The sequence below is a fragment of the Podarcis cretensis genome (genome assembly GCF_951804945.1).
Source record: "Podarcis cretensis genome assembly, chromosome: 2".
In the NCBI taxonomy this organism is placed as follows: Eukaryota; Metazoa; Chordata; class Lepidosauria; order Squamata; family Lacertidae; genus Podarcis; species Podarcis cretensis.
The window spans coordinates 29,386,598-30,465,287 of NC_137171.1; the positions used below are offsets into that span (position 1 = coordinate 29,386,598).

General features: G+C 43.9%; 17 protein-coding genes, 3 long non-coding RNA genes and 1 pseudogene across 32 annotated transcripts; 9 read left to right on the forward strand and 12 right to left on the reverse strand.

Moving 5' to 3' along the window:
• Positions 1-8,511: 8,511 nt before the first annotated feature.
• Positions 8,512-334,481, reverse strand: RPTOR (regulatory associated protein of MTOR complex 1). 2 transcript variants are annotated; one of them, XM_079965356.1, is made up of 35 exons: positions 332,875-334,481; positions 302,739-302,841; positions 296,314-296,396; positions 212,455-212,613; positions 208,314-208,460; positions 195,251-195,426; positions 179,794-179,853; positions 150,756-150,856; positions 150,015-150,159; positions 122,437-122,512; positions 110,925-111,026; positions 103,689-103,772; positions 102,624-102,734; positions 94,680-94,754; positions 93,270-93,335; positions 92,898-93,089; positions 91,747-91,887; positions 87,642-87,759; positions 86,213-86,353; positions 84,296-84,454; positions 75,794-75,912; positions 68,213-68,316; positions 66,880-67,063; positions 63,624-63,734; positions 49,066-49,171; positions 45,497-45,611; positions 45,031-45,155; positions 42,030-42,134; positions 35,646-35,693; positions 27,008-27,114; positions 21,082-21,209; positions 19,519-19,605; positions 12,933-13,049; positions 12,246-12,375; positions 8,512-10,846 (listed from the first exon to the last, which is right to left on the reverse strand). In XM_079965356.1, exons 1-35 carry the CDS (start codon positions 333,034-333,036, stop codon positions 10,778-10,780), a joined length of 4,056 nt encoding a protein of 1,351 aa, XP_079821482.1. In that variant the 5' UTR covers positions 333,037-334,481; the 3' UTR covers positions 8,512-10,777. The 2 variants fall into 2 exon arrangements, with proteins under 2 accessions (XP_079821482.1, XP_079821483.1); XM_079965357.1 differs by lacking the exon at positions 35,646-35,693.
• LOC307209346 (cytochrome c pseudogene) lies at positions 154,840-155,493 on the forward strand (annotated as a pseudogene). The gene has a single exon. The product of its transcript is annotated as a cytochrome c pseudogene (transcript).
• LOC307209943 (uncharacterized protein) lies at positions 225,434-726,686 on the forward strand. Its single transcript, XM_079965390.1, has 2 exons — positions 225,434-228,970; positions 726,626-726,686. The coding sequence occupies exon 1, from the start codon at positions 225,992-225,994 to the stop codon at positions 228,692-228,694; it is 2,703 nt and encodes a 900-aa protein (XP_079821516.1). The 5' UTR covers positions 225,434-225,991; the 3' UTR covers positions 228,695-228,970; positions 726,626-726,686.
• Positions 343,205-349,600, reverse strand: LOC307210833. The gene is made up of 4 exons (XR_013836165.1): positions 349,450-349,600; positions 346,745-346,816; positions 345,321-346,592; positions 343,205-343,300 (listed from the first exon to the last, which is right to left on the reverse strand). It is a non-coding gene; the product is annotated as an uncharacterized lncRNA (long non-coding RNA).
• Positions 377,818-388,144, forward strand: NPTX1 (neuronal pentraxin 1). Its single transcript, XM_079965599.1, has 5 exons — positions 377,818-378,369; positions 378,766-378,973; positions 379,980-380,224; positions 381,367-381,546; positions 383,851-388,144. The coding sequence occupies exons 1-5, from the start codon at positions 377,857-377,859 to the stop codon at positions 384,070-384,072; spliced, it is 1,368 nt and encodes a 455-aa protein (XP_079821725.1). The 5' UTR covers positions 377,818-377,856; the 3' UTR covers positions 384,073-388,144.
• LOC307210144 lies at positions 389,258-415,898 on the reverse strand. Its single transcript, XR_013835870.1, has 3 exons — positions 415,702-415,898; positions 390,643-391,054; positions 389,258-389,516 (listed from the first exon to the last, which is right to left on the reverse strand). It is a non-coding gene; the product is annotated as an uncharacterized lncRNA (long non-coding RNA).
• ENDOV (endonuclease V) lies at positions 437,096-456,985 on the reverse strand. 2 transcript variants are annotated; one of them, XM_079965668.1, is made up of 9 exons: positions 456,858-456,985; positions 455,167-455,338; positions 454,477-454,611; positions 453,195-453,234; positions 452,184-452,296; positions 451,020-451,088; positions 450,388-450,516; positions 441,965-442,035; positions 437,096-438,175 (listed from the first exon to the last, which is right to left on the reverse strand). In XM_079965668.1, the coding sequence occupies exons 1-9, from the start codon at positions 456,917-456,919 to the stop codon at positions 438,145-438,147; spliced, it is 822 nt and encodes a 273-aa protein (XP_079821794.1). In that variant the 5' UTR covers positions 456,920-456,985; the 3' UTR covers positions 437,096-438,144. The 2 variants fall into 2 exon arrangements, with proteins under 2 accessions (XP_079821794.1, XP_079821793.1); XM_079965667.1 differs by having other exon boundaries at positions 441,965-442,111.
• On the reverse strand, positions 458,446-549,683 carry LOC307210116 (E3 ubiquitin-protein ligase RNF213-like). The gene is made up of 68 exons (XM_079965738.1): positions 549,665-549,683; positions 547,746-547,892; positions 545,212-545,402; positions 544,869-544,997; positions 542,841-543,548; positions 538,740-538,915; positions 536,764-536,922; positions 535,347-535,540; positions 531,663-531,955; positions 529,756-530,012; positions 527,603-527,812; positions 523,884-524,079; positions 521,722-521,777; positions 521,043-521,196; positions 518,963-519,091; positions 517,337-517,435; positions 515,938-516,060; positions 515,110-515,293; positions 514,492-514,665; positions 513,219-513,377; positions 512,336-512,913; positions 510,357-510,519; positions 508,337-508,554; positions 507,319-507,459; positions 506,701-506,862; positions 504,814-505,948; positions 504,068-504,261; positions 503,767-503,919; positions 496,104-499,700; positions 494,759-494,895; positions 494,104-494,199; positions 493,674-493,792; positions 492,682-492,810; positions 492,477-492,556; positions 490,370-490,517; positions 489,457-489,592; positions 487,643-487,834; positions 486,503-486,642; positions 485,284-485,438; positions 484,361-484,579; positions 483,245-483,426; positions 482,508-482,628; positions 481,709-481,809; positions 480,698-480,880; positions 480,359-480,516; positions 480,168-480,270; positions 479,821-479,935; positions 478,203-478,419; positions 477,836-478,032; positions 477,139-477,261; positions 476,344-476,454; positions 475,815-476,057; positions 475,504-475,585; positions 474,428-474,462; positions 474,014-474,108; positions 473,022-473,181; positions 471,825-472,005; positions 469,232-469,323; positions 468,008-468,256; positions 466,343-466,472; positions 465,486-465,569; positions 463,699-463,879; positions 463,366-463,567; positions 463,160-463,237; positions 462,251-462,448; positions 461,014-461,103; positions 460,735-460,913; positions 458,446-460,603 (listed from the first exon to the last, which is right to left on the reverse strand). Exons 1-68 carry the CDS (start codon positions 549,666-549,668, stop codon positions 460,450-460,452), a joined length of 15,678 nt encoding a protein of 5,225 aa, XP_079821864.1. The 5' UTR covers positions 549,669-549,683; the 3' UTR covers positions 458,446-460,449.
• On the reverse strand, positions 554,600-665,622 carry LOC307209914 (E3 ubiquitin-protein ligase RNF213-like). The gene is made up of 67 exons (XM_079965299.1): positions 665,473-665,622; positions 661,212-661,300; positions 658,865-659,049; positions 650,625-650,774; positions 646,784-646,947; positions 644,934-645,092; positions 639,721-639,917; positions 638,472-638,731; positions 636,430-636,701; positions 635,536-635,745; positions 634,685-634,880; positions 633,511-633,566; positions 632,408-632,561; positions 632,104-632,259; positions 623,967-624,065; positions 622,297-622,419; positions 621,053-621,230; positions 619,602-619,775; positions 618,207-618,365; positions 615,253-615,842; positions 613,279-613,444; positions 612,916-613,133; positions 611,598-611,738; positions 608,846-609,007; positions 607,407-608,541; positions 606,051-606,244; positions 605,484-605,636; positions 600,118-603,714; positions 599,171-599,307; positions 598,084-598,179; positions 596,684-596,802; positions 596,064-596,180; positions 595,684-595,766; positions 594,535-594,682; positions 593,237-593,372; positions 592,179-592,370; positions 591,653-591,792; positions 590,900-591,045; positions 589,740-589,958; positions 584,130-584,311; positions 581,644-581,764; positions 580,554-580,654; positions 578,699-578,881; positions 578,046-578,203; positions 577,850-577,958; positions 577,455-577,569; positions 575,260-575,476; positions 574,211-574,401; positions 573,560-573,682; positions 572,330-572,440; positions 571,876-572,118; positions 568,467-568,548; positions 567,767-567,801; positions 567,462-567,556; positions 566,909-567,068; positions 566,421-566,601; positions 563,903-563,991; positions 561,618-561,869; positions 560,141-560,273; positions 559,638-559,718; positions 558,933-559,113; positions 558,602-558,803; positions 558,396-558,473; positions 557,929-558,126; positions 557,070-557,159; positions 556,776-556,954; positions 554,600-556,128 (listed from the first exon to the last, which is right to left on the reverse strand). Exons 3-67 carry the CDS (start codon positions 659,012-659,014, stop codon positions 555,975-555,977), a joined length of 14,790 nt encoding a protein of 4,929 aa, XP_079821425.1. The 5' UTR covers positions 659,015-659,049; positions 661,212-661,300; positions 665,473-665,622; the 3' UTR covers positions 554,600-555,974.
• On the reverse strand, positions 668,418-685,543 carry SLC26A11 (solute carrier family 26 member 11). The gene is made up of 17 exons (XM_079965470.1): positions 685,446-685,543; positions 683,768-684,128; positions 683,063-683,255; positions 681,922-682,007; positions 680,209-680,288; positions 679,227-679,369; positions 677,957-678,132; positions 676,718-676,790; positions 675,097-675,147; positions 674,804-674,864; positions 673,773-673,828; positions 673,493-673,633; positions 671,594-671,721; positions 671,066-671,171; positions 670,181-670,314; positions 669,450-669,522; positions 668,418-668,949 (listed from the first exon to the last, which is right to left on the reverse strand). The coding sequence occupies exons 2-17, from the start codon at positions 683,957-683,959 to the stop codon at positions 668,858-668,860; spliced, it is 1,785 nt and encodes a 594-aa protein (XP_079821596.1). The 5' UTR covers positions 683,960-684,128; positions 685,446-685,543; the 3' UTR covers positions 668,418-668,857.
• SGSH (N-sulfoglucosamine sulfohydrolase) lies at positions 685,605-693,691 on the forward strand. The gene is made up of 8 exons (XM_079965514.1): positions 685,605-685,741; positions 687,350-687,510; positions 687,627-687,732; positions 689,404-689,557; positions 689,946-690,102; positions 690,572-690,653; positions 691,459-691,662; positions 692,500-693,691. The coding sequence occupies exons 1-8, from the start codon at positions 685,630-685,632 to the stop codon at positions 693,057-693,059; spliced, it is 1,536 nt and encodes a 511-aa protein (XP_079821640.1). The 5' UTR covers positions 685,605-685,629; the 3' UTR covers positions 693,060-693,691.
• On the reverse strand, positions 693,859-712,933 carry CARD14 (caspase recruitment domain family member 14). 4 transcript variants are annotated; one of them, XM_079965379.1, is made up of 21 exons: positions 712,789-712,933; positions 708,892-709,126; positions 707,930-708,067; positions 707,243-707,568; positions 705,678-705,848; positions 705,081-705,200; positions 704,315-704,440; positions 703,156-703,299; positions 702,472-702,600; positions 702,118-702,245; positions 701,320-701,414; positions 700,618-700,663; positions 700,097-700,286; positions 698,768-698,894; positions 698,065-698,302; positions 697,854-697,917; positions 697,325-697,436; positions 696,947-697,120; positions 696,171-696,274; positions 695,895-696,010; positions 693,859-694,949 (listed from the first exon to the last, which is right to left on the reverse strand). In XM_079965379.1, the coding sequence occupies exons 1-21, from the start codon at positions 712,828-712,830 to the stop codon at positions 694,742-694,744; spliced, it is 3,033 nt and encodes a 1,010-aa protein (XP_079821505.1). In that variant the 5' UTR covers positions 712,831-712,933; the 3' UTR covers positions 693,859-694,741. The 4 variants fall into 4 exon arrangements, with proteins under 4 accessions (XP_079821505.1, XP_079821506.1, XP_079821504.1 ...); XM_079965380.1 differs by having other exon boundaries at positions 701,320-701,411; positions 702,472-702,603; XM_079965378.1 differs by having other exon boundaries at positions 702,472-702,603.
• GAA (alpha glucosidase) lies at positions 716,155-739,085 on the reverse strand. The gene is made up of 20 exons (XM_079965389.1): positions 738,973-739,085; positions 738,077-738,671; positions 736,978-737,123; positions 734,198-734,363; positions 731,564-731,660; positions 730,077-730,196; positions 727,838-727,956; positions 727,555-727,686; positions 725,947-726,057; positions 725,358-725,471; positions 725,142-725,226; positions 724,285-724,402; positions 723,339-723,472; positions 722,617-722,768; positions 720,621-720,769; positions 720,224-720,365; positions 719,085-719,183; positions 718,665-718,829; positions 718,392-718,544; positions 716,155-717,217 (listed from the first exon to the last, which is right to left on the reverse strand). Exons 2-20 carry the CDS (start codon positions 738,602-738,604, stop codon positions 717,158-717,160), a joined length of 2,790 nt encoding a protein of 929 aa, XP_079821515.1. The 5' UTR covers positions 738,605-738,671; positions 738,973-739,085; the 3' UTR covers positions 716,155-717,157.
• Positions 739,086-741,963: 2,878 nt separating this feature from the next.
• On the reverse strand, positions 741,964-767,724 carry CCDC40 (coiled-coil domain 40 molecular ruler complex subunit). The gene is made up of 21 exons (XM_079967125.1): positions 767,529-767,724; positions 765,628-765,694; positions 764,918-764,974; positions 763,668-764,168; positions 762,361-762,481; positions 761,464-761,642; positions 760,588-760,671; positions 760,276-760,495; positions 758,104-758,261; positions 757,036-757,158; positions 755,526-755,647; positions 754,235-754,478; positions 753,937-754,119; positions 751,406-751,651; positions 748,373-748,586; positions 746,980-747,149; positions 746,587-746,678; positions 745,843-745,963; positions 744,849-745,037; positions 742,754-742,912; positions 741,964-742,286 (listed from the first exon to the last, which is right to left on the reverse strand). The coding sequence occupies exons 1-21, from the start codon at positions 767,546-767,548 to the stop codon at positions 742,041-742,043; spliced, it is 3,516 nt and encodes a 1,171-aa protein (XP_079823251.1). The 5' UTR covers positions 767,549-767,724; the 3' UTR covers positions 741,964-742,040.
• Positions 767,725-768,109: 385 nt separating this feature from the next.
• On the forward strand, positions 768,110-769,336 carry RMI2 (RecQ mediated genome instability 2). The gene has a single exon (XM_079965798.1). The coding sequence runs from the start codon at positions 768,120-768,122 to the stop codon at positions 768,546-768,548; it is 429 nt and encodes a 142-aa protein (XP_079821924.1). The 5' UTR covers positions 768,110-768,119; the 3' UTR covers positions 768,549-769,336.
• Positions 769,337-770,910: 1,574 nt separating this feature from the next.
• Positions 770,911-840,722, forward strand: TBC1D16 (TBC1 domain family member 16). Of its 6 annotated transcripts, XM_079965418.1 has the most exons (14): positions 770,930-771,077; positions 776,556-776,647; positions 796,792-797,047; positions 799,601-800,228; positions 801,148-801,255; positions 825,069-825,266; positions 830,343-830,490; positions 832,967-833,134; positions 833,792-833,940; positions 834,746-834,880; positions 835,631-835,817; positions 837,290-837,469; positions 839,241-839,387; positions 839,642-840,722. In XM_079965418.1, exons 3-14 carry the CDS (start codon positions 796,855-796,857, stop codon positions 839,885-839,887), a joined length of 2,487 nt encoding a protein of 828 aa, XP_079821544.1. In that variant the 5' UTR covers positions 770,930-771,077; positions 776,556-776,647; positions 796,792-796,854; the 3' UTR covers positions 839,888-840,722. The 6 variants fall into 6 exon arrangements, 5 of the variants coding, with proteins under 5 accessions (XP_079821541.1, XP_079821544.1, XP_079821540.1 ...); XM_079965415.1 differs by lacking the exon at positions 801,148-801,255 and having other exon boundaries at positions 770,911-771,011; XR_013835797.1 differs by lacking the exon at positions 801,148-801,255 and having other exon boundaries at positions 837,290-837,410; positions 839,642-839,780.
• Positions 840,723-901,453: 60,731 nt separating this feature from the next.
• Positions 901,454-912,699, forward strand: CBX4 (chromobox 4). Of its 2 annotated transcripts, XM_079965498.1 has the most exons (6): positions 901,468-901,602; positions 904,864-905,141; positions 905,284-905,327; positions 906,372-906,437; positions 909,119-909,185; positions 910,256-912,699. In XM_079965498.1, the coding sequence occupies exons 2-6, from the start codon at positions 905,073-905,075 to the stop codon at positions 911,633-911,635; spliced, it is 1,626 nt and encodes a 541-aa protein (XP_079821624.1). In that variant the 5' UTR covers positions 901,468-901,602; positions 904,864-905,072; the 3' UTR covers positions 911,636-912,699. The 2 variants fall into 2 exon arrangements, with proteins under 2 accessions (XP_079821625.1, XP_079821624.1); XM_079965499.1 differs by lacking the exon at positions 904,864-905,141 and having other exon boundaries at positions 901,454-901,602.
• Positions 912,700-962,655: 49,956 nt separating this feature from the next.
• Positions 962,656-963,523, forward strand: LOC307210200. The gene is made up of 2 exons (XR_013835914.1): positions 962,656-963,146; positions 963,328-963,523. It is a non-coding gene; the product is annotated as an uncharacterized lncRNA (long non-coding RNA).
• Positions 963,524-976,534: 13,011 nt separating this feature from the next.
• On the forward strand, positions 976,535-981,684 carry CBX8 (chromobox 8). Its single transcript, XM_079965786.1, has 5 exons — positions 976,535-976,880; positions 977,476-977,519; positions 977,716-977,781; positions 977,915-977,981; positions 978,225-981,684. Exons 1-5 carry the CDS (start codon positions 976,812-976,814, stop codon positions 979,071-979,073), a joined length of 1,095 nt encoding a protein of 364 aa, XP_079821912.1. The 5' UTR covers positions 976,535-976,811; the 3' UTR covers positions 979,074-981,684.
• A 13,175-nt stretch (positions 981,685-994,859) lies between these two features.
• CBX2 (chromobox 2) lies at positions 994,860-1,006,299 on the reverse strand. The gene is made up of 5 exons (XM_079965596.1): positions 1,006,020-1,006,299; positions 1,005,836-1,005,879; positions 1,004,522-1,004,587; positions 999,021-999,090; positions 994,860-998,215 (listed from the first exon to the last, which is right to left on the reverse strand). Exons 1-5 carry the CDS (start codon positions 1,006,089-1,006,091, stop codon positions 996,836-996,838), a joined length of 1,632 nt encoding a protein of 543 aa, XP_079821722.1. The 5' UTR covers positions 1,006,092-1,006,299; the 3' UTR covers positions 994,860-996,835.
• Positions 1,006,300-1,046,366: 40,067 nt separating this feature from the next.
• Positions 1,046,367-1,058,208, reverse strand: ENPP7 (ectonucleotide pyrophosphatase/phosphodiesterase 7). Its single transcript, XM_079967668.1, has 6 exons — positions 1,058,191-1,058,208; positions 1,056,135-1,056,375; positions 1,055,017-1,055,162; positions 1,052,879-1,053,499; positions 1,050,336-1,050,561; positions 1,046,367-1,047,072 (listed from the first exon to the last, which is right to left on the reverse strand). The coding sequence occupies exons 2-6, from the start codon at positions 1,056,373-1,056,375 to the stop codon at positions 1,046,474-1,046,476; spliced, it is 1,833 nt and encodes a 610-aa protein (XP_079823794.1). The 5' UTR covers positions 1,058,191-1,058,208; the 3' UTR covers positions 1,046,367-1,046,473.
• Between the last annotated feature and the right edge of the window lie 20,482 nt (positions 1,058,209-1,078,690).

Genomic DNA, 1,078,690 nt, shown 5'->3' on the forward strand with positions numbered 1-1,078,690 from the left:
CTGCAGTAGATGGGGGCAGGGAGAAATCAGCAAAAAGCTGATGCCCGTTCCTTACATAAGTTGAAGTGCTTTCTGCTAACACAAAGCCACCATTGGCTACAATTCTATATATTTCCTCATAAAATTCAGGTTTGTACACTGAGATTGCAAAACAATACTTGGATATTTGTCACATATCGCGTAACTTGTTGGAGATGATTGTGTGGAAAGTGGCTTTGATAGAGGCACAGCAAGGAAGGGGGAAATGCAGGAGGAGAAGCAAAACAACATTTTGGAAGCAGTAAGAGATATGAGCTATAAGAAAAGCACTAATAACCAAAGAGGAAAATAGTAAAGGACACTGTGCAATGCAGAACACATTGGTTTTGATTTATTGTAATATTGCATTTTTAGATAATTGCAGCCACCCTACGGGCAGGTAATAAATCTAAATAGCAGTAGTAGTGGCAATTGGTAATGACAGGGCAACCCTCCATTTCAGCACCAATCTTGCAAGGTAGGCTAACAGCCCTGAGGAACCCAGCCTAGTCCTTTCTCTCTGCTGCTGCCAACCACTCACGTGTCCCTAGGGCAAGGGGATGGGCAAGATTCCTACCTCACTTTGGTGGTTTTCTTGAGAGCAGGGGAGCAGCCAGCTGAATTCCAGCTTCACCTTGTCTGCAGTACCACATATTTTAACAATCTGTGCACTGGAGAGCCAGTGTGGTGTAGTGGTTAAGAGCAGTGGACTCGTAATCTGGTGAACCGGGTTCGCGTCTCCGCTCCTCCACATGCAGCTGCTGGGTGACCTTGGGCTAGTCACACTTCTTTGAAGTCTCTCAGCCTCACTCACCTCACAGAGTGTTTGTTGTGGGGGAGGAAGGGAAAGGAGAATGTTAGCCGCTTTGAGACTCCTTAGGGTAGTGATAAAGTGGGATATCAAATCCAAACTCTTCTTCTAAAAAACCCCCACAACCCCCCCCCCCAAAAAAAAACAATCTGTGCACTGCTCTGGTTTCGCCAGAAGCGATTTAGTCATGCTGGCCACATAACCCAGAAAAACTGTCGGCTCCCTTGGCCAGTAAAGCGAGATCAGCGCCGCAACCCTAGAGTCGTTTGCGACTGGACCTAACTGTCAGGGGTCCTTTACTTTTACTTTTTAGTGTAGCAGCCCAAGCAGCCTAAACACGTGGGAGTTTAATTGGTGTGTGCAGAAACCAATACAGCCCAGAAATCCAATTAAACAGTTCATTCCAAAAGGAGTCAATGCAAAAAAAAAAAAAAAAAAAAAAAGGAAGGAGGAGAAATAGCAAGCATGCAGGTCAAAATGGAAATAAAACACTGTAATCAGGATATTGGTCTAACTAATCCTACACTTAATTCAGACTAACACAGCATAATTTACACTTATTGGTCAAGCTTCAGGCATCAATTGAAGGTTGCAAGATTCAAGAGGAAGAATTCAGCACTATGGTGGGAAACCTTTGGCCCCGTTTCCTACATCTTCCAATAATTTTAAACATTGATTTTATTGTGCACTTTCTGTGTTTTATAATAACTATTGTTGCAAACTGCTCTGAGAGTTCCTTGGGGCTACATAAACTGGGATGTAAATTTTAATTAAATTAGACATTCAGTGTATATCTTAACACCACAGACTTAAACTGCTTTCAAAGCCATTTCCTCTCATCAGGGAATCCTGGCATATGTATTTGCTGTGACAGGAGTAAGGGATCTCTGACAGGATTTTCAACACCCCTTTTTGAACCAAAATTCTGAGGAAGCCATGACAGGATTAAAATGGATTTAAAAAATTATAGTGCGGTTAGGCTCTCAGAATGACCGTAAAGCTATTCTTAACCTTTAATTTAATTTGTGAATGCAAATAAATAACAATGTGATTAGAGGGGGGAATATAGTAAGGAAATGATACAGAGAAGAGCATCTGTTTAATCAATCATAAGTAATTTATTCAAAGTGTATGTTTATAAAGACAAGGCTGAATATCTGTATCGTATCCTGTACACACTCAGTTGACGATAATCTCCATTGAACTCAGTGGGATGTGTTGCTGAGCAGATGTGAATAGGATCATGCAGTTAGATATTCAGGTAGGGTAATCTGGTGCATCTCTCAGTTCAAGCGTTATTTTGAAAACAATTCTCTAAATAATATATCTGCTTTGTTGGTACCTAATGCTGAACCTTAGCGTGAATGCACAAGTATGCAGGTATCCAGAAGGAAAATTGCAGACTCTTTGCTTCTCCTTCAGTTCTGCTGCCACCGTGCTACCTTGGAGCTAAATTATGGTTTGACTGAGCATTACAGATGAAGCTTGGCCCATGGTTTGTTCCCCCCCAAACTATGAGCAGCAACTTGCTCCCAGAATAAGGATGTTACTTTTAGTTTAGCTTGGCCATTGTATTTGTTTAGTTTCTACTGCAAGGTGCTTGCACTTCTACTGCAAGTACCTAAACTGCAATAGCCTGAGGATAGGTCAGCTGGATACAGCGTGGTGTCAATAACGCCAAGGTTGCAGATTCAATCCCCATATGGGACAGCTGCCTATTCCTGCACTGCAGGGGATTGGACCAGGTGATTCTCAGGGTCCTTTCCAACTCTATAATTCTGAGCTAATGACAGCTGCAAATATCTATCTTGCCTGTTCTCTCTAAGCCCGAAGTTCAGCTTAGTGTTAAACTGGGCCAAGGTCTATTTAAAGGTAAAGGTACCCCTGACCATTAGGTCCAGTCGGAGAAAACTCTGGGGTTGCGGCGCTCATCTCGCTTTATTGGCTGAGGGAGCCGGCGTACAGCTTCCGGGTCATGTGGCCAGCATGACTAAACCGCTTCTGGAGAACCAGAGCAGCGCACGGAAACACCGTTTTCCTTCCCGCCAGAGCAGTACCTATTTATCTACTTGAACTTTGATGTGCTTTCGAACTGCTAGGTTGGCAGGAGCAGGGATCGAGCAACAGGAGCTCACCCCGTCACGGGGATTCAAACCACTGACCTTCTGATCGGCAAGCCCTAGGCTCAGTGGTTTAACCCACAGTGCCACCCGCGTCCCCTTAAGGTCTATTTAGGTCTTGTTTAAATATGCTAAATGTATCAATCAAGCATCTTAACAGATTTGTCAGATAAAATACTGATCATAGATGCCCAACTCTCTTTATCTGTACACAGGCCTACATAATACCAAACAAAATGTCCCTGCTTTATCATGAAACTGGCATAAATTCAGAAAGATTATTGCACTTCTCTATGTTTGTGCACAAATAAGTAGTTGTCTGGTATTAAGTCAGTTCCACCTAGCTCAGTGTTGCCTGACTGACAGTGGACCTTCAGGGTTTCAGGTAGAGTTCCCTCCAAGCCCTACCTGGAGATGGGAGGGATTGATTCTGGGACCATCTTCATTCAAAGCAGGCGCTCCACCACTGAGCTATGGCTCTTTCAATGATCATGCCATTTAAGATGCTCAGGAGAGTGATAAGCTATGCAGAGCAGCTTGTGCACATAGAATATATTATACGGAAGTGGCCAGATTTTCCTCTTGCACAAGCTGTTTATACAGTGAAAATAGCTGCCATGCTTCTCTTGATCATATACTTCTTGGTTCCCTATGGCTCAGTAGTATGCTACAACTTCAGGTGACGCGTCCTAGTGGGACTGTATTAAATTTAGTGGCAACTTCCTCCGAGTGCAATAATGTCACAGCTGCTAACGCTCTCATTCTTTGGAATCCTTTCAAACATTACCGCAAACTTATTTTACATAAGGGGTACCTTTCCAGCAGGAAAATCAAACAAACTAACTGGAACTAGGGAAGTGCATGTTTACATTTCCACACAGCCGTTGTGCTGTTTGTGTTAGGGTAGGCATGCCCTTGTCAGGAAAGGGCTGCTCAGGGACCTTAGGACCTGGAGTTTGTGACTCCATTTTCATATGAGGAGTTTAAGGAAGAGGATGGGAACACAGGGAAGAAAATAAGGACAGCTTTGTTTGTGCCTATAAACAGAGAGGCTAAATCAGTGTTTCTCATTTGCAGAGAAGGAAAAATAAATGATTGGGGGCTATGGAATTTATAAAATTGTGCATTGTATGAAAAAGCGGATAGAGGTATTTCTTTCTCCTGAATTCATAAAACCAGAAGATAGGATGACAAATAGCTACTGGCCATCACCGGCAGGGGACAAGTGCAACAAAATGTTGCAGTGTATCCTCATCCTGTTGCAGGCATGTTTTGAATCTTGAAGCAATGTTTGGTGTGTGGTCTCAAGATGGGAGGCCAAAAAGTGGCCTGTTTTCCATCCTTTCAAAGGCTTTTCTCATTGGGCCAAAGGGGGGGGGCAGTGATGACAATGAAACTCTCACTTCAGAGGCTATATGCCTCAAATTTAATAATTACTGGGGGAAAGGCAAGAGGAGTGAAGGGTTGATGTGTTACTGTTCTTCCTCTAGGATTTGTTGAAGCATCTGACTTGCAACTATGGGAAAGAGTGCTGGGCTAGTTGGACCTTTGGTCTCATACAATAGCACTCTTCTTTTTGAGCATATGTCATTCATGTGGGACATGGTGTGCCAAAGATAATCTGAAAAGCAGTCTGTTGGCAGACTGTTATCCAGCTGTCATTGTATGCTTGTAACTTTTGACTAAAACCCGCTGGAAACACAGAACCAGCCTCTGCTGCTCATTAGCCCTACTAATGCAAGCCAGATGGACATGAATCTAGCTGCATTACCAAAACACTTGAAAACATTAAGAGGCTTTCTGAAAATAAATGACAGAAGTATTATTCCCCATTTTATAACTGGAAACAGAGACAAGAGTGACTTGACTGAGGACCACTTTGTACAATAAACCATGGCCCACCACATGCTATGTGTAGTTGACTTTAGCAGCTACTAATGTATTGACAAATGAATCCATGCTAACATTAAAAAGCAGCAATATGTGTCTTGCCCATCATAAGCATGTATGTTGATCTGATAGATGGCAGAAACCTGAAGTAAATTTCCAGGATGCAGAGTTGCTGTGGGTTACTTCAGGACCCTGGATAGCTCCTAGCCAACAGACCACAACACAAAGTTCATCCAAGGTGTGAGATGCTACCTGCAAATGAGTTACTTATTAAAAGATCTTTTCTCAAAGGAGTTCAAGGGTTCATTCATGGTCCCTCTTCTTACAGATTAGGTCAAGGGACTATGGTTGGCTCAAGGTGAACCTTGGTGTCTCATATTTCAGTAGCACCCTGTGCTATGCCAAACCCCGGTGTGTTCCTCCCTCCCCCTGCCTTGAATTGGAGTAATAATGAAGTCTGCTCTGGCGTGCCAGAAGCTCTGTGCCCAGTGCAGCTGCACTGCTCACACTCCCCTAGCTCCCAGTGAGCTTCATGGCTGAGTGGGGATTTGAATCCTGGTATCCCAGGTCCTAAAACCACCACAATATAGGGATACACTGCTCGATCCAAAACATTAGTAGATTTATTATCACAATAAGCAAACACCAAGGAACTGAACATTACATGCATGCCATGTTGATCAGTCCTCCACCTCCCACAAGACTCTGTGGACGCTACAAACCTGAGTTGCATTCAACGGAGTACTAAGGATAGTGTTCTGCCAATGGCATGATCTCTCTTTTCTGAGGTGAAACCAGAGTATGATGATCTCTCTTTTCCTCCCTCCACATGCTGTTCCAGGGTTTCCCCCAACTCTCTGGAGAAGATATGGGGAAGTTGTGATGAAAAGGGGGCTGAGTTATGAAGGACCAATAAGAGATGGGGCATTATTTAAACTAGACAGTATGTGGTCACTGTGAATACTGCCCAGCTGAATTTGTAGAGAAATAATTGCTACAAATCTAGGATAACAGCCATAAGCTACTGGACAGCACAAGGCTATGACTTTCCTGAACAAAATGCTGGACTCAACAGATTGCTGGTAGGCTTGTTTAAAATAATCAGTAATTCAGTAAAGGTTCCCATGGCAACAACTTCCACTAAGACATAGCTAAGCACCATGTCAATTAATCTTAAACAGCTTCAGACAAGCAAGGAAGACACATTATTCTTTTGTCCTTTACTGTGACTGTATTTCAAGGATGCCAACAATGTGTGCTCAAGACTTTCCATTCTCCTACAACCACACTTAATACTATTTGCATGAAATGTGCACAAATGTTTTGCCAGACATATGACAACTCTAGAAACGATTTAGGCAGCCCATTCATGTTGTATGGACTGTGAAAAGCCCATTTTGAGAACAAGAGTGTATAAAAGAAGGCAGCCTGATAGTTATTGTGGTGGGCGATCCCTGTATAACTATTCTGCAGTTTTGCTGAAACCATAGAACTTTAGCTTTCATATTTAGGAATACTTAAATCCTTGCTTTATAGTCCTGCAGGCTGTTGAAAATGACTTGCAAAATATTCCCAGAATAATATCATACACAAACCTAGTACAGGAGCATAAATTATATAGTGTCCATTCAGAACCAGGGTTATTCAAGCATTTCCTGTCATTGTCCTTCCCTGATGTCATATCAGGTAGCAGCTCCCATCAAAACAATCTGAAGCAAGGAAGTGGGGCTGAGCATCTGGTTCTCACTCAGCCCATGATGGAAGCTGTCTTCCCTTGCTGGCGGGTTGCCACCCCATACCCTTGGGACTGTCTACTCTTGTTGGGTGAGGCATACAAGAGTGTGTTACAAAAAGAAAAAATTATCTGTGCAGCGACACACTCCCCAATCAGAGCTAAGTCTGTTATGTCACCTCCTGCTCTTTACCAATAGTATTCCAATTTCTAATATTTAGAGTGCTTAGAGTGTTGGATTAGGAGTGGGAGAGAGAGAACAATGCACACCATCTTCAGTTTGAGGGCAGTAGAATATAAATGTAAGGAACAAAGCATACATTTTGTTTTCCTTGTTGTATGCATCCTTCAGAAAAACAAAAAGCCAGGTCTTGGGGTTCCTCACGAACATTTAAGTTACAGATGCTTTTCTGTGATAGGGTAGGTCAAGCTCTATATAAGTGAGCTAAAATTAAATGCGTACGATGCTTTTAAAGGTTTCAAAGCACTTTGCATATGTCATCAGTAATAACTTAGAACAATAATGCTGTGAGGTTGGCCATTCTCATGATCCCTTTGCAGATAGCGGACTGATGTTATGAGGCAGTGGTTTGCTTCAGTCTACCTAGCAAGTTTATGTTTGACATGAGCTTTGAACTGAGGATTTCCTGGCTTATTGTAGTTGATGCACTTAGCTGCTACAGTAAACCAGCTCTCACATTTTTCATAGAATGAAAACATGCCTTTCACATTACGAAAGGATAAAATTTCTCCTTTCATGGCTGTGGCTCTCTGCTCAACCTACAGCACGGGTCCCCAAGGACTTTTTGAGCACAGCACTTCACTCAGAAAATATGCTGAAGGTTTGAAGCTAGTCTTTTGAATCATGTCATGTCTCAGGGCCATCTTCGATTAAATGGCTGCTGTCCAGCTCGACAAGCAAAAAGCTATTTCAGAGGAGATGTCTTCAGGTACTGCTACTATTTTAGTGTGATATGGCTCAGCATTCTGTGTTTTCCTGCTACACAGCATTCTTTGTCATGGTTCCCTCCTGCCTGGTGCAGATAGCTAATAAGATGCACATGGTTTCACTATTTTACAATAGTCTCCTTGTTTCTTTAGTTGTTTCTAAGGTTGGGGCAGAGGGAGAAAATCGGAACAGACTGCGCCACAGGTCAACATACATATCATTATATCAAATTTGATTAAAAGATCAGCTCTTTTGCCATTTTCCCTGGCATGGGTATGACATTAGAAAGCATTCAGTAAGACTCCACTCATCTAGATAAGTAGCAACTCATCTGTTTGACTGTTTATGCAGCAGTCTTCCCCCTTCTCTCTCTCTCTCTCTCTCTCTCTCTCTCTCTCTCTCTCTCTCTCTCTCCCCTGGTACAGCATTCTTAAATTGCCTCAATAAAAAATGGCTTGAAATAATTTTGTACCCCTAAGAAGAACAATTATAATCCTATAAAGGGGTGGGGGGGGGGAGTTCTTGCCACATAGTTAAGTCACTTATCATACAAGGAATTGTGGGAGAATTACTGTTTTCCTTTTCTGGACTTAAAGCTGCAATTCCAAGCACACTCACCTGTGAGATGTTGTTGTTTTGGAGGCAGTAGCTAGGTACTTTCTCCAGACTGCAAGGCACTTACTTACCTCCTCTATCCACCCTTTTGAAAGAAGAGGATAAGAGGATTGCCAAGAGCAGGTGCAGCTATCCAGAGATGAAGACAAGCCAGGAGTGCATTGTCTGTGCGTTATCAGAACAGCAATTATTATCTTCTTTTCTTCTTTGTCAGGAGGAGCAGCTAGGCACTCCCTCAGGGAATTGCTTTGTTGTTCTGCAACACCCCCCACCCCTTCACTCACCCACCTGTCCACCACATTTTTCTTGACATCTGTTCTCCAAAGTTTCGCCTCCACCCCCGTCTGATAACAGTCAGATCCCATTGACCAGAGGCTGTTACGGCATTTACATTTTATTAACCATTTATTTCATTAATTGTTTTACTCTCACAGTACAATCTTGTGGTGGTTTATTATTAAATGTATATATACTTTTTTTTCCTTTAAATTTTGCTTTTGGAAAATAAATAAAGAGATAAGTGAACCATATAGGTAGATTACTTTCTGGAGCCTTGGTTAAACTTCATGATTGGATCTCCACATCAGACCTGTGAAAAAACACAGCTCCCTCCCCCCCCCACCCCAATTTGGATGGAAGCTGACAGATTAAAACAGAAAAAGACCACCACAACCATAGTCCTGGCTGTGCAAACTGAGGGGGGAAGCACAAGGGATCTTGTTCTTGAAACAAAATATATAGGATATACATTACAAAAAATAATCGTCATCATCATATTCTCATTTGCTTTTAATTGCGTAGGTTAAGTCAGTTATACATGGATTTCAGACTCTGGCTTGATGCTTGTTAGCAAAATCCATCAACTATCTGCCCTTCCCTGAGTTCATTGCCACTTACAGAGGGACAGGCACGGCAATGGGGCCAAGGCTGTGGCATCTCAGCACAACTGACACTGGGGATCAGCAAACTAATGTGTCAAGTCACCTCTTGGGTTTATTCCCATCATTTAATTTTGGCAGCTTTCAGTATAGGTTTCTAGCTATATGAGCAATCCTCCCTTGGCCTCTGCCTAGTATCTTACATGGTGGCTCTCAGCCTAGAAGGTGGGGAAGAAGGGGGAAAAAACATATAGCAGGCTTCATAGTGAGAGCCAGGAGATGGATTTTGCAAGCAAGGAAAAGCTGACATCCTCAATGCAAGATGAATTGGATGCTATCTCTATTCTTAATGCTATCACAAGCGACAAAATTATTGGCAAGACGACGACAGAATTCCATGCCTCTCCACAGCTTTGTAGACAACTGATTTTGGAGCCAGTGCCAATAGCTGCACAATGCTGGCACAACATAATGCAAAGGGACCTTCTTGTCTTTGTGTCCCTACTCAGGCAGCCATTTAATTGGGAATCTCTTCCCCTGGACACTGAAGAGACCGAAGTCTTTACTGTATGGGAGATGGGTGGCATGTGAGATGGAACCAGCATTCTCTAGAGAGCGGGAACATCAGTAGTTCTCTTGCAGGCAGCACACCATGCATGCAATCACAGGGTGCCAGGTATACATATAGCTTCCCCTGTGTTCGGTCTAGGGGGCAAGTGCCTGAAGTGGTGGGGGGGGGATGAATGGGAGGAGGGACCCTCTGCACAGGCCTGTTCTGTATGTGTGTTGCAATATCTGCATCCATTACCAAGCTGAATAATAGCACTTCTTGCAAAAGGAGAACAGGAGGTGGGGGTAGGATTTAAGGCAGTGGTACAATGATAAGTGAACTCCTTGCTCTCTATGAGGAGGTAGCAGGCCATTTCTTGTGCTTATGGGGTTCTGCTGTGAGCAAAAGGAGTTAGAGGATGGCTGGAACAACTTATAGATTGAATGGACATCAGAGGGGAAGGTCTCCTGTCCTGTCACGCAGCTTCTCAAATGTGTCACTCCGATTTCCCCAACAGACACCCAGGAAGTGGGGGCAAGTTTCCTGCTTTCCCTTCCGTAGTGGCAGCCAACTCTGTAGTATTTTCAGCAGCACCAAGAGACTCTCTCTTCCTTAGGGCTTTCCTTTCGTCTTTTACCAGTGGAACAGTAAATGCAAGAGAAGGTGGCCGGTGGCATATAGAGTAGTAAGATACACACAGAACTATCCAAGACCGGCAGCCTGCTAGCATGCGACTGCCAGGGCCAGCACTTGGCACAAAATAGGTAGCAGCCACAGACGTTCTAGGTAGAGTATGTAGAACACTAGGTGAGTCCTGAATTAATTCCTGATTCAAAGGAAAACCCACCCCTGTTCTAGGAAGGAATCATCCTCTTAGTTTGTAGGAGCCATAACGCCAAGCAACCAGAGAAGCAGTCATGGGCAGTGGTGGTGAAACCCGGTGAGAATATATATACTCGTTTTCTGCTGCTCCTGAAGGTACTGGCTCGGAAGAAAAGCAAGAGGCTGCTTCTCTCCCCTCCCCTCTGACTCAAAATCATCAGTAGCTAAATCAGGAGGGAAAAAAGTGTTCAAGTTACGGGGGGGTTGCACAGCAGCAGCAGCAGCCAACACTAAACATTCAAGTCGATAGTTTCACTATGTACACCATGAGTGAGACACGGTCCCACCTGCCAGAAGATGTCCTGCTCTTGACAGAGCAGCCACACACACTGTTATCTGATTCGCTTCTCCACCGAGTATACAGAGATGTAGTAGTCATTGCTTCCAACTGCCAGGTGAGGCTGTGGAAAGGAGAGGGGGAAATAGAATCAGTGCATACATAGCAGGGTTCTGCTGGTTTTGAAGCTAGTCAGAATTTATACTCGCCTTTTGAAGCTAGTCAGAATTTATACTCGCCACCAGCCTTGCTCGTCACTCAAGAGGGAAAGGGTTGGAGTCATCATCACCATTATCAATTAATTAATTAATTTAATTTCTATACCACCCTATACCCGAAGGTCTCAGGGCGGTTCACATAAAATATTGTGATGTCACACCAGGTTGTCTGACTGCCACTGAAGCCTAAGTACAGAGGCAAGCCCCTTCACCCTCTTTCTCAGCTTCAAGCTGGATATAATGGGCCAAAGGTCTTACTTCTTGCTCTGAGCCCAGAGAGGTTCAGGAAGCAGCAAAACATTGACTGTTAAGGCACTAATCTGTTTTATTCTGCTTCTGTTAGGCAACATTTATGTTGCTTTTATTGATTTTAATTATTGTATTTTGTATTACGAAGTTGGATGGTTTATTGAGTTGTGGCCATAAAAGCTCTTACCTACCTCTGTTTCATCCTCTACAGTGACAGTCAACTTCCAGTAATTTCTGTTATGCTGGAAATCCTTTCTCCACTAATTTCCCCTGTTTGTTTCCAGTGGATTGAAAATCCACCAATACAGTTGAGTTCCAACATACATGAGGGTACAGTTCCAAGGGTTGTGCAAAGACACGAAAATTGTAAATAGGAAAAAAATGCATTTTCCTTGTCTGGCAAGGTGTTGAGAGTCCCATGGGAAGGTCTCCCCTGTGTGTGTGTCTCTGCTGCCCCTCTCCTTCAGGTGCGAATGGCCATTGCAAGGAAGGAGGAGTGGGGCAGACAGAGAGAGATGCAGGCAGAAGAAAAAGGCTCTAATGGATCTGGAATGGAGCTGCAGCCAAGTGTGTAAAGTTGAATTTGTGAAAGTAAAATGCACATATGATGTGACTTGACTGTATACCTAGTTGCAACCTCGTATCTACTTTGCACTATTCATCAGGCATCTCTTCCTTTGATCACCTGGAGCAGAAACCTTTGTTTGGCCATGGTCAGAAACAGGATCATGGACTAGATGGATCCATGGCTTGACCAAGTGAACTTGTAACTTGACAGCTACTAGAAAATAGTTGATTCTGGGAACTTTGTCTAAGCAAATAAAAGAACTCTACTAGAACTTGCATGCAATCTGAAATAAATAAATAAATGCTCCCCACCCCACCCCCCAATGAGCTAGTTCAATGAATTTTCTCACTGAATTTGAGTTTTCTGAATTTGGAAATATTGTGTGTGTGTCCCTCTCAACAGCTTCACTAAGTCATCTTCATAATAGCTATTCAGAACAAATTAAGGGTAACAATTGAGATGTTCTACAGTTTAGAAACGAGACTGACCCAGTGTGGATGGAAGGCTAGGCAGCTGATGGCACCCACTCGCTGGCCCATGAATCCATCGTAGTACTTGATATTGTTGATCAGCTCACCATTCCCATTGTAGATTGCAGTGAATTGATTCATAGAGCCACTGCAGAGGGAAACAGAGATTACAGGACATTGGTGACATTAAACAACTGGTGGTTAAGTCCTAGAGATGAAGCTTTTCTACTCTTGTGCCATTTGCGGAGCAAGAAGCAAGTGATCTTACAACAGCAAATGGGATTTTCTTTAAGGCATGAAATCTTCAGCACAATCTCAGCTATTAGCAGGTTCACAATGGAAAATTCACATGCTCAGTAGGAGATTTAGGGAGGCAGGTTGGGAGACACAACAGCAGGCAGGGAGAACATAACTATGATATGGTTTTGAGTGAAAACCCCAGGCACCAAACTGCTGACACTGGACAGCAAGTCCCTAGCAAATAGTGCACTTTCTGCTCTTAAGGAAGGGAAACCCACATAATACGATGAGCTGCAACACCCACCATAATTGAAATCCATGTGCTGCAGGTTCAATGAAGCATACAAGAATTGAAATACCTCAGCTGCAAACACGTGAAATAAGCCACACTGTTTATGCCAAGGAAAATAAATGCAAGTGTTTAACAATGGAGCAGGTGATATGCAGGCTGCATTTAGAACTTACCATGCAAACAGGTTGGCTTGTGGGTGGATGTCCAGAGCTGTCAGTCCTTTTACTATCTGCAGGACCTTCACTGATTCTGGCATCCTTGGGTCAAAGAAACGGACATCTCCATTAACACTGCAAAGAGATAAAACATGGGGCTATTATCTGTTTGCTCTAACAAGGAGAGCAGATCTACTTATCCCAGAACCTGGCTAAAATTAGGAGAGTATTAGTATCAATGCTCAATTTGCCAGCAATGTCCCTTTGTGAAAACCAGCATACTTGCCACCCACTGCAGTCTGTTTCAGGCAGCCCTAGATGCTGCAGAAGCAAACATAAGGTTACTCACGCACAAGGAATCAGTGTACACGAATCAATTCATTATTCCTCCTGTTCAACTCATTGGCATTAAATACCACTAGAAAACCACTGACTGGCTTTGCTGTTTGACTGATTTCTGGACTTTAAGACCCTTTGTATTCCCCTGGAACAAGGTAAATGATAACAGGGTTACTTTAACCATATGCAAACATCCTGTGACTTTGGGCTAATGGTCCTGTGACAGATTTTTGGCAGGTTGAAGACCTTTAACACTGGACAAGATGCTTTATAGTGGCACCAGTGAATGGTCACAATAATTGGTGAAGTGAAATTTCTAACTTTCAGCTTGATTACTGTCTTGTCATAAATATAATGGATTCATAGTTAATGAAACTGGCCTTCCAGTTCATAGCTAATGAAACTGGCCTTCCAGTTCATAGCTCATGAAACTGGCCTTCCGTCCTAATCCTTTAAATGCTGTAAGGTGTGTCCAAGTGATGATTCTATGAGGAAAACAAGGTTGAAACATGGGGTCCACTCACTGAGCAGATTGTTTATTGAGCAGAGGATTTGGGCAAAATGTAAGGGAGATGGATAAAACCAGGTCTGCTAAGAAACTGAAGGAATTACAGTCCTTGTCTGTAGTTTTCAGAGCAGAGAGATTAATGAAAAACTAGTAGAATAAGGAAGGCAAATGAGAAAATGTTGCTGAGAAAACTGTAGCCAAAGCCTGATCAGCTGAAGTTATCTTAATTCAGTCAAATGACTGTATTTTATTGAGAATTTACTATTTTATGTACAATGCTTAAGGGTTTCTTTTTCTTTTTATAATGCAGTTTATAAAATTTCTTCAATAAATAATTTTGATTACAGAGAATGGCTATTTAAGTGTAAAAATCTAGTCGGAGGGCCTTAAACTTTGGTTATAACTAATTCTCTACTCCCTGCATCACCACAATTGCTGGTCTGAGGATGTAACAGAGCCTGCTAAGCAGCAGCATTCAGGTAACTGGGATCTGGATCTTGTTAGGTAACCCTATAGTCTATCTCATGCTGCTCTTCCCTACATGACTTCCTTAGTCTCCAGCTGCAGCATTTCATAATGAGGACTCAACATGGGGCTTCCCTACTGTAGTTCAGATCCTTCCGCTCTCTCTTGTGATACTTCAAATATCTGACCTGCATGCCCCGTCTCTCTTAGAACTTTCCCTTCATTTAGGGTTCATTATATCTCTCTTGTTTCTGGAACCTTGTAATTTAATTAAAGACCTAATAGCCTTCATAGTGTAACCAATGGCTGGTTACAGCCTGTGGAGCTGACAGTATAAAAAAAGGCAAAGGAAAACATAGTACAAAAAAAGAATAGTGAGCAGGGCTTTAAGTTGCACCAACTTCTGGTTTGTGCAAGGAGAAGACTCTACAGCTGTACTGCCAAACAAAACGGCAACGAAGACACAGCAATAAAAAGACTGAAGATGAAAGCACCAATATTTGATTCCTTGTATGCATCCAGCTAATGGAGCTGGTGAAAGCTAATGGAGACTGGTGAAGATCCACTTGAAGGCTGAGTGTTTACAGCCCATCTGCAACACGCACAGCTGAAAAGTACAGACCATGTTCTAAGATCTGATTCCAAAAAAAGCTGTGGGTGCAGAAGAGAAACTAATACCTCACAGACAGTCAGATCTGGAAAGCCAAAGGTCAATACCAAATGCTACAAAATGAAGAACTACAGAGAAAAGCACTCCAGCTGTCACTCCCTAGTGTTAAGCTGTCAGAGATGTGGCAGGATCCTCAGGAAGCATCTGCAGCACCACTTAGAGAGGGCAGAACCAGGGTTAAAATATCCAAGAGAGGCAAAGCTTCAAATTATTACTCAACATAAGGAAACATTCTAAAAAAACACAGACAAAAAAAAACACATAAGGAAACATTTTGATTAAAAATAAGTCTTCAGGTTTACTGTAAATTAATGTATGTGACATCTAATCATGAAATGATTTATTCCATGTTCTTAATTCCTGCTGCCCTTTATTTATCTTATAGAAATTGCTTTTATTGTATTTTCTTTTATATCCATTAGTGTGCATTAAAAGTAAGTGAATCAATATAAAAGTAATGAATGGAATAATAAACAATGTGAAAGGTTCATTTCAGGGTATAAAATATGCAATTAATAAGATGTTAAACTTGCTGAGGGGACAGAGACAGAGCACTTAGTGATATTAACTGTATTTATTTTTTGGGTAGCAGATTGCTGCTGCTCTTTCTTGATTGGTCCAGCTGCTCCTAATATTACTCTCATTCATATGTTGACCCAGCTAAATATTATTCTCATTCACATGCAATGCTAAGCTGACCCATGGCTGAGCATGAACAAGCAAACCTATGGGCTTCCAGAGATGAGATGATGGTCAGTTGACTCTTCCCTGGTCTAGGTCTCCCAGACAATCACGAGCTGTTTAAACCATAGGAGACACCTTGGTTATAGCTTGTGGTTTGTCTGGGAGAGCTAAGCCATGAGCCTGGGGTATGAATGACACACTAAACCATACTATGGATTAGCTCAGCATAGTGCAGCATCAAAATGACCAAGGAGGAGCAATGTGGTTATAGCCTCCTCTCTGGGAGCCCATGTGTTTCCTTGTTCATGCTCAGCCATGGTTTGCCTTAGCATTACACACAAACTAGGCCATTGTCTCCTACTTGATCGGTTCAGCAACCCTAATATTATCTGCCCTAACAGTATTGCTTCTGCAGCAGCTGTCCAAGGCTTCAGGCAGAGGCTTTAACAAACTTGCTACCTGGGATCCTTTGGACTGAATAGGCTAACCTGAGACACCATCTGCATGTGCTATGCCATTAGGCCTTATGGTGTGCTGCATATGCCTTTTGCATTGGGACAAAGGAAGTAAGAACAACTAAATCAGGACAGATTTAAGCCAGACCATGGAGAAAATCTAATAGCAGATCCTGAGTGTGCCAGCATAATCAGTACGCACATCAGTAATGTAGAATCCCAACAGTTGAGTTTAACGAAGCTGCCTGTGTGCTGAAGTAATCGAGGAAACGCAACAAACTTCTCAAAAGGATTAAACAGGATGAGACAGCACCATGATTCATCCTTCAGCTTCTTCAATGAGTTCTGACCACAGCAGTGCCTGATGCTGAGGTGCTGGATGGAATACCTGTGCCTACTGCTACATTTTATTTTAGTGATGAGAAACTTGCTCGACCTCAGAGGGCTACTGTTACTAGAAACATCCTGGAACTGTTCTGCATCTTTTTTTCCAGTCCTTCAGGAACAGAGGTACATGCAAGAAGGAGGAAAGGGTGTCCTTAAGTAACAAAAAGATGAACCCAAGCCAACATCTGTAAGATGCCCATGCTATGCAAATCAAGACCCCAAAGTTAGAACTGACCTTCAGAGAGCTGCTTTTGTTGTGAGAAGTACAGAGTTTAGACTTTTATCCGCAATCATTCATCTCTCCGTTTCCTGGTACATAAATCATTTGTCAAGCTTCTGCTGGCATTCTTAAGAACACCATTCATGATCCTATTCCCTACAGATGTTCTTTGGGTTCTTAGTGTTAGTGTTTCAGTATAAATGTTTATCACCCACTGTAAAGTACAAGCCTTATAGTGAGTATGCCACTCACTCTTGAACAGAATCATGGAGTGTGCCTGATGTATGACTAGAAAGGATCACATTTTACATATGCACCCACTGCAAGAGGGTGATTCAAATAGGCTAGTGCTGTGAAGGCCAGTTACTCCAACCTAGCCAATACTCTGTCTGCTGAACAGCTGTCTTACAATAGACTACTGCCTTCCATGTTAGTTTATTAGTTAATTTATAATTAATCAATGCTCAAAGCATTGTACTACATAGGTTCCTAGCTGCTCTCATATCTAGTCACAAATTGACCCAGGTCTTGGCTTTAGTAAGGTCGTTGAATCATGGCTCTTTAGGCTGTGCAAGCTGAATTAATCTAAAACTGAAGTGCATAATCTTTTGCTGAAACATCAAACTACATACTGCATGCTGTTGAGAGTCAATATGGCTTGCTAGGCTGATCTAATTGATGTGGAACATGCCCAGTTCCAGGTAAAATTCCAATCCCTTTTTGAATCTTGTGAGAAGCACCTTTGTTTGAAAGATAAGATAATTATCTAATGTCAGGTGGGGCCTACCAAAATAATTTCAGAGTCAAATAGATTCTCATCTGGCAAGAGAAACTACTTCAACCAGCTTCCAGGAAAAACAGAAGTTATAACATTTGCTGCCCCTTCTTTGGGGGTGGAAAAGCATTACCTCTTACAGCATTATATTTTCTTTCAATTCTGTATACAAGGAAGAAGTTCTCTGGAAACAAACTATGACTTAGTGGTAGTAAATTATAGTCTGCTGTCCTTTGAATGGGGTAATAAATAAACACAGTGCTCCTCCACCATATTTATGAAGCATGAGGAATGGATTTATGCACAGAAAATTGCTAGATGGGGAAATAATTCTGCATAGCAATAAGCCCAGAACATGCAATACAATCTATCCCTTGGTGTTTTTTAAGCATTTTGTCTCAGTAGCAAGTCTTGCTCTAGCCAGTTACTTCCTACCTTTTACTTTACAGCTATCAGATAAGTATTTCTGTTTAAGATTAGGATCCCTGTCTCCAGTGTTGTTACCTGTCATGCCAGGCCCTGATCCCACCTTGGTCCCCATCTAGATCAATGACCTAAGTGAGTAGACAAAGCCCCACAATGCCAGGGCCCTGAGGTCTGTGAAAGGGCCTCCAAGGGATGTATTAGGGGCCTCCAAGGGATGTATTAGAAGATTCCTTGGAGTGGATTCCTGATCCAGCTTGGCTAACTCAAGTGAGGGAGGTTGAATCATCACCTAGTTCTTTGGAAACACCAGCAGCAGAAGGTCCAAGCCCTGGCAGCTGGTCAACATTGGAGTCCATGCCTGAGAGTCAATGTGACAACAGAACTCTTGCATAAAGGGCTCTTTCTGAGTAACAACCTTCCTCAACAATAAAGGCTCTTAGAGCAGACTCAAGCACCTGAACTGGTATTGGGCCTGGCCTGAGACACTAGGCTATACAGTGGTACCTCGAGTTACAAACACCTCCGGTTACAAACACTTCAGGTTACAAACTCCGCTAACCTGGAAGAATTACCTCGAGTTGAGAACTTTGGAATGGAAATCGTGTGCTGGCAGCGCAGCGGCAGCAAGAGGCCCCATTAGTGAAAGCACACCTCTAATTAAGAACAGATTCAGGATAAGAATGGACCTGCAGAACGAATTAAGTTCGTAACTAGAGGTGCCACTGCATATCAAGCTTCACTTGGTCTGCTAGTTACTGGAAACAACACAAGCCAGCCAGCTCCCTCCTCCCAGACCCAACTCCTTTGCCTGCCTTGCTTTCTTAAGAATCTCTTCAGTTTTTGACCCCTAGACTCCTGCTTATTAATGCTGACCCTTGATTACATTTGGATCCAGATTGGATTTCTCTGACCTTGGTTTGACCTGAGCCTTGCTTTCTGGACTCTCTTTCCAAACGTTTGGTGATATTGTGTGTGGGACTAAGGCTGCAGTGGGTTCCACTGGGGACCTGCCTCCACTTAGCTCATAAACTCCAGCCAGAGCATGGCATGATTTTATTTAGGATCCTTAACTTTAAAGTGAAGGCTGAGCATTCAGAAGATAATGCCACAAATTTATGGGTGACCCTTCCCAAAAGCCAATAGAAGCTGACTTAGAACACAGTGCCCTCACTCACAGGATTAAGCCATGTAAGAAAGGGAGCAGAGTAAATTTTGCACTCCCGTTTGTGTACATATAATGACTCACAATGCACTGCATCAAGCGTTAAATTTGTGGGGCTTTGCTTTCTTTGAGGTACCACTCCTACAATATTATGCAGTTCCCACACTCAGCTCTTCCAGTCAGGTGGGCCGCAACCTGAAATGGTTGATCATCATCAGAAGAATGTATCTAATTTGAGGAGGATTAGATTGTTTTTCCTGACTGAAGTTTGCTGTGACCAAGTTTGAAAACCCTTGCTCTAAGGAACAAGGTTACCCGTTCATCCGCTCTCCCATCTTGGGAGCAGGAATTAATTGCAGAGTAGAAATGCCAAAGTGAAGAGCTCAAATCTCATCACTGTTTAAATACCAGAGACAGATTTTTAAACAAGAGAGGGCAAAATACTGTTTTGACAGGAAAATGTCGCATAAATATTCAGAGGCCCTTGTTCCTTTTCATTTCGTTTTCTTTTACCTGACACTCATGATGTTGCCTTCAGGATGTTTCTGCAAATACGCTTTCACCACCCAGGCTGTGTGCTCTCGATAGGTCATCACTCGGCTACAAGAGAGAGACGAAACTTTGTAAGACAAAGCTGGAAAAAGGCCATAAACCAACTCATGAACCATAAATGTGAAAGGGAAATCATCTCCTTGCTGTGGCTAGGTTCCCAGTTAGGTAAGTTGCAAGACTTTGAACCAGAGATTTTGAGTACGGGCATTATATTTTGCAACTGCATGTTCCAACATGTGCCCTGTGTCAGATAAAGCATAAGAGGAAATGAGAGGGGAGGAGAAAAGGTAGGAGGGAATGACCCCATGTTTTTGCTCTAGGACATAATAAGTAAATGTCTTAGTAAAAACTTAGCTCTGATGTCTTTTACAACGTATGTATTTCAGGAAGAAGAAAAATCAATGCAATATTCTTCTCCCCTTCTTTAAAAAACAAAACAAAACTGTAAAAATTTATTTCTCTTGCAGCTCAAGTTGATAAAAATTGCATCACCTCATAGCATTTGTTTCCAGGTCATAGCTTTTTTGAAATGAGTAGGTGAGAAATATAGAGTCCGACAGGTAATCCCTGAGCAAATGGTGATAGAAGGTTATGGTAGGGTTTGAATAACGTTGGTGCTAGAGGACACATGGAGCCTTGAATTGAGGTAAGTTATCATGAGTGCTTAACCACAGAGCCATCAAATGATAGACGCGCTTCACACAATTGCAGGGGGTTGGACTAGATGACTATCGTGGTTCTTTCCAACTCTACAATTCTATGATTCTATTTAGACAATAATGTACAGATTTTAGAAATTAAGACCCTCGGGATTGTGCCCCTTGTTTAATGTAATCTACAAAATATGGGAAGACATCTTCTTAAGGTGCTGCAAACCAGAAAGACAGGATGCGATGGGGGAAAGAGCCTCTTACCAGAGAAGATTCATATAGCACAATTTCCACTATGCCATCACAAAGTTTTTTTAAAAGAGAAGTTCTGCAGTGGTGCAAGGGAAATTGCCCAAACATTAGAAATGGACTCACCACCCCCCACTCTGCACTCCCTGGAAAAAATGGGTGCATTCTTTGGGTTGCATTCAACCACGTTGAACTTCATGCACAGAACAACTCCAGTGAGTGCAATGGAACTTCCCCTTCCTCTCCTACCATGCCATGTGATCCCCAGATTTGCTCTAGGGATTCCCCTATCTCTCTAGAGCATACCTGGGAGTAGAGTAGGGCTGAATGGGACCTGGAGAGGGAAAGGAAGTTCCACTGCACTTGCACGCACACAATAATTTAGCTGGATTCAACCTAATATCCTTTTCACATTACGTTTTCACACATGCTATAATAATAATAATAATAATAATAATAATAATAATAATAATAATAATAATTAAAAAAAAAAAAAAGGATGGGGGTTCCAAGAACAGCCAGATCTCTAGTGTGTTTGGAGGCATTGAAACAACGGCAAGAATAGTAGTAGTGAATGCAAAGTGAATGCAACTTGCTAGTTGTAAAAATTAGATAAGTCTCTTACCATTCGCTCAGAGCCATCCGCCGGTCATAAACACGAACTGAACCATCACCAAGCCCTGCTACAATGAGCGAACGATGCGAGTCACAGGACAGGCTGGTGACACAGCTGTCAGCCCCTGTGGGAATATCCTAGGAGAGAAAAACACAGTCCTAAGCTAAGACAGCTGGGAGATTTTAAGTGCACTGGCCATATATATAGCCCAGTGTTACCCCTGTAGTGGGGTCCACACATGAGCACTGATGCTGAATAATGGTAACAAGGTGGTTGTGACAGCTTTACCATGCAGGCTCAGATTTTGGCTTAAGACTGGGGGTGAACAAATTGCCTCTGGAAACAAACTAACTTCTGGTAGTGAAAAGGGCTGAAGTTTTTAATGAAGACATCAAGGACACCTATTCTGAGCTGCAGCATCAGGCTAATTGGTTCTTTTCTTCAAGCAAAGAGGAAGGCATAAATATTATCAGAACAGCATCATCTCCATGGTGAGATTCAGGAACTTGTGTGGGTCTATGCCTTATTATGTATTAAAATTTCTATATTGAATAATACTAATTTTAATAAAAAATGTCTTAGGTCTGTTTCACATGGTTTAAATCAGGGTTCAGCAAACTTTTTCAGCAGGAGGCCGGTCCACTGTCCCTCAGACCTTGTGGGGGGGCCGGACTATATTTTGAAAAAAAATAAATGAACGAAATTCTTATGCCCCACAAATAACCCAGAGATGCATTTTAAATAAAAGGACACATTCTACTCATGTAAAAACACGTCGATTCCTGGACCATCTGCAGGCTGGATTTAGAAGGCAATTGGGCCAGATCTGGCCCTTGGGTCTTTGTTTGCCTACCCATGGTTTGTTTTGGAAAATGTAATCTGGGCTACTTTACACCTATATGCATACTGGTATATATGAAAATTGGGTCATGAATTTCCTTTTGACTGTGGTATATATTTCACACAAGTGTTCATCAACTTCCTGATGTGTCTACTCACTAAAGCAAACCTTTGCATTGGAACAAGTAGCATGTGATCTTAGCCCTTCAGTTTGAAGGGAAGCCCTGATTAACCACATTAAAAAGTCCTAATTAACTAAGATAAATGTCCAGGAGGAGATTCTTTTCCGCAAAAACATATTTGTCCCTGACCAGCCATAAATACTACATTGAAGGGCAGGATGGATAGATGAGTGCTGTTTAAACAAACACACACCATTTCCCTGGAGAGAAATAAATCTGCTCCAGCTGAAAATACACCTGGCAGCTAACTAGTTCATGTAAGAGAGGTATGAGAGGTATGGCAGCCATTGCTTTCTAAATAAGTACCTATTAAAGGAAGAACTCTGCAGGGCAACAGCTGTTTATTGGGCATTAGATCAGGCCACAAATGCCACAAAAGCAGATTAAATATATATTTAAGAGCAGAAAGCACTAAGAAGGGAACTAACAGCAGGAAGGCCTGGTGAGAAGGAGACACTTCTTATGCACCCAGTCAAATAGCAAAGGTGAATTACTAAAAGTGGCAGAACTACAAAGAGAACTGCAAATGCAACTAGCCTTTCTACTTCACATTTTTTTGTGCAGTTTTTTAAGGGTGATTATAAAAGTACATAGCCTGCCATGAACTCTAAAGCCCTGCATTTCCTCTGGGGAGAAAGACGTTACCAAAAAGTGTTTCCTTTTAAATGATGGAAGCTGTTCCACTTTGACACGCTGCTGCTCCCCAAGCCTTGCAGCAAAAAGGTTTAGAGCCCTTTATAATCTCTTTGGAGTCAGGAATTCTCCCTCATATTTTTATGGAAAGTAAACTGTGCAAGATGAAACATTGCATGCCCATGGTCAAAGTTGAAATAGAAACCTGGAGTCCTGACAGGCTGCAACAAGATTCTATGCTGCATGTGTTCATGCTCTGCAGAAAAATGGTAAGAACAGAAACCAAGGGCAGTGTACTTTATGAAAGAACAACTCTGGAAAATAATAAACACAAAGAGCAATGCTGGTATATTGTTGGAAAGACACCCGACAACGTTATTCTAAGGCTATAGCCCTTTCCTCTTTATGTGCTACGCATAACAGAACTGCGTGGAATAATAAGAGTGCAGCTGTGAAAAAGAAAAACAGTTTCAATTAAGCAACCAAAAAATTGAGCAACATTTTCAAACTAGCATAATAATCAGAACTGGCTCTGCAAAATTATGTTAGCTAATTTCACACCTCCTTCCTATTTTTGCTCCTGTGAGCCTATCCGCCTTCTCTTGATGTTATTTTTTGCATTTGCTTCATAAAAAAAATTAGATTAACAGTTTACTGGAGATAAAAATCTGGCAATCCTAGACTGAAATGGAACTGTAGTTGCATAGAGGCTCTGCAAGTTAAGATACTTTTGTGTCTCCAAATCAACTCTCTTGTAGACTTGCAGAGGGTTGAGAAAGGGCCACAATGGTGTCTATTAAATTCTTTCAAATCAGACTATAATCCAGATTAGAGTTCCATCCACAGCATGCCACAGGCAAAGAGCAGAATCTGTGGATAAAAGGTGCTTAAGGAACAAATAGTTCCAGTTGACTGACATTACTGAGTGAAGTTTCAGGTTGCAAAGGAAAGCAATTTTGCCTTGAGCGGCGGCGGGAGTATTTCTGCAATCTGTTTGCCAACAAGATCTTTTCTGCACCTAATGTTGCATGTAGAATTCCAGCTCCATCCAACAGCTGAGTTTAGTAATATGTAAACAGCATCTTGGCAGCTATTCAGGTAACTTGTCAATTTGGAACATGATGACACTTGGGGGAAGTGAGTGAATTTTCTACCATGAAGCTCATATGCAAATTAGTGTTCCATCCAATTAGTGGAGTGGAGCCTTGAACTAGAAGTCTGGCAAGTGGACCCAGGCACCTTTCTCATTGTGGTAACCTGCCAAATGAGAAAGTGTTCAGATTTGACCTGTTATTTGCACTAACAGCCAGTATCGGTAAGGATTGGATGTCTCAATAGGCCAAGAGGATTCCCTCTGGTCCCAAGAAGCTTCCAAGTCTACCCTGGCTCCGCAGCATGAGAAAACCAATGCACAGATGCACTGCTTTCACGGTGCTCATCCCTGCTTACCCATGTGCCAATTTGATTTCCTGTTTGAACCCTTAGCTTGGCTTAGTTGGTGCCTGCTTGCTGCAGACCACCATTCTTGGCAGATATCTAATAACCCAGATGAGCTATGGCAGCAGTAGCTAACCCCCAAGCACTCTCCCAAGTCCTTGGCAGCAAAAAGAAGGGGGAGGGTCAAATTAAACACAGTGTTGGGGCAAACAGATAGGTTTAAGCTTCTCCCCATCCCCCAGTCCAGTTCCCTGATGGAGATGCAAACTGTGTCCACCCTGGTGATCAGGTCAATCATTTAATGGACGGGGAGGGGGCATGGCCTTGCTGTGAAGACAGCATCACACATGTGAGTGTGGTCTAGCTGCACCTGCTGCTGCCTTGCAGTTTTGGGAGGGTTGGGTCAAGAGTGAATGCAGACCTTGGGCCAAAAAAAGTCATCCACTCCTGGGATGCAGACTAGTTCAGTTGAGATTTTATTGTACCAACTGTGCTAGATCATCACAGCTGTTGAATCAATAGAAGTGTCATTCCAAATTCTCTCTTTCTGCAAGGAAACCATTAAACTATTAACAAACTATTCTAAAATTGCCCCTCACATCTGTTTCAAGTATATAAGCCCATGCACCCACCCTTAATCTATGATGATTCTCACCATCTCCTACCAACCTAGTACCCAACATATACTCAGTGGCTCAAATAATGGGCAGTGGAATTTCTGAATATGACTACTATGTTTCTGCTGCTCTGGGTTTTGCAGTATGATTAAGTCTTGATCCCCCGAATCACTGCAAAAACCAATTTGCACTGTTTAAGAAATAAAATGCCTTTAAGATGCTCTCCGTACAATCATTAATCATTCTAATTTAAAATATTTTCACCCTGCTGATTTCTGATGTTCTCTAATTTGCACAGATAAAATAATATTTGAAAATAATTAAGATTAGCATAGGCTTAGTTGTGCTGCATTGCTGGGTCAAAGTGCCATAATTAATGTTCATCCAGAGGTAATTAATTTCCAAAAGATTTGTAGACTAGACTTTATTTCCCACAGCAGCTTAGACAGAGATGTTGCCTCTCATTATGTGGCTGAAGAGGTGGCTTGATTTAATGGCAACTGATGTGAATGTACATGTTTTTTTTGCTAAGGTGAGTGGCACGATAGCTCAAGCAACAAGGCGGCTAAAACTGCTCTGTTCCTTTGTCAGTCTCCATGCCTATAGAATAGGAGGAACAAGGCCGGCTCTGTCATGATGTGAAGTGTAGTAGGTGACTTTAGGTGGCAGATAGAGAGGAATGGCGTTTGGGGGGCTGCCAAAGGCAGATAGATGTTATAAGGGACTTTTAGGCTTGCCAGCTAGTCAGTTTCTAGCACACATAGACAGGGTTGGCCCAGACACTGCTCTGTGCATTCAGTATAGTGAATTTAAATTTGCTGTCACTCAGCCTCTGCCATTGTAAGCTGGATCTTCTTAGTCCTGGCAGTGAATGACAGCCAGGAAGAAGCTTGGCTGGCTTGTTGTTCCACTGTGGGATGTGTCAGCTGCCTGCACTCCTAAAGTTTCCTTGGATCATGGTTAGAGATGCATGTGAAGAAAAGGATGGGAGCTCACCACTGCCAAGGGAGAGGAGGAATAACAGCTCAAAGAAAAGCTACAGCCAGCAACAGCCAATCAGAACCAGCTTCCTCTGTCATTGTGTGCATGTGTGTGAATGCATACATGAGAGAAAGTGCTTGTCTGTATGCTTCTTGTCTGTGTCTGCATGAGAGATGGTATTAGTGCATCTTTGCTTCTTTTATCTGTCATGTGCACAGTGTTGGTTTTTTGCTAGAAAAAACACATGGAATGTGCACATATATGTAAGAGAGAATGCAATTTTGCATTGTGCCTGTGTAAATGACTAATGGGTCTTTGTAACATTTCCTACATTGTTAAATTCCTTGATCACATAATGCATGATCTGTAGTTTGAGGGCTGGTTGACTTTCTTGAGATATGTATTCTGCATGTATTTCCTTCAGTACTCTAAAAGGGATTCGCTTTAGATTGTCCTTGGAACTAGTTTCAGTGTTCCTCATATGTGAATGTCAGATGGCCTTAAAGGTAAAGGGACCCCTGACCGTTAGGTCCTGTCATGAACGACTCTGGGGTTGTGGCGCTCATCTCACTTTACTGGCCAAGGGAGCCGGTGTACAGCTTCCAGGTCATGTGGCCAGCATGACTAAGCCACTTCTGGCAAACCAGAGCAGCGTACAGAAATGCCGTTTACCTTCCTGCCAGAGCGGTACCTATTTATTTACTTGCACTTTGATGTGCTTTCAAACTGCTAGGTTGGCAGGAGCAGGGACCGAGCCATGGGAGCTCACCCCATTGTGGGCATTCTAACCGCCGACTTTCTGATCCGCAAGCCCTAGGCTCTGTGGTTTAGACCACAGCGCCACCCGCATCCTTTCAGATGGCCTTAGGAAAACAGATTTGTCCCCATGGTCCAGATGTTCACAGGAAATGATGTTTCAAGGCTTAGGCTGAAAGTGCTTGAGGTGCACCAAGCATTTCATCTTTGCAAGGTATCTGGTACTTCAGCATGCTTTGTAAACAAAATGTATCACAGGTACACAGGCATGATTCACCCCATTTGTAAATAACCCTGGTCCCACATTCCACCCCACATAAACTTTTTGACATCCATGGAGAAGCATTTCCACAGACACCTTCCGTATGGAGTTCAGGAATTATCTTATTAACAAGTAGCCTTTTGAGTGGCGAAATTAGCAGCACAAGACATTTCTCTGTTTCGGATTGCTTAAATACCAGATCCATAAGCAATATATATTGTGCTTACCTGAACTTTCATTTCTCGGTCTGTATCCCAGATTCTTATAATCCGTACATCTCCAGAAGTCATGAGAAGACCAGTTTCCTGTTCCCAGTCCACCACCATCCCTGCTCCTGAGGAAAGAAAAAGGTGTGCCATACAAATTTATATCTTGGTACATGTGGACAGATGAAATAAGTCAGAACATTGTGGGAATGAAATCTTCCGGTCAAGCAGAGCAATCCAACACAATGAGTGCACTGTGCATCAATGTTAGAATGTGGTAGGTACTGTGGACTTTGGGAAGTGGCAGGTTTTGAGAAAAAAATATAGCAGGGTGCAGGGTGGTGGTGGCGGCAGCCTTCAACAGTGGTTTCTAGCTGGTTTCATTTGAAATGTTTTATTCACAGGAGTCACAAACTGCTTGTATGATACACAAAAGTGAGGGGAAAGTGTTTTAGTAATTATCTGTCCCCCTGTTTTTGTACCCAGGGAAGAAAAAGACCATTCCTCTCCAATATAGCCATAAGGTTTTTGTTTTGCTTTGCTTTTTTAACATAGAGATAAGCAGTAAATTGCATTAGGCATGGAAATACTCAAATGAATTTGTTGCAGTGATACGACCTTCTCTTGTTTCTAATCAACAAAATCCAATGCAACATGTGTTTTTTCTCTGGTTTCTGCACCTGGGCTCCTTTATAAGGAGGTTGGGCTGCGATGACAAATGACTCTGAAACAATTTAGGATTCATAGCAGTCTCTTCCTTAACCCAACAAGGCAGCATTTGATTCTTCCTGCCAACCTCACTATGACTTCCACCAGGGCCTTTTATAGGATAACAAAACAGAACCCAAATAATGACTAATGCACCAATCTTCTGAAAGGGAAGTACTATGAAAAGTACCCAGCCCCACAAAAAGACCAGATATCTAGTCAAAAGATAAAAGCAAACTCTTGCATTTTTTAATCTTTTAACAGCAAAAACATGTAGCACTCCCTTAGATACTAACTGCCACCATAAGGGCAGTAGCACCATAAAGCAGGGGGACATTTATTTCTTAATTTAATGCATTTCTATAATGCTTTGTACTGAGTAAGTTTTTGAAGTGGGGTACAGCAAAATAATAAAATCATATAATAAAAACTATTAGCTTTATCCAACCAAGGTCTATATAAACAGCAAATGGTATTGAAAGTTTTTGAAGTGGGGTACAGCAAAATAATAAAATCATATAATAAAAACTATTAGCTTTATCCAACCAAGGTCTATATAAACAGCAAATGGTATTGAAAGTCAATGAGAGATCATGCAGAAGTTGCAGGGTCATACATCCCATGCCCCTCTCCTGATAAAGATCCATCAGGGCAACCAAGGAAGATTCAGTCCCCATAACAGGCCTGAGTCCAGACTGGAACGTGTCTAGAGATAATCAGTATCCTCCAAGAGTGCCTGCAGCTGGGACATCAAGACATAACAGCAGCACAAACATTCTACCTAGTGCTATAAACACAAGCACGTATTAAGGGTCTTGTATCTACTTGCACCCGGAGGTGCTTTCGAACTGCTAGGTTGGCAGGCGCTGGGACCGTGCGCTCCCGCTGCTCGGTCCCAGCACCTGCCAACCTAGCAGTTCGAAAGCACCTCCGGGTGCAAGTAGATAAATAGGGACCGCTTACCAGCGGGAAGGTAAACGGCGTTTCCGTGTGCGACTCTGGCTCGCCAGAGCAGCGATGTCACGCTGGCCACGTGACCCGGAAGTGTCTCCGGACAGCGCTGGCCCCTGGCCTCTTAAGTGAGATGGGCGCACAACCCCAGAGTCTGTCAAGACTGGCCCGTACGGGCAGGGGTACCTTTACCTTTACCTTTAAGACAAAAAAAAAGGGAAGCTACTTCTCTTGCCCGCCTTGGATCGTCACCTGCTAGAGGTGCTGTTGCTGCACAGCACGTTGCAGATCCTGATTTTATCAGGGGGTTGGATTGCATGACCCCCCAGTCCCTTTCCAACTCTATGAGTATGATCAAGGTATATGCTCTGAAAGCATCTTCCTAATTATCATTGTCTTCATTCCCTTCATCCAGTGGCCATGCCCAGGCCCACTTTAATGTTTCTTGTGGCCTGCTGGAATTGCCGGCTGCGAAAACACCTGTGCAAGTATGGAACTTGGGGGCTGCCCTTGGGCCCTTCGTTTGCTCTTACTGCAAGCAATAGGGGCGCAGGGTGGGAGGGAGAGAATGGCAGCAAAACGGACAGTGCATATTTTTATCTGGACATACAAACTTATTGTTTCTTCAGCTTCCTTGGCAACTTGGAGGGGTGCTACAGATTCAGAGCAAGCAAAAAAGGCGGCAGTTTAGATTATAAGCACCTCTAAAGCATTTTGCGTTTGTCATCCTGTTTATGGTCCGTATGACAAGATAAACCCAGCAGGCTTGAGATGGATGATGCCTTTTCATCTTAAGCAGGCAGCACTCTAGGAAGAGATGCTTAAGCTGCCAGTTTCTCAGTCATTCATACTTACATTTTAGCACAAGAATCTTAACACTGTTTCAGCAGCAACATAATCTGCAGACAACACATACACAATATGTGGGTTTTTCTCCTTGCTTGTATGGCATGGCACCTTTGTTTACTTAGTGTCTGGAGGAAGTTGTCAGGTAGATGAGTCTGACTTTAGACTAGACGGACTGGTGGGTAATCACAATGTCCTGGGGGAAACTAAGCTGCCTATGATTGATGCTTTTATAGTTTTTTGGATCAACTACTGTAATGTCTCTTTGTGGGGCTCCATGGAGGTATGGAGCTATTCTGCTCTCACATCTTCCCAGAAGCAAAGTAAAACAAAGTGTTCAACATTTAACTGCCTTGTAAACAGAATGCTAAATAAAGGAGGTAGGATTTAAATTCCTGGCTCTGCCATGGTCTGACTGACCTTGAGTAAGACATCTGTTCTTGCCCAAGTCTCACTTCTTACAACTGTGAAATGGGGTTAATAAAGTACCTTAATTCTCTCTCCTTTGTGGGAAGGGAAGCACAAAAATAATGTTCATCATACATCACTTAAAAGGAGTTCGCTCTCTTGAAGGTTTAACTGCGTGGAATGAACAAGACTCTACTCTATAGTGGACGATATACAGATTTCTTCCTGAAGACTAATGAAAAATGTAAGCCTCTGCAAACACAGGTGAGAAAGACTCCCTTCTTTATGCTGCTCTATAAAACTGGAAGCAGTCACTGTCTGAGCAATGGGGGCTCTGCTGAATCTTTAGCAGTTAATGACAAATATTGCTTCTCAATATGCTTATTTGCCTTTTGTCTCCTTCCCCAGTCACTTGTGTTTTATGAGAACTGCCTTCCTCTGTAAGTAGTGTGGTCTGGATTCTCAGCTGCTTCACTAAATCTTGACAACTTCCTTGGCAACTATGCTCAAGAGGAAGTGACCTGGCCTGTTCCCACATAGTTCCAGGCAAACGATGCCGTCAGTTATAACAACCATTTTACAATATAAGGAAGCAGGGGAACCCTTTTTGGCCCTTGACAGAATATAGAATACGCTCTTCCTCCATGTAGTGACATGGAGGTTTATGTAGCTCTTGCCACCAGAGGGTGCCCATGTGCTGAGAACTAGGATGGCACAGCATCCCTCCACTCTCAAAGGATTGCAGCAGACAAGCAGAATCTGAGATGTTTAAGATGTGTTTTTAAACCCATTCATGAGACATGAAAAGCAAAAAAAGATCTATGGAGACAGCCGCCCTTTGCATTAAATCTAACTCATTCATAAGTGCATAAATATATAGAAAGCTATGAAATGCTAATAGAAAATGCTACATAATGATGAGCAAAGTAGCTTGTGTGCATTACCCACTTCAGGGCAAACTAATGTTTATTAAAGCAGGCCTGAGGTTTCTGATGGTTTTCAAAGAGGGAACTATCATAACATTATTGACTCATGTTTACATCTCAAGTTCCTTGCGTCTTGCGGATCAGAGGCTCGTTGACGACTCTTGATTTCATTTTAATTAAAAAAAGAAAACCAACCTTTCCATGGGATTGGGGGATGTGGGGCACAGAGTCAAGAAGACAGATCTTTTGGAGCCTTTCCAAGCAATGTTCTTGCAAACAATAAAATCTGTGTGCAATTAGTTGTTTCTTGTTTGTTCCAGGAGTCCAAATGCCTGTTTGCAAAACAGTGCTCTCTGTTGCAAGGATACTGCATTTTTTCAGCACTCAAATAACAGTATTTGTTCATGTGAAAATGCATCCATAGTTGTGAGCACAGTGCGAAGTGTGGCAGCATAAGCGTCACAGCCACCGACTGAAGAGGACTAGTAACGCCAATAGAAATTATTGCTCTTTCATTTCCTTATATGCTAAACGTTCCTCTGCTGTACAACTCAAATGCACAAACGCCATCCCTTCCTCTTCTAAGCAATGTCCTCCCATGTTGTGAACTGTCTTTACATAGTTATTTATTTCTCTCCTGATTTTACACACACAGCAGCACAACACAACACAAACCAACCTTTGAAACTGGTTGTTTAAGATCTTTGTCAGAAGCCTCTCTCTGGATACCCCTATCTTTGAAGGTGAGGAGGATGCCTACTGGCAATAGGGCTCTCTCAGCAGCGATGCTTCAGTTGTTTTTCTCCCCTTATCCATTTATGTGGTGCTAGATTTGATGGTCTTTACTCAGCATCTTTTTGCTTTCCAGTGTGTTTTGTGTTACAGCTGGTTTAACATCTATCTGCTGATGATGTTTGATTGCATTTGTTAGCATTTTAATATTTGTTGTGGTTTCCGATCATGATGTTGTGAAGCTCCCCCAGATCCAATGATCCCCTCCATGACATTCCCACAGGGCTCATGATGCAAGGTACTGCTCAGGTACTAGAGAGCCTGCTGCTATGTGCTCATGAGGAAATCTGTAATGGAGCCTACTGCCACAATTTGTTCCCAAAGAGGCAAGGTTCATGACAGCAGACATATTCTCACAGACACCACGTAAAAGAACTTCCACCTTATTTCCATAAGGCATTACAGTGGTACCTCGGGTTACAGACGCTTCAGGTTACAGACTCCGCTAACCCAGAAATAGTACCTTGGGTTAAGAACTTTGCTTCAGGATGAGAACAGAAATCGTGCAGTGGCGGTGTAGCGGCAGCAGGAGGCCCCATTAGCTAAAGTGGTGCTTCAGGTTAAGAACAGTTTCAGGTTAAGAACAGACCTCCAGAACAAATTAAGTTCTTAACTTGAGGTACCACTGTACATAAAGTCGAGTGCATAAGACACATGGCAGAAAGCTAATTTTAAAAATAATTCCTCTTGGCTTCTTCATGCAAGGACTAGCAGTTCTGCGTGATATGGAAGGGTATTTTTAAAATATGTCAGACACTGGAACTTTCCTTGTAGGATTCCCCCAAAGTCAGAGATGCATCTCAGTGGAATAGTTCCCTGCATATGTTTCAGCAAAGAACCCTGGCATCAGAAACAGCTGCATTCCAAATACATTCTATTTAAATCATGTTTTTTCCCTCCATCCCCTCTCCCAAAATCACTGCTGTATCACAGTCCTTGTCTAACTGGCGTTTTGATTAGTTCAGAAATGTGTGCACAGGCCACAACACAACAGTATCCAAGAAAAGGAAAGCTGATCTTCTATACACCGCCCCCCCTCCTGGCTGATAAATGAGCCATGTCCCTGTTTTAATTTCCAGGCAGCAGTGGGGAGGCTGCATTACCTCATTATTCATTAATTCCTGAAAATGCCCCTTCAAGTGACACTCCTGTGCCAAGCATCACCCAAATGACAAAAGAAGACTCTCTAGAACACCGGGAGCCTTAATTTACCAAGTGAAAAGTGCCTCAAAATAGAGCTGCTGCTCCCCTAATTACTTTATTTTCATAAAAGACCTGACCTCTCTCAAGGCATCATGCTCTGTCTCTGACTACAGAGGCACAACATAAGTTAATCCCACAGACCAATCAATGCTGGGATTCACCTACTGCCTTTTTAAAAAGAAAAACACATCACCTCCTCATGAGACTCCTTCTGTCTCATCCATATCATGGTGGATAATGAATGCACTTGGATGCTGGTTCTGATACAGCACAAATGTGGCATGACATGCAGTTCTGCTAGACGTTTTCCGCCCCACAAAGCAGAGTTACTAAGGTCTCTCCTAGATGGAGCTTTAGCACTGCCTTTTAAGTTCAAAATGTCTTTCTTACAAAAACAAAACTCCTTATTGTGTTCCTTACTTAGTAGTATTCCTGTTCACTGCCCTGCTTCTCTCCTTGCCCCCCCCAAACTTCGTCCCTCCAACTTTCTCACCCCTTACTCTTAAAAAAAAAAAAAGGTACAAGACCTGATAACTTTTATGAGCTCCTGGGCTGGGGGAAACTCCTAATCCCACCCCAGGCCTTGCCTTGGAGCTTCTTGGATTTGAACATTTATTTAATTATAAATTGGATTTTTAAGCACTGCTTACTTTAAGTGTCAGGTTGAAGGGAATAAGACCCTCAGACTTGACCAGGGAAATCTGTTACTAATGTCTTTTGTGGCTTTTGTTTTGCTAATCAGCAGCCTCATGGGACTGCTTTGAAGAGTGTGGAAGTGGTGCTCAGGGAGATTTGTAATTCTTTCCTTCCATACCCTACCCCTAAAGCAAACTCTCCCCCCCCCTTACATAAAGTCTGCTATGACTGGGGTGGAGAAGACAGACGTGGACAGCAGCTCTCCCCCTAAGCTAATAGTGATAGGAGAAGAATTACATTGGAGAAAAAGCCATGGGATAGTGTTTAATAAATCTCTTTCTCCTGGAGTACTACTTCCCCACTCTTCAAAGCAGCCCCATGGGACTGCTAATTAGCAAATAAACTACAAAAGATCCTAATCACAGTTCTTCCAGGTCCAGTCTGGTTTGGACCTTAGAATACATTAATTTCCCAGAAGCAATTGATGCAGTGGTATTTCCCTGGTAAATTTCTAAGGTTGTGGGAAGCAGGGGTGGGAGGTCTGGAGCACACTTTCTGTTAGTTGTGAGACTGAGGCAAGATGGAGGATAGCCTAAGAGGATCCAACAACTGTCCAGGACACATTTACCACATTTGCTAAACTCCTTCAAATATCAGTACAACAACAAAAAGCAAACCCATTTACAGACAGCCCTGCATTGCCTTTAGCCATCATCCAGTGAGTGAGGAGAAATGAGGCTGAACCACATGGTTATGCTATTGTGATAGATACTATTGGTTGGCAATCTCACATCCCCAAATGGACCTTTTCTCACATAGAATAATGAATCAGAGACAAGTTTAGTCACATTTATCAGATGGGATGGCAGTGTCTTTGCACTTTATAATCTGGAGCAAATATTTTTGTGCTTTTTGCAGTCATTTTGCCACTCTGAAACTCTCCAACTCCTCACAGAAAGAAATGTGTTCTCAAAGACCTCAACAGGTGTGCCAGGCTGGCTCTGAAGCGGAGCTATCTATTCGTGTGCTCCTGACAGATTGTTGCTTCCAAAGCATCATCAGTATTGATTCTCTATGGTGGTTGCAATAAGCTGGTCTACTGCTCAGCCTATCAAAAGGAAACCCCTTCAGCCTCCACCCTTCCTAATTTTAGCTTTGTCAGCTTGCCAGCAAGTTTCTACAAAAGATGGGATGCTCATAGTAATCCATTGTATTTGCATGTTCTTCTCCACTGCTTCCCAATAACCAGAGAAAGTTTAAAGGCCCCAACCTAAGAGAAGCCTGAATCACAGAACACACAGCCACCTTTGTTCTGATAATCACTGCAGACACATTCCAGCCCTTATCAACTAGTGAATATTAATAATTCATAGAGCGCCTAAGAAGATTACATCAGCTTTCTGACACATACCACACATACCATGTCCTGTTGTGCCAGCCATCTGTCACTATCTCAAAAGCTGAAGCAACAGAGAAGGATTTCAAGTCCCATCCCTCCACAGGTTTTTTCCCCCCAGTCTCAGTCTAAAGAGCTAAATACATGTTTTACTGTAGGTTGGAAATGTTCAAAACCTTTTCCAGACAATTAATTGCCAAAGGCGGAAACCAACTTTCCAGATTGAAACAAGGTCACACCTGCCATTTACTTCCACTCAGCATCCCATAATTACAAATCAAAGTAACGTAGCAGTCAACAAAGACAGAGGCATTTCATGAAGAGATGCTCAAACATTCCAGACCATCTCTTGAACTGTTTAAGAGTAATGGTGGTGGCCGAGAAGCTGCTGTACCCTGAGCATGGCTGGCCTGCTGTGATCCTTGTATAAAGTGATCACACAACAATATTGCCTCTGCATATCTTGAAAACACTTTCCAATTTCCACATTTTGTGATCAGGCTCCCGAAGCGAAGGAAAATGCACGAATCTCCTCCCTTTGCCTTTCTTCCATGTGGACACTTGAGGCCCATGTTGACAGAATATCAGATGTAGAAGCCCACAGTGCATAGTACAGACAAGCAATACAAAGCAAGGAATGGGAAGGCCAGGAGAAGCTAAGCTGCCTTCCAAGAATTAACAGGACCCAGGAGATGTTAGAAGGAATGCCATTTTAAAAACAACAACAACACATATGATTAGAAGGACCACCCCTCCCGCGCTGATTGTAGGTAAGAGGAAAGAGAGCACTCACCTCCCTGTTTACTTCTGTCAAGATAGATTGAAACCCTTCGGGCCAGACCTGTGAGAAGACAGGGATTAAGGGGTTGATGCTAAGGGTAAGTTGGTCAGCCAAAGCAAAACAAATCTTAAAAAAAAAGGATTAGGAAAAGCAACCCAAAAGGAACAGAAAAGAACACAGTTAGAGAGAAGCAGTAGCGGCAGAGAGGCCTCCATTCAGGGAAGGAAGGAAGGAAGGAAGGAAGGAAGACGAGTAGGTTGATCACAGCAGCCATCCTAGGAAGCCATTAGCCATGAGGAGGAAAGCAAGACCGGTCTTCTTTTGCTCATGTGCTCAAATCCCACTCAGAAGGGCCCTGCTATACTCTACCTAGAATGAAAGGCACCTTGCTGTCAGTGGAGGAGTGAGAAATGAAAGCTGCGCTCCAAATGACCCCTCACCAAAGAGAAACCCACAAAGAAACCCAACACCCTGTGAGGGGAGAGGTGAATCCAAACAGCCAAGCGATGTGCTGCTCAGGCCTCACTGAGCCACCAGCTCAGCTGTGAAGCAATACAGTAGGCAGCAACAAAGCACACTTCAATTATTTGCTAACGAGCACTCATTCAGAGAGGAAGGACAATTTACAGAGGACTCTGCTCAAACAACTGCTTAAGTGGGGGAAATTAGCAGTACAAGGGGATTCATTTGAAGTCATTAGGAAGAAGGCTGGATAATGAGAGGAGCTGCAGGGTGGCGGCAGCAGCTCAGTTGTTAAGGACAGGGCAGCTTAGGCACATGCTGAGCCTAGCTGCCCTTGGTTTGCCCAAGGAACTCTAGAAAAAGAACCTGCTTGACCTTTTCCAGGGCAGGACTTGCATAGGCCACTCTCAAACACCATGGGCTCACCTTTAAAACAAGCCCCAAAACTGGGAGGAAGTAAAGCAGTGGTGATGGATGCCCGCAAAGAGGTCAGAGATGCACCAGTTGGAGGTGACAGCCCATTCTCTCCATTGTAAGGCATCACTTGTTCTGTACGGTAGTCTGAGAGCACCAGTCAGAGTCCTTTATTTATTTACATTTATATGCCACCTTTTTTCTCCTTGGCTAGATGGACTGCCTATCTGACCTCAGGGAAAGATGTTCCTTATGCTGTTGCTTTTCTTTTCTCTTCAGTGTGGTGTAGTGGTTAAGAGAGGTAGTCTTGTAATCTGGTGCACCAGGTTCGCTTCCCCACTCCTCCACATGCAGCTGCTGGTTGACCTTGGGCTAGTCACACTTCTTTGAGGTCTCTCAGCCTTACTCACCTCACAGAGTGTTTGTTGTGGGGGAGGAAGGGAAAGGAGAATGTTAGTCGCTTTGAGACTCCTTCGGGTAGCGATAAAGCGGGATATCAAATCCAAAACTCTCTTCTTCACTCTTCCTAATTCTAACTGGTAATACACAGGATGTGGTTATGCTGATGTGAACTACCATGTCCTTCCCCTACCAGTCTACAGTCTGACCTAGGAGCCTGCATTATGCTTTCTGTTAAACCACTCATCTTAAACATCCTCTTTGTAAAAAAGAAAGGAAAAAGTCACTCTGCCTATTCCATGTGAAACCTCGCATGCAATCTACATAAACCAGGACCTTTTGAAATAGTGTCTGAATCACAAAACGGACACCTGTGGGAGTAGCATCCTCTCAGGAACCACCTTGATACTGTAACCTACTGAAGCACTAACTTGCACAAGGCTTGCCCTGCTTTTATATCTTTCCTATTTCTCCATGTCACCCTTCTCACTGGTTCAACTGCAAACAAAACCATCTAAAAGAGAACCATTCCACGCACACACAAAGAAAACCCTGTAGAATAAAGGGGCTTGCTTAGTACCGGTCCATCTCTTGTTATGAGGAACAGACCAAGTCAGAATGACAGATCTGCTTGGCCAAAACAGCCAAGTGCTGAATTTATTCAGATGTTCATTTCAGCAACTCCCCCCCCCCCACCTCCTTCGGAGTGGTACAATATGAACTGTGCCTGCACTATTTCAGGTGGTGCCTGGGTGCTTTCATTAAAATGGTCATTATATCAACACCAATTCAGCACTGACCTGGAGCTGACTCATAATAATGTGCATAGATTCTGTGGTTCCCTCCACCCCCTGCCTGATTCTCTAGTGCTCACACAGCTGTTCTAATCTTCACATGATCCAAAATATTACGACTTTGCATAATGTGAAATTTGTTCCTGTCTTTCTTAGACCTAATCCTTTAACTTTTAGATGGGCAATGAATGTATTTGGTAGATTTAAGCCAGGAAAGGGCATAACCAATGCTAAGAAAAAAAACCCTTTTTGCTGTTGCAGTATGTAGTCAGTACGGAGCTGAAGCCTTTGGGTTTCCTATATATAGGCACATTAATGTTTTGCTGGAGAATTACACACACTTTTATAAGATTCCTTTCCTTCCATCCCTCTTAATCCACTCCAGCTTGTTCTTCACAAATGAGAAAGCTTGCACAAAGAGGTCAGGTCCACCCACTCCTTTAAGTGTGTCCTCTGCTCCTGCTGTTCATTCAATCCCCTTGTGAGGTCAGTGACCCATTTTTCATCAAGATGATTACATCACCAACTGAGGATTAGAAGATGGAGGAGAAAGATGGAGGAAAAACAACCAACAGCAGAGGATGCTAAAATTCAGGTATCGTTCCACTAGCATGTAAAAAGAGGAAGGAAGAGGAAGCACCATACAGAAAATCGAGGCCACAAGCACAATGGTCTCAGAGAGGCAGGAGTCAGATTACAGCCCTGTGCCAAACTGCACCAGCAGTCTCCACAGCAAAGGCCAGCACTTCTAACAACAATCTCATTTCTTCAGAGGACTCATTTAATTCACCCTGCACCTTTGCACAGAGTGAATTTAACTAACCCTCTCATTCCCACAGCAATATGCATAGGTAGTAACAAAATCAAGGACCGAAAGAGAAATGTAATAGTTCTGTAAAGGAAGCACAATCACTCTCCCTTAGTGCTGTTTCTTATTCACCGAAACAGTGAGGAAATTACCGGGAGAAAATCCAAGCCATAGTGGAAATCAGAAACAACAGTCACAAGGGACCTGGGCAACTCTTCTCTACAGAAATCATTTGCTCATGCTATAGAAAAGTGTGAAAGGGGGATGATCAGGAACAGCTGTTCTTTACTATCAAAAAACAAACCATTGCCCATTACCCATGCTAGGCTGTATCTGTAAATCAATGCTTCATGGGAATGTTTTTTATGTCAACATGTTGGTTTGCTCTGCTCTCATTACTCTTACACGTTTTATTTTTTTATGATGCCTGAACGTTGTTTAAAAGGAGTTGTTACGTGGGCAGGTTTTTCTTGTCTTCTCATCTTCTGAACTGCAGCCACAGACAACAGCAGTGGCAGACACTTCAAAGGAAGAGCCAAGGATACAATTGGATTTGACTGCACACACCAGCCTCTGCTGGAGTCCAAGGGTTAAGGCAATATTTGCTTGTACACATTTTATTGAACTGAATCAATGAAATGCCACTTCTCTTCAGCCTCAAACTTTTTTTTTGTAGTGACTAAAAACAATAAAAATGAATTATTTTAAGATAAGAGATGATAGCTAAACAGAGTATATTTTTAGCCAAAAACAGTCACTCTCATTCAGAATTTATAACAAAGGGCTTATAGGGTGTTAACATCAGAAGTGAGGATATCAGAGTACAGCAACACATATCAAGTTGTGTCCATGTGATAGCAGGTTCTCGCCTTATCTTAAACCTTTTAAAGCATGATTAGGGAACCTGTGATCCTGCAAACGTTGCCACACTACAACTCCCATCATCCCTGAACCATTGGTCATGCTGGCAGGGGCTGATGGGAGTTGAAGTTCAACATTAACTGGAAGGCCACAAGTTCTTCACCTACTTCAAAGGAATTACATGGGTTAGAAAACTACATTTCCAGTTTAACATATTGATTGATGAGAGAAGCAATGTATTGGCTATCAGACTACAAGTGTCTCAGACGAATATTTTCAAAATTTAGTTATGGACTTTGCTTGTCTATTTTTGTGAAGCAAAATGTAACACAGGATTTATCCCACTTTCTTTGGACTTCAAAGCCAGCTCTCAAAAATTATTGCCAGCATTGGACGCAGTATCATTAATATCAGCCTCCAGCGAACTGGTGCCCTCTACATGTTTTGCACTACAGTTCCAATCACCCCTAAGCCTTGGCCACACTGATTGGGGATGATGGGGTTGGCTGCTTTATATGTATTCCATTTAAATTAGCCTTTTTGCTTAGTGCATTTGTACTTGAAGTATTTGCTAATGTGTGTGTGTGACACAAACCTTACAAGTATGCTAAAGTTAAGATAATTTCTTTCTAGATTTTCTGATTGCAAATTCTGGATAAATTCATTGGTTTTGGTGGGGATAAGCAATAAAAATAACAGAAAAATGGGAGAAGAGCATGTAGTGGCGCATAAGGAAGTCTAACAAAGTTCTAATTTCTCCTACGATGATTAATTCAGTGCTTGTTTTGAAATACACACACACACACACACACACACACACACACACACACACCCCTCTGCCTACTGGGTAATCCAACACTGGCTATGCTGATTCTCAAATACAGTGATACCTCGGGTTACATACACTTCAGGTTACGGACTCCGCTAACCCAGAAATGGTACCTCGGGTTCAGAACTTTGCTTCAGGATGAGAACAGAAATTGTGCTCCGGCGGCACGGCAGCAGCAGAAGGCCCCATTAGCTAAAGTGGTGCTTCAGGTTAAGAACAGTTTCAGGTTAAGAACGGACCTCTGGAACGAATTAAGTACTTAACCCGAGGTACCACTGTATGTGCTTTCAAGATGCTTTAGGGTGAGATGTGTGTTTAATGAACATCACGTAAGCTTTAAAGCTTGGTAAAGGGACTGTGAAGACAAGACCTGAAGGGATCAACAAGATTTGACTTTGGTACTCTACTCTCCACCCAAAGCAGCAGAGGGAGTTCAAGAACTGCAAGATAAGCATCTCTTAGCTGCTTTTATTGACAATATTCCTGTAAATGGCAGGATTTCACTCACAGCAATGTTTATAGCAGACATCTAACTGCCCATACTTTATGATCGGTTCTGTGCACATGTAATGGTGCGTTACAGAAGCTCGGGTTTGCAGCAGCTGCACCTCAAATTTCAGGCTACCTGGCCGAAAAGGAAGAGGAACAGAATCACCATAATATTCTTTTCATGGAAAGAACCAGAGGAAGGTCTGTCAAAGTTTTAAGATCTGAGTGAGGCATCGTCTGTGAATTCCAATGAATAGCTAGAAGGCACATTATACAGGAAAAGCCGGGCAATGTGAGGGAGGAAGAGGACATTAAAGGAAAACATGTAGGCAGCGCTACTGAAATGTAAAACCCTTAATGTTCAAAGGGCAGAGATTTTATTTTGACGTATCAAACCACTATCACTTACTGGCTATGCCAGCACAAATATTTTAAATGGAATGCAAAGTGCTGGTTTAGCAACAGGAAGTTTTCAAATAAGCGGTTGTCAGGCTTCAGTGCTGAGATGCACAGGTTCAGAAATGAGAACTGTCAGAGCATTAATGACTCCTCGTGTCTTGGAAGCAGACCAAGTATCCTTCATTATCACATCCGGCATAGTGGGGTTTTTTTTGGTCACCTAACCCTGCACCTCAGTCTCTCAGCCGGGCTTGTTAAGTGATGGGTTTCTTGTTGACACCTAACCCTGCCTGGATTCTCAACATGTTCGGGACACTCAAACTACTTGCACTACCATCCTGTAAATGTGACATTTCACTTGACCTTCCATCCTCCCTCCACAATGAACAGCAGGAAATACTGCAAGCGGTGTGCCCAAGTCAAGGCAGGCTGAGCAAGGTAGTATGGGAAGCATGCAGAGCTGGGGCAAAAGGGAACAAGCAAACCAAAAAAAGGATAGTGGCAAGAGGTGAGTTTTTGGGGTAAAACCCCAAAGTGAGAGGAGAAAACCAGCTGCAATAATGAGTCCAAGGAAGGGCAGTGCTTAGAAAAGCCTCACACAACAATTCTCTATCTAGAAGCAAAAAAGTTAGATCTGACCTCCAGTGATGAAACTCCAGCGCAGTCCAGGAAGGGAACTCACCTGTACTCCTCTGTTCAGCACTATGAAAAAGTTTGCATCTATTCCCCATCTGGCATCTCTGCTTAATCTTACATTTATTATTTGTTTTTAAAGTATCGCGGGGCAGAAATTTCTCATCGGCTCCATCAAGACCAAAACATTGTTAACAAGGTATTACTGTAGACAGTGAAGACCACTCCATGTTACCTAACCCTGTTCCAAATGATGGCAAACTACTTTTGCCCCTTCAAATCCAGATAGAATGCTAGGTCATACCTACCGCGTGTTGTTGGTAGCATGTCTGACAAGCCCTGCCAGGCTGTTACCATCTCTGGATTCTTCTCCAAGTCAGCAAAGTTTTTCCACACCCTTATAGCACCATCATCTTGAAGGAATGACAGAAAGAAAACTATAAGGCAATTCAGCTCAGAAGGGTAAGCTGGGCTTACCCAGTACCGTAAATTAATCACCATTACTGATTTGGCTCCAGCAGAAAATTCATGCTGCTTCAGACAGATTCCACTACACCATGGTTCTCCAAACATGAAGCAGGCATCCTTATGGAGAGATCAATTGTTACTATGGAAAGCTTGATCTGACACTTTCTAATCATATTGTTGAGTCCGTTTGCCTCTTAAGTAAGGGAGTAATATGCCAAGCTCCACTATCCTCTGCCACATTCAGAGTGACAGGCAGCAACCTAGCTTGACAGCAATATAGATTATGTATTTCCAGACGGCCTTACTGGTAATTAAGTCAGCCATTTTGGAAGGAATTTTGCTTCCTGCGGTCCTAGTATTATCCCAATTTTGATTGTGAATTGGAGGATCACTGGGTGCAAATAGCATCTTACTGTGTACTCTATGCTGTCCATGAATGTAACAGTTCTGCAGCATCCGCACAAAATTGCTATCAAAATGCCACCCCACATTTCCCCCCATTTAATCTGGATTTACCTGTTCTGTGGAAATTCTGATAGGTTAAAAAAAGGAGGGGGAAAACAATCAATCTGGATTAAATGGGGAGAAATAATATGGGGTTGCATTTTGATGAGGATGAGACTGTATGTGCCCTGCAGGAGTAACACAGAGTTTCCAATAAACTGCCATGTGGAAACACCCACTGAGGGTTATAGTACAAGAAGAGATGGGGACTGGATCTCCCATTGGTGTAACAGTAGCCACTAAAGGAAGGGGAAAGGATCTGATCTAGGTTGCGTTGCAGCATTAAGGTCAAATTCTGATAGGTTAAAGTTTTATCCATGCAACACTTTCCTAAGAAATATTCTCCCAAACCATTATTTGACCTATAGGCAAAACATATAGGTACCATACAGAAAGCTCTTTTTGATTTTAAATTAGAGGCACACATTATGAAAAAAACTGGAGAACATGTAATATAAAGATTCTGTTGGCTTTCTATTTTATTCTTTTCCTTGAAGTGTTCTTTTAGTGTGTTTTCCGCCTGAAAATGAGCAAGGATCTTATGAATGATTCTAGCCTGGCATGGCAATCTTTAAGACCAGTCTGCTTGCAGCACCTTATTTCTCCAAACCTTCATCTTATTTGTTGCTCCCTCTTGTCATTCAGCAAACATTTCCCCCCACTGTTTATGGGAGCAATGCTTTAGCTGTCTCATAGTCCATTGGCCCAATTTTCCTTATTAAGTCAAACACTACAGCAATAAAAAAAATCCAGCTGTTTAAGGAAACAGGGAAAACAGCACTTTATGCTGCTGCTGCTGCTGCTGCTACAACAGTATATAGCAGCACATGTTTTATTAGTTTATATACTTGAGACTAGACAGGAACACTGAAGATGCTCTAATCTAAAAATAGTACAGTGCTGACTCCCCACCATCCCCATATCTATCTGTAGAGGGACTACTGAAATGGAGGTATTATAGCAAAACATTTCAGCTTCCACTTTCTTCACCAGCTCTCATATAAATCAAGGGTGCTATAGTCAAGGTGGTAAGACGACTACAACACCCTTTGACTGACACGAGAGTCAAAGGGAGCCACAGAAGGCAGAAGCCAAAACATTTTGCCTTAATATATCTGTTTCAGTAGTCACTGTAATAAATAAATGGGATTAACTGTATCCTTCCAAGCAAATTTGTTTGAAGTGCTGTTTGATGCTTTTTTGTGTGTTTTTTAAAGTCTCTGTCTCTCTAAATTGGTGATAGCAGCAGTATTCAAACAAGGTTAATGAAAATAGACTCAGTAGTTTAGCTTCTTCCTGCTTGTTATGGACAAAGCTTTATTCATTAACTGTATCATAAACTTAGATAGGTCTGGAATAAATACAGATTATTATCTTTAAAGATTTTGTGATTACCTTGGCTATAGACTCAAAGCAAGAAGGCTAAAACTGAAAACAATTATAGTATGTACAATAATTTCCAAATGAATTTCACATACCAAACCCTCAAATGGGGGGGGGGGGGGAGAAGAGAGAATCAGGCCACACTTTGCTGAGGTGGATGTTTCCCTGAATGGATGCACAGTTTTTCATTTGCCTATGTGGTACACGTATGATTCCCACTGCAGTTCATGGGAGACTGGAGTCTTGCTTGTGCACTCAACATTAGTGTTGTTCACTAGGACAACAATGATATGCTTAGGAAAAATATGATGGGCAATAGGCTGCACAAAATAATGCTGCTTTTGGAAGGGATTGTCACAAAGCACAATATTCCTGAAGACACACCCTGCAAGAATAATGGTCTCTGGAGAAGCTTACTTTATCTGTTAACCCGGCCTGAAGTTCTATGGAGCAGAGGATTACTCTGGAGTTGTGACGGCCAAAGAAAGTGCACAGGGGTTAAAACTGATGGTTAGGATTCCTGACGTCAGGATAAGAAAAACTGGTATGAGGGAACAGGCTAGTGCTAGACTGTCCTGATTCCCAAAGCATTTTCTGAACTTGGGATGAAATGAAGGTGAGGGCAACAGACATGGTGAGAGACAGCTCACAGGAAGATTCTCAAACAGAGAAGCTCCAGTGTGCTTGAAGAGTTTTGTGAGTGACTCAATAAGTTTGTAGGCAGGATGCACTGAAGACAGTGCAAAATAAAAGGCTACGGAAGTTTTCACTCTTGGTTCAAAAAAATACAACCTTTATTAAAAGGTGGGTCCCTTTACTAAAACAGATGAATAAAATAAGGAAGCATGTATAACAATACACCTCTGTGTGACTGAAATGCAAGATGAGGTCCATAGACAGGGCAGAAAACACTTTCTTAGCCCTCCTTTTTAAAAAATATGAGGCCATACCCACCTGTAGCAGTCAGGAGCAGAGAACAGTCTTGTCCATTCAGATATTCCATGGCAGTGATCCTTGTGTAGCGTGGGTTCCCATTGTGAAAATAGTCCAGCTTTTCTCCCTTTTCCCAATCCCAAAAACTGGGAAAGGCAGGGGGGAAACAAATAGGTAAGTTGGATTCAGGTTCCAAGTGGATTTAAGTTCCCAGGATAAAAATAAAATAAAATGTTATTCTATACACTGGCTCCAAATCAAATGTATTCCTCCAGCCCGCCCACCCCACTTTGAGTATTTAACAACGTTTGATTAATGTCTCTTCATTACACCTCCGGCTTCTGCAGAGAAAGTAATAAGGCTGAAATTCTATTAGGAGGGTCTGTAACAAATCCAGGCACAACAAGACGACTGCATGTATGAGGCTTTTGCTTAGCAGCAAGAACAGGGCACCAGCTCAAGGGTGTTTAAAATGCCAGTGCCTTACCAGATGCTGTCCTTGTCAGCCACTGCTATACATGGGGTGAATGGGTGAAACTTGACCACTGACGGCATGCCAGGGTTCCTGTTCAGGAAGATTTGATCATCTAGTCGTGAAATACCTAGGGGGGAAAGGAAGAGAAAAACAACATGAATAGTGGTATCAGGACCTCTCACAATGCCAGCCACCCTGAGCCCTAAGACTGGCAGGGGAGGTCCTATCAGTGGGACTGCCAATATATGCTGCCTAAGTGGCATTAACTCATGAGAAGGCCTTCCCCTGCTAGTGGTTTTCTCTTTGTGGAATGCCCTCCCTCGGGAGGAGCATCTCCCTCCCTCATTAGTAACTTTTCAGCAGGGACTTAAAAACACTCCTGTTTACCCAAGTACCTGATTGCTGAAAGACTGTTCATGGAAACTTTGAAATTATTAAGCTGTGAGGATATGTGATTGTTTTATGTTTTAAAATATTTTAAATTGCTTATAAATATGCTTTATTTTTATTGTATTGTTCTAGCACTTTGGTGTGTTTTTTGTTTGCTCTGGGTTCCTTTGGGAGGAAGAGCGGGGTAGAAATGTAATAAATATTCATAATCATAAAAAATAAATTCTGATACGCAAGACTACATTGAATGTACATAATTTAGTATTCTACAAAGGAGGTTCTTGAAATATGCTATGCCTGGTCTCCTCAAATTAAAGGAGGGAACCCACCCTGTTTCTGTCCAGGCTATCTTTATTTGTCCTCGGTCCACACAGAAAATGAAAACATCACTCAGCAAGTGCCCAACTGTTGTACTTGATTCCCTCCTGCATTACATGTCTGTCTATTTTCTGTGTGAGAGCACAGGGGAAGACTGCCAAGTTGTCTTCACTGTTTGATAGCCTCTCCTGACATTGCCTTGCATTCCTGACAAATTGGAGATCTCGCAAATCTTTTCAGATTTTGATAGCGGCGCTCTAAGGAGGTTAAGACGAGAACAGATTGGATTAAGCAGGCAAAATGTTTGTGCCTTGTTAAATACTTATTGCACTATGCCAATAATGCTCAACTACGATAACAGCCGAAGTTTCATACTTAAATAGGGCTCAAAGCCCCCAAATATTAATGGCAAATTCACACAAGAACATCATTTTCTGGAGTTCCGGTGTAAAGCAAATCTGAATATATTCTTGTGACAAAATGTTTTTTGCAGGTAAGTGGAGGCAGATTTCCAAAATGGACAGCACCAAAAAAATCCTCCAGTGTTTCCACCACTGCTAAGAGTATGCAAAATAAAATTCTGAAACTGGCATCCTTAACTGTTTGCAGAGTTGTATGCATTGTTCCTTTAAAATAAAAATGTAAGGCTCTCTTCTCTGCTGACTCAAGCCTACTAGGTCTCAAAGGACTGAGCTATATGTGAGAAACAGACCATCTCTCTCGACAGATTAATATTTCACACTAATCTTTCCCCAGCTGACATCTGTAGACGGAAAGTCCCCCCAAATTTTCTCATCCCTGGTGAGAGCAATCTTGAGTCACGCTGAAAATGGCAGTATAGGTGAACAGCACAAATTTGCTCTTATTCACTGGCCAACCAAGCTGCAGAAAGAGTAGAAATGTCAATTCTAACCACAGCTATGCAAAATTAAGGGGCCACTTCAGCAAGATACAGGGAATTCAAATATCCTCTGTCATTAAACAATAAAGCCCACAGTCTGACTGCTGCCTTGTAAATGAATAAAGAGTTATAAATAAGCAAGATGCGCTTTCAGTACAGCACTGAATATATATGCTGATGAAACGTGAGTCCAATGTATATGAAGGGAAAGAAGCTGTAAGTGTAAAAGAGGCCACACATAAAAAAGCATTGCAGAAACATGACAGGATATGAATAAACAATCATTTATGGGGCCCCATAAAACCAAAGGATACTGAAACCCTTTACGTGCCTTGTGAATGTGAAGGGGATACAGCAGGCTCTTGCAGATCACAAGCTAATTTGCTGAAAACCCCAGCAGTATTAGACACCTATCAAACTCTGACTCTGCTCTTTGGAGAAGGTGAAAATGCTGGCATTTCGCCTGCAACACCATCTCTTGTAAACAAGCTGCCGCATCCATCTAAACTTTACTGGATGGAAGAAAAGCCTGGCTCTGTTCAGCAGCATATGTTCAATGTCTTTGAGCAATTCGTTTTATCTCGAATATTTTGCTTTTGGTGGGGCATGCCATTTTTGATCAGCAAGACTGTCCAGAAGCTCTGCTACTAGCATTCAGTGTTAGCAAGCTTCCTCGGTAGGCACATGTTTCACATACACCCCCCCCCCGGAATCGCCCCGTAAAGGTAAAGGGACCCCTGACCATTAGGTCCAGTCGAGGCCGACTCTGGGGTTGCAGCGCTCATCTCGCTTTATTGGCTGAGGGAGCCGGCGTACAGCTTCCGGGTCATGTGGCCAGCATGACTAAGCCGCTTCTGGTGAACCAGAGCCGTTTACCTTCCTGCCGGAGTGGTACCTATTTATCTACTTGCACTTTGATGTGCTTTTGAACTGCTAGGTTGGCAGGAGCAGGGACCGAGCAACGGGAGCTCACCCCGTTGCGGGGATTCAATCCGCCTATAGACAGCGGCAATAGAATTACATGGGCAGATTTAGCTAGTTACTTACGTTTAAGCACAGATCTTAATATGGGATAATGATTACTGAGCACACACACACAATCAAAATATGCACATGCTTTGAATGTCAGTGGGGAATAGCTCAGCTACAACATGCACATTTCCTGGGTTAGGGAGAATTAGCTAATTAATTCTAACCACTACTATACTAATGTACCCATGCAACATACGTGTGAAAAGGAGCATGTACACAGGACGCAAGAGGAGATGGTGTTGGAGGGCAAGTGTCCTGCTGCTGAGAGAGACACATTAGTCTTTTCCCTCTGTGTCTGTCTGTCTGTCTGTCTGTCTGTCTGTCACTCTCTCTCGGTTCACATTAAAAACCAGACCTTGGTGATGCAAAGTGGCATGAATGTAGAGAAAAGCTGACTTAGGCAAGGATTAAAATACCTGTTTAAAACACAGGCACACAAGGATATGAAGAAGGGGCTACAATTTGTAGGGAAAGAACTTGCCACTCCAGGAAAACAATATAACTGGGGCACACTGAAACTCCTGGGTTAGTCAGGAAACAGTCAGGAGCAGAGAACAGCCTTGTTCATTCAGATATTCCATGGCAGTGATCCTTGTGTATCTCCTAAATTCCTGGGTTAGGAAACAATGGGACAACCACAAATCATATTGGCAATATGTGTCTCCCAGACTCTTGTAACTACCAGCCTGCTGATTCCACATGCATGTGCTTTACCCAAGGAGAAAAAGGCTGTCTAACTCTCAAAAGCAAACAACCCCATTACAACAAAACAAGTTGAAGTTGTGAGCAGAAGCTCACGCTAAAGAGGTCAATGCTGGCCAAACAAATGGTTTATGAACAGTGTTCTTGTTCATGGCCTCATGTAAAGAGTGGATAAGCATTCTCCTTGGTGCCAGGAGATGTATAAAATGGGGTGGGTAAGGGAGAAAAAGTTGACCACCTTTTTGGATGATTTTCTGTGCTTGCTTTCGGACTCTGGCATTGCGCAGAAACCGCCACTCCCTTTCTTTGCGGACCTGGCTTTCCAAATCATGTTCTTCTGGAATCTGCCAATTAAATAATAATAATAAAAATGAATACAACAGGAGAATGGCAAAGAAAGGCTTCTTGTGATTCCAAATGCCTCTAATTTCAACCAGAACAGGGACCCTTCAGCCCATGCAATCTGACCAAAACCAGCAAGGGGCAGATGAGGTTTTTCTGTTCTTATACACTTCATTACCTTCTGAACTGCACATCATCCACCACTGGGCCCCAGGGCTGTCAAGTGATCAAAGCCTCAGTTGTTTCTTTTAACCAATTAAAATAAATATGATAAAATGTCTACACAGGCAATATTTTCAAGAAATCTAATGCAGATAATTTTTCATTGACAAATGACAGGGAATGCAACTGGAATGCACTGCTTGAATGCAGATGTATACATAGATCAATTGCAAAAATGATATTGGCACTGAAATCCTCTCACTTGGGACATTTATTTTAAAATGCACATTTTAAGCCTATGGCTGATAAACCGTATCCGTTATTTGACAAATATTCCAAAACCTATTCTTTACTCACTCTTTTGAAAAGGTCTATTTGTTTTTGTCTTGTCTCATTCAGGCTACAAGTTCTCACAGAAAGCAAATGAATATCCCATTTTCTTAAACAGCAACGTAAATTTATGAAGCTCATATAAATGGCTTGTCACAGCAGATATATTTGAATCTTGTGGCTGCTGTTACGAACCCGAAAGCTCATCCCTAGCACAGGACCATTTTTACACTTGTCTCCAAGTCTTTCTTCTGTTTAGATGGAAGGAGTGCAACTTCTGCATAATTCCTTATGAATAAAAGGCTCCATAAAGTATGTGGCAGGGAAGTGTAAACACAGAAGGTATAATTCAAAATTGGAGACAACATGTGGAGATCCTGTACTTCTTCCTGTCGAGGGCCTGAGCAGCTAGGGGATCGTAAAGATTCTGCCCTGTTATTTAAGGAAGCAAGCACACTCAATTGCAAGAAGTTGATGCTGCTCATATTTTGGGAATGGCTGCTGAAAACAATTAGGCAGAAGTGTAACGGCATGAAAACATACATATTAAATGTCAAACGTGAGTTGGCTTTCTGTGCAGAGAAAGGTGTACTTTGGATTTTCAGAGCCAGGCCAGCAGTTTTCAAACCAAGCACTCACTCAGCTCAGGTGTTTTGCTTTCATGACGACATCCTTTGAAATTATTATTCATGCCATGATGAAGGTTCTGCTGATATAAAACAGTGCTGCTAATCAGTTGGCACTGTAGCCTGAGAGACCAGGCATTGGTTACCACTGAGAAAACAGGCGTGGTAGCCGTTAAATTTGTTCTAGACCAATAGAAAGAACATTTCTTTTAGATTGGTTATCAGAACCTCCCAGTTCACAACAGAAAGACATATCAATAAAGACTGAAAGGGCACACTTAGTCCCTATCAGTCCAGAAAAAAGTATGCCAAATCATATTGCCATGCAAAAAAAATCCACAGCAGCCCATCCTCTGGAAACAAATCACAACAAGATTACAAAGATTACAAAGCTAGACAGCATTTATTTTATTATTTAAAAAATAATAATTCTCCCTCACTCTCCCCAGTAGTGTTTGGATTGTTTGGCAACAATCCAAGGTTTGTTAAATGGAACATGAGAAATGAACAGCAATGTACAGTAATAAGCAAGCCCACGATAAAATATATTTAAGTATATTCAAGTGGAGAGATATACTTTGATAAAAATGTCATTTCAAAGGAATAAATTGGAAGAAAATCTTAAAGGACTTTGTATCAAGAAAAGAAGACAAGGGGCATGTACAGAATCTAAACATTACCAGTTGGCATCTAGCATGGCTTTTGTAAGTATGGATTAGGAAATGCTTCTTCCCTGTGTAACAGCTCCCATAGAGTTAGTCTGTCCATATCAGAAGCTGGCTGCACCAAAGTGCCTTCAGCACATTTGTTGCATTGGCCTATGATGCCAAATATGTTCATAGTGCTGGCCTTTGTTTCACCTTATCTGCTCTACCATGCCAAATTATGGAAAGGAAGAGCTACATGGTTTTCTCTATATGGTTATTATATGAGGAAGTATCACATACATAAACAGACAATAGGTTGCATCCAATCTTCATTTTATGCCGGAAACCAGATGAGGACCAGGGCATTAGCTTCCTGATCACAAGCTTCCATACTGTGCAATGTACTAGAGCAAGCTGATATACTTTGTCACTTTGCAATGAAACATCTCCTCTCTTAACTCCCCCTCCCTGTGTATCCCCCACTTCTATTCTGGTGGTTCCTCAACTTTCTAGGGCAGATTTGGGAGAGGCACAGGAGGGTATGTAGAGAGAGGAGAAGTTCTGCTGCACTAGCAGAACAGGACAGCTTCATTGGGTACAACTCAGTATTTTTGGCCTCATACTCTGGTGAGCTGTAGTGGAATGCACTGATAAACAGGACTGACGCACAACATTTTGGCACCTGAGGCTAACCACAAAATGGTGCCCCTATCCCCACCAGGGGAGAAGGGTGAGTGAAGATCTGCATCAGGAACAAGGATGGAAGGAAGATCTACATGAATATCTGCTGCCCCTATGGCTCCTGCCACCTGAGATGGTCACTTCACCCTGCTTCATGGGTAGGCTGGTCCTGATAATGAATGATGTTGCTAAAACCAAGGCAGTACTTGGTTCTAGCAACTCGGGAGGGGAATGGAATAAACCATCTACACACACAAATGGGAGCAACCTGAAATCAGTACATGTGTAAATGTCTGAATTAGTGGCCAATTATCAGCAAGGGATTAAGAGTGTGATCCGAAATAAGTGATTTAGCAATAACATTAATTCCTTTCCCAGAAATAAGGACTCGCTAGAGTATTTGCATTTTTTCAGCTTAGGTGACTGGGTTACAAAGGTGGGGCAGGATGGAGTCTTATAAAATTATGCATAGTGTAGAGGAAGTGGAATGAATGATACTCCCTCTCTCATAACACTTCAAATTAGAGGTCATCCGATGAAATTGACAGGCACAAGATTAAAGATAAACAAAAGAAAGCACCTTCACACCATGCAACTCATAATGGCTTAGATGGCTTTATATCCCTGTTATCTTTGTCCATGGAGTTTTCTTGGCAGGGATACTGGAGTGGCTTGCTGGTTCCTGCTCCAGGTGGATCACGTTTGGTCAAAACTCTCCACTATGACCTGTCCATCTTGGGTGGCCCTGCATGGCATAGCTCATAGCTTCTCTGAGTTATTCAAGCCCCTTCGCCATGGCTTAGGATACATACTAGTATACATACTTCCATACATAGTATACATACTTCCATACATACTAGTAGTGATGTATGGAAGTGTGAGCTGGACCATAAAGAAGGCTGATTGCCGAAGAATTGATGCTTTTGAATTATGGTGCTGGAGGAGACTCTTGAGAGTCCCATGGACTGCAAGAAGATCAAACCTATCCATTCTGAAGGAAATCAGCCCTGAGTGCTCACTGGAAGGACAGATCCTGAAGCTGAGGCTCCAGTACTTTGGCCACCTCATGAGAAGAGAAGACTCCCTGGAAAAGACCCTGATGTTGGGAAAGATTGAGGACACAAGGAGAAGGGGACGACAGAGGATGAGATGATTGGACAGTGTTCTCAAAGCTACCAGCATGAGTTTGACCAAACTGCGGGAGGCAGTGGGAGACAGGAGTGCCTGGCGTGCTCTGGTCCATGGGGTCACAAAGAGTCGGACATGACTAAATGACTAAACAACAACAACAGATGGCTTTAAAAAGACAGGACAAATTTATTGAGTGTTAGGACTATTAACAGCCATTAGTAATGAAATCTACTGTGATCTCTACCTTCCGAGGCAGTAAAGGAATTGTAAACCAGTTTTTGCTGTTGGGGGGCAATCAGTGGAGGATGGCTGTTGCGCTCATGCCATACTTGTGGGCTTCCAAGATGGAGGATGATAGACTAGATGAACCACTGGCTCAATCCAGCAGGCCTATTCTCACACTATGTTTGTTCTCTCCTTGCAGTCATTTTTTTTTTACTTTAGAAAAGTCTTTCTATAGTAAACAAAAGACAAGCTTCTGTTCTGTTCTAATCACTTCTATGTGGGTCTCCCAGAGGTGTGTGGGTGTCTGGAATAGTGTTACATGATTAGGATCATGACACACTACAGATTTCTAACACCTCTTGGCTTCCACTCAGACAGAAACCAATTACAATTCAGAAGTATCCCACTGAGCAGTGCCATGTGAAAGCCAATGAAGTTGTTCTCCGCTTTATCCATATCAAGATGGAAACAGTCAGCAAGGGGTTGTTGAAATAAGGACAGAGGATGGATTTTCTCCTTGCAGCAATAAATAATGTTATAGGGAGATCTCTGCTGGTTTCACAGTGATGAAACAGTTTCCTAAGGGGCTAAATCCTCCATCAGTTGAACAGAGCCAGAGCCACTGTGGAGCTGAGGTGGCAACCTGTGGCTATTGAGGCTAGGGTGTGAGTGTATATTTTTGTTCATATGTTGCCTGCATTAAACATAAAAGATCCTAAAAGTTGCAGTCAGACACTGGGGCAACACCAGTACTGCACTTCCCCGACTTTAAACGTTTTCAGAACTCTTGAGGTGGGAGTGGGGCTGGACCTATGATTACCTGAGCATTGCTGTTAAGTATCAGTTAAAGTACTACCAGCTAAAGCACTACACTCTTTTCTGAAACGAACCTTGTTCTGCTTTTCCATAAATCGAACACTGACTGATGCCAATGATTTGTAATGCCACCAGTCAGTGCATAGAAGCATAATGCCTATTTCTCAGGGAAAGAATGTTCCCTTCCACACCAAACCTTACAGAAATTAGGTGTACTTGCAGCCCCTTTTGCATGTATTCCTCACAAGAGCATCTACTCGGTCACCCTGCCTGCTGCATGTGTTTCCTAGCAGAGTCTTGGCGTCAGGATCTAGGCTCTCTCTCCTATCTACATTTAGTTCACATTTCATGGTGTGTGTGTTTAAATGCAGGCAGCTGAAATTCTCAGAAGGCAGCAGGAACAAAACAGGATTCTTTACTCCTGAATGTGCCACATACAGCATTTTCAGGAGACTATTCCACATAACTCTAGAGAACTATATAGATTGTAAGAATGTCAAGCTCAGCTAGATGAACTATGGAATAACCAGGAAAACAGCACAGCTGCAACTGATGGCATATACCAATTTTGCTCCTTGGATATGTGCAGTGCTAGCTTTTGTTTCATAGACACTAATTATTGTTCAGTGTAGCGTTAGTATTTTTTTTTTTTTTTTACTATCTTTGGTGAAGAACACCCTGTAGGATACAGCATGTGCGGTGTCCATGAAACCCTGTTAACAGGCTCCCAAATCGACTTTTTATGCAACATGAGCAAAATGCAAAAGATAGTGGTAGGTAGAGAAAGAAGCAAGCATAAAGGTATACTGCACATCCCTTGGATGGGATCTTTAATACTGGATTCTAGAGGTTTTTAAGCAGAAGTTGAATGGCCAAATGTCATGTATGACCTAGTTGAGATTCCTAGACTAGATGAGCCTCAGGGTCCCTTCCAACTCTCCAGTTCTATGACTCTATATGGAATCACAGGTTTTTCCACTGGAAGCACAGGTCTCAAACTCCTCCTAGGAGAAAAGCAGTTTGTGGGAGGAAGAGTAATGGGGCGGGGAGCAATGGATGGTGAAAGAGTGATGCACTATTGTTCCCCATAACATTTCATTTTTGAATGCCAGTCTGTAACTGTAGTCAGGTGGATTCACAGAGTTCACCAGTATTGTGTAAAAACTGCCAATACACCTTCCAAAATTGGATAAGCATTTTCTAATGTTTTCTTAGGGACGCAGGTGGCGCTGTGGGTTAAAGCCTCAGCACCTAGGGCTTGCCGATCGAAAGGTCGGCGGTTCGAATCCCTGCGGCGGGGTGCGCTCCCGCTGCTCGGTCCCAGCGCCTGCCAACCTAGCAGTTCGAAAGCACCTCTGGGTGCAAGTAAGATAAATAGGGACCGCTTACCAGCGGGAAGGTAAACGGCGTTTCCGTGTGCGGCTCTGGCTCGCCAGAGCAGCGATGTCACGCTGGCCACGTGACCCGGAAGTGTCTCCGGACAGCGCTGGCCCCTGGCCTCTTAAGTGAGATGGGCGCACAACCCCAGAGTCTGTCAAGACTGGCCCGTACGGGCAGGGGTACCTTTACCTTTACCTTTAATGTTTTCTGAATTAGAGCCAAACCTTTGCGATGGTATGCTTATATTGCTCGTGAGGTCTTGTCATGAACAAGACCTGCCTTTGTGTGTGAGAGAAAGCAAGCAAGTGGGGATGAGCAATTGTGTGGTAGGAAAGAAGAAGAGAGATGGACAGGAGAGTGGAGAAGTAGTGAGTGGACTCATGAGAGATTGTGGGGATGGTGGTGGAAGGGCAAAGAAAGGAGATGGTTGAGGGTGAAGATTGTGCAGGGGAGGGAAAGATGGGCAGAGACAGTCTGAGGAGCAGATTCGCCTTTGATTTGGGCTATTTGTGTACATGGGTATTTAAAATCAACCACAATGTTGGCTGAAGGTTTCTAAGGTGGCAATCCTAAGTACACTTACCTGGGAGTAATCCCCACAGAACAGATGGGGCACACTTTTGAGTACATATGCATAGAAGCAGACTGCAGACCAAATTCTATTTCCAATAAAGCAAGTCAAATGATGGGACAGCCTATGAGTATGATCTGTGAGATATCAATCCACCTGTTTTATTTCAAACATCTCAGCAAAATTCAGTTCCGGGGGATATGCTATAACCCTTCAATATTAGTGGTAATAGGGAATATAAGGTAAAAATGAACATGTTATATAGGATTGCAGTAATTTTAAAATATGGATAAAATTCTCACTACCCAAAACCCTTTTGTGTGTGTGTATATATATATATATTCCTGTAAACCCTGATGAAAGAAATGGGACATCTATTTCCAGTGGAGCTTGTGGAAGGAAAATTCTTGCTGGAATGTGCCTCATATCTATGGTAGTAAATAGTTATTGCTGGACAAATCTCTCTCTAAAACTGTGTTGTAGTTCTTCACTCAGCAACAAGTAATTATTCAAAGCACTCCAAATATTCTTAAACTTCTACTTAAAAAAACAACAAACTGAAGTACTCACACTAAAAACACACACCCTGTGTGCACAGAATGATGCATTTTGATTGGCCATCTGGAGTGATTTATTAGATTAATAAGGCACCACTCTGGCGAACAGCTATTCTCAGAAAGCAGATAAATGTGTTTAATAATCATTGGGAGTTAATATATTACCCACTCTGAATGGTAAAATAAAGATAGCATTATCCTAATTCTTTTATTTTTAAAACATCTACGTGCTGTTCTCTAGTCTTGGAAACAAGCACATAAAAGTCAGTTTGGCCAAAGTAGTTGGACCAACAGCTTGAAGCTAATTAGTAATTAAAGTAGTAGCATTTCCAAATGTTTCAATGCCTGTGTAGCTATGGGTATCAAGAGAAAATTAATTGTATTTGTGCTGTAGTTGATGAAGTACCAAATGTTTTATTACCTGGCAAATTCTCTTGGTGGTTCAATTTTAAAAAAAACAAAAAACTGGGGATCTGCAAATCCACCTGTAAAACATGTTGTGATTAAGGAAAAAAATTGCTTGAATATAGTGCCCGTTAGTGTTTTGCTTTGATGACCAGTAGGGTTCTTAGGTATGCAGAAAAAATATTGACAGAGATCTCAGTAACAGGTTTTATATTCTTTTTTTTAAAAAAGGATGTGTGTGTCAGCCACTGTTTCTTTATTCCAAAACCCAAGTGTAACCTGATACCTGCAGCACCTAGCAGAAACTAATTCAGTCTGTAATTTCGATCTTGGAATAGAAATGAAATGCTGATCACATGATTAAAACATGCAGTCTAATTTTTGTACTTTTAAATCTTGTTTCCCTTGCCCCCACCTCCCATTTGGATACCACCTAGCCAGATGAAGAGCTAGAACTGAAACTTAGGCTCACTAGTTTGTGATATTTTGGCTGGTGCTTATAAATGCTGGTTTTGGAGAAATACATGGATTATTCACATGTCCATTCTGGGCCTCCTGGAGGCACTAAGTGCACACAGGTCTGTTGGGTGTCCGTGTCTTTGTTACTTCACAAAATATTTCTTGCCCAGAAAGAGCTATGTGTGCTCACTACCAACAAGGTAGGTCACTGTAATGAAAAGAAAAGAATAAACTGGAATAGAGGACTGAAAATGGGATCAGCCAACAGAGGCCCTCAGGTACATATCCCCACCCCCGCCCCCCTTTGCTGAACTCTTCTGTACATATCATACCACACAGCTCTGGGATTTGTTATGTTGAAGCATGAAAACAGAGGACTTCACACTTACACAACCCCCACCTACCCACCATACAACTGTATATGAAGTTTCAGGGCAAGCTCGGGGAAAAAAAGTTCTCTCAACCCCGAGCCTATAAAGTACAGCACTATTCAAAATGCACGGCAATATTTTGTTTAGTTGTTCGCTGCCACTTGTTATCTTATTATGCCCTCCTCTGTTTGTTCATTTTTTAGTAAGCATTTTCTGCAGCAGTAGCAGTGGCTGTTCAGTGCCTTACACTGCTGCACATTAACATTTTTGAACCCAAGACCGCAGTCACTGATTGCGGACATGAACCAACAGCCTTTGCCGATTTGTGGCTCCACAGAAATTTAGGGGGAAGCTTATCTTGAACCTGGAGGTTCTATATTGTCATCCATTGATAAGACTCATCCTCCATGAATCTGCCTGTTCAAGTGGTTCTCAAAGCACTGGGAAGGGGGGCACGTTCAGCGGACCAGTTAATACCACTCCCTGACAACTCAAAGTACATACATAATTCTTATTTTAATATCTGTAGTCTTGCCTATCTAATGCGATGAATGTGCCTGCTTCTTGCAAGCAAAGTTATATGAATTCATTGCAAGACATATTTCAGCCTTTTTACATTACCCAGCATGCAAGAAACCCATTGTACTGCCTATAGGGAGACAATTATTTCTGCTCCCTCTTCAGCTGACAGACTGTGCATAAAATACTGTAGCAGAGTAATTTTGGAAGATATACATGTGTACACACACACATACACACACAGGTGCAACACAGGAAGTTGTCATGCCAGTATGAATTGGCATGAATTTCTGGCAACTCATCGCTATGAACACAACCTCTAACTAAGAACCTTACATCCAGAAACTTGTGCTGCTTTGGATGGATGCTTACAATTCAAATTTCAATTGCCTAGTCTAATTCATGAAAACCTTCAGCGTGTCTCCTTAGTTTTGTTCTATAAATGCATCTGTGATGCCTGAGGATATGTTATTATGGGGGCGAGAAGGGTGCTTTTTATGTTCTTGTGATTTTAAAATGAGGCCAAAGAATACCAGCCCTTGAGTTTCCTGAGTTCTAATTCAGATTGCATAGACCTGATGAAGGGCTTTGACCTTATCAGCTGAAAAGTACTCTTCACACTGCTCAACAAGATAGGATCCCCATCTAAGCGCCACAAAATGGCCATGTCCTTCCACGAGAACATGTGTGGCACAATCCAGTATGATGCTTCATCCTCAGACACCTTCCCTTTAAAGAGCAGTTTGAAGGAGGGCTGTGTTCTTGCCCGAACTCTCTTTGGCATGTTCTTCCCTCTGTTGCTCTTCTATGCCTTCAGCTTGACAGAAGATGGAGGGGGGGGGTCTGTTCAATGTGGCATGTCTCCACACCAAGACAAAAATGTGGCGGGTTCTTATCTGAGAGATGTTGTTTGCAGATGACGAAGACTTGAGGAAGCTCTGCAGAGACTCATCAAATGTTTTTCCAAGCTTGCATGGAGTTTGGCCTGACCATCGGCCTGACATCTTGGGTCAGGGTCTTGCTAGCACACCATGCACCAGCATTTCTGACCCCAGGCTTGAGGCGGTAGACAATTTTGTTTAACTGGGCTCCACCATACCCAACAACCTTTTCCACTGATGCTTTCCACATGTGCTGTATCAGGAAGAGCCAGGGGTACCACATGGCAGAGCAGTCTCAAAGATGTGTTGTTCCAAGGTTACCTTCCCAGCATGTTCACACTTCTGTCTCAGTGATGTCTAAACTAGATTGGTAATGTCCACAGATGAAAGATGGCAGGACCCCCAATTCTATGGGGAATTGGCTTCAGGCACCAGGCCCATTGGTAGACCAACTCTGTGTTGTTCTCTACAGCCACGGCAAGCACTGTAACTCTCTAACAGTTTGACTCCAATGGCACACTCTTCCATTCTCTCTCAAGACATATGGATGCCAATGAATTCAGATTGTAGATAAACAGCCTGGTGACAAATGGAAACCCCAAAGATGCATGAAATGAAGCAAGGTCAACTCTTGGTCCAAGAAGATTATGTGACTTGCTGACCTCCCTCCTGGATTAGAAAGCTTTTACTTAAGGCAAAATGTTCCAGTGTTGCTTCAACATTAATACAGCTAGAAACAGCAAAGAGAGTGAGACACCAACAGTTCTGCCCTTGCTGGTGAAAAGCAGAGGCTTTAATTACACAGCAAGCAAAAACTGGCATTTTTAAAAAAAGTTTGTTGTTGATGTCCCTCTGGGACAACAGACAGGCAGAATACTTAATCACTGCAACTCTCCCAGGAAGCTCAAGTGCTATCTGGATCAGAGAAAAATTGTTTGTTAACCCTCATGGCACACAAATAAAATATGAACATAACGTTGCTCAACATAGCATGTGAGCTGAAAGATTGTGCTGTATTTGGCCTACATTCTTGTGCTCAAATCTTGAACCCACCCCAGCCCAGCTCTCTTCCCACTTCACCTTGCTTGTGTGTAGGTTAGATATAATGTGCAAAATGCACAATGAAGGTTTGGCATTTTCGGCAACAGTCAGAGGCATAGCATTAGCTTGCTCACGGTATTAGATGTAAATTCCAGAATCATGAATTCAGCACTGCCTCTTTACTGTGGAGATGAATAGAAGCATGATGAGAGGGGAGGGAGCAAGTTTTTCTTTGAACACAAACCTCTGTAGTAATTAGCAAGGAAAGATACAGAAAACACAGCTGTTTGCAGCAAGTATGCAGACAGCTGCTTAGAAGCTGTCCTTCCCTGTACCATTGTGATGATTTTGGTGTCATTATTATACATAATTTATATAGCATTGTTTGGCATACAACCCACCTCTCATTCATATTCTGTGAGGCAGGCTGCTATTATTCCTGTTTTTACTAATGGAAATACGGGCTGAAAGGTTGTCATCCAAGGTCCATGGCTGAATGGGACTAGAGCCCTCATTCTCGAGGTCCAGAAAGCAGACTGAATGACTTGCACTGTGCAATAGTTGGGCTCTTTCTCATGAGGCTTTCTTCATTTTTTAGTTTGGTTTCCTTCTTGGTGGGCCATCAAAAATGGCTGGGGAACACTGCCTCCAAATGCCTTGTTTACAAGCCAGTTCATCACAGGGGCTTGCCTACCCTCCCTCCTGCAAGCCATCTATCACTTTTACACCTTCTCTGATGTTGCTGCAACATTTCCTCCCTTACAATCTCTCTCTGTCCTGGTGTCCTCTTACTCCTTGCTGTCCTCCTTGGAATTTTCTGCCGATTATAAAAGGGAAACGGTCCCTTCCAGCTCATCTCTTTTCCAACCCCCCCAACCCCATCAATCCACCTGGAAGCTGGCAAGCACAAGGAGCCAAACTGCCTTGTTGTCTTTCCCATACACATGGTATAGGATTGGCTGCAGCTTTCTATTGAATGCATATAGGTAAAGGGTAAAGGGACCCCTGACCATTAGGTCCAGTCGTGGCTGACTCTGGGATTGCGGTGCTCATCTCGCTTTATTGGCTGAGGGAGCCGGCGTACAGCTTCCGGGTCATGTGGCCAGCATGACGAAGCCGCTTCTGGCGAACCAGAGCAGCGCACGGAAACGCTGTTTACCTTCCCACCAGAGCAGTACCTATTTATCTACTTGCACTTTGACGTGCTTTCAAACTGCTAGGTTGGCAGGAGCAGGGACCGAGCAACAGGAGCTCAGCCCGTCACGGAGATTCGAACCGCCAACCTTCTGATCAGCAAGTCTTCGGCTCTGTTTAACTCACAGTGCCACCCGCGTCCCATTGAATGCATACTTGATGGTAAATTTGTTTTTTTTAAATGAATATTTATTAGCATTTTTTAAAAAACAAGACAAAAACAAAAATAACAAAAAATACAAAAATCCAAAACTTACAAACAATTAAAAACATAAAGTTTCAATTACTTATTTTCATTTAACTTGTTTCTCCGACCACCTCACACCTCCCCATCTTGTATTCCAATTTAAATTGTTAGCTCAGCAAGTCCTTATTGATGGTAAATTTGGCTTCCATTTTCTGTGAATTCTGTGGCCTCCTGCCTGGTGTGCTTCCTGCACAGTGGGGCAGCTGTGGTAGTGTGGAAGGCACTAGATTCCTCTGGTGGGTTAGGCTCAGGGGACAGCATATGTGAAGCTTCTGCCTTAGGCTGTGTGGGCTCAGGACCACCAGCCTCAGATTATATGTGCTCCAAACCACCAGCTTTTTGCCCTGTGAGCTCTGAATCACCAGCTTCAAAAACAATGGCTTTTGGTGAATATGTGAGCCCTAGGAGAGGAGATTGCAGCCACTTTGCTCCTCACTGGTCATTCTGCTGCTGCAGCTAAGCCATAGCTTGGCATGTCTACTGAACTTGAGTATATGGTTTATATCTCTCCAGACTAACCATGAACCAAGATTTGCCCTATGGTTTATAGCTCATGGGTTGTCTAGGAGAACTAAACCACGAGTCCAGGTCTGGAAAACACACTATGTCATGCTTAGTTCTGTGCAGCACAGCAGGAAAACAACCAGGGAGGAGCTACGGGGCCACAATCTCTTTGGGAGTCTGTGCATTTGCACTAAGCCACAATTTGGCTTATCATTAGGTACAGAGGATGTGCAATTCATTTTACTTTCTACTATGACTGCTTGATTGTAGGCAACAAAGCTGCCCTGATAACATAACCTGCTCCATGCCTGAACTAGAGAGTGGCTGCCACACTAAGTACCCAGAATCTTGTATGGTATAATGGGATCCCATGGCTGTGGAAAGAGATCTGCCATCCTTTATGGTGTGCTGTGTATGTGGAAAGGGAGCCTGCAATCCTGTTGATCCACATATAGGTTCTTGCTACCACCCAATATGGCCCATTATACCTTTTTGCAACAAGTGGCACTACAAACAGGGCTAAGACGGAGGCCCTAAACTGTGTCATGATCAAGAGAGCCCATAGCATTACCTCCAAATGTGTACTATTCTAACAGAAAAGACAATGAAATAATACACTTTTATATTTGAATTTATACTGGTACATAAGTGAGGATGCAATTAAAAACTAACAAACTATCTTGCAGTATTCCTGTTTCTATATAATGTACCCTCTTAGCACATATGATTTGTTTTTAGAGCAGCACAAGAGCCGTTAAACATGCAGTCTATCACTTACTAAGTGGAAGAGTCCACACAGCATCTATTGTGTGTGTTCTGCACATAACACAAAATGTAAAACACTTTCTTTCATGATTTTTTTGAGAGCACAGCCATGGATGTCACCCAATGATAGCTGATTTATAATCACAGTATGATAAGTATGGTACTAAATATATTATTGTCACATCAGAACAAAAATGTATGTTCTCCTGTGTGTTTTAACAGATCATAAAAACTTTAGAAATCTTGGGGGGGGGATTTGTATGTGTGTTTTGTATTTAGAGGCCCCTCATAATCTGAGCCCTAAATTGTAGTTTACTTAGCTTGTGCATTAATCCAGCACTGGCTATAAACATATGGAACCTCTGACTTTCATGCCCCATGACTTTCTTCAGTTTGCAGCACAATCATAGGGTTCCAATGGCAGGACTCTGAATGTGGCAGAAGCAGGGGCATGCTTATGAAAACAATGAGTACAATACAAACCACCACTCCCCTTCCACACACATGTATTATTTTCCTACTGCTGATAAAACCATACGGGATGGATTCAGCATGAGCTGGGAAGTGTTAGCTAAAGCACAAAACTGACAAGCAGTTACAAAGCATTCTGTGAATGAAGCCTGCAATATTTATCCATCTGCATGCCAGGCTATTACTGAAGAGAAGGAATCAATAGCTGCTGGGTGTTTTTTTTGTGTGTGTGTGTTTAAAATAAATAAATAAATGCTCAACTCCTGGAACAGAAGGTAAATGAACAAAGAGAGAGAGAGAGAGGACCATGAATGAGAACTTGGCAGTGTGAATATGCATGTGTGTGTGTGTGCGCGCGCATGTGTGTGCATGTGTGTACATGTGCAAACAGTAATTTGATTTTTAGGGTGAGGTGCATTCAAATGATTCTGCAATTCAAAAAAGGGCTTATAGAAGAAAGGCAGACTGTACCTTCATCACCGGTTGAGCAAAATACTTGGCACTCCAGTCGCAAAACCCCGTCTGCATTGTTGCTGACATGAAGTTTTTATGCCCCACGGTATCTTCGGTATCATCAGCTGTCTGTCCAGAGAAAAGTGAGGAAACAAAGGTACACGTGCTTCAGTTACAGTACCTGCACATCTGGTTTCTCTGAGTGTATATCACATCAACCACAGTAGGATGTCACCATCCAATAATAGTCTATTGGAACAACCCCGCCCCCCGCCGCCAAATCAGAAGATAGCCTAGTACAGTGGTACCTCTAGTTACGAATGCATCTGTTTACTAACGCTTCAGGTTATTAGCTCCGCTAACCCGGAAGTAGTTGCTCCCGGTTGCGAACTTTGCCCCAGGATGCGAGCGGGAGGTGCCATTAGCGAAAGCGCGCCTCAGGATAAGAACGGTTTCAGCTTAAGAACAGACCTCCAGAACGAATTACATTCGTAACCAGAGGTACCACTGTATATTATTTCTGAAGCAAATCGTGGGGGAATGTGGCCATATTTTGCTCTCAAATATTACATGCCACAGAAGTTGCTATGCCCTGTAATAAAGTATCTTGTAAGTATCTTGACCATTTCGGTAACACTAACTAGGGGAAGCACTTCTTAGGGCTGACAACCTTTGTAACTTTCTATGTGGTAGATACCAACATTCTCCTGTGATCCTTTTCAAGGGCAACGTACACTGTTAAGCTCAACCAAATAAAGTCAAGCTCTTTTCACAAACACAAGTACAGAATGCTGTTAAAGAGTCACACAGCCAGGACTGAACAAAGTAGCTGAGGGAGCCCTCCAATCATATTTGCAGTCATATATGCATACTACTGAAAATGGTGGTGAGGCCACTTGGATGAAAAATATATATGAAAATGCTCATTACATTTATATATGCCACTGTCTTCCAAGGTTTTCCCTGCTCCATTTCATTCTCAGAGCAACCCTGTGAGGTTGCTTAGATTGTAAAAATTGGCAAAAAACATCTTACTGTGTGACCTTGGGCAAGATTTATTTATTTTTGCCAATTTCTAAAATTGATTTTCCAGGTCTTAACCCAATTATACAAATTATTTCCAAATGGATACAATTTTGTTTAAGTGACTTCCCATGTGTCATTCTTGATGCGTCCTTGTCTTCTGATGTTACTGCTTTTACAGCACCCAGTGAGATTTATGGCTGAGTGGGGAACTGAAACTGAATCTCCCCAGTCCTAGTCCAACATTCTAACCACTAATACACCATCCTAACTTTTACCAGCTTGGTTCCTCAAGCTTTACAGTATTTTCTATGAAAGTTGCTACCTATGCCAGGTGGCCAGGTGCTATTTCCAATTCTACCACTGCCTATAAGAAAAGACAACATTGACACATGTTTCCAATTATGCAAATGGGAGGTGAAAGGGGGCCATAGAAGAATTCCAAAGATTGCTATAATATTATAATAAGTAATAAATAAATTTAAGGACTATGTGCTGTCCCAAAATGCTGTACGTATTTGTTTGAAAGAACCATATGAATTTAGGCCTTTGTAGGGAAATACACACACACACACACACACACACACACACACACACACACAGACTGGCCTAGTGAAAAGTATATTAATGCTGTCTAAGAGGCAGAGACCTGTATTCTCTAGGGTGCCGATTTTAATATTGAACAGGGCACCTGTGTCTTCAGTAGAAGTATAAAAGGGAGAATTTCAGAAGGTGAAATGACACCAAAATGACAAGAGAAACTGGCATGTCCACATTCAAATATCCTTTCTATGAAAATACTACAGAAAAAAGAAGCCCGCTTCTAAATTGCATCTGGTAACCTGAATGGCTCCTGAGATTTACGGCTACAAGTGTTTCCCCTTATAGTCAACACTGCAGAGACAGAGCCCAACTGAAAGTTCCCTGACATATGTACCTATCTCAAAAAGGTTTTAAAACACTAAACCACAGTGTTTATTCTGCAAGCTATAAGTTCACACAAAAGCGTAGTGCATGAAGAAGCCTTTCTCAAGATGCATTAACAGAATTAGGTTACAAAAGGAAACCGTATTTTCAGGGAGAAAAATTGCATGCCATCAAGAATGGCAAAAATATGCAGTGAGGAAGAGAGGCTGGAAAAGATTGTAGGCATAGTATCACATTTCTAGCTGCCAGAGATTTTTCCAGTATCACATTATTATACTAGGTTATGACTATCGTATCTGAAGGACTGCCTTCACTTGTATTTTCCGCTCAGATTCATCAGCACCAGAACTTGTAAAGGTAAAGGGACCCCTGACCATTAGGTCCAGTCGAGGATGACTCTGGGGTTGCGGTGCTCATCTCGGTTTACTGGCGGAGGAAGCCAGCGTACAGCATGTGGCCAGCATGACTAAGCCACTTCTGGCGAACCAGAGCAGCACATGGAAACGCCGTTTACCTTCCTGCCGGAGTGGTACCTATTTATCTACTTGCACTGCATGCTTTTAAACTCTTAGGTTGGCAGGAGCTGGGATCGAGCAATGGGAGCTTACCCTGCCGCGGGAATTCGAACTGCCGACCTTCTGATCGGCAAGCCCTAGGCTCTGTGGTTTAACCCACAACGCCCCCCGCATCCAGAACTTGTACTCTACATTTTTTTTCTTGCTGCATTTGTCACTGTATAGTGTAAAGGACTGAAGGACTCAAGCTATGAAGCTCACCAGGTGACCTTGGGCTAGTCACTATCTCTCTGCCTACCCTACCTTCACAAGTCATTTCAAGGATAAAATTGGGGGGGGGGCAATTTTAAAAATCTGTTATATGCAATAAATCTGTTGCATTTATTGTCTTTTGTTTTGTTGTTAAGTCACATGGTGGTTGTTGTTGTTTTATTTTGATTTTTTTTAAAGCTGTAAAGCTAACAACAATAAATAAATATCTTATTTGTATTGCCAGGATTACAGGAAAATTAAAACAAAATAAAAAAATTCCTTCCAGTAGCACCTTAAAGACCAACTAAGTTAGTTCTAGGTATGAGCTTTCGTGTGCATGCACACGAAAGCTCATACCTAGAACTAACTTAGTTGGTCTTTAAGGTGCTACTGGAAGGAATTTTTTTATTTTGTTTTGACTATGGCAGACCAACACGGCTACCTATCTATAACAGGAAAATTAAAGATGACATAGCAAAAACTGGAGAAGAAGCAAAACAAATGAGAGTTATTTCAGGGACTGGAGTACAATGAGACAAGGAAGACTATGATCTTACCTGATCTGGGCCCTTGTCAAACATTTTCCTTGTCCTAGGAAACTGGTGGGAGTGTGGAGTGTATTGCACCCCCATGTTGCCCACATTTGCAGGTCTTACAGATGACAGGTCCCGGTTGACCGGCTGCTTTGTCACATCATTAGTCAAGCTGGAGCTACTGGTGCTGGTGGTTGGTGGAGATCCTCTAGAAATGGGAAATCAAATATGGGTGGAAATATTGCTGTACTGGATATCGTTTTACCAGCAGAGTATGAAATCAGACTGCTGCAGAAGATGGCCTTTTGCAACTACAAATTTAAGTTTTCTCTGTCACTTTCCACTTTATTTATTCTTGTGGGTGAAGCCATTCTGTTTTTCAACACTAGGTGCTTTTCCACCCCACCCCCCAAGTGGTACCAGTTGGCCTTTGGCCAGTTGAGATTATAAAGGGAAAACTGACATTTGAAATTAATGTTGGAAATCCCTGCGGAAGCCTTGATGCAGCAGTTGTAAAATCATGTCCCCCTATCTGCAACCCTTCTCTGAGGGAAGGGTTACTAAGCACAAATGAAGAACGTATGTTCTGAGAAACTTTTTCCACTTCTAATTAGTACCTAAAAGCCATGCATTATATTTGGTGCATTATCCCCTACCCCGCAATCTCACAATCTGGAACTGAGTCAGACCATTCATGTGACTGGCAACTGGCAACAATTCTCCAGGGTTTCAGACTGTGGTCTCCCAGCCTTATTTGGAGATAACCAGGGCCTGAACCTAGGAGCTTGCGCAGTCAAAGCAGATGCTCTACTACAGAGTTATGGTCATTCAAAAACCAAGAAAAAGTGTGTATCCTATAATGTCTGAAGGGTAGCATTTTAAATAACTGAATATAAGTTTTAGGAAACAGACAATGCAACAACTTCCCAATACATTCTCCTAGCCTCAGGGAGGGAAAAACCATTTGTGTCACATTTCAGACATTATAGGATGAGATCAACACTTTTTCCAACACAGAGATTAATCTCCTCCTTTGATGGCTTCAACAGAGTTACGTAGGACACTGTATATGTCACTTCTGACTAACTTTTGGCAAAGGGATTTGATAGCATCTCTAATGTGGGATGAGTCAGGGTCAGTTTAGAGGGATACTTTTGCAGTGTTGCAGCCTTCATTGCAAGGATTGTCAGATCAGTTTTACAGAGAGAGAAATTTGTCCTAAATTGTCCCTTTATGTGAAATATACCATAGCTTACCTCTCCAGACAGCTGAGTGTCTGCATGGCACACAGATACACACTGCTCCTTAAGCACAAAATCAGCTATGAATAACAAGGGATTTAAGATGTAATACTTACCCCACTTGGTGTATGTGCATGCCCTTGTTGGTAGGACTGGCTGGGGCAGACTGTGTGAGGGAAGAAGTATCAAGGATGCGCTGGGGGCGGGCATTTACCGTCGCCTAGGAAAGAAAGAATGGAAAAACTGAGAAAGAACAAATGCCAATCATAGGAATAAAATTATTTTTACCACCAGGAATAACCTTACTGAACCTCAATAGCAATGGTGGGAAGTGGAAGCAGTCTTCAGCATTGCTATAGTATTGCTATACAACTTAGATATATGCACTTACGACATAAGGCAGGCATGGCCAAACTTGGCTCTCCAGTTGTTTTGGGGACTACAACTCCCAACATCCCTAACTAACAGGACCAGTGGTCAGGGATGATGGGAATTGTAGTCCCAAAACAGCTAGAGGGCCTGACATAAGGGTTCATTTGATGACTATTAATAAAAGGTTCCTAATTCATATGCAAGATATAATATGTTAACATTTGCATTGCTACTTTGGGGGCAGGATTTGGCAATGGAAAACAGGCAAATGAGGTTACCTTTATAAAATAAAAAACTCATTAAAATGACCAATCTGACCAAAATGCCCAACTTGAACTTGATGCCTCAGCAAAAGTCCCTTCCAATATACTGTGGCGACAGATTACCAGAAACTAGAACATTCAAATCTGCAAACAAATGGACAAATGGTGCTTTATAAAAGTAGCTTAACCCACCTGAAATCATAGATGGAATAAAATTCCCTCTGCGTTCAGGGGAGAAAAACTACTTTCTGACCTCATAACTGGAGGCACTTCCCCCCAAATTCACTTGAGATACTGGGCTGACGTGAGGTAATAGATGCTGAGGCAATAACTTCAGACACAACAGCAGCAATAACTTTAAAACCAACAACAACCATAACAACAAAGAAGCAGGAAAATATGTGCAGCAGCTCTTGCAATTCCCAAAAGGTATTCAGATAAGTTTCTTTCACTGCCTTTAGAAATCTTAGATAAGGGAGAGATGGGAACAACAGGCAAAGAAGTGTGAAAAACCAGGCTTCTTATTCAGCAGACACTTCACTTATAGGGGTGTGTCAAATCCAAAAGAGACTGAAACTATGACCATTAAGATCTCTGCAGTTTACACAAAAGGTGTAAAGAGCCACTGACAAGGCATTTGGGAACTCGGGGAAATAAATAGCATGAACAGCAGGCCATTTTCCAATTGTACCTGCATTTGCACTTTACACCCAAAATTGCTGGGTGCAAACTGGATGATTGCAGCAGCCGTGCTTGAGGGCACATATTGCCTCTCTCCTTCAGATTTCACCTTGTTGAGCTGGCCTTTTGAGGCAGTTTTCTTCTCTCCTCCCCAGCTCATTAGGAAAAGGTTCAAGGCCATCACTAGCACTATACCCTTGATTGGGGAAATTGCAGTTGATGTAATAACAGCCACATCTATAAGAGTGAGAAGCTGCTGCTGGAACAGCCAGCATGACAGGTTACATCTTGGGATCAAATTGGCTCTCCATCATGTCTTAGATGGCTATGGAATTTGTGTAGCAGTAAATTATATTTTTGAAACCCTTATTGTCTAACACTTATTCCCCTGCTGATTCTCTTCTGTTGAGGACATGCAGTTATTAAAACCCAGAACCTTTATATGGTCTTCTAGGACTGGACAAAAGATTCTTCTCCATCTGACCCTCATCAGTGGTGTAGGCTAGTTTCTTCACAGAGAACCTGCAAATCACACCAGAACTGGAAACATACTTTATGTTTCCCAATATTCCAAAGAAATACTCAAAGGCTTTTAGTTATAGGTTAAATCCAGGATACATCCATATATTGTTGGACTCCATGGTCAAAGGTCAGGGGTGGCTGAAGCTATAAAGCTGTAGTCTAGCAACACCTGGAGGGCCACAGATTAGCTTGCAATATGGAAGGCACTTATGTTAACATAGGAGGAAACAGCTTTCCTTCCTTCTCTGCAAATAAAACTGACTTCAGGAAGCTAGAAGACCTTTTAGGGAGGCTTTTCAGAGGACAGCTTTCTGCAGCAGGAACTTTGGATCAGAACTGAAATATTTAGCATTAATAACAATATTGTTATGACTCGAACAACAGTATTTGTCTGTGTTTGGTGGTACACAATACTGAAAGAAGAGAAGATGTTTAGGCCCCTAAACTGTTTGCCCTAACACCACAGCCAAGATATACAGCAGCTTCTGAAGCAATACATCCCTTCCAGTAGCTCAAGGCCTTGTTAATACTCTTGTTATATATTCTGATGTCAAAGGTTTGCAATCTTGCTAATCTGGAGGGAAACTCTTTTGACATGCTGGTTTGGAATTATTCATAGGAAAGAAGGGGAGACAAATGTATGATTGTATATATAATTAAAGTAGTTTGTAGGTAGTCCCTTACAGCTAAATTTAGAAACTTAAAATAAGGAAAAGGGACGTGGGTGGTGCTGTGGGTTAAACCACACCAGAACTGGAAACATACTTTATGTTTCCCAATATTCCAAAGAAATACTCAAAGGCTTTTAGTTATAGGTTAAATCCAGGATACATCCATATATTGTTGGACTCCATGGTCAAAGGTCAGGGGTGGCTGAAGCTATAAAGCTGTAGTCTAGCAACACCTGGAGGGCCACAGATTAGCTTGCAATATGGAAGGCACTTATGTTAACATAGGAGGAAACAGCTTTCCTTCCTTCTCTGCAAATAAAACTGACTTCAGGAAGCTAGAAGACCTTTTAGGGAGGCTTTTCAGAGGACAGCTTTCTGCAGCAGGAACTTTGGATCAGAACTGAAATATTTAGCATTAATAACAATATTGTTATGACTCGAACAACAGTATTTGTCTGTGTTTGGTGGTACACAATACTGAAAGAAGAGAAGATGTTTAGGCCCCTAAACTGTTTGCCCTAACACCACAGCCAAGATATACAGCAGCTTCTGAAGCAATACATCCCTTCCAGTAGCTCAAGGCCTTGTTAATACTCTTGTTATATATTCTGATGTCAAAGGTTTGCAATCTTGCTAATCTGGAGGGAAACTCTTTTGACATGCTGGTTTGGAATTATTCATAGGAAAGAAGGGGAGACAAATGTATGATTGTATATATAATTAAAGTAGTTTGTAGGTAGTCCCTTACAGCTAAATTTAGAAACTTAAAATAAGGAAAAGGGACGTGGGTGGTGCTGTGGGTTAAACCACAGAGCCTAGGACTTGCCGATCAAAAGGTCAGTGGTTCGAATCCCCGCGACGGGGTGAGCTCCTGTTGCTCGGTCCCTGCTCCTGCCAACCAAGCAGTTCGAAAGCACGTCAAAGTGCAAGTAGATAAATAGGTACCGCTCCGACGGGAAGGTAAACGGCGTTTCCGTGCGCTGCTCTGGTTCGCCAGAAGCGGCTTAGGCATGCTGGCCACATGACCCGGAAGCTGTACGCCGGCTCCCTCGGCCAATAAAGCGAGATGAGCGCCGCAACCCCAGAGTCAGCCACGACTGGACCTAATGGTCAGAGGTCCCTTCACCTTTACCTTTAAAACAAGGAAGGTTGACAGCCTGGGTAGACAGGGCCAAGGAACACAAACTCTTTAGTGTGCCAACATGTACACTGCCATTGTGTATATTTCAATTCTACCCAGAATGAAAGTTAATTCATTGAACAGAGCCAAACCTTACTGTTTTGGTGCATGTGTAGAGTCATGCAGCTAATCCTAACTTTCAATGCAAGTCCACATTTTATTAGCTTCTTAAAAAAGACAGGCAGGGCAAACTTAAATGAACATTTTGATGTGTTGATGAAAAGTTTCCATTTTTATCATGGTAATTGGCCTTGCAATGCTTCACATGATTTAGGAGTGAGTTTTGGATTGATGGGTGTTTAGTGTGTATCATACTTCATGTGATGGGCAGCATTCTATGTTGTTTGGGGTCTGCTATGCCAGTTAAATTTTATAATGGACCAATGGCTGTATAAATAAAGCTGATCTGATGCTTCAAGATCAAGTGTATCATACTTCACATCTTTTCAGGAACACAGCAAGTAGGAATCTCTGCTAGAAACGCTCTGGAGTATTCATACCATCATTCCAGGTGCTAAAATATAACATAATATTTTTACAACCACATCAAAATAGTTGTCCCACTGGAAGCCCTCTGTGATGAATGAAATTTGCTCAACAGCAAAAGCACAATTCAACCTATGCTGAGTTGTCAAATCATCCTAAATTTTAAAAAGCAGAGATGAGAGATAAAGGTTGTATGGTCGGTCACTATAATGAAATGCCATAAAACTAGAACCTAGGCAATGATGTAATGGTCTGAGATGCATGAGATCTATCATGACTTCAAAAGGGTAGATTCAAGCACAAGCTGCAACCGTTTATGAAGTTTACTTATAATAAACGTATGAATCGACACTTTATAATGAACCTTTGCTGACCTATCACAAGTGCAGATATCCTGTCTGCTCAGCAATACCAGTAATCATCATGAGGTAAACACAATCAGTGCTCAATGTTATGTCAGCACTGTTTCATGGGACACGCAAGAGGTCACTGCAACAGTTCCTTTTACTATATGATAACTGTCAGTTATGTATCAAACACTTAGGTTTCCACTGCATTTCCCATTCCACCAAAGAATGCTCAACACCACCCTGCCTAAAAGCGTAGCCATTTTCTGTTGTCTTCTTTATGGAGCCAAGAAAATACATAGTACATTCTGGGATGTGATCCAGAAATTCTTGTGTGAGCAGAAAACATCTATTACCACCAGCTTAAAAGACTATCTGAACAAGTACGCCAAATGTGAAATGCCACAATTTATTTATTCTACATGATGTTGTAAAAGCTCAAAGAGTAGGAGACACAAAGGATGAATGGCAGGTGAATAATTGGCAGCAGCTAAAATCCTTGGCCACAAAGAACACTTTCTGCTCCCTTTACTATTTCCCAATCCCTGGTTTCTGCAGTCACACATATTAACCTTATCATATTTGCAAATTCTAAGGCCATCTGGACTTGAGCTATCCCAAGTTTCTTTGACTGTTGTGGGACATGGCCTCTCCCCTTCCAAGTCTGAGGACCTGCACAATTGCCATGGGTTTTCCTTAGCGATATAACCACAAAGCATTTGGGTTGTGTGTGTGTGTAATTTATTTGAAAGCTAAGGAAATGGTTCCCTCCAAAATATGGTGATGTATATTGTATAAAGTATAAAGTATAAACAGAAATGCAGGTTGTGGTGTCCAGAAATATAATGAAATTTTTATTTACTTGGTGATGCTATTCAAAGGGAATACTGCCCATCCATAATTATGATGAAGTCACAATATGACTCCTCTTCCTCCTCTTCCGCCTTCAAAAACAAATAGCACATGCGTGCCTACCAACCATATAAAATGTGGTACTGCCTGGACACCTCAGCTTCTATCATATCAAGTTTGGCACTTTCAAGATGGAGAGAAAAGGCAACTTTGACAGAGATGGTAGATAATACCACTATTCATTGATTGCTGTCTGAGCTCCCTTTGAATGAGCATATATAACCACTTATTGGAAGACCTTGCTTCTAAGCCATGCCAATGCCACTAGTTCCAAAATGATTTCAAGTATTATTATACCAAACCCATTAACTGATTTGGCAGCAGCAACTGTATAACCAAAGTGAATGATGGGAAAAGCGAATCATATGGCTGAGTAGTGCTTCCTGTTATATATCATCTCTATATATTTCCTGGAAGTTGGGAATGGCATGGTCCATCATAGATCCTGTCCACCTTGCAATTCTGTTATGCCACACATGAAAGTACATCAGCTTTAATTCCAATATGTGCAAATAGCCAGAGGCATCATTGAATAATTCTATTATTATACTGGTTGAAAGGAAGAGCTGCAGAAAAATCACCATGGGAAAAATTCACCACCTTAAAATGATGATGACTCAATCTGCAGGCCATGCTTGCTAAATACCTTGTTGCAAGAAAGGATTACCCAGAACTGTCATACTCATACTCTATTGTATCTAAGTAGCAGAAACCTGGTCTACAGGTAAGTGCACTGTATATGTGCATGCATACTGTTGATCCATATTGTTGATCGCTTTATCTTATGAATGTAAGTGTAACAATGATACGAGCAAGAACAGAGATTTAAAATATAAATCTCCCCCTTCATTCATTTTCAGTATCAGGTACGAGATTTTTCATTCCTTATGCTTAAATTCGTCTGGTACAGTGTCGTAAAACTACCCAAAGAGATTTAGCCAATCAGCTGAGATTAATCAGTGGGTCATGGGTGCCAGTAAAGAAACATTTTAAAAGAAAAAATAGCACTGTAAGGAGAACAACAGGTTTAAACAGGACACCTCTCAGCGCACTAAAATAGTGACATCTCTCATAGCACGTTCTTGAGCTACATTGTTGGAATGAATAATCAGCAAGAGATCTCACCTCATGTTGGACTGGCTCATGTTTGTTTGTTTGTTGGAGCAACCAGAAGGGCTTGAGCCAAGAACATAAGAAAGACAATATCCAAATAGCCCCTAGCTGCAATCTAGAGAGTGATGGGGGTAGTATTTTCAAGAGCAAATATTATCTAAATGTTTAGGTAGTGCTTTGTTTGTGGTAGAAGATTTGTTATCACAAGTGATTTCCAAAACAGCCCAGTTATCAACACTGTTTGAGCTAATAATTCCAAAAACAGCAGTGATGGCAGCCTCTGGAGTGAAACACACATCACCCTTGCAAAATGATGGTGGTGCTTTCAATCCATACAGGAGAAGTGAGGAGTGGGATGGGGTGTCTGCATGCTGACTCACATGGACTAGATCACCTGCACTGGGCAGCAGTTGTGGCTTCAATCTGCAATCCAGTCTTACTCTCACTTGCATAATCTAAATGAGTTTGCAAAGAAAATAACCAAAACCGCAAGTCAAATTTACTAGCTAGACATTAAAGGAAAGCCCTATCTACAGGGTTATTCATGTTACATAATTCAGTTCCTTCTAATAACTGCTACCTTCCTGCTAGCAATTGCCTATTACGCTCTTCTGGAGCTGTTTGAGCATCTACTCTCCTTTTTCTTTCTCCCCTCAGAGGGCAGAGTTGCAGAAGGAAAGAAGGACAAAGTTAAGAGTTAAGTTTCAGCCCCTCCACAAAAGCAGAGCTGAACTAGGATGAATAGCTGTATATTGTGTTTTTGGGAAGGGGACTGCTACAGGAAATCAGAATAAGTTTATTAATGGGATTAAGGCACATTCAGTCTAATAACATAATGCATAATTTTAAAATTTCCCCTTCCCCTCTGTATGACCTGTACCTGATTTAGAATGCAAGTTTGTTTGTTTTTTGGCAGGGTGTGGAGAATTAACTATTTCTTTTCATTTTAAGTGCTATTCCTCAGGCTATAACTCTTCGATTAAAGTAGACTATAAATAAAAAGTAACAACCAAAATAAGCAAATTTATGTGAGAATCTATTCTACAAGCTCTCACTGACTGGTAACATTATTACAGAAAGTCTTCCAAAAGGAGAAGTGCAAGAGCCACTTATTTATAGTTTGCGAAATCTTGAGAACTCAATAGTTTACCTTGTAAGCAATGCTGTTGAGCACTTTCATAGCCAAGTCTGAAACATCTGGGTATGGGTCAGCAGCCAAGTGTAAGAGGACTCTCCAAATCTGTGTGTAAACACTGTTGAAAGAAACTCCTAGACGCAAAAGGGGAAAAAAGGAATGTATTTCTGAATTAAATCCTATGGCCAATTTATCATATTATATACTGATCTTATAACTCTGACAATGTCCCAGACTCAGTATTATTATTTACGGTTATTATTTATATAACAGCATCAGGATATATGCTGGTTTGCATATATTCACAGGCAAAAGATAAATCCCTGCCAGAAGGAGATTACAATCTCTTTAATTAATGAGTATGCTTTCAATTTACTACTAGACATAGAGACTCAGAGGTCAAATTATAAATGCTAATAGAGTCTAGTTGTATGACTGGTAATGATTCCTGGACATGTTATTTTACTTGAATATGAGCACATTAGCAGTCTCAAATAATCTACAACCCAGATTTAGACTGTATTTCATAACTGTGACAGGATCTTTGATAGCTGAGCTCTCTTATTCATTTAAGATAGATGCTGTAATATGATGACAGTGATTTTTTTAAAAAAACCCACACACCAACAGTCATAACTAATTGCTAATGAAATGGTACTGTTATTTCCCCAGGAGAATATGAAAAACAATACACACTGGAAAGAAAATCCCTCTCATCAGTATTGTGATTGCACCTAACATAATTTTTACACAACGTTTGGGGCAAAAGAATGACTTCTGATAGTTTAGTTGTGAACTTTTGCCCAATGACTTAGTCAGATGTGTATGGACTACACCCTCATTTATGTCTCTGCCTTGGTTAAATGGGTCAGTTTCCTTTTTGACAGGTAAAAAAGCTTTCAGCCTAACTTCTTGACTTTTCACTTGCTCATGCAGATCAAATGATTGTTTGATTGCCTGACACACAATGGATTTAGCAGTACATGTTCTAGCAAAACTTAATATTAGCTCCTCTTCACCATGTCGCAAAGGCAACCCTTTTCAAACTTCATGGTCCCATTCCTTTTCTGTATTTACCCAGGTGAGATGTGTGAGATGTTGGGGAGGAAGCCACTTCAATTACTTCAGATTGTAGGTAGGTTACAAATAAATGTACAAAGAGCGATATCCAAACTAAGTCATAATCAGATAAGATCCACTGAAATTATCCATTTGTTTCAATGGGTCTGCTCTGAATAATACAGATAATCATCAAAATGTAACAAACTACAGCCTGGCCATTGCTGCAACCATGCACAGAAGCATCTAGGCATCTCTTCCCATGCTTCCTAGTCCACCTGGATACAGCCAGGATTAATGAATGTGGTGTCCTCCAGATGTTTTGGACTGCAACTCCTATCTGTCCCAGGTAGCATGGTCAATATACAGGGATGATGGGAGTTGTAGTCTATATTATCTGGGAGGGGATGGTTACCCCGGCCTAACTTTTCCTTTGCAATGTGATACCAAAATCTTTACATTCCCCTGTTTAAAACTTGCTCACTTGCTTAGTACTTGCTCCACCAACTGTGTGAAGAGACTTTTTGTTTAAAGGTGCCCAGCTTGCTTTAGCAGTCATGGACTCTGACTGAGTGCGGGAGACAGAGGTTCCACTGAGCTGAATCAGAGGAGGACAACATGATCTTCTTGGGCTGTAGAGGTACTGGTGCAATGGGCTTCTCTTGCACAAATGCTTCTTAGTATGTAATCTGGGGTTGGTCCTGAGAGCAATTCACTCTCGCATCTTGAATCCCCAGCCTCATCCAGCTGAATAAGGGGAGTCTGACCCCAGGGTCATGACAAAGCTCAGCTTTGGCTAGTATCTTCTCACCCTACTTAGTCTAGAACTTTCTGCACACAATTTGTATCTTTTGTTGTGCCAGACTTTGAGATCATAGAACAAACCTGACTTTTGGCACGTGTGTTCTGGAAGGCACAGGAAAAAATGATGAAAGTCAAGAAGATGCCAGCTGTCAATGCATCAGGCAGCTTGTACCACCAGGAGAGCTCTCTACAGCCCTCTTCTCCCTGATCAGCATTCTGCCTCCTGTGCTCTTAGTTCTGTGCAGAAAGTTACATAAGGACTTCTGGGAAATCTCAACTGTTTGAGATTCCTTTTAAAGTTCATGAAAGACCAGGGGTGAGGTGGAGACGGAATCTGTGTTTCAGTATTCCAGCACTCTGTACTAACACACACCAGCGCTCTCTTATGACAGAAAAAGAAAGAGCGAGCTCACACAAAAGACTTGGTTTTAATATATCTGATCTTTTTTTCAAAACGGAATTCACCACTGCAATTCCTCATTCACTCACTCGCTGAGGAGAACAGAGGGAATTTCTATGAAGAATTTTTTGACTCATTAGAAAGTGTACCCCCCTACCTCCCTATACATTATTTTATTTTATCCCCCCCCCTTTAGTGAAAGGATTGCTCATAGCACTGATTCACATGAATGACACATCCAAAATTGCTTCGTGTCAAGCTTGAACCAACTGAGTCAGTGTGCTGATGAAAGGAAATACTAGCAGCAGGGGGGGTGGGGAAGCTTTTCTACTTCTGCATAATGGAGTACAATAATAAATAAAAAAGGGATGCAGAAACAAAGCATAAGGAAGGAGTGTTATACGCTGCAAGTTCATCTAAAATGACAGCTCTGTAATTAGCTGGGCCAATTCAACACTGGTTAAATGGACCTTGCAGTACAGAGTTGCAAAATGATTCCTTTTAGCAATGAACATGGGAAGTAAATTGCTTTCTTCATTGATAGTTTTTGGTTTTTATTCCGATATGCATGGCTCTTCATTCAATTTAACAGCCATGATTAGGGCAGTACAAATGGTTTACATCTTTCTGCCTCACCACCCTAAGTACTGAAAAGGGCATGGCACACAAAAGTTGAGATAGCCGTGCTGTCATTTAATTTCCCACCAGTGCCTGGCTTAGTCAGAGATCAGAAGCTGGAGGAATCCAACACTGCAGTCCCTAGTTGCACAACAATGGATGGGGCCAAAATTCAGAATTTCCTCCATTCTAATTACAAACTAACCCAAGTTTGTCTTAGCCCATAATTAGCTTGCCTAAGTGTCAGTCATCTTCATATTCCCTGCTGCTTTCCTACCACCCCAAATTTACTGAGCTGGGGAGAGGGGAGAGAAAGGGTAGGTAAATTGTAGCTAAAGAAAACTAGGGACACTGAAGAACCCACCTTTAAGTTATTATTGTGACCCTGCAACCCAGTGGAGATTAAATCAAGTTTATTTTCTTGTCTTGATGGTTTGAGCAGGGAGGAATTAAGAGCTACAGATCCCAGCATTCCCGGCAACACAACTGTGTCATCAGGAACAAAGTGAGAACCTTTTCAGATGCCAGTTTACCTCCTCTACACATACCCCTGGTAAAACTGGGAAAGGCTACAGGGAAAACTAGAGATGGTGGGAAGCTGGCAAAGATAAAAACCAGAGCTTATTGATAGTTATGGTGCATGGGATTCAGTGAGAGTGAATAGCCATATGACATATGTAAAATAAATTTTATAAAAATCTACCAGTTATTATTTCTTTTACTATTTTGTTGTGTTAACTAATTTGCTCTTTTATATCATGCATATTTTGCCAACATGGCAGGCAATTAAAGTAGGACTGCAACATTTAGTGAATTAAATTTAGTGAATTAAATCTGTGAATTTTTAATCTGTGATATTTTAGTGTATTTTTGGTTTTTATGGAAGCCGCCCAGAGTGGCTGGGGAAACCCAGCCAGATGGGCGGGGTACAAATAATAAATTATTATTTATTATTATAAATGATTAACCAATTTTTTATTATTTATGAAAATGGTGTCCTGACCAATCAACCAGCACATTTATTTATTTAACTTATTTTATTTTTAAGTGCAAATGTAAAACCTGCTGATAGCAAGTGCCATCTTCAATGAGGTACTCCCATTTATGCCACCTAAAGTGTATACAATTAATTTACTAAGATTTGTTTAATTGGGTGATACACCCGACATTTCATCTGCTTTAAAATGAGAGCACAAATGACTTGTTAAATCTGCATATGAGAAAAGCAATCTAAATATGCATGCTTGTGGCAACACACATCATTTTTGAAAAGTTCCCCACTTTTTCTTAAGCCTAACCAGTGTGCTATAGTTGCTAAAGTGCCACACTAGGACCAGGGAGACCAGAATTAAAATCTCTGCACAGCCATAAAGCTCCCTGGGCCAGTCACTCTCTCTTAGTGTTATAAACCTTTAATGGAATGTTGTGTGAGGTTAAATAGCAGAAGAAGGAAACTGGACAGTGGATACTGACTTGAGCTCGTTGGAAGAACAGCAAGTTATAAATGTAATAATAATAAAATGTAATAAATGTTATCTTTCCTCTCCTTTGCATCTCATGTTTTACCTTTTCTTATCCTAGCCCTACAAAGACCATAACTTCACTCTCTGAACAGTTACATTATTCTGTAAATAGCATTATGTATAGGTGGATTCCTAAGTACACTGCTTATAACTCCCGTTTCCCCATCAAATCAGGCAAACCCCAGGCTTGATGGATCCTGGAGGTTTCAGAAAACTCATTTCCAAGGCAAACCACATTTTGCTTGGATAATTGCATTAGCATAAAAGCACAAATACAGTATGTTCAAGATGAGAAAGGGCTAAAAATGGGATTCAGATATCATTTGGATACGTAGCAAAAGGTAGACCTAAGCACAAAATTTGGTGGAGTTGCAGTGTTCTAGAGAAGCAAAATGCCTCAGCCTGACCCACTTATGGGAGTGCTATGGCCTCACATAGACTGGAAGTGGGGTGGGGGAGAGGATTGTTAAAATGCATGCATTTGCAGAGGAGAAGCGAATTTATGCCTATTGTGCTAGAACAGGGTGAGCAGAAGACAGATCAGGATCTAATGGTAGATCACTGTGTGATTTGAAGTAGATCAACACAGATTTCTGACCCCCAGCTGTTTTACAAAGATGACAACAAATTGACTCCTTGCCCTTAAACTATGTTGAAAGAATGAAGAAAGCTGGAAAGGGGTGTGTGTCTGTGTGGGTGGGTGTGGGTGTAACCAAAATTGATTTTGGTGTAGATTTATTGTGAGCTCAGTTCAGTTCTGGAGCTCTAAATAAGTTCCTGGGCTCAGAATTATATAATTCTAAGGATATTTATTTTACAGCAGACTGTTGCAAAATTCTAATTCGTTGCAGCATTCAGCTGTGATGTCAGGGTCAGGAGGGTTGGATTCACCCCACCCCACCAACTGCTATGAAATAACAATAAATTTCACATTTAGCAGCATAACAAAAGGTGCATATTAAGAAATGATAATAAACAGATTGCAACTGAGAGAAAAGGCCCCATGCACGAAAGCATCAAAAGGCTTTGAACATATGAAACTGGCTTATTTGGAGTCAGAAGACTACCGCTCTGTCTAACCCAGTATTGTCTACTTTGCATGGCAGTGGTTCACTGAGGTCTCAGTAGAGGGCTTTCTCAGTCTTGTTGCCTGAGACCCTTTGAACCGGAGATTCCAGGGAAGAAACCTGAGAACAGATGCATGCAAACCATGTGCTTTACTATGGAGCTGTGGAGCCATTCCTCACATGCTTTTATCTCCATCCTGCCCCTCTCTATGCATAAATTATTACTTGTTCAATATTGCCTTTCCCCGCTCTTCATATGCTGAAGGGACTCTACGGCTGACCTGAGAATTAGTCTAGGCTAGTCAGCTACTTGCCATGAGCTAAAAAAAGCTAACTGAATCCATGAAGGTGCCCTATACAGAGCCAAACACTGGCCCATCTCAAGAAAGGATCCAAAACTCCATCACCGCACCAACCACCCATAACCTTCACTTCCATTAAGGCTCTCAACAGAGATAACATACCTGGAAGCCCACTTGACAACAATGGAGTGCCATGCTCCAAGTTACTTGCCCTCTGCTAAGAGGCTGGAGCCTGGGCTTATTTGGGTGGGCTAAGACTCTTGTTAGAAAACATCCCTCTTCCCTGGGAGTTTGCCCAGGGAGCTATCAGGTACTGTGAACAACCTGATCCAGCCACAGATACCCAGGAGTCTATGCTTGCTTCTTGCTTCTCAATACTGCCTCACATCCCAAACCAGTCTCCTCTAGACCTTGTTTAGCACCCGGAATGAGCTCACAGTCTACCCTGAACAGTACACTGCCAACTACACAAATGGTGTCACAAAGAAAGTGCAACTTTTCATTGCCTAGAAATCCATAATAATTTTACAATGTTAGTGTCAATTATGTGTAAGTGGTCTGAGTCCATCTAGCTCATGAAATTCTTATTGTGGCCTTTGGTCCTGAACAGGTTATCCCCCTCCTGCCCAGTGTAATTGAGAAGAAATTTAAACAGGAGAGAATGGGTTGGAGTTGACAAGATACCGAAAGTTTACATAATCTGCCATTCAGGTCAACTCAAGCGCAAACCTATGGACCAAGTTCAGGTTTCCTTTTTTTACCATTTCCTTTAGAATGCAGCAGAGGCAAGGCTGGAAGATGCATTTGAAAAAGGAAGGAGGAGAAAAAAAGAAATCATGGAGGAAGAAGAAAAACCCTGGCCTTAAAGAGGTAAGTGCTGAAAGTAATGGGATTCCGTGCAAGTTATGAATTTTAAACACTTCCATAAGCTATGTCGTTTACAGCTGGATATGAGCTGTTCCTGTCTGAATATGAATGAGGAAGGCACTAGAGAGCTGCTTTTGTGCTTCAAGATGCTCTCACTCATCTCATTCCTTGGCTATGTTTTTCAGCTGTGCTCTAAAACTCTTTTAAGACACATGTAAATAACAAAATAGGCACCTCTTTACATTAGCAGAAGACTATGGAGAAATACCCACAGGAACTGAGACAGTGGGCCATTTTACAGGGCTGAGCTAAAGTGGGGGGGGGCACTTTTTGGAGAAACTCTTATCCCCTTCAAAAACTATGCCTTTTCAGCGGGCAGGGCTCCAAATAAGCACAAAGGCAGTGGAAATATTTCCTGTCCTCGCTTACTTGGCTTTGCAATGCTATCATGTAGCCAAATTTCAATGGCCGTGTGACCATTTGTCATCATCTCAATGTGATCGATGATTAGTTAGAATCATAGTCTAGGAGCAATATTGTGCTTCATACTCTGGAACGGTCTGTGTGAGTTTAATATCCGACCAATTCACTCTTCCTCAAAAATCTACATTACTTTAGTCTGGGGACTGGGATGACTAACATAGCAAGCCTGAGTAATTTAGCTACAACAAACAAACAATCCTACAGGAACTGTACTAATCCTGCCATGCTACTCTTATAAGAAAACAAACATGGAAAATTGCCTTATACCTGGGTCAGACTATTTGCCCATCTAGCCCACGGTTTCCCAAGGCCTCAAGTTTTACAACTCAGCCTTATAACAGGAGGTGCCAGGTACTGAAACTAGGGCAGGGCCAAGCCAGTAGCTCTTTTTCTTTCCTGATCTGTGTGGTTTGACCTATTTCCCCCTTTTCACCTCCACATAAACACAGGAGCTAAGTGTGGAGGAAATGTCTGTGGCACATGAGTTAACCACGTCCATTATGATGCAAAAGGAACAGTTGTTCTAACTGGGTGCTTTCCTGTCCTGCCCAGACAAAGACTGGAAATGAGGTGAGGTGGGTGTAAGAGGGAAGGTTGTAATGGTAGTGGAGGAGAAATAAGAAAGCAAGGTACAAGAATTCTGTCTCCATCCCACTCCACGCTCATCTTTGCCCAACTCCATGGATCACTTAGTTAACTGATGCACAGATGCAGACAAACATGAATACAACTGGCTTCATATAGAGTTCTCTATGAGCCCTAGAAAACAGGGAAACAGAAACTGAAATAACAGTCAGCCCCACTCTCTAGTACAGAGCTTTCCAAACTTTTCATGTTGGTGACACACTTCCTAGACATGCATCATTTTGAGACATGGTAATTCAGTTTTACTAGCAAACCGAAGGTTAAACTAACCCCTTTTAAGAGATACGGACACACATTGTGCGACACACCTACACACTGTAGCCAAAACACTAATGTGTCGTGACACACAATTTGGAAAGCTCTGCTCTAGTATATTGTAGCCAACATAGGTGTTACTATCAACAAGGCAGTGCATCAAAACTAAATATAAACACCCAGTTTTCTAGGTAAGAATGCTGGAAGCAGCTGCAAATTCCAATCAACATTTGGTTCTTTTGCTGGGATTGTTAACAATGGAAAATGCATCATCCCCTTTCGAAAAACTGGCACACTCTCACACACAAATGCAGCTGTGTCATTGTTCTGCATCTACACACAAAAACTTCAAACAAATTTCCCATCTCCTTTTGTCAGGTTGCTGTCCACTCACATTAAGAGCCTATGTGCCATTACAAAGAACTACTCCTCAAAGCTTTCCTACCATACTCTGCAGAATAGAGATGAGGCGGCTTGGAAATGTGCAGGCTCACCTATCAGTGAATTCAGTGAAGAGTAGGAGCTGACTCTTCTCATCTTGTCAATGGTCTCAAAAGACAGGATATACTCTTCATTCTCAGGGCTGCCCAGGGTGCTACTGGCACTGCTGCTGGTGCTCAAGTTCCCAGGGGAAAAGGCAACAGAGCTCCCAGCTGTTGAAGACAAAGAATAAGTACAGAAACATTGAGAGAAGCAAGTGTGCAAGGACAGTATTCCTTGGAGTATCAGTGTACAGCAGGATTTCCCAAACTTTTGAGTACATTGACCCCTCGATGTGCCAATAAAGTTGTCATTGACTCCAACCCAAATTCTTAGGAACGTAAATGAAATAAAGTCAAGAAATATCAATATATGATTAACATTTCTTAATTATCCATCACCATGACCAAAAAATTGATGTATTGTAATATTATCTTAGTGGGATGCAGGTGGCGCTGTGGGTTAAAAGCCTCAGGGCCTAGGACTTGCCGATCGAAAGGTCGGCAGTTCAAATCCCTGCGGCGGGGTGCGCTCCCGCTGCTCGGTCCCAGCGCCTGCCAACCTAGCAGTTCGAAAGCACCTCCGGGTGCAAGTAGATAAATAGGGACCGCTTACCAGCGGAAAGGTAAACGGCGTTTCCGTGTGCGGCTCTGGCTCGCCAGAGCAGCGATGTCACGCTGGCCACGTGACCCGGAAGTGTCTCCGGACAGCGCTGGCCCCTGGCCTCTTGAGTGAGATGGGCGCACAACCCCAGAGTCTGACAAGACTGGCCCGTATGGGCAGGGGTACCTTTACCTTTACCTTTAATATTATCTTATTAAATATAGAGATTCATCATTGGCAAGGGAGGTGTGCTCTGTAAATGCCTATGCCTATATTTCTGATGCTCATAGTTCTCAATTAAATTTTTGGCATTATGCCTGTAAACTTCTTTTTCACTCCTAGGCCCTTTTCTTGACCCCCAGGTCTTCATTCATTTCCTGCATGATTGCATCAACCACAGGGTGTCGGTATTGGCGGCTGTGGAAAATCTTGCTCTAGAGCAGTGGTTCCCACTTGGTGGCCTACGGACCCCAGGGGCCCACAGAGCCCACCCAGGAGGTCCATGGCACATACCCATCAACTGTCCGGGACATCCCATTTTGGGGGGCCGTGCTCTCATGCAAGAACACAGCACTCAAAAAATGTGCTTTTTGGAGCTGTGCTCTTGTATTGGTCACATGACTCACACCTGAGCACGTCCCTGTTTTGCACTGGGACATGTTAGAGGGTATGGTGGCACCAATAACATATCCAAAACTACCACAGAGATGTCAACGTTTTCAAAGGTCCATGGCTTGGCTTTTGAAAAACAGGGTGTCTTCAGTACATCGCTAATTAGGAACCACTACTCTAGAACATTCAAGTTGTGGGAAGACAGGCTAGTTTAATATCTCTTTAAAAAAAAACCTGTGTACACTGGAAATTGCAAGCAGAAGGGAACTTACTGTGCTGTTCTTCCATCTTGCACTTGCAAAAAGCTAATCCTGAGGATCAGAGGACCCTCTAGAATGTGATGGGTGCATTTCTAGGGGAGGGGGAAATCACCCCAAATCACATGGAAGCATTATGTGAACTGCCCTTTCCCCTTTCAGCACCTCCCATGCCTCTTCCAACCTTGGAGGATTCCCTGACCCTCTTAATTGGCCTTTAACATGGGGCGGCAGTGGGAGGAAAGTGAGAGGAGACAGGAAAGTGCTCTTCTGTGAATTCTCTTCCATTCATGTTTTCCGGATCTAATCCTGCATCACATCACTTAGGTATGCTGTCCAAACTTTTATAGGCACTGAGTCGGTTCATTATTGCTGTGGTTGAAAGCAATCATATGAGTAAGCTTTGCATACATGCATTCAAAGAGTAAATGGTAAGAGAATCCTGAAAAGCAAACTTACATTCTTCATTCAAACTGAGATTCTGCAGAGACTTATTCAAATTCCTTACTGTCGTGACTGCTCTTATATTCCCGTAGGAGCTGACAGAACGGAGTTTTGGTGTGCAGGGACTGTCTCGCACTGGAGTCAGGCTTCCACCTTCTATGGAGACAATATTGTTATTCATTTCCTACCCCATCCTCCTAACACCCAGGAAAAGGATCACAACTTTCTGTTTTTAGCATGACTGTGGCCTAATATTATACAAAGGTGGGTTAGGCCTTGGTAGTCCATAAATGGAGACGCAAACTAACTGCTGCAAGTACCCTACTTTGGCATTAGGAGAATACATCCTCCTGCAAACAAGACCTAAATCTGAGTTACTGTTTCTATCTGTTCATTTTAGACTTTGCTGACCAAGTGCTGTGCAGCCTCCATTAACTCTAACAGGACTAACATGACAACCCCATTTAAAGGAATGTGGTGGGGTGTGATGGTGAGGTGTGAGGCTAGATAACTTGTCTGTAACAAAAGGTCAACCAAAGCTTTAGGGTCCCCCCGCCACCAGCCAAATGCTTAGCCGCAGTATACTATGAGAGCCTGGCATTTCAACTGTTTTCCTCCTTAAGAGAGATCCAAGAAGCATTTGTGCTGTATAAAAGCTTTAGAAATTCTGTGCCAGATATAGCTGGGTCTTGATGCTGGAGATAAGATGCTTCTTGTGCATTTTATTTACATAACAGCTTTAATTTATCCTGAGTAAACACGTTATTATTTTATTCAACAGCAACAAGAAAGACAAGGGAATGGGAGAGTAGGTTTTCATATTTTTTAATATAATCCACTCTTTCAGACAAAGGCGCTATTGAATTACTCATTGCAGGGAGACAACTGTATTTTCATCTAAATTATCTGATAGGAGAGGTTCCCAAGTCCCCAGAGATTATCCAGGATATTTAATATTTAAGATGACATTTCACGAGATAAAAGGCCAGCAACAATTTATCCAGATTTCTGTATTTCCCAAATTAAGAAGAATGTACAAAGAGAAGGAAAAGAAGAGGAGAAGCGATAGAAAACACTGACCCAGTCCACATGTCACAGTAAGAACAAACCCTAGCTTCATATCAAGGTTTGCTTAGAATAAAACAAACCATGACTCCCCGTTTGGATGTAATGCTAAGGCAGGGACTGTGGTTTGTTGCTCCTGCTTGTGCTTTGGGAGAAGTGAAGTGGGAACTATTGGTCCTTCCACAATAAATCTTTAATCTACCATGATATGTGAATGGAGCCAATATGAAGCCCTCATTTGACCTTCACACACAAAATCAGTTTTTTTGGGGGGAAGGGTTGCCAAAAATATGTGATTTAGCCAATAAACTGCCCTCCCTCATAGAATTACCTTCCACAGTTTTATTATAATTTTTTAATAAAGAAAATGATGTATTACCTGGAGCAGCTGGTGATGGCAGTGCATAGTTCTTTTCTTCTTCCATAAACTGCAAGGCAACAGTGCAGAAATTGCTTTCATACTGGACCACAAGGTGACTCAGTGCAACCACCAACTCCTAGGGAGAGGGCAATGGAGGAAAAACAGATTTCTGAACACTGTGTGCATGTGAAATAACTGACAGCAAAGAACTTGAATCACTGCAAAAAAAACAGGGAAGATCTCATTCACCTGATAATATAACGGAAAAGCAGACACCCATCTGCAAGTCAAAGTTCCAGGACTACTCAAAGAACAATGTTTCGGGTATTGAAAGCAAATAAATTGATGCAGTAATCTCCACTCCAAATTCTAAGGTTAAGCCAATATATTTCTGAATTTAACCTAGCTAGTCCAGGAGCAAGAGTGCTATTGAAACATTCTGTTCACAGCTCAGTGTATCTTGTAAAGCAGGGAGGAGGACCTGTTACTACGACTCATGCCATCCCTGACCATTGGTCATACTGGTGGGACTGATGGGAATTGGAATCCAACAACATCTGGGCTGTGACAGGCTCCCCCATCCCTCCTGCTTTATTTATTGGGTTGAACATTTTGACTTTAAAGTACCAACAGCAAATATTATCAATCCTCAAAATAGCATATAGCAGTACAGTACTTTACAAAGTTCCCTTTTGTGAAAATGCAGTAGAAAGATTCTATATTATTATATTATTATTATTATTATTATTATTATTATTATTATTATTAATTGAATTTATATACCTATACCTGGAGGTCTATTTTGTGAGCAACTTTAAATAAAGCAAGCAACAGAAAACAGACTTCTGTTGTGAAAACAGACTTCTGACAAAATGAATACCCATTTGTCACCTCAAGTGGGGACGAGGGCACTTTTTATACTTGGCTTTGTGAAGCATTGATTTTTCCTTCAGTTTAGTGTGACGATCTTAAGAAAGCTGGAACATTTGACTCCAAAGTGAATTCTTTGCAACGAAAGATCTTTCATTATTGGCTACTCTCTAACTTTTTGATGCAGCCGAGAATTGTCAAATTGATCTACTGCTACTGGAAGAACTGAAGGGGAAGGGAGAACATTGTGCCATTCTTCTCTGGTCCATTCAAGCTTCTCTGTAGGACATAATGAATCATAAAAAGGGCAAGGTTCTTGTGTGACCTCTTGGGTCATGGTCCAGACCTTAAAGCCTTGCCAACCTTTTCTATGATGATTCCAAGAGTTACAGAAATAGCATGATGCCCTGTTAGAAATGCATAACTGTTCACAGTGGTTCACAGTCAGCTCAAAAAAGAAATCAAATCTGACATTGGGCAAGCAGAACCTTGGTGGTTTAGGGGCAACACAACCTGCTACTTATTTTCTGTGAAAAAGGCAAAGATTTCTTGGTGGGAAATATTGAATTCTGCAAGACTAGCACAGAGTTTTGTTTATTCTATCAAAGTCTCTTGTTATTGTTGTTTAGTCGTTTGTACAGAAGGATCAGAAACTTACCAAGGCATTTTCTTAATAGCCCTACACAGTACTACCAATGTCCTATTTACCCAAACAGAGGCTAGAAAAGATGAAATGCATTTTGCCTATGATAAATTTGACAAGACTAGGCAAGAAGCTCTGGTCACAATGCTTCTCAGTGCTATTAAGTGACTGATGTGCTACTGCTCTAAAGTGGGAGGTTAGAAAAAACAATCTTCAAGGGACTATTGTTTCATCTCAACCCTCTCCCCACCAACCCATTATGGAAAGCTCTTTGCTGAATAGAACTGTCCTGTTTCCCTCCTGCACTTGCAAAACTCATCCTTCTTCCTCTCGGAGGGCTGCCACATACTTCTTGTTTCCAGTAACAAATTAATATTTCATATTTAATTTGGTAGATTGTAATGTAAGACTCTGCTATCAAAAGGGTGATAAATAGGAAAGGACTACAGAGACAAAACGTGGCTTCTGTTTCGGGAGGAAGTAGCAAGAGCATCAAGAAATTCTGCAAAGTGTTGAGGTCTTGGAGAGAGAGGCCAGGACAGCTAATCTCATTTCCCTGTCCTCTTTTTTTTTATGCAGCAGCTCCAAAATGAAAGTAGTGACATACAAGCCTGACAGCTCTCTGCTGACAGATATCACTTTCCTTTGGCATTCAGCAGCACACTTTTCAATGATGGATATGGTGCCAGGTCTAAAATAATCCTTTTCTAATGCCTGGTCTTTCATTATTTTGTTATGCAATGCCCTTTTTCTGTTGCAAAGGGATTTCTCATACTGTACAGCAAATGAAATGCCATATTGATAAAGGCCTCATGCCTGGCCCCACTGGGCAAAATGAAGCAGCCTGACGTTCAGGTCAGACAAGAAAAAGCATTTTGTGTTTCAGAGTGATGGCCCCCGGGAGCTGGGATGGTAAAGGGATCCATGGCGTGTATGCCCTCAATTCAAGGTCAACTCCCCCCACTGACCCTATACCACCTCTTGCAGCAAGTGTTCTTTATCACACTCTGGGTGATGAAGTTAATTTTATTTCCCCCAGGACAGGGAGAAAAGCAGAACAATGTTATTCTTCAGGCTGAAAACAGAAAGGCGAGTGAAAACTGAAATTTACGTAAGCCTCTCAGGAAACGGAGAGACAAAACGATTGACACGACAGGGCTTGTGATTCAAAGAAATCGTCAGCAAACAGAGAGCCAGTAAGACCTGCAGGAGTGCAAAAACTTTCCCTGTTTCTCGCATTGAGGAAATGGCACTTGCTTACATATGATGAAGCAGTCTCAGCAGCCAAAGATTCACATTGGCTAACTACCCCCCCCCCAAAAAAAAACCATTCTGATGAAGACAAGATGTTAAAACAAGGAGAAACCAATGAGAAGTGGCCACGTGGGAGGTAAAATGGGAAGCCTGCTGTGTTATCAAATTACTGTAAGGATTCTACTGGCACAAAGATCTAAGAAGACTTGCCTGCAGAAGCAGCAGTGTGCAAAGGCTGTACACCACAAACAAAAGCCAATTCCAAAAAACAAAGCAAATTTTAGGACAGATAGCCATTGCCACTACCACATGTACACAAAGTATGCATATTCAGCCTCATGAATCTCTCAAAGAATGGCCTAGAGAGTGCCAGTTTGCGGACATGCCGTGTTTTCTTTATTGCGTAATGCTGCCAAAACAGAATTTCAGAGCTAAGGTCATATAATGGTGCTCTTTTTCTGCAGAGTCCATACCGGACGGACACCCATCATGTTATGGAATAAGAGGGCTAGATTTAGACATCTGGGAATCTTAAATTACACTGCGATTATAATACACTGTACAAAAACAACTCAAATGCCCGGTTTTAGAATTGTATTTCAATAGAACAGACATTAAGTAGTTTCCCTTGACCTGAAGAATCCCTACGGAATTTCTAATGAGAAAGGGGGAAACTTAGCAATATTTTATTATTGTTTGCAATTAACACAGCACTTTGGAGCTAAAATAATTTATCTTGAAGGCATGCCACTATTATTTCCACGTTATCAAACTGAGGCTTACAGTGAGTCCACAGCTGATCTTATATTTTAACCTGGGTTTTCTCTTCAATACATGAAATAGTTATTGGGCTATTTCTGAAGACTATGCATCTTTTGCCATTTCATGTTTGGCAATAGTCATGGGTGCAAGGATTCACCTTGTAATGTTTTAAAGCTGTTGTCATTCAGAGCCTCACATGTTCATGACCTGCTCAAGGGAGGAAAAAGGAAACCTAAGCACAAATTGCTAAGGGACAGTCTGAACAGATCATATAAACATAGGATGAAGCTGCTGAATAAGGAATCTGATCATTGGTCCATTTCGTCCAGTATCGTTTACTCTGATTGTCAGAGGTTCTCTGAGATCTCAGGCAGACCCACAGCTCTGCTAATTGGAATAGGCTGGAGGTTAAAACTGGAACATTCTGCATGCAAAGGATGTGCATTATCACTGAGCTATGGGTTTTTCCTGTTTTCAGTAAATCAAAGTTTTGAACAGCTGCAATGAACTATAAAAGTCCGTGCAGACAGGACTAACAAGCTGAGCAGTAACACAGGGGCTCTAGCACCTACCCCTCCCAACCCCATGTTATACCTTTCGGACCATGGGACTTCCATCGTTGATGAGCTGAGCCAGCATCATGGCAACGTTGTGATCAATAGTGGTAGAATGATCTGTCCGCTCAGCCGAATTGCCCACAAAGGTGCCAAGGGCAAAGACTGCAGCACAGCGAACCTGAAAAAGAAACATAAATAATCTCTGTCCAACTTAAACTCTTAGCATACACTTTGTCACTTGCATGTTTTAGTGCAAAGATGTCATAAAATAACATATCCATCCTATTGGAAAGGACTCCCAACATTAAGGACACATCTAGTAAGTAAATGCAGACATATGAGAACTATGTTTTTTTCACATGGCCAGTAGACCCTCAACACATCAGCTGAAAGCTGCAATAGTTAACAGATTACAGGGCTGCAATAGTTAATAATCAGTTAGTATAAACTTTAATCAAATAAATTAACTGGGCAGGTATTCATGGGCTTTTCCTTCTCTTCCACCTTACAGTCCCCACAATCTGCAAAATCAGCTCCAGAAAACTGAGAAATCCTCTGTAGTGGATTTTGGGCATGTACAGGGAGACAAAGACCAGGGGTTCTATTGCACCAAAAGATTTCCATTGCATAAGAAGGCAGATATCACTGGATGTTGCCTAATACAAGTATTCATAAAAACTACAAGTGGTGAGTGCTCTTTTAAAAGAGGCATTCTGTCTTTTCTCTTACATAGAAGGGAACGTATATTAAAATATGACATCTGCTACAATGAAGAAAGCTTCCTTCAGAATTACTATTTTTACCCATATATAGAATTAATTACTAGATAAATCACTCAAAACTCATGAAATTAATTGACTAAGATTTCTTTTAATCATGTTCATGCCTTATTAGTTAAGATCTTCATAAATTAAACAGCCTTTGAGGCTGTTTCATTAGCCAGCCACTTTAATAGTTATTTGAATTGTTTTAAAAGGTGTTTTATATTTAATTGCTGTACACTTGCCCACATATGTTATATGGTAGTATAGAAATACTTTCATCAATAGTTGTTTTTTTTTAAAAAATGAAAGAATACTTTCAAAGTTTAGTGTTGTGTACCGTGATCAGATCAAGTACTATAGGGAAGCTGTTTTGGGTAGCTAAGGCAAGCACATGAACCACTCTCTCCACGGGATGCTGTATTACCTCTGGGATTGGATCAGAGAGAAGGCTGTAGAGCTTTTCATGGGCACTGTCCCTCACACCGCACCACCTTGCAGAGTCAAAATTCTGCCAAATTCGCCCCAAGCAAATAGCCACCCACTGGCGCAGAAGAGGATGTGGATCATTGAGCTGCTCCAGGCAAATGGCAATCAAGTTCCCTTGAAGACAGGCCTCCTATAACAAAGGGCAGAGCATGATATTTTAACGCATTATTTGCCGATAAAGCAATTCTAAGGATAACAACTCTTTTAGAGCAGCATAGATGCATGGGGTAAGGTCCCTAACATTTTTATTCAAGATTATTAATGAGGTCAGATGTAGAGCCATCCACACCATTCCTCAACTTTTACTCACCTGCCCGGTATTGTAGTTGTTGACAATCACTGCCAGGATAAAAGCTGTCATTGTCCTATGTTCAGCCTGAAAACACACACAAAAGATTGAGGATTAGATAAAATAATAAGTGAATATTAAACAAATCCTTCCTGCTGGAACTTGTCTCTTTTGACACTGAGGGTTCTCGAAGGTCTTCCTAACTTAACAATCCAAATTAAATGAAATAATGAAAATGGCCATGAAAATGACTTAATCTCATTTGCTTGTATGACTGTCCTTTCAAATAGAAGCGTGTAAATTCATTTAACTGTGGGTTCAAGCTTTTTAAGGGTACGAAGGTGGAAAGTGCTTTTAACTTTAAATCACAAAACACAACATCTGCTACAACAAATAGACAGACACGTTTCAGACAAAATAAAAAGGTTGCACAGGATTTGCATCCTTCTCTAAAAGAATTCTGAAAATTTTCTGTCATCTCTACCTCTCCGTGTGTCAAATATCCAATACATTTAAAGAACTATATAAACATTTCCCAAAGACAGTACATTTCACATGCAGTGTGGGAAGACTGGAAATTATTTTGTATGACATTTTATTTTCCCTTAAGTACAAGATTACAAAAATAATAATAGAGAAGAGAACAGTGCCCGACTGATTCATGCTAGCAACAGTAATGAAGTTTTTTAAAAAATACAAAAAAACCTACCAGTGCCCTTACTGCAACATTCTTTTTCTTTAACAGGCTTAAAATACATTTATTGACAATAAATAACCCCTTTAGTTCATTTATTGTGGTCTCTTTCACAAGAAGAAATTAATACTGAGCAAAAGAAAAAGTGTGCAATTTAAGATTCTTCTTTGATTTATGTGCCCCACCTTGTAATAACGTAAATGTAGCCCTGTTGGACCACATCAAAGGTCTATCTAGCCCAGGTTCTCATTTCCCAACAGTGGCCAACCTGACCTCCCCCCCCCCCCGGGAAGACAAAAAGCAGTGAATGAAGATAATGCCCACCCCACCAATAACTGGTATTCAGTGGTGTACTTCCTCTGAACATGGAGGTTTCATTTAGTCATTATGGTTAATAGCCACTGATGGACCATGAATTTATCTAAACCCCTTTGAAAGTCATCTAAGCCTTTGGAAATGAAGTCCACAAACGCAGTGTGTGAAGAAATAACTTCCTTTTGTCTTTCCTGAATATACTGCTAAACCATTTCATTCCTTTAAGGAAGAGGGAGAAAGTGTGCTCTAAACATTTTCTCCATGCTACTCATCAACAGGACAGTTGCATGTTACAACTTTGTATAACTTCTAACCATCTACAAAATCAACAGCATGGCTACCTCATAAGTGCAGCACATAAATCAGCATAAGTTCTAATCAGAGAGGTGGGATGGTAGTGAAGGCTGATTATTTGACCTTACCGGCATGTAGGGATCTGCCAAAACAGAAAGGAAATATTTGTGACCATTGTCCTTCACAAGGTCGGCTTGGCATGACTGAAAAACAAGACAGATGGGGTGGGGGGAGAGAGAGCAATAAGATGAAGATAATTTATTTTTAGTCTTTGAATGATTTCCATTTAGTTCATCAATTGCACGTGTACAGAGAGTCCTTGAAAGCAATAATCAGGAAGCCAGTTATACAGATAACAACTCAGCTTTGGCTCATTCCGCCTAAGCAATGTACTGGGAGTACAGCCATCAGCAAGCCAGGTGTAGAAAGAAGCGACATCTCCCAGACTACATAACTATACTTATTCTGTAACTGACAAAATTTGGGGTCTTCCTGTTTCTTTTATGCTTCCTTTGACTTTTATGCTAAACACAGCCATGGGGAGAAAGAGAGTGACTTTAAACTTTCCTTTTCAGCAGCTACCTTGGGAACCAGGTGGCTCATTTGGCATTGGCATTCTTCTCTGTTCTCTGTATCTGATGAGGCAATTTGAGATGGATATGTCACAAAACTCTGCTTAAGAAACTTGGTCTGTTCTGAAAACTCAGGAAAAGCTGTCTGGAAGATGCACGTGCATCAGTGATACGCAGATGTTGCTCCCCTCTGCATACGCCTCTCACCATAACACAGATCTTGCAGATGTTCTGGTCTAAGCCCCAAGGACAGGCACAGGGATTCAGTTTATTGCATGAAAGCAATTGTGCCATGAATGGTAGAATTTGGCTTCCAGCAGTTTTCTAGCCATTACTGTTGCAGCAATATGACAACAGTGTTGATTAAAACTCTAGCCAACACAATGCCCTCCAGATATTGTTGGACTACAGCTCCCATCATCCCTGACCACTGGCCCTGCTGGCTGCAGCTGCTGGGACTTGCAGCTTAGAAGCATCTTGAGGGCATCATGTTGGCTTCCCTGCTCTAAGAGTAGAGTGCATTTGCTCTGTCCTTACGTACTGGCCTTTAACATTTATTTAGAGTGTTCCATTCTTCCTTGGCTTCAACTAATGGGCTTTCTGCAAGGAGGAAGAAGTACCTAACTCAGCTTGGGTGAGCCAATGACAATTACAGCCAACAGTGAACACAGCTTGTGCCCAATGAACCATGATTTAACTTATTGGACAAAAACTTGCCAATATTTTGACAACTATAAAGTACTTTATTTAGTATGCTCACAACAAGGCTGTAGAATTTAGTTGTTTATGTCATATCAAACCCGCAATGGCATGAACAGTGAGCATTCTTCCTAAACTGCAGGATTCCAGATTTCTGTTCACAGATCCTTTGTGAAATATCAAGTGAGATGACCAATCCAAACGTAACCTTTCTACAGCAGGTTGCTCAATGCTAATTATTCCAAATGTTCTACTGTGTAGAAAAATGTGGAGGAAATAAGAAAAGGGCACAAGTCACTAATAAAAAGTCTTCAAACTCATGTTTGGTCCCCTAAAGGCCACTTGGTTGAGAAGCATGGTGTTGTAGTTATGAGATGAAACTGTTAAGCTGGCACCTATTGTCAGATGATATCATCTCAAAAGCAGGCTGAGCCAACGTCAACAAAATGCTAATTTACAGAGTGAAGTTGAAGCAATGGCTGCAAAAACACAAATGTCAAATCATGGCAGGGTTGTGTCTTGGATAAACTCCAGGAGGAGAAAGGCATACAGGAAAGAAATGACAAAATATGGAGAGGAACTTCAGGATCAAGGACACAGAAGCAGCATACAGTCTTCTAGAGACTGAAGTAAACATGACAGCATGTGTTTTGGCCTAATACACAGGGATGAACCTAAAATCCTTTTATACTGTGACCAAGAAACATAAGTTAGGATGGCCCAATGTTGCTAGGAGAAGGTTTGATTCTTAATGACTGGTGTTGGCATGGTGGGAAACAGGTTAATTTCCCCCACACAGATGGCGTCCCTGATTCAACCCCTTTTTCATTTCCAGTATAAATGAATGTTTCTCAGCATTTTGCTGTGTCTGATAATAAGGAAATGACATAGCCCAACTCTCCTGATAAGAGAATAATTGAGAATAATTCCCTTTGAAAGTGAGATTTCCCCATGTTTCATATTGGATGCCAATTAGATGAGAATCAAGCAGGCTGGCTTTTGGTGCTAATAAGGCTCATTAGCAACTGCTTCTTGAAACATTGTGCACTTGCATGCCAGTTTAAGCATTGGGGATGACATATTAAGGCCAGAAAAAGAGGATGAATGAACACACGCACACGTACATACATACATTTATATGAAAGACTAAAGTGACAATAGGTAGAGAGAAGAGAAAGGAAGGAAGCTGACTTTGCTTTGAACTCTCTCCAGTGAGTTCTGCAGTATGCTAAACACCAGGTAGGTAAATAGTAACCATTCTTTATTCCTGATTGAAAATGCAAGAAGGGTGGGGGTCAAACAAAGCGGGTGGGAGAGACAAAGATTCAAGAGAATAACTACATTGTTCAGGTAACTAAAGCTGCTTGTTGCAGACAGCTGCAAAGTAGGAGAAAATGACTGAAGCCAAGCTGTATGTATAAGCAGGCTTAACTCTTGCTGAGGATGGGGGTGGGGCTTGCTGCTTCCAATGAATGGTTATTTTGGGCTCTCTTTAATACTGATGCCAAGTAGGTAAGTGGCCACTTATTTGTCCAGAAACTGGCTACTACTTCCACCAGATTCCACCAGTATTCTGCCTGCCTGAGGAAAACAGACCCTGCAGTGGAAAACTCTGGTGATAACATTGAACATTAATTTGTACTCTCAATATGATATCTGTTGGGGGGGGGGAATACTGAACGTACATCAGCATCAATGGCATCTCCCTCCTTTAAGGAATCATGACATACCAGTAAAAACAGAATGGTGGCAAGCTTGCTATGAAGGTGGTATGAACTGCCAACATCTGTGAGCAATTAAAGTCCTCTCTGCACACAGAAGAGGGCAGGTAACAAAGGGCTTTCATTATCAGCTGCATATTTCCTCCCTCAGCAGGGAAGAAAAAATATGAACCTTGTGATGCTGAAACACAAATCTGAGGGTGGCGCATACCTACTTAAGCTCAAGTATAAGATGCTAGATTCATATTTGAAGGGCACAATCTAAAATAAAGGGGTGTTGAGAACATTTTGTTTGGTCACAAGATCTCACTCTTCCCTAAAATTCTACTAGTCGGATTTTTCAGTAGTACATTATTACACAGGTTAAAGAGTCACCATCTTCCCTTTTGAAAACCTCAGCATACTTATTTAAATGGGCATTGACATTAATGCAGTAAAATACTGAGCAGTTGCTCTTTTACTAATGTGGTTATTTCTATCTCTACAATAAGCATCCCACTGGCACCATTATTACATGGAGTTTAAATTAACACTAGTTAACTTATGTACTGTCAGGAGCTGGATGGTGATGGTCAATTATACTATCATTAATGAGGTGATCACAGTTCTAAGTTACAACTCCTTAATTCCAGTGCCTGCAGGCTAGCAAAGGATATTGTTTATATTTGTCTATCTATGGCCTTAAGAAAGAATTCTTAAAACAAAAACAGGAGAGCTGGAAGATCCAGTGGTCTGATTTCAGCTGCCCAAACATTCTGATTATGTAGGAAAGTTATGAATGAATACTATTGGGAATTTAAAAATGTATTATCCACCAAATGTAAACCTGATGTTAATACATGTTCATTACTTGATCTAACATACCTTTACAATGACTTAATGATTGGCACATCACATGATCACTCCCATAGGATGGTCAAGGGAAATTTCATTCAAGATTCCCCTCCAGCTCATTAATATTCCCAGTAAAAATTGGCCTAGCAAAAGTCCCCACAATACAAATTATTATTATTTTATTAATATTTATTAAGTTTGTACACAGCCCTTCATCCGAAGATCCCAGGGAGGCTCCCAACAGAAAAATACAAAATGAGAATACAAAATACACAATAAAACAAAATCCAAACAAAACCAATAACCCACCTCCCACGAACACATTTAAAAAGCCATAGAATGTTAATCAGCCAAATGCTTGGTTGAAGAGAAACTTTTACACCTGGAGCCTAAAAATATGTCACAAAGGCCCCACGCAAGCCTCCCTCTACAAACTGTAGATCCTTCTTCAATGGCCTAGAGATTACGTGCACTCCTAAAACCACTGCTTCAACAGTCATTCATTGGGTTTGCACTGGCTGAATAATACATGGAGATGGAGCCCAACAGCATAGGCTTCTTTCCTTCTGGACATTTTACTTTAATCCCCAACATCCTAGGGCAGGCAAAGGCAAACTCGGCACTCCAGATGTTTCGGGACCACAACTCCCATCATCCATGACCACTGGTCCTGTTAGCTAGGGATGATGGGAGTTGTAGTCACAAAACATCTGGAGGGCTGAGTTTGCCTGTGCCTGTCCTAGGGGAAGGGCCGTAGCTCTGTGATGGAACAGCTGAGGTCCCAGGTTCAATCCCCAGCATCTTTAGATAGGGCTGAGAAAGACTTCTGCCAATCAGAAGAGCCACTGCCAATCAGTGTAGACAATACTAAAGAAGATGGATCACTGGTCTGACTCAATATACAGCAGCTTCCTATGTTCCCATATGGTTGAAGAGTCATATTACAACACTGTGTCAATACACTACCCCCAAATGCCCCCCATGTCAACAATAGCTGTGCCCATATTTGGCAGGCCTTCTGCTTCTGTTGCCTACTATGTGTGTGTCTAGATGGACATTATCCAGTATGTCTGGTTGCAAAACACAACACAACACAACTAAACATGAATACTATGAATACTGCAGCACCAAACCAAGTATTCAAACACTAAAGTGGATATAGAAACAAAAGATGTCCACACAAAGTGCCCATAGACAGTTTTTAAAAAGATACAACTCCTGCTGGCTTTGCCACTTTGCTCATTCTGCACAGTCAAAACGTAAAACAATTTTTTTAAAAAAGGAAAGGCACTAACTAGACACAGTCCAAAACCAAGCTTTCCAATACAACACACACTCGTGCATACTTGTGGCATCCTCTCACTCCTCTTTTTCTGATCTTTTAGTTCTTTGTTCATCCTGCAGGCAAAACCATGAAGTGCATAATATTTTACTGTTCAGAAGAATGTAAGAGAGAAGCTAGTTGGAAGAATGAGTAAGTAGACTACACTGAGTCTTCAATACTGTTATACATAGAGTGTGCAACCAAGCCATAATCCAGGGACCAGTGCTCCAGACCATAAAGCTGCCCCATAGCATATGCGCTGAAGAGAACATGAAAAACAACAGCTCTAATTGAATCAGAACCAGGGAAACATTTGAACTCAAAGTCTGTTTTAAACATGATTTTTATTAAATCCTGTTCTCATATAGGACTCCAATCTCGATTACTTAGCTTTAGAAATTCTGCAGGACCAGAATGAAAGAATCATAGAATGGTATAGTTGAAAGAGACCTTGAGGCTGATCTAATCCAGGCCCCTGCAATGCAGAAAAATGCAGCTGTCCCGTATGGGGATTGAACCTGCAACCTTGGTTATCAGCACCATGCTATAACCAAGTGAGCTATCCAGGTATTCCCAAAAACATTAGCTGGGCCCTGAGGTACAACCATGTGAAATTAAGTATATGCTGTACAATCTGAAAAGGATTATGTTAACCTAGTAGTTCTGTCTAGCAACCCACTACTACTAAAACCTCACTGATATTTTAAAAATATTTCAACTGTTCCAAGTGCTTTCACATGTAATCTAGTTGTGATCCGTACAACAAGCCCATAAGGAAAGTCAGCATTGCTGTCTTCCATATTGCAGAAGGTGGGACTGAGGCTGAGAGATAGTGATTTGCCTAAGGTCACCGAGCAAGTTCATGGCCGAGGCACAGTTCATAGCTTAGCCACTACACTGCACAGAAATACACTTTTAGCTTTCCTCCACTTTCTACCTTCTTTTTCTTCTGTCGCACAGATGTGATTCACTGCAGCTGAACAATTAATCACTACATCTATCTTTCAGTCAACACACCAAAACAACAGCTTCTCATGATTGCCTACAGCAGCTAGGATAATGCTTTCACTTACATTCAAAGGACATTCCCCTGCAGACATTGTTACCTGACATAAATCTTGCAAAATGACTAGCTCTGGAATGCCATGGCCATGCAAGAAACATACCCATAAGAGCCTAAACCTTAAGGGATAATTGCTACTGGGCTGTTAGGCAACAGACCGTGTCCTATGCCCCTCCCAGCCCCCTCCTCTACTTTTAACACACTGCATTTCATTCTTTGTCACACTATGACGGACAGTCATGGAAATCTAATATGTAATGGATTTTGGATATACACTGCAAACACAAATGCTTCTATGCCTTCATTTTTATGTTAAATTCCCCATTAAGGGATCGGAGAAAGAAACGGTTGGGCATTGTCACCTTTAGGGATCACAGGTTGACAGGGAATCCTTTTGTGATGGACATTCCCCCTACGTTTGCTATTATACTTATGGTTAATGGGAGGGGGGATGGTGTGTGAACATGAGATGATGTTTCACAAATGATAAAGGAGGAAAAAGTACAAATGTTTCCCAGCCTAAGATATTATATCCAGTGGAGTGAACAAAACATGGAAAGGGCTTCCTGTCTCAAAATCCCAGAATTGCTGCAGAATGCTGGATCATAGAAAGCATAATGCATAAATGAGGTCTAAACTCTAAAGGATTTACATCTCTGGCACTCTAAAGCATGTACTTCAGTCTAAGCTGGAAGGCTACATCCGGCCTTATCTTTTAAAGACGGGAATGTGTTCTGTACTCCCTGACAATAATTTCATTGGCATATTGGCCTCCATGGTGCCGTGTGCCAGATTCGGTGAATATATTCTTATTCTGAATTATACATGGAGGCTTGTATCTCCAGCCAAACAAAAACATGTATCAAAAAAGAGATTTTTCTTCCCCAGAACAGCTTGAAGATTACTTTTCATTTTCTTTGCAGTCCAAAATCCTCTTAAAACATTATCCAAAATATATTTAATAACACTAAACATAACTCTGGATCAGCAGGAAAGGATGCCAGCGCGTGATCATGGCTCTTTCCTCCTGCTTGTGCTTAAAGCATTAATCAGCAAAGGCAATCAAAATACTTAAGTCAACACAAATACTGTAAATGTCAGGCTTGTAAAAAAAAATCTAGTTTTGATGTTGTAATACTTATATTGGTTAATCATTTCTGTCTGCAATTACCTTTATGCACAATGCCAGCTGATATACCTTTAGGTGAATTAAAAATGAGACTAGGAAGTGAGACAGACATAGACATACAGAGTCAACACACAAAATGACCATTGAGCTTTTAATAGCAGGATCTACCAGTAAGTTCCAGTAAATCCCAACTGGCTTCAACGTAGATGGTCAGACAGACAGACCGGGAGAGCTACATGACGACAGCCCTGTATTGGGAGGTTTTTAATGTTTCATCTTTTATTATGTTTTTGTATATGCTGTAAGCTGCCCAGAGTGGCTGGGGAAACCCAACCAGATGGGTGGGGTATTATCAACACCCCCCACCCAATAACCCACCTCCCACATTTAATAAGCCATAGAATGTTAATCAGCTTACAGTGGTTAATCAGTGGTTGAAGAGACACTTTTTCTCCTGGAGTCTAAAGGTGCCAAGTAAGCCTTCCTGGGAAGAGTATTCCACAAATTGCAGGAGCTGACTAGGTCCCTCTTCAATGGCTTGCAGATTGCATACACTCCTAAGTCCAACTTGCTCATGGTTCCACATTAATTCCCTTTGGGCAAGTCTCTCATATTAATGACATTCCTAAGCATGAACAAGTTATCTCACGTGTTGGCTCTGTAATGAATCAAGACAGCCCTTTTAACATATTCTGCATCATCACTAAATTAACATTTCATGGTTACTCACACTGTCCACTGCAAGGATTTTGGCCCAGATGAAGACCAGAAGAGGTCTTAGCTCTCGAGCAGAACTCTGGAGAAGCTTTAGCACATAAGGGAAAATGCCAACAGACAGAGCCTAGAGGAAGAGAATTTGAGAACCAAAAATAAACTTAGGAAGTGTGGAGTAGGTGAACCCAGCACGAATTTTAATAGCATGGCAAACGCCTGACAATGAATCACAATGATCATGCTAAAGACATAATCTCAGCATATTTGTTTCAGGTCAGTTTTATTCAAGGATATCAGCTGCTTTTTCTCATCTGGATTGCCAAAACTGAGACTTAATTTAAAACCACATTTTGCTCAGTGCACAACTTGCTTACAATGCATTGCTCTCCACATCTCTCATTTGACTCTTCTTGCTTCTACTAGGAGGCATCTTGCAAAAAAAAAAAAAAATCTAATCAATCCAAACAACGTTATTTCTAATGGATACAGTGCTCCATTTCTTTGCTTTCTCTCATTTTAATTTAAGTTTTTACTTTTACTTGTACATAGTTATTCCACCAATGGCTTGTGCACAAGCCATACATAGTTCAAATCCTCAAATGTTTTTGACCTCTTTTTTTTTCTCATTTAAGGTCCAGGTAGGCCATGTTTGAAGTATGGATAAAATTTACAACAGCTGGGGAAGAATCTAGTTTATTTTCATTTTATTCAGGCAGCTTGTTCAATAAATCCAACATGTCCATAAAAAACTGTATAAACATTCACATTGCCTCTCTTATTATCACTATCCGTAGCCTCAGATGAAATTGGAGAGGCCAAACAAGGATGGGATTGCCATCTTCAGCTAATGTGTACTACAAATAAAGGAATTCTCATCAGTTCTATAGCCACCCGAAGCTCTGGAAGCCTAATTTATGTTGACCTCAGGGTCATACAACTCCTGAAAACTAGTGTCCAGTTCTTCAAATTTGTGAGACATTATTTTTTTATAACCTGCAAGGATGAATTCTTCACTCATACATGATCATTATATAGCCAGCATCTTTCATTTTCCAAAAAGATGACCATAATAGGTACCTACCAGGCTAACAGCCCAGGGACCTAGGTCCAAAAATCGTCCCAGTAAATCAAGAGCTCGCAACCGATGCACTTGACTTAACAGCACCTGCAGAAAAAGGGAAAGAGGGAGGAAAAAACAGATTGTACTGTAAAGCACCTGAAATTTTGAAATTCTGGAGTGTATGCTAGATCAGGGAAAGGTTATATTCAAGCACCAACATCTCAGTTTCAGAAAAATATAATTACTGTACACAACGTGGACTACAACTGTGCCATGATCAGAAACAAAATAATCCACTTGCAGAGCAGATAACTAAGAAAAAATACCAAAGTATACCACAGAATACATGTAAAGTCACACATGATTTGCATTATATGATCAAGGAATTAAGCTTTCCAGAAAACTCTTACCCATTGCAGATATGGAAACATAACATAAAGTCTAAGAGAACATCAAAGGCACTGCCTTCTTTCTGTATCTGAATACCATATGTCGAGAACCCAAAAAGAAGGCTATGCTGTGTTATCATGCATTGCTAAAAGTCTTCCACAGGCTTTTGTCCAGTTAGTGTTGTAAGCAAGTACAGGACTAGAAGAAGAGAAGTGTCTTGCTTAAGGTCACAAACGAAATATTTGAGGGTCTGAGCTCCCAAGCCCCAAACAATTCTTTTGAAACCACCTCTCACATCTGCTGTTGCAACACAACCCATCTCAGAAGGTAAACTAGAAATAGCATTTAAAAATAAAATAAAATACATGCTACAACAACAAGGCCAGGCAGCTAAGGTGCTCTCTCTCCCCTTTAGTCTCTCATTCAAAGTGTAAGAGGCTGGCTCCCAGAGGTGGGAAAGCAATGGCACTGTGGTTTGCAAATGGGCAGCTACCTAATCAGCAGGTGCCTACCCCATTTGTTGGTCAACTTCCTCCCTACAGCCCTACAGCCATGATTAGGCAGAGCAGGTGTCTGATGGACATTCCAGAGGAACTCATAAGGGCAGGCAGGGAGTGCACTCAACAGACTATATTTGTGCTCTTGTGCTACTGCAGTGTGCTGGAGCCTCAAAACCTTAGGATCATGGCCATGTAAGCTACAGAACAGTTAATCTACATTGTGGGGGTTTTTTAACTGTGTGCATCGGGCAGGACAAGTGTTGCCAGTTACTGCCTGTTCTCCAGTTCTTTGCTCCTGCTAGGGCAGCACTTTGCTATTTTTGCAGGGGATGACTTTCTAGATGAAGCTAAGGAAAAGGTTGAAACTGTGGTGATGTGTGTGTGAGAGAGAGAGAGAGAAGCTGGGGAGGGGAGACCAGAGAGATTAAACTGAAAATTGCATCTCCAGTCCAATATATAATGAACAGCAAGAAGCTATTCAAAAGGAATTGGAAGCAGTAATCAGTCTTTGTTTTCCTTGGCAAATAGATGCTAAGAGGTCAGAGTGGAGAGAAAAGGAGCAGGAGGAGGCTGCACATTAGTAATTTAATACAGACTCATTAAAACCACATCCAGCTATGTTAATGAGCTGGTAGATCTACAGACCTCTAAAGTATGAAGGCTCCCAAATAAAAGATTATATATTAACATGGCATTAAAGAATAAAGTAATCATTTACCAATATATTTCAATAGTATGCTGCATGGCTTTGGCTAAAAATGACTGGATTTATAGTCAACAATCCTTACTGGTTGTCTGTGTTTTAGGACATTAGGCTGCAATGGAATTGCAACAAGTCTTTTAAGCGGAGATATAAAATTGCTCTAATTGTTTTTACATATGAAATTGGTTTATATGTTTTTTACTGCTGATGTTTAAATCACTTTGAGATGTTTACTAGGAACTTAGCACCCATATAACAGATGCTAAACCGTAACACAAAATTCTAAGAAATGGGTATACCACAATAATAGTCAAATGACTTTTTGGGGGGAGTTTACCTATTTGAAGTGCTTGTCAGATGCACAGAAATATTATCAACATTTACCCTTCATTGTCTTAGTGGATCATCAATACCTTTGAATGATAAAATCTGTAGGTGTAGACTGTAATCTTCTGAATGCTACAGTTATTGTGGGTACCCTTTCCCGACCTTACTCACATAGCCCCTACATAGAGACAGTTACTATAGCATAAAAGAGCTATCTGTTAAGGGTGTTTCCCAATCATAGGAATGCAAATAGAAGACAGTTAACTATTTATTGTCAAAGATAACACAGTCGTTTCTGCAGCTCTGGATAGCTATGCACACCAATCTAGCAACTAGGCAGCTATTCTCAGGTCTGTGCTGTATGGAGCAGTTGCAGCAACAGGGGACTCCTCCCCCTTCCCCAGTTCATGTACCTTCCTCCCATGGGAGGACATTTAGAGACTGCAACTTCCTCTACTCATCCCTTTTCAATCCCCTTCTGGTTCTGGGGTACAGTGGTGCAGGAGAGGGTGGGGTCTCCTGCCTCAACAGGTCAAGGAGCATCTAGGACAGGGAGGGTGTTCATCAAGTGGTGCTGCATAGTTCCATTCCTCCCTCCCATATCCTAGTCCTCATCCTCAAGTGCTGATCTGAACCAGAGACATGAGAGGGAATCATGACAGGGGCCAAATACTCATTTCAGTCACCCAGTTTAACCCCAGTTGGGTTATTTTCAATTTGCTTAACATTTCACTGTCCGAAATACATTGATGTTATCTGCAAACTGGCTACCACGCTACACACCTCACTTGCAATTAAGTGACCTGTACTGTTTACTTTCCTCCACTGTAAAAATAGTCTATCTGTTGTAGCTCTTTGCCTCCTATTTTTTAACGAGTCTATAAGAGAAGCTGGTCTCTTATCCCATAACCTTTAGAAGCTTTTGGTGAGACTTTGTCAAGCTTTTGGAAAAATCCAAGAACACAAATATATTCTGGATTGCCCCTCTCTATATGTGTTGAAAAACAAGATTTCCCTTTGCAAACCAGTACTTAGCTCTCAGCCGGACTTATCCTATAGGTTAAATAATTCTGCCTTTTATAAAACTTTTCCCCAATTTACCTGAGACAGAGGTTAGTTGGATATACCCAAGACATTTAAAAAAGGAGTGTTATATTCAGCATCTTCCTTTCCAATGGTAAGAACACTGGCTTTTAAGCAATTTTACATTTGATTTCTTAAAGAACTCTCATGTGAACAGCATCTGGCTCCAGACTTCTAGATAGTGTTCTGAACTGACTAGAAGGAGTGGATAAGGCATTAGGAAAGACTTGCAAAGGGGAGATTATCGTAGTCCAGCAGGAGATAAACAGAACATGAACAACAGCTTCAGCAATAGATACAAAAAGGAAATTATAATCCTGGAGATAATGAAAAGGAGGAATGAAGTTAGACAAACACAACTTGGCCATGCAAAGGGCACTGAAAATTTCTGTATTAACACTTTTTGTTCAGCAGAACGTGTAAAAACCAGTTTGGAGAGGATCAAGAATATAGCAGGCAGGAGAATAATAAGCAAAGACAGCAAATATAACTAGGTAGTTTGGAGATGAGGGAGATAATTCAGCAGGAGGAAAGCTCTACACTCAAGATATTTTACATGTATTGGAAAAGTTGTTCAGTAATTTTGATAAGATCTTATTTGACAATTTCTAACACAGAGAAAATCCAAGGTGCACCTTTGAAAGGGATTCCAAAAGAGCATACATACTGAGTGTGTGTGGCACAGTAGTGAGATCTAAATTTTTTTTTATTTTAAACTTGCAAGGCGTCATATAAGAAAGCCACCTTAGTCTCTTGTGTTTTTAGCCTTCTAGGAGCACATGAGTAAAAAATGGGTCAAGCAGCAAGAGTAACAAGGCTGAAAGTACCGTAAATAGTTGAACTGGGTGGTTACATTGGGCGTGGGGCAATGATTTTCACCATCAAGATACATTCAGCCCTTGTCAAGACATGGTTGGCTACCATAAAGCAGACAATACAATTAATAATAAAAGCAATACTCCCTCACAAGCTGCATATACCGGTACTCATTGCTAGAAATGGGCACAGAAACTTGTCTTTGAAAAATTATGTTTTAATATTCCGATTCTTAATATTGCAGATATATGGAAAACAAAACTATTCTTTGTTTGATACTAAACAACAGTGAACTTTTCAATTGAGACCTAGCAAACTCTGATCCCTGTCTGATAAGAAAAGCAAAACACTGCTTGCAAAACCAGAGAGGCAAATATACAGAAAAGGCAGGGGATCCGAGATTTCTTTTTAAAAGAAATAAATTCCATGTATATGCAAATATCAGACTTCCTACCCAAAGCAGGAATGAATACATTCAAGGTGGTTTTAAATTAAAATTGCAGGATAGCACAGGTCAGAACAGCAGCCGATGCCATTATTAAAAGGCAGCAGTAGATAAAACAAAAGCTTCCTCTGCATCTGCAATTAGGCATTGCATCCACAAGGCAACTCCTAATCCTACTGAGCTGCACTGGATACAGTTCGGAAAGCAAATGCCTCATCAAGATTTAACCATCAACGGTTGAAGCATATACAGTACCAAAGTGGGCAACTTCCTTACACTATGAAATTGCTGTCTCTCCCTCCCGCCCTTCTCTACATGGGTAATCCCTTTCCGTCAAGTCTTTCCCAACAGATCAGAAATTCTATAGGAACTGCATTGTTAAAAAGTCAATAAAAGGCCATTTACAAAAGAATCGTCCTCCTGTGAATATTACAAACATTTCAAGGAAAATATAATGCAAAAGAGTAAGAAGCGAGAGAAATGTGGGAGTGAAGTCTCTCTCTTCTAGATCAGTTACTTAAGTTCAGATGCACTATGCAAGTGGGCACATTCATGGGGCTAAAACATCTACATGCTTTGCCAAATTTAATTAAATTGCATCATGATTCAAATCTAATGAAACAATGTAAACTTGGTGGCCCTAATGAATCCTCCCCTCTGTGCTGACTTTTCCACTGGCTTAGTCACTTCTCCCTAAGAAGCAATAGGAAGCAAGTGGGTATCTTAATATTGTTGCAAAATTAATTATCGTAGCATCCCTCTGATGTCAAGTCTCTCAACAGATTTGATGCTGGATAAGAAATCTCCCTGTCTCCATGGCTTTGTCAGAGATAAACTGCCCATCTATCACCCCTTTCCAAGAATGATCTCCCAGGCTTCAGAGGCTCTACAAAATGAAGAGTCAGATTCACAAAGATTGATGATACTGCCAGCCATGATGCAAGATTCTGGATCTAAGTGGGAATGAGAGTCCTTTCCTATTATAAGAAAGGAAAATGGACGCCCTTGGATAGTCCCATTCCTCTAAGCAGGAAGAGTCTATGACTGGCTAACTTCAAGTAAATGAAAACAAAATATGACCAAGTGTCCTCAAATAACTGCAGGAAATAACGATTCACTCTTTGGTTGCAGTCAGCATTGCCTGTGCAGATTATTAGAAAACTGAACAGTTCTCAAGCATCAATGTATAGTTCTCAAAGGTATGGGATAGTACAATGGTGATATATATTTGTTGTTTTTTATTCTGTGCCCCCCAGGAAACTTGTGCATTGCGGTTAGGACTCAAGGCAGAACTGAGTAACTACTAGATTCTATATTCCACCAAAATGCTGGAACATCTATTTTTTGCTTTATTGTCTCAATAGGCCTGGATGATCTTACATTCTGTTTTTTACCTTGAGAAACTAAGTCACTTATATCTGCAAAATTCCAGCTCAAGACTGTTATTAAATTACAGGCTTCAGGAGCAACACCACCCCCTTCCCTCACACTGTCTTCTAATGATAATGGAAGGGTGCTATTTTTTCAGCACAGGAAAGTGAGCAAATGTGAATTAATCTCTGGCTATGCCATTTTGCAGATATTAAATGCAAAGGGTAACACTTGCTGGGGCATTTTTAATGTCAGAATTCAACGACTTCTAAATTTTGGTTAAGCAGTTATTTCTTTTACATGATAATTACCTATAACATTTACTTATTTTGTACAACTCTCCTTCCTGACTATAAGCAGCAATGAAATGAAAGAGAGAGAAAAAGAGGAAGACAAACCAACACCAGCACCACAATATAGGGCAAGCTGAGCAGAAAACAGCTATTTTTTCACACACTTGCCAATTGACATTTGGTCCCCGACTCTGGACTGGACAGTCATTTATGCATTTGATATGGAATCTAGAGATTTGTCAGTCAGTCCCCTCACTCTTCTTCTAAAATTGTATAGCTTACAAGAGTCATCCATTTGATGCAAGACAATGCACATTTCTCACAACAGACAGACTATTATTATTATTATTATTATTATTATTATTATTATTATCATCATCATTCCTGTTACCCTGACAGGACTCAAGGCAATTTAAAGATAAAAATAAGAACCATTAAAAACATTTAAACCTTGAGATATACATATATATATATATATAGAGAGAGAGAGAGAGAGAGAGAGAGTTAGTTTTAATTCTATCTGCTAAAACCATGCAAATAATTACAATAAAAACAGCATGGCACCAGCCCTTTCATTAAAAGCAGTCAGTTCCCAAAAGCCTGTTGGAAAGATAAGTCCCTATTGTCACTAGCAGTGCTTCTTTTCTTTAAAAAATGTTTAGGGGTACTCTCATTTTGACTCAAGAAAATCACCATTTTATAGTTCAAAGCAGGGGAAATAAATACAGTAAATGGACAAAAGTACAAAGAACATGCATTACCCGCACACATTCCACACTGCTTCACACACTGATGATTCACTGTTCTAGAGAATAAACTAACAAAATTTTAGTTTCTTCTCCTGTTAGATTCATAAAATGTTTAGGGGTATGCGTTCCCCTGCGTCCCCCCCAGAAAAAAAGCACTGGTCACTAGTAGCCAGTAAATTGTGGGTGGGAAAGAGAGGGTGACATGACTAGCTGTTTTGTGCAAGTGCCTTGCTGATGTGAAGGTGAAGGAGTTAAATTCCGTAGCACTGACTAATGGCCTGCAACCTCAATTTATGCTCACCTGGGGAGCACTTAGGGGGTGGGGTAGTGGGACTATGCTTGTGTGCAATGTGTCTTTTTCAGCAAAGGCCCAGCAAACAATCAGCTCCAATTAGTCTCCAACGCAGTCCACATAATTTATTTACCCAAACACCATCTGGCAGAGAGCAAAGCAGTCAGGGAAAGGCATGCACGCAAATACACACATACTGAGCAAATTTGCAGCTGGCTGGTTGTCCACATGCTGCTGCTGCTGCAGCAGCCTCAGTAAAGCTAGCAGTCTTATTGCTTGCCAACTCACCTGCAGCACAATGGGAAGCTGTTCTGGTGGATTGCGGTTTTCTACTCCCATCGTTAGCCATACCTGAAACGCTGTTAGCTGCTCAGCAAAGAACGGGCTGTGCTGTTGGGGAAACAATGGGCAGTGGGTCATTATAAACTATCATGAAAACTGTATGCCAACAAAACTATGCAGGAACTCCAGGTTTGCTTGTTTATGAAGTACAAAGCAGTGGGGGAAACATTTTTTTAAAAAACCTCAGCATAACATTAGCAAAAGTTTGTTCCACGCTGATTTTACAGCCTGCTGTGAACCAACTACTCGAAATCATTCGTCTACTAAAAAAAAATGGGAAGAAAATGGGAGAAAGCTCATACATATAAGTTTTGAATGGTTAATCCGCTGTGCACATTTCCCACTTCTAACTTTGACAGGGCACAAATTCATTTCTTTTTCATGGCTATGCTTTCATATATTCTGTGCAATGGAGCCGCATTTACTGAGTCCAAGGTGAAAATGATTCAGCAACAATGAAAAATGTTTTTCTGTCTCGGCAAAGACATTCACAATTCATACATGCAGTTTTAAATTCTGTAAGATGGTGTAAAAAAAATAAAACCACGCACAAGCAAAACTCATCTCTCTATTTTTTTAAAAAAGAAAAAGATATTCACAAAATGCCTATATTCCATTTCAGTGATATAAATGTCTAAGAAATCTACTGGTTATCTTCCAGTTTTGCTACCCTTAACAATATATGGATATAAGTACAAAACTAGGTTGTAAGATATGTCTTACTAGAACTATATAGAACTTAAAGAGATCTTAAGACCTTTCTGGGGCCTCATTCACCTACCTCCTACCTCTTTTTGCACATGCAAACCTTGATTTAATTTATTTATGTGGAGGCCTATGGTTAATACTAACATTCAATTGAAAATTTATTTATTCTTATTTGATAAAATGTGTACTGTTTATACTATTACAATCTGGATGGAGCACACAAAGCTATGCAGGCCACTCTTGGGTCCAATTTGGATATCCCCCAAAACAGGGGTGAGGAATCTTTTTGGCCTGATGGGCCAGACCAAATACTTATCTCCCCACACTCATGTGGGCCAACTTTGACAGCTGGGTGGGACAATCCATATGTCAACTGACATCATAATGACATCAGGAGATTGGCACTTGCCAATGTCCCTTGTGCAACCTTCCCAAACACACTTTGAAAGTACGGTAATTTTTATTTGCGTTTTTACATACGAGTTAAAAAAAAATAAGTAAAGAATAAAATGGGGGAAATGAAAACAAAGCCACGACAAACCAGGGACACAACACAAAACACCTGAAGACTTCCTTTCCTCTCCTTCTCTTGTATCTTTTCTTTTCCCACTCTTCCGCATACTCTAAGTTACCAAGTTCTATTCTTCTTATTTATTATCTCCTACTTTCTCTTGTACTGCCGAATTTATTCAAGTCCTACTAATCTGTTCACTTGTTTATACTGATTTTAAAAATACTTTACAAACATTTTCCAATTCTTTTTGTATTCTCGATCGTCTTGTTCTCTTATCTTACTAGTCAGACCTGCTAACTCCGAATATTCCAATAACTCAAAGTGCCATTCCTCCTTGGTTAGCGCTACAAGCAAAATTCTGACTGCCTTATTTTTTTTTATATTTTTTTGTGGTGGTGGGGGACTTTTAGTGTTACTTTTCTCAGAAGAAAAGCTTCTGGTTTCTTGGGAAATGTTCTCTTAAACTTTTTTTTTAGTTCTTGATAAATCATTTCTCAGAATTCTTTGATTACTTTACATGACCACCACATCCTTCTACCTCTTTGCACACTTCTAGCATTTGCCTGTCTTAGCTTTAAACATTTTCACTAGTCTAGTTGGAGTTAACTACCACCTGTGGATCATTTTCATGTGGTTTTCCTTCAATAAATAATACGCAGTATATTTCAGGTCCGTTTTCCATAGCTCCCCCCAGTAATGCAAACTCAGTGCAAACACACCTTGAAAGTATTGCGCAAAGGCTTTGCAAACCCTGTGCTCAGTTCATCCCAAGCACCAAGCACAGGGGTGGCAAAACACTCTATGCAAACTCCCTTTCAGTCAAGTTACACCTTTACCTGCCCTTCACCTGGTATCATGTATTATGTTGGATGTAGAGCAAGTGGGCATGGTCTGCCCAAAATGGCCTGGTGGGCCACAAGGGGAGGTCTGGATTAGGTTCCCCACCCCTGCCAAACAGCAATCCCTGCCCCCTTACTGCATGATGTTCTCTACTATGCAGGTAGGAAGTGCTGAGAAGAATGTCACATTACAGTTTCCATCCACCGCACCTTGATTTTTAGAGCCAGAAACAGCACTACTCCTCAAAAGGAATGGGTCTCTTCATAGAATTTGTGTGTGTGTGTGTCTCCAAGGATGCTTTGTAAAGTAAGAGGTGCCTCACTATGCCAAATGCCATGGAAGCATAATTTTTTAAATTGGGAAAACCAGCATGGAGCCCCGATAATGCTGATGAATGCCTAATTAATCTGCTTTTTCATTTGCAGAATCAGAGAGATTTATCAGCTTGAATCACTGACAGCAATGAATTGTTGTACAACTATATTTCTCTACGAGGTCTTGGGGAGAACTGAGATTAATATGCACAAGACTTGAATAAGTAACAAGATCTCAAAGTTAATCACATTTCTGCAAAGCAGGACATCACAAAACGTAGGGTATGTCCTCCCTGAATAAAATATCTACAAACTAAGTTAAAAAGCAGTTGTGCTTTTTAAATGCAGAACTGCTTACGGGGAGGACAACCAAGCAGCAAAAGGATACAAGCTGTTTATTAGAGAATTAGGGCAGGCCTATTTGCTTAGGCCACCGCAGCTTGAGTGTAAAATTTGCTCCACGTGACACCATCACATGTAGAGTGCCTAGTCATCTAGATTGTTCCTGACACAAGAAAATAAAAGTTTATATACAACCAGAAGACTTCCTTGGCAGTTATTCAAAAACTCTTCACACCAAGGGGCAAGTTTTGTTTTATTTACTGTATTGGCCTGAATATAAGCCTCACTTTTTCCCCAAATTCTGACCACAAAAAGTTAAAGTGGGGCTTAAATTTGTGACCTTACAAAAACTGGCTTTTACGGGTATTGCTGCTGAAACATACATATGGTAAAACGGAACGGGTGTGAGCTCTTGCGGAATTTTAAGGGAGCAGCTTATATTCAGGTATTGTTTTTTTTTCTCCCCCCCCCCCGAATTTTAAAGGTGCAGCTTATATTTGGGTGCGGCTTATATTCGGGCCAATACAGTACTTGTATCCCACTTTTCCTCCAAGGAGCTTGTGAGAGTTCTCCCCCTCCCCATTTTATCTTCACAACAATCCCAGGAAGTTAGGCTAAGAGGCTGTGACCGGCCCAAGGTCACCCACTGAGCTTCATGACCGAGTGAGGATTTGACACCCCCCGGTCTCCCGAGCCCAAATTCAATACTCTAAACACTACATCACCATGGTTCTGATGGAGAACCACACTACACGTTTTCCAAACGTATTTCACGTAGTGATCATAACACATAGGCCAGCTGAGAACTCTTGATTTTGGAAGTGCTTAACTCCTCAAGGAGTAGCACACTAAGCTTGGGCTGGGAAAAGCAGATGATCACCCTACATTCTCAAAACAACAGTTCAGTGGAAACTTAAAAACTAATACATTTGTTATGGCATAAGCTTCTGTGGAAAACACAGACTCTCACTCCTGTTCTCACACGTGGGTGGAGAGAGAGAGAGAGAGAGAGAGAGAGAGAGAGAGAGAGAAGCTACATTTTCTCTCAGTAATGAGCTAGCAATAGGAGTCAGCAATTTTTTTCAGCAGGGGGCCGATCCACTGTCCCTCAGACCTTGTGGGGGGCCGGACTATCTATCTATCTATCTATCTATCTATCTATCTATCTATCTATCTATTGGGGGGAAATGAACAAATTCCTATGCCCCACAAATAACCCAGAGATGCATTTTAAATAACAGGGCACATTCTATTCATGTAAAAACATGCTGATTCCCAGACCGTCCGCAAGCCAGAATGAGAAGGCGATTAGGCCGGATTCAGCCCCTGGGCCTTAGCTTGCCTACCCACAGGCTAGCAGTTTTCAGTTGCAATTTCCAGCTGATCCTAAGCCAGCTGTCATTGCCCTAGCCTTTGTGAACTTACACCCATACTTATAGTTTCTCAAAATACATATTTAAGAGCTACTGAAAAAGTTGCTGAAAAAGTTGATACTGTTAAATAGTATGAAGTAATTGTCTTGGCTTTCCCACTTTCTCCTCAGCTTTCTTCTCAGAAGCAGCCTCCACAGAATCCCTGAACTGTTTTTTAAGGGCCGAGTCAGCTAACCTGGTATGCTAGTGAAAGCCAGCACAGCTGTTCCCACTAGTCCAATAGGGCTTTCCCTCCCCTCACATCTCTCCCAAATCCTCTCAGGAGGGTTGGGAGAATTCCCCGGACAGGATGGGGGGGAGAGACTGTTTTGTCTTGCAAGCAGAAATGCTTGTGCTGATGAAAATTCTTCACCTGAAAGACGCTACTGGGTACAGCAGTGCAAGATTCCAGGGGTTCCAGGCACTTATTCAGGGTTTGTGTTTCCTTCAGAATGAGGGACAGTGGTGTCTTTCTGATATGTATTTAATGTATTTTAAATCTTTGTTGGAAGCTGCCCAGAGTGGCTGGGGAAACACAGCCAGATGGGTGGGGTACAAATAATAAATTATTATTATTAATTATTGTATATGGTTTATTTACCCATATATACAACTTAAGCCTATGACAGAGGGGTTCACAGCATTAAGACCCCAAAGGGTCTTGCTTCTCCCATAGCTGCAGCCTTGGATTCCCAAAGAAATCAAGCATAGCTCTGTCTCCCAGCTGCCCAGCCTGCCAGCTTCTAGAAGCAAAGAAAGAAACACTTCATTGATTACCAGTTGCTGGAATTTGTATCGTGAGTTTGCATAATTACCCGTGTCATCACATCAATGAAATATATTAGAGATGTAGTGGTATGTTTAAATTTGCTGGAGCCCAGTCTTCAGGGTTATGTACCATGTCCTTCCTTACAAGGCAGCCTCCCAGTTCCGGAGAGCAGCTTCCACCCCATTAGTTGTCTGTTTATGATACTTTTTGGGAAGCAGGGACTTCTATTTTATTTTTTCCTTTCTGCTGGTCTACAGTCCCATAAGTAGTTTGCTTTGAGGACTAGAATGTGAACAGCAAAGGAGTAACTGTCTACATTTACCATCACACTTCATAAGAAACTGTAGGGCCCAATTTTATGATCCAGTGTGGGACAATTCATCAGAATTTGAAGGAGCTGTTTCCTGTCTCTTTGCTTCTATATGTTGAGCATTTCAAAGCATCCCATGCTCCCCGCTTCCCCCCTTAATGTACCCCACTCTTTCCCTATAATTTGAATTAGCTCCGCCTATTATTTTTCCCTAGGTATTTTCATGGAGGTTGAAACTGTTCTTTGACCTTGGAAGACTTGCTATGACAATGTTTAAGAAATCCTGTGTGAGAACATTTGACATCTGAGATACTGACTCTGACGTCTGCCAGCCCAGTTACAAAACTGAATGACTAACCTTAATAATACTTAAATTCTCTCCCCCCTCGTGGCTAACGCTTGAGCCTCCATTAAACCACAATTTCTTATAGGATTACCGCTGGCTGGCAGAAGCTAACTTAGTCTGCTGCACAATAATTCCTGATAGATTGGAGAGCAAAATGTTGATTACGAAATGGGGGTTAGGATCTAGAATGCTCAGTCATGTTCAATTCACTGTGTGTAAAAGCAATGTAATAGAAAACTAAACCCCTCAATTTTACAATACACAGAGTTTCAGGATGCAGCTGTAACGCAAAAGCTGACTAACAGCTAGAGGCCAGCAAAGGCAAGGATTTAATGGAAAGATGAACTTCTTTCCTAGTCTATGTAGACAAACAGGAAACAAATAGGAGTTGGCCAAAATGGATTAAAAATGCAATCCAGTGTTGAGCTGTTTGTTTACTTTTAAATGTCCACCAGTCCTTCAAAAGAGAAGTAAAGAGAAAAATATAAATGCTTATGCAAAGTGTGTGTGTGTGTGTGTGTGTGTGTGTGTGTGTGTGGTTCAAATCTGGTGGTTTGTTTCTTAACCACAGAGATTATTTAGCAATTGTGTAACATTATTCTGTAGTGGCTAAAGAACTGGACACAAAGGGTCCCTGATGAAAGCAATGTTCAAGAACAGACAATAAAAACTAGAAAAGTAAGAGGCAGTGCTTATTCCAGATTAGCTAAAAAAGTAATTTTTGAAATATAAGCAATGCAGATGCCACACTACAAAAGCTTCGGAAGGACATACTTCTCGTTCAGACATTACACAGCTGCTCTAACAAATCACAGTTTGTTGCATTGTGACTGAACAAGCTTAAACACTCCTTTCCCCAATCTTATCTCCTCCTCCTACTCCTCTTGCATGCCCGACTTAAGTGGAAACTTGATTTGTTAAATTACAGTTTCCAATGATGCTCACACCAACCTGGCATTCAACAACAGCAGCCACAGACCTGAGGCTGATATGACAATCACGATTCCCAAGTTGGAGGAGGGGCTGGCACATGGCACAGTCACCAACTGCCTGTGCTGTGTGCCTCTTAATATTAAAACTATTATTTAACAAACCAGAATGTTTCCTCTGATGTCAGGCATGCAACAGGAGGAAGGAAGCGAGCCCTCACACTTACTGTCTGTTTATATGCATTTGGATACACTAATTTATTATAAAATGTTCATTTTCTGAGCAATTTCATTTATTTAAATTATCCAATATTCTCTCCAATCGTTTGACTTCGACCCCAAAGGCACACTCCTCCATTGTCTCCTGAGACAGATGGATGCCAACAACTCAAGCAAACTAAAGGTGAATGCCCTTACTTTAAAGGCCTAGTAATATTCTGAGTCATACTTGTTTGTCACACAATTAGGCAAGCCAAGTCACATTAAAACACTTGCTACTGACAAATCCAGAAGCAGCTTTTTCAAAGCTATGTTAAATAAATGATGCCCAACAAACACATTCGAACAAACAGACAAAGATCCACAGCTGTTTTTAGAGATTGTGAGGGAGAGAACACGTTTTATTCCTGTAACCAGAGTGCTACTCCCTTTCAGCCACAAAAGGCAGGAATATTATGTGCCAAGTACAGGTTGTATTGAGGAATCTTTAAGAAATGTCAAAACACTCTCCAGTAGGTTACACATTAGTTTTTCCCTCTAGTCATTAGCTTCAAGACTTTAATCATTTGTATAGGAATAATTCATTTTTATGGCCATAGATGGTTGCTGTCATTGCGAGAGAACTTGACTGCAATTTTTTCCCACTCCAATAAATTTATATTGGGCTCTCATCCAGTCAGTGTAATATATCTAGATACATTTGTCCAAAAAGCTCAGTATTGCAATAGCCACCAAGATGGAGCTTATCACACATACATCACTGCCTTGCCTGTAGGTGGCTGCCCACCTCAGAGTTCTAGAAAGTGAAACAGACTGAGAAATCATTTTCACCCCTTCAGCATTCATAGAGTCCTTTGTTCTATAGTAATCTATTTCTATGGGCCTTCTTCACACCTACCTTTATACTATCAGACACATTCACAGCTCTGACAGTTTTCCTGGCCTGCTGCTAAGACTGAGTCACCCACTCTCCTAAACTCCGGAATGATTTCCCTTATTATACTACCTTCGTTATTATTCCCGACCCAATAGACAAAAGCCTCGGGTCTTACATATTACAGCATTCTGCAGGTGATGCCAACCATTATTGACATTTCTCTCTCAAATACATTTCTTGCTGTGTCAACAGTAATATAGATATAGCGTGGTCAAATGACTCAATAAATTACGCATTCCTACCCACCAAAGATAGCCACAGACAAACATTGGCAAACTGCCATCTCATCAGATGGGGAGGGGGAGTTCTTCTCATGATGCTTGCCTGGTGACAAATGCACCTTCCTCTTGACATGAATATGCCCACTGCTCAATTATCTAAAGATCAACCACAACAGTCCATCTGACAAGAAGAAAGAAGTGATGAGAGTGTATTTGCAGGTGCTTACGTTGTAGAGCTCTGAAATAAAGCTTTACCACTTCAGACTGCATGTGAAAAAAATACTTGTTTAGAGCCTCATACTAAAATCTCCCTTTGTGTGGAAAGGTGTACATAACAACATCACATAGACAGAAATGTTGACTGGGAAATAATTCCAAATAAGCAAGTCTCCACATAAATTCTGAGGTGGTAGTGCCATGTGAAAGGAATGAATACAGTGGTACCTCGGGTTACAGATACTTCAGGTTACAGATGCTTCAGGTTACAGACTCTGCTAACCCAGAAATAGTACCTCGGGTTAAGAAATTTGCTTCAGAATGAGAACAAAAATCGCGCGGTGGTGGCACGGCGGCAGCGGGAGGCCCCATTAGCTAAAGTGGTACTTCAGGTTAAGAACAGTTTCAGGTTAAGAACGGACCTCCAGAATGAATTAAGTTCTTAACCCGAGGTACCACTGTATGTGAGATAAATTTTTGTGAATTGAATATCTAGCTATAACAATTGTGTGAGTTTGGGGCCAATTCAGTTTCGCTAAAGTATTCAATTAAAGAATTTGCATAATACGTTATTTCAGCATTTGGAAACTGGCAAGATCTAAATAGCAACCACAGTTTAGGGTGACACCAAGCATGGTGGACTAATAGCCTACTTCTCTATAATGAGTCCCCTTATGGCACTCTTCAGTCAAGTTCTAATAGCGGAACTGGGCTCAGAGAAAAGAGCTGAGGAGGAGTGACTGTAGCAGGTTTCCTCAAACTCGGCCCTCCAGATGATCGCATGATCCCTAGCTAGTGGGACCAGTGGTCAGGGATGATGGGAACTGTAGTCTCAAAAACATCTGGGGGGCTGGGTTTGAGGAAGCCTGGACTATAGGCTCTCTTCACTATGTGGCCCTTTTGCTTTTAAAACAGACCCCCTCCCTCTTTATACATAATTGGGGCACAATGGCATTTTAAGACACCAGTCTGTCTGAAATGGGATAGCTTACTTTGGTCACTGACATTTATTTTTTTTAGAGGGTATGACAAACTAAACATTACATGCAAGCTTTGCTAATGCAGGTTTATAAACCTCAATATCCACTTTGTTATGAAAAGGCAGCTTTGGGAGAAACCTGTTAGAGTGGAGAAGCAGCAAGGTAGGTGCTTTAACCATTTCTCTGCTCAGAATTGCTCCCCTGGCCTTGAAATCGTGTTTCTCCCCCTAGGGCAGAACTTTCCAAATTATGTGCTGCAATACTTTAGTGTGTCAGCTGCAGTGTGAATGTTCCCCACACTCCTCCTGGGGCTGGAAAGGTTTAGTTTAACCTCCAGTTTACTAGTAAAACGGAGTTGCTGTGTCACAAAATGATGCAAAGCTGAATTACTGTGTCACGAAATGATGCATGTCCAAAAAGTGTGTCACCAACTTGAAAAGTTTGGAAACCTCTAGAAATCTATGTGGCAGAAGTAGCTTAGGGGGAAAAGTAAAGGTGCAAAATGCTAGCTGACAAAGCATTAAACATTTCTCCCACAGTAGCTTCTCCATTGCAAATCACACTTCCCAGAGCTGGTTTCCATTTAAAAAGTTGTGTGTGTGTGTGTGTGTGTTTGCATGTGTATAACACAAATTTTTTGCATGAATGAATGTGGAGATAAATGGTGAGGACAGAAAAAAGGAGTATAGTATCTGAGTATAGTATTCTAGGTAACAACTAGTTATATGGTCAAACACAACTTGAGAAAACAAAACATAGGTTTTCCATTTAAAGCATCTTTAATGGAGTTGAGCCCAGAATCTATCAGAGTATTTGACCAAGTAGGCTAATGAGCCTATAAAAGAGCTATAATTTAAATGGTTCTGTCCATAAGATGGTAAAGAAATAGCCTAAGGCACCTGATGCTTGAAGGGATAAATAACAGTTTTTCCCTTCAAAATCACTAAGCCAAAATAGAGAGGAACTATTTCTCAGCATGAAATCATTCTAAAGAACAAAGCTAGGTGCTCCAGCTTTCCCAAAATATAATTCTTCAATGCAGCATTTGTAATCATGCAAGTTTCAGGAGTGCTAGTTTAAATAAAAGGTTCTATTGTAAAATCTTGGCAGTGTAGACTTGTTACAATAGTATGGCCCTCTGTGAGCACATAGCATCTTTATACATCATTATTTCAGGAAGCCAATTCTGTTCAATAACAAGAATCCACAATTCTTTCTCTCCTTTTCTCTCTCAGAGTTAGCAGTAAAGAAAAACAAGTTCTCCAACCAATTCTATAATGCTCTACGTTTTATGGTACACTCACCACAAACATATGGTAGAGATATCCAAAAACATACATACCATTCAATCTTCTCTGTACCCAAGTTAATCTACCTGTTTTAAGTGCTGGTTAGCTCTAAGAAGCCAAATGTGACAACCTGCTAGCAAGTCTAGTTCTTGGTTTGTTTCTTTTTCCTTTTAGGGAAACAGCATCATCACAACATAAATTTCTGCAAACCACTGTGGCTTCAGGTGCATTTCTAGCCCTGAGAAACTACCATAAGCAAGAGAAAGTGTTTATTCTGCTCTGGGACTGGGAAAACAAAAAAATGCGGCAGGTGGAAGAAAGGGTAGAATTCAACGTCACACTGATCATTATGTCAGCACAAGTATTTCTGCTTGTCAGATGGAACAATCTCTCTTCTCCTGCCCCTGCATGCTGTACTGGAGGTTCTCCTGATCTTGAGCAGATTTGTGGGACATTGTGGGGGTCCGCAGGGGGCAGGGAGATTTTTTTGGGAGGGAGTCCTGTTGCACTAGTGGAAGTCCTTGCACAGGCTTCTACTAGTGCACTATGTTAGCTGAATCCAACCCAAAACAGTGGTGGCACAGGGATTGCATTTAGCCTCTTATGATGAAAGTCACATTAAACAAAGTTACAGTAACTAGTCATTATGGACCGTAACCCTCTATTTCCCATGTCTTTCGGTAACTAAACCTAAGTACATGAAACTGAAATAATTCCACACACTTCTTCTCATTAACCCTGCCTTTCCTACCCTCCTCTGTTGTCTTCTGTATGTAGAATTTCAGATTGTAATGTCCTGTTCTTTTATACCATAAAAAGTAGGAACTATTCCTCCCTTGCAAGCATAGCCAGTTTTCTAATTCTTAAGAAACAATACACAAAGATGATTTAAATTAGACTAGACTCTGTATTAGCTATGCAATCAGAATTGACTCCTCAAATGTTGAGCAGCTCCAATCCTCCATTAATCAATAACTTTGACTAGAACTATTTGCATTTGCTGGGAAACATCTTTGGGTGTAAGAAGTCAAGAATGAATATGAGGTTTGAAGCACTAGCTGATTCCTATGGAAGGGCCCATGTATGTTTCAAGAGAAAAATCAGTAACTCACCCTGAATGCAGTTCCTTCCTCTATAATGGTGGGCAACTGAGAAAGGCAGATATCCACAGCGAGGTCCCAAGCTTGCCTAAGGAAAGATAACATGACAACATTAGAAGTCTGACGTAAGTGATTGTATGAAAATGTGTGTGGAACCAGAGTAGCAAATTGTATTTGAAGGCGGTGGCCTTCAACAAACCTTAGTTTGGTATTTACTTACTTGCTTCCAATGTATTTATACCCTGCAGTTCTACCCTAAAGGGCTTTCTAGATCAGCAAACAATTTAAAACCAAATAATTTGAAAACTGCATTAGAACATTAACATTATTGAAAATCCCATGTCAATAAGGTATCACCCATGTATCACCCATCTCAAACAGGTAATGGAAATATAACAAGACTGGAGTCAGATGATTCTCTCTGGGGAAGAAAATCTAAAGATTGGGTGTCTCTATTGAAAACGCCCTTTACCACCTGCGTAACCTCAGAAAGTAGTGGAGGGGGGGGGAGAGAGAGCCTGCAAATATGATCTTAGGAGCTGAGTAGGTTTGTGTGGCAGTAAATGGTCTTTTCAGGAAGTTCCAACAAAACTAATGGAGGTTGATTCTCTTCCCATATGTACCGACCCTGCGATTATCATTTCCACAAGAGCTCCCGCGAGTAGCAACACAGAAGCGTGATTTTTCTACCGTGGCTCCTTGCTTGTGGAATGCTCTCCCCAGAAAGCCTCGTCCGGCACATTCAATAATATCATTAAGTGCCAGGCAAAAACATTTGTCTTTTCCCAGGCCTTGGCTAATTAAAGAATCTATGTCATTTTAAACTGTGTGTGGGTGTACAGTGGTACCTCGGGTTACATACACTTTAGGTTACATACGCTTCAGGTTACAGACTCCGCTAACCCAGAAACAGTACTTTGGGTTAAGAACTTTGCTTCAGGAGAACAGAAATCGTGCAGCGGTGGCACGGCGGCAGCAGGATGCCCCATTAGCTAAAGTGGTACCTCGGGTTAAGAACAGTTTCAGGTTAAGAACGGACCTCCAGAACGAATTAAGTTCTTAACCTGAGGTACCACTGTATGTCATATATTTTGTGTTTCTATATTGTAAACCACCCTGTGATCCTCACATAAAGGGCAGTATGGACTTCTACACTAATCGAAAGCCCCTTACAGCTCCAGAAATAAATTTTGTATTGGGAGATATACCCTGTGGCTGGTTAGAGATACACCAGATTATACATGTTCTGAATCACCCAAATATAAGGACTCAAGCATTATGCAGCTTAAACAGTTTTGAGCAACTGCTGATCTCAACCCACCCATCGGGAAAGGGAATCAATCATCTCCCAACTATATAAAATCCTCACACAATTGGCTCCCCTTCCCCTCCCTTCATTAAGACTAAATGGGGAAAAGATTGTGGAGAAGGATTAAAGGAACAACTCAGGGAACACATTTGGAACAAACTATGATTTGAATCCATCTCAATCAGAACTTGAGAAAAAGCTATAAATGCTGGTACATGTGCCCAGCCATATTATATAGAATTAATCATAACACATCCAACCTTTGCTGGTAGGGATGCAATTTACCTGGCTTCACTAGTATATATGTGGTGGTTTTGCTCCCAAATTATTCCCTTTAGGGAAAAAGTTTTCAAACCATCAAACAATATAGCCAGACCCAAAATTAGCCCTACTTTCTTATTTTACTCCTCACATTTTAAAAAAATAACCAATAAAGACCTCATCCTCCATTTATTAATTGCAATTAGACTAGCGATTGGGGGGAAAACCCCTGGAAAACTTTAAATGCAAATCTTTTCAAAGCCTGGATTTCACAAGTATGGGACATTGTGCTTAAGGACAAATTAACCACTTCACAAAAGAATTACACTGGTCAACAAGAAATTTGTTGTCTGCATTTTTTCAGCTGATTTAGGATGAATCTGATGCGCTGAATCCAAAAATCACATTGGTTTTGCTCAATCAGGTCAAGTTTTTGAGCTATGGCCACATGTCTTTTTTTAGATTTTTGTTCACATGTACGCTTGTGTGGAGCCTTTTAGAAGAAGTTGGTGGGGGTAAAATGCCTTGTCAAATAATTGTTTTGATTGGAAATGATTATTTTAATGACAAGAAGTATTCAGGTCCGATAGTTCTGGGTGATTATGTCGAAAAGTGATCAGTTTGAAGTCATAAAACCTCGAAATCTTCCATAAATTGGTCCAGCAAAGCATAAAGTTGGGGGATCAAAACTAAGTTAATGGGGCAGCCGCCCCACGAAGTATCCTGATCTTCAATCAGCACGTTGTCCTGTAGCTCATTGTGATGAAATTTTAGTGCCTATCTTCGGAGAACTTCCTGACATTAGTGACGAAGATGCCTCCAGTGTTGAAGGGCATGAAGAAGAAGAAGTGGTTCTTGAAGATGATGCTCTACATCCATTCTCCCAAAAGGAGTTGAATGATCTAGTTCGCGACTTCAGCTTGTCAAAGGACTCTGCCGAACTGTTGGCATCCAGATTGAAGGGAAAAAACCTCCTCTCTGACAGTGCTCGCATCAGCTTCTTGCGCAACAGGCATCAAGAGTACCTCCGTTTTTTCTTGGAAGAGAAGGACTTGGTGTACTGTGCAGATATTGCGCAGTGTCTGCTCAAGCTTGGAGTGCCACAGTACGAACCCAAAGATTAGAGACTGTTCATTGACAGCAGCAAGCGATCACTGAAATGTGTTCTGCTACACAACGGCAACCAGTTTGCCTCTATACCCCTGGCTCACTTGAGTACACTGAAGGAGAACTATGAAGCGGTGAAGTATGTGCTGGAGAAAATTGGTTATGATCAGCATAAGTAGTTTATTTGTGTTGACCTGAAGATGGTGAACTTTTTGTTGGGACAACAGTCTGGCTTCACCAAGTACCCATGTTTTCTGTGCATGTGGGATAGTAGGGACCGTGCTCAGCATTACATGAAGAAGGACTGGCCTGTGCGGGAGGAATTGGTGCCTTGCAAAGAAAGGAACGTCATCAACGACCCTCTGGTGGACAGAGACAGAATACTCTTCCCACCGCTGCACATCAAGCTCGGCTTAATCAAGCAGTTCACCAAGGCCTATGAAAAGGATGGTGACTGCTTCATTTACTTGTGCCAGGCTTTTCCAGGATTGACCATGGAGAAGTTGAAAGCTGGCATCTTTGACGGTCCTCAGATCCATCAGCTCATCAGAGATCCAGAGTTCGGAAACTCAGTGAACGAAGTGGAACTGGAAGCGTGGAAGGCATTTCTTCTGGTAGTGAAGAACTTTCTTGGCAACAATAAGGCCAGAAACTACGCATAACTTGTCAACAACATGTTGTTTCCTGCTTAGCAGGGGGTTGGACTCGATGGCCCTTGTGGTCTCTTCCAACTCTATGATTCTATGCTGACTACTTTCAGAAACCTAGGCTGCAACATGAGCGTCAAGATGCACTACCTATTTTCACATATGGACCGGTTTCCTGAGAACCTGGGTTCAATGAGTGACGAGCAGGGGGAGAGACCAGGTATCAGGGTCGCTGGGACGCAGTCATGATGGCTGACTACTGTTGGACTCTGAAGAGAGACCTCCGTGCTGCTGAACATTCCAGGAGTTCCAAGAAACAGAAGTTCAAGCCCTGAAGTTTGAAAAATGGTGAAGCAACATGCAATTTACGTGTACTTACCTTTATCAATGCCCACCATTCAGTTTACAGAAAACCTGACCTGATGGAGAGAAACGGATGCCATTTCCTGATTCAGCAGTGCAAAAATATCCTAAATCAGTTGTAGAAATCTAGACAACATTCAAAAAGTAAAAAATTGTTGCCCAGTGTTATCGATCGGAGAGGCAAAAGGCTCACAACTTCTTCATGACATGGTATCCTTTTATCGACTTTGTTAAGACAATCAAACATGGTTTTCACCCTCCATTGACTCATGGAACCTTATGGAGAGACACTTTCATCTTATTGCCTTTCTTGGAATGTTTAAAATTACAACCATCAGCTGTTATTTTTCTTTATTTTCTGTACAACTACTAAGCTCTGTTTTCCTTGTATGGCTGTGTTTCATTACTTGATACTGTGAATCAATTCAAAAACAAAAATAAGAATCAGTAGACCTAAGGTTGGACCTTTTGAAAGCTCTACTCAGATGCATGGGGGATATTCAATTAATTTCTTTATGCTAGTGCAAGAGGATTCTCCTCTCTCCTTCCCTCGTCTTCACTGTCCCCAGAGGATTGGAGAAACCTCTGGAAACCAGAGTGGCTGTTGCAACCCAGTCAGATGGGCAAGGTACAAATAATAAAGTTGTTGTTGTTATTATTATTATTATTATTATATTTAAGGGGCATGTGGGGGGTGAGAGAACAGTAACTGAGAGAGCGGTTGCTGAACAGCTTGGCAGGTTTCTGGAGGAAACATCTGCTTTAGATCCATTTCAGTCCGGTTTCTGTCCTGGTTTTGGGACTGAGACGGCTCTGGTCGCCCTAACAGATGATCTCCGTAGACAACTGGATTGAGGCGGGTCGGGAATGCTGATTCTTCTAGATTTGTCAGCAGCCTTTGATATGGTCGGTCATGATCTTTTGGACCACCGCCTCGCCGACGTGGGGATACAGGGCATAGCCCGTAAATGGCTGTGCTCTTTTATCTCTGGTTGGGGACAGAGGGTAGCGCTAGGGAGGGAGATGTCGCCACGCCACTCCTTGGTGTGTGGAGTGCCATAGGGCGCAATCCTCTCCCCGATGCTTTTTAACATCTTTATGTGCCCCCTTGCCCAGAATGTCCGGAGCTTTGGGCTGGGTTGTCACCAATATGCTGATGACACTCAGCTCTATCTGCTGATGGATGGCCACACCGACTCAGCACCAGACACACTGACCAGCTGCTTGGAGGCTGTGGCTGGATGGTTTTGTGGGAGCCGATTGAAACTAAATCCTTTGAAGATAGAGGTCCTCTGGCTGAGTAGGGATGGCATGGGGATGAGGGACCAACTCCCTTCTCTTGCGGAGGCCCAATTAGTGCCAGTGCCTTCCGTTAAGAGTTTGGGTGTAATCCTTCTCAAATATTGCTTTTAATTGGAAATATTCTAACCAATTCACCCCCCTCTCTTTTAATTCTTCAAACTTCTTCACTGTCGGGCAATCATTTATCTCTTCTACAAGTTCCCTATATCTGTTAGCCAACTGTCTTTCATATTATTTCTATGCATGGCTGATGATTCTATAGGTGACAGCCACCAGGGAGTTTTGGCTGTTACTTTTGTTTTGTTTCTTTCCCAAACCTCGAATAGGGCCTTTCTCGCCAAATGATTAGTGAAGCCTCTATGTGCTTTTATTTTATCATGACCCAGGTAACCATGCCACCCAAAAACTTTGTCCCAGCCCTCCAGGTCTAGGATTTCCGTATCTGTCAATAACATCCAATCTTTCAGCCATGTCATGCATGCAGCCTCAAAATACAGCTTGAGGTCTGGGACTGCAAACCCACCCCTTTCTCTGGGCTCCATCAATACTTTAAACCTTACTCTTGGCTTCTAAATAAATTTAGAAAGATTGGGTCAGGGCCTTTTCAGTGATGGTTCCGACCTGGTGGAATGCTCTGTCCCATGAGACTAGGGACCTACAGGATTTAACCTCCTTTTGCCGGGCCTGTAAGACAGAGCTATTCCACCTGGCCTTTAATTTGAATTCAGCCTGATCTTTTATTTCCCTTCTCTTCCCTCCCACTTCCCTTTTATGAAGATTACCCGCTCTGGGACCCCACAGCTAATTCTCCCCTGGCCTCTTTGCTGGCCCAAGTAGGACTAATTCAGCCAGCTAGCCCTGGGGATTATCTAATGCTTATTGGATGGAGTTTCCCCAAATTGATTTTTGAACTTTGAATTTTATTGTTATTCATGTTTTTATACTGTATTTTATACTGCTTCTATGTTGTATTACCATTAAGTGTTTTACATTTGTTGTTAGCCACCCTGAGCCCAGTTTTCTGAACCAGGAAGGGTGGGGTATAAATAAAAAAATATTATTTATTATTATATCCTTGTGCTGGTGAAATGTTCAGGGTAGTTGAATGCAACCCTTCATATTTCTTATGTAAGGCTTCTTAAAAGACACCCATTCAAATATGGTCCAAAGCTGCAATACTAACTTCACTTACCTGGGGGTAAGCTCAAATGAATTAAATAGGACTTACTTGAGTAGGAATGGCTAGGATTAACAGAGTGAGCCTTAAATAGATCTGCAATGTAGCTCACAAGTTTCTTACAAAAATAAAATGAAAAGGCTGAAAGTCTTTCTGGAGAGAAGTGAACAGAATTCCTTCAGCACTTTGAAAGAAGGACCATAGTTAAGCAGCCTGCTCTGCATACAGAAGGTCCCACGTTCAATTTCCGACATCTCCAGGTAGGGCTGGGAATGCACCCTGTCTGAAATCCTGGTGAATGACTGCCTGTCAGTGTAGACAATATTGAGCTTGATGGGCGTATGGACTGACTCAGTAAAAGGCACCTTCCTATGTTGACGCACATGCAATGACTGCATAGGGTGAAGGGAAAGGGAAAGTAGTGCAAAATCATGGCACAGCATTAACAGGTCTGAACATGTTCTGTGTCACTGGAGACAGTCTGACTCGGAGTGTCTTGACATTGTCTCTGAGACACGGAGCATGCAGGAAGCTAGTAATACCTACCCTCTGTCAAGCAGCGCTTCACCTCTCTCTTCAATCAGTGCATTCTGTATTCAGCTACCCCTGTGCTGAAACTGCTGTATTTTAATTCAGATGCCTTTCAAACACCTTCTCAAGTGTTGGCCACAAAGAGATAAAAATTGGTAATCTCCAACAAGCAGGCAAACTACAATAGTTTAGGAAGCATTGCACGAATAGTCTGATGCACAGTTAATCTCTTGAGGGGGGAAACGTTTATCTCACACTTGTTAAAAGCCTACTAGCTTGACCAATTTGCACAATATTTTAAATTGCACATTGGTTTAATTGCCTATTTTAATTTGTGTTATATCAAGCAACTGAACTGGGTGGAGAATGAGGAAAGCAATATAAACATGGTTTTTAAAATTATTATTGCTTCCCATGAGGCATCCTGAAACAATTTACAGTTACATATTTTAAAGCAGTTTGAACAACTGCTTATATAATTTTGTAAAAGGAAAACAATAATATAAAAACGGCTTAAAACATATACATAAAATCAATTCAATTCCAAGACAGATACCAACTGGGGCAACATTTTAAAGGTCTTGTTGAAAGAGGAACATCTTTAGCAGATGCCAAAAAGAAAACAGAAACGGTGCCTGTCTGATATGCAATGGAAGAGAGTTCCAAATGGTTGGTGTCGCCACACTAAAGGCCACATTGCGACACTGTGCAGAACTGAATTTTGGGTAGAATGATATCTGCAGGATGCCCTCTCTTGCAGAGTGTAGTGATCAGTTGGGTATAAAAGGGATGAGATATTTTAGGTATCCTAGTCCCAAGCTGTGTAGGACTTTGTACACCAACGCCATCACCTTGAACCTAGCCTGGTAGCTAATTCTCAGTCAGTGTAATTCTTTCAGCAGCAGCATAATAGGATGGTGATAGTCTGCTGCAGTGAGCAGTTGAGCTGCAACATTTTGCACCAGCTGCAGCTTCTGAGTTAGCCTCAAGGGCAGCCCCTCATAAGAGTGCATGGGGATAATCCAATCTGGAAGTTACCAGCACCTGGACAAAAGTGGTCAGGCTATCCTGATCCAGAAGCATCTGCAGCTATCTTGCCAACCCAAAAAGGCACTCCTAGCCCCTGAGGTCACCTGGGCCTCTAGCAACAGGCTGTGAACTTGCTCCTTTGGGGGGAGTACAACCCCATCCAAAGCAGGCAATTGACCAGTTATCTGGACTCAGAATCCACCCACCCACAGCACCTCTGCCTTCCCAGTTTACTGGGCATCATCCTGTCCACCACAGAGTCCAGGCAGTGGTCCAAGGCTTGCACAGCCTCTCCTGATTTAGATAAACTAGGTTGGGTATCATCAGCATATGATGACACCTCACTCCAAATCTCCTAATGTCCACTCCTGAAGTCTTCATATGTAGATACTAAACAACATTGAGGACAAGATGGTACTTGATAGCACAACTGCCAGGGAGCTAAGAGGTTAATCACACAATATTGTTATCTGAAACTGACCCTGGAGATAGGAACAGAACTACTCTAAAGCGGTGCCCCTAATACCCATCTCAGGAGGCTATCATGGTAAATGGTATCAAAAACCCACTGAGAGATCAAGTCAACTAATCAGGTTGCTCTTCCCTTTGATAAAGGTCATCCACATGTGATAAAGGCCTATTTACTCCCATAACCAGGTGTGAACCCTGATAGGAATGGACTAAGATAATCTGTTTCATCCAAAAATATTGTAACTGTCATGGCACAACTGTCTCAAGCACCTTTCCAAGAAAGGTAGTATTTGCGCTATTACTAAGCCCTATTTTCTAAATATCTTTTATTTGAATCACTTTCTTTTCCAAATACTCTCTGCTGCAATAAGAGAAAATAAAGAACTCTGCTTTTTCTGATTTTCTAAATATTTCGGATGCTTCCTCTCTACACAGCCACAGTAACATTAAGAAACACTGTTCAGTAGCACTGATCGAAGAAAACAAAATAGCAAAATATGTTTGCTCTGTATTAGGTTTCTGAACAGGTTTAAGTCTACATGCTTCCGTAAAAGGTACAATGAAAGCTGATATACTAGGATATATTAATTTTGAACGTAACCTCAGTTCTGCTTCACACGTTACACATCAATTCACCAAACACCACGGAACTAGTGCTGATATGCCCAGGAGCCCCACCAAAATTCTGGAGAGGGTGCACCTCCACAGGCACATAACTCCACATGTGGTGGGAATGTCCCAAAATCCAACTCTTCTGGACATCAGTCATACAAGACATATGCAAAATAACTGAGTATTAGAAGTCACCCCAGAACTGGCCCTACTGAACATCTTCCAAGATAATAACGCTCACTCACATTACAAAGAGCTAATAACCCACCTACTCTCAGCAGCCAGAAACATCATAGTCAGACACTGGAGAGACCTGTTAGGAGTAAAGATGGACCAATGGTATCAAATAGTACGGGAAACAGCCTTACTAGAAAAACTAACCAATAAACTGAAACTGACACGGGGACAAACAGAAGAAGACGCTTTCACGCCAGTATGGTTACCCTTTATCATGTACATAGCCCAACAAGACAACAACAAGAATCCGCCGACAGCATATGAATCAATATAGCTAATCTGACCCCAAAACCCCCCTCCCCCCCCCACATAAACAAATCTCACTACAGCCAACCAAAGACAATCAACCACACCCTAGGCCAAGCACTCTCACCACCAAGGAAATAAAACAAGCAAATAGAAAGAGAACCCGCACAAGTGACACTGACACAAAACCCCACCCATACACTAAGTAGAAGAATTGAAGCATTGCCACCCAACCCCATGCACCCCCCCTCTTTCCCCTTCATTTCTTCCCAACCTAATACAGTGGTACCTTGGCTTACAAACACTTCGGGTTACAGACTCCGCTAACCCAGAAGTAGTACCTTGGGTTAAGCACTTTGCCCCAGGATGAGAACAGCAGGAGGCCCCATTAGCTAAAGTGGTACCTCAGGTTAAGAACGGTTTCAGCTTAAGAACGGACCTCTGGAACGAATTAAGTTCGTAACCAGAGGTACCACTGTACTGCATGCCACACTAATGTCTCAAACTGATCTGTAGAAAACACAACTTGAAAAAAGAGACAACACACGTATTTTTGTAAACTAAGAAATCTTTAATAAAAATATTAAAGATTCACAAGAGTTCCTGCTGGGCTAGCACAACACTGAGCCTAGGAAAATGCCAAGCTAACAGAGGAATGGGAGACCACATGGTCTAGCTGATGTGCAACAATGTCAGTTGTTGTGACAACTGATCCACGTACTTGCCAGGGTTCTACTCCTATAAATAAAGGTGTCGTCACGAACCAAAGTTCCTCATGTAGATTTAAAGAACAGGTTGGTACTTTTATGGGTGTCCCTTCTTATAAAAACTCACCAATTTTTAAATGCTTGCATAGTGCACATGCCCCTCTGAACCTCAGGCAAACTTTTAATTAAACCAACAGACATAAAGTGCACAACTCAAATAGAAAGTTTACAACTCTATGATTCTATGAAAATGCTAACTACAAATGCATTGAAACAGTTCTGCCAGTACACCAGACAAGTATTTATATTCACTGAAGCTTAACCACCTTTTGTCTCTAACAATCATGAACTTAGCTCTCGTTGTTATCTTAACATACCTGAATATAATGTAACAGGATTGTGAGCTACACATCACCCTTTTGCTTTAAAGGAGCAGGGAGGGAGCATTACCTACATGCAATGGATTGGAGCCATGGAAATAAAAAGATGTTATTTACAAGAGGCTTTACATACTGATATAGTACATAATCAACATACAGGATTTCAGCTGCTTGTTTGAATACCTCCATTAAATCTTAATCAACTGTGTTCCACCCAAGAGACTAGCTACTGCAAAGCAGCCAAGTAACAGGATTCAGGCTGCAGATAGAAAACAAAAACTACACACAAAATAAAGGAACAGCTTGCAAAACACACAATTTCTTCTCTACTGATTCACAGCATACACTTTGTCTCGTTTGCTCCCTCACCTCCTCATCCCCATGGCTTCTTCAGTAATGACCTTCACAATAGGCTGCCTATATAATTATGAGGTAATCAGGGGATAATCAAAACAGCTTCAAAGCAAAAGCAATAAATGGCTCCCGCGTGCTCAATAAACGCCCAGGATGCAGGCAAAATGGTTATAGAGAACAGTTGTGGGAGATATTTATTCCAGATTGTGACAAGAGATAAAGTCAATTATTACAATTAAATCTATATCCTATTTCTGAACTCTGCCTGCAATGCTGACTTGATGTGAAAACATTTAACAGAGGCTTGGCTCATGCTTTTATGGATGGTTCCCACTCTGCAGATATATAGAAAAATAATTTGTGGTGACAACTGGCTCCCCAAAGGTTCCACCAAGAGACTCATAGAATTGAAACTGAAGCAGCTGTTACTACCTCTGAGCTGACTGATGACCCTGAAAAAGATCTGGCTCCTTCCCTAGAGCAACAGAGTAAATCAAAAACACCCAGCAGTGCTGTTACTTTCTGGGTGCTAGTTTTATTGGCCATGAGCTAGGACTATAGAGGAGGCCCAGCTACTAAAGGCAAAATGAATCTGCTCTCCAATGCTCAATGTTGGCTTGGCTTTGTTCAGCTCCTGCCTGCAAAATTTAATCATAGCATATCCTTAAGCTAAAGAACCAGGGAATCCCTCTCATACAATCTTGGAAGGGAACGGACACTTTATTCAAGCCACTCTGATAGCTCTTGTTATAGCCTTTGGTTCTCTGGTTGGAAAATAGGACAGCAGTAGGAACCTGGATGATAAAACAAAAACTCAGTTCCAGAGATCGGGCTTCCACTGGTCTTCTGGCTTGGACACACTGAGTCCCAAATGGGGGTTGTGAATAAAACTTGCCTGCAAATCTTGGGAGGCTTTACTACTACATTAATATTTTTAAACTTCTGTCGAAGGACTAATAATATTACCCAACTTTCAGGCCAGAAAACAAGGAGGGACAAAAACTTGCAAAAGAGAATAATATCTCAATAGTTTGTGAGAGCCAATAACACCAAGGGCTTTGGGATGAATGCTATTTATCTACACTTTATTGCTTAGAGGTGAAGGAGGGTCATGGGAAGAGACACATTTACAGTCTTGATTTGTGCTACTTGCAAATTGCAGGAGACACCAGTGTAGGTCATTAGCCGATAAAGGCAGATGTTGCTAAGATGCTTAACTCCTCAAAGGCATTTCAGGTAAAAACCACAAAGTCTTCTAAAAAGAAAAGAGAAAAGAAGCAGCCATTCCTACAAGGTCAAATCTTGGAACGCTTTAAAAGAAACGTTTATCAGAGAGAAACTCAATGGTATTTGAAAAGAGATTTCAGCAGATTAAGCCCAAATCTCTTTTCCTACTTCTACAAACACATCATTAAAAATCAATGTGGTCATATCAGTCAATATTATTCATCCTTTCCGAAAAGCATAATCACCATTATCAGAATGTAATATGACTGCCTTTAGCAATATAACGAGTCGGTGATTAAACTGAATTGCTCCACAGGTGCTGTTCAATCCATTTTCTTACAGTGCTACCTACCCTCAAGAACATTTTCTCCTGCTTTGTTGGGGAGGGGGAAAGCACTGCAAGCAGGGCACGGCTTGCTAATATTTCATCTGTGTTAGTGTTTAGAGAACAAATGTTAAATACTTATACAAATACAAAAGTAAAATGGGCCACAGCCCAAGAAAAAGCACTGTAAACACTCATAAAAAGAGAGCAGGGGAACAGAGCTATTCAAATTCCACCCAAAGGTAAAAGTGAAAGGTAAATTAAATGATGGCAAAACAGGAGCCAGGAAGGAAAGCCACCGTTCTATTAACGGAGGAGGAGAAGCTAAAGGCAGGGGTTCCACTTCAGAAGGATTTCGTAAGAGCAAGACCGTGACAATACATAATATTTTATTAGATTAGTCTATTACATAACATTTGCATGGATACAAAATCTTGTATACATTAGCAGAAGAGCTCCCTCCCTCCCTCCCTCCTCTCTCTCTCTCTCTCTCTCTCTCTCTCTCTCTCTCTCACACACACACACACACACACACACACACACACACACAGAGAGAGAGAGAGAGAATCACTGTGGAGGGATATGCAATTCTTCAGAGCATTGTACAGTGTGGCACAGGCAGTTCAGACAGAGGAGGGAAGAGACTGCAAGTCATCTGTGCACTAATGGAGCTTCCCCTCATGCCAGATGATGTTTGGATCTGTAGAATTATTTTGCAGGCTAACTTCTACTGCCTGAGAAATAAGGAATGCTAGACAAATTTTTTAATTGTAAGTTTCCTAAATAAATACCTGCAGTTGTGAATCATAGTCAACCTTATTTTAAAATACCTTGCCAACAAATAGAAAGCATAAAAGCGTTGGAGAGTCCATCAACAAGTTTTGGGTATCCATCACGGATTTCATGCTTCAGTCTTTGCTGCTGCCTCATAGTCTTGTTCTGAAGGACAAATGTGATGCAGCGCAGAGTCACTGGCACCCAGTCTTTGGAGAAGGGACATTCTGAATCATTTTGGTCTTCCATGGTAGAGAAACGGTTGCTGCCCAGAAAAGCAACAACTGAGAAATATTGGGAAGTAGCACATCCACACAAAAAAGTTGGCACCAAAGACGTTCTTCTAACACAGGTTTAATTTCAGGCGCGCGCGCACACACACACACACACACACACACACACACACACACAGTGTCATTGTTTCAGCATTTGTAAACATTAAAAAATACCCTGCTGGTGCAAATGAAGTCCATAATTAGCATATGCAAGGGCACTGTGGGTGATGAAGTATAAGTTACACCAGTCCTGAACAGTAGCTCGGTATTATCGTATTCTCATGAATCTAATGTGCCATAAAATCTACCACACGCCTCAATTTTCACGGCGTTGTTTGGCCAAAAAAGGTGTAAATACGGTACTTTGTATTGCATATTGGAGGTTGTGATGAGGAGAAAGAGCAGTGTATGAGAACCATGCAATGTAGTATCCAGACTCATGCCATTTTAAAAAAATTATTTTTTAAAGAGGGAAATTCAATTTTGGAGGCTGTTAAGTTACCTGTAGCAGGAACATGGTGGGGGGAGAGAAAGGGTGTGATTCCCATGGCGGGGAACAGGAGGACTTTTTCCTTTGACACAAGCATTCGAGTGGGTATAATGCATGTCAAAGGCTTAAATATGTTTTGCTCAAAAGAGAAAAGGGCGACTATTTGACCTGCACTGATAACACTGCTGTAGTTATTATGAGGTATAAATAAATAACCACAACATATGCTCTTAGAATATACTATCTGCTTTTCAATAATTCAGAACTGAATTTATTCAAGAATGGGCATTTGAACTTTGGTAAGATATACATCTTAAATGTAAGATCAACGGATGAAAAATGTACAGTAATTTAGCTAGTTTACAACCAACCTATGAAACTATAGTTCTTTGAAAGCACTAGGGTTACACTGGGGAAGAACAGGGCTCCTTTGCCTTTAACAGCTGTGTGGCAAGCAGAAATTTAAGAGACTCAGCCTTTCTAGTATAGAAATACAATTATGGGAACAACTTCAACAGTTCCATATCCCTGCCTTCTACATATCAAAGCAAAGGTCATAATCCTTCCTAATATGGTGAGATGACTTGCACTGTTATTTAAATTATCAGATAAGGGCCCATCATCACATCTATCTTGATTCAGGTAGGTAGCCGTGTTGGTCTGATGCAGTCGAAATAAATAAATAAATAAATAAATAAATAAATAAATAAAATAATAATAATAATAATAATAATAATAATTATTATAATTATAATTATAATTATAATTATAATTATAATTATAATTATAATTCCAGTGCTACTGGACAATTTTTTATCTTGACAGCAGACATACCAGATTAATCTGCCCCCCATCACTCCTTGAATGGAAGTACACACCTGTTTTCAGCCAAGCTGAAGACATATGAGAGCAACAGGGAACCCTCCCAAAGAGGTTGGGAGAAGAACACAGCCCTGTATCATACTGTTTATAGGGAAGGCTTCTGAGGATGAGCCTTGGGCGGTGCCACACATGTTCTCGTGGAAGGACACAAACATCTTGTGAAGCTTAGGGGGACATCCTGTTTTCTGGAGCAGTGTGAAGAGTCCTTTTTGGCTGGCGAAGTCAAAGGCCTTCATCAGGTCTATGAAGGCAGCGCTCAACAGGCGCCTCTGCTCTCAGCATTTCTCCTGCAGCTGGTGCAGTGAGAAAATCATGTCCACTGTTGACCTCTGAGCTTTAAAGCCGCACTGTGCTTTGGGACAGACCCTGTCAGTGAGTGACTGTCATCTGTTGAGAACTACACAGGCAAAGTACTACACAGTACTCAGCAAGGAGATTCTATGGTAGTTGTTACAGTCATGGTGGTTGCCTTGGTTCTTGTAGAAGGTCACAATGCTGGAGTTTGCTGAGTGAGAGACTACGTTTCCCCTCACGTACAGTTCTTGATAGTGCTCTGCCCTTTGCTGAATCTGTTTGCTGTGGTCTGTGATGATCTCTCCCGACAAGGTTCCAGCAGTGCACTTTTCCTGTGTCAGAAGCTGGCTTCAGGCACCAGGCTTGTTGGCAGACCAACTCTATGTTACAACTCTACATTTGCAAATGTGTCATGGACTTCCGGGTTGGCGCCAGCGCCGAATGGCAGACTCCCTCCGAGCTCCGGAGGGAGCCTGCTGGGCAGGAGTTGGGTCCCGCCACGCCGGCGACGCGGGGACCCTCAAAAACCATGGGCGGTGATGCCCATGGACTTGGTGACTCGGCGGGCACCGTTTGTGCCCCCCCGACCCGCGAAGGAGCCTTTTTAAAGGCTCCGGAGCGGGGGACGGGGGGTGGTGTGGTGCTATGAGTCCACTGCTTCGCCTGCCGAGCGAAGCTGCATGCCATTTGACGGAGAGCGCCGACTTCTTCTTTTGAAAAATTGGATTAAAAATAACAACCCGTGAGTAAATTTATCGGACCTAAAAGGAAAAATTTGTTTTATGAATTCGGAGCGAGCGGGGGAGGTGCAAAAAGGAAGTCCGCCTCCCCCCTGTTGTAGTTGATTTAACGCAAGGATTTGACAACTAAGATCGAGAGAAGAATCTGTTTATTTGAAAAAAGTTATTAATTTCACGAAGGGAAATTACAAGTAATTGTGCTGGAGGAGAAGAGTGGTTTGTGAGAACTAAAGTGTAACCCCCCGGGAACCGGGAGCGATCCGTTATGAGAGACTGGTGAAGAGATATAGAAATTTTGACAGCTGTCAAAGTAGCTGTCAAAGTGGGAGAATAAAAGAGAACTTTGTTATGATGACTTTGCTGGTTAGATTCATTACAATTTGGATATAAATTACTGAAAACAAGGGTAACAAGTTAACTTGACTTTTGGGCGTGATCTGGAAGGAAACTAAGTTACTATGATCCCTCTAGAGGGAGTTTTGGGACATTGCAAGAATGGCGGCAAGTGGAAAAATACTCATGGAATTGAATAGGACTTTTTATCTCCTGGGAAAGCTGCAAAAACGAAGCATTATTTTGTCTACAGAGGCCTCTACACTAAAGGAGACAATGGATTTATCTATTGAAGAATGGAAGGGACTTGACGTAAGTTTGTGTTCCTGAACAAATAAAGCCTCTGTAGAGGAACTAGAAGTTTTTGAATTAGAAGGTTTTTGCAGCGGAACAGGAAAAGAAACCTGAGGAATAAGAACCGGACTAAGCTCGAAGTTGGAACATTTGGGACATCCAGACTTTAAAAGGATCAAGATACAGAATTTGAGTTTTACTCTTAAATATAGAGGTCTGGATGGAAGAAGAATGATCTTTTCTGAGAGTTTCTCTAAGATTGGGCCTTTTGAAACTAAAGACTACCAAAAAGATGGCAAAGTGGAATCGAGAGAGATTTAGATATGGACGTGGGATCTCCAGGCTAGCAGTAGATAGATGGATGGATTTTGGGGATCGAAACCGGGAAAGGGGGGAGGGAGATTAGGAACCCAAAGGCTGTAAAATTATATCTTTTTATTTTCTTTTGTTTTACTTTGTGTGACAAAAAAGGGGAATTCGTGGAAGGGAACTGGGGTCGATCTTAGGGAAGTACTAAAAATATAAAGAGAAATGGTTATACAAGATTAATTAAATTGAACAATGGGCTAATTGTAATTATAATAAGGTTTTAAAAATTGTGGTAAGAACTTGCGTAATTAATCTAATGGAAATGGAATACAAGAGGGGGAGGGATGGGGAAGTCCTGGAAAGATGTTAATGAAAGTAAGGCTTTAAATGCAAATGTTTTTCTTTTTCTTTTTTTTCTTTTTTCTTTTTTATTCTGGATTTTTTGGAAATTTAAATAAATATCATTTAAAAAAAAATACATTTGCAAATGTGTCATGAAGGCTGGTAACATCAACCCCGCTGTGTGGAAATCCCTTGTAAACAACTACAGTGCCTGGGGAAAGTCAGCTTGTGCATACATAGTAGTGACCAGAGGAGGAATGACTGCTGGGAGGAGTGCAAAGAGACAAAACTCAATGGTACATCTGCATCAGCACAACCGGACGTGTTCATCTGCCCCAGCTGCAACAATACATGTCGCTCCTGTATTGGTCTCTACAGCCACAGCAAGTGTTATAAACTTCCAACAGTTCAACTTCATTCCCAAAGGCAAATTCCTCCATTGTCTCGCAAGACAGATGGATGTCAACAACAACAATAACTTCTAAAATTTCCATCTATACATGTAAATTAGTATATGTAAATTTGTATACCCTTTCGTGGATGGGGCAGAGGGCCCAATTCACACGTGAAGCACTAAAACCACAAAATGCTGTTAGGACCTCAGCCTCATGCAATGATAGACTTTTTTTTATTCCAGCACTAAACAATATATAAATCAAAACCTCATTATCCAAAGAACGAAGACACTAAGGGAAACACCAAAAGGAAAGCACAAAAATCTAGGGCTGCACCAAAGAGGTAAGGGAGTATTTTGTGGAGGAGAGGGGATTTTTCAGGGGAGAGGCTGTGATTAGGGTGAAAATGTTCACCTATTTAGATTGAGGGTAGGAAACACTCTCTTCACTGTGTCATCACATAGAAAATTTGACTGGCTACATCACATCACAAGGAAGCCAGTTCAGAGTGAAGTCCCTGATTGTGAATTTGACTTCATTGTGTTGTACCATATCTGACTAGCCACATGACAACTTGATGTCACTGTACTGATTATATGGTATCTGACTAACTGATGATCACTTCGGGGGAAAACTCATTAAAGATGGTACAGAAACTGCAGATTGCTGAAGGAATAAGCTCCAAAAAGGACACCCAAAAACCTATGGAATATTTTTTGGTGGGGCTTAAACTTCCTTTCTGAAACCTACCCCTTTGGCCTGGTTTTTCTGTTGCCAAAAAATTAGTAGAGCCCTAGGGAATCTGTTTGCACTTATTAAGCAGCCAAATAAGGCACTGTGAATGAAAATGTGAAATACAGGGTATTACTCTGAAGGAACACTGGTATTTTAGAAGGCAGACAGAATGATTCCCCCATGACTTCACATCAAAAATGAAAGTATGGAAAGGCCTCTGTGATTCTTGTCATTAACTCCCCACTCATCCCCTGGAGAAAATGGCAGCAATGTTTTACTTTAAAATATAAAGTGTTTATTTTTCCTACTGAAATTCCATCTTCCTTCACTCTATACAGCAAAAGTATAATATACTTCTGAATAATTTATCCCAATCTCCTCCAACTTGCCTCTAGTTTAAGTCTCTTGAGGTACAGCAATGCTTGACTTTATAAGTAAGAAAAGGAAGGCAGAGAACTTCTAGATTTCCTTAAAGACCACTTTATTATGCTGGCTGTAAATTGTTCCGGATTGTAAACCTACGCTACTATGTTCTCAAAAATGAAGCATGGTTAAAAAGGCTCACTTTGGTCCTCCCTCTTTCACATCGAATTTTGGCAGATACCGTGTGGCTTTGCTTTAGTTTTCTGAAAATGCTTTTAGTCCGACTCAATGTTTCGGCAAAAAATTACTTATTTCTTACCCCGATGTTTTCTGCTAAGTTTCCTTCTGAATACTGGAATAGGTTCATGCTACAGGAATGTGAATGCAAGGCACCTATATTCTGAGAGCATTGTCACTAGTCTGTCTTATTGCATGATAGATTTTGTAAAGAATTCGAGCATTTCAGGCTGTACTGAGTACACTGGACAAGTTCTTACCATGTTTGTTGTTTCTGCAGCAATCAATCTGTGCTCTGTCCTATTTGGTTCCCCGCCCCCTGCCCTGAACTGGTCAATTACATACTGGTATGATAAGTGCAAGTCATGTTGTGGGCATGTGCACACACTTACAACCCTGAAAATCTCTGTTCAGGTTTATGATGGTGGAATTAAAAACTATGTGAAACAGGTTCAGGCAGTGAGTTTGGAATTATCTCTGGGAAACCACCTGCTATTTTTAGGTGTTTTTGCTGTTTAGTCGTGTCCGACTCTTCGTGACCCCATGGACCAGAACCCGCCAGGCACTCCTGTCTTCCACTGCCTCCCGCAGTTTGGTCAAACTCATGCTGGTAGCTTCGAGAACACTGTCCAACCATCTCGTCCTCTGTTGTCCCCTTCTCCTTGTGCCCTCCATCTTTCCCAACATCAGGGTCTTTTCCAGGGAGTCTTCTCTTCTCATGAGGTGGCCAAAGTATTGTAGCCTCAGCTTCAGGATCTGTCCTTCCAGTGAGCACTCAAGGCTGATTTCCTTAAGAATGGACAGGTTTGATCTTCTTGCAGTCCATGGGACTCTCAAGAATCTCCTCCAGTACCAGAATTCAAAAGCATCAATTCTGTGGCAATCAGCCTTCTTTATGGTCCAGCTGTCACTTCCATACATCACTACTGAGAAAACCATACCTTTAACTATATGGACCTTTGTAGGCAAGGTGATGTTCTCTGCTTTTTAAGATGATGTCTAGGTTTGTCATCACTTAATTAATTGATGTATATGCTGCCTTTGTGTTGACTTACCGGAAATCACAAGAACATGAGACACCACCCTATACTGAGTCAGACCACTGTTCCATCCAGTTCAGGGTTGCCTACAGGGTTGCCGGCAGCTACTCTCTAGGGTTTCAGGGCCAGGGACATGCACAGCCATACTTGGGAGATACTGAGGATTGAACCTGAGGCCCTCTGCATCCAAAGCAGATGTTCTGCAACTGAGCTATGGCCCCTTCCAAACCATCTAGCTCCTACATCAAGAAAAGAAAAAAAGAATGCTCTGCTACCTATAGTTTGTTAGCTAAAGAAATAAACATGAAATCAGATGCTTCCATGGCTCATGCATTTCTTCTTGCTGTTGCAGTAGGCCTTGCCCCTTGGTGGCGCAGGTTGGGATGAGAGAGTCCTTTTGGGGGAAGTGGTGGCAGCAGCTTTTAAATCATGCAGCTCTGTTCACTTTGATTGTGCTCAGAGGCCCACAGTCTACTGGGCAGGCGAGGATCACAGGCAGATAATAAGGGAGCAGTCTCCCATAGAACATCATTTTAATCTTAACAACAACTAAACTATACACACAGGTAGTTTCCCTTTGGCTTTTCCTGTGTCTGCCCACCACGGGAGGTTAAGGTCAGCTAAGATCATGCTGCTGAGGCCATCTTGATCTGACACAGCTTCTTGAGGAGCAGCTTTTCCCCCTAATTCGAGCAGCTGCTGTACAGGGGCAGAGCTTATTTGGAGCTGAATCGGAATTTGTGTTTTCATTGGGAGGAGCTCTCACAGCTGTAGGAGCTATTCCAACGCCACTTTTCTTACCACCCTTTCTGAGAAAAGGTGGGAGGGAGATGGGAGCTTTCCCAAGGTGCAGGGAGCAGCCAGCATGTCTCTACAGGGAGGTTTTTACTAGCATTTCTATCTCTCAGGCACCTGCTTTTCTTTTTATTATGTATCCTCTACCAGCCATTAGCAGCATATCTGCTAAAAAACTGGAATGCTCCAATGAAAAGTTTTTGATAATAACTAAACAACTTTTTTACTCTACAGTCATGCCTCCCTAAGCAGTAGCTTAGGAAGCCTGCTCCAGCATTGTATTGAAAATAGCCACCATTAATACGGTAATGATCACCATCTGCACTTCTGCATTTCATTTCCCTGAAACCTCACTGCTTACACACCCACATCTATCCACCCATCCATCAGTCCATCCATCCACACACTTCTGTAATTCAGGAGAACACTTCATGCATATGAAGTAAACTGTAGTCTACGAAAGCTAATGCCTAATAACCTTATTATTTAAAAGTGCCAAAAGACTGTCACTTTTGCCAAAACAGATTAACGTAGCCACCCCTCTGGAAATTGCTCCAGAGCCCAAGAGACCAGCAGCTCACACAGAGACAGTAAGGAAAGTGATCCTCCAGCTGACACATCCAATGTAAACACAGTGCTGCTGCCCTGCATGACAGCAGTGTGCAAGCAGCCCACAAACTTGACCTACTGCTTGGACCTGCCACTATGTTGCTACATGCCCTGCAGAAAAACCCTTGAGCAGGAAGGGTGGCTAACCAGACAGAATGGTTAAGGGGCAGTAGAGGGCAGTCGTGATAATTTTAGGAATTTCCAGCCACGTTAGCCTAGAAAGACAACAATAGGCTTAAAGAGTAACAAATTTTACGATGACTTTTGTTCATAAAGCGTAACCCTCAGTTGAAGATATAAATATACTAAGTGGAGGTGGGGGTGTTGTAAGCAATTAGAAATGCAATGCAAAAACACAGGTATTGACAATTACATACAGAGTGCATACAAGGTAAGCACAGTGACTCTTTACAACAGTAGTGATGCAATCATCAATTTGGCAATCCTGAGTTTGTACTAGGGAAGAAAACCATTTTCTCAATTCAGACCCAAACAAACAGCTTTAGGGAACAGGATGTTTTAAGATTATAAATGGTGAAGGAATCACAAAAACTAAGATTCCCGGCAGGATAAAAAGGTAAAGGTAAAGGTACCCCTGCCCGTACGGGCCAGTCTTGACAGACTCTGGGGTTGTGCGCCCATCTCACTTAAGAGGCCAGGGGCCAGCGCTGTCCGGAGACACTTCTGGGTCACGTGGCCAGCGTGACATCGCTGCTCTGGCCAGAGCCAGAGCCAGAGCCGCACACGGAAACGCCGTTTACCTTCCCGCTGGTAAGCGGTCCCTATTTATCTACTTGCACCCGGAGGTGCTTTCGAACTGCTAGGTTGGCAGGCGCTGGGACCGAGCAGCGGGAGCGCACCCCGTGGCAGGGATTCGAACCGCCGACCTTTCGATCGACAAGCCCTAGGCGCTGAGGCTTTAACCCACAGCGCCTCCTGCGTCCCCTTGTATCCCCGGCAGGATACATGCTATTAAATAGGGACTGAGAAGTAAGGTGAAGTAAAGCCATCAAAGGTAATCTCAAGTGATTTGTACTGAAAGTGGAGAGAGAAATCCCTTCTGCATTGTGAGTGAGCAGAAAGGAGATAATCCCCTTTAGGCACATATTGATATACAAAAACAATAGGGTGAAATGGCTTCCATCAAACTTCTATAAGGGGGCTGCTATTATTATTCATGAGATAAAGAGATGCTCAAGTCAAGTGGAAAAACATTCACAGCATATGTACATCCCTCTAGCACCCTCACAGCTGAACAGCAGACTGTCACAATAGGCTGTCAACTGTGCTATGTTTTCCTTTTCACAAAAGCTACTAAACAGCATCTAACACAGCTCTGGAACTCAGGCAGGTGGCACTGGAGGAGCAAACAGGAGCTAGAAAGAAGTTGGTGGTCCTGGTGAGGATCATAGAATAATAGAATCGTAAAGTTGGAAGGGACCCCAAGGCTCATCTAGTCCAAGTTCTTGCAGTGCAGGAATCTCAGTCCCCCATCCAATTTAAAATCAAGACACCAGAGCAGTAAAAATGACATTATACAAGCCCCATGTGTATTAATTCTGCAGTATGTTTCAGGCAGCTTCCCAAGAAACAATGCCTTTTGCAATTTCCCATGTTGTGGGAACACAACAGAGCTGAGTTGTTAAACTACATTCAAAGTTCAAAGAGCCCTACTGCCAGCACAGCCATGTCATTTTATATAGCAAGCACAACTCTCTGCAGGAAGAATCCTACTCTAGCAAAAAAAATGCTGCAATCTGGATAGTGGGCAAATGTGATATACCTGGAAAAGAGCCTGAGTGAAAACATGTGAAAAATATGCACCTACCAATGCAAAACAAACATGTGCCACCTGTATCGTGAAAAGCCCATTTTGTAATACTACCCTGAAATAAGTCAGATGATGGGTAGGTATGCCCATCATTTAAAATTTTAATGAATGAATCACTCCCTGAATGAAGAGCAAAAAAGACGAAAGCCAAACAAGTATCTGTGATGGAGCATTAGCCACCCATTTCAATGGGAAGGGATGCTGGTCCCTCAAGACTGAAAACAAACAAAAGATAAACTACATTTTTTTCCAAGGCTTAATTGCAATGTCATATGTCCTCAGCATTAGCAAAAGGATGATGTTGCATTTGGTTTCACCGCATTTGAAATGCAAAGCTTACATGACCCACACTAATATACACTTCCAGCAATGTAGAGATGTGCATGCTTATAACAGACAATGCAGTTAAAATAGAGGCAGAATTAGTGGTTTGGCATGCACTACCAAGAGATGTGGCAATTTGTGTATACAAGAAAGAGCTGTATGATCTTATAAAACACTGCACCAGAAAGATGTCGAACAGGTGAAAAGAATATAATCTAGAACAGAGATAGGGTGACATATGGACTCTGCAGGCAGCACTGGGCTGCTAAAAATGATGCCTCATCTGCAACTGAATTGCCAGATAATAGCAGCGTGGGCTAGGGAAAATATATTGACAGGACTGATATGATTCTGAGGTCATGTGTTACTGATCCTGCTCTAGAGCAAAGACAGAAAACAACAGTTCACTCAAGAAGGCATGCTGGGATAACCAGCCTCCAATCTACAGATATATTTTATTTTATAAAAGATTGTATATATAAACACACATGAAAGAGCAAGGGGGCAATAGGAAGAATAGAATATCTTTACATCAGATCCCCAAGGAAAGCAGATTAATGTGTTGTAAACATAACTGTCAGACCAAATTACCCATTTATACTGTAGCAGAGAATAACCATTTCTCATGAGAGAACTAGCCACATACCTGCAGTGCTCCTAAGCATTCAAAATGCAGTGGGCTCAACAAGCATGATTTGGGCTGCTGTTGGTTGTTTTTTGTTTTTGCTGGGTTTGTTACTCAGCAAAAGAAAAATAAGGTTTAATATTTTCCCAATGTGGGGATAAGGAAGGAGGTAGAAGTGAGAGAACTTAATTTCTCCCTCTCCCTGCTGGAAAAGGCAGCCCAAACAGTTAAGGCAACATCGAGTGCAGCCATCCCCAACACAATCCCAGATGCTGTGGAGTCCAACTTCACGGCTAATCGTCTGGGATGATGGAATTTGTAGTCCAGAAACATCTGGAGTGTGCCAGGTTGGGGAAGGCAGGTAACACTGCAAAGTTAGCATTTATTCACTGTAGGTAATCAACCGTGTTCCAATTATTGTACATTGAATAATATATTATTTTGGGTATACTATAATCTTAAGCAGGGTCGAAACTAGGCTTTCTATCACGCAGAGCAAAGACCCAGTTTGCCACCCCCACCCCCACGTGCGTTTGCGTACACCCCCCCTCAACACATTTGTTCATAAAGGGTATAAAAAGCAGTTTGAAAGAGGATGGAGAAGAGATAGTCTCTCCAAATAGTAAAACTGTCTGTGTATTTATCTGGCTTTCATTCAAGATTAAGTAGATCTCCTCAGAGAGTAATAGATCATTTGAGGAATTATAAGAAGCATTATGACTATAGTAATAATAATAATAATAATAGAAACTGTGATAATTATCAGGCACATACCAACGAGTAAGTCCTATTGAACTCAGCAGGACTTACTTCTGAGTAGTAAAGGCTTGAGTTAAAGGCTCTAAAGAATGAAATAAAAGAATAAATACTGTGCAAGTTTTCTTTAAAAATTGCTGGCTGCTGAACCATTGCAATTAAAGAATTTAAAGTGGATTGGCTATATTTTCCTTCAAATTACAGGAAGGGATAATTAATAATGATGATAATAATAATAATAATAATAATAATAATAATAATAATAATATTTTTTTAGTTATACCCTGCCCATCCAGCTGGGTTTCCCCAGCCACTCTGGGTGGCTCCCAACAGATCAAAAACAGAATAAAACATCAGACATTAAAAACTTCCCTAAACAGGGCTCGAATGGCAGCATCACATTTCTTTTATTGCAGGTATTTTGTTTTCAGTATAAAGAGGACTTCCTTCCAAGGTGAGGGGGGCAGCTTACTTTAATACATTAATTAGACTTAAGCATGCTGGTTATATAAGGCTGAGTATCCAAAGCATTCACATGTGCTTCCTGCCCGGTGGCATACAGAAACAGATCCCATGTCAATATGCATACATATGACTGCTACTTGACAGCAGGGATGAGGAATCTGTGGCCATCCAAAGTTGCTGGGTGCCAACTCCTACCAGCCACAGTAAGCACAGCCAATGGACAGAAACGATGGGAGCTGTTGTTCAACAGGTTCCCAACCCTGCTCCTCAGGCAAAGGGCCAACTAACTCATAGTAACTATCACCTTCTCCGGAATCTAAAGCTTTTATGCCTTCATTCTCATTATCAAAATAACTCTGCTTTCTGTTAATGTTTACTTTCATTTCTCTCTGTCTGCTGCCTTCTGAAAATGATTAATTAAGGACACTCACCATAGCCTTTCCTGGACCAATTCCTCATTATATCCCCCCCCCCATTAAATCAAGCCTCACATGATATGCCTCCTGCTTTTCATCACAGGGCTTATATTGCACTAATTTTGTCATTCTTCTCCACAACTGCGTCAGAGAGATTCTATCAAAATCCTCTTTGGAAATCAAAGTAAACAGCATGTCCTTGAATAGTGTTATTTATTGCCCAGAAACCTTTTCGCATATGACAGAGCTGTGAAGTTTATTTTACTGCAACCATGTTGCCTGGACTTTCCTAGGTTGTATGGTTTGTCCAAGCATTGCATTTCTATGGCTGTAATTACAGAGGCTTGGGAATCAGAAAGATAATTGCTCTATCTAATCACCCCCACACTTTCATTTACTGAGTGTTTGCTAATAGAAATTAATTTAAGAGACTCTTGATAATAACTGTGCCATTTACATTCTGATCCATCATATTAAAAAGGAGGAGGATGACAGGAAACAAATGCTGTGGACAACTCTGCACTGCTTTATGCCCACATGAGACTGTTTTAGAAGCATCACAAAGCCAGATGCTCTGGGCCATTTTTGAACTATTTTAAAGCAGTATCATGGGAGGTTTCCAGCTACCCCACTCTTTGCCCTTGGAAGCCTTGCAAGTGGCAGCAGGAGAAGGACTCACAGCAACACCATGGGATTGGTGTTTCTAGGACTAAGCTGAAACTGCGAAGCTCCCTTGTTATTTTTGCTACTGGGTGCTGCATGTTAAGCAATCTTGTTATAGTTATAGTACTGGAAGGTGGTTTTCTTTGATATGTTATTTTATTTGCTATTGCTCTTTTGTGTTATGTTATTGCTTTGCTATGTCATTATGAAATAGTTTTTGCAGTGTTTGTTTGAAATGCATCCCCGTTTCTTTGTTGTAAGCTGCTTTCAGGCATAACTTCTTTTTTTTGTAGAAAAGCAGCATACAAATAAAATGAATGAATGAAAGAATGGATTTATCCATTATTTGTGTACATTTGCTCCCAATATTTTATTTCTGAAATGAAGGATGCCAGGGTTCAAGAGTTCCTAGAGTTCATGTCCTCTGCTCACCTCTTATTCCAGAAAACTACACAGAGGGGAAAACCCTTTGCACATGTCTAAAAGCATATTCCATTACCAGGACTCAGACATGGCTACTGGCTATGCTTAAGGAAGGCCAATGGGATTTGGGAGCCCAGCAGCTGACAGGATTCTCACCACTGGCTTAAGCTTTGGTGATTCTTTTATCAAAATAAGGGGTGATATTCAATGACCATGTCCCATCAGGCAAGGATTTCTACTTGTGCAATGGGACCTTCTTTCCTTCTCTATGCACCCCACAAACACCTGAATCTGCTCCAGAGGGTTTGCAGAAAACCTTAGAACAAATTTAGGTGAGCGGGGGAGGGAAAATGACAACATTTCATTGTGTAAGTGGAAATCCTTGCACTGACAAATTGTTAACGGATTGTTACATTGGATACAACCCATCATCTATCAACTGGACATGAGCAATTGCTCTAGTTAAGGAATGCCTAACTTTTAGACCTAGCAAAATGTGATGCGACAATAATTCTGTTTAATTGGAAAGTGAGGGAGTAAAGTGACAGTTATGTCTCTGAGGCCTTTCTTAGAACTACATCCAGAACCAAAACACAAGGACAACAGTAGCTGAAACAATAGAAAAACAGGATCTCAGTCCCAATAAAATGGAGCATCTGTACCAGGAAAATAAGGCACATATCTAATAATATGATCTAACATATCTAGGAAAGAAGACATTTGGAGATGGGTAGTAGGTTCCCACATCTTCTTTCATACTTGATCCATGTATTAATCACAAAAAGCATTAAAAGGATTCAGGCAACAACATTTTGTGACAACAGCACCTAAAATTTCTGCTAAGCATCTGTGTAAAACCTTTACAGCATGAGGGAAATTTCGGGTACCAACTTACCACATGGCATGCATGTAAGTCGGAGGTAGACGAGGGCTGCTGACAGGTGTGCAATTGTAAGACCTCATTATCCTTTCTGCCAATAAAAAGTTTCGAAAGAGGCTTGCCACCAGTAGATCCTGCCTGAAGAGCTTTTGGAAAAGATCTGCAAGAAAGACAGAAAGATGGATGGCACCTATAAAGAGCTGGAAAGTAATAAAAAGCATGGGGAGGGGGAGGAAATGGGACACCTGAATAAATCCATGTCCTCTGGCAAGAATCATTATCGCAATAGTTAGGCCTGCTGTTGTATATTTAGGTTTAAAACACACTAATAGATACTGGATGAGCCTTCAACTGGGACTTTACACTTAGGAGTCAACATTTATTTTTTGTTTGCATAGTTTTAATAGTGGAGATAATATCCACTGAACGTCATTCTGGTACCTGCCATGCAATATCCTAAAGCCTCCAGAATGAGAACAGCTGTAAAGGGCAGAACTATAGCATACCACAAGCAAAAAAAAAAAAGGGGGGGGGGGCAAAGCACACAAATGCAAAGACACTTGACATGGCAAGGAAATGAAGTTTGGTAAGATCCTACTTTATCCGTTCAAAATGTTCTCCCTTTTTTTGTATCTCAGTTCTCATTGCTTCCTATTTCCCCTCATTAGTGTTTCATTTCATACTCCTGCTCTCTTCTATTATGATCAAGCTATATATATTGCCAGTAATTCTGTAGCGTATATGCCATAGCTTTACCTCTGGGTAGGACATTCCATGCAATTGTATCTGTGATGGCTGTAAAGATCCAATTCAATTCTCCCAGAGGCGTTCTTCTGTCATTGAGCCTCCCAGGAATTCTGCAAGGAATAACAAAATATTATTGTTAAAACAGAAACATGCTAATCTATTCCAATGCCCACAAAAGTGCTGCAAAAAGAAGCTATCCTTTATCCTTATGTTCTAAATGTAAAATGTACATTTTTTGGACTTAGGCTACAATCCTAACTATGTTTGCTCGGAAGTAAGTTATATTGTAAGTAAGCAGGCACATGCAGAGCTTGTCTTAAACCTGGGTGGGGGGAGTCTTGACCATGAGACACTCTGCTGTGGCACCACTGCCTAATCTGATCAGACGCTACACGCTAATACGCAGTAACAGAGGTCCATATTTTACTATCAAAGCCTTGCAGTGCATAAGGACAGTCAGGTCTCTGGCATGGATCCCTAGCTAGCTTAGCCCTTTGAGGCCTTGGGGCAAGTGCACCCGTCTGCCCCCTGCCTCTCCATGGGCTTGTAAGTAAGACAGTTCAATGGGGCTTACTCTCAGGTAAGTGGGGTTAGGAATGCAGCCTTAGCTGACCCCTAAATATTTTCTTTCACATGGTCGTTCATCTCACTGTTTCCATCTCCCATGGCTTCTTGCCATCTCACAGTTCAAATAGTGAACTAAAAAGGCTTGAATTTTGAACTATGTTAAAGAACATAAAATTACTGGAAGCAAAATCTCCTGGATACTTCAGAATAAATGCTAATAAGCAAGTGGGGAATACTTTTATGATCTGTTTTCCAACCCCAATGCCTAATTATTCAGTAAGGATGAATTATACACTAAATCATTGAATGGAATGACAAATAAACCAGTGAAAGTTTTTGAAAATGAGCAGCTTAGAAAATGTGGGGAAATTTAACAAATCACAATGCAAAACTAAACATCTAAATGAAATGGCACAGTTGACTATAACCATCCCTCCAATAAACCAACTATAAAGTTACTGGATGAAGAAGCATAGTATCTTCCTGTGAAATAAAATTTCATAATAAAGGTCCTAAGGAAAAGTTGCACAAATTATTCTTATGAAAATAAAGCAAAGCAGAACAAATAGCTTCTTGTGAAGATCAAATCTTTGGTCTAACTTCATGTTATCTAGTGTTCTATGTCCTTACTCAAATATTCCATTGAAGGTCAGTGATGATTTCCCCTGATATTAAAAACAATCCAGTAGGCAAATCTAATGTATGCAGTTGGGACTGCTAATGTTTGCTAAGGTGGCCAACTGTAAATATTTGTAGCAGTAGTACAACTAGTAAGAATTATTTTAATGAATTTTAGTTTTATTTAAGGTATAGGAATGAATTTTGCTTTACTGCTGTATTCATTTATGATGTAAGCCATCCTAGAATTGCAGATCAGATCGAAGGAAGGAAGGAAGGAAGTTTTCTGTGCAATATGGCAGCCAGTTGTGAACATCATTTGATGCATAACCAAAATTACATTGAAGGAAGCTCCACTGAAATCAATGGGAAGTTGTTCTAATGAATTAGCTCCAGGGAATTAAAAAATTGCCCCCAGTTATTTAATATTTCATTTACTGTATTGCATTTTAATCCCATCCTTCCTTCAAGAAGCTCAGAGCGGCATACATAAATTCTTACCCACTCCAAGTTTATCCTCACAATATATTCTGTAAAATAGGTTAGGTTGACAGAGATGGCTTACAGTCACATACTGAGCTTCATGGTTGAATGTGGATTAGAATAGTAAGTGACACAGTTTGCTATCCAAGGTACTCTCACCTGTATTTTAGAGGTCATATCAAAATTTTAGATAGATACAAATTGCTATGCCTTGCAATTACAGATGCAGAACTGCATGTTAAAAAATAGTGTCAGGTGGGATCAGATAGGAATATTGTAGCACATTCCTAAACCACCCATCTCTGTTATTCAGATTATATAACAGCATTTTTCTGGGTAGGTAACTGACCAATCAACTAACATTTAATTTCTCATATTGCACCTGTAATTTCTCAAAAGGTGGCATAGGTACAGCTAAGGGATTTCAATATCGTAGATATCAGCACTCTTAGAAAGCATTAATATAGCTGGAACATTAAGTCCTTCACTAATGTGTAAAGTTTTAAAATACATATAACCTTCAGGGACATCTTATGAAGGAGACTGTATTCATTAAAAAATATTAGATTCATTAAGACAAGCAGTTCTCTCCCCTCCCCAAGTTTCAGATGCAAAGCAAATTCTACAGAAGATTCCCATTTTCCTTTCAAAGATTAATATAAAATGCTCCTTTTTCTCGAAGAAACCCTCAAACACTTCAGGGCTTCTGGAACACTAACACTGTAGATCTGGTGTCCAAACACAAGCCAAAACAAATGATTAGCAAACATGATGAGCACTTAAATTAGGCTTAGCTTTCAAGAGCAGTATGTTTTAGTATGATGGTGAAGATACACCCATATGAGACTTAGTTTCAGCTGGTATTGGCTGGTTCTTGGATAAGGTTGTATCCACAAAATAATCTTGTTAACACAAGGACTTCTGCTTGCACAGTGGAACTTCCCGTTGTTCTCTTTTGCCTGCGTACTGATGTCTGTTCTGGGGGTTCTCCCCACCCTCTGGAGCATATTTGGGTGGGTGTGGGGAGAGAAAAGTGTACGGACATTCCATTGCGCAAGTGGAAGTTCTTGCGCTAATGGGATGGTTTCATTGGATATAACCAATAGTGTTCTATTCAATTATATCCCTTCACACACTGAATGCTCTTCAATTCAGTGGCAGTTTCCATGGACAGAAGGTGGGCAGAGCAGTGATTTTTGTTTATTCCCCTTTCCCTCTACAGACTGCTGTGCTCCCAGGGCCACATCTGTTCCAGGAATTTGGGGAACTCTAGGGAAGAACATGGAAGTGACATACGGCGCAGCAGGAGAGAGGAGGATTTTGTGGGGTTTGTTGTGAAAATCACCATCCTTCCTTGAGGCTTCTGCTGAAACCAAGAGTCTTCCATGAGTAGAGAAACAATTGAATACAATCCATATGAATTATTGTTACATTGGTACCTCAGTTCTCGAACGAAATCCATTCCGGAAGCCCGTTCGGCTTCCAAAACGTTTGAAAACCGAGGTATGGCTTCCTGTTGGTTGCAAGAGCTTCTTGCACTCAGCGGAAGCTGTGTTGCACATTCAGGTTCCGAAAAACATTAGAAAATGGAAGCATTTACTTCCGGGTTTTCGGCATTCACAAACTGAAACATATGACCACGGAGGCTTGGGGGAACTGAGGTTCCAATGTACTACTATATTTCTGCTGTTCTAAGGCTGAATTGGACTGAATAGTTGTGCCAGTGGAAACCAGCAAAATGGGGCTTTCTACCCCCCCTCCTCTCCACCCCACACCCTCTCAGATCAGCTCTGGGAAGTTGGAAGAAACCCCAGAACAAGCTGGGGGAAGAGAGGGGAGATTGTTGTGTCTGGCAAGCAGAAGTGCTTGCAAAGATGGAACAATTGTAACCGTGCGATGTTGAATTCCTCCCTTAGTTGTGTTTTACCACGTTGTATTTAATTTTACTGTAGGAGCAAGTGCACGTGCTTGATCTGAAAGGTGGAGTGTTTAAAGTTTTAAATGACCAGCTCTATACTACTTGACTAAAAATATGGTTGTGAAAGTGGCGGGGGGAGTCAATTGACCGATACTTTTCTTTGTGGAATTATTTTCAGCTTTAGGAACTGCCCTACCATTAGGTTGAGTGAGACTATTGTCTTAAGCAGCTGATTTTGGATGTTAGGAAAGGGGAACAAATTGATGGACTATTTCATTTATCTTCATTGCACTTTTACTGCAAGGGAGAGGAGGAAACCATCTTGGAATTTTCTGCCTCAGGTGCCAAAAGATACTGGCCAGCTTTTAAGTGTTATGTACTTTGGGGTCCTTGAGGAGGTTGGTGCCATTTGCTGCTCTTCCTTGGAAAGCAACTGTCTTGGGCCACCCTGCTTGCCTGTGGCACATGACTCTTCTGAAAGAGTCAGAGAAGCAAGGTGTAGGGCTCAGTCTGCGGAACTCTTGACATGAGAACGTGCAACAGCCACGGCTTTGCATCCCTTCCTCTACTTTGCGTGCCGTGACCATGGGAAACGTTGAGAAGGGCAAGAAGATCTTTGTTCTGAAGTGTTCGCAGTTCCACACAGTTGAGAAGGGAGGCAAGCACAAGACTGGCCCTAACCTGCATGGTCTTTTTGGCCGAAATACTGGTCAGGCCGAAGGTTTCTCTTACACAGAAGCCAACAGAAGCAAAGGTATAACCTGGGGAGAAGATACACTGAAGGTTTACTTGGAAAACCTCAAGAAGTATATTCCAGGAACCAAGATGATATTTGCTGGCATTAAGAAGAAGGGGGAGAGGGCAGATTTAATAGCATACCTTAAGGAGGCCACTTCTAACTAATGGCTTCTGCTGCCTTATTTATTTCACCATACAAATGGAAATGACTCACTGATGAGATTGGTTTTTAAACTTTCTATTTTTACATGCTTTATATTGTAACAACTTCAAAAAGCCTTCTCGTCAGCCAGAGAACTTTTGATCATGGGTGGTTCTTAACATATGTACTTATTCTTATATTATAATTTATAGAATTGTGCAATCAGGCTTGAATAAGTACAGTCAGGGTGACGGTAGCGTTTCCTGATCATGTAATTAAAACAACCCCTGTAAAAAAAAAAAAGAGAGAGAGAGAGAGAGAGAGAGAGAGAGAGAGAGAGAAGCAAGGTGTAATGCAGTCTAGAGACTCCTCTCCTCTTCCCAGTAAACTTCCAGAGTGACTCCCCTTACCTCTGCAAAATTACCATGGGTCTCCATTTCATGTTCTTAAAGAAAGAGAGAACAAAGTGACACTAATCAATTCCTAACTTGGCAGCTTCCCAAGTAACAATCTCTAGCCCACACTGTTCACATCCCTTGAGGCTTGGCGGAAACGGCACTAGCACAGACTCACAAGCTTGAGCAGTTGGGGTAAGAAATCAATTCAAATCCCTGCAAACAGTGAAATGTTTACCCAGTGACCCTTTCGTCAGTGAAGCAGAACTGACAGTAGCTCAAAGTAAGTTTAGTAGTTGATAAAGCATCCAATGATTCTGCAATTAGTTTGCTGGAGATTAGAAAGGCTATATCATGAGATAGTGTTCATTAAATGCTTAATAGACTGTGCATTCTCTGCAAATCACTACTGTATATCAAAAAGTGCACATGCAACAGAATGAACAACCTCCTTTACTGGTAGAACAGGTTCCATCCACTCAAGGGGACAAAATAAAAACCTGTGCTTTAAAAACCTCTACACATTTTTTGGACTGTCCAAGCTCTAAGCCCATGCTGGGGGGAGCAGCCACTGAATGAAACTTCCAACCTTCCTTCACTTTTTCTTTTTCTTTTTTTGAGGTTGTAGCAGAAGAGAGCAGCTATCCTTTAACCTTGACCAAATAATCCTTCCAACAAGCCTGCAGTTTCAGGAGGGACACACATGGAATGAGCCGTGAGAGGGGAAAGGGACACCAGCCTAGCCTAGCTGAATCAATTCTGATGATCAGTGGTCTGAGATGTCGCATCCAGATCACCCTCACATCCTAAACACATTATTATTATTTTTATGCATGAAGGGAGCTGCTCAAGCCATTTTCAGCAACCCATAAATTGAAACGAGACAGCCTAGAGTTTGCATGGATTAGCTGCAGACTACTTTTGCTGTGCAACTCCACTAGAACTGAAACTGTTGCTTGCAAAAGTCTTGTTCCACAACAACAAGCTTCTGACTATCAAATGGAATGACATCAGGGCTATTGTTGCAATAATATACACCAGATTTTGCTGTGGGGTTGTTCTTTAAATGGATGCACCCAGATGGTTCAAGTGCAGGGAGTCCACCTCTGTTACAGAGAACGGTTGATGTGTACGTTTACACTGACTTAATGATCCTGTCCACTATCTCCTGCGTTCCCCCAAATACTTCATGTCACTAACCTGCTTCTCATGGAATTGGGGGGTGGGAAAGCAAAAAGCAAACTCATTCAGAACCTGCTCCATGCTTTTATATCAAATGCTTGTGACCTGGCTCAGAGCTAACACGGCATGGCATCTTTCTGGATACTGTTTTCTCTGTTGAGAAAATCTCAGAGATTAGCAGGGCTAAAAGCATGTGAAACATGCATTCAGTTTGGTTAATGTGTGAATGCAGAGATAACAATGTAAATTTACCTCATTACAATAATATGCACTACAATGGCTCTTTTTGGAATGCAATAAAAAGGCAGATGGGAGGCTATCCTGGCGCTTTGCAGCTTAAAGTGGCACAGTCAAGCACTTCGCTGTCAGAAATAAATCTCTTTATAGGTTGGTCTTGTACTATTATAGCACTGTAATCAGTGGAACCATCCTCCGAATGGACCAATTAAACATCGCACAAAGATGTTCTTAGAGTTTAATTTCAGCAAAATCTCATTTGTTTGCAAAACTCTCTTAAAAGCCAAAGAACAATGTTCCTTTCTCCAACAATTATAACACCCTCCCTTTCAGTTTGGCAAGCAATATGGTTCCTCCACTTCAGGGCCAAGAAAATTTTTTGGGGGAGAGAACACAAGATTATGAAAGCAAACATTTAAAATGAGTAAAAGGTAAAGGTAAAGGACCCCTGACAGTTAAGTCCAGTCGCGAACGACTCTGAGGTTGCGGCGCTCATCTTGCTTTACTGGCTGAGGAAGCCGACATTTGTCCGCAGAGAGTTTTTCCGGGTCATAGGGCCAGCATGACTAAGCCTGGCAAAACCAGAGCAGCGCACGAAAACGGCGTTTACCTTCCTGCCGGAGCGGTACCTATTTATCTACTTGGACTGAGAGCCAGTGTGGTGTAGAGGTTAAGAGTGGTAGACTCGTAATCTGGGGAACCGGGTTCGCATCTCCACTCCTCCACATGCAGCTGCTGGGTGACCTTGGGCTAGTCACACTTCTTTGAAGTCTCTCAGCCCCACTCACCTCACGGAGTGTTTGTTGTGGGGGAGGAAGGGAAAGGAGAATGTTAGCTGCTTTGAGACTCCTTCGGGTAGTGATAAAGCGGGATATCAAATCCAAACTCTTCTTCTTCTACTACTACTTTTGACGTGCTTTTGAACTGCTAGGTTGGGCAGGAGCTGGGACCAAGCAATGGGAGCTCACCCCATTGCAGGGATTTGAACCTCTGACCTTCCGAACGGCAAGCCCTAGGCTCAGTGGTTTAGACCACAGCGCCACCCGCGGAAAAACCCACTTTAAAATAATTATAAAATGCAACACCCAAGAAAAGTCAACCATCCACTGAAATTTCAGTAAAATCAGTTAAAGTGATTTCAATGACTATACAGTATCACATAATACACTTTAAACAACCTCAAAGGGAATGCAGCATTGTCTTACTTAATCTCATTCAGAAGTCATTCACATCCACAGTCAGTAAATCAAAAAGGCTAGCTACATATAGATTGTGGTTCATATGAAGGGGCTGGGATCTTGGCTCTTGGGCTCCATGATCACTGCAGATGGTGACAGAAGTCACAAAAATAAAAGACACCTGCTTCTTGGGAGAAAAGCGACGGCAAACCTAGACAGCATCTTAAAAAGCAGAGACATCATCTTGCCGACAAAGGTCTGTATAGTTAAAGCTCCATTTTCACTATCTTGATTTCCCTAGTTTTTTGTTTTTATGACAACAAATTATAATCTCTATGGGTAGGGTCCTTTTGTTTCACTTCCCCCATCTTTAGATACATTTGTTTGTTTCCTCCTCTGCCCTTTCTTCCATCTCTTTTTAATTTTGTTTAACTTAATATACATTCAACAGCTAAACCTTAAAAAAATAAGATTTTCCACAATCTTTCACACATACACAGTCAAACACATTTCTACCTACATATCGCCATACACCAGTATATTATAAAAGGGTTGTGAAAAAGCCGCTTCACATGTTCCATATGGCTTAGAGTCTTAATGATCTTATTTTTCCAGATCTCCTAGCTCCCAGACAGTCTATATCTTCAATTTGTCCTTTACTTTCTCAATAGTCTGTATATTTTTCCCATCTCATTTTCTTCCATATCTTAAAACTTCCCTGTTGCCCTTTTAAAGTGAAATGTTCATTTGCCAATAAAGATGCTAAATGCAGAGATGGGTGGGGGAATCATTGTTTATATTGATCCCAGATTCCTAAGTAAACATTTACTACACAGGATTCTTCTATGTAAACTGTTTTCCTAACCTTCTTATCCATTTGTCTTCTGCAATTTTCTTCTATGTTATACCACTGCCTTATACATGCTAGACCAGCAGCATCTACGTAATAGCTCCCTTTCTCCTACATCTTAGGGTGTCCAGCTTGTATTGCCTAGACACTAATATGTGAAAAAAAATCACAATGAAAATGTAAACATAACCACTGTACTATCTTAATTAATCTGTAGCAAAGGCTTCATTCTACGAAAGCAATACAATGTAGATGTTTTTGAGCAACAGCATGAGATTCTTCAACATTTTTTAAAGGAACTGGGCATGCTTAAACTGGGCGTGTTAAAAAAGATAACAAAGACATTAGCATGTTCTCTGCTTTTGATTTTGTGTTTCCCAGTTCTATGCTTTTGGATATACGAGCCATTCCTGAACATATAAAGGTGTGTGATATGTATAGATACAGATATACAGATACAGATATATAATCAAGTTTTTGTGTTGTTGTTTTGCAAAATAATATGGCTGCTTCTAAAACACAGCATGATACAGTTACATGTCTAAGGCTGACAGCAAATTACAACTGGAATCTATGCCATATTCTGACATACTTCAGCCTTCAGAAGAGAAACGTAAAAGTAATCTAATTTGATTTCTCACCATGAGAATGTCTATGAGAAGTTCTTATTTCTGCTCCTGCTAAAAAAATGAATTAGCCTTAAGTCACAGTTCTGTACGAGCTTGTATTTTTTGAAAAATGTGATTTACAGTAATTACCTCTGCAAAGCAACATCAGACTGCCCCCCTTATGCTTTTGAAGTTCAGCCATTCAGAAAAGCCAAAGAGAACATCCTAGTCAAGTATATGACGAGTGGGAAAGGAAAGGGAATTGATTTTGTTTCCCTAGATATTACCTTGTCATTCACAGGAAAGTTTCTGACACAGAAGACCAAGTAAAATGCATTGGCCATGGAACGAGGAGAAAGAGGCCAGATTGACTCAAGCCATAAGGTACACTTTAATTATGCTGCTTCACTTCCGTTTTTTAGCAAGTATTCCTGGCAGTCCTCTCTACAGAGCTCAAGTTCGTTGGAGACCATTCAGAGGTTGCAACTATGGAAATGTCAGGGTCACTGAACAGCTTGTGCCAGGTGTCACAGACAAAAGATCCTCTTTGAAAACCTAGCAACTTTGGATGACTCACACTAATAATTGTAGAAGCATCTGACATCTACCAAAAATACCTTTATTTCCTTTATCTGGACACCACAATTGCCCCAGCTTCATTTGCTGTTGTATGTATAAAACTATAACAGTTGGACAATGCTAGAGGTACTTAACCCAAACCAGCAAATTATTCTGATTAATATTATCAGATGCATCCATACCCAGCAATGTGCATGATTTAATAACCTTCTGCTAGAACTTTTATCCATTTCTCTTAGGACAATTGCACAGTCCCTAATGCCATTCACAATACAGTTTATGCTCAGAAACTTGGACTAGAAATCTGGTGTCATGGGACTGAGGGCTTCTGGGACTGAGGCTAGTAAGCTAACAGGGACCATGTGCACTAAGGCCACAAAGTCCTTGGGGGGCACAGAAGGAAATACAGACGGTAAACAAATAAGTACAGGTGGGTAACATCAGCCACTGCAACTGGCAGACAGTGTGAAACCTGTGGAGTGACTAGGCCTGGTATAAATTCCTTCAGAGCATTGTCTTCTGCCTGAGGCACCTCAGGCTTCAGCCCCAGCAACTAACTTTAGGGCCTAAGGGGCAGAGAACATTAGGATGGCATTCTGGTATGACTGCCCACAGTACCACCTCTGATACCTACCTACACTGAGAGGGGGGGAGGGAGGGAGAAGGGAAGGGTGGTAAGGTCAGTGGTAGAGCATATACAAAAAGCCCTATGGGCAGGGCTAGGAAAAAACAAGCCCCTAATGATTTTGGTGGTGGCAGCAGAAAGAAAAAACGGTGTTGAGAATTGCCCCCTTCTTAATTATTGATTCAATCATCTGCTGGGTGAGGAGGGGATGATAATCCCCTTTAGTTGATCGGCATGGATTAGCTTGCGGGGGCGGGCGGGGGTACATGTTTGTCCAGTGTGGGCAAGAGTGTGCATACCCACCAATTGCACGTGGCCTCCAAAGGGGTGGCCAATGATGCATGTGACCCTCTGGTGAAAAAGCAGTCACCATCCCTGGTGTAGACAATATGGAGCTAGATGGCTCAGTGCTATAAGGCCGTGTCCTTAAGATTCTGCAGGCACTTTGCCAGATACACACAGGCCATAGTGGACTAGCAAGATCAGCACTAAGCCCACACTACTACTAACTCCCCAACACATAGCTTTTAGCTCACTTCCTGTTTAGTACTACAACAACTATAGTCTAGAGGCAGCCTTAATTCTCTGCAAATTGTGCTGAAGAATAAGATATTTGCAGCTTCTGTCTCCAGACTTAAATCAGCACCAATTTATCTACTAACACACAGGAGGATTCCAAGAAATATTGAACTATAGAGTTCAAAAAGCAGGTACTTCAGAATTCTGTAGTAATACTGTGCTACATAACAGCTAAATGAAAACCTAAACCAAACCTAAAATTGGGGAGGGGGGGACTAGATTTGTGACAATCTTGGACCTGGCCAGCAGGAATTATATTCAGAACCGCTGAGGAAAGAGCCGCTTTGCCTATGGGCACTTGTACCAGTTATATTCATGACAATGATTGCTCAGTTCACACATTCCATTTGTACATGGGAATGAAGAATGGCCATTTGTTAAACAGTATATCGTATGATCCAACTCTTAGTAGATAAATGTGGATCTATTAAAGCTACTGAGTGCATATATATCATAGAGCAGATCAGAAATTAATCAACTATACTTTGAAAGCTAACAAACATGCCACATTCCGTGGCTCAGTCTATGCTTTAGGTCTCTGCAACTGTGTTCTCAGTTGGCTTTCTTGATTTTACAGCAACAAAAGGAGTTGCTCTTCCCTCCCCTTCTTTGCTGGGTATCCTCAACCCCCACTACTCTCGCCCTCTATTTCTGTGGGTGGTCTCTCAATAAACTGATAGGCTTTCAGTACCACTTATAATACGTAAACACCACACTATATCTTTCTATTATTTTCTCTCTGTCCAACAGGTATTTCTGTGTGAATGTCCCCCTGATGTCTCAAATTCAGTATGACTGGACTGCTTATATTCCCTTCCAACTGTTCCGCACCTTAATAACTGCTACACTTTGACATCACCACCATCTTTCTGATTTCTCCTTTGTTTTTACTCACCATATTCACTTTGTGCCATAGCCCATTCAGCTAACACACAGGTGCATGCTCAACTCCCACTTTGGCATCTGCAAGCATGGTAGCTTTTCTTTATCACACCAGAGTTGTCTAACCTCCATCCGTAACACTGCTTACAATATTTACTTCTCTAGTCGTTCAGATCATATGATACCCCTACTCATATCGCTTCACCAGCTTCCCTTTTTTCTGCATTCAGCACAAGCTTGGTCTTTATCTTAAAAACTCTGCATTTTTCAGTGCTTCCATGACACAACCCCATATGTGATCTTCACTCCTAAAATTCCACCAGCTACAGACACCATAATTTTTTTTCTACACTCAAATGATTTCGTTCATTCTCTCTGTCTTCTTCTTGTGCTGTGAACTCCCTCCAGTAAAACATATGTGGTTCCATCTTGCTATTTTCATTAGAATCGCTCCTCAAAGTCATGCTTTTTTACAGAGCCTTTAATATGACCCCTTAATTGCTTTCCTTTCCAGAAACAAAGCCTAACTTCCTGTAGCTTCATGTGCTGACATTCGTTGTTCATTTTTCCTTTCTCGTCTATCCTACATCTTTTCTTATCTTTCCACAGTCAACATACAGCTCTCTTGGAGACAGTGGCCTTCTTTTGTTTATTCTGTACCTCTGTAAAGCCCTATATAAACTAACAGTGCTGAATTAATATAACAAGAACCACCCCCACCCCCAAAGTAAACGTCAAATTAATGTCATTTTCCCCTCTAAAGTGGGTGCTACAAAAATAAACAACCCTTAATAGATTTTGGCTGCATTTCAAAACCTGCCCCCAACCTATCTATGCTCCACAGTGGCCCAAGTATTTATTGAATAGGAGCCCCAAACTTGAAAGCTTGTTTTCAACCATGTCATTTATTTATATGAGGAAATGGAACAGTGTTGCCATGAAAACCATCTTTTTGAATGCGATCCTTATTTTGCGTATACAATAGGCTCTTCTTAGAGCCTGGCTCCCTCTGTAACAATGGCAATAAAACTAAGTGCACCATTTCAATAAAAACAATGATTTACTGCCAGACATAAACCTTAGAGAACATCATCCACAAAGCTGCCTCCCCACTGAACCCGAAGCATTAACAAGGCATGTTTTACACTGGACATTCGCCATCACTGTCCCCCAGCAGTCAAAATGTAAACCACTAAAATAGGTTTAGGCAAACTTCTACTGTGTTTTATTTAAAAGAAATTTACCAGCTTATTTAAATTGCCCTTTATTAGTCATGAGACTTGAGGGAGGTGCCCTCCCAAGGATAATAGTATTTCAGTTCACTTGGTTTTGAATTTATCTTAAGTATGAATGACTAATTAAGGTAATAAGCTCCCTGGGGCTGCAATGTTGTTGTCTATATACAGCGCTTAACCCTTTGGCATAATTAAAATATAATCCCATAGCTAGATACCCTGAGGAATGTTACATTTATCTGCAAAATGGGGAGGGGAGTCTGCATAAGGCACATAATTATCTAGTAGGAAACATATTACTAATAAAGAAGCATCTAGATTACAGGGGTCTATGGAAGTGCACACTCAATGGGTGACAAGAAAGGTGACAAAGACGCACCAATAGGAGTGACATATATCCAGAGTCTATTCTCATGATCTATCCAAGACCTTCCTCCAGTCCAGGTTACCCCCAGACCCTTTTGGAATCTGTAAGGAAGCAATTGCTCCCCGCTCCAAAGAAGGTGCCATTTGTGATGGCAGGGGCCCATGACAGCTGCATGAAGCCTATTTTCAACAGAATCTTGCAGGAACTTGACATAAATGTCCTGGTAGGAACTTGTAAGAACTTAACAGCAGTGTCATTTAGAAGACAAGAAAAACCCTCCGCTTTAGGAAATCTTTCAGCTTTGTGTTTCTCATTTTTTTTTTGTGGGCTTTAATCAGTGGCGTGTGGTGAAACTTTTCGTAGGGGAACAGTTAGGGGAAATTGCAAGGGCAACTGGGGAGGGGAACATTGTACATGTGAGCATCATTCCTCCCTCCCTAAGCAGGGCAGAAGCTTCCCGGGCTTTGGGAAGGAGGTACCAGGGGAACATTTAGGGGACTAGCCTAGTTCCCCTAGTCCAGTGACTGCACACCACTGGCTTTAATCTGTTTTAACTATTATGTGGGTTTGTGTTAATTGCATTTACTTTTGTGATTTGCCTTGAGTTGGGTCTTGCCTAAATGAAATTAACAACAACAACAACTATCACCCCCCACCTCCACCCACTGGCATTGATCAAGTGGTTCTTCTGTGCAATCATCTTTGGGGAAAATATATTGCCCTAGGCACTAGTAGTTAGCACTGCTGATTCTGCAGTGGTATGTGGCAGCTGAGCACAATGCATGGACTTTTCAGCTAGCACTACAGAGAGGACTATTGTCCTTGCAAAGCTCATACAAAATGTTCTCTGCAGTGGCTAGTGCAGGTGTACTTAGAAATATAGTGGAACACGAGTAAAACATTCCTAATTTTGATTTGCATATTCTGTTTACTGATGGATGGATGGACGCCTACCCAATAATTTTACTGTTTATAGCTAACCAACCCAAAGCAAAAGCTAACCCAAGAAAAGTTCTGGTATTTTAAATTCAGTTTTGTGCCTGGCCTTCCCCTCCAGAAGATGCTTCTAATAATGACAAATTGCAAGGAAAATCTGCTGTGCCAAAAAAAGGCTATGAAGGAACCCAGCAAACTCTGCTTGAGCAACTCACCCACTGTCAGGGCTGCCCGAGGTCCCAGCTCACAAAGGACCAACGCCAGTCCGTTGTTATATACAAGAGTCTTTATTGAAACGCAGTTTTGATTTCAAAGCCGTGGCGTGCAGCCCTACGTCTTAAACCCTAGACCGCTGAAGCTCCGTCTGAATCTCCACCCCCCAGACACCAGTTTAAGACTCTAGCCTTGCTCCACCTCTTCCTTTGCTCTTTCCTCCTCTGGGTCCGCCTGTCCGCTGGGGTCTTGTCCTTTCTAGACTCTTCTGACGCTGAGTCCCCTGAGTCTTCCCCCTCCCTCCGGCGGGCTTTAGGACCTGGTTCCCAATCCGGGTTACCTGCTGTGCCCCGCGCCTGTACATTTGAACTTGGCGCGTGCGCCCAGCCGGCAACCTTCCTCCTAACACTGCTCCTGTCACTGCTTCCCTCTTCAGAGAGGCTAGCTGGACCTGACTTCCCCTCCGTTCCCTCACCCTGCGATGAAGGCATGGCCAGCCCTGATTCATCTTCTCTCCCTGCTGGAGGAGAAGCTGGTCCTGATACATGAGATTCTTCCCCCCCCCCACTACGCTCTGGTGTAGGAGCCGGTCCTGATCTCTTGCTGCTGCTTTGGGAGTCCCCGCTGGCCCCTTGCTTCTGGTGTGTCCCCCCTGGGACCCCCCTTGCCCTGGCCGTCGGCGCCCCCCTCTGGGAATCTTCTGATTCGCTGGAGAAGCTTATGGAATCTCTCGGGCCACTCTCATACTCCCCTACGCTGCCCTCAGATTCTTCCCCTTCGCTCTCCATTTCCTCTCTCCCCTGTGCCTCTGCTCCTGAGCCCCTGACATCCACATATACATTTTAATCCAATTCAGCAGAGGTGAAGTGCTGAGGTCTCAGACAACGACATCCCTCAACCTACCTTCCAGATCTGCTATGATAAAAAGCAATGCTGCTTAATTAAGCACCTCTGATGGTATGCAGGAGAAATTGGTTATTTCGTAGCACTGCAGTATGATTTTCACATTTTCTCCCAATTACCCACATTGTTCCTCCTGTGCAATCTCTGGGGATTTTGTTTTCCCCATTTCATCTCTAAATTAGCTCCTGTTGAATCATTACTCATCTTATCAGTGACTGGCAGACATTAATGAATTACTGATTTCCAGCTTGCCCCCCTCCATGATAGCTATAATAGAAACAAAGGGTAATTTTAGCATCAGACTTCTTATTTGGAATAATTTTAGGAAAGTGAATTTTGTGCTGGTAAAAAGTTACTGATTGACAGCATTAGATAAGTCCCCAATGAATGACTATAGCACAACTAACAGCAAAGCTAGTGCTCCTTAAGTTACTCCTGCATATATAACCTTGGGACCTACAGCAATTACTTCTAGAAACTGGAAGTGGAAGGCACATATTATTTTCCCCTTTGACATTGCTGGTCTTAACACACAGCTAGCAGTGGGCCATATGACCAAAATATGGAGGCAGATTTTCACACTACTCATGTTTATAATATTGGGTGGAATTCAACATTACACTATGTTGAACTTTACGTCAGTGCAAGCATACCAGCTTGACAGATGGAATAATCCCCCCTAATGCTGTTCTGGGGGTTATTCCTACTCCTCCAGAGCTAATTTCAGGGGGTACAGAGGGTTACAGGCAGGGAGAGGAGAGAGGGCCATGCCTCATTGTTCCAGTGGAAGCAGGGCTTCTGCAGATGAGGTTTGTTAGTTGCAGCCTGCCCATTGTAATTATAATATCATGCTACCCATGTTTTGAATTGCTGCGAGCACAAATTCATTTTGCAAAGAAAAGGACACAACTAGTGGACAGCAATAACATGTTTGAAGCTTTACTGGTAATACTCAAAATGTCCAACATCTCAAAAACAAGGATATTTTGGTCACTCCACCAAAGGACTTAAAATAAATCCACATGGCAGCTCCAGCAGCAACGGAGGCAGCATTAACAACATGCTCATTCTGCTCATTCTGGGTTAGCTTGGATAATGAGAAATTTCATCTCTTCAAAGAAGGTGCAAGGTAATTTGTTCAAAAAGTCTGCAGCTTAATTGGAAAACAAACTCCTTCTCAAGATTTTAAGACAGCTAAATTATAAATTACAATAGACATGTGTTGCCTTAACTGCCAATCTAAATCTTGTCTTCAGACTACTGAAGAAGAAAAACACGTGTCCTTTATAATTAATACATATAAGAGATTAAGGTGAAAGAGGTTCTTTACATATTAAATTTTGAGGAAGCTGACTTCAAACAACTTTTAATGACTATATCTCCTTTTTACATTACAGTGGTACCTTGGTTCTTGAACTTAATCTGTTCTGGGAGTCCGTTCGACTCCCGGAACGGTTCAAAACCAAGGGGCGGCTTCCGATTGGCTGCAGGAGTTTTCTACAGTCAAGTGGGAGCCGTGTCAGATGTTTGGCTTCCAGAAAACAGTCGCAAACCAGAACACTTACTTCCAGTTTTGTAGCGTTTGGGAGCCGATTTTTTCGGGAGCCAAGCCATTGGAGAACCAAGGTACCACCTCAGGTTAAGTACTTAATTCGTTCCAGAGGTCCGTTCTTAACCTGAAACTGTTCTTAACCTGAAGCACCACTTTAGCTAATGTGGCCTCCTGCTGCTGCCGTGCCGCAGGAGCACGATTTCTGTTCTCACCCTGAACAAAGTTCTTAACCTGAAGCACTATTTCTGGATTAGCAGAGTCTGTAACCTGAAGCGTATGTAACCTGAAGCATATGTAAGCTGAGGTACCACTGTATACTTTGTCCTGATCTGGCTGCTTCTAATTGCCAAGCTACTGCCCTGATTACTACGAACTATGGATATGTAGATAAGGTAAGCTTGGCTGTCTGGTACTAATGCTGTAAAACAAAAGGAACAAACTTTTCCTACAACTGGAACCAAAGGAAAGAAATGTGCCCCAAGAACTAAAAATTTAGCCGTGATTCCATGCAACAGAGAGAGCATTACAAGTCTAGGCTCATTCAAGGTATCATGCTGACAGCTGATATTCCTGTGGCTCATGTTTCTGTTAAAGCCAGACTGGTTGTTTCTCCAAATTTGCAGTGCTGGCATTAATTCCTATTTCACTTATCTCTTTACAGGATTTCAGAGGATATGTGAAGGCAATACAAATTTCCACAATTACTTAATTTTTGATTTTTTTAGTTCACTCAATCCCAGTCCCTCTGACTAAGTCAGTTATCTACTTATCTAGAAACAGTGTATAATTTGCCGCCGCCCCCCCATGTTTGAAGAGACACAGTTGGAAACAACTGCTTCAAAGTTCAATGAAATGTCCAAAGGATATGCTGAATGACGAGTCAGATTTCTAATCTATCCTACAGCAAAGAGAAAATGCCCCATGGGCTGTAGTGGCCACAGTAAAAAGATCAAAAAGCCAAACCGCTCTTTGATTTTGGGAAGGTCGACTCCCCACACATCAACTTCAGCAAAACCCATTTTGAAAGCCTAAAATAAGAGTAAAATAATTATCAAAGTCACTGCAAAGCAGAGACCATCAACTCTGAACCACATGGTAGAGAATGATTATATAAAGCCTGAAGTGATTCCAAGATATATCAGAACAAAATGAGAAACTTTGGGAAGGGCAGAAGCGTTGCACATGGTTTTATTCCATTTACATCTTCTGTCTTCTGTCCTGCCATTATTGCTGTCCTGAAGACTAACATGCTCAACACTTAAGTGTGCCTGTCTTAAACATAACAGCTGGCTCTTCCAAGCTTCCCTTCTAACCCTGAAGCCCCCCCCCCCGCTCCGTATTAGCTTTCTACTACAATGCTGCTTCCCCGTGACGGGGTGAGGACTTGCCGATCAGAAGGTCGGCGGTTCGAATCCCCACGATGGGGTGAGCTCCCGTTGCTCGGTCCCTGCTCCTGCCAACCTAGCTGTTTGAAAGCATGTCAAAATGCAAGTAGATAAATAGGTACCGCTCCGGCGGAAAGGTAAACGGCGTTTCCATGCGCTGCTCTGGTTCACCAGAAGCGGCTTAGTCATGCTTGCCACATGACCTGGAAGCTGTATGCCAATAAAGCGAGATGAGCACCGCAACCCCAGAGTCGGCCACGACTGGACCTAATGGTCAGGGGTCCCCTTTACCCTTTACCTTACAATGCTGCTAATATAATCCTTTTCCAAACTGATCTTTATACTTCCCCCCACCCTTGTACAGTGGTACCTTGGGTTAAGTACTTAATTCGTTCCGGAGGTCCGTACTTAATTCGTTCCGGAGGTCCGTACTTAACCTGAAACTGTTCTTAACCTGAAGCACCACTTTAGCTAATGGGGCCTCCTGCTGCTGCTGTGCCGCCGGAGCACGATTTCTGTTCTCATCCTGAAGCAAAGTTCTTAACCCGAAGTACTATTTCTGGGTTAGCAGAGTCTGTAACTGAAGCGTATGTAACCTGAGGTACCACTGTATCAAGCTACAACTATTAGTTGTAATTTGCAAAGGCCCCACAGAATCTGGTGATGGTTTTTGTTATTCCATTCTTGTGCTAATAGTAGTGTCTAAACTGAGAGGCAGTTCCTCCTCTGAATTTCTTTCTTCATTTACACTTTTTTTTTGGAATCCAAGCATATACAAACAAATCCTAATTACCTGCAAGACAGTGACTCCAACACCATCTGATAACCATTGATGAGCCTAATGTGATTTGGTATTCAAATTGTACCTGAGGAAAACAAACCGCTATTCAATTTCTGGTTGGTTCCTTCACCATTCTACTAACACTGACTGTGTATATATTAAGAATTATCAGTTTTTAAAATATTATTATTTAAAAGCATCATCACCATCAAGCACATTAAATTTATTGTGTGTAATCCACGAACATATCACAGACACAATATTTAAAAAATAAATATTGAAACAAATTACAGCCACAGGAATAGGCTGGGCCATAGCTGCCAACCTTCCCTTTTTTGTGGCAAATTCCCTTATTCCAGCGCCGTTTCCCGCTGCTTCCCACTGCTATCCTGGATTGTTAGATATCCCGTAGACTGTCCCCAGGTAAGGCTGCTGATCCCTTATTTTCGAGGCTGCTGATCCCTTATTTTCAAATCTGAAAGTTGACAGCTATGGGCTGGGCCCATGTGTGCATTCCCCTATCTGTGCAAGTAGGCAGATGCTATTTGTATATGATGTGTTGTTTTTAAATTTAATTCTTCCACGATCAAACGCTTTTTGTGATATTTAAATTAGATGCATTTAGGGGAAAATATATACCATGGACAGCTACAACTTATAGTGCATGCTGCATTTGAAACCTGCTGAGCCATATAAGAACAAAATCAAAATGATTTACTGCTAGCATAGTGACTCTTTTAACATTAGGTTTTAACACTGCAACCTTTCATAGTGTCCGTTTAACTCCATTAATCTTTAGAGAAGGCTCAAGGAATGTTTTGGTGCCACTGATTACTTCAGTGGCCCAAATTTTGCACGAGGGTTAAAACAAAAGTAGCAGGTAAAAATCACTCCTTTCCCAAAGGTGAGCTTTCCTATGCAGGCTAACATACTTTGACACTGCTTATTTCATTGTTTAACAAGGTTCTATTGCTGCATCCATGAGAATGATTGGGAAGAAACAGAAGTTGCAAGTGTCCCAGGTGGGCTAAAATTGATGTTGGGAGAGAGAAATCAGTCTTGTCTGTTTTAATAAAAAAGAGTTTTAGAAGGACTTCTTGGTTCAATCTCTGGGTTTTTTGGGGGGGAGGGAAGGGGGGGGGAATGACTGCCATAAGGACATACAGCAAGTCCCCCAATTACACAATAAATCCAGTTTGGCAAATGCCCTGACAGCTTAATCAATACTCGGTGGTTTAATGATGAAACTCCTCTCTTTGCTCTCAATGTACCATTGGGCAGCCTTGAGAATATTTTCAACCATAATGGCTATTTATAACACAAAAATGCAAAAGAAAGCTGCCCAATTTACACAGCATTCACTGCACAAATACATTTTCTGTTGATTTCATTGGTTCTGACACATACCCACACCAACACCCACACCCCTGAGAAAACCGTAGAAAACCTTCAATTCCTCTGTCTAGAGAAGACCACCATAAAAACACATAGTAGGATAAGCACTTCAATTATGGACAGGATGAGATAAGATAAATAAGATGTTCTGAAGCAGCTCTTTCATCCTTTTAACTACTGCTGCTCACTTTATTGATAACATACTATTATGAGTTTGTGGGTAACTGGACTCCCCTTCTAATTTCTGACTCCCCTAAATTCCTGGGTGCCAGATCCTCCCCTAAATTCCTGGGTGTTTACGCTTGAACTAATGAGATGGGTTGCCAAACGCTGGATTTAACAGTGTCAAACCAGTTTTTCCATGCTCAGGATATCGCCTAGGAGAAGAGTCATCATGGAGAACCAAAGGAAAGTAATGGGCGATTAACAATGCAAAGACTCTGTGCCAGCCAGAAAATGGAGGGAGTTGTTCCCTGAGCTTGGAGATAGTGAGCAGAGCCAAAAGAGGGACAGTTGTTAAGGATTCCAGTGGTGATGATGTGACCGAGGGAAAAAGCTCTTCCTTCCTTCCTTCCTTCCTTCCTTCCTTCCTTCCTTCCTTCCTTTCTTTTTCTTTCTTTCTTTCTTTCTTTCTTTCTTTCTTTCTTTCTTTCTTTGATCCAAGGCTGCAGCAATGGGAGAAACAGCACCCTCTTTGACTGTAATACTTTGAACCCCTCCATCATAGGCTCAGGTCATATGTATGTGTAAATAAACCATATATCAAAAAGATACCACAGTCTCCACTGTGCCTCGTTTCCAAAAGGAAACACGAACCCTGAGTAAGCACTTGAAAAACCTGGAATCTCGCATGGTTCAGAGACTTTTTGGGGGTGGGGTGGGGTGGGGTAACAATACATAAGGAGGTGAAACTGTTACAGCGGCACCAATACTTTAAAGCTAACTATTCTAGAGTCAGAGCTAAATACTTAATAATCAATCTTTCTTCTGCCCAGATGCAAGAACATTCCTTCCCCTCAGGAATATTGTAATCAAATGGTAACTCTTTCAGTCTCCATCATCACCAACCCAGGTGCTGCCCAAACAAGTGACCAACTCCAGCATGATTGAGGAGTAGGTGCACTTAGATGCACTGAAGCCAACAGTAGTCTCAGTACCATTCCCGGGTCCTGACTCTCACAATGCCCTTGACATGCCGCCTCTTCTTCAGATAATGCATAGAACTTCAGGTGAGAGACACAGTTTGGCATCCCTGCACAAACATGAAATGTATTTTCCTACTGTTAGTCAGGCCTGTGCTCACCATATTTAGTACTGCAATCTCACCACATAACACAAGAAAAAACAGACATCCCAAGTCTCTAGCCAAGGAGACTTCAGGGGAAATTCTTGCTAATTCAATATGGATATTGGTGGCTGTGAGACTTCAACATTAACCAAACAACATTTCATGCAACCATGAGCTAAATTCTGTCCCCCAAAATGGAATTCAGGTGAATTAAATTATGTGATTTTAATATTAATGAGTTTTAGTTAAGAACAAGTTGTAAGCCACCCTGAGCAGGAGGAGATACAAATATATAAATATTTTAAATAAATGAATTAATTTACACATTTTTTTCCTGTGTGTAGTTTCCTCTGTTGTTTTCACTGTTTTGCAAGACCTGCTTCTGCTATTTAAGGAGCTAGAGTGGGGTGATGCATGAAACTGTTCCTCACCCCCTGTGAATCTTACTCAGCAAGCCCTCTGGCTTCTGAGATTGCAAGTTTCAATCACATCTTTACTAGATGCTTAACTTGTTCTCTCTCTTTCTTTAGAGAGAGCTGAGATTCTTTGCTGTATTCTAGGTTTGTTAAAAAAACAAACACTTCCATAGAATACCAATATACACAATGCCTGGCTGTAGTCTAAATCCAAGACCTGCTTGCTGTTCCTATCCAAACAAACAAGAAGATTTTTACAGTGACCTTGGTTTATGAAGTCAGATCAATTGTACATCCAGTATGGATGCTGACAAGCTTTTTGTAAACCACTTTGACTTTTTGTAAAATACATAAGCAGCTGCTCCCCAGGGTTTTCTGTAGCCCTACTTGTAGATGTCAGGAGTTGAACCTGGGACTTCTGTATGCAAAGGCGATGCTCTACCACTGAGCTACAGACAATAGGTGCAACTTACTTTTGAGCATAGGATTCACGTCCTGCCCAATATGGGGAAGCAGAAGCTGCTGTCTCACTGAGATATAATGATTACTGAAACCAACAAACGGTTATTGGAAAAACCTTCCCTGAGCTGGCTGAACTCCTCAATCACAAGACAAGAAAGAGGGAGGTACGAATCAGTTGCCTAAAAAACCAGATTATTTCAGGATTGCAGGCATTTCTCCCTCAAGCCATGCTCAGCTTTATGAGTTATTTAACAGCACATACTTTTAATTCTACAGTCTGAAATACAGATTGTAAAGAAAAATTTGCTGGAACCTTCAGAATAAAACACCAATGCAGAGCATGCAGTATGCGACCTAGATTACTGTGATGAAAAATACATGAAGCATGCTGCAAACAGCAGGAAAAATGAATTCTGATGTGCTCAGTGGTGGCATAAGAGAAACAAAGCCTGAAAAATCTACACAGCTTTTAAGTTGAGGGCCAAAGTTCATATGTAAAGCAGTCCCCAAGACAAATGAAAGAGCTGCAGTCACTCTCCTCTTTTCTTATTTACTTTACCAAACAGATTTCCAAGTCTGACTTAGCAGCAATCTTCTTTTTCAAATGTGGTGAGCCAAAGAGATTTCTCTTTGTCTTTTCCCACATAATCTGTCATTACCAAGAAGCCTTATTTACCCTGCCAGGTTCAGTCAGTCTGGGCAGGATTTGTACTAAGCAACAAGCAGTCTCTGTTATATAGATTAGCCTGTGCTGTGCAGGTCATGCAGTATCAAATCCAGGTCTAGGTATCCAACAGCAGACCAATCCAGTTCTTTTCTTGCAGAGCACAGCTGGGAGCAGACAAAACATTCCATGTAAGATTGTTTTGATTCATAAGTCCTGAGCTTGCTTTGAATATTGATCTGCCCAGTCAAAAACTTCACAGCTAATTTCTCAGATGGTGTTCATATGGAAGCGGGAAAGGGAGAAGATAAATGGAAGGGTTGTTCTGTTCTGAGAGCCAGTGTGGTGTAGTGGGTAAGAGCGGTAGACTCGTAATCTGGGGAACCGGGTTCGTGTCTCCGCTCCTCCACATGCAGCTGCAGGGTGACCTTGGGCTAGTCACACTTCTCTGAAGTCTCTCTGCCCCACTCACCTCACAGAGTGTTTGTTGTGGGGGAGGAAGGGAAAGGAGAATGTTAGCCACTTTGAGACTCTTTCGGGTAGTGATAAAGCAGGATATCAAATCCAAACTCCTCCTCCTCCTCCTCCTCCTCCTCCTCCTCCTCCTCCTCTTCTTCTTCTTGCTCATCTGCCAAGCCACTCAACACATTCTCAGCACACTGCTTTGTGAGTGAAGGAGGGCAATAGGGGGAATGACTATTTTCCACTTTCCGACTGACCTTCCTACCCTTTTCTGGTGTTTCATGCAAATATTACACAATGGGTACAGATTGCACATTGGCTGTCAAAGTGATAGGTGGAAAAACAGTGTTTCATCTAAGTCACTGTGAATTTGAAAGCTCTTTCATACTGAAGAAAGAACAGTTATGGCTGGGCTTCCAAAGCTGCATTTGAGAAGATGATCATGTTATTACAAGCATCCAGTCTGCAAGGGTGAACAAACGTTTTCTTGGCTTTGTGGATGCGCAGGGGATAGAGATGCACTCACATACACATGCAGCTTGCATATAAACCTTTAACTGTGCAACTAAGTATGAACACATCACAGACATACAGCCCTTGTATACTTGTAAATGCGGTTTTTTAAATTTCCTAGTCCATTAAAATGCATTTTACCCTACTTTCTAGATGCCCTCCAGTAAAAAGGAATGCTCCAAAGGCAGGGCTAGGGAAGAGGTCTGGCACAGGGCTCAAACTGGGTACAGTGGCCCAGGCATGGGCCCTATTCTTAATGTACCCCTTCAATCTCAGAAGGCAGTACGGTTCCACTTGAAAATCTGCACAAGTCTGACACAGCTTCATTTTTGTCAAGCACTATTCACTGAAGATTTACTGATACTGAAGTAGATAAAGCCATTAAGGCGACAGCTTTCCATTTTGGAACTTGTTCTGGAACGAAATGGACAAATTGTTCGACAGAGATCTACTTGAGCAAATCAGCAAGGCAGAACTTGACATTTTAGATAGGGCAATCCAATCTTCACTGGCATTCTTAGAGGTGTGCACAGCATTAGTTGTGGTCTATAGGGTCGACTGCCAATGAATTCCTGGTAGGGTGCCAGTTTCTTCCTTCCTTCCAACCTCAGAATGGTGATGCTAGGGCAAATTAGTGCCCAGTGGCATTTACAGAGAGGAAGATCTTCACACACACACAAACACACACACCCATCCTGGGGTAGGAGGATATACCTTCTACTCCATGAGCGCTGGTGGTGGCAGCAGCAAACAATTCAGATACAAAGAACAATTGCTGGGTTCCAAGGCTACAGGAAAATTATGGTTGCCTTTATGCTCCGAGTCCTAAGCTGTTTCTTGGTTGCAGCAAACATCCTGGAATCCAGAACACCAATGTGCTAGGTCTGGCAATCGTTCCCCCTTCCTTTTTTCCTTTTGTCTCAGAAAGGTACCATGGAAACAATCTGCTTATTTTATTTTATTGTTTTATGTATACATCAGCCTTCAGCTTACAAAGAGTTAAAATTGTAACTGAGGAAACAAAATCATTCACACACCACAGCAAGAGCAGTTTTAAAAGCAAGCAGAATGAAAAACAAATGGAGCATCAAGATAGCAATGTACAGAGGATTAAAACGCCGGTGTGAGGAGGTGCCACTACCAAGAAGGCCCACTGCTCTGTAACCACCCAATTCAGCTCTGATGGTGTGGGTGCCAAAAGAAGGATATCCACTCAACTTTGTAGTATAGGGGCAGCCACAACTGGAGGCAAGTAGTACTTCGCAGTCACAAGCCATGAAGTTAAAGGCAGTGACTTACCAAGGTTTGTATTCCATTACAAACTTCAGCATCACGCTGAATGGCTCGAAGATGCAGTTTCAGTTGTGAATGACTGTGATCCCCCGATCAGCTAAATTGTTGCTGGCTCAGTTGAGGTTGAAGTCAAACACAAAGTAGATTGTTGCAAGGCTGAAGTTGGTCCACATTTGTTATTTATTTTAGTATTACATTTATATTCTGCCTTTCCTCCAAGGTGCTCAAAGTGGCATACGTGATTCTCCTCCTTCCCATATTATAGTTACAAGAACCCTGTGAGGTAGGCCCAGCAAACTTCATAACTGAGTAAGGATGTGAACCCTGTTCTCCCACATCTTAGTCCTGCACTCTAACAACTCCTCCATACTGGCTCTATCTCAAATAGCAATGGTAAACCAATTAAGACAGCCTGCCAGTGGCTGCAGCTCTGGAGAATCCTCTTAACTAGAAAACCAAGAACAATGATCTAAAGTGGAAATCTTCAACAAAACCTTCTAATGTCACACTTAAAAACAGCAACCCAGAAGATTGTGTAATGCAAGGAACTAAATTATGCAACAAGAACATGCTTGTTCAATTATATTACTTTGTTGTAAATCTTTTAAACTGAATGAGAATGGTGACAGGACAGTGTCAGATGCGGCAGAAGAAAGGACGGGAAAACCAGAAGCACAATTTTTGTGGCAGAAAATTGCCAGGAAAGTTTGGACTACCCTTTAGAAATATCTGCTATTTCTAGCCAGTTATCTGCTACGAAGCTACTGAGTCTTGGAAGATTTGGGCCAGCTGCTGAGACTTGGTGCTTATTGTGTTGCAGTCACAGCTATTTCCTGCAAAAACTCTTTGAAAACTGTGGTATTTTGCATTAGCTGCCAAATTCTGCTGTGAATATATTCTTTTTGCAGTAATAAAGAGAACTGAAAGAGGGCTAGAGCAACTGTTGTATCTTAGGAATCCTTGGCAAAGCATTTCAATTATGCCCATGCACCTGCACCCCTATTCATTACAACTATAATGCATTTAGGTGTCTTTGCTACAAAATTTTAGCCTTGATAGGTGGAATGGGTGGGTGCGGGGAGACTAATTGCTTTTGAAGAGGCACATCAGAAACCTAAATGAGTCCACAATATGTTCTTCCCATTTATCTTGCTTGACAAGGAATGCTTCTAAGGGAAAGACATATTGAAAATCAAATTATCTCTTATTAATTGCTCCTACTCAATTGTACTTCGATACAAAATAGAAGTATAAGGAGAAAAGGTGCAAATCATCACTGAACCAAGATTCAAAAGAGCCCATCTCTTTCTGCACCAAAGAAACCTACAGGAACATTGCAAAAATGCACATGCGGAAGGTTTTAGTTTAACCTTTCCATATCCAGGTCAGGGTTGCATAAACCAAACCATCTTTGGGGAAAGAAAACCATATCTGTTTTTTGTCAGCTTGCCTTGAAATGGGAAAGTATCTGTTTTTATGATACCATACAGCTTGGATGGTAGGTTTACAGAGCCCAAAAGAGTGCAGCTAACCGATGCAAAAGAATAAGCTGTTGTTTGTCTTTTCACAAGTTTTTGGCAGATAGTCAAGATGCAGGAGGAATTTTAGACATTATAAGAGAGAATGATTGCAGTGGCTGAAAAGAGTCGTTGCTTAAGCAAGCATAGCACAAACTTCCTTTTGTGCATTGCTGCAGCTATGCAACCCACATCATGATCTATGCCAGTGTACTTCATTAGGCCTCCGGCAATGCCATGCTACTCCAGCACTGGATAAAGGGCAGAGCTCTATCAATGCATATTCATCTGCAGGCATGCTGCAGTGCCAGTAATATCAGCTTTTCTTAACCCAAGCTTTCAGAAAGTACTAACACTGCACTATCTCACTACTTAACACTTTCCAGGCACCTTTGCATACTTTAAAGGCTGGCCATTTTCCAGAGGCTAAAAGAAATGTGGTAGGGAAACAACACAACGTCACCCCACCAAAATCAATTTATTTCAGAGCATCGCCTAAGAACATATGGTACAAATTTCCCATAGATTGGCAAGCAGAAACTTTGGCAAAATTCTTGTACAAATTCCTTAATGTCAACATGGACGCCTTTAAGTTCTGTGTTAAAAAAGTCAATGCACACAACAACAATAAATATTCAATTTTCTTAAACCTCTTCTATGAGCGTTGTTTAAGCCTCCAACAAATAGTAGCTTCACTTTTTTTTAAAAAAAAGGTCAATGTTGTATTGAGCTATACTTTACAGTAGTAACATAAAACAACAAATACTTTAAAGTTGCAAACAAGCTAGTGTATGCAATTTTGAATCTCTGTGCATTTGATAAGTCCGAGGTAGTCTAACTGAACAATGCTAACCCTGGCTGAGGAGCCATGGGCTCTAAGGGGGAAAAGCCAATGTATACCAAGCCCCGGATCTTATGCTGGTCAGGGTGGAAGGTTGTGGGTAGTTTTGCTGTGCCAAATCCAAGCTGATGCCACAGAGGGAGCTTCTTGTGGGATTCATTTGCCTTTGGATGCAGCAGATACAAAGCTGGAAGGATGGCTAGCCACTCACCACATTCACCAAAGAGAGGCACCATCCTTAAAAATACTCAGGACACAATAAAGTGATGTTGCCAAATAAACAATCCTTCTGCTACCATAGAACTAGGAAACTCTCCTACCAAAAGGCTTAATGGGTTGTATCCAATCGGTGCCCCTCTGCTGACAAAAAACTCTTGGATCTAGGCAGAGCCTTAGCACAACAGGGACAGAGGCAAATTTCAGAGGTTCTCCCTCCCCTCCCACAGCCTCCTCCAGGCAACCGCCAATCTGCTCCAGAAGTCCGTGAGACCCTTTGCAGCGGCATGAGAGGTGGTGTTGGGGCTGTTGGGAGCTGCAAATCACTGAAGATTGCCTTGGTCCCTGTTCCGCTGACAAAAGGCCGTCCAAAGAGCTGTCCAACGTGGAACCGTCGTGCATGTCCCAAACAAGTGTGCTATTCGCGAGGGCAAACACAGATAAAAGAAGACCCTCAGTCACATTTTCTTTTTGCAATAATAAAGAGAACTGAAAAGAGGGTTAGAGCAACTGTGGTGTCTTAGGGTTTCTTGGCAAAGCATTTCAATTCTACCCATGCATAATTATGCCCAGCCTCCAAAAAGAATACTGGTAATGACTGCAGAGGTGGGTAGGGATCACACCTGCAGCTGTGCTGTGATTCCTACCCCTTCTTGAAGGCCAAAACACACAGATCACCACCACCGCATGTTGACTACAAAATGTAGCCTTACAACAGAGAAACACAATTGTGGTGTGTATCAGGCTTATCTCTTCCTCTTTATTTTACTTAGTCTCAGGATACCTAGCTCTGCTTTGGCTCATGTCCCTGCCCCTTTCAGAAAATAAATAAGCAGGTGTCGGACCTTTGGGGATTGCCCTTTGGCTACAAAAACAGCCTTTGTATTTGTGAGGTTGCTTTGACGAAACAGCCATATGGGATGGATGGACACACTCCAAGATACCTGAGAATCTCCAGTTAAATAAATTGGAAAAAGTAAAGTTGGGCAAATAAGAGTTTTTTAAAGGTCTCTGAAATCGTGCTTACTTCTCTATTAAATCCAGCGTGACTCCCGGTACCAGTCTCACACTCTTCTGCATGCAAAACCTGCAGATGAAAAAAGAGAGAGTATATAAGTAAATCACACTAATTAAACCTATAATGACAGGCTACCCAAAGGGTTCCATGGCAGTAATTGAGTTCCTCATTATTAGAATGCTTTCGTAAAATAAAAACAAAACAAAAAAAGTTTGCTACAGCATAACAGCAAGGAGCATTTGCTGCACTTGTGATTCTGCAGTGGTTTCCATCATTAGTGTCAAGCCTATGCGCTTCAACTACCACAGTGACAAGTTTGGAAGAGGGAGGGACAGCAAGAGGAGGAGAAAGTTTCGGTCATTTGCCACAACTTCTAGGGAGCATGGACAAAGCACTGAATAAAACTGAACTAATAGAGTAATGTGGTTTGGTAGCTGGAGTTCCCCAGAGAACAGATGCTGAAAGAAGAAGCACTGGGGAATGAGTTAATAAAGCAATGCCTGGCTAAAACACCTCCATTCATAGAAGAGTTTGCTGGGAAGGGACCAATAGAGCATTTATTGCAATTATTCCCTCCAATTTCAACAGTTTAACCTATTCAGTCCAGACAACAGTGCACCACCCTGGGAGTGAACAGATGCTTCCGTATGACTCAAGCAAAAAACACGAAAGATATGGCCTCCAGCCAAAGATTTGGCAAGTTGTTTCAAATCATTATGAATTTGTTTCTCTCTCCTGCGCCTTTCTCTGATGCCCTCACTACTCTAGAGCACTTCTTCCAGCCAGTACAAGAAAATGTCCGGGTTCAAGCCCAAATGGAAACAGCAACTGTTCCAAGAGGACCTCATACAATGGTGAGAAAGATGAATTCTGAACCTTCTCAGGGTCACATTCATCTAGTCTCACTTCATATTCTCCAGGATTAAAGCCGGAAAACAAATTTCAGGGTTTAGCAGAAGCACAAAGCAAGCTCAGGTTCCAGCTCTCCATTGCTCTACCCCCCCCCCCATTCTCCCAGCTTCCTTTCGCCTGCTGCCAACCCAACCTTCATCTTCTACCTTTCCAAGACCCATGTTTTCTTTTATTTCCTTTTGTTTGCCATACCCCTCCATCTCCATAGAATCAAAACTATGATAGAGACCCTTCTATCTGCTTTTGTGTGTGTTTGATGTTATGGCAGCTTAGCCAAATACTGCCAGCGGCTTCACCACCTTTGCCAAATACCTAATTGCATTACAATATACATATTGATTTCTCACTTCACTGTAAATGCAGCAATCAGAGCATTACTTCTGCTCTTTAGTGTTTATTTTACACTAGTCATGCACTAACTGCTTTACAAAACATAAAGCCAATGCCATTCCTGTGCAGAAGACAAAAAAATTGTTAAGTGGCAGCCTCTCTGTGTCATCAGAGGTATGAGTTTCTGTACATTATAAAAGTGTGTATCTACTTTGCATTAATGCAGAATATATTGTCCCTGCCTTGACTATATATCACCTGCTCTGACCATATATTCCATACCCTTCCAATTTTCCTTCTCATCTGGCTGACCTTGAAATGCTATAAAGCATTTTTGTGAGTGCAGTGATGACCAGTATACATGATAGGACCTTTTAATTTTCTTATCCACGTGCATCTTTCACATATCATTTTGTTTCTTAGAAACTCAGATATATAAGCTGATCTTCAAATGGCACCTTAAACCTAAGTTGCAGTCACCACAATGGAATTTCTAGGCACCACTTCCTACCCAGTGGCTGTTATTATTATTATTATCAGTAGTAGTAGTAGTAGTAGTAGTAGTAGTAGTATTTTAAACAACAAATCTCAAATCTCAAAATAAATAAAAAATCCAAAGTAAAACAAATTCAAGCTTCAAGGAAAAATATTTCAGATTCTTCTCTAAGTGACATTTTGCTTTCCCCAGTCACCAGCCTGGCATCCAGAGATCTCTGCGTGGTCATAGTTGGACCCGTGCCAGACACAAAATGTGCCTTGCACCTGGCTAATTTTGAACACTGCTTATGTCTTTAGCTATATTTATACACATTTCTTGGAAAAAAATAAAATTTATGTTTTGTTTTTGACAGCCAAAACTGGGAGAGGAAAAAGAGATAGGATGCAGACAAATGAGTAGTGAGGCTAGGAAGAACCAAGGCTGGCTGCTACAAGAAGTCACATCCATTTAGGGAAGAGAACATAGCTTAGTGGAATAGCATCTGCTATGCATGCAGAAGGTCTCATATTCAATATCCAGGTAGGGCTGGGGGGGAAATCCTAGTGTGATGCTGCCAGTGAGTGTAAACAGTACTGAGCCAAATGGACTAATGGTCTGACTCAGTATAAGACAGCTTCCTGTGTCCACGCCTATAGTTTTCCTTGATTGGTTTCTGATTCCACAGTACCAGCATCCATCTATTCCTTGCTTTCCTCTAACACCATCCATTAAATTTCTGCCTTCAACCTACCACTCTCTACAGTGAAGATTACCAAGCAAAAGAATGCAGGTAACCTTTGGCCAGGATCACAAATGATGCATGTTCAATGTCCTGAAATTTAGCTGCAACGTTGACAAGGTAAAAGGTAAAGGTAAAGGTACCCCTGCCCGTACGGGCCAGTCTTGACAGACTCTGGAGTTGTGCGCCCATCTCACTCAAGAGGCCGGGGGCCAGCGCTGTCCGGAGACACTTCCGGGTCACGTGGCCAGCGTGACATCGCTGCTCTGGCGAGCCAGAGCCGCACACGGAAACGCCGTTTACCTTCCCGCTGGTAAGCGGTCCCTATTTATCTACTTGCACCCGGAGGTGCTTTCGAACTGCTAGGTTGGCAGGCGCTGGGACCGAGCAGCCTCGTTGACAAGGATGTACTAATTGATATGCAGCTATAGGCACTGACAAATGTTAAAGACCAGCTACTTGATGGTCAATGACTCAATGGGAACATAGTATTTCCATGGAAATCTTCAGTCACCTATGACCTCAACTCACTCAGCTTATCTTTTGAAATCTGATGGAATGGCTTTAAAAAGGGTACAACAGTTTCTGGCCGCTGTAGTTCCATTCTCTTTTATTAGGGCCCTTGCAGCCCCTTCCAAGCTATACCTCCTAGGCCTCAGGATTGAACGGCAGCCACCTGCCTCAATCCAGACAGCCCTTGTCATGAGCTACCAAAACTTATACCTCAATTCAGTAGGCTTTTGATTAGGATTTGGTGGTTCAGCTGTGGCAGGCCTCCCATGTACCTAATGGGGTGGGGAAAGTGACAATGTGTCAAGTGCATCATTTGGTCTTTTCTTTCTTTCTTTCTTTCTTTCTTTCTTTCTTTCTTTCAAAATATGGTGCACTTCTGGGGTCAATGATATTTTCACACAAGCTCTGCACATTAAAAAGCTGTCATTTTGTTCTGCCCCTCTAGGGCACTGAACAAAAGCGTATGAGCAGGATGTAAATAAAGCTGACTTCAGAAATTTCAAGGGGGCTTTCAGCTTCTTGAAGGAAACATAATAATGAATCAGGTCACTCTGCTTTTGATTAGTAAGGAAAACACCCTTTCTGGGGCATAGTCAGTTCACCATGGTATTCAGCGTAATGGCACAAACTCAGCAAGCACTCGCAGCTTTCATGTTCAGAGGGCTGCAACTGCCACAGGTCTGCTATCATACTTCAGAATAGATTAGTGAAGGAAATGCTCTTAGTGCTCTCCTTTAATGAGCCCCTGCTGTCTCCAGGCTAAATCTCCACATGGCAAACGAGTTTATACCTGCCACTCTGTTAGGGACACCCTGCATTTTCTCTCAAGAACAACAAAGACAAAACACTTTTCTTGTGTTCCTTCTTCATCCATAGCTACTTCTGAAATAACCAGCTATGAAATAAAACAATGATGTGCTAGCATGACAGGAGGAGATAAAAAAAAAGTCTAAGTGTTGTATAAATATCGCGGTAAACATGGGTGACTTGGAAGGCACACAGAGATAGCACTCAGTAAGGCCTCAGGATAAAAACCTATATTGGCAATGTTTTTGTTTCAAACTTCTTAAACAGTACACCAAATGAAACGTAGAACTTGCCTTTCAGACCACTTATCTAGAGTACTTTAAAATGCAGACACTCAGCAAAAATTAAATTCCAAATGCTTCTTTTTACTAGTCATCAGTAAGTGCCTATAGGGAAATAGGGCTGGTTAAAAGAAGAAGAAAACAGTAAAAGTCAAAGTACTGAAGAAGAGAGAGAGGGAGAGAGGGAGAGAGGGAGAGAGGGAGAGAGGGAGAGAGGGAGAGAGAGAGAGAGAGAGAGACAGACAGACAGACAGACAGACAGACAGACAGACAGCAGGGTCAGGAGTAAAATATATAGATAGGGTTGAAATCAGAACCTCTTGGTTCAAATCTCTACTGAACTATGAAGCTCACTATTTGTTTTTGGGGAAGATGAAGTACACTTCTGCTCACAATGCAAAACCAGGATATGAATGGTTGGCATACACCAGATGACAGCTACTTTGTTCCTCCCACCACAGAATTCAGCATTTAAGCATAGTTTCCTGTTATATGTGTGCCTGGAAACTATGGTTAACAGCTTCAAAATAAGTCAGGATAGTAAGTCAACTTCAAACCATGGTTTGACATCCTGCTTTATTTTTAAGTCATTGGTCATAGGGTCTTAGGGGAGGGGTAGTACCTCTGGTGGGGGACACATGGTACTCCTGTGGTAGCTTGTCCACCTTTGGTCTCCATTCTGCACTCAGTGGTCACCTGTGGCTCCAAGAAGCCACCAGCACACAACAGCAGCCATACCCTAAGAAGTGGCTTTGACTGGCTGGCTAAACCAGGTGAGGGTAGCTGATGGCTCTCAAGCCCTTAGTGAGTTAGGGACTTCCTTGCATGCAAAGACAAGTTCCGGTGGATTGAGCGGATGAAAACAATAGGGGGTCCAATGGTCGAGAAGGCACGTGTTGTAGAGGGAAATGTGGAGCAGATGGAACTCATCAGCCTGGGGAGGCAGTCACCTAGGAGAAGGAAAATTCTGACCCTAAACCAGGCTTCCTCAACCTCGGCCCTCCAGATGTTTTTGGCCTACAACTCCCATGATCCCTAGTTAGCAGGACCAGTGGTTAGGGATGATGGGAATTGTAGTCTCAAAACATCTGGAGGGCCGAGGTTGAGGAAGCCTGCCCTAAACCTCTGCTTGCCTTGCGGCTATACCCATTCACGAGAAAGGTTTCGGGAGTAAACCCTGAGGAAAAATCTATATCCACTGCCTTGTGGGACATCTTTGGGAGAAGAAAGGGCTAAGAAGTAAACCCTACACAAATCTGGAGTGGTGTACCTAAGATGGAGCCTTGCACGCCTCCTTTCAGCAACTCCTGCAACCAAACTGCTGCCAAACATATTTCTCTGCTTTCATTTCAACCAAGGCCGAGGTGGGGGTGTCTTGCTGTCTGGTCAGCCCAGGACTTCCATACACAATGCCCAGGCGTGTGTCCCGGAGAGGTCACTTTGGAGCTGTTAATGCAGTGAAAACAATGTAGGAGACAGCAGTTACGAGTTACCAGTATCTGCAGCCACAGCGGGCACTGTGATTCTCCAATGGCTCGATTTCACCCCCAGAGGTGCACTCCATTGTCTCTCAACAACAATCACAGCTCTGGGTTAACATGCAATGGGAAACTATGGTGCTGAATAATAATAATAATAATAATAATAATAATAATAATAATAATAATAAATTATTTATACCCCGCCCATCTGGCTGGGCTTCCCCAGCCACTCTGGGCGGCTTCCAAAAAATATTAAAATACTGTAATGCATCAAACATGAAAAGCTTCCCTAAACAGGGCTGCCTTCAGATGTCTTCTAAAAGTCTGGTAGTTGTTCTCTTTGACATCTGGTGGGAGGGCGTTCCACAGGGAGGGCGCCACTACCAAGAAGGCCCTCTATTTAACCATTCATGCAAAGGGAAGAGCAAAGGGGCTTCAAACGAGCTCTGTGTACCTGTACATAGTTTCATGCATACCCTTGCTTACTAAACCAGGATTTTAGGCTTAGTATTATGTATGAATGTGGTTTCTGTCTATCAGCCAATTTTATTTCACAGTTTTGCTGTGATGATAAATACAACAAAAGCTATGAGAGGCAAATCACTTTGTATCAAAGCAAGGAAACTTACCTATGGTTTTTGTTCCCACCCACCTGCTACCATAACCACTGCTCTTTTCCACCCCATAGTTCAGGTGGCCTACCGTGGTTTATAGCCAGTCATGGTTTACAGCTAGTCATTCCAGTTAGTAACATGAATAATGGAACATATTTGATTTGAACTAATGTTTTGTTTTTTTTACCTTTACAAGTACTCTGACCACAGTACAGTTTTGCAGAATTCTGCAGTTTTTATATGTCTAGAGGCTGATCCAGTTAAGTAATCCGCCTTTACATCTGATCCCAACAAGTTCTTTTTGATGACCAGAAACCTATACTTAATTTCTGCATGAATTTTTTTTTGAAAAACAATTTTTTGCACCATATATTTGCAAAAGGCAGACAAAACAAGCTACCAATTTTCACTGCACCACCAAAGAAGAAAAGACAAAATATAACGGCAGCGTAAGCTCCCTTTCCCTTTTAACCAGAAGTGACAACTTACGCAGATTTGATGCCCTTTAAAAATACAGGGCTATGGAATCATGCTGAGAGAAGCAGTGCTTAGGAGTTAAACAGCCCGCTCAAGTACATTTTATACTGCTGTACCATGCAAAATGTCTTCACATGTATCATTTCCAAAACCAGTCATTAAAGAGGTCTGAAGCTGATGTTATTGCAGAGCTTTGAATCTCAACTTGCCTAGTGGCACAAAGCCAAGCCCCGATTCTCCTTCCATAATGCCAGTAAAAGGAGAAATCAGCTAATCCTGGGTTCTTGCAGAGCTGCAAAGAATTTTAAACAGGACTAGAAAACTCAGCACAAACCTATCATTGTTGGTAGGCCTTTCATAATCAAAAAGCATCAGCAGGACAGAAGGGGAAGAAGTATCTTTTCTCTTGCACATATATACATGGATCTTATTTGTCTGAATCCCAATAAACTTTCCCTCTTAACAAAACAGCAACTGAAAACTAAGATAACACAGAGCTTATAATAATCTTCATGTTCTCCTGACTGTCAAATTCAGCCCAAATGGGAAAAGTTCTACACATACAGCATTGCACACAAATAAAAAATCCTGTAGATATGCTTAAACGTGGCTGGATTATGTCCTATATTACCAGTCCAAAATCCTGAAAACATTGAATTGAGCTGAAACTCAGCTCAAATTCAACTTGTGAGCCTGGCTAGCAGAAGCCAGTGCAAGGACTTCCTCTAACTTACTCTCGTGTAAGTGTGCACAGGACTGCAACTTTAATCTATCAGAGTTGATCTGGAGTGGGGGCAGGAATGTTGAATGATAAAATGGCAAGACTTCACAAACTAAAACAAACTTTTCATTATGGAACTACAACTATATGTTACTTCAGTGTGGAAGAATCAGAGGAGTTCCTTCAAATTTCACCCAACAGAGGGGCAAGAAAGAACAATAAACAGTATAAGGTCCTGAGGATGATGAACTGTCCCCAGATTTCCTGTTCATATTGATTTCAGGCAAGCTGACATGAGGAAGGCGCAAGGGCCATGGAGAGGTGAATTAAAGTGGCAGAGAAGGTGACACGGGGCAGAAAAAAGAGAACAAAAGGAAAAGGAAGTGAAGATGGAGACAAAATGCAATACTAGTAGGTGAAAGGAAGTACAAGAGGGTGAGGGAGGGAAGGGAAAGACAGAAATATTTGGGAACATAATAGAAAAGGAAAGGAAAATGTGATGGTTTGAGCTGTGCCTCCGTAACCCTTTCACTCAACTCATGCTAATACCTGCAAGGCTAAGAATGCGACTGTTACCAAGTCAGATAAGCTGGGGGTGGATTTATGCACTGGGACTCATTTTAAGGCTTAGTTCAGTTGGGGAGCTTCAGTTCCGTTGCTCCAACAGTCTGAGAGCTTCCATAAAATGTGTGCTGCGGGCACTGTTCTCCGGAGGTGTAAAAAGCAGAGAAACACCTTTGTTGTTCAGTTTGCTTTACTGTTTCACGAAAGGTTCTACCTCCTCATCAAGCATGCATATTTTGTCACAAAAATCAATACTAAAGAAAATTTGGCTCAATTCTACTAAAAAACAAAACAAAAACAAAACCCCAAACCCATGTCCTTTCACTTCCATCCTGCCCCTCCCCCCCCGGCCAATATTAATCATTGCCCTTGGATATTCACAAACTACTCTTTTCAAGGCAATTGCTTTAGATAAAATCTGCCTTTGAAAATTTGCCATCTCCTGTTTAGGAAGGGGAATATCAAGTTTTCACTCATTTTCCCTTGGTAGTTACTTCTTCAAAAGTTGATAAACATATTTTGAAATATTCTCTAAAAAAGTAACAAAACTTTGCTTATCTCTTATAATATGCATGCCATTGCTCTTTCTTCATAGAAGTTTGATAAAAGTTTATAGGAGTAAGTTCAATTTCTTATAATGTTAAAGAAGTTCCTATTCTCATGCTATGAAGCAGGAACTAATAAACCCAGGGGGCGAACAAATCATACAGAGACATTTACTGGCACTTAGCAATTAAGTATGAGGCGGGAGTTATTTTGGACTTTTCCAAATTAGATGCTAGCAATTTTACACAATCCTGAAAAGGGAAGACATCCTACAGGTGTCTCTCAGGCTGTCATTTTAAAGTTCTCATAAAACAATCAGGGGGTGGACTTGTGAGTAAGTATAATGGGGGGGAAACATAATTCTGCTTTTTGCTGCAGTGCTGACTATACAAGGTGAAGCTCCAACAGTTTGCTGAAGTTGGGTCCCAAGGGTTGTAGCCTGCACTGCAGCTTATTAAAGGAAACAGCATTCCTTTCAGCAGGGTTTTTTCTAGTTTTGCAGCGTTTTTACAGGGTGAAACTGAACAGCACTTTATTCAGAATGCACAAAATCATAGCAACTGGAAACATTGCAAAATTTATCATTGGTTATTCACATGACTTCTTTTATATTACTTTTTAAAGATATCGGTTCGCAATCTTGTTACACTCTCATCATTAAGTTGTGCTGAAAAACATGGACTTTCTCTTGAAGGCACACTAGTATATAGCAATTTCCACTAGTTTAAAAACAGTAGCCCACCTCCTAAATTTGGTAGACAACTAAAAACATACCCAGTTGCCTTCCTTGGGCAATTCAAATCTTGTGGTTGCTACCAAAGGAGCTAAGCCTGTAAATAGCCATTCACCTTTGATAAATAAGAATTAATTCTAGGTGACTGGAAAGACACCTAAAAAGGGGAGGGATGGGGGGGAGAGGGAGAGGGAGTGTCACTTGTGACCTAAAAGGAAACAGAGATATTAGTCTGAACAAGTAACAAATAAGATTTTATAGAGAGCTATATAGATATATATGGAAAACCTCTTAGGAGCAAGGGGTTGATGCGTCCACCCCATCTTCACCTAGAAATAATGTTAGGCCCACATGGTACAGGTCAGGTGTCTGGGTTGTGTAAAAGAGGAACCATGGTTACTAACATAGCGGCATCATCTTTCTACCACAACTGGAGATACTTGTTCCCCTCCCACTTGCAAATTTTCAGCCCTTTTTCCACCTGCGTCTACTCACTGCTTCTTCTGTGAAAAGGGTGGGTGATGGACTCTGCTGATCCGTCAACTGGAGAAACAGTTGACTCCAATTTACGCAGAATAAGCTGAGCTATTTCCTGGTGCATTAGGGAACCATCTTCCAATCCAAGGAATACTATGGGAAGGGGGTGATTCACTCATTGCCAAACACAGCTTCTGTAGCCCCCTTCAGCTTCACAAGAAATAACAAACAGCAGAAAAGTCTTTTCTCAGAAAGAGAACACTGTGTGAACCCACATCTCTCAAGATCCAAGCGCAGCCCTCCAATCAATGAATCACACTTGTTTGTGGATCGTATTATGTAGTTCGCTGGAATTTCAAGCTCTTTGAGCACAGCATGTTACGCTTATATGGAAAATGGAGACACACACAGCTTGGTGGAAGCAGTATTTTGATTGATTCTTTCCACTTAACAAGAGGGGAATTTCAAAACTTAACATTCACTGCTTGGTATGCAGGATATTCCTCTATTACCCATTACAACTGCAGTATCTTAGTGACCTACTTTTAGTAGAGATGGAGTTTATGCTGTGAGAATTTAACACCAAATGCTTTGAAATGTCTACTGAAAGGTCTGTAGCCCACGTTATTAATGTGCATGCCATCCAGGCATGTGATAAGCAATGATCTTTATATACTAATCTCAGAGTGATGCAAAATGTAAATGGACCTCCAGCCTTACAGCAAGCCGTACCTGCAGAGAATGACTCTGTTGCAAAGCGCTGAATATTAAGAGCCTGTAGCATAACATGGAAGAGAATGCTTTTCTCTACCAGAATCAGTTCATTTGGGTGTTACTCGGTCCCTGCATGTCTTTCAACACCAGAAAACAATAGCCCAATTTCAAAATAAAAGCTAGGCTTCTGTACAAAGATGAACACATTAATCTGGGAGACGCACTATGACCCCTCTACCCATCCTAAAAATGTCCAGTTTGTACATTTATTTTTACTGTTCTCTGAACACCTGATTTCTTTGCAGTTCAATGATACCAAGGACAGAAAAGCACTTTTCCAGAGACACTTTCTATGCCTCTGGTTGTGAGCTACGAAGCCTAGATTGGAGCGTGGGCAGCTTGCCTCAATAGCTGTTAAACTCCCTTACACAAATAATAATCTTTTATAGCATTTTCAAGTTTGGAAGAGCAAGAACTGGCAAGGGAACTGCACTCCCTACCTTCTGGTTCCTTTGAGATGTATGAGGTTTATTAATTATTTATTAATAAATAACATAAAATAAAAATAAGCATTCAGTCTGCTATCATCACTACGAGGGAATTTCACTTTTCTGCCAACAGCTTCATCCTCCTCTCTCCAATCAATCCAGGCCTTAATTACTAAATAGAACAGATCCACCATCACCACCCCAAACTTATAAATTCCAAGAAAAGTTACATTTCATTATGTCATATACCAAGTACATTCAGTACAAATAACGACTGATTACTTCAAACAAAGGAGGACTGTTTGTTTGACATTGATCCATTCCTTGATGCTTCTTGTAGTGAATGCTGAGACAGGCTGGCACTAAATGTTTAGGGTTGTGGGGAGCAAGACCCAGATGATGATGATGACGACGATGATGATGATGATTTATATCCCACCCATCTGGCTGCGTTTCCCCAGCCACTCTGTGCGGCTTCCAACAAAATATTAAAAATACAATAAACAAGGCTGCCTTCAGATGTCTTCTAAAAGTCAGATAGTTGTTTATTTCCTTGACATCTGATGGGATAGCGTTCCACAGGGCAGGCACCACTACTGAGAAGGCCCTCTGCTGGTCCCCTGTAACTTCCCTTCTCGCAGTGAGGGAACCGCCAGAAGGCCCTTGGAGGTGGACCTCAGTGTCTGGGCTGAACAATGTGGGTGGAGACACTCCTTCAGATATATAGGACCAAAGCCCTTTAAGGCAGGGGTAGACAACCTAAGGTCCATGGGCCGGATGCGGCCCAATGCCTTCTCAATCCGGCCCACAGACGGTCCAGGAACCAGTGTATTTTTACATGAGTAGAATGTGTCCTTTTATTTAAAATGCATTTCTGGGTTATTTGTGGGGGCTGCCTGGTGTTTTTACATGGGTAGAATGTGTGCTTTTATTTAAAATGCATCTCTGGGTTATTTGTGGGGCATAGGAATTTGTTTATCTGCCCCCCCCCCCAAATACAGTCCAGCCCACCACATGGTCTGAGGGACGGTGGATTGGCCCACAGCTGAAAAAGGTTGCTGACCCCTGGTTTAGGGCCTTAAAGGTCAGCACCAACACTTTGAATTGTGCTCAGAAACATATTGGGAGGGAGGAAGTCAGCAGACTTCCCTTAAACAAAGGCAAAATGCTCTTGGTGTGTCCTCTTATAAGACAAGGACAAAGTCACTCTCTCCCAGCCTAAGCTGCTCAAAGGTCAAAATAGGGAAGCGAAGAGCAAGTACCAGGACTTGAATTTTTTGAAGGAAGGGCAAGAGACAAATGTAGCGGATAAAGAAAAGCAGTATCTGTTGCATCAAAGAAACAAAGGGAGATTCATTTATTCACTTAAACATTGTGGGTTGTAGCCAATGCTCTGTGGGCAGAAGTCCACTTGCACAATGGGGCTTTCCTTTCCACTCCTCCGTACCCCTCCCAAATCTGCTCCAGAGGGTCTGCTAATCCTCCAGAACTGATTTTGATGGCATGCAGGGAGCTACAGGGGAAAGGAGAAGAGGAAAAACTTCAATTCTGCAAGCAGAAATATATTGCACTAACAGAAAAGTATGGTTGGATAAAAATTAATTAATTTATTACATACCCCCCTTTACCTTCCTCAATAACATGTAACAACCACTCATTTTGCACACATATTGAATACAAAGCAAAATGCTCCAATATCCATTATAAATCAGGAAAAATAAGCAAAGACTTTAAGGGTGTTTTGAATATTGCAGAATCCAGCTACAATCTAACTCCCCAATGTATTCCTTGAGCTGCAGAAATGTGTTCAAACAAGCTGCAGACTTAGAAACAATGAATATGGTAACTAGGCTTAAAAATTGTCATGGTTTATTTGCTGTGCTGTATTGACTCAGGCTCTCGTGTATAACACAGTATTATTTGCTCACTCTTCATTCACTGAATGATGTCAAAGCAAATTGAAGTTATATAAATATCATTAAGGTTGTACCACAAAACAAGACACAGAAAAGGAACAAAATATTCCATAAGACTACCTCATGTCGTACTAGAATGTTGCTGAAGGCACTGAGATGCTAGAGGTGTTATCTTTCAGATGATACAAACCCAAACCCCTTATCAACCCCGCCATAGAATCAAAGAAACAATCACAAAATCACATGAATTTATAATAAATGCAAATCCATTTCTCAGACTCAAGGCTACCACAGAAGTATTCCTCCTTAAAAACATTATGGCGCTATTTCATTTATGCCACATCTTTGGATATAGATTGATATTTATGTTTCTAAACTGAAGCCACTAAATACCTCTACAATCACCTCCTACTGGTTTACTGTTCTGTTATTAAAATGTTATAAAAACCCGCTGAATCAAAACAAAAGTCCCATCTAGTCTAGCATTCTGTTCTAACAATGGCCAACTAGATACCAATGGGTAGTCCAAAAGCAGGACATAAGTAAAATAGCATTATCCCACTCAAAAACCCCACACCTGGTACTCAGAGGCACCACACCATCATATGGGAAGTAATATCAAGTAATTGAGGCTAGTAGCTTCTGATATAAAATGTTAATATAATGAACAATGACTAACACATATCTATTATATGAATTGTGTTATCATTTTTAATGGCTTCATAAAAATTATCAGGGTCTATTGTAGGAAAGCATAAAAGAAAACCCTGGCCTATATATTATATACCATGCAACCACCCTATTCAGATATTATACAGTGATGCCCCGCAAGACGAATGCCTCGCTAGACGAAAAACGCGCAAGACGAAAGGGTTTTTCGTTTCTTGAGTTGCTTCGCAAGACGAATTTCCCTATGGGCTTGCTTCGCAAGACGAAAACGTCTTGCGGGTTTGCTTCCTTTTTCTTAAAGCCGTTAATACCCGGGGAATCCGCGCTCCGCAAGACGAAAAAATCGCAAGACGAAGCAACTCGCGGAACGAATTAATTTCGTCTTGCGAGGCACCACTGTAAATGGATTTCTACATTTTGAATGCCGAGACCTCAAAAACAATTTTTGGAGAAGTCAGGACAGAAATGTAAGATGACAGGACGATCGACACCGATGGTGAAAACCGCACATACATCACATTGGCTAGTTTATACACTAATTCATGTGAACGAGCTACACTCTGACATTTCTTCTTGGGACTTGTCAACTAAGCACTGGTTTCTTTTAATAAATATTATTATTATTATTATTATTATTATTATTATTAGGTTTCCCCAGCTACTCTGTGCAGCTTACAGCATATTTAAAAACATAATAAAAACATCAGCATTAAAAAGCGTTTAGGACCTCAACATCCTTAACATTCTAATCCTCAAACTACTCCCCCCCCCAAAAAAATCAAAATGTATTTAAGACCACTTCACAGTAATTATTTTGAGTTCAGTGAACATAAAGACATAGCAGCATAAGGCTTTTAACTTCTGTTTATAGCAGACTGGCAACTTACCATGTGGGACTTTCACAGCTAAGGAAAATAGACATTGCAGATTTCACCAAAGGGCTGTTCCACACAGCACACCTGATTGCTCTATGCTCACCAGCACTACATCACCATTTCCTGAGAAAATATGCTAAGTGTGGATGGCATACCTTCTCCTTAAATATAGCCATCTGGGAATCCTGACTGGACCAGAGCTCCCCACAACTATTTAAAAATACATGCATGCTGTTGTCCACACTTTTAAAAGTTTGCTACCAAAGGTAATTGGGTTTGTCATGTAAAGTGCAAAGCTGTTTAGAGTGGAAGGCCAGGATATGCATACAAAACTGACACTGCAACTCAACTGCAATAATTTCACAAATACTGCAAAAGCAGAAGAGCTGACAAAAGAATCTTAATTCTGCAGTGAGACATGAAAAACAGAAAGAGGAAAAGAAAGCACTGGACACTCTATTTACTAAAGCTTTAAACTTGTTTGTGCATCAGAGCTATTAGGTATCTGGTGTTCCACTTGTTTTGGTAGTGTAAACTTCTTAGAATATGCTTTCATCTCTCTCCGCCTCGGCAGAAGGCCATATCACTTCAAATTATCTTCTCTTTTGTTTATGCCTGCAAATTTTTGTACTCCATGCTATTGCTTAACTAGTTTATTTGAAGCATTTTTGTAACATATGGGTTTTACACCCCAATCCTCAAAGCGTAGTACCACTGAAAACCTCCTGTGGAATAAACGAAATATGCACAAGTGGAAGAACTTGAGGATCAGCGCTATAGCATGTCTGGAAAATGGTCTACTGATATAACATTGTGTTGTACCATATGGTATTTCTGATTTGTGAAAAGGCAGACTATTTTAATTTCCAGCACAGTAAGTCCCTTAATCTGAACAAACCCAAATATCCAGCTAGAATCCAAAACGTAATAAACAGAAGGATAATCAAAGCCAAGAAGGTGAAAGTATGCTTAATAAGATACTCTCCCAGATGAACACCTCAATCCTTGTAATTTAGTACTGCAGAGATATTTTAAAGCAGTTGAAGTATTTGGGTCAACAAGTCTATCAGTCCAACAGGCAAGGCTCATAGAACATGCAATATTCCTCCAAATAGCAGACAAGTCACTCACCATCTCAGTGCAATCTTGATTGGTGTAGTAAGACAGGATGTGAACAGGTCAGCTGGCAGGTCAGGGATCATCGGTAACAACTCACTGGCTTCACATGCTGCCAGTTGAATGCAATTTTTCATTGAAGGAGGCAAGGGCATCTGAGCCAGTGGATGGTTAGGGTTAATTGCAGCCACCTTCATAGGAAATTAAAACAAACAGCAGTTAAGTCTTCCTACTGATTAACTACCAGTATCTAGAAAATCTTCTGGAAACAAAACTAGTTAGGAGATGCCAAAGCTCAGAGAACCATTCAACTCATCAACAATTAAATTACTAATGATACTGGTGCAGATTGTAAAGCAGAAATGAATAGTTCTAGCCTATCCAAGGGGTAACTGCTTATCCAAAGGATGCCTTTCGACACTCTTTAGTCATGGCACGGGTCATTTTTCTCAAAGGCACTACCTTAGTGGTTGCAGGAAGGTGGCTGCATGAGCTGCACAGCCTGAACTTCTGCCTATATCGGCCACACGGATAACTGAAAACCAAGATAGGGTTTTGGAATGAAGCCTAGTATACAGGCTGTTCAGGTGCCTTAAGTGGTATGTTATTTAATATAATATTTTTGCATTCCACCTACACATCTTCAGTGCCCAAGCTGGCTAATAGACAATAAACTATGAAGTTACAACAATACACAATAAAGCAGCATATTATAAATCACAAAATAAAATATAAATTCAGCGTTAATTTTACTTTGCTTTTAACAGAAGGGTTTGGGTTTGTTTGTTTGTTTTTGCATATTTTGTTGTGGCGAAGGCCTAAAAAAAAGAATTAAGAAAGCATTAGGGGGGAAATGAGGAAAGCATTTAAAGATCAGTCAGTTGGATTGAATCCTTTGAACCCTCCATCCTCCTTGGATGGAGACCAATCCATGTCGTCTCTACTTGTTTTTCCTTCATCACCCTGATTTTTTTAAAAAAAACTCCAAGATCAATTTGTTTAATTTGAGACTATGATAATTTGATCCAATTTCCATTATAAAGACGTTGCTTGAGTACAGGTTTCTATAGGATGCTCAACAAAAGACTGGACTACCAAATTGGCCATTCAATGAACTACTGTAGATATCACCACCTCATTCATGAATAGTGTTATTATAACCTGAAGTAGCTCAACAGTATAAATATTAATTGGCTGAAAATTATTATGAAAGAAAAACTATCTGTCATCATTTGAAAAGGCTTAGAAAGAAACCATACTGAAAACCAGTTTAACAGCCTTTCATGAAACTGTCTATATCTGATGCACCGTGTCTCTCCGAGAGAGTGAAAAAAGAAGTTTCTGGTATCTCATGGGATTTCGGGTGTTGAAATTCTGGCTGCAGGGAAGCAATTGTTCCAAATTACAAATGTGAGCTGAAATAGTGCTTCCAAACCTCCACAATGGAGATCAGAAATATTAATTAGCTAGGAAAGGTCTGTATAAACTAGCCCTTACTCATATTCATATGCAAATTAGAAATAAAAAGGAGAATTGCAAGAAGATAAAACATTATGCTTGAGGGAACAGGGCAGAAGGGAAAGAATCCTTTTGGGAAAATGAATACACAGAGAGAAAAAGAAATGAAAGGTCTTCTTTAACTGCTAAAATTGCATGTAGGCAGTTTGTATGGATCCTTTCTCAAAGCTCAATTTTAAAATGGGCCTTTGATGGTAACCAGCTTGGAAAAAAGAAAACGTTTTTTCGGAACACTCCACAGCAGTTGGTCACAGGAGAAATTTCAAAGCAAGTCCCTAACACTTCAGTAATCAGAAGAAGAGCCAACATAGTGAAACTACTCCAAAGCAGGAAATTGCTTCCCAAGGTCTGAATGACATCACTGGTATGAATTGAGAACGGTTCATTCCCTGTTTGCCATGAAAGCTGAGCCACAGTGAGAGACAGAAATAACAGAAACGTCAAACAGCTTGCACATACTGATGTTCGAAACAGACTCTTATCCTAGTAACAGTGCTGTCATCATCCAACCAACCAGATTTCACTACAATACAACAGTTACTGAGAACAAACAAAGCTAGGCAACGTGGCTATGCCTGCTTCCCAAAGGCCAAGTGCTGCTAACATTTTTGAGCCCAAGGGCACACTGGGAATTTTGAGAGTCAGCTGTGGGCATCACCACCTCTGGTTGCTTCTCCTCACCCTTGATCAATGTCCCCGCCCCACAGACAGAGAGAAAACACATTAACATGACTGCATACATGTTTTTGGTCTCATCATGTTTAAACAGTAAAGGTAGAGTAAGTACCAAAGTACATATTTTTCAGTATAAAACTATTTTGAAGAGCAAACTTCTAATTACCCCTATACATTTAAAGAAGTAAGCATCTTAAACCACTGTCTTTTCAGCAGTAGATATTACAAACCACTGCAGTTACAGAAAAGTAAATATTAAACCTGCTAATTTAAAGGAGATAACTTTCAATAATGGCTCACTTAAAGAATTAAGCATTTTTCTGCAATGTGCTTTTATATTACTGTTAGGGAAGTAACCCCAACCACACTTTGCTCGATCTTTACTTAAATAGTTCATAACCTGACTTTCAAACAGTAACAAGTAGTGCTGTTCCATACTAAGCTTGTAATACAAAGCAAACTCAGTGAAAAGTGAGTTGTTCCTATGGTGAATATTCCACATTTACAACTTTGCAAGGTTCCGAGGGAGATTAATGGTGGTAAGAGGATGCTGCTGAAACTGAAGAATGGGATTTGGGTGAGGTGGTAGCTAACTTGCATGTAGTGCTATGTCATGTAACCCACACTGCACTCCACAACGGAAGCATACCTTTATACAGTCTTAAGGCTGCTCTCTGTACCATGTACCTCTTGAAGACAGCATCAGATTCTCTCACAGCTGATGCCATGGTTTCAGCCATGTATTCACATGCGTACTACGTCAAAACTTGACAGTTCTGAAATCTCTGTTGAGGTTTTTGGTCATCAAGCCCATAAAAAGTTTATGCAATTCTATTTCCAGTGCCCTTAGTGGTCTTGACTAAATTCTTGGCAAGCTGCTGCTGATCCACCTTCCTCCTGTTCCTAAGCCTAGCTGACCTAGTTCAGTGGGCCTCCTTCGCATGACTAGCGCTGCCTCTACTTCAGCATGTTTCTCAAGGACAGTGCACTTCTCAGGTTCTTCTTGTTCATCTGTGATACCTAAAGATCCTGTAAGAAAGAGGATAATTAAATAATTAGAACCGAGGGTGCTTCAGAGATGATGGTAAGTTCTTCTCTGGCAGTCAGCATCCCAAAGATAACTTTAGATTGGGAATGGAGTAAGCTTACCTTGAGAGAGATCCCTAGAGAGAGTATGCTCCAAAGCAGGAATGGCTCTCTGTTCAAATCCAAAGGTGGAGGCAGGGGTTTGTCTGTCAAGGCCTGCTGGGTGTCAAGTTTTGCTGAGTCAACCATCTGTTCTCCAATGTTGGTCTTATCTGACAGCATCCTAAGTGCCAACACATTGTAGGTAAGGTACTTCCAGTGGGTTGCCGTCTTGAACTCTCTTCCCGATACCAAGTCCAGCAAAATATGCTGATGTTCCTCCTGAGTCTGCTATGGCTCTCACTTTTCCTCTTCATACTTTTAAGATAGAAGAATGCTGAAGTCTTCATTCTGGAGCAACACTGTAGACCCTATTGGTGGTAGAGCCCTTTGATACACCATGGTGTTGTTTGATGGTTGCTCTTCTGATGGTATTATCTTCATCTCTTCAGAGATAGAGCTTGGACTAACCTTGTGCTGCAGACATGTTGTCACCCTATACGTGGTTAACCCAAGCAGCTTTGTCCACTTTGCATGGAAAAGCCAGGATCCAGGGGCACCTGCTTTTGACCGTACAAGCACAAGGCTTGGAGCTGTAAACGCCGAGGGACAGGAGTGCTAGGCAGTGTTGGTCTATGCAGAATTGGTAGCTCTCCTTGGCCAGAGAATCCAAGGGTGGGAAAATGGGTCTACCTTGTCTGGCCAGAGGACAATGGTGCAGTGATGGGGCTTGATTGAAGGTTTCCTTTGCAGTTGTTCTAGAATTAGCCCTCTGACACTTGATTGGGAACAATGTTGTCACTCCATGAGGTGTAGCACAGTCACATCTTTCTTGTCTAGAAGACTGCTAATCACTGAAAAGCATCATCCTGGACCCCACTCCTGAGTGTTTGCTGTGGGTAATGATTTCCTTCTTTCTCAAGGCATTCGTTTTCTTCCTGCACTAGACAGCATTCTGATTGTATCCTTGCTAGCACATCTCATTGGAGAGCCAGATGAACACAGTATCCTTCCTATACCAATGAACCAGTTCCTCTAGGACATGTGGAAATGGCCACTGCCACTTTCTCTTCTATCCAAGATTTTGCTCTTAGCCTCTGGGAGGCCATCTGTTGAGAATCCAAGGGTGTAAGGGACTGGGTTTCTTCACCCATCGTGGAGATTGTCTGCAACTCATGGTATTTAAAAACAATAGCTGAGATTCACTGATGTGTCCTTGGGGTTCCCTTGAGTGTGTGTGTGTAAAACAACAAAAACAAAAAACCCCTACCAGTGGCATAGAAACACTGTTTGAGAAAACCAGAAACAAATGAAAGCTCACACCAACATCAGGTGAGGGGTTGTCAAATAACAGTCATCCCTGCACCAAGAGAATTGTTCTCTGAGTTCTTGAACAAAAGATGCTAATTATCCTTAAGTTGCAAAGTGTAATCAACAGGGTATGAAGGGTGGGGGGAGGTGTCAGGCTTTGGTGCTGATTGAAATTATTCTTACCCTGCTAGGATTTCATGGTGCTACTTTCAGAAGTACAAATGTTTTAAACCTTAGTAGTTTTAAATGTTTTAATGACTGCATTATTAATTACCCCCACCCCAAAAGCTATTGCTTCATTTCCCTCTAAGCAGCTTTTAATAAAAGTACTTTTGGCTAACTATCATTATGCACAGTTCCATTGTGCACTGCTGCTTTCTTATTCATCCTTTTATAGATGCTAGCTGGACAGAGGTCCCTTTTCAACACAATATGAAACTGTCTGCCTTGCGGGAAAGAGCTTGTCATGGAGAAGTGGAGCAGGGAAAAGCAACTGTTGTTAGGCGGAGTTCGGAGTAAAGTCTTCTTCAGGCAAAGCACTACAGAGAGCAGCTTCATCTTGGGAGTGGTTAAGTTTTCCATTCCTTTCTTCCTTGCAAATCTGCAGCTCGGTGAGCAACTTGAGTGCAATGGCTGAACACGCCACACAGTTTACATATAATGATAAGCCACAAATAAAAGAAGCCAGAAATTGTAGGCCAACAATAAACCATGACTTACTATCATTGTTTGTTTGTGCTTAACAAACCATAGTTAAACAGCTAGGCGTGAGTTAGAAAATCAAAACAAACCATGGTATAATAACCCTGGCTGAGTACTACATACGAGCCAGGCCATTATTGTTCTGATCAATCTGAAGGTGAAGAATTTGAAATAGAAGACACATAATAGGGCTGGTTTGTAACAAGTGTATGCACTTATTACACATTAACCAAGATCCTATTATTCAAGTGAAAGTAATTATAAAAATTGGGACACACATCCATTTATCTGTGAGCAAATTAGTATCCCCCATCATAATGTAAAGAGCCAATACTGTGCAATTCTAGCACTATTTGACCCTTGAATCAAGGGAGTCCTGATTCTTGAGGGGTTTTTTCTCACTCACCCAAACAACAAGCAATAAATATCATGCAGAGCAAAAGTTTTGCTCAGTAGATGAGTTAACACACAAAATGAAGTTGAAAGCACATGCCATAAATACTGTAGTGACAACTGCTGGATTATGCTACTAACAACATCAATACACGAAGGAACTTCTAGAAAGCACATAGCAATCCTAGCTGAAAAGTAGCCTATATGAAACCTGCTCACATGCCTGGCAGGGGCAAAATACAGCTCTGTAAGAGAGCACCACTTTTATAAAGGCAACTCTCATGTTACAAAATCAACACATTACCTACCCCCACTAAAGGGAGTGGCACTTCTAGGTTAATTTTGTTATAGTAAAAGTCATTGCTATTTGTAAATATGAAGCTACCACCTGATGAGTTTTTAGCAGTTCAGAATCTGGAATCAGCCAAGTAGCTGTGACATTTGAACTGAGAGGGAAAGGCTTTCTGATGAAACAAAATCAGCTGAGTAGCTCTGGGCTAAGATGAGGGAATAGTATTGCCAGCTTTCCAGGACAAGTGTTGACTTTGTCTGGGCAGCCTTCCATTGGATAGAACAATCTTCATTCTGAATATATAAACACCAGAAATAATCTGGAGGGAGTTATACGCTTAAAGCACAGAAGCTAGCAGGACTTACGTACATTTAGATTTATTTAGACTGTGCATAGGATTGGAATTAAAAGCTATTTAAATACTCTTGGCTACTGCGCCTCAATTTTGCTGCTTCTCTAGTCTTTTTACTTTGCAGACTGCAGCAATTCCCCTTGCTAATCAGCTGACTGCCTGGCAGCTAATCAGTAGATCAGTGACACAACACACATCTGATAATCTCATTCATTACAAGTGACAAGTAGCAGAGATGTGAATGGGTCAGTGATCTAGCATACACAGCTTCACTCTATGGTTAGGGTCAGGAGTTGTTATTATTATTACTATTTTTGCAAAGGACTCTTGCACAGAGAACATTAATGCTGGCTGTTTCTTAGGATTTGGGGTGTTTAAAGTTTAAATATTGTGTCTATATTACTACTGTACGCAGTTCTCTGCTTGGGGAGGAGATTCTCATAGAAAGCAGGTTAAACTTCTATTAAATGTGTTCAGTTTCATGCTGAGTTTGACTGGATCGGGTTGTTTCAGGCAGGGTCCCCATTTCACACATGATGTTTCCCACATAGGCAAGCACTGGTATTGCAAAACCAACATACATTAGTGTACAATATGCTCCATGAAGGTGATACATGTGTATTCTGATGAGGAAAGTGCACTACATTTGGAAAATGCAGCTTTCCAAGTGCATATTTAGCAAAACAGATACATGTGCGATCTTCACACAGGTGTATGCCAGGCACGAGGAACATTTTTCTATGGAGGGCCACTGACTAATGAGAAAAGGTAATGGGTGACTCTGAGCTGAAGAAGGGTGGCATAGGCTTGGCTCTATGCCTGCCAGGCAGTTGGAGCTACAACTACTCAACAAGCACAGGGGCTCCTCAATATGAGAAAAATCTATTTGCCTAGGGACAAACCAGACTCAAACAATGCCGGTATAAAAAACAAAAACAAAAAAACAAAGTAGACACCTGAGACTCCACACCTATTAATTAACATGGTTTTCATTGGTGTACGAAACTGAGCATGTTTTTTCCTACACCAGTATATTGTATTGGCCCAAATAAGACCCATCCACAAATACGCTACACCTTTAAAATTCAAGGCTTATTTGTGGGTGCAGTCCGCCTCCCGGCTGAACGGGGGGGGGGGGGGAGCAGGAACCCACATCTTGACACTACCACCTCCTGGTACTCCCGGCACTCCCTCCCCAAGCACCAGAGAGGCTTGGAAGCTGTGGGCGGGCTGTGCACCATTGCCCTGCGTTCCTCTTTGGGGAGGGGGAGCCATGCTGCTTGGCCAGCAGCCTCCCCTGCTTCTCCTCGACGGCTCAGGAGAGGTTTGGGAGCAGGGGGCGGGCTATGCACCATGGCCCGTGCTCCTGGACTGCTTCCTGGGGGTGGGGGGGAACCATGTTGCTTTGCCAGCAGCATAAGGTCGCGAATATAAGCCGCCCTTTATCTTTTCACTGTCAGAATTTGGAAAAAAATGTAGCTTACATTCGGGCCAATACAGTACATATTTAGGAGAAAAATCAAGTGCATTCAGATCCTCTCACTTGTTGCTGTTTAGATACTGGCTTTACTGTGCTGTTTTTGTGTGTTCTGAACAAGGGAAGAATTGCTTATTCCTTGGAGTGATAGTGTCAAAAGTATTGGACGTGGAGGCTTGAGGCTACAATTCCCATCATTCTGAATGCTGGCACGGCTTGGTGATTTCTCAGAACCGACAGTGTCCTGATCTTCTACGTCAATGTACTAACAAAGGTAAAGGAGAACAATTTCTTCTTTCCAGAAGATGATAGATTAGGAAAATTCCACACACCACTGACATATACCGTAACAGTGCTCTGGACTGTAACTTCAAAGATTCATCTGTGCTGAAGACGGAAAACAAATCAAAACTGCAAATTTGATCTCATTAGTTCTGATCAGAAGCAGTTAGTCATGTACCGTACTTCTGGCTAAAGGAACAAGCACTCCCACAGTAGCATTTAATTCCCACACAGAGAAGGAATAAACACAAGAAATTCTACTGCTCTAACATAAAATACCCTAGAGACTGAAAAAAAGGACATGAAAATAAGGCTGTGGGGATGTGGGGAGACTAAGAACCTAAGGCTCATATGTCACTATTAATTTATATACAGCCCGAGCAAAGTCCTATGATATGCACAAATTCTCCACCCCACCCTCTTTCCAGCTTCTCTTGACATGTAATAAGGCATTTCAGATATACGCAATTATGTGGGATGACACAGGAAGATTAAGCAGCCTTTTGTTCCAACAGTGCACTTGAGCAGCTCATTTAGCTATCCAGAATTATGGTGTGTTTACAGACACACTCTGAACTCAATGAAGCTAGTTAATTAGATAATTGAGAGCTATAACAGGGTGGCTTTAGTCCTCAATAAGTGCAGCCAAATGACTGGAACACGTGCACTATTTATTGTCTGAACTGCCCCAGCACCTGCCTTGGATTCAGAGTCTTTCCCGGAGTCATGCATTTATACATGCGTCTGGTCAAGCCTTGAGAGACAACACTGATATTCCCTGAAACTGCCAGTGTTCACTGCTAAGAGTCAGCATGAACAGACCATATATCTAAAGTTCAATCTGGTTTTCAAATGGCCAAGATAAGTCTGAGGAAGAGGTCAAGACAAACGTTTAACAACAGAGACTGCTGCTTTTATTATTAATTGGACCACACAGCTTCAACAGTCATTTTTAGTTACCAGGGCAGTAAAAAAAATCAGATAAAATAAAAGTACAATATTGAAAATATTAAAATAACATACAAAAAACCCACAGCAGCAGCAATTCAATTACGTTCCCAAAATGAGCAATCCTTCAAGCCTAAAAGCAGGCATAGGCAAACTCAGCCCTCCATATGTTTTTTGGGACTACAACTCCCATCATCCCTGACCACAGGTCCTCTTAGCTAGGGATGATGGGAGTTGTAGTCCCCAAAACATCTGGAGGGCCGAGTTTGCCTATGCCTGCCTAAAAGACATCGATGCAAGTGCCAGGTGGGCTTCCCTAGAGCAGGCATTCCAAAGATAGTCTCTCTCTTAATTGCAACCCAACCAAGGGTGGCAAGGCACATTGGCCAAACCTCAAGAGGGCTTGGACAAAAGGATTATTGGAAATATTTGGAATCTGAATTCCAAAGTTTCATGAGTGACCTATGTCAAACATCATGGTATATAAATTAACCATGGGAATACGAAGTAATTAAGCAGTCTCTGACCTTGCTTCTGATGGTAGAATATATTGCTTATAAGCAAGGATACCATAAAGTTCCCCCCTAATAGGATTTTGGGTATGATTTCCAGCTGGAATGGAATGGTCCCATTTCTTGTGGGTTTGAGATCTGACCCGGGAACAGCATGGCCAATGTTCAGGGATGATAGTAAATGCAGTCCAACAGTGCCTGGATGCCACCATGGTGACTGTCCCTGTTCAACAGGGTAAATAAATCCACACAAAATCTTAATGAAGGGCTGGGGACCCCTTTCTGTGGACGGACACAGTTTCTCAGGATACTCCTTCAGGGGTCACAGGGGTCACTTTTCTCTCTCATATGGACTGACACACTCGCTCTCTTTCTCTTTCTCATATCGCTCATTTACTCATCCTCCCCTCCCAAGAGGCTACTTATTAGGGGAGGAATAGATTGCTGGTGTCAGAAAATTTCAGAACCATTTCCCACTCAAGAACTGGCACTGGCTGCCTGTTTCAATGGCTCATTTCATCACCAGAGACAGAAGAAATATATCTGAGGTATTGGTCTCTTGCAACACGGCCCTACTGTCCTATTAATTTGAAAAGAAAAAGAAAAAAGACGCCTGTACTGTTTGCACACCACTGAGTGGCACATTGCATCTTTTGTTTAGGGTCAGAACATTGCTAGAATCTTAACACAGAACTTTGGATTGTCCACTGGGATTCTGTCAAGTCAACAAGGCATTTTATAAAAGTGAAGTCTTCCCTTCTGGGTGATTAGAAGTGGAGTAACAAGGAAGATGTTCTCATCTTTGGTTTAACAAAACAGTACAAAAATAGCTGAATTGGCATTTAACATTTTCAGAACACTGAACTGGCATTTCTGCCCTTCATCTTCTTGTCCCTCAGGAGCACTATTCATGCTGAGGAAGAATTCCTCCTAATTGCAGCCTTCCCATTGAGATTTAAAGACAAGAGCAAACATTCCCAACCTGCACCCACAGAGGAAGCAGCTTCTTTTCATAATGCTGACAGGAACATGCTTGTGGTATGAATTCAAACCCATAATGCAAAAATTGTTTCCTATGAATCATAGCAGATGATGTAGTTCTCAACAGAGAGAAAGGTCTACATACGTGTAGTCGATAGCTAATATGTGAGTGAAATTCATATTCCATTTACATGGGGGAGGGGCGAGCCTTAAACTATCACAAGTTTGGAAAACACTGGCCTATACTTATGAAGACATCTAAAATGAATAGAAGAATCCTGAACTGAAGAGGCCTCCCGGGCAGTTTAGCTCGTTGATTAATGACTGTTAGAAGCAACAGGACAATCTATATCATAAGCTTCACATTGCTACTATTTCATATTTTTTAAACACTATTTATACAACTATTTCTGAACTGCCAGTTCAACACACCATCTGGCAATCCCTTAATCCCTACTACTATCACAGGCCAAAATTTTAAAAAGTATGTCAAATTACTCCATGAGTCGATAATCCAGTAGGTCAATCCCTTTTTAAAGGAACACAGAAAATAAATTTCAAACAGCACTGAATAAATGCAGCTTATAGCCTCCAGTCTCCACAATGCATGGGCTGCCTTCATCTAAATTAGAAGTATTAATATTTACCAAAATAAATATTTACAAGTGATAACCATGGACATGTTTTGTCTTTTTAATATCCGTTATTTATACAAGCAACCATCTGAACAATAGCCAATAATATTAAGCCTAATGGGAGGTGGGAGGGAGGCGGAGACAGACAGGCATTTCTTCTTTTTAATTAAAAATAAAGTACCAAGATCAAAATCTAAGTTAATTATGAAACCTATAGTGCACTTTTACATTGTTGCACATTAGGCATTTTTTTAAAAAGTGCAATCCTTGATCCACTTTTAAAAATTGCAGTGTGCATTTTTAACAGGATATGTAACATTTCCTATAAACAGTATACTCTGAAATTGAAAAGCACATTTCTTAGCTAGTTAATCCACAGCAATACTTGGCATGCGAAGGCTGAAGGTTATTGCAATCTAAACAGGCACCAAGAGGGAAATGTTGGATTAGCAGCCAGAGAGCAAAGGTTTTCCATAAACAAAGCAACTTACAAAAACCAGTGGATTAATATTAAAATGTTTTTCATCAGGCAATGTATAGATATTGTTTATCCCTCACCGTAGAAAGGATTTGTTCCCAGCTTTACAGTAGGTCAGCATCAAAGGCCGCACACATTTCCCTAGTTACAGTGGCTGATCAACCAAAGCCCCTTTTGGCCAAGTCCTGCCCTCACCTGCCTCATAGATGGACAGGTGGGCATGGCTTTCTCAAAACAACCTGGCAGGCCAAATTTGGCCCACAGAGTGAAGGTTGCCCACCCCTGATTTACAGTAATGCTCTACAAGAGACCAAAGAGGTTATTAAAGTACCTGAGTCACTGCACATCTCTAAGATTTTTGTGTATTTTAAATTATAAAAGGATTTGAGAAGGAAAACTCCAACAGATAAGAAGATTATAGATAAATTGTGATGGACTGGAGCACTAGAATCATTAAGTGCTGTTACACTATGCCTACAAATTCAATGGGGAGACAACAGCCATTATTAGGTAGAAATTAAAAGGCAAGGAAGTCAATTAATAAACATTTAGCAAGGACTGGCTTTGGAAAAAAATGTAGTTTTGTTTCAGTAAAATATTAGAATCATGGACAACCTTGATAGAATCCCGTTTAGATCTGTTTGGCTCAGCTTCTAGCATTCAAAGTGAGAGTTTAAAAGATGGAAAGGAGTTAGCAACATAAAAATAAGAAATTGGTTTCTAATAAGGCATCTCTGGCAGTTACAAAGTACAGAGAAAATATTCAGCCAAATTCAGTGTCAAAGGCATAAGTGAAAGCTTCTTAAATTTAATGGCTTCATCTTCTGCTATTCACATTTGCCACAATAAATTTAATACTAAAACCACAAAATGTCGCCTTTTATTAACACCAGGGCACTTCTTCACACTGCAAAATTAATGGCAACAACAGCAAGTTCCTTCTTTGTAACTCTTTCAAGCATTTAGTTTAGCGGTTGCACATTTGGTTGCAAGAGTAAGGATACTGTAATAGATCTCTATGCAGATCTAAGTACGCAATGTGTAAGAGATATATAGACCTACTTCAACCTTGCATTCATCTTCTCTGTAAAAACCATTAGGGCATAAGCAGATTCTATTAATGTTATCATTTAATTAACAGTTCTATTAATGGCCATGGTTATACTGTTGGAAAGCAAACAGAATCAGAACTAAATTAAAGCTGCAAGACTCTTCCCAAATTAGTTTCTTTTTTCAGCTCAGTCTCCTACACGTTTGTTGCTAGACGTATCTTTCCACCAAGCACAGTATGATCTGCTCTCACTAGCCGTGATCCCATGGTCCTTCCCCCACTTGATCCTATTAAAGTCTAAAAGAATAATGCCCTCTTTCACAATTTCAAATTCCCACAATCTCACCTCCAGCTCCTGCTCCCTCTGCAGGGCAAACTGTTTGAAAGATTTGACAATAAGGCCAGCGTTTGAGCAATCATACACGAAGATAGAGGGACTGCCCATCCATGTCTGTAGATCATATATGGATAAAGGGATGTACTGCGTATAGTTCTGCAAAATAAACAAACAAAAAAACCACATATATTATACTGCACAGTGAACAGCAGCCTTTGCCTACAATACTCAGAAGGATTAAACAAGCTACTTCTGTTTTCAGGGTTAAGAAACAATTCCAAATATAATGGAAATAAATGATGCTATGGAATCATCATTTACCATCCCATAAAGTAATACAAGAGTTCATCCAGTGTGAAAATGTTCTCAAATTTACTCTGAATTCTGCTCACTTGTCACTTACTATGTATTATCATAATGCATGTATCAGAGATTGTGGTCATAAAAAGAGCCAGGAACAACTTGAGAAATAAGCTGAACATGTTGTAATGTTAGGTGAAATTCTACCAAACACAGTGTGTGAAAATAATATATGTTAACTATTACTAGCTGTTTATACTGGGTATGTCCCTATGCATATTTGTACAAAGCAAAATAAATTCACATCCTTGTACGGAAAATGCATTGTTTCCTGAATCATGAACGAGAGACATCTTATCTCAGAAGACTCACTGAATTGTCATCAATTTTGCAAACTTATGGTTGCCTTGAAAACTAAGCACAAAGATAGAGCTGAGACCTCTGGCAAGTAAATGAATCACCACTTCTTTTAACCAAATTACTGTATAACCTATAAAGTTGCTGAACCTATCAGAAAACATGGAACAGCTTCCAGTTACTTACATGGTAATAAAACAGATTTCTGCCTTATAGTTTAACTTAATTTGCAAATTATGTGTACCTGTGGTACTGTAGAATTGTTTGGCTACTTTCTGAGTGATTAACAAAGATTACAAAAAAAGCAACCAAGGAAAAAGAGCAACCATTAATATTTCTGGTTGTCGCCCCCCCCCCCCCCCGGCAGTACAGTGCATCATTTTTCTTTAATATACAAATCACTGGCATGTACCTGAAATACTGTAAAGTCAAAATAACAACTTTGAGGGTTTCTTGACTTTACGGTCAAAAATTGTGATTTTAATGGAATCATAAAATATAAAAGAAAGCAGCGGAGGGGGCTGTGAGAATGTCAATTTTCTTTTTCTGTGTAATCCATTAGCATCTCATTAGCTGCTTTCCTTTGTCTGCCAAGTTGCAAAGCAAATTTAGAGCACTGCAAGTCTTCAAAAGAGTGGGAAATCATTTTATCATACTGCAGTGGAACATTGGTCTTGTTGCAGCAAGAGGTGAATGGAAGGAGAAGAATGTACCAATAAATGTTCTCCGAATCCTTTTGAGGTGCTCTCTCCTCCTACATGTGCTGAAAGTACTGTGAAGTCCTTGAAGACAAACAGTACCTTTGATCCCTAAATGCCCCATCTCAAAGCAATATAATCTGGGGGCAGAAGAGGAGAAGAAACACATTGCAATTGTCTCTCTTTCTCATGCTTAAATATACAGAGGATGAAAAGCAAGTTCTCATTCCAACTAAGTGAACATAGATGCACTGCAGATTATTTATTTATTAAGTTCCTCTTTATCTGTCAGACTAGATTAAACATCCAAAAACTAGGCTTGCTTTATAAGGCAGTCCTAAAAAATTAAGCTAGCCACCACATTATGCAAAACATGACAAGAGGAATAAAAAAAATCAAGTTAAGGGGGGATGCATGGCAGAAAAGAGTGAAGTGTGTGTGTGTGTGTGTGTGTACGCATACAGAGAGAGACACCAACACACACATTTTTTTTAAAAAAAAGATCAACTCAATTTAATGATTAACTTTTTTAAAGTGACTTATTCAAACTATGCCACACAGTCCTTTTTCACTTGGATCCCTGTGGAAAATAGAGTCTGCTTAGTTAAACAAAACAACTGAGATCTGGCTTTTTGGCTGAAACAAATCAGACAGGAATAATACTTCCTGAAGGGTTTATCCTTTTTAATCTATGTATCAGAATATATTATCTTTAATCTCTTATAAATATAGCACAACTAGAAAATGATGGGTGCTTAGACTTGCACAGACTCACTGAAAACTCACAGGTCTTCCACTGAAGGGCAAAGAGATAATTTGCAGAGCCTCTGATCAGAAGCAACAATTCTACAGCTAAAAAAAAAAAGGTTACAACTATATCTCGACCACCAAGGGCATCTCAGGGACACTCCGTAGTAGGTTGATCCAATTGCTAGTGAATGTGCAGTCACTGGATTTTAATGCACTACCTAAGAGGACCACTGGGAGAAGTTATATTTTTTAGAATTCGTCTTAAAACAAAACAGTGGCATTTACTCTGCATTAGAATCTTTGAAACTTCAAGCTGTACAGAACAACATAGCTGTTTAGAAGCAGAGGGCAAGAGCATTTCCTCCCTCCCTTGTCTTGCTTTTTTTTTGTTGTTGTTAGAAAGAAAGCACACTTCCCCTTCTGATAGGCAAATATATCATGTTTCACATTCCACCTATGCAAATCCAGTCCTCCTTCGTAACCTGGGCTACAAATCTTTAAGACATCTCCTAATAATAGACAGTGGAGTCTTCATCAGATTACCCCAGCTGATAAGGCAAGATAGCTGGCAAAGGCACAATAAATAAATACTTAATAACGCTGTTGGCACAACATCCAAATTTCATTCATCAGTAATTTATTTCCCTCATTCTTGTAGCACATTCAGCATCACATTATTTCTATCTTATTTACCGTTCAGAACTCATTAAGATCTCTTTTTATTGTTTTTAAACACCAGATCCAGATTAAATATTTGGTGTTGTGTTGGGATGAATGTTAATTGAGTTCTGAGCTCTATTAGGAAGGAAGTTGCCTTATACCAGGTAATATGCTCCAGTATAGTCTTCCTTCAGCAGACAGTGGCAATTCACTACCACCTATTTTACTGGACCTTTTTAACTGGAATTGACTCGAATTGAACACGGGGACATTTTGCATGAAAAACACATGTTCTGTTTGCTGCCAAATTACTAGCCAGCAACATTAGTAAACTACAACGTAAGTCTTTGAGGCTACTCCATAGAAAGAATGAAAGAACCTAAGTCCTCTCCTCCACACAGGGCTGAAATGGTAACTTTTTGCAAAATGCACTGCAAACTGAACAACTACATTTTTGTACTTGGAACAATAAAACAAAAAAATTGAAACTGAACTGACCATATAAACATCCAAGAGCAACTCTCCCTCAGCTATATGGAACCAGCTATAAAACACAGTTAGGAGCAACCCCAAGGCGGTAAATAAACTGCTGAATAAAAGTCTCTGTTTCACTATCAGTCACCTGTTGGAGGTAGTAAATGTGTTACTTAAAAGGCAAAACACATTTGGGTAAGTGCAACTTGTAATCAATCATCATAACCTATCACCCACTTCTCATCTCCATGCAAGTGAGAAGACATCTTGATGTCTAGTACAAGCTCTTGTGGCAGATTTGCTGTCTGGAGTAAGGCTAATAAGGATTCTGAATGCAAAGTGGGTTACGGCTTCCAACACCACAAAGGCAAGCTGAAAATCCTGGCAATGCATTTCATGTTTCTTACATTTATAGCATACACTGCAAGATCACAATGACCAAAGCCAAGTGCATTAAAAGGTATGCCACTGAAGACTTGTTCAGTGTTGGGGCGGGGGTATTTTTCCTTAGAAGGTAAGGTACCATGCCCATTGCTGGCACTGTGTAACAGTGTTTTACTAGCTTATGGAATTTGAAGAGCAATTTCTGGAATCCTCTTCGGGAGGAAATTTGGACATGCACATTAATTATGTATTTTAGCTAGCATCATTATTATCTCTGTAATCTAGCTCTCTTTATGTGCACACACTAATGCAGAGAGAGCTCCTCCAGAAGGACTGCAGGTACCCTTTCAAAAAAAGGAGTTACAAGAAGTTCATAACAACTTAATGTGGGGGTACATAAAGGTGTGAACAAACTGAAGCTCTAAAATCAAACATTAGCAATAACGTTTTTATTGGTTTCTTGATAAGTGTTGAGCAAATTTGACATGAAAGGGACCATAATTTAACTCCATCTGCAAATCGTGTACCTTGTTGAAGACCCATATTTCTCCATTTACTGTTGGTCTGGGGACACCATGCCCATTGTAGTGGAAGAGAACTCTCTCTTCCTTGGCATTTCGACGCAATGAGGTGCATAGCTTTTTAACTTCATCCACTGTAGGATCAAGACTCTGCTTGTATCGGGCCTGGTTGGAGAGAGGAAGGAGAGAGAAGGAGAGAGAGAGAATATATTACATTGTTTTATTTTTGCATATGGATGAGAATTAACAATAATTTGACATCTTTCCTATATACAAGAATGAAGCTCACTTTCATTTAAATAGAGCACATAAATCAATAAGCAGCATATATCTTATAATGTTTAAACTACATTTGTGTGCCCCCTTTGACAATTTCCCATGAACTCTTGCCTCTTATTCATTATTAAACAACTAAATAAACTTGGACAACTTTAAAATATCCACCTGCTATAAAAGCATCTCTCTCTTCATAATGCATAAACCCTCCTACAAATTATATTAGTACCAAAGGAACTATCTGCAGTCCTGAAATGATTACAGGGTATAGCTAGAGATGCTGCAACAATTTAGACCTAGACAATAGGTCATTAAACATTCAAGAAGATAGAAATCCCAGATGAAAGCCTTGTTCAAATGAAAGTTTATTGTAAGTTAAGCCCCTAATTCATTTTTCAAACTCACTAGCAGACAATAGCCAGGGCACAAAGAACTACTTAGGCTCAAGCAAAAGGTATATACCATTTTCAGACTCACCCCTCCTTTGAGTTCTGCTGGATCTAACAGCAGCCTATGAGATGTCTCTTGGAAATCCCACAAAGCAGGGCAAGAAGACAAAAGATCTCCTTGATTTTTGTCCTAGCAACTGGTATTTAGTGCTATACTGCCTCTGAACACAGAGGTTCCACTTAGCTTGTGCCCTATACTCATGTATGCTACTAGAAAGAAAACTATGTGCCAATTTCATGTAAGAAACCAGAAAATCTACCATTGACACAGTATGTACGGGAGGTTCATGTCCCTCCACAGATAGCTCCAACTTTATTCCGCCACTTCTCCAATAACTTGTTGCTTCTTATACATCTACAGTGCTATTAATATGAAACCTCACTGAAATGCTTGAAAACAGCTAATAATTATAACAATAAAATAATAATAGAACTTGCTTATTAAGGATTTGTTCATAACCTGAAGACAAACAAAATTTAAAAGACAGGTATGCACATGGCATCACTTGTGATGATATTCTCTTGCACAAGTGCCACTGAAAGCTAGTGGAAACTACAACAAAAGTGTAGTGCCAATTCTAACACAACATTTTTCTTCCCAAGAGGAATATCACAAGCACAAGTGCCTGTTCACCGACATTTTCTGCACTCGCATACTCTTAATGTAATGTTTCTTCGTGTTTGGCCCCCAACCGCTTACTGCAGAAAAGCAGAAAAACACTGGTACATAGCAAAGTTCTTGTATCAGTCCATTCATTTCGGCAGAGCTTGAATCAAAACAGAGCGCAAACGTCCTTTAAATAACTTCATTAGGAAGGCTTATAATGGGGCGAGGGGAGAACAACCAAGCAACAGCTACAAGTTTAAAGGGCAAAGAGCTACTTCTAAGCAAATATATACTGTATAACCCCATTTCCTGTTTTGTACAGTGTCCTTTCACATTTATTTTTTGCAAACTTCTAAAAGGTACTGCAGCATTTTCCCGTAAGAAACAGTAACCTTTCACTACCTGTTTTTCTTTCACATTTTTGTGGGTTTTTTACAGGAATAAAGCAGCAAGTTAACACAATAGTGGTTCTTGGCATTTCAGGGTGTTCTGTTAAAACTGTGCCTTGCAGTGTAATATTTCATTCCACTCATCTGTGTTTATGAGCAAGAGACAAGCAGCTGCAGGGAAGATGCTGCTAAAGTCTGTCACTCAAGAATGCTGCTCACAGTAGACTGCATTAATGCAAGCATCATCTTCTATCTCACTATCATATCTTACAGTGCCGTTATGAAGGTGCTGATTTGCAAAATGCATGCCTTAAATCACATTCTGCCTGTTGGCGCATTTACAAGACACTATAACCAAGCCCTCGAGTGGTAGGCAGTTTTTCAATTCTCACTTTGAAGAGGGGATAGGGGCAATTTCCTTGCTGGAATCTCCGTCGCATCCCCCTAGCATAGCTATTAAACTGAGTTCATAATTAATAGTGGTGAATGGAAAGAAGAACTCTACATTAGAACACCACTTTCACATTTACAGAGCTGAGCTGTAGTAGGAGGAAACAAGAAAAGAAACAAAGAGCCACTAAATAAGCAGTTATATACCTATCTGCCAAGCAAGGAGTTTTAGCCTTCGCTTCCTGTTTAGGGAAGTTTTTAATATTTGATGCTGTATTGTTTTTAACACTTGATTGGAAGCCGCCCAGAGTGGCTGGGGAGACTCAGCCAGATGGGCGGGGCATAAATAATAAATTATTATTATTGTTATTGTTATTGTTATTATTATTATTATTATTATTATTATTATTAAATAGCATTCTGATGTACAGACAAGTCAAATCTCCATTCATGTTGCCCATGATGAGAGATGAAACCAGCAATTTGTTTTGTTTTGACAACACTGTCATAATATTTCCTTTAGAGAGAAACAGAGAAAAAGCAGGATAGTGATTAGGGAGAACTTTAAGGAAAAGCTTGCAAACATTGCCAGTTTTTCTTTGTTTGGTTGTGTTGCATACTATGAGGTTGTATTCAGCTCAGGGGCAGAGCATCCAGTTTCATCATTTGAGGTGGAATGAAACATGCCCCCACAGCCCAACAAGCCTGTCGTACATGTGTTGTGTGGCAGTGCCAATGAAGCACTGGCAGCAGTGCCAGCTTCTGGGAAAATCTTGCCCAAATCTCACGAAATCTTACTGGAAACTAGTGCCACTTCTCTGGAGGCAGCAGAGCGCCCACGGGAATGCTACCTGGTGGGTTTTCGCTGCTTGAGGTAGTCACCTAATCTTGCCTCATGGACAGGCCATACCTGATTCAACTAACCTTTTACTCCAGAGTAGTAGTCATGGCCACTAATAGCAGTGGGTCTACCAAGAGTAAGCAGAATACAGCCCTATATTTGTATCCCACTTTTTAGACAATTACTTTCTCCTAAAGGGGCTCACAGCAATGAAAACGGGTTCACAAAGACACACAAGGGAAGCAAAGTGTGAGGTAAGACTTCTCCATGGTGGCAAGGAACAGTATTACTGGCTGGACATTTAGAGTTTGACTTGGCATCATCCTGGGCTGGGACTAGGTCTGAGAAAGAGTCCAGTATCAAAAAACCAAATGTGCGTGAAATCGGTGTGCCTTGACATGTCCTGCCACGTGGTGGAGATAGCTAGGTCAAACTGGGTTCAAGTACAGTATTGGCCCGAATATAAGCAGCACTCCTCCCCCCAAATTCCGACCGTGAAAAGTTAAAGTGCGGTTTATATTCGCAACCTTACAGTTCAGCTAGGAGCGTGGGCCAAACAGTGTCACAAATGCGGCAAAGGGGTACTTGCCCTGCACGTTGTCCCCAATTTTCTCCCCCAAGGCTGGGAAGGGAGGGGGGGGAAGGCTGCTGGCAACGCAGCTCTCTCTCTCTCTCTCTCTCTCTCTCTCTCTCTCTCTCTCTCCCCCCCCCCCGCCCAAGTATGCAGCCAGGAGCAGCGAGGAAGGGCGTGGCTTATATCCGGGTATTTTTTCTCTCCCCCCCTCCAATTTTAAAGGTGTGGCTTATATTTGGGTGCGGCTTATATTCGGGCCAATACAGTATGTTCTAAATATGTATATATTTATTGGGTAGAATTATCACTGTAGGACCACTAATGCTACTGGAATCAAAGAGATGAGGCATTGCCTCCATCCAGAAGAAAACTAAATTCCAGCATCGGACGTTGTCTTATATTGAGGCAAACCATTGGTGCAAAGAGCCCAGTAGCTCTTCAAAGTTTCAGTCAGAAGTTTTCCCCAGGTCTACCAGCAGATGCCAGGGACTGAAGTTGGGACCTTCTCCATACAAAACAGATGTTCTACCATAAGCTATGCCCCTTCCTAAAACAGGCTTCTCAGATTTCATCAAAAATATTCTCTCTTTAAGCCACAGATTCAACTCTATATTTAGTCTCTAAAAAGATTTGATCACATGCTTCACTTATCAGTTTCATTAACTAGCACAGGTACATCATTTAAATATTGTCTGGATGTTACCACTGCCCCCTTCTAGAAGGCAAACCAAACCTTATGTTTTGACTATTTACATGCCCCCTGTGATTACAACAACAAAGAAAAAAAGCAATGTGAAGAGCACAGCTTGGTTCTTTTGATTCATGGTTATTTCCCCCCAGATGTTATTCTGTCAAAATGAGTTCTCTAAGACAGCGTTCCCAGCTGTTATGCCATTTTAATGACAGTATAAACATTGTGCAAACAGTAAATCGGGATGCAAGATTCCTTATAAGCAAAAAATAAAATAAATTTTTTTGTGTGTGTGTTTAAAAAAAATATCTATCTGTCCTGTTTTCATCTCATGAAACTGCAGGTCAAAATTGCATTTCCTTCCAAATGAATGCTCTCCTGCGCCATAAGCCATTTTGGTTGCTTTGTGTCTTAACACCCAATCAGACCTATTTCCTGCAACTACTGCCTATGATCTTATTCTTCTCCCACTCACTGTACTTCCCTCCCTCCTTCAAATCAGCTATGAAGAACAGGCAATACATCTTGAAGAAATGGCAGTGGGGATTATATTTGTGTCAGTGCATACAAGAAAGAGTATGCAATACAAAATGCTTACAGGATTTCTACAAACTGAGGGTATAATTCAACCCCCCTCCGAGCTGTGCTGGACTGAATGGAGGTGTCCCTCTGCTCAGCCCACTGACAACAGAAAGACCCAAAATTAAGCATTCAAGGGCAAGGAGGATCTGAGCTGCTCTGGGATCCACTGGATCCCATGATGGCATTGGGCCTGATAGCTGTGCCAGCTACAGGTAGATACAGTAGTCTGTCCCTTCTTTCCCAGCTGGCATACATGGCAGAGATGTAGCCCTGATGTTGTTAAACCCTAAGGACTATCACAGAAACAAGAGATCAAAGAAAAACTCCAAGAAACAAAAGCACAGATTGGTAGGTCTCGGTGCATTTGGGGATTGAAATGTCCATCAATGAAATTTTATTTCTAGTTCCCTTGGTAAAAATTATTTAGAATTTTTTCATGGTGCAGTGTTAAAAAAGGTAAAGGTAAAGGTACCCCTGCCCGTACGGGCCAGTCTTGACAGACTCTGGGGTTGTGCGCCCATCTCACTTAAGAGGCCAGGGGCTAGCGCTGTCCGGAGACACTTCCGGGTCACGTGGCCAGCGTGACATCGCTGCTCTGGCGAGCCAGAGCCGCACACGGAAACGCCGTTTACCTTCCTGCTGGTAAGCGGTCCCTATTTATCTACTTGCACCCGGAGGTGCTTTCGAACTGCTAGGTTGGCAGGCGCTGGGACCGAGCAGCGGGAGCGCACCCCGCCGCAGGGATTCGAACCGCCAACCTTTCGATCAGCAAGTCCTAGGCGCTGAGGCTTTAACCCACAGCGCCACCTGCAGTGTTAGGAAGTGCCAAATTGTGCACAGCCTTTTTGCTTCTCAACTGTAAAGAGTCTTTCCACTCTTCAAGACTACACAATTTCAGAAAGTCCACGTCTTGCTAAGACTTGAAACCCAGAGCATAAGATTGTTTCTAAAAGTCATATTGATTGATTGATTGATTGATTGATTGTATTCCAGAGTAATTATGAGATAAAAAGGAAGCACTTTTCCCAGCAACAGAAGGAAGAATTGCTCAATACAGTTTGGGAGCAATTACAGTGGAAACAGAGTACATACCTTCCCTAAACAGAAAAGCAGTAGTTTCTACAGGAGTTGCCAACTAAATTGCTTCTGGAAAAAGGTACATCAGAACAGATCCTTCAATTGACAGAAAACTGACACATGCTTAGAAACAGATTCTAGCAAAGAAGCTATCTTCCACTGTCAACCACAACACCATTATCGGCGCTAGACAGAATATCCTGCTGGCAGTATATAATCAAAAAGCAGCAAATTGCTTGCATGGAACCTGAAATGGGCAGATTACTCTACAATGCTAGTGGACTGTACAATTTCAACTCTGGATCCCTGTAAACCACTGTTCACAAGTTGGGAGTCAGCTTCAGGAATGCATGCTGTTTCCTTTGAAATTTGTGAATGGACTCTTCCTCATCCTGTCAATCTTAACCATAGTTTAGTATAAAATTGTCACCATTGCTAAGTATGTTAAATGCTAAACAGTGTTCCCTTCTCAATCAGAATTTGAAACCAAGGTTTGAAATGAGCTTGCATCTGGGTAAGATGGGAACCATGGTTCATATTAATGTACTTGTAATGCTAGCCCACATTTAAGCTTAACAACAGCAGGAAGTGGAAAATTCACATGAGAGGGAAGGGAATGAATGCACATTCTCAAGATTCACTTCTAATTCATAAAAGAATAGTGTGCAGAGAACCAACATTGCTGTTGCCTTAACTATATGTAGAAAACAAAATCTAATGCTGTCTACTGAAGGAATGGGAAACCTGAGGCCTTCCAGTTGTTGCTGAACTACAACTCCCATCATCCCTGACCACTGGGCCATGCTGCCTGTGGCTGGTCAGAAAATGAGAAGGGCATAGGTTTGTCAAGACTACAGTTAAAAACATGTTGTGGGTCACAAGTGGTCCACTGCTGCTCTGAAAATATAGTTGTTTCCCCTCTGTAAGCATTATACCTGGAAAAATAAGCTACCATCAAAACTTTCAAAAGGAACTTAGAGAGACCTTAAATTGAAAGGCCTAGCACAGGGTAGCAATTTCTCACCAATGTCATAGTAGTAGATTCATATGACAGCAACCGAGAGGAGAGAAACACATCATTTCACATGAGTAATTCCTTTTCTCCTCTGTCTCCACACCCAATCTCTCACATAAACTGCATATTCCAACTCTTAAAGGAAGAAATCTGATGCATTTCATAGTGAAACCATTCTAATTTTCAGACCACATAGCTTTGGGGGCCCAAAGCAGCACATCTTGTTCCTCCAATCTGCCCTGCATTTTTGCTGTGCCACTCTTTCAAGCTAGTAGCCGACAGGTTTACAACTTTACCCTCCTCACATGAAGATTTACCAAGGGCACCAATGCACAAGATCATATTGGTTTTGTTAAGATTAAGTAGGCTGAACCATACCGCTCCTAGGTACTGGGAGAGTGCTTAAAGTTGATTAGCTTTAAAATGTTATTTTAAATCACAAACAACTGACACCTAAATGAATTTCCTCTATTGGTGCTAAATATAGCTTTTTGACAGTAGAAAGACCTCACTATGTAGTCAAGATTATGGGTTGTATCCAAGTCATACTCTGAGTAGTTCTGTTGAAATTAATACACAAGCTAATAATGGCTAACAATTCTGTTTATTTCAGTGGCTCTACTGACTATGAGTTAGTCAGATACAACCACATGTCTAATTTTATTACCTTTCTTTTTGTCTACAAACTGATTTCCTTACTTCCCATTAAAAGTGTTTAGTGCCAGTGTTCGTTCCTTTCATAAAGCCTTTTTTATTCCATTATATCCTCTGCTTGTTGTCTGTGTCAGTTATTTTCCACTGTTAGATGTTTCTGTTCCACGTTTTCAAGGCAAAGTATCTGCTTTAGCTGAGGATGAGTGCAAAACTAATGGCATCTCTGCAGATGTATAGATTGGCTTTTAATCCTTCAACAACATTTCACTGTAATAAAAGAGCAATTAAAACTTTAGTGGATAAGGCTGCACTAGCTTCTTTTTGCCACCTACTAGCTGCAGACTAGGGGGTGGGGGGTGGGAAACAAGTACCTACAGCAAAGTCTACTTGACCTAGCAAATTCTTCTTGATTTTTTCTATAATATTTCCCTCCGTATTTCTGCCTGGTCCTTGGCAAGAAAGCTTTCCTTCTGATTATGGTTATCAGAAAGGACACTCTCAATTACAGCTCCTTTGCTGATGGTATTCAGCTGTATCTGTCATTCCAAAGCTGACACCAAGCTCAGAGTTGTCAAAATGCCTTGTTGATGGGCACCGTAGGACAAGCATGAAATTGCTGGTGGTGATGTCAGTCAGCTGCTTCGGTGGTGAGAATCTGATTTTTATTATCGCTTTAGTGTGAGACTCAAGACGTTATGTCTACAAAAAAAGCCTTGGGGAACTCCAAATTGGGAACAGTCTCAATTCCATTTACAAAATTAAGACAGAACACTTCTTATTTCTTTCAATACTGCATCCATCTCAAATCTGAGTAAAGATAATGGCAATACCAATTAATTCATTTCTTCCTATTGATTAGTTGTAGACAGCACTTCAAACAATCTGGAATAAATGCAAGTGTGACTATTTACACAACACAACAAAACAAAACAGCACTACAAAGGATTAAGTAAATTTATATTTGTGCACTTGAATGCCAAATCTAAAACAATCATAACACAACAGGGACTTAAAAGTAGAAGTCCAGTTTTTTTGCATTTAACTGGCTATGATTTAGAATAGAAGAAAAAAACACACCCCAAAAGCTGCAGAGTTTTAATCAAGACTATGAAGCCATTTTTGCAAATCCTTATTATAATATGCATAACCAATTCTTTTGTTTCTCTTGTGTTCCAGTACAGCTGTCAGGGATTTCTGTGGCAATTTTATTTTGATTAAAAATGCGATCAAAATATGAGAAAGATAACTACATAATATCCTGTTATTTTTCCAGAATAATTTGACTTTTTGTGTTACATTGCCACTCTAATTGCCCTATGCAGGTTTTGATATGCCAAAAGCTTTTTATTATAACAACATAAACATATGAAGGGGGAAATCGCTTGACACTGAGATTTTCCAAGGCTGTGGAGAGATGACAAGAGGTGCCTCTGTCACAAGCGGAGGCATGAAAAGCAGCTCACGATTTTTTCAGCCTTTTGAAAAACAAAAAACTGCCATTCAAGTCAGTGAAATGAATACATAGGAAAGAATTATGCATACAGGTGGAGGCAGGACTTACTCTTCCAGCTGCCCCTGTCTCCCTGGACAAGAGACAAGCTGCTGTTTAAATGCAAGAGTGGTTGGATCTGCAGTTAACTTCTTTGAATTACAGACTAAGAAAATACTTCATCGGTCTAATTTCAAGCTACCTTCCAGGTATTCTCCAAAGGTAAAAAAAAAGTAGCAAATATTTGGTGCGGAGCAGGCATGCCATTTGCCCCTTCTTAAACAGAGTAACAGGGACCCTAAAGCAAATGCCAAGCTGTCCAAGCTTTGCACACAGCTAATAAAGCATATTGTGTGCACGAGAGAGACAGAAAATGTTGGGCTCTACCCTGTTGGACTTTGTGTGCAATTCTTCTGTCTTAAGGGCTGTGAGAACCAGCAGGAGCCTGATTGAGCCAGAGCTCTCAGCTTTGTTTCCCAGCCAGGAACATGCAGCAGAGCTCTGGAATTTGCCTGTGCCTTCTCCATCTCCGTCACCCTGATAGAGGGGGAGAATGTGGAGCAGTGACAGGGCAGAAAAGCAAGGGGGTGTAGATGAGCAGAGATGGGGATGGGTGTCCACCACTGTTATATTACACTGAAATTACTGGAGAGTGAAGGCTTTAACCTACCCCAGCAATCCCAAGGCAGCCCAAAGCACGGTCCTTGCACTGCAAAGCAGCTGAATTTCCTTCCCTCTATAAGCTGGCTCTAGGCCACTGGTATGTGGCCCTCAACAGCCTACATGTGGCTCTTGGGGGACCAAAGTTTACAAGAAATATGGTGGGTTAAAAAATAAAGTCCTGTTGCAGATTAAATATTAATAAAAGGTGTATGGTAACCAATGCTTTCCTTTCGAAAAACTAGAATTCATTTCAACCTGTGCATGCATGGAAATAGACATGGCCCTGGAGACAAAAACTGGGTGGAATTGCAACAAAATATAAAAAATTAGTCTGACAAAATTCTAATCTATATTAAGAAAAGTGGTTGTTCATAACAGATTACCGGCAACTCTGCTTTAATAGACTAACACTGTTCTCTTCTGAACAATGCATAAAATCTGTTTTTTATCAACTGCATCACTATTTCCCCTCGAGAAGGACCGAGGTTCTACCTTCTGTCAAGCACACACACAAAAAAGAAAATAATAAAAAGTATGCAACATTTATTTTAATTCAGGATTTCAAACATTTAAACAGTATCACTAAATCAAGAATTTGTGTAAACTGTGCAGACACTCAGTGTCAATTATTGATGTAATTGAGAAGTTCTAGCTCACTGAATGGATAGAAATATTTTGCATTAGACCTGCAATCAATTGCCAAGCAGCAATGTTTTATCTTATTCCCAGTTCGCCGCACATCCATGTCAATCGTCCTTTGTTTCCAAGTGCTATGACAGGGAGCCTATCCTGATGACAAGCCATAAAGACAACATCCCATCTGTCCTCAGCATCTAAAATATGAATCCTCCATCCTGCTTTATAATTTAGAAGTGCCTGCTTACAGCATAAATATTACCATACTTTTTGCTCTATAGGACGCACCCGACAATAGGACGCACCTAGTTTTAGAGGGGGAGAACAAGAAAAAAAAATTCTCTCCCTCTCTGCGCAGCACCCCTTCAGCGAAGCTGCAGGAGAAACAGAGCCCCTTCCATTTCTCCTCCCGCTTTGCTGAAGGGGCGCTGCGCAGAGAGGGAAAGCTGCACAGCACCTCTCCAGTGAAGCGAAGCCAGGAGAGTGAGAAGGGTTGGTGCACACCGACCCCTCTCGCTCTCCATGGTTCAGCAAAAGCAACACAAAGCCTCCCAAGCACGGTGGGAGCGCTCCCGCTGCGCTTCAGAGGCTTCGCGTTGCTTTCACTGAAGCCATGGAGCCTGCATTCGCTCCATAAGACGCACACACATTTCCCCTTAATTTTTGGAGGGGGGAAAGTGCATCTTATAGAGCGAAAAATACGGTAGTCACTGTTCAGTTAGGCAGGAGATAGGATCTGAACAAGACTACATCATAAACAGGAAAAAAGCATGTGAACATACAGGATGGAATCCAAATGGTGTCTGTGCTGACAGAAAAGGGGGGGGGGGAATTTTGCTGATTTCACGACCCCCTGCAGCTTCCTGAAACTCATCTTGGGAAACTTAGGAGTTCCTCCAGAACACGGTGGAAGGTTGGCAAAGAGTGGGCTGCAGGCGGAAAGAGGAATATCAGCAAAAGATTCATCTCTTCATCTTTTAGCAGAGCTGGACCAAAAGCACTTCCATGGGAACAAGGGCACTAACTGGATTCTACCTGTAGGGTTGGACCCAAACTACATTAATTGCATTTAGTTAAGTCAAGGTTAAGCCAATGGCAACAAAGTGCAATTACAAATTTGGATCCAGTCCTGACTTTGCAAATCAGAATCCTAGAAGCTATATTGTGTACTAGACTTAATTCTCAGAAAGAAACATAATAAAATTATGACATAACTGTAAAACTGGAGGGCTAGAAGGGAACCATGAACACGGTAAGATCCAAACCCCAGACAGACAGGATCGTATAACAAAAACTAAGACTCCCAAATTTGGCACTAGTGAGGACCTCTTCAGTGCAAAAAAACACAAACACAATTATGATGGGAATGTGTCTCTTTCAAAAGCAGCTTTCCCTTTTAAAAGGCGTGGAAGTGGGAGCCCAACTTTAGCATCTCATAATATCTGTATATGTTGCAGGGAATAGATAGCTCTTGTCTGTTGTTATAAAGAGAGGGAGCCTTGTGTATTTATTTTGCCTACATGTATTTTGCAGCCAGGTACCTTATTTGAAAGCAAAGGATCTTGCAAGAAGTGGCTTAAGACAAGTTGACAGTTACTTCCCACATTACTTTTAGTTGACATGTGTGCATGGCACTCCATGAAATAGAACCCCTGGAGAACCAAAACAGGTTTCCTTAGCAGCTATCAGGACCATCTATTGTATTAACAAAGAAAGAGAGGCAAAGCAATGTGCATTGTCCTGACAGCAAGAAGTATGAAGGGGTAAGCACTTACCCAATGAAGGATTACAATCTACATTACTAAATGCTAACCGTTTTGACCCAGTTTTCATAAAAGAGCACTTTCTCCAGATTTTCCTGCTATGATTCCTAAGACTAACCCCTTAACCCTGAAACTCATTGTCTTGTAGAATCATCTTTTCAAAGCACTGTTTTCTCTTTTTGAAATTGATTTCATATAATGCAATAAATGAAGATCCATTTTAACATTTGTTGCATTCTGTTTCACTCATTTTAACTAACTATTGTTTAATGTTTTCAATGAACTGGTGCTCATCCAAAGTCTTTAGAGTGAAGCAATTTAGAAATCTTCAGTATATAAATTATGAACTCCTTTCTAGTACTGATTTTGCTGCCAGAATGTTGTTCTACGATCACTGCCTTTAATTAACCCAAATAATTCAGATTATTTGGGCTAATTAAAGTCCCCGATGATAGAAAAATTTGGTTTTTATAAGAGGGTTGGCCTCTCACCTTCAGAAAAACTATGGCATGGGAGTTCCATGATCCTACACCTGCCAAGCCTCAGAGGTACATCTCCTATGTGGAAGTCAGTTATTTAAATAAAATTTTGAACAATGTTCAGGAATAACAAACTCTAAATATTGGAAAGTTTAATTTTCCATTTCAATTCTGCTTTCTCCTCTATTTAAAACTTTCAAAAGAAAAAGTAACAAAAAGAAACAGGAAGCTAAACTTGTACTTGCAATTTCATTCTTCTCATGACAAAACAAAAGAAAAAGAAAGTAATCTACACAGGAGATCACTGTTGGGGTTCAGAACTTACTGGGTTAATGTTTGTTCTGAGTGTGCCTCCCATTCTGACGTGGGAAAGGAGGGAGGAGCTTGTTGTTCTCTCTGTGTCTCTGAGAGAGACGGACGGAAGCCATGAATGCTAGCAGTCCGGGAGAATTTGGGAAATGCTGAGCTGTAAATATTTGCTACAATAAAGAACTGATGAAATTTGGACACACACAGGTGCTTCGTGTGTTTGTCTGGATCTGAAGCAGACTGCGACAGTTTTGATCCGCTGTGTTTTTACTCTGCTAGACGAAACCGGAGAAGCAAGAGGTCTGCGCAGCTTGGCTGGGAGCGTGCCGGACCACTGGGGCTAATTGAGGCCATAAAGCAATTAGATGGCCAGTGCAATTAAGATCTTATCAGATCGTTTCACAGGTTATGGGAGGACCTAATTACCGCTAATAAAACTGTTGCTAAGAGTCTGCCGGTGAGCTTTGAAGTCTTGAAGTCAGCTTGGCAATAGCTGGAAGACGCTACTGAGGCGGCAGAGGTCTGCGTTCTGTGTTTTGCCTGCTTCTAAGAGGCAAGAGTTGCTGAGGCAGAGAGCTGGAAAAGCAGCTGAGGAATCGGGTGCCGGAGGGCTGACTGGTGATACGTAAGTACAGCTGGGCCCCGGGGAAGAGGAGAGAATGGCAGACAGCCAGGTCTTTGAGGACGTTCCGCTTGAAAAGCTCACTTTAAGAAGTTGGGCAACCTGGTCCAGAAGAGTAAGGGGTTGGTTTCTGGTTACTGGGCTTTGGAATGTAAGCCAGAGAGAACCACTTCCCTTGAATCCAGGTCCTGAAGGGACAGACATTACAGGCTTTGAGGCTGAGTTGCCTGAAGAAAGCCAGCAGAGAATGCAAAGAGAGCTTGCTATGCTAAAGGCATGCGTACATGCATCACTTTTGCCCAGTTTGGAGGGCGTAAAGTCAGCAAGGGCTGCCTGGGAGGTGCTGAGAAGTTTGTGTGAAACTTCAGCAGGATGCCAGAGCCCTGGAGGAGTCATGCAGAGCCTGGAGATGGCTGTAGCCCCAGTCCCTGAGGTGCAAGTCGGGGGGGCTGAGAATTCCAAAGGCAAGTTTCAAAAGTTTTCCACTGTGAGTGCTGAAGTGAAACGCAGTTTCAGCGAGGGCAGGGCTGGCACAGAGTGCTCTTCCGGAAGAAGGGGGGCCAGGCCAGCTGAAAGGAGCCCTGGGCAGTATTTTTCCACTGGGGATCGTCGTCATGCAAAGGCTGGAAAGCGGCGGAGAGCTAGGCGCTTCAAGGTCGGCCACCTGGACAAAGTGAAGATAAGGCCTAAAGAGTCGCGTGGGAACGCAGAGGCCAGGCCGGTCTCCAAGGCAACGGAGGAGGCTACTTCTACGGAAGCTGCCAAGGTCCTGAGCAAGGGGGAGTTGGTTGCCAAGACAACCAGACAGAACAGCTGCAAAAGCCCAAAGACAGGGGGCAGCGGGACGTTTGTGGCCAGTATGGCTTTGTTTGAGGACAGCTCTGAGGGACACACTGTTTTTCGTTTTGTAATCGACTCAGCAGCTAACTGCCACCTGATCCCAGAGACCCCTGCAGTCGAGATGTGGAATTGCAAGGCAATTCCGGCTGGAAAAACTGTTCAGTTTGCAAGTGGGGAAAAGAAAAATGTGAATAAAATTGCAAATGTGTTGTTTTCTGTTTTGCAGGAGCAGATGGAAGTTTGCATTGTGCCGGGAGTGCAACACTGTATTTTATCTGTGCCTTATTTGTTGAAAAAGGGGTTTAAGGTTTGCTTTGAACACGATGTTTGTACAATCTCCAAAGGAGGGAAGCAACTGGTCAGAGTTGCAAAGGGGCAGAATGATCTCTTCATTCTTAAAACGTCTCTGGAGGGTGAGGGGAAGGTTGAGAAAGCACAAGCCCTGCGTGCTACAGTTCCCACTCATGTTTCATGTTCGTGTGCATGGCATAGGAAGACAGCGCATGCTTGTCTTGAAGAACTACAGGTGCTACCTGAGGTTTCCAAAGGCTGTAAAATTGCGGAATGTGCAAGAGTCCTAGATTGTCAGGCTTGCAGACAGGCAAAGGTAAGAGGGTGCAGTTACCCCAGGGTGGAGAGGGTAACCACAAAACCTTTTGATCTTGTGCACATAGATCTGTTGGGTCCCATGAAGGAACCAAGTTTGGGAGGGGCCAGGTTTCTGCTGACACTGCAGGATGATTTTTCGCAGAACACCTGGACACATGGTCTCAAATCCAAGGAAGATGCAGCACAGCTGATTAGGTGTTGGATTGAGGAGGTGGAACTAATGTTCTCCACCAGAGTCAGGGAAATTGCTAGTGACAGAGGTTCACAGTTTACTGGGTCTGCTTTGCAGAAGTTCTTTCACAAGAAAGGGATAAGTCACACAGTGACTTCTCCTCAACAGAGGGGGGTGGCAGAGCTCAGAAGTGAGGCTCTGGTTAAAGCTGCACAGGTGATGCTGTCAGATTCTGGGTTATCTCCAAAGTTTTGGATGGAGGCAGTTAAATATGTGAGCTTCACCTGGAACAGGTCCTACAATTCAGTGGTAGGAGACACACCGTTTTTCATGCTTCACGGGAGGAAACCGCAGGTACACTTCCTCCGTGAGTTTGGATCAACGGCCTCGCTGCCGGTGCCTGAAGCTTTGCGAGGGCCAGGTGAACCCATGTTCCAGAAAATGATCTTCTGTGGGTATGAGCCAACGGCTCGTGCATGGAGATTTGCGTATCCGTCAGGTGATCAGAGTAAGCTGCTGATCAGTAAACACGCTGAGTTCTGTAAGCAGGAGGAAAGGTCAAAGACCCCTGCCAGACGCGATATTCTTTCAGAATGTCTTTCCGATTCAGAGCAGGAAGGTTCTGATGAGGAGGAAGGAGAGCCAGGGGCTGAGTCTGCTGATGACGATCAGCTCACTGACCAAAGTCAGGAGCAGGATGGGGCATCTCCGCAAGTTGTAAAAAGGGAGCCCAAGAGTGAGCCTAGTTCTCCTGTGAGGGTAACTCCAAAGGTTCGAAGACGCGTTAAGTCAGAGGGGGAATCCCAGGATGCAAAGGACACACCTGCTGACCACAGTGAGTCAGAGGCAGTGCCTGAGTTTGTGCCCAGGAGGTCCAGTCGCACAACGAAGGGAATTCCACCTGAGAGGTATCAGGCCACAGGTGCGTGGGTAAGTTTCGCACAGTGCGAATCTGAGAGTTGTGAGGATGTTCCACAGATGCCTGACAGGGACGCCAGGAGAGGGCGCAAGGCATTGGGGAAGGGATTGATCTCACAGAGGTCTGCAAAGGTACATCCACAGGTCTTGTCAGAATGCTCTGCAAGAGGGGGTGTTGGGGTTCAGAACTTACTGGGTTAATGTTTGTTCTGAGTGTGCCTCCCATTCTGACGTGGGAAAGGAGGGAGGAGCTTGTTGTTCTCTCTGTGTCTCTGAGAGAGACGGACGGAAGCCATGAATGCTAGCAGTCCGGGAGAATTTGGGAAATGCTGAGCTGTAAATATTTGCTACAATAAAGAACTGATGAAATTTGGACACACACAGGTGCTTCGTGTGTTTGTCTGGATCTGAAGCAGACTGCGACAGTTTTGATCCGCTGTGTTTTTACTCTGCTAGACGAAACCGGAGAAGCAAGAGGTCTGCGCAGCTTGGCTGGGAGCGTGCCGGACCACTGGGGCTAATTGAGGCCATAAAGCAATTAGATGGCCAGTGCAATTAAGATCTTATCAGATCGTTTCACAATCACACCTGCCTCTCTGTAACTTTTATATCTCCAGTCTATGAATATAGATACCTTTCCTCCCCTAGAGAAGTGGGGCCACCATGGCATTACACACTGTGGGTTTTGGCACTGCATATTTTATCTACAGCATGTCATTTCCTGTCACACTTCATCAACTCACTCACTCAAGAGAGACGCTTTTTGTGTTTGTGCAGGCTTCCATTTCATCATGCTGATTGTGCTGGAGAAGCCACACACAGCATTTCTAAACCAATTAACAGGTCAGAGAAAACAGCTGCTGAAAGTCTTGAATGGGCAATAAAGCAGCCTGCTGGTAGATAGGTTTAGCTAAAATCCGCAGCAAATGTAGCAGTGCCACTCCATGTCCCATAACAACACAGCATTAGCATCCCCGTCTTTTCTTTGCATTTCATTCTTTCAAAAGATAAAGGAAACAATTCACATCTGCAATAATTAGTTGATGAAACATTCAGTTCACCAAGGAATACTTTGCAAAGAGGAGGAAGCAATTTCAACCTCTGAACTACAGACATATGCCCCTGATTTCACTGGCCATACAGTGTAAAACCCCAAAATCGATGGGCTTATTAGATTTTAAATTCTTACTCTGGGGTAGCCCTTGGAGGAATCTGCCTTATACCAAGTCAAGCCACTGGTTCATCCATCTCAGGATTGCCATCCTTCACTGACTAGCAGGCGCTGTCCAGTGTTTCCGACATAAATATTTCCCAGTCATACCTGGACACACTTGGGATTGAAATATGGGACCTTCTGCATTTAAAGTGTGGGCTCTGCCACTGAGCTACAACCCCAGCCAGGTAAAGCTTCTAAGTGGGTGCAGCTGAAATGCCTGTAAAACTATTGCATGGTTGGGGATGTTCATGTGAAACAGCTGCAAGCCTGGTAAGTGTGAGACTAGTGCGGAAGTACATCTTGTGAACCACTCCAAACATATTATGGCTTTTTTTCCCTGAGGCACTCAGGTAGACCCTTTAATGTCTGAACTGATCTTGAGGTAGTGCATTTAATTAAGATCTGCTGCCAGGTCTTAATACTCTAAAAAAAATGATGCCCGTTTCTCAGCCTTAGGGTGGGGAAAAACAAATGCAAGTTTAAGTAGACTATTAGATACAAAACCATCACTTTGTTCTGACAAGGGATGCAAGGAAACCACAGGAGAGCCAAATTGAGACATCTGTTATAAACGGACAACGTATGTGGCCATTACTGAAGATGACAAACTTATTCCAACTCTTGCTTGTCTAGTAGATCTGAACCTTACAAATGCTGCAAGGAATTCATCTTAGTTAACTATAATTCTTTCCTCTATCACGTGACACTGATCAGCAGAATTTTTCCAAGCAGGGCAAAAAAAGGAGCTAGCAGCTGAATCTTCCTAGGCAAGGTGGACTGCAATGTGCATGTTTTCAATATTGCAGCCAATACATCCCCTTTATGTTTCCCCTAAAAGCTTCCCCAGAGGGTCAAGGGCAACTACTGAACCTCGTGTGTCTTAAAAGCCTGCAGTGGGGGTGGGGAGATAATAAAAAATCAGATGGAGGACTCTTGAACAGCTTGGGCAAAGTTCCTTATTTTTGGCAAATTTCTCCTCCAGTTACAGCCCTAAATGTTCCGTAAGCCTGTTTTGCACTGCACAGGGGTGGGGCACAGGAGGCTAGAGTGGCAAGGAGAGAAAAGATCACTTGTGTGAGTTTGTACTCCATAACACAATATTGGATGCAATCTTGATGTACATTTTTTTTTGCTACAGAACAGCTTAAAACTGGAGAGCAAAGGAAGGCCCTGAGGACAAAACATCAGAGAGCTGTTCAGACACATTTGGCAACTAGTTCCCAGCTCTCTGTCGCTGTGTGGATGCCTGTCCGGTGCAATAAAGAGAGAAGGAGTTAAAATATGGCACAACCACAATTATCTAAGTGAGTAAGTTAAGCCAACTGTAATTGTTGCTAATTGCCTTGCACCTGCTTTAGCCTTGTTGTCACTTCTTGGGCTGGGATCTTATCAAGAGAGCCCATTGCATCTGGATCTTCAAAGAGGAGACGTCTAGTGAGCACAATATATCAGAGCTGGTGGTATTTGACATTTAACCCCCAGCTCTCTGCAGGAAGAAGAGGAGTTCATGTGCAACACAACCATGTTATTTAAGTGAGTGGAGCTGGCTGTGATTTTTATTCTTCTTTTATTAAAAAGCCTTGCACCTGACTCATCCTTGGTGAGACTATCAGAACTGGAACATTATCAAGAGACCCCACCATGTGCAGAGGCTATACTGAATTACTGCAGCTGATGGATGTCTGTTTATTACTGCACTATAACATCCATATTACTCCCCTTGAGGTTTAGAAAGTGCTGGGTGGTTTTCTTCCTTCCAATACTGTGTCTACAGGGATACAACAAGGAGGGCCACAGGAGCTCTTCTATAACAATGATTCTGGGCAGAGGGAGGCATTGAGACAGAAGGTAAGTATTATTCCATAACAAGACAGCTCTCATTCATTTAACTGCAGGTGAAGGAACCCACCTAGCATGAACCACCGAAGCCTGGGTGAAGGAGATGCATAGGGGGGCATGTCTGTCACAATTGCATCTGCCCCAGAATTCAGTGCAGTACCATTCCAGGTTTGAGGGGCAGGATTAATCATTGCCCATAAGGGAATAAATTTGAAAGTACTTGACACGGAATCAGAGAGACAGAATAGGGATGTCACTGGTATACCACACACACTGCTGGCCAGCAATCTCTCTATCATAGCTTGTAAGGGTGATCTAAGTGGTGTTGGAGAATACCCAGCAGATTATTCTGAGTGGCTTCTATACCACACAGAGGCCCCTTCGGGTGGGCTGGCTTAGACATTTCTGGCCACCATGACAACTACAGGGCAGGCTCAATACACTCCTGCTCCCAGTGCATAATGTGGATCATGCTTTAAATCTAGTCTTTGCTACAAGGTGAATGACCGGTGGTCTGTAATTGAGAGCTGGACATTGAAACAGGCCAGACAAGGGCTGGAGTACAAGTGGTATAATGCTTGCAACAAGAATAGCTGAATAGTGGTGGAGCAATAAAATTGCTAGCACATTTGCAAAGCTAAGCAAGACCGCATGATCAGGTCTACTACATGGTGGCAAGTGTGGCAAAGAGAGCTTACTTTTTCACCTCCATTGCAACCTCAAATATCCTTCCAGCAGAATTGCTCCAAGCAGGAAAGACCTATTGAGATATGTGATTTATTGATTTATTTATTCAAGCAGTTATATACTGACCTCTCCCAGAATTTCAGGGCAGTGCACAGCAATATTACATATTTTTAAAAGCAACATTAAAAGCAGTACAGAGCCGTCATTAAAATGACTGGTCACTCAAGAAAATTGTAAAGCAATTAGATCAGCCTGTGAGCATAAAACCAATTCTTCAAGAGATGCCTGAATGCCAAAAGGAAGAGTGCTTGCCAAATCTCTGCCAGAAAAGCTTTCCACAACATGGAACTGGCAACATTAAATGCCTGACTTCTACTTGAGGTCGGTTGGGCCCCTGTAATACAGTCCATGGAGTGTGGTTTGGAACTTTCAGGTTCCTGCTGTAATAAATGTGTGAGACACTTCAAGAGTAAAATTGCTCATTCATGTTGAATATGATGTCTTGGCTGACTCTGAAGTGTGGTATCCTGCACACTGTCTGGTCAGATTTTATGAGGCTCTTGTGGCCTGAGGATGTGGACAAGGTGTTCAGCCAACCATGTGTTCCCTCAAGCATTGCCCATCTTGGTTGATTTGAGTCCAACGTGGATTTGAACACATATTTGCATGAGGAAATGGTGTCTATTGCTTTAAAGAGGCAGTTGTGTGACCACTCCTAAAGGTCCACTCCTTGGATCCCAAAGTCTGTAACAGCTACCACCTAGTTGCAAATATCCCCCTCCTAGGATGCTTTGGAAGATGCGGGTTATTTGGACTGAGAGAATAAGAGAGAAAGGGGAAGTAAAATCCCATTATTTCTCCTTGTTCCCTTGATAGCTTTTGAAACAACCAACCACAGCATCTAGGTGAAGGCATAATGAACCAGTGCTTCCACTCTTACCTGCAGGACCAGTTCCAGAAGGAAGCATTGGAGAATTACTGCTCATCATAATGGCACTTGAACTGTGGGGTCCTGCAGGGTTCCAGTCTGCTCCCCATGCTTTTTAACATCTACATGAAGTTAGTGGAAAAGGTCATCAGGAGATTTGGAGGAAGCAACCATCAATTTGGGGAGCAGTAATTGGGCCCAGAAGTAACAGTTGTTTCCTAACTTTTAAGTAAATGACCGGCCAAGCCATTGGAGGTTCATTGAACAACAACTGAAAACAAGCTCCCCTTAGACCTGGAGCAATGTGCAAAACAAAGTTTAGACAATAACAACCTCAGGGTGATTCATCCTAAAATCGCTCCATTTTTTTAAACAGGCATTTCAATCAGCTTCTAGATTAGTTTTGAAGTACTAGAAAGGAATTTACCATAAGTGGTTTCCTTCTGTCATTGTAAAGCTGCAGAGATCACAAATGTCATATAGACTGAGCTCAGTCCTCCCAAAACAAGGAAAGACACTGCAGAGGGTTCTACAAGCTACATTGTGTTGCATAGCAAGGGACATTACATGTAAGACCAAAAGCTTAAAAACAAAAGAAAGTCCCCTGCAGAACTTCTATCAAGACTCACACTGCTATGGAAACAAATAGATGCAACATTTTCTCCATTGAAACAATGACACGGTGGAGAAGCATCAATATCGCATGCAAAAAGAAGCTCATCAGGGTTATGGATGAAAATCAGAACATAAAACAAAACATTCAATATTTATATAGCATTCTTTAGGCGTTCAAAGTGTTTCAAGTACATTATCTCAGTAATCTTTATAAGCACCAAATAAAGCAGTACAGTAATTATCCCCATGCCACAGATTTGAAGTATGTGGTTGAGAACAAGGGATAGTAGATTGGTTAAGATCACCAAGTAAGTTCATGACCAAGCTGAGATGTGAACCATGCATTTCCAGCTCATAGCTCACACTGCTGCCTAGTGTTATAAAAGCATTTAAATGTTTTTTCTTACAATGCGTTTATTAGCAGCAAAGTTGAAGCTGTCATTAGAAAACTTCCAAACAGTAAGACTAGCACTGGCAAGGAAGAGGAGAATATATGTCAGACCCAGCTCTTATGCAATCAAGATTGGATGGTGGCAAAAAAAGGAGGAGGAGATGAACAGGAAAATTGTGAGGTAAGTCCTTCTCCAACATTCCTCAAGATGTGAGTTCAAGACCCAGTGCAGACTCAAGTCCTGACAATAAATGCTGAAATGGGAAATACTCCATTCCACACACTTAAGTAACTGAAATAGCCATAGGTCATTCCAACTTACACAAACACACATACCGTATTTTTCTGTGTATAAGACTAGGGTTTGTTGTTGTTTTTTACCAAAAAATTAGGTTTAAAATTGGGGCTCATCTTATACACAGGTAGTGCTCAGGGATGTTTTCTTAATTTGGAGTCCCCCAAAATAGGGGGCGTCTTGTAGATGGAAAAATACAGTATATATTGGATAACTTTCAAAACAAAAAGTCATGACGTAGAGTGAAAATTTCTCCAGTACTATAATTTCCCATGGATTTTTTTCCCACTTTTAGAAATGCATTATTTCATAAGAATCATTAGTAGCATAATGAATGAAAAAATATAAATCAAATTGGGCATTTGGAATATAAAAAACACACATCAAATCTAAAATTCAAATAAGGAGGACCAGTGGTCAGGGATCATGGGGATTGTAGTCCAAAAACAGCTGGAGACCCAAGTTTGGGAAACTCTGGTTTAAAGGATGGTATTCAGCAGAGACCCATTAGAATTAATGGACATGATAAGTTAGGTCCATTAATTTCAATGGGTCTGCTCTAAGTGAAACTTAGTTCAATACCATCCAGTGAAAGAATTTTATTAAAAGTATCAACACTATTAAAATATACTTGTTCTTCAAGCAACAACGTGATTAGATATGCACTGTACCTCTCTCTCCTTTAAAATGCAATTATAAAGATTTCTAGATGTATTTCTAATGAAACAATGTCCTGTTCTCTTCAGGCCACAAAGGGGACATGAATACCTGCAGGCAAGAACACTCACAAAGGGCACAGTGGTTTAATTATAATTACCTCTAGGAACCTTCTAATCACTTGTTATAAATTATTGTGCCAGCTGAAATAATGCAGACCTTCTTTCCATTAAAAGCTGCAGTGCATCATGCACTACGCTTTGTGCTGCAAATTGTTCTAAGATGCAGTGAGAACAGAGTACACTTCAGCAATGACACTGCCAACAGGCTCTGCATCAGGGCAATCTGAGCTACGGATTGAAACTTTGGGTACAGAAACCTTCAACTTGGATAAGAGGTCTAGGAAATGTTTCACTGCTGTAAACATGCAAACTCCTAGGAGCCATGCACAGCCAGCCAGAAGATCAGAACCACTCTCAAAATCCAACGGCAGAATAGAGTGAGCAATCACAAAGAAAGACTTTAAGCTGAGGTGATTCACACTCCCCTTACACTGATTTCATTTGGATCATAATCAGACCCTATTGTCTGTGTCACATGAGAAGAAGCAAACAAGTAATTAACTGCATCATGTGTCAAGTAAACTTAATTTTAAACCAAGTTATGAACAGGAGACGAAGGAACATATTTACCTAGAAAACAGAACACAACTGCAGGATCTCATCTGAGGATAATATTGTACTGAATAGAGTGCTCAGACAAAATACAGGGTGATATAGGACCATGGAAGAGTGGGAAGAGCAGCTCAATATACCCACTGGTTACTTGTGATTACATCTGTCCCTGCCTGGCAAAGGGATGCAGGAAGTTGTCTTCTCATGTAAGAAAGGCAATGTCAAGATCTAGATTTTTTAGACCACAGATGTACTGAGGGAGTTGCAGTCGAAGTACCTGAAGGCAACTATTGGGAAGGTCACAGCAGGGGCAAAGTGCATTTCTGAGCATGTGAAAAGTGTTTTCCCTTCAGGTAATCACAGGAAACCTTCAATCAGAGCAATGGGGAGCAGGGACTACTTGTCTGGGGAGGATGCTCAAATCCCTCCTTCCTCTCCTCTGTGGCACTGCTTATGGGCTGTTGCCCAATCCTAAACATCTAGAAACAGAAGAAACAAAGTAAGTTTGAAGGTCTATTTGAAAACATTCAGAGAAGGTGATGAAACAGCAGAAAGAATCCGAGTTATTCTGTATTATTTGTAGACCCAGAGGAAGGCTGTTGGACAGCAAACAGATATTCATGGGTTGATTCAAAACCCCAAAGAATGGGGGGAAGCATCTGATCAAGCATTTATTCTTGTCCATTAAGGGCCTGCTCAGTCAATTTGTTTGAAGGAAAACTGGGATATCCCTTTATATAAATCTTTGCCATAATTCTTCCCAGAAAGTATGAAAATAAAAACGCACACATGCATATTCTGTGTGGGCTGAAACACATTTAGCAGCCGAGAGTGTGTCAAAGCCAAATGGCCAATTTATCATTGTTGGCACCACAATAAGGCAACATCACCTTTTGAGGAGGGGGAGGAAGGGAGAATCATTACGCCATATTTAATCACCGTTGCTATTGAAAAGCCGGCAATTGATGGAAAGGTTGCTACAGCACACAACTTGGTGCTCTCCAGATGCTAACTCCCATCAGTCCTGGCCAGCATGGTCAACAGTCACAGATGATAAATAGCCTAAAAGCTCAACAACTTTGGTCAATCCAATGGGTGGATCACTGCCAGTTTTTTTATAGTGGGAGTAGACTGCAGTCTCTTGGGAGTTGGACATGCCTGGCCTAAAACACCTGGAGGGCACTAGAGTGGGAAAGGCTACACTAAATCCAGCTTTCCATTAATTTATTATAATATTATCTCTCTAAACATGTAATTATGTTTCATGTATTACTGCTGTTATACATTCTGCAGTTTTCAACAGGGTAGGCTACATCTATAAATGAATAAGTTTTCCAAAATAATTTTTAAAATAGGACCATGACTTCAAGCCACTTGTATATTTTGAAGGCTGTATTCTGAGATACCTTTCCTGTAACAGGGCAGGGAGACATTTGAAATTATCATATTTTTTTGGATAGCATTTGCCTTAGAGAAGTTGGTATAGTCATTGGAAAACTGGTAGCCAATGTATAAGCAATGCATCTTCAGCCTTGCTGGTACAAAATTTATTTAATTATTGATTTCCCACCTTTTTCTCAGTGGAGCTCAAGGTGGTGTACGTGGGTCTACCACTCTTCATTTAATCCCCACAACACCCCTGTGAGGTAGGTTAGGCAAAGAGACAGTGACTGGCCCAAGGTCGCCCAGTGAGCTTCATGGCCCTGGTGGATTTGAACCCTGGTCTCCCAGGTCCTAGTCCAACACTATAACCACGACACCACATTGACTCTGCAATACATGCTGATGAAGTTGTCTTAGTCATAATCCCTGCAATGTATGTGTCAAGACCACAGTCCAAATCTAAGCTTAGCTGTCATTATGATACATTATCCACCTACATTTACTTTGTTTTTTATTACCCATCATCAAAAAAGCTTCAAAAAATGTTTTTTAAAATCAAGTCAATCTCATTATTATGAGGCAGTTTGTATATTAAACTCAGCTAATCATTTGAACTAAGAATTATATAACTTGTTTACATTTTGTCCTACAAATGATATTAAAGCAGAGTGCAATTTAGAAACTGAATTAATGTAGGAACACTGCTGATTTTCAATCTTCAGTGGAACAGAAGGGCTTCACAACACAGTTATATGTACAGAGGAGTGTGTGTGTAACACATCATACACAAAGGCCAGTGTCATTGACTAAATGAATACTAGGACCAGTTCTGAATGCAAGTCCCACCTCTGACATGCACTAACTGGTCAGGTTTATATGTTATTTCTGCAATGGCTGCTGCCAAAACAAACCACTTGTATGACTGTCACAATGGGAGCAAATAGACGTGCCAATCATGAGTGGATGCCTGGATCATGAAGCTACTTCAATAAGGGCTAATAGCAAAGCACTCACTCTAAGTCTCATTTGCCCATCCACAAAGAGGGAATAATAGTGCCCTATCTCACAATGAAAAATATTCAGCAATTCAAACAATTAGTACTTGTGGGAACTACCTGCTACTTAATATATGTAACAAGATGTAAAAACATCTATGAGGAGGATTCATGACTGTTTTGCTCAGCGTTTGGGACACATGCTATTTAAAACAAAAACTAAGTATTTTTTGAATAGCAAGAATAAATGTGGTCCCTTGCTTTGAGGAGGAATTGATCAAGGCATCTTTTACAATGTTTATACTGACACATGGCCAAAGCAAAACGCCTAAGAAATCGCATAATGCTGATGTTCTACAAACCATGATTTTCAAATTGAAATACTGCTTCAAGGATGTTATCCCCTCTCCCTTGACATTAACTACGATGTTTTGTGTTTCATATCCTGACACTAATAATGGTAAAAAAACTAATCAGTTTCCCCACAAATCACATGTCAAATCATAGTTTCAAATGACCATTAACAAGGGAAGCATTGACTCTGGCTGGGCATGGTGCATTTGTAATTTTAAACCATGGTAAAACAATGCCAAGGGAATGGGGGAGGAAAATGTCTAGGGAGCGGAGAGGGTGAGGAAAGAGAAAGAGTCTCCAAGGCCATCTCCCAATTTGTAAAGCAAGTGTCAATGTTATATCCAGTTTTGCCACCTGAGGCGAAACAGGAATTGCCCTGGGGATAATCAATGATGTACACTGGAACTTCTCCCTGTGGTGTGGGCAGAGCCTCTTGCATTTCTTTTTTTTTTAAATAATATTTATTAAGGGTTTTTTGATTACAACACACAAAGAAAAACATACAAAGATATCACATATCATAACATATTTTCTTGTCTTCTTTGGACTTCCTCACATCTCCCGCTCCTGCGTTCCAAATTAATAGAAATTAAACCAGCAATTTATCACCTTATCCCCACCTTACAATCTAATTTTCCAATGTTATATCTTAAAATTTTAGATACGTTTATTTCGCTCTTTAAAACATTACACTTAGCCTAATAGTTATCTAAAAATTTGATTTTTTCATGAATTTAACTTATCTTCATAGTACACTTCGTCTGTTTCTATGGTGCCAAGTTGTTTATGATCAAACATCCTGCTTAACATTCATACAATTTACAATATTTTTGCAAATAAATCTTAAATTTTTTCCAGTCTTCTTCCACCATCTCCTCTCCCAGGTCTCGGATTCTGCCCGTCATCTCGGCCAGTTCCATATAGTCTATCAGTTGCATCTGCCATTCTTCCAGTGTGGGTAGATCTTGAGTTTTCCAATGCTTAGCAACGAGTATCCTTGCTGCTGAGAGAGCCTCTTGCATTTCTGCCACCTGAGTGCTCCACTGATATGTTCCTTATATTCTGTCATAATAAAAAGCTTTTGCAAGAAGAAAGACCTCTACAGAAGAAAATGTTTTAATAACGACAACATTTATTAAAGCTTTAGATATCACTCTTCATCTTTACTCAACAGCAAATGTCACAACATTGAATTTTAAAGGATTTGGAAGTTAAGCTAACTATATGGACTGTCATTCATTTTTAAAAATAAGAACCACAAAGCAGATACAACAACTAATGGAAGTGTGCCAACATTTCAGTAGAAACAAACTCTCTACCACTAAAACATTGGTGATGAACTTTTTTTAAAAAAACAACAACAGGGGTCATAATTTGAACTGTGGAAGGGCCAGCAAGATTGGCCCCTCCATTGACATTTGAATGCGAGCTGTGAGACAGGCAAAGGTCTCTTGCACACTGGGGGAGATGGTGCAAACAATATTAGGCTGCTATTCTACACCCACTTACCTGCACAAGTAATGAGCTCAATGACACCTAAATTTGAGTTGACATTATAAGAGAATGCTGTTAGAGGGCTTAAGCCAGTGGTGTCCAAACTTTTTTCAAAGAGGGCCAGATTTGATGAAGTGAAGGGCCGTGAGGGCCGACCAAAGGGCTGACCAAAGTTGTTGACCTTTTTTTAGGATTGAGGGAATAAACTGCCACAGGGTCTGGATTAAACTGACCAGCAGGCCAGATTAGGCCCCTGAAATGGACTTTGGAGATGCCTGGCTTAAGCAAAGTAATCCCTCCTTGCCACTTATTCACACCTGGGAGCCAGACCTGACGTGTATAGAAAAGGGAGAACTCTAACAGAGAATCTTTTGCTATTCAGAACTGAGGAACAGGGAGAAAAGAAGCTTTTTCCTGTGTTTTGTCTGGGAAAAGAGCTTCCATTATATTAATCTTTAGGACCAGGAATATGCTGAGGGGCTACATTTTGCCCTTTGGGCACTAGTTGCCTGTTCCTACTATATATATTTTAAGGTGATTTCTACTAAAATAAAATAATTCTGGTAAAGGAGGGAGAATCAGGTCTTCTGAATTTTCGTAATACAAATTAAACTTCCAACATTCCATTTGTAGGAAGTAGCCAGAAAATTAAAATAAAGTATTTCACGTAAAAGTTTTGAACAGTCTTGTGAAACATATACTCTCACATTCCTGCGTGATCACATCATGCTGGCTTTCTAAAGTAGCCTCTGCCCTGAACCACTTTCTCCTTCCCCATTTCTCTTGCGGCATACAGGGGCAGCTCAGTTCTTATGCATGACATTGGTTCAATCCTGCCGTTGTCTGAGTAGCATATTGCTGCTAGGATGGTTGTGCTAAGTCAAGTGAACTATGCAGGTAAGAAGAGGATGAAGACAGTTCCACTTCTTTGATGGTAGAACTTTCAGGCAAGTTCCTTGAATGGGTGTGTGTGTCTAAGTACAAATCTTTTCCAATGAAAACTTATCATATCACTATAGCTCCTGTTATCTGTAATTTATGTAGGTCAACCAGGTCAATAGGTAGGCACTGAGCACTATTGTGTACTAGGTGCCAATCTCTCTCTCTCTCATGTTATGTACCGTATTTTTCGCTCTATAACACGCACCCGACCATAACACGCACATAGTTTTTAGAGGAGGAAAACAAGAAAAAAAATATTCTAAACGAAACAGTGGGTGTATGATTTTTGTGGTTCATGCTGTGGCCACAGACATGTGATCTGACGGTGAGTTTGGGGTAGCCCAATGCAAAAATCCTGAGGATCCATGTGGATCCATGCTTTGTAACCACGTTTTTGCACCACTGTGGCCCCAAGCAACAGTTGGTGCGTGATTTTTTTGGTGCAAGCTGTAGCCATGGACATGGTATGTGATCTGATGGTGAATTTGGGGTGACCCAGTGCAAAAGTCCTGAGGATCCATGTGGATCCGTGCTTTGTAACCAGGCTCTCTGTCTCTCTCTTCTCCCCACTCAGTGGCTCTTCTCCCGCTTTGCTGTTTCAAAGCGAGCAAAGCGAGCCACGGAGGAGGGAAGGAAGGGGAACCATGGATCCTCTGCTCACGACTGCAGCAGATCCCCCTGCCATCCATAGGCATTTGCTCCATAACACGCACAGACATTTCCCCTTACTTTCTAGGAGGAAAAAAGTGAGTGTTATGGAGCAAAAAATACGGTAATCAACACCACCTCCATTGCCTCAACTGTGTTTATTGTTAACCTAAATGGATTATATTTTATTGGCAGATTATCCAAGTTATCCATAAACCTTTGCACCCTGCCCTATTTCAAAGGGGACTTGCTTAGAAACAGGTAAAGCACATATATGAGATAGAACTTTTAAAGGTCAATTGAAATAATGGCCTGTGCATGAGCCACAACTAAGAAGTCCCATAATTGTGAACAGTCACCCTATCCCTCTTCTCCTGAGAGTCAACACAATATATAGATGATAATACTTAAAAGATACCAATAAAATATTATTGGTCAGAGTAGATCATATGAAAGGAAATGGTCTCTAAGGTATGTTTGACTCAAGATGGCTAGAGCAAAATGAACATCTTGCACCGAGCCCAGAAAGCAGGCTGCAACACCAATATAAAAGATGTAAAGTTTATGCCAGTTAAGGTGAGTTCAATGTCATTTTAGGGATTCCTCTTATACTCCCACTGTGCTGAAATACTTAGGACAAGACTTAATGAGATTGACCAAGAAAAAGAGAGATGCATCAGTGCTTTTATATCAGAAGCTCATTCTCAAGGGCAGCTGCATAAAGATTCTTATATTTATTTTCTGTCTTTTAGATGCTCCACATATCTTGACAAATAACAGCACTGCTGGGTTCTCTAGCGCGCGCGCACACACGCGCGCACACACACACACACAATCAATTAGTAATTCAATGATTCTCAAAGCAGCTGTGGCTCAGATTTATATCTTTATACAGAAACCACATTCTTTATTAAAAATCATGTAAAAGGGGCCATGGTAGAAACCCAGAGTGCACCAGCTGGCCCTATTTTTTTCCACTTGGAGCTGAGAGGTAAAGAAAGTGGTGCTCTCTACACATTGTTGGACAGCAACTCCCATCAACCCTAAAACTTTATCAATGCTAGTTGGAGGTGAAGATCTACTACAGTTTTTCCTTTAGCAAAAGGTTCTTGCAGCTTAACTCACAGTCGTGCAAAGGAAATCTCTCAGAAAAGTAAAATTTGTTTAAGAATGAAAGTTTAAAGGCATCCTTTTATGATGATATAGCATGGAGCAGAATGAATGGAAGAAATCCCTGATGATACTTTTTTTCTTTAAAATCAAAAGACCATTTGATCAGAAAATCAAAATGAATGTCAAAACATTTGAGGACAAACTGTGCTTTACATACAAAGCACTGCTTACTTCTGATGTTGCAAAAAGGCTGATAAATGTGTTCTCTTCTGAGATGACAAATGCCAATTTATGCAACTGTTTCATGCAATTAAATTCCTGATTGATGCTCCCTTTCATTTATTTTCTTTAGGTGAAACATTATAGTGGTAGATCAGGGGGCTGCAGATGACAAGGAATCAGTGAAGTACATCAAGATCAGCAGCTCTACATAAGGGTTTCAATGTCCACATCACAGCCTGAAATGAAAAGGGAACGAAATATGCCAATGGCGGTTTGCGGATTTTCCTTGGCACATTTTATTGTGAGCTGCTCTGAACTTATTATACATTTTACTTCCCGAGGAAAACGGGAATTGCTCTTTATAGTGAAGTCATTTTGTTTCTGATAATTCAGACAATGGTAATGATGTGTGGTCCCTTTCAAGCTCATTATACTAAATTATATGATTTTCCCCTTTTCCTTCCCTTTCTAAAAGCTTACAGAAAATCTGGACTCAATGCAGTATCTGGATTTCTTGGTCAATCCACAATATTCATTCACATGTGATTAGTGCCGGAAAAGCTTTGCGTCCTACCATAATTCCCACAGCCACAGGAGCATCATACGTGCCCTCGGCTTTCATTTGAATCAAGGGAGGCTTAAAGACATTAAGGTTTTGAGGGGGAAGCCTTGAAAACATAAGTATTTACCAAAAGGATCAGATAAACAGAAGCAGAAGCACTTCCTACTGGATGCAGAAGAAAAATGTCTCCCAATTGGGCTTGCTTTGATAATTTCAGAATATGTACTTTGAGTACATTGGCAGAGATGTGTTACACAGATATAGTTAAGAGCAAGCAAAATATAACTTGAGCTACTAGACATTGACTGGGCTGCTGGGATGCCATCTAAAGTTCACAAACAAACACCAGGCTAACAGTGTTGGGATCTGAATGAAACACTGACCTTACAGAACCTTTTTGTGATGCTCTCAAATCATTCCTGTGCTCTCTTCTATATGGTCCTCTGAGATGGAGGCAACAAACTCCACAAATTATTCAGGTTGGTGAAAACTCAAGTGCACTACAAAGAGCTCCAAAAGGATCTCTTTGAACTGATGCATGCCAGAGCAAAAAAAGAAAAAGAAAAAGTAACTTCAAATGTACACTAATGGGATATGAACTAAATCTGAGCTGAAACACATACACACACACTTTTTTTTCTGAGGGGCAGTGGAACAAAATGGAAAGCATAAACAGCCTATTCTCTTAGTGTGACAGAAATAAACTCTTAAAATTATTGAGGGCTTATAAGGAAAGCGTGTGGTGGTAGCGCCTGTTTTCTTCTTCTCTTCCTTCTAGTTTTAAAATTAATTGCTCCATTGTTCCTTGTAATGGTCAGTGGCCATTCCTTCCCTCCCTCCTTCCCACAATTTCACACAGATATTTATGGAATGTATAGCACTTGAATGTTGCTATGGCATAGCATAATGTGGAAGAACATGGTGGTCCACATGGCCACTGTTTATGGAAGCAGTATAATGAAGTTTAAAAACAGAAAAGGGTGGAACAGCCAGCACCCCTTGCCTCCCAGTGAGATATTCTGAAATTCTTAAGCATTTCTCTCACCCACACAAAATGCTTTAAAGTGCTTTCCCATTTTCACAGCATGCAAAGGTGGAGAGGAATTCTCAACTCAGTGTTAGTTTGAGCTCACAATGACTAAACAGGAAATGATGAATAGCTCACAACAGGAGATATGACTCAAAGGTACATCCAGGTTCCCATCCAATATTCAGGTGAATATAACCTAGGTAGCATATTTTGGTGCTAAGGATGCCTTCCTTGCATCTTCTGAGGGATTCATATCAAAGAGAGGGAGAGAGACTCGTGTTACACATATACTTGGGTACGGTTGCTGGCATCCATCTTGAGAGACAGTGGAGTGCGTTTCCGGGGGTGAAGTCAAACCACTGGACAATCACAGCGCCTGCTCTGACTGCTGAGATGCATAACTTGTAACTGCTGCCTCCCATGTTGTTTTGCCATGTTAGCAGCACCAAATTGACCTCTCTGTGGTGCAAGCCTGGGCAGTGTGCATGGAGTCCCTTTGGTATAGCCTTATGAATACAGTGGTACCTCGGGTTAAGAACCTAATTCATTTCGGAGGTCCATTCTTAACCTGCAACTGTTCTTAACCTGAAGCACCACTTTAGCTAATGGGGCCTCCTACTGCCACTGGGCGGCCAGGGAACAATTTCTGTTCTCATCCTGAAGCAAAGTTCTTAACCCGAGGTACTATTTCTGGGTTAGCGGAGTCTGTAACCTGAAGCGTCTGTAACCCGAGGTACCACTGTATACATTTTGGCTATATTGCTTAAATTATTTGAGTCACGCCACCTTCTCAATGCCCCTCTCATGCACATCCTACCTGTCACTGTTTTCACTTTCTGTTCAATTACCCTCTTTGGATCCAATCTGCAACACTGAACCCAAAAAGGTAGGCAAGGCAAGTTTTCCTTGCTGTTCCCACACTTGGGATACTGGCCTCAGGAAGTGCTCCACAATGGCAACCCCTGGCACCAGACCTGTAATTGAGGCTTCTAGGAAAACCTTTGTTGGCTCCTACAAGCCCTGGGTTTTCTTGCAATACTATTTTCTTTAGACATACAACATTTACTCACTGGGTGCGTCAACCCTTCTTTAATGTACCATGTCATTCTGAGACAAGATTAAAGACACCACTGGTGGCATCTCTGAATGCCTTATTCTGTTCAATTTATATAGGCAACGCAGAAGTTCCTTTCAGTGGTCAGGGTTCTTTTCCAAAAAGCTTATACAAGAATCCATCCTTGCATGCTGTCTTTGTGAATATTCATCGAACAGAGTACAGTTCACTGGAAGATGAGGCAAAAAGCCATGGCCATTTGTTGAAGAGACCTTGTTCCCACAGCTGTGCCATACCTTGAAAGTGACTTACTGTGCTACAGCTCTTTGTGGGGAGGCGGTGTTAAAAGCTAGCCAAGAATTGTATTGGGTGAATTACACCACTGGGGGGGGGGAGAGTTTTCCTGTCAGACACAGCTAAGACAAAAGAGAGGTAATAGAAGGTCTTCTTCTCAGTTTTCAAAAGAGGAAGGAGGAAGAAGGAAGAAGGAACTAACCCACCACTGGAACCTACACTGGATACAAGAAAAAACTAGCCAAGAGGAGGGGCGCCTCATGCCTCTGTCTAAAGCTTTAGCCAGAAACAAGAGAATGGCCCCAAAGAACAACTAAAATAAAAGAAAACAATGCAAAAGTAATGAAAACCTTTATTCTCATGAATTGTCTGTAGCATTTTGTGTTTTGTCAGTTTCCCATCCTGCAACCCAAAGATTTTCATTAAATTTGGATTCTTGTGCCAAGAAGATATTTCCAAATCATTGTTGGGCAATAATGCAAAAAAGCAGATGGAACTTTCACTTCCATAAAGCTCCAGGAAATGTTTGGAGAAAGTCACTATGGTAACTGAGGTGACTCCCAATCGAGCAAAAGTCTAGGCTCCCTGTGACAGATTACAAGCTTCACGTGAACAAGGCTCAGTCTCCGACATCTGCGGTTCAAAAGAACTGCAGGGACAACAAAAAAATAATAATGCCCAAGACTCTGGAAAGCTGCTGCCAGGTAAAAGAGTATGTAATTACTAGCTAAACACACCAATGAGCTGCTGAAATATAAGGCAGCTTTACTGCAAGATTCCATAAAAGCATTTATACAAAACTAAAACTTGCAAGTCACATAGATTTGTTCATTTATAAATTTAAAATACATGTGTAGGTTTAGAACTGGAAATTCTGCCAGTAATGTTATTCTAACATGAATCTAAATCATTTTACAACAAGGAAACCTGCATATTGGGCGGGGGGCAGGATAACTGCTATTTTAGATCACTATAGAAGCATTAAAATTTTCACCACGTTGCAAATATTCCTGTTCAACACTACAAAACTGTTAAGCATTTTTAAGTTCCAGTTATTGTAATGGAAAGAGATTTAAGCTTAACACTCCCACTGAAGTTAATGCAGGTGCTTAGCTTGGCTGGATTGCGACCTTTGCTGTAGGGTTGTTGTTCTTAGCAGCATTTCAATAAATAATGTACTGAGATTACTAAATTTTTAAACGGTTTCTGAAGGCTGCAACTCTAAGCACTGGAGAGTAAGCCCCAGTGAAAGCAATGGAACTTACACTAAAATTCTAAGCATTTTCATGCTGAAGTTAAGTCCTTAACTTCTACCTCATTTTGCTTTGTAAAGGAAATTACTAAACCACCACCACAGTTATCAGGGAGCATTAGCAAGGTTATCACATGTCTGTTTACAAGGACTAAAAAGTCTTGTAGAGTATGTCTCCCACAAGTTCTCTCTATTCTATGAGATTTCTATTATGCCCACTATATCAATGCCTTCCTCTAAGACTAAGCACTCCAGTTCATCCATCTTGGCCCAGAAGCTACTAGCATTAGCATATAAACACTTGTATACAGTCTCTCTTTTCAGGTGTCTTTGGCACTTAGATTGTGGCCTCTCTGAATTGCTGCACTGCGCCCCTGTACTCACAATCAGTGTTCGAACTCCCATTGTTCCAGGCACATTTTGCGACAGGGACTATCATTAGCACAAGCAGTTTCTGAGCTCTGGGCACAGTACTACGCCTAAGATTTCAAATTAAAACCGCAGAGTGGAAGGAAAGGAGACCTTTTTCTGCCTCCCCACTTCCAGCTACTCTCTGAAGGCTGGAAAAGAGATCCTGTTAAGAATATTAGAGGGGTGGGCAGGGAAAGGACCAGACCATTTCAAAAATGAACATAATATTTTAGCTGCAGTTCATTCATTTTCAGCTTTGTATTCTGGTTATAAAAAGTGCACCTAATAATAATAATAATAATAATAATAATAATAATAATAATTTTATTTATATCCCGCCCTCCCAAGCCGAAGCCGGGCTCAGAGCAGCTAACATCAAATATATAATACATTAACATAAAATCAGACAATCAATTAAAATACATCCTCAAATCAGATCAGGATCAGAATAAAATCCAATTGGATGGCAACCTGCAGATTAGGGTTGGGGACCTTAAATGCTCACCAGGCCCAACTGTTTGTGCTGAACTTATATGGACCTAGTCATTCTGTTGTTGTGACCATAACCTAGGAACAGGGAGCATTTCAGAGAAAGCTACCTTGGAGGTCCTGGCCTTCAACGTCCTTCCCAGCAACCTAAATTTTTCTTCCAGGACCTCACAGCTACACATTTCCCCATGTCAATGGTGCCAACATGCACCATGACCCCTGACTCCTCCCAACACTATCTACCAGGCTATGTAGGTGACAGTCAACATCCACAAGCAAGCAATTCACCCTGCATTCTTGAATACATGCTTTGTGCTTTACCATGCAGGATCAGATTACTAACACAACCGTATCCCTGTTTAGGGAAGTTTTCAATGTTTGATGTTTTATTGTGTTTTTACTCTTCTGCTGGGAGCTGCCCAGAATGGCTGGGGAAACCCAGCCAGATGGGCGGGGTATGATGATGATGATGATGATGATGATGATAATTGTTATTCATACACAGTTTTACCCTACCCCTTTATATTTTATCTTCAATTAGTTATAGAAAAAACTTTTAATTTATGCATCAAAAATTAAATTCCCCGCTATCACTTCAGCATCATTAAACATGGCCAATCATCCCCTTCATTACTAATAATTCATCATAATGCGTAACCTTTAGTGAAAACAAGTCATCAGGTTGTCCCATAATAAAACAAATGTGTAGAACTTGAGTCAGCACCCTTTCCCTAAAGAGCAGAAAAACTTTATTTGCTGTGGCCACAGTGAGACACATCAACATTCAAGTAATATTTCATTCACATTTTCATGAGTTTATATTATTAGTGCTTTCTAACAGCTCTTGGAAAGTGTCATTATTCTCACTATATAATTTCATAGGGCTGAAATAAATAGTTAATGGGGCACAAAAATAGAAATAAATCTTTATAGAAAATGCTCTACATTAGCCAATTTAATACTGTGCCTGGTATGTTGCCATTTGACTAGAGAGCCTATTATGAATTCTGATGCAGAAACAGCAATTATAGCTCAGCATTAGAAGTGCTATAATTGGCAGTTTAGAAATAACATACACAGATAAATATTATACTATTAGTAATTATGTGCAATACCAAAGCATTCCAGAAAGAGACTAAACATGGAACTAAGTTCTAAATTTAGTAATGGGGGAAGGGAGAGTTGGATATGCAAGTCCAGAAGTATTAACACAATTCAAGCAAGTGGAACTTCAAAAAAGCTTTAAACAATCTATAAGTAGCAAGTTCTTATTAATTTAAGGGAGACAATTATCCTTTAATACTACTGATACAGGTAATAATCATCAATTGTTCCATGCCTTCTTGCATGTTTAACTGAGATGTGTAGCTAAGCCAGATTGTAGAGTTAAACTGTAGGTGCCTGAGGGATGAGGCAGGCAAATTTACTACTTGTTATATCTTCCAATCATCTCACATTACAGTTTAAATTAATCTACATTTGTACGGAATAAACCAAGTTTCTTTTTCTGTATGGCTGTGAATTCTCTTTAGATCACCCTTTCAGAGATTCCAAAGCCAGAGGGAAATCTTGCTTAAATGAGTTCAAGCTAATTATCCAAGAGAGTGAAAATTAGAAGGAGCAATGGAAATACAGTAAATGCTTTGGATTTTCCCCCTTCACTAGGCACACAAAACATCATGGTTATAGAACAGAAGCAGGCAAGGAGGCACTTTTGTTGTAAGGATATATTCTCTAACCCAGAAACATTGATTATACCACAATACGTAGGAGAAATAGTAAAGGTGTTTGCACAGCAGAATCAAATATAGTTCCATGACCTTCCCCTCACTGCTTAGTCATGACATGTATATACTTAATCAACACTGGCTCAAGAGAAAGTAAAAGAACAAAAGGTAACTAGTCAACTGAATCTCTCTTTTAAAGGGTTGATTCTTTACTACGACATTATATAACCGTTCCTAGAAACACGTGCTTTTTCTAGCTTACAATAATAATAATAATAATAATAATAATAATAATAATAATAATTTATTTATACCCTGCCCATCTGGCTGGGTTTCCCCAGCCACTCTGGGCGGCTTCCAACTGAATACAGTGGTGCCCCGCAAGACGAACGCCTCGCAAGACGGAAAACCCGCTAGACGAAAGGGTTTTCCGTTTTGGAGGCGCTTCGCAAAACGAATTTCCCTATGGGCTTGCTTCGCAAGACAAAATGTCTTGCGACTTCCTGTGGGTTTTTTCCCCTCCCCCCCCTTTCCTAAGCTGCTAAGCCGCTTAACAGCTGATCCGCTAAAAGCCGCTAAACCGCTAATAGCGCTAATCCGCTAAGCTGTCAATGGGCTTGCTTCGCAAGACGAAAAAACCACTATACGAAGAGCCTCACGGAACCGATTAATTTTGTCTTGCGAGGCACCACTGTATTAAAAACAGTACAGCATCAGACATTAAAAACTTCCCTAAAGAGGGCTGCCTTCAGTTGTCTTTTAAAAGTAAAATAGTTGTTTATTGCTTTGACATCTGCTGGGAGGGCGTTCCACAGGGCAGGTGCCACTACCGAGAAGGCCCTTTGCCTGGTTCCCTGTAACCTTACTTCTCGCAATGAGGGAACCGCCAGAAGGCCCTCGGTGCTGGATCTGTGTCCGGGCTGAATGATGGGGGTGGAGACGCTCCTTCAGGTATACAGGACCAAGGCCATTTAGGGCTTTAAAGGTCAGCACCAACACTTTGAATTGTGCTCGGAAACATACTGGGAGCCAATGCAGATCTCTCAGAACCGGTGTTATGTGGTCCCAGCGGCCACTCCCAGTCACCAGTCTAGCTGCCGCATTCTGGATTAATTGCAGTTTCCGGGTTACCTTCAAAGGTAGCCCCACGTAGAGCGCGTTGCAGTAGTCCAAGCGGGAGATAACTAGAGCATGCACCACTCTGGCAGGACAGTCCGCGGGCAGGTAGGGTCTTAGCCTGCGTACCAGGTGGAGCTGGTAGACAGCTGCCCTGGACACAGAATTAACCTGTGCCTCCATGGACAGCTGTGAGTCCAAAATGACTCCCAGGCTGTGCACCTGGTCCCTCAGGGGCACAGTTACCCCATTCAGGACCAGGGAATCCCCCACACCCGCCCGCCCCCTGTCCCCCAAAAACAGTACTTCTGTCTTGTCAGGATTCAATCTCAATCTGTTAGCCGCCATCCATCCTCCAACAGCCTCCAGACACTCACACAGGACCTTCACCGCCTTCACTGATTCTGATTTAAAGGAGAGGTAGAGCTGGGTGTCATCTGCATACTGATGAACACCCAGCCCAAACCCCCTGATGATCTCTCCCAGCGGCTTCATATAGATATTAAAAAGCATGGGGGAGAGGACGGAACCCTGAGGCACCCCACAAGTGAGAGCCCAGGGGTCTGAACACTCATCCCCCACCACCACTTTCTGGACACGGCCCAGGAGAAAGGAGCGGAACCACCGTATAACAGTGCCCCCAGCTCCCAGCCCCTCTAGACGGTCCAGAAGGATGTTATGGTCGATGGTGTCAAAGGCCGCTGAGAGATTCAGCAGAACTAGGAAACAGCTCTCACCTTTGTCCCTAGCCCGCCGGAGATCATCAACCAGCGCGACCAAGGCAGTTTCATGGTGAGGCCTGAATCCCGATTGGAAGGGAACAAGTTCACTGGGATAGCTTTTCTTACAAACATTTCTGTTCGACAGTGAGCACAATTCTTTCAAAAGCAACATAAAATAATGGTGATATTCTGTCACAGTGAGCATGCAAGTCACCACACTGTGCACTAGCTGCAGCTTCCAGGTCATCTCAAGGACAATCCCAAATAAGAGTGCAGAATTCAATGTGGAGCTTACCAGTAGATGGACAATAAATAGCTGGCCAGGTTAAGCTAATCCAGAGAACCTCCATAGTTGTATTAACCAGTCAAAACTGGTAAAGGGCACTTCTAGACACTGATATCACCTGTGACAAAGATGCATCCAGGTGCACTCAGTCTACAAACCTGTTCTTTCAGGAGAACAAGACCCCAACGAAAGCAAGCAGCTGATCAATTATCTGGACTTGGGAATCGCTCACCCACAGTGCCTCCATCTTGCCAGGACTCATGAGTCAGTCTGCTTCCATTTCTCAAACATCACAGACGTCAAACTACTTTTGAAGGTCAGGAAGCTGTAGTTTTCAAATGCAATTTGTTACATGGCATGGTGTCTGGTGTTCCCAGAAATAGAAAAAGAATGTTCTATATAATCCAAGGTATAAATTAAATGTAGTACTATGCATTTCCCCCCTGTGTGGTCTTGATAATCTTTAGGATTTGTAACCTTTACTTTGGAAAAAATGTTACTGATTTAATCTGTAATATTAATACAAAGATTAGTATGATAACCATCTGTTATAATGGAATAAATTTTAAGTTTTTGTTTAAAATAACTGTTAAATGCTTGCTTTTATAGCTGTCCCTTCAAATATTGTGCATCACAACAAATTTATTTGAACATCTTCAAAGGACTCCTTCCTTGCCTCACATTGTTGCCTCGTCTGATGTTTTGTTTTCTCCCATTGTCTATTTTTCCTTCTTTGTTTCAAATAGACATTTCAATTGACCCATGGGCATACAAATGTTACACTATGAGGTTTTAAATACTCCTAGTCCATAGCAAGCCATAGCAAATTCTACGATTTCAGCCAAACCTCTACCAAAAGTTTACCCCATAACCTTCACATAAGTAATTTGGGAAGTTTTTTGGATGACTTTGTCTATGAATGTGAGGATAATTTAGTAACCAAATTCAGATACCTACTAAGACAATTCTGGCTACTCAAACTTTCATTAAAAAATCCAAGTCATTAATGCACTATTTTAAAGTATAGGGAACACTCATCAATCGGACCAATCTTGCTTAATAGCATCTTGTGATTGACTATAAGAGCCAGTTCTCATTAACTCACTACTTTTAAGTTATTGTTCCAAAGAACACTAAAGGAACTTGCTTCCACTTCACTATACAATCAAACTGAATATTTGTACCAATTGTATTTGGCTATTGACTCGGAAACACCTTAAGACCCATACAACTGCCCTTTCCCACCAACAGAAAAATGAATAAAGTGCTGGCCACTCTACAGTGATTTGGATATTACAGTTATGACATGCTTCATTAAATCAGGCTTGTAGATGAGCCCACAAAAGTTATAGCTGGGGGATGGCAGACGACAGACTGAAGCTGCATTTCTCTGTTGGGCATGAAACCCGTCTGGTTTCTGTGCTGGGTGCAGTGGAAGGGGCAAAATGTTCCACCCCTCCTCCAAAATCTCATTCATTCACATGTGTGGCAGTCCATGAACTTGCTTACATGTGATGCTAAAGACACGTGTAGGACTGAAGAGACAGCCTATTACTGTTGCAAAATTCGATGGGAAACAATAAGTAATCTATATGGAGGGCAGCACACATAGCTTTTTGGCTATATCATCTTTTAGTATTTAATGTAATACCCTAACCTTATTAAAAAAAAAAAAAAACACTTCTGATAGCAGCCACTGTGTTAAGAATTCATCTGCTCTATCTTGAAAGACGCTGCAATTCCTGTATCTCAAGAATTCAGGGTCTAAATTTGATAGCACGGCTGAAAACCATTTATTTAGTTCACAAACCATATTTGCAACATAGAAAAGGTTAAGGAAAGTTCATTAAGACCTGTGTTGATGCCCATACAAAGGACCTCTGAATCCATGTCTGAAGCGATTGCTTGACATGATAAATTTCTCCCTCTATGAGCAAAGGATATTCCTGCAGGAACCTGCAACAATAGGGGAAAGCTTGTAGGTCCCCCCAAAATGTTTCATTTGTGCTACCTATAAGTCCATTTTTTTCTTGCTGAATGAAAGATTACCACACCAGATTTTTTGAAGCCATATATGGCCTGAAATTTGAATATATGTGAATACAGAGTAATTTCTAGGCAAGACCATGCTAATGTTTTATCAAGGCCAAAAGATCAATTGGGCTAAAGAGGTAGTAAGTCAATAGGCAGTGTGTACCAAGTAACTCAGCACCAAGAGACTTAAAATTTAATCAGTTTACTTCCAAGTCTCAGTCATCAGATATCTGTGAACATCAGCAATGTGATGTGTTAATATAGGCATCACCTACAAATTCTTATTAGGAGAGCAAATAATTCAAACTGAGCTCTTATTTACTGCCATTTGCAGGTGGGAAATGGACATAAAGCATATGTGACTGCAGAAAAATAAATTGCTTTATCTTACTCAAATTCAAAAGTACAAATTGATGTTACCTGGATGGAACATGCAACAAGGCACTTCCAATAATCCTCATCCCAAATATGATAAATTTCTCTTTTCATAGCAACTATTTTTCTGTCTTTTTTGTGATATGGAAGAACAAAGGAGTAAAGCAATACATTATGTTATATAATTCCATTCATGTTTGTAAAATCCTTATCACATGCAGAATTGTCAGGGGCTATTGCCAGGTTTACTGTGGTATGGCTTCAGCTAACAGATTCTGCAGCTTTCTCCTTAGCTACCCTCAAATCCTGCCTTTCTGCTTCTGGTAAGCAAAGCAATTTTTCAAGGCCTGACACAATAAATATATTTCTTTCTTTCTTTTTAATCAAGCAAGCAAGCAAGCAAGCAAGCAGGGGAAGGGGGACAAACTACAGAATCTACTTCTCCTGTCTCATTGTTCTCTAGTTCCTAAGACATTTGAGACCCTTGGAGGGATATATAACATGAAACACCGTAACAGGATTTTAAGTACACACCAGGACACAACTTTAAAACCTTCTTAGTCAGTACACTGCATAATTGCCACACAGCTGTGACATTTTACCCTTCCTCTTTTATTTTTCTATTTTAAGAGCTCTTTAAAGTTTCTGGCTACATGTGGCTCCTCATTTCCTGAATGTAAACTCATCAGTACTGTAGATTCAGTTCAGGCTGTGAGACTGCATGCAGCTTGATGCAGACACATAGCTCACCGGGGAGTCATTTTTTCCTCCTTAGACTGCAGGATGGACCAGCCCCCACCAAGGAACACTTCTAATTAGAATTTGCTTCAAAAATGCACCTTATCATCAATGCTAGAAATTCCACAATAGCTGTGTTAGCGATCTGTAAAATGCAAAAATGATAAAAATATTTATATACCACTATAGCATATAAAATATCAAAGCATTTTACATTATCTCTTTATACTAAAAACGCATACAAATAAAAACTCAGATTTGTATGGGAGGGTCTTGAGGTTAGCTATAGTGGGAAAATGTACAAATAAATGGAAAGTAATTAGGAGACAAGCAAAGAATGATTACTTTGTAGGAGAGTGATATGATATTTCTTTGCCACACTTATCTGCTGAGGAGTAACAGGGCTTTCAAAGGATCTGTTGGTAGCAGGGGGAGGAAGGGGGTCTAGTTTTGTTTCAATTATTTTATTTGTTTATTAGCTATAGTGGTTTATCTGTATATGTTTGTTTGCTGAGTGAGGGAAGTATAAATGATGCATTGCAGTTGTATCAACGTACTTTATTGAACAGATAACTTCCTCTGCTTATGTATTTACTTATTCTTGAAAACCCAATACAAATTATTTCAATAAAAATAAAAATAAAAACCAGAGACCCTCAACTAATTATTATGGAAATATGCTTGCATAAGTTTGCCAGAATGGAAATGTTTTTAGCAGGTGTTTAAAGGTGTCTGCTGATCCTCAATTGGCAGAGCATTCCACAGAACTGGGCCAATTACACTAAAGGCTCTACTTCGCATTGATGTCAAATAAGCCTTGCCAGCTCAGGGGACAACCAATGAAAATCCTGCAGATGAGCTCAGTGGTGAGGCTGGGATAGATGGGTTTAGGCCATGGATAGGCAAACTAAGTCCTGGGGGCCGGATCCGGCCCAATCGCCTTCTAAATCCGGCCCATGGACAGTCTGGGAATCAGTGTGTTTTTACATGAATAGAACGTGTCCTTTTATTTAAAATGCATCTCTGGGTTATTTGTGAGGCATAGGAATTCGTTCATTCTTTCCCCCAAAATATAGTCCAGCTCCCCACAAGGTCAGAGGGACAGTGGACCAGCCCCCTGCTGGAAAAGTTTGCTGACTACTGGTTTAGGCAGTCCTGGGGTGCCCTGGACCTAAGTTTCTTAGGGCTTTGCAAATTAGTACAAGGAATCTGAACCTGGCTCAGCAAGAAGTGGACAGCCAGTGCTCATACATGGCAATACTGCAGAAGAAAGAATGACAAAGGCTGGATGAATTTTAAAGACAAAAGCACATTACTGATGTCGGAATAAAACAACAAATTTAAAGAAACAAATCTGGTGGTGGTGACAGGAGAGGGGGGAAAATTATATTCTTCAAATATACCCCCCAAAAAAACACAAAAGAGGGTAACAGAGGAAACTGTGGGTCTCACGAGCTATTAAAGCAAAGGAAGCTGAATAATTCAAACTTTGCTTCCATTTTCTCAATTAGATTAGTAGAAATCAGCATAAACATTAGGTAAGACTTCAGAGGTCAGTACACAAAAGTGGTGACTAATGTTACTGGAGGTTTGAAAGGAATCCAAGATAGCAGAGCCTGATAAACTATACTTTCAATGTGCTAAAAGAATTCAGTGGATGAAAACATAGCAACAGCTATTAATGCAATCAATTTTTAAAGCCTTTAGTGACTAAGTATTTGACCTGACATGGCTCTCTCCCTCCTATCCCTCGGATACTCTGTGCAACACCAGTTCAGACGAGATTTGGGGGGGGGGGAGGCTACATTCAGTATTGGGCCCAATGTAACAGAATTCCCTTCTAGGTGAGGTCAGACAGGCCCCCAATTTCTGCAGCCTACTGAAGATTGTTTTCCTTCCAGCAAGCATTCTAACTGAAGTTTGATCATATAGTTTTAACAGATTTTTACTTTTTCTATATTGTATTTTCTGCATACCACATACAGATTACTGCAGTTAAGTGGTATATAAATTGTTGAAATCAATCAATCAATCAATCAATCAATCAATCAATCACAAGGTATGAGTAACATAGCAGAATTTTAGGTCAGCTTTCATAACTCTCAAAATGTACATTATCCTAGAAGGTTATAGAGGACTTTTGGGGGGAAGCTGAATGGACCTTGGTCATAAATGGCTCAGTTGCAACAACTTGGCAAGTTCTAGGGTAAGGGTTGGGTTAAGTGAGCTTATCAGTTCTCTAAAAAAGGTATATTCAACCTATTCAGACCGAGGACCCAAACATGAATTTGGGGGTCCATTGCTTAATCTTTTGCCATATATTTGCATGTTGGTACTGCTCCTCTTGTAATACACCCATAACCCACTAACGGATCTCAGCCCATCTGTTGAAGACCAGTGCTCTAAACCACAGTAGAAAGGAAAAGCATGCACATTTTCTGGGGAGAAAATCCCTTGTGCTGAGTGGGGCTTAATTTCTGAATAAACACATACAAGAATCAGCTGCACACCTAGCTGGGATTTTTCATAGCATCAAAGAAACAAACAGCTTCTAGTGCTTCTAGTGCCCATTCCTATTTGAGTAGTATTCAGCTTCATTTACCCTAGTTGGCTATTACACACACAAGTCACAGTCAGAGTAGCTCCACACCAAATACATATTTCACCCAGTTTGCTTTGAGACCTTCTTTTGCCACAAAGCAAAAGTGTTTTAAAACACTAGAGGCTGGAGTGTAATTACAGGAAAATGTGGATCAGATTTAAACTACTTAACCCTTTCACTACATTCTTCTGATATTAAGCCTTTCCATGTGTCTTCACAAGTGCAGAGTGCAGAACCACACAGATATGCCCTCTCAGCTGAAAATCTTGATTGGATATCAATCCATCACTGTCCCTGACCACTAAAAACAACACATTAGCAGCTTTATAATGAGGCAATTTATTACAATGAAATCTTAGGTCCTTAACTCAGCAGCCTCCCACTTACACATTTAAATCAACCTTTGGTCAACAAAAACAGAATCTCAAGACCAGTAGAAATGAGTACGGTATTTCATGTACATAGTGGAAACTGCGATTTACATTACCAAATTTTATGACAGAAGACAGTACTGTACAATAAATAACGGTTACTCTAGCCTGATTATGCCTTCTCTGAAGACAATCCACTCTTTAGGGCTTTATAGGTTAAAAAACAACAATAAACTACTTGATTGCTATTGCAAGAAAGCATGGCAGAACCTATTGCGCTTACCCTGGATAAAAAAAAAACAACTAAAAGAACTTTAAGAATGACTACTTGAAGTACATTAAAGACAAAACATAGTTGTTATGGTTTAAGCATTTGTGGACTAGAGTTCACTTCAGCCAATGTATCTGGTGAAATGAACTGTACTCCCTGAAACCTTATACAGTGGTGCCCCGCAAGACGAACGCCTCGCAAGACGGAAAACCCGCTAGATGAAAGGGTTTTCCGTTTTGGAGGCGCTTCGCAAAACGAATTTCCCTATGGGCTTGCTTCGCAAGACGAAAATGTCTTGCGAGTTCCTGTGGGGTTTTTCCCCCTTTGCCCCCCCTTTTCCTAAGCCCTAAGCAGCTTATCAGCTGATCCGCTGATAAGCCACCTATCAGCTGATCCGCTAAACTGCTAATAGCGCTAATCCGCTAAGCTGTCAATGGGCTTGCTTCGCAATACGAAAAAACCGCTATACGAAGAGCCTCACGGAACGGATTAATTTCGTCTTGCGAGGCACCACTGTACAGTATCATAATAAATTTGCTAGTCCTCAAAGTGCTTCAAGACTCTTTGCTTCTGCTGCAGTAAACTAATATGTCTCTGGAAGTTGTTCTTAGAATAAACATGTCCCACGTACCCACATGCCAGCTAAGCTGTCAGAGGCCTGAAGACACCCATAGACTAGCCCAGAAAGCAAATGTAATTGTGTGTAGCCTAAATGGTTGAAGAAAACATCTCATCTGGCATCCTGTTCTCACAGTGGCCAACTAGATGCCTGTGGGAAACCAGCAAGAAGAACACAAGAACAAAAGCATTCTCCCCTCCTGTGGTTTCCAGCAGCTGGACAACAAATATTAAACTGTTACCTGTACTATATATGCAATTTTGACCTCAGCTTTTATTAAGAAATAACTCTGGATAATTTCAAAACCTCAGCACTGTAATGATTCAGCTGTTTTATCCAAAGGGAAAGCACCTGCAAGATATAGATGGGTCAGTTCTGAGTATCCAATAACTACTTTAGTGGTTTACGTTAAAGTGCCTTTTAAATGCTATTATGCTTACCTCCCAAATTCTAACAAGAATACTCAATTCTTTAAACCAGAAAAGCTAACCCCAAACAAAACTCCTTTTGAGCCTGGAGAACAATGACTTGTGGTTATTGGTCGCTCTGTCCTTTTAGACTTTGGCACCAACTTCCTCTTTGCCCCAGATTCTTCCATCTCAAGGTCACTTTGCCTGCAGTGCTTGCATTTGTCAGCAGGACAGCAAAACCAAGAGGATTTTCCCATTAAAATGATTTTGCAAGTTTCTTGGTTTGGTTCTAAGATGTCATATCATTGCTGTAGAATGCATGAAAAACAGCACACAACAGCCCAATGGCTATATTTCACTCTTGTCCAGCTCTTTCCAATAAACCCTCCAGAAATGCTTTCCTTTTTTCATTATGGAAGCATGCCTATATTGCAAGATTTCTAGTTCTACATTTTAAGCAGTGCTGCTCAGTGCACATTCAACATTTTAGTTTGTGTGTGTGTCCCTCGCCCCCATCTAGCATGTACTTTCTTTTTCACAAATGAGAAAACACAAATGTAAACACAGCAATGCTCTCTAAATGTTCTCTCTTATAACAAGTCCAATGTTACTGGAAGCACCTCACTATATTACCGTGCAGGGGGGAGAAACTTATAAATAGTACCAGAGAAATAGTACTAAAAATATCAGTATATTAAGATCTTGCCATTGAATTGGGTGTGTGTGTTCCATTTAGCTATCCTGGCTCATCACCATCAAAAAAGTGCATATATATATATATATATATATATATATATATATATGAGAGATTTTCCGATATGTTCCAATAACCACCTCATTATAAGAATACCAATTTTATCCAATTAATATTATTATTATTATTAATGCCAATTATTCAAATGTCAAATTATAAATTTAATTAAACTGGCCCCTTCACATGCTATAGTTGATTAGTTCATTCTTCTACATTTTTTCTGCATTCCAAAATTTGAATAATTTCCATTCCATTCCATTCAGACATAAGAATCCCTTATATAACAGCTACCATCTTGTGATTTCAATTCGTGTTGGTCAGTAATTTATAACGTTTCAAGTGAGGAACTTTAGCTGTAATCCTTACTCTTTCCTGCATGTGACAATTATTTCCATGTTTCCCCATCCATATATAGTGTTGTATCCTTTATTTCTGCAACTGTTGGTGGTTCTCATCATGTCTCGGGAGAAGCTGCTATCCCACAGTTTCAAAAAGTCACTGCATCGCTTCATCCCATGATTTGGCTTCCAGTAAACAAGCCGCAGGTGGCGCTGTGGGTTAAAGCCTCAGCGCCTAGGACTTGCCGATCGAAAGGTCGGCGGTTCGAATCCCTGCGGCGGGGTGCGCTCCCGCTGCTCGGTCCCAGCGCCTGCCAACCTAGCAGTTCGAAAGCACCTCCGGGTGCAAGTAGATAAATAGGGACCGCTTACCAGCGGGAAGGTAAACGGCGTTTCCGTGTGCGGCTCTGGCTCGCCAGAGCAGCGATGTCACGCTGGCCACGTGACCCGGAAGTGTCTCCGGACAGCGCTGGCCCCTGGCCTCTTAAGTGAGATGGGCACACAACCCCAGAGTCTGTCAAGACTGGCCCGTACGGGCAGGGGTACCTTTACCTTTACCTTTAAACAAGCCGCCTTCGCCATTTTTTCTGCCTGTTCTCCATGAGTTTGTTTAATCCACTTTTAAAGCCATACACTATAGGCCAGCAGCAATCATAGATTTTTGTGGTAAATCTCTACACTAGCTTCCTGTCTGCTCCCAGATCCAGTACACTGGTACCTCGAGTTACAAATGCCTCAGGTTACAAACGCTTCAGGTTACAAACTCCACTAACCTCGAAGAGTTACCTCGAGTTGAGAACTTTGCCCCAGGATGAGAACAGAAATCGTGGGCCAGCAAGAGACCCCATTAATGAAAGCACGCCTCAGGTTAAGAACAGTTTCAGGTTAAGGAAAGACCTCCAGAACGAGTTAAATTTGTAACTAGAGGTACCACTGTACTTAATCTTCAAAACCCTCCATACCTTTCCCCTCTCCTTTATCTCTCCACTCTTATACCTCAAGATATGCCTATCCAAGGCCTTACACTCCTCCAGCTCCACCACTTTCCATCAAGGGACTGTTCTTTCCATGTTACTGTCCCATGTGCTTGGAACCAACTCCCACAACAATGCTACGCCATTGTTTGGAATTAGAAGTGAAACCTTCCAATCTCTTCCCATCCACTCCAGAAGGGAGTGGAGAGCACAGAGCTCCTTCCCGCTTCAAAGAATTAGCTGCATACAACCAGATAGATACCCAAAGGCCCCAGTGGAGCTCTTTTCTGTACTATAACCTTGCTGGCACATTTGCACATCATGCTAGTCATTAGCCAGAATGGAATGTTGAACTTCCATTTTCCATCCAACCCAGTCCTTGCTTTCCAATCAAGAGCATAGGACAGAATCTGATTAGAGCTTCAGGGTTAAATGAAATTCTAACTGGAGCTAGAAGGCAGAGTGGGGTCACAAAATTTGGGGTAATGGTTGATACATGCACACATCCTGCACTGCCGTGCTAAGGCAGGAGGAGGAGAGCTCCACTGGGACTCATAGCAAGTGCTCCATGCTGCTACATCCTCATGCGGCAGGAATCAAACTCTAAATTGTTCATTTGGTATTAAACACTTAATAGTGGACAGACATAGAAATGGTGCACTGATTTAAATGGGATAGAGAAGTGGTGCATTTACTAAGGCTAGTTCTTGTGTTTTCAAAAGCTAGTACGAGTCTTTTGAATACGTGTGTGATTGAATACTGAAAGTTCAAATATTGGGAGCTTTAAATTTCACTAGGAAACTTGTGATCCAATATGGGAAATTGCTGAGCTTGGCCCAAGCCTTGCACTGAAAGTTTTTAATCTAACATGTACTAAATTCAAAACGTCAACCTTGGGAGAGAGTTATTAGAATGGAGGTATATGCCGAAAACCTTTGAAAAGAAAGCCATTTCATTTCCAAACCATGAATATTAGGCTGATGGAAACATTTCCCCCAGCAAATTTCCCCCTTTCTTTTACAACAGTAATTAGCATTTGCTATAGCTTTAAAAGCAAAAACCCTGCAGAAATAAAGGAAAAGCAATGGCTTGGAGACTATCCAATAATTAGGTCATGTGTTCAATTAGCTTTCATGCTTAACTAGTTACTCTTTAGGAAATGCTCAGCCTTTGATGTACAGTAGGCAGTACACCACTTAATTAGGAAGGAGAGGGGAAATGCAAGAGAGCAAAACTTCAGAAACCATATCAAAGTCCACACCGATATCTAATAAGGAGTACAACAGCATCAAGAGAAGACAACATGTGGAAAGGGGAGGGAAGTGACTTTTCAATATACAGTAGATGCTTCAAGCAAAAAAGAAAATCTCAATTACTTCTGATATTAAGAAAACATTGGTGAGATGGGAACAAAGAAGATATCTTGATGGATAAATGCATAAGCATTTCCACTGAGCCATGGTGCAGGCAACAATGCAAGTTTATACATATTATAAGACACACTGGAGTTTCATAGAAACAGGGAGTTACAATGCTACTTAGCATTTAGATAGCACATTTCACCTGTTTAAAGTGCTTCACACGCATAATCTCTGCAACAACCTTGTCAAGATAGAAATTTCTTACCTACCTTTCACAGCTAGGGTGACTGAGACTTGCCTAAACCCACCAAGTGAACTCAGGGCAGAGCAAGATTTAAACCAGGGACCTCCCTGCTAACAGCTCTTGCGATTCAGTACTTTGCTACACCAGCTCTCAGTTGGTGAAAGCAAAGGATGCTGGCAGAGTCAGACCATTCACTGATCTAGCCCAATATTGTCTACACAGACTGGTAGGTGGCTGTTCAGGCTCTTGAACACAAGTTTTTCCCAGCTTTACCTGGAGATGCCAAGGATTGAACGGGGGAACATCTGGAATGTTTGCGATAGATTCTAGTTCGAGACAGAAGATCACTTCAAATGACATTGGCTGAGAAACACATTATTTTAAAATTTGCAAGTATAACCGTATGAAATTGAACACATTTGCCAAGCTGGAAACTTTTCCAAAAGGTTTTTATGCATAAGAAGTTAACTGTATCAAGTTCCACAAAACTTGTCAGCAGAAAATGAAAGCCTGAATACTGTTAGCCTTGATCTGTTTACACATCTAAAAACACAGTGTAACACATACTCCCAAATACCTTCACTCCTATACTAAGAATTAAGTTGCTTTACTTTCTTCCATTTCAACTCTATGACCAGGTTCAAATATTAAGGTTTGGCAATGCTTGTAATAACAGTATGAAGGCCCCAACTGTACCCTCTGTATCCTATTCCACCAATACCTCATTTGCCCAATTTCTCCATCTTACAAGCATATAGAAGGTTAGAAACATGTGAAGCAGGTATCTACATAACAGGGCATTCATAGGTCTCAATAAGTGAAAGCTCCCAGCATGGAGGATAGAGAAGACTTCTACCATGCTTAGCACCTCCCATCACTCAAAGCATGAACTGGAGCCACATTACAGAGAATAACCAACACAGTTTTGAACTGGCCCTATCCAGCCATGGTTGTCAACAAAGGTCCATATAGTTAAAGCCATGGTTTTGTTATTCTAAAGCAGCAATGCAGCAGCAAGCAAAGGCTATAGCAGCCAAGTCTGCTGCTTGTGGCTGGAAAGCCAAACAGGAAGTGTGTGACTGTTGCCATGGGAACAAAGGGGCAGTCCATTCTGTACTGAGCACCGGACGTTAGCTCAGTGTGTGTGGCATATGACCTGTACAGGATGTACATGGGTGGAGTCTGAAGTTTCTCTCTGTTTGTTGAAGAGAGCGGACATGTTTTCTCTATATGACTGCTGAAGACAGGAATAAAACATGTAGATACATTTCTGTCTGTGTCTGATTCCCCTCCCTGGGGATATGCTGGAGAGCAGGGAGGAAGAGAAGCAGTTGGTGTGTTTTTCTCACAGCCTGAGAAAAATCGCCGGAACGGACCTCGAGTGTTTTTACTGCCGGGAGTCGCCGGAGGGAGGTCAAAAGAATTCAGCCGGTGCCTGGAGAGATAGGCACATACCTCTGACCGGCCCTGAATTCTGACATTGGTAGCAGTTGACGGTTGCTACGATCCATGGGAGTCTGCATCAAGGAGACTGTATTCATCCCTCTCCAAGAAGCCTGAGATGGAGGCTGATTCTCTGCAGCCAGAGGCTGACCAGAAGAAGCTGAAAGCCAAGCTACGGAGCCCAGGTATGAGATTTTCGGGCTTAGAAGTGTGAATGTAGATGGATTAATTCTCTGCTTCATGGGAGCAACGTTTGGGAAAAACAGCTCTGAGAGAGAAGAGTCTGCATTCCAAACATTCCTGTGGTTTTTCCTGTCCAAGGAAAGGAATGTGGTTGCTTAGCAACGCAGATAAGGGCTGGAAGTCAGGCTATGCCCAGAGTGGCAAAAACAGCTTGTGTTTTGACTAGGTCCTTACAAAGGAACTTTCCAAGCGGCCAGTGTTATAGCTGCCAGGTGCACAGAGTGTAAACAAGCCAGCTATTGGTTTTTAGAGGCTTGTGTTTGAGAGTCAATGCAAGGACTCAAAATGGATGTCAAGAAGGGAAGCCTGCCTTCTCCACCCCTCTTGACCAGTGACAATTATGCATCTTGGTCTATTAAGATGAAGGCCTTGCTGCAGAATCAGAGACTGTTTGGGGTGATTGAGAACCCCATCCCTGCAGCACCAACGCGTCCTTGGGAGTCACAGGATATGAAGGCCAGAACTGCTATAATTCTGTGCGTGTCAGACTCTCAGCTTGTTCATATACAAGATTTAGAGCACGCGAAAGATGTTTGGGACACGCTGAGAAGGACACATCAGAGAGATGCAGGTTCTTCAGCGTTGCTGTATTTTGAAAAGCTGACTAACCTGAGGCTTGCGCCTGATGGAGATGTTCAAGCGCACCTGTCGGAAATGAAATTTCTGCGTCAGCAGATGGTGGAACGCAATTTCCGTCTGCAGGAGGAAGTGTTTTGCTTCATGGTGATCAACAGCCTGAATCGGACTTACAAAACGGTTGCCAGTCAGCTGGGGTCTCTCCCAGCGCAAGATCTAACGGCGGACAGGGTCTTTGCCGTGGTTCTGAACGAACATGACAGACTTGCCGCCCTGGAAGTCAAGGACAGGGGGAGGGACGAACGGAGTTCAGACACCCCCACTGCTGTAGCTACTGAAGGAGACGCTGTAGCTTTGAACGTTGTCCAATGTTTCAATTGTGGGCAGACTGGGCATCTTCAGCGGTACTGCAGGAAGCCACGTCAGAACAAAGGAGCCAAGGGAAGTTCCACGAAGTCTGAGGCATCAGGCAGAAGTCATGCCAAGTCACAGGCGAAGCCTGCAAAGGCTTTGATGTCCCTAAAAGCCACACCACAAGTGGGGAATTCCTTCATTTTAGACACGGGAGCGACGGTTCACATGACCCATCGCAGGGATTTGTTTTCGTCGTTTAAGAAGCAAAGCTTCGTTGTACAACAAGCCAACGGTCGAGAGCTGGAAGCCACCGGAATTGGGACTGTGTATCTTAAAAGTCTGAACTTGACTATAAACGATGTTTATTTGGTTCCAGAGTTGAAGTACAATCTGCTCAGCGTTTCGCAGATTGCCAAGAAGGGACTAAAACTGTCCTATGATGATCAACACTGCGAGATCTACAAAGATGGAGAGTTGTATCTTTCTGCCAAAGAGAAAGATGGACTGTATTTGTTGACTTTTGATCAAAGTGATTACATGGAATGTAATTCTTGTGATTCTAACATGATTTCTTTTGCAGGTGTAGCCAAGAAGAACGCCAAGCAGGTCACCTCGAGGGTCGACAAGGCATTTCAGCGGGTGTATGCTGATGTGATTGGTCCTTTAGCACCATCTAGAGGCAATGCAAAGTATTACCTAATATATGTTGATTCTTTCACAGGTTTTGTCTGGATTTATCTTTTGGAGAGACCGAAAGAAGCCTTAGAAAGTTTTAAAGAGTTTTGTGACAAGGTTAAAAATATGCATGATGCTGACATAGATTGTCTTTGCACAGATGAGAAGCCAATTTTTCTTTTACAGGATTTCCAGAGGTTCCTGAAGAAGAAAGGGATAAGACACAAAATTGCTAGTTCCGAAGAAGCTTGGAACAGATGTGTCTGTGTTAGGGTGAACAAAGAATTGCAAAAGGGAATGGAAGCGCAATTGCTTAGTTCACATCTGCCACATGAGTACTGGGCTGAGTCACTAATGTCTTTTTGTTATACCTGGTTGAGAAAGTTTTCAAAAGAGTTAGGATGTTCTCCTTTTGAGAAACTGTTCCACAGAAAACCTTCTGTTGCCCATTTCAAGGTTTTTGGGTCTCATGTGAGGACAGAAGCTCCGGGTGGAGTAAAGAATGCCAGAGGCATTTTTGTGGGTTATGAAAAGGGTCTCTACAGAGTAATTTTGTCTGAATCTGGTCAGGTGATTCTCACAAAATTTCTAGAGAGTGCTCCTGAACAGGAGCGAGTGATTGTTCACACATTTCCCACAGGTGATGATGATGATTCTGATGATGATGATGATGATGAGTTTGATCTTATTGAGTTCAGTAGTACTGATGATGACAGCGATAGCTCAGACAGCTCAGTTGTCACAGTCATTGAGAGGAAATCTCACATAATGACTAGACCCTCAGAAGAGGAGGATGAACCACTGATTAAGCTTAGTACTGGTTCTCCAGAGAGTTCAGAGGCTGAACCAGAAAGCAAGGGAGAGCAGCACCTCTTACGTAGGTCTGAGAGAGCAACGAAGGGTGTACCACCCAAGAGGTATTCAGAAGAGTTTGCCAACCAAGCTATTGCATGTGTTGCTGTTGTAAACGACCAAGGTCAAATTGAAGCTGTGTCTGAGTCAGAGACAAAGGCACAACAGAGAGTTGCTAACCAAGGTAATGCAGATGCACTCATTCCTTGGAAGTCACACAACCAGAGAGGTACATTGGTAAAACCAGTGGCGGGTAGTTCCAAGGGTGGAACTGAAACAACAGGGAAGTGTTATAAGTATAACAACTGTTTGTTTTCTTCTCTGGATGACGCTTTGCTCGCAGCACGCATTGATACTTTAGGGGGAGTATGTTATTCTAAAGCAGCAATGCAGCAGCAAGCAAAGGCTATAGCAGCCAAGTCTGCTGCTTGTGGCTGGAAAGCCAAACAGGAAGTGTGTGACTGTTGCCATGGGAACAAAGGGGCAGTCCATTCTGTACTGAGCACCGGACGTTAGCTCAGTGTGTGTGGCATATGACCTGTACAGGATGTACATGGGTGGAGTCTGAAGTTTCTCTCTGTTTGTTGAAGAGAGCGGACATGTTTTCTCTATATGACTGCTGAAGACAGGAATAAAACATGTAGATACATTTCTGTCTGTGTCTGATTCCCCTCCCTGGGGATATGCTGGAGAGCAGGGAGGAAGAGAAGCAGTTGGTGTGTTTTTCTCACAGCCTGAGAAAAATCGCCGGAACGGACCTCGAGTGTTTTTACTGCCGGGAGTCGCCGGAGGGAGGTCAAAAGAATTCAGCCGGTGCCTGGAGAGATAGGCACATACCTCTGACCGAGCCTGAATTCTGACAGGTTTTCCCTGTAGTGATGTATGGAAGTGAGAGCTGGACCATAAAGAAGGCTGACCGCTGAAGAATTGACGCTTTTGAATTATGGTGCTGGAGGAGACTCTTGAGAGTCCCTTGGACTGCAAGAAGATCAAACCTATCCATTCTTAAGGAAATCAGCCCTGAGTGCTCACTGGAAGGACAGATCCTGAAGCTGAGGCTCCAATACTTTGGCCACCTCATGAGAAGAGAAGACTCCCTGGAAAAGACCCTGATGTTGGGAAAGATGGAGGGGCACAAGGAGAAGGGGACGACAGAGGACGAGATGGTTGGACAGTGTTCTCGAAGCTACAAACATGAGTCTGACCAAACTGCAGGAGGCAGTGGAAGACAGGAGTGCCTGGCGTGGTCTGGTCCATGGGTCACGAAGAGTTGGACACGACTAAACAACAACAAATCCGGCCATGGAAGGAATACTTCTGATAGTTAACTCTTTAATGACAAGAAAAGCACTTACAGCCACTTCCACAGTGCTCCAAATACACATGCATACACTCTTCTAGCTTATAGGCCGCTGTCCATATGTCTAGGCCCTGCAGAGCAGTTGCATCAACAGGGAAACTCCACCTCCCTGCTAGCTTATATACCCCCCCCCCGATGGGTTGTGCCCCATAACCTGAGACTTCCTGGTTCCAGGAGACAGTGGGGCAGGAGAAGGTGGGGAGTCTACTGGCCTGTCTGTCAGCTGAACAGCCTCTTCTTCTTCCATCACATCTGGCCCACCTACCTCCGTCTCAAGACTGCCCTGACTCTCCCTTGTCCCCTAGCTCCTGCCTTGCAGGCAGCATCTAACCCCATAAATCACTGGTACCCTCTCCTGGGTCACTCTCCTGTTCCCTAGCCTCTGTCACACACACTTCAGAGTCCTGCCAGCTAGATTTCTTTTACTGTATAGCATTTACCCATTCTTTTTAGTCAAGTGATTATTATAATATGGATTTTGTAATATGGATTTGTACAGGCATGCTTCTCTGGGTCTGCTTCAAACATGACTAAACTCTTACATGGAAAGCACTTGGAAACAAACAGCGATATAAGCATCACAAACAACATTTACATGCATATTATGAGTTGAGAAGAAACAATAAGATATGGTTTTTCAGGATAGTCATCTGCAGCAAATCATGCACATTTGCAATCACACAATGATTTACTGAGGCATGGAATCAGCTGTGTTTCCTAATCTCTTTACCCAAGGAAATTTGTTTTTTAGCATGTACAGTGGTACCTCGGGTTAAGAACTTAATTCATACCGGAGGTCCGTTCTTAACCCGAGTTACCACTTTATCTAATGGGGCCTCCCGCTGCCACCGCGCCGCCAGCGAGCGATTTCTGTTCTCATCCTGGAGCAAAGTCCTTAACCTGAGGTACTAGTTCCCAGGTTGGCGGAGTCTGTAACCCGAAGTGTTTGTAACCCGAGGTACCACTGTATTTCCAAATGTTTAAAAAGCCATCTTCAGGAAGGTGGAGCAAGCTTGTTTTCTCCTGCTCCAGAGGGAAGGACCAGAACAAATGGATTCAAGTTACAAGAAAGGAGATTCTGACTAAACATCAGGAATAACTTTCTGACAGCATGAGATGTTTGACAGCAGAACAGACTCCCTTGGAAGGTCTTGGACTCTCCTTTATTGCAGGTTTTTAAGCAGAAGTTGTAAGGCCATCTGTCATGTATGTCTTAGTTGAGATTCCTGCATTGTCAGGGTCCCTTCCAATTCTATGATTCTATGATCATGTTACGACCTTAGCTGCACATTGTTTCCTACACAGAAGGACATTCCATTGAGAAAACTAGTACTGTTTGAAGCAGCTCTTAAGCAGCTCTTGGTCATCTCTCTCTTCCTTTCTTTACTCCTAGCCATTCAATCTCTGTAATAAAACACTGTATGTTACTAATGCATTTGAGATTTGGGGGGGGGGGGGGAGATGGCTAACAGACCAAATAATTGCTCCTGCCACTCTTTCCGGATGAATCAGCTCTGTTCCTATATTCCTTGTCTATCTTTTGTTAACAAACAGCAAAAGCAAAAGGGCATTACTTAGCTACTCAAATCTATATAAGATCAAGCTGAACAGAACATACCCACATAGAAATGTTCTGTTCATTTAGCCCTTTCTGGAACTGTTCCAGAATGCAAGCTTATTAAGACTGCGATCCATACTCATGTACCTGGGAGTAAGCACATGTAGGCATGTGCAGTCTTGCTTCAATAATTTGTGCAGGCTTCAAACAACTTTATTCTGAAGTAGCAAATTTCAATCCTCTATCCCTCTAGAGAGCCAGTGTGGTGTAGTGGTTAACAGCGGTAGTCTCATAATCTGGGGAACCGGGTTCGCGTCTCCGCTCCTCCACATGCAGCTGCTGGGTGACCTTGGGCTAGTCACACTTCTTTGAAGTCTCTCAGCCCCACTCACCTCACAGAGTGTTTGTTGTGGGGGAGGAAGGGAAAGGAGAATGTTAGCTGCTTTGGGACTCCTTAAAGGTAGTGAAAGAAGGGATATCAAATCCAAACTCTTCTTCTTCTTCTAGTTCTTAACACTGCCTCCTTCCAGTCGTGCTTACTAAAACCAGGTTGTCATGAATGAATGTGCTCCAAGAGGGACTGAACTAATCTGGTTCTGCTGAAATGTTACTTTCAATTTCTCAGTAGTAAGTTAAGACTGTAAATCCTTTAACACGGCCACACAAAAGTAGCAAAAACTACATCATCTGAATAGTATGTTAAATGCAAGAATATTTAGAGTTGGTGGAAGAAGATTGGAAGAAATTTAAAGATTACCTGCAGAAGTACTATAAAATTAATGAATGTTAAAATGATGTTGGATTGAAAATAAGTGGTATTAGCAACAAAGTTAAAAAGAGTATCCAATAAGTGAATTGATAATGGGTGAAAACATAGAATTTTGACACGTTAAGATATAGACTTAAGATAAATAAAAGAGGGTAAGGATTTGCTGATCTGATTATGTAAATGGGAATACAAAAAGGGAAGGTGTGAGGAGGTCAGGAAAATAAGGTTAAAGTTAAAGTTTTAAAGTTAGCAAAAGAATAATGGATTTTTTATTTCTTTTTTCCTTCTCTATTTTTATTTTTAATTACTTTTTGTGTTTTGTGTATTTTTCTGCTTTGTGTTTTTTCTTCTTTATTGTATTTTGCTAAAAATTTTAATAAATATCTATTTTAAAAAAAATTAAATGCAAGAATATTTAAAGATCTTGTAAGGGCTTGAAAGATTTAAGATGAGGGCATCGAGGTCCTTTTATAGAATGAGTTTAAAACTAACTGGGGACATTGCTGCTGCTATAGTTGCTGTAAGAACATAAACAACCTTCAGAGCTCCTAGCTTGGTGCTACCAGAGAGGAAGATGGAATGCCATAGATTTTAATGTGCTTAGATCCCAAAGACAGGAATCTAACTTACCTCTCCCACTTTCTACAGCAAATGTTTATGCAGTGCAGATGCTAGTGCTGAGCATGGTACAAACAGAGTAATTTTAAATTAAAAGGACATGTTACAATTGTTTTTAGCCACTCTCTCTTTGATATGCCATAAGAGATAAGGAATACCAAAACATCAGTTCTACAAGACTCCAGCATAATGTTGTGTGTTTTTTTAAAATAACACAGAATCCTCTCCCCTCCACAGGGCATAATATTGCTATACAAATAATAATGTCTGATATGCTTGGCCTTTTCTCATGTGCAGAGAAGGTTTCATTCAGAGCACAGTTGAGACTTTCAGTACTACTGTTTCTATTCTCTTTCACCTTCTGCAGATAGGAAGCTGGAATCCAGACACATATAAAAAATGTGAAAATGCTTTTTGTAAAAACGTTTTGAAAAATCTATTGAATTTGCCATAGCTCATCGTTGCCATCTAGTGTCACATTTGTATAATGCACTTTACAACACACTTAAAATGTTTTATTTGCAGCTGTATAGCTGAGTCCAAAGTCTAGAGTCTCCCAGATTCAAACCTCTCTCTTTGCTAGAATCATCTTTGGAGCATCATTTGCAATAGTCACCTGCTGCTTTTGTTCATTTCCACTCATTCAGCATGGGAAGTTCCATCATTTTCCCACATGAGTAACACAGTAATGAACTGTGAAGCAGGGCACTGCAATGTCTTGCTTGCTGAGCACTTCAAACCTTTCAGCAACTCATTAGGTCAGAACACCTTTCCTTATCTAAAGTCATTCAAGCTTCATACACTGCATTTTACTACACCTTTCTATGTAAGGGAATTATACAGAAGTCAGACCGGTGGGGTTCGTGCATATAGCTAAATATTTTTAAGCATGAAAATTATAAACATCTGAAGCAAGCAGCACTTAAAACAGTGTTTTACTTCATCCTAAGAAATCTGTAGTCAAATACCTAGAGAACCTTTGCCAAATGACATATACAGTATAGTACAATCCAAACGACACACATAAAATAGCTACTATGTTGATGGAAATGCTCAGGTTGACCACAGGGATCATTCAATGGATACAAAGAGCATCTTGGGCTCATAGAAGAGAATACCAATGTCTATCCATATTGGGAGCTCCGTGGTATGTACTGCTGGAACTCAGTCAACATTACCTGGCCTCAGATTTCCATTAATAAAGTCAATAGAATATTTGTCACAAGATTAAAGGGGGGGGGGGTTTGAGATAAAACCGCTTGAGCACACCACACATTTAAAGGTACACTGGAGATTTGTAAATTATTCCTACAGTGCCTCTTTAAGATTGTGGTAGCACTTGCAATCATTGTTTTTCTTTAAAGTTTGCCAAAATTTCTTGCCATAATATTAACAAATCAATTAATTAACCAGCTAAAATGTATTCTCTCATCTCAACACAGGCTATATTTTGGGGATATTTAATTACTATAACGGTTTCTCTTGATTAAATAACACAGACAAATAATTTATTCTTTGGAAAGCCATCTCGAACACATTGCCTGACTTCAGGGATGTACACACATTGTTTATGAAACTGCTATCAGCACTGAACTTCATCAATTAAAATCCAATTAAAAATCCACATTTAAAACCTATGATGAATGAACTAACTGATTAGTTGACCAATTAATCTACAAATGATTTCAGACTCGAACGCTACTGAAGGTAGCTTCCCAAAACAAAGAAAACACTCTAATGTTAAAAAAAACCCACAAACATGATATATAACTTTTTTTTCGCTGCACAGATAGTAATAGTGGAAAGTGCCAGTAGGGTTTGCAATTTCCCCAGTGCTGGATCTACAAATTTTTCCACATAGGGCAGTCTGCACTGCTTTCCTCTACTCCCATGGTACTACCATACCAAGGCACATGACCACATTAAAAACAAAAACCTAAAAGCAAAACATGTTGTCACAGGATATTGGAAAAAAGAACAAGCTTTACCTTACAGCTTAGGGGTACACAACATGGCAGGCTATCTGCTATTCAATGCTAGTCATAGACAGAGTAGACCCATTGAAGCTAATGGGCATGACTAACTTAGGCTCATTAAATGCAATGGGTCTACTCTGAGTCTTCTTCTTCTTTTTTGGCGATCATTCTTCCATAAACACAGTTTTAAACGTGAGTCCGTAAGTGACTGTGGAGGCCAATTCTGGATCCACAGTGGGGACATAGGTTTCTGTGTGGGAGTTGATCATGGTGAGGGTTTGCAAAAATGTGCCTTCCTCTTAGCGCGTTTCTCCCTTTCGTCCTGAGTTTGAGCATCTTCAGAACCCATGAAACCTTTGGTAAAGGCTGTTCTCCAATTGGAGTGCTCGCAGGCCAGTGTTTCCCAGTTGTCAGAGTTTATACTACATTTTTTTAGATTTGCCCTGAGAGAGTCTTTGAACCTCTTTTGTTGACCACCAGCATTATGCTTATCATTTTTAAGTTCAGAATACAGTAGTTGCTTTGGAAAATGATACTCAGGCATCCACACAACATGAGTAGAACTTAGTTGAATACAAACCATAGTGATTGGCTACCATTTTTTGCACTTACATTTTTCTAAATGCATTAGAACGTTAGCCTAATATGAATAGGCTTCTGGATGCATTCTTCAAGTGTGCTAATTATTGTAGCAATGAGCCAGCCATAATGGTCTGATTTGGATGATCGTTCAATGTTTCATAAACCATGGTTTTGTAAAGCTGGGAATAAACATCAGGGTCAAGCACTCCGCCCTAGCCTCTGGACTGCCTGAGCAAACCACAATGGATTGTCCGAATGTGTTCTTCTATCTAAGCAAAGCACAAGCGGTTTGCACAACAAGAGGCAGCCAGGTTCTACAGTCTATTGCTCTCACCAAGTAATTTCTTATTGGTCCAAGCCCCGCTGGGCATAAATGACATGATGGATATATGCTGCCTCCACAATCAGAGGTAGCATACCTCTCAGTATTAATTGCTGGATAACAACAACAGCAGAAAGCTACTGCTTTCATGTCCTATTGGTTGTAATGTCTATAAGAATTCTACCCCATCCTACCAGCTGATAGTGAGCAACAATGGGAGACAGCTGTTGCCTCCTAGCCCTCCTTGCAAGCTCAGGAAAGCTTGTCTTCCTCTTCCTGGGAGGACAAGGAAGTTGGGCTTTCTATGACCACCTCTTCTAATAAACCAAGCATAACAGAGGGCAAAATTGCTCTTTTTAGGATGAGCTACTGAGCATGTGCTGCAGCACACCTTTCTCTCCTCTTCTCTCTCTCTTGCCACGTCATCCACATAGCTCAGTGCAGGAAGCTGTTTGATGCCACTCCTAACCTGCCACACACACACTGATCTGGTACTAAATTTAGTGTCCCATATCAAATGAAACCTCTTAGGTGCCACCTTTTCAGGGCCTCATGTTCAGTTTGAGGGTCAAGCAAACGTTTGGGAAAGAAGGCCTGGGCCCCTGGCAGAGTATGTGGAAACTGATTCAGTGATGAATGGCAGGGTAGTGCATGGGAGTGGAGAGGTAAAGACAGAGAAGTGGTAAATGTGTGTGCAGAATGGGAATGGTACAACCTAGGCCATCAATCCTGATGGGTTTTTATCCATTTAGTTATGAAAAATTACAGTTGGTAAAATGGGCCTAATAATTGATGATAGGAATGCATATAAAGATTAAAGATAGCCTAAAATAATTAAAATGCCAAGTTTATAAAGAACTGTCACTTGAAGAAAATTATTATGTTAATATATTAGTCAGTGTTCTGTTTGCACTACTCTTCAGTAGCCTGATTCAATTTTTTCTTTGGCAATTTCAACAACAGGTAGAAACCAAGCACACCGTTTACTTTTTTTGAAGCACTATGAAGAACTGAAATTATTTGGTGCAAGTACTTAAAAGACACATTACAAGTAGTTTCAAAAAACTGCAACTGCGTGCTCAAACCTCAGATGTTCTATTCATGATGATCAGAATTATACAACCATCAAGCACTAAAATGTAAAAAAAAAAATTGCTCAAGTAATTAATGGAGTATTTCCTATTCAAGTCATTAATAAACAAGGACCAATTAAATGCCAACATACTTTCCTTTGATGATCCCCTCATGCAGCTGAATAAAATGTGCAATTGTAACTATAATAGCTATACTCCTGACATTTTGCAGCCATTCTGTTGAATTGGGAATTTTGCTGATTTCCTATTATTTAGCAATGAACGTTCTAGCTACCATTAATAAATTTAATATTATTGCTGTACTTGAGTAACATTAAATTATTTGAATAAGAGTACCATCTTAGGATCTACCATACTGACCAACATTTCACATATAACAGGATTCTGCTATGCATGAGTGTGTGAGACTACAGATGGGATATTAAAGAGTCCAATGGCAGGACCCAATACTAAGGATGCATGCACATGCCTCTAATTGCTCCTTTTCCTGATAGGAACTGGACTAGGACTATAAATCCCAACAATGCAAGTGAAGACATGATTTTCTACATGCAATTCCCACATAGGAATGAGGAGAAACTGAAGATGTAAGGACATATAGCCTCAAATCAACTTGTGACTCCCCGTCATGGGAAAATATGCTCTTCTCGAACTGTGAGTGCCTTTGCCTTCCTCTTGGACCCAAAATACACTCCTAGGGAGTGTTGGGAAGAGGAGGCAACAGTAGCTTGAAAGATATTGGTGAGAAAAACCCTGATCAACACCACACACACCCTTGATCCAATGCTTGAGACCATCTCTAACAATCTCTACATGTGATCCTGTAAATTTAATATCTGATGAAACCTTGTATATGATCAATGATACACCCATATCATCAAAGTTGCATTTATGATAACACTTCTTAATTTGACACTCTTTCTTCATGTCAAATCATCTATGTATTGTCTGCAATTAGACAGGATTACACTCATCCTGAATATCTGCAGTTGCTGAAATCTGGCACTGCTGGTAGATGGTTAGGAGGTGATCAAGGTACATGACTATCAACTTTAGTCATAGAGTAGACCCACTGAAATAATGGACTTAAATAACTTGAGTCCATTAATTTCAATGGATTTAACTGTAAGTATGACTTGGTTGAGTACCACCTTTTAATTCAAATCTACTTTAAATTCAACTGAGGCATGCTATCAACTATCTTAATTCCTTTTTAAATAATGACCTGGCTGAAAATGAAGACTGAATTTCATATAGGGCATGTTCAAGCCTACACGTTTCTTGCAACTGAGCCATGAGCATCACGTTATCTTAAAGGCATTTTTTCTTTAAAAAAAAAAAAGAACCATGGGGGAAATATCTGCATTCTGAGATAAAACATTATGACACAGTAAGTCATCTATTTATAATGGTGGGTTTCTTACTGAATTTGTAGTTACTGAACTGTTTCTCAATGAGATATAAAGTCAATGGTCATGGTGTTTAGTTAGCAGAGTGATAATTGTTTTTATTTTAAGAACTGAATAGATTGCAGAAAAAAATGCTATTTTAAAGGTAAAGATCAATAGTGCAATACCATCCATATGGGCACTCTAGATGTTGGTGATATATAAGATAGCATCCTATGTGAAAATGTGCTAGTCTCTGGGCTCTTTCTTTCAGAAAGTTCAGGAAACAATCCTATGAATGTTTAATAAAAATTAAGCCTAATTTTCTTCAGTGGGCCTTACTTCCAAATAGTAAAGGGACCCCTGACCATCAGGTCCAGTTGCGGACGACTCTGGGGTTGCGATGCTCATCTCGCTTTATTGGCCGAGGGAGCCGGCATGCAGCTTCTGGGTCATGTGGCCAGCATGACTAAGCCGCTTCTGGAGAACCAGAGCAGCGCACGGAAACGCCGTTACCTTCCCACCGGAGCGGTACCTATTTATCTACTTGCACTTTGAAGTGCTTTCAAACTGTTAGGTTGGCAGGAGCAGGGACCGAGCAATGGGAGCTCACCCCGTCGCAGGGATTCAAACCGCCAACCTTCTGATCGGCAAGTCCTAGGCTCTGTGGTTTAACCCACAGTGCCACCTGCGTCTCTTTTTACTTCCAAATAAGTGTGGATAAAATTGAGCTTTAGGCATCGGGTGATCGTGCTTTGTATCCCTGTATGTACATAGTCAGCAAAACATAAACCTGCTTTTCCCTAAGCAGATGTAGTTCTGTAGTGCCTGTGGGCTGCATGGGCAAAGATTTTGGATTATGTTCATAGACTGCACAAATGCTCCATTTAGCTGCAAACTAATTTTTGTCATTCTACTCAGTTTTATTTATAAATGCATTCCCATACTGCCATACCATTAAATATCAGGGTGGTGTACAACATTATGGCATAAAACACCATTAAAACAATACAGACAATCATTAAAGTGACTGGCTAATGAAAAAGTAAAAAATTAAACAGCTGTAAAGGCCTGTCGTTAGTATGCATGGCTCATATTAAAAGATCTGCAGAGGTGCTGAGCCAGTAATTTCATGTTATTGTTCTGCAGTTAGGGAACATTTTGCCAAAGAAAGCCACCTGGCACTGTCTTGCTATTGGTGCTGGAAACACATTTATGTTTTTAGCCAGGTACTTGGCACTATTTCAATGTACCAATAAAGAACTTAAGAACAACCAGCTTCTGGGAAGCCCCAGGGCATTAAGGCAGTCGCTCTTTTTACACTGTTGTTCCCCTCTCCCCAAAAACTGATGTCCAGTGCATCCTACCTCCAAATACATAAGTCACTGACTGCCAAGTTCAATACTAGGTTAATCTGCCTATTTCTAGTCCACTTCAATTTTGCATGTGATCATTTCTAATTTCATTCCAACCAATTTCTGCATTGTGCAATTTAAAAAACAATATTCACAAAAATGCATGTTCAAATACAAATGTGCAGTGTTACACAGTGATCCAAGGACCTTATTTTAATAAATTTTCCCATATTGTTTTACAGGTAGTAACTGCTCTAACTGGCAAAATTTTTTTTAAAAAGGCTTGCTGACACAACAGGAATCACCAAAGATTCCATGAACTATTTAACTGGCTGGGGCAACCCTGCCAGACGGACATAATGAAACTGTTATTGTTCAAATTGGTATTATTATTATTCAAATTGGGGCCACAAATGCCACTATGAGTGACAAGATGTGATAGCATGCTATCCTTTCTAAGGCCATTTTACACACACACACCCCAAGATATATGACCCTATTAGGGAGCCCAGTTCCACTACTGCAAGTCTTCTCTGGATCAAAATACTTTCAAACACTATTGGATGCAACCCTTTTTAAAAATTCTAATCAAAATTATTTATTCTGAAACACTTAGTCATCCTCCTCCAAAATCCAGGATATGAAGTCTACCACTTAAAAGTAGCCAGCACCATACCATAGAACAAACAAAGGCACAGATGCGATTGGCTTTTCGGCTGTGGACAGTCAGTTCCCTTTCTACATACTTTGCAGTGGCGGGATGAAACCTATATCTGAAAATAGGTCAAGCCACACATTCAGATGATTTAACAATTTTAAAGATTTACGAGCGTGTGTGTCTGAAGTGACAGCAGGGAAACTACCAGGGGTGGGGGCGTATTGTTCAGGGGTTGCTGCTAGGGTTAAGATTTAGTTTTAGAGATGCATTATTTTTGTTACTATCTGGATTATGGTTTTGCATTTTTATTGTTGTACCACATTATGAATTGTTTAACTTTGTTGTTTATTTATTAATATAAATTGTAGAGATGGGACCCTGAGCATCGTCAAGTCCAATCCCCTGCAATGCAAGAATCCTTCTCACACCACAACCATTCTTGGGTAGATGATGTGAACCACAAACCTTCTGGTTAACAGCCAGACACACTGAAGTAGGTGTTTTCATTAGCCTACCATGACTAATTAAATGTTGTTGTGTCTTGCACCCCTCTTGAATTATGCAACCATTGTGATGTTGTGAGTCACCTTAAGCATGGTTTACCAGAGAAAGGTAGTATACGAGTAAGATGGTGGTGGTCCAAAATGCAAGCTATAATGTCCCAACTGTGGAAGGAAGTGTGGATCCAGAATTGGCCTCCACAGTCACTTATGGACTCATTGTTAAAACCGTGTTTGCGGAAGACAATCTTCCTCGGCTATGAGTGATTGCCAAAGAAGAAGAAGAATACTTAGTAGAATAGTTGTGTGTTCAGCTTTGAATTGTCTCCAACAAGGAAACATCAATCTCAAAGCCCACTTCCGTAGTGCCAAGTATTTTTTAAAAGCCTAACCCTCCTTTATTATTGATAAGATCTTGCACAGATTTTTAGGAGCCCCTGCTTTTTTGCCATTCTAAATGCCCATAACCACCTATAGCAGCTATTTCAATGCTTTAAAGGCTAGCAAATAAAAGACAAGTAACTAACCAATATTATTATGAGCCACACAAAATTTTACTGCTGCTGCTTAATTGTAAAAATTGTTCAGGCCACCTTAACAAAAAGGAAATCTGATTGCTCAACAGCATTATAACAATTAGCAATAAAATAATGAAATGGCCCATAATATTTTCCGGTTCTAAAGAAACAAATGAAGAACTCTAGAAACTGCTGAACCAAAAACAAGGAGTGAATTTCAAAAAAACAAAAGTTCTGTTCACTTAATTTAGTCACCCACCCACTCACACATACACACACTGTCAGCCCTGACAAACAAGAAGCTGGCGCATATATTCCAAGCCTAGTTATAAAATCACAAACTAAGGATATTTTTAAATCTTTGCTCTTGGAGCTGCTAGATAATCTTTGTAATAAATAGGTCTCAAACTTTTTCCATTGCCAGAGGGAAATTCAACTTCTGAATACAGTTTCAGTTTATTAAAAGAAGGACAAAATCCCTATAGTGTCTCCAAAAGAAAAGCTGCCCAGCCATTCATCATTTACATTAATACGTAGGTCTTCAGCACAATCCTGTGGTCTGCTGCGCACCATTCGTTCACATGCTAGATTAACAACACCTTGTCCCCAATGCAGACCTGAGAATTACCTTCCTGGTCAGTGCTTGGGTTAACTACCACCATTGGAATCAAATTCAAAAGTTCTTTGGGAAAATTCTGGAGCGGTACAGCTTTTCAACTGTTGCCACAGGGCACCAAGGATGTAAAGAATGGTCACAGTAATCTTTATCATCTTGCTCCACACGCTTCAAGACATCAGAACAACCTTTTGTATGAAGCACTTCCCAGGATCTCGCTACAGATTCTGGGATGGAGAACTGAATCGGTCTAGTAATGGCAGATACCAGAATGTGGAAAATTAACCTGACCTATATTCAGAAAGCCCCTTCATGGATCACTGCCTTGCCGTGGCGAAGGGGCTTGAAGAACTCAGAGAAGCTATGAACTATGCCGAGCAGGGCACCCAAGATGAACAGGTCATAGTGGAGAGTTTTGACCAAACGTGATCCACCTGGAGGAGGAACCGGCAAGCCACTCCAGTATCCCTGCCAAGAAAACTCCATGGACAAAGACAACAGGCATATAAAAGTTATGACGCTGGAAGATGAGCCCCTCAGGTCGGAAGGCATCCAACATGCTACTGGGGAAGAGCGGAGGGCAAGTACAAGTAGATCCAGAGCTGATGAAGCGGCTGGGCCAAAGCCGAAAGGACGCTCAGTTGCGGATATGCCTGGAAGCGAAAGGAAAGTCCAATGCTGTAAAGAAAAATATTGCATAGGAACCTGGAATGTAAGAACCATGAACATGGGTAAGTTGGAGGTGGTCAAAAATGAGATGGCAAGAATAAATATTGACATCCTGGGCATCAGTGAACTAAAATGGACGGGAATGGGTGAATTCAGTTCGGATGACCATCATATCTACTACTGTGGGCAAGAAACCCGTAAAAGAAATGGAGTGGCCCTCATAGTCAACAAAAGAGTGGCAAAAGCTGTACTGGGATGCAATCTCAAAAATGATAGAATGATCTCGATACGAATCCAAGGCAGACCTTTTAACATCACAGTAATCCAAGTTTATGCACCAACTACTGGTGCTGAAGAAACTGAAATTGACCAATTCTATGAAGACTTACAACACCTTATAGAAGTGACACCAAAGAAGGATGTTCTTCTCATTATAGGGGATTGGAATGCTAAAGTAGGGAGTCAAGAGATAAAAGGAACAACTGGCAAGTTTGGCCTTGGAGATCAAAACGAAGCAGGGCAAAGGCTAATAGAGTTCTGTCAAGTGAACAAGCTGGTCATCACAAACACGCTTTTCCAACAACACAAGAGACGACTCTACACATGGACATCACCAGATGGGCAGCATCGAAATCAGATTGATTATATTCTCTGCAGCCAAAGATGGAGAAGCTCTATACAGTCAGCAAAAACAAGACCTGGAGCTGACTGTGGCTCAGATCATCAGCTTCTTATAGCAAAATTCAAGCTTAAACTGAAGAAAGTAGGAAAAACCACTGGGCCGGTAAGATACAATCTAAGTCAAATCCCTTATGAATACACAGTGGAAGTGAGGAACAGGTTTAAGGATTTAGATTTGGTGGACAGAGTGCCTGAAGAACTATGGATGGAGGCTCGTAACATTATACAGGAGGCAGCAACGAAAACCATCCCAATGAAAAGGAAATGCAAGAAAGCAAAGTGGCTGTCCAATGAGGCCTTACAAATAGCGGGGGAGAGAAGGCAAGCAAAATGCAAGGGAGATCGTGAAACATACAGGAAATTGAATGCAGATTTCCAAAGAATAGCAAGGAGAGACAAGAAGACCTTCTTAAACAAGCAATGCAAAGAAATAGAGGAAAGCAATAGAATGGGAAGAACCAGAGATCTGTTCAAGAAAATTGGAGATATGAAAGGAACATTTCGTACAAAGATTTCCATAATAAAGGACAAAAGTGGAAAGGACCTAACAGAAGCAGAAGACATCAAGAAGAGGTGGCAAGAATACACAGAGGAATTATACCAGAAAGAAACGGATGTCTCATATACCCCAGGTAGTGTGGTTGCTGACCTTGAGCCAGACATCCTGGAGAGTGAAGTCAAATGGGCCTTAGAAAGCACTGCAAATAACAAGGCCAGTGGAAGTGATGGTATTCCAGCTGAACTATTTAAAATTTTAAAAGATGATGCTTTTAAGGTGCTATACTCAATATGCCAGCAAGTTTGGAAAACTCAGCAGTGGCCAGAAGATTGGAGAAGATCAGTCTACATCCCAATCCCAAAGAAGGGCAGTGCCAAAGAATGCTCCAACTATCGCACAATTGCACTAATTTCTCACGCTAGCAAGGTTATGCTTAAAATTCTACAAGGAAGGCTCAAGCAGTATGTGGACCGAGAACTCCCAGAAGTGCAAGCTGGATTTAGAAGAGGCAGAGGAACCAGAGACCAAATTGCAAACATGCGCTGGATTATGGAGAAAGCTAGAGAGTTCCAGAAAGACATTTACTTCTGCTTCATTGACTATGCAAAAGCCTTTGACTGTGTCGACCATGGCAAACTATGGCAAGTTCTTAAAGAAATGGGAGTGCCTGATCACCTCATCTGTCTCCTGAGAAATCTCTATGTGGGACTAGAAGCTACAGTTAGAACTGGATATGGAACAACTGACTGGTTCAAAATTGGGAAAGGAGTACGACAAGGCTGCATTTTGTCTCCCTGCTTATTTAACTTATATGCAGAATTCATCATGCGAAAGGCTGGGCTGGATGAATCCCTAGCCGGAATTAAGATTGCCGGAAGAAATATCAACAACCTCAGATATGCAGATGACACAACCTTGATGGCAGAAAGTGAGGAGGAATTAAAGAACCTTTTATTGAGGGTGAAAGAGGAGAGTGCAAAATATGGTCTGAAGCTCAACATCAAAAAAACGAAGATCATGGCTACTGGTCCCATCACCTCCTGGCAAATAGAAGGGGAAGAAATGGAGGCAGTGAGAGATTTTACTTTCTTGGGCTCCATGATCACTGCAGATGGTGACAGCAGCCACAAAATTAAAAGACGCCTGCTTCTTGGGAGAAGGGCAATGACAGGCCTAGACAGCATCTTGAGAAGTAGAGACATCACCTTGCCAACAAAGGTCCGTATAGTTAAAGCTATGGTTTTCCCAGTAGTGATGTATGGAAGTGAGAGCTGGACCATAAAGAAGGCTGACCACCGAAGAATTGATGCTTTTGAATTATGGTGCTGGAGGAGACTCTTGAGAGTCTCATGGACTGCAAGAAGATCAAACCTCTCCATTCTGAAGGAAATCAGCCCTGAGTGCTCACTGGAAGGACAGATTGTGAAGCTGAGGCTCCAGTACTTTGGCCACCTCATGAGAAGAGAAGACTCCCTGGAGAAGACCCTGATGTTGGGAAAGATGGAGGGCACAAGAAGAAGGGGGCGACAAAGGACGAGATGGTTGGATAGTGTTTTCGAGGTTACCAGCATGAGTCTGACCAAGCTGCGGGGGGCAGTGGAGGACAGGAGTGCCTGGCGTTCTCTGGTCCATGGGGTCACGAAGAGTCGGACACGACTAAACGACTAAACAACAACAACAATATTCAGAAAGACATACTGCCATCACTGTAGTCTTTGTAATGGCTATGCCCTAAGAAGTATCCTAAAAATACTCTTATAAAATAAAAACAATCAAACTAGGGAGAATTGGGAATGTTCTATGATCAGAGTTAGATCAGTGAGAACATCCGCAGTGTCATTCAGAGGCAAGTCAGGTAGGAACAAGGAAGGGAGATTGCTAAAGAGAGATATTTTAGATATTTTAGATATTTAAACCTATTAGTCAGGGCTGGCCCAAGACATTTTGGAACCTGCCACCTGAGACAGTCACCTCACCTTGCCTCATGGGTGGGCCAGTCCTGCTATTAGTGAATTTATACAGAATCATTCAGTTAAAATATTCTGGATAATGAGGAGTTAAAATGAAATTGGAGGTGGGTGAAATCATCAACCAAAAGCGGGGGGGGGGGTACTAATTTCATACAAATTTAATGAGCATATGCTGCAAAGTACTTCACACCAGATTCTGAATTATGTAAACTGTGTGCCATCCAGCCTACAATTTTGCCTTTGGCTACACGACCTCATTTGCAGTTTGTCACAAATACATAAACAACACGAACTAGGCGAAAGCTCAGAGTCCAGGGGAAAAGAAAGCCAGGAAGTAACCATTACAACTCGAGTCAGGGATGATATTTGGCTCCCTGTCAATTACCCTGGGAAAGATCTAAAGCAGGGAAGCTTTTGTTGACGGTTCCATGCTAAAACTGCCAAACTATGGAAGGAGGAGCTAACGTTTTTTGGAACAAGGCGCTCTAACTCAATTCCAACTGGCTGCAGAGAAAATGCTGGTGTTCTCTAAAGCCAGAATACTGGAAATGAAACACTGGCATGTAAAAGCACAACTGTACCAAGCAGCTCCTGTGCTTCATTTCCCATGTGATTCCATTGCTCCAGGAGTACCTTTCATGAAAAAGAGACTCAGCTGACCCGTGGATGCCTTCTAAAGCATCCTCTCTTATTGCACTAGACTGTTTACAGATGGAGGGGCAGACGGGAGCAAGAATTGTTTTCACACTTTTGTAAACGATTACACTGTTGCAATACGGGAAATAAATCAGCAAGTTCTCAATTCCTCAGATAAATCAGTGTCTCAATTCCTCAGACACATAATGGTTTTCAGAAAACGTAACCAAACTGCTGTGTACAGACAATTTACAACAGCACTGACAAAAATATGTTGATGCAAAAAAGAGCTTAATCTATTAAAATTAAGATATGTTATTTTATTCATTATTTCTGACATTTGGTTATTCTAGCATTTAGAGGGACAAGAGCAAGAGTCTATTTCCCCACATTATTGAGGCAACGGTGAATACACAAAATTTGTATCAATTTACCCAAAAAGCAAACTGGGTAAACCAAAATTTTATCTAAGAGTAGGCCCTACTTCAATGGAACTTCCAAGTATACAGGATTTAAAAGACTACTACCAGAAGGCTGCAAACATAGAAGCATTTATATATAATGCACATGAATCTTTGCCTTGCTGTAGTGGACTGCTATGTTCATCATCTGGTCAATGAATACAATCCACAGTCCAGTGAAACAAGCAGCAAATATATACAACAGATGCTAATGGATTATGACTGCATCCAAAAAATATTTATTATAGGAACAAGGCAGACTTGGAATGGACTTCACCGAAACTGGCAAAAGCCAAAAATAAAGCTCCATCAACAGACTCTGTTGACTAGTGGTTTATTTCTATGAAAGAAATAATAGGACTAGAGTCCACATGGAAGCCCTGGCCTCTAAAATGCAGAAGATGTTGAAACAGTTTATCTCAAATAACACAGAAATGCTGAAATGTAAATTGGTGTGTGTACAATATTCTGCATTTCAAGGACGTGCTACACCTCAATCTATCCATCCACTTTTAAGGGAGACTGGAAAGACATAAAACACAATGCAATCAGATACCTAACTCGAAGGCTGAGATCAGAGCAAAAAAAACTACGTATATGGAGAACAAAATTATTCAAAGTGTGAACCCCTGAGCAACCTCTGCACTCATTTCAAAGAAGAGGGAGAGAGACAAAATGTAAAATATATTGTAATGCTACAATTACAATCTAGTAGAATATATTGTACTACAATATATTGTAATCTTGGATAAAGGCGTCAAAATGGATGTCAGGGAAGACAGGAAACTGCCTTATATTAAGACTACTGGTTTCATCTTTGTCCGTATTGTCTACACAGAATGACATTGGTACTCGGGGGTTACAGTCAGGCTTCTTTCCCAGTTCTACCTGAAGATGGCTAGGATTGAACCAGGGGTATGTGCTCTTAGACTCCACTGAATGCTCAAGACAATTCTATATTTTATGTTAGTGCTCAAGTACAACCCCCAAATATACAATTCTATATTTTATGTTCATGCTCAAGTACAACCATACATACCTGCTTTTAGCTGGCCTAAAAACAAGCGATGCCTCTTAAACATGGGGCTTCATTAGTTACTACCATACATTTACAAGGTTGAGCCCCATTCAAATAGGAGCTGGAGCTGCATCCTAGCTTAAATTAATATTATATTGTACAGCATAGCTAGAAAAATACTGTATTGTCATCTCATTGATCCACCTGCTTTGAATCTGTCAGTCCTGACTGATGATTTCATATAACCAAAAGATGATTCCTCTTCAACCTTGTTTGCTAATAATTTTGTTGACTCTTATGAGAAAATTGTTAAATGGACATTGAAAGTTTTCATAAATTAAAACCAATCTACTTCCTATTATTATTATTTTATCTTTGGCAATCTTCTCTTTCGATAGTAATTTACTCCCATTAAGTTTAAACTAGACTAGCTTCCTCCTCTTGCAAATTGTTCCTCAAATCAATCTTCTGTAGACAGAGCTGCATAATCCTCCATATTAAACATACCTGAACACAAAAACAGTGCAATACCAAAAGTAGTTTCATAAAACACTTCAGCACTTTGCTTGACCTCTAGATGTCATACTGCTAATGAAAAAAGTAAGCTGTGCTCTCTACCACAATTAATACCCTGAAGCCACATGGGTCCTCTCTACCTTATTTAAAATTATGTCCCTATGACCTTTCAGTGTTCTTTAGATCAAACAAAAATTTCAGGTAAATACAGTGAGCCATGTGAAATACCAAAACAAAGAGACCTCTCAAAATATAGTAAGGTCAAGCACAGTCCAGTAATACGTGGGCTTCTTTGATGGTAGTGTAAAGTCACATAGCTTTAGGCCTTTACTTACAATTGCATTTCCATTGCTCAGACATAAAAGTAGCTAGTTCTGAGGAACAGACTTCAGCCTATTTGTACATTTCCCAATTCTAAAGGCTTTTGCACAGGAATGAGGATACAGTGGTACCTCGGTTTTCGTACAGCTTAGTTCCCGAACAACTTGGAACTCGAACGCTGCAAACCCAGAAGTCAGTGTCCGGTTTGCAAACTTTGCTTCGGAAGCTGAACGTGCTCCTGAGCTTCCGTTTTCACTGTTGCACTGCTAATTTGTGTTCCCCCATTGTAATCAAAGCCTTCTTCCTTCCATTTTCACTGTTGCACTGCTAATTTGCGCCCCACCCCCATTGTAATCAAAGCCTTCCATTTCCGATTGCAGTGTTCTGAGGTGATATTTGGAGTTATGTTTGGTCTTTTGTTTTTGCTATTTTTTGCATTTTTGCTTGTGTGGCTTTTCCGTTTTTGTGACTGTGAGTTGTTCTTTGTTTTATGATTGATTGATTGATTGATTGATTGTGTGACTGTGGAAATGGGCAAAAGCCCCCCATCCAAACAATGACTATCATCAGTGCAGGTAAGAAAAAAAAGTAATTTTAATTTTTATCATCTACAATACTGTCTTATTTATTTTATAGTATAGTACATTGATTACTGCTTTCATTTTATGGATCAATAGTCTCGTTAGATAGTAAAATTCATGTTAATTTGCTGTTTTAGGGGTTGTTTTTAAAAGTCTGGAATGGATTAATCCGTTTTGCATTACTTTCTATGGAAAAGTACGCCTTGGTTTTGGAACGCTTTGGTTTTGGAACGGACTTTCGGAACGGATTAAGTTTCAGAACCAAGGTACCACTGTATACAACTTCTCAACCAAGATTATCAGATATTAGTGCCCCTTCGTGGCAACTAGTATTCCTTAATAGTCTCTCATATTTGTGTGTTGTGTCGCACTGAAATATTTCTCATGCTTGATTGCAGAACTCTAATTTGTTTGAACTTTGTAAGCCTCTATACCTGCTTCCCAATAAACAATAATAATATGAGCCTTGCATGAAATGGCTTACTTAACTGCATGATTCTGCAGATGAAACAGATTGAAGCGTTTTTCACCCTTGCAGCACAAGAATTTATATAGCTGTGCAACGTGAAAAAATATTAAATTTTTAGAAAACGTGTAAGTAGTTACAAACTAAAGAGGCATACCATTCAAGCATGGAGCAGAGTTGGTTTTGGAAACTGTCAACATTGTTTCTCAGATTCCCTCCAAAATTACTTCCTAAAATCTTTGCACTTACCCAAGAAGATATTTCAACTAATGTGTTTACTGAACAAATCCTATAAGCAAGATTGCATTAAACGCTGAAGCCTCATTACTCCACATCTTATTGGATAATTATTCCAACGAAGCTCATACACTCAGTAGCAATTTTCCAATAATCAATACTTGTCATGCATTCATGATAAACTATTTCTAAGCTCTGTCCCTAGGCTGGTTATTTCAGTGCCCTGGCATGTGGTTCTCTTCAGCCTTATTGACCATTTAAGCAAGTGTCTGGGGGCGGTGGGGGTGGGGGGAATCACAACCAAAGTAGGTCTATTAGTATTTACAGCAAAGGTCTAGGAGATTCAATCATTCTCCTATTGTTTTATTGCAGATAGCCCAGCAACCTCTCTTTATTACTGCAGGAAAAACTCAAAAGCTGGCTGAATGCAATCAAGTAGTACGTGTTCAGCTTTGCAATGTTTCAAAGGGCAATGATTTACCGCTACAAACCAAGTATCTTGCACACAAAACATCTGAGCTCGGTAATTGCCTCATGTTTTGTACAAACTATACAAGGCAGCATGAGGTCTGCCCACACGCAGAGTACCTGCTGCTACCCGAAGCCAACTCCCCTCCCCAACCCACCCTCTTCCCCCAATTCCATGGGCTCTGTCATCAAACAGCAGAAAGACTCGTTTGTTTTCGTTGTGCCCTGAGGTTTTACTATACCTTAGGTTCCACATGCTGTGTTAAAGCCTCATGTCAGCCAGCCAATAGGCTGTGTTCCACGGGATTCATTATTCTTGTTACTGCTGAAAAGAGAAGGGCTCTGGAATGGCACGTAGCATGGATACGAGAAACTGCATGACTCATCAGTATGTGCAGTAATGTGGTATCATTGCAATTTTACTCGTAAAAACCATTGTGGCCTTTCATGCTCTCGTAGATGTTACCACTAAGGAAATCAACAATCTTACAACAAAGATATTTACAGAAATCACGTTTCCTAGCTATATATTTGTCCAAATATGCCAGCAGAAATTGCCAGGTCTGCTGTATCTGGACAGAAATAATTTGAGTGGAAGTGAGAAGGTATCAACCCTTTCCTTTTATCTTCAGTACTTCCATTCTCCCAACAAGTGTGTTTCAAAACTGAAGAAACCAACATTTTATTATGGTTTATCTTCTTATGCAAAAAAGTATGTCACTGATACATGGTTATGCAATCAAGCTTGTATTTAAACCGAATCTCCCCTTGAATTCACATTGTTGTTTTTAAAAAGTCACTGGTTTGCTTGTTTTTAACCTAGCGGCTTATTCAGTTCTGGTTTCCTTTTTTATCACTATAACACAATCTCACACATGTCTACTCAAAAGTATGCCCCACCGAGTTCAGTGGGGTGCACTTCCAGGGAAGTATGTATGAGACTGCAGCCCCCAGCAACTTTCCAAACTCATCAAAACAGAAACTAATAATATAGTGGCGCATCTTGTTCTTTTATTTCCTACTTTATTTCTTGGGAGGGGGGGAGGCTATCAGAAAACGATAACAACTGTGAAGAGTAGTTAGTTCTTGTGTTTAAAATACAGATAAATAAAAAAGAACCCTCAAAAAATTCAAGAATCCAAAACTGAGCCATAACTGAACAATTTCAAAACAATTGCAGTAAACAAGTTATCATGCTGAAAGAAGGAAATGCCAGTATGAAGAATTAACTAGGACTTAACTAAAACAGGGTACCTTTTGCAAAACATTTCAGTAGCAGCAAAAGGCATCCAACCTGTGATTGGGGGTGGTGGGTTGCTACAAAGGGGGACAAAAGGGAATGCGATGCTGATTCAAGAAGCATTGCTCTTGCTCTCAATTGACCTTGTGTCACTACCATGTAGGCAAACCTGAATGTATGGCGCCTCCTATATCCTCACCACATGATCCCACAAACTATTATTTGCAGGAGTTGACTGACCTGGTTTAAAATAAAATGCTGCTAAAATAGCAACTATTGGGGGAGTATTTTTGTCCTCCCTAAAGGAACTACAGTGGTACCTCGGGTTACAGACGCTTCAGGTTACTACACTTCAGATTACAGACTCCAATAACCCAGAAATAGTACTTCGGGTTAAGAACTTTGCTTCAGGATAAGAACAGAAATCGTGCGGCAGTGGCATGGCAGCAGCGGAAAGCCCCATTAGCTAAAGTGGTACTTCAGGTTAAGAACAGTTTCAGGTTAAGAACAGACCTCCAGAATGAATTAAGTTCTTAACCCGAGGTACCACTGTACTTTTGGGTATCAAAATAGGTGAACCGTTCGATACAGTTGAAGATTTCACTTATAAGGCAGCCCATTTTTAATCTCTTCAAAAGAAAACATATTAGTTCAGCTTGTTGATTTTGCATCAACACATTTTGTCAATAAACACACTAAATTTCCTGTAGCTTCTTTAGATTTTGGGTTTTATTCTAACGAAATGCATACTTGGTCAGCAGAATATCAGAAAAATGCTGCTATGCCTTTATGCTGACTTTTTAATATAACATTTATTAACTTCACACCCTGGAAAGATTAATCTCCTTTGTTCCATTTTCTTTCTGTTGGCAGGACAACTGATAAATATATTGGAAAAATCATCTGGTGTCACTACTGTATTTACATCCACAAATGGAAGGCAGACACAGAGGAGACGGCAAAGATTTTAGGAAGCATGCTATAGGTAGTCATAGAGTCTTGCTGTGGTACAACTTGGACTTGTGCTGTTTATTTTCTTGGTGCTTATTTTTAAGGTTATTTTTCATGCTTTTATTTACATTTCAGCTTGTATTTTGATGAGCTTGTTTTTATTGTTAGCTGTCTTGAGCAGCATTCTGTTGGAAAGGCAGGACATAATTATTCTTAATAAACAATCAGGTTGTTGGCCCCAGATGCCAATCCTGTAATTATTTAAATTTAAAACTGCTAGAAACTGATATAGGTGCCAATGGAAGCATAAGTCACTGCTCCCTAAACACAGGATTTAATTCTAAATCAGCAGCAGAAAAGAAACAAGCAAATGTACATAATCATGCCAATATAATGCAAATTTAATTTGCAGATTCCTTAGTTATCCCAATAACATTCTCTCCTAAGTTCTGATACAGAGTTGTTCTTTGCTCAGGATCTCCTTAATAAAAAGGTAAAGGTACCCCTGCCCGTACGGGCCAGTCTTGACAGACTCTGGGGTTGTGCGCCCATCTCACTTAAGAGGCCAGGGGCCAGCGCTGTCCGGAGACACTTCCGGGTCACGTGGCCAGCGTGACATCGCTGCTCTGGCCAGAGCCAGAGCCGCACACGGAAACGCCGTTTACCTTCCCGCTGGTAAGCGGTCCCTATTTATCTACTTGCACCCGGAGGTGCTTTCGAACTGCTAGGTTGGCAGGCGCTGGGACCGAGCAGCGGGAGCGCACCCCGCCGCAGGGATTCGAACCGCCGACCTTTCGATCTGCAAGTCCTAGGCGCTGAGGCTTTAACCCACAGCGCCACCTGCGTCCCTATGAAGATTTAATTACAGTAACAAGACAGCAGCCACTGAGAGGGCTCAGAACACGACACATGCAAATTTACCCTTGGAAGTTACCCAAAATTTGTGCTCCCCAGCAACTGTGACCCTTCCTCAAGCAGGAGTGGTGTAGTCTTACTAGCAACAACACACTGAGTTACTTCTTCCTCTTCGGCGATCACTCGTAGCTGAGTAAGACTGTTTTCCATAAACACGGTTTTAACAATGAGTCCATAAGTGACTGTGGAGACCAATTCTGGATTCACATGTCCTTCCACAGTGGGGACATTGCTTTCCAGGTAGGAGTTTCTTCTTAGCACGTTTCTGTCTTGTGTCCTGAGTTCGAGTGTCTTCAAAGCCCATATAACACCTTTGGCAAAGCTGTTCTCCAATTGTACTGCTAGCAGGCAAGTGTTTCCCAATTGTGGGTGTTTATACTACATTTTTAAAGATTTGCCTTGAGACAGTCTTTAAACCTCTTTTGTTGACCACCAACATTACGCTTTCCATTTTTAAGTTCGGAATAGCGTAGTTGCTTTGGAAGATGATAATCAGGCATCCGCACAACATGACCAGTCCAACGAAGCTGATGTTGAAGAATCATTGCTTCAACGCTGGTGATCTTTGCTTCTTCCAGTACACTGGTATTAGTTCGCCTGTCTTCCCAAGTGATGTGTAAAAAATTTTGGAGACACCGTTGATGGAATCTTTCGAGGAGTTGTAGATGGTATTTACAGTGGTACCTCAGGTTACGGACGCTTCAGGTTACAGATGCCTCATGTTACAGACTCCGCTAACCCAGAAATGGTACCTCGGTTTAAGAACTTTGCTTCAGGATGAGAACAGAAATCGCGTGGCGGAGGTGGGAGGCTCCATTAGCTAAAGTGGTACCTCAGGTTAAGAACAGTTTCAAGTTAAGAATGGACCTCCGGAATGAATTAAGTTCTTAACCCAAGGTACCACTGTATAAGATGCCTCATGTTTCATAAGCATACAGTAAGGTTGGTAGTACAATAGCTCTGTAAACAAGCATTTTGGTTTCCCTGCGAATGTCCCAGTCCTCAAACACTCATAGTCTGGGAAAACTATGTAAACAAGTTCCTACTTTCCTTCCCAGATCTAGGCTAGAAAGGGCATGGTAAGGACAGGGTGTTCATCCCTGTTGTGTTGAGATTCTCTGAAGTCAATGCATGGTCAAAGAGAGCCCTCATTCCTCACCAGGCTGTGGTCAAAGTACTGTCAACCCTGCTACACAAGATCCTTTTCAACTAGAGAAGCCAAGTTATATGCAAAGCTAATGCCCGTAGCTCTCTCTCCCGACTTTAGCACGCTTCTGAAGCAATTCACATCCCACGCTTTAATATTCATACCATCACAAGGATATTAAATCCATATTTAAATCTGTTCTGATAACTAATCAGCTTCAACAAAGATTTTATTCTGAACTGCTTAGAAAGAGATGCTGCCTCTCTCTACTCTGAGCTCATGTTACCAAAGAAAATGTTTGCTGTGGCAATTTATTATCCTTATTGATTTTATAAATTATACGGGAACAAATAAATTAATGATGAAACAGCCACCTGTCTCTGTGTAACCAATTTCACTTGAAAGTAGAATGACTAGGAATAAATTTACCTAAAGGTATTGCTATAGCTAGGACAAGCTAGTTCTCATCCGAGCTCCCCGCTTGGGAAAGGAAAAGAATACTAAGATTTTCAAAATTCTGGAGCATACCCTACAGCTGTCCAGTGATCAAGATTTCAGACAGAGAAGATTGCTATCTGTATTTGCACATGTGACAATAATACTGTAAGTTCAACAGAATAGAAACACAAGAGTTCTCTTGACAATCAACAATGCATGTGAAATCCAAAACACAGTTACTGAACAGAATACTGAAGGTGAAAAATGGAGGAATAAAAAAGAGCCTTGGAGTTTGAAAGGTTTGTGAGATTACAGATAAGATTTCCCCCCTTTTTATTATTGTATATTTTTCTTGTAGTTATTTTTTTGAATATTTTCTTGTTACATTTGTTTCATAAAGATTTTTAAAAGAAAAGAAAAATAGTCTACCAAATCTTATGCAACTCACAGAAAAACACACAAAGCATGTGGAAACCTCTAGAATATGCACACAAAATTAGGTTCAAGAGTAAAATGGCTTTAAACCTAAGCCAAGAGTTCAGAAGCAACATCAAACCATAAAGGTAAAGGTAAAGGTACCCCTGCCCGTACGGGCCAGTCTTGACAGACTCTGGGGTTGTGCGCCCATCTCACTTAAGAGGCCAGGGGCCAGCGCTGTCCGGAGACACTTCCGGGTCACGTGGCCAGCGTGACATCGCTGCTCTGGCCAGAGCCAGAGCCAGAGCCAGAGCCGCACACGGAAACGCCGTTTACCTTCCCGCTGGTAAGCGGTCCCTATTTATCTACTTGCACCTGGAGGTGCTTTCGAACTGCTAGGTTGGCAGGCGCTGGGACCGAGCAGCGGGAGCGCACCCCGCCGCAGGGATTCGAACCGCCGACCTTTCGATCGGCAAGCCCTAGGCGCTGAGGCTTTAACCCACAGCGCCACCTGCGTCCCAACATCAAACCATAGTTTGGCATTGTATTCACAAGCCTGGATTGAACCTACCTCTCACACAATCCTTTAGCCTTCCTCACACATGGAGATGCCCTATTCATTTTCCTGATTTGAGCAAACTATATTTAGCAGTTTAATCCCATTTGGTCATGGGTTACAAACCATACTTTCATGGCTCCTCAAACTAAGAAGTCATGAACTGGCACACACAAAGGAGAGAAAAGAAAAGAGCCAAAGACATACTCCAGTTTTATGCCCAACAGGGGCAGCCCCAGATGGAACTCAGGTTACAAGGGTGATCAAAGGATTGATGGTCCTTGGGACCATTGTGTCCATCAGTTCTCATAGCTACTGTAGCCTTGTACCTGAACCACCACTATGTGTGATAAAGCACAGCACACATTCCATATACAGAAACTATTGTGTCGTCTTAATTGTGCAAAGGAGTTTTTGCTCCAAGCTTGCAGGTACTTTCACCAGGACGTTCACTCACACACAACAGACACGCACACCAGCATGGTGAGAGTAGTTTGAACCCATGCATGTACATTTAAAATCAATGAGCTCAGTCTGCAGGATTCAGAAGTAACCTAAAGATTTTGAATTTAAGTCACCAATGTATCAAGAATCTTCAAAATGTACCAAAGCCAGAAAAATGATATAGACAGAGCATGTGAAGTCTGCTCACATCTTCCATCCCCAATATGTGGTCACAATACAGTGGTACCTCGGGTTACATACACTTCAGGTTACAGACTCTGCTAACCCAGAAATAGTACCTCGGGTTAAGAACTTTGCTTCAAGATGGGAACAGAAATTGTGCTCCAGCGGTGCGGCAGCAGCAGGAGGCCCCATTAGCTAAAGTGGTGCTTCAGGTTAAGAACAGTTTCAGGTTAAGGACGGAACGAATTAAGTTCGTAACCAGACCTCCGGAACGAATTAAGTTTACATAACACGTACCACTGTACTTAAAGAGTGACTGTGCCCCCTGAATATTTATGAACAGAATTACTTGAAATTATTATTTCGTACAGAAATGGAATGTGCCAGCTTCAGACATAGAATGTTTATGGAGCACAACAACCAAAAAATGGAACTGGGTGACAATCTTTCCATATGAGAAGATGTTTGTAAGTAGCAGGTGCCCACACGGGTACAACAATTTTAAGCTCACTGAGCATGGTTTTGCTACCATAATTAAAACTTCCAAAGCCGTGGGGGCTTTACACAAATTGCCACTTCCATGGAAAGAAGCTAGTGTAATCCCTGTTTCTGGCAATTACCATACCATAAATCTAAAGTCTAACAGTCATAAACACCATAGTTGAGCCGGTCAAGATTGCAGAAATTCACCAAAAAACTGATGGTGCAGAAAAGACCCCAACCTACACAGAAACTAACTACTGAATTCCAACTACTCAGAAAGTTGTATCAATGGGAGCCATGTTGAATACAAATGGCAGTATAAAAATCTTGACTGAAAATTATTCCTGTTTCAAAGTAAATTCACCCAACCAAAGCCTAATAGCTTTTGAGAACTTGCAAGGTTCTATCCACATGAATGGACAGACAAGTTATGAATATTGGCAAGTCATTAAGTTATGTAAGGGATGTTCCATACTCCAAGCTGAAACCAGGGTTTTTTCATGTAGTACAAGTAGTACACACAGTTGATTGGAAAAAAGGAGGCATAGAACTCCTCTCTAACACAAAAATCATACTTACCCTTGGTTGCCAGTTTTCATACTGTTTCTGCAGATTTGCACCAATAGTTTCCAAAGCTTTCTGTGGCCCCATTGACAGAGGATCTAAAACACATAAAAGAGACATGAGACTTTTGATCAGTTCCTCAAGAATATTCACATAATTTCTACTTCAGCCAAATGTGTATAGAGGTAAGGGTATTTGAATACAGATTATAGCCCACAACGTTACTTTGCACCAACCTTGTGCAATCTCCAAGGATGTAACGTAGCAAACTAGGCAACTTGCATAAATTCTGGATAAAAGGCCCTGGAGTATGAGATAGCTGCTTCCTTTAGGACACTGATATAAAGGGAGCTTGGTGCAGAGACACTAACATGCTTAGCATTTCCACCAGTCTTGCCCTGTCCCAGCCAACTGAGGACTGCTACCTTAAAACAGAGGTAATCAACCCTGCAAGGTGCCATGGCACCCATGAAAGCTTACTTAAGCAAAAACAAGTATATAGCCCCCCTAGAAAGGAAGTTACGGGGTAAAATGTGCAGGGACCTTATTAGACAGCAACAACGTGTGTGTGTGTGTGTGTGTGTGTGTGTGTGAGAGAGAGAGAGAGAGAGAGAGAGAGAGAGAGAGAGAGAGAGATCCACAATCCAGACCAGCAGGTCATAGCTGTCTTTCCATGGTAAGCATAAAGTTATCAAGGTGGCTATCTCCTTAATTTCCATCGAGCTCAGCTCAAATAAAGGATTTTTCACAGATAAAAAGCTAGTGCCCATCATCACACAGCAGTGCTCTCCGCTTAAAACTTTTAAAAAGCTGTATTTGAGGTTCTCTAACAATCAGGGTTTAGTGCAGTGAGATATAGGAAATTATATTTCAGCACTACAGCTTCAGAACATCAGGATTTTGATAGGCATGAGGATCACCGACAGAAGTGATTAGCATTTTTATTCTAGTAGCTGATTTATTTATTTTCAAAATAAGGAAAGAACAGATAGGTAAATGGCAAATGCTTTTCCAAGACCAAATCAAAATATTCCAAAAGACACACAAAGAAAAAGTAATCCCTTCTGCTGCTCTGCTCATCTTTTATCAAAACAGAGGTTTCTGGAGAAGTACGTGGTCAGTTGTAATCAAGGCTAGTGCAGTTCAAACACAGAATTGAGTATCAGAGTAGAATTCAGTATTCTGAACATTTATGGATCCCACTTTTCAATAAAGGAACACTCACAAAAAGAAGTTCTCAACACAGTTATGGAGAAAAACTGCTGAAGATGGGGAGGAAGTAATGATTTCCAGTAATAGCAATTCCTCAGAATTCTGCAATCAACTTGTTGCCCTCCAGATGCTGTTAACTCCCAACTTGCATCAGCCTCAGCCAGCACCACCAATTGCCAATGAGACAACAGATACAGTCATTTCCAGATGTTGCTAATGTAAGCCAAAGGGAATTCAGCTGCTTACTGTCAGGCCTGGTCGTTGTCCTCTTCAGATCACCACACAAACGCTTCTTGTTCTTTTATAAAACTTTTTATTGTGTATTAACAAAACAATCTTACAAACGGTTCTTAAATATTATTCCTCAGAGTCACTTATTTCAGATACCTTCTGAGCTCTGCTTCTCCATGACCAGCCACTCTCAAAATGTCGAACGCGCCCTTCCGTTCGCTTTCCCGTGCTTTTTTCTACCCTCCTGACTAGAGCTGGCCTGTATCTCCCCTCCTCCGAATCTGAGCTAGAACTTAACCCTTGCCTTTCCTGTGAACAGCCAGTCCCTCCCTGTTGTTCCTCCTGTTCTATTAGATTCACTGCTCTCCTTCCCCCCTTGGGGAATGCTTTCTCCCTCTGAGAAACTGGAAATTTCTAACTCTTCCCTGACACTTACATTCACTCATGTGTTGAGCGCTAGCTGTACCTATAGTAAAGGAACAGGCTTCCCCATTTGGGGGAGAAGAATATTGCCCCACAACACTAAAAACCAACATGAAAAGTTCTCACCCATTTTTAAGCAGAAGATGGGTATGCTAGCATTTTTGTCTCCTGACACTCAGAATACACAATTCAGACAAAAGCTTACATCTCCCCACTTAACTGCCTGTATCTTCCTCAGAAGGCCCTTCTCATTCTTTAAGAACCGAGCTAAAAGCATCCTTCCAATACAGTACCATGCTTTTGGCAAAGCTAGGGCTGAAAAACTGGGTCATTTCCAAATTACTCCCTGAAGCACCAAGATTAATTTGTAAAAAATGCATGCAAAGAGAGACTAATGAGTTACAGTGCAAGTCCACCCAGGGAAGAATCATGTCCTTGTGGAATGCCAAAGGAACATTTGCATGCTTAATGGAACCCACCTGACACTATGGACAAAAAGAATAACTCTAGTACCGACTGGTGAAGCAATAGCTCTAAGGTGAAAAGAACTAAGAATGGGTTAGACATTTCCCCTATTCAATTTTTTTTTACAAAAAATACTATAAAGAATTCTTGCTTTCTGAAGTCTCCTATTAGTCAATACTTTTAAAGCTGGCTTTGGACTTGCATGGTTTCTAAATTCATTGAGTGAACTCTGACCAGTCACTGTCTCTCAGTCTAAACTTACCTCACAGGACAGTTGTGACTCTCATCAAGAGGCAAATACTTTCAGGCAGTTGGCATTTTGTCTAGATAAGCAAGTTGCACTATGGAACACTGTTTCTCGGGTCACACATTCAGAATCAAAATGTTGGAATAGCCTGCTCTATGCCCTTGTAGTAGACCTCCAAGGTGACCCAGAAGTGATTATCAAACACATCTTCCAGTTGCTTAACTCTGATGTTTTCTCATGCATCCTTTCAGACCCACTAAAATGCCCAGGAAGGATCCGGCAAAAGCACCAATAGCAAAGAAAAGTAGTGGTAAGAGCTCACTTCAGACAAATGACTGAAAAGATTGGAGAAATAGAAAACAGTGGCACTGGCAAAATCAAAAGGAAAATGAAGGGGATAATAAAAAAAAAATAGACAGCTGTTGTGTCGTTCTTGCCATGGCTACTCAAAAGAGCAGCTGCTTAAGAAGGGCCAGAACCTCCAAGGCTCCAATGGAAAGGCTAGTTCTTGTTAGCCTCAGAACACGTGTTCTGGTTATAAGGGATTCCTTTACCATCAATTTTATTGTACTGAAATAATAAATGCATTGTATCTGCTCTTACCCAGACATGAAATGCTATCTTCATCAAGTATTTAGTCATACATCATTAAAGGTAAAGGTAAAGGACGCCTGGATGGTTAAGTCCAGTCAAAGGTGACTATGGGGTTGCGGTGCTCATTTCGCTTTCAGGCTGAGGGAGGTGGCGTTTGTGTACAGACAGCTTCCCAGGTCATGTGGGCAGCATGACTAAACAGCTTCTGGTGCAACAGAACATTGTGACGGAAGCCAGAGTGCACAGAAACCCTGTTTACCTTCCCGCCACAGTGGTACCTATTTATCCACTCACACTGGCGTGCTTTCAGACTGGTAGGTTGGTAGGAGCTGGGACACAGCAACAACAGCTCACTCCGTCATGGCGATTTGAACCACCAACCTTCTGATCGGCAAAGTCCAAGAGGCTCAGTGGTTTAGACCACAGCGCCACCCGCATCTCTTTTACCTATACATCATTATCACTGGCTGGCATGGTTTCCAGACACAGTGGAGAAGTAACTGTCCTGGGATTGCTGTTTTCCCTTTTGCTAAAATTAACTCTTAATGATGCATTGTGGCATTTGGGTCACATTTAGGAGAAAAGAACAGTATTATTTTACAGTTAGTCCATTTCTAGGGACTGTAACAAACCATGTCACATTTCCTGCCTTGTTTTGATGCACTGCCTCCATTAGGCAGTGTATAAACAGAGAGATTTCAGTTGAATTACATTGCTTCTATTCAGTATTCAACTCATTTACACTACTGCTATAAACAGATTTTCCCGCCTTTGAATGCTACAGGGCATTCATCTTTCTTAATGACATTTTCTACACACTTATTGTGACATTTAATGCCAGGTCATAAAGCAAAAGCAAAATAAGAGACAGGTGTCATTTTTCTAAGAGAAGATAGGAAATATTACAGGAACACTATTATCTGGAGTGAAAGCAGTACACCTAACAACCGTATCTTCTCAAAAATGAATGTACTAGTGCTTCAAAGCTCATTCAAGGCAAATTACAGAAGATATGCACTCCTATTCTTCACTCAACCTTCAAAACATAACCGCATTTTGTTCACTCCAGTTTTAATCCCAGGGAGACAGATTTAAGGCACAGCAAAAGGAGAAGAGTGCAAAAACATTACTTAGTGGCTATTAAAATATCACTGTGTTTTTTAAAAAGTATAAATTGTGTGGGGCTCACGTATATAAATATCACACACAGTGGTACCAGGTGACAAAACAGGGAATGCTCAATTCCTACATTGTTTCACTGCAGGGATGCAAAGCCCCTTCCTTCCTTCCTTCCTTCTACCTCCCAGTTACTCAATATGCAGAAGAGTCTAGAACACAGAGTGCAGGGGGAAAGGCTGTATCACTTCTCACTATTCATCTTTCAGTGGCTTGCTGTGCTGCATGTGTGGGGAAGGAGATGCAAAGTGTTACTTCTTTCAACACTCCCATTTTCTTAGCAGAGCTACAGCAGGAAATCCTAAATATTTCTGTAGCTCTCTGCTGCTCTGGCCAGTAAGCAGAAGATTGGAGCAAAACATGTTCAGGCTCTCCTGGACACTGGAAAAATCATGCCTGGGTTTTCCTGGTCCTCTGCTACTTACAAATCAGACTGAGCAAGCAAGTGGAGAGTACCCCAGTACAAAATGCAGACAAGAAATGATTATAAAAATGTGATGTCTTCTCAGCTAGTTGGGGATGCCAGCATGCTGAGTCAAATGGAAAAGCATGACTCCTCACAATTATTTCCTATATTCAGTGCACTTATTTCTAAGAAATAAAATAAAATACACAGTTGTTGTAGCATCCCAAATACTAGCATTATACCACGGCTGTTATAATACAAGGAGAAATCATCCATACTTATCTTCACATAACTGAACATGCATGCAAACATAAGTCTTGGTTAACAGCTCTGCAGTAAATGAAGTCACTTTGTAAAACCTTCTGTCTTCTTAGCAATTAAACCTGATGTTGCAGCTCTTTTATAGGGTAAGAAAATACCCAGACAATACCAATATGAATGCCTCTGGCTTTTTGTTCATTTCAGACAAGACCTTTCCATTTACTGCAATATTCCAAAATTTTGGAGCAATCCAACATTTCCTAGATTTTGTTTGTCTATTAGAATACATGCTCTTAAGAAAGCCAGTGATCCACACAGAACAAGTTAATTAGGCATACAAATCACGTGCACTGGGAAATACCTGATGTGTGGGGGGACAGACTGCATTCATACTGAATATGTGACATTATAAATGACATTAAATTGTCATTTAGACAACAGCAGTGCACAGAAAGTTTTATCTGTCCCTCTCTCCACCAAATTCAATTTATCAAAATTACTGTCAGAACCCATACTTTTTTGACATTTGAACTAAACTGAAGTTCTGGCAAGGAGCTGCTGCTTTAATGAAACATTTACATACACAAAGCACCCCTGTTCAAGTACGATTAGGGTCTATTTGTCAACAAACAAGAATTAATGCCCAGTCTCAATTAAGATACCAGGAAAATGAGGTGGACTAACACAAAAAGAAAGGAAAGAATTATGGTTGTGCAATTTCTTCAACAGACATTTCAGTTTGAGAATTATTGCCCCCAAGGTCCAGTCACTCGGCCATGCCAATATGTCTTCTCAGCAGTCAAAAATCACAATGTAAAATTGTAAGAAAATAATTTGGCTTGGGGTTTTTGGTGACCTATATCTAACCTGCATTATGAAACCTCTTTCTAGTAAACAATGAAATGCAAAATGCATACTACTACACCCAAATCCTTGCAGGTATCAAAACTTCGCTACATTAACTCTGGTTATATCCAGGGACATACACAACAGAGGGACTATAATGTACAACTAATCACACACTATTCATAACAGGATATTCAAAGTGGCCCCCAAAAGGTGTTGCGGCCCACGTGCCTCTGAAATCCTCTAGAATAGATGCAACTATGAGCAGCATGTTTTTGGCTTCACACAAATAGCAGTGGCCATGCAGAGAAGTGTTCTTGGTATCTGCTCCACAATCCTCCCCTGCAAAGCTAGCCTGAGGCTGAATCTCTTTCAGACAGATAAGCCCTTTTACACTAGGGCTGAATTTCAGTGGCTTAAAATTAAGCTGCCAGGAGGAGGTAGTGTGGCATTTAGTAAATCAACATGCTTTAATCTGCATTTCAACACAGGATTTGTGTTTAATGTGTTGTTACCTGCCTCCAGTCTCAAGACAGGGCTGGTTAAAAGATTAAACAAATAATATTCAAATGGACTCACCTATCCAGCACTCAAGACGGGCACATGGAGTTGTCTTCACCACATCAGGAGGGTCTACTCCGACATTTAGACACAACACTAAGGCAACACTAACCGTCTTCATCTGAAAAAAGGAAGAGAGATGATCAGTACATTGTTTAAGACAATCCTTTAGCCTTTTCAGACCAAACATACATTTGGAGACCAGTTTCTTACTGTTTTACCATATATTTGCATGGTGGTAGTGCTGCTGCTGTGATCCACATCAGATCAGGCCACGATCCACTAGTAGGTCCTGACCCAACAGTTGAAGTGCAGTGCTGTAGCATACATGGCCTAAAAACTCATGTATATATCTACAAATACTAAAGATAAAGATAAAGATATAGGCATCTTTACTGCAATTTTTTTTCATCATGTAGGATAGCCCTCTGAAAGAATATTAGCAGGTAATGTAATTGCTTAAGCTTCTAAAATGAAAGATTCTGGCCATTAATCTCTGTTCTAAGCAACAACTGGTGGAGGGTATTTCTACTGCAATTCTGTCTCTGAATTTAAGCAAGTTTAACGGCCTGCACATGGAAAGAAGCCACCTGCTTGTCAAACAATAAGTATACATTTCGTTTGCAGTCACTGTAGGAAACTGAGTCCAACATTCAGCATGAAAATGTGTTCCCGTTCTCCAGTGGGAAATTCCATCTGTGCAATGATTGCTGTGATTAATATGCAGACAAAAGCTTCTCAGTTCTGCTATAGCATCTATAACAACCAAATTAATTTATTAGACAAGTTAGCAAAAAGTATGGATAACCTTCTGCACCATAGCCCCAAGACCCCAAATGCACTCTTAAAGTGCTTGTGCTCGTATCTGTACAAAGTATTTAAAAACAGGCACTTGCCTGGTAACCTTTGGCAAGAAAAAACAATTTCCAGCTGTATAGGTAAGAAATCTTTTGTAAGTAGAAGAAAGCTGCTTCTTTCAGGCCACTGATGTGCACAAATAACGAACATGGGTGGGTACACCAGCACAAATGTTTGCTTGGTTTGCTGATTTGTTTTGTGAACTTATTGGAAAAGCTGGTCCTACCATTCTGAAATGTTCAAATTAGGGAAAATTTGTATTTGTATTTAATTGCAACCATTTTGCTGAAACCTATTTCTACATGGTTTTAGAGAAAAGTCAAATGTTGTTCGTGGCAAATCGCTGACTGACCCTATTTCTAATTATCCTAAGGAACTATTAAATACAAGGTTGCACCCTAAACATTCATGTATTGATCTCCAAATCTGTTTCTTGATTAGGGAAATCTGCCTCAGGTTATCTTTTGTTCAGAAAACACATCCTGGGGCTGCATATGTGTCTTAAATTCCTAAAGCTGCTGTTTCTAAAGCCCTTAGTGCAGTTCCACTGAAGACTGATTGCCAGTGGATCTCTGCCAAACTTCATGGATTAGGCAGAGTCCAACAGAAATGCTTTATTAAAAAGTAATGGAAACACATTATTCAAGATTCGCAAATCAATAATGCAACATAGCATGCCTTGCCTTAAGTGACCACTCAGGAAGCCAGATAAACAAAAAGAGCCTTAAATGTGTTTCGGATCTCTTAAAATAAAGCTCATATATTGCAGGTAGATCACAAGACACAGTTTCACCATACATGTTATCACTGAAGAAAGGAATTTGATTCTAAGCATACTACATGGTTTGTGGTAAAGAATATCTGCGCAATATTCTTACTGCAAGACTGGGTAATTGCATGCTCTCCAAGATATTATACTTTAGGAACTCCCGCACTGTACAAGGGCCAAACTATACCACTTCAATTTGTAGCTATCTAATAATAGCTGTAGGACTCTATTACACTGGTGTATGATAAGAGTTAATGATGCCCTTAGGCTCATGTTGTCTCAGTCCACTATTACAACAGCCTCTTCTCCCCACTCTTTCCTGTTCATTACACATCTTGGCTATTCCAGTCTCACAGGAGCATGCATATATATATATATATATATATATATATATATATATATAAATAAATTTGGGACATTGACAAGAAAACTATGGCCAAAGAATTGCACAGGGACTTTGGCCTAATCCAATATATGCAGACAAAAAGCAGAAGAAGATGTTACATGATGAATCTTTTGTAAGAAGCATGAAGAAAGACAAATAATACAAGTTCAGTGCTGATACAGCCTGAAATTCCACAAACCAGACATTTCACCTTCTTTTAAACACAGCCTCTGAGCAAGAAACCTCAAGCTACTGAAGATAAAGTACCTGACTCAGTAACAGTCTCAGAGTTGAATTACAGAACTCCAAAGCAATAAAGTGTAACAAAAAAAGCTGAAAAGGAATAAAGCATTTCATAATTTCATAATAAAAACCCAACAAGAAAGGTGTGATTAAATGATGCCGCCAGGGACCAAAGGCAAGTACCGTAAGAGTTTCTGCAGGGAAGGTCTACTGCGGTCAGTCTAGATATGATGTAAGACATGCAATAAAACAGTAACATTACAGCCCGAGGAACAAGACCATTATAAAATACAGAATACAAAAAGTGGATATTTTACTAATTTTAGAACACCAAGGAAATTCAATTGTCAATCCTATCTCCTTAGATTTTTCCAGTGTGATAAAACTTTGCTGAATAAACTACCACCATAAGAATACAAGATGAAGCCAAAGGTCCATCTATTCCAGACATAGGAAAACTTGGCCCTCCAGATGTTTTGGGACTACAACTCCCATCATCCCTAGCTAACAGGGCCAGTGGTCAGGGATGATGGGAATTGTAGTCTCAAAAAAATATCTGGAGGGCCGAGTTTGCCTATGCCTGATCTAGTCCAACGCTCTGCTTTCACAGTGGCCACATAGGAAGCTCAAAAAGAGGACCCAAGAGCAAACAGGATGGGTGTGAACCTCAGCAACTGGTAATCAGAGGCATGCTATCTCTGACACCAGAGGTAGAATGTTGCCATTGTGGCTAATAGACATGGGCAACCTTATCTTCCATGAATTGGTCTAGTCCTCTTTCAAAGCGATCTGCACCTCTTGTGAGAACAAATTACATTTTAACCACAAGCTGTGTACAGAAATACTTTATTTTGTCTGTCCTGAATTTTCTAACATTCAGCTTCACTGGACATCCCCAAGTACTGCTGTTAGAAGAGAAGAAACAAAACTTTATATTACTGACTTTCCACATGCCATGCATAATCTTATACACCTTTATCATGTCACCTCTTGCATTTTCACTAAAGGGAAAAGCTCCAAATGTTGTACAGGCAGCGAACATTTCACACGGGGGTTCCATCCCCGGCCCCCGCAAGCAGCAATGGAGCGTGCATAAGCACATTAAACCCCATTACTGCCCCCTATCTGCCCTGTTCCGGGTCCAAAAAGACCTGTGCATGGGCGATCACATGTCAATTCAATGTGCCTAAAATGGTCACGGCCTGTAACCTTCCCTTGAAAGGGACTTGCTCCACACCCCTTGATTCTTCTTATTGTGCTTTTCAGAACCTTTTCCAGTTCTACAATTTACAATTTGAGGTGAAGTGACCAGAACTGTACACAATGTTCCAAATGCAGTCTTACCATAGATTTGTATAACTCCATTTGTTCAAACATGTGACCCAAAAGCAGAATCAGATATGAGCATTTGCATCCATTCATAAAACATACATGGAGGTACAACAGGTTGCATGGATACTATGGTAGTTCCTTTCTCTTTGGAAAAAGAATGCATAAAATTATAAAGTTTATTCTGTTTGCACTGTGATAAGATATTAAATATAGAGAACATTTATTGGATGCTATCCTTTCTTCTATATATTTGTACTACGGGCATTAAGTGTTTTAATTATGAAGATGAAAAGCTATTAAAATGGGCTTTATTATATAATAAAGCAAGATTTGTAGTGTCTAGTCAAGAACTGCCAGTTGGCTTCACATCTCTGTCTTGCCTAGGGCTGCTAATTCAATGGCAACAGAAGAAAGTTTGGATCAAATACATGCATTCTGATACATCCAGGGCAAGGAGCGGGAGGAAAAAAATCAAAGATCAATCATTAATAACACTCTAAAGTTGCACAAAACTTATTTCTGGGATGGCATCATTCCTTGATTGTTGTTTACCACAATTCCTTATTTTAAAGTCGCATATATAAGGGACCTCCTCTCACAAATATTTACATAAATAGTACTCAGCATTCCCATGCCTTTCTAGAGGAAAGCCACCTGGATCTCCACATCCCTGGGGTGCTCATTAAGATTCAGAGCAGGGGAAAAACTTTCAGCAAAGCTGAAGCCATACAAATGTATAATTTATAGAGAAAGCTAGAAACTGGAGCACACAGCAGAGAGACTGTATGAAGAAAGAATTGGAGGGTGGGACCAAACAGGGAGAATCCCATGTATTTTTAGAGTAAAAACCCTGCAGTCTCTACTATCTCCTCCCTCTCCCTACATCCAAAAAGCTTGCTGCAAAACACATCAGCACAGGGGCTACATCCCAAGGCAAATTGTTGATCAAAATGCACTGCTATCATGGACGTTATGCATGTTTCACATTTCCTCATTTTATGTTATCAAGGGGTTAAAGTAATGCTTTCTAGGATGCAGGAGGAAGCTTCATGATTTCTGAAGCAGTTCCTTCTATCAGCACTTTACAGGAATTCCCAGAGGACTGAACAGCCCTTAGGAAAGGGGAGAAAGCAGTTTCACAGTTAACAGGTATTTCAGTTTAGAAGCTTTATTGTGCAACAGAGAAAAAGAAAAATTGGACAAAGTCTGATTCTATCTTAACACACATAAATGTGAACTATGTTATGTACAGGCATTTAGCCCTATGGGAATGCACGTGGTAGTGTAAAGCAGAACGAAATGCTATAGTCTTGAATTAAATTCTGCCCCAACTAGCTCAACTCTTATGCTGCTTGCACACAGAAGATGACAGGAAGCCAGACCATGGTACAGAGAAAAGCAGGGAACAGAGCCCAAGTGCTCACCCATTTCTGAACAAAGATGAGTAAAGGTCTAGAGACCAAGCCTTATGGGGAACAGTAGAGGGAGTGGGTATGTTTAGCCTGGAAAAGAGGAGACTCGGAGGAGATATAATAGCCATCTTCAGATATCTGAAGTGCTGTCACATGGAAGATGGAGCAAGCTGGTTTTCTCCTGCAATGAAGGCTAAGACCAATGGATTCAAGTTAAAAGAAAGGAGATTCTGACTAAACATCAGGAAGAACTTTCTGACAGTAAGAGCTGTTCAACAGTGGAACAGACTCCCTTGGGACATTGTGGACTCTCAGACACTGGAGATTTTTAAGGAGAGGTTGGCCACTGACCAGATGACCCTTGGGGTCCCTTCCAACTCTACAATTTTATGATTTTATGAACACAATTCAAAGCAATGGTTGGTTTGTTTTTATGTTCTTCACTGGTTAAGTGAAGTGGTATACATTTAGATTCTTGTACTGAATTACTCCCTACTGGTTTTATGTTGGTTTCAAATTGTGCTTAGCAGCTATGTCATTTTTAGATTTTTTTTCCTGTTTAAATAATTGTATTTGATGCTTAAATTCTGATACTGAAGCAGTAGGACCCTACTGAATTCCCACAGTAAAATGAAGTTGTCTGGGGAAGAAGCAATGACTGTATTCTCTCTAATTTTGTGTTGTACCACCAGCCCATGAGCCACTTTGTGACTAGTATCCACGACACTTTCTCAAAATTCAAGTGGTGCCCACTGGTCCATTCTCAACTAAGTGATCTGTACCAGGGAACTACCAGAAAAACACTATGAATAGGAAGGAATATGAATAGGCTTTTTTAAAGGGCTACCAGAGGCCATTCTCATATAGTCTCAGACCATACAAAAATGTTACCAGTTCTTCACACTCCTCTTAAAAGTGTGTTTTTCAACCTGGGCATGCACATTGATAAGCTTTTGAGCTACATGCATATTATTGCCCATGTATTAAAAGTAACATGGATAACCACCCTATTAATCCTTTTCATACTAATTTACTGCTGGGTCTGAAGGCATTTCTAGTTCTAAACATGATCTAGACACTCAGTTTACAATAATAACTTTTGGTGAGAAAACGTGAGTGTCATGGGAGATTTTTCCAATGATTGTCTTCCAATATGCAACTCATTCAGCAAGAAATAATAAATCTGTGTATTTTATCTTCGATGTAGTTACAAAACCACATTCCTTAGGCAAATAACTATTTTTAAAAAAACAACAACAAATGCAGAGAAAAACATACCTAAGGCAAAAAACATAAGAAACTATGAAAGAAGAGAATGGCAATTTTTCATCAATTTAACTATTGCGCAAATACTGAAACCTTTGGGAACAATCCACAGAATCAAGCTATCAAGATGTTGAAGCAGTAGCTTAGTCAATAGTGAGGAAAACAATACAAATGAAAGGCGTACAGTATTCCACTATTATCCAGCCATACAGCAAGCCATCCAATGAAGGAAGAAGCAGCAGCAAAAAGGTGCTGCAGATAAAATATATTAGCTGCATAGTCTGCCACTTGCCCAAAGGTGAATAGCATTTTCTTCTAAGAAAGAAGATTGCCTGGATTATAATTCAAGCCTAAGAAAAAAAACAAAGATTGAGAGGCTCCTGGCAGAGATGTCCTCCAGCGGTACAAACACCGCAAAAACCAATGTATCACAGCAAGGCTGTTGACCTTGATAAATTCCAAAGCCAGTCTGTTCATATCCTAACCTGTGACAGCAAGGCAATTCCCTTTACCTGCAGAGCAGCAGCACCAAATAGGGAATTATTCGCACGTATTATAGCCCAATGTGTATTGAACCCTGAGAGAATGATATCCTTTCACCTCAATTTATAATTGTTTATCAGATGTAACAATCAAAAAAATTGAAAATATAACCCCCACACATAACCTCCCCCTTTTCTCAGGAAGGGACATGGGTGGTACTGTGGTCCAAACCAACCGGCTTGCCGATCGGAAGGTCAGTTGTTCAAATCTGCCCAACATGGTGAGCTTCTGTTGCTTTGTCCCAGCTCCTGCCAACCTAGCAGTTTGAAAGCATACCAGTGTGAGTAGATAAATAGGTACTGCTGCAAGGAGAAGGTAAATGGCGTTTCCGTGCACTCTGGCACTCATCAGTGTGTTCTGTGCGCCAATAGTGAATTAGTGATGCTGGCCACATGACCTGGAAAGCTGTATGCGGACGAATGCCATCTCCCTTGGCCTGAAAGTGGAGATGAGCACCACACCCCAAAATCGAATTCAACTGGACTTAACCGTTCAGGGGTTCTTTACCTTTACCTTTCCTCAGAATTCCAAGGTGACACAAACTTCAGGGTCTGTACAGGATCTGAGCCTCTAAGTGTATGACCCAGAAAATTCAAGCCCCTTAATATTTACCAACCACCATTCCTTGTTACAGATTACATATCAATTTGAAACCACACTGCAAGGATTAAAAAGGAAAAAAGTATAAGGTATGAAGATATTTATTTACATCAAACTGTGTTTGGACATATATTCTCATACTGCTGTATTTTACTCCAGCAGTAAAGCTTATTACTTATTTTTTAATTTTTTGTATCCTGTTCTTCCTCATACATGGTTCAGGACTGCCAACATCTCATATACTTGACATCTGTACTGCCAACTGATTTAATGAGAACTACATTACTGATAGAGTACCCTACTGCTGTTTTACAGCATGGATGTGAACAAACCCATAACGTCTACTGATAAATTTAAGACAAACAACTGAAGTCTTTAGCGGACTTATATGGACGTTTGATCACTTTTTACTCATTTAAGATGTACCCTAAAGCGTCCTGGCTCCCATCACAATGCAGTGAAAGAGGTTCTCCCATACACATAATAAATAAAGCTTTATTCAAGGCTTACTAGTATGGTATGGTTTTCCCAGTAGTGATGTATGTAAGTGAGAGCTGGACCATAAAGCTGGACCATAAAGAAGGCTGATCGCCAAAGAATTGATGCTTTTGAATTATGGTGCTGGAGGAGACTCTTGAGAGTCCCATGGACTGCAAGAAAATCAAATCTATCCCTTCTTAAGGAAATCAGCCCTGAGTGCTCATTGGAAGGATAGATCCTGAAGCTGAGGCTCCAATACTTTGGCCACCTCATGAGAAGAGAAGACTCCCTGGAAAAGGCCCTGATGCTGGGAAAGATGGAGGGCACAAGGAGAAGGGGACGACAGAGGACGAGATGGTTGGACAGTGTTCTCGAAGCTACCAGCATGAGTTTGACCAAACTGCGGGAGGCAGTGGAAGACAGGAGTGCCTGGCGTGCTCTGGTCCATGGGGTCATGAAGAGTCGGACATGACTAAACAACTAAACAACAACAACAAAGTACAGGTGCAGATCACCAGCAGCATGGCTAAGTGTTCAAGAAGAACATCAGGGTCTGAAACTGAACCAAACCTATGATGATGTCTTGACCAATGGGCATGCTCCCCTCACCAGCTTTTAAAGGCAAGAGATGATGCGCTCACTTGCAAGACTCCTTCTCCTTATGAGATTCGTATGAGATTGGAGGCATGCACTTTTCCGTGGGGTGTGTGTCTCCCACTGCAAGGGAAACCCTTTGCTCCAGAAGAGGGAACTAGCAGGAGTGGGAGGGGGGAGTGTGTCCTCTCCAGCCCGTCCCTGTTGGCAGCATCCTTTCCACTCTCCTCCTCTGAGCCAGTCAGACTGACATATCCCACCCTGAGCCAGTCAGACATGCCCTTTCATTGCTATGAATTGCCCTCTCTTATATTGGCACCAAAAATGTGTGAAAACAAGTTTCCTATTACTTATGTCCAGAAATATGGGGGTGATCCTTCTTTTTGCAATTTAATAGTATACTCAATTCAACACAGCACCACCTTAGCATGGAAACAATTGCAAATTAGACACAAATGACAAATGTCATCTAAACAATTCCATGTTCATGCAAAAGCCTGAATGAGCTGCAGATCTCCCTTTGTGATTTCACACTCTGTCAAGGTGATCCCGTGCTGCACAGCATTTTAAAAAATATTGCTTTAATTCTAGACTGTCAAATTGAAAATAATGGCAAAATACACATTATGATTTATTTGCAATGAGCTCTAGTTTGTGACAAAGTTGTTTTAATAATGTCAATGTAATTGATTCATTTATGCACTCACACAGCAGGATGCATCAAAAGGAGTGACTCAGCTGACAGTGAAAGATCTTTCCAAATCAAGGATATATTACTACAGGATTATTAAAGATGAATTTCATTTCCCTTTTAAACTATTGTCACATTAACAAACAAATGCTATGCCCTGACAGAAAAAAGGAACACTTTTTGAAACTTTCATAACCGTGTTGCATACATTTATATAGTTCTCCAAAACAGTAAATGAAGGTAATATTTGCTAGAATACAGATTAAGTTTCCAACTACGCTTACTGGAAATTTGCAGAAAGAGCTTTACAAGTGCTTTATTTGTAATCAAAACCATCATTTAACAAACAGCCACAATTCTACTCTCAAAGGAAAGAAATGCAAGAAGGAGAACAAAACAGCTATAAATTACAGGTATGGTGCAAGAATCATGGGATTAAATTGTAGACACAAAAAGCACACTGTAATGGCACAATAACACCATAATAAACTAACCACTGTTCAGTTCCAAAGGCCAGAATGGAAATGCATAATAGCAGGTTCTATAGCTGCATCAAGTATGCAAATTTTAATTTGCCATCGATTGGAAACTCAATAGTAAAAGGCATCACTGTGCCACAGTCACACTTAGTTTAAAAATCTACTAAACCTGATTGTAAAAGATTGTGGAATGTATCCAATGCTGAGCCAGCAGGCTCCATTGGTGCAAAGAAATTGCCATTTATTGTACTGTATTCTGCTTCCACCTGTACACCCTCAACCCCCAAATCTGCTTTGGAGAGTCCATCAAACCTCCAGAGCTGATAGCTGATTTTTAGGGTGCATAAGGGGGCTGGAGGGGACAGGAGAGGAAACGAAAGTCCCACTGCTCGAAAGTTCCTTGCACCAGTGAACCAGCCGTGTTTGATGCAACCCTATGGCTTGTTAGTAAAATGCAGATCAGAGAGAGAGAGAGAGAGAGAGAGAGAACACTTGAACACTGAAACTAACTCTTGGATCCTTTGAATGCACTCTGTACCAAGCATGGGTCTCTAGATGTTGCTGGAGTACAACTCACATCATCCCTGATCATTGACCATGCTAGCTGGGGCTGATGGGAGTTGTAGTCTAAAAGTGGCTCACAATTAGCTAAAGGAACACCAATGAATCAAACCTGAATCAAAATTTATAAATTTATTGATTTTAAAAAACGTTTTAACATTCTTTTTCTGTTCTTTACCTTTTGGTTGGGTTGAACCATGTATGGTATTGAAAGGCTTTGTTTTGAACATTTTGCAACGTCAATTTACCTGCATAATTTCTCTTTTATAAATCAATAAACAATATTATTTATTAAAAAAATAATAGTTTGTTAACTCTTTTTTTAATAATAATAAAAATGATGGAAAGGCAATTCACTGGAGAGCATATCTGAAATTCTATGCCAAACTCTGGAGGCAGCTGAGAGATTGGTTCTAAAAACCTTCCTGAGACTTCTTGGTTCAAGAATTTAAAGTGTTTGTCACCACAGCTATTATGTTTTCTCTTTTGCTACAGTGTTTCCCAAGAGTCAATGCCCGCCCAAGCCAGCAAGAAGGCAAGCAACATTATAGCTTAATCACTTTTTAATTAACACTCAAGTACATTACAACTTGGCGTTTTATTCTTACTAAAGAAAGTGTGATGGTCTATGACTAATACAGGCTTGCTTTTACTAATGAGCTGCAGTGATTTAGTACAGCAGGAACATAATGCAATTACAGCAGCAAAATCCAACAACCATGTCTCACATCCAGTGCTGACTTGTATTCACTAGCAAAAAATACCAAAAGACATTTTAATAGATAAAAATTAAATCTTCTAAAAAGTTTTGGTTCTAAAATATCTATCTTCTGTGAAAATCAGAATCTTACTTTAAATTAGTGGACAAATTACTATGTGTACTCATTTTTTAAAAGGTACTGCTAGGTAACAAAGGAAGTTTTATTTTAGCTCTTTTAGTACTGATTCAGTTAAATAGATCAATTTTTTAAAAAATAATGCTTCCCCATTCCTACCAAACTAGGAAGTACACTACTAAGATCATAGACATTCTGCAATAATTTAATAAAGGCCTGGCACTGATCATTACAAAGGCCAGGATCCAAAGACGCTTTGTGTACCCAAAAGCCTATAGAGTTTCTACGAGAAACGGGCCTTTTCTGTGGTGGCTCCCCATTTGTGAAATGCTCTCTCCAGAGAGGTTTGCCTGGCATCTTCATTATAGAGTGGCTGGGGAAACCCATCCAGGTGGGCAGAGTATAAATAATAAGTTGTTGTTGTTGCATCTTTAGGCACCAAACAAAAACATTCCTCTTTAACCAAGCCTTTGGCTGGCTGACATCCAATGCCCACTTAAAATATGTGTTGGAGGGGTGGTTGCTATTTGGTTGTTTTTGTTTTTATTTTGATAATGTATTTTGTGCATTTATATTGTGATTTCATCTTGTGAAGTGCCCTGAGACCTGCAGGTATAGGGTGGTAAAAAAAATTAATAAATAATAATAATGTTTCCATAACAGTCACTCCTTCCTCTGGTACCACACAAACTGGAGTTTTTTTAAGGTCGAGTTTAAAAGGTAGTTTATGATATTGCACAATGGTTAGTTATTTACATTTAAAAAACCCTCTAAATTCCTCTGGGCTAGGAACCTTGAAATAGCTAACCTCTTCACCTTTGTAAGCACCTAGGCCCTAAGCTCTTATTTGGGTCCATGCCAGATTCCTATAAGTGGTTTCTTAGTTATCTGCAGATGCTATCTCCATTGGGCCATAGAATCATCCCAGAAGTACCGTATTTTTCATCCTATAGGATGCACTTTTCCCCCTCCAAAAATGAAGGGGAAATGCATGTGCATCCTATGGGGCGAATGCAGGCTTTCGCTGAAGCCTGGAGAGCGAGAGGGGTCAGTGCACACAGCGCGCCCCGGGCTTCGGTTCCCCGACCTGGTTTGGAGCCGCCATCCCGCTGTCCCCCGACCTGAAGGCTGGCGGCGGGGAGAAGCACGCTTCTTCCCGCCAGCCCCACAAGCTCAGGGGACAGCGGGGAGGCGTGATCTGGTCTGAAGGCTGGCGGCGGGGAGAAGCGCGCTTCTCCCCACCCCCAGCTCCACAAGCTCGGGGAACAGCGGGGAGGCGGAGCGTCACCATCCCGCTGTTCCCCGACCTGGTTTGGGCTTCAGGCAGATATCCGCAAGCGTGGGAGCCTGGCGGGAAGTCGTGCCGGTCTCCCAAGGTTTGCGGAGAGCTGTCTGTTTGGGGGCTGGGGAAGCTCGGGCGTCCCCCGACCCAGCCCCGCGCCTGGGGGGGGGGAATAACTTTTTTTCTTTATTTCCCCCCCCCCAAAAAAAACCCTAGGTGCGTCCTATGGGCCGGTGCATCCTATGGGGCGAAAAATACGGTAACTTCTTAGTAACACGAATATAAGCTATATAGAATACTAATCATATTACTAATAATGGCCCAAAAGTTAGAAAAAGCTAATTTATCCAACATTACCGAATTAGATTTGATAATAATGTTAAGAATCAAAGACTAGTACCTAGGTGTGAATTCAATGGTTTTGTGAGAGAGAGAGAGAGAGAGAGAGAGAGAGAGCAGGATGCTGCTGTTATTAAACTAGTCTCCCATTTCACCTGCTGATGCAAACTTTCAAGCCATAGAGAATCTGCGTGTGTATCAAAGGAACCCCCTTAAATTAAAAGCTGGCATGCTTCCATCAATAGAAGATGGTTCAATATTTTTTATCTCATACTCTCAGACCTAAAAGGAAACACTTGTAAAACAAATTCAAGTGTTGAGATAATGTTAATATTCTCTTCCAGTTAATGTAAAACTGCCTTTGCATGCTTTTCTATCAAAATCCTATACCTGCATGTAATTTGCATGAAGTTACATATAGTTTTTGAAGTTGCTGTAAAGAAAGGCTCGTTAACTAAAATATATTATCTACTGCTAACCATGGACAAATTTAGAGGAAATAGATTTCTAAACTACTTGTGAAGGAGCAGTTTACATGTCAATTTCAGAAGAAATGTGTCATTTTATTTTTATCAAAGGCTCAGCTTAAACATAACAGAAAACTATTATAAAATTCTTTTTATCAAATGGTTATATATGCATGATCTTATAAGATCTATAAACAAGGAACAGATCAATGTTGGACCAAGTGCAAAAACAAATGCAAATGATAGACTTGTCCTAAAATTACGCTACTGTGGAAGAGGACTAATTATACAATTTAATGCAGTATCCTTAAGCTGCCTCATAATGTTGTTGTTAGGATACTTCAAGGACAAACCATGAATTGGCTTGGAATTTATAAGCCACCACAAAGATAATAATAGCTACTAATTAGAGAAATAACGAGGTACCACCACTGAAATTATGTTCAGCTAAACTGTAAAGCATAGTAAGGATGGCATAGAATACTGATTGTATCAAACTGAGAAGAGGGGAAATCTGTACCAATAAATCTGTATCAATAGCATAACACTGCACATGCAGGCATATACTGTACCATAATCAGTATCAGCTGGAGCTTAAGCACATAAATGTAGAAAGGGGCAGTGCTATTTCATAGTAAGAAGCTAAATCTGCCTTAACAGAAAATATAGGAAGCTTGAAGTTAGGCTACAGTAAAAATAGGAAGAAAGGAATAAAATGGTACATGTATATTGTGTTGAAGAAGATGTTATTGTCTGAAACAAGTAAAACAAGAGAAATGTCAGAGAACAGGGGAGTGAGGATTAGGGTTCAATTGAGAGGACACTCATGTGCATGTTCAGGTCAAATAAAGGTGGAGGACTATATCAACTGTTTCAAATGCCCTTCTCTTCCATTTTCACTTTTATCTCTATCACCAACAGGTGAGGACCTTCAGGGAAGACAATATAAATGAAAATCAATATTCTTAAGACACTAACATCTGCTCACTTGAACTGAGATACCCAAAGCCTCCGTAAAAAAAAAAGGCATACTTTATTTCAGATCACAGGTCACAATGGAAATCACATAACTCCAATTCTACAGCACATAAATAAACATCTTACATATGCAGTGTTCTTTCTTCTTGAAGTTTTAATATGGCAATGCTCATTTATGTTGCTATGCCAATTTAAAATGGAAATCAGATTAATACTGAAGGTTTTGTATGAAACAAGGAATGTAATGTGAGAACTTCAGGAGAGAGTACTTGCTGAAGAACATGGTGCCATGTTAGCCATGAGCTTTCAAGAACATCAAGCTGCCCTTGAGAATAATTTGCAATTCCACTACAAGAATAGCATACTTTAACTATCCCAGCTCCTGCATCCTGGTCCTTAACACATTTACCATTGAGTATTGCTAAGTTCGAACCTAGCAGTTTGAAAGCATGTCAAAGTGCAAGTAGATAAATAGGTACCACTCCGGCGGGAAGGTAAACGGCGTTTCCGTGCGCTGCTCTGGTTCGCCAGAAGCAGCTCAGTCATGCTGTACGCCGGCTCTCTCGGCCAATAAAGCGAGATGAGCGCTGCAACCCCAGAGTCGGTCACGACTGGACCAAATGGTCAGGGGTCCCTTTACCTTTACTATTGCTAAGTTCAAAGAAACACATTAATTATGTGATGGATGCAACATCAAGGGATGGCCTGCATGTATGAAGAGAGTCAATGCAGATGAAGCACTGTGGACAGAGCTTTCATGTCACTAGCTATTACTTCAGACACAGTATGGAAAAAGTCAACGTATGTTCCTCTACAAGTCATCAAACTGTATGTCACAGTAAGGAAATAATAAAAGGTGTATGTATATGCACAAGCCTGCTCACACGGTCTCACTATATCATGGAACTTACTTCCAAGTTAATAAACGTGTTCAGGATCAAGACCTTAGAGCTACTTCATGATGCAGAAAACATACCCCTATATAGTTGACTATGTCTTTGAAAGGCATTTGTATACATACTTGAAAACACACTATAAACTTTCCCTTCTCAATCAACATAATCTACTGTCAGGGATATGTTTATTGCATGTTTTCCAAATATAAAACTGTGCCTAAATATTACAGAAAAAAACTGTTACTATGCAATAGATGCAGAGGAACTTAACTTTTCTTCAGGATGTGAAGAGGTCACTGTTTATAAAAAGCTTAAGCAGCTCTAACATATCCTGAATCATGTTAATATCCAGAATACCACTCATTAAAATCCTGCAAATTTCAGCGCAAAGCTTTCTGATAAATGGTCATTCACTGTAGTCTAGAGCAGCAGACACAATTATAAACCAAGAAAGTTCTCTAGGAACTAAAAGAAGGAAGTGTTTTGGTCTACTGCACAGGCATAACTATTTTAGGTAGTCATTCATACTCTGTATGTTATGCAATAAAATTATAACCTCCCTAGATTTTTAGATAGAGAAATGCCCCAATGAACCATAATGAACTCCAGATAAGCTCTAGACATGAAAGAGGTGCTGTTTTTAAATAATTCTCAAATGAAGGAAATGGTATTCCAGGTGTTCCATTTTGGCCCTTAAGAATCAGCTTTCTATTCAGTAAGTAAGTAAGTAAGTAAGTAAGTAAGTAAGTAAATAAATAAATAAATAAAGCATACATACATACATACATACATACATACATACATACATACCCACTCCACCCATCTGGCTGGCCTCCCCAGCCACTCTTAAATCTACCACTAGTAGATTAACTAGTGCAGAAGGCAGTGGATAGTTTGCTAACACATGCTGCCCACAGCATAAATCCAGTATTTTAAAAAATCATAACTGGTTTCTAATTTGTTTCTGGATACCATTCAGAGTGCTGGTTTTAAAGTTTAATTCCCTAAGCAGCCTGGAGTGAGGATGCTCAAAGAATTGACTTCTTCCACATGAACTTCCCTACCCATTAAGACAGCACTTGAACAAGGGCCTCTGAAGACTATCAGCTTTTGAGTTCAGGTAGGTGGAAAAAGAAGCTACTTTTATGTAGGTACACCGAAAATTATGTAACCCATTCACCTGACTCCATCTCTTAACTTCCATTTATTGATTTAAAGTATTCGAATCTTGCCCTTCATTAAAAAAAAGAAAGCCACATGGGCATATATACTATAATAAATCAACATAAATACATTAAGATTATAAATACAAAAGCCACAGCAGGGGAAAAAATCACTTAAAGCTTGATATTAAGAATCAGCAAATGCTTGGGAAAACAAGCATGTATTTAATAAATGCTGGATCACAACCAAGCTTAGTGCTTGTCTTACCCAAGGCAAGCTTTTAGGCTCTCATGCTTTGTATTTATGGTGATTTAATGGATGCAATAGTTTTCATCTGTTAGTGTGCTGCTGTTCTCTATGTGACTGTGGCTTATTATTATCTAAATGCTTATTCTTATTATATCCAAAGTTGTCCTTGTGCAAGCTCATTCATGAGTGAAGCCTCATGAGTGGAGTCCCCTCCCCCTGCATGGACCTGCATAGTCTATGGTCTGTGGGGTTGTGGGAAATCTGCTTGCACAATGTTGGATTTGTCTGGTTGTTGCTTTTTTTATTATGTTTTATTACTGTGAGCTGCCTTGAAGCCACTCATGGTAAAAGGTGGGATGTAAATCCCACAAATAAATAAAACCTCAACATTCTAGAACATGGATTCTCTTCTAATCACACTAAATTGTCCAGCTTGAGTCAAACAGTGGCAAATTGTAAACAGGAAATGTGCAAGGATGACCCACTCTGACGACATCTTCTGTGAGTATATTTTACAGTCATCATCCAAAGATGAATAAAAAAATGTAACACTTGGAGATCAACATAAACTGAATCAGATCCAGCTAGCTGGTGTTTCATACCACATCCTCCTCACCCTGAGATCAAGTATGAACATTACTCTCCCACAGTCAGTTTCAAAATGCAGACCGTCTATAATGCCTGCTACAGTTACCTGCACTTCCAACTTTAGGATACAACAGAAGGTATGCAGTTTATGCAGCTACAGTTACTGTAAATATGTTAGAAACTAGTGAGTGAACACAGAATGTATTTCTTCAGGCATCAGATTCAAATTCTGAAGCAAGCAGGAAGATCTGCATCACCATCAGCAGCACATAGCTCAAAAGAGGCACCTTGGAACCAGTTTGGAGAGCCCAAGGGAGAGAAAGCAGTAAAAAGAAGAGTCAGTGTGCTAGTCTTGGATCTGGGAGATCTGCTCACCACTAAACTCACGAGGCCAACTAAGAAAGGTCAATTCATTTCTTAAGCCTTTTCTACATACCCGTATTTTTCGCTCTATAAGACGCACCAGACCACAAGACGCACCTAGTTTGTGGAGGAGGAAAACAAGAAAAAAAATATTCTGAATCTCAGAAGCCAGAACAGCAAAAGGGATCGCTGCGCAGTGAAAGCAGCAATCCCTCTTGCTGTTCTGGCTTCTGGGATAGCTGCGCAGCCTGCATTTGCTCCATAAGACGCACACACATTTCCCCTTACTTTTTAGGAGGGAAAAAGTGAGTCTTATAGAGCAAAAAATACGGTAATTGCTTCCCTGTACAAAGCTAGACAAAACACTTCCCGATCAGGAATCCCTCACCTTTGTCAAGCAAACCTATATCCTTTGTCAACATTTCTTCCAGTCTTGTATTCTGCTCAGATTTCCAAATGATAAGAAACACAGTGAGCTACCTCTACTAGTTCCTTTTGTTTAACTGTTTTGCTTAACAGGCTAGATGTCTGTTGACTTCCAAGGCATCCTCCAAACATTATTGACTCAATTTAGCATCCCACTTTTTAGTCTTGTGAAGATGACAAATCAAGAGTAGAGAAATCCTCACTCCTTTTATCAGTTTCCATGCTAAACTATACCAGACTTATTATACTGAAAGAAAGGCAGCCCAGATCCTATATTCTGCCCATAAATTCTCTTAAAATCCTTCAACACATTATTTTTAAAAAGGGCAACAGTTTCTGTTACTAAATTAAACAAAAATACAAATAATTCAGTAAATAATCTCATTTATAACCACCACTACTAGTCTTTTTCACTACTTCAACCCTTGAACTACAAAAGGCAGGTTACTTGTTTTAAAAAGGTCTGAGGTCTTAAAAAGGAATCACAGTGGGGAGGGGGGCAGAGCCGACTCTACCTATCCCTTTCCACAGATTTGGCCAGACATGCAAGGGACACTATCACCAATAATCCTATTACCAGGTGACAAACCCAGTTCAGGGAGAATTACTCCATCCACCCCTAGAATAGGATTATATTGCACTCTTTTACATAATTGAAAAGCATAACCCAAAGCAAAAAGACTGCAAGCATGGTAGGTAGGGTGTTAATAAAGATTAATCATTATGACGAGTCATTCAGGTCATGAAAGACCAATAAAACCCATCATACTGGAAACCAAGAGCCATTTCAAAGGTTAACATGTGTGCATTGTGGAATACAAGTATTGGGCAATCTGCTAGGAAGGATTAGAAGTGCTTATTGTACTGGTTTTTATCTATTAAGCAATCTTGCTAAACAAGAATGGTATGAGTTCAGACAGTCTAAGAGAACACTCTGTTGGAGAACATTAGCATATTGCAAGTAATAATATACTGGGAAAACTGCTACTTAAAACCTCACAGAGGCGGGGGGGGGACCCTGCCTGTTACATGACAGATTTCCCCATTGAGACAGATGACAAGCACAAATAATTCTTCTTAGAGAAAGCATGCTGCCAAATAATATTTTCTTCCGCCCCCATTTATTTGCTACTTTTCCTTTGTGGCGTAACACTGCCTTATCTTTCAATATTTCACTTCAAGTGCCTGATCTGTGACCAGCATTGTGCATGCCAGTATTTATTGTCTATTCCTCAGTTCCATGTTGTGATGGTTCTAGGGGTTGCTCGTGCGTAAGACAAACACCTGGCTGTATTGCCTGAGTGAACCTTTTCTGTCTGGACAGCCCGTGGCTGTCTCAATCGCTGGCAGAATCCGTCAGTGGGTGTTTCTTAAACTTCTTCCAGCAAAGAAGCTCTTTGACACCTAGTCTCCTCCTACTCTCTCTGCGCGAAAGCCTTCTGCGCAAGGAGGGCGTAGGCAGCGGAGGACCTCTACTCTCCCCGCTGGTCCCCGGCAAGGAGTCATGGGACCGCCTCACCACTTCCCCCATCTGCCCCCCTTCTCCACTGGTGCTACACTGATTCTCTTCCCCAGAAGATGGGCTGCTTCTCCCCATCCCGGGACGCTCTCTGGAATCCCTCTGGATTTTGCTCTCTCCCTCCGGCACTGATGGCAGTTCCCTGACACATGTGTTTTAAAGCAGAATTTTTTGCTGAAAATTGACACCAAACTGGCATGGATAAGCAATAGTCTAGCTGGCTGTTCTTGAAGACTAATAGGGTTATTTCCCTTCTGTGTTCCCCACCCCCAACACACACACAGAGAGAGAGAGGGGGGGGGTGAGTATGGGACTCCACACTACAGCTATTTAACTCCTTCAAAATAAATCGTTCTGCTTCACTATATATTACTCACTTCGTACATCCTTTCATCTGATTCCTTTTTCCAAGGTGCTGAAATATAATAATTTCAAGGAAACAAGCTGAGGCAACAAGAAAGCTGCTACTTACAGATTCTGAAATAGTTTTCCAGATATAATAGCCCTAACAAATAAGAAAATGCATTTATACTTTATGACTCAAATGTTGGCAACATTCTGGAGCAAAATTCCTTCTTAAAAGCATATTCAGATGGATAGGTTCTATAGTTAGTTGTTAACACAACACTTCCTGAATGCAATTTCTTTTATAGCAAGCATTATTCGTAGGCAGAATAAAAAGAACTATCTGGCTGGGACCAGGTATGGATTTTTTACATTTTTAAAACAAAACCAATGATCAACCTCCAGCAGAGGCAGCAGCTGTCTGTGCAACATCTGGACAGGAGCTGCAGAAACAATGGCTTGACTAAGAGAAGGGTGACTAATCTTCTTCAGCCCATGGCTCAACTTGAAGGTTTGGCACCTCTCCAAGAGCTGCATGCCAGCAATGGCAATAGCCAAAGTGTCATGAACACACATACACACCACACACCTATAGCTATACAGTGGTACCTCGGGTTACATACGCTTCAGGTTACATACGCTTCTGGTTACAGACTCCGCTAACCCAGAAATAGTGCTTCAGGTTAAGAACTTTGCTTAAGGATGAGAACAGAAATCGTGCTCTGGCGGTGCGGCGGCAGCAGGAGGCCCCATTAGCTAAAGTGGTGCTTCAGGTTAAGAACAGTTTCAGGTTAAGAACGGACCTCCAGAATGAATTAAGTACTTAACCTGAGGTACCACTGTATGTGGTATTAGATACACAAACACAAGGAAAGGGGAAGTAGGTGTGCAACACAGAGCAGTGGCAGGACACAGACAGTTGAAACTCAGAAGCTGCCTTTGGAAGTGGAAGGAGGAAGACTATACCTCTCCAACACATTATCTCCCTTTGCCCTCATCAGATTGGGGTGAAATGCAAACTTGCTTTTATATATTAACAAATACGTGATCAAATACGTGATCTAGTCACCTAATCAGTCAGTTAATATTTTACTCAGTTCATTACCTAACTATTTACAGTGATAGCCAGTTGTAATTCATTTTGCAACAGAATACTCAATTTAGCAGCGCTTACTTTGTTCCAACTCTGTTATCAGTACATCATTTACAAATAATAGCTGTCCTTTATCAAAAGAACAGTCTTAACCCTTGCTGGTTAAACCACCACACAGGCTTAGTTGTGTTCTGATACCTCATTGCCTTATGTGTGCTTTAAAAACTTTCTTTCTAGGGCTTCCATAAAGCATAGCTTTTCATTTCTTTACAGCCTAATTATCTGAAGTCTTTTTTTCTAACACCCCAGTGTTCATATGATACCTTTTATTAGTTTGTCAACTCAAACAAGCCATCATAAGAAGTCTGACAGTTTAGTTCTGTTACACTACAGTGGTGCCTCACAAGATGAAATTAATTCGTTCCGCAAGTTTTTTCTTCTTGTGAGTTTTTCGTCTTGCGAAGCACGGTTTCCCATAGGAATGCATTGAAAATCAATCAATGCGTTCCTATGGAGACTGTCTGGGGACAGAGGGGAAGCGCCGCGCGCCTTCCCCTCTGTCCCCGGACCTGTTTAAAGCAAGGGGCGGCGGGGAGAAGATTGCTTCTCCCCGTTGCCTGCCCCGCAATCTCTGGGGACAGAGGGGAAGGCGCGCTCCCCGGACTTGTTTTAAAGCAAGGGAAGGGGCGCACGCCCCTTCCCCTCTGTCCCCTCTTTTGAAGCAAGGGGCGGAGGGGAGAATATCGCTTGTCCCCGTTGCCGCCCCTTGGTTCAAAAGGGGTCCGGGGACAGAGGGGAAGGCGCGTGCACCTTCCCCTCTGTCCCCGGAGATTGCGGGGCTGGCAACGGGGAGAAGTGATCTTCTCCCCACCGCCCCTTGCTTCAAAAGAGGTCCGGGGACAGTGGGGAAGACGTGCTGCGCTTCCCCGCTATCCTCGGAGCTTGCGGGGCAAGCTTCGTTTTGCGAAGCAAGCCCATAGGGAGATGCGTCTTGCGAAGCGGCTAAGAAAACGAAAAACTCCTTCGTCTAGCGAGTTTTTCGTCTTCCGAGGCGTTCGTCTTGCGGGGCACCACTGTAATTCCTAGTTAACATGATTTCACGGCACCATGCACAAAGCCAGTCAATGGATATCAAAGATGCTTACAAAGTTTATCGCAAAGCATAAGACAGGGCTACTTTTTTGAACTAAAAAAAGGACAGCGAAAATAGGATGGGTTCTGCTGAAGCTGCAAAGTCCAATCTCTTTTTCCATCCAGCCCTCCCAAATAATTAACATCTCAGAGGTCCCTGGAATAGAATACAGAATTTTTAAAGGAATCTTCATTCCATGAGCCTCTTGGGTCTTTTCACTACAAAGAGTTGCTAGGGAACTCCTGCCATTTTAACTTGGGCAAAGCTTTATACCCAACTTAAGGAATTTCATTCTAGTGAAAGTGTCGATACAAGACAAATCAACAAATCCTACAGCAAACCAGCAAGTCCTGACATTCCCCAGGCTTCTCTATCCACAATGGCAATTCCATCAGGCAAACATATACGTTGTGCTATTTGGCCCTGACTCAAGTCAAAGAGGTTTATATGCTGGTCCAAATAAATAACAACATTCTATTCTTAACAAAGCATTAACGAGTATTTTCAATTAACAAAGATGTTCACATAAACTCTATCTGCATTTTACTCAGTTGTTTCCGAAAGAGCTTGAAAAAAATCTGTAAGAGGCTTAGATAACATTTAAGAAAAAGGAGATCAAATATTTCAGCATTGATGAATTAAATAAGAGCATAAAAAATGAACAAAACCATGAAAAATATTAATAATTCACATGACTCTGCAGGTAGTCCACAGCCACATGTATCCTGAAAGGTCAGTTCTCACTGTGGCTATGGTGAGAATGTGCACTAGATTCCTCAATCAGCTGCTTGAGACTGCTTGGTTTGCTTTTTCAACCTCCACATTCCACAATAGGGCTGGGCGATATTAGGTTTTCAGCATTGTGGTGTATCACCAGCAAAAACATCGCGGTTTGGCGATAAACCGTGATGTTGAAAGAGCTGCCTTCACCCCAGCCTGCAAGGCCCCGGGTGAAACTGCTTCAGCAGGAGTTGAGGTGCTTTCACCCCAGCACCTTGCAAATCGGGGCCAATGCAGCTGGTCCCAGCCTGCTGCTCAGCTGGGGGGTACAAAGGCTCCTGCTCCCCATCTGAGCTAGCCCTCCACTGCCCAAGACGGAGGGAGCACAGCTTCGGATCTTGACAGGCTCGGTTTGCAAGGCTCCCTTCGCCTTCGCCAGCAAGGTGCAAGGGGAAGTCAAACAGCCTCCTTTTCTTGGGAGAAAAAGGCCGTCTGCTCACCAACCCCCCCTTGCCAGTGAAGACGGAAGGATTTGTGTGAATGGAGCCTGTTAGGCTCGGTTCGCAGGGTTCCTTCAGCGTCGCTGACAGAGCCTGACAGGGCTCCTTCAGCTTCACTGGCAAGAAATGGGGAGCAAGCAATCAGCCTCCTTTTCATAGGAGAAACAGGCTGCTTGATCCCCCCCGCCCCCGCCAGCAAGACGAAGGAAGCACTGCGAAGGAACCTGACAGGCTCCATTGTCAGGGCTCCCTTCATCTTTGCTGGCATGGCCCTTTCAGGCAGGGAGCACGAAGGCTCTGAGCAAAATCTCCGTCCATCCAGAAGGACAGGGTCTTATCTGCGCACCTAAGCCTGGGAGTGCAAAGCCTTCTGCTGCTCAGCTGAGGGAGCCCCAATTCTTCTCCCACTTGCATACTAGCAGGAGAAGGATTAGGGCTACCTCTACGGCTCTGAGTTCCTCTGCCTCCAGCAGCCAACTGCAGCTTGTTTCACCATCACTGCGCTGGTAGCAATGGGACTCAGAAGCAGCAGCTGCTTCACTAGTGATATACCACTGAGCAAAACCACCATCACGGTCTGCCCCCCCATACCCGTCCTGGGTGATATATCAATACATCGCCCAAGCCTATTCCACAGAATGTTTAGCTTTCAGGAAATTGCATCATGGACATCCAAGTGCAACTGCCTTCCAAAACTCCTGACTTCATTCAAATGACTAAAACAAAACAAAACAAACAGCTAAGCAATGCTCAAGCACAGACGGTAATGCAAATATTGCTCCTGATAAATGGCAAAGCTGATAGATTCACCATTTACTAAGCAAGCACTTATCTGAACAAGCAATCAATATTGAAACTATATTTGTATATATGCTTTCCATTTTCTGGCTCCTGCCCAGCAAGTTGCCCATTCTTGAAAATATAAAAGACAGACTGAACCACGATGCTCAGGAAAGTTCACCATAGTTGTGTAGAGTAAAGCAACACATCAGCAATGAAGTTTGTCTCGTCCTCCAGAATAGCTAAAGATCATTAGGTCTTTTAAAAAATATATCATTCTATAGTAGGAAGAGTTTAAAAAGCAACAACACGCACATTCTACAACAGCATTATAAAACTACAGTGGTACCTCTGGTTACGTACTTAATTCGTTCTGGAGGTCCGTTCTTAACCTGAAACTGTTCTTAACCTGAGACACGACTTCAGCTAATGGGGCCTCCCGCTGCTGCTGCTGCGTGATTTCTGTTCTCATCCTGAAGCAAAGTTCTTAACCCGAGGTACTATTTCTGGGTTAGCAAAGTCTGTAACCTGAAGCATCTGTAACCCGAGGTACCACTGTATAGTCTCTTCAACCATTTTGCAGTGTATAAAAAAACTGCTTATTCATAAGTAACATCTGCATTTATAAATCTTACTTCAAAACATAAGCCAGGATTGGTTTTAAAAAAAAATATTTTGCCTACCTTTACCTTAAAAGGCAGCTTATATGACCCGAGCTATCGCTAAAATATCTCACAAGAAGAAACACAATGTATTGACAATGTCCTGACTGACAATTTATAAACATGTTTTAACATGAGTTCCAGCTACTGTTATCAGCTACCTCAATGGAATAACAGGGAAGGTACTTCTGGGATAGCTCCACTGGTGGTAGAAGAAGAAGAAGAAGAGTTTGGATTTGATATCCTGCTTTATCACTACCTGAAGGAGTCTCAAAGCAGCTAACATTCTCCTTTCCCTTCCTCCCCCACAACAAACACTCTGTGAGGTGAGTAGAGCTGAGAGAATTCAGAGAAGTGTGACTGGCCCAAGGTCACCCATGTGGAGGAGCAGAGATGCGATCCCGGTTCCCCAGATTACGAGTCTACCGCTCTTAACCACTATACCGCAATGGCAAGAGACTCTTAATCTTGGGGCTGTGGCCTATATGTACCATTCTATGACCAAGGGAGAAGAAAAGCTGGCACTACAATGCATTATCCAATCACTGACTGGAGAAGGGTAGAGTACAGCACTATATATATATATATATATATATATATATATATATATATGGGGGGGGGAGGAAGGGAGGGAATAGGCAGCAATGATCCTTAAGAAACACCTGCCTTCCTCCATACAAAATTGTTTTACCGCTCTCCCCCTTGCCAACAGTATTTGAACAAGTCCAAAAACCCCAACCAAAGGTACAACAGGAAGACTTGTACTGGCCAGCAAGGAAGGTCAGGCTATAAATCAGCAGGACTATTATAACCTTCAGCAATAATCTTTTGAAATGTGAAGGTTTCTATTCATAGTTCTGATACTGAAATGGCAGGTAAATCTATCCATTATTGTTGGCTCTAAGGAAGATGTTGTGTCATTCAGACACCAGTCAGCTCTATTAGTCCATTAAAACAGCCCTTTCTATTCTTTTGCTTTCCCACAGAAACCCACGGTCTGCCTGTTCCCATGAAGGGAATATTTTAATTCCTACTTAGGAGGTAAGTAAGGCAACCGGCGGGGGAGGGGGGATTGTTAAAATGAAACCACTACAACCAGATTTTTTTTGCTTCCAATCTGTTTTAAAAAATCAATATAAGTAAAATGTGGCTCAACTTAAAAGCTCTGACTTTGGTAGCAACTTGTCAGTAAAAATCCACACATTCAAGACCCTTTTATTTTAATGAAGTCTTTGCTAACAGAACTATGAGATTTAATTCCACATTCAAAGTGAAATTCCTACTCTGTGTGATAAAAAAAGATTCTTTGAATAAATAATAGATCAAAGGAGTGTCATTCTGATCGCATACAGATACTTTGGATCTAGGCTACGAAGAGCAAACCCTCTGCTAAGTTACAGAATTCTGGGCAAAGAGTAGTGAATACTTAACTATGTTGTTTAGATTCATCAATGACTTTTTCTTAAAATGGAACGCTGCCACCAAACAGCAGCACAATGAAAACTTATTCCATAAGGTTTCAGGTTATTTGTCAGTGAGGCAAAATAACACAGCTAAAGTGACTATCACCATTTTAAGAAAGTATTACAATTTATTGTCATGAGGTTAGTGTTACAGCATTATCACTGGATTGCTAACAGGTTTGCTCAGAATCTATTATATATTATATACGCAGAATTACATATGGAAGGATTAATCTAATGAGGGGTGGGAAAGAAAAATCTGTGGCCATAGAGCCACCCAATCAAGAGAGCTGCCAAGAAGGGGAAGCAGTACAACAAAGGCTAGCATTCGTCTCCCCCATCAAGGCTGTGTGCCAAAGGAATAGGAGAGCTTTGGATCCACTTGATCCAAAACCTCTTATATAACCCCAGAATCTGTATTCTGCCCTCTCTGCAGAACACCAACAGTGGTGTCATTAAACATTTTAAAATTATTATTGGCAGTAGTAAATTAAAAATGGTGTCTTCCAAATTGGTGCTATATAAACTCTGGATTATATTCCAAATTAAAAATAGGATATAGTTTATTTTTAAAACCAAATGTATCAACTATCGCAGGGTTCGGCAACCTAAGGCCCATGGGCCACAAGCAGCCCATGGGGGTCATTTAACAGGTCCATGGACCCCCACGCCCGCTCAGTAGGCTCCCATACACCGTGCTAAACCGGTGCAGAGCAGAACGGGGATCACCTTCTGCAACGCTGGCCGGCTTCCCATTGGCTGCAGGAAGCTCCTGTGGTCAATGGGAAGCTGCGCACGCCTCCTCCGCACCAGAAGGAGTGCCGGAAATAGCGTTTGCGCGTGCATACGTGCATGCACACTCCAGCCCACCACAGCGTCTGCGGGACCATGAACCAGCCCAAGCCACAAAAACTTTGCCAACCCCTGAACTAGCTCAATACTCAGATAATTTGATCTTGCAAAAGAGCATAATATAAAATTACCCCATAACTATTCCAATATTATAACCAGGGTCTCATATTAATTATTTCACTAAAAGATAAATGTAGCAAGTATAACCTAAAGGCTAGAGAGAATTCCTAAATCAAAGCTTATATAGGTTTCAATGTGTCCCATTATATAATAGCTCTAGGTTGTGACCCCTTCTCAACGAAAAACTACAATGCTACAATTACATGGGTGGCAGAGATATAAAAATAGGAGAAACAAAGTTTTCAAGAATCAACTCAAAGTTCTACTCCAGCTCTAAGCATTTGTATCCATGAATCTACCCATGACTGACTAAAGTAATATTTTTAAAAAAAAATAAATACTGTACTGAACTAATAGTTAATGCCTGCCATGTGACACTCTTAAGGATAAGACAATGAAAATGAAATATAAAAGGGCAATGGAAATAAAACAAAACAGCTAAATACAGGGAATCTTCCTAATCATAGGCTCTTTATGCCAATTAAAAGTCAGAAATGAATTAGCTGTAATCCACAGAGAAGCAAGCTAGTAGTCAAGCTAGGCAAAAAGAAGCAACAGTGAACTGCATCTGTGGACTCAATTCACACTGATGTCACCTAAATTCTAACAAAAACAACCCACCACATATCCCAAAATAAAGATAGCATGTTCCAAGCTGCAAAGTTCCAATGTCAACAACATTTCTTTGGGTTGGCAGATTGATGTTACAAAGAAATTTTGTTTGCTTTTATCTTCTTATACTGTATTACAAAAATATTTCCCACACTATAGATTCAGTGTGTAAGCTTAAACAAAACTTGAAATGTACCCTCAATTTTACCCAAAGAATGAAAGGATCTTACAATAATCTGCTTACTAAAATTGTGCTTTATAAATGAAACAAGTGCTCAGGTAGTATAAAAATGACAATGATTTCTTATTGCAGTAGAACCCATAGCTTAATCTATACTTTTCAGATAAATAGTGAAAACGTAACTTTATCATTAACTAGTCATCTGACAAGCACTGAAGACAAGAAGTGCCCCCAGGCAACTAGGTGGCAACTTACAACATTGCAGTTGCAGCACACGAAGAAACCACATTCAGCACACAATCTTTAATGCTGAATGAACTCCTCAGGTTTTTATTTATTTATTATTAAAGATTTTCTTGGTTTACAAAACTACATACACTGACTCTTTTTTCAGGTTGTACAGTCTTTCTTACAAATCAGTTACATTTGTTGTGAGACGTTAGTGCTGAGTACGGTATAAGGTTGGGGAGAGGAGGGGTGGGGTGATGAGGCTTATATTATTTTGTATGGGGTTTCATGTCAGCGTCAACTAGCCAGTTTCTCTTTCTATTCATTTTATTACAAGTGGACCCACTGTTTCGTCTCATCTTCTAGAATAAACGGGATTATGTGGCGTACTTGGTTGGCAATGTAATATGATTCTATTTTGGGGATTCCCCCCATTCTCCTTCTGAAGGGAGGTGCAGGTATTGGGGGCTTATTCTTGGCTTTTTGTGTGAGAAAATAAACAAGGGTAGTTTTATCTGCCACTTCTGGAGTTGGTTTGGGGGAATCCAGATTGGGAGGATTTGGAATAAACAGGCTAGTTTTGGGAGGGTGATCATTTGGATCATAGCTATTTTGTCTGAAAGGGTGAAGTTGGTGTTGTTTTATTTCCTCAAGTCTCTGTTGATTTGTCACCACAGGGACTTGTAATTGTGGAGGTAGAGTTTGTTGAGGTTTCTGGTTATTTGAACCCTTAGGTACCTGAATTTGGTGCAGCAGTGTTTTATCTTTGTGATGCTGGTGAATTCCTTTTGAGTGTGTGTGGTGGGGTGGGGTGTTGAAGCACATAGCCTCAGATTTTGCAAAGTTTACTTGTAGGCCTGACACCATTGCGAATGTGTTGAGTTCTTTAATTAGGGTGGTTGCTGTGTTATGCGGTCTGGTGTTGTGACCATCAGGGCATCTGCAGAGAGCCCTAGTTTGTAGGTTTTACCTTTTATTTCCACACTCTTGATATCTGGAGCTGCTTGGAGTCAGATTGCTAGGAGCTCCAGGGCCAAGATGAATAGGGACAGTGGGTATCCATTTTTGTGCCTCTTTGGATTGCTATGGTATAGGAGTCCACATAGTTAATTCTACATTTTGCTAAGGCTTGGGAGCAAATTTGTTTGAGGGTTTGTAGGAAGTTGGGGCAAATTTCATGTTAGTTAATACTGCTAACAGATATTTCCATTCTAAGCAATCAAAAGCTTTAAGGATGTCTAGGGACATGATCATCATTTTGCCGTGTTCCAGCAGATTCAGTGGTTTCCTAACAGGGTCTGTTATGTTGCGACCAGGGACAAAGCCTGCCTGGTCCGGGGTGATTAGTTTGTGCAGAAAGATTTTTAGGCGGTTAGCTAGGATTGATGTGAATATCTTGTAGTCTTGGTTTATCAATGAAATTGGGTGGTATGATTCTGTTTTGAGGCTATCTTTGAGAGGTTTAGGGATAGAGACTATTTTGGAAGAGGTCCAGGTTTTGGGGATAGGGGTCCCTTTTATGATGTCGTTAAATAGGTGGGTCATGTATGGCCTTTTTATTTTTATTTTCTCATAGAAAAAAATCTGCCTTCTCACTATCTCTATCATTACATCTTATTTCTACCTTTTATTTTTTAGATTCCAACACCTCAACATTTTTAATTATTTAAATAAACAGTTATGTGTAACCTGATTATTACCCAACTGTGGAGTTTTTTTCTAATGGACCAAGGGTGGAATTCAGCATCACACTATAATGAATATCCTGTCTGTGCAAGTATATCAGCTTCTCAGATGGAACAATCCCCACGCCCACCCAGTGCAATATTCTGGGGGTTCTCCTGACCTCCCTGAGCCAATTTCAGGGGGCTTCCACTGACAGTTTTTGTTAGGTGAACTCCCCCCAAGACAGCTAGCTTTGTTTCTTTCATGCATAAGACTGGAAACAAATGACAAACAATTTAAAGCATTATTTAACCAAATGCATAATTTAGCAACATGACTGTAGCAATTTATAAGTATTCAAAGCTAAACAAAATTATAAAGGTCCAGGGGTGTACCCAAGGACAACGTGCAGACTTCAAGCAAGCAAAGAATAAAATTAGAATCTCCCTTTCAAATAAAATTTGCTACTATATATCTTTACCCGGTCTTTCATCCGCCAACTCTGAGCCAGTGACTTCGAGCCCTCAATTTTCTCACAGTGCCTCTTCTTCATGAAGGCCAAGGGCAGATTCCAGTCAGTCATGTCCGACTCATCTTCTTCCCCAAGCCCTAGGAGGGGGGACTGCAGCATGTCAGACTCCATCAGAAGAAAAGGAACTAATGTAACCAGGGATCAGAAACCTCCACTCCAACACAATGTCCAGAAAAAAGTAGTTGGAAGGACAAAGGAATCTGGCAATTCTTGTTCCCAGAAGATGTTTTCTGGAAAGGAGCTGTATGCAGGAAAGGAGCCGTTTTCAAAGTGGATTTGCAAGTGCTACTGTTCCAGAGAGTGTTGCAATATTCCCTGCTCAGCAACTGGGGGTTTCCTATCTGGGATGAGAAAATTTAAGGAGTGCTGCAATCCTTAAACAAGGGACAAGTAACAGTATCTGATAGCAAATGGATTATCACCCTCTAGCTTCATGGGTTAGAGATATGTATGTTAAATCCTTTGTTGTTGTTGTTGCCTTCTTCAGGAATAAGATATAGTTCACTGTCACTGTTATTTCAGAATTAGGGAGATATGTGGTTCCTGGTCACAGCAGAAATTATGACATAACCCAGCAGAAATGATATCAATGAATATTCATTCAGAATAAAGTTTTAGAAGATGGGCATAGAACTATTTTCAGTAGAAGAATGTGACGTATCATTGGGAATCTAGCCAAGTGGTCTAAACATTGCAAATCAATGGGCAAGATGTAAATACTACTATAGTTGCAGGATGTTTGGTAGTCTTGTTTAGGTTAAAGCTGACGCTTTATACCACACAAAAAGACTGCAGGCAATGTAAGAGACGTTGAGTGACAAAAGTTCTTATCCAGGGTGGAGAATCAGATTAGGAACCTCTTGTATCTCTAGCAACAGTGGGAATTCTTTGTGGGAACTGCTGTTCATCTAAGTCCTCCTTAAGGCAACATTTGCAGGGGGAGAGTTTCAGCGGGTCTACTTTGGATTCAAATATGGAGATTCTTAGCACAGGATTCTTGCCACAAGGGAACCGTCAGAGCGGGATAGGCTTACAACGTGGTACCCTGTTCAGGGCAGAACTCTTAAGAATGTGGGGTCGGGATGTCTGTCCTATTACAGACAAAATAATAGGAAGCAAAGATGGAGCTTGCAGCTTTAGCCGAAGTCGCCTCTGCTCCAGGCGCGGCTATCCCTATCCTCGGAGAGGATGCAGGGGAAAGGGGGCTCACTCACGACAAAGTCCAGCCCTTGGCGGTGCAGTCGGGCTCAGGAGCAGGGACTGGGCCTGTTTCCAAGAGCTTATGGTCTCCGGTGGCCGAGAAGGAACGTCCTACCCCCGTGGAGGTACTTGCCCTGTGCCCGGCTGCCGCGACGGGCGCCCACTTGGTCCCATCGTGTCCCCCGTCTCGGGACAGCTGATGGCTCCTCTTCGCGTGAAGAAAAGTCCCCAAGACAGCGGGGTTCGGGAAGCTTAAAAGGAAAAAGTCCCGGGTTGCCGGACAGCCCAACTCCCCTCAGCAGCAGCGCACCAAGGAGGCAGCCATTTTGCCGAGGCCCAGAATGCATTGCGGCGACGGGCCGTCGGCCGGCTCATACCGCGTCAGGCGCCTTTTAAATACGAAGGAGTTGGAGGCAGAGGTGGTGGGAGGGGCCGAGAGCGCCGGGGTTGCCGCGGCAACAGACGTGATGGCGTTCAGCCGCGCGAGCCGCCGCCGCCGCCCGCAACAGGCAGAGCTACGGGGGTGGCACAGAGGAAATAGCCTTGGCCCAGCTTCAGAAATAGGGCAGCTATTACTGGGTGATAGATTAGATAAGGCGATGAGATCACCGTGATCTTCATAATTTAATATGGGGGGGGGGGGAGATTGTCAAAATGAACCAAAATTCGTTTACAGATAGGTAGCCGTGTTGGTCTGCCATAGTCAAAACAAAATAAAAAAATTCCTTTCAGTAGCACCTTAAAGACCAACTAAGTTAGTTCTTGGTATGAGCTTTCGTGTGCATGCACACTTCAGATACACCAAAATTCGTTTAATTATCCTTAATTGGGGGGAAAAAACATGCCAACTTCCCAACTTAACTGAAAACACGCCAACATATTTTTATTTATTTTTTACTGTAGTGCTGGTTAGAACAATGCATGTCTTTCTCTGTACATTTTTGGATTGTTCCATGGCAATAGTAAAAGTTCCTTTGCAGGTGTATCTTTCCGAGGCATGTATATTACAAAAGATGTGGTGAGCTCCAATTTACTTTTATCGTAAAGTCACAAGCATGGGCGTAGCCAGGGCGGGGGGGGGGGAGGAGCAGGGGGCTAGCTGCCCCCACCAAATCAAATAAATAAATAAAAATACTTAACTGACCAATTGCACTGCAGATAACTCAGTTCTGTCCTCCCCCCAACATAAAGCCTGCCCTCCCCCCCCCAATAAATCCTGGCTATGCCTATGGTGACAGTCACACCTGTTTGACATTCTGTTGAAGCATCAAATTGCTTTAAAGGATATTTTTATTTTTATTTTGTCTATAACTTGTGTATGTGTAAGACTTACCCTGCCAGGACTCCTAGTTCAAGGAATAGAGAGCATAGGAATGTTTGGGGCTATTTAACAGTGGAATCTGAAACTACATTGTACCAAAATGCCTGGCTTCAAGCTTCAATGTTTAAAATTACTTGTTCAAGATCAAGGTGTGTGATTTTTTAAAAAAGAAGCCTAAATAAAATAATATTATTTGGAATTGTTTGAGCCACTTAAAATAAGTACAGTGCTGGAAAAAATTAAAAAGCTCACTGTACCTCCAAAAATCAAGAAATTTGATGTAACTCCCAATTTTTGGCATTTTGCAGAATGAAAAATGATGTTCCAATTTTTCTCATTAGAAAGCAAGGCATTGCAGAAGCTCACTGGGTGATCTTGTGCCAATCACTGCCTCTAAGCCTAACCTACCTCAAAGGGTTGTTGTGAAGGTAAAATGAGGAAGAGGAGAATCATATGCACCACCTTGAAGGAAAAGGTGGGATATAAATGTAATCAATAAATAAATGATATTTTTTTAAAAAAATTAAAAATTAAAATACTCACTTATCATTGAAGATAACCTAAAATATAACTCAAGCATATGGCAAGAAAGAAACAAAAAGGCCAGTTAAAAATAACCAAATAACACCTCTAGAAACAGCAACCTACAGAACTATGTAAATATCTTTCAAACCCTTTCACAACTCTCAAGTTTATCCTAATATATTCTCAAATTCAATAAACAACCAGTAATATCTCTGAATAACTTAAACAAATTCTCACTTTCTCACCACAGGAATCATCCTTTAGCCTATCCAATAACTGACTAGATGTTGTCATGAATTTCATACTTGGCACTGCTAGGACTGGAATAGAATTTTCCTTGTTCTCCTGAGACATCATTTTTATTAGCTTGTGCAACTGACAGCAAGGAGCAATGAAAACTTTTGCCAAACCCAGGGAGCTCAGAGCAGCACTATCTACTCTCTTGCACTTCTTCAGCTACTAAATACTTAACTGATAAAGGATATGGTTTACCTGCTTTTCTGCAACACATTGTAAATGATATACTAGAACTGGAGAAGGTTCAGAAAAAGGCGATAAAATTGACCAGAGGTACAAGATAAAATTGACCAGAGGGACGCAGGTGGCGCTGTGGGTTAAACCACAGAGCCTAGGACTTGCCGATCAGAAGGTCAGTGATTTGAATCCCCATGACGGGGTGAGCTCCCGTTGCTCAGTCCCTGCTCCTGCCAACCTAACAGTTCGAAAGCACGTCAAAGTGCAAGTAGATAAATAGGTATCACTCCAACAGGAAGGTAAACGACGTTTCCATGCACTGCTCTGGTTCACCAGAAGTGGCTCAGTCTCGCTGGCCACATGACCCGGAAGCTGTACGCCGGCTTCCTCGGCCAATAAAGCGAGATGAGCGCCGCAACCCCAGAGTCAGCCACGACTGGACCTAATGGTCAGGGGTCCCTTTACCTTTACCTTTACCTTACAAGAAAAATAAAGAAATGTCAGCTGAAAATGTAAGACAGCACAAATGGTGGGTCAAAAGGAAAAAGCAACTAAATTAACTTTCATACTAGGGTTGCCATATTTCAAAAAGTGAAAAGTTTGGAGCTATTTTTATAGAAATTTGCCAAAATCTACACTTCCGACATGGGTTGCCATATGTTCAGATTTTTATTAATTTTTTCCCCCGGACATTAAAGTGATTTCCACCCGGGCACTGTTTCCGATGGACAAATCCCGTCTACGTCCTGGAAATTCTGGATCTATGGCAGCCCTATTTCATACACATTTAGGGATGGACGTTCCTCACAACATTTCAAATCTGGTACGATGAATATTTCTAAGGGGCACATATGTCTCTAGCCAATTCAGTGGTTCTATCATGTCTTCTTGTTGTGGAAAAGTAGGAGCATTTAGCTAGCTATTTTATTTTTATATCGCATGGTAACTGCAGCAATGTTATCAAACTGTCACTTTCTTACATAAAAGGATTGACATGTGTATCTAGGACATGATCCCATCTCGTTATCAATATATCCAGGAGCAGGAGCTGCTGGAGCTTGCTGTGAATCTCACCCACATCACTAAAATCTCCTTGTCCCTCTGCTGAAATCTGACTAGAGCTGCTTAGACACAAACTAGGCACTTTCAGATGTGTGTACAGCTGCTCTATGTTATGTGAAGCACAGGTGAATCTGGTTTGGAGCATCTGCATAAGCAGTGAAGTTTTATTCTGTTTTTAATGTTCTGTTGAAATCATCATCATCATCATCATCATCAAACCAAGGTTTATCTAGCCCAGCATCCCCCCCCCAAGCAATAGGAAGCTACATGCCTCTGGCATGAAGACAAAGTCCCTGACCTATTGTTTATCCATAACAGTGGCATAGCATGGGTTGCCAGTGCTGGGGCTGTGTGAAGCGGGTGGGAGGGAGGGAAATGGACAGAGTATGCATGCACATCTAATGGCTTCCATGTCACCCAGGAGATTGCAGCTACTGAGATTAGAAAAGAAGAGTCGTTCTGTTGTCTGGAGAGGTCATTTCCTGGTCCACATAGAGAAGCCATTTTCAATGGACCCCAGTGACACAAGCACACAGCTGTATTGAGGCATCACTGGGTGTTGAAATTTTGCACCCAGGGAAACCAACCCTGTGTCCCCCCACACGTATGCACACACTACGCCACAGATGCAAAGCATCTGATACTTACAAGTTTAAAGCTTTGGTACATGGAAGGTTAAATATCAGGACCAATAACTATTGATAGATGCAGCCTCCATCCAGTTTTCTAGGTGTTTTTTTTTTTTTTAAAAAAGAAGCTACCTAAGCTAGCAGCAATCAACACATGCTGTTGATTATTTAAGCTGTGTGAAGTGCTTTCTTTTGTTTGTCTTGGACCTATTTCCAGTCCATTTTACTAGATGACCCTGACTTCTCTCTTTTACAAGAGACACAATTCTCTCTAGTTGCTCTCTCCCATGTGCCCCTCAAGCCGCCTTTTTATGAACTAAAAAGCCTCAAGCTCTTGTGTTCATACAAAACAGTCATAAGTGTTCTGTCCCAATTCAGCACATCACCACAAACCACCTTGAAGTAGATTGAGCCATGGGCACTGAAAAGCAGCTTGTGTTTGTGAAACAGTATTCATACAGTTACCCTTCTAGGAATACACTTGAATCCCCAGCTGTCAATGTGGCACAGAAAAGGGTCCACTATCTGCCTACATATTGTATAAATCAATGGGTACCAAGCATTAATTTTTGACTGGCAGAAACTTGCAATGGATGGCAGGAGAATATCATTTATGTTTTCCCTTGCTTATTTATTTAAAGCATTTATATCTCACATTCAAATCTACATACATGGCAAAAGTGGCTCATGTAAAAACAACACCAGATACAATATAAAATTAATATAACTTCATAAAATAATATACTAAATTGAGTTCTAGAATTCACCTGGAGAAAGCAGAGGAAGTTGGCCCAATAAATAATCTTTTGCGTACACCTTAAATGTAAACTTTAAAATGTTTCTTATGCATCAGTCAAATTTAGTGAAGACCCGTTTCTTCAGCCTGTGACTCTCATCTGAATCCTAAGCACATTTACTAGAGAGTAATTCATTTTGCTCTCAGCAGACCAGAGGGCAGAGAAATCCAAACCCCAGCCTGGCATCAGCGGGGCATGATGAAGCAGCATAGCCACTACCACATCTGCAGCTGCATCACTCACACCAACAAGGGATCAGCCTAGAATTGGTATAATGACCGGGCATGGATGGCAGCCAGTGTTAGCAGTGGCACCAGCCAAGGATCCTGTGGATTTGGTTCTGTCTCAGCCTGGAACACGCTGCTTGGGGGTCGTCTGAACTACCACCCATGGGAATGCCGGCAGCGGTGCTGCCACCTAGCTACATCTTTTGGTGTGTCGAACAGGAAGCTCCATGCCAAAAGAGTGACGCTTGTTCCCTCTGCACTAAAGTAGTGATGCTGCAGAGGCAGGCAGAGCTGTTTTGGGCTTGGCAGAGAAAAACCTCCACCCCATCCAGAACAACAGCAACAGCACAATGGATCAGGGCTCTGAACTGCTGCCTAACCCATTCGCTCAATGCTTGAAAATTATGAATACTTAGGATGTGAGTCAACTAAGAATAGATCAATGGGCTGAGGAGCCTTCAAATAGCTTTGAACTGGTTCCACTCCTCTGTGTCTGCAATCTCCCTCTCCAAAGCTTCACCTTCACAAAATGCAAGTCCTTTACCTTATTTGTTTTGGCTAGAGATGATACTCAAAGAACTGCTGTTTAAATTTATTTATTTATTTATTCATTTACTTATATCACTCAATCCTTCGTGACACCATCTTTGTATAAAATATAACTCCTTGACTCAGGATTAGCAGCAGCTCTCTCTCTCTCTTTCTCTCTCTCTCTCTCTCTCTCTCTGTGTGAGAGAGACAGAGACAGAGACAGAGAGAAGATTATACTGAAATCTCCAACCCTCATGTTGTATTATTGGGTTACTCAGTCTGAATATTTTGTAATGTCTTCAGGCCTTGCTAGTTTTTGAAGTTTCCTTGATTTTTGAAGCTTCTGGACTGATGAAGATACACACAGCCATAAAGGTGTTTTTCTCTCTAACAGGTTTTTATACTCCTTCCAAACTCTCTCTCTATATTTTTCCTAATAACATACCATAGACATGCATGCCAGCCATGTTTCATACCATAACCTTCCAAATATAATAATTGAATGTTGGCCAAATGTTCTGTAAAAAAAGGGGGGGCATATAGACCTTTTGCTAAGATTTCCCATATCATCCTTTTGAGATAATGCATTGCCTCTAGAATGCCTATGTTCTGAATCCACAGTGAAAGAGTAAAATCCTTGATAATAATGAGTTGACTTGGTGAATTGGTGCCTGATGTTCCCATAGCAAATTTTCCTTCTGAGTTGCTTGGCCACATAAACCAGGCTGTGTCCTATGCAGCAATGGAGCTACTGCCAATTCACATGTTCCATAACAATATCTCATCTTCATAAAACTCTACAGCCTCCTAAATATGCATGCAGCATATGGTGTAAACACGTGCTTGTTACATCCTTCCCTCTGCAAAACTAATGCTTGTACTTTTGTTTTTATGCTACCACTGTAGAAACATAAATCTTACTTAGAGTCAATTACCTGAACATATATGGGATTTACAAAAGGAACAGAACTAAAGCTAGCCGTGCTCATTCTGCCTTCAGGAAGGAATGTGCTAGCTTGGATTCCTTCAGCAATCCAAAACAGCAGCAGCAAAAAAAGAAAAGAAAGCAAAGGACAAATTGAGAAGGGAAAAAACTGGGAAACTAAATGTTAAAACCAGGATGCAGTGGTGTTGTTGTTGTTTTAAAAAGGAAAATGAGAAAAATAACCTGCCTTGAAAATGAAGCCAGCGAGGACTTAAGAGCATGGGTTAGTGCCAGACAAGATTGTCAACAACCTTCCTTTGCACGTCTCTGCTAATGCATCTCAATTCTGACCTGCAGCACTCCTTTCTCGCTGAGATATATGCTCCCCTTGCAGCTTGGCAATATTCCACAGTCTTGACCTGCAGCTGTATTCCAGCTGAGAGGCACACTGTTCTACCAATGCAACTTAATCCTCATTTGCACTCTTCACTCCTATTCTGGCCTTGGACTGCACATCTCCCCAGCTGTTCCTTGCCACAGGCAGCAGGCAGTTCTATCCATATATATGCTTCTGCTGTCTTGCTAGTCCTTGGTGTCTATGAAAGTTGGCGAAAATCAGCTGCAGTCCTTAAAAGGATGGGAAGAACTGAACAAATGTAAGCAGGGTCTCCAGTCCAGCCTTGCCAGATGACCCAACTCCCTAACCCCCTAAGTATCCACTGGGCCACAGCTGAACTAATATTTTTTTTAAAAAACCCAAAACAAAACCTTGCCAGCTATATAACCTCATGGGGCTGTGCATCCATTCTTATTTCCTTAATGAAAAAAATACTTTTACATTGGCTATAAATGGTTTTAGTCTATTTTGAAACTCAAAACCGCATTATGCTTTAAGGAGAAGTGAAGTGTGTGTGTGTGTGTGTGTGTGTGTGTGTGTGTGTGTGCACGAGCATACACTTGAACAAATGTGCTTTACTGGTAAAGTAGCCAAATTAGAATTCCAAATATAAGTGACATTTTGGAGTTCTTCTATTTGACATAAGATACATCAATCATATTCTGTGGGGTAGAGATTTCTGGAATAAGGAATAAAACCCAGGCTTGATTTGAATCCTGGTTTTGTTTGAATCAGTTTACACTGCAAGACCCAAGCCAATTCTCAGTTAACAGTCACCACACTCCTTTCTCTATCTTGGTATGCTGTATCCTCAATTACATACAAGCTGTACAAAACAAGAAGATACAGAAGAACTGTAAAATTGTACTGCTGGAGCGTAAAACCTCTGGTATTATTATTCATTAAGCAGGATCTGGGATCTATGCAAATAAAACCATAAACAGGTCTTGCTGACAGGTTTACACTCTAAAGAACAATTTGGCATCACAGAGTGATGATTTAGAGCAGTGCATCAAGGATAGCACATGTTGCAGTTGAGCTAAGCTGGTTGGTCAAAAAAGAGGGCTTTGCAAGAGCTCAACTGTCTTGTAAGTTAATTCACATAACCAGCTAATACTCCAGGCCTAGCAACGGGAAAATTTGAAGATGCATGTGCTGAAATTAATGTTCATAGGCAAACTAATATCCCCTCCTGCCGCCTTTAAAGGGAGAAGTGGCAAGCCCAGAATGACTGCCCCACAGTTACACCTCACAGATCATACATTTGTTACAGGATAACACCTCAGGCTTTCAGGCCCAGGTATATCCCATGGTGTGGTGTTTGGCCTCCTAAAAAAAGAATAAGAACATGGAATAAGATAAAACATCAGTTTGAAAATTAGCCAGAAAACATTGCTGAAGAGAAAGAAACAAACAGCAGAAGAATGGAAAAGAGCAAGGCAATCTCTTCACACCACACACTTATATATAATTCACTCAGTTATCCATCCAGACTCGCAGTCCAGGCAATGAAAGAAGATTGGCTGTTATGGGACTTGCTTGGCACAGGCAGTGTTTTTATTCATTCCTGTAATGGGTGCATACCTTCCAACATTTGACAGATGAATATAGGTACATTTGTTTCACATTAGCCAAGAAAGTAGCTCATGGTGCACAAGGGAGCAAGAGAAATGCATAGGCTAGTTCCTTGCCTTTCCAAATTGCCAAATAGTTTGTTCCTACAAAGAATTTTTGAAGTGTCACCTTCAAAATGTAAACTTCCCCACAGCCTAGAGAGCAGATGTTGAGACAATGAGATATTACAAACCTGCTTATTTCTAATTGCCAACCACACAAAATACCACCCTCAAATGTCAAATTGTTTAGAATTTCAAGCACAATCTACCAAATATTGATCCCACAAAAAACCTATTTGTTTCAATGGATGTTTGTCGGGAGTAGCAGCAGTCAGTGGGTTAAAGCCTTCAAGGTTTTCCATGGGGGAAAGAATACTAGAAAAGATTAGAAGAAATCTGGTACTAGGTTAAGACAGCCAGTTGGACAAGAAGCTCAAGTATTAGGTGCAAAACGCAGCGAATGTGAACAGATAAACTCACCAGAGTGTATCCAGTCCACTCAGAGGAGATCAGTAGTCTAAATCCTGCAGTACCACTTCAGTAAAATAATGTTGCTGCAGCACTCTTCAAGCTGACATGGGGGAGTGAAGGCAATGGGATGTTCCTCCACTATTGCCGCTGTCTGTCTTGGCTAGTGAGAGAAGCCAGCTCTGGCCCCTGATAACTGCCACCTTGACAGTACAAACTGAGAGCATTTGCAGATGACCTTGTTCTTACATTACAAAAGCCAGAGTCCAGTACAAAAAGGGTTTTAGAAATAATTCAAGAATTTGGTCAAGTAGCAGGATTTAAATTGAATAAGTTTAAAACTAAGGTATTGGAGAAAAACTTAACACCTATTGAAAGGGAGAGGTTTCAGAATGAGACAGGTTTAACTGTGGTTAAGAAAGTTAAATATTTGGGGATTAATATGACAGCTAAAAATGTAAATTTGTTTAAGGACAACTATGAGAAATGTTGGATAGAAGTGAAAAAAGATTTGGAAATTTGGACAAATTTGAGGCTTTCCTTGTTGGGGCGAATTGCAGCTATAAAGATGAATGTATTGCCTAGAATGTTATTTCTATTCCAAACATTGCAAATAACTGATAAAATGGAATGTTTCAAGAAGTGGCAGAAAGATATTTCTAAATTTGTTTGGCAGGGCAAAAAGCCCAGAATAAAATTTAAGATTCTAACAGACGCAAAGGAAAGGGGGGGATTTGCCCTGCCAGACTTTAAATTAAATTATGAAGCAACAGCTTTCTGCTGGTTGAAAGAATGGCTACTTCTGGAGAATACAGATATCTTGGATTTAGAAGGTTTTAATAACGCTTTTGGGTGGCATGCATATTTGTGGTATGACAAGGTGAAAGTCCATAAAGCTTTTAAAAACCATGTTGTTAGGAAAGCATTATATAATGTTTGGGTCAAGTACAAAGATTTGCTGGAAAATAAAACTCCAAGGTGGCTGTCTCCAATGGAGGCAAAGGCAGTAAAAAAACTTAATATGGAATCCAAATGGCCGAAATATGGGGAGATTCTGGAACAAGAAGGGGATAAATGGAAATTGCAGAGTTATGAGAAACTGAAAAATAAAGTGCGAGACTGGCTCCATTACTATCAGATAATGGAGGTTTATAAGTTAGATAGGAAAATCGGTTTTCAGGTGGAAAAATCAAAACTGGAGACAGAACTGTTAGAACCCAATGCTAAAATATTATCAAGAATGTATAACTTGCTGTTGAAATGGAATACCCAGGATGAAGCGGTTAAATCAGCTATGGTCAAGTGGGCTCAAGATATAGGTCATAACATTATGTTTGCTGACTGGGAACAGTTGTGGACCACCGGCATGAAATTTACGGCATGTAATGCCTTAAGAGAGAATATTATGGAAATGATTTATAGGTGGTACATGACCCCAGTCAAGCTTGCAAAAATTTACCACTTGTCTGATAATAAATGTTGGAAATGTAAAGAAACTGAAGGTACATTCTTTCACCTTTGGTGGACGTGCCCAAGGATTAAGGCTTTCTGGGAGATGATCTATAATGAGATGAAAAAGGTATTTAAGTTTACCTTCTTGAAGAAACCAGAGGCCTTTCTCCTGGGCATGGTCGGCCAATTGGTGCCAAAGAAGGACAGAACATTCTTTATGTACGCCACAACAGCAGCAAGAATACTCATCGCAAAGTATTGGAAGACAGAAGATCTACCCACCGTTGAAGAATGGCAGATGAAAGTAATAGACTATATGGGACTGGCAGAAATGACTGGCAGAATCCGAGACCAGGGAAAAGAGACGGCGGAAGAAGAATGGAAGAAATTTAAGGACTACCTTAATAAAAATTGTAAAATTACTGAATGAAAGAACGATGTGGATTTGGAAATTAAGGGGTTTTCAGCTGTAATGATCAGGTATTAAGAAAAGGAAGATTAAAAAAGTTAATTGAGATAAGGGGAAGGATTTGCTGAATTGAACTAATTAGAGATTGGAATACAGGAAGGGGAGGTACGAGGAGGTCGGGAAAGTAAGGCTTATGAACATAAGGGACTGAAATTATACTTGTTATTGTATGTGGTTTGTATGTTTTGTATGTATTTTTTCTTTTTACTTTTCCTTTGTTCTTATTATTTTAGATAATTTTTTGAAAACTTTAATAAATATTATATATATATATATATATATATATAAAAGATAACTGCCACCTTGTGCAAAACATCAGGTATATAGGCTGCCATCTCTCAGCAGCAAGGACCGGCAATAGAATCACTCAGTCCTTGCGCTCATCTACTTCCAGTCAGCAAGACTGATCTCCTCTCAGTGGTGCAGCTAGGTCATTTCAGAGGCCTCCTTAGACAGCCATGTGTATTACTTCAGTTATGAAGCATACAATGGGCATTTCTCCTCCCACGCCTCACAGTCGTTCCACAGAGCAACAGACAAAGCATGTGCAGTTTTGCACTTGAAACATATTTAAATCACGGCACCATTGTTAACAATAGGGGTAAAATGGGGCTCTTCTCTGTTGATAAACACATTTACTTGGGAATAGGCACCAGTTTGTTGCAGTTAACATTGCTATATTTTTGAAGTCGACATAATAAACAAGCTTCTGTAAACATGTACATGGCAAACAGGTTTCCCCCTATTAATTAAAAACAACAAGCAGAATGCTGCAACAACTAACATCAGCCCCCAGGGCCCTGGCACACACATGTTAGTCCAGGTGCAGACACCAGACTTATGTGGCATTGCCCTCATTATCTCTGGCACTCTGGGTGCTAATTTGAGGGCCTTAGCAGCAACACGGTCTCCATTATTTAATGTCCCAGGCAAACTAGATACAGTGGTACCTTGGGTTAAGAACTTAATTCGTTCTGGAGGTCCGTTCTTAACCTGAAACTGTTCTTAACCTGAGATACCACTTTAGCTAATGGGGCCTCCTGCTGCCGCCACGCCGCCATTGTGCGATTTCTGTTCTAATCCTGAAGCAAAGTTCTTAACCCGAGGTACTATTTCTGGGTTAGCGGAGTCTGTAACCTGAAGTGTCTGTAACCTGAAGTGTCTGTAACCCGAGGTACCACTGTATCCTCCCAGTGGTAGGCAAATTGATGCCCTCCAGATGTTTCAGAGTACAACCATCAACACCAGACGGCATGGCCAACAATAAGGAAAGATTGGAAATGTAGTCCACAATATCTGGAGATCATACGATGCTGGCTAATTAATTAGCATCTAATGTTGCATCAAAGCAAGTGTTCTATACTATGGATTCCTTCAGGCATTCATCTTCTCTAAAGCAGTTACGAGACAGAGATGTTCACCTGCCCCACCCTGTGCTTGTCCAAACCCACCAAGAAAAAGTTGCTGCAGTCTCTGCATAGTTAAGTGACAGATGGAGCGTGGGAAATTCCCATAGCTCAGCATTCACACAGAAGACATTATTCAACTTATTCATTTTCCAGGATCTTGATGGACTAGGATACACAATGCGGGGAAAGTACTGTTTCAGTTATGGAGAGAAAGGCAGAAGGGCCTTATGGAAATCCACAAGACCCAACCCAAATTTCTCCTAAGCCCAAGTTATTCAAAGCATCCTCCTCCCTCCTAAAAACAATAACTTACTCACTATAAGTAAGGGGGCACACCCTCTCTGACTCCTTGTAATTCCAAATACTGTGAAGAGGTATAGGTGATGTATCTGTATTTAGGATTTACTTACTTTGCTAAACTGTTATTAGGCATTACAAATATAAAGGTAAAGGTAAAGGTACCCCTGCCCGTACGGGCCAGTCTTGACAGACTCTGGGGTTGTGCGCCCATCTCACTTAAGAGGCCAGGGGCCAGCGCTGTCCGGAGACACTTCCGGGTCACGTGGCCAGCGTGACATCGCTGCTCTGGCGAGCCAGAGCCGCACACGGAAACGCCGTTTACCTTCCCGCTGGTAAGCGGTCCCTATTTATCTACTTGCACCCGGAGGTGCTTTCGAACTGCTAGGTTGGCAGGCGCTGGGACCGAGCAGCGGGAGCGCACCCCGCCGCAGGGATTCGAACCGCCGACCTTTCGATCGGCAAGTCCTAGGCGCTGAGGCTTTAACCCACAGCGCCACCTGCGTCCCGTATTACAAATATAGGCCATCATAAAACATCCATATATATAAAATTTTAAAATATATACAAATAAACAGCCATGTAAAATATGCAATAACGAGGATTTTCATTGGAGTTTCTTCCCGCTAAGTACAGTGGTACCTCGGGTTAAGTACTTAATTCAATCCAGAGGTCCGTTCTTAATCTGAAACTGTTCTTAACCTGAAGCACAGTTAATGGGGCCTCTTGCTGCCACTGCGCCGCCGGAGCACGATTTCTGTTCTCATCCTGAAGCAAAGTTCTTAACCCGAGGTACTATTTCTGGGTTAGCAGAGTCTGTAACCTGAAGCGTATGTAACCCGAGGTACCACTGTAGTGCCATTCACTTCTCGGCCTTTTGGCTAAGATCAAGTGTAGTGTAGTTCAAGAGGACAGGAACAGCAGCAGTGAGAGGAGAACATTTTTGAAAAAGGCAAAGGAGGCTCCCATTTTGGTTCCTTTAACTATAAAGGGCAAATTCCACCTGTTTCTGCAGTGTTGCAAATGAGGGCATACCTAAGATAGTGGAACCACATTGCCTTAGCAAAATTTAGGTTATAATAGCTCCTGCCAGAGCAAAAGACAGCTTCTCAGCATGCCAGCGGCTCAGTGGCAGAACTGATGCCATTGTTATGTGGAAAACTGATCCCTGACGAGGATGGCAAGGTCACAGCTGTGGATGCACTTTACTTTTTAATGTGTCACGAAAAGGGCATAACATTTACTTCTGCAAATCTCCATCTGGGGCTCAGTGATTAACCAAACCCAGCAATCACAAAGGTCCTTCTATAAAAGAAGGAAATAAAATATTTAACAAGAGATTTACTGGGGGTTTGGGGGGGGGGGGGTTCCAGCCTCAGCCTCAGCCTTGTTACAGAGGCCAACAATTCACCTTTTTAAAAGTACATAAGCCAAGGGGGTCAGAACAGAGACCGTTTCTTATTTAACAATTTTAAGCTGAAATTAAAACAATGCACTTTGCTCAGGCAGAGGATTGGCCAAACATGCAACCCAGTCATTCTAGCATGTGCCGATATCAGAGCTGGACAAAAACATCAAAATGAGTATTAGGCTGGCTGCCCATGGGCAGATGTGGAGCTAGCTGTGGAGCTACAATTAATCCAGAATGCGGCAGCTAGACTGGTGACTGGGAGCAGCCGCCGAGACCATATAACACCGGTCTTGAAAGACCTACACTCGCTCCCAGTACGTTTCTGAGCACAATTCAAAGTGTTGGTGCTGACCTTTAAAGCCCTAAACGGCCTCGGTCCAGTATACCGGAAGGAGCGTCTCCACCTCCATCGTTCTGCCTGGACACTGAGGTTCAGCGCTGAGGGCCTTCTGGCGGTTCCCTCGCTGCGAGAAGCCAAGTTACAGGGAACCAGGCAGAGGGCCTTCTCGGTAGTGACGCCCACCCTGTGGAACGCCCTCCCACCAGATGGCAAAGAGAAAAATAACTACCAAACTTTTAGAAGACATCTAAAGGCAGCCCTGTTTAGGCAAGCTTTTAATGTTTAATAGGTTATTGTATTTTAGTGTTTTGTTGGAAGCCGCCCAGAGTGGCTGGGGGGACCCAGCCAGATGGGAGGGGTATAAATAATAAATAATAATAATAATAATAATAATAATAATAATAATAATAAGCTGCTCCAGCATCTGGAGCGGCACACATGATGTGCACGTGGGGGCGGGGCAAGCATCCTAGGGGGCGGGGTGAATGTCGCAAGGGGGCAGCGTGGCGATGTCACACCCCCCTCAGGGATGACACCCGGGGCGGACCGCACCCACTGCACCCCCTTTCTCTGCCAGTGCCCATGGGTACTTTTGTTGGCCGGGCACAACCAGCAACGTGGACTTCTGTCAGACTATCCTTTACAAGCCGTGACTGCATCTGACCATGGTGGGTTTCAACCTTTCATCCGGAAATCGTTGCTTTAGATTATTCAGTACTATTCAGTACTGATTTATGAATCATTAGTGAATCAATAAAGGAACTAGGTGGTGCAGAATATAGGTCTTTCAAGTATGCCAGTAATTTTAGAATGCTCTGACTCCCATCAAAGATAACAGAAAGCATATATCTGAGGCCGTGGGAAGCAGGATAGAACCCTCACTAATCAGTAGCAATAATAAGAAGTATCAAGCCAGTGTAAAACAGGAAGTGAATACATTTTGTAAGAGTGTGCAAAATGAAGAAGTTCTCCACCTATTCGTCTCTCTAGCCACTCATCGCCAACTATTTTCTATCACTTACAAAAAACCCTAATGAGTCCAGTCTTCATTTCCAAGGAAACTGGAGATAATAGGAAATGCATGTCTCTTCACACTGAAGTATCAGTTATGTTAAGTTTCTTGAAAAGAAGCCTTGGAACTGAAAGAGCTTTGGCTTTTGCAATTGTTTGGGGCATCACAATTGAACACCATGGAAACTGGGACGGATGTCACAAAGCCTGGTTTGAACAATATCAGGAAGTGGAACACAGAAGTGCACCCGAGAAGCACACAGACGATGATTAACTGATTGGGAGTAGGGGGTGTTGTTGTTGTTTAGTCGTTTAGTCGTGTCCGACTCTTCGTGACCCCATGGACCAGAGCACGCCAGGCACTCCTGTCTTCCACTGCCTCCTGCAGTTTGGTCAAACTTATGCTGGTAGCTTCGAGAACACTATCCAACCATCTCGTCCTCTGTCGTCCCCTTCTCCTTCTTTCCATCTTTCCCAACATCAGGGTCTTTTCCAGGGAGGGAGTAGGGGGTAGTGACTGTCTATTTCTCAACCTTCGTATGGGGAAAACTCGCTATTGTAGAAAGGTAAAAAGGTAAAGGACCCCTGGACAGTTAAGTCCCGTCAAAGGCGACTATAGGATTATGGCGCTCATCTCGCTTTCAGGCCGAGGGAGCCAGCATTTGTCCACAGACAGCTTTCTGGGTCACGTGGCCAGCATGACTAAACCACTTCTGGCGCAAGGAATACTGTGACAGGAGCCAGAGTGCATGGAAATGCCGTTTACCTTAAACTGCTTGAACTGCTAGGTTGGCAGGAGCTGGGACAGAGCAACGGGAGCTCATCCCGTCATGGGGATTCGAACCGCCGACCTTCCAATTGGCAAGCCCAAGAGGCTCGGTGGTTTAGACCACAGCACCACCCACATCCCTACCCATAGAGAAGCATTAAGACCTTTGAAAAAAAAGGGTAATCAGTTAGCTTCCAGGTCTGTTATTCAGACTGATAATAGTTAGTTTAATTATAAAACCTGATGTGAACAAATATTTTAAAGAAAACAAATTAACAAGCATTTGCAGATGTGAGAGCAGCTTTTGTCTATTTTATTGTGACCTCAATATTACAGCCATTTATTCATTCATTCATTCATTCATTCACCATCCCATGCTTGCTTGTGCAGGCATGCACACATATGCAAATCTAATTGTCTGTCCTTTGTTTGAGCCACTTTCAATAATCAGCAAGGCAGGATATGACACTCAAAACACAAAATCACTTGCAGCGATATGCATTCTAGAAGAGCAGCCACATTAATACATTGTTTTAGAAGGACAAAAGTGGCACACACGCCATACATTTAGCAAACGACTTCCCTCTCACCCCCCAAAAGTAATGGGAACTGTAGTTTGGTAAGGATACTAGGAATTATATCGTAAACTGCAGTTCCCAGGGATTCTTTGCAGGGAGCCATGTGCTTTAAATGAATGATATGTACACAGCCAAGGAACCCAGAGGCCCTGAAACCAGTGTGTCTTACAAATGGACAGATTGGTGTCTCAAGATCAACAGAGCCATGAACCAAAAGCACCCTGGCAAGAGCTTTCTTTGGAGCAATGATTTTTTTATGTGTGCTTGGCATGATTGCCCTGTCCAAAACTCCAGTGCTGTTTACAGCAAAAAGTTCCAGACTAAGCTACACAGTTAGCATGACGAACTTGATGTACAGGAATAGTAGCACACTGATCAACTGCAAATATTTTTTGTTGTTGCCATGCCTTTAAATTCAAGTTCAAGGTCGTAAGTTTACTGTTCTAGCCAAACTTGTATTAGGCAAATGTATTAATAAAATAATGCAGAACATACATCTATAAAAATCCATAATATAAAAAATACTTTGCCAAGTTCCTGAGCATTAAAACAGTTTCCCTTGCGCATCTCTGACGGCTCCAATTCTAGTATTATTTTGCCTTTTTAAAATCCAATTTGCCAATATCCATGATGTAAGAGAGAGAGGTTACCAGAGACACCAACAAACTCAATTCCAGCATGATTTCAGATCCAACCTCTGAATCAACGCAACAATTTCTAGCTATTCTGTCTTACTAACCTATTTTTCCTCTTCTTTCTATCTTTCTTTCTTTCTTTCTTTCTTTCTTTCTTTCTTTCTTTCTTTCTTTCTTTCTTTCTTTCCAGCCTGTGCACAAACGGCTACTCTGTGTGTTTCGAAGTTACTGTATTACTGTCACTTAAAAGAAACCAAACCATTTCTGCCAGGATATGCCTGCTTTCTTCTGTGAACAAGGGTTTCAGAAAGTAATCTCTAGGATCTCTATATAAGGGACAGGCTAACAGATAATGAGTAATGCCTTCCACCTGAGGGTTGACCACAAATACAAAGTCTATCTGTGTATGGGACCTTGTTGTAGAGGCGCTCCAAGACTGCAGTGGGCATCACTTGGAAACAGAGATCAATAAAGTCATTTCTTAAGGAAACTGGTAAGAGTTTGGTCAGGTAACTAGCTCTAAAATGCTCTCTTCTCAAGAGAGGATACCAAGGGGGAAGTTTGGTGTTTCTAATTAGTTGTAGATTCTGGATTCTGTCAAAAAGAGCCAATTCCTTCGTTGGCACTTTAACAAGGTCAAAGAAGAGCTCAGCAGTTCTGGAAAATAATAATAGTCCAAAACACCTTGACAAACTGCTTTCTATAGTTGGTTATCACCCAATTCCATATAGCACAGTGCAGGAAAACACTCAGTAGGCACAGTAGCAATTTTTAAAACATACTTTAACTCAGTGCAGTCTGCTCTTGCCTTAATTGTTGGCTTCCCCAGATTCTGTATGAAGAAGAGCTGCTGCTACTTCTGATGGTACAGAGCAAAGCTTGCGGGGGGGGACCAACCGCAGAGTTCCCAAAACTTTAACAGAGTTCAAATCGGAGCCCCAGATTTCAACACCATAGACTATTGGAGTAAGTCATTTGCTACCAAAAATATTTAGGGCAGGTTCAATTTGCTGGAAGATATCAACAAGATTTGGAGTTTTGCTCATAGAAGGTTGACGCAAGCTCATCTGATGATTACGATACAGTGTCTCTTGAATATCACTGCTCTGTCTGTGAAATCATTTCAGTGTTTTCACGCCCTGTATTTCTCTACACATTCTTGCAGATTTGGGTGTTGGTATGCATTCTGTTACAGGACACAGGGTCACTGGTGTTGGAAAGTGTTTGTTTACCTTTTAAATAAGTATGCCAATCAGTGGCCTAACATCTACTTTAGGTAATAATAATAATAATAATTTTTTATTTATACCCTGCCCTCCCCAGCCAAGACTGGGCTCAGGGCAGCTAACAAGCAATAAAAAAACAAGTTGATTAAAATACAATTTAAAAGATTAAGATACAACATTAAAACATTAGGACGTAGTCTCTTCATAGGAGGAGAAAGGAAAAAGAAAGAGGGGGAGGGAATCAAACTGATTCTAAGCCAAAGGCCAGGCAGAACAACTCTGTCTTACAGGCCCTGCGGAAAGAAATCAGATCTTGCAGGACCCTTGTCTCATGAGACAGAGCATTCCACCAGGCCGGAGCCAGTGTTGAGAAGGCCCTGGCTCTGGTTGAGGCTAATCTAACTTCCTTAGGGCCCGGGACCTCTAGGGTGTTGCTATATGTGGACCTTAAGGTCCTCCGTGGGGCATACCAGGAGAGGCAGTCCTGTAGGTACGAGGGTCCTAGGCTGTGAAGGGCTTTAAAGGTCAAAACCAGCACCTTAAACCTGACCCTGTCCTCCACCGGGAGCCAGTGCAGCTGGAAAAGCACTGGGTGAATATGCTCCCATGGCAGAGATCCTGTGAGGAGCCTCGCTGCAGCATTAAGCTACCTCGCATTAAGCTGTACGCTACCTCGGTATGTAACCTCTAATGCCTCTTCAATTATAGTTTAGCCGGGTCCCAATATGACCTGCTCCAGCACTCTAACAAAGTCTTTTTTTCAATATCTTGTGCTCTTTGGGTCTCTGCAAGTTATTGATATCATCTGCTTTCCTGCTCTCATTTTAGAGAATGGACCCAAGGAAAAGAAAAGAACTCATAAACATTCAGGATAGGTTTCATTATGAATTTGCATCAGTTAAGTACAAAGGTTACCCAAATTATCCACCAAATGAGAAGCTGCCCTTTAGTCAAACTGACTCACCATTGTATTTCAATAGTTTAAAATATTTGAGCAGCAAGGATTTCTACTCACCCCCCCAACCCCCGGTCCAATAATAGATATTAAGAAAGAAAACAAAGAGAGTCTTTTTAAACCAGTCCCATGTTGTTTGCAAAGGCAGAACTAGGGGTAGTTTTAAGCTCTTTGGGCAGAAGACCAAGGTTTCAGTCAGGGGAGTTTTATATCCTAAAGACAGTAAGTAAAATATTTATTAAGAAGAATATCTATTTTTAACTAAGGATGATTTCAGTTCTATTATTTATGCGTCTGCAGCACACAGACACCAGCACTTCCCTCCTTGTAGGAAATGTGAATCAGAGCACTGAGGGGCGAGAAACAGGGCAAGATTGTGAGGGGCGTGTGGGTGGGTGTTCAGGAGTGTTGAGCTTTGGCACTGGTTACACATCACAGATGGCGGGTACCCTCTGGGGGAGCCAAATGACCAGCTTTCACTGCTTACAGGACCTAGTGACACGCCCTTCTGCTTCAGTGGCAGAGAAAGCATGATGTTACTTATGTTCTGCCTTCAACATGCGCATAGCTTGCGGAACACACAGCTTATGTCTGTGGCATTTTAGCAAAAAGAGACAGCAGCTCCAAAGCTGCTAGTCTGCCAAATTATACAGCACCAAATCGGAAGAGCAAACATATTTGCCCCGTTCCTAACAAATGAAAAATTAATAACATGCTATGTGCGTGTTAAAGAGGACTAGGCAGAACATAAGTAACATCATGTATTTTTCTGTCTATAAGACGCCCCCATATATAAGACACCCCTATTTGGGGGGGACTCCCATTTAAGAAAATGGGGGGAGATCTATCTGTGTACAGTGGTACCTCGGGTTACATACGCTTCAGGTTACAGACACTTCAGGTTACAGACTCTGCTAACCCAGAAATAGTACCTCGGGTTAAGAACTTTGTTTCAGGATAAGAACAGAAATCGTGCGGCAGCGGCGCAGCAGCAGCAGGAGGCCCCATTAGCTAAAGTGGTGCTTCAGGTTAAGAACAGTTTCGGGTTAAGAATGGACCTCCAGAATGAATTAAGTTCTTAAGCCGAGGTACCACTGTATAAGATGCCCCTCAAATTTTGGACATTATTTTTTAGGGAAAAAACCTAGTCTTATACACAGAAAAATACTGTATATATACATATATATTTCACGGCAAAGGAAATATTCAGAATTAGACGGCAATAGGTTTCAGGACACACCAAAAGGAAGGATTTCTTTTCACGGCGCATCATTAACATGCAGAATCCACTGCCACAAGATGCTAGTTTATAGCTTTTAAAAGGGGTTAGACACATTATTTCAGACATAGGTTGGTAATTCTACTAACACATTCCATCAGTGAAAGGATGGCTACTGCCATGGGACTTCCTCCCCTCCCCTTGTGTGCACCCCACACCCTCCCTGAATCTGTTCCAGAGGATTGGGAGAACCAGCGGTGGACCTTGGGCTCTCAAATTTCAGCTACACTCAGTGTGGCACTAAAATTTGGTGCCCGCGCCTCTCACACTCTGTTCTAGAGCATTGTTTTGGCACCCCCTGCAGCACTGTGCCCAGTGCAACTGCTCTGGTCACAGTACCCTAAAACTTCCTCTGGGGGAACCCCCTAGAAGAGATTTAGGAGGTGCATGTGAAGAGGGGAAGGGGAGGTCTGATGATGTTAGCTGTAATCCTTGCACTAACTTAGGGGCTGGATGCAACCCATGGTGTTTGGGACAATCCAGAGGAGAGAGAGAGCTATTGCTTTCACACTTTGATTGACTGGCCACAAACTGGACTGAGAATGCTCCAAATCCAGCAATGCACTCATAGGTGCCAACGTCCTGGGGCCCTGGGTGCCCGATCACCCACAAAATTCCTCATGAAGGGGTTGGGCACCCACAAATTTCAGTGCCAGGGCCATGCATGCTGCATGGCACTCATGGCCCTGGGCATCTATGGTCACGGGGCCAAGTTGGCACTCCTGAGTGCACTTCTTGTTTTCTATGTTCTACATGGTGGCCATGAACTTGTTTGGAGCCAGGGGAAAATGATTACCTTGGAAACCTGCCACATAGGACCAAAGAGCTGATACCTTCTAAGAGCTCCATGAAATTTTGCCTATCCCAGTTTTCTCCTTTATGTCACTGCAGTGGTCTGGCCAATCCTCTCCCTCCCTCCCTTACTGTGGAATACAAGGTGTTTATCTGTGCCACAGAAGTTTAGGCAGGCAGATCATTGCTGCACCAGCAGGGATGGGAAGTCGGACTTGCCAGAATTCCTCCCACCACTGAGCAGTTAAACACAGATGAGCCTTCCCTGGATAGAGAGCTCACATCAATAATCAATTGGTTTCCTCCAGATTAATATCCTGTATTGGTTGCATTACACATTCCTTTATTTGTACATTTTTGCACATTTTGTATAATATAATGGAAAACCTGGCACAGTTTGCTTTAAGTTATTGCCATGAGCACTCATAAAAAAAAATTACTACTGATAAGCAAAGAACGCAACATTCACTTCCAAATAAAGACAGCTTTGCAAATGGGGCTCCTGTTAACTCCTGGATGGTGCTCACTACCAGAGAAAGGGGGGGGGAGAGATATAAAATGGGACAGAAGCACTGTTTTTAACTAAACATTTCTGTAGTGAAAAATGAATCTCTTGTCTGCTTTTTTAATGGCACTTTAAACATGAACATCCTGGCTTTCTGCTCATCTGGAGCTGCTTTCTCTCTTGAAGTGTAAAGGGAACATTTTTGGGGTGTAGGGACAGAGGAGCTATTCATTTTCTGGAGCAAACTGACCTACTGCAATCCTGCACCCTGTAAATGTGCATCTGTTCCATCTATTTCAATAGGACCTGGGTGAGTATTGAAAATGCAGGATTTCTATCGCTGTGTAGAAATAAATTCCAAATTATTTAGGTACTTCAGGCTGCGATTCCATACTCCCTTACCTGGGAATAAGCCCAATGGAATTCAGTGGGACTGCACTGTTTAGGCTGGGGTGTAAACTGGAGGAAAATCTCTCTAAAATGGTCTAGTTAGCATAATTAATCCTGCCTCATTGCAGCAAATTGGAGAAAGAGGCTTCCTGGATCCCTGTCCAGCCTCGTGATTGTACACTCTCTCTTGATAGCTGTCTGAATAAGATGTTACATAAATAAAACGTTAGCTCATTTGTTATATCACTAGAATTCTGTGCTTGTTCACAACACTTGTTAAAAAATTTCCCCCTCAGCTCCACCCCATGCATATTTATAAATAGATGTACTGTGAGTGGTATCATACAAATCTCTGAACAGACTTTCTCCTTCTCCAGCATAGGAATGTTTCCCTACATTTGGTAAGTTCTATAGAGCAATATCTGCTCTGGCTTGGCAGCAAAATAGCCCCTAATCCGAGGAAACTCAGACTCAAACGAACCCCAGTTAGCTATGTCTAGGTCTGCCAGAAGCATTCAAGCAAAATGTCTAGTTTGCTGACATGTCTGTTGTGTCAAACACAACATCTCAAGAAGGGAGGGCTGGAGGGCTGGCATTCTGCCCATCCAGCACAAGAGTCACTTAGGAGGAAGGCACATCCTGTAGTGAAGAAAGAAATGCTGAACTTCATGGCCTCCTGCCTAAAATTAGGTCTCCCTGAGTGCCCTTGTGCTTAGGTTCTACTGCAAGCTTCTCACAGGCATTCTGGATGAGACGGGCCACCAACCTGATCCAGCAGAGCTCTTCCAGCAGAGAGCCAGTGTGGTGTAGTGGTTAAGAGCGGTAGACTCATAATCTGGTGAACCGGGTTCGCTTCCCTGCTCCTCCACATACAGCTGCTGGGTGACCTTGGGCTAGTCACACTTCTCTGAAGTCTCTCAGCCCCACTCACCTCACAGAGTGTTTGGTGTGGGGGAGGAAGGGAAAGGAGAATGTTAGCTGCTTTGAGACTCGTTTGGGTAGTGATAAAGCGGGATATCAAATCCAAACTCCTCCTCCTCCTCCTCCTCCTCCTCCTCCTCCTCTTCTCTTCTTCTTAGTTGAATACGAAAGATTACACAAACACTCCATTGTCCTCCAGACTGTGGTCCTGCCATCCACATCGGGCTGATGCAGGCACTGCTTCTCCACCCCACAGCAGGGTGGGAAGATACATGTAGAGGCTGAGAGAAAGAGGGTGGTTTGCTTAAGGTGACCTAGGGTGAAATCCTCTGCACAGGAATCACAGAACTGTAGAGCTGGAAGGGACCCTGCGGATCATCTAGGGTCCAACTCCCTGCAATGCAGGAATACGCAGTTGTCCCATATGGGGATTGAACCTGCAACCTTGACATTATCAGCACCACACTCTAACCAGCTGAGCTATCCAGCTGACACCATTGACCCCTTTAAGGAGGATAAAGCTAACTAACCCTGATGGGTTGTTCTACCTTCACTGTTGGAGGCCGTATGCTTCTGAATACCAGTTGCTGGAAGCTGCCAGAGGGCAGAGGGCTGTTGCACCCAGGTCCTACTTACATGATTCCCATAGACATCTGGTTGGTCACTGTGAGAACTAGATGGTGTTAACAGCCTGGCTACCAGTTCTAACCTGGGAGAAACTCCACCTCATTATTGCCTATGTGATCTGAAAAATCAGTTTAGTTCACTTTGCAAGGAGGTAGTGCCAGATTAAACCACGTGGAAGCCCCTAGGCAGTCGAAATATCAGGGCCTCCCTTGCAAATTATCCCTTGCAAATTATTTTTTATTTTATTTATTTAACTAGATCGAGATCAAATCAATATTATTTTGATCCGTTGTCACGGTGCACCTAAAAGGCATGGGGCCCATAGGCCAGTGCCTACTCTGCCTCTCTATAAATCCAGCACTGGCTTCTTGAGACCTAAACCAGACATGGCGCGCATACAAACACCATTTGAATAGGCAATGCCAATCATCTTTGTGGGGGGCCTGGCTCCCTCAAATATTTTATTGGGGGGACTTCAGCCCCTAGGAGTTGGCTCCTCTAGTCGTCCATCATATGCACAGGATATGATGACCTTTTGCAAACCAGTCGATGTGATCCAAAAATAATGGCAATACTGTGGCTCTGGGAGACAAGCAGATTGTTCAGACCTAGATCTAATCAAAGTAGCTGAAGAGTGAATACCACCACCTGTCTCCACAAAAGAAAATCCTATCACTTTAACCACATGGCTCATACCAGGTATAGGAACTGGTGGTGACAACACCTTCCTGATCCATTCAATGCTGGTATCTCATGCTCATTAACTTCCCTTCTAAAGCTGCTTCAGGTCTGCCAACAAAATCCACTTCAGCTACACACTTGCAAAAGCTTGGGGGGGGGGCACATTGTAGCTACAGCAGCACCCCAAGTTAACCAACTCACAAATGTCTGCAAAGACCTAAGAGTGCTGGCGTAGTGTACAGTTCAGTGGGTAAAGCCTTGGACAATGCACTTGAATAGAGGAAACCTGTCTCACAGGGCTGTTGTGTTGATAACATGGGGTGAGCCCCATATATGGAGTCTTGTTTTGATTAGGGGAAGGGTGTGTGATATTAGAGATGCCCTGCGTTACAGGGATCCCCATAGTTACTGCACAGATGCAACATATCCAGGGCTGATCTCCTGATTCTTTGGATCCACCAGGAATACTTTATTCCCTGCTCTCACATGGGAGCATTCTGCACTGTGAGACATATCTCAGGAATACAGGGTCTGGGGGAGAGTTCCTCTGCAGCAGCATTGCTGGCTGCAGCTGTGCTGATGCCAGGGTCATGTCCCAAGGAAGGTGCAAGGGAATGGATTATTTCTTCTAGTGCTTAGTTTTATGTGCAGCTGTCTATGCATAGCACAGAAGGGGAAAGGGACAGTTTTATCTCTTGCAGCTGGAGACAAAGATATAAAATGGGAGAAGCAGCGTGGTGACTTCGGCTGCAATCCAAAGCTCCAGTCTGCCATGCTGGGGAGGGTTCGGGTGGCAGAGGAGAGCTCTCCCTCCACCCAACCAAAAACAGCTTCCACAGCTTCCTTTGCTCATGAAGTGATGCTTTTCCGGTACAGAGCTCCCCATTCTCCACACCAAATATGTGGATGGGGGGGAAGTAGTGCTGGTGGGATTTCTACCAGTGGCAGCCCTTAGAAAAAAAACAACCCAAATGGGGCACTTCAGGGACTGAACTGGCTGAGGATACACCAGATCCCAAGTCAACCCCACTACTACCACTTGACAGCATTGGGTCCAATCTGTGTCCAATTGTTGCACCAGCTCCAGGCTGCCAGAGCACAGAGGATGGTTTTGCCTGGCCTCTCACCTTGCACCCTGGCCAGAATGAGCAAAAGGACTGTGGCCCATCATGCCTTGCTGCAGTCTGACTGAGTTAGGATAAATGGAAACAGCAGGTGAACTCATTTAGTTGAAGGAGTCGCTGAACAGGAGGCACATTAGACAGACATTTAATTTGTTGAAAATAAGTGTTCCACTAACTGGATTGAAAATGACTGATCTGTTCCCCCCCCCCCCCAAATGTAAAAACCAGTTGGGTGGCTATGAATAGCCAGACCTCACAGATTAGAGAGGAGCAAACTGTAGACAGACCGTCTGGAAGAGCTTTGAGCATTGCAATTGTTGGAGGGGTTTTCAGGATCTATATTGCTGTGATTGCTATGATTGACTACTGAAGTGCTGTTCAAGACAGTTTGTTTCCTTCTACAAAGCAGCAACATCAGCTTTTTAAAAAACAAACCAAGGCCTTTGATAGCTTAACTTGTCTCGAGGCTAAAGATGAACCAGAATGCAATTAAAAGACCTAGGTTGCAGCCATGAAATTGAGAAGTGATAAAAGCCAGTAGAGCACAGTGGCTATAGCAGCTGTGGCCAACCCTTTGGGCAAGTGGCTGCTACAACTTCAAAGCCTGAGGCACTGCCTCTCTGCTACAAAGTGTACAAGAAGCTTGCTGTGTCTTGGGAATGCATAATATTTTAACACAGAGCCTGTTTAGGAGTCACCAGCACGGCCCCTCATTAAGCAGTGCAAGCAGTAAAGTAGGCAAAACAATGCCACCCCCAAACCAATGGGTTGTTCTGCACCAATCCAGGTTGCTACAAACTCCTGTGACACTTATATTATAGGATTGGTTGCTCGTGGGTTGTGGCGACAGGTGTAGATTTGGGAGACTAAAGTCATAGCCAGCCTCAGGAAAGACACTACATTGCAGGGGTGTTGTAAGGGCAATGTAGTAGCTCTACTTACTATAACTCTGGGGACAGAAGCTGCTCCCACTGTGGAATGTTGTCCTAATTAAAGTTACAGGGCAGCAGCTCCCCTTATGGAAGATGATAAGGGAAGAAGAAGGGTGCAGAGACAACCAAACTGGAATGCAAACCTAGGACTATTAAAAATATTGTCTTTTCTATGCAGGAAGATAAGGTGGTGTGTACTAGTTTAGAGGGCCCCATTTCATGAGGGAGTGGCTCTATTCCTTTTGTGGCTACTTCATTTTCTCCCTGAGCTGAGCGAGGCTGGTGGGTCATGAGTCCTGCAAAACAAATAATCATCACCTGTATTTCCTTTACAGTGAAAAACAGGAACTGGAACTGAAGTCAGATTAAATCTTGATCTTTCTCCTGCTTCAGTGAAGACAGGACTTTGTTTGCCTTTCCTTTTCAGTTGCTTGCCACCATTGTTTGCTTGTCTGTGCTGGTTACAGGAAATGTTTTCTACCTGTTCCTTTCTATGTAATTTAAAGCAGAGGGGCAAGTCTCTGCCACCCACCTCTCCGAATATAGCAGCTGATTGGCACAAACAGGTACAATGACATGTGGTGATTGACAAGTGGGTGGCCCTACCCATCAAAGTTGAGTGGGGGCAGGGGCTGGATAAATTTCTCCACCAATGAAATATGAAATTTGCTTTTAAAGGTGCACACATACCCTAACAAATAAAATGAGGTAATGGCTATGCTGTTTGGAAGAATGGCAAGATACCCATTTCCTTCAGAGTTGGTAAATTCTGAAGTTTGGGTGCCCTTCATGACAATCCCCACTGCCATGCTAGTACAGAGGCAGCTGGTTTATTCACTTAACATCCAGCCTGTTTAAGAGTTCCGGTGGTTTTAAAGTCTTGTTCTCTACTTTGTGCCATTTTGGTAGGTCTTAATAAAGGGACTTTTATATTTTTCCAGAATAAAAGTAGAAGTTTAGGTAACCCAAAGCCATGCATGCTAATGCAGCCTGCCTCTTCCTCTGCTTAGCTTATTTGGTGGGTTTCTCCCCAAGAAAAGCTTTATTTGATATGCAAAGGACTTGCAAATAGCACCCCTGGAGGTGAAAATAATTGCCGCTGCTGTGAAATAAGTGGTTGCACCTCATTCCTGCTCCACTACTCAATTGCTTTTATTGCCACCAATACTTTTTACTACTAACCCAAAGTGGCTGGGGCAACCCAGTCAGATGGGCAGGGTATAAATAATAAAATCACCATTATTATTATTACTACTAGTAGTATTAGTTATTAATAAATAGCAAATGCAGGAACTTCTATTTCTACGGTATTAAGCATAAATACCTTTGAATCCTTTTTGTACTACTGTTACTACCATGGATACTACTAATAGTAGTAGTAGTTAGTAATAAATAGCAACTGCTATTTCTAAGACATTGAGTATAGATACCCCTGAATTCTAAACACATTTACTAAAAACATATAAGTGCAGCTAGAATATTTTCTCTCTTAAAATGTCTGTAAAAAGCTAGGTGTTGCTGATTTGTTTGGGGAACTAAAATAAGAAATAGCAAAGCTTTTGTCTTCTGCTGAATTTTTCATTGCAAATGTTTATTCCTTACTGCAACAGCTGGGTTTGGAGAAAAGCTGGGTATGTGAAGAGGATAAAGAGCTCTGCAGAGCCCAGGAATGAACTCTGTGTCTGTGTTCTGTGTGTAAAACAAAAAGCTGCCAGATTTAAATGTATTTCTTTATTTTAAAAAACATCCTTGCTTAACAACAACAACAATAACAACAACAACAACATAAATATTTGCAGGCTGTTTCTGTTCTTGCTTACTTGGAAGTAAATCCCTCCAAGTCAGAATGCAACTCACTTCAAATTCCGCCTCAGTGGGAAAAGACATGTAAATACTAAGGGCGCAATCCCATGCCAAACTTTTCAGACTTTGTATAAGCCCGCTGAATTAGCAGACTGTGGAGATCCACTGGATTTGGGAACCCAGTCATGTGGGGGCTACACCTTCATCGCATGATGCCAGGATATATCCTAGCTTATGGAAGCTCATCACTATTGTGCTCCAACTGTATCTATCCTGAGCTACAATGCAAGAAGAGAAGGGGGGAGGGCTATACTATATTGATCATGTTGCTGTCTGATACAACTGAACCTGCAATTGCCTTCTCCTTGCTTCCCTATTACATGCAGCACCACAGTGGACATTATTCTGATACACTGTGTGAAATATCCTGCCCTGACTATATGCAGGAGCTTATGACGCACAGCACACATCTGAGGGTGGCTTAGTTGGGCAGATAGCAGATCAGGTAAGGCTGCAGCTACAGGACCTTGGATAGCTCCAAGCAAACAACTTGCTCAGAGTGCTGTTCAGGCATGATGCCTCATGTGACTAGGGCTGCGCTCAGAGTACTAAATCATGCGGTGAACTTAAAGCTACCCCTCTCCAGACTTTTCCACCCACTCAACAGCTCAAGGGACCCATAGACGGCAGTCTTTGGCTCACGGCTGGTATTGGGGCTGGTTTCAGCACGGTTGTAGCTTGCACAGCACCATAGTCTCTAATTCAGCTACTTCCATACATGTGCCACCCTTGTTCCTGCTCAGGGTTGGGATCATGACATGGAGAGGATTCATGTTACTGTCATGCCTTCCTGGTGGTCTCTGTCGCAGGTATTGAAAAATCTTAATGTGATACACCAGAATCACCTGGAGAGCAAAGCTAAACATTACAGGCAACATGGAGAATGGGTAGTGTATATTATCTAGGTCAGTGTTTCCCAACCTTGGGCCTGCAGCTGTTTTTGGACAACAATTCCCACTGGCCTTGCTAGCTAGGAATGATGGGAGTTGTAATCCAAAAACAGCTGGAGATCCAAGGTTGGGGAACACTGATCTAGGTAACATGTTAAAGGTAAAGGTAAAGGTAAAGGTAAAGGTAAAGGTAAAGGGACCCCTGACCATTAGGTCCAGTTGTGACCGACTCTGGGGTTGCGCTTCTCATCTCGCTTTATTGGCCGAAGGAGCTGGAGTACAGCTTCCGGGTCATGTGGCCAGCATGACTAAGCCGCTTCTGGTGAACCAGAGCAGTGCACAGAAATGCAGTTTACCTTCCGGCCAGAGTGGTACCTATTTATCTACTTGCACTTTGATGTGCTTTTGAACTGCTAGGTTGGCAGGAGCAGGGACCGAGCAATGGGAGCTCACCCCGACGCGGGGATTTGAACCGCCAACCTTCTGATCGGCAAGTCCTAGGCTCTGTGGTTTAACCTACAGCGCCACCCGCATCCATGTTAGGCAACCCTAAATCCCAAGGCATGTAAGTGACTGGCCCTCTTTAGGGCTCTCAGCTTCTAACACAGGCTTCCTCAACCTCAGCCTTCCATATGTTTTTGAGACTACGATCCCCATCATCCCTGACCACTGGTCCTGCTAGCTAGGGATCATGGGTGTTGTAGGCCATCTAGATGGCCAAGGCTGAGGAAGACTGTTCGAACACAACAGTATACCAAGGATCTACGAAAGCCATTCTGACTTGGAAGCCCTTATTCATCACTTCACATATGTAGAGTGACAGGCTGTGGATTCTCAACAGTGATGGAAAGGATTTCTGCATGTGCTCAGGGGTTCTGCCTTCACACATTCCAAGATGGAGCTCTGGCAGCAAAAGATTAATCTAGAGCAAAGCAAAAGTGAGATTTAGCTCAGATGAAACTCCAGCTGGCCCTAGTCGTGAGGGACAGGAGGACACAGGTGTTATAATATGACTTGACTGGCAGCTCTGCTGCCCTATGATAGATGGTTTGTACTTGTGGCAGCAGCAGCAGCAGCAGCAGCAGTGTATATGATTTATACACATTTAAGCATTAAAAGAGTCAATGGGTGTTATGCAGATCATGAAACTCATCACTTTCCAAATGACTTCTGATTCACGGGGGGAGAGGGTAGAAGTCAGGGTTTGACAAATGAGTGGAAAGGGTTAGGAGAAGTCTAGGTGCCAGTGGTGATGGACAGAGTAGTGAAAGAAAGGCAGGCACAAGAGGATTTGTAGCCTTTACTCTTCCTTATTCTGTTCCACACTCCCACCCTTCCCCTCCTCAAAGTATCTGAACTTTTTGTGCCTCTAGTTTTTTGGCAGTTCCTTCCATTCAGCGTCACCCCACTCCATCCTACACCCACTGTGGTTTCTTTGCTAGATTTTTAAAGGGAATGCTGCAGTTTTAAACCACAAATTAAATTTTTAATGAAACTTCATAACTCTGGTACCCAAATGCAATGCAATATTGATAGGAGCTGTGCATCCAGTGAGCAAGAGATTGCCCCAGAAAGCTTCTTAGGATCTTATGCAATATGTAACAAAATTAATTATTTGTAATGAAAGGATCCATGTCCCTGTAGCATTGCTGGGACCTGGCTGGTATAAAGAACCCCCTGCTTTATTACTTGGCTGCCAATGCCAGGCACCAGGAAATATATTGACTTAGGAAAAGGGGACAGTGAGGGGAGGAAAAGGCATCCTAGATGGAGATCTGCAAAAGGGGACTGCAGCAAAATGCAGCAGACCTCAGAGTGAAATCTTTGCCTGCTGCCTCCTAGAGTGAAGGAGCTTTCTGACTTAAAGGCACAGAGAGACATTTGAAACAGCTGCATGTTTGCAAAGTGCACCGCCACTGAAACAGATCAGACAGACCCCCAGTGCAATTGTGCTGAAGGCTTCAGGAGTCAAACAAGTATCAGTTTCGCTTATTTAGTGGAACAAAAAGGCTTCAGTCCAAACTTATTGTGTCAAATGGGTTGTGAATCAGGCTGGCTGTACAGATTTGAGAGCTGAAGAGATGTTCATCTTTACATATGAAAATTGGATTGCAGTCCCACACCCACAGTGCTACATCTACAAGGGAATATTTGTACTAATAGGGAGCCCGTCCTAGTACAGAGTTACTGGCATAGTGGCATTTGATGCTAAAACATGGTCAATAAAACAAGTTGTTAAGGAAAGTAAGAACAAGAAACAGTAAAACAGACTGCCATTGCTTACAGCCTTACAAGGTACAATAAAAAGGCAAAAGATAAAATGTGCCAAGCCATCCAAAAGATTTTACAAAAGGAAAAAAACCACACACTATACAAATCAACCCTTATCTCCCAGTCAGTGCAAAGTTGCTTTGACCGGCAGCATTATTGGGAAATGCCTTTGGGAATCAACCCAGGCACAGCGAGAACCTCCATTAGCACAATCTGTGTTGGAGCTCTTTGAAGAGAAGCAAATTCCTGCAGTGCAGGTAAGGACTGCTTCAAGCTTGACAAAAATCTCCATATGCAAACCTCTCCCATGAAGGAAGTAGCGTGCATACCATCAGGCTGCTGCTGCGTGTGACTATTTTGTGTGCATGCATTTCACGGGATATAATGCTCACACATTAGGAAGCTGCACCCAGCTGTAATTTTGCAGCACACAGGCCAAGCATGCCATGCAGCAAATGCAAAATGTGCATGTATGCCTGAATGCTGTTTCCTAAACTGATGCATTTATCACATTGGAAGCAAACCTTTAAATTACAGGCGAATAAGTTTGGAGAGAGACACCCTCAAGGCCTTCATTGCCATCTGTGCCCTGACTGCCATAACTGTACAGGAAACACATGTGTTTGCCAGCCCTTGTACACTTGCTAGCTACATCATCTGCTGCCTAAGCTGATCAACCATGGGAAAGTACCCATCTCCACTCCAGGAAGTATCTTGGCTGTTCCTGGTGCAATTGCTTCCATCTGCAGCACTAATTTGTTGCAATTGTACTTGATTTCTCAGAAAGAAAAAGAGCAGAAGATTCCACTGATGGGCAGACAAGCAAGCATTGCCCTCACTTCCTTGAACCAGACTAATTACTCTAGGATAAATCTAAAGTGCATGAACATCAAGGATAATGAAAACGCAGATCAGATTCAGTAGCAAGTTACAGATAAATGCTGTGTTTTAAAATAAGGCAGGGGAAATGATTTATATGCTTGGGGTTTGGGGAAAGGGAACTGTATGTGCTTATTCAGCATGCAGCTGGAATCAGATTTAGAATGGACTGTGCACGTCATTTCTAACCTCCAGAACCAAACAGAATGAGTTAAAAAGAAGCAACTATGTTGTGGGCCAATTGGTTAACTGCAGAGGATGGGGGGGTGACCTTTGATATTTTGCCATTTCCCAGGCAGCCCTTCAAACCTCCTATCTCTTCTAACTGCAGCTGATGCAAACTTCTGAAGATCGCATGAATATACAGCGGTTGCTGGAGAAGTTTGGGGTTGGATGAGGCAACTTTGAGGTGTTCTCATACCCACCACCCACCTCCACATCTCTAGTGCCTTTAAACAGCTAGATGACAATAGAAATTGAAGAAGCTACCCTTTCCCCATTACTGTATCTCCATGCCGAGGGAAAGCCACCTGTGGATTTCTGCTTGCCTATGCTGCTACAAAAGGGACGCAGGTGGTGCTGTGGGTTAAACCACAGAGCCTAGGACTTGCCGATCAGAAGGTCAGCGGTTCGAATCCCTGCGACGGGGTGAGCTCCTGTTGCTCAGTCCCTGCTCCTGCCAACCTAGCTGTTTGAAAGCACGTCAAAGTGCAAGTAGATAAATAGGTACTGCTCTGGCGGGAAGGTAAACGGTGTTTCTGTGCGCTGCTCTGGTTCGCCAGAAGAGGTTTAGTCATGCTGGCCACATGACCTGGAAGCTGTATGCTGGCTCCCTCGGCCAATAAATGAGATGAGCGCTGCAACCCCAGAGTCGGCCACGACTGTACCTAATGGTCAGGGGTCCTTTTAAGTTTACCTTTATGCTGTTACAAGCACAGAAGCCTCATTGGAAGAAGGTGACACTAGTAAAGGCATGCCGTGGTTTTGCAGAGGTAGCTGTGCTCAGGGATAGAATAATAATAAAATTAATATAATAATAATAAAACCTAGTCCTATTATTTCCTGAGCATTCAAGCATTTTACACACATTGTCAGCAGTCATTACAACAGCTTTGTAAGATAAGCCTTATCTTCATATTGAACAGTGATGGGTTGGGGGAGAGACTGAGAAATAGTGGCTTGCCTAAGGCCACCACTGAGTCCACAGATGGTCTAAATGTTGTTGTCGTTTATATTTCTGCTGTAATCTTCCTTGAGTATGATTTCATCATAGTAAAGAGGGATATACAGTAAACGTCCCACTTCAAATACTGGAGATTTCACATGAATGTAAGAGCCTTCCTGTATCAAACAAAAGGCCTATGAAATTCAGCATCCCATATCCCAACCATGGACCATCAGAGAAGCCTACAGCCAGGACATGAGTGCAACAGCCTTCTCCTGCTGTACTCCAACTGCTTCCGATTCTGGAGATAATGCTATACAGCTATAATAACTAGCAGTTGCAGTGCATGGGTCAGGGGTACCGCCTCTTGTCAGCAACAAACTGTCCTGCTAATGCACAAACTCTTATAAGTTCTGCCCTCGTTCCCAACCTCTTGCCCCAAGAAAGTTCTCTCTCTGCAATCCACACACATTTCTCTCAGCTGACCTTCATAATGATGGGATGCTGATGTGTCCAACCTTGATCAATTGTGCCTGGCTCACTTTTCCTGCAAAGAAAAGTCAGCCAGGAACACGAACCTTTTGTTTCAAATGTGGGGAGAATTGCTAAAAGCCCTGTTTTCTTTCCCACTAGATAAGTCCTCAAAAACATACCTTTGTGCATAAAACGATCACTCTGAGAAAAGTGGTGATGCAGCTCACTCAGCTCTTCCTTTCAGGGGGAAATTCGTTCCATTCATAATAGAACAGAGTTCACGTTTTTGATACGGATCTTTTTATCTATCATATTGGGCCCCTTTCTATAATTTACAGTGGAGTCCTACAATATCATGTTCTTCTTGTAGACAAGCACTTGGTACTCATTTGCCATCAGCATCTTATGCTGATGGCAAAATGGCCCCAATCCAGCTCCAGCTGTAGGTAACAGATAAAAACAAATAGTGTCTCATCCAGATGGGGGTGAGTCAAGCCTCCACATCAGCAGCTGCCTCCATTCACTTCAATGAATCCCAGATCAGCAACCTCCCTTATGCGCAGGGAACACCACTGTCAGATTGGGATAAACAAGCTCATGTTATGAAGAAGTTTCACTAACTCTCCTCCCCACCCCAAACCCCCTCGACAACATGCAGTTCTGTGACAAGAAAGCCAAAGTTCCACACCCATAGTTAATATGCAAATTAAGTAAATTTGAACACATGCATTTCTTTAATATAATATTTTTCTCCCTGAAATGCTTCATTTTATAAGAACTTAAATATTCTCGTAGAAAAAACTGATATTGCAGAAACAGGAACCACCAAGAATGGTAAGGAAGGAATGGATCAACAGATGGAACAGAATCCTGGAAGTGGGGGGGATGGGACAGACGGACTGTAAAGTGTGCTGTCACCCTACCTAATAGTCTCTAAAAGCCCTTCACCAACATGACCCAAGCCACTCATTAGATACCATGAAGACTAGATACATTCTATACAAAAATGTGATGAAGGGATCTGAGAATCTCAAGGTATTGAATTCTGATTCCATATGTGGTGGGTTTGCACAGAGAACCCACAGATAAACAGTTCTGTCAAGTCCCAATCAAAAACAGCTCCAATAAAAGAAACAAATCTCATCTCTGTGTCTATTCATCCTTCTGTGTATATTTCACAGAGCAGGTGACAGTGGGGAGGATTTAGGAAGCATATAATAATATTTGTACCTGTGTTAAGTGCTCTATAAAGATATTCTTGTATTAAAATTGACCAACATCAGCCAGGGGAATCCTATCAAATGGTAAACCGTGTCTTTTGATCTCTCCTAGCTTATTTCATGCAAATTGCAAATCACGGCTCGGTTGAAAGGCAAGACGCCCATTTCTTTTCCAGGAACCAAAGTTTTTAGGCTTCAAAGCCCTTCTATAAAAGCTCTAGAGAGGTTCCCATTTTAGTTTCTTATAGCAAAAAATAAGCCTCGTGACACATTGCATCTGCCACTTTATTAGATACATTAAGTCATCATCTCAGTGGATCGGGGGGGGGGGAGTAGAGGGGGAATTGTGACCCCCTTTCTCAGTGATGCCACAAGATTAAGCAATGAAAGAGATTGCTAGATGTTTACCATCATACTATTTTAACCCTACCCCCCCAAAAAAAACCTTTTATCAGGTGTGTATGATTATCCCTTTGAAGAAAATTGATTAATTGCCCCTGAGGAAGAGTATCTAAGATGAAACATAGTGGGTCCTGTCAAAAGGATTCATGTGCAACTTTGTGGTATTCTTGCGGCTTACAGTACCATGCAAAAGCACAAAGGAATCCAATCAAATTAATGACTGACGTCCTAGCATGCTAGTTATGGGCAATTTTGGTCACATAAACTATTTGTTGTTTTTCACACTCCCATCATTAAATCTGTTTACCAAAATAATTACATTTCTTCACATGGGAAATTAGGTTTCATAACCAGCTGACCATGGGAACAGGATCAAGTTGATCTCAGAAACTCAATTCATTTGCAAGGCACTGTGTTGAAAAGTGGGATAGACAAATCCGGAATAAAATATATAAACTAGCCAGAATAGCTGCTCTAGTTGTTAGGCACACTTTTTCAAACATCAAGATGGGGAAACACATTGTGTCGTCCTGCTGTGAAGTGTGCTGTCAAAGTTTCCTGTGGCTATTTTGGGGTGCGGGGTATGCGTATGTGTGAATTATAGGTTTCCGTATGAGAACACTAATGCTTTATATGAATTTTTAAAGGTATTATGTGTTCATGTTATTATTTTTAATGGAATTCCAATGTAAATTTAAGTTTCCTAAAAGATCAAGAGACTGCTAACCCTAAAACATCACCACCATCCATGACACCTGTATGACCTACCCTTCCACCAGTGTTTTTGCACAATCAAGGACTGAGAAGGACTGGCCCTATTAGGCAGAATGAGGTCATGTCCTCTGGCGGCAGATACCCCTGCCCCTGTCCCATTCCATACATTCCACTCCTTTAGAGATCAGAGCTATGTAAGCACTGGAAGATGCTATCCCATTACCAGTGTTGAAGGAAAATTTGACTGCAAGTCCAGTACATGGAATGGGAGGTGCTTTCTTGTACATTGCCTCAGGCTGCAAAGTATCTTGGGCCAGGTCTGCTCAGAAGCTGTGTCTAACATCCACTGCAGCTGTTTGCCGTAGTAAGTGATGTAGTGAGGCAGAGGCAAGGAGCTGCCTTCCTGACACTGGTGTCACTACAGCTTACCTGCTGGGGTCAGGGCAGCAGTGAGCGCTAATACACCAGGGGCTGCACCACATTGCCTCTGCTAGTGTGCCCACACAGCTTCAAATTTGAATCTACCTTGCCCCAGCCTTCTCCAGTTAAGTTGTGTAGCCATGCTGGGGTCAGAAGGGTGTGTCTTCAGCTCCCCACCACACCAGTCATTTGCCATCTTGCTAATAGCCTTCTGTGGAGATGTGTCTCAGGATGATGATGAAGATGATGAAGATTAATTTATTGCACACCCTTTACCTAAGGTCTCAGAATCACATAAGGAGAATCATATCACTGCCTTGGACACTGGGCTGCAGGAACATCTTGATTTTCAGCAGTTCTTCCATTTTCCAAAAACAGCCAAAGTAAAAACTGAATAATGTACGCCTGGATCATATATAACTTGCAGTTACTGGTGAGCAAGCTCAGATCTGAGGCCTGCACATGTGCATTAATTAGCACATGTATGATCTTGCCAACAAGACAATTGTCTGACCTTACCATCAATATTTTTTTGTCCATCAATTTTTTTTTTGTGCCAGCAAGGAACCTTGTGCTGCACAGCTCATCCTCCTCTAAGTAGGGGGAGATATTTAGCCTGTTGTTTGCATGGTCCTTAGCAGAGAAGTGGGCCAGGAACCTTTGATTCTGTCAAGGATTCAGTTCTCTCAGTGTTTGAATAGCTCACCCTCTGAATATGTACGGTAACCGAACAAGATGTTGATGCAACTTAAAGGCTTGTTCTCCCAAGATAATAGATGATGTATACAGGCCTTCTGTTTCTATAAACTTGTGTGGATCCTTAATAGCATGTTACTCTGTGGGCCTTTGTATGCATCTGCCCAAAGGAGCAGAGCACCCATCAGAGCCTCATTCATTCATCTCTGTGATTCTTGCAAAGTGTTGTGGCCTCTCCCAGGTTATTACAGCCAATGAATCACAGGCAGAGCTCCAGTAGAGCACTAGGGTCTGTTGGCGCATTGCCCAGAACATGTGCATTTGATGGGAGGCTATGCTCAGTGTTCTGCTTCCCGGCTTTGCATTTCCCTTGATGAAATATTTGGCTGCTATTGGCATCTTACCCCCTGGCAGGGAGGCAAGTTTCTGCTCCCTTGCCGGGGGGGCGGGGCTGCTCAGTGCAGATGCTCCTAGTTAGTGCCCGAGGCTGGCAGCATTCTGCCTCCTCTCCCTCTTTTCCCTTGAAGGATGTGTGAGAAGCCCTCTCCCCTCTCTACTTGCCTTGCCTCTGGCTTAGAAGCAGTGTGGTTTTCCAGAAGCTGATTCTCCCTGTTACAACCAGAAGCTGCTCTCCTTTGCTAATCCTTTAAGCAAGTGAAATTCTTACTCAGGAAATGTGGAGGGCGGAAATAAAGGATGTGTGTTATATTGCTTCATCTGGATTTGAAGCTCTAAAGGCGGGGGCTCTTGTGGGGAGGGAGCAAGATATCTGCCTTCAAAGAGGGGAGAGTGGGGTAGCTATTGCCAGCAACAGAAAACTGTGGTGTTGCAAATACAGAAAAAGCTGCCAGTGTTCTATTATTGATCTGAGCATTCGGCATGGCAGTTCTGAAGTCACTAGGTTGGAGGGCAGCAGAGAGGATTTAAGCGGAAAATAGGGAAGCCTTGAAAAAGGAAACTGTCTACCTGTGGTTAATGCCATGCATGACTCTGACAGAGATACCTTATACCTGAGGCATGAGCAGGGATGCCTGGAGAAAGGAGATCACCTTTTCATGACTGAAGGCCTGGTCAGGGCCAGCACAATACAGTTTTCCTGCCTAAGGTGAAGGTCAAGCTGCCCCTGCAGTTCAACAGACAGAAGCAGATTGGCCTGGCAGCTGGTGCACCTGAGGGCAGCAGCCTCAGTCAAAGCTACACTTAGCTCTGCCTTCCAAGCCCTCCCTACTGCTCCCAGGTGGCCACTTTACTCTGCCTAAATGGAAGGTGAGCAAGGTGATGACACACCTGGCTTTGGTCCAGATAAGAAAGTGGGACTAAACTAGGGGTTCTTGATGGGAATGTCTTTTTCCCCATGGAAGCCCCCATCCAACCCCGCTTTACTACTCCAGCTCCTCCCGAGAAAGCCCTGCCCGCTGGAGCTAGAGGGGAATCTGTCAGAAAGCCGCTTTGAGCAGGCAGGAGCCCCGCTACTCGCCAGGGAGCGGCGAGCTGGCGGGCCTCAGCTTTTGCACCGCAGAGCCGGCAGAACCCGCCCAGCGTGGGCTTCCGCAGCTGGCCTCGGCGGGATTACTCCAGAGTAACAGCAGCCGCACCCACCAAGGCCGTCTTATCCGTGGCGTGTGGGCGGCAAAGGAGCTTTCCTCGCCCCGCCTGACCCCGTGCGCTCTGCAAAGGGGCTAAGGGCCTCCCCGGCGCAAACAGAAGCCCCGCCACCACCGCGCCAGGTGACTCGGCCTCCGATGCCCAGACCGGGGAAGAGGAAAGAAGAGGACACGGGTTGGCAGCACACGCAGCCACACCACGCCGTTTCTTGCCTCCCCCGCTTGGAAAGACAAAAGCCAGTCTGGGGTTACGTTAAGCCGCAGCCGAAACTGGGAGTCGCACTGGTTTAATAATCCCCAAGCAAAGAAGCGCCTGTTATTGAGGGGCGGGGTGTGCGTCCTGCGTGGGCGGGTCAGAATTGGGGCAGGGAAGAAGGCGGTGCCACCGGCTTCGACGTCATCTCCTGGGGCCTGACTTGCCCAACCTCCGCAGGCCAAATGAATGGGTGGAACTTTTCTCTCTGAGCGAGGCCGGCTAAGCAGAGGGAGAGAGGAAGGGCATGGCGATTTGGGTTTCGAAAACCCCCAAAGGCCAACCAAAATGTCACAAATTAGTGAGCAGAGGTGGTCGTTTTTGTTTTTTAAGTCTACCATAACTTCTTCTTCTTCTTTTAAAAAAAATCAGGATAGAATATTAAAGCAATCCCCCAAGCAAAGAACCGCCTGTTTGTGTGCCCAGAAATGGAAAGAAGTCCCAGCGAAAGAAGAATGGATACAAAAACTTATGGATTATGCAGAAATGGCGAAACCTACTGGAAAAATAAAAAACCATGATAGCAATCTTTTTATAAAAGAATGGAAATGGTTTAGTGCATATTTACAAATATAAACAGATAATAACATTGGCAGGATTATTGTAATAACCTGCAGTGTTATAAAAAAAAAAAGGTAAAGGACCCCTGACAGTTATGTCCAGTCGTGAATGACTCTGGGGTTGCAGCGCTCATCTCGCTTTACTGGCCGAGGGAGCCGGCGTTTGTCTGCAGACAGTTTCTCTGGGTCATGTGGCCAGCATGACTAAGCCGCTTGAATAAATGAGCAAATCAAATTAATTTGGAAATGTAGAAAGTATTAAAAATAAATTTAAGGAACTGCAGAAAGAGGAAGGAAGTCAAGTTTCAAAATGTTAAAATGATTGTAAAATTATTGAAATGTATAAAACTGAAAAATCATATATAAATTAATGAGAATAAGAGTATTAAAGCAAAGCTGCCTGGAGGGGAACCCGGCTTGTTACTGAATGTGTGCTTTGGTCAGAAGTTCATTTTTGCTGCATACTCTTCGAAAAGAAACGAGGTGTGGCTTGCAGTGGTTGCCGTGAAGAGGGCCTGCCGCTTCCTCCCTGAACACTACAACAAAGGAATGGAAACCAGAAAACCCTTACTGGTCAACACTTTTTGAGACTACAGAGTTGAGGCCAATGATAGTCTTGCTCGAAGTAGACCCACTGAAATAAAAGCGCCTGATGAACTTCATTACTGTAATTTCAGCGGGTCTGCTCTTGAGTAAAACTTGGTTACAATCCATTTGTGTACATTATCCAGTCAGGGCCGGATTTAGGTTTGATGAGGCCCTAAGCTACTGAAGGCAATGGGGCCCTTTATATGTCCAGCTGTCCTTTGTCAACAACAAATTGTTGCTGCTTTTTGTGTTGAATATGTGCTGTATGGTAATTTATGGACCTAAATGGTATCTAAAGCCATTTGCACATAACAAATAGGAGCCTACACAACACAAAACATGTTGTTGTATGTAGGTTTTATTTTATTTGTTTTTTATCTTATATTTTGGAAATGTAAATCCAATTGTTTTTCCCTTTAAAATTTTTTTGGGGCCCCCAAGAGAGTGGGGCCCTAAACTATAGCTTGTTTAGCTTATACATAAATCCGGCACTGTATCCAGTGCCCCTCCCCATCTTTCCCTAAAGTCTCCTCCTTTCCCTTTCCATTTGTGATTATTCCTCAGGAACACCAAGAGCTCTTCTGAACTCTGGTGTTTATTTATTTTTTAAATCAACCAGAACCAATGTTCTAAAAACCTGCTTGCTGCAGTTTCTCCTAGTCTAATACCCACATGCAGGCCTTTCACGCTTGCTGTGCGAACCTTGCCCTCCTCTCCACCACCACTGAATTCGATAAGAGCAGCTCTGGAGGGGTAACTTTTGTTCGGGACACAACAGCAACGCGCGTAGACCCCTCCTCAGGCCTCCAGCCAGCGCTGGCGCGGCCACGAGCTCCGGAGGGGAGGAAGAGAAGGGGACATGAGGCTGAGATCGCCTCGCTCGCTTCATTCTCAGCTCCCAAAGCCCCAGAGGCGCCGCGGTGCGGGAAGGTATCCGGTGCCCTGGCAAAGGAGCAGACGATCCAGTCATTCAAGCACTCAGTCGGTGCCACTAGAAACGGGAGGAAATGAGCCGCTTCCGCTGTCTGCTCCGGAGGCGCATCCCTCGGGCGGATGCTTCTTGCGGGAAAGCATGGACTGCTTTACTGGAAGCGAATCTCCTGGCTGGGAAGAGGAGCGGCAGCAGAAGGGCCCTGAGCAAAGTATCCGCGTGTGTTTCTTTTCTTTTTCTTTCCCCGCAGGCCGCATCATCACGCTCCTGCTTGGCTGGATGGCTGCTGCGACCCAGAGCCCGTGAAATGGTCCTCCTCGGATCGGAAAAGGGGGGCAAAGAAGGAGAAATGAGAGCGAGCTTCCCGCGAGAGGCCGAGGGGAAGGCGGGCGCTGCTTCCTTGAGCAAGCGCGGCTTTGGGAACAAATCCTGCAGCAGCTGCCCGGTTTTGCTTCCCAAAACAGGGAACATAACTGAAGCAAAAGCAGCAACCACACGAATTAGCCAAGGACAGCGGAGTTGGATTGAGAGCAGAGCTTCCTTTGTGTCAGGGCGCACAATCGTGGGTCTCTGAGCATGAGCAAAATTCTCTCGCCACTGAGTGATCACAGAGAGGGTTTATGCTCCAGAGAAGCGAGCAGCACGAGGAGGAAAGGATTTTAGGCCAGGGGCGTTGCTTGACGCACTGGGAGATTGAGGAGCTGGGAGATTGAGGGGTAGCAAGGGTGTAGAAAAGAGCTCTCACTCCCTCTTTCCAGGTATGGATGGACTCATTCAGACGCGTCACGACAGCTTCCTCTTTTCAGACGCCTGCCATAGTGACACACATGAAGAGCTGTGACACACCACAGGCTTCTGGAAGGCATGCAAGAGTTTTGCGTGTGCGTCATTGGTGCACAGATTCCCAGGGCTGGATTGTGCCTGAAAACCGTCAAGTGGCTAGACGACTCCTATCCTAAAGTAGCATCTTCCAGCGTTAAAACATAAGCACACAACCTCCAATCATCAAGGGAAGGGAGGGGGGACTCCAGACCTTGCCGGATTACACAACACCCATACTTTTTGACCACTGGCTATGCTGACTGGGAGTACCTGAGTTGGCCTTCAGCACCACCTGGGGGCCCACATGTTAATCCCCGCCGCCGCCAAATACAACCTTATCCTGATTATAACATAGCCGTCCCTTTCTTACACCCACTATGACTCCTTCGAAAACACAAGTACACCAGCTAGTGACTATTGCACACAAGGGTGCCAACATGAATAAAATATTGGGGGGAGGGGAGGTACACCTTGCCCCGCATAATTAATCACATGATGCGGTGCACACACCATTTGAATGGCAATGCCCATCAACTTGGGGAGGGGGCAGTCCCCTCAATTATTTTATGGGGGGCTGGTTTCCAAAGACCGCTCAGCCCCTAGGAGTTGGCTCCTACGATTGCACACATACTACATAGGGGTTATACACACGCACGTGGACACACATTCACACACACACACACACTACCACCGCCCGGCGTTCTCTAAGCCTGCAGCCTTAAGTTTTGCTCCAGCGCGGCGCGAGCTACCGCAGACATGACCTTGCGCACCCCTTCCTGCACTTCAGCACCCTGAAGGCACACACCGCGCTTCTTCTCAGCCTCGCTGCCAGCCGGGCCGAGAAGCGCTGCCTCTCTCTGCGCCGCACACGTGCAAGCGAGCCTTACGCAGCGGCCACAGCGAAGGCTCTTCTTTTCCTGTGCTCCCTGGGCGCCCCCGCCCACCGCGGGCTCTCCCAGTCCACCGTTCCATTCGCGACGCGAAGCGGAGGCGGCAGAGGCAATTTCCAGGCCCCCTCGGTCAATTCCACTGGGACCCCTCGCCTTCCACTTTCGGCTGCCCGGAACAGGGGAACAGGGCGCTCGCAAGGCAATTAAACAGGGATTCCACCCCATTGTGACGTCAGCGGGCTCGTAGCCCCTCCCGCGCGCTATAAAAGCAGCCCGCGTACCGCAGTCGGCTCAGCAGTTCGGCGGACAGTTCCATGGTGCTGAAAGTAACTCCAGCGTTCCGGGGCGCCGCGTCTGTTGGGAACTTTGCCCCGGCCATGTTCGCAGGGGTGCGGTGCAGCCTCGTGTTGGCCTCGTTCTTCTTTTTGAGAGGATGCGCCCAGAATTTCGGGCAGACCCGGTTTATCTGCACCTCGGTGCCGTTGGATACGGACATGTGCACTTCTTCTATGCAGAGCGGCGGCAGCACGGAAGACCTGAAGACCACCGTGCTACAGCTGCGGGAAACGGTGCTTCAGCAAAAGGAGACCATCATGAACCAAAAGGAAACCATCAGGGAACTAACCACGAAGCTGGGCAGGTGTGAGAGCCAGAGCTCGCTCGACACGGTCCCCAGTGAACCCAAAACGGGAGGGGGCTCCAACAGGAAGCAGACCGGCTCTTCGAAAAACACCATGGGGGATCTGTCCCGGACTCCGGCTGCCGAGACCTTGACCCAACTTGGGCAAACTTTGCAGTCGCTTAAAACAAGACTAGAAACCTTGGAGGTACAACTTTCTCCTTTCTGTTTTTCCTTAGAACTAGAAAAGGAGACACGTCAGACGTGGCTTTGGGATGGCCGGCCCCTACCGTCTTCGGTGTTGATTTAATGCTTCACCCTTTGCCCTGTTCCCGAGGTAAAATGTCTGCAGCAAAATGTGAAGTATTCTCTGCCACTTCCCTCCCCCCCACCCCCACCCCGCTCCACTCTCATACAGTAGGGTTCTGTGGCAATTTGGGTGCTTCCCTTTGATAAATCGGTGCTCCTTTGCTTGGAGAGCCGCCCGTGAGTTTAGCTGCCAGGGTAGCAAACATCAGGATGAGTCTGTGGTAAATAATGCTGTGGTGTTAATTTGGTTTGCAACAATCCACTTACTCTCTTTGCTTCTCCCCACCCCGTGCAGCAATTCAGTCGGATGAATTCTTCCAGCCAGACCAATTCCCTGAAGGAGATACTCCAGAATAACATCGATGACTTAGAGAAGCAAGTCCTGTCCCGAATTAACAGCCTGGAAGAAGGCAAGTACAACCCCAAGAACGAGACTGAAGAAAGAGGAAAAATAGAAAGCACTTTAACTTCCCTTCACCAAAGGATCAGTGACCTAGAGAAAGGTAAAAAGAAGCTGAGAAAAGCTTAGATTTAAATGATCAGCATTTCGTTCCATTACATATTTGGAGGCAGCCTGAGAAAAACAGCTCACCTTCGCCCCCCCACCTTACAAAGCAGTTCTCTCCCCCCCCCCGTTTAAAAGAGATGAAGAAATTATTACTTTTCATTTAAATTATGAGCAAATGCAACTCTGATCCTCCCTGGAATTCATGGACAAAAGTGAGTGTGTCTCTGTGATTGTGTGTTTATGTGTAATGGGAAAGGACAGTAAATAATGATATCTTGTTCTTCCAAAGTGATACTGGTAAAGTAGGAAAGAACTACCTAATCTATGTTAGCAAAGTATCTTTGACTCGGCACACCTATGTAGAAAAAATGCACCTTCAACTTGCTAATATAATTCATTCGTCTATATGCATTGGGGTCTACCCTCTAAGTGACCTAGGACAAGCTGTTTAACATTTTCTCCCTCCTCTTAGCAATTTGTGCATCTTAAACTTCAACAGAACCAGTTGTTGTGTCCAGACAAATACTCTGCTCCTTTCCTTTTTCTGTGTTCATTAGCACTTTTTAGCTTTATAGTCAAAAATAAAGGGGGAGTGGGAGAGGAAAGGAGAGAAAAGACCCTATTCCCCAAGCGCTGTCCATGTGACTAGGATTAGAGTGCCGAAATGTGCTGGAGGGATTTAAACAGTGCCATCTTAAGGCTCATTATATAATGAAGAGAGAGAGAGAGACAGACAGACAGACAGACAGACAATTCTATGCAAAATTCCACTGAAGGAGACTCAAGACCTTCCTGTACATTTTAGAATTACATCTATGCTATTATTCAAATAGGAGACCCTATTTCATGTGCAATCCTATTGCACAGCACAAGCCTATGCATGTCTACTCAGAAGTAAGCCCCACTGAGTTCAATGGAACTTACTCCCAGGTAAGTACATATGATTGCAGCCTCAGTACCCTTCAAGATCTCTGACAAACACCCTCTCTATCTTCCCTCAGGCCAGAAAGACAATCGGCCAACAGATAAGTTTCAGCTGACTTTCCCCTTGAGAACCAACTATATGTATGCCAAGGTGAAGAAAAGCCTGCCAGAGATGTACGCCTTTACTATTTGCATGTGGATAAAATCGAATGCCTCCCCAGGTGTGGGCACACCCTTCTCTTATGCAGTACCTGGACAAGCCAATGAGCTAGTGCTTATTGAGTGGGGAAATAATCCCATGGAGATCCTTATCAATGATAAGGTAAGTGACCAGTGTTCTAATCCTTTAATTGCCATGGCATGATTTTAAGGGTAAGGAGGGGAGAAATGTATTAATTAATAAAACAAGTGGCAACAAAACCAGCATTTAACATAATGGCTAAATAATGAAAACTCTGCACCCTTTTTGCAAACACCTTGTGGCATCTTTTGCACATGGTGAGTATGTATTTGCAAACCACTGGTGCTGGTCGATACTGCAGCCAGCAATATTGGAATTCAGCAGCTTTGCTTTCAAAGTGAAAACAAAGGAAGTGAGTTAAAGCCCCCCCAGGCTCCAACCCCCTTTTCTGGAGCAACTTAAATAAAGACACCCAGGGATATCTGGGGGGGGGGGGAGAATTGGAGGAGCTTATATTTAGCTTGCCCTCCAGAGAAATAGGTGATTTTTTAGAAGCCCCAGTTCCCCAATCCCTTCTCCAAAATTTAAGGTCATTATATAGCACTGTGTATGTTACCAGGCAGACATTCAATATTTTTATTCTTGTGGCCCAAAATGAAATACAAATGCCATTAAAGAACAACCTTTATATATGCACAGTATTATTATTATTATTATTATTATTATTATTATTATTATTATTATTATTTAAAAACCCTAGCTTGTGTGGCAGCACCTCCACATTTTGACACGTGTGATCGTTCCTTTTGTGTTACATTTTTCAATGGGCATGCCATCCCAAGATATATTCCAGCACAAAGAGTTATCCTTCTTGAGGTTTTCGGGGGAAAAGAAAATGAAGAACCCAACAAAAATGCCCTAGTGTTTTCCAAAATACAAAATAATAGCGATGTCATTTTAGAATCCTACTAATTCAAGTTAGGGTCAGAAAACCTGATCCTGTGTCCTTGAAGTTAAAATAAGCATTGTCATTATCTCCACTTACTGGACTTTTAAGAATCTAGAATGTTTGCCACCCCATCAAATCTTCATCTCTCTATCAATGGGATAGAGAATCAGAAGGTTCTGTAGTTCATGTGAAAATCGAATGTTTCTCTAGTATTACATAACAGGGCAGGTTCGGGAAGACCACCAGCTTGGTGAAGTCTCTAGTACTGTACAGTTCATACTTTTGCTGTTATAGGGTATGCCTGACTGCAGCAATTTCCCTCTTCTCTCACCAGGTAGCAAAGCTTCCTTTTGTCATTAACGATGGGAAATGGCACCATATCTGCATCACATGGACAACCCGGGATGGTGTCTGGGAGGCTTATCAAGATGGCACACAACGAGGCAATGGGGAAAACCTGGCCCCTTATCATCCTATCAAGCCACAAGGGGTCCTTGTTTTGGGACAGGAACAGGTAAGGTAGCATGGTGGCAGCGGAGGAGGAAGGGGTGGCCACTGGAATTTATCCATGTTCTGTACAAGATTTGCAGCAATTTGATTAGAAAGACTGGTAGAGAAGGTGCTTAGGCATTATAGTTAAAACCTGCAGATTGTGCTGCTCTGGATTAAGTTTAGTAGACCTAGATATTCCCCGGAACACAAGAAACTGCCAGAGTCGGGCCATTGGGTCCACCTGGCTCATGATTTTCAGCACTGGCTGGAAACTGCTCTGCAGGGTTTTGAGCAGGGATCTCTCCCAGCCATAGCAGGAAATGATGGGGACTGCAGCTTCACATGCTACATAGTAGAATCCACCTTGTATTCCAGATGCCTGTTCAGCAGGTCTCATCATGCATATGCCAGGGTCTCCAGTGCCAATGTAGCATGATTGTGTCAACCTGCCACACTGGCATTCCGTACCTTCTGAACCTACAGCATAAGGCTTACTGCAGCGATAGTTTCATAGGTTGCCTGTCAGAGCCAGCATTTAGTACATTTGTTAGATGAATGCAAAGTGGTTCTGCCATGGGCAGTACAGGAAACTTGCCTCTTAAAAACAACAACTGTGGCAAAATTTGATGAAGTGTCTTAGGCATCAGATAAGAACAGAAGGGAATTAAAGAGAGGGAGGAATAAGGGGGGGGGGGAGACCAAATGGTATGGGGGTGGTGGTGAGAGATTTCTAAAATGAGTAGGAGACACAGAAAATCACCAATCTGTTCCCTTTAGTCATGCACATTAAAGAACAATTGAACCATGGGTAGCCAACATGGTGTCCCCACACATATTGCTGGATTTCAGTGCCCATAATCCCTGACCATTGGTCATGCTGGCTGGAGCTGATGGGAATTGGAGTTTAGCAACATTTGGCATTAGCAACATTTAGCAACACCACATTAGCTACCCCGTGAACTACACACGTTTGCATACACAACCACTCATAATGTTAAAGGAATGGAGATTGACGTTCCCATGGAACAAGTGGGATCTTCAGGGCACATAATAATTTTGACAGTGGTAGAGACAACGATGCTGCCTAACATCTACACCTGCACATGGATACACACACACAAACACACACACACATGAGCTATAATTCAAATTTTACAGGGTGATATGCAAGTCCTGGAAAGGGTCCTGTCCTCGTTGCTTCTATGTCTAAAGCTAACCAACTATTTCACACTGAATTACAAACTACAGGGCATCTAAATTTCCTTCCTGCGTTTCTCATAAAAACAAGCAGTTATTTTCCCCATCACATATTGCACAAGTGACATAGATCAACTCTGCCTGCCAGTTACACAACATGCTCACTCAGATACATTGTCATAGTCAGAAAGCGAAAGTCATGGTATCCAATTATTCTGGTGCAGGCTTTCAGTTTTTAAAAAAATATTTTCACATCCACAAAAGTCTCAAGATGGAGGATCATAGCAAATCACCACGGCCCATTTCTTTAAGGCCACTTGTCTTCTTCCTCTCTCAAAACAACATGTGAGGCCTTCGTTTACATGTGCATACAAATTTAAATTAAAAAATAAATAAATCTGTACTGCCATTCAAAATTCTCAGAGTGCCTTATGCCACAGAATGAAAGGAAAATAGAAACACTGCAAAATTTAACACTACTAATTAGAGACAGAGTTATCCAGTGCTGTAAAGGTAAAATTAGAAGGTCTTTTCCTAGCACCTAGAAGATAACAGAAGATAACAGAACAGGCTGCAGGCAAGTCTCCTCCGGGAACAACTTCCATCTCCACCCCCTCTTCCAGGCATACTGGCACTGCTGGAACAAGGGGCCTAAGTTTCTATTTTTGGAAGTTCCATCCATGGAAAATGCACTTAAAAGGCTACACATCGCATCCTCCTTATTGAACTTCTCTGTTGCAGTTTATTCCTGCTGACCTTTGCATGCTGCCATGAAAGCTTTCTGGCTCATTTCAAGTGTTTACTCTGTCAAGACTGTAGGATTCCCAGTGTTGACTTACCTCTTGGGTCTTTTTTTTTTTTAATAAAAAAATTTTCAATGTGCATGCCATCCCAATATATATTCCAGCACAAAGAGTTATCCTTCTTGAGGTTTTCAGGCAAAAAGAAAATGAAGAACCCAACAAAAATGCGCTAGGGTTTTCCAAAATGTAAAATAATAGAGATGCCATTTTGGAATCCTACTAATTCAAGTTAGGGTCAGAAAACTAACTTTTAGATAAGGATACATATTGCATATTTGCAGGGTGAGATGTTTTCAAATCTTTTATCTTCAATTTCTCTCTTCAAGGACACACTTGGAGGTGGATTTGATGCCACCCAGGCATTTGTGGGAGAACTAGCCCACTTCAACATCTGGGATCGGAAGCTCACCCCAGGAGAGATCTACAACCTGGCCACGTGCAGCACCAAAGCCCTGTCTGGTAGTGTCATAGCCTGGTCCGAGACCAACATTGATATTTATGGTGGAGCCACCAAATGGACATTTGAAGCCTGCCGTCAGATCAACTAAAAAATGCTGCTCTTCCCCACCCTTCCCATTCCAAATCCATTTAACCCTTGGTTAACAGACATTCTCCTCACCCAGGAATGAATTATGGACAAATCTATTTCCTTTCTCTCTTCTGTCTTTCTTTTAAAAATTATCTTCTTTGTTTGTTCTAAAGAATCAATCACATTTTTTTTTTAATCTAGGAAACTTGGAGTTTTTCAGTCAACTCTAAGGCAACCTGGGACTTTGCAACCTTACAATTTTGAAGAGAGGGTTCATTGTCCCCCACCCCACTCCTCTCTCTCACTCCCTCTTTTGTCCCTTTCTCCTTTGGATCAAGACTTTATTATCTTTTTTCCATTTTGCTTTATGAAGTCTCATCATGAATGGTCTGATTTTTCTGGCTTGCCAACTTTGTTTCAATGCCTGAGTGCCTTTGGGCTGGTGCGACTCTTTCAGCACATTTGTCTTCATTTGCATATACTTTTTAAAGGATATCTCTATATTCCTACTCTACTCTATGTCTTTTAAGCAGCCAGTCACCTGTGGGCAGATATTTATTTTTTATTACGAATTATTCTCTGAGTGATAGGAGGATAAATGCTTTTTGAGAGACGCATGATGGTGGCTTGACTAGGAGATTCGAGGGGTGGTGGTGGGGGGTAGGACTGTTCTCTGAAATTCTTCAGGTCCCTCATTGCTCCCCCACCAATTGTGTAAACCTCTGGCTATGGCTGGAGCAAACAGAGCCATCTTTGCCCCCCAAGGGTACATGTGAGACTCAGGAGCATTGCCAGCTCAAGGATCCTAGACGACTTGTCCAGATCCTTGGTCTTTTGTAGGAGCAGCTGGCTCCTACCTATTTTAATGGAGCTGCAGAGCAGCTCCCTTCCCTTGTCTGCCTTCATTTTGCTGTACAGCCTAAAGGATCTGCCTCTGTTAGCCATCATAAAGCCTATGCGTAGTCCAGAAAACCTTCCTTCCACAGGCATTGATTACTGCTTCTCCCAAAACTCTGTGACCCAAAGATGGCAGAAAATCACCCGGTCCATCCCCTTACCTCTCCCTTCCTGGTTCCACAGCAGGCTCCTACTTGCCTTCCCCTCCAAAGGTAATGCACCCTGGGCCTTTCCCCAGAATACCTGGCTTGAAGATGGGACTATTTTCTTATGACTTTATGAGGCATTCCCAAACCCTTACCAATGCTCCTTTACTCTCACTAAGAGCCATAAACCTGAAGGGCTGGGGTAGGGGGGAGTTTTAGTGGTAGTCGGATGCAAAGCATGTAGTTGCAGTCCGATTTCCATGGCCATACTGCTGAGCTGAGATTTTTGCCTTTTAAATACAAATTGGGTTCACTGCAGGTGGCAGGATGTATAGCGCAAGGAGCCTTGCCTGCCCTGTGCTTATTGGACCCAATGAGATTTGAGGTATACTTCACTTTCATAAAGGTTCATAGCTCTTCCTTTGTGAAAGGAATAAGGAACTGCTTGAGAGAGGTTTTAAGCAAATGTGTCAAGAAACTGAATAAAGGGCAAATCCTGGTTTTGCTCCAAAGCCCCAGGGAATTAAGAAGAGGCTGTGACCTCTCCATGCATCTGTTTTGCCCAATAACCAGAAACAGAGCCTGCACTATGTTTTTTTTTTTTAAAAAAAGAACAGCACAAGGGATACCTAACAGACTGTATGTCGAGCCTTCAGATAAACCTCTGCAAAAAGGCAAAATGTGCATTTCTTATCGTGCTATAGACGGAGCTGTTTGCATCTTGAAGGGCACCAACTATTTTAGGAGGCTGGGAAGGTGTAGCGGTTGGCCTTTCTTGTGAGGATTGTGTTTTGGTTAGATAAGAGTGCCTATTTTACCACCTTTAGTGACAATGGGTTGCATAGTGCTCTTTATAGATTCTGTCCTAGTTTATGGTACCCTTAGATTTCCTGCAGGCTTATAGGGAAGGCAAGGGGTGTACTGTCGTTTCTTGCATGTTTTCAGTAGGTGCCTCAATCGTGTTTTACCTGGTCTAATGCTTGCCTGCTTGCATGGGCTAATGCAGAGCTGTGGGGGGTTTGCTGAGTGATAGTTCATGCTTTAAAAACAATTCAAAAACTAAAGTCATCCAAGCACGATAGTATAGGTCAGGTATGGCTGGAAAAAGGTGGCTAATGATACAGCATTCTTCCCCATGATAAACAGCACTACACGTTTTTGTATTAAAAAAGAGAAGAAGAGCCACCAGTTAAAATATTGGTAACTTTAAAAGAAATCAATCCATGGGAACTGCTCCACTCAGCTTTGTCTTTTCCTATAAGTCCTGGAGAAGCCAGAGCTCTTAATCCAATAGTTGTGCTGTCCTAAAAAAGCAGCTATAGGAGCTGTTCTTTAAGCATTTCTGCGGTGCAACGTACACTGTGCTGCTGAATCAGTCCTGTTGATGTTTACCAACCTGGATGTACTTGGAGCTGTCCCTTCAGCACCACCATGGGTGGGTATTTTCCATGCCAGACTCCCTGGGAGCTGTCCGTTCAGCACCAAGGCTGCTCTAGCGAGCACAGAATAGCTGATCCAGCCAAACTCAAGCCTACTGCTTAATACGATTGATGTCCCCTCTTGCACTGAATAATACATGCCTCTCTCAGGTAATGCCCTTTTATAAAAACATACATACAAGTAAAGAGCACTGCACAGGCAGTGCATGTGTTTGCCTAAAGACTGTCTGACAGTTCCCAAAGGCCTCCTTCTAAAGGAGGTGTTTTCACTGGCCATTTACACTGGTGTAGTTCCACTGAAGAATATAAGGTCACACCAGTTTAGGTAATCAGCAAAGCAAGTGGTCCTAAACATGGGTAACTTAGAAGTCCTGTTCACTTCCCTAGGACTTAACTTACAATCAGTGTATAGAAATCACAGCCCAAATGTGATATTAGTTGAATCAGCATTTTCTCTCCCTTGAAGGGTTAGCTACTATTTGAAATGTCAAGCCTTTCTGCTTTTGTAAAACAAAATACACACAAATTATTTCTCTTGTTGTAAAAGGAGTTTACTACCAAGAAAGGTATTTTTATTAGAAAAGAATATATGTATAAAAACAGGTATTCCCTGAAAAAAATACTTTTGAGCTACAGATGAAGGATAAAAGGATGACAAAGCTTATTTTGAGATAAATAATATTTTATATGGTTTCTTTTTTTAAGAAAAAGAATTTATGGTTTGTACTAATAGTCTGCAACCATCACCCCTTCAAACGACCTCGCCCTCTCTCATCCCGGTCAAGGAGTTTTTCTTGGCTGTGAGTGAAAAGGGAGGCGTGAAGGATAGAATTTGTGAGGCTCACTGAGCCATTTTGACCTACCCTAAAGCTGTGGCAAATGAATATGCAGCATGGATGGGCATGTAATAAGCAGTTCAAGGTCGATGTTGCACTATTGAAAGATTGCTGCTCTTCAGATATTGAAGTGGGTCATGTGACCACCCTATGAAATCTCAATGCTAAAGCACTAGGAAAGGGGGGTGGAAATCTATCTAAACATAATCAACACAAACACAGCCTAGTTATCTTACTTTTAAATCTTGGCTCAGGGCAGCATATTTTAAGCAGTGCTCTTTAAAAGCAAAACCAACCAATCCCAACAAAATTCTACCTTGTAAAATCGATCTGCTAATGACCCTTATTGGAAACCTTCTTGTAACTAATAATGAATGTTAAGTGTAAACTGATGAAGGGGGGAAAAACATGTCAAGGTAAATAAATCCAGTCCAAATTGCGCAGGATTTGCCAAAATAAAAAAAATAAAAAGGGTGATAGTGATAAAATTGTATATACTGTACAGCGTGAAAGAGGATAAATGTTTCTTGAGTTGTCATTCTGTTAACCAAAGCTGTATATTTTTCCTATTTCTTGCTATCAGTCTTTACTGGGTTTTGAATGAGTTGATGTTATATCTTACATCCACAGTCCACATCAGCAATTCTTAAAATGCACTGTTTCTACTGGTTCTTCATGCTGTTTTTTTTTTTCCTTTCCTTTTTTCATTTTATTGCTTAAACTACATGAATTGTCGAATTTATTTTTACACAATAAAGAGTGATGAAAGACAACACGGCTGCAGTCATTTTCCCCACCAAACTTTCCTCTCCCAGAAAGGACCCCAGTACAGCCAGGAACTCCCAAAGTCAGCTCCAATTGGGAAGAAGCATGTCTTGTGCTGCTGAGTCGGCAGCAGCAGAGATCTCACACCTGCAGCACAGATTGTGGCCTGCTGCCATGGTTCTGCAAAACCAGTCCTGAAAACAACTGCATATGCTCTCTGGCCAAGTGAACCAGCTGACCATTGCCTGTGGTAATCTCCCTTTTCCTGCCAGTTCTTCTGTCTAAACAATTAGGGTTGCCAGCTTTTGCTGCTTTGGGGTGCCCAGTTTTGCTTTCATCTCTATCCAGCTGATCTCCTGCACATACCTCTTACTTGTTTTTTTCCTGGCCCAACCCTATATTGGGATAAGAAGACTGAGCAACATATCTTCTCATCCCCTGTCTCAATGACTTGAACCCTTTACAGGGCTGTAAACAAATTGGTTGATCCCTTGGCGCTTGTCTCGTGCAGCCTGCCCCTGTTCTTGACCTCTTTCACTGGCACTGGTATTTCAAGAGACCAGAGGGGTAAACTAGCATTTCAGTGATGATATTGCGTTATCTCCCTCTCAGCAGCAAAGACTAGGAGATGCAAGTGAGGGAACACCAAAGAAGTGGGTGGGATCTCCAAGAGTGATTTAGGACAGCTATGGTCATGCTACACAGACAAGCCCTAGTCCTATTATGTCCCTGAGAGCCCCAGAGACTCCACATCAACTTCCACTTTGGCAGAGCCAGTTAATGACATCTCTGAAAAGTCACCTCCCATCTCTCTCTTTCATCCCTGCCTTCTGGTTGTCAGGGAAACAGCATCTTGAAACCTGGCTCTCCTTCATTATGTGCATGTGACCCTAACGTAAAGCCTCTACTCTCTAAGAGAGCTTCATGTCAGAGTTTGCCCTATTTCTTTTTTAAATGGTTCTATGCACATTGCTCACTAAGGAGGAGGGATTTTGGTGGAGTGAGAGGAAGGGAGAAGGCCTCTTATTCTTAGGAAGCAAAGCAGTGCATATTTCTTTCCTGAGGAATAATTCCAAACAAATCTGCAAATGCTTGGAGCACATGCAGCCAGAATTTCAGCAACAGGTGCAAATTTAATTTATTTACAATATTTGTATGCTGTCCAACAACAAATGTTCTCTGAGCGGTTGACAGTCAGCTTAAAACCAGCAAAAGGAAAACGCCAAGCACAACATAAAAGCAAATTAAATAAAGCTACCAGCACTAAAACATTAATACAATGCAGTATAACAAAACACACACAAAGATTAAAACACCCGGGCAAATAAAAAGGTCTTCACCTGGAACCAAAAATTAAAACCTGGATGCCAGCAAGCCTACCTTGGTGGTGGGGGATGAGTGTTCAGACCCCTGGGCTCTCACTTGTGGGGTGCCTCAGGGTTCTGTCCTCTCCCCCATGCTTTTCAACATTTACATGCAGCCACTGGGAGAGATCATCAGAAGGTTTGGGCTGGGTGTTCATCAGTATGCAGATGATACCCAGCTCTACCTCTCTTTTAAATCAGAACCAGTGAAGGCGGTGAAGGTCCTGTGTGAGTGTCTGGAAGCGGTTGGAGGATGGATGGCGGCTAACAGATTGAGGTTGAATCCTGACAAGACAGAAGTACTGTTTTTGGGGGACAGGAGGCGGGCAGGTGTGGAGGATTCCCTGGTCCTGAATGGGGTAACTGTGCCCCTGAAGGACCAGGTGCGCAGCCTGGGAGTCATTTTGGACTCACAGCTGTCCATGGAGGCACAGGTCAAATCTGTACCCAGGGCAGCTGTTTACCAGCTCCATCTGGTACGTAGGCTGAGACCCTATCTGCCTGCAGACTGTCTCGCCAGAGTGGTACATGCTCTGGTTATCTCCCGCTTGGACTACTGCAATGCGCTCTACGTGGGGCTACCTTTGAAGGTGACCCGGAAACTACAACTAATCCAGAATGCGGCAGCTAGATTGGTGACTGGGAGCGGCCGCCGAGACCATATAACACCGGTCTTGAAAGACCTACATTGGCTCCCAGTACGTTTCTGAGCACAATTCAAAGTGTTGGTGCTGACCTTTAAAGCCCTAAATGGCCTCGGTCCAGTATATCTGAAGGAGCGTCTCCTCCCCCATCGTTCTGCCCGGACACTGAGGTCCAGCTCCGAGGGCCTTCTGGCGGTTCCCTCACTGCGAGAGGCCAAGTTACAGGGAACCAGGCAGAGGGCCTTCTCGGTAGTGGCGCCCACCCTGTGGAATGCCCTCTCATCAGATGTCAAAGCGATAAACAACTACCTGACATTCAGAAGACATCTGAAGGCAGCCCTGTTCAGGGAAGTTTTTAATATGTGACATTTTAGTGTATTTTTTATCTTTGTTGGAAGCCGCCCAGAGTGGCTGGGGAAACCCAGCCAGATGGGCGGGGTACAAATAATAAATTATTATTATTATTATTATTATTATTATTATTATTATTATTATTACCTGTGGAGGGCAGTGCCTATGAGGATGAAATGGCAGGGATAGCCAATGTGGTACCCTCCAGATATTGTTGAATTACAACTCCCACCAACTCCAGGAAGCATGACCAATAGTCAGGTATGATGGGAGTTGTCCAACATCTGTAGGGTACATCTCTGGCTGAATGAAATAGCCAGTGTTGTCAGCTTCCCCCCTTCGGTGAGAGGAAGGACAATAGGGAATGTACTCAGTCCTACTCAGTTCCAATTATTACATCCGCTAATAGAGGTTGTGTAAGTCATTAACCCAATAATAATGGGTTAACAGAGGGAAACTGAGGATTCAGCAAAGGGATGGAAGACCTCCCCAGAAAACAACTTTGAGAAAGTGGATTCCTGGGAATACTGCCCAGTATGTAGTTGTCTTGAGCAGATCTCTCTGTAATGGGATAAAGTTTGCTTTATTAGCAAAAGGGAGCAACTTTTCTTCCTTGGCACCACCTTTGCATGTTCCTGCCGCTCAAGAACCAGAAGGATTGAAGACCATAGAGGATGGAACAGAGGAGTTTGCAGTGTTCACCATATACAGGATATAGTGGTTTGGGTATATTTTTCGTTTCACCCTGGGGCTTGCAATGCCAACTGTGAGTGGCACACTCAGTGGATGCTGGGTGTGTTTGTCAACTCCATTAATCACACAGTTGTTTCACACGAGAAGCTGGGCAGCAAGGTGAACAGTGCCGGCCTGCAACAGGGAACTGGCATGTAATTAAGAGTAAGTGATCAGCCAGGCCACCTGATATTTTGAGCACAACCTTCTCTTGACATGCTTTTCTGAATGCATACATATATTGAAGATGTGGCAAGATTTTAGTTTTACAGGGGAGCTTGTGCCTCTGGGTAAAAACACAAGTGTGATTCCATTGAGATGGTCAATGATATGATATGTTTTTTCAGTATCAGTGATGCCTTACATTTCTTGAGGGTGCAAAAGAATGAAAGGGTTGGTGTGTCACTTTAATGATCCAATTGCCTTTTTTTGGACCATACCTTACAACTGAGATAGAAGACTCAAGCATGTTGTCATAGTGATTCATGGGATACTAGGACCTATGAGACCAAAAGCAGATGGCAATCGTGAGAAGGAGAAATGAATGTGAGCAACCCCTCTGCTTTTTCTAGGTATTTAGAGACATGCTTAAAGGTAACGCAGACACAAAGCAATTTACAGACGAATATAATATCCACATCTCAATGGCTCCCTCTAAGCTGTGCTCTAAATTGAGCAAAATTCAAAGTGTTGGTGCTGACTTTTAAAACCCTAAACAGCCTTGGCCCCTTATACCTGAGGTGCCTCTCTACCATCATTGTTCAGCCTGGACACTGAGGTCCAGCTCCGAGGGTCCCTCAATGTGAGAAATTACAGGGAACCAGGCAGAAGACCTCAGTAGTGGCACCCTCCTTGTGGAACGCCCTCCCATCAGATGTCAAGGAGATAGATGACTATACAACTTTTAGAAGACATCTGTAGGCAGCCCTGTATAGGGAAGTTTTTAATGTTTGGTGTTTTATTATGTTTTTATGTGTGTTGGAAGCTGCCTGGGGTGGCTGGAGCGACTTAGCCGGATGGGCGGGGTATAAATAATAAAATTATCATTAATAATAATAGTCAACTCAAGTGGTAAGTGCTGATAGGACTGGAGCCACTGAGGGACAACAGAGAGGTATCAGCATGCTTAGGGAAACCCCAAGGTTTGCAGAAGTACATTTACAGAACAAAACTCACAAGGGGGCAACTTCCCGCCCCCAGCCCGGTCCAAAAGGGGACTGGACATGCTTAGTAGGCAAGTAGGAATGTACCAGAAAACTTGGAGGAGGGCATGGTTGACTGGAACTATGAGCAGGCACCCTCCTGCTAGGATGTGACGGTGTACTACAACATTTTGCTGCAGGTTCCCGTGGTAATTCTTCAGAAAAACACAGCTCAGTACTAAACATGTTTACTGAGAAGTAATCCCTGGCGTTTCAGTGGGGCTTACTCCAAGGTAAGTGTGCACAGAGTTGCAGCTGAACCATTGTGGCTGCTTCTCTCACACAAACATTTATGGCCAAACAGGGCCTCAATAAGATTTATTTTAAATAATAATTTTTAAAGTACTGTTTCTAAGGACAGCCTTTTCATGACCAGAAGGAGTGGTTACTTTTGCAACTAAAATGCTATTTTTATGTGGCAAAATGCAGAGCTTACTTTGTGTTTCTGACAGAGCTCCCATCCGCCTTCTCTTCTGCCACCGCCACCCCCACCACGCCTGTTTGCTCTTTCCATACAACAGTGTCTGGCTTCCAACCAGATGAGTCTCCACAGAAACTGGGGGAGAGAGGGAGTGAGTTGTTTTTGTTGCAGCCCAGTGTTCCATCTGCTGTGAAAGAATGCCAGTCATAGGCACCACAACAGAAGTCACCCCGTGATGCTTTAAAAGTGCACTCTTAGCCTAGCACAGACAAGTGTTACTATGATGAAAAGCATGCCGTCTTCATCCCATGGACTAATACAGAGATGGGAAATCCCCCCAGCCTCCCCCGTAGAGGTCCGCATTCCTGTGGGGGCAATATGTTGGGGGGGGGGTCACATTCTAGTAGCGGCTAGCGTCAGAGCCAATGATGAGTTGAACCAGAGACAAAAGTGTTCTGGATTAATTAATCCAGGCTAGACCACCATGCTTCAGTTTTCACCAAGGCTAACTCAGATTATAATTTCCAATACTACGCAGGGTTGCTCAGAAGCAAGCATTAATGGGTTTGGTGGGTCATTTTCGAATACGTATACAAATGATTTTTGTTTTGTTTTTTAGTACAATAGACCAACACAACTACTATTCTGGAAAGCAAGTGAAAGCAGTTCCTGACATTAATGTGCAATGCATAAATGCATATGCATGCGTGCACATATAGCAGAAACCTAACCATTTGTTCTCAAACAGCTGGGAGGAGGATTCTTTCTCTCAAGTCATGGAACCAGTAAATGAATTTTCAGAAACTGATTAATTTTTACTACCCAAAAAATACTGTCCCTCCCAATTGTTTGGAAACTATGTAGAAAGAAACACTTTAAAAAAGCTGGGAGAGGTAAGGAGGAAATGAACAGGACAGAGAGAACTATTGTGGGATGGAAGGGGACAGCTTTAGGAGGAATTAGTAGTTGCATAAAATGAGGCTGGGGCTGCGTGTTAAACTATGGGCTGGATTCAACTAACCCAGTGGGCCAGCAGACATCGGCACAAAGGCTCCTGCTAGCACAGTGCAGCTTCCCTCCAACTCCTCCTAGTTCCTCACCCCCCAATCCACACTGAAAGGTTGGAAGAGCCCCCCAGAATAGTGCACAGGGAGAGGAGAGGGGAGAGCATTCCATCTGGCAAGCAGAAATGCTTGCACTGATGGAACAACCGTGATAGCTTTATGTTGGATCCCACCCAGTGAAATTTGTTACTGCAAGATGTGGTGATGTTCCAAAGAGGCTGACAGTGCAGAGGTAGAGACCTATCATGAAGAGGCACTTGTTGTTGTTGTTGTTGTTGAGTCGTTTAGTCGTGTCCGACTCTTCGTGACCCCATGGACCAGAGCATACCAGGCACTCCTGTCTTCCACTGCCTCCTGCAGTTTGGTCAAACTCATGTTGGTAGCTTCGAGGACACTGTCCAACCATCTCGTCCTCTGTCGTCCCCTTCTCCTTGTGCCCCTCCATCTTTCCCAACATCAGGGTCTTTTCCAGGGAGTCTTCTCTTCTCACGAGGTGGCCAAAGTATTGGAGCCTCAGCTTCAAGATCTGTCCTTCCAGATAAAACTGCATGCCAACCATTTTATTTCTCACTGGCAAGAAATTAAAAGCTATGGCCTAAATGTTTGTGTGCGTTGGATGATTTTAGTTTTTTTAAAACTATATACCTCACATTTGAATGAATAGGCCACTCGTGTACACATTAAATACATTACTTTGAAATATTGAGGTCCTTCTAAAATACACCCCAAGCCTTCCCTTCCTTATCTACTAGCTATTTCACTTCAGTCCTTCACTTCAGTCCCCTACGGGACCGCCTCTCCTGGTATGCCCCACAAACCTACGGTCTGCAAATAATAACATCCTCAAGGTCCCAGGCCTCAGAGAGGTTAGGCTGGCCTCAACTAGAGCCAGGGCCTTCTCGGCCGCGGCTCCAATCTGGTGGAACGCTCTGTCACAAGAGACTAGGGCCCTGCGGGACCTGATATCTTTCTGCAGGGCCTGCAAGACAGAGTTGTTCCACCAGGCCTTTGGTCAGGGTGCAGCCTGACTCCCTCCTCTGGCAACCTGCACAGAATCTTGCTTAATCGGTTGCCATTAATTTGATTTTAATTAATTTTTATAATTAATATTTTGAATGTGTGATTATTTGATTGCTTGATTATTTGATTATTGTTAGCCGCCCTGAGCCCGGCTTCGGCTGGGGAGGGCGGGATATAAATAAAAAAATTATTATTATTATTATTATTATTATTATTATTATTATTATTTTCATATTTCCTCCATGAAGTTCCTTTCCTTCCACTTCCTCCAGATATATGTACAGCACTCATTACAGTGTTATCAGACCCCAGACTCTCTTTCCCTATAGTCAGGTTGAATGACACTATTTCCCAATTATTTCAGTGCATAACCATACTACACTTTGACTCCCATGCCACTCGTTCAAATGAGGAGAGCTTGGAATATCCAGAATTCACAATTACATTCTCATCACTGGTGTAAAAATATAGATTTCTTGCTGCCTTGGAGAAGAACAGACACTATGCCACTAAGATGAAATGATTCCATTGGCATAGTGAAGCTTGGAACAGTGAGTGCTTTCTCACATCATGAAAATGGGATTCATTCAAAACTGGGACCTTTAAGCATTGCAAAATGTGTAAGAGTTAATCAGTCCACAGGCTGGGTAAGTTCTTTGTATATTCTTCTAAATGACTGTATGTATGCCACAACAAAAGGTAAAAACTCTTGTTTCCTAGTAATCACCAGCTGTATAGGAAGGTTTCATGACAATCTAAATGGAACACTTGCTGATCATCCTGTCTCCTGCCCACATCACATCTGATGATTGGTGTTTTATGAGTCAGATGGAGTGTGCTATCTTCACAACCCCAGAAGCGATATCTGGAAGGTGTCACCAAGTATTTAGATTGTATTTTTAGCACCTCAAAATGCAACTGAATACTGACATGTTCAAAAGGCTCATGCAATCCTGTGTCTCCTCAAAATTATTTATTCCATTTTGACATGCCAACAAGTCTTAGGAAACAAGCCTGAAAGTCAAAATGCTTAGGAGCCACAGATCTAGCAGACTGATTCATAAAACATAGTTACTGGAATGTGCTATTCCATTTAATTTTTTGCTCAAGACTCCTGCCAGTAACTCTTACTTTTGATCTAAGGACCTTTTCCTTCACATTCTATCTCTCTGTCTCCAGCATTCATTTACACTTATTTCCCCAGTGCATGATTGTAGCTTTCTGAGCATCCACAAGCATGCTCAACTATGTGATACTTTCTGCTAGGAAGGAGCTATAGAATCAGAGGTGGAAGGGATTTAATCAAGTCCATTCCCCTGTCAGACATATGAACGTGCTTAAAACTACCTTTGTCTATGTACCTTCAGCTTCAGAGTTGAACATATGGCTGGAAATGGTATGATCCAGTCCAATTATACTGCTACTATCTAAACTAATCTAGCCATAAACTTGTCTAGCCTGCTCTTCTAGTGATGATTGTACCACATTCCTAAGCAACCCATTCCAATGTACCTCCACTCTTAACAGGGAGTCCATTTCCCCTCACATCCAGGCTAAATGTGATCAGTAACACTTTGAGCCCATTCTTTCTTCCCTTGTCTATTTTAGACAAGGAGAACAGCGGATAGTCTATACAAAACCCGGCTTTTCCATTCAAAGGAAACTCTTGCTTATTCCTCTCCATGGGTATTCTCAAAGGCCTTTCACCAGCGCTGGATATCTGGAGGAAACTCTCCCTGCAGTGGGCAAACTTGATCAGGTTTGGGACTTGACTTGCTACTGAATTTTGCCTCAAGCAAAGTTTCAAGGTAGCTTTGAAGGTTCCTCTTCAGGAGAAACCCAAGAGGGATTTCAAGGAAAACTAAACAAAGAATCTCAATAGGACTAGCATTGTTTCTCAGAGGGTTCTAGTTACAGGTAGGTAGTGTGTTGGTCTGCTGTAGTCGAAACAAAACAAAACAAAACAAAACAAAACAAAACAAAACAAAACAAAACAAAACTAAACTAAACTAAACTAAACTAAACTAAACTAAACTAAACTAAACTAAACTAAACTAAACTAAACTAAACTAAACTAAACAAAATAAATCCTTCCAGTAGCACCTTAAAGGTAAAGTAAAGGTACCCCTGCCCGTACGGGCCAGTCTTGACAGACTCTGGGGTTGTGCGCCCATCTCACTTAAGAGGCCAGGGGCCAGCGCTGTCCGGAGACACTTCCGGGTCACGTAGCCAGCGTGACATCGCTGCTCTGGCGAGCCAGAGCCGCACATGGAAACGCCGTTTACCTTCCCGCTGGTAAGCGGTCCCTATTTATCTACTTGCACCCGGAGGTGCTTTCGAACTGCTAGGTTGGCAGGCGCTGGGACCGAGCAGCGGGAGCGCACCCCGCCGCAGGGATTCGAACCGCCGACCTTTCGATCGGCAAGCCCTAGGCGCTGAGGCTTTAACCCACAGCGCCACCTGCGTCCCATAAAAGCAACTGTTGCATTGGCCGGGAAACGAACCCAGGCCTCCTGCGTGGCAGGCGAGAATTCTACCACTGAACCACCAATGCAGGCACTAGAGACCAACTAAGTTAGTTATTGGTATGAGCTTTCTTTTTATTTATTTTATTCTCAGAGGGTGGTGAGCGTGGCATCCTCACATCCATAAACACTTTCCCCTGAATTTGCTCATTCCATCCTTTGTTTTCCTTTGCTTCTCTCATCCCTGGCCCTCCTCTATCTATATGCTCACCCTTTAGACTGCAAGCTCTTTGGGTCACTGAACTCAGTGCTTATACTGTGCAGTGTCCTGTGCATTATACTAAAACAGCACACTTCCAGGTGAATTGATAATATGACAAAATAAGCAAACACAGCCTGTGTAGGCAGGAGGTGGGGTTGCCATTAGGATCCCATCAGGTATTATTGGCTATTGGGGCTGGTTCAACTGGGTTCCTAAGCACAACCTCCCCATGGAAGTAGCCAATGCAATTATTTGGTGATGCAGACTGTTGCTGTCAGCAGTCACCAGCCTATTGTCACTAGTCCTAAACAGGCACTTTGTCCTTCCATCTGCATCCATTTCCCCAGTTGTCAGAGGAGCCAAGATTTCTACACCACGAGGATGAGAAATGTTTGGGATATGGGGTAGATTTTCCACTCTGGAAGGAAGCGGGCAAGCAAGGAGGAGGAATTAGTATGGAAGTGAGAGGCAAAGAAGATGAGAAGGTTTGGGGAATGCTTTGAAGAGGGGGTTCTTTTCATGTTTTGGCTTTTTTTCCCTTTTTTCCCTTCCCTCCCATTCCCTTCGTCTACAAGAGCAGCACGACTTGCCTAGCAGCTCAAATAATACTCCCCCCCACCTCTTACATCAATATTGTTATGTTTTATACAATAGCACCAGCTGGTAGCCATCATATACAGTTAAAGGCATTGATAGGAATCACTTGCAGTATGCAAACACCTTGCCATTGATCGGTGAAGCTCGGACGCTCAAAATCAGTGTGAGTAAAGGCCAGTGCACTTGCAGGAGTGTCACCAGGGCAGAGGGTCCAGGAGCTCTTTCAGAAGAATGAGCAGGACAGCTCCCAAATGCAGCAGGGCTGAGTTACTACATTTTGAAATGAGGTAATACAAGTAACATCTGAAAAGCCTCTCCTCCCAGACCCATAAGACCATTAAGTCCAAAGTTTAACATTTCCTAAGTGCACTGCTGGTTATATGACCAGAAGGCAGAGTGCAGACCAGCAGAGGGCCTCTGTTGAATAAGCTATATGGCAGATGATTACCTGATGCTCTCCCCTCCTTCCACAGCAACAAGCAACAAGGAAACCAGAAAGACATCATTGTCAGAGCTATAGGTCTATTAAGAAAGTGGCAGAGAGGGAGGGAGGGAATTTTACTCTCCAGAGCTAAAGCCCATTAAATCTGGGGATGGCAGAGCAGATGGAAGGCTTCGGTTGAGTGAGGACAAGACCCAAGACTTGGGGGGAAGGGTCAAAGGAACAGACAGACTCTTAAGAGCCAGGGATTTAGTCTGACCTGACTCCCTTTACTTGGCAGCCCATATGGAAAAAAATAACATTTCCTGAGTACGGGTTGGATTTTACTGTTAGGAAAATTAACCAGAATTGAAAGGGAAACTGATTTTTCTATCCCTTGAAATATTATAATTTTGTAATAAAACAGTTTCTTATGAATATGGAATTTTTTTAAGAAAGCAAAACTTGTGGTGAAACATCAGAATCAGCCCACTTTTCTTTCTTTCTTTCTTTCTTTCTTTCTTTCTTTCTTTCTTTCTTTCTTTCTTTCTTTCTTTCTTTCTTTCTTCTTTCTTTTTGTTTGGTCTCATTGTATGCCAGAGTCTTATCAGCAAATGACAATTTACCAACCAATCATAAATTACATGACATTTGTTATGGAGCTTGAGGGATTTCAATAGGATTTTTCCCTCCAGGCAATCTGAAGAATTCTGACATAGCAAACCTACTATAATGACACGTCAAGATTTTTTAAAAAAATGGTAAGGTTCCAATGGGAAAGTTTTCCTGAAGTTTGTCTAATCAGGGGAGAAGTTAACTTTAAATGTTATATTTATAATAGTTTTTTCCTTCAGCGTATATATATGTTCTGTCTTAAATAAAATGAAGCTGTCTTTACAAAGGTCAAGGTAACTTACTAATCAATCATAGGCAAACCTACATTCTCAAGGATTTAAGAGAAGCCTCTAAGTATCATGAATACTCAGCCTTTCTAATTCCAGTTCCCCAGCCCCAACCAAGCTATTTAAAATTCTGTTCAAAGTGTTGTTTATTGAATAGACATAATTAAGGCACATTGATATCTATGACTTATCTGAAGTACAAATGAATAAAGTTTATTGTGCAAGTCCATAGATCATTCCAGGACATAAAAAGTACCAAAACTTTCATAAAAGTATAGTAGTTACATAAAATATATACATATCCTTAAAATAAACAGAGCTTTGTTTAAAAAGAAACAGAGGTGTGTGTGTGTGTGTGTGTGTGCACGCGCGTGTGCATTCACACACACATATATATGGAGATGACATGAGAAGATGTGGGATAACTGGCCTCATACAACCAACATGATTAAGTCTAATAACTGCATGAAAGGGTTAATACCATAGAGTAAGCTATCCTGCTAGGGTTAGCTATATCCACTTCCCCTCACTTTGGGATGAACTAGAGAAGCTCATTGCGTGAAGAGGTTTGAGCTGGTTGCTCCAGCTTAACCACATGGCTCTCATTAGCCACTCTATACCAATAATTTAGGAACCTTCACTGCTTTGTAACTAAGCTATGTTTTACTATCTGTGCAACCTTGTCTGAAGCACATGAATCTGACCTTTGGAGAGTTTGTAAGTAAACCATTTTGTAACTTACCAAACATGTGGTCTGTTTCGTATGCTGGGGGAAGAGGAAAACTATGGAAAGAAAACTTTTAAGGGGACATTTTGGAACTCACTTGGAGGGGCACATATTTTAAAGGTCTAATAGCCTATATCTCCATGATTTACTTTGCTGCATATTTTGTGACTTTAAAACTCTGCTGGGGTTCTCGCACCAAAGAGTACTTGCCTCAAACGTGGATCCTGACATCCAGGAATTCGAATTCATATCCATCCATCCATCCATCCAACAGGAGATCCATTTAGTATTCTTGTGTCTTCATATCTCCTTGACAATTAACAGAAACAGAATCCAAAAACTCTTCTCTGCATTTACCTGCCTTTACTGCGAACGAAGCAACCTTCCAAGTCACATGCTGGTTTGGTGCTTGCAGCAGAAAGCTCAATTTCTCTTTCACTTCCTAGTACGTCCTTCTTTTTAAAAGGGGCTCTAAAGAATATTGTTCTATATCAGCACACATGTGACATTTGAGGACCAAATCCTCCAGTACTGGTTCCCTCACATAGATGCCTTCTATCTTTTAGTCCCACTGGCTGGTTACTCACCAAAATACTAGGTAGAAGAACATTGGGACTTCATTCTAGAAAACATGTTCTGAGGCACCACATTCCCTCTTGGCTTCAACTTTAGAAAAGTCACTCTGCCTGTCCATCTATGTCTGCAGGAAATCAAATTCCAATAATGTGGTTTAGCGAACAACTTTGATCTAAAACAGACTAGAAACTAGTCCTTCCGGGTTGAGCTACAGTGGTGATACAAAACAGCCACAAACACCCCATGTACTCTTTCTAGTAACACTGAGTAATTTCTAGTGACACTGAGAATACCGGAATGCACTTTTACTTCCGTGACTTTGGCATGGGGGGCAGATTTCTCAGAGAGTCTAGCAACATGGTGACAAGGAATTAGGAAAAAAACAAAACTGGGAACACCCCAGTGCTGAAGAAAAGCAGGAGCTGTGGGCTTTTTGGCAAAGATTTATATGAAAGGTTGAGCTTCATATATTGATCCAAAATAACCGGAGAACTCTTTAGCCAGAGAAGCATTATACTGTACATACTATGCAATTGGGAGATAATTTGAACTATGCAGTGTTTTTTTAAAAGGAGACCAGTCCTGACATGCCCAGTACAAGTCGTACACCCTGAGTAAGCACACAACTGTAATTTAATTACAGGAAGAGACTCCAACTGGGGTGTATAGGATATATCATCAAATGGATATAGGAGTGCCACATCCAGGGCCAAAATTGGTTTATATTCCTTTACATCCAGCTGCAGCAGAGGCAGCAAGATGAGGGATGCAAGCACAGCGGAGAGACCAGCAAATTTTGGACTGTCTCTTCTTGAACTGTTTCCATCCCAGCCAGTCATTAGAACTTACAACTAAGAACTTGTATCTGAATTTGCTTATCTGCTCCTCCATCCCAATCAACAGTCCTTTTGTGCTGTGTCTTTTTAAACTGTAAGCCCGAGGGCAGGGACAGGCTTGTGATTTGTAAGCTGCTCTGGAAGCTGTTTTTTGTTTTTGTTTAGCTGAAGAATGGGATTCAATAAATAAATAAATATCCCCCCTTTAATAGCTGCTTCGATGGACACCATTTAGCAGAAGCTGCCCTTCCACTACATTACAGCATTAATGGGAGATGGAGAGACTGCCAAGTTTCTCCATCACTGAGCTATTAAAGGCAGAGGGAGACCCTTTGAGGCCAGGAGGTGGCAAATCTAACTGCATCGGTTTTGACTTGATGAGTTTGCACAATAGACCCTATTTCTGTGCTACTGGCTGCTACAGCCAGTCAGTACCTGGCTGTTGCTGGGAAAAGAAACAGGAGCAGCATCTGTGGACTGCTTCACACATCGCAGATTTCCAGCAAAGGATGTATTTCTCTGCAGGGAAATAGCATAAAACCTGCAAGCAGCTCATAAAGTGCAGCAGCGCTATTGCAGAAGGCAAATGTACACTTCTAGGAAGCAGCCATGGCGGCTGATGGCCCCCAGACCTCTTGGGGTTGCTAGGAGGTCAAAAGGGCATGGCCTCATCGTCCTGTTTTTCTCCCCATCCTCGTCCCTCGCAAAGATAACTGTGAGCATTTAAGCATTGCAGTTCAGTTAGCAGCTAACCAAACTGAAAAGTCTCTTATCTTGGTTCAAAAAGAGTCTCTTCTGTCACAGAACAGCTCTCCTTTTCGGAGGGGGGACCCGTGTTGCAGGCAGCGATCTGGGACCTCTCAGTGACCTGGCTGTGGATGGAGGAATGCTGCCCATGTCATTAGGACTCCCAGCCACCGCGTCACACCCACCCACCCGGCTGACCAATCGGGTGGCCACATGGCGTTTAAACGGCAGCACAGCTGGGGAGGGCAGCCTCCGTTCGTCTCCTCCATCGGTGACCCTGGGAGTGCTCAATTGATGAACATCATAGGGCTCCCCTTTCTGGTGGTCGACCCTTAAGAAACTTCCTGCAGATGGGCAGGAGTCAGGATATAGTCTTGCTTCACCCAATTGCCTAAGCCAAACCACTCACATCTGTAACCAATAAAGTTGTGGCCTAATTTACCCCATTAACCCAACATATTTGTGTCCATGTGTTTATTTCTGAGGTAACTGCGGGGCCTGGGGCCTCGCCACGCAATTGCATCTCTGCTAAGAGAAAAGTATAAGTAAAAAAAAAAAAAAACCACATTTATAGTACAAAGAAGAGACTGTTTGAGCCCAATGTTGTGGGTGTTGCCTTCAAGGAAACAAGACTGAGCATGCTCAAACTGCACTTCCAGGCAGTCCTATTCATTCTATACTGAGACTGCTGAATAGGCAGATGGAGTCGGAGTTTTCCGAGCAGGGGCTTGAAAAGAGGCAATCCTTCTAACAGTCAAATGTCAGCCACATGGTTTTGTTGCCCAGAGACAGATGGGAGCAACCTCTTTGACATAGCCATACTTTTGGATTAGAACTGCTAGAGTGATGCAGAGACCTGATTGGCCAGAGAACAGGAGAGTAATTAGCGGTGAGTCATAATAATAATAATAATAATAATAATAATAATAATAATAATAATTTATTTATTATTTATATCCCACCCATCTGGCTGGGTTTCCCCAGCCACTCTAGGCGGCTTCCAACAGAATATTAAAATACAATAATCCATTAAACATTAAAGGCTTCCCTAAACAGGGCTGCCTTCAGATGTATTCTAAAAGTCTGGGAGTTGTTTTTCTCTTTGACATCTGGTGGGAGGTCATTATACAAGCAACGTGCTACAAGGCTTGAAGTCCTTAAGATACAGGCATGATACACATAAGCAGTATTAAGGTGGCACCTTGAAATTCAGGTTACAGGTGAAGAAGATGGCGGTACTTGCTACTGCGTTTTGCTGCACATGACAACTCCTAAATTGTTCCCTCTGGGAACTCACCATTTCCCCTCCAGTACGTGCCCTTTACCCTAAACTTTGGAGGTTTCAGTGGACAGAAAGCCCCAGCTTGTTAAGATCCATACAATTTAAGCAGGGTTAGGTAACCATCACATTTCAGCCGCAAGCACTGTTGAGTATGTACCTCTTGCCAGTTTCTCTTGCTCAAAAGCTAATGAGAAGCTACAAGGCCTGCAAAACTGCTGGCCTTTCCTGCCATAACTCATTGCCTGTGACATGACTGACCTCATCGCAGGGGCCTGACACTTGGCAAGGGACTAATTACTGAGCTAGGGACTGTGAGGGAGCTCGGTGGAGGAAGCGCCGGAAGATGGGTAGAGGAGTAGGGCAACGCTAGGAGGAGAATACATTAAGTTCAAGAGAGGAAGTTTCCTCCAACTAAACTTCTTCCCTCCTCCAGGATTGGCAATCACAGGTCCCCTATACTCCAACTGCAGAAATACCACAAGAGTCATAAGGCATCTAAAACACCATCTAGTCCTCAGCCATTCTTCTTCTCTGACAAGCATCACTAATGCATTTTCTTATTGCCTCTGCATTTGTCATGACATTAAAGTGAAGCCAACATTTCAGAAAAACCTCTTCCCATCCTAAGGCTCTTGGTGACTAGGCTATTCTCCTGATACTGATATGCTGAAAGCTTTTTAACTCTCTGCAGCTTGAAAATTTGTTATTATCTACACAGGCTGGGTCATGCATGCATTTTCATTACTTGATGACAGCAGTTCTTCATGAACAAGCCATCACAAATCATATACCCCAGAGAAAACATCACCGTAATGCAGAGCTTTCCAAACTTTTCATGTTGGTGACACACGTTTTAGACATGCATCGTTTTGTGACACAGTAATTTTGTTTTACCAGCAAACCAAAGGTAAACTAACTCCTTTCCAGCCCCGGGAAGAGCGCGGGGAGCGTTCATGTGACACATATACACACTGCAGCCAACACACTAACATGTTACAACACAGTTTGGAAAGCTCTGCCATCTTGCAGTGAAGGAACCGCCAGAAGGCCCTCAGTGCTGGACCTCAGTGTCCGGGTAGAACGATGGGGTTAGAGACGCTCCTTCAGGTATACTAGGCCAAGGCCTACTAGGGCTTTAAAGGTCAGCACCAACACTTGTGCTCGGAAATGTACTGGGAGCCAATGTAGGTCTTTCAGGATGGGTGTTATCGTATTTTTCGCTCTATAGGACGCACCGGACCATAGGACGCACCAGACCATAGGAGGGGGAGAACAGGGGGGGGGGATTTCTCCCCCTCTCTGCTCAGTGCCCCTTCAGCGAAGCGGCAGGAGCCCCTTCCATTTCTCCTCCTGCTTCGCTGAAGGGGCGCTGTGCAGAGAGGGAAAACTGTGCAGCACCTTGCCTGGAGAGCAAGATGGATCGGTGTGCACTGACCCCTCTCGCTCTCCAGGTGGCTATCCGCAAGCCTTCGGAGTGCAGCGGGGGGCTTCAGGCTTCAGGCGGCTATCTGCAAGCCTTCGGAGTGCAGCAAGAACTCCTGCTGCACTCCGAAGGCTTGTGGATAGCTGCCTGAAGCCCCCAGAGCGCAGCAGGAGTTCATGCTGTGCTCCAGGGGCTTCAGGCGGCTTCAGCGAAAGCAACACGAAGCCTCCGGAGCATGGGGGGAGCTCTCCCTCTGCGCTTTGGAGGCTTTGTGTTGCTATCGCTGAAGCCAAGGAGCCTGCATTCGCTCCATAAGACGCACACACATTTCCCCTTAATTTTTGAAGGGAAAAAAAGTGTGTCTTATAGAGCGAAAAATATGGTATAGGGTCTCGGCGGCCACTCCCAGTTACCAGTCTAGATGCTGCATTCTAGATTAATTGTAATTTCAGAGTCACCCCATGTAGAGGTAATTTCAGAGGTCACCCCATGTAGAGCGCATTGCAGTAGTCCAAGCGGGAGATAACCAGAGCATGCACCACTCTGGCGAGACAGTCTGCGGGCAGGTAGGGTCTCAGCCAGCGTACCAGATGGAACTGGTAGACAGCTGCCCTGGACGTAGAATTGACCTGCCGCCTCCATGGACAGCTGTGAATCCAAAACGACTTAACATTGATTCACCCATGCTAACTGCAATTCCCACTGCGAGCCTTTCCAGCAAGCATAGAAAAAGAGCTGCTTTCCTTTTCAAATGAGTGGAGGGTGGAATGCTTGATATATTCTCAGATACCAATCAGGAATGTGGGTCTAGATGGAAACATGCTTAGTGATCAAATACCATTCTGTTGCCACTGAACAGCCGCCAGTAAATGGATGATATCAATAAAAACATGAGGTTGGAAAGTATCCTTCACCACCTTTTTAATACCTCCAGTTTTGGCAGAACGAGGCATCAAGTGTCTTATGTCCCAGTCCTCATACACAGGAGAAGTTTTCACACACATGTTCCTCACACAATGACTGCAGCGTTGAGGAATGACTCACATGTGTGAATGAGCCCTCTCACCAATCAAACGGCACAGACGAACTTACATATCACCTCAGACGCAATGCTTTTTGGTGGAGGCAGTGACACATTCAGCTGCATCAATCGATGAGGAATCAAATGATAAACATGCAGGTGTGAATACTCACAAGTCTTCCCTGCTTCTCCCTCAGCTTTGTTCATCCTCATTAAAACAAAAAGAGCTGCAGAGAAGAGGGAAGCAAGGGAATTACAGGTAGTTTTAGGGAAGTTCATTTTAAAAAAGAGATTTGTTCCACTTCACCTCCCCAAAAGGAATTAGTTCCATTTCAAATTTGCCCCCCATCAAAAATAAACTAATTGCATTCCAGTTCAATTCACAATTCATTCATGTGGTCCACGGCATTTTTCTCAGCCTTCAGAATTTTACAAGCTGCTTGCTAAAGTGTGTAGAATATACTGAAAGCTTAGAAACATCAGAACACACACACACACACACAAAATGTAATTTGAACAACTGTTTTAAATATTTCCCATGACAATTATGATATTTAAATTTAAATAACAGAATCACTTTTCAGAGAGGTAAAAATGGTAAATGCAATGCCCACTATCAAACGCAAAGTGTGACAAAACCTATATATCCATATATATTAGAATTTAAAAATAAATTTTAAAATGCCAAAAGTCCCACTGCAAAATAAACTTAACTCATGTTCAATTCACTTGGAAATAACAAGAACTATTTTCAAGTGTAATTCAGAGTCTATTGAATAAACCCAGTAAATTACTTTAGTTCGAACGTTGGTCACAGTAGGTCTAGTATATTTATTTATCAAGTCGATATGATTTCAGCATGGTATTATTGCTTAGAACATCAGACAAATGGCTTTATAAACCAATTTGCTTTACTTAAATAAATATTTTCCACAGCTATCTGAGCTAGTGGCCTCTAACTCCCTGCTCCAGCCAGAAGTCAATGTTGGCTTTTAACTAGTTTCTAGTATGTCCCAGAAAGCACAACATAGGCTGTAAACAGTGTCTATTTCATATTGGTAAAGATGTGCTGCTGTTTCTGGCCAAATAGACTTCAAAGAAGCTCATTCTAGACTATGTTCTTGTCCCAAAATGGCCGCCAGCTGGGAAATGCTTTCCCTTCCTATACACCTGAATTTTTATCTGGCTGCCATCACCACATTTGTTTTTTTTGACACAAATTTACTGTCTTGTTCAAAGCTGCTCCAGTAGCGGCAAGATAAAAGGGAGCCAAGTTTCCAAAGGTATTGAGGGAGGAGAGCAAAACAAAAACACTCTGGCTCAAAGTGGCAGGTAGCTGACCCAGCAGACAGGCTTCTTATTAATATTCATGGGGTGAGCAAAGTAGACTAGTGGTAGCAGGAGAATAGAGGCCACAGGGGAGCTTCTGGAGCTTCCGCTCAGATCTGTAGGTTCCAGAGCGAGGGGCATTGGGGATTTGCTGGAAGGTAAATCCATTCCAGCATCTTCCATTTAGCAACTCAAACAATGCATTTTAATGAGTCTCTAAACAGCCTGCTACATCCAGTTAAATAATATCCTTGACTGAGAGAGTCTCAGCCACGGATAAAGAGAGGGAGAGCCAAACAAGGAGGACATAAGTAGGCCAGTCAGAATTAAACCCATAAACCCATTCCTGTCTCAATATGTTCATTTATTGGAATGTTTCTTACTTGAGACCAGTTTTTGGCCCATGAGCCTCAAGGTGCGCTCACCCTGGGTGTTCAACCAAGGTTGAAGCCTGAAACTAAGGATCAGGGTCAAAGCCAGTCCTGGAACATATGGCAGACCCTCCAAGTGTCTCTATTTTCCAGGGACTGTCCCGGATTTACAGAAGCCATCCCGGTTTCTGATTTAATGCCAGAACATCCTGCTTTTCCTTAGGACACCCCTGTTTTCATTGGAGAAATATTGGAGGGGATGGAGTTTTGCGACCCCCAAGCCAAGCAGATCAGTAACTATACAACCTTTAGTAGACATCTGAAGGCAGCCCTGTCTAGATAAGTTTTTAATGTTTCATTATGTTTTTATATATGGTTGAAGCCACCCAGAGTGGCTGGGACAACCCAGTCAGATGAGTGGGGTATAGATAGTAAAATAATAATAATAATAATAATAATAATAATAATAATAATAATAATAATAATAATTGAATAGGACATCCCTATTTTCATTGGAGAAATGTTGCATATGGTATCATGTACACCTGACTCATGTGTAGAGTGAATTTCTCTTGTTGTACCCCCATAATGTCCCTATCTACCGCCCTCCACAACTGGGATTAGAAGGAAGGCTCATTAGGTCAGACTTGCTAGCTGGTTCTTTACAAAATAAATAAATAAACTGAACGTGACTTACAATATATTTGGCTGCCCATCACCTGCTGTTTTTGACGTACATTTCTTGTCTTGTTCAAATTTGCCGCAGCATTTTTTTGGAGGGGGGAAGGGGGGTTAATATGTTGGATGAATGAATCTCCCCCCTCACTATAGTACTCAAGTATTCCTTAAATATTTGTGACGATAGCCTACTGCTGCCTCATAACTGTCCAGAAATGAGACATGGTTCAACCTGCAATTCCTATTACTTAGGAAAGTAAGATTAACTGTCATGTTGTTCACAGCCGGTCTTCCAACGAGCACATTTCATGGAGTGAATTCTGGAACTTTTCAATCTCTGTCGCCTAGTCTTCCCTTTCATTTCTTAAAAAAGTATCTGTTCTGCCACTGACTGACTGCCAGGTATCCTGCTAAGCCTTCATGTGGCTGAACTAGATTTAAATCTGCTCATTAGGGGAGCCAGGTCAGAAACCAATAAGTACAGGTTGTACATTATTAGGAGGAGAGGTTAAGGAAGACGGCTGGGTCAGAAACCATGCAAAGGATGGCCTTTTGGAAATAAGGCAACCTTACCTCAAACCATAGCCTTTTAAGTCTGCCTCCCCTCTCTTCCAGAGCAGAAGCAGAAAAACATACTTGCTCCTTTGATTGAACCTCGGTGACCTGATTCTACTTTAGTGGCAAGTTAACTGATCCTGTTCAGCAACATTCACAATCACAAATGGCTAGCCATATTTTGTAAAAGCTCTGCCTGGTGCATTACCTTTGCATCAGATATGGCACAAAGTGCAAGGCTGATCTTACTTTTCTCGCCAGAGGTATTCATTCATGTAGAATTAAAACCATAGCATCATCAAGCCACAAAGACAACCGAATTCAGACCACCTTTTGTTTACATTGCCAGAGCAGTTCACTGCCTTTCCCCCCTCTTATCTTGTTTCAAGTAAGATGGGTGGGATCTGCTTTGCAGGCCACCCAATGAAAGGAATGGGAGCAACAGGTCCAGAGCAGCAGTAAGTTGAGCTATACAAGGTTCTTTCCTTTGCTGGTTGATTGCATCACTTTCTTTTCCAGCAGCAAGTATCAGTGGTGCAGTTATGGACTTAGCTACGTTAGTAAAAAACAACGTTTCAAATTCATTATAAACATGCAACACCAGAAGGTGCCAGAGAGCAAAAAGAATTTCAAAGCGATTTTTACATAGCATTTTTCCCCCTTTTGCTATAATGATTTAATTTTTGACTTATTTATAGTGAGTTTTTCCCCTGTGTGTAGATCCACCCTAGGTTATTTCAGACTCTGAACTTCTTGGCCTGTGGATGGAAGTGAATATTACTTCAATCACTTCTAAATGTGGTAAGGTAGCCCTGCTGCATTTGGGCATCTGCTGTGAAGCAAGGCCCTGGAATTCTGCCCCAAATGTCTCCTACGATGGCACCACTGGCAAGCATGGAAGCCAGTACCAGCCATAATATGCCATGGCCAGATAGATTCATGGGGTCAAATATACACAGAAGCTGCCTTACTGCATCATGGGAATTTAGGGAGCTTCTCTATATAGAGTCATGCCATTGGCCTGTCTCAGAATAGTCTATGCGCTAAAGCAGCTTCCAAGGGGTATACATTTAATACACAAATAAATGCTGGAAGATGCACAGTGCTGCCCTTCACACATCACTCAGAAACAACTCCCATGATGCTCAGCAAAGCTGATTCCCTAGAAAATGTGTTTAGGGTTGCAGCCTTAATTCTTAGTACAGTGGTACCTCATGTTACAAACGCCTCAGGTTACAAACTCCGCTAACCTGGAAGAGTTACCTCGAGTTGAGAACTTTGCCCCAGGATGAGAACGGAAATCGTGTGCCGGCAGCGCAGCAGCAGCAAGAGGCCCCATTAGTGAAAGCACACCTCTAGTTAAGAACAGTTTCAGGTTAAGAATGGACCTCCATGAAGTGAAGGACATGAGTCAGGTGTTGGTCATCAGGTAAGCTGTGCATAAGCAAGCTGCCAGCTAGCTCTGCCAAGGCTCTTTTTATTAGCACAATATGCAAAACCAGTCAGGTACATTTTGGACTGTGACCTTTACACATCTTCCAATCCTGAGTTCGAGGGGTGGTACAAAGTTATTTTGGCACCTGTTTCCACTGAGTCACTTTCCCCTTGCACAATGTTTAATCGAAAGAGACAAAGGTCACAGACAGGGCACGGCAGACTACTAAGAGAGCAAAAGGTTAGATAGAGGGCACGATGTTCAGACAGCTGTAGCTTGTCTGCAGGTGGAAGTGTGCTCCATGCCCGGCGGTCATTCCTTCACCTCCAGAATGAATTAAGTTCATAACTAGAGGTACCACTGTACAAGCACCATCTCCACAGTTAGGAGACCCACCTGTAAAGTGAAGCAACACTCTGCTTCCGGAAGTGGCAGAGAGATATCTCTAAGTTTGTCTGGCAGGGCAAAAAGCCAAGAAATAAGTTTAAGATATTAACCGATGCGAAAGAGAGAGGGGGCTTTGCCCTGCCGGACTTAAAGTTGTACTATGAGGCCGCAGCTTTCTGCTGGCTAAAAGATTGGCTACTTCTCGAGGACACTGACGTATTGGATCTGGAAGGTTTTAATAATGCTTTTGGTTGGCATGCATACTTATGGTATGATAAGGTTAAAATCAATAAGGCCTTCAAAAACCATATTGTCAGGAAAGCAGTGTTTAATGTCTGGACAAAATATAAAGACTTATTGGAAAATAAAACTCCGAGGTGGCTATCGCCTCTGGAAGCTAAGGCCCGAAAAAGACTCAATATGGAGGCCAAATGGCCGAAATATTGGGAAATTCTAGAAAAAGACGGAGACAATTGGAAATTGCAGAGTTTGGAGAAAATGAAGGATAAAGTGCGAGACTGGTTACACTACGCTCAGATTAAGGAAGTTTTTAAAAATGATAAAAAGTTAGGGTTCCAGGTGGAGAAATCGAAATTGGAAACAGAATTGTTAGAACCTAAGACTAAGGTACTTTCAAGAATGTATAACTTGCTGTTAAAATGGAACACACAAGATGAAATGGTTAAATCGGCTATGATAAAGTGGGCACAGGACATTGGGCACAATATTATGTTTGAGGACTGGGTAAGGTTGTGGACCACTGGGCTGAACTTCACTGCATGTAATGCTTTGAAGGAAAATATAATGAAAATGAGATATAGATGGTACATGACCCCAGTTAAACTTGCCAAAATATACCATTTGTCTGAAAACAAATGCTGGAAATGTAAAGGAAATGAAGGAACATTTTTTCACCTCTGGTGGACATGCCCTAGAGTGAAAGCCTTCTGGGAAATGATATATAATGAGTTGAAAAAGGTATTTAAGTATACTTTTCCCAAGAAACCGGAAGCCTTTCTCTTGGGTATGGTCGGCCAGATGGTGACAAAAAAGGATAGAACTTTTTTCCTGTATGCAACAACAGCAGCAAGGATACTCATTGCCAAGCATTGGAAAACTCAAGATTTACCCACACTGGAAGAATGGCAGATGCAACTGATAGACTATATGGAACTGGCTGAGATGACCGGCAGAATCCGAGACCTGGGAGAGGAGAGGGTTGAAGAAGACTGGAAGAAATTTAGGACTTATTTACAAAAATATTGTAATTTGGTTGAATGTTAAGAAGGATGCTAGATCATAAAGAATTGACCACCACTAAACTAGATGGAATTAGGACGATAAGTAGATTGAGGAAAATATAAACCATTTGGAGAACTATTAGACTATATTTAAAAGAATGGGACCTAAGAATATAAACAAGATGACAATTTGCTGGTTAAAATTTAAGACGATGTAAGTGGGAGCAGGAGATGTGAGGGAGTCCAAAGAGGTTTTGAAAATATGTTATGATATATGCTATATTGTTGATTATTTTTGCATTTGTATTTAAAAAATCTTAATAAACATTTATAAAAAAATAAATAAATAAAGTGAAGCAACACTCAGCCTTCTTGTAGGGCGCTTCCACATGGCATATCATTGTGGAATCTGTGCTGCTCATGTGTGCAAGTTATAAGCAGCAGCAGCAGCAGCAGCAGCAGCATCAAAATACCACCACCACTCAATGTATAGCGCCCCCCCCCCGACAGCAATGATGTAGTACCATAACAAACTGAAGCAGAATATAAATCCACCACTAAGGCTGTCATTAATGCCACCACTACTGCATTGCCCGTGGGCCAGCCTCTTTGGCACCGGTTTGGAGTCATACAGACAAAGTTGGGTTTTGGGTTGTCCCTGTGGCCCCCAGTTTGAGCGTCACTTGCTCAGCTTGGGGGGCTGCAAAGAAAGCAGGGTTTGTGGCACAAAACTGTGCAAAATCAGCACACCACTTGGGCACTGGTTTGGTGCCAGTCGGACAAAGTTGGGTTTCTGGTCCTTTACTTGTGACTCCAGTTTGAGTTTCAGCACACCACTTTGGCACCGGTTTGGCATCAATGGGAGGAGATTGGGTTTTAGGGTCCTGGGTGGCGCTGTGGGTTAAACCACAAAGCCTAGAGCTTGCCGATCAGAAGGTCAGTGGTTTGAATCCCTGCGATGGGGTGAGCTCCCATTGTTCAGTCCCAGCTTCTGCCAACCTAGCAGTTCGAAAGCACGAAGTGCAAGTAGATAAAGAGGTACCACTCCAGTGGGAAGATAAACGGCACTTCCGTGCACTGCTCTGGTTTGCCAGAAGCGGCTTAGTCATGCTGGCCACATGACCCGGAAGCTGTACACCGGCTCCCTTGGCCAATAAAGCAAGATGAGCGCCGCAACCCCAGAGTAGTCCGCGACTGGACCTAATGGTCAGGGGTCCCTTTACCTTTATGGACATTTGATTGTCAGTTACTCAGTTTGAGGGGCTGTGCACTAAGCAGTGTTTGCGGCACAAAACCATCACACCACTTTGGCACTGGTTTGGAGTCATTCTGACAAAGTGGGGTTTTTTTGCATTAACTTATGACTCCAATTTGCTTTGTAATAATAATAATAATAATAATAATAATAATAATAATAATAATTTTATTTATACCCCGCCCTCCCCAGCCAAGGCCAGGCTCAGAGCGGCTTACAAGCAATAATAAAAACAAGATGAATGATTACAACTTAAAAACAAAAATAAAATACAACATTAAAATAATGGAACATTAAAATATTGCCTCATCGCAGGAGGAGAAGTAAAAGAAAAAAGAAAGAGAGGGAGGGAGGGAATCAAATTGGCTCCAAGCCAAAGGCCAGGCGGAACAACTCTGTCTTACAGGCCCTGCGGAAAGAAATCAGATCCTGCAGGGCCCTGGTCTCATGAGGCAGAGCGTTCCACCAGGCCGGAGCCAGAGTTGAAATGCCCTGGCTCTGGTTGAAGCCAATCTAACTTCCTTAGGGCCTGGGACCACTAGGGTGTTGTTATTTATGGACCTTGAGGCTCTCCGTGGGGCATACCAGGAGAGGCGATCCCGTAGGTACGAGGGTCCTAGGCCGTGAAGGGCTTTAAAGGTCAAAAGCAGCACCTTAAATCTGACCCTGTACTCCACCGGGAGCCAGTGCAGCTTGAAAAGCACTGGGTGAATATGCTCCCATGGCAGAGACCCTGTGAGGAGCCTCGCTGCAGCATTCTGTACCCGCTGGAGTTTCTGGGACAGCTTCAAGGGCAGCCCCGCGTAGAGCGAATTACAGTAGTCAAGCCTGGAGATGACCGTCGCATGGATCACTGTGGCCAGGTCGGGGCGGGAAAGGTAAGGGACCAACTGCTTGATGCGGCGAACGTGGAAAAATGTCGCCTTGGCTGTTGCTGTAACTTGCGCCTCCCTGGAAAGGGAGGCGTCAAGAATTACACCCAAACTCTTAACGGAAAGCAATGGCACTAATTGGGCCCCCGCAAGAGAAGGGAGTTGGTCCCTCAACCCTATGCCATCCCGACCTAGCCATAGGACCTCTGTCTTTGAAGGATTTAGTTTCAATTGGCTCCCACGAAGCCATCCAGCCACAGCTTCCAAGCATCTGGTCAGTGTGTTCGGGGCCGAGTCTGTGTGGCCATCCATCAGCAGATAGAGCTGAGTGTCATCAGCATATTGGTGACAGCCCAGCCCAAAGCTCCGGGCAAGGGGGCGCATAAAGATGTTAAAAAGCATTGGGGAGAGAATTGCGCCCTGCGGTACTCCACACACCAAGGAGTGGCGCGACGATATTTCCCTCCCTAGTGCCACCCTCTGTCCCCGACCAGAGATAAAAGAGCACAACCAGTTACAGGCTATGCCCTGTATCCCCACGTCTGCGAGGCGGTGGTCCAGAAGATCATGAATCAGTTTGTCAGTTACTCGGTTGTGGGTGGGATGGCACAAAACCTGGGGTTTGCAGCACAAAACGACTCAAAACTAGCACAAAACTTTGGCATTATTATTGGGGGGGGGGGGCAACCCGGAATTTCAAGGTCACATACTGATGAAGCTTAGAATTCTGAAAACTTTGCTTTGTCCTTGGTTCTATTCACCATCCAAGCTTTTTGTTTTATGCAACAACCATTCACTGAGTTCTTAAAGCCTGCTTGACATAATTATGCTAATTCCCATTGTTGTTCTACTTGATCTGGCTGATGGCTCTTCACAATGCACAAGCGATTTCTGTAAATGCCAGCAAGGTCCCACAGAGAGCTTGGGGGAAAGTGAGCAGGAAAGACGGAGACTGCATTCTGGGGAGTTGGAAATGGAATCCACAAGCTCGATTTGATACAGAGCGCTGAGGAACACTTCACCCTTCCAAAGACTGTACTTTTACCCTATTCCCCTTCCACTGCCAGCCAAACAACTTGTTTTCATAGCACCTTTTCCCTCCATCTCCAAGATGCCCTTTGCCTTGCCTCCAAAATATGAAGCTGATTTGTGGTTTTCTTGGAATATCATATTCACCATTTTTTCCTCAGCCTTACCTTTTATTTGTTCACTTGTGGGAATGAAGAAATGGCTTCTCTTCAATCCCTGCACTGTGCTTTGAAGCAGGAAGGCAACTGGGACACATCTCTTTCCTTTCCCAAAGGAAAGCTACTGGATTGAGTATCAAGGACCAATTGCAAACACTATAGGGGGTAGGAATATGATGGCAAGAGAGATTTCCCTACCTTTATACCCATGGGGGCAGGTGGTACTTCTTCAGACAGTTTTGTTCGCTGACAGTCTCATCTGGCAAACGCTGTGCTGTGCCAAAGGGAAGACACATTTCTGAAGACCCTTTTCCACAATAGATTGAGATTGGGAACTTAATTAGAAATAAATGCAGCTACCTCCTCAAAGATAAAGCTGTCAACCCTAGTGATGCATGACAAGCAATCCAGCAAGAGGTTATATATATATATATATATATATATATATATATATATACACACACACACACACCATCAGTCCACTTATGAACCTTGAGCTATCTGTGCCTCAGATAGTCTCATAACAACTACTGCCAAGGTTTCTCATCAGGGCTTTATATAGATCCAAAAGGAATTAGATGTGCCCCCTTCTAGTAAGGGGAGGGGAAAGCTGGCTACCTGAATTCAGCAGCCAGCCCTTTCCACACCAAATATGGGCTATTACAGAAGTCATCCAAACAAGCTCATAGAGACTTTCATGGCCTTCGAACAAACAGGTCATACTCAGAGCTTCCTGGGTCAGACCTTGTAGCACCTGGTCCACCATGTTTTCTTCCCAGTCTCTAGATTACCTCCACCCTGGGGAGCCACAGAGATGTGGCTATGAGCTGCTACCTTTTACCCCTCAGTAGACCTGCATGATTGCCCTCAATGGAGGGCTGTCCGTTAGGGAAAATAGGACTCTGCCCCACCAAGCTTAGCCTGCTCTCAGCCAGCCCCCAGCTGTCTGTCCTCTTACTTGCAACCAGTTCAAGGGGTTGGAGGGATTGCCTTCCTTCTCCTTGGACTCAACATTCCCTGTGTAGAACTCGGGAGCAGGGAGGAGCAGGAGGGCAAAACTAGAATGAATTGGCTCTGCCTATCTTTGACTCTAGGGATGCAGGTGGCGCTGTGGGTTAAACCACAGAGCCTAGGACTTGCTGATCAGAAGGTCAGCGGTTCGAATCCCCACGACGGGGTGAGCTCCCGTTGCTCAGTCCCTGCTCCTGCCAACCTAGCAGTTTGAAAGCACGTCAAAGTGCAAGTAGATAAATAGGTACCGTTCCGGCGGGAAGGTAAACGGCGTTTCCGTGCGCTGCTCTGGTTTGCCAGAAGTGGCTTAGTCATGCTGGCCACATGACCCGGAAGCTGTGCGCTGGCTCCCTTGGCCAATAAAGCGAGATGAGCGCCGCAACCCCAGAGTCGGCCACGACTGGACCTAATGGTCCTTTACCTTATCCTTGACTCTGGCTCCACATTGTTGGTCTCCATTTTGTGTAGAGCAAAATAAACACCAGGAGGCTTAGTTTGGTCAGAACTGAGTATCTACTTCCAGAGTCAATGCTAAATACATTACTTCTGGTAAATGAGCCACCGTAACTTCTAGAGGTCAAATTTGTGTCCCGGGCTTTTTAGACTCATCTACCCATGGTCTGAAACCAAAGGGGCGTATTGGTAGCCTAATGTGAAATATATCAGCATTATTTTCAGCTCACCTGCCCCTCTGTGCGTGTGAGGCTGAGCTCGGTTCCTAGTGATTTAACACAGAGCTGCAGCAGCCTGAATTAAGGAGCTGAAGTTGATGCAACCGCATCAGAGAATAAGCTTTGAGCTATACCCCATGACTCACCTGCATGGCCAGGAAATGACCCCTCACACAAAAATGCTCTCCTTGCAAAAGCTTTGCCCAGGCCCCAGGCCCAAGATGCTCTGTATCCACTTTCACAATGTTATTATTTAGTTTTCCTTCCATGGCCTTGACAATATCATAAAGGCAAACGTTCCACCTTCCATCAAGTCTGCTCCTTCCTTCCTTCCTGCCTGCCTTCCTGCCTCCCGCTCTCCCCCCCCCTCTCTCTCTTGGCCAGTTCTCAGGCCTGTATTCCCAGGGCATCCTATCTCTTGCCTGCTCTTAGCTCCCTGTCAGCCCATCTATGCTGAGGCAACAGGAAACCGATGACAAGAGCCACAGTGAACTCTGAAATTAGTTCAGTGATTGCCTGCAGCTGACATTTGCATTTGTCAGGCTGGTTCCATGCAGGGCTGCAATGGCTCACAGCTGCAGGGCAGTCTCTAAAGCGAGGAGCCCAGCACTGGACCACTCCTACAAGCAGGAGTAAAAGAGTAAAAGGTAAAGGACCCCTGGATGGTTAGGTCCAGTCAAAGGCAGTTGCGGTGCTCATCTTGCTTCAGGCTGAGGGAGCTGGTGTTTGTCCACAGACGGCTTTCCAGGTCATGTGGGCAGTGTGACTAAACCACTTCTGGCACAACAGGACACCATGGTGGAAACCAGAGCACATGGAAACACTGTTTACCTTCCCTGCCACAGAGGTACCTATTTATTTACTTGCACTGGTATGCTTGCAAACTGCTAGGTTGGCAGAAGCTGGGACAGAGCAATGGGAGCTCACCCTGTCATGTGGATTCGACCCACCGACATTCCGACTAGCAAGCCCAAGAGGCTCAGTGGTTTAGACCACAGTGCCACCCGTGTCCTGCAAGCAGGAGTGACTGCAGGTAAACATGTGGAAACCTGACCAATCCCACCTGCAGCCCTGGAGTGCAGGCTGCTACAAAAGAAAAAAATCACACATATACACACACATTACATGTATAGAGGGCAAGTGGACTGGAAAGTAGGCTCAACTGAAGGGCATAGTGCAGCTGTGCCACCTGCAAACTCACCGCCACTCCTTATCCATCCACCCCAGCATCTGCTCTGCTGCCTGAGGTGGCAGCCTCCTCACTCTGTCTAATGGTAGGGATGGCCTTGTACACTGTCTGCTGCCTGCCCACCTCTCTTTTATCTTCCTTGTCTCTCACCTCAGGCAATCCACATTATTTATTTATATTCATGCCACAAATATTCCTCATAATTCATGTCTGTGGCAGGATGCTGGAAAGCTGTTAAAGGCTTGGGAACATCTGTTTGGGAAAGAGCTAGTAGCTATCCATCTGAGAGCATTTGTCTGCCTGCGTGTGCCTGCACATTTCTGTTCTTAAATGTCATTGTGCATGCATATGCAAGTGTAGTTTGTATGTGTTTCTTCTCTGGCAGTGACTCCTGACCGACATTGCACAGGCAAGGTGGTTTCATCACAGCAAGTTCTCCATCATGTGTCCTGGAGCGAGCACTAATATTTGATGGTTCTGGAATGTGGGATGTGGACCACAGAGAAAGCAACCCACTACTGCCTCCCATTGAAGAAGACTGGGATTCTAAAATAAGCAGAGGAGCAAGGAAGGTTAGGCAATGCTAGCCTCTAGGGATACACACCAGCTTCCTTGAGGAAGTTTTAAGAGCTACACTATTTAAGTTTTGGGGTCCGAATTCCCCACACTGGGCAATTATGTTTGCCATTCAAATAAAGGCATAAACCTCAGTTTGAAGAGGAGGGGGAATGAACTAGATTTTTGTTCTCCCTGGGTCACAGGGTTGCCCTAATTTCCCCTAACAGACACGTTTTTTGCAAAGCGATTCTTGCAGTAGAAAATATAATCTTGCAACAGAGCTACCAGAATCATCAAAAGTGGGACTCTGGTTGGCAGAGAGGACTCCTCTTTTCCTTCGCAGAAATGCATACATGGAAATATGAGATACCGAGAGAAACCAACATTCTCCCATCCTGACACAGCAGGGCTGGTACCAACCCCACAGCTGTTTTCAATGAACCTTGTAGTTCCAAGCAGCTTGCTGAGGGCTGTTGGTCGCATGTCAAATGTTTTCAAGGGGTACCTCCTTGGCATTGGACATTACAAAAGTGTCAGCCTAAATCTTGCATCTGTGAGTAGGTTCATCTGAACTGAGGTGCTGAAGGCTCTCCACTTGTACTAGGATATAGGAGAATTTTTGTTGATCTGTTGAAGGCAATATTCCTCTATTTTGAATACTTTGGTGTGTGTGAATGTGCACATTCAGATTATACACAAGCACACTTTAACTTAGATGTGTAGCACACTGCTGGGAGTCCCTTCGTAGCTGGTGCCTTGCTGATGCATTCCACACAGGAGATTTCTGGCCAGGGGGTCTCTATCAGCCTGCAGTGACAATGTCAGGCTAATTGGATCTCAAGACTTCTGCAAACAACTACATACCAGGTGACATTTACCTAACACGTGACCCGGAAGTGTCTCCGGACAGTGCTGGCCCCTGGCCTCTTAAGTGAGATGGGCGCACAACCCCAGAGTCTGTCAAGACTGGCCCGTACGGGCAGGGGTACCTTTACCTTTACCTTTAATTGATATATGAGCAATTTGTCACAGTAGCCTTTGAAGTTGCCAAGTGGATCCCCTGCAAGTGCAGCCACTTCCTACTCAACCGAAACAAGGTTTGTGTGTTAACCAGAGAGCTTTAATCATATTGGCTCGCTACCGCTGTTTGGAGGGAATTACAAAGCTAGGCATTTTCTCAAAGACTTTCCAATCCCCACTGCTCCCTTAAGAATTGCTTTGATATTTCATTAGCTGCTGGAAACACGTTCTGCAAAAGGAGCTGAAATTTTAGCTGTTAAGGGGATCACGTGGACTGCAAAACCTGAGCTTTCCTTCCTCCGAGTTATTTCTAGATCTAGTGCCTCTCAGTGAAACTGCTGTTGGGCTGGTGTTCCTACTCCACCTCAGGCATTTTTTGGCTTTCTGAATTCTGTAGATGTTTGGAAGATTTATTTGGAAGGCAAGGAAGTGAGAAATTGGGGGGTGGGGTGTATAGAGAGAAGGAGGGAGGGAGGGAGGGAGGGAGAGAATGAGGAGGAGGAGGGAGATGGGGAGGGAGAACTGTATAGCCTTGAAAGCCTTGCCCCTTGATTGCATACCAGACTTTCTGTGTGTTTTTAAAAAATATATTCATTATGCTACCTACTCCTTGTACACAGCCTGGGGAAAGAATGAAGGTGCTGTATTTCTTGTGGAGAGATGAGATTTGCACCACTGTACTCCACACGAGACCTGCCACAGCTTCCCAAGTGCAAATGTCAGGACTGAATGGATGGGCAAGGTTTGCAACCAAGGAATTCATCTACGTCCATCTCTTCTGCTGGCCAGCTTCAAGGTGCCAGACGACCATGCACGTCACAATACCTTATCTACCCCTGTGCAGCTTCTTGCCTTGCCAGCCATGTTGGCTCTGAACAAAGATAAAGGACAATGCAGTGATGTAGGCCACCCACAGTAGCAGCTTGAGAGAGAGACACAGCCTGCCTACATTTCCCTTGTATCACAGAAACCCAGCTGCAGCAGTTGAGGCTAAGATAAGGTGCAGATGCCATTAGGAAACCAATAAATCTGGGACCATGAATCCACCTGAGGATTAGAACAACCCAAGTTTCCAAACACTGTTAGGTGGAGACACTTTTATTGCCTTAGGTCACTAACAGTGACCGGAAGCTAGGCTTGTTATAAAACCAGATGCTTTCTCAGCCTCGTTCTTTCTCTGCAGGGATTTATTAAAAGAAACTCTTGCTTTTATTGTGGGTCAGATAAGGGTTTATTTAAAGGTACTGCCTACCAAAGGGGTCAGGTATTTGAGCAGCTTCAGTTTCCCACTGGACAATGTTCATACATTCATTGTATAATGTATTTAGACTCTTAGTGTCTTTACTGGGGACTAAAAGACGCCTGCTTCTTGGGAGAAAAGCAATGACAAACCTAGACAGCATCTTTAAAAAGCAGAGACATCACTTTGTCGACAAAGGTCCATATAGTTAAAGCTATGGTTTTCCCAGTAGTGATGTATGGAAGTGAGGGCTGGACCATAAAAAAGGCTGATCGCTGAAGAATTGATGCTTTTGAATTATGGTGCTGGAGGAGACTCTTGAGAGTCCCATGGATGATCAAACCTATCCATTCTTAGGGAAATCAGCCCTGAGTGCTCACTGGAAGGACAGATCCTGAAGCTGAGGCTCCAATACTTTGGCCACTTCATGAGAAGAGAAGACTCCCTGGAAAAGACCCTGATGTTGGGAAAGATTGAGGGCACAAGGAGAAGGGGATGACAGAAGACGAGATGGTTGGACAGTGTTCTCGAAGCTACCAGCATGAGTTTGACCAAACTATGGGAGGCAGTGGAAGACAGGAGTGCCTGGAGTGCTCTGGTCCATGGGGTCACGAAGAGTCAGACACAACTAAATGACTAAACAACAACAACAACAACAACAACAACAACAACAACAACAACGCCTCACTGAGTAGCAGAGAAAGCTATTTCCAAAATGCCAGTGCTTAGCGATAAACAAAAAAAAAAAAAAAACCTAGTTTAATTCAGTGACAAAATTACAACTGCACATAATGAATCAGGAAGGTCTTTCTTCTGGTGGTTCTTGCTCAACCTGTACTGGTTCATTTTTTTCTTTCAGAAGAACAGGAATGGGAAACCTAAGGCTCTTGAGATGTTGGAGTACAACTGTCACCACCACTTACTATTCACCATGCTGATTGGAGATGTTGTGCGGCAACATTTGAAGGCCACAGTTTCCACATCCCTGCAGGAGAAGACTTTGATAGCCAATGTTCTCATTATGGCTGCCATGTGGGGAACACTTTTAAGTCATCCCACATTGTGTGTGGTTTTGTGCAGTGGCTAAGTTACCTTAGTATATGATGAACTGGGGTTCATGAAAAAGCATCCATTCATGAAAAGGCCATATATTATCACCTTCAAGAAAAGTCTAACATCTCCACAGGGAAGCTGGAAGGCATAACGTGTCCCCTTGGAGCACCCAACATTTCACATGAAAGTTACTTCTTGAAAACTGTGGAAGGCAAGAGGTTGTGGTGCCCTTCAAATCAGGGGTGACTAAACTATGACCTTGCAGATGTTACTGGATTCCAAATTCCATCAACTTCAGTCAGCATGGCCAATGGTCAAGGATGATAGGAGCTGTACTCCAACAACATCTGGAGAGTCACAGGGTAGACACCCCTGCTTTACATGTGACCCAACCTCTTTGGCAGAGGCCAATCATGCAGGCCCCAATTATAGACCTGGCGCCTCGCTGGGGAGTTCAGTACATGCTGGCCAGTACAGTAGCCAAGACCCACACAGTTAGCTCACTTAGTTGGAACTTTTCACCAACACCCAAGCTATATTCATGCAAAAGTTGAGCCTATCTGGTCTGGGGGACATTTAAAATGACCATGTCATTTATATAACCATGAAAAGCATTTAATCATTTTTATATTCGAATCATCTTTTTTCAAGAAAGGAAAAATTGGAAAAATTTGTTCCTTAGCCCCTCCAGTAATGTTAAATCCAGAAAAGCTGGGTTATTTCAGGCTTTAGGAGACAGGTATGCCTGAGCACCAGTTGGAATGCAGATCCTGTGTAAAAGGTCCAGCCTATGTTCTGAGAGTGAATTCTGTCTGGCCCTTAAGAATGTGGAAGCTTCCTAATGTAAGTTTTCTGTGTGACTGCCTGCCTGCCCCTCAAAATAAAGAAAGTGGGACATCTTGGCTTCTTCATGCCATGGACAATCGAAGTCAGGAGAGGCAGGGGGAACAGCTCTTCTCATTCTTCATCAACCTGGTGCCACACTCCAGATGATTTGGACTACAACTTCCATCAGACTCAGACAACAGAGCTATGCTGGCTGAGGCTGTTGGGAGTTTTGATCCAAAGGATCTGGAGGGCACCAGGTTGGCAAAGGCTGCTTTAAGCACACTTATTTCCCTCAGCCACAAAATATTTGCTGAACAAAATGAGGTGTACCAGAAAGCCTCCCTGTCTTAAGAGTTTCACGAACGAAACCTAGGAAAAACCACACACTACATTGCCCTACCTATTAGGTAACTCTCTTCTTTTCTGCCCAATTATTTCCCATATATCCCCTGCTCCTACCAGCCTGCACAGTCTTTAATGTATTTCAGCTTTTATCCCTGCAAGGTGAGCCAAGGCTGCTATTTCCAGCTCTCCTGGAAAATGTGGAATTATTGCCTACAGCCAGGAAAGCAGCTGTTGCCTGTTTATCAAGATAGCAGCAAATGAGCCACATATTGATTTGCAGACAGGGTTGTTTTCTTGAAAACATTTGCCCCATTAGAAACATGTAGGAACTTCTTCGCTGACCCCTAAGCAATCACACAACTCTTTCCTAGAGTGTTTGCCCAGTGCTAGCAGAGCAGCTGTAGTAAATGTATCGACAACAGGCAAGTGATTTGGTATTGCATCCTATTAGGGTTATTGGGCTGTAACTCAAAGATCCTCATTTTCCCTATACACTTGTTGGGCAGCTTCCATCTGTTCTAGTTCGCCTCTCCCTTTGTCTGCACTATCCTATCTGTGTCAGACTGTCTATCAAGTCAGGGCAGTTGTTACATATAGAAAAGCATTTTGGTTTCCTACAATGATGGAATGGCTTCCCTTGGGAAAATGCCAGCGTCTGATAATAGTTTGGCAGTGCTGCTAAGATCTTCTACATCAGGGATGCGGTCCTTCAGATGTTGCTAGACTACAGCTCCCATCATCCCTGACTATTGGCCATGCTTGCTGGAGCTAATGGACGTTGCAAGTCCAACATCATCCATATGGTCACAGATTCACCATCTCTGTTCAATTTGAACTGGTGGTGGTGGTTGGCATTAAATTGAGGAAAATATGACTGTTGAATCATTTTGCTTCATTTGTTATTTAATTAGATTTTAATAATTTTTTTATTAAACAAGGACAAGGCAGGCTACAATATTTAAAGGAAGAGCTGGCCTTGCCCTCAACACTGGCACCTTCCCACCCTATCTCAGATTACCAGCTACAGGCTGTTTTGTGCTGCACAGAATTCCTATGAAGTCAATCTTGCCAGTTTTTCTATTCTCCCCTGGGCCGGGCCAGTGCAGACTCTTCCATCACACTAATGGCACCTCTCATAATTAACTCATTCACTATTAATTTGGATGTCAAAAGACATGCGTCACATTTGCCTTTAATTAATATGCCCTTAAAATAAAACTATGGGGCTTCGCCGGCAAACTTGAAAGGGAGACACTGCCCTACAGAGAACTTGGCTGGCATCAAGCCGCAAGAATAATGTGAGCACATGTTTTCTTTCCAGGGGCTCTGATGATATATAAAAAGGGAGAAAAGGTTAGAACAATGAAGGAATGACACTGGTCCCCAGGTGCTCATTGTAGTCCCTGCCACCCCATTACATTTTTTACAGGCAGGCATCAAACATAGTCAAGACCATCAACGGTGCAACACACACAGGACAGTGGGGAGCAGCTTTATGAAGGCTGTCCCATGAATCGGTCTGGTAAGCTCTTACCCACTTGCTAGAGCTGTGTTGAAAACAGACATGCAATGTGATAGCTAGGGTACATCAAAGAGAGATAGAGAGAGAAAACATGAGTATGCCGTAACTCCAACAGCTGAATTTATGGTTGCTGTCCAAGGAAAGACACATCCCACCAGGTAACTGCATTTTCCAAAAATTGGATGGTTGCCAGAAACATACAGTTTTGCAGCCAGATGAGCTGCTCCTTCAGGGATAAGTTGGGAAAGCGAATGAGAATCTGCCCCAGTCTTAGAGTGACCAGAAGCAAAAGAGGCCAGGGTTCCTGCACTTTATGAACTTGCACAAAAGGAATAATTCCGGAAGGTGCCAATTTACTCAGCCCAGCAGATGTAGTCCAAAACCATGGGAGGGCACCACACTGATAACCCCCATCATCCCTGACCATTAGCCATCCTGGGTGGGGCTGGTGGGGGTTGTAATCCTCAACATCTGACGGGCACCACAATGACTATTCCTGCTTGACTAAGAACTCAGCTTCCAGTTGACCAGGAGATCCTAGGTGGCAGGACATTTAACATTTGAAAAAAAACCACTGTAACCTGGGGTTACAGACACTTCAGGTTACAGACTCCGCTAACCCAGAAATAGTACCTCGGGTTAAGAACTTTGCTTCAGGATGAGAACAGAAATTGTGCGGTAGCGGCGCAGTGGCAGCGGGAGGCCCTATTAGCTAAAGTGGTACCTCAGGTTAAGAACAGTTTCAGGTTAAGAACAGACCTCCAGAACAAATTAAGTTCTTAACCTGAGGTACCACTGTACAAGCTTCTTTGAGCCTATGGGTTGGAACAGTATAAAAAATAAATGTTCTTCATTGAATAGTCAATCCGACCGAGGATTAATGCAGATCAATTGCATTGGCAAAAGTCATCCCTCTAGTCTCCATCACTCAAAAACCCACGATAGTTCACAAGACTGGGCTACTGAATGAGGAATCTGAATGGATTTTCCCAGTACGTGGCAAGTTCTAAACTGGATATTGTGGATTCTCTCCAGGCCTTCTACAAGCATACCTTACGCATATACCAGCACAGAGGCCCAGACAGAGTGCTCCCAAACTGGAAGTGTGGTTATAACTCAAGAAAAAGCCAAGTCATTCTGTTTCCATATGTAGTCCAACAGCAGTGTGGGGTTAACTATCCTCTTCCAGTAGTTGGTACTTGTAACATGCTAAGAAATTTGGAGGTTTGTGCCATAGCATAAAGAGTAGACAGGGGCAACCAAGACCCGTTAATGGGAGATAAGGTGATAATTTTCGATGGAGAACACTTCCACCAGTGGAGGATCTTGGGGTCTCAAATTTCAGCGGTGTCCTGTGCAATGCCAAAATTTGGCACACACACCAGCTGTACCTTCCATTCTACATCACAGTTGCAGCTCCCCCTGTGGTGCCCCTGAAGCTCTCTGCACACAGTGCGACTGAACTGATCATATTTCCCTAAATCCACCTCTGCTTCCATCCACACTAATTGATATCAGTTGCATGAGCAAACTCAGAAGAAGCAGCCATAAGGCAGCAACTGGCTCACAAAGATCAGAGAAAGCCAGAATCTGACTTTCCCCAGGCACTGCTGCCACCAACCAACTGCGCAGGAATCCAATTAAAGCCCTGGCATCTGAGCCTTATTTGCATTTGGACTGAAACATAAGCGAAAGGAAAGTGCAGGCTATTTGGCCAGTGGTGGTGCCTACTTGTCCATAAAAATATGGGCAGCAAAGGAGGCTTCCAAGCCAGTTCTTTGCTCTTGCCTGCAGGTCATCGTGGTCCACTGTCCTCCATCTCCAGTGATGTGGCATTTAAATAGTATGGGGTAAGCTTTAGCAGTGCTATCTGAACAACGGGCCTGACATTCTAAAATTAAGGACATCATTATGTTCTGTGGAGTTACGACGCTATGGAACATGGGCACCGTTGAAAGCAAGGAGGCAAAGACGTTAATTCCATCTCCCATGGATTTCCCCAAAGTACCATAAGAAATTTAGAGCTGTCGCTTGCTAGATTAGAACCGACAGAGCTAGTGGTTTAGAAAGAGCAGGCAATCTTGTTGCCTACCCATGCAAAGCAGGACGGGCTTCTCCCTCCAAAAGCAGATTTCTTATTTGATTGCCCAAACCTCACACCTCTGCTGTCCCCAAATACCATTGCTTTACTCACTTAGAACGGCTGCGACAAGGAACAGCATGTTTACAACTTACTGAGCCATGGAACCAAAGCCCTGTTGCTTGGGCATCACGAGTCACCCCTGAAAGCTGAGCTGCAACCCTCCGTCATTTAATTCTCTATTGCTACATAATCATCTGATAGTGATTCATTATTAACAAAAGCAAAACAAAATGTTCAGAGTTGAAGGTCAACATATTTCATAAAGCTGCATAACAACAAGCTTCATTCAAAGCTTGCCTTTACTCTGAAAATGTCGCAGTCATAGTTCGTGGAGATGTTTATCAGAAACTGGAGCACCTAGGTAGATGCTGTTGAGAATTTGCTTGTTGGAGCAACGTCCCTGTGAGAAAAGGGCCTCAAATGTTTGCTTTTTTGTAGTTTAGACAGGTGGGGAAAGGGCTTTAAGGTATGTACCTTTGTGAATGGTGAAGAGCATAACCTCCAACATGTTGAAGGAAAATCAGGACACACATCTTTCACCTGAGAGCACAGCCCTAAAAAACACACACCTTTGGAGGCCATGCTTTCATGGGAGCCAAAACAGGCCATCTAATCACATACTCTCCAACATTTCTCTGATGAAAATAGGGACGTCCCATTCCATAAATGTTAATTTTACTATTTATACCCATCTTTACTGGGTTGCCCCAGCCACTCTGGGTGGCTTCCAGTATATATTAAAACATACAGCTGGCTGTGAATTACAAGAAAACTAAAGTCATTGTGTTTTCAAGAAACTATAGGGCCCATAGATGGTATATGGACAATGTTGATAGAACAAGTTAAAGCCTTTAAATACCTCGGCCTTATTTTTCAGTCAACAGGGTCATGGGGAGCACATCAGAAATATCCAAAGGAAAAAGCGTCTCAAAGCACCAAAATTCTAACACACTTTTTCCATACAAAAGGTGGCAATCACACACCATCAACCCTTGAAGTGTTTAAAGCTAAACCCCTAGCACAGTTATTATATGGGGCTCAGATTTGGACAGGCACTCACCTTGGATCTACAGAAGCTGTTCAATCTTCTGTAGGCAATTTTTTCCTGTTCCATCCTGTGTTCCAAAATGCTTCATTGCTCGTGGAGGCTAATCTCCCCTCTGTTGAATTATAGATTTGGTGTAGGACATTTAATTATTGGCTTCACCTAAATTTAAACCCCACTGGTCTACTACCCTTAGTATTGCAAGATTGCCATGAGCACTCTTGGACTAAAATTGTCAACCAAAAGCTTTACTTTTCTGATTTATCACCACAAACAGTTATTAACACTGGGCTTCAGTATAGCAAATAATTAAATTAGACAGCGCTCCATATCCTCCCTGAATATTTTTGCCTGGCTGGAATGTGTCCTTGAATTCTGATAATGCCTCTTGCTTGCCTCGACAGAGGATTGAGGGGTGATTGTGTGTATGTGCAAAGCTAGTCTACTCTAAAAGGGTAAATTCTGCATTCTTTGCTCTGCCTACTTTTGCCCTTGATCCCACCCACAACTAGCACGTGGCGCTCAGAAGATTGTCCAGGAGGAAATTTTGCTTTTGTGCCTAAAAAAAATATCCCAATCCTGTTCTATTTCCCTCTCTACAGCAAAACACAGAACCCTCTAATAACTAATAACATTTATTGGCAGCTGGTTCATGAGAGAAAATCTTTGCTCTCTCATGCACACACACATATATAAAACCATAAGATTATGAGCTGAGCAGAAAAACAGTAGTCTGGCCTACTTGTGTGTCTTTTAACAGTTGCTTGATTTGTAGAAATCAGGAGGGGAAGCTTTACATGCCACCGTGATAATATCACCACCTGCTAATGTCTGTACAGCAGGTGTTCAAGGCATCGCTAAAGCTGCTGGCTGAAAATCTGGAAACACTTGATTTGATCTGGTGGCCATTAGCTGCAGGCTGGTCTACACATGCAGAAGAACGAGGCTGTAGAATGGACTGTGCCCCTTCAGACTGCTGCCATTTTTGAATATATTCCTATGTTTGTGGAGGAAAAGGCCATCAGTGGCTGGCTAACAGCTATGCCCTGCCTCTGCAGTTGGAGCCAGTATGTCACAGTCCGAGCTGAGAATGTTGGGACCGGGGACAAGATGGCAGGGTGGGAGCAGGAACGAGAGTCCAGAAGCCAGAAGTCAGGACGCCAAGAGTCTGAGGGTAAGAGAGCCAGGAGTCAAGAAACCAAGGGTCTGAAGGTCAGGAAGCATGGAGTCAAGAAGTCGAGGGTCCAAAGATCAAGAAGTCAAGGGTCTGGGGATCGAGAAGCAAGGAGTCACGAAGTCAAGGGTTCGAGGATTAAGAAGCAAGGAGTCACAAAATCAAGGGTCTGAGGATCAAGAATCAAAAAGCAAGGAGTCAAGGAGCCAAAGGCAGGAAACGTGTTCCTGTGGCAAAGAGCCGAAGGGAAATGCTGACCTTATATCCCTTCCCAGCTCTTGCCACCAGGTGCTGTGAGTTACCAATCGGCCTCACCTGTGCAGCCATGCCTTGCCTCCTCAGAACAAACTTAGGAAGGCCCCAGTCCTGCTGGTCACAGGGCCTGGCTCCTGTACGCACTCCTGACACAGTGATGCTTTGGGATACCAGTTCTTGGAAGCTTAAGGAAGAGGAGAGTGCTCTTGTGGCGTTTCCAAAGGGATCTGGTTGGCTACTGAGAGAACAGAAAGCAGGACTAGATAAGCCATTGGCCTGGTCCAGGAGGCTTTTCTTATGTTGTCGTCTGAGCCATCCCTCCCATGACGTGGGGTTGAGAACCTGCCTCAGGCGGTGGAAGTGCAAGGGGCGCCGCCGGCTCCACTGCCCCACCACTTCCACCGCAGTGAGGGAGGTGTTTCGGCGTGTGGCAATTCCACTCATCTTCCCTGTCCCTGGCTCCCGCCGAACCGTCATGTTCAGTGAGAGAGCTAGGGTGTTCCTGCACACCTCGTTGCTGCTCAGCTCCCTACCTGCCTCAGGAAGAAGCTGAACAGCAAGGCTTTCAGGAGTACCGAATTTGGTGAGAGCTGGGATGCAGTGGTGGTGGTGGTGGCAGTAGCAGGGGAGGTAGCAGCAATTCCTGTTTCGCCTCAGGTGGCAAAACGGGGTGGGCTGCCCCTGGTGCTGGTGGTTTTAAACCTCCTGTAGATAAAGAACTACCAAACATTCCTTGCTTTTTGCAGGGAGCTTTATACGTTGTGACAGATTGCATATGAGACTGCAAGCTACTGCTTGGAAACCCTCTTCTTCGCAATTTTTATATGTGCAGAAGCCTTGTCCTCTTCCCTGTTATGGCCGTGATACTCCTGTTTTGTGTTTCACCCAAAGCACCCACTGCTGAACTCAAAGCACTGGCTCAGATGCAGCAAATGAAAGGGAGGTTATTGATTGGCTGTTTTAATTTTTGATTATTTGCTGTTTTTACCCTGAATTTTATTCTGTGAACCACCCTGAGATCTTATTATGAAGGGCGGTATATAAATCTAATGAATAAAATAAATGTACAGAGCTCCAGGAAAAGAGCATGGCTGTGTTGTGGTCTTCTGGGATGCGGGGAGGCAGAACAGCAATTCCCTTTGCCTAACAGGATAATCTTTCCCCCTCTAGTAGAGCCCTTGTGCCTTTAAATAGCTGCATGATAGGCAGAAAGTTAGCAGATGGAGCTTGTCTTGGATGTAGCAAGCTGAGCCCAGAGCATTACTGCATCCAACTCAGTATTGTCTTCCACGGGTAGCCACCATGGACTCATGGATGTTTTTGGACTCGGCCCCAGCCAACATGACCGATGGTCAACACTGATGGGAACTGCAGTCCAGCAACATATGGAGGGTGCCATATTGGCTACCCCATAGTGGCTGGCAGTAGCTCTCTGCAGTTTCAAGCTGGGGTGTCTCCCTACTTGGATATGCCAGGATTGAATCTGGATACTTCTGCATGCAAAACAGATGCTGCAGAGGACCCATGGTTCTGCTGCCATTGAGATATAGTGATGGGAATAACCACCATCTATTGAGTTTTTGCCCATCACTAAGCTCAGTTTCCTGTCATTTCTGTTGCCTTCCTTGGGTCAAATTTTAAACTGCAAGATCCTCAGGGCAGGGACTTGCCCTTTTATCATCATATGCACCGACAGTGCCGTATTGCTGTTGCAAAAGAAATATTAATGCTAATAAAAGCCAAAGGGGCACTGCTAACCAAAAACCAAGACTGCAAATGATAGTGCCTGAAATTAGTTCACGACTTGGTTCTGCAAATTTTGGGCTGGGTTATCCATGCTTGAGAGGTCCTCTTTGCACAGCCAACCTTGTAATCAAGAGCATGATGCTACCCAGATGCTTGGGAGCCTCTCTCCTCCCACCCAGTGGAAGCTTAAATGTCATTCTTCACTTTAATTACCAGTTTTCCAGCTGAAGGAGGATGCACGCTCCACGCAGCTGTGGTTCAGGAAGGCCACATGGGCACCTCATGAATATGCTGGTGAAGAGGGCAGCACAAGGAGGCAGCCTGCTCCAAAATATGTAGCATGGATGGGAGGCAGAGTGGGGACAGGCCAGGTGGGTTTGACTCATGCCAGGAACAGGCTGTTGAGTCAAAGCGGGGAGGGGTTCCAAAGAGAGTGCCACTTGCCTCTTCTAGTGCCACCATTCAGGCAGATGGAGCTCTGGGCTCTCTCTCTCTCTCTCTCTCTCTCTCTCTCTCTCTCTCTCTCTGTGTGTGTGTGTGTGTGTGGAGAAGCCTGATTTATCTTCAGACCTGGCCAGAAACACATCTATTTAAGAGTTATTGCTCTCATTAAGAATACACTTTTTTAAAAAAGAGGAAGGAGAATGGCATCTAACAAAGCAAGATATTTTGTGCTTATAGAAAAACTAGTTAGTTTTTCCTTTAGAGCTCTGGGGCGGTTAGGGAGATAGGATGGTTTTCTGAGTTGGGATGGGACGTGCCAGAAATGGATGGTGTTTAGTTAGTCATGCTGGCCATATGACCCGGAAGCTGTATGCTGGCTCCCTCAGCCAGTAAAGTGAGATGAGCACCGTAACCCCAGAGTAGTCCACAACTGGACCTGACGGTCAGGGGTCCCTTTTCCTTTAGTTAGCCCCAAAATGGAACAGCGAAGCCCCAACGGAAGAAGAATGGCAAATTAAACTGATGGAATATGCGCAGCTCGCGGACCTAACGTATAGAATAAGAGAACAAGAAGAATATACGTATAAAGAAGATTGGAAAATGTTTACTGAATATATGGGGGAAATTGTGTACATTTGAAAACGTGGCCAGCATTAAGATAAATTGAACAGTGTAAATAAGTTTTGATGGATGTAATAATGGAATACTGAATGGCTTAGTTTATATAAAATATGCAAGGATTATATTACGCAAAATGAACCATGGAAAGAGATGAAGGGAAGTCATTGATATTGTAAGGTTGTTTGAATGAATATTCTAAAATGTAAAACAGAAAATTTAATAAAAATTATAGAAAGAAAGAAAGAAACGGACCCTGCCCTGCCCTGCAGGTGGTTCAGGCAGGGACCTGGCAAATGATCCCTCTTTACCATGCAATCCTAACAGTGTCTGCTCAAAAGCAAGGCCTACTGAACTCCCTGGGACTTACTCCAAAGTAAGTGGGTGTGGGTTGCAGCCTTAAGCACTTTTGTGTATTTAATGTAGGGGAAGAGAGCCTGCCAAATAGGTATGCAGAGGTGCACAAAAATCTCTCAGACACTGTTGGAGAGATAGGTTTACTGCTAACAATCACCGGGCATAATATAATAAAACTTGGCCAGGGATTGTATCCAGTGGATAGGAGTTTAAAGGGTCTCAGGGGTGGAGGAAAGTTCCAAACATGTGTCTTTCCACTAAGGCTGGCGATCCACGAATATTGAACGAGGTTTTCCTGTTTTTTGTTTCTAAACCAACTAGACAAAGACCAGGCTAATCCGCCATTGTGTCTGCAGGGTCAGGAATAGAAACCAAACAATGGGATTTATGTACTGAGAAGGTAGGTGTGCGTTTAACTCAGCTGAGTTAAACGTAGCTGCTTCATTGAAACGTATTTATTTGTGAGATTTATAGTCCACATTGCATTAAATATAATCGGGGGGGGGGGGAGAGATGATAAACTAAAAACACAATTAAAATCAACACAACCTTAAAACAGCAAATAGGAACAAGTCAACAGGTTTGGTGGGGGGCAGACAAGACCAGCTCCACCAATAAACAGTTTAACCAAAAGTCTGGGTGAAATTGGCACTGAAAATCCATCAGGGTGGCACCAGTTGAACTTGAGAGGGAAGGGTAATCCGTAACTGGGGCACTAGCACTAGGAACACCCTCACATGTGTTGCCACAAAGTGGATGTTTGGCAAATGTGGCAGTCAAGAGGACATCCACACAAGATGAAATCATGTGGGCAGATGCCTATGGGAACAAGGGCTCCGTCAAGAATCCTGGTCCAGGATGGGGAACCTGTGGTCCTCTCGATGTTGCTCGATGATGTCCCATAATTCTGCAGCCATTGGTTATGCTGGCTGGAGCTGATAGGAGTAACATTGGGTGGGTCACTGATTTTCCCATCCCTGTTCTAGGTCCCTGATCTGGCTTTATATGCCACAACAAACATCTTGAATGTGGTTTGCCTTTCATTCTACATCATTGTTGTGGCACTCAGTGTGGGCGAACCGGTCCCACTCCCCTAAATCTGCCTATGAAGGGCGATAGGAGGGTGCTCAGGGGTGGGTGGGCTGATGTGATGGAAGCTCCTGCCTGACTTCCTGGCAGGTGTGTTGTTGTTGCTGCTTATGAGGATGGAGAGTGGGAGGACATGGCAAGGTCAGCATGGGGTACAGACACGTGCCAGCTGAGCCAACCCAACGTTCCTGCTGGTGGGCTTCGCATCACGCCACCCTCCCCTGCCGCCTTGATCCTTCCTCCATAGAATCATAGAGTTGGAAGAGACCACAAGGGCCATCGAATCCAACCCCCTGCCAAGCAGGAAACACCATCAGAGCACTCCTGACATATGGTTGTCAAGCCTCTGCTTAAAGACCTCCAAAGAAGGAGACTCCACCACACTCCTTGGCAGCAAATTCCACTGTCGAACAGCTCTTACTGTCAGGAAGTTCTTCCTAATGTTTAGGTGGAATCTTCTTTCTTGTAGTTTGGATCCATTGCTCCGTGTCCGCTTCTCTGGAGCAGCAGAAAACAACCTTTCTCCCTCCTCTATGTGACATCCTTTTATATATTTGAACATGGCTATCATATCACCCCTTAACCTCCTCTTCTCCAGGCTAAACATGCCCAGCTCCCTTAGCCGTTCCTCATAAGGCATCGTCTCCAGATTCAACACACACTAATGAAATAACTAATGTGACAGAGGGAAGGTTTTGACTAAAAGTGGGCGGCAGAAGGGAGAATTCTGGAGACAGAAACCAGCTCTGGGGGAAAAAATGAACATTCTGTTGCTCTTCGTGGCAGGCAGGAGAGAACGGAGTAGGAAGGCACTTTCCCATTCTCCTGCTGCCGGTGCGGAGAGCAGGCAGAAAAAGAAAAAGGCATCTAGCTGACACTGTGCTGTGGGGTGGGTTCCCTCCTGTCTTGCCCAATATTCCAGAAGGTTCCCTTCCTGCGTCCTCAGAAGCCACAAAGGACTATGGGAGACAGTGGTCTCTCTCTGTGTGTGTCTTTTCCTATTGCTTTCCAGGTTGCATCAGCTGGGTCCATGATCCCCTTGCCATTCACTCACTGTTGCTCTTCAACACCTTGCTAATTTTGGGCTCTGTTCTCTAAGAAAACAGAGTAAGCAGGGTATCCCATTCTTTCCTCACACCCCTCTCTCTGTTTTCTTTCCTTCTGACAGCTTGCAGGCTTTCTTCCAAACGGCCCTGCTATATACCTGGGCAAGAGATCTTCCCGTTCCAAAGCAACCAACAGAACCCGAGTAGGTGAACAGGTGGAGCAGTGGAATGATGGATGGACCCATCTGGCGGGTGGCCTGGGGGCTCAGGCACTGCCACCTCAACAGCTGTGCACAGATGGCACCATCTCACTCAGCCAGAGTGAATTTGCTTTTGCAGGCAGAGCTCGCCAATGACACTTTCTGCAGATCCTTCCCTGTTACAAGATGCTTGGGTGGCAGAAGCTGCTTAACACCCCCTCTTCTCCAGCCCCTTGACTTCCACCCCAGCTATGAGTCACAGCTGAGCTCCCCATCCAGCTCACATCTGGGAGCTGAGACTGTGGCTGCTGCAAAAGGGAAATGCCAGCTGCAAGGACTCCCCCCCCCCCCTCGTCTGGCTCCTTGACAGCACTGGGCCATTGTGCCACTCACTAAGCAAAGAGCTAGCTCCCAGGGAAGGCTGGCGATGGCAAGGATATTTGCAAAGCTGTGTTGGGTACCCAGGCGGTCTCAGATGCTGTAAGGACCTGGATTGCCACTGGAGAAAGGGACTCAGGCCCAGATTCTGATGCCATCAGCATAAGCAGAGATGGCGGAGGAAAGCCAAGGTGTTGGAAGAGGAGGATGCTGCAGATTGGATTTAAGAGGAGAGAGGGCGATGGAGGAGGAGTTCGAATGGCACATCACGATAAATGGGAAAGAGGGAGAGAACCAAAGCTCAGGATAACAGATGGACTGTGGGATGGGATTGAGGAAAAGGGAGCCGAGAGTTGGGCTGTGCAGCTGGGGGTGAAGTGGGGGCTGCAGGTCAAAGCGAAGAGACGTGGGGCTTAATTCAACATGGACGGGAGGAGCTCAGGCCTTGCGTAACAGGTGGACTGTGGGATGGGATTGAAGGGCATTAGCAAACCTGAAGGGGGGGTGGGGGCAAGGAGGGAGAGAGCCGACAAATGCACTCATAGGTCAAGGCCAAGTGCCATTGTCAGAGTTGATCTGGAGTAGATCACAGGACCGAAATAAGCAGAGGATGAGACGAATGCTCATGCTGGCGTTTCTCCTGAGGCCTGTTGTTCCAGTTGCCACAAGAATAAATAGGTATACAATATACGTATTATTTCTACAGTAGTTGTTTCCCCTGTTAATACTGAGCAGGGCTGAATGGTTGAGTCTCTACATACACCCTGAGCAACTGTGGACTAATTCCATAAGGCACAACAATTAATGAAATAATGAAACCTATTATTTGGTCTGACTACTAACAGTTCGCTACTATGAACATTTACTTAGATTTAACTAATGCTTTAATATCACGCAAAATAAAGTTAGCTACATAAACATTTTTTATATTAAAAAAACTCATAGGTCTGATGCATTTTTTGGAGTTTCCTGGTCAGGCTCCCGCTAATACGATGCCAGACCAGAGCATGTGACCAAGGCAACATGAATCTTCTTTTTCCAGTTCTGGCTGCCATAAGACCCTGCTGGCCATTGCAAGCCCAACTCTCAAAGGCAAAACACTGTCATCCTTGTGGGCTAAGTAAAGGCTGCTTAACTGAGGCACCCAGCAAGATTCTGCAGCCTGAGCGTAGCCCGGGCCTCCTACAAAACAAGGAGGCAGATTGTTGGCTTCCTCAAGCTACACCCACCCACGGGATACACAGAGTCCTCTCACTATCCATCTGCTGGGACCATCAGGAGTTGGGGATTCAGCATCTGCTCCCAAGGGAGGTGTGAAAGTGGCAGAAACGATCATGCCGGCAGAGCGGAGAGCAGAATGAGCCAGGAGGCTGAGTGACTTGATGTCGCTAGAAAAGCTCAAGCAAAAGGGCGGGAGGTGGGGGGAGAGGAGAGAACACTGCCCAAATGAGTTGAGCCATATTGCTTGGCTAAACTCACAGCCTTTAATGGAATCCCTTCCCTTCCCTTGGAATTCCCATTCCTTGCTGTATTATTTCCCCATTAGCAGCCCTACACAGTCTGGTTTCTTGCTGTAGAATAGAGCACAGGTTCTCGGACGCCTCCTTGTTGGCAAACCGCGTGTGTGTGTGTGTGTGTGTGTGTGAAATACAATCGTTCAGAGATTACCAACAAAGGTTTATTTTCGGCACTTTGAAGATCTCAAATATGACTAAGATCTTACAAACAAAAGCAATGCTTTCTTCCTGACCTGCGTGTGGCTGTGTCAGAAAAGCAGACATACACAGGTGATGCTTTTGCATGCCCACTTCTCAGTTTCCACTCCTTTCGCAGTAGGACTTGGGGCTTCTTCTTCACGCATTGCAAGCTTAAGACAATGCTCTCTAAATGTGTGCATAGAAAAATGTAATATATGGACCTGCCCAAATTTTTATTGAGAGCAACCGGGGTAGAATGCAGTTTCCCAATCAAGGGCTGAACTAGAGGCGATGCAAGTTGTGTGAAAGCAATTTGCCCACAGGGAAGAGGGAGCAGCCTCAAGACCATGAGGAGGAAAGGGACTTGAACTCTGTTGTGGTTCCGAGAAGACCTACTTCTCCAATACAACTATTTGCATTTCTATTAGTGCCAGTGGGAACCTGAGGCTAATCACAACTAGGTTTGCTGTTTGTTCTGATTTAGCACTGAAGAGTGCGTTTTTCAGGGGAAAGCTGTGGGACAATGGTCAAGTGCAAAACTGCTTTCTAGGCACAGGAGAAGTGGAAGTGTAAACAAGCCCTTCCTCCGAAATGCAAATAGCAGCTTTGGGGAAGAGGTGGGACTCTGGTAGGCAAGGAAAGAGTTACACTTCACTCCCAGGGTACCCACAAATGCTGTTCCCATTGCCCCGACACACAGATTTGAAATTTTACCTGTTCCCAGCAGTAGTGCTGTGTACATTTTCTTCTTTTTGCAACTAACATTGCATCTAGTCCAGGCTCTGGTAACCAACAGAGTTTTTCCTGCTACCAAAGGTGAGAAGCAGCCCCGAGATTGCCCCAGCTGTACGACTGGGGGATCAGGGCCACGATGTTGGTGGCACTGAAGCTCCATTGTTCCTTCTGCTGAACGTCTGCACAGGGAAGTCAACAGAAGTAACAGAGCAGCTGGGAGGTCGTTGTGTCACTTGTCCCGGACAAAGAGGTTTCAAAGAACATCCTCAATGCTGCATTAATGTTCAGAATCTGTGTCTTCACTCATCCTAGAGAGGAGAGGAGGTATTAAAAAGAGGGGGAAAGAACGAACATTTCCACGGCTGCCAAACAAATTAGAGTTTTGTTTTTTGGAAAAAAATTCTCATCAACAGCCTTGCTGTTAGCTACTTAATTAGCCAATTTGTGTAACATTTTCAGTATCTCAACAAAAGCCACTATTTGGAGATTACTTATTGACGGGAACAGTTCCTACAGTCACAGGTTTCTGTATTTGTAGGCGGCTGCTGTGATACCTGGAGGAACAGAAGCGGCAGTCCTCAGCTCATTTACTTTCTAGTAAAGCCCCTCAAAATGCAATAGGAATTCTCAGTCAAAGTGCACTGCCTTGCTAAAGAAAAGTGCCCTAAACACCAACCTCCACTTGGGTATTGGGGGGGGGGGCGGACTCAGGCCTTGCAACTTGGCACAGCTCATACTAGACAAGGAGTGACTAAGCTACACCCTGCAGGTCGTGGGCTGCCCTGTCCCCTCACAAAACTCGCCACCACAAGGTTGTATTTTTTTTTAAAAAGCATTATTTATTTTCTGTGTGCGTGCATGAGTCCCCCACTATGAGTCCATGACTGCAAATGTTTTTTCTGGGTCCCTTCTCAATGCGCCCATCTTTTAAAATGGTGGCAGGCATTTGCGGCCCTCTAGGCCTCTCTAGCTATCCCTCAGAACTCTATTTCTCCCTTGTCCTGCTTCGTACTCCAGCTAAAATAAATACTAGAACTCTTGTTAGTATCTCTTCCTTGTCTGGTTGGGGGATAGAGAAGGGGTGTGTGTGTGTAGAAACAAGCCTAATGCACCAGGGTAAAATTTACATTTCCTCATTTTTCTCTCAAGTCCAACCTATCACAGGGATACGGATGGCCCTTGGAAAGTTGCCCAGAAGCGAATGTGGCCCTCAGACTGAAAAATGTTCCTCAACCCTGTTTAAACACATACACATTGCTCTTGAAGGTCCCCTGCTTTGATGCTAAGAGGTTTTTTTTTGCAGGCCCCACAACCTGCCACATTTGACCCAGCCAATATATATTTTTTAATTTTGAAAAAAGCACACACAATGAAGGACGTTTTTCCTTACTGGCCTCCTGCTGTGACACCATGATCTAAAAAGCTTTTTGTGATTCCCCAGGACACTGCGCCCTCCCTACCCCCACTTGTCCTTCAATAAAAAATTAATATGTTTTTTCCTGAACTGAATAATCAATAATGAATGATAAGGCATGATTTAAGACATTGTGGAATAGTTGACGGTAAAGGTTCTCGGAAGGCAGCCTTGAGAACTGCAGGCCTCGCTTGTGGCCTTTTGCATTTAAGCCATTCCCACTTCTGAGATGTAGCCCCCACAAGATCAGCCATAGGGCAGTGTGCCTTGGGTGGTGGGTGTCCCCAACATATCGGAATTGTGCAGAACAGAAGCCCTGGAACTGTATACCCACACCCTCCCGGGCACTAGAGAAATCAGGGCCTAAGCAGAGATGGCATGTGATATTTTTCTTGGTTGGAACAGGATTTCCATCGCGAACGTGTGCTGCTGCCCAGCTTTGACTCTGCAGTGTGAGCCTCGTTGGAAACCTATTACCGGGGCAAACAGCAGCAAGAAAGAGGTGAAATTCAAGGCATCAAAATAGCTTGTACCTTTTGGAAGGTGTGGGCAGAATAAGCACCTACATCTGAGTGTCTTTCCCTTTTTAGGCTAGAATGTGTAAAAGGAGCATAGAACCAAAAGCACCGAGGAATCCATGATCTGGGGGTGGAGAGAATCCACCGCTCATAATAATAAATAATAATAATTTTGTATTTGTACCCTGCCCTTCCCAGTTCAAAAACCGGGCTCAGGGCGGCTAACAACAACTTTAAAACACTTAATTGATGCAACAAAAAACAGCATGAAATACAGTATAAAACATGAATAACAATAAATTCAGAATTCATGTACCTTTCCTGAATCTAGAATAGATCAAGCACAGCGCCATTTGGGGGGTTACACTGAGCAACGCAAACCTGTTAAAAACTTGCAGCCCTGGTAAACACTCCCAGCACATGCACACACACACACACACACATGCAAACACAACTATCATAAAAAGTAGGTGCAGCATGGGACAGGAGGGCACAAGAGCCTTGGCCTGGGGCAGCGCATGCTGGGGGCGTATCCTGCACTCAGCACCCCTTGAGCTGAACAGAGACAACAACAGCTGGGATGGTGGCAGATGGTTCTCAAACCCCAGTGCCCTGAATGAAAGCAGAATCCTGCATGCATCAGGCTCCAAAGGGTAGGAGGGCAATTTGCCAGCTCTCTGCAGAGGGACTTGGCCTGCCTCATCTTCACCTCTTCCATTATCCCGCCTTCAGATAAATGCTAATAGCCTTTCAGGGGGGGCTGACACTTGCACTCACTTAAAACACCTATCACTCCCTCCCTGCCAGGATTACGATCCCTGCTCCTCCAAGAGCTTCAGCCTGAAGGCAACTGTCAGATTACGGAGGGGAAGCATCTCCAAAACAGCTTCCCTGGCTGCCTTTAACCTCCAAGGCAGGGCTTGCATATTATGAATGGAGGTGGTCCCAGGGTCAGTGGACATTCTAGGCTGCAAATGAGTCTAGGGGCAGAAAATGAAGCCACTACAGATAACAGGCAGGTCATAAGTGCAGCGAAAGGACAATAATAAGGACAGCATTAAAAAAAACGATTCTGGTTTATTATTTGGACATAGCACCACATTTGGATTGCAGATCTGGAATGAAGCAGAAATGAACTGGAACGAAAGCAGGTTTTGGGGCAGAGTGGCAAACAGGGCCAGACAAAAACATTTTGCCGCCTGATCCACGGCACCTAATTTCCCCCTCCCCACCATGGTAGGTCAAATGCTTTTTAAAAGTTCTGCTGCACCATTCAGAGATTAATCCCTTTCCTCATCAACTATCCTCCTAAACTCCACCCTCCCCCTCCGAACAGAGCAGATCTGCCCTGGCTGCAAGCCGGAGTGACGTGGGTTGGTTTGTAGGAGCAAAACATCACCTGGGTGACTGCGGATTTAACACAGCATAGAAGATGCAGCAGTCTCAATGCCCAGAGCAGCCAGAGTCCTGCAACTCTGAACTGGAATGGGCAACCTCCAGGCTTGCAGGATCAACTTTGGTTTCGTTACAGGAACCAACTGAAACTGGGTTCAACTTAGTGGCAACAGAAAACCAGGGAACAGGGTAGTGCAGAGCTCACGCTCAGCCCAAGAATTGGTTTTCACTGTGCCAGAAACTGAGCTACACAATCCTGACACACAAAAATCCACTTTCTCCCCAAGCTTTCTTCATCTTTTCAGTAGCCTAACTCATAAGGGCAGGTTGTGCGAAGCATTTTTGCTGTTGCGATTGTAGAAGAAGTGAGAATTGGGAAAGAAACTGTTGGTAAATCTACTGCAGAGCACCCAGACATCTACCTTCTGCCTACCCCATCCGTTTCAGGACTTGCATTTTTCTGCAATACCACCACCGGCTTCTGTTGCATTTGCTCAAAGGACAGCAAATCCTGTGACCTTCTGAAGGCAAATGCGAACCAAACGCATTTCTGCCATGCCCAGCCACGTGATTCCCCAGAGAACACACGGCGCAACACGGTGCTTTGCTGGAAATAGCCTGCTCCCGGAGGCTGTGTGGGCCCTGCGGTCATTTCACCTTGCCAAGTTACCCTAGCTGTCCCTTTAATGCCATTACCGAAGAGCATTAAAAAAGCAGATTGCCCGAAGGGGATGCGCGGCCACGCATCCCACCCAATCGCCCACACCTACCTCTCTGGCTGAGGTGATGCAGAGACGGCTTCCAAATGTTTCCGGATGTACTCTCTGGATCTTATGTCGGCCTGGAATCAGGGCAGAAAACAGGGGGGGAGGACAGTTTGTTTTGGCTGGCTGATGTCTGCAGTTGTATCTGAGGAGCTTGTGATGGGACGAGAGGGAATAAATAACACCTAATGATCAAGGAAGAAGAAACGCCCAAAGCCCAGTCCTGCCCATGCTTAGGCCATTCATCTGAGGAACATTTTCTGGACTGACCTCCCACCCAACAACTCACCACAAGGCCTCTCTATTAATTCCAGGCTGTGCTCCAATCTAGCTCAAGTAATTAGGCAGCAAAACACATCCCTGGCACCCGTCTACGGCCATGGGTGCCATTTTATTATTATTATTTTTACAGAACGGGCATTGAAATCAAGGAACAAATCCAGAGGCCTTGTAGAAGGGTCAGGCTACCCTGCGCCCACTTAGCCTTGGGTGTTTCCACTCTGGAAGCCATCTTTCTCATTGTCACTTCCGACCTGACCCCTTCTAAAAGTTAAAATGATGGGGATTTGACCTTCTGCATGCACAGAATGCAGAAGACCCTGATGTTGGGGAAAATGGAGGGCACAAGGAGAAGGGGACAACAGAGGACGAGATGGTTGGATAGTGGTCTCGAAGCTACCAGCATGAGTTTGACCAAACTGCGGGAGGCAGTGGAAGACAGGAGTGCCTGGCGTGCTCTGGTCCATGGGGTCACGAAGAGTTGGACACGGCTAAACGACTAAACAACAACAACAACAACAACAACAACAACAACAACAATGCACAGAATGTACTTTGCAGGCATGAGCTACTGTGAGCCTTCCCTAATCCATGTCTTGATTCAATGGGAAGTGCCTTCTGAATAACTTGGAGAAAATGGTCTTCTATACCTATGAGTTGTTCAGCAGGTTATAGATTTCCCAAAGGCTATTCAAGCAGTTACTTCTAGGCTATGAATATATTGTATGTGAGCATGTGCATGTATGTATGTGAGAGTTTTTGACTGATTCGCCGGCTCAAACAGCAGGTGTGCCAGTTCAGTGTTCAGAACGAAGTGATGTGAGCAGGCGCATGCTGCCAAAATGGCTGAGCTGAGTGAAATAGCAGAGAGCCAGTGGGACAAAATTCTCATCACTGGTTGTCTCATGCTTCCTTGGGAAACATATTTCACTAGGCTTCCCAGGGGAATCACTTCCTAATTCTAGAACAAGCCAATACTTGGTGGAGGATTTGTGGTTTGGCTGGGTTTATTGATATATATATATATATATATATATATATATATATGAAAAAAATTATAGATTGCTTACTCAGAAAAATATTTAAGTGGTGTATATAAAATAATTGTCAATAATTACAGCAATGCTTTTAAAAACAAATATACCTGACAGCGAGACCAGGGCTGCAATGGGATCCCCAGCTTTCCTCAATGGAAAGATTTAGGAACCCATGAGGTCCAATAAACCTCCAAGGACGAACCATCTGAATGGGCTCATCACCCTTGCAGGGGAAATTGCTGCCACTAACTAAGAGCTCACCAGATGGTAGACAATAAAAACGTCCCACAACCCACCCTTCCCAATTTCTGTTTGACCACTTCTCACACCACTTGGGGCAAAGACTTGGTGTGTTTGACCAGCAGTTATTTGAGATAGTCCCTGTGCCAGGGCTGAGAATGGGGTGGAGGGTTTATCATTTCCTGTGGTTGGTCAGCCAGGATTCAGAACAGATCTCACCAGGCCACCTTAGGCCTGCACACAAGTCTCCAGCCCCTCTGAATTTCCATTGGCCTTTGCCAGGGCTTAGAGGCGCCTATTGTAACTTGCATGGTACAGCTCAGACTCTCCCTGCCATGCCTACAGTTATCTGAGGAAGGTCTCATTTCGTGCCATGAGCCAGCAGAAGGCCTGGGGCACAATATACCCCAATATGCATGCCCTAGATCTCCCAAGCCTGCACGTTGTAAAGTGAATCCATGGGGGCAGCAAGGGAAGGGCTCCATTTGCAATGCTTAGGCCTGATGTACGACAAGGCTGCATTTTGTCTCCCTGCTTATTTAACTTATATGCAGAATTCATCATGCGAAAGGCTGGGCTGGATGAATCCCTAGCCGGAATTAAGATTGCCGGAAGAAATATCAACAACCTCAGATATGCAGATGACACAACCTTGATGGCAGAAAGTGAGGAGGAATTAAAGAACCTTTTATTGAGGGTGAAAGAGGAGAGTGCAAAATATGGTCTGAAGCTCAACATCAAAAAAACGAAGATCATGGCTACTGGTCCCATCACCTCCTGGCAAATAGAAGGGGAAGAAATGGAGGCAGTGAGAGATTTTACTTTCTTGGGCTCCATGATCACTGCAGATGGTGACAGCAGCCACGAAATTAAAAGACGCCTGCTTCTTGGGAGAAGGGCAATGACAGGCCTAGACAGCATCTTGAGAAGTAGAGACATAACCTTGCCAACAAAGGTCCGTATAGTTAAAGCTATGGTTTTCCCAGTAGTGATGTATGGAAGTGAGAGCTGGACCATAAAGAAGGCTGATCGCCGAAGAATTGATGCTTTTGAATTATGGTGCTGGAGGAGACTCTTGAGAGTCCCATGGACTGCAAGAAGATCAAACCTCTCCATTCTGAAGGAAATCAGCCCTGAGTGCTCACTGGAAGGACAGATTGTGAAGCTGAGGCTCCAATACTTTGGCCACCTCATGAGAAGAGAAGACTCCCTGGAGAAGACCCTGATGTTGGGAAAGATGGAGGGCACAAGGAGAAGGGGGCGACAGAGGATGAGATGGTTGGATAGTGTTTTCGAGGTTACCAGCATGAGTCTGACCAAGCTGCGGGGGGCAGTGGAGGACAGGAGTGCCTGGCGTTCTCTGGTCCATGGGGTCACGAAGAGTCGGACACGACTAAACGACTAAACAACAACAAACAACAACACAAGCCAATACCCAGTTTCACCATCTTCCAGGCTTCCCAAATATCACAGAATAATCTGCCTCCCCAACCCCTATCACTTGGGATCGAGTTTCTGCAGCACTCCGCAGGACAAAGTTGGTTTGCCCATATTTGGACAGGTTAACTTTCTTTTTGTTGTTATTAACCACTGGTTTTCGTTAACTATTTCAAACCAATACATGGCATTCAGCCGTCGTCCTTCTTCTCCCCCACACATAGTGCAGCTGCTCCTATTAAAGCATCCCCAGTAGAGTCTTCCTCCCATCACCTTGGCAGTTGGGGGTCCCCAGCAGCCAGCCAGGCTCCTTGCCCTCTGCAGAGACAGCTCCTCCTGTCCCCTAGCTAGGAATCTTTCCCTCTCCTCCGTGTAGCTACACAGTTGTCCAGCACACCCTCAAGCCTCTTCTCCTCTTTTGCCCAAGGCAAAGCTGCCCCCCCACTTTCACTGGGGAATGCTAAAAATGAAGATTTCCTCTTCTCCCCCTATAACTGGCTAATATTCTTTAATACCACTGCAGCTCAACTAATGCCTTTGAAGAGAGAGAAGCTTACATTTTTACGCAGAGGCAGTGTTAGTCTTTGTATGCAATGGGAACTGTGGTCAAAAATGACATGGCTGATTGTATCAGGCCCTCAGCCCAATTGCTTCTTAGGTCTCACAGTTCCATTAGAGCTTGTCAGGTCCATACTGAGACAGGATGCCTGTACATTTAATAAGAGTTAGATTAAGAGGCACAAGTAGGGGGATTTCTCAAGGTGCTGCTTTTCAATGCCTGCCGGCTACCAGCATCCCTCACCATTGGGAAGGTTCATTAGGACAAACTTTGAGACTCCTTCTCCTACACTTTCCCACCAAAATTATTCCCCATCAATCAGCTCCATACCAGAATTCCCTTCGGGACAAGGGAATCTAGATGGCTCAAACAAGTAAGTTGTGTTGTATGCTACAGTAGAAGCTAAAAGCTGCCCTGTTCTTCCAAAATAAAGCCATGCATTTGGAGTGAAAATGAAAAATGGCTCTGGGTGGAACTGTTTCGCTGGAGGAATTTCTCTCATCTTACACCCATCTGACAAATAACTCTTGCTTCTTTGATTAAAAAGTTGGCTTTGCAATGAAATTCACGACCAGGGACTTCCAGTCCCTAGTGGCCCAAATGGGTTCATAACCAGGGGATTTAAATGCATTCCAGTATATTTCAATAGAACATGGGGCATTTCATTTCTAGTTTATCAAGTGTTACAATAACTGGTAGCAGCATCAAGAGCTACCTTCATTTCACTTTTGGTAGCCTGGGTTTGGGAGACACTCCCAAAGCAACTTTATCTGATGCATCATTAAGTGTCCTTTTATATTGCAAAAAAAGTCTTGCCAGTCTTCACTCCTAGCACTGTGCTAAGAGTCAGCTTAACCCGGCTTATTAAACCAAGAGGCTAATCAATAAGATGGATCATGTTGCCTTAATAATCCCCCCAGATCACACCTATTTTTGGAATAGACTAGCTGCAGCAGCAGCATTAGGGGCTGGAGGTTATGCCGGGAGTATTTTGGGAAGAGATTTGGGCATATCAGCCCAGGGCATGGTTGGAGACTGTGGAGCATAGAAGTTCTGTTGCCACTGGACTAGAGTCTGTTTCATTCCAGTGCTGGGAAGCATGGAAAGAAGGGCCTAAAATTACACAGCAAGCTTTCCTCCTGCCCTTTTTTGGACAGGGGACTTTCTCCTGTGTAGTAGTGAGAGCAGGGGTAGGGGTGAAGCAGCCCACCATGACTAGAGGGTTGTGAGATGTGGGGCACACTGCAGCAATCAAACAGAAGAACTGGAGCAGTTTTTCTTTTCAAATATACATTGGAATGAGCTCCATTCTCAAGTGCACACAAAACCTTGGATCACTGAACACTTGGTGACTTGGAAACGCAAACCGATAACACAGAAAGGCCTTATGTTTGTGCTGATGTGGTGCAGCACAAGCATTTTTCTCTCTCCCTCTCGTTCCCTCCCTCTGATGCTTGAACTATTATGGCTTCTTAGGCAATGCTGTAGCCAATAAATGATGAGCATGTGCATGTTCGTGCGAAGCAACCACAGATCAAGAGGGAGCCCCAACTACGCACACTCCACCAACTAAGAAACGTTCCCTGTGGTTTTGGTAGCTGGGCCCTGCTACAGAGAAGGGAAAAGCCGCTTCTCCTGAACTTTTTCCTACCTTGCAGTCAGCAAAGGCACAGGCTATTGGCATGTCTGATTGCCCACGCACCACTCTACAATCTCCCGCTGATCAAGTGCAGCCTCCAGGTTAAGAAAGGTGGTCTAGCACTGCCACCTTCTGGCTGTATTCTCAACTGGTAGCTTCTGCAGACCCTCTTGCAGTGTCCTGAGCCAGAGGCAGCACCGCAGTCTGGTGATGTGAGCAATGCCGCTAGAGCTATTCAGCCAGCCAGCGCACAGCCTCTCAAAGGGGCTGCAGCTGGCAACGCATTTTCATGTCAAGAAAAGGGAGGCCTTAGGAAGGAGGTGGACAATTTAGCCTACTCCTTTTATCCTCGTGTTCGCCATTTAAGTCTGCTGATGTGCAGGTTTGCCAGTTATTCGTGGGCAATCTCCACCTGCATCGTAGTATATCATGCAGTGATATCAAATCCTGCACTCCAGGAACACCCAGGCGTGAAATTCGGATGGGAGACTTCATCCACCTATAGTTGGGCACCCTATAATTTTCTCAGTAAAAGCAAATTGACAGAGGGGTGACAGGAGAAAATGTTATTGGCTAGGACAGTGGTGTCCAAACTTTTTTCAAAGAGGGCCAGATTTGATGAAGTGAAGGTCCGTGAGGGCCGACCAAAGCGCCAACCAAAGTTGTTGAGTTTTTTTAGCATTGAAGGATTGAAGTTGTTGAGCTTTTTTATGATTTTTACCTCATAGTTGCTGAGTTTTTTTAGGATTAAAGTTGCTGAGTTTTTTTAGGATTTTTACCTCATAGTTGTTGAGTTTTTTTAGAATTGAAGTTGTTGAGGTTTTCTTGGGATTTTACCCCAGGAAGTAAACTGCCACAGGGGCCAGATTGAACCAACCCGCGAGCCGGATTAGGCCCCTGAAACGGACTTTGGACATGCCTGGGCTAGGATATTTGCAAAAATCTTAACTATCCAGTGCATTCCTAAAAAGGGAACATCTCTTGGGAATGGTGTTTCATGATTTGCTAAGCAGTTATGGATGGAGCCAGCCCCAAGGCAATTCCTAGTAAACAAATCCCATAATAAAAAGCAGCCTGCTAAAAGAGCATGCACATATATGCTTGGAAAGTGGAAGGAACAGCCAGTGTGATGGATCTGCCCAGAGTGCTGGATCTGGCCCATGTCATATGTAATGCATGCATGGGCATGGCTTAGCTAAAATGGCCTCACAAAACAAAATGGAGAGCATTGGTAGGTCCAATTCGGCTTGTGGGGTGGCGATTCCCCACCTTGGAGGTTGTGAAGGAATTGAACCTTGCTTTTATGAAATGCTGTATACTATCTCGTACATCCATTTGGGGATTAGAAGGTGAACTTGTGCAGCCTGACAGGAGAAAATGAAGATATAAAGTGGGGGCAGGTAAACAAAGTTTTGGGTTTTTATTAAGCATTTAGAATACAGTGGTACCTCGGGTTAAGAACTTAATTCGTTCCGGAGGTCCGTTCTTAACCTGAAACTGTTCTTAACCTGAGGTACCACTTTAGCTATTGGGGCCTCCCGCTGCCGCCACGCTACCACCGCGCGATTTCTGTTCTCATCCTGAGATAAAGTTCTTAACCCGAGGTACTACTTCCGAGTTAGCGGAGTCTGTAACCTGAAGTGTCTGTAACCCAAAGCGTTTGTAACCCAAGGTACCACTGTAGTTTGGAGGTGGGCAGGCCAAGATGGGTCTCAGTGTGATAAGAAAAGGCTTTGTGAGAATAAGTGAGAACCAGCTCTAGTGCATGTAATGTGAGAAGAGGAAAAGAGGATCACATTTTAATCTATTTGGATATTTTGCTCCATTGGGGAATATACTGCTTTTCTGTAACTTTTCCTTGTAATACCTTTTCTTTAAAACACCATATTTTTTCCCATCCAATCTTAGTCATTTCCTTTTGCTTTTTCATAAACCTGGGGGGGGGGTTGTCTAAGCTGATTGCAAACAGCCTCCTACCTGGGAGCCATAAACTTTGCACTACCTTGAGAAGTTTCAGGGAGACCCCGGGGGAGAGTTTAAGCCTGATTTAAGGCAGCCTTGTAAGTTTAAGGCAGTCTTGTAAAAAAAGATAGAAAGAAAAAGTTCCCCTACTTTACCTGGTGTTTACCAGCAAGTTATTTAAAAGGGAAGAATCGGCTGAGCAGAGGATTAAACTCTGTGTTAGCCAGGAAGACCCTCCCCTTAGTTGGCACAGGGCCCAGAGGCTGGCTAGCTGGCAGGTGGCCGGCGGCCATGACAGGTGTAATTTGCTGGTGGTCACATGCCGGGAGTGGGCAGGGTAGTAGTCAGCAGTGGATGAGGCCAGAGCTAAAAGTGGTCCATAACAACAACAATTTTATAATTTATCCCCCCCACCCACCCATCTGGCTGGGTTGCCATGCCACTCCTTGTGTCTGCCACCCCATCCCTCTCTGTCTCTCTGCTAATCCTGCTAAAGAAGAGACAGATTGCTCTTGCCCAAGTTCTGAGTGCTTTGGCAATTTAGGCCAAAACCAGCAGGTTACCTCCCCCTGTTATGGAGGACAGATCTTCAATGGCTATCACCAGCCAAGATACCTGTAATGGTTCTAGGGGGTTGCTCGTGCGTAAGTCGTCGCCACACCTGGCTGAGTTACCTGGGTGAACCCTTTCTGTCCGGACAGCCACCCATCCGTGGCTGTCTCAATCGCTGGCAGAATCCGTCAGTGGGCGTTTCTTAAACTTCTTCCAGCAAAGAAGTTCTTTGACGCCAAGTCTCCTCCTACTCTCCCTGCGCGGAAGTCTTCTGCGCAGAGAGGGTGTGGGCAGCAGAGTACCCGTGCTCTCCCCACCTGTCTCCGGTGAAGAGTCCTGGAGCCTTCTCTCCGATTCCCCCATCTGCCCCCCTTCACCCCTGGTGTTACGCTGATTTCCTTCCCCAGCAGATGGGCTGCTTCTCTCCCTGCTGGGACCCTCTCCGTCATCGCCCTGGAGCCTTCCCTTCGCCTCTGGCTCCGATGGCAGTTCCCTGACAATACCTAAATTGAAGGCTTCACATATAGAGGACATATGCAACCTCAGAATACAAGACGCTGAGGACAAACAACAGGACGATGGTCATCGCCGTGTTTGCAACCTTCTAGCAGCCATCAGGTCAACCACCACTGGAAGCACTAGCCTACAACTGACATGGCAAATCAGCTGGTCCCTTGGCCTGAGGCTGCCAGCACCACCCTTCCACCTGAAATCCTGTTCTCACCTGCCGGATGGGCTCAGGAATCCGATACCTGCAGCAGGAGTGCACTAACTGCACAGCGGACAGAAGGCTCATCTTGTGGCCCACAGAGATGTACACGGGTTTGGTGCTCTTGGCGTAGCTGCGCAAAGCCTAGGGCAGATTTAAAAACAAATGAACAAAAGATGGCATAAGTGACAATGAGTTGGGAGCAAAAGCCAGAGCAACTGGAGCCAGTTCAGAGCTCATTGTTGCCAGATGGAGGAGGAGAATAATAATAATAATAATAATAATAATAATAATAATAATAATAGTAATAGTAATAATAATAGTTGTATGATCTATGCCCTACTCATCTGGCTGGGTTTTATTTGCTTCCAGCAAAATACTTTTTGAACATAAAAAACTTCCTGATGCAGGGCTGCCTTCAGATGTCTTCTAAAAGTTGCGTAGTTCTTTATCTCCTTGACATCTGATGGGAGGGCGTTCCACAGGGAGGGTGCCACTACCATGAAGGCCCTCTGCCTGGTTCAAGTACAGGCAAAGGATCCACCAGGGCCTACTCCCCATCTACCTCATGACGCCCTTGGCAGGGGCTCAGTGCTTCCAACTCTGCTCACTATCAATAGTGCTCCTCTCTGCACCCCAGTACTTACCATACCCAAGATTTTCCCTGAAGTACTCAGTAGGGGGAATGTGTCTCCTCCTGCCTGAAGGTCTTGGATCTAGAATACAATAGGTTTGCTGCAGCTGAAACGAGTTATAAACTTGATCAACGTGAGGTGACTTCCTAGAATTCCTCCTGCTTTAAGAGGTTGGGATCCAACAACCTAATACCCCTCCACCCCCACCCCTACACATACATACAAACAAGCCACACTGCAAGCAACTGAACGCAAGCAACCAAGCTTAGGACCCCATATCTCTTGCCTTATCAATAAAAATAAATATATACATAAACGAAGGACCTACCCACGTGATGGTGAGACACAAATCCCTACACTAACAATAGGCAACAGAACGAAAGAACAATACCCCCATTTCTCTCCCCACCTCTTCCTTCCCCCCACCCCCAACTGCAAGATGTCTATGACAAAATTGTCTCTCACTAAATGTAAATGGACTGTGAAAAAGACTATGAATGGAAAGAGGTTGGGATCACACTTGTCAGGCATTTCCTTTGCTAGTATCTGTTCAGTCCTGCAGCTCTGTACAGCAAGTCCCTGAAGGAAGTATCTGGGGCAGGAGTAGCTTGGGTGGAATTCTCTCTTGCAGGGATCACGCCACGCAAAGAGGAGTGACTTCCCTTTTGGGGCCACTTCACTGTGCGTAAAACGCATTACACTTACCCATAAGACCATTCTCAGGTGCATGCAGCAAATGCATGTCTATGCACAAACATGTCAGGAATCCAAGATTGGCTGTGGTTCCCTGACACAGTGCATGTAGGTCAATGCATCCATTCTAATGGAATACACACACACACACACACACACACACACACACACACAGACGTACATAGTTGGAACTGTAACTGCAGTGCAGAGAAACCAGCAAAATCTTCTACAATTCCTACAAGAGGCTCACTTGATGTACGATTCATAGAAAGCTTCCTTACACTGAGCCAGAGAATTTGTCCCTCTAGTTTGTTTATAACACTGGCCGGCAGCAGCTCTCCAGGGTTTCAAACAGGGATATATATCCTAGCCCTTCCTGGAAATGTTGGGGGTTCACCCTGAGCCCTCTGCTCCACCACTGATCTACGAACCTTCCTGATGGCTGTTCGGAACGTGAGCTCAGAATTGCTATCCTGGACTTACCTGTTCCTTGTGCAGCTCGTCATTGGCCAAACCATCAACCTGCAGGAGGTTTTTGGCTACACCAACGCAGGGGAGGCCTGTGAGCACACCGAGATGGCAGGCAATGCCGAAGCCTGCCGAAGGAAAAGTGGGAAGAAGACGCTGAAGCAAAGAAGGCAGGGAGAGAGCTTTCCGACTTGCTGTGGGTCTCTTTATGACGTTGCGAGATCCAAACTGCCAAAGGAAAGCTAAAGCATGCCAGAAGAGGCAAGCCTACAAATTTTTGCAAGGAGCTGGACCCAGGGTCAGGGGTCAGCATCAACAGGGTACCCGTGGAGGCCCCCACCCAGTTGTGGGGCTGGTGCTCCTCTCCCATCTTGCTGCTGCTCCTTCACCTGCTCTCAAGCATGCAAGCAGTGATAAGAGCAGCCTTTGGGTCCAGACTCCAGAGGGAGAGGGTGAGTGAGGGGACAGTGGCAAGGAATGTCATGTGACAAAGACACATGAGAGCAGAAGCAGCAAAGCAGGCTGGGAAGTGCTGGGACTGCACAATCATTTGGACCTACTAAAATTATTCAGGTCTAACTGCTAACTGTTGAGTCACTCTGACATGTGACTCATTCTCCTTATAAGTAGCAGCCATTTTCTCTCTGTGTTCTCAGTAAGATTTCAGTCAGAGTCAGTCTGCCTCAGTTGTGAGCAGAGTCAGTATGTAATTTCAGTCAAACTGTTTATGAAGAAGTTTATTTTAACTCAGTAAAGCTCTTATTCTTTCACTTAAAAACTCTGCATTATTAACTTACGCTGCGTGTCAAGGAAGTGGTCTGCCCGCTTTGAGTGGGGTGTTTGTGTGAGAGAGGGTGTAAACTGAGGGCGTCTTTCCCAAGGGCACTGTAAAAGATGGAAGCCAGCACTGGAGAGAAGCTCCCCATGCTGGCATCTCTAGAACTCCCAGGCGCAATGGCAGACCAACCAAATATGGAAGGGAAATCCGATTGTTGCTAGACTAAAAAGCCAATTCAAGAGTCTTACCTCTGTGGTGGAGAATGCCATTTCCATCTACGAGCAGGACCTAGAAAAGCCACAAAGAGGGACGTAAGTGACAGGTGAAGTAGAGTGGGAGACGTTTGCAATAAGTGAAGGTGTGTGTGTGTGAGAGAGAATGCACCCACATATTCACACCATCTTCCCCCAATGCTGAAAGAGATGAGATGCAATTACAAAGCCATACCCCAGGAATTCCTCATTGAGGACGTAGAGCTGCAGGGGTAGGAAGTGAGTAATGCACACAATTCCCTCACTTCAAGTTCAGAAGGAACATGTGACAGACAGAGTGCCTGTTCCTCAGGCCTCACCATCCTTTTGGTTCCAAATATTCCTCTCCAGTCTTATCTCTTTTGTGAGAGAATTCCTGTAGCAGTTGTGGATGACTCCACATACGCTGTTTTAGAGATCACTTGGATCCCTTTGGCATGTGCTCAGAGGTGCAGCAGCTCCTTGCTTCCCTGCACATGCTTCAATGGGAAGTGTAGCAGGAGAAATGTGCTGAGCAGGTAAACAGACAGGTGTGGGTGGCAGTGGCACCTGGCTGGCTACTGCTGCATTGCTCAGATCTAGCAAAGCTCGCTTAAGTCCCACTGATTTCACTGCGTTGACTGCAAAAGCATGATTAAGTCTGGATCCAAGTTATTATTCTTACTTGTTGCTAAAAGCGACTGTGTTTTGTTTTTTTTAAAAAAAAAGGATTACAACTCAGCCTTAAAAGGATCTTAACCAAATATTAAAACAGGAGCACGTAAAATCAAATCAGAGCAAGACTAAATCAGGAGCAACAAATCCTGATTTAGCAATCTGCATTCATTTATAGATGCTGTATAAATAAGCATAGGTGGCATCCCTCTTTTTTTGCACAGATGCCTTGTGGGGCTGGTAGCCTGGTGAGCTCTCCTGTGAAGCAGATGTTGGCACAAAACTGTTATGCAGAAAAGATGTCCTTAGTGGCAATTTCCCACAAAGAAAAGAGAAAAGCAGCCGCTGATACCAATAGGGAACCTTCCACATTCAGAACCAGTATGCTACCTGCTTAGAAGACATTTCAGCATGTAAGCAATATATAAATTAATTGGCATGATGATGATGATGATGATGATGATGATGATAGAATATCAGCTTCTGGGGAGCCACAGTAGGAGAGGGCTTTCTAGCCCTACTTGTGAGCTTGTTGGAGGGATCTTGTTGGCCACTGCAGGAAAGAAAATATTCTGGACTAGATGGACTCTTGGTCTGATTGAGCAGAGGGCAGGAAATATCACACCTGGGGCCTGAGACCAGGCTCTTTTCGCTCTAGCCGCTGCAGGGCCTCCACAAGAAAAGGGACTTCTCTGAAGGCCAGGAAACCTGCCACGTATGGGGCATTCACAGCTACCATGCAACAGTCTTCATACAGGACCTAAAAAGATTGAGGGAGAATGCAGAGTGAAATATTTCCTTGTGGAGTAACTCACTCAGCAGAATGAGCAAGAGTGGCTAACCACATTCTCAAGCAAGTGAAGTAATATGCACAGATTACCATCTTAGCATCCTCATAAGTCTATAGCAGGCATAGGCAAACTCGGCCCTCCAGATGTTTTCGGACTACAACTCTCATCATCCCTAGCTAACAGGATCAGTGGTCAGGGATGATGGGAATAGTAGTCCCAAAACATCTGCAGGACCGAGTTTGCCTATGCCTGGTCTATAGTGATCAAGCGATCATAATTTGGCAGAAACTCCCCAAACTCACATGTCTTGTTGAATTACTCCTGAACTGCTGCCATAATACTATCCTCAGCCTTCAAATGCCTGAAGACAAACAGAACTACTAATTTAAAGTTACTCAGGCAGCAACTAAGAATACTGTAACATTTGACATTTAATTATCCTTTTCTATGCTAGATCTACCAGAACTTGAAGATCCCTTCCTTCTGTTGTCAACCTTAAAACCTGGGAGATCTCTGATGGTTACCTCAAGGTCTGGGTAGCTGAGCACCACCAGTGAAGCACAGGCACTTGTGTCATCTCCTTTGATGTAAGACAGGTCCACTCCTCCAACTCTCTCCAGGCCAGCAAAGGAGGGGTTGCTTTGCCACTCTTGGGTGTCCTGGTCAATTACATCTGCCTTCAGCTGTGCTTGATCACTATGAAACATAATAGAACTAGGTAGCATCTGTTTGTTTCCAGCACCAGAACAGGCCAGGAACAGACAATTTTCAGTGTGTTGGGGGAGTATGATAGAAGCATCATTGCTCACTGTTATCCCTTGACTGCCTCTGGTTCAAATGTTCTGCAGGTTTGTGTAGCCTTTTGAAATCCTGCACAATCTGTTTAACCCTGAGATAGCGGTGGGACAATAAATGTATACACCAATGATGCCTCCACCATACAAATTAGCTCTTTTTAAAAAACTCAAACATCTTCTCTGTCTCCAGACTAATAAGAATATACAGTACAGGAGACCTTTGTTGGCTCAGAATGCTTATGAAACCAACTCATTTTGCTTCAACACATGTGTCTTTCCACAAATACAAAAACATCTCTCTCCAACCCCCGCAGACAAATTAAGGACTAAAGTATACCTTTATCTTTTAATTGTGTGGGCGGGAGATGGTGGGAGACAGTGGTCTGCTTTTGTTGTTTTCCATCTCAGGGAATGCATATTCACATTTGGAACAACACATAAGCAGACAAACCATTCTGCTTTCAAATATATATATCCGTACCTTTCATTGTAAATTTACTATCTGGAGTCAATCCTTCAAAGTTTCTCCACCCGCTGTCTCACCAGTGACCCTGCAAAGCCAAATTCAGGGCTGGGAAATCTTTGGCGCTCCAATGCTGTTGTACTCCAATTCCCATCAACCCCCAGCCAGTACAGCCAATTGCTAGGCTTGATGGGAGTTGTAATCCAGCCCAAAGGTATCAGATTTAGGAAAGCTGGCAAGATTAGGTAACCTGAACTTTTTGCCCTACGGAGTGTTGTGAAACACAGCGGTCCAAACCCAACCAACTTCTTTTGGTAAGGTTTATCAGGCACCTTGTAACTTTTATTCAGCCCAACAGCAGGAGGCACTAATCCTGCAATCCTAAATTCATTTGGCTGGGGAATCAGACCAATTTAAGTCAGTGGGTCCTGCTGCTAATGAGACACGTGTAGGACTGCACTGCAGGAGTGGGCTGTTTATTGACCAGCAAAGATAGCGCTAAGGCTCAAATCCTAAGCAGGCTCCCTCGGAATCGATGGCGCTGGCTTCCCAGTAAACCAACCAGCTTCTGGTCGCGCTGTTAAGGTTTTTACTCCTCGGGGCGAGAAGGTGTTTTGTTGCTGCTAGGCGAGAAACGTTGACTAGTTCCTGGCTCCCAAACGCAACGGTCCCTTGAGGCACTGCAGCGTTAGGAAAGGCATTTTATAACCATGCAAAAGGGAGCTAAAAACGACGTGCGCGTGAGCAGTCCGGGTGGCGCGCTCGTCGCCGGGAGACAATTAGGTAAGCCTGTGAAATAGCAAGGACTGCAGCAGTTAAGCCCAGGAGGTGGCGCGCGAGCGAGCCGCAGCCTCAGCCGCCCGGAAAGCACAATGCAAACCCCGCAGCCCCCAGCGATAGCGCGCTCCCGCTTGCCGCCTTGGAAGACAGACTTGACGTCTCCGCTGCAGTTTACCGTTCCCAGGCGCGCAACGTCTCCTCCGCCACCCGCGCCTCGGATTCAGCCCTGTCCGCCATTCCAGCCGGACCTCCCGCCTTACTACTTCCTGGGCTGCTCCTGCACTGATCACGCCCCCACCGAGCGGACCCAAGGGCGCTCGCTCTCCCTGCACTGCAGTTCAGTGATGGAAAGGAGCGCACGCGTCCCGGGATAGGGAAAGGCGCGCCTTAGGGTTGGAAAGGGCAACTTCTGCTGATTGGGTTGCCACCTTTGTTGTGGAAAAATACATACAGGGCATGGCAAGGAGATTGGGTGGGGGTTCTCCCCCCCCCTGAAGTGACTTCAAAGCAGTGCCGCATTTATGTAGAAGCTAAACAAGGTGTAGCTTGTGGCCCCACAAAAATTTAAAGGGGAAAAAAACCCTTAATTTACATTTCCAAAACACAAAAAACAAATAAAATAAAACCCACATCCAGCAACAGCGTTTTGTGTTGTGTAGCTCCTATGATGTAAGTAATGGGCCCCGCCTGCTCCCTAAAGTATCACTGGTTTGCTCATTTCTTTATATAGGGTGCCTACATTCTGCATGGGCTGGTTGCATGGCAATACAGTGGTACCTCTGGTTAGACTCTGCTAACCCAGAAATAGTACCTTGGGTTAAGAACTTTGCTTCAGGATGAGAACGGAAATCGCGTGGCAGTGGGAGGCCCCATTAGCTAGAGTGGTACCTCAGGTTAGGAAGTTTCAGGTTAAGAACGGACCTCCGGAACAAATTAAGTTCTTAACCAGAGGTACCACTGTATGTGCAAATGACTTTAGATACCTATTAGGTCCATCAATTACCATATAGCATAAATTCAACACAAAAAAACAGCAACAATTTGTTGACAAAGGGCAGCTGGACATATAAAGGGCCCCATTACCTTTCAGTAGCTTAGGGCCTCATCAAACCTAAATCTGGCCCTGCTTCAAAGCAACCCATTACAATCTATTGCAGCCTAACAGGATTGCCCCTCTGGAATTCCTGTCTGCCACACACACACAAATTCGTAACACCGTCTATGCCCAGAGCTTCTGTTGTAAAAATATTGAACTTCTCCTTTCCCTTGCAGAAGGTGCATGCAAGGAGCCCATATAGAGATCGTTGATGTTCCCTATCAGTCGGAGAATGAACAGAGACCAACCAAAGATAGGATAAAGCAAAGCGGCTAGTAAGCCTGATCTTTATTGTCAGGAAAATGAGCTGTTAAAAGAAGGTCCTCGCTCGCAAAAGTGTAGGGTGGAGAACTCCAAAATGAATGAACCTTTAGGTCATTGAATTTAGAATTTTCATGCTGAGCAGATAATCAGCCAATAATGTATTGAAGAGATGTCCCTCTTCTGTGTAGAAAAGCATCTCAGGCCTCCCATATTGATTAATAATTGGGAAACGCTTATGCTGATTTGCTTTTGAATTGCAAGTTTATAGAAAACCTCACCCCTGCCAACCCAAGAAATAATGGTGTAAGTAGAGATCTGCTGTAAGTAACAAGGAACACAATCAACTTTCCAGACTGAATTCATCATGATAGCAAAATTTCAGGACAGTTAAACACAATACAAGTCTTGTGTAGCCATTTTTTATTAAAAGGAGGGGGGGAAATACAAAATAATTTTTAAACATTTGTTGGTTATGGTCCCCCAACTCAGTATACTCGTAAACAAAGCCACAGTTTACTGTTTCACCAGTACAGTGCTAATTTTATTACAGCCAAATGCATCATCCACAAGGAGAATAATGGATTTTGTTCCTTCACTGTGTCCTGTCCCTTGTATTCTTGTTTGGAAATAGAGCAAGTCTAAGCAACTCAGCCCCAGACTCAGAACTTTCTAGTAATAAGGTAACTACTTAAATAACAATCAGTTGGGTCAGCAGTGACTCATAAACTGTATTTAGTACCCAGTGTAGATTATCAATAGATTATGCATGCTGAACAGGTCAAGTTTAGGGAAGTTATGCAGATGGCCAGAAATGCAAGTACTCAGAATATGTGAAATGAGCTTTTGATAGCCCTTTAAGAAGAAGTTCAGTGAACTGAAGTACGTGTAAGCACATGTGGTATGATTACCTATTAAGAACCCTGTTATTTATAAAGCACATAAAATTTAAAGCACCAACATAACTTGGCTAGTATCATTTATAGCAGTGGCAGATACTACTTTACTTTCACCCTGAGAAATTCCTCCCAAAAATATTTTGGGTTGTCGTTGTCATCCGCCTGTCGAGACAAGAATATTTTGGGAAAGATGCTTAAAAATCCACATGAATACAGTTCAAAAGAAATTTGAAAAAGTTCCTTCAATTAATGGTGCACCAGTTCACACAGGAGTAAGTGGTATTTTCTTCCTCCTTCAAGAAATCTTAATCACTTCCACAGAATCTCCTCCTTTTGTTGTTTTAATGAGGCACAGCATCTCAAGCTGCTAAATGTGCTGTATATAGCTGACAGTTTAAACATAACATTATTTAAATGAAATAAAATAGCTATCTTATTTTTGAAAGCATCCTAGTTGGTCCAATAAATTCAACACTGCTTCCTTCATAAAGCTGATCAGAGAAATGTGCTTGAGCTATTTTTCGGCCAGAACAGAAATTAAGACGGCATAGTTAATCAGGATCACAGTTGCAAATTTAACATCAGCAGCAAATCAGTTGTTATATTCAAAGCACTAACATCAAATAGAATATCTAAGTCGTGGAGGTCAAAGAAAGGAAAACCAAGTTTATGCATACAAGGGTCCAGCGGCAAAACAAGCAGATTTTGACACATCTGAAGGTTGCCTAAGTGAGTGAATATACCTATTCACAATGGCCAACAACAGGCAGGTTAGGCAACCTTGACTGGCTGCTTCTCGTGTAGGCAGTGACGTCAAGCTAGTTCTGAGTCTGTGCCTGCTGAATGGCTTTAAGAAAGCCACCTAGAAAACTTCCTTGACCAAGCTTTGACAATTTTTGTTTGGGTGTCCTGATCCAAAGACTAACAGACACACTATGGCAAAATAAAAGTTACAAACAAACGATGCCTCTAGTAGTAGAGAAGGCAGCTTTGGTAGCACTTAGGAAGACTAAGAAAAAACCTGAGGGGAAGAGGAGTGGTTCCTTGTATCTTGCCGACCTGAGTGACTTAAGGGGAAAGAGACATCCCACAGAAAGGTGACACACAGCCCCTGCTCTATAGCCCCATACTGACCATTTATACCTTGGTTTTTTTAAGGACCTGTGTTGCTATCCACTAAACTTGCCACTGAGAAGGTCTTTTTGCCTTCCTCTGAATGTGGCTTGCATCTTTCGGCTTGTGCTCTACTGGGGGATAAATAGCATTTTTATTTTGGCTTCTATGGCTTAAATTAAGATTTACACATTATAGTTTATTCTTAATATCGCGCAGCGACACTTTCCATTAGGAACTCCTTCAGCAATGAAAGTGGTTTTTTTATCCAAAAGGTGCTTTTCGTTTTTGCTATGTGCAAGAAAAGCAGCACCTAAATCCAGTGCTTTGCTCTCCAGGAATTCTTTTTTCAGAAAGTGGCTTGGCCAAGAAGAGAGGAAGCAGCACAGTGTCTGCATTTAACCAAGCCTTCGGTCTCGTTTAAGAGCGGCAGCCACTTTCCAGGCAGCGATACACTGGGAGAGCAGGATCTCTTCTGGGAATGTATCCTCTAGTTCTTCTGGTATGTTGCTCTCTTTCGTTTCAAGGTATGAAATAAGTGTGTCCTTAAGGCTGGGAAAGAGAGAGTGAAAAAGAGGGAGTGAGCACAAGTATAATCAGCTATTCTGCAGTGTATGGCACAAAAAGAGTTACATTCAGGTGATGAAGAAAATATGCAAAGATTGGGCTTGACAGGCTCTTACCTCCACTTGGGATTGAAGTCTTCCTGAGCTTTGGGATGTTTCAGCTTCAGGATGATCATTTCGTGCAACTCTTGGAGTAAGGACTCCAGCCCAGCCTGCATAAGGAAGGCATTGAGGAGTTTTGTGTTCTCTGCAGTGAGCTCCTCTTTATAGGATTCGCTGACCTCTGCGAAGGGATCCTGGGAAGAAACACACAACAGCATCGTTAGGGGAAGAAGGGAGAACAAGAGCACAGAACATCAAGTTATCTCATCCTCCCCACCCCTTTCAGATTCCTACCTTTTTCAGATGCAGCAGCTGTTCAGATTTATGGCTTGAAAGGAGCTGCCACAGTGCAATAATGTGCTTTAGGTGACATCGGCTCAGCACCTGTAAGAAACACACAAAGGTTTGACCGTTTTAAAGTTTACTATAATTCAGAACTAGGTTTACAACAGCTATGAAGATGAGGTGGACATAGCTAAACATTCCTTTAGAAGAAATGCAAATATATTTTAAAAGTTGTTTTTCATTAATAATGTTTAGTAGAAGGTGGTTGTTTTACTGATGATTTGTAATTATTTTACTGATGATTTGCTAATTATTTTGCATGATTTATGTTGTAATTGTGATGTTCTACTATGTTATTATTTATCTATGTAAGCCGCTTTATCACTCGTGTGAGTGAAAAGCAGCAAAGAAATAAAATAAATGAAATGAAATGAATATATACATTCTGTTACACGTATATTCTCTAGAGACAATAAATTTGCAACCGGCAACATCTTTTTAAAATAGCTTTAAGTTTCTGTTTTCATTGAAACTCATCCTAAAGTGCCCAAGAGTTTATTGTTATTCAACTCTTGTGTATACACATACATAGCTGACTTTTTATCTGTATCAAGTTAAACAGAAACCAGAATCCTCTTCTGTGACATTTCAACACCTCTTGAAGCAGCAGAATGTCTTGGACCAGTAGTGTGCTAGGATTTACTTTTTGCCCTGTGCTTTCCAGGCACACGCCTGAGCTTTAAAGCTCTGTGTCTGAGTGCTCTTTTTCTTACCCCGGAGCTTTCCCCCACGAAAACCTGCTCTTTAAAGCTGAAGCGCAACAAATGGCAATTTTGCTGCGATTCAGAACAGTTGGAGCTTTAATGCAAGGACCATGCCTGGAAAGCGTGGCGTGTGGATAAATCATTAGGCTGTGTGGTAGTTTTAGATTCTTGCAAAGAACGGTTTGACTGAAAACTTGCACTAGCAAAAAGATGTTCTTTTTAAAAGTCAGAAACAGCCAAAATAAAGGGACTTAAATCGTAAGCTGGAAGACAACAGTTGCATTGTGCTTTCTCCAATGGACAGTATAATTGTGGGGATGGTCCCCTATTCCAGCTCAAAAGGTCAAGAGGAAGGCCAAAGGTGAATGGAACTTGGACCTCTGGAAAAAAATGGGTGGAGAGAGCACCTCCTTTAGCTTGGGGCATGTAAGACAGTCATCGCGTTCAGCCTAGTCTACTTTCCTCTTTTCCCCTGCACTCACCTTCATCACGTGGTCACTTATCTGATGGCCCATTTGCAGGATATTTTCAACATACTTAGACAAAGTCATATCTGGGTCTCCTCCAGCCACAGCTAGGAATCCGAAGGTTATTTCGGTGACAGACAGAGCTTCACAGATGTCACTGTAGGATAGCAGCTCCCCACTGATCATGCCAATTGTGGAATTTGGCAGAGAGCTCTGTAATTCAAGGGAATGAAAGCCAGTCAACGCCCATCATTCAGCACAGATTGTTGCAAACACTGCAGTCAGTCTCTATATACTGTAGTCCACTCCTTTTCTCTGCAATGATTCTTCCAAGTTATAGAAGCTGTTTGCCAGGCCCTGACTTGGACAGCAAACTGGGCACACACCTACAAGGAAGTGTCCCAATGAATTCCAAAGGGCTACCAATGTACTTGCTGCCTTGTGGGACATCTTGGGAGGCTAAGGAGTAAACCCTACACAAATCTGCAGTGGAGTCCTTAAGATGGTTGGATGGCTTCTTATACCCCCTCCTTCCGACAATACCTGCAGCCAATCTGGTGCCCAATGAAGCACATCAGCGAGGCCAAGAGTGGGGTCTTGTTCTCTGGGCAATACACAGAGTTGTTTGACCTCCATACACACTACCTGGAGAGGGTCACTTCAGTGCTACTAACACAGCAAAAACAATGCAGCTACGAGTTACTGGTCTCTGCAGCCACAGCAGGCGCTGTGATTCTCCAGTGGTTTAACTTCACCCCTGCAATGCACTCCATTATCTCTCGAGACAGAAGGATGCCAACAAAAACCAAGCAAGCACAGAATCAGGCACTGTGCAGCAAGAAGCTAATCCTAATTATAACAAAACTTTACTGAAATGCAACCAGCCACATTTTGTATTCTTTCTCTCCCATCTCTGAAGCTCACCTGGCTCAGCTTGGTTCTGATATCATTGAAGAGATGCTCATAATTTTGGTCATGCCTGTATACCAGAGTGGGTATGCCCTGGTGAGAAAGAGAGAGAAAATATGCCAGTGAGCAACCCTTTGCAATAATGCTCTCTAACCTGACAAATGGATCTCACAAGGCACCAGGAAAGCTATGTGGCAGCATTAAGCTTCTATGATACATACTGTCAGTGTGATTAAAGGCTTTCCCTGTAGGAATCTGCTAGTGATTTGCTGCTCAATTTTTTCCAGTTCCAGTTCCTGGAGGGCTTCTCCTCCCTTCTCCACGCTGTATTGGCAGTTGGATAGGATCAGTGGGATCAAGTCCCTCCCCAGATCGTAAGTGATCACATGTAGATCCGTCACTTCGGCAGGGCTGACTGAGTATCTGTTGAGATGGGGAGGGAGAACACAAGAGAATGAGAAATCTTGCTCTACTGCTGACTTGGCACCAGATAAGGCTATCTGTCACCCTGCAGGAAGTAGTGGGGATTCTAGCAGATACACACGCAGGCATACCTTTCGGCATCTGTTGTATATTTTTCTACGGTGTAGACAAAGTCATTGTGTAGGCCAATGAGATAACTGGCCAAGGCAGTGGAACAGAGGCCTAGACCATGTCGGCGAGGCAGAAGGATCTCAAAGTCACTATTCAGAGTGAGGTCAGAAGCACAATAATCTTTGGGGAGTTTAATTTCACCTGCATTTGGACCAGAAAACATTAGTGAGTGACCAGGTTTCTAATTATCTCTTGTTCATTACCAAGAAGATAGAAGAAGAGGAGTTTGGACTTGATATCCTGCCTTTCACTCCCCTTAAGGAGTCTCAAAGCAGTCAACAATCTCCTTTCCCTTCATCCCCCACAAAAAACACTCTGAGGTGAGTGAGGCTGAGAGACTTCAGAGAAGTGTGACTAGCCCAAGGTCACCCAACAGCTGCATGTGGAGGAGCGGAGACGCGAACCCGGTTCACCAGATTATGAGTCCACCACTCTTAACCACTACACCACACTGGCTCATTTTAAGTACGCCTCAGCACCTCGATTCCCACATTCTTGTTCTGTCTTAGAAAGTGGTGAACTAAGCAAACCTGTTGGAAAGCAGGGCAAAGATCACCTTCAGCATGTTCACAAGGAATGACTCCAAACAGTTAAGCAAGGAGAAATGCACACTCCATAAAATGAAAATGCCATTCAAGGGGTGTCCACTAATATGGCCATTACAGAGCCCTGACTGAAGATGTTTCGTGCCTGAAGTGCTGGGAAACTAACTGGTAAAGACATCAGAGTCAGCCATCAGCATTGATTAGCATTAATGAAGGATCAGAATCTCCACCCAGAATTACATGAGTATTTCTCAAGCTCTCTCTCTCCACACACACTTTTTGAACTTGCCAGCTATGGTGGGGAAATTTGCAACTTAAATGCAGTTTCCTCTCCCTTTGATTGAAGAAAACTTCTCCATTAGATGATCAAGCCTATTAGAGATTCCACTAAGCCTTCCGTATACAATCCTGAGGTGCCCAAGCCGATCCTTTTGGTTCAGATCAGTCTAAGTCACTCCACTCCTAGTTAGCTTGACCTCCACCTCCTTCCCCCAGTGTTCCCTCCCTTAGTTCCATATCCATTGTTTTTATATATTGCATATTTAGGTCTCCAAGAGAGGCACATAATACATAAACCACCTATCACCATTAAGACTAGCTCCATGCCATAAGGAGTTCAAGGAGATCTAGAAGGGATCAACCTGCCCTCAATTGCCTATTACTTCCATCTTCCTGGGTTGATGACAAAGTAGCTGTTAATATAAATCCAGGGTGTCTGACTTCCAAGCACTCATAATGGATAGACCCAATGATTGCTACCACCCCTGCGTCCAAAGGCCAGAGAAACACGATCCATCCCTCTTTCCCTCCTATTGTTCTGGAATAGGTAATGCCTTCAGCTTGGTACCTCTCTTTTTAGTTCTCACATAACACTGGGTCCCTCCTATCTATTGCCACTTAAATATAATCTCAAAGTTGCCAATCCAACCCATTCTTGTAATAAACTGCACAGTCCTTTGCTCTAAACTCAAATGTTCTATGTTATGTTCTACTAGTTCACCCTGTCCTATGTTAAGGGTGGGTGGGGGAGTACTGTAAAAGGAAAGACTGCTAAATGGAACAACCTTTTTAGACTCTTTTCAGGATACAAGACTAGAGAGTGTTTCTTCCAGCATTAAAGACCCAAGTTAGCATTAGATGGCACCAGGTGACCTCGCAATCTTACTATTTTTCTAGAGTAATGGTGTAAACTCGCCACTCACCACTGGTTTCCAAGGAAAATCTCAGTTTGTTCCAAACGGTCAGAAATATCTTCACTCTGTTTGTCATAAGGCACCTCTTGCCTTCTGGAGAATGCAAGAAACAAACATCATGTGACATATGCAAGACTGCAAAGTTCTGCATGTCTTTCTAAGGGAGTTATTGCCCAAGTAAGTTTTGGTTCAGGAAGCAGCCTAGCTGAAGCAGACCAAAGGTCTGCCTAAACCAGTACCCATAGCTGCCAGCCACATGTTTCTGTGAAGCCCCAGGCATGGCACAAAGTCAACACCCTTTCCTGATGTTTATATCTAGTTTTTGGTTTCAGGCAACCCCGTGTCACTAAGATGCCTAATTTTCAGGTAGACCTATCCTCTATGAATGCCATCGTTCAAAGCCATCTAAGCTGGTGTCCACCACTGTATGTTGTTGCACTGAATTCCCAAATTAATTGTGATGAAATACTGCTACAAATATAAGCAAGTTCTATCTCCTGGTCAAATGCTAGCTTCCCACTGCTAAAATGGATCATGATCCAGGTTGTGTTAAACTCTTCTGGATCCCAATGATTTCAATGGCAGAAATTTAAGCATGGCCCTAATGTTTCCACTGAAATCAGAGGGACTTCAAAATGCTTAATTTTAGTTGGATCATGTCCATTATGTCTACAAAAACAATGGCTGTGTTTTCCTGAAGGATGCATTGCCACAATGAGGTGACCATTTTAACCAGGAAGTCACTCGACTTTCTCCTCTTTTTTGCTCTGTGCAAGGTCACAAAACAGGGATGACTTATATAAATGTGAAGCTTGGTGTTAACCACAAGCCTTAATGCTCTGCTAACTTAATATGGAAGAGTCTACCTGCGGAAATGTTGAGAAAATCTTCAATCTTTCGGTATTCCAGCTCTGACACGTTCTGGAACCTTTTCACCAAGTATTTCTGCAGGGCCAGAATTTCTGGCAAAAACTTTACCAGTCTCAATTCAGCTTCCTAAAATGAAGCAGAGTAGTGCTAATGAGATAAGAGGAGTTGAAAGACTACAGAAGCATGAGTGGCTTTCCCCTTAGGAGGCAATTGCTTCACCTGGCCCAGACAGTGGTATCACTGCCACTTACCAGGAGAGCCAGGAGTGAAATTGCAGTGAGTTTGGGCCCGTGTAGGTGCACTAGTGAGAGCACCACATTGCCTCTGCTGGTGCTGCTGCTGCACAGCCCCCCACCCCGTTGCTGTCACCTCACAGTGATGCTGCTTCCAGGAAGCAACTGTAGCTCTGCCTCACCGGGTGAGCCACTCCCATGTAGAAGAATCAGCACTGGTGATTGTAAATAAGCAGAAATTAACATACACACAGAACTCTTCATATCTAGCAAGTCCGTAGAACATGGTTTCCCACAGGTATAACTTCATTGTAAAGCAAATTGAGTAAGGGGCTACCAGAATTAGAAATAAGCAGGACCCCTGCACAATCTCTCTCCTGGTTTCAGATTTACACAATTTTATGCATCCCCTCTGGCTTTTTGCCTACTTCACTTTGCCCCTTATTTTTCTTCAGCTGCAAAAAATATATTCTCAATTCTAGTAATATTTCCACCAGGAAAGAGTATAAATGAAGCATTTACTTTTAAGTCATTCTGGGCAGAGATCTGCTTGGTGCAAGTAGACCTTGCTCTGTGCAAAGCTCCTCTCATTACATAAGACTTCACACAATATTTTTAACACAAAATAAACTGAACATCATTCTAACACATCCCCTTTTGCTACAAATGAGTACTAAAAGTGGTCACGAAACTTTTCTTCAGCTTATTGGTGAAGCCTAAGTCTAAGCGCTTCTACTGCTTTGCCAGAGGCAAGTAGATGCTAAAACTGGTTGTACATCGGGGTGGGGTGTAATGTTGTGTCCATTTCCCCCCACCTTGCAATGAAAGCTGGGAACCCCCAAGTGTTCATCTATCCAAAGGAAGAAAAGATACTGTGACCCAGTTTATCCCCCCACCCCACAGATGGTAAGGCAAGTGGTATCCAGGTGCAGAAAAGGGTTAAACAGCTAGGTGTTGGATCAAGAAAAAAACTTCTAACAGTAGAATTTGCCCCTTGTCCTTACGTTCCTCTCAATCTCAGCTCCAGAAACATGCACAATAGTTCCCTTAATCCAGTTCTGACAGCACTCAATACCTTTGGATGGTAAAGTAGATTTGGGTCTCTGATAGTCATTACCTCACAGATACCAGCACAAAGTTACCTTATGCTATGACTGTGATTTTAATATTTCAAAGCACCTGCCTGGTTTGATGCTTACTGATGTACTTCAGCTTTTGACAAGTAGCTGACGGGAGACTTCTGCTCATAAGAACAAAGTCATAACATTCATAAAACGAAGGAAAAGAGAAAGGAAGATGAAGGGCATATATTGGGGTTTCCCCTTTATTAATTATGAAGAGCAGCGTACACTTGGGTCCCTTGCACCGCAGTTCCTGACTCATGTATTCCTGTAATAGGGCCACTGGCAAAAATCTGGGCATGCTCACCTTTTGCAGAAACTTCCATAAGATGGGCAGTGTGTCCTTGCCACCTTTCTGCTGGACAACGTGCCCCAGGTACTCAATGGAGATCCTCTTCTTGCAGCTCCACATCCTGGAACAGTGTACAGGGCTGTTGGTCAGTGTGATCAGGAAGGCTGTAGGGTCCCCATATACAACTTTCACTACTGGGTTCGAAGAGATTCTCTCATCTTCACTGATTCGTCGATTCAACTCCAGAAGTGTTTTATCCAGAACCTGCATGGGGGAAATGAGGGAGTGAGGGTTATAACCATTAAGATGCAGCTTCTCTTAACACACACACACACACACACACTTTAAGGCAGGGCTGGGAAGTGGGGTTTAATGCTGATCTAGGAATTGGTGTGATTCTAACTGCATCTTGAATAATTGAATCTGGTAGTTCATCTGAGGGTTCTGAACACCTTAGCTCTCAAAAGGTGAAATGCTCACTTCCTTAGAGCTATTATGAAAATTGCAGGTGTGGGGTATCAAGTAAAGTTACTTCTGAAAGAGAAGTCTTTCATTTTTCTAATTAGTAAATGTTCTTTCAAATGTACTCCTATCAATACAAATAAAAAGCTAGCTTCTAGAGTCCTGAAGTAGCATCACAGCAAGAAACTGAACCCAGAGTGAAGCTTTGCAGAGGACAACTTCCTCAGTCCCTAGGAACTCACAAACAATTTTATGCAGTAATCTGGACAAGAACTGGTCCTCATGTCGGACACTAAGAATGGATGGGGCTAAACCTGCCCTTGCCAATGTCTTCCCTGAGTGCACACCATTACTTTATTCACTAGCCTTGGAAGGAATTACTGGGCACGTTAGATTTCAAAAATAGGATTGTCATGCTTACTTTCTCTTCTGCACCACAAGAAGAATGGGGAGGTCAATATAGCATCTGCTAGAAACCCCACTACTTCCTGCTGCTGACAGGTGGCCTTATCTGTTGCTAAATCAGCAGTAGAGAAAGATTTCTCATTCTTGTGCTTTCCCTCCCCTGCTCAACAGATACTCTGTCAGCCCTGCAGAACTGACAGACCTACCTGCATACACATCCCTGCACAAACAGGTACAAATACATGCACAATGTTCCACTGTAATCAGGATAATAATGTACGTTGTATCGGCTGCTAATGAAATAAGTATAATCCATAGGGCTAGTCTGTGTACTGTCAGAAAATACAAGTTTTTGAGTGTGTTTTATGTTACCTCCAGTTCAGGAAGAATGATGCGTGCAACAATTCCCTCCCAGTTGTTTCTTTGCTCTTTTTTGGAGAGTTGACCATCAAAACGCACTGGCCCTGCAAAAGGACATTTATTGTATGCAACACCTTCTTATTATCTCTGCTTCCTTGCATGCAGTTCAATTTGGCATAGGTCAGCTATGGAAAGTGGCAGTAGCAGTAACAATTAATAGTTCTCTGTCCCTGCTTTTGTTAAAGGGCTGGAGATTATTGACAGCAATTCCCAGTTTCTTCTGTCTGTATTAGCCTCTAAAAGGAGGAAACCTGGTTCCTTCCCCTGACTACCAAGACAGGTCATATAAGCTACACATCCTCCCATTGTCTAGCCTGGTTTGCACAAAATACCAAGGCTGTGGTTTGTTTAACAAACCATGATGTAACAAAGAGTTGCCCTACAGATGAACAAACAAACCATAGCTTATTTTGCTAAAGTTTGTTCTGTTGTTGTTCCTGCTTTATGCCCTAGTAGTTGGTGAGTTCCTGGAATGGGATGGCCAAACAAACCATGACTGAGGGAGGGTGTCAGGCTCTAACATAATGCTAAGCCTTGTTTAACAAACCAAGACTTGTAAGTCAACAACAAACCATGGCTTCAGATCATAGTTTGTTGCTAGTAAACAAACCATGGTTTAGCTGCTGAACAGGATTCACACATGACACTAAGCTGGGGGCCAGACTTGGCTCATAAGGCAATTTCCTCCAAACCACACCCACCTGCCCTACATCTGGCATCATATGTGCTTTCGGGTGTGGGACACATAGAGACCCAGCTGCCAGTGCAGAATATGGAAACTTATAGCGTGCTCCCAATTGCACATTGGCAAAGGAAGGCACATTGCCTATCCGCTGATGAGTGGTAGAACCAAAGCCTGCTGGATCAGCAGTGCATGAGTGTTTCTCACAGGAGAATTCACACGAAGAACTGATGTCTTCAAAAAGCAAGCTTTGGCTATACAACCCATCAGCTGATGGACCAGACAGCCAAAGTCTCAGAAGCTTTAAAGTACTGTGCAGGTTTAAGAGAAAATATTATGAAAATGATCTACCGATGGTACATGACCCCAGTCAAGCTTGCAAAAATTTATCATTTGCCTAATAATAAGTGTTGGAAATGTAATGAGACTGAAGGCACTTTCTACCACCTTTGGTGGACCTGCCCAAAGGTTAAAGCTTTCTGGGAAATGATCTATAATGAAATTAAGAAGGTCCTTAAGTGGACTTTTCCTAAGAAACCAGAGGCTTTCCTCTTGGGCATGGTGGGCCAAGTGGTGTCAAGGAAGGATAGGACTTTCTTTATGTATGCCACTACAGCAGCAAGAATTCTACTGGCAAAGTATTGGAAGACGCAAGAACTACCTACTCTGGAAGAATGGCAAACAAAGGTGATTGACTTTATGGGACTCGCCGAGATGACGGGCAGAATCCGGGACCAGGGGAAAGAGACAGTGGAAGAGGACTGGAAGAACTTCAAAATATATCTTAAAAATAATTGCAAAATTGAGGAATGTTAGGATGTCAGGGGGTAAGAAGTAAAGAATTGCAGCAGTAAACAAAAAAACTTAAGAAATTTTTATGAAAGGGAACTAAGATAATGGACTCAAGGGTTGCTAAAGAATTATTAAACAAGGATGCAGGGATGGGGAGGTATGGGGAAGTCAAAGAAAGAAGGGTAAGAACCGATGAGTATGATGTGATACTGTTTTACATTGTTCTTTATTATATGTGTGGAAATTAATAAAAATTATTATAAAAAAAAAAAAATAAATAAAGTACTGTGCAGGAGTCTTGGCAAGTTTGCCAACCACCCTGCACAGAGCTTTGAAGTCTCAACTTTGGGACTTCAAAGTGCCAAATCACCTGATTTCATCATGGCATTTGTGACATCGGATTATTGACCGGTGTCCACCTGCCAAATTTGGCTGGTGAGGTTAGGTCTGATAAGTATCTGGACTGTGGAGCGGAGGAAATTCCCTAACCATGGCTTAGTATTATGTGAGAACCATGGCATTAAGGGTGTAACAGCTCTAAAACATCAGAATATGTCAGTTTGGTGTAGCCTCTATATATGTTCCATGGTGATGCACAGGCCTATTCTGTGTACAGACATTAAGTGACTCACACAAAATTACAAAAGGAGCCAAGCCCATTCAATGCGGGCAGCATTCTTGAATATAAATGAACACTGCACTACAGTGTATATTCTAAAAACAAGATACTCTGTGTGCATTCTTCACTTTATCAGTACTATGATTCAGTAATGCAAAGCCCAATAAAAGAACTTGCCCAGAACCACCAGTAATGCAAACAGGACTATTTTGAAAAGTGGAGACTTAAATAATGAAAGCAATGAGACTATGAAATCAGGTTAAGAGCAGACATGCCACTCACAAGAAAAAAGTTACTTATTTTTAGAAATAGGTACAATACAGCTCTTCTTGAGAACTCTGCCACGGCTGCCTCAATCAACTTTGAAATATAACGTCACAGTCAATGCTGTGAATTTAGGCCTGCTTTACTAGAAATGTAAGCAACCACATTTTGCAAGCTGCTCTCCTTACATTGGCCTGTCTGTTGGTGAGGCTCCTTGAGAAGGCTACAAAGAATGAGATGGACAACGTTGGTGGTTTCATCAACACTCTTCCCAAGAGTATTCTTCAGTTGCTCCAAGTCCTTAAGAATATGCTGCATGAGAAAGCTCACTGGATCCTCAACTGGTGGTTTTATGATCTGTAGCAGGGACTTCAAGAACAGAATGCAAGGTTCAGAGCAATCAATATGCAGTTCTATTGCAAGGCATGCAGAGTAACAGTCAGTCATTTATTTATTTCATAAAATTTATATGCTGCTTGATTAGTGAAAAATCTCGAAGTGTTTAAAAAAAGAATAAAACAGAAAGATTATTAGTAAAAACAATCAAAACATTTCTAAAAATTAAAAACCAGCAATACGTTTCGGGGTTTTTTAAACTCACCATTCTAAATTACCTGAGAAGGCTTGTCTAAACAAAAAAGTTTTTAGGAGGTGCTGGAAAGAGTATAGTGTGATGTCAATGCCACCTGATGCCAAATTGTTGGACAACTGTGATAAATGATTTCATCCCTGAGGAAGCCAGAGGTCTATTGTAATGAACTGTCTACCACAAGTGTCCACTATAGTATGAGAAACCGAGTACAGTGGTACCTCGGTTTAAGAACAGCCCTGTTTACAAACTATTTGATTTACGAACTCCGCAAAACTGGAAGTAGTGTCCTGGTTTGCAAACTTTACCTCGGTCTAAGAACGGAAGCCGAACAGTGGAAGGGTACCAGCGGCAGGAGGCCTTATTAGGGAAAGCGCCCCTCGGTTTAAGAACGGTTTCGGTTTAAGAATGGACTTCTGGAATGAATTAAGTTTGTACACTGATGTACTACTGTACCTTTTCAGCTTCTAGGAAACATTTATCCATATATGAAGCTTGTTAACAGTCTTACTTTCCCTCCATGTATTACTGAAATGTAACAAATGCATTTCTGCATGAATCGTTAACAACCACATTTTTTTAAAAAAAAAATACTTCTAAAAAAAACTAGTGGGGCACTTTGCCCCAAGTGGAAACACATCCCAGGCCTGCTGGCATCCGATCATCTCCTTCACATGATACTGAGAGTAAACCTTTTTTAAAAAATTGAGCTCCGTTTCATATATGCTTTCTTAGTTTCCACGCAGCAATGCTTTTCAGACAGAATTGTGTGGTTCCTAGTTTTATTTGAAAATACCTGGCGATCTTTTGTGGCTCCCAAAAGCAGCGACAAATGAGTGAGCAAGCGAATCAGAATCAGGACAGCTGGAGACATCTGCCTCTCAGATGCAACCTCAGCCTCTCTTTTTTCAGGTTTTCCAAGCACATGGCCGGTTTGTGACCTGTCTTGAATACTCCTGTATAGAATAATATATACAGTGTGTGCACACTTGCTACAAAACAGTACTTTTCCGCGCTTAAAAATTCTGATTCCCAGACATCCAGACAGTAATTATCATCACACTAAAACAAGAGATACAAACATATTACATACGTAGTATATAAAATATTAAAATACCATTATTTGCTGTTATATATGTTTCCACTTAAAATACCCCCTTGACTTGTATACACTGCTTTAATTATTTCTTTTTAATGCCGTTGTTGTATTTTTAGTGAACTGTTTATCCTGTAAATTGCCTTGACATGCCTTATATAAATAAAAATGGGGCTGATGGCTCAAAGAAATTAGGAAAGCCATAGTACGATCCTGGCTTCTTTCTTGCTTGTTAATGCCTATTCTATACATGCCTACTCAGAAGTAAGTCCAACTGAGAATTACTCTCAGATAATTGTGAGCAGCGGAAGCCACAGTTCTCCACTTTGGACATAAAATAGGGACTGCTAGCTCAATACAAGCCCGGGTCTTTGGGTCAAAAGTGGAACATGATAGGAAGAGGGTAAAGGATAGGGGAGGGGACAGCCACAACTTCCTAAATAGAAGTTTTTGAAGCCTTGGTTGTTCTTCTGAACATGGCCATTGAAATAGGTGAACTGGAAATCACTGCAGTATTCTAGGAAGGTAAATTAGTTTTTTCTACCTCTAAAGTTGTTATAACTTGATGGGGCAGAGCCCTGTTCTAGAATAAATTCACCTTAAATAGCTGCAAATATCCCACCTCCCAATCTTTAGGGAACACTCTAAAAAAATGCCACTCCACATTCCAAAAAGCTAACATAAAAACATACCGTGCTTCTTGAAAGCCTGCCACTGCTTTGTGGTTGTCGCCTCCTATTACCTCACCACAATCAACACACAAACCACGCTGCATGGGACGGCCACACTGAAAGGAGAGAGGGGTGGAATATTAGAAGCAGAAAACTGAAGTAATTCTGCTTGGTAAAGCTTAGGCTAAGGTTCAACTATTTTTCAAAATGTTAAGCAATTGCAAAACTAAACTACACTAAACTAAACAAACACACAAACAAACAAACAAACAATAGCCACACACACAGCAAAGTTCTGCTTTAGTTTGCTTTACAAGGAATTCCTTGAAAACATGACAGAATGTTGAAGGAGAATGAAGTGCTACACAAACTGTAGCACAGACTGCTTTTAAAGAAATAAACCAGAATACACACACAATCTGTGAAAGCTCTTACCTCTCCAATAGTGCAGGGATGGCCATTTGGACATGCTGATTTGGAAAAAAAAGAAAGGATTTATTTACTTATTCATTCATTTGTCCTTTACCTGCAGGTCACAGGGCAGTTTACAATATAAAATCAGAAAATACATATCAAAATAAAAACAAAAACAACCCAATAACCCCCCTTTTTTAAAGAGCATGGGATGTCAATCAACCAAAGGCCTGTCTAAAGTGGAAAGTTTTTGGCAGGCGCCTAAAGGTGTATAATGATGGTGCCAGGCGAACCTCCTTGGGGAGAGAAAGAAGTGTGCATGCACACGAAAGCTCATACCAATAACAAACTTAGTTGGTCTCTAAGGTGCTACTGGAAGGAATTTTTTTATTCTCTTCAAGCTAAGTTACTGGGCAGTAAAGTGGCAAATGCAATAAAATGTAAACTAGTGCAAAGTGATGCATGATGGGCCAAATATGAACAAATTCCTGCTGATTCTGACAACAGAATCTGATCTCAAAACACTTCTGGATGCTTTCAGAAACAAATAGGATATTTCTATCAATCTGCTACTTGTTCCCATGGTACACATAAAAATAATTTGGATTTTAGGTCTGCTTATTTCACTTACATTACATTACAAGTACATTTAAAGTTATTTTTGATAACTACTTTACATTTCTGAGAAGTTAACACTACTATCAAGATTCTTTTTAAAAAGTCCACACTGGGTGGTATTCAACAAGCTCATTCTGTCAGCACAATGACTATGGGCTGTTCTGGGGTTCCCTCAACCCCCTGAAGCTGTTCTGAAGAGGTCACGGGGTGCATGGGGAGGAAAGATGGGGGGGAAATCTGCTGCGGAAGTGGAAATCCTTGCACTAAAAGAATGAGTGAATTGGGTACCACCCACTGACACTTAACCATATGTCTTTGTGCCTAAATGGATAGATACGACACAGTAATTTGACAGGAGAGTAATATATGGAAGCAATCCCCATCATACCCTGGATTATTTCCCCTGTTTTCGGGGGACAAGACACCACTGGGAAAAAATAGCTCTCTAGACTGCTCCCAAGCTTGAGCATGGTACTTACTATACCATCGAAGTCCTGCTGCTGCTTCCCATCTCACAGCCTGAGCCAGTAAGTCTTCTGGCATTGTTGGCAGAAAAGCACCCTGGAAGGGGAGAAGGAGAATATCAAAGTGGAACTAGAATAATATGCAGTGTCCTCCTGCTCATGTATTAAGATCTTCAGTTGAAGTCTTTTGCCATGTGTGTTATGCTTGCATGCAGGAGAGGACTGTTTCTGTGTGATGGCAGACAGACAGGAAATGCAAGTAAAACAGTAATAAGTGCAGGAACTGATGGGAATTGCAAAGGGAAACGGAACATTCACTTCTTTACCTGCATGGTATGAGGTGAGAATGCCAGATTCCTTAGAGGTTCAAGGATTCGATTCTGGCCAGACAGCAAGACAGCAGCAGTGTGAATTGCCGTTTCAATCACTACCCTCTTGTGGCTGGAATCTTGGGGGCTCAATGCCAGTGAGGGGGGTTGGTTATCCATCAGAGATTCTGCAAATCTCTCCAGCTCTGGAGAAGGAAGAACGTTGGAGCTCTGGATGAACTCCTTGATAACATCACGTTGCTGAAATAAGAAGGAAATTATTTTTCAAAAAGTAAGGTGAGATTTGTCAACTAGACTCACTTCAATCTTCATATGAACTATGGCCAACTAAGATGATCAACTGTTTGGAAGATGATTAATAATGCATATAGGTCAATGCCTTTCGATGGATTTTTAAATGAAAGTTGGGGGAAACGACCACCTTTGCTCAGTTCTATAATTGATATCCTAAATCTTCCTCTCTCCTAAGGAAGCAGCACTTGTGCACCAGGCAACATGCAAACTGGCACAAGACAAAGGCATTTACCTCCTGCTTCGGATGAAGACTCTGTTCCTTGCATCCATACAGAGATGTGAACTCTCTGAAGACAGCCAAGAGAAAATGAACAGCCTGCACAGACTTGGAGACATTGCATGCCTGAAAAAGAAGGCACAAGTTACAAGGCTGGGATTGGGGGTGGGGCAGGGTGGAGAAGAGGGCAAGAAACGAGAGATTATCAATAGTTAAGCTTCCATCTTTGGCTATTAGTAGTCATGGATATTGCTACAGAAAACACGCCCACACGAAATGGTACCAGGTCACAAAGATTTCATCTAGCGCATCAGTCCAAATATATCTCTAGATGTGTCCAAAAAGGACACTAAAGGCACAACTTTTGTAAATGTTTCCCTGACACTGTTCCAATCTAGTAACCAGTAAGATTCCATCACCTATGGCAAGGGTATTTCAACTGGGATTTCTTTATTTGCCAAATTTCTCCTGTAGGTAGCAGACCCACCCAGATCTGGATGAGAACATATGAAGGACACTACAAAATGGCACAGTAAAGGAAGTCCATCACTTATTAGCAGAGTCAATGTTTCTAATGCAACATGTAGCGCTCTGAAATTCAGCCCCGATACTCCAGCCAATGCAAGAATGGCTTGTCATTTGATAAGCACAAGAAGTAAACAGTAGAACACAGGTGAATATTTGGGCTTTGGACAACTTAAAGACATCAGTAGTAAGCAAGAAAACCTTGTTAATAGAGCTGAGATATACAAAGGAAGGAGGGAAGAAAAAATCATCAGGAATATATGAAATCAAAAGAAATGGCTTTACCTTCAGGGCTGCTGAAATACCATCTGCCTGGCATTCTATTATTGCTTTTCCCAAAGCATCACGAACCACTCTGTAGTTTTTGCCGCATACCAGGAACCGATCCATCTGATTGTGCTGATGACTCTGAGGCCACAAAATACCAAGTCCCATTTTTAAAAAGTGTGAATATGAAAGCACATTCTAAACAATGTGCTGTAACTGCAGAATCTGCCCAACAAATCTGCAGTTGAATTTCAAACTTCAGAAGGGTAACAGATGCCTGCCCAATCATTCTAAGTTATCACGAAGCTCTCTAGCCAAAACAATATATTTTGTTTATTAATATTACATATATTTGTTACTTTTTTTTACAAAAAAATACAAGTGACTTACAAGATAAAAAAACTGATTAAAACAATTAAAACCAGAAAATTTAAAACCATGTATAGCACAATATACCTAAAATGCTCACTGAATAAAATTAGTCCTACCTATCTCATGAAAAGATGAGCACCATCATAGAAACCAGCTTAGTTACCAAAGGCCTGAGTGAATAAATCTTAGCTTGGAGGGTGAAATCTCAATGTAAGCAAAACAAATTCCTTTTATTTTTGCAAATTCCTTCTTAAGAGCCATTCCATTTGGCCCTTGTGTACCAAGCCATAGCTCAGAAATAAACATCTCAAATTTATTAACAATAGAGACAGATATGTATTACCTGTTGCTGTTGAATTATTTCCAATGGAAATACCCAGAGATACCGTTGTTCACTGGAAAGCCTCTGTGTGAACTCCATTCCATACTGATTAGTAAGCTTTCGGACAAGGTAAACTCTATACCAGTCATTTTTAGTCTGACAGCAGAAGCGCTTCACTTTCTGCAGGTAGAGTTGCTTCTCTGTTTCTTCACTACCATCTACACAGAGAGAGAAAGAAAACAAGGCCTTATTCCCTATGCCGTGCTATAGAAAGGTCACAATTTTAAAAGTGTACGACAGATAAAAATCATCTAGCACCAGGAACTCTTTCACATGCCATTTCTTTGATACATTTGCATTCCTGTTTGGTTACCATAATCCCACTTGCCTGAAACGCCATGAAGCTCAAAGAGCAGCTCTGCAGCCCTGTCCATGCACAGCTGGATGTGGGCCACACCCTGCAAATACTCGATGGTGGCTTCTTGACGGGTGTCACCGCTGTTCCTGCTCCACTGTAAGTAGTTTTCCAGGAAACGCCCATCCTCTCTTAGCCGGTTTGCCTTGCTTTCCTCAGAGGAGGCTCCTGATTTCTCACACATAGAATCCTTAAAAATGAAACCATGTTTCCTGGTTACAACTAAGTTTCCATACCATACAGTTTAAGCTGTTTAAACTTCTTGCATTTGTAGTTTGCACCTTTGCGGACATGCAAGCACACACACACCATTTTGTACATGGAATGCCACCGAGCCGACAGTTATGCCAGCTTGTAAAGCTTTTTCTGCTTCCTGGTGGTGCTTTAGAAATAAATAATCCAATCTGGAAACATTTTGGTCACCAGTTACAATGCAATCCTAACCTAACCATGTCTACTCAAAAGTACTACTGAATTCAATGGGGTTTACTCCTAGGTAAGGGGTTAGGACTGCGGTCTTAGTCCAGGCAAATGCTCCGAGGGCATGTTCAATACTCAGGTAAAAGCAAACAAGTAGGGGCTGTGGCAATTTTAGGAAGCCGAACAACTATGAGGCTTGCTTATTATGAAGAAGCAAGTCACACAGTTTCAAATGTTTCAAGAATGACTCATGATCGTCATTATGGCTTATCACTCACTGCTTTTCAAAATAATATCAGGGGGTGAAATTGCTACCATCTCCAATAATCAAAACACACAGTGCTAGTTTGTTGTTGTTGTTGTTGTTTAGTCATGTCCGACTCTTCGTGACCCCATGGACCAGAGCACGCCAGGCACTCCTGTCTTCCACTGCCTCCCGCATTTTGGTCAAACTCATGCCGGTACCTTCGAGAACACTGTCCAACCATCTCATCATCTATCTTCCCCTTCTCCTTGTGCCCTCAATCTTTCCCAAGTGCTAGTTAAGTTTGGATTTGGGTTTGATATCCCGCTTTATCACTACCCGACGGAGTCTCAAAGCGGCTAACATTCTCCTTTCCCATCCTCCCCCACAACAAACACTCTGTGAGGTGAGTGGGGCTGAGAGACTTCAAGGAAGTGTGACTGGCCCAAGGTCACCCAGCAGCTGCATGTGGAGGAGTGGAGACACGAACCTGGTTCACCAGATTATGAGTCTACTGCTCTTAACCACTACACCACACTGGCTCATTTCAATTTTGAAATTTTTGAATTTGATGCTAATGCAAAAGTTGTGCCAGGCTTTGTCGAGTAAGGAAAGGTATTTCCCTCCTACCTGATCCATCAGCTGACAGCTTGGTAAATATATATACACATATATATATGTGTAAGCTTAGATGATGAGGAAATCCTGTTTGCGCCACAGAAGTCAACTTCAAATGACTAAATCTAATTGCAAGTACCTTCTGATCTAGTCTATTTCCTTCCAGTACACATGTGCAGCAGGCAATGATTGTTCTATACTATCTCTTCCATGTCTCTGAAAAGTTAAGATTCTGGAATGACCTAAGATTCTACCTCTGGGCCAGGTCACCCCTGCAAAGTAAACAAGGAAACTGGAAAGTATACTTACTTCAAGGCAGTTGACAAATAGCACATACACTTTTGTTTTATCATCTTTGTCTAGGATGCCGCTTGATTCTACTTCTGATAAATAATTTTGTACATGGACTTTCACATCGTTGAAGCTATAGAAACAGAGAAAACTCTCCTTATTCAAAATGAAAGATTTCCACTGTCAGAAGTATGCATTTCAGTTGTACAACAGAGCCGAGGTAAGAGCCAGCAAGAGTTTCTGAAAAGCAATAGCTGAAGCCAGGAAAGAACCACAAGGACTTCAATTTAACGAAAACATGCATCAGTGGGATAAACGCTGAAGAAGAAGCAGGGTAGTTGAAAGTCCCAATTGAAAGTCCTTACCTGTATTTTAGAAGCAACTTTAGCACGACAGAACGAATTACAGGAGTTTTATCTACCACATCGTTAAAAGGGGACAGAGATTTTGTATGCACCCTGGGGTTTCCTAAAGAAGTAATAAAACACTGCATAAAGACATGGGAAAGTCTATTTATTCAAGACAAGACAGCTGATAAAAGATCTTGTGCACGTACCTCTCAAAGGCTTTGTATGGAAAAACAGGAAATTCAGTAGCATCTGGATCACAGCTTTTTCTGGGGGTTCATTGTCTTTGAAGCACATAGTAGAAACCAGGTCTATGAAAAAACTGTTGCAAAACTTACGGAACTGGGTGTTTTTTTCTATGCAAATACTGTGAAGAAAATGCACAAGCCATTACATATCTGGTCAACTCCGCATCTTGCACCACAAAACACACGTGTAAATGCTAAGATGTGCATAGCTAGTGGGTTATATTAAGTCCTCAGAAATTAAGGCCAGTGTCTCTAAATCATTACCAGTATTATAGATTGTTAATCAGAAGAAGGCATTACCTGAGCTCCTTGGATACTTCAATAGAATATTTTTCTGGTAGTTCAACCAGGCAAAGCGGACAGGACATCTGTCCTGCCACCAGCCACTGTTTGATACAACTGTGGCAATATACGTGATCACAAGGTAGGTTCACTGGGTCCTTGGGATCTCCCATACATATTGGACACGGTCTTAAGCCATACCTGTGAATTCAAGAGCCACAGTTAATGTGATCATATATTTAATTGTAGAGCCCATTGCTGAAGTCAGGGATGCTCAAACTTTATACCCTTCCCCTTTCAGGGTCCATTTGAGAGAACTGAAAATTACTGAGCCCTGCCTGCCCCCACAATCACAAAATGCTAGCGTAGGGGCTGCAAGTCATAAAAAGGTGAAATTTGGTGTAATCACGTGTCAATTGCTGACAAAATTTTCTGCCAACACAGTGAAACCTTGGTTTTCGAACAGCTTAGTTGCCGAACTTTTCGGCCTCAAATGTCGAAAACCCAGAAGTGAGTGTTCCGGTTTTTGAATGATTTTCGGAAGCCGAATGTCCGTCACGGCTTCCAATTGAGTGCAAGAAGTTCCTACAGCCAGTTGAAAGTCGCACCTTGGTTGTCAAACAGTTCCAGGAGTCAAACGGACTCCCAGAACAGATTAAGTTTGACAACCAAGGTACCACTGTATCTAACTCCTCTTTGGAAATCACTAGACTCTTCATCACCGTAATTTTTTTCTTGCAGGGAGTTCCATAGTTTAGTTTTAATCAATAAGTATAGACATTGGTTCTGGAGGTGTTATGAGTCAGTCATCCCATTTTAGGCAAAATCTGCTCACCCAGAGATGCCAAACAAATAAGGCCTTTAATTTAATTTTCCCCCTCTCAAACTCCCACAGCTCTCAAAAGATTTCAGTTCACCTCATGTCATTTTTTTTATCTTTCTCCTTTCACATTTAACTTATATCCCACTGCTTCCCCACAAACTGCCTTTCCCCCAGCCCTCCTCACACACTCATCCCAAAAGCTTTACTTGCAAAATGCTGAACTGATTTCATCCTTGCAGTCGCACAGCACTTTCATCACTGCAGTGAATGTGTTAAGAGTCTTGATGTCAGAATTCCACTGGAAACACTGAAAAGAATAAAAACAATGTGAATGGGAAGAGACCCTCAAATGTAGGCAAACAATGCAGTAACCACAGGAGTCTGCACATTTATCGCTATGGTAACTGCAATAGCAGGACATGCATTTGTTCTAAGTGGGTTTAACAAGCTAGCCAAATAAGCTACTCCAACTGACTTTATTGCATTATTTTTACTACAGCAATGATACATGTCTTTGCAGAAGGGCCAAGTTCAATAAGACTTAAGATGTGGACACACTATACCTTTAAAGAGGTTTTGAAACACACTTCCCCTAAAAGAATTCTGGACACTGCAGTCTACCACTCACAGGGTTACAGTTCCCATAAACCTTTAACAAACCACAGTACCTAGAATTCTTTGATGGAAAGAATGCATTTCTACTGTGCTTTACAAGTATTATGTGTACACAACCCCTCCCCAGCTATAGAATGTCCTCCCGTGAGGCCTGCCTAGCATCGACATTTAACAGATTAAAACCTATCTCTTTTTTAGGCATTTGAGGCACTATGCTTATTGCGGTTTCTGTCTTACAAATTGGAAGTGCCATTCTACCTATGAACAGAAAAGAAAGTTCTGAGTGCTGAAATAAAACTGGTACATATTTAACTTGCTTATGGCCAGCCAAATAAGCAAAGGGTGTTTCTTAAAGTGATGTTTCCCTCCAAATGCAAAAAGGGTCCTTGCCTTTCCAAGCCTTATGGTGTATTGCTTTATCAGATCCACCATCTCTGGGATCGCCTTTTCTGCTCCAAGCAGCACGTGTTCCACAAAGAGAGAGACTGAGAAAACCCGATTCCATCGGCTCCTGTTTCAAAGAGAAATGTGAGTTATGGCATATATATGGGGGGGGGGGGGCGGGGGACAAGAAAGTAGGAAGAAAGTACCAGATGACTGGGTTGAGGGATGACTCCTGCTGTATAAGAAGGGATCATGATTGCCTTTTGCAGAGCATGTCATAAAATTCAGTGGCACTGAAGACTTGATTTGGAAAAGACTAGCAACCCACTAGTAAAATGTAACTAAGGAGAGGGCCAGTACTCAAGTGAGTGCAGCAGCACAGATGCACAGCCTCTCCATTTACTATTCTTTTACTTAACAGTTACATCTGTTCCACTGAGCTTCAATTCGGAGGCTCACAGAGCCACTTGACTACTGTAATTTTTTTCATTCCATATTCCTTTGTAGATTTCATAATAGCATTTTACTTTTACTATTTATTGCATTTATATCCCACCTTTTTCTCCAAGCAGCTCAAGGTGGCCGTGATCTCCGCAACAATCCTGTGAATGGGTGACTACCACAACAGTTCAAAAATGAAATGGGTGAAACAACAATGTAACCAAGTGACAATGTCATATTCAATTAATCTCAAGGAAAACATTACTATACTTTTAAATTCATATTTTGCCTCTCAGACCTACCTGACTTCCTGGAGCAGCTGGTCACATTGGCTCTCATTGCTTTGAAAGTAGTTTGCTGTACACACAAGTTCAATTGGCATTTGAAGCTTCTTCACCTGCTGGAGCCATGTTTGAGATTTGCAGTTCAGCAGTTTTTCTTCCAACATCTCAGTACAAGCAATTGCGGCAAGCACATCCAAAACCTAAGCAATCAGGCATGAACAGGGCTTTAATACAGACATGGATAGTAAAGAAAAATACATTCGCTTCAGACACTAGTAAGGCTGTATGCCCCCTTAACTAAGCAAGTTACAGAAAATAAATATCCCTCTCCCTTGAGTAAGCTGGCATCAGAACTTGAGAAGAACTATGACGATACCAGTTTCATAAACACGTAATGACACTTCTGTAGTGTGCATAGTTGGTTTCATTTCTGTTTATCCCATCTATTTCTTTTAAAACAAATGTCCTGCTTTACCCTCTATTCTAAATAGGGCACATTCCATCACCCAACCTTTAACACCTGTATTTTCTTCCTTCCATAGAATTTTACACTTACTATTCAATTTCACCTTATTGCTCTCAGTCCAGCAATTTTCACCGTAATTCTGCCTTGGGAGTATTTGCATAATCCCCCATGCATAATCTCTAATCTTATCTTCCACAGACATCTCAGGAGAGTTGTGGAATATGCTCACTGTACACATGTCCACAACAGATTGATTGCACTGCTGTTTGGCACTGCAATTATGTAGAAATCATTTGGTTCACAAGCTCATAGAAGATCTTTGTGTTCTCACAGTAGGGCAGATACACTGTTAGGACAGAGGTGCTCAATGGGATGCCCTCCAGATGTTGTTGGGACTGCAACTCCCATCATCCCTGCGAGAGGCAATGCTGGTTGAGGCTAATTTGAGTCGGAGCCCAACAAAAGCTGGAGGGCAGCTTTGTTGATTAGCTTTGTTATAAGGAGTATAGCAGAAACGGACGTGTTAAAGCCTTGTGTGATGTTTAGTATCTCTCCTTAAAGGCAGTATAGTTTCTCCTAATACTTTAGAAAAGCAACGGAAGAATACCATGTACATCAGAGGCTGTGTTTTTTTCTAAAATGTTACAGCTAGCAAATATCACTCCTACCATTTGGCGATGCAAGAGGCTGCCTCCTTTCTCAATATGTTCAGTGAGAGCATTGAGCACCTCAGGGTTCACAGCAAGAATCCTGGAAAGGTTTTGCAGACGACTACTAAACTGATGGTAGCCAAGATGGATCCAGGAGATGGGCAGCACCTCCTCCTCCACACTGGGCGAGGATGCCTTCATTTCCTCTATGCATGATAAGAGAGCTGTCTGCAGCAACTGGAAATTGAACAACAAGTCTTTATACATAAGTGAATTCTTATAGTAATCACATATCCGTTTGAAATAATCTAATTTCTTCAAAGTTGCTTTTGTGTTTTTTTCTTAATAACCAAATGGTTATTAGATAAATGTGCTAACAATCTCAGTGTTACAAGGGTTATAATCTCTTATTTAGGTTAGGTTTTTGTTTTAAAAATAGCTTGGTACTTACAGGGAAACCTTGTTGGTAGGTAATTCTGGTGGTTAATGCTTCCAGTATCTTGACAAAGCAGACTTATATTTATGAAAGACAACTACAGTGGTACCTCGCAAGACGAAATTAATTCGTTCTGCGAGTTTTTTCGTCTTGCGAAAAGCTTCAAAAATCACCAAAAACCTCAAAAAAGGCTACCACACCGCGTGCTATGAGTTGCTCCTCAAAGTCGTCGCAACTGCACCCCCTGAATGCATGGTTTCAAGAAAAAGGAAACAAACTTGTAAGACGTTTTCATCTTGCGAAGCAAGCCCATAGGGAAATCCGTCTTGCAAAGCAACTTAAAAAACGAAAAACTCGTTTTCGTCTTACGAGGCATTCGTCTTGCGAGGTACCACTGTACCAGCAATACCATTTCTTGAAGATGCTACAGCACACAAATTGTGAACGTAGTAACTGACACATGCTTTCTTCCAAGCAGCTCAACATCCCTTACTGGTATACTCACATTTAGCTCCTTCGGAGAGGCCACATGCATTATCAGACGGATATAGTCTCTGATAAAACAGTGGAAAATAATGTTTCTTTCTTCAGCAGAGAGACCAGCAATATGCTGCCCCAGTGGTGTCTTCTGAAAGAGTCCTACAAACTTCTCCGCATGGCCTGCAGGTCAGGAGTACAATGGGAGGAAACTAGATTAGATGGGAATTTTAAATGCCATAGTATCTCTTTATGCCAATAGACATGAATCTTCTTGATTTGCCAGTCATTTTAAAGGTTGTTTTGTATTGCTTTTTGATGGCATTTTGTTTTTATATTGTTTAAAATGTCCTGATATTTTATGATAGGGCAGTATATAAATGCTTCCATAAATAAATATCTCCCAGAAATACCATGCAGCAGTGGCAATGGCCCTATTTCAAAAGTTAAAAGTATGATGACCCTTTACTTTGTAAGCCTCATAACCCAAAACATTGAAAGCTGTTTGTCATTTATGAAGAAGTCTCTCACCAGGCCCCCCCTTTTTTGGTAACTACTGAGAAATGGAAAATTTGACATTGCACCAGAAATGTGGCCCAAATCACTCCTTTAGTCCCAAAGCAATGCTCTTAGCAGCTAGCAAGTCTAGGATTGTCATGTCCTGGACATAAATCCAGGACATTCTTGGATATGCAGTAAATTTTCAGCAGGAACATTTGTCTGTATACTTTAGGATATGCCTATAAAAGCAATTATAAACAGAAAATGCTCAGGGACTAAAAACTTGCATAAGCAGAACCAAAAGCCACTGAAAGATCAAATAAGAATATAGGGTTGCACTCCCCTGTCCTCCTTCTGATAAAGGTCATCAATTAGGATGACCAAGACCAAATCAAGTCACATAATCAGGCCTGAATGCAGATTGAAATGGGTCAAGATCATGTTTCATCCAAGAGCACTTGCAATTGTTGTGCCACCGCCCTCTCAATCACCTTCTCTACAAAGGGAGAATTTGTGAACAGGATTCCAATGGGGAAAACAGAGCCCGGGGGGAATTTCAGAAAAACAGAAAAATGTTCGTTTGGGGGTTTCTTTTGGCAAACAAAACCATAGAGGACAGCAGCTGAACACCAGAACAAACATCAAAAAGGGATGGTGCCTCATTATTGCCTTCAGATCCATTTGACATATTTATCTAAATGTTCCTATGAGTGACACCAGTTTCAATGTCATCCCTGCATTCTCACCTTCATCACCAATGACATATGGGGCTTGAACCCAAAGGTCTTCCAAAAAATCCTTTATCCTCCAGCTGAAGGGTATTTCATTGCCAGCATCTGTAAATACCTGAAAGTAATTCTCCACCAGAATTGTCTTGGATTGGGAGCTGGGCAAGAAACATGCAAAATCAATCAGAAAGTTGGTAAAATTCCGTTACCAAGCCGGGAAACTTACTTTTACTTTTCTTTAATCTATTAATCATTACTATTAAAAAAACACGAAAAATAGATCATAAGGCCAGCCTTTAATCAAGGTGCATGTAAAATGCAATCTGTTTATATAGAAAAAGAAACAATGAATGCAGAATGAATGGATTACAGGATATAATTAGTATGAGGGCTGCCTCAATAACTTATTCCATAAGGATGGATGGATGAATGAATGAATGAATGTAGTGGATGCATTTCAGAGACACTATAATTAACACATGGAATAAAAGGATACCATACTACAGGTCTGGGGAACTCTCTATTGGTCCCACAGGATAGCAATTCACAACCCCTACACACACACACACACACACACACACACACACACACATCCTGACTAGCCTGGTATTATACTAAGGACCTGTATGGGAGCAGCTGGGTAAGATCAGGTCCACCCAGCTCACTCACCCAAGTCTCATGGGAGAGAAGATCATTTACTGCCTAGATTTCAAGATAGACTATTACTTTTTTCATGGCCAGGGTTTTGGATTTAGACCCCAGGGTAGAATAGCGGAAAAACCCCAACAAGTTTAGGAGCAAAGAGGATTAAATTTTTCAAAGGGTGGAGGAAAAAAGGAGGACTTCTGCTAGGACAGACAAGAAGACAAAATGGGAGAAGCTCCTGGAAGTGGAGGAGACAGTATTCCAATTTGCAGCAAGGTTCTCCTGTCTAGGCTAGAAGTATGTGATATAACCTAGGTATTAAAGAGTTCTGCTGTAAGCCAAACCTACTGAGAAATGGGAAGCCAAACTGTCATGGCCTTCTAATGGCATACATAGTTGCCAAACAGCTTTCAAAATATTCCTTCACATGTGAGTCCAAATCACATTCACCATTCACATTTAACAACAAATCAATTCACCAGCAATCATTGCTACCTTGGTTGTGCCACTTACCTTTTCTCACTCATAATGTAAGGGATGTTCAGAAGATTGAGATCATTGAAGATGAACATCCACAGAGCTTTCACACAACTTTCTGTTTCTGGTCTAACCAGCAGGTCCAAGTTGCCGTCTCTGTCTAGGATAGACACCATATAGGCCAGAAATGGTATAACTGCACTCTGCACCCGCTTCCACAAGGTGTGCCTGCAAGTTTCAAGAGAGATAAAGGAGGGGGGGGGGGAAAGAATACCCAATATTAAGAAATTAAGCTCAGACACAACCATACACGCTTTCAGGAGCATTCTGAAAAGACTGAAAATCTCAAGGGAGAATGTTATAAAGAAAAAGCAAGCCTTTTTTTGACTTGCATATATACATCTTTCTTCTTTTGAAAGCACCTTTCCAACTGTGAACCATGGTTTTGAAGCAAAGTTTATACTATTTACATAAGGAATGTTACCACCTGAAGAAGAGGCAGAAACTTTGAAAGACAGCCAAACATTATTGGCCCACAGAGCTATTACTGCAGAATACAACATCACCCAGCTTTATTAAGAGTTTTGGTTCCCATCTTGCACCAGCTACACATGTAAATGCTCTGAACTCCAAACAGCCAGGATATTTAACTAGCTGTAATACTGCAGTTGACTGCAGAAAACAAAAACAAAACATGGGAGACTTTCAGACCCTCCACCTGCTGGGAATAAAGCAACAATGCTTTGCAGCAAGTTACCTGAACCATTGTGGTAATGGTGAGGGAAATAGACAAAATGACAATTTATTCTTCCCCTGCTCATTCTTTTTTAGTAACCACTTGTTGGTGAAACAGATTACTTCATTTGAGACTTTTATTTCCTTCTTGTTTTTTCTCCGAATTACATTTGCTCAAAACAGATTCAGGACTCGCCCACATTTCCACTTGTTCTGTGCTTTCTTAGGCATGGGACCCTAAGACTGTCTTTAAGAATTCGTGGAAAACCTGATTGCTGTTTGTTCCAATTCAGTGCTAAACCACAGGTTTTCCTGGAGGAAAGAGGTAAGGAATAGGGAGATGTGGATAAGCCCTGTGTGAGTTAGCATGTGCTAGTGACACTACTTTTGGCCACATGCAAAGCCTGTACATGGGGATGTGGGTGGCGCTGTGGGCTAAACCACAGAGCCTAGAGCTTGCCAATCAGAAGGTCGGCGGTTCGAATCCCTGCAATGGGGTGAGCTCCTGTTGCTTGGTCTCTGCTCCTGCCAACCTAGCAGTTCGAAAGCACGTCAAAGTGCAAGTAGATAAATAGGTACCACTCCGGCGGGAAGGTAAACGGCGTTTCCGTGTGCTGCTCTGATTCGCCAGAAGCGGTTTAGTCATGCTGGCCACATGACCCGGAAGCTGTATGCCAGCTCCCTCGGCCAATAAAGCGAGATGAGCGTGCAACCCCAGAGTCGTTTGTGACTGGACCTAATGGTCAGGGGTCCCTTTACCTTTAAAGCCTGTACTCGGAATGACTTTGTCATGACTAATAAACCTTGTTTTAGTTCTCCTTTCAACCAGCTGTTTTACTAGATTATTTCACTCTGCATACCACTGCAATATATTTACCAAACTCTTAACACCACCCTGATTCTGCAGCTCTTAAACCCATCTGAAAAGTTGTTCCCAAAGCTCAAGGGGACCCTCTGGAGAAGTATCAAATGTAGCTTGTGGGGCCACAGCTGGAAGAATAAATTTATAATTCCTCTGAGTGCATGGAACCATCTTAAAGAGAAGTGTACGCTTTAGATACTGGTCTATGTTTTTAGATTGCTGAAATACGACTAGTTTAAGCTACTGTGCATACCTGAAAGTTCCTGCTTCTTGGAGGGCATTGAGGTTCGATGCCTCTCGAAGTACCCACTCTTTCATGATGTAAGAGTTCTCCTCTTGCTTTCTCAAAAGGGTTAAGAGGCGATTCTTTGTTATCTTCAGGAAGGAAGCTGAAAAATAGCAGAAAGTGTGCTAACCGGTATTCTTTAAGGCTAGATTTCAAGTGTTGAAGACAAAACAAAAGGTATCTATTTCTATTGGACCGATAGCTAATTTAGTCCGATTTTATCATCAACACCAGTTAAGGTTTCACAATCTTCTGCAGTGCTTGACTGTCAACTATGAAATTACAAATATACAGGGTGAGTCCTTTAAAAGAGGCCCTGTGGATACAGAGTACACATATTCCACCGGGCCTCTTTTAACGGACTCACCCTGTATTATCTATATAAAATTGTTGCAAGACGTCATCTGGGGATGAGTGGAGAGTTTCGAGTATGGTGAATCTACAGAATGCTCAGCATGAAGTAGGAGAGGTTGCAAATGTGCTGCACTGGTGTTTAGAAACTAGACTAGGTGACAGTAAACTACAGCTGTTATCTTGGCAAGATGGAAGCAAACTGATATGATTTTGCCTTATTGCCATATCTTGTGGTGGCAAGCAAATTCCACAAGTTAACTATACATGGACTGAAGTACTAATTATTTTTATTTTTATCTCCAAACATTCAGCTTCATTGGATGGCCCCAGGTCCTAGTATTACGACATAGCGAGAAACTTCTATCTTTTTCTCTCTCTACACTGCACATAATTCTGTGCTTGATAGCACATGAGAACCCTGTTACCTCATGCTCTGTGGAAAAAGATTGTGTGAACATATTCTGGGAGGGGCTTGCACCAGAAAGCCTTCCACTTTACAAAACTAAATGCTCCTAGTCATTCATACCTTTCAAATCACTTTCCTCAGAAAGAAGGCTAAGGAGAATTTCAATTCTCCTGGTGCTGCGGCTGGAACTCTCATTTGGGTCTCTTAGCATCCCCACAGCACTTTGCACGCAGCTCCTCAGAAGAACAGTGGTGTCCAAGATTTTGGGCTTTCCAGGAGTAGAGAAAGAGAACCTATTAATATTGTGAAGCAACACAGACTAAGCTGGTGCACATTTCTTCTCTGAAAAGGGGAACTGATGTAAGCAAGAGCTTTCTGCCTGTGATGACTTCTCTTGCTTGCTGGCCAGTACAGGAGACAAAGATACAAGATCTCCCCTGCAGCCAGCAATCAGCATATTTATCTGCCTGGAGAAGAGCAGTCATAAAAGCAAGGAAAAGGGATAGCACAGCAAGGTCCTATTGACAAAAACCAATAAGTACTTGTTTTGTTATGGTGGAGTAGTGAGAAGAACCCACTTCCTGCATTGGAGATCTACTCCACTTGCGATAATTGGTGTCCTTGATCTCTTTGGAGTGTTTAAGACAAGACCCAGCATGGGATCTATGTTTTATCAGTCCAATAATAGGCTTAGTGCTGGGAGCAGAGGGGAGAGCAAGAATTGAGTACAGAAGCATGGAGACACTAAAAAGGAGCTCCTGCAATGTTCTGGTAAACAGATATAGATAGGTAGCCGTGTTGGTCTGCTATAGTCAAAACAAAATAAAAAAATTCCTTCCAGTAGCAACTTAAAGACCAACTAAGTTAGTTCTAGGTATGAGCTTTCGTGTGCATGCACACTTCTTCAGATACCAAAGTATCTGAAGAAGTGTGCATGCACACGAAAGCTCATACCTAGAACTAACTTAGTTGGTCTTTAAGGTGCTACTGGAAGGAATTTTTTTATCTGGTAAACAGATGATAGTGAGGCTAACAAAATGACGGCCACCAGGAAAATGCTGGGCTTACTCTCAGTGCTAACAAGGGACATCTGCAGACTTTGTGATTATTTATTCATTAAATTTCTATACTGCCCTTCATCCGAGGATCACAGGGCTGTTTACAACACATAACATAGTAGCAAACAAAAACAATAACCTGCCCCCACCCAAACACAGACAATTTAAAAGGCCATAAATTAGCTAATAAGCCAAAGGCCTAGGAGAAGAGGAATGTTTTTGCCCAGTACCTAAATATACTGTATGTAACAAAGGTGCCAGGCAAGCCTCCCTGGGGAGAGAATTCCACAAACGGGGAGCCACTGCAGAAAAGGCCTGCTCTCATGTTGCTACCCTCCAGACCTCTCATGGAGGAGACACACAAAGAAGGACCCCAGAGGATGATCACAAGGTTTGTTAGTTCTTAGGGAGAGAAGAGGCCCTTGAGGCGATACCATTCACCACTGTCTTTGAGAGGCTCAGTAGAAGCCCAGAGGTGGAAGCTGGCTGAAATGGGCCCTAACTAATTGTTTAGTGTCTAGAGTTTGGAGGTAGCCAACCTGTTCCTCTGTGATGAGGAAGACTTTCCCTTAGGGATCAATTGGAATGGTAGGCCAGAGCGATCCCTGTGCTCAGAGGAACACATGTTCTGGAGAGACTGGCTTTTGGAGGCTTCATGGCAGCAGCAGCAGCAGCAGCCAGAATTCCCACCCCTTAAGTTTTCACCACTCTAACATGGGTAGTCATTTTTACTACAGATCTGCCTGTTTGTTCAGGAAAGCCACAGAAACAATGTACAGGCGAGAGAGCAGAAATGGACAATAAGGGGAGCAAGAAAAAAGGCAAAGAAGGCTGGGGGGTGGGGGCAGAAAACATGCAAAGATAGCAGAGCAGACGGGAGAAGGGCTGAAGCCCAGGAAAACAGGGAAAGGAACCCAACCTCTGGTATGAGGAAGCATAATCCATGCTTATTAGATGTTTCCTCACTACACCTGAGAAAATTTGGGGATATGCAGACTCCCATACCATTTGGGGGGGGGGATGGAGGGGAAGCCATAACAGAGAACAAGTACAATAATACCTCTGGGATTTTGATTTGTCCTCAGCATGAATAAGGGGGGAGGGGAAGCACCCTCTCTTTTCAAATGTAGCCAAATAAAATAATTAAAGGGAGATACATTGAAACTTACAGCCAATCTTTCTGTTTTGGGTGCTGCTGATACTACATCCATCTCCTCATCTTGTTCTTCTTCCTTTGCCATAATCATGGCTGAAAATAATACAGAAGATTGCATAGGGTTGGAATTTGCTCACTGATAAAATTAAGGAAACCGGGAATGACTACAGGTTGTCAGAAGTTAATGCTACATTACTTATTGAAATTCTTACACTCACGTTTTTGTGCAGACTTTCCCGTGTCTTCATAAAACAGCTGGCTGAGGGTTATGTTCCTCAGGGAAGTTACATCAGAAACCATATCCTTGGATCTCCTTAGATCATCAATGTGCACAGACTGCCACATTCCTAGCAATAGACAGAAATACTTTCTGTGACTACTGCCGTGAAGTTATCATGGCTCAGCGCCTGAGGGCCCCAGTCCTGCCACTGACAGGCCTATAAGAACTGCTGCTGCAGCTACCACCTAGGAGGACTCCCCTGCTCAGAGCCTGAGGGCTCCAGTCCTGCCACTCACCACCTGGCCTAGGGCTCTATAAAGGGCTGCTGCTGCTGGGCAGAGAGGGCTCCATTTTGTTTTGTTTTTGTTTAAATTGCTGTTATTTTTTACCTATGTCATTTTAAACTGTGATATTAATGCTTTATTCTTAGTTTTAGATTTTGATTTATGTGGAAATTGTTTCCCATTTGGTTGTGTATTTTTTATGTGGTTTATTTTTTGTTTATGACTTTTTAAATTATGTAAATCTTGTTATGCTGTAAGCCACCTTGAGCATTGTTTTTTTAACTGTAGAAAGGTGGCATACAAATAAAAACTGATGATGATCTCAAGAAAAGAAAAATCCAGTGCAGGACAGATAGGGATGTGCCTAACTACCTAAAGGCTCAATAATACTGATTTCTTATTTATTAGACTTATATACCATCCTTCATCAAAAGGTATTCACAGTATGGGCATCCTTTAACCCCGTCTGCTCTCTTTGTATTGTTTTCAAAAGAAAGCAAAAGACAGCAAATATTGCATTTATTAGAGAAGTGTCCTGGCCACAAGATTCAATTTGGACCTCAATTTGATACTTCACAAAATAGCCCTATTTTCTTCTCTATTTGCGCTGATATCAGGTATTTATTCCGAGTTGCAACAGCATTCCAAACTCACTGAAAACCTCATATTTATTCTACATCCCATTGCACCAGTCGTGCAGTCCTACCTCCATGAAATCCCACATAGGAACTTCCTCCTTCAATGCGAGATAGCTTAGTGATGAAGAGCACAAACACTGAGGCTTCACACAGATCTATTTTGTTAATTTCATTAACAGCTGAGTATCTGTAAGGGAAAGGAAACACTTGTCGGCAATTTCAAGCGGCAGTACAGAGGACACTACTGCCTAATCACATCTCATTATAGCAACACTTACAAGGCTTACTTCTCCACCCCATCCTAACACCAAGTTTTAAATGTCCACTATATTCATATAGCTTCACACAAAAGCTTGTCTTCCCTCACACTTTCCCCAAGTGTTTTATTAGACCTTGAAAAGGGTAGACCTTGAAAAAGATTGTGGTAACTGTTAGCCATGAGTTCAATGCTGCTCTAATAAAGAAGCTGGAAAATACAACACATGCTATGCAACATACTTGGCTGAGGCAACAATCTGGGCACTGAGAGATCCGTTTTCAAAGTCAGTCTGAATAATCAGTATTTTAGTTCCAGGCGCAACAGAAAGAGAATTCCTGGGAGAAAACAACAGATGTCACAAGAATGGTTAAAAGGGTATTGTATTTCAGGCACAGAGTGGATCACCACACACAACAGTACAGAACCCAGACTTCCAATATCTGAAAGACCACCTCCTTCTCTATATACCATCTCAGGTCTGAGGTTGGCAGAGGGGGTCCTCTTGGTAGGTTTGGGGTGGTGGTGGTAGCCTGGGAAAGGCTGCCCCTAAGCTATGAACTCCCTCCCCACAGATGTGTGTCTGGTACCTTCATTCTACAGCTTCCAGACAATGCTGAAGACCCAACTCTTGTATATTTTTAGGTCCCACTTTTTATGACTATATGTTGTTTTTAATGTTGTCACACACCACGGCACCTTAGGGTGAAGGGTGGGTGATAGATAAATAAATATCAACTTCCATCCACCCCAGCAATCTGAATCTATAACATAACCTTAAATGCTACCACAAGCCCATGCTTATTCTCTACCCATCTGTTTCACTCAAAAATTCTGTTACTGCCATCTTCAATGTGGTCTACAAACCAAGTGGACCGAGAAACGCAAGCCACTCACCGAATTTCTTTCAAAAAGGAATGTTCTGTGTCAAACTGTTGCAAGAAAAGAACTTTTGGAATGCCTACATTGTCCCATAGTTCTGTCTTCAAAGTCTCTGTGTCTGCCGCAGTCAGGAGTCTAGAGAAAGTTGTAACCTGAAACGGTAAAGAAAAATATGAGATTTCTCTGTCAGAGATTTACAAAGCCTTTTAAGATTTTTGCACAACTGCACACAGCAAACCCTTTTGAAACAAAATGAAGCAATATTGCATGGTAGTCTAATGTCCAATAAAATTAAGCTTAGCCCCACCAGCACCACATACACTAAGGAGGACCTTGAGTTGCTCTTAGGAACTGAGTGATGCTGACAGCAATCAAGAACCCAACATTTCTGTTAGAACAAATCCCAAAAACTTGGTTGTCAACTACTACAACCTATTTGACAACAAAAATTCTATTAGATCATGATGGGAATGAAAATAAAATTAAAAGGGAGGCAGAGAGGAAAAAAGAAATGCAACTCCTGTTTGAAGGAGAAGGTATAATCTGCTGAGTAGTATTTAGATGCCTTACTTTTTACCCTGACAAGCAGTCTAGACGTTGCTAATTTCTTGGACAGTCCTTCCACTGCCAAAGGAAGCACTAGGAAATCATTCCACCAACAAACATGGGCAAAATAAATCTTATTTGGATTCTCTAGATCTCTGGCCACATATGAGACACCAAGAATGCTGGCATCTGAGTTGCCAAAAAAGCAAAATTAATTGTATCACCTGCCACCTGTATCTGCTGCTTGAATTTTTAATTTCAAAATGTTTCTGGCACATGGAACACCCATGGCGAAGCGGATAGCAAGATATTCACTGTTTCATATTGAATAAGATCAGATAAAACAATACAACTTGGTTTGCTGTTATGAGAGGCATCTACAGTATACTTTAGATTTGCATTCTCTCCTCCCTTCTCATTCACACACAAGCCCAAGGCTTGCTGTAGCACATTCTCTTTACAAACCGTATATCGCCATTACACCTGAACTGGACCAGTAGCTACATTTTACCTTGCTGTAAATACTGCTTGATGGACAATTTAATGAAGGTACACCTGGCAATGGCTGCTTCACTTTTACCCATGAGGAATATATTGAACCTTTGTACAACCAGTAAAATATAGCTCAGACCAGACTTTTGACTTAACATTTTCTGACAATATAGAATAATGATCTCCAAGGTGAAGAGAAATATATTTTCTGATCCATATGCTCCCATGTGTAGTCTAGAATTATTAAAGTTCTGATGCCATCTCAGGAGAGCAAAATTCCTAATGTATTAAAAAAAGAACAAAGAAGTATTTCAGAACTCACCTCAATAAAGGTTGTGTGACCCCTAGACTCTGTCTCAAGACAAGCATGAAGGAACTCTGCAAGCGAAGTGTGATGTTGCTGCTGAAAGTATACCTTGGCCAAGTCATCTGCCAGAAAGGAACCCAGTCGTGAATCACCAAGGCGGACTACAGAATCGGGCGTTGCACAGTTTAACAGGACCAACTTGGCTTCTTCTTGTACTTTTCGCATCAGTTCCTGAGGGGAAGCATCCATTTTCAGCTTCTCAGTCACCTGCAAGACAACTGAGGCACAGGTGTCAGGATGGTAGCCAACAAAGACATCAGAAGGTGTATATTTCTGCTGGCCCATAAAGTATTTTTCAGTTTCAGCTGCTGTGAAGCTGCCCACCCATTTCTTCAATTCTTCCACAGTGTCTCTTTGCCTCTTGTCCAACACGGTATTGATGTCTAGGTAGTGCTTTTCAAGCCTGTTGATCAACGGGATGGGGAAATGTTTGTAGACCACCTCTTTCTCCTCAATGACAATCAAACGGAACTTAGGGTGCACTCTGCATTTCACTCGATGGGTCCCCAAGCCCAAGTCAACATACTTTTGACCAGCAAGTTGAACGTAATACTGGTTGAGGGCATCGTAGAGGCTTTCATACAGATTCTGCAGGTTGAGAAGAATGACCATCTGCCCTGTCTCCATACAGATCTTCACTCGGTTGATGTTTCTGCAGATCTGGGTGTATTCCTGGTCTTTGGGAAAACTGGAACCAAAAATAATTTCTGGCTGCTGTGTACCTTTGAAAAAAGCCTGCTGCAGGATCTGGAGGGCTGCATAATTTTCCGTCAACACCAGCAGGTAACGGCATTCACCATCCTCATAGTCACTGTAAATGTTCTGCTGAACTAGATCAATTGTACCAATGTCCTCACGGATGACATCTCCTTTTTCTGAGAACCTAGACATAAAAATGTTCAAGGCCTCAACACCTTCTTTGCCACTGAAATTACGGAGAACTATCTCTGCTAGTTCATGGGGAGCTGGCTCTCTTTTCAGTTTTTTGGTTAAAGCAAACACCATTTTTATGAGACTGTAATAATCACGCAACCCAAAGAACTCCTTGCCTTGGGTCTTGCAAATTTCCTCATAAGCACTTGCAAAGATGGGAAAGAAACGGTCAACTTTGTGCAGGACGGCGCGTTCTGAAGAGCAGATACCCTTTGCACTTTCTATGAGTTCCTTCTTGTTTGGTTCTCCACGGGATACAAAGATGCCTCGATTCATCTTAGCTGGATCCAGCGCCCAGTTAGAGATCCCAATGAAGCCAACTTTTTTATGAGGGAGTGGATCATCATCAACACAGCCATCTTCCAAGAGCGGGTGAAGGGTCTTCAGAGGCATTTTGGGGGAGTCTTCAGCCAAGCCAATTTCATCTAACACCACCACAGAGACATACTCCTTTAGGTTCTTTCCTTCTTGGAAGCGAGCACAATGCTTGAAAGTGTTGATGATTCCCTCAGGCGTAGAGTGTGGGCTGCACTGAAAGGACACCAAATGGATTTGCTTCAGTTCTTTATAAAGCTCAGTATATGCTGCTTGGCCTTGCATGGCATCAGCCACAATCGTTTTGGCAAGAGATTTGGAACTGCCAGGCTTGCCAATGAGAAACAAGGGGATTTTAAGTTCAATGCAGATAACCATCATAAAAACATTTTCCTTCAGTGCTAAGTTCTTGGCGATTGTTTCCCTCAGAGGTAGGTCACTCAAGAAGAGATCCTGAACTAAGCCAATTTCTTCAAGGATTCCCTTTTCATCATCATATGGCTCTGGAAGGATGGTGCTGATGACTCTGCGGTACTCCTTTTTCCTTTCCAGGGAAGCATGGTAGCAAACACCCACTGAAAGTACCAAGGACCAAAGGACTGGGTCTCGCTGGACAAAACCTTTAGCTGCCTTCCTCTCTGCAACTTGCTTCTCCAGATGTTTCATTAGTAGTTCACTGTGGCTGTGGAACCACTTGAAGACTTCCACACAGCGTTCCACATCCCTGAGGCTGATAAAGCAGCATTCATCATTCCTTTGCCTCATATACGTCTGAGACTCAAAAAGCACATCTGTTATTAACTGGAGCTCAACGTCAGACATTGGTATTGACCTAGTAAGTCTTTGCACAATCTGCTGTATATAGAGTTTTTCAGTAACGTTGTTCAACTGTCCAAAATCCCACACTAGAGGGATCATGCTAGGAGGGAGCGCATGGACACGGTATACCAGTTGCCTAAGAGGAATGGAGCCAAGCTTTTCCTTGGTCTCCTCTGCTTTGACACGGTAGCCTAAGCCAGCCGATTCCAAGCGCTGAATCATTTCCCCTGTATGCTTGCGATAAGGATTGCATGCAGCTATGATTTGCAAACCTGAGTTGTGGACCAAAGGCTGTCCTTCAACTGTGCGATCACACAAGACTTCCTTGATGCTGCTGACAGCTTCAGTGGTGTTGGCTTCATCAAAAAACAGGATGGTGTCAAACTCGTATTGTTGTTTATTGTCAATAGCAATGTCTTCTGCTTCCCTGACTTTGGCATAGATTGCATCTGCTGTGGTGCCTCCATGGACTTTGACAAGCTTCATGTTATCGGCATCAGCGCCGCTCCTACGTAGTTCACACAGGAATTTTATTAGCCTGGTTTTTCCACAGCCAGTTTCTCCCATGAGGACAACAGGAATACCACACCTGAATCGCATTTCAATGGCAAGGATCTTTAGCATATTGTCTGTTGTGAGCTCATACGTATCATCAGGATCAATTGGCCACTGTATTCCTAAAACCATGCAAAGTTTCTCAATTTTGTCATGTCTGGGCAGTGCATCAAAATTAATGTTGAATGGAACTCTCTGAAGGCACAACCCCTGGTATAGCTGAGCTGTCATTACATTTCTCTTGATGACACTCCCATTCAAGGGATTGATGGCATCAATACCACCATTAGCGCTGGGTTGGAGATGAAAGCCAATGAATGTCATAGATACAGAATCCGCATTGAAAAATATATATGGGTGGGGTTCTGACTCCCACTTCTTCCGAATACGAAATGGAGCAAGATCTTCTTCTGTGACTCCTTCCATGTCAAAAGACTGATTCCCGGGGCTTTCATCAGAAATGTTTAGAGATGGTGTAGCAAAATCCTTTGCCATTAAAATCATAAATGTGACCACGAAATTTTTGAAGCCATGTAAAGTGTCTTTGACAAAAGCAGCATTACAGAACACCGATGTTTCACAATTTCTCAGTTGAAGGTTCAAAAACCAAGCAAAGTTTCTCAGTTCTGACCAGGAAGGATCTATCACTCCACAATGGATCAGGAGCATCTGCAGGCACTCTGCTGGTGTCCCTTCAACAGAGCCTTCTTTATACTGGAATGTGTCAAGACAATCTCCTCTGCTAGATCTTCTCAAGTACTGGTAGGGTCTCTGAAAGGCTTCGCTACGGAACACTTCCTGATCTATACCTGGGTCTGAGCAATCATAGGACAGATTCTTCTGCATGTCCATTTCTAGGACTTCCTTGGGAGATCTGCAGGTTACTTTGGGGAACACATCCATGAAGTTGTACTTCAGTCCTGGAAAATACTTTTTTTAAGAGAGAGAGAGAGAGAGAGAGAGAGAGAGAGAGAGAGAGACAGAAGGGAAAGGTTATCCCAATATCACACATCTTGGTCACTCATACTATCTGTCTATCTATCTATTGGTTTTGATAATTTTTCCACAGCTTTTAAACTTTTAAACTGATGAGTTAATACTGCTTCTCATTCAATCTTTTTTCCTGGATAATTAAAAAAATATCAGTTATCTTAGCACACATACAATTTTAATATCAACATTCCACAAATACATGATTATGTTAGAAATCATTAAACTCATTAAAAATGGGAGCTTTGCAATAGGGTTTTTCAGTGGTGTACTAGCAAAGAACCATGTAAGTACCATGAACCTTGGTAAGTTGGATGTGGTCAAAAATGAGATGGCAAGAATAAATATTGACATCCTAGGCATCAGTAAACTAAAATGGATGGGAACGGGTGAATTCAGCTTGGATGACCATCATATCTACTACTGTGGGCAAGAATCTCGTAAAAGAAATGGAGTGGCCTTCATAGTCAACAAAAGAGTGGCGAAAGCTGTACTGGGATGCAATATCAAAAATGATAGAATGATCTCGATACAAATACAAGGCAGACCTTTTAACATCACAGTAATCCAGGTTTATGCACCAACTACTGGTGCTGAAGAAACTGAAATTGACCAATTCTATGAAGACTTACAACACCTTATAGAAATGACACCAAATAAGGATGTTCTTCTCATTATAGGGGATTGGAATGCTAAAGTAGGGAGTCAAGAGATAAAAGGAACAACTGGCAAGTTTGGCCTTGGTGTTCAAAACGACGCAGGGCAAAGGCTAATAGAGTTTCGTCAAGAGAACAAGCTGGTCATCACAAACACTCTTTTCCAACAACACAAGAGACGACTCTACACATGGACATCACCTGATGGGCAGCATCGAAATCAGATTGATTATATTCTCTGCAGCCAAAGATGGAGAAGCTCTATACAGTCAGCAAAAACAAGACCTGGAGCTGACTGTGGCTCAGATCATCAGCTTCTTATAGCAAAATTCAAGCTTAAACTGAAGAAAGTAGGAAAAACCACTGGGCCGGGTAAGATACAATCTAAATCAAGTCCCTTATGAATACACAGTGGAAGTGAGGAACAGGTTTAAGGATTTAGAGTTGATGGACAGAGTGCCTGTCCATTATACAGGAGGCAGCAACAAAAACCATCCCAATGAAAAGGAAATGCAAGAAAGCAAAGTGGCTGTCGAACGAGGCCTTACAAATAGCGGGGGAGAGAAGGCAAGCAAAATGCAAGGGAGATAGTGAAAGATACAGGAAATTGAATGCAGATTTCCAAAAAATAGCAAGGAGAGACAAGAAGGCCTTCTTAAATGAGCAATGCAAAGAAATAGAGGAAAACAATACAATGGGAAAAACCAGAGATCTGTTCAAGAAAATTGGAGATATGAAAGGAACATTTCGTACAGAGATTACATAATAAAGGACAAAAGTAGTAAGGACCTAACAGAAGCAGAAGACATCAAGAAGAGGTGGCAAGAATACACAGAGGAATTATACCAGAAAAATATGGCTGTCTCGTACACCCCAGGTAGTGTGGTTGCTGACCTTGAGCCAGACATCCTGGAGAGTGAAGTCAAATGGGCCTTAGAAAGCATTGCTAATAACAAGGCCAGTGGAAGTGATGATATTCCAGCTGAACTATTTAAAATTTTAAAAGATGATGCTGTTAAGGTGCTACACTCAATATGCCAGCAAATTTGGAGAACTCAGAAGTGGCCAGAGGATTAGAGAAGGTCAGTCTACATCCCAATCCCAAAGAAGGGCAATGCCAAAGAATGCTCCAACTACCGCACAATTGCACTCATTTCACACGCTAGCAAGGTTATGCTTAAAATTCTACAAGGCAGGCTTAAGCAGTATGTGGACTGAGAACTCCCAGAAGTGCAAGCTGGATTTCGAAGGGGCAGAGGAACCAGAGACCAAATTACAAACATGCGCTGGATTATGGAGAAAGCTAGAGAGTTCCAGAAAGACATCAACAGTGGTGCCTCGCAAGACGAAAAGAATCCGTTCCGCGATTCTCTTCGTCTAGTGGTTTTTTCGTCTTGCGAAGCAAGCCCATTGACAGCTTAGCGGATTAGCGCTATTAGCAGTCTAGCGGCTTTTAGCGATCAGCTGAGAGGCGGCTTATCAGTGGATCAGCTGTTAAGCGGCTTAGCGCTTAGGAAAAGGGCGAAAAAAGCGAAAAAAACCCGTGGGAACTCGCAAGATTTTTTTCGTCTTGCGAAGCAACCCCATAGAGAAATTCGTTTAGCGAAGCGCCTCCAAAACGGAAAACCCTTTCATCTAGCGGATTTTCCGTCTTCGAGGCGTTCATCTTTCGGGGCACCACTGTACTTCTGCTTCATTGACTATGCAAAAGCCTTTGACTGTGTCGACCACAGCAAACTATGGAAAGTTCTTAAAGAAATGGGAGTGCCTGATCACCTCATCTGTCTCCTGAGAAATCTCTATGTGGGACAAGAAGCTACAATTAGAACTGGATATGGAACAACTGATTGGTTCAAAATTGGGAAAGGAGTACGACAAGGCTGTATATTGTCTCCATGCTTATTTAACTAATATGCGGAATTCATCATGCAAAAGGCTGGGCTGGATGAATCCCAAGCCGGAATAAAGATTGCCGGAAGAAATATCAACAACCTCAGATATGTAGATGACACAACCTTGATGGCAGAAAGTGAGGAGGAATTAAAGAACCTGTTAATGAGGGTGAAAGAGGAGAGCGCAAAATATGGTCTGAAGCTCAACATCAAAAAAACTTAGATCATGGCCCCTGGTCCCATCACATCCTGGCAAATAGAAGGGGAAGAATCATAGAATCATAGAGTTGGAAGAGACCACAAGGGCCATCGAGTCCAACCCCCTGCCAAGCAGGAAACACCATCAGAGCACTCCTGACATATGCCTCTGCTTAAAGACCTCCAAAGAAGGAGACTCCACCACACTCCTTGGCAGCAAATTCCACTGTCGAACAGCTCTCACTGTCAGGAAGTTCCTCCTAATGTTTAGGTGGAATCTTTTTTCTTGTAGTTTGGAACCATTGCTCCGTGTCCGCTTCTCTGGAGCAGCAGAAAACAACCTTTCTCCCTCCTCTATGTGACATCCTTTAATATATTTGAACATGGCTATCATATCACCCCTTAACCTCCTCTTCTCCAGGCTAAACAGGCCCAGCTCCCTTAGCCGTTCCTCATAAGGCATCGTTTCCAGGCCTTTGACCATTTTGGTTGCCCTCCTCTGGACCCGTTCCAGTTTGTCAGTGTCCTGAAATGGAGGCAGTGAGAGATTTTACTTTCTTGGGTTCCATGATCACTGCAGATGGTGACAGCAGTCACAAAATTAAAAGACGCCTGCTTCTTGGGAGAAAAGCAATGACAAACCTAGACAGCATCTTAAAAAGCAGAGACATCACCTTGCCAACAAAGGTCCGTATAGTTAAAGCTATGGTTTTCCCAGTAGTGATGCATGGAAGTGACAGCTGGACCATAAAGAAGGCTGATAGCCGAAGAATTGATGCTTTTGAATTATGGTGATGGAGGAGACTCGAAAGTCCCATGGACTGCAAGAAGATCAAACCTATCCATTTTGAAGGAAATCAGCCCTGAGTGATCACTGGAAGGACAGATCCAGAAGCTGAGGCTCCTATACTTTGACCACCTCATGAGAAGAGAAGATTCCCTGGAAAAGACCCTGATGTTGGGAAAGATTGAGGGCACAAGGAGAAGGGGACGATAGAGGATGAGATGGTTGGACAGTGTTCTCGAAGCTGCCAGCATGAGTTTGACCAAACTGCGGAAGGCAGTGGAAGAAAGGGCCAGTGGCGCAATGGATAATGCGTCTGACTACGGATCAGAAGATTGTAGGTGCGGAAGGCAGTGGAAGACAGGAGTACCTGGCGTGCTCTGGTCCATGGGGTCACGAAGAGTCGGACACAACTAAACGACTAAACAACAACTAGCAATTTATGAGATAGTAGTTCAATACCCATAGGTACTTACAGATCTAGTTTGTTTTCTTGGTGATGAAGATGTTTGAAGAATTTCTACAACATACAAATGACACTGTTTCCGTAGCCAGAGTTTCCCATGTATATCTGCCAGGTACTGTAAAACTAAGAGCTTGAACAGAAATTCTGGAATTCCAGAATGAACCTAGGAAAATACAGAAATGTAGTAATTTTAAAAAGACAAATGAAATTTTCCTCCTCACTGAGTTGCCAACCAACCAATAGCAACCAACTTTATTAAGTGAGGGGTAGGGTAAGGAGGCAAAGTTCTGCCAAAACCATGCTATACTCACTGAAGAAGTGATATCAAAATGAAATATCATAGGCTGTTCCTGGTACTTAGGGTGCAGGTATGGGAGAAGAGACTTCAGCACTTTCCCTTCATCCACGTGGGGGTCTATCAACCTAATAGTTTTTAATGGCACTTCAGAGCGATGTAGTTTTGCTTCCATTTTCTGTTGCAGCCTCTTTACATAGAGAGATTTTCCTATTGTTAATAATAAAAACATATATGAGTTATTAATGGGCACAGCAGGCACACAATGGATTGGTTTGAAACTGAGAGCACTCAATAGTATGGGCTTCTGCTGAGCAACAAGTAGGAAGAATCTGGGTGAGGGAGAGAAACTGATCCAACAAATACTTGGATACAGTCTTCAGCTAGAGCTGTACTAACTGTTTATCCCAAAATGTACCAGTCACAGCTGCCGCCACCTGCACTGTAAGCTCTGGTTTTCATCTTGGAATTATCTCTGTAAAGAGAGGTACTATTCCTTCCAACATTTATGTCTAAGCCTGGGACAAAAATACTAAACAGCAGGCTGAAATACTGTTCAAGTAAAACTACTCTTTTAGACAGACACTGAGCCTGCTGTGTAATGTGCCCCTTGCCCCTCATTATTCCTGTGCTGATCTTTCCAGTCACAAGCTGAAAGAGCATCACAGAAGGAAAAACAACAGACCATGTTTTATACCCTCAAGTTTTAGTCTACGCATTCTGAAACATAGATGGAAAACTAGATGTACTTAGTTCACTCACCTACTCCAGCTCTCTCAGAAGCTACAATCCCAACACACATTTGGTCCTTGAAGACAGAAGCCGATGAACTTTGTGTTGCTTTGTAATGATTCCCAAGGTAGCCCTGAATGTCCTTCAGGGGCTGCTGAGGGATCATGTGAACTTTGAACTGGCTGAAGACAGAAGGGACATAGCAGTGCTCTCTCTCACAGTTGCAGAGAATCACTAGCTTATAATCATCCTGATGCTTTAAGTGAAGACTCTGGAAAAGTTCCTCAGACCTGTAGCCAACATCATAGCTCAACTCATCTGCAAACAGCAAGGTGTAAATCTTTTCCCCCTTATAGCCTGAAGTGAGGCACCGCCTCAAAAACAGTGCCACTTGTTCATAGCTGGTTTGTGGTGTGCAGAGCAGGACTTCATCGTAAGAGGGTAGCATCTCCCCAGGACTGTTCATGTAGATGGCCAGTGCCGAAGCCAACACCTCAGAGCGAGGACAGAGAATGAGGTTAGGCCTGCCAGCATGAAGACCTGGTGGCAATTTTCGCATAACACTCCTCTTCTCCAGATCTGCCAGGGTGGCCAAGTAAATGCCAAGGGTTTCAATGTCCAGGCAGCCTGGAAGGAATGAGCCCATATTTCCCATGTATGACTCCCAGATGTACTCCAGTTGTACAGCCAACTCTTTCTCTCTTGCCACCGGCCCAAATAAATCGGCAAAATTCCTCTTTGCTTTTTTAGATGATACTTGGCGGGAGACCTCCTGGATATCTTGCTTGCTGCAGTTGTGCTTTATAAATGATAGCATCGTTAAGGCAGCCTCACTGGGGCACTTTGAGCCAAGCTCCTTGCACAAGTATACAAACTGTTCTGCCATATAGTAATTCAAATAATAGTACTGGGATCGCTTCTCTGACATAAACTGGTTCCACTTTTCCAGGAAACTCTCCATCTTTCGGCAAATGAGTGGCAGAACATCTGTGACATCTCCATTTCCAATAAGGACAGAACTAGAATTTAAATTGAAATCCATGCAAAGGCAGAATTCATGGTTGGGTGAGCAATATACACTAGCGACCCAAGAGCGGAACAGCATGTTTCCAGCAGAATGAAGGTCAATGAAAGACAGTGCAAGCCTCTGGACACTAGAAAATACCTGGGTGCAGAAGAAACACAGCAGAAGACAGACCAATAAATCTAAATAGCACACCACCAATGAATGTGAAATATGCATTACCCATTGCCACCCTTACTACTAGAATGCCTAAACTAGCCTTGGCCAACTCCATTTGCTTAGAGACGGAGCTACACCAGCTGAAACTATGGCCAAATTGAACTTTTAAACTGGTTAACCTAAATACATGAAGGTGGTATCAAAAACTGGTTCTCCTAACATTTATTGATTTAAAAACTGACACACCACTTTTCATTTATAGAGCTCAAAGGGGTTCACAATATGTATTAAAATAATGGGGGGGGGGGACATTTACTCCCTGAATTTTTCTTCAACCTTTCTCCCTTCAACATTCTGTACAGGCAAGCAGCCAACAAGCTCTGGTCCAAGGGCATTCAGGGTGTAAAATTTTAATTGTTTTAAAATTTATCAGGAACACTGAAATTTAGAAAGGGCAAGTGAGCCAAATTATGGAGCCATTCAATTCCAAAGGAACATCCTAATCAGCAACAAATCATCACAATTCAATGCGATGCAAATTTCTGTGAAGTTTCAAATTATATTTTACATCTCACGGAAAAAACACTTTCTGAAATCTCTACAATCTCTCAATGGACACAGAAATGCAGCATGACTGAAGGAAGAACCCCATTACTCTTGTCCCCCACCACATATCCCTCAAAGGACAATATGAGTTTCAAAATACAAACAGGAAATTGTGCCTGGAAACTGACCTCAGAAAACTTCTCTACTTCTGCACCTTGTTCTACCTTGCCTGACATCAGCATCAGCTTATTCATCAATTCTCGGAGTTCTTCTAGGGAGTACTGCCGTTCCTCTTCTTGGCCACCGTGACTTTCTGAGATAGTCAGGCACAGGACAGTATCCAGAGAAACCTAGAAATAAATTTAATCATTGCTTTACTTCCTTATGATGTCATACAAGGTCCCCCCCTACTATATGTAGAGATAGCAGTTGTCAGCGGTAAATAGGTTTATGCTAAATACTGAGAGGGTTGCACCAAATTATGAGGGCAATGTCTTTGGAAGGATGGCAGTAAAAAGTTGTGGCAAATGCCACCAACAGAAAATAGCTCTGTGATAGCGAATTCTCAAGTTCACACTCATGAACACTATGGGAGGAAATCCCTGATCGACTTAATGGTGTTGCAACAGAGAGGCACCAGGAAATGATAAAGGAAGCAATTTATTGAAAGAGACACTTAGAAAGAGTTATATCATTCACTTTACAGCAAGCTGTTTGTTGGGTGTGGTGTACAGAAAAAATAGCTACTGAGAGACAAGGAGAAAGGTTACAAAAACTGGGACAATATACTACAAGCATGGTCTCACCTTCCGGCCTTCTGCTGGCGCCCTAATTCGGTAGATTCCCTTGCTATTGATTTTAGTTGCCAGTGATATAGATGACAGTTCCACAGAACCATGACTCTCTTTTATTGTTTTTAGCCATTCCAAGTATCTTGCAGAATCACGCTGTAGGGTTTAGGAAGAAGATATACTCTAAATTAGTCCCATACTTTATCCCAAAACAAATCATATGCTGATAATAGCATAGCCATAGATGACAAGGGAGCATGGTGTGTTGCTAAATGACAATCCTCACTCAAGGACATGATTATTTGAATCTGGAAGATTTCTGTTCCGCTATTCCATGCTGTGAAGCCCAGAGATATTTCATGAAATTAAAAGTAGCTACTGAACCCATCAGCTGGTATGATGCACAAAACTGCAGTGTATGCGGTAGAATAGAGCACAGGCATAAATTATATTCACATACAAAGCACACACTACTCTGCAGAATGTAGGTTTAAGTAGCTACAAGGTGGATATCCCTACAAAATCTCAATCTCCACACCAATAATTTTCTACCCTTCAATATATCTACAGTAAACTCACACCTGGATGCAGGTTGCACTGTGGTCTAAACCACAGAGCCTAGGGCTTGCCGATCAGAAGGTCAGCGGTTCGAATCCCCACGACGGGGTGAGTTCCCATTGCTCGGTCCCTGCTCCTGCCAACCTAGCAGTTCGAAAGCACGTCAAAGTGCAAGTAGATAAATAGGTACCACTCCAGTGGGAAGGTAAACGGCATTTCCATGCACTGCTCATTTCACCAGAAGCAGCTTAGTCATGCTGGCACATGACACGGAAGCTGTCTGCGGACAAACGCTGGCCCCCTCAGCCAGTAAAGTGAGATGAGCGCCACAACCCCAGAGTCGCCTGCGACTGGACTTAATGATCAGGGGTCCCTTTACCTTTGAACTCACACTGGATGCAGTATCTTTATAAAATACACAGCTTAATAAGAGCAGATATACACAGATGAACAAAGGTCCAACTGCAGGAATTACCAGTTTCTTTGGAAGGTTGTTGTCACTCTCCAGGGCTTTCCAAAGTTTCCTCAAGCACTTCATGAGCTCCCCAAATCCCGATTCCCGTTTCAAGTCATACAACAGGGAGGAGTAGCCAAGGACAGCATCATGGAAACAAGCCACACGATCCACATCCATGTCATTCTCTCCCGCAGAGATAGAAGCTAAGTCCACAAATACCTTCAGCTCATTCTTATCTAAGGCAAAAAAACAAATTGAAAGACACCCCAAAGTTTACTGTCTATAAGTACCGCCCCTGGAAGTACTCCATGTCTTTCTACCAGGACCTACATCTTTATTCAGTGCTTGACACAAAGCCTGCATTACTTATGTTTGCTTCCTTTGCTTTTTATGTGAAGTTGTGAAGTGGAGTAAACCACAAGGAGGCAAAAGAACTATTGTGATAATCTGAAAGGTGTTTCTCAGAGGTTCTGAAAAACATGACATTGTGGGCTATGCTGCCCTCTCAAATTAAAAACAGGAAATGCATCTTGCTCTTTGTCCATTGGCCATGCCCCCCAAACATTAGTCTGCTTCATGGAGACCTACTGGGAAAACCTTGATGCACTCTCTAAACCTATATAAGGAAGCTAGATCGTAGGGTGGGCCCATGCCAAGTGTTCAACACTTCTGAGATGCACCCTTCAGAGGAGAACAATTGTTCCTTCCAAAGGTGACATGGTTGGATTGAATAAAGGTAAGATCTCAATTGGGTGGGCTCTCTATTCTATGACTTCCCCTTAACGAACCTGCTGGAGGATTTGCCTCCCAAAAGCCACCTCATGAAAAGCCACCTCATGAAAAGCATATTTACCAATCTTATGATGCCTCATAAACATTGTTGAAGTTGCCCATGCGGCTTCCCCACACACTCCATAAAGAGGTACATTTGCTGAGGAAGCTGCCATAGTCACAGCCACCCTGAATGCACTGAAATGTGATTTTTCAAACAGGAATTTTGAGGGGTTCATAAGCTAGCATAATACATCAACCTTGCTAAAGTGGAACTGGGCACCTTCCTTAGTGTGTTAGGATGAAAAATAATAAAATAAGGAGTTCATTAACAGAACAAAACCTGTAACACAGAAATGCATTTTCAGTGCTCTCCATACGTCCAAGGAAAGCTATGCTTTTTCCAACGGATGTGAGGGAGAAGGACAAAAAAAGTTGTTACCTATGCAAAAAATAATTCACTTTGGGAATATATGATGGATCCATTCTTAAAACCACTCTGTCCAAGTAAAAACTATGAAAATAATTTGCTATGGAAAGTGTTGTTAGTTCAATAATTTTTCTTGCTGAAATGATTGCTTCTCTCAACCATGTGCATGTCTCATTTAAAGATAAGGCTGCCTGTACAAATAAAAAGATGATGGAGACATGAAGTGGAAAGAGATCCTCCTTCCTATGCGCGGCCAACATTTAAGTTTGTGTGCACATGCATATGTGTCTTGAGTGTAGAGCTATGTGTTCCCCACTAAGGAAATAAGAAATTTAAGGGAGAAAAACAGGAAGCATGAGACAAGGGAATGAGAAAGGAGTCGGTGGCTGAGAAATGGACAATACAACATCCCATTTTGGGGTCCCTCCTGCACTGAGACATCTTGCAGGTGCCAGCTTGTACAGAAAACAAAATGAGGAAATAATCATATAATACACCTATACAGTGGTACCTCGGGTTACATATGCTTCAGGTTACATACGCTTCAGGTTACAGACTCCGCTAACCCAGAAACAGTACCTCGGGTTAAGAACTTTGCTTCATGATGAGAACAGAAATTGTGCTCCGGCGGCGCGGCAGCGGCAGGAGGCCCCATTAGCTAAAGTGGTGCTTCAGGTTAAGAACAGTTTCAGGTTAAGAACGGACCTCCAGAACGAATTAAGTACATAACCAGAGGTACCACTGTACATAATATAACAGTGTACAAGTGTACATCATATGTCCAAGTAACTTTGTAGACTTTTAGAAACAAGAATGGCAGGTGCACATCTGTTCTACCTTCCAGGGATTCTTTGACCCAGCTGACAAAATCCCTCCTGAGTGCCAGCTCCTCGAGGCACCTACGACGTGGTTCAGTTATGTCTTGCAGCCATTTTTTTACACGCATCAATTCAGTACTCATGGAGGAGAGCTTCTCTTCCTGAAACTGGAATTTCTGTACCTGAAAAGGGAATAATAGGATTGGACTGCACATTAAGGATGTGCAAAACCTTTCCCTTGATTTCCATCTCCCATTTTTCAGCCCCATGGTGCTGGGTTTCAAGAGGAAGCATCATGGATTGTTTCAGACATGATTCCTTCTAGGAACACCGGAATGGCTCCCCACACCTCGCCCCTCTCAGGAACCTGCAGCTGCACTCAGTGTTCCAATGGCAAGGGATCAGGGTCACCCTACTGCTGCTGCCCCACTGACCGCAACTAAGGCTTTTGTTTGCTTGTGAAGGCTTTTGGGGGGGGCAGAAAGGAAAATGAATAAAATCATAAAATCAGACAGAAGCCATGTTTAGCTGTCCAAACCAGTGGAACCACAATATCTACATCGGAAATTGAATCAGATATTACCATGGCATCCATGCAGCAGGGGAACATTTATTTATATATATTTTTCCCTTTCGGAAAACAATGAGTTAGGCTGCTTTATAGAGAGAAATTTGTTGAATGCTGCAAATATTACAGATTCTATACAAAGTGAAAGGAAAATCTCCCAGGAACTGGAATCCCCTTGTCTTTACAAGGGGGGAAAAAACTATGGTAACGTGCCATCCCATGATGAAACATTTTGGAGATGCTGCTCAGAGTATAGACTAGATGGCAAGTGGCCTTATGACATAGCAGCCTCCTGTAACTCTAATGCAGAGTTTGTGAAAGCCATGTAGGTAAGATGAAAGCCTGTAGCACCTGGGCACATCTTTTATTCCGTTAGATTTATAGCCAACCCTTTCCTCCCAAGCTGCCCACAATGGCTATGATTTCAATATCACCACACCCTTACTACTTCTGACTCTTTGTGGGGATGCAAGTGAGCTAAACTTGACTAGATATGGCAAATGAACAGCACATGCAGTTAAATTTGCAAACTGTTAGCATGAGGTAAGTAGCTAGTTTTATCTGCCCTTTGATATCCTGATTGCACTGGTTGCTACACATCTTGACCCACTACTCAGTAGATACCACATGGATGAATACTCATCAGGACACACCTGACTCCCAAAACTATATTAAGTAGCATAGATAGACTATTTAGTAGCATAGAGATTATTTTTCTGCCCGTCAAAATGTCCTTAAAAGTTTATTTTTTTGTTTTGCTTTCTCCAGTTACACAATATCCACATGGCAAATTGAGCCATAAGTTATACGTGTCTTACAGTGGTGTGCATATCCTCTAAATTGCATATTGCGTGTAGATGGTTCTGTAGTACGGAATATAAACACAGTATAGGGAGGTTCAACTAAGTTGGCGTGCTAGGGGAAGTGAGAAAAAGTTCCACCAATGCAAAAGGACTTTCCCCTCTCCTCTTCCTATGTGCCCCTGCATTTTATAAAGTACACAGTAGGAGGAGAGAGGATTGTTCTGTCTTGCAAGCAGCTACACTGAATCCAACCCATACAATTGCCTCTTTAATGTGATTATAAAATTCTATAAACCAAATGCCTGACAGTATTAAGTAGCTAGGAACTGGGGGGGGGGGGGGACCTAATGGCTGGACATCCTTGGGGAAAGCAATTCACAAATGGGGTGTAATTACAAAAAACAAAAAACCCTCTCGTCTTCAGTGCAGAAAAACCATGCTAAAGAAATTAAAGAGATCCAAAAAGCCAAAGTACTAAACAACTCTATATGTAATCCACATTTTGTGTTCCTGCGATAACGTATAGACCCAAATGAAAAGTGCACACTATCAACTTTTGAACAGAATGAAGCTACCTAAGTTTACTGGATAAGCTCTCAAACTGTGGTTTCAAAGAAATATACTTACAAAGTTAAGTAACTGTTGCAGGACTCTGAAGTCACCAGAGAGATTCAAACCTTCCCTGACCTTGTCGATAACCTTAGCAGAGTCCATGGCCAAATGCAATTCATGATATTGCTGGATTTGTTGAATCCGCTCATCTATCCATTCTCCACCATCTTGACGCTGTAGATTGCACATAACCTGAAAATCCTTTTTCAGATCCTCGTAACGGTTAGTAAAATCTCTGAAGAGTATGTCTACTTCAGAAAACATGAGCTCTCCAGATTTCAGACTGTTATACAGCCTCACGAATTCATGGTAACAAGGATCAAAAAGAGAGGGAGGCACTTCATCAAGATCCAGAGCAGCAATATCTTCATCAACAACAAGTTTTTTGGCTGCCCACTCCCAGCAGTACTGGAAGACGTCACTCTCTTTAAAGTTATTCACAATTTCCGCTATCTTCTTCAGGGCTGGACTCAGGTGGTAATATGTCTCAATTTTATCAGCACTCTGGGAAATGTCTCTCACATTCACAACATCGTCCAATGCTTTTGAGGCCAGGTTTTCACTGTGCTTCTGCTCTATTTCAGCAATATCCACTGAAAGTAAAAAGAAAATCAGAACTTGGACACACACACACAAAAAAACTTCAGTGGTCTTATCTTTGCTATACAATGGTTCACACTGCAGCATCAAACACCAGACTGTGACGTTTGTTTAAAAAATGAACAATTTGCAATTTCTACCCAATTGTTCTACTTGGATCAATCTGCTTTTCTGATGTTGGAGAGTTCTGGGACATTCTCATTCCCCGGTTTATTTCCACTCCCAATCTTTAACAATCTTTGCAAAGGAAAACTAACAGAGCCAGAGTTTTAAAATTACCCTCCCCCTTTAAAAATACCTTTTATATACTCTTGCACTTTCCTGCACATGTTCAAGAAGGATTCCAAACAGTTTTTCTCCCTCTTGACACACAGTAGTTCTTGCAGCCTCAAGTCAAGTATTCCTTCTAGTTTTGATCTGTGCTCTTTTTCATCAAACAGTGAAATATGCTTGGGCCCTGAAATGAAAATTGCCAATTACAATCACTTGCACAAAATCCCTATTTTCTTTCCTTTTACAAAACTTGGACTCACTATCTCCCAAATAAGCTCAAGGGCATTCCAGAACTCTGCTTCTCAACAGCTGGTGCGCAAATATCACTAAATGTGATTTAGCATTACATGCACAAGCCACTCTGAGCCCAAATGAGGCTTAAGTGCTTCCCTTGTCTCCTATCCCACGACTGGATAAAACAAAGATCAACCAAAGGGCACACTCATTCTTAAGAAGGAATATCTTTAATACAGCAGGAGTAACACAACACAGTGGTAAGCAGATTGCTCTGTCAGTGTAAGCATTTCTGCTTGTCTGATGGAGCAATATGCCCTCTCCTTTCTTTGCATGCTGTTCCAAGGGTTCTCCCAACCCACTGAGCCAATTATTTGGGGGGGGGAGGGGAGTGGACCATGGAGACACAGGAGAAGGAACATGTGAAAAAAGGTCCACAGTGCTAGGGGAAGTCCTTGAGAAGGCCTCCACTGGTAGCGCTCATTAGCTGAATCCCACCCCATCCTTATAAAAGGCTACAAATAGCAATCACTATCTTAAAAGAAATATTCTCCCATCTTTCACACAAAATAGGCATGCTAACTGTATGTGAACCTAGTTTGCATGTCATGCTAAGCCATGACTTACTGGGACTCTGCAAATGTGTGGGCTATTGGAGAATGGAACGAACACTGGCTACAGTCTGTAATGAGGAGGAGCTTAACCATAATCCTGGGCTCAGGCAATACACTAAACCAAACCTTAGTTTAGCACAGCATGGAATGGAAGTAAAATAGAACAGGCTGCAAACTCCTAATTCACAAATTCACATGGTCCTGGTGAGCCATAGTTTGGCTAACTACGAAATGTGAATTTGGCAAATGACAGCTACAATACATGTGTCAACTAAACACAAAGCCACTATATTTGCTTCAGAAATGCAATTTTAAAATGATATGCAAATTCAAATTGACATTAAATGGATATGCTTTAATTGAGTAACATTTATTAGCATTTCTTAACTGGACTTCGGTTCTATATTTTACCCATCTCTCCCATTTATATATACAGATAAACACACTTACTTAATTCCCAAATGGACAGAAACTGCTTCTTGTGCTTTAAAACCAGCTCTAAATGTTTAACTAGGATATGGCCTGTCATGAGTTCATCAGAAACCTTTGTATATACAGAGTCAGCGCTGGCCATTAGCTCTTGGGCTTCTTCAGTAAGTTGGTCCAGAATGTTTCCAACCACACCTGTTAGATCAGTCAGGTATTTTAAAAACAAGCAAACAACCTTTGTCCTTAGGTGCTAAAATAACTTCATCCCCCATGACAGCTGGAAGCAAGGTGACCCCTTTAGGTTTCCTTACTTCTCTCTGTTCTACACACAGTTTGAAAGTTTGCTGCCCTCCTTACAACAACCGTGACCCATTATTCGTCAGAAGAAATAAAACATAAAAGAATTGCAATAGCCTGCAACATCATACTCTTCCAATACACACAATATTTGTGTTTCAGCATAAATCCTCTACCAGTTACTAAACCTTAACTGACTTTTCCTTTCTACAGTGTCCAATACTAATTCTCCTCCTATCCAACTCTGTTTTGATATTAAATAACCCTCTGTGCTCCTTTCAATAATAAGATATTTCCCACCTGCTCCCAGAACTTTACCCATTAAATGATAGCTGCACTTACCATTGAAGATGAAAAGATGCTTGATGTCTGACCAAACAAGCAGATGATTCAGCACGCCTTCCAAATCTCTTATAGGCTTCCCTGCTACATCAGTTGGCCATGATTTTATGATGGCAGCAGATACAAGTTTACCCAGCTTGCTCAAATTGTAATGAGATATCAGTTCAAGGAGATTAGTCTGTTCCTACATAAGACGCAAAATATGTAGAGGGTTCAGGGCCCTGGATGTTTTGCCGCTAGAGGCAATGCAAATGTTCTGGATACCTGGAGAAGGCAAACACCTTCTCCAGGTATTCAGAGCCTGTCACTAAGGCAAGTGCCTCACCTTGCCTCACGGGCAGGCCAGACCTGGCAGCATTAGATAGCGATGAGTCTGTCATTTTATTTTCACAAATTTGCTACATCATTTTAAAAAGTTTACTATTCATAATGCAGCCCAATCCAACAGATTCCAAAAGGAACTTGCTTTCACAGATCTGCTCATTGTGAGATTTGCCAGATAATTTGCTGTCCTTTCCCAAAGGGTAAATTATATGGCAATAGAAATCGATTTAAATTTGATGAGACAAAAATACAGTTGAGGAATGACTTTGTAATCCTAGGATTGTCACTGAGCAGGGATTACCCACAAAAAAATGGCTCCCAGTTACATGATTTGTCAGCCTGCCTTGATTGGCAATCCAGGAAGTCAAGCTGGATTTACCTGTGGCATTGAATCACAAACCCATTATTGCTTACTCCCACAGTCAGACACATGTAGCATAATTTCAACAAAGTAACAGTACTTGGAAAATAAGTGTAGGATTCAGAAGATTTTAGATATAGTACCTGGTATGCTAATTTTATAGAGTCTATGGCACAGTTTTCAAAAGCTTTGCTAATCATAGGGTCAAATTGTTCCATTTCCTCATGGCAACAGCAGAAGGCTTTAATCTGTTTAACAGCAGATTCCTATCAAGGAAGAGCAAAAAGAAAAACAAAACATTCTACCTGGTTCCAGTTAATTAAGATTATCAGATAAGGAAAACATGGAGGTAAAGTAATTTAGGACAATAAAACAAAGCAAATATATTTTTCTAGTAATAGTAACTAATGATAATTTTATTATTTAAACCCTGCGCATCTGGCTGGGTTGCCCCAGCCACTCTGGGCAGTTTCCAACACATAAAAACATAATAAAACATCAGACTTTAAAAACTTCCTGATGATCCTCCAGTCTGTACTGTACTGTGGATTAGCATAACTGGAGGATTTTTGTTACTGATAAGTGGCACTGTCCATTGCAAAAAGGTGAGACTTTTTAAGTAATGACAAAACAGATTTTTGTGTCACCTTGGTGGATGGGAGGAATAGTTGCACTTTAAGAGGTAGCTGCTCCAGGAGTGGAACGTAAGTTCAGCTGAGACAGGGACTAAAGAGATCAAGGGACATACAATTCTGTTTCCACAGCAGCTGCTCTTGCTTGGGCTCTGAGTCATTATCTGATAAGGAACTGCATTGCCGCTACCCAACATTGCATTTGGCATCAGTGGTTCATAGGGGAAGGGAGTAAAGGGCCTGGAGTGTCTCTGTGAGCAGGGAGATCTCTCTCTGATGACCCAAGGTGGGGTCTCCTGATATGCAGAACTGGGGTACTGGGAGGAATGGGAGAGGCCTCTTCTTCACTAAGGCTGCTTTCATTAATGAGATCTGGGCCAGAGCTGTGGCCTGGTTGGCTTGATAAGACTGCTTTTCCCTATCCATTTGCCTTTGTAAGGCCAGGTGTTGACCCAGAAAAAAAAGATGGGGATCAGCAAAAGATGAGGATCGGCAAGGGATTGTAACTGGAACTTAAGTTACTCTCTGCTTGTCCCTGCTGGTCAAGCTTCCCAACTCTGTTAAGGAAAAGATCTTTCCTCAATATGAAAGTGACATGGAGTGACAGCAGACATCTCCTGAAACAAGACTGCCTAGGAGGAGGAACTGACATGCAATTTAATTGAGACACTTCCTGTCTAGGCTGGTATGCCATAATTTTACACAGGCTACCTGGCTCTAGAGTCCATCAGGAAAAGGTGGTGTGTAATATTGTGGGGCTGGCCATGCCCACTTTCAGCTCTGGCCACACATATTTGGCACTGCTCACTGCTGAAAAGTAGCCATGGGGAAAAGGTTTCCCACCCGATTTAGATTGAATGTAGGTAGTTTCCATTTCATATGATACAATATAATCCATTCATCTCAGTACCTTTTTGATTCTGCCTTCCATATCTGTGATTAAAGTTTTCTTCCACTCTTCTGTGAAAGTTGTATTAGCAAAGTCTATTTTCAAAAAATGATCCCAAGCCTAAGAAAGAAAATTATTATTCAGTTAAATTAACCCAAATTAAGAGCAGAAGGGGGTTGTATTTATAGGCCCTTGGTTCTCCCTGGCCAAGGCCCTCTTTTCTTCTTGGCAGAAGAACAGCATGCGACAACAATCCCCTACCCTTTCCCAGTAGGTGAGAAATACAAAAAACGGAATGATGAAGACGACAGGGATAATGCCTGCATCTTTAGAAGACAGGTTGCATGCTTCACAGGAGCTTTAAAAAAGTGGCAAAAAATAAGTGACCAGATCCCCATCAGCGACATCAGCATCTGACAAGAGAGGGGTCATTTTGTGAGGCCTCTGCAGGATCCACTAGGGCTGCCAACTTACCCCATGGGCTCCTGGCAGTGGCAGACTTGTAGATGCCAGCCTCACCTTCCTTCACCTGCCAACTTACCTGGTAGAGGCCCATTTCAAGACTACATGCAAAAGGAGGACTACACCTTTCCTTGATGCTTACTGACTTGCAACTGGGATTACCTGGCAGAAATGGAACTGTAATGGGCTGTTGTCAAATAAACTGGCAAGCAACTGTCCCACCTTTGCCTCACAGTGTTTGGCGAGCCTCTGGGGGAAACCTACTCAGGCTTTCTTAAAAAGCTGGGACGAGGCATGTACATCAGTCCTTGGCTAACATGCCTACTCCTCTATGCTTTCTTCTACTGAGCATATACTCCTAATCTGTGACCTCTAAGAGAGAATACGTTAAGATCCCACCTCTCTTTTTCTCTCTCTCTCACACACAAACTTTCTGTAGTGGTTAAGAGCGGTGGACTCGTAATCTGGTGAACCGGGTTCGCGTCTCCGCTCCTCCACATGCAGCTGCTGGGTGACCTTGGGCTAGTCACACTTCTTTGAAGTCTCTCAGCCCCACTCACCTCACAGTGTTTGTTGGAAGGGAAAGGAGAATGTTAGCTGCTTTGAGACTCCTTCGGGTAGTGATAAAGTGGGATATCAAATCCAAACTCTTTTTCTTCTTCTTCCTCCCACCATTTTTATAATTAGGCTAGGGGCTATGACTGGTCATTTTTGCACACCAATAAAGCACTCAGTCACTATGAAGTACAGAATCTCTCTCTTAGAACACAATGCAACTGCTGGGTTCAAGTGCTGGACTAAGGAGAAGCTTGGCAGTCCCCTGCTCTATGTAGAGGAGCCACCAAACTAACTTGGATATATTCCCAGTTTGGAAATGAGTGGCACTCCACTATCTCTCTCTCTCTCTGCATGGCTTCGATGATTTGCATCTGAGCAACAGTACTCTAGGGTGGGCTCTCTGGAACCAACTTTGGATGGGTAAACCTTGTATCTATGGTGTGACAGAAACCACAGATCTTAAGCTATCAAACAATAAACTCTCTGACATTTCTTAACATGTCAGAAGGAGCACATAGGTATGAGAAGGAAGTAAGGGCAGCTGCTAAAAAAAACTCATTGAGTTAAAAGGAAAAAAACACTGCGTACTGACAAAGATTTGGATAGCTGTAGTTGCAAAATACAAACCTCAAGTTCTGCTGAAAATGTGAATGTAACTGAAGAGGAATATGAACAACTTTCTAGCAAAGGTTTTGTCAAAACTTGACGAAACCAGGTCCTGGTATCTTCACAGAGCCTTTGGAATATTTCTGAAACCTATTATGCAAAAGGGAAAGTTACAAACTGCTGAATACAAAAGCAACCTACCACTATTGAGATTTTTACATTTTGGTTTTTATCACACAGTTCTATCGATTCCATTCCTCTCTCTCTCTCTCCCCCCACCCCAGTATTTACTGCTCCCTCCTTCAAGTATAATCCAGTAGGCACATTCTGGTATAATAAAGAGGTTAAGACAATATAGAACATTCTATATATTAAAAAAAAATGCAATACACAACCTAAATAGTGAGAGATAGTACTGATACTGGAGAAAGATGTCAACTTTTCATTCTACTTTATGCATCTCCCATATTATTGGGCACTGGGTGGTATTTCACATATACAAATATCCATTCCAGATTTTGGTTAGAATCAAGTACCTTTTTTAAAAAAGGTAAAGGACCCCTGACAGTTAAGTCCAGTCACGAACAACTCTGGGGTTGCGGCACTCATCTCGCTTTACTGGCCGAGGGAGCCGATGTTTGTCTGCAGACAGTTATTCTGGGTCATGTGGCCAGCATGACTAAGTCGCTTCTGGTGAAACCAGAGCAGTGCACAGAAACAACGTTTACCTTCCCGCCGGAGCAGTACCTATTTATCTACTTGCACTCTGACGTGCTTTCGAACTGCTAGGTTGGCAGGAGCAGGGACCGAGCAACAGGAGCTCACCCCATCGCGGGGATTCGAACCGCTGACCTTCCAATCAGCAAGCCCTAGGCTCAGTGGTTTAGACCACAGTGCCACCCATGTCCCACAAAACACCTTTACCTGCCAGTAATTAAAATTTTTTTTTTAAAGGATCTATTCTAAACTAGATTTTAGAACTATTAATACAAATACATTTAGAAGTTGTAAGATATCAGAGTAAAGAGAATCTTCTTTAGCCAATGCAATTTAAGCAGATGTTTAAACCAGTTAACATTACATACTCAAGTTTGGGCTTTTGTGCTCCTCCACTGTATCCATTTCCAGTTAACTGCAGCTTGTTGTTATTACTAAATCATGAACTATAGTTAGCGTCAATTAGTATTTATTGAAACAAGTCAGGATCATTAATTATTGCTTAAAGTTTGCTTTTTCAATAAACCGTAGTAAACACTAACCACAGTTTGTCCATTTGCAGTTCATTAAAAACAGTTCCTTACAAAAGAAAAAGAGGTGGCCATCCCAAGTGAGGTCCACTTAGCATCTTCACTGACACCATCTGGTCCAGCATTCTGTTTCCAATACCAGCCAACCATGCACCTCTATAACTCACAAGGCATGAAGCTAAGGCCATCTCATTTCAATCCCCAGCATCTGGCAGTCAGAGGTATCATGTCTCTCTGAATAGAGAGGTTCCATTTGGGATCTTTGTAACAGAGACCAATAGATCTACAGTCTTTTTCTTTTTTTTAAGTCACCTAAGCTCATGCCCATCATATCTTGTAAGGAATTTCATGTCAATATCAGTTAAGAAGGAACTCTGGTTAATGCTGGCAAAAAAAAAAAAAAAAAACACCCATAGAAGGGGAAGAGATTGCAGTGTTGTGACTCCTAATCTTCTACTCTGTGACCTGCTTTTAAAATGGTGATTGTTTGTTTCTAGTTTCTGCTGGTTTTGCTCCTTGTTTTGTTTTTAGTTTGCATTTTCTCTTTGTTTTAGGTAGCTTATTTTGTACTGTGTCAATTTTGCTTAAGCCATCTTTGTGTAATTCTGTAGAAATGTGGCGTATACATTTATAAATAATACATTGTGTGAAGGCTTTACATTTTTTCCTGAACCTACTGGGCAACAGTAAAGTAAGGCAATCAGACATAGGGGGACCAAACTTAGCCTATTTCCCCCTTCCTTTTGAGCTTCCTTACAGAATCTCTTCCAGATGGCCTGGTGACTTGGTTCAGGAGAACACAGAAAAATATGCAGATACACAAAAAATGTGCAAAATCATATAGATATTCTCACCTCTGAAGGTGCAAGTCCAAGAATCCTTGAAAAAATCGCAGCAGATGAAGCTGGTATATTGTATCGCATTACCATTTTAACTTTGCTGCATATCATCTGATGAAGTCTTACACAGACTGTCATATACGAGTTCCAAGAGTCCTGCTGCAGCATGCTAAATTGTGAAATACTTTAATTACTGTGGGTGCAGAAAGCATTGCTTCTCTAATGCAGACTTTACCTCTGAGATTCTATGGAATGTGAATAATTATTGAAACTGTGCAGCCCTGCGTGCAGATTATATGCATATTTGGCGGGGTGAAAAGATACTAGATTACTGGCAGAAGGAGAAACACATTTCATAATTTGATAACAAGAGCAAGGATAAAACTAGCAAAGAAACTGACAAATTGAGATCATTCACAATTAAAGAACTAGTAAAGCAGAGCTGAGGAAAACGTGTACTGTACTTAAGTGAATTAACACATCTAATTAGATTCTAAAGGCAGAGAGCACTCTATGAAAACTGAGGTAATAATTGTAAGGACATAACTATTAAAACGATTCTTTAGAGACAGTTAAATGTTTTGTAATCCTTCTATAACTGTATTGCAACCTATATTCTCAGACTCGGTTTTGTGCTTTGAGGACTTTTTCCAGATAAGCATGTTTAAGGAAGGTATGTACAACTTTTACTTACCCATTCTGTGTATTACAGAGGATATTTATCACCATCTCCAGAAGCTTTTCTATTTCCTATGAAAGCAATAAAAATTAAGCCAGAGAACCAGAATCATTTCTTACTAGAACGCTGTACAAAACACCTTCAAATCATGCAACAATGAAATTGATCTATCTGGTTACCTTCTTTGCTTACTAATCTCTACTGCTTCAAAGCTCTTATTTAGGTTAGGGCTTTGGCTCAACGGTGGCCACTGCTCATTGGGTCTGGTGGGGCAGAAAGCAGGGCAGCTAATGAGAGGTGGAACTAATGGTAAACAGTTCTATAATAGGCACAGAGATCCAAGAGGTATTTATGCAATGGCAGCCATGAATTGTGGAGTTGTCTCCAGCTGGCCAACTCCGGAGCAGTCTCACTCCAAACACACCAAGCTGTTACCATCCAAAAGCATACTCAGCATCCTCAAGAATTTCCCCTTCAACCACTTGGGAACTAGTTCCACAAATACTTTTAGTCACATATTAACAGTGGATTGATATACACATTACTAAAGACCAAGTCCCATGGATTTAGATAAGACTTTCTCTCTGGTTAAGTACATATACAGTCAAACCTTGGTTCTTGAACGCCTCTGTTATCATACGTTTCGGCTCCCCAACGCCGAAAACCTGGAAGTAAATGCTCCGGTTTTTTAACGTTTTTCAGACACAGCTTCCGTTTTGAGTTTCCCTATTTAACTGAAGTTTCCACTTTCAGTTTTCGGAAGTCAAATGGTCTTCCGGAACTGATTATGTTCGAAAACCAAGATTCCACTGTAGAAGGAATACGGAACCTCAGGTCCTTGGAACTCTCCCCAAGCCACGCCCCTCATCTCACCTTGCTCTATCCCCTCCTCACGTGCTTTTCCCTGGCTGTAATGCTTCCTTGAACTATGATAATTTAGCCTCGTTTGCCTAGTTGGGAGGATGAATGGATGGGTACAGAAAACTGGCATTTGAATGGCTAGAATGTACCTTACTGTTCAGAAGTTACTTATACAGTATCTGTTGTTTTACCAACTTTTTCCTCTGGTGCCGCCCACCACTGGCCTGTGGTCTCTGGAAGGTTGTCTATGTGGGAATTAGGCTCTCAGGCTGAAAAGGTTCCTCACTCCAGAAGTACAGGATTTCAGCCTCAGTAACTTATTGATGCATTAAAATCAGTATAACTTATTAGATTTATTTATTTGCCAAATGAATTTGGCAATGTGGTTTGGAGTTATTAAAAAAGACCATTTGTGTTTTTATATTGTGATTTTATGTTGTAACCTCCCTGAGACCTGGGGGTATAGGGCAGCATACAAATTTAATAAACAATAATAATAATTTGGTTTTGAACTTTTTGTAGGTGTATCTTAACAATAACCATGGTTAGGGTTTGTCAGGTTTGGAATCTATATGGTTTGAGTTATTAAGTGTTAGGTGTTCTTTCTTTAAAAAAAAAAAAATCAGTGTTAAATTTTAAGATTGCTGCACCAAACAGCCCTAGGTATGATTAATGAAAGAGAAGAAAAGGCTGGAGTAGGGCATTCCCATGACACAGTCCTGACAGAGTAACCATGATTAGATTAGATTATAGATCAGTCAATACTAATCCTATACAGTTCTGATTAGGGAATCCATGGAATATCTATACAGTCATACCTTGGAATCCATTCCAGAAGTCCATTTGACTTTCAAAAGATTTGGAAACCAAAGCAAGGCTTCTTATTGGCTGAAGGAAGCTACAGCCAATCGGAAGCTGTAGAAGCCCCGTCGGACGTTCGGCTTCCAAAAATATTTCACAAACATTCACTTCTGGGTTTGCGGCGTTCGGGAGCAAAAACGTTCGAGCACTAAGCTGTTCAAAAACCAAGGTACGACTATATATTTTATGGAACACTATGTATGGACTATAACAAAGGTTCATTCCCCATAAAATATGCTGTCTCACTTAAGGCTGTTTTAATCAAGAGACCTCAATGTCCCTTTCATGCATAATAATTCTATGGCTTCTCATTCAAACTATCAGGATAAAGACCAATGTTCTTTATTTTAAAAATAACGAGATCTGATTGATTGAAGGGTTTCTGTGGGGAGCTGAGGTATTATAACTTATGCTGGTGTGATCTTCTATAAATGAACCAGAATTAAACAACAAACCTCAAAGTTATGGTAAGTGATTTGCGAATTCTTCAGTCGATGAAAGGTTCCTAGAAGACAATCTAACGGATAAGCAGAAAACTCGGAGATAAATTCAACCAAGTCCCCCAGAGGCAGCAGGGTGAACCATGACCTGAACAGTGCTCTATCTCCGTTCATCAAATGTTTCTTATTTTTCATTAGTGTAAGCAAGTGTCTACCAAAAAGAAAAAAAGAAAGAGAAAAAAGAAAATATATTCAATATATAGTTTTTTCAATATAGGTTTTTGCATGGTCAAGAAGATCAAAATGAAAAAGAAGGTGGCTGAAACCAGGATAAAAACCTTCAATCCCTTAGGAAAGTTGCTTGAACAGCTTCTGTCCTCCAGCTTCTTGACTAGTTATGGTTCCTTGCTGAGAATCTGACTTCCCTATGTGACCTTGGCCTGTGATTGGGCTTGGTTTCTCTTCTGTGATCTGACTTTGTTCTCTGCACTATTCTGCAAGTGGGTGCTGGCTGCTGGCATCCTTATCCTTTGAAGCAGGACATAGCTTGACCACAATTGCCTATGTTTTTGGAACCCAAGATTGGACAACTACAATGTTCTAACCTTTATTGCATTAGCATACAGCCATAGCAGGATAAAAAAATAAAATGCTAGAGACAAACAACCAAACAAAATTCAAAGCGATATTACTGTGAATGTATATAAAGCATATAATGGCCCCAAAATAGGCTCGGGACATTAGGTTAAAAAGGTAATAAAAGAATTAAGACAGGTCCAGGTCTAGGGCACACTACCCCGTCAGAGTAGCCCTGAGTTTCAAGGCCTGCACTATAAAGATTGCCACCCCACGTGTAACTTGGGGATATGCGTCCACAAGAAGCGATTTCAAACAGTCTTCCTTAGATGTGATGGTGGACGGGATCAAGAGGAGGAGCTTAGTTCTTATTAGCTCATAAATAGGGCAGTAGAAAAAGAAATGTATGAAGTCCTCTACTTCATTCATTGTGCATGAACATAGACGCTGAGTAACAGGGGTCTTAGAGTAAATCCCCTGCAGGAAGGCCGTGGGTATAGAATGGAAACGGGCCATGGTAAACAATCTTCTCAAATTGGGCTCCGTCAGGTCTATCAAGTAGTTGGCAAGTGATCTTACCACTTTCACTTTAGGGAGCCACATGGAGAGGCGAGCTGTGGTGGACTGTGCCCAGTCCATGGCCTCATCTCTAGTAAGAATCCAGGCCCGGATTTTATGTTGATCCCAAGCTGACAGCGTGTCCAGATCTGGGAGGGAGTAGCGTGCAGTAATAGTCTCCATGGCCTTGGACCATTTATTGCTATGAGAACTAGTTAAAAAGGCTTGCCTGGCTAAAAGGGAACCTGGGGCTTTGATTAATTTACAATAAAAACTAATAATTCTAATGTGGGCTCTCGCAACAATGGAGGGGAGGCCCAGTTCTGTTCTTAACTGTGCAGCAACCGAGCCCTTGGGGAGACCCAGTACCTTTCGTGCAAAGGAGTTTTGTAGAATCTCGAGCCGTTGTAGTGTTTTTAAATTCCACCCCCAGATTTCAACCCCATACAGTAGCATCGGGAGGACTTTGCTGATAAATGCTTTTCTGATTGGTGGAACCAACTGGCCGCCTTTTGCATAGAAGAATTTCTCCAAAGCTTTGATGGTTCTACGGGCAGCCAGGATGGACATATTTAGGTGAGCTGACCAGCTAAGCCCATACTGAAAAGTGATACCCAAATACTTGAATGCTGAACAATATTCAATAGAGTGGCCCTCAAAATTCCAGAATGGCTTCCGAGTTTTCGTGCCAAAAGTAAGAATTTTGGTTTTGGCGAAATTGATTTTGAGGGAGTTGGTATCACAATATGTCATGAGCCCTCTGAGCATGTTGTTTAAGCCCTGCTTGGTTAAAGACAGTATCACCATGTCGTCGGCATAGAGTAATATGGGGATCTTGAGCTGTTGTAAAGAGGGGGCAGATTGGTTTAGGGCCTTCATGGTTGTAACGATGTCATTGATGTAGAAATTAAATAGAAAAGGGGCCAAGAGGCAGCCCTGTTTGACCCCTTTATTCAGAGGGAAAGAATCAGAAAGGGCTCCCAGAGGGCCAAATTTTACTCTGGCCGATATATCATTGTGAATTTCCATAAGAAGGTGGAGGAGCCTTTTATCTATGTTGGTGTAACTAAGCTTCTGCCATAGCCTATCTCTAGGGATGGAGTCAAAAGCGGAGGTCAGGTCCACAAAAGCCGCGTGTAGTTTGCAGTTGAACCTGTTTAGGTATTTATCAATCAGGGTAAATAGAACAAGACATTGGCCAGATGTACTATGACCTTTACGGAAGCCAGCCTGTTCCGGGTGGAATAGCTTTGTTTCTTCTGCCCACTCGATTAATTTCTCTAGCAAGAATCTAGAATAAACCTTGTATGAAATATCCAGCAGGCTGATAGGTCGATAGTTACGCGGATCTTGTGGGTCCCCTTTTTTATGTATTGGGATGACTATGCTCTGTTTCCAGTTAGATGGGATCTTAAGAGTAGCATTAATAGTGGTAAAGGTAAAGGTAAAGGTACCCCTGCCCGTACGGGCCAGTCTTGACAGACTCTGGGGTTGTGCGCCCATCTCACTTAAGAGGCCAGGGGCCAGCGCTGTCCGGAGACACTTCCGGGTCACGTGGCCAGCGTGACATCGCTGCTCTGGCCAGAGCCAGAGCCAGAGCCGCACACGGAAACGCCGTTTCCCTTCCCGCTGGTAAGCGGTCCCTATTTATCTACTTGCACCCGGAGGTGCTTTCGAACTGCTAGGTTGGCAGGCGCTGGGACCGAGCAGCGGGAGCGCACCCCGCCGCAGGGATTCGAACCGCCGACCTTTCGATCGGCAGGCCCTAGGCGCTGAGGCTTTAACCCACAGCGCCACCTGCGTCCCCTAATAGTGGTAAAGAGAGATGCTAAAATAGGGGCCCACCACGTCTGGTTCGATAAAAATACCTCCGGTGGTATCATATCCTCCCCCGGGGATTTATCCCCTGAAAGCATGCTGATTGACAACTACAATGTGCTCCAAGTGGGTTACCCTTAGAATTGGCCCAGAAGCTACAATTGGTGGAGAACACAGCAGGTAGATAAACTTGTGAAGTCAAAATGTTGCCAGCTTATAATATACCTTACTTATGGGATCTGCACTGGCATCCAATCTGCTATCAGGCCAAGCTCAATATTTTGGTACTAATGTTTAAGATACAGCTCAGGACCTGGTTAAGAGGCCACCTTTTCTTAACATACCCAGTAGGTCACCACCCCGATGTATTTTTTGAGAGGGTGGATGAATAAGGAGAGATATCTCAATGGCACAATGTAGAAGAGGAACAGAATAGGAATAGCAACCAGTCTCTCATGTACCACGGATTTTTGAAGGGCCTTTTGTATGTGCCACACATAATTGCGGCAGGGACTGGTGGGCATACTGGCACCTGTGGGTGCCACGTTGACCACAAGTCTACCAACACAAGAAAATCCTGATCTTAGATGGTTTCCTTTATTGTAAGAAACATTCCCATTCTACTTCTTGCCATAAGAAAAGCTTTGGAAATCCTCTAAGGAAGGTAGTGAAGGAGGCTACAGGAGGTTTGTTCAAATCATGCCACTTTTCAGTGCAGTAAGTGAATGTGACTACTGATAATTTCAGAATGAAATAAAGTAACAAATACTTTAAAAACTTACTTTTTATGTTCCTGTTTATTCCTGCATTCAACAAATACAAGACCTTCCAGCCCTGCACACTTCTCTTCAGAGTCAAGCAGAGTATTCACAGGAACATGCTCAAGATCAACAGAAGCAGTAAATAGATGAAAAGCTGGGATTGTCCACAGCCACTCATTAATTTTTTCTTCGATACAATGATTGCAAAACCTCTTCAAATATTGTTCCACACTGAAAGAGAAATAAGAAACTAACGCCTACCAGTAAAGGATTTTTTCTAAATAAACAAAACCTGCATTAAAAGTACTTGTGCCTGAAACCAAAGGCTTTGTGGTTCTCTGCATAGGGTGCTCTCTACAATACTTCTGCATTTCTGATATAGAAATACATAGACCATTGCAACAAAAAGGTAATAACATAGTCGCCCCAAATTAATTTCTGGTTTTGTTGTATTTCTGCTGCATTCTGAATGAGGCACAGGAGCTGTGAAGGCCAGAACAATGGGCTTGGATTGAAAGTGTCTCTTTTGCAACTGCAACAAATCCAATGCAATGGAGGTCCCCAGTAGAAAAAGGCTGGGATACTTTTTTGCCAATCTCCAAGGCAGATTTTTCAGGAAGGAAACATGCAAGGAAGGAAACAGCAAAATCATCTCTTCCACTTCTGCCAGTGGCAGAACCAAGCCAGCTATCTTTAAAATTGCACACAAAAAACGAGTCAAATTATATTTTTCTGTTGTGTCTCATAAAGTTACTACTTTTTCTCTAGGAGTACGGCATGCTGAATATTTCAACTTTCAAATTACAAAACGAGGAGTACTAAAAAGTTCAGAATTCAAAAGCTATTTCAATATAGTATAGTATGAGTAAAACTGCACAGAAATCATTAGAATTGATTGTTAAGTATTATGTATTATAGTAAAGGACCCCTGGCCATTAGGTCCAGGCATGGCCGACTCTGGGGTAGTGGCGCTCACCTCGCTTTACTGGCCGAGGGAGCCGGCGTACAGCTTCCAGGTCATGTGGCCAGCATGACTAAGCCACTTCTGGCGAACCAGAGCAGCGCACGGAAACGCCGTTTACTTTCCCGTCAGAGGGATACCTATTTATCTACTTGCACTTTTATGTGCTTTCGAACTGCTAGATTGGCAGGAGATTATATATTATATATTTATGTGACGTTTTCAGAAAGCAAAACTAAAATTCTTTGGTTTTCCAAAAGCAGTTTATGTCTTTCTTCATCTAATATACTTACCAAGCTAAATGGTGTCCCATCACAAAAATAGCTCAGTTGAATTCCTCACACCAAAAAACATATTTTAAAGCATGGGTAGGCAATCTAAGCCCAATCGCCTTCTAAATCTGGCCCGCAGACAGTCCGGGAATCCGTGTGTTTTTACATGAGTAGAATGTGTCCTTTTATTTAAAATGCATCTCTGGGTTATTTGTGGGGCATAGGAATTCGTTCATATTTCCCCCCAAAAAATATAGTCTGGCCCCCCACAAGGTCTAAGGGACAGTGGACCAGCCCCCTGCTGAAAAAGTTTGCTGACCCCTGTTAAAGACTGCTCACTGAAGAAGTTTGCAAGAGTTAAATTTCACCCCCTAAAATGACATACCCTGCTCTAGGAGGCAAAAAATTCAACAAGTGCATCTTTATGGAGATATAGCTCCTACTAGCACAACGGAAATTTCTCCCCTCTTAGAAGAAGAAGAAGAGGAGGAGGAGGAGTTTGGATTTGATATCCCACTTTATCACTACCCGAAGGAGTCTCAAAGCAGCTAACATTCTCCATTCCCTTCCTCCCCCACAACAAACACTCTGTGAGGTGAGTGAGGCTGAGAGACTTCAGAGAAGAGTGACTAGCCCAAGGTCACCCAGCAGCTGCAGGTGGAGGAGCGGAGACGTGAACCCGGTTCCCCAGATTACGAATCTACCGCTCTTAACCACTACACCACACTGGCTCTCCCAAGGATTTTTTTATTTGTCAATCAAAAATGCTTGTGCTGACAGAAAAATCATAATTAAATGACACTTAATTCCTCCTGAATTATAGAATTATGAGCCTGTGGAATTTTTGCATATCAGTGAACTGCTAAAACAATGTCACAAACTTGAAACACTAGTCATTTAATTAACACTAAACCCGAATTTTCAAATCCAAAATTACATACCGTAGCTCATGTGGAAACAGTTCTTTGAAAGATTTAGCTTCATCTGCTGGTGGTTTCTCCAAACAAAGAAGGCTACATAACTGCACCAGATCTTCTTTTGATGTTGGAAGTCTATAACATTGTCCTAGTACAAGAGTGATCACTGCCAGGCCCAGCTTATTTTTCTTCGCCTTGTCCCAAGATGGACAGCTTGCATTGTTCTGATTAAGGAGGGGATGGGCTGTTTCTCTTAAATAATTGAGAATTAACTGCTTGATCTAGAGAAAAGGGTGAAAGTAATAAAACCAACTCCACCTATTTTCTTTAGAAGACAATTACTTAATCTGAAATGCTTATTCAGGTTATCATTAAACGGTTAGATTGGCACAGAATTCTGGCCACAAATCAGGGCTAATGCCATACATAAAACAGAAACCATTAGTTGCTTCCAGTGTCTTTAAAGGACATATCTGCCCAGGCTTTCCATGACCCATAAGTCTGGAACCAGTTTTATGCACCTGAACTAGATGAATTCGTTTTATTTTTTTATATGTATTTTGGAAGTTTTTACACTACTGTTTCATTGTTGTACAATATTAAAGATCATTAAAACATATACCACCCAAGAGATATTTTAAAATATTATGCAGTTTATAAAAGGCTAGCAAATAAATAAATAAGCAAGCAAGCAAGCAAGCAAACCTGTGCACAAGTTGGTTCATGCAGCTCAAGAAGTTCCCACTTTGTCCCTCTCTAGAGTTGGGTAAACAAACCATGGAGTATTGGTATTACATGTGAACCAGCATTCATGATTTGCTTCACACAACTGAACCGATTTGCCACAAAGCTAAACAATGGAGTGGCTGACTTGTTTCCCCACTCTAGAAAAGGAGGAGCAAAGTGAGGAATACTTATACTCCCTACACTACCACGCATGATTTGACTAACTATGGCTTATGGCCAGCATCAATGAAAATACTATGTCCAATAGCACATTCCAAAGTAATTATTCTCCTCTATACAGAAAACAGTGACATTTACAGATGTGATGTGTCCATTCTTTATGCTTAGTACCAAGGAACCTCCTCAGTGCCCAGCATAAATAATATGCCAGCTGAAAAAGAACAGAGCCAGCAGTGTACCTAGAGGTGTAGCGTGGGGGTATGTGGAGGGGCCATAGCCCCAGGCCCATGCTTTTTAGGGAGTATGAGCCAGGTGCCCCCATGCAGGGATCCCCGTCCTGCCCTGCCTGCTGGTGGGGGTCTCTGAGCCCTCTCACTCAGCCTGGCCCTGCTGCCGCCTCCCCAGCTCCCTTGCTGAATGGCCCAGCGTTGGGGGCGGGGGGTTGCCTACCAAGGGCTGCATCAGGTAGGCAGGCAGGGGCGCAGCGTGGTCCAGCTTGGCACTAGGTGAGCTGGTGTGCAGGCTTCATGAATCCTGTGCATCCCATGCACCCAGGAGCACTGGCACCACGGGCTGACCTAGTGGGGTGGGTTCTGTTGATGGCACACACATGCGTGCTTGCATGCCCTAGGTGCCACAATGCCACTGAGTACCTTCTCTGCCAGTGCATTCCAAGTGAAGGCAGCAGCAATTAGTCCAGGGCTGGGTCAGCAGCTGCCTAAGAGTATTGTCCCTCTAAGCTCTGAAAAGGCTGCACAAAATGTTATAGATCCATCAGATTTATTACAGGCAACTTTGTATTAATGTGTTCAGTGTGTGCAACTGTGTATACACACATTGCGCCGAACACAGAAGTGACCCAAAAAGTCACAAAAAGGGGCAGAACAGGGTGAGGCAGCGGCTGAACAGGGTGCTTGCATATATTTGAAATACTATTGAAAAAGCCTGCAATTTCATTTAAACATGTGGTACCTCAGAATGTAGAAAATCTTGTTCTAGATAATTGCAACTTTGATTTACAATACCTCATTTTCTCCAAACTGTAAATCAGCCCATTCCTTTGGCTTGTCCTCATATACCATTGGTTTACAATTCACACAAAAAAACTGATGGAACTGATGGATGAAGCTGCTGACATTGAGAGGAGTCCAAGTGTTCAATATACTGAAGAGACTTTCTAGCATCACCTTTGCTGCTATTTGTTTTCCTTTCACAACCTCTTTCTCTGGATTTTTAAGCCCAGGAATGTTGTTCTTAATAGTATTCCAGAAAGTGTCAGATGGTTTAACACATACTATATCGTCATACTGATGCCAATCTGTTTAAAAAATATTTTAGCTTTCATTAACACAAGATCAGGTTTCAATAAATACATGCGCCTATAGGCCCATAGCAAAAAAGCGCCATCCCTCTGGCAAATACCCTCTTCCCTCCCCTTGCACATATGGAAATCTCTTTCACTAATTGCTGGTGTCTCCTGCAAAACCCTAACATGGAAGAGAAAAACCACACAGCTCCTTTCTGCCATGGGCAAACTCTTGAAGAAAAATAGATGTTATTTCCCTCCTGGGAGGGACCTGTGTGCACTGTTATACAGTGGTTCCACTCCTTCCTCCTGGGCCGTGTTCAGAAAGTAGTGTTAAGGGATGAGTGTTCAGACCCCTGGGCTCTCATTTGTGGGGTGCCTCAGGGTTCCGTCCTCTCCCACAAGCTTTTTAACATTTACATGAAGCTGCTGGGAGAGATTATCAGGGGGTTTGGGTTGGGTGTTCATCAGTATGTGGATACCACCCAGCTCTACCTCTCTTTTAAATCAGAAACAGTGAAGGCGGTGAATGTCCTGTGTGAGTGTCCGGAGGTGGTTGGAGGATGGATGGCAGCTAACAAATTGAGGTTGAATCCTGACACGACAGAAGTACTGTTTTGGGGGACGGCAGCAGGCAGGTGTGGGGGACTCCTTGGTCCTGAATGGGGCAACTGTGCCCCTGAAGGAGCAGGTGCACAGCCTGGGAGTCATTTTGGACTCACAGCTGCTCATGGAAGTGCAGGTCAATTCTGTGTCCAGGACAGCTATCTACCAGCTCCATCTGGTACGCAGGTTGAGACCCTACCTGCCCACAGACTGTTTCACTAGAGTGGTGCATGCTCTAGTTATCTCCCGCTTGGACTACTGCAATATGTTCTACATGAGGCTACCTTTGGAGGAGACCCGGAAACTACAATAAATCCAGAATGCGGCAGCTAGACTGGTGACTGGGAGTGGCCACCGAGACAATATAAAACCGGTCCTGAAAGACCTACATTGGGCTCTCAGTACGTTTCTGAGCACAATCCAAAGTGTTGGTGCTGACCTTTAAAGCCCTAAACTGCCTCAGCCCAGTATACCTGAAGAACTGTCTCCAGCCCCATCGTTCAGCCCACACACTGAGGTCCAGCTCCGAGGGCCTTCTGGTGGTTCCCTCACTGCGAGGTTACAGGGAACCAGGCAAAGGGCCTTCTTATTAGTGGCACCTGCCCTGTGGAACGCCTTCCCATCAGATGTCAAGGAAATAAACAACTATCATACTTTTTGAAGACATCTGAAGGCAGTCCTGTTTAGGGAAGTTTTTAATGTTTGATGTTTTATCATGTTTTTAATATTCTGTTAGAAGCCACCCAGAGTGGCTGGGGAAACCCAGCCAGATGGGCGAGGTATGAATAAATAATACTAATAATAATTACTCCTGTGTGTTAGGACAAAGAAAGGAGCAGCAGGAGGACTGGGTACCTTCCTTTCCCTTTATGTATCAATGTACATTTGCCATCCTCCATCCTCTCCTGTGATATTTGGACATCAAGACATATTGAGTCCCCATTGTGTGCTTCACTTCCACTCTCCCTCCTGCTGGCACTAGTCTGCTAGCCACAGTTAGCACTTTGCAAATTGTTCTGCCTGCAAAGCAGAGCCTTTGGAGGGAAAGCCTCAAGTGTTCCACTTTCAGCTAACTGGCAGAATCACAGAAGGTAAACAAGTGCTGCATCGATTGTTTGCAGGATGGGTAGGCAAGTAGGTTGCATTAACGCCAAGTGTTTCTCTCTTTTCCACCCTGCCATTGCCATCTACATTCATACCACAATGCACACATCAAGAGAAAAAACATGAAGGCAGTGAATAAAGCACCTTCTGGTGGAAGGAATGGATATTAGATTCTTTGTCTACTCCTGGCTCACATACCTTGCAGTAATGGCTGGTGGGGCTGTATCGTTGACCTGGTACCCCAATGCCACACAACACTACCGATTATTGAGAGGGGAAGGGCAGGGGGGAATCTGCACAGTGGTGGAGTGGTGGAATGGCTCTGTATTGTGCCTGCACTGAGCTCCCTTGCTCCCCCCCTTCAATAACCAGCAGCGATGGAGGAGGTTGGGAAGTTAGGTCAGCAATGCAGCCCCACCTCTGGATACTTGCAAATACTGCAGCCCTTTATGATGATGGAAATGTATTTCCACTTAATCCAATCATAATTTGAACATCTATGTGTTTACAGAAGAGAAATTAGACTTTGTGTGACAAAATATGCATGGTTTTCATTTAGCTAGCTCTTCCAAGTCTCTGTGCAATAGCTATTCCTGGTCTTCCCCCATGTCTCCCACTTAGCATGGAAGAAGACTGCATCTACCGCTACTGGGGGAGTTTAAGAAAAATTGTGCATCCTATGCACAGTTCCTTGGAATTAAACGCAATTAAGCTCTGTATTGCTTACTTCTGAGTAAACATACATAGGATCATGATGTAAAGACACTAAATAAAGTAAAAGGGGTTTCTTGATAACTGAAGTAATGGAGAAACAATTACCCAAATTATGAAGCTGTAGACTTTTGCAATGTATGTACCAAGCATATATAAAGTCCCCTTTCATTACTGCGTAATCCTAATAGCTAGCCCAATTATAATTGCTTTCTTCTCCCTAAATATTCCGTAAGTAGGAATGCTTGTTTGCTATTTTATAATGGTCTAAAGACCATTTGAAGTTCAATACATGAAATTTGATGTCCAGGACATTGCCCTCAGATGATTTCAGCAACTGCTAAGTAGCATGAACAAATACGTATTTCCATTAACTTCCACGGAGGTGCTTTCTGAATTCCACTGCTTCCATGTTCATTTAATTAATAGCCATATTCATTGGAAAGTTCTGCCCCGAGCAAATGGGGAGCTTTATATCTCAGTTTGGCAGGAAACATTACCCCCACAGAGAGAAATAATGTCCACTGCCAAGTCAGGAGGCTAGATCATACTACAGCAGCCCAACTTAGTAGCATCTGAATACTTTGGGTTACAACCCCTATCATCCCTGACCATGCTTGGTGGGACTGATGGGAACTGTAAGTCCAATAAGCATCTGGAGGGCTACAGGCTGGGCAATGCAGTAGTACAGCAGTCAGAACCAGTAGCTTCTATTAGGCTTCTTAATGATGGTTTGCAACCCAATGCTGGCCTGAGAAATGAAGCAGTGTTCAAACAGCCCTCCAATATTGGCCCTTCTCTCATCTATGCATTCCTTCTAGCTACTTGGACTCTGTTCTATGTCCAGCACTTGCTCCAGAACTTCAGAAACTTCCATGGAGAAATGGTTTTATATACCGTTTCTGTTTTCTTGGGAACTACACACACCCTGTTTATAAGGTATTATCAAAACCACAATCATACGGCAGAGATAGTTCCTTACCTGGGCCATATAGTAATGCTGGCTTTATAAACAAAAAACGATTTACGATTCCTTTATGACAAGGTTTGTAAATGAATTCCCACTCTCTGTCCTTCCCACGTGCAACACAGTATTTATAGCGAATTTGTTTCTCTATATTATCCTTATGAATAGTGACACAGCCTTCCATTAGGTGACCATGCTCACCAAGATCCCTAGTATTTAAAAAAAACAAAACACAAATGTACATCTTAGCAGTAAAGCAGGACAATAGGCAAAACTTTTTCAACTAACTTTTATGGAAGGAGAGGTCTCCAAATATTTACCATTTAATATATAGTTATATGCCTTAAAACATAATGACCTGGAATAAAGTGTTGTTAGATCAGATATGCATACATACTAAATTAAGAAGACACATGCACACAGACACACACACACACACACACACACACACACCTCACCACTTTCCCCCCATGTTGAACGATACTATTCTAAACACTGGCCCCTATTTATACATGGTATTCTACTCTCAAGAGGTTAATAGTGGAACAATCTACAAAAGAATAATGTAGCCTAATAGCTATTATTGCAATGTGAGGAACAAGCAAGCAGCCTTAGTAGCCAGAAGGCAAGAATTTGGTAGCCTACATAGCATGTTGATGTGCATATAAAGTAAGAGATTCCTAGATGAGTTGTATGAGAGTTCACACAGAGACATATAATTCTCCCTTAAAGTTGGTCCAGTATTGGCCACATCACTCCATATTACAGGGTTTGCCTCCACCCCAGAGGTACATCCAGTTACAATACTTCATTATCATCATGCAAACTTTACACACACACACACACACACACACACACAGAAAAATAGTGCTCAAAATGGCTTACTACAAGAAGAACAGCAAAACATTTTTAAAAATCAAGAGTTACAACTACTACTTCAAAGTAACAAGGATAACAACATCATTTGTATGCTGCTGCATTTATTTTTTAAAAAAATTCAATACTGTAAATGTAACATCATACCTCCTGGCAATAATAAAAATAGCAAAGGAGTTTTACAGTTTCACCTTGCTAATGAGAGAATAAAAATGATGCTTGTTCTTTCTGTAATATCTTTCTCCTTTGGTCATCATGTTTAATTGGAGACATGTTTAAAAGTAGACATCTGTTCCCAATCAGTGTGGCCCAATCACACAGTGGTTAATGAAAACTGCCTTATCTGAACTAGGGGGGAAATTAGTAACCATAGAGTTGGAAAAAGATAAAGCAAGAATGCTAGGACAGAGGTACTGAAAAAATCAAAGGGGAGACTAAATACCTTGCCAGATCTTATTATTTGTTACCATCATCTAGCACTTCTACATATAGCAATATTCTTTCTGGCCCATGAATCCATTCCAAAGCTTGCATGAATGCACAAAATTGTACTCACTTTGTGAAAGTCATCTCACAGACATTTTCCTCCCAGTTAACATAGCCAGATATGCCTTGTGCCCTGACAAAAACTTTGTGCTTCCCAGCATCCAACTTGAAGTCCTTGGAAAGTATAGCATGAAAATATACTGTAACGCCTTCATCAGAACTCACATGGCTGCAACAGTGAAGACAACAATGGTCAGTATAACATATTTTAGTGAATTTATGGAGTAGGGCGCCACAGTGTATCAGAACAGAAAATGGTTCCATGGCGTTGAAGAGTCTACACCACAACTCTACAGTATATGTTAGAGGAGAGGAGAGGGAGAAAACTACCAAGAAGAGACACCAAGTATCACTGTATGAATAAAATTAGAGAAGTCTTTCAGAAGCTTCAAGGAACAGATGGATCATACTGTTTGGTATAATGAATATTAGCTGAAATTTATAGGAAAAAAATTGAGTTTTGATATCTCACCAAGTTCACAAATCAGTTCAAACTATTCATATTATTCTATACAAGATAGTTCCTATGGTCAGAAAATGCAAACAGATGCTCAAAGAATCCAAAATATGCAATTGCTGGGAATTAAAAGCAATAGGCATTACTCAGAGCAGACCCATCTAAATTAATGGACCTAATTTAGCCATTCTCCTTAAGTTTTACTCTGAGTAGACCCGTTGAAATTAACAGTTGACCACCACCCAATATGTACAAGGTTCACTAATACTATTCACCCCAATTGTCAGGGTGATGAGGGTGTCAGGGTTTGGCAAATGAAATAAACTACGGTATGTGTTTCCTTCACACCCGTGCCCTCCATGCCCCCCAAGCCAAAAAGTTCAGCTGGATATTTGTTTTGGCTCTAAGTGTTAAGTGCAGAGCCATTAAGAAGCCTCCACCCTCCCAACTTCAGTTCCAAGCTGAACGGATATTGTTACTGCCAAGGATAGGAACAGTTGCATCTTAGTCTCCAAAGTTTTGGCAGTACCTATGCCAATACTATATTACATCAATTATGTGTTGGAAAAGACATAGCAAGTCCATATGTGTAGCAGTACATAAGCAGACAGGCTTCTGCCCAAATAAGATGCAAAGACATTACACCAGCAAGGGTGGAGCTACGCCTGGGCTGGGCTCAATAGAAGCTGTGGCTATCACCAATTTAAGGGAGCAATCCAAACCCAAGATCCACTAGGATGAGTAATGTTTGGAACAGGCAATCTCCTACACCAACTGAAGGCTTTCATGCTGGCTTAGCCAGAGATATTCTAGGCAAGTCCTCCATCCTGGCTCAGCCAGCTGAACTGAGGCTTTTAGTCCGGGGGGGGGGGGCGTGTTCCAGGGCATGTTGGGGGTGTGGAGAGGCAGATTTAACCTTATTCCAAATTCTGTTCAGCTCAGTCATATGACCTAGCAACCCAGTGAGAGTTACACTGGCAAAAGGGGTTGGATAAGTCAAACTCAACTTTAAAGACTTCTTTCCCTCCATTAGGCTTCTGAGTGGAGTTTGGAATAAGGATAAGTCACACTGGCATAATTTATCCCAAGGTAAATTAAACTGGCTCCCTGTAATATGGATTGCTCTACCCTTAAGTCGCTTATGTCAAAAGGGAAAACAAGCAGGTATGTTAAAAGGTGTAATGTTTATTATCTTCCGTCTTCTTCCTAAAAAATAAAATGAACTGATCAATACAGAAATAATGAGTGGGTAAAAATGATTGCTCCAACAGTTAGCTTATCCATTGCGGTCTTTTGAAAAATGCTTTACAGAAATAATAGTATTTTAGAAATGGTACTAATGAGATGTTGGTGGCACTGGGAAGATCTATGAACACTACATAGAGAAGTGAGTTAGATGAGTATTTGCGGTAATTTCAGATTTAGTAAAGTTTCGTGTTTCTAACCTTTCGGATCAGAACTATGCAACAACTGCTACTGGCCAATTCCAATCTAATACCACTTTTGAAATAAACAGAAATGTGCTATACCTTTGCTTGACTTCCTGGTTTGCCTGCTGCTTCTTCGTCTTTTGATCTTTCTGTTGCTTCTTCTCATTAGTAGCAGCAGAAGTCTTTCCCTTCTCAGACCCTTCTGCTGGAGTTGCTGCTTCTTCTGGTTTTTTGCAGACATTTTCCGCTTTAGTCTGTTCTTCCAACTTGGCTTTCTGTAACAGGCATATGTGATTCAAGTGCTTGAAAAAATGTACTAGTCCCTTGTGGCTTGGAAGGGGGGGGGGCGGGACTTAATCTTGTGCCCGGCTACCAAGGAGAAAATTATGCTTGAGACACGTCATCAGAAGGGGTCATTTTAGAAGTTTCCGCAAGATGGCGAGCGGACTGCGAATCTGACGGCTCCTGCCAAATTTGGCCCTATTGGAGCCTAAGGGGAAGAGCGCAAGGGCGACGCACCTCCCCAAAAAGACCCAAGAGGAGCACTGAGGTGTCTCGGGGTCCTGCGGCTCACTAACGGCTGCTCGGTACTGCCGGCCCCTGCCTTTGTGCCGAAAGGCGCGGAGAGTGGGAGTGGGGGGGAGCCAAGTGTGCCGGCGAGCTAGGCACCAATGTGGCTTCGTAGAGAGCAAAGCCTCCAATCCAGCCACGGGCTGGTTACCTTTCCAGAAGACTGAAGGCGATTGCAAAGGTGAGGAGTGCTTAATTTGATTGATTTGGCAAAAAAACAGGAATGTTAAAAGGAAGTCTGCTCCCATTCCTGGTGATATGAGAACAAAAGTGAAGTATTGATGAAGTTCACTTTGGAAGATAAGTTAGCTAATGAATAATAAGGATTAAAAGATTTCACCAAGCTCTCAAGATTTTCTCTTTAAAAAAATACATTGATCTTGACTTGAATTTGAATCCATCCTATGTTGCAATTGAACTTGACTTTAAATGGAGGCTAAAGCGGAGAAGGACTGCACTGTTATTGTATGGAAGAATATCACAAATTTCCTCTCAGGAAGAAAGATTGGACTGACCCTCTGAATTTATGCTACTTGTAGGAAAGAAGTTTTTGAGCTTTCAGAGTGCTGAAGACATCTAACCTAACGGAATTATAATTGTGGACTTATTTTATTAAAAGGTAACAGCTGGTTAAAAATCAAGATTATGAAAAAAGGACTATAATATTCATTGCTAATATTGGCCTAAATCGGATTTTCAAATAATTCAGTTTTATTTATACAGTATTGGCAATTAAAAATTACTCTGTTGTTAATGGATGTAAAGAAGGGGATATACAATTGTTAAATCTGCTAAAATTTGTTTTTGTGAGCAAAGTAGAAGGGGAGGAGGGAGGAGGCTGGAAGTACAGGGTTATTTTATTGAGTCTAGTGAAATGGCCTTGACAAAGTACTGATAAAGCCAAAATAACACTTTCCCTGGTGGGAAATGACTTTTTGTTTTGGAATTTAATCTTAGAAAGGAAGCTGGAAAACAGCAAGAGAACTACCCCCCCCATCTCAAATTATAAATGGAAGAAGAAAAAAATCTTAATGCTGAAACAAACCAGCAAAGCCATAAGACAAGAGAAATATGAATTATTTGACTTACTTTTAGAATTTAAAAGAGAATTGTTTGATCAGACAAAAGAAATAAAGCAAAATGCTGATAAGGCAGCCTCTCAAGTTTGGGAAAATACTAATTTACTTTCAGAGGCTGTAAGACAATTTAAAGAAGTGAATGCATACACCACTAACGTGGAAAAGACTGAGGTACGAGGTTTGAGGAAAATGCAAGGGAAAGTAAGGGTGGTCTATGACAAAAATGACACCTTGTGTAAATTGATTTGGGAAGCTTTGACGGTGATGGAGATGAAGCAGGAAGGGTGGGTAAAAGGTATGAGAGGCTACCATATGTGGTGGCAATGTAAAATTATTAAGAAGGCTTGGGAAGTGATATATAAAGATTTGAAAAGAATGTTGAAAATGACTTTTGTTTTTTAAAAAAACAGAAGCTATGATTCTGAAAGACACAGGACCTAACGGATTTACCATGCAAAAGACTTTGTTCCTGCATCTGAGAATGGACGCCAGGCCAAGACCAGCCCATCCCTATAGAAAGAAGAAGCCACCACCAAAGAAGATGAAGGAGACTGGCAAAACAAACTAATGAACTATGCAGGACATACTAGACATTTTGAAACTCTAGAAAGAAAAAGGACGTTGTTTTCTTTCTTTTTTTAAAAAAGAGGGGGATGTTCAAGGCATATTTAGCAAGCTTTGTGTATAGGCTTTTACATTAGTTGAACTTTTAAAGGTCACTTGTAACAACGTGAATAAGGTTTTAAAATTGGATGTAAGATTTTGTGGATGTGTGCGAAGAAGTATAAAATAATGGAACCAGGAGGGGGAGTGGAGGGAAGTCAATTAAGATGTATGTTTTGATTGTGATGTTTGTTTTTTGGGTTTTTTGTTATTATAAAATTAATAAATTGTGTGTGTGTATATACACACACACACACACACACACACACAAAAATATGGGGGGTGGGTGGGGAGCTTAATCTTGAGCTGCCTCCCAATGAGAAAATTATGCTTGAGACAGGTCATCAGAAGGGGTTATTTTAGAAGCCATGGACTAGGCGGGTGGGGTATCTCCCCCACAATATTTTGTTTTCATGCAAATGAATCTCTTCTTTCAGCAGCCTCTGGTGAATCCTGGTGGTAAAACCTGGCTCTTCACTGGGTCAGGTTGGATGGGCTGCCTTTAAGTATTTTCTTCCACTGTGGCCCAGTGCGCTATGCAACTAGATCAGACAAGCTAGCATGTGATCCCTTAAGCCCCTCCCCAATGCACTTATGCAACATAAAATCAGGGGAATTGGGAGGACACAAAAGGACAGCTTCCTTTTCAATCCCTCAGTGAATCTTACAGCCCTGGGCAACAAAGGAAAGATTCTGTAAGGGAACCATCCAGTCCAGAGCAGGGAGCTTGTCCAGATCTGCATTGGCTCCCAGTACGTTTCCGAGCACAATTCAAAGTGTTGGTGCTGACCTTTAAAGCCCTAAATGGCCTCGGTCCTGTATACCTGAAGGAGCGTCTCCACCCCCATCGTTCAGCCTGGACACTGAGATCCAGGGCCGAGGGCCTTCTGGCGGTTCCCTCATTGCGAGAAGTAAGGTTACAAGGAAGCAGGCAGAGGGCCTTCTCGGTAGTGGCGCCTGCCCTGTGGAACGCCCTCCCAGCAGATGTCAAGGCAATAAACAACTATTTTACTTTTAAAAGACAACTGAAGGCAGCCCTCTTTAGGGAAGTTTTTAATGTCTAATGCTGTATTGTTTTTAATATTCAGTTGGAAGCCGCCCAGAGTGGCTGGGGAAACCCAGCCAGATGGGCGGGGTATAAATAATAAATTATTATTATTATTTTTATTAGGCTAAATGCCTTTTAAAAACAAAAGACCAATCCTGGCACCTAAAGAAACTTCAGCAATCAAGGGACTAACCCATCTTTTAACACCAGGGACATTGGGGAAGGATGACAAGGATGATTTGTTCACTGTACTCCTCTCACTGCTGCTTCTTGCCCCATGCCTGATAAATTCAACGGGGGCAGGATTATTTTGCTTGGGGCCCCCTGAAACCTGGAGCTGATTCTGTCTGTTAGTCCTATTTGAATTTCTTGACAACTTTTGATACCAAGCACAGCACCTTTTGGGAGTACCATTCTAGGATGAAGTTAACAGGTAACAGTTCTGCAGTGGTTCTAGTCCATCCTGGATTGTAGATTCCAGAAGATGGTGCTAGGACTGGCTGTGCTGGTGGATTTGCTCCATGCCAACCTCTATGCTGCCTCGCCCTTCTTTCCCCAGTAAGCAGCAGTGGCACAGCTGTCAGGAGATCAGGTAAGTGGCGTCAGCCCACCACAAAGTCCACTACCGCCTGCAGGACTCGATACTGCCTTCTACTCTGTTCAACAACTGCATGAAACGACATGGGGAGGTCATCTAGAGATGTAATTTCTACTTTCATTAATAAGCAAATGGATGACATGCAGCTCGAACTCTCCTATTCACGAAAACACCCAAGAAGGCAATGGAAGCAGACATATGCCCACACAACGAGACAGCCAATAGGACTGCAGGCAACATACCTTTGAAACCGAAGCACTTGTCTGTTGCTTGGTCTCTTCAACTTTTTTCTTACGACCCGGGCTCACTTCCGATTCAGATGAAGTTGTCTTAATTTCCTGATTTTGATCTTCTGTACTTGATTTTGCAACTTTATTTTCAGAAGATTCACCAGTACAGCAAGGGTCCAAAGAGGCACTCTCTGCATCTCCATCAGAATTAGGTTGTGTTGCAACCAAAGTCTGGGTATCTGATATATTTCCCTGAGACAGATCAGTTGCAGTAGAACTTGTCTTACTTTGTTCTTTACTAGAACCTGTCTGTTCACCAATTACATCATTCTTTTCAGAGCTTTCCTCCTCCATCTTCTCTTCTGCAACTGCAGCACCAACATGCTGGTCTGCTGCACCATTATTACTATCCTGACTCTTGGTATCAATATCACCAACATATTTTTCTGCAACAACTGCTAGACTCTGATTTATGTCTAAGGGGCTACTTTTAATCTGACCTCCACTGTCACCAGCTGACTCCTTGTCTGATTTGGTCAATTTATCTTCTGGGCTTTGAATTTCCTTTGGTTGGTTTTTTGCATCTGTCACTTCAGGGCTAAAGTGATCAAGACTTGGTGGTGCTGAACTAAAACAACTTGTCAAGGATGTCATTGAGGAGTCCTGAACTTCAGGATCTGAGGGGTGCCTTTTCTTTTTCTTTTTCTTCTTTTTCTTCTTCTGCATGATGGGAAAAATAAAACCAAATAAAATAACACTCACCTCTTAAAATGGAGAAACCCTGCTTTTAAAGGTTCAGAGGTAAAGCAAGAATAGATCATTCACCCTACATCCTCAATATTAACCTTCCCAGCATATGCTTCCACTCTTAGCTATGGAAAAGACCTAGGCACATCCGTTATTATTACAGTGGTACTTTGTAAGTCAAACATAATCCATTCTGGAAGTCCGTTCAACTTCCGAAATGTTCAGAAACCAAGGCACGGTTTCTGATTGGTTTCCGAATGCAGAGGCACGCCAGAAACAATAGCGGAAGCTGTGTCAGACATTCGGGCTTCCAAAAAAGCGTTCGAAAACCAGAACACTCACTTCTGGTTTTCGATCATTCGGGAGCCGGAACGTTCAACTCCTAAGGCATTCGGGAGCAGAGGTACGACTGTACTACTAATTACTTGTCCTTCAATCCATGGCAAGGAGCACCTCCTATCAACTGATTGGTATGCAATTATGCACTTTCCTGGACAGAAATAACTTTCTGCTATGACTCATGCATTGGTGAACTCAAGACTGGTGTGATGGGATGATGAGCTGCTTGTGCGTAAAAGCTTAGTCCCTCAGGGTTTGCTCAGCTTAGCAAAACTCTGTCTTTAGCGGAGCCCTTAAGTATGGCTCCCTCAGTCGCTGGCAGAATCCGACAGTGGGCGTTTGCGGAACCTCTTCCAACATAAAAGCTCCTTAACGGAAACGCGTCTTCTGGACTCTCGGTGTGACAGTTTCCGGCGAGGTGTGGGTGTCCCTATAGGAGGTCCTGAAACCTCCTCACTGTTTTCGCTGGAAGTGTCCCAGAGCCCTTTTTCCGACTCCCTTTCTCTCAGAGCTCCTTCTCTCCCCCTGCTGGTTCCTTCCTCTGCTGTTAAGTCTCTCCTAACCTCCTTGAGCCCTTCCACCACCTGCTCTGATGGCAGTTCCCTGACAACTGGATTACTGTAATATGATCTTTGTGGAGCGTCCCTTGAAACTGGACCTGAATCTGAAGATGGAACATAATGCACCCATGGCTGCCATTTTCCATGGGTGAGAAAACCTAGCTTTCATAGGAAGCTGCCTTAGATTGAATCAGGCCATTGGTCCATCCAGCTCAGTGCAGTGGCAGTAGCTCTCCAGGATTTTGGGCAGGGTTTTCTATTTGCAAGAACTAGTCAAGGATTCTGACAAAAATGCATTTTTCTAATCAGCAATTCACAGCAGACACTTGACGGGCAACTGATACTTCAGACCAATTCACTTACTTAATTACTCACTGCACATAGGAAAAACTACCTGCTGCGGGCTTGAGCATGGGCTGCTGCCCTCATATAGGTCTGGTTTCTCCTTTTTCCTTTTTCTGGAAGGAGGGTTATCATCCTCATTCAACTCATTCCAGTCAACATCGTTCTCAACTTTTACTGCCTGTTGAAAAATAGCCTTGCTTTCAGAGAGCTTAGCATTTGTAAGCAAAATGTAACTGCTTGCCTATCAATGCAGCAACTTTAAACCAAGTGGCCATTTCAAGAAGCATCAGCAAAGCACACTTAACAGCTCCACCATAGCAGACAGCAGGAAGCGAAAGTTTGTATTTCTGAAATCTCTGCACTATGCCCAACCTGTTCTCAAATGTACTCACTTTTTTCTGTGTGAGAGAGGCTTGACTCCCAGGGCTCTCAGATAAAGATTTTTCTGGCTCCCCTTGTGCTTCCCCAGTTAGTGGCTGTTTATCAACGGAAGATCCCAAGGAAGGGGAGCTTTCCACTCTCAGTTCGCCCCCAGGCTCCATCTCCAGCACTGAAGTCAGTTTTGCATCTCTGTTTTCTGCAACTGAAACAGAAGAATTGCAGAAAGTTATCTATGGAGAAGTCTGACATTAGTTCAGAGGCAGGGCTGGGGGTCTCAGTGGTGAACAGGAACCAACATTTTTAGACACAGAAGTCAGTAAATTTTCTGTCAGGCCCACAAAGACCATTATTTAATTATTAAATCCCCAGGCATGAACCCCAGGTTACACCTTTCTTTCAATGAAGAAATTGAAGAGCATATGCTTGCCTTTCTGATGCAACAACACATCTCAGATACTGTCTCTATAATTCACATTTCATTTTATTAGCGCATCCCATTCATCATACTGCAGAAAGTAATTATTTTAATTAATGTACAACAACAAAGTAAGTTACACTTTCTCTGTGGCTATTGCACCATTGCCATTTTGGTCTGCAGTGTTTTTTTAAATCTGTTGCTGTATATATCTTAATGTTTCAGTTTCTTTTCACACAGAGTGTTAACAACACATATGCAAGCTGTTTGACTAATGTCCACCAACCCATTTGGCTGTGCCTATTTGATTTTTTTATGTAAGCCGTGTTTGGCATTTTGTCTAAGACAGACAGAATGTTTTAATAAATAAATGGGTCACATAACAAGCCTTCTAACAGCTGTTTTCCCCCAGTGGTGTTATTCTAGCATGTTTGGGCCATAATTATGCTTGTCAAACTTTCCCCCCACTGCAGATGGCATGGTGAGAAGGAAGAGCAGCCTCTTCTTACCACCATTATATTCTTAAGATAGTATCTCTCAGGTAAGGGACAGAGATGTGTTTTTGGATCTATGTTTGCATAGATCGCAGAGTGCTGTAGCGTTCCTCACTTTATAGCATAAGGGAAAGTAGATGTGTAATAAGAATCATGAGGTAAGGGAAGTGTTAGGAGTGTGCAGAAAATGGGCAAGTGAAGGACAAAAAGCTGGAGGGGGGAAAGCTGGACATTCATTTATTTTTTCCAAAGTGCAGCTGCAAGGGGATTGTGGTTTTCTTATCTAGTTGCTGGGTGACTTATCACGTACTGTTGCATATGAAATATTCTCCCACATCCACATTCCTGAGGAAGAGAAGAGGGCAGTTGGGAGAACAGAGAACTGTGGGAAATTGCAAGAGTTAGGCGTTTGGACAATTGCTTTCTGTAAAATTTGAGTAAGTTGGAACTGCTAGTGTTTAGAAGCTTGGAGAACTTGTCTTGTCATAGGTGTGAAATGTATAGTATCTTGAACTATGAATGGAGGCAATATAATCCGTAAAATATTGCTAAGCGTGTGTCTTGCTGTTGGAGAAATTTAATCACTTCTTTGGACTTCCAGGAACACATACCCCAACACATTTACCCAGTTAAGGTTTGGGGGCATGAGTTTAGTGGTTTTTTAAAACAGTGCATTTAACTCTACAACTAATACTCCAAAAGAGAATGAAAACATGGTATGGGAGAAAAGAGTGGAGAGAGAGACAGAAATAACATATGCACAAACTGGAACTTATATACATCTCATGCTATTATTGATTAAATTACAGTGGTACCTCCGTTTACGAACTTAATCTGTTCCGGAAGTCCATTCTTAAACCGAGGCAAGCTTTCCCTAATGAGGCCTCCTGCCGCCGGTGCCCTTCCATCGTTCAGATTCCGTTCTTAGACCGAGGTAAAGTTCGCAAACCGGGACACTATTTCCGGTTTTGCAGAGCTCATAAACTGAATTGTTCTTAAACAGGACTGTTCTTAAACTGAGGGACCACTGTACTACCAGTTGAATTTTACACTTACTCTCCAATACAGAGTTAAAGGTAAAGGTAAAGGTAAAGGGACCCCTGACCATTAGGTCCAGTCGTTGCCGACTCTGGGGTTGTGGTGCTCATCTCGCTTTATTGGCCGAGGGAGCCGGCGTACAGGTCATGCGGCCAGCATGACTAAGCCGCTTCTGGCGAACCAGAGCAGCGCATGGAAACGGCGTTTACCTTCCCACCTATTTATCTACTTGCACTTTGGCATGCTTTCAAACTGCTAGGTTGGGAGGAGCAGGGATCAAACAATGGGAGCTCACCCCGTGGCGGGGATTTGAACGACCAACCTTCTGATCGGCAAGCCCTAGGCTCTGTGGTTTAACTCACAGCGCCACCCGCATCAGGAACACAAAAAGGCAAGGAGAGGTAAGGACATTGACTAGCCAGCAACAACTCTGCAATGTCCGGAACATTCATAGGCAAGGGGGGCAATAAACCAGACAGACACCAATGATTCTAGAACTTTCAATGTATTTTACGTATTTTCATTGTGTCCCTAATTCATCTTGGAAAGTAGTTGTACACCATTTTGTGATTCTTGGTTAAGGCTGTAAATCACTTACTTTGTGTGCTGGTAGAAGAAGCCTCAGCTAACTTCTTCCCACAGTCACTGCAGAATTTGTGAGATGCAGGCTGAGCACTGCCACATTCAGGGCATTTAAAGCCCTTTTCATGCAATTGCTGATCCAGGGTGAAGTTTTTCCCCCAGCCTGTTGGAAAGCAAGAAGACGAAAGACAAATGGGGTGAGGTGACATTAGTCATACAACTTGCTTGCATATTGTTTCACTCAGTGAAACGAAACTAACTGGAGTAACATTTTATATATTCATAGAGAATTAATAAATGTAGTTCTGCTTAATGATTCATCAGATCCGGATAAGTTCACTAGTTCTGTATTTTAACAGTATGTTATAAACACAGGAACCCACTTCGAACACACACACACAAATGCATACAGATAGGTTTCAATTACAATAATTCTAAAATTAGCATCAGGCATCAAAATGTAATCAAAGTTATAACTTGTATCTTTGTAGTGAATTTTAACAGTTTTAAGCTGCTTTGGCTTAAATGAACTTGGCTGAAAAGTTCAGTGAAAATATAACAGTAACAATCCTACTTCTAATATAAAGTATTTTGCCTCCTGAACCCTAACAAATTCTTATAAAACTAACCAAGAATAGACATAAACTTAAGTCATAATGCGTCAAACCTGTCGCAAGATGTTCTAATAAGTAATAATAAAAATAATTTATTACTTATATCCCGCTCATCTGGCCGGGCCTCCTTAGCCACTCTGGGCGGTTCCCAACAGAATATTAAAAACACAATAAAACTTAAAACATAAAAAACTTCCCTAAACAGGGCTGCCTTCAGATGTCTTCTAAAAGTCAGAAAGTTGTTTATTTCCTTGGCACCTGATAGGAGGGTGTTCCACAGGACGGGTGCCACTACTGAGAAGGCCCTCTGCCTGGTTCCCTGTAACCTCACTTCTTGCAGTGACGGAACTTCCAGAAGGCCCTCGGAGCTGGATCTCAGTGTCCGGCAGGGTGGATAAAAATAAAAGATTTTTATTTTTAAAAAATCTGATTTTTATAAATTTTAATCGGATTTTTAAAATAAAATGCTTTTGGAGGAAAAATCTTTCTAAAGATAGTTTTCTATTTAAGTTACATTATAGTCCAAAGGCTATTCATTGGGAAATAAAGATTTATTTTAAGTTTTTCATGTGTGCTAAAGCTCAGTCTAAGTTTTTTTGGGGGAAAACAACGTTTAACCACAACAGTTAACAAACATGGATACATATGCTATAATGTTATTGATTTTGTTAAATAAATTGTTTAAACTGTTATTAAGAAAATGATTATTTTTCTCCTTCCAATGAAGTACATCAGAAAAGTTGTCCAAATATAAACAGTTAACTTATTAAACCTCACAATAATTTCATAAGTATCTGTCTATGTATTTCTAATAGTATAACCAAATCAGTAATTTTTGATATAACTGTAAAAACTACTCTGAAAATTTATTTATTATAAAAATGAAACCTTCTTCTGGTTGTAAATATTAAGATTATACCCGCAAGAACGAGTCTTTCTGTAAAAATTAATAAAAATAAAATAAATAAATCAAGTCTTACTGACTAGTGATTTAAATCAAGTCTTACTGACTAGTGATTTAAATCATTATTTAAATCAATTTGATTTAAATCAAATCCACCCTGGTGTCTGGTCTGAATGATGGGGTGGAGATGCTCCTTCAGGTAGTTTGGTGTCTAAGCATGTCAGTATTTTGAGCTAAACGTTTATTTTGGCAGTGGCCGTGCAGTATGGTATATGTATATTGCTTTAAGTGTGGGCATAGTGGTGATGGGCATTTACCACATCTCTCGCTCAGTTTCTGCCTTCAGTTTACCTACACTTTAATACTACAAAGCGTGCAACTAATCAAAGCTAGTATGGTAGTAAGTGGGCTTCTCACCCATGCTGTCTCTTCCTCAAAACCGGTTAGCAGGAACAGTGATTTAAAGTCTCTCTTGCAGGTACTATTCTTCTTGTAGGCCCATCCCTGTTCTTTTTAGTGTGCCCATTTAGTATCACCCCCAACCTATCTCTGGTCATAATTACAGTATTTACATTTAGAAACTGGGTAAGAAAAAGGTTTCTTTGAACATATACAAAGACACTTTCCCCTTCACCTATAAGTAACTAACCAAAAGAGAAACTGCAGCCTATCTTAAATCACACAAGAAATGCCATTCACCCTTTAAAGACTAAGAACCATTTCTCCTGTCCACCTCATAAACATTGTGAGGATAACACAATGCAGTTATGAAGATTTCAAAGCTTATACTGCATTACTGCTAAACTTTATGTCGGTACTGTACTCCATTATCCACAATTTATCACTGACCAGGAGAGTGCTTTTGTATTGAACTACCAACCCACAATGGTCTCATTGAATCAGCAAGGCCCAATTCAAGTGTAATCTCCCATCGGTTTTCTCTTACACTGCCTGATATTTTGCTAAATACAATGCAACTTATTTGCACAGCTACTTATGTGCTTTAAGGTTATAGCAGTTTGGCTTACAAGTCCTTAACAGCAAAGGAACATATGTGTGTATATGTATGTATTTATTCTGAGGAGGCCAAACACAAATTGCTGCCTCACGATTCCACCTACACTGGCGATGGGAAAAGACAAAGTTGGCTCCATTCCTCAGACTCCTCCACTTGAGACAAGGTGCTGAGGATAGGAAGATATTGTCACCTCACAACACCTCTGGTGTTTATTTATTTATACGGCTTCCCAAAAGGACCACACCTCAAAATCTCCTGGCAGAAGCCGTCCTTCCGCAGCAAAGAGACAAAGCGGCACTTACACCCACTTAACTTCTGCCTATGACATGCAACTGTTAAAGGATTGGGAAACGTGTCAGGAAAACCCACTGAAGGGTAGCAAGGCAGAAGGCCCATCCCCACACTGGGCACTTGGAGACGGCTGCCATTTTAAAACTAGAATATTGGGGTCAAAATAGCATCTTGGCAACATACATGTTCAGATAGCTTGGACACTACTAACTGAAATAGGAAAGAGAAGAGTGCAGAAGGTCTGTAAATTTTGCCTCAGCTCTTCCCCATATCTAATACTGTAGTGAGTGAGTGAGTGAGTGAGAAAGAGAGAGAGAGAGAGAGAGAGATACACAAAAGCTTTCACTTCAGCGAGTGTGTGTGTGTGTGTGTGAGAGAGAGAGAGAGAGAGTGTGTGTGTGTGTGTGTGTGTGTGAGAGAGAGAGAGAGAGAGAGAGAGAGAGAGAGAGAGTGTGTGTGTGTGTGTGTGAGAGAGAGAGAGAGAGAGAGAGAGAGAGAGAGAGAGAGTGTGTGTGTGTGTGTGTGTGAGAGAGAGAGAGAGAGAGAGAGAGAGAGAGTGTGTGTGAGAGAGAGAGAGAGAGAGAGAGAGATACAAAAGCTTTCACTTCAGCACACACAACCCCTGGACTCCAGGCCCGGGGCCAGATAGTGCAATGGCCCAATCAGCAGCCACTATGCAAATATAACGGGTGATCAGTCTCTGTCTCTCCACCTCACCTACAACTGGTAGATGCAGCTGGTGCTGCACTACAAACCCCGGAATTTATTGAGATTACCTTCTTTATATGTTTGCAACACATTATTCGCTGGTTTCCAGCAAATTACTATTTTTACCACACAAATTGGAACAAATTTCACTCTTTCAAAAAAAAATCAAACCTAGGGCTTTCGCTTAGCTACCACAGCCAGCTGAGGAAGGCCCCCCCCACCTATTTGCCCCACTTCCTTTCTTACCTTTACGGCCCATACTTAGGCCATTATCAAAAAGTTCACCCGGCTATTCCAGCCATTGAATCCTTGCCAGATCCAGGAGATTGTCTCCGGCATGAGCATGCAATGCCATAAACATTACTTCTTTAAAAATAAAAAAAGGAAAGTTCCAAAGGCCCAGCGTCTGCTCACGGAAGTGAAACAGAAAGTCGACGAGGGGCGCATGACCCCGCAGCCCAAAAGCAACGAAGCGGACTTTGGAGGGTCTGCCACTTGCTTAAATTCACAATATCATCGGGGGGGGGGGGGGACCTTTTCGTCTTCCCACCGCAGCAAAACCAACAGCACACCTCAATAGCGAGGGCAATAGCTGAGACCCAGGAAAGCTACCCGCCCCTCCTCGCCCAACTTTGCAAACTGTCCTATATATGAGCGATGTAACAAACCGTGCCCCACTCCCCCTTTGCAGTTCCACTCCGTTTAATATCCACGCAGGTGCAGCGGCCACCCACGGCCGGGGGGGAAAGCAAACGGGCAAAAGAACACAAAAACGTGTCCCAGCCCTCCCCCCACCCCCACCCCCGAGCTTGCAAAAAGTTTAGCAGAAGCGACAGCAAAAGCCATCCCCCCTTCCCCGCTTGGAGGCGAGGTTTCTATCCTAGGTGCCTGCAAAAGGTTTTAACGGGTCACGCCGCGAAGCCGGCCAGGTTGCTTCCCTAGGCGACACCTGCCACCTTCGTGTTACTCACCTCGGCTTAACTCCGCAATGGCTACCCCGCAGCTCAGCAGAAAGGAGGCTTCCCCGCTCCTGCGAAGCCCGCTCCTCTCTGACGCACCAGCAGCTGAGCAAGGCAAGGCAAGGCAAGGCGGCAAAGTTTCGCTTTCCCCCTCGCCGCTCGGCTTCTTCTTATTGGAGGATGCGCATAGTTTCGTTTCCGAGCGCCACCCCACCCATCACCGCTCAGCCTCGCCGCTCCGTCCCTCCGTCCCTCCCTCCCGGCTGTAGCCGGAAACGGGGAATTCCCGATGGCCGCGAGACATCCAAGGGCAGGGCTTGGCTTCGTTCCAAACGGGCAGAACGGGGGAAGGGACAACGGGTCACCTCCAAATATCCCCATCCATCGGCAAACACCTTTTGACGCAGCCCAGAGCTACGGAAGAACGTAAGGAGGGGGTCTGCCGGATTCAGGCCGAAGGCCCATGTGGTCCAGCACCTTGTTTTCACAGCTGCCCGTGAGAAGCCTCCTCTCGTAACGCGATTCCCAAGATCCTGTACGCAGAGGCATCATAATATAGTGCTTCCAGTCAAAACATCGTTATCTTTTTTTTTTTCTGCAGCCATCCTTAACCTGTTTCTTGGTGCCGGACAAAAATATGGTCAGGCCTTTGTTTCTTAGTTAGGAGAGTAACTAGTTATGCAACCTGAACCTTTGACTTTCTTAGGAGGGTTCAGGCTAGATGTTAGACCTGAGTTGCACCACCAGCCACCAGAATTGAAAGGGACCACGAGGCTCATCTAGTCCAACCCCCCAGCAATGCAGGAATCTTTCACCCAATGTGGGGTTCGAACCCATAACCCCCCTGTGAACCTGTTGAGGAAAATCGTTATTCGGCATAAGCTGGGCAGTCATGTTTTTTAAGGTGCAGCTGTAAGTGCTTTTGGTCTGTTTGCAACCGGGAATCTTCAGGTTGCAACCTGGCTACCCTAATTTATTTATTGTATGCAAGAGATAGCATGAGCATTATTATTTTTTTACTGTGCTGCTGTTAATAACAGGCAAAAGACAAGAGCTGCCAGGTTTAAATTACAACTCTTGTGATCAAGAATGAATAATAAATCTGATTTAAAAAGAAGTACAAATTGTCTGGGGAAATTGTGGTTTTAGGAAAAATCTAGAGCTGTGTGTGTCTGGGAGGCATGATTTTCAAAGACAGGCCTACCAGAATAGAAAGCAAAATTAATGTTTTGTTCTGCAAGTGTTCAAATACATTAGGAGTGTAGGTTGAGTCTTCTTGGAAATGTTTACACTTCTAGAGTTATACTTAAAATGAGTACTCTTTAAACGCACATTTATGCACACACACAGGGTGGCTGGAGGTCTGGCTTCTTTTCGTCCTTCTAGTGCATTATTGTGCTTGAGAAGGGCATTTTAAGAAGAATGGAGCTTAATAACTGTCTCCTATGGATTTATGTAACATTCAAGTTGTCTTAATAAACTGCTGTTGTGAAATGGCAGATTGTAGATCACCTGCCCTCACACAGGCTTCTCTGGAACAATTAAACTTTCTAAAGAGCTCTAGGAGCCTGTTCTAGAATGATAACCAAATGAACCAAATCTGTGTTTCTGACCATGCATAGGGAAAGGATGTTTATAGAGAAAGGTGCAAAAATTCACAGGCCATCCACATAATGGCAATAAGCATTATGTATAACCCCCTCCAAAAAAGAAAAAACATGTTCATGGAACCACGGTCCATGTGTTGGCCTTTTAATGTTGAACAGAGAACAAGCAGTCACTTAATGTGGGACATTGTACACCTACCCCTTTGTTGAATGCCTTGCAGTAAACCTTTGCTTGTGATCATTTAAAAAGAGAAGTCTGCTGAATGGTTCTGTCAGTTCCAGGAAGAATGACATGTGTACATCATGGGTAAGCAAACTAAGGCCTGGGGGGGGCGGATCCCGCCCAATCACCTTCTAAATCCGGCCCGCGGACGGTCCGGGAATCAGCGTGTTTATACATGAGTAGAACATGTCCTTTTATTTAAAATGCATCTCTGGGTTATTTGTGGGGCATAGGAATTTGTTCATTTTTCTTTCTTTCAAAATATAGTCTGCTCTGCACAAGGTCTAAGGGACAGTGGACCGCCCCCCTGCTGAAAAAGTTTGCTGACCCCTGTTATACATACTTCTGTATCAAGAAACAATTTTCTGCAGGACTGGGTAAGGGTGCCTCCACCTATTGAATTGAGCTCATTTATGGTTGAAACAATTCAACCCCCATCCCCAAATAGTTTGGTTTAAAGATTATTTTCTCAACCAGAATTTAAATAATCCAGCATTTCCCTACTATAGCACATAAATACAAGTCATTGTTAATGCAATGGACGCCTTTTGTAGCAAACATTTGGTTTATTAAATGGAGTGAGCAGCAATAGAGCTCTTACACATTGGTGAAAACTGACCATGGGCTCATCCATAGTAGGATTCCAAGTCTACTGCTCTGTTAGCACAATGAATTGGAACACCACTGCTAATGACATCACTTTAGCCAATGCATTGTGTAAGCACAACTCTGAAGCAGACCATGCTTACTCATTAACAATGTGTAGAAGAAGTGTGAGGTTTGTTGTCTTCACATCAGATTCACAGCTCAATCACTCAGTTCAAATGTCATATTAAACACAATCCTAATTTAGGGCAGTGAAAATCAGATACACTTTTTTTTGCGTGCATGTTCAAAAATACCAATTAATATCTATGTTTTTATCCAACAGAAATAAAAGTTCTTTCATAAGGGCAAAAGAGGGGGGGATAGGCTAAAGGCAACTTAGTTCACACCTGAGTGTGTGCTTTTTAACTGAATTGCTTTTAAGGCAGCTACCTGAACTATTTCCTTGACTAAGCACTGACATAACTTAGGGCCATGTTCACACTCATTTAACTGTGTACTTATAGTTTCCAGAGCTGGGCTTCTAATGTGTTCACATGTTACCCAAAATATGCATCCTGTACTTCTTTATAAAATGCTTATAAAAAACTACTGTTTGATGAATCGTCTCTGAAATCAGCTTCACACCCATCGGTGTACTTCAGCCGTTGCTAATTCATTTCTTGCCAAAGTGTGAACACCATTGCACAGAGTAAAATACCTGAGAGAAGGAGGATTAGTTCATTGCCTCTGACCCAGCGGCCTGTGACACTACACATCTAGTTCTGGCTATTGAATCCAATTGCTTTTTCTACCCCGTTATTTGAATGTGATTGAATGTATACAGTGGTACCTCAGGTTACATACGCTTCAGGTTACATACGCTTCAGGTTACAGACTCCGCTAACCCAGAAATAGTGCTTCAGGTTAAGAACTTTGCTTCAGGATGAGAATTGAAATCATGTTCCGGTGGCGAAGTGGCAGCAGGAGGCCCCATTAGCTAAAGTGGTGCTTCAGGTTAAGAGCAGTTTCAGGTTAAGTACGGACCTCCAGAACGAATTAAGTACTTAACCTGAGGTACCACTGTAGTTAGTTGTAGGGAGGGTAGGTGTTTCCTTCCGCTTCTGAAGCAGTAATTATTCCTAATAATGTGCAATTACACTTTCAGTTAGGATCTCCTTTAGTTCTGTTTTTTGGGGTTTTGTTGTGTGTTTTTTTGCTTAGTACAAGGAAAGCAAGACAAAAAAATCCAGTACTTTGCTCTTCAGTAATTTTTTTTAAAAAAGTTGGTCGGGCAAGAAGAGAAGATGCACTGTCTGCCATTGATGCTGCTGCATTAACCCAGTCTTCGTTCTCGTTTAAGAGTGGCAGCCACTTTCCAGGCAGCGATACACTGGGAGAGCGGGATCTCTTTTGGGAATGTATCCTCCAGTTCTTCTAATATGTTGCTCCCTTTCCTTTCGAGGTATGAAATAAGTGTGCCCCTAAGGCTGGGAAATAGAGAAAGAAAGTGAGCACAAAGTATAATCAGCTATTCTGCAGTACATGGCACTGTTCACAAGCACAAAAAGAGCTACATTTAGGTCAGGGGTCTGCAACCTTTAAGACAAAAAGAGCCACTTGGACCAGTTTCCAAAGAAAAAAAAACTGGGAGCCACAAAACCATTGTAACATTTAAAACAAATATAACACTGCATATATTGTTTCCAGTAGAGAATGCAAATGATTCTGTCCATGTATCATTAAACACTCTGTTTTCTTCAGAAATTTTTCTTTTCTTGCCTTTATCCATGGCTGGCCTACCGGGGGTCCAAAACAGGGACGTCATCTTCCTCCTCGCAGTCGTAGACCTGCATGTGCACCGCTGCCCTCTGATCTGACAGCGGGCGGGAAGGTGACATCGGGACAGTGCGTAACTAACGCACGCACCGCCCCCATGCGACGTCACAGCCAGTACAGCGCCCGCCACAGTGGGGAGTGTCGGGGTGCACAATGCGCCTCCTCCCCTCGCTAGTATCCGCCCCGGAGCTGCAGCAAAGGTGTAAAAGAGCCACATGCAGCTCTGGAGCCACGGTTGCCGACCCCTGATTTAGGTGATGAAGAAAATATGCAAAGATTGGGCTTGACAGGCTCTTACCTCCACTTGGGATTGAACTCTTCCTGATCTTTGGGATGTTTGAGCTTCAGGATGATCATTTCGTGCAACTCTTGGAGGAAGGACCCCAGCCCAGCCTGCATAAGGAAGGCATTGAGGAGTTCTGTGTTCTCTGCAGTGAGCTCCTCTTTATAGGCTGCAGCAACCTCTGCGAAGGGATCCTGGAAGGTAGATGGTAAGGAAGAGAGACACAACAGCACTGTTAGGAGCAGAGGGGGAAACAGAGAAATGAATCATCAAGTTATCACACACTTTCCCCCACTTTGTCCTTCCTACCCTTTTCAGATGCAGCAGCTGTTCGGATTTATAGCTCGAAAGGAGCTGCCACAGTGCAATGGTGTGCTCGAGGTGACACTGGCTCAGTGCCTGAAAGAAACACACAAACATCTGTTTTTTGAAAGAGAGTTACAAGTCAGAACTAGTTTTACAAAAGCTATGAAAGACAAATTTAGAACTGGGATGGGGAAGCTTAAAAGAACCCATACATAAGAACTTAAGCAAAAACAAATTTTGTGGCACCTGATTTACAAATTCAGTACATTAGTCTTTAGGCTGTCATAGGGCACTTGATTTTATGCATTTTTCCACTGTAGCAGACTAATACAACTAACCCGCCATAACTATAGGCAGGGAAACTGGCAAGAACCAGGTAACTGAAGCAATCTTGATGAGAAAAAAAATCAACTAAGTAACAAGAATGATTCAATAAAATAAGTCCCATCACTTGCAGTGCACTCTCCTGCATGACTTGTGCAAGAGTAGGGACTGAATGCAGAACTCATACTGAAAGTTGACCATTGCTCATCATCATCCCCAGCACACATCCTTCTAAGAATGGCAAGAAGGGCTGGGCATATTCCCAACTCTTGCCATACTGTAAGCCTCTTTTAATTAAATGTGTATCAACACTGGCTGCACTAAGCTGTTCTAGGGGACTGCAAAGGGCTACCTGAGAACATGTGCCTGCGGTCACTCCTCCCTGAGGAGCAAAGATAAATTATGAAGAATATGGGCTAGGGAGAATGGTAGCTGCCTTCCTTGAACTGGGGGCAAGTGATATATTTATTATTTTAGTCTAGTCTGGTTTACACTTACCCCATAGAGACAAGTTAAGGCCCTGATCCCCTGCACTCACCTTCAGCACGTGGTCATTTGTCTGACTGCCCATTTGCAGGATATCTTCAACATATTCAGTCAAAGTCATCTTTGAGTCTCCTCCAGCCTTAGCCAGGAATCCTAAGGTTATTTCGGTGACAGACAGCGCTTCACAGATGTCACTGTAGGATAGCAACTTCCCACTGATCATGCCAGTTGTGGAATTTGGAAGAGAAATCTGTAATTCAAGGGAACAAACATCAACCAGAATACATTCATCACTGCTTCCTTTTGCTTTAAAGAAAAGATGAGCATGCAATGCAGGCAACCCTAAAGGATATGAAACAATTATAAAACATAGCCAAAAGCAGCATAGGCTGTCATAACTTCATGTTCAGTTTCCAGAGAGCAAATATAGTATAGTGTTGGACTAGGATCAGGAAGACACAGGTTCAAATCCAGAGTCTCCCTTATCTCTTTACCATGAAGCTCATCTCAGAAGCGTACCTGGCTCAGCTTACTGTTGATATCATTGAAGAGATGCTCATAGTTTTGCTCATGTCTGTACACCAGGGTTGGTATGCCCTGTTAGGGAAGAAAGCAGAAAATATGCCAGTGAGCAGAGCTTTGCAATAACGTTCTCTGGGATGAGAGATGGATCTTACAGGCACCAAGAAAGCTAAGTGGCAGCATCACGATCATTTTATACATACTTTCAATGTGATTAAGGGCTTCCCCTGTAGGAATCTACTAGCAAGTTGCTGCTCAATTTTTTCCAGATCAAATTCCTGGAGGGCCTCCTCTCCTTTCTTCATGCTATATTGGCAGTTGGACAGGATCAATGGGATCAAGTCCCTCTCCACATTGTAAGCGATCACATGTAGATCTGTCACTTCAGCAGGGCTGACAGAGTATCTGTTTAGAAGGGGAGGGGGAGCACAAGAATGAGAAATCTTGCTCTGCTGCTGATTTAGCAACATATAAGGCTATCTGTCACATTGCAAGAAGAAGTGTGGATTCTAGCAGATGCATACACAGGCATACCTTATGGCATCTGTTGTATATCCTTCTACGGCATAGACAAAGTCATTGTGTAGGCCAATGAGATAACTAGCCAAGGCAGTGGAACAAAGGCCTAGGCCACGTCGGCGAGGCAAAAGGATCTCAAACTCACTCTCCAGGGTTAAGTCAGTATCACAATAACCTTTGGGAAGTTTAATTTCACCTGCAATGGAGGAAGGAAACATCAGTGAGCAACAAGCTCAGACCACTGGTGAGTGCTCCCCTTTTCTTTTTGATCATTTCTGGCTTTTAAAAAAAATCATCATCATTTGTTGACTCCAATACTTTCTGAAAGCCAGAAGCAAGTCTTGGGCATTCTGGATGAACAAATGGATCATGTTACATCCTACCAATTAATCTCTCTATGTTAAAGGGAAACGAGTATTGCAAAGCGAGAGAATACTAGAAGGAATAGTTTATTTAGACCTCAACAGATAAGGCTAGAGAGTTTCTTTCAAAGTTAAAAAATAAAAGGGAAAGTTTGGCCTGCCATGAATAAATAAGACCAGATCTTCATCTGGTTGATAGCGGTGGATAAAAGTTCAGTGTGCTCTGTTTCTATTTACATTTTTGAAGTTTTATAAGCAAAACTCTGTATAAAAATTATGCACATTTTCCTAACATATTTTCCAGTCTAACAGAATGCATTTAGTACATTAAATTTAACAATGTAAACTGGCAATTTACCGTGGGTTTCCAAGGATAATCTCAGCTTGTTCCATACATCCAGAAATATATTCACTCTGTTTTTCATAAGATTCTTGAATTCTGCAGAAAGCATACTGCAAGTCAAACTGCAAGTCAAGATTGTGAAGTTCTGTAGCTCTTTCTAAGAGTGCCTCAAGTGCAGTTAAATCTGTTACAAAGAATTAGAATCTAAAAGCAGCCTTGAGGGGGGGTCATCTAGTTCAGCATCCTTAATTGTACTTCTATTGTGTCCATTATGCCTATATCATGTACTTTGATTGTACACAATATGTCCAAAATCATAAAAGTGATGGTTTCCCCAGGAATCCATTTGACTTTCTCCTTTAGGCATGCAATGGTTATAGAGTGATAGATATGCTGTACACAAATTAACAAACTCTCCTGTCATTGGGGCTGTTTTGTAAGTTTAAAACTTGGTGTGAATCACTTGCCTTAATGCTATTTATGCTTTGCTAACTTGATCTATGGCATGACAGTCTCACCTGGTGAAGCCTTGTTGAGGAAATCTCTAATTGTTTGGTATTCCAGCTCAGAAATGTTCTGGAACCTCTTCACCAAGTCTTTCTGCAGGGCCAGAATTTCTGGCAAAAACTTCACCAGCTTCAATTCAGCTTCCTAGAAATGAAGCAGAGTAAGGCAAGTCAGACTGAAAAGGTTGAAGATACCTGCATTAAACCTCCTCCTCTACACTTATTGAGTTACTTTTTCTACTTTCTGCCAGTTTTTTAATAAGATTACATTTCCACTTGATAAGTATGAAGTTTGCTGAATTTGAAAAGGCATTTCCAAGATATGTTATGGAACAGGCCATACATTTTCTTGATGTAATAAGTATTGAAGAACATATATAGAACATTTTACACAAACTTTAGTTAGTAGTAGTGTTAAGTGAAATAGAAGCTTTTATACTGAGCAAAAAGAATGCTCAAAGGTTGTCAAATTAATCAATTTCCCCATTGTGATTTATATTTTAATGCTGAAATCGGGATTGATCAAAATCACATTAATTTTTGAAAGGAGTCATTTTTATCTTAAAAAAGTAAAGGTACCCCTGCCCGTACGGGCCAGTCTTGACAGACTCTAGGGTTGTGAGCTCATCTCACTCTAGAGGCCGGGAGCCGACGCCGTCCGCAGACACTTCCGGGTCACATGGCCAGTGTGACATCGCTGCTCTGGCGAGCCTGCACCAGCGCAGCACACAGAACGCCGTTTACCTTCCCGCTATAAAGCGGTACCTATTTATCTACTTGCACTTTTAAGGGTGCTTTCGAACTGCTAGGTGGGCAGGAGCTGGGACCGAAAGACGGGAGCTCACCCCGCCACGGGGATTCGAACCACCAACCATACGATCGGCAAGTCCTAGGCACTGTGGTTTTACCCACAGCGCCACCCGCGTCCCTTTCATATTTTTTTTTATCTTAGGGCTGTGTATTAAAATTTGACAACCTTTCTCCCCCTCATATAATTTTTTTCCACTCATTAGTTGTAAATAAACTATAAGAAGTTTTGATTGGGTAATAGTGCAGTACCATACAAGTCCTTTCCTAACTCCCCAGAATCCTATTTTTATGTATCATTTAGCTACTTAAACCTTTGGAGAATGTGCTCATTAAGGAACCTCCAGACTAAAAATGATGATTAATCTTCAAGTGAACAGGTAAAAATAGTATTTGAGTGAGAATAATAGTACAGATTAATTATCTATGATTTTAAAAAGGTCAAACCACTTGCATTGTTTGAAGTTTATCAGCTTTTGACAAGTAGTTGACAGGAGAGCATCTGTTCTTAAGAACAAAGTGAAAGGAAGATGCAAGGCTGTGTATTGTATTACTGCCTTTATTTATGAAGATTAGCTCACATTCATTATGAAGAGCGGCCTGCACTTTTAGTGCCTGCGCTTTGGTTTCTGACTCATATACCCCATGAAAGGGCCACTGGTAAAGAACTGGACATGCTCACCTTTTGCAAAAACTTCCACAAGATGGGCACCATTTCCTTGCCATCTTTCTGCTGGACAACATGCTCCAGGTGCTCAACTGAAATCTTTTTCCTGCAGCTCCACATCCTGGAACAGTGTACAGTGCTGTTGCTGGGTAGTTCAGACAGGAAGGTTGCAGGGTCACCATATATAATTTTTGCTATTAAGTTGGAAGCCACTGTCTTATCTTCACTGATCTGTTGATTCACATCCAGAAGTGTTTTATCCAGAAACTGCATGGGTGTAAAAGAAAGCGAGTCATTATAAGAAGCGGCCTCTTTCTTAAAAAGAAAACAAAAGCCTCCCAACATGTCAGGCATTCTGATAAATAGGGCATTGTGTTTTACAAATATTCTTAAGTAAAAAAAAATATGGTAGTTCACTGATTTTTTTTGTTCAATAAGCAAGTAGTAAAATGAAACATTATTAATGTACCCCCTGCCAGGGATACCATGAAAAAGAACAGAGTAACACAAGTAAAATTTGGTGTTATAATAATAATAATAATAATAATAATAATAATAATAATAATACAGTGGCACCTCGGTTTACATACGCTTCAGGTTACATACGCTTCAGGTTACAGATTCCGCTAACCCAGAAATAGTACCTCGGGTTAAGAACTTTGCTTCAGGATGAGAACAGAAATCGTGCTCCGGTGGCACAGCAGCAGCGGGAGTCCCCATTAGCTAAAGTGGTGCTTCAGGTTAAGAGCAGTTTCAGGTTAAGAACGGACCTCCAGAACGAATTAAGTACTTAACCTGAGGTACCACTGTAATAGTCTTTTTTATGTGATAGTGGAATTTCTGAAGGACAAAGAGCTTCCAGCTTATGGGTGTCCACTAACTATGAATATATTCCAAAATCAACAGTTAAACAATACCTTTCTTGGGACCCATCAAAATGTCACAGTTTTCCAGAACTCTTCATCATTTTTGTGAAGAACACAAAAGCTTGCCACACTTTTGTGACATTTTGGTTGGTCCCAACAAAGGTATCGCTCAATTGTTAAACATGCCTGATTTCTCCAAGGAGATAACACTGGAGATTTTGTGTTTCACTTTATTTAGAAATATAAAAACAGAACCTAATTGAACCAATCGGGCAGGCCCCTTCTTAAGATGAAGTGGTATCACTACTGATTCTACTGGAGCAATGAAAAGTTCTGACCTTCTTTTCCTTATTTTTGGAAGGATTTGAGAAACCCTTTCTATGTCAGTCTCCAACAATACAGCTCTTTAAAAGTCACCAAAAATATGTTTGCCAGTAAACAGAATACTGGCTAGGTTGGAGCAGATTTAGCATCGATGCCTCAGTTCCATAACCTGCAGTTATGTTTGGCAACTGTGTTAGCATTCACTAATCTAACTTCCATTTGAAAGGCATTTAAGAAGGCAAGGAATAATACAGAGAGGTTTTATTGGAAGTGTAGCTGAAGTCCCTATCCATGTGTTCATGTTAAAGTAATTTATTGCGCTAAGTGAAGAGAGCTCCAGTGATGGAAGAGCCAATGGATGAGTGCCATGAAAGAGGTATCAAAATCACCTTGAAAGTAGATTATGTTCTCCAACACATAGCTTGGTCTCAGAGGGCAGAAGAGCCCTGAAAATCAAAACCACAACTGGGGCATCTATCTTGGGAGATGTATATATGACAATATTTGGAGAAATATTTCTCCCTAAAAGTACACATATGTGGAACAGATTTTAAGAAGGAGAGACAATTATTGTTAGTGGCTGTTCATTATTAGATCTTTGGGTGGGGGGATGGTCTTTACAGCTCCTTGATCCCTGTTTTGAAATTTAAGGGGAATATGGCAGGAGAGGTTTTACATGCCAAGGACAATATTGCCATGGATTTTTACATGTGCAACTAATATAGTAGGGGCATACTGTTTCATTTACATTTGTCCTGCATACTTTCATTAAATCAGATTTTTAAAAAATGAGTTTCTCATGTTGCTAACATGCATGGTAATCTCTTCCAAAATATTATGCCTATTTGCACTTCATTGGCTGAATGTTATTGTCTCCCTTGAGATGTAGATCCAATCATATCACACTCAGCACTCACAATATTTCTTCTCTACATATTCAGATATGCTTCTGCATTAACAGGTAAAATGCATGTTCAGTGTTTCACTGTAGTCATAGGCATACATCATTGTACTGTATACTTGTTACATGGCTTAGCAATGGAATACATATGATCCATTGATCAATAATTAAATCAGTGTACTGTTAGTGATGCACTTAATTTTATTTACCTTTAGTTCTGGAAGAACAACATTTCGAGCAACAACTCTTTCCCAATCATTTCTGTACTGCTTCGTAGAGAGTAGACTGTCAGATCTCCCTGTAAAAGAACATTTATTGTGTGTCATTCCCCTCTCTCTCCTAGCATGAAGTTACAGTACAATCATACCTTCATGCAAAACTTGTGAGATTTCAACCTTGTGCAGGTGAAAGCCAGCCAGCTGAATTTGTGCAAATTAAGTGCACACAAGGTGGAGAACTTAAAAGCTCCCTTTGTGCATGGTTTTCCTGGACCTGAAAGAGCCTTTAAGCTCTCTGCCTTGCTGACCAGGCTCTGGGATGCTCTTGTGCAAGCTTTTAAGATGCTCTCATGAGATCTGACAGGAAGTTGGATGGCCTCTGAGATCTCATGAGGGGAGGGAAGTAGAGCCTTCAATGTGGAGTTCCTCAGGGTTCAATTTTGTTCTTTTTGGTGTTTAACATCTACATGAAACCACTGAGTGGGGTTATTCAGAGGTTTGGGGTATATTGTCAGCAAGATGCTGATGCCACACAGCTCTACTCCTTTACATGTGCAAGTGTGGCAGTGGATGAGCTGGACCATTGAGTTGCCTTGGTAACAGACTGAATGAGAGCCAACAAACTGAAGCTCAATCCAGATTGAGACTGAGGCACTGTTAGTGGGCTGTTCCCTAGACCAGATGGATGGGAAGTTGCCTGCTCTTGTTGGGGTTACACTCCCTCTGAAGGTGTGGGTATGTAGCTTGGGGGTACTTCTGGATTCTTTGCTGTCGCTTGAGGCTCAGGTGGCCTCAGTGGTATGGAGTGCCTCCCTTCAACTTTGGCTGGTGGCCCAGCTGTGCCCCTATCTGGACAGGGACAGCTTAACTTCTGTACTCTATGCTCTGGCAACCTCAAGGTTGATTACTGCAACGTATTATACGTAGGGCTGCCTCTGAAGATGGTTTGGAAACTTCAGCTGCTGCAGAATTCGGCAGCCAGGTTGCTCACCAGGGCAAGACAGTTTGAGCATATTACACTGATCCTGGTCCAACTGCACTGGCTGTTAGTTAGTTTCTGGGCTCAATTCAAAGTGCTGGTTTTGACCTATAAAGCCTTAAAGGACTGCAATACCTCAGTGACTGCCTCTTGCCATACAAACTGAGCTGGACCCTGCTATCATTATCTGAGGTCCTTCTTCATGTGCCTCCTCCACAAGAGGTCTGGAAGATGGCAATATAATGATGATGATGATCCCAGAGCCCAGAGAGCAAGACAGAGAGCTTAAAAGGGGTAAGGAGCACTCAGCATGCCTGCTCCAGAAGCTAAGGATGGTCGCATGGGGGTGGTTCAAGTACACACTTTTTGCATATACACGCCATCCCCAGAACGTAACCCCTGCACAAGATGTGATCATACTGGGGCAACTATGTAAAGTGGGCAGTCATTTAAGATTATTTGCAGCACTTCCTACAATATAGTCTTAAAAACAAGGTGCTTTTAAAAGCAATGTATCTATACAACCATTCATTACTACTACATCCTATAATTCTTTGCTTTATCATAATCAATATTGCAATTTAACCCTACATAGCTCTGAAAGGAACTTTTGCGTGGCAAGTTTCCTCCCCCATGTGAAATGAAGACTCGGACACATTGTTTAAGATTAATGGGCATAAAAGGCCACAACTTTATTGATTACGGAATTGAAGGTATAGGCCTTAGGCATTGGCTTCTATCGACTACCCGGCATGGTGACCGGGAGGGGTTAAACACAAACCGCGGGAGTCCTGTTGAAGTACGCCAACTAGGATCCCACGGGTGTCACCGCTCGGGGGCGTGCCGGAGGCCCTACCTCTCCAGGCTTCGGACAAGGCCACGCCCCCCCTGGGAGTCCTCTACCGGACTACCCCTTCTCCTTGGGGGAAGGTGATGGCGCTTCCTTCCCCCTCCATTTGCATAACAATTGCCCCAAGCCAATGCCTAACCGCCGATACCGCAAAAGTTGTGACGATTGCTACGAGGTAGGCGAAAAAACCAAAAGGCAAGAAGTGTGCAAACTTGGAAAAATTCCTACCAGGCCCCTTGCGGCGACCAACCGGAGTCCATAGCAAGGTCAATTCTAGCTAAACCTAAGGGTGGGTGGGATGGGAAAACCGCTCAGCTGCTGGGCGAGGGGGAAAAGAGGGCGGTCCCTAGGCGTGCCTGGCCTTAAGTAGCCTAGGCCGCGCCTCCCCCGCCCGCCAATTGGCAGACTGGGTTGCAGGCACGCCCAGGGATTCCCCAACTCTCGCGGGGGCAAGGGAAGCCCCCGCGAATGTGGGAGGGTCCTGCCCGCAACACCCTCTCCTCCGCAGGCTCGGAAAGGGCTTTGCAGCAAAATACAGAATAAATAACGCAAACTGGGCCATTTTAGAAAGCTGTGTGCTGCTGCCACTACTACCTTTGAAATACAATGCCAAAGTCTATGCTGCGGGTTTTATCACTGATTTATGTAAGCAGCCACATGATGCAAGCTGCTCTCCTTACATTGGCTTGTCTGTTGGTGAGGCTCCTTGAGAAGGCTACAAAGAATGAGATGGACAACATTGGTGGTTTCATCAGCACTCTTCCCAAGAGTATTCTTCAGTTGCTCTAAGTCCTTATGAATATGCTGCATGAGAAAGCTCACTGGATCCTGAACTGGTGGCTTTATGATCTGTAGTAGGGACTTCAACAACAGAATGCAATATTCAGAGCAATCAATGTGTAAGCAAGTGTGTAAGCAAGGCATGCAGACTACCAGTCAAACAAAACCTGAGTTTTTGTACAAATCCATTAAGTGATCTTTGCATATCTTTATAGTAAAGACTCTTGGCTGCAATTGTGGGAACTAACATCTGCTATGATCTCCCCTTACATAATCCGAGGAGACTTGATTTTTCTAGTAACTCAGTTCTGAATAAGTCTTCATCAGCTCCCTCCCATCAATGCATATCCTGTAGAATTGTATGGCAATAGTTTTCTTTTAAAAATACCTGAGGATTTTCTGTGGCTCCCAGAAGTAATGCCAAATGAGTGAGCAAGCGAATCAAAATGAAGACAGCTGGTGACATCTCCCTCTCAGAGGCTATATTGCCTCCCCTTTTTTCAGGGTCTCCAAGAATATGGCCAGTTTGTGTCCTATCGTGCTCAGGCCTGAATGGAATAATGCATAGATAAGATAAAACTTTATTCACATTAGCCAATGGCCATAGCAACAGTAAAACATTACAGTATACACAGAAAAGGAAATTTGAAATAAGAGCACAATTTAAAGTCCTGAATCAGCCGTCAGTTAGTGGCCCTTATTCTGATTGCATAATGCATAGTGAAAGTGCATGCTTCCTACAAAAAAAGAGATTTAAGATCTATGATTTGCAGACAGTGTGAGCCAGTAATTGCTATCTCATGGGATGATCGATCTAAGGTTACAAAAGGCAAGGATTCAACTTATAGGGACATACTGGCATGGTTTGCAAATAACACTAATTGAAAACTTATTTATCAATAATTTAATTAGAATTCCAAGAGCTGGAAATAAAAACCTACAAAGTTTTCTCAAATCCTGGCAATGCCTTGTGGTTGTCACCTCCGATTGGCTCATTACAATCAACACATCGATCAGTTTCCATAGGAAGACCACACTGGAAGAAAGACAAGAGCAAACATTACAACCAAAGTAGCTCAACCTATTTGGCTCTGCTTACCATGAAGTCCAACTGACCCATGGTCAAGATATGTCTCCCCTTCTCCAAGTGTGTAAGCAAAGAGAAAACAAATACAGACAAAATATAGCACAAATGGTAGTTAAGGTGATAAACTTGATCAAGGACATGATTAGTGAAAGCTCTTACCTCTCCAACAACGCAGGGGTGGCCATTTCGACATGCTAATTTGAGGAGGGAGGGGAAAGTAGAGTCAGCATAATGGTACAGTGAATGGAACACAGAGCCACTCTAAGCTACACTCTGGCAGTCTTCCCTTACCCTCCATGTGTTGTTGGATAACTTAAAACCATACCCCAATTTACAGATAGTTCCCACTCCCTCCTTCTCTTGCTCCATTTTATTATTTACACTCTGCCTGAGGACAGTTGCTAAAAAAAATGAATCCTAGCAGACATACCCCCTCTCACTTTTTTCTCATATTTTGTATATCCATGCAGATAGCAGCTAAAGCTGAAACCTAGGATGGGCATGGCAAGTAAAGAGCCTATTGGCTTGGTATATAAAACCCAATGTCTTTATAATTGCTCATAACAAAATTGTACATTATGTGGTCTGAGGCAAATAATCAAAATATATTACTTGAAATGCATTTGCTAGTTGGTTGGTTGGTTGTTCCATTCCTCTGAACTTGACTCCCCAATCCCTTCCATAGTATGGAATGATATGTTATTTATATGATAGATGGGCTAGTACAGTATAATTTGACTAAAGAATATGATATCTGGAAGCAGCAAGTTTTCATGTTCCTTAATTTTCACTTTCTGGAAAACACCTCTGGAAAAATAGCTCTCTCTAGCTCACTCCCAAGGCTGAACATGATACTTACTATACCAGGTTAATCTTTCTGTTTTCAGACACTCCCTAGCTTGAGCAACTATGTCTTCAGGCATTGTTGGAAGAAAAGCTTTCTGCAGAGAGAGGTGAATCAAAGCGATATTACTACAACATACAATGGAATATTTTCTTATGACTATGGCCAAATTGATTCAGAGGTCTTGTTAACAGCTCACTCATTTGTTCAAGTAACCAAGGAGGACACAAAATAAAAAAATTCCTTCCAGTAGCACCTTAAAGACCAACTAAGTTAGTTCTTGGTATGAGCTTTCGTGTGCATGCACACTTCTTCAGATACACTGAAACAGAAGTCACCAGACCCTTCTATATAGTGAGAAGGTGGGGAGGGGTATTACACAGAAGGGTGGTGGGATTGGGTGATTGGCAGATAGCTGTGATGAGCCTGTTGACGACTCTTAACGACTGCAATAGGTTTTACAGGAAAAAGCAAGGGGTGAGAAGGTGAAAAATGGCTTTGTCATGTATAATGAGATAAGAATCCAATGTCTTTGTTCAGACCAGGTCTCTCCATGGTTTTAAGTTTGGTAATAAGTTGCAATTCAGCAGCTTCTCTTTCCAGTCTATTTCTGAAATTCCTTTGTAATAGAACAGCTACTTTGAGATCTTGTATAGAATGTCCTGGGAGATTGAAGTGTTCTCCTACTGGTTTCTCTGTCTTGTGGTTCCTGATGTCAGATTTATGTCCGTTTATTCTTTGGCGTAAGGTTTGGCCTGTTTGTCCAATATAGAGAGCTGAAGGACACTGTTGGCATTTGATGGCAGTCGTTAAGAGTCGTCAACAGGCTCATCACAGCGAAAGCTCATACCAAGAACTAACTTAGTTGGTCTTTAAGGTGCTACTGGAAGGAATTTTTTTATTTTGTTTTGACTATGGCAGACCAACACGGCTACCTATCTGTAACAAGGAGGACACATTTGAGATACTAAAACAGGAGTAGCCAATGTTGTGTCCTACAGATGTTGCTGAAATGCACCTCTCATCATCTCTAGCCAATGTTGGCTGCCACTAAAACATGCTGGCCACCAATAGAAACATAAGTACTTAAGATCAGGCCAGTGATCTATCTAGTCCAGCATCCTGTTCTTACAGCGACCAAAAAGATGTCTGTGGGAAGTCTGCAAACTGCACATGAGAACAGCTGCACTCTGCCGACCTGAGATTCCCAGCAGCAACTGTTAAAAGGAATACTGTATCTGACAGTGGAGGTAAACCACAGAAATGGCTAGTAGCTGTTGATGGATTTGTCCTCTATGAATTTATCTAATGCTCTTTTAAACAGGACAAGGGAGACAACGAACTGTATTCTTGAAGTGGCTTTTATGTACCGTATTTTTCCTTCTATAACACGCAGATTTTTTCTCCTAAAAAGGAAGGGGAAATGTCTGTGCGTGTTATTGAGCGAATGTGTGGTCCCTGGAGCCAAATGGTGTGAGGGGAGGCAAAAAAAAGCAGGCAAAAATCAAATTGCGCGTCTCCTAGAAGGGAAACCTGAAAAGAGGAAGTGGCTGCTTTCCGGCATTCTGCCTCAGGGTCTTACTGCCCACCCACCTCTGTTTCCTTGCTGTGTTTGCTCAAACGGAACAAAGAGCAGGGAAAGCCCCTCCCCTCCAGGCAAGCAGAGGGGAAAGCAGAGTGAAAACATGCAGGAGGGAGAGAGAGAGAGAGAGCGCGAGCTGGCTGGCTTGGGTGGGTAGGTGAGGGAAAACTTTTGCCTTCCTTTCCTCCCTCCCTGTTATACCCCTCTCCTGCATTCTTAGCCAGCTGCTTCTCTGCACACCCCTCTCCTGCTCCTTGTCCCTTCTGTGTTTTTCCTTCCCTCCCCACTTAAAATGTGGTTAAAAAGCATGGATCCACATGGATCCTCAGGATCTTTGCATTGGGTCAGCCCAAATTCACCATCAGATCACATAGCATGTCCATGGCTACAGCCTGCCCCCCAAAAATCACGCACCCACTGTTGCCTGGGGCTGCAATGGTGCAAAAACGTGGTTAAAAAGCATGGATCTACATGGATCCTCAGGATCTTTACATTGGGTCAGCCCAAATTCACCATCAGATCACATAGCATGTCCATGGCTACAGCCTGCCCCCCAAAAACCACGCACCCACTGTTGCCTGGGGCTGCAATGGTGCAAAAACGTGGTTACAAAGCATGGATCCACAGGGATTCTCAGGATTTTTGCATTGGGTCACCCCAAATTCACCATCAGATCACATGTCTGTGGCCACAGCATGAAGCACAAAAATGATACATCCACTGTTTCATTTAGAATGTTTTTTCCCTTGTTTTCCTCCTCTAAAAACGATGTGCGTATTATGGTCAGGTGCGTGTTATAGAGCGTAAAATACGGTAATTTGCAAACTTAAATATAATGTGGAAATTAACAGTTAGGGAAACATTGTGAAAGTAGAATAAACTGCCACATGAATGCAATCTTAATGTTTTTATCAATGTGCTCCTTTAATTCTTTTAGCATCCTTTACTGTCGGCTTGTTTGCACTTTCTTTTGCCAATGTTTGTGTTCCTTTTTGTTCTCATTTGAACAAGCCTTCCTTTTTTAAAAAAAGGCAGCTTCTTGCCTCTTAATTGCTTATTTGCTCGTTATTCATGCTGATAACATTGGCAGTTTGACTCTGCGTGATGGGGTGAGCTCCTGTCCCAGCTCCTGCCAACCTAGCAGTTCGAAAGCATACCAATGTGAAAAGATAAATAGGTACTGTTGTGGCAGGAAGGTAAATGGTGTTTTCATGCATCCGGCACTCGTCATGCTGTTCCATGTGCCAGAAACAGTTTAGTCATGCTGGCCAAATGACCTGGAAAAGCTGTCTGCAGACAAATGCTAACCCCCTCGGCCTGAAAAGTGGAGATGAGCACTGCACCTCATAGTCGAATTTGACTGGACCTAACTGTCCAGGGGTCATTTACCTTTTTACCTTACCTTATAGTACCTTTTCTGATATGCAGTATATACTCCAGTTGAGCTTCTAACTCCCAATAATTTTGGAGTGAGTTAAAATCACTTTGCCTTTCAGCCTCTTTTTTTTAGCCAATCTCCTCATTTTGGTGAAATTTCCTCTTTTGAAATCAAATGTGACCGCGTTGGCTCATCTTAGCTATTGGCCATTTATATGCATGCTTAGTTTAATAGGCCTATGCTCAATCTCCCACAACACCTACATTTTGCATCAGGTCCAGGACGCCGCTCAAGATTCATGGCCAACTGTTCTAAGGCACATTAATTTAGGGTATCTAGAAATGTTACCTCATTGCATACCATCGGTTCCTCCAAAATAACACAATGGGAAATGCAAGTAAAGAAGTAATGAGTGCAGGAATTGATGGGAATTGCAAAGGAAAATGGAAGATTCACTTCTTTACCTGCATGGTATAAGGTGAGAATGCCAAATTCCTTAGAGGTTCAAGGATTCGATTCTGGCCAGACAGCAAGACAGCAGCAGTGTGAATTGCCATTTCAATCACTACCCTCTTGTGGCTGGAATCTTGGGGGCTCAGTGCCAGTGAGGGGGGTTGGTTATCCATCAGAGATTCTGCAAATCTCTCCAGCTCTGGAGAAGGAAGAACGTTGGAGCTCTGGATGAACTCCTTGATAAGATCACGTTTCTGAAATAAGAAGGAAATTACAGTATTTTACAAAAAGTAAGGTGAGATTTGACAACTAGACTCACTTCAATGGATTTTCAAATGAAAGTTGGGGAAAACAACAGCCTTTGCTCAGTTCTATAATTGATATCCTAAATCTTCCTCTCTCCTAAGGAAGCAGCACTTGTGCACAAGGCAATATGCAAACTGGCACTAAGGCAAAGACATTTACCTTCTGCTTCGGATGAAGACTTGGCTCCTTGCATCCATACAGAGATGTGAACTCTCTGAAGACAGCCAAGAGAAAATGAACAGCCTGGGAAGACTTGGAGCCATTACTTTCCTGAAATCAGAAAGTGGAGAGGAGAAGAGGGCAAGAAAGAGAGATTACCAAGAGCAAAACTTACATCTTTAGCTAGCAGCAGTCATGGATATTACTGTTGGGCATTGCAGAAAACAAAAAAGTACCAGATCACAAATATTTTTAAAAGTGCATTGGTCCAAATATATCTATAGAATATATATGTGTGGCCAAAATGGAAACAAAAGGCACGCCTTTTGTAAAAGGTTTCCTAAAACTTCCAATTTGGTAGTCAATAAGGTCCTATCAGCTATAGTGAACATATTTCAGTTTGCCAAATTTCTCCATGTAGGTAGCCCCACCCCAATATGGAACACAATATATAAAAGCACACTATGAAATGGCATTGTGAAGAAAATCAGCCACTAATAATGATTTTATAGTAGTGTCAATGTTTCTAATATGACATGCAGTACACTGAAGCTCAGATCCTATTTGCAAGCTGTCAGGGAACTGCCATCAGGAGGGCAGGTGGTGGAAGGGCTCACGGAGGTTAGGAGAGACTCGGCAGCAGAGGAGGGAACCAGCAGGGGGAGAGAAGGAGCTCCAAGGGAAAGTGAGTTGGAGGGATGGCTCAGAGAGACTTCCAGCGAAAACAGTGGGGAAGTTTCAGGACCTCCTATAGGGACACCCACCCCTCGCCGTAAACTGTCGCGCCGAGAATCCCGAAGACGCGTTTCCATTAAGGAGCTTCTATGTTGGAAGCGCTTCCGCAAACGCCCACTGTCGGATTCTGCCAGTGATTGAGGGAGTCATGTTTAAGGGGCTCCGCTATAGACAGAGCTTTGATAACCAAGCCAAACTCTGAGGGACTAAGCTTTACGCACAAGCAGCTCATCATCCCATCACACTAGCCTTAACATTCCAGTCAATGCAATAAAGGTTTGCAATCTGATAAGCCCTGGGAGAGAGTATCAGAATACAGCTTGGGACAATTTAAAGGTAAGTACGAAAACCACTTTAATACAGCCCAGATCTAGAAGGAAGGAAGGAATGGAAAATCACCAGAAGCACATGAAATCCTAAATGCTACAAAATCAGAGACAGTCCTCTTTAGGTCAATATGGAAGAGCTGTTTTGGCCAGAATTAAATAGCTGTACCTTCAAGGCTGCTGCAATGCCAGCCGCCTGGCATTTTATCACTGCTTTTCCCAAAGCATCACGCACCACTTTATAGTTCTTGCCATGTACCAGGAAGTGATCAATCAGACTGGAGTGAGATTTCTGAGGCACAGAGCACAAAAAGTTAGTTGTTTAAAGCCTAAACAATGTATAGCATGTGATACAACTGAATATCAGACATGAAAACACTGTTGCTTAAAAAAAACAAAAGAGGGCATGAGGTTGGGGGAAGAAAGCCGAGAAGAGGGAAAGGGACTCTGCTGTTCTGTTATAGCAATGTGTAAAAACCATAACAAACCATAGATAAGAAATATGTAAACATCAAAGCAAATTGTATGAATATCATAACACTATGATAGGATCCATGGGTCATTCAGTATGAACTCTTTGGTACAAAGCAGGATACACTATACTTAAAAGCATCTCTGAAAGATGCCCTTGTCATACCTTGATTCCATTTAATCACTACCCTCTCTGGGCAAGTCATCACATTCTCAGCCTAAGCAAAACACATTCGTTTTAAAAAATAAATCCCCCTTAACATACACACCATTTGACCATTTCTACTTTATCCAAACTACTGCCCAAGAATTAATAAGATGGTAAGTGCTCAAGATAGAGCTGTACTACCTGTTGAATTATTTCTGCTGGAAATATCCAGTTAAACTCGGATTCATTAGAAAGTCTCTGTGTGAACTCCATCCCATGTTGTTTAGTAAGTGTGCGGATAAGGTAAACTCGGTACCAGTCATTTTGAATCTGATTGCAGAACTGCTTCACTTTTTGCAGGTAGTGTTGCTTCTCTGTTTCTTGACTACTAGCTGGAGAGAGAAAAGAAAAACAAAAATGCTTCCGAATTATGCTAAGCTATTAATACCCAACACGTTTCTGTGTGCTCTGGCTTCCATCACAGTGCTCCGTTGCGCCAGAAAGCCACTTCTGACATCAGGAGGGGGTGGTTTGCAGGCTCACGCCCACCTTCATCCACGTGGGGCTGGTTGCAGCCCCGTGCGATCTAGGGAATCCTCGGGCCGCGCCATTCCCTGGGCCAGCCAATCGGCTGGCTGCAGGGGCGGGGCTTGGGGTAATTTAAGGTCAGTGCGGCCCGAGAACGCCCCTTTCCTTCTTCTATTCAGCTGCAGTTGAAGATAGTCTGATAGGACCAATGCCTAAAGCCAATACCACTCTTACCTGTAATCAATAAAGTTGTGGCCATTTTTCGCCCATTAACCTTAAATTCTGGTGTCCTGTGTCTTTATTTCTATCTGACTGGGGGGGGGGGAATCGCCACCCAAGCGGTTTAGTCATGCTGGCTACATGATCCAGAAAGCTGTCTGCAGACAAACGGTGACTCCCTTTGCCTGAAAGCGGAGAAGAGCGCCGCACCCCATAGTCATCTTTGACTGGACTCAACCGTCCAGGGGTCCTTTACCTTGACCCAACACTTTCAGAAGCACTGAGAACAACAAAAATCATACAAAGCTTTGCATTCAAAAGAGAGCACAAATCTACTGGTAGGGAAAAGACAACTACAGAAGCACAGAACCAGCACTTCATTTTTCTGTTAAACATGGACACAAAGGATAAACCCATCCTGTAATTCATCTAGCGGCAGGAACTCTTTCATACACCAGTTATTTGGTACTTATTTTATTCCGGTTTAACAGAATCCCACTTGCCTGAAGTTTCATGAAGTTCAAAGAGCAGCTGTGCAGCCCTATCCATACACAGGCGGGTGTGGGCCACTCCCTGCAAGTACTCAATGGTGACTTTTTGAGAGGTTTCATGGCTGCTCCTGCTTTGCTTTATGTAGTTTGTTAGGAAGCGTCCATCTTCTCTCAGGCAGTTTGCCTTGCTTTTCTCTGAGGAGGCTCCCAATTTCTCACACATAGAATCCTGAAAAATGAAACATAATGTTTTCCAGTAATTGCTCACCATTGCTCACCATACCAATCTTTGTTAAATCTATTGAATGAAGCATTTCTTATTACTGCGTGCATTGACACTGCTAGAAAATAAAGTGCTCAGGGCTTTTCCACATTTCCCCTTGTCCCATGCCTAGAAAGTACAGGTCCAAACAGTTTTCTGTTTGTCCCATGCTTTGTAGGCACAAATCCGAGAGGTTCTGCCTTTGCCTTGCCATGGAAAACCAGCTCTTTGGTGCTAAATCTGAACAAACAGCAATCTGTAGAAAACCCAGTTGCTGTTGGTTCTGATTCAACGCTAAACTGTGGGTTTTCCCAGGGGGAAGTGGATAAGCCATTAGTGTTAAGTTGTGGGTGAACGCATCAGACGACACAGTAATTCTTCAAACAGCTCTTGTTTATTCACAGACCCAGAACAGAACTGAACTGAAGGGTTCAGCCAGCCTGCTTATATAGAGCTCCACTACAACACAACAGTAACAACTTTCTGTAACTATCCAATCATTGAATGTCTCTTTCAATTCCTTATTTGCATATGGAGACCTGAGTGAAAACTATCTACAGTATCCCCCCTGCTGGCCCAGGGTGAGAACTTCAGTACATAGCACTTAATATTGTAGGAAGAATCTTATGTGACCCTAGTCATCCACTTCAGAAAGCAAAACTTGCAGAGGCATCTGAAACCTTGGCTGGGAGGACATAATTATTTGATTTTGTCATGCCCATACTCTAAGGAATGGCTTCCCTTTCAGATGCTTTGCTTTTACCCTTCTTTATGTGGGATGTAAACACAGGAGCAGTCAATGACAACATTCCTAGAGTGTACATGTTAGAACATGGGGAGGGATGTCTGTCCAGCAAGCAGGTAAACTTCCTGGGGATGGACTTCCTCCGCATGTGACCAGAGGTGGGTGTGGCCTCACCTGTGCAGGTAAGGATAAAAGCACGGGGCAGGCAGCCATTCTCTCTCTTGCCTCTTGCCTCTCTCTCTGCCATTTTCCTTCGATGAGGAAACATCTAAGGATGCTCTCTTGGCTCCCAGCCAAGAGAGGAGATAAAGACTATCTTGCTACAAGATAGATTCTAAGTGTATGTAACCTTTTTAAGCCTGCCTACCTTCTGGGATCATATTGTGAACAGAACGTGAGTAAACTCTTTTATACTTTTATAAAGACTGTGTCATGTCTTGTATTTTAAGAGGGAACAAAGGGGAAATTACCAGAGTAATTATTATAGAGGTTCTAGCGAACCTGTGCAAGCGTTACCGTTGCGAACTTAAAGGGGAATGTCTATAAACTCTGCTAATATTTTGGGAACTTGTTGGTACAAGTTGGATAAGGATATAATTATCCAACCCCAGAACATTCCCACACTTTAAGCACCCCAGAACATTCCCACACTTTAAGCAGTATGGTTAATTAGGCAGGGAAGGTTTTCCTAATTGTTCTTTATTCAAGTTTCACTTAAGTGGGGGGAAAGGGCCACATGAGCTTTAAGTACTAAGAAGCATACCACATATTTCCAAATATTCCTCAAGCAGAACTCACTTGGTCACAATAAGGCACAGCAGCCTGTTCACTTGTTTTTCTTACTGTAGCTGCTTCTCATTTTTCCACAGAAGACAGTGGATCGTTGCAATTTATTTGACCAGATAGGCAAAAACATCTAGTCTAATCAGTTGCTCTCCTGTACATGTATACAGGCAGAGCTGACCTTATAGATGCCACATCTCTGTTTCTGAAAACCCACACAACCTGAGACTTTGGCAAAGCAAAAAGAAACTGAAAGTATACAGGGAGCACAACACAGGTCTTACAGAAACCTTCCTCAATCTGGAAACTTTCAGACAATGCCCTTTGTCCCTGACAATTGGGTCATGCTGGCTGAGGCTGATGGGAGTTCAAAACATCTGGAGGTACCTTGAAAAGTTATGGGGAAAATATACTTACCTCAAGGCAGCTGGCAAACAGCGTGTACAGTACTGTCTTGTCTTCTTTGTCTAGGTTGCATATTGATTCTGCTTCCGATAAATATTTTTGAACATGGACTTTCACATCATTGAAACTAGAAAAAGAGAAACCTCCCCTTATTAATGAACAAGGCACATGCTTCTCTATTCTAAAAATGAAAGGAGACCTCCACTATCAGAAGTATACATTCAGATGAAGTTGTACAACAGGGCTAAGGGGGAAAGCCTTCAGAGTTTCAGAAAAGCAATAGCTGAACTCATATGAGGACCACTAAGACATCAAGGAAATCAGAGCAGGTATCAGTGGGGAGAACACTGAAGGAGAAGCAGGGTATATAGCTCCCAACTTGCACGTCCCAGATAAAAGTCCCTTACCTGTATTTTAGAAGCAACTTTAGCACCACAGAACGGATTACAGGGGTTTTATCCACCACATCGTTAAAGGGGGATAGAGTTTTTGTGTACACACTGTAGTTATTTGAACCTAAAGAAATAATGAAACATGGTACAGAGACATGAAGAAGTCAATAAGTTCAGGGTAGGGCAAATTGCTGGGAGCACATGAACATACCTTTCAAAGGTGACTGGTGAACAAACAGGAGGTTCAGCAGCTCTTGGATCACAGCTTTTGCTGGGGGCTCATTGTCTTTGAAACACATAGTAGAAACCAGCTCTATGAAAAAACTGTTGCAACACTTGCGGAACCGGGTCATTTTTTTAATGGCAACACTGTGGTGGTGGAAGAGAATTGGGGAAAATTACTTATCTAGTCGACTGCAGAACTTGCATCACATAGTTTGTGGGCAATGGTAAAAAATGCAAGGCCAACAGAGTGTTATAAGCTGGACCTACAAATAAGGTCAAGTTTAGGGGTCAATCCAACTAGCCATGCCTTCTTGCAGGATACACCATTTCATTACACATTGCTATGTTTTGAAGGGTTGCTCCTTAAGGCATTTTTCTAAAGGTTTTATGTACTTCTACAAACCTTGGGGTTCCCCTGAACCTGTAAATTTCACCTTGTTGTGTGTGAATTATGCCATTTTAGCTACCCAAAGATCGTTCCCACTCCAACAAACATTGATAATAGAGGGAATGATTAAATCCTCAGAAATTAAGGGCCAGAAGCTGAAATTATCACCAGAACTACCAACTGCTGTGGGATATAAATGCAATCAATCCAATCAATCAATCAATCAATCAATCCAATCAATAAGGCATTACCGGATCTCCTCAGATACTTTGGGAGAATAGTCATCTGGTAGTTCAACTTTGCAAAATGGACAGCACATCTCTCCTGGTGCCAGCCGTTGTTTTATGCAATGATGACAATAAACATGATCACAAGGAAGGTGGACTGGCTCCCTAGGATCTTCCAAACAAATTGGACATGGCCTCAAACCATAACTGTGAATATAACACAAACATGTATGTGGGTTTAATGTATATTTAATTATAGCTCACTGCCCAGGTCAGCGACAAGGAAACAGGCTTAGGAGCTACATGAAATTCTTTGACTGTTCCATTGCTGTTCTTGAGTCATCATAAGTGCCTATATATTTTGCAGTTACTGGCATCCTACCCAAGATGCCTGCACACCAACTGCTCCTTTGACTATGAGTTGGCAGGTCTCAAGGCACACAAGAGGGATGGGTGCTGCTGCTGACATGTCTGAGGCAGTTACAGCAGGGTGGGAAGTAAGTAAGTGAGGAATGGGAGGTGTGCAGGAATACTACTAGGCAGAACCGGCTTACTGGGCAAAATAGCAAGATGTGTGTATGGGGTGTGTGTGATGTTAGTAGCCAAGGGGAAGAATGAGCCAAAAGGGTGGGTTGGTCCATGCAGTCTATACGGCATGTTCCAAAACATACAAACAATCATGGGGTTGTACTCTTAAATATATGGGACGCAGGTGGCGCTGTGGGTTAAAGCCTCAGCGCCTAGGGCTTGCCGATCGAAAGGTCGGCGGTTCGAATCCCTGCGGCGGGGTGCGCTCCCGCTGCTCGGTCCCAGCGCCTGCCAACCTAGCAGTTCGAAAGCACCTCCGGGTGCAAGTAGATAAATAGGGACCGCTTACCAGCGGGAAGGTAAACAGCGTTTCCGTGTGCGGCTCTGGCTCGCCAGAGCAGCGATGTCACGCTGGCCACGTGACCCGGAAGTGTCTCCGGACAGCGCTGGCCCCTGGCCTCTTAAGTGAGATGGGCGCACAACCCCAGAGTCTGTCAAGACTGGCCCGTACGGGCAGGGGTACCTTTACCTTTACCTTTTTACTCTTAAATATAAAATGTATGGTGTTCCATCTGTCTAAAGCTCCTCCCAGTGGCAGAGCTTCAAGCTCCGGAAGGGGGGTGGGGTGGAGAGAAGGCGGGGGCATGGCTGGCACGCGTCCCAGGGGAGTGGCGTGCATCCCGGGAGCGTGATGTGCTGCCTGTGGAGGCGTGGCGCCCAGCGCAGGGGGGGAGGAGCAGCCGCAGTGGCACGCCACCGGGATCGTGCCACTGGGGGCGGTGCACTCCCCCCGCACCCCTGTTCCTCCGCTAGTGGCTCCTCCTGCAGTCCCTGCCCTCTTGGCATCCATGCATGGGCACTGAAGCTGGGGGTGAGAGCAAAAGGCAAATGCCTCACGACATACCCAACACCTGTCTGTTGCTGTGGCTGAGCGATTAAGAAACTACTCCTGCTCTTTTACCACTTTTTTTTTTGCTAGGCATGCAAAAGGTGCGTGGGGCTATATTACCCCTTCTCCCCTGTACTCTGCCCTGTTTGGTGAGCCACTCCCTCACAGCAGATCTGTAAGCCCTGCACAGGGAGCTATGTGAGTACTGTGTTAAGAGGACTCTCATTTCTTCCGTTTGTGCACTATGTTCCAAGAGTGAGCATGAAGGGACTTGAACCACTGCTTGCAGGTATGCCTGAGAATTTGCACTAGTGAGGTCATTTGGGCTTGGTAGTGGCATTTCTCTCCCCTTCCTAATCATAATGAGTACAGGATTACATAGCCTGCCCCCAATTCCAGGATCCAAGGGGAACCGAAAAGGCACTCTCATAAAATGGAATGGGCTCATCCCAAAGGCATTACCTGCAAAACACTGAACTGGCATCCTCCTTGCACTGACATAGGATATCCATGACTGCATAGAATGTGTTATGGGTTTTAATGTCTAAACCCCCTTGAAAACACTAAAAAGAACAAAAGCAATAGTATCACATTCCAAAAGTGAAGTTTAAAAGTATAGGAACATACAGATAAAACTATCCTGTTCCACTCGGTTCTAAACACTTACCGTATTTTTCGTCCCATAGGACGCTCCGTCCCATAGGACGCACCTAGTTTTTTGGGGGGGAAATAAAGGAATTTTCCCCCTTTATTTCCCCCCAAAAGCAGGTCGGGGAAACCGAACCAGGTCGAGGAACAGCGGGATGGCGGCGCTGCGCCTCCCTGCTGTCCCCCGAGCTTGTGGGGCTGGCCGATGTCTGCCTGGCGCGAGGGGCGCTCTGCTTCAGGGCATCCCGCCCACCGGGCGGCAGGCTGCTATCCGCAGCGTGGGGAGCCCTGCGTGGAACTCCTGCAGGGCTTCTCACGCTGTGGATGTCTGTCCGGCATGCGGGGCGCTCTGCTTCAGGGTGCCCCGCGTGCCGGGCGGCAGCTATCCGCAGCGTGGGGAGCCCTGCGGGGACCTCACGCAGGGCTGCCTAGGCTGCGGATGTGTTCCTGAAGCACCGGGCGCTCTGCTTTCAGGGCGCCCGATGCTCCAGGAAGCAGGCTGCAGGGCTGCCGAAGCTGCGGATGTCTTCCTGAAGCCTGGAGAGCGAGAGGGGTTGGTGCGCACCGACTCCTCTCGCTCTCCAAGCTTCAGCAAAAGGCTGCATTTGCCCCATAGGACGCACCCAGATTTCCCCTTCATTTTTGGAGGGGGAAAAGTACGTCCTATAGGGCGAAAAATACGGTATCACCACAGTAACTACAATAACACTGCTCTGTTATGGTCTTTGTGTTGAATGCTTTTAATACTGGTTTAGATACAACAATTCTCATGTTTTATGTTATTTGCCTTCTTGAATTTTTGATGATGTTGATGCTCTGTGTTAAAAAAATAAAATAAAAGGATGTTGGTTACTTCCTTAGTACAATAAAGAGATGTTTTGCACCATGTGAGAATAGAGCTTACTTTTCCAAGGCGCGAGGTGAACTTTTTTACCAGGTTCTTCACCTCTGGAATCTGCATTTCTACTCCAAGGAGCACATGTTCCACGAAGAGGGACAGTGAGAAAATCCTATTCCATTGGCTCCTGTGTTGAGGAGGAAGTCCAGAATTAGACAACCTGCCAGCTCTTCAAAAGAATGTTTTGCGCAAAAATAGCAACTTGAGAAAACATGTGACCATTTTTGAGGAAGATGTAGCCTGGATAGAAATTGCAGGTGGATGAGGTGGAATTACAGTTCACCTACAATTCAATAGCAAATAAATTCTGCTACTGAAACAGGTGGAATCTACAGGTTGAGAGTGAGATTTATTGAGTAGAGAGGCAGGCCAATGTAATAATCATTCAGTATATCAGGAAAGGCTTTCTGGCAAAGGAGGCATAAAAACCAAATGAGGGACAGGAAATCAAAACATAAACTTGAATATTAATCAAGGTTGCTGGCAATCTCACATAGTTCTACCCATCAGAACTCCTTAAATAAGATCTTGTATCTAGAGTTTATAAGGAAAGAAAGCAAAAGGCTTTGGCCAGTCATCTTTCAAATTGTTGGTTTAATACTGGGAATTAATGGTCTATACAGTGGCACCTTGGTTTTCGAACAGCTTAGTTCTTGAACTACTTGGAACCTGAATAATTCAAACCCGGAAATGAATTTTCCAGTTTCCGAACTTTTTTTTTGAAGCCGAACATGCTCCGTTCTGAGCATAACTTCCATTTTGAGTGCCACACTTCCGTTTTCCGGCAAGTGAGCAGGCAGTCGCTGCCACAACAACCACCCACTCCTCTAGCAGTCCCGGCACTGAGTGAGGGAAGGCTGGGATGGGTGGCAAGCGAGCAGGTAAGGGATGTCGCTGCCGCCGCAGCCACCACCACCCAGCCTGCTCTTGCTTGTAGCAAGTAGAAGCGGGAGCAGGGCTGCTCCGATAGGCAGTGCGAAGCCTCCCTTCGCAGCTGAGAGATCCCACCCCTGCTCCTGCTTGCACATAAGTAGGAGTGGGATCGGGCAGCTCAGCTGGGGAGCGCCTGGCTGCCTTCAGGTAGTGCAAGGGCTCTCAGATGCAGCTTCCGGTCTGCCTCCACTTTCTCTGACCCCAGCAACTATTCACCCCCGCTGCCTTCAGGTGGTGCAGGGGCTCTGAGGCTGAGGTGGGGGCTCCTTTAAACTTCTCCCTTGAGGGGAGTACAGACATGAACCCCTCAATGGAAAGTGTGATGGAGCTTGCACCTCCCCAGCTGAGCAGCCCCGATCCAGCTCCTGCTCCTGTGCAAGCAGCAACTGGTTGGGGGCCCCTGCACTACTTGAAGGCAGCCAGGCTGAATAGTTGCTGGGGTCAGGGAAGGTGGAGGCAGCACGGAAGCTGCATCTGAGAGCCCCTGCACCACCTGAAGGCAGTCAGGTGCTCCCCAGCAAACCAACCAGAAATGAATCAAAATCACAAGAAAACATAAAACACTGACCCTGACCCTAATTCTAATCCCAACCCTAACCCTAACCCAGAAATGCTCTTGTTAGATAGTAAAATTCACATTAAATTGCTGTTTTAGGGGTTGTTTTTAAAAGTCTGGAACGGATTAATCCGTTTTGCATTACTTTCCATGAGAAAGCGCACCTTGGTTTTGGAATGCTTTGGTTTTGGAACAGACTTCTGGAACAGATTAAGTTTGAGAACCAAGGTACCACTGTACTTAGCTTAAGAGAAAACAAAGATCTCTTTCCAGTCACCTGTAACATATATATCATCTCATATTTAGCTAAAAAAACCAGAGTAGAAAGATGATACAGAATGCTGAATAAAATATTTCTCTGCATGTCCTGTCCTCTAACATTCCCAAACATCTTCCTGCCTCAGAAATCCACGTCGACTTAATTTAAGGTCCTCTAGTAAAATCCAAATAAACTCCTTTTTTTGCGGGGAGTTTATTTATTATTATTTATTAACTTTTTATGCCACCCTTCATCTGAAGATCTCAGGGTGGTTCACAGCATAAAAATACAGGATAAAAACATGAAATACATAGTAAAAACAAGAACATTCACATGTTGCTCATTCCAAGCAAGAAGATTGTGTTTGCAAGTACAGTCATACCTCAGGTTAAATACGCTTCGGGTTGAGTGCTTTCGGGTTGCGATCCGCAGCGACCCAGAAGTAACAGAACGCATTACTTCCAGGTTTCGCCACTCGCCCATGCACAGACGGTCAAAATGACATCACACACATGCGCCAAATCATAACCCGCGCAGGCACGGGTTACATTTGCTTCAGGATGCAAACGGGGATCCAGAACGGATCCCGTTCATATCCAGAGGTACCACTGTATACAGAACTACAGGGGATGGGGTGGCTGAGTCTGTTTGCCTCAACGCAGATGGCAGCCTGTCTTTGGTGATGGCACCTGAGTCCAACTCTCCAGTGCTTCCTCTACCTCCAGTTTGGTCCATGTGACCTACCTGAGTTCCTGGAGCAGCTGGTCACATCGGGTCCCATTGCTTTGAATGTAGTTTGCTGTACACACAAGTTCAATTGGCATTTGAAGCTTCTTCACCTGCTGCAGCCACGTTTGAGATCTGCAGTTCAACAGTTTTTCTTCCAACATCTCAGTGCAAGCAATTGCAGCAAGCACATCCAGAACCTAAGCAATCAGGCATGAACAGGGCTTTAATACAGACATGGACAATAAATAATAGTAACATTTATTTCATTTTAAAAAATCGGGTGTGAAAAATAAAGTTATGACTCTTCTTCTTTCATTAAGCAGAATAAATAATTCAACTGCCAATCTGGAAAATGTGAGAACCTGCTCTCAAGCCGAACTATGACTATCCACATTCCTAACTCAATAAGCAGATCATGACTCTTCTGTATTAGCCACAATGTTCATAGCTGACTTCCCTTCTGATTATGTCAATAGAAAAGGTGAAAAACATTTCCACTTAGTTTTCTGTTACGGGGTGTGTTTTTTGGGTTTTTGGCAAAACGGAACAGACACATTCCTTTAGTCTTTCTTTTTAAGATGTGCATTTTATTCTTCACTTGGTAAATTTACATTAAACTTTTTACACCTTGTTTAGTAAGTAATTTTCATTGGAATCCTACTTCATTTGTAAGCTTTCCCTATCATAGATCAATCTAATGTTGGTTTCTGCTCTCTTCACTGTGCAGCGAAGTGCTTGTCACGAGACAGGTGTTTACATTCCACAGTTTGTGCTGTTGGGTTTTCCCACGGGAAAGGAGACTGGATGTGACGTACACTGGTTTCCTGTTTTTCACTGTTCTCACAGTGTTTCTCTCCGTGCTTCAGAGGAGAGAGGATGCTTTCTCTGCTCCGGCAGAGGCAAGATGTTTTTCTGTAATCTACCAGCTTTGAAGTGTAAATAAAGTAATATAGAGTATGTGGCACGTACTCCTCATCATTCCGCTGTACCTTGGGACACTGCAAATTCAACATTCCTGGTTATCGGCCCAGAACAACGCAGTCAAAGTGACGGATGGACTTCGGAGTGCCGGCAAAGAATGCAAAGGAAAGCAGAGGGACGGATCGGACGATATCTCTGCGCGTCAGGATGATTGATGAGAGGTATGTTGCTCATGCTCCGGGCAGCCTGCCAGCTCCTATTTAATGGCTTTATGGCTGGACTTTGAACTTTTAGGGCCGTTTGCCGGGCACAGGCAAAGGCTCAAAGGAACAAGCTCTTATGCTGGGGGAAACCGAAAGTAACTTTTAAACGTGCTTTTGGAATAAAGCAGCTGCAGAAAACAGTGACGCAGCTTGATTTAAGGCAGCAGAGAGAAAGCACTTTTGAACTTGCCTTTGGAATGAGGCTTGAAGCAGCAGAGACGCAGCTTGTATAAAGCAGCTTGCTTTAATGCAGTAGAGATGATGCAGAAGGCTAATGCCAGAGTCATGATGGCTAGCTGCAGAAGGCTGGCTGATGCAAGTGGGGAATCTGATGCCAATCAGCCACATGCTCAGCTCAGAGTAGCCTGTGATACTGCCGTGATTCAGAATAAAGCAGGCCGCCAGGGTGATAGCTGCATGGGCAAGGGGGAGTCTTCACAGACGTCATCCCAGAGTGCAGTGGAACCACCAGATGGCGCCAAAGCTTTGAAGGCAGTGAAATGCTACTCGTGTGGACGTCTAGGCCATATGAAGAGGGAATGCAGATATCCCAGGGCCAAGACAGAGCAGCGCAGCGGAAGCTCATCGCGTGGAAAAGGCCAAAGCAAAGGCAAAGGTCCGGTGTCCAGGACAACGCAGCACAAGGCAATGGTCTCACACTTCACTCCAAAGGTTGCAAAGGTCCAGAAGACGTCTAGATCTTTCTTCGTTGTTGATTCGGCTGCAACGCACCACATGTGCAATGATAAGCGACTGTTTGTGTCTTTTACACCGCAGGAAGGTGCAATTCACCAGGTGGATGACCACACAATCCCCAGTAAAGGCTACGGAACTGTTGTTCTTCACAGTTTGGACTTATCGATACAGGATGTGCTTTACGTACCAGATGCCAAATATAATCTGCTCAGCGTTGGACAGCTGAATGAGCGGAAAATTGACGTTTTCTTTAAGAACAAAAGGTGCATCATCACAAAGAAAAATGATTATGTATTGCATGCTGAATATGTTGATCGTTTGTATGTTTTATATTATGATGATGTTGTGCAGGATGACACTTGTTGCATTGCAGGTTCTAACAAAAGTTTGCATGCAGGATGTATTCATGATTTTCACCGAAAATTTGGTCATTTGCATTTTGAGGCAGTATCTAAAATGCCTGCCTTGGTTGAAGGTATGACTATTAAACCCTGCAGGTACCACATGAAGTGCAAGGCATGCGCAGCAAACAAGGTGAAAATGGCTGCGAAAGGTAAGGTGTCTAGTAGGCAAGCTACAGAACCGTACCAAATTGTTCATGCTGATTTGGTTGGACCACTATCGCCCTCTTTGGGTGGAAATAAGTACTTCATGGTTCTCATTGATGCATTTTCCAGGTATATTTATGTGTACAATCTCAAGCAGAAATCAGAGGCTTTTCCAAGGTTCAAGGAATTCTGTGCTTGGTTGGAAAATGTGCATGGTAAGAAGATAAAAATTCTTTTCACTGATCGCGGGGGGGAATTCACTTCTCAGCAGTTTGAAACTTTTCTGTCTGAGAAAGGAATTCAACACGATTTGTCTAGTCCTCGCTCGCCATGGCAGAATGGACTTTGCGAGAGGGCAAATCAAACATTGCTTCAAGGGTTAAAAACCTTGCTACATGATGCCAATCTTCCAGAGAGTTATTGGGCCGAATCTCTCTCGTGTTTTGTTTACAGTTATAATCGCAGGTTATCTTCAGCGATTGGTTGTACCCCCTATGAGAAGATGTTTGGTAAAAAGCCATACATCAAACACATGAAAATTTTTGGTTCTGACATGTGGGTTCACTCACCACAAAGCTCCAAGTTAGACAAGCGTGGATTGCATGGTATCTTTCTAGGTTATCAGAAAGGTTCTTACAGAATAATGATGACTGACTCTAAGACAATTAAGCTCACAAGAAGTGTTGAGTACAATGCCAAGTGGGGGGAGAATGTGGGAATTTTCCAATGTTATCCTGAAGACAGTGATGAGACTGAGGATAGTCAAAAGCAGCCACAGCAACCCACACCCACTGATGAAGGTTCTGATTCTGAGTCTGAAACTGAATCGGGTGATTCAGAGGATTTCAAGAGTGCGAAAGCCTCTATGCGACCCTCTGAAAGCTCTGATCAAGAATTGGAGGAACCATTGTTCACAATAGGTCACTTTTCTCCCAAGAAGGAAGAGGAGACTGTTGAAGACCTAAGGCTAGTTCGCAGGTCACAAAGAGCCACAAAAGGCAAACCTCCAAAGAGATTTGCTGATGAGTTTGCCAAGATAGCAGTAACAGCTGTTAAAAGCTCCAAGAAGGTATTTGAACCTTCAAGTTTCCAAGAAATCCAGGATTTGGATTCAAAGGAAGCTGAGCCATGGTTAAATGCCATGAAGGCTGAGCTTGATTCCTTGGAAAGGAACAAAACATGGGAACTTGTTCCAGTAGTTCCAGGAATGAAACTGCTTGGAAGCAAATGGGTCTTCAAAGCGAAAACTGATCAAAATGGCAAGATAGTCAGACACAAAGCCAGATTGGTAGCCAGAGGTTTTGCACAGGTACCAGGTGAAGACTATCATGAGACCTACTCACCCACAGTGAGGTATGAGAGCATTAGGCTTATGCTCAAGCTAGCTGCAGAGGAGAATCTACACATTAGTCACCACGATGTAAATACAGCTTTTCTGTACGGATCTCTAGATGAATCACTTTATATGCTTCCACCTGATGGCGTACAGGTAAAACAGGGATTTGTTTGTGCTCTGAAGAAGTCCCTTTATGGTCTCAAACAAAGTGCACGGTGTTGGCACACAAAACTCACTGAGGTATTGTTTTCTCTAGGTTTTCAGCAAGGGAAAGCTGATCCATGTGTATTTGTCAAAGAGGAGGGGCAAAAGAAGCTGTATTGCTTGTTTTATGTTGATGATCTTTTATTCTTTTGGGATGATGTCACAATGTACAATAACGCCCTAGCTCAACTGAAAGAACACTTTGACATGAAAGATCTTGGTGAGGTAAACAACTACCTATCTCTTGAAATAGAGAGAGATCAAGATGGTAACATTCTAGTACACCAGTCACAGAAAATTGCTGATGTGTTAAGCAAACTAAACCTGATGGATGCTAACCCTGTAGACACACCGATGATAACAGGTGATCAGGTAGATGACACTGAAGAAGCATTTTCTGACACTACACTGTACAGAAGTGTGCTAGGCAAGCTAAACTTCATTGCCAGATGTTCAAGACCAGACATTGCTGTTAGCTGTAATTTGCTAAGCAGACAAGTCAACAATCCTACTGTTAAGGATTGGAAAGCTCTGAAACGTATAGCGCGCTATTTGAAAGGCACTATGCATTACAGACTGAGATTTAACAATCAGAAGTCTGGTGGTCTTGAGATATTTGCAGATGCAAGTTTTGGAAGTGACACTACAGACAGGAAAAGCACGTCTGGAGTTTGCTATATGTACAATCAGGGTCTATTTGATTGGTCATGCAAGAAGCAAACAACAGTTAGCTTAAGTACTTGTGAAGCTGAACTGAATGCACTGTCTTATTCACTTAAGGATTGTGAATGGTTGTTACAATTGTGCAAAGACATGAAAATTCCTGTCAAATGTCCAATCCAGGTTTACCAGGACAACAAAGCATGTTTGGCTTTGCTGAATTCTGAAGGTTGCAATCAAAGCACGAAGCACTTGCAACTGAAGTTGCAACATGCTAGGGAACGTATTCAGAAGGGACTCGTAACGGTGTCCTATATGCCAGGTAATGAAATTCCTGCTGATGTATTGTCCAAGATTGTATCAAGGGATCAACACTGTACCTATGTGCAGAAGTTGGGTTTGTACTGATATTGTACGAACACGCTGCCCAGTGATGTTCACAGAAAGGGGGAGGATGTTGGTTTCTGCTCTCTTCACTGTGCAGCGAAGTGCTTGTCACGAGACAGGTGTTTACATTCCACAGTTTGTGCTGTTGGGTTTTCCCACGGGAAAGGAGACTGGATGTGACGTACACTGGTTTCCTGTTTTTCACTGTTCTCACAGTGTTTCTCTCCGTGCTTCAGAGGAGAGAGGATGCTTTCTCTGCTCCGGCAGAGGCAAGATGTTTTTCTGTAATCTACCAGCTTTGAAGTGTAAATAAAGTAATATAGAGTATGTGGCACGTACTCCTCATCATTCCGCTGTACCTTGGGACACTGCAAATTCAACATCTAATTCCTGCACTTGTAAGGAGACTGTGGTTTGTGCTGATTGTACGTATTTACAAAAGAGACTAATTATCAGAGCATCAAAGAACAAATAAGACACATAAATGTTAAAGCCTTGTGTGATTTTTAGCAATCGCCCTTAAAAGATATTATCATTTTCCCTAACATTTTAAAAACACACTTTTTCTAGTAGGACTAAAATATTACCATCCACCCAATATGATTCCTACCATTTGGCGATGCGAGAAGCTGTCTCCTTTCTCAATATGTTCTGTGAGAGAATTGGACACATCAGGGTACACAGCAAGAATCCTGGAAAGGTTTTGCAGACGACTCCTAAACTCACGGTAACAAAGATGGATAAAGGGGAGGGGCAGCACCCTCTCTTCTGCATTGGAAGAAGCAGCCTTCATTTCCTCCATACATGATAAGAGAGCTGCCTGCAGCAACTAGAAATTGAAAAACAATGTCACTGGAAGCAAATCTTGTGCGGTAATATCTACAGATTCTTATGTAGATGAGACTTTTATCTTTAGAATTATAACACATTCAGGAAAACTGTTTCAATCATGCATGTATTACTGGGGTAAAATGTATCTCACTCCACAGGTACCTACAGGACTTTTTCTCACTTTTGTTTACAGCAGTTGGGCGTGTACACTTTGGAGCTAGTTTACCTGAAAACACATTTCATAGTTTAATTTTTGGTGAGCTCGTCTGAACACAGAAGACAGACATTAAACCTCTTTAGATGCAAATGCCTTGCTTAGGCTGCTGTCATTCCAATAACCACCTGACTGGGGAAACAACTTGTCAGAAACTTCTACCATAGGGAATTTTCCAGTAGATTGAAGGTAGAGTCAAAATAAAGTAGGAGGGGATATTTTGTGCATTGATCTACTTGCTATGCTACTGTAAAATGAAAGTGAAGGGGAAGAAACCCCTCTAGTGTTGTAATGATTTCAACCCAAAGAAACATCCCCAAGGGTTGGAAGTCGAAATCAAATTTTTAAGTCATCCTAAGGGATAAATACAGGACAGGAGGTTATATGCGCAGGCGTATTTAAGTAGCTACACCTCAAGATCCCCCAGCTGATGCAGTGAGAGAATACTGAATATGGAACAGCTAGGACAGGGAAGTGGGGACAAAATCCTACTTGTTGAGATCTAACAGCATGAGCTTTCAAGCAGTCTGGAATTTTCTTCATTCAGATAAAACAAGTGTGTGCAATCACCATCTCATTCCATGTCTGTGTGATATTCATCTACTTTAGCCATATGCTGCTGAAGTATGTGTTTCAGTCAAACACTACAGCACACAACTCCTGGGCATTACAACTGGCACACACAATGTTCTAAGCATCTTGATGTCTCATGTTGCGGTACTTACCTTTAGCTCCTTATGAGAAGAAACGCCCATTGTCAGGAGGATGAAGTCTCTGACGTAACAGTGAAAAAGGTGCTCCCTCTCTTCCTCAGGGAGATCAGCAATATATTGCCCCAGTGGTTTCTTCTGAAAGATGCTTACAAATCTGTCTGTAGGACAACAGTAGAATTGGAATATTTAAGTTATATGAAAATTTTAATTACTATAGCATCTCACCGGTGCTATTTTATTAAAGCATATTGCTGTATAATTTTCTTATCAATTTCCCATAACACTGGAAACTGCTCTGTTGTTTACAGTGGCTGGTCAAGATTCCCTGCTAAATCTCCTAGACTTTTTAAACTATCTATTTTAATATAAAACCTGGCATGCCAAGTTCGGGCAAAGATTTGAGCGGGGGCAGAACTGTGTTTCATTTTAGCAATGTTTTTAGTAGTCATCAGTATCCCAAATTATTTTTAGCAATACCCCTCAAGCCATAACAAGCTGCTTCTGGCTGTTTCCATATGGGAGGGGACAAATAACCCCTCAATGAATGAAAGTGTTGAGGGGGTCCACAGAGCTGTAGAGGCTAGCCTCACATACTGCCATTCTCTCACACCATCCCCATACTCCCCTAACAAATGTTTGTCAGAGAGAGTTTTCCCAGGTTATAGATGGATGTGTAGAAAGCTCATCTACACATGAGGAGAGACACAAGCCAATCCAGGATCCCTCCTACTGGTAATTCTCTGTGTGTTCCCTCTGGATTCTCACCTTCATTACCAGGGATGTATTGAGCTTGAACCCAAAGATCTTCCAAATAATCTTTTATCTTCCAGCTGAAGGGCATTTCGTTGCCAGCACCTGTTGATTTCTTAAAGTAGCTCTGCACCAGAATAGTCTCAGTTTGGGAACTGGGCAAGACACATGTAAATTAAGTTAGCAAGCTAGAGATATCCCATTACTAAGCAGGAAGCTCAATGTTTTGTTTCAGCACTTAGAAAGAAGCAGGTAAAGAGTTATGTTTACCAATCCTTGAGTTTTGATCTCTCAAAAAAGCATTTGACAAGCACAACATTACTCCTTTAAGGAGATCTGGCTCGTAAGTCATGCCCACTGAGAAATGTGCTGCCAAAACATCATGGCATACAACTGGAACATTTTTTTTTTTTTTTTGCTAACTGAATAAACGGCTTTCAAGATAAGTCCCTCACATGGAATCAAAATCACCTTCACCATTCAGATTTTTGCAAGCCATCAATTCATTGGCAACCATTCATGCCTTCTTTATGCCACTTACTTGTTCTGGCCCATAATGTAAGGGATGTCCAGCAGCTTGAGATCATTGAAGATGAATAGCCACAGAGCTTTCACACACTTTTCTGTTGTTGGTCTGACCAATAGGTCCAGGTTGCAGTCACTGTCTAGGACAGACAACATATAGGCCATAAATGGAGTCACCACACTCTGGACCCGCTTCCACAGGGTGTCTCTGCAAGTGTCAAGAGAGGTAAAGGAAACAAAAAGGCAATACCCAATGTTAAGAAAGGCATACACTCCTTCAGGAACATTCTGATTGAACATTTCAAGGGAGAATGTTATGGAGAAAAGTGCTTGTGGAATGCTCTCCTTAGGGACGTTCATCTGGCATTTTCATTATATGTTTTCAGGTGCCCAGCAAAAATGTTTCTCTTCAATCAGGCCTTTGGCTGATTAACATTCTACAGCCTTTCAAGTATGTTTAGCTGGGGGGAGGTATTTTTGTTGTTGTTTACGTTTATTTGTGCTTTTATCTTGTATTTTTATCTTGTGAACTGCTTTGGGATCTGTTGATGAAGGGCGGTATATAAAATAAATTTTATATATATATATATATATAAATTTATATATATATAGAGAGAGAGAGAATATTATATATATATATATTCAACCTAATTCTGCATTTCAACTATTCCTAGAACCTGTTAAATTGTGTCTTTGAAGCAAAGTAAATACATATTTTACTTCCAGGATTAATGGTACCAGCAAAAATGGAATCAAATCCTTTGAAAGACAGCCAAATATTAACATAGCTTCCAGTGAACGCTTTTGATTTCAGTATTGTACCCAGTTACACTCACTGCAATGTACTGAACAGCTCAGATCTAAAGAAAAACACAGCTTTTTAGGCTCCTGCAAACACACCCAGAGATCAGGGGACCCCTCTGAAGCAGCACTTGATATAGTTGCAAGTAAAATCAGCACCCCCTCCATGTACACTTAAAATATCCTAAACATGTATGTACAAAGAGCTTCCTCGATAATGACTTATCTTTTTTAGAGCTGGAAAAAGTGTAGTGATTTAACTTCTGTGTATACCTGAAAGTTCCTACTTCTTGGAGGGCATTGAGGTTTGATGCCTCTCGGCGTACCCACTCTTTCATGGTGTAAACATTTTCTTCTTGCTTCCCCAAAAGGCTTAACAGGCGAGTCTTTGTTATCTTCAGGAAGGAGGCTGAGGGGAAAGACAGCATAAAATTTGCCAACTGGCACTACTTATGGTTAAATTTCAAGTTCTGAAGCAAAATCTCTGCACAGTGCAAATTAATTTTAGCTTCCCCCTTCTTCTGTTATGAATGTTCCCTATGAAATTATAATTTATAGAGCTGCAGGAACCGCTGTATAGTTAAGCAACTACATTTATCAATATTCTATTATAAAATATGGAAAATATATTTAGGACATAAATGTATTTATTTATTGCATTTATATCCCATCATTCTGTGAAGGCACACAAGGTAATTTACAGTTTTAAAATACTTTTTAAAAAACCCACAAATGAACAAATATTACAAAATATACAGACAATTCCCAATTTACATGGGGGTTATGTTCCAGGCCTCTGTGCATGTAACTGAAATCACATATATTGGGAGCACCCTGGAGAGTAGGCCTGGGCGATATATCGATATATCACCAAGGACCGGTTTGAAGGCCCATAGCGCAATTTCGCCTTCACCCAGCGGTATATTGCGAGGGAAATCACCGCTGCTCTAAGTCCCTCTGTCACCAGTGCCTGGCGTGCTGAGCGGAAAACAATTTGCAGCAGGAGATTATTATACAGCTGGAAATTATTATACCCCCAGAAGCCAAAGGTGGGGAGGGAGACTTCTTTAAACTACTCCGCAATGAGGGTCAGGCGGTTGCATGAAGCCGACCTCCCACCTTGCGTGAACCTGAGAGGCATCAGAGCTTACTCAGTTGGGGGGCAGGAGGCTTCCCTCTCCCCCCTCAGCTGAGTAGTTCAACGAAGCCCTACTGGACAGTTATTCTGGCTCACAAGGAGACCCTCCCCCGAGCCCGAAGAAGATATCCTCTTTGGGCTCTGGGGTCTCCTCACAAGCCTGAGGTGCAGAGGGGCTTTGCTGAGGCCTCCTGTCTAACAGTTGGTGTGTGGGCTAGAGTAGCAGCTAAAGTCGCTTCTCCACACATCAGCTCTGCAAGTCGCTGTGTCCCTCCAGTGGGACAGGGAGATCCAAAATTACAAATTGTGATCCGGATCTGTGGAACAGATCAATCTGGCCCAAACTGGGGCCCAACCCAAATCGGATTGAGGAGGGGGCCTGCACATTCCTATAAAATACCTTCCACTTCCAAGTGCTTCTAGTCCTTCATACCTTTTACGTCATCTTCTTGAGACAGAAGACTAAGGAGGATTTCAATTCTCTTAGTACTGCGGCTGGCATCCTCATTTTGATCCCTTAGCATGCCCACAGCTCTTTGCACACAGCTCCGTAGAAGAATGGTGGTGTCCAAGACTTGGGTCTTTCCAGGAATAGCAGGGAAGAAAAAATACGATTAGTATCCTGCAAAAGCACAAACCAAAGTCCAAGCCACAAGCTACCCTCTTAAAGAAAGAATACATATGGTAATTGTTGGAGGTCCTCCTTGCAGGACTTTTGTCAAGAAATCTGCTCAGGAAAGAGCAGTCACATCCAGATAACACACAAAAAAAGAGCCACTCATGTTGTTATGCTAACCAAAATAAATATATATGGCTAAAGGTTGGTGACCAGTAACGTCCATTGGCCCTTTAGCAAAAGCAGGTGGCAAAGCAAGGACAGAGTGAATGCTGTAGGGGAGGTGATATATTCAGTTCAATTCTTCTGGAGGTGATTAAAGGTAGGTAGTGGCTTGATTATAAATGTTCTTTGTGAATAATAATAATAATAATAATAATAATAATAATAATTTATTTATACCCCGCCCTCCCCAGCCAAGACCATGCTCAGGGCGGTTAACAACCAATAATAAAAACAAGTTGATTAAAATATAATTTAAAAGATTAAGATACAACATTAAAACAATTAGGGAGCAATTCCATCATAGGAGGAGAAAGGAAAAGGAAAAAGGGGAGGGAATCAAACTGATTCTGAGCCAAAGGCCAGTTAGAACAACTCTGTCTTACAGGCCCTGCGGAAAGAGATCAGATCCCACAGGGCCCTGGTCTCAAGAGAGGAGGACTAGGCTTGCCAGCTGCCCTTTGATCCTCAGGCTAGCACAAGTGCAATATATTGTTAAAGAGCAAAAAAAAACAAAACACAAACAACAAAAACCAGAATGGAATTAGTATTCCCATATAATTTAGAATGAGATAGGGAAAAAATAAACAAGACTAAAAGAATCATGTTCTTGGAAGTGCTTTATTGTCTGTTCCTGTAAGAAACTTTATTTTGTATCAGAGATTCATGGAGCAGGCACAAATAGGCTCCATCTAACCCCAAAGAAACAAGGGATAGAATTAAACACATTGGATCTAAACTTACGGTCAGTTTTTGGGTTTCAGATGTTGCTAACCTCTCCACCCCCATCTCATCTTCCTTTTCTTCCATTCCCTCCATTATCACAGCTGCAACAACAAAGAAGGTGTCATACAGGGATGCAAGTTGCCTGCTGATAAACTTAGGGCAAGAATAGTCAATATAATATAACACTGTCCAGTTATTGCTGGACAACAACTCCACCATCCCTGATCATTGGTAGGGTTGGTGGGGGCTGGTGTAGTCCTTCGTTCAACAGTGAAAGCTCAAATTATTCTGTCAAAATTTGATGCTACATACATATATAAAACAGAAGACATACAGACATGCCTAGATGTTTTCTCACTTGTGTACTGTCTCTCAACATGCATTTATTCACATCTTACTTTCAGGAGGCTCTGCAGAAAAGAGCTGGCTGATGGTGACATTTCTCAGGGCAGTTACATCAGAGATAATATCCTTGGATTTCCTCAGGTCATCAATATGCACAGACTGCCACAACCCTAGCAACAGAAAACAAGAGCATTTCTTGGTTGTCGGACCTCTTTACATTGTCAAGCTGCGGTAACTGAAACTAATCCCACAAATCTCAATCTGATGTTTCTCTGTGCACCTCTACAGGACCTGCCCTATCTGTGGTACCTTTTATTCACAACGTGCTTTGTAAATCCATTACAGCACTCCTAAGAGTGGTTAGCTGTTCATCATCTGCTAGGTGGTTTAACAAGGCAATGGTGGCAAAGAAGTAAGGTTTGTTTGCAGTTGCCACCGCCACATGGCAAGTGTGATTATGCACTCTCAGCAGCGCTCAGTCGCTTTTGGACTGGGACTTACACCACCTGACTAGCAGTCATCCAGCCTGAGCCCTGAGCTGCTTGGGAAATTAAGGCTAGATAGCCATCATAACTCAGCAGAAGTCCACTGTTAGCATATTATATGATGGCGATTAATAATAAAAAATGCACTCCAGTAATTATTCTAAATCTCTGAACACAGATAGTTCTACCTCCTTGAAATCCTACATAGGAACTTCCTCCTTCAGCTCGTGACAGTTTAGTGATGAAGAACACAAACACGGAGGTTTCACCCTGATCTGTTTTGTTGATTTCGTTAACAACTGAGTATCTGCAAGGGGAAGGAAATGGCTTCCATCAGTTTCACACAGCAGGGTTAAATACCCATCATAAAGTACCCACCAATCAATCAACATCTCCCATCATGATTTCAGTATTCATAAAGCTTACATTTCCACTCCATCCAACATAAAGTATTAGGATGCCTACTAACTATTACATACACCATAAGAACACAAGAAGAGGCTACTGGATCAGGACAATGGCCCACCTAGTACAGCATCCTGTTCTTGCTGTGGCCCACCAAATGCCTATAGGTAGCCTGCAAGAAGGAACTGAGCAAACAGCACTCTCTCCTCCTGTGGTTTCTAGAAACAGGTATTCATAAGGCATATTGCCTTCCACAGGGGAGGTACTACGTATCCATCAGGATTACCAGCCACTGGCAGCCTCAGCCTCCATGAATGTGTCCCTCTTTCAAAGCCATCCAAACTAGTGTCCACCAGTGCCACTTGTGGGAGCCAATTCTTTTGTCTGTCCTAAATCTTCCCAACAACTGACTTCACTGGATACCCATGAGTTGTAGTATTATGAAAGAGGGAGAAAAGCTGTTCACTATCAATTTTCTCCATGCCACACATAACTGTATGTACATTTACTCACCGTTTCTAAAATGTCTGAAATGCTACAACTTTTCCTCATGGGAAAAGTTCAGCCATCTGCTGAGCTTTTTTTCAACTTTACAATACAGTCAAACCTCAATTATCCAATGTCTCAGCTGCCGAACATTTCGGAAGCCGAACACCGACAACCCAAAAGTGACTGCTTCTGTTTTTGAACATGCCTCAGAATGGCTTCCAAGGAGTGTTTCTCGTTTTTTTCCCCCAATTAGATTTGCCAGCTGCCCTTTGATCCTCAGTTTTCAAACATTTCAGAAGTCGAACAGACTTCCGGAACGGATTACGTTAAAAAACCGAGGTTCCACTGTATTGCTTTTGGATCGACAAGGCCAGAACTGTGCACAGTATTCCAAATATAGTTGCACCTTAGATTTGTATAATGACATTATAATATTGGCAGTTTTACTTTCAGTTCCTTTCCTAATGATCCCTAGCATGGAATTGGCCTTTTTCACAGCTGCCACATGGTTAGTCACCTCTGCCCAATCTTCACTCCCCTATATTTCTTAAGAACTTATGGCAGACCTTGAAAGAAAAAACCCAACCCTTTATTTACACTATATGTCATCTATGACTATTAGCCCTGTGCTCAATATTTCTCTAATTAAAACACTGAAAAATGCATCATGCATGCCACTTAACATGCAACATACCTGGCTGAAGCAACGAGCTGGGCACTGAGAGATCCATTTTCAAAGTGTGTCTGAATAATCAGGATTTTACTTCCAGATGTAGCATCTAGAAAATTGCTGGAAGAAAAACCCAAAGATTGCACCAAACTGGTTGGATGTATGTGTTGTTTAAAAGCTTTTTATTTAGCAAGAAAGCAGAAAAAATAATTGAAGTAAAATCCAGTGTCATTAAATACACATAAAAGAAGTCATCTTGTAATCATAGTCTAATGTAATGAAGACAGGTTAACAATAAAACTGAATAAACATCTGCGTCACAAAATCATTCATATTGTCTGTTCCTAATGGACTGGGCATACTTGCCTCAGTTGCTAGTGTTTATGGAAGAGAATATTCTTAGTGTGGCCCTTTGTGTAAGCCAATGGAAAGGCTACTGGCTGCAGATATCCCCTGGCACTGCAGCCAATTTAAGGTTGTAGCCTACCAAGTTCTACTCTGAAGTTAATGAACCCACTGAAGTTAATGAATATAAATTAGTCTATTAACTTGAATGTGTCTATTTTGAGTAGGATTAGGATTGGATGCAACCCATCATATATAATTCAGCTAAGTTTTTCTCAGGGTATACCAACTGTATGGGGGACGTGGGTGGCGCTGTGGGTTAAACCACAGAGCCTAGGACTTGCTGATCAGAAGGCCAGAGGTTCGAATCCCCACAACAGGGTGAGCTCCCGTTGCTCGGTCCCTGCTCCTGCCAACCTAGCAGTTCGAAAGCACCTCAAAGTGCAAGTAGATAAATAGGTACCACTCTGGCGGGAAGGTAAACAGCGTTTCCGTGCGCTGCTCTGGTTTGCCAGAAGCAGCTTAGTCATGCTGGCCACATGACCAGGAAGCTGTACGCCGGCTCCCTCGGCCAATAAAGCGAGATGAGTGCCACAACCCCAGAGTTGGTCACGACTGGACCCAATGGTCAGGGGTGCCCTTTACCTTTACCTATACCAACTGAAATTAATAAACAGGACTAAATTAAGTCCATTAGATTCAGGTATACTCTGAATAAAAGTCAGCTGAACACCATGCTATGTCTATAAGGACATTGGACACTCACCGAATCTCTTTCAAAAATGAGTATTCTGTGTCAAACTGTTGCAAGAACAGAACTTTGAGGCTGCCCAACTTGCCTTGTACTTCAGCCTTCAAAGTCTCTGTATCTGCTGCTGTCAGGAGCCTGGAGAAAGTAGAAATCTAACAAGAAAGAAGAAATTGAGTTTCAGGGGTTGGGGAAGAATATGGTTCAGAACACATTTAAAGGCGGACTTACCTGATTTGCACTTTCCAAGGCAGTATGTGAACTGAAACACTTGTGTGAAAGTCACATTTGTCTGAATTTTGCAATGCAGTTCTCAAGCAAAGAAATGTGTACACAAATACATATTTCTGGGTTAAGTGTGCATTTAAGTGCATATATTAGTGAAAATAATACACAGAAATCAATTATATTATGGAAATTGCTTGCAAAACTGTGTATATTTTTGTCAAAACTCCATGCAAAAATGTATTCATTAGGAGAAATTTACATTAAAATGCTGGTGAATTTTCATAAATTAATTCAAGAATGGAAAAACGAGCAACTAAGCAACTAAAGAGGACGGAATGTGGTTTGCTGTGCAAATATTTAGTTCCTGATCTAGGTACTTTATTATTATTATTATTATTATTATTATTATTATTAATAATAATAATAATAATACAGCACTATCTGTGTGTACTTTGCAAAGTACAAAAAGGTAAGTGCCTGTCATGAGAGCCATGCAATTAATGAAAGGAAATAAAAAGGATAGATGGGGAAAACGTATTCCATTCAATCTTAGCAGGTTTTGCATTTGGTATAAAGGAAAATATGGCATTGATGAAGAGATTTGATGTGGGAAATATTTCCATATGCCAAAATGCTCATGCATTTCTCAAAATGCAGCCTCATGGCATCCTCAAGGAGTACAGATTCTTAATGTGATTTTTTTAAAAAACAAAAAGAAATATTATAGAACAACTCACCTCAGTAAAGATTGTGTGACCCCTAGACTCTGTCTCAAGGCAAGCACAAAGGAACTCTGCAAGCGAAGTGTGATGTTGCTGCTGAAAGTATACCTTGGCCAAGTCATCTGCCAGAAAGGAACCCAGCCGTGAATCACCAAGGCGGACTACAGAATCGGGCGTTGCACAGTTTAACAGGACCAACTTGGCTTCTTCTTGTACTTTTCGCATCAGTTCCTGAGGGGAAGCATCCATTTTCAGCTTCTCCGTCACCTGCAAGACAACTGAGGCACAGGTGTCAGGATGGTAGCCAACAAAGACATCAGAAGGGGTATATTTCTGCTGGCCCATAAAGTATTTTTCAGTTTCAGCTGCTGTGAAGCTGTCCACCCATTTCTTCAATTCTTCCACAGTGTCTCTTTGCCTCTTGTCCAACACAGTATTGATGTCTAGGTAGTGCTTTTCAAGCCTGTTGATCAACGGAATGGGGAAATGTTTGTAGACCACCTCTTTCTCCTCAATGACAATCAAACGGAACTTAGGGTGCACTCTGCATTTCACTCGATGGGTCCCCAAGCCCAAGTCAACATACTTTTGACCAGCAAGTTGAACGTAATACTGGTTGAGAGCATCGTAGAGGCTTTCATACAGATTCTGCAGGTTGAGAAGAATGACCATCTGCCCTGTCTCCATACAGATCTTCACTCGGTTGATGTTTCGGCAGATCTGGGTGTATTCCTGGTCTTTGGGAAAACTGGAACCAAAAATAATTTCTGGCTGCTGTGTACCTTTGAAAAAAGCCTGCTGCAGGATCTGGAGGGCTGCATAATTTTCCGTCAACACCAGCAGGTAACGGCATTCACCATCCTCATAGTCACTGTAAATGTTCTGCTGAACTAGATCAATTGTACCAATGTCCTCACGGATGACATCTCCTTTTTCTGAGAACCTAGACATAAAAATGTTCAAGGCCTCAACACCTTCTTTGCCACTGAAATTACGGAGAACTATCTCTGCTAGTTCACGGGGAGCTGGCTCTCTTTTCAGTTTTTTGGTTAAAGCAAACACCATTTTTATGAGACTGTAATAATCCCGCAACCCAAAGAACTCCTTGCCTTGGGTCTTGCAAATTTCCTCATAAGCACTTGCAAAGATGGGAAAGAAACGGTCAACTTTGTGCAGGACGGCGCGTTCTGAAGAGCAGATACCCTTTGCGCTTTCTATGAGTTCCTTCTTGTTTGGTTCTCCACGGGATACAAAGATGCCTCGATTCATCTTAGCTGGATCCAGCGCCCAGTTAGAGATCCCAATGAAGCCAACTTTTTTATGAGGGAGTGGATCATCATCAACACAGCCATCTTCCAAGAGCGGGTGAAGGGTCTTCAGAGGCATTTTGGGGGAGTCTTCAGCCAAGCCAATTTCATCTAACACCACCACAGAGACATACTCCTTTAGGTTCTTTCCTTCTTGGAAGCGAGCACAATGCTTGAAAGTGTTGATGATTCCCTCAGGCGTAGAGTGTGGGCTGCACTGAAAGGACACCAAATGGATTTGCTTCAGTTCTTTATAAAGATCAGTATATGCTGCTTGGCCTTGCATGGCATCAGCCACAATCGTTTTGGCAAGAGATTTGGAACTGCCAGGCTTGCCGATGAGAAACAAGGGGATTTTAAGTTCAATGCAGATAACCATCATAAAAACATTTTCCTTCAGTGCTAAGTTCTTGGCGATTGTTTCCCTCAGAGGTAGGTCACTCAAGAAGAGATCCTGAACTAAGCCAATTTCTTCAAGGATTCCCTTTTCATCATCATATGGCTTTGGAAGGATGGTGCTGATGACTCTGCGGTACTCCTTTTTCCTTTCCAGGGAAGCATGGTAGCAAACACCCACTGAAAGTACCAAGGACCAAAGGACTGGGTCTCGCTGGACAAAACCTTTAGCTGCCTTCCTCTCTGCAACTTGCTTCTCCAGATGTTTCATTAGTAGTTCACTGTGGCTGTGGAACCACTTGAAGACTTCCACGCAGCGTTCCACATCTCTGAGGCTGATAAAGCTGCATTCATCATTCCTTTGCCTCATATACGTCTGAGACTCAAAAAGCACATCTGTTATTAACTGGAGCTCAACATCAGACATTGGTATTGACCTAGTAAGTCTTTGCACAATCTGCTGTATATAGAGTTTTTCAGTAACGTTGTTCAACTGTCCAAAATCCCACACTAGAGGGATCATGCTAGGAGGGAGCGCATGGACACGGTATACCAGTTGCCTAAGAGGAATGGAGCCAAGCTTTTCCTTGGTCTCCTCTGCTTTGACACGGTAGCCTAAGCCAGCCGATTCCAAGCGCTGAATCATTTCCCCTGTATGCTTGCGATAAGGATTGCATGCAGCTATGATTTGCAAACCTGAGTTGTGGACCAAAGGCTGTCCTTCAACTGTGCGATCACACAAGACTTCCTTGATGCTGCTGACAGCTTCAGTGGTGTTGGCTTCATCAAAAAACAGGATGGTGTCAAACTGGTATTGTTGTTTATTGTCAATAGCAATGTTTTCTGCTTCCCTGACTTTGGCATAGATTGCATCTGCTGTGGTGCCTCCATGGACCTTGACAAGCTTCATGTTATCGGTATCCGCACCGCTCCTACGTAGTTCACACAGGAATTTTATTAGCCTGGTTTTTCCACAGCCAGTTTCTCCCATGAGGACAACAGGGATACCACACCTGAATCGCATTTCAATGGCAAGGATCTTTAGCATATTGTCTGTTGTGAGCTCATATGTTTCATCAGGATCCATTTGTCTTTGGAGCCCTAAAACTGTGCAAAGTGTCTCAATTTTTTTATATCTAGGGAGTTCATCAAAATTAATGTTTAATGGGACTCTCTGATGAAGCAATCCCTCATACAGCTCAGATGTCATCACACCTTCCCGGATGACACTTCCATTTAAGGGATTGATGGCATCAATGCTACCATTGGCTCTCTTCCGAAGATGAAAGCCAATAAATGTCATACATATAGAGTCTTCGTTAAAGAATATATATGGGTGGGGCTCCGACTCCCACTTCTTCCTTAGAAGGAATGGAACAAGATCTCTTTCTTTGACTCCTTCCATGTCAAAAAACTTATTCCCAGGGCTTTCATCAGAAATATTTAGAGATGGTGTAGCAAAATCCTTTGCCATTAAAATCATAAATGTGACCACAAAATTTTTGAAGCCGTGTAAAGCATCGTGGACAAAAGCAGCATTACAGAACACCGATGTTTCACAATTTCTCAGTTGAAGGTTCAAAAACCAAGCAAAGTTTCTCAGTTCTGACCAGGAAGGATCTATCACTCCACAATGGATCAGGAGCATCTGCAGGCACTCTGCTGGTGTCCCTTCAACAGAGCCTTCTTTATACTGGAATGTGTCAAGACAATCTCCTCTGCTAGATCTTCTCAAGTACTGGTAGGGTCTCTGAAAGGCTTCGCTACGGAACACTTCCTGATCTATACCTGGGTCTGAGCAATCATAGGACAGATTCTTCTGCATGTCCATTTCTAGGACTTCCTTGGGAGATCTGCAGGTTACTTTGGGGAACACATCCATGAAGTTGTACTTCAGTCCTGGAAAAGTCTAAAAGAAGAGGGAAAAGCAGTGAATAGGAAGGTATCATAAAGTGAAAGACTCTTGAATGTTATGACTGGACATTTATTTTTTCCTTATAAACTATGTTACTCCTCAAAAATTTCTATCCTCAAAACTCTTTACTTCCTGCTAGCTATATGTTCTAACATTTATATGGGAAGGACTAATTAAAATTGCATGTATATTGGCTAAATTGGCCCCACAAGTCTGACAGGTAGAAATGGAGATCAAGTTCCAGCCCTTCATCCAATTCTGGAGCTCTCTGCAAAAAGGAGAAGCTGGATTAAAGCTGTGAAGGTGAACAAACCAACATAATTAAATTCAATTTCATTTTAATTTTAAGTCATATTTAGTTAAATGGTTCAGGATCATGGTTGATAATGGAGTATGGCAGGGTGGGTTCTTAAATCCCAATGAATAACAAGTTTTAGGGCTAAATGTAGAGTGAGCTGTGCATTTGTCCCCAGAGCCTACTATAAAGCATAGTGCTGGGAGAAGATTGAGCATGGTGGAACCTTAGGTTTTACATTGCCATCAACTTGTATATATAGATTTTTAACTTTTCCAGAGGTGAATTCTCATATAATAACCAACTAATATAATCTAAATGAAATAGATAAATGAACCAATTTGTGCCTAAATTGCTTAACCACAGGAAGCTGCCTTATATGGAGTAAGGCAGCTAATTCATCTTGCACAGTACAGTGGTGCCTCGCAAGACGAAATTAATCCGTTCCGTGAGGCTCTTCGTATAGCGGTTTCTTCGTCTTGCGAAGCATGCCCATTGACAGCTTAGCGGATTAGCGCTATTAGCGGTTTAGCGGCTTTTAGCGATCAGCTGTTAAGCGGCTTATCAGCGGATCAGCTGATAAGCGGCTTAGCGGCTTAGGAAAAGGGGGGGGAAGGGGAAAAAACCCGCAGGAACTTGCAAGACATTTTTATCTTGCAAAGCAAGCCCATAGGGAAATTCGTTTTGCGAAGCGCCTCCAAAACGGAAAACCCTTTCGTCTAGCGGGTTTTCCGTCTTGCGAGGCGTTCGTCTTGCGTGGCACCACTGTACTGTCAACACTGGCTGGCAGTGGTTCTCCAGGATTTCAGGCAGAAGTCTTACCAGCCTACCTGGAGATGCTAGGGAGTGAACCTGAGACTTTTTGCATGCACAGAATTAGAGAGCCAGAGAGCACATATTAATTGGTTGGGCTGAGAGCTAAGGGTTCATCTGTTATTTTTTTAAAGCTATTTAAGTCCTCCTATGCTAATAATGCAGAATGAAAAATACAATATTAATTAAAGATTACTTTTCCTGCTAACAATGAGTGGTAGGTTTTGCTTATTAAATTGTAAATTAGACTTCTTTCAATATTTCCAAAGAGCCTTTATATTGAAAATTTGGGAACAAATAGTTTTATTTAAATATAATTGCTGATCAATATACAAATACTAATCAATCCACTGTCTAGAAATAATGTCAAATGCAAGCAATATACTAGTAAAAAGCTGCTAAGACCATTATTTCTAGGCATCTGACAACCTTTTTGATCACAGAAAACTACAAAGAAAAATTAAACTTCAAAATTTCCCTAAGTAATAAACACTACAATAATCTTGACATGCTGCTCAATTGTGATGTATATGAAACAGTATAGTGGTTGTACTGTATTATCTATCTTGAAAAATACTATCTCAAAATACAATTCAGTGTAACTATATGATTACAGGTGGGTAAATATAGTTGTTACATATCTACATGTACTTACTGATCTTGTGCTTTTCTTTATTTGTGGTGATGGTTCAAGTATTTCTACAACATACAAATGACACTGTTTCCGCAGCCAGAGTTTCCCATCTATATTTATCAAGTGCTGTAAAACTAACAGCTTGAACAGAAATTCTGGAATTCCAGTCTGGACCTAGGAGAATACACAAACTCACAAATTACACAAATTACTCACAAAGTACACAAATTAGCGAGTAGAGATCATTTAATCAATATTTATTTATCCCGATTAGCCTACTGATATGATCCCAATTACATTAAGAGATTTCTTCCTGTCCACTCCCAGATCCTGCACAAGCTTCCCTTTCTTAGCCTATGGTCCTACAGATGATGCTGAACTCCAGTTCCCATCAGCTTCAAGCAACATGGCCAATATTCAAGGATGATGAAAGCTGTAGTCACTCCTGTTCAAAATCCTGCATGGCCTCCCTTTCTCTTATCTCTCCACTTAATACGCTCCTTCCTGAGACCTTTTTTTAAAAAGCTAGTTATGAAAATGTTCCACAACATTTGATAACAACTTCTGCCAAAATAGCAATATACTCACTGAAGAGGTGATATCAAAATGAAATATCATGGGCTCTTTCTCGTACTGATTTTCTAGGAATGGGAGGAGAGTTCTCAGCACTTTGCCTTCATCCACATCTGGATCGATCAGCCTAATTGTTTTTAAGATTACTCCATGGCCTTGCAACTTTGCTTCCATTTTCTCTTGCAGCCTCTTTACATACAAAGATTTTCCTGTTATTAGTAACAACAACACATTTTATCAGTTCTTTTAACAGAGAGATAAGAACCCAGTGAAATGACTGGAAACTGAGGACATCCAGTGTTTTCCATCCATAACAAGCAAAAGGAAATCTAATTTAGATAAAAACATAAGAAAAGCACAATTGGGTTAAATCAATGGTGTACCTAGTCCAAAGTGGCAGTCAAGATACTTACAGAAAAACCACAATAAGGCCTAAAGACAGCAACCCTAGCCCAGTGTCTGCCCTGGTAATTCAACAACTGGTATTCAGAAACAGCAAACCTCACGTGAAAAGCACATCCCTTTTCTTGTCTTGAATCCACTGCTAACCAATTTCATTGCATACCCCCAAACTCTAGCATGAAAGAAGCAGAAAAATATATCTAACATCAACCCACTTTCTCTGTACCATGCATGGTTTTCCAAACCTCTATCCTGTCCCCCCACCCTTAGTTATTGAGTCTCCCAAAGCATGGAGAAACAAATGCTTTGTGTTGTCTGTTGAACCTCAGCAATGGGAACTTCTGATAATGACCTATACAGATATCATTACAAATCAGTTTGAAGCCAGGGGAAAGTAGATATGGGAGTCTAGATGTACTTAAAGGAACAATGCATACACATTGTGCATGAATACAACACATACTGTTAATCCCTTTCTTAATCTCCTTTAAAAAAAACTGCTGCTGCATACTGAATTGACATTTTCATTCAGAAATCTAAGCAAGACCCTAAGATGTCTTTATTTTCTGGGTATCCACCACCCATTCAAACTACATTAGAATGCACTGTGGCAGTAGACTTTTTGCCCCAGTGGAAATTACTCATTTGCTATTTTGTTGTCCATTCATTCAATTTGGGGGGGGGGACTCTTCAAAGCCTCATTCAAAGCCAACATTAATAGTTTGGTGTCACCCACAAACTAGACCCTCTCATTGTTTTTTACTCTGGAGTATATATACTCTATGGAATGAAATGAAAGCTTTTGAAATGAAAGACCAACATGTTATATCACAGAGTGGGTATCATCTAACAGGCTAGAAATTAGACCTACAGATCACAGACACAATGTTTTTATACTCTCAACCCTCAAGTTTTAGTCTACGCATTTTGAAACATAGATAGAAAAGTATATGTACTTAGTTCACTCACCTGCTCCAGCTCTTTCAGAAGCTACAATCCCAACACACATTTGGTCCTTGAAGACAGAAGCTGATGAACTTTGTGTTGCTTTGTAATGATTCCCAAGGTAGCCCTGAATGTCCTTCAGGGGCTGCTGAGGGATCATGTGAACTTTGAACTGGCTGAAGACAGAAGGGACATAGCAGTGCTCTCTCTCAGAGTTGCAGAGAATCACTAGCCTATAATCATCATGGTGATTAAAGTGAAGACTCTGGAAAAGTTCCTCAGACCTGTAGCCAACATCATAGCTCAACTCATCTGCAAACAGCAAGGTGTAAATCTTCTTCCCCTTATAGCCTGGAGTGAGGCACCGCCTCAAAAACAGCGCCACTTGTTCATAGCTGGTTTGTGGTGTGCAGAGCAGGACTTCATCGTAAGAGGGTAGCATCTCCCCAGGACTGTTCATGTAGATGGCCAGTGCCGAAGCCAACACCTCAGAGCGAGGACAGAGAATGAGGTTAGGCCTGCCAGCATGAAGACCCTGTGGCAATTTTCGCATAACACTCCTCTTCTCCAGATCTGCCAGGGTAGCCAAGTAAATGCCAAGGGTTTCAATGTCCAGGCAGCCTGGAAGGAATGAGCCCATACTTCTCATGTAGGACTCCCACATATATTCCAGTTGTACAGTCAACTCTCTCCCTCTTGCCACCGGCCCAAGCAGATCAGCAAAATTCCTCTTTGGCTTTTTAGATACTACTTGGTTGGAGACCTCCTGGACATCTTGCTTGCTGCAGTTGTGCTTTATAAATGACAGCATCGTTAAGGCAGCCTCACTGGGGCACTCTGAGTCAAGCTCCTTGCACAAGTATACAAGCTGTTCTGCCATATAGTAATTCAAGTAAAAGTACTGGGATCGCTTCTCCAACATAAACTGGTTCCACTTTTCCAGGAAACTCTCCATCTTTTGGCAAACAGTTGGCAGAACTTCTGTGACATCTCCATTTCCAATAAGGGCACAACCAGAATTTAAATTGAAGTCCATGCTAAGGCAGAATTCATGGTTGGGTGAGCAATATACACCAGCGACCCAAGAGCGGAACAGCATGTTTCCAGCAGAATAAAGGTCGATGAAAGACAGTGCAAGCCTCTGGACACTAGAAAATACCTGGGTGCAGATTAAGCAAACACAATGGGGAATATGATGCAAGTGTTTTGAGTAAGAAGATGCTACCAAGATTGTCAGTGAAAAGGATATCATGATAATAAAACTATACCGCTATCAATCAGAAAACAAAGCACTATGATAGCTTCAAATTACATTTTGGGAACTCTTGAGCACAATATTTCCTATTAATTTCTCAATATGCAGTCTAGAAATGTGGTGTGGCTAGAAGCAAAATACTATCATTCTGTCCTTCCCACCACACCCCTATCAAGATACACATAGGAAATTGTGATGGAAAACTGACCTCAGAAAACTTCTCCACTTCTGTACTTTGTTCTATCTTTCCTGACATCAGCATCAGCTTATTCATCAGTTCTTGGAGCTCTTCCAGGGAGTATTGCCGTATCTCTTCTTGGCCACCATGGCTTTCTGAGACGGTCAGGCACAGGACGGTATCCAGAGAAACCTTCCAACAAATGATAATGACTCCAAATAAATTTGATCTTTGATTTACTTCCTCATACAAGGAATCCCAATCCCAAAGAAGGGAAGTGCCAAAGAATGCTCCAACTACCGCACAATTGCATTCATTTCACACGCTAGCAAGGTGATGCTTAAAATTCTACAAGGCAGGCTTAAACAGTATGTGGACCGAGAACTCCCAGAAGTGCAAGCTGGATTTTGAAGGGGCAGAGGAACCAGAGACCAAATTGCAAACATGCGCTGGATTATGGAGAAAGCTAGAGAGTTCCAGAAAGACATCTACTTCTGCTTCATTGACTATGCAAAAGCCTTTGACTGTGTCGACCACAGCAAACCATGGCAAGTTCTTAAAGAAATGAGAGTGCCTGATCACCTCATCTGTCTCCTGAGAAATCTCTATGTGGGACAAGAAGCTACAGTTAGAACTGGATATGGAACAACTAATTGGTTCAAAATTGGGAAAGGAGTACGACAAGGCTGTATATTGTCTCCCTGCTTGTTTAACTTATATGCAGAATTCATCATGCGAAAGGCTGGGCTGGATGAATCCCAAGCCGGAATTAAGATTGCCGGAATAAATATCAACAACCTCAGATATGCAGATGACACAACCTTGATGGCAGAAAGTGAGGAGGAATTAAAGAACCTTTTAATGAGGGTGAAATAGAAGAGCGGAAAATATGGTCTGAAGCTCAACATCAAAAAAACGAAGATCATGGCCACTGGTCCCATCACCTCCTGGCAAATAGAAGGGGAAGAAATGGAGGCAGTGAGAGATTTTACTTTCTTGGGCTCCATGATCACTGCAGATGGTGACAGCAGTCACAAAATTAAAAGACGCCTGCTCCTTGGGAGAAAGGCGATGGCAAACCTAGACAGCATCTTAAAAAGCAGAGACATCACCTTGCCAACAAAGGTCCGTATAGTTAAAGCCATGGTTTTCTCAGTAGTGATGTATGGAAGTGAGAGCTGGACCATAAAGAAGGCTGATCGCCAAAGAATTGATGCTTTTGAATTATGGTGCTGGAGGAGACTTTTGAGAGTCTCATGGACTGCAAGAAGATCAAACCTATCCATTCTGAAGGAAATCAGCCCTGAGTGCTCACTGGAAGGACAGATCCTGAAGCTGAGGCTCCAATACTTTGGCAACCTCATGAGAAGACTCCCTGGAAAAGTCCCTGATGTTGGGAAAGATTGAGGGCACAAGAAGAAGGGGATGACAGAGGTTGAGATGGTTGGACAGTGTTCTCAAAGCTACAAACATGAGTCTGACCAAACTGCGGGAGGCAGTGGAAGACAAGAGTGCCTGGCGTGCTCTGGTCCATGGGGTCACGAAGAGTCGGACAAGACTAAACGACTAAACAACAACAAGGAAAGCCCCTCTGGCTATACTTAACTAGGGCAACTGAATGGTATCAGTAAACAGAAGCATCAGCTACACCAAGAAACTATTACAGTGGGAAGCTCCAAGTTCCTTGGAAACAATGATAAAGCAACTGGCAGCATTAGAAAGCAGTCATTATTTGCTGTTACATGCGAGTTACTGGAAGGAGGCTGCAGTGGTTAGCTGATTACTGGCATCCCCCTAATTACATGGCAGATCCGTTCTTGGCCACTGTGCACATAAGTGAAATCACATAAAGTGGGGAGCATCCTCTAAACACCCTTTAAATGCCCTCTCTGTCGGTCTCTCTTCAATCCACACCAAAATTACTCTATCCAAAAATATCCACAACTAGAATTGAAAATCTGGGACCGGCAGGAGTTTACACACCCCATGGTCCCCCAATTGGCTAGAGGGCATGAGATAACTCCCGGAACAGCATGCTGGAAGAAGGGGGAGGGGAGAAGAGAGGGGAGGATGTTTCATCTGGCAAGCTGAATTGCTTGAGCTGACAGAATGGTTCCCATTGCACTATACTGAACACCCAACAGATATCAAAGAGTTAAACAGCTACAGTGGGACCTCGGGTTAAGAACTCAATTCATTCTGGAGGTCTGTTCTTAACCTGAAACTGTTCTTAACCTGAGGTACTACTTTAGCTAATGGGGTCGCGTGATTTCTGTTCTCACCCTGAAGCAAAGTTCTTAACCCGAGGTACTATTTCTGCATTAGTGGAGTCTGTAACCTGAAGCGTCTGTAACCCAAGGTACCACTGTATATAATTTTTTGTAGAACCTGAGGGCAGTCCTGTTTCAAGAAGCTTTTAATGTTTGGTGTCCCTCCACCTTTATTTGTATTTTTGTTGGAAGCCACCCAAGGTGGCAGGGGCAACCCAATCAGGTGGGTTGGGTAAAATAAATAAATAAAGTTATTGAATGTACATAAAACCAGCACTGCTACTTGAGCTGTCCTGTTCCCCCTTTCCTCTCAAACACAAAGGAACATGTCGGTATTAATATTGTTTGGAATACCAGCACTCACTTTTTTATATGAATACTATCCTTTGCTAGCTCTTTCAATTTACAGCTGGTTGTTTGTTTGATATTAAGAAGATAGCTAGAAAAATATGAGCAGAAGGGCTACAAAAACTGAAATAGCATGCAGCATACCCTTTCAGGTAATGTCTCACCTTCTGGCCTTCCTCTGGTGCCCTAATTTGGTAGATTCCGTTGCTATTGATTGTTGTTGCCAGTGATAAAGATGACTGCTCCACAGAGCCATGAGTCTCTTTTATGTCCTTCAACCACTTCAGGTATCTTGCAGAATCACACTGTGTATGTAAGGAGAATAAATACACTAGGATTTGTCTCACTACCCCCACACTGTTATTCCAGTTCAACACACAGAGTGAAACTAGGTAATATGACAAAACTGGAGAAAAATATTTATTATTAATTATATTTCTAGTTGCTTTTTTCCCACAGAAATGGCTCAGTGCTACTTACAAAACATATAATGCATTGCAGTAATCTAAGTGAATGTTAGCATAAAATAACCCTGTCTGAATGGGGCATTGTTGGGCCCACATCCAAAGCTGGTGGGAGATACAATGCACCACCAAAGGCACTTCAGCCTCATGATAATAAGGGATCCAGAAGTACTGTAAAGTTACACAGCTGTTCCTTCAAAGGGAGTGTAACATCATACAGAGGCGGACAAACCCCATACTTCCATTCTAGGCAATCACTAACTAACAGTACCTTATCAGGATTAAGTGCCAGTTTATTGGCTCTCATCCAGTCCATTACCAAGGCAATACTTCAGTCTAGCACATCTGCTGCTACTCTTGCAAAGGTAAATGAGATAACAGAGCTGCATATCATCAGCATATTGCTGGCAACACACTTCAAAACTCTAGGTGAACCCTCTCAGCAGTTTCATGTAGAAAAGTTAAACAGCACAGGGATAAAATCAAATACTGCACACTGAAGGCTTTATGGGGATGGAGCCACCACAAAGCAGTGCAGCTAACCCCCAACTCAAGACAGCTGCTCCAGAAGACCATGGTTGATGGTACTGAAATAGGAAGTCCCATTCTCTGAGTATAATACAGCTTGCCTTGTACAAAATATTTCATTAAATCAAGCAGGTCCAAAGTCTCAACAACTTCAATCCTTAAAAAAGGTCAACAACTTTGGTTGACCCTTCACTTCATCAAATCTGGCCCTCTTTGAAAAAAGTTTGGACACCACTGCATTAAATACATGTAACATGCTGTTGCTTCTATAAATTGTGTATGAGTTGCACTGGGCAGCCTTTAGACATAAGTAGTTAAAAGGCAGATATGCCCAGTAGCTGCAACTTTAATCTCTCTTCACTTGAGCCAATAATTTTATAGTAGTACATCAGCAGAAAATCACATCAGGCATGAAGCAAAGTTAACCTCTCTATCAGATACGCAGCTACCTAAGAGCAGGTACAAGCTAAGGTAGTGCTAAAGAAATTACCAGTTTTTCAGGGAGTTTAGGATCACTTTCCAGGGCTTTCCACAGTTTTTCCAAACACACCAGAAATTCCTCAAACCCTGACTCCTGTTTCAATTCATACAGCAGAGGAGAGTAGCCAAGCACAGCATCATGGAAACAAGCCACACGATCCACATCCATGTCATTTTCTCCCGCAGAGATCGAGGCCAGGTCCACAAATACCTTTAGCTCATTTATATCTAGGGGAAACAAACAACACACTTTCAGATACACAGTTAAAAGAGATGATAGATAAATAGATAGATAGATGATAGATAAGACTCCCAGGTTTTTTTAGGACCTTCAGCAAAAAACAAAACAAAAACAGATATGTATCTGTTTTACCTTTTAGAACCTTTTTGACCCAGCTGACAAACTCTCTCCTCCATGCAAGTTCTTCAAGGCACCTACGACGTGGTTCAGTGATGTTTTGCAGCACTTTCATAGCATGTATCAATGAAGCGCTTATGGAGGACAGCTTTTTTCTCTCTAAGGACTGGAGTTCATCTTCCTGAAAAGCAAATTATATGAATGAACAATGACATACCGTAATTATACATGTCATTCTGCAATTTTTTTATGCCATGTAGCCACCATGCCCACAATCTGCAGATAACTGGTAGGATGTGTATGCATCTGTGCATGCAGTGGAGATCCTAACCTTTTCCTACTGTGCCATTTTTCTGTGGAAAATAGCCCTCCCAACTGTTTTCACCCTCATAGGAAAAATATATTGGTACTTTTTTGTGGGGAAAATGGCATGTGGGGAAAGGATTGTGTGCTTCTTTACACATCAAATTGCAGCCTCAGCAGCTGCATTTCTAAACAAACAAACAAACAAACAAACAAACAAACAAACAAACAAACAACAAACAAACCTGAACTACCCATAAGTAAGTCCTGCTCCCAATAAAAACTGCACGCTAACATTTATTGATATTCCTTCTTCTACTGGATACTCTCTCTCTCTCTCTCTCTCTCTCTCTCTCTCTCTGTGTGTGTGTGTGTGTGTGTGTGTGTGTTTGTATGCTTTAAATGTGCTTTGATTTTGCTTTGAATGTATGGTGTGAACCCGCCCTGGCTGTAGGATAGTTTGTTTCACTAACCATATGAATTTACAAATGGCCATCATAAACAAGCATTTGCATTTGTCCACTTATGTCTTGCTTTCACAGGCTATAACATTTGTCATGCCTCTGACACATTAGCATTATTGTATGCATTAGCATACATCTGACACACAGATCTGAGGGAGTGGGAGGTTTGCATTATGATCCCCGCCTACACAGGCATTCTCCTATGTTTACATGTTCACACAGTAAGATTGGCTAGTGACTTATGGGCATATTTACTTTCATGCAAGTGAGAACTGTTGGTGAATCACACAGAGCTATAAGCTTGGAAAACAATTTCAAGAGTCTAGGTCTATTGTACAGCTGACAGCTTCTATGATGAATAATAAATTCCAAAAGAATTACATCTGTATTATGTTCAGATTTGTAGGGTAGCAATCATATCTATGGTAGTCTAAAGAATAATGATCAACGAACTCAAAACATCTGCAGTGCTTAGCAAACCTATACCTTACCATACAAACTGAGCCTGTGATAATAATGCCTTCCATCACAAAACAGCAGTGCCCCTACCTCTGACAAAACACAGGAAAACACACTATGAACTTCACACCCATTCCACCTTCTTCAAGAGTACATTCAGTTTATGCACTCAACCCATTGGGTGGGAAAGACCATTGAAGGTTTGGCCCAGCTCTACTAAGAAGTGCACCACTGCAATTTTAGAAGCTCTTTAGAGACACAGGTGAATTCTGAATGCAGTGTAGAATAGCCAAATGCAAGAGAGAACTGATTTTCATGAAATAAAGGGATAGTCCAAGGGTGGCACTGCCTCAAAGACATCTTCCCGGGTGTCTCATGCCAGTGGTTTGCAAGGCCACCAAAGGAATAAAATGGGTAGAACAAAGGATGGGATTGGTCCCCCCCCCTACTATAGCTTTAAATACACACAAACCTCCCTCCAGACAAGCGAGACATAAACACAGTTCAAGACCCATTCCAGCCAAAGCACTTGAGAAGGGTGCAGAGTAGGGTCTGAGAAAGAGGTGTGCCATGTCTTGAGGCTCCCCGCTCCATTTTTCATAGTTGTGTAAAAGAAGGAATTTCAACAGGGATAACTTTTCATGCTGAAATTCCCTTTTCTGCACAACAATTTAAGGTGCAAAAGCCGTATTCTTTCTTGAACCTGAAAACTCAGCCTTCATGGCAGCCTTTTGGGTGGTGGGGTTTAAAGAGATATACTTACAAATTTCAGTAATAATTGCAGGTCTTTGAAGTCACCAGAGAGGTTTAAACCTTCCCTGACCGTGTCAATAACTTTAACACAGCCCAAAGCCAAATGTAATTTATGATACTGCTGGATCTGCTCAACTCGTTGCTCTACCCATTTCCCACTGTCTTGAGGCTGAAGATGGCATATAATCAGAAAATCCTTTTTCAGTCCATCATAATGGTTCATAAAATTCTTGAAGAGAAGGTCCACTTCAGCAAATGTGAGCTCTTCAGATTTCAGGCATTCATAGAGTCTGGAGAATTCATTGTAACAAGATTCAAATAAAGATTCAGGATTCAAAATGGCAATGCTCTCCTCTTTGCTCAAATCCTCAGTATTGCTTGCCAGCTTTTTGGCTGCCCATTCCCAGCAGTACTGGAAGATACTGCTTTCTTTAAAGTTATTCATAGTTTCATTCATCTTCTTTTGGGCTGGACTCAGATGGTAATGTGTCTCTATTTTATCATCACTCTGCGAAACTGAATGCCTCACATTCACAACATCATGCAATGCTTTTGAGGCCAGGTTTTCACTGTGCTTCTGTTCCATTTCAGCAATATCCACTGAAAAGTAAAGAGAAACTCTGAAGAAACACTCCAAGTTTAACATCTTTCCTTTGCTGGGCAATGAACTATATTAGCTTTTATGTTAACAGTGTAGAACTCATATGCAACTTGCAATACAAGGCAACACTTTATCATGTGAGTTTCACTGCAACTACCTGTTACACAGCTCAATTTGGGAGCAAATCTGTGTGCATAGTGAAAGTCATCACCTTAGAAACTGTAGAATGGAATGGAAGCAAACTTAAGTCAAGAAAACTCTGGCTCATGGCAAAACAGACCTGTACACCTACTTTTTTTTTTTTGGAAGATTTCTATTGATTTTTACAGTTTAATACAATCATCATATACATAAAAAAATAGAAAAATCTCAATCTCCCCCCACCCCTTGACTTCCCTCAACTTCCCCTTCTGGTTCTTTAAATATTTGTTACTTCTGCTTAATTTGTTTTTCCTTATTTTGTAGTCTTTTAGATAAATGCTCTTATGTTCTTAACATACCTATACCATGTTAACTTTCATGTCTTACACTTAATTAATTTCTAAATTTTTATTTCTTAACTTTTACTCTTGTTTTCTTAATTGTAAGTGTTTACTCAAACCCTGCTAGTGAGTCCATTTCTTTACAAAATTTTTGTAAGTACAACATAAACGTTTATGCTGTATGTCTACTTTAAAGGCAGAGAAGTGCTTGGCAAAGCTTAAGTTGAATTAAGATAATGTTGAAGAAGATACATGACTCGTTGCTCTGAGGAACTTTTCATGAGACAAGAATACAGTATGTCACTCCCCAGAAACAATTAAATTAATTTAAAATAAAACACCTGTTGTCCTGTCACAATACAGAACCAAATTTTAATAATAAAGGGTGGGACAAGATAAAAGAGTGAATCAGATGACAGGAAAGTTTGGAGGTGTACAAGGATCAGAAAGAGATTGCATTCAAATGCTATAGTTCAATCAGTGAGTAGAATTCACTTCTTTTTAATTTAATTTATTTTTGCTTAGCTCCCAAGTTTTTCTAATAAAGCTTTATTTGTTCTGGGGCTTTTGGAGTCCAATTTGACTTTTTGTCTTATCTTTGAGTGGAGATGAGATTTCTTACTTTCAGAATGTTCCATGTATTGAAGTTGCTATTTGCTCTGACTCAGGCTTTTGGGTTCTGGATATTTAAAGCTCGTGAACAGTTTTGAACAGATCTGGTTTTTACAGGTTTTCCTTTTCCCTTAAATGATTTTTATTTTTGTTTAACTTCTCTTTATTCCCTTGTGAAGCTCACACTTCATTATACCAATTTTCCTATATTTATTCCCTAAACATTTTCCCTGTATTTTTTACCTGAACCAATTTGGACCATTCTGGATACTATACATGGTTCTTGGATTAATCTTTCTCAGCTTTCACCCTGCGTCTACAGAAGCCAGATTGGATACCTACTTGATCCAATTAGCATTGGATAGCTTCATAGCTATAGCATACCCAGTAAACTATAGCATACACCAGTAAACTTTTAATTAGTTTGAAGTTTGAAGTTTCAGAAGGATGTAATTCAGAACTTAGTAACAGAAATGCTTTATGGATAGCTGTATGATTAACTACCTTTATTTTAGAATTTACTATGGTTTTCCATTTATAAATTGCTCTCTTGTATTTCATTCATACATTATTATTATTCTTATATTTCGGATATTCCTGGGTTTGTCATTTCTATGCTTTGAATTAAATATATATTTCCAATTTATTTTATTTTTGGTCTGGCTCTGATCCCTTTCTGATTACTACCACTAGCTCACTGAAACATGCTCAACTGAGTGTAATTTAAAAATCTGTTTTCACTACCCTATACCTTTTCAGGCAATGAGAAGGACAACACAATTAGCTAGGGAAATGACTGTACTCTCCAACCCTCTCCTCCTCCCTGGAGAAATTTGAAAGTGATACAGTAAAGCAATAGAAAACACAAAACCTCTGGTTATTCCATTATTTGCTCACACAAAGTTCTTTAATTGCATTTTATGCTTTTTTCTTTATTATTTGGTGGGAGTAGAGTCCCAAAACCCATAACGGAGGATTGGAGAAGCCTTCCCTGGTTGCATGTATTATGTCCTTTATATATGTTTGAGATGTTATCTTATATATGTGTATGTTTGTGGCACACACACTTTCAAAGTATTTCAAGATTTTAAGATGTACTGGCTAAGTATGTAAAAGAAATGAATGGCATCGGCATTTAATGTAACAATTTTGCTCACTTATTGGAAACTTCTGCTGCCTTTTTATTCCTTAGTCTTGCCTTATTTTCATTCCCAACATTAGGAGCAAATATGAGCAAAAGAAAATCATGCTTATCTTAGAAACCATTACCTTTTACAATGTCTTCCACCTTCCGAAACATGCTCAAAAAGAATCCCAACTGTTTTTGCTCCTCTTTGACAGATGTTAGTTCTTGCAGCCTCAACTGAAGTACTACTTCTAGTTTCAGGATTTGCTTTGGTTTCTCCATGGATGAGAGAGATTCATTCACTGAAATCAGAATTATTGTTTACAATAAGCACTGCAAAATCCTGCCCTCCTAATTGTGCAGAAGCAAATCCCTGCTTGACCCAAAAAAGGAATTCCCACCCCTCGCCTTGAGTGCTGAAACTTCTCATGAGAGGATGTCCAGTGGAGAGTTTGAAGGCATCTGATGCTGTTAATAATGACTAGCTTCCTGGTAGGGCAGCATAAGCCAGAGCAATGGGTGTGGTGCCTGAGGATGAACAGAATCTTCCATCTCTCCTCAGTCAGGGCACTCCATTTCTGTGCTGCTGTGCTGGAGGGAACCACAACCACAACTGTATAGTGAGCATAGAAACACTGGATGTTGGCAGAAGTGTGGAGCTTGTCAGCACAACCCATCACGAGGCTAGATACCAAGGAAGAGGGTATTTCTGCTCTATGACATACATAATGGGAAACACTAGTTGAGGAAAAATGAAGTGATCTGCCTCTCCTTGTCAAGCACATCCCACACCCAAAGCTTCTGTGTAAAACTTCTGTGGTTGGGGCAGGAAGGCTAAAAAGGTTTGGCTGTTGGAAGGTGCCAGTGTGCCTGGTTGACAACAGGTCAGATCAGTGCCTTAGAAGGCTTCCCTTCTCTTGGTTAGCATAAATTGGAGGATGCTTCTCCTTTATGCCAAACAACAGGAGAAAAGCTACATTACTAAGCAAGGGATGCTAGCAATAATAACTGTGGGGTGGTAATGTTTTCATTGTTACTATGTTATGTATTGTAAACTGCCCTGTGACCCTCAGGTAAAGGGCAGTATGAAAATTTAATAACTTATTTATTTAATGATAATAATAATAAAATAATAGTAGGGGCAGCATGACTGCTCTTCTCTTTTTCTGCTCTTCAGAATGGAAAAGAGGCACTTTCATGCTCAACAGCAGAAGTAAACCTTTCTAGTGTGCAGGTCCAGCTATCTGTAAGCCAGGTGGATCTGAACCTCCTGCCTCGGAAGAGAAAGGTGAAAGTAAATGTGAGCCCTATTGAAGCTAAGGGGTGTTCTGCCTACCTTAATTAGCTAACACTTTTAACTAATTGAGTACCCCTGGCTAAATGCTCATGACATCCTTTCTCATTTTCTGCCTTTGTCTCTCAGTTGGATTCACTATTTCTGATACTCTGATGCAAGCATAAAAAAAATATGCAATATATTTTAAAAGCCTATTGATTGATTTATATTTTACACATGAAGGGATAAAAAACTCACTTACTTAATTCCCAAATGGATACAAATTGCTCCTTGCACTTTATAATTAATTCCAAATGTCTAATTAAGATCTGGCCTGTCATGAGATTGTCATAAATTTCTTTATGTACGGACTCAGTGATCTTCATTAATTCCTTGGCATCAGCAGTAAGTTGGCTCAGGAAGTCCCCACTTCCTCCTGTGAGATTGGTCAGATATTAAAAACAAGCAAATAAACAGTTTTCATTATTGTGCTATAAACCAGTACATACGGTACTTAGTAACTACATCGAATGTCCCTTTTAAGTTTTGAAACATTTTACTTAGATATAATAATGATACCTAGTTAAAAAAAACAAACCACACAAAAAAGAATTGTAACAATCTGGAAGAAATCAATACCTTCCTCTACTTACAAAAACTGTCAGTGAAAACAAACCAAATCATAAAAAAAACACACAAACCCCTCCACAAGTGGCCTGGAGGCTGGCAACATGAGAACAGACCTTTTCTATGATGGCTCCCCATTTTTCAAATGCTCTCCTCAGGGAGGCTCATCTGGCACCTTCGTTACATATCTTTAGGTGCTGGGCAGATGCTTTCCTCTATAACCAGGCCCTTGGCCTTTAACTATATGTGGCCTTTTCAGTGTGGGTGGGATGTTTTAATGTATTTCTCTTTCTTCTTGGTTTTAATGTATCTATGTGGGGTTTACTGTCTATTTGTTTGGTTGTTAAGTCACTTTGGATTGCACTGAGGAAGATAAAGAGAGTAACAAATATAATAAATAAAATAAAACATATAACCTATACAGAGCAATAAACCATTTTTTTTAAGTGATACTCCTTTTCCACAATGTCAAGCTCAATTCCATTTTATTCACAGGAGTTTTTAATCTCACTTGCCATGGTATCCCTGGGGACTGCTTAGCCATTCCTCAGTGAGCCTGAGGATTTCCTCTCAAACATGGTCCTCACTCCATATATATTTAATACTCTGTTTGCCAGATGCAAACAGAGCCAAACAAAACCTACCTCCCCATCCCTTCTTCAGCTCCAAGCTGAAGAGGGACAGTGGAGACACACAGGCTGGTGGGCGAAGACATAAGCAGACATACTTCTGCCTCCCCTCACGGGTTCTCCCCATGTCCAGAATGCAGGAGGGAGGCAGGTGCGTGTGTGCAGCTCAGAATGCCACAGAGACAGAGCAAACAGACATGGCTCTGGCTCCTGTCACCAGCTCTAAGCTGGAAATGGGAAGTGGAGGCACATTGGCTTTCCTCTGCTCCCAAAAGTGACCAGATTGCCTGATTTGCCTATCTTTGGCTCTAAGCTAGAGGAAGGGAAAGGTGCAGGGCAACTGTAAGGTTATTTGACTCTGTTTTGATAATGTACTTTCCTCCATTGGGTACTACTAAAATATTTTTTCTTGCTGTCCATAAAACATCGTTCCCAATTAAGTACTACATGTGAATACCTTTGAAGGTGAAAAGATGCTTGGTGTCCGGCCAAACAAGGAGATGATGCAAAACACCTTCAAGGTCACTCAGAGGTTTTCCTTCTTTATCAGTTGGCCATGATTTTGTGATGACAGCAGATGCAAGCTTACCCGGCTTGCTCAAGTTGTAAGAGGCCATCAGGCCAAGGAGATCACTCTTTTAAGACATAAAAATATGTAAAGAATTGAATGGCAATGAGTTCATGATAATGCAAGCTCTCAAATTTGCCACATCATCTAAGCTCATAGAGGGTAAGTGTTAATTTCATTATGCAGCTCCATTCTGTCCAACCTCAGTGATTTCAGTGGAACTAATGCCCAAATATGTCACGTTAAATCAATAGTTTCATGCTGCATGCTTAAAAAACAACAACACCTTTTTAATCCTTCCCTCTTTTGCTGCAGGTCTGACAAAAGTTGCCCCCACCAAAGACCTGTTATTATTAGTTGTTTAGCAATGAAAACTCGCCAGTGGTTTCTTTGACAAATGCAAATGAAACTTTTGGAAAAGCAATTTTAATCTCACCCCACATTGCTTCCCTGTCACAATCCACAGGTTGGTGGGTGACTGTATCCAGCAGGGAGCTTACCCCATACGTATAGTTGTCCCCTTGCAATGATTTCCCAGAGTTCTGCATTGTGTGGGAAGACTACACAAATAGAAACAACTCCCTGCTCCTACTGGACACCCTCCAACTTGTGGGGAACAGGGGCTTTTCAAAGCTAGCGTGCTCATTCCCATTTCCCTCTCACGAGCTGATTGAACACAGCAGACAAATGCTTGAGTAGGGCTACTCTTTGTCAGGAGAGCTGTGTTCTGTAACCTCTATTTCAAGTGGCTGCTGCACCATAGAAATGAGAGTACGGGTAGATCTAAGCCACGGTTAGCCTTAAAGGTAAAGGTAAAGGGATCTCTGATCATTAGGTCCAGTCATGGATGACTCTGGGGTTGTGGTGCTCATCTCGCTTTACTGGCCGAGGGAGCCGGCATACAGCTTCCGGGTCATGTGGCCAGCATGAGTAAGCTGCTTCTGGCAAACCAGAGCAGCACACAGAAATGCCGTTTACCTTCCCACCGGAGCGGTACCTATTTATCTACTTGCATTTTGATGTGCTTTCGAACTGCTAGGTTGGCCTTAGGGAGAAATATATGTATCTTGGTTTGTATTTTAGACTGTGAAAGTACTAATCATGGTTTGGTGCAGTGACCAAACTGAACCTACCTTGTATTCTAAGTTAACAGCTTCTATGGCACAACTTTCAAAAGATTTGCCAATCAGAGGCTCATATTTTTCAAAATCTGAAAGGAAGTAGCAGTAGGATTTAATCTGCTGAAGTGGAGGTACCTGTCAGGGAAGAATATAAAAAATAGTATCACTGATTCCAGATATTTGCATTGATCAGAAAGAGAAAATAAGCAATGGGAAGAAAGGTGCTGCAATAAAAGAAAATCAATGTTATTCTTCTAGCATTTAAAATTATTTCTATGTACAAAACCAAGCATACTTTTGCCCCTTTATGTTATGAACCATATATTGAATATATTGGATTCTATCCAGCACTGCATAAAATTAATGCAAGAGGGCTTCCCTTTCCTCTCTTCTCCCCACGCACCTCCCAAAATCTGCTCCAGAGGGTCCCCCAGCCTTCTGGAGCAGATTTTGAGGATTCATGGGGGACTGCAGGAGAGTTCCATTGTGCAAGCAGAAGTCTGCTCCAATAAAAGAACAGCAGTTTTGGATACAGTCCATTGTCTCTTGTGTTTAAAGACAAACTAGGAAGTAAATCTGGGAGGCATATATAACCAAACTTATCTAACTATCTATCCATTAATTAATTAAATTTCTCACCCGTGCTTTATCATATGGCCCCAAGACAAGTTACCATAATGCAATATAAAGTGATGAATTCAGTGTAGTGCTACGGCAATTGTTTTTCAACTTGACAGATGGAACAATTCCCTTTCCCCTCCCCTTGAGCACTGTTCTGGGGGAGATAATTTCAGGCGGGGCAGGAAGAAAAGGAGAGAAAAATCCCATTATGCTAGTGGAAGCCGTTGTACTGGCTTCTGTTAACAGGATTTGTTAGCTGAATCCCACCCACAGTTATAAAAGCAGATGAAACAATTAACTATCATAAAGATGAGTAGTAAAGCTAAAGGTACCCCTGCCCGTATGGGCCAGTCTTGACAGACTCTAGGGTTGTGCGCTCATCTCACTCTAGAGGCCGGGAGCCGGCACCGTCCGCAGACACTTCCGGGTCACATGGCCAGTGTGACATCGCTGCTCTGGCGAGCCAGCACCAGCGCAGCACATGGAACGCCGTTTACCTTTCCACTATAACGTGGTACCTATTTATCTACTTGCACTTTTTTAAGGGTGCTTTTGAACTGCTAGGTGGGCAGGAGCTGGGACCGAAAGACGGGAGCTTACCCCGCCGCGGGGATTCGAACCACCGACCATACGATCGGCAAGTCCTAGGCACTGTGGTTTTACCCACAGCGCCACCCGCATCCCTAAAGATGAGTAAAGCTATACTAATCAGAACTGCAGACACGAATATAAGATAGTGGCATACCTGCTCTGTCTAAAAGGAAAGACAAATATTCATTTTCTGTTTGAAAATGTATGCATATGACCTGCAGAGAGCTTTGAAGCTCTGACACGAATAAGCAATAAGCAAAGAAAATTAAACCAAGTATTACTTTGATATAGTGGTGGCAAAATGGAAAAGGAAAAGTGTCACAAAAATGCTATATAAGAGAGTTTCCAAATATGATAATGGAAGGTAACAGGGGCAGCATAACAAATACATTAAAATTAAATGTTCAGTTATAATCAATAGTCTCACATGAAAAGCTGAGCCTAAATACTATCTTCGTGTATCTTGGTACCTGCTTGATTCTGCTTTGCATGTCTTTAATTAAAGTTCCCTTCCAGTCCTCTGTGAGGTTTGCATCACGAAAATTAATTTTCAAAAATCGATTCCATGCCTAAAAAAGAAAATGCATTTAATATAAAAGCAAATATCTAAGGATACAAGAGGATTTGGAAAGTTTATTCAACTTATATGCCAAAAGTTTCCCACCTTCAGCATCACAATCTACTAAGAGACAGGATATAGTCTAAAGCATAGGTGGCAAAACTTTTTTTGACCCAAGGGCCACATTGCCTTGAGACAAACCATAGGCTGTGTACAAAATGTAGGTGGGACCAATAGCAAATAATGGGGGCAGCCATTCTCTCACACACATACATACATACAGCACACACACATATACAGACAGGCACACATTGTTCCCCACTCTTCAGTGAACACATACAGACCAGAAAAGGAGAAGGATGGTGGCAGCATTTTCCTTTCCATCAGTGCTGGGAGAGGCAGAGAAGTTTAAATCTTTTTTAACAGAGGCCTAGTGCAGCTCCACAAGGCACAAAAGCAGTAATGGGACTAGAAGGAATAGGTTTTTTTCCTCTTCCTCCTGCCCAGAATTCTCCAGAACTGCATGAGCAAGTTCTGGTCACTGTTGAAGATCCCAGAACAGCTTCATTAGAGCTGCGCAAAGTGAAGACTGGAACGAACAGGAGCACTCCAGAAACCCAAGCAATACTGGAGTGCTCTAGGGACAGTGGGCTTTGATGGTTAGGTTTCTTTTGTTTGGTTCTGCTGATACCACCATCATGGAACAGGAGATGTGGCTGTTTAAAAAGCTTTAGGGACCAGTTCCAGCCAATGGGGCAGAGTTTATAATTTCTCCCCTAAACATGCAGGTAACAGAGCAGCATAGGTTTCCAATTCTAGCCTTATGCAGGCTTATTCCCATTGCCTTCAACATCTGCAGGGCATACGGAGGTCAACTTGTGAAGGGAAGAGCCTCCAGCACCCATGGAAATTCTCCATAAATTGGGGGTGAGATAGGCAAAATCATGTGGTATCCCCTTGGTATGGTCTACCACTGTAGCTTTCCCTCCCAAGGTCCCCTTATGATCATGTGGACATGAAAAGAATAAATCCCCTGTCTTTCCCCAGCCTCTACAAATCTTTGACTGCAACATGTGATGGGTAATCTTCAACCCAAAAGGAATACATGCAAGCCATGAATATCATGCCATTTCATCTCCCCCAGCCAACTGGTAATGATGTTGAGTATCAGTACTCCAAAGACTAAAAATTCAAAACTGGACATTCCAAATATGAAGTTCTCTTTGAGACATAAAAGCCAGCTAGAGGAAAGGAAACATTTGTTGTACTGCGTTATATTTATTATATTCATTTTTTTTAGAACAGCTTTGGTGTATTATAAATAAAGAAGAACAAAGAGAATAGTAATGACAATAGTATGTAAAAACGTAATGTCACTTTAGCAACTCCAAAGGAGGGAGGGATTTCCAAAAAAAAGAAAGAAAGACAACGTGCATCAAAGGAGAGGCAAGCGAGACACTGCCCTTACATCTTGGCTGAGGCATTTGTCACCAAAAGGTTAGTCAATAGGAGAAGAAAAAGAACTACATGCTCCAAGCTCTCTAAGTTTCCATGGGCTGAATTGCAAATACATAGATTCTCCTATGCAAGACTTCAGAGCCACCAAGGAGATGGAAGAGACCCAGAGAGAAACACTCCCTTGAGAGTAACACCCTGGAAAACAAACTGCTTTGCAGCACTGGCCTGTTTCTTGCTATGTGCAGGTAAGGCACAGCAGGCACCACCAGGGCAGACAAGAGTATTTGGGCAACCATGACTCTACAGCAGAACAGGCTTATAGCGTCCTGTAATGGTATAGTGTGGTTACTCGTGCGTAAACTGCCTCCACTTCGATTAGATGGTTTGCTCAAACATGTTCAGGGTTAGAGCTCGCCCTCCGTGACCTGTTAGTCACTTGCAGAATCTGCCAGTGGGCGTTTCTTGAATCTCTTCCAGCATAAAAGCTGCTTGACCCCAAGTCTCCGCCTATGTTCCCTGCGCGGAACGCGTCTGCGCAAGTAAGGGGATGGCAAGGGCGTGCCAGCGCTCTCTCCGCTGGTTTCGGTTGAAGGGTCTTGGAGCCCTGACACCGATTCCTCCATCTCCTCTCTATTGGTGTCACGCTGAATTCCTTCCCCCCGACTGGTTCCCTCTCCGGCATCGCTCTGGAGCCCTGCCTCCGCTTTTCGCTCTGATGTCAGTTCCCTGACATCCACCTCCCCCCCAGGACCCCCTCCACCCCCAGCCTGACCCGGTGACGTGACCTTGTCCCCACCTTCAGCCGACGATGCAGGGAACCCTCGAAAGGAGCTGTCGTCATCATCCGAGGACTCAAACCCCGCTTCCCACCCGCCCCGGTTTCTGATGGGAGGGGCTTCCCAATCTGATTCCTCCTCTCCTGACAACTCCCCTCCTTCCTCTGGCGACGCTGGAAAACCCACAAAATCCTCCTCCTCATCATTGGTGGTGGCAAATTGTTCCTCCCAGAATCTCTCCAGAGGTTTGGGCTTCCTCGGATACCTGTTGTGGAACTCTTCCACTAGATACCCACCATCTATTTCCCCTTCTGGAACCCACGTGTTTTCTGACTCGGGCTCCCCCTCCCACGCTACTAGGTATTCCACCTGCCGCCCCCGCCACCGCGAATCCAGGATCTCCATTATCTGCTGGTGGTGTTCCTTCTCTTCCAGTGGTGGGTGTCTGAGCCCTTCTCCTCCTACCTCCCGGACTCTCCGCTCCCCTCGGTACGGCGAGAGCAGTGACCTATGAAATACCGGGTGGATTTTCATGTTGTCTGGCAACTTGAGCCTGAATGCCACCGGGTTGACTTGGTGTATCACCTCGAAAGGCCCCAGCCGCTTCGGCCGGAGTTTCTTACACCCACCCTTGAAGGGCAATCCTTGAGTGGATAACCACACCCGGTCCCCCACCCTAATGGTCTCCCCTTCCTGGCGACGTTTATCCGCTTGCCTCTTGTACTCTTCCTTGGCCCTTTCCAGATTCATCTTAAGCTGCTGGTGCAGTGCTTCCATTTCTTCCACAAACTGCTCTGCGGCGGGCACGCTCCACTCTTCCTCCCCCCTCCCGGGAAAGGCCCTGGGGTGACACCCATAATTAGCCAAGAATGGGCTCATCCCCGTGGTCACATGCTCCGCATTGTTATACGCAAACTCGGCCAGTGCTAGCTTATCTACCCAGTCGTTCTGCCTCTCGTTGACGTAACAGCGGAGATATTGCTGCAATATGCTGTTCGCCCTCTCTGCCTGCCCGTTAGTTTCCGGGTGCCTCGCCGTCGAGAATCCCACCTCCACCTGCAATAAGCTCATAAGCTTCCTCCAGAACCTCGAGGTAAATTGTTTCCCTCGATCAGAGATAACCCTTGAAGGAGCTCCATGCAACCTGAAGATGTGAGTAACAAACAGTTGTGCGGTTTCCTCGGCTGTCACCGCATGAGAGCATGCTATAAAATGGCACATCTTAGTTAGCAGATCTACTACTACCATGACTGCTGTCTTACCTCTGGATTTGGGCAAATCTGTCATGAAATCTATTGATACCACCCCCCAGGGTCTCCCCGGCGTGGGCAAGGGTTCTAGTAACCCTGCCAGGGCTGCCCGCTCCCCCTTGGCTCTTTGGCAGCGGTCACACCCTCGTACATACTCTCGTACGTCTTCCCTCACCTTCGGCCACCAAAACTCCCTAGTGACCAGTAACATGGTCTTGTGTTGCCCAAAGTGTCCCGCTGTAGGGTTGTCGTGAAGTTGTCGGAGCACCCTTTCCCGTAAGGCCCCCCCGGGCACATACATTGCTCCCTTGTAATACAGTAACCCTTCCCTTACCTCGAAGTCCCCCCGGTCTCTCCCATTTTCCCTTAGTTCCCTGATTCTGGTTTGGGCAAATTCATCCTGGCGAATCAACTCGGTTAGTTCTCGTTTCCCAACCAACGCCCCCCCACAAACCCATCGTTCCTCAGGGAACACATGTCGAGCGTCCGGTGGTCTTCCTCCTTCCGTGTACTCCGGTTTCCGTGAAAGCGCGTCTGCTCTCACGTTCTCTTGCCCTGGCACGTACTTGATCTCAAAGAAGAACTTGGAGAACTCCTGTGCCCACCGAATCTGTCGCTGGTTGAGCACTCGCGCTGTCCTCCAATATTCCAAGTTCTTGTGGTCAGTGCAAACCTGGATCTTGTGCTGAGCCCCTATCAGGAGATGTCTCCACTGGCGAAACGCGGCATAAATAGCTAACAGTTCACGATCATACACCGTGTAGTTCTGTTCCGATTCGTTCAGCTTCCTTGAGAAGAAGGCGCACGGCCTCCATGTGTCTTGGGCCGGTCCCGGCTGGAGCAACACCGCTCCTATCGCTCTGTCCGACGCGTCGGTCTCTAGCCTCATCAGTTTCTGCAGATCCACGTGCAGGAGCTGTTCCTCCGAGGCGAACGCCTGCTTTAGCCCCTCAAAGGCACGTTGGGCCCCTTCCGTCCAGACGAACTTCTTTTTGCTACTGAGACAATCCGTGATGGGTGCGGTTAAGTGGGCGAAGTTCTTGATGAACTTCCGGTAGAAGTTGCTGAACCCAAGGAACCTCTGGACATCCTTCCGGGTTTTAGGAGCCTTCCATTCCAGCACTGCCTGCACCTTGCCGGGGTCCATGGCTAGGCCTCTGTCTGACAACCTGTATCCCAGAAATTCCACTTCCTTGGCGTGAAACTGGCACTTTTCCAGCTTGACCCACAGTTGGTGCTCTCGTAGCCTTTTCAGCACTTCCCTGACGTCCTGGACATGCTGTTTTTCATTGTCCGAATAGATCAGGACGTCGTCCAGAAATGCTACGCAGTTCTTGTACAGCAGGGGAGCACATGGTGCATGAAGCTTTGAAAACAGGCAGAGCCTGACTGTAATCCAAATGGCATAACTAAATATTCAAAGGCCCCCAGGGGGGTGAACATGGTGGTTTTCCATTCGTCCCCCTCTCTCATTCGAATCAGATTGTAGCCCCCCCTAAGGTCCAGCTTGGTAAAAATCTTACCCTTCCTTACCCTGGTCAGAATATCATCAATTCTGGGCATTGGGAAGGTCACGGGTTCTGATACCAGGTTTAATTTTCGATAGTCCACGATGAGCCTCGGCTGATCCGTGTTTTTCTTATCCACAAAAAACACAGGGCTGCCCCCCACTGCCTTAGATTCTCTTATAAACCCCCCTTTTCAAGTTCTTGTCTATAAAGTCTCGCAACTCCTGTCGGACATGGCATACAGCTTACCCACCGGCAGCTGTGCCCCAGGGAGAAGGTTGATTTGGCAGTCGAAGGGCCTATGTGGCGGCAGCCTGTCCGCTTCCCTCTCGCTGAAGACCTCTTGTAAGTCTGTGTACTGTGGCGGCACCTTCCCTTTCTGCTCCAGCGTGGTTGCTGCTGCTCTGGCCAACCTCACCCTGGGCTTCTCCCCTCCTAGACAGTGTTCCAAACAGTGGGCTGACCCGAAGGTGACCGTGCGTTGGTGCCACGCCACCACTGGATCATGTAGCACTAGCCAGCTCATCCCCAGTATTATTGGGGGTCCCGCCAGTGTGGCCACATGAAAGGCTATGGTTTCTGTGTGCCTGGACACACTCATTCTCATTGGCGGGGTTTGATGTGTCACCTCTCCCCCTAGCAACTCTCTGCCATCTATCGTGGTGACTTGGAGTGGGAAATCCAGTGGCAGCAAGTGGATCTGGTGCTCCAGCGCAAACTCCTTACTAAAAAAATTACAGGAGCTCCCTGAGTCCAACATTGCCTTCACCTTGACTGGGTGTCCATTTGGGAGTTCTAGCGTCACCTCTATCGCTATAGAAACCTTGGGTGGGTCCGGTTGGGGCACTTCAATTAGTTGCTCGCTTGGCTGCTGCGCCCCCCTGTGGGCAGTCAAGTGCTGGCGTTTTCCTGCACCTTGTCTTCTGCCCCCTCCGCCTCATTTCCAGCGGCCCCCACCATCCCTTGCCAAGCCTTTCTTTGTGGGCAGACCCTGGCAAAGTGTCCTGGCCGTTGGCAGAGGAAACATTTCTTGGAGTTTCTCCCAGCCTTTGCCTCCCTTTTGACTATTTGGTGGGCGCTCGGCACCTCGCGTGCGCGCGCCCCATCAATTTCCATTGGCACCACGTCATTGGAAGGCTGCCTTGGCATCTCAGGAATGCGGTAGTCAGGGCAATGCTCCCCTCTCCCTTCCCGCCTTTCCAAAGCGCGCGCTTCCTGGCGAGAGCCTATCGCCAGCGCAGATTTTGTCAGCTGATCCATAGTCTCCGGGCGGGGCGCGCGGGAGAGCTCATCTTTAACGGCTGGGGACAACCCCTCCTTAAACAGCATTCGTATGGGCGGGCTGTCCATATCCCATTCAAGCCTGTGTATTAGCATCGCAAAGCGGGACCAATAGTCTCTAACGGAAAGGTCCCCCTGCTTACATCTCATCAGCTCCCGTTGGGTCACACTCTCCCCCAATTGGCTGGAATACATAGCGTCCATCGCCTGAAAAAACTTCCGGACGTCCTTCATGGCGGGGTTATGCGCGGCCATTAGGGGTCTAACCCATTCCCTCGCGCTGCCCTCAAGATGCCCCACAATATAAGCCACTTGCGCCGCCTCGTCAGCAAAATCATCATGCTGCAGCTGCAGTGCGTACTCTATTTCTGTCCGGAATCCATTATATTCTTGGGGTTTTCCCCCAAACTTGTGTACCAGTCCGGGCACCTTCTTTGCCACTGGGGTGGGTCTCACCTGTGCGTCCTGGGTGCGCCTCTCATCCAGCCACGCCATCAGCAGTGCTACATGCCGTTCCAGCTCCTGGTTCCTCTTCACCAGGTCCTGCGCCCCCGCAGCTGCCTCCGCTGCCCCGGCGCCTCCTGTCTGGCTCATGTTTCCACTGCTTACTCACGAGTAACAGCAAGAGACTGGCAGATTGCTGTAATGGTATAGTGTGGTTACTCGTGCGTAAACTGCCTCCACTTCGATTAGATGGTTTGCTCAAACATGTTCAGGGTTAGAGCTCGCCCTCCGTGACCTGTTAGTCACTTGCAGAATCTGCCAGTGGGCGTTTCTTGAATCTCTTCCAGCATAAAAGCTGCTTGACCCCAAGTCTCCGCCTATGTTCCCTGCGCGGAACGCGTCTGCGCAAGTAAGGGGATGGCAAGGGCGTGCCAGCGCTCTCTCCGCTGGTTTCGGTTGAAGGGTCTTGGAGCCCTGACACCGATTCCTCCATCTCCTCTCTATTGGTGTCACGCTGAATTCCTTCCCCCCGACTGGTTCCCTCTCAGGCATCGCCCTGGAGCCCTGCCTCCGCTTTTCGCTCTGATGTCAGTTCCCTGACACGTCCCCTCCAACAGCCTTCGTGTATCATTTACACTTGAAATCAGCCTTGTAGTCACACCAATTGATGGCTACAGTCAAGCCTCATTGCAGTGCAGCCATTTTTTATGGAAGGGTGGAATACAGCTAGGGATGGAAGGCAAAACCCTGTCAAGACACACACACCAAATATGCCTCCTATGCTGGACTTATGCTTGAAAATGGGATCTTTTGAAGTCATGCATATCCTTGTTGACAACCCTCTGGGGCCAATGTGTCAGTGATGGGCTGAGCCAAGGTTGGCATGGGCAGGGTCTCTCTCTCTCTCTCTCACTCACACACACACAAACACACACTGACATACACATGCAATCAGGCACCACACACATTCAGATTCTCTCCCCGCCTCCCCTGTGATTAGGCTTGAAAAGGTATTTTAACTCCAGCTCCCCAGCTACATTGTCCACAAAGATTGACCACCCCACACACAGCAATTATGCTGGAAAACAGCCTTCTAGCAACATGAATAGAAGGCTATTCCTCCTCTAGAGTGATAAGCTTTGGAGAGATTAGTCTTGCATCTTCTACAAAGCTACCCCAAAATAAAGCACATTCTTAATCCAAACAATATTCTCTGTGAGGTTGGCTAACACATCAGAAGCAGCAACTGATATCGCTCCACAAAGGCCAAAAAGACTACTGGGGGAGGGGAACATCTACAAGAAAATAGTGTGGAGTTCCAGATTACAAACCTCAAGCTCCATTGGAAAAGTAAGCTCTACAATTAGATGTGAACCAGGTTTCAGCATATGTGCTGGTAGAACAACACGAAACCAGACCCTGGTAGTATTACGAAGTCCTTGGTATACTGTCTTTGGAGTATTCTGCATAGCCTTGTCTCTTGAAGCCTATTGTGAAGAAAATAAAGAATTACAAACTGTTGAACCAAAGAACAACTTTCTGCTAAGCTAGCCACGTGAAGAGAGGCAATACCCAACCCATTCGGTTCATCAGCAACCATCTCAAATAACAAACAGCATACAGAGAGATGCTCACCTCCGAAGGTGCAAATTCAAAAATCCTTGAAAAAATGCGGACAGAAATAGCTGGTATCTTGTAATATTGTAGCATCAGGAATTTTCTGCACATTTTCTCATGAAGTCTTTGGCAGACAGTCACATATGAGTTCCAAGTGTCCTGCTGTAACAGTCTAAATTGTGGGAAATGCTTGTTATTTTTGCTAGATGGATTGGATTATGTCTAAAAATATAAGCACAACAAACAAAACCTGACAATCACTGTAGTGTGTCTAATACAGCTTTCATTTGTGCAATCCTAGAGAGTGCAAGGTAGGGACGCAGGTGGCGCTGTGGGTTAAAGCCTCAGCGCCTAGGGCTTGCCGATCGAAAGGTCGGCGGTTCGAATCCCTGCGGCGGGGTGCGCTCCCGCTGCTCGGTCCCAGCGCCTGCCAACCTAGCAGTTCGAAAGCACCTCCGGGTGCAAGTAGATAAATAGGGACCGCTTACCAGCGGGAAGGTAAACGGCGTTTCCGTGTGCGGCTCCGGCTCGCCAGAGCAGCGATGTCACGCTGGCCACGTGACCCGGAAGTGTCTCCGGACAGCGCTGGCCCCTGGCCTCTTAAGTGAGATGGGCGCACAACCCCAGAGTCTGTCAAGACTGGCCCGTATGGGCAGGGGTACCTTTACCTTTACCTTTAGAGAGTGCAAGGCTTTCCTTTGTACCCTATTCAGCTCACTTTTGGTGAGAGATAGCCTCGGAATGCAGCCAATCGGCGTTCAGATCTTTTTCACCCCACTTTAGAATCTGTGCTGTGTCACTTTCTTATGGTTTTAGAAGAAAGCAAAATATCACTGGGTTTGTGCATAAAATTTTGCTAAATATCTGCTTTTGGGTGGGTGGGTGGGTGGGTGGGTGGGTTGGGAGTGAGTGAGTGAGACAGAGAGATCTTGCAAAATATCTTCCTGTGTATGAGAAAAAAAGATCTTGCACACATGGGCAGATATTTTGCAATATCCCTCTCTCTCACACACATGGCAGATGCTTTTCAAAACAATATGTTGAAAACAGAATAATGCATTTCAGTAGAGTTTCCTCTGGTTGAACACTATAATGAAGGTATACACGTATCTTTTACTTACTCATTTTGTTTGTTATTGAGGGCATCCAACACCTTCATCAGGAGTTTTTCTACCTCCTAAGAAATAGTGGCAAAAATTAATGTCGGAGAACTAGAACACTGCATTATCATCTAGTCTAAAGGCCAAACTATACATTACATTACATCAGGGATCACCAACCTCTGTGTGTGTGTGTGAGAGAGGGGGGGATTATATGGGGGCTGGAAATACTGAGCTTTTCTGAATGTGTGTGTGGGGGGGTGTGCTCTAGTATGTTCTGTGTGTGATTAAGAGCAATGCACTTGGGCAGAGAGAGAGATGCATGTGTGGCAGTGTGTATGTGAAGTGTGTGAACTGAAGTGCATGAGTGTGTGCATGTGCTGTGTATCTTGTACGTAGCAGGAGGAAATTCCAAAGATTAGGTGCTTCCATGCTAAAGGTCTGATTCCTACATTCTACTGAATGGTATCTGCAGGAGGTCCTTTCCTGCAGACAGTAATGATCAGATGGGCAAGACAATCGTTTAGGTTTCCTGGTTCCTACACAGGGCTTTGTTCACCACTATCAGCAGCTTTAACTTAGCCTAGTGGCTATTTGGAAGCCCGTGCAATTCTTTCAGCAGTGGCTATATTCTGCACTAGCTATAGCTTCCAGGATAATCACAGAAGCAACACAGAACACAAAATAGTAGTTCACTCTGGAAGTTACCAGTGCAAGGGCAACATTGCTATTACATTTCAGAAATGGCCATTTCTGTATTATTAGCCAATGCTGAGGTCACCTGGGTTTTTAGTGACAGTAATTAGTCTAGGAGCACCACCACACTATGACCCTGTCCAATACCAGGGAGAGCAGGGAAGGCTTTTTCAGGAGTCATATCACCACCTCCTTTTTCAAGATGTAATAATTGTATGACTTCAATAAGGACTACCGGGATTCTGTTGGGTAGAACTTTTTATTTTAAATTGTCTCATTTACTGACTTAACAGTCATATCATAAGCTGTGTTACATTTTAGGTCAGGGATGGGGGACCTGTGGCTCTCCAGATGTTGCTAAACTACCGCTCCCATCATCCCTGATCATGCTGGTAGGGGCTGATGGGAGTTGGAGTCCAACAGTATCTAGAGGTCCACAGACTTCCCACCCATTTTAGATGGATATTACTTTCTTTTTTTAAAAAAAATCAAAGCATACATCACAAGTAGAATGAGTGGCTTTCAAATCCTCCAGTCTATGAAAAATTCCTAGAAGATAGTCCAATGGTTCAGCAGGAAAGTCAGAGATAAATTCAGCCAAGGCTCTTCGAGGAAGCAAGGAAAACCATGATCTGAACAGTGCTCTGTTTTCTTTCACTAAATATTTCTTTTCTTTCATTTGTTGTAGTAAGAATCTGCAAAACCAAATAATAATAACTTAAATATACATAATGTCTTCATATAATATACAAAAAAGAATGCCATGTTCTCAGGAAACTGAACATTGTCAGGAACAGTGGAATAATATTTGTAAATGGAAAATTCAATCCTAAGTAGGGTTCAGGATGAGCAGATCAGCAAACCTACCACAACATCCCAAGCTTTGCTGGCTTGTGTGGGCTAAGATGGAAAGGAGAAATGCAATGTGTTTCTAACTTCTGCATTATGCCTGTGCCATGTTGGTTCAGCTGAGTAGTTCAAGGATTAGGGCCTTCAGGGCATCTGTATTATTTTGAATCCAGTGAATCCAAAGTTACTGTTGCCCCCACCACATCTTCAGGGCTTTCTGCCAGCACAGCTTTCCAGCAGAGAGCTAACAGTGCACCATCTTGACCTCCTCCAGCCATAAGCCTCAGAGATTTAGGACTGCATTCAAAGGCTACAATCCTAATCAAGCTTTTCTACAGTGGGATTGATTTCTGAGTTAACAAGCATAGTAATGCACTGTCAAATCTCTTCTAGTGTAGCATATTGATAATGTATGTATCTATTTATCAAACAGGAACAGGACAGCTTAATCCACAGATCATAATATTTTTAAATGAAAGGCAATAACATATTCCAACTTACTTCTCAGAACCCTTTTTTTCTTCATCAATCCTATATTTAACAAAGGGAAGACCTTTCAACCTCGCCCATGCATCTTCAGATTCAAGTTGAGCATTCTCTTGGATGTATTCAAAATCAGTAAAGAGATGAAGAACTGGGATTGTCCACAGCCACTGGTGAACTTGCCGTACAATACAAATATTGCAGAACAATCTCAAATACACCCCCAACCTGAAAGAGAAAAAGAAAAGCCAATCAGATGGTTGAAGAGGAACATTGGGACCTTTCTCTGACAAAGTCTCACATGCAGAAATTCAGGAGATGTACCTCTTATTAGGGAATTCAAGAAATGTAAATCTTATTGATGGGGCAGCTGTGGCCTTCCAGATGGTGGTGGACTCCCAGCCAGCATGGCCATTGATTAGGAACTATGGGAGGTCCAACAACATCTGGAAGGCCACAGGTTCCCAATCCCTGTGTTATGTATGGGGATGGTTGAATCCATTTAATTTTTGTCCAACGCACAGTTGCTAAAGTCACGCCTCTGTTTGGACAAAGGTAGCAACGGAATCATAATGCAACATTTTTTATTCAATACCAATCCCTCTACTTTTGAGCCCCAAATTATTATTTTATTTACAAAATTATTCATATCCCAAAGCAATTCACAGTATCATAAAAACAATCTAAAAATAAGCAAAACAGCTGACAAAGGAAGAAACAGTTATTGAAAAGGTCAATTACAGCTAGTTAATAATTGATAATAGAAATTTAATACGAAAACTAACAAAACTATATTCTGTAAGATGGCTCTTAAGCAAAAAAACAAAAAAAGCAAACGTAAGAAAAGACTGTTCAAAATAGGTGGGTTTTAAAAACTTGGTTAAAAATCTAGAATGTGGAAGTCATGCACACCTTTCATGGGATGGTCTCTGAAAGGCTGGGGGACACCACGAAATCTTTGAAAACACTTCTTTGACTTTATTCATTGCCTTTGCCAGTGGTTGCTCCTTCAGGCAAAGAAGGCTGCAAAATCTGATACACTCTTGTTTTGACTCTGGAATAACATAAAAATCTCCAGATAATAGAAAGATGGTCAATGTCAGGACTAGTTTATCATAATCTGATGTATTCCAATCTGCACTCTTTCGGTAATCTTCCAAGTAACCTTTAATCACCTTTTGAACCTAAATAAAAGAAGATAAAAGATAATAATAATTCAGCTCCAAAAATAACCTATTTTTCTCTAGAAGCTATTCTGTTCTGTGTCACATCTGGAACCAGTGATAATGGCTGAGTCTCTCCACCTTCTCCCTTCCTAGAGCAAGTCAGGAGGGGGAAAGAAGAAGAAGAAGAAGAAGAAGAAGAAGAAGAAGAAGAAGAAGAAGAAGAAGAGGAGTTTGGATTTGATATCCCGCCTTTCACTCCCCTTCAGGAGTCTCAAAGCGGCTAACATTCTCCTTTCCCTTCCTCCCCCACAACAAACACTCTGTGAGGTGAGTGGGGCTGAGAGACTTCAAAGAAGTGTGACTGGCCCAAGGTCACCCAGCAGCTGCATGTGGAGGAGCGGAGACGCGAACCCGGATCCCCAGATTACGAGATTACCGCTCTTAACCACTACACCACACTGGCTCTCCAGCACTTGGAAAGTACCTTGGCCAGCACTGCCAGTGCTAAAGCAACCAAAAAAGGAGAAATGTAAGCAGTGTGTTTTGTTTTGTTTTGTTTTGTTTTGTTTTGTTTTAATCATTTTTATTAGGTGTTGTTTTTTTTTTTTACAATGTCTATAATCATTACATTACATTCAAATTTCAATTTCCCCCTTCCCTGCTGACTTCCCGCAACTTCCATCTCTGGTTTATTACATCTCATATTACATTCTGCTGTTTATATATACGTCTATATTGTCATACTATTAGGTTTCCTATTTTTTATAAATAAAATTGCAAATGTTTCTTTAAATCCTGCCAATGACTCTATTTTTTTGTTGTTGTTTCTGCAAATATAATGTAATGCAGTGTGTTTATATAAAGAGCGTAAACAGAGTGTGTACAGAGAGTAGCTGCTGCCACTGAAGTAACAGCAAAACCTGAACAATAACCAAAAGTAATGGGGGTGGGGAGGTATTGCCATCATCACCATGTAGAGGAGGAGAGGAACTTAAAGTCCTTTGGCAAGTGTGGCTCACTGATTGGTGCTGACAGCAAGCCCCTTTGATATTGATTGTTCCTAGGCAAAAATACATTTTTCCTCTGCAGACTGATTTTGCAGATCACTTTGCTGGTCCAGAGAGGAAGAAAATCTGTTTGCAAGTCAAGTGTGAATCCAACCTGTGCCTGTAAACATAAAAGGCAGGTCTCACGGTCAATGTTAGTCAGCTGTCAGCTGAAGATGTGATTGACAAATCTATCTGTCAAAAAGATGCATGAAGAGTTGGGGAGGCAAGGATCCAACCCATCAGCCAGTTAGTTAAGATAAGAGATGGAGCTTTTTCAGGAGCAGCACCCACCAGATTATAGGATGCCTTGCTTCATGAGGTTTGCTTGGCCCACTTGCTTGTTGCGTCCTGCTAGCTGGTGAAATAGTTTTAGTATTTCAGTGAGCATTTGCTTTGTTGAGTAGAAGTTTTTATGTTGCTATTATGTTTGGTTTTGTATTGTTGCTTTTATTATGGATTATTTGTAATGACTGTAAGCCAACCTGAGTAATGCAAAAGCATGAGAATATGCATTTACACAGTCCCAGAATATCTATTTTATCCCATGTCAGTTGGTAGGAAAAGCAATTATAGCTGAAAATCTCAATCAATCACAACTGACCTAGTTTAGACCTTTTCATTCAATAAAATTAGCAAGCAACTTAACACAGTCACAGAGGACATCAAAAGATGCTGGTGATATAGTAATATGAACACTGACCCCTTAAGACAAATTCCTGATAACTTGCTTTTACAATACCTGCTTTTCATCAAACTGTAAATCTGTCCATTCCTTTGGCTCTCCCTCGTGTACCATTAGCTTCTTATTCACCAGGTAAAACTGATTAAATTGCTGGAAGAAGTTCTCGACATTGCAAGAAGTCAAGGTATTCAATATAGAGAGCAGACTATCCAGCATTATTTGTAAAGCCTTTTTCTTCCTTTTCACAATATTGTCATTTTTATTCCATCTGCTTAAAGAGGATTCTTTACATATTATATCATCAAACTGATGCCAATCTGTTAATAAAACAAAAACAAAAGAGTTTCTCCCCATTTTTTGAACAACAAGGAATTTTCATGATACAAGATAATTCTTTCCACCCCCCTATCTATTCTATATGGGTAATATAATTTCATTATTCAATATTCTACAAGCCATTATCTCCACCCGTCAAAAAAAGATATTGATGACCTCAATTTTAGAAACTCGGTTGCTTAATATAATATACTTTCAGGTCTCAAAGACATAAGCATGCATTCACGTGAACAAAAAATTATTTCCCCTGAAGGTTTTTCTGTGCTCCACCTCTCCCATGTATATAGATTATGCCTTTAGGAAATGGGAATTCCTGTTTTCCATCATGTCAGCAAGCCTATATATGCAGAAACATGATGCTGGGATCAGGTACGCTGCTAAATCAGAATGCTAGTCAGTGCTAGAGTGGGAGTCAATGCGGCATAGTGATTAGAGGTGCTAAGGGAACACCTAGTTCTTTAAATGAATTCAAATCTCTAAGGTCTGATGCACCTAGCATTGCTTTCCTTTTGGATGAAGACAGAAGCAAGCAGGGGGCAGACACCAAGTGCTCACCCATTTCTGAACAAAGGTGATTAAGAGCCTGGAAACCAAATCTTATTACGAACAGCTGAGCAAGCTTGTTTTCTCCTGCTCTGGAGAGGAGGACTCAAACCAATGGCTTCAAGTTACAAGAAAGGAGGTTCCAACTAAACATCAGAAAGAATTCTCTGACAGCAGGAGCTTCAGTGCAAGATTTAAAGGAGAGGTAGGATGGCCAACTGTTACTGTTAGTTGATATTCCTCCATGAAGTTTGGACCAGTCACCTTGGGCCAGTCACAGCCTCTCGCTCTAACCTTCCTCACAGGGTTGTTGTGAAGATAAAATATAGAAGGGAGAACCATCTCTGCTACCTTAAGCTCCTTGGGGAAAATATAGGTTATAAACCTAGTGCAAGCATACACACAGATACTGGAAACAGTTCCTTACCTGTACCACTTAAATACTTGAACTGTATAAATAAACAGCGATTCACATGGATTCCCTCTGGAGACTCTTTGGGAATAACTTCATACTCTCCTTCATCGCCACATACCACATAATATTTATAGGGAATTTGTTTATCCAAGTTGTCCATTGAAATGGTGACACAACCTTCGATTAGATGTTTATGTTTACCAACATCCCTGTTTTTAAAACAATCCATGTTTGCGATTATCTTAAAAGCAAAGTATATCCATGGTCGAGCAATAAATCTTAAGCTAAAAAAAAAAAGCTCTCTCAACAAAAACAAACAGAAAAGTAATGGTCTAAAGATAAAGTATTAGTTGTTGCATCGAAGCATAATCTTCTGGAGTAAATAGGGCTTCCAGATCATATGTTTTACTGCCTTTAGGAATTAAAAGGAAAGCACACACAACTCATTGGTTTGTCATAGTTTTAACACTGGGTGGGTAGGGGGAGCACAGAAAGAAGGTAGGATCTATTCTTGGGATCTGTGAGAAATGGAATGCATCCTAGGTATAAAGGAAGTATCTTTATTAGGGCCACCCAGAAGGCATAAAATTCTGACACATGCCTAGCTAAAACATTGGCTACTAGAGACACCACTTTCCAAAAGAGTAGTCTAAGAGAGATGGATCTGATGGTTCAACTGACAGCTGCCATAAGCCCTAGAGTAATGTGTAGAACTTCTATGTGAAACTACTATGTATATTGACAAATAGCTCATGGGAGATGCTTGTCTTGGGAACCTTTCTATTATACAGAATAATTTCCATGTTTTGCTTCTTCCTCATTCACTCCTCTCTTCAGTTCATTTATGAACAAGTTAGAAGTAAAATATAGCTACTTAAGGGACCCCCTTATCATTGTGAGAGCTGTCCATTAAATTCAGGCATAGATTTCTGCCCTACATCTTAGGCAGTGAAGACAAGACAGCTGATTGCTAAAATAACGTGCATCTATATGTCAGTTACATTAAAGAAATTTCTCAAAACATTCACTCTAAGATTACACCCAACTGTTCTACTTCTACTGTTGAGCAATATTTTCCCAATCTTCAGACCCAAATATCTCAAATTCATTCATTTTCCTTTTCACACAAAAATTCCAAAAGGGGTTCAGCAATGCTTTCTCTCTAATCAAACGTACGTATCAACTTGTCTCCAATAGCTTCAACAACCATTTCTCCATATTAAACAATAATAAATATTTTCTGTCTTTGTCCATTTAAGTGTCTCTCCTGTGACATGAGTAGCACTATGTTCTCAACCACTGAGCCTCTTGGGCTTGCCGTTCAGAAGGTTGGCAGTTCCAATCCGTGCAACAGGGTGAGTTCCTACTGCTCTGTCCTAGCTTCTGCCAACCTAGCAGTTCAAAAACCTACCAGTGCAAGTAGATAAATAGGTACCACTGCAGCAGGAAGGTAAACTGTGTTTCCATGTGCTCTGGCTTCCATTGTGCCAGAAGCGATTTAGTCATGCTGGCCACATGACTCGGAAAGCTGTCTGTGGGCAAATGCCTCGACCTGAAAAGTGAGATGAGCGTCGCACCCCATAGTCGCCTTTGACTGGACTTAACTGTCCAGGGGTCCTTTACATTTTACCCTTTTTTTACTTCTTCTGTGATCATACGTAAGATACTATTCCATAGTTCTTTTCTTGTTATGTATTCATTAATTCACATACATTCCCATTTCTGGTTAGTTGTACTTGTCAGTTTTCCATCCTTATTTTAAAAAATTACCCCTTCCACTTATACCTCTTTTTCCAAGGAAGCACCAGAGGTTTGATAACTTTTTCCTCTGAGTTCACTCCAAGTTGTACACAGAGCCCTTTCTCTCTCAATTCTATTGATGCTATATCAGGATTCTCTGTGGCTTCATTCAATGCCTCCAACATCACAATTCCATCATTACACACAGGATTACACACAGATGAACATGGTGGGTGGTTAGTAGAAGAACTCTCAGTGACAGGCAGGGATGGGAAGACTTCTCAGGGTGAAAGATTGGGAGAAAAAAGGAAAGCTCTCATGTGCAAGCTGGGAGAGTGCTCCACTTTCTGGGTGAGACAAGCTACCTTTGAGAGAGAACTCTGTATTTTCTATTCTCTTTCTTTCACTGTTTTTGTTTTAATTTTGATTAGTTTCTTCTATCTTATTATATTATGAAAAAAGCTTTAATACAATATTATTTTTTAATAAGATTTATTTTTTATATAAATAATAAATAAATAAATAAATAAATAAATAAATAAATAAATAAGATTTATTTTTTAACCGCAGCTGCTGAAAGAAAAGAAAGGGGTGAGCATGGGCTGCCCCAACCTTAAATGCCCCCTACTAGTCTCGCCCACACCGCCAGCCGATTGGCTGGCGCGGTGAATGATGAATGCTAATGAATCCCGGGATTCCCCAAGTCCCGCAAGGGTGTGAATGGGGCGTGAGCCCGCAAACCCCCCCCCCCCGTATGTCGGGAGTGGCTTAATACAATCTTATTTTTTAAGGGAAGAAATATACCTCACCTTCCAAAAAACTAAAAAGGAAGTATTAATAATAAATTATTATTATTAATAATAATAATAATAATAATAATAATAATAATAATAATAAAATTTTATTTATACCCCGCCCTCCCCGGCCAGGGTCAGGCTCAGGGTGACTAACACCAAATATAAATTACAATAAAACATAATAGGAAAAAAACCGTTAATTAAAATACGGCTTAAAATACAGCTTAAAATGCAGCCTTATTTTAGTAATAGCCCATAAATCAAGACCATAAAGGGAGGAAACACCAGATATTCACACTATCCATGCTGGTACTACATGGGCCAGCGAAAAAGCAAAGGGAAAATTTATACACCAAATCCCATATGAGGGGTCAGAGTGAGTCCAAGCCGAAGGCCAGGCGGAATAGCTCCATCTTGCAAGCCTGCAGAAAGATGTCAAATCCCTCAGGGCCCTGGTCTCTTGTGACAGAGCGTTCCACCAAGTCGGGGCCAGTGCTGAAAAGGCCCTGGCCCTAGTTGAGACCAATCTAACATCCTTGAGGCTCGGGACCTTCAAAGTGTGGTTATTTATGGACCTTAAGGTCCTCCACGGAGCATACCAGGAGAGGTGGTCCTGTAGGTACAAGGGTCCTAGGCTGCATAGGGCTTTAAAGGTCACAACCAGCACCTTAAACCTGACCCTGTCCTCCACTGGGAGCCGTGCAGCTGGTAAAGCACTGAATGAATGTGATCCCGCGGTGAAGACCCCGTAAGGAGCCTCGCTGTGGCATTCCGAACCCGCTGGAGTTTCTGGGTCAGATTCAAGGGCAGCCCCATGTAGAGTTACAATAATCAAGCCTGGAGGAGACCGTCACATGGATCACTGTGGCCAGATCAAGGCAAGGAAGGTAAGGGACCAACTGCTTAATATGGTGGAAATGAAAAAATGGCACCTTTGCTGTGGCTGCAACCTGCGCCTCCCTAGAAAGGGAGGCGTCGAAGGTTATACCCAAACTCTTGACAGAAGGCGCTGGCACTAATTGAGTCCCTGCAAGAGATGGGAGTTGGCCCCCCCAAACCCATGTCGTCCAAACCCAGCCAGAGGACCTCCGTCTTCAAAGGATTTAACTTCAACCAGCTCCCATGCAGCCATCCAGCCACAGCTTCCAAACATCTGCTCAGTGTGTCCGGGGCCAAGTCAGGGCGGCTGTCCATCAACAGATAAAGCTGGGTGTCATCAGCATATTGATGACAACCCAGCCCAAAACTCCAGGCAATCTGGGCAAGGGGGCACATAAAGATATTGAAAAGCATCGAGGAAAAGATTGCGCCCTGCGGTACTCCACACCCCAAGGAGTGCTGCGACGACAACTTCTTCCCTAGCACTACCCTCTGTCACTGACCTGAGATAAAGGAGCACAGCCGTTGTCAGACTGTGCCCTGAATCCCCACGTCAGCAAGGAGGTGGTCCAAAAGTTCATGATCGACCATGTCGAAGGCTGCTGACAAATCTAAAAGAATCAGCAGTCCCAACCTGCCTCAATCCAGCTGTCTGCGGAGACCATCCATTAGGGTGGCCAGAGCCATCTCGGTCCCATAACCAGGGTGAAAGCTGGACTGAAATGGATCCAAAGCCAATGTTTCATCCAGAAACCTACCAAGCTGTTCAGCAACCGCCTCACAGCTATGAGTTAAATTCATATTTATTTATTTAAAAAAAAAAACACACACACAAAAAACACAACAAACAAACACTAATTAACAACATAACAGTAGTTGACTTTAAATTCATATTTAAATTTGGTTGTCCCTCTAGGGACATTAGAGACATGATTATTCTAAGTTGTGCTGGGCAAGAGCTAGCAGATGCAATGGAAACTGAGAAGTAAGACTTCTTCGCAGCTTTCACTACCATCTCGCAGGCTTTTATAAGTGTCCTATAAGATGTTCTTGAGGCTCCATCAAGAGCATGCTGCCATACTTGCTCTAGCTATCTGAAGTCCCACTTCATTTTCCTAAGCTCCTCAGTAAACCAAGGGGCCCAGTTTCGGTGGGGTCGCAGAGGGCACTTAGGTGCGATCTCATTGATGACTGCCAAGAGTTCTTATTCCAGTTCTTGACAAGCTCATCTAGTGAGCCGCTGGGGGCAGCAGGGTCCCACAAGGCCTGACGAAATCCATCAGGCTCCATCAGCCTCCATGGGTAAGCCCAAATAAGCTCGCCACCCAAGCGAGGGGGGGGGGGCGAGAAGTCAATCCTGGCTTTCAGAGCATAGTGATCAGACCATGGCACTTCCACAAGCAAGGACATGCTCACATCTATAACCACGCCAAAGATCAAATCCAGCATGTGGCCTGTTTGATGTGTGGGGCCCAAAACAAACTGGGAGAGCCCTAACGTCACCATGGAAGACACCAGGTCCAGACCCCGTGAGGAGGGGGCTTAGAATGGACATTGAAGTCCCCCAAAACCAATAGGTTAGGGAACTCCAAGGCCCAGCCTGCCACCACCTCCAGCAGGCCTGACAGGGTGGCTGCCGGTGCGCTAGGTGGTCGGACTGCCAAGCTCTCCTTAGTGCCCCATATGTATCTGCATGCACTCTTAGTAACCATATTAAGAGTTTCAAAAATATATATATATATTTCCCTAATTTTTAGAAACATGGTATGTGGATGCTGTCTTTTCTGGCCACTACAGAACTATACTTACTTTGTGCAAACCAGCTCACAGATATTGTCTTCCCAATCATTATATCCAGAAATGCCTTCTGCCCTAATGAAGACTCTAGGCTCCTCAGACTCTGCTTTGAAGTCCTTAGACAGTATGGCATGGAAAAATACTGTAACACCATCTTCATAACTCACTTGGCTGCAACAGTAAGAAAAAGGTCAGCTTAGCTTGTTTTGACAGATGCAAATACATTCTGATACTTAGGGGTAGAATTCAGCCTGTTGCCCCATCAGCATAAACATTTCTGCTTGCCCAATGAAATTATCTCCCCTCTCCTCCCCTGTGCTCTTTTCTACAGATTTTCAGGGGACATGGAAAGAAGCTCTGTTGCACTAGCGGTATTTGTTGCACTGGCTTCTGCTAGTGAAATCAGATAGTTGAATCTAGCCCTTAAGATGCAGTCCTATGCTCACTCACTCAGAAGCAAACCTCGCTGAACTCAGTAGGACTAAGTTCAGAGCAGGACATGTACAGGATTGAACTGTTAACCACTGCAGAATTTGGAAGGAAATGTTCGTGTTCGTGTGTGTGTGTGTGTGTGTGTGTGTGTATGTATGTATGTAGGTGGCACTTGAATGCTTTAAGAACACCACAAAATGACACATTTTACATGACCATTCTCGATAGTTTTACATTAAGTCAAATGTGGATTCCCTTCCCTTTCAGACCAGAATGAAAATGAAACCACTACTCATCAGTTCTTATTACACTTACCGTATTTTTCGCTCTATTGGACGCAGTTTTTCTCCTCCAAAAATTGAGGGGAAATGTGTGTGCGTCCTATGGAGCGAATGCAGGCTTCTGCCATAGGCGCGCGCAACCCCTCCGGCAGGGAGAAGCTGCACGGGGCTATGGCTTCTTTAGCCCTGCGCAGCGTCTCCCGGCAAGGAGAGGCTGCACAGGGCTAAAGGGGAAGCCAAAACAGCGAGTGGGATCCATCCCGCTCGCTGCCTTGCCTTCTTCCATAGCTGCGCGCAACCCCTCCGCAAGGAGAGGCTGCCCGGGGCTATGGATTCTTTAGCCCCACGCAGCCTCTCTCGGGAGGGAGAGGCTGCCCGGGGCTAAAGGGGAAGCCAAAACAGCGAGCGGGATCTATCCCGCTCGCTGCCTCGCCTCCTTCCATAGCTGTGCGCAACCCCTCCGCAAGGAGAGGCTGCACGGGGCTAAAGGGGAAGCCAAAGCAGCGAGCGGGATCCATCCCGCTCGCTGCCTCGCCTCCTTCCATAGCTGTGCGCAACCCCTCCGCAAGGAGAGGCTGCATGGGGCTAAAGGGGAAGCCAAAGCAGCGAGCGGGATCCATCCCGCTCGCTGCCTTGCCTTCTTCCATAGCTGCGCGCAACCCCTCCACAAGGAGAGGCTGCACGGGGCTATGGATTCTTTAGCCCCACGCAGCCTCTCCCGGGCGGAAGAGGCTGCAGGGGGCTAAAGGGGAAGGCAAAGCAGCGAGCAGGATCCATCCCGCTCGCTGTCTCGCCTTCTTCCATAGCTGCGTGCAACCCCTCCGCAAGGAGAGGCTGCACGGGGCTATGGCTTCTTTAGCCCTGCGCAGCGTCTCCCGGCAAGGAGAGGCTGCACGGGGCTAAAGGGGAAGCCAAAGCAGCGAGCAGGATCCATCCCGCTCGCTGCCTTGCCTTCTTCCATAGCTGCGCGCAACCCCTCCGGCAGGGAGAGGTTGTGTGCAGCCTGTACGCTGCTCTTTGGGGCTGGGGGGGGGAATATTATTTTCCTTAATTTCCCCCCCTAAAAACTGGGTGCGCCCTATGGTCCGGTGTGCCCTATGGTGCGAAAAATACGGTAATACCACTTCAATAAATTTACATGAGTAATACCTTTGCTTAACTTCCCAGTTTCTCTGTTTCTTTGTTTGCTTATGCGTTCTTTTTTTCACATTCTGATTTGCAATAGCAGACAGCTTTCCCTTCTCAGGTCCTTCTAAAGGAGTTTCTGTATTTTCTTCCTTTTTTAAGATTCCGATTTTGGTCATTCCTGCTTTCTGTAACACAGCAATGCATCCTCCCATGAGTCAATGTTTAAGAAGTTTCCCTGCCCAGCTGATGTGAGGAAATTCTTGCTTGCTACAGGATAAGGCTGGAATAAGATACCACATGATCCCAGAACACACTGCTTTCATACAAATAAATTTCCTCTTTTAGGATATCATGCACAGCACACTGTAAAAGGTAAAGGTAAAGGTACCCCTGCCCGTACGGGCCAGTCTTGACAGACTCTGGGGTTGTGCGCCCATCTCACTTAAGAGGCCAGGGGCCAGCGCTGTCCGGAGACACTTCCAGGTCACATGGCCAGCATGACATCGCTGCTCTGGCGAGCCAGAGCCGCACACGGAAACGCCGTTTACCTTCCCGCTGGTAAGCGGTCCCTATTTATCTACTTGCACCCGGAGGTGCTTTCGAACTGCTAGGTTGGCAGGTGCTGGGACCGAGCAGCGGGAGCGCACCCCGCCGCAGGGATTCGAACCGCCGACCTTTCGATCAGCAAGTCCTAGGCGCTGAGGCTTTAACCCACAGCGCCACCTGCGTCCCTACAGCACACTGTACATAAACGTAAATTAATAATTTAGGCCCCCTTGTAGTTTGTCACTTGTCTGTGTAGAAACTGATTGCAGGCGAGAAGCTGTTGTCCTTTGTGGAATCCTACCTTACACTGCTTCCCCTGATCTCCATTGTGGCCTCTCTCCTTATATAATTTTAATATCTATATATAGGTCTTTCAACATTGTTCTGTTAATATGTTCTTCCAAGACCACCTCTGTGCACCTTTTCTCTAAGGGAAGTAATCAGTAGTCCCTTCCTTCCACTGCAATGCCTTTCCTGTGTGCATTTTTTAAAAATTGTAAGTTATTTGCCTTTCTTTGGTCTCATCCTGAAATGAACTGTGGTTGAGGAGGACCAAGCCTAAAACTTTGTGTGCATTCCCTGCCTTCAAACAACAGGTAGTGCCATAAACCATGTGATGGACCTTCATCCCAGATAAGTGACCTTCAGCTAAGGATGTTTCTATCCCATAGGGTGAAGGAATGAAGTTGGAAATTATTTACAGAAATAATAAACTATGCCTTTAAACCTTACTAAGCTGGAATCTACACACATATAAAAAACCACTGTGAAAATGCTTTTTAGAAAAACATTTTGAAAAATATATTTAATTTGCCAATGCTCACCACCGCCATCTAGTGTCACATTTGCATGCTGTACTTTACAATACACTTAAAATGTTTTATTTGTTGTTGTTTAGTCATATCCAACTCTTCGTGAAATTGCACGTTTGCAATTTGGTCTCTGGATCCTCTGTCCCCTCGAAATCTAGCTTGCACTTCTGGGAGTTCTCGGTCCACATACTGCTTAAGCCTGCCTTGTAGAATTTTAATCATAACCTTGCTAGCGTGTGAAATGAGCACAATTGTATGTTGGTAGTTGGAGCATTCTTTGGCACTGCCCTTCTTTAGGAATGGGATGTAGACTGATCTTCTCCAATCCTCTGGCCACTGCAGAGTTTTCTAAACTTGCTGGCATATTTTAATGTAGCAAGCTTATTAAGTGTAGGAAGTGTATTAAGTTTAGCAAGTCCTATTTGCTGCCATTGTTGTTGTTGCAGAATCAAATGTGTACATCTGGTTAGCTTTTGGGAACAACATCGTCAATATTGCCTCAATTTATAAAAGGTTTATTGGCAAGCATTTCACATACAGAAATCTAAAAAAATAATAATTAACGTGTTATGGTAAAATTGTTTAAAAGGTACCCCTGCCCGTACGGGCCAGTCGTGTCCGACTCTAGGGTTGTGCGCTCATCTCACTCTAGAGGCCGGGAGCCAGCGCTGTCCGCAGACATTTCCAGGTCACGTGGCCAGCGTGACGAAGCTGCTCCGGCGAACCGGCACCAGAGCAGCACACGGAACGCCGTTTACCTTCCCGCTATAAAGCGGTACCTATTTATCTACTTGCACTTGAGGGTGCTTTCGAACTGCTAGGTGGGCAGGAGCTGGGACCGAACGACGGGAGCTCACCCCATCACGGGGATTCGAACCGCCGACCATGCCATCGGCAAGTCCTAGGCGCTGAGGTTTTACCCACAGCACCACCCGCGTCCCTGGTAAAATTGTTAATTATGCATAAAAGTGTGATTGCTACAGGCTCATCCCTTTGTTTCTTACTCTTCAGATATAAACCTTTTCCAGAAATCTTGTTCAGCATTAATCATTACATGTGACAAGAATTCATACTTTTAGGTAGCGTGGCCCACAGAGCAACAGCCTATGTCAGTCTCTCCCTTCAGGCTTGCTTGTAACTAGTAACAACTTGTTTGTCTGTAATAAACATGCACCATTAAATATTTTAAAATAGCATAGAACTGTACAACAGCAAAACTGCAGCAAGTAAGAAAAAAAAAGATGAATTATAGAACAAAGAAAAAGAAATCAGCTACTGTACTGGTTTATACTGTACAGCTTGGATCCAGATGTCCAGTCAGTGGAACTAATTAATTTGATGCTCCTACTGAAAGAAGTGATGGAGGTGTTGTTTTTTTGTCAATTCCTCTTTTCCCCTGCAAGCCCCTGTGCCACCTGCACCAGGAGAGCCTCCGGAACAGCATGGAATGTGCCATGTAATGTGTAAGGGGGAAGGAAGAGGTGGCAAAGGTCACCACCCCCAATTCTTCCAGCAAGAACCTCTCATAGATTGCAGACCATTTCACAAATAGGAAAAGTCCTTCTGTTCACAGAAGGGCAACTCAAAATCCAATCTAATCACTCCTGTGGTCCACTGAAAACAGGTTTTGCAACAGAGGCCACAGTGTGTCTCATACTGGGAACAGCTGCACCGCTGACCTGTTCTGAAAAAGCAGATGACTCCAGTTTGATCATACAAACAAGCCAAGTTACAAATGGCAGAGGAGGCCATCAGGGAAAAGGAAAAGTGGTTTGTAAAACTCATTCACTGGATAACCCATTTTATATTTTATCAAATCCTAATTTAATTGTCTATACTGAGAATTCAAACCACCCATATTTTCAAAACTATCCTCCCTCCACAGCAACTTGTCAGAGAAGAAAAACCAGTATACACCATCACTCCAAAGCAGAGATTCCACAGAAAGGGTTCCACAGCACTATCACATGCCTACAAAGAAGTACCATTTAGTTCAATAGGGCCTACTCCCAAGTAAGTGTACATAGGACTGAAACAATAGTCATGTTAATATACAATATTCTGGAAGGAAAAACTTAGGATAAGAATGTTGAGGTCTGTGAGAAACTGCAGCTTTGAAGTGGACAATTAGTGAGTTGGCAAGAAGCCAAGTGAAACAAGCATACGTGAGAAAGTCTGCTTGGAGACGGGGAAGTCTAGCAACAGGTGGTGATTGGCTAAAACTTTACCTTTATAAGCAGCATGACACAGCAGTTTGGTCCTGAAGTTCAGAGGTTGGTGTGTAGAGTAAGAATCGAGTCTGTGTATGTAGTAACTTTACAAAGCTGTGCTATACTCTGTATATACTCTATATATTTGGTAAAAGCAAATACAAATCAAGTTACTGTTCAGCAAGTTATGTTCCTGAGTCATCATCCTGGACTACACGGACTAAGCAGTTGGTAGCAGAGAGTTTTGGTTGAGATCCAGCAACAAAGAAGGCACACAGAGGACTTAATACTCACCACTTTGTCAGACCAACTTTGATCCTTTCCTGGGCCCTTCTTTGTCACATTTCTTTCAGCTGCAGAACCAAAGGCAGCAGTGTTACCTTCTGAGCTTCTTCCAGCATTACTACCCTCTTCATAGTTTATTCCAGAGGTAGCGCTTTGGTCCTAGAAATTAAATACAAGATTTTTACACAAAGCTTTGGCAATTTGTTTCATCATACACTGAGGGCAGAAATTCAAATTTATCATGACAAAAACAGGGAACTGGGTAACTATGGTTTGAAAGCAATCCCTTTAAACCAAGATTGCAAACCACAGTTGGATCCTGCTTGACAATTGCATCTGGGATGGGTTGCTTGAACCAGTATGCTGGTTCTGATCAAATATAACAATGAAATGTGGCTTCTGCAATTCTGAAAGCAGGGCTGGCCTGCCCATTACCCTCACAGAAGCCTCAGGCAACAGACTGGGGTCAGCTGGAAAGGGCAGCAGATCCAGGCCCCAAGGATAGTGCAGCTTGCCACCTCCTCCACTCTCTCATTATGGAAGGAAAGAGAAATATCACAAGACTTTCATTCTCATTGTCTCTCTAAGGAAATGAGGAAGATTGGGATAAAAATCAAAGCATAGTACCACAGTGAAGTGGAGCTACTGTTCAATAGCCATTGTACAGCTGAACTGTAGCTGCTGTTCAACAGTTTTAATCCATAATTTGTTTATTTATGTATGTACATTTCTGAGCACTATTCAAAGTGTGGGTGCTGACCTGTAAAGCCCTAAAGGCCTCAGCCATGTATATTTGAAGGAATGTTTCCACCCCCATTTTTCAGCTCGGACAGTGAAATCCATAGTGATATCCATACATAGTTGTAATCCACATTACAAAAAGTAATGTGTACCCAAGCTGTGTCCCATTATTAATTAATTAATTAATTAATTAATTAATTAATGCCCTGCACATCTGATTGGGTTGCCCTAGCCACACTGAATGGCTTCCAACACATACAGTATAAAAACATAATAAAACATCAAACATTAAAAACTTCCTAATACAGCGCTGCCTTCAGATGTCTTCTAAAAGTTGTGTAGTTCTTTATCTCCTTGACATCTGATGGGAGGGCGTTTCACAGGGAGGGTGCCACTACCGGGAAGGCCCTATGCCTGGTTCCCTGTCTTCTCGCAGTGAAGGTACCTCCAGAAAGCCCTTGGAGGTGTATTTCAGTGTCCAGGCTGCACGATGGGGGTAGAGACGCTCCTTCAGGGATACTGAAGGAAGGTGAGGACAGGTGACCTCACCTAGGCCCGAAGTCACCTACCACCAAAGCAGGCTCAAAGCTTCTCAGAGCTTTTCAAAATCATTTTTCTCAGCACCTAAAAGGCATTAGCTAAGCATCAGAAACATTCTGCTTGCTGTAACTAAAAAGATTGCAACAAAGGTAGGGAACACAGTCCATTCTTTCTCAGGCCTTTCTGATGCTAAAGAACCACATTGCAACTTACTTTCTGTCCGGGAACCATGCCAGAACAAGAGATTGAAACATATCTGAACACTCTGAAACCCCTTTCTTGGGAAGAGTCCAATTGTCCCAAGACAGCTTTCTGTTCATGCTCAGAGGACTCCTGAGGGAGGAGGAAGGAGGAGGGAACTGGAAAGGGGTATATATGTTTGTGCACATGACTGTGAATTTTGTGCATGCTTTTTGTGACTTATCACACTTGCTCCTTCTACCAGTTCATGGATAGTAGAAATAAAAGCCTTTTTCTCCGAAACTATTCCTTGAGTGTCTGTTGACTCCCACTTCCCTTTCCCAGGCACAATATTTTTCCCACCCGAGGGCAAAGCCTCATAAGGCTACAATACTGGGCCAAGGCCATTTAGGGCTTTAAAGGTCAGCACCTTTGAATTGTGCTTGGAAATGTACTGGGAGCCAATGTAGATCCTTTAGGCCCCCCTGCGGAATGCCCACCCATCTGATGTCAAGGAGATAAAGAACTACACAACTTTTAAAAGATATCTGATTCTGAAAGGAAGTATTGGAAAGTTTTTAATGTTTGATGTTTTATTATATTTTTATACTGTATGTGTTGGGAGTCACCCAGATGGGTGGGGTATAAATAATAAAATGATGGTGATGATGACACACCATTTCCCTGTATTGTTCACACAGCACATTTGTTACTGTGGCTGATACTTCTTGCACTTGATTATATGTAACACTGAGGCCCAGATAAGACAGTAATTATTATTATTTAATGTTTGATGTTTTATCTCTTTTTATTATTAATAATATTCTGTTGGGAGCCGCCCAAAGTAGCTGGGGAAACCCAGCCTGATGCATGGGGTATAAATAATAAATTATTATTAAATTACAATTATTTATGACTTCTTTTTTGTGACAGTGTGAATCATGAGAGCTATATACAGTGGGAGGGGTGTTTCTCTCTCTGAAACATGAAGTACACTCTGAGTATTTTCTTTTTGTTCATGTTTGATGCTGTTAAATCGAATAACAGGGGGGGGGATGAAGGTTTTAGGATCGTATTTGCAGGGGTTGGACTAGATGACCTTTGGTGGTACCTTCCAACTCTACAGTTCTATGGTTCTGTGATTTGGTGGGGGTTTAATCCTGGTGTTTATTTTGCTCTAGGAGGCTTCGTTTGGTAAGAATGCAAGAGTTAATGCAAAAGACATGACGTTTTGTTAAATGAGCCACCGTGGCTGCTAGAGGGCCATGAAAATTTGTGTCCCAGGCTTTTAAGACTCATCTACTTATGTACTATCTGAAACCAAAGTGGTGCATTGGTTGCCAGATGTGAAATATTTTGGCATTCTTTTCAGCTCTCGCACCCCACTACCAGCTCCAAGTTTCCCTCACTCTAAGAAGTGAAAGTACAGTGGTGCCTCGCAAGACGAAAAGAATCCGTTCCACGAGTCCCTTCGTCTAGCGGTTTTTTTGTCTTGCGAAGCAAGCCCATTGACGGCTTAGCGGATTAGCGCTATTAGCAGTTTAGCGGCTTTTAGCGGCTTATCGGCTTAGCGGATAAGCGGCTTAGAAAAAGGGGGGGGGGGAGGAAAAAAACCCGCAGGAACTCGCAATACATTTTCATCTTGCGAAGCAAGCCCATAGGAAATTTGTTTTGTGAAGCACCTCCAAAACGGAAAACTCTTTCGTCTAGCGAGTTTTCCGTCTTGCGAGGCATTCGTCTTGCGGGGCACCACTGTACAGGGAGCCAGGCACCTTCTTGGTATTGACACCCACCCTGTGGAATGCCGTCCCATCAGATAGCAAGGAACTTTTTGACTTTCAGCAGACATCTGAAAGCAGCCCTGTATAAGGAAGTTTTTTTTTTTTAATGATTTATGCTTTATTGTGTTTTTTTATAATTTGTTGGGAGCTGCCCAGAATGGCTGGGGCAACCCAGTCAGATGGGAGACATATAAATAATATGATTATGATTAATTATTATTATTATCATTTACAGTGTTTGTACCCAGCTCTTTAAAAAGGATCCCAGAGTGGCTTACATAAAATCAAAACAAGACACTTCCTACCCACAGGCTTACATTCAATTTTGAATTTAATTCATTTTTATAATGTTTTATAATGTCACACTGTTTTAATGTTGTTAGCCGCCCTGAGCCCGGCTTCGGCTGGGGAGGGCGGGATATAAATAAAAATTTATTATTATTATTATTATTATTATTATTATTATTATTATTATTATTATTCTAATAAACAAACAAACAAAAATACAACACACAAGGGGGAAAGGAAAGTAAAACTGAAAAACTCAGGCCCTAATGTCTAGACAGCTGTTCTATCTCTCCCACTGAGGCAGCCTGAGGAAATGTCTGCCCCCAGATGACAGTTGAGAGAGAGGAGTCCTGGTGGAGCTAGCCTGTCGCTGCAGAGCCAATGAAACCACTGAGGAAGACAGGCAGTGATTTAAACACGCACATACCAGAATATTTATTACCACCAACCTTTTTCAAAAATCAGGCGTATTATTGATCACAACCGAACACTGACTTAAGCTGCAATCCTATAGCCACTCACCTAGGAGCAAGTAAGCCTCACTGAACTCAGTTGGATTTGTTTCTGAATAGACCTGCATAGGATTGCACTGTTACTGCAGAAATTGGAAGGCGATGTCAGAGTTTACATGGTTTATATTTTAGTGGCACCTTGAAAGCCTTCTGAAATCCACGCAGCCAGTCAAGTTAATATGACTTTTCTAGACAGTATTATAGTCAGTCGAATTTGGCTTCCCTTCAGTTTCAGAACTGCCTCACACCTTAAGACATGGATTGGGGGGGTTAATTAATTAATTAATGGGACTTCTGCGATGGCGTGATGGCACTTTCCCCCCTCGCGTCGTTGGGCCTGCCCTCACTTAAATGTAGTGTACCCACCTCACAGAACACCTCTTCCTCGAATTCCCACAAACTACCTCAGATTATCTTGTGGGGGGCATGTGTGAGGGAAAATTTAATAATATGGAGTCTCAGGCAGGATTAGATTAAACAAACAATAAAGATATTATTTAACAAAGGAAGTTTATGACATGAGTGGGTAAAACATAGGATACTTCAGATTATAATGTTATTTCACTTCACTGCTTTCTCAGATGTTGCACAGCTGTTGCTGCTTAATACTTTGATTCTTAAACATGGTGGTACTTCCTGTCAGTTACACACCCCTTAGACAACTCTACTCCTGAGGTACTCCAAGTAACAGACCCAAGGGATCACTGGTCTGGGAGTCTTCTCTTTCTAGAAGAATCTCTCCCCTCCTGACTGGAATGAGACCTAAGTAGACCTTCTCTTTACAACTTCTACTTCTCCTGGCTTAGCCTCAGCCTCCCAGTTATTTCCTGGCCTAATTACTCTTACAGGACACCACACATTGCCCTTCACACTAAGCTGAGACTCCTTTCTCTAGCTTGTGATATATTCCTCAGAGTGGATGTTTCTACCCAGAACCAACTCTCTCTCCTCTCTCTCCCAACCGCAATCCTAACCTACTCAAACTGTCTCTCCAAATCCTCTCCTTTTCAACTCCCCCTCCTGGAACCCCAGCCAATCATAGGCTGCCATTTGTTAACCATTTGCTGGCAGGGAAAAAGAAAAAGAAAACACTTGGTGAACCAACCTGCCCAGCAAAATCACAACTCCCAGCGCCCCAAAATCCAACAACATTTGGAGGACCACAGGTTCTCCACTCCTGATTAGGTAAAGGGACCCCTGACTGTTAGGTCCAGTCATGACCGACTCTGGGGTTGCGGCGCTCATCTCGCTTTATTGGCCGATTAATTTGGTTCACTAAGACAATAGCCAAAGGAATGTTAGAAGGCAAAATAATGAATATACAGTGGTACCTGTTACATATGCTTCAGGTTACATACACTTCAGGTTACAGACTCCGCTAACCCAGAAATAGTGTTTCAGGTTAAGAACTTTGCTTCAGGATGAGAACAGAAATCATGCTCCAGCAGTGTGGCGGCAGCAGGAGGCCCCATTAGCTAAAGTGGTGCTTCAGGTTAAGAACAGTTTCAGGTTAAGAACGGACCTCTAGAACAAATTAAGTACTTAACCCGAGGTACCACTATAATCAAACATGGGCTACAGTCCATTTTAGGACCAACTCTGTAGCAGTGATGCCACTATTGCATCTCTTCAGTGCTGTCTAGAGGAGTTTGTTCTGAGTGGTGAAGGTCTGTCCTATGACTTTGGGTGTGTTATATATGGATGCAAGGATGTGATTGCACTAATTTACCTGAAGCTCTCTCTCAGTGTGTTCAAAAACAGTTACCAGGGCATCAACTGGAACTGCTTTGCAGGGATGAAGCAAGTGGGCATAAGGTTTATATGGACCTAGTTGTTCCTCAAAAGCAGGGCACAAAAAGTGATGTTCAAAGACTCTTGCTGCACCCCATAGTCACTGGCCTTTGACAGTGGTTTTCAACCAGTGTGCTGTGGCATCCTGGTGTGCCTTGAGTGATAGTAGGGGTGCCACAGGCAACACTAGCCTCTGTTCATCTTTCTTACCCTCCCTCCTCTGACACCCTGCTCTGCTTCCCAAAGGCTTGCACAGCTGCTTGTTGCAGCAGCCCTGGCTACAAGCTTCCCAGACAAATGGTGCCTCTGGGGCTGGCCAGGGGGTGCTGGTTGCCAGGAACTGAGGTGGCTCAGAGACCAGGGGTGGCTGCAGCGGCTGCCTGGAGGACTCCCTAGGGGAAGGGAGAGGAGAGGAGGGCTTAGAGAACACTCCACAAGGGAGGGTGTTTGAAAAAGGGCAAGAGGCTGCCAGCCTGGCAGGCAAGGGGGGACACAACAAGGCTCCTGAACCCTACAGCGGTGTCACAGAAAGAATGTAGTTGATCAAGGGAGCCATGGACTCAAAAAGGTTGAAAACCTCTGGCCTATGAGGTGCCATCTTGTCCCTCATGCTTTTGAACTTCTACATGAAACTACAGCATATGATTATCCAGAGTTTTGGCTGAAATATCATCACAATGTTCGTGTGCTAATTTTCATCAGATTGTATGGAGGAAGTGAAAACCTTGAATCGAGGTCTGGGGGATGAAAAAACAAGGAAAATAATCAAGTAGAAGCTGGATACTTCTTTCCTTTGATGGAATGCCTACTTTATTCTAGTTTAAAAACCTAACATTTCTTTGCATGATTGATTGCATTTCTAACTAAAAGAGTTTCCGAGGCTTAAGTTCTTTTGTTGAAATCTTACTGTGTTTTACAAATCGAACCTATGCACCTAGAAGTAAGCATCACTGAATTCAATGGAGCTTACTCACAGGTAAACTATGCATGAGATTGCTGTTATGCCACTTAACTGATCAGGGATATGAACCCAGGCCTCCCAGATCAAATTCCAACATGCTGACTACTAAACCACCCTTTAACAGCTCAGTAATCTGTGATTACTGACACAGGTGGCGCTGTGGGTTAAACCACAGAGCCTAGGACCTGCCAATCAGAAGGTTACATGAAGCATATGTAACCTGAGGTACCACTGTATATTCATTATTTTGCCTTCTAACATTCCTTTGGCTATTGTCTTAGTGAACCAAATTAATCCAAAGTAATCAGGAGTGGGGGACGTGGGTGGTGCTGTGGGTTAAACCATAGAGCCTAGGACTTGCTGATCAGAAGGTCGGCAGTTCGAAACCCTGCAACGGGGTGAGCTCCCATTGCTTGGTCCCTGCTCCTGCCAACCTAGCAGTTCGAAAGCACGTCAAAGTGCAAGTAGATAAATATGTACTGCTCTGGCTGGAAGGTAAACGGCGTTTCCGTGTGCTGCTCTGGTTCACCAGAAGCGGCTTAGTCATGCTGGCCACATGACCCGGAAGCTGTACGCCGGCTCCCTCGGCCACTAAAGCGAGATGAGCGTCACAACCCCAGAGTCGGTCACGACTGGACCTAATGGTCAGGGGTCCCTTTGCCTTCACCTTTAATCTGTGATTGTCCACTATTCCAGTATGCGTAGGATCAACACATGTGTCTGCATTTGAGACTCGGCTTGAGGCTATGGTCATGTGGGCTGCCATGGTGAGCTCTCCCTCTTCAAAGTGTACCACGACAGCACTGGTTTCTCCTGTCTCCCCTTTCTGGAAGGAAGGTTATTGCCTTCACCCAACTCATTCCAGTCAACATTGTTCACAGCTTTTACTGTTGAAAAATAAGCCTGCTTTCAGAGAATTTGGCATCCTGAAGCAAAAGGTAATTGCTTGCTTACTAAGGCAGAAGCTATAAACCAGTCCATTATTGCATCCACTGTGTATGTTAACAGTGTTACAACCCAGCAAAATATATTTAGCAGCGCCAAGATATCAGTCATCAGTAAGAGGCGTGTCTATCATTGTCGATTTTTAGAGATAGAAGCAGTGCTTTTTTCTTTTAAAAATGTTTAGTGGTACTCTCAAGAAAATAACCATTTTATAGTTCAAATTGGGAAAAGTAAATACAGTATATGGACAAAAGTTCAAAAATTCACAAAATGTTTAGGGGTATGCATACCCCTGCTTCCCCCCAGAAGGGACTTTAGAAGTCATTCAGTCCAACACCTTGTTCAGTACAGGACTCTCACAACTACAGCATCTCTGGCAACACAACCTCTGTTTACATTCCTTCAGCAGAAAGGAGCGATTCTCTTGCATCAGGGAATAAGAAACATTGCAAAAAACAAAACAACCCCCCCCCTCTACACAGTATACAACCTGTATTGAAATATACTCACTTTCTTCTTGAGGTGTAAGGCCTCAGTCTTAAGGAGCTCTACCAGAGAGCCTTCTGGCTCCCCCTGTTCTTCCTCAGTGGGTGGCAGCTCATCAACAGAGGATTCCATGGGAGTGGGGCTTTCTGCCCTTTGTTCAACCCCAAGGTCCATCTCCAGCACGGAAGTCAATTTTGCATCTCAATTTTCTGCAAATAAAACAAGCATTCCCTGTAATATTATCTCACTTGTGGGGTGCCTCAAGGTTCCATCCTCTCCCCCATGCTTTTTAATATCTATATGAAGCCGCTGGGAGAGATCATCAGGGGGTTTGGGCTGGGTGTTCATCAGTATGAGGATGACACCCAGCTCTACCTCTCCTTTAAATCAGAACCAGTGAAGGCGGTGAAGGTCCTGTGTGAGTGCCTGGAGGTGGTTGGAGGATGGATGGTGGCTAACAGATTGAGATTGAATCCTGACAAGAAAGAATTACTGTTTTTGCGGGACAGGGAGTGGGCAGGTGTGGGGGATTCCCTGGTCCTGAATGGGGTAACTGTGCCCCTGAAGGACCAGGTGCGCAGCCTGGGAGTCATTTTGAACTCACAGCTGTCCATGGAGGTGCAGGTTAATTCTGTGTCCAGGGCAGCTGTCTACCAGCTCCACATGGTACACAGGCTAAGACCCTACCTGCTCGCAGACTATCTCGCCAGAGTGGTGCATGCTCTAGTTATCTCCCGCTTGGACTACTGCAACGCGCTCTACGTGGGGCTACCTTTGAAGGTGACCAGGAAACTGCAATTAATCCAGAATGTGGCAGCTAGACTGGTGACTGGGAGTGGCCGGCGAGACCACATAACACCCGTCCTGAGAGATCTGCATTGGCTCCCAGTACGTTTCCGAGCACAATTCAAAGTGTTGGTGCTGACCTTTAAAGCCCTAAACAGCCTTGGTCCTGTATACCTGAAGGAGCGTCTCCACCCCCATCGTTCAGCCCTGACACTGAGATCCAGCGCCGAGGGCCTTCTGGCGGTTCCCTCATTGCAAGAAGTAAGGTTACAGGCAACAGACAGAGGGCCTTCTCGGTAGTGGCGTCCACCCTGTGGAACACCCTCCCTTCAGATGTGAAGGAAATAAGCAGCTATCCTATCTTTAAAAGACATCTGAAGGCAGCCCTGTTCAAGGAAGTTTTTAATATTTAACGCAGTACTGTTTTTAACACTTGATTGGGAGCCTCCCAGAGTGGCTGGGGAAACTCAGCCAGATGGGTGGGGTATAAATAATAAATAAATAAATAAATAAATAAATAAATAAATAAATAAAATAATTGAAATCCATAGTTGATTTAGAGGAAGGGTTATGGTGGGTAATGATGAGGAAAAGCTGCCAGTTAATGGAGGAATCCTTTGGACGTCAATCAGCCAAAGGCCAGTTGAAGAAGAACGTTTTCACCTGGTGCCTAAATGTGTATAATGAAGGCATTAGCTGAACCTCACTGGGAAGAGAGTTCCACAAACGAGGAGCCACTGCAGAAAAGGCCAGTTCTCGTGTTGCCACCCTCTGGACCTCACCTCTGTGGAGGAGGCACACAAATAAGGACCTCAGATGATGATCACAGGGTCCGGGTAGGTTCATATGGGGAGGGGCGATCCTTGAGGCATTGCAGTCCTGAGCTGTTTAAGGCTTTATAGGTCAAACCCAGCACTTTGAATTGGACCTGAAAACTAATTGGCAGCCAGTGCAGTCGGGACAGGATTGGAGTAATATGCTCAAAACGTTGTGCCCCAATGGTTGCCAAATTCTGCACTAGCTTAAGTTTTCAAACCATCTTCAGAGGCAGCCCTACATATAACATGTTGCAGTAATCTAACCTAAATGTTACCAGAGCATAAATAGTATAGTGGACGCTCGGGTTGCAAACGTGATCTGTGCGGGAGGCACGTTCGCATCTGTGCGGGAGGCACGCCACATCTGCGCACATGCGGGTTGCAATTCGGCGCTTCTGCACATGTACAAAGTGCAATTTAGTATTTCTGCGCATGCGTGAGCACCGAAACCCGTAAGTAACCCGTTCCGGTACTTCTGGGTTTGGCGCGGTGCGCAACCCAAAACCCACAAGGTTCTGTAACCCGAGGTATGACTGTAGTTAGGCTAACCCTGTCCGGATAGGAGTGCAGCTGAGCCACCAGCCAAAGCTGATGGGAGGCACTCCGTGCCACTGAGGCCACCTGAGTCTCAAGTGACAACAATGGATCCAGAAGTATCTCCAAGATGTATACCTACTCCTTCAGAGGGAATGTAACCCCATCAAGAGTGGGCAACCACCCATCCAAACAGTATAGGGAACCACCCACTAACAGTGCCTCGGTCTTACCTGGATTGAACTTCAGTTTCTTGGCTCTCATTCAGACAATTACCAAGGCAATTCAATGGTCCAGCACATCCATTGCCTCTCCACCTCACCTGCAGATGTAAAGGGGAAATAGAGCTGTGTCATCAGCATATTGCTGAGAACGTACTCCAAAACTCTGGATAACCCACTCAGAGGTTTCATGTAGATTTTAAACAGGATGGGGGATAAAATCAAGCCCTGAGGAACCGAACCTCCATGGGGCTGAAGAATACTCCTCATATGCTTTTAAATTGTTTTTGTTTTGTTTTGTTTTGTTTATTGTGTTTAGTTTAATGTGTTAAGGTTGTGTTTTGTATTGTTTATATATTGCATTGTATTGTTTTTTCTCTTTTTTGTTTTCTTTCTCTTCTTTCTTTTTTGTAAGCTTTAAAAGTAATAAATATTTTTTTTAAAAAAAAAAATGAAGAATACTCCTCAAGCTCCATGGGGCTGAAGAATACTCCCCAATCAATGGTATCAAAAGCTACTGAGAGGTCAAGGAGAATTAACAAGGACACATTTCCCCTGCCTCTCTCTCCACAGGCCATTGTACGGGGCAATGAATGCAGTTTCTGTGCCAAAACCCAGCCTAAACCACAATTGAAATAGATCTAGAAAATCAGTTTCCTCAAAAGCAGCTGGATCTGGTCCACAATTTATCTTCACACTCCCCTATAAGATACTGTACTTTTCCATCTATAAGATGCCCCATGTATAAGAGCCCCCCTATTTTTGGGGACTCAGTTTAAAGAAAATGAGGGGAGATGGCCCAAAGCTGTTGAGCTTCTCCCCCCACGCAGCTGCGGGCAGGAAACACTCCCTAGATCATTTTCCACTCCCTACAGCACTGGGGGAAGTTGCATTCCCGCCAAACGGCTGGCGGGTGGGTGCACTGCTTCTCCCCCCCCCCCAATGCCCATGTATTGGACGACCCCAGTTTTTTGACACAATTTTTAGTCAAAAAACCTCTTCTAATACACAGAAAAATACGGTACATTTTGGGCGTCTTACACAGTTGTTTTAAGCACTACATATGCCTGCCCTAAAAGGGGAATAAAAATGCAAGGGAAGATGCAAGCATGCAGTGAGAGAAATGGAACTTGGAATATATGCATGTGAGATGGACAAAGCCAAAAAGAAATTACAGTGGTACCTCAGGTTACATATGCTTCAGGTTACATACTCTTCAGGTTACAGACTCCGCTAACCCTGAAATAGTGCTTCAGGTTAAGAACTTTGCTTCAGGATGAGAACAGAAATCGTGTTCCGGCAGCGCAGCGGCAGCAGGAGGCCCCATTAGCTAAAGTGGTGCTTCAGGTTAAGTACGGACCTCCGGAACGAATTAAGTACTTAACCTGAGGTACCACTGTATTTATCTTAACCTCCTTCACACAGTACAACCATGAGCACCTCCTTTCCCTCCCCCAAAGTACCATTTTTAAAAAAGGTGTTTAGGCTGCAATAATATATGCATTACCTAGAAATCAGCCCTACCAATTCACTTCTGAGTAAACATGCCTAGGATTGCACCAGAAGTCTCTTTTAGTTCTGTTGCTCCTTTGCATGCAAATAGTCCCCCTGGTTGATTAAAAATGATAATACAGGTAAGATCCTGTGGTTCAGGTTTGAAAAGCAACAATGCAGAGTTAGAAGTACTGTACTGTATTCACAAATAAACAAAAGACTGGAACTGAGGGAAGTTGGGGGTGGGTTATGTGGGAGGGTGGGGGGAGGGAGGAAAATGGGTGGGATTAAGGATGACATGTTTTTGGATAATATGTTTTGTTTAAATCTTTAATAAAAATTATAAAAAAGAAGTACTTGTACTGTAGTAAATAAAGCTTTCCAGCTGACAAAAAAAGAAAAGAAAAAGAAAGGAAAGGAAAATGTGCCTCCTTGTGGCTAGGCAAGAATATTGTCTTTGACCATCTGCTCCCTTGGGCTTGCTTGACCACAAGATGGTGCACAAGAGCCTGGATCAGTGAGGCACACTAAAAGACTTATGGGCTCAAGTGACTGGAACAGATCCTATAGTCAGGATAGCACAGGATTCATTTGATTATTGTATGTAGGCTCTAAGACTGCAAAGGCTATAGTTTAAACTATCACCTGAGTTGCACAGATCAAGAATGGTGACTGCCAAAAAAACCTCAGAGACACCTTAGTCCATGCTTAAAAATCCTATGAGACAAGTCTAGTGCTGGGGTTTGATCCAGGTGTTCTCTCCAACAGGACTATGATGGAGGAGCATTTTCTATCTGATCCCTAATTACAGCAGTTAGTGCAGGCATCCCCAGCCTCGGCCCCTCCAGCTGTTTTGGGACTACAATTCCCATCATCCCTGACCACTGGTCCTGTTAGCTAAGGATGATGGGAGTTGTAGTCCAAAAACATATGGAGGGCCAAGGTTGTGGGTGCCTGAGTTAGGGTAATTTCTAACAAACCTACCTAAGTTTGGGGTAAAACTAGGCTTTATTTCACCTGGGTCAATAACCCAGTTCGGCACACACCCGCATGCACATTTGCGTACACACACACACAGGCTGGCAACCTCAGTGGTGCCCCTCTGGAGGCTTCATGCAGGGCAAAAAACCCAGCTAGCTCCCCTTGACTCCCCCCCACCCACCCCATAGCTACGGCACTGCTTATGCACAGCTCTTGAAAACATGAGAATACCTATCTTAATCAGGGACAGATCAATTCAATCATACCAAAGATCTCTCTTTAAAGCCTGATCTCAGGTGCAAAGTCCTCACAATTCTGCCATGAGTAGAGAGGCAGCCACTCCACCCAGCAAGGCAGCATGTCAGCAGATGGCACATTCCCAGCACAATGTCAGGTAATGCTTCACCTGATGAATTAGGGCCTGCCATGCAGTTGTTGAGGCACTCAGCAACATCACCTGGCTTCCAAGACCAAGGGCTACTGTGGCATAAGCCTAGCAGGGATGAACTGTGGCTTACTTCTCCAACCAGCAGCCCTAGCGGCACAGGGAGCCATCTGGGCGGCCATAGCTCAGGGGCAGAGTATCTGCTTTGCAGGCAGAAGATCCCAGGTTCAATCCCAAGCGGAGGGCTAAGAATGTCTCTGCCGGACATCTTGGGAATGCTGCTGCCACTCAATTTGGGCAATATACTGAGACAGAATGACCTGACTTGGTGTCAAGAGGCTTCCTTTATTCTGATTTGCAAAGCTCCCGGTCCCAGAAAAGCAACCGCACAAGAAGTATTTCAAAAGAAGAAGCTATTTATGTATGCCACAACAGCGGCTAGGATTTTACTAGCCCCAAAATGGAAAGCATATAAGATAACAACGAAAAAAGAATGGCAAGTTAAACTTACGAAATATGCAGAAATGGCGAAACTCACAGGAAGACTTAGAGATAAAGACAATAGAGACTTTAAGAAAGACTGGGAATCATTTATGCTTTATTTGCAGAAACATTGTAAAGAAATGGACTCACTGGCAGGGTTTGAGTAAACACTTACAATTAAGAAAACAAGAGCAAAGGTTAAGAAATAACAATATGGAAATTAATTAAATGTAAGATGTAATTGAAAGAAAACTTGGTATAAATACGGTAAGAATATAAGCGCACTTAGACAAAAGATAGAAGGTAAGATGAAATTTGCGCAGAAGTAGCAAACAGTTAAAGAACCAGAAGGGGAATTTGAGGGAAGTTGGGGGGGGGTCTGTTTTACTGTATTTTTTTTTTCGTTTACATGATAAATGTGTTGAACATCAAAGTGTAAAATTCAATAAAATTTATTACAAAAAAAAGAACTATTTCAACCCCTAGACCCAAGACCTACATACTGTACTTACTGAGCTCATCCATAAAGTACTGTATCTTTCCCGTTTAAGACGGAAACTAGCCTAGCTAAACTCATCGTCCACAGTACTGTAACATACAAAGGAGCCATTTGAATTCTGGAGACTCGGGAAAACGAAAACCCCAACTACCTGTCCCGTAAGTAAGCGGCATTGCAAAGCCCGCCACCTCCCCTCTGCTTGGAGGAGCCCTTGCTGGTGTCGTCCTCTCCGTCCCCACAAAAAGGGCCAGAAAACAAAGCTAAGCTCCATAGCAAGAGCCCGCAAAAAGTTTGGCGCGATGAAGGACAAGAGCCACCCTCGACCCCACCCAAAAGACCAGCGTCGTAACCGAGGAGCAGCAATCGTCGTTAGACGCTGCGAAACCAGTTCCCTCCTGCGACGAATCTCCCGCCCTTGGCGCGCTACCCACCTCTGGAAAAAGTGGGTCCCCTTCACAGCTCGGCGGGACGACGGCTCCCCCCAAGCCCGCTCTGCTTCGACTGAAACGCCTCAGGCAGAAGTAGAAAATAAGGCGCGCCTTGCTCGTGTGCAGGACTTGGTTTCGCTTTCGTTGCCTCGAGGCAGCCCCTCTTTCCTGTCAGGCCATCAAGACATAGCCGGCGGGAAGAAACTCGGAATTTCCCTGTCCTTCGACGAACTTCTTCTTTGCATCGCTTCGTTTGCAAAGCAAGAGGTGGGGAAGGCTCCGGAGTTCCTGGGAGCCCGACCATACGAGTGCGTTTCTGTCTGGTTGCATTTCCAAAAGACAATTTAAAACTAAAGGTGATGGGGAGCAGCTGCTCACTCAGTGGTCTTTACAGGAACCAAATGGCCAAACGTAAATAAATCCTTAGCATTCATATGGCGGTCTTCCTAAGCATAGCTGTCAATCCCCCCCCCCCTTTTAAAGGGAAATTCCCTTATTCTGAATAGGATTTCTCACAAGAAAAGGGAAAAGTTGACAGCTATGTTCCTAAGGTGTTCACATTTCTGTGGCATTTGTGACCTTGCATGGTAGGCCATTTCTGTTTCCCCAGTGGAGCAAGTCTGTGAGAGAGACTTGGACAGAGAAACCCCTGCAGTCAAACTCCACTGTGTCCTCACCACTCTCACGTTTCCAGCTGTTCCACTACAGTACCTGGATAGAGAATGTGTTTGTTTTAATTATCTTGGGAACTGCTAATGCTGAAATAAATGCTAGGTCTGCCTAGTTAAAACACAGAAATTTTTGAACACAGAGGAAATATCAGTAGGTGACAAGAGCATGCAGGAGAAATTCTAAATTAGGGGATGAAGCCTCAGATCACCTCAGAATGAAAAGGTGTGCAAGGACACAAAGTTTATGTAAAGGCTTAATCCTATTAATCTGTATAGGTAAGACTTGGGAAGAATGCCTCATGTATCAAAACAGGCACAGGTGGTAATTCTGACAACTATCACAAGCAGGTTAATAGATAAAAAATTTATTAAGAAGGCAACCAATACAGGCTGTAGCCAAACAGCAGTGTATTGTTTCAGGCCGTGCTGTTTTGGGACTACAATTCCCATCATCCCTGACCACTGGTCCTTTTAGCTAGGGATAGATTTTACTTTCTTGGGCTCTATGATCACTGCAGATGGTGACAGCAGCCATGAAATTAAAAGACGCCTGCTTCTTGGGAGAAAAGCAATGACAAACCTAGACAGCATCTTAAAAAGCAGAGACATCACCTTGCCAACAAAGGTCCATATAGTTAAAGCTATAGTTTTCCCAGTAGTGATGTATGGAAGTGAAAGCTGGACCATAAAGAAGGCTGATCACCGAAGAATTGATGCTTTTGAATTATGGTGCTGGAGGAGACTCTTGAGAGTCCCATGGACCACAAGAAGAACAGATCGTGAAGTTGAGGTTCCAATACTTTGGCAACCTCATGAGAAGAGAAGACTCCCTGGAAAAGACCCTGATGCTGAGAAAGATGGAGGGCACAAGAAGGGGACGACAGAGGATGAGATGGTTGGACAGTGTTGGACTCCCACTCTTAGGCAATATGAAAAAAATTAATACAATGAAACAATAATGAATTGTTTTTGTGTTTCACTTTATGCCTCACTTAGTCACTTCCTCATTGTGCAGGGTTGTAAATATTATCAGAAACTCCCTGCTTAAGTTTCGTTTTATTGAAAGTCACAAGGATTCCTAATTGCTGCAAACTGAAAATGGAAACTATTTTTCAAAACAACTGCCGTGCAACGGTCTCAGGCACAGCAGGAGGTACATGAAGATCCTCTTCCGACTGCTCTTTAAAGGTAAAGGTAAAGGTACCCCTGCCCGTACGGGCCAGTCTTGACAGACTCTGGGGTTGTGCGCCCATCTCACTTAAGAGGCCAGGGGCCAGCGCTGTCCGGAGACACTTCCGGGTCACGTGGCCAGCGTGACATCGCTGCTCTGGCCAGAGCCAGAGCCGCACACGGAAACGCCGTTTACCTTCCCGCTGGTAAGCGGTCCCTATTTATCTACTTGCACCCGGAGGTGCTTTCGAACTGCTAGGTTGGCAGGCGCTGGGACCGAGCAGCGGGAGTGCACCCCGCCGCAGGGATTCGAACCGCCGACCTTTCGATCGGCAAGTCCTAGGCGCTGAGGCTTTAACCCACAGCGCCACCTGCGTCCCTTGACTGCTCTTTGGAAGGGTTTAATTAGAATGGTTTTTTCCAAGGACTCCTAGCCACTGTTCTTTGCATTGCTGCTGCCATCAGAAAAAGCCAAAATGAAGACCACAGAACACTGAGCTAGCCCAAGTGAAATCTGTGTGTCCCTCTTATGTTGCAGTTCTCAGCCCATAAAGATCAGAGTGATGCTCAGACCAACATTACCACCAAGAAGACAAGTTCACATGGGTTTAATCCACAACAATACTGAGCAATGGAGATGCTGAAGGCAAACTGTGTACTCAATTAAGTTGTAGCTATTTTTGCCAACAGAATTCTGGTTAGGACCAACTGGTCAGATTTCAAGCCCTGACCCAAGAGATCAAACTTCTGAAAACCCATGAGCTAAACTGCCTTCTCTCAGCTTGGAGTCTCTCCTGCAACACATTGGTGAGCTCCAGTGGAACATTCAGAAGTCACAGTGGTGGGAAGAAGCAATCACTCTTAAGACTTGCACTCTTCTTTCCCCAGTGAAAGATTAGAGCTACACTCTGGTTCCTCATTCCACTTGCAATGCTGCCAATGGAAGCACCAATCATAGTGTGTTATGTCAGCTTAGTGGCCAATAAAACCCAAGGTTATAGCTATGTGGGAGGGGATAATCCTTAAATCTTTATGGATCACACACAACTGAAATACTCCTAGTTTACAATGTACACCACAGAGATGGGTCTCATTCACCCTGGCATATTTCCATTTTTTAAAAAGTGCTTTATTTTCTTAATTCCCTTTCCTTATTAGTGTTCCCTTACGTATGCCACTCAAATCCTATGTACATTAGAAATTATCAAAGGTAACCACCCTTCAATCTAGAAGCCCCAAAACCCCATGGTTATTTCAATTCTGCTGCCCCAGAGTTCTGAAACAATGGATGCTTTTTTCTTTTTTCAGATTCAGGGTTTTATACACCTAAAGGAGGTAAAGAGGTTACTATTCTTCACACTGAACAGTCCCGGAGTGTGAGCAACTTCTGAATTCAAGTTGTGTGATGTCTGAAAATGCATGAATAAGGGTACAGAACATCTGCCCCCTAGTGTTCATGCTCCAAAATGTTCATGGCCCGAAAGCTTCACTATCAAGCCTGGGTCACTTCTATTGTTTGGTCACAGGCATCTATTACTTCTGTATCCTCACTGGATGATCCCAGATGTTGGCAGTATGCTGTCACTGCCATCCAACAAGGCTTCACCGGCATGGCTCAGTTCCTCTTCAAGGCTCTTCCCTGCAGAAGAGACAAAAGCAGGGGAAGATGCATTTTGTTAAGACCGTGATTCATTTTACGTTTTCACAAGTCAAATCCCACCTGTGATTTTAAAAAAGAGAAATGGGAGATGAGGTTCCATGAAGACCAACAAGACATTCCTTCAAAAGGCTTAATGCTTGAGGGAAAGTGCAGAAGCAAGGGAATGATGTTGGCCAGAGGTTACAGTCTTCCCTCATGGGATGAAAGCCATGATAAAGGAAAAGTGTGACTAGCCATATTCATCAGAGATTAAAGAGATGCAGGGATCCCCATTCCACCTCCCACCAGAAGGAACTCTGCCCCAAATGCCCATTGTCTTGGTGCTGCAGAAGGAAGCAGGTGGCCATTCCGACCTTTGCCGCTGGCCACAGGACTAAGAGGCACCAGGTAGTTCCAGGACTCCAGCCACCATTACAAGGACCCTGGCACAAGATGGCCATCATGGCCCCAGCTGGATAGAAATGCCTGACACTGCTCACCTGCATCCTTCAGGTTGGGGAAATGATGGAATCCTTCCAGACCAGCAGCCAGGAAGACTTGGAGAACCTGCGTCTGTGGAAAGGAATGATAGGGAAGAATTGGTCAGTCATATTCCAACTTGTCCCAAAGCATTCAGGGGAGCCCCTGAAGATCTCAAAGACCAGAAGAACCCTGGATGGATGGAGATGGTCCACTGCTCAAAGGTAGAGTTACATCCAAGCTTTTATATGTCCTGACCCTTGCATCTCTGGTTAAAAGGATCCTCTGGCTGATATTTATGGAACACATTGATCCAGGCACAATAGACAGTACTGGCAACCCCCCCCCCCCTTTTTCAAAAAAAATGTGTGGGCTGTATTTAGAGGAAGATGTTGGGTATTGTATGTTTTTAGAAACTTACTGTAGAATCAGGTAACTGGTTAATTTAACCTAGTGCTGTCTACTCTGAATGGCAGCAACTCTCCAAGGTCTCAAGCTAAGCTCCCAATATCCTTTAAAGAGACAGAGACAGACAGAGACAGACAGACAGACAGACAGACAGACAGACAGACAGACAGATGCCAGGGATTGAACCTGGTACTTGCTACATGCAAAGCAACAAACTCTACCGCTAAACAGTGCCCATCCCCTAAATGATGAGTACTGGGTCTTAAGCCTGCTCAGCTTGTTTCACAAAATCCAGCCACAGTGTGTGATTGCTCCTCTGAGGTTGCAGTTCTCACCCACCTACCTGCAAGCCAATAAACACCAGAGAGAGTCTCCTGTGCTGCAATTCCTGGAGCAGCTCAGACAGGCCCAGTACTGCTGTGTAATCAATGCTGCTGACGTGGGTGCAGTCCAGAATGATGTTGCACAGTCGAGACTCTGAAGGTAATTGAGAAACAGCGTGCTCAAGAAAAGGCGAACGGAGACAGGGCAGCTACTCATGCCAAGAGAGTTCTGGCCGATGGTGAGTTTCAAGCCATGACCCCACTAACTACAAGCTTCTTTGACCCTTGGGCTGCACTAGTCCTCCCCACAGCTGGTGTGTTAGGAGAAAACAGGATATCCTGAAACTTGGATCATTCCTCTTTATCTGGCAGCAGGTGGGAACTAAGGCTTGGCCAGGAATATAGTACTATTAACAACTTCCCGCTTCCACCTTCACTACTGTCAAAATGCAGCATGGCAGGTTAGTGGCCCCATGAACTCCCAGAACAGCTGGAATCCTAAAGTGCTGGTAGCCCCATGTTGCCTGCTTTATCAGTTTGGGTCGAAGAGAGGCAAGTCAGAATTCTCCCACATTTGGAACATGCTGTATCTCCCTATGCCAAATTACGAGAGGATGGAGTTTGTTTCCTTACTGGAATTCATGGGTGGGGTGAGGGGCTCAAGCATAGACCTCACTTCTTTTTCCCCCAGAGGCACCCGTAGGGCCAGGAATATTAGTTCCTCTTGAACGGATCATCATCTCCTCAGAACAACACTTGTGTCCCTAAGGCACAATTCTATGCAAATATTATTGCCCCAAGCGGTTTGGTCCTTTTGTTCAGATGGCAAGAGGCCTTCACTTCTGGAGCCAGTTCAATTCCTCACAGCCAGCACCACACCAGGAGCTTTCCATTCTTCATTTTACCTGACTGAGTCCGTTTGCGCACTGTATCCCTCAGGAACTCAATGGCTGGGAAATACAGGCCACCGGCAGGCTGTATAAACAGTGTCTCCTGCTCATGCTCCAGGACCTGCCAGAAAGTGCCGTGAGGAAAACAGGATGAGGCTTTGTTACTGTTCAGCAATTTCCCCCCTTCCTTTCTTGAAAGCCAAAGGAAACATGCCCCAGAGGCTCTCAAAGCAAAGGGATGTGCAACACCTATTGCCTATATTAGATATTTCAGCCATATGGGAAAAAATGATTGGGGGATGAGGAGTGGGATATAAATGTATATTAAAAAAATGCTGCCTTCTTCACTGTGCATTGCACAAGGCAACCACTCTTCAGTTTCAAACTCCAAGCAAATTGTAGCAATTGGATACAAAAAAATATTTATTTATTTTCTATTACAGTATCACAAATATTAGAGCTGTACTGCAGTAAACCTGTTCTGTGTTTTATGGGTTTCCCTCCTTAGCTCTTACATTCTGACTCAGTGGGATCATAACAAACCTTTATCCGTGGCCTGGCAATGGGGTATAGCAGGAGAATACCTGAGACCATCACGCCTGCTATGATTCCATACTGCACCTCCCAGAAGCAGAAGCAGAACGTTACACACAGCGGCACCAGGTCCAGCCCTGAGAGAGAAGGGGGAGGGGAATGACTATGTAGGACTCAGACTTTTCCAGTCCTGCAGCAAGATGGCTGCCGCAGAGCACAGTGAAGGAGAGAAACAAATAGCAAAATAAAATTAATAATAATAATAATAATAATAATAATAATAATAATTTATTTATACCCTGCCCATCCAGCTGGGTTTCCCCAGCCTCTCTGTGCAGCTCCCAATAGAATATTAAAAACTTCCCTAAACAGGGCTGCCTTCAGGTGTCTTCTAAAAGTCAGATAGTTGTTTATTTCCTTGACATCTGATGGGAGGGCGTTCCACAGGGCAGGTGCCACTACCGAGAAGGCCCTCTGCCTGGTTCCCTGTAACCTCACTTTTTGCAGTGAGGGAACTGCCAGAAGACCCTTGGAGCTAGACCTCAGTGTCCGGGCTGAACACTGGGGGTGGAGATGCTCCTTCAGGTATACTGGGCCAAGGCCATTAAATAGTTGCTTCTTACCAACGAAGATGTCACCAAGAGATTTTACCTCATTAGTGAAGGGACTGAGGCAACTAGGAGGTCATATAATGCAATGTTCTATTTAGACTTGTACCCTCTTCACCCCGCAATATCTCTAGACTCAGAGATATACCATTAACCAAATCAGAGCCCATGCTGTAGCATAAACCAATAAGCTCAAGGTGAGCTGGGTGTGTTTGTAAGGGAGACCTTTCCCCTGTCACATTATTGCTGTATATAATTAACTAAACCAGAACCCATCCCATATCATAAAAATGGGCTAGACAGCTTTATTTCCTACCGGGAACCACATTCCCCTCAGGGCTAGTCTGTGAAGGGCTGCATACTGGCAGTGGGTAAATAGTCTTCTGGGTGAACTAATTCAAAATAAAGTACACCCCAATTCCATTTTCACTATGGTATACCTCAGACTGCAAGGGTTTGATGGGGTTAGTTTCAGCTAGTATACAGAGAATTTCATTTTCTTTTTTAACCTGTGCTTCATCAAATAAGTGGTCTCTTTAAATTCTTTTTGTCACATTTCTGGACAAAGAGAAAAACATCAACAGGCAGTTTTGTGGTGATGAAAAGCTGGACATTGGCTCTGAAAGGAAAGTATAGCTATTTATTTCTGTTTTTGGAAACACACTAAACTTTGGTAGATATTCCATTTGTCCAGCAGATGCCAGCATCCTTTAAGTTGGTAACTTTCCATAACCAAGATGATTATATTCTTTTTTAAAATATGAAAGGGACATCACAGAGAGATTTTTCAAATTCAGGGGGTGCTACCATGGGAGATCATGGAGTGAGGAATATATGATTTCCCAGAAGTATCTATGAAACAGGATTCTCAGAGCCAGAAAAGTTACAAGAATGGGGAAAACATTCTGTTTTATATATTTACAATAACCTAGTGACTGCCTAGTTGCTCTGCTTCAGCGTTACTACTTGAAAAAGACCTACCCAAAAACTTTGAACACCACATTCAAAAATGCTCTAAGCATTTGAAAAGTTATGAATATCAACTCAAAACTCCTTAGATCTGCAGAGCTCTAAATCTGCTGCTAATCTTGAAAAAAGAAAAATAAGGTGTGACTATTGGTGCAAATTATTAAAAATTAGTAATTAAAAATTGAATTTATGAATGATACTTTTGTTAAAGTCGTATGAATTGCACAACACATTTTAAAGAATTCTAACCAGGTTCACTATTGTTAGGGAAACATTACAGGATCCCAGACTTTTCAGCTCTGGGAAGAAGAGGACACATTCATGCTCATACTTTTAACCTGCCATAACGTGTAGAAGATCCTGGCATCAAACATAGGAGCCACAGCACAGATGATGACAGCTGCCAGTGCAGCCTTGGGAATGTAGAAGAAGACAGAGGTAAGGAAGGCTAGAGACAGTAGCACCAGGACCCCTATGGAGCAAACAAGGAAAAGTGAGTAAACAAGGGTGGCATTAAAATAGCACAGTGAGCCCCTCGGAGTTCTGTATCCCCACTCAGATACGAGTCCTTAATAACTCAGCAGGCACAAAGACACCCTTCTAGCTCCTACCTGTGATTAGACCTCCGGCAGGAGTACAAACACCTGTCTGTGCATTCACTGCTGTCCTGAAACATAAACAAGCTTTGTGGTTACGAGAACAGAAAACAGCCCCCTCACCTTCCTAGACCCATTTAAGGGACTGTAGTCAGTCTAGAGACAACAAGAGCTAATGATTACTGTATTGGCCTGAATATAAGCCACACTTCCCCCCCACAAAAAAAATTCTGACCGTGGGAAGTTAAAGTGCGGCTTAAATTTGCGACCTTACAAAAATTGCTGCAGTCAAACCACAGCAGCCCGTGAGGTAGAGGGTGGTGGGGAAGAATCTAAGAAGTGGGGCCACAAGTAAGCGGAGCAAGGCAGGCATTGTACGTGAGGGAAGAGAGATAAAAATCCCCTCACGAGCGGCCCAAGTTTGCTCTTCCCCTCCCTCCGTCCATCTCTCCAGCGGTGCCTGGATGCCTTGAGTGTGTGAGAAAGTGCCTCAGACAGACACACACGCTTATATTCAGGTATTGTCTTTTTTTCTTTCCCCCCCTTGAATTTTAAAGGTGTGGCTTATTTGCTGGTATGGCTTATATTCGGGACAATACAGTATTTCACACACTGCCCCACACAAGCAAATACTTATTTATCAGCATGGATTATCAGCCCAGCTCTTTTGCAACAAGGGCATCTTTCTAGAGACCACCAAAAGGGATGACCTGCTAGTAAACCTCGGATTCAGTCTCAAGCATTACCTGCAGCCTGCACTTATCATTATTTATGTGAAGATGTTATATACCCCACTTAAACTAACCCTAGTGGTCTCTTGAAATGGACTGCAATATACGTCAATAAAAAAAACAAAATAAAACCCATACAGTAAAAACACAAAGGGAGCCCAAATTGCATATCTGTTATGCAAGTGGGAAAAATGAGTCCATAGCAAATGATTTTGCACATGCCCTTGCACTACTATTTCTGCGCATGTAACTTGCACTACTATTTAAGCTGAGCCACTGGGCAGCTAAGTATCATCCACAATAGGAGCCACTCACCGGCCAAAGCTGCCTGTGACAGGAAAGGATGAGATGAAGGATCCTAGGAAGTTGGTGAAACCTGGAGGCCACAGAGGGAGAGAGGTTAAGGAACATAGGCAGAAAAGATGTGGAGTCCTGCTTCTTTGGCTTAGGGACGAACCAGGAACGCTTCACACAATTAATGGAAATAAAGCCATTTTCCTGTATGGGAATTTCAGTTCATCCTTCCCAGTCTCATCCCCAACTCCAAAGTGGAAGGGCTCAGTCCCACCCAGCCAACAGCATCCAATCCATTCGTGCAAAAATCTTACCCATGGCCAACAGCTCTTGGTTGGGGTCAATTTGGTAGTTATTTTGAGAGGCTAGAATGAAAAGAGAAATCGAGAACACACGTTAACACCGAGAAACCTAGAAATTCTGGTGTTCTTAATGGGTAAAAGCTCCACGTCGCTGCAAATGTGTAACAAGAAATACAGGGCTAGAAAGGGGCCTGGATCCACCTAGCAGAAGCCAAATTGTGGTTTTCTGCTCCCTGCAGTCTCTTTTCTACTGAGAGTTCTACTACCTGAACAAAGTTATTCTTTTTGCCTTTCTAGGTAAAGGAATCTTGGGGAATACTTTTAGGTTAAGGAATTTCCCTAATTTTAATCCATGGATAGGAAACCTGTGGTCCTCCAAACACTGTTGGATTTGAACTCCCGTAAACTCTGGGCAGCATGTCCAATGGTCAGGGATAATGGGATTTGTAGTGCAGTAACACCAAGACGCAGGTGGCGCTGTGGGTTAAAGCCTCAGCGCCTAGGACTTGCCGATCGAAAGGTCGGCGGTTCGAATCCCTGCGGCGGGGTGCGCTCCCGCTGCTCGGTCCCAGCGCCTGCCAACCTAGCAGTTCGAAAGCACCTCCGGGTGCAAGTAGATAAATAGGGACCGCTTACCAGCGGGAAGGTAAACGGCGTTTCCGTGTGTGGCTCTGGCTCGCCAGAGCAGCGATGTCACGCTGGCCACGTGACCCAGAAGTGTTTCCGGACAGCGCTGGCCTCTGGCCTCTTAAGTGAGATGGGTGCACAACCCCAGAGTCTGTCAAGACTGGCCCGTACGGGCAGGGGTACCTTTACCTTTACCTTTTTAACACCAAGACAGTCACAAGGTCTCCATCCCTGCTTTAATCCACGGTTCGGAAAGAGACAGAGAGAGTGAAGAATACCTAGGTGGGGATGGGATGCCATCTCACGGTGCCCACTGGATGCGAACCATGCAATCAGTTCTACTGGGGCAGTCAACCACAGCACTCCTCTCTGTGGGATTACAGTATATACTCAAGTATAAGCCGACCCGAATATAAGCCGAGGCACCTAATTTTACCACAAAAAACTGGGAAAACCTATTGACTCGAGTATAAGTCAGTTCACCACACCACAAACCTCCTGGTGGGCCGGAGTGCATTTGCGCGCATGTGGGGGGGGGGGGCTTCTTTCTCCTCCCAGCCCTTCCCGACCCCCTGCCTACCTAAGGTGCTGCCAAGAGGCAGAGGCTGGTGGCGACAGTGGTGGAGGAAAGCAAAGGCAGGGGAGGAGTAAGGAGCAGGCCGAAAGAACAATCACTCAAGTATAAGCTGAGGGAGGCTTTTTCAGCATAAAAAATGTGCTGGAAAAAGTCGGCTTATACTCGAGTATATACGGTATGTCAAATGGAAACAGGTAATTTCCACATCACTGGGTGTTAAGGGGTCATTATTGGCTAGGTAACAAGTAGGATATAAAATATGCCTGAAAGATAAATGTTGCAGCTAAATTTATCATCACTCCCTCCTCCCTACAAGCATACTGTCCTTAGAAGCGACAGGTTTTCCCAAATCCAAATCCCATTAGCTGCCATGTGAATTTCCCCCTTGACTCAATGCCTAGAGAAGCTGAAAGATTTGAGGCCCCATACCAAAAGCTTTGGCAATAGCAACCGTCTCCAGAAGTCCCATCAGAGGCACCACAGCCAGCCCAGCTCCCATTTTCTGTAACGGGGGAGAAAAGAGAGAGGATGGATTAATTCTACTACAAAGGTCACTTGTGCCCAACAAATGAAGGTTGCAGCAAACATAAGATGGCATCTCAGTAGTCTTACCATGGCATCTAATCAACAAACACTGGAAAACACAGGAGTCTACCCGTAGTTCAGGCTATTCACTCAAAAACTACCAGTTTTAGACAGCTGCGTGCTTACCGTCAATTATGGTTTCCAAGGAAGGCACCGCCTCAGCACAAGAGAATGGGAAATAGTTTAATTCACATAAACTTTAGCTAATAATTTTCTATTATTGTATATGAAATTTATAGGACACCTTTAAAACTCCTTCGATGTTGCCTAAACAACTCTGCTAGGCAGCTTATGCAAAGCAACGCAATAATCTTGTGGTTTATTTGCTTATTTATAAAGCTATTTATATAACACCATGTCATAAAAATATATCAAAGTGTTATACAACAATAACAATACTATACAATAAAAGCATAACAATTTAAACACAAAGATCAGCTGATTCAGTCTGAATCATGTAAAATACCATAGTATGGTAGGTCCAGGAAAGAATAAATTAGTTGCTTCCTTTCCATCATTTCCAGCAACCAGAATTAGAAGATTGAGCACCTTCAAAGATCGCAAGAACTGAGCAGAGGAGTACAGTGCTAGCTTCCACCAGCACAGAGATGCACAAATGCAAAGGACTGCAGGCTTCATGTGCTGCTAAATTTAGTACAGGGACAGAAAGGATTACTTTCTCTGTGCACATGAAAATACCAAAAGAAAGAAAAGAAGAGCTGTAGAGCAATTCTATGTAGATTCCAAGCAACAACTCAAAAGGATTTTTTCTGGCTTTATAGGAGAGAGAGGATTGATTTGAATTTGAAGTAGATATTCAGATTAAATTCTTATATTTTGTTGTTGCTAGGAAGGGTTTTAAAAACCTATATCTATCTAAATACCTCTTCTTACCACATTCAGAGGATTGTGTTAAAATCTTGCTGTCAATTATTTCTTTTTAGCTGTATTCATAACTAAATTGGCTGTAGTTTTAATTGTAATTATTGTTGTGAACTGCCTTGGGGTTTTTTGGGGGGTGTTAACTACAAAACAGGGTGTTATATCAGCATATAAACCTATGGCATCAACTGAAATACCCACCTGCACCATCCCTCCAAAGGAGACGGTTCCATTGGGTGTGACCTCGGAGAACGGTGGCAGCTGGAAGGATGGGAGTCCCTGGGGCGTAACCCCTGTGAGGGTGAAGGGCTGGGAGCCTGTTACCTGGAAGGAGTAGGCCACGAGACCAGCAAACAGGACCACAAGAGCATTACGGACTGCAAGGAAGAGAGTGAGACTCTTATAGCAAAGCTGTCATCCACTACCCAACGGTGAGCATAAATGGTAGACATAGAGGATAGTTAAGGCCATTAGCAACAAGGGCAAATCTCTTATTAGGCCATGAATACACTCCTGCCTAACCATCTGGTGTAGAGACACAATACACGGAGAGTGGGGGTTCCCCATGCTTAGATTACCACCAAGTTTTAATATCTGCGAGGTGGAGAGAGACCCCAAAGCATATAGGCAGCTTCTGGTGAGAGCTCCTATGTTTTTAAAAACTATGGAGAGAATTTGCAATATAAATTCAAAGGTAAATAAATTTTGTTTCCACAGTCTGAAAATGCAATTAGGAAAAACCTCAACTTTCTCATGAGGTTTAGAAGACTTCCTTGTATCCTCTATCTATCTTCTCCCCACCAATTCTCCAAACATTCTTTCTTAGTAATGCTCTTTCTCTCTGCATTGCCTACCTTTCCTGCAGCCTCTTTGATCCTGGGCTTTCACTCACTTTATCCCCAGGACCACTTCTCAGCAGGGGCAGAGGAAGGGGGGTGCGGTGGGTGCAGGCCACCCCAGGTGTTACCACTGAGAGGGGTGACAAAATGCTGGGCAGCACGCCTGAGCCACGTGTCTCTCCTGGGAGGCTTGGGCGCATGCAGGCTCCACACTGCCCAAATGGTCCGTCCGCTGCTTCCCCACCCCAACTGTAGGGTGGCTAAGCAGGAGGAGGAAGGCAGACTCCAGAGGCCCCGCGGTGTGCCCCGCCCCTATGGGCAGCTCGTGCCGCCCCAAGTGCCTGAATAGCGTCCTCCACCACTGCTTCTCAGTATTCAGCCATCCTTCATGTGAGATTTTTAAATCCAGCCAAACTGACAATACTCCCTTCCCTCACAGGACTGCAACCAATTTTTTATTTCCTAAGCAACTAAACCACTCTTAGCCATCGCACCACTTTACACAATTGGGTAAAGTCAAGACACTTTACCAATGAAAAAATAAGACAGATAATTCAACATACGTTACAGCACACCAAGCTGTGAAAGCAGAGTGCTAAAGAAACCTAGTTAATAGGGCGGGATAGACAAACCTGTAGCTGTTGTCCAGACAACAAGATGGCTGATCCTGACAGACAATGGTTCCATCCGGTTGGCCTGAGGGATGCTCTCTTTCATTTGTTGTAGCCCCATAAGTGCTGTCAAGCAGAACAGCCCAAGAACAGCATCCGCAACCCTGCATATAAGTTATAACAATCGTAGCTGAATTGAAAGGGGCCGCACTAAAACAAGGGGAGAAACCAAAAAGGTGGCCTCCATCACATCTGCTTCCCGAAAATGGTCCCTTCCTACTGAGCCAATGGATCTGTGCATGAGGGACATAACAGCCAGCTTAGCACTCACCACATAAATGTATGAGCCTCTCCTTAGCCCAAGTTAAAACTTCCCTGACAGATTCTTAATTGGCTGTGGGAAAGATGCAAGATTTGAGGACCTGAAAAGTTACATCCAGATCCACTTTCATTCATTCCTTCAAGAGGTACATGCACATTTAGCATTGTTGCTCATAGACTATAGGCATAATATGGCAGATTCAGCTTTGTGCAAGAACTGCAAGCCCAACTCTGCGCACCTTGGAGACATTCAATGCAATACATGCAACAAGTGCACCCAATTAAAACATACAGCTCAGGAAGGCAATATGCCAAGGATCCTCTCAGTTGCTATAATTTTAAGACTACTCACCTCAGCCTTCATTACAAAAAATAAAAGAAAGCCTTTAGCTCTCAGGGATGAGGCAAAAGACTTTGCTCACCCCTGGCCCCCTCAGCTCTCTAGTAAGAGCACCAAACTTTTCAGCTCCATCACAGAATCCCATACTGCCCACCACCCCCAATGATGTGAAGTTGCATGACTACAAATCTCATGGAAATTCAAGAAAATAAACTGCTTGTGCAGTCCAAGGGCATCTATTATTCCCAGAGCGATCCTACGTACCAATTCTCTATTTATCATTCTTGCTACTTTTGCAGACTAAAGATCTTGTAGAGAGAAATAAACAAGGGACAGACTTACCTTGTCTCTCCAATTCTGCAGAACGTGTAGTACACCTGAAGGATAAACTGGCGTGGGATGTTCTGCAGGCCCAGGAGCGTCTATGTAAACACATTTTAAAGCCACAAGTCAGAATGATGAAACAAATTAGTGTGTCTGCGCGCGTTCTCTCTCTCTCTCTCTCTCTCTCTCACACACACACACACACACACTACAATGTAGCTGCATAAAGTGCATACTTGTGTCTCTGTAAGTGTTGTTGTTGTTGTTTCTATACTGCCCTTCATTCGAGGATGACAGGGTGGCTCACAATATAAAAACACAAAAATACATACCACAGTAACAAACAATAACCCCACCACATTCTATTTGGACCCATTGGCCTATTGTGTTTCCTTTTAGGAAAGACATTAAATGCCTCACAATAATTTCTGAGGTGCTCCATGTTACCTGCAACAAAGGGACTTAGCTGTCCTGGAAACTTTATCCTAAAAATAAAGAACTCTGTTCTTTTCTGCCAACACTGAATAAAATGTGATGGTATCTCTGTGGGTAAGCTTGTAAGACAAGGTATGTGAACGATAAAATCATATTTCTGTGCTCAGAAGTTTTACACAAACTTCCAAGTTAAGTTTCTGCCATCCACAAAAATAAAAATCAAGAGATGTCCAGACAACCTCTGCTAAATTATTTGCCCATACTACAACAAAAGATGGTCTTTCACCTGAGGAGGCTTGCTAGCTCTTGTCTACCATAACTGCTTTAAAAGCCTTCTGTGGAACAAGGAGCAGAGGCTTCTCTTTCAAAGGTACTTCTTGAAACCGGCTGTTGTTGCAAACACAAGGAGTTCAGCCAGTGATTGCTATCTGCTGCTGCTGCTTCCTGCCCCTCACCCCTGTGAATAGCTGACTGTGGCCAACCACAAAGGAAGTATCAATGCCACATCAGACTGAACAGCGTTTTAAAGGTACTAGCTGGAACATGGTAGGCGGTTCAAGCATTCACACATCCAAAAAAAAAAAAAAAAAAAAAAGCCCCAAATCTATGGCAGCAAAAGGTGGAGTTAATCTGTCCAGATAACTGTCCATTTCAGTACTCTGGGCAGTCCATGGCCCCTTTGCTTCTTAAATCAACACCATGATTAGCTGAGATCATAAAAAACTGGTTAGGCCCTAGTTACTTGTCTCTGTTTCAGGTATTTCTTGCCTGGCAGTGGCATGAATCTCTTAACACTTGCTGCAGGGCTGTGAAGGCAAATCAGTGGGGTTGTCAGTGGCCAAAACAGGGGATCCCAGCTAGCTAAACGGATCTGCCAGCTGCCATTTAGTGTTTACAGAATCCTTAGGTTCCATAAAATTAAAACAGAAGGTGGGAAAGAGGAAACCCTGTAACCCAGAGGAGGTAGAAAGGGACTTAATCCCATGGATTGTTGCATAAAAGGTAGGAAAAGAGAAGGCAGAGTGTATAGCATGTGAAATATTTACAATTCCAGGTTCTCACAATTGCCAGAGTCTTCACATAAAGGCAGAGCATTTTTGAGCCAGCCTGCTTCACCCTTCATAAGCCCTACAAAGCTCTCCTTAAGCCCTTTAGAGAAATCTAATTACTTGAACAGGCAAGCCTGGCCTCCATCCTATTCTTACAGAATGGGCAGGTGAGTTTTACAAGCAAGAAATGTCACTGCTGTACCTGGATTGCTAGATAAAGGCCAAGTCAGGGAAGAAAACCCCTTACCTTCACTTGATTGAAGCCAATGGTGACTGCAGCAGCTGAAGTAAACCCTTTAATGACAGGATAGGAGATAAAGTCCAGGAGGAAACCTGCCAGGAATGAAGAATCCCTATTAAGCCTTACAAAGACCGGGCGCAACGGACTTACTTCACTGCACATTATACTCCATTCAGTCCATTCAGAACTACCAAGCTCCTCAGTCAAAAGCTATCCATTCATCAAGGATGCCAACACACACATAACGAGACAGAGGCAGTTGCAGTATCCCACTCCCCAGTATCCTTCATTTGGCTTTGGTTTGGCCAACAAGGGTCTATGGTCTATGCTCTTTGCGCCACCTATGCTCCACACCAGAATTGAGCCTACTGGATTCCTTTCTGCATTGCTCTGGCAGCCACTGGAAACTTTTGTCTGTCATTTGGTTGTCTCTTGCCTTCCTAGAGCCACAGGTCCTTCATTTCCTGCCGATCCCAAGCACTAATAGCAGGGGCAGCTGGACAAAGCTGGGAAGAGGCAGGCTGTTCTCATCTAGTGCTGCCTCAATGCACAAGGCAGAAACCCAAGTTTAACTAGTGCCCTTGCAGCTACAGAACTAAGCAAGGAAAAGAGAGATGAGCTGAATGTACGATACTTTTTAATTTTCTAAGTATTTTCTTCTACGGCGTTTTATTTTAAGTACTGCTAGTCCCCAAGTTTGAAAAAAATGAAGGTTAAAAACAAAACTGTACGAAATGGACACATTACTCTCTTGCAATAAACACATACATATGCACACACTGAAAAACAAAAACCTTGGATAGTAACAGATCTATAGAAAACAAGGTGGGATTACAAATCACTATAATTCAATGAGCTGTGAGACTTAAGACTGCAATCATATACCCTCTTATTTGGGAGTAAAGCCACACCAAACTCAATGGGACTTACTTTTGAGTAGATATCTAAAGTCATAGTATTGTAATTAACAGAGGGCTGCGGTCACAGCATTATGTTCAGCTCCAACTATCAGAATATTGTGGTAGACAGCCAGTGATAATCTGCCTTGTCATCTCTCTAGTTCTGCCTCCCTGTTTGGCTATTATTAGCAGTAAACAGGCATGAGGGACTACTGATTTGACCAAAGATAGCACCAGGCATGTCTTACCAAGATGTAGCAACCCCATAGCTAACTGGATGCAGCCCGAGAGGAAGGTGAGCAGGATGGCATAGGAAGGGTCATGGAATGCGTAGGACGAAACCAGTAACGACATGATAGCTGTTGGGCCCAGTGTCACATCTTTCGATGTCCCCAGGAGGCAGTAGACAAAGCAGCCCATGAAGGAGGAATAGAGGCCATACTATAAGGGAGGAAGGCAGGCAATTAGAGACTGATCACAGTGATGTAGGAAGAAGAGCAGAATCAGGGAGAAAAAGGCTGTGAATGGCTAAGAAAAGTGTAATCCTTGTCATACATAAAGGTCTTACATATGTGCTGTGTACATTTTAACTTGTAGTGTGTGTCAACACTTGTATCAAACAAAAAAATTAGAGGGAAAGAAACAAAAAGGTGTCTGTTTGATAACTCGGCAAAACACCTTTAAAGGAGGGTGTCTGAGAATTTATCTGGGACCAGCAGGAAGAAGCAGAATCAAACAGCAGTAAAAAGTATTTCAGAAAACTGGTAATTCCCGCTCATTGACCTTTGATTTACTCCAGGCAACCACAGTCTGCTAGAGACTCTCGGAGCTCATTAACTCTAAAGCTGCTCTCCTCTGGAATTGGATCTTTAGTTTTCAAGCAAAAACGGAAAATGAAATATTCAATAGATGCTACACTAAGGCAACAAAAGCTTCTGGGTGAATGGCCTCACCTGCACTGGGAGGCCAGCCAACGCAGCGTAGGCAAGAGCTTGTGGCACAACAGTCAATCCCACCGTCAGTCCAGCAACGAGATCAAGCTGCAGCCATTGCAGAGAATATTTGGGAAGCCACTTTAGCACCGGCAGCCTCTTCTGGATTATTCCGTAGCATCGTTCCCAACACTCGTGGCTTCTCTCTGCCATGGCTGGAATCACAGTAGTTCAGGCCAATTCACTTGGGACCCATCACACCAGTCATGATCAAAACCTCTTGCAGGCATATCAAAATCAAGAGAGCAGACAAAGGAGAAGGTCACTGCTGAGGCACATCAGAAAGACTCCCAAACAGGCAATAGGAGGCTTATAATAATACCTGGGGAAGACAGGGAGAAAAAGGACACCCACCGTTTTAGTCATTCAATCAGTTCTTCATTTCAAATATTAATGGGGCATTGAAACCTAAAGACAAGTATTGCTATGGAATCTTCTCATTCATGTTTGTGAAAACAAACCCAAGAAATGATGGGCATGTTTTAAGATGAAAACTACAAACAAGAATACAAAATGAAACCAATTAACATACCCTAAGATAACTGAAGTGCCAAATATTAGTACAATACAGGAAAATATGATAATGGGAAAGCAAAGAATGACCACTGGGCTTGGCAAACTATGGGCAGTCTTCCTTGGGAAGCAGGTAAATATTTGCTTCTGAAGAACAGACAACTCTCCCCTCCATTCTTAAGGAAATCTCCATTTTGCCTCAAGAAGCTAAGAGGGCAAAGCCAGCTCTAAACAGCTTATTGACCCAAGCAACTGCACCACCCACCTACACTAAGGGTGCACACCATAATATATTGGAAGCCGAGTGCACAGCAATGAGACTGCATGCTTCAGTTTGTGTGGTCTGCCATGACCTAGCAAAAGAGGAGGGACTGTGTGGTTGTTACTTCATGTAAACAGTGTCATCAGGGGACAGCTCGGTTCTAGTCAACGGGTTTATTTGAGGGGAACTTTTTAGTATGTCCGCTCAAGCTGTTTTTATGACTCGGGAGGTGATCCTAGGCGCGCTGGCTTGCAAGTAAACCCTTTTGAATGCAGAGGGGCTTATTTCTGAGTGAACGCACATACACTAGGGCTGTAGATGTTGCATGCCGCTTTAGGTATTATTTCAACCGGAAACTCATCCAGGAGTAAATGCCCTTTCCTCCTGGATTAAAGCAGCTGCTCTAACACACATATATAGTTGGTAACATCAAATAAAAGCATATAGTTCAAGCGTAGCCTCGCAAGCCCCGCCTTTCTGACCAAGAAGCCTCATTTCCCTAACAACAAGGAAAACACACTCTGTGCATATCCAGAGTTTACACTCTCACGTTCTAGAGCCAGCACCGAAAACGGGGCCCGGGGCTAAGCTACTCCTCAGCTTAAGCCACAGCAATGCTCCAAAGCAGTTAGTAGGTACGAGACCAGAAATTACTTAGGACTCTTCAGGGCGGAGGGGGCACCATCACCAGACTCGGCAGGGAGAGAGAGGGCTTGTCTGGTTTTTAAAACGAAAGCAGGAAAAAAAAGGAGAGGAGTCTATTTGCTCCTGCTGCGTAAACAAAGGAGCTCCAGGGTCACAGCTTCCTCCTGGTAGTCGAAGGGCCCCTTCTGCATTTTTCCCCAACTCCCAAGCTGGACTCACCCACAGCAGCGCCGGCAGAAGGCACCGAGGAGCACGGAAAACCCAGATCCGGTCAGAGGCGTCTCATGTGATCCGGAGGTGGAGCCAGGCGGCGGCTGGCCCTTTTCCCAGCGGCGTTTAGTCTGGGAAGGGGAGAGGCGCGCGCTCTGTCCGGCAAGGAAGGGGTCTGGGCGGGTGTCTTGCCATGCCGCTGCCTGCGCAGAGATGGGGGGCGCCGCCGCTGCTGTTTCTGCTTCTGGGTCTCTGCTGCGCTCGGAGGGATCCGGGCAGACCTCGCAACGTGCTGCTGATCGTCGGTGAGCGAGCAGATTCGGGGGCCCAGCCGGGGTGCTGCTCTCTGGAGATGAAACCCACGCCTCCCCCTGTTCCCCACTCAGTTCGCCCTCGCGGGGAATAGCCCTGAAAGCTCTGAGGAGGGAAGTGGGAAACTTCGGGGAGGGGCCGGACTTGCGCCCCCCCCCCGCCCCGCAAACCCAGTATGGACTACTAGGCGTTAAGATATGGCCCACAACCACCATTCCCTTCTCATGCCCCTCTTGGTTGGGGCACTTGGTGCACCAGTCAGACCGTGTCGTTGCCAACTTCTTTTCAGCTAGGGCTACTGTGCTGTTAACAGAATTCAACAGGCGCAGCTGTTCCCAGACTGGAGATGATAGGCCTGTGTTCTGCTGGGGGGCCGGGGAGGCCTTGTGGTGGACACTGAAGAGCTAGACGGGTATTAAGAGATATTGGGGTTTAGCCCATAGCTGTCATCTTTCAGATTTGAAAATAAGGGAACAGCAGCCTCGAAAATAAGGGTTCAGCAGCCTCACCTGTCCCCAGGACAGTCTACGGGATATCTAACAATCCGGGATAGCAGCAGGAAACAGCACTGGAATAAGGGAATTTCCCACAAAAAAGGGAAGGTTTTAGCCATAGCTATGGTTTAGGCATAGGTAGCGTGAGTCAGCATGTGATAATAATAATAATAATAATAATAATAATAATAATAATTTATTATTTATACCCCGCTCATCTGTCTGGGTTTCCCCAGCCACTCTGGGCAGCTTCCAGCAGAATATTAAAATACAATAGTCTATTAAACATTAAAAGCTTCCCTATAGAGGCTTGGACCTATGCCTGCCTGCTCTAAAGCATACCCTCTCACATTTCTCCAATGAAAATAGGGATGTCATAAGAAAAAGGATCAACTTCTGTAAATCCTGGACTTTCTCTGGAAAATAGGGATACTTTGAGGGTCTGTCTACAGGATTTGGTAATACAGGCCCAGCATTAACCAGGATTTTGTGAGATTTGTGGTATTCGCTTCCCCTTTTTCTCCTGCTGCAGTTCCTCCTTTGTTCCACAAACTGATTCATATGGACCTGTTGGGTGGCTCAGATTCCAGGGTTGACGTTTCCATTGTGACTGCATGACTCATTTGCTCGAGCATTTGGGGGTAATGTTGCTTATGGGTACTTCCACACAACAATTTATTCAGGACTCAATTTTTTGGTTTTTGCAGAGGCCACACGACATCATCCTCATCAAAATGCTGTTCTATAATATCTTCTCATTTAATCTGGATTTACCATTTTAGCAAAAAAATTAAAAATCCATTAAGTAAAGAAAAAAAGAAACGGTAAATCCAGATTAAGGGCAGGGATGGGATTTTGATGAGCATAGTGTCATGTTATTGCATGCATTCACAATAAAGGGTGCTGTGTAGAAGCACGCTGTAAATTGCTTGAGTTTGGGGTACAGCACAAATTCAGTTTTGTTAGGAAGTTGGGCACTGCTTGAGCTGCAGAACCTGGCCCCAAACCCCCAGCTACCTGGTTCATAGCTACCATTGTTCATAGGCAACAGTGGTGTTGCAATGGGACACTGATCTCACAGCTTGACCTCTGACCCTTCCATGGCAGCTGACGACGGTGGCTTTGAGAGCGGCGTGTACAACAACACGGCCATCAACACCCCAAACCTGGATGCCTTGGCCCAGCGCAGCTTGATCTTCCGGAATGCCTTCACCTCTGTCAGCAGCTGCTCCCCAAGCCGGGCCAGTATCCTCACAGGCCTGCCTCAGGTAACACTTGCCGGATGGCAATAAGGGAACTGCTTGCTCAGTCCTTTTCTATCACCTTGGAACTCCCTTTCCTGCCTGCCCTGCTCATATTGTGAATGGTTCTCTCTTATCTACAGCACCAGAATGGGATGTATGGGCTGCACCAGGATGTGCATCACTTCAACTCCTTTGATAGTGTTCGGAGCCTCCCCTTGCTGCTTAGGCAGGCAGGGATTCGGACAGGTAAGCTGGTGGGAGCAGGAGAATTCCTCCCTGCAAATTCACCTGCAGCTCAAGATACCACTCGTCTTCTTCTATAAGGAATCTGGGAAGGGAGCCTCCATACCACACAAATAATTTTAGTTCTTTTTGCCTTGCAATCAGCTAAGAAAATGAAACTTACAAAAAGCAATAAAACCATTTTTTTTAAATGCAGGCAGTGCTTCTCTAATCCCTAGTTTATAATGTGCATTGATGAGTTTTAGCCCCAGTTATGTGGTTGTACATAGATGGAGAAAGGATTCTATTTTATTTTTAAAAAAAGTTTTTCTTGTTTTGCAAAACTACATGCCTTGCCTCTTTTCAGGTTGTACATTCTTTCTTACACGTCAGTTACATTTGTTGTGAGACATTAGTGTTGAGTACAGTATAAGGTTGGGGAAGGAGAGAAGGGGAGGCTTGTATTCTTTTGTATAGTGTGCGTGTGGGGTTTTGCGTCAGCATCAACTGGATAGGTCCTCTTTCTGTTCGTATATTGCATTTCCTTGGTAGTGAGAGGTATTGTGGGGCAAGGCGTACTTGGTTGTCTGTGGCCGGCTGCAGTGGAGTTTATTTTATTTACCACAAAGCTTTCACCAATATTTTTCTGCCAAGAACTGCCCTCCCATCATGGGAAGGGGAGGAGCTTCCATCATCTGTGTTTTGGAGCATGCTCAGCCCACAACAGAAAAGCAGGTTGCATATACATGCATACATGTCTTCCCTGAGTACCCCTTCACTCAGAACCTGGCTCACCTTGGCACAGATGAGAAGATGTGAGCCTTCTCATGTCATGCTTGGTACTGGGATACATACAACCCCCAAGTACAAAATCCCAACAGGGCAAGCATTGTATGTGGAAGGTGCTGCATGCTATATAAATAGTTCCTCTCTAAAATCCATGGAAAGTGTTCTTCTTTGTCACCACCTTCATGTATTCTAAAGGAGAAACCAGCAATTGTTGCACAGTAACACAATTCTTCCACATATACAAATATGGCTATTTACATGCATGTACTTATGCTAAGTACAAAATGTATTCCATGTCAAATATACCATATATGAAAGAGACTGGTTTTAAAAAAAAGGTTAATCTGAACCAAGTTTCTCCAGAGCTTAGTCCCCAATCTTGTTTTCCATACCAGAGGCTAAGCCCTGGCACATGGGAATGCATTCTATACATGCTTAGTCTCCCACCACCCAGTAACCACATTCAGGCCATACACCTGCATTCCTCTCCAGCTGAAATGAGGCCTACATTTATGCAACCGTATTTGTTTGCATCTCTCCCATTTGGGATTGAGATAGCCTGAGCCTTGGCAGGAAGTGCTGTTTTAGGAAACCACAGTTCTTGGGAGGCAGCCAGTAGCTCTTAGACAACAGAGACCTTGTGTTGGATTCATCCAGGGCAGGCTTCCTCAACCTCAGCCCTCCAGATGTTTTGAGACTACAATTCCCATCATCCCTGATGACTGGTCCTGCTAACTAGTGATCATGGGAGTTGTAGGCCAAAAACATCTGGGGGGCTAAGGTTGAGGAAGCCTGATCCAGGGTAACAACTAGCTCCCAAGTGCATCAGAGCGCTGGCGGATTTTTATGTGATCTATTAGCTTTTCCTTGCTATTGCATCTGACTGCTGGCGTTTGTCTGCTTCAGGGATCATTGGGAAGAAACACGTTGGGCCAGAGGCTGTGTATCCCTTTGACTTTGCCTACACTGAGGAGAACGGCTCTGTCCTGCAGGTGGGGCGGAACATCACCCGAATCAAGCTGCTCGTTCGGAAATTCCTCCGCAGCCAGGAGGAGGAGAGGTAAGATCCCATCATCTGGTGCTGGTATTGCATTGCAGGCTCACTACCTGTGTAGACCAGGGCACTCTGGTGCACACAAATGGAATTTAAGGATGCACAGCCATCAGTTAAAGTCTACATGTTTGTTGCAGGGAAATTTACGTAAACCTGAGAGGCAACAAAGAGAGCTTGGGAAAAAATGGTGGTGTTTATTTCATAGAGGATAAAAAATCAGCACAGAGGTTCAGCAGCAAAACTGAAGGGAACAGAGGCTGAGGGCTGCAGTTAGCAGAAAGAGGAACCTCAGCAAAGCTGGAGGATGCCCAGAGTACTTTTGCTAAAAGTGGTGGAGGTGATGTTGTCTCAGCCGTTTGAGTGCATTCACACCTCCTGCTTTTTCAACTGGCAGGCCTTTTTTCTTGTATGTTGCTTTCCACGATCCACACCGCTGCGGCCACTCCCAGCCCCAGTACGGAGCCTTCTGCGAGAAATTTGGCAATGGAGAGCCTGGAATGGGCTGGATCCCAGACTGGAAACCCCAGCACTACAGCCCAGATCAAGTGCAGGTGAGACATGGAATGTGAGATACAAGAGGAAGGGTGGGATATAGATTTAATAGGTCATTAACTAAAAACACGTGGGCCGGATTCAGCTACCCCATTCCACTAGCAGAAGTCGTCACATGGGCTCCTCTCTCTATGTGCACCTCCCCATAACAACACACAGGGGAGGGGAGGGAGATTGTTCAGCCTGGCAAGCAGAAATACGTGTGCTGATGGATCAATCCCCATAGGCACTGCATTGAATTCCGCCCTTTTCCTCTCTGCCATGGAACCCAGGGGGCATGTGCAGCATCCCCTAGCCTTTTCCATTGCTGGACAAGGAGTTGTGCAGCAGATCATTTGCGCCCAATGGAGGGAGGTTAGCCATGGCCATTGCAATTTCTAGGTAGCTTTGTGGGCCTTTATTCCCTTGGTTTCCCTTCCAGATGTAACTTCTAGTAACAATTGCTTCCCCCCCCCTTTCTGCCCTCAGGTCCCTTATTTTGTACAGGACACACCAGCTGCTCGTGCGGATCTGGCAGCTCAATACACAACCACTGGGCGCATGGATCAAGGTAGGGTGGTTATTGAATCAGAGCAATCCTGCCTGCAGGAGTGGAGGGCAAGGCTGGAGATGCAGCGCTCTTAAAGCAAGAGTGAGAGCTTAGGTGTGTTTCAGGGAGAGTCTGGTGCATTTTTGCACCTTTGATATACCGTGAGGCATCTCTTGTGCTTAAGGACCTAAGGGAGTCCTTCTGGAGGAAGGGGTGGCAATCAAGTTCTCTTCAGCACAGGGGTGCATGTGGCCTCCAGGTACACACGTGTGCTCAAGTTGCCCTTTAAAATCCTGGAAATCCAAGTGAGGAGTGGAAAGAAAGCACCAAGCGACTCCATACATTATATCTATGAATTTCATTATCTTCAGTATTTGTGGTTAGCAATATCCAGACTTGGCTGCCCCAACTGAGTGAAAATATTTCATGCTGAGCAGCTGGATGAGCTGCTTTTGGCTGCTGGAAAGCCTGGGGAAGCAAGTTCCATTCCAGTACAGTGGTACCTCGGGTTACAGACGCTTCAGGTTACAGACTCCGCTAACCCAGAAATAGTACCTCGGGTTAAGAGCTTTGCTTCAGGATGAGAACAGAAATCGCGCGGCGGCAGCAGGAGGCCCCACTAGCTAAAGTGGTACCTCAGGTTAAGAACAGTTTCAGGTTAAGAACGGACCTCCAGAACGAATTAAGTTCTTAACCCGAGGTACCACTGTAATGACGATGAAGCTGCCATCTGATCAGAGTGGTTGATGGTGCAGACAGGAGTTGTTGGTGAAGGCTACAGGCCTTTGGCGCAGCACCCTCAGGTCTCTTTCTGTGGCATATGTAGGCATTGGTCTTGTCCTAGAGGAGCTGAACAACGCCGGCTTCCACAACACTACCCTTGTGATCTACACTTCCGACAACGGTATCCCCTTCCCAAGCGGCAGAACTAACCTGTACTGGTCAGGTACGGCTGAACCCCTCCTTGTCTCCTCGCCTGAGCATCCCTCGCGCTGGGGACAGGTCAGCAGTGCCTATGCCAGCTTGCTAGGTGAGAGCCACTGAGTTATCGACTTCTGTATTGACATCGGGGAAGTGTGAGGCAGGGGAGGGTTTTGAATGTGGGGAAGAGACTTTGGGGGTGACTTTGGCTTCCATTTGCACTCATCTGTTCTGTGTGTTTATTTTTAATTTTCATTTATTTCTGATGCTTATCCAAAGCTATACAAAAGTTCATACCCAATACAAAGTATATTTTTATAATACACCATAACAAAAGAAACACTTTAAAAATCTAATCTAAAAAGGAACAAAAACAAAAAAGAAGAAAGAAAAGAAAATAAGATTTTAAAAGACTTCCAGTTCTATGTCCTTCAGTTACATATAGTATTCACCTATTAAACTCCCAACTATTCTATTTTCTGTAAGCCAATATTTTTTCCAATCTTCATTTTTTAAAAAAATAATTTTTATTTCATTTTCCCATTTTTAACATTTAAATATTCCAATATTTTTTTTCCAATCTTCAAATCCAGATATTACAAGTTCATTATCTTTCGAGCAAGAAGTCCATAAAAAGTTTCCAATCTTTGATAAATGTGTTTTATTTACTATGCATACTACTGGATTGCAAATAAAATCTCTAAAGTAGTTTAACAATAACAAAAAGCCGTTTACACCGGGTTGAATTGCACATTTTAAATTGTTGATTTTTATTGTGTTGTTTATAGTCATTTTAGATTGTACAACTTTTGGGGAGGAATTTCTTCTTTTAATTGTGCGATTGAGCCACCTACGTTGGCAGGGCCATTTAAATAAATGTTGCTATTATTATTGTTATTGTTATTATTATTAATGGATGCTTGATGTTTCCCCTTCCCCTCTGTAGACATGACCCCCACCATTCTGGACTGGTTCTCTGTGCCGTACCCCAGTTACAGCCTCTTTGGGAAGCGGATAGTGCAACTGACTGGGAAGTCCCTGCTGCCAGCGCTATCTCTGGAGCCGGCGTGGGCCACAGTGTTTGCAAGCCAGAGCCTCCACGAAGTGACCATGCACTATCCCATGCGGGCCGTGCAGCGGGGGCCCCTGCGCTTCATCCACAACCTGCAGAACCGCACGCCTTTCCCCATCGACCAGGACTTCTACGTGTCGCCCACATTCCAGGACCTGCTGAACAGGACCCAGGCAGGGCAGTCCACGCACTGGAACAAGACGCTGCATGGCTACTACTACCGGGAACGCTGGGAGCTGTACGACCACAACCTCGACCCCACGGAGAGCTGTAACTTGGCTTCTGACCCCCGCTATGGCCAGGTCCTGGAGGAGCTCAGGGGGCTGTTGCTGAAATGGCAGTGGGAAACGGACGACCCCTGGGTGTGTGTGCCTGACGGCGTCCTGGAGGATAAGCCCAGCCCCCAGTGCCGACCGCTGCATAACGAACCGTGATTTCCCCCCTCTTCCCTTTTGTGGTGGCTGCTAGTTCCTCATTCATATGAGCAGCGCTAAGGAAAGCTCTGACTTGCAAAGGCTTGCAGTTTGCAGAGCTAAGCACTGTTGCATTTGCAGCTGTGGGAAGAGCTGGAGTCAACAAGACGAGGGTGGTTTCTTACGTGCCTGCCTTCTTAATTGCTGTAGACATATCAACCGTCTTAGCCAGCCCCCCACTGCCAAAATGTTTGCTGCCAAAGGGAATGATGTCGCAAGTGCCTAATGGAACAGCCAGCAAATGCTGCTCTACAGAATTGGGCTGGTCCCATCCAGGCTGTGATTTGCACATTCAGAAACAGTGCCTTTTGCAGGAACGTGTACAGGAATGCATTAGGCCTAGATCCGGTTGAAAGAATTAGGAGAATACACCTTACAGTCTTCTCAAGAGGATTGCAAATGGTGGAGTCACTTAAAAGCACCCAACTCCAAAATCTGCCAGTAGGTGGAAAGCTAACATGCAGTTCCTCTCCATGAATTTCAGACTGCTACAGGCCTATGAGACAATTCTAAACAGTAAGTTTGAAAGAGCTTTTTATGTGGCTCCTACTGAATATTCAACCAACAAATAAAGCAGTAGATTACTTCATTGAGCTGATATCCCTTCCCTTGTTACTACAGCAATGACAATCACTAGAATGTCTTATAGTTTCTCCCACACTTGCTGTTTGTCTCTTCAAGTTGAGAATCTGGAAAATCCCACAGAGATTTGGGTTGGGGTCACCATAGCAGTGGTAGGCAATAAACATAAATAAGAGTGTCCAACAAGGATTTTAGTTTAATGCAAGCCGCAGAGCTACCTAGCACTGTGCTGTTTTACAAAATGAAATAAAATCAGGATATTTGCTTCACCTGTTGAAGTAATTAAAAACAGAAAGTGGAAGGTAAACCAGGTAAGAGACAGCTTGAATGAATATGCAATTGTTTACAAGTATTGTATCTACAGTCTCTGGATTAAACACCTGCAGTGTATTAATGTTGCAAGATGCTTGAGAAGCAGGTGCTGACAGAAGGTCAGAGAGATCTGGGATACCCAGTACATTAAAAGAGAGGCCACAAGGGTCCCGTATATTCTGGGGGAGGGAAATGTAGGGCATGAGCATAGCAAATCATACAACATCCCGCTGTTCTTCATTTGTACATGTGTTAACAGTGTATAGTGAGTGCATATTTATTGAGCTGTGAAGGGTCGAATCCTTTGCCTACTTGCCCCATTGAAATCCAGGGGTCTCTCTCACTTTCAAATTGGCCCCAAAGCACCTTCTTTTCAACATTTTAAGCAAAATGTAGGGAATAATGGGAACAAGCCCATTGGGGACAAGCCACAGAATGAAACATGTCTGAATTTTTTTTAACTCAGCTGAACAATGTCTTGATTTTCAATGGAACAGAAGCGTTGTCTTTCCTAGTCAACATAAGACTTTGCATAGCGGGGTGTGCGGTCAGGGTTGGGAGGCAAAAGGTCAATTAAGCTTGGAAGTGTGTGTGTTTTGTGTGTGTGTGCGTATAGAAGAGTGTTCAGAAAGTTTGAACAAACATGCCCCGAGTCCCACTTGAGCTTAGTTCAGAATATATTGCACCACTGTCAAGTCCTTCCAAGGCCCTGAGACAAAGGACCGCCACACGGTCCATTTCCAAAAGGTTCAGTGAGGCATTTGTTCCACCCAGACCACTTTCTTCTGCTCCTCAGCAATAGCCATGCGGACACAGCTGAGAAGAGTGTCGTGGTCACTCCAGGCATCAGGGGCGATGGTGCCATAGAGGCACGGCACCGTCTCCAGCTGGGCCTCCTCTTTCCGGGCAGTCTCCAAAAGTTGCTCCTCGGTTGCTCCGAGACGCTGGAGGGCTTTCCTGAAACGCAGATCATTTGTTGGGCTGGAGGTCAGCAACTTAAGACCTGGCGGCCTAACTCTCATGGGATGTTATCCTCCAAACCATGTCTGCTCAGAAGTAATCCCCACTAGCTTCAAGAGGGCTTGCTCTCAGGTAAGTGGGGTGAGGCTTGCAGTCTTGGTCCCATTTTGTGTAATATAGACTAGGAAAGGAGGCTGCAAGGGGCACTGGAGGAGAAGGAGCACATTTTCCCCAGGCTAAGTGCAAAGGGGATGAAGAATGGTGGCAACAGTAGGAAGGATGGCAAAGACGGAAGCCCAGGACAAGTGAGAGGCATGAGTAAATGGCAGAAGAAATTATCTCCCCTGCCTGTTTCAGTGATTGGCATAGTTGTCATCCAGTACTTCTGCAGGGGGTGCAATTATGTAATTATTGTTTACTTAAATTATTTCTAGGCTGTCCTATAGCACAACATCCCCTCTGGGCAGCTTGCTTCTTTTTAAAAACTCAATTCAAAAGCACCACTTTTCACAGACAAGCCACAACGTGTGACTTCCTGCCGCACCCATAAATGCCGCTCCAAATACATTATAGTCATACCTCATGTTGCGTCCGCTTCGGGTTGCGTGTTTTCGTCTTGCGTCCCGTGGCAACCCAGAAATACCGGAATGGGTTACTTCATGGTTCCGCCACTCAGGCATGAGCAGCAGCGCCAAATCGCGCCTGCACAGATATAGCGCTTCAAGTTTCAGGTGTTTTGTGTTATGGACGGGCCTCCAGAATGGATCCCATCCATAACAGGAGGTACCACTGTAAAGGCTGCATCATTAACTTTATGCAATTCAAATCCAGGCTTGAAAGGAAGAAGGTTGTTGTGGCTTTAGGATTACGCTAAGGAAGCCTTGGCCCTTCAGGTTTTGCAAAGCAGACAATGACCTTTCAGTGCAGAGCAGCGGCTCTTACCTGAATTTCTTTCCATTCTTTTCACTGATGGTGACCAAGATGATGATGGGGTAGATTTCCATAGCCAGGAGTTCCTGCACACTTTCCAGGCCCAGGTCCAACCAGCCATGCACATTCTAGAGGGGAGCAGGTTCAGGGTACAATTAAGTTCCAAGTCTGTGCATGCGTGTTTCTTAAGAGCTGGGGGGTGGGGGTTGACAAATCCTAGTCTCTCCTAAGAGATACTTGCATCTGTACCCCTGGGCCACATTCCCAGACCCCCTGCACCCCTGTTACCTTTTGCATCAGCCACTCCAGAGCCTGATGGGGAACACAACAGTTGCTACTCATTTCACTTTTTTCAGGGAGCACATCTCTACTCTGTGTTTCGCCTTGGGGCTCTGCAGAGGGGAGAAACAGGTCAAGAAGACAACACGGCTTGGTGTCATTCTGAAGAAGCTTCCGAACTGGACCTTGCCTCTCAGGAATTATTGGTGACACTGCTGAGTGCAGGAGGTGGGGCAGAGTAGAAAATGAGCAAATGTACCACAAGGCACATTTGCCAAGATGTCAAGGTGTGTGTCTTGGGGTGAGGCAGTACTTGTGACAAGAACTGGAGATGGATGTCAGAAGACAACCTCTACTACCCTCAATTCTGTTGCTTCAATGGAAGACACTTGTGGTGTAGTGGTTAAAAGCCCTGGACCCGTGATCTGGTGAACCAGGTTCGCATCTCCACTCCTCCACATGCAGCTGCTGGGTGACCTTGGGCTAGTCACACTTCTCTGAAGTCTCTCAGCCCCACTCACCTCACTGAGTGTTTGTTGTGGGGGAGGAAGGGAAAGGAGAATGTTAGCTGTTTTGAGACTCCTTAGGGTAGTGATAAAGTTGGATATCAAATCCAAACTCTTCTTCATTTACTTGCCCCCTCTGTTGAGTGAAGCCAAGCAAAAGTCCCTCGGGTCTCTGCTCCCTTGGCCCATGGCTTATCCAACCATTCCCCTGCACAGTTCCAGCAAAGGGAGCCAGCTAGTTTATGTAATGATGGAGTCGGCCCCATCCCAAGGACGTACCTGCTGGACATTTCTCAAAGGCCTTGGACAGGCACAACTTGTCAGCCAGGATCCTTCCCAACAGCGTTGGCACCAGGAGGACTGGGCGTGGGCAGCCAGGCCTGCAGGGCCTGACCAAAGTGTACGGCATCAAGCTGACACAGCTCCTGGTGTGGAGGCTGACTCGGCGGCTCACTAGAGGAAGAGGAAGAAGAGCCAAGGCTGGAGGAGGCCACTCATTCAAGGCCACACCCAGAGATCCCCATTGAAGAGAAATGAGCCATTGATGCTGTTCTGCAGAAGACCAACCTCAAGACAATTGTCTTCTGGAATGACACATTGCTAAAGGACAAAGGGTAATTATCTTTTTTTTAGAAACAGAAACTAGCCGGAACTCACTATGTGGCTTGCTGGAGTCTGACAGGCTGCAGTCCATCGATGACCAAAGCGGATTGATCTTCTTGTTGTCTGTGCTCACGATGCGCACCAGTTTGGGCTGCAACCCAGAATTCTGCAAGGCAGGAAGGAATGTCAAGCCTTCATTCCAAATGACTGTCACCCAGTATGTCTTCCACATATCAGTGCTGTTAGGGTTATATGCTTCCTTCTCTCTGCCAACTTTCCCAGCTTACAAGGGAAATGGCACTGGCCCACGCTCATTGGTGGAGCTTCATGTTTCGTCACCGGTGACTGCCGTTTACAATCTGAACAAATGCTTGCAGATTTAACTTCAGTGACGTCATCACTCCAAAGCAAGGGATGGAGGAAGAGGACACCGAGGTTTACAGAGATGCACCAGTAAGAATGGCTGCATGGAACTGTCCACAAGCTACTGCACAAGACAATTTCAGTGAGCTGTGCCTGTAACCATATGGAAAATATATTAAGATTCTTTCCTCAAATTATTTCATAGGCTGCTCCCAATTACCTTGTGAGTGACGGTGCTCTTCTGGGCCATTTCCTGGATCAGGGTGATGAGTTGCTGCTGTGCCCTAGGGTGGAAAGAAGGGGACAGAGGAATTCATTAGGTAGAAAAGAGTAGATGTGTTCCCCTCTCCTTGGCCATCATGCCATGTGGAGAGGACTATCTCAGATGCACTAAGGAGGCCTTTCAGGCCTTCTCAAATGATGAATCTCACCGGCAGTAGTTGGGGATAGTGCCAGCATCCATGTCTTTCATGGTGTAGGGGTTCACCTGGCAGGCACTCCACTGTGTTTGGCCCTGGCACACTGTGTCAGTGATGTGCAGGATGTCATGGCACCCTACTAGAAGTTCCCCAGGTGCCTGCCTCTCAAGGCATAGGTTGGACCGAACGTAGAAGGAGTCCCCAGATGTCACCAGCTTGGAGTTCAGGTCACTCAGCAGCTTCTTGTAGCCTAATGGGTTAGAGAGTATTGGAAATGCTGTGCAGGAATAGCAGGAGCGCAGGATAAGAGTTGAGAAGCCCAAGGGGCATGGGGACAATGATGATGGCTTCCTGACTCTACCCATGGCTAGGGAGATGCCCAGGGTTGTCCCAAAACATTTTGATGCCCAAGGTGGAAAATCTAAAAGAGCAGCTCCTCATTCACACTATTTAACATGGGGTGCAGTCCACCAGAAAGTTGTCTATCAACACATTCCTCCTTGAAATGCTCTTGCACAGCTTACAATCGTTTCAACTGGGTTTGTGCAGGAGAACTTCCCAATGGATTCTACCCATGAAGCCGGTCTGCCTATCTCCTAGTATGCCACCCTTAGTGGTATCCACTGTTCACCTTACTTGATGGTGTGACCTCAAGCAATATCCATATCACTGATTGCTCATAGCGACTTCCCCTTTCCCATCAGGCAACCCTTACCCTCCATGTTGAGCCGCACGGACAGGCAGCAGAAGCCATTGACCCTTTCCAGGACCCAAAGAGCCTCCTCAAGTGTTGCATCCTCCAGGACAGCCTTGAAACCTGGTTCCATGACTCCATAATCCACCTACAAATTTGAAGAAGAATAGCTCAAAAATAAAATCAAGGGGGATGCTTTGAAGGAGGGTTTCAAGAGACAGACAAACATATGATGGCAATCAGTTGCAGCCCGGTGAAGCCACAACACAGGAGAATCCTTCGCCATGCTCATGTTACAATGACACCTTTGGTAAAAAGTGCCTAAGTAGTCTGGCAAGGGAAAATGAGTGCTGAATCTCCAGTGAAGGCAGAAGAAGCTGAGCAATATGACTTGCATTAGAGTGGTTCACTGTTCTGGAGCAATTTCCTGCCAAATTTTGAGCTTGTTATTACTCTTAGCTTGAAGCAGTGTGTTCCCAAGTACTTGAGGGAGTTGAAGCCCTCTGAAAGTAGCCCAGCAGGAGACACCTACATATGTCCTACTCTGAGCAGTTTTGCCATCTCTGCACCCAATGACTGTCTCCTTCAGGTGCTTAGGCTTAGATGCTGAGCCTTCCAGAAGCCATGCCTCTTGCTCAACCATCTCATGATTTCTTCATCATGATTCAGATATAGAGTATCCCACCCAGCAAGCACTTTTGCTACAAGGCAATACCAGCTTCCCGGCACTCGCACTGTTCAACATGAATTGCTGGGGAATAAAGATTCTATTGTTTAATTTCATTTCTATACCGCTTTCTGTTTTTAACAACAACAAACACATCAGAACAGTTTGCAACCTACGTTAAAACATCAAATAGAACATTCCAAAATAAAACATTACGGAAAAAGAGCAAATACAAAACATACATCCAAAGAAACATAATTAGCAAGAAACTAAAATACCTTAAAAGATTTCAAAATAAGACATTACAAAGGAAGGTCATATATAGAAACACATTTAAAACAGCATAATTAGGAAGAGAATAAAATATTGTGTTTTGGAACATTTTCTATTCTATCCACAGCAATTACAACTATCTGCACATTAATGTGAGCGCAGTGGTCATTACTGTAGTATGGAAAGAGCACTTGGAGTAGCTTTGGTGTTTTCCATTTTGTTTCCTTCCTCCAGCACCAAATGATTGTCAGGTGGCAATTCCCTGGGCTCTACATGGGGACAGGGATGCAGCTAGGAGGAGGAGTAAAGCGTCCAAAGGAAACAGGTTATCTCCATGGGAAAGAGAAAGATAGGCTCCTTAGGCATAACCAACGGAGTCTTAGAGGAGTGAGGAGATGTGCACGTCTTACCAGCACAATCTGATGGCCCGGCGACAAAGACATCTCATCAGCAGCAGAGCCAGGTGTGACTTGGTGAATGAAGATGCCCGTTTGGTTCCCCCCAATGATGCTGATCTGTTCCATCAAAGTGTTGGCTTGGAAGGCAATGGTTGTGATGCGGCTTGGGAAACGCTGTGCAAGCCGCCGGCGCATAGGCACACTGGGGAAGAGGAGAATGGAGCCATGAGGACAGAGTGGGCATGGGGGCTTCTGTCTCCTCCGGGATGTGCATATCTCCCCTTTCCTTCCCCTTGGCTCATCCCATCACAGGTTCAACTAAGCTTCATAGCATTACATGCAAAATGGGCCACTGTCAGAAATATCAGGTCTTGGGTAACAAACTCTTTTTTTCCTTGATGTCAGCACAGCCCTTTTGTCTTTTGCCCAGGACATGGGTGTCTCAATTGTTGAGAAAATCCTCATTGACTTAGGCCTTGAGTTTGTGGATGCTTACGACCCAAACTTTCTGCGGTTGGGAACTTGACATTTACCTCTCTGAGATGCAGGGGTCCAGGTGAAGCCACAAAGAGTTGCCATCTGGAATGAAAAAGAAATGTTTGAATAGGTGAGAGCTAAGTGACTACTTTGTTCGTCTCTAACCAGGCACCCATGTTAAGTTAGAAAAGCTGCACACCAACCAATCAGAATGGGGCAGTAAGTTCTGCAACAAGAGGCAGGATCTATTATTGCGGCACAAAATGCTTGGCTGGTAACCTTCAGAGTTTACTCATTGTGTCTCCTTTACTTTGCTGGATATGGGGTGCCTGCTAGATGAGGGGTGTGGCCTGGGAAAGTCTCATGGGCTCAATAAGAGATCCCTAAAGGGCCACATTTGGCCCTGCAGGTCTGAAGTTCTCTACTCCAAAAAACAGGTAATCAGAATTCACCAAGGAATCAAATTCTGGAATTGTATGTCCCTGCTTTTTCTCTTTAGTACAGATCTGACTTTGGAGTCACAGTATTGTACTTAAAATTAACACTTTGATAACAAGTCTCCTACTATTATTGATATGATTGGTTTGCCCTGTCCCAACTGAAGGGCCCACTTAGATTGTGGACCCTTTGGAGAAAGGTAGTGAAGCTGCTACAATATGCCCAGAGCTAATGAGGTAATTATAAATACAACAACTCAATTGGAAGAGTCGTCTCCTCCCCTTAGCCAGGGACACACCAACCTAGGTTTGATCCCTTACCCTCTTTTTCCACCATCTCATACTCAAAAGGGGGGTCTTCTACTTTCTCTTCAGAGGCTGAAGGGAAATCATCCTCCAGAAACTCCAGGGAACTGCTGCAAGAGGAGACATAAATAAGATGAAAATAACAGAGTGTGAACTGGAAAGTTAGATCAATCCAGGGGGTCATGGCGGTTGTGAGGTTATATTCAGGATGGTGGGTGTGGGTGTATGATAAACAGGATGAACAATTTTAAAATATTCCCTCCTTATATATTGTTTAGTTGAGCCTAGAACAGATTCACACATGTCCAGTGGAGCCTGTTAGCACATCATTTTAACTTGTTCCCCCTCCCCCCGCCCAACACTACATAATAAAATTGTCCTGCTGCAGTTTGTACGGCTGTCAAGAAGTGGCCATGGTAACTGCTGCACAGAATCTGGTGGTATATGAAGACTTAAGGGTGCAAGTTTCTACCCTTCATGGCTGTGAAGAAAACATATGGAAAGTATAAGATCAAGGCTTATAAACATTTCCAGTGGTGGTGGGAGATGATCGTCACATCTCCATATCCTACCTAATTGCTCTTAACCCCCTTTCAAAATTCTGCTAAAATCTGGATGACTGGAAAAAAAGCATCTGCGATAAATTAGAAAACCAAAATATTTCTGTAAATTGGTATTTATTTGTCCGCTTTGCAAAATGCACCTGTCTATCAAAATTGTGATTCTCTCTCTCTCTTTTTTTAATAAGCACACATGCCCACATAGGCCTAGCTGGGAACCAGCAGTATACAGCAGAGCATGGTCTGTACTCACCTTCTAGAAAAAGAACTTTCTTGCATGGCTCTCCTCTGTAGGGAATGCTTACATGGTGGGATTGGGCAGCATGAGCGGATGCTCCCAAGCAGCTCTTGATTTGACCTGTTGCTTAAATCTGACCAAGACTGCGAAAGAAAAGAAGTAGGTCAGGCCACTCAGACACAAAGGAACTCCAATTTCCCCATTCAGGTCTTTCCCCCAGGTGTTCTGTGCCCTAAAGAGCGGGGGCCTGCAAGACAAGTGAGACCCCACACCCTGAGGATAGTATCCTGTGGCGCCTCCCCCTAACCCCCCCCGCCCGCCTTGCAGTTGGAAAAAGTATGTGGGTTTGGGGAGGGGTGAGCTGTACACCTCAGACATGCTCAAGAAGCTGTCCTGGCTGTCACCCCGGGGGCAGACGGCGTTCATGCGCACAAGACGCTGCTTCCTCTTTGGACAAGGTTCCTTGGTCAGAGAGCTGGCAGGCCCATCCCACTGCACCTGCTTAGAGGAAACAGAGAGAGAGAAATGGCTCACAAAACACGCAGCAAAGAACTGCCTGCAGGGCAGAAAATACTGGCGGGAACAACGCCATATAGATGATAAGGAGCTGCCATTTTTCTCCTACCCCAGTCATTTCCATGCTGTGTGCTGGGGAATATGAGTATGTCGCCTGCTAACCAGTAATTTTAATGTGTATTCCCCCCATATAATAAAATTGTCGTTCTGTTGTCATGCTGCAGTTTGCATGGCTGTCAGTAGGTGGCTACGGTAACTCCAGTGTGACAGTAGGCAAGCAAGCAGTGGAGGTGGCAAGTGGCCCTAGTGAGCTATTTAAAAGCAGGATGGGAGGCGCTCCAGAGAGCAGTTTGATAAGCCACTTTCTGAAATGCCTCCCATCCTCCTTTCAAAGGGGTTGGAGGTGATGGTGAGCTGGGAGGGGTGGGGGAGTGGGTGCTGGGAGGGGAGGTTTGGACGAGCTGGGAGGCGATAGGCAAGGAAGTGGGAGAGGTGTAATGGGAGGGGGCCCTCCGTTACCCTTATCCCAAAACTCACCGCGAGCACTGAGCCACTTAGGCCTGTCTGCTTCCTGAGTTCACAGATCTCATCCGTGAGCTCAAAGACTTTGCGGCGGAGCGAATCTTTCTCCAGGAGGCTCTGAGAAATTTCCACCTGAGCAGCATCCCTTGCACTGTAGGCCTGGGGAGGGGGACAGAAACACGTCATTGGCAGGGGCTTTAGGAGACAGACGGAAATAAGCTATCGGCAGCAACAGTTATAGGGACAAGTGCAGGAGATCAAAACTATTCTCACAATAGCTTAAAAGGTTCCAGTGAGCCATTTGCTCTGGGGCCTTGAGAATCATTCCTAAATAGGGGCAGAACATACCACAAGGAGTACTCTGCAAAAAAACCAAGGTGCTACCTGAGTTGTCTTGGGACTGCAAAATATAAAAGTAAGGCTGGACCTACCTATTTGGAAGGTTTCTGCTAATGCAGGGTGCATTGCATGCAGGATCTCTGCCTTAAGGTCCTGCATGCAATGTGGGGAAGTCCGGGGGAAGAGATTCCGCAAACAGAATTAGTAATGCAGCCAGTTCTCTGCTTAGACAACAAGCCTTGTTACAACTGCTGCTATCTTTTTAACTACTGGGCTGGATTCTAGGTAAAGGGACCCCTGACCATTAGGTCCAGTCGTGGCCGACTCTGGGGTTGCGGAGCTCATCTCGCTTTATTGGCCGAGGGAGCCGGCGTACAGCTTCCGGGTCACGTGGCCAGCATGACTAAGCCGCTTCTGGCGAACCAGAGCAGCGCACGGAAACACCGTTTACCTTCCCGCCAGAGCGGTACCTATTTATCTACTTGCACTTTGATGTGCTTTCAAACTGCTAGGTTGGCAGGAACAGGGACTGAGCAACGGGAGCTCACCCTGTGGCAGGGATTCGAACCGCCAACCTTCTGATCGGGAAGTCCTAGGCTCTGTGGTTTAACCCACAACGCCACCTTTCCATTAAAACCTTGCAGCTAGTAACAGGTAATGTCCATTATATGGCTTGGAACATTTGATTGGACATTTCCTTAACTGTTGCAACATTCTAGAATGGTAAAGATCCCTTCTAATCGGACAAGCCACCACTTCCCTTACTTTGGTAACCTCCCTGCCGCCTGGCCTGAAAACAACTCCTCTCTTTAATGCGGTCAGACCTCTAGGTTACCTGATCTCTCTCTTTCTGCAGATCAGCCACTTGTGCCTGGAGGGCACTGATTTTGTCCTTGTAGATCTCACAGTCCACCTTCATCCTCTGGCACTGGATCAGAGTGTGCTCCTTTTCTTCCCAGCACTGAATGGTGACAAAAAATGTTAGCAAGATATTAACACCCAGTAAATGCATGATACTCTCTGCCACCGCCTTAATGCACGGAACGGAATTGTAGAGTTGGAAAGGACCACGAGAGTCATCTAGTCCAAACCTCTGCAATGGCCAGAATCTTTGTGACCAGCGTAGGGCTCAAACCCACAACCCTGAAATTAAGAGTCTCATGCTGTACCAACTGAGCTATCCTAGGTCCTCTTGACACCTACATTATGCTGGTAACGTAACCCAGCTTGACAGCGTTCAGGTGCAACATCGAAATATATTTGGAGCAGCTTTTGTTTTGAGACACTGTCCTAAAGGTATTGGCTCCCGCAGTTTTAATCAGATGCTGTTTGACATTTTAAATGTTCTATGGTTTATATATTTTTGGTATTGCTTTGTGTCCTTAGATGCCCTGAGCTCCCCTAGGGGAGGAAGCATGGGATACAAATGTAAACAAACAACGTGGGCTGGATTCTGTAACCTCATGCTACAGACTGAAGTACGGGCATGAAGAGAGCTATCCTAGTTGAATTGTCCTCCTGACATGAGTTGGAAAGAGGCTTGATTCCTCTCCCTCCCACCTTGCCTAAAGGCAAGCATGGGTTGTGCGGCCCCCTCTCACCTGCTTCCGCTGATTCTCAGCAAGCGCTGCCTGCTCCCTCAGCGAGTGGATGCGATTCAGCAGCTCCTGCTTTCCGTCCAGAGCATCATCGAGGTTCTGCTCCAGGATATCCTTCTGCACCTGGGCAAATGAGAGAGGCTCATCAGAGGCGCATTTCCGCTCCCCTTACCCTTCCACCACACCCTTGCCCAGGTTGGGGAGGATGGGTGTGGAAACCCATATGTGGCGGTTGGATCTGTGACAGTCTGCCTCCTCAAAAGCTATGCCACCTGCAGCCAGTAAAGGAACATTATGTTGTTGGAGGGGATTTGTGCAAGACAAACAATTTTGCTGAAATGTGAGGAAGCACCTGTGCAGTTGCCTTTATAAGTTTGTAAGAAGCTTGTATTTAGGGCAAACGCATTAAGGACATTGCAAGCCTACATTGGTTCTTACACTAGATGACCAATATGCTGCTTAAGTATCATAGAAATGGTTGTTTTGTGAAACTAAGAACTACAGTTCGCTGGATTCTCCGAGGGAAGGAAAAGGACTGTGAAAAGAATCCACAGCACAGGCAAAACCAGTATGAAAGTATTCCTGGAAATAGTCTTTTACCACACTGAAGGTCCCCAGCTCCACCATTGACTTGAGACGCTCGTTCTCCTCTCTCAGTGTCTGAAGTTCATCGGCCTGTGGTTGTGTGTCCCCAGCTGGCCTTGGGGACCTCTCCCATTCACAATAGGATGACACCCGGGCTCGCTGCAATTCCTGCTTCATCAGGTACAGCTACCATTGATGGGAACACAGAGAAGAAGAAGAAGAAGAAGCAGTAGTGAGCAAGCAAGACAAGTGGTGGCAGCATGAAACACCTGGCCAGGTTTGGATGCTCACTCTGAAACACGGGACCTGAGGGTCTGGTTTTAAGCATGCAGCTAGACTGCCAGTCCCTCTAACAGTGGACTCAGCTGGGGAGGGACAACAGAACTGGAGCCAAAACAGGCCCACTGAGAAACCAGATGGTGGCACCAGCACGTTCAAGGAAACTCCAAATTTAAAACAAAACCAAATAAAACTAATGGGGCACACATACCCATCCCCAACAGCCAAGGAAAGACTGAGCATGCTTAGTGCCCACAGAATGTTGAGGAGCAGCTGGAAAAGAAATATGGAAAACTGGGAGTGGGGAATGGCCTGCTTGAGCACTTTACAGCTTATACAAGGTGTGGTGGGGGATCAGATGCTGCTGATCTACAGCTCCCATTAGCTCAAGCAATCATGGTCAATGGCCAGATGTTATGGAAGTTGTAGTTCAGCAACATATGGAGGGCCAGTGGTTCCTCACACCTGGCTTATGGTATTCTAGAAAAGAGCATGACTGACTGGCTGGTAGAAACTCTGAACAGGACCACCCCTTCTAAGGGGTGGTGTTACACCATCACTACCACAGAATTCTCAGTAAGCACTTACTGAGGGATGTCATCTTCTACGCTCCAGACCTATGTAGGTTCTGCAAGAAGCCAAGCTAAATACATACTTAGGTCAATCATAGCACAGGAGGAAAGAGAAAAATCTGGACAACTATAAAGAAATTGGTGATGGGCTACTGGTTCTCCTAGCACACAATCCAATCTACTATACCACTCTCTTCAGCTGATAGGTCCAATAAACCAGGCATTTCAGGAGTCATCTTGTAAGAAACCCTACTCTCTTCCAACAAGCAGATACCAAACAATCTTGGTCTGGAATCAGATTGCATCATTTCCATGGAATTTTATGTTATGTCACTTCCAGTCAATCAAAATGGGTCATCATCTACTGGTAATTGTATTGGAGGAGGTGTCCATTGGAGGAAGAGCTATGCCTTTCCTCTGAAGCTGCAGCATAAATCGTTGCCTCCAGTGGAGGCAAGGTGCCAAGCTAGGCATTCCTCCAGGCAAACTAACAATTCCTGCATTCTGAAACACCTAGCAGTAAAAGTGGGCATGCACAAAAATAGCTACAGATTACTGACAGGAAGCACTCTGGAGCTGTGGCAAAACATTCATTGAAACACTGCATTTAGAGGACTATACTCTGGGAATTTCTTCGAAACACATAATGCGCATCCATTATTCCTGATAGCAGCCTTTCACTCCTAAAATGATGTCACAACATCAGCTGAGCATGACACCCTACCACACCTCTTCCTGCAGGCTCTGACAGCGGGTGATGGCCAGGTCCTTCTCCTGCAGGGCACTGCTATAACGTAAAGACAGGCCATAAAGTTCATCTTTAAGCTTGAGGGCTTCATGGAAGTGGGCACTGAGCTCCCTCTTCATGCGGTTACATTCGGCCTCAATGCCACTCAGGCTTTCAGCTTGTGCTTCCAGCCGGGCGGTCTTCTCCTTCAGCTTGCGGCAGTGATGGAGCAAAGACACCTTCTGCCGCTTCTCCTGGCTCAGTTCTTCCTGCAGGCTGCTCACTGCCTTGGCCAAGCATTCTGTCAGTTGGGAACTCTCAATCAAGTCTAGGGCAAGGGAAATAACAGTTAGGCCTTTGACTGGTCCAGGCCTACCATGAGGCAGACAGAGCAAGGCATCCACCTCAGGCAGACAGATTCTGGCAGCAGTCTGGTGTTTATTGTATTTCTGCTACCTGGTGTTTGTGTGTGAGGAAGTTGGCAAGGGGAAAAGGTGTGTGTGTGTGTGTGTGTGTGTGTGTGTGTGTGTGTGTGTGTAAAAGAGACACCATTTTGATTATCTGCCTTAGGTGCCAAAATATCTTGGGTCAGCCTCACTTCAGGGGCTGAAGATTGTTTTTAACACAACTGTCTCCTCCCAAGAAAGTGAGTCATGAATAGGTGGGGTACAGGGTTTGAGAAAACTCACCACTGAAATGATTGTGGTCTATGGAAGGTTCCAAGCCAGTGATGAGCACATAAATATCTGGGTTGTGGAGTTTCAGGCTTTCCAGAAAGGCAAGGGCTCCATTTTTCCCACGGAATTTCAAGAGATCCAGCATGTGACCTGCAAGGGAATAAGAAAGAGCAACAGAATAAAGCGATTGAGTTCCTCTCCCATGGGGCTCCCTAAGACCCACCCTGCCTGCTGGGTCAGAGGAACATGGCAGGTGATGTGATGTGCCGTTTCTCTGCAAGTAATTTTGTTAGCCAGCTAAATGGCCTTCTATAGCACTTGCAGTACAGAGAAGCCAACAGAGCAGTCTTTAAGGACATAAGTCTTGCAATATAGGCTGCGATCAGTTGTCTTGAAGGGCCCAGCTTTGGCTTCCTTCCTTCAGCCTTGGTCTGTGCAGGAATGATTTTACCCTACCTATGGTCTTTGTGGGACAATTTGCCTATCTGTCTTTGGCAGACTGCTCCAGTCTGGTGCCCTCATGCTGACTGGGGTTGATAAACATTGTTGTCCAAAACATATTGAGGGCACCAGGTTGCCCCTTTGTGAAACACCCATCCTCCTTTGACTGACACAGAGGAACTCCTTCCCATTTAATATCGCATTTATTCCCCCAGCCACAAATGATGTCCTAGTAGTCCAAATATTTGCATCAACAGCTAGCCTTCCCTCCAGGGGTAACACTACCATGTTGAGATTCTTTGGACACAGGCTATGTCTGCTCCTAAAGTTGGTAGCCTTCCTCTTCTGCTTAGGGTGAGGGTGATTGATGATAAACTTGGTGGTGTAGACAAAGTTCAACAGGGCTGTCCCGCCTCCCCTTCTGCATTTCTTCTAGAGGAAGAGGAGCAAGAAAGAAACATATCCCCTTTCCCCGTTATAGGTAGATGTGCCTTATGGTGTCCCATCAACATTGCCACACTAAGGCTGCTCACCCACTCTCATGGCGCTGTTTGTGAACTGAGGGCTGTGGAGCACCTCTTCCTCATCAAGTTGACCGAGCACCTTGGCCTGGCGCAGGTAGGGTGTAAGCCGGCTCGGGGTGACACCACGAACAATCCTGTAGCGATGACCCTCTACCATCTCCCACAAAAGGTCCTCGTCCATGTCACGGAGCTGTTGATCAACCAGGATGGGGTCATCTGCTCCTGCCTCCGCCATAATAGGAACCTGGAAGGACGAGAGGGGCTAGTAGTTTTTCGAAGGACACAAATCAAAAACTTGTTTTTCGAAGCTCTAAATACACAGTAGGTAAGCGCTCCATAAGGTACACAGCTCTTGTTCCAAACTGGGTGTGTGGCACAGCAGAGGCCGAATCTCAGTCTAGAAAACAGCATTGCACAATACTGCAGGACCAAAAGGATATTTGGAGATTGAGTTCATAATCCTCTCTGCTTTTATCCAAACTAACACGACATGCATTATACACCTGTCTTCTTTATACACCTTTAGACACCAGGCAAAAACGTTCCTTTTTAACCAGGCCTTTGGTTGATTTGATTGACATCCCATGGCCTTTTAAAATGTGTGGTGTGTTTTTTTTGGAGGGGGTGTTATTGGGTTGTTGTTTTTATTTTGATTATATATTTTCTGCTTTTATATTCTGATTTTGTTCTATGAACCACCCTGAGACCTCTGGCTATAGGGCAGTTTATAAATCCAAGTCATACATACATACATACATACATACATACATACATACATACTACAGATGCAACAGGTTACAGCAAATTATGCAACTGCCTGAAATGTGTCTATTATACTCTCTAACCTAAGTGTAGCAACAATTTAGTCCTGGGCGCATAATTTCTCCCCTTCTCTCTCTCCCTCTTTTTCTTAAAATGCTTCTAGACCTTATGGAACATAGCTGTCAACCTTCTCTTTTTTTGCGGGAAATTCCCTTATTCCAGTGCCATTTCCCGCTGCTTCCCGCTGCTATCCCAGATTGTTAGATATCCTGTAGACTGTCCCCAGGACAGATGAGGCTGCTGATCCCTTATTTTCGAGGCTGCTGATTCCTTATTTTCAAATCTGAAAGTTGACAGCTATGTTATAGAAGAAAAAAAAAAGAGGCTTGAAATAGTGTGAGCAATGCCTACTGACATCTCAGGTGCCGGAAGAGCAGCTGGATTAAAATATGCAATGGTAAAGGAGGGAAAGTTCTTCAGTGTCACATAATGGCTTGCTCCTCCCCATGGCAAACACAATGTACTATTCAAACATCATATGTGCATTTTTTATTTTATTTTTTGTATTTTGCATCATTTACACAGGGCACAGAATTTGAGCTATTTTGTGTGTGCAGCACAGAGAGTCCTGATTACAGTGTGTCACAAGCGAAGTATGAACCTGCACGCCAACGATGCATATGAGGTTCAAATAATAGTTTATTAAAATCAGCCACATTGGTTCATTGAGTCCAGAAGGAAAATCTATTTATGGTGTAAAACCTGCTGCCAGACTTTTTTCTTCTTCCCAGCCTGCTCACAAAGGATTGCTGGTCAATAATTCAGAATAGAAGGTTCCTATTTCATGAAAAGGAACTAATGGTTAGGAAATCTTTTCCTAGTAGGCTAGGAATCTCTGCAAGTGTTTGAATGAGACACCACCTTGAGTCTGGAAAAGGTGACACTCCTCCATCTGATGGCCAGAAGGCAGAAAAACAACAGTTGACATTTTCTCAAAGCATGTGTATGCTCTGGTTGGAGTGAACTGAAACTGCAGGATTGCCCAAGCTGCTACCCATATATAGGGGGATTTCCTGTCATGTTTGAAATGCATGCTTTGCCTCCACTTACACTCTGCTTGCACATTTGTCAACAAACATTATAAATGCATCCCAAATATCCTGAGCTGCCTTATCCAAAGGAAACTAAACCCGGAAGTATTGCCATTGGAACTTTTCCACACTTGAAGAAGTGGGTGAATGAACACACACACACACACACACACACACACACACACACACACACACACACACAGGCACCTTAATAAATTGTTATCTAACCTACACATTTATTTAACATTTACAGTATGGATGTCTGCTGAATTCTGGAGTAAAGCCTGATGGCTGATAATCTGCTCCTTGTCAGCTTACATCTAGAATTATTCCCACATGCACCTCCCCTGTCCGTTCTGTGTCCTTCCAAGTTTCTAGCACATATCTAGTGCTAACTAAATAACCACAACAATGATACAGTCCTCTTATGGGCCACAATGGACTGTTAACACCACCAACCCATTTACCTAGAGGCAGCAGTGATTAAACACGGCAATAAAATTCCAATAAGGTAGGCAGGGATGAGAACATTATCCTAACCATCAAAACTAGAAGCTTCTCCTCCTCCTCACTGCAACCAATTAGATTTGGCTTCCTATCTGAAAGTAAGTAGCACAGGGCCATATTCCAGCTAGTGCAGTTCAAGAAGCTGACAGGCTGCCCAAACAAGGAAAGTACAGTTGGATGAACAATCATGTCAATAGCCATTTCCCTTTTAGGCACAGAGTTTTTTAGGTGGTTGGGGAGAAACCATAATACTGGGCAAAAATGGTTTCGGATAATTTGAAGTGCCTGATAGGGGGCAAAACCTTTCCAGATTGGGGTTGATATTTTATTTTTGCCTTCCTTTCCTAAATCAAATAATAAAGCAAGCCGCTATCGCCGCCACCAAGCAACAAACCCAAGCACTCGAGCTTGGCCCTACCATTAGGCAGGGAACAGCAGAGTGAAGCAGGGAACAGCAGCAAGGTGCTGGAGGATAGAGTTCTCTGTGTTTGTGTGTTCTCCTCCTCTTCCCGCTCAGGTGTTTTGGAGGATGCTGTCCCATCACTGTCTGTTGATATAAGATTCAGTTACCAGTCCAATTGGCTTCTGTACGTGGAATGGGGAGCACCAGCAACTTTTGCCACAAGGAGATCTTTGGCTGGCTCTGCCAACACCACCCTCCAGGACCCTAGGTCTCCTGCTACATTAATTTATTTTGAGATTTCTGCATAATCTTTTACCTAACAGTCCTGGGCAGATTAAAAACATCAGAAATACATAATATGCATCATTATTAATTCACTCATGTATGCAATGTTGCTGATTATTGCCTGACATCTTTAAAAAGCCAGAAGTGTACCCAGCCACTTAAACGCAGAGAGAACTCGAAACCCAACGTTCCATTGCGGAGAAGGAATGAGGCAATGAAAATAACTCTTTTCCAAACTCTTCAGTGGTTGGAATCAGGGAATTTAGGAGCAGAAATTGTGCACACTGTCTAAGTTTCTTTGGAGGGAGGATAAAATGCAATGAACAAACAAACGAACTTCTCCAATAAGTAAACAAGGAGTGGGGACTCTGTGGGGTAGGAACATCTAGGTCCTGTTCTCCACTGCTATTTTTCTAGAAAAAGAGGTGCCAGAACTCGCCATGAACATCTCCCTCTTTCTCTTAGAATGGCAATGGCACCCACCTGATAAGTTCTGGAACTTACCTGAGAGGTGCCAGAACTGAGTTCTGGCGAGTTCCCACTGAAGAAAATCCCTGCTGTTCTCAGGTGTTTAGTTTCTGGGTCTCCATATGGCTCTCTGTATAAAGCAATTTATCAGTCTTGAAGGCCCTAAAGGCCTGCATTTACGGGTGTTGAAGTAAATGGAGGAGGAGGAGGAGGAGGAGGACACTCAAGTCCAAATTAAGGCCTTCAGCTCACTGAGCAACCTACTAAACTTCTATTCTCCTAAGCCCTTTTGCCCTGGATGTGATTGAGATAGCAGCCCTTCCTTTCCTTCAGGCCAAGCCATCCCGACAGAAACACTGAACACTAAAGCTGAGACCCTACTAGTCCTACCTGTTCCTGCTGATCCACAGAGGAGAATGTTGTCCTCGACATATTGGTGTTGCATGTCTTGGAGAAAGACTGTGATGTCTGGAGAACAGTGAACAGGTTTTTCAGGAGGACCAGCTCTGCTTGCCAGGGAGATTTAATGTATTCATCAGCAGTTCTTCCTCCTGGGCAGAGTGCCAGGCTAAGAGAGATCTATTATTCCACCAGAGGTGTATGGCTTTGTTGCATAGCAAGGCATCATTACCTCAGCAAGCTAATCAGACTTCCAGTTATAGGAGCTGAGAGTTCACAGAAGTAACAACATAGGCTCAGGTTGTAAACACCAGGGTGCCAAAGTTGAAGTCCTCCCTCAAGTAGTTTCACCAGTGTGGGTTTTGGACAAGCACTGCCCTTTCTCACCTTGGTTTCTCACCCATGAACAAAACTGTAAGGCACATAAATATCTCCTACAATATTTCGAATATCATGTGAATATACACAGTGACAAAATGCCAAAGCATATTGCTTACTTGGAAATAACTTTGGCTGGCATCAAACCAAATACATTCACTCACATGTGCAACCAAGATGATCAAGGGTCTGGAAACCAAGCCATATGAGGAGGGGTTGAAGGAGCAGGGTAAGTGAGAAAGTGAGAGGAGATATGATAGCCATCTTCAAATATCTCTCAAGAGCTGTCACGTGGGACAAGCTGTCACATGGAACAAGAGGGAACAAGCTTGTTTTCTCCTGCTCTGAAGGGTAGGACTTATCATTATTTTATTTTTATTGTTGGAAACAAAAAGTACATGGGCTGTTCTGGAGCATTTGCAGATTGCATTTCAACTGGCTCTAAAGAGAGAGGAGGAAAAGGAGACTAGAGATGAAATTCATGCTTCAGGGAGAGGTTGATGCTCTGCTTATAGGAGGAGCCAGGCTCAGCCTCCAGTTAAAAGATCTTGGATAGAAAGGTTGGGAAAATTTGGTTCTCTTCCTCCCCATTTAATCTTCACAACAACCCTGAGAGACTGACTGGCCCAAGAACACCCAGTGAGCTTTCATGGCTGAGCAGAGCTTTTGAACCTTGGTCTTCCAGGTCCTAGTCCAATACTCCAACCACAGTAGTACACTGGTTCTTTTTAAGAAGCCACAAAATGCTGGTTTTGCTGCAGTACAGACACTGGAAAAGGTTGAGACCTTGGAGACCTGCTTTGGGCTTAATGGAACAAATAGCTTTTTGATTCAGTAAAAGGCAATTACATGAGCTCATGAGCCTTGGCTTTGAAGAGGTAAAACAAAAGAGGCAGAATACTCCCCCCGTGCTTTATTATAACCCTCTTGTGACAGGTACAGATCATGCATGGGGAAATTTTTATTTTGGTTGGTGGCAATTGTCCCAGACAACACGGAAGGGAAGAATCCCTGCCAACATACCTGCAAACCGAGTCAGTCAGAAGCTCCACCTAGCTTGGAGAGGAAGGGAGGGTCAAGCCACTGAAAAATCCACGATTGCAGAAGAAAGGAAAACGAACGAGTGGGCGTCTCCAAAGCCAGCACTTAGCTAGGGAGACAGTGACAACCAGAAGAGCTACCTTTCCAGTTCTCAAAAATCTGGACTTGGAAGACAGTCCAGGGAAATTATAGACAATAGTTTGTTTTTAAAGAGGGATTGTATCTGGTACATTGGGGGTGTGGGCAACCTGCAGCCTTCTGCCTAATTTCATGGGGGTGGCAAGAACTAAAAAACACAGAGGAGACAGAGGTAGCAGAAAGGGAACGTGGTGCTCACTCCCACCAACAAAAAGGTTACCCACACTCACAGAATTTCCATCCTGGAAATCTTAACTTCGATTCAAGATGTATAGTGATTACGGAAAGGAACCTCTGCCAGTGCTTCTCATATTCTAGGGTTGAATTCTGATATTAAAAGCAGATTCGGCTTCATCAGGTAATGGTTAGAATATTCCACAGGGGTCTGTGCTATAAACTCACAGTAAAAAGTTTACTTCAAGTCATTTGAGGAAGGTTTTAGTAGATCATCTCTCCCTTTCCGCACAACGGTCCTCAGGCAATTGTTGTCTGCAGCCTTGCATTAAATATGGTCTTGGGTATCAGAGACCCACAAGTATTTCAAGTACTCCAGGACAGTATTGCAGTAGTACGAAGCAGGGCCTGCAGTAAAATGTTGCAATGCATTCTCCCTCCGGTGCAGGATTCTAAACAGCCACTCCCTTCAAGCAGGTCAGTCCACTCCTTCTCTCTTTTCAGCTTTATATTTAGTGGCTCTTGAGCATGTTCAGCCTTAAACCTGGGCAGGTTTGGTGGATTTTGATGCTTTAGGGCTGCCCCCCACCCACTTTTTGGTAGTTGTTTTTTTTTTGTTTTGTTTTTTGCTAATATTTAACACAGTGGTATCTCCCCTTCTGTATCTCCGTAGACCCTTTGGGCTACATCTTTGATAACACTTGCCAGCTGTGTTTAACATTTAGAAGGAGCAATAGCAATGAACAGTCTTCCGTACTTACATATTTAGAATGCCATAGATTTGTGGGTTTTGCAAGGAATGACCTGACTCTGCGGATCACATGCATTACCCTTCCTTAACAGACCTATTTATATATATTTTGAGGAAGATAGTTCTTTGGAAGTTCTTCTGAATTTAATTATGCAGTATTTGTTTGGAGATACTCAGAAAATCTCTCAAACTTCTATGTGTGCGTACACACACACACAGACACACACACACGGAACAGGGTCTCAATGTACTTTTAACCAACTAACGTAGTTCTGTGTGCCTTAGTCCTTTTGTTCAGTCTTCAATCTTCTCTTATTTTTTTAAAGAAATGAGTAATTGTTAGGGATTTATCTATAGGGCGTGCATTGGGTACGGAGTGGCTGGAGCAACCCAGCAACATAGTGTTGTTACAATTTTTATTCTATCTTGAATCAACATTTAATATAATCACTGCATCTTGCATTACATGCAATGTTGTTTACTATTTGCTCTTGTGTCTGTGCCTTATGCTGGGCGACAGCAGCACCATATCCTCAAACTGCAGCAGTTTTTGGCAACCACCACCACCACCACCAGGATATCATCATTATTGTTAACCATTTGGGTGCTGGTAAAGCAATCTTGATGGCAACAAGAGAACAATCTGAATGCACCTGATAAAGAGCCAGTTGGATGCCTGGCCTGTTCGGAGCTTTGAGAGGAAAGGTAAATGCGACAAACAAGGAAGCAGCAAATAGGAAGGAGAGATGGGAAAGATCTATGAGTAGTAGGGAGTGTTGCTTTGTGATCACCCACCTTTTATCAAAGGCGAACCTTTTTAAAATTTTCTGCCACCAGTGAAATAGATCCAACACAAATGAGGGTAAAGCACAAGATTTAAGAAAAATATTTATTGAGAAGACAGACTTCTAAGAGGCAGGGGGGGGAAATTCATTTCAGGCTTCAAATGCAAACAGACTCTCTGTATTCCCTGAGTTCCTGTTGCAGCTGCCTTTCCCCCAAAAGGAGGGGGATTTTTTTGTTCATAAGAGCTGCTTTTTCAGCAAGCAAGCAGCTTTTACAGCTTTCCTGTGGATGCACTACTACAAAATAGAGCTGCATTTTAGTGCAATAAAATTAGGTCTTGTGCATAGAGAAACCCTTGATCTGCCCAAAACAGGAGGGCAGGGGGACATGATTTGGAATGACTAACTCAATTGCCATGCTGTTTTCCCCTGAAAGATTCTGCTCCCCAGGCCAGGAAAGTTTCCCCTCCACTGCCCTTAGTCCTGGATCACTACAGCCAATGGGAAGCTACCAATTGATTCAAGGGGAGCTGAGCTTGGTAGCCAATGAAGTGGGTGTTTGCAATGGCTTCTGTCTGCTTCTGTACCTGCTTGAGCAAATTTGCTCCATCTGGTCGTACCATTAAGGTGAGCTTCATCACAACAAAGCAGCACCTGTCTTCCCATGAACATTCTTTTTTCTCAGGGGGGGGGTGAGATATGAAAATTGCAGCCATGTGTCTTGAACTTCATCAGCATCCAAAAAGCAAAACCAAAGCCATCAAATATCTGTCTAAAATTAAGAATACAGAAAGCCCCTGAAGACTCATGACTACTCCCCTTCCAACAGATACTGAGCAACCTGTGACCCTCTAGATCTCTTGGACTACAGCTTCCATCATCCTTGACACCAGAAGGTTCACAGGCTCCCCTTCCCTTCCCTGCAGTGCCAGAGGAAAACAGGAAACAGTTCTTGCTGCTGAAAAGACACTTTCTGACAAATTACCAAAACATTCCAGTGTTGCTTACAGACAGAATAAGGTGCATTGTTATCGTTGGTTTTTCATTCTTCTGTTGTGGTGCAGAGAAACTGGCGAGAGCTTTTCTTCTTTGCTCAGGACCAGGTGATGAGAAATGGCTCTCCCATCAGCAGGTGGAGTGGGATGGTAAGGATCTGAGGAAGTGACAAGGTAGAGTTAGTGACTTCATCCTGGAATCACAATGAAGGACAAAGCAGTCCAAGCTCAGGTGCTGGCTGATTCATGCTAATCTCCACTGAGACCTTGTGGGGCCATGGGCAATCTCACAAAGCAGATGGGAAGTTCTGCTGTCCCTTTGTGCTTGGGCTTCCGTGGCACACATGGTTCAAATGTTGCTGCTGCCCCATCTGGACACACCAGTTCATGCGACAGGCACCTCTAGACTGATGGCCTGTTGGCAGCCCTACAGGCTCCTGCAGGCAAGTACCCTGGATGGAATTCAGTGCAGCAGTAAGTGGGGTATGCATGCATGGAATGAGGTCCACTTGCACAGCAATACTCTCCCCCACCTGTTCTGGAGGGTTGGGAGAAAACCAGAGCAGATTTAGGGAGGGTGGAGAATGGAGAGGAAGGAAATATCACTGCGTGAGTGGACCTCATCAGTTGAATCCCACCCAGAAAAGCTGCTATGCTTCTAAACCAAATCAACAATTGTCTTCTGAGTTAGAAAGTCATGTATGGTCTACACTGCAGCCATCCTAATTATTTCTGAGAATATTCTGTTTCCAAGGTGTAGCTGGATATATAAAGTAAAAACAAAACAAAAGCAAAAGAGCATTTACCCCCAAGTATATTGAGAATGATGTTGTGTTCCCTTGATTTGCATTTTAATAGCATTTACAACATTCAGAATGTTTGAGGAAGTTTCTAGATGGGTTTTGGGGAGCGGAAGAGAGGAACTGAAATACTGGGGCAAGTATTGGGAATCATGGGAGAAACACAGGGAACTCAGGGTAGCCATGTTGTCCAATGCCCAGTTTATACTGTTGTTGCTTTATGGTATTTGTTTTGATTTATACATTTTGTATTTTGCTTTGTACCGGCCCAGCAACTTCAGATTCAAGGGCAGAAACAGAAATCTAATAGGTAACTAATTCCCTGAACACTGCAAGCCCTGCTCAAATCAATTTGGCACTTTCAAATCTTTACTAACATGCTTTTTAAAAGCGGACTACAGTATATTCCATTGCTGAAATAGCTCATGCTGTCTCCCACAAAATGTCCTACACCTTGCGGCTGCGTATAACCTTTCTGCAATCAATGCAAGCAGAAAGAGGCATCAGCCTCCACTCACAGAGAAGTCCTTACCTTGGTGTCGGTGCGGTAGGAGAAGTCTGGGATGGGGACCCCATTTGCCAGGACACGCTGAGGAGGGCTGGGGACACCGAGAACTCCCACCTCTTTCAACAGCAGCCCATCTATTTGGCTATTGAGCTGCACAATCTCATTGACCAGCATGCCCTGTAGCCATTGGGGAGAGAGGGAGGAGAATGGCATGATACCCCCACAAAACAGGTGCAGCCAAATGAAATCCCAGGCATTAGGAACAAAAGGAGCAACCTGTTTCTCCCAGAAACTCACATCTCTTGCCAGAAAGACAATCTGTGTGTAATCGCCCTTCTCAAAGGTCTGCAGTCCATCGCCATCATCCCAGAATAGGTCACCTCTTGCTACCCCTTCCAGGGTCAAAGCCACCACTAGGGACATCCCCTTTTTGCGGGACTCTGTGGTGGTGAAGGCAGGTTCCTGGGGAGAGAGGCAGTGGAGGAAGATGATAACCAGAACATTAAGGCCCTGAAATATAGCTCACCCTCCCAAGCAATATTATAAAAATATCCCTGCACCCCACTAATCATGCACACAAGAACACCCCGCCAAGAGAATCCTATGGCAGTACTTGGCTTAGTAGTTCTGTGTTGTTGTTGTTTTTGACAAAGGCACTGGGTGGATTCAAAGACATAGGATGTCCAGGCAAGGTTGAAAGTGGTGGAATTAACTCACCTGCAAGGGTAAGATGTGACCTGCTCGTACATGGACATTGATAGTGTCAAGTGGAGCCGATAGGAGAACCCATTGTCCCTTGCTGTGTATGGCAGATCCCTGAAAAGCCAGATACAGGACCCATCATTAAGCAGGCATTTGAAATCCTGTGCATGGTGTGTAAAGGCACAAAATGCACAAAGGCTGAGATATCACGGATCACACACAGCTTGGCTGGTGTTTGACTGGTATCATGGCTCCCCAACCTTTGAATGCTCCTTCCATTTTGCTGGTGTGCAGAAAAAGTTACACACACACACACACACACACACACACACACACACTGCCCTAAGAGCTGATGAGCTACCAAGCCTCTCTTTACTGCAGCTTAGCCAGCATTTGGATTGAGAATAAATACGGCAGCCCACTTCTGCATTGTCTAAAGGTAAATTTTCATCCACTCAGGATGATGATTCAGGCTACTGTCGCTTTAAGACAAGATTAGTCACTTGACAGTTTCAAGTCAAGCAAAATCTGAAATGTGACAAGTATTTGATCATTACAACCCACAGCGCCCAAAACAAGTATTTCTGGAGCCCATGAATGTGGCCAAGCCTGAAGGGCAAGTCATCTACCAGACACGCTGCAGAAAGATATCAGAAACCACAGCTTCTATAGAGTGGGCACAATAATGTTATGAAGGTGCAAGGTCAGTGATGGCCACCTAGGTGAACTCAATTCTGTGAATGTCTAATCAAGACTTATGCTTCAGATACAGCTTGGACATCATGGGGAAGGCTCAGGACCTGGAGCAGGGAACTATCAACCTTCTCTGCCCACTGTGCTCCCGATTCCAGTGAAACGTCACAGGCACTTGTGATCTTTCACATTAATTATAATAATAGTTTTATTATTTATACCCTGCCCATCTGGCTGGGTTGCCCCAGCCACTCTGGGCAGCTTCCAACACATATAAAAAAAATAATAAAACATCAGAATTAAAAAAACTCCCAAAAGAGGCCTGACTTCAGATGTCTTCTAAAAGTTGTATAGTTCTTTCATCTCCTTGGCATTTGATGGGAGGGCATTCCACAGGGATAACAACAACAACAACAATAGTAATAATGGCGGCACTAGCCAGAGGAAGCAGCAACACTCACCGCCAAAAGGTTGTACCATGTGCCCGAAGGGAAGTAGCCGCTGACATGACTCTTCCCTGCCTCCAACACAGGAGTGATGAGAACCTCTGCTCCCCACATGAGCTGTCGGTCGATGTCCCATGTATTGGGGTCTTCTGGGAACCTGCAGAGAAGAGATTCACCCCCATACCACTCTGTATTATAGGGAATCAACAAACTTGATTTGATCAAGAAGCAAATTCCTCTGCCTCCAGCTCATAAACATTCTCTTTCATTCTCTCTCTCTCTCTCTCTCTCTCTCTCTCTCTCTGGCTCCTCCCCACCCCCACCCACCCCCGTGGGTCAAATGGCTGCAAGGCCACAGATTCCCCACTGCACCTGACCCTTTCACTGCCAGCACAGCAGTCCGCTGACTCACTCCAGATAAAGGGGTCGGGCAACCGTCTCCCCTGCGGAGTGGGCTTTGTGAAAGAGGGTGTAGAGGTAAGGCAGCAAGGAGTAGCGAAGCAAGAAGGCTTTTCTCATGGCTTCTTGGGCCTCTTGGCTGAAGACATATGGTTCCTGGGGCTGCAAGATAGAGGCAGAAAACATATTAGAAGCATCATGCCCCAAAGACTCCTGCAGAAAGAAGCATTTCCCAGGTTGCCAAGATCAGATTCAGAAAACATCTTTTCCCCCACATGTACCCTCCCCGATACCCAAACATCCTTTTCACCAGGAAGTTCAACATCTGCTGTGGGACACGTTGACACTCTTAACACAGTGTTTCCCAGACTTGGTTCTCCAGCTGTTTTCGGGCTACAACTCCCATCATCTCTAGCTAGCAAAACCAGTGGCCAGGGATGATGGGAACTGAAGTCCGAAAACAGACCCAAGTTTGGGAAACACTGCCTAACAGGAGTAGAGTTGATGAGAGCTGAAATAAAAAGAATAACCCTGAAGCCAAGGGTAGCTAACGCGGTGCCCTCTAAATGTTGTTGGGCTCCAACACCCATCAGCCCCTGCTAGCATGGCCAACAGACACAGAGAGGTGGGATTTGGAGTCCAGCAACATCTGGAGAGCACCACATTGCCGGCTCTTGTTTTAAGGCATGATCCCATAGGGCCCGTTGTGCCAGTAACAGAGCACATAAGACTGGGCACTTGTACCAACCGCAATCTGTGACACTACATCGACAGTTAACAGTCAGTTCTAACTGTTATGATGCTGCTGCTGCTGCAAGCAGACCCAAAGATCCTTTACTACAAGGACCCCCATGGCCACTTTTGGTGCAACAGCGGCACGCAGAGCCAGAGCTCTGTAGCAAGCAGAGAGGGCAGAGGTCACTGCATGGGATGGAGTTACTTGCCACTGAGATGTGCAGCATCTTGAGGGCCACTGTGAAATCTACCGAACCAGAAAGTGAAAACAAATCCATGCAATTATTGCATGGATGGAGAAAACGGGCAGTGGGGGGATACTATTAAACCACGGTTAAGGCTGCAACCCTACATGCACTTACATGGAAGAAAAAACAGCATGGAGCACATTAGAACTTACTCCTGAGTAAGCATTGCCTTGAAAATTGACTCACTTCATGAGGTCCAGTTAATGATTTACGAGACTATAAAAAGAACAACTAAAAGAGTTGTGCATGCTGCACAATTCATACCATGCAAGCCGTGAATCTAACCATATAGAGACCTCCAGTTCCTTGCAGTTGCATAGCAGCACCAAGACTACTGGGGTGATTCACCAGCTCAGTATTATACAGCCTTGTTTTTCAAGTTAAGTTGCCCTAACATTTCCTGGGGCTCCACACCTAATAGCGTTCTTTGCCACATTGCCACATTGCTTTTAAAACATTATCCGGCCAATTCCTTTATTACTTCTATGCCTGTGGCTATGACCACATCACTGCACACTCTTAAATGAACTTAGAGCACAGGACACTTCTAAATGAAGTGCATTTAGGTTTTGACTCTTACTTCCTGTTCAGTATTGGAGGGGGCGGGAAATGGAGCCTTTGTCTGCTTTCTTCCAACAGCATGAAGCTGAATGTTATTTTACTGTTGCTTCACAAAAATGATTATCAGAACTTTTGGGGGGCAAGCTTCACAGGATGGGTTGTAGTGAGCAGAAGCCAATTCCAAAGATTAAACTAACTGGAAGTATTTGGGGGAGAAGGGGTGAGTTGTTCAACAAGCTACCTTTATGTTTGGTTCATGACACCAGAGACCAATCCAGATACAATGGTCCACCAGTCCCTTATCCTGGACCACTGAGCGATGCTCCTATCTCCCAGAGACACACACCTTCCATTTGAACTCTCTAAAACGTTTAATCCCAGCCATGCTCCCCACCACAACCCCACACACAGCGTAAATACGTTACAAAGAGGGAGAGAGAGCAAGGCTGATCCACTGTCGCTTACCTTGTTTCTACGGTTGTTGTGGTTTCGCATGAAGGGGTAGAAGGCGCCCAGTTGGGTCCAGCGCACACAAAGCTCTTCTGACGTGTCACCCACAAAGCCACAGATGTCCGCGCCAACCAATGGCACACCATAGAAGTTAAAGAGCAGCACCGCTGAAGGCAAGACAAGGAAAATACATGGAATGACCTCTTCAGTGGCAGGCTCTGGGTGCAGGCACGATTCTGCAGTGGTCTGTGGGGTTTTTTGTGTTTGTATGTGTGTGATATTACACAGAATTCATCCCTGCTAGGGAATTCGGGACGCGGGTGGTGCTGTGGGTTAAACCACAGAGCCTAGGTCGGCGGTTCGAATCCCAGTGATGGGGTGAGCTCCCATTGCTCGGTCCCAGCTCCTGCCAACCTAGCAGTTCAAAAGTACGTCAAAGTGCAAGTAGATAAATAGGTACAGCTCCGGCGGGAAGGTAAAGAGCGTTTCCGTGCGCCAGAAGCGGCTTAGTCATACTGGCCTCATGACACCAATAAAGCAAGATGAGTGCCGCAACCCCAGAGTCGGCCACGACTGGACCTAATAGTCAGGGGTCCCTTTACCTTTACCTTTACGGAATTCGCATCTCTAAGTCCAGGAACTTTCCTCTCTCATGGAGATCTGAAAGAACTCCAAAGCAGCATCTTTAAAAGCAGAACATGGCAAGTTCCCGGGACTGACTCCCCAAACATATTTACCTGGTATGGTATAGTATAAATGGTCCCAGGTGCTTATGACATCCCCAGTCCAGTGACCAGCATAGTGACCATGACCGGCAAAGGTGGAACGAGAGATGATGAACGGGCGCTTCCCTCGCACTTTCACCAAAGCGCTGAGAACAGAAGGGAGGGGAAGTTGTGGGCAATGTCAGAAACTGACCCCTGTCCATCCAGAGCTTTGATCATTCAATAATAATAATAAATTAATTTTTGTATCCCGCCCATCTGACTGGGTTGCCCCAGGCACTCTGGGCAGCTTCCAATACATTTAAAAACATAGTATCAAACATTGAAAACTTCCATATACAGGGCTGCCTTCAGATTTCTTCTAAAAGTTGTGTAGTTCTTTATCTCCTTGACATCTGACGGGAGGGCGTTCCACAGGGCGGTGCCACTACCGAGAAGGCCCTCTACCTGGTTCCCTGTAACCTCACTTCTTGCAGTGAGAGAACCACCAGAAGGCCCTCAGCGTTGGACCTCAGTGTCTGGGTTGAACAATGGGTGTGGAGACGCTCCTTCAGGTATATTGGGTCAAGGCTGTTTAGGGCTTTAAAGGTCAGCACCAACACTTTGAACTGTGCTCGGAAATGTACCAGGAGCCAATGCAGGTCTTTCGGGACCTGTGTTACGTGGTCCCGGTGGCCGCTCTCAGTCACCAGTCTAGCAGCTGCATTCTGAATTGTAGTTTCAGAGTCACCTTCAAAGGTAGCCCCACGCAGAGCACATTGCAGTAGTCCAAGCACTGGTGGAAGTGCTGATTTACTGCATCCCATGAGAAGATTCTCAGGCAGAAGTTCAAACTCAAGGCGCTTGGCTCCAGCTTATCACCAGCAACAGGCCCTTGAATACCTAGATGAGACTCTGCATCCAAGAGGCATACCACCTTTTGGGCAAGGTCCCCGAGGACTCGGCATGTCCTACTCACTCGTGTGACGCGATGGCTTCGGTCAACCCATACAGATTGTGCAGGTTGTAATGGGAGGACAGGTATTGCCTGCTGGAGGCACAGAGCGTTCGAGTCTTCAAGGATCCTCCTAGCACACCTATGTGGGGAACAGGGGCAGGCAAGGCAGAACGTGTGAGCAAAAAGGCCATCACCCAGGAGCTAGAAGACAAGTAAAGCATTCTTGAGCACTCTTGGTCTCAGGGATCTTAGGATCACTAGTGCCCAACTAGGAGCTCCTGCAGGCCGAAGGGAAAAGGCAACACTTCTCAATACTTACACAAGTCTCTTGACCTTCACAGGGAGCTGCTGCTATAGGAATAGTGTAACCACAGAGAGGTCAATTGGGAGCGACTGCTAGGACTCCTGCTTCAGGATCTGAACCAGGCCAAACAAGGATTAACTTGTTGCTCCTCAGTGCTCCTCATGCACACCAGCCCTGCACTAACTGGCATTCTGTGACTTGTGATTCCTTGACTGCTTTCATATAGTGCAGTGTGTGTAAATCATGGGTAGAGAACCTTAGGTCCTCCAGATGTTGCTGGACCAACTCCTACTATCCTTAACCATTAGTCTTGTTTTGCCCGGGGCCATAAGAAGCTCCCCATCCCTGGTGTATGTCATGATTTTGTTAAATAGCTAATCCAGTGCTGCACAGTGCAGTGATCCAAGCAGAATTAACTGAAGGCCATGCTGTCATGAATATTCCCAAGTAGTCATATTTGGAGATTCCTCTCCCCAACAGGTTTATTGATTTATCTTCTATTCCCAGATTCTCCAGTCCCACCCATCATTTACTAGCAAAGCCCCATCTTTGTAACCTTCTCTCTCTCTCTCACCTGGCACATAAGGGGGCTTCTCAAACTTGTTGCTGGGACAGTCTTCCAAGGAACCTTCCACAAAATTTGATGGCTCATTCATGTCCTAGAATGGGGGGTGGAAAGGAGAAGAATCTTGTTTCTCCATCAGTGTAGAAGCAAAGGGATTTTGAGGACTTTGCACCTCCTCCGTTCAATGAACATGACAACACCAAAGTACTGGCCTAAGAAACTCACAATCCACATGCCATCAAAGGGCACCTGGTCATGGAAATCCTTGACCATGTCATGCCACCACTGCTGAGTCTCTGGGTTGGTGAAGTCAGGGAAGGCGGTGGGGCCAGGCCAGACCTGGAAGGTAAAAGGTCACAGGCATCAAAAGCCATCGGGAAACCCTTGTGTGTCACAATGCTATGCTTACTTGCATCCTTAGAGCACTACTTGTGGCCCAGTTCTCCTGGAACACCTTAAAATATGGAACTAGAGGAAGGCCAATGAAGTAAGAAGGCACGGCAAAACCTGTGTAAGAGCAGAATCCTCTGTGGTTTCTAGGGGAATGGTGACTGCAAGTGTACAATCGCGGCCATATAGCGTGCTGAGAATGCAATATTACAGGACTTCGCTTTGCAATGCTACCAAAATGGAAGTCGGAGCCCTATGAACAAAGGAAGACATGGTCCATCCTATTGCCTCTCCTTGACCCATCCAGCTCAAGTATAATTAGAATATGAATCATGAGCTTTGATTTCACTCAAAAACATGTGCCATTCAGAGCAGGCATTCTTTCATGGTCTGCCAAAGCTCAGGGCTCGGGCCCAGGACTCACCTCTCCAATCAGAGGCTGCCCTGTTGTATTTAAGATGAAGACCCCCCGCTTCAGGCCTTCGTCATAAGGCTTGTAACTCCCAGCGGGGCTGGAACTGCTGATACCTGAATCCTAAAAAGAGAACACAGTGAGACACAGGCTAGGACATGAAAATGCAAGAAAGCATGGAATTCCACGACTTTTGAAAAGTTAGCAGTATCTCTTGAAATGAAGTCTATCATTTCATTACTACTTCCATTTTCTAGGTCAGACCAGCAAGTCTGGAATCTCACACCTCATGTCTCAAAAGAGTTAGGTCATATGTACCAGGGGATTTCTCAACATATAAATCTACAGATTTAAGAAAGAGAAGTCCTAGCAACTTGCTGCTTGCTTGTTGCATCTTGTTGGGATTCAGAACTTACTGGGTTAATGTTTGTTCTGAGTGTGCCTCCCATTCTGACGTTTGAAAGGAGGGAGGAGCTCTACTTGTTGTTCTCTCTGTGTCTCTGAGAGAGGACGCCATGAATGCTAGCAGTCCAGGAGAATTTGGGAAATGCTGAGCTGTAAATATTTGCTGCAATAAAGAACTGTTGAATTTGGACAAACACAGTGCTTGGTGTGTTTGGATCTGAAGCAGACTGCAACAGGTTTTTGATCCGCTGTGTTTTTACTCTGCAAGGCGAAACCGGAGAGGAAGAAGGTCTGAGAGCAGCTTGGCTGGGAAGCGTGCCGGACCGCATTATGCTGGGGCTAATTGGGCCATAAAGCAATTAAGCCAGCCAGTGCCAATAAAGATCTTATCACAGTTTCGTCACACATCTCAGAAAGCAGCCCAGACCAACAGCAGTAGCCTTAAACCAGGAGTGGAAAATAAATAACAATAACAATAATAATATTTATACCCTGCACATCTGGCTGGGTTTCCCCAGCCACTCTGAGCGGTTCCCAACAGAATATTAAAAGCACAATACAATATCAAACATTTAAAACTTCCCTCATCCCTGACCACTAAATGGTGTTGGGAGTTCAAAAATATATGGAAAAATGCAGGTTTCCAACCTCCAGCTTAAACATTGTACCTAGGCTTAGAATCATTCAAGTTGTTTCTTACTGTAGGCCAGGAAAGTAGCCTCTAAGATTGTTTGGACTGGTGGCCAATTGTCAGGGACAATTTGTGAGTCCCACATCACTTGGGTTGTGACAGGTTAGCTACTTCTACTCTAGAGCAGTTATCTTCAAACCTTTTGGATCCAGGACCCACTTTTAACCAGAACATGCCCTGGGGGACCCATTTCTTAATGTTTTACCATATATTTGTATGGTGCTTGTGCTGGTGTCACGAACCACCTCAGATCAGTCTGCAACCTGGCCATAGTAATAATAATAATAAGAAGAAATTGTTTGTATCCCACTCTCACCGGCCGAGGCCAGGCTCAGAGCGGCTAACATCATAAAAACAACACAATAAGCATAAAAACAGACATCAATTAATTAAAATACATCTTAAAATTAATTCAGACAAGCTTCTGAATAGGTCCCGACAGACCAGCGGACGATCTATGATGTGGAGAACCGGCCTTTGTGAAGTTCCCCATCGGTGGAAGAGCTCAGGCTTCATTAACTTACCACAATCATGACGTACCTCCGGCCATCGCGGTGGAAGTCGTTCACCATATCTGGCATATCCCAGAAGCCATCCTTGTTGAAAGTGAAATCTCTCCTAGCATCTGCATAATCCAGGTCGTTCCACTGCACATCCTGTGAAGTCCACAGATGGCGGCATTACTGAGCATACAGGCGGTTTCTCTGACGCTCCGGCCCTGTTGTTCCCCACTGCTCAGCTACCATGGCTCTAGAGGCACATGAGGGAGAAGCTGTGTCCTGGAGAGGACTCTGGGAAGCCACGTACCAGGGGGAATCGTGCCGCTGTCATGTTCTTCACCACTTCCCGGGTGACATCCGTAGATGAGTATCCCCAGCGACACAGGTGGAATCCCAGGGCCCAGTAGGGGGGCATGAATGGATACCCTGAAGGAAAAAGGAATAGGTGAGGGCGGAGAGAAAGGGAAAGATACTCAGAGGCCTCCAACAACCAATAGCATCTCACAAATGCACCATGCAAGTAAAATTTCAATGAAACAGCCTCCAAGATTTGAAGAAATAAACTTCCTCATTCAAATGTTCTTTGGGAGATGGGTAAAAAAATCTAGCGTAAATACGTCTCCTTTAAAAATCTAAGACCGCCTCTTTTCTGTTGCAGCTAAGGCCAGGATTAGGAGCAAGGGGTCAGTCCCCATTCCAATTACTCATTGAAAGATTTTGATGGTTATGTTTATTGCATTGTAATAAATACAAATACAGTGGAAACTCGGGTTACAAACACCCCGGGTTACAGACTCCGCTAACCCGGAAGTAGTACCTCAGGTTAAGAAGTTTACCTCAGGATGAGAACAGAAATCATGTGCCGCAGCGGCAGTGGGAGGCCCCATTAGCTAAAGTGGGGCCTCAGGTTAAGAACGGTTTCAGGTTAAGAACGGACCTCCGGAACGAATTAAGTTCATAACCAGAGGTACCACTGTAGAGCGGCCAGAAGAATTCCTTCAGGGGGCATAGAGGATTAAGGCAGCAGAGCTGGGAATCTCAAGCATAATAGTCCAGTGCCTTATGTATTGTACATAGTGCCTTATGTATTTTTCAGTGCATGAAGTACATCCATGTGGGAAAAGGGAAGCCCGTGTACAGATGATTATTATTTTTATTTAATAAATTTATATACTGCCCTATACCTGCAAGTCTCAGGGCAGTTCACATGGGACGGTGGCAATGCTGGTATCATCACCATCACTGCTCCTTCATTTGTATGGTGCCTTGCCACACACAAAAACTGTGCTCAAAGAGGCTTGGAAGAAGGGCAACAGCAAAACAGTACAAAATCAACCATCAGAATTACAATTTCACAATAACAGCAATAATGAAATACCAATGTAATAACAACCATAATGGCATACAGCAAAATAACATCTCGGTACTATAACTATAGCAACGTTGCACCTCCTAGCAGTAACAAAAAACAACAGGGGGGTTTAAACAAGCTCTACCTCTCTTTTAGAGGGACGCAGGTGGCACTGTGGGTTAAACCACAGAGCCTAGGACTTGCCGATCAGAAGGTCGGCGGTTTGAATCCCCGCGACAGGGTGAGCTCCCGGTTCCTGCTCCTGCTAACCTAGCAGTTCGAAAGCACGAAGTGCAAGTAGATAAAGAAGTACCACTCCGGTGGGAAGGTAAACGGCATTTCTGTGCGCTGCTCTGGTTCACCAGAAGCGGCTTAGTCATGCTGGCCACATGACCCAGAAGCTGTACGCCGGCTCCCTTGGCCAAGAAAGCGAGATGAGCACCACAACCCCAGAGTCAGCCATGACTGAACCTAATGGTCGGGGTCCCTTTACCTTTTTTTACCTCTCTTTTAAATCAGAACCAGTGAAAGCAGTGAAGGTCCTGTGTGAGTGTCTGGAGGTGGTTGGAGGATGGATGGCGGCTAACAGATTGAGGTTGAATCCTGACAAGACAGAAGTACTGTTTTGGAGGGTAACTGTTCCCCTGAAGGACCAGGTGTGCAGCCTGGGAGTAATTTTGGACTCACAGCTGTCCATGGAGGCACAGGTCAGTTCTGTGTCCAGGGCAGCTGTTTACCAGTGCCGCCTGGTACGCAGGGTGAGACCCTACCTGCCTGCAGAATGTCTTGCCAGAGTGGTGCATGCTCTAGTTATCTCTTGCTTGGACTACTGCAACGCACTCTACATGGGGCTACCTTTGAAGGTGACCCGGAAACTGCAACTAATCCAGAATGCGGCAGCTAGACTGGTGACTGGGGTTGCCCCTTTTAATAACTTTCTAGCACCAACAGTGCACTACCTGAAGTTCAAAATAAAGAGGAGTGCCTATACAGAGAAAGGACAGGCTTGAATTATTGCAGCCCTGGCACTGGATGCTGGTCAGTGCCATTAAGGACAAAGCTGGAAGTTGCTCATAGCACTTCACAGGACCCACAACAGACCAGAGTGGTATTTTTGATGGGAGCAGTTTTGGAAGAGAAGGCACTTTGTCAAGTTATTAGCTAGCTTCTCATAAGAAAGAAAGCAAGTGCCTACCAATGACATCCACGTACTGCCGCACAACACTCTTTGGGTCTGGACCCAGGAAGACGTAGAAATCCAGGATACCACCAGTTGTTCTCCATGTTAGGGCTGGACTGGGCTGGAGGATCACATCTGAAAGGCAGAAAGAGGCATGGAAATGGTGGCCGAAGACCAAAGGCACATCCTGAAAACAGATTCCAAAATCTCGTTCCAGTAAGGTTGATCCAGTGAACTAGTGGCAATAAGCAGGGAGGGACCAGAGTCAGACCAAAAATAAAAAAAAATTGGCTTTATTTAAACTGAAGCACATAAATGATGAAAATTTACAAATTCAGCAACCACTGAAAAATCAGAATAAAAATAAATAAATTTATAAATGGTAAATGATATTAGACTGGGGAATAAAATTAATTAAATAAAGCATGTATGTAAACCCTAAATTGCACCCTCCTAAAACTTTTACCAGTCTAATTTAGTTAATTTAGGTTACTAAATTCATAGCCTTATAGCAGTTTAATCTAAAGTGTAGTGGGGGGTGATGACCTTCACCATGCATGCAGATTTGCCCCCCAAATGGGGCTCAGGAACACTTCCCAATTTGGAGCCCAGATACACTGTCACGATTTTACCATCACGGTTTACAGGCAACCATCACCTTGCATCAGCAGCTAAATCCCTCACCTCTCCAGCCTGATGTGCATTTTTGCCTGTAAATATGCTGACAGCATCAGCTTGCTGTTACCCACTCACTACACCGCCTGATCTGATCAGGACAGATGCACAATATTACATATAGATTCATCTTACATATAGATTTGTCTTAAAGGGAAAGGTTTACAACGTATTAGTCAGGCTGCGATCCTAAACACATCCTGAACAGTGGAGCTTCCCTGAGAGTAAGTTCCATGGAATACAATAGAATTTGCCTCTGAAAGAATGTGGGTGGTGCGGTGGGTTAAACCACAGAGCCTAGGGCTTGCCAATCAGAAGGTTGGCGGTTCAAATCCCCGCGATGGGGTGAGCTCCTGTTGCTCGGTCCCTGCTCCTGCCAACCTAGCAGTTCGAAAGCACAAAGTGCAAGTAGATAAAGAGGTACCACTCCGGGGGGAAGGTAAACGGCATTTCTGTGCACTGCTCTAGTTCTCCAGAAGTGGCTTAGTCATGCTGGCCACATGACCCGGAAGCTGTATGCCGGCTCCCTTGGCCAATAAAGTGAGATGAGCGCCGCAACCCCAGAGTCGTCCGCGACTGGACCTAATGGTCAGGGGTCCCTTTACCTTTACCTTTTACACATGCTGAGGATTGCACTGATGGGTAAGAAACTAAACTGCCACAGCTCCAAAAAAAAAGAAAGAAAGTCCCAAAGCATTATAGAATGCTTGAAAAAATGACTATTAAATATATAGTATCCTGCATTTTAAATAAACAAGATGTAGGGCCCTTTGTAGAGGTAGATAGATATAAAGGAACAGAGAACACACTCTAAAGAGATACCTTACCCATAGCATTGCTGTTTAGCAAAAAGACTCCATGGGCCAAGCCGCCGTCTTCCATTGCCAGGTAGAAGGGGTGTGAGCCATACAGATTGACAGAGGGCTGAAAATGCAGAAACAGTGCATAGTCCACATTACACTACACAGCTAAGCCAGGTGTCAGGGACTGGACTGAAGGGGACAAGATGGAGGAGGAATGGTGGAGATCACTCCCCCCCCCCGCCCCCCGTTCTCCTGAAGCTTCCAGAGAAGGGGAAGGCAGTACAGTAGTACCTCAGGTTAAGAACTTAATTCGTTCTGGAGGTCCATTCTTAACCTGAAAGTGTTCTTTTTTAAAAAAAAAAATAATTTTTATTAACTGGCCAATCACATCAAATTAAATCACATCATATAAATTCCGAATTACAAAGCCAAATTTTTAAATTTTGTTGGGGGAACCCATACTTCAAGATCCAAAGGGGAATTCAAATCATCTTCTTATTACTGCGTTAATGTCCCAATCAGTCCCAATCAGTCCAAACAAAGTTCATAATTCTATCCAGTCTTATCTTGGTGTTGCCACATCATATCTTGTTCGTATAATTTCTCTTTTTCCTTTACGATCTCTTCTGTTAGTCTCCTTAAGCCGATAGCAAGTGTAATAATCCTGTGTGGATTTCCCGTTCCTCCACTAAGTCCAGATGGTTTCCATATATCTCCTTCGTAGATAACATCACTTTATCCATCGTAAATTTTGGCATTTGTCGCTCTTAAGTCCCACCGAGGAGTTGATTCATGATATGTAAACAACTCTATTTCTCTCTTTCTCCTCCCAGACCCAAGAGCTCCCACAATGCCTCACAAAATGGCGAACGGCATTTTTTCCTGACTGCGTCACTCCAAAACTCTTAGCTTTCCAGCTTCATCTTGAAACATTGCTTTGGATCGAAAGTTTATCTCCACACAGCCTTAAATCCACAGCTTAAGTCCTTAATTTCTGACTCATTAGGGGAGGGGGATTCTTGTTAAATCACATAAAAAGGTAGAGGCAGGTTTTTCCCCCCCTCCCCCCTCAGTCATTACCGTATCTTGACGTTCTTCTCGTATTTTATTGTTGTCTTGTTATCAGAGATCTCTTCTGTCAGCAGTATTTACTCCCCTTTTTCCTTGATGTATGTGCAATTAATCATGTCCAAATTATTTCTTTTAAAGATCATTGCAACCAGCGGCGCGAATCGGGGACGGCGTCGAGGAGTGCCGAAAATCCCACAGGAGGGCTTTGTGCCTAGTGCCCCCACCCCCACAAATTCGGGGGTGGTATAGGGCACAGCAGGCAAGGGCCGTCCCCCCCATAATCCTGGGGGGGTTAAGGAGGCTAATTACCCCCATCATAGCCTCCAAATTACCTCGTGTGGGTCAGAGAGATGTTATTGTCAGCCATCTTCCGATGCGCCACCTAGTGGCCCCCCTTAACCTGAAAGTGTTCTTAACCTGAAGCACCACTTTAGCTAATGGGGCCTCCTGCTGCCGACGCGCCACTGGTGCACGATTTCTGTTCTCATCCTGAAGCAAAGTTCTTAACCCGAGGTACAATTTCTGGGTTAGCGGAGTCTGTAACCTGAAGCGTCTGTAACCTGAGGTACCACTGTATTGAATAACAGCAGTGGTTTGAGGATGGTGACAGCTCAGAGACATGTGAACAGACGAGTTGGGAGGTGTTGGGAGAAGAGAAGAGAAGAGAAGAGAAGAGAAGAGAAGAGAAGAGAAGAGGGAGACTGAGACAGAGCAGACAGCTGACACGTTATCATTGGAGAGTATTTCTGACCCCCCTTCTCCCAGAACCTGGCGATCGTTTATATACAAGAGCAAAAGACTCAGAGACAATTAGCCTCTGTCAGCCACCATAAGAGGAAGTGCTGTTACTAGCAAGGGAAGGGGAAGGAGCTCAGCTGGAGCAACGCCATTAACGGGAGACAGACTGCATTCCTTGTCTCCCGCTGTGATGATTGAATACACTCACTAGTAAGAACTATTCTTTGTTTTCTCTGTTTCTCGCTGCCACTGGGGGAGGGAAAGAATTCCCCGAAGCTTGACACCAGGTTTAGTTAGTAGAACAGTGCAATGATGGATCTACGCTGTGGACAATAGCAGAATACTTCAGAACCTCACTGCCAGACTAGGTCAAATGATCTGCACAAAGCACATCAGAAGTCAATGAGAGGATAAGGCATTCCTCAGGCAAATGGTCCTAGCAATGCATATGATGGTGTGCATGCCCACAACTCCATACACACTACTAACTTATAACCTGCTGGAGAATTCTGGGTACTGAAGTCAGGTGAGGCATTGAAAATTCTCTGCTGGAAATCCCAAGCTCCTTTCCTAGAACTACTTCTCCGGGAAGAAGGAAAGGACAGGTTTAACTGGATTCAAAAGCAGAAGGGACAAAGGTGAACTGCAACAAAAAGTTGTAGCGTAGAGTGCTCCTGTTGGGGGTTCCAGCCAAGCCATTTCCCATGCTTCTCCCCTCTGTCCTCTGGATACACAGCGCAGTGTGGCCTCTGAGCATGCCCAATATGTATTGGGCTGTTGCTGCTTTTTGAGAGGCAGACTTCTAAAGTTTTTTCACCCCAGCCCTTCCTGAAACTCCCCATGACTTACTGTGGGTGTTATGTCCCGATTCCATAAGGTAACCCTGGTCCAATTGACATTCAGGATGAGCGAGGTCTGGTGCTCACCCAGCCCAGAGATGAAGCGCGATGGCAGGGAAGTGGAGATCTGCAGGAACTGGTCTGCGTAGAAGAGGGGAGCCACGGTGGTATTGATTCTATTTGGGGGAGAAAGTGGACAATCCCACTAAGCAGACTGCAATGAATTTGCCTTTTCTAGATCTCTGTTCCACTAACCACTCCCAAAGCCTACACCCACACACACAACTTCCAGTGGATTTGTTGACCACATGGCCAGGGCACATGAGCACTGTGTAGCTCAGTTGGCTATAGGAGGCTATTGGTTGTTTGAATTCACTGTGAGGACAAGGAGAAAGTAGCCCCTGAACCAGACATTAGGAAAACAAGGATCTGCCTTATACAAGTCCACCTAACTCAGTGTTTTCTGCCTGACTGGCAGAGGCTCTCCTCCATTTCAGGCAGAGATGTCTCCAAGCCCTACCTGGAGATTTCACCAGAGACCTCCTGTCTGGAACACAGATGCTTTACCACCGAGTCCAGCCAAAAAGTGTTAGAATTCCTGCTCCGTGATTGCAGTCATGGGATTGCTGTCTTTCACATGATGGTGTATGTTTTGACTCCACAGAGTGGGAAGTGACGGAGACAGGATGTTTGTGTTACTGTGTTCCATGAAATGGGACTATTGTCCTTTGTTCTTTTTCTCTTTGCTGTCTGATGCTAGAGAGAGAGGGAGCCATGTTGCAGTGCTCCATGTGTGTTTATATGTAAATAAAGTAGATTAGCCAAAATGCTGAGTTGCTGAGGTCTATTACGCAAGGTGCGAAGACTCTGCGATCCCTAAGTGTGCCTAAGTGTCTATTGGCATCGGTCGCTGTGATGTTCAGGCTGAAGAAAGCTTTTGAAGCTCCCGAACGATCGACCAGGAGGGAGAGAACATGCCAGTCGGGCATGTGTCTCTGCCAGGGTCCTACTCGAGTGTAGGTCAAGCTCCTGGCAATTCCACTTTAGCATTTCTCTGGTTCCCGCTGCCCTAGCACACCTGTGAATAATGTCACTACATACCCTGAATGCAGAAAAGGACCTTTCAAGTTCTGTCTCACCAGAAAAGCAGGAGGTCAAAAAGAGGAAGTGCTTTAGCCCAGAGTTATAAATACTACAAAGAGCTCTAACCACTGGAGGCTGCTTCTCATAACAGTATTTGCTTAAGGTGCACACTTAAAAGAGGCTACATTTTCAGATCTCAAGTTATGTGCAAATGACTCCAATTCATGTCTGGAAAAACACACATTAGTCAGACACACACACCAGAGAGTTGGTAATGTCTGAAGTGCTACCTTAGGTAGATTCTTGGGTATAAACCCTGGATTGCTCGTATGTAGTATGGCAAATGGCCCTGGGGGCAGCCTGTCAGTGGAAGCCTTCTGCTTGTGCATCAGGGTGAGCCCCCTCCGCTTGTGTGACCCCTGAAATTGGGGGTCGAGTATGATCTTAATACTGTTATGTATCTAGTGCATTAACTGATTTACCCCATGAAAGAATATGTACATTATCCTATATATTAAACATAATACTTATATGTTTAATTAGGCATTCATAATTTACCCCATGAATATCCTTGAATATACTAGTGCCTATAATTTTACACAATACGTAACTGTTTATTGTGCATAATATTCTATACCATACGACTATTAAATATGTATTATTAACCTATATATATATGATTTAAGAATGTTATATCATCTCGTGCATTATTATTTTTTAAATATTTTTTATCAATAATTTATGTACAACATAGTCCACAACAACCCATACATACAAACAACAACATCATTGAAAATTTAATTATCAAAATTAAACTCCCATCCCCTTACATAAAGAAAACAAACATAAAAATAAAAGACTTCCTTTATCCTGTAAATGGCCTCCTTATTTACTTCTTGTATACTGTTTCTTTTATATGTGACTATTACAATTTTTCCTAGTTATGACTTAAAAAACCGCAAAGTCTCCTGTAGAAATTAATCAAAACAAGTCCAGGTATATATTTTGGGGCACTGTTTGGTTAAAGTATGCTCTGCATTTTCCCCATTCTTTTTGAAATTCTTGTCTGGGTTGTAAACACTCATGGCTATCCACTAATCACTACCCTCCATAATCTTACATTCAGCCATTACCTGAAATATTTCTCGTCAACATGGAAGTGCATTTTATACCTGGTTATTTATTAATCTGGCATATCATGTGAGAATCATCAACCCCTGTATATAAGGCCCCCCTCCCTAGTAATCACGCCCATAACTTGAGGTTGCATCACTTTTCCCAAGGCCTCTGGTTGTTAGGTCAGGACCATTCTACTCTCCATCACCACTTTCTCACCTTTTCGCGTTAGTTCCGCTCGTGCCCTTGCTCATAGCATAACTGGTTTTCCTATCGGCTGGTATTTTTTATTTCTCTTTCCCTTCAGATCACACTATGTGGTGGGGAGAGGAGGGATCGTTCTGTCTGGCAAGCTGGAATGCTTGTACAGATGGAACGACTGAAAGAGCATGATGATTAATTTTATCCCTGGAATATATTAGCTACAACATGGGTTTCAGACTGGGCAACTGCCTTCACCCCCCCCACACACACATGCTTTCATTCCTCTGTTATTTTCATACAGCTTTTCAGGCTCTGTTTGACCGATGCTCTTGGCAGCAAGCAGACAGAAGGAGAACATTTGGGTAAAGAAAATCAGGAGTAACTTACAGAACCTGCCCACTGGATTTTCGGACAACAACAAGGCCAAAGGGATCATCAGAGAACTGTACAGAGTACAGTGTTGAGGATGCCTGGTTGCTTGTTTTTGGGGTCTCTAAAGGGACTTCATAGCGCTTGTTAACTGGATCCTTAAGCTGTGTTGGAGAAGACAATAGAAACAGGATTACAGGGTTGACTTAAGCCATAGTGAGCCTATGAAGAGGTTCCTGCATCACAAATAGAGATGCTGCAAATCAGAGAAATCTAGCCAGGCTGTCAGGAACTTAGCATCTATAGTGAAATTACTTGAGAGAAGTAGGGGGTGGGAAAAGATCATTCATGAATTTGGGGGTGGGCATGTCCTGGTCAGAGTATGAATCAAGGGAACCAAGTGTTTTTCATGAAACAACTCATCCCTTCACCCCCAATTCAATTAGCAAAATATTTGACTTTATATACAGTACAGTGGTACCTCGGGTTACATACGCTTCAGGTTACAGACTTCGCTAACCCAGAAATAGTGCTTCAGGTTAAGAACTTTGCTTCAGGATGAGAACAGAAATTGTGCTCTGGCGGCGCGGCAGCAGCAGCAGGAGGCCCCATTAGCTAAAGTGGTGCTTCAGGTTAAGAACAGTTTCAGGTTAAGTACGGACCTCCGGAACGAATTAAGTACTTAACCTGAGGTACCACTGTATGTACTAAACTACAAAGTAACCTTTTAGCTAGCTAACCCAGGCATCTCACTACTAATACAATGCTTAAAGATCAACACTAAAGGCAGCTATAAACTGTGCATCGAACTAGAGTACAGGTACCACTGTACCGATTTATTACATCCCTTAGCCACTGATTTGATCCAAGTAGCAAAACACCCCAATTTTCACCTGATATTGATCATTGTATATTCTCCTGGAGCACTATAGGCCCACTTGGTTTTTGATGTTGTTTTGAAGTATTACACTGAGATTTTTGTGCTGTTTGGGTGTGTGTGTTTTTAATTACATCTTATTGCATGTATAATATGCAATTTGCAAGTCGCTCTGCGAAGATCTTATTTTCTTGATGAGCAGTATACAAATGAAATGAAATAGGCACAGTCCCTACTCACCGTGAAGTGAAGCCTACCCTCCGTCTCAAAGATCACATCCAGCTGCAAGGTCATTACGTCGTCTGGCATGAAAGTGGGCACACCGCGGGTCAAGCGGGCAGTGTAGCCACTTTCAGTGGTGGTCAGGTTTACTAACTTGTAACTGGGGTAGCTAGGAGGGAAGAAGCACCACGGCTGCGAAATAGCAGGGCCCTGGGGCAAAACAGGGACATAACAACAGCCCCGGGCCTGGCATTCTTCTTGAGAGAGCAGCTTCTCTGGAGCACAGTCAAAGCGGCTGTCTGGAGGAACGTTGCACTGTGGCTGCGCGATGAACCCTCTGGGGAATTCTGGTCGTTCTATGGGTTTCCGTTTCACGTCCCTGCATTTATTATGATCTCTGCAGGCGCTCGCTGCTTCTGGAGCAGCTCCAGGGCTCAAGTTATCATGGACCCCAGAAACACCAAGTATAACAGTTGCAGCTGTGATGCCAGAAGCCCACAGAATCATGCAGAGACCCTTCCACTTAGGCTTCTCCGTCAGTGGCATAGCGGACTTTCAGGAGACAGGCAGGTGTGCCCTCCTCAGCCGGCATAGGATTGGTTAAGGCATCCACCTGCGGGAGAACATGCAAGACAAGGAACTTAAGACTTTCTGCAGGCTGCATTGCCCAAGAGTCCTATTGTGTAGTCAAAAGTTCCCAGTCTGCTTCTTGGCATTCATTAGTTTTATCTGACTTAAGGACCCAGCAAGTCAGTTCTATACAATAGCCAGAGTGCATTCCTACCTACCCCCCCCCCCCAGTTCTGCCTAATGCTACCTCAGTTCTGCTTCAGCTTACTCTACCAAGCTTGCAGAACGGGGTGGGGGACACCCAAATATATCTTGACCATTTCCCCCTGCAAAACTTCACTCACCGCCGGCTCAGAAACGCCGTCAGCCAGCCACATACAGTACTCGAGTCCAACAAGAATATTCCGGGTGGGTGGGGGAAATCACAGCAGTCACGTGAACAGTTGATCAGGTGACTTCCCTCTAGTTTGTCTTTCGGATTTTCTTAAAGCAAGCTCCGTAGACTAAAATGGGGAACGAGTCTGTTGTTGTTACTTGAGGCATCATATAGCGTCATGTGGAAAGATTCCCCTGGATTCAAAATACTTTTCTCAGGGAAAATATGGATTCGGATTTGTACCCGAATTCATCAAACTGTGTAGAACTTCAACCTCGAACACGCACACACAGCCACCACGCTGGGGAACAAAAATAAGCAAGAAAAATTTGATAGGAAATGATCGAGGCCGCTCCTGAACTTTGGTATCTTCTAGACCTAGAGAGATTCATTTAGTCGGAAGGTGCGTGTCCTGAAGAGGGAACATGTTATGCCCTTTTGGAGTAGTTATAATAATGCGGACGCTTGGATACTCATTCCTATTAGCAAGCGATGAGCTTCTTCCTCATTGACGAGCTGTGACAAATTACCTTTTGTGCGGGGGGGGGGAGGGAGCACCAATCCTGTAATTAAACCCTGTACAAGCATTGAGAATGTTCGCAAGTTTTTAGTCTGCCTCCTCGCGTGCGTGCACTTGCTACTTGTTGCTGCCGGTTTGGGAAGTGGTGTTCAAAAGGGACGATTGGTCTTACCCAGGCTTCCTCAACCTTGGCCCTCCAGATGTTTTTGGCCTACAGCTCCCATGATCCCTAGCTAGCAGGACCAGTGGTCAAGGATGCTGGGAATTGTAGTCTCAAAACACCTGGAGGGTTGAGGTTGAGGAAACCTGGACTTACCTGAAGCGTAGATTTGGTGGATAAGGAAGGGTACATCACTTTGCCACCTTTATGCAGCTCTCCTGAAGCCCTGGGAGATGCGCTGGGAGAGAGGCTTTGCAGGTGCTGCCAATCAACAGTGCCTGCAAAGCGCCTTTGGGTCAAGCCCTGCCCTTGCCTGTCCCACATCTGGCATTCTACTGTATATGTCATATAACAACTGGTGCAGAGCTGGTAGGCACGCTTGGTGGAATGGGCCTGATGATAGTCAAATTTGGGCAGCAGGCTGGAGGTTCACACTGGACAGTATACAGGTGTGCTTGCAGAACTAGCATATCTTTTTCTACAACGAAAAGCTGTTTCAGCCACACATTTTGTACCCCAAATGGATGACAAGGTAGAAAATACACAGTGTGTGTGTTTGTGAAGGGTGTTCACATACAGTATAAAACTCTGAACCCACACTTTAGCAAAAAAGAAAAGAAAATACCCCTAGCTGAGTGCCTATAGCAGGGGCCAGCAAACTTTTTCAGCAGGGGGCCGGTCCACTGTCCCTCAGACCTTGTGGGGGGCTGGACTATATTTTGAAGGGGGGGGGGAATGAACGAATTCCTATGCCCCACAAATATCCCAACACATTCTTTTGTTGTTTAGTCATTTAGTCATGTCCGACTCTTTGTGACCCCATGAACCAGAGCCTGCCAGGCACTCCTGTCTTCCACTGCCTCCCCCAGTTTGGTCAGACTCATGTTTGTAGCTTCGAGAACACTGTCCAACCATCTCGTCCTCTGTCGTCCCCTTCTCCTTGTGCCCTCCATCTTTCCCAACATCAGGGTCTTTTCCAGGGAGTCTTCTCTTCTCATGAGGTGGCCAAAGTATTGGAGCCTCAGCTTCAGGATCTGTCCTTCCAGTGAGCACTCAGGGCTGATTTCCTTAAGAATGGAGAGGTTTGATCTTCTTGCAGTCCATGGGACTCTCAAGAGTCTCCTCCAGCACCATAATTCAAAAGCATCAGTTCTTCGGCGATCAGCCTTCTTTATGGTCACACATTCTACTCATGTAAAAACATGCTGATTCCCTGATGGTCCGCAGGCTGGATTTAGAAGGCGATTGGGCTGGATCTGGTAGAAGACACCCTGCACCACTTGGGCCTCAGTCCACTAGTATCCCCTAAACTATGCACCTGTTCCTTCAGAGGAAGGGTAACCTCTCTCAGAGGAGGCTACCTCCTAATCTATCTGGTCTGGGAAACTACCGGTACCGACTAACAGTGCCTCAGTATCATTTGGATTAAGCTTGTTTATTGGCTCTCTTGCTGAGGCAAGACATTGTTCTAGCACATTCCCTACCACACCTGCAATCAGATAATTTTTGGAAGTGGGTTTTGATAAGCCCCTCTACAATTGGGTATAAGTGGGAAAATGCTTTCAGTTCTGGTGTTCTGTTTTAAGTTGGAACACTGTAGAGAAGATAATCTGGAGATGAGTAAATAGGGCCCTGGATAGCATGATCCGTTCCTTTAAATTGTTTTTATAAAAGAAGCAGCACAGTCTGTTTAGCTTCCCCAAACCTAAATACCCTCTTAGGATACAATATAGGGGGAAAATAAACTCAACCAAGGGAAGCAAAACAAATATAAATACCTGTGTATTAAAAATGAGGAAGAAAACTTTTTATAGTGTGACTTGCTATCTTTGCAGCCTGATGGTAGTCCATTTTAAGTATCCTGATCAGCAGAAAAATTATGGGACCCAAATTCTGCAACTCTCCTTTAGTATATTAAGGGTTTAGAACATAGATCAGGAACCTGTGGGCCTTCAGCTGCTGCTGGATTCCAACTCACCTCATCCCTATTGCCCATGCTGGCTGGGGCTCGTAGGAGTTGGAATCCATCAGCACTAAGAGGGCACCACACTAGCTGCCTATGCCATAGATTAATGACAGATTTTCTGTCCTCAGTAACCTAAGTCTACGGACAGTAAACTGATCCTTAACAGCCTTCTGTTCCAGAACGGAAAGAAAAGTAAGAGCAAAAATTAAAGAATTCAAGACTGACATGCTTCTATTTATTTATTGACACATTGACCATCTTTGCTCTTTCATGTTTAACTATCCACTAAATGATGAGCAACAATTGTTCCAAATCATTCTCAAAAACATTTTTATTTGTGAAATATCCAGTATGTAAAAGTTTCAGTCTTCGTTTCCCCGCCCCCTGCTACTATACTGTTGGGGTACCCAGCCTATGGTTTAGGCTTTGGATGAGCAACTTCAATGCCAGCTTGTGCTGAGGATGCTCCTGCCCAATTTGATGGAGGATGACGTGAACGCTGTGAAGTCGCTCCTCCAGCTTCTGCCTTTCGATGCGGACCATTAACTCAGCGCGGCAAACTGGGTGGTAGCGTCCTTCCTTCACTGACCGCAGGTGCTTCAGGCGCCCCTGGTTGGCCACAATATCTGCAAGGTTCTTAGAAAAGCAACATCAAATACGTTATAAGAAACAAAAGTCTATAGGCAAGGCAACAGTGAATGGGTGCTTGAGGTTGGGAAGAACTGCTTCCCAAAGATCTGTTCCTTCTGACGATCAGAGACCTAGTCTTTAATAGACAAGGTCCCCAAGTGCGGGGGACAGTGAAACAACATGGTGGGCACTGCAAGGGAGTTCCAAAAGTGAATGCTTGCATTATTATACCTGCACAGGGCTAATGTATTTTGGTGGACAGAATGTTGGGTTTAAATGCAATAAGCCCTGCTTCAAATCCCTGGCCAGTCATGTAGCTCAAAGATGGACTTGGAGTGTGTGTTAGCCTAAGCTAACCCATAGGTTGTTGTAAGAGTAAAGGAAAATGCACTTTGTACACTATAAGTCAGGGGTCAGCAAACTTTCCAGAAGAAGCTGAAAAATGTGCTACAGAGAAGCCCTGTTCTGCTCACCTGCCGTTTCTTCTCCTGCAGATGATCCACCTCTGTCTCAAGCTTATTAAATTCCATGTTCAAGAGGGAGATGTTGTTCTGCTTCTCCTGAAGTGAAGTAGCGAGGCTCACCTGGGAATTCTCAAGTTCAAAGATGGTTTTGTTGCACTCCTCAGCATTCTAAAGGGAGAGAAGCAGAGGGGGAAACACTCTATGCCTTTCAGTGCCAACCCACATGCCAGATAGTCTTGTAAGAGACTAATCTTGGGGTAGCATCATGCATTACATTTTTATTAAACGGTGGCTATTCTAACGTAGGAAAATGCATGTACACTGTCACAAGAAGCTTTGATACATGGGTGCAAACAGGATAGCTGATGAGAATCCATACGTCTTGCAGCAGAGTAAAATCTCATGCCATGCTTAGTAGGTAATGGTGCACATAAACATGGAATGGAGGAAATGTCTCATATTTCAAGCTCTTCCCTTAGCATACAAAAGCAATGAAGACGCAGGTGTTCCTAACTGCCATCTGGCCAGCAGGAATCTGGGGGACCTTCTATTGACAGTCTCTTAATGGGATCTGTCCAATTGTGTTGCTGTTCTAGTTCATTGCATTTTAAACCATATTTTGAAAAGGTTCTTTGAACTGCAGAATAAAAGGCTCTAATATTTTCTTTCTAGATAGGTCCTTTTTGGGCTTGGAGCTGACAACTTCAGGAAGGCATTTAGCAGTCTCTGGTTGCTTTCATACTAGTTGTTTTGCCATCCTCTGTTCACTCAGTTTTTATTGAGAATAAAGATGATGCATCCTGGAACTGATTAAGAGCTGATTAAGGGTTTAGAAGCTACTCATCGGTAATGCTGCTGCCATACTGAACAGGAAGCAATAAGAAGGCAGAAGCACAAGGGGGAGTTTCTAATTAAAGCTGCAGGAGGGGTTTGTTTGTTTGTTTTTGCTGAACAGGACTTACATCTGAGTATACACTAAGGAAAGATATTTGTCATGGGCACTGGTGGATAATACACTGTGTGGTGTTTCAGTTCAACTTCCAGCTGATTACAGGAAAGCAACCCTTGCTAGGAGATCCTAGTGTGGAATAAATGTATATTTCAAACTGCCTGCTGTGGACCAGGAAGGTTGTTAAATTAGATTTTGTTCCGAGATTCTGCACTTGTAGGGCAGGCAAACTTGAGGGTCTTGCTATTTTCTATTCTGCTCTCTTTATATCAACTTACCAGTAGTAAGAATTGACGTTTCCTGTTCTGTCTAGCATTTCATTTCAGAAGGTTAATTATTTGTGAAAGGCAGGAACAAGGCAAAGTTTATACAACATTTGAAGTGCTGATATAAGACAGTATTTAGTTTGCTGCCAGAGCAACTAATAATACAGAATAATTTAGGGATTAGGTTGTTTCAATAAAGCAATCTGTGAGCTTCAGTATATGTACAGTATATGTTAGAGTCTACAGCTGAGACTATTATTAAGCTATATAATACCACCTTCCTACTGTTTTTAATGAAGAGCTGCAGCTTTTAACGTGGGCAGAGATGGGAGAATGTGATCAGGTAAGACTAGCTAGTGCTGCTATCCTTTGCAAGTGGGCTGAAGATGCTACATCTCAAGTCTTTTGGATTTGGGAAGATCCTGGCTGCTTCTTTGTAGAGTTGCTGTTCCTACCTAAGCCTAATTCCTCACGAACAGGAGCCCAACATTATCTCATATTATGTTCAGGGGCCCACTAGAGCAATGGCAGGCCATGGTAGCAGCCATGCAGAGGGATGTTTTGAGATGTTTGTCTAATGTCCAAGGGACATTAGAAGGCTGGGACCTCTTTAATAAGACACTAACTTCTATGCTAGTAAGTCTGGAAGTAGAACACTAAATAACTAGGAAAAGGACCCAGGATAAGGTGGAAACTGCACCAGCTCTTTTTGCTATTTTGGAGACACACTGTACAAAAATGAGCTGGTCAGATAAGAGTCCGATTTTTTAATATACTTTTGAGCAGTTTCCTAGTAGCCTATAAAGCAAAAAAAAAAAAAAAAAAGTGATTAGAATATCCCTTCTACATGGCCTTACTGAGCTATTGCCATCTGTCTTTATTTCCTGACCTTCTGGGTCTCTTTGATCTTTTTCTTTAGCTCCAGCTTCTTGTAATGGAAATCGCCCTTGGTGAACACTTTGCTACTCATTTTCTTCTGCGCCTCTCCACGAATCACAATGGACTCTCGGCGGGCAACCGCTGCCTCCATATCTCGCATGAGCTTCTCCTGTTGCTTCATCAGCTGCTGGTACCTTACCTACAATGCAGGAGAGAGAGAGGCAAACCTACTGGATACACCTCAAAGTCACACATGAGGCAGATGCCACTCTTCTATGCCTTGCATTTTAGCTATCAGACAGGGCACAGGGAACACATGAGCATCAACAGTCCTAAGGTTTGTACAATGTAGGCTGCGTACACACCATACACTTAAAGCACAGAATTTTCCCCAAAGTCCGAGGAACTGGAGCACAGTGTTGATTTGTGCATTCGGCAAAAGGCTTTAGAATGGTTACAGTTTTCAAAGAATCTCAGCTATTGGCTGCAGAATGCCATGAGATAGGAGCTAGGGAACAACACTCCAATATGAAATGCAGTGGATCGCAGTGCCTCTGTTATCCAAGTGCTATCTGTTTCCTGCCAGTCCTTAGAAGAAGGCAGGGTTAGCAGCTAGAATGAAATTCATTAAACACCGGAAAGAAAACCCCATTGATCTGCTTATCAATTATCCCAACTGCAGGATCTGTGTTTCTCCTGCCAGAAACTGGTTATCCTCGTTACAAGTTTTGGATCTGTCTGGCACAAAAGTCACCAGGCCCCCACATATATATTATATGTGCAACTTTCCTTCCTACATTGTCTTCCATCATAATCGATACATCAGCAGAACAGGAAAGGATCACCAGAAGTCTACTGTGTAAGCAGGAGGTAATGTTGTTTAGGCTGAAATACTCTCTGCCTTAGTGCCTTAGACTAGGCTTCCACCAGTTTGCTGAGGTTTCTGATGCTTTTGCCAGGCTAGGTGATGAGCAGATTTGTCTACCCAACCCTTTCTATGTCACCTGCATCCTGTGGATCTCTGACTTCATGGCTTGGATCTCACCCTGCCCGGTCTCTGAATCCACTGCTGCACGCATCTCTTTGGCCAGCTGTATTTTCTTCTCCCATTGCATCATCTGACATCTAAAAGGAGAAAAGGTGAGGGGGATGGAAAGGTTTTATACAGAGCACTAAAGCAGTTACTTTGGCTCTGATCTGTATCTGTTTCCAAGGTAATATATATTAGTTACAAAAAGGTCACAGAGTTATACTACTGATCTCACTAGCCAAGAGGAGCCTGGAGCCTCAAACAAACTGCACACCGTACAAAACTCACTATCACAACAGGCATGCTTTTGGGGTAAGTTGGGTGCAGAGAGATGCTGGTAGGAGAGATTGCATTTTCCAGGCAACTAAATTACTATTGTCTGTGTAACGTGAACTCACAACATAAGTGCTACAGGTGGATATGTGGATCTCACAAAAATACTGAGAAGAGTAGAATTGTTGCTTTAAAAAAGAAATCATCTAGAAGACCCTGGACAGCACAGTAGCAATTGTGGTGAACAAACCAATTATTCCAGGCATGAAAGCTGCTGTCTGTTCAGCTCTGAGGCTGTGAGAAAAGGAAATTCGATTTATGGTACTTGTGGCTATCTGTGACTGGTCCTTCCAAAAGAGAGGAAATGCAACCATAAGGAAGCATGTATATTTTACCAGCTGTACTGCATAAGCGTTCAAGTTCCATATTACACAAAAGGACTCACTCTGCCTCGAGTAGGCTGTTGAGGAGCCTCTCTTTCTCTTCTTGAAGTCGGTCCAGCTTCTCTTGCATCTCAATTGATTCTCTCTCTGCTACCTAGAGCCAGAGAGACATTGTTTATGCCTTTTATCCACTTGGGAATAAACTGGGCCAATAAAAAGGATAGCTTTATTTTTTTGTGTGCCAGGTAAATAAGTCCCTGACTAAATGTGCATTTGAGCCCCCTTTCCCCCAATTTAATTCTTAGGTACACTGTACAATTTATATTGCTCCACCACTCCCACAAAAGGCATTCAGGCTACTTCTCAAGAGTTGCCCCTTTCTATAGGTTAAGCAAAACAGAGCAAGAGCATCTCAGACAATGTATGAGGAAATGCATCAAGAAGACAGGCAATACCTTGAGAGCGCGCACAAACTCATTCTCCATGATAGTATTGCCTTGTTGCAACCCTTCAGAATTCTCGCTGTTCTTATTGATCAATAGATGCAGTTTCACCAAGTCATTAGTCATGTTCTTCATGTGACGCTCAGTATCCTTCATCTCATTTTTCTCCTGTTGGATTTCATCTGCAGGGGAACAGTGGAGAGATAACAATGTTCTAAAATATGGGGTGTGTAATTATAGTCCACTGGTGAAAATGCCATGGAGAACATGTGTGTGCATAAACTTTATGAAATATGCCATAAATATTGCTGCCCAAATATAGAAACCTGTTGATGTTGCTAAATCTGTGATGCACTGTGATACCAGTGATTTTATCGGCACCTTTATATCCCTTTATATGGCTTGTTTACTATGGCCAGCAGGAACATGAGAGTCTATAACTTTAAAAGTCCCTTTCTTGGTAGCTGGAAGGTTGGTAATAGAGTTTTAAGGGCAAAATGTCCTTTAAAAGTCCCCTGTGAATTTCTGCCATCTGAGAATCCCAAATTCTCTCAGAAAGGAAGTTCAAACCTGATGGGCTCAAAAACACAATTCTGCATTCAGAAGAATCTTCTGACTTCATGGGATTGATTACAGATTGCTGTGAAGTTCCTTTTTTTTTTGAGATTTGGCAGCAGCAGTTATGTGAGAGTTTGACAACAAATCACTCAAAGCAATCTAAGTAAAAAAAGTACCTTTCTTTCGCTCTATAAGACACACCTAGTTTTAGAGGGGGAGAACAAGAAAAAAAAAATTCTCTCTCTCTCTGCGCAGAGCATTTTCAGCAAAATGGGAGGAGAAATGGAAGGAGCTCTGCTTCTCCTCCCACTTCACTGAAGGGGTGCTGCGCAGCTCTCCCTCTCTGTGCAGTGCTTCTCCAGCAAAGCGAAGTCAGAACAGCAAGAGGGATCACTACGCAGTGAAAGCAGCGATCCCTCTTGCTGTTCTGGCTTCTGGGATAGCTGCACAGCCTGCATTCGCTCCATAAGACGCACACACATTTCCCCTTACTTTTTAGGAGGGGAAAAGTCTGTCTTATAGAGCGAAAAATATGGTAATTCGAGCAACACATGACCTTCCTGGAAAAGTATGCAATTACCAAATGCTATGAGGCCCTAGGGTAGCTAGCCAGTCACCTAAATGACTATCTCACATTTGCAGGTGCTTGAAGAGGTCTTCACTGATGCCACTGAAAGAGAGTGACGTGTCTCTCTACCTTTCCCCCCCATTAGTTCTGCCTTTGGCAATCACTGACTAGCAATCACAAGCAGGATTATCCCACTTTAAACAGACTTCAAAACCATACAGTCAAAGCTGTGGGGAAAGATCTTATTAACAACTCCTTAAGAGGAGGACCTGTACTTACTCTCTATGCGAACTTTCTTTTGCTCCTTAATTGTGATTTCTTTCTTTAACATATCCAAGGATGCCAGCTGCTGTTCCCGCACCTCTGTAAGCTTCACTAATTCCCTCTGGCTGTTCAGCCAGTGCTTCTGTAGCTTCACCACCTCCATATCATTGTCCTCAATCTGTTTGGAGAGCTTCTTGATTTCAATTTCCAGCGGCCCCAACTCTTGTCCCTGGAATCAGGATCACATGAATGTTTTGGGGGGGGGGTTGCGGCACATTGCTTTTGCAGGGCTAACATGCCACTTCAGCTGCTTATACATATCACAGCAATGTTGGAAACATATGACTTGGCGGCTAATGCTTCTAAGCGCACAGAATCTTTTTCTGAGACTGTATCAGCTCAAATAATGAGTTGCGAACGGCATCTGGGAGTGCTGAATCTGTGCTGAAAATGTCAAATTCTGGGAGCCAAATGAATTATTCTCATTCGCCCCAAGTCAAATTTATTTTATTTACTCCAGTTGCAACGTTCAATTGTTTTAGTATGCCAAACATCAATTACTTGGGAGCAAAATAGATATGAGGAGCACAGTACTGAAATAAAAATAGGAATATAGGTAAGATAAAAGGTAAAGGACCCCTGGACGGTTAAGTCCAGTCAAAGGCAAATATGGGGTGTGGTGCTCATCTTGCTTTTCAGGCCGAGCAAGCCGGCGTTTGTCCGCAGAAAGCTTTTTGGGTCCTGTGGCCAGCATGACTAAACTGCTTCTGGCGCAACAGGGCACGGTGATGGAAGCCAGAGCACACGGAAACGCCGTTTACCTTTCCTCTGCAGTGGTACCTATGTATCTACTTGCACTGGTATGCTTTTGAACTGCTAGGTTGGCCGAAGTTGGGACGGAGCAATGGGGAGCTCACCCTGTTGCAGGGATTTGAACCGCCAACTTTCTGATCAGCAAGCTCAAGAGGCTCAGTGGTTTAGACCAGAGCGCCACCCACATCCCTGGATACATACACTGTTTGATGCTGTCTCTGCTTTCAAACTTTTCAGCAGAGAGTGAGCAACATCCAGAGTCCCACATGTGCAAATGTTTCTCATGTTTTACTCTGAACTGAAATGCTTAATGCAGACATAGGTGCTATAGGGGCACAAGGAACAGCAAAACAGAACAATTAAATACTAAGGAAGATCTTGGTTGGGGTAAGGGAGGAACTAAACTGAGGAGTGACCAGCAGGTGGGAGATAGATAACTGTAAGAGCTGGCTAAGAGGTTCCTTGCCTCTCTCAGGCAGACAGAGAGGTAGCTTCACACAACAATTGGTGGGTGCCTCCGTCATCCCATCCAGAGGAATAAATTAATGCTGTCTGATCAATGAAAACAAACATTCTCAGCAATTTGAGAAGAACTAGGAAAAACAGGGGGGGAAAGACAGGGAACATTTTTATGCAGTGCTCCATAATTCCACTTACATAGTTTTCTGATCAGCCTGCTAAATGTCTTGTGGTTAATGTCACATGAAAAAGGGGCCTCAACAATGCAAGGAACTTGTGCAGGATTATCTACATGTCATCACTACCTTATTATTAATGTTAGTGTTTATTAAAAGGGCAATTCACTAACCCACATTGCTCAATTCTAGGCCATGAAAAATAACAATGCATGCATAACAACAAGGATGGTGGGACCTTAGATGACCAGGTGGTTTATCCACTTAAGCAATTTCTCATTCTAAATTTTTCATTACCCACGTTCTGTGCCTTGAGACCCTATATACAAAACACAAAGTAATAGCACAATGACACGTATGATTAAAGTGGTAGACTAGGACAGGAAAGACCTGGATTCAAATTCCCACTCAGCCACAAAACACACTGGGTGACCATAGACCATTCATTACATCTCAGCCTAGCCTACTTCACAGGGCTGTTGTGAGGATAAAATTATTGGGGTCGGGGCAAACTCCATGTGTACTGTCTTGAGGTCCTTGGAAGAAAGTTTGGATATTATAAATTATTATTGTAATATTAATAATAACATTATGGGAGTATATTGTATTTAAAAATGGGGTATCAGAGTTTTTAGGGGGCTAACCAGGTTGGGATAGCTGGGATAGCAGGCTTGTTGGGTTTGGAATGTTTTATGTAGATTTTTCAATTTCGTTGTTCTGTATGGGACAATGACAATAAAGATTATCGTATTGTATCGTATTTTGAAATGGCAAAGATCAGAATCCAGAGATTTTGCATAACTAGCTCTGATCTTTGAGCAGATCTTTGGATTTGCATATCTAGAGCAGCAGTCCACCATGCCATAGATTGGGGGAAAGATTGTGAAACTTCTCAACTGCAGTCCATGTTGCGGTACAGAGACGTACAGAAAATGCATAAAAGGCACCATATCCCCTCAAGCATCACAAGTCCTTGGGTGCTTATAAAGAGGCTCTTTGTACTGAGCTAAAGAATCCCATGGCACCGTGGAGAAAAACTGGTTTTCCTGTGGCATGAGAACAGCAAGCTAGTTCACCAGCTGCATGCAGTGGATCTAGAATTTCTGGATGTGCAGAGCTAATACCTTTCTCACTTCAGAGCAATGTATGGTTTAGATTCAGCCTCTCATTATCACTGTGAGAGAGGGCACTGGAAACTTTTGCACGTTCTGATTAGCAGACAAGACTGATAAAAAAAAAATCACATACCATATGTTTTATGCTGTTACACTATTAACGAAGAAGTAGCTCCTCTAGATTTTTCTTATTAGATATGTTGGCTTAGTTTAAGGGTATAACAGGTCCCCTAATGCGCTGGAGTTTTATTCTCATACCATTTCCCCATTGGAAGTCCTCACTAATCCCCAAACCGCTTTTACAATCCCTGCTACTTTAAAGAGTGGCCTGTGGTGCAGTACAAAGAGTGGCTGAAGACATAACAACCTAATAAATCTTGGAGTGAATGGCAGTCAATACTTTTGAATCCTAATGCCAGAAATGAGATGTCATATTCCAGTGAGGAGGCTCAGATTTCAAATTGTGAAAGTCATAAGGCACATACCCCCAGCTGAGATAAGATCATTTCCAATTTCTTGTTGTACAGGTTGATGAGCCCCTGCTTGCGCCCAATCAGGAGGATTCGCTTCGCAATTTCAGTCTCACTATGGTTGATTTGTTCGTTCAAATAGTCCATTTCCTTGTCCACTTCAGAGAGTTTCTTTTCAAGCATATTCAGCTTGCATTGGGTGTTTGTTAGATCCAGCGCAGTTTGGGCCATGTCATTTTCTGCATTAGCAATCACCATATCCTATAGGTAAGCAAGGGCAGAAAAGGAAGGGGAAATTGATTCAATATTATCAGCAAGCCTCTGATACTGACATAGAAAGTCTAGTTCTAGAGTAAGTTGGCTAAAGGATGATAGATTTCAGTGCTGGTCTGCTGCTTAGCATGAATCAGCCTGTGAGTCTCATTACCATCAGTTGCCAAATGAGCTCAGGTGCTTGCACAAACAGCATCCTTCACTGGGCAGACTCCCAACAGGGCACAGGTGGATTTCCACTTGCACAATGGGATTTGACCTTCCTCTCCTTCCTGCTGCAAAACTCCACATCCCTCCAAAATCAATTCCACAAGGTCCCCCAGTATTCTGGAGCAAATGTTGAGGATGCAAGGGACTTCAGCAGAGAGGAGAGGGAGACAAAGTCCGACTGTACAAGTAGAATCCCATTCTGCTCATGCACAGTACTGGGTATAACCCTGTCTACTACTCTCACTGATGTCTTCTCAATTGTTTGGGAGTGTGTGCTAGACCTTTTTTCTTAATGCACTGCAGTAGCCAATATTTTACTTACTTATAAAACATATGCTGTTATTTTTTTCTACAGAAGCACAGCAGTGACTTTCAAATATGAAGGTGGCTACACTAATAAAAAAATCTCCAGCAACAGATAACAAGCAAAATTATTAATCAAGTGTACATAAAACAGAAGGAAAGACAGTTGGCCAAAACAGTTACAATTCCTAGCGATACCTAATCAGTATTAAAAGTTCAGGCAAATGTGAATTAAGTACAATTGAGATGCTTTGATGGCAGAAGTTAGAGGATAACATTTTATATCTTAGGAAAAGGCTTTAAACTTCTATTGCCATTTAATAGAAACTCAAGGGAAGCTTTTGAATTTTCCAAAGCCTAGTAATTTATTTCACAAATGAACCACTATTGCCAAGAGTAAATGACAAAAGATGGATCAATCCATGCAGGTATTTTTTCATTGAAATGTGTATTACTTACTACTATTTACTACCGCACCAGCTTTTCAGTATTCCACCAGGCCCTAACTGCAGCTGGACCCAACCTGAGGTCTTCTCTACCCAGGGCCGTCAAAGACGGACATTGTAGAGCTAGCAGCCACTAGCAGTTGGAAGGTAGGTTGTGGGAACTATGGACTACCATCTAAAATGCTCTCCTCATAAACAACTCCAGCAACTAACATGCACACAGTTTCTTGAAGCTTCATCAGGTCCTAACAGAAGCTGCAGCATTTGCAAAGTTTCTTTCATTGCATAGAAACTACAGAGGTGTGTATCTCTCTGCCATGATCAGAATACTGGGTGTGGCTTTTTTAAAATGGAAGATTTAGCAATTAGCTTTAGTTTAAAATGCACAGATGGAATAAGCTAGAAAAACAGGCTATGGCAACACAACTCAAAATGCAAGAACCAAAAAGATTGGATTCAAACATCATGCCTTCTCCTCTCCCCACCACACATCCATTTACTTGTATTATAGCTTCTGGTGGGGTTTAACTGTAAGAAATGTGAGAGCTAAACTAGGGAATGTTTATGCTAAAGAAACAGTATCATACTGAGCTAAGGTTCCTGACACATTCCCAATACAGGCTGTTCATGAATCTCCAAGTCCAGCTTTGCACCATTTGCCAATGACCCAGACCAGTTCTTAAGAGGAATAAATTCTTACACAGTTTATATCTGCCTCCGTAACTAGGTTGTGCAAGAACTGTCACACAAGAAGGCAGCAATGTTATTCCTGTTGTGTTCTCTTTGCATGAATCATCCTTTATCTGCAGCCTCATTAGTTAGATTGCCTTGAACGTCAGCTAAACATGCCATCAGTTGGAGGTGAATTGCAGATGGGATAGTTTTCACTGCATAATAATCACTTATTACGCCTATAAGTGCGCTTTATGAGTAATATTTTAAAAAGCGTAATCACAGAAAATCTGCACATCTCCGTCCTTCATTAAGAAAGGAAAGAGGTATGCTTGAAGTTTGGCACCATTTCCTTGTAACACTGGGTCCTTGTGGTCTGATGGTTCAAATGCACAGCCGGCCTCCAGAACTGAACCAGAGAAGGATTTTTTAAAAATAAGTCTAACACTGCTGGTTCATTCTTTCTGGATCTACATAAAATAAAACAAATGTGGAAATACTATGCTTAAGAACACATTTTTTTATCTTTATTTGGCAAGGGGAGATTTATTGTAAAATATTCTTCAGTTTGAAAACATTGCGAATATAAAAAAGGGGGAGGAAACCCTGTGCTCTCCATGCAACCTTCAGTGCTGTACATACCAAAGCCATCAATCTGTTCTGCAGCCTGATGCCCAGCTGCAAAAAGTATTTCGCTGCTTTGTTGGACATCAGCTGATCTTGCAGCTTGCCAACAATCTCGTTCTCCAGTTCTTGCTTGTTTTGTGAACCTTTCTCTAGCTCTCGGCGAATGAGAACCAATTCATTTGTGCGAGCAGCTCGATCCTGGAAAGGAAAGATATGGCCATGTTAAATACACACACACGATTGTGAACAGAGCATAGGTTTTTGTGACTTACTGGTGTAAATCAGGTAGCAATGCCTGGCCCCATGATCTCACCACATTGGCCCGATTGAGGGCTTGCTCTGTTTCTTGAAGGGTACGAGTGTAGGTCCCAAATTCCACTTTTATGGCATCCTGTTTGGCCACGCTCTGGGCTATCAGCTTCCTGCTTGTGTTGGCATCATTCTCTGACCGGTTCAAGATAGCAGCCAACAGCTCATTCCTTTCCTCTTCCTTGATGATGGACTTCTTGTAAACTTCAATCTCAATCTCTAGAGACTTCAGCTTGTGCCTGGAATCTCTGCAGGAGCAGAAAAAGAAATATCCAAGGGTAAATAGTGACATCAGTGCCTGCTGCCAAATGAACTGTGAGAGAAATAAGAGAAGATTGCAATGGCTCATTCAATCTCAGTGGTCACCTGTCTTCCTTACTTTTAAGTATTGACCTTTCCAACAAGAGCATGGGGGTATGGGTTTGAGCCCCACGTTGGGCAAAAAGATTCCTGCAATGATGATCCTCCTGATCCCTTCCAACCATCCTATGATTCTAACATCTGGAGGGTACCCTGCTGGCTGCCCCTCATTCAGATGGTTTTCCTAACCTATCAGCAGCAAACTGCAGTGCATTATTGCTAGGAAATGTGATTCCTCCTCCCGTCCACCCCAAAAAGTCATTATTATCACTAATAATAACCACCATGTGGAAATCAGCTGCAAAAATGTCACAAATCCTCAAAAACTACAAACTCAGAAGCCATTTAGATACAAAAGTTGCAAATTGCAGTAAACGTATGAAGCATGGCATTGGCTCCCACTTAATGTATCCGCGAGAAACCAATGTCTCACACTGTACTTCTCTTAGCATGTTAGAGAAGCTGGATAATTTTTCAGCTTTGGCAAGGTCCAAAGCCTAGCCTAGATGCCCAGCCTAGATGCATGAAGTTTCAAGACAGAGCTGGATCCAAACATAAAATGTTAAGGTAGGAACAGGAGGATAAAAAAATTTCTCTTTCCCCCCCTTAGGCAGAGATTAAGAGGAAAGCAGACAGCTGCCAACAACTCTCTTGTCAGCAGATCTCCAAGAAGATCAGACAGAGAGGCAAAACATGGGTATCTGTTTACAGACCAGGGAAATACTTTCACAGTTTTTAGTGACTGGCACACATTTGAGCAAAGAGATAAAGCAAGAATGAACATTTCCTTTTGGAATAGTTGCCATTCTAGGTAAGTTCTGAGTGCCATTGGGGATTATGGTGATCTCCATGTGACCCAAAAGCAACAATAGCCAAGTGTTGTTGTTTTAGAAATAATATCCACCCAAAGAATCTTGCTTCTTCACTGTGGTTACCTTAGAGCTTCCTGCATAGCAGCGTAGGCCTCATCACGGCGCTTCATTGCAGTCAAACTGACAGTCCATTGATGCAGAAGCTGCTTTTTCTCCAGGTGAATAGCTTGTATTTCTATACTTGCCTGCAAAGACACTGTGGTGAAATACTACATTGCGCAGACAAATGGGAATCAAATCCTATTTCTGCTAATCACCACCTCCTCCTTTTCTATGCAGCCCAATACCAATGTTATAAATTCTAACCCTTAACTCTCATCTCCTTGGTTCTTTTTTTTCTTCACGTCAGAAGAAGCTGAACTGAAAACTGAGCGCACAAAAAACGAGTTGGAAATCGGAAACTTGTATGAAAAGTTTGGAGGACTTAAAAAGGTCTATGGAACCCTAGACCCTAGTGCTGACTAGTGCTATCTGGAGGAGACTGAGAGGCAAATGACACATTACACACAACATCTGGTAGGGGAAAGGCTAAGTGCCTCCAATCTCCTGCCCTGTAATTCTTCCACTCAAAATTATATCCTTCCAAAACTGTTCTTTTAATCATCCAGTTTATACACCTTGAGTTATCTTCATAATATAGACAGAAGAAGATAACATACACAATTTTAATAAGCCATAATAAAGTGGTCAATGCCATCTCAAAACACTATACATAAAAGAGGTCCATTTTGTGCAATAAAGAAAACCCACAAGGAACACCAAATGATTTATTCATAACTCAAGGAATTTGATCTTTCTTGAATGATTGTTGCTGAGGAGATGAGTTCTTAACTTGCCCTAAACTGTGGATCGATTCTTTTAAAAATGGCTAAAAGGTCTTCCTTACATGGATTGTAACCTGTAGTTTGCCCCAGAGAATTATGAGTTAATGAACAGCATCTGTCTATGTATCAAACACTTCCACACGGATACATACATGTTTTAAACATTGTAATGGAAAGGTAGGGTATAAATGCATTAAATCAGTCAAAATATCGGTATATAATTGGTATATAATTTACGTAATTTACATCAGGGTGTGTGCAAAGAAGCAAAGGCACCCTCTTGGGTGAGGGGGGTGCTTCAGGTTGGTGGTGGCAATCCTGCAGGTGTGCATTTACCTGCAGGATGCCACTGCTGCCAACCTGAAGCTGCCTTGACTTTGCTGCTGCCTTGCCCCACTTCTGTCCCTGTCAGACAGAGGGCCCTTCAGTAGCACTTGATCAATGTGGGAATCACTGGCTCTGCCAGAGGAGCTTAAACAGTGCAGTCCTATGTGTGTCTCCTCAAGAGTAATCTCCCATGAGTTCAATGGGACTTGCAACAGGACTGTAGCCTTGAGCAGTTTCATACTTCAGCAAAGAGTTACATAAAACAAAAAAGGTAAATAAAACAATAGGTTTAATCTAATAAAACATTTTGTTTGAAAGGCGGGCTGGTTAAGTTCACCAATGCAACGTGTGCATGTCCCTTTTGGAGACTGGTTGGAAACTTCCCCCTTCATGAAAATATCTTAGCCACAGAAAGACATTACCTCTCCCACTTCTTGTCGCGTGATTCTGGTGTCTTCAGCCTGGGCCATATGTTGGGCTTCATACAGAGCAATCTGCTCCTGCAGCTCATCGACCCTCGTCACGAGGCGGTCCACGTGAAGGTCCTGTGAAATCAGACAATTCCAGGTTAGCGGCTGCAGCTTTGTCTCTGCTCTCTCTGTGCACTCTCGGAAAAAGAAATGGGCCCAATTTGCTAATTTCCTATTTGCGTGTCGAGACCCTGCAGCCACCCCCTTGTTGGGAATAACTCACGCAAGGACACAGATATTAGGTTTATGTTATTGGGCAAATTTTGGCCACAACTTTATTGAAATTACAGAATGTGAGCGGTATTGGCTTAGGCATTGATTGGACCTGACTATATCTGACTCCTGCCCATTGTGCAGGAAGTCCCAGTAAGGGTAAGCCACAGGTACGGGGAGCCCTGTCAATGCGAACCTACTCAAGCTCCCCCTGGTGTTCCCGTCGGGGTCGTGTCAAGGCCTTAGCCCCCCAGCCGGGCTTCAGACTAGATCAACACCCCCGGATTCCTTTAACGGAATACCCTTAAGCATGAAGGGGCAGGTGATAGCCACACCACAGTGAGGAAGTGAGCCAAAGAGGAAGTCCTCCGGCTCGCTCCTCCTTTTAAACAGCCCTGGCCATGCCCCCCCCCCCCCGGCCAGCGGGTTGGCTGGCCAGGCTCTGCCGTGGCCGGGATCCCCCAGGCAACGGGGGACAGAGTCCCCCATCCCCGGTGGGGAGTGGGTGGCCATGTGGTCCACCGCAACTCCTCCCCACTGGGAAGTGGAGCGGATTTGCTGGGAACTTTCTGGGAGCATTCAAAAATGATACCGTCCAGTTGGAGTCTGCAACCCACTCTACCACCCTAGGATTCTTTATCACCCTGTTTATGTGGAGATGCAAGTGGAAGGAATTCTGTTCCAGGAAAGGGGTCATTGTGGCAGATGGGAGGAGACAAAGGGGCCAATAGGAGATTAGCTTTGGCAGGATACATAAAGCAAATTACATTCATGGATAGGCGTTAGCGAGGATCAACCGCTAGGTACCTGTTTTTTCTTTTCCACCTCTGCTCGCATCCTCTCCATTTCAGCCTTCTTCACTGTTCTCTTCATCACAGCAATATCATCGCGAACGTCTTGATCCATGTTCTGCATGTAGAACAGGCGCAGGGAGAGACTTTCCATTTCTGTCTGCATGGCTGAAACTAAGAAAACCGGAAGGAATACACATATATATTTCCATAGCCTGTGCCAAATCTGTGGTTAAGAGCATAGTAAGGGGAAAGCAACAAACCATGTAAACTAGATGGCTTTCTCTAAAGTGAAAGGATGTCAGGCCTGCAACTCACAGGCTGCCTAACTGGGATCTACTTGATCATATCTCTAGAGCAGGAGTTGCCAATATAGCACCCATGGGCAAACCTTCTCTGACACCTACCGGGGTCCCTTTCACTTCTGAAATTAGGCCTGAAATAAGAACAGGTTGTGGTGTGTGTGCTTGGTTGCAGAGTGTGGGTGGATGCACATGACAGTTTCTCTGATTTCCAGATGTGCCTATGGCCCCCTGATGGTTAGTGATTCCTGATCTAGAGGCATGTGTATATGATACTAAAAATATCCAGATTTCCTACCAAGGAAACGTTTTCTTCCACCCCAAAACTGGAATACTGTGGCCTCAGTAAATCATGCAAATTAATCACATGCATTAATCTTGTTTTGCATCTTTTAGTCTCCTCCTCTAGCCAGAAGAAAAGAACCAGGAGCATTACATAAAGCCAACCCTTAGCCCCAGCTTTGTATTCAGCAACTCATCTGATAGCTGTAGGTGACAACAAATTCCACATAAGTCAGTGGAAAAAGAGGCAATCTGGAGCAATCCATTCCTCCTATTTAAAAAGGCCTATTTAAAAGGTTGCTTTTAGTGCTGCTTATCACTCTTTGGCTTCTGTTGTATGTATGTGTTTTTAAAAAATAAATCATAGTTATAAAGTTAGAAATGAAAACTGAAAATGGAAGTTGGGATTCTCAGAATGATGAATTTTATGTCCAGTATCAGCTTCTGACTTTGCAGTACAGAATACACATACTGTCAGGGGTTCAGGAGCAGAGGCACAGGGGAGAGAGGAAGCGGAGAGCGAAGGGGAACAATCCGAGGGCAGCGTAGGGGAGTATGACAGTGGGCCGAGAGATTCCATGAGCTTCTCCAGCGATTCGGAAAACTCCCAGAAGGGGGCACCGATGGCCAGGGCAAGGGGGGTCCCGGGAAGGGCGCACCAGAAGCAAGGGGCCAGCGGCGACTCCCAAAGCAGCAGCTGGAGATCGGGACCAGCTTCCCCACCAGGGCGTAGCGGGGGGAAGAGTCCCACGTGTCAGGGCCGGCTTCCCCTCCAGTGGGGAGAGAAGATGAGGCAGGGCTGACCACGCCCCTATCGCTGAGTGAGGGAACGGAGGGGAAGTCAGACCCAGCCAACCCCCCCGAAGGGGGAAGCAGTGACAGGAGCAGTGTAACGGTCAGGAGGAAGGTTGCCGGCTGGGCGCGCGCGCCAAGTTCAAATGTACAGGAGCGCGGGACAGCAGGGAGGTCGGATTGGGAGCCAGGTCCTAAAGCACGCCGGAAGCAGGGGGAAGAATCCAGGGAATCAGCATCAGAAGAGTCCAGAAAGGGCGACACCCCAGAGGGCAGAAGGACCCAGAGGAGAAAGGAGCAGAGGAGGAGGTGGAGCAAGGCTGGGGTCTTGAACTGGTGTCGAGGGGGAGGAGATTCAGATGGAGCTTCAGCGGTCTAGGGTTGAGATGTAGAGCTGCACGCCGCGGCTTTGAAATGGAAACTGAACCTTAATAAAGGCTTTTGTATATAGTAAGAACTGGCGTTGGTCCTTTGTGAGCTTGGACCTTGGGCAGCTCTGACACATACTCTCTGTAATATCACTTTTTACATTGGCCTCTTGTTTACACCAATGACTAGAGCAACTGTAAACACAATGGAAGAAAATTCAACCTGTGATTCTACTGACCACCAACTATGTCTACATGCAGTTGATCCAACAATCATACTATATATAATTCAGGAGTCTGATAGAAAGAGGCAAAACTAGTTAGGTTGTTGAAATATTCATAGCCCCTGAATACTGGAGCTAAAGCTTACAAAGTAAGCATGTGATAGGTTTAATCTCACAATACGAAAAGGGGGAGGGACAACCTAGCAGCAAAGAAGGTCACCTTTTTTACGTTCACTCTCAGTGCCCTGGCATGTCTTCTTATACATGCCCCTGAGGTCTTGCAACTCTTCCTCTAACTGCCGGCGTGCCATGGCAATCTGGGAATGGTGATTGTGGTTCTTCTCCAGTACCATCTGCAGTTGGGCCAACTGCTGCTGGACCCCATACAAGATCACGCCGAGTTCTTCCCTCTCGGTCTTTGCAGTCTTTACGCCTGCTGTCTGCAATCAGGAGAGGGACAAAGTGACCATGCACACTCCAGTGTGGATGGACAAAAAAGAAGAGACAGAAATTCGAAGCAAAGATACTGTACCAGTTCCCGAAACTCTTCAGTCAGCTTTCCTATCTGTTTATTGAGGTAGTTCTTGAGAGCAGTTTGGAATCTTTTCATCAAGGGCTATAGAAAGAAGCAAGAGCAAGTTAATATATCATCCAAGGGGTCGACATTTGTCTTCAACGACTGCTACAATTTCTGCTCTGGCTATCTTGGGTACATTTCAGTACAAAATGTGGGGACAACCTGATTTCATGATGAAATTTTAAAGAGAAGAAGATCACATATAGCTTTACTAAAGGTCCATGCTGGGCATCCACCCTCCTTTCCAACTTTCCACTTTAGGACACACCTACAGACCAGCATTCAAGAAATGCCCCAGGCATTTATCTCATGTAAAACAACAGAATTAATGGAGGAGAATGATGCCCAAACAAAAAGCTTTAGGGTAATTTTGTTTGCTGACCGAATGGTTTGGTGAGCAAGGAAGGCGAGGGGGAAATGGAAGGCAAAAGGGGAGGAAGCAGAGGCACAGCTGAGACTGGGTCAAGGAAGGAAGGGAAACTGGGGTCAAGGTGGGGATTTGTAATTATAGAACGCAAATGAGAAAGGAAGTCATTGAGAGTAAGGGATCTTGTGTGAAAATTGGGAGGCTGGTGGATTGAATATATTCATGAAAAAACTTGGAGCAACAAGGGAGAGAAAGCAAGTGTGGGGGGATATTAGAACTGGGGGTGGGGGGCATTGTTATAACTTGCAACCCTGATTTATCTTTGTGTGAGAAGATCTGCTCAAAAGAGTCAGCCGCTTTGTATTTAAATATCACAAATTTCATCAATATCTTTTAATATCTGACTTTCTGCTTTCATCCAGCTGCCGACACGACAGCTCTCTTAAACTTTGGTCTTTCCTTACATGCTCTGGGTCCAACACAACAAGCTCAGCTTCTTCCTCTGCCTCTTCGCTACCGAGGTCACCCTCAGCAAAATCCAACGCTTCCTGCTCTTCCATGGGCCCAAGCATACTGGGTTGCAGGGACAAAGGCTGAAAAACAGCCTCACTAGAGTCAGGGAAGATGACTGTCTTAGAGGCACCTATATTTGGAGAAGAGATGAGTAGCATCAGCAACAGAAAATGCAAGGTAGTGAAGACTTTTTGATCACATGGAAGGTTTACTGTGACCTTCTTGGGGCACAGTGCTTCATGGAAAAGCAGGGTATAAATTGAACTGAACTGCAATGAAAAACCACTAAACTAAACCAACACCTCTCACCTGATACTGCTGGGCAGCACATTATTAAGGATATTCCCCCAGTTCCATTCATTTACTGACATTTTTGTGCTATTTTATCTGGCTTTTAGTTCTCTTTCTGTTCTGCTATCCTATTTTGATTCTATTTAACTTCCTATAGATTGATTGTTGTTTCTATAACTTTATGTAAGTTGTTTTGAGTGGTGTGGCCTGAGAAGTGGTATACAAGTACCATAAATAAATGGTGTTGTTATTGCCATTATCCAATCTCGGTTCTACAAAATTCTCTTCCATCCAATATATTTAATGTCATCTCCATTAATTGATTTTAAAAATCCTTGTTTTTATTATCCAGATCCTTTGGATACCCGCAGCATGTTCAAATGACTATGGCAGTGCTATAATGAGAACAATCAGGCGGAAAACCACAGTGGAAATACAGAAGTTGACTTAGTATTGGCATCAAACGTTTCAAACGAAAGGTTTCTCCGTCACCAATTGGATTCAAAACATGCTTCAGCGGCAAGCAAAGTCCTCATCAATAGGATGGCGACTGATACCTGAAAACACACGGCGTCCCAATGGCGTATCCAATCTCAGGCTGCTGGTCCCTGAAGATAGAGGAGACAGCACTTGCCCACTGGGCAACCTGGAAGGCAGGCTGAATGTGTCAAACCCTTCCTGAAATAAAGGCTACTATTAGAAGGGAGCTGCCGAAAAGGGTGTTGATGCTTAGAAAGACTTGAATTGATAATACAGTCATACCTCGGGTTACAGACACTTTGGGTTGTGTGATTTTGGGTTGCGAACTGCGCTGAACCCAGAAGTGCCAGAACAGGTTACTTCCGGGTTTCAGTGCTTGCGCATGCGCAGAATCACTGAATCGTGACCCACACGTGCGCAGACACGTGGGTCGCGGGTTGCGAACTCTGCAGGTTGCGAACGTGCCCCCCGCATGGATCATGTTTGCAACTCAAGCATCCACTGTAGCAAAATACGAATGAAGCTACCACACAAAGACCCAAGGAAGCAGTTTAAATACTATAACTGGGCTGGATAGCAGACAGATACAGACGCTTGTTGACATCCTATGAGAATCTGCATTTAAAAAATAAATAAATCTACCTCCTGTGATTGCAAAGTAAAGGCTGGAAACATCTTGCTAGTGCAACCTTGGGAGAGTACAGCTCATATTCCGTCTCTCTCTCTCCATCCCCCATCACACACAGACACACATAGAGCACTCAGCCTTTCTCCCCTAAGTCAGGATGAGGGGCTCTAAAAACCCATCTCCCCCTAGTGTTGAGATGGGTAGTGAGGAAACACCTCTTCTTCTCTAAGCAGCAGGCAGACAACTTTTTCCCCAATCTTGGTGCTGTCGTGCTATACTAAGCAGGCAGAGGGATTTTATTTCCCCATCTCAAAGCTGAGTGCTACAGCACTGAGATTGTAAGATAAAGCTGGAGGAGGCTGACAGGTCACTTCCTGTGAATTGCTGAGCAGGATTTGGCTGTGGTAAATCAACCCTGCCTTGGAAAAATAATTGTAAAAATTAATCATGGATTTAATCAGTTTCCCCCTCAAAATTATCCACTTCCACCCGCTCCTCCTTCTCACATTTTATTCATTTAGACTCAACCACATTTTCAACAGGACTACTTCTTGACAGAGACCTGACATTGTATATACAACAGAATGGCCTAAATCAGATATAACACAAGACTATGGGAATAAGCCAGCTTGAGCCTAGGGCTTTAGAACTCTCCTGTCTTCCTCTAGTGTGGTTTAGCAGTATTATATCCAGATGAGGCCAACATGTCCTAGGGAATAAGAAGCTCCTTTATGCCACATTCAGTGTCACACTCACCTGCAGAAAAGAGGGGGTGCCTCTCTCAGGAAGACCTGGCATTGGTGTGCCGGGCTCACCCATCACTCTTGAGAGTATCTCTTCCAAGATTTCCATAGGAGCACCTTTTGCCCCTTCCTCTGTAGCCACTGCAGGACTACCTTCTGCCCCTTCTTCTGTAGCCACTGCAGGAGCACCTTCTGCCCCTTCTTCTGTGATCGCCGCAAGAACACCTCCTGCCCCTTCTTCTGTGGCTGCTGCAGGAGCACCTTCTGCCCCTTCCTCTGTAGCCACTGCAGGAGCACCTTCTGCCCCTTCCTCTGTAGCCACTGCAGGAGCACCTTCTGCCCCTTCCTCTGTAGCCACTGCAGGAGCACCTTCTGCCCCTTCCTCTGTAGCCACTGCAAGAGCACCTTCTGCCCCTTCTTCTGTGGCCACTGCAGGAGCACCTTCTGCCCCTTCCTCCATGACTGTTCCAGAAGCACCTTCTGCCCCTTCCTCCATGGGATTATTTTCTCCTGGCTGCAAAAATTAGAATCAATCAACACTACCTGAACACTAGAAAATAATATGAAGATAGTTCACGTTTCATCCTCTAGAAAGCACGGAAACATGTCTTGATTCAGCCAAATGTTAAAGGACGTGCTTAACCGTTCTTTAGATTTGAGTGTGATAATTTGAGAATCCAAAGTCTAAAGACAGTTAGAAAACAAGTTAGATCTGTATTTCTCTTCACTGTTTTGTAGCACAGCCTTTGGCAATGACTGTGTAATGTTTATTTTCAGCAAAAGTTTAGATTTAGATTCTTTTTAAAAAAGTGAAAACTGGAACTATGTTATAATATCTACTGGACTGGAGACAAGAGTGCAGTAGCAACCTGTGGGGGGAGGTGGAGCAGCCCTCCAAACACTGGTGCCACCTACCTGGATGGGGCTAGGATAGGTTTGGGTGGTAGCAAAGTCAAGGCTACATGGGGATGTCAGCAGGGCCAACCCAGTGCTCCCACCATTGTACCTGTGCAGCCCCAAATTCACAGCCACCCTGCCCCATCCAGGTAAGCTGCAAGGATGCTGGTGGCAGTAGGGGAGCTCTGCTGCTCAACCTCATCATGTAAGCTGCTACTGCAAGAGCAACAGCAAAGCACTGATAGTGCCAGAAAAGAATCAAAATAACTTGACTACTGAATACCACAAAAAGGAAGCAGCTTTGCTCTTCTCAAACCATTTAAATTAACTGGATTGTTTTCCTACTGAAGAATCATGAATACCTACCTCTGTGGTCACCCCACCATCTTGATTTTGGCCACTTGTATCTTGCAGCTGCTCAATCTATTCAACACAAAGAAAAGGGTAAGTGTGTGAAACATACACATAGAGGAAAATAGCATTCTATTTATTTGTTTTTATTTCCAATATTTATAGACCACTTTTCATCATAGATGGGCACAAAGCAATTTACAGAACAATCAATGAAACAACTCTTCAGTCACTTAATATGGTGTTTAAAACGAACAAAAACCACAGGTAAAAAAAAACCATAAATTCACAAATAAGCATAAAACGACATACTTAAAATGCCTGCTGGAATAGAAAGGTCTATGACAAGCATCCAAAGTTCAACAGGGAGGGTACCTGTTGCTCTCAGCTGGGAAACAGTTCCACATAGTCTGACACATAATACTGAATGCATGGCTCCTGGTGAACATGAGCCGTGGATGTGAGTCATGGGGCACCACAAACAGAGAATCCACCCTCAGTTAATGGGTTGGGATATAAAGATCCTTAAGGTACCCTGGACTCAAGTTCTTAAGGGCCTTGTAAATTAATACAAATATACATATTGCAATAATCAAACCAGTGCTAGTGAGTTCCTCAGTTGAAACGTGTGCAGTTCAAGTGAAATTGTGCCTTTAAAACTGTGGTTCAATTTCTTTATACAACTTTAATCCTCCAGCATATCAAAATCCTTGCATTTATATTACCTCTTCATTTTTTGCAAGCAGCTCTTTTTTCTCATCTTCTGCAATTTCTCCATGCTCCGATTCAGCACTTTTTTTTAAATTTAGAGAAAATAAATTATTTTAATAACATTACAATCATATGTTGAAAAAGCAGTTTAGATTTTGGTGAATTTTATATTCAGGCCGGTTTGCAAGGCAGGACACCAATACAGAATGACAACAGTAGTAATTTGCCTTTGTATCAAACCCAATTTGATATCTTAGTGCTACAGATATACACTGTACTAGGTCTAACTGTACAATCCTTGCTTGCCTACTCAGAAGTTGAATTCAGTAGGACTTCAGTCCAAACAAGTTTTTTATAGGGTTGTTTGTTTGTTGTTTATACTCCACCTTTTTTCCTGACAAGACTCAAAGCAGCTTACAGATAAAAATAAGAAAAGGGGCGGACATTAAAAAAACAATTAGACACACACACAATGTGAATGACAATCTAAAGAGAAGAAAGAGTTCTGTGTGGAAGGTAATACAGCTTCCACAAGATTCTTTGCTTCTTATTACTGCAAGTTCTAATGATGACTTTAGCAGTAAGTTTCAGATGCAAATGTGCAGCTTGGTTGACTAGAACAGACAACAAGTTGAAAGGTGAGAGCTATGTTTTTTTTAATAATGCATGTGTGCTGAAACAGTCTAAATAGGAAGTGGATGAATGGAGATTCTGGGTTCACAGGAGCAGGTGGTGCTAAAATAGGGAAGGGAAATTGGGAGCGCTGGATTACAATAAATTGATGGAAATAAATAAGGATAACAACAGCCCAACATCTGAGAAGGGAAAGATACAAAATGCAGTTGTTTGAGAGGCTGGAAGTTGTGTGGAACTGAGCTTTTAGTGATTACATAAACAGTGGTGAAAATGGTCTTGAAACCCTAGGAAGAGAGCTGAGATACAAAGTGTGAGGAAATATGAAGTAAGGGGACTACAAAGCTGATGACAACAACTCGAAAGTATCTGGGCTTGTGCATAGGGAGAGGCTCTTGGTCCTCCTTGAGCAAAGACCAGATGGGAGGACGAGTTACACAAAGTAATGTTTGAAATGGATATCAGGCATGGGGAAATGAGGGCCATGCAGTTCATCCCAATGCATGTCAACTCAGAAATAAATTCACTGGCACTAAGTAAGCACACATAGGATTGCAGCTGGTGGGAGGGGGGCAGAGTAGAGGTTTGGGAGATCCTTGTTGTTGTTGTTTAGTCGTTTAGTCATGTCTGACTCCTTGTGACCCCATGGAACAGGCACTCCTGTCTTCCACTGGGAGATCCTAGAAGCTGGTAATATGGGGGGACTGAGGAGAAAAGTAAAGGGCATCAGCGTCAGGGATGTCCCAACAAAGCGCCTTTTGGTCAATTGAGTGGAATGGGGTATTTGTTGACTGTTTGCAATGGGAGGTGGAATACTGAGAAATGGAGGGTGGAGCTGGTGGGTAGGGCAAACAAGGAGTGAAGTGGTGCGGGGGGAGCAATGGTCTGTCTTATGGGGCTCCTTTTCTTCACCCACTAACAACAGAAATTCCCATTCACATATATGCCCATTCTCCCTTGAATTCAAGCTTTCTTGATATACGGTCACAGCCCTAGATTTTAGTAGCTGAATGGGGGCGGGTTGGGGGTGCTGTTAATGAGGGCACAGCAATGTAGATCTACAACCAGAAATTCATTTTATTTTATTTTATTTTATTTAAAAGGAAAAGTGGGGGTGTTGCCCCCCCCCCCAAGAAGAGAGATACTAAAAGGGCTTAACTAATGCAATACACTGAAGGGCAGCAGCCTTTTCTGGGGCACCCTTTCCCCTCATCACAATGCACCCCTGTGCCTGCCCCCTCTCTAACCCAAGTGCCTTGAACCCGCTCCCTTAAGCGCTCACCGGCTGCCGCTCGGCTCCATCCTCCTCCGTTGCTAGGCGACGCTAAACACATCCAGCGCTCTCTCTTCCTTTCCCTTTCTCTCTCTCCTGCCCCGCCCCGCCTTCTTTTCGGATGATACCACTTGCGGGGAGCGGGAGGGGGAAATGGAAATATGGTCCGAACCATTTCTGTGCTTCAGGCCGTCGTGCATGGACTAGGCTTTAAAAGAGACATGCATATCGAGCGACAGGAGACAAAGACAAATGAAAAAGGGTAGAGTGACACGCTGCATGAACTGAAGATAATTTATCTCTTGAAATACATCATTGGCTGAGCTTCTCTATGGTCGCAGAAACTGTGTCAATTAGGTGTAATCTAGATATTTTTCGCAGTAAACGTTAGTGGGGGAGGAATACCAGCACAGTTTAATTTTAATCTATGGAGAACTTTGTGAGTCCACTCTTCTTTTTCCTCTCTCTATGGCCAACGAACCTGTGCGTCTGTTTCTGGTTTTTTTAAAACACCTTCAACTCTCGCGATATTACTGGAGGGCTCCGCCGGCCCGTCATCCTTTTCGCGGCGTGAAAATTGGCGGGAAAGAAGGCAGGGCCATGTCGGAAGATTCTCGCCTCGCCCAGTCGCTGCCGCTGCCGCCTGTGAAGGTCCTGGCCGCGCACCTGAGGCGGTGCCGCCGGGTCCCTGGCGGCCCGTGGCTGCTGGACCGGGAGGAGTACCGGCGCCCCGCTCTCGCCGTGTCGCTGGTGTGGCTTCAGGGCACGGTGCTGGCCGTGGAGGAAGGTGGCTCGACGGTGCGGCTGCAGGACGACAGCGGCCCTTTCGTGGCTCAGGGCGTGGAGAAGATCCCCAAGGGGCGGCCTTGCCTCAGCGCCGGGAAGTATGTGATGGTGATGGGCCTGGTGGTGTCTTGCAGCCCAGAGCCCACCATCCGAGCTGTGAAGATGACGGACCTTTCAGGCAACCCCCTGCACAGGGACATGTGGCAGCTGGAAGTGGAGGATTTGCATAGGCACGTTTTGTGATGGGAACAGTTTGTCAAAACTGCTTCTCAAAAGAACCCTGGAGGATGAAGAAGCACCTTTGGAATTTTTTTATTTTGCTAAATAAGATTCCTCTTGAACTTCCTTTAGGAGAACTTGGATTAACCAGCGGAATTTGACCTTGATTCATTTGCTGCAGGTGTGACAGAGCAATGGCGATGGAAATGCTTGCATCCCAACCCCCTTTTTGGAGGAGGGCTGTCGCTGATTCCCAATTAGTCAACTTGGGTCAAGTAATGTTAGCTTATCCGGTGGAGAATGCAGTTGTCACTGCTACGATAAAACATCCACAGTCAAGAATCTGGTTGCAGAACTTTGGGCTCTTCTTTCAGCCTGCACTTTCTCTGTATTACAACGCATCTAATGTTGAGTTGCCGATTTCACTACCAGTTGCAGTCCAGACATCTGACTTCAACTGTAACTCCTTGAACTGCTACATGAAGTCCATGCTGCTTTAAAATACTGTTTCCTCTGCCCCAGGACATATTTGGACTAATGGAGTTTCTGGACAGCTATACACATCTGGCTTCAGGGAGACACTTGCAAGATGGACGAAAGTTACAATAAAAACCTGACCCTATTATCAGCTTGATCATCTATGCTGACCATTTTCTGACAGGGGTCAGTGGGGTTCTTAATGGCTCGTGTTTCATGGAATTCAGCATCACAGCTTATGCATAATTGATGTGCCTTGTTTTGGAACTTGCCTTGTTTACTAATGTGTGACTATTGTGAGGTGTGGAGGTAGCTATTAAATAATCCACAATCTATTCCTGATTTTGAGGTAGTACTTTTTCCAAATAAAAAGAATGCAGGGTAGTTGCTGATGCATGCTGCTCTGGGGCATATTGTGTTTCAGCATAGAAGCACATACTAAGCACACATAGTATTTCTACATTGTCCAAATATTAAAGAATCATCTCTTGCCAACTACAGTGGTAGCTTGGGTTACATACACTTCAGGTTACATATGCTTCAGGTTACATACGCTTCAGGTTACATATGCTTCAGGTTACATACGCTTCAGGTTACAGACTCCGCTAACCCAGAAATGGTGCTTCAGGTTAAGAACTTTGCTTCAGGATGAGAACAGAAATTGTGCACCAGCGGTGCAGCAACAGCAGGAGGCCCCATTAGCTAAAGTGGTGCTTCAGGTTAAGAACAGTTTCAGGTTAAGAACGGACCTCCGGAACGAATTAAGTACTTAACCCGAGGTACCACTGTACTGGATTTAGTTATGCATAGTCCCTCTGGCTTGCTGCGACTCAACAGCATATCATGGAATCGAGTTTCCTTTCACTTCTGATGCTCAAACAAAAATGTTTATATTAACAGGTTTGGAATTGCTGAGTACTATTAACATACAAAGTGGTGGTCAGAGGATACTAACTCAATTTTCTGCAGATTCAATTTCCCAGGTATAAGTTGCACGTGCATATTTCTAGATATATACTTGGGTTAAAAAAAGAAGAATTCTGGAATAACTCAGTCACAGCATGAGCACTGAATAGTATGGAACAGAAATACAAGTTTTCCAATAAAGATATACTCAAAATAGAGGACATGAAATCTAGTTGCATAGTATTCAAAAGCGTAATCTCTAGGAGATGCAGCTATGCTGTAGTCCAAAGAGATGTGTATAGATTAACTTTTTAGTGCAACCTTTAACTAACAGTTCACCATGTATTATCACTATTATTCTGAGCAGACTGCAGAAAGAGAAGCATGAAACCCTGGCCAAGGCAATCACACTGAATGTATTTAAGTTCATGCAGTAGGTTTCTTTTAAAATGCTCAACTGCTGTGTAATTTAAGGTGGAACTTTATAGTGTGTGTGTGTGTTTCTCAAATACAAATTTGAATATGGAAGAAATATAATACAAAAAATCCAATTTGTCATTTTCTATAAAACCTCTTACAATTTTGGGTTGCTGAAGGCGCTTATTTTTTCATGCATCCTTGTTTTTGCAGCCCAGTGCTGTTAATCATTCTTAGGTTTTTCAAAGGACAGCGTAGTGTCTACAGAGTATGTTACTCATTTTTAAAAATAAATAAATAAATGGCCCAGGACGAGAAAGTCCACTTCAGTCTGCTCTTTACGCTGAAGCTTCTGGCTCTTGCAGCAAAGATGCAGAGGCGGGGAACGGGAGCGGGGAAAGGGTTGCGTATATTGTGCAGCAAAGCTTTTCCAGGATGCGAACGCAGCACGTCCCTGGAAACCGGACATAGGACAAAAGTCCCCCGTCTCCACGCGATGCCCTTCTGCCGGCCTAAGTATTTGCTCTTTCTATCCTCTCAGCCCGGAGCGGATCCGGGAAGGAAGGCTCTGTGGGCAGGGATAGGCAGATAGGGTGGGAGTGCCTAAGGGTAGCCGCGCCCACCTTCCCGCAGACCCTCCTCTCGCGCGGCGAGGATTTAGGAGGCGGCAGCGGCGGTGGCCTCTGCGTGAGAATTTGCCCTGCTGGGCTTTGGGGGGCGTGGGCGAGGCTGCTCTCGCGGTCTTTGCTCGAGGTGTGTATTCCCTGGGAAATAATAGCTTGTGGGAGGTGGGGAGCCGGTTCGATTTTGGGGTGGGGTCTTCATTCAGGCCCTGCGGTGGGTGAGCGGGGTGAATGGGATGTATTGCGGTGCTGGAGGAGGCGAGGTCGCGATGGCTTGATTCTGGGAAGGAGCTTCATCTCTCGGGGGTTGGCCCTTAGGGGGTGGTCTCCATCCTCTTGTAGGTTACCTGCTCAGGGCGCATGTGTTTTGACACTGGTGTCTATGGGGAAATTATGGTGGGAAGCATGCACTGTAAGTGGCTGTATAGACACTAGGGGTTGACCCTGAGGTTATATGTGCAGAGAAGCCAGTTGTTATACTAGCGAGGCAGGGAACTGAAGAGAGCCTGGTATTGTGAGCAGGGATTGGCCATTGGGTATTTGAAAGCTGCACACCATAGTGCTCTAGACAAGGGAAATGTAGTCTGAAGAGGAAGGAGATGAGTGTATGTCACTGTAGAAGGCTTATGATGAATACATGGGGAACATGCTTTCCTTTGGGGTAACTCTCCTAGGTACATCTATTTATATGTACTTTGTCTTTTTTGCAGTGCAATAAGCATATCCTTCTGTTATGTGACTGGCAGAGGAATGAATGTTTTTTTCTTGTTTTTTAAAGTACCTCTTCAGTCACACTAGATTACCCTGGGCTGGTATGCCAAGTTCCTCAGTTGCATTTGTATGTGGCATTCTTCTTTCACTGATTAACACTTAGAAATAATTCCTCTTGGCAGGGAAAGGGTGGGGAATGACACACAATACATGGTATTCTGGTGCAGAAAAGCTGTGAGTTAGACACGATCTCTCTCCCCCCCCCCCCCCCCCGCCCCAATCCCCACCTTCCTGGAACACAGTGGTGAAATTGGAACCTTTACTCGCTAGTTATTTGGCAGGATGTAGCAGCAATCAGTTTCTAAGAAGACATATGTAGGATGCCTGATGAAGATCCTGCTAGGTGATCCTCATGTTTCGTGTTATGCTTATTTTAAAAGCTTGCCTTGGCAGTTGTGTCAATATGTAAATGTCATGATTGGGGTGGGGTGGGGCAGGGAGAGCCCTTATGTGGAATAAAAAAGGTAAAGGGACCCCTGACCATTAGGTCCAGTCGTGGCCGACTCTGGGGTTGCGGCACTCATCTCGCTTTATTGGCCAAGGGAGCCGGCGTACAGCTTCCGGGTCATGTGGCCAGCATGACTAAGCCGCTTCTGGCGAACCAGAGCAGCGCACGGAAACACCGTTTACCTTCCTGCCAGAGCGGTACCTATTTATCTACTTGCACTTTGATGTGCTTTCAAACTGCTAGGTTGGCAGGAGCAGGGACCGAGCAACGGGAGCTCACCCTGTGGCAGGGATTCGAACCGCCAACCTTCTGATCGGCAAGTCCTAGGCTTTGTGGTTTAACCCACAACGCCACCCGCGTCGAATTGGGCATGCTTAACTGCATAGGATCAGGCTATTGATGAGCAGACCATTCTGCTCACTTTTTAATTTACAGAGCTTCTGCCAGCAGTGGAAGAGGTTGTGTCTTTCCTTTTCTCCCCACAACCTGAATACAATGAATAATTCATATTAGCCCGGGAGGCCATAAAGTATGGATCTCATAGCATATGGGGTCAATACCAATGTACAGTTGAGTCCCCAGGCTCAGAGCATAAAAGGCCACAAGCATAATAAGAGACATAGTCTCTCCTTTCTACCTAGTACAATTCGATTTTTGTGTAGTCATGTCCCATGTGTAGTTACAGTGGTACCTCAGGTTAAGTATTTAATTCATTCTGGAGGTCCGTACTTAACCTGAAACTGTTCTTAACCTGAAGCACCACTTTAGCTAATGGGGCCTCCTGCTGCTGCTGCGCCGCCAGAGCCCGATTTCTGTTCTTATCCTGAAGCAAAGTTCTTAACCTGAAGCACTATTTCTGGGTTAGCGGAGTGTGTAACCTGAAGCGTATGTAACCTGAAGTGTATGTAACCTGAGGTACCGCTGTATTTCTTCCTTCTCCAAACTTCTATGTTTAAATAACACAGGTGTTTCAATGCATTCAGGATATTACCAATGAAGTTTATTTTATTTAATATTTATTAATTGAATTTATATTCCCTATACCTGGGGGTCTCAGGGTGGTTCACAAAATAAAACGTTACAGCAACGTATGTCTAACAAGCTAATAGTCTTTTGGTCATGCATGCATTCTCTTGGAAGGCAGTTCCCTTTGGAAAGGGGAACAAATCTACGGGGAGCCATTCTCTCCTATTCATGCAGTACATAACATTCTACAGTAAGTATAGACTTGGCACAAGGAATTGGAATGGTTCTTCCGTTGTCCATATACTTGAAATAATAACTTCTAAGTAAGCTATTATTTAAAATAAGTCTTAAAGTACAGTTGATGGTGGAGAAGGTGTTAAAAGACAGAGTTGCTCTTCCTGTTACTAAGACGTGCACAAAAAAATCCCACTAGGGAAGTAGTTTGAAGGGGTGATGTGTCAGGAAGGAAGGTTTTAAAAACAAGCATGACTAGCCTGCGCCAAAAGTACAATGTAAAATTGGGTAGATATAAAACCATGCTTGCTAGTAAGTTAAAGGGAAAAGGCTGGCAGCAAAGTCCTTTGAGTTTAGGTGATGGTTTAAAAAAGGTTTTTCAGCAAGGAGCAATGCAAAGTTGCAAGAGGATTTCAGTTGAGGTGGAACCACAGCTGCAACATAGTTGTTGATGATGACAGGGCTGTAGCATGTGGTGGGTAGATTTGGAACATCAGAGAACCTGCTTACGCTGAGCAGAGGAGTTAGGCCCCTAGGAATGCACCTGTAAATACCAGGGCTGGGCTGAGGCTTTAGCACAGATTAGTCTTTGACGTACACGTTATAGGAGTTCGTCTCTCGCTTTGCACAAAGGGCAGTAATCAGGAGATCAAATGAGATGGTGGTTTGGTGAGTAGGAGATGAGCAAAGGCTTTTGACTCGGAAGACCAAGAAGTGGTACTGTATACTTAAGCAATCCCCAATTAACTTTTAAGTAGAGGAAGGGTGTTGGTGGTTTTAAGAGTTGGGAATGAAGTTAAGGAAAAGGCCAAGACCAGCTGAGGTACAGGACAGGAGTTGGACAGAGATTGCTGCACACACACAAGCACACGATTCCAGGACATCTTGTCCAGTGAATGTTCTAGGTGGGAGGAAGCTTCCTCATACTTTCTGCCAAGATTACAGTGGTTTTTGGAGGTTTGAGCCACCAGGCAGAAGCAAGCAAACAAGCAGTTAGGAAACATCACAGAGATCTCGCTGGAGTCAAGAATCCAGCAGTGGTTGAACTGGTGAACTGGAAGCAATAGATAGTCAGACTCAACAGGAGGCAAAGAGGAGAGATAGTCTGGATGAGGTGGGGTGCTGTGTTCCATTAAAGTTAGCAAACCAGGCATTCAAAGTTGTTTTCAAGCTGAGGATGTCAGAAAGACTGTCACCAGTATTGTGGTTGTAATATTGGTGGCTGTTTAATAGTTGCATGACACCTAATTGTGGAATAGCACCTTATAGAAAAATGGAACACTGGTATATATCCCTGGGTAGTTTTGAAAATAAAAGTATGTGAGTTTTGTTGCTGTGGACATTTTAAGGCAGTGTTTTTAAAGTTTGTACTTTCATAAAACCTTTTCCAAATCTATGTGCCTTTGGGTATCTGCCCAGAACCCCTGTGTATAAGATGTTTCACCCCAGAACACATTCATTTGGTGGTAACTGGTCAGACTTCTTGGGCCTTGCCATCATCCTGAGTGAAGGAGAACTCACCCCAACCTTCTTTACAGCTGCACATTTCAGGGCAAGATTGGTAACGATGCATAAGCCAACTTTGTAAAGAATCTTAATGTTCTAGAAAGCCCTGATAAGCGTCCAGGAAGCTCCAGGATTTCATAGAACGCAGCTTGACAACCACGGTGCTGAAGTGATGTGGAAGGTTTGTCAAGTGGTAGGTAAGCTGATGGCGCTGCTTGGACCAGATAATGAGAGCTGAGCTGGGGAGAAGTGAGCTGTGCTGATCTTCTTGTGTAAGAGCTCAGGCCTGACCTAACAAGGAAGTTTACTTAGCAGAGCAAAAGTTGATAACGTTCCTTCCTTAAAACATGATTTAATCAGCTTCCAGTGAGCTCATTCTTTTAAAGGACTTATTCATTTCTTTGAGTCATTTATTTGTACACGATTCTGGGCTGTGAGGTGCACGTTCACTGCAGTGCCAGAGCACTGTAGCTGGTCTAGAATATGTTATGTTTTGTAAATGGGTGATTGAGAAGCTATTGTGCTCAGCTCCTCAGGGTGTGCTCCTAAGAAGCAGAAATCCCTTGGGGGAATATTCTTCTCAAGAGGCTTGTCTGGTATGCCTCAAAAGGACTCTTGGATATCTGCTTGCTTGCTTGCTTACTTACTTACTTACCTACCGACCGTATTTTTCGCTCTATAACACACACCCGACCATAACACGCACATAGTTTTTAGAGGAGAAAATCCATAGGCATGCCACCCGTAGGCATTCCCTCCATAACACGCACAGACATTTCCCCTTACTTTTTAGGAGGAAAAAAGTGAGTGTTATGGTGCAAAAAATACGGTATTTATTTATTTATTTATTTATTTATTTGGTAACTTGATCTTCTGCCCGTGTGGCAGTTTATTTATTGGGGTCAAATCCTTAATAAAGCTCAACAAGTTCAATCCTCAGCAACTTTGATCAGCCCTCATGCATGTTCACTTCATCAAATCTGCCCCTCTTTAGTAATAATAGTAGTAGTAGTAATAATAATAATAATAATAATAATAATTAATTTATTTATTATTTATACCCCACTCATCTGCCTGGATTTCCCCAGCCACTCAGGGCGGCTTCCAACTGAATATTAAAAACAATACAGCATCAGACATTAAAAACTTCCCTAAACAGGGCTGCCTTCAGTTGTCTTTTAAAGGTAAAATAGTTGATTATTGCCTTGACATCTGCTGGGAGGGCGTTCCACAGGGCAGGCGCCACTACTGAGAAGGCCCTCTGCCTGGTTCCCTGTAACCTCCCTTCTCGCAGTGAGAGAACTGCCAGAAGGCCCTAGGCATTGGACCTCAGTGTCCGGGCTGAACGATGGGGGTGGAGACAGTCCTTCAGGTATACAGGACTGAGGCTGTTTAGGGCTTTAAAGGTCAGCACCAACACTTTGAATTGTGCTCAGAAACGTTTGGGCACCCCTTCTCTAAGAGGTCTGTAGATTATCTTGAGAGAGATTGTCCATGTTTAAACTTCCTCTGGAGTGAATAACCACCAGTTATTGTGCACCATATATATATATATATATATATATATATATATATACATATGCAAGGTTTCTTTCATCCTTTACTTCACAAAGTACATTATAATCTGTGTTCAGTCTTGCAACCACCCTTGTGAAGTAGGTAACTTCTGATCCCATTTTACAGGTGACACTGTACAATGAGTTGTAGCTGCTGTGATCAATGCCAGCGGAAGCACAGTCCTTTGCACGGCTTTGGCACTCTCTTGGGCAAGAGAGGTGAGTAGCGCTTACTCATGCTGCTGTTTCCAGAAAACCTCCCCTAAGTTGTGCGGTGCACAGTATTAAAGGGGTGGTGGAGGATCTGGACCACTGTACTAAAGCCACTGTACTAAAGCCAGTGTGGAGACTGAGCTACAATTCAGTCTCTGGTTCTAATTTCATCCCAGTCACAAACTCGCTAGGAGACCCATCTCCCCATCTGCAGCATGGGAATAGCAGGGCTGCCCTACCTTGCAGGGTCGTTGCAAGGGTTACCGCAAGATAATGAATGTCAAGTGCATTGCTGAGCACCCATAAAGTGCTGCGTAAATACTAATTGAAATTCTGCAGCTGTTTCTTCCCTTGCAACAATACAGTTACACTTTGCAAACAGCAATAGTCAATATTTGGATTTGCCCCGTCAGAAACTTGATTAGCTGAGGGCAGGGAATGAAGGCGTGCAGGGGCTAGGATCTTCCAGATACCGTCCCAGATGGGAGTGCCCATTGTTTTAACAGTTCCTGGGAAGTAAGACTCGCCGCGCGCCCCCCCCCCCCAAGAAATATAGTCTCCTTGGCACTGATGCTTTCCATTGTCGTGTTTTCTCTCCTTCCCTCCCTTTTTTTTTGTTTGCCTTGCAAATATAGCAAAGTACTTTGTGAATTCAGAAACAGTGACTACTTGATAGAGATGAAATTGCCATGGTTGCCCCTTGTTTTAGTAATGTCTTTGGCTGCAATCCTAAACCCACTTACATGGGAATAAGCCCCATTGAATTCAGTAGCACTTATTTCTGAGTAGATATGGTTAGAATTGAATAGTTAGTTAGATTACTGTATTTCCTTATATGTAAAGCTGATTTTGGGGGGGAGGAAAAAGTCTTGGGAAACTTGAATGATCCAGCCGTAATATTGCTAGTCCTTAAGCATCTACACTAGCTTCTGGTGTATATGGGATGTAATTCAAAGTGCTGTTTTTGACCTTTAAAGTTCAAAGCACATTGGTGTCAGGATATCTAGAAGACCATTTTCTTCTGTATGAACCTACCTGTTAGCTGAGGTCTTCATATTGGGCCCTTCCCATCTTTGAAGGTCAGGCAGCTATCTATTGAGGAACAGGGCTTTTTTGTGGTGGTGCTATATCTATGGAATATCTTCCCAAATGAGCTCTTCTTTGGTGCCTTACTTATTGGCAACAGGTTAAAAACTGTTTTATCCTCTCATTGTTATGGGCAGTCATACTTTGCCCTTTTTGCTATGATTTTACTGGTTGCTTTCCACTGCTGCTTCTTTTGTTTAGTCTTTTGTGCATTTGCTGTTTATAAGCTACCTGGATTTCATCGGGTTTTAAATTGTATCCCTTGGATGCCTGGAAAGCCATTTGCTGAAAATGCAGGATATAAATATTTGTGTGGTTTTTTTTTAAGGAAACAAATAACTAAAGAAGGAAGTGTATTGCATACTTGAGTTTTAGGTTCTTCATTTTCTTGCACGTGATGTTAGAGGAAGCACCGACTATGCTTTCGTTGCAGTTACAGTAAGAACTCAAAAGTTCTTGTATGTAACCTGTTAAGTCCCCCTCCCCTCACAACCAGCAATGAAGCCAGGCATCCCAGTTCCTGCTGCATCCATATTTGATACGGGACCATTCTTCCTCACACTTGGCTTGTAGCAAAACTCTTTATCAAATACAGCTCCCTCTTCTGAATATGCCTTTCGATTCCATGGCAGCTCTTGGGACCTCTGCACTGCTGCAGTAATTTCTATTGTGTAATTTTAATGGTATGGCCACACTCCTTCGTCTTGATTAGAGAAATGCTTGATTAGAGAAATGCAAAATAAATTGGTTTGCAATATTAATTCTTTGAATCTTCTGCTTATACCCATCTGCCCCCGTGCTTTTCACAGTCCTTTTTATCTTTTCTCTTACTGTTCTTTGTTTCTGTGCTAAATTTGTAATGGGGAAATTTTAAGAAGAGCTGTGCATATCTATATTTCCCATTTCCCATCCCCCCCCCCTTCTGACTTTCCCATAGTTGGCTGGGGAGTTGCATAAATCTTCAGTGCTTTGCTGCAGGAAGCATGCTGCCTTGCATGGCTTTCAAACATTACTGGGTTCTTGTAACTGTGCCAAGTCTTCAATAAGAAATCCATCCTCCCAGCCAGACCATTCCCAAAAGCCATTCCTCTTTCTGATAAAGAAGAAACGTGCAGCCGGAGCAAGTGAGCAGCCCTGCCAACAGGATCTTCGGCTGTTTGTTCAAAAGGGATGGGCCTTAGAAGAAAGCAGCCAACTGTTTCTGCTGGCCCAGGCACTTCTTTGCTGATGAGAAGGCCTGGGGGTTATCCAGTTGCTGCCTGCCTCCAGGGGCATTGCCCATGAACGTAGCCAGTAGCTGACTGGAAGTACGCTGTGGGCTGCAGCACAGGTGTTCAGCAGTAGCAGTAGCAGCAGCTGAGTGTGGGAGGAAATTAATAGGGCATGAGCAATTATTATTTTTTAAGGCAGCTGGGATTTTATTTCACCGCACATGATTGCATCACAGGTGGGGGAGAGCACTGAAGGGCCAGCTTCACAAATTGCTTGCTGTTTCCAAACATGAGGAACTGGACTCTCCAAACCTGAAATTTCTGCAGTACGTGATTTAAAACAGGAATTGTTTTAGAGCGTGATGCCACAGCACTAATCTCCTGTCTGCACCAAGGCCTTGCATCATGTTTACTTGGGAATATGCCCCAAGAAGTGTCTGTCTTCAGAACCTGCAGTGTAGGCATGCTCTGCGCATTACTTGGAGCAGTGCGGTCGCTTCCATGTTACTCTGGGGTTCCTCCTACACAGTTCAGGTGAACTGTGTGCACTTACATTGTTGACATGCTGTGCACCTCCCAAAAGAGAATACAGTGGTACCTCAGGTTAAGAACTTAATTCGTTCCGGAGGTCCGTTCTTAACCTGAAACTGTTCTTAACCTGAAGTACCACTTTAGCTAATGGGGCCTCCCGCTGCCGCCCGCCACCGGAGCACGATTTCTGTTCCCATCTTGAAGCAAAGTTCTTAACCCGAGGTAATATTTCTGGGTTAGTGGAGTCTGTAACCTGAAGCATATGTAACCTGAAGCGTATGTAACCCGAGGTACCACAGTACCATACTTTTCCATGTATAAGATGCCTCCATGTATGTGATGACCCCTATTTATTTGAACCCAAAATTAAGAAAACAAAACCCTAAACCAGAAGTGAAAATCTGGATGAGCGGTGGCAGCAAGTTGTTGATCTTTTTTGGGGCGATCACCCTCAAAGTTTCCAGCATGAGGTGCGCATGCAGTTGCAGTGCACCGTGGTGCAGAATCAAAGGCAGCAGTTGGGGCACCACATACTCTCCCTCAGTGGCAGCTGCTGCTGCAGGGAAGCAAGGGGAAGGAGGTTCCCAAGCAGGATACCAAGGAAAAGGCAGGGGAAGGCAGCACCCACTCTGTGCTGGGCCATGCCGTCGAGCAAACTGAGCTGAGGACGGTGGTGAGTGGGCTGGGGGCAGGGTGGGAGTCTGAGAGGGGAAGAGGAAAAAAAGGAAAGAGCAAGGAAAGGCAGCTATGCTGCATTCCTATTTTTAGATTTTGATTCATGTGGAAATTGTTTTCCATTGAGTTGTGTATTTTTTAGATGTGGTTTAATTATTGTTTATGACTTTTTAAATTATGTAAATCTTGTCATGTTGTAAGCCGCCTTGAGCATTGTTTTTAACTATGGAAAGGCAGCATACAAATAAAACGATGATGATGAGGCAGGTTGCAGTGGCAGCTGCTCTCGCTCCGGTGGTCGAGCCAGCGAGCGCTTCAGGAGACTGCAGGAGGAACCACCTCAGCCCGCCCAAGCCAAAATCCCGGACATATGCCTAAATATTTAAAAAATCCCTTCAAATGCCCATGTTCCGTGCACAAGACAACCCCCAATTTTTTACTGTTTTTTTTAGTCTTATACATGGAAAAATACGGTACGTTGCTTCTGTGTTTTGTAAACATGATGCACGCCTGAGCCATGTGGAAAGAAGGCTATGCATTGCTGGGATGCAGTGGCATTAACCATAGAAGCGGAGCAACCATGCTGTGCCTGCTAATACATGCATAGGAGCACAGGAATCTGCCTTACACAGAGTCGGACCATTGGTTTACTTAGCTCCATGTTGCCTGTACCAGTTTTCCCCAGCCTCCAGGTGTTGGTGGACTGCAACTCTCATCACCCATGGCCATTAAGCTATGCTTTTTGGGACTTATGGGAGATGGAGTCCATCATGTCTGAAAAGCATCAGGCTGGGAAGGCTGGTCTACTGTAGCAGGCAGCAGCTCACCAGGGTTACAGACAGGGGTCTTTCACCTTCCCAAACTAGAGAGACCAGACTGAACCTGGGACCTTCTGCAGGAAAAGCAGGTCCACTACTGCTTATCTGTGGCCCTAATGGCTTGGAGTTGGTGCAACCACTTTTCTCCTCCCGGCCTGATAAGCCCTGCGTTCTCTGAAATGTAGTATTCGTGTCATATGCTATCTTGGGTTTCCCAAGCACTGTCATTCAGAGGTTCTTATGCCTGTTGAACAACACCCTTTGTGTGTAGCAAGAGAGATTAAGTTCAGTGTAGGGAGAGACTTCCGGTTAGCACCATCGCTCAATGGCGGATTTCCTTTTTTTTTTATAAATATTTTTATTAATTTCCAATTTTTAACAGAAACAAAAAACAACAGAGAAAACAAACAAACAAAAAACTCATATTTTCATAACCTTATTTTCATAACCCTCTTTTCCCGGACTTCCCCATACCTTTCCCTTTTTGCATCCTTAGTTTAGTACCATTATTCAGCAACCTATCTTACCCAATTAAATAAAAATTTATCCTCTTTCTCTATTCCACCCTAAATTTTAAACCCAATTATCGCTGCAATTCTACGTCTTCTTTTCCCTCAGCATTTTAACACTCCTCAGTTTTATAATAATTCTTAAGATACATCTTAAATTTCTTCCAATCTTCTTCCACAGTCTCTTTCTCTTGGTCGCGGATTCTGCCGGTCATTTCTGCCAGTCCCATAAAGTCAATCACTTTCGCCTGCCATTCCTCCAGCGTGGGTAGCTCTTGTGTCTTCCAATACTTTGCTAGAAGAATCCTTGCTGCCGTAGTAGCGTACAAAAAGAAATTCTTATCCTTCTTCGGCACCAACTGGCCGACCATACACAAGAGAAATGCCTCTGGTTTCTTGTTAAAGGTGCACTTAAGCACTTTCTTAATTTCATTATAAATCATTTCCCAGAAGGCCTTAATCTTTGGGCAGGTCCACCAAAGGTGGAAAAAGGTACCCTCAGTCTCTTTACATTTCCAGCATTTGTTATTGGGCAAATGGTAAATCTTCGCAAGCTTGACTGGGGTCATGTACCACCTATAAATCATTTTCATAATGTTTTCTCGTAAGGCATTGCATGCCGTAAATTTAATACCTGTGGTCCATAACTGCTCCCAGTCAGCAAACATAATGTCATGACCTATGTCCTGTGCCCATTTAACCATAGCAGACTTCACTGTCTCATCTATTGTATTCCACTTCAACAGCAAGTTGTACATTCTTGATAAATTCTTAGTATTGGGTTCTAACAATTCTGTTTCCAATTTCGATTTCTCCACCTGGAAACCAATTTTCCTGTCTTGTTTGAAAGCCTCCATTATTTGAAAATAATGGAGCCAATCTCGTACCTTGGACTTTATTTTCTCATAACTTTGTAATTTAAATTCACCACCTTCTTGTTCTAAAATCTCAGAGTATTTCGGCCAATTGGTTGTCATATTAAGTTTCTTTACTTCCTTAGCCTCCATAGGTGAAAGCCACCTGGGAGTTTTGTTTTCCAGTAAATCTTTATACCGTATCCATACATTATATAGTGCTTTCCTGACAATATGATTTTTGAAACCCTTATACACTTTAACCTTGTCATACCAGATATATGCATGCCAACCAAAATTATTGTCAAATCCTTCCAAATCTAGAATGTCTGCATTTTCAAGAAGTAGCCAATCTTTTAACCAGCAAAAAGCTGCCGATTCATAGTAAAGTCTTAAGTCCGGCAGGGCAAACCCCCCTCTTTCTTTAGAGTCGGTAAGTATCTTAAACTTAATTCTGGGCTTTTTGCCCTGCCAGACAAATTTAGATATGTCTTTCTGCCACTTCTTGAAACAGTCCAGTTTATCAACAATTTGTAATGTCTGAAACAAAAATAACATTCTAGGCAATACATTCATTTTGATCACAGCAATTCGACCTAACAAGGAAAGCTTCAGGTTTGACCATATTTCTAAATCTTTCTTTATCTCAGTCCAGCACTTGTCATAGTTGTCCTTAAATAAGTTCACATTCTTAGATGTCATGTTAATCCCCAGGTATTTTACACTCTTTGCCACCACTAACCCAGTTTCCTCTTGGAATCTTTCCCTTTCAACATTTGTTAAGTTCTTTTCCAATACCTTGGTTTTTTGTTTATTCAACTTAAATCCTGCGACCTGGCCAAATACTTGAATTAATTCCAAAGCTCTTTTGGTACTAGTGTCTGGCTCTTGCAAGGTCAGTACTAAATCATCTGCAAAAGCCTTTAATTTGTAATGTCTGGCTCCGACCTGAATCCCTTTTACCAGCTGATCTCCCCTAATCATATTTAACAGGACCTCCAGGACCGATATAAAAAGTAATGGGGATATTGGGCACCCCTGACGTGTCCCTTTTTCTATAGGTAGTTCATCCATAACCACATTATTTACAATTAACTTCGCCTTTTGCTCAGAATAAATTGCACTTATACCATTTTCAAACCTTTGGCCTACCCCCATCCCATGGAGATTCTTTTTCATAAATTTCCAAGATATATTGTCAAAGGCTTTCTCCGCGTCCACAAAAATTAAAACTGCCTTCGTATTAATGTTCACTGTCAGCATTTCTATAATGTCAATTATATTCCTTACATTAGTAGATATATGCCTACCCGGGAGAAAGCCTGCCTGGTCTTTATGAATCTCCTCCACCAGCACCTTCTTTAGTCTTTTTGCCAAAATGTCTGCAAAAATTTTGTAATCCACATTAAGTAGTGATATAGGGCGGTAGTTCTTGATCTGTTTTTTATCAACCTCAGTCTTTGGTATAAGTGTGATGAAGGCTTCTTTCCACGTCTCAGGTGCCCTTTTCCCCTCTAATATCTCGTTGCAAACCTCCTTAAGTGGCTGAATTATCCAGTCTTTCAAAGCTTTGTAATATCTGGAGGTTAGTCCATCTGGCCCTGGAGATTTCCCCAATTGCATGTTTTGAATGGCACCCTCGATTTCTTGTTCAGTTATTTTCTCATTTAAAAACGCTGTACTTTGTTGCGAAATTTTTTGTAATCCATATTTCTTAAGAAATTCTTCAATATCTCTTTCGTTTTCCGGCCCTTGTGCATACAGTCTTCTGAAATAGCTCTGAAAACAGTTGCTGATCTCATTTGGTTTCGAAATATTCTTTCCATCTACCTCCAAACTTGTAACTGTGTTCAATTTCAATCTCTTCTTCAATTGCCATGACAGGAGTTTCCCACATTTATCTGCCGATTCAAATGTCTTTTGTCTCATTCGTTTAATTTTCCATTCAATCTCCTGATTCATCAATTCCATATATTGCTTCTGATACAGTTTGATTTGTCTCAAGATCTCATGTGACTTTGGGTTGGATCTCAGTTTCTTTTCACTGTCTTTTATCCTTTCCAAAATTTTATCTTTCTTCTCCTGTTGTTTCCTCCTTTTCAAGGAGTTCTGCTGTATCAAGAAACCCCTCATCACGGCCTTGCTTGCGTCCCAGATCACTCGTTTCTCCACTTCTGTCCTTAGATTTATCTCAAAATAGTCCTTCAAAGTCTTTTGGGCCTTTTGGTACACCTCTGGATCTTTAAATAGGGTGTCATTCATTCTCCATCTGAAAGAGCCAGCTGTTGTTGTTCTCATTTCCATCTTTACTGCGTTGTGGTCGGAGCATGTCTTTGGGCAGATTTCCACTTTCTTTATCTTAGGAGCCATCCCACTAGTAATCCATATTTGATCTATTCTTGTCCAGGTCATCTGTGATTCTGAAAAGAATGTTCCCTCCCTCTCGAGAGGATTTCTTATTCTCCAAATGTCGATCAAGTCCAAGTTGTCAGTCATTTCAAAAAAAGTCTTAGGTAGTCTCCCGTCCTTGGAGATCACCTGTCTTTGCGCTTTGTCCATGTTTGTAGAGACAACCCCGTTCATATCGCCTAATAAAATCACCTTGTAATCCAGATAATTTGTTAATGTCTCATGTAATTTCTTATAAAATTCTGCCTTCCCTTCATTTGGTGCATAGATTCCAAATATCAAAATTTTTTCTCCTTGGGTCTGTATCTCAATTGCCAAGATTCTGCCCTGTTCATCTTTAAAAATCTGTCTTGGAGCCAATTTCTCTTTTGCGTATATCACCACTCCTCTTTTCTTGACTTTATCTGATGAAATGAATTCTTGTCCCAATCTTTTATTTATAAGAAGTCTTCTGTGTGCTCTTGTCACGTGGGTTTCTTGTAAGCAAATCAGATCCAATTGTTCTTTCTTCAAAATATGAAAAACCTCACGCCTTTTCCTGGGAAGGTTCAGTCCATTACAATTCCAAGTTAAGATTTTCAGAGACATTGTTAATTAGTTACCTCCAACTGCACCCTGCAGCTGTTCTTCGTCCGTTGGTGATTTGAGTCCAAATGTCAAGTTCCCCAGGTCTGTGTCTGCAGTTGAATTGAGGACCCCTTTCACCAGGTCTTCTCCGTATTTATGTAGGAACTGTTCTTTATCTTGTATAGTTTTTATCTTGACTTTCTTTCCTTGGAAGTTGAAAGACAAACCGTGTGGAAATTCCCACCTGAAGGGTACGTTGTTCTTTTTCAGCAGGTCCACCAGAGTCTTGAACTGAGTTCTCACCTCCAAAATGTATTTTGGAATATCCCTGTAGATTTGCACAGAGACGTTTTGAATCTGAAGTGTTTTCTGGTAATGCAAATTAAGTATCTTGTCTCTCTCCTCTTTCGACCTCAATGTAATCAGGCAATCCCTTGGAATCTTCCTGCCTTGCCTTCTACCCAATCTGAAGGCGGTTGTAATCTCAAATTCTGTTCCCTCTAGATTTTCCTGCCAAAAGTCTGAAATTTCTTTTGTGAGAAAGTCCACTAGGTTGTCCCCCTCACTCTCAGGAACCAACCTAAGTCTTAAGTTCTTCTCCTTACGCTGCATGTCCCATAAGGAAAGGGTCGCCTCATGCTGGTCAAGCCTCCTACAAACAGGAACTAAATTTTCCTGTGTAGATTCCGCAGTAGATTTAGCCTCTTCTGCAATTTTCCTTATTGTGGCGTTCTCCTCTACCAACTGTTGTATAATCTGTGTATTAGACGTTACGCTCTTCGTGTTTAATTCCAATTTTGCCGTTAGATCTGCCAATTGCTTAGTATTTTCTGTACTCTGTTTATTCAGTCTTTCTAAAGATTCATTTATCTTCAATAATGCCTGCGTCACTGACTCCATGAATGCACTTATTCCCTTTTCCTGTCCACCTGGGCCTGTTGGCAATAGTCCTGATAAAGAGCCCCTTTTCTTTTGTGCTGCCTTAGCCTTGGATCTTGTTGCTATCTCATCTACAGGGCCGCTCATGTCCCAAGGTCGTTCTCACAGGAACAGGTTTGAATGGAAAAAGCCAGTGACTAACAATCGTGTTGCAACTGTTACTTCCAGCCCTCTAGAGGGAGCTGAGACCTTCAAAACAGCAAAGAAACAATGAATCCAAAAGTCCTCAGAGGGAAAAGTTACTAAAAACTTCTCTCAGCCTTTTAGTTGCAACCATATAATTTTTACAAAGTCTCAATAAATTGTAGCAAGTAAAGTCTCCTCTTTGCAATGTCTTTGACAGCTCCCTGTCAAAATGTATCACTCAGGCAGTCCGTTCCCAAGGATGGAGTCTGCGGTAGATTGTCCTTTAAAAAGTTTCCCTGCAGGTTTCCTTTCTTTTTCACCCCCCCCCCCGTTCCTGCTCCCTAGGGGGGAGGACTTAAATCAATGCTGGGGTTGATCCTTTTTTTTTTAAAATTCCCTTAAAAGATATCAATTGCAGCTTACCAAGTCCGTTGCTTTAGCAATCATGCAATCTGGGGAAGGCAGACTTCCTTTGTTTACCGTCCCCACTTTCGGCCGAATTTTAAAAGAAATTAAATTTAAAGTCCCGAAAGGGTTGCCAATCCTACTCACGGGAATCTCTTTCAGTCCAAATAACAGGAAGAAGTCAGCGCTCTCCGCTAATGGCGATGCGGCTTCACTCCGCGAGCTGGGTAGCGACTCTCAGCTCAGCGCTCCCCCGATGCTCCTCCGGAGCCTTTAAAAAGGCTCTTTCGCAGTAAAAGGGGGCGCAAACGATGCCCACCGAGTCTCCTTGTTCACAGGCTTCCGCGCCTGTGATTTTAGGGGTCCCCGCTTCGCCGCAGCGGTCAGACCCGAACTCGCGGAGCAGCTCTCTCTCCGGAGCACGGAGAGCGAGCCGCCATTAGCGCCGGCGCCAACCGGAAGTCCCAATGGCGGATTTCCCTTGGAGCTCCTGAGGGGAATCGGCTCCGCGGGTTCAGGTCCCGCAGCTACGGCGAAGCGGGGACCCTTAAAAGTCACAGGCACGGAGCCTGTGAACCGGAGACTCGGTGGGCACCGTTTGTGCCCCCCCGAAGCTGCGAAGAAGCCTTTTTAAAGGCTTCGGAACGGCAGCGGGTGTGTGGCGTGGGGCTGAGAGTCGCTCGTACCCAGCCTGCGGAGTGAAGCCGCGTCGCCATTGACGGAGAGCGCTGACTTCGTCCTATTTTGATTTGGAATAAAAGAAACTAACATCCGTGAGTAGGACAAAAATTTAAGGACTAATTGGGAGCTAAAGTCATTGAATTTGGATACCGAAACGGAAAAGGGCTAAAAAGGAAGTCTACCTTTCCGCTCTCAGTAAGATCAAAGCAAAGAATTTCTGAGCTTTAACTTTGAAGTTCTCTTTGAAAACTAAATCATTGATCAAAAGACTGGGACCCTTCTCCCCCCGCGGGCAGGAGTGGGGGGAAGAGACTGTATTTTAAATTGCTTCAAATTGCCTGCCTTTATAGAAGGAAAAAATTTATTCCGCTGTGCTCTGACCCTGGAGTGGACTGCCGGAGAGGGAAGCTGGCTGTTGACTGTTACTGAGCTAAAGTTACAAAGTTGTCTTAAATTGTATTTTAAAAAGATACACTCTTGCTAGAACTGTTGGGACTTTGTTTCAATCTGCCAAGGACTAATATTGTGGCCTTTTGAGAACTTTTGTGAAACTTTGAAGGCTTTGGGAACTGTTTTGAATGCTTTGGGAATATTTTACATGAAAGAGTGTCCCCATTTTAAAACTGTAAAGAGAAGAATAGTTACTTTCGCCCTATGGAGGAATTTGGCTCAACTACAGCCATAGAGTGGAACTTAGTTTGCAGCTGAGAAAAGGGAGATATGACTGTGGGAATGACCTTGACTGTAAGATACGGTTATGGCAAGTGATCAAGACAAAGGAGAGTCACAGGAAATAATTTTGAGGTCTGGTAAACAATACGGAACTGACTCTCTCATGAAAAGGAGGCCCTCTGCATCTGGAGCCTCTGGGGCAGCTGCTATTCCACAAGAAAAGACAAAAGTCATGTCTGAGGAGGCACTCTCGAAACTGCTGGGAAAAATAAATGAATCTTTAGACCAGCTAAAAAAGCAAGGTGCAGAATTAAAAAAGCAAGGTGCTGAAACAAGTAAACAAGTTGCTGAATCCAGTAAACAAGTTGCCGAAACAAATAAAACAGTAGCAGAGATCTCAGGAAAAATCGACATTAATACTAAAAGTATAATTGAACTTGGAAATAAAGTGAATTCTAACACAGAATATATCGGAAAGCTACTTGAGGAATCATCCACCATTAGGAAGATAGCCGAGGAAGCTAAAGAGATTGCAATTGCAATGGACGAAAGGTTCCCACCGGTCATCAAGAAGTTGGGGGACCATGATTTGGCGCTCTCGATGATTGAGATGCAGAGGAAGGAGAGGAATCTAAGGATCAGAGCAATACCTGAGAGTGAAGGAGACAACCTGGTGGACTATCTAACAAAAGAGTTTTCGGAGTTTTGGCAAAAGGATTTGGAGAAGGAAGAATTTAAGATAGAGAGTGCATTCAGACTTGGTACACGGCAAAGAAGGAATAAACCAAGAGACTGTTTGGTAACGTTAAGATCAAAAGAAGAGAGGGATAAAATCTTGGATTTGCACTACCAGAGAACTCTACAAATTGAGGATTCCTTCGTGGAAATTTTCAAGGATATTCCAAAGCAAATTTTGGATGCTAGAAGTCAGTTCCAGAACTTGGTGGTGTTACTAAAAAGGAATAGCATACCATTCAGGTGGGAATTTCCTCAAGGCTTATCTTTTAAGTATAAGGGAAAGAAAAGGAAAATAAAGACGGCGGAAGACAAAGACAAGTTCTTACATCAACACGAAGAAGATCTCTGCAAAGGGGCGGAATCGGAACAAGACTATCCTGGAGGAGGAACCCTGGACAAAGACAATTTACCACACAGATTGAAACCACCGACAGAGGAAGAAGAACTACTAGGAGCAGTAGGAGGAGAAGATAAATAGACTGATCATGGCTCTGCAACTTCTAAGTTGGAATTGTAACGGTCTAAACATTCCCCGGAAGAGAAAAAATGTCTTTCACATATTAAAAAAAGAACAATTGGACTTGATTTGTTTACAAGAAACTCATGTGACGAGGTTACACAGGAAATTACTTATTAATAAAAGACTGGGACAAGAATTTATTTCATCAGACAAAGTCAAAAAAAGAGGAGTGGTAATATATGCAAAGGAAAAATTGCAACCGAAACTAAAATTTAAAGATGAACAAGGAAGATATCTGGCAATTGAAATTCAAGTTCAAGGAGAGAAATTTTTGATTGTGGGAATTTATGCACCAAATGAGGGGAAAGTTGAATTTTTTAAGAAGCTGCATGAGATACTGATGGACTATATGGACATAAACTTAGTATTGATGGGAGATATGAATGGAGTAGTATCGACCAATATGGACAAAGCTCAAAGACAGGTAGTTACAAAAGATGGAAGACTGCCAAAAATCTTTTTTGAAATGACTGACAATATGGATTTAGTGGACATCTGGAGAACACTACACCCACTTGAAAGAGAGGGAACCTTCTATTCTGAAGCTAAAATGACATGGACTAGAATTGACCAAATATGGGTCACTAGAGGAATGGCACCTAAGATAAAAAAAGTTGAAATCTGCCCAAAGACTTACTCCGACCACAATGCGGTAAAGATGGTGATGAAGTTAACAACAACTGGTACCTTCAGATGGAGGATGAATGACACCCTATTCAGAGATGAAGAAGTTTGTAAAAAGGCTCAGAAAACTCTAAAAGATTATTTTGAAATTAACATGAGGACCAATGTAGAAAAAAGAATTATTTGGGACGCAAGCAAAGCAGTGATGAGAGGATTTTTGATACAACAGAATGCAATTAAAAAGAAAAGCCAGAATGAAAAGAAAGAGAAAATCTTGGAAAAGATAAAAGAGGGAGAAAGGAAATTGAGATCAAAGCCAAAATCACAGGATATCCTGAAAGAAATTAAATTATATCAGACACAATATATGGAGCTGATGAATCAAGAAATAGAGTGGAAAATCAAGCAAATGAGACAGAAGACCTTTGAATCGGCTGATAAATGTGGTAAACTGCTGGCTTGGCAAATAAAAAAGAGACAAAAATTGAATACAGTTACAAATTTAGAAGTGGATGGAAAGAACATTTATAAACCAACAGAAATTAGGGATTGCTTCCAGAAATATTTTTAACAATTGTATAAACAAGGTCCTCAGAGAGATATGGATATAGAACAGTTTTTGGAGAAAAATGGACTGAAAAAGATTTCTCAGGAAAGTAAAAGGATTTTGAATCAGAAAATAACAGAGCAAGAAATAGAAGGTGCCATTCAAAATATGGCATTGGGCAAATCTCCAGGACCGGATGGATTGACTTCTAAATACTATAAGATTTTGAAAGAGTGGTTAATACAACCTTTGAAAGAAGTATGTAATGAAATTTTGGAGGGAAAGAAGGCACCAGATACGTGGAAAGAGGCTTTCATCACACTTATACCGAAGACTGAGACAGAAAAGACTCAACTTAAAAACTACCGCCCAATCTCCTTATTAAATGTGGATTATAAAATTTTTGCTGACATTTTAGCGAAAAGGTTGAAAGTAGTTTTGATGGAGGAGATACATAGGGACCAAGCAGGCTTTCTCCCGAGAAGACATTTATCAGATAATGTAAGGAACATAGTTGATATTTTGGAAAAATTGGAAGTGAACATTAATACTAAAGCTGTTCTGATATTTGTGGACGCTGAGAAAGCTTTTGATAATATTTCGTGGAGTTTTATGATAAAGAATCTTCGGGGGATGGGGGTAGGTCAAGGGTTTGAAAATTGTATAAGTGCGATATATTCTGAACAAAAAGCAAAACTAATTGTAAACAATGTGGTTACAGAAGAACTTCCTATAGAAAAAGGGACACGTCAGGGGTGCCCAATCTCTCCATTACTTTTTATATTGGTCCTAGAGGTTTTGCTGAACATGATTAGAAAGGACCAGTTGGTTAAAGGAATACAGGTCGGAGCTAAACAATATAAGTTGAGAGCATTTGCAGATGACTTAGTACTTACGTTTCAAGAGCCTGAATCTAGTACCAAAAGAGTATTAGAATTAATTCAAGAGTTTGGTCAAGTAGCAGGATTTAAACTAAACAAGTTTAAAACGAAGGTTTTGGAGAAAAATCTAACAGTATTGGAGAAAGAAAAGTTTCAGAATGAGACAGGGTTAACTGTGGTTAAGAAAGTGAAATATTTGGGGATAAATATGACATCTAAAAATTTGAATTTATTTAAAGATAATTACGAGAAAACCTGGATGGAAGTAAAAAAAGACTTAGAAATTTGGTCAAATATGAAGTTTTCCTTGTTGGGTCGAATTTCAGTTATAAAAATGAATGTATTGCCTAGATTGTTGTTTTTGTTCCAAACATTGCAAATAGTGGATAAGATGGACTGTTTCAAGAAATGGCAGAAAGATATTTCTAAATTTGTCTGGCAGGGCAAGAAGCCTAGAATAAAATTTAAGATATTAACTGATGCGAAAGAAAGGGGCGGATTTGCCCTGCCAGACCTTAAACTGTACTATGAATCAGCAGCTTTTGCTGGTTGAAAGAATGGCTACTTCTGGAGAATACTGACATTTTGGATTTAGAAAGTTTTGATAATTTTTTTGGATGGCATGCATATCTGTGGTACGACAAGGTAAAAGTTCACAAGGGTTTTTAAAATCATATTGTCAGGAAAGCATTATATAATGTCTGGATTAGATATAAAGATTTGCTGGAAAGTAAAACTCCAAGGTGGTTGTCGCCAATGGAGGCAAAAGCTGTTAAAAAACTAAATATGGAGGTCAATTGGCCGAGATATTGGGAAATTTTGGAGCAAGAGGGAGACAGATTGAAATTGCAAAGTTTTGACAAGTTAAAAGGGAAAGTGAGAGACTGGCTTCATTACTATCAGATAATGGAAGTCTTTAAATTAGACAGGAAAGTTGGCTTCCTGGTGGAAAAATCAAAAATAGAAACTGAATTGTTAGAGCCCAGTACTAAGAATTTGTCAAGAATGTATAATTTGCTGTTGAAATGGAACACACAAGATGAAATGGTTAAATCTGCAATGATTAAATGGGCGCAGGATATTGGTCATGACATTATGTTTGCTGACTGGGAAAAGTTATGGACCACCGGGATGAAATTTATGGCATGTAATGCCTTGAGAGAAAATATTATGAAAATGATTTATAGGTGGTACATGACCCCAGTCAAACTTGCAAAAATCTATCATTTGCCCGAGAATAAATGTTGGAAGTGTAAAGAAACAGAAGGAACATTTTTTCACCTTTGGTGGACGTGCCCAAGGATTAAGGCTTTCTGGGAACTGATCTATAATGAACTGAAAAAGGTACTTAAGTACACTTTCCCTAAGAAACCAGAGGCCTTTCTCCTGGGCATGGTCGGCCAATTGGTGTTAAAGAAGGATAGAACCTTTTTTATGTATGCTACAACAGCAGCAAGAATACTCATCGCAAAGTACTGGAAGACACAAGACCTACCCACCGTGGAAGAGTGGCAGACGAAAGTGATTGACTATATGGGATTGGCAGAGATGACGAGCAGAATCCGAGACCAGGGAAGAGCAATGGCGGAAGAAGATTGGACAAAATTTAAAGATTATTTAAAGAAATACTCAAAAATTAGTGAATGCTAGATTGATGTTGAATGAGAAAAATAGGGGTTAACAGCAATAATGGTTAAGTTAAAGAAAATGAGTGTTATTATAATTAAGTTGAAAGTAAGGGAGGGATTTGTTAATTAATTAATTCGATACGAGAATGCAGAAAGGGGAGGTATGAGGAAGTCGGGAGAGTAAGGAATATGAAATTAAGAGTGTGAAATTATACATATTGTATGTTTTTCTATTGTTATGTTTTGTGTGTTATGATAAAAAGCTGTGGAAAATTTAATAAAAATTATTATAAAAAAAAATTAAGTTCAGTGTAGGATCAGGTGGCATATTTGTTTGCTTTTAGATCCTCATCGTGGGCAAAAAAACCCAAAACCCTTTTCATGTTCAGCAGCTATTTTGCTTTTGCTCAGCAAAAGCTGGTGATAACGCGAGGCTGCTTTTCATTCCATAAGGGGGTCAATCTACTGCTGCTTCAGGCCCCTGGAGAAAATAGCTGGGAAAACATGTGAGTTTGTGCCTGAGCAGGCCAGATTCCCCCCCCCCACCTCTTTCTTCCAGAGGAAATGCTGCCTTTGCGTCCCCCCCCCCCCCCGTGGATGCATCTGCTGCTCCCTGACTCTGCCAGTAAGAGGCTACTACATCATGACACTGTCACACAAGCTCAACAATACACAAGGCTTGCTGCACATTACAGGGGAACAACATGGCTGCAAGCAGTTTTGCTTCTCTCCTCAGAAGTGTGAGCATCTTCGTTTTGTCTGCGTTTTTCAGTGAGACGAGAGATATACATGGATCAAGAGCTTTTGAGCCTGGTTTGACCTGGAAGTGTGTGTTTGGCAGTGGTGGAGAGTAGCATGTGAAATTTCAAAGATGTCTTGGTGAAATAACCGGGTCACCTTATCAGAATGTTTAAGGAATATACTCCTCCATAAGGATGATGGGATGCACTTTCTGAAAACCAGCATCTTAAGAGCTGCCCTCTGGCAAATTACTCTCAAATCTGTGTAGTTCCTTAACATGCTTCCTCACTTGAACCCTGGTAAGGAAGTGCTGCAGCCATTGTAGTGCCAGGTGCATGGTACAGATGGAATAGGCTTTAATTCATAGAATCATAGAATCATAGAGTTGGAAGAGACCACAAGGGCCACCGAGTCCAACCCCCTGCCAAGCAGGAAACACCATCAGAGCACTCCTGACATATGGTTGTCAAGCCTCTGCTTAAAGACCTCCAAAGAAGGAGACTCCACCACACTCCTTGGCAGCAAATTCCACTGTCGAACAGCTCTTACTGTCAGGAAGTTCTTCCTAATGTTTAGGTGGAATCTTCTTTCTTGTAGTTTGGATCCATTGCTCCGTGTCTGCTTCTCTGGAGCAGCAGAAAACAACCTTTCTCCCTCCTCTATGTGACATCCTTTTATATCTTTGAACATGGCTATCATATCACCCCTTAACCTCCTCTTCTCCAGGCTAAACATGCCCAGCTCCCTTAGCCGTTCCTCATAAGGCATCGTTTCCAGGCCTTTGACCATTTTGGTTGCCCTCCTCTGGACACGTTCCAGTTTGTCAGTGTCCTTCTTGAACTGTGGTGCCCAGAACTGGACACAGTACTCCAGGTGAGGTCTGACCAGAGCAGAATACAGTGGCACTATTACTTTCCTTGATCTAGATGCTATACTATAATTCACGAGTGGCTAACCTGTTTTGGCCTGAGGACCGCATTGGAGGTGCATGCCGGTGGTGGGCATGGCCACTGTATGTTCATTTTCATGTTTGCACACATACATATCGCAATATGCATTCATGCATATACAGTACACACACAGACGACACATGTAGCATGCATACATATCAGCAGGCAGATGAACACATTCTCTCTGTGTGTGGAGATCATACGACTAGGGAAGGAGGAGGCTGTCCTCCCTGCCCAGCACTGCAAAAATGTCCTGCCTCTGCTTTAATACTAGAGGAGAAGTATGTCCGGCCTCCCCTCCCATGGTACATACATGCTGCTGCAGTGGAGGAAAGGAAAACCCATGTTCTCTAGGTAATGGGGTTGGCAGAAGGTGCAAAGGGAGATGTTCTAGAAGGAAGGGGGGAAAGCCATAATTTTAAGAACAGGTAGAAAGTGAACTACTTGTGTGTATAAATAGCTTCTTGGCTTTTATATAGTGTGATTTTTAGGTCTGTTGCTATTAGTGCATCTGCCGTTTTTTGTTTCCTCCTTCCTTCTCTCCTTTGTGCATCTCTGACTGTCTCTCTCCTGTATCTGCATGTGTTAGCTTATGCATGCATTTCCCCCGTCTGCTTTCCTGTTAATTATTTAGGGGGACAGGCACACAGTAAGGTTTGATCTAGGCTTGCTTCCTGATATTTCTCTTTCATTTTCTACCTGTCTTTTCATGCACAGACTAAAAGCACTTGAATCTGGCATTGCAGGGGATGCCTCTCCTGGTATATCCAGGTGTTGCTACAGGGACTATAGAAACCAGACCGGGGTTAAGCTGACCCTGAGAACAAAGAGTACTGACTAAAAAGGAACAACTGTGCTTGGAGGGGAGGCTTTGAGTCGGATCAGTTTTCCCTTGGCTTGTTTTTTTCTGGTGGACCTTTGGAGCCAGTTCATATCTGAAGCTGGTGATGGCAGGAATGTGTTGCTGGACAAGCTCCATTTTCAAGAGGAGTCAGAGGCTATGTATACAGAGGCTTGTCACTATGCTACAAAGGAAACAATAGCCACAGCAGTTCCCAAATTGCACTCCTGGGCAAGGTGTTCCCAACATCACTCTGCAGAGATCCAAAGGAAATAAGTGATGATGGCAGAAATGCTTATTGAAAATACCTGGTGCTTTCTCAGCTAAAATTCATCCTCCTTTTCAGACAGCTTCTGTTCCAAAATGTGATTGCATAGCTCTTGAAGAAAGTCCCTCTGTTGTTACATATTAAGGTGGTATGGAGAGGGAAAGAGGATGGGGTTTTTTGGGAGGTGTTCCCTCATTTTTTCTGGGCCACCTCATCTCTCTGTTGAACTGCAGACAAGAACTCTACAATGGTACCTCGGGTTACATATGCTTCAGGTTACAGACTCCGCTAACCCAGAAATAGTGCTTCAGGTTAAGAACTTTGCTTCAGGATAAGAACATTAATTGGGCTCCGGCGGCGCAGCAGCAGCAGGAGGCCCCATTAGCTAAAGTGGTGCTTCAGGTTAAGAATAGTTTCACGTTAAGAACGGACCTCCGGAACGAATTAAGTACTTAACCCGAGGTACCACTGTAGTGTTAAAAGTGACACTGGAAATCTGTGACCAAAAGCTGTGAATTTAGAATCCAGTATCATTTATTTTTAATACTTCGGAATGAGAAAAAAGAAACTCCAAATTACAGGTTCCATTTCTGGTGTTGCAAGAAAACCAACCGTAAGCCTTGTGGTCCCACAAATATTTAACCAATCTGCTGTGGCAGCATACACTTTTGTGGTCCACAGCTCATTTTTCTAGAAGTAGTTGCCCAAACTGTGTTGGAGTGGGGTTTGTCTGTTTTTTAACAAAGACTTTCTTATTCTCTCAAGTATTGTATTATTTCCCCCCACTAATCTCATGCGACTGAGGCAGTGTCATACTGCACTCAAGGTTTCACCTCCTTTTGCATGAAGGCAAGCAGTATGTGTCTTTCTGTCCATTCTGCCTGTTGTTGTTCTCTTTCTGACACCTTCTCTCCTTTCCCCCTGGGCAGACTTGACTGTCTGAATTAGGTGCTTAAGTGGAGTCAACAGAGAATGGAAACACTCCCTTGGCAATGTCTCTGGGAAGACTCCTCCGCCGTGCCTCTTCGAAAGCATCTGACCTCCTGACCTTAAATGCCAGCAGCAGCAGCAGCAGCGGTGGCGGCGGCTCGTCTTCCATCTTGGATGGGGGGATTATCTACTCCAAGAACAATGTTTGTGTCCATCCACCTGAGATGCTGCAAGGCATCGTGGAGCATCACCCAGGTGAGGGCAGGCTGGAGACACGGGTTTGTTGCGTTGGTTTATCTCATTTTGTTTACGAGTCTCTCCCCATGAACAATCTTGATGCAATTTAACAATAAAAGCTTCATTAAGAAATTCTTAGAAGTACAGTGGTGCCCCGCAAGACGAACGCCTCGGAAGATGGAAAACTCGCTAGACGAAGGATTTTTCATTTTCTTAGCCGCTTCGCAAGACGCATCTCCCTATGGGCTTGCTTCGCAAAACAACCTCTTTTGAAGCAAGGGGCGGCGGGGAGAAGATCGCTTCTCCCCGTTGCCAGCCCCGCAATCTCCGGGGACCCCTTTTGAACCAAGGGGCGGCAACGGGGAGAAGCGATCTTCTCCCCTCCGCCCCTTGCTTCAAAAGAGGGGACAGAGGGGAAGGCGCGCGGCGAGAGGGGACAGAGGGGGAAGACATTGCGGGGCAGGCAACGGGGAGAAGCAATCTTCTCCCCGCCGCCCCTTGCTTTAAACAGGTCCGGGGACAGAGGGGAAGGCGTGCGGCGCTTCCCCTCTGTCCCTGGACAGTCTCCATAGGAACGCATTGATTTTCAGTGCATTCCTATGGGAAACCGTGCTTCGCAAGACGAAAAACTCGCAAGAAGAAAAAACTTGCGGAACGAATTAATTTCGTCTTGCGAGGCACCACTGTAACAGATTAGGCTGAGGGATGGAAAAAGGTTAATAAATAATGAATATTATGGATTACAATAGGAAGCAAAGATTAGAAATTCGTAATTGGAAAAAAAGAGATATTGGTGTTATAAAATATGAAATTGGGAACTGCTAAATATGTGATATGATGAAATTCGGATTGGAGGGTGTCGAGGAAGTCTTTTAGCAATGTAAATATACCAGGAAATAAGAAGAAATAATTCTTCTTTTATTATTTTGTTTTTATTGTTATTATGTTTTTATGTTGTGTTAAGTGTAATGTTTTTCTTTTGTGTTTATGTTTTTGTGTTATAAGAGAAAACCAGTATTTTTTTTAAAAAACAAAGAAACATACAATAAAAGCTTCAATAATGAAACAGCTATTAAATGTAGTTTCGGGTTCAAAATTGGGATAGAAATGTACACTTGAAAGGTTTGTTGGAAGAGGAAAGTCTTCAACGGGTGCCAAAAATAGGGATAGCATGTGTCTGACAGGTAATGGAATTCCAGAAGGTGGGTGCCGTAACACTAAAGGCTCCGACATCGTATGGAATGAATCTCATGATGAGATGGTGCCTGCAGAGCATGGTGATCAGTTGCGTATACATGGGGTGAGATGATATTTTCCGTATCGTGGTCCCAGGCAGTATAAGGCTTTGCACAGCAGTATCAGCATCTTGAACTTTTATGCTGGACTTAATGTTAAGGAAAGTTCTATGGGATACACTTTGTGCACAAAAGAGTCTCTCAGTAAGCATTAATTGTTCCATAAAACCTCTCCCTTGACTTCTTACCTCTTATTCTCAATCCCGTTTCAAAGATGCTATGGAGGGTCCACTTGGTATTCCTTGTTCTTCCCTTCTCATCTTCCTAATGTTTTATTATTTCTTACGTAAAACATCAGAGTGTCTGTGGTGGTGAATTAATAGGTTTTTTTAAAAAAAGACCCTCCTCTTAGGGCTAAACTGCACAGGATGCAAGATTGGAATTCCCAATATTTGTTAAAAGCTTAAAAAACAAGGGGAGCTCCCCCGTTTCCACCAGAGTCTTTTTCCCAGTTAAAATTGCATCTCTTCTCATTCCTCCCAAAAGCTGCTGGTAACTATGCTGGGGCAAGAAGAAAACAGCGTAATAAAGGAGCCAATCCTTTTCTACTCCCTACCCCACACTAAAAGGATTTTTTTTGGGGGGGGGTAGTATGATTAAACAACGTTTGCCCCACCGCTGCTTTAGTAACATCCTGAAATTCAACTAGATTCCAGCCTGACATGAGCTCTGGAGGAGTAAGTGATGATCTTAGGAAGTTGCCTTAATACCAAGTCAGAGTCAGTGGTCTAGCCAGCTCAATATTGTCTACTCTGCATGGCAGCAACTCTCCAGGGTTTCAGGCAGGAGCTTTTCCCATCAGGGATAGAACCTTGGACCTTTTGTAATCAAGGCAGATAATCCATAACCGAATGGTGGCCTTTCCCATTTTGATTTTCTAGGACTGGCATCCTTATTCTTTGGGTTGCAGTTGGCCAGAAGAGTGCTCTGGTGTTCCCTCTAGCAGATGTAAAAATGACTTGGATGTGCTGATTGAGTTGGCTATGTTTTTGCCTCTAATACCATGTTGGATCCCAAACCAAGCTGTTGTAGGATACTAGCTGGAAAGTAAAAAGCAGTGTCAACCAAACATTGCTCCAGTGGATGAAGCAATTGGGTTTGGTTAGGGGAGGAGGAAGAAGTTGGGCTTAGGAGAGAGCTGCTCAAGAGGCAAGTGAGTGATGGGAGGAGTCCCAGTGGTAGCAGGAAACTGGAGTGCTCAGCACCCTTTCAGGATACCTGCCATTCATGAAGGTGGGGCTTGGTTGTAACTCTGGGGCACTGTGTTCTCTCATAGGCTATTTGTGCCTGTACATGGAGAAAGATGAGCTGCTTGGAACCACACTTATCTTGGCCTGGGTCCCAAATTCCCGAATTCAGAGGCAGGACGAGGAGGCCCTCCGCTACATTACACCAGAGAGCTCCCCGGTCCGCAAGGCCCCCCGCAAGCGTAACCGCCATACTCAGGGTTTTGGCGCCACTATGCAGGCTTCCCCCTCCGAGCAGAAGCGAGCTGTGACCCCAAAGGATGAAGAAGACGTTCTGACCGTGTCGCAGCTGGTTAGGGATGTGGCTCAGGTCAGCTGCCCTTCGGAAGAAGGGGAGAAGCTGTCCCAGGGTTGCTTGGCAACGGACAGCATCCACAGCTCGGCTAAGCCTGCCCACAGTGACTCAGGTATCTTATCGACAATCAGTTCTCTGGAGGAGCACAACCGGTTGGAGGAGTCAGTGGAAGAAGGGCTGGAGACCCACCTGGAGACTGGAGAGGACGACGAGGGCTCTTTGGAGTTGTCTGCCGATGATGTCAGCAGAGACAGCACATTTGACTCGGACTCTGATGCCTTCTCTTCTCCATTCTGCCTCTCACCCATCAGTGAAGCCCTGGTGGAGAATGTTGGCTCCATGTTCCTGGTTAATGAAAACAGGTGAGTTTGTGTTCCTTTGCTCCTTTTACGGAGTAATCAAGGAGCAAGATTATCCAGTTGTAGAACAACTATTTGCCCGGTTTTTGCCCATGCTGAGGGGTGTTCACTCTACTGCTCTCAGCAGTGTGATTTTATGTATGTCTACTCAAAAGTCCTACTGAGTTCAGTGTGACTTGCTGCTGCATAAGTGTGTATAGGATTACAGTCTATTCTTTTGCGCCTCAGAGGTGAGGGCCCTGGATTCCACTAGCTGTCCAACTGTGGTGACATGCGTTGACAGTAGTCGCTACATATGAGATCCCATTTGGTCATTGAGATGGTAGACCCTGCTTGTTTTGAGATACCCGCTGCAATGGAGGTGTAGTTGCGAGCCGTGGTATAAGTTGCTTTGATGACCAGGATGTTACTTAAATATGGATCTGAATGTATGTACCTGTCTTTTTTATTAGTATTCATGTCATGTAAGGAATAGCTTTTAGCTGGCTGACAACATCGCCTTACAGCAAGTTGTTTCTTTCAGTTTGGGGGCACCTCTGTTTGATGTTATCTACAGGCAGCGACCATTTTAGCCGTGTCCAATTGACATGCAGTTGCCAACGCATTGGTCCATTTGGACCTGGAAGAAGACAGAGTGGGGACTGAATGGCTGGCAGGGCAGAATGGGGGCAGGGCACATTTATATGGGCTTTGCTGATGCACACAGGGGCTGGGAACAGAACCCTGGCACGAAATGGTCGTCACCTGTATATCCAAGACAACTTTTACCTGTCTGAAAGATGGATGAAAGAGGAGTTCAGTTGTGTGCTTCAGTACCCTGGATATAGTCTTGGAGCTTAGGCTGGCTGTGCTACTATCCATGTAATTTAGGTTGCCAAGATTATAAATTGCCAGGCTGATTTTTCTCTCTGCTTTCCTCTAGTGCTGTTGTGCAGGAGTGGCTTGCCATGTCTTCCTGTTCCTGCGCTTCAAAATCTAGATCTTATACAACTTACCATTCTGTGACAAACTGCAAGGCTGATTTTCTAGGGTGAAGATTTACACTTTATCAATAAAATGTGACTGAAGCCACAGCTCTCCAATTTAGTGCAGTGCACACTGTTTTGCCCGCTCATTGTGTGGGGAGGGTGCCCTCGTGTGGCCTTTCAGTTATATTGCAAATTGGCACATGAGAAAATATTTAAAATTGCAGAAGGCTGGTTTTCAAAGCTGTTAACTTTGCATGGTTCCAAGATCCCGTGTGCTTTTTGATGCTTACTTGTCAACAGGCAGCATTCCTGTTCTGTGGGTTGTGGTTTATAGAATAAAGGCAGTCAAGGATTTCTCTTTGTTTCCAGAAGATGTTGCTGTTCAATACATGCCTACTGGATAGCCGAGTTGGTTAAAGTGTGGTGCTGATAATGCCAAGATTGCAGGTTTGATCCCAATATGGGACAACTGCACATTGCTGGTTTGGACTAGATAATCCTCAGGGTCCCTTCCAACTCCACAGTTCTATGATTCTATACTGCAATCTGTGGATGTTATTCTTAGTAAACACGTTTGGAGGATTACACAGAGTACCTGAGGTCTTTGAAGCTGTGGGATGGTGGGAGTGGGTAGGTGGTTGGGAGAGTTGTTTATTGACATAAAACGATTTGAACTCACTTTTCTGAAACGCTCCTTCCTTAAAATAAAAAATACAGTTAAAATAAATTGTACATTAGCTTCTTTTTTTAAGCCCCAACAAGCTTGCCAGAGAAATCAGCCAAACTTGAGTTGAACTAGGTTTTGCATTTATTAGACACCATATGCAAGGCTCTCCCAGGTTTTTCATCAGGCTTCAAGGGTCTCAGCTGAAACACAATACAGTTTTCAGGCTGCACAGATGTCTGCATCTACATACTGGCAAGAAAGAACTGAAGTAAAAAGATAACATCTTTAACACTTTTTCAGTTGTCCCATTCCTTTCTAACATTGCACAATGACACATCTCTCAGGGCTGAAATGTCAAAATCACTTCTGGTTTACTTCACCTTTTATTCACTTTACTTTTTATTGTTATAAATGTGGTTAAAGGTTTTTAAAAATTAAATATAAGTGACTTGATCGTTCTCTTTCAAGCTCGTATACAAATCCCTGCTTCAGTAAATGTTCTTGAGCCCATGGCAAGTCCAGTAAAATTGGACAGGATGATGATGATGATGATGATTTCAGGTCTTTATTAAAACACAGGCTTAGATACCTTTCCAGGCCTGAAGTTTGAAGTCCAACAGTGAGTTAAATATTGCTGGACTGAACTGAGAGGCTGCTCAGAGGTAATCTCCAGAAGGAATGGTGCGTGGATGAAAACAGCTGGACGTTCATGTAATTTCAAACCTAGATCCTCTTGCACTGAATTAACTTCAACATTTGGTTGTTTGATAGTCCAAGCTATTGCTTCCAAGTGGATCTGTCAATATGCACACAGGGTGTGGTTGGTGCTTTGTAAGTGGAGTTTTGTTCACGCCATGAGTCTCCCTCTTCCAGTCCTTTGCTGTTACTGCTATTAAGTGAGGAAGATACTTAATCCAGGCCTCCGCATATTTGTGTTGGTGTGGATTGCCCAGTTTACATATTGCTTCTTTCATGCAGCTGAACATACGAGCCAGGATGTTGTCCTTAAGCCCTGTCCGTCTTGATTCTAGGGCCTTATTAGGAGATTCCAAGAGGAAGGAAAGGGTCTTTGCCTCTGCAAGGATGTAAGGCTCCAGCTGAGAGGCCCCTGGGCTGCTCCTATCTTTCTCCTTTGTGACCTTCATGGCAGGATGCAGTTTATGTTTTCCAGTTGTATCCTGTCCTTGTTCATTTTATATTGTTCTGGGTTTGCAGGGGGCAAGGATCCTCTGAAATTCTGGGTGCCAGATTCTCCCAATTACTCTCTGAAATTACTGAATGTGGCGTTGGCTCAATGGATTTAGCAGGGCCTTCACAATAAGTCAAGCCAGCTTTCTCGGGAGATTGGCTGAGAGAGGTGCCGTGAAAGAACTAAACAGATGATGGCACTGACATTACCCTGACGAAAGGCGAGCCCATTGGGACATTCAGTGTCACACAAGAAGGGGGGGTGGAGTCCCTCCCCCAGCTACTTGTTAGTTAGCAAAAGACAATAGCAGAGTTGGGAAGAGGAGGTTGCCAGGGTTACAGGGGGCATGATGTCACCACAGGAAAAAATTGTCCTTTTTGCACGAGGCTTGGGTTGCATTTTAGGAAAGGCTTTGGGCAGAAAGAAGGGTGGAGCCAGTGGTCATGCAGGCTGACACATGGAGAAGCTGTGTGGAGATACAGATGACATTTGGGCTACCTTTGTACCAGGGCTGCACTGACGTGACGAGCAAGCCCCTCGTGAGATGTCATGCTCGGAACCCTATCTCCGTCCAGACTCAGATGTAAATATGTGTAAATAAACTGTATTTCACAAAGATACTGAAGTCTCCACTATTTCTCTTTTCCCCAAAGGAAACACGGACACTAGTAAAGTGCCAAGACCCCTGGAATCTCAAACTCTGCAGTGGAGATTGGGGTGGCCAGAAGCTATATATCTCTCTACTTATATCTATACCATCTATATCTATATCTAGCTATCTAGCTATCTATGCCACCTTCCAGGACAAAACCCTCCCAAGGAAGTAGGCATCAAAACCATGATGCACAATATCTCAGATGATGAATCAAACTGCAATCTAAAGGAAAACATTACAACATTAAAGCAGCAGTTGCTTGTTCCATCATATGTAGGTTGATCCTTGTTTTGTCAGCAAGTTATTTTTGGAGTGGCCGCATTATACCCCTTTATGCATCATATATGACATTTCTGGCATTCATACACAGTGAGAGGGGATAGCTCATCAACTCCCTTCTCACCACTGGCTTGCTGCTCAGTTTGGTAGCTAACCATTGGCATATGTGCATGTTTAAAGGTTTATCCTGTATGCTCATTGTATGCACAGAGGTGGAGCCTGTCATACAGCAATCTTGGATTCTTGGGGTGGTTTTTGTGTGTGTGTGTGTGCAGTGCTATGAGCACACCCTTTGGTTTTCTGGTTCTCCTCCAGACGCTGGCTGGCCCTCTGGTTTGTTATTTGAACAAGGACTCCCCTTAATAGCATGTGGAGTACAGAAATGCACAACACCAAATAGCACACATTGCAGCTGCAGAGCTGGTAAACCTGGGTTCAAAATAAACTTCCACCTGTCTTTTAACAAGCAGGGCTGCAATGTGTAATGAAGTTAAAATGCTGGCCACTCAAAAATGTGACCCATGTTAATTGAACATCTGATTGTCTTTATTAAAAAAGATAAAAGTACAGTTTGTAAAATTGGAGGTGGCTTTTTAGAAGCATTTTTCTTCTAAAAGGGAAATAGATGCCTGCCAGAGCATGCACTGCATTTCTTTAAAAGAAAGAAAGCGTGCTTTGTGTTTCATGCTTAGTGTGTTGTTCATCTGCAGAGTTAGTGGACTGGCTAATCAATTTATTGACAGTAATATTATTGATTGGTCAGGCAACAGCCCTAGTAGTAAGTAATATAGCCCCCCCCCCCCCGTTCTTTCTAGTGGCAGTGTTGCAGGAATTGGGAGTCCTGTCGTGACAGTCTTCAGTAAAGACCAAGCCTACTGGCTGCTGTTTTGCTCTCGTATTCCTGGCTGGTGTCCTTGTTTTTTGTCCAAGGGAGCCCTCAGATTTCTCTGTTAACAGCAGGAATTAAGAAACAGCTTTGGGACGGGAGGGATGCATGTGCCTAGGAAAAACGTGGAATCCTCAAGAGGCAGCTTCTGCGGGGTTTGGCTTGATGCAACGCTTGCATATTTCTTGCCCTTTCTGTATCGACTCCTTTCTAGGGAGCTGGTGATTAAATTGCTTTCTTGTCCAGTTGTGTTATTGGGCAGGGAGTGTGCAAGTGTCTGTGGGACTGCAAGCAGTAACTGAGTCTGGGATGTTTCATCATGCTGTTGTGGCAATTCACCTAGGAGGCTGGTGCCGGCTGAGATCTCTGTAGAATTAAGCAGGAGATGAAATTACTGGCAGAGCAGTTGTGAGCCATAGGTATGTAATAGATGGAGAAGCAAGCGTAGGGAGCAGAGAATACCAGGCTTTCGAAATTGGCTTATGCTGTATGATGGTGACATGGGATTTACTTCATGCAGTCTGTGTTCCTTTGTGTTCTTTTTATAGAATCGGATTATCTCCAGCGTTGTCACCTATTCAGTCAGCGCATTGATTGAAATAAAAGCAATCCACAGTTCCAGAAAGGTAGCTGTGTAGGACTAATATATCGAAAACAGAGAGCCCAGGGGTACATTTGGCATGCCAAACTTGCAAACCAATCCTAAATGCCCAATCTGTCCATAGGCTGCATTTTAAGTCATTTTAGCTCCATCCTTGCTATGTGACCCAAGGTGAGTGAGGTTAAAATAACCAATTGATTAAGGTCCCAACGATTGTGTGTGCGCGCGTGTGTTTTTACACCAGACAGACTCATTGACTCCTTTGTATGTCTTTGTCAATAGCTTGCCTTGCACCTACTGTAGAATTAAGGACTGAGTTGGATAATAGAATACAGTAACAGGCTGTCAAATGTACCAAATGGGCCTATTTCAGTGAGATTATAGGGCTATGTCAGAAACAGAGAGAGGCACATCTGCATCATCAAAGGCACCTGTAAGACAAAATAAAAATCCAGGAAGGAAGTGAAGCTAAGGGATTGTACCATCTCCCCACCCCCAGGAAGGTGGTAAAATTTAAGATCAACCACCAGTTCTATAAAAGAACATTCCTTACACGTATCAAATAGGACAATTGGAGCAAACTGTGCAGCAAAAATGATCTTCTTTCACCATTTCCATTTTGTTAACAATAGTGGAAGGACAATCCATCTTAAGGAGCACAACCTTGCCATAAAGCACAAAGACAGAATTTCTATGTACACCTTCCTTTTTATTATGGTTTTATGCATTTACTGATGCTTCTGTTGTGCTTAACTGATACTCTATGCCTTTGCCTGTGTCAAAACTGGCTTATAACCCTAAGTAAAGATTTGATCTGATTTCTTTGTCTGTCTGTTGCCAGCAGAGGCCTGTGAAAGGAGAGTAGCTTTGTAGATGGGAGGCGATGGTGCCTTAAGCAACCCCTGTGAGGAACTGGGATCAAAACAGGAAATGTCAAAGGTATGAGCTGCCTAGCATTGTGTCAATGTTTAAACAGCGGAGAGGGATTATTTTAGATAGGCTCTGTTTCATATGGGCTCTTCCTATTACCTAAGACAAGGGAGCAGTGGTGGCTTTTGATGGATTGTTGGCAAAAGATGCAGGGTGATTGGGAATGGAAATTAATAGATTTCTATTCTTTTCAAGGTGAGACATATCCAAAGTAGACCAGTATAAGAAACAAAGTCAGTTTTGAAGGTCCACGAATTTGTCTCCCGTCTCGTGCTTTCGCTGTAAATATGGTCAAGGTCTTCTGGAAGGGAATAAGGCAATGGAAGGAGCTTTGAATGCATTGTGACATCTCTTTCTTTGTCCTCCTCCCTTACTACCTCAACAAACCAATATGGCCCAATAGCGCTTTCTCTGCTCTACCCCATAGCCCAGTAGAATTTTTTAGCTCTCCACAGATCAGAGCTCTGTAAGCATCCCTGTGAATGAATGAGAGAGAGGAAAAGATTGTCCAAATAGAAGGGACACCACACAGGGACATCACACGCTGCCTTGAGATTATATACCCTTAACAAGGTATATAATGTGTGAGCACCTCAGTTTGTCATGAAGTAGGTGGAAGTAGTTGTATCTGTTATCTCTAGAAGCTGTTCTATTTGTACGAGAGAGATGATGCAGTTCTTTCTCCAGAAGTAACCTAAGGGGTTTGGTAACATTTTCCTATCAGAAATGTAAAGGTTTACTATGGCCCGGTTTGCAAGCAGTGCTAAGGCAAACCATGGCTAAGTGTAAACAAGCAAGCACCTGAGTACGCAGAGTGAAAATTGTGGCTTTTTTGCTCCTCCACAAGCAGTAAGCCAAGAGCAAACCTTTGTTACATCTCATGGTTTGTCTGGAGCAAAACAAATCATCAGCTCTGGTTTGACATAACACTAAGTCAGATCATGGCTGGTTCCCTGATCTAGAAACCATGGCTTTTGCAACAGGAGTGTTCTGTTGTGACTTGTAGTACAGGGATTCCACACACACACACACACACACACACACACACTTACACACATTCAACTTGTGTGCAATCAGCTTTACGCACTTAGCAAAAATAAAAATAAAATAAAAAGGGGTTGGGAACGGGGGCGGACATCTGGGAAATTCTTCAGTCCCACCCGCCACTGAACCCAATGGTGTTTTGACTATACACGATTTCACGTTTACGCCCGGTACCCAAGAACGTAACCCCTGCATAATTGGGGAGACGCCTGTATCTACAGACTTCATTCCCCAATGTAGCTGTATTGTTAGGTAAAGGTAAAGGGACCCCTGACCATTAGGTCCAGTCGTGGCTGACTCTGGGGTTGCGGCGCTCATCTCGCTTTACTGGTCAAGGGAGCCGGTGTACAGCTTCCGGGTCATGTGGCCAGCATGACTAAGCCGCTTCTGGCGAACCAGAGCAGCGCATGCAAACACCATTTACCTTCCTGCCGGAGTGATACCTATTTATCTACTTGCACTTTGTGCTTTCGAAGGTTGGCAGGAGCAGGGGCCGAGCAATGGGAGCTCACCCCGTCGCAGGGATTTGAACCGTCAACCTTCTGATCGGCAAGTCCTAGGCTCTGTGGTTTAACCCACAGTGCCACCCGCAACCCTAGCTGTATCGTTAGACTGCACCTAAAAGCTAACTGTTCCAAGGACAAAGGCATCAATAGGTGCATTCTTTCATTGCTAACATGATACTGGGAAAGGGGTGTATTTCAGTAGAAGAGCATTTGCCTTGCAAGCAGAAGATCCCAGGTTCAATCCCCAGCATCTCCAAATAGGGCTGGGAGAGTACCTTGTCTGAAAACGTGGACAACTGCTGCCAGTCAGTGTAGACGGTGTTAAGCTAGATGGACCAGTGGTGTTGACCTGGTACAAGGCAGTTTCCTGTGTTCCTAACAATGGTTTTGTACTGCAAGGCATTCCGCCCTTGCAGTGATGGTGGAGTCTGCTTTGCCAGTGTACTCGTGGGAGAAATTTAAGTAAAACGGGGAATAATTTTCAATGAAAGGTTAGAGCTAATGTGATCAAGTCAAGTTTGTCTGCAATTACTGCACTCTAAGTAAGTTCCCAATCCGTGTAAATACAAAACTCTGTAACTATAAAGCTTAGTACAACAAAGAATACATAATATGTCTCAATGCAAACCATTTCAGGAATCAATACAATACTAAATTCTTAACAATTTATTATACTAGAACAAAAAAGCACAGCTATGGCGATGGGTTTAAAATAGCAAGTCACAGTTCATTTTGTGGTTGGCTTATTGGGCTGGTGGATAAGTACAAGACTAATAGCACAGTCTAATGCATGTCTACTTGAAAGAGAGTCCCATTGAGTTCAAGGGAGCTTATTCCTGGAAACTGGGTACAGACATAACACCCCCCCCACCTGTATATGTGTGGTGCTGGGAAATCAATCAATCGATTTAAATAAATTCAAATCTGGAAATGGCAGGACGGAGCTGAAAAGTCCTCATGGCTTGTGAGGAGACCCTCCCCAGAGCCCGATATTTCAAAGACTTTTAAAACAAGAATTTCTAGGCTCCAAAATGGCTCGCGGGGATTATCACTGCTGCTGCACTACCCCTCTCGACAGCCGTTGGACGGGAAGCTACATTGCAGTGGGCTTGGACACACTTTTCCCTGCTCTTTCTGGCAATCTGGAGGCAAAGGAACAATATGGGTTGCTTTCTCTTACGTAGGGTTCCGAAGAGCTCTGGCCTGTTTTTGTTGTAAAAGAAGAAAGAACCACCCTAGTTCCCTGCCGTGACGAGGTTCTCCACTTACACACATTTTGCTTATGCGCACGGGGGCCCAGAACGTAACCCCCGCGTAAGTGGGGAGTCACCAGTATAGGATTGCACCCACCACTGCAGTCCTATATACCGTAGCAACTTTCCCCAACCTCACCCCCTGCCATACGTTTTAGACCACCAATTCCATCATTGCTGGCTGGGGTTGATGAGAGGTGTAGTGCCAAACACCTGGAGCAAACATGGTTGGGCAAGGCTAGGAGTAAGTCTCATTGTACTTCATGGGACTTACAGCACAATCCACTGTGTATCTACTCAAACAAGTTCTTTCTTCGTCTTTGCTTTTTCCCACTCACCACATCACAGCACCAGCATACTAATAATAATAATAATAATAATAATAATAATAATATGGGCGGCTTCCATAGAATCTGGGCGGCTTCCATAGAAACCAAAAATACACTAAAATATCACAGATTAAAAACTTCCCTGAACAGGGCTGCCTTAAGATGTCTTCTGAATGTCAGGTAGTTATTTATCGCTTTGACATCTGATGGGAGGGCGTTCCACAGGGCAGGCGCCACTACCGAGAAGGCCCTCTGCCTGGTTCCCTGTAGAGTGTTTCGTCCTCTTTCCCTTATCTTCCACTTCCTTTTACTTTATCTTGTATTTCCCGCTTGACATATAACACTAAGCTAAGTGTGAACACATGAGTATATGAGTAAAGCAAAAATCGCATCCACTTCACTCCACACCCAGTCATCCTGCTACCATGCTACCTGGAGTTAAGCCCTGGTTTGGTTTAGTGTTGCTTCCAAACTTAGGCTTCTGGTTTGCCTGGCTCTAGAGCAGGCATGTCCAAAGTCTGTTTTGGGGGCCCAATCTGGCCCGCCACTTGGTTTAATCCAGCTCCTGTGGCAATTTATTTCCTGTGGTAAAATCCTAAAAAACCCTCAACAACTTCAATCCTAAAAAAAGGTCAACTGCTTTAGAGTAAAATCATAAAAAAGGTCAAAAACCTTGGTCGGCCCTTTGGTCGGCCCTCACGGCCCTTCACTTCATCAAATCTGGCCCTCTTTGAAAAAAGTTTGGACACCACTGCTCTAGAGTCTAGGCCAGGCATCCCCAAACTCGACCCTTCAGGTGTTTTTGGGACTACAATTCCCATCATCCCTGGCCACTGGTCCTGTTAGCTAGGGATGATGGGAGTTGTAGTCCCAAAACAGCTGGAGGGCCAGGTTTGGGGATGCCTGGTCTAGGCAAACCATGAGCAGTAAACCAAGGACGAACCTTGGTTACAGATTGTGATTTGTCTGGAGTACCCGCGTTCAAATGAACAAGGTTTCATGGAACTGCTGTACAATCTGGTTTGGGCTAACTCATCCCATGACCAGTATTGTGTTGCATTTTCCCACTGCCATCAAGCCTCTTGATTTTGGGAAGATTAATAGGTTGGGTCCTTCTTTTTTTTCCCCTTGCCCCTCTCCCATTCTGTATTCAACACATTTCCTGTGCTCTCGAAAGAACTAGCAATCAAAGGTCATCTCTTCATGCGTCCAGTAGATGGCACACTTTTCTCAGCACAGCTTTGGATAACCAAAGGAACACCAGAGACATCTAAATTTAAAGCTGGGTGGAGGCTGTCCCAACCTTCTGCTTTTCTTCAGAAGAAAATTCTATCATTGATCCTTCTCGGGAGATAACATGCCCTTTTCTTGCTATATCATCTGGGCTAGCAACTAATCAAACTCTGCCATTTATTGCCTGCCTTACATTTTGGCAGGCATAGCTGCTGATGGACCTACTTGCCTTCTGAGTGCAGAATCATCACTGTTCCTCCACTTGCAAGCAGCCCATCTTGATCCTTGTGCCCTTCAGTTTCTTCCAGGAAGGTTGCATGGGCAGGCTGCTTTCTGGTGATTAAACAATTTGCCGCTGCTGTGCTGTGATTGGCTAACATCTTCTTCTCTAGGGACATGGCCTCTGACCTCATGTCCTTGGAGAGACAATGATTGAGAGAGCTGAAGTGTGTGTGTGCCTTCAAATAGAGGACAATGCAGAATCCATCGGTTTCCTTTTCTCCCATGGAAGCCTGGATGAAAGATGACCTAAAACATGAAGGTTTTAGGAGAGTGATATATGTGCATTTTAATGGAGAGTTCTGGCAGGAAGGTCTTAATTTTGCATGCCATTGATGTCTGTAATGCACAATGTAGTTGCTGCCTCATATTCCTGTGTTGCTTTTTCCATTCATGCATCGAAAAGAACCAAGTTTCTAGTCCTTATGCTTGCTGACAGAAGTTACCTTTGAAAGCATTTGTGCAGCATTTGCTAATCGCATGAAATCTTGTTGGGTTTTGAAGCGCATTCCACATTAAGTAGAAGATCAGGAGGTAAAACTGCTACTGGGCTGTGCACTATTTCAGACTGTAGGAAAACGGGTAATAAATGTTAGGTTGCTCTCCGGTGTTGAAATGATATCTGCACCTAGAAAACTAAACTTCTGAGGCAAAGGAGATTGGGAATGCAATTCATTCAGTTACTTAACATCCCTAGAAAGAATCTGATTCCATCATTATTTTGGAAACTGGTAGTTTCTGTAATCTCTTTGTCTCCTGTGGCTGTTCCTTACCAGTAATGCAATATTCTAGTATCCCACCCTAGTTCCACCCTACAAATTTTGCAAAAAGGCATCATCACAAAACCTCTAGACATGTGCCTGGAGGTCACCGTGACTTAAATTAATTGAGAAGAGTGTTTGATGGTTATATTGCCAGAAATCTTAGGAATTAGGTAAGTGGTCAGATTGGGGTAATGCAGGCAACTGGTTTAACAAGTGGTTGCATGTACATGCTCTTCTAACTGGTTCCCCTAGTTTTTTTATTGACCAAACTGGAAAGCTCACTGAAAGCCAACCCCATGATTTAAATATCTGAAAAGAGGAAAAGTTGAGGGGAAAGCAAGAAAAAAGGCTTGTTCATTCCATGTAACCTATCATGTACTAAATCCAGGATTCAGCCATTCCTGTTTCCAGCTCTAAGGTGCCAGTGAAAAAAACAACATTATTTTATTATCTTAGCATAAACTATGCTAAAACCAGCTCTGTTCACTGCTAGCTGTACATGAGCTTGCTCCCATGCATTGAATGTGATGTCTCTTGAGGCACCCCCTCTTCTTCCCCATACCAGGAAGCTTTACCTGTGCATCTTTTTCACCTGCCACCACTCATGTTCCTCTTAAATTCAAGAGAGTATTTTTTTTTCTTTAGAGAGCATCTTAAGTATACAGTATGCACCAGTGCTGTAAAGAGGAGGTGCAAAGTAACATTTTGATTTTAGATAGATATTGTTGTTGTTGTTTAGTTGTTTAGTCGTATCTGACTCTTCGTGACCCCATGGACCAGAGCACGCCAGGAACTCCTGTCTTCCACTGCCTCCCGCAGTTTGGTCAAACTCATGCTGGTAGCTTCGAGAACACTGTCCAACCATCTCGTCCTCTGTTGTCCCCTTCTCCTTGTACCCTCAATCTTTCCCAACATCAGGGTCTTTTCCAGGGAGTCTTCTCTTCTCATGAGGTGGCCAAAGTATTGGAGCCTCAGCTTCACGATCTGTCCTTCCAGTGAGCACTCAGGGCTGATTTCCTTAAGAATGGAGAGGTTTGTTCTTCTTGCAGTCCATGGGACTCTCAAGAGTCTCCTCCATCACCATAATTCAAAAGCATCAATTCTTCGGCGATAAGCCTTCTTTATGGTCCAGCTTTCACTTCCATACATCACTACTGGGAAAACCATAGCTTTTACCATACGGACCTTTGATGGCAAGGTGATGTCTCTGCTTTTTAAGATGCTGTCTAGGTTTGTCTAGATAGATATACATAGAACCAAAAACAAGCTTTAAGCTGGAAAAAAGTGTATGAGTGGGATCCCCAGTGTAGATAAAGGTAAAGGATCCCTGGACATTTATGTCCAGTTGAATTTGACTATGGGGTGTGGTACCTACCAGCATTTGTCCGTAAGCAGCTTTTCTGGGTCATGTGGCCAGCATGACTAAACCATTTCTGGTGCAACGGGACACTGTGACGGAAGCCAGAGTGCATGGAAACAACGTTTACGTTCTTGCTGCAGCAGTCCCTATATATCTACTCACACTGGTATGCTTTCAAACTGCTAGGTTGGCAGGAATTGGGACAAAGCAACGGGAGCTCACCCCCTCATGCAGATTCGAACTGCTGACCTTACGATCTGCAAGCCCATGAGGCTCAGTGATTTAGACCACAGCGCCACCACGTCCCTTACCTCAGTGTGGCACCCATGGACGCCCGAGTGCCCCTTGCTGCTCCTGACTTTTTTGACATTACATTTTTCACAGGTATTTCCCCCCCCCCCCTTTGCTTTTGACAGTGGCTGGTTGGGTGGGTTAGAGACAAAGAAAGAGAGGCTTATTTAAATCACTGTCTGATGTCTGATGAATCACTGGGACATGTTGTGCTGCTACCCATGACATATTTCCCCTGGTCCAAAAAGGTTGGAGGAGTCTGGTGTATGGGCTATAGAAGGGAAGAGACTCTGGTGCAAACCCAGCTCCATTGGAAAGGAGCAGTTCTTTTACAGCTACTACAGCAGCAGCCCCCAACCCTATTCCAGGATTGCTTTTTGCCCTTTTAGCAGTGGGGAAATGAGCAAAGCTTCCTGTCCTTCCTCCCACCCTGAAATTGACAACGGGTTTATCCAAGAACTCTACAGAAGAAGAGAGCAGGATAGGAGCAAAAGGGGATAGCGAAGCTTGATGGCAGAAAGGCAAGCAGGTAACAGAGAGAGGTAGGGTTTACACACAGTCAGTCACCAGCCCTATCACGGATTGCAACCTCCAGACCACATGAGGCAGAAGCATTATATGAGTTCGTGCCTGAAAGGACTCTTCTGCAATTGCAATGAAAGCTCAAAAATAAATAAAATATACAGTTTTTAAGGGATGCGGGTGGTGCTGTGGGTTAAACCACATAGCCTAGGACTTGCCGATCAGAAGGTTGGCGGTTCAAATCCCTGCGACAGGGTGAGCTCCCGTTGCTTGGTCCCTGCTCCTGCCCACCTAGCAGTTCGAAAGCATGTCAAAAGTACAAGTAGATAAATAGGTACCGCTCCGGCAGGAAGGTAAATGGCATTTCCGTGCGCTGCTCTGGTTCGCCAGAAGTGGCTTAGTCATGCTGGCCACATGACCCGGAAGCTGTACGCCGGCTCCCTCAGCCAGTAAAGCGAGATGAGTGCCGCAACCCCAGAGTCATCCGCGACTGGACCTAATGGTCAGGGGTCCCTTTACCTTTACCTTTACAGTTTTTAAAGACTGGAGTCATGCTCATATAAGGACAGGGATGCAACAGTTCAGGAGAGGTGTCATTTGGGCTATTGTAAATCAATGGTTCCCATGCCAGATAAAAAGACTAGTGTGGTTTCTCGACCACCATTCAGTCTGGCCCCTTTGACGTTGCTGCTCCCCACCCCACCCTTTTAGTCTTGTAACTACCATCCATTGTGCATCTTTTTTCTCCCATGCTCATAGGAGCCCAACCTGCCCCTTGCCCCTAAGAGCAGGAATAGCTACCATGATGCCCTCTAGGGGTTGCAGACTCTCGACATTCCTGACCACTGGCCGTGCTGCTGGGAGTTGAGAGAGGACCATGCCCTGCCTTCCAGCCTTTTCAGTTGATCATGCCATTTCTTGCCGCTATATCCTGATGACTAAACCAGGTTTTAAGACGGATGACGGATGATGACCACCATTCTTGTTTCTTCAATATTGGCATTCATCTAACCTTGCAGACAAATTTACTATGCAGCAACAATACTTACTGGTCTGCTTGCCTTTCTTTCTTTTTTGCATACTCCTGCGAGCCGTTTTTGGCTCTTCCAACTTTAACAAGAAATTCCCTGCCTGGCTGCCTGGAGGCGATTCCTACTTGTTATAGGCAGAGTGGCTGTTTTTGCAAGCCAGCATTAATCCCAGCATCGATAAGCCATATGTTCTCCTGCACTGCTTCACGACGAGCGCTTCATTGGCGGCTGCCTTAACAATGCACTTATTGCTAATATTTAACAAAGAGCATCCTTTCTTGTCCTACCTGCTCACTGCCTCGCTCTGTCTGTATTCTGTACTCTTTTGTTCAGAACAGAATTCTCTCTCTCTCCCTCCTTCTCTCTCCTTGCAGCTCATGCAGCGAAAATTGCCTGGCTTGGTTCCCTAATCCCAGCCCTTGAAATAACAATATTAAACACTCTTGGTAACCCTTCTGGTCAGCTCTCCCCATTCCTGCCCCCTCCCTGTATGTGGAATGTTATGCCATACTCCAGTGGGTTTTGAACAGCGGTGCCAATCTCTTTGGGTGGTGCTGGCTGGGCAAGTGTTGGAGTTCTCAGCAGAATATAAATTGGTGGTGGTGGGTGCTTTAATCTGCTAGGCAAAAAAAGGACCCTTTGAGATTCTCTGCTCATTGCTAATATGCTAAGAATCCGAGAACAAGAATCTTTAGGTGTTTTCAGTGACTTAGGTTTTTTTTTTTTAAAAAAAAGGCTTGATTGTAATTAGCATAATGAGTTCTGACTTTTATTTTTGCATGGATGGATAGGGAGGAGGGAGGCAGGGAAAGCGTTGCAAAATGACCCATTGATTCTTTTTTAAAAAAATGAAATAAAATAGAATAAACAAGGCTAAGAAAGCTCTCCTTTTCCAGGCTGGACCAGCTGGAAGGTAAACATTTCTCTTCATGCTGTGCTAAGAAATCACATTTTCCATCTCTAGGATTTGGGGGGGGGGGGCGAGAGAAGTGTTACATTTCAATTGATTTATTAACAAGCTGAAGCCCAGGCTCAAAGGACCCCCCTCTTCTGTACAGAATGTAAAGACGTATCTTTTGGCTTTTGCAATACTTGCCTTGTTTTAAAAGGAAGGTCAGGTTCATGCCCACGCCTGCCTCTCAATGGTTAGCTGTGTTAAGCTGCAGAGGGGTGTGTGACTGTGTTTATTCATAAGTGTCAAACGACTAGACCTGTCACCGCTAAGCAACTGTAACAACAAAAATGTTGAGGAAAATCCTTTCCTTGGATTTACCGAAGCATGCCTCACCTGTTTAGCAAGTATAAGTGTGTGTGTGTGTGTGTGTGTGTGTGTGTGTATAAAATCAGAGAGTGAGCGCACTTATATATGAATGTACAACTTGCATTTGACTGGGTAAAGCAGATTAAAGCACATGGATTATTTCGTAGCAAACTGCTAACAGCTTCTTCTTCTACCTTTTGCCATTCCCATTTTAAATTAAGCTGTTTATCCTCTTTGCATCACTTATAGTAGCTAACAAACCTTTTTAGTGGAGTAATCGTTGGCCATGCTTCTGTACCAGAAGCCTGAAAATATCAAGCTCTTTGTTGCTTAAATATATTGGAATATGTTGTATAGATTAAAATATGCAAAGTAGGCGAAATTGCAACAGTTTCACTGGATGTCTCTTTTGGCCCAGTCACTGAATGGAATGTATATTGGGCTAGAGGGGCGACAAAACAAAAAACAACAACAAAACAACAACAAAAAAGAGGAGTGGGGAAATGTGCAAAATGGACACTTCCTGCCTGCTAATGTGCCACATGATCACCTCTGGCCTCTCTCTATTATTAGCAGACTGTATTTTAAGAATCATGGCTAATGAGGACATGAATTTTCGCTCTAAATTAAAAATTAGGAGGCCTATCAGAACTGGTGTAATATAAAAAGACTTTGTGTATTAACGGATTCCATGCTGTGCATAGCTGAACACTGGCCAGACAGATTCAGAGGAGTATCTAACCTCCACTTCGGGCACAGCCCTCCCTGTGAAATTGCCCTGAAAATGGTCTCTTTTCTCTCTTCCCTTCCTCTCCCTTTTAATATGTTGGAAATGAAATGGGGTTTTACAAAGGATCTCTCACTCACACACACAACTGTGTCCTTGTGTTGAGTCAGACCAGTAAGGGAGCTCCCCTTTAATGCCATGAGAGGGTTTCTAGAACCAGCTATGATCCTGACCTTTTCTATTTTATTGTTATTAAGCATTCCTCTAAAGGAGTATGGTGTACTAAACGTGGGTCCGCTACACAACTGGGTATTTTCATCTTGGATCAAAATGCCAAACAAAATAACTTGTCTGCTCCACAAAAACTGAATCCTGTTTTGTGTGTGCACGCTCACATGTGCACACATGCGCAATTTTGGATTCTCTGAGAGAAGAGTAAAGGTCTGATACGAAAGTTTCCCATATAGCATTAGCATGGATACTGAAAATGACTGACATTGCTGCAAGCATCACTCAAAAGGGCTTTTGTTTTCTATTTCCCCACTATTTGATGAGGAGCAGATGCCAGCACAGACAAAATATAAACAGTCTGGGCTTTGAATATCTCCGTAATCCATTTTTAAGAGAGGAATATCTGTTAACCGATAAACTCAGCAGAATTATTAGCTTATATATATATATATATATATATATATATAGATTGTTGAATCCGCTACCTAACGTTGCATGGAAATTTCATGTAAGCATTGCACACACCCCTTCCATCTTTTCCATTGTGCGTAGCTAGGCAAATTTGTCCGTAGCAGGAATGTTCCTAATGCAGTCCCTGGTGACCTTTGTGGCGGTGATTGGCAGGCTGCTGTCAAGGTAGAACTTTTGCCTCAGTGGTGGGAAGGAGCAGAACAAATGCCAGAGGACAGCTCCAGCTCCCTTGGGGAACTGGGCTAAAAAGGTGAAAGAATCGCAATTACAGGAGGTTTTCTAGCACAGAAAGTTAATTAGCTACTTAAATAGCATTTAGTGGCACTTGCTAGGGGGAAATGGACACATAACAAAGGTCTGTGTGCATGTGTGTGAAGGGAGAAGGAGGGAGGGAGGGAGGGAGGGAGGGAGGGAGGGAGGGAGGGAGGGAGGCACCCATGCTAACATTCTAGCATTGGGGGCTACAACATTTCCAGAAGTCAGTCTTTCTCAAGAATAATGGGACGTACTTGGTTAGTGGAAGGAAAGGGAATTTAGACTTTGTTACAGTCCTGGACTGGACGCGGGTGGCGCTGTGGTCTAAACCACTGAACCTCTTGGGCTTGCCGATCAGAAGGTCGGTGGTTCGAATCCCCACGACGGGGTGAGCTCCCGTTGCTCGGTCCCTGCTCCTGCCAACCTAGCAGTTCGAAAGCACGTCAAAGTGTAAGTAAATAAATAGGTACTGCTCTGTTGGAAAGGTAAACGGCATTCCTGTGCACTGCTCTGGTTTGCCAGAAGCGGCTTAGTCATGCTGGCCACATGAACCGGAAGCTGTACACCGGCTCCCTCGACCACTAAAACGAGATGAGCACCACAATCCCAGAGTCGTCCACAACTGGACCTAACGGTCAGGGGTCCCTTTACCTTTTACAGGCCTGGACAAACAAAAATTGAAGATGCAATCGCATTCATTTTTGTGCACTTAAGGTAAAACAAGGGATGTGCACAGTTTCTCCTCAATCCCTACTCACCACCTAGATTTTATATTAGGAGTTCTTTGAAGCAGGAGCCTGTGTTTTTGCTTAATCTGGAAAGTGGTGTATGCATGCTGGTGGTACTATCTTTGAATTTGAAATTCTGTCGCAGAGCTGTTGTCCTATTGCTGAATCTAGAGGGGTTTCTGCTGTTGTAGAAATATCTAACCCACTTTCAAAACAAAAATAAAACTGCAAAATGCAGCAGTCGGGTCCAGAATTTAAATTGTGGTTGTTGGGTTTTTTTTTTTAAAAAAATAGTTTTCTTAAATTTTCACTTCAAGAAATTTCAATTTAAATTGTTGAACAGGTAGAGAAATCTAGGTCTGCATTTGGAGGTGGAGCTCTTAATATCATGTCTTGTTGCCTCATATGGCTGGTCAGCAGATCAGCATAGACAAAGGAGGAAGCCAAGATGTAGATGCTTTGATGAGCTTATTATTTGGTGTGACTGCTAACAGAAAGGCCCACAAGGCAAGGAGGCACAGAAGGAGCCCCTTGGAATTGGCTTAGTGTTTCAAAGCGGGCATGATACAGCACCACACACAATTACCCCAACTCCAGTGGAAGATTTGCCACTGGCTTCATTTCAAGCTTCACTAGATACTAGATTATGATTTTTAATTGCTCTGTTTAGACCCTGAGACTGAAAGCGAATCCTTTCATTCAGCTTTTGCTCTAGATCAGGGGTGGCCAACTCCCAAGAGACTGGCAGTGATCTACCCCTTTTTGGGGGGTTCAGGTCAAAGTTGTTGAGCTTTTTTAGGGAGGAGGAAACCCCTGGTTATTGAAAATTCGAGCCTAAGCTCAAGGGAGAAAGGGAAACAGCCACTCAACAACAGCTCGCTGTGGGTAAACAAACAGCCTCACTAAGCAAACTCCATCTTCCGTTCTCCATCTTCCATGCAGCAATGGAGGCCGGAACGAGGGAGCAGGGCTGGAATCTATTTTACCAACACTAAGGAAAGGGATCACCAAAGAATTGATGCTTTTGAATTATGGTGCTGGAGGAGACTCTCGAGAGTCCCATGGACTGCAAGAAGATAAAACCTATCCATTCTGAAGGAAATCAGCCCTGAGTGCTCCCTGGAAGGACAGATCCTGAAGCTGAGGCTCCAGTACTTTGGCCATCTCATGAGAAGAGAAGACTCCCTGGAAAAGACCCTGATGTTGGGAAAGATGGAGGGCACAAGGAGAAGGGGACAAGGTTGTGATGGTTGGACAGTGTTCTCGAAGCTACCAGCATGAGTTTGACCAAACTGCGGGAGGCAGTGGAGGACAGAAGTGCCTGGCGTGCTCTGGTCCATGGGGTCATGAAGAGTCGGACACGACTAAACAACAACAACAACAACAACAAAGGAAAGGGATCCAGCAATCAACCGTGATCTACCAAAACCTCATAGGGATCTACCAGTAGATCGTGATTGACCGGTTGGACATCCCTGCTCTAGATTGCTAAACTACATGGTTGTCCCTTATGCACGTAACGGGAAAATCAACAATGGCCCATCTTTATCCATGGGTCTCTGTGTTAGGCACAGTACCACATAAACACAAAAAACTAGGTTGCAATGCCTGTTCTCATTGTACCCAGGCAGATACCTGTGGGAAATCCTCAAGCAGAACCCAAGCACAAGAGCACTTTCCTCTCCTGTGGCTTCCAGCTACTGGTATTTGTTCTAGCAGAACAAACAGAAATTATATATGAGTTATGTACACTTCTTTTAATGAGTTACCAACTACAGGAGCATCATGACCTAGATTACGACTGTTAAATTACACAACTCATTTTCATTGCCAATGTGGGAGTTGAATGCCCAATATGATCTCTGGTTTTAGATGTAAATATAGGTCCCTGTGGTCAGTCCTCAGTCTAATTGGATATACTTGTAATTATGTCCTGCATCTTATTTTATAAGTGGGTGTTGTCAAATGAGTACGTTAATTATCATGTGATGATGTAAGCACTATGGTATAAGGATTGCCTAAACTAAAAGGAGACTGTATTCACACCATCCTTTGAAGGAAATCCTGAGAGTCAACAGATACTTCCAAAGGGTCCTTGGCCAGCAACGAAGAAAACATCTGAATGACTTACCAGCTACTTTGAATATGGAATCTTTGCAAACTGAGAAAGTTAGCTTAATTGATGTAGCAGCACAGACTAGTTTGGAGTGAGTAAGCTGCCCCTATCCTTCACAGCTTCCATGGTCACTTTTTAATTTTTAAATTTTTAATAATGTTCTTTGTTTTGGAAGGTAGTTGAAGCCTAGCCTTGAAATACTTTTGGGGGAAATTCAGTATGTATCCTTCACCCCAACTCTTCTATTGGGCTCCCCAAGGAAGTAAGCTCTTCTCTTACCTTCACCTGTCTTCTTCAGTCTTTCTGACGAAAGGCAGATCACCAGTTCTTCCATGGTTACCTAACAAAACAGGATTCTGGGCCTATTTTTTACTTGTTTGGACCAAGTTAACTGTTCTTTTCAGTATGTGATGTGCTCAGTCTCGCAGCTGCTTTGGGAGTCAAGATGGTGGTTTCCCCAGGGCATTCAGAATGAAATAAGATTTGAGTTTTAAGTTTCCAGAAAGCTTGAGGACTTGTGGGTAGTGGATTTTAAAAAGATGGACCTGTGCAGGAACAGCTGTTACGCTATTTCCACTCCCCACCTAGCTAGTCGCTGAGCTGCTATTCTGTGCCAGAATGTTCAGCAGATGTGTTGATTTTGCTTCTGTCTGTTGCATAGTTTTGATAATAGGTGCAGTTTCTGTGAGACGGAAGTCATTTTGGAATAAGGAAAACCTCTTTTTTATGGGGCAGAAATGGTGGAGCTGAGGTGGGGGGTAACGGGGTGAGAGAGCTTGGGAGGCAGGAGACCCAAGAAACGGAGAGCCCAAACAGCTGTGAATTACTTATCTATGATCACTGAAGATGTGCAAATAAAAGAACTTAAAAGCAAATTTGGAGATGGTTAGAATATTTCTGTTTAAAGAATTAGCATGTACAGTGGTACCTCTGGTTGCGAGCAGGGATCCGTTCTGGAGCCCCGTTCGCAACCTGAAAGGAGCGCAACCTGCATCTGCGCACACGCTGGTTGGGGTTCGCTGCTTCTGCGCATGCGCATGATGTCATTTTGCGTGTCTGCGCATGCACGAGCGGCGAAACCCGGAAGTAACCCTTTCTGGTACTTTCGGGTCGTCGCAGGATGCAACCTGCAAACATGCAACCTGAAGCATACGTAACATGAGGTATGACTGTATTTAAATTTGAAATGTGTTGGGTAGTAGATCATTGGGCTCTACTGTGTGTGTGTGTGTGTGTGTGTGAGAGAGAGAGAGAGAGAGAGAGAGAGAGTGTACACAGACAGAGAAACTGACTTCAAGCTGTATTGCTGAACTTGGTCTCTCCTGCACATCAAGGGAGGGGGCTCTGTTAACAATGGAGCCCTCAGCTTGGCTGTCTAGGGAATGTGTATTGGAATGCAATGACCCAAACCACTGGTGAATGCTAAAAATAAGGCTCTTCCAGTGGTCTAGTTCAGTCTGTGGCCCTGGTTTGGGGGGCACTGTTTTCAGGATAGGAAAGCATGCTGGTGGGGATGTTCTGCACAGGCATGCTGAGTGTGTGATTTCTTCAGCGTTCAGTGCCTACATTGTTCAATAAGCGGATTAGAAAACACTGCATAAAGTGGCTTTTCAGGGGGCTGCTTTTATACCTGCTCCTTGCCTTGTTTTGCAAACCATGATTTCACAGTAGAGCCCATTCAGGCTGTTCAAATGGATTGGCCTTTTCAAGATCTCAGAGGTCACAGTTTCAGATTCACTTATTTCCCAGAGCACTGCTGTTTTTCTTGGGGCAGGAGGGAGGATGATTTCATAGGGGAGGGAAGGAGTTACTTTCTGAAATCTGGACCCTATTTGGGGGCAATATATCTCCTGAGTTCAGTTGCTTAACATGCCGAAAAGCTTTGTCTGGCTTGTTGTCCCTGGTATTTTGTGGTTAAACAGCTGTGCAGCCACTTTGTCTAAAAATGAGATGTGTGATGCTACCAGCAGAGAGCTTCTATGTGGTATCATATTTTACATTCCAAGAGTAAGGGTGCTGAAATCCTGTTCCTTGACTATTTGTTTGAGGGAAGTATGCCACGATATAAGCAGGGAGTTATTTTTACATTTGAAAGGGTTCCTCTAAAGGGTTAGTGTGTCTTCAAATTTGCATATATTTCGATTTGAGATGCGATGGGAAGTAGGTGGTTTTTGTCTGCAGAATGTATACATGCAGACTATGGAATTTCATTCTTGTTATTTCTGGAGAAATGTGGCCAATGTCACTACCAAACATTTCTCTGTGATTAAAGGACCTAAAGCCCTTTCCCTTCCAAGGTTCTTTTTCTACCACAGAACAGCCAGTAGAATCATAGAATCATAGAGTTGGAAGGGACCCTGAGTGTCATCTAGTCCAACCCTCTTCAATGCAGGAATATGCAGCTGTCCCATACGGGGATCAAACCTGTAACCTTGGCATTATCAGCACCACGCTCTGACCAACTGAGCTATCCATACTACTGTTTGTATGCTAGCCATTTGAGGTATATTTGTAGAAATAGAAGAGGCCTGCTTGGGAAGAGATTTTAGAGCAATGGTCTCCAACCTCTTTGGGTCTGGGGGGCACTTTTGGAATTTGAGAAGGTTCCTACTGCCAAAGGTGTGGCTTAGCACTAAAAAGCTGCTGACTGCAAAAGAGCAGAAAAAGAAAAGAGATGGGAACATAAAATGTTTCAAATATGGAAAAAATCTGTTCAGGTGGTGATTGTGTTTTGTTTTTGGTACACAAAAAATGTTTGGAAAACTTTCTTCTTTTCTGGACACAGTTAAGTCTTGGATGTTATGTTCCCCCTGTTGCTGGTTTGCTGCTGTAGAATAGAGCTGGAAAATAAAAGACAACTGAATGCATAAATATTTTTGAATTACTACAGCCAGTTATAAATGCGCACGCACACACGCACACACACACCATTCTTAATCCTGGCTGGCAAGTGTTTTTTTTAAAAAAAGATCTTTAGGGAATGGAAAAGAATAGAATACAAACACAAGGAAAATACATGAAAAATGCATAAAATGAGCTTGACTCGTACTTGAACAATACTGGCTCATACTGGTATGATGTTTAAGGCTGACTATCATCTGCAAGCTTCTCAAAATTAGGGCTGTATGAGGAGATAACAAGGATTAGGCTTCTGCCTTTTCACCGTGCTGACTCTCCCCAAACAACTTTGGAACAATCCATGCTGTGGACCAGGCAGAGGTAAAGGTGATAACAGTGATGCCTTTAAAATGGGTCCCCCCCAAAAACAACAACAACAACAACAAAATTGGAACAATCAGGAAAAAGGTTGTGATAATAATGACGACAACAAAATGTCTTTGGTAACAGGTCTGGACCTCGGCTTAAGACTTCAGGGTTCCATTGATAGGGTGAATATTGCAGTACTGAGCTAAATAGACCAGTGGCCTGCTTCTGCATAAGGCAGCTTGCTACATTCACATGTTCATGTGACAGGCTGACACTGATGTAGAAAGTGCTTAATGGTCTTTTTCTTTGCCCTGCGAGGGAGGCTGCTGCATCTGTTTTACAAACTGGAAGCTGTGGTCGAGAGAGGGTCAGTGCCCGGCCACCCAGTGGGCCTGGCAGAAATGGAACTCAGAGTCAAGTGGTTTCCCCAAGTCCTTTCACAGCACAGGAGCCGCTTCCACTTTGGCCAGCATGCTTGAAACATTGCTTGCTTCTCTCTTTTTTAAAATATTGTCCTCTCAACATTGTTGCACTTTGAGGAAACCTACCTGCTCTGCTCACCAGCCCTATCTGTGAATCAAGCACAGACATTGGTTTGAAGCTGGTGTTGGCCAACCAGTGTTGCCTGTTGGGAATTCATAAACCTGCTGAAGTGAGAATGAGACATTAGGGTTACTGACTTCAAAAAACATGCACACAAATTTGGACTTTTCTCTAATGCCACTTTGCAACTTGGGGAATGCTGTGCCTTCTGATTAAGTGAAGCTTAATGAAAACAGTTGGCGTTTTTTTTTTATATAATTCCAGCTTTCTTTTTCTTTTGCTCAGAGCGTTTTATTCTTGCAGCAATGGATAAAGGTTAGACTGAGTTGATGGCTTGCCCAATACCACAGAGTGAGCTTCATAGCCAAGTGGGGTTGAGTCTGTTTCCCACATCAAAATCAAGCCCTCTAGCTTCTATACCGCACTGGCTCTTGCAGTTAGTAATTTTCAGGTAATTTTTCCTGCCTTCTTTCTTCCTTTCTTCCTCTTTTGGTGCCACTCTCTCATGGTGGTGTAGTGAACCGTGCGAAAGCCACATGACTCGCTCAGCCAGCTCCAACTCAAGCCTTGATCCCAACTCCCAGTTCCAAGAGAATAACGTTCAAGTACAGACCTCCCGGTGGGATGAGCAGCAGAAGGTGTTTGCCTTGGAACAGATCTGTGGTGTCTTCAGAGTCGACCTGGGACAGATGCGGTCTCTTCGCCTGTTTTTCAGGTAGGATAATTCCTTTGGAGATGGTCTGACATGCCTTCCCTTGCCCTGTTACCTAGGAGAGTGACACGGCAGCAGGACCAGGGTGAATTTCCATCTTTCATTGTTCTCTGAGTGGAAGCCGACCTAGGAAGTTCTAATGGTATCAGGTGTTCTTTGTGAATGGTGGAGTGCTCCTCTGCGTCCGTCTTTCAGACAACAGATTACCTGTACATCCTCTATGCATTCTGAACCAGTGAGCCAAGACTTACTGTCTCTCTTTCTTCCCACTCCCACCACCTTTTTTGTGAGGGGATTTTACTGGGCTGGCAAAAATATATAATGTGGTGATTTAGTAGTAGGCCAGATTCTATATATCCATACAAGCGGCTCTTCCTACCCAGCTTGGAATCCATAACTTGCATAAAACTTGGCTTCCTGAGGCTGGGGCTACACATTACCTCAGCAAACATGGATGTCTGCCAAGGTAATATGTAATTCTAGCCTGGGAATTTGCTTCTGTTCCAATTTTCCCCCTCCACCTCCACAGTGGTACCTCGGTTTAAGAACAGCCCTGTTTATGAACTATTTGGTTTACGAACTCTGCAAAACTGGAAGTAGTGTCCCGGTTTGCGAACTTTACCTCGGTCTAAGAACGGAAGCCGAATGATAGAAGGGCACCGGTGGCAGGAGGCCTCATTAGGGAAAGCGCACCTCGGTTTAAGAATGGTTTCGGTTTAAGAGTGGACTTCCAGAACGGATTAAGTTCGTAAACTGAGGTACCACTGTACCATGGTTTCAAAGGAAAGGTTTAAAATGTGAGGCAGTGAAGGTATTATAAAACTGTTGCCACATACCATTTTCTTGTGACACAAACTGAATGAACATAGTCTTACAGTCTGGCTGAAGGTTACACACCACTCTTTCTCTTCATGCTCAGGTAGCTGTGGAGCCCTGGGAGAACATAGCTCCTAGGGAAGATGCCTGAGCTTATGGAAACCTAACTTTTCCATCCTGATCTGTTCAGACTCCCCAGGCTACCTAAGAGAGCCTGAAACATTTTGGAGCATGAACCCAGAAGGAAACTCCTTTTGTTAATGGGCTAGCTGCAGTTTCTTAAACCCCAAGGCAAAACGCATTGAGTAACTTGAGGAAATAATGGTTTTACACTGAAAGGAGGAAGGTAGCCTTAGCCAGTGTTTGAAACTCCCATTGTTCTAGGCACATTTTGTGACAGGGAATTTCATTAGCGCGAGCTGTTTCTGAGCTCTGGGCGCAGTACTGCGCCTAAGATTTCAGACAAAAACTGCAGAGTGGAAGAAAAGGAGGACCCTTTTCTGCCTCCCCACTTCCAGCTACTCTCTGAAGACTGGAGAAGAGACCCTCTTAAGAATATTAGGGGCGTGGCAGGGGAAGGACTAGACCAGGCATGGCCAAACTTGGCCTCCCAGCTGTTTTGGGACTACAACTCCCATCATCCCTAGCTAACAGGATCAGTGGTCAGGAATGATGGGAATTGTAGTCCCAAAACATCTGGAGGGCCAAGTTTGGCCATGCCTGGACTAGACCATGTGAAAAATGAACATAATGTTTTAGCTGCAGTTCATTCATTTTCAGCTTTGCATTCTGGTTATAAAAAAGTGTGCCTAGACATTCCGTTGTTGCGCCCATAACTAGGATTAAGGTGTGCCATTTAGCTCCTAGCTTTCATATCTCAGTTTCTAACATTGGCCTTAGCATAGGAAATAAATGAAAGGTGAAAACAAACACTAAAAAAAAAAGGAAACTGCCTTACACCTAATCAGATCATTGCCTCACCCCACTTGATGTTGTCTGCATTGATTGGAAGCAACCCTCCAGGGTTTCGGGGATTCTTTCCTAGACATGGATACGCCAGGGGTTGAACGTGAGACCTTTTTAATGCAAATTGCATGCTCTACCTCTGGACCTTTAATGGGTATAGTATAGTATAGTATAGTGTAGTATAGTATAGTGTAGTGTAGTGTAGTGTAGTGTAGTGTAGTGTAGTATAGATGAAAATTGACACTGAATTATGGGACATAAATATGGGCATGCACCTACTTTATACACCAGTTGGAAATCTTGGAATGTGCTCAGTTTATGGCATCTGAAATGTACGTCCGTACAGTCCTGTTCATTCAATGTAAATTCATGAAAAAGAGCTTCCTTCCCTGTGACAAAGAGCAGTGCGATGGAGCCTGGCCTTTAAGCCCTTGTCTAAGCCTCTGCATGCCTTTTTACGGCATATTTGTTCATAGTGCTTCAGCAACCAAGGCGTCTGGAAGTAACTCAAACCACTTCCCAAAGCAGCAGTGTCGCCATAGTGTTTTGAACCCACTTACAGAATCCCACTGAAAATGTATTTAAAGTTTAAAGTGTGTGGTTTTGCACGGAATTGTTACAGTAAGGTGTTTATGACATTGGCACCCCAGATGAGCGGTATGTATGGGATTATCCCATTTTCTTTTCACAGATAAGTGTGTAAGGTAGCATTAGATAGTGACTAAACCAAGCTCACTCAGAGACCTCATGGGCATGTTAACACTAAGCCAAACCATGTGTCCCACTGCGTTTGAGGCACTCCCTTGACCTTACACCAGGCATAGGGAACCTGTGGCCCTCCAGATATTGTTGGACTCACAACTGCCCAGCCCCAGCCGGCATAGCACAAGGTTGAGGGCAATGAAAATGTCAGTCAAACAACATCTGGACAGCCACAGGTTCCTCACTCCTGCTTACATCATATTTTGTATATTCTGTAGCTCACTCACTAAATTGCCGCTTTGCACATCCTCTTTGGTTCTGATTTTTAGGGCCTGTAACTGTTGAGAGCGTAAGTTTTTCTAGGGTCTTTGCTGTGTAAACAGGAAGTATGCATTTTTTCTATTCCATAAAATTTAGCTCCTTTTCAGGCTACCAAGTGGGATGGGGGGTGGGGAACAAGAGGAAGTCTCTTCATTTAGAACGGGGAGAGCTGAAGGGCTATGGCTAATTATCCTATTAATCACAGGTAAATTAACAGGATTTGCATATAATTTTCATAAACATGACAGCTGTTACACTTATACAGCATTTATTTATTTATATAAGTTTTTCCTTTTTAAAAAATAAAATAAAATCCTGCCTTTATAGCGGGTACACATCATTCCAAGGGAGATTTTCAACAAATGTGTCACAATTTAACAATGAAACCCCCAATAACAATGCAACATACAGTCAGATACAATATGAGGGTTATTTTTTTGCTGTTGCTGCCCACAAATACAAAGTTGAAATAAATAAAAAAAATTCCAGTAGCACCTTAGAGACCAACTACATTTGTTCTGGGTATGCAAACTTCTTCAGTATCTTTTTTATTTATTTCGACTGCGTCAGACCAACATGGCTGCCTACCTGAATCCACAAATACACAGATAGCTAAATACAGTGGTCCCTTGGTTCTCGAACTTAATCCCTTCCGGGAGTCTGTTCAACTCCTGAAACAGTTCGAAAACCAAGGTGCAGCTTCCGATTGGCTGCAGGAGCTTCTTGCACTCAAGCGGAAGCCTCATCGGACGTTTGGCTTCTGAAAAACGTTCGCAAACCGGAACACTTACTTCCAGGTTTGCAGCATTCGGGAGCCGATTTGTTTGACAACTAAGCCGTTCGAGAACCAAGGTACCACTGTATCTGAAATGTATATTGATTTATGGAACAACGTTGACATGAAGAGATGAAAGGTTGGAAGCCCTTGACAAGCTAACTTTGTTTGTTTCCTCCATTTCAGTCCTTGAGCTGCCTCTGTTATTTAGCTCCTGTTTTTGGTTTTTACAGTTCCAAGTGGTGTATGAATAACAATGAGGACTAGAGGACATGGAGTTACAAAGGAAAGCTGGGGTTCTTGGTTGTGGGGGAGGGTTATATTATTTATTATAACACATTCAGTGTTTTATGTATGTGTGAGAAAGACAGAGAGAAAGAGGGCTTTGTGCCTGTCCAGTGAGTGTGCGTTGTTTATGTGGGGAATGTGTGAGTGTGTGGTCTCTGCCTGTGCTGGATATTTTTGTGTGTATGTATATACATTGGCCATACCCACTGGTGGCATGTGGCTGAACATCCCTTGGGCTGGAAAAGGTTAGCCACTGCTGATTAACGCCATGAGTCCTGGAGTTCATTTGAGAAGCAAACTGGTCTAGGCAGCTGACTCCTTTGCCCAGGCCCTTACGATCTACTGGCTGTGGGGGGGGGGCACTGTTCCACCTGATACTGCTTTTGTTTGTACAGTGCCTAGCATACCAGGACTCTGGTTGATTACCATAAACAACCTGGTAAGTACTGCCAGATGTAAGCAAAAAAAACAACAACCAAAACCCCACCCCAATCTTTTTTTGGGTACCAAGAAAAGTGCAGTGTTCTCTGCACTGTGAGACCTCACAAGCGCCAATTGGGCCATGAAAGCTCATAATCAGAGCAGTGTGTGCTCTGCAGGGGGCGAAATGAAAATGAAAAGCAACCTCTACACCCGGGGTGGGGGGGAGGAGAGGGGGGAAGCAAAGTATGTGCTCAGAATATATTATGCAAACTAAGGTCAGATGATTTGCATAATTCGTTTTGATTGCAGTTTGGAGTTTTCAGAGAACTTGCCATTTCAGTCCTTGCAGATACATTCTATCAGGAAGGGGGGAACGAGAGAGAGAGAGAGAGAGAGAGAGAGAGAGCGCAATGGAGGAAGAAGGAATTGGGGTGCTTGAAGCTTGGGAAATGATGTAGAAAAAGATGGCTGTCAATGCAAGGCACAGACTTCTGATTCCTGGAAACGCTCCCTAAATTGGTTTGGTTTTTGAGTCTTAAGAAAGCATATGCTTCAATGAGAGGTGCCTAAACCGCATTAGATTGTGTAGCGCGGTTCACATTTCTTTGGAAGGGTGCTGTATATATTCTCAGCCCAGTCATGCAACATGCACGCAGGACTCACAAATGTTGTTTGCACTATCTGTATTTGAACAACGTCCCACCTCCTAGATGTTCTGACCCCTAAACTGTGCTCTTAACTACATATTCCCTCTTTTCTTTCCTGGTCCCTCCACCATTTTCCTTCAGTGATGAGGCATGCACCAGTGGGCAGCTGGTTGTTGCCAGCAGGGAAAGTCAGTACAAGATTTTCCACTTTCACCACGGCGGCCTGGATAAACTTTCCGAAGTGTTTCAGCAATGGAAATACTGCACAGAGACCCATCTCAAAGACCAGGTAAGCTGTAAAGTCCAGAGTAGACCTGGGGAGCCTCCACACACCCTCTCCACCCCTAGTAGATGTGGTCGGTGGATTTCTAGCTAGAAATGAAGAAATGTGAGCAGCATCTCTTCTTGTTTCTGACATGTCTGGAAAAGTGGTGGCAAGTGCCCTGGAAGGCTCAGAGGCCAACAGTAGATAGAGCCAGAGCTAACCTACCAGGCCAGGTTCAAAGCTCTTGTATTGATATGCAAAGCCTTGGGCAACCTGGGTCTAGAATACCTTATATCACTCTGGAGGAGGGAGGTTAGTTGTGCCCCTGTGCTACAGAGGCCCAATTGGCCGCATCCAGAAGTCAAACATTCAGTGCTGCCAGTCTATGCTGTGGATCACTCTTCTGGCAGAGACTCAGCAGACAGCCTTCCTTTTTATATCAGGCATCTCCTGAAGATATTTTTTTTGTGTGTGTGCTGACAGGTTAAAAAAAGAAGAAGATCGAGAAGATTATTTTGTACTGCCTTTACAGGCTTTTGTACATTGCTGATGTTTTCTGGGAGGGCAGTTTATAAATACTATTATAAGTGAATGAATGAGTAACAGAGCCAACCAATTCTAGTTTTATCCCCTTCCTCCTCCCCCTCGACTGGTTGAAAGTAAGAAGGCAAGGCAGGTAAGGGCTGGATGGCTGCCTGGCTGAGAGCCAATGTGGTGTAGTGGTTAAGAGCGGTGGACTCGTAATCTGGTGAATTGGGTTCGCTTCTCTGCTCCTCCACATGCAGCTGCTGGGTGACCTGGGCCAGTCACACTTCTCTGAAGTCTCTCAGCCTCACTCACCTCACAGATACAGATAGGTAGCCGTGTTGGTCTGCCATAGTCAAAACAAAAAAAATTCCTTCCAGTAGCACCTTAAAGACCAACTAAGTTAGTTCTTGGTATGAGCTTTCGTGTGCATGCACACTTCTTCAGATACCACGTATCTGAAGAAGTGTGCATGCACACGAAAGCTCATACCAAGAACTAACTTAGTTGGTCTTTAAGGTGCTACTGGAAGGAATTTTTTTTGTTTTCACCTCACAGAGTGTTTGTTGTGGGGAAGGAAGGGAAAAGGAGATTGTTAGCCGCTTTGAGACTTCCTAGGGTAGTGATAAAGCGGGATATCAAATCCAAACTCTTCTTCTTCTTCTTCTTCTTCTTCTTCTTCTTCTTCTGAGGTTGGTGGGGCTGTGCCCCATTCTTGCTGGCAGGCCAGCTTCCCTGCTTGTCTGAAGAGCTGCCAGGGGTTTGTAGATACTGGTGATGCACTTCCCTTGGTTTGTTCTTTCTCTTGCTGGAGAAGGGGACCATCCAAAGTATTTGTTTAATCCAATATTGGGGATTAATGAGGAGCAGGCTTACGTAGGTTATGTAAGATCCTGGCAAGGTAACACTGGGTTAAGAAATTTTAGCCAAACAGGAGTTTCAAATAACGGAGGATTTGCTTTATTGGGCAGAGTGTTCGCCTTTATAAACCTCTTCTGCAACTAGAAGATTTGGGCCTCGTTTCATTTCCTTTGCTTCTTGTGGCCTGCGGCAGCCTTATGAAATAGGCCAGCTGTTTATATAAACGGCGAAACCACAGATCTAATTCTCTCAGGGTTCTCTTCTCTGTGTTATGTGTCCGGTATGAGCACAGGGTGAGTCCACAGATCAGGTGGAATCTGAACTCCAGTCCAGGATGCAGCAAGTGTCCTGACTTGCCCATCCTGTCTCTGCAATTAGGCTTGTGCTGAGTGTTCAGTCTATGACTTCTAGCCGTCTGTATTCAAATGATGTTTTGACAAGGCCTATTGGCATATCTTGCTTCATTCTGCACAAAGGCCTTGCAAAGGCCGTAATTATATGTTTAAAGATACTAGAGATGCTTGTTAGAAACAGTGATTTCTACATTCCCTTCCTTCTCCCCAGCCCCCCTCCCCACTTCTTCCCCTGCTGCTTTCCCCTCATTATAGTACCACGGGGGCTTCCATCTGTGTTGAGTAACCTTTTGATTTTTAAATTAAATGTCAGCTGCAGTTTTCACCCAGGAATGGCAAGCGTCCTCGGAGAGCCTGGCACCGCTGCCTTCTCTCCTTCGTAACAGCAGCCCTTTTGTATGTGGCCAATCAGATGTAATTTATTGCGTGCATTCCTGGGCAGGCTCACGATATTGCTGCAAGCCGTGTTAGCTCTGATCTTGGGCAGGGGAGGGTGGGAAAGGCAGCTAGCCGAACCAAGCAGTGCGTCATGTCGCTCTGATCCTTAATTACTCCCAATTACGCTTGCTGGCTTGGGCCGGAAGTCTCCCCAAACTTCCAAGGCTTTGCCGCCCTCCCAGGACAGTCTCTCTCCAGACAAAAATCATCTTCTTTTTCTGCTGTGGCGACCTGGATATAAGATGTCCAAGCCATGGGAATGGGAGGTCAGGCTCCTGCAGCTATTGCTCTAGCCCTCTGTCCTGGTTTTGTCTCCCAATTAGCAGCTCACTGACGTGAAGACCTGCATGCAGTTCTCCATCCGAAGGCCCAAGCTGCCCTCCTCGGAGACCCACCCAGAGGAGAACGCTTACAAGCGCCTGGATGTCTCTGCGTGGCTCCATCATCTAAATGAGGCTGGGCAGGTGGAAGAAGAGTACAAGCTGAGGAAGGTGAGGGAGAAGACACAGTGGCATGTTTTGCTCTGCTGGTTCCAAGAGAAGAAAGGCCTCCCAAGTGGAGCGTGGAGCAGTTGTGCTTATTTGGCCTCCAGGAACCTTTGCACGTCTTCCCAGCCTTTGGCAACGGGGAGGCAGCACCTGTCAGCTCCCTGCAGGCTAACGTAGCAACTCTCTGGATTTCTGGTTTGTTGCTGCGTTGATTGCCCAGCAGTTTGGGACATGAAGACCAGTGAGCATTTCTAGGGGTGCTTGCACAGTATGTGAAGGCCTATAAAAGCAATTGAGACTGTCTGGCTTTAAAATAATTACGGGCTTTGGGGTGGGGGAGGAGGCGGTATGTGAGTCTGGGTCCAAGTGTGAAGTTTCCAAGATTGGGGATTAAGCAGTGACGTGAGAATGATGTGTTAATTGTATAGCCTCTCCAGGGGGGTTATTGACATTGAAATGAGTTTGATTTGTGTCTCCCCTGGGAAAAGGGGGGGCTCTGCTTTCCCTCTAAACATGTGCAGATTGTGGGGCTCCTGAATCTCAAGGCGTCACTTGTCAGAGGAGGAGAGCAAAAGAGGTCCAGTTTCAGAAACTGTGGCATTTTCCTCTGTTGCAACCTCTTTATCATTTCCCCTCTGCCCTCCCTCCCTTCCTCCCCAGGCTATTTTCTTTGGTGGGATCGATGTCTCCATCCGTGGTGAGGTCTGGCCTTTCTTGTTGCGCTACTACAGCTATGAATCCACTTCAGAGGAGAGGGAGGCGCTCCGAGTGCAGAAGAGAGAGGAATACTTTGAGATCCAGCAGAAAAGGTAATGAGGGGTGGCAGTGGCTCCAACTCCAGACTTTCAAGGTTTACATGTTTTCTTTCTTTCTTTCTTTCTTTCTTTCTTTCTTTCTTTCTTTCTTTCTTTCTTTCAATTACTTTTATAAATGCTGAACTACTTTGTTCTGTAAACCTCAATCCTAAACCCCAGATCTGCTGCGTGGAGGGTTAGGATGGGGAGGGTGAGGGAGTCAGCACATCACATTTTCCTGCAAGTGTAAGGACTTTAGTCCTTCTGCCTCTCAGGGGAATGGAGGGGACTTTGAATCCAGCAGGTCCATACCCAGTTTTGTGTGTGTGTGTGTGTGTGTGAGAGAGAGAGAGAGAGTGTGAGTGAGAGTGTGAGTGAGAGTGCGAGTGCGAGTGCGAGTGAGAGTGCGAGTGCGAGTGCGAGTGAGAGTGTGATGCCTCTTTCTCCCCACCCTCCCTCCCTCAGCCATTCTTCTTTTAAATACTCCCTCCCCTGGCAATTGAAACAATGAAGGGGGAATTAACTATCCCCAGAAAATGAACCTTCACAGTAGGTCCAATGTCACATTTTGGGTGGGACGTATACAGAAGAGAGGCAACTGCTCTGTCCTCCCCAACTGCCCCAGATCTCCTTTATTTTGACCCTTACCTGAAAGTACTCCCAGGTCCATTGGCATAGCTGTCAACATTTCCCTTTTTTAAAGGGAAATTCCCTTATTCTGAATAGGATTCCTCGCAAGAAAAGGGAAAAGTTGACAGCTATGTCCATTGGCAGCAGTGGGTGGTTTGGGAGTGCACTCATGTTGTAATGTGGCGCCTAGGCTCTCCCTGACACCGGAGGAGCAGAAGGCATTCTGGCGGAATGTGCAGTTCACGGTCGACAAAGATGTGGTGAGGACGGACCGCAGTAACCAGTTTTTCCGAGGAGAGAACAACCCCAACGTGGAAACAATGAGGTGATTGTTGTAACCCATTAGTGCCCCCCAAAATACACTGAGAACCTTGCACCCACTTGGAAAGCCCAGATCCATCCGTGTTTTGGACACCCAACCTCATACGCTTCCAGCTAAACCCTTTCAAAGGTGGGCCGGGCAAAGCAGGTGGAGCCTGCAACAATATTGTAGTATGGAGTGCTCCTTTTCATGTTGCCAGCCAGCCATGCCCATTGCCACTCCGCTCCACTCCATTCCATCCCCCAGCCACCCTAACAGCGAGTCAGCATTCTGTGCTTACTGAGCATGCTCACAGACCCTCCAAGTGTCCCTATTTCCCAGGGACAGGCCCAGATTTACAGAAGCCATCCCAGTTTCTGATTTGCTCCCAGAATGTCCCGCCTTTCCTTAGGACGTCCCTGTTTTTATCTTGGAAATGTTGGAGGGTATGGTAGGATGTCCCTACTTTCATTGGATAAATATTAGAGAGGGTATGGAGTTAGCCAACCCCCAAGCCATCTGAAGGCAGCCCTGTATAGGGATTTTAAAAAAATGTTTAATGTTTTATCATATTTTTTATACATGTTGGAAGCCGCCCAGAGTGGCCGGGGCAACCCAGTCAGATGGGCGGGGTATAAGTAGTAAAATTATTATTATGGAATAAGAGGTCCCTAATTCCATTGGAGAAATGTTGGAGGGTACATGCTCAGGCCTCTCTGGGTTGCTCCACCATCCCAGCCTCACCGTCTGGTCATTTGACCATCCTCTTCCTAGGCGGATCTTGCTGAACTATGCAGTGTACAACTCTGCCATTGGCTACTCCCAGGGGATGTCTGACCTTGTTGCCCCACTTCTCGCGGAGGTCCTGGATGAATCGGATACATTCTGGTGCTTTGTGGGTTTGATGCAGAACACAATCTTCATCAGTTCCCCACGTGATGAGGATATGGAGAAACAACTGGTGAGAATTTGACCTTGGAGCACTCTTCTCCCCCCGCCCACCTTATTTATCTCTTTTCTTCCTCCTCCGCACTCCATTTGCCCTTTAAATCCTAAATGAATCGGAAATGTGAAATCTGCATCCATGATGGATGAACTTACCTGAGGAAGTTGTAGTAGCTGCAAGGAGGAGGAGGTGCTGTATCCAACATGTAGGATATACTGGTGACACATTCCTCCAAATGGCTGCTCCCTACAGCTTCGTGTAAATGTGAAATGACACTGGGAAGAGGATATTACCCTTCAGAACCCCATAGCACAAGTGGCAGTGGGGTGAGGAACAGTTGCCATGGAGGCCCTGAACTCAAGGCAACCTCAGCATGGATGTTGGTCACCTAAAACCACCGTTCTGGGTTCCTCCAACATCATACCCAAGATAAGCTTGGTCAAGGAGGCTGTTGGGGCATCAGGGTGGGAACTACACCAGCAGCATTTGCAAGCTGTCTCCCAATACCAGGTGCAACCTTCCAGTCCCACTCGAAGGGATAGCGAGAAGTTAACTCCTTGTGGACTGCAGCAATGCGTCCCTTATCCCCATCCCACCAGTCTGAGGTGATGTCACACTGAGTACTTGGACAGGTAGACCTGAGTCAGATCTAACCATCCCAGCGACCTCCACTCAGGCCTTGGTGATAGGCACCAGGTCAGCCCCACTCATCCACGATCAAATCGTGGACGAACATGGTTTTTCTACAGACCGACCTGATAGTCAGCAGCAAAACCACCAGACTATTGAAGCTGTAAGTAGTGCGCCCACTAGCACCAGGGATAAAAAGGTAAAGGGACCCCTGACCATTAGGTCCAGTTGTGGCCGACTCCGGGGTTGCGGCGCTCATCTCGCTTTATTGGCCGAGGGAGCCGGCATACAGCCTCCGGGTCATGTGGCCAGCATGACTAAGCTGCTTCTGGCCAACCAGAGCAGCACACAGAAACACCGTTTACCTTCCCGCCAGAGCGGTACCTATTTATCTACTTACACTTTGATGTGCTTTCGAACTGCAAGGTTGGCAGGAGCAGGGACCGAGCAATGGGAGCTCACCCCGTTGCGGGGATTCGAACCGCCGACCTTCTGATCGGCAAGTCCTAGGCTCTGTGGTTTAACCCATCCGCGTCCCTGAAGCACCAGGGATACAGTGCTCCTAATAGGACTGCTTGCAATAGTGAATGAATTAGTTTTATTCTGTGAACCACCCTGAGACCCCCAGGTATAGGGCGGTATATAAATTCAAATAACAATAACAATAGTAGTAGTAATAATAATAATAATAATAATAATAATAATAATAATAATAGAATCAGCTCTTAAGAGGTGTGCCCGCTCCTGCTGAGCTTGAGGGGTTTTGGGGCAGGAATGCCCAGTGGTCTAGGGGGGGAGTAGCGGGGTTTTCTTCCCCTTCTCTGGAGCTGAACTGAGCTCCCCTTCCACTTTGCCAGATGTACCTGCGAGAGCTGCTGCGGCTGATGCATGTGCGCTTCTACCACCACCTGGTCTCCCTTGGGGAGGATGGCCTTCAGATGCTCTTCTGCCACCGCTGGATCCTCCTCTGCTTTAAGCGTGAGTTTCCCGATGCTGAGGCTCTGCGTATATGGGAAGCCTGCTGGGCTCACTACCAGGTAAGGTTTAAAAGGGGGCTGGAGGAGCGGGGCAGTTAGAAGGGTCCTTTTGTCGGTGGGGCTCCTGCACTGCTCCTTGGAGGATGCTGAATGGGGGGATGTTGCCGGTTGCAGCTGCTGTCCTTCCAGGCCTCTCTCCCCTCCCCCAGCCATGACTGTGACGAGCTGTGTGTGTGTGTGTGTGTGTGTGTGTGTGTGTGTGTGTCCCTCCCCCTCCACACTGCTTGCCTTCTCTCCCACTGTTTGCCTCTGACATTACACAAATCGATGCAAATTTCACCCTGACTGTTCATTACTGAGCTCCTGGGCTGTTCTTGCTGCTGTCGCAACCCATCAGCCAAAGCGGCCCTCAGCCTGCCTTGTGCAGTGGGGTTGCTGCAACCCTGGCTTTCTCTCCCAGCTGCAGATGTTGCTGTGTGAAGGGCAGGCGTGCGCACATACACACAGAGGCAAGCTAATTTTCAACTTCCTTGTGAGGTTAGCCCCAGGACTGAGCAGCGTATGGTTTCTGTCTGACCTGGTCTCGTCTGCAGGAAAGGAGGTTGCCACCAAACTGTGTTCGCCGTATGCTGCTTGCTCGCATTACTCTCTGCCAAATAGTTGCTCTCTGGTGGTGGTCTGGGAAGGGGGAGGGGAGATTGCTTTGAATCCTCGTGGCAGCGATTTCACTGCCCTTTGCCAGGTGGTTTAGACTCCTGTGCTCCTAAAACTCATTGTATTAAGCAAGTAGTACAGGGGCAGCCAACGTGGTGCCCTCCAGAAGTCGCTGGACTCCCAGCCGTCAATAATCTCTAGCCAGCATATGGCCAGTAGTCGGGGATGATGGTCCGGCAAGATCTGGAGAGCACAACTTTGCCTATCCCTGCAGCAGATCTTAATTCTGTGTGCAGAATTATTCAGAATGGAGCGTTTTGTAAGTTAAGTGTTAACGCAGCATATCCAGTACCTAATTTGTTGGTTGCTCACTTGAAAACATTTTACTAGAAATAATATTCCCTCTCATGCCTTTACTTCTTCAAAGTGAAAACAGATATAACTGGGTCAAAAAACTTACAGACTTGCTAGATTTCATATACTTCAACACTGTAGGCTTTTGTCTTGTAAGCATACACCACTTCTCTCAGAATGCATCCAGATTTCATGCAGGTAACTGGGCAGACTGCCAGGATATGCAGTCTGCCTTACTAGTTTTGACTTCCTCTTTCTCTGTGGCCCTGATTCAAGAGATTTCTGCATTGCTTTTGAAAGTGTATAGCTCTCTAGATTTATTGTAATGCGTTGCCATCCTGTGCTTCTTTTAATAAGATTAGGGTGGCATACAAGATTTCTCCACCTCCTACTTTATCCTCACAACAACCTTGTAAGGTAGAGCATGTGACTGACTGCCCCTAGGCCACCTAGTGGGGATTTCAACTTGACTCTCTTCAATCACACAACAAAGCTCTAACCTCTACACAACAGTACCACAGCATTGTGCGAAGTACAGTGCTGCCTTTGTCTTTAAACTTCTGCCTCACAGTGGTTGGGAGTGAATAGCTTTTCCTTCTCACCTTGCCACATCATTTATAATTCCCATTACCTTTCGCATGCTCCTACATTGAAGGGGTTGGACTAGATCCCTCAGGATCTCTTCCATTTCTACAATTCTGCGATTCTCCCATTCACTGGCTTTTTTTTAAGCCAAAAAGCTACCAATGTGATCTTGTTGCCACAATCAGTGCATCTTTCTAACCCTCCTTCCCTTGATCATTTTCTTCTCTTGCTGCTGCAGACAGACTATTTCCACCTCTTCATCTGTGTGGCTATTGTGGTGATCTATGGAGATGATGTCATCGAACAGCAGTTGGCCACTGACCAGATGCTTCTGCACTTTGGGAACCTGGCCATGCACATGAATGGGGAGCTCATACTCAGGAAGGTAAATTTAAAATTGCAGGTGTTAAACAAACAGACAGGCAGACAAAAAACCCTTTGCAATTCTATCTGCTCCAAAACAGCATATGGAAGGCTGTGCAGTGTTCTCCTTTTATGAGTGGTGTCAAATCTCTGTTACGATTTGGGTGTGAGATGGGCAATTTAGATGAACTCCACAGTTTCTCGTATCTGCTATTTGTGCCATGTGCTGTTTTGTGGGCTTGTGTATTCACATCTACTCTGCCATCCTACTTCCAGGCTAGAAGTTTGCTTTATCAGTTCCGCCTGCTGCCTCGGATCCCTTGCGGTCTGCATGACCTGTGCAAACTCTGCGGGACAGGAATGTGGGACAGTGGCTACATCCCCGCTGTGGAGTGTACGGGGAACCACCCAGACTCTGATAGCTGCCCTTATGGAGGCATGGTGGATGAACCTTCTCCCAAGCCAGGGAATGAAAGCAGGAGGGGACTGAAAACACGGGAGGTCTTCGCTTTCCGGAAATGACATCTTCCTGGGGCTTGGGTGCCCAAAGACTGGAAGAGAAATGGAAGCGAAACAACTTGGCGCAGTTGAGACGCACTCTCAGCAGACATCAACAGGAGACAAGAGGAGGCAGATGTTTCTCCTCAATGTCCCAAAGGAGATGGATGAGTGGATGGGAGAAGGAAGGTGATGGCACCAAGTGGAAGAGTCTCCCTTGTGGTCAAAGCAAGATCTTGATGTGTGTCCTATATACCTGGAAGGGCGTTGCTCTGACTGTCCCGACTTTCGTTGTTGTTGTTGTTGCTTTACGGTTCGGAACATTTTGAAGGGAGTGCACAAGGCTGAGCCTGGTGAATCAAGAGTTCCAAGGGGCAAAAGGATTCCCCCTCCTAACACACACACACACACACACACACACACACACACACTGCTGCCATAGGGGAATGTAGATGGCTTAAGACAATGAGTCCACAACCAGCAACGCAGTAGATGGAGGGGCAATGCTACTCCAGCCCCTCCATCCCAAACACACCCATGCACCTGTGCACGCCCGTGTTGCTTTAACCAAAACACCATGGCTCTCTGGCTTCTGCATAAAGCCACGGTGATCACTTGGAATATAGTCTGCCAAAAAAGGAAAACAATAAAATTGCAAGCTTTTGGGCTTCCCCAGGGAAATAATCACAGTCTGTGTGTATGTATCCAAAGCTTGATCACCATATTTTACAAAGCGCTTTATTTTTATTCTTTTCATATATACATGACTTGTTTGCTGTAGGTCAAAAATCAAATTTTTGCAGTTACGGAAGTTGCAATCCTGAAGTTCACTGTGAGTATAATAAATTATGCAAAATCACACACCGTGAAAACACTTGATTATTTTTGGCCCAAATGGTCTGATCTGGAGATACAGGTAGAGCCCCTGTAACGTTTTGTCACTGACACTTCTTTGTGTCCTTGTATATGGCTACTCTCATTAAGACAGATTTGGAGAAGGGAATAGACTCTACCTGCTGCTGTCTCAAAGCTGAGTCTCCAGGCCCCACTTCCAGAGATGCAGCCTATTCTCTGCGCCTCTGCCACCCTCCTGTCTCTCACATCCATGCCCGTCCTGTTTTCCAGCATTCACTGTGTTTGATATTCCTGGAAAAACTACCCAAAATCCGTGCTGCAAGAGCCAGGACCACTTGGAACAGTGAGCTGAATGTGTGTCCTGCAGTTGTAAGGTTAGAATGGATCTCTCAGTACTCTGAATCCTGTCCCCCTTGCAGCTTTGATCCAGCTCTGAGCTGCATTGATAAAGTGGCACGACATACCATAGGTCCTCCTTCTTTCCCTGCAGCAATTGTGAGCGTGGCAGGTTGTAGCCTTCTGGTTGCAGAGCAAGGGCGACTGCGTGGTTTCTGGTGTGCTTTGCTTAATTTTAAACTGACTTACATTTTAGAATGCCACTGGAGAGACTCTACATTTTAGGATCTGTTACAAGTACTAGTTTCTTTGACCAAAACAAAAAAATTCCTTCCAGTAGCACCTTAAAGACCAACTAAGTTAGTTCTTGGTATGAGCTTTCGTGTGCATGCACACTTCTTCAGATACACTGAAACAGAAGTTTCCAGACCCTTCTATATAGTGAGAAGGTGGGGAGGGGTATTACTCAGAAGGGTGGTGGGAATGGGTGATTGGCAGATAGCTGTGATGAGCCTGTTGACGACTCTTAACGACTGCAATAGGTCTTACAGGAAAAAGCAAGGGGTGAGAAGGTGAAAAATGGCTTTGTCATGTATAATGAGATAAGAATCCAAGGTCTTTGTTCAGACCAGGACTCTCCATGGTTTTAAGTTTGGTGATAAGTTGCAATTCAGCAGCTTCTCTTTCCAGTCTATTTCTGAAATTCCTTTGTAGTAAAACAGCTACTTTGAGATCTTGTATAGAATGTCCTGGGAGATTGAAGTGTTCTCCTACTGGTTTCTCTGTCTTGTGATTCCTGATGTCTGATTTATGTCCGTTTATTCTTTGGCGTAAGGTCTGGCCTGTTTGTCCAATATAGAGAGCTGAAGGACACTGTTGGCATTTGATTGCATACACAATGTTAGACGATGAGCAATTAAATAGTCCCGAGATGGTATGTGTGATGTTGTTGGGGCCAGTAATGGTGTTGTCCGGGTGTATGTGGCAGCAAAGTTGGCATCTGGGTTTATTGCAGGCTCTGGTGCCAGTGTCCGTGTTAGGTCTGGTTGTAGTATTATTGTGGGTTAGGAGTTGTTTAAGATTGGGTGGCTGTCTGTAGGCAATGAAAGGTCTTCCTCCCAGAGCTTGAGAAAGAGAACTGTCATTGTCCAGGAGAGGTTGTAGATCTCTGATGATGCGTTGTACTGTTTTAACTTGGGAGCTGTATGTGATGACAGACTGCTGCAGATGAAGTTAGACAACAGATCAACAGAGCCAGACTGATACCCAGAGAGAACTTGCTGCAAGACAGACCCAAAAAAGAAAATAACAGAACACCTCTAGTCATCACATACAGCTCCCAAGTTAAAACAGACCAACACGGCTACCTATCTGTAACTAGTTTCTTTGAGTTAGCATCCAAAGTCTCTCTCTCCCCCCCCCTCTCTTACATCTGCTCCAACATGGCAGACAGTTTCAGAAAGGATAAATAACAACTTAGATTAGTGGACTGAGATTAGTGGTTGCAGTCTGTTAACATCCTTGCACAGGCTTCTCTTCACACCATTTGACCCACCTAGCCAAATGCAGCCCATAATAGCACTATACAGAGGACCTGCCAAGTGCTGGCCCCTGCCTGCCTGCACACCACTGCCAAACTAATAGAGACGTATGCTTTTCCTTAAAGACCTCCAGTGATGGAAGGTCCCTCACCTGTAAGCAACCTGTTTCAGGGTTCTACCACTCACTCTGGCGTCAATCCTAAATCCTGGCTGCAGCTTCCACCCATTGTTTTTGCCCATGGCAGACAATCCACGACCTCCTCCAGGTACCTCTTTATGCACCTGAAACCTATTAGTGTTACTTTTCTCAAATAGTCTCTCTCCCAAGCAAACTCCCGGCTTCTTAGCCAGGTTGCTAATTGTTTTTGGTTGCTCTTTGGATTACACTTGCAGTTGTATGTAGAAAACCAGACCGGGTGGGTAATTAGCACTTCAGACTTACCTGCCACGAGGGAAAAGCCTTAGCAGGAAAGAGCCAATTTAATTTTAGTTCAGCTCGGCTTTGCTAGAGGTGAGATGGCTGCGAGAGATAAATTTCTGCAGAAGCGTTGTGTTCATTCACATTGTATAGGGGGTGTATATATCCATTTAGGCTTGGCTTCCTCCAGAGGTCATAGGAATACAGCACCACCTGCTGTTTATAATCTCAATTGCCGTGTGCTGTTCTAAGTCTGAACTCAATGCTCCCATCTGGCCACTGGTGCCGGGGACCGTGTGAGCCGAGACTGTGGATTCAGGACATTTTTCAAGTAGGTGGTTGTTGCCAGTGCTACAGATTTAAACAGAGTGAATGCTTTGCTGCTCAGCATGTCAAAGGGGGGGGGGATCTCATGTTTGGTCCACAGACACAGAACTGTTGATCTAGACCTTGTTATAGAGGATGCTGCGAAAACAACAACACCACCACCACCAAAACCCTTGAAATAAAATTAAATATTTCATCAAGAATTGTTCTCAACAAAAGCTGTTGGACAAATACAAAGAGATTTGGGGTGGTGCTGAGTGGGGGTTACAGTTCTTCACCTTCTAGCCCATGGGTAGGCAAACTAAGGCCCGGGGGCTGGATCCGGCTCAATCGCCTTCTCAATCCGGCCCGTGGACGTTCCGGGAATCAGCGTGTGTTTACATGAGTAGGATGTGTCCTTTTATTTAAAATGCATCTCTGGGTTATTTGTGGAGCATAGGAATTCGTTCTCCCCCCCCCCCCAAAAAAAATATATATATATAGTCCGGCCTCCCACAAGGTCTGAGGGACAGTGGCCTCCTACTGAAAAAGTTTGCTGACCCCTGTTATAGCATTTCTAAATGTTGTTTGGGTATAGGAGTCGTGTGACTTTTGTGTTTCAGACATTGTGTAGTGGAATATTCCAGAGGCACAGAGGAAGCTTTTGTTTTCTAGCATGACCTCTATTCACATAGGCGCATCTCTCAGCCCTTTGTGGCATGTGTGCATTTGTGTGTGTGTCATGCAACTCAACTGATAATGCCCAGTCCAGTTTTTTTTTCTTTTGGGAGGACTGGACTGAGAGGCAGAAAATGCCAAAGAGTGAACCTAAATAAAGGGGGGTGGCATCAAAATAAGCTGCAGTGTACTCACACACACGCCCCTTCCCAAAATATGTTGGTAAATGTTTTTTTGGGGGTGTTTCTTGCTTAAAACAACAGAAGATTTCTTATTGAAGCCATGGAGTTTGTCTGTACAGTTGTACTGTGAAAGTCAAATGGAAGCTCCTGCAGCCAATCAGAAGCTGTGGAAGCCCCTTCAGATTTCGGGTTCCAAAAGAATGTTCGCAAATCGGAACAATCACTTCCGGGTTTGCGGCGTTCGGGAGCCAAAACGTCCGAGTTCCAGGGCGTTCGGGATCCAAGGTACGACTGTATGCCCTAATGAAGTCATAACTTATGTCTCAAAGCAAACCGTCTCCACCATGAGAGCTCTAAGAATGTGCATACAAACAGGTGAGTTTTTCAGGCTCCCATGAGGAAAAGTGAAATAATGTTGTGACTTTTCTTTTCTTTTTAATGTTTTTATTCTATTCTAAATCTCAATAATGTGGCAACAATAAACACATGGTAATATACAAATAATTATAGGTGACAGTCTTTCACTAATACATATAAGCAAAACACATAGAAAGTAAAAAAAAATGTGTTTGCATTACTATTTATACATTATCTTAGGCTGTACCAGCTTCTGGAAAGTTGAGGTCTTCCCTTCTTACAGCTTGGTCTCCACCCATGCCATGTGTGAAGAAACAGGACACCCTTTCCTCTGTTGGATCACTGAGAATCATAGCACTCGTTTTCTCTTTCTTGCTCTCTTGCGCGCGAACACACACACACACACACACACACACACACACACCTCTTTACCTCTACCTCTTAGAGGTCCACTTTGTTCAGTACTGGTGGAAATGTCTTCTGCCATTCTGGTCGTGTCAGTGTAACACAAGTCTTTCCTACTTTACTTCTAATACACACTTCAGCCTAAATGGCTCATAAGCTTGACATGTGAGTTTCCATGATCAGTTTCTTTGACCAAAGAAACATATGCACACACACACACACACACACACACACACACACACAAAGTTATTGGACTACATCTTTCATCATCTGACGATGGCCTGTGCATTCCAAGATCAGGATATATTCACCACAATAGTCCACGCATTAGTAACTTCAAGACTGGATCAGTTCTACGCTGTACATGTAGGGCTCTGTTTGCAGAAATTACAGTTAGTGATGAATGTTGCAGTATGGTTGCTGACAGGAGTGAGGCTCTCGCAGTGTATTACACCCCTGCTCAGAGATCTGCATTGACTGACAATTTGTTACCAGGCCAAATTCAAGGTGTTAGTATATAAAGCCCTCAGCTGCTTAGGACCAGTTTACTTGAAGGATCACATTACTCCCCCTGGGCCCATTTGATTGCTTTGATCTCCGAAACCGGCCGTTTTACGAGTTCCATATAATGTATGTTCTGTGTGGCAACACCTACTTTTTGGAAGTCCCTGCCCATTGGTATTAGGCAAGCACCTTCACTGAATTGTTTTCAGCACCTGCTAAAGCCTTTTGGCAATGTTAACATGTTATTTTATTATGTATGGTTGTTTTTAGAATTACTGGTTTTATTAACATTCTGATTTTTTAAAGTCAGCTTCCTTTTAATGTTTGCTTTAATTGGTATCGGGTAAGTGGTATATACATTTTTTAAATATACATTTTGTTTAAATAAAAATTCAAAAGCTGGACAATCTGGCCAGGGCTGATGGGAGTTTGAATCCAGCTACCATCAGGAAGGCTGCAGGATTCCCATCCCTGAGCTAAACAGATGAGAGCTATGCCATCTCTGGAGAGCTCTTGAAGCCTTCCAGGACAGGCATAGGCAAACTTGGCCCTCCTGATGTTTTTAGACTACAATTCCCATCATCCCTGACCACTGGTCCTGTTAGCTAGGGATGATGGGAATTGTACAAAAAAACTAACAAAAAAAGAGACATTTTTGAGCTATTTCTGCTCCGACACTGTTTCCAGGAAATTCTGGGCGTATGTTAACCCTAAATAATCCTCCTGCTCTGGCCTTCTGAATGAATCCCACTCAGGCATAGGCTTCACCATGTTGCTTATACTAATTTGCCTGTTACACGCGCTGTTTCATAAGGAGAAAAGATGCCATATTCCAAAGAGAAGTCGCCTAAATTCTTCTTGAACTTTGAGATGATTCATGCTTCAGTCTCTGGCGGTAAGGGGTGCCACAATTATAGGCCGCAGCGCTCCTGGAATCATTAACAGTGAGCTTTGTTACAGCAGCTGAGAACATGATCTCGCTGTATTGGAAAGGTGAAGCACAGCAGAGCGGTACGTTCTGTGCAGATGGCCATCTCCCAGTGCTATAAATGAACATGCTGTGCTAGCCTAGGTCCTCTGCTCTAGTGAATGACTACTTTAATTGTTGAGCCCTCGTGAGTGAGGAAACTGTAAGTCCGAGTACCGCAAGAGGGGCTGTTAAATGAGCACAACTTGGAAGGCCACGGCAACACCTCCTTCCACTGTAGTCCTCAACCTAATTCTGTTTGACTCTTTCACAGTGGCAGCACAAGAGCGCCTAAGGTTTCCTTGCTGGACCTGACTAAAAGCTTTGTCAAGTCCAGCACTCGCCTCCCATCAATGGTCTATCCAGGTGTCCTAGAAAGTTCTCAGGCAGAGTGTTATGCAACAGCCTAATAACTTGTTTTTTCCACACCACACCCAGGAATCACAAACAGGCCATCTCAGATTATGAAGTTTCTATCTGGTTCTTTCTATACCTCTTGCAGATTTCCACCCAGCATGACTTACACAGCCAGCTGGCTCTTTAAAAAGAATGCATATCATCTTTTTTTAAAAAAATAATATTTATTGGTGTTTCAAAAAGTTACAAGAATAAAAAAGAAAGAAAAAGGAAAACAGAAAATACAAAATACAGAAAAAAATAAAAAACAATTAAGAACAAATCCATCTTTCCATATCTTAGCTATCATTTGCTTGTTTCCTTGACCTCCTCACACCTCCCTTTTTTGTATTCTAGTTCATTAGTTGTTTCAGCAAATCCTTTCCTTCTTTGTTTTTATCTTACTAATTTATCTTAATATATTGTAACTTTACATTCTGACCTGTTAACAATCCATTTTTACTTAATCCTTTATAAACATTACTGCTAAAACCACATAGCTTCATTCCAGCATCCTTCTAACATTCCTTAATTTTACAATGTTTCTGTAGATAGACTTTAAATTTCTTCCAATCTTCTTCTACTGACTCTTCTCCCTGGTCTCGGATTCTGCCAGTCATTTCCGCCAGTTCCATGTAATCCATCACATTCATCTGCCATACTTCCCGGGTGGGTAGATCTTGTGTCTTCCAATACTTTGCAATAAGTATCCTTGCTGCTATTGTAGCATACATAAAAAAATTTCTATCCTTCTTTAGCACCAATTGGCCGAAGAATGCATATCATCTTGAGCATTGATGAGGTTCAGGGGCGCAATGTCCAAGCCATTTGCTTTGCATGCAGAAGGTCCTCACATCTTAGAGAGGCGCTGCCAACCACAGTAGGCAGTGTTGAACTGGATGGGCCAATGGTGTGGTTCGGTATAAAGCATCGTCTTTGTTTGTTTGTTAGTGAAACAACCAGTGAAGGACTAACTCCAGAAAGAGATCTGTCTCCTGCAGTGGTAGATAATATGGAGACCTCTCGGATTGAGTGCCTTCTTACTGAAAGTGTGCTGAACTGGTTTTAATTGCTTTAATAGGGAAGGAAGGGGTTAGTTTCACCACCAAACAGCTTGCCGCTGGAGACAGAACACAGCACTTGCCTGCAACATGGAATGAAGCATGACCCAGCCCCATCCTATCCTTTGTGTGACACCGTAGCAAGCCTTGGTTCACCAGTAATATGATGTCCCCATCCTCACATATTTATTGGGGTGGGGGATAGCTGAAGGGTGATCTCTATAGCACTGTTCCCTGTGGATAGATGTGTGTGCCAGTAGTTAGCACGCACAGGCACTGGAATTTTTATATTATTTAAACTTTTGAAATTTGCAGACTCGTACAGGTATTGGTATTGGGGAGGGATGTGGGTGGCGCTGTGGGTTAAACCACAGAGCCTAGGACTTGCCGATCAGAAGGTCAGCGGTTCGAATCCCTGCGACAGGGTGAGCTCCCATTGCTCTGTCCCTGCTCCTGCCAACTTAACAGTTCGAAAGCACGTCAAAGTGCAAGTAGATAAATAGGTACCGCTCCAGCGGGAAGGTAAATGGCATTTCTGTGCACTGCTCTGGTTCACCAGAAGCGGCTTAGTCATGCTGGCCACATGACCCGGAAGCTGTACGCCGGCTCCCTCAGCCAATAAAGCGAGATGGTGCCACAACCCCAGAGTCTGTCACGACTGGACCTAATGGTGAGGGGTCCCTTTACCTTTACAGGTATTAGGGAAGGGGTTTGTGTCACTGTTGCTAATGTACGTATAGTCACAGGCAATACCCCATATATTGACGACAACGCTCACAAAATTGTATTCTATCCAGCAACCACTATAGCAATGGTTTGGAGTGTTTTGCGGGGGGAGAGTAACATCCCACCCACTCCCAGCTATAAAACATTGTCCTTTGGCGGTTGTGAAAAAGCCTTGTTCGAACAACAGAAGCACAAAATTGCAGGGAGAGGAAGGGGCTGGTCACAAGAAGTCACAAATGTACATTCATTGCACAAAGACACCAACTGTATGGGAAAACCTTCTGCCTGCTCTGCTGTGTGATAAGATCAGGGGTTTTGGGGAGCGGGGGGAGCAACATCAGCTTCTGAAACAGATTCCAGTACTCGACACTAGGGGATCCCCAGCTCACACTAAGCACTTAAGCTTTTTCTTCTATTGTTTTAGCTGTGAAAATGACCTCATACGCTTTAGTCTAAAGCAGAAATCTGCAACCTTGTCAAGGGCAGGATCTACGTACCTTTGATCTCAACCTGCAACATAAGGCTCAATTTAACTTAATTATTTTGTCTTCCTCTTTTATCTCTCTAGGATGAATGGGTGCAAAGAATAGCAGCAGGCCTGCAGTTTAAATTAGTTTATTTTAAAAAATATTTCTAAACTTCACTTTTTAATAATATTTTTTTAAAAATCTAAGTGGTATACAATAGTTTTGTGGAAGAGGAATTTTTCAGCAAGTGCAGCTTGCTAAGCAGGAGTAAGAAAAGCTTCCCCTGCTGAACTTTCCTTTACTTCACAGCTATTAGAAGTGCTTTTTTCCTTTGCATGGAAAACAAGCCTGGGACTGAACCTTTGCTCAGACCAACAACTTTTCTACCATCATTGTATTTGGCTTTCTCCTCTCTGAAGTCGTCATTCCGCCCTTAAGACTTGGGAGTTGTAACAACATTTTCTTTCTCATTACAACAACAGGCCACAGTTGCTCCCATGTTACGGATGTCCAACCTAGTCTGCTCTCCCTGGAAACTTTGTGTGATGAATCTGTGGCCTAACTGAGAGAGGAACTTGAACTCAGCTCCCTAAGCTCAGCCCTCTAACACTATGAGGAAATGACAGAGATGTTCTGAGGAGTCTGAGCTGACAGCAAAATCCAGGCCTCCCAATGTTCCAAGTCCCAGGGGGTGGGGCCTCTAGCCCTTGCTCAGACGGCTGGCACCCACACTTCTTCTTTTGAGACACTGTTGTCACACTGAGTAACAACATTCATATCTGTTCTTGCAGAGTACAGTGGTACCTTGGTTCTCAAAATTAATCCGTTCTGGAAGTCCATGCCAAAACCAAAGCATTCCAAAACCAAGGCTCGCTTTCCCATAGAAAGTAATGCAAAATGGATTAATCCGTTCCAGACTTTGAAAAACAACCCCTAAAACAGTAATTTAACATGAATTTTACTATCTAACAAGACCACTGATCCATAAAATGAAAGCAATAAACAATGTGCTGCAGTCATACAATCAATCAATCAATCAAACAATCAGTAGCTGAGCTGGTTTTCACACAGTCACACACTAAAAAAGAGCCACAAAAACGCAAAATAAATAGCAAAACACTCAGCATAACACTCAAAATGGAAGTGTGGCACTCAAATCGGAAGCGTAACACTCAAAACGGAGCATGTCCAGCTTCCAAAAAAAGTTTGCAAACCGGAACACTTACTTCTGGGTTTGCAGTGTTTGGGTTCCAAGTTGTTTGAGTACCAAGGTGTTTGAGAACCAAGGTACCACTGTACAGGAGTTTCAGAGTACAGAAGAATAAGGAGCACCGGAGAGTGCTTGGCCTGTGTTTCTCCTCTTGTGCAGCTCATGGACTGCAGTTTTTGGGGCGCATACACTCTCACACACACCTTTTATTGCTGGCTGGCAAATCTGTAATGAATTATGCTCCGGCAGCTGCAGCCCCTAATAAGGAGCAGAGGGATGTTTGTTCGGGTTATAACCGTCAGGAGGCTCGTCTTTTTCCAAAGACACCAATGAGCCGGTCAGTCCTAGGGCAGTCAGCCGCCGTTTCTGTTGATTCATTGAAATGCTGCGCTTGAATATAGCGCTGCAGGACTTAGCAGCCTCAGAGCTGTATTACTGTTGCTGAAATGTCAGAAGAGCACCCCATCTCCTCCCAAAATTGTGCCCCCACTGTCCAGTGAGGAGGAGAGGTACAGAGTCCTGCTGCTCTGAGCTTTCTTTTTTAAAATATTATTATTGCTGCAAAAAGCAACAAAAATAATATGAATTAAATGAAAACTTAATTGAGAGAGCAGTAAGGACCTATGATCCCTGAGAGAGATACCATCCTTTCCCATTGGCCTGAGAAACATGGGTTCAGTTGTTTGTACTTGAGCAAACAGCTCCTAGTAGAATCTACAAACCACTGTAGCGAGTGTTTTTGTACTTAACCCCAGTGAGCCCAATGACCATTCGCTCTTGCTGTACGGGTACCTTTCAGCTCAGGCCCCAAATTCAGCTCCACCAGCCTCTCCAGTTAAATGATCTTGAGGTGGCATGGCTGGGAAAGGCCTCTTGCCAAGGGCTTTGAAAGCCACTGCCAGCCAACATGGGTGATGCTAAGGAAGATGGACCAACGCTCTGACACAGTGAAAGGAGGCTTCATCTGTTCAATGAATAGGAAGAGCACAGCTTTCACTACAGCATGTTTAACTGCATATCTACAAGCAACTGCCCACATTATCATAGAGGTCATAGAATCATAGCCAGACACGCCAACCCATTGTGCCACAGGATGGCCTGGTGTGTAGGCACTTTGAAAGCTCTATTGTACATTATGTGCTAAATAATAGGAGAAGCTAAATTAGCAGTGTGCCACACATTGCCATCGCTGTCATTGCCATTACATTATGTTTGTGTAATCACTAATTACACATTAGCGAATGAACCAAACCATGGTTTTGTGACCTTGCCATTCAAAATGGAAGGGAGGCAACCTTGGCTTGCTAAAGCTTAAGGACTGCCTTTGGTGGTATTGATTTTCACTAGCATGAATCTTCCTGTGTATTCCTCGGTATGCACTCATGTGAGCAACTAGCGTGTTTATTCGAAAGCATCCGGTTCATGGCTGCAGGCATTCCCACAGTCTTGGAACTAGAAAACCAGGTTTACACGTTTCTGACATACGTTGTTAACAGTAGTTCTTTCAAGCGCACTCATGAGGAAAATAGGAAGGTTGGTGCAATTTACCAAGGAAAACATACTGCCTGAACTAGCCTTGTTACCTTACAGTGTCTAAATAATTCCATACAGAGAAAGCTGTCTTGAACCGAGTAAGATCATCTGTCGCCATCTAGCTCAGGGTTGCCTGTACAATGACTGGCAGCAGCTCTCTAGGACCCCTTCTATCAAAAGCACATACTGTGCTGCTAAGAGGTTGCCCCTCACCTTCTTCATCCTCCTGGGTGAGGCTGTTCTCCAGACAGCGAAGAGGAAGGAGGCTGGAAGTACATTTTGCAGCTCAAGTCAAGATATACTTGCAACTGAGTCAAGATATACAGTGAAGTTTGGACCAGATAACTCTGGGAATTTTGCAGGTGTGGGGCCCATGGGTTTGCTATGGGCATGAGATATAAAGACACACACAACTTTTGATGACAACAATTGCAAGTTGTTTTGTTTTGTTTTGTTTTTTTACATGACAGCTCAATTAAATATTTGCTTGGATTTCCACAGCCCCCACCTATTGCCAGATCCACACTGCAGGCTACTTTTGGGTTATCTTTGGTGTATTCTAAAGCTCCCACAAATTTTTATTTTATGAGTTTTGATGTTTAAAATTCTCAAGATGCCCTAGGAATATTATTTGAACAACCCTCTGAACTGGCCTTGGTGCATATTAATTTCATTGGTGTACAGTATATTAGTTTCATTGCAATCTTCACAACAGCTTTCTGATGACAAAGTAAAAGGGCCATAATTAATTGTCCAGTAAGAAAATTACCAATGGTCTAACACCAGTGATAAAATGCTACTACAGTCAATGACAGCATGTGATCATGGAAATGCTTTCCAATACATTGTATTAATCATAACTACCATGACTAATACTTGATTATAATTGTGGTCACTCCAAACAGGATACATATTATTGGCATTCCACTCCTTGGTCACCATAAATATAGTGAAAAAAATAGCTATGTAATAGAGGCTTTTGAAGGGGTAGCTCAGATGTGACTGATAAATATTCTGCAGCTAGTAAGTCAAAGGCAGTGGTTTCTTCATTAGGAGAACTAATTTTGTTTTCACTGTTTCGCTACCTAGGCAGATGAATGATTGTGGCAGGTTTCCTATTAGTGATTTCTTTCCGAAGGGGTTTGCTATTCTAGGAGGTACCTGTACAACACTGTGGTTCCACCTCCTCCATCCCCGCTAGCTAATAATGTTTTCTGACCTTCCACACATCAGCAGCAATTCTTGTACAATTGTAAGGGTTAGAAAGGGTCCCAAGGGTCATCTAGGGTATGGTTACCAGATCTTTTTCAATGAATCCGGGGACACTTTTTTTTTTTTTTAAAGCTGAGTAGCAACAGGGAGTCAATAGTGGAGATGATGAGGCAAAAGACCCTGGGCCCAAGCATACATGCATATTGTATAAAGGTGCAAAGTCCTTCTTTCACACCCCGTGAAACATAAATGCACAGAGTTTTTAAAAAACTCTGCAACGGCCGCCCTCCCACGACTCCCGAGCCTCCCCTGATCAGTCAAAACAAAGGGGGAAGGGGGCAGGAGATGGCACAAGACACATCCTATGCACGCAAGACACATCATATGGGGACTTCTGGTGAGGAAAAATGGCAGGCGCCACGGCAGCAAGCAACTCCTGAAGCCAGCCAGAGCCAACTGCGCTACCAGCCTGGCTCCGGGCTGCTGAGGCTGCCACTGCCACATTTCCCAGGGACAGATTTGCAAATCTGGGGACATTCCAGGGACGGAATTTGTCTGGGGACAGATTTGCCAATCTGGGGACTGTCCCCAGGAAACAGGGACGTCTGGTAACCCTAATCTAGGCCAACCCCCTGCAAGGCTCTGAACTAGATCATACATGACAGATGGCCATCCAAACTCTGCTTGAAAACCTCCAAGGAAGGAGAGTTCACCACCTCCAGAGGGAGTCTGTCCCACTGCCAAACAGCTCTTACTGTCAGATATCACTTCCTGGTATTTAGTCGGAATCTCCTTTCTTGTAACTTGCCTTACTGGCTTTGAATGGGGAAATATTTTACAAGTGTTGTCATGAAACAAGTTTTACAGCTTCAACCCATGGGCTGGTTTGTTTTTTGTTTTGATGTGGAATGCTTTAATGTTCCAGGAATTCACCTTGGTTGACTTTAGTTTTGGAAGAGTGGTTTGTCCAACTGGTGTGCAGAAGTCAAGATAACGAACCATGAACATACACTGGAATCCTATGCATGATAATAATAATAATAATAATAATAATAATAATAATAATAATAATAATAATAATAATTTATTATTTATATCCTGTCCATCTGGCTGGGTTTCCCCAGCCACTCTGGGCGGCTTCCAACAAAAGATTAAAAATACATTAAAACATCAGTCATTAAAAACTTCCTTAAGCAGGGCTGCCTTCAGATGTCTTCTAAACGTCAGATAGTTGTTTATTACTTTGACATCTGATGGGATGGCGTTCCACAGGGCAGGCGCCACTACTGAGGAGTCCCTCTGTCTGGTTCCCTATAACCTCAATTCTCGCAATGAGGGCACTGCCAGAAGGCCCTCTGCACTGGATCTGTGTCCAGGCTGAACAATGGGGGTGGAGACGCTCCTTCAGGTATACTGGGCAGAGGCCATTTAGGGCTGTAAAGGTCAGCACCAACATTTTGAATTGTGCTTGGAAACGTACTGGGAGCCAATGCAGATCTCTCAGGACCGGTATTATATGGTCTTAGCAGCCACTCCCAGTCACCAGTCTAGCTGCCGCATTCTGGATTAATTCCAGTTTCCGGGTCACCTTCAAAGGTAGCCCCACGTAGAGCGCATTGCAGTAGTCCAAGTGGGAGATAACGAGAGCATGCACCACTCTGGCGCAACAGTCTGTGGGCAGGTAGGGTCTGTGTACCAGGTGGAGCTGGTAGACAGCCGCCCTGGACACAGAATTAACCTGTGCCTTCATGGACAGCTGTGAGTCCAAAATGACTTACTGAGAAGTCCTACTACGGCCAGTGGGGCATACTCCCTTGTAACAAGCTTGCAGCCCTAATCAGCTTGCAGATGTCTTGTTCACAGAGCAATGGAGCAAATGGCTCAAAATATACAAGGGAGGGAGGGAGGTAGCAAGGGAGTCTGTTCCTCCTAGCCTGGTTTTACAACTGTGTTGTGCCCATGGGCATCAAAGCATAGAACATAACTTGCAGGAATTCCTGCAATGCGAGGGGTTGGACTAGATAACCCTTCCAACTGTTCAATTCTGTGATTCTTTGATTATATGAATGCTCCTTTGAATCTAAAAATGTACTATGAAAGCCATCTCTTCACTGTCTTTTAATCCTGTGCAATCTTCATCACAAACAGCCTTTCCTAACCCCTTACCCAGAAGTAGGTCCTATTGATTTAAAGGGATTTAAGTTTAGGGTTGTGGCCTTTAGGTCAGGGGTAGGGAGCTTGCAGTCTGTCTGGCTTCCTGCAGGTGTGTGTGTGTGTGTGTGTGTGTGAAGGGGGAAGAGACGTGAAGTTGGGTGTGAGGGGTGCTGAAACTGATGGTAGAAATGGGGGGAGCCCTCTGCAAGGAACCAGTTCAGAACTCTAGCAAGAACAATCTGTCTCTCACCAGCACACTGGTCCAAAAGGAAGAGTGAGAGAAAATGGAGTGTCAGAGAGAGAGATGGATGGTGATAGCAAAAACCACAGCTAGTTGCCATATGCCAGGGCTTGGGGGCAGCCTCTGAAGTCAGAGCAGAAGCTTGCCATACAGTACCATCTGAACCCCAGGACCTTTCGTTTACAAACCACGCCCTGGTTCCCTGTTTGTGGAATGCTCTACCCAGGGACGCGGGTGGAACCGTGGGTTAAACCACAAAGCCTAGGACTTGCCGATTAGAAGGTCAGAGGTTTGAATCTCTGTGACAGGGTGAGCTCCCCTTGCTCGGTCCCAGCTCCTGCCAACCTAGCAGTTCGAAAGCACGTCAAAGTGCAAGTAGATAAATAGGTACCGCTCCGGCAGGAAGGTAAACGGCGTTTCCGTGCACTGCTCTGGTTCACCAGAAGCGGCTTAGTCATGCTGGCCACATGACCCGGAAGCTGTACGCCGGCTCCCTCGGCCAATAAAGCGAGATGAGCGCCGCAACCCCAGAGTCGGTCACGACTGGACCTAATGGTCAGGGGTCCTTTTACCTTTACTTCCCAGGGAAGATTGCCTGGCATGTGTTTAGGCACCAGGTAAAAATGTTTGTTGATAACCAGGCTTTGGGCTGATTAAACATTCTGCGTCCCTTAAAATGTGTTGGGGGGGGGGGAAGGTTGGTTGGTTTGTTAAATGTATTTTTTGTGTGTTCTCATTTTCTATTTTCATGCTGCGAACTGCCCTGCAATCTTCAGAGGAATGACAGTTTACAAATTTAATAAATAACAATTGTTATCATTTTTATTATTTAGCTGTGATTCCTGCACTGCAGGGAGTTGGGCTGGATGGCTTTTGGGAGATCCCTTCCTACACTTCTATGACTCTGTGAGAAGAATGGGGGAAAGATCAAGCAAAGACAATTTCTCTTTTTTCCCTGACAAACTGCTATGTTTTGTTCCTATCAGGCTGCCTCTCTGGGACGCATCTGTGCTAAATGAATTTTATTAAAATAACTATCTTCTCGCGGAAGCAATTATGTCTTCGCTTTAACTTGCAAGCAGCAAACGCAAACCATCAAACTACATGCATCTCCTCCATTTGCCGGATTGGATGGTTGCTATGTTGGTTTGCTTGACAACTATGCTGTGCTAAGCAGGCCACACTCGCTCCTTCCAAAATCAGTGACAGCTTCTTCTTTCTTTAAGTAGGACGCTCTAGTCATATAGCGGCTACCTCAGGCTGTGGGGTGGCTAAAAAATAGCCAAGGTGTCTGCTTTAAAACAATGTTGGTCGTACAGGGATCGCCAACCTTTCTCAGAGAGGGCGCACATTTGGAAATCTAAGAAACCATTGAGGACACAATAGCAATTTCACGAAAGAAAAACTGATAATGCTCAGAACCTCCTCTCCAAAGAAAAACAGGCAAATTTCTACAAACCCTGAAATAAACAGAACATGGATAAAAAAGCAGGCCACCCCACCCCCAAACCAGGCAATTCCAGCCAAACAAATCCTCAGGTCAAAAAGTATTTTAAAAACAATTGGAGGGGACAGTGGGGCCTTGTGACCGACTCCATGAGGGCCGTCTCAAGGCACTGTGATACCAATGGATGCCACCACAAGGGCCTCAGGGCTAAGGGGCTGTGGGACCAGGCCCTTTAAAAGCACATTCTTTTGCTGCCAATGACCTGATATATCAGGCCCCTGAGGAAGTGGCCTTTCCTACGAAGAGCCAACTTAAGTTTTCAAATCTGATGTCTGAGGTTAAAACCAAGGAAGCTGCATTTCTTCCCTCCAACGTCTTCTCAACCCCCAGCCCTTACTACTAATCTCACAGCATCAGGTGTTCTTCAGATAAATGTTAATAACCACAGCAAAGAAGTCCGCATCTAATAAAAAGGGTGTACAGGTCAAGATGGAAACATTTACTGTACATGAAATTCTTTCTCTCCCACTCACAACTCACAACCTGAAGGGCAGGCAGATGGTTGAAAGGTTTGATCAGATCGATTAAGCCTATAAGCTGCAAATTTCACAATGTTGTTAGACTTTGATTTAGTTATTAACATTTATAAGCTGCCTTTCCATTTAAAAAAAAACAACCATTCCTATTTTGAGTTGACAGCTGGGGCTTAGAAATGAAGGTAGAGCTGGGATGGGTAATCTGTCATTCTCCGTATCTTATAGAGTCATAGAGTTGGAAGGGATCCTGAGGATCATCTAGTCCAACCCCCTCTGATGCAAGAATATGCATACGGGGATCAGCTGAGCTATCAGTTCCCATCAGTCCCATCCCAGCACGGGGCCAGGGGCCAGGGAGAATGAGAGGAGTAGTCCGGCAGCTTTTGGGGGGCCCAGGGCTCTCCACCCCTGAGCTACCCTTGTAAGAGGGTAGACTGGAAAGGGAGCTACACTTGTTTTTATTGGCTCTCCCACAAGCCAACGCTGAACTGGGGAGAGGGAGCATTTCTGCCTGAAATGGCCCCATTAAGTTTGTCTGCTGCTCTGTAATAATCATTCTTGCATCACTTCAAAGGTAGCCATTACTAAGCTTGTGGGCACCTTCCTGTTTGACGGTGACTCCCTCCTACGAGGTACTTAATTTATCTAGTGCTATTAATAAGTCACTTAAGGTTTTTACACACGAGCCAACACCCTGGAATCCAGGTGTTGCCGGCTTCTACTTTTATGGGTGGAGACCTGGCTAGGGTGCTGTCACATGGGCACTTTTGAGCTCTCGATGAGGACATAACCTCCAACAATTCTCTGATGGAAACAGTGACATCCTATTCTATTACTACTACTACTACTACTACTACTACTAGTGCTGCTGCTGCTACTACTGTCACTACTACTATTATACCCCACCCATCTGACTGAGTTGCCCCAGCCACTCTGGGCGGCTTCCAACATACGGTATATAAAAACATAATAAAAACATTAAACATTGAAATATACATTTTTAAAAAAACCAGAAGCATTTTTACTTGGTATTATAGGTCAGGATATTAATAGGCAAGATGTTAAATTGTTTTTATATGCAACAACTGCGGCAAGAGTATTGTTAGCCCAGAAATGGAAACAAGAAGAGATTCTGACGAAAGAAGAATAGCAGACGAAATTAATGGACTATGCAGAATTGGGCAAAATGACAGGAAGGATTCAAAACCTGCGGGACCAGAGATTTACAGAAGATTGGAAGAAGTATATGAATTATTTGAAGAGCAACTGTAATCAACAATTATGCTTGTCTGGAAGCAGGATACAGAGGGACTTCCAGTGAGAGAGTGTGAAGAAAACAGCCCACTGCTCAAATGTAAAATTTACATCCGTTGCTCCAACCATTTTGCTTTTTTATAATTTTATTTTATTTTTATTTTGACAAATAATAATTAATAATAATAATTAATAAAAAATATGAAATATTACTTTGTCAAAATATTTTTTATTAAAAATATTATTTATTACCATTTTTGCTTTTGACACCCACCCCCCGGCATGGGATCCATGGCCTGAAAAGGGGTTCCCCACTCCAAGTGTAGCCAGTGCCAAGATAGATGGACCCAATGGTCAGACTCCTTCCTATGTTCATAGCTGTCAACTTTTCCCTTTTCTTGCGAGGAATCCTATTCGGAATAAGGGAATTTCCCTTTAAAAAAGGGAAATGTTGACAGCTATGCCTATGTTCCATGCTGTAAAGGTGAGGGGGCGGGTTTATTTGTTGAATTTCTGCATGCTGTGCATTTAAATAAAAGCACAAGAACTCCAAAAGGCAATAAAGAATTTTGTTTAATGGCCTTCATGACAGTTACATAATCTTCTGGTATAGTCCCCTAAACCCTGCAGTCCAGATCTACAGGTGCCTTTGCCTGGTCCTGTCCCTGCATCATAGTATTTAGGGTGGACTCAGCAGCTGACATAGTGGGTTTCCCATGCTCATGCAATAGCAGAGCTAACTCATAGTTAAAAATACCTTGACTTTCTCGAAGGCCCTTTCAGCCTCCTGCTTTCAGCAAGGAGTGTGGGAACTTCGCCACTGTCTTGATAAGCCCTAAAGGGAAACACTGCCTTATCCTTAATTGCCTGTCAGTAAAATAGGGATAAAAGGACTGCCTGTCTGGGTAACAAAAAGGGGTGTTCAACAATACCATAATAGGATGAGGTTAGGTACCGCAGACACTTGGCTAAGCAAGTCAGTGTAAGCCAGAGGACATACATGATGAATAAACAGGAAGGTGGTGGGGAGGGTTCACTTTCCTTTGCTGTCCGCATACGTACATTATTGGCGGAAATGGGCCAATGGTAACAAGAGCTGAAGCGCAAGATTTTGGGGCAAGAGAGGAGTGGGCAGCTGGGGTCTGAAGGCACGAACAAGGCCAGTTTTATCATATAGGCAGGCTGCATATATGGTGGCATAATTATAGGGGTTCCCACCACGCTGGAAGAAGCACATGGATCTAGATTTCTGTAGTCTCTAGGTTGCTCAGTTGCCTGTGCAAATCAAACAGCGACGGAACCCTGCTATATCATCCCAGAGGATTGGGTGGGAACTCTCTGAGCATGAGGATGTCCCCCTATTTCAGGCAGGCGCGCGCGCACACACACACACACACACACACACACACACACACAAATAAATGTTGAGATGGAGCCAGTTGTGCTATGCCGGCGGGGCACAATGAACTTGCTTCCAGTGATTAGGACAGCGAAGCAGTGGGGGGCAGGTAAAATTATGGCTGGAGATGAGATAAGTGTAGGTTGCTTCAGCAGCCAATCCCCTCTAATTTTGGAGCTATTGTGAACTATGACTGCATAAGAAGCAAGAGCTCAGAGCTGGTGGCGGAAACGTTTCGATGCACCGAGAGCAAGTTTGCATCCCATGACAATGGGTGTGTGTGTGTGTGTGTGTGTGTGTGTGTGTGTGAGAGAGAGAGAGAGAGAGAGAGAGAGAATAATTAGTAATAACAAAGAATACTGTGGGTTCGAGTAGTTAATATTAGTCCTATATAGCACAAATATTCATTACTATTATGCTATATATTTTATATTTTGTTTAATGTGCTTCCAAGTTTCCAGTTTCTGTTCTTTCCTCCCCTCCCTCTTCCATATGATGCAATCTGTGTGCATCATGTAACCCCTTGGCACCAAGGACTTTTTTTTTTTACAAGGGGAGGGGGCACCAGTTGGTTTATTTAAACTCATGTATAGCAAAACATAGGCTCCCACACCCCCTGCTGATCATGGTGTTCCTCCTTTATAATCCAGCCAAATGTGTTCATTCCACAGGGAAACACATTGCATCAGTTAGTGACTTCATGGCTGATAATGGCTACCTCCAGTGTTTTGTCTCAAAGAACAAAGCCGGGGTGAAGCCACTTTATGAAGTCATTAATGGCCCTTCGTTTTTTTTCTACGCACGTTTCAGTAAACAAATTTTGTTAGGTAGATCACAGAGAATGTGAAGGCCTTCTGGCTGTTTTCTTATCCCTTTTTAACTCCCTCTTTAACCCTCTTTAAGTTGCCAGAATATTTACGTTACCCAATTGGGAGGTGTTTCCTCATTTCTTCCCCAAACTCGGTGCAGGTACTTGTTCTGAGTTCCTGCAGTCTTTTTCACAATCTTTCTCTGCTTCCACCTCAGATTCCCCAGAATTGGATGTCAGGAGATAATTAACAAAGGTCTTCAGAGCTCACTTCACTCGATCCAAACCATCCCTGGGAGAGTATTCCTAATGTGGTCTAAGCACATACATTTTACAACCTATAGGATACTGGACAGTGTTGATTGATATATCAACTGTTGTAAAAAAAATTAATCTCCTTCCTGATAGCCTTTGAGAAATGAAAACTCCCTCTAGGCAAATAGGCGAGGATGATTTTGGAAACGGGGAGAGAGTTTTTGCTAGCCCATACACATGAATATGGGCTGGTTAAAATTGTGTGGGTTTGTAGCTGATTTCCATGGACCTCTTTGCAACTTGGCCGCTGCCATTCTTTCAGATGGAAGCTCAAGTCTTTAAAGTGATGTGTTTTGTGCCTCTTTATTTTCTCAGACAAACGGTCTGTACCCTCTGATGGATGGAAACAGCTTTCCAGAGTACAGGTTGCACTCACAATCTTCGCAGGTGGAGTCAGGTGACCGCAGCTGCAAACATATACCTTTTCTTAAGAATCATCTTTGGCACAGATGCTTTGCTTTTTTGAGACCCTTGCTCAAATAGTTTTCACCTGTTCTCTGGGGAAATCCTTCCTATATCCCCATTGCCCTTCCAGTTTAACATTTTATCTCAAATCTTACTTCAGTGTGAGTCTTTGGTTCCCAGGGTGCATCAGTACTGACCAGCTTTACATTTACATTTCTAAGAGATGACTGCAACTTCCCTGGAGATTCTGACTGGGGATGGAAGGATCTGTCAATTTGGTTCTCCCAGTTTCTAATTTTTCCAATCTTAAATTCATTTCTGCAGCAGTCTGGGAATTTTCTTTTGTAACCTCTCCATGAAATTCTGCAACATTTTAGTGCAAATTTATCCAAATAAACACATTTTTGTAAGCAATTCCTCCCAATACAATACATTTTGGAATGCTATCTTCCCTATTATATTCATTTATATGAGCACTTTTAATTAACATATCTGTTTTTGTAAACATTGGTTTGTTGGACAACTGCGTCACAAAATCCGGATAAGTGCATATTTCGAAGGACGTCTGTGTTTCAGTTTTCATATTGCTTCAGAAAGTGCAAATTTGATACATTCCGCTTTAAACATGAACAGAATTGGCTTTCTCCCCCATCCCTAATGCAGACTGCATTGTAAGTCCTGGCTGCTGCCAAAGTGAGAAATCAGAAGAGCAGCACAGTCAAATCAGCTGCTTTGTGTACTGGGTCCAGAGTGGTACTGCTGACATGGAACTCTCTATGTCACACTGTTCCTTTTTTTACAAACAAAGAGGCGCACCAGCTCCCACTTCCTGCCATATTGAAGTGGTAGCACGACTGATGCAGCATTTTAGCATCTCTCCTCTTGTCCCACCCTCAGCAGCAAGGGAGAGTGAGCATTCCACCCTGATGACAGTCCCTTAAATATGTGAAGACTTGTCATCACACCCCTGCCCTTAATTGTCTTTCCCCCAGAGCTGAGCCTAACCAGTTCTTCTATCTTTTCTTGTTTGTCAGACCGTCATGGTTTCTGACCCTCTGATCGCCATGTGAAGTAGAAGCCGTTTTCCCCCATTTATTTTTTCCTGGAGAAAGGCTTCAAGGGGGCCTCCTGAAGTGCCATAGGCAGTGGCCCAGTGGCTCTACAGTTCCTTGGGAATGTTGATTTAATTCCCTTTACAGTTGCTGTTGCAATATCTTTCAGGTCTTGCTAGCGACGAGAGGAGCGCAGGAGCCATGTTTTGACGTTAATAGAGAAACATCTCTGTTCTTGTGGAGAGGTAACTAATGGCTCCCACTGGGATTTCATGATCATTGAATACTAATCACAGTGAGCAAGGGCAGCCTTGGAGAGCCAGGGCTGTCAGCAGGTGACACAAACACTCACAATACATCCCAGACTTCCAGTCGGAATGCTGAGAGTATTAACACTTCTGCAGCAGTACACAGAGCTACTTCAGCTGATGCAAGATCAATGATTCATTGCACAGATCTCCTAGTTATCTAAGTTCCCTTCAGTAAGGTCTCTGTTTTCTGTGAATTTGTGGTTTTGCCACACAAGTACAAAAATTGATATGGGGTGCAGAATTCAGCATCCAAAACCTGTTAAATGCCTGGTATGGAGTTGTTGGGGTTTTTTTTTTAATCTCCTTTCTTTTTTTGGTTAAGTTTCCAATCCTTATGCTTTAAATGTGCGTGAGAAATTGCTGGTGAAATCTTGGAGCTGAGGAGAAATGTTTCATTACCCTGCATATTTCTTGGCACTACCTCTTTAAGAAGCAGAATTAATCATGCAAAATAAGCAATTTCATGCAAATTTGCACAATGTGTTCTCCTTTCAGAGTTTAGCTTTCCTTGGTGTTACTTTTGCACAGAATACACACACACACACACACACACATACACACACACACACACAGAGAGAGAGAGAGAGAGAGAGAGAGAGAGAGAGAGAGAGAGAGAGAGAATAAACACAACCCTACCTTCAAGTTCTTAGGGACATGGTGGCCCTGATAGGCCATCTCTCCAAATACTGAGATAGAAAGCTTTGACTAGCAAATTTGAACCTAGCAAATATAGGATCTTTGGTATAACACAGCTGCAACTGGTCATCAAAAACTATGGTTTATCATGATGGGAACAAGCCTAGGCAACTTTTAGGCTCACACACTCCCCTTTCCACTCCTCCTCTGGTGTACACACACACACACACACACACAGAGAGAGAGAGAGAGAGAAAGAGAGAGAGAGAGAGAGAGAGAGAGAGAGAGAGACTAAACCTGAGCTTTCCAAACTTTTCATGTTGGTGACACACTTTTTAGACATGCATCATTTCGTGACACAGTAATTCAGCTTTGCTAGCAAACCAGAAGTTAAACAGACCCCTTTCCAGCCCCGGGAGGAGCATGGGGGGTGTTCACACAACACACCTACCTGCTGTAGCCAACACACTAACATGTTGTGACACACAGTTTGGAAAGCTCTGGACTAGACATTTGCAGATTTGTGCTTTTTTAGAGCTCCTATGACAAAGCTACGAAGGTTTCGCTTCTGCTTTCAATTAACCATAGTTTAGTGTTGCATCTGAATGGTAAGCTGTGGTTAATCTTAACAATGGCCAGCTGCATAAAGCATGGTTTGAATTAGACTTGTTTCAGCCAAACCACAGTGAAGAAAAACCACATTTTGTCGGGATCACACAATGTGGCATGCTGAAGTTGATCAAAAACGGAAGTTAAATCTTCTGAAATCCTCCTTGGGGTTGTGCCGGAGGGTGGGGAGCAGGAGAGTCCAGGGGAGACTAGGCTCAATAAACCATGGTTTATTGTAACACCTGGATCCAGCCTTAGTGTGATATCATTAGGAGAATAACATTTCTGTGCCTGTGTATTGCAAATTCTTACAATTCCTTCCAACAAACGGTTAACATGCTTCATATGCTTCCACATCCCGCTTCACCTATCATGCATCCAATAATCTTCACATCTTCTTATCCCTGAACACACACAGGCACAGACAATGCAGATTTTGTTTGTTTGTTTGACTGTTTATTAGAGCTGCAGTAATTTGCTTGGGACTAAATTCCAGGCATTCTAGCATGGAGAGCCAAAACTGCACATAAAACAATAAGGGTGGGGTGCCTGCTGGCATTACCCTATATGCTACTGTAACTTATTGAGCACAGGACCTATATTCTCATGGGTCTTCCAGATGTGTCTTTTATGTTGAATGACAAAACCTGAAAATCAGTCAAAGTTCTGCAAAATAAAAATTGCTACTGTCCTTAAATAACAAAGTGTGAGCTCTTCACACTGAAGTTTTTGTAGTTTTTCAGTGGATGGGTACTTTTTGGGGGTAGCATCAACTATGAATATATTTAAGACATAATGCATTTTCAAGTCAATATTTTTTTTTGGGGGGGGGGTACATTCCTGGATTACTCTAGCACAGCTGGTAGGACTCCCTAGCTTTTGCTTCTTTATGTACAATAGCATGCACACTATTTTAATCTCTCTCTCTCTCTTTTAGTTTGTTGTTTAAGAACAGAATTCATGTCCTATAAGGAGGGCCAGTAGAAAATCTATGAACATTGATGCCTACCACAGATTGCAAAAAAGAAAAAAGAGGGGGGATAGTTGTGCACTCGCCAAGCCAAAATGCAGTGAGCGGGCTGCCTTCAGCTGGTGGGTCACAAATTATACAGGTCTGCTCTAAAGGCTTGTGTGCCACACTCTGCTTATCAGCTGTGATTTCGTCTGTGCCTTCTGTGTCCTCAGGGTGCAGGGAGACCAGAGAGACCCTTACCTTTTGTGGTGTGTCCCCCCCCAACCCTTAGGTTTCTTTTTCTTTCTTTTTTAAGGCTTCTGACGGAGACTCACAGTTTGGCTACAATGGGGAGGAGTCGAGGCCTGAAGGTTTCATTCAGGTTTCCCTACCTCCCCCCCCCCCCATGACTCAGGCATTACTGGCCCCCATAGCTGGCAAACCTCCAATTGCCAATGTCTGCCTTGCAGCCTCTCCCCACTCAGATATTTTGGACTATGGCCACTTCAAAATAGTTTGGGGAAGGTTTGTACCAAATCCAGCCTGCCTCCATTCTACTACAGTGGTACCTCGGTTTACAAACGCTTCAGGTTACATATGCTTCAGGTTACAGACTCCGCTAACCTGGAAGTAGTACCTCAGGTTAAGAACTTTACCTCAGGATGAGAACAGAAATCGTACGGCAGCGAGAGGCCCCATTAGCTAAAGTGGTGCTTCAGGTTAAGAACAGTTTCAGGTTAAGAACGGACCTCTGGAACGAATTAAGTTCTTAACCAGAGGTACCACTGTATAAAGGCATGGGGAGTTCAAGAAGTCCATACTAATGTCTCATCTAAAATAACTAATAAATAATGATTTGCACACACATAAGAGTGAGCGCTTATAGACTATTCTTGGGGGTGGGTGCAGGGCAGGAATGACATATGGAATCCCAAATATCAAATTTGGAAACAATGGACTGTTGGTGCCTGTGTATTACACAGCCAGGTTACACAGCCTAATTTTTTCTTTTTCTTTTTCTCCTTTAATCCTTAACCAATAAGGAGAAGTTGAGCTTCTTCTGCGTTCTGCAGGGCCGAGAGGATGAGGCAATCCAATCCTCACTTTACCTCATGATGGAGCCTAGAAAAATGCCTCTCCTTGTTTCCAGCTCCTCCTCCTCCGCCGCCTGTGTTGTGCTGAGCTGCGCTGGCTGTGCTTTGAGGGGCGGCCGAGAGCCCTGAGAGACATTTGGTTGCTATGGGAGTCCTGAGGCAGCAGTTTGCTGGATGTGGCAGGGAGGAATCTGTGTGTTCCAGGGAGCCTCTCCAGCCTGCTTTTTCAACTAATTGTCAAACCGGGAAGAAGGGAGAAGCTGGCGGGAAGCCAGGCAGGCAGGCAGGGGGTGGAGGTGTCTGCCCTGGGACTCTCAGCAGGTGCTGTGCACAATGACGCAACCGTCCGCCCAGAGGTACAGGTGTTAGTTACATGAGTAGGTACGCACCGAGCTGGGGGAAGGGAAGCTGCCCTAGATTTCTTTTTAATCTATGTGGGAAAGTGTATCTGAAGAAGGAATATTGTACAGCTGGAGAAAGTGCAAAAACGGACAAGCAAAATTATTGTTGTTGTTATTACCTGCCCTTCACCAGAGGGTCCCAGGAATGTAAAATACAGCATTAAAAACAGTTTAAAACAGAATGATCAAGGGCCTGGAGCCTCACCCCTGTGAAGAAAAGTTGGGGCCTCCTTAGTTTAGAAGGGAAAGGGCAGGCAAGTGAATGTGGGCAGGACATGGAGATGCAATGAGACTGAGGGTACTTTCTATCATATGTGGTGGACCTGTAAAAGGGTAAAAGAGTATTGGGAAATAATTCATAATGAATGGGGGGGGGGGAGTTTAAAAGTAATTGTACAAAAAAAAACCACCCAGAGTCCTTTTCGTTGGGGATAATTCAGATGGAAATTCCCAGGTGTCAAATAAGGTTATTTATGTATGCCACGACTGCGGCCCGTGTTTCATTAGCCCAAAAATGGAAAATGAGCAAAGTCCCAACTAAAGAAGAATGTCAACTTAAACTGATGGAATATACACACCTTGCGGACCCAACATATAGAATAAGAGAACAAGAAGAACATACATCTAAAGAAGATTGGAAAATGTTTATTGAATATATGGGGGGGGAGGAAATAGTGTATATTTGAAAACATGGTCAGCATTAAGATATATTCAACAGTGTAAATAAGTTTTGATGGATGTAATAATGGAATACTGAGTGGTTTCGTTTATATAAAATATGCAGGGATTTATGTTATGCAAAATGAACCATGGAAAGAGAAGAAGGGAAGGCATTGATATTTTAAGATTGTTTAAATGAATATTCTAAAATGTAAAAACAGAAAATTTAATTAAAATTATGGGGGAAAAGAGAAAGTGGACCTGACAGAGGGGTTTAAGATATGAATAATGTAGAGAAAGTGAATAGACCAGGCTTCCTCAACCTCGGCCCTCCAGATGTTTTTGGCCTACAACTCCCATGATCCCTAGCTAGCAGGACCAGTGGTCAGGGATGATGGGAATTGTAGTCTCAAAACATCTGGGAGGCTGAGGTTGAGGAAGCCTGGAATAGACAGAATATGTTCCTCCTTCCCCTGTTTCCCATACTCTGATCACACTAGAACCCGGGGGCATTCAATGAAGCTGAACAGAGAGAGATGTGGGCCAGACCAAAGGTGGTGCATAGTTAATGTGTGGGATCCACTGCCACAAGATGGCCTCCAACTTAGCTCTGTTGCCCCCTCAGCTCCCGACAACTCCTCTTCCTGCTCCTTCTCCCTCTGAACATTCATCGTCATCCCACCACCAATCCCCAGGCTCAGAGACTTCTTCCCTTGGGGGTTCCCTCCTGCCATTCCTCTGCGTCCAACCAGTCCATGGCAAAAATGCATCACCAGAAAAGAGGCCACATCTGCATAGAGTTTGTATATGGTAATTCATACGTAAAAATACCAATTTGAAACTGTTGACAATAATAAAAAAACACAATACAGCTGTGTACACACTATACCTTTAACACCCATTTTCCCAATCAAAGAATTCTGGCCATTGTAGTTTGTTAAGGGTCACTGGGTATTGTGACACAATGAGGGGTAAACTTTCTTTGAGGGAAAGACGGTGTTTCTAGTGTGTTTTAAAGGTATAGTGCACAGAGGACAGGTGAGTTATTTATATTTTAACCAGACTTGGACCAGTCAGCCCTTTAAACGGAGGACAATCCTCTGTGTAAAGTAGGATATATGATCACCTTAGGTTCAGAGGAAAAATGTCAGAAGTCACTGACCATTCTTTAAAGAGCAACCTGTGTGAAGGCACCTCCTTATTTCTGCTGCTAAGAAACGACAGGGGGTGTCTTATTATGGCTTTGCTGCCCCATAGCCTGGGCTCCTGGAGCCAGAGTTCCCAGGATTTGGTTCGATTTTCTTTTTCTTTCCCCCTCTCTTTTATTTTTTTTCTGTTTAAAAGATCCCCAGCAGCATCTGGAAACCTTGGCAACCACCTAAAGGCGTGCCTGGACTCTGGGCCTCGTGCCAAAATTAATAAATCTGCCTCATTTCTAGATGCTTTGTGCTATTGAGGCCTGCTTCGCTCCTCCGCCAGGCCTGGCATGACTGACAACTATGGGGCTGTAATCCCGGGAGACACAGCTGTGTTTCACAGGGTTCCAAGCTCTGAGCGTGTATCTGAAAACTAGGCCTGTTGGGCGAGCCTTATTTTAACAACCTGCGTGTGTTCCCCATTCAGCGAAATGCCTCGAGGCTCTGTAGACAAGGCAAAACTCTGACGTGGCCCTATCTTAGATCATCAGGTGTTTTGAAAACGCGCACCCTGCCAACTACAGAAGCCTTCTGTGAGCCTATAAACTGGGAACGACATCCTGAGAATCTCAGTGCCACGAGTCCAGTTCTGGCTCAGAACTGCCCTGGCACAACCAACAGCGCAAGCAAGGCATGGTTTCGTAATCCTACACTTGATATATGCCCCAATATCGGCCCTACTGTTAGGCAGAATGAGGAGACAGCAGGTGCTGGAGGTCATAGAGTAGTAATGATGTTCTGAAGGGCAGGCTGTGTGTGCCCGTGACCTGCCCTGCGTCCCCTCAGCTAGCCTACTGCCCTCGAGTGTTACAAAAGATGTTGCCCTGACGCCAGCGTTGAATGAAATATTCAGCTGCCAATCCACTCAACATCTGTGTCGCAGTATTGGTGTCCCAGATCCCTCAGAGCTTACAGCAGCTGCTCCTTGCATCCTTCAGGAGCAGGCGGCGGTTCTTTCTCATCAGTGCAAAGAAGCCTCACTTATCAGGCAGGGTGGGGAATAGGTAAGCCAGCCAACCGCTCCCCCAACCTGCCTATTATTTTATCGTCCCTGAAGTGGCAGCCTCTGCATTCCCATTTGCCTTCTCAGTGACTCTGTATTGCATTGTGGAACCTGATGAGAAAGCCAGAATATTGCTAACCCTGGAGTTTACTGGATTTCATTGTTTATTGTTGTTTGATTTTGCAGCTGCAAAATTTTGGTTTTTGATTTGGTTTTTTTTACATGCAGAAATTCGTCCAAATTGTTTCGTTCACATTGGCTTTCCATAGCAGTATATGGAGCTCAGTGTTTACCGGAGAAGAGCAGTGACATTTATAGCTTATCTGTTGCCCCAAAGAATTTTTTTTTTTTTACTCCATTCTAATTGACACTTGCTGCAATGTTTTAGTCTTTTAAATCTCTGTTTTAAAGTGGTTTGTTTGATCTTATGGTTTGTTTTCTTTTGCTCTTTCATAAGTTATTATTATTTTTAGTTGTTTTTGTGTGTGTTACATATTGAACAGAGAATAATTTTTATTGAGCTGCAAATGGATGAATGAATCAACTATTGCTAGAATGAATCAACCATAGTTAGCCATATTTACATTCCATTGAGAGCCGCTGTGGTATAGTAGATAGATACAATGCTGGACTTCAACACTGGGAAGAATCGACCTCACATAACTCTTGTGAGAATAAAATGTGGGAGGGAGATACCATCAATGACATAACTCTGTGCATGCAATCAGTGATGGACTTGATGTGCACTAAAAAAAAAACCACAACATACAAGTAGCATTAATCAAGTGTGATTGGGTTTCAGCCTGTTTTGTATGAGGATTGTATTCACCTTGAAAAACAAGGCTTGCAGCTTAAGAGTGCTCCACTTTGACTGAGGCTTGATCCTGGGTTTCCAGGTGGAAGCTGGGTTTTTGCCAGCAGTGCTTTTGCTCAGCTCTGGCAGATGTGCCAATGACATCTGCTTCTAGAGCAGGCGCCAGCAAACTTTTTCAACAGGGAGCCAGTCCACTGTCCCTCAGACCTGGGGGGGGGGGCTGGACTATATTTTGGGGGAAAACAAAATGAACAAATTCCTATGCCGACAAATAACCCAGGGATGCATTTTAAATAAAAACACACATTCTACTCATGTAAAAACACCAGGCAAATAACCCACAGATGAATTTTAAATAAAAGGACATATTCTACTCATGTGAAAACACGCTGATTCCCAGACCGTCCGTGGACCGGATTTAGAAGGTGATTGAGCCGGATCCAGCCCCAGGCCTTAGTTTGCTTACCCATGCCCAAAGCGATCCTCCTAACATGGCACTTTCATTCAAAGCTAGGTAACCCTCCTTTGACACATCTGCTCCTCAAGCTGTTTCTGGCTGATCCCCAGTTTAATAATATTGATTTGCCTTTGCTCTCCCTGGGATTTCCTTTTCTTAGGCACCCGCATCCTTCAAAGGGATCCTTTTCCCTAGCGGCACTTATGGCAACAGCACAGGTTTACATCTAAGATTTTTGCCCCACATCTCTCTCTCCCTCCCTCCTTGCGAGAGACACAAATTTCATCCCTGTTTCGTTCCGAATCAATTTAATTTTATTGCCCAAATCACTCAAGAGCAATTTTTCAAGTACAAAAAGGTCAGCACATCCAGGTCTAATCAATTTTCTTCCCCAACGGCAGGAGGCTGAGGCGACATATACTTCTCAACACACTTTTATTATCTTCATGATGCCTGTCATTAGTAGCAGGTATGATGTGCCCCAGAGTGTCCTTATGACAGAGAATAGGGAGGGGGAGATGGACCAGCAGGGCTGGTCTGAAGACATTTACAACTGTTCAGGACAAGTCTGATTACAATAACTGCGCTCCAGCTGAGGAACTGGCCAATTAACTGGCAGGAATGATCAAGACTGTGGCTGACTCCCAGGGTGGTTTGATGTATAAAAAGTGGAGCAAGAGGGTAAGGGGCAAAAAAGAGGGCGGAGTGGGGATTTATACAAGTCCTAGACCTGTATAATCTAGTCACATGGCTGCTAAAGAGGCATAAGAGTGCTTTAAATGTGTGGTGTGGACGGACCCCATGCCTCAGATGTGGATGGGGCACATAATAAGGTCTCTTTAACCGGCAAACAGGCAGGATGGATTGCACTGCAGAAGGATGTTTATTAAGTACAGTGGTACCTCGGGTTAAGAACTTAATTCGTTCTGGAGGTCCATTCTTAACCTGTAACTGTTCTTAACCTGAAGCACCACTTTAGCTAATGGGGCCTCCCGCTGCCACCACACGATTTCTGTTCTCATCCTGAAGCAAAGTTCTTAACCTGAGGTACTATTTCTGGGTTAGCGGAGTCTGTAACCTGAAGTGTCGGTAACCTGAAGTGTCGGTAACCCGAGGTACCACTGTATCCTGGTCCCAGGAAGCTTAGAGCTTTAAGGAATAGGAACTAGAATTTTGAATTGCTCTTAGAAGCAGACTAGCAACCATTGCAACTGATGTAGAAGTGGGGGTGCATGCTTAAAAAGAACTAGACCAGGCCAATAATCTAGATGTTGCATTCTATTCTACCTATGGTTTTCAGACAGGCCCACACACTGGTCTATGTAAGGTGCATTACAGTAGTCCAATTTCAATGAAACCAAGTCAACTTATTCTCTAGAATAGGCACATCGAACAGGTAGATCGTAATCTACTGGTAGATCACTAGATCACTGGACATCTGTGGTAGATCACTGGCTCCCCCCAAAGAAGCTAAACAACTTTGGCTACCCTAAAAAAAGCCCTGCTTTCCTCCTTCCTAAAAAAAGCTCAAAAAATTTGACCTTAATCCAATCCCAAAAAAGGAGGTAGATCACTGCCAATTTGTGAGTAGATTGCAGTCTCTTGGGACTGCTCTAGAACATGGGTAGGCAAACTAAGGCCCGGGGGTCAGATCCGGCCCAATCACCTTCTAAATCCGGTCCACAGAATTCGTTCATTCCCCCCCCAAAAAAAAATAGTCCGGCCCCCCACAAGGTCTGAGGGACAGTGGACTGGCCCTCTGCTGAAAAAGTTTGCTGACCCCTGATTTGGGATATTCGTCTGTACAGAGAGGACAAAAGCAGAAGGGAGGCCCTCCTACTGTAGGTGGTTACTTTCTTGTACTGAACCCTGTTAGAACTAGCCTCAGGGCACCGGATTTTGTAGAGGTCCTGCGACTTCTGAGAGAAGCTTTTGGGATTTGGAGGAGTCTCATACCTGAAATTACACTGGGTTTCGAAGGCTTTCAGTGTTTCTGAATGCTCAGCTTTAGAGGCACAGCTCAAGGGATGAGGTGCTACATATCTTCTGAGGCCTGGGATTGAGTGATGTGGGGGGTTTGCCACTGATGAAGGCTTTTTTTCAGCCAGAACTTGCTGGAACTCAGTTCCGGCACCCAGTGGCGTAGCGTGGGGGGTGCAGGGGGGGCCGGCCGCACTGGGCGCAACATCTGGGGGTTAGGGTTAGGGGGTGCAAATCCACGGGTTAGAGGGCGCAAATCCATGGGTTAGGGGGCGCAAATTACTTGCCTTGCCCCGGGTGCTGACAATCCACGCTACGCCACTGCCGGCACCTCTCAGATCAGTGCCAGTACCATTCTATGAGAATGAGGGAAGTGTTCATGGTGGGTTCTAAAGCCTCTTTTTCTAGAAAAATAGCACTGTCCATGAGACTTTATGCCAGGCCTCAGGGAGACACTGTTTCTAAGTACCTCTGAAACCCAGCATGAGGAGCCTGACAAGCTCCAGCTAGCAATGACCACCCTTGCCAGGGCGTGGACTGTGGTGCATATCTGACTGTGCCAACTACGGAAGCTGGGCCTGTGGAACCAGCATTGCAGTCAGGCCTGAGCCAGAGCACCATTGATGGAAGCTAATATTCGCTGATTGAAATTAATGCAGCAGCTTCCCCACGTACGCAAGGACAAACAATAGGGACATCAGCAGAAGCTCGTGCTTCTCAATGCAGTTACAGAGTGTCTGGCTCAGGAGCCGCTTGGAGAATAGCAACAAGCCTGTTTCTTTGCTGAATCACTTTGCACAGCAATTGCGCCTGCCCTTTAAAGCAGCCCCTTTGTGAAGTCAGAGAGCCTATGGAAATGTAATGGGAGAATCAACAAACGATTGTTGGAGGGCTTAATTTAGCAGGCTCGCCATTCAGGCACGGAAGTAAACAGTACACCATGGTGCGTAAGCAGAGGCCAAGGAACAGGATGAATCAGCCACATTAGGCCTCCGCAAAATGTGGAGAGGCTGAGCTGGCAAAGAAGGCAGGTATGCCAACCTGTAATTTCCTTACTTATGAACAACTGGGTTGGAAAATGGCAGCTATTTATTAGATGCCAGGAAGGAATACTTAGTCAAGAACTGACTTAGATAAACCAGAACTCGTATTTGGGCTAGACTAGACCCATAGTCCCATTTCTGTTTAAAGTCAATTACATTTTGCTTAAGGGTTAATTGTTTAGGCAATCAACAGATTTCCAAATCAGCTGGAGTACATTTTGTGCAATCAGTTTCAACAGTACAGAATGACCTTTCATATGACAGACTTTTACATTCAATAAACCCCGTGCAGCTTAGGCATGTTTCCTCAGAAGTTAAGTCCAACTGAGTTAATGAGAGTTACAGGTAGGAGGTGTACTGTATAAGATCCTATCTGCGCTATACTTTTAAAGCAATGTCAAACCACTTTATACAGCCATAGCTTCCCCAAATAATCTTGGGAGCTGTGGTTTGTTAAGGGTACTGAGGGTTGTTAAGAAACCCCATTCCCAATGGGGTTTAACAGTCAATCCCTCTTCCCAGGGAACTCTGGGAATTGTAGCTCTGTGAGGAGAATAACAGTGTGTTAACCACTCTCTGCATTTTTAACAAATGTCAGTTCCCAGGATTCTTTGGGGGAAGCCATGACTGTTTGAAGTGGTATGATGCTGCTTTACATGTATAATGCAGATGGAGCCTTAGGCTGCAATCTTATAAGGCCATAAAGCTCATGGGTGACCTTTGGCCAGGGACTATCTCTAGGAGTTGTTGTGAGAATAAAATGGCAGGTGGGGTGGAGATGCATGAGCTACTTAAAGGAGAGGTGGGCTATAAATGTATGTTATGTATACATACATACACACACACATACATACATACAATGTATGAGTGACTTCTGCCACAATGAAGATGAAAACAGATGTTGGTGCTCCTTTAAACTCTCTGGGATGCCCTGCACATGTAACACAGAGATCTTCATCCTAGTGATTTTCATACTTTTAAATTTGTACAGCACACTTGTATCCCTTACCTATTCTGTGGAGCTTGGACCGTACAAATGATGTGATCCTATTTTATTCTTACAACAACCCCAGGAGAAGCAGTAGGCTGAGGTCCAATGCTAGGCCCAAGGTCAGCTCCTGAGCAGGAATCTGAACTCAGCCCAATCCCAGGATGCTAGGCTACTCTGGCTGTTTCTGAGCCACCACTGGAGATGAATCAGTGGGGCTTTACCTGTTGGTGCCATCCTTTCCCATATGAAATTTCTAACACTGCCTTGTTCCCAGGACACAGTGGTATAAACATGGCTGCTCTTCTCCAAAACATCTTTAAGCCAATGGTTCAAACTGCAATGTAAGCCATTCCCATTGTTTGGGGATCGCGTCGCATATTTTGTCTTATGCCTTTATCAGTGGCGTAGCGTGGGTTGTCAGCACCCGGGGCAAGGCAAGTAATTTGCGCCCCCTAACCTGTGGATTTGTGCCCCCTAACCCGTGGATTTGCGCCCCCTAACCCTAACCCCCAGATGTTGCACCCGGTGCGGCTGGCCCCCCCTGCACCCCCCACGCTAGGCCACTGGCCTTTATGGATAAAATGACATGTCACTTGTACAGGGCTTTTTTTCCCAGCTGGAACTCAGTTCTGGCACCTCTCAGGTGGGTGCCATTGTGGCAGCTCTTTTTCTAGAAAAATAGCACTTCGCTTGAAGGATGGGTGAGGGCACTGATGTTTTAGCATGAAACCGAAATCATGAAGAGAAGACTCAAAAAAACCCTACCGATCACTGATTGATGGAAGAACCTCTCTGGCGGCACCACTGCTTAGGTGGTACAGGCAACACAGCACGTGTTGGTGTCACAATTGTAGGTCTCACACCACCATACAGGTTCCGAGGTGCTGAAAGATCATTTCTAGTTCTTCGCCACTACCCTCCCAGCCCACACAACCCCCACTCCTGTACAGATGTACTTTTTAGTTGAAACACTTTCCAAAACACAACGAGAAACAGATGTGTCTCTAAAGCAGATGCATGGGTGGTCATTTCCAATTTGGGTTCACTTCAAAAAAAAATCAGCTTCTTTCACTGGAAACAAGAGTTGCAGGATACTATGAAATCAATCAAAATGATTTCAGATTTTTTTATCTGGTCGTGGAGCTCAGTGGGTCAAACTCTACTACTGCCAGCCTTCCCCCCTCAGACCCTTCTAGCCTCAAAGGGTATCAGCGCTGCCTCAGCTTAGCCTTGCTCACACAGATGTAGTTACTGTCTCATGACGCTAGATGTCCTCTAGCTGTCTTTTGTGTTAGATACACTGGACTTTCCCACATATTTATAAAAGCCCCGGTTTCTCCCTTAGTTTAAAGTAGAATACAGTGGTACCTCTGGTTAAGAACTTAATTCATTCCGGAGGTCCTTTCTTAACCTGAAACTGTTCTTAACCTGAGGTACCACTTTAGCTAATGGGGCCTTCCGCTATCGTTGCACCACTGCCGCGCGATTTCTGTTCTCATCCTGAGGTAAAGTTCTTAACCCGAGGTACTACTTCTGGGTTAGTGGAGTCTGTAACCTGAAGCGTTTGTAACCCAAAGCATTTGTAACCTGAGGTACCACTGTAAATGCCACAGCTTGATGTCAGTAGCATGATATAGTGAGACAGCACTTGGAATAATGTGTACCTCAAATGCAATGCTGTAGAGTTGCGAAAGGACAACCAAAATGATTAAGGGGTCGAAGTAACTCTTCTGTGTAGAAGAGGTACAACACTTGGGGCTTTTTAGTTCAGAAAAGAGACAAGGCGGGACATGACAGAGGTGTATGAGCTTGTACATGGAGCAGACAAAGTGCTCTTCCTCTCTCATAGCTTTAGAGCCCTGGACCATCCAAGGAAAATGAATGTTGAAAGATTCAGGACAAACTAATGCCCTATCTTCACACAGGGGCATAATGAAACTATGGCATTTGTTTCCACAAGAGGCAGTGATGGCGGCATATTTTGATATCTTCAAGAGAAAGATTAGACAAATTTGTGAAGGCAAAAGCTACTGATGACTCTTAGCTACAATTGCTGTGTTGTATTTCTGAAGTCAGAGGCTGTATGCCTCTGAATACCACTTGCTAGAAATCACAAGTGAGGAGAGCACTGTCGCACTTAGGTCCTGCTGGTGGGCCTTCCATGAGCAGGCAGTTGGCCGTTGTAAGAACAAGATGCTCAACCAGGTGGGTCTTTGGCTGGATCCAGCAAGTTTCTTCTTATGTTCTTATGGCAGCCCCACCCCATACAAGGAATGGGGGACGCCTTGCTCTAGGGACAGCTGGTATTTGTCTTCCCTGTTTTGTTTCCATTGCAGCTGGAGCAGGGGAGCACACAGCATTTTTTTATAATAAGAAAACACCTATATTTAGAAAAGAAATGAAGACGCAAATGACCCAGAAGGATCGCAAAATGATATGGCACTGCGTCAAGTAGCTTTGCAGGTGCTCTTTGCAGGTACTCTGGAGGTTAGGACTTGAACCCATGGCTTCAAGTTGCAAGAAGGAAGATTCCAACTAAATATTCAGAAAAAAAATTTCTGACAGAGCTGTTCAGCAGTGGAACAGACTCCCACAAGAGGGTGGACTCTCCTTCCTTGGAGGTTTTTAAGCAGAGGCTGGATGGCCATCTGTCATGGATGCTTTAGCTGAGATTTCTGCATTGCAGGGGGCTGGACTAGATGTCCTTTGGGGTCCCTTCCAACTCTATGATTCTGTGATTCAGCTTAGCCATGTAAAATTGCTCCAGGGCTCTCAGCACAGAAATCGGGCATGGCCTCCAAATTTACAGTGGAGCTTTGGTTCTGACTTTAGTAATGGGTTGCTAAGTATTGGTTTGGCTCTTCGACACATCATCTGTCTTTTCAGCACTCCTTTGTTTGTGTGTTAATTATTATGAATATTTACGTCCTATCTTTCAGTGAATGCCCAAGGGAGGCTAGCAAAAATAATATATTTCAAAATGAAACAAATGAATTACATAATGGAATAAGTCCCACAAAACTCTACTGTCGGAGTTCACATAGTGAATGCGGTGGGACTTGCGTTCTGTGCTAAGGAACAGCAGTGGCGGGCCTTGGGGGTCTCAAATTTCTGTGGGGGTCTCAAATTCCTCAAAATTCGGTGCATCCCCCCCTGCCTCTTGCATTCAATTCAAAATTATAGTTGTGCCATCTTCGAGGCTCTGCTGCACTCCCCTAAAACTGCCTCTGGGAATAGAGTGTTTGCCTATTGCTTGATGGTGTTATTTTGCTCTCCTGTTTCACTCATTCTCTCTGCAATATTCACATCCCAGTTCTAACCAAAGCGACATAAGAGCTGCTGCCACCCACATCTAAAGCATGGGCTGCGTCTCTTACATGTGTGTGCAAAGGTGTGTGCCTGTAGCAACTTGCATATGAGTTTGCAGCGTTCTTGGGCACCACAGACCTACTCTATAAAAAATATATATAATTGCTTGCAAATCAGCACTTGCTTGGTGAGTGGTTTTCTGTAGCCTTGCAAATTATTACCCTTCTAACAAATGTATAGAAACAGGGCTTGCTTGCTCCTGCCGGAGTCAGTGGGTCAGTTGAATATTTGGATGCATGCCAGTGCCTCGCAGACCCATGGGATCTGCACCACGGTGCAAGTTGATTGAACACTAGTGGTGCATAAATACCCAACCAAGCTGGGGGATCCGAATATGTAGACAATCATGAGGGTGATTATTAGGCGAGCCAAGTCAGCTGCCGGATCCAGAGCAATGGTGGTGCTGTTTGGGTCAGAGGTGCAGCGGCACTCTTACTTTTGTTTAATGCGAAATCCAAGTAGCGGCAGTGAGTAGTGCAGATGCAGCCAAAGCACACAGAGGAGATTAATGTTTCATGACATGGTGGTCATAGGTCAAATGTGAGACTTTGCTACAAATTTAAGGGCAAGCACCTTGCCAGTGGTACAAAGCAGCCCAAGCACAGCCTGAAACCGGCAGTATCTATTTTGGGAACGCCCAGGCTAGAGATCGCGCATGAAAGGGGCTTTAAATCCCATCCCCTGCCCCCAGTTTTCATGAAGTGTGTCACAAACGGCTCATTTTTTTATTTGCAAGAGAGAGAGAGACCCCAAATCATAAATACCTTATTGGAATTCTGAAAACTGACCCTTAGTAACTGTGCAGTCAACATGAAGTGCAACTGACTATAACTGTGAAATTCTAAGTTGCAGGCGTTGGTTATTGTGTACACTGATCATGTCTTCAATAATGTGTTGAGTTATTGTTGTATTTTTCGATGGTTTTAATACTGAGCACCATTAAAGATGCTTAGTGGACTGGAAGGCAGAACGTGAATGCAAAAACAAGCAATGTAAAGACATTAATATTTTGTTGTCTTGCAAGAGCTAACCAGACATCGAAGGTATATATTTGTCAAGTGTAAAAACCCTGTTGAATTGAATGGACTGTGAATCTACTGAGATCAAGCAGTGCTGCCATACACTGGTTTTATTTTGTTTTTTGTATTATTGATAGAATTAAGTGAAACTCAGTGAGATGAAAGCTGCAGAAACACAGATCACCCATTAAAAGCCCTGGAGAATAAAAATGACTTAAGCAAATGTCCGAAAAATAACAATGTCATAGTGTACCGCAGTTCTGTGTCCCCTTCCCCAATCACCATCTAACCTGTGAAGGAGGGCTTTCAAAGCAGATCTTAAAGATTAGGACTCTTCATGTGGGAGAAGGTGGTGCTTTGGTCCCAAGCCATTTAGGGCCGTAAAGTTACAAAAGCATTACCGTGAATTGCGCCCATATTAAAAAACAAACAAGTCAGATCTTCAGACATGCACCTTCCAGATAATAATATAGCTGCCATGTTCTGTGCCAACTGCATTTTCTGAACCAGCTTTCTAGAGCAGTCCCAGGTGTAATGCATTGCAGTAGTTGTGAGACTATCTCTGTTTCTTGTGATGAGACAAAACATTCAGAAGAGGATGGGGCCATAAGCAAATAAACTTGCTTGAAATTCCAGTTCCTTGTGGGGACAGTGAGAGGACAGGATGAGTAAGTCACAGCAGGCTGTGGAAATAGGTCTGTAAGGAAGAAAGGTCTGTCCACCTTCACAGAAAATGCCAAGCGAATACACACATAAGACACACAGTCACATCCCATGCAGGAATTTAAGCTATGATACAGTAGCCAGGAATAGGTTTTTGTGTCTCCTTTCATATTCAGAAAGTTTTAATGAGTCTACTGATACTATTCTGAAAAGCAAAAGAAAAGGTCAGACATGAACCTCCCAAATTGCAGCTCTTCTAAACCCTGTTGATTTCAACATGAGCATTATGACATGGGTCATCCTTTCCCACTGAAATCCAAGGGGCTTTAAAAGTGCTTGACCGGATTGTACCTTTGAATATTTCTTAAGTGGAAAGGAGAGGATCTGTCTCATCAGTGCCTTCAGGAGGAGTACACGAAAAGCTTCTGTTTTTGCCAGACCTTTGCTTTTTAAGTTACTGTTCTGAGATGCCACCTTCTGTCCTGATCAAAATGTTTTACTGTTTTAAATGTGGATTTTCTTTAAGACAATGATCCCCCCCCCCCCCCCCGATTACTGCAAGTCACATTGAGGACACTGTAGAATAGTGGGGTGTAAAGTTTCAGCTGTCATTCTATCAGGGCCGGCCCGCCCATGAGACAAAGTGAGGCAAATGCCTCAGGTGGCAAGATCCACAGGGGCAGCAGATCCCAGTGTAGATATTTACTCCCCTCTTCTTCCTGATGCAGGCTCTTCACTTTCTTCCCTAGCGGCATGGGGGTGCCATTTTGCGGTTTGCCTCAGGTGCTAAAATATCTTGGGCCAGCCCTGAATCCTATACACACTTAGTTGGGAGTAGGCTTGCATTGAATGACTTTGGCAATTTTGAGTAAAGTCAATGCTGTGGATTCTTATGAAACCACAGTATTCTGTGTATGTTGTTTATAGTTAATGGTTTTTATGATTTATTATTATGACCTATGGATAACACAGTAAGTTCCAGGATGAATAGCACTGGGACAGGGTTCAGATCAGTAACAGAGCTCATGCAGAAGCATCAAGTTCCGATCCCTAGCAAAATCCTTCCCCAACTGGGTGCCCTCCAGATGTTTTTGCTACATCTCCCATCAGTCCCAGCCAGCATGGTTACATGCTCTGGGGCCGATGGGAGTTCTAGCCCCCAACACCTAAAGAGCACCAACTTGGGGGAGGCTGTCCTGGCACCTCCTGTGATCAGTGCTGTAGCATGGGGGAGTCACAGGGGCGAATGCACCGGGGGCAAAATTGTTAGGAGTGCAAAATTTCAACACCCAGTGCTGCCTCAAGACAGCTGTGCTCTCTGCCACTGGGCTCCACTGAAAACGGCTTCTCCACGCGAACCAGGAAGTGACCTCTCCAGACAGCAGAACAACTCTTCTTTTCTTATCTCTGTGTCTGCGATCTCCTGGGTGGCGCAGACACTGTTAGGCAGTTGAATGTGCATGTGTACTCTGTCTGTTTCCCTCCCTTCCACACGGCCCCGGGCACTGGCAGCCCACACTATGTCACTGCCTGCAACAAAGGAACTTGGTAGCAGGACTGGAGAAATACCTCTCCTTGAGGCCCAGGAAAGCTGCTGGTGTTCAGAGCAGATGGGACAGCCAAGCCAAGAGGACCACTACTCAGATTCAGCATAATGCAGATGGCTTAAAAACACAGCACCATTACACCACGCCTCCCCCCCCCAGTATAAAACAAGAGAAATCTAATTGAAAGAACAATATAAAATCTGCTATACATGGCCAGCAAAGGAGTTTGGTTTTTTTTACTGAAGATTAAAAGCCTTGGATTTTTATTTTTATTGTTGTGGTTTAGTTGTTAACCTGACAACAGAAACTGCTTTATGGTATCCCAGTCCTCCACGCCTCTGGAAGTACTGTGTGTGCTTCTCCATCCCCCACCCCACCCCACAAAAAGGGCCTTGCTCAGAGACATGAAACCAGATGAAACCAGAAGTACAAGGTACAGAATTAGAAGAAGGGGAGACCCCCCAGGAAATGGCATCTCTCTGAGACCAATCGGCTTGTGACAGCTGGAGTTCCCAGAACCTGCTCAGGGGAGGCCAAAGGACCCCCCAACCAGCTAACCTGGGCTTTGTCCCTTGTCCTGTAACAAACTGGGAAATGAAAGGAGCAGCAGCCTTCTGTGGGTTTCCACAGAATAGTCCCCACAGCTGGGCAAAATGACATCTTGATCTTTCAGCATGATTCATCCAAATTCTGAGTAATAGCATAGGGTGGCTTATTAACTGGGCCTGATTTTTCCTCACTGCTGCAGCAGGCCTCAAAGACCTGAACAGGAAATCTGAAATGTCTTTATTAAGGGTGGGGACATTCCCAAGGATGGAAGAACCTCCTCCCTTTCAGGCCCTTCCTTAGCTGCAAGACTATTCCTGCTTCATCTTTGCAGTACTGATGAGAAGATTTATTCAGCGAGACAGCGGCAGCTTATCCCCTCCTTTTGTTTCTGACATCACTGCAGTCTCCATAGGAACCAGATGTGATGTAACTTCTGGATACTCCGGGGGAAATCAGATGGGCTTCTTAGGCCAGAGGATCCTGTTTCCATTAACTAATGGGAGCCAAGAAGAGAAACTCCAGAGGACTGTCTGGTGTGGATATGGGGACATCTGGAGTTCCCCTCTGTATCTGTATAGTGTGCATCGCCATAGAATCCTGACATGCTCAGATAGATTCCTCCTGCATAAATTGTATCCAAGCAAAATCCTCTGTCCATATGGAATAGAGAGGCATTTATGCAATAAATGCTCTTTAGCTGATGGCCTAAGCAGGACGGAAGAATAATTACATATGCTTGCCCCATTTAATCGAGAAATGCACAGCCTTGTCGTCCATACTAAACAAGTGTTAACATGTCTCGCTAGGTGCTCTTTAACCTGATGTTTTGCAGATCTTACTCCAGATGTTCCGGCTAGCAATGTAGCCTGCTAGGGGTATGGATCTACCTTCCCACACCCCCAACACTCTTCTGTTTCTTTTCAGCCACTGCAAGCAAATAGATCAAAGTGGGTCGAGCTATTTAATTGGTTGAGGTGCTGCAAGTGCTCAGTAGTGATTAACCCAGTCATTGCCACATTTCCCCCTTTGCAAATCACTCACTTCACACAACCAGGGACAGCTGCGCTAGGCTGCATGAGAAAGGGGATGTGGGCAATGGGGAGAACTGGTTTGAGAAATGTGGCAGATAGCTGCATTGCCTTCGTGAGTTGTTATGTGTGCTCCCCCTATTTCCTTGCGTGCTGTTGTATCATCACCACTCGGTCACAAAGGCCTTGCCAGCTCTGGGCAGCGCGCAAGGAGTTAAAGCACCACAATCACAGCCCTGCCTTACTTACTAGTGGAACTGAGGCCTTACCCTCCATACAAATCATCTGGTAATAGGTTTAGTGTCGTGGCACTGGAGGCCAGGCTAAGCAGCTTTATAGCAGGGAGAGCGCACCATCCGAGCAGCGACAGCATGCCTAGCACACGGAGGAGGGCTCCCCCGGCTTGTCAACTAAATCTTCCCAAACCATAAAGGCCCCTGTGTAATCTGCTGAGAGGATAAAAGCTGCAGGGTGGTCGCCGGGCTGGTGACATCGTTTCACAAACAGCCGTGTGTTCACGCTGGCATTATTTTGAGGCTGCCAGTGTGGTGCTGTCGGTTGCAGAATCTGAAGGAGGAGTAGGCTGGGTGGGCTGCGAGGCTGCTGGAAGGAGAAGCCCGGGGTGGGGCGGGTTGAGGCTGGGTGGGATGGCTGCTGCACAGGCATCTCTGCTCAGGTGCAGAGAGGAAACTCACAGACTGGCCCAGCCGCTAGCCTCCTCCCTACCACTGCCCCACCTACAGACCACAAAGCCAATGAAAAGAAGGCAACTGCCCCAGAAAACAGCTGCATCTCATCTCAGGAAACACTCTGGACTGGTTGAAGGTGGCTGGCAAGAGTGACTGGGTGCTTCTACTTTGTCTGCAGCAGTGGACATGTACACTTGCCTGGTATCCTCTGCAAGAAAAGTGGGGCAGAGCTATCCAGGCTTGCCACTCTTGCCCCAACACCCAGACCAGATTCTATTCTACTGTGGCACAGAGCTGCTCTGAAGGTTTGCCTAGGAGGGTGTCCTCACGAGGTTATTCAGTGACCCTTGCTTGCCCATCAACTCTTCCGCATCTCTTTGCAGGTCACGGGTGCAGCATCTGCTTCCCTAGTGCAGGAGCATCTGCCAGATCAGCCACTGCAACATAGTGGGCTAAGAGCTAGCCAAGTGTATACTTGTCTGCTACAAGGATGAAGACCCTCAGCCCTAAGCCATTAAACCCAAAGTCCCCAGATCTCAGCTCCATCAGGAACAGCGGCCTCAGCCAAGCTGCTATTTCTTTGCCTCAACCATTTCATCTGTAACATGGGTACTACTGACCTAGCTTACAGGGTTATCATGCAGAAATAATGAGGCAATGGGTATGAAGCAATCGGGAAATGCACTTCATAAATACTAAGCATGTCAAGGCTTCAGGGAAGCAATTCCCTGCAGCAAGAACAGGGAAAACAAGGTACAGTGGTACCTCGCAAGACGAATGCCTCGTAAGACGAAAAACTCACAAGACGAAAGAGTTTTTCGTCTTTTGAGTTGCTTCGCAAGACGAATTTCCCTATGGGCTTGCTTCGCAAGACGAAAACGTCTTGCAAGTTTGTTCCCTTTGTCTTGCTAGTTTCATAGAATCATAGAATCATAGAGTTGGAAGAGACCACAAGGGTCATCGAGTCCAACCCCCTGCCAAGCAGGAAACACCATCAGAGCACTCCTGACATATGGTTGTCAAGCCTCTGCTTAAAGACCTCCAAAGAAGGAGACTCCACCACACTCCTTGGCAGCAAATTCCACTGTCGAACAGCTCTTACTGTCAGGAAGTTCTTCCTAATGTTTAGGTGGAATCTTCTTTCTTGTAGTTTGGATCCATTGCTCCGTGTCCGCTTCTCTGGAGCAGCAGAAAACAACCTTTCTCCCTCCTCTATGTGACATCCTTTTATATATTTGAACATGGCTATCATATCACCCCTTAACCTCCTCTTCTCCAGGCTAACATGCCAAGCTCCCTTAGCCGTTCCTCATAAGGCATCGTTTCCAGGCCTTTGACCATTTTGGTTACCCTCCTCTGGACACGTTCCAGTTTGTCAGTGTCCTTCTTGAACTGTGGTGCCCAGAACTGGACACAGTACTCCAGGTGAGGTCTGACCAGAGCAGAATACAGTGGCACTATTACTTCCCTTGATCTAGATAGTTTGTTTCCTTTTTCTTAAAACCGTGCATTCAGGGGGTGCAGTTGCGACTTGACTTCGAGGAGCAACTCATAGCACGCGGTGTGGTAGCCTTTTTTGAGGTTTTTGAAGACTTTGGTGATTTTTGAAGCTTTTCCAAAGTCCGTGCTTCACAAGACGAAAAAATCGCAAGATGAAAAAACTTGCAGAACGAATTAATTTCGTCTTGCGAGGTACCACTGTAGAGTCCTTTTTTAAAAAAATGAATTTTATTCAATCCTAATAAAAAGGTAAAGGTAAAGGACCCCTGACAGTTAAGTCCAGTCGCAGACGACTCTGGAGTTGCCACGCTCATCTCACTTTAGAGGCTGAAGGAGCTGGCATTTGTCCATAGACAGTTTTTCCAGGTCACGTAGCCAGCATGACTAAGCCGCTTCTGGCACAATGGAACACTGAAACCAGAACAGTTTGTGGAAACGCTGTTTACCTTCCCACGGAGTAGTACCTATTTATCTACTTGCACTTTTGGGTGTGCTTTCGAACTGCTAGTTTGACAGGAGCTGGGACCGAGCAACGGGAGCTGACCCCATTGCTGCGATTCGAACCGCTAACCTTCTGATCAGCAAGCCCAAGAGGCTGTGTGGTTTAGACCACAGCGCCACCTGCGTCCCTTCAATCCTAATAGCAAGAGACAAAAGAAAGCAACAAGCCTTGACAATGGCGTTGCTCCAAACTGGGCTCCTCCTCCCTCCTTCCTAGCAACAGCATCTTCCCTTATGGTGGCCACTCATGGTCTAATGTCTTTGAGTCCTTTGTTCTTGTACTCTTAATGAACGCCATGTTCTGGGAGAAGGGGGATCAGAAATACTCTCCAGTGATGTGTCATCTGGCTGCCCTGCCTCAGTCATCCCCCCCCCCCCCCGGTCTTCTAACACATCCCAACTTTTCTGTTTGTCTCTCTCTCAGCTGTGACTTTCCTCAAACCCCTTAAAGCCCTGCTGTAAATCAAGGCTGTCTCCCTCTTCTCCTGCAGTGTCAGGAGAAAGGGGGGGGTGATCTCCACCATTCCTCCTCCTCCATCTCACCCTCTTGAGTCCGATCCCTAACAAAGCACATGGATCACCACAAGGATCCTCTCAGCAGGGGTCACCACAGCCAAGATATTAGGGTTTCTACTTGAGGGTGCTCTTAGATCCATCTTTGACACTAGAGACCCAACTGACCTCAGTTGCAAGGCACACCTACTGCCAACTTCAGCTGGTACACCAGCTACAACCATACCATGGGATCCATGTGTGGCACTCTCAAGACTGGGCTGCAGTAACAAGCTCTGTGAAGGGCAATCCTTGAGGGTGGTTTGGAAGCTGTAGCTACTGTACATTGCTGCCACTATATATACACACACAGTGCCAGAGCTGAGATATTTGCACAGGCTTCCAGTTAGCTATTGGGCCAAGGAGACAAGTTTAAGGTGCTGTTTTTCACCTATTAAAGCCCTGAACACAATTGGGGCCAGGCAGTCTGTGAGACTGACTTATCCTGTTCAGTCAGCCTAGGTCACTGTGACCTACTGCTGGGGCCTGACAGTGCCACAACCTGCTAGGAGTTTGCTTGGCTAAGGCTCAGAGAAGCGCCTTTTTCATTGCATAATCCATTTGGAGGAAGACTCCTGATGGACTTCATGTGAGCACTAATGAGGGTGTGCTTTTGATAGCTGGCTTACTACCGAGAAATATAAGCAGCTGCATTACACCAGTCTAAGCCACTGGCCAATCTCATCTAGCATTTAATAAAGAGCAAATTAAACTGAAATCAGCTGTGCATTGAGTCTGGGATCTTCAGTATACAAATCACATGCTCCACTACTGAGCTATGACCCTTCCTAGGGTTGCCATACATCTAGAATTTCCTGGACGTAGCCAGAATACTGCAGTCGGAAGCAGTAAAATTTGGACATATGGCAACCCATGTCACAGAAGCAGTTTTGGGCGATTTTCCTTTCAATTAGCTCAAAAACTCTGGAAGGCTCATTGACCGTGATTAGAACGTTCACTGACAGTTAGTTAAATAAGAGGAATACATTGTTTCCACTGTCTCCATCTGCGTTTAAAAAGGAGTAAAAGTAACAGAAAATTGAAACCAACTTTATTCTTTGAATTGAGTTTAAAAGGACTAATACAAATAGAAACTGTTTCCCTCTAGAGGAACTGTTTCCCTCTAGAGGAAGCCTTTGAAACTGTCACAAGAGCTGAGCTGGGGGAATTCCCAGCTGCAAGATAAACACCTGTGAGATTCTGGGGACCTTGAATCGGTTAAGAATGTTGACAGAAGAGGCCTTAGTGGATGTATTATGTAAGATAAGTGACTCATTGGAACAGCTTCACAAAAAGGTGGATGTGGTAATTACCAAAATCGACAATTTGGGACAAAAAGTGAACACCAATACAGAAACTATTCAGAAACTGACACAGGAATCAACTTTGACATGGCAAACTGCGGAGAAGGCTAGGGAGAAAGTTATTGCCGTTGAACCTAAAGTAACACAATTGGAGAGGGAGAGAGTCCCAGCCTTACAGATGCAATTTGATGACCATAAGTTGATGCCTGCTATGATTGAATTTAAAGAAAATCAGATTTCGAGGATCAGAGCCCTACCTGAACTGGAGAAGGAAAGTTTGATAGATTTCCTTACACAGGAATTTGATGATTTTTGGGACCGGGACTTGGGTCAAGAAGAGATTAAAACTGTGGACTTGGAAGAGGAGGGGAAAAAGAGAAGAACAAAATAAGAGACTGTTGGAACTACCAGAAGAACTTAGAAGAACAACAGTCAAGAGTGGAAATTTTGAAAGACGTCCTGAAATACCTTTTGGATCTTAGATCTTAGATTTAACTACGGAGATTTGGTTGCCCTGTCGAGAAGGAATAAAATCATCTTTAGGTGGGAGTTTCCCCGAGATCTACTCTTTAGCCTCAAAGGAAGGAAAATGAAAATAAGATCAGTGGAAGACAAAGTAAAGCTCATGTATAATATGAAGAAGGCTCGCAGAAGGGACTTGGAAAAGAGTTAAGAGCATCGGACAGAAGATCACCAGGCTGATGGACTATAGGGAATTGGCGGATATGACTGGCAGAATCCGGGACCAGGGAGAAGAGTCGGTGGAAGAAGATTGGAAAAAGTTTAAAGACTATTTATAAAAATATTGTAAAATTAATGAGTGTTAGAAAAATGTTGGAAAGGAGTTATATGGCTTTAGTAGAAATGTTACAAGGAATTAAGTACAAATAGATCATTAGAGTATTAAAGGGAAAATAAGGTTAAAATATGTTAAGACAATTATATATTAAAGGGAAAAATAAGGTTAGAATATGTTAAGATAAATTACAGGACAGAAAACAGAGGAAGATGGAAAGGAATTGCTGAAACAGTTAATTAAAGTGGAATACAAAAAGGGAGGTGTGAGGAGGTCGTTGAAACAAGTAAATGAAAGTTAAGATATTGAACATATTAGATGTGTTTGAAATTGTGTTTGTTTGGTTTTGTTAATTTAATGTTTTGGGGTTGGTGCTGTGTGGTGTTTTTGTTTTTGTTTTGTTTAATTCTTTTTCTTTCTTTTGAAGTCTTTAAAATGTTAATAAATATTATTTTTGAAAAAAATCAATTAGCTCAAAAACTCATTGTTTTGCATTTTTGCCAAAAAAGCTGAACAACTTTGGCCCAAAGGGGGGGGGGGGAGAGAGAGACAGAAAGCTCAACAACTTTTGTGTCTGGATTTTCACTTTTTGAAATATGGCAACCCTAACCCAGCCACAAACAACTACCAGAGACTAGAAAGTGTCCCGACAGCAATGCTTTTATGTAACCATGCATTCAGCTTGTGGTACTACTAACACGATTGGGCCATCTGGACTTCTTTCCTCCATCCTTGTCTACAGATAACTCTCTGGGATGGCACAGGGGGGACTATTATAAACCGATTCTGGATCGTATTGAGGCAAATATGGAAGATCCTTCTTTGATGCATGGCTTTTAACTGGATTGCATTGCCCCGGAGGTTCTGTAGGGCATATCGCTCTTTGCACACTCCCCAGTGCACTCATGCTGTGGACCCTAAACCAAAGCTCATGGTGCCACAACCTCCTGTTGCAGGTGCCAAGTGTGAGCAGAGGAACGTGGGTCCTGCAGTCAAGCCAAAACAGTCAAGTTTCAAGGGTTTGAAGGAAGCTGCTTGCCAGACTAATGGGGCCAGACAGGAACCTCATCCAGGGCAGGCAAGGGCCAAGCCCCATTAGCATAAATCATTGTCAGGGATGGCAGTTCCATTCAGCAAACTGAGGCAGTTGCCTCGTGCAGCAGGGACAGGTGTGTGTGTGTGGATTGACCCTCACTTGCCTTGCAGGCCACACTACCTGCCCACCTCTTGCGGGGCTCTCCCATCTCCATGTCTCACCCTGATGAAAAAGAGGAGCATTCTGGGAAAGATGGCCTACAAGAACACCTTTGCTGCTGCTGTGGCTTTCCCATGGAGGCTAGAAATTCTCTTTCAAATCTAGTTTAAAGTCAAATCATTTAAATGTTTTAAACTAAATTTAAAACAAAATCTCTGGCTGCCTCGGAAAAGGGACAGAGGCACTGGGCCACCTCATCTAAAATGCCTCACTCTGAGGATATCCATATGGGGTTTTTTTTTAGAGCTTTGCAGTCCTGTGTTATTGGGGCTGACTTTTGAATGAACAAGCATAGTATGTGCAACTTTCTGGGGGTTTGGTGCTATATCTATATCTATGTCTATATCTATATCTATATCTATATCTATATCTATATCTATATCTATATCTATATCTATATCTATCTATCTATTTATCTATCTATCTATCTATCTATCTATATATTATTTATACCCCGCCCATCTGACTAGGTTTCCCCAGCCACTCTGGGCGGCTTCCAATAAAACACTAAAATACAATAACCTATTAAACATTAAAAGCTTCCCTAAACAGGGCTACCTTCAGATGTCTTCTAAAAGTTTGGTAGTTATTTTTCTCTTTGACATCTGGTTGGAGGGCGTTCCATAGGGTGGGTGCCACTACCGAGAAGGCCCTCTGCCTGGTCTCCTGTAATTTGGCTTCTCGCAGCGAGGGAACCGCCAGAAGGCCCTTGGCGCTGGACCTCAGTGTCCAGGCAGAATGATGGAGGTGGAGACGCTCCTTCAGGTATATTGTATGTGTGTGTGTGTGTGTGTGCGTGCACACACACACACACATATATATATATATATATATATGCGCAAAAAGTGCATTTTGTTGCAAAGTCTTTGTGGCCGCAACAGAGAATGGGCAGAGAGAAGAAGGGGGTGGGGAATGAAGCTGCAAAACCCCGTGCCAGGCATCCCAACTTTATCACAATTCACTGAGCAGCTGATGGGCTCTTTCTTGCAGCTGTCTCTCTTCTCTGTTGTCAGGAGACACATGTGCAGACCTGTTCTTCAAGGAGAAAAATCTTGTAATTACACTCAGCTGTCAACAAACTGCATCCACTTAAGCGGCAAGCACTGCTCAATATGCAGCATTCAGGGCCCAGCCTTACCTTGGCCCCTTCCCCTCCAGATATCACCCAGAACCTCAGTGCTTCCCTTGCACTTTCTTCCAGTAAATAAGGAAGAAATCTGAAATTTCCTCTCTCTTTGATTTGTACCTCAGCAGAAGGAATGTAGAACCTTTGTCAGCCTGAGGGCTGTGTTACCTTGGTCAAAAGCTGGGGCAAGGGGGCATGTTCTAGCAGTAGGTGGGCTAAGACCCCAGTTAAGTGGGGCCAGGCCTGCACACAGCTACAAACACACGCTATGTATGTGTTTGGCACACACTATGTCTCTCTCTTTCTCTGTCACATAGACTGCCACTATTTTCTCCCTTCATGCTTAGTCCTCCCCCAAGCCTTTAGCTGATCTGCACCAATCACCTGAGGAACAGGGGAGGTATAATTTCCACCCCCATCCTTGCATGCCTTGAAAGGAGAGGGGAGTGGGATGTTGCCTGGCCATGTTGAAAGACTTGGAAGGGGTTCAGAGGCCAGAGGTTCCCCATCCTTAATAATAATAATAATAATAATAATAATAATAATAATAATTTATTTATACCCCGTCCATCTGGCTGGGCTTCCATTTAAGGGTGTGTCCTCCACACACAAAAAAAGTTCCCTAGAAGGCAATATTGTTATCTGGTTGTGATAAAATATACGCCTCACACAAATACTTGAAAATAAATATTTTTACCTATCAGGTTGGTAACAACTGAACAAGTTTTATTTACAAACCCTTCCAGACAGCTCCTGCATGAAATCCCCACACTTCTCATCTTCACAACACTGACAGAAAAAAACCTACCAACTACCACCTCCTTTCTCCAATACCATCTATTCTTTGTGAAATGCATTCCCAATGAAATTACATTACAAATACTAACAAATAGGACTTTGAAATGAAAATGGTGCCTCACAGTTACTTAATACTGGATTAACGCAAATTGTACTTTTTTTCTGTTACAGTGGTACCTCGGGTTACAGACGCTTCAGGTTACAGACACTTCAGGTTACAGACACTTCAGGTTACAGACTCCGCTAACCCAGAAATAATACCTCCGGTTAAGAACTTTGCTTCAGGATGAGAACAGAAATTGTGCTCCGGCGGCCCAGCAGCAGCGGGAGGCCCCATTAGCTAAAGTGGTGCTCCAGGTTAAGAACAGTTTCAGGTTAAGAACGGACCTCCAGAATGAATTAAGTTCTTAACCCGAGGTACCACTGTATACGGTTATTTGGCCTCATTGCTTTACCCTTTTTTTTCTTATTTGCTTACTGAGGATAACAATTTATGTCATGTCTGGTGGAGCTGGTTCTAGCTCACTCAAGCTTGTGCAGTAACAAATGTGCTAGCCGTCAGGTGCCATAAGACTCTATCATGTGTGCTGCATTCAGCTAACATCACTGCATTTAGGCGAACCTGGCTACCCCTAAGAAAGTGGGTCTCCTCCCATATATCAGCGGCTGGTCAGCTCCTCTGACAGCAATTTTTCTCCATCTTTCCTGGAGGGACTCTCTGTTCTTTCTCCATTCGGAATATCTACCTTTCACTCTGAATCTGTGAAGCCATCAAGCACCCGGCTTGATCTGTGAGGTGAAAGAGCAAGTTGCATTTCGAAAGGGACAATAATTGCAAGTCAGATGCGCTTGTTCAATACTCTATTGACAGATTTGCCTTGGCAACCCAGAGCAGGGATTCTTTGTGTGCCTCTTACTTTGTGGCATTTGATTGATTTTCATTTTCATGGTCTCTCTCTCATTCTCTCTCTCTCTCTCTCTCTCTCTCTCTCTCTCTCTCCCCAACCTCTCATTCTCTTTAAAGTCTACTTCCCCATCTTCTTCTTTCTTTTATCCCCTGCATGTTATGTGACCCACAGGCAAGTGGTTTGTGCCCTACATTTCAAACAGGTCTGCTTCAGCAGAAGGATAGGCCAAAGTCAGATAGAAACATTAAAATGAACAACAGAGTGAGGTTTCCTACCTGCATCTTGGAATGAATGAGGGACATAAGGGCCTGAATACAGTAGTTGGGAAAGCACCCACACTGATTCTGAGCTAGCTTTGCAGATCAGCTCGCCTCCTAATTTGTTCTCTTTTCCACATCTTTTATTTCTCACCCTGTGATTTCTGAGAGCAACTAGTCCAATCAACAGCTTAATATGGATATGTGGTAGTGAAAATGAATTTTAGAAATCCCCTTAAAAATAAATCGGTTTTCCCTTTTGTTGAACAATGCCCTGTTCTACCCAAAATGTATCCATTTTCGTAAGCCAGCAGTCATTCCACACACCCCCCACCCCTGGCATTGATCCATTTGCTAAATGGTGCTAAATTGTGGTTGGATCAGAGGAAGGCACACAGATCTGCTGCCTTTCCAATCGCCCACCTGAGCTGCAAGGTCTCAGTGTCACCCCCAGCCATGATGTTGAGATTCTGCACTGGTCTGAACTGGGCAAGTTTATTCACAATAGTGGTTCTCTCTATATCAGGTATGGGGGATCTTTGGCCTGCCAGACGTTGCTGAACTACAGTTCCCATCAGCCTCAGCAAGCATGGCCAATGGCTGGGGGGGCGGGATCTGTAGTTCAACAGCATCTGAAGGTTCTAATATTGCTGAACAGCAGTGCTACTGAAAAGCAAGACAAAATCTATTTCCTGAAAGAACCTGACATCTGACTGGGAGGTGAGAATCTCTCCCTTCAAATGAGCATGTCTGTGGTCCATGTACACTACCCGGAAAAATGATAAGCTACTCACATACTCGGAGCCAGTGTAGAGGATGGGTCAGCGAACTTGATTTCTGCGAACCCCAAATAGATTTATGGGAGGGCATAAATTCTACATTTATGAAGAGTCCTTAGGACCTCTATCATGGGGGGTAGGGGAGAGAGAGTCTGGTGTGATCATGGGTTGATCTGAATACTGAAAAGTTCTCTGTGGACTATGAAAAGTGTTGTATAAATTATTACACGTTTGCACACATGCGCTGTGGAAACGGGTGAAATCAGAGAAAAATGAGTACAGTGTACAGTTGTTTAACATTGTTCTGTTGTTCGCAGTTCTGAACAACAGAACAATATCAGTAAGCAGGATGTGATTAGAATACCATTATCTTGGTCTTAATTGCCAGGAAGAATCATTAAAGGTCTTTAGAAACCTTTCACAAGAAACTTTGTGTAAACCTTTTCTCTCAGAAACAAATGAGTAGGGTTGTCAACCGATTCAAGGGTTTTTGGTCAATTAACTGCCTTTACTTTTAACTGATTAATTTGCCATGCAGAGATCTGCTCTGGGATCTCAAATCAGGAAATACTTTAAGGATTCTTGGTTAAGAAAACACAAACTTTTTTTGCATTAAGTGCTCTTTCTTGACTGCCTGAATCAAGGAATCCCTATGGTATTTTACAATAATAACCATCAGTTCAAAATACCTTTTCACAAGCGTATTTATTTTAATCTGGGCAACAGTGAAAACATATGCCTGTGTACTCAGAATGAAGCTCAATATAACTTATTCGCAGGTAGGTGTGGATAAGATTTCAGCCCTTCACCTTCCTTTTAATGATTTCACACCTCCATATTTGTAATACTGTATTTCCATATATATGTATTATAAAGTGAAATGTTTTTTTTAAAAAACTGGATCCCACTTGTGTATATGGTACAGTTGTGGTTTCTGTGGAACTGAGCAATATGCCATAAAAAATTTAAAAAAAACCTACAAAGGAAAAGATACATAACCAGTTCATAAACCTTCAAGGTAGTAGGATGGCAAAGACAACATTATAGGCCCCATTATAATCATTACTGTCAAATCATGTGCAATCAGTCCAGGAAGAAAAGCCAGATGAATATCCTGCCGAAATCCATATTGTCAGATCTGGCTTTTTAGCAATTTAAACTCTTTGAAATTGAATGATTATAACACTGAATGCTAGCAGTCTCTGAGATGTGGCTTCTGCCTTTATACACTTTAATGGTGGGCTCTTTTGTTTTCACCTGAGGCAGGATTATTGTAGCTGGGTGTGGGCCGTGGGTGTTTTTTTTAAAACAAAGAACCTGAGTAAATTAATTTGTGTGTTTAGGAAAGGTATAAAGGTGGCTGGAGGCGCGATGGTTCACGTTTATGCTTGGCTTTTCTAAAGAGAAAATATTGAGATTTTTCAGATGCAGATATCCTTTTAAAGTTCAGCGGAATAAACGTGGGGTGGGCCTGTAGAAATACCCTGATGGAGGGCGGGGGGTTTGAATAATAATAATAAAAATATCCAACCTCATCCAGCAGGCACTTTTCACCCAGATCTTTTTTTGCATTTAAGCTTTCTCTGATTTTCTTGCAAATGTACATTAGGCAAGATTACAGGGCATTTATCCCCTCTCTTTAAAACAAGTTTAACAAACTCTTAATGCATGCAGGTGAAAATTTAGCATTAAGTAGATGACTGTTTTGGTTTGGGTTTTTTAAAAAACACACCACCACCATTTCCTCTGAGCACTCTATATCAGCTGCTATTCACAATGGATAATAATTCTTACATTAAGCCCCATCAGGCCCCCAGGGAAATCAAAATTGTAATATCAGTTTGCTTTTTATTGGCTCAGCTCTGTGACAGTGCAGAGGCAGGGTCTTTGTTCAGCTCCTAGCCAGAAAGGTGTGTGCAAATGGTGATATCCAGTAGGCCCTTTCCTTGCAAGCTCAGAGAGCTTTGCTTTTCCTGTTCTACTCCCAGTCCAAGGGACTGTCCTTGTTGCAGACAAGCCTTTGGCTAGTGCTTATTTCCTGTTTTAAGACTTTATCCATTTGACTGGCTGGTTGAATCATAACACCCTCCCCTCACACCTTGCCAAACACAAATGCTTTCTCTTTAACCAAAGCATTATGAGTTGGGGTGCAGGGAGTTGTCTCTTGTTTTTCAGGGGTCCTCGCTTATTTTGCAATATACCAGCAGAGCTTCGCGAAATGTCCCGTGTTGCAGAAACCCTGGAGAGAGATCCAACTTCACTTCAGTGGATGTGCCAGGATTCTCTTTCCCTGCCTCCTGCAGCCCCACCTCCTAAATCTGCTTCAGGGGGTCCCCAAACCTGTTTTCACAAGCAGGATGCCACAACTGATTATCACCCATGGAGTGGAATATGGCCTAGTCTATTCCGGTGCCTAGGGCAAAGAAATCCAAATGGCATTCCCCAACACATCTCCCCCTCCACAAAGCAGTCGTGCACATAAAATCATACATTGCTCTCGTTAAGACAAAGTGAACCATGAAATGAATATATGTTGTCCTGCCTCTTGCAGCCGTTACCGTAACACACCAAAAATCAGGTGTTGATACAAAACTATATTACATTTTACCAAACAGAACTTGAGGGTACAAGATCACTTTCTGTATTATTCCAGACAATCCTGTATGTGTTTCCTTGGGATATACTTTCGAGGTGGCTTGTTCCCAGGTAAATGTGCATAAGACGGCAGCTTTAGCTGTTAAAAATGTGGTGCTAATTAAACGCCTGACAATTTACCATGCTTTGAATATGCTCCAAATCGACTTTCTTGTGTTTCTTCGAGTTCAGCAGGGATCTATATTCTCTCCTATGCCATTGAACATGTGTATGAAACTGTTGGTGAAGTTCTCTGGGGAACTGGGTTGTTGTATCATCAATGCACACACGACACCCAATTTCATTTTGCTTCGTTATCAGATCTTCACGTGGCAGTAAAGTCCCTGAACTGCATGCTTGAAATCAGTAATGAAGGTTAATAAGCTGAAGCTCATTTATGTCAGAACAGAGATAATGATACTAAGCGGTTAGTTATGGGGAACTGATGAGAGATCAGGTTCGCAACTTGGGAGTTCTCCTTGGCACTGCACTGCGCAGGTGATGGCTCTGACCTCAAGTGCCTTTGACCAGCTTAACTCGATGCACCAACTGCACCCACTACTGGAGGGCAAAGCTCTTGCCACAGTTGGTTCATGCTGTATGGTTATTGATTAGACCAGTGTTTCCCAACCTTGGGCCTCCAGCTGTTTTTGGACTACAACTCCCATCATCCCTAGCTAGCAAGACCAGTGGTCAGGGATGATGGGAATTGTAGTTCAAAAACAGCTGGAGGCCCAAGGTTGGGAAACACTGGATTAGACTACTGTTAACACTCTTTATATGGGACTACCCTTGAAGATGGTCTAGAGGCCTCAACCAGAACAGAAGTTGACTGCTGACATGTTAACAGCTGTATGCTTCCACATCACTTCCAAACCAACTACATTGCAGGGGATTGAGCCCTTGGGGTCCCTTCCAACTCTACAATCCTATGGTCAAATTCAAGCTGCGATCACTGGTTTTTAAAGCCCGAAGTGGGATGGGCCATATACAGGTAGGTAGCCATGTTTGTCTGCCATAGTCGAAACAAAAGAAAATAAAAAAAATCCTTCCAGTAGCACCTTAGAGACCAGCTAAGTTAGTTATTGGTATGAGCTTTTGTGTGCATGCACACTTCATCAGATACACTGAAACAGAAGTCACCAGACCCTTATATATAGTGAGAGGGTGGGGAGGGGTATTACTCAGAAGGGTGGTGGGAATGGGTGATTGGCTGATGGGTGTGGTAAACCCCAATCACCCATTCCCACCCACGGTCTGGTGACTTCTGTTTCAGTGTATCTGAAGAAGTGTGCATGCACACGAAAGCTCCTACCAATAACTAACTTAGTTGGTCTCTAAGGTGCTACTGGAAGGATTTTTTTTGTTTTGTTTTGTTTTGTTTCTTTTTCCCTACGGTTGCCCTGGCATATTAAAATATTTTCATCAGGTCCTGCTTCATGTTCTACCAGTTAGGGAATTATCTGTCACTGAAAAGGAACAGGACCTTTTTGGCAGTGGTCTCTAACCTCCTCAGTTCCCTTGAAGGTAGGCAGGCAGGTACAGTCTCTTTCTTCTTGAGGGCAAGTAAATATCCATTGATTTTTGTTTTGTCTTTTTTATTTGATTTTTATCTGACAAACTTTGGCTGTATGCCATTGTTGTATCTGCCGTTCTGCTTTGTTGCTGTTGTTTTCTAATTGCCGATTATAGCTATTATTTTTCATTGTTGTGGTGTTATTATTACTGGGAACTGCTTTTGGGTAACAAAGTTATTGAAAAGTGATAAGAAAATGTTACAGACACAAACATCCCCTCACTGCAGGATTCTAGGCCACGCCGTGTTGTCCCTTCAAAAGCAAACAAAGAAGCACAGTGTTCTTCAGATGTTCAAGATATGCCAGTCTGGAAAGCAGTTCTGTATGTATTCCAAAATAGCCAAGGGATCCAAACAGTCTCTCACTTTTCCTCCTCCCCACATCCTCCACCCTGTGTGTTTGTGAATGTTCTTATGTGCTGCTTCTACAATTACCTAACAAAATAAAGAACTTCATCAAAGGCCTTTCTAACAGCTCAGTTTGTTCTGGGCTTTTGTGTTTTATTGCGTAGCAGTGTCATCCCTCACCCCCTCTATTGTCTTCTTCCTGGAGTCATTTGTTTTGTTCTAAAGATTTCAGCTTTTGTATTAAAAAGTATTTTTAAGTAAAAAGGAAGAGGGGATGCTACCTACTTAGTTGTCAGAAGCATGTGTGTGTGTTCAGTGCACCTTAGGAGCTAGTGCAAGTGTGTGCTTTGTCAATAAAGAATTAAATTACCCCCGCCAAAAAAAGTATTTTTAAGTGTTTAAATTTAACTTTCATTTGTGCTTCACTTTTCTTTCATTGAATTTCTGTTTAGTTAGAAAACAACAAAAGGTTGTCCCTATTAGAGGTACACAACTTTTCTCTTTTATCCTTCACCGAAAAATTCCCCCCAGTTCTACAGTTCCTTATTGACAGGCCCAGCACTCCTCTATTTGTGCTGGGAGTGGAATATATTTCAACGTTGGCATAACAGCTATCATTTTATGGCTCCTCAATTGGCATATTTCTAGCTAAGGCATGCACCCTTAATGGTAAAAATGATAATAATGGAGGTTTATTCAAGGCATAAGAACAGTTTCCTGTCTACCCCAGGCATCAGGAGCAACTTTTTACTCTACTCAAGGAAATAAGTCACCTAACACAAAATGGCTGCCATCTCCTAAAGAAGAGAAAAAGAAGAGACAGTAATATAAATTGAATACATAATCATGATTTTTCCATATTATCATTAGTAATAGTAACGATAACACTAATTGTGCATCTGTACTGTGCTCCCCCACCAGTAACAGCTTGGGAGCAATCCTTCCCCCAAAAAACTTGCTCCTAAATAAGAACAAGTGGCAGACTCCAGGTTCCCACTATGGTCCGGAGACTGCCCAGCCAAAGTCCCCCACCCAAAGTGGGCAGGGTTCGACTTCACAGCCAATGAGAAGGGAAACGGGGTAGACATTACACCGGCTCACCAACACGTTAAACTCTTTAAATATGCCCAAATCGGTATCAGTTAACAAAAAAGGCAAATAGATGTGTTTGTTCCCCCCCCCCCCCCGAATCCCATCTCTTCTTCGTTTTAACTTTGCAGTTCTGAACTGTGGCTGTATCCCACCTGGTTTCGACGTGCACAAAGACAAGGGGAAATAATTTTTTGACAAGTGTCTAAATTTGATTCCCCCTTTGAACTCGAACCTCCTGACATAGAGAGGTCCTGAGAGCGCGTCCCCACGTGCCTGTTGCAGTCGCGGAGTCAAGAACACCACGCACGTGTGAACGCCGCCAGTCAGGCATCATCGTAGATTTCGTCCACGAACTGGCTGGGGTAGAGACCCTGTGCAACCCTTACGATTGGGTGCCTGTCTTGGATAACAAAAGGAACAAAGCTCCGAGGAAGGGGCCTTGTTGCCGGGGGAGGGAGGAAGGGCAGCGGGGGTTAATTTGGGGGGAAAATTAAAATCCAGCCTTCCACGCTGTGGGAACAAGCGAGGGACCCGCGGCCCTTCCCCGCCACTCCGCTGCTCGGCCGCTCTTGGTCCCAGCGGGCGCCTGCAGAAGCCGAGCGCGCAGCGAGCCATCGGCGTTCGCTTTCCTCCCCCTCGCGAGCGACACACGTGGCTGCCAACTCCGGCCTCATTTGCATACGGAAACGCTTAACTCTTTCCGTTCCGGAAGGGCGAGGAGCGCCGCGGGAAAAGGAAATATTAACAGCACACGCACGGGGATTTCTCCCTTTTCCTCTTCTTCTTCCGCCTCCTCCCAACGCGTAAATTCTCTACCTCTTTAAGAACTTTCTTTTTTTTTTTTAGATGATCCTGGGATTCCAGAGTCCTCGCGGAAATTCCTGGAAAGCTTCGAGATCGCCTCGGGATCGTTTCCTAACTCATTTCAACCCCCCCCAACTTTTTAAAAAGGGAGCTCCTTCAGAACACCCAAAACCCTGTGGGCCGGCGAGACTTCCTGGGGTTTATCATGAATCACACGCCGCCAGCATTGAATGAGTGCCTCCGCTCTTTTTAATCCAAAATAGATTCCTGACCTATTAAATGGGTTCTTCTTTCCCCAGCCCAAATCACTTCCAGGAAAGACGCCTTTGCAGCAAAGGACTTCTCCCCAAGGAGGTGCCGGGGGAGTTCAACAGAATCAAGCCCGCAGCTTCCATCCTGGAGGTCGGCTCCATCCGCTGCCCGGCTTCCTCCAAGTTAACCTACAACCGACCTAATGCCCAACCGACTTCACCACCACCACCCGGGTTACAATCGGTTACTCCAAAATTCAGCGCAGCAGCAGGAGTGGTTAGTGCAAGTCAGATTCTGGTGTCTAAAATGGTTCGCTCGGTATTCCTGGTTCGCAGTTTAGGACTTGGTCCTCAGTTCCTCAACAGCCCAGATTAAAGAAATCCAATGTACACTTTAGAGAAAAGTCGAGAGGAGAGTTTGTTTGTGCGGCCCCTTTGAATGTAATAATATCCCCTTAAAGAGCCAGGCGCCCGTTTGCTGACGCTGTGTGTGTATATGTGTGAGTGAGAGAACGATTGGTAGCTGCAATTCTCCTGACTGATTTTAGATGTCCGTGTAATGTATGCCTGGCATGATCAAGGTTCTTTGGACCTTGGGATTTTGGTGTGAGCTTTCCGTTTTCCTGTCTATTTCCACATACAGGTGAGAAGTGGCAGAATGGAGTTCGTGGCTTCAGGCAGAGATCTCCCCGCCTGCCCAGGAAACTGCTTTATTGGTGACATGTGGGGGGGGGGGGGCGAATGGGGACAGAAGGAAAACGCGCTGGATCCTAAACTCTTCCTCCGCAGGCTAACATAGAAAGCCAGAAATGGATGCAGCCAACTGCCCTTTGGGCATAAAAGCGGTATACAAATTAATAATAGTATCATCTTGCTGCAGATGCCACAGCTGCTATTTCACGACCCCTCTGCTTAAGCTATTATTGTCAGGTGATCCTGAGCCAGGAGAGCATCTGCATCTTTCAAAGGATGAAGTACTGGCCCAAGTTTTCCTGTCGCTGCAGTGCTTTGTGGCAGGAGAAGCTGCACCTGGAGAAATTCTCCCTTCTAGCCAACTCTTAAAGACCCTTAAGGCGTCAGTACTTGGCAAACCCTATTCCAGACGATCATCTCTTTTCCGGTGTGTGTTTATCGCAGCTTTTAAAATACACAACCCCCCGAACTTTTCCCTGGTTGTTATTCATTGTCTCCAGGTTGTTTAATCCCCTTTCCCCTCTTCGGTGTGGTTCTGCCGGCTTCCCTCTTCCGGCCACCCGCAGGCTGCGTCTCCCAGCTTCAGGGTCGCTGTGTTTTATTGCGTCATGTCGTGTGTCGTTATGACACAATGCCAGCGTCCGGTGGGGCTTCGATTGGAAGCGCATGGGAGAAGCGGGGAAGTCATTCGTCCGTTTCTCTCCGAACTATTCCCTATTGCCTGCCCAATGAAAACTCATTCCAGGTGGGATAAACGGAGTGGAATGAAGTTTTTGGGAAAGAAGCAAGGTAGGGAATTTGGGCTCTAACGAGGTAAACGCTGCAAAATCGGGGGACAATCCGTTTGTTTAGAGTCTGTCTCTGTCCCTCATTCGGTTTTGCTCTGGAGATTCTGCAACGCGGGATTTGAGCGTGGGTGTTTTGCGCATTCTCTCTGCTACAATCCTTACACCGAGTCAATTGTTTTCTTTCTTTCCCAATCTCTCTCTCTCCGCTGTGTCTTTGGTTTCAGGTTGAGGACAGGAATGTTCCACTTGGTCAAACAGCTTCTTTCCTTCTTCTACCTATTTGACAGCCCCCCCCCCTTTCAAACTGGGTAAAATCACTTCAGCAGCAGAACCGAGGATCCTAAAATGATCCAGACCAGCAGCAGACCTACCGAATTATGTCCTACTTTTTAAAGAGCTCGCACACCCAGCTTTTAAATTGGCGCGTAATCCAATAATGTATTGCGAAGAACTCTTGATCCGGATCAACCATTTAAAACATCCTAACTGCAATTTAGTGTTCACGGGTATAAAGTGTTGTAAGAGGTCTGGTTTCTCCCACTTGGTAGTATGTTGAATAGTAATTGGATATCATTAGTATGTTGGATAGTATGTGGCAAAGGAAAAGTCTCATCCTCGATCAGTACAGAAACGAGAGGCGAAAGCTCTTCTGAATTAGTGCAAAGTAGCAGGATAGGATCTTGCAGGTCCCTATGAATGCAGTATCCGCCCCCGCCCCCATAGGATCAACTGTAGCGCATAGATTGGGGACTAGCGATTGCATTTTTTGTATTGTCCAAATGCAGAAAATGCAAACTTCCCCCCATCCCACCCTCCATTTCCTGATCCGCGGATCGGGCTCCTCGCTTCCAGGGCAGTTCGCAGATTCCGCTCGGTTGAAGCGGCGTTAAATTTCCTGCAGACATCAGTAGGGGGCGCACTGGCGGGAAACTGAGAGAAGATGAGATTGCTCACTTGCTGCTTAAAAAAACACACCCGCTAACAGCACGTGGAAAATATAGGGAGAGGAAGGGGGCGTGGTGAGAAGAGGGCTTGATGTACAGTTCTAAGGGCCCGCCTTTTTTTTTTTTAGGAAAGGTTATTGCTGGTTAATTAATAAAAAACGATCTGGGTCGACCATCTTTCCACGGTGTGCTGAATAGACCGGCTAGCTGGCTGCTTACGCATCCTCCCGTCTGTGTCATCAGCCACCTTTCCGAAGGACCCGTTTGGCCGAAGCAGATTTGGGAGATCGTAGAAAGCCAGGCATCCCCTTCCCCTCCCCTCCCCCCCCCCCACTAGTTTAGCGCCAGCGCGTCCCCGGTGCTCCGGTTTCCAGCAACATCTCGCGCAATTGGCTGCGAAAGAAGGACGATTCCATGCGCGTGGTAAATGCTCCCCTTTGCTGAGATTAATCCGCTTCTTCTCAGACCCGATGAGCTCCCAGAACCTCGGCCGTCACGTGTGGACAGAGGTCTTGGCGCTTTCCTGCTGTAACATCGCTTAGCCACGCCGAGCCCCACTACAGGATCTCTGCAGGAATTATAGCCGGGGGGGGGGGCTAGCTCTCTCTCTCTCTCTATATATATAAGCCAGCTGATTAAATCGACTGTTCCCGAAAAAAGAAAGCCACCAACTCATCGCGCCACAATAAATCAGGTACTCCCCTAAGGCGCACGACACTTCGGGTCATATGGGTCGATCGCCTTCTCATGAAACCGCCCCCCCCCCAAAAAAAAAAAAAACTGGGCAACTTTGCGCACGTGTGTGAGCTCCGGTTAGGCGGGGAACTGTCCAGCCTCTGGTAAACTCTCCCGGTGGAAGCCACGATCGCAGCAATCGGGCTGGGCTCTAGTTTCCGAAAAAGGTGCCCTCTCTCCCGCCCACCTTGTGGGGCGACTGACAAGGGGGATTCGCCCCTTTCCCATACACTTGGGGAATATAATATTGTGCCCATCCACTGAAGTTTTTCGGGATCTGGGCAGCGGGTCTGTCTCCGTTGCGAGACTGCTTCTCCGTCTATCTGTCTGTCTGTCTGTCTGTCTGTCTGTGTGTGTGTGTCTCTGTGTGTCCACATCTTCTGAACATCTCCACTTCTCATCTTCCACGTCGCCCCATTCCAACAAGAGCTGGCCAGCTCCCATCGCCTCCCCCGTTTATATCATGCCACCTCTCCTGGACGGTTCCCTCTCTTGCGGGGACGAGGGTTGCATGCTGCAGAGCTTCCCAGAAGTCTCCCCCTGGGGTTCAGAGCAGAGGGCTCGCACGGCCCCAACCCCAGCTCGCTCGCAGCTTTCGGGGGTGCCCTGCACTTTCTCCGCCCTCACAGCTCCTCCCGCTCACCTGCCACTCCAGCGAAGGTTTCCATTGCCTTTTTTATTGTTCAACTTCTGCCCTTATGCGCGCTGCAGAAACAGACTGAAGGTTCCTAAACCTTTAGTGGAAGCCTTAGGTGACCATCTCGAAAAGGGGTCCCAGTTTTTATTTTATTTTTGAAGGATTGACTGACTGGGAACCAAGATCAGAATTGAAATCCGGCAAACCGGGAGAAGCCATTCCTTCTCCAAAGAGAAGCTACTTTTCTGTCGCGAGACTAGGCTGCCCAAGGGCCGGAGTGGACCGGCTCATCTTATTTGACGTTTGACGTGGCTGAAACCTCGCCCACCCACCACCGCCTTGCCCCCGGTTGCCCTTCTCTCCCAGATAAAGACTTTGCCGGGTCCCCTTTAATCTAAAGCTTGTTCCGTCGTGTTAAAAAAGCTCATTCCCCCACCCTCACCCCATTGCAGAACAAACCCCACAGCAAATAAATGGAAAACTTTGGGGATCAGCCCCTATGCTTCTGACGCTACGAAGCCGTCAGAAAAATCAATAAGGTGTTTTTTTTGGGGGGGGGGGTTGCTACTTTCCAACTCCTCAGTCCTCCGGTTTGGTCCCCGAAAATGGTTCCTTCCCTGCATAAGACTTTGCCAAAGGGCACAGTTGCCCCTGCAGTGCTGCTATCCAGAGAGACTGAATACCACCCTGAAGACGTTTTTTTTTTACACGGGCGGATTTCAAAATTTTAGGTGGGGGGGCTGACTAGGGTAGATTGCTGAGCAATGGAGCAGTCGACCCTCCCCCCCCCCCGCTTACTCTCACACACCGCCTGCATGCAAGGGGGGGATTAAATCGAAACCCCTTCTCCCCCGCCTCCCTAACATTCTCTCCGTTTCCCCTCCCCCGCTTTTCCCGCCCCTCGACGGCGCCGAGCCAATCCCCGGGCCGCTTTTCCCTTTGACAGGCAGCGAGCTCCCCGCCCCCCGTGACGTCCCTGCGATGATTTGCATGAGTTGCGCTGCTGCAAGAGGCTGGAGCTCAGTTGTCTGGGAAGGCGAAGCGAGCGGAGAGCCGGAGAGCGCTGTCTGACTGCAAGACACCCCAGCCCTAGGGTTTCCCCCCGCCCGATCTCACGCTCCCCTCCTCCACCCACCCAGCCCCCCACTACCCAAAATGGAGCTGCCGACGGTGGGCGAGCATGTCTTTGCGGTGGAAAGCATCGAAAAGAAGCGTATCCGGAAGGTGAGCGAGCGACGGTCCTTGCAGCTCCAGGGTGGAGGGCGGAGAGGGGAGGGCTGCTGGTCTGCAGACTGCGTGGTGGGGGGGAATCTTTCAGGAGACTGACGTCTTTTATTCCTCCCCCCTCCCCTTATTTTATTTGCAGGGCCGAGTGGAGTATCTGGTCAAATGGAGAGGATGGTCCTCCAAGTAAGTCCTGGGGAAGGGCGACGGGGGAACCTTTGAGCGGGCTTCAGAGTCTGCTGGCTTGCACTCCGCTTGCATGCTCCAGCAATCCGGAAAATGCCTCGGTTGTTGTGTTTTTTTTTAACGCATGCATAAAAAGGAGGGGGGACGTGCATGCAATTTGGGGGGGGGGCAGCCTAGAGAAACGAGGCAAAGCGGTGCAGAGCCAGCAGCTTCAGAGAGAGAGAGAGAGAGAGAGAAGGCAAAGGCGGCGACTGATGTTCAGCAGTTGCAGAAAATGGCTCCTTTGGAAAGCAGGCTCCATATTGCAGAACCGAGCAGACCCGAGATCGAGGAAGGGAAGGGAGGGCGAGAGAAGAAGGGGGAGGACCCCCACAAATAAATAAATAATACATTAAATAGGATCCGATTTAAATCCTCGAATGTGGCCCGAGAGGGAGAGAGACCCGGGGGAAGGCGGCCACTCACTGTCACCAGGGTGCTGCCTTACTGGCTGGGAGGGGACTGCGATTGAACTTGACCGTCCCTCGGTCCGTGCTGCTACTTCTGCTGGATCAGAGGAGACGTGCGGGAGCTGGGAAGCTCCGTGGGGTCTGGATGACAGAGCTTGCGAGGAGGGGCGGGGGCGGGAAAGGCGCTGGAATTGGGTAGGATGCCGAGACGGCGGAGGGGGCTGATTTGGAATGGGGGGTGGGCTTTTGGCCCGCCGCCGCATGCATAGCATTCCTCCGGAATAATAACCGCGCAAAATAAACAAGATTCTCTGCTCCGCCCGCCCAGTCTACAGCCCCTCCGCCCATCCCCCAGTTCCCTGTAGCGGCTGGAGTCCTGAATGCGCACTTTGAAATCTGTCTTGGGAAGCCGGAGGGGGGCGGCGGCTAACTTGGCTAGTCTCTAAAATGGCCCCTTAACATGCAACTTGGTGTGTGTGTGTGTGTGTTTAAACTCTCCCATCGAGAACTACAAATGTGAATTACTGCACTGTATAGCTAAGTGGTGTGCATTTAAAATAAATAAATAAAAACCTCCTCTCATTTCCTTTGCAAGGTATAACACGTGGGAGCCGGAGGAAAACATCCTGGATCCCAGGCTCTTAATCGCCTTTCAGAACAGGTGAGAGCTTATGGAGCAAAGAGGATGTCTGTTTTTCTGCCTGTCTGTCTGTGTCAGGAGCTGTACACCCAGATCTATTTTCGGTGGACGAGCGGGGAGCCTAGAAACAGCCACTGCTTTTGCGCGGGAGGTGGGTAGTCCCGGGGTGGGTCGCGGAGTGCCGAGGACCTTTCCTTTGCTGCTGCTGCTGCTGCTGCAGTAGCACAGGTCGCAGGGAGCGGGGCAGCCTTGTGCAAGCGGCGCTGCGCGTGACGGAACTCCGCTTTAACCCCTTCGCCGCTGCAGCGCAGGGACTTCCTTTCCGGACGACGCTCGAGTTGCCTTGCCTCGGTCGTTGCAAGGTGGTGCTGCTGCTGGCACGTGACGGAAGGGAGAGGCGGAGGGTGTGCGCGCTGCTTGCCAGCTCGGCCGCTCTTGCGCTTGGCATTTTCTGAGAGCCTGCCTGGGGAGAATCGCTGCTGCGGAAACCTCTCGCAGAGAGCCCCTCCCACGTCGTGTGTGTGGCTGCAAAATGCAGCTCTCGTCGAGCCCTGGCTGCCTCAGCGGGAGATTGGGTCGATCCCAGTGCATACGGCGCTGCTGCTGCTGCTGCTGCTGCCATAGGCTTGGCTTTTTGCGTGCGACTCGTTTCCCTTAGGATTTTGGCGCAAACCGAAGTGTAAACGTGGGGAATAAGAGGCGACGTCTTGCACTTGCATTCCCCCCCCCCACACCACAGTCACCACTCGGTGCGTCTGCCAAGCTGCCCTAAGCTTGAGGACTCTGGGCCTTGCAGGATATGGGGGGCGGCGGAGAAAGAGAGGTTGCTTCTCCAGGTGCCTGAACTGCACACCTTGGAAACGGCGCTACTTGTGGGCTTTGCATTGCCCCTGCTCCGCTCCGGCCAGGCCCTGGTGGGGGCTGCACCTCCTCGGGCTCCGCCCCTCCCTTTCCCGCGTTCGATCGATAATTTGGTTACTTCGCGGTTCAGGCGCCTGGAGCACGTTCTCCCCTCCCTCTTCAGTCCATGAGCGGCCTCCGAGGCAGCGGTGGGGGGAAGGGGCGCATTATGTGAATCCTAATGAGGTGATTAGCATCCAGGGCAGTTCCTGCTTTCTTGCCGCGTTGTGTGTGTTTGGTTTCGTGACTCCCATCTCCTCTGCAGGCAGCGCGTGGGATGGGTGGGACGTTGGCTGCTGGTTACCCAAGCACCTCCAGCGTGGGGGAAATAAGTGCAAAGAGGGTGGGGACTTGCCTGGACTCCCCCCTGGGATGCGTTTTGTTTAGGATTTGCTGTCAGCGCCCACATGTTTTTGCCATTACACAAGATCTCCCTTAACTGCCAGCGCACATTTGCTCCCTGCTACACTCTCCTTGCAGATTGCTAATTTTATGGGTGGTTTCTTAAGATAAGCAAAAAGGGACCCAGTAAAGAATGTCTCCTGTGGCAGGGAGGGTAGTGTGAGCAGAAAGAAAAGCTTAAAAGTCAGCAGTCATTGTTTCCACCCAGGTTTCCTAACCATGTTTATTCAGAAGTAAGCCCCTTCCCCATGGTTTTCAGTTGAGTTTTTATGACCAAGCTGTAAGCAAAACCTTAGGTGTTTTTCGTTGGAAATAAGCTCAACTTAGAGTGTCATTTTACTTTTCTTGGAATAAGCCCCATCAAACTAGAGGAAACCTACTTTTGAATAGACATTGATAGGATTGGACTGTCATCTACATAGGACTTGCTTTCTCCCAAATGTTCTTAGAATTGCAGCATCTGTATTTGTTTTGACATTTTAAATTAAAACTTCTACCAAAATGGTGGGTTAGTTGGCAAACCAAGATAAAGCAGCCTTGGAATAGATGTTTCAGCCCCATTTAAAGTGCTAAAATGGCCCCCTGAGAGACTTGGCCGTAGTAATTCAATGACTTGTTTTGTTGCAAAATATCAGATTGGCTGGTTTCAAAAGCTATTGCGTTTCTATGCCTTTTTGCATGGTTGCGGAAAATGCTGGTCTCCATGAGAACTAGATTTTTATTTATTTACTTGTCTATGAATTCCTAGATCTTGATAATTTCTTGGGGATAGAGATGCAGAGCATTTTCATGTATTGCACTAACTGCAATCCTATACATGTATATTCAAGAGTAAATCCGACTGAATTCGGTGGAGCTCATTCCCTGGAAAGTGTGCAGGGTTGCATACTAATTTGGAGGGAGTATCTCTTATGCCCATATTGGGTTACTCTGTGTATTCTGGGTTATTGTTTTTTAACTTGTTCTTCCACTTGTTACCCTGCCTTAGCATTTACATGTGCAAAGCATGAAAGGTGTTTTTTTCGGTGCTGTGTGAAATTTTCTCCCACCCTTTGCTTGTGTGTGCATTTCGCCCCTCTCTGCTGGAATAACTGATACCCTGTAGGGGCTCGAGGCAGCAGTGCTTGCTGGCTTGTGTTAATTCCCGTGACCTTTTAGCATTTTGTCTTGTTGCCTTTAGTGCTGTAGTCTCCTGCTGCTGCTGCTCTGCAGTAAAAATGCTGCCTAGCTCTGTGATTCCTTACTTAGAAGTCCCACTGTGTGGCTTACTCCCAAGTAAGAGTGTTTAGGATTGCAGCCTTAATCTTGTGGTAAAGGACATTTTTCTCTCGTCCTCTTTGGTGTGTTGTTGGAAGAGAGGTTTCCTAATTGCATCGCTATTGATTTTTATCTCTCTTCAGGGAGAGGCAGGAGCAACTTATGGGGTACCGCAAACGAGGACCAAAACCAAAGCCATTGGTGGTTCAGGTAAATCCAATCAGTTCCTCTGCTTTCTACTCTCCTAACTTTCAAAGTGAGATAAGACAGTAACAGTAGATCTAGCCAAATCCTGAAATGGGAATCTTGCTGAGCAAGCTGATTTTTTTAAAAGGCTTTCTGAACGCCTGTTCTGTTTTTGTTTAATTAATAAATATCTGCTTCCTTGTCTGGTGCCTTTCCCAGGGGAAGAGAATTTCATCTTGGTTTCATCATGCTCTGGGAGACAGTGTGTTTGTACACACACACACACACACACACACACACACACACACGCCTTGTTAACTGTAAATAGCAGAGGAAGCCCTGGCCATCCTGTGACTTCATAGGTCCTTTTGCCAGCATGTGTGGAATATATTCTGAGAAGGCCCAGCAAATGTGGTCTCTGTCGTGGGTGACCATGACTGAGCCCTCTGTGCCCTGCAAAAGAGATTTATTGGTGGAGTCTTTGAATCAGCAGAAGGATAATTCTTAGGTGTTCTCTTCCACCTTGCATTCTGTGTTTGGTAGCCCAGTTGGCTGTGAAATACACTTCCTGCTTCACTTGCGGAGACCTACAATGCAATATGCCTGTGCCTTGGCAAGAAGTATGTAACAGGAGCCAAGGAGTGCTGTTCACAGCAGCGTTGTCCCTGCCCCAGCCTGCCCCGATTTCCACATATGTTTCTTAGACATCCTTTCCCCCTTGTGCTCCAAAGGACCATTGACTAAAAGAATGTTGCCTCTAATTTCACCTATATCTCAGCCAGTTAGGGGAAAGGTGGGATGAGGTTGTTGGACTAGGCATTTTAGAACAGGGTTTCCCCAAACTTGGGTCCCCAGCTGTTTTTGGACTACAACTCCCATCATCCCTAGCTAGCAGGACCAGTGGTCAGGGATGATGGGATTTGTAGTCCAAAAACAGCCAGTTTAGAGCATCCTTTAAAAACTGTTGCTGTTAAAAGTTCTGGGTCTTCTAGGATCTGTTTCAATAGGCTTGTAAAATGTGCTGCCCTCCTCTCTCTTTCAAAGCCCTTAATGGACTGTTTTCCCCACCCCCTCCCTGCTCCTCCTCCTTGCAGCTGCCATCCTTTGCACGCCGTTCCAATGTCCTCACTGGCCTCCAAGACCCTGCCGTGGAGAACAGGCCCAAGCTGGACCTGGGCAGCTCTGGCAAAAGCCAGCAGCACCAGTACGAACTCAACAGCAAGAAGCACCACCAGTACCAGCCCAACGGCAAGGAGAGCAACATCAAGTCTCACGGCAAAGGGAAATACTACTACCAGCTGAACAGCAAGAAACACCACCACTACCAGCCAGACCCCAAGATGTACGAGCCCCATTACCAGCCGGGCAGCAAGGAGCCTCAGCAAGGGCAGGCGTGCTTGGACCACAGCAAGAGCCCCTTGATGTCCCACATGGACAAATGGTCTCATGGCTCAGCCAAGAGCCTGCTGAACCCCGTGAAGAACCTGGGGGGTGCCGAAGGGAAGAACGGCGCAGAGAAGAACCTTTCCAGCGGCACGGGGCCGCCCCCACCGCCCCCTCCCCGGGACGGCGTGACCAGCAACGGGATTGGCGGCAAGATGAAGATCGTCAAGAACAAGAACAAGAACGGCCGTATTGTGATTGTCATGAGCAAGTACATGGAGAACGGCATGCAGGCCGTGAAGATCAAATCTGGAGAAGCGCCCAAGAAGCGGGTGGCTGAGGACAGGACTGCTAAGAGGGGGGCCTCCGAGGAGAGGCAGGAGTCGTGGAAAAAGCCCGGGGCGGAGAGATGGCTGGGCAGCGACCCCCAAGGGAAATCGGGGGCAGAGGCAAGTAAAATGCCTGCCGAGCATGGGACCAACTGCCAAAAGACTACAGCCTCTAGCAAAGAACCGCCCATTCCTGAACAGCAACCCCTTCAGCTCACCACCAAGCCCAACCTCGCCCCGTGGTCCCTGGACTCCAGGCCGCAGGAACAGAACTCTGCTGCCGCTGCGTCATGCGTGGGGCTGAACCTCTCGCCCAGTTGCGGTGGGTCGCGCAAGCGCTGCCTCTCCGAACCCCACAGGGACAAGGAGGGCGGCAAGAAGCGCCTCACTTCCCGGAGCATCAGCGCCCCCACCTGCCTCAGCCCTCCTACCCCGGAGAGACCCGAGGCCCGAGCGCTTCCCACCTCCCAGCCCGAGGTCATCCTGCTGGACTCAGACTTGGACGAGCCCATAGACTTGCGGTGCGTCAAGGTGCGGGGGGACAGTGAGCCCGGCCTGGTGCACATTAAGCCAGAGACTTTGCCGGCGCCGGCCGACCCGCCGGCACCAGAACCTCCGAAACCGGTGGAACACTTTGAGGTGGAGGAAGAAGAGGAGGAGGAGCCCGCGCAAGAGTTCAAGCCTTTCTTTGGGAATATAATAATAACGGATGTGACGGCGAACTGCCTGACTGTGACCTTTAAGGAATATGTGACAGTGTGAGGAGGCGCAGGCTTCGGCCCTCTCCCTGGGCAGCCTGACACATGACCCCCTCATCCCTCCTCCTCCTCCTCTAAGGTATTGTTCTGCCCAGAGAGTAACTCTATGGTGCCACCCGCCCAAGATCAGACGTGGCCCACGACCCCCGCTGTGCCCCAGAAGAAGGGAGGGTGGGGTGCGGCGATTCTCCTTTGCTAGAGGGTGGTCTTCCATTTTGGTTGGTTCCTCCGGGGGGGCGGGCCATCTCCACCCTCCCTGGGCCTCGTGCACCAGGAGGTAGTCAGGGTGGCAGCTTCCCAGTTAACTTGACGGGAGAGTTACATAGTATTATATTTTAACAGTGCTAACTTGTCGAGTCGTTCTTGCTCCCGTTTGTATGTGGTGTTGCTGAAAATGTATTGTTTGAGCTGAAGGCAGCCCCCCTCCCCTCCAAGGTGGGCCACGCAATTATATTTATTTGTAGGTATTTATATAATGAAATATTAAGAAAAGACTAGATTTATGGAGTTTCCCTAGATTTGCCCTATATATATATATAATTATATTAAATACATATATTATATATATATTAAAAGCTATATCAGAATATTTTCATTTTCGTCCCTTTTTAAAAGCCACTTCTGGTTTTCGTTTCCCCCCCTACTTTTCCTTTTCATAAAACTGCAGGACCATCCCTTCCCCTCTGGTATATATTTTTTGATACTGTGTCCAACGCATTCTTGTTTTCAGTGTGCAAAAAAAAAAAAGTTAATAATAATAACAATAATCATTATCTAAAGCTAAACAAGCTATTATAGAAACTGCTGCTACTAGAAATGTCTAAACTATAAGCTTCCAATTATTATGAATTGCTTGAATGTAAATATTAAATGGATATGTTGAAAGTGCATTTGATGTTCTGCAGCTAGCCTAGGGTCTGGGTTGCAAAGACTAGCTGGAAAGTGGGGAGGAGCGAGGGCCTGGACACCTGATGGGCACCTGTTGCTCTTTGGGGGCTGTATGCCGAAGGAAGGAAAATTGTGTGTCATGCAGTCATTGCAAAGGATTATAAACCTTTCCAAAAACAACAGGAGGTTTTGAGTACATTTATTGCAACTTTGGTTGTCCTTGGGGGCCCTGTTATTGTGCATGCAATCTAAGCATATGTTGCTGTTTCGGGTCTCCGGTCATAATCTGCAGGGGGTACTTTGGCTGCAATAGGTTCTCCATTCTTGGATTAGATGACCTCTGGAATTCTTTCTCACTCGCTAGCTGAGAGCCCACAAAGGAAGCACTCGAATGCGATGGGCAAGCTTCTGCTCTGCTTTAGTTTTCAGATGATTTCAGTTCTTAAATGGTGCGGAACAGAGCGAGGTGCCAAACGCTGTCATGCCTGACATGTATGATCATCCAACTAGCACATATGTAATTGGTTGTAAAAAAAAAAAAAAAGACCTACACAGAGGCTGCTCCTTCGATAGCATCAAAACATGGATTCCCTCTCCTTCCCCCCACGCCCCGGCGCCTTAAAGGTCAGGTATAACTTCTTAAGAAATCCTGGATAGAATAAACAATTGGAGTACGATGATAGCAAGAAAATGTTGCTCTCATTCTGTCTCCCACACACTTCCTCCATAGGAGAATTATGTTCCTTAAGAGGTAGGCTGTCCGTTTCAAAGAGTTGCATGAATTTATTTGGCATTCACCATCTTCAGATTGTAAGGTCCCTGTTAGGACTTGCACAAAATGTTTACATAGATGAGCCTCAGCAGAACTTCCTCACCAGTCATCCATAGCAGTCTCTTAGGGCGCTCGCCATAAAACAGTCAAAATGACTTTCTGCCCTACCTTGGCATGTCATGAGAGAACATGGCAAAGTGAGTGGACTTTTGTCAACTTGCCACGTTAACCAGAAAGGTAGATTGCCAGACTGATAACTTCCAAAAGAATGCAGTTGTGCTAGTGTAAATTGTGCTGACTGTCATTCTGTGAAGCTTTAGTTTTCAGGATTAAGTCATGATCCTAGAAATAAAGGACTGTCTTCCTTCCCGTCCCCAGCCCCCCAAAATAGTCCACATGGAAGAGCCTTCCCCAGCTTTTACTGCCCTCCAAATGTTGCTGGACTATAACTCCCATCCCTGGCAATTGACAGCCAGCTGGGGCTGATGAAAGTTGTAGTCAAAAACATCTGGAGGGCAAAAGGACAGGGAAGGCTGACTTGAAAACTGTGCTGACTTTGCCTTCTGATATCTCAAAACAACGTTTGAGATTGGGTTGTTCTTTTTGTTTTCATTATGTATTTTGTGCTTTTATATTGTGAACCACCTGGAGACCTGCAGGTATAGGGCAGTACAGTCGTACCTTGGTTATCAAACACCCTGGAACTCGGACGTTTTGGCTCCCAAATCCTGCAAACCCAGAAATGATTGTTCCGGTTTGCGAATGTTCGTTTGGAACCCGAATGTCTGATGGGGATTCCACGGTTTCTGATTGGCTGCTGGAGCTTCCTGTAGCCAACCAGAAGCCATGAAACAATGCTGGCTTTGCCTTTCAATATCTCAAAGCCCAAGTGGAATGCAGAAATCTGTCCTAGAGTCAAATGGTCCAGTTCAGCACTGTTTACACTGAGAGCCAGCAGCTTTCCTTGAGAGTCTCATCTGGACTTGCAATGCCAGGGATTCAACATAGAAGCTTTGACATACAAATGTGTTGTTCCTTTCCACTGAGCTATGAGGCACCTAGAGGCCCGTATTAGCAGATCTGAGCTTCAGGAAGTGCAAGATATAAGAATAGGAATCTGAATTCTGTTCTGGCTACTAATCTTTAATTGAAAGGTGTTGGACTACTGGGTGCTGTAGCTGAGATTCCTGCATTGCAAGAGGTTGAACTAGACAACCCTTCGGGTCCCTTCCAACTCTTACCATCCTGTGATTCTGTATCCTGTGCCCATCCTTCTATGCCTCTGCTGCCACTGCTTGAAGAACTCTTTGAAAGCTGGTTCTGTTATTTTTCTCAGCAATGCTGGTAATGTGGGGAAGGGTAGATTGGGTAGATTACACTTCATTGGGCCTTGGTCTCATCTTGTTGCCCTCCCTGCCCTTAATTAAATCTCACAGATATGCCATTATTGGGCAGTGCATGCTTAAGGTGGACTGCGGTTGGAGTGGGAACAAATTGCTCCATATGATTATACTAGTTATCTTCTGCATAAACAAAAAATATATAGGCTACTACTAGGTAGAATCCTAAGTCATTGGGAGCGATTGCTGTGGACCTCAGGGCAATTTCTCAGTAAAGCTGCCATAGGAGTCAGGCTGCATGTGTTTTACTCTTCACAAGCACCTATCTGAGAAGGAACTGAGGACTTTAGCCATGTCACAACATGGACAGCTAAACAAAGTCTATTTTTAAAATAAACAAAATGCAGAAGTTAGAAGAACCAATACAAAACCAACAGGGTGGCAGCTCCCATGGTATCAGTGGTTTAATTTGATTTATGGATTTTTTTTGAAAGAAAAGGACTGCTTCTTACCCCCCCCCCAAAAAAATGCTTTACAGCTTTTTTTAAAAAAACAACAATCTCCATTCTTTCCACACAGACATCTTGCTAAATATTAATCAACTGTATTCTAGGAATGCATTTGGGCTGCTGTAATAAAAACTCTCAATATTGAGAATGGATTTCTTCCAGTGAGAAATTGTAAAATCTCGGATGGAAAAAGCTTGAAGAAAATGCTTACTTTTTCAAGGAAAATGCTGTGTCCCCACCCACTCCTCACAAATCTCTTCATTCCTTTGTTAAGAGTGAATACGGAAATTTGGCTCAGCTTTGAAGTTTCAGGCTGTTTGTGTTCAGTTTTTGAGGTTTTTTGAAAACCGGAAAGGCAAAACATATTTATCAGCTGCCCACTGTAGAGGGCCACCGATTGATTTTGTCTTATAGGTGACTGTGTAAACAAGTCTGGGGCCCCTTCTTACCTTTGTCTTGTTACCTTTGTCTAAAACAAAAATATTTTAAAAGTAGAAAAACTTGCGAAGAATAATGTAATACAACTTGGCCATCATAGCTCAGGCTCTGAGCCACACTTCCTGTATCACACAAACATGTCAGTGGTTATGAGATGAATCTTCCTGTTCCTCTAGTAAACTTAATTATATTTAATAACTTTAATCATTGGTGGTTAGCAATTAATGCAAAATGCATTATCACTAGCATATTAAAAACAACTTAATTGCAACTTATTACTAGCTATTGGCAAGCCCATGCTTCTTGCAGATTTCTCCCCACCCTGCTTCTGCCCCAAATCTGACTACTGTCCTGGATAGAGAAGCCTCTAGAGTGCTGAGCTTTTTGACGGAGCATCTGTGGGTGTTTTGAGGAACGCCATTTCCTGCTAGCTGTATCTTGCATTGAAAGTACACAAGTAGCTGGCAGCTTCAGGTGCAGCTGATTTAGTAAGCCGACAAAACGGATGGGGCCTATCCGCTCTTCAAATAGCCAGGGGAAGAGGATGTATTTTTAGTGTGCAAGGTTTGCTGTCGAGCTTCGCTCAGTGGCAGCTGGAGTTTCGTGACTATGCAAAAGTGCTGTGTAATTCATGACACACATGGCAGATTGGGAGGTACGGTGGCTGCAAGACTAGTTGGATTCCTAACAGAGCGTAGGCTGGCTTTGAAAGCTGGAGGCCCGTTTTAGATGTCATAAATGTTGCTTCCACTGACCTACTGTTGCTTTCCTTACACTTACCTCTTCCTTTGTGAAGCTCAGAGTCGGTTATGTGGGCTCTTGGCTACACCCCCAAACTGATCAGACTGAGACACCAATGCAAAAACATTTATGCAAGTGTATTTGTGGAACTGGTAAAATTGTTCAGCCCAGATACAGAGGTCCACCTCTGAGGGCCTTCTGGCAGTTCCCTCACTGTGAGAAGTGAAGTTACAGGGAACCAGGCAGAGGGCCTTCTTGGTAGTGGTGCCTGCCCTGTGGAATGGCCTCCTATCAGGTGTCAAGGAGATAAAAGAACTACACCACGTTTAGAAGACATCTGAAGGCAGCCCTGTATTGGGGACGTTTTTTAATGTTTGATATTTGATTATGTTTTTATATGTGCTGGAAGCCACTCAGAGTAGCTGGGGAAACCCAGGCAGATGGACGGGTGGTGGTGGTTGTCACTATATTAATTCCAAATTTAAACACAGTGCTTTTGTTGGTGAGGTATATACATTTAATCTGCTTAAGAAGGATCCAAGGCTTATAGAATTTTCTTCATAGGAAAGAGTGACCCGATGGTGAAAGATCGGCTCCTTGAGAGTCCTGAGCAACCTTTCTCAACCTGGGGCCATCCAGATGTTTTGGCTTATTGTTCTCATCAGTCCCGGCCCATGCAGAGGGCAGCAGGCTGGGGAAATCATCATGAATGTGTAGTTCTGTACAAGCACACAGGGCTCATGGAAGGTCCCAGTGAAATGCAGCCTGTCTCCCACTGCTGACAAAAGTCAAAAGGGACCCATACCTAAGTGTGTAAAAGCTTCCTTCACAGGGGATGGGTGTAGGTGTATGTATTTCAGTCCTTGCAGCATTAGCTGCAAGCCCTGCTGCCTGTGACCTTGAACAAAGCCTGTGACCTTGAAGAGACTAGGCGGATGAGGGGATAGCTGCTTCTCTGGATGCAGGTTTGTTTTGACTTCTTGGTTTGTCGGCTGCTTTCCCCCTCCCCGCCAAGCAGATCAAAGCAGCATCCGGTGATCAAAACGTATAAGGAGCACAAAATAATTAATATCGTAGCCTTCCAATTAGACAGCCAGACCCAGATATTAGTCTGCCATGTATTTGAAGGGGCAGTCTATGCAGCAGTACAGAAAGGAGGAATTCTGCTCCAACATTACTCATCTTGAGCTGCTGCTTCTGCAATGTATGGAACTGCTTTGAATGGGTGGGTGGGGGTATTCTCCCTCCCTCCCCAGCTGTGTGATGTAAACAGAAGTAAATGCCAAGGGCATTCCTCCTTGGTCTCTGGCTCTCGTTTCTGGCACTTCCTCTCCTTCCCAAGTGAAATAGTGGATTATCTGTCCAAACATATTTTCTCCTACAAATATTTGTGCAACAGACTTGACAGAATGTTGGAATTCTGTTTTCTGCGCTAGCATTTTAGCATCCAAAATTCTAATGTTTGGGCTGTTCTTGACAGTCACAAAATGTGTATAAATTACTAACCTTGGTTTATGTATTTATCAAATTTCCAACTGTCACAGTTGCCAGCCTCCCCCCCCTTTTAATTATTTTATTTATTTATTGCTGCCCTTGTGCCTTTTAACAGCAGTGTGACACGTAGAAGTCTTGCAAAAGAGCTCTTTTCAGGTAAAACAATGGAACTGGAAGGAAATATTTCACCTTATTTCATTGGCAAGGGAATCTAAATTCTTGCTTGTGAGAATTATGTTAAAGTGGTTAATTCAGTGTTGCAATAGTTTTTGCAGTTGGTTTTTGCTAAGTGGGGCTTGTACAACTTGGGAGTTGGCAAAACTGAAGCAATTTAATGCCTTTCCCCAAGCATCAGTGCTTAAAAGGCAAGGTGCAATACTTGCCAAGTGCAAAATTTCACGCTTGTTTCTGAAATCCATTTCACTTTAAGCTTAGAATCATAGCATTGTAGAGGTGGAAGGTCTACAAGGGTCATGTAGTCCAACCCCCTCCAATGCAGGAATCTCAACTAAATCATACATGGCAGATGATGGCCGTCTTATCTGGTCAGTTTGCTGCATTGTGGGGATAGAAGCCAGCCTCCACATGTGCACATTTAAGTTTGAAACTGGGCTGACCAAGTCTCTGGTTTCATTCAGGTCTTCAGACACTAATGAGAGGAGCCACCCTGGATTCACATATTCCACCCGTAACGAAAACCATCAGAACTCCCTTCTCCTTGAAACACAGTGTGAACAAAAGCAATAGTTGCTTCAGTGAGATCATACTCTGTTAAGAACAGTGCTGGCAATATAAATTAGCAGAGAGCCTCATTTAGCCAAGTTGATGGGTCTAAAACACGATACAGTACTGACAGCATTCGTTACGATGCACTTGGAACAAGCCTGACATGTTAGTATAACCAAAATAGCAGGATTCAGTTTTTCACATATTTAGGTTTGTTTTCTAACCATCTTAGGTTCTTCATTTAGCCCTGTTTTCTTTCTGTAAAGGAAAACACCAGTGTGTACTTACGATGCCCTGGTTTTTGCCTTATTATTATTATTATTATTATTATTATTATTATTATTATTATTATTATTACTATTATTAGGATTTATATACCGCCCTATACCCGAAGGTCTCAGGACGGTTCTCCCCTCTGTGCAGCTACCAAAATCCGCTCCTCTGTACGTCTTTCAAAGGTACAGGAGCCGTCCCACCTTTGTATCTGTTTACCCTAATGCCAGGGAGTTTACCAATTGACTTGATTCTACTGGGGCCCTGAAACGGAAAGAACATAATTGCAGCAAGGCCTTTTTCCAGCATTTATACAAAATAACAATGGATCCTGAAAGACTTGCCTATCAAGAATACAAGAGAGATCTGTGCTGTTTTTTTATAGAAAAGGGGGGTGGGAGTTGTGCTCAAACAAACTGGAGGATGAATGAGCAGATTTGTTACTATCTCCAAAAACAACAGTTACATCTTGGCCAAATGGAAAACTTCCAAATCCAAACACCCACACTTGGGGATAATGTTCAGCTGGGGGTGGGAAGGAAGGCTTCAGATCTGCTTCAGATTTCCAGTCTCACTTGATTCCACAGAGAGATCTATGGCACTACAGTGGCTGTCACAGGTGAGTGCCAACAAACAATTGCATGCCCAAAGCAGAAGAAGAGAATTGACGTGGAGGAATGGAGTGGGCGGGAGGAGAGTCTCTAGCATTCCTTTTGTTATTTGGCCCAGGCAAATTAATGTCGGTTGTTTCATCCTGGAGGTTATAGCTCTCCTATGTTTCCTGTCTCAAACGAAGAAAAAGGAAATTAAATGTATTCTTAATAGATTGCAAACGTGTATAGCTATATTTAGCACACTGATTTCAAAGGAATTCAGGCATGCCTAATTCCTTTCTGGGTGGTACCCAGTCAGTGTACAGCAGGAATCATGCTTATGAATTGGCTTAGCTCCAGCATTTCCAGATTGTTCTTTCAAAGCCTCTAAGATGGCTAGGGAATCCATGGTCCTCCAGATGCTAATGGGCTCCATTTCCCATCAGTCCTAGCCAACATAGCCATTGGTCAAGGATGGCGGGAGTTGCAGTCCAACAACACCTAGAGGACCACAGTGGATATTTCTTTTTTTCTTAAATTTTTTTGAACCCCCCTCCACACACACACAGGGGACGCAGGTGGCGCTGTGGGTTAAAGCCTCAGCGCCTAGGGCTTGCCGATCGAAAGGTCGGCGGTTCGAATCCCTGCGGCGGGGTGCGCTCCCGCTGCTCGGTCCCAGCGCCTGCCAACCTAGCAGTTCGAAAGCACCTCCAGGTGCAAGTAGATAAATAGGGACCGCTTACCAGCGGGAAGGTAAACGGCGTTTCCGTGTGCGGCTCTGGCTCTGGCTCTGGCCAGAGGAGTGATGTCACGCTGGCCACGTGACCCGGAAGTGTCTCCGGACAGCGCTGGCCCCTGGCCTCTTAAGTGAGATGGGCGCACAACCCCAGAGTCTGTCAAGACTGGCCCGTACGGGCAGGGGTACCTTTACCTTTTACCACACACACAATTTCCTACCCCCTCAAAGGAGGACTGAAATGCCCCCCCCATACCAGAACCTCCCCAGTTTATTTAAGCTAATATCCACTGAGGGATGAAAACCACCAGCCTATCCTGTACCTCCCCCCACTTGTAACCCCCTGAGAAGCAACCTTGGTGGGGGGGGCCTTGTCCCCCATTCCCAGATTTTGAGGACCCCCCATCCATTTATGCTGAGATACTCCTTCCCCTCCCATCCATGTAGCGTCACACCCTCCTCCCCATTACTCCTCCATGACCCCATCAATGCAGAAGCCGCCGCCCCGCCATTTTGAGATCACCCCTCCTAATCCACAGTGGATATTTCTGAAACCCCTCTCTCCATTATTGTCCTTCCCTCAAGATGAACACAACTCTTAATTTCTGCAATCCTTGATTGATCTTCTCAAGGAGGGCGTGGGTATTGCCCTTCTCAAGTAGGGTGTGGGAACTGTGTTAGTGGACCTTGCAAACTTCCATAGGCTCTGGGCAACAGCAGTCCTTGTGGGGGATGCCTGTACCCAAGGCTTTTTTTCAGCCAGAGCTCAGTTCCAGCACCTCTCAGGTGGGCGCCATTGCCATTCTTAGAGAACAAGGGAGAAGTTTGTGGTGAGTTCCAACACCCCTTGTTCTAGAAGAATAGCACTGCCTGTGCCAGTTATGCTTGTGGGACCTGGCAATGTGTCTCAGATTGCCCTAGTCATGCTTTTTCTTTCTTTTTTATAGCAGCTAGCCCAGTCTTGAAAGTCACTTACACTTTCCGCACATGTAAAATGTGGATTAATGCTACCTCTTTCACAAAGCTGCACCAAGGACAAAATGAATAGCAGTTTTTAGTCAAGCGCAGAGCTGCCTGCTAATGTCCTTCACCAAGACTAAAAACTGAATGAATGTTGGCTCACATCTCATCGTTTTCATTAAGATATTTTTTTCCCCTCAAGCCAAGGAACAGAGGGGAAAACATTTGCAGGCATATAGGGGTGACAGCTGCTAGAAGCTGTTTTAGACTCTCTTGCAAGGAGACAAGTCTACTGCCAATATTAACTGCTTTCTTTGGATCACCTGAAACACATCCATGGATGTTTTGCAAACTGCCTCTGAAACCACTCCCTTTCGAAAGGAGCTTTCCAGGTAAGCATAGAGTCTGCTGCTTGTGAAAAGCAAATGTAAAGCCCTCTTTGGCTCACAGAACAAATACCACTGTTCTTTTCAATCCTAGCTATTGCTTTTCATCATCATCATCTATTTATTTATGCCCCACCTTTTTCCCTGACAGTGACCCAAGGTGGATAATTGTATATAATTGTATAATTGTAACTGGGCAACACTGGGGTGCCTTTGAGGAGGATCTAATAATAAAGGCCACTTAGAGTGTCGCCTTCCCTATTATTATAACAAATATTTTTCCTTTGCATTCACAACACTAACTCAGGAAAAGCCTTTTCACATTTTTGCTGAAGATTCATTCACAGAATATCTGACACCATTCTGCACGGCAAAAGGTTCAATGTCATTTTCAGCATTGATAAAAGAGCTGTGCAGATACATACAAATCCAGCAGAAGGCATGTCTGCCCGGCACCTGTATGCTTGGAACGCAATTCTCAATCCAGAGTCTTTAGTTTCATTTCAGACAGCCCTCCTGATAAGACAGGGTGATATCTCTGAATTGTCTCCTGCTTTCACCAATCCTAGTGGCTTAATTTTGAAGCACTTAAAAAAAGCAAGTGCCATGGAGGCCAGTGAAGCTCATTTCATAGCATATGTGCTTAGGTTTGCAGCCTCCTTGTTTGTCTTCTGAATATTTCAAGATCTTGAACATACTGGTAAAATCAACCTCTGGTAAAATCAAGGGGTGGGGAACCCTTCTCAGCCTGAGAGTTGGATTCATATTTGACCAGCCCTCCAAGTGGGCAGAACCAAAGGCTAAGGGGATGGGGCCAAAGGCATGCATCTACGTTTTGGTAACTGGACTGTTGTCTGAAGTCTTCAAAGCACAAAGTGCTCTGTACCAGAAGACATTCAAAGCTTCCTGCTGCCAGTCTGAGGCCAGGTCCTAACATGGCTTTAGGAAAGACTTCAAAACCGTGTTTAAGATGAAACCCTGAACTAATCTATCTTCAACTATCAAAGCTGTCCGTCTTATCCCAGTGAAACACAGAGGACTTCGACAACCTTCCCTCAAGAAGTAAGTGGTAGAGACAATGCATGACCCCTCCAGAACCAAAATACTGATAAACTGGCCCAAAAGTAAGAGAAAAAGATGAACTTTTCGGTACTAATATAGGTTGTCAGAGGATGACAGGGTTTCCCAAACTTGGGTCTCCAGCTGTTTTTGGACCACATCATCCCTAGCTAGCAGGACCAGTGGTCAGGGATGATGGGAATTGTAGTCCAAAAACAGAGGGGACCCAAGTTTGGGAAGCTCTGTGCTATAACAAGTTTTGATGGCTCAAGAATTTCCGTGATCAATAAAATAAAATTGGTCAACAAAGCGTAACATTTTATTATGACATTTTAGTCTACGTTTTATGACTTTTTATTCTACAGTCTAGAGATTATGAAAGTCTGTATAAACAGGTAGTATAAGGTCCACAGAGATGCTGGCCATCTTTGCCCACCAATTACCTTTGGAGTAATGAAGTGATGTGCCTGGAGATGATGGGAATCGTAGTCCAGCAACACCTAGAAGGCACTGTGTTGTTAACCCTTGTATTGACATGAGGTGCGGGGAACCTTTGACCTTCCAGATGTTCTCCACACCTGCATTACATTATTTTCCTGCCCTTCCTCTAAGGAGTTCAAACTAATGTGTACAGTGGTACGTCAGGTTACAGATGCTTCAGGTTACAGACTCCGCTAACCCAGAAATAGTACCTCGAGTTAAGACCTTTGCTTCAGGATGAGAACAGAAATCATGCAGCGGTGGCACAACGGCAGCAGGAGGCCCCATTAGCTAAAGTGGTGCTTCAGGTTAAGAACAGCTTCACGTTAAGAATGGACCTCCAGAACGAATTAAGTTCTTAACCCGAGGTACCACTGTATTGTTTTTCCCGATCCTCTTTATTCTCACAACCACCCTGCAAGGTAAGTTAGGTTAGGGCCGAGTTAGGTTAGAGCGCCGAGTGAGCTTCACTGTTGAGTGTGGATTTGAGCACTGGACTCTCTGATCTTGACGGAACTCTTTAACAACTCGACCACACTCTATAATTTGAGTGGCAGCCCTGGCCTGTAGAAGGAAGAAATTTAGCTAACCCTATACTACATCTAGGATTCATAAACATATTGCAGCACACATATGATGGATAGTGGAACCTCTTTTCTATCTTTCTTTTTAAGCTTTGGAGTTTGTTTACAATATTTAGTGGGACACTTAGCTATCCCAATGAGCTGTACTAGATCCTTTGCTTTCCATCCCAGATGAATCATGTCCTAATGCATGTTTCTCAAAATCATTCTGCTCCTGATTTGATTGCCTACATATTCTGCAGGTTACAAAGGAGGGGAGGAAGGCATAAGAATATGCTGGACACAATTCTGCACCACTGTTTTGAAATGCATATGGCAGAATGTACTTTCTATCATATGCGGTGGACTTGTAAAAGAGTAAAAGAGTATTGGGAAATGATTCATAACGAATTGGAAAAAAAATGTTTAAAAGTAATTAAAAAAACAACAACCAGTGTCCTTTTAGTTGGGAATAATTACCCAGAGAAATACCCAGGTGTCAAAAAAGGTTTTTTATGTATGCCACGACTGTGGCCCGTGTTTTGTTAGCCCCTAAATGGAAAATGAGCGAAGTCCCAACTAAAGAAGAATGGCAACTTAAACTGATGGAATATGCACAGCTTGCAGACCTAACATATAGAATAAGAGAACAAGAAGAACATAGCTTTAGAGAAGATTGGAAAATGTTTATTGAATATATGGGGGAAATTGTATATATTTGAAAATGTGGGCAGCATTAAGATATATACAACAGTGTAAATAAGTTTTGATGGATGTAATAATGGGATACTGAATGGTTTAGTTTATATAAAATATGCAGAGATTTATGTTACGCAAAATGAACCATGGAAAGAGAAGAAGGGAAGGCACTGATATTTTAAGGTTGTTTAAATGAATATTCTAAAATGTAAAAGAGAAAATTTAATAAAACTTAGGGGGGGGGCGGAGCGGGGAGGAGAAAGAAAAACAAATGGCAACGGCTAAAAAGCTAAACAAGGAAATTTGGAATCCAGGATACAGTATGTCTTCAGAAACAACACTGAGGATTTTTAAAACAGTTTTCAGATCTGTGGTTTAGCACAGTCAAGGCAAATAGTAATAGGTGTGTACGTTGGAGAGATGAGTCCTTGTTCCTAGAAGCCCCAGATTTACTGTATGGATAATATCCTTGACTAAGGTACTATGCCCCATCTATTATGACCAGGCCAGTGGGAGAGGGGATAATGTACTTTGTGAGCCTGCAACGGAACTTGCCATATCTCCACTATATGATATCAAGCGCTGGTGATGAAGATAAATTCTGAACAAATAAATGTTATAATCTGAAAACGCAAACCAACATGATCAGTTCTAAAAGAGGCCCGTTCTTGGAATGTGGTTGCCACTGTGATTAAATGTAGAATGTCAAACAAGATCCATGGAAGCTAGGAAGCAGCGGCGTAGCGTGGGTTGTCAGCACCCGGGGCAAGGCAAGTAATTTGCGCCCCTAACCCCTAACCTGCCGCCGCTGCCAGCTTCTTCTTGCTGCTGCCTGGGCTGGGGTATTTACGGTAAGGTAGCCACGGCGGCGGGAGCGGGTCCGTGTCAGGTGATCTGAGGCGAGTTGCCACTGGCGCTGCTGCCCAAACGAAGCCCGGAGGAGGAGGGCAGAGAGGCGAGGAAAATGCAACATGGGCCAGCAGCTGCAGCAGCGGCGGGGCTGTGAGGAGGGGCTGCCTGGCGCGCCCTCCGCGGCCCTGACGCACGGGGACCGCGCCGAGCGCTGAGAGCCGCTGCCTGCTGGATGCCTTCAGCCCAGACGCGCGCACAGCTCGTCGGTTCCACGAGACATGGGGCTCTGCTACAGCCTGCGCCTGAGGCTCTTTGGTGACTCCGGAGGCGGCGAGCACGCCCCCCCCAGATGTTGCGCCCGGTGCGGCCGGCCCCCCCTGCACCCCCATGCTACGCCACTGCTAGGAAGGAATGTAAAGAGGCACCTACATCCCAATTGTTCTGCTTCAAATGACTTCTGAAGTGCATTGATATAGTTGGAACATTGGCTTGACCCCATTTGGGAGCACTATTGTAGAGACACAGTAATGCTGCTGTTCAAGGTTGCTTTGCTATCAGCTTCTAAAGAGCAGAGTGGGTTTTCTTCCCTTGGGAAAATGAATACTCTCTCAAGAACCTGAAGAGGACCTGTTATTTTCTGCATTCCTTATTAAACCGTCTTGAATCCTTAGTAGGTTAGAAAAAGAAAAAGAAGCCATCCTATGACAACTTTCGCATCGTGCTGTCCTCCATTCTTCTCCGCGTCAAAGGCTCTTTGCTATATTCAGCATGAGTAATTTACAAGAAGCAGAGGGACGCCTCTTCAAGGTTTCCTCTTCTTATTCCTGACATTGCCATTGTTATCTGTCTATGATGAAGCCTGTTGGTTTCATTACTGTATTATTATTTTTCCAGGGGCTACAAATGTCATTCCTCAGATGGGCTTAGAGGGCTGCAGTGGCTGCAGTGAAAGACAGCTTGTCTGCCAGGGCTGATCTCGGATGTTCCATGTCAGGGCCAAGTTACACATTATGTAGGAGAGCCATGATTGAATTTGTTTTTCCTTTAATGAAGCTGCAGCAGGGACCTCTGAACCTGACCAGAGCAGGTGTTTGGGTGGGAGGGCATATTCAGTCTTTACCTGTGCCATTTACCTGATCTAAATTGCCCCTCCCTATGGGTCTAATATAAGGGATGCAGGTGGCGCTGTGGGTTAAACCACAGAGCCTAGGAATTGCCAATCAGAAGGTCGGCGGTTTGAGTCCCCACGACGGGGTGAGCTCCCGTTGCTCGGTCCTTGCTCCTGCCAACCTAGCAGTACGAAAGCACATCAAAGTGCAAGTAGTTAAATAGGTACCACTCCAGCAGAAAGGTAAACGGCGTTTCCGTGTACTGCTCTGGCTCACCAGAAGCGGCTTAGTCATGCTGGCCACATGACCCAGAAGCTGCATGCCGGCTCCCTCGGCGAGATGAGCGCCGCAACCCCAGAGTCGGCCACGACTGGATCTAATGGTCAGGGGTCCCTTTACCTTTACCTTTATGGGTCTAATAGCAACCTGGGGTGGGGTGGAGTTGGGGGGAATAATTTAGATTGGGTGAAATGGCAAGCACAGCTACGCTGATCAACAGTGGAGCCCACTACCCATGTTTCTTTAAAGTCAAAAGGTTGGGAGAGCCAGTCACTGATATTCCCAGCAACGGATGGTTTCTCCCTCAAACACACCTTGGGTATGTTCTAAGTGTCCACTCTAATTTCCCACAGGCTTAAACATTTTGATGCCCGAGACAGAGCATCAAAACGTGCCCCCCCCCCGCCTCAAGTCTTAGATAGGACAGCTATTATGGCAGCTGAGACAGAAAATTCTGCAAGCACCTCTTCCCTTCCCTTCTCCTAGGAATAAAAAAGCCAAGTAGCAAAAAACTGCCTCCCCTTTCATGACAGCTAAACCTGCTGCTTCAGGCCGCTGTTCACTCTGCCAAATGGCAGGGCTGGACCTGTGTGGGACAACAGAAAGCTAGTAGTTTCATTTTTCTTTGACCTGAAGATATAAAATCAAATGTTTATCAACATGAACTGGTGCCCTGGAAGATGCTGCTTCCATCCCAAGTTCTGAGTCCCCTTTGGACAAGAGGAACACCTATTTAATTTGCCAGAATGTCATTGGAAGAAGAGTCAAGTCAATATCACATCATGGTGCCCAAGAAAAAAGAAATGAAATGCAGTTCAGAGGTCCCACTCTGCATAAATTGTTTTTGTATCTTTGGGCTAGCTAGATGCAGAGATGTGGGCCCTCTGGGTGCTGCTGGACCCCAGCTCTCATCAGCCCCCTGCCCAGCATTACCAAGGGTCAGGGATTATGACAAGTGCAATTCGGTGACAACTGGAAGACTACATGTTCTGTACCACAGGAATAGGCATGTGCAGTTGCAGTCTGCAGAAGATTTGTCTGCTTTTGACCACTGCAGAGATGTTGGGTGCCTTTGCACTGGCTCCTGGGCAGCAACTTTAGAGAGAGGGGCACTCAAAATGTCTCGTTATTGGGAGAGATGAGTAGTCCATGAAACTTGGGGTTCCATCTCCCAGTTGGTATGCTTCCTTTTAGGTTGGTTGTTTTATTTTATAGGACTGTAAGATGCTATACTTGCAGCCCTATGGAGTGCAAAATAAGGAGTAGGCTTTATGAATAAATTAAATAACACATTATAGGAACCAGCAATTATTTATATGCAATATAATACAATTGAGTCCCCCAAGAGATCCAGTCATTTATCCCTACCTTCTAGTAGGCAAAGTAGTGGGTACAAAATATAGATGGCATCTCCCCCAGCCCTCTGCCATCCTTAATTCTGATTCTAAGACTTACTAGCTTGGAAGTAGGACTCACCAAGCTCAGCGGGTAAGCATGCTTATGGATGGACAATTCGTCTCTGATGTTCTGTGCTTCTTCTTTATGGGACACTGCTTATCTGTGTACTTTCAGGGTGTTTGTAAACAACAACAACAACAATACTCATCCATTCCCAGGCTTTTGTCGTATATCCCACAGCCAAACATAGTTCTCCGCGGTCACAAGCCAGAAAGTGGTCAGCCATCCAAGTGCTTCCACAACTTCACCATCCATATTTCTAAAGCTATTGCAAAGATTTGTTGCCATGTTTGGCCCAAAGAAAGGGGGATATAGAAGCTGGGCCCCTGCTCCCCAACTAACTTTTAAATGTGCTTTACAATATCACAGTGGTATCTCATGGGCATAAACAAAGTGGAAGTGTGTGAGGTTTCAGTGTCTACATTCAATTTTACTAGGAAAAGATCGGCTACTTTAAATGTGGGTTTTTTGCATCTAAAAAAAAAATGCCCCTTAGAAACATGGAAAAGGAAGAGTGTGCTTGTCATGGAGTGAATGCATGTGTGCTGCATGGACATGAAAAGAAAAGCTGCAATCCCCAAGGGGCAGGTTCTTTTAATTAAAACCTAATGGCAGCCATTAGAAAGCTGCTTAGGAGTTGGGATGCTGGAGACAGATGAGAAAGCAGCCAAAGGTGCAAAATGAGGGCAATTTATCACACGGGTCAAGATGTTTCCCCAAGGCTCCAGAAAGCGCAAACCTCTGTCCCAAGGATGTGGATTCACATCTGCCCCATGGCAAAACAAACAGTGCATTTTGCAGGGTGGGCTTTGGGTTGCTGCGGAATAGAATTCCATGCCTGATGTTAAGGATGCCATCTGGTCTGCTGGGCTTTCCCATCCAAAGCTTGTTTTCGCTGTAGGTAGAGCCATTATGCTGACTTGGGCTCCTGGGACTGACTGGTGACATGCTGGCACAATGCTAAAGGTGCCTAGAAAGTAACAGCATGAAGGCTCTGGTGCCTTTGTGAAGTTAACAGTTCTGGATCATCTTGGATCGCAAACAGCCATCTCTACAATTCCTATTCCTTTGAAGAAACCCTCCACCCATATAATGGGTTCTGTTTTTTGTGAAGTTGCTCTTCCCAAAATAAAGCTCACATGGTGTCAGAATAGTTGGACTGCATCCCAGGAGTTGTCTCCTTGCTCCATCCCAGCCCTTCCCCACACCCCAGTATGCATGAGACCAGGAATCTTCTCCAGCTCTTCCTTACATGTGAGAAGTTGACCAGGGCAGGCTCAAGCACAGTTTGCTTAAATAGTTTTAATGCCAGTAACTGATGAGGCCATACTAAGGGGTTTCCAGGGTCCTTTAAAGGGACTTAAAGTACTTAGCTACTTCCCATGGTGCTCCAAAGTGCTTTAAAATGAACAGCTCCAAGACTATTTTAAATGCTTAACTCGGTTTGACTTTGTGGAGGGCCAGACATCTTAGTGCGCCTCTGGGCTAGAGAGATCAAGATGCTAGAAAGTAAAGAGAAACTTCCTGGCTCTGTGTCTGCTAACCTCCCCACTCATTACATTATGTTCTATGGCTTTAATAGCTGCAAAAGTGGCAGCAGTTCAGAAGGTGAAGTATATACACATCTTCCCAGGAAAAGTTACACCTGATGATTTTCTGCCTCTCATGTTGAAGCCCCAGGTACTCCAACAGCAAACAATAACAGCCTTCCCAGCTCCACTGAGAGTTAAAGGTAAAGGTAAAGGTACCCCTGCCCGTACAAGCCAGTCTTGACAGACTCTGGGGTTGTGCGCCCATCTCACTTAAGAGGCCAGGGGCCAGCGCTGTCCGGAGACACTTCCGGGTCACGTGGCCAGCGTGACATCGCTGCTCTGGCGAGCCAGAGCCGCACACGGAAACGCCGTTTACCTTCCCGCTGGTAAGCGGTCCCTATTTATCTACTTGCACCCGGAGGTGCTTCCGAACTGCTAGGTTGGCAGGCGCTAGGACCGAGCAGCGGGAGCGCACCCCGCCGCAGGGATTCGAACCGCCGACCTTTCGATCGGCAAGTCCTAGGCGTTGAGGCTTTAACCCACAGCGCCACCTGCATCCCTCCACTGAGAGTTAAGGTACCTCTAAAGGTAACTTGCAAAAGAACCTTCTTTCCCTCCCAAAAAAAGGGGCACTTTTGAAATTAAACCAATTTCAACCATTGAAAAGTGTTTGTTTAATGTGGTTTGCAGCTGTTGAAAACACAAAGAAAAAGTGGAGGAGGAGGACATCAGCGGATAGCCATTGGATGTTAGGGCACACACAACAAATTCTGCAGGTGCATAGTTATCAAGAAAGACTTCTTAACACCTTCTAAAAATCTAGCATTTACCCTTCCACTACTTTAAATACTTAAATCTTTATGCTCCTGCTTGGCTTGCCTGCCTGCCAATTTGCTTAGAGACTGGTTTGTGGACAGCATGTTTTCCTACAATGTCAGCAGTGGCCTTGAACTAGCACCTCTGGCTCCTCCATTCATGTGCTTATCTAGAAAGTCTGATCTGATTATCTGATATGCTAAGGCTGATGTTAGTCTTGTAGAGCTGTCCTTGAGCAGGTTGCAACAGCAAAAAAGATGCAGGGCTGGTATTATCTCAGGATGTTGTTTACAGTGGTACCTCGGGTTACAGACGCTTCAGGTTACAGACTCTGCTAACCCAGAAATAGTACCTCAGGCTAAGAACTTTGCTTCAGGTTGAGAACAGAAATCGCGCGGTGGCAGCAGGAGGCCCCATTAGCTAAAGTGGTACCTCAGGTTAAGAACAGTTTCAGGTTAAGAACAGACCTCCAGAACAAATTAAGTTCTTAACCCGAGGTACCACTGTATTTCCAAAGACGCAAACCAGTGTTTCTTTATCCCCCCAACCCTAGGAGGCAGAACAGATGAGCAATCCAGGTCAGCTTTACCATGAAGGGAAGGGAAGCAGTTCCTTGGAGCAGCAAATCCTGGAAGGAATACCATTTTCTTCCTCCATCTTTGGGTATAATTTTAAATAATGAGCAGGGAGAGTGTCATTTTGACATTTTACTTTAGGTACGAATATGTCCAACGTGGATTCAGCAACCTTTAGACACATAATACATTTTTCTGACAGGCACACGTTCTTGAGGTAACCACTCATGCAGGCAACCATAATGTGTGAATGGATACGGCCAGGAAGCATTTCTGCAAACACATGGGCATGTTCCCTCCTAGCTGCTGGGATCATGACAATTGCTGATGACCGTGTGTACAATGACACAGTTACCACACTCTGCTTTCCAAAGCAAGTATATACCGAATGGAAGGCTGGGTCTGAGTGCCTGGGCAGGCAGGCAAGCAAGCAAGCAAACAAACAAACAAATAAATGTAGGTAGGTAGGTATAGAGTGAATTGATACCTAACCACCAACATCTGTAGCAAACAGTTATCAACTTTTGCCCATTCTAATGGTCATGCAATGCATCCAACAGAATGTATCTTATGGGATGTTTTGATGGACACTTCTTAGCAGAATTATATAAACTAAGGGAAGCTATCAAGGGCTATTAGCCACAATATACAGTACAGTGGTACCTCGGGTTACATACACTTCAGGTTACATACGCTTCAGGTTACAGACTCCGCTAACCCAGAAATAGTACCTCGGGTTAAGAACTTTGCTTCAGGATGAGAACAGAAATCGTGCTCCGGTGGTGCGGCAGCAGCAGGAGTCCCCATTAGCTAAAGTGGTGCTTCAGATTAAGAACAGTTTCAGGTTAAGAACGGACCTCCGGAACGAATTAAGTACTTTACCTGAGGTACTACTGTATATGTAGTGTGGGATATTTACAATGCAGTCAAACCTACAATGCCTGTTTGCTAGATAGGCACATGATAGGCGCTGAAGCTCACAGAGTTTTCCTGTAAGTTTGCTAGAGAGAACTCTGAGAGACAAACCCTCTGTGCCCTGATAGGGGAGGGCATAGCCATGTGTGTATATTCTCCTTACCTGCATGCACACATTGCTTTTGCCTCTCTTCACTCTTACTCTTCATCTGATCACCAAGCCAGAAATGTGAGAAGAATCTGCACGTCTAAGCTCCATTGTTGACACCATCTTAAGGTAGACTTAAGTGTGTATTTGTAACTCAATGGCCATTTAAAACCTGCCTGAACAAAGTTGCTGTTATCTGTCATTCTGCAATGGAAACTCTGAGTGAGTGTTATTTTTTTACCTTTTACAAGACTGTGTGATTATTGTTTAAGGGGGAGAAAACTATTTAAGTATTCCTTTAAGCTGTGAAGGGATGGCACTCTGCTGAATTCACAAATGTGAGGAAGGAAGGATAATAACTAATAAATATATCCTCTACTAGCATCTGTATTGTATATTCAGAGTGGGGTTGTTTTTTGTTTAGTCGTGTCCAACTCTTCATGACCCCATGGACCAGAGCACGCCAGGCACTCCTGTCTTCCACTGCCTCCCGCAGTTTGGTCAAACTCAGCTTCGAGAACATTGTCCAACCATCTTGTCCTCTGTCATCCCCTTCTCCTAGTTCCCTCAATCTTTCCCAGCATAAGGGTCTTTTCCAGGAAGTCTTCTCTTCTCATGAAGTGGCCAAAGTATTGGAGCCTCAGCTTTAGGATCTGTCCTTCCAGTGAGCACTCAGGGCTGATTTCCTTCTGAATGGATAGGTTTGATCTTCTTGCAGTCTATGGGACTCTCAAGAGTCTCCTCTAGCACCATAATTCAAAAGCATCAATTCTTTGGCAATCAGCCTTCTTTATGGTCCAGCTCTCACTTCCATACATCACTACTGGGAAAACCATAGCTTTACATATACGGACCTTTGTCGGCAAGGTAATGTCTCTGCTTTTTAAGATGCTGTCTAGGTTTGTCACTGCTTTTCTCCCAAGAAGCAGGAGTCTTTTAATTTCATGACTACTGTCACCATCTGCAGTGATCATGGAACCCAAGACAGTAAAACCTCTCACTGCCTCTATTTCTTCCCCTTCTATTTGCCAGGAGGTGATGGGACCAGTGGCCATGATCTTAGTTTTTTTTAATGTTGAGCTTCAGAGTGGGGTAGCCAGTCGCAAAAGAGAAGAGGGCTTCTGCACCAATCATAGTTGCATAGAAGAGAGGATTTCAGCAGGTGGAGCCTCTTGTGGAAGTTGTGTCTGCCCCAAACCCCTCTTCTATGCAGCTATGAAAGGTGTATCAGCCATGCCCTCTTTCACATCAGCCCACCCTAGTTCACAGACAGAGCAAGTGGAGCCTGCAGCACAATGCTGTAGTGTGTTCTCACCCCTTCTTGTTCAAGGCCTCAGGCATGGGTGTAGCCGTGGGGGGCAGGGGGGTAGCTGCTCCCCTAAATCAAGCACACAAATAAAAATACTTAACTAATAGTAGAAATTGTAGAAAGATTTTGACAGATTTTTCCGAGCACCTGGAGTCAAAAGAAAGTGATTTAAAACAACTGTTGAGATATTTCATTCCGAATCTGCTAGACGGAGCCAGACTGAGGGTGATGACAGGTGGGTGTCCTGCTCCCCTGCCCCCACCCCATCCATAGCATAAATCCTGGCTATGTCAATGGCCTAAAGCAGTGCTGTTTTCTTTTTAAAAAATGGTTAGGGGTACTCTCATTTTCCTATTCATGTTGAAATACTGTCCCTCAATGAGGCCAAACTTAGATTCACAAAATGTTTAGGGGTATGCGTCCCCCTGTGCCCCCCCCAGGAAAAAACCACTGGCCTCAGGTAACCTGGAACCATAGCTGTCAACTTTCAGATTTGAAAATAAGGGATCAGCAGCCTCACCTGTCCTGGGGACAGTCTACGGGATATCTAACAATCCGGGATAGCAGCGGGAAGCAGTGGGAAACGGCGCTGGAATAAGGGGATTTCCTGCAAAAAAAGGGAAGGTTGACAGCTATGCCTGGAACAGGAGCCTTGCAGTTCTGCTCAGGTGGTGAAGGGGTCGGTTGGGGATGGAGGTGGAAGTATGATGAGGTAAGATAGAGAAAACATCTGCTTTTCCCACCCTGGTCTTCTTTTACTATTCTATGTAGCACTATAGCAGGGGTGAGGAGCATCAGGTCCAGGGCCCAAACTCTCCAAACTCTCTCCCAGGAAACATCCCTCCATATTAAGTCATACCCCTTACCGACCTTGCGCTTCTCCCTCCATGAGTGGAATGTCTCCTTGAACACATGAGGTGCCTGGAGAAGCTTCTGGCTTCTGCTTCTAAGATGCGGCCTACCATTCAAGGGTTAAGAGTCGCATTTGTTGCTCTGGCCACTTTTGCATCTGGTCCTGCCCTGATGCCTGGAAGGTTACCCATAAGACAATGCTACTCTTGGGCTGAAAACATAGGAGCCAACTCCTAGGAGCCTTGGGGCTTCGGCTCCCACAAAGTTGATGACCATTCCCATTCAGATGGGGTGTGTGTGCACTGTGTCATGGGATCGATTATGCAGGGTGGGGCTTACCTGGGCCCCGATGTTTTATTCAAGTTGGCACCCCTGGCTGCTGCGCTAAAGGTGGCACTGGCTGCAGCCACTGATGAACCTGAGCATTTTATGGCTGTATGACAGGGAGGGGTGCTTTTACCTTCTCTTCCAGCACTAATTCCAGGACACTTGGTTCCCTCTTCTCCTTCCCACTTCCTTCCCTTTCACCCCCCCACCTAATACCTCAACTCTCCATACACCCTAGAAGTTCACAGGTCCTGGACAAACAGGTGTGTTTGTGTTTATTGCATTTTTTTCAATCGTACTGTATATACTTCTGCAGACCTAGATATCTCCCAGCTATGTAGAAACCATAACAGTGGTACCTTAGTTTATGAACATCTTGGATCAAGAATGCTGCAAACCCGGAAGTAGGTGTTTTGGTTTGTGAACTTTGCCTTGGAAGCAGAACATGTTCCGTTTCCTGTTGAGTGTGTCCCATTTGTAAATTGAGTCCCCCACTGCTATGGGAAAGCACACCTTGGTTTAAGAATGCTTTGGTTTAAGAAGAGACTTCCGGAACGGATTAAGTTCATAAACCAAGATACCCCTGTACTTTATTTTTCAGTGGCCCTGTTTTGTTCCCAAACTGTTAGATACTGGGCCACCCAAGTTCACTATTAGAGAGGGTGACATCTCTTATTTACCATACGTTGGAGGCAAAGAACAGGGGTTGGCTACTTATCCCATTTTTTCACACACACACACACACCCCCCGGGCACTGTAGGTCAGTGTGTCTGCATAGAAAAGAGTAGATAAAGAGAATGGAACCCCTAAGCTTCCTAGACTGTTCTTCAGCCAGTATTGACACTCCTTTGGGCTGGACTGATATCTTCTTCAACCTTGGCCCTCCAGGTGTTTTGAGACTACAATTCCCATCATCCCAGACCACTGGTCCTGCTAGCTAGGGATCATGGGAATTGTAGGCCAAAAACATCTGGAGGGCTGAGGTTGAGGAAGCCTGTCTTAGGACCTCATTTCCTACTTCCTTCTTCATCCTTAGCTTGGAGGAAGAGAAACTGTATCTTTTGGATTTCTGTCCTGCTGAGATGTAGCAACAGGCATGGCTCATTGCATTCTGCACCTTAGTGAGTTAGGACTGGAAGTTTTCCTATTAAGCATGTGTATTTCCTGCAATAAACGTTGCTTTCTTATTTTCCTAACCCCAGAGTCTCAATGTCATTGTAGCCAGGGTAAAGTGTGTTCTTCCAACAATGATTCAGTGTGTTAAGTTCTGTTTTTATGCCCCATGTTTAAATGTGGTGCATTTAAACTCCAAACACCATCACATGTCAGAGTTCTTGTGAAGATAAAAAAGGGTGTATGCTATGTATGTTGCTATGCATGCCCTGAGCTCCTTGCAGGAAGGATAGTATAAACATGTAATTATAATAATATCATTTTAAAAAATAATATTATGCGCTACTGGAATTGCAACCATGTAGCTAGGCACATAATTTCTGCTTAAGATTCTAGTTTCTTAGCCAGCAAATTATTCATCAGAATTCAGCTGGAGTGATATTGCAATACATAAAGGACAGAAGCCGACAATGTGACCCACAAATCATTAGACTAAGCAAACCTAAGTTTATTTAAACTCATTAATTTAAACAGTTTAAAGTTCCAGTCTCGTGGACACTGACTTGGGTGGGAAATCTCTTTGGAGGCTATTTGCATAGGCTCAGGCTGCCTGTGTTCTTCGATTCATAAGTTTAATTGACTGAGTACATGCCCTCCAACATTTCTCTGATGAAAATAGGGACGTCCTATTCAAGAAGAAGAAGAAGAAGAAGAAGAAGAAGAAGAAGAAGAAGAAGAAGAATTATTTTACTCTTTATACCCCACCCATCTGACTGGTTGCATAGCTGTCAACCGTCCCTTATTTGGCAGGAAAGTCCCTTATCCCAGCGCCGTGTTACACTGCTGTCCCTTATTGATGATGTCCCTTAAATTTCCCGGGTTTCAAAGGAAGAAGCTCCTCTCCCTCCCTCTCTGCCAGCCAGGGAGGAGGGAGGCTCCAACTGTGTTGCTTGGCTGTGTTGCTCACCCAATAAGGAGTCTAAGAACAACTGGGGGGTAGAGCTTGCATGCCTTGTGCCGATCAAATCGGCCACGTTGCCTGGGGACTCGCCTTTGCTCAGCGCTTCGCAGCGGAGAGGAGACGGTGGTTTTCCTTGCTGCATCCCCTTTACCAGGTTGCTGTGCTGTGGGAACCACCACTTGAGGCTTCGTTTGGGTGCTGGCTGGGGTTTCTGCCTTTGGCTGGGAGGGGCTCAGAAGTTGAACATAGCTGTGCTCTGAAAATCCCTTATTTTGGCTGCTGATCCCTTATTTTTGAGGCTGCTAGTCCCTTATTTTCAAATCTGTAAGTTGACAGCTATGCTGGGTTGCCACTCTGGGCAGCTGCCAACATATGCAAAAACATAATAAAACATTAAACATTTAAAAAAATCCCTATACAGGGCTACCTTCAGATGGCTCATGGGTCGGATAACTCCATACCCTCCAACATTTCTCCGATGATAGTAAAGACGTCCTAAAGAAAAGTGGACATTCTAGGATCGAATCAGAAACCAGGATGGCTTCTGTGAATCTGAGACTATCCCTGGAAAACAGGGACACTTGGGGGGTCTGTGAGGAATTGGGAAGTTAACATGGATACCTTGTTGGGGATCTACTTAATCACACCTAATCTCTGGCTTCTCAGAGAACCAGAATTTCACAATCAAACACAGACACTTACTTGTAAAGTGTTGTACTTCACAGTATGAAACCCCTCATCAGAAATCTACAGTTAAAACTTTGTATATGAGAAAACTCAGTCAAAATGCTTCATTCACTCAAACACACAAACACATACAGCAAGAATGGCACGCAGCTTTATGAATGTGCTTTTAATGTTTGGGACACAGCATTCAGAGAAGACTGTATGATGCAAAGGGATTTGTTTTAATAGGCCAAGCGTACATCTTGCCCTACTTTATAATATATAACAAAATTACTGATGGGTTGGGTATGTATAGTAGAGTGACTCACTGTTCGAAGGAAAACAGAGGTTTGGCTTCCTTCCACTTGGCCCTGCCTCTTCATTCATGTTGGTGGTTGGCTGGTTGGTTGGTTTTGGTGGGGATGGATTCTGCATTTTAAAGAAAAATTACTATACCATATTATGCAGCTACCGGCCGTGAGATCAGCACAGAGCCTAAAAATGTGGGAGATTAGCAGCCAAACCTAACAAATGCTAGTTAGCATGACAAGGGGCCAGACCATAGAAATACAGTTGGTAGAGAGGGCTCTGTGTGATGTCACTTCCCTTCCTCTCCTGAAAGGAGCATATAGTATACTTCCTGTTCTTCTCTCTTCAAAACTCTGTTCAACCCACAGACATGGGCATCTGGAGGGCTCAGTTGCAATTAATATATCCTCTCCTACTCATAAAAACATATCTCACAAAAACAGAGACCAGAGAATGTCCCTAATAGACTAGTATGTTATAACAAAAAGAGCGCTGGAGTTAGACCTGAGTTCAAGTTCTGCATTCAGCCATGAAGCTCTCTAGGTGACACTGGGTCAAGTGATATCTCTCATAGGGTAATTCTAATGATAACATGGTGGGTATCATAAATGCCTTTTTTGAGAAGAGATGGGATTCAGCTGAGATGAGAAAGTTAAATAGCAATCGCTTCAGCGATGATTCATTAGTCAATTGCTATCATTACTATCAGGTCACATATATTTATTAAAAACTATAATAAAATACAATCTTGCAGATGGAAGTTATATCTTCCATTTTGCTTATGGGGACAGAGACCAAAACTTAGAAACTTACCCAGGATAGCTGTTGAGTAAATTCTTAGCTGATCAAGCCTCAATCAGATCCAGTCATAAGGCAATTTGATGCACTGGCTATCACACCAATAAAATGTAATCTGATTCTCATTATAACCTTCACATCAAGGATCTTGATTTAGAATATTTACATTGCTCTGCCATTACAGTACAGGACGCGGGTGGCGCTGTGGGTAAAACCTCAGCGCCTAGGACTTGCCGATCGCATGGTCGGTGGTTCGAATCCCCGCGGTGGGGTGCGCTCCCGTCGTTCAGTCCCAGCGCCTGCCAACCTAGCAGTTCAAAAGCACCTCCGGGTGCAAGTAGATAAATAGGGACCGCTTACCAGCGGGAAGGTAAACGGCGTTCCGTGTGCTGTGCTGGCTCGCCAGATGCAGCTTGTCACGCTGGCCACGTGACCTGGAAGTGTCTGCGGACAGCGCTGGCTCCCGGCCTATAGAGTGAGATGAGCGCACAACCCTAGAGTCTGGCAAGACTTGCCCGAACGGGCAGGGGTACTTTTACCTTTACCTTTTACCATTACAGTACAGGCTTGCTCAGTTTGCAAGGCAGGTTTTGAAAAGTATCAATAAAATGATTAGCCACACCAAATGTCAAAAATTTCCAAAATGTCTTTGCAAATGCTATATGGAAAAAATTCAACTACTGTACAATAAACTTTTATTAGCAAGAACTCACCTTAGATTGAATACTAAATTATTTTAAATATTTTACATATGCTCTATAAATATAAAACTAGACTTGGCAGAATCTCAAGGAGGATTGTGCCCTTATATCTGTAAATTAAAATTTGAACCTCGTGTCTCACATGTATGGGAGAAATATGAGTAAACAGGTTGTGAAACCCTTTTAGCAGAGTCAAAACACATGCATTTTTACATCTTACTGGAAGCTTGGAATTGGGCAATTTTACATTTTTGTCCCTGTTTATTTGTGGCCTGCTGACCTTCCCCTCTTTTTTCCCATTGCTAAGAATAAACCACACATTTTAGTATATTTTTTAAAAATGTTTACTTACATTTTGATGCAGGCAGCAAATACATCAAAGTAGTATGCCGGTAAAAATACTTCTTGGTTTTAAAATGCAAAATTAGTCTCCGAAGTGGAGTGTGGGTTCTGAGCAGAGCCCAGGCTTGTACGTCAGCTCACATCACTGTCTTAAAAATAAGATAATGACTGAAGCAAAGAGGAAGGAGAAAAGGTTAAGATCCTTCATTCAATTTCCCACTACAGGAAGTAGGGGATATGAATACTGGAATACAGGAACTCTGAGAGTCTTAACCCCTTCACATACTTATTTAGCAAACATAATTGTCATATTGACTGCAGATTTTCCCACAAAAACATCATGCAACAAGAGTATGGAAGAGATGCTTTCAAACTACGGGGAGCATTCTCATGAGCTTTACGAAGGCAACTGGAGTTTATAGCTTTTATTTATTTATCCTGTTGTTATATAAATATCATTTTTAAATGTTGTGTAATGGGAAAGGATCCAGCACCACTTTGTCTAAAAAAGCTGGGGTATTAATATATATAAATAAAGGAACCATTTCAAACACCATGGTGTATATTCTTAACTTTATGTGTGAATCAGCATCCAAAGGTCAATTTGTATTGTAAGGTCAATGTGTTTCAAATGCAAAATGCACATTTTAGGATTCAAAACTCCACCTTGAGTTGGTGATTTGCTAAAACTGCACACATGGCTGTATGCATTTGATCAGCTGTTTGTACAGTTTTTCATTATCAATATGCAGGAAGTCTAGCTCAACAGCAGTGTAGCAAAATATCATGTATATTCGTAGAGTCATAGGGTTGGAAGGGACCTCAAAAGTTGCCCAGTCCAACCCCTTTAGGTGTAGGAAATACATGACTACAGTGTCCCTGCACCTATTAGATGGCCATCCGTTTAAAACAACAACAAGGAGGCACCCGGTCTGAGAATCAGTTCTGTTTGACTCAAACACTTGTTTTCAGTATATTACACACTTGTCATTTCAAATAATGAGTTCCATATTAATCTGGTATTTCTTTATCTATAAATATATTTCTATTTTAATAGAAATATTTTAATTTAAGGGAACTAACAACGTTCTTTGATTATTGCAACAGAGTGCATGGCACTTCCTCTTCCAGATGCCTAAAATCTGAATGACAGGCGTTTTTCATTTGCCTCACCTAAAATGAAGATAATCTGGAGGTTTAGAGAAAAGAAAGATGATGACTTACATTGTTCTGTTTACCAGCTTTGTTCCTGGCTATTAAGTATCACCTTAATATGTAAAGCCGAGATGGGGAACCTGAGGCCCTCCAAATGTTTGATGAACTACAACTCCCATCATCTCTAACCTGTGGCCATGATGGCTGGGGCTGATGAGAGTTGGAGTACAACCACATGTTGTACCAGGAGGTAGCATGTCCCCTGCCTCTGACCTAAACCACTTACACAATTTTCTTCACCTTGAATGGATGGTCCCAAAGACCATTGGTCCAAAGGTTGTGTGGTCATTACATCCCTCAAGGGGCATCTCACAACTCTGCTAGTTTTGCCTGCAGGTGTGGCTAGTGGCACACAGAAGGACCAAACTAGCAGTGCAGTGGTCCCTGTCTAGCCATTCATTCCCTCTGGCAGGTTAGCTCATTGGTCCTATAAATCACAAAAGGCAGATCCTAAACAGAAATGGAAAGCTGAGGTCTTTCCCTGAACAATCAGGTATCTCCACCCACTTCCTACAGAAAACGCAGATCTTCCCAGCAAACCCTGATATCTCCAAATGCTATGAAGTTTTCCAATGTCCAAGTCCATAGGATTCCTTTATGCGGTTATTAATTTAAACCCTCAGGTGCTTTGGCGATCCCAAATCCATAGCCCCTTGAAAAGATATTCTTTTATTTCCGTAGAATCGTATAGAACCAACACCTCGGTTCACATTTTATTTTTACTGCCTCGTCCTCCCCCCTTTTCTACTTACAGCGTTTAGCTTCCCCGTGGTTAAAAAAACAAATAAACCCTCAGCTTGACAAGCACAAGGCGATTTCCACTTCTAGACCTTCTCTGAGTCCCGGCCCAAATCTGATTCTCCTTCAACTCGAAGCTCTGTAGCTCCCTGCTGAAAACAAAACACCCGCGTTTCTCAACTGCTCCAAAGAACTTTGATAAAAGACAACAAGCTCTTTATGATGGGGGAAATGATCTCTTACGCAATCTGAAGCAGCGCGTTTCGCATACGATTCCGCGAAGGAGAACAGCTCCCTGCTAAAAGAAAATCCCCTCGCGATCATAATAAACCTGAATCTAATCCATATAACTCCGTTTAAACCCGTGACTGGGAGAGAAATCGATTTCTATCCATAGCCTTTCGCCGTTTGCCGGCTTGAGGAGAGGACGACGCGTAATTGCGCGGAGAGCCACAGGCTCAAGACGCGATGCGAAGCCCTCATACTCTCAGCCGGAGTTTCACTCTGGGCAGCGCGAGAGCGGAAAGGGGGCACGTGGGGCGATCTTTGGAAATCGACCGGATAACTTGACAGCTTTGGCAGGCAACGGACTCATTCTTTCGAGGAATGAAGCCAGGGGACTGTGGAGGCGGGTAGCTAGGCATTCCCCCCCCCCCGCTTTGTAAATAGGTCGAAAAACTAGTTCAACAAGGTGAAAATATTTCATGCAGACTTTATGAAGGCGACTGTCCCTTCCTTGCAGAGTCCAAAGTTGGCCAATACGATGCTAAAGTAACCCACTTCTTTGAGAGCCCTGTTGAAAGTGAGGGGGGGGGATCCCTTATGGCTAAGATCACGGTGGTGTTGGAAAACCCTGCGGGGGCGTCGCTAACAGCCCCCAAGAACACAGCTCTTAATATAGCAGGCAAAGCAAACCGGAATTCAAACTAGACACAGATTTATTATCCCCTAATCTCCCTGTAGGGCTGACTGTACTCTGTGCATGTTCAGTGATACATTCTTTCGACCTCACATGTTCCCAGGACTTCGCCCTGAGCTTCATCGTGGGCGCAGCATCTTAGGGACGAAGCTGTCACTCGGATGAACTCTAAGGAGGAGGCGGGGCGGCGGCGAGGGAAGAGAAAATCAGCTCCAAGAATCAGCCCGCGCGGAGCGGGAAGAGGATCCGCCGCAGCGCGTGTTAAGCTCATCCAGATCGGGCCACGTGGCACCTTGCGCCTGCGCAAAGGAATCCAGGCTACCTCGAATCGCTGACTTTCTGTAGCTGCCCTGGTTGCAGGATCTGCGAACAAAGACCTGAGTCCCGGCGAGCTCCGAGCGAATCTGGCGCAGCCGGTCGGCCGCTGCAGCCTTGGCGATGCTCCTGCGCGTGCTACTCCTCGTGCCCGGCAAGGCCTCGCTAGCTCTGCGGATGATCAGAGGCTGCTCGGGTTTCTGCGCCTTTCCGAGTTCCTGCTGAAGGAGGGGGAAGGGCCGGGCTGCTGGAAGACCCCGCGCCCGCTAAACCGGATTCAGTCGTTCCCAATGGCCCAGCCGCTGCGGGGACAAGAGATAGTTGCAGCAGCAAGGGAGACCTTTCAGAGATCTCTCGTTTTCCTTCTGCAGTGTCATTTAATAAATAATAATTTAATAAATACTCATATAACCGGTAGGGAAAGGGATCCCTCGACGTCCTTAGCCCGAGGAAAATGACGTCGAACTGGCGGCCAAGCAAGAGCCGGTTTTACACTCTCAGGTCGCCGATGAGCGCTCGGCTTCGATTATGTTGCCACGCCACGTGTCTAGAAGATTGTGTTGGCCCGATCCTTACCTTATTGAGTCAAAAGGAAGGTCCCACTGATGTACCCCTGTGGTTTACTTTAAGAGTATCCTTAAGAACCTATGCGTGTTTCCAGTGTGCCCAGTGAGACTGGCTTCTATGTAACAGTGCCTATAGGATGGATCATCGCAGCCTTAGGATCACCGCAGCCTTCCTCTAGTCGAGCAGCCATAGATAGTCCCATCGATAATAGGTCTCATTGCGGGCTGCGATCCTATACTCTCCTACTGGGGAATAAGTGCCCCTGAACGTGGTGGACCTGACTTCCGAGTAAGCAGGTACAAGTACCGTATCTGATGATCTGGTAATTTGCAAGTCAACTGCGTTTAAAGTCATACTATCTTGGTTAAGAGCGCGCCACTAAGATGTTCTGTTTAGAGAGCTGGGCTGCAACTGCTTCAAAAAACCCACTCGGGCGTGTAGTTCTCAGGGTCGCTTCCTGCCAGTCCTTCGCTCTCAGCCTAACCTACTGCCACAGGATTGTTAAGAGGGGAAAACGAAGAAGGTACGGTCGTGTGTGGCTCCCGGAGGCCCTTGGAGGAGCAGCGGCATATAAGTAAATAAGCAAGAGCCGAGAAACCCTTTGGTGAAGAAGCGCGTCCCTCAGCCCGGTTCCTTGGATGGCCATACAGAAACCCATGGCATTTGCTTCCTAGGAAATATGGCTCGGAGGATGGGGGAGGTCATCTCTCCCTCCCCACCCTGAATGAATGAGTCTTTCTTTCTCTCTGTTCCCCAAAAGGAAGCAAGTGAATGGTCAAATATCACCCAGTGGATTTGAGCATAAGGTCTTGGAAAACATACAGTAGAAGGTTGAAGAATCCGAGTGTCTGAAACAAAGGAACTGAGACTGCGGCAACTGGAATCGTTTGCGCATGCAATTTCGGCTTAACTTTAACCGGTCCGAGTGAATGGTGGTTGCTCATCAATCCCCTTGGGAGGTCGAGCTCGTTTCCTTTCCCCCAGAAGTCTGAAATCCCCACCGCCGAGACGTCTCTCGAGATAGAAAAACCGCCTCTGTAAAGGAATTCAGAATCGCCTCTTTCCAAATTTAGCTGCGAGCTAAATCCCCCTGGAATTCACTGGGGATGACTTCTCACGAGACGTGTATAGGATGGCGCTGCACTCAGAAGTGGTCTTGTCAAGCCGTGTTTCTGTGTCTTGCCCGAGGTTCGAGGACCGCGTTTCTAGCCCTCCTCCGTTTTCCCGAAGTTCTGGGTGGGAAGAGGAATGGAGAAAAACTGGCTGAATTCAGCGCAGTGTATCTCCAAGCCAGATATTTAGGATTGGGGGGGGGGACTCCGCTTTTTAGACGCTGCCGATCCGTGCGGATCGGAAACAGTACCGGCGCTGGACCTTCCGGCAGCACCTTGTCACGTCCACCTGGAAAGGGATGGCCGCAGATCAAACAGAAGCATCAGGAATGGACAGAGAAGCAAATGGCCGGAGGAAGGGGCTTGGGGAAAATGGAGGCCTTGAGGAGCCTGCCTTGGTACCGTTTCGCCCGCAGCCCAGCCCAGCCCAGCCTCGCCGTCGTCACGCAAGGGGATCCCGCACCTGCATTGCAACACTACGGACCTCCTTCCCTGTTTGCCTCTGTGCTGGCAACACCCTGCAATGCAGCATTGCAAAACGCCCCTTTCTCTCTTTCTGTTCCTCTTTCTGCTGAAATAATGAAGGCGCCACCCTGCTCCCCAATCAATCCGAAAACCAGGCTTGCAGTTTCGTGTCGCCAGTCTCCCCACTCCACCCCTCCAACACACACACACACACACACACACACTTTCCCCTCCTTCCCCCCCACCAGATTTCTGCCTGCTGTAGCGGAATTATCGGATCTCTTGCGCGCGCCCTCTCCCTGGAGGCGACGCGCCCCTTTTGGACTAGCTAAGGGATGCCTGGCCATATTCAAACCAGCCCCCGGGCGGCGGCGGGGTGGGGTGGGAGAGTGGGAAGGAGGAGGGGAGCGAGAGAAAGAGCCTTCCCCGCGTGTTCTTAGCGCACCCACGCGTGGATTTCCAAATCACCCTGCCCCGCGTGGGAAGGGCATCCAAGGATCACGGAGTTTTAAAATGGGGATCTGTTTGGTGTTGGCATCGGTAATACAGCACGGTCGTGCCAAGGCATGCAACCAATATGTAGCAAAAATTAAATAAATAACCCTGGGCACTTGTGCGGCCGCACATGAGAAGCTGTTGGACTGGTTTGGAGAGGCAAAACAAACACGGTGCAGTAGGGAATTCGGTTGCGAGACATCCTGCTCTGAAGGGTTTCTGTGGGAGAGCTGCCCGCCTCCTATCATTCTCGGCCGAGCGCCGAGTTGGGCCTCAGCAGCCCCGCCAGAGATCGGCATCGAAGTCCGATGGGTTTGTGTCTCACGGTGACAAAGGTCTCCGAAGGGTCCCTCTCGCCCAGTTCCTTCCCATCCGCCCACAGCCTCATGTGCCATAATGGCTGCGATGGAGACGTGTCTCTCTGTGTATATATAAACATATATACATACAACAGAAAATATATATATACACGCACACATATATACAACATACACACATACGCATATACACAACAGAAGTCTAGATACGCATATAGACAACAGCTTTGGACTCTCCGGAGGGGTCGGATAACCGAAGCCAAGACCACCACTCTCATTCATTTCCGGGGTGCAATATTGCAGGCTTCCAAAGGGGAGAAGCGGGTGCACACCCCGTTGGAACTGTCACCCTGTTCGCAAGCCGAGCGTGAGCTACTGCGGCTGCCCTTGGCGGCGTTCAAACTCTCCCGTTTCTGCGCTGGCAACGGGTGGCATCCTGGCCCTAAGGCCCGAGGAGCTGAGTAGCAGGTGACTTGTTGGAGAGACCAGGAAGAACTGGCTAGAATCCGGGGAGAAGTTGCAGCTGGGAAATTCTCCGTGGTTTTGGGTTGTCACATCCACGCGGCACACATCCAAAGCAGTCTTATACCGCTGGAACAGCCATGGACAATCCTGGGAACTGCAGTTTGTTAAGGGTGCTGGGAATAAAAGCTCTGCGAGGTCAGCACCCAGAATTATTTGGGGGAAAGCTATGACTGTTCGAGAGCTATAAGGGTACTTTAAATATACAGTGGTACCTCGGGTTAAGTACTTAATTCGTTCCAGATGTCCGTTCTTAACCTGAAACTGTTCTTAACCTGAAGCACCATTTTAGCTAAAGGGGCCTCCTGCTGCTGCCGCTGCGCCGCCGGAGCACGATTTCTATTCTCATCCTGAAGCAAAGTTCTGAACCCGAGGTACTATTTCTGGGTGAGCGGAGTCTGTAACCTAAAGCGTCTGTAACCCGAGGTACCACTGTATCTCAGTGGATGCTGAGAATTTCCAAGAAGGCTGTAGGGGCTCGCCCCTTCCATCCTCTCCACCCCATAGTCCCGTCGGCCTTGGTGGCTGTGGGTACAGAAACAGAGTCAGCAGTGATTCGGGATTAAAGAATCCGAAGCAAACGCGTGGGGTGTGCTTATATTTGTGGGGGGTTGTCGTGAGAGTCGGGTAGAGGTGAAGCCAGGGACCCTGGCCTGACCCCATTTGTTGTTATGCGGAGCCCCCAAAGTGGAGGGGGGACACTCTAGATTCACACTGGAGAAGACCAGGGGACCCCGCTCAGCGGGGCTGAGTGTGCGGAGGTCCGAGCCTGTTGCTTCTCCATTCATTATTTCCACCCCTCGCCGCCGCCGCATGAGGACCAGAGGGGTGACAGCAGGGAAAGCAGTCGGGCTGGGGGGTGCCTCTCTCTTCCCCAGCAGCCGCGAAGGATCCATGTGGCCAGCCATCTCTCTCTCTCTATCTCTACTTTAGGGAAAAGCTGGCGAAGTACAAAATGGCGGGGCAAGGGGTGGGTAGAGGCACATAAAGCCCTTTTCCCTGCGCCGCTCCGGCTCGCCGAAACCCACCACGCCTGGCAGCAGCAGCCCCTGCCTCTTCTGCCGCAGGATCGCCCCCCCTCGAAGCTTCTGCGCCCCCTCCCCGCTCCGTCTCCTCTTTCTCCAACGTGATCCAATCCTAAAGGCAGAAAAACATCAGAAAATGGCTGCCTAGACTCGGTTTTCTTTTTTCCAGAAGAGCGATCCGAGCTGGGCTCTTGCTCCTTCGTTCCCCCGATCCCCACCAGCCTCTCCTCCTTCCCAGCTGTTTCTGAAACCTGGAAGAGGAGACCCTCCCGCCTCCCCACACGACCCCCTGCTCAGCCTCTGGACAGCAAGACTTTGAAGGAGGCGGCTCTGGTGCGTGGCAGAAGCAAGCGTGCCTTCTGCCGCCTTGCAGTTAGTGCCCCGAGGGATCCACCAGGTCACCTCTCCGGGATTGCCCTAGACCCGGAGCAGAGCTTGGGCCAGAGCCGCAGCAAACGCCCAAGTAGCCTGAGCTGACCTCCCCGGGCGTCCGATAGATAGCACAAGTCTTGGCGCAGGTCTTGAACCTGCCTCAGGGCTGGGAGAGACCGAGAAGGAGTCAGGGCCGGCGGGTGGTCCTTCTCAGCTGGTTCATTCATTTGATGCGCAAGAAGGGAGCGGGGCAGAGCGATCCTAAGCCTCTGCGCTGGGTCCCACTGCGGTCCATGGGGCTTATTTCCTCGCGGGTATGTTCAGCACTGCACCTTAGCTGCATACTGACCATCCTGTTGCCCACCCCTCACCCACAACTGGGGTGACTGATCCTTCCCCCGCCCCCATAATAAATACTCTCCGATTAAGGAGTCTAGTCTGTAAGCGATAGGAAAAGTACTCCAAGAGGCGGCACATTGTAGATTAATTAACTCGGGGTGGGTGGGGGGGGGGAGAGAGTGTAATTTTGTGAATTTGGGGTATGATGTGCAGAGGTGCGAAACTGCCCGAGTTGCTGGTGATCGGATGAGAGAACAAATGTCTACTTCTGCAAAATATCTGCTTGGACCTTGGATTGCCACCAGCGAAAAGGCAACGAAACTTCGGTTCCTGCGGTTCTCAACCTGTCTAAACGCAGGTATAATATAGGAATCCGAATCCGCTGACAAAACTGCAAAACCAAGCTGGGAGTAGTGCCATTTCGGAGCACGTCTTCAGGGCTGGGAGCTGGCTTCGAAGAAATCCTTCTAGCTTTGGGGAAGTCGCCGCCTCTTAGCCTCACTCAGTTGGCTCTCGTCTGTGAATCACGAGTAGAAGTGGTGTCCTACCTCACCGGGGTGCGGCGGGGAGGAAGGGGTTTCACCCCGATCCGATTATTTTTCCTTTTTTAAGGGGGTGGATGGGAGTAAATCCCACGATTGAACTAGGGCGTGTGAAACATCGAAAGCACGGGGGCTGCTATCCTGCGCACACTTCCTTGGAAGTGAAACTATGGAAAGAAAGGAGAGGCTTCAGAGTAAACGCGGTTAGGGCTGTAAAAGTGGCATGGTATATGCAGCCATATACCCAGACTCCCCCCCCCACCCGCTTCCCTTCGAGGAGTGGGTGTATATATTATAATCGTATCTCCAGACAGAAACCAAATAAACGCTCGAAAGCCTTTTTAGGCACTGGTATTTCACCCGGGATTAAACAGGTCAAGAGGAGGAGACCGACACCGGGGGGTTTCTCGCGAGGCGCGTCGGACTTCGGCTACAGGCGCTGATGTCAAGGGTCTAAAAAGAGGCGAGCGCCGGATCGCCAGCCGTATAAGGAAGCGCGTTGAAGCTGGCAAAGGGAGCCGCCATGGCGGGCGGGCGCCGGAGAGAGAGAGAGCGTGCGGATGCAGCCGCGGCCGGATCGGCCCTGGCGAGGTTGGCCGAGCTCGGAACACGCCTCTCGCGGCCGGGCAGGAGCACGTGGAGGGCGGAAGCAACGTGCCAATGCATGCCAAGGGAGTGCAGACACCGAAGCAGAAGGCAAACATCGAATGCCCGTAGTTTGGATACTTTGGCAAGGTGTGGGATCTGCTTCGTCCACGTCATGTGTCTCTTTCTCACGTTCACACGCGCGCGCGCGCGCGCCGCAGCCGCAGCCGGCAATTCCAAACACGCTGAGCTCGCGAACAAGGCGTCTTTTCGTGTCGCGTGTGCGCAGGTGGCACGATCCTCACAGCATACGTGTTAGTCTAAGGGAAGCTTGCCGGGTTTTGCTCCCTGGCAAGTGGGGAAAGGGCTGCAGCGTGCAGTTCAGACTGGCCATTTGCAAAGCGCCGGGATAGTTTTTCCGACGTCTCCCTGAAACTTACAACTCCAGGGGAAGCGGCGAGTGAATTGCAGCGTCTGCATCTCAGGTCCCTAGCTGAAAACCCTAAATCTCCACAGCCTTTAGCTCAGATTCTAAATCCTGAAATCAATGAAGTTTTTTAAAAAATGTGTCCTGGGCGACGTTTCACGGTAGGCAGGCAAGCAGATAGATAACTGTGAATGGGGCGGGAGAGAGAAAATAGCGCCAAACGGTTGCAGCCGGGACCAGCGTCTATTTTGGTAACCCTTGTCTCTGTCTGCTTGCGTTTTAGTTTGGGGCGATATTGTAAGCGAATTTTTCAAACTGAATCCGACCTTCACAATGAACTTCATATGGACATCAGCAAGAACTGAACTCCAGTTATTGCTGGATTTCAATATGAAGGCCAAAACCAAGGTCAGGTGCAGAAGGAAGATCTACCTACGGCCTCTTTTGTTTTAACTGCTGTGTCTATACTTTTTGGAGAAGTGTAGACCTTTACGGGGGGTGGGGTTCACTTTTGAGACAAGAACGTGAGCCAAAGAAATAAAGAAATATCGGAAGCTGGTAGTGCTACGGCAGCGTCTCCCTAAGGTTTCAGATAGGCATCCCGGGGGCTGAATAGCAGCTCTTTTGCGTGGAAACCAGGTACTGTAGATACAAACCAGGTACTGTAGCACTGAGCTACGGGCCTTCCCTTAGAATCCATTCCATTGCGGATTTTCGGGCGCTCCTTGCAGGAAACAGCAAATGTTCTGAAATGAGGCGTGTTTCTTCGGGATCCTGCACTTCCGACAAAGGATTAGGATAGCTTGAGGGAGGTCTCAACCTTTCTCTCTCGCTTGGTCGGCGACAATCCACGTCAGCGACAATCTACGGCTGACATTAGACACGGATGCCATTGCCGGCGACAGTTTTTGCCGGGCGAGTTCTCCAGTTGCCATCACATCTTCACGGGCACCTTCAAAACGCTGCCTGTCCGCGCACTTTAGGGGAAGGAAGCCAGGCGTTTCTTTCTCTCCCCACAGGGAGAGTCTTTTATTGGCGAGGCGCCTTGCGGTGGCCAGGCTAAGGGGGGCATCAGAGACTGGATGCCAGGCCAGGGGCTTCACACACAACAAGGGCGTTGGTGGGCCGCCTCTTGCGCTCCTGCCCCAGCGGGGCCACCCGATCCCTGCGCTCCGGGAAGGCATGCTTCTACTCTCCCCTGCTGCACCTGCTCCCAGGCGCAAGGCCTCAGCTGCGGCTGGCTACCAAGGTGGGCCTGCGAGCGAGCTCTGGGCAGCTGGCACAGCTCGGGGGGCCGGAAGCTCCAGCTTGCAGCCTCCTGAGACGCCTCTAAAAAAACACACACACACCAGGGCTTCGTCGTGGCTGGTTCCCTCCGCGCCACAGCAGCGATCTCTGAACCAAGGAGCTGTGTGGGTGGTGCAGAGCCGGCTGCTGAGCGAGGCCAGCTCGGAGCTCCGGGCTGCCAGGCGAGCCGTTTCAATCCCAGCCTGCAAATCTCATGCAGCAGGGTGACCTACATTGTTATGAGCTGCCAGAGAGGAAGCGGCGCCGGGCTCGGAGGCCGGGCTCGGATTGATCGCTCAGCAGCAGCAGCAGCAGCAGCAGCGGGCATTGCGGACTCCCTAGTTCTCCCCTACCCCCGAGCAGGCCATAAGCAAGTGGCGAGCTAACGCTGGACGCGATCCCTCGGCCAGTGGAGAGGAGGGAGGTTGAAGAAAACAGTGTCTTCTCACCCTGGAAACCTATGGGTCTTTCGGAGCCTGAGCGCAATCGAAGGAGGGAGGAGCGGGGCTGCGGGCGCCTTTCTCGCCCCCCACCCCAGAGTCCAGGAGACCTGAGGTGGCACGGGAGAGGTTAACTACCACGCTGCCTCTTCCGCAGCCGACGAGCCACTGCGGCGCAAGGGCCCCCATGGTAACCGCAGCAGCCATTTCAGATACAGGCAAAGATGGCAGGAGAGATTCCCTGCTCCTCTGCTGCCACCGAAAAGACAAAAGAGTCTCCTTGTCTCTTAAAAACGAAACGCTCCCCGGTATTTATTTATTGAACAAGAATGAATCCTCTCCTCTTTCTGCTTTTTCCCCTCTCCTTGTAAAACTGGTTTCCCCTCCAGTCTCTGCACCTCCGCCCATGTTATGTATACCTATCCGCTCCTTCTGCGTCCACAAAATGCCGCGGATCAAGTAGGAGCTCAAACTAGGATTTAAGCGCTAGAGCTCTCTCTCTCTCTCCCCCGCCCCAGTTTATTTCGTTTTACTTCACACGCCTTTAATAGCGCACCTATTCACCTAGAGGACTGGCCAGTGGCCACCTAAATTTCCAAAACGCAGAGGTTGCGCCCTTAGGGAGACGGTGCCCAAGGTCTGCGGATCTCAGACCTGCGCTCCAGTCCTTGGTTGCCACGTGCTGCTGGATCGAGACTCTTGCCACTTTGTCTCACTGCTGGTAGACACCACTGCGGTGTCCGCCAGGTCACTAGGGGGAAATAAAGTCTTTCATGTTCCTCAATGTTCCCTTTCATTTCAAGGGAAGAATGTTAAATGGTCTTCTGCAGCAGCAGCATCCCACAAAACGGGCGTCCATGACGCGTAACGCTCCCATGGACTGGACTTTTCTGGCTCCTAGGAATTCCCAGGTCATCCAGAGACAAGCCCAGTCTCAAAAGCATCTGTCCATAAGGCAGCGAGGCCTTCTGTGGCTAGCTAGCCTAAGCAAATTGGATTTGGGAGCTTGGTTAATTCTGTCCACGGTTGTGGCTCCCTTTAAAAATGAGACGAGCCGAGGCCAAAATCTTACCCTTTCAAATTTTACGGAAGTAGGCCCCTTCTGAATCCACTGGGCTTTGGTTGCTGGTATAAACATGCACAACAGGATTGCGCCACACATTCGTAAAGCTGAGTAAGGGTACGCGTGAAAACGTGTGGATGCGGAGAGCAGGTATGCGGAAACACGTGCATCCCACTTCCGAGGAGAGTGCATTTGGGGACGAACTGGCTTGCACCTGTGCAATGCTGACAACGACCCTTGGCCTAGGAGGGAATGCGCAACTTTTGCCCACCCTTCTGCCCACCTGTCCCCTTCCTCTACATCTATCAACCCCCGAAATCTCTCTAACCAATGTGAACATCCCTGCACCCTCTCCTCTTTCTGCTGAACCCATCCATCAAGGCCTGGTATTCATTGGGCCATCCATCACTTAGGCCTACGTGTCCATCCGTCATGTACACCTAGATCTATCTGTCTCTCTATCCATCCCTCCCGCCGCCCCCCCTCTCTCTCACACACACACACACGAGTCTCTGAGCTCCAAACCCAGCCACTCCAGTAGAAGCCATCTCTTTGCGCAGCTAATTGTAATTATTATTACGCTCTTTCTGACTTACGCAGGCCAGAGAGCTGGGGGGTGGGAGAGGGAGAGAGAGCAGAAAAGGAGGGAGGGAGAATTGGTCTGGTGGAAACCCATTATCTGCTGGGAGTCAAATTGGCAATTTCAGCTGCAAGAAGGCGACATGTCAGAGGAGAAGGAAGGGAGGCGGGCACGGGGCTCCCCTCCCCTCTTTCCCACCATATTTGCCTTTGCTGACTTTGTGGTGGGTTGCGGGAGGGGGGGCAGAGAGGGGATGATAAAAAGAGGGGGGGGGAGAGAAGGAGGGAGGGGAAGGGGAAGGCGCGCGGGGTTAGAATCCTCGGCTCTTTTCCACCACTGAAGCCCGGTTGCCGAGATACGGGCGCACCAATCAGCGCTCAACAGCTCACCCGAGGCTCTCGCGCCGCTTCCTTTTATGGTGCAGCTAGTCTGCAGGGCGCCGCGTTCGTCACCATATAAGGGCATGAACCTAAATACAGTATCTACCTTGTTCTCTCTCTCGGCGCTTTCGCCTTCGCCTCCTCCTCCTCCTCCCCCCCCCGCCCTGCGCACCGCCCCCCCCCCCGCCCTCGCGCGCCCGCTCCCTCTCTCCCTCTCCCGCCCGAGCCCGAGACGAGTTAAAAGGCGATCGATGCCAGAGCCGAGCACAGCCGCCGCCAGAGGCCGGGGGAAGCAGCAGCAGCAGAAGCAGCAGCAGCGCCGCGGTGCCCAGGCAGGAGGGAGCGAGCGAGCGAGGGAGGGGCAGGGCTGCAGGGGCTACAGGAACTGCTGCTGCTGCTGCTGCTGATCGAGACACAGATGTGGTTGCCATATTTCCCTGCCCCCATCTCGCGGGCTATTATTATTATTATTATTATTAAGCGCAGGCTGCTGCAAATCCTCCGCTTGCTTATTAGGGGCGGAATGCAAATGAGCGGGAGATACTTTCGCACGCAGTAATGGCTTTGTTTAGGCACGGATCCGGGCGCTGCTGCCAAAATGAAGGAAGGAAGGAAGGGAGGGAGGGAGGGAGGGGCAGGGCTGCAGCTCCCTCGTGCCGCAGTCACCTGAGCACCCCTGGAGGGACCTGCTTGCTGGGGGGGGGGGTGGAGAGGAGAGGAGGGAATCCCCCCTATCTGAGAAGGAAGTGGTGCTGGCACAGCTGCCGCTCCCTACCCTGCTGTCAATCAATTTGGGGAGCCGTGTGTAATAATAATAATAATAATATTTATTCCCTCTGGCTCACCAACGTTGCATGACGTTCAAACGGGGGGGGGGGGGTAGCGGAACACGTACTTGTCCAATCTAACGGGCATGGGGTGGGCTCCCTCCCCCCCAAACACACCCCCAAACACAGCACGGCTCTCTTGCCTGCCTGGAAGCTCTTTCCTAGCCGTGGCAGATGTCAGTGGAATAGCGGTGGCGGTATAAAGATAATGGGAGGAAAGGCACTCTGGACGTGCTCAGGGGCCCTCTGGTTTTCCCATCGCCTTCTCTTTTTGCTTCGCGTTTCAGATTCGGTGTGTTGTTGGAAACAGATCGGGGGTGTGTGCAAATCCTGGCGACTTCCCTTGCGCGGTTTAAATTAAGGCAGACACTAACGGAGGGCGGGCCTATGGGGCGGCCTGGAAAGGGCTCGTCTCCTAGCCGGGGCGAAGGAGTTGCCGCCGTCACACCTCCTTACAGCTGTCACATTCCAATTTATATCTCCTCCTCCTCCTCCTCCTCCTCCTCCTCCTCCTCCTCCTCTCTTCTGTTGACGTCAGCGAGCTGATGTGCCACGGATGAGATTGCGGGTGGGGGCTGGGGGGGACTAGCATGCAAATGCACGGTGCCCCCCCCTTCACAACAGGGCTATTTTACCCTAGCTGAGGAACTAAAGAGGCAAACGTGTGTGTGTGTGTGTGAGAGAGAGAGAGAGAGAGAGGGAGAGAGAGAGGGAGGGAGGGGAGAGAGAGAGAGAGAGAGAGAGAGAGAGAGAGAGAGAGAGAGAGAGAGAGAGAGAGATTATTCTGGTCCATTTCTCAGGGGGCTTCTCCCTCCCTCCCTTTCTGATGAACAACTGGATTTTGCTGGCTCTTTCCAGAACCCGGCGGGGAAGATAAACAACTCCCCGAACACGAATATGGCTCAGTGTGTGTAGCTCAGACAAAATGGATCCGAGAAGAAGACCGGGGAGGTGGTGGGGATGGACGTAGGGCGAGATTCTCTGCCTGTCACGGCAACCTTTCATTGGCTGTCGCGGGGGGGGGGGGGGACGGACAGTGTTGCTGCGGAGAGCCGAGCCTGGTTTGCGAGGAACACGCATGTTTGTGTTTCGAGGTAAATTGGGTGGGGGTTGCCGCCGCCGTCCCCGGGAACAAAAGGCGTTTTGTGTGAAACGTCCTTGCAAGGCGGAGAGTGTCAGATAAAGCTGCTCGCTGCCGCAGCCGCCGACACACACACACACACACACACACACACACACACACTCTCCAGCCCCGCACCGCCTCCGAATGGAGCAATTTTATCTCACAAGGATTTTTCTGTGTGAGTTTGCGGGTCCCGGTGGCTGAAATAGCCTCCTCCTCTCTCCGTGGCGGGAAGGAGAACCGGGAGAGCCTGAAACGTGTGTGTGTGTAAGGAACTGATGGGTGTCATGTTCTGGGTGGTGTCCGTCAAAGATCGCTCGGCTTCCAGCCCTCTGTTTATTTCGGGGGTGGCGGCAGCGGCGGCGGCTCCGGAGTGGCCTTTGCTTTGCGCTTGTGGCTTAGGATGTGGTTCTAAAGACACTTACTAGGGAGCATGCCCCACTGACCGTAGTGGCACTGATTCCCACAGGATGGCGTGGCCAAGCATCTCCCCAGCTGTGGGCTCCAGATCTCCTTTGGACTCCACTTCCCAGCGCGAGGCGCTGCGCGGCTCCTGAAGCTGCTCTTGGCGCTAGGGCAGAGGTCCACTGGGGCTTGGCTCAGGTCCGGGCAGTCTACAGTGGGGCGCAGTGGTTTGAGGGTCAGCAGCCCAGCCAGCGCCTCTGCATGGGTCCCCCAACATCAACCCCCTGGGTGCACGTTTCCCCCACCACCCGGTTGCCACATTGCTATTCTGTCTACATCAGCTTCGGTTCCTGACCACAGTGCCAGTGAGTGCACACATAGTTCCATTCATTCCCCCACGACACGCCCAAACTTCTCCTGGCCGACCAGTTTCCCTAATCCCCGTCGTATTTCTGCCCAGGGAGCGGCTGATGGAAGCACAGACGTCCTGGAACCTGGAGCAACCCAACGTGTTCTGTCAAATCTCTCTTGTGTCCTGGTTTTCGAGGGACGGGGGAAGGGATAGAGACAGATCGGAGTCCTCACCCGCGTGTCTTCTGCTTCGGCAGAAAAGGATTACTGATTCCAGGCTACAGGGGCGCAGAAGAAGACCACAGTGAAAATCGATGGATGACCCTGCTTTCTGAGCCCCAGATTCCTGAGATTCATCGCCTCTTTGATCACCTACACACGAAATTGTAGCTCCTACGATTTTGTGTGTGGATGACAATTTCCATGTGCTTTCAGAGGCTGCGATTTTACACACACACTGCGCAAACTCAGAATATGTGAAGTACTTAAAATAATAATAATAATAATAATAATAATAATAATAAATACTTTTGAGAGAAGGGAAGATCCATGAGAAAAATGGCACACACAGCCCAGCGGGAGAGTTAAACCCGAATAAATGGGTCTAAGGTGTAAGTGCCCTCAAGACGCATTTACAACCGGATGAATAGTTCATTTGAAATTATAATACATCAGGATTATGAAGGGGCGTTTGGCGTCCAAGAACGCACACAATTACTTGGGAGTAAATCTCACTGAACCCGAAGATCAGGCTGTCGGATTGGTATCTCGTAGGTTCTGGTGTGAAGACAACGAAAAGCCCCATTGGTTTAAGTGGAGGGTCGATTGTGCGGCCATAGAATCATAGAATTGTAGCGTTGGAAGGGACCCCGTGCAATGCAGGAATCTCAGCTAGAGGAGTCTCAGACAGATGGCCACCCATCCTCTGCTTGTGTGGTTTTTAACCAGGTGGCACTTATTCCTCAAGGCGAGCGGAGAAGTTTCTGCTGAAACAAAGCGGCTCTCGCGCCTGGTTCGGCGGCTCCCTCGCTTTCGCGCGCAGAGACCATTTCTAGTAGCACGATGCCACCTATGGAATGTACCTGGAATTATTCTTTAACACGCAGCACACATAGCACGAGACATCCTCCTGCCCCACTTCGGAAATACCTAATCCCGGGAGGGAGATGCGTTTTGGGAATGAGAGGCTGTCACAAAAAGAGCAGCTTCAGAAACTGCAACAGCAAAAAGGAGGAGTAGCAGAAAACGTGGAGGTAGCCGTGTTGGCTGCTGAAAAAATGCGGGAGATCATCTAAGACCTCTGTTGGGCTAATAAAAATGCTACGAAATAGCGCGCGAGGCGCCGAAGAGCCCCGGAAAACTCGAAAGCTTGCGCGTTGTTTTGTGACATTTGGGCACGTAATGAAGGTGTTGCCCTAATGTGGCTTTTGAACCAACAGTGGTTCTTGCTTGTTTAGACCAGCATGGATCTCTAAGCAGTGCATAAACTTACTGTAGCCTGTTAAAATAATAGTTTCCTTTAGAGGAGGTGAAGTTTGCATAAATGATACGCTCCAAAATCTGCTTTCAGTATCAGAGCAGGTTCTGACATCAAGGCTAGTGCTGGAGTCCTGGCTGACATCTGACTAAAGGTTCCTCTGAGCACACACAGAGGACATTTTCTCCATCTCTGAGATATCACAGCCTCAGGAATTATGTACTACCGACTTGAGATGAGTGAACAAGGCTTTCAAGGCGGGTAGCGGAGTTTTCCAGGTAGACTTTCTTTTCAGGCACCTCTCTTTTTGGAGCAAAGATAACGCGACCAGTACCTGAAGGGGTCTAAAGTGACGTCCTCGCAGAAAAGAGACTGTGCTCAAGACACTGGGGCTGCCGGCAGACCTCTAGAATCCAGCGGTTTGCAGCTGTACCCGGGTTCGAATAATTTCATTAATTCTGAGTCAGGGTTTTTCTTTTGTCAGGGCGGGGCAACTCGTTCTAGAGGGTGCGAGTAGCGTTACCCAAACCCAACAATTGTCCTTCGGAAATCAGAGGGATAGCCTTGGCTGTGTAAAACACACATCTTTGTTCCGCTCAACCGAGGGAGGTAAAGCAAGTAGGACCGGAATACTCGGAGTGGCCACAAGCTGCAAACCACAAATGCGGTTTCCGACCAGGAGCGCAGGACTCTTTCAGGAATGCAAGAGGTTGGATTAAATGACCTTTGTGATCTCTTCCAACTCTGCAATTATTCCATTATTCTATTATTTCAGGGGCAGTCGCCCTCGCATCCCTGGAAGGATGAGCTTTCGGGGCACACCCCCCCCAGCTCCCACCTCACTGTTCCCGAACTAGGACGGAGTTGACCCGGAAACCGGGTCCAGGATTCTCCCAGCTGATTCCTGATTATGGGTCCTCTGAGAAACACCGATATTCGAAAGAAGATCCTTATTGCACTGAAATTGAATCTGCCCCAGTGTGCAAAGGACTGGAAGCTAAGCGCCTTGCGGGAATTGCTTTGGATTTCTTCAGTCACTTCCCTGGAAATCAGTTCTTGAAAATAATTGGAAAGTCGGTCCTTTCCTTTCCTCCTACAACCCAGAGACGAGAACACACAGACACACACACACACACACAGAGAGAGAGAGAGCGTCAGAAAAAATCAATTATCTTTCTTCTGTCCTAGTTACAATTTACTGAGGGCTTTTGTGAATATCGAAGCTGAAGTGAACCGTCTCTTCTACGTCTTTGTCCCCCCCTCGCCTCCCCGAAGCACACACAGCTCCACGCACCACCAGGCTCCCTTTGTTGTGGCCTGGGCGATTTCCGAAGGCGAGTCAGAATCAAAAGTCTGCAGAAGATCAAAGTCCGCAACAGGCAGCGGAAGTTCGACCGAGGTCCAGGAAACGCCCGCTTGCCTTTGAAAGAATCCCTGGCACGTCGAGAAGTCGTTTTTCCTGGCTGCGTAGGCGACCTTTCAGGAAAGTCTCTCTCTCTCTCTCTCTCTCTCCCCCCCCCCCCCAGCCTCTTTCCAGTTAGCGAGTTCGGGCTTGCCGCTGTGCAGTGCGATCCCACGCGGGTCTGCTCAGAACGAAGCCCCATTGAGTTCAGCGGGCTGTGTGCAACGGTGGATTTGCGCAAGTCCAGCGGAGATCCGCATGTAATTTTCGCAGATTTCGCTGCCGCTACTTACACCCCATAATGTTCCGGAGGTGTCACCCGCCCCTCAGGAGGGTGTTTGCGGTCCGTGGAGGGGAGGGGGACCCTGTAAGAACTTGCAGGAGAGTAAGCACTTTCCACTAGTGAAAAGCCGGAACGAGAGGCCAGTTCCGCAGCCCAAAATGTCCTCACTTTATGCGAATAAAAGATCACATTTGAGATCTACGCAACACTCACCAACCTGTTTGTTGTTGTTGTTGTTGTTGAAGCAGCAGCAGCAGCGGGACTTAGGAATTAATGATCAGAGATTTTCTTAAAAACCTTACCGCTTTTTCTGATGTACCTATCGACTATACAGCGACATGCATAGTATTGAGAGGTTGCTAGAGAATGGAGTTAGGGACGCACTTTAGAAGCGAATCCGGACCCCCACCCCAATGGCAAGAAGACAGTTCATTCAAAAACAGTAGATGGTGGTGGTTTTGCTTTTTGTTATTCCTCCTCCGGTAGGCACTTCCAGTTTAAACGTGGCAAAAGATAGCGAAGTCTGTGGCACGTCAGAGCCTACTATCTCTGTGGATGGCACCAACTCAGGGGAAGAACTGTAGCTCAGTGGTAGAACGTCAACGTTGCATACAGAAGGTCCCAGGTTCAAGTCCCCAACATCTCCGAGGGAAAGCTCAGTTGGTAGAGCCTGAGACTCTTAATCTCAGGGTTGTTGGTTGGTGCCCCACCGTTAGGTGAAAGATTCTTGCATTGCAAGGGGTTGGACTAGATGATGACCCTTGTGGTCTATTCCAACGCTGTAAATCTGTGATCTGCAGATCGGGCCGGGAATGCCCCTGTCTGGAGAACCACTGCTGGCCAGCATAGAACCAGCAGGACCAATGGTCTGATTCAGGATACGGAAATTTCTGTGTTCCTAATTAGCTGAGTTAGGCTGAAAGGCAGTGATTGCTCCAAGATTTTGCAGTGAGTTTTATGGTCTCAGTCCAACACTGGCTGTGATGGGTCGGTTAAGGCTGCAATCTCTTCCACCCTAAGCATGCTTAATTCCCATGGAATTCGTTCCCGTTGCGGCAAGGAAACGGTTAATCCCCGCCGTTCAAATCTCACTTTAGCCTTGCCCATAGGAGCCAACTCCTATGGTCCCTTGTCCCCCCCAATTAAATATTTTAGGGGGCCGGTTCCCTCAAAAGTTATGGGGAATTCCCATTCAAATGCTGTTTGTGTGCCACATCATGTGATCGGTTATGTTGGGCAGGGCTTACCTGCCCCCCCCCCCCAATATTTGATTCAAGTTGGCACCCTTGGCCTTGATCTCGCAACTGCAAGGGAATATGCTACACTGAACGCAGCGGGGCTTACTTATAAGTAAAGATATAGAGAGGATCCAGGTTGTGACCTTAGGCAAGCTACGTTTCCAGACTGGAGCGTTATAAAAATCACATTTGTCTATTTTACAGGGTTGTTAGGAGATTATTGAGACCGGGTACAGGTGAGGCGCTTGAAGTTACCTAAGGAAGTGCCAAGTATGGGGGATCCGGCACAGCCCCACAGTCTGATGCACGCAAGTTAGGACGGAACAGCGACTCCAGTCGAATTGGAATCCTTGCAGCCCACAGGAAGGCGAGAGCTCTGAGTCTGGCCTGGTCCGGCAGCATCCTTCGCCTGTTTGCTCCAAGGGCCGGTGGCAGGACATGTGACTTCTGGCCTCTGCCAGTGCACGCAGTTCTAAGACCCAGCAGAAAGTCACAGGACACCCGACCCCTGTGCAAGCAAGAACAACAACAACAACCAGGCCCCAGCTGGACGAGAGATGCCTCTTTTATAACTCATCACTTTCCCCACCCAGCATCGTTCAACTGCTTGCTGCTTGACCTTTTCCACTCTCTCCTTTCGTCCTTTCACTTTGTAAGTCTGCGTCTGTAATGGAAGCGAACTGCTTTCGGAGGGAGTACAGTAGTGTGGAAAGCGAGATTAAAAGAACACGCGCGCGCGCACACGCACACACAGTGGGTTCCAGGAGTTAGGAGGAAGACATGATCAAGGATGGTTGATATCTCCAGGAAAGTCCTATGGAACAACATTGCCTTGATTTGGGTGAAGGTTCAACGCGTCTGTGTATTTGCAGTTGCGTGGAAAACTTTGTTAGTGCTCTGTTTACCTTTACGTTTGTTTTATTTATTATCTGTTATAGTTGCTGGAAAATCTATCTCTCTAGAAAGAGTGATTTCTGCCTGCTTTTCTGGTGCTTAGCTTGTTGCAGGAGAAGGCCAATTCAAGGCCCTGTTCCTTTGCATGCCCAGAATCCAGCCCCTGTTCTTATTCTTATTCTTCTTATTAAAATTTGTATACCGCCTTTCATCCGTAGATCTCAAGGCGGTTCACGTATTTCTGCTCTCTACGAAGACAATTCGCCTTGCACGGATGCAGTTACGATATTGAAACACCTGGTACGACTCTGTCCTCACTCCCCACCGCTTGCCACATCTATGATTTTGCTTTCTGCGCCTGCCCCAGGGGCTGTTGTTGTTCCACATCTTCGGGAGGTCTTTTTGGACGGAATCTGGAATCTGTATAGGATAGCAGACAGCCAGGCCTCAAATCCGTGCCACCACTTGGCTGCAGCCTGGAGGGGAGTATCTTACAGCGGGGTGAGGGAGAGTGGAATGGGAGAAGAAATAACCAACCTGTCCCTATGACTATGCAGAAGGTATGCAAATCCCCTTGCTGTATTAACCAGAACCAGCGTCTACTTCTGAGCTTAGGAGGAAGCCGGGCTTCCCAAAGGCAGGAGGACTCGTTGATTTCGGTGAATATCAGTTTATCTATCTATATAAGCATTGGACGCCAGTAGCAGCCCTTTCCCACCTTCTCTGTGACGTCATGGATTCGTCCACCCAGATTTAGTGAAACTTTTGATCAGCCTAACACAGTTTTGAGTACCTCTCAAGAGTATATAATGTACTCTGGATATGTGATACAAATGCAATACATTTCCCTCACCTCAAAGAACCCTGGGAACTGCAGTTTGCTAAGGTTGCTGGGAATTGTAGTTCTGTGAGGGGTTAACTACAATGCCCAGGAATCTTTTGTGGTAGTGGGAATGTGCTTTAAATTGGCTTTGTGGTGTGTAGGCAGTCAGAGCCTAGCCTTGTGAGAAAGAGAAAAGGAACAGCTCTTGGTCCTTTCTCTCTCTCTCATTAGAAAGAAAAGCCCCTGGACCGGTTCAACGGCAGGCAAAAGTGATTTTGTGGGAGGCAACGCGATGGTCTGAGCCAAGCCTGGAACAGGTGGAGCAACCAGTTAACATGGCAGAAATGAACCACTTCCTTGAGCGGAGAAGGGTATGATTTTCTGAATCTCCCCTTGACCTTCCCCAGAGAAGTGACAGGGATCCATTGGTTCCAGACTTCCCTTAGTGCTCGAACCTGCTGTCAGAATCAGGATTTAACAGTATCCATAAAGCACAGAGGGAATTGCTATTGCAGAGCACACCCAACCCCCCTCCCTCTCTGAATGGCACCCGTGAGAAAGGGTGCCACACACGAGCATGTCCAGAGTTCCTTCCAAGAGCCGCTGAGGAGCCTCACACAAGTGAGACTAGCAGCCATTTTCAGGCTTGCCATTTCTCCTCCAATGTCTGCACTCCCGTGCCGATGATCAGCGACGAAATCCGACAGGTAATGCTTTCAGATATTCAGATTTAGCGACCGGAATGTGGGGGCGGGGTGATGACAGCCAGAACAGGTGGTTTGACTTCCAGGCACCTTTATTTTATAGGGACAGGTCACTGGGGCTGTCCTAACACGACATGCTGAAGCTGCTCCCTTCCTACTCTGTGTCAATTAATCCTGAATATCGATGATTACCAAGGCGGTTTGGGTAGACTGTTAAAAAGATGTTGCTTAATGCGGACTAGTTACTTTGCAAGTCTTTTCCGAGTGTCCCCACCCCACCTCCCGCGTCTTGAGCCCCTGCCTTCCGCTTTCGAAGCAAAAAAGGGACTCCAACCAACCACACGACCGTTGGTGGTTTCCTACTTAACAGAAAGCTAGGGAGCGGATGCAGCGCTTTGAGGACGGGCGCTGTCCCAAAACAGGGGGACGGGGTAGATCTCAGACGGGTTTGAAAGGGGGAGAAGGAAATCGGCTACAGCTGTGCTCTTCAGAGTGCTGACAGGACTAAGAATGAAACACACACACTTCCGGCAGCAGTCTTGTGGTGACATCTCCTTTCGCAGGTAAGAGCGCACAGCCCCGTCAGCGTCTGCACACGTGTCACTCTCTCTGCAAACCGTGGAACTTAGGCAGCATGACAGACTACCTAAAAAAAGTTGCAAAGTGGGCAGAGCGAAGAGTGAAATAACTATTTGCTCATAACCTCAAATCTCCCCCTTTGTCGCCCTTCTCTGTGCATATCAGCCTCCGGAGCGCTTGTTATCGGAAAGAGGAAGCACCTGAAATCCACGGATCTCGTAAATATTGAGGGTGAAGAGAACAGAAAGCAGCTCAAGAAGTTCGGGAAGGCTGGGGTTCACAAGCAAATCCAAACGGAGCGCGAGAACTTCAGGGCAAGATAATTAAAACGGCCTGGATTGGGTGGGCTTTGTGGACTGGGCTCTTCTGAACGTCTGTTTTGAGGTTGCTACTTGGTTTTAAATAAGGGAACCTAGAGTCGTTTGCAGCTTCTGATCCTGGCAGGCAATCAGAATAGGTGTGTTCACTGCGATTCCACCCCCACCCCACCCCGCTCCCCAAAACTCCCCGAAAGATTTCCCCTAGCTAAATGATAAACGGGAGATGTAGGGCACAGAGTATCGTTTGTACAGAACACAATGCACGCATTTTAGATTAATTAAAATAGTATTGGTGGGTGAAGGGTTATATGGATTAAGTTATGGTCGGAGATAACAGCTGTCCAGGTCTCTCTCCCTCCTCCTGTCCCAGTGCTGTGTGTTAACTGAGATTTGCCACTAGGAACGGTTCCTTCAAAGAGCAGCTGAATCCACGCCCCCGCCCCCGCCCCCGCCTTTTGCCTCCACAAGACCAAATAGGAAGCTGTTCGATTAGATTCCTCAGCCAGGTACAATATGGCACAGTTATCTGTTGCCTTTGAAAGTGGAATGTCTCTTGCCTAGAAAGGAAGAGATGGGGTAGGTGGGAGTAAAGTTTGTTCTGGCCTTCTTGGGATTGGGAAGTTTCTCTCCTTGCATTTATCAGTGCTAGGTGTGTGTCTGTAGGCAGATGATGCTTGATAAACTAGATTGTCTCTCCAACTTCCCCCAAGGACATGGGCGCGGTCAAGGGGGGTTCAAGTAAAGCAATGGCAATACTTAACTACGGTAACTGACCAATCACGCCGGTTCCGCCCCTCCTACAAAAGTCCTGACCCCCTAACAAAGTAGCCTTACAAAAAATCCTGGCTACTCCCAGGCCCAAGGATTTCCATTGCAGGGTGTTTGCCCCACCCCGCGGCGAGAGATGGGCACGAGCATTTTCCTGCCTTTCTTTTAGCAAGAGACTGGGGCTCTTGATTTCACAGTCCAAGCCATATGCATTTGGGCTTTTGTATACACAAGACAGGGACATCGCACGAACTTCTGCACGGAGCTATGGCCCTTCCCGCTGGTCAAGATAGTTTCACAGGATGGTTTCTCCCTTCTAATGCGCCCCATTTGACTGAAGGTTGGAGTCAGAGGACTCCAATTCAATTTGTATCCCCCAAAACAATGCAGATTAATTAATCCGGAGCAAAACCACGAGTGCTCTCTCACTCTCATCGCCATACACTGAAACACAGTGGCCAAGACACCCAGCTCTTTGTGACCCAAGTGTAGGGCGCAGGAAACTCATTTCCCATGTCCCTGTAGTGATGAACATGCCCCTAACGCTGGGAAGCTCTAATACTGTAATATTAATCCATATTAGTGGAAACAACAACCTGAGGGCAGGGATGGCGTTTATTATAATCAGATAGCCAAATGCAGAATAAAAGACCGTGATCTAGTCAGGCACATTCGAAAGAAAGAAAGAAAGAAAGAAAGAAAGAAAGAAAGAGAAAGAAAGAAAGAAAGAGGCTCTAGCAACAACCACATCGAGTCCCAGTCGGCTGTCCTCAGCCAGCCAATGACCCGCGAGCTGCGCGCCTATTGGCGTAGCGCCTCGCTGGCGCAGACTCAGTGTTCGCCGCGGTCAGTTTCCTTGCGCGTCCGGCGCTGCCTCTGATCTGCTGCGGCCGCCGAGACTCTCTGGCTATGGTCGTTTCTGTGTGTCTTGGCTTCAAGGGAAGGTTCCCGTGGCCGAACAGCGGCGAGGACCGCAGCAGCTGCTTTTCAAGAAGGCGGCGACGGAGGGAGAGAGAGGAGAAGGAAAGTAAATATATACAGTATTCTGGTTTTTTTTCCTGGCTACTGTAACAGCAGCCCTAGCTGGGAACAGAAGAAATGCAAGCTTACGTCTTCAAGGAATGTTCACTAGCTGCTTTGGAGCTTCTTTTTCTCTCAACCCACAATTTATTTATTTTTGGGGGTGGGAGAAGAAGTGGGATTTAGTGAGGCTGCGCCTGTCTTTGAGAAATGAAGCTTTTTATCAGTTGTTGCCCAACATGTTAAATAGGACGGATGTGTTGTTGGCAACGTGGTTGTACATAGACATCCAGCGCGGTCAAGAGCTAGAATTTGGGGAGATTTGGGATTTAAACCCCTTTTCAGCAGTTAAACTTACTGGTGATCCTGGGGCAGTCAGTCACCATCTTAAAATGGAGGGAAGCATGCAGGCACTAGGCCCTGAATCCCCCTGAGAAGCGACTGAATTGAAATGTAATAACAGAATAACAATATTTTCCTCTCCTTGAACACTTATGACACCCCGACCTTAAAACACGTGGACTTAAATGGACTGACTTAAATGCAAACCTCTATGCAGAACGCCTAAGCTGCAATCGTACTGTACTTGCGCGGGAACAATCCCCACTAAATTCAGTGGCACTTACTTCTGAGTAGGTGACTTATGGGTCGCTTCCAACAAAAAAAAGTACCTAAGCAATTTACAAACAAGTTTAAAGACCCCCCCCCGCCCAAAGGAGTTCTGTATACAGTATAAAGCAATACACTTCCATAAAGTCCCTGGCAGTAGGGTCAATGTTCAGTCAGGTATGATGGGATTTGCAGTCAAGTAGCAGACTTTGCGTCGTTCATATAGCCGCCTGCAGGAACCTCTTCTTTCTGAGATGAGCCTAAAAGGAAATTCCATTGAAATCAGCGAAGATTCCCTTGCCACTAAATGTGCAGAAGATTAAGCCAAGGGAGTTCACAATCGGCACATTCAATATTAAGTGACCGCGACCTCAGGTGATGACTTACAGCCACCACTGCTTGGCAGGGGGTTGGACTCGATGGCCCTTGTGGTCTCTTCCAACTCTATGATTCTATGATTCTATGTCAGTTGGGTCACAGTGCTTTTTAATGGCAGCTTCTTAAACACCCAACTATGAGTCAGCCGGGGAAATAGAGGGTTTTGCTCCCGCAGGTGTGTATCCCTCGCCCCCTCATCTTTATCCCCTCGATTGTGAGTTGATTCTGTTATCAGTAACCCGGGGCGGGTGCTGAGTGCTTTACGATCCTTATCGCTTTCCTCTTATAACACGGATGTGTGATTTTACTTTGATATTTGCATTAAACAGATGAGTTGGAGAGATTTGAAGAGCGCCCTGTTTTTAATGGGACAGGCCATTTATGGCAAGACTCACTGCTGATTAGTATGATAGAAAAGCGATTTATGTTCCCAGGGAGTGTGACAAAGGCCCCATCTGCACTATAGATTTAAAACAGTATCCTGCCACATGTCCCCCCCCCGCCCCAATAATCCTGGGGACTGTAGTTAGTTAACACTGAACGTTGTTAGGAATCCTCTGTTCCCTTCACAGTGGTACAATTCCCAGAATTCCGTGGCAAGAGGCTGCTAAACCATTCTGGTATCTGTAGCTCTGGAAGAGGAGAAGGTGCCTTCTGAAAATTCTCAGCACCCTTAACGAACTACAGTTCCCAGGATTCTTGGAGGAAAGCCAAGACTGTGTAAAGTGGTCTGATGCGGCTTTAAATATACAGTGCAGATGGGGTCATAGAGAGAGAGAGAGGGAAGGAGAAGCCTCTTCTCCATGGTTTGAGCTATAAACTATAGTCTGTTGCCCTCGGTACTTCGTTGGGTTCCAGCTCCTGTAAGCCCCAGTCCGTATAGCCAGCGGTCAAGGACGAAGTGATTCGCAGTTAAGCAACATTTGGAAGAAGAGGAATTCCCACCCTTGCTATAAAGGCAAAATCGATTTTTCAGGGCAACCCTGAGTTCAAAAGTTGAGCCTCTGCGATCTACAGAACTTACCCTCGATTCAGTTAATATAAGATGAGAGCTTTAGCCCTCGATCTTTATCCCGAAGTAAACCCCACAGGATCCAGTAGGTCTAACTCCCATGGACCTGTGTGCAATACTGAAGCCCAAGCCTCCACATGAAACCAAGAGCTTTAAACAGGAGACTGGCAACTCGCAACAGGTCTGGATTCATTCCAGAATAACTACCATCCTTTGCTTCTACGGATAAAGGAGGTTTAGAATTTCGACAGAACAGGCGCACTGTGTCAAGTGGTCTGATGGTGAAGTCAGCCTTCTTCTGACCAACCTGGTGCCCTCCAGATGTTTTGGACTACAATTCCCATGAGCCTCAGCTAGCACAGTTGCATATCTGATAGAGGAGTGGCCTGATCGAAGTGGCAGTCCGAAGGATGCGGAGGACACCCGCTGCGCGAACACTGAGATAAGGGGGAACCGGATCCTGCAAATAAGCACTTCAGTAAATCCCAGGGGGTGAGGCCGGCACTCATTTTCCTTCCTGCTGGTGGTCACTGACTCGCCTCTCCCCGCCGCCTCTTTCTGACTTCTCTGGTGAACTGGACGAGGCTTTTTTAAAAGGCCTTTAAGGGTTGCCCTCTGACTCTGGCGTGGGCTGCAGGGGGTCCCCTTGCCCCCAGGCTGCGGGGGAGGGTCTTGGTTGGCCGCAGCCCAGCCAGGGTCAGCCCTCGTTGACCTCCGTCCCCTCTCGCCCAAATCCCCCCCTTCCAGGTCCCCGCGGCCGGGCGTCTCCCTCCTTTCCGCTTCATTCTTCTCACACCACCCCTCAGCCCCGGGGCAGCCAAGCGCGTTGATGGGATTGAGCAGAAACCCGCTGGGTCCTGCCTTGGACGGGCCGCCCAGAGACGGCAGCCCCTGGCTCCGAGGCAACGCTGGCCTGCAGGGGAAGAAGGGCAGCTCTTCCAGGCCGCCACCTGCTCAAGCCGGCCGGCGCTGCCAAAAAATAAAAAATAAAAAAGTCCTGCTCAACTCAAGCGAGAACCCTCAGCACAGACTGGGCAGTCACAAGGGCGAGCGACGGGAAGGTCCGGCCGGTCCTTCTTGCGCACCGCTCCTTTCGCGTCTGCTGGATGCTACTCAAGCAGGCTTGGTTACAAGAAGGGGCGTCCTTTGAAATGGATTGGACGAGTCCTGCTTCGTGGGGGCGGATGCTAAATACAGCCATGGGAGGTTCGGGTTCCTCGGTTCAGGGTCGTGACCTTCCCTCCGCTTCTTTTGAAGACCAAATGCACAACGCGCGGGCCTTGGCTCTGCTTTGGCCTTCCCGGCCAAGTGTTTTCAACAAATGGAGGACCCCATCGGGTTGGGCGGCTGGGTAGGAGGTGAACTCACTAGGAAGCAAGGCAGTGTGGGTGTATGGGGAAACTTAGGGGCGAATCCTGATAAGCTAGGGTTTTTCTTGGAGGGAGGGGATTTAAGATTGCCCAGCTCGTTCCAGGGAAAGCCTGAAGGCGGTGTGAAAGGCAAAGGGGAGACAGCATTGTCTTTCTGCTCCACAAAATTACAATTTATTTATTTTTTAAAAAAGAGAAATATCATAGGATCTGATCTGTTTTAACAAAAATGGTTGCAAGTGGGATGCACATCTGTCCAATAGAAGAAAGATTTCAGGAAAAGTAAAAATTTGAGAAATGTAAAATCTCCAGTAACTGAAGAAAAACTAATATTCGGACTGGGATTAAGAATCCCAAGGGCAGGCCAGGGAATGTTTGCTGGGGACATCTCAGTTATTCAGCAGGGAGAAATTTGCTGACCCCTGTCCACATCCCCCGATCCCAGCTAAGGGCGCTGCTATCTTATGTTGCCCTCTTGGTTTGGTACACTGTGCTCAGACTAGCTTCCTTCCTACCCACCCTAAAAAAACCCTGGGCGTTTGGGTGTCATCAGCACCACGCACTAGCCAACTGAGCTATCCAGGACAATAGCTCTCCCTCGTTGTTGTTCCTCAGACTTATTGCCACCAGCAGCGGAGTCAGAACTTACCGTAGCTATCGTGCCTAGTAGCTATTGATAGCCTTACCCTGAATGGCTTGGCCTGGCTTTCCTCTTTAAAGCCGCCCGAGTTGGTGGCCAGCGCTACATCCCGTTGCAGCGAGTTCCACCGGCAATAGAGACACTAATTATGTGGATAATGATAATGATCATCCTCATCAGATGAGAGTGCCTGTAACTGGCCAGGGTGATGGTTTTCCCCAGACCCAAGCCCTTGCAAAGGCATCTGTGCGTAGCATTTGGTGTTTGGTTCCTCTCCCATTCTCCCAGAGGGGTGACGCAGGCTGAAGGGACACGGGTGCGGGGCAGGGGGCACCTTTGCCCCTGGCAGGAAGCTGCGGCTGCCTTGTCCACGTGTCGCCTCCCTGTCACTTGCAAAACAGCCCCCGCCCCCTCCCCTCTGCCTCACTCGCAGAGACAGAACGGCTGACAGGAGGAGAGACGCGCGCCGTATTTATTGGGTTAGTCGCGCCCTTTGCCCCCATAAACCACACACCAAAGCACTCACTCGCGACCCCATCCCTCTACGCCAGAGGTAACCAACGCGGTGCCCTCCAGACGGTGTTGGACTAACAGCCAACAACAACCTCAAGCAAAATAGTTAATGGTGTGAGGGATGATGAGAGCTGTAGCTCAACAACTTCTGGCGCCAACCACCCTGACTAGTGGACAGCTCATTTGGTTAGACCGTGGTGCTGACAGTGCCAAGGTTGCAGGTTCGATTCCGTATGGGGCAACCGCATATTCCTAGATGATCTTCAGGGTCCCTCTCAACTCTACAGTTCTATGATTCTATGATAGTCTTGCTCTACACTTACTGCTAACCTGACATCATCTCCTACAAGCAAGACTCCTTGCGCTGCCACGATTCAGTTCTGTTCACCTCCTGGTGATTTCCCGTCCATAGTAACTGCTACCCCTGACCCCACGCTCACATCAAGAACATTCACAACATCCCTCGATCCATTAGCATGTTGTGAGAGGGGACTCCAGCAGCCCTTAGGGCTCATGATGGGACAGGACAATTTGGTGGTCACAAATCGGGATAAAATTGACACCCGTCAGCGCTTTTATGCTGCAAGGATTCCTCTCGCGTCTCACCCACATCCATTCAAGCTGCACAGATGCACATCAAGAGTCCAGAGGAAAAAAGCAAAACGCAAAAGGGACACAGCTGTCTAAATACACGGAGGCGCCCATAGACTCTTGCAAGGTGCACTCCTGAGCATCAAGCGAAAGGTGAGATCCTATCTTTACACAATTCCTCGAAGTCCATGTTCATTGCACCCGCTGAGTCTTACTTTCCAGATGGCACGTTGAAGATTGGGCTGCACTTACTTACCTGGAAGACCCTTCCTTTGCAATGAGAGATTGTCCTGGTGTTCCTATGAATGAGCGCTGCAGAACCGTGGCACGTGCCCTGCGCCCACACGCAAATGCACACAGGCCACAAAGCGCAACAAAGGCACGCCTCTGCACATACATGCTCCGCTCGCTCACTTATTTAATACGGAGTACTTTTGACACAGAGGCACAGGCGGAGAAAGACACGCCTCACTCTCTGCACACATTCGTTTCAACACCCGCGCACTCACCACCGAGCTTCTTCGAAGCTATTGGACGGCCTCTATGGACACAACGGGGAAATGGGTTTCAAATGCGGAGGAAATGCGCAAAGGCTGGGTCAGCCAAGTGAAAAAAGGAAAAAAGGAAGGTGCTTCTGTCCACGCGAGGAACATCAGGAGCTGCCTTCAGTTCACTGATCCGTCTACCTCAATATTGCTTACACGGGCTAGCAGCCAGCGGATCTCCAGGATTTCAGGCAGGGAGGGAGTCGTTCCCAGCCCTACCCAGAGATGACTGAACTTGGCACCTTCCGCATGAAAAGCAGATACTCTTTCATTGAGCTGTGATCCTTTACCAATTTGCAAAAGAATAAAAGAGAGTTAGATTGACTCGATCGTCTTTCTGGAGCCTGCATTCAGGTCCACCTCGGCTTAAAGTTTATATTGATTTCGTGGTATGTAGAAATGGACCATGCCACCTGAAGCGCAACAATAATTACTTCTTTATTTTATTTTTTAAATTTTTGTCCTCCTGCTTGCTGTGAGGTCATGTGCGTAAACTCTGCAGTTACACGCACCCTCTCGGGTTGATTTCGGGAAAAAACCATCACCAACAACAAAAATCCCGACTGCTTGGGAAATGGCACCGTGTGTCGTCCCTGCCGCGTGAGTGTTGCGCGCGTTTCGCCCACCGATGCCGCAACCTCTTCTTCTCTACTCGCACCGACCAGTAAGTCTGGGGCGCAGTGTCGCAATCTCGGGCGCAGCCATCCCGCAATCTCTTCGGCTCGCTTCGCGCCTCCGCGACGCCCCCGGCTGGTTCTCCCGGGCCACGCGAGCACGCGCGAGACGCCACCTGACTCGGGCATTCCCTCCAATCGCCGCGCAGGCGCGACAGGATCCGAGCACCACAGGCTTGTCACTGTGTGTGTGTGTGTGTGTGTGTGTGTGTGTGTACGCTGTTTGCACGCTGCGCGCTCCTTACTGCATCCTCTATATAGTATAACTATATCAGAATGCGCACTGTTGGTTCGTTCCTCCCTGCTGTCCGCCTCTAGGCTGTTTCAGATACAGCCTCGGTATGAATATGGTGATCTATATCCCCAGGCTGCCGAATGAGATTTTTGGGAAGCGGAGGTGGGGGGGGGGGGTGAGGGATTGACAGGCAGCCAGCCAGCTAACCAGCCAGCCTTGGGGAGATCCCCATTTGGAACGCAGAACAGGCCCCTCCTCCTCTTATTTCCAGCCCTTTGGCCGAGGCATCCCCGGGCAGTTCTCTTCCCGGTCCGTCTCCTCCTCCTCCTCCTCCTCCTCCTCCTCCTCCTCCTCCACCCGCCTCTCTCTCTCTCTCTCTCTCTCTCTCTCTCTCTCTCTCTCTCCATATCGCACTGCAAATACAGCTCTAATGGGGAAAACATCGCCTTAGCTGCTCTCCCGCACACCCCGCCCAACGGCTCTCCTGGTCCCCGATTTCAGCTCCGAGCCCGCCGAGACAAAAGCCACGCGTCGTGGCGCGCGCGGGGGGCGGAAACAGGTGTTTGGCAGCCCCTGTGCCATTAAATAAACACGCGCACACAAAGAGAGAGCCCGGGAGGGAGGGGAGGCTGTGCGTGTGTGTGTGTGTAGGGGAAGGCGAGCCGGGGAGAAGGGGGAGCTAATCTATCACGCTGCTAACGATCCTAAATGGAACTGCTGGCATTTTTTTCTTCATAAAATCGCAATGCTAGACCGTTTTATTTCCACTTTCACACAGGCGCACGCACTCGCTCCAAGACAGTCAAAATTGCAGCCAGATGGAGGGAGCCAAGGTGGAAGAGAAAGCCTTTACCTTATTTCTCCAAGCGGAGGCGCGCGGACATTGGGGAAGCTCAGATGTCCCAGCAAGGCGATTGGAAACGGAACAGGCATTTCGCACCGGAGCCTACAAGCTATTCTAGTCTGTTCTGTGCTTTTTTTTGGGGGGGGGGAGCAGGTAGAGGTGTGAGGGACAGACGGTGAAAACCCAACGGGGTGCGTGGAATAGACACGGGGGTTATTGCAGAGGTGGCCTGTTACTATATTGTTTATCCCATTGGCAATAAGAAAACAGAGAGTGAGGAGATGGTTATGCGAGGCAAACCTCACCCTTCCTCTAAACTTTATACTGCTAAATTCAAGTTTTGTACTATAATTCTGATCCCAACGCCAAAGCTGTTTCGTTTTTGGAAATAAACCTGCCCTTAAAACCCTGTTCCCAGATTGTTCAGAAACATGTTGAATATTGCTGCCTTTGTTAGTCAAGTTTACCATTCAGAGGAATCCCTCCGATGCAGAGATTGATTGATTGATTGATTGACTGATTGATTGATTCATGACTGCTGAAGCCATAAAGGCCAATACGTCAGATCGTGGAGATAAATGCTGGGTTTCAGCTAGAATGGAAAGCACCGCACACCCTTGGCATTGATATCACGAGCGTACCTAACTAAGGGATCTTACTGTCGCTATCTGATTTATTTTGCTCAAGCACTGTGCTAGGAGCTGCACAAAACTCTTTACTTTTTAAAAAAATATATATTATTATAAATATCCCCTCCGCCCCTGGTCGTGGCAAATAGCACTAGAATGCATCTTAAGTTTTGAATCATACCACTCTTTGGGTCGAGTCCATCCTTTCTGTTCAGATCACGTCGGAACAGAGAAGGAAAAGTGGTTCCTTCCTCCCCGGTTTCTGAAAACCGGCGGGGGATGACTCCCAGCCTATCTGAACTCCCCTCTCCGCGCAGCGCCTGAACTTCTTCTTGAGTCCCTTCAAATCGTCTGAAAAGTAAACACAGTTAACTGGAGTAAAGAGGCAGTAAAGTCACTGAGGGATGAAACGCAGAGAAATAGTATCTTAAAACAAATAGCTGCAGTCTTAAAGAGCCATTAGTGATTTAAAGGGGATGGAGGGCGGGGGAGGCGGCTTAAGGGGGGAAACTTGCAGGATGGTTCGGCAAGAGGAGCCCGACGGTGCGGGGAGGGGAGGTCGAAGGAAGAGGGGAAGAGTCTCTCAGTGGAGAGAAACGCCTTGATCGCTCAACACACGCGGGGCCACTTTGTTTACAAACCCCCAGACACTTGTGACACCCCTTGTGGGACGCGACAAACGCCTCAACATCTCCTCTCCCACAGCCGCCCTTACGTTTTATTATTTTATTTTATTTATTTATTATTATTTTTCTTTCTCTCTCTTTCTCTGCTGCTCGAGCAAACCTGCGAAAAGCTAAGCCCAGAGGTACTTGGCGCGAGGAAACCGGAGCCTCGTATTATAGGCTCTTGAGGTCGGCTTTATTTTCACTACCCAAACTGTTGGAAAGTATTTAAACTTAAGCAGAAACAGCTGTATTGCTGGCACCGCTCGTTCTTGCTGCGAAGAAAGACTTTGTAGTCCACGGCTGGCTTCTTTAAAAAGGAGAAAAGTTTTGGCTGCTATTGTCCGATGAGGTGATTTATTTTATTTTATTTTTATTTTACGTAATTTGTAAATAACCTCGTGTAGTCGTCTCCCCACGCCAGTGTTATATATGCTTTATTAACCCATAATTCAATATATAATATGACTGTCTCATAGGTTTATATTTAATACCTCCATCTAATCCATCCATCCTTGGGGAAGCAGCTATATCGTGGTTAACTATCTGGGTATCTTTTTTTAAACTCCCAACTAGCTACTCTATTGATCTGAACTCTGATACATTTATATTGACTTTTGGTCCTTTGTTATACCCTATCAGCACAAGCACAGCGAATCATCTGAAACAGAAAATCTGTATACAGTACTGAATAGTAAGTAAGTCTGTCTGTCCCTGTGGAGTGAGTTTTGTTGTTGTTGTTGTTTTTTGCTCCAGACTTCAAGCAGTTGGACAGAAACAGTTTATCTTGAAGCCTGATTTGGGGATCACGTCAAAATTATCCGGCATAACTGACTTCTGGAGGGGGCGCGGGTCTTCAAAAGCCATCCAGCCAAAAACTCCCTCCTTGTGTGCCCGTCATTCCCCGAGTTCACAGGAAACGTTTTGTTGGTAAAGCCAAACTGATGTCAAAGAAGTGTACTTAGGATCGCAGCTTCGTAGGTCTCTTTCGCTCCGATCCCACACGTGCTTAACTCTGAAGTGGGGAGTCATGGATGTCCGTGGAACTTACCGCCAAGTAAGGAGGCAAAGTTAGGATCTCCTGTTTAGCTTTATTACCGCTCAGATCCCTCCCCACCTAGGATGGAAAGGTCAATAAAGATCAGTAATAAGTAACAGAGACTCTTTCTCCGCCGCGCAAATCGCGCGTTTATGGTTTTTCTATCGCATATTTCCGCATCCCTCTCACACACGTGCACAACCCCCGTCCCCGTATCTGTCTGCATGTGTCATGCTGCAAATATGCCTTAAGTCAAAGTTCAACCGAGTTTTGCTCAATATGTTGCCATAAAACGGAACGGCTGCTGCGTTTCAACTTTTCTACGCAGCAGAACTCCAGAGGAAGGCGAACGCTTTGCTCGTGGAAAATCGCAAGAGCCCCCCTGGTTTCGGCAGAGGTGGACGAGGGAGCGGAGCGAGGCTTTTCCTTGGCGACCGAGGGCTGCCTGGGAAAGCGACCCGGCTCTGTGTGTCTGGCTCTTGGGAAGGAAGGAGGTCCAGTTCCAGTCTTAGCAGTCCTTCTCTTCCTCCGGTGCCACGGAAAAAGAGATGGGGGGCTCGCTTGCTGAGTCGACTTTTTCAGCCCATTGTGTGCATTTGAGTGCTATCCCCCCCTTTCTTTTCCAAATCCCTTTCTCTGCACAAACGTCGCTGCTGCTGCTGCTGTTCAGGAAATGCAGCGTCTGCTTGAGCTGGGTGCAGGAAGGCAGCGCGCTGGCTGGCGGCTTCGGTGGTGGTACCCAACCCATTCTGGTCCCGCCTCCTCCTCCCGCTATTAAAAGGCACTTTACGCGGTGGGAGGCGGGCGTGTGTGTGTGGGGGTGAAGGATAGGCTCAATTATTTCATTTATTTTTGCAATGCGCGCCACACTCGCCACCAAACTATCCTTGCCGAGAGGATCGAGAACGCCATCGATTTCCCAAACCTGTCCACGACCCAAGCCGAGGAAACTTGGCATCCCCATTCACCCCGCGTGGACACCCCCCCCTTTATTATTCTACCAACACCCCTGATCTTCGGATAGGGAGGGTGTTCTCTGCAAGGCTTACGGAGGCGTCGTCGTCGTTTATTTTGTAAATAAATCGTTTGAAACACACACACAATAAAACCGTTATAGTATCATCGGCTTCTAGAAATGCCACTGAATTTATTCCACCCTCCTTCCCACCCCCACTCCGCATCCTCGCCCCCCACCCCCACCCCCCTACCCCACGGTGAATAGGGAGAAGATCAGGCCGTGGGCCCGAGTGCCTTGGCTGCAGCGTCTCTCTGCGAAAGGGGGAAGGGGTGGGGTGGGGAGGGCTGCCTAGATGTGCACCCCTCCCCCCCACCCCGGTCTCCAGAACCAGACAGCTGAGGACCCCCTCCTCCCTCCCCCCTCCGGAGAGCCCCCTCCCTGCTCTCCTCCTCCTCCTCCTCCTTGGGACGCAGCCTGCCCGCCCCCTCCTGCCTCCTTGGGCGCCGCCCCCTTGCGATTGAAACGCGGCTCACGTCGCAGGGAGGCGGGCGCCGCGCGGCCGGGGGAAGAGCCGGGCCCAGGCCGAGCGGAGGAGCTCCGGCAGCGGCGGCGGCGGCGGCGGCGGCCTCCCCCTCTCCTCTGCTCTCCCTCCACCGCCGCGGCTGCTCCGAGGGAGCGAGCGCGCACGCAGCCAGGCAGCCAGGCTCCGCCAGCAACAAGTGCGGAGGCAGGCGAGGGAGGGCGACGGCTGACGTCAGCGAGCGGAGTATTATGGTCTGGGCTGGGCTGGCCGCCGCCGCCGCCGCCGCCGCTTTCCTGCTGCCCGCGGCCGAGTAAACATGGAGCTCTCCGCCGTCGGCGAGAGGGTATTCGCGGCCGAGGCCTTGCTCAAGAGACGCATCCGCAAAGTAGGTGCCCCCGCGCGCACGGGAAGCGCCCGTCGGGGCTTTGTGCGCGCCGCCCCCGGGCCCGCAGGCCCCGCGCGAGGCCGCAGGCAGGCAGGCGGGCGGGCGAGCGGCGCTGGCCCGGCTGCTCCCCCCTGCCTTCTCCTTCTGATGCAGCAGCAGCAGCAGCAGCACTCCGGAGCCCCGCCGCTCCGCCCGGGCTGCTGCTCGCGTTGCGCACGGTGCCAGCGCCACCGCCATCGAAAGCGGCTCCTGCGCCTCCTTCCTTTGCATGCATGCACCGTTCGGGCTGCTGCACGGATCTTTCGCTGCACGCATTCGCTGCATGCATGTTTGATCACGTTTTTTGCAGCACGCCCCCTTTTTCATGTATGGATTTCTCTCTCGCCCTTGCCGCTTGTAGGTGCATTTTTGTGGCAGGCTTTTGGCCACACACACATACACACTGCACACACCCACACGCCTGACACATGCTTTTGAGTGCACCTTTGGTTTTTATTACAAGCATGGTTTTGAGCGTTGTATTGCATTCTTCTGGACCGCCCCCTCCTTTTCCTGAAATGCATGCTAATTTGTCTTCTCCTCTTGACATCTGCAGGGTCGTATGGAATATCTTGTGAAATGGAAGGGCTGGTCTCAGAAGTAAGTAACTGTCAAAGGCAGTCCTTGAAGCGGAATGTGCATTTGGGATGGTGTTGGCCTTGTTTTATTTTGCAGTAAAATTGAATATAGTGTTTTAATGGAAAGAGGGATGGACTGAACGATTTCTTAAGTTACCATGCATTAAAGAAACAACCCCTCACACCACCTCATTTTGTTTTCCTTCTCCTTTGGCTAGATACAGCACCTGGGAACCTGAGGAAAATATTCTAGATGCGCGTCTGCTTGCTGCTTTTGAGGAAAGGTATGCTCTTTAGGCAGGGGGAATTACTTTTCACCCATATCACTGTGTTTTGGAGCAGTGCTAATCTGATGCTATGATCTTCTGTTTTTTTTAATAAAAAATTTCCTTTTTTCTTTTAAAAAACCTCATTTAGGGAAAGAGAAATGGAACTTTATGGTCCTAAGAAACGAGGCCCCAAACCCAAAACGTTTTTGCTAAAGGTAAGAGGAAGTGTACAGGATAAAGAGAGAGGTGTCTTCTGGCAAATGACTACTTGTAACAGAAATCACATCAAAAAGCAGCATTGCTAATGAGGGATGATTCCATTGCTGTGTTTATATCTATATGTGCGCCAGAGGGAAAAACAAACACTGTGATAGCCTTATAAGCTAAATTTATGAAGCTGCTGTGGCAAAGTATTAGATCAATCCAGTTCCTTTTTATCTGTTCTGTTCTGTTTGCAGGCCCAGGCAAAAGCCAAAGCTAAGACCTATGAATTCCGTAGCGACTCTGCTAGGGGGATCCGGGTGCCGTACCCAGGAAGGTCCCCCCAGGAGATGGGCTCTACTTCCCGTGCTAGGGAAGGACTGAGGCAAATCCCATTGCCCCCTCAAAGCACCTCCGCCACTGCTACCACCAACACCTCCCGAGTGGAGACCATCCAGGAAAACAGGATTGGGGCAGAGGAAGACCGGTCTGAAGCAGCCTTTAAAAAGCGAGGCCCCAAGCCCAGGAAAGAGCTCTACAAAGACCTGCCTGAATCGGCTGACGTGGCCTGCAAGCGGAAATCAGTGGAGCCAGGGGACAAGGCCGTGGTTGATTACCTAAAGGCCAGAAAACTGGAAGAGGCAGCTAACCCGGGCACAGCCAAATTCAGTTCAGGACACAGTGTGATCCAGTTAGCTCGGAGAAGGGAGCCTGAGTTACCCAGCGCTGTCTCCAGCCCCAGAGCAGAAGCTGGCATTAAGCTGTGTGCACCTGAGGCCTACCCCCCCAGGCTAACAAAGCACAGGGCAGATTTCCTGGATCCGAAAGGGCAAAGTAGTTTGGACTTGGGCGCCCCTAAGATCTTGCACAGCTCTGCGAGCCAAGGCAGCTTATACCGAGATGGTATAGGGACCCAGGCTGGCAGGCCTTCTCTCATTGCCCGCATCCCTGTCTCCAGGATCCTTGGTGACCCGGAAGAGGAAGCTTGGAGCCCATCTCTCAACAATTTGGAGAAAGTGGTAGTGACTGATGTGACGTCTAATTTCTTGACAGTTACCATTAAGGAGAGCAGCACAGACCAAGGGTTCTTCAAGGAAAAGCGATGAATTCCCTTTGAGAAGAGGAGGCATCTAAAGGGTTTCGGGTAGAGGTTGTTGTCTGGTTCTGGATTTTTGGTTTATTGGACAGGATTGGGGGAGGGGGAGGGGGGGGGAAACACCTGTCCTTAACTCATTCATTTAGTCCCTCACCACCAATTTCAATTTTGGTTGGAAAAATTATCTCTAGAGTTATATTTTCTATTAGATGTAAATATGTTATTTAAAGAAAAATACATATATATATCTATATACATATATATTTCAACTCTAAGTTGTTGGTTTTTTATTTAAGGCTCTTGGAGAAGGACAGTAAAAAAAAACAGAACTGATGTATGTCTTACTTCAGTTGCAAGAGCAGGTGTAGATAGTGAATGACCTTATTAGATAATTATAACATATTGATTTCATTTTTTCTGGTTTGTTTGTTTTCCTTTTTTTACCCTGTCCCTTCCCCCAAAGAAGATGAGGGCAAATAGGGGGTATTATATTCACCTGGGGGGACGAAAAAGGTCTCCAGTTTCTTGATTGTTATATTATAAGGTGTTGCTTTGTACAATCAAGTGTGCTGTATACACAACTGTTCTAGCTGGGCAGCTGAAGTGAGCACTTGACTTTACAGTATTGTCTTTCATATGTTTTGCTCCAGTTTTTTGGTTTTTTTTTTTAAAGTTGTTGCTATAAAATGTGTCAATTAAAAAAACAAAAAACCGAAAGATGTTTTAGCAAAGAAGTATTAACTTGAATGACCTTTTCTTGCAAGGGAAAAGGGGCTTTGTATGTTTCAAGATTCCGAAAAAGTGTAGCTGCTGTCATGCACTTTAAAATGACTTGTGGGGAGAAGGGGGTGGGGAGAAGTAACTGAGCTGATAGTTTAGCTTAACTTGTTCTGGTCTTTTTCTTTCTTTCTTTCTTTCTTTCTTTCTTTCTTTCTTTCTTTCTTTCTTTCTTTCTTTCGTCCTTCCCTAGTCACTCCAAAAAAAGAAAAATCTGTTTACATTCCTTACATGCCAGAAAAGTTGGGGAGGAAAGTATCTCACTGCTCATATTTTAGGCGATCCTGCTGTTACATTGAAAGTAAACCTCCTCTCTCTTCCCCCCCAACTTCCCCACAATTGACCTTCTCCCCTGGTTGTTGGATGGGTCTTTAAAAAGGTGTGTTAGGGAAGATCTTTATCTTTCTCAGAAATGTTAAGCCTCCATTATAGAGGCTGAGAAAGCAGCTCCTCTTTAAAAGACACTTAAGTAGGGGCACAGGATCAGTTACAAAGCAAGCTGCCTGTTTATATGTGGCTTTCTTTCTCTTGTACTTTCTGGGAATAAGTATATTCTGTCCGCCCCCCCCCTTACCCCCAGTCCCACACGAGATTCTTCCTCTTTCTGTGATCAACAGTCAAATAGTTATTTTCACCTGCCAGTTTTATGCTAAACATAAACCCCTTTTTCCTGCTCCCTTGCATAAAGCACTCTTGACATTTGAAGATTTGTAAAATGCGTTGCTAGATTCAGCTCCCTCCAGTTGTTGTTTTTTTCCGGGAATGCAAATTTGTTTCCTAACCCTGCGTTAGACCCTCCCACATTAAGAGGGGGGGTGTGCAGAATGGGAGGCTGGCTTTGCTCTCGTTTGTGTTTAGCAGGTGTTGTGGTGTCCCAATAGATATTGATTTAAGCATCTCTTCTTGGTTCAAAAAGCACAAATCTGTCTAGCAGTCTCTAAGGGCCTGGCGGGGGGGGGGGTGAGTAGCCTTCTCTGTCTTTTCTCTGAATGGCCCACTTGCTGGAACCTTTTAAAGCATGCTCTAATTTGGGGACGGCGCTGGGGATGAAAGCACATGTGGCATAATGAGACATGGGGAGGACGAAGCTTGGGTGTAAGAAGGAAGCACAAGGAAAGCTGTTTTGCTTCCCTGGTTTCAACTAGAAATGTCTTGCTTCTTCACCCACCTTCTTGCTTCTGTTCATTATTTTGGAGGTTTCTTCCAACGAAACAAATGTGGGGATTTTCGTTGGGACTGTACCGAGGAAAGTAAGTCAGGTTCTTGTTTTCTGTCCCCTCCTTTCTAAAATGAAGGCAATATTTCAAACTCAGTTCAAAAAAATTCATGAAACAAACTACAGATGCGTTCAAGTTCTCCTACATGGGGTGGGTGGGGAATATGTATGTCAGCTTTTTGTATGTTGACAAAGGTTTCCGTAGTCCTGCTACAGAGGCTGGAGGGTTTGGGGTTGGGGAAAGGGTGGTGGCCAGGAGGAATGCCTCTTGGGTTGAAAATAGATCACGAATGCGGTCCCTACCTCCTCAGGTGTCAAAGGTGGCTCTGTGCCACTGACGGACGTGTGTCTCTTGACGCATGCCCATGGGTATATAAAAGCTAAACATACATGTGGGTGTATATGTGTATGTACATAGTTACATATATTGAATGTATGTGCGTGTGAGTTATTTAATTCTCTTTGTAAAAAAAAAAAGGAAAAGAAAATACAAAACCTATAATCATGGATCTGGCCTAACAAGTCTCAGAAGTGAAGCTTAAGTAGGTGTCTTCGGCCAGTGTTGAATGTCTAATACAGTACCTGCTTTTTATGTGAACTGAAATATATATACGACTTTGTAAATAGAGACTTGGCTTTGTTTTGTTTGTTGCTCTGTGGAGTGCAAGAGAGATGCAACCCCCCCCCCCCAATTTGCAATACAGAGGGTTGCTGGCAGTGTGTTTCCCTGCTGAAAAGGCTTGTGGCTGGGTTGGGGGGGGGGAGGCGGGGAGGCGACTGGGCCGCTTTTGCTGACTCAGCAGTGCTTCTGCTGCAGTAACCAGAGGGGCTGTGCTGGGTACCATTTCCTGAGTGAGATGTTTCAGTCAAGGGGAAAAGATGCTGCCTGTGACTATCTTTGTTGCAACACATCTCTCAAGGGGGGCGGGGGTAGCTTAAGAAGACATTTAAGCCCTGGAAGAGACCTAGATCTCCATAGGTAGACTGAACCAGATGATAAAATTTATTACCAGCCTAGAAAGGGAACTGGGCTAGGAATTTTGCCAGTGGTTTGCTTTGGTCTCTCTGCTTATACCGGCCTGTTTTTTTAACTCCCATCCTGTTGCCACATTATTTCCAGTCTAAGACCTCCCTGCTACTCATTCCAACAGTGATCTGAATATACCGGAGGTTAAAAACGAGAGTAGAACCCTATTATTTTTATTTGTTGCTTAGCTGGTACTCACCAAGCAGTAGAAGCTGCATGGGTGAACGCTGAAAGGCAAGGGTCCACCTCGGACTTTCCCCCTCGCAGGTTCCTAAGCGGTTCTCCTGGGTTTCTAAGTGGAGCGGGGCCAGGAGTGTGTGTGCGCTCGCGTGCGCATTATTGCATCCAACAGAATCGCGAGGTTCATTCGCGTTCCCACTGACTTCAATGGTAGGAAATGCTCACACGATGCAAGTTTTCCTCTTAGCCAAGTCATCAATGGGATCACACTCCAAGTAATGCTCTAAACTGAGCAAATGCGAAGTAAACGGGAAGGAAAACCTTTAGAGGAGCAGTCTCTGCATCGCCAGTCTCTGGTCCGGGGAGCTTGAGGTAAAGTACGAACCAAGAGTAGGAAATGCGCCCCCACCTCAGATTTTAAATGCAGCAAGCCAAGGACGGCAAGCTCGTGCCGAACAAGGCCGGACAGTCCTGGCCTGCTGCGCTTCGTTTAGGATTAAGGAGCGGCTGAAGCTCAAGGTTAGCTGTGGAGATAACAGCAGTGGAGAAGCGTCCTCTTGCTCTCTCCGGAACTGCCTCCATAGCCTCCCCACTCTCCGCTAGCCTTGACGTTGCTAGGAGAGTACTATCGCATTTCTGGCAGCTCTGGGGAAGCAGAAGTCGTTTTCATGCCGAGCGTCCTCTGCGGGTCTCCCCAAGTCCCAGCTATCTTCTCCCATGACCAGAGAGAGCGAAATGCGCAGGAGTTCTGCTAATCCGGCCAGACTGCGGAGCACCCAAGGGCGGCTGTCACTCGATGCCTTAGAATAGATGGCTTAGACTTAGAATAACTTTCTGTGTTCACTTGGGCGGGGGTGGGGGGGGGAGGATGGAGCGGGGGGAGTTAAAGGACAAGCCTCCCTGAAGGAGAACAGCCGACGCCTGATCTGAAAAAATTAACTTTTCATCCCATCCTCCTTCTCGCACATTTTGGCACAACAACCCTGAGAGGGAGGGTAGGCTGAGTTTCTTCGCTGAGTGGGGATTTAAATCTGAGGTTCCCAGGTTCAAGTGGGATCCTGCAGGCAGCACTCTGGCTTGGGGAGTGATAAAAGCCGTCCGGCACCCCGTGCTCTTTCCTGCTAAAAAAAAGAAAAATAGAGTACAACTCGCGCTGGCTGCCTCTGAGAACAGCCACGGCCACCCTAACTCTTAGCACCCTTTGTCTTGGGGGTCCGTGAAGTCGTTTACCTTACTCATGAGTAAGCTCATATTGCTGCGGGTCGTCTGTATGAGTAGCAGCAACAATTATCGTATATTTAAGCGGGATAAAACCCTCTCTCAAGCGAGCGATGAGCCAGTAGCCACAGAACGAACCGCGGCTTGCATTTCATTAAGAAACTTCTGAATTATAAGAGCGCCCCACCCCCAGAAGTCGCCTTACCTTCGGGAAAAACAACAACAAAAACGGGGGTGGGTGGAAGGACAGAGAGGGGCAACTCCAGAGCGACTAGATGATTTAATTTTAGGATTTTCCTGGAGGTAGAGTTTCCACTCTCGCCCCGTTCTCGCCCACCTAGTCTTGCATCCCTGCCATCTCTGGCCATATTGGATCCTGAATGTCTCACGCTGAGAAAGGACAGCGAACAGTTCTGTCTATCAGAAAAGCCAAGTTTTGGTCGGAAGCGTCTCCTTTCCCGTAGACGCGGTGCTCGCTTAATTATTGTTTGCTGCGGCGTGTTTCCCGTCGGCTGTGCGCGACGCCAAGCCAGCAATTAGCAAGCCCAGAAACGCAGGTTCGGTAGCAGAAGAGCCAGCTTGGTCCCGCGACCGTGGGTTCCCGGGGCTGTGGGTGCCCTGCAGCGTGCATGGCCCTGGCGCCGAAATGTGTGGGTGCCCGGCCTTTTCACGGGGAATTTTGTGGGCAGCTGGCACCCAAGTTGGGTTGCGTGGTCCTGCAAAGAAGCATCCAGTCGTCATGAAGGATGCACCCAAAGGCTCCCGATTTGGAAGCATCTCATTCATATTTATTTAGGACCATTCTTAACAACCTGAACAAAAGTATTTGGGTGGGGGGAGGAAGGTAAGCCCCGCCCCACGTAATCTATCACCATTTGAATGACAATGCACATCAACTTTGTGGGCCCCCTCAAATATTGTATGGGGGGGCAAAGACCCCTCGGCCCCTAGAGGTTGGCTCCTATGATTCTTACCGTGTCTTTTCTCCAAAGCAACTCGAGGGGGGCAAAGCGAGATCTCTCTTCTCCCACTTGTCCTCTTTAAAACAACATTAGGGATCGGGAGAGGGAGAGGATCCAATGGCCAGCCAATGAGTTTCTGGCTTGAGCGGAGATTTGAACCCGGTTCTGCCCGCTGGGGTTAGTCCGATGTTTTTAGTAGTCCCTGCACGGTGCCTCTGCGTCTCCTCCCGGAAAGATCAGCTCAGCCACGACTGTTCCCTTACTGAGATCAAGAGAGAATACAGTGGTACCTCGGGTTAAGTACTTAATTCATCCCGGAGGTCCGTTCTTAACCTGAAACTGTTCTTAACCTGAAGCACCACTTTAGCTAATGGGGCCTCCTGCTGCTGCCGCGCCGCGGGAGCACAATTTCTGTTCTCATCCTGAAGCAAAGTTCTTAACCCGAGGTAATATTTCTGGGTTAGCGGAGTCTGTAACTTGAAGCGTATGTAACCCGGGGTACCACTGTATCAAGGAAGCCCGCATTCCTTTCAAAACACAGACTCCCCTCTTTGTCCAAAAGGGAGAGCCGGGCGCCAGACCGGTAGCTCAGCCTCGCATGAAGAGGTGCTTTGGTTCAATTCCCGGCGTGGCTGGGAATGTCCCCAGGAGAGCTGCTGCCAACCAGTGTAGGCAGGACCGGCTTAGATAAGCCGGCGGTCTGGCTCAGGCACCGTTGTTTCCCGTTGTGTTCAAGGCTGCTCACGGCCTCCTCCGTGAAGGTGCTGGAGGAGCTCAAGGAACAGTCTGATGACCCTTTTTTTGGGGGGGGGGCTTCTAACTCTACGATTCTGTGATTCTAAGACAATTGAAGGCGGTGCCTTGGGCCATTCGGAGCTAAGGGTGAGCATTCATCTCTGCAATGCTTCCACCCGTTCCTTGTCAATGTCTGCACTGAGTTGAGCTTGGCGCCCAGGTGTCACGAGGTTTGAGCTGACACGAAAGTCCTGTTCGGGATGCAGTTCAGTCGCCAAGGCTGGTCACCCCCGTCGCGTGGGAAGGCGCCTCTCCTATTGCCAGCACCCGCACCCCCCGTTGCGCCCTGCGCATCCAGCCTCGCTTCCTATGCGCTGCCGGTGTGGGAGGAAAGATCTGATTCAGTTTCTGGCAGGGATCCAGTTACTCGGGGTCTTGGAGTCCTTTCCTGAAAATAGCCAAGGAACTCGCCGTCTCCTCCGCTGTTTTTAGGAAAGGCGGCGAGACCTGTTTTTTGTTGTTTTTAGGCGACTTCCCTCGTTAGGTGGTGTTACACAAGCTGTGTTTGGAACCGCTGCACTCCTTGATATGGAACTGCTGAGTTTTCACGTTTCGGACTTCCCCAAGCTTGAGAGGAGCAGGGAACCATCCATCCCCTTAGCCGTCCAGGATTTATTTTGACAGCGTGGCTTTTTCAATTCTGGACGACAGAGAGGTGCGGAGGCTCCGCCGGGCCGCTTTCCTTTTTCCGAGTCGACTAGGGCAGAACAGCCCTTCCAGGGGATTTGTTGTTGTTTAGTCGTTTAGTCGTGTCCGACTCATCGTGAGCCCCTGGACCAGAGCCCGCCAGGCACTCCTGTCTTCCACTGCCTCCCACAGTTTGGTCAGACTCATGTTGGTAGCTTCGAGAACACTGTCCAACCATCTCGTCCTCTGTCGTCCCCTTCTCCTTGTGCCCTCCATCTTTCCCAACATCAGGGTCTTTCCCAGGGAGTCTTCTCTTCTCATGAGGTGGCCAAAATATTGGAGCCTTAGCTTCACGATCTGTCCTTCCAGTGAGCACTCAGGGCTGATTTCCCTAAGAATGGATAGGTTTGTTCTTCTCGGAGTCCATGGGACTCTCAAGAGTCTCCTCCAGCACCATAATTCAAAAGCATCAATTCTTCGGCGATCAGCCTTCTTTAACTGCCTTGCCGTGGCGAAGGGGCTTGAATAACTCAGAGAAGCTATGAGCTATGCCGTGCAGGGACACCCAAGATGGACAGGTCATAGTGGAGAGTTTTGACCAAACGAGATCCACCTGGAGCAGGAACCGGCAAGCCACTCAATCCCTGCCAAGAAAACTCCATGGACAAAGACCAGAGGGATTTACTCTGGACTTAACCAAGGGGGCAGCGGTGGCTGGTGCCTCTGGGCAGGGACTGCAGGGCGGGGGTAAAGCCGGACAGATAACAGGTTTTGCCCCCCTCCTCCTCCCTGCTGAGGCCTACAAAGGGCGGCAGAGAAGGGGAGGAAGCTGACGGGCAGTGCTGCCCACTGGGCTGGGGGCAAGTCAGGAAGGCAAGAAGTGGAGGTGGGGGACCGGCTGAGGGGCTGTGCCTCGTTTGCCCAAATGGAGCAGCAAACGGAGGGGAAAGGAAGAGCGCGAGCGCGCAACCACCAGTTGGCGCGGGGTTCAAACAGTCCATGTCCCTTGAGGATGGCGATGTGTCCGTGGATGGGCCGAAGCACAAACTCGGTGCGGCTGCAGTCTTTATTTCAGACAGAACCAGGTAGCCCAAGGGGAAGAAGGATCATCCACGTCTTTCCCTTCTCCAAGCAAAAAGAGGAATTTTGCAGCGGCCATGCAATGTTGCAAGAAAAGGAGGTGGGAGGAGAGGATTTTTACCACGTTTAATTATGGAGCAAATGTTCCAGTACAGGTTTTTCAAGAGCAAGTCGTTGGAACATCAAAGGAACCGTAATTTTTCTTCATAAGGGACGCGTATGGACTTGGGAAACTCCCGATTCGGCCTCGAGTCCCGCAGGGAAAGTCTTTCATTCCACCCACAGCAATTTATATAGGGGAGGATACCCCTAAGAAAGTTCTCTTGGCTCAGCAGCGAACTTCATTCAGCGGTATGCCTAAGCAGTAGGACATTTAAGTTGCGAGGCGAAATCCATTTTCCTCTAGAGAAGACCTGCTGGTCTTCGAGGAGTCGAGTGCAGCATCCAGCGGCCTCTTGGGCTTGAGGAACAGCCGGTGGAAATGGCTTGATCATCCCTGCGGGATCAGCCTGGGAATGAGCTCGCCAGGAGGCAAACGTCTGCCAAGTTAATCGGCCCCCGGGAGACAAACAGGGGTGGGCAGGCAACCTGTGGCCTCCCAAACGCCCTTGGACTACAACTCCCATAATCCCCGTGACCATGCCGTGCTGGATGGCGACTGATTGCCTATGAGAGAGGTGTGGCCCTTTCTCGTCTTCTCTCCCATACTAGTAGTTCTGCACATGCTGCGCTTCAGCTGCCATTTATCACCCCACTTCCTACACTGTTGACTTTTGAAAGACGGTGGAGGTGGAAAATGTAGGGATCCACCCCTTTCCACCAACTCTCCCGAGCCAAGCGGCTTATAAACTACCGTTGCTCCTTTTAACCGGGTCAACATAGCACCACAGGAGCCATCGCGGGCTCAAAGAATGGGCCATTGAAGAAACGGAGTTGTAACTTGTTTTCTGGGCTCACGCAGGCGTTAGACGCTTTCGATTCTCTTCCCGGAGAGCTTCGCTGCCACATTCGGCAGCAGAACCGGCTCTGGCCACAAGAGGCCCTTTGGCAGTAGAGCACTGACTGCCTGAACAGATTCCCACAATGCCGCATTTAGAGAGAAAATAGCCAGCAGCTTTGTATGGGAGTTGCTCTGGGCCGGGGCAGCTGCAGTAGTTGTTAAGTCAAAGACTTGTACTGTAGTGTTTGGATGTTAAGAGTCTAGGGATTTGATCATGGCATGATTCAGCTGAGATATTCTCTCTCTCTCTCTCTCACACACACAAACAAACACAAACAAACACACACACACACAATTAGGCAGGTTGTGTTAGAAAACACTCCAATTATCTGTAGAAATTTCTTCTAGCAAGTCACGTGGACGAGATGAAAATAAACATTAGATTACGGTAATTTGTGGACACACCTGTTCAGGGCTTGAGGCAAAACACCTTTCCCTGCCCTGCCGCCTCCATACCTTTTGCCACTGGCACCGCTTTTACCATCAGCAGAGAAGCAGTGCTGGTGTAAGTGCAAAATTTGGACGAGATCTCACATGATTTCAGATACAAATTCAGCTGACAGCAGTGGCAGGGAGCCTGTGGGGCTGCTACCTTGGGGGCTTCTGCAACCTGAGGCAGCCACCTAATGGCAGAACCGGCTCTGGTCCTGTTAATTGTCAGTTGATAGTGCCAGGGTGTTATACAAGATGTTATAAAGAATGTTCCACAAGTCGTCAGATGAGCAGAAGGACTTGTCTGTTTTTCTTTTCTTGTGTACATCTACTGATACATTAGATAGTTCTTTTGCCCAGTATTTAAATACACTAGTGCCTTATAATTTCTCTCTCTCTCTCTTTCGGTGGGGGAAAGAGTACAGTGGAGAAGGAAGTATTTGGGATCCATCTGAATGGAAAGTTGCACATAGAAATACAACCAATCAATTCAAGTACAGGAATTGAACTATGCATAGGCCACAGTGAGCTGAAAAGTTAAAAAAATATTTATTGATACTAAAACAATGAAATTGAAAGTTATACAAAAATTGTCCAGCATAGCATCTTCTAGGAGCCCTTTTAACCTGTAAAATAAATTAAAAAAAACAAACACACAAAACAGCCTAGAAATCTCAAGCCTAAACTAAAGTTAATGGCCAAAGGAAACTGGAAGATAAGACATCACACAAGAGAAGCAAGCAAAGCCAGCCAGCCAGGGTCAAGCAAACAAACCCCAAATGCAGCAATGAACCCACAGTGAGATCAATGGGCAGACATTGCTTTCAGCCTTATTTAATATTCTGGCTGGAAAGTCTGTCCCACTCTAACAAAGAACCTAAGCTTTCCCAGGGTAATAACATCTCCAACTTTTGTTCTCTTAGCATAAAAGCAAAGGAACAGCTCTAGTTAAAGCAATTAGAAAATGTCATACAAGAACTATTTGGCTTTTAAAAAAAAATTAAACACACAGTGATTGACACACATTACAAAAAGCACAGAACCAATTCTCACAAGTTTCCTTCTTGTAAAAGCAATTCTTCTTGAATGCAGAACTGGTACACAGAATATTATAGGAACGTGAACAGCAAAATATAAAACTAAATCGGTTTTGTGATTATTTTTTTTTATAGTTTTGGTACTGTGCATACTACACCTTTAACCAAGTGACTTACAACGGATAACTTCTTCCAGCCAATGCAAAAGAGCAACTTAATTATTCCAGATGAAAAATATCCATTTGATATACAAATACTGTAGCATTATTCATGTTTTTTTTATTTTTAACAAAAACTCTTCAAAAATTGAGAAAGTAGTGACAAGACTTTAAACAGCAGTTTGCCACACGGCTAGTATACTCAAGACACATAGCAGCAAACCTAAGAAAAATATATAAAGATAGGCTTTGAATACTAACTTTATCAACTGGTAAACATGGTCAGCACCAATTTGCCACAACAGATTAAACTGTATATGAATTCACAACTTGTCAACTAGATTCCCCCCTCCCCTCCTTAAATGTTTCACTTACTTCCACATTAAGCAACTGAATGGAGTCAACTCAAGTTGTCAGAAGAGTGGATCACCTTGCTGGTTAGTAAGGCGTTTTCAAGATTACAGACTTTGGAATTGAAATAGCTGGTTAATAGAAAGGCACAGCATTAGAACTTCTAAGGTAAAGAGAGCAACAGACTCTTCAATATTCCAGGCAAGCTGTGGAATATAAGCTTGTCTACAATGGCAGTGTCTGAAGAGCAAAAGTCAAGAATCCCAAGGAAATTGTACAGAAGTTTGAAACAGGCAGGGATGCTCCTCAGTAAGAGGAAATGGTTGTATATTTCAGGTTGTGTTGACAGAAGAAGCTTATCTAGAAAACCAGCCGATGGCACAAGTTAGAAGAAAACAGGATGCACAGAGGCAAAATGGAAAATATACTGATGTAAGTTACAACACTGCAAGCTCTGTGTAACACAGGTATACACACATAACATAGAGAGGGCTTAAGAGATTATATTTGAGCCAGTAGGATTTCTGGATGGAGGAAAAGCTTGTTTCTGCTCCCGAATTCTCAGCTGTATCAATGGATGCCATCAATTAACCAATACAGCATGGATGCTTTTCCCCCTTGTGGAAACAGGATGGCCTCGGCAAAACAGGAGGCTGCCATGTCTTTCTAGCAGACAGCTGCCATTTTGATTAGCTGAAAGGGACAAAACAGCATACACACTAGGATAGTATGAAGTCTCTCTCCTACAGAACCTTGGCCCTCTAAGGCTTTAATAGCCACCTATTGTGGCAGCAGCATCAGACTGCTGCCCGCAAGCACACTTCTCCAGAAGGCACACTGCAGAAATCAAAAGCAATCAAGATTCACGGAAACCAAGTATGCGATAAACACTTGATGCACAGCAAAGTCAATGAGATAGCAGGCAAGTGAAGTTTATGAAATCCCTCTCTGTGACTGCAAAAACAAGACCTGCCAAATGCATGACAAAGAACACGACAACATTTAGGACTCTAAGTCTGGGCCAGGCATTGGCAAGAGCTTTCAAATTATTGGCTAGTGGAGGGCCTTCAGCCTTCCAAATGGAGAATTCATTGGCTGAGCTTATACTAAGAGAGACCAACAGAACATACTGTTGCATTTTGGCACCCAGAAAGTGAGACATTCATGATTTGCTGAGAAGAAAAACAAGACCCCTGTGTGCTAAGGCCATGTAGACCCTGAGGATTAATCCTGGGGCAAAACAAAAGCACAACACAACAAATGAACAAATGAAACTGCCTTGGTCGCACTGGTTGATGATCTCCGGCGGGCTAGGGACAAAGGTGAGAGCTGTTTCCTAGTTCTGCTGGATCTCTCAGCGGCGTTTGATACCATCGACCATGACATCCTTCTGGACCGTCTTGAGGGGCTGGGAGCTGGGGGCACTGTCATACAGTGGTTCCGCTCCTTCCTCCTGGGCCGTGTTCAGAAAGTGGTGGTGGGGGATGAGTGTTCAGACCCCTGGGCTCTCACTTGTGGGGTGCCTCAGGGTTCTGTCCTCTCCCCCATGCTTTTCAACATCTACATGCAGCCGCTGGGAGGGATCATCAGGAGGTTTGGGCTGGGTGTTCATCAGTATGCAGATGATACCCAGCTCTACCTCTCTTTTAAATCAGAACCAGTGAAGGCGGTAAAGGTCCTGTGTGAGTGTCTGGAAGCGGTTGGAGGATGGATGGCGGCTAACAGATTGAGGTTGAATCCTGACAAGACAGAAGTACTGTTTTTGGGGGACAGGAGACGGGCAGGTGTGGAGGATTCCCTGGTCCTGAATGGGGTAACAGTGCCCCTGAAGGACCAGGTGCGCAGCCTGGGAGTCATTTTGGACTCACAGCTGTCCATGGAGGCACAAGTCAAATCTGTATCCAGGGCAGCTGTTTACCAGCTCCATCTGGTACGTAGGCTGAGACCCTATCTGCCTGCAGACTGTCTCGCCAGAGTGGTACATGCTCTGGTTATCTCCCGCTTGGACTACTGCAATGCGCTCTACGTGGGGCTACCTTTGAAGGTGACCCGGAAACTACAACTAATCCAGAATGCGGCAGCTAGACTGGTGACTGGGAGCGGCCGCCGAGACCATATAACACCGGTCTTGAAAGACCTACATTGGCTCCCAGTACGTTTCCGAGCACAATTCAAAGTGTTGGTGCTGACCTTTAAAGCCCTAAATGGCCTCGGTCCAGTATATCTGAAGGAGCGTCTCCTCCCCCATCGGTCTGCCCGGACACTGAGGTCCAGCTCCGAGGGCCTTCTGGCGGTTCCCTCACTGCGAGAGGCCAAGTTGCAGGGAACTAGGCAGAGGGCCTTCTCGGTGGTGGCGCCCACCCTGTGGAATGCCCTCCCATCAGATGTCAAGGCGATGGACAACTACCTGACATTCAGAAAACATCTGAAGGCAGCCCTCTTCAGGGAAGTTTTTAATATGTGATATTTTAGTGTATTTTTCATCTCTGTTGGAAGCCGCCCAGAGTGGCTGGGGAAACCCAGCCAGATGGGCGGGGTATAAATAATAAATTATTATTATTATTATAAGTGGCCATTATAAAACAGGGCTCCAAGTGTCTTGAAGCAGATACAGTGGTACCTCGGGTTAAGTACTTAATTCGTTCTGGAGGTCTGTTCTTAACCTGAAACTGTTCTTAACCTGAAGCACCACTTTAGTTAATGGGGCATCCTGCTGCCGCCGCACTGCCGGAGCACGATTTCTGTTCTTACCCTGAAGCAAAGTTCTTAACCTGAAGCACTAATTCTGGGTTAGTGGAGTCTGTAACCTGAAGCGTATGTAACCCGAGGTACCACTGTATTCTAAAGTTATAGGGCAGTAATATGACCATAACGTCTTGCCCAATGGTTTAGAGCCTCTGCTTTAAGACACGAGTCCCTATTCTGCAAGGCCAACAAAAAACAAGGACACCTGAATAGAGAACAATAAATGGGCAGAGGAGTGCAGACCCTTGTGAAGTGCACCTGCATATTCAGAATAAATGCTTCCTTCCATTTCTGAGGCTATATACAAGGATGCTTTTCATTTAGAAGTTGACTTTACGGTCACATTTACACACTACATTAGAATCAGTGACATCATTGTACATATCAGCCAAAGGGACTCTTTACTCTGGTCTGGGCAAAGTTCCTTAATGGAATTATACTGTTACTATAAAGTATGTTTTTAGAACCACTATTGTGCACACTCTAGCAATTAGTACTTCAATCTCACCAAAACATAGAAAGCTCTCTGAACAATGTACAAGCCACCTATTTAGCTTCCTTCTGAAGAGAAGGTCCAATGCATCAACTGGCTAATACAAGTGTTCTGCCGGTGCAAGGATTCCTCCTTACCAGAGGGAACGGTCTCCCCTCTCCTCCTCCCAAGCACTATTCTGGGGGTTCTCCCAATTCTCGAGAGTGGATTTGGCAGGAAGGAGAGGGGAAAAGTCCCAGTGAGTTAGCGAGAGCCTATTTGCTGGCTTCCACTAATGTAGTGGGTTAGTTGAATCCAGGCTAGTGTTTCTAACCAAAACTTAAACAATCACTGCTTCATTATCAACCTGCACCTGGTTTATAACTGCAGTTACTTGGAAACAAAACCCATTGATTTCCATGGGATTTACTTCTGCATAAGCAAGGTTGAATGAACCAACCTGCTTTAATATCCAATTCCATACACAGCTGCAGTGAACCCAAGTGTAATTGGCACAATATCCCCAAAAGGTTTGCACCTTCCTTTCTCATCCTTATTTTATTTTAAGGCATATAAATATCCTTGTTTGGAAACTCATGTGGCAGTAGTGAGTAAACAGAAAAACTGGAAGGCCAAACCACTTGTTCTTTTTTTTAAAGGTCCAAAGGTTGCAAACTAGGGCCTGGGTGATATTATGACAGTCATACTACCAACTAAGATGCAAACCCAACCTGTTCAACTTTCAGAACAAGTAAGCCTGGGACACACCCATTTGTCCTTGAGCAGCTCCTATAAACAAGTATTTTAATGTTCATACACCCTAGGATTATGAAAGCTACACAGCTGCATGTTCTTGTAGCCAAGGTTTGAAAGCATTTTGTTATAAATAATGGAGACCTGGAAAGGCTAACCCTTTTCATTGGCTGCAGTGTGGCCAATGCTCCCTTCACTTGCAGGCACAGGCAGATGAAAGTAGACAGCTCCTCCCTGCCTCATTCTCCCAATCAGCTCAGTGCAGGGATAGGCAGCCGAGCCTCCCACTTGCCTTGCAAAAGTGCCTCTTCTTATTGCAGCACAGCACCATTCCAAGGTCTTAGGGCTGAGGAAACAAGTAGGTGGGCTCAGTTCCTGAGCCCAAAGACCTTCTTGGAATGATGCAACAGCAGAGAATGAAATGGTGCCTTTGCAAGCCAAAGGCACATACAGTATTTTTCGCTCTATAAGACGCACCTGACCATAAGACACACCTAGTTTTTGGAGGAGGAAAACAAGAAAGAAAATATTCTGAATCCCAGAAGGCAGAACAGCAAGAGGGATTGCTGCGCAGCAATCCCTCTTGCTGTTCTGGCTTCAGCGAAAGCAACGCAAAGCCTCTTCAGCGTATTGGGAGGAACGCTCCTGCTGCCCTGAAGAGGCTTCACACGGCAATCCCAGAAGCCAGAAAAGCAAGAGGGATCACTGCGCAGCAATCCCTCTTGCTGTTCTGGCTTCAGCGATAGCTGCGCAACCTGCATTCGCTCCTTAAGACGCACACACACTTCCCCTTACTTTTTAGGAAGGAAAAGGTGCATCTTATAGAGCGAAAAATATGGTACTTTTTGGAGGACTGGCTGACTTTCCATAACATGTCAGTGGGAACATCACAGCACCACACAGTGGGGATCACCCCAGTAAAAGAGTTTTTAATTTGCTTAACAAAATTTAATAATGCCAAATAGATTTTATTTTTTTGGGGTGTACAGAAAACCTTTGGTACAGAAAACTCACTGGCTAGCCACCCTTAATCTAGACATCCTCTGCTCCTACCCATTTCCCCCTCTGAGCGTGCTATGGTCTTCGGGCATGCTGAAGTCCTGACAAGCTAGAAGGGACACAAGTCAAATTCTGACAGAAATAAACATGCTGCTCGGTGCTAGTGCAAACCTGGATTACAGGTTTGACCCATAGGAAACATCTATTTTGGGAGAAGCAAAACAAACTCAAACTGAGTCACATCTTGACTTCAGGCAAGTTCAGGCTCAACACAAATGTTGACCTCTCTGGTTCAGTCACTGGTAAGCAGGAAAGGGTGATGTCACAACGAACCCTTCCTGTAACTACAAATCACAAGGAGAACTTTGACTCTGCATCATGTGTGTGAAGGCTAGTAATATATGATGCGGGGATGCCGGATCTACATGCAGCCCAAAACATCAGTAAGGGAGAAGAAAGCTGAGCTCCCCATCCAAATGTTATATGCATGGGATGTTTTGTATCAAGCTTGCGAGCAAGAATGCGGAGGAAGAGATCGGTCCAATAGGAACCCTAAGAATCTGTTGCCCAAATGCCCTCAGTTAAATTTGATTGGCAGATATCAGCAACATTCTCGCTCATCTAAACCTCAGGACTACAAAATGTCTACATGGAGTACTACTGAATGAACTCTGCTTCTATTTTTTCTCTGTGAGGAAAATATATAAATATGCATACACACCTACATATATACAGGGTGAGTCCTTTAAGAGAGGCCCCATGGATACAGAGTACACATGTCCCACGGGGCCTCTTTTAAAAGACTCCCCCTGTATAACCATTTATCACCAGTGCACGTATGGGTTTTTTCTGCATATAAGCATGTTTGGAAGCCACAACTGGCCACGGCTTCATCAAACATGAATGCACAGCTAAACTCTTAACAATGATTCACATGTGTTTCCCATGTAATTTTTTTGTGATGGGCAAAGTATCCCTCAAACACACCCCTGGTGCTAATAAGGAAGAGGAGGCTGGATTCCCCACTCTGAGCAGCTTCATGCAAGTGGAAAAGGGTGTCGTGAGCAGACCTCAGAGCCTGTTTTATTGGAATGATTTCCTGTACACTGCAGCACAAGGGTTCCTAGATAGATCTGGTGCTTCCAGGGGCCAATGTTCATCCTGAGCCTTTTGAAGCAGCCCACTGCCAGTTTGGCCTCGCAACAAGCAGCACCCTTAGGGCCCAGCTCCAAAAGCTCCGAGGGCAATGCCCACTTCTAGACCATCCCCTTTTGCTTCCAAATCCAAGGCATCGACTTAAGGAAATGTAAACATCATTCTCGTTTCATATGCTCTCTCTCTTGCAGCCTCCTAAATTCGCATTCGGGTTTAGATTGGGTTTCACTGTCCTAGGAAATGACAAGGTTTGAATGTGGATAGTTTGGTGGAAGGAATGAGGAATTTATTTTCCTTGGAGAACACAAAAGTTATTGTACTGGAGGCTTGCTCTCCCAACTTACCAGGCGGCTAGATCTCCATTTCTCTCTGCCATTTCTAACTCATAAAGCTAAGAAGTCCCCAAGCACAGCAAAACCTGGGCTACCAGCCTTTGCCCTCCTCTATAATGGCTGGTTTCAACAAGTAAAGCCATTCCTCTTGAGAAAGAGAGTCCCCCACCGCATGACATATATTTTGGCAGCTGCATTAACAACTTGGCTCCCAAGAAGAACTCACTGCATGCTTCAGGGAGTTTCCATAGACAAAACTACAGGCCGGAAGCTACCATGGTCAACCACTACAGAGCCTCCCAATGCAGAGTGACTGCGTCATAGCATATAGCTTATAAAGGGTGGGAGCAGCTGGGTTTTGTTTCCCCTTCTGGCATCCAAGGCAACAGTCAGGTAGAGTCAATGAGACAGGATGAGCGGGAGGGAAACCTATCTTCCCCCTATATGCCTCCAAGCTCAGTAATGTCTAAGATTAAAAAAGCCAACACTGGTTGGTGATTCCTTGACAGTCACTGTGATCAGGTTAGCTGTCACGTCTGTGACAAAGACGTGCTCGATGAGGCTGCGAGTGGGCTTCCAGTCCTGGCTAGTCTGGACGGAGACAGACATGTTCTGGCCTGCTCCGGGGAAAGAAGAAGAATCTCTGTCTGAATCCGAGCTCGTCTCCTCTTCTCCAGTGCTCATCTCAGAGAGGGCTGAAGCCTTGTGGTTCTCTGCTGCGGGGCACCCCTCCTGGGCACACGGAGGCTTGCCGCTTTTGGCGGCTGCATCCCTCTCGCCCACAGCTGCTCGTTGTGCCGGCTTCTCACTTTTGCGAGGGTCTGTGCCTGCCAACGCTGCCCCTGCGTTTGTGGCGTTTGAGCCGCTGCCAGGCCCGGCACTGCCCTTGCCCACCCCTGTGCTCACAGCAAGGCTGCCGCCGGTGCCCTTGGCCACAGTCCCACAAGCATGGCGGGAAAGGTTGCCTGTGGAATTCATCCCATTTTTCACACTCTGCAGATTTAAAGCTTGGAGGTTGAGCTCTTGGTTGGAAGCTGGGTGGTTGTTGGCAGAGCCGGCAGGGGGCTTGCTGCCATTGTGCAAGTTCTGGGCGCCAGCACCATACCCTGTTTTCTGCTCCCCCAACACACTGCTGCTGCCAGGCCTCTTTGTCACCTTGGAGCCTTGCACGGTCAACTCCAGATCCCCGCCGGCTTTCTGGTTTTTCAGTTTTAAATCGAGCCCCAGGCCACTCTTGCAGGACATGGCTGACTTGAGTGTCAGTCTCCCCACGGCAGAGGCATCTGCTGAGTTCTGGTTCTGCGACATCCTGCTCATATAATGTACGATGGAGCTCTGCCAGCTGATGCCGCAGTTTGGGCTCCCAGACGAGGTGCTTTTCACAATACTGGAGAGGTTGTCGGTGGAGGAAGCCCCGGAACAAAACCCACCAAATGCACCTTGGGCTTCCTTCATGTGGGATTTAAGCATGGCAATGCCAGAACTCTGAGCATTGTGTTGTGGCTGCATCTTGCTCATTAGTTTGGGAGCTCCTCCCCCGCCTCCCATCTCCTTTTGGTTTGTTTTCAGCACCTTTGTCAGGTTGACAGTCCTCTTCGCTGCCTTCTGCTCCGGAGGCAGAGGCTTCCGCCCACGCTTCTTCCGAATAGGGTCCTTATTCTCAGGTTTGGCAACCAGGATCTGAGCTTTCTTTTGAGGCACTGGGTGGCTCTCTCTGCTCCGCTGACCTCTTTTTGTCTCAAGGTCACTTTCATCCTCTTCATCGGAGGAGGAAGATGAGGAGGAGCTTGAGGAAGAAGAGCTGCTGGATTTGCTTTTTGCAGGCACCTCCGGTTCCTTTAAAAACAAAGTAACACACACATGCAAAGAGTAGGAGCGACATTAATATGCTCTGCTTCTTCAGTACAGTGGTACCTCAGGTTAAGTACTTAATTCATTCTGGAGGTCCGTTCTTAACCTGAAACTGTTCTTAACCTGAAGCAACACTTTAGCTAATGGGGCCTCCTGCTGCCGCCATGCGATTTCTGTTCTCATCCTGAAGCAAAGTTCTTAACCCGAGGTACTATTTCTGGGTTAGTGGAGTTTGTAACCTGAAGTGTATGTAACCCGAGGTACCACTGTAATACTGTCAGTGAAGGTTTTTGAAGGGCCGCTGCATGGAAAGTCCATCAAAGCAGAGAGATCTACTTTATTACAAAACATTTTTAAAGCCCTAGTAACTTCCTGTTATTACCAAAAAACCCATCTGGTTCTCTCTTGTGGCACGCCAATACTTAAGACCATGCAGCCTTACATAAAACTTTTAAGTAAGATTCTAATAATAACAATATGCTACCTGGACAACTATTTAATTTTCAGAACTCAGAAAACTATTTCCACTTTCCCTGGCTTCAAAAAGGAAATGTTTCTGGATACAGGCATTATTTAGTTTCCTGATTGCCCATGGAGACTCCAGGGGACCGGGCACACACAACCAGCTGTGGGATAAAGCCACAGAGGGCACAAGACACACTTTCTAACAGAGGCACATGAATTATGTCTTTATGCAAGCAAGCACGTGTCCTGTCCCCACCCCACCCCCCACAGCCTGCTGCACTAAACATCCATTTCTAGCTTCCTCCCAGAAATCACCATTACTTACAACGTTCTTCCTGGGTCTGCCTCTAGGTCGTTTGCCTCTCTTCCGATTTTGCACCTCCTTCTCATGCTCCCTGAAAAGACAACAAAATGACAGTGCAGTTCTCAAAGTCTCTCTTCTCGCAGAAGATTCCATGGGTGAATAAAGACCATGGGTTTACCATTTTGAGAAATGTAGGAAAGTATGTCTGTTTTTCAAATAAATGCCAGCATTTGACAATGCAGATGACCCTGCCTGGTTCTGTAGTATTCCATGGCTGGTGTTTTGCCATCCCTAGCTTATTGACCTGCTTCGTTACTAAGCAGTAAAAGACATTTGCCCTACCCACCCCTCTGTACATTACTGCTATTTGCTACTTTTCCCTGGTTATATGTGTGCAGAAGTAGATGATATATTCTGTTTCTGTTATCTCAAAAGTTTAATGGCACTGTTCCAAAGAGATCAAAAACGCATTTTTTCCTTCTCTCTGGAGTTGCTCTCTTAGGAAAAAAATCTGGTGTTTTACAAATAAGACTGATTCTTTTTAAGTTTTGAGATGGTCTATTGTGCAAGCAATTTAATATTATCCATTTGCATTCTGTACACATGAATTTTTAGTAGTTTGTGCATTTGTGCACAACACACACATGTAAACATGACTATGGTTTCAGAGATATTAGTTTTTCATTGAAGAGAAATACTTAAATGCCAAAGCATAAGTATTTTTAAAAAATGCATTAAACTTGCATGTACTGTACTTCTTTCTTTTGTAGTACACAAGCAACACTAGAAATGGAAATCTGAACATGAAAACTGAAGGTGACAAAGCAGCAGGGAAAATAAGCTGTCCTTAAAAGAGATGACTCACACAAAACTCTATAGTTGGAGAAATATTTCCCCACTAATCACTAGCAACTGATTATTAATACCAATGACTATCCAACCAGAGGAAATGTGGGGAAGCATTGCCATAAGAACACAAGACAAGCCTGCTATTTTGTAAAGCTCTCCCGCCCTGCATACACATGAGAATGTGGTAGAACCTGATGATATACCATATATTTACATTAATACAGCTGAACCACCATGGAGTGGAAACTTTACGTGGCAAGTAATTTGTTTGTATTCAACTCACATCACGTATTATCTACTACATCAAGTGTATGTTATTTCATTTCACATATGTGGTCTTCATATATCCCCAAACGTTTGGATTTTTGGTTCTATTCCACCAACAGAGCAACACAATAGTTGTAATAAACCGAGATCACAGATAAGCCACTACTATACTGATGGAATAGTCAACATATCCAATGTGTACCCAGACCAAGAGTGAATAAACACACACCTAGAAAACAATAAATAAAAAGCAGCAAGAAAAATGGCAAGTATGCCTAGAGTAGCCCTGGAAAAAACACCGCAGCCCACCCAATCAGGGATTGTGCCAATGCCTACATGCTGCACACACAGAGAGGCAATGGACTCACAACAGGGACACCACCATCCTGAGTCACAACGCACAAGAAAACGCAAGGCAATGCAACTTTGCCCCCAAATCCATCAGCTTCAGCGGCTCAGTCTGTAGCACATGTCTGTGGGCTCCTCACAACCATTGTTTTGGAGCACAATAAACAAAGCAGAGGGAAGAGAACTTGCACAAGATCTTGCAAGGATCTTGGCATAGCTGCCACGGAACTTGCAAGGAAGAATGCACCTGCCCAGAGCAAGTCATTTTAACAACCCTACAGAGCAGCCTTCCTAAACCAGTTGCCCTCCAGATGTTCTGGACTACAAGTCCCATCAGCCTCATCTAGCAGGGCTGTCTGTCTGGGACGTGGAAGTCCAGCCACGTGTGGAGGGCACTAGGTTGATGAAGGCTGCTACGAAGGAACAGCTGTGTGCAGCTTAGTCACCGCTGTTGGTCATGAGTTGGGTGTGGGGTAGACCTTGCGGTTTTGTGAAAACAGCTTGTAGGGAACGAGGGGAGATGCAGACTGAGAGAAACAAGCAATGGGTAGCATTTGCAGCACATAGTTCCTATTACTGGATGCACAGTAGTGAGTGGTGCCACCCAGATGCTCTTCCAATGCTCATGTTCAATGTGATCGGTGTGGGGAAGGGAGGTGAGAGACTGCATTGATGGAGTATATTACCTCCTTCCCCCAAACCAGGAGTTGCAGCGGAACACTGTGCACACAGTGGCTGTTTGCCATGCTTCCTGCAACCAGGCTATGACCTTCCCTGCTCAAGATCAAAAACGACTTAAGCACCTTGTCTGTGGTAGCAATGGTTGGAGTGGGATGCCTGGCCTCTGACAACAGAGGGCATGCCTTCATTTTAAAAGGCGAGTGTCTCCCCGTTGTGTAGGAGACACTTCTCCCTATTCTGGTAGTGGGGGGACGGCAATGTGTTAGAGCAAGATAGTTCAGCCAATACACAGCACGGCGTTCATTCTAGCAAAGGGGCAGCGGGACAGAGAGAAGGGAAACAGTCGTAGCAACTACACATTACAGCACATACTCCTGCTTCCTTTGTTTACCTGTGTGGGGTTTTCTGTCCAGGTACAAGCAGCCATGGGAGTGGAGTTGTGTGTTTGGCCGACCAGGTACTTGCTTGCTCTAGCCTGTGACACTCAATGTGCTCAACTTCCTGTGTGTGTTTTGAGACCAGGCTGCTCTGTGAAAAGTGCTCCATTTATGCACAGAGTGCCCTTTCCTCACAGCTTCCCATTGCCAGAGTCGCCTCTTCTGAACAATGCCCGTGGAGCCAGAGAAGTTATATTCATCCTGTGTTGGATTTTTATTATCTGGGGGAGGTGCGCTGTGATTGGGCAGTAACATATACATCATAGCCTATGGCAATTTTTATTTTATTTTATTCCCCATTTAAGTCAACAGAAGGAGAAATTATCTGCACCAGCTTTAACACTTGTGTAATGTCATTCTGCAAGTGGGGGTGTAGCTATGGATGAAAGAGATATAGAATCTGTCCCCCATGACTCCCCCATCCTATTTCGGCTGCTCCATCTGTTCCTTTTGCTGACGGAACGGCTGTGCTGTGCTGGGAGGTATAGAAAGGGCTTCTGACAAATCTTAAAGCCCCTTAAGCCAGTGTTAACTCTAGCACAGGATTGCACCCTCAGTGACCAATGCACTACTATTAGTGGCACCTCGAGGTTAAGTACTTAATTCGTTCCAGAGGTCCGTACAATTAATTAAAAGCAGGCTGAAATGAAAATACAGTGGTACCTTGGGTTAAGAACTTAATTTGTTCTGGAGGCCTGTTCTTAACCTAAAACTGTTCTTAACCTGAAGCACCACTTTAGCTAATGGGGCCTCCTGCTGTTGCCGTGCCGCCGGAGCATGATTTCTGTTCTCATCCTGAAGCAAAGTTCTTAACCTGAAGCACTATTTCTGGGTTAGCGGAGTCTGTAACCTGAAGCATATGTAACCCGAGGTACCACTGTATTTCTTTTAGCTGTTTCATTTCAGTTTCCAGCAAGCTCACACCCACACATTCTCCACCCCAAATTATATCTTCTGGTCACAAAAATCGTACAAAGTGGGGTGAATCAGAGTTCTTAGGTCAAGATTCTTCCTTTCAACAGAGACCAGATACCCACAAGGAAGGTACAAGGAAGGCACACCACCAACACCCTTACGGTTGAAAGCACATTGTCCCTGAACACAAAGATTCAATTTCAAGTTATTTTACTGCTAGTACCCACCTTCTGTGAACCTAACTACTTTAAAAAAAAAAAAAAAGCTATTCAGGGCAGAGACCACCACAAGGCAACAAATTTTATGAAAGCCCTCCCCTTTCACAGTTGCAGCCTATCAGCTTCATGATTTCCGTTTTAAGAACGAATCATCTTTGACATTCATTATTTCCGGGCTACTCATGACATTCAAACCTCTATCATGCCCTTATCTTAGTAATATTGATTCAGATGATTAAACGATGGGGGTGCATAGTCTTCAAGAGAATAGCTCAAATCTACAGATCATTTTAGTTATTACCCACCCTGCCCCTGTTACTTTCTCCAGTTGTGCATTGGGGGTGAAACAAGAACTCCTCTCATTTTTACTAAATGCAACCAGAGAGGCTCCATGGATACTATTTGCATGGGTAGGATGAACAGGTGAAAAAGAGAAACAGGCACCAGCACCTTGATCAGTTATGGTGAAAAAAGAAATTTCAGCAGGTGTTGCTGGAACAGGGTAGGGGACCAGGAGAGCTGCTTAGCCCCAAGCCACAGATATATATATATATATTTAAGGATGCATGTGGAACCGGAGCCACTACAGCTGCTGGGACTCAGCATATGTACTCTGAAAGCTGCTCAAGCTACCAAACAGAACTGCAAATATTTCTGTGGCTAGAGGTGGTTGGCTAGCCAAAACTGTTTGTTGTTACTGCAGAGTGAAGGCGGGCAAATACTATGTTAGGTCCCCGACTCCCACCACCAAAGACTAAGGCAGAAACCATGCAGCAGCTATTGGTGGTTTCACCTAGTGAATTTCCTCACCATTTGCCCCGATGGTTAGGACAGTCTGCCCTAATATAAAGACCTTGGACTTAAGCCTGTCCAAATGAATAAACAAAGTTTGCCTTCTGTTCTGTTACCCAATCACTCATGTATGGAGAATTCCTTCAGGAACTCTTTGCAATCTGCTTCAGATTTGACTATCGTAAGTTTTAGGCATTCTTAATTCTACAACTACAAACCGAAAACCCAAGAACAACACAGAACACCTCAAGTTGGAGACTTTTGAGTAAGGTAAGGGGGTTACAATATTTTCTTAACAGTTAGTAGAAATTGTTTCCAGTATTTTGTCAGACATCTTTTCAAATTTTAGGTTGAGATTAATTTAACTGTAATTATTAATTATTATTAATTATTATTATTTGCTCTCCTATAAAACTAACAGAAAAAAGTGGCTACTATAAGGCATTTGGAAGGAGAATGCCAGCAATTTGAGACTGCACTACTATTGCCAAAAGCTAACCTATTTTGCTTCTAAAGTTTCTCTTCTGTGAGTTTGGACATACAATGCGTCCCACTAGCAGCAGACTGGAGCTGAAACATACAAATACTTTACAAGCCATCAAGTATAAGGACTTTTTTTTTGCATGGCGCTGCCCTCTCATGCTACTTACATATGTGTGTTGTTTACGCAGCACAGCAAGTGGGAGAGAGACTTTCAAATGAAGCCTACATTGTAGCCTAATACATGCAGTACAGAAGCAGGAAAAGCAAGCTACAGATTTAAGCATTGTTTGCAAACATCCCTCCCACAACAAGACGTGACTTTTTGAGTCTACCGAGACCACTAAACACACCAGGGCATTAAAACACTTTATATTTAGGTACCAAGGAAAGGCTGTCTTGAGTACTGCAATTTAGGGGGAACAATGAATACACAATGGTCTACTCTGTATTCTGTTTCCATAATCCCAGCTGGGCAGCCTAGAGGAACCCTCCTTCCCTCCCCTCCCTGCCTCTCAGTTTGTGGCTTACTCACTTCTTCTGAAAGGCCAGGAGCAGCCTGGGATCAAGAATATTCTCTTCGGGTTCCCAGCTGTTATGCCTGGAAAAAAGTAACCAGTCACAGTAAACACAACCTTCTTTTTATAAAACAGGTAGTTAATAGCAGGCAAATGTCTACTGTTTTTTATTTTTTAACTTTTGAGATAAAGCATGCCCATTTTATCAAAGATACCACACCCTAGAGTCTAGAAGTACCGTTTCATTACAATAACCCTCAGAAATGCTACAGCCCTAGCCGTACACAACCATCACACTGGCAGATTTAAAACTGAACGTGGCTATGCTCTTAGAGTGAATTGAAAAAAATAATTGATTGGGAAGGTGAGAATTTTTTTTTTGAACTGTGGGTCGTTAAGTGGGGTGAGAATTTAGCAGCACATGACAGGGTAGGTTCAATTTCCATAATGGAAAGGAGAGGAGAGCAGAAAAAGGAGTATTCGCTTGGCAAAGGGGAAACCTCAGGTGGATTATGAATAACTTGAGAACACACACACATGTATGTGCTAAGGGAGTAAAATGAGAAGTCAAGCAAGAAAAGGATGAAAGCAAACGGGGGTGGGGTGGGGTGAAGCCTGGTTTGCAGGCGCAGCTGGCAGGAGGAGTAAACAGAGATGGTTGCCTCTTAGGTTGACAACCCCTCTCCCCAGCCTATGAGGTGGGGGGGGGGAGGGAGGGAGAACACACCACATGCATCAGTTGATATCTCAGGTTTCAGAAGAGAATCCATAGACAACATGGGAAGCAGTTGCAGCTTCTCTGCTGGAGCCTGGGGAATCCTAACAGCTCCCTCAGATCTCCTCCGGTTCCAACCCCCCCCCCCCTTACAAAAAGGGGTAGTGAAGGCGACCCATGGCATCTGGCCGTGGATTAATTTGGCAGAGTTAACATATAACACAGGGAGAGAAGAAGTGAACAAAATCAAGGAGGTGCTGGAGACAGAGAGAAGCTAAGGCACCAATTATGGGTAAACAAAAGAAAGTCCAGCAGGAGGAAACGATGCCCTCCCACCCACCTCCCCGATTGTGGGGTAGGAAAGCAGGAGCCTCGCAAGGGGAAAACAACAAAAAACTAAAGTAACTTCCAAGCGTCTGGAAGCGCCGACCCGGGGGTGGTGTGGGGCAAGCGCCTCGGAGCCCCGTCTCTTCCTCTCGCTCTCTGCGCCCCCCTCCCCCCCCGCCCCAAACTCAGGGGTCGCCTGGGCCCAGCATCTCCCCGCGCTCAAGCCCCGCCCCTGGACCCCCTTCAGCTCAACGGCTGGCTGGCTGCTGCGTTCATTGTCCGGACTCACTTGGAAGACCAGCCTCTCCACTTCACCAAATACTCCAGCTTGCCCTGTGGAGGAGAGAGAGAGAAAGGAAGAAAAGAAGGCGCGGGTTAGAGCCAGAGGCGACGCGGAGGAGGCGGCTGCTGCTGCTGCTCCCCGCCGGCTTGCCCGCTCCCTCGCCCGCCCGCCCGCCCGCCCGCCTGCCCACCTTGCGGAGCCGCTTGCTGAGGATGCACTCGGCGGCGAAGACCTGCTCTCCCACGCTGCTCAGCTCCTCCATGGCGCCGGCTGGCTCGGCTCGGGCTGCCGCCTGCTTCTCCCCCTCCGCTGCTTTGCTCGTAGCGGAGCCAGCGTTGTGCCGAGTACAACAAGGCGAGGGAGGCCCCGGGAGTGCGCGCTGCTGCTGCTGCTGCTGCTGCTCCTCCGCCGTCCTCCCTCGGCTAGCAGGGCACGCGCGCGCTTCCCTCCGCCGCCAGCGCCTCACTGCCCGCTCGCCTTGGCTCCTTGGCGCACACAATGCAACGCGCGCGCAGCGGGCTCCGCCTCCCCACGCCCAGCTCAGGGGCTCCCCAAATTCCCAGCGAGCCAATGAGGAACGGGGAAGGCGGGGCCAAAGCTGCTTCTGGCGGAGGGAAGGAGCCAAGCGGCCGGCGCTATTGTCTCACGCGGCGTTTTCCTATCCCTCCTCTGGGGATCGGACAGTTGGGTCGGAGCGGGCGGGTGGCTGGTTCCTGGAGTTTAATCCTGGGGGGGAAGAAGGTAAGCGCTTCGGACAGATTTTCTTTTTTTACTGCACCGTCCCCGGCGGATACGCTCAAGTCAGTCCTGAATAAGCGCCGGCGGCGAGGACTTCCAGGGAACTTTGTCTGAAGTTGGCCTTCGTTTTGGACCTGCGCTGCTGCGAGCAGAGCTTTTCTTGCCAGCACCTCGTCGTCTTCCAAAGGGGGCCGGAGTGGGGAGGCCGGCGTGTGAATCCCGAGGGCACCCCATGGATCGGTTTGTAGGGGCGCCCCGGAAAGGGTCCCCATCGTGACAGCCCCCTTCCTCTTTGCACAAGTCAGCCGGACCGTATCGAATTGGAAGGACAGCTGGCACCCGCCGACAAATCGTCACATAAATGGGCTTACAATGGTTTTATTAACTGATGCATTAATAAATTTGTAAATACAAAGCAGCCCCCTCCTACCATTTTTTTTTTAAAAAACAACACCTTCCGTATTTGGATTGAATATTTGAAAAACAGAGGTGGAAAAGGAGACCAAACTTTAGCTCGTTCGTATCCCATAAATGGCGTTGTGAAGTGCAGTGCAATACTCAGAAGTAAGCCCCATTGAGTTCAGTTGGAGTTACCTCGGGGTAACTGCGCATAGGATTGCAGCTGAAGCAAGTGAGCTTCGAGGCAGAAATTAGACCTCATTCCTGTGAGCTTTTGGGGTGATCTTACAACAGTCTCTTAGGACATGTCATCCCCATTCTGCAGTATGGGAATAAAGATGCAGACTGTTCTTACAGGACTGTTGCAAAGATTATCAAGGTGATGTCAGTGAAGCTGTTGGAACATCCTAACAAGCAGCACTATACAAATGGGAATGGTGCTATTGTGTCAGGAGGACACTTGAAAGTAATGTGATATTTAGTCCCTTCGTTTTAACACAGAAGGATCCCCCTCCTCTATATTCTGTCAGTCAGTTCATTATGGTGTTTGCCTCATAAGCAAATAGACATTTACACAACCCAAGTTTTAGTAAGATTTATCCCTAATTTATCCCCAGAGTGGCTGGGGAAACCCAGCCAGATGGGCAGGGTATAAATAAAATAAAAATAATAATTAAAAAAATTACCAAACACGACAACTCTACAGAACAGATTTCCCTTCTGTGAGGCACCATAGCCCTGCAATGCCTTGATTTGAGATGTTGATTGCTCGGAAAGTAATGCTAGAAAAAGGCAAAATTTCAGCCACAGGAGAGAGGAGAAATGGAAGGGAAGGTCCACAGGAAGGAGTAACTAGATCTTTTGTAAATAACGATATGCTGTCTGACTGCAAAGAAAATACTCTTCCTGACAAGTGCCCTTTTTGAGCACTTGAGGAGACCTCACGTAATCTTTACTCTGTGCTTTTTTTGGGTGGGGGGCAGGGAGAGAGCATCCCAGCCCAGAGAAAACTGGAGGTGGCAAAGAACCTCATCCCTCTGAAGCTCAGAAATAGGAAGGAAGGTTGGGGAGAGAAGAGGCCATGTCTCTGGATGAATTAAGCAGACAACTGCTTTGGGCAATGCATAATGAGCAGCTTCAAAGGAAATATATATTCTGCCACTTCCTGAGAAGTGGGGTGGGGGTGGAAATCATGACCAAGTACTTCAGTGGCCTGGTCCTGCCTTCCTGTTGCCCTCATTAAGTGAATTTTAGCTGGAGCTGAATTCATGGCAGGCAGATCTGACTATTGCTATTAGACGTGAGATTAAGTGGAACTCCCATGTGCGGAGACAATTTAACATTGGAGCTGAATGCTGGGGACAAAACAGCAGGAGAAGGCTGTTGCCCCATACCTTGCTTTGTAACTTCATAGAGGCATCTTGTTGCCATCTTGGGGTATTTGCCAAGTGAGCACAAGGGCAGGGTCTTCTCTGTGGTGGTGCTGTGGTTCTGCAAGATCACCCCAATTATTTGTGCATTTCAGTTATTTATCTCTCTTCTTGCAAGTAGCATTAACACCACCAACGTATTGTTACATGCATCCCAAGCCAGGGCTGTAGCTAAAGGGCGGCGGCAGGTGTGTGTGTGCTAGCTGAGGTGTCAGCCCCGGGTGAAGCCTCTAGAGGGGTGCCCGTGAGGCTCCCAGGTTGCGGGGGGGGGGGAGCAGAAAAAACGGGGGATGGGGACGAGGAGGAGACAATCCTCCTTGCCCTTTCTCCCTGTCTTTCTTTGGAACTGTGTGTGAAAGAGAAATCCCGGAGAAGGCTGCTCTCCAAGCAAAGTTGAAAAGTGGAAGTTTTGTTGCTTTCTTCTTTTGTTTCCCTCAGCATCTCAGAGATCAATTAAAAGTGCTAAAGAGATGAGAACAGCATCTCCTGCCCATTTTGGATACGGAAGCACTTTGGAGTACATTGGTACCTCGGGTTACATACGCTTCAGGTTACATATGCTTCAGGTTACAAACTCCGCTAACCCAGAAATAGTACCTCGGGTTAAGAACTTTGCTTCAGGATGAGAACAGAAATCATGTTCCGATGGCGCGGTGGCAGCAGGAGGCCCCATTAGCTAAAGTGGTGCTTCAGGTTGAGTACAGTTTCAGGTTAAGAACGGACCTCCGGAACGAATTACGTAAGTTCTTAACCAGAGGTACAAGTGTATTGCTTGCTTATGTCTTCTCTCTGTGTTTGTATTTGGACAACATGCATGTTTATACCATGTGAATACATAAAGAGATATAAAAACCACAGACTTGGAGGGAACCCAAATATATAATCCAAATCACACCCCGCCCCAGTCTTATAACTCTTTAAAATGTCACCAGGATTTTTCCCATTGGGCAGCTGGTGGTAGAATGGCCCAGGGTGGGAACAGAGAGGATACTCCAGGTGCAATACGCTCCGGGGTCTTCCTTGCCTGCCTCCATCTCTCTACTGAGAACCTTCCCACAGAGGAGTTGATGTTAACCCCTGTTGGAGACTTGATGCTGGATTAAATGGACCTTGCCTGAACTTTCTCATCCTAGATGAACCTGGCCTAATTTTTTTCTCAGGGAAATATGAGTAGTTCCATCTTTGAAAATTCTAAAGGAACAACTTTAAAGTACAGTGGTACCTCGGGTTACACACACTTCAGGTTATATACACTTCAGGTTACAGACTCCGCTAACCCAGAAATAGTACCTTGGGTTAAGAACTTTTCTTCAGGTTGAGAACAGAAATCATGCTCCAGTGGCACAGCGGCAGCAGGAGGCCCCATTAGCTAAAGTGGCGCTTCAGGTTAAGAACAGTTTCAGGTTAAGAACAGGCCTCCAGAACAAATTAAGTTCTTAACCCAAGGTACCACTGTATTTTCATTTCAGCCTGCTTTTAATTACGGTAATCGTTTTTTGCTTTCATTAAATTCTAAGAGGGGCGTAATGTAGTTTTATGTGGATGATTATTAGGTTGGCTCAATAATAATATAATAATTTATTATTTATACCACACCCATCTGGCTGGGTTTCCCCAGCCGCTCTAGGCAGCTCCCATCAGAACACTAAAAACACAATAAAAGATCAAACATTAAAAACTTCCTTAAACAGGGCTGCCTTAAGATGTCTTCTAAAAGTCAGATAGCTGTTTATTTCCTTGACATCTGATGGGAGATCATTCCACAGGGTGGGTGTCGCTACCGAGAAGGCCCTCTGCCTGGTTCATTAGTATTGATCTACTTTATGAAATTTTGTCCACATGATGGGAGGATATGGTGCCCTAAAACCATGTATATAAAACCAGGCCATATGAACAAATGCTTAAGGATTATGTAAACAAAGGATTGCAAAATAAAAGTTCGTGACTTGCAATTCAGATGAGTGGAAAAGAGGAAACTTTCAAACACATGAGCTTCTAAGATACTTCTTTTTTTCTTCTTCTGCCAGTGCTGACTCTTAACTGGGCAAATGCAAGAGAGGAGGATCCAGTTCACTATCATCATTTGTGCCTCTGGTTAGCAGATTTGTCAATGGTACCAGTGTTAGGACATAATAAGGCAAGTGTTATTGGGAATTCAGCATTCCATGCTGAACATTGGCACCAGCTGCCCATGAATGTGATCAAACCTACAGTGTATTCACACATACATGTGCCCAATGTATAGGAGGCAGGCAGAGAGCCATTCAGCCCAATCCTATGCATTTTTACTCAGAGGTAAGTTCAATAGAGCTAACCTCCAACTAAGTGCACGTAGGGTTGCTGCCTTAATGATTGATGCCTTGAGCACTGCCTCTTGATTACCGTACTTATGTAAAGGTTTATACTACGCTTTAACTTTTCTGGAAAAAAGAAGATGTAAAAAATGTCAGCATCAGGACAGTCTTTAGGGATGGGGGAAGGACAGGTTGCTTTTGTCTGAGCTTACCGCTTGCAAAGTTCTTTTAAAAATTAGTTCATGAAAGCTTATAATAAATTTGTTAGTCTTTAAGAAGCCACCAAACTCTTTGTTGTTCAGTAATGCAAACAGTGTAGTTCTAAGTGACTTAAGGCTTATACAAACTTAAACCAGAGCTTTTGGATTCCTAAAGCCAAAACAAAACAAAAACTCCAGAATCCTGAAAATTAGTTCTGTTGTATTGTATGTGTTTTAAAACACAAATGGCAAACATCACACAGTGGTGAGGAGGGCATGGGGGGGGGGTTTGGCAGGAATTTGAAGAAGGGAAGACTTTGGGGTTAGGAAAGACTGGCTAAAGTTGGAGTATGTGAGAGCATATTCAGTGGATGAATGGGGGTTTCTTGTTAAGATTTAAAAATGGTGCTATCTTACTGTGAATGAATTGTTATTAAACTTTTTAATGCTTCTGCTGACAACATTTTCTTTTTAGCTGTAGTTGGCAATGCTCTTCCTTTGAAACGTCTCTGGGTGTCTTCAGTTGAACATGTCAGAATAAACCGCTTTTATTTCCAAATAAGCACTGGTCTGTTTCTTCTTTTTTGTAAAGCATACTTGAATTGCCGAATTGATCAGTTTCTAATCGTACTCAGGGCCTTCAACAGTAACTCTTCCTTGCCCACTCCTTGTAATTAAAAACCCAAGCTGTGTCACTGGATTATACATTATTGACACTCCTCCTTTCCACTCCCAGGAGTCTCTGGGGGAAAGTCACATGCTTCAGATGTACGGTGTGTATGGAACCCTAAATGCTACTAGTTACATGCATGATGGACTCTTTCAACATTTCTAGAAAACCTGTAAAAAGTGCAGATTAATTCCTCCTTTTGGTAGGGAAAGGTGAGAATTCAGATGGGTCAACAGCACAGCAACAGCAAGTGGTCCTGATATATTAAAGGACAACATTTGTCTCTCAATCAGAAGGCAATACAGAATCAAGTCAAGTGCTGAAAGACACCCAGATGTCAGCTGGACATTACAGCAAAGCTAATAAATTAGTATAATTGGGTGGCCAAGGACAAAGACTATAGCAGGCTTCAGCGTTAAACAAGTGGGCATCTAGGTTTCCCCAAATTATGTTCACAGATAGAGGGGATAGGCTGTATACATACGCCCCCTTCTAAGATTCCTGGATCCAGCACAGATTCAATTCCTGGAATAGCTAAACTACAGTAACTTCCTAGTGAAGCAATGACCCTCTAAGTATGGGCCATTAAGGTAGCAAAGGAAGTGGCTCTGTGCCAGATGTCAATGGCTGGGCCCCCTCCCTCAATTTGCTGGTAGTTTGCAAGACAAAAGGCCAGAGAGTTGTGGCTATGGGAGAAGCAAGGCCTCCTTGAGATGCTAATGCTGTGAGACTCAGGTTATATCATAGCTGTCAATGTTTCCCTTTTTTAAAGGGAAATTCCCTTATTCCAAATAGAATTCCTCGCAAGAAAAGGGAAAAGTTGACAGCTATGGGATATATATATGTGTTAATAACCATATAAAGACACCACAGTCTCTGTTGTTCCTCATTCTGAGGAAACTGAACTCTGGGTAAGCACCTGGAATTCCTGGAATCTTGCACTGCTTGGAGATTGGGGTGGCATGCAGCACTACTTTAAATTTTGCGAAATGTTTTGTCCATTTGTTCTCAATAGGTTTGGCCGCCTCTCAATATATAGTTGCCAAACTTGGCACAAGGGTTCTTGAGGTGAGGGTGGCAGTTTTCATCAATGTTGGGACCCGGGGCATAATTTAGACTCAATAGCAGACCAAAATATCACTTTTGTGTGACTTTGCCTGGTTTTTAGCGTAGTTTCATCTCCCTCTTGAGACGTGACCACCAAACAGTGCAAGGGTTTCTGAGATGGGGGCAATGGGCTTTGTCACCATTTGGACTACCAGGTGCCATCTTGAATCAAAATGGCAGACTGAAATATCACTGTGGCGTTACACTGTCAGTTTTTTGGTATAGGTCTGGCTGTCTCTCAAGGTATCATTGCAAAATTTGGCATGAGGATTCCCAAAGTAGGCGTGGTGGACTTCATTGCTGTTTTGATGCCGGATGCTATTTTGAATTGAGATGGTGGACCAAAATGTGATTTTGGCGGATCCAACCTCACAAATTACACTACCCATTTAAAAATCACAACGTTTTTTGGTTTCCACAAATTCCTGGGCAAGTCCTTTCCTCCCCCACGTTAATTGAAATAGGTCATTGGAGGTTGCAATTTCCATCCAAGACAACTAAAGAGTAATAGTTGGCATTGGTCCTAGAACAGATTTAAACATATTGCAAAATCCATAGTACAGCACCCAGAATGGCACAAACGAGTGAGCAAGCTTTTGAATTCTCCAGAACTCTTCTTGAGAAATGTGGGGCAGAAGAGACAAACTGCTTTGCTGTTAAAGCCATGAAGTCTGCAAGAGATAGCAGACTTGATTAGGGTTTTCTAGATACTATGCAGGTTTCAGGTAACACATAGGATAGGGATGAATGAGGAAACAACATGGGCAATTCACCATTTTTCAAAACATAAAATCCATCAGTTCTGTAGATCTATGTCCGGCATTAAGAGAGAAACACAGGCTCCTCATGGAAGAGAACAGCAAGAAATAGATACACAGCAATTTTAATGTTGGTGAAGCCACAGAGATGAATTTTTGGTGGGGTAGGACAAAGTTAACAGAAGCCAAATCAGGTAGTTTTATCTAGCTGTTGGAGGGGATGTATCCTCAGAATAAAGTCCCATAATTATTCTGATATAAAATGATTTCCCTCCTGTTTAGCGTTGCCCTCTTGAGCAGGTAAATTTAGTATTCTCCGAAGTCACAGAAAAAGCAAAGATAGCTTTTTTGACCCTTAAGGGGAAACCCCGAAATCCATTATAGGGCAATAGCTTTATTGGGTCAGACAAAAATGCCACATTTTTCGCTCTATAAGACGCACCCAACCATAAGACGCACCTAGTTTTTAGAGGAGGAAAACAAGAAAGCAACGCAAAGACTCTTGAGCGAAGAGGCAGGGACGCTCCCGCTGCGCTCCCGAGGCTTTGCATGGCTATCGCTGAAGTCAGAAGAGCAAGAGGGATCGGTGCGCACCGATCCACCTTGCTCTCCTGGCTTCAACGATAGCTGCGCAGCCTGCATTCGCTTCATAAGACGCACACACATTTCCCCTTATTTTTTAGGAGGGCAAAAGTGTGTCTTATAGAGCGACAAATACGGTAGTGAGCAAGCATTTGAGTTCTTGCAGTCTGTTAGCCAAGACTTCTCTAAGGCAGTAGGGGCAGGGGGCTTTCCCAGTCAAGGACTGCATTCCCTGGAGGTGGCTGCACTGGTAATCGATAGGGGGTTGCATGCTAGTGGCAAGCAGAGCCACCACTTTTCTCTCTTGCTTCCTGCCACTCCCTTGTCTCTCCCACTCCAGAGGTCTGAGATGATCGCTTGCAGAGAGCTTTTGAAATCAGGCTGAGGGCCAACGATTGCCTACTACCTCCCTACCCTAAGGGAAAGTGAGAGAGCTTTGCAAGCCAATGTACATGATCACCCACTCATTCCTTTTCAGATACCCTACTCTGGTGGTCTTACAGAAAACTGGAACCTTCTCCGTTTTCGATGGGGAAATTGATAAGCTGGCCTTGTGTTCACACACGGCTCAGTAAGCTAGAATGGTTCTACTTGAGCCCCTGTTTTACCCTCTGACTACAGGGCCTCCAAGTCTAGGGAAGAATAAGAGGAGTCAGTCAGCTGAGCCTCCAGGCCTGGCAGGGGGAATTTCTGATTGTTTCCTTGCTCAGCAACCATGGAGCGCCTTGGGCATTTTCAAAATGAGATCCTGACTCATCTAGACAGGGCCTCCCCATTCCACTTCTTACCCAGGTATGCCAGAAATCCTTGGAATGTTTTATGCTGTATGTCGCAGAAGGCAAAACGATGTAAATTTTTCAAGTAGCTAGGCTTGGAGTATACTTTGTGGGGAAAGGAAAACATGACATTTGGACATGTGGTATGGAATTAATTATGCTCGTTAACAGCAGCACCAGTCTCTATGCCCCTTGGCTATCACAGCCATTAAGTGCTTTTCTCTGTCTACTCAATGGGGTCGCTGTCTTTCCCCCTGTTGCTCTCTGTGGGGCTCAGGGAATGGGGGGTGGGGCAGGTGCTACAGATTGGTTCACCCACTCTTAGAGGTCAGGGGGATACATTTATGTATGGCCTCCTGTCATGTGAGAAGCTCATCTTAGAAGGCTGAAAGTCAGCTGCTTCACCAACATTTTCACATCTCGCTGCCAAGCTTCTGGCATCTCAGGATGTGGGGGAATGCTCCCCACAGCCCCAGCTTGGGGAAGTGGAGAACAGAAGAGCTGTTTTCTTCCACATGCGTTAAGGATTGCATCAAAGTTTACCCCCACTGCCAGACGTGAAGCAGGGGGTAACCAGAGAAAGGGCCTCTTTGGTGATAGCATCCCTTGATGGAAGTACCTCCTCAGGTGCCCACAATTAGGCTTCAGGTAACAAGTTAAGATTTATTTATTTTTTAAGTATTTTAGTTGGAGTCCACAGAATTCCAGGTAAGTGTGTATAGGACTGCCGTCTGATTGTTGTTGCATTTCAATGAATGCGTTTATTAAAAAGTATTTTGCTAGTTTTGTTATTGTTTCTGCTTTGGGAATTTTATTTAGCTGACTCTTTAGGCCAGTGTTTCCCAACCTTGGGTCTCCAGCTGTTTTTGCACTACAACTCCCATCATCCCTAGCTAGCAAGACTAGTGGTCAGGAATGATGGGAACTGTAGTCCAAAAGCAGCTGGAGACCCAGGGTTGGGAAACACTGCTTTAGGCAATACAGTGGTACCTTGGGTTACAGACGCTTCAGGTTACAGACGCTTCAGGTTACAGACTCTGGTAATCTAGAAATAGTACCTCAGGTTAAGAACTTTGCTTCAGGATGAGAACAGAAATCGTGCACCAGCGGCGTGGCGGCAGCGGGAGGCCCCATTAGCTAAAGTGGTACCTCAGGTTAAGAACAGTTTCAGGTTAAGAACAGACCTCCAGAACGAATTAAGTTCTTAACCCAAAGTACCACTGTAGTCACCTCATATGCACAAGTGTCAAATCTTAGGACTGCTTCAAATATTTCCTTTATTGCTATTTCCTTTATTGCTACTGTATGGCTCCTCTTCCTGCACCCGTCAACGATTTATGTCAGGTTTCCTCAAACTTGGCCCTCCAGATGTTTTTGGCCTACAACTCCCATGATTCCTAGCTAGCAGGACCAGTGGTCAGGGATGGTGGGAATTGTAGCCTCAAAACATCTGGAGGGCTGAGTTTGAGGAAACCTGATTTATGTGGTCATAGGAAAGGACTTTCTGCCATGGCCCTTCTAGGAATTGGAACCAATGTTTGTCAGGAAGTAGCTCAACCCACAACGCTTTGGTCTCCCAGTGTTGTCACTGGGTCTTACTTCTTGGAGGTACTTGTTAAAATGGTCCTGGTTGGAGGGGTGTAAAAGCAGTAGATGAATCAAAGAATTGTAGAGTTGGAAGGGACCCTGAGGACCATCTAGTCCAGAGGTAGTCAACCTTTTTATACCTACCGCCCACTAATGCATCTTTCTTGATGGTAAAATTTCCTTACCACCCACCAGTGCTCGATGGAAGGAGGATTCAGCTTGTGCCATAGAACCCTCTACCGCTCACCTAGAATCCTGAAATGCCCACTAGTGGGTGATAGGGACCAGGTTGACAACCCCTCATCTAGTCCAACCCCCTGCATTGCAGAAATATTTAGTTGTACTATACTGTACAGGGATCAAACCTGCAACCTTGGTGTTATCAGCACCACGTTCTAATCAAGTAGAGATTGTTTATAGAGAAAAGGCCAGGTGATTTTGCTTCCATTTAATATATTTTCACCTTGTTTACTCAGAAGTAAACCCTATTGAATTCAGTGGGGATTACTCCCAGGTAAGTAGGTTAAGGATTGAAGCCTTAGTGATTTTTTCCTCTGTAATAAGGAATTACTGAGATTATATTCTTTGATAGTCAAAATAATTTCTTCCATTTAATTCCAGCTTTAATTTTAAGCGCTGAAATTGGAGTGTTCCAGATTGCAGCTCATGAAAAATGTAGACCTACTACATTCATGTCCTTCACCAGCCCAGCGCAATGAGTACATATTTTTAATTTATTACTTAGCTGTGTATTTATTCCCCACACTCCCCTTCAGTCTGGAAGGTTTTTATAGCAGTATACAATGATGTTTAAAATCCATAACAACATCAATTTTGGAAAAAAAAGTTAAAAATGCAGCAGACAAGATAACCAGGAAGAAGCAGAATTAAACAAATCCAATAGGCCTAGGCAAGGGCATTTCCAAAGCCCACAACACAAATATGAATAAAAATTGTATATGCTAACTTGTATGTTCAGTTGCAAACTTAGGCTTACTTTCAGAGGGGAACATATTTTAGCTCTTGCTGTCAGGGCTCACATGGTGAGTTATGGGCGCTGACCTAATATTCTGGCCCCAGTACAATGCATGTGGATTTTGCAATCTTTTGGCAAAATCTGCTGCTTACGTACATGGTAAAACTGAGTCAAGTCTTTTCTAAAATCTAGCAAGACTCTCCCCACACATTGCACTTTCCCTACCCATGTCCAGCTATTGCACATGCCTTCGGGAAAATTAAGACAGTGGGTAGCTGGGTCTCACTGGCATTGTGTTTTGCAGGGTGACCAGCCACCCTTACGTGCTGTTGTTTTTTTAATAGTTTTTTATGGGTGATGGACAGATCTACCCAGCATGACACACCCAGGACTTGGGCCCCCTGGACCACCCTAACAGTAGCCCTATCCATGGAAAATTTGGTGCTAAAAGGTAAAGGTAAAGGTACCCCTGCCCGTACGGGCCAGTCTTGACAGACTCTGGGGTTGTGCGCCCATCTCACTCAAGAGGCCAGGGGCCAGCGCTGTCCGGAGACACTTCCGGGTCACGTGGCCAGCGTGACAAAGCTGCATCTGGCGAGCCAGAGCCGCACACGGAAACGCCGTTTACCTTCCCGCTGGTAAGCGGTCCCTATTTATCTACTTGCACCCGGAGGTGCTTTCGAACTGCTAGGTTGGCAGGCGCTGGGACCGAGCAGCGGGAGCGCACCCCGTCGCAGGGATTCGAACCGCCGACCTTTCGATCGGCAAGTCCTAGGCGCTGAGGCTTTAACCCACAGTGCCACCTGCGTCCCCCTAACAGTAGCCCTATCCATGGAAAATTTGGTGCTAGAAGTACATTATTCTGTGCCAGACACCTTTTCCATACTATTTAAATAAATATTATAGCCTGGTGAACTCGTGAGCAGGATTTGAACTATGAGCAACAGAAGTACAGTGGTACCTCGGGTTACAGACGCTTCAGGTTACAGACTCCGCTAACCCAGAAACAATACCTTGGGTTAAGAACTTTACCTCAGGATGAGAACAGAAACTGCATGGTGGCAGCGTGAGGCCCCATTAGCTAAAGTGGTACCTCAGGTTAAGAACAGTTTCAGGTTAAGAACGGACCTCCGGAACGCTTAACCCAAGGTACCACTGTAACTAGATTATAATATTGTGGTTATTGAAGATACGTGCAGCAGAAGGGGAGAAACAACAACTCCATGGAAAACAGGGTGGGAAGTTCATAAAAATAGGAGAAAAGAAGAAATTGTATTTTGATCACACATGTTAAAATTGCTGAAACTTAATAGAACATAATTCACAGCAAAAGTCTCTCCAGGGAGGAGATAATTCCAGCCCTGTGTTTCTACTGCTGCAAGGGACCGCTTTGCCCTCTCTACTTGTGTGGTGGTGATGGAAAATCTGGTGAAGTGCTTCTGAGTCAGATCTGAACATGTTGGTGGGCTCATGCGGAAGAAGGTGTCCCTTAAGGTGGGTTGCTCCTAAGGGGCTTCCCAGCTTAAAACAGGTATTGAATGGAAAGTAGTATAAGTCCATGAATACGTCCCATATTGCCCAGTGATGTGGTAGGAAAAGACGACTGCCATATATATACACCTGTAAATGGCATAGAGTCGTCCCAGTTCAGAAGGCATTTGCCAGCAGAATGTCAAAATCTGGATGTGCCTTAACATCTTTTTAAAACCCTGTGTGCACGTCTGGCTTTAGCATCTCCATCAGTCAGCTGGCCAGAGACTCTTCTTGTTCCCCCGAGGCTTTTGGGTTACCATAGGAACACCTGGAACAACCCCCAAGCTGGTCCCCTGACAGGCTGCTTTTCTGGACTTTGCAGTCCAGCTCCTTGGTCAGCGAAGACCCCCGGGCAGCAAATGTCTTTCCAGCACAGGAGAGAGAAAGGGAAGCAAATGGTGTGGAAATGCGTAGCAAATTGGGTTGCAATGTAACACAGGCCTCTCCCTGCTGTGCTGTGCGATTCCTCTTTGCCCTGGAGGCAGGGCAGGCAGATGGGGAACCAATCATTCTGGAAAGGAGAAAACAATAATGGCCTTCCCAAACATTTCTGGGGGGAAGAAACATCAGCTGAACCCAGAACTTTTTTTTTTTAAAAAAAAATCTTTTTAACCCAGAACTCTTCTAGCATGTTTTGGTCTGTTTTGCTTGGGAAAAGCTGCTTTAAAAATGGGTCGTTGCTGTGCTGGGAGTTCTCTGCAGTGTGTATCCTTCAGGGTTCTCTCAGTAACTTTGCATATGATCCTTTTGGAGGAGGGAGGAAGCATGATTTTCCAGGGTGCTAATGCCTGGTGGGTTTTTGTGGTATACAACACCTTGAACAGTGAGGGAAACGAGCTTCTTGACTAGCTAGTGGCAAGTGAGCTACAAAGGCTGAATACCTAAAGAGCTACAGAAAAGAACCCCAAACCTGATCAATGAGGAGGGAATTGTGGGAATGTTCAGGGATGCAGGAGAGGATATATTGTTTGATTATAGCCTTTCCAACTTGTGTAAACAAGTTCATAATTTAGCAGAGTAACATTTCCCTTTTTAAACTCACAGCGTTTGCATTTGCTCAGGCTCACTAAAGCCTCCGTAATAGCTATCCTGGTATTTTCCCTTTTATTCCCTTATAAAAGATAAGACACGACACAGTCTTATTAAAAAAGTATAAAAGAGTTTACTCACTCACATTCTGTTCACAATCGGATCCCAGAAGGCAGACTTATCTTAGAAAAGTAACATACACTTGGAAACTATCCCATAAAGAGACAGTCCCTTTGTTCTCTCTTGGCTGGAGGCAAAGAGAGCATCTTTGGCTAAGCAGATGTTGCTTCTTCGACAAAAGTAGTCATAGGGAGAGAGATAGCTGCCCTGCCCTGCCCTGTGCTTTTGTCGTTACCTGCACAGGTGAGGCCACACCCACCTCTGGTCACATGTAGATGAAGTCTGTCCCAGCCCAGAAGGAAACAGGAAGTTTACCTGCTGGCTGGACAAACATTCCTCCTTATGTGTAAACCTGTTCACTCTAGGAATGATGTACTTGACTGCTCTTGTGTTTTATACCCCACAGGAATGCCCCACCTGTTCTGTCCCCACCCCTAAACAGAACCTGGGAAGGTTTTTATAGGGTCCAATGGTTGACTGGCACATGCCTATGCCAATAGAATAGCAGAAATGTATGGTTGGAATCGTTCTGATGAGTTACATTACACAATTGTACTTTGAAACTTGTGCAATTTTAGATTCCTGTCACCACATGCAATGAAGTCTACAGGACAGCCATTTGAGATTTGACTGTTCTGTTGCTGTAATTTAGCAATAGTCGTTACCTTTTTGGTTGCGACAGGAGTAAGGAAGCCATGTGGTTCACAATACACAAGTCTACAGCTTGCTCTTTTCCCCACCCAAGTCTTTTCTACCACCTTCCTCCTGCTTGGCCAAGACTGACTTGCAATGCCTCCCCCCCCCCCCCAGCGATAAACTTTGGATTTCAAGGCACCTGTAACACAGACTTTTAGATGAATTACTCAAGGAAGAGACTCTGTCTGGCAGGGTTGCGAACTCCTCACTCAGCCCCTTTATCAGCGGTTCGATCAGTGTTGGTTGCCAAGTAATCTCATATAACTCCCAGGCATGAAAAGCTTCTTGTATATCAAGCTGCTGTTAAAGGTAGGTCAAACTGTTTGGTTGGCTGCAGCTGTTCCCCCCCCCCCCGCCTCCCGGTCAGTTAGCAACCCTCCAGGTAGGGTGGCCAGGTGGAAAAGAAGAGAGAGGTCTCCTGCACCTTTAATAGTTGCGTAGAAGAGGCATTTTTCAACAGGGCTTACTTAAACTCCCATTTTCTACACAACTATAACACTGGAAAACAATTTTTTTTTTTCATTTTCTCTTGCATGAGATTTTTCAACTGTTCTTATATGTTCTTTCAATGCTGATTTCAAATCTGAAATCGGTTTTCGTGTACATGGTATAGTTATTTTTCAATTTCTGACTTTTGTTGATATGTCATATTTACACTGGGGATAAGTGGACACTGACACGTTGATCTACCCTAACCACATGGTAATTATTGTTTTGCAAACTTAATTTTTCTTTATTTTTATAGTTTTGTAACCTAAATATTTGTATTTTTCAGATCGGACCATGGCTTCTTCAAGTAGACAAAAATGTGTAATTTAATGTGTAATTTAATTTAATTTTAATTTAATGTGTAATTTAAGGTGTAGGAGTCCCCTCTCATCTTTAATTTAAGGTGTATGAGTCCCCTCTCATCTTTCACCTACAGGCCAGCTGAACGGACCCATTCTCCCTGTTTTCTTCAACTAATCTCAATTATGTTCTATTTGGGTTTTTCCTTTTTCATTTTGTATGTGTTGAAAGTTTTATGAATCCCCCTCCGCCTGGGAGTGCAATCCAGTAAGTCATTCCCACTGAGCTATATTTTGAGTAGATAGGTACAGGATTGTGCTGCTATTTCAATTATATATCCATTGTTTTGGTTGCATTCCTGTCTTTTGCTTCTTTATATTTTGTTGAATTATCATCCAGCCTTTCTTCCAAAGAACACCAAAGTACCCTACATAGTTTTTTCCCCATGTTATACCCACAACATCCCTGTGAGGTAGGTTATATCAGGAACTGATATAGTTCCTAGCCTAAGGTTGCCCAGTGAGTTTCATAAGTGAGTGGAACTAACTGGGTACTCTTGCTCCAACACTCAAACCTTGCCACTACAAAATTCTGTATGCTTTTGTTCATACAAAATCTATTGTCATAATTATAGGCTTGGAATGTCCATTCTGAATTCGTCCCATTTCGTTTCCCCCCCATTCAATACATCTACAGTAAAACCTCTTTGCGGTGCATATATAATACAGTACAGGCAAACACTAATCTGAAATAAAAAGTCAAAACCAGGACCTCTGTTTCAGAACTGGCACTTCAATTAAATAACCACACCTTGAATACCATATGCCATTCTTGTTTTTATGTTAAAGATGAAGGACTGAACAGGAAAGGGTGAAAACCTAGGAGGGTAAAGTGGCAAGGATCTTCCATCTTTATATGATCAGTGACTAAAGGGAAAATAACCCATTGGAAAATATGATATATGTGAGGCTGGCCATGAATTATGTGGAGAAAGGGGCCTATGTTATCCTTTTTGTGGGAAGAAAAAGAGTGAACATCTCATATTTGGCATTTTTAAAAAATAAAAAAAATGTTACATTCATGCCCTTTCTTCTATGGAAATCAATGAAACATACATAGAGTTCCTAGACAGTATATACTATCAGGAAACGACCAGTCTCAGCCTTGCTTAGCTTCAGAATGATATGAAAATTCAGCCTGTAATGTTTGATCTGGGCTAACATTACGACTCATTTCACATGTGCAGATCACTGTTCCTGATGTTGCGGTCTGCAAGTGAACTATGTTTGTATTTGAGAAGCCCATAGCTGGTCCAGCAGGGTGATCTTAGATGGCTGACTGCTGGTCGTGACTTGGGTGTGACAGAGTAAGCAGATGGTGGCATCCTTTGTAGGGGACATTGTCAAAGACTAGTCACTGGGCTGACTGGCTGTTAGTTTGACCTTACCTAGCAATGGGCATACAAGTTAGCCTGGGATTCGCATCTGAAGGACCAGCTGCTTTACAATGACGAAGCATGTCATTTAGTTACAGCTGAGCCAAAATTCCTCAGAAGAATTTTTTTGTGAGAACAGTTGATGTGTTTTTTTCCTTTTGCTCACCCTGCTTTGAAACCACTTTGTAGAATATCCTCTGAGTATTTTTTCCACCAGTTTCTTTGGGCTGGCCTCAATTCCCTTGCCCCCTGGCAAACAACATGAAATGACAGTAGACCCAGGGCGTTGTGGAAGCTGCAAAATGGTAGCCCGGCAGCCGACGCAATTTCTGCTGCCACTTTCAACGCTAGCAAAAAACAAATCTTTTGGCAGGAATAATAATAAAAATAATAATGAAGCTGTGGTAGTGCTTTGCTAATGGTGAGCCCTCCCCCTTGAGAAACATTTGGATCATTTTTCCTTCCCCTGGTCGGTGAAATGTCCCCCCCACCCCCAAATTTCTCTGGCCACAATTAAGGTGAAGCTTTTCGGGAGTTAGCTGCCTCCCTCTACAGTGGTGCCTCAGGTTACATACGCTTCAGGTTGCATACGCTTTAGGTTACAGACCAGAAATAGTACCTCGGGTTAAGAACTTTGTTTCAGGATGAGAACAGAAATGTGCTCTGGCGGCGCAGCTGCTGTGGGAGGCCCCATTAACTAAAGTGGTGCTTCAGCTTAAGAACAGTTTCAGGTTAAGAACAGACCTCTGGAACGAATTAAGTACTTAACCCGAGGTACCACTGTAGTTTGGTAGGTGGCTTCGTACATATGGGTGACGATGACTTACCTAAGATGTAGGCACAGCTGAGAAACTTATTGAAGCCGTTTCAGTTTCAACGGCCAGTCAGATTGTCTGTTAACAATTAACGTTATTCTGCAACAAGTGATAGTAACTGGCTCTGTGTGTGCACAGCTACCACAGTCCCTTTGGAACGAGGCCAAGAGACTGTGGGAGACATGCAGATGTGCAGTTCTTTTTGCTCTGGACAATCTTCGGTTTTCAGTGCAGGGGGTGGCAGCTGGGAATGTTTTAACCCTTTTAGGTTTGCAGCAGCTTCCCAGCACAGCAAACACAGGGACTTCTCTTAAATCATATCAATGGGTCCCGGTGTTCGATCTGAGTTGCATTTCTGACTTATCTTTAGGGAAAGACATTCCAGTGTATTAACCAGATGGATTGCACCAATGTTCCCTCTGTGCTAAGAATGTAAATAGCAGCGGTGGACTCCCAGGGCTACAGTGCCAACTGGAGACAGTTGGACGTTTCAGCAATATGCCGTTTGACTGTAACCCTTTCCCCAGCCTGTTCTGACCCCACAGCTGCAAAAGCCTTACCCAAGGGGTTTGAAATGCAGTTGCGGCCAAGTTAATAGCAACACAGCTTGGGAGCCACCACCTGCCTGTGAATGGTATTGCAAAATATGGTTGTGTTGCAATGTAGGAGTGAGGGAGAGCGCCACAGTCCAAAGACGACCAAGAGGTCACACTTCATCCCAGGAAACATTGCACAACACGGCATGTAGGAAATTGTGAAACTGTTAAAAATAGCTCAGTGTTTTCCCCTGTACTAAGAATACAATTAGCTATGCTGCATCCCTGGATTTTTCTATTTCTAGTTCCTAACACTTTTAAAAAGTTGCTCTTACCGCCAGGAGTTGCTGGCACAAGCTCCTTTGATATTGGTGCAAGAGCATAGCTTGTGTCTTCTGGAAGGAATATATAGCTCTAATCAAGGGATGTGCTTGTATTCATGCCATCAGCGCTGAAAGCCTTCCATAGGGAATGGGCCTGATTAAAATCCATCTACAAAGCAACACCTCTGAGCTGTGATAAACCAATTAATTAATTGCATTGATCAATGCTTTCAGTCATATGGTCAAGTGATCCATTCCCCTGGGGTTTGCTTCTAGCTTTTGGCACTTGCTGTTATAGGATGTGATTACATTTAAAATGACATCTGCACTTATAAATTGCAAATTCAGATCCATATTTTTGATTCCGTTCTGAATTTTCATATGCAAATGCATTGGTTTTTGTTTGTTTCTTTTTACCTGTAGCCCATCCAAAGTTTCGTGATGATGTTATTCATTACATGATTATATGAGAGCCTAGATTATTTGAATACATGGTGACCTAATGTTTCCTTTATTGTATTAAAAGCTACACAAATATTGAAGTACAACAAAGGAAGGATAATTTAAAATTACAAAGGAACACATGACAAGGGAATTAATAACCAAGTGTGAATGAGGCGCTTAGGTACCCTAAGACTGCTGCAGTTTGCAATGGGTATAGATTCACACTGGAATAGATTCACTAAGGCAGATGCGCTACTCAAATACTGTTCCTGCATTTGAACATTCTTGAAATGAATGCATAGTCTACATTCTTATTTTGTCTGCAAGAGCATGTTGGTGATAGAAACTGAACTCTACTGGGCTGGCAGATACCTACTCATAGATTTTAATTTAAACAGTTTCTCCTTACATCTTACACCAAACCATGCATTCCAGCTTGATCATATGTGCATTTTTTGTCATGGTGTTAGGAAATACTCCATTTGCAGCTATGGAAAGCTCCCCCCCCCTTCATAAAATAAAAAGTATAGCCTTGAATATTATTACCAGGCTTGTTTTCAGGAGCTGGCAGGACTTCCAAGACCTGCACAGATAGCCACTGCCAATCCCAGGAACTTCCTGGCTTTTTTTGCTCCTTCTCATTGCTGCCTTGTTCACTTGTCTTCTTTTGGTGAGAGGCAGAGGAGCAAGAAGGGGAGTAACTCTCACTCTCCATGTTCTCTGTCTTTCTGCCTGGAAGGTGGAGCTGACTGAGACAACCTCATGGGCATAGCAATGGCTGTGAAGAAGATGTGATCCCACTCAGGGAGTGGGGCCCACTGAGGGGGTGTTAACCAAGGTCTGCCTAAGGTCCACCCAAAACCAGAAACTACCTACCACCGATATCTGTCTGTCTGTCTGTCTGTCTGTCTGTCTGTCTGTCTGTCTGTCTCTCTCTCTCTCTCTCTCTGTGTGTGTGTGTGTGTGTGTGTGTGTGTGAGAGAGAGAGAGAGAGAGAGAGAGACCAGTCAGGTGCATGCCTGCCTTGCTGTCCAATAACAGGTTTCTGAGCATCTGCCCCAGATGCAGTTTAATAATTTGTGTGGTCAAGAGCCAGTGTGGTGTAGTGGTTAAGAGCGGTAGACTTGTAATCTGGGTAACCGGGTTCGCGTCTCCGCTCCTCCACATGCAGCTGCTGGGTGACCTTGGGCCAGTCACACTTCTCTGAAGTCTCTCAGCCCCACTCACCTCACAGAGTGTTTGTTGTGGGGGAGGAAGGGAAAGGAGGATGTTAGCCGCTTTGAGACTCCTTTGGGTAGTGATAAAGCGGGATATCAAATCCAAAAAACTCTTCTTCTCAAGGTGCTCCAAGGCATGTTGGGAACCCTACAGGGAACCAGGCAGAGGGCCTTCTCGGTAGTGGCGCCCGCCCTGTGGAACGCCCCCCGATCAGATGTCAAAGAGATAAACTACTACCTGACATTTAGAAAACATCTGAAGGCAGCCCTGTTCAGGGAAGTTTTTAATGTGTGACATTTTAATGTATTTTTAATCTTTGTTGGAAGCCGCCCAGAGTGGCTGGGGAAACCCAGCCAGATGGGCGGGGTGTGTGTGGAAATAAATTATTATTATTATTATTATTATTATTATTATTATTATTAGGCCTAAAAAGGCTGCTTCTTGAGTGTTACATTAAACAGCCCAGCGACCAAGTCTGGTAAGTAGAGTGAGGTCGCAGCAGCTGATCTTGCATGTCACCGAAAGGCAGCAGATTGGCATTTAATTTATTATGCTGAATTGTGTTTTTTATTTTTTATTTTTTACTCCCAGGGAGAAGCATTTGCAAGATTTTCTCAGCTGCCAACATAACATGGCCTGCCTTGGCTATGGTGCACCTTCACTTTGGGGAGGGGCATCGATCGATGTTTTGCTTCACGCACCAAAACGTCTTGGTTTATTATGTTTAATATAGAGTAAGCTATTTGCTGTATAAGGCATGTAAAATGTGAGTCTCCCCTCTTTCTTATCAACTGCGACAGATTATTAATGTTTGCCCTGACTTGTTGAAAATAGTGGGAGACACACACATATATCTGGCTTGGTTGTAGAACAGCCTCTCCCCCCCCTGCCCCCACCCCTTGCAACAGGTTCCAAAGCCAAACATTTCCTTCCTGCTCTAGTGGAGAGCACGTCTCTTGTTTCATCTCATTAGTGGGAGAAGTCCACCACCGGTGAACACAGCCGGAACTGGTTGCTATGGCAACACATGTTTATTGAGCTCCTGAGATATGAGGTACTAGGCTGGGGAGAGGCACTCTCAAACATTGGGGGGGGGGGGTGTCGGAGAGCTGCACTGCGTGGTCTGTGGAGCCAACAGTGTCACTGAAGGATGTGTGAAGGGGCCGGAGCTAGCCCCATACCTAGGGCCATGGGACCCCACACCATTCGCTGAGGCTGAAAGGGCTGGGATTTGGTTTCTTCCTGTGCAGGCCCGACAGCGTTTGAAGCGGATGCGCATTGCCAGTTACAATGCATACGATGTTGTGGGGTGTGAGATGGAATGCAGCCTCCCCCAACCTGGTGCCCTCCGAAGGGCATTCGGATGAAAATTCCCATCAGCCCTCACCAGCATGATATTGCTGCCCGGGATTGATATGAGGCTGTGGCTTCCTTTTTCACACCGTTGTTCCAGCTGCAGAGAAATGCTTGGAAGCGTGAAGGACTGAACAGGACAGGCCATAGGGGTGCCAACTTGAATAATATATTGGGAGGGGGCAGGTAAGCTCCGCCCCACATAATCTATCACATGATGTGGCGCACACATTTGAGTGGCAATGCCCATCAATTTTGGCAGGCAGCCCCCTCAAATATTTTATCAGGGTGGGGTTGTGGGGGCTGATGGGACTTTGACCCCCAGGAATTGGTTCCTATGGGACAGGGAGAGCACTGTCTGGCGAAATCTTCAGAAGCAGGCTGTATGGGGTCAGGGCTGTAGAACTCCTAGGGACAGCTTTTGCAACACTAGGCTAGTGCATGGGGCTCTCATATTAAAAGTTTAAATCAATGGATACTTGACAGTATGATAATTAGCCAAAGATAAGCCTCTTTCATTTAAACAGAAGGCATGTGCCCTTAACAGCTGCATAACAGGCTGATATACAACAGGTAAACCCCGCAACTGGAGATGCAGTGATGGGAAACGTGCACAGTGTTTTCTGCCTATTATACAGCTATTAATGACATAGGGTTTCTTTGCATGAAAAAGATACAGATCTTAAATATAAATTGCATGAAAGGTCCAAGAATGGTTGCGGGTGAGTCAGAATCCTTGGCCATCTCCTTACATATGTTAAAGCTCCCTTTTGATCTCTTCTCTACTTCTCAAAGTGGTCTGTAAGCCATCCCTTTGCCCTGCTGTTAAATATTCCTTGATCTTGCAGGGATCTGCTGCTTCCTGCAGACTGTTCGTATCTGAAAATAATCTTTCTTTCTTCAGGTGACAAGAGAATCCCAAATTGCTCGAAAGGCTTTGCAGTGCATATACGTTACCAGAATGTGTAGAACAGATGGAGCTGAAACATCAGCTCATGTGGCCAAGGGGAGGAATTAGGAATCAAAGCCCAACCAAGTATTGGCCGCTAACAATACATTCACAGTAGCAGAGTTGGACAATGCAGCAAGTGGGCTTTCCAAGGAGGTCTGGGATTGTTCCAGGACGAGAGAGAGGCTTTCAGATGGCTATTTTAAGATGAATGTAACTGGAGAACAAAGGCACTCTTGATGGTCCAGAACATAACAAAATTGTAGACTGTGAGCATCCAAGAGTGCAAGACCTTAAAAAAAAAAAGGAAACAATTCCACCAGAACCTTATGTTTGTTCTTAATGAGAGAAATGACGGGCAGTGTGACAGGTTATATTTACTCTCTCCCACAGATGTCTGTGTAGGAGAGACAAAGTAAAGAGGGTGCATTTATTTAGTGTATAGTTAAAACTGGGTAAAAAGCTGCCCTCCCTGCAGTGGTTCTGGAGTTACAGCTATGTAAAATGAGGGAAAGGTCTTCCACTCACCTTAGTAATGTCCCAAATGACACCTTTTCCTCCTCTCTCCTAAAGAAGTTGATGATAATGGTTTATTCTTTTTAATGTGGTCATTGAAAGGAATTGTAAATGGGCACACAGTTGAGGTGGCAGAAGAACTTGTCCCATCCCCTCCAACTGAGATTACCAGGTGCAAGTTTTGCCCAGACCTCAGTTATTTCCGCAGCTCCAGCCCTATACGCATCTCCCATAGAAGTCCAGAAGTGCAGAACCAGTGAATTTGGACACTGGAGTGTGCGAGGAATAGAACAAAACTGTTCTTCCTTGTTCTTTATTCATTCTGGTTATCTCCTTCCTGGGCACCTTCACTGTGGCATATGCAAGCTGAAAGCAGTCTAGGTAGACAGCCAAATGTGCTCAGAGGCACAGAGGTCTGTTGGTCACAATGCATGCTTTTCAGAAGGTGCCCTGTCAGAATTCCAGTGTGACCAGCAGACAGAAGCTGCGAATGGGGATTTTTGAAATATGATTGGTCATGCCTTCAAAGTGTCAAAACTAAAAGACAAGCTCAGATTTTTGCAAAAGCTAGAAAACCTCAAGAAAAGAAGGTAAATGAGCAGGTCCTCCTTTAACAATATAATTCCAGTAGAGATTATGACTGCAGTGCCTGGAAATAGACAATAAGGTTGTGTATCCACAGCAGTAACTGGAGGAGGAATGACCCGTGGGAGGAGCGTAGAGAGAAGAAACGCCATGGTGCACCTCGTCTGCCCACCTGCAATGACTTCATCTGCCCACCTGCAATAAAACATGTTTCTTCAGCCACAGAAGGCGCTGTAACTCTCCAACTTTGCACTTTTCATTGTCCCCTGAGACAGACGTTTGCCAATGATCTTCCAAGATTTGTTAGGCTACAGAAAAGCTACAGCAAACAGTTTTGCTATATCTGTACCAGGCTGGATTAGGAATTTGGGCTGAATGCCTCTTATGCCATTCTAGTGACAAAATGTAATAGGTTCATTCTCCCCCCCCCTTCTTTTTTTGCTAGCATCTGACTGATATCAGAACCATGGGGAGACTATTTTGTGCACTCTGAATGCCTTCTACTGTGTATATATATATATTTCAGAACACTCTTCATGAATGCTCCAGAAAGCATAAATCCTGTCAATCACACAAGTTAGTCGGGGATCACTACTTTGTGTGTGAGGCAAGCTGAGGCAGGGAAAAGTTATTTATCTAGACAAATATGATGGTGGGTGGAGGTGTGTCTCTCAAGTCTTATCCCCCCCCCCAAATAAAACACTCTAGCCAATAGAATGTATGTGTCTGGTGTAATTGAGGGCTGTTTCACATTCAGACAGACAAACAACTCCAGAGAGTTGCTTCTATTCAAGCATGGAAGTATAACTCTCTTGTGTGAATAAGTAATGAATGCAAGAGACTTCTTGACAGATCCAGTAGAGAGCTTGATAGGTGCTTCTTGAAGTGTATGTTTTGTTCACTGGGATTACTCTCTTGTGCTGTCTAGGTGCTATAACACTCATTTCCACTGTGAAGACCTAAAAATGCAATTGTGAGACATTATTCTATTCTTCTGAATCATTTCACCTGGCGAGGCATATGTACCAATGTTCTTCTCATGAATGTTGCCTTGCATTTGTATCAAATGTCATCTTCCAGCCAATAGCGCTTCTGTGCTTCTCAACAAAGTCTAAAACATATGGAAGAGAACTGCATTTATACCATTCACCAGCTGGCTCCATCTTGAAAATGCTTTAGTGGTGGTAGAAATAATGGAGTCCATCCCATGTAAACACAGATGAAGTTCTCCCCAGTGTCTGGTTTGCATACTGCACCAGTGGTGGGTTTCCCCCCAGAAAATTCTGAACTAGGAGGAAAACTTCCAGGGGAAAATCTTACGGAAATTAAAATGACGTGGGATGATTTGCTTCTGAAAATTTTCAGTTTGCATGTGAAAATTTTCTGATGCCTGAGAAGAGTGTGCTAATTGAAGCATGTTTGTTTTACTTGTATTTAATAAACAAACTTTGAAATTGCCAAGCTTGACTAATATTGTAGTTGGCATCCATTTATTATTACTAATGCACTTATGAAGCAGAAATCTTTCCGGGGGTGGAGGGGTGGGGGTGGGAATAAGCTGCTCGAGATTTTTCTGCCTCACATCACAGCAGTTCTGAATGCATTTTACACACAGTTTGGTCATCTTGTGCTGTTATAAAGCAGCCAACAATCAAAATGAAAATTAAGAGTAAAAGGAGCTTTCATCTTCTTCAAAGCCTAGATGTGCCAAATGCCAAGCTTCTGGCATCACCTGTATTCAGCAGCACTGAAGAACACCACCACTCTCCCCCAGACAGGGATATTAGTGTTCGTATGGAAGGATGGTGTGGCCATTTACGGGAGTCCTGGGCATCATTTGCATCTTCTTAATCTTATTACAGTGGTACCTTGGGTTACAGGCACTTCAGGTTACATACACTTCAGGTTACAGACTCCACTAACCCAGAAATAGTACCTCAGGTTAAGAACCTTGCTTCAGGATGAGAACAGAAATCGTGCTTTGGCGGGGGGGGGGGACGGACAGCAGGAGGCCCCATTAGCTAAAGTGGTACCTCAGGTTAAGAACAGTTTCAGGTTAAGAACGAATTAATTTCTTAACCTGAGGTACCACTGTATTTGTTAAATTGGTATAACCCCCTTCATCTGAAGAGCCCAGGGTGGTTCAGAAAAATAGGAAATGAGAATTCAAAATACGCAGTAAAACAAAAACAAACCAATAAACCCCCTCCCACAAACACATTTTAAAAGCCACAGAATGTTAATCAGCTGAATGCCAGGTTGAAGAGAAACATTTCTGCCTGGTCCCTAAAGATATGTAATGAAGGAACCAGGCGAGCCAAACCAGCACTTTGAATTGGGCCCAGAAGCTACTGGGTTGCCAGTGCAGTTGGGCCACTGTGGCAATCACACAGGGTCCCCGGACGTTTAATGGTCTATTGATCCCTGTGCCACCACTGTGCTCGCTTCCCCGCTGCCACCAACCCGTTACTCTCTGGTAAAACACTGAGTCCAGTCAGTTGTTAAAAGTGAACAAAAAAACCCACAAGTTTATTTTACAAACATTAACAAGTTTATGGTTTCTCAGATAATATTCCTGTCAGTATCTTAACTTTAGTTTCTTTACCCACCTATACCTTCCTAATACCTTCTGACTGATTATCTCAACCATTTGACTGACTCCTCTTAACAAATTCTCTCACTCTCTCACACCAGACTAGCCCAACCCACAGACTTATCTTCTCTGCCTGTTCTAACTCCAGACTGTCTTCTCAACAACTCTAACTCTCTAAAAAACCTCTGTGCTTTATTTATTTATTTTTTAATAATATTTTATTAGATTTCCACAATAAAAAGATTATAAAACAATAAATGGGAAAAAACACAAGAAAAAAAAACAAAAACCTCAAAAATACAAAAATACAAAAATACAGACACTTAACATAAAAAAGAAAAAAAAAGAAAACAGAGAACACACTTTTCAAATTCATGTCCTTCATAGCCTTATTTTCTTGACTTCCACCCGCCCTCCTTTCTTGTATTCCACTTCAAATTTAATTTAGCAAATTCATTTATATTAGTTTTATCCTTTAAAAGTTCCTTCAAATATTATATTATTCAAATTTTCATTCAATATCTATCCCTTCTTTCATATTCTTATTTGTCTTATTCACTTGAACTTCTTCGTTTCATTTCAATGTCCTCAACATTCAAAGATTTTACAATGTTTTTGTAAGTAGTCTTTAAACTTCTTCCAATCTTCTTCCACCTGCTCTTCTCCTTGATCTCGTATTCTGCCAGTCATTTCTGCCATTTTCATATAGTCCATTACTTGCATCTGCCATTCTTCCAAGGTGGGTAGATCTTGTGTCTTCCAATGCTTTGCAACAAGAATTCTTGCTGCTGCTGTGGCATACTGTAATGGTATTGTGTGGTTACTCGTGCGTAAACTGCCTCCACTTCGATTAGGTGGTTTGCTCAAACATGTTCAGGGTTAGAGCTCGCCCTCCGTGACCTGTTAGTCACTTGCAGAATCTGCCAGTGGGCGTTTCTTGAATCTCTTCCAGCATAAAAGCTGCTTGACCCCAAGTCTCCGCCTATGTTCCCTGCGCGGAACGCGTCTGCGCAAGTAAGGGGATGGCAAGGGCGTGCCAGCGCTCTCTCCGCTGGTTTCGGTTGAAGGGTCTTGGAGCCCTGACACCGATTCCTCCAGCTCCTCTCTATTGGTGTCACACTGAATTCCTTCCCCCAGACTGGTTCCCTCTCCGGCATCGCTCTGGAGCCCTGCCTCCGCTTCTCGCTCTGATGTCAGTTCCCTGACATCCACCTCCCCCCCAGGACCCCCTCCACCCCCGGCCTGACCCGGTGACGTGACCTTGTCCCCACCTTCAGCCGACGATGCAGGGAACCCTCGAAAGGAGCTGTCGTCATCGTCCGAGGACTCAAACCCCGCTTCCCACCCGCCCCGGTTTCTGACGGGAGGGGCTTCCCAATCTGATTCCTCCTCTCCTGACGACTCCCCTCCTTCCTCTGGCGACTCTGGAAAACCCACAAAATCCTCCTCCTCATCATCGGTGGTGGCAAATTGCTCCTCCCTGAATCTCCCCAGAGGTTTGGGCTTCCTCGGATACCTGTTGTGGAACTCTTCCACTAGATACCCACCATCTATTTCCCCTTCTGGAACCCACGTGTTTTCTGACTCGGGCTCCCCCTCCCACGCTACTAGATATTCCACCTGCCGCCCCCGCCACCGCGAATCCAGGATCTCCATTATCTGCTGGTGGTGTTCCTTCTCTTCCAGTGGTGGGTGTCTGAGCCCTTCTCCTCCTACCTCCCGGACTCTCCACTCCCCTCGGTATGGCGAGAGCAGTGACCTATGAAATACCGGGTGGATTTTCATGTTGTCTGGCAACTTGAGCCTGAATGCCACCGGGTTGACTTGGTGTATCACCTCGAAAGGCCCCAGCCGCTTCGGCCGGAGTTTCTTACACCCACCCTTGAAGGGCAATCCTTGAGTGGATAACCACACCCGGTCCCCCACCCTAATGGTCTCCCCTTCCCGGCGACGTTTATCCGCTTGCCTCTTGTACTCTTCCTTGGCCCTTTCCAGATTCATCTTAAGCTGCTGGTGCAGTGCTTCCATTTCTTCCACGAACTGCTCTGCGGCGGGCACGCTCCACTCTTCCTCCCCCCTCCCGGGAAAGGCCCTGGGGTGACACCCATAATTAGCCAAGAATGGGCTCATCCCCGTGGACACATGCTCCGCATTGTTATACGCAAACTCGGCCAGTGCTAGCTTATCTACCCAGTCGTTCTGCCTCTCGTTGACGTAACAGCGGAGATATTGCTGCAATATGCTGTTCGCCCTCTCTGCCTGCCCGTTAGTTTCCGGGTGCCTCGCCGTCGAGAATCCCACCTCCACCTGCAATAAGCTCATAAGCTTCCTCCAGAACCTCGAGGTAAATTGTTTCCCTCGATCAGAGATAACCCTTGAAGGAGCTCCATGCAACCTGAAGATGTGAGTAACAAACAGTTGTGCAGTTTCCTCGGCTGTCACCGCATGAGAGCATGATATAAAATGGCACATCTTGGTTAGCAGATCTACTACTACCATGACTGCTGTCTTACCTCTGGATTTGGGCAAATCTGTCATGAAATCTATTGATACCACCTCCCAGGGTCTCCCCGGCGTGGGCAAGGGTTCTAGTAACCCTGCCGGGGCTGCCCGCTCCCCCTTGGCTCTTTGGCAGCGGTCACACCCTCGTACATACTCTCGTACATCTTCCCTCACCTTCGGCCACCAAAACTCCCTAGTGACCAGTAACATGGTCTTGTGTTGCCCAAAGTGTCCCGCTGTGGGGTTGTCGTGAAGTTGTCGGAGCACCCTTTCCCGTAAGGCCCCCCCGGGCACATACATTGCTCCCTTGTAATACAATAACCCTTCCCTTACCTCGAAGTCCCCCCGGTCTCTCCCATTTTCCCTTAGTTCCCTGATTCTGGTTTGGGCAAATTCATCCTGGCGAATCAACTCGGTTAGTTCTCGTTTGCCAACCAACGCCCCCCCACAAACCCATCGTTCCTCAGGGAACACATGTCGAGCGTCCGGTGGTCTTCCTCCTTCCGTGTACTCTGGTTTCCGTGAAAGCGCGTCTGCTCTCACGTTCTCTTGCCCTGGCACGTACTTGATCTCAAAGAAGAACTTGGAGAACTCCTGTGCCCACCGAATCTGTCGCTGGTTGAGCACTCGCGCTGTCCTCCAGTATTCCAAGTTCTTGTGGTCAGTGCAAACCTGGATCTTGTGCTGAGCCCCTATCAGGAGATGTCTCCACTGGCGAAACGCGGCATAAATAGCTAACAGTTCACGATCGTACACCGTGTAGTTCTGTTCCGATTCGTTCAGCTTCCTTGAGTAGAAGGCGCACGGCCTCCATGTGTCTTGGGCCGGTCCCGGCTGGAGCAACACCGCTCCTATCGCTCTGTCCGACGCGTCGGTCTCTAGCCTCATCGGTTTCTGCAGATCCACATGCAGGAGCTGTTCCTCCGAGGCGAACGCCTGCTTTAGCCCCTCGAAGGCACGTTGGGCCCCTTCCGTCCAGACGAACTTCTTTTTGCTACTGAGACAATCCGTGATGGGTGCGGTTAAGTGGGCGAAGTTCTTGATGAACTTCCGGTAGAAGTTGCTGAACCCTAGGAACCTCTGCACATCCTTCCGGGTTTTGGGAGCCTTCCATTCCAGCACTGCCTGCACCTTGCCGGGGTCCATGGCTAGACCTCTGTCTGACAACCTGTAACCCAGAAATTCCACTTCCTTGGCGTGAAACTGGCACTTTTCCAGCTTGACCCACAGTTGGTGCTCTCGTAGCCTTTTCAGCACTTCCCTGACGTCCTGGACATGCTGTTTTTCATTGTCCAAATAGATCAGTACGTCGTCCAGAAATGCTACGCAGTTCTTGTACAGCAGGGGACCCAGCACATGGTGCATGAAGCTTTGAAAACAGGCAGAGCCTGACTGTAATCCAAATGGCATAACCAAATATTCAAAGGCCCCCAGGGGGGTGAACATGGTGGTTTTCCATTCGTCCCCCTCTCTCATTCGAATCAGATTGTAGGCCCCCCTAAGGTCCAGCTTGGTAAAAATCTTACCCTTCCTTACCCTGGTCAGAATATCATCAATTCTGGGCATTGGGAAGGTCACGGGTTCTGATACCAGGTTTAACCTTTGAAAGTCCACGATGAGCCTCAGCTGATCCGTGTGTTTTTTATCCACAAAAAACACAGGGCTGCCCCCCACTGCCTTAGATTCTCTTATAAACCCCCTTTTCAAGTTCTTGTCTATAAAGTCTCGCAACTCCTGCATCTCTCTGTCGGACATGGCATACAGCTTACCCACCGGCAGCTGTGCTCCAGGGAGAAGGTTGATTTGGCAGTCGAAGGGCCTATGTGGCGGCAGCCTGTCCGCTTCCCTCTCGCTGAAGACCTCTTGTAAGTCTGCGTACTGTGGCGGCACCTTCCCTTTCTGCTCCAGCGTGGTTGCTGCTGCTCTGGCCAACCTCACCCTGGGCTTCTCCCCTCCTAGACAGTGTTCCAAACAGTGGGCTGACCCGAAGGTGACCGTGCGTTGGTGCCACGCCACCACTGGATCATGTAGCACTAGCCAGCTCATCCCCAGTATTATTGGGGGTCCCGCCAGTGTGGCCACATGAAAGGCTATGGTTTCTGTGTGCCTGGACACACTCATTCTCATTGGCGGGGTTTGATGTGTCACCTCTCCCCCTAGCAACTCTCTGCCATCTATCGTGGTGACTTGGAGTGGGAAATCCAGTGGCAGCAAGTGGATCTGGTGCTCCAGCGCAAACTCCTTACTAAAAAAATTACAGGAGCTCCCTGAGTCCAACATTGCCTTCACCTTGACTGGGTGCCCATTTGGGAGTTCTAGCGTCACCTCTATCGCTATAGAAACCTTGGGTGGGTCCGGTTGGGGCACTTCAATTAGTTGCTCGCTTGGCTGCTGCGCCCCCCTGTGGGCAGTCAAGCGCTGGCGTTTTCCTGCACCTTGTCTTCTGCCCCCCCCTCATTTCCAGCGGCCCCCACCATCCCTTGCCAAGCCTTTCTTTGTGGGCAGACCCTGGCAAAGTGTCCTGGCCGTTGGCAGAGGAAACATTTCTTGGAGTTTCTCCCAGCCTTTGCTTCCCTTTTGACTATTTGTTGGGCGCTCGGCACCTCGCGTGCGCGCGCCCCATCAATTTCCATTGGCACCACGTCATTGGAAGGCTGCCTTGGCATCTCAGGAATGCGGTAGTCAGGGCAACTCTCCCCTCTCCCTTCCCGCCTTTCCAAAGCGCGCGCTTCCTGGCGAGAGCCTATCGCCAGCGCAGATTTTGTCAGCTGATCCATAGTCTCCGGGCGGGGCGCGCGGGAGAGCTCATCTTTAACGGCTGGGGACAACCCCTCCTCAAACAGCATTCGTATGGGCGGGCTGTCCATATCCCATTCGAGCCTGTGTATTAGCATCGCAAAGCGGGACCAATAGTCTCTAACGGAAAGGTCCCCCTGCTTACATCTCATCAGCTCCCGTTGGGTCACACTCTCCCCCAATTGGCTGGAATACATAGCGTCCATCGCCTGAAAAAACTTCCGGACGTCCTTCATGGCGGGGTTATGCGCGGCCATTAGGGGTCTAACCCATTCCCTCGCGCTGCCCTCAAGATGCCCCACGATGTAAGCCACTTGCGCCGCCTCGTCAGCAAAATCATCATGCTGCAGCTGCAGTGCGTACTCTATTTCTGTCCGGAATCCATTATATTCTTGGGGTTTTCCCCCAAACTTGTGTACCAGTCCGGGCACCTTCTTTGCCACTGGGGTGGGTCTCACCTGCGCGTCCTGGGTGCGCCTCTCGTCCAGCCGCGCCATCAGCAGTGCTACATGCCGTTCCAGCTCCTGGTTCCTCTTCACCAGGTCCTGCGCCCCCGCAGCTGCCTCCGCTGCCCCGGCGCCTCCTGTCTGGCTCATGTTTCCACTGCTTACTCACGAGTAACAGCAAGGGACTGGCAGATTGCTGTAATGGTATTGTGTGGTTACTCGTGCGTAAACTGCCTCCACTTCGATTAGGTGGTTTGCTCAAACATGTTCAGGGTTAGAGCTCGCCCTCCGTGACCTGTTAGTCACTTGCAGAATCTGCCAGTGGGCGTTTCTTGAATCTCTTCCAGCATAAAAGCTGCTTGACCCCAAGTCTCCGCCTATGTTCCCTGCGCGGAACGCGTCTGCGCAAGTAAGGGGATGGCAAGGGCGTGCCAGCGCTCTCTCCGCTGGTTTCGGTTGAAGGGTCTTGGAGCCCTGACACCGATTCCTCCAGCTCCTCTCTATTGGTGTCACACTGAATTCCTTCCCCCAGACTGGTTCCCTCTCCGGCATCGCTCTGGAGCCCTGCCTCCGCTTCTCGCTCTGATGTCAGTTCCCTGACACATACAAAAAGAAAGTTCTATCCTTCTTTGGCACCAGTTGGCCGACCATGGCCAGGAGAAAGGCCTCTGGTTTCTTCAAGAAAGTATATTTAAATACCTTTTTCATTTCATTATATATCATCTCCCAGAAAACCTTAATCCTTGGGCATGTCCACCAAAGGTGAAAGAATGTACCTTCAATTTCTTTACATTTCCAGCATTTGTTATCGGGCAAATGGTAAATTTTAGCAAGCTTGACTGGGGTCATGTACCACCTATACATCATTTTCATAATATTCTCCCTTAAGGCATTACATGCCGTAAATTTAATTCCGGTGGTCCATAACTGTTCCCAGTCAGCAAACATAATGTTATGTCCAACATCTTGTGCCCATTTAATCATAGTAGATTTCACTGTCTCATCCACAGTATTCCATTTCAACAGCAGATTGTACATTCTTGATAATATCTTAGCATTGGGTTCTAACAATTCAGTTTCTAGTTTTGATTTTTCCACCTGGAAGCCAATCTTTTTATCTAAATTATAGGCCTCTCTTACTTGAAAATAATGTAGCCAATCCCGCACCTTATTTTTGAGTTTTTCATAACTCTGCAATTTCAATTTATCACCCTCCTGCTCCAAAATTTCCCAATACCTTGGCCAATTGGTCTCCATGTTAAGTCTTTTCATGGCCTTTGCCTCCATTGGCGATAACCACCTTGGGGTTTTGTTCTCCAACACATCTTTATATTTAATCCAGACATTAAATAATGCTTTTCTGACAATATGGTTTTTAAATGCCTTATGTACCTTAACCTTACCATACCACAAATACGCATGCCATCCAAACACATTATCATACCCTTCCAAATCTAGAATGTCCATGTTTTCCAGAAGTAGCCATTCCTTCAGCCAGCAAAAAGCGGCTGCTTCATAATATAACTTAAGGTCCGGCAGGGCAAATCCCCCTCTATCTTTCGCATCCGTAAGTATCTTAAATTTAATTCTGGGCTTTTTGCCCTGCCAGACAAATTTAGAAATGTCCCTTTGCCACTTCTTGAAACAGTCCATCTTGTCTATAATTTGCAATGATTGGAACAAAAACAACACTCTCGGCAATACATTCATCTTGATGACAGCAATTCGTCCAAGTAAGGAAAGCTTTAAATTTGACCAAATTTCAAGATCTTTTTTCACTTCTGACCAACACTTCTCATAGTTATCCTTATATAAGTTAACATTTTTAGAAGTCATATTCACCCCCCAAAAAACCTCTGTGCTTTAACCTTATACACAGTTAACTCTGCTACCTGGGTTCCCATTAGTTAGTCATTTTACAATTAGTTGACCCTTTCTCTATGAACCCAGTATGATGTCACACACTCAGGAGGGCAAATGCCACAGCCACCATCAGTGTAATATGCTTAAGCCACCTTTGCCCCTGTGAGCAACCTGGCCACCGAATTCTGAAGTTTCCAAACCGTCTTCAGAGACAGCCCCACGTATAACTCATTGCAGTAGTTTAACCTAGAGGTCACTAGAGCATAGACAACAGAAGTTAGGCTATTCCTGCCCAGATAGGCGCATAGCTGGGCCACCGACTGCAACTGATGGAAGGCACTACCAATGCCACCTGAGCCTTGAGCAACAGCAATAGTCCAGAAGGATCCCCAAGCTACATACCCGCTCCTTCAGAGGGAGTGTAATCCCATCTAGATCTGGCATCCTCGCATCCATCTGGTCTAGGGAACTGCCCACTAACAGGGCCTCTGTCTAATCTGGATTGTGCTACAGTTTGTTGGCTCTCATCCATTTCATTCTCGGGCGAAAACTGGTTACTCTCAAAGTAGCTATGGCTGGCGCCCATTGGGACTGGTAGGGTGGAAAGCTGGAAGAGAAATGGTAGGCAGACCCGGAGTCCAATGATAACTAATAGTAGCTTGGTCCTCCTCTTCCCAGACTAAGGAGAAGAAAGTTGGCAGCCAGCAACCCCCCCCCCCCCAATTGGGTGTGATTAAGAAGGCAGTCAGATTGGGGTGCTGACTGAGGTTGGTGAAACAATGCCCCATTCACTCTAATGGACCAGCTTCCCTTGTCTCTCAGTGTTTCCATCAGTGGCTACACCTCTACATCCTGACTTTACAATTCTTAAACATTTCACATATTGCAATCTTTCTATGTGAAAGGAAGCAGAAACAGATGATGCGTGGTGATAATGTGTGTATGCTTTGGGTAGCTGCAATAAGCCACCCAGGTTTCCTTGTACACCTAAACACAGCAAGAAACCTCTATTTGCCACCACCTGCTCTGATCCACCTCATGAGAAGAGCCCTGGAAAAGACCCTGATGTTGGGAAAGATGGAGGGCACAAGGAGAAGGAGACGACAGAGGACGAGATGGTTGGACAGTGTTCTTGAAGCTACAAACATGAATTTGACCAAACTGCAGGAGGCAGTGGAAGACAGGAGTGCTTGGCATGCTCTAGTCCATGGAGTCATGAAGAGTCGGACAGGACTAAACAACTTCCTGATCCAGGAAGGGGCTGCCTGTGCATGGAAGGCAGGATCCTACATGTGCTCACAATGTTGGGCGAGCAGCTGTCTGCATGGATGGATGTGGCATGAGGGGCTTAAGCTTGCTGGCCCAAGAGCTGGAGCTGCATGCAAGCAGCACATTTTCAAAAGCTAGACACCTGCCAATTAGTGGTTTGGTAGGAGGAATGGAGGTTGGGGTGGGGGGTGGGGAGGCTGGAATCAATCCCAAAAACACACGAGGGCAAGCCTCACATGATGCTGAAGAAATAACACGGTTTATTTCTGAAAGCATTCTTGTTATGCCTAACATGTTTTGACTGTAATTCTTTGTCAGAGGAAGCTAAAAACCAAATGCAGAAAAGACAATTAGCCAGTATAACATCAAGGTTATATTCAGATCATATTGTGCCATTGGAATACATCTGAATATATGCTTCGTTATATATGAAAACAACGCTCACAGAATCTCAGCACTGGATTCTGGTCCCCTCTTTCCACCTCTCCCCGAACACCTGGTTGTGAATTTAGGCTGTGTACACACATAAAGGTAAAGGTAAAGGGACCCCTGACCATTAGGTCCACTCGTGGCCGACTCTGAGGTTGCGGCGCTCATCTCATTTTATTGGCTGAGGGAGCCGGCGTACAGCTTCTGGGTCATGTGGCCAGAATGACCAAGCCACTTCTGGCGAACCAGAGCAGCGCACGGAAATGCCGTTTACCTTCCTGCTGCAGCGGTACCTATTTATCTACTTGCACTTTGACGTGCTTTCGAACTGCTAGGTTGGCAGGAGCAGGGACTGAGCAATGGGAGCTCACCCCGTCGCAGGGATTCAAACCGCCGACCTTGTGATCGGCAAGTCCTAGGCTCTGTGGGTTAACCCACGGCGCCACCCACGTCCCGTGTACACACATAGCTTTGCCCAAAGAATCCTATGAACAGTAGTTTACCTTCCACAGACCTATGATTCCCAGTACCCTGAACAAATGACAGTTCCCAGGATTCTTTTTGGGTGGAGGAGCGGATGTGCTTTAAAGGTATTGTGTGCATGGAGACATTTTGCAAAAAAAAAAAGGGGGGGGGTCAGTGCATACTGCCCTGATTGCTCTGTCCACACTGTGCTGCATCTGAGTTATGATGCGATGCACATTGTCTCCACCCTATCAGAATACAGGAAGAGCCCAGCTGTTGGATCAGATCAAGGGTCTGTCTTATTCAGCATCCTGCTTCCATCTGTGACTGGCCAGATTGGCCTTCAGGAAGCCCACAAGGAGAACAAAACATGGAAGCGCTTTTGGGTCAGGGTCAGGCCATGGGCACCAGTCTGGAGCCAAGAACTGGGAGTCGAAAATGAAGAGCAGACCTCAAGAGCAAGGTTATAGATGTATAAGACATACAAGAGCTAAATTAGAGCTTGTTGCTCAAGCAAATGTTAGTATTTGTACCTTATTTGTTAGAAAAGGTATTTTATAAAGAATAAATTGTATGGGGGAAAAGAAAACATATGTAATATAATGTAATGTAATGTAATGTAATGTAATGTAATGTTAATGTAAACAGATGCAAAATCTTGTGACTCCAATTAAGGTCACAGAAATGCTGAGCCATTGCCTTGTTAATTTGTTAACTCCCTTTAAAAGTGTGTGTGTGTGTGTGTGTGTGTGTGTGTGTGTGTGTGTGTGTGTCTTTCTGTCTGTCTGTCTGTCTGTCTTAGTCTTAGATAGGAGGGGTGGGAGTTGAAAGTTGGCTGGTTATCTTGCCAACATGGGAGTGTGGAAATGTCAAGCAGATGCTGTGTCTGGAGGAGTTTGAGAGGGCAGGCAAGCCATGGACTGATAACTTATGCACTGCTGCAAAGGAGTTTTGGAAGCAAGAAGACCCTCTATTGGGCTCAAGGGAGAGAAACGCATTGTATTGCATAAATAATACTTCTTGCTAATAGTTGCCATCTTGCAAGTAAAGAGTCATCTTCAAAGGCTTGTGTGTGGAGTCTACTTCATCACTAGGGCTTCAAGGGTGAAACCGCTGCATCACTCTGCACGACTCAGAAAAATAGCTCATAGCAAAACTAGCTAATGAGCCAGGAGACCCTCCTATAACTCTTTCCTGCACTGGAGGAGTCAGGGAACAACCTGGGTGGTTAGAACCAGTCTAGTTCCGAGAGGCTTCAGCAGTGTGGTTCTCCATATAGGGCAGAGCACAGCTGTTCCTGACACTTCAATGCAGGGATCTTGCAAAGCCCGAGTTAGCCACCATCCTTCAATCCAGAAATCCAACAACACACTGGGCAGGTGAAAAATTTGCATATGTTTGATTATGAACTTGGAATGGGCAATGGGATGGATTCCAAGCAGTACTGCTAAGGAACCCCTTTCCCAGAAGTGCTGTAACAGAGAGACAGACGCCTCTGTCGCAGTCTGATGCAGAGCAAAGGATGGGCCTTGGAGCGGCACACCTGCCTGCAGGTATTTCAGTTGGAACACACACTGAATTGATAGAATGTGACAAGAGCCTGCTCTGCAGGTCCCTTGAAGGCACTGCAGAGCAGCTCTTTCCTTGCATGTTGGAGAAATGCAAATTCTGTAATAAAGAGTGTCTGGCTATTTGTGGGTTAATGTTCCTGGAGAGCCAGCAGGCTTCCAGCCGAGTCTGGGAAGCAGAATGTGTGGGAGCTATTTTAAGATGGCTGTCCTTTGTGCAGTAGCAATGGCTAACTATTATAATGAATACCATTGCAGTCCACCGTACCCGGCTGATGTCTTTCCTGGGAAGCTGGAAAATACCCCTTGCCCAAGCACACTGCAAGGAATCCCAGCCGTGAGTTTAAGGAGCGCATGTGAGCACGGCACCTGTTTCCAAGTCCCTGTAATGCAGAAGCCAGAAAAGTGACACAGCACCACTGCTTTGTGCAGCTCCTTTGCGTTAGGCAAAGAGGGGAGATCTGCAGAAGTTGGCATAAATGATTTTGTGGTCCCTTTCAGCTCACAGAAAGGCAGCATGGGGTGTAAAGGAGTCGCTTAATGTGTGTGTGAGCGCGCAGGGGGGGAACGACACATTTTGCAGTTACTGTATTTCAATTTCAAGGCAATAAGAATCTCATTTTCACTCCAAGCTTCTGCCGCAAAAAGACGACGTAAGCTGTGGTGCAGCGGCTTGTCCACTAGATGCCACCATTTAAACAAAAATGTCCTGTAGCTGTCCATGCAGGAGTTTGGGGGCATCTGTAAAGCTGCCGCCACCACGTGTGTATCAGGCAGAAGGTTGGTTCCTGCACCCCTTCCATCTCAAGTGGTAGAAGGATCAGGGCATCAAGCATGGGGCATGTAACGATTGTGCTGTGCTATGGGCATGGCGGTGGGTTCTCATGCAGCCCTGTGCTCAATGTGCATGCAGTATTGTTGTTGTGTGAGAACTATGTAAATGGAGCCTTTGGCCCATAATAAAAAGCACTACTGAACTTCTTCATTCCTCATACGTACATGGGTAGCCATGCTCTAACAGTGGCAGAGAAAGCAAGCTTTTGTCACAATAATGGCTGTCGGATCGGATCAACACCTGACTCACCTTAAGCATTCTGCATATGTCTGAGCACATCCCACAGGAAGAAAGTCAATGCTGTGTGTTATAAGAAAAAACTGCTCCTTTTCCCTTATGGGGTACCCAAGAGCCCATATAGAGTCCTTTTTTAGGTTCTCTATCGGTAGGAGAAAATAACAGAGGCCAACCAGAGAATATTGAGAAGCAAAGCAGCTAGTAAACCTGATCTTTATTAAAGCTGTTGCAACACACAGGAGGCAGGAAGAGAACCCCGAACCATGCGTGCAAGCCCTTATATAGACTTTTGAACTGCCCACCCTGGAGCTCAAGACCACCCCTCCATACATCATACATACATCATGGAAGGGGTGTAGCCCAAGACCACTCCCCAATACATCATACTTACATCAAAGAAGGGGCGGACTACAACAGAAATCTGAGTGCCTTGTTTTTATCCTGTTTGCCAGGTTACCTGATTGGATTACCTGGGCATCCAGGCCACTCTTTTGTTATGATAACTACTCAATTCCTGAATCCAGGTCACAGGCTCACCCTATTCATATCTTAAATGTACCCTTGAGACAGGATTTGTGAGCAAAGAGATGATGGGGAGGCTCCCCATTTTCTTCGACCTTGCAGAGAAATATTTGAGGTCAATTTGGAAGAGACAAAATGGTTTCAGGATTTTTCTTGTACTGATTCAGACATGTAGTTTAAATATTTATGATTGTGTTTGCCTGGTACATTTATTTTATATCTTAGACCTTATAATTCCCATAACATTGTGAATTGACCCATAGTAGATATTTGCATGCACCTTGATAAACAAACCAGTTCGTCCGTCCATAATTTGATGTGTGCAATGCATCCTGATAGTTGCTGGGGGGGCAGGATGTATTCATTGTGTGAATCAGTTTCTCCCTTGGATAGAGGATAAAACTTGTATAACTTGCTTGCTTCACCTTTGGAAGAAGGTGCAGGATATAAATTTAATAAATAAATAATCACACCGGAATGTTGGTCAGCTGCTGTGTTCACTGGCGGCCCTCGGGGTCACAAATTTCAGCTGTGCGATGCCAAAGAATTTGCCAAACCCCCCACCTCTCACCTTCCATTCTACATCATAGTTGCAGTGCCCCTGAGACTTGGCACCCAGTGTGACCAAACCACCTCTGCTGTGATCATTGTAATTGCTTACAGGAGGCCAAGAGATGAGAGGCTGAGGTTGCAATTTTAATCGCCACTTAGGTGGGAGCAAGTCCAATTCCCCCCATGCCTTTAAAAACAAAAACAAAAAACTTGTACAGTGGTACCTCGGGTTAAGTACTTAATTCGTTCCGGAGGTCCGTTCTTAACCTGAAACTGTTCTTAACCTGAAGCACCACTTTAGCTAGTGGGGCCTCCCGCTGCCGCTGCACCGCCACTGCACGATTTCTGTTCTCATCCTGAAGCAAAGTTCTTAACCCGAGGTACTATTTTCTGGGTTAGCGGAGTCTGTAACCTGAAGCGTATGTAACCCAAGGTACCACTGTATTAATTTTCTCTCAGCAAAACATTGCATTTATTAAATTATCACTTACTTCAAGCGGAGCAAGGCTGCTTGAAATGCCCCCCCCATGCTGAATTTGGGGAAATAATTATTTCACCTCTGTTCAGTGGATCAGCAGAACCAGACAATGACTTGAAACTCATTCCTTTTCAACTTTTTATTTATTTCACTCAGCGAAAAAAATGAAAAAGAAGGCAGATTCCTTTTGAAACGCAAAACAAGTGGTGTTGAGATGCTGCAAGCGGCTTGTTACAAGAGAAGCGTAATTAGGAGGAGAGCCAGGAGGAGGAATCCAAATGAGGGAGAGAGAGATGTAGAAGTATTGTTGGCTTGGGTACATGTCACATTTTTTATAGGACCGTCGTTACCAAAAACACCCTCTTTGTGTGTTTTTAACAGGCTACAGGAAGATTCACTTATGCAGCCCTTCATGTTGTAGTTTATGACATTCTCGTCTGTCGATGTAACAAAACTAACGCAGTAAGTGTCTGACCCAGTACAATCCACCACTTCTGCGGTACACTTTCCTGTGGGAGAAAAGCAGCCCGGGCAAGACTTTCCATTGGGCTTGGTGCTCAGTGGTGGAAACGTAGGAGTGGCCGGTGTGCAGTCAATCTCCTTACAACAGGTGATGCTTTCCCGCGTGAAATCCCCTTTGCCATGAGTCACCTCGATCAATCCCAATTTGCAGGTCTCGGAGGATGCACAGCTCTTGCTTATTTTTTTGTCTTTTGAACTGGGGACTTCCAGCAGAGAGATTGAACATGCATCTTGGCCACTGAGACAAGGCCGCTTCAGACCTGTGCAGTTGTTTGTTCCCTCGCAAGACTCACATTCCAAAGAGGCACCTGTAGATAGAAGCACAGAGATCAGGAAAAAAATCCAGGAGAGCGTTCATGGTGATGGGAAGGGCACAGAGAGAGACCTAAGTGTTTTAACCATCACAGGGAAGTAAATGTGGGAGCCTGGAGCACCTCAGCTGGCTTTGCAGAGGTGAAGCAGGCCTCACTGCTATGTGGGCTGGAGGGCAGGGAGCAAGCCTCCTTGAACTCAGTAGGTTTTACTTCCAAAGTAGCCCTTCTTAGGATTGCACTGTGTGAAAGCACCTCTGTGCATTTAATGGACATGCAACATGGAGAAAGGACATCAGTAAGAGAGCCAGGAACAAACCATGGCTTCAGATCCTGGCTATGTTCTGAAGCCATAGTTCTGTAAGTTCAAATGTCCTAGGGATACAGGGAAGAGACGAAGAGAGCAGCATGCAAGCCTGAGGGTTATTCTCATAGATGGAAACCATGGTCATTACTTTCAAAACTAATACAGTACTATGCCAGTATGCTAAGACAAACTTAAGAGTTCACATTTTATGGAGTCTTCTGCCCATTGCCAGCAAAGGTTACCTTTGATTGAAACCTCATGTCCTTGGGGATGTTATCCATGGGACCATTTAATCTATTTTTTTTAAATAGATATTTATTAAAGTTTCCAAAAATAGTACAAAAAAGAAAAAACAACAAAGATAGAAGAATACAAAAATATAAAAATACAAAAAATAAAAACAATTTAAAAACACGTAGTTTCCATTCACTTAATTTCTTTTACCTTATTTTCCCGACCTCCTCACACCTCCCTTTCTTATATCCCCATTCAGATTATTTATTCAGCAAATCCTCTTCATTAATTCTGATACTTATTTCAAAACCTTGTTTTCCCTATCTCTTGGCCTTTCAGCTGGAAACCATTTAATTTCTTTCCAACATCATTCTAACGTTCATTAATTTTACAATATTTCTGCAAATAGTCTTTAAATTTCTTCCAATCTTCTTCCACCGCCTCTTTTCCCTGGTCACGGATTCTGCCGGTCATTTCTGCCAGACCCATAGGGACCATTTAATCTATCCCTTGCTAATGAGCTCTTTTCTTCCTCTCTGTTTTGCCTCATGGGTGACCCCCAAATCTACTTTACCACCTTCCTGGAAGTGGGGGGGGGGGTCAACCTCTCTCTCTATAGGTCATTTAACAGATCACAGCTACTCTCCAATGAGAGATGTCTGGTTGTTTATTCCAAGTTGCAGGACCTATCTGAGCTTTAGTAAAATGCAACTGGGAGGAGAGCCTGCCCCAGAAATAGCAGAGAGCCCTATGACTGGTAAATCCCCCAGCAGCCATCAAACCATAGAAGGAGTTTTTTGTTTTAACTTCTGTGTTCAATTACAACATTAGGCATATTGGAGTGAGCTGTGAAAGAAGCAGCGTCATTGAGTTTGGGGAGAATGGCACTCATTTGCAGATTACCTTGTTAATAGTTATTAGTTAAAATAGGCTACTGCTTGGTGTAGGGACGCAGGTGGCGCTGTGGGTTAAAGCCTCAGCGCCTAGGGCTTGCCGATCGAAAGGTCGGCGGTTCAAATCCCTGCGGCGGGGTGCGCTCCCGCTGCTCGGTCCCAGCGCCTGCCAACCTAGCAGTTCGAAAGCACCTCCGGGTGCAAGTAGATAAATAGGGACCGCTTACCAGCGGGAAGGTAAACGGCGTTTCCGTGTGCGGCTCTGGCTCTGGCTCTGGCCAGAGCAGCGATGTCACGCTGGCCACGTGACCCGGAAGTGTCTCCGGACAGCGCTGGCCCCTGGCCTCTTAAGTGAGATGCGTGCACAATCCCAGAGTCTGTCAAGACTGGCCCGTACGGGCAGGGGTACCTTTACCTTTACCTTTACCTTACTGCTTGGTGTACCTGCTGTAGAGCTAATGTTGGGGAACCAGGCTGAAGGTCCTCCTCAATTTCCTTCTGCTTTTCTACACCCCTCTTCATAGTAGCTAGTACTGAATGCTGTTGAATGCTCAGGTAACCTGATCCCAACTCACTGGCTGCAGAGTAGACTAGCCTGTGTGGTTTAGAGGGGGAAATGTTCATTTTGTAGATCTTGTAGATCTTCCCACGCTGGAAGAATGGCAGATGAAGATGATAGACTATATGGGACTGGCAGAAATGACCGGCAGAATCCGAGACCAGGGGAAAGAGTCGGCGGAAGAAGATTGGAAGAAGTTTAAAGACTATTTGCAGAAATATTGTAAAATTAATGAATGTTAGAATGATGTTGGACAGAAATTAAGTGGTTTCCAGCTGTAATGCCTTAAGAGATATGGAAAATAAGGTTTTGAAATAAGCAAAAACTAATGGTGAGGATTTGCTGAATTAATAATTTGAAATGGAATATAAGAAAGGGAGGTATGAGGAGGTCCGGAAAATAAGTTAAAAGAAAATAAGTAAAGGGAAATTTTATGTGTTTTTAGTTGTTTTATTTTTGTATTTTTGTTCTTTTATTTCTTTTTGTTTCACAATGTATTATTCTGGAAAATTTCAATAAATATCTTATTAAAAAAAAAAGAAAATGTTCATTTTGGGCAACATTTCAGCTCAGTATGTAGGAAAGGTAAATGTGTTCTGTATTGGACCCATTTTTTTTTTTTTTTTTACATTTCTCCATGTCAAATGTCATTATAATGCACAGAAGTCCTTTGGTGCCTGAAGCAAGTGTGGTCCACCAGAGGTTGTTCGGCTACAAATTGGATCACTCTTAGCAATTGGCCACGCTGCCTGGGGCCAGTGAGAATCAAAGCCCCATATCTGGAGGGCTGCAGATCCCCCCCCACCCCTATGATAAAGGATGATGATGATTACAGCTCCTTAGCTAGAACACATCCATTGAAATCAATATATGACTAACAGTGGGTACCACCCTAGGAGTCAATTCTGGTCTATAAAACAGCACAATATCTGGGGTTTGATGGTTCAGGTAAGGCATCCTTAGCCATGCTAGTAACACCCTCCTCCCCCCGATGCTTTGAACTGCCAGCTTCCATCAGCCCCAGCCAGCATGGCCAATGTTCAGGAATTATGGGAGTTGTATTTCGAAACATCTGCAGGGGCACCAGGTTGGAAAAGTCTGATACAAGGGACTTTCTAAGGATGTCACTGAAATTCTACAGTGCTGACCTTACTCATCAGAATTTACCAGTTTGGATTTAATCAGTTAATTGACCGGTTTGTTGGTTGCATCCTTGAATGCTTTGGTTGCAGTTCTACTGAAAGTTTCCTAAGGAGTAAAATCATACCTGCATTTTTGGCCAGCATGTTCTGTGTGACATTTAAGGATCCGTCATGTGGCTCAGGTGTAATCTCCAGGAGTTCGCAAAGCAGGGCATAAATATTCACACTTTCAAAAGGATCCACCTCCAGACCTTTCTTAAAGGCTGGTCCCACAGCTCGGAATATAGTCTTCATGTTCATAACCTCATTGTCAAATCCATGTTCGCCTTTATTGAATTGCACTTTGATTCTCTGAAAAGGAAGGACAGGGCATAACCTACTGCACGTTTTGCCTTGGTACTTCCCCAGCTTTCCTATGCAGTAACAAAGCAACGAAGCAGCACATTTTTCATCTGTTGTGCTGTATATCAGGGCCAGTCCTACCATTAGGCACAGTGGGTAGTACAAAAGTGAGCTATTTGAAATGTGCCTTGCGTCCCCTAAGCTAGCTTCGCAGCAACTGATAAATGAACTTCAAAACTGAGAGCTTTATATTTCCTGAACAAACATGCATACTACCTGGTTGCTATAACCCAATGTATTGTTTTGCAATTAAGAGCGCCTCTATACAACCTAAGAGCACAACCTCTGGCTGTGCAGTCCATGTACATGGCAGATAAGAGACAGATTTCTGTTTGTCTCTATACACCTGTAAGGATACTAAGCAAGGTCTTGTTTGAAGAGTGAGTCTGCAATCGTAACCTCTAAGGAAGAATCGTGATGGAACACAGCCAGAGCTTACTCCTGGCTAAACATGCATGAGATTGTGCTGCGAGGCTGCAGTTCTTTGCAAGCTTATGGGAAGTGCACCCACTGAACAAAGTGACACTTGCTTCTGAGTGTGTATGTATGCATGGGAATGGGCTGTAAGTGTCCATAAGAAAAAGCTGTTAATTACTGGGCAAAATTGTTTCTCTGAATGAGACAGGAAGCTCTCTGAATGCAACACTTCCTTAGTAGAGTCCTAAGTATCCATAATGTAACAACTGCAAAAATCAGGATGACATAAAATAAAAGCATGAGGTCATCCATATGAACTCTGATATTCAAAATAGGTTGGATCTACACTGACCTTTTTAATGTTTTTAGAACAATATTAGCTATATCCTTCTAAAACGTCACAGGGCATACTGCTAAAAAAAGTTCATTACCTCCGCAGTTTCCCTTACTGCAGGTTCATGGTTGCTCTGCAGCGCCTTCTGGTGTCACATTTTAATAATGCATTGTTAATGTTCTAAGCAACACATAACGTGTTGCTTACATTTTTGAAATTATTTCCTTAACCCTTTCTTAATGTTATAAACCATGAGTGTAGATCCGTTCATAGCCTCTCCTGGATTCTAACACTTGTGATAACTTGCTAGTTCCTGAGTCCACTAGGAAGTCTACTGTAATAAATATAACATAAAATGTACTTTAACTTGATCTGTTTGAGAGATGATTGAAGTTAAGGTGTGTGTGTGTGTGAATACAAACATGTTAAACATTTACTTTAACTAAATTGTTAAAAATCTGGTTTAAGCAAAATTTCTAATATAAACCCAATTTTTAAAAATATATTGAACCCATCTGGTTCCGTGTAAATGCCACGTGAAGCAGTCAACCTGTCATATTTACATCAATGCCTCCACTAGAAACAAAACAGGGGGGAATAAATGTTATCAGAATATCACCATAATTAATCACTAGGCTTAGGTTATGTTATGTTGCAAAGGCTCTCATATTGCTCAACTGGATCCATATTCCCGATTCAAGGTTTCCCACAAGAACCAGGATTTCAAAATTAGCCCTTTTTCAGATTCCTTGGTCAACAGAATGGATTTGGGGAGCTTACGATAGGAGATGGGAACATATAAATTACAAGAGCAGAGCTCAGTTCAAAGGCACCCTTAGGTGGCGGCCATAGAAGTGGCAACCCTCTTCCTACTCTTGTCTTTCTTCAGAAGGAAAGGCAGCATGAGAAAAGTAAGGCCAAAGAAGGTCCGTTCTGGTGACTCCACCACCACATACCACTAGGTGGACAGGATGCATCCATGCTTGTTCAGTGGGAATGGAAAGCAAGGATTACAAGCAGACAGAAACAGAGAACTCTTTTGCCAGAATGCACAAAGGGACAGCATCTACTACTAGGACTGGCTCTGCCAGGCAGCAGGGTGAAGTGACTGCTTTAGGCAGCACCATCAAGGAGATAAAAGAAGACAGGGATTGCTGTCAAACTAGACTTTTTCAAGTGTTGGCCCTTGCAGTGGTGGATTTAGGAGAACGTGACTGGTTTGCCTGCACTTATGCTGCAGAGGGTGCTGCAACAATGATGTAGAATGGGGATGTGGGGAGTGGGGATGCCGAATTTTAGCGCCACACAGGTCGCCACTGAAATCTGAAAGCCCAAAGTCTGCCAGTGTGGGAAGGTGCTATTTGGACTCCAATTCAGGCACTGAAACATCACTGTCTGTGCTTCCCCCTGCCCTCCTAAGTAGACTTCCATTCCGTTTCTCATGCACAAAACAGAAGACCGAATAAGGAAAGAAAAGAGATAAGCTGGAAGTACAGTGGATAAGACCATACATACCCCGTGGATCACGTAGCCGGGGTCACCGTACAGCACAAGAGGCGTGATCCGTGTGTTGTTGGCATAACGAAACCTCCTGGGGAATTCCTCCTTCTTGTAGACATGGAGCTTGGGGTGAGCATTTTTCAGGGCTTCATAAACTTGTTCTAGTTTCCCTGGCTTTGGTTCCAGTAGACCATGTGGCCCATAGTCTACCAGCTCAAACTTAATGTCCTGGAAAGAGAAGTTCTGCACTTTCTGAAGGTGAATTTCATCTGTTTTTATCACCGTTTCCATGCCGTGGTCAGATGTGATGATCATGTTGAGGTTTGAGCTCAGGCCTGTCTCCTCAAGGCGCTGCCTCAAGTAACCCACCGTCCGGTCCACCTGGCTGACCATGTCTTTCCTCTCCTGGGATTCTGGGCCATATTTGTGTCCAGTGGAGTCGGGCTCACCAAAGTAAAGGGCAACAAAGTCAAGGTTTTCCTCGAGGAACCACTTCATGACTATGTCAATGTTCTGCCTCCACTCGGTCTCGTTGTTGTACTTGTGAAAGAGTTTCTCCACCTTCTTCACCATCACCTGCTCTCCATGATAGGTGGCATTTCCCCCAGGGAAGAAGAGGGAGGCTGTCTTCAAACCCTAGGATGAAAAATCACAGACCTAGAAACTGGCACAATAATTGATCCGAGCTGCATATGATGCAAACACAGGTTTCCTGGCCTTGGGTGCACAATTGGGCATCCTAAATCTATAGCCCTCAAGATTGCAGAGAAAGCCTTGGAAATGCATTGCCAGTAGTATAGGGCGAACCCTCAAAAGCCAGCACAAAGCTGGGCAGCTCAGGGCTTGCCAGAGCATCCAGTGATGCAGGTGGATGAGGCTTAAGTGCCTCTGTAAAGCTCTTCCTTTCCCCCCATGCATCTGTTTGTCTGCTAAGCAAAGCAGAAACAAATATTTATTATTCATTCATTCATTAAATAAAACCATATGTGGAAAGAAACTCATAACTGCATGCAATGTCAGTTTGGGTCCTTTATTGGGGTGATTCTGCATGCAGCAGAAGGAAAGTGTTGCTCTAGGATCAGGGCAGTCCAGTCCCCATCAGGGAAATGAACAGGAAGACCCTCAAATTCAGCTGGGCTGGCTGGCCAGATTTTGAAGTAGGTGAAGTAATAGGCATCACCATCTAAAGAAGAAACCCCCTGTGAAACCATCAAGTCCAGAGTGCACCTTTTGGGAGAGGCCCATAGATCCTGCCCCAACACATGGTGGCTTGGCTTCCACCAGGAGATGATTCAAAGGAAGGCATCCATATGTCATATTGTGTCTCTGGGCACCGAGCACAAAGATATACAGCAGTTCTCCCGAGATTTCTTGCCGTATGTGTGGCCTCTGTCATCGTGATGTGTGCTTTGGTAGCCATAATCACAGAGAGGCCATTTTCTGACATCCATCACTTTGCCATCCTGCTACATGATGGGGGCTCATCTGATGTCCAGCTCCTTGGGGGGAGGCCCTTCAACAAAGGGCCCAATGTTTCTACCCCTTGAGGGAAGGCCCTTCAACAGAAACATCTTTGACAACCTTTCTCCAAGTCTTCTGGCCGTGGTAATGAATTCCTAAAAACATCTTCAACGGGCTGATTCTCCAATTGATTTTAAGATAGTAGTTTTAGGACAGGGTTGGGGGAACCTGTGACCCTTCTCAGTGTTTCCCAAACTTGGGTCTCCAGCTGTTTTTTGGACTACAACCCCCGTCATCCCTAGCTAGCAGGACCAATGGTCAGGGGTGATGGGAATTGAGATGATGTTGCTGGGCTCCCTCTCCCAACAGCCCCAGCCAGCCTGGCCACTGAGAACAAAGCCTGGAGGGCACCAGCTTCCCCCCATCTCTACTTAAGAAAAACCTGTGATATTACCAATGTCTGTGAAGATGGTATGTGCCTGGATGCTTTAGTTAGCAAGACCAGGGATGGGCTTGATGAAAATGATGCAGAGGTAGATGCAAAACTAACTTCATGAGAATGTGGAGCTTGTTGGTCTGTCTGTCTGTCTGTCTGTCTGTCTGTCTGTCTGTCTGTCTGTATCTTTCAGTGGCAAGTTCCAGAAGAGGGCCCCCATTTTGTTCCCTAGAAGTGTTGTGGGTTTATGGCTTACCTGCCTTTGTGCTGTGATCCAGATGGGGAGGCTGCCATTATCCCACCACTCAGACTTCCCCTGTGTGTTGTAATAAGGAAGCTTCTGTCCGGTGCTGACATTGTACCACATGTTGTGAACCACACCATGGTTCTCAATGTATTTTCCTGCCAGGGGAGAGTCGAACTTGGCATTAGTTACAAGCTGTCTGCTAGTAGGAGTGGGTGGGTACATCTCCATTTGCCGTTCTTGCTGGACTGGGAACTCATCCCCAGGGGCCACTGTGTCAGAGTCCCTTCCATAAGAACATTAAGAAGAGCCTGCTGTATCAGGCCAATGTCTGGCAACTAGATGCTTGTGAGAAACCTGCAAGCAGGATTTGAGCACCAGAGCACTCCCACCTCCTGTGGTTTCCAGCAACTTCCATTACTGAAGACAGCTGGAGACCCAAACATTCAGAGCCCTCAGCTGCAGACCAGTCAAGTCTTTGCAAATGGTAGGATCTTCCCAAGTTAGCCCTTGAACTTTGCAGACTCTGATGGACTCCCTGTCTTATAATTGGCAGGAGACTGGTGCAGAACCTTCTTGGGGCAGATCAGCCTCAATTCTAGATATTCTTCCAGTAGATTGTTGCCAGCATGAAATTGCTATGTCCCCTTCTTCTCAGGCTCATTTTGCTCTGTTTCCCCTGCCTATGTCTCTTCTTTGCCCTCTGCTATGGGCCAACTGCTATCTCACCTATGCCTGTTCCAGCATCACAGAAACTGATGCCAAATAATTCCCATGGATGTGGCTTAGATGCCACCCTTGGATCCACATGCCAGTGTGTCACTGATGGTTGACCTGGCTCTTGAGAATCTAGCACAGCTAGGAGTCTAGGAAGGTGATGCTGTTTTGGACTTCAAATCTTATCAGCCCATATCACAGGTTTTGCCCTTCACATTTTTAGCCTTAAACAACTTGGGGCCAGGTCTCAGGTGGGGCAGTGCTAAGAGTAATGCATGTCCAAGAGGTTTGTTTAAAATGCACCCCAAACTGAGCCTTTAGCATTATGGCTCCTGTCCTTAAAGAGCTGCCACTTCTGCTTCCTAGGGCCCCACTGTCCTGTCCTCATCTCTCCCAAGTGACCGGGCACTCACCTGTAAGCAGAGTGAAGTGGCAAGGGCTCGTCTGGGTGACAAAGGGAGGTGTGATGTAGCGGGCCTTCACCCCATCATAAGCCATGGCATCCAAATTGGGGGTGTCCACATCCTGGTCATAATTCCACCGGAAACCATCGAAGGAAACCAAAAGGAGCTTGCTGCGGTTGCTTGCCCTTTGCAAAGGGGCACAAGTTCCGAGAGCAAGGAGGGTAGCCACCAAGCCCAAGGAAGCAAACATCTTTCCAGGAAGGCAAGAGAGAGAGAGAGAGAGCAGGGAGAGAGTAAACATAGGAAAGGCACGGGTTATATATGCATGGCAGGGTCTCAAGTTCACAGCTCTATCTGATCCACCTTTCTACACTTGGCTTGGGAACAAGTTCCTGCTGGGGTTCAAACTGTTTGTCAGCTTAATGCACAGTCAGCTTAATGTCGTTTTGTGCGTGTGCATGGATACATGTGTGTGTTGAACATGCGGAATTTGATGATAGTTCAGGCTTTATTTCTCTCCTCCCCCCCACTCGACTCTCAGCACTGTAATAGGGCATGAACTGTCTTGCTATCAGTCCTGGAAGACCTGCAAGTTGATGTGGCTGGATGGGGAATGGAAATAACACTAGAGTCAGCTGTGGAGGAGGACTTCTGGCAAGGCAAGATGGTGAGCGCCATGGCAGTGTCAAACTCCTAGGGACCAACAGCACCAACCAGCTGCCTGGCTGGTCCCTGCGCCACCTTCACCACCACTAACACAATCAAAGGGGGAGCCCAGGGCATCCAAAACAACAAGCGAAGAGGCCGCACAGAGCCTCCTCCTCCAGATCATTATCCCATGGGGACTGAGAGCACCTCAACAAAGCTCTGGGACCTGGAGGCCTCTGGAGCTATACAAATAACGAAGTGGAGCCACACCCCTAACCGTGAACCAACTTATAGCTGCAACCGCCACCACTGCCACCGCCACCCAAGGGAGAACACCATGATGGAAACCAGAGTGCACGGAAACACCACATTCCACACCTTCCACATTCAAGAACAGTCTAGCAAAAGATTTCCCTCCTTTCAAGAAGGCATGGATGGAAGGTTTGCAAAGTATCCCAACAGATATGTCATGTGTTAACAAATGTTTTGGAGCTAGACATGTAAACTGGCTAGAAGATCATCATCATCGTGTCTTGTTTTTATCACTTTAAAAGAGTTTGGATATGCAGAAATCAGCAGCGTGAAGTTTTTATTGACACAGATCTAAGTATTATCACTCCTTGCTCATTGGTGCAGATCTTGGGCCATGAAAGGACCCCCAACCCTAACTGGAGGGGGAACCTTCAGAAATTAGACTCATGTCCTAGGTTGCATGGTAGAGCAGCCCTGTTCCAAAATACGGTAAGTGGTATTTCCTTAAGAGAAGAGGCCAGAGAAGCAGCAGTGCCATAGGCCTCTGACAAAAACAGCTGCCAGCAATCATTGACAAGCTGCATCTTTTCAATCTCAATCATTCATTCCCCAATGCCTCTCCAAAGCTGTTCATACAGGGTGGGAGGAAAGGGGAAAAAGCTAATTAAAAAGGAAAGTATTAAAATTCATCAAAATGGGGCAATCTAAAATGCGAGCAGGCATAACTAAATGAAATAGATAATATACCATCACCAAGAAGCTGAAATACAAAAACAATCTCTCTGTATCCCTCTTTCTGTACTCTGCTTCTCCAGTTCTCCAGCCTGAAGATACCTGGTTCCACGCGTTTCTCTTCTGCTGCCCTCTGGTGTACAGAGCTCCTTCCATGAACATATATGCCGATCTGAACATGCATGTTGCAGTGTCCCTCTCTTCCTTCCTGCCCTTCTGTAAATTCTCCCTTGCTGCCCCCAGCACATAGAGCTCCTTCCTTGCACATGTATGTTGATCAGTGCTCTCTCCCCCCCACCCCCCACTTTTTACCTTTCCAAACCATCTCTGTTGTTTTGGGTTTGCTCCCTTAATCCCAGCTGCAACCAAGTTTGGAGCACGTGTAATAGCGTTTGTCCATGTCCCTCCCTCCCAACCCTTGTCTCTCCTTCACCTCCTTCTGTTGTTCTCCCAATTGCACTTCCAATGACAGAGCTGGATCGAGGAACACCAGCTCCTTCAGGGAGAGTGGGGCTCCAACCAGGGCTGGCAACTTACTGACTTGGATGTTTATTGATAGCACTGCATAAGGCAGCATTTCTCAAACTGTGTTCCTGAAAACCTGGGGGTTCCAAAGGTTAAATCAATAGTGCATGGCAGAATGGCACAGGCAAGGACAGTCACTTGGTGTCCTCATGCTGCTGGTCACTGAGAGGTGGAAGGACAAGGCAGCTGAGTGCAATGTGGCCACATCAGCAGAGCCCATCTGCTCCTCCTCAATGCCTCCTGGTAACTGGGAATAACATACCCTTTACTGGTATCCTGTAAGCAATGGTGTCCTGCTTGCACCACCCCTTTACTGGGTTGAACAGGCTGTTCAGCAGGGCCTGTCCGCCCATCAGGCAAGGTGAGGTGGCTGCTTCAGGCGGCAGGATCCAGAGTGGCGGCAGATCCAGCCTGCAAGGAGCGCATTACCCACAGCTGTTGCCGCGTTGGTGGAAGAGGGGCTGCTGGAGGAAGAGTGGGCAAAAACTTGGAGTGACAAGGCAAAGAGGAGGGAAGAGACTTAACACCGCACAGCTGTGCAACAGCAGCAGCCTGGAGACTTTGCAGACAGCAGCCACCCTACCATGTCTCCCCATAATCCTGACACTAGTGATTCTCCAGGGTGGCCACTATAGTGCTGTGGTGCACCTGCATGTTGTGGTAGGAGGGGCTTGGGAGGGAGCACAATGCATTATGCCTCAGGCAGCAAAATCTCCCGGCCCGGCCCTGGTGTACTAGCACTTGTTACGGGAATCCTTTCTATCAAGTTGCACCCTGGAGGCTAGGGTTAGGTGTGTTGCTCCTTTAATGCTAACAGAGAGATAAGAGCTGAAGCCTTAAGGGTGGCAGGCTTCTCCCCTTAAGAGAAATGAAGAGATTGACACCAAGGTTTTTTGAAGTCTCCAAGTTGCCACTCTCTCTGGCTCTTTCTTGCTTGCTTTCCCCAATAATCAACGCCTACCCCACTTGTAAAAAAATATTTTTTTCTGCAAGGGTTCTGCTGAAGTTATGCTTAAAATGAAGGGTTCTGTCACCACAAAAAGCTTGAGAACCATTGGTGTAACTAATAAGTACCGATATTTACTCACACAATTCATATTTCACCCAATAACAAAAGTTTTCTGATTGGCTTCTGAAATAGTAACAACAATATAATAAAAGAAACAAAACTCTGCCAACTCAAAAACAAAGTAAAGAAATACAACCACAGAACCACATCACTTTAAGAGAGCAGGAGCTTGAAACCCCCCAGAGCCAAGTAATAGTAAGTGCACGTTATCATTTTAAAAGCTGGAGAAAATCAAAACATCTTTGCCTGCCACTGAAAATACATTAGAGAAGGAGTAAGGTGCAGGAGAAGGGATGCAGGTGGTGCTGTGGGTTAAACCACAGAGCCTAGGACTTGCCAATCAGAAGGTCGCGGTTCAAATCCCCACGACGGGGTGAACTCCCATTGCTCTGTCCCTGCTCCTGCCAACCTAGCAGTTTGAAAGCACGTCAAAGTGCAAGTAGATAAATAGGTACCACTCCGGTGGGAAGGTAAACAGTGTTTCCGTGTGCTGCTCTGGTTTGCCAGAAGCGGCTTAGTCATGCTGGCCACATGACCCGGAAGCTGTATGCCGGCTCCCTCGGCCAATAAAGCGAGATGAGCGCCGCAACCCCAGAGTTGGCCACGACTGGACCTAATAGTCAGGGGTCCCTTTACCTTTACCTTTAAGGTGCAGGAGTGCCAACTTGGCCCCACGACTGCGGGTGCCCAGGGTGTGAGTGCCATGCAGCGTGCATGGCCCTGGCACTGAAATTTGTGGGTGTCTGGCCCCTTAATGGAGAGTTTTGTGGGTGCTCGGGCATCCAGGGCACCAGGGAGTTGGCACCTATGGCCAGGTGTGCTATTTGGGGAAGGGCATTCCACAACTGGGGAGTGGGGAGGGGGGCACTGCTATGTAAAAGGCCCTTAGTTTTCATGAAAACACAAGCCAACATCAACAAATATATTTAATAGTTAACAAAAGCTTCAGGCTGGTTTAAGCACTTTTATGCTCCATGGGTCTCGGTGGGGAAAGCTGTGTGGCTCCACCCAGAGGTCTGGAGATGGAGACACTCCCCTCCTCCTTTCAAACACAAAGTTCATCAGAACAACCAGCTGTATTCTGCACTCCCTGAACCTCCCCAAGATTCTGCAGGCTGCTAGAGAGAGGATTAGGGGGAAGCCCTTTGGCTTAGCCCCTTCTAATGTACATGCCCATTAGCAGCCCAGATTCTCAGGATAGGGCAAGGTATGGACATCTAGAATAAAGGAAATGCACTATTTATTTGTTGGACTTGTCCTTCCTTACAGGAGCTCTGAGCAGCCTACATATGGTCCCCTGCAGTGAGATCTGCTTAGCTTCATTGCCTCACCTCCTTAGCATAATGCCTGTCTCTACCCCATGTGCTCCTGTGAGTAGAGTCACCTGCAGGAGAGATGTGCAGGGCAGAAAGAGAAGCAGGTCTCTCTTGTATCACATTGTAAGGGGTATCTCACTGGCTGTGCTTTTGCCACTGCACTGTCTTTCAGTTCTTATTTTGCCAAGTTATCTACACATCACTTTGTGCTGGCTTGCTGTTGTTGCACAATGTAAATTTGTTACAGTGTTTTGCTGTACTGGGTCTTCCTGTAGCCCATGGAATCCTGCCTTGAGGACCATTTATTCAGGTGCCCCCTGCCCTGATTTGCTTCTGATGTTTCCACCCTCTCAGCACATCCATGTACCAGCCGCTGCCAAACTCTTCCACATGGTGGTGCTCCATGCAGGAGCTGTGATGTTTGAAAACTGACCTCCGTGTAGATACCCACAACTGCATACAAAGCCTTCATGTCAGTGGCAGCAGCCACCAATAATATAACCCAGTGGCCTAGAGATTCTCCTTGCAGTATCCCAGCAATGAGTCATTTCCAGGGCATCATTCACACAGCAGGTTCATCACTAGATGGCTTTAACATCATGTAATGACTTGCATGTGAGAATGACAGACTGAATCCTTTGGCATCTTCACACATGACCTCTGGCTCGAGGCTTTTCAATGGAGTCAGTTTACACATTCGGTGACGAATATAGAAGAATCGTGGGATATTGTGTAGGGGTTGTCAGGAGTTCAGCCTACACTTGAGTGGGACCCTGGCAGAGACACATGCCCGACTGGTATGTTCTCTCCCTCCTGATCTTTCATTCGGGAGCTTTAAAAGCTTTCTTCAGCCCGAACATCACAGCGACCGATGCCAACCGACACCGGCACACTTAGGGATCCGCAGAGTTTGCGCATCATGCGTAACAGACCTCAGCAACTCAGCATTTTGGCTAATCTACTTTATTTACATATAAACACACGCGGAGCACTGCAACATGGCTCCCTCTCTCTCTAGCATCAGACAGCACAGAGAAAAAGAACAAAGGACAATAGTCCCACTTCACGGAACACAGTAACACAAACATCCTGTCTCCGTCACTTCCCACTCTGTGGAGTCAAAATATACACCGTCATGTGAAAGACAAAAATCCCATGACTGCAATCATGGAGCAGGAATTCTAACAGGGGTGAATGAGGTCTAGTTGTCACCCCCCACTTCAGAGCTCTGTCATGCAGACACAGTTTTCAGCCTACATAGGAAGAAGTGTGTTTGCTTCACTTGGATCACTTTCCTTGGCCAAATAATTCAACTAGAAATGCCAGGCTTTCGTCCTCAGGAAACTTTTGGATGTGCAAGTTTCATTGGGGCATGTTGCAGGCTGAAAACCCCCTCACTGCAGGTTTTGCAGAGCTGCACAGCCTTCTCAGATGCCTCTCTTCTGTGGCCCTGAGGGCTGTGGAGCAAGCAAACCATCCATCTGCCGGCTCATAGCCCTGACTGAGACAGGTGCGACCTGACCTTCAGCGTGGCAGAGTTTTATTATGTCGACTCTCGGCTTTATCAATTGCTCTTGCTTTTTATGACTTCTCTGGGGTTTTATCACTGCTGCTGACTCACCTCGCAGTGAAAATGGGGATTAATATTTTAAGGGAATTATGTCATGCGGCTCCCCAGAGGCCCCCTGCAATCGACCTTGGTGCCTCGCCTCGCGTCCCCCTCCGCTCGCTTGGTGGGTTTTGAGTTCCCTCCTTAGCTGCTCGCTTTCTTGCCTGCTTTGCCAGTCTTTCCGGTTGTGGGAAGGAAAACGAGCAGGATCAGCTTTATGGGACCATCTGTGCATCTCCCCACTGGCTGTGCTGGAAGGATAAGGGCCGGGAGTTAAAAGCCACTTTCCCTGTGCCACAAATGGTCAGGTTTCCCATTCCCTTCAGCCCCTTTTCTTAGATCTCATTTCCTGTCTGCTGTAACATTTGCTGCACTGACTCTCTAAAACAGGGGCAGCCCCATGAGGTGCCCTCTAGATGTGGCTGAATTACAGCTCCCACCCTCCCTGATCTTTACCTGCAATCCCTGCATTGAAGGGGGTTGGACTAGAAGGCCCTTGGGACCCCTTCCAGCTCAAAAATTGTATGATTCTATAACCATCAGCCACGCTGGAGTTGGGAGTCCAGCAACAAATATAAGGCACTACCTTGGCTTAAAGGTAAAGGTAAAGGGACCCCTGAGTGTTAGGTCCAGTCGCAAACGACTCTGGGGTTGCGGAGCTCTTCTCGTTTTATTGGCCGAGGGAGCTGGCGTACAGCTTCCGGGTCATGTGGCCAGCATGACTAAGCCGCTTCTGGCGAACCAGAGTAGCACACAGAAACGCCTTGGCTTACCCACCTTTAAAACAAGTTACACACCATGTGCTGCCACCAGCTCCATGGTGGTTTCGGATCCCATCAAGGAGATTTGCAATCATTGTCCTATCAGTTATGCAGCAGATACAGTGGTACCTCGGGTTACAGACGCTTTAGGTTACAGACTCTGCTAACCTAGAAATAGTACCTCGGGTTAAGAACTTTGCTTCAGGATGAGAACAGAAATCGTGCTGCGGCTGCAGGAGGCCCCATTAGCTAAAGTGGTGCCTCAGATTAAGAACAGTTTCAGGTTAAGAACGGACCTCCAGAATGAATTAAGTTCTTAAGTCAAGATATCACTGTACTGGTATCAGTGCAGCCCAAGCACTGTCAAATGTCAGAAACCAAGACATGCCAGAATGAATTGTGTAGGAGCTTCCTCTCCTCTCCCCTAAGTGCCTTTCGCTGATCGGTCCTTTATTAGGCACAGCTGTTCAGATTTTAAACCATCCACATTACGGGTTTGGCTTTCTCAGCATCTTCGAGATACGTTATTTCTTTGCCTGCTACTAACACTGGCTCAGCCTCTGCCTACATTACTGTAACAGACAGGGCAAATCCTATCTATGCCCTCTTTGCGAAGAAGCCCCACTAAGTTCACTGAGGCTAACTCCCAGGGAAGCGTGTCTACTGTCAGATTACAGCCTCAGAAATGTAGGTGGCTCCTTGCAAACTGTCTTTCACCATTCCTTCCCTTTGCAGTAGATTCCAAGTGGCTTTGGACATCCAAATATGGCGGCAGAGTAGAAAAATGTTTGCCACTTTAAGCTCCTGCAAAGAAAGGTGGGATATAATGTGAAAGATAGATGATAGATAGATAGATGATAGATAGATACTGTAGATTGATTGATTAGATTAGATAAAACTGGAACTGCAAGGGCTTGTCTACATCACTCACAGTTACAGGGTTGAATATGCATGGGTCTTCTTGAGACTGCTGAAATAAAATACCCACATAGCAAGGGAATATAATGTTCTGTTGGAAAAGTGGCAGTGCAGTCATCATTAGGCAAGCAAATAGCACTGTGTTAATTATTCCACGTTAAATGGTCTTGAGAATGGCTCCTAGAATGTGTATTTGCAACTCTAATCAATACTTGCAATAAGAGATCCTGGACGGCAAATTTATTCTGAGTTATTCCTTGCACTTAGCATCAAAATGATACCTGGTGGCCTCTGTACCAGAGCAGAATGGGCAGGGCAGAGTCTTTGTTTCTTAAACAGAGAACAAGCATTTGCTTGACTCAACATCAAACACAACAAGGTAATAAAAGAATCAAGCAATGCATCCTATCGCTTAGATCACTCCTGATCAGCATAAAACAGAGCCTTCCTGGATTCATAACATAAAGGCACAAACACCTTGACTGTTGGCACAGAAGCGTGCAAACCTATGTAGGGCTTGCCTGTTAAAAGGTTCTGTGTGTCAAAAGCTTATCTATGCCTACCTCAACAAATGCGCTCTCTCTCTCTCTCTCTCTCTCTCTCTCTCTCATGCTTCTCTTGGGATTCTTCCATGCTTTGGCTTCCCAGGTGAGAGTAAAGACAAATCAGGAAGTACCTAATAAAAGATGATGTTTTTTATCCTGGAGGTCTCCATGCAGAAAGTCCAAACGGCATCTGCACTCACCCACCCTCATGCTCATTAATATGGGTCACAACCCACCAGGAATTTCTCCTGAATAAGCTCTGTTGGCATGAATGGGAGCTGCAGTCACCAGCTGAGTATTCATTTATTTTACTTATTAATTTTGTTAGTCACTTTATCTTGCCCAGGGCAACCCAAAGCAAATTCAAACAAACAAATGAATAAATGAACAAACAAACAAACAAACGCCCACTTAGATACATTAAAAGCAAAGGGGGGGGAATACAGGCAAACCCCTGTTTTCTGTGGGAGTTATGTTCCAAGTCATTGTGTGTGTTGGTGGAGTGCATATAACCCCACCCTGCCCCGTTAAATCCTGTTCCACCCTGCCCTGCCCTCTTGCAAAAATGACCCCCTGTGCATTCACAGCTGCGCATTCTTTGAACATGCACAAAATAGGAGTTGCCTGTACTTTAAAACCATCTCCCACTTCTAAAAGGCCACAGGTAGTTAGACCAAAGGCCTGGTTATAGGGGAAGGTTTTTGTCTGGTGCCTAAAGATATATAATGATGGTGCCAGGTGAGCCCATTGGTCTGATCTGTTTGTATCTCACTCTGACGCCCACCGACACCTTCAGAATCTCCGGCCTGTACAGCTGCTGCCTCATCTTGCTTCTGGTTTGGAGCTGTGGTTGCTACTTTTACACAGTGACAGTCCTGCTCTTTCTCCTCCACCTTTTGGCTCTTGATGATTCTTCATGTATGTTTGATCAGCACAGTTGATGCTGAGCTTGTGGGTCTCTAGTACGCATATTGGTCATCACTCACAAAAAGGGTGGAGAAAGAAATTTGACACCTGAGAGAACTCCCTGCACCCTAGGTATTTATGGGTAGCACGAGGTGTGCTGGCCCTGCAATCACTTCTGCTTCTTTGATTTGCCCCTCTCCTCTTGAATGGCCACACAGGTCCAGTTTCATCAGGGAAAGTCTCCCATCTTTTCCCTGTCTTATACACCCATTCCATTTGGCTTGTTGCAAACCAAAGCAAGCACAGTGTTATGGCTCTGTAGCACAGTGGTTCCTAAACTCTTCCCTCTCTTGCAATGAACCACTTGAAAACTGCTCATGGGTTGTTGTTTTTTGCCTGTTGTAGCAATTGCCTGTTGCAGCAATTGCACAGCAGTGCGCTGTGCTGGACGCTGTATGGTTTTCAACTGTATTTTTTATTGTTTATTTTATTTCCTGTTCCAGGGAATTCAAATTGTAATACAAAAAAAGGCAACATAACCAACTAAAGAAGCAAGAAAAATAACAGCGGACTTTGGCAACTCCTTCTAGGGGTGTCCACCGCAACACACACACACCCCTTCAACTTCACAGGACCATGGAGGGTCAACTGTATTCAAAGCAAGGGGGAGATCAGGGAGGACAAGGACAGAGCAGGGACCTTTGGGTTTATGTTCTGAGCAGCTTGAGTGGAGTCCACAGGATGGGAGCCAGATCAGAGAGGGGTCAAGAGCAGAGGTGAAAGAGAGAAAGTCAGAGGAGCAGGAGAGAGCTTGGCAGCAAAGGAATGAGATCAGCAGTTGCTTAAAGGGTGAGGATGGGTCAAGGGAGCTGCGAGAGCTGTAGGATGCTAGAACACAGCAGGAAAGAAACCAGAGGAGAAGGACAGGTTGAGACTGTGGCTGTAGTGCTAGGAGCAGATAGGAAATAGGTCAGTGGGTGTGCAGGAGGGTTAGATGGGGTCAGCAGCCTAGTAATCTCATCAAAAGGCACTGGAGGAAAAGAGGGAAGGATTGAGGGAGGTGGGTTGCAGGGAGAATCAGGCAAGCGGATCGCAGCAGACAGCTTTATGTACAGGGTAGAAAAGTGGAAAGTCAGGAGGGAGTGGTGGTGGACGAGGAGAGGGCAACCTAAGTTGCTCCTCAAAGGTAGAGAATAAACTGGGAATTGTCAGAGGGGAACTTCCAGTCATCCCTTTTGTTGCTCACTCATGATGATTTTTGCTCATGATGCTATGAGGCTGGCCACACAGGATGTTGCTTTCAACACTGTTTGTACATTGTTTCTCATTGGAGAAGCATCGCATAACAAATTAATAGCATAAAACTAATCCACCACTAACGTTGTATCAAAAAAACCATTGCAGAAAACCAGTGCAATAAAGCGCCAGAATGAGGGTGTGGTGTCATAATGTTGCTTGGCCTGCTAGAAAGCAGGAGAGGAGGAGGAAAAACATGGATTTAAAGTGAGCAAAGTCACTCAGGACTTTTGATTCCCTCCGAAGATACTCAGCAACCCAAGTGCACAAGTAGAGATAACAAACTGAACATAAGGTTCATATCCTCCAACATTTGTTCGATGAAAATAGGGATGACCTTTTAAACAGCAACACAACAGCAACAACACCCCACCCATTTGCCTGGGTTGCTTCAGCCACTTTGGGCGGCTTCCAACTAATAAAAAAGCATAATAAAATATTAAACATTAAAAAACTTCCCTATACATGGCTGCCTTCAGATGTCTTCTAAAGGTTGCAAAGTTACTTATCTCTTTGGCTCAGGGGTCACATAACTCCATACTTTCCAACATTTCTCTGATGAAAATAGGGATGTCCTAAGGGAAAGCAGGACACTCCAGGATCAAATCAGAAACCAGGATGGCTTTTGTAAATCTGGGACTGTCCCTGAAAAATAGGAACACTTGGAGGGTCTGTAATGAATGGAGTAAGGTAAAGGTAAAGGGACCCATGACCATTAGGTCGAGTCGTGGCCGACTCTGGGGTTGCGGCAATCATCTCGCTTTATTGGCTAAGGGAGCCGGCGTACAGCATCCAGGTCATGTGGCCAGCATGACTAAGCCGCTTCTGGCAAACCAGAGCAGTGCACGGAAACCTTCCCGCCGGAGCGGTACCTGTTTATCTACTTGCACTTTGATGTGCTTTCGAACTGCTAGGTTGGCAGGAGCAGGGACTGAGCAACGGGAGCTCAACCCGTCATGGGGATTCAAACCGCCAACCTTCTGATAGGCAAGCCCTAGGTTCTGTGGTTTAACCCACAGCGCCACCTGCATGGGCTATCAAATCCCATAGAACAAACAGCAAAGATCCACAGTGTCCCATACAGAGGGCAGGGGATTGCGAGTGAGCTTACTAGCCCTGCTCAGAACAGGATTGTGCTGCAGCAACTTAAGCCCAGAATCCAGGTGAGAGTTGGACTCCATGCATGGCAATGTTGGGCTACCTGGGCTCAGCCTTCTTCCTGATCCTTTATCGCTGGTACCCACCTGCAGTGCCCCAGTCACTAACAGGTGGGCGAGAACCACATGTCATGGAGGATAAGGCCATCAGTGGCCCTGGCTACTAGTCCTGCCGGCTACGTTAGTTAGCTCTAGGGTCAGAGGTGACATGTCTCTGGATGCCATTTTAGAGCTATTGTGCTCATGTGCTGCTTGTGGACTTCCCATAAGCATCTGGTTGGCCCCTTGGAGTACAGGATGCTAGACTAGATGGGCCTTGAAGTGGCGCAATTATCCTTATCAGGCAAATGTATCTTCATCCCCACCCTCCTATTATTAACCTACCAAGCCAATGGGCTTCTTTTGTCCCCATGTTGTCTGATACCAGAGGGAAGGAATCCTGATAACGTTATCCTGATGAAGATGTCCTCTTGTGGGAGAACATCTGCCTTCATATGCAAAAGAGCATTTGATAACGGATGATGATTATTTTTTTAGTGCTTGTTCAGAGATTAAGCATCAAGGAAGATCTTTGTGCTTCGATAAAGGCCTTTACCTTTGGCTGACCTTATACAGGCAAAAGTTCAAAGACCTTGCCTAGCGGCTGGAATTCAGCAGTAATCCAAGGAAGTCTAAGGGACAGGTTGTTTGTGTAGTTGGAAATACTGGCACGGAAGTCCACCTTGAGCTGAAGGAACTCTGTTCAGGGAAGGCCAAATCTTACCTACTTGCATTGTGAAACTGCCTGAAGGGAAAAGGACCAGGAAATAGACATATATGTACATGGACCTGAGTCTGCAATATGGGCCCGAGTCTGAGACATGTGACTGGTGAAGAAGGTTCCAGAAGCTTTGCCAGATTCATGCTACAGTCTGACTGCTATGCTCCTGGCCAGCTCCACCGGTTCCCCAAAACTGAACCAGCAAGCTCTCATTAGGTATCAAGACTTTGATCCAGAGTGTGCCACAGAATGATAAACCATTAGGAATAAGAGACCCACAATGAGGGGCCACAGGTAAAACTATATATTTTGCTTGACGGGTGAATTGCTTTTTAATGTATAGATCAGGCATAGACAAACTTGGCCCTCCAGACATTTTGAGACTACAGTTCCCATCATCCCTGACCACTGGTCCTGTTAGCTAGGGATCATGGGAGTTGTAGTCCCAAAACATCTGGAGGGCCGAGTTTGCTTATGCCTGGTATAGATGAATGGTGGATTCAGATGACCAGGAGCCAAGGACATGCTTAAACCTTTGCAGCCAGGTGCCTCTAGCTGCACAGGGAGACCACCCCATGTTGCTTCCAGTGGTGCCATGGTGCACATGGCTCCTTGTTCTCTGAATCCAACTGTTCTAGGTTGGGGACAAACCTTGCGACTGGGCCAGGAAGGACTGTGCTCCTTGATTATTGCTGCTGATTATCAATCTGGAACTGTGATCACCGACCCTGGCATTTTGAACTGTGTAACTAGTCCGGCCCATTTCAGTGTTACTTCTAGCGTTACAGCTTACCTTCATGAAAGACCTCTTGTATTCCTCGGTGGAAGAAACCCTTTCCATCTTTTGCTTTTTTCCAAGGCACTGACTTATAAGAAGGATTCCTGCCCCAAAGATGAATACTGTTGGATGTTAGAAAAACGTCTTCAAAAGTTTGCAGCAGGGGTCTCCAACCTTTTGGACCAGCGGACATTTTGGGAAGGAGCTCTTTGAATTTTGAGACAGTACTGGGGGCACCAGTTACAAAACAATGGCTATTGGGGGGAGGTCATAATTAAAAATGGCTGCCATGAGGACCAAGGCATAAGACAAAATTAGAGAAACAGCCACCCCTATCCAACACATACTTAACATGGGAAGTGAGCTACTTCCTTCTGCGCCTGATGGTGAAGATCACACAGTCTTGAAGACACTCTGTTGCTGTGTGGAACAGTGCCAGGAAAATATACAAGGTGGCCACATCACACTCACTCTCATTTCATAGAAATTGCTTAGAAGGTACCTCCACATTTTGCTCCATAACTTTCTTTCTAGGGGTGTAGTTTTAACAAAAATTGAAGCTTTGCATCTGGGGCACCTGCCATGGGGCACCAGAGAAAGTCTTTGTGAGCACCTTAGCACCCATGGCTGCCAGGTTGTGACCCTTGGTTTACAGTTTTGTAAATTTAATTTTTAAAAATTGCTATGCTCAAGCCTGGCCACAAGGTGACACTCTATAGCTTCTCAGTGCGCTTCCCACAGTTGTATTCCTGCTGGTCAAGTCAGTAATACTATCATTGTACTAAACAGCCAATGAAAGACATTGTAATTGGAGCAACATTTGCTGTTTGGGTTTGGGAAGGTCTGCTTAAAACATCTCTATCCAGCACAATGTGGAAGCAGCATAATTAGGGGAGCAGGGGTGGCGGGGAGAAAATAGGCAAACCTCATGCCAATAGCCAGGGGTGATGGGAGTTGTAGTTCAAAACATTGGGAGGGTGCTGTGTTGGCTAGTCCTGGCATAACAACTGCTGGGATCCCCCTGAGTGGGATAGACAGGAGACAAGGGGTTGAGATTAGGAGAGATTAGAAGAGCTGTAGGAAAGCAAGGACTAACACTGGGTCTGCAGATGGACACCATTGTTGAGCTTGAATCTTTTGATTTGTTAAGTGAAATGAAGTTGCTGCAGGAGGGCAAAATTCCTGGCTTGCTTGGCTTGGCTGGCATAGTCATATGATGATGATCTCAGCAGTAGCCCATGTGACTGTTGATAGGGCGTCTATATTATCACCACCACCCTGATCCAAGAACCTTTAGGTTGAATGTTTTGAACCAAACTGGTCACCATGGAGAAGTAAACTTGGTCGTGTCTCTCTGCCTATGTGGCTTATGGTACCTGTTTTGTCTGCGGTGAAACGCTTGCACACCTTCTCCAAGTCCTCCAAGAGCTTCAGCAAATCCTTTGTGTTGCTGACCTAACCATTCTCAGAATCAGATGCCTGTAAGGCACTTGCAAACTTGCTGATGGTTTAGTGTCTGCTCCACACTTGGCTGAGAACCAGGCAGAATCCCAGGACTGTGATCTAAAGGGACTTGTGGGCCAGGATTGCTTGGTGCATCAGCAGGATAATGAGAATGTAGGATCTTGGAGAAAGCCTATCAGGGTCAGTTTAGACTTCTCATCTGGTGATAAGTGCCTTCCTTCCATCCATCCATCCATCCATCCATCCATCCATCCACCCATCCATCCATCCCACCCTCCAGTGTAAAACAGGAATGGGGAACCTTTCCAGGTTAGGAGCCGTACCCTGGGTTTTCACCACCCCTAGTGAGTTGTTTTGGCAGGTGGGTAGTGCCAGCCACCTGTCCACCACTTGTCATCACATCAATAACTTGATGTTAGATGACCCATTTTCCCTTGGTAGTGCAGCTTCAATTCAAGCCACACTGCAAAGGAAGATTGGCATCCCTGATGCCAAGCCCTTCTGTGGGGAACATCACAGTGCAGCTGATGCCAGCGGGTGACCCATTTTCCCTCTGAGTTCAAGCTGCCCTGAGAAGGAAAACCCAATCCGATCCAAGCAGGCTATGAAGTCAGCAGAGCTCTCCGTGGGGAATTATGTAGCACACTCAGTCCCAGTGGGCTTAAAGTCAGTGCCTGTCAGCTGATAGATGCTCACTTCAAGTCCTGTTTTTGGCAGGGGTTGGCTGTGCACCCTGACTGGGAACTGTGCAGCGCAGCTGATCCCAGCAAGCTCAGCTGATTGGTGATGACAGCAACCCTCCCTTGCCAAGGAACAGCCAGGAGCCCAGTTGTGAAACTCCCCAATTGCCTTTCGACAGCTGCAACTGTATCTTCCTCATGCCTGATGCCACAAAGGATGTTGGGCCTGGGGCAGATGGGTGTGGTTTTAGGGGAAATGACCTCACGTTGCAACTGGAGACCTCTGCTGGGACTAATGAGGCTCAAGGTCTGAAGGTTCTCCACCCCTGATGGAAAAACCAATTTCGGGATGCTTTAGAATGAGGTGATTAGAAACTAAAAAAAATTAAATGAAACAGTAACCAAACAAGTAGAAGGAAAAAACAGCAGCATTAACACAATTCCACAAAGGTAAAAGACTTGAGGAAAGCGGGGGAAGCACCTCGTTGAAAAGAGAACACGGTGTCCATGGGGAGTGTGTTCTGCAAACTGAGTGCCACATCTGGCTGCCCCAGATGTTGTTAGACTTCAACTCTCATCAACCCCAACCAGCTGTCAGGAGTTCAGCCTACATTTGAGTAGGACCCTGGTAGAGGCACATGCCCAACTGGCATGTTCTCTCCCTCCAGGTCAATTGTTCGGGAACTTTAAAAGCTTTCTTCTGCCCGAACATCACAGTGACTGATGCCAAGCAACACCGGCGAACTTAGGGATCCGCAGAGTTTGTGCACCTTGCGTGACAGACCTCAGCAACTCAGCATTTGGGCTAATCTACTTTATTTACATATAAACACACACGGAGCACTGCAACATGGCTCCCTCTCTCTCTAGCATCAGAGAGCAAAGAGAAAAAGAACAAAGGACAATAGTCCCATTTCACGGAACACAGTAACACAAACATCCTGTCTCCGTCACTTCCCACTCTGTGGAGTCAAAACATACACCGTCATGTGAAAGACAAAAATCCCATGACTGCAATCATAGAGCAGGAATTCTAACATCAGCATGGCTGTAGCACAGAAACATCTGGAGGGCTACAGGTTCTCTATCTCTGCTACATGTCCTGGAGAAGGGGTATGGGCCCCTGGAACTCACAAACCACCATGCTAATGACATCACCAGTAAGCTGGGCATTAGTGTACACATTTCCATGAACTTTTTCTGGAGAGTGGAGGGCTTATAGTGACAATGTGTGTGTGTGTGTACTATCCATGAATACTTTGCATGATGGGGGGGGGTCGGTCATGTGCACTCCCAAAGCCCCAACCATCACCCCAACACTTGCACCAGGGTGAATGTCACAGTTGCAGCTGAATTGTACCTTAGTTTCTATATACCCATGCCAAGTATCCACCTTGCTCAGCGTTCTCAGCTCCAGACTCCTTTTGATCAGGTTTCCTTCCAGACTTGGCTGTGCATCCAGGTATTGAATTTCAGCTCAAGTGCTGGCACCACTCAGGCTCTGTGCTCAGCCAGCTGAGGGGGTATCTCCCACTCAAGGATATGCCCTGGCAAGCAGGAAGGCCTTGACTCAGCAGCCGTTCTGCTTTTGCTCCCTGCCAGTTGCGTTGCAGCTTAGGAGGATATTTTCTGACAACTTTCCTCCTGCTTAGAATATTTATGATACTCGCATCCTGCCCTTCCTTGAAGGAGATCGGAGCAGTGTTTCCACCTCGTGGGAGGCAGCTGAGGCCGAGAGATACCGGCCTGCTCAAGGCCACTCAATAAACATCACGGCTGAGCGGAGATTTGAATTCTGGGTTCCCCACCTCCAAGCCCAGCACTGTGTCGGGATGTCAACAACGCCTTCCACTGGGGGCTGAGATGACAAGAGGATTAGCAGGCCCAAGCCACAATCAAGGTAAAGAACAGGAGAAGAGGCATCATGCAGAAATGTAACTCACTGCCACTCTGTTTCCTAACAGCAGTGAGCATAGCGATGGCATGAAATAAAACATTTAGCAGTGAACCGTCTGCATGCCCAAATTCACCCCTTATCCCTTACTCACATGGTTCGCAGAGAGAGGCCTGTCTGTAGCAATGAGAGTTTGGATGCTGTATAGCAGGACCAGCGATATATCTTGCAAATTACCTGTCCTACTCAAAATGCACCACTGGAACCTTCAGTGCATTGCTATTATCTTCCTTCCTCCTCTTTTCCCTTTCCTGATCCCCCCCCTTTTTAGTTACATTCATTATATATATTTTTTCTTCCAGCCCGCTTTTCCCAGCGCAGTCAGCTTCATCTTCACGTACCCCACTATTCTTCAAGGGGGAAGGCAGGCACATTCCCTGGTTCCATCTTGACCATCATGTCAGGCAGGACACGTTGTCTCACTCTGGATTCCCACTGCTCTGCCAAGCAAGCCCCTGCTGTGAAGCCGCCTCTTCAGTCCCACATGATCGCTTGCATGTTGAAGACAAGAGTTGTGCAGCAATTTCACACCTTCTGTGCCATATTGCATGAACCCCTTAGAATAACAAACATTCTAACACATATCTATTTTTAAATGAATTTTAGTCTTTCTGTAGCTTAAATCTCCTTGCCCTTGCAGTTTAGATAAATGTGAGTGAAGCGATGCCATTTCTACATTACAGTGGTACCTCGGGTTAAGTACTTAATTCATTCTGGAGGTCCGTTCTTAACCTGAAGCTGTTCTTAACCTGAAGCATCACTTTAGCTAATGGGGCCTCCGGCTGCTGCCGCGCCGCCAGAGCACGATTTCTGTTCTCATCCTGAAGCAAAGTTCTTAACCTGAAGCACTATTTCTGGGTTAGCGGAGCCTGTAACCTGAAGCATATGTAACCTGAGGTACCACTGTGTTGTAAGAGAGGGGAGAAAGAGAGAGAGCAGGGATACTACTGCAAAGAGCTGTACTTTTATTTTCAAGCCCAGTTGAGAAATGGCCCTTTTCTTTAGCCTTTGGCATATAGCCTGGGAGAGAGTAGTGAAGGGATTATGCTCAGTTAATGGGAAGTCTGGTTCCTTTTCTTGCCTTGAGCTACTGGAGGATATGTGTGGAAAGTCACACCTACATCCAAGGGCATTGTGACCCCTGAAGCATGATGATCAAGGTTCTGGAAACCAAGCCTTATGAGGAGCGGTTGAGGGACCTGGGTATGTTAGCCTGGAAAAGAAGAGACTGCAAGGAGGTATGATAGTCATTTTCAAGTGTCTGAAGGGCTGTCACATGGAAGATGGAGCAGGCTTGATTTCTCCTGCTCTGGAGGGTAGGACTCAAACCAATGGATTCCAAGTAAAATCCAGGAAGAACTTTCTGACAGTAAGAGCTGTTCAGCAGTGGAACGGACTCCCTCAGGAGGTTGTGGATTTTCCTCCATTGAAGGCTTTTAAGCAGAGGCTGGGTGGCCATCTGTCATGGATGCTTTAGTTGAGATTCCTGCATTGCAAGGGGTTGGACTAGATGACCCTTGGGGGGTCTCTTCCAAATATGATTCTGTGAAACAAAAACCCTAATGGCACTTCCTTCGCTGCAGTGAACACCTGGTTCTTCCAAAGCAGATAGTGCACAAAATTCCAAAGGTTGGCATGACCAAGCACCGTAACAGAAACCATTTGTTCATGTTGTCTGTGCATGTTGTCTACACATGCATAGGCAACATATTATCTTTTAATAAATCTTTTATTAAATCTTTTAATAGATCTTTTATTTATTAAAAGATTGGTTTCCCACCGTGCATCTTCTAAGAAAGTGTTCATGGTGGCCAACAAAAATAATAAATACAGCATAATAAAAAGCAATTAGAACCATAAAACCATTTTTAACTAGCCACAACAGCAGAAAAAGCAACCCTAACGATGGAGACCCCAAAGCTTGCTTAAATAGTGAGGTGAAAATTTTGGAGTAGGGGACAAAGTGATCTACTGGGGGAACGTAGGGAGTTCCACATTTTGGGTGCTGCAACAGAAAAGGCCCTGTCACAGCAAGTCCCTGCCCACTGCACCTCAGATGCTGGTGGGATGTGCAGAAGGGCCTCTCCTTTTGACCTCAGGTTCAGAGGAATCATATAGGATAAGACAATCATTTTTTATGTCCTGCACAGGTGATGACCAGCACTTTGAGGTGCACTTGGAAATGGACCAGCAACCAGCAATACATTATTGATTTAGTAATGGAGTAGTGCCTGGCGTTCTCTGGTCCATGGGGTCACGAAGAGTCGGACATGACTAAACGACTAAACAACAACAACAGCATGCCAAAGGTCAAAGCATTGAGCAAGTGACTCCCAATCGCCACCCTGCAGTGTTCCAGGAAGGACCAGAAGCATCCCCAAAAGACACCTCTGCTCCCCACCACAGCCAGGTGGTCCAGAAGGATACCATGGTGCCAAAGGCTGCTGAAAGTCTGAGCAAAGCCTCTGCTCAATTCCTGGCCAAGATCATCACCAGGGGTACTGAGGCCATTTCAGTTCTCAAGCCAGGCCAAAAGGGATGTTGATAATTCATTTCATGGGGAGTGGAGAATCAGTCCGTTGCACAGCCTTCCTGCCTTTTTTGTGTGAAATGGTAATACTGGTTGGTAATGGTCCAGAATGGTGAGATCCAGAGAACGCTGCTGCTGTTTAAACAATGTTTTAACCAGTACTGCCTTCATCCCAGCTGGAATACCTTCCTATTTGAGGGTCAAATAACACCTTATGTTAAGCATCCCCTGACAGCACCTGCGAAATAGCAGAGGGGGATGGGGGGGCAGCAGGGTGGAGCAGCAAGTGCAGGGTCCCAATCTGGAATGGGAACACATTCTGTTCTGGGTCCTGTGTGGCTGCTTTTCTTTCAGAATTAGAGTTTACTTAACCTAAGAAGTAACCCTCCATTACTTTAAACACCCACCTTGGAATCCCGTTTGTCACAGCACGAATGGTGTTGTGCAGCTCTGCCATCAGGCGTCAAGGCTCGGTGAGTTTTCCCCTACACTTAAGACTCCCCATAGGGCTCCCCGCCCCCCAGCCTCGTTCCGTCAGGAAACCTGATTTTCCCCTCCGCCCGCGCAGTCTTTTTGCCATTTGGCTGCCCTTCCACATCTGCTTGCTTGCCTTCCTCAGATCTTCCCCTCGCTGGCAGCTGGCTGCCCGGCGCTCCTGTCAGAGGCTCCTCCTCGTCTCCCTGTAACCTTTGGAGAAGCGCAGAAATACTGACTAAAGCTTTGCAATCGAAGAAGGATGCGGCGGGCGGCGCCTGCGGGCTGCCGCTCCGGGGAAGTTGGAGCCTCTCCTTGCCCGGCCCCTCCCGCCACCTTCGCCGCTGTCCGTGGTGCTGAAACGCCCCGAGCCAGCCCAGCTCTATCAAGCGCCGCAGCCTCCTTGAAGGGCCCCAAGCGATCGCGATCGCATTCAATAACTGCAGACTTTACCCAGTTTTTAAAAAGCAGGGCCCCACGGCAAGGTCCCGCAGACACAGACGGAGCTGACCTTTCCAATCCGGTCTGGCAGCTCCTTGCTCTTGCGCCGTCCCTTCTGGCTCCTCCACACCCTTCGGGGAGGACTAAATGTGCTTTAATGGCATGTGCTGTCACTCCCCATCGATCTCACCTTCTCTATCAATATGTGCACAGGAGTCATAATCCTCGTCTAATCCACAGAAAGCACCCCCCCTTGTGGAGGGAGGGCAGCGGGGTGAGAGCCTCCCCTTGGCTAAACTTTAGGAACAGAGGAAGAAGAACTTTGCGTTTGACGCAGATAGGCCTAGAGGTCAAGACTTCTTCACTGAGTCTCCAGCTAGGAGTAGGAAAAGAGAGAAACTCAATGGAGACATACTCTGAATGAAAAAAAGGAACAAATATGCTCTTCTGTTTGCCTGGTGTGCAGTATATATGTGTGAATGCTTTTGATGTGCACATGCCTTCCTGCAACATAGATGTGTATTCTCAAGGGCTCTCTCTTCCAGGCACCCAGGTTCCTGCACACCCTGCCCCCTTTAGTTCAGGCTCTGCAGTAAAGTAAGCATTAGCTAGAAAAGGATGTTGAATGGAGGTGTGGCTGAAGCAGCTATAACAAGGCCCAAAGAGAGTTCTGGAGTAACAATGTGGAATTATCTCTATCCTCACATTTGTTTATTTTTTTTTCCTTACGCATGCACACATGATTTTATTTGTATGTCACCTTTCCATAGTCCAAACCATGCTCAAGGTGGCTTACAACATGGAAAAAAGCACATAACTGCAACATAGCAAAAGTAGCCATAAACAATAAAGCACAAAACACACACAACTAAACTGAACAATTTCCACGTAAACCACAGTATTTAAAATAAATATACCGTATTTTTCGCTCTATAAGACACACCTAGTTTCTGGAGGAGGCAAACAAGAAAAAAAGTATTCTGAATCCCAGAGGCCAGAACAGCAAGAGGGATCGCTGCGCAGTGAAAGCAGTGATCCCTCTTGCTGTTCTGGCTTCTGGGATAGCTGCGCAGCCTGTATTCGCTCCATAACACACACACACACATTTCCCCTTACTTTTTAGGAGGGAAAAAGCGCGTCTAAAACCATAATCAAGAGCAATCCTTGCCCACAAAAAACCCCCCAACAACACCCCAGCTCAAGAGTCTGTTCAGATGCTTCAGTTTTGTAGCTGGAGTCAGTCAGGGCCCCTCCTTCCTAGTCCAGCTGGAAAAGACCCGGAAGGAGCAGGTCTCCAAGAACTCACAGCCAAGATAAATACAACTTATAAATACAACTATGGACTGTGTGTGGGTTTTTGTTTTTTTTAACAGCACCTGGATTAAAATCCATGAATTCCAGGGGCAGTATCCTGCCCATTTGGCTATTGCTGGCCTTGATATTGCACAACTCCTTTCCTCATAGGAAGTGAGGTTACCTTTGGCACCCTGTTTCTGGAGCAGCACCTCTGCTGCTCTGAACCAATGTTCCCTCTCACATTCCCTGGGCAGGAACACTATGGGCTTATCCACACTTACCCTTTTCTCTGCTCTTTCCAGCACAAGGTCTTCACTTTAAAACTCTGTGTTTGAGCACTCCCCCCACACACACCTTTTGTTGGTCCTGGAGCTTTCTCTGGTCTGACTAAGTATAAGGCAGTAAAAAAATTGTCCAGTAGCACCTTAGAGACCAACTAAGTTTGTTCCTGGTA

Bases quoted from the DNA above. Each gene is read 5' to 3' on its own strand.
- RPTOR (XM_079965356.1), bottom strand. From the start codon at position 333,036: ATGGAGTCTGACATGCTGCAGTCCCCCCTCCTAGGGCTTGGGGAAGAA. The intron at 49,172-63,623 runs GTACAGTCTGCC...TTTAATTGGCAG, and splicing joins TTGCTCAACCGGTGATGAAG to ATTCCAGAAGAACATGATTT. The intron at 45,156-45,496 runs GTAAGGCACTGG...TGCCTTTCCCAG, and splicing joins GCTGACAAGGACAGCATCTG to TTTTTGGGATTGGGAAAAGG.
- LOC307209914 (XM_079965299.1), bottom strand. From the start codon at position 659,014: ATGGACCTTGGGGTTGAACAAAGGGCAGAAAGCCCCACTCCCATGGAA. The intron at 646,948-650,624 runs GTGAGTATTAAG...GCTGTGTTACAG, and splicing joins AAAGTTGGTCTGACAAAGTG to AAAGCAGGAATGACCAAAAT. The intron at 578,882-580,553 runs GTAATGCCTTTG...TTATATTCACAG, and splicing joins GCCAGTTCAGTGTTTTGCAG to TTATGGTTTGAGGCCATGTC.
- CBX8 (XM_079965786.1), top strand. From the start codon at position 976,812: ATGGAGCTCTCCGCCGTCGGCGAGAGGGTATTCGCGGCCGAGGCCTTG. The intron at 976,881-977,475 runs GTAGGTGCCCCC...TGACATCTGCAG, and splicing joins TCAAGAGACGCATCCGCAAA to GGTCGTATGGAATATCTTGT. The intron at 977,982-978,224 runs GTAAGAGGAAGT...TTCTGTTTGCAG, and splicing joins CCAAAACGTTTTTGCTAAAG to GCCCAGGCAAAAGCCAAAGC.
- ENPP7 (XM_079967668.1), bottom strand. From the start codon at position 1,056,375: ATGTTTGCTTCCTTGGGCTTGGTGGCTACCCTCCTTGCTCTCGGAACT. The intron at 1,055,163-1,056,134 runs GTGAGTGCCCGG...CTCCCCTGGCAG, and splicing joins CCACTTCACTCTGCTTACAG to GAAAATACATTGAGAACCAT. The intron at 1,047,073-1,050,335 runs GTATGATTTTAC...TTCTATCTACAG, and splicing joins CATGCTGGCCAAAAATGCAG to GTGCCTCTTTGGAATGTGAG.
- SLC26A11 (XM_079965470.1), bottom strand. From the start codon at position 683,959: ATGGCAGAGAGAAGCCACGAGTGTTGGGAACGATGCTACGGAATAATC. The intron at 676,791-677,956 runs GTGGGTATTTCA...CCCCCGTTACAG, and splicing joins CCTTTGGAGGGATGGTGCAG to AAAATGGGAGCTGGGCTGGC. The intron at 673,829-674,803 runs GTGAGTGGCTCC...TTTATGTTTCAG, and splicing joins GTCACAGGCAGCTTTGGCCG to GACAGCAGTGAATGCACAGA.
- GAA (XM_079965389.1), bottom strand. From the start codon at position 738,604: ATGCCACTGACGGAGAAGCCTAAGTGGAAGGGTCTCTGCATGATTCTG. The intron at 727,957-730,076 runs GTAGGCACTTGC...TTTTTCCTTCAG, and splicing joins GCAGTACGTGGATGTCATTG to GGTATCCATTCATGCCCCCC. The intron at 718,830-719,084 runs GTGAGTTAATTC...CTCTCTCCCCAG, and splicing joins GTCACATCTTACCCTTGCAG to GAACCTGCCTTCACCACCAC.
- LOC307209943 (XM_079965390.1), top strand. From the start codon at position 225,992: ATGGCAGACAGCCAGGTCTTTGAGGACGTTCCGCTTGAAAAGCTCACT.
- CBX4 (XM_079965498.1), top strand. From the start codon at position 905,073: ATGGAGCTGCCGACGGTGGGCGAGCATGTCTTTGCGGTGGAAAGCATC. The intron at 905,142-905,283 runs GTGAGCGAGCGA...TTTTATTTGCAG, and splicing joins AAAAGAAGCGTATCCGGAAG to GGCCGAGTGGAGTATCTGGT. The intron at 906,438-909,118 runs GTGAGAGCTTAT...ATCTCTCTTCAG, and splicing joins TTAATCGCCTTTCAGAACAG to GGAGAGGCAGGAGCAACTTA.
- RMI2 (XM_079965798.1), top strand. From the start codon at position 768,120: ATGTCGGAAGATTCTCGCCTCGCCCAGTCGCTGCCGCTGCCGCCTGTG.
- CCDC40 (XM_079967125.1), bottom strand. From the start codon at position 767,548: ATGGAGCCGAGCGGCAGCCG. The intron at 755,648-757,035 runs GTAATGTCTTTC...GTGTCTTTGCAG, and splicing joins CGCGACAAGAAGTGGGAGAG to GCAAGTATAGAAATACAAGC. The intron at 742,287-742,753 runs GTGAGCAGAACA...TGCTTTTCTAAG, and splicing joins TGCAGGAGAAGAAACGGCAG to AACCTTGCAGATATTGTGGC.
- NPTX1 (XM_079965599.1), top strand. From the start codon at position 377,857: ATGGTGCTGAAAGTAACTCCAGCGTTCCGGGGCGCCGCGTCTGTTGGG. The intron at 378,974-379,979 runs GTAAAAAGAAGC...ATCTTCCCTCAG, and splicing joins GATCAGTGACCTAGAGAAAG to GCCAGAAAGACAATCGGCCA. The intron at 380,225-381,366 runs GTAAGTGACCAG...TTCTCTCACCAG, and splicing joins AGATCCTTATCAATGATAAG to GTAGCAAAGCTTCCTTTTGT.
- LOC307210116 (XM_079965738.1), bottom strand. The intron at 513,378-514,491 runs GTAAGTGTGTTT...TTTTCATTTCAG, and splicing joins TCTGTCCATTTGGGAATTAA to GGCCCAAGCATATTTCACTG. The intron at 479,936-480,167 runs GTAAGGACTTTC...CTGTTTCTATAG, and splicing joins AAGTTGCTTCTAAAATACAG to CTTCAACGATGTGAAAGTCC.
- CBX2 (XM_079965596.1), bottom strand. From the start codon at position 1,006,091: ATGGAGGAGCTGAGCAGCGTGGGAGAGCAGGTCTTCGCCGCCGAGTGC. The intron at 999,091-1,004,521 runs GTGAGTAAGCCA...TTGTCTTTTCAG, and splicing joins CTCCTGGCCTTTCAGAAGAA to GGAGCATGAGAAGGAGGTGC. The intron at 998,216-999,020 runs GTAAGTAATGGT...TTGTTTTTAAAG, and splicing joins GCAGACCCAGGAAGAACGTT to GAACCGGAGGTGCCTGCAAA.
- CARD14 (XM_079965378.1), bottom strand. From the start codon at position 712,830: ATGTCGAGGACAACATTCTCCTCTGTGGATCAGCAGGAACAG. The intron at 697,918-698,064 runs GTGAGATTCATC...TTTCCACCCTAG, and splicing joins ACTATCCCCAACTACTGCCG to GGCACAGCAGCAACTCATCA. The intron at 697,121-697,324 runs GTGAGTTCCGGC...CTCTTCCTCTAG, and splicing joins AGACTCCAGCAAGCCACATA to TGAGCCGCCGAGTCAGCCTC.
- SGSH (XM_079965514.1), top strand. From the start codon at position 685,630: ATGCCGCTGCCTGCGCAGAGATGGGGGGCGCCGCCGCTGCTGTTTCTG. The intron at 687,511-687,626 runs GTAACACTTGCC...TCTTATCTACAG, and splicing joins TCCTCACAGGCCTGCCTCAG to CACCAGAATGGGATGTATGG. The intron at 690,654-691,458 runs GTAGGGTGGTTA...TGGCATATGTAG, and splicing joins CACTGGGCGCATGGATCAAG to GCATTGGTCTTGTCCTAGAG.
- TBC1D16 (XM_079965418.1), top strand. From the start codon at position 796,855: ATGTCTCTGGGAAGACTCCTCCGCCGTGCCTCTTCGAAAGCATCTGAC. The intron at 800,229-801,147 runs GTGAGTTTGTGT...GCTTTCCTCTAG, and splicing joins TTCCTGGTTAATGAAAACAG to TGCTGTTGTGCAGGAGTGGC. The intron at 825,267-830,342 runs GTAGGATAATTC...ATTTTCCTTCAG, and splicing joins TCTCTTCGCCTGTTTTTCAG to TGATGAGGCATGCACCAGTG.
- ENDOV (XM_079965667.1), bottom strand. From the start codon at position 456,919: ATGGCGGACAGGGCTGAATCCGAGGCGCGGGTGGCGGAGGAGACGTTG. The intron at 455,339-456,857 runs GTAAACTGCAGC...TATGTTTCATAG, and splicing joins ACGTTGCGCGCCTGGGAACG to TGATCAAGCACAGCTGAAGG. The intron at 442,112-450,387 runs GTGAGAACAGGA...TCCCATCACAAG, and splicing joins TTCCTGAGCCCATCCGGCAG to CTCCTCAGATACAACTGCAG.